Source organism: Microtus pennsylvanicus, chromosome 9 (genome assembly GCF_037038515.1).
Source record: "Microtus pennsylvanicus isolate mMicPen1 chromosome 9, mMicPen1.hap1, whole genome shotgun sequence".
In the NCBI taxonomy this organism is placed as follows: Eukaryota; Metazoa; Chordata; class Mammalia; order Rodentia; family Cricetidae; genus Microtus; species Microtus pennsylvanicus.
Window position 1 is genome coordinate 102,441,056 of NC_134587.1, and position 1,153,433 is coordinate 103,594,488.

A 1,153,433-nucleotide genomic window follows, 5' to 3' on the forward strand; every position below is an offset into this window, starting at 1 on the left:
GCACAATTTTCTAAAGCTTATCAAAGGTATGTTAGCAAATAAAACCCTTGATGAGATGTACATAGAGTTAAGTAAGGAACTTGTTAGCTCTAGAAATATTTAAAGTCATGAAGCATCTCAGCATGACAGAACTTCTGGTATTATGAAAGCCTCACTGAGGACTAAAATCAGGGTAAAATACAATTGTGAGTGTGAATTGGAGAAAACTGATGCTGACTTTATTATTCTCATCCTCCTCATCCATTTGTTTTAATAAAACCAAACCAAACTTGGAGCCACTGCAGAAGAAGACACCGACCCCAGCCATTCTTCTGGATCACTGAGAAACCCAAAGAAAAGAAAATAAGTCTGATAAATGGCAAAAAGAATAGCAAGCAGAAGCTGAAAAGGCTCAAAATGAGAGCAATGCCATGGGCAACAAAAAGGGTGAATTATTCTAGAAATTCTCACAGAGCAGAATGCAAAGGCCATGGTGATGCTATTCCTCCCACATTACAGGACTCCATTAGTGCACATGAAACACTGATTGGAAATCATAACACCATTTCTGTGATTCAAATAATTGTGATAAAATCATTTAAAATATTTGCTCATTTTGAAGGGAGAGATTGGTTATTTCAGTAGGATGCAAGTCTACTGAATTTATGTTCAACAGGATGCAGATCAAAAATCATTGAGATTTCATGGGTGCAGCATTCTTGCCATTTCTAGAAGACACAATTTCACAGGAGGCACCCTGGTCATCTTCTTATCCCACTCTTGCTCAACTTTTCCTGAGTCTTAGGTGTAGAAGTTGTACTGTAGATGCAGGGCACTTCACACTTACTGTTTCTCTGCATTTTGGCCAGTTGTGGATTGCTTTCATAGTTTGTTGCTAAAACAAGTTAATTTGATTGGGGTGAAAGCTCTTCAGATCTTTGAATGTAAGATTAAGGTTATAGACTACAGTTAGAAATTATATTCGTTTAGGAAAATGGCAGTAACATTTTCCTCTAGGGTCTGTGACCTCTCCAACTACTGATTGTTGACTACATTTACAGTATAAATTATGAACAGTCTCACTGAATGGTGTTCACATCCAACTACACAGCTGTTGATTACTCCAAAGATAAAAAGGTCACTATTGCACTATTGGAAATAGTTTACTGGTACCAGTCATTGTTGTGGTTTGTAATATTTGTGACTAGATGGGATTATTGATTATTTTTCTTCCTTAGCAGCTTGCCTAGAGTCTTCCACTGCTATCACAATCAACCTCAGGGAGGAGCCTTCTAGGTCAGTTCCAACTCAGTTCTTTGAAGTCCCATGTGCAAAGTGTGTGCTATCTTCTCAATAGAGTCTGCTCAAGTTCCAGGAGGTAATGAAGAGCAGTGGCAATCTTGGCATCATCTCTGCTTCAAACACACACACACACACACACACATGTACACACAGAGACTATGTACTTTTAAATAAGCGTGAAAAATAATTTATCCCTATGGATTTTAAAAACATATATATTTCTATTCAAGTTTTCCTCTTATCTCTTATCTCTTTGTATTCCTCTTTGTAATACTCAATTAAGCACCTCCTATTTTCACCTTTTACCTTGTACCCGTGTCCTTTAGGAAATAGAAACTGTTAAAAGTGCATGCTTTCAGGACTCTATTTTTATGTCTCCAGGAGTAGAAAAGATCCTTAACAGAATCAGTTCCACCCTTTCCCCCCTCTTTCTTCTTTTCTTTCTTGTCCCAGATTTCTAGAAACAGATACACACATGGGGTACATGTATATCTATGTATGCTATACAAGACTCAGGTCAGGGAGCCCAGTGCAGAGCTGTTAGCATTTTCACATTAACTTTATGTCCCATTTCCACTCCATCTTTTCCTCATAACTTCTCTAAAGTGAGGATGAGAGATGAGAGAGCATACTTAAATGAATTACTTTAAGACATTAGGACGTCATTAAGACCCTCAGGTCAGAAGCAAGGTTGCCACATTCTGGCTTTTCTGCATGACTCTGTGTAGTTCAAGAATCAGAGTCAGCTTGAAAAATAAGTGATATCTCTTAGAGACTTTCCTCAGCAAGTACAATTCCAGGGATTTTTCTGTGATGCTAAGAAGATACAGTTCTCGGAAAGAAATCTGCTCTACACACAAGTAACTGATCATGTTATGTTTGATTCCATATTAGCCTTCATTCCGTATGTATAAGATCAACTAAGATAATTAAAGCAATTTGTGAAAACATACATGGTAAGATACAGGTAGAAATACTGAGGAGAGATCATGAATGATATTTTTATAGGCAAGTAGACAGAACATCGGATTAAGAAAAATCTTAACCTACAGACTTAGCAACCGACATAGGCTCCAACCACTCAGCACTTCTATTGTTCAACTTTTATTTTAGTAAAAACTTCAAATAGCTTTCTTCATTGCTGGCTGCAAGTACACAGAAATCTTTTTTCTTTCCACAAGCAATGTGTCTCTTTTAAAATATGAATTCTTCTTTATAAGGAGAAAACTTTATCATCCCTTTTTTTCTACCTCCAAAAAAAAAACACAATTCATAAAAGGTCATTTCTATGTCATGGAAGTGCTAATGGCCAGCAGAGCTGATAGGGTATCAGGAAGCTATGCTTGCAGCCATTAGGTAGATCCCTGACCTGTTAATAATAATGTTTAGTTGCAGATATATATTCTGGAGCCTATGTCAAAACACTAGATCAGTATTTATAACAGTATTTAGATCAGAAGAATGCAATAAGTACAGTTGCATCGATCAGCATATCATACAAATGTGAAGATTTTCATTTATTTAAAAATTGTTTGTTTATAAATGAGAAATTAGTGTAAAACTCCAAATTAACAGTGTATCTTGAAGGACTAATCATGTGTGCCTTTTAACCTTTTTTGCCAATCTATTCAAATTAATCCTTGTTAACAGAGTTGCTAAACAGCCAATTATCAGAAGAGGTCAGATAAAAAAGGTTTTGAAAAAGTATCTGCACCGAATCTTTTTGTTGAATGAATGCTGGCCATACATCCGAGCCCAGAGAATATGAATTTCCATGATAGCCACATGGGCTCCTGGGTTGTAATGCAGAAAAATGATGAACTCAGTGCTCACAGTAGTGATGGCAATCTTTATTTAGATACAGCTTGCCTTCGTAATACCACTGAACGTTTTTTATTTTAGCCATTCTGACAGGTGTAAGATGGTATCTTAAAGTTGTCTTGATTTGCATTTCCCTGATCGCTAAGGAAGTTGAGCATGATCTTAAGTGTCTTTTGGCCATTTGAAGTTCTTCTGTTGAGAATTCTCTGTTCAGCTCAGTGCCCCATTTTATAATTGGGTTGATTAGCCTTTTACGGTCTAGTTTCTTGAGTTCTTTATATATTTTGGAGATCAGACCTTTGGCAATGGGTTTGATCCTACTGCACGTATTGACTTTGTGGGAGCCTAGGCAGTTTGGATGCTCACCTTAGTAGACCTGGATGGAGGTGGGTGGTCCTTGGACTTCCCACAGGGCAAGGAACCCTGATTGCTCTTTGGGCTGACAAGGGAGGAGGACTTGATTGGGGGAGGGGGAGGGAAATGGGAGGCAGTGGCGGGGAGGAGGCAGAAATCTTTAATAAAAATAAATAAAAAGAAAAAAATAAAATATTAAAAAAATAATACCACTGAACGATCAAGTATAGGGACAGTATTTTCTGAAGTACTGTTTATTTTTCTTTAAATTCATTGTTTATAAGCTTTTAAAATATTTATTTTATACTAATTTCTTTTTAGGTACAAAGTAACTGTATCCTACTTTATTTCCTGTAGTGGTATTCCAATTGTATTTTAATAAATAAAGCTTGCCTAAATGTCTGAGAGTAAAACAGCCCCACTGGTCAGCCTTATAGACAAGGTAATGGTAACACACAGCTTTAATCCCAGTAGTCACATTAGTTTGCCATGGAAACTGGGCAATGCATGCCTTTAATCACAGTGGTGCATGGCTTTAATCCCAGCCCTAGAGAGGATTATAAAATGGGAGGAAACAGCTATCAGACACAGTCTCATTCTGAGATACCTGGAGGCAGGATCGCCATTTTGGACTGAGGTTGAGGTAAGAGCCAGTGGCTGCTTTGCTTTTCAGATCTTCAGGTTGGCTTTATTTATTAAAATACAACTGAAAAGCCACTACAATTTCTAAGACTAATGATGAACTAAAAAGCAAAATTAATTTAGTATCCTCTCTTTATGAATAATTTTGGAAATATTTCATTAAAGTGATGGTGGAAATAAAATTAGTGACAAACTTAGTAACTGATGGAAAAGTTTGCAAAATCAAACTACTCACCAAATAGAACATAAATATAACGTATAAATATACAGATGTGGGTATTGGATTGCTACTTGTATGGTTGTGACAAACTACTTGACATGAAACAAACATGACAAAGGGTTTATGTGGACTTACAGTTTGAGGGTGCAGTTCATCATGGAAGGGTTGATAGGTCAGCAGGAGATTGGTGCAATTGTTCACCTTGCATCCTGTTAGGAAACAGAAAGGTGAGGGGAGTGAGACTGTGAGAGGAGGAGAGGGGGAAGGAGAAAGCCAGAGGGAAGAGAGAGAGAGGGAGGGAGAGGGATAAGAGAGAGAGAGGGAGGAGAAGAGAGGGAGGAGAGAAGATGGAGGAGAGGGAGGAGAGGAGAGAGGAGAAGAATGAGGAAGAGAGGAGAGGGAGGAGAGGGGGAAGAAAGAGGGAGGACAGGAGAGAAACAAGGAGGGGAGGGAGAGGGAGGTGAGAGAGACTGACTTTCTGAGGTTTGGGAGACCAGCAGCAGGCAAATCTTCCCATCATAATTACCCTGATCTAGACAACGCCTCACACAGGTATGCTTGTTACCCAGTAACTCGAGACCACATCAGGTTGACAATATTGACCATCACAGCAGTACACCACTCTGCTCTCATATCTAAGAGTTGTTGTTTTGAACAAAGGCTTGAGATGAGATGGTTGATAGAATCAAGTCTTATATCCGACTCATTGCTAGTTTAGTTCCCTGGACAATGTTTGCGACTCTATTAAGTCTCCTTTTTCAGAAGTGTAAGGAAAGTTACCGTGATCGACACAGCATGGGGTGAATTGAAGATAAAACAGACTAAAGCATATAATCACTGCTGCACACACTTGACACGTTACGTGAGTTTTGTAATATAACTTCTAATTTTATTTATTATATATCAACAGTTGGTAAAGCCTACCATGATAAATGTGTGCTCATATACAAACATACATATACATGGGTGTGGGATCTGTGTATCATGATGCCCATGTCAGTCTGAGGTCACATATGAGGTCTGTGTATCATGATGCCCATGTCAGTCTGAGGTCACATATGAGGTCCATTTCATCTTTATCTTGTTTGAGACAGGGTGTCCTTGTTTCTTACTGTGTGCAGCAGGATAGCTGGCTTGAGGACTTCCAGGGAGCTCATATCTCCACCTCTGTCTTGCTCTAAGAACGCTGAGATTATACACATACACTCTTACACCTGGTATTAGTGAGTTGTGGAGACTTGAACTCGGGTCAAATACAGCCAGTATTTTGCCTACTGATCAGTATCTGCCCGGAAACTTGCTTTAAAAATTAGTAGCTATGCATTAGTATATTAAATTAAATTAAGCCTAAGCATAAAAAGTTTGTATTTGTTAGAAGACATAAAGACACAAGGGGAAGTATTTTTCTCCCTCCCTCTCCCTCCCTCCCTCCCTCCCTCCCTCCCTCCCTCCCTCCCTCCCTCCCTAACTCTCTTCCTATCTCCTCTGTCTGCCTTTTTAAACCACCACATCACTGGCTGCTTTTGTGAAAAATATCATGTGGCATCATGGAATCAGTACAGCAGAGCATAATAATGGGGGCTGAGTTAAGACAGCCCCTCTAAATCTTCAGGGTCAAGGTTTAATAGGTTCATTATTTAAATAAGTTTAGAACGTAAGTTATGCTTATAAAATATGATTTAAGATACAAAATTTTAAAAGAACTTTAATATTCCTGAATTTTTTGATCTAACAGGTAAATATTTTATTTTGGTAGTCTTTAGCCATTCATTTGGATAAAAATATCTTAAAATACTAAAACTGGACTCATCCTTTTGGTTTTTTGAGCCAGAGTCTCCCTATGCAAATGAATTCCAAACTTGCGATATAGCTCCAACTGTCCTTGCCATCCTCCTGCCTCTGCATCGTCACTGCTAGGGCTACAGACATGCACCATCATGCCCAGCTTTAAAGAATTACTAAATTCTCAAGCAGTTATTAAACTCTGAAACATCACTTTTAAAATTACAAGGAAATTGAAAAACATGGATTAGAAATGAAATCTGTCATTTCTCAGGCAAGGATGTTGGTAGGCCAACAGCCACTAGGAAAAGACTTGTGTGCATATTTACAGTGTATGTGCATGTCTGTGCATGAACAGTAGTGTGTGTGAATTTGTATCATGAAGCATATGTGGAGGTCAAATGACAACCTCAGGGGTCAATTCTCATCTTCCACCTTTTGAGACAGGTTCTTTTTGTTTGGATTTCCTGCTGCACACGCTGGGAGAATTGGGCTTCTGGGGACTCTCTACTCTTCATCTTTCATCCCCCTGTAGGGTTACTGGGATGACAGGCACCCACTCTATTATAGGCACCTCACTATGGTATTATAAGCACCTTCTCTATGGGATTACAGGCACCCTCACTCTAGGATTACAGGCACCCTTACTGTGGGATTACAGGTACTTTCATTATGAGATTACAGGCTTGATGTGGGAAAAGTCCTTCTCTATATGTTGTTGTTTTTATTGCTTAACGAATAAAAAAGCTCTTGGGCCTATTACAGGACAAAATAGAGCTAGGGGGAAACTAAACTGAATGCAGGGAGAAAGAAGATGGAGTCAAAGAGAAACCATGTAGCTGCTGCAGGAAAAGATGCAAGCTGCCAGCTGGAACCTTACCAGTAAACCACAAGTCTCATGATAAAATACAAAATAATAGAAATGGGTTAATTTAATATGTGAGATCTAGCTAGAAATACACCTAATCTATTGACTAAACAGCATGGTAATTAATAGAGTTTCTGTGTGATTATTTCAGGTTTGGGTGGCTGGGAAATGAACAAGTACTTCCATCAACACAGACTCTCACTATGGGATCACAGGCACCCTCACTGTAGGATTATAGGCACCCTCACTGAGGGATTACAGGCACCCTTACTATGTATCTAGCTTTTAATAAGACAAGTTTTTTTTCCCCCCAGGTGTAGGATAAACTCAACTTTTAAAGATGAAAAGTCATGGTGATTGCCAAAACATTTCTCAACAGGCTCGTTAACTAATACATTTCTTTCTGGCTTTGTACAATTATTTGGCTTTGCATAAAGTTGCTGCTTTTGCAAATCTGTGTCTTTATTTCAGTTGCTTGAAGAAGAGGCCAAGAACCTGAAAACAACCAGTGCATATCAACCACTAACACTGGTGACAGTTTTTCTTTAATTTTTTTAAAGGCAGTAATTTATTTGTCATTATTTTATTTCATTTTATGTGCATCGATATTTTTGCCTGCTTATATATCTGTGAATCATGCAGATATAGTGTTGACAGAAGCAGAAGAGGGTGTTGGATCCCCTGGGACTGGAGCTACAGACAGTTATGAGCTGCCATGTTAGTGCTGAGAATTGGACCTGGGTCCTCTGGAAGAGCACCCAGTACTCTTAACAGCTGAGGATTTCTGTAGTCACTAGAGCAATGCTATTCCTTCCTTCCTTCCTTCCTTCCTTCCTTCCTTCCTTCCTTCCTTCCTTCCTTCCTTCCTTCCTTTCTTTTTTAGAGCAGGCCTAGTAATAAATTTTTTGTCTCTATGGTTATTAACATCTCCAGATCTAGCATTATTCCTGTGCTTGTGCACTAGTTCCAGTAATAATTAGGAACAGAAGATACAGTGAAGACAGATGGGGTATGAAAGACCCACCCACAAAGCAGGTTTGACAACTTTACCTTCTCAGATGTACTTACGTTAAGGGTTCTAATTCATTTTATAAAACAGCTGGAGTGCTTTTCCACATCAAAATCTGCCTTTACTTTCACCCCCAAATCCTTCACTTTCAGTGTTTTCACTAGTTTATCTCACATTTGCTATTATTTTTAGAAACGATCTTCACTATTTTGATATTTAAAAAAATAATCATTTCTAGAAGTTGTTCATGACATTGATATGGTCTTTTGTTCTCAGGAAGAACTAATAGATTAATATCTTAAAATTTTAAACATTAAAACATATGGCTGACTAAAAACCTTATACCAAGTATTTCAAATACTTCCCCTGAGATTTGTAGGTCAGAAGGACCCAAGAGATCCCCAAAACAATATAGGCCGTCAACTTTATTCTTGGTTGCCCACCAGAATTTGATGGTGAGACCATATGATAAAGAACTCTTACCCTTTGGTCACAGACGCTGACTTGACACTCATTTCTCACTAATTAACTGTCACAGCACCGGAAGGAGCAGTGCTGGCTGTAGAGTGAGATTCAACAGCATTGTTACCCAGCTGTGAGCTCTATGAGCTAAATAATGATCTTCCTGGTGAAGCATGTCCGTGGGTATAATAGTAGCACAAATAGTAGGGCATAACTAACTGCTTTCTGATTGGATTTAGAATCTGCTCCCTAGGCGTAAACTCATTATTGGCACGATAAGCCTGGTCCAGAACCTATAACTGGGGAGACCATAAACCACAGGAGTGAGCCTACTCCTAGGATTTTGCTAAGTAGATACAGTATCTAACTACTTTCTAAATAGACATCTCTGTGCCATAGATTAGTGAAGCTTTCAGTCCTTATTAGAGAAACATGCTTCTTCAGTGGACAGTGATTATAGAGAGACCCACGACTGGTCAAAGTACAAAGAGCTAATGTCTGTGGAGAGCTCAGTCATAAACAGAACACGTATCCTCCGTTGAGTGTGCAGAGTATATCATGGGACATTGGGTGAGACTATTTTAAGAGCCAGAAATCAAGGAAGACCAGGGGAAAACAATGTTTAATGGACACGTTTGGATTATTGTGAACTGGCAGCAGCTGTGGTTGCCTGCACAAAACATAGACAAGACCAAGTCAGTCAGCATTCCAGCGTGATTAAAACATGTGCACATGAGCCTCTGTCTTTAGCTGAGGTACCCTGGAACTGGAGTTACAGGTCGTTGTGAGTTCTGGTCCTTTGCAAGAGCAGCAAATGCTTATAACAACTGAGCTATTGCTCCAACGCTGTTCTCGCCTTTTTACAGGTAATTTATTATCTTTTCCTGGGAGAAGCCCTACTGAATTTCACAATTTCATAATGCATGAACAAACCTATCTAACATGGTGACTAGGCTTCAATGTTGTCTCTACAGTTATTGCTATGTGGGGTCCTCGTTCTCTTTACAAAAGACAGCGAGTTCTAAACTGTACTTACATTAGTAATAAATGCTACCCAGCAGGTGTAGCTCTGTATAAAAGAGTCTAGATGCTGTTATCAGGTATTGGAATTACATTTCCACAGTCAACACTGATGATTTCTGTAGCCCAACCTCTTCTGGGGATGAGAAGTGGTAGGTCATCCTGGGAAAGTCAAGAGTCTCCTTGAATCACAGACAGCTGAGGGTACAAACCCTCAGATGCTGGAGCTTGCTGTTTGTTTGTTTTTTGGAAGTTATTATTTTATTTTATGTGTATATGTGTGGGCCTGAGTTATGTTTGTGGATCATGTGTGTTCAGGTGCTTGCAGAGATCAAAGGAGGTCACTGGATCTCATCTCTGCGAACTGGAGTTGTGAAGGAAGGTAAATCTTCTGATGGGGGCTGAGGGGGCTAGGAATGTGAATTCAGATTCCACACAAGAACAGTGAGCACTCTTAACCACTGCACGCAGACCTCTTCAGGACCAGTGACTGGTATTTAACAGCAAGAATTTCTGACCTGCAGCTGTTCTAGATTCATATAGACCTGGACCTCAGATTGTAGGTTGTGCATATGTATTAATACTGGTGAAATCTTGCAACTATTTAAGGCTATTTGGTCCGTTTCCTCTAATAGGACTTCTATGAGTATTAGAAAGCATTAAAGCATAGGAGCCGGCATCACACCTTTGATTAAAAGTTCTGTGACTTGTTTCTCTCCTTGGTTTCAGCCCTAGGTTGTCTGCTAGCATGAGAGGGGAGTGTTACCTAGATAGCTAGGGATTCTGGTGGCTTCCAATCCCAGAGCAGCAGCCTTCACAGTGTACAAGTCATAGATCATCCACCTTTTATCACCTCTTAACTTTAGATGCACATACCCAAGGCAGGTACTGACAAGGCACCCTGAACTTTCTGTTAAGACCTTGGCTTCAGCGTTTCTTGAGGTGCTCTTTATTATCCTGTCTGCAGCACAAGAATCATCACAGAAACGTGACTCCCGAGAAGTGAAAAGAAGACCAACAACAAAATAGACAAAACTTTCTCCATACCCCTGTCTTTCGCCACTAATCTACATATTGATTTAAGAATTCTCAGAGCAGAAAACACTGTCTTTCCTAGGTTCTGGCACCACTGTGCGCCCCCACCCCCTTTCCGAAGTCCCTGCTGTGTCCTGTCCTTGACTCCAGTTAACAGTAGGGTTCACATTACGTTCTGGGAACTCCTAAAGCCTCTGTTGCATCTTCTGCCTGCTCTGCTTTCCCTGCGTGAGCGCTGGATTATTCCAGTTTTTGAGCATGGCAGATTTCCACTGGATGACATCATGGGAGCCCAGTGAGTGCCGCTGGTGGAGGGGGACAGAGAAGGGGAGGAGGCTCAGAGGAGGGACGAGGGTTGGGGAGCCTAGCCAGAGTCGGGCTGCCTGCCACCCGACTGCACGTTTGTGAGCTGAGGAGTGCACCACCAGTCACTGACAAAAGAATGGGAGGATGCCGTTGCCCTGGGATTCCGGCTGCACGCAGCCTTCCGGCCGCCTGAGCTACTTCACCCTCCCCGGTGAGTGATTGCAAAGACCATTAGATCAACCTTAGGCAGAGTCCACACTCTCTTTGGCTTGTGTTCCTGGGAGGTTTGTCGCTGCTTCAGAGCGCAAGAGCTGGCACACTACTGTCTTGGAGCGCTGGCAGCAGGTGCCTTTGCCCAGGTGGGTTCCGCGCGGGAGGTCCTGCTCCTCTGCTGAGAGGGGTACCCAAGCTGCTGGAGGCAGGATTTCTGGCTAGGCTTCCCCAGCCCGGTGCTGCCAGGTAGTTCCCTTGGTAGACTACAAGTAAGCACTGTTTACACCCGCGGCCGCACCCCTCTGAAAGCAATTCCTGTCGGTGACTTTCCAGGCTCATAGGGTGGGCTTAAGAGAGAAAGCTAATACGGGTTACCCTGGGAAGGGCGCTAACCACGAAAGACTGAGTGTAGCCTTTGTCTTGGGTTTAACGCGGATGCGATGCGCTCAAACCTGAAGCACACTCTACAACTGTTGGGTTCAGTCCTGGTTTGCCCCAGCCTGGCTGGATGAGAGATGCTACTGTGTTCCTGCGGCAGGGGAAGTGGAGAGCTGGGACTTTGGACACGGGAAGGGTCCTGCGCTCACGGGTGAGTGTCGCAGTTATCCAGGTGTGGAGCTGGCTTTTGGATCCCAAGGAAGAGAAGTGGATATTGAAGCCAGAGAGATGTCTAAGTTTTATACCAAGTGGTACAAGGGAAACAGCAAACTTACCGAGAACGGCTCTTGATGATTTTTGTCCTTTCTGACGCGCTTCTTAGGGGTATTGTCTGTGACCAGTGGATGGAAGCAGAGCCACAGCCAGTGTGCATTTAGACAGCGCCAGGTTTGCTTGGCAATTTCTTTTGTTACTATGTAAAAAGATTTATTTGATAAACAGGTTAAGCATCACTATCTCTACTGTGGTGCTGCTTGTGTTTTTGAAGCAATTCAGAAACTGCTCAAGTGCCTTCCGTGAGAGTAGCACCCTGTGCGTCAGAACACCACTACCCAAGCTTGCTGGCTTCTTGCCCAGGGGACACATGGTTTATCTATGAATTCCCACTGCTTGGGAAGAGTCCAATTTTCATATCACAAGGAAATGGTGATATCCATAGGAGCAATCGTGTTTATGCCATCCTCCCACCAACCACCTTGTGATAAAGATAGAAAGCAATAAAATCTTGAGACTGTGGGTTCACTTATAAAAGAACGGGTTTCCAAACCCTGTGATTGGAGAGGTTTGAAAAACTTAGTAGCTAATTTACATTCCTGGATTAGTGGAATAAGCACTGTTCATTGGGTGTGGGGGTCCCTAAGATAATGACAAGATACCAGAATAAGGCAATGCCAGTTAGAATTCAAAGATCATTTTATTTTGTCTGTAAAAGGCTTAATGTTTTCCTTTAAATTATTATTATTATTTCTTTAAACATACCTGATCTTAATGAAGGACTTCTAAGACAGATCAAAAGGTATTTTCTCCATCGATGATTTCCTCTTCTGATAGTTTGTGCTCCTTTCAAGGGAAAGATGACAGGCAAGGCATGCACTGGGAACGAAGAAAGCTCCGAGCTGCTAGGACTCGTATTTATAAATATGAGTCATAGAGCCAGGAAGGCTACCACAGACTGGTATTTTGATGGAGAAATGAACATTCTGGGCTTTACATGCTCATCTTGTCTGAGAGGTGAACCAAGTCTGTGATTATGTGAAGCTGTATGTAGAGGCAGATAATTTGACCAAAGAGACTTTGCCTTGATCTAGGACTCCTGAAATTGGCAACAGCATTTTTTCTGTAATTCAAAAGAGAATGTTTATTGCGTTGTGTTTTGAATTCTTGTCTTCAAAGGCTTACTTTATAACTCTTTTTTTTTTTAATGTCTGTACTATAAAGCATATTGGGCTCTACGAAAAGGTTTCTGAATACCTGTTGCTCATGTTGACTGCTTCCCTCTGGTAATATGATAGCAGACACTCTTTAAACTAGCCCAGAGAAACCAGGGCTACACACAAATACATACATTGACTTAAAGCAGGCACACACACACACACACACACAATTCTGAACAGGCAACCCTCCAACAACAAGCAGAACATTTTGTCACAATTGACTCACATTTCACAAATGATACTGCCTTTAAAAATAAGATTTATCCGTTTACAGGTTAACTAAAATATAAAACCAAGAATAGATTGCATTTCATATCTAAAGTGCTTTACTTCAAAACTGATTTACTCACCCCCTCCCAAAAAAAAAACCCTGAAAATGTTTCAGCATTTTACTGTGTGTGTAATGGAATATCTTAGGAAAATCTTCACAAAATATAAGCGTCCCATAGTTGAATATTATACAGTTCATAGACAGTACAGTATGATTTTTAAAAGCACAGAGGATTAAATAGTGACTTTGAACTTGAGATTATTTCCATAGAGTTATTTATATATTCACAAGTCCGTTGGCTACCTTACTACGCAGGGACTCTGAACTAGAAAAGGAGAAGAGGCAGAAGTTATTACAGACACAAAGCCAGAGCATGCTGTCCAGAGCATATGCTTGTGATGTGTAGACACCATGGGGAAGAGCACTGCATCAATTATTCTTCTCTCCTTGATCAAATACTTGATAAAAAGTGACTTAAGTGAGCAGAGGTTCATTCTGAATCACAACATAGAGGACTAGAGTCCCTCAAGGCGAGGAGACATGGTGGCCAGAACGACTCAGATCTGGGCCACTGTTCAAATGGCTGGCTACTCAAGTCAAGAGGAAGTGGAGAAAGGGGAATGTTTCTGCTCATTGAGATTTCTACTCTTTTTTCCTCTTTTCAATCTGGGCCCCGAGATGATGGGATGGTGCTACCTGTGTTCAAGTAGGGTCTTCTTCCGTCACAGACATTATGCCAGGATACTGGATGGTTTCCAAGAAGAGCTGATACACAGTGCTGAGTTCATAACAGTTTAATGGTCTCTTATTTTCATGTTTCTAGCTTGTTGATTTAACAGACACTTTAGCATCTCCAGGATCTGAAACTTCTTTCAGTTCTTCAGGCAAATTTGTAATTTGAACCCAATTAGAAGGTCATCTTGTGATCTTTCCATGACTACATCTTATGACTTTTCTGGTTGAAGGATGCTTATGGATCACAAAACATGATATGTGTTGTTTTGGATATTGTTTGAAATGGATATTGGCTAGCAAAATATGGCTGAAAAGTTTTAGTACCTTAATTACTTTTGCAATTATGAAACAAGAACAAAAATCAGTAGTCACAGGATTGTTTAAATATTAGCAAGTATATTTTTATTTTGATTATATTTATTTAATATGTGTGCATGTGTGTGGGTTTGTACATGTGTGTCACAGTTTGAGTAGGGAGGTTAGAGGACAACTTGCAGGAGATGGTTCTCTCCTTCCACCATATGGGTCCTGGGGATAGACCCCAGGTTGTTTGGCTTAGCAGTAAATGCCTTTACCCACTGATCCATCTCACTAGGCCAGGTATATATTTTAGTGAAAGAATAAAGAAAATTTTAATGAAGTTTATACACATAGAATTAAAGATACTGTATATTACTCAGGAGTCTATGTAAGAACAGAACTGGTAAAGTGAATATATATTTAAAGAGGTTTATTTGATTGACTTTCATGATATCCAAGAGTAGCCCTCATAGAAATTTTGAGACAAATTCATTAGAAGTGACCATTAGCGATTTACTATATATTGATAATGATTGAGTATACATTGGAAACATTTTATATCTTAATGTGCTTAAGCGTATTACTAATAGATTGCCTGCTTTATCATGCACAAATGATAAACTCAATAGGAATAAAAAGTATTGCAGTTTTGACTTTATCATGTGATCAAGCATGATAAATAATGCTCTTCTCTGAAGCAATTTCTTTGAGCCTCTCTGCCGTGCCTTTCTCACGGAGCAGGACCGCAGTCCTGTATGGCAATGACTGGAAACCCAGAGGAAGAGAAATCTGACGAATATGTGCAATGAGCTCAATAACTTTTACATTTTTAATCCTTCAGTTAAAAAATAACTTTATACTTGTGAATTTAGTTTCTGATATCTGTTTCAATCACCTAGCGTTTCAAATCAGTGGCATATTTTTAACCTTTCACTTGTTACAGTTTTCTCTGACAAAGTATAAAGTTGTTAATTATACCATTTTAATTGAAAATTAGCTAATTATTTTTTTTTCATTTGTATGACTGAAAGCATTTTTACATAAGGTAATCCTAAAGAAGATTTACGATAGGCACAACTTTGACTTAGTGATATTTCTTTTCTGGAAACTAACTTGTTCCTTGATGTCTTTCTGCAAACCTATCAAGTCTTACTGTTGCTTTGAAAGTTGTTTGTCTTGGCATCTGACTAATTTTGAGATAATTTTATTTGTTTTTACTTTCCTTCAGCTTTAGTGAGATGTTTCCAAATGTAGTTTTCTTTGTACCTCTTCTCTTTGAATTCAGATCTTCTTGAACATGTAAGCTCATGTCTTCATACGTGTCAAGAGAAACTCATTGAATTCTTGACTCTTATTTCTTCACAGACAGCTTACTATTGTGTTTTCTATCTGCTCATGTGTGATGAATTGATCCATTACTCCCAGCATATTGTTTTTTACTTGTTTCACTATTTCCTATTCTTTATTCTCTTCTCAACAATTTGAATATTTCTTTTGACCTTTTGTTCAGCTTACTAGTCATCTTCTACATATGCCCCTTGGACTATCAAGACTGTCTATGGATGTTCTGTCATATTTTCAAAGGTACATTTAATTCTATTCTATAGATCTCAATTTACTTATTTTCTATACCCTTTCCTTCATTACCTTAAACATATTACTCAAAATGATAATTTTGTGTAGTAATGTCAATGTTGTGTACCTCTTTTTAGTGTCTTTTTGTATGCTTTATTTTATTCATCTGTAAAAATGCCCACTTGGTTTATTCATTTCCAAAGAATTGTCAATATTTCCTTTTCAGGGGATATAAAATGAAGATTTGGCCAACTGTTGTAATCTGATCATTTACAACTGAGTCTTGCTTACATCCTTAGACAGTGTCTATAGCTGCCTCTACGGGATTCATAGGTTCCAAAGGCACACCACTGCAAGACCTGTGAGCTCCTGGCTTTCAGATAAGCTCCATTTTTGGTGTTTCAACCTCCATTTTCAGAATGGGGATTCAATTTGCCAGTATTTTATTTAGTATTTTTGCATCAATGCTCATGAGTTGAAGGGGAGGGGAGATGAAGGGAGGGAAGTAGAGAAAAATGTATAGCTCAATAAAATCAATAAAAAGGAAAAAAAGAAAGGGGAAATCAGGCCTTATTCTGTTGTATTTTTTTTTAACTTGACACAATTTAGAATTACGTGGGAAGAACTTCACTTGTGAAGATTGCTTATAGACAAATCTGTAGGGCATTTTCTTTATTAATGATCGATGTGGAAGGGCCCAGCTTGTGGTGGGTGGTTCCATAAATTGGTAGGGAGTCTTAGAGCTACTGAGAAAGAAGGCTGAGTAAGCTATCCAAAGAAACCCAGCAAACAGCACTCCTCTGTGCTTCCTTCAGTTCCTGCCTCCAGGTTCCTGTCCGGATTTCCGTCATGACAGACAGTGATGTGGACATGTAAGCTGCAGTAAATCCTTCCCTCACTAAGCTCATAGCAGTGGAAACTCTAACTGTGGCAGATGTGTTAGCTGGTTTTATGTAAGTTGTTCTCTGAGAGAATTGGGGCTCCTCATAGCTGAACTGTGTCTCAGTATTATCCAAAACCTCTAAAAATATGTGTTAGATTCTTTATCTCACAAGAGTAGTCTCCTGCTTCCAGTCTCCTTCTGGGAAGAAGCATTAAGAAGCATCTTGCATATCTTGATTGAGGGAAACCATTGTGGGGCTAGCAAGAAACCTGGCACTAGAGAAATCCCCAGAAATTCACAAGGATTACCCCAGTTAAGACCCTAAGCAATAGTGGAGAGGGTGCCTGAACTGACCTTGCCTTGTAGTCAGATTGATGACTATCTTAGATGTCATCATAGAACCTTCATCCAGCAACTAATGGAAGCAGATGCAGAGAACCACAGTGGAGCTTTGGGTTGAGCTCCCAAAGTCCAGTTGAAGAGAGGGAGGAGTGAAAGTACTAGCAAAGAGGTCAAGATTATGATGCGGATACCTACTGAAACAGCTTACCTGAGCTAATGGAAGCCTTCCAACTCTGGTCTGACAGAAGGGAATCAGCACAGGACCAAGCTAGGTCCTCTGAATGTGGGTGACAATTGTATGACTGGGGCAGATTGTGGGGCCACTGGCAGTGAAGATTTATCCCTACTGCTTGTTCTGGCTTTTTGGAATCCAGTCTCTCTGGAGGGATACTTTGCTCAGCCTAGATATAAAGAAGAGGGTCTTGGTCCTGCCTCAAAGCAATGTGCTAGATTTTGTTGACTCCCCATGGGTAGCCTTACCCTTTCTGAAAAGCTGATGGGGAAGGGATGGGGGAAGGTGCAGGGAGCAGGAGGAGGGGAGGGGGTGGGAAATAGATTTGGCATGTAAAGTGAGGAAAGATAGGTTTTTTTAAAAAAACAAATAAAATAAAAAAAAATCTTGAAAAACCAAAATTACCAACAAGAAACAACCCAAAACCAAAAAACAAAACAAAAGATAAAAAAGCCAGGCAGTGGTGGCCTACACCTTTAATCCCAGTATTCCAAAGGCAGAAGTAGGTGGATCTCTGTAAATTCAATACCAGGCTGGTCTACAAGGGCTAGTTCCAAGATGGGACAACTGTTACACTGAGAAATGCTGCCTCATTAAACAACAACAACAAAAAAAAACAATAGCAACAACAAACAAACAAGCAAAGCATCTTGCCTCATTGATACACCCTGCACTGAGATCTGGGTGCCTCTATTCTTGAACTTTCCCAGGTGCTCTGGGATTCTGGGATCAGGTCTTGAGTATTCCCTAAAGTCCCTGGTCATCTTGGTCTCCAGTCTGGTGCTATTGAAGAACTGTGGAACTTTATCAGTTAGGCCAGAATGTTAGGAGTTCATGTCTTTGGTTGTGTGCCACCGATGGGGACTATTATCACAGTGTCTATCTCTTACACCCTTTCAAAGCCTGAGCAGTAGGTGAATGATTGTTCTTTCCTACATACAGCCTTTCTGATGTACTGTTTCATCTCAGGCTACAAAGAAATGGGACCAATGGATCATGGACTGAATCCTTCAAAACTGTAAGCAAAATAAATGTGTCATCCCCTAAAGATATCTCAGGTATTTGCTGTTTTAATGGAAAGGAAGCAGCACACATATTTTACTTAAGTCAAAGTTTTGTTTTTAACATAAGGCTTGTGTAGTGGCTTTGGAGGTATTTTTGACCTATTTTGGGTTATTCATTGGAATAACCAGTTAAAACAGATGATTTCTTACTGATTATGAACACAGATATCAAAGAGCCAAGTTCACTCCCTGGTAAAACTAGAGTTAGTAACTTCAGCCTACAAGAGTTAAGTCTGAAAGACCCCTGGTAGGGGAGACTCTCACTCAAACCGTCCTTGCTGCAATCACACGAGGTTTAATGACAGGGACCAGCGCTGGAGCTGAGACTCATAGCCCACGCAGGGGAGGAATTTGACTTCGAGTAGCTGGGAGAAGGGGTATTTAAGGGAAGAAACCACAGCCCAGTAATCCAAAGAGGGTAGGGAGAGCATCATTGGAAAATTCCAAAAATGCCAGTGATCATTGAAAATTCCAAAAATACCAGTGATAATCACAAGGGGCTCAACTCTCTGTTTCTCAAGATTAGTCTCAAGATTATAATCTAACTTTATCTTCTGCTAGTTCCTGAAACAGAGTCACTGAACCAGTTAATCTAGATTTCTGATTCTTCTCTCCCTGCTTAGATTTTTGGCTCTATTTTTTTTCTGCTTGGGGGGTCTGGATTTATCCAGGTCTTTCAAGTCCATAGCAGCTTTTACATGTTTTATAAAAGAAATTGCTTTCTGCTAGACAGTTGTATTATGTGTCATTTGATATAGAAGTAGTTCATCAATATTTTATGAGGTAGATCTTAGTAACTATAAAAGTTAATAATTCAAACAACCAGTTAATTTAAGTTCTTGGTAACTACTAAATAAACTGGTAAAGCTTCCTCCCTCTTAGGATTGGTGCAAACCAAACCAGACACATGCAAGTGTAGACATTAAAACAAGGCTTTTTTTCTGAATACAAGTACAGCTAAACTTAAAGTAAATGCCACATACATAGAAGAAAAATGTGTAAATCTGGACTCTGTCCCTTCTTAGCAACAACTTTCTTTCATTTTCAAATTATTATTCAGAACAGCAATTGCTATAGGTTACTATCTAGTCATATCTATTCAAGAGAGTTGCCAAACTGGTAATAGAATGACTTACTTGTATATGGATAAAACTCAATAGAATTTGAGGCTAATTCATTGACTTATAAATAATTCAGATCATATTTGAAGTATAATGTTAGAGACACATAAGATGAATTATCTGTAATTCTATAAATTGGCTTGCTTTTGTTAAGTCTGTTAGTGATGGAGACGTACTTAGTGTGAATGACATATATTATGCTTGTTTTATTTTTTTTAAATATCTTTCAATGCTTTTATTTATTATTTTCTTATTTTTATTTACATTTGTGTTTGCCTGCGTGTATATCTATGTGACAGTATCAGATTTCTGGGAACTAGAGTTATAGACAGTTGTGAGATGCCATGTGGATGCTGGAAATTGAACCCAGGTCCTTTGAAAGAGCAGCCAGTGCCCTTAGCCTTTGAGCCATCTCTCTAGTCCAATATTATGCTTGTTTTATATAATTATGCATTCCATATAACATCAAAAGATGGTTGACTTTGGGTAGAGGAATACAGTCAGTTGACAGATATCTGGAACAGATTCTTATTCTGGTTGGGTTTTGGTCAACTTGACACAGACTGGAGTTCACTTTGAGGAAGATGATGCTTCTATCAGATTGGCAAACCTCTGGGGGCATTTTCTTTATTAATGATTGATATGTTAGGGTGCAGTCCACTGTGAGTAGTACTATCCCTGGGCAGGTGGTTCCTGGGGGGTAGAGGAGAGCAAACTGAGCAAGTCAGGAGGAGCAAGCCAGTAAGCAATATTCCTCGTGGCCTCAGCTTCTGTTCAGTTTCTGCCTTGAGTTCCTGTTCAAACTTCTCTTCAGGACTGTAATGAGGATGGGTAAGCCAAACAAACGCTTTCCTCCACAAGTTCCTTTGGTCATGGTGCTTCGTCATAGCAGTAGAAGCAAACAAAGACAAGTCTTTTCCTGCCTTTGATTCAGTGTCAAAATATAGTAGGAGAGTCTCTATCCTTGGATGAGTGTGTCGAATTATATGACATCATTGAAGGATGGTTGTTTCAGATTCATTCATTAGTGAGCAACGCTTCACTCCCCTCAAAGCATAGCAGAGGTCTCTGGAACCCTGATTCACATCTTCTCCTTTCACCCTGGTTATGATTGTGATTGTGGCAAAGAGAGCAGGCAGGTGTTGACTCAGCTTTGCTGACTCTTTCCCACCTCATGTTTGTGTTGAATATATTTTGTTCTGTCCTATGACGTATCTACTGTTTCAAACTAAGGTCTAAGCATCCTTAAATGGTGAATAATTAACAAACTCAAGGGAGGCATTCAGGAATAATATGGATTGACAACTAAATGTGGTGTACAGCCTCTTAGAAAGTCTGAGTGTGGGGTGGGTGGGGCCTCAACTCCTCCTGGTTGTGGAGGAATCCCAGGTACTTCAGTGTTTTTGTTTGTTTGTTTGTTTTTTCTGCTTCTGTTCACCTGCTGCTCACTCACAGACAGATATGGCTAGCACATTGTTTTTCAGTTCTGACTTTAGTTTTGGAAGGAACTACAACCATATGGTGAATTAAATTTCCTTTTCTGGAGGAAAATGAGACAAGAAGAGGAAAAGAACGAATGAGGAGGAGATGAAAAGAGGGAAAGAGACAGTGTCAGAATTGTAGTTGTAAGGCGCATCCACTTATAAGAGAGAAAAATGAGGAGAAAGCTAAATCATCACATGTCTCGAGTGTATTCTCTTTCTAAATTAATCATCTTTTTATTAACTATGGAATGATCTGTTGTCCTAATGGGAAATAATTACTACTTTCCCCTACTTCCAGCCACTCAACTTTGCCTTGGAGATACAATAATAAGTAAAAACAAAAACAATGTACCCAGATTCCTGCTATTTTGAAACTTTTTATTCATATGAACTAATTAAATAGCCATATGCACCAGGACAACTGTGTAGGCATGAGTACAATGAAGGACAGTACATGCTAATTTTGCAAGCATCCTTGAAGAAGTGACATTTTGAGTGGCTACCCGAAGAAAAACTACAAAACACACAAGTTAGTAGATGAAAAGAGAAAGTAAAACTTCAACAGACGGGTACATGGAGTATTCTGGAGGCTGCATTGTTGAGGGAAGAGTGGTGAATTTGATGAACTCGTAGGCACTTTGACAGTTTGGTATAGATTTAAGTGGAAACGTGACACTCATAAGGAGGAGTCACAAGATGATTGACATTTAATGAACAATGTGTATATGGGTGTATATGCAAGATTGGGAGGGAAGTGGCCAACAAACTAGGAGAACTATCTAATAGGGAAAAGAAAATGCATGAAGAACCCGGGAATAGTGTTGTATAAAATAGTGCAAAGCAGCACTAGAGGCAACTGAGGAAGCTGGGAGCAGGAAAGCTGGTGCTCCCAGGGAAGAGCGCACCAACTGGTTGTCCAGTGCCAAATGGTAAGCCTTGAAAATGCACTTACAAGTAACTATGCATACTGAGTAGGTTACATTCAGGAATATAGACGTATATGCATATACATACTTGCATCCAATAGTAAGGAGAATGAGGCCATGGATTTGAAGGAAAGCAGGAAAGAGTTAATGGGAAGTTTGGAGGGAAGGAAAGGGAAGGAAGAAATGTAATTATAATCTCAAAAAAATCTGAATAAAGTAAAAAAAGGGGGGATGTGGACACATGAAAAGCATGGGGTGTGTAGGATTGATGGATTTGTTTGTGAAATTATAAGGAAATGTAGTTGAGAGCAGTGGTGTTCACTCATGTTCTGCTCACTTTCTCTTTGTTTATAAGGATATTTAAGAGTGATATGCATGGCAATTTTTTTTCTACAATTTTAAGTAGCTTTACACTGTTTTAGTTTATGTTTTCATGTAATTATCTATTAATTTTTAGTTTTTTTTCTTTTTTCTTTTTTTTTAATTTATTTATTTATTAAGGATTTCTGCCTCCTCCCCGCAACCGCCTCCCATTTCCCTCCCCCTCCCCCGATCAAGTCACCCTCCCTCATCTGCTCAAAGAGCAATCAGGGTTCCCTGACCTGTGGGAAGCCCAAGGACCGCCCACCTCTATCTAGGTCTCCTAAGGTGAGCATCCAAACTGCCTAGGCTCCCCCAAAGCCAGTATGTGCAGTAGGATCAAGAACCCACTGCGATTGTTCTTGAGTTCTCAGTATTCCTCATTGTCCTCTATGTTCAGCTAGTCTGGATTTATCCCATGCTTTTTCAGACCCAGGCCAGCTGGCCTTGGTGAGTTCCCGATAGAACATCCCCATTGTCTCAGTGTGTGGGTCTCGCGGTCCTGAGTTCCTTGCTCGTGCTCCGTCTCCTTCTGCTCCTGATTTGGACCTTGAGATTTCTGTCCCGTGCTCCTCTGTCTCTGTCTCCTTTCATCCCCTGATGAAGGTTAATATTCATGAGGATGCCTATGTGTTTGTCTTTGGGTTCACCTTCTTACTTAGCTTCTCTAGGAACATGCATTATAAGCCCAATGCCCTTTATTTATGGCTAGAAACCAAATATGAGTGAGTACATCCCATGTTCCTCTTTTTGGGTCTGGCTTACCTCACTCAGGATAGTGTTTTCTATTTCCATCCATTTGTATGCAAAATTCAAGAAGTCCTTGTTTTTTACTGCTGAGTAATACTCTAATATGTATATATTCCATACTTTCTTCATCCATTCTTCCGTTGAAGGGCATCTAGGTTGTTTCCAGGTTCTGGCTATTACAAACAATGCTGCCATGAACGTAGTTGAGCATATACTTTTGTTGTATGATAGGGCCTCTCTTGGGTATATTCCCAAGAGTGGTATTGCTGGATCCAGGGGTAGGTTGATTCCGAATTTCCTGAGAAACCGAAACACTGCTTTCCAGAGTGGTTGCACAAGTTTGCATTCCCACCAGCAATGGATGAGTGTACCCCTTTCTCCACAACCTCTCCAGCAAAGGCTATCATTGGTGTTTTTGATTTTAGCCATTCTGACAGGTGTAAGATGGTATCTTAAAGTTGTCTTGATTTGCATTTCCCTGATCACTAGGGAAGTTGAGCATGACCTTAAGTGTCTTTTGGCCATTTGAAGTTCTTCTGTTGAGAATTCTCTGTTCAGCTCAGTGCCCCATTTTATAATTGGATTGATTAACCTTTTACGGTCTAGTTTCTTGATTTCTTTATATATTTTGGAGATCAGACCTTTGTCAGTTGCGGGGTTGGTGAAAATCTTCTCCCAGTAAGTGGGTTGCCTTTTTGTCTTAGTGACAGTGTCCTTTGCTTTACAGAAGCTTCTCAGCCTCAGGAGGTCCCATTTATTCAATGATGCCCTTAGTGTCTGTGCTGCTGGGGTTATACGTAGGAAGTGGTCTCCTGTGCCCATGTGCTGTAGAGTACTTCCCACTTCCTCTTCTATCAGGTTCAGTGTGTTCGGACTGATATTGAGGTCTTTAATCCATTTGGACTTGAGTTTTGTGCATGGTGATAGATATGGATGTATTTTCATTCTTTTACAGATTGACATCCAGTTTTGCCAGCACAATTTGTTGAAAATGCTGTCTTTTTTCCATTGTATACTTTTAGCTCCTTTATCGAAAATCAGGTGCTCATAGGTTTGTGGGTTAAAGTCAGGGTCTTCTATTCGATTCCATTGGTCGACTTCTCTGTTTTTATGCCAATACCAGGCTGTTTTCAATACTGTAGCTCTATAATAGAATTTGAAGTCAGGGATGGTAATGCCTCCAGACAATCCTTTATTGTATAAGATTGTTCTGGCTATCCTGGGTTTTTTGTTCCTCCATATAAAGTTGATTATTGTCTTCTCCAGATCTGTGAAGAATTTTGATGGGGATTGCATTGAATCTATAGATTGCTTTTGGTAGAATTGCCATTTTTACTATGTTGATCCTCCCAATCCAAGAGCAAGGGAGGTCCTTCCATTTTCTGGTGTCTTCTTCAATTTCTTTCTTCAAAGACTTATAGTTCTTGTCGAATAGGTCTTTCACTTCCTTGTTCAGGGTTACCCCTAGATATTTTATGCTATTTGTGGCTATCGTGAAAGGTGATGCTTCTCTGATTTTCCTCTCTGCTTCCTTATCCTTAGTGTAAAGCAACTGATTTTTTGGAGTTGATCTTGTATCCTGCCACATTACTAAAGGTGTTTATCAGCTGTAGGAGTTCTTTGGTAGAATTTTTGGGGTCACTTATGTATACTATCATATCATCTGCAAATAACGAAAGCTTAACTTCTTCCTTTCCAATACAAATCCCCTTGATCTCCTTATGTTGTCTTATTGCTATTGCTAGAACTTCCAGCACTATATTGAAGAGGTATGGAGAGAGTGGACATCCTTGTCGTGTTCCTGATTTTAGTGGGATGGCTTTGAGTTTTTCTCCGTTCAATTTAATGTTAGCTGTTGGCTTGCTGTAAATAGCTTTTATTATATTTAGGTAGGATCCTTGTATCCCTATTCTCTCCAAGACCTTTATTATAAAGGGGTGTTGAATTTTGTCAAATGCTTTTTCAGCATCTAATGAAATGATCATATGATTTTTTTCTTTCAGTTTATTTATATGGTGGATTACATTGATAGATTTTCGTATGTTGAACCAGCCCTGCATCTCTGGGATGAAGCCTACTTGATCATAATGAATAATTTTTCTAATGTGTTCTTGGATTCGGTTTGCCAGTATTTTGTTGAGGATTTTTGCGTCAATGTTCATGAGTGAGATTGGCCTGTAATTCTCTTTCCTGGTTGAGTCTTTGTGTGGTTTTGGTATCAAAGTAACTGTAGCTTCATAGAAGGAGTTTGGTAATGACCCTTCTGTTTCTATATTGTGGAATACATTAAGGAGTATAGGTATTAGGTCTTCTTGGAAGTTCTGGTAGAATTCCGCATTGAAACCATCTGGTCCTGGGCTTTTTTTGGTAGGGAGGTTTTTGATAACCTCTTCTAATTCTTCGTGACTAACAGGTCTGTTTAGATTGTTCACCTGGTCCTGGTTTAACTTTGGTATGTGGTATTTATCTAAAAAAGTGTCCATTTCTTTTATATTTTCCAATTTTGTGTTATACAGGCTTTTGTAGTAAGATCTAATGATTCTCTGAATTTCCTCTGTGTCTGTGGTTATGTCCCCCTTTTCATTTCTGATCTTATTTATTTGTGTGTTCTCTCTCTGTCGTTTAATTAGTTTGGATAGGGGTTTGTCAATCTTGTTGACTTTCTCCAAGAACCAGCTTTTTGTTTCATTGATTCTTTGGACTGTTTTCTGTGTTTCTATTTTGTTGATTTCTGCCCTCAGTTTTATTATTTCCAGTCTTCTACTTTTCCTGGGCGCGTCTGATTCTTTTTTTTCTAGAGCTTTCAGGTTTGTTGTTAAGTCCCCAATGTATGCATTCTCCGTTTTCTTTAAGTGGGCACTTAGTGCTATGAACTTTCCTCTTAGCACTGCTTCATTGTGTCCCATAGGTTTGAGTATGTTGTCTCTTTATTTCCATTAAATTCAAGGAAGACTTTAATTTCTTTCTTAATTTCTTTCTTGACCCAGGTGTGGTTCAGTAGTTGACTGTTCAGTTTCCATGAGTTTGTCGGCTTTCTGTGGGTAGCATTGTTGTTGCCTTCTAACTTTAATCCTTGGTGATCAGATAGGACACAGGTGGACACTGATATTTTTTTGTATCTGTGGAGGTTTCCTTTGTTCTAAGTATGTGGTCAATTTTTGAGAAGGTTCCATGAGCTGCAGAGAAGAAGGTATATTCTTTCCTATTTGGGTGGAATGTTCTATAGATGTCTGTTAAGTCCATTTGCTTCATTACCTCCAATAATTCTCTTAATTCTCTATTAGGTTTCTGTCTGATTGACCTGTCCCTTGGAGAGAGAGGTGTGTTGAAGTCTCCTACTACTAATGTGTGTGGTTTGATGTCTGCTTTGAGTTCTAGTAATATTTCTTTTACATAAGTAGGTGCTTTTATATTGGGGGCGTAGATATTCAGAATTGAGACGTCATCCTGATGAATTGTTCCTGTTATGAGTATAAAGTGACCATCTCGGTCTCTTCTGATTGATTTTAGTTTGAAGTCAGTTTTGTTAGAAATTAATTTGGCCACACCTGCTTTTTTCTTAGGACCATTTGCTTGAAACACCGTTTCCCAACCCTTTACTCTGAGTAGGTGCCTGTCTTTGTGGTTGAGATGTGTTTCTTGCAAACAGCAAAATGTTGGATCCTGTTTTCGTATCCAATCTTTTAGCCTGTGCCTTTTTATAGGTGAATTGAGCCCATTAATATTAAGTGATATTAATGACCAGTGTGGTTGTTTACTCCGGTTATTCTTATTGCTTTTGGTAGTAGAGATTGTGTGTCTCCCTTCTTTGAGATGTGCTGGTGAAGGGTCACTAGATGCCTGGGTTATTGTAGGCAGTGTTGGCAGTGTTGGATTCCTTGGGTTGCGATTTTCCTTCTATTACTTTCTGTAGGGCTGGATTTGTGGCTACGTATTGTTTAAATTTATTCTTATCCTGGAATGTCTTGTTTTCTCCATTGATAATGAACGATAGCTTGGCTGGGTATAGTAGTTTGGGTTTGCATCCATGGTCTCTTAGCTTCTGCAGTACATCTATCCAGGACCTTCTGGCTTTCATAGTTTCCATAGAGAAGTCAGGTGTAAGTCTGATCGGTTTACCTTTATAAGTTACTTGCCCTTTTTCTTTTGCAGCTCTTAATATTTTCTTTAACCTGTATATTTTGTGTTTTGATTATTATATGGCGAGGAGATGTTTTTCTTTGATCCAGTCTGTTTGGTGTTCTGTATGCTTCTTGAATATTTAAATGAATATCTTTCATTAAGTTGGGAAAGTTTTCTTCCATAATTTTGTTGAATATATTTTCTGGGTCTTTGAGCTGTGACTCTTCTCCTTCTTCTATTCCTATTATTCTTAAGTTTGGTTTTTTTATTGTGTCCCATATTTCCTGAATGTTTTGTGTTGAGGATTTGTTGGCTTTGCTGTTTTCTTTGATCTGTTCGTTTATTTTCTCTATGGTGTCCTCAGCATCTGAGATTCTTTCTTCTATTTCTTGTATTCTATTGATTATGCTTGTTTCTGTAGACTCTGCTCGTTGACCTAGATTTTCCATATCTGGCTGGTCCTCAGTTTGTATTTTCTTCCTTGCCTTCATTTCAGTTTTCAATTCTTGAACTGTTTCCATTACCTGTTTGATCGTTTTATCTTGGTTTCCCAGGGTATCATGTACATATTTACTCATTTCTTCAAACTTTTTGTTATACTTCTCATCCATTTCTATAAGGGCATTTTTTACGTGTTGTTTAAGGGACTCTATTGCGTTCATAAAGTCAATTTTTTCCACTTCTTCTGTGTTAGATTGTTCAAATACTTCTGTTGTAAGATCCTTGGGTTCTGGTGTTTTCATGTTGTTTTTCAGATTATTGGGTGAGTTCTTGCCTTGGCGTCTGCCCATCTCCTCCTATTAATCCTATCTAATGGGTCTTTTAAAAACCGGATCAGGTTTCCCTGCTGGCCCAGGGCTCCGCTTACAAACTGCCCTCGCTCTGTTTCCTGGTTCCTGCCGCAGGCCAAGAACCCTCTCACCCCTCCGAAGGGTCTTCAGGACAGGACCAGGCTCCCCGTTTGCCAGTGACCTGGCCAACCAAAGGCCTACCTCTTTGATTTGATTGTAGTAGGGCGATCTGCTCTCCTTATTGCACGCCTGACCCTGCAGCTTGCGTCTGCTGCCGCGCTGGTCTCCCAAAGCCTCTTCCTGAATGCGGTGTTGCTCCGCCGCGTCTGGCCGCTGCAGCTCCGCCTCTGTTAATTTTTAGTTTTTAAATATGTTTTCAATTGAAATAGAATCACAACAATTTACCCCTCTCTTCCCTTACAACCCTCTCAGCTACTCTCCCAATAGCCCCTCTCATTCTCCCACTCTCGAGCTCTTTGCTGCTTTTCTTTTGATGCTATTCTTATATACCATACACATATGTCTGTACGGGTATGCACCAATGTGTAATCACAACCTTCTGAGTCCATTTTGCTGTTGTGTTTATATTTTTTCAGGGCAGACCACTCTGCGTTGAACCCAATGAGGGGGCCCCATTCCTGGGAGAGGCTAACTCTTTTTCTTCTAGGCGTGGGACCCTATGAAAACTTCCCCTTTTATGCTAATATGCTCATTGATTACCATTGTTTATTTAGTGATTTTTAGGCAAAATTCTTTCACCACAGAATTTCTGATATTCTGGCTCTTGCAATCTTTCCTCCTACTCCTCAGTGATGTTCTCTGAGCCATTCAGTCAGAACTTCTGATACAGATGTACCTATGGGCCTGGGCTCTGTAGGATATGTTGGTCTGAGTTATGTCTAATTGCGGTTTTTTTTGTGATAGTCTCCATTTGTTGTATGGAGAGGATAAAGGATAAGATTTGGAATCTAGTAGAAAATTATGTTGGACTAGCAATGTGATGGTAGTAGATTTTCTAATGCCCATGACCTCTCTAAATATGGGAAACTGGGTAGTTTTCAGTACCAGGTATGGTTTCTGTCCTGTGGAGTGGGTCTGAAGTCCAGTTAGACAGCTGTTGTTTTCCACCCACACACAAGGGCCACATTGCACTTATGGAGATATTGCTGTGGTGGTCCTTGTTATGGTTTACAGGTGTGACATCTGGGTAGGACCTTCTGCTTCCTTCTCACAGCGCATAGTCTTTTCTGAAACCATGACAACTAGACTGGGAAAGAGGTTTTCAGGTCAGATCCAGTTCAAATCACACTTGTGCCCCGAATGTGAGTGTGAGGAATCTTTATCAGTAGGAGCCCACCCTCAACCCTGAGAGCAACTAAGGGCTAGAAGGACCAAGGGAACAAATAACCTGATTTAGGAACTGACTAAAGATTTCTCTTTCAGTAGTCTCTAAACAAAGAATTCTCAAAAGGACAAATAAAAATTTCTAATAAACACCCTAAGAAGTGCTCACCATCTTTAGCAATTAAGGAAATACAAATTAAAGGAACTTTGAGATTTGACCTCATCCCAGTCATAATGTAACCAAGATTAACCAAACAACAGACCACAAATGCCAGAGAAGTTCTGAGAAAGAGGAGCCCTCATTTACTTCTGGCAGGAATGCAGATTTCTGAAGCCTCCCTGGAAATCAGTATAGAGAACTCTCAACACACTAAAAGTAGATCTAGCATATGAACCAGTCAAAACCACTCCCTGGCACAGTCTCAAAAGAATTTATATCCTACTCTATAGATACCTGCTCAGCCATGTTCTTAACTGCCTTATTCACATGCCCAGGAAGTGAAAATAGCTTAATGTCTTTCAAGAGATGAATAGATAGTGGAAATGTGCCATATACATGCAATAGAATACGATTCAATTGTAAGAAAAAATGAAGTAATTTACAGGTAAATTGATGGCCCCAGAAAAGATTTTGTTGGGTGAGGAAACCCAGATACATAAAGACAAATGCTTTATGACCTCTCTTATCTCTGGATCCTAGCTTCAAATCCTCAGATGTGGGATACACATGGAATAACCACAGAAACAGGAAGAGTAAAAGGGAGTTGGGGGCATAGTGGAGTTGGGCTTGAGAGGGGGATAGCAGGATACAGGTGATTGTAAGTGGGAAACAGAAAAGTGGGAAAGAGGCTCCAATTAGAGACATGTGAGAAAGGTGATAGAGATGGAGAAGGAGGTACAAACAATAGCAAGGCAGTTTGGCAAACTCAAGGAACCTTGTTAGTTTATATTTATCTAAATTTATACCACCCACCCACCCACACACATTCAGGCATGCATATAATCTTACACATCTTAAAGGAAGTTAAGCAACTTGGGATCACATCGCTCCTCAGAAAAGCCATAGACTAACAAAAGCCTGAGTAGCAGGCATGAAGAAAGAACTTCTGAGTGGTTGGTCAGAGTAATCCCCATGGCTCGCAGAATAATCTAGATTGTCGATGTAGTCCTTGGTTTCCTCTATTTATTTTTAGAGTTATGAAATTGTAAATAGATTTCCTTCTTATATTTTAAGAGGAAATTACCTTTAGTATTTAAACTTTTACTAGGTGAAAGGAAATAATTTAATATATTTCAACTAAAATTATACTTGAATTGATTTTAATCATGAAGCAGAAAGGTCTACTTCTGCTGCGTGGTGCACGGTTACAGTTCATCACTGAGTGTCAAACCCATTCTTTTATGTAGGGTCTAATAAAGGGAAATTGCCGGTATATTAGAAAAGTTTGAATTCTGGTTTTGTTCATTTCTCCCAAATTTAGAGTTCAGTCAATTAAAGAAAAACTATTTTCTCCTTTGATCTTTCTCAGCAATTTTGCTTTAATAGAATCCAAAGTTTTATCTCAGACACAATGTGAAATAACTCTGTACTATCTGACAAGAACCTATAGTAAGACTTGCAGGTCGCTGTCCCTTTTGCACAACATGGTATACTTATAGATTACTTTAGGAGTTAGTCTTTTTTAAACACAATTTTTTATTGATTATTTGGGAATTTCATATCATCCCCCCCCCATTCCACTCATTTCCCAGTCCCTCCATATCCACCCTTCACTGCTGTAGTATCCTCCCCAAGGAAAGCATAAAAAGATTATTGATTAAAAAACAAATTAAAAAAACAAAACCAAAGACAAACAAAAAAGCAAACAACAGCAACAATAAAAATCCACTTCCCTCCTGTCTTTCCCACCTCTCCATTGCCTTTGTCCCAGTGGCACTGGGAGCTGCTGTGTGTCATGCATGGGACCCTTGTTTCGAAACAGCTTCACTTGCATATGTTTATTGTGTAATGTGTTGGTGGTCAGGTTCAAAGCCTCTGACTTCTGGTATATTCTCAATACTGAACATTCACCATACAGAAAAGTTAATTTTTGATGAGGTACCTTGTCCTTATTTTAAAAGCAGCCTCCCACTACAGTGAATACATGACTAGACGAACATTCAATAACCAACACATATGGAGCACTTAGGCATTCTGAACCTGGCCAGGATATCAGAATGAGCCCAGGGCTTAATTAGACAGACTGCAGTAGTACTATACCAAGTGCACATATAAAAAGCAAAATCTGAAGTTTATCAATAAGTTTTCTATGGCTCTGTGTTCTTTATCTTTCAAATACTTAATGAGTTAGTTCCATAATAAAACACAGGCAAATATTTTCTGAGTTAAAAAAAAGAAGCCAAACTTCAAAATGTTAGCCTGTGGCATCTGAATGTGTTTGTTTTCTTTCATAATTTGCATATATATATATATATATATATATATATATATATATATATATACATATGGATGATACTTATGATGTGCCAATGTAAAAAACAAGCTGAGGCACACGAAGCCTAACAACAGTGGGCATATTCAACTGAAGGTGAAGATGGTTACCCAGGAGGCATGAATAACAGTTGCCCAGAAAACACACCACCATGTGATTTTTTTTTTTGAAGCACCTTGTTTTATAGATAAAAACAAAGAGGTAACAGAAAATCAGTTTCTGCAACTGTTTTTGTTGACAAGAATAACTAGTCACTTCCATTATGTATACCAGGTAAGCAGCGTAGTGAGCAGGGACCAGGCATTTTCTAAGTTACTCATTCTGATGGTTTGGTACTGCAAGGAAACAGAAGTTAAAATTAAGATGATAAAGATTCGCAGTCTAGGATGACAGTGCTACTGTCCTACCATCGAGGCCTAATAGTAACTCGCAGACTGAGCTTTCAATAAAAATTACATATAAATTTTTGTATGGGAATATGCATGTGTATACACACACACACACACACACACACTCGTACACACATGCTCAAAGACAGCGAGTACATGACAGAAGTTTGAATTTCTGAGTTGGATTCTGTGTTCACATATCTGATAGGAAAGTGTCTTTGACTCTGATGAGTGTTCGACACAACATAAACCATTTTCAAGAAACAGTTGATCACCTTAATTAACTCGCCTCAAGAACAACAGGATGACTTATTGCCAAAATTTATGGCTGTGCGTTTCCAAACACATTAACTCCCTTGGGCTTTTGTCATGGAAACAGACCTATTCTGTAGACGGTGCATCCCCAGACTTCTCCCGCATAGTGTCCCAGCATCTGTGAGTGTGATTTGATGGTATGTTCTCTACCACATGTATGTCTAGAGGAAGCATGACTTTGTATACAGAATATTGCTATTTAGGCTTGTTCCTCATTTTGGGGATTTATCATATTTTGTAGAAGAAAGGTTTTGTTAATTAAAGCTGTTTTCATATTTATTTTTTAAACAAGAGGATTCAATTTCACTCGAGATGAATGCTAATTGCAACAGGCTCAGCCTCAAGTTATCTTGAGACATGTTGAAAGTCCTGTTGCTAGTGATATTAGTTAAATAATTTTAATTTAAATAACCTATTTAAAGGTTGGTTTCCTTAGCTACAAGATGTGATAGATACTGCAGTCTTACTAGGGTGGTTGTTAGGAGGATTGAGGATGGTAAAAAATTCTTTAATTGTCTTTAGTTCATACCAGCAAGAAAGCTACATTATAGCTTCAAATTACCAAGTGTGGTTTCATCTTTAGAAAATATCCTGTAACTTTTAAGCTTTAAGTGGTATTGATCCCTCTTAGTTACTGATGAAATTTGAACACTTAGTCGCATAAAAAATAAAGTTGGTATTGATTACTACCACCCAAAGAATGATACTGACTGAATGTTCTGTGATTGACATCGTTTCTGTAATGAACTTTAAGCAAATGTTCCTCCTTCTAGATTTTCTAAGTTTTCTTTTTGCCACATTGAACATAGAGCTTGTCTCACACTGTGCAAGTTGCTAGCACTGAGCTACATCCTCAGTTTTAGATCTGCAGTGGTGACAACTTAGCATTTTAATAATGCTGATACACCATTGGAAAATTAATTGTGTGATCATCAGCCTGTGAATCATGTACAACATCAATATTCAATCTTTAATCCAAGGATGTGTTTTTTGCCATATGATAGGGACATAGTAAACATACAAAATGTAAAAATAAAGATGGGTTTTCAATATCTTCCTTCCTTCCTTCCTTCCTTCCTTCCTTCCTTCCTTCCTTCTTTCCTTCCTTCCTTCCTTCCTTCCTTTTTACCTTCCTTCCTTCTTTCCTTCCTTTCTTTTTTTCTAAAGACTGTATCACATATTTCAATGCAACTTGAGAAGACCTTGAATTTCTGGCTTTCCTATATCCATTTCCCCAAGTCCTGAGATTTCACATCTGCGCCACCACATAGAGTTCATGTCATGCGAGGAATCAAACTCAAAGATTCCCACAAGCCACAAAGGTACTCTTCCATCTGAGCTACAGCCTAGTTTTTAATTTTTCAGTGTTTTAAAATCGGGAGCTGGTGAGATGTTTTAACAGGTAAAGGCGCGTGCCAGAACCGAGTTTAGTCTCTGGGATCCTGCATCCTAGAAGAAGAAAACTGATTCCCATATTTGTCTGATCGCCACGTGCCTGTGAATCCATACACACGCATGCACACAGTATAAATAAATAAAAATACAGTCAAAAGTTTGAGACTGTAAACACATGATATGAAATATATTCAGTGAAAAGCAAGAGAAATAGGAAGAGTGAAAAGTGAAGTTCCCTTTAACTACCTCCAAATCCAAAAACTGCTTCCTCAGATACACTTTAAAGTATAGATATTAAAGAGATATTTTCTATGCATTTATTCAGATAAGTAGAAATGTTGCATTTTAATGAGTTTATTTTGTGCTGTCCCTTATTATTTTGGCATATCTTTGATACCTTTCCATGCTAGAGTAGTATACTAAGCATTCCAGAAAGCATGCTACCAGAGCTTACTAACCACAAGGTAAAATGTTCCTGAAAGTGGTCTCACTTCTAGAAGACCTCTTTATCTATTGGCATAAAGAAATATGAGGTTATGGACATGAGGTTATCATATCTATTAATTTCAATGTTACAATCATTGTGTTTTTGATTCAACTGAATACTTTGTAGAAGATGAAATAAATGAACTTACATTTTCATGTGCCAGGATCAATCTTTAAAACATATCTGAGTGAAGGAAGTTGCAAAGATAAAAATCACAACTTACAAATGATGCCACTTTGCACACTTTATATGCAAAGGTGTAATTATGCATTTTCTAGGTGTCTACTGCTTTAGAGTTCTGTTTGTTTGCTTGTCTTAAGCTGGTTCGACCTTTGTTTCTTTAATTTTTAACATTTTCAAGCAGTCTTAAATATGTTAGGTTCAAGTGAATCTCCTTTTCTTCTTATTAAAAGATAATCTGGTTGTTCTTATAAACCTCTGGTTGGATGTGTTAGTATTTTTCTGTTACTGTGCTACATACCACGAGGAGAACAGCTCAAGGGAAGAAGAGTTGAACCTGGCTTTCATATCTAGGCAGATTTAACCATCATGAAGGGGAAGGCAAGACAGCAGGGAGGATGTGGCCAACCAAAAAAAAAAAAAAAAAAAAGAAGAAGAAATGGCCCAGTCTGTATAACCTCAGGCAACCTCTTAAAGGTTCCCTAACTTTTCGGAACAGTGCCACCCGCTGGGAAGTGCAAACGTGAGGAAGTCAATCCTCTGGTTGTTCTGGGTGAAATCCAATGCTGTGGTTGGAAGCTCCAGAGGATTGTCTAAGAGACAGCAAGACAGCAACTTTCATAGGTCCAGCCTTTGGCCCCTCTGCCTCTCAGCAGGTGCACTGATGGATGCCTGATTCATGATTCCAGTTTCCAGTCTTTAGCTTTCTGTAACCTCCTTCCCTCCCATTTCCCCACGGGGCTGGAAGGTAGGGGTGGCTAAGGGAGAGTTGATAACAAGTCAGGGCTTCTTTTAACTCAACATATCTCTGCATTTGTTCCTGCGATGACTTTGATACACATCCTGCTGGAATTGGAAATGTGCTGACTTTATGGCTTAATTTGAGGAAGGGCACAGTCATTTTTTACGACACAGCTTTCCTAATCATAAGCCCTATTTATCTAGTTTTTCTTTTATGTGTTTCAATAATGTTACAGATTCTTTTTTCCTCTAAAGATCTTGCTTAGCTACTTTGAGATTTATCCTCAAGATTATTGTTTTTGCTATGTTGTAAAATGAAAAATCTAAAAAGATGCATGCTCTAAATGTTTATTGGAGATGTACATTGATTTTTACAAGTTGATTTTCCATCTTGCAACCTCAACAATCGTTTCATAAAGACTTTTTAAATGTTCATGACGTAGGCTAGATACTTACATTGTCCATATATCATAATGATTACTGAAATTTATGGAGAACTCACTTTTCTTTGGAAAGGCAAATTTTAAACACAGACGCCCATGTAATCTTCTGGTCAGTCCTTTGATGTAGGTAGTGTTGTCAGACCTTTGCCCTCTTTCTTTAAAAACAGGCTTCCCAGAGATGTAGTGACTATAATCACCTTTCTAAAGCAGCGAGACTGAAGCTGGCTGCTAATGTCATCTGACTTTTCTCTATATAAATTTTTAGAACAAGAATTATTTATACAAACATTGATTAATTAAGCTCACTAAAATTAGTGAGTGTCAGGGCCAGCATTCAAGCTCATGGCTGTACTTTGATATCCTTGCAATAACTATATTCAGTCCTGAAATGTTATGATCGTTTTTCTCTCTGAAGATTTTTTAAAAAGAATTATCTGTAATTATGTGTATGTATGTAGGTGTGTGCATATAAGCACAAGAGTCCATAAAGACCAGGACATGAGATCTTGCCAGAAACTGGAGTTACAGGAAGTCATCAGTTGCCTGACTTGAGTGCTGCAAACTGAACCCTGGTCCTCTGTGAGAGAAATGTAAGCTCCTAGTCATTGAGTCACCTCTCCAGCCCCATCTTTTCTTTCTCTATACTTATTTTTTAATTTATTTTATTGCTGTAGTAGATCAGCAAGTACTTCTGCACTATGTTGTGGCAAAGGGTTTGATGTAGATGCAGTCATTCATTCAAGTCTTTCTTTAAGGAGGATTTGATATCTCCTAGAGGGGAATGTGATTTTAGTCAGCTTCCATCTGGGAACCTTTTTTAGATTTTTATGTAGCTGGCAAGGGCCATAAGGACCCAGTTCATGTTTTCATGGCCCAACCATTTGACTCACAGAGAGGGCAGTGTCAACTTACATCTACCTTGATACTTAGTTCTGTGGTTTCAGAATTTCTCCCATGAGAATTAGGGCTCATAAAATAGTCTCATTATAACGATACCAGTAATGTGCATAGATTCGAATGCATGTATGTAAAGTTATCATTATTTGGAATTTGGACATCTTTGATAATCTGTTTCTGTGGTTATGAGGCTCTCTGAACAAGTGTCTTTTGGAAGCAAGGTGTTTTGCCTTTGGTAACTGTATTTGTGAAGTTTGGAAGAAACAAAAGTCCTGTGTTGTGAACTAAGTGAAGCTACATGGCAATGATTAGTAGTTCATAATGACATAAACAACAGTAAATTATTTCTGAATCATATTTTAATAACACAGAGAAATTAGAAAAACACCTTAATTTTTTATTGCAAATACAAATGCAAATCCTTTCAAGCATAAAGTAGTCATAACATACAATTAGTAAATAAGATTACTAAAGTCTGCACAATATAAATGAGATTATACAGAAGCCTGGAAAATAAAACCCCAATATGGAATTCTTTTTAATGAATATATTGATTTTATTTCGTGTGTGTGAGTGTTTTGCCTGCATGGATATATGTGCACCACATGACCAAAGTAAAAAGGAAGTCAGAAGAGGGCATCAAATATTTTGGAACTGCAGTTGTCGGTGGTTGAGAGCCACTATGTGGATACCCGGAAACAAACTTGGGTTTTCTGCCAGAGTAGGGAGTGCTCTAAACCACTGAGCAATCTCTCCAGGTCTGTAAAATTCCTTTTCTTAAGTGATAAATGTTGACTTTTTCTTTTTGTTAAAAGCATGTTTGAAATTGTTGTCTTTTCAATAAAATGGTTAAGAAGTCTGTAATAGGAGGAGCAGGCTGCTTGTTGAGGTTTCTGTCCTGCCTGGTCCCACAGCCATTTAGTCCCAGAGAAAACCACACAGAGGTCTCCATAAGATTATAAACTGATTGGCCCATTAGCTCAGGCTTCGTATTGGCTCTTGTAGTTTATATTAATCCATTATTCTTATCTATGTTAGCCACATGGCTCAGTACCTTTTTTAGCAGGGCAGGTCACATCCTGCTTCTTCCGTGGTCTGGGCAGGACTCAGGAATATCTTCCTTCTTCCCAGAATACTTTTGTTCTCATTGCCCCACCTCTACTTCCTGTCTGGTTTTCCCGCCTATATTTCCTGCCTGGCTATCGGCCAACCAGCACTTATTTAAAATATAATTGACAGAATATAGAATTGTCCCCCACCAGAAGTCTTAGTATTGCTACGAGGACCAATCAAATCTCATTAATTTAAGACATTTTTCTGCTTTTTTGACATTTATTCATTTATTCTTAATTTCATTTTATATTTTAACCACATTTTTCTCTCCCACCTCTCTTCCCAGCCCCCCCCCCTTTTCCCCTCAGCCAACCTTCATACACTCCTCCTGATGGATAAGGGGGCTCCAATCAACAAAGGGATAAGGGGAATCAACACTTCTGGCACATTAAGTTGGGGCAAAACCAAGTCCCTCCCCACTGCACCAAGGCTGAGCATGGCATCCCACCATGGGTAATGGACTTCAACAAGCTAGCTCATGCACCAGGGTTAGATCCTAGTCCTACTGCAAAGGGCCCTTCAGATAGTCCAAGCTTCACCACTGTCTTCCACATTTGAAGGGCCTAGTTTGGTCCCATGGAGGCTCCATAGCTGTTGGTCTAGAGTACTTGATTTTTCACAAGCTTGGTTCACCTGTCTCTGTATATCTCTTTATCATGATTTTGACCTCCGTTGCTCATATGTTCCCTCCGCCCTCTTTTCAACTGGAATCCTGGAGCTCTGTCTGGTGCTTGGTTGTGGATGTCTTCATCTGATTTCAGCAGTTATTGGATAAAGGCTCTATGATGATTGGTATTGGGTATTCACCAATCTGATTACAGGGGAAGGCCGGTTTGGTCACCCCCTCCACTATTGCTAGGAGTCTTAGCTGGGGTCATCTTTGTTGATTCTTGGGAATTTCCCTAGCACCACGTTTCTCCCTAATCCCATAGTGACTCTCTTTATCAAGATATCTTTCATTGCTCTCCCACCCCATCACTCCTCCCTCAAACATCCCATTCTCTCATGTTCTCATCCCCCATCCTCTCCCCTTTACCGTCCCCTGTTCTACTTTTTAGGAACTCAAACATGAAAGGCACAAAATAACAATATGTTAGTACCTTACATTTACATTATTATGAAAATTTCTAAAATATATGCACATGTATTATTCAATTTACTTATCACCATGGCATTATAGGTGCTGACTTGACCAGTGTACTTACTACAGCTTAAACTTTGTGAGCTCCGAGACTATGTTTGTAGCTATAGATACTACCATACCAGCCTAGCCATTATTTTCCATAATGAATATGTCCATTGAGTTGGTCACTCACATAGATAACCCCTATGAAGTGGGCAGAGGCAGTGTCTTTAACCATTTCATGCATGAAAAGCTGATGTAGAAAATTTAATGATCTTGGCATAATAAAACTCTGAAAGAAGTGAATATAATTTTGTAGTCACAGTTCTATTTATTGCAACATTGTTTTCCTATGAGAAATTATGACTATTATAGCAATAAAATATATACAGGACCACTGGAGCTACTTGTCATAAAGAATTGCATACAGTATGTTCTTTTCTGAGGGCAGAGAGCATTAGAATTTGAGAAACATGCAAGGAAAAAAAGAATAGGAGGAAGGGCAGACCAAGACTATATACATATATTTTCCTTCTCAATTTTTATAATGTGCACGTAATATAACATTATCCATGCAAGAGAGAGATGTTTATTCCATATGGCACCAATGAAAAGTGATGGTTTGGTGTAAAAGCTCTCAGACCAATGAGCAAGAGTTCAGTTAGAACTCAGCTGTTTGATTAAATAGCTGTCCCTGGGCAAATATCTAATACTGCTATATAATCCTCAATTTTCTCATCATTAAAATGTAAATGATGATAACTCTGTAATCATGATGATAAACCAATTTATACAAAATCATACACATGAAATTGCTCAGTCATTGTTAATTGCTGTTATTATAAAAATATAATTTATTTCAGTTAATGCCTATGTGGGGTTTTGTTTATAGAGATATAGTAGACTCTTGACTTTTATTTTCAACTTTTTATTGATTCTTTGTGACTTTCACATCATTCATCTCAATCCCATTCATCTCTCTGTCCCTTCATGTCTGCCCTCTGCCTGTGCAACACCCAGCCCCTCCAAATATAGTAAAATTTAAGAAAAAAGAAGAAGATGAACAACAAAATATCTCATTGTGGAAGCTGCAGTGTGACAAAGTGAGTCATACAGCAAACCATTTAGTCCATGCATCTTTACTTGCAAGTGTTCCGTTGCAATGACTTTGGTCTGGTTCGAGGCCTCTAGTTTCTGCTGTGCTATCGATACTGGACCCTTATTGGGACTCCTCTTGGATATCCTGTTGCTGCTCTGTTTCATGAAGATATTGCAGTTTTGGATCTGTAGGACCAGCCCCTTCATATGCTCCTGCAGATCATAGGTAGGATGAATGTTGGGGTGGACCAACTCACAGCCATGGATCTGGGCCTGGGTGATTGCAGGGTTGGTCAGCCTGCCAGTTCTCCCCAATCCTCACCACCAGGGTAAGCTCTCCAGCACTGCCTTGGCTAGTTTGCCCTATGCAGCAAGGAGCAAAGGGTTGGGCTGGTTCTCCTGCTTTCATGTCCTTGGGGCTGGCTCACTTCCACTTACACCACCAGGGCCAGCTCTACTGGTGGTGCTGTCCAGGGGAGATTCAGGGGCCACCTTCCTGAGGGCTATAGCTGGTGAGGAGCAGAGCCAGCTCTGGCACCTCACAGGTAGTGAAGGGTGAGGGGGGAAGGCATCTTTCCCTTGCCCATGCCACCACATCGCAGTTGAGGGGGCAGGATAAGCTCTCCACTCTTGTGCCCTCAGGGACAGCTCACCTGTGCCCAGGTCAACAGGGTCAGCCCTACTGTGCTACCAGGAGAATTGCAAGCTCTGCTCTCCAGTGAGCTGCAGCAGGGGAGGGGAAGGACCAGTTCTTCCTAGTGTTGTAGCCAATGAGGGGAGGGAGTGAACTCTGTGCAGTCCTATCCTCTTAGCCTTTGGTGGTAATAGGAGCCACAGACATCAGCACAGACCATGGCAGCAGCACGAGCCCAGACATCATTTCAGCCAGCTCCTTACCACTTAGCGCTCGTCAGATTTGCCTCTCTCCACAGGACATGAACCATTCTGTCTCTCTCACGAATACCACAGTATATTTGTTCACCATAATAGTACACAACTTCCTGGCACCATAAGACACTGGTCAGGCTGTGATTTCTTCTTGCCACCCAGGGCTGGCTGCTCTGCACAGGTGTGTATGTTTCCTTCTCTTGATCATTCATTGTGACCGACTTTTCTTAACATAGCTTTGATTCAGTTTATTTTCTTTAATCCTTTGACTTTCCCCTGCTTAAGCAGAAAGGGAAATATCTACTTAACGAATTTGGAGTTAATAAAGCAGAAAAGTCTCACTAATACCAAGTCAAATTTTAAGCAGGTATTGTATCTTTGGAAATTAAGATATGGAAAGAAAGGAGCAGAATAAAAATGATGCATTTTCAAAGCCAAATTGGAGACCTCAGAGGGCAAGGAACTTGTTCTGCAAACGCAAAGACTTTGGCTTGTATCACAAGCACCCAAATAAAAAATGAACATGCTACATGTTTCTACAATCCCAGACTTGCCGGCAGACACAGATGGATCCTAGGGACTTGTTGGCAGCCTAGCCTAAACAGCACCTAGGCTCCAGGTTCAGTGAGAGATTTTGTCTCAAAAAATAAGGTAGAGACGTGACTAAGGAAGACATTCTGATGTTAATAGCTGGCTTACACACACACACACACACACACACAGAGAGAGAGAGAGAGAGAGAGAGAGAGAGAGAGAGAGAGAGAGAGAGAGAGAGAGAGAGAACACACACACACATTGAATCAAGCCTTTTTTCACTCTAAATATTTGCAGTTTCGGTAGCTCACATTTTAGGTGTTATTTTGAGTATTTCCTACGAGAGTTTAACCAGGGCATCCCTGTTTGATAAGGCATATTTATGTCATGGGTTAAGAAAAGTCACAGGTTGTTCCCAAGACACCACTCTGCTACTTGCTTGGGTGACCTAGGTGCAGTAAGCTATTCAGGATACCAGATGCCAACTCTACTCCCTCTTTAAGTTCACAGTTACTTTGCAGAAAAAAGCCACATTCACAGTTTTCTTAACATTGTGGAATCTTCAGTTTCACTGCGTTTTATTAGCTGCTGGGGTATTTGCTTGACTATTTCCCTCGTAGTCCAAACTAATCTGGAAAAATAAAAACCTGTGACTAGGTGAAGGATTGAAATTAAAATATTTTTTAATCCCAGGATAAAAGATATTATTAAGAATAATAAAGAATGTTGAGAAAATATAAAAGAAAGAAGAAATAGGTTAAAATTACCTCTTACATAAAATGGTAAACACGATGATGCAAAGGAAAATTTTCATTTTTAAAGGAAGGATACAAAAGATGTTAAAAGAGAACTCCTGAATGGAATGTGTCAATGAAAAACATTAAACCAATGGGTTGTAGAGTAAGCATGGGCAGTCTTGGCAGTCATGTGCAAACTTAAATTTAAAAGGTCAGGGAACCCTGATTGCTCTTCGAGCAGATGAGGGAGGGTGACTTGATCGGGGGAGGGGGAGAGAAATGGGAGGCGGTTGCAGGGAGGAGGCAGAAATCCTTAAATAAATAAATTTAAAAAAACAAAAAAAATACCAATTCAAATTCCTAAAAAAAATAAAATAAAATAAAAGTTTATTTTAAAAAAAGCAAACATACATGAGTAAAATGTAAAGATTATCCCTTGCAATACATAGTTCTTAACATAGTAACGTTTGGTTTCAGACATTGAATTTAACTACTAATAGAACTCACAACATGAACACATTTTTGGAGAGTTGTCAAATTCAGATACAATCATTAACTTGATAAAGCAATTGGATATTGATGGTTCTCCTATGAGCTGTTAGAGCATTCGACTCATGCTCCTTGGCTGTCTGAAGTGGTAGGTAGTGCTCTTCTAGCCCAAACGAATGGACTATGCACAGACTTGCATTGTTTTTAAGAACTAGCAGAGCTGGGCTGGAGAGATGAATTAGGCAGTAATGCTTGCTATTCCACTCGCCGTGCCTTTAATGTAGTGCAGCTGAAGTGGGGACAGGGGGAGCCTTGAAACTTGCTGGCCAGCCAAGATAGCTGAGTCCGAGGAGCTGGAGATTCCGCAAGAGAATATAGCTCAGAAGAATTAGGCGTAGGCTGCGGGAGAGTCCACTCAGTGGTAAAGAGATCATACTGCTCTTTCAAAGGCCCAGAGTTCAGCTCCTAGCTCCCATGTCTAGACGCCAAAAACGACTTGTAACTTCAGCTCCTTGAGATCTGATGCCTCTGGCTCCTAAAAAACCTGTACTCGTGCACACATCCCATACTCCCACAGACACGTGTGATTAAAAATTAAATAAACCATTTTAAAAATTTAAAAAAGAAGGTGGAAAACGTTTGAAAAAGACACCTGATGTCCTCCTCTGGTTTCCACACTGTACAGACAGACAGACAGACAGACAGACAGACAGACACACACACACACACACACACAGAGATCTATGTGTAAAGAAGACTATGACATTTACCTAACTGACCAGTCCATTAAAGGGTTGTTTAAAATTCAGCTTATCTTTCCAGATTTCAAGCACCTAATCACTACCTAGCATTCTTCTGTAAAAAAAAAAAAAGCCTGCCACATATGGCTTCTGTGACATAAAGATGATGAAATTCAATCAAAGGGCTCCAGAAAATGGATGCTACCAGAACAAAAAGGGCCCACTGTTTTTATACTCTTCCATGAAGAGCTGGAAGGAAACAGTCTTTGGAGGAGGAGCTGTGTTATGTCTGTTTCCTGTGTGGAGCATCACCGTACCCTAGAAGTTTTGTCCATTTCACACTCAGGATGAGAATCAATGAGGTGTAAGTAGCAGCCATAGGAGATAGTGCAGCTGATTAACAAAGCCCATAATTAGAAATTACCAACCCTTGTGGACACATCATTCTGAGCCACATGAAATATATTAACACATTAATAATATTAGCACATTAAGAAACATGGTAACCGTTGGAGTTAGAGGAGGATATTGCCTGCTAAAAGATCTAATTTAGTTTGAGCTTGGAATAATAAGACAAAACCTTTAAAAAATCTCTTCATGAATAGGAAAGTGTTGATACAAGAAAACATTTATTTTTAAATGCATATGTGGTCCTTATTACTTATTAGGATTTAGAATGTTCAGAACAGAGATGAAAATTAGGTGATGCAGTGTTAAAAAGAGCTAAAATGGCATCATAACCAGTGTTTTACCAGCTTATTTTTGGGAAAACTATCTTAAGTTCTGGAACTAACATATAACATTGGGTTCATTTCACAAGTTTATGCTTGTCTTAATAAATTAGTTTATAGTGTATATGGTTACTGACAATTATGATCCAGGTATTCTTCACTAGTTATTTCTGTTGCCTACAATTTGAACAGAAAATTTTCTCAGTTAAAATATGGGTAGAAGAAAAGTAGCCCCTGCAATAGATACTTGGTGTCCATGCCTGTGGAAGAGAGAAAGAATTTAGTACCATTAACTGAAAAGCTTCCCAGTCACACCACTTCAGGACCTTCTAGACACCTTAGGAAACTGCAAAGTCTGTCCCAGACCAAGTTTTGGCTAAGAAATCTACAGGTACCCAGCTTTTCTGGGTGAAGAATATATAAATCGAGCTTCACCATTCCAGAACCCTTCTGCCTATGTTCCCTTTCAGTCTAAAACAAAAAAATAAAGTAACAGAAATGCAAGACTCTGAGTAGCAGGAACATCTCTCCTGAGTTCTTTGGAAACTGAAAATTCTTTTTTCCTTAGTGGACTACAATGGTTTTATTGAGTTATTTCAAGCTCAAATTAAATCTTTCAGCAAGCACCATCGTCCATTTCTCGAGTTGTTACCACATTTCTTAATGCACTAATACAGTTTATATGGCTCTATTAAATGTGTATGCAAGGGCTGGGATTTCCCAACTATGGGCATTGCTAAGTGGTTGCATTATCTCCCATGACTGTTATACACACCTCATTGATTTTCGTGCTGGGTGTGAAAGGGACACAGTGTTGAAGGGGTCATATAGAGAAAATCACACTTTCCTGAATCTCTGGCCACCTGCTATATAAATAATGCCAATTCTAGAACCACTAACAAAATTCCTGACAAAAACAAATTATGGAAGGAAGGCGTCTTTATTTTAGCTCACGGTTTGGAGTTTACACAGTCCATCATGGCAAGGAAGATGTAATGGGAGTATGAGGAGGTGGGACATCTTACATCCACTGTCAGGAAACTGAGTGGAATGAGAGTCAGTGCTCAGCGTGTGCTCTCCTTATTTTTGAACTTTGTATTTTTACTTAGTCTTCAGAATCTTCATTATAACTATGTCTCTCATTTAGTCCAAGACTGTGGAGTAGTGCTCCCCACATTCCAGGTGGGTTTATCCTCCATAGCAGAGCCCCTCTCTGACACACCCAGAGGAATACCATGCAGGAGATGGCAAATCCAGTCAAGCAGAGTGAAGATGAGCCTTCTTACCATTCCAGACAGTACATATTAGACATGGAACCATTGAGCGTTTGAAAATAAAAAGAGAGAACTGTAGTAGGCAGTTTGTTCCATTTATTGATTTGTATTGATGGCAGCTTACTTTTTAAAAAGTTTGGACAAAGATAAAAACAAGCTGTTATCTGACCAAATCTAAGAAAGGAGTTGATTTTACTAACCCAGAAAACCTCACCTTAAATGATAAAAACGAAGCAAAGAAGTAACAACTTTTATTTTCTTTTAGGAATTCAGAGTAAATATTTCTTACGCAATGCATATGTTTTATAAAAAAAAAGCCATCCAGTTCCTTTACATCCAGCTGCTAGCGGCTACCGTTCAGAAGGTGTGGGCATTCCCACGGTGTTCTCAGTGCTCTAGTAAGTCTGGGGGCCGGTGTCATTGCATGTGCGCGCTGCTTCCCAGCGAAACTACTCTCTTCTCGAGCTGACCTTCTGGGAAGGATTCCTTCTTCCTTTCGCTTGTGCCATCTTCAGCTTTGCTGCTGTTGCCTTTAAAATGCTTTCAGCGGACGGACTTCAGCAGGGCTGCCTGAAGCGAGACTTTTCAAACAAAAGACTGCTTCCACCACACACCAAGACCGACTCTTTCCTGCTCCTTCTGAGAGGAGGCTGCCACTTTCCAAGGTTCGTGATGCCATTTGAAGTCCTTACTTGTCACACGTCCCATGAAAACGGTGGGAGTACCCACCCCATGTATAGCCATCATCATCTACAACAGAAGCTCAGCATTTCTGTGACGCTGCAAGATAGAAATTTTGGCTAAGGTAGAAAGTAATTGAGCATCATCAGAGTTGACATTTTTTTTACACTCTTCAAGCGATTTCTCCATAATAGCAGTGTCTAGTTTTTCAATATATCTAAGTAAATGTGATGGTAATACAGTATAAACACAGATATGTAATAACAAGGCCCAATATTATGTATATCTAGTATATTCTAACATAAAATCATTTTAAAAATTATTTCTAAGCACCTAAAGTACTCTAGCACATCTGCTTATATTTAACTACCATATGGGAAGTCTCTCCTTGTGGCTGTTAGACATGGGCCACCAGGAAACAACACACTATCATTTTCTTATGAATGGCTATAACATTTGAAAGGAGGGCTCAACAGTCTGTGATCTTTTGAAAGAAATTATTTTATTTGTGCATATGAGCATTTTGCTTGCATGTTTACCTGTTTTGTGTGCATTCAGTGCCTGTGGGGACCAGAAGCAGGCATTGGATCCCTTGGAACTAGAGTTACAGACAGTTGACAGCTCAAGTGATGGTGGCATTACACTGCCAGGAAGTAAATCTGAGTCCCGTGGAAGACCCGCCAGTGATCTTAGCCACCGAGCCATCCATCCAGCTCAAGTCTGTGATTTTTATCAGTTCTACTATAATTCATACAAAAGGTTGGCATCCTTTAAATGAGAGGCATGATAAGATCTCCGCACACAGTGTATGTACATGTATGAAAATTTCAAAGAATAAATAAAAAATTAAGAAAAAAACCCCAAAAAGCAAGTTGAACACCAGCATTCATTTCTCCTGCTCAGCTGGGCAGTGGTGGCGCACGCCTTTAATTCCAGCACTCAGGAGGCAGAGGCAGGAGGATCTCTGTGAGTTTGAGACCAGCCTGGTCTACAAGAGCTAGTTCCAGGACAGGCTCCAAAACCACAGAGAAACCCTGTCTCGAAAAACCAAAAACAAAAAAAAAGAATCATTTCTCCTGCTCACTGACTGTAGATGTGATGTACCAGTGCACCCCATCACCCTTGCTACCACCTTGCAGTCTTCTCTGTCATTGTGGGAGGTATCTAGTCAAACTTTGAACCAAAACCAATGCTTCTTTCCTTCCATGGTTTCATTTTGCCCATTGAGAGAATGTAATAGATTTTTTAAATAATGCAATTCTTTATTGATTCTTTGGGAATTTCACATCATGTACCCCAACTCTACTTACCTCTCCATCCTTCCATATCTGCCCCTCACCACTTCAGGGTCCCTTCCCTAAAGCGAAGCAATGCAAAAATTGACTCAAAACAAAACAAAGCAAAGCAAGGAGACAAGCAAAACCCCCACGTGGCTCCTGTGTTTTCCCTGTCTCTCTAACACCTCTTCATTTGCCTTAGTGACATTTGGAGCAACAGCGCATCACAGATTATACCCTTCGGTCCACTGAACCCTACTCACAAATGCCCATTGCAATAAGTCACTGGTCTGGTTCCAGGCCTCTGGCAACACCACCATCACTGGACCCTCAGTGAAGCTCCTCTTGGATATCCTACTGCTGCTGAGCGTCATGGAGATCTTGGCTGTCATTAGGCAGTACCAGTCCCTTCACACATTCTAGCGGTTCATGAATGGGAGAGATGATAGGGTGAGCCAACCCAAGGCCTAGGATTTGGGTCTGGGTGGTAGCTTAGCTGGTCAATCTGGGCCACTGGGATCTACTGCAGCTAGAGTCTGAGTTGATGTTCATGGCTCCCGTTACCAGCAAGGTTCTGGTCTGGGTCTGGCCAGTGTTGCCAGGGTTGTACTGATATGGGTGGCCTGTGCTATCACCTGGGGTCATGGTGACCTCCCAGTATGTCTGGGTTCATATTCCTGCTGCAACTGGGGTATTGGATGATGTCCATGGCCTGAGTTACCACAGTGGGTCATAGGAAGCCTGTGTGTTGACCTCCGAGGACTGTGCTGAGCTGACCCCACCATTCACTGTCTCTGAGATAGCTGGTCCTGCCCGTTGCTGGACCTTGGAGCAGGAGAGCTGGTCCTGCCCTCATGGGAGAGCTGAACCCTGTACTTAGAAGAGGGGGTTCCACTCTTCAAAACAGATTCTTAAAAGTTTTACTCTTCAGAAGTTCCTATGTGATGGACTGTTCTGAATTTGGTCTAATAGCTAGAGATGGTATTTTATCTTCATGGGGTAATGTTAATTTTGTCAATACATTGCAACAAGTTTTAAGATATAATAATCTTATCAACTTTATTCTTCAATGGTATCTACACAAACGACAAGCCATGTCCACCAACTGCCATTTACCAAGATCAGCATCTTCTGTTACTTACCATGGTTTCAAGTCCCCCAGGCAACAATTCTATTGAAAATGTAATTCATTTTTGCAAAACTAATTTCAGATATTTTAAGGTCCGCACTTTTTGTATCTGATCCAAGAGCTTAAATGGGGGCAAGACGTCTTCCATCTTCTCACCCTTGCTCTGTTACAAAGGAAGTCTTGGGTGTCTCATGTTTACACTCGCCTGCATTTATGCCCCTGCAATCATGCACGGTGTCTGTGTTAAGATGTCCCACTCTTACCTCTGTTTCTCCATGTTCTAAGAGGGTTCTGAGGTTCCCGAGACAAAGCTCTTACCAGTCCCTAAGTTCATGTCCAAGAGCAGTTTTTTTCCCATGGAGGGACCTGCTCTGGTTCACATCCTGGGATCTATTATATTGTGGGCTGGTTGTTGTGTGCTATGAACTTTGGTGGGAAAAGTTTTTCTGTAGAGAATGGTATATATTTTATGTATTAGGAAGCAGACTCACCGTGTGTATGTTCCACAATCTTTCTCTATTTCCTCTGTTTCTCATATTGTTACCCCATTGCTAGACTCTCCCAGAAAATGGGTGTTTCCTTTTCTTCTGGGGCTTCTGGGGAAAGTATTTACCAGAAATATGTCGTGTCCAAACTAAACATTTAGGTTCAGGTTTTGTTTTGTCATTGTTATGGGTGGCATTTAAAAATTTCACTTCATACCCGTTGTAAGTTTTATCGATTCACACTTCAGTAACTCAACGCAAAATGGCTCCCATTCATGTCTTTGCCACTGACTGCATGTCTTCTTCATGTCAGTCACTAACTGCAGCATTTTCACTTATTTCTGCATTGGGAACAGATGGAACTATGCCCTGAAGTGTTCCCTTAACTGTGTTTTTCTGCATTATCGTTATTAAGATCAGCATTTATACCTTACACAGAGGGAGCCTAAGTAATGCCTTTCATCTCCAAATCTTTACACATTAGTCCTTATAACCTGTGATGTGTCAGAGGATTTCTGAGATTAAGGATTTTGAGAAGGATTTTCTAGATGATGTGGTTTGCTCAACTACAACCACAAACGTCTTATAAATAGGAACTGGGAGGAGTCAAATGGGGACAGAGATGTGATGATTGCAGAAGGCCATGGTCTGGCTTTAGAGATGAAGAGTAGAACCGAAGTCCAAGGAATAAAAATGGATGCTGAGTCCTGAAATATTTCAGGATGGGGATTCTTATTTTGGTGCCTGCAGAACGAACAAGCCTTGTTGGATCCTCAATTAACTAGCTGGGAGGCAGTGTTTTGGGCTTCCAACCTCCAGAATCCAAATAATAAATTTAAAATTTGCCTTTTTAAAGTCATAACTGTCATTATATCAGCAATATTGCTGATGTGATTAGATCAAATATTATCAAGAGCATAAGGCTGGACTGTGAGAAAGGAGGGTAGACGATATTTTATGCTTAGTACATGAATCTTGGCTGTCACACATGACTTTTAGACATGGGCTTTTTGTAAAGTGTATTAGTCTCTTTTTGCTTCTGGGACAAAATAACTTTTGGTGTAAGGGAATAAGGAGCTATTTTGACTTTGAGTTGAGAAATTTGAGTTGGTGGGTCATCTGGCTTCATTGTGTTCCTGTGTGTAATAAGATAGAAGATCACAGCAGAGAAGATGTGGCGGAGTATGCTGTCTCATCATACTATATGGAGGCACAGAAAAAGATAGAGAGAAAGGGCCAGGAACAACATAATCTCTGTCAGGTATGGTCATATTGACTGTGTTCTTGCCGCTCAGTTTTGCTTTCCACTTTCTATTCTATAATTCCATCATGACACAGCTTGCCAAAGTGCCACCAGGTTGGGACCACTTCATATCTCTACCATCGCACACCTAGAGATAGTGCTAAGATATCCCTTACACCATGATCACAAAAGTAATGATAATTTATTTACCTAAAGTCTGTCAAAATATATACATGCACATTTGTTTAAATATTTGTCACATTCATGGATATGTAACATGAGGGGCCTGCTCATTGGGTTTTCTATCCTGCCCAATACCGCACAGCCAGCAAGCCCCAAAGAAAATCACACAGAGATCTCCATAAGTTATAAAACTGATTGGTCCATTAGCTCAGTCTTATTAGCTCTTGTGGCTTATGTTAACCCATTGTTCTTATCTATGCTAGCCACATGGCTCTGTACCTTTCACGGCGGGCAGCTCATATGTTGCTTGTTGGTGGTCTGGGCAGGAATGGGGAATGACTTCCTCCTTTCCAGCATTCTCCTGTTCTCATTGCCCTGCCTATATTTCCTGTCTGGTTGACCCACCTATACTTCCTGCCTGACCAATCGGTGTCTTATTAAAATACATGATTGACAAAATACAGATAATTCTCCCTCACAACTGATACATATTAAATGCATTGAAACTCTATAATTTAACTCAAAGAGGTTGAGATATGTGTTATCGCAATTTGATAATGAGTGAAGTTTATTTGATCCAAATCTCCAATTGGTACATGATAGAATTGAAATTCCAGTATGAGTGGAAAATAAGCAATCATTTTAACCATAATATCACACCATTCTTTGTGTATTTAAAATGTCTCCAAGCCCTTTTAGCAATATGAGGATAATTTTCAATATCATCATTACATACCATTTTACATTTTATCATTTTACATATGAAAGATTTTCCCTCCTTTTTCTTTCTTCCTATAGCACACTTTGTGAGTAGTTGCTATGTTCTGGTGACACCTGCCATAAGTGATTCTGATATTGACATCTTAAACAATTACGTGGAGTCTTGTGAAGACTTCTGTTCTCCAAAATTTCATTAATTCAAGAAGAATTCTCAGAAGAGGACATGGACATTATAATATTAGACCAATACTAGAAAATAAATACCGTATTCTAAAAAGTCAAAAACTTGACATATAATATCAGCAGTTGTGAGTGTAACTTTTAATGGTAAAAGCATATTCCAAAGTTGGGAGATGCTGCGTGGATGGTCGTTCAATAACACTAACCTGTTAATTTTATTTTAATAACCATGCTGGAGATGAGGGAGCAGTGAAATGCTGCAATTTTCTTCAGGTTGCACTTTTTCTCAGAAGTTGGAGTAGCTCTGATGTGGGTTGTGCTGACAAGGTACCATCTGACACTAAGCAGGGCTTTGTCTTGTGTTACATGAATGGAATGAAAATCTTCTTAAGTACCCAGTTTTATCCTGCATTTAAGATGTAGGGTTGACTTGCAAACCATTAGCATTTACAGGATTGTTATAACACACTAAGAAGGTAAACATGAACTCGGAACGGTGGTGGTGGGGTAGATGTCTGTAGGTAGCCGACAGTGGGTTGGTAGAATTGAGTCAACATATCTGGTGAAGATGGAGGCTTTCATATTTAATACCACCATTATTCCATGGTCACTGTGTGGTGGGAAGAAAGATATTTCTTCAGGTAAATGACAGATGGCTGTATACAGAAGTCAGTTTAGTCTCAGAACCTCAAAGTATTTTGGGTTGGTCATGGACTGTCTTCACTAAACGATGATGACACTCTAAATATAGAAATTGTCTGACTTTTATTATTATTATTATATTTCTAGTACACAGAAGGTCATACATGTAGGGAATATAAAAATATTAACAAAGGAAAAGGCTAACACACTTATGGCCTCATCCTATATATCTATATAGCTGAGGCATATCCATGTTTTTGTATTTGTTTTCTGGGCCAAATATAAAAGTATTTATGAAGTGCAAATAAAGTTGGGATTAGACAAAGCTCAACATTGTTGTAGAAAATAGAAAATTTTATCTTTCCAGGCAGATATTTGGTTGGATAGAGATTATTCTTCCACTTCCTATTTTGAAAGTGACTACAGCAACCCCCATCCCCTTTTCTTCTTACCCTCACCCAAACATAAAGGCAGTTTATAAATCAAGATTGAATATAAGCTACTGAACTAACCTTCAACTATGTGGTAGGCTGATCTTCCATAACCAACACAGAACAAATTCTCTTTCAGTCAGAATGTAATAATCTTATCTTTCCCACATCTACTTGTTCCTAGAAAAGTACAGAATTTTTTCACATTGTCTTCTCTCATCTTCAAGAATTTATGATTATTATATTCCATTTTTCTTCTCTTCTCAAAATAAAAATTTTAAAATCTAATTGGATTGAAGAAAGTTTAATTTTTAAATGCTCCGTGCAGACAAAATGAAGACATACATTGTATTAAATGTCATGGCAACAGTTACTTTAAACACATTTTAATTATTCTAAAATAGGAATTATTTATTTTGTTCCCTGAACAGCTTGGCTATTGTTTCCCCTGTAACTACTGATGTGGGAGTGTCATATATCAATCTGATGATTTCATTGGTTAAGTAATAGACAAACTGCTTGGCCTCATAGCTTAAAACATAGGTGGGAGGAGTAAACAGAACAGAATGCTGGGAGGAAGAGGAAGTGAGCTCAGAATCGACAGCTCTCCTCTCGGGGGCAGACGCCTCAGAGAGACGCCATGCTCCTGGCTCCTGGGCAGACACACGCGATGAAGCTCCGACCCAAGATGGACGTAGGCTAGAATCTTCCCGGTAAGTGCACCTAGCTGTGCTACATAGAATATTAGAAATGGGCTAGTCCATTTGCGAGAGTTAGCCTAGAAGAGGCTAGATAGAAATGGGCCAAGCAGTGTTTAAAAGAATACAGTGTCCGTGTAATTATTTCGGGGTATGAGCTAGCCAGGTGGCCGGGGTGCTGGGGATGCAGCCCTGCCTCTCTTATCACTACATTGAACTGATACCTACACAACTCCTTGATATGCAGAATCAAGTCGACAGATCTAGTGAGGTACAGAACTCCTTGGTGACCAAAGACCTCATAACTAGATATTATCTCTCATACCATGTTCCATTAGGCATCACTAAAAGTCATTTGAATTGGGGGATTATCTTCAGTGTATCAGGGAGCTTATCATGAACTTGTGGATGGCGAGGCAAGGAATAAGAATATATTTTAGTTGCTTTAAGGAAAAAGAACTGGCACCATGATGAACATTCAAAGACTGCATAAATGGGTCACTTTGGGAAATAGAGCAAGTTCCTTTACATCACCTTGGTCAGTTAGGAGAAAATAACAGTTGAGAACAAGTACAGGAAATAAATATCAAATCCAGTGTGACAGAGGAAGTACCCCTGGCCTCTTGGACTACACCGGTCCCTTTGCTTATCAGACATCCTTATTTCTCAGAAAAAAAAGAACGAATTTGATTTTTCAGTGTCTGGCACTGCAGGCAATTTCTCAGCCGTGAGTGTCACCAGAGGCAGTCAGGTTATGCAGTACTTGTAGGGACAGATAGAAACAAAATCTGTTATCTCTGACAGCAGAAATTGATGGTTAAATCATGAAAGGATATCCGAAAGAGAGATTCTAGACTTGCTTGTCATTTCTTCAGTGGATCAAGGTTTTTCTCACAATTTATTTTGTTTTCTTATTTACTCATTGACTGATGTTGAAACCCATAATACATCCAATTCAGCCCAAAATTTTTGGGAAACCAAGAGAATAAAGGTCTATTTTGAGTTCAGTTATGAAGACCAGGAAAAAAAAATCTTTCTAGCATGGAAATCTGAACGCTGCTCCATGATCTCAACAGAAAAGATGATCTTAACTTAAAGAATGAACTTATTTTTATTTACATTTGATTTTTACACAGAAATTTAAAAAGGGATGGTCCTGATGTCTCTAGGAATGATGACGACCCAGCATCTACAGCTCTTTCTAAGCCTGCATTTTTCATGTAACTGTCAGGGTGTTGGTGCTCAGGGTGGTACAATGAAGAGGTCTTTCAAAAGTGACTGCTGATTCCATCTCTGAAGGGAGAAGATTGAGTATTTTTGTATGCTTGTCTGTTTACATTTAAGCATTTGTATGTAAGCTTTCAGCATTTGTTGGGACTATTCCTTGCTACCAACGGTATTTCAGATACCAAGAATTAGAAACTGGGGTCTTGACCATCAGGGCCTGTTGGTCTTTCCATTACGTTATTCCAAGACTGGATATATATGAGCAATGTAATATAATGTCAATCTCCCATTGAAGAAATATTGATTTGTAGAGAGTTGTAAAAATAGTAATTAGTTTTTTTACTGTAGCAGATGGTTCATCTATTCAACAACATCTGACTTCTGTACATTGATATAAAATGTATTCTTAGTTATTCTAATATTTCTTTTGTCATTTTATTACTTGAACTCAACTCCCAACAGACTAATTTTCTGAATCCTGATATATCTGGGGCATTATCTGTTTAGATTCCCTAAACTCATTTACTGAGAGCTAATGAGAACAAAATCTCAGCTCAAATACTCAAGGGAGGACCAGGCCATGGGCTGAATACCTGCTACCTCAGCTCTTAGCCATAATGGCCTCAGCAGACCTAAGGCATTGGCCTGATAGAATTCATGCTGTTAAACATTCCTTTTATATAAGTATCTAATCTTATTCACATATTCAATGCTAGTAAATGAATCAGGTGAATAATTTTTTTGTAATGAGAAGCATGAACAAAAGTTTCCATTCATTCCATATTAATCTTCTCAGAGAGTTCCTAGCACCTGTGATGCTTTATCAATTTCTGGAACTCTGATGCTGGCAAGAAATAGAAGAAAAAACTTGAAAAAATATCAGAAAAGAAAATAACAAACCACTTGAAACTGAGAATCTAAAGCTGAGTGTTAACATTTGAAATACATCACAGCTAAGTATAAACAAGGCCATACCTGCATGACATCTGTGCAAGAAATTGAAGCTGTAGCCATTGGTTATAGGCTTATTAACCATCCCAATGCTTGGCCTACAGAAGCCAATTCGTTCTTCTTTGCCAAAAGGGGAAACTTAATTAATGAGTGCAAAGATGATTTTATTTGGTTATTAAAAAGGAAATTTTTAAGTACAGAAAGCAAAAGACTACCATCCTAGACATTCAGGAGCTCTCCTTTATTGCACCTTGTTTTACTCTCACCCCCAAGTGATAAAGTAGAGTGTTAGTGATGGAAAGAAATGCACAGATAACAGAATTAGGCAGTGGGGCTAAAGGAAGAACAACCAATCACTCCTCCCACGTGCAGGGCATTTGAAGGACTAGACCTTAAAATACTAGAACTTAAAAAATTCCCATCTTCACTGAGGTAAAATTGACTCATAAAAGATGTACATATTTAAAATAAAAAATGTTGTTCTAGATATGTATAAACACTGAGTGAGTGTCACGGTTCAGCTGATGGACACACCCACCCTCTCACATGGCTACCGTGTCATGTCCCATGTAACGGGCAGTGAGTAGACTTAACGTCCAGCGTCAGCCAATTTTATTCCAGTCCGCCATCATTAGCTATAGACACCATGCTGTACACTGTGTCTCCAGAAATTATTTATCTTAAAAGGCAAACTTTGAAATAGTTGATTAAATACATCTCCTTAAATTTCCTATCCTTGGTCACTACACTTCACTGAGAACAGAATTAGATGAAAAGAAATCTACACATAAGGGGCAAAAGGCAGACTTTTATCTGTGCTTTCCTGATTTACTGAACACAAGGTCAGGTATCATCTATGTTGTCACAGCTTGCAGGGTTCTTCCTGTCTCTAAGACTGAGTACAATTTCATTGTATGAATATTTGACATAGTTTTAAAAGCTGCTTGTCCATTGATGGATGTTTGGGTGGCTCTCGACCTTGGCTATTATTACAGTGTTGAAAAATATGGAATATGAGACTGTCCCTATTTCCTTTACTTGTGTTCTAAGTATTGGGAATGGTGGGTCATGTGATACTTCTGTTTTTCTTTTATTCTCTCTCTCTCTACATATATATATATATATATATATATATATATATATATATATATATATCCTGACTAAGGTTTCTCCATCTTTTACATCTAAGGGATAATAAAATAAAATAAGCAAAAAAACCAAATAAGCAAAAACCCCTAATTTTATTAGGCCAAACAAACAAATAAACAAACAAACAGAAAAGAGCCATAGGAAAAGAGGCAAAGAAAAGGCACTAGGAACAAACTTAGACACAGAGACCCACTCATGTGGACACTGAGGCATCTGATAAAAATGATAAACTGGAAGCTGTAATATATATGCAAGTGGTTAGTATTAAATAAAAATAAAAACAAAAAGGTAAACTTAAAGCAAAGAGAAAATACAAATAATATATACATATGTGTGAAATATTTTAAACAAAAAATAAAAAGAAAATAAGAAGAATGAGAGAAAATATTAGCAAACATGTGGGTAAAGGAAAAGCACTTGGTGGTGGTTGAAATGTAAATTGCTGAGTTCCTTTGTTTCTGCGGCCTGCCTGCACCAAGCAGGGTAGGCGCTTTGATTGCGAGCTGCCCAACCAGCACGGAGGCCTGATCTCTCTGCCCCAGGAGAACCAGCGTTGGGGTGAGTTTCTGGCGCCAGCCGGAGACGGGGAGCTCGGCGGTTCCTTGGCCTCCTGTCCTTCTTGGGCTCTCTGCAGAGCCTCTATTCCCTGGGTATTGCCTCTTTCTTCCTGGCCCACCCAGCTTCCGTCCAGAGCCCTCCCCACTTAGGCCCCACCGCCCTCTCTAGGCGGCGCGTGGCATTGGGCGCTGGGTCCCAGTCCTCGGGGAGCCCAGGAGGGCTGCACTTCCTTTGTTTCTGTGGCTTGCCTGCATGAAGCAGGGTAGGCGCTTTGTTTGCGAGCTGCCCAACCAGCACGGAGGCCTGATCTCTCAGCCCCAGGAGAACCAGCATTGGGGTGAGTTTCTGGCCCGCGGTGCCAGCCAGGGACGGGGAGCTCGGCGGTTCCTTGGCCTCCTGTCCTTGGGCTCTCTGCAGGGCCTCTATTCCCTGGGTACTGCCTCTTTCTTCCCGGCACACCCAGCTTCCGTCCAGAGCCCTCCCCACTTGGGCCCCACCGCCCTCTCTTGGCGCGTGGCATCGCCCAGCCCAGCCTGTCTGGGCGCTAGGTCCCAGTCCTCGGGGCGCCCGGGCGGGCTCCAGTTCCTTTGTTTCTGTAGCCTGCCTGCACCAAGCAGGGTAGGCACTTTGTTTGAGAGCTGCCCAACCAGCACAGAGGCCTGATCTCTCCCCGCTAGACGAGCCAGTGTTGGGCACGGAGACCTGATCCCTTGGTGCCAGGGAGCCAACATTGGGGAGGCCGCGTTGGGTAGGCAAGGAGACCTGATGCAGTAAAAGAAGATCCATACGGGACCATTTGGAAGAAGAGATGGGCAGACGCCAAGGCAAGAATTCGCCCAACAAACTGAAAAGCAACATGAAGCCACCAGAAACCAGCGACCTCACAACGGAAGGACATGAACACCTTAATCAAGAAGGAGAAAAGATTGACTTCATGAAAGTGATTGATGCCCTTAAACAGCATGTAAAAAACGCCCTTATAGAAATGGATGAGAAATATAACAGAAAGTTTGAAGAATTGAATAAATCAGTGAATGATACCCTAGAAAACCAAGGAAAAACAATCAAACAGATAATGGAAACAGTTCAAGACTTGAAAACTGAAATGGAGGCAAAGAAGAAAACACAAACAGAGGGCCGGCTGGACATGGAAAATCTAGGTAAATGAATAGAGACTACAGAAACAAGCATAACCAGCAGAATACAAGAGATAGAAGAAAGACTCTCAGATTCTGAAGATACCATAGAGAAAATAAACACTATGATCAAAGAAAACAGCAAGTCCAACAAACTCTCATCACAAAACATTCAGGAAATATGGGACACAATAAAAAGACCAAACTTAAGAATAATAGGAGTGGAAGAAGGAGAAGAAGTGCAGCTCAATGGTCCAGAAAATATATTTAATAAAATTATAGAAGAAAACTTTCCCAACCTAAAGAAAGATATACCTATGAAGGTGCTAGAAGCATACAGAACACCGAATAGGCTGGATCAAAAAAAAACATCCCCTCGCCATATAATTATCAAAACACAAAGCATTCAGAATAAGGAAAAAATATACAGAGCGGCAAAGGAAAAAGGCCAAATTACTTACAAAGGTAAACCTTTTAGACTTACACCTGACTTTTCCATGGAAACCATGAAAGCCAGAAGGTCCTGGATAGATGTACTGCAGAAACTGAGAGACCATGGATGCAAGCCCAGATTACTATACCCAGCCAAACTTTCGTTCACTATAAATGGAGAAAATAAAATTTTCCAGGATAAAAACAAATTCAAACAATATGCAGCCACAAATCCAGCCTTACAGAAAGTAATAGAAGGAAAATCAATAACCAAGGAGTCCAACAATGACCACAATAACTCAGACATCTAGAGACCCTTCACCAACACAAACCAAAGAAGGGAAACACACAAACTCTACGACTAAAAAAAAAAAAATGACCGAAGTTAACAACCACTGGTCATTAATATCACTTAATGTCAATGGACTCAACTCACCTATAAAAAGGCACAGGCTAAGAGATTGGATAAGAAAACAGGATCCAACATTCTGCTGTTTACAAGAAACACACCTCAACCACAAAGACAGGCACCTACTCAGAGTAAAGGGTTGGGAAAAGGCCTATCAAGCAAATGGACCTAAGAAACAAGCAGGTGTGGCCATACTAATCTCTAACAAAGTTGACTTCAAACTTAAATCAATCAGAAGAGATGGAGAGGGGCATTTTATATTCAGAACAGGAACAGTTCATCAGGATGAAGTCTCAATCCTGAACATCTATGCCCCTAATATAAAAGCACCCACGTACATAAAAGAAACATTGCTAAAATTCAAGGCAGCCATCAAACCTCACACACTAATAGTAGGAGACTTCAACACTCCTCTCTCACCAATGGACAGGTCAACCAGACAGAAACCTAACAGAGAAATAAGAGAATTAATGGAAGTAATGAAGCAAATGGACTTAACAGACATCTATAGAACATTCCACCCAAAGAGGAAAGAATACACCTTCTTCTCTGCAGCTCATGGAACCTTCTCGAAAATCGACCACATAGTCGGTAACAAAGCAAACATCCACAGTTACAAAAAAATATTAGTAACCACCTGTGTCTTATCAGATCACCATGGATTAAAGTTAGAATTCAACAACAATGCTACCCACAGAAAGCCTACAAAGTCATGGAAACTGAACAGTCAACTACTGAACCATACCTGGATTAAGGAAGAAATAAAGAAAGAAATTAAAGTCTTCCTGGAATTCAATGAAAATAAAGAAACAACATACTCAAACTTATGGGACACTATGAAAGCAGTCCTAAGAGGAAAGTTCATAGCACTAAGTGCCCACTTAAAGAAAACAGAGAAAGCTCACATTGGAGACTTAACAGCCCACCTAAAAGCTCTAGAAAAAAAAGAAGCAGACTCACCTAGGAGAAGTAGGAGACTGGAAATAATCAAGCTGAGGGCCGAAATCAATAAAATAGAAACACAGAGAACAATCCAAAGAATCAATGGAACAAAAAGCTGGTTCCTGGAGAAAATCAACAAGATTGACAAACCCCTATCCAAACTAATCAAACGGCAGAGAGAGAACTTGCAAATTAATAAGATCAGAAATGAAAAGGGGGACATAACCACAGACACAGAGGAAATTCAGAGAATCATTAGATCTTACTACAAAAGCCTATATGCCACAAAACTGGAAAATGTAAAGGAAATGGATACTTTCTTAGATAAATATCATTTACCAAAGTTAAATCAGGACCAGGTGAACAATCTAAATAGACCTGTTAGTCGCTAAGAATTAGAAGAGGTTATCAAAAACCTCCCTACCAAAAAAAGCCCAGGACCAGATGGTTTCAATGCGGAATTCTACCAGAACTTCCAAGAAGACCTAATACCTATACTCTTTAATGTATTTCACAATATAGAAACAGAAGAGGCACTGCCAAATTCCTTTTATGAAGCTACAGTTACTCTGATACCAAAACCGCACAAAGACTCAACCAAGAAAGAGAATTATAGACCAATCTCACTCATGAACATCGATGCAAAAATCCTCAACAAAATACTGGCAAACCGAATCCAAGAACACATTAGAAAAATTATCCATTATGATCAAGTGGTCTTCATCCCAGGGATGCAGGTTTGGTTCAACATACGAAAATCTATCAATGTAATCCATCATATAAATAAACTGAAAGAAAAAGACCATATGATCATTTCATTAGATGCTGAAAAAGCATTAGACAAAATTCAACATCCCTTTATATTAAAAGTCTTGGAGAGATTAGGGATACAAGGGTCATACCTAAATATAATAAAAGCTATATACAGCAAGCCGACAGCTAACATCAAATTAAATGGAGAGAAACTCAAAGCCATCCCATTAAACTCAGGAACAAGACAAGGCTGTCCACTCTCGCCATACCTCTTCAATATAGTGCTTGAAGTTCTAGCAATAGCAATATGACAACATAAGGGGATCAAGGGGATTCGAATTGGAAAGGAAGAAGTTAAACTTTCGTTATTTGCAGATGATATGATAGTGTACATAAGCGACCCCCAAAACTCCACCAAACAACTTTTACAGCTGATAAACAGCTTTAGTAATGTGGCAGGATACAAGATCAACTCCAAAAAATCAGTCGCACTATTATACACAAAGGATATGGAAGCAGAGAGGGAAATCAGAGAAGCTTCTCCATTCACGATAGCCACAAACAGCATAAAGTATCTCAGGGTAACTCTAACCAAGGAAGTGAAAGATCTATTTGACAAGAACTAAGGCATTGAAGAAAGAAACTGAGGAGTATACCAGAAAATGGAAGAACCTCCCTTGCTCTTGGATTGGGAGGATCAACATAGTAAAAATGGCAATTCTACCAAAGGCAATTTATAGATTCAATGCAATCCCCATTAAGGTCCCATCAAAATTCTTCACAGACCTTGAGAGGACAATAATCAACTTTATATGGAAAAACAAAAAACCCAGGATAGCCAAAACAATCCTATACAATAAAGGATTGTCTGGAGGCATTACCATCTCTGACTTCAAACTCTATTACAGAGCTACAGTGATGAAAACAGGGTGGTACTGGTATAAAAACAGAGAAGTCGACCAATGGAATCGTATAGAAGACCCGAATTTTAACCCACAAACCTATGAACACCTCATTTTTGATAAAGGAGGCAAAAGTATACAATGGAAGAAAGAAAACATCTTCAACAAATGGTGCTGGCACAACTGGACGTCAACCTGTAGAAGAATGAAAATAGACCCATATCTATCACCGTGCACAAAACTCAAGTCCAAATGGATTAAAGACCTCACTATCAGTCAGAACACATTGAACCTGATAGAAGAGAAAGTGGGAAGTACCCTACATCAGATGGGCACAGGAGATCGCTTCCTATGTGTAACCCCAACAGCTCAGACATTAAGGGCAACATTGAATAAATGGGACCTATTAAAACTGAGAAGCTTCTGTAAAGCAAAGGACACTGTCACCAAGACAAAAAGGCAACCTACTGACTGGGAGAAGATCTTCACCAACCCCACAACAGACAAAGGTCTGATCTCCAAAATATATAGAGACTCAGGAAACTAGACTTTAAAATGCTAATTAACCCAATTAAAAAATGGGGCACTGAACTGAACAGAGAATTCTCAGCAGAGGAAGTTCAAATGGCCAAAAGACACTTAAGGTCATGTTCAACCTCCTTAGCGATCAGGGAAATGCAAATCAAAACAACTTTGAGATACCATCTTATACCTGTCAGAATGGCTAAAATAAAAAACTCCAATGATAGCCTTTGCTGGAGAGGCTGTGGAGGACGGGGTACCCTCATCCATTGCTGGTGGGAATGCAATCTTGTGCAACCACTTTGGAAATCAGTGTTTCGGTTTCTCAGGAAATTTGGGATCAACCTACCCCTGGACCCAGCAATACCACTCCTGGGAATATACCCAAGAGATGCCCTATCATATGACAGCACTTGTTCAACTATGTTCATAGCCGCATTATTTGTAATAGCCAGAACCTGGAAACAACCTAGATGCCCTTCAATGGAAGAATGGATGAAGAAAGTGTGGAATATCTACACATTAGAGTACCATGCTGAGGTAAAAAACAATGACTTCTCGAATTTTGCATGCAAATGGATGGAAATAGAAAACACTATCCTGAGTGAGGTAACCCAGACCCAAAAAGATGAACATGGGATGTACTCACTCATAATTGGTTTCTAGCCATAAATAAGGGACACGGAGCCTACAATTGGTGATCCTAAAGAAGCTAAGTAAGAAGGTGAACCAAAGGAAAAACATATAGCTATCCTCTTGACTATGGGAAGTAGGCAAAGCTGCCGGAGAGAAAATTGAGATCTTGCGGGTGGGGTGGGATGGGGGTAAGGGGAGATGGGGAGAGAAAAGGGAGAAGGGGAGGAAGGGGGGAACTTGGAGAAAAAGGAGGATTGGGATAAAGGAAGGTTGGATAGGGGAGCACGGAAGCACAATTCTTAGTTAAGGGAGCCACCTTAGGGTTGGCCAGAGATTTGAACCTAGAATGGCTCCCAGGTGCCCAAGCCGAGGTCCCCAGTTAATTCCTTGGGCAGCTGGGGATAGGCAACCTGAAATGACCCTATCCTATAGCAATACTGACGAATATCTTGCATATCATCATAGAACCTTCATCTGGTGATGGATGGAGATAGAGACAGAGACCCACACTGGAGCACTGGACTGAGCTCCCAAGGTCCCAATGAGGAGCAGAAGGAGGGAGAACAAGAGCAAAGAAGTCGGAACCACGAGGGGTGCACCCACCCACTGAGACAGTGGAGCTGATGTATTGGGAGCTCACCAAGGCCAGCTGGACTGTTACTGAAAAAGCATGGGATAAAACTGGACTCTCTGAACATGGCGAACAATGAGAGCTGATGAGACGCCAAGGACAATGGCAAGGGGTTTTGATCCTACGTAATGTGCTGGTTTTGTGGGAACCTAGCCAGTTTGGATGTTCACCTTCCTAGATATGGACGGAGCGGGGAGGACCTAGGACTTACCACAGGGCAGGGAACCCTGACAGCTCTTTGGACTGGAAAGGGAGGGGGAAAGGAGTGGGGGGAGGGGGAGAAGGGTGGGAAGAGGGGGAGGGAAATGGGAGGCTGGGAGGAGGTGGAAACTTGTTTTTTTTTCTCATTTTCTCAATAAAGAAAAAGATTAAAAAAAATATTCTCCAAGAAAGGCAAAAAAAAAGAAATGTAAATTGCTTATTACAGGAGAAAATATGAGGATTCTTCAAATAAAACAAAAAATCAGAACCATATCGTCACATGGGAGGCAAAAGAGATCTTTGACAAAGTTTGACCCCCTTCATGTTAAAAGTCCTGGAGAAACTAGGGATATAAGGGACAATAATCAACATAATAAAGTCAGTTTACAGCAAGGCTGTAGCCAATATCAGCTTAAATGGAGAGAAACTGACAGCAATTCCACTGCAAAAAGGAACAAAACAAGGCTGCCTGCTCTCTGAGGACAACTTATTCAACACAGTACTTGAAATCTTAGCTAGAACAATAAGACAACTGAAGGAGATCAAGGAGATATGAATTGGAAAGGAAGAAGTCAAAGTAAAGTATCTTTACTTGTAGATGATATGATAGCATGCATAAAAGACCCTAAAAATTTTACCTGGAAAACTCCTACAACTGATAAATATCGTCAGTATAGTAACTGTATACAAAAGAACCTCACAAAATCAGTAGTCCTCCTATACACAAAGGACCAATGGTTTGAGAAAGAAATCATGGCAACAATATATTTCACAATAGCCTCAAATAATATATCATGGGAAAACTCTAAGCAAGTGAAAGACTTATGATAAAAAATATTTAAGACATAGAAGAAAGATATTGAGGACGGTATCAGAGAGTGTTTTGTAAAAGTGTTGTTTTAAGTCTTATCTTTTGTTCATCTACTACAGGGTTTCATTTGGAGGCTTCTCCTAAGCTTAAGTAGCTTCCTATACTTGACCACAATTGCACTGTGACTGAATACATAAATTACCACATTTGTATTCCCTGTCCTCTTGTGTTTTATATTTTGAGAACATGAATTATATCCTTTTATTATTTTTATCCCCTAGCAAATTGCTGCAAATACAGTTGTTTTAGTGGCCTTGCCTTTCCACATTTTTTTTTTGTTAGAGGAATCTTTGATCTATTCTCCATTAGCACAGTATTAGAATGGTTCGTATTAGACAATATATTTACTTTTGCCAATGAACTTTCTATTTATCACAAAGGATTAGCATATTTTTTTTGTCTTGGAGGGACCCTTCTTTTTTTTTTTTTTTAGCATGTCTTGTACGTTAGGTCTAGTGTTAATAATCTCTGAGACGTCCTTATTGTATCTCCAATTTAGAAAGATGAGGTCATTGGTTACAGTGTGCCTGGGTGGCAGTTTATAATTTTTTTGAAGGGTCAAGTGCACCATTGAGCAACCTCCTGGTCTACAACTCTTTGGCTGAAAACTCGTTGATAATCCTTTTGGTACCTTTGTTGGTGGCGATTCACTATTCTCATGTAGCTTTCAAAACCCCCTTTCTTCAGTTTCAGACAATTTGATTGTGACATGTCTCATTTCAGATCTCTCTAGATCTAACTTCTCAGTTGTACGCTTCCTGGTCTGGCTGCAAATTGTATTCTACTCAATTGTATTTGCTGGTATTATTTCTTTTGAATATACTGTCAGCTCTGTTTTGTCTCTCTTCTCCTTTGAGTGTGCCAGTGAGGTTTATATCACTATGGAGGTTGGTGTCCCTTCCGTCTCTTAAGCTATTTTCACTTTTTCCTTGAAATTTTGCTCTTCAGAGTAGGTTGCAGAGACCTACTTCAAACTGCTAGTCCTTTCTAGTGTTTGACCTACTGAGCTTTTTGTAGGTATTAGTACTCTTAGGTTCTGTGGTTTATGTTTGATAATAACTCAGTTTTTATTTTTCCTGACATTCTTTGTCCTTGCATTGTTATCTTGATCTCTGTAAGAATCTTTGAGTGCTGTTTGCATTCACAGCTGAGTAAAGCATATGTCTTCATTTCAGACAGGCATGTTTTTTGAAAAATCAGGTTTGATATTTTATTTAGGAAACACATTTCTGTTTCTTTATGTTTCGGTGTACCATGTGAAGCCAGAACAATGATGTTGGCAAGGGTGATCCCAGGCTTTTTGGACGTAGCTGCAAAGGTTGAGGATTTGCTGATGTGGTTTCTCTGGTTTTACACTGAAGCTGAGTGCAAGAGTTCATCTCTCAATCACCGTCACTAAGCTGGTTAGAGGAGGTGTGGTGAGTGCCCACTCTTAGACTAAAAGGGTACTTGGCTGAAGTGGGCGCATTTTATACTCAGCTGCTTATCGTCCACATTACAAGGCCACACAGTAATAAAAAGCCTTCATCAAACCCAAGAGCTAAAGTATTAAAAAAAATAATTCTTGGAATGGAATCTAGATTCTATGGCACTTGGGAGTATAAGGCTTCAAAGAATGAGCAAAACTGTATTCATTGCTGTGTTGAGATGAAGGAAAGACGATGAAAAACTGAAGGTCTAGTTTGCTGTTCAGTTTCCTTTTGTACGTTTGTTAGATGCCAGCCTTCTCTGCGGGATTCTGTGCTACATCTGTCTGTGAGAAAATGAGAAGAGGACTTCTCAATTCTTTTCTACACTTCTTCAAGGGAGTGCTTTGGAAGCACTGTGTGTTTGTTCATGGCCACCTTTTAAGAGATCAATCATAGTGGCCCACAGCATGTTCTCAGCACTCCATTAGTGCTTTTCTGTCATCTCCAGGGATTTGTGACACTTGGTTCCCTCGGTTATATAGTTAGGAGGTGGGAAATGCAATGCCTTGCATGGAAGTTGTCAAAGTTTGGTTCTTAATGTATGGACAATTGTTTGGGGAAGGACTAAAAGTCTTGGAGTTGTTATTGTGGCTAAACCTGGGGAGGAGGCACAGGAGGTGCTGATGTGTTTGTTCAGTTGTCTGCAGGCTAAAATTAGTCTATCTCCCCAGTGGATGGTACTGAGAGACCAGGACATCTTCCACGACTGGAAGAATGTTAACTTCTTCCAAGAAATGAGGATGCATTAAACAAAACAAAAAGCAACTCTTTTTGTTTTGTTTTGTTTTGTTTTGTTTTTTTTGATTTTTCGAGACAGGGTTTCTCCGTAGCTTTTGGTTCCTATCCTTGAACTATCTCTGTAGACCAGGCTGGCCTGGAACTCCCAGAGATTCGCCTGCCTCTGCCTCCTGAGTGCTGGGATTAAAGGTGTGCACCACCACCGCTCGGCCCAAAAAGCAACTCTTGTTGTTGTTGTCCAGATGATAAAGCCGAAGGTTGCTCCCACACTTAGATAAGCTGCTATTTTTTAAACTTTGCTTTAAAATGATTCACTTATATTTACTATCATCTTTCAGAGAAAGTAAATTAGGGTTTCATGGGAAAGGTTAGAGCTCAGGTCATATACTTGTTAAGTCCTAATTTATGTCTCTTTACAGGAATGACTGGGGTAATAGGAATTTCTAGAAATTTTATTGGGGTCTAAACTTGATTAGCACAACACCCCTCCTCTGCATGTTTGTTTTTTAAAATTGGCCATAGCTCACAAATCCTTCTACTTGTGTCTTCAATACAAAACAGACCCACAAGTATTTACTGAAGCGAAGGTTAGGGGAGAGTCAAGGGCTGTCTTCTACCGTGTTTCAGGAATTGTACTTTTTTCCCTCAGACCTGAAGGAAAATTGTACCAGAAAACATACTTTTGGTTAGCATTTTTCCCCCTTCAGTGGTTTGAATGTATTAGGGTCTTTCTCTTTCTGCCATAAAGTATATTGATGGCCTGTTGAGAATCCCTGTACATGCTGAGTGATATTGTTTTTTTTTAAAATTTTGGTCCTACCAAAATTTCTTTGTCTTTGATTTTTGAAAATTTCACTATAATGTCTCTACAAATTATTCTTTAAGTTGATTCTTTTTGGGGAGTTTTGTGCTTTATATATTTAGATGGTTGCAATTCTCTCAGGACTTTAAACCTTTATTTATTTAAATAAATGACCCAAATTGTTAATCTTCTTAAACTAGCCTGATATTGTTACCATTTTCAATGTTGTCAAGTAAACCCTTTAGGTTTTATTTCTTATTTTTTCAATATTTCTTATTTTCTTTTCTCCTTTTATTAACCACTTTTAAATACCAGTTATTGAATTCACAGATTCTTTTTTAATTATTTAATTTTGTTGTTGACATTCTTAAACATATTTTGTTTTATCCATTGTATTATTTTTCATCTTTTATGATTTATGTCTTTTATTGTACCACTTACATTATTTATTATTTTCTAATTTTATTGATAGTTCTGTGTTCGACTCTTGCAACTTGCTAAGGTTCTTTAAAGCAATTATTTTGAACTTTGTGTCAGACAGTTCACAGGTCTTCATTTATCAGAAGCTGATTAATGGAAACTTACTGCATTCTTTTAATAGCCAATATTTTCTTCTTAATTTTTTTATTCCTTTTAATCTTCTGTTGCTGCTTCTGTATTGAGAGTGTCATCCTCTATGATATTCACTCACAAGCTTTGGGGAAAGCACCTTCCATTGAAGGTTGTGCTAGGGATTCTGACTCTAAGACCTTTTTGCTTGTACCAGTTTCGTTCCTTTGTTCTTCCTGGGGAAGGCATTTCTGACTTCTTGACATCTTAATTCTAAAAGTGTTGGACAGTTGCCAAGAGTCTCAAATTTGTTTTCTCTGAAGTAGAGAACACCTCAAGGTCTCAAGTGTGTGAGCCTTCTCTCACAGAGTCAAGTGGACTGACTGAGTACGTGTATGCTTTCTGGAAAGGCTTTTGCTTGCCTGGGGACAGCAGAGGAAGAGAGAAATAGGAGTGTAAGGAGCACTGACGTCGTCTCTGGGTTAGCTGGGATCAGAATCTGCATTATGTTGATCCTCACTGGTTGTGGTTCCGCTGAAGAGGAGACAGAGAGTCTTCAGTCTTTGTTCTTCGTTCTCACTCTTGCCCAACTGTCCGCACCCACCAGTCATCTACATCACTGTTATGGGTGGTAAGAGTGAGTTGTCTTTGGGCAATGACTTGCACGGCTGGGAGATCAGGAACTCCCTTACTGCCTTCCCTCTGCCTCCTCAGAGGCAGTGGTTCTCAGGAACCCTTCGCATCTTGGCAGAAGAATGATACAGGTAAAATAAAAGCTGTCTGACCATCCTTGTTGACAAATTCTGTTCTCACATTTGCTGCTGCTGGTCTTCAGACAGTAAGACACACCTTCACTCGACTCATGGATTCCCACAAGACTGCATTCGTGAGTGGTCAGTTGTCAAAACAAGTGATTTTTATGATGTCCTGGAATAAACTTCCTATTTCCCATCTTGATGATGGCTGTCAATAGCTAACCACTGTTGTGCTCAGTGCCAACAGTGGCTGAGATGTTGATAGTGAGATGCCTCAAAAGGAAAAGACATTTGCACCCAGGCTGCCAAACTGAGTTCAGTGCACACACAGCAAAATGAAGAGAACTGATTCTCTTGAGAGTTGAACTCTGACCTCTGTTTGTGTGCTCTGGAAAGTCTGCATGTTTGTACACACAGGGAATGTAATTTAAGCAAAATTTTAAATTCACCTGTTTACAAATTGCTTCTCCTTTTCCCCTTCTTTTTTTTTGCATTCTTTCTTCTTCTAAATGTTGTTGGGAGTTAGGATGTTGTTCTAATTGCACTATGCTGTCTAAAATGGATGGACAGAATTCTGTTGATCATTAAAACTACAGTTAATAGATACATTACCAACTTGTAGGAGAGAAAGATTTTTGACTGATGTGACCTATTGTTATTCCTTCATGTGATGAGACACATCCTTTATCCTTAATCCCCCAAAGAATAGTAGATAAAGGCTTACAGGCTGGTAGTAGCTTTGGTATAACTTTGCAAGGTTGCCTGCTGTGCCATGTCAAGAATAAGAAGAGCTAAGTCTTTACAATGACAGTATCCACAGATTTTATCATTAAAGGAAGCATATAATCAATGCAATATTAGCAACTCCTACCTTAAAAGAGTGTGTTCTTTCAAGTATTGCCTCCAAGATGTAAGTTATTCAATAGTAATAATATTCAATAGTTTGAATATTAATATTTGCTTTAATAGGAAAGAAATTAAAAGCAAACTTGTCATCTAACCCTAGATGTATGTTATAAAAATCAACAGAGAAACTGGTCTGAAAGGGTGATTGGCCTTCTGGGGCTTTTACGGATGATGATGCATTAATTTATAGTGAATATTTCATATTCTGTAAATAACCCTCAAAGCTAAATCCTATTTGCTCAGTGTTTCCATCTTCTTGTTCTCATTTGTCACTCTAGCCAAATACAGACATTAGGTGACCATTGTTAACACCCCTCTGCTGCTTGCTCAGACCTAACTTGCATGCGACCCCCTCATGCAGGCTGGTAATTCTCAGAGAACGGATTTACATGCTTAGTGTCTCATCTATGAAGGAGAAACCACTTCCCTTTTGGTGGTCTGGTTAGAAGATGGTCTCTCAACATTTTACATCCTGAGTCTCTCAGTACAGTGAGGGAATTCACTAATGCTTACTGAATGAGCAACTCTGCTTTCAGCAACTTGTTTTAGGTGGAAAATTGAGATTTCTTTTGAAAGCTCTAACATATTTTTCTATTGCTGTCTTGACTAATAATTGGAAGAGGGATATTCAATATATATGAATATGTGTAGTTTTAAATATTAAATACAATATTTAATAGGTTTATTTTTCATATTAATTAAGCCTGTTAGACAGAATATGATATAAACATAATTGTGGAGATTTAATAAAATGTTTTTTACGTTGGTAATTGTAACTAATGACCAGATTTCTTTTTCCCCTTTTAGCTCCCATTTTCTTATATTACACTGGCAGAAAGCATAGGTATTTTATATCACTCATAGACATTGCAATGTATGTATTTAAAATCTTTCTCTTCAGTATCACACATCAGGGAAGAATCAATGATGGTAAGACAGAGCTACTGATAAAACAACAAACTGAGAATGTTTCCTTTCTATGTCAGCTTACAGAACCTCTCAGGCATGGCTGCAGTGTTACAGGGCTGACATTCATGCAGACTGTCTCACAAATGCCCAGTTAACCAGAGTGTGTGTAATGCATGCCCGCATCATGCCAAGTTCTAGGAGTTAAAATCACACCTCTCTCTTCTCATGTTCAAGATCAGGTCTAGTGTAAACTTCTAAATACAGTAAAGATGCCTTTCCTTTCTTTATCTTGGTCCCATGAGTCCACTTCTAGGAACAGATGTCACACCAAATACCCAGCCTCTTCCGGTATGCCAGTATGCTTCCTTCAACCATACCCTGTAGTCTCAATCTTTGCTCCCTTTCTAATACAATCTTGTTAGAGAATATTTTCCTGAGCTTCGTTTCAGTAGAGAGCTATACTAACTTTGCCAATATTGTGAATTAGAAGCACTCAGTTTTGAAAAGGGAATCAGTTAAATTTTGCTTGTTTTTTAAGCATCTTTAGCAATAAGGTACGGATACCAGAAGCAGAAACCAGAGTTGAGTAACATGTAAGCCCTGGATATCATGATGGTCACAGAGAACATTACTCAGATATGTTCTGGCTCATTTTCTAGTTTTCTTTTGACAACCTCACAGTGACAGAATAATAGTAAGGAGATACTGGAGGAATAAGAGAAAAAAAAAAACCCAAAAAGACAAAGATGAATGCCCAAAGAGAGTAATGCTTTGTAATTTGTTATGCCTTCAGTTGAGTTTTACACCAGAAAATGTACTTTCAATTTTAATTGGTTTTAAAAAGGTTCATGTGATTTTTTTTCAATCACTGACTCCAGTATATACTTTTCAGTATAGCTTTATTTATGTCTGAGACAAAGTCACAATAGGCAGCTCTTTCTGTCCATATCATGCTCTATGATTTAGGTCATAAATATCCTGAGATCTGTGGTAGAGTCTTTCAGAAACGGAAACTAGTGGAAGTCTTTCTGTCACCTAGAGATCAGATGGGAAGGGACTGTGGGGAACGAGTGTCCTCTATTTCTCTTTCACGTACTGCTCCTAAAGTAATTTTTCTTTGCCCTGTGATCTCTATTATGATGCACTGCTTTGTCATGAGCTCAGAAGCAATGAGGGAAGGGAACCATGGCTTGGAACCCCCAACAGTGAGCAAGCCTTTTTTGAATGAGTTGGTTATTTTAGCTTTGTGTTAGAATGAGATGAAATTGACTAACATACTTGGTCTTTGCTTCTCAGACTGCTTAAGAAATAAAGATTGACACCAAAATAAAGGTGTCAATATATTCATATGGGGAATATATGCTTCATCTACTTTTTAAAGTTACAAGCTAGTCACACTGTGTTTGAAACTGATGTGAACTGCATAAATACATTTAAATAATATCTTAAAGATTCCTCTGTCATTTTCAAACAAAAACTAACCTTTTGCAGGTTAAAATTAGTGTCTTCCAGTACACACCTAATTCATTCGGCTAAGTTTTCTCCGTTAATTTTTAACTTTGAGAATCTGCATCATTTATTAAAGTATCTATCTGCTTTTAAACTTACAGATTTCTTCCCGGGCGTATTCAGAATCTCTAAAGGAGCCTGTGACCCAAGCCATGCTTCTGCCAGCCCTAGACCTGCCACTTCATTGCAGAGTATGGGATGTTCTTGGATTATGCACAGGCAGCTCACACATGTCATGCCTGTGCACTCAGATCTCCTTCCCTGAGCTGGGTACCTTCGGCATTAGGAAGTTGTAGGTTCCCAATTGTAAGTTGTTTGAGTTCGCAAAATTCTGACGTTAAATTAGACAGCAAGTATTACAGAGGGATTTTCTCCATTACTGTTTTGCTTTTGTTTCCTCTTATCCTGGATGACTGTGAAGGCATTTAAGTGGCCTTTCTGTCTCAACAGCCATGAACTCCAGTTCATCCTGGACTAGAAAGATAGGGGTGACTTGACCAGTCATTCCTTAATGGCAAAGCTTTCGGGATTATATTCACATTGTCCAAGACTTAGTCTGTATTCTGGTGCCCACTCCATTGATTAACTGATTTTTACCCCATTCTCAATTGGTTTGTAACTTAGCATCAACTCTTAAAGGATGGCTTTCAATTCCCTTCACAGTATCATGTCATATTTTACTATGTCTTAGAACTTCTGTTCTGAACTTTTCCTGAACTTATCTTTGTAGATCTGTTTTAGGGGTGGTTTTGTTGACTTCCTTTCTGTTTTAGTTATTTATCTATTGCCATGACACCATTACAAAGACAAGTCAGAAAAGAAAGCATTTAGTTTAGGGCTCATGATTGCGGAATGTCCGAGTCCATGGTCATCATGGCAGGCAGCATTACAGCACTGGTAATGGTTTGTGCTTCTGACACCTCAGAATCTCCTCCAAGTGACACAACTCCAACAGGGCCACAGCTCCTATTCCTTCCCAAATAGTTCCATCACTGGGAACAGGTGTTCAAGCATTTTCATCTAAACCACCTCACATGCTCTCCTGGGCTTTGCTCAATTCTCTGTTGTCTCGTTGTCTCCCAGGACTATAACTAATGAGTTAAGGTTATATATATATATATATATATATATATATATATATATATATATTACTATAATATCTGTTTTAAGGACTAATATAATTCAATGGTAATCTGGCATCTAGTAGACAATAAATTTATGTTGGCTGACTAGCACAAAATAATGGCAACCATTATTATTTACTAATATTTATGTGTTTGGCATTTTCTAAATCATATGCATAGATGAATATATACATATACATACATACTACATATATATACACACATACTAAATGCACACACACATACACACACACAACCCCCTACTCCTTTGTTCCACCTAAGTAGTCTAGGAAGTGTGTACTAACTCTAATTAGCTGATGAGGCCCCTGAGGTTGAATATGATTAATATAAAACCTAGGGGTGCTGGAAAGATGGCTCAGCAGTTGAGAGAACTTGCTATTCTTGCAGACAGCCAGGTTTGGTTCCCACCATTCTTATTGGTGGCTTACAACTGCCTCTTTCCAGGGGATCTGTTGTTCTTCTGGACTTCATAGGTACTGCATGCACAAGGTACACATACAGATGAGTGATGACACACATGTATATAGAAAGAAAAAGGAAATAAAAATATTTAAAAGAGAATATTGAGTGTAACAGCAAATATACAAGCAGTATGAAATTAGGCTACCAGCACTTTTGAATTTGTTTGAAGAATATTTCATCTTGAATATCCATCAACTTTGGGCTTTCATTGAAAGTTTTATTACCTCATAAAACTGTAGTCATTGCTAAATTAGTCTGAGGAAACAAAAACCATATGCTTAGTATGTTGAATTTGCCATATTTTATTCTAGTCTAACACCAAAGGCAAACCTGCTACACAGCCATCTTGTTCATGTCGACCTCTCTATACCTGCCCATCATAAGCTCTTGAGTGTTTCTCAGGGGTCGTATGTTTTCATTCATGTAGCAGCTGCTTAGACCATATTTACCTCTATTATTTTGGTCAATATTTTAACTTATCTAGCAATATTTATTTTTTAAAACAGTGCATTTGGTCTGCCCATTTTTCTTTTATTAAAATTTAGTTCTCCTTTGAAAGTGGTATCAGTTGGTGATTGTCTTAGCTAGGTTTTCTATTACTGTGAACAAAAAACATCATAGCCATAAATAATTTGAGGATGATAATTTATTTCAGCTTTTAACTCTCAAGTCACAGTCTGGGAATTCAGGGTAGAAGATGAAGATAAGAACTTGGAAGAAGGAACTGATGTAGAGACGATGGAGGAATGCTGCCTAGAGGGTTGCTCTCTGTAGTAGCTCAGCCTCCTTTCTTATACCTCCCAGAATCACCTGTCCAAGGGTGGCACCCTCCCCAGTGAGCTAGTTCCTCCCCAAAGAATCATCAGTCAAGGCAATGCTCCACAGACTCGCAGAGAGAAACTGAGGAGTTCTTCCTCGCAGATATGCCTGGGTTTGTAGCAAATGATAAAAACAAGCCAGCGGAGTGATGTAATCTTGTGCCCATTGTCCTGTAATTGTAGCCACATTTCTACTGTGTCTGCTTCACTTTTAATCTTGTTTAGAGAGTGGACATTCTAAGGAAGGCAGGAACTTTAAAAATAAAATAGGTATTATTTTTGAAATAGCAAATGTAACAGTCTACTTTAATTGCTACTCATTGAGACAATGTATCAGTTTGGGAGTTTGGAATGAAAATTATTATCTAATACTAACTACTGAGGATAGTTTTCTATTATGATAAATAAAAAAATTGCCACAATCTCTACCCCACATATATAAAGTGAATTTTTTTAACTTATTATATTATATTTAAGTGTGCATGCACTCACACGGCACAAAATGTGAGGATGTGAGAAACAATCTATGGGAATCAGTTTTCTTCCCGTCATGTGGGGCTCACACTCAGGTTGCTAGATATGCTGGCATGCTTCTTCACCCCTGAGCTGTCTTATTTCCTATTAAGATGTCTTTAATTATTAGTGAAAAACGTCACTTTAAATCTGTTTTAAATTTTCCTCTTACTACAGTCAATCAAAATGTATGCCATATTTTGACACATTATTTGATAACTTAAAAACATAATAGACTATATCTCTGTCATACTTTTTCACTTCCTATTTTTGTAATAAGTTCTTTGGTGAACATGCAAAGGTTTGCACAAAGAATGAGATAGAGGTTCAGTGAATACTTTCTAAATATGTAACTGGTCTGTTATATACTTCATACAGAACCTATCCTTAAAGAACCCCATTGAACTTTACAAATGTTACATTAATATATGTATGTGTGTACATAAGTACCCATAGATATATAAATATATAAATGTTCATATATATAAATAATATGAATGTATCTTTTTTTCACTGATTTGTTTACTCCTCTGCAAAAGATATACTTAATTATATAAAGCAAACACCTCCTTCCACCTTAATCCCTCTTCTTTTTGATAGATTTTTAAATTTATTTTTATCTTAAATATTCTATTCATTTTATTTTTTAAGTATTTTTATATTTATATTTATTTTTAAAGCAATCTTATTTTACATACCAATCCCAATTTCTTCTCTCTCCTGTTCTTTGGTTCCCTAAACCTTCTCTCCACCCCACCTTTCATCCACTAAAAAGAGAGGGTGAGGCCTCCCAAGGGGAGTCAACAAAGTCTGTCATAACACTTCAGACAGGACCAAGACCTATTACTAGACTAGTCAAGGTATCCCTCTAGGCAATGGGCTCCAAAGAGTCAGTTCATGGGCTAGGGATAAATACTGGTTCCATTACACAAACTGCCCAAGCACACACTGTCAACTACGTTCACAGGGCCTGGTTTGGGTTTATGCAGGTTCCCCAACTGTCAGTACGGAGTCAGTGAGCTCCCACTTGCTTGGGTGAGCTGTTTTTGCAGGTTTCCCCATCATGGTCTTGACCCCTTTGCTTATAGTATTGCTCCTCCCTTTCTACAACTGTACTCTAGGAGTTCAACCCAATGCTTAGCTGTGGATCTCTGCATCTGCTTCCATCAGTTACTGCATGAAGGTTATATGATAACAATTTAAGTAGTCATCAATATGCTTACAGGGGAAGGCCAGTTCAGGTTCCCTCTCCACTACTGCTTAGATTCTTAACTGGGGTCATCCTTGTGGATTTTATGGAATTTTCCTAGTGCCTGGTTTCTTGCTAACCCCGTAATGACTCCCTCTTTTCTTGCTCTCCCTCTTTGTCCTTCACCTCCGGACCCCTCATGTTCTCCCCTCCCCTACGATCCTCTCCCTTCCTTTCTTGCTGACAATTTACTAAGGAGATCTTGTCTACTTCCCCTTCCCAGGGGGATCTATGTATGCCCCTCTTAGAGTTCTCCTTGTTTCCTGTCTTCTCTGGGATTGTGGACTGTTGGCTGGTTATCCTTTCCTTGTGTCTAATATCTAACAGCACACCTGAAAGCTCAAAAACAAAAAGAAGTAAACTTACCCAAGAGAAGTACACACCAGGAAGTAATCAAAATGAGGGATGAAATCAATAAAATAGAAAAAGAAAGAAATACAAAGAATCAATAAAACAAAAAACTGGTTCTTTGAGAAAATCAACAATATAGACAAACCTTTATCCAAACTAACCAAAAGGCAGAAAGAATATGCAAATTAACAAAATCAGAAATGAAAGGGGGACATAACGACAGACTCTGAGGAAATCCAGAGAATCATCAGGTCATACTTCAAAAATCTGTACTATACAAAATTTGAAAATTTAAGGGAAATAAACAATTCTCTGGTTAGGTACTACATACCAAAATTGAATCAAGACCAGATAAATAGACTTACAACCCCTAAGGAAATAGAAACAGCCATTTAAATTCAAAGTCTTCCAGAAAAAACAAAAAACAGGTCCAGATGATTTGGGGACATAATTCTACCAGAATTTCAAAGAAGAACTAATATTAATACTCTTGAAATTATTCCACACAGTAGAAACAAAAGGGACATTTCCAATTTTTTTTGCAAGATGACAGTTACCCTGATATCCAAACCACACAAAGATGAAACTAAGAATTATAGACTAATCTCCCTCATGAATGTTGATACTAAAATACTCAATAAAATACTGGCAAACAGAATCCAAGAACACATCCAAAAAATCATCTACCATTATTAAGTAGGTTTCATCCCAGAGATGGTTCAACTCATGATAATTTGTCACTATAATCCATCATTAAGCAAAATGAAAGAAATAAATCACATAATCAACTCATTAGATGCAGAATAAACTTTTGACAAAATCCACTTCATGATAAGTGTCTTGGAGAGATCATGAATACATGGATTATAGTTTAATAAAGGCAATATGCAAACAAGCCAAAGCGAACATCAAACTAAATGGAGAGAAACTCAAGCATTGCACTAAAATCAGGAACAAGATAAGACTGCCCACTCTCCCCATATCTATTTAATATAGTACTCAAAGTTCTAGCTGGAGGAATAAGACAACAAAAGGAGAGGAAGGAAGTAAATACGAATTGTCAAGGAAGAAGTAAAACTTTCACTATTTGCAGATGATATGATAGTTTACATAAGTGATCAAAAAAAATTCTACCAGTTATCTACTCCAGCTGGTAAATACCTTCAGTAATGTGGCAGGATACAAGATTAGCTCAAAAAAAGAAAACCAATAGCCCTCCTTTATACAGATGATAAAGAAATCAGGGAAACATCTCCCTTTACAATAGCCACAAATAGCATCAAATATACAAGGGTAACTCTAACCAAACAAGTGGAAGACCTTTATGACAAGAACTTTAAGTTTTAAAGCAAGAAATTGAAGATTATACCAGAAAATGGAAAGATCTCCCATGCTCTTGGATAGGTAGGATCAACATAGTGAAAATGACGATTTTACCAACAGCAATCTACAGATTCAATGCAATGCTCATCAAAATCCCTTCTCTTTTTTTGTACTGTTCTGATGTATTCGAGGGAATTTGATTTTCCACCAGCATTTAATAATGCTTTTCAATTAAAATTTATTAATATTTTAATTAAGATTAGTAAAATGCATAGCTCTTACTGGAAAATAGATATTTGGTTATACATATCATTTAAGAAGGTGCCACATTTCCTTTCCATTGCAGCATCTTTCGAGTCCACTTTAGTTCATGCTGACGTTTTTCACGTTGACATGTTTTAACTCTATTCTTAAGCCTGTTTCTAAAGATTACATTTTTGGTGTCCTGGAAAGTACTTTCTCACTTCCTTTCAAAATTACTTTGAATATAAAATATTTTTAAAAATTTCTTTAAATTTCTGTATGCTGAACTTATCAAATTACTCTATTTCATCTAAACTTTTTAATTTTGGAGTTGTCTCAGTGATATTATCATTTCATCACATGAAGTTTTCATTTTAATTTTTTTAATAAAATTTCATATATTTTCTGTTATTGACACAATAATTTTATTTTTTCTGTAATCATATTTAACTATATATTTCATTTCAATGCTGGCAAATGTATGAACCATGAGGTTCCAAATTATAATTGTAATTGCTTCAGTGTTTCAGTACGTGGAATGACAGTAGTCACTGGGTTTTAAACGTTCATTATATGTCAATAATATCCTATTTTGTCCTCTACTCGCAATGTTTTTTAAATGAAATGTGTTAAATCTCTTTCTTATCTTAATGTTATTATTATATGATTTCTCCATCTGTTTATGGTGAAAAGGATTGTTATCAAATTTCTAGAAATAAGATTACTCATATATATGTTTCTTCAATAATTTATATTACTTGCAAGGATCTTTCTTGGGCCATTGGATATTAAACTTTTTTTTTTAATTTATTTATTTATTAAAAATTTCTGTTTCTTCCCCGCCACTGCCTCCCATTTCCCTCCCCCTCTCCCAATTAAGTCTCCCCCCAGCCCGAAAAGCAATCAGGGTTCCCTGTCCTGTGGGAAGTCCAAGGAACCCCCACCTCCATCCAGGTCTAGTAAGTTGAGCATCCAAACTGCCTAGGCTCCCACAAAGCCAGTGCGTGCAGTAGGATCAGAAACCCATTGCCATTGTTCTTGAGTTCTCAGTAGTCCTCATTGTCCGCTATGTTCAGAGAGGATATTAAACTTTTTAAACACAGCAATACATTCTACTTATTAGTTTTTTAGATTTTCATCAAATAATTAAAATTAATCTTTTACTGTTTGAAATTTATTAGGTTTAAAGTGAAAGTTCTTCCTCTCTTCTTAAAATTAGGTTAATTGTCAATGTTCTTTTATGTTCTTGACTATTTTACATTTCTGTGTAATTATCTACTATTTAAACTAGGGTTCAGAATAATTTTTCTCAGAATCATTTTAGTCTAGGTTCCCCCCTCCTGGAAAATAGAATTTGATCATCTTTCCAAAATATTCATTAATAATTGATATATTTCTAGTTTTCTGATTGTTAGTATCTAAAGCTTTTTTTTTTTTAGTATTTCCTTGCAGACTATCTCCTATCTTTCATGTTTCAGACATTTGACACAGTTTCAATGATAAACTTTTCTTTTGTAACTGGTTGTCTTTCAGTATTTACCATGTATACTACTCCCTCTTCTTTGTAACTAAGGGGTTTATTTGATTTGTTGAAACCTTCACAGCAGTTTCAACCTTTAAACTTGTTTATTCTCTCTAGCTTTAAAATTTTTCTGCTTTGATTTATGTTAATTTCATGTTCTAGTAGTCTTAGTAACTTCTTTTTTGTCAATGATTTACTTCCGAGTCTTGTATTTATATACTGCTGTATTTTGTAATGAAAGACAGACACTATTATGTTTACCTACATTCGGCTCTTGCTTCATGGATTTTAGGGTGACGTCTTTTTCTTTCCAGTTAGTCCTCTGTCTGCACATCTCATACAGACAGGTTTAACCAATCTTGAATTGAAAATACTTGAAGAATGGGTTTGTTCTATACATGTGCAGAATTCTCATCTCTTGTGGTTCCTGGTTGTTGGTGTTTGCTTATTTGACTTATCTCCCATTCTCAGTTACTGAATTCATTGATACATATTGTTATTTTTAAAAATAATTTTTCTGGGGTAGTCTAGATATTGCTGTTCTTCTTTTTTCTTCCTTACTTCCTCCCTCCCTTCTTTCTCCCTTCCTTCTTTCCTTTCTTTTTTTTTTTTAAATCAAGACATGTTTCTCTGTGTAGCCCTGGCTGTCCAGAAACTTGCATTGTTGACCAGGCTGGCTTTGAACTCAGAGCTGCCTGCCTCTGCCTTCTGAGTGCTGGGATTAAAGGTATGTGCCACCACTGCCTGACATTTCTTATTATCCCCTAAAGGACACATTTATATAATATTAGACATTATCAATATCTTAAAGACTTTGTAATGGATATAGAAATATGTACATAGATTATATAAAAATATTAAGCTATTCTATACAAAGGAATTTGGTAAATGATGTATGTTATGGGAAATAGTTCCTTTAAGATTTTGTTTTGTTTTTCATACAGAAGTTATATAGGATAGTATTTTAATTTAAAGTAGGTTAAGATTACTTAATGTTATCTAAAATTATATAGAATATGACCAGAGAAATTGGCAGAAAAGATGTCATAAAAGAATGTTCTAAGATGATGACCAGTAGATAAGAGTGCTTGCTGCACACACACCATCTGAGCTCCTACCCCAGCACCTGTGGTGAAAGCTAGGTGCGGCCATACTTGCACATATAACACCAGCACTATTGGGACCAAAGTTAGGAAGAGAGATAGGCCTGCTGACTGCCAGCCTAGGTCCACGTTCATTAACAGACCTTGTCTGAAGGGAATAAAGTTAAGTGTGAGAGAATAGGACATCCAACATCTTCTCATCCTCTGAAAGATGCATATTCATGTCTTCACTAAACCACACACACATGTGCACATGCACACTATTGCACATACCAGGAATAATTCTATATTACTTTTCCTCGTCTTACTTTTAAATTGAGACATTTTGCTACTTATGCCCTCCATCCATGATTTTTGGTTTTGAGGTCAGCATGTTGAATGTAGTTTGTTGTGAAGATGGCACAAAAAAAGCATTATATTTAAAGCATTGACTTCCTCATGGAAGCATCACTTGCAGCCCTCTGTCCATGTTCTCATTATGTATGCTGGCTTCTGCTTGGGCTTAGGCTTAGTAAATACTGCACAAATCGTTGATCATCATTTACTCTCTACTTTGTCTTTCTGGTTTTTAGGTTGCTCAGTTGTAATTCATTTGGGGGTACAGGCTAAATGTTCTTTTCAGGTTCTCTCTATCCTCAAAGGTCTTCTTTAACTCCTGGAGATGATTGACAGTTTATCAGGCTATCTGGCTAGATTTTTGTATTTTTACTGTCTCTAGGTGTTTTTCTACTTTCACCAATGCAGGGAAGAAATCATTTGTGAATTGATTTTTTTCTTGCATACAGTTCAGTTTTGTGTATGAAATAGTGTCATATTTCTTTCTGTCCTGGGAGTTTAGGCATTTTATCTAAGTGTCTCATGATTTTACCCCTTGTATCCTTCTCTTTTATAAAAATATTTCTTCTATTTGAGAATATTTTTATTTCAACACTAAAGTAGATCTCAACAGGCTCCCATACTCTCTTTAAATTTGCCCACTAAATCACTGTATAAATCTTGATTTAAAGAATTATTTTTACTATTATTTATTTTGTTCAGGAAGACTTTTTGCATTGGATTTCCATACACATACATGCACACACACATGCATGCAGAAATACACACACACACACACACACACACTCAAAGGCTATATGTTCTCCTCTCTACTGGTTCTTAGCCATTAGTGTTTGCTGTGACTTATATTTTATTCTCAGTTACTAAATTCATTTAGATATAATGTTATGTATTAAAGAATGATCTCTGTTGCTGTAGTCTAAATGACAAGAATTTTACCTGCAATAGAACCTTGTTATTTGTAAAATCCTATCCCTTAATATGCAAAGGCTAGTCTCCTGGTGTGCCAGCTTTCTGTTATTGTGATAAATACAGGAGATTTCCTTATATAAAAGGAAAAGAATTATTTTGTCTTACTCACAGAGGTATCTAAACTTTTTGTAATGTATGTTCAAATGTGCTGGTCACATTCTTACCCTTCTTGGGATGCGTGTGGCCCATGGTGTGGGTTACATCTTGGACACTTGTTTATAAGTTCCAATTCATGGTTAACTCATTGTACTGCCTTTGGACTTATAGAAAACAGCATATCACACTGGAGAGTTAAAGATAGTCACCTAATGGCTAGGATGCCAAAGAGAAATGAAGAAAAGAGAAGATAGGCCCCAGAATTGCCCGAAAGGGGCCTACCTTAAGGTCCTCTCAGTTCCCCCTCCTCAGGGTTCCACTATCCTCCAGTTCTAATCTTGGGACCTAACCTTTAAGACATGGACCTGTTGGGTAACTTCCAGATCCCGACAGCAGCACAAATTTCCAATCTGTTATTGAGAAATCTTTTCCTGAGAACTCCAACCAACATTTCACACTTTCTAGAATTTGGCTCAGGAAAGATGGAGAATAGAAAAGGAACAAATTATATTTAGGAGCTCTCTCTTTCTCCAGAACTCTCTTCCTAATATCATGAAGAATTGAATATGTATGTATTCCTTAGCATATACAGACGTGCAACATCTCCACTAATGCCTCTATGTTTGTCTTTTAGACACTATGATTATTAAGATATTACCAGTTATCAATGCTTATTTTTTCTATAGATATATTTTCTTGGCGTTTTTTGATGTTCTAGTGATGTACAAATTTTCACCCTTCAGTTTTTGTTTGATTCTAACTATGAAGTTCCTATTTTCTATGATGGTCAGAAGACTCTTGGTTTGTTCAAATGAATGCATGCTAGGAAACCTACATTTGTTGTTAGGTTGCTCTCTGCATGTTGTGGGCAGCCTTGTCCCTTTCCTTTAAGTGCTGTATCACTTCTATGACTTAATCTTTTTCAGATTCTTCTCATTCAAATAGTATTTGTTCCTTAGTCCTCTGATGTCATGTTCTGCAATGCCTATCTTCTTGGAGGAAGTTTCATACAGTAGTGTTGCTTGAGGCATGTCATATGACAGAGGATGCTAAAATTAGTTTCTCCATGAGTAAAATCTAGGTCATTATAAATTTTTTTTTAATTCCCAGAGAAACTGAGTCAAATACTTAGCTTGATGAAAATAGTAGCATTTTTTGGCTTTTCATTGTTTTGCCTCCATCTAAAATATCACCTTGCTTACAATAGATGCCGGCAAATATTTGTTGAATAGTAAGCTGGATTTAGTGATTCTCAATTAGGCACAGGGATGTGTGGAAACCGTGATAGGGATTTTCTGTCACTGCATAAAGAACAAGCTGTGTTTACATTGCTCCTTGTATACGAAGTTGCCTTTTACATTTATTTTAGAATGAAAATGCCTAGAGAATTGGAACACAAAGTAATTGGACATAAGAGGTTGGTATATTGCTTATCTGACATTTGACCTTTTCATTTTCAATGACTGTTTTATAAATTTACATAAAATTTGCATATTTATTTGTTATTTTCATTCTAGGATATGAATGTGACCCAGGTAGGGCATTAAGCATATTCACAAAACTCATTACCTCATTCATATCTTTGTCTTCTTTTTCATAGCAAGGGATTTCATTGTTAGGTGAAAACAAGCAATCTGAATTAGCTAAATAAACAATCTGAACTAAAAGGAAAATATAATTCTTTAAGGCATAGGGCTAGGAATGTAGCTCAGTGCAGAACAGTTGTGTAATATGCTGGAGGCTCTGGACTTAGCCTCTGCCACCCCAAAATAAGACAAAAAACAAAGGAATAAGCATGAGGCAGACTTTTAGAAATGTGACATTTTGTCATGTTATTTCCTTATACTAAATATTTATCAGCAATGTTTTAAAACATCTATTTTTAACCACACATGAATTTTATTAAAATTTACTACTAAAATCGATAATGCAGAACACATCTCCCACGTTTAAGGGAATTAAAAGTTTATTTTGAGACACACACCATAGACTCAGAAACATAAACACCACTTACAATGAAAAACATGTGCCACTGTGGAAGTAGTTAAATGAGCTTTTTATAGTATAAAATGAAAGTCATAAGTTAAGGCATTTGCCAAATATATCGGTGGCAACATCAAGTATAAAGGCCATTTAAAAGTGAAGATCTGAGCTGAGGGTTTCAGATCCTCTGGGGTGGCATTCTCAGCTTTTAAGTTAGTAGAAACTAGTGTTCTCCTAAGAATAATATCCATTGGTTTAACCTAATAGATAAAAAAGATGCTGGATTCATAGGAGGGCAATAATTAGGTATTAAGAGCAATAAAAAATGTTCAAAAATAGTTTTGGCTTTGAATTTGCATCATTCCAAGTCTCAAAATAAGAGACTACTATATGTACCAGACGCATGGAGATAAACATACACAAAAAGTAAAATATTTAAAATGAGTAAGTTAACCAATCTAAATCATACCTATTCACGGTATTCTAAATATTAGACACCGAGAAATCCCAAACTCAGTGTTGTGATTTTGTCTATAATAACATTGTATCATGAATGCTTGGATCTATTATGTAGGTGAAAACAATCTGGAATTGAGCAGGTCTGGGTCTGGATGTGTTATTGACTGCTACGATCTTGAATTCTATTTTTTACACTGTCCATTAAGTGCCTAATTGATGCAGTATGACAAATATGCAAACTGGAATTTCCCTCCATCATAATCTATGTGAAATCTTACACCCTTGCTCCAGTGTTCTTCCTTGATCACAGTCAGTACAACCCAAAGCCCACCTACTTTCAACAGGCTCTTCTATTTTATTAGCTGGCTGTTTCTTCAAGAAGAAATAGCTGGTTGTCACCCTGTTTTCACAGTTCCTTCTTAAAGAAAAATGCATACAGCTTGATTGTAGCTTTTTCCCTTGTTCTCAAGTGACCAAGTCCTTAGGTTTTTATCCATGAGACAAAGCAATTTCTGCATGACATTTAAGGTATCCTCTGTTAAAAGTTTGGTTGTTTTTTGAAGAATTACCCTCTTATCTTGTTCCTGGAAATGATATGATAAAAGTGCCTCCAAGAATGGCTGTGAGCAGAAACCATAAGGAGCTATCTACCAGCTAGCTTCCTGGAATCTTTCAATGGCAAGGAACATATACTTCTGCCTTTTCAAGCAGCAACTGATTTGGGTTTGGTTGTGCGACAGAGCAGAATATGACCGGCACGTTCTGTAAGCTGAAGTGAAGGGTTTTGCATAATTGAAGGAGAAGATGATACAGTCATGTGAACCTGTTAGTGAAAATTTGCACATGATACCATTTAGGATAAAGTCACTTGCTTATCCTGTAGTAAAAATCTGTTCATTTTAGCTTTATTACTTTGCCAGAAAATGATATTAGAAAATAATCTTCTGGGCATTTATCTACTACAAGGAAAGCAAATGAGGCATGATACAGTGATTCTTAGTGTAGAGTTTTTTTTTTTTTTGGAAAAGACATAGTTTTTTGATTACTCTAGATATTAGCATCTTTTACTTTTTAATTAAATTAATTGGAAAACAAATTAAGTTAGAGACAGTATCTCCTGTATCCCAGACTGGACTTGAACTTGTAGCTGAAGATGACCTTGAACTTTTGATCTTTCTGTTCCACTTCTCCACTACTAGGCTACCACATAGAGTTTTATGCAATGCTGGAAACTGACCCAAAGCTTATTTATGCATGCCAGAAAAATTAACCACTGAACTACATCTCCACCCCCTAACTTTGGAAATTAGCATTTCTTGTCATTGTTGTTTTAATGGATAAGTATAGAATTGGGATAGTCAAAGACATATTTTAGGCAAGTTTTCTTACTACTTTTCTAACTTCACTTTTAAAATTAGCATGCTCAGGCCGGGCAGTGGTGGCACACACCTTTAATCCCAGTACTCGGGAGGCAGAGGCAGGCAGATCTCTGGGAGTTCGAGGCCAGCCTGGTCTACAAGAGCTAGTTCCAGGACAGGCTCCAAAGCTACAGAGAAACCCTGTCTCGAAAAACCAAAAAATAAAATAAAATTAGCATGCTCTAATATTCCTTCTAACCTCATTCATTTTTGTTTCTCAACATGATTAACTGAAATCCAAATACTAGCTTGTTGGTGAGAAAAGATCTTGCACTGTTCCACGTAGTTGCTGGGGCTACCTACTTTTTCCTACCTATTACCTCTATCTACCCACTACCTTTGACAGTGCTCTAAACTCTGACCTGATTACTTTTGTATGACATGCTTTATTATGGATAAGATAGTTAGCCCCAAATCACTAGACCTGGCTGTAGTAATGTGAACAGGCTGCGTTCTCATCCACTTGGTCAGGTTAGACCCCGAAATAATTACACAGAAACTGTATTCATTTAAACACTGCCTGGCCCATTAGTTCTAACCTCTTATTGGCTAACTTTTACATATTCGTTTAACCCATTTCCATTAATGTGTATCGCCACTTGACTGTGGCTTACTGGTATCCATCTCAGAGAGGAGAGCCATGGCATCTGCCACACTGCCTTCTTCCTCCCAGAATTCTGTTCTGTCTACCACGCCCATCTAAGGGCTGCCCTATCAAAAGGCCAAGGAAGTTTTCTTTATTCAACCAATGAAAACAACACATAGAAAGAAGACCCTCCTATACTACCTGGCTTCTAGTATTTATTCTGTCTAGTCTGGTGAGCAATCTTGAGTGATAATAACTACTATAAATTTTGAGCATTCATATAGTCCAGGCACATGTCTTGATTTGAAAATATCCAGTTTATAGATGCTATTTTCAAACTTTGATCTCAGGCCACATAAACATTATTATTATGTACCTTTAAAACAAGGGTAAAACTTAAGACAATCTTTTGGTTCATGCTTCAGATAGACTGATTAAATGATTAAATGGATTATTATTAGGTATAACATAGTTGCAGTTTATAAGGATTATCTTTACTTATCTCAGAATTTCTCAATATATTTATCTTATTGTTTACATCTGATAAGCTGTAAAATAGCTTGAGACCTTCAGCTTTCTGAAGAGGTCAATATTTGGCTTGGGGGCTGTTATAGTTTGAACGACACATAAAATCTAAATGCTAGGCATTTGTTTCCATATTTCTTTTCTTTCTTTTTAGTGTGACTTTGACAAGTTGGAACATTTACCACCCTTTCTTAGGGTAAGGTAGTTGGCTGAATCCTAATGAGGTAGAAGACAGTTTTACACTTAGGAGTGACTTTTGCCTTGTAGAATTAGAAAACTTTCATATGAAAATTGCCCACTGGTGCATTTAAGTTCCAAAAGTGGGCCATGTTTTTATGGTGATTTGCTTGCCATTGTATTCAAGAAATAATGAGTATTTTGCTCTGCCTCTGCATTTTCCACAACATGGCATTGTAATTGAAAGTTAAAGGTCTGTATAATTGTTTTAAAGGTTAAATTAACCTGAAGCTGCAGAAAACTAAAGTTGCCATTGCTGTTTTCTTGGCACCATTCACTTGGTTTTAAATGGAATCAGAATGTTTCATGGAGCATAAATATGCTTGGTGTTTCTTGCATGAAATGTAGCTTGGCCATCATTCTTCATATTCTGCAACACTCAAACTGAGGAATGCTTTTCTTTGTTTTATTCATGTGCTTTGTTTAATATTATTTTGGTGAGTGACTTTTAAAAATCATTTTTGGATCTTGAGTTCTCACTATTGTAAGTAAAAGTGAGCATATTTAAAATATAAATGTTTTGTTTTTCTTTTTTTGGTTGAAAGATCCACAAAGAGAGTAACTTTCAGTGAACTTTATAAAAGAATAAATCCAGTCATGTTGCAGATGTAACAACTATGACATCTGGCATAAGTTGAGATTTAATACACATTAAATATGTGTGTTGTGAGAGAGAGATATGAAAAGATGGAAAAGAAAGAAAAGAGCTAAATTTAGCGAGTTACTAGCAAAGGACTAGCATGTATTTTATTAAAAATGTGCACAATTTAGTAATAATGTCCTTATAACTATATATTGTTTTTGAACGCAGTATTCAAATTCATATTATTAGTCTTAGCTTGATTTGATTTATGTGGGGTCAAATCTGTGTCCATTCAATTATGTGTTTGCTGATTTGCTAAGTTTTGATTATGTCCCTAAAAGTGATTTTTCTTTCTCGAAAACAGAGAATTATATAAAATGAACACTAACCAGGGTTTTGGGTTAAGAATTTCACTGTTTTATTTTACTTAATCTCTGTTCCACACTGTGCAAACCATTGGTTTTATAGAATTCTCTTAAGCTTAATTTTTTTTTCTTGTCAAAGCCTCCGTTTATTAGAGACAGGTAACAGCTTATATATGATAAGGAGTTGGGGGCTGGGCACAGGGGCCTGGACTCTTGCCGTGTGGTTCACATTGGTCACGTGGTTCACGTTGGTCAAGTAGGTCAGGAGGTTACGTTCGGTCAGGTCACGTAGGCCAGGAAGTCACGAGTTGACACACCTAGTTCTCTAGATAGTTTGGAATGTGGGACAGGTTCAGCTAACAGATAGCTCTCTATTAACAGCTAATTGAGAGTGGTGTAGGCTCTGTCAATAGAATGGTTCTTAACACAATTGGGGGTGTTGGATTCTCTGCAGACTTCCCAGGGTGATGGTTCCTGTAATGATTTTAGGAGGAAATGGCTCCTGACAGATCCCCCTTTCTTTTATAAAGACAGGCAGCTATTAAGTGGAGGGCACCAGGTCAGAGTCCAACCATGGTGTCAGATCTAAAGGAGAAGGGACTGGGACAAGGAAAGACCCTCCTCTCGAATGGTGAAGCAATTTACCTCTCCTGGGAACAGAGGGGTGCCTTATGATTCTTAAGTCGAGCGGGGACTCTTCAATATAGTGCTTGAAGTTCTAGCAATAGCAATAAGACAACATAAGGGGATCAAGGGGATTCGAATTGGAAAGGAAGAAGTTAAACTTTTGTTATTTGCAGATGATATGATAGTGTACATAAGCAACCCCCAAAACTCCACCAAAGAACTTTTACAGCTGATAAACACCTTTAGTAATGTGGCAGGATACAAGATCAACTCCAAAAAATCAGTCGCCCTCTTATACACAAAGGATATGGAAGCAGAGAGGGAAATCAGAGAAGCTCATCTTAAGCTTAATTTAATTGCTTACAGCATCACATGGACCTAACTAGCATTTACAATTAAAGATACATAGTAATATTTGATAAACTCTTTAAAATCTAAAGTTGAATAGTTAAATAGAATAATATTCCTTTATAATCCAAAGTTTCAGAAGCCTATGTTCAAATGCAATTCAAGAATAGTACATGAAAAAATCCAGAAATAAGACATTAATAAGCTTTAAACCTCATGAGAAAGTCTTGTATCATTTGTTCTGCTTCCTCTTGGAAGTATGAGTAATTGCTCTGTTCCAGGTATCCGTGTTGTATAGTTACCCATCCAGTACTCACTTAGTAGCCTTTCTGGTTGTCAGATGGAGTGTTGCAGGCAATTGTGCTCGACCAAGTTTTATGTTATTTAATAACAGCCTCAGAGCACAAGAGCAGCAGTGCTGCAAAGAGAAGCTGCAGAGTGAAAAGCTGAAAGTCTCCATTAAGAGAAGGTAAACAGTACGCTATGTTTCTCAGATCTATGGTAAGAAGAAAAAGAAAAACCACTCGCATGTGCACATTTTCTCTCTCTCTCTCTCTCTCTCTCTCTCTCTCTCTCTCTCTCTCTCACACACACACACACACACACACACACAGCACACACCACACACCCCAACTTGCTATGTACTTCCAGGCATTTAGTGGTGGTCTTGGACTGTCTCTCTTGTGGGTAAGCAAAAATATGACTCTATAGACAAAAGTGCGTAGTTTCTCTAGTCTTAATGAAATCTTTGACGAAAAAAATTATCCATTTGAAAAAAGACCAGAAAATGCCCCTGGCAGCTTGTCATAGAGAAAACTCAACAGAGCCCACCGAATGAGCATAGTTGAAGCTCCTCCTGCAAAGTGGGAGGATTTTCACTTTATCTTTGGCGCAATGAAGGACTTGAAGCTGAGTGTCGGGATCTGATCTATTTATTGGAGCACTCCCTCTGGCTTTTGTGTAGAAGATGAATTACAGATATGCAGCTGTAGCTAGAAGGCTGTGTTCTTCTAAGCAGAAGAAAATGAAAATTAAAGTTAGGGCAGATTAGTAAGGATACAAAAGAAGTCATGGGTTTTGGAATTGCTTATGAGAAAAATCCATCAGATGTTGATGGGTTACTGAATGTGGGAGGGGACAAAAACTTCGTATTGACCAGAAAATGGCTGGGATTGGCAGTGGATAGATTTTTTCACACACTAATTACAAAATCTATGTGCAGGAATATTTAGAGAAGATGATGCATTCAGTTATCCAAAGGTTTTGTTTTATTTTAAAATGCACATGATTTTCCAGAAGAATTTTGTTAATCTTTAATAGCTATGTAAAGTTCGCTATATTGTTACGTAGGGCAAGAGGAAGGAGAAGAGCTGGGGCAGAGAACAAACTTACTTCACTGCATGGTCTGGTGTGTCTCAACCTTTTTCCCTTGTATTCTTTGAAATGGGGACTGTGAAGACAGTTATATATTCATCTCTGAAGCGAACTGAAGTCTTTGTTTCAGCCTGTTGTGAACTTTGATATTAAGAAGCTTTCCCGTCCACATTATGACCTCTCAGGGAGTCTGGTGAGGCTGACAGTCACTACAAATGCACACTGGCTTTGAATCAGCTATATTTTACTAGTGAGAGTCTGTCAGATGGAGAAAAGGAGTTCTTAGTGTCATTTGTCTTGAAGGCATAGGGTCGTATTTTCAAAGAAGTCTTAGAGGGTGAATATTAGAACTGCTTTTTGTTCTAACTAAAGCTCATAGAGTTGAAGGTCATGGGTCATACAGAAGGCTCACTCTGAAACCCAATACATCTTTTCCTCTATTGTAAAATATTCTCTTGAAGACACTAACGTTCATTGATAATTTTTCTCCTTTCTCATGAGGAAGAACTGGGAAAGATATCATGTTATTAAGAACTTTCACTTTCTGTAATAACTAGCTTTTTAAATTTAGGTATTTGTAGTTACTAGAAAAATGTAACTTAAGATAAGAGTGGATAGAGGGGGCCTGGATTTGATTAGGGCATACTGCATTCATGTATTGAATTTGTACTCTGACTTACACTAGCCTCTGAGTAAAAATAAGATACTCAAGTAAATTACAAAGAAAACAATGCCCCAGTACAGACAATATTTTATTGATTGTGCCATGTTGAACTCTAAGGATAATCTTATTAGGATATTTTCAGTATGATTTACTCACTGTCACAAAACTTCAGGAAATTCCTGTATCCTGTATGTCAAACATTTCTAGACCTCATTCAACTGAAAGCTTGACATAAATTTTGGGACTCACAAAAAAATAATACTATCTCTTCTTGTAAAGGCATCAGCAGAGACATAATGGATGTAATTACTGTGTAGAGAAAGGGAGCTGAATATGTGACGTTATGACTTTTCTTTGAAAATGGTGATTAAGGGAAAAAGGAAAGTCTAAAATCAAAGATAGATAGAATTATTGATGAGAGCATTTATGGGAAAGCCACATGTGCTTCTCTATGCCAAGGGACACTTTGTGATCCTGGGCATCAGATTGTTCAGTGCCCCGACTATTTGATATGTGTATCGCACAACACATACCTCTCACCATTCATCCGTACATGTACAAATAAACACACCTCTTACATAAAATATTGAACCACAGCAATTCTTTGGGTGGAGATGTAATCTAAATGGGTTTGCAAATTCACTCTTACAGATTCTATGTTATCTGATTATGAAAACAGTTCCCCAGAAAGATAAACACCAGGATTAATGTGACTCAAGATGATATTTAGAACCAGATTTTTTTCTTCCCCTGTTTCTTAGCAACCAGGAATTAATTACAGCGATCTCTTCTTAAATGTCTAACCATTTCTCAAAACTAAACACACAATTTGGGCAGATGGCCAGTTGAGAGGCTTCTTAAAACATTGTTCAATAATTAGCAATCTTTAAGAAATGTATTTTTCTGTGAAATACAAACAGCTGAGGTATTAATTAATTGTCTATGTATCATTTTGGTTCTGAATACAATGTTTAGCCTTACTTATTTACATTAATGAAATTAAAGATGCTTATGTAATGACATTATCTCTTCTCCAATATATGTTTTTATGACCTTTGTCAAAAATCAGGAGCCCATAGACATGTGACTAATATTTGGTCCTGATATTCTACTGAATTTATCTGTGTGTTTGGTTTTGAGCCAACAATACACTATCTTTATTAATATAATTCAATAATATTACTTTCAATCACATATGGTGTTACCACCACCATTTTTTTTTCTGTTGAGAATTTTCATGGTTATCTGGGGTCCCTTGTGGTTCTGTATAGATTTTAAAATTTTAAAAATTCATGTGAATAGTTGTTTGGAAATTTTGATAAGTTTTTTTTTCAGTAATTGGAATGGAACATAGATTCCTGGGCATGATAGGCAACCACTTCACTATTCACACATGTCACCAGCCTACTTTGTACTTTTTTATAAGTCCTAGTGACTATTTTTCTTGATTTCATTGAGTTATACATTTTTCTCTGCTCCTTTCCCCCACACTTCTCTCCCCTCTCCTTTAACCCTCTCCCATGGTCTCCATGCTCCAAATTTACTGAGGAGATCTTGTCTTTTTCCACTTCCCCCGTATATTAGATCCATGTATGTCTCATAGGGTCCTCATTTGTTGTCTAGGTTCTCTGGGATTAAAAATTGTAGGTTTGTTTTCTTTGCTTTATGTCTAAAGGCCTCTTATGAGTGAGTACATTCATATTTATCTTTCTGGGTCTTGGTTACCTCACTCAATATGATATTTTCTGCATCCATCCATTTTCCAGCAAATTTCAAGATGTCATTGGTTTTTTTTTTCTTCTGTCATGTAGGACTTCATTGTGTAATTGTACCACATTTTTCTTATTCATTCTTTGGTCAAGGGGCATTTAAGTTGTTTCCAGGTTCTGGCTATAACAAACAATGCTGCTATAAAGATAGTAGAGCACATGTTCTTGTGATCCATTGGGTATATATCCCAAAGTGGTATTGCTGAATCTTGAGGAAGGTTGTTTCCTAATTTTCTGAGAATTTTCCATACTGATATACAAAGGAGCTGTACCAGTTTGCACTCCCACCAGCAATGGAGGAGTCTTCCCTTTACCCCACATCCTCTCCAGCATAAGTTGTCATCAGTATTTTTGATCTTGGCCATTATTACAAATGTAAGATGGAATCTCAGAGTTGATTTGATTTGAATTTCTCTGATGACTAAGAATGTTGAACATTTCCTTAAGTGTCTTTCAGCCATTTTAGATTCCTCTGTTGAGAGTTCTCTGTTTAGGTCTGTACCCCATTTTAAAAATTGAATTGTTTGTTCTTTTGATGGCCAATTTCTTGAGTTATTTGTATATATTGGAGATCAGTTCTCTCTCTGATGTAGGGTTGGTGAAGATCTTTTCCCATTTTGTAGGCTGCCATATTGTCTTGTTTACCATGAGATTTCACTAAGACTTCAGTATAACATTGACTGGATTCTGTTGTTCACGCCAGCCTTTAACCTGCGATCCTTTTTCCTCAGCCTCTGAAGTCGATGGCATTAGTGCCTGAACCATGATTATTGGCTTCATCATCATTATTGGTCATTTTTTTACTTATTTTCATCTTAAATTTTTTTTATTTCTATTTGAATCTGTATATTTGCATAATATAACATTTTCTGTAATGTTATATCATCTCTCTCACATTATCTATCAGCTATATATCTCTTGTTTATCATCTGTCCATCTAATATCTATCTATCTATCTATCTATCTATCTATCTATCTACATATATATATATATCATCAATCTATCTTATCTATCATCTATGTATCATGTATGTATGTTGGTATGTATATATGTTTCTGTCTCTTTCACTGTCTGTATTCCTACTATCTATCATCTATCTATGTATCATCTATCTATCTATTGTCTATCCACTTATCTATTGTCTATGTGTCTAGGTATCTATCATAATCATCTATCAATAAGCTGTGAATGATATAAAGTTTTAAATGGTTCTTTTTTGGTAATAGTATTTCTAATCCTCTCTGATGATTTTATGATTTTTTTAAATTTTTTTCATTTTAATAAATGAAATTGTTTTTAAAATGATATCCTATTTTTATTAAGTAACAACATCTGTAGCCATCTTACATAACTACTGAAATCAACATGCAGATTTCTGGGGCTTGGTTAAGGCTAAAGCTGTAAGAAGTATCAAGTGAGTTGTGCCTAAAGACATAGCTATACTCACAGATTATTGTCTCCTGTGTTATTTGAATTAAGGAAATCCCCCTAATGATTGATGGAGGAAGGGCATTGGCTAATAAAGGAACTGCCTTGGCCCATTTTATTGGTTAGAACATAGGTAGGTGGAGTAAACAGAACAGAATGTTGGGAGGAAGAGAAAGTGAGCTCAGACTCCACAGGTCTCCTCTCCGGAGCAGACGCCTCAGAGAGACGCCATGCTCCCGGCTCCTGGGCAGACGCACGCATGAAGCTCCGACCAGGATGGACTTAGGCTAGAATCTTCCCGGTAAGACCAGTGCTACAGTTTATTAGAAATGGGCTGATCGGGATATCAGAATTAGCCAGTAAGGGCTAGATAGAAATGGGCCAAGCAGTGATTAAAAGAATACAGTGTTCATGTAATTATTTTGGGGCATAAGCTAGCCGAGCAGGCGGCTGGGGTGCTGGGAACACAGCCCCGCCGCCCCTATTACTACAAATGATGATTTAATTTTGCTTAGCATTTTCTTTGTCTTGAAATCTATGAAAAAAATAACACGTTTGCATGTGATTCAATATAAGTATATTTTTAAGTTAATATGTGTTTATATGTCTCTCTTTGAAAGCTGGGTTTATATGTGTGTGTTCACCTATGCACATATGCATACACATGCATATGTGTAAATGTGTGTGCAGGTGCTTATCAATGTGTTTTCGCATACATCAAAGGCAGAAATTAATGCCAAGTGTCTTTTTCAGTTTCTCAGTACTGTATATGTTGAGACAGTATTGTTTAGTTAACAAAATACTTACTGATTCAGTTCTACTGGCTGTCCCAGCAAGTTCCTAGTGATCCTTTAGTCTACCCTACCATTCCTGCTCATAACTTACAGGCACTGATGTGTGCCCAGGATCCTCTCCTCTTTGTATCCCTAGTTCTGACCTTACAGGTACTTCCTAATATGTTCAGCTTTGTACATGGATACTAGGGTTGCACTCAAGTTCCTTTGCTTGTATGGCACATGGTTCACTGACTATGCTATCTTCCCAATCTTAATGATAGAATTTAATAAAATTTTAATTTGCTGTGAATTATGTGCAGATTTCTCACACCACAGCAATTTCCCTCTGCTTATGATTAAACCTATCAAAATTAAATCCAGTTGTTTATGAAAAGATGCTTGCTCTCATTGTTCGTAGAGAGGCACATTGGCTTGTTCTGCCCATTCAGCTGTTTTTGTGCACTAGTCTCCATTATTGTGCAGTTTCCCCATTTGACAGATATAAAAGAGTCAGTGTAGCTCTAAAACAAACTTAAAGATTTGGCATGTTTAAGAGATGCAAGGGGCCAATGATGTGTATGAAGACACTTGATTTGAAAGCAGTTTCAGCACGAAATTTTGGAAGACTTTAGCACTAAGCTCATATATTCTTCCTGGAAAAAAAAAAAAAACAGAAGAAAGTTGAAACCATTTTATTGTTTCTCAGTCTTCATGCTTGGCACATGCATACTTACCTTATTTTTTTATTGATGCTTCTTTCTCCTGCACTTTATTTTGTTACACAAATTTGGAGAAAGACATAATTCTATAAATTCATTTATACCTTTTGTGCATATCATAGGCTTGCAGAAAGAGTGATACACTTTATACACAGGTAGACAAGTTTTGTTATTAAATTGAAATGTAATTTTAAAGTCATTGGCATCGTAACTTTTTGGAATGGCAAATCTAGAGTGCCATTGCATTCAGTTTGCTGTCTGTTTGTCCCATAGATCAGGGTATGAGAACAGTACAAAGAGGGTTTCAGTTGCAAAGAGAGGACTTTGGTTTTTACTGGCCACATCCTGACCTGTCAACTATTGGTACACCCAGCATCTTATCCAGCTAAGAAGAGCCATTGCTACTGTTGGTATTTTATTTCTATGCTTGAAGCTCATCTGGTCTATATCTTTTAAAGCACCAGAACTAATTCAACTACTTACTGAGCAGGATGGTAAGAAGCTGTGTAGAACCATGCCTACCTCATTGCTCATGATTTCCAAATCCCAGTGAAACATAAGTCCATTTTCACCCTTTTTCTAGATTTATCAGCTCATTTGAAGTTCTTTCTTTTAGTGTAGAAAATCTCTATCTAATTGGGCAAGAAATGAGGTGTGGGTAGGGAGGGAGTCTAATTACTATGTATTTACCAAATGTTTAAGCCTTTATGTTAAGGCTAGTGTTCTTTCTATTCTTATGGGTTTAATGATGTAAAAATTTTGAAAAAGAAATCATTGCAAATGAGAAGTCCGTGTAAAATAATGTATTGGGTAGCATCTCCAAATATTGCATTCCCTCAGCTTCTCATACTCAATGAATGGATATCATTATTGGTAGTGATTAATTTATGGCGTGTTGAATGCCTAGCTTAAAAGCTGTTGAATCAAGGCTAAATTAATATTTCTCATTTTGTTTTTATTACATATAGGATCACATTTCCAAATGGGTGATAAGTGGGCACAAAAGACTAAAATTTTAATTGATCAGCTTTCTATGTGTGCACAGAATAACATCAGGGCACTTGTTTATCCTTGCACTGCCTCCATTGTCTATCTTGCCTGGACAGATGCCTTTGATTTAGATATGAGAGAGAGGAGTTGTTATCCAAGACCAAGAAGTATCAGAGAATGGCCAAAGAAAGTAGGGAGACCAGTGCTCTGAAACCAACAGTATTATTGTGTTGAGAACACAGGTATTTGAAGTTGAGTTTTGTGTAAGAAGGCAAATACTACAAAATGGCAGAGAAAGGAAGCTAAATTAACAGCAACACGTGTGGGTGTTAAAGAATGTGACCACAGACTAGACAGCAATCTTTCCTTTCTAGGCATCAGCTTATTCTTTAAAAGAATGAATTTATTTTAGTAGAAAAATTTTCAAGATTTTATAAAATTCTGTAATATATACACTTTGTAATATAAAAAAATAAGAATTTTTACAAATATTTATTTTTTGCGACTTTCACATTATGCATCTCAACCCCATTCATCTCCCTGTCCCTTTGAATCTGGCCTTGCAACTCCCTAAAAAAAATAAAATTTAAAAGAAGACAAAAGAAAAGAAAAATAAAAATATCATTGTAGAAGCTATAGTGTGACATAATACACTTTTTAATCCTTATATTTTTACTTGCAAGTGTTCATTGTCAAGAGTCATTGGTCCAAGAGTCATTGGTCTGGTTTGAGGTCTCTGGTTTCTGCTACACCATTGATGTTGGACCCTTACTGGAACTCCTCTTGGATATCCTGTGAGTGCCCTGTGTCACAGAGACCCTGCAGGTTTGAATCCACAGGACTGGCCCCTCCATGTGCTCCAGCAGATCATAGATGGGGTGGACACTGGAGTGGATGTTCGAGTGGTTGTTGGGGTGGGCTAACTTAGCCCTGGTTCTGGGTCAGGGTGGTTGAAGGTTGGTCAGCCTGCGGGTTCTCCCTCATCCTCACCACCAGGGTGCGCTCTCCAGCACTATCCTGGCTAGTTCACCAAACACAGCAAGGACCAAGATGTGAGGCTGATTCTGCTTTCATGCCCTGAGGCTGGCTCAGCTGTGCCCCCACCAACAGGGTCAGCTCTACTGGTCAACTCTATGTGCTGAGAGGTTAGGTGCAGAGCAGACTCCCGAGTGCTGCAGCATATGAGGGACAGGGCCAGCTCTCACATTCTCGTGACCTCGCAGCCAGCTCTCCCACCTGATACAGGTGGCAAGGGGTTGGAGGGCGGGGAAGGACATCTCTCCCTTGCCCATACTACCATATGGCAGATGAGGGACAGGACCAGTCTTCCCGCTTTCATGCCCTCAGGGCCAGCTCACCTGTGCTCCTTCGAATACTATCAGCTCAATTGTGCTGCCCAGGAGAGGTGCAGGGCCTGTTCTCCTGAGTGCTGCAGCCAATGAGGGGCAGGAATAACGCTGTACAGCCCGATCCTTTCAGCCTTTCGTGGTAAGAGCAGCCACAGGCATCAGAACAGACTGTGGCTGCAGCAGGGCCACAGACCCAGATGCGGACCTTGGCAGTAGCCCAGGCTGGACATTGTCATGGCCCTGGGTGACAAGCAGGCCACCCACATCAGCCTACTCCTCAATCCTTCACCTCCTCATATCTGCTCTCTCCACAGAACATGAACGTTCTGTCTGTTCTCTCTCTCTCTCTCTCTCTCTCTCTCTCTCTCTCTCTCTCTCTCTCTCTCTCTCTTCATTACCATACTACATGGTGCCAGGTGGGCCAGTATTTTTTTAACTCCCAGGTCAGGCAGGCTGCCTTGCTTCTCTGGGCAGGAGTGTCTAAAATTCTTATATTAAAAGATTTAGTCACATGAAGAGAAATGTTATAGATACTGATGGGATTACTTTTTTTCTCTCTAAAGATAACTTTTCCATCATGTCTATGAGAGATGAATTATGGGACTATGTTCTTTAGCAATGAACTTGTTGATAATGATAGAGTTTAATGAATTAAGATTCCTAATTATGTTTAATTTTCATTTTACTGCTAGCTTTATTTTGTATGAAAATAGCATAATTGTAGACCAACACAGATGTTTATGCATGGGGCATGTGCATTAGCAACACTCCCTGGCATCATTCAGTGATAACCTCCTGGAAGCTGAGGTTATAACTAAACATGTGAATGTGTCACAGCCCTGTTTTCCATTTGTGTGGTTACGTTAAAATCCTAGTTACGTATGTAAAACAGAAGTTTTATTTATTAGACTTGGTTAACAAAATAGTGCACTCATTCAAGGCAAGTGATGTTTCCAGATGAATTGCACTATGCTTCCTGTAGCCTGGTTTAACCATGTTTGGGGTCATTTTTTACTGACAAAAGCATGGAGACTTCTAAGTGGAAGGATGTCAGCCTTCTTCTGTGGTCACACTGCTAATTTGTGGTACTGTTGAATCTTTGGTCACACTGCTAATCTGTGGTACTGTTTAAATGGGGCCCCCTTTGTTATCTCTTACACTTTAAATCCTTGGATCATAGGGCTCATTCCTTTCATCCCCCCCCCCGAATATGATTATTTCCTGACTAAAATGGCCTAGCATTATTCTTGTTCTCTATCCGTGCTTTTGTCAATACCATATTTCAGATGAAATGTTCTGTTCTTGGTCATGCCACTTAGTAGTTGGTATTTCTCAAACTAGTCCACACCCGTCCTTTTTGACACTCAATCACAGTTTGATATCTGTGTTTCTATGGGTTATTTGGTTAGTAGCTGTCTTGCTAACTAGAGTGCAATCCACCTGAAATCAGGGATGTTTCCCACTTTGGTGCCTATTATTCTTGATGCATAGAAGAGTGTGTAGTAAATAACACGCATTAAATTTGTTATGAGTAAATTAAGATATAAAAAGATGAATAAGTTGGTCTACTATAACCAAAACAGAATTTTATGGTTTTAAAATAATTTTGAACTTGCCTTACTTATTTGTATGTCTGTTTATACAAATCTGTTGGATGAGAACATTTTGATTTATCAACTATCTAAATATACAAAAAACAAAACATCTGTTCTAAAATAGTAAATACAAACCCAATGGCTTTTTATTATATTTGGTTCCTTCTTCCTACAAGCAATATGATATAGGTAAACAAATCCACTGTGAATTCTATAGTTGCATACACAGACATTTGTAAATATATAGTATATAAATAGAGCAGAAATATCTGGAATCCAAAATTTTGGTGCAAAAATTTACATGGAGGCTGTAAGATCAAAGGTATATTCAACAGAACGAAACAGCATTTTCTAATGTGGATCCCAGTGTACCCATTTCAATGTACCTAATGTCCATCGATGGACCTTGGAAGTTGAAATTCAAATGAGACAACTCTGAGACCTTGTATAAATTCATGCAAATTACCTTTCAGGATTTCTGAGCCTCACCTTGTCACTGCTACAGTTTTATATTCTTGTTTTAAACAGTTTCAAAATGAGTAAAAACATAAAGGAATGGGAAGCAGTTACAACTGGAGGCTGTGTGTGACTTCTCATTTATCCCAGAATGTAAGAGCTCTTAGCTTACCACTCAGTAACACCCACTTTCCAATACTGAGTTGATTTCATCTTCAGAATGTAATGGACTGTTGCCAGAGGCCTCACCATTTGCATTCCTCATTGCTGCAATTTGCTCTGTGTTCACTGATCACCCCCAGGGACATCTGTAGTTGTTTGTGTCCCCTTGAGTTGTAGCTAATCACATTATACCCTTTCTAGTATCTTTTTCTACAGTCTCCTACTTAGGATCCTAATTGTAAGCATCTGTTCTATTTCATGGTTTCCAATCTTCTGATCTTGGGGGATCAATCATAATTTGATTGTTTTCAAGAACAAAATAGACTCTAGTAGTCTATCTAGGAGGAATGAATATTAAGGTATCAGCTTGATACCTTAATTGCCAGCAGTGGGGTGGAGAGAGGGGAGCTTTTATGCAGAATCATCAGTCACTTAAGGTGGTTATTATCCCAATCATGCCAGAAGAGCTATATGCGATATCTTAATTCTCTCTTATTACAACTAAGAAAATGAAAGTTTTCTTGCATTGTGTCAGCTAAGACCCCTAGACTGAAAGAAGTATGCGTGTCTGTATTGGTAGTAGAGATTAAGGTAAGAGGTAGAGTTGTTGAAGTAATTAAGTGTGGCAGTCCTCAGTCGGTTCAATGGCCCAGTGTTTAGCTTATGTGACTTCTAAGGTGCTACAGCACTTAAAAGTGTGTGGCCATGATTCCGTCCATGCAAGGAAGAAGCAGCATCCACTCCTTATAGACACATTGATAGATGATGCCCATATCACACAATTTAAATTATTCTTTTTTAATACAGTGGAGGTATAAAAGTTGATAATGAGTGAACAAAAAGTGAACAATACTTTGACAAGTTGTTCACTTAAACAGCCCACTGTTTTACCTGCTGGTCCACTTACTGCATCTATGAAGTGTTCTTCTCCCACTGCCGATGCACTCTTCGCTGCTTTGGAAGAAAATGTCACTCTTATTTAAGAGTCCGACCACATTCCCTAGGTTTCAGATCCAGAAACAACTCATGATGCCTAATTAGAAACCATAAAGTGTTATGTGTGGGGACATTCAGAGATCCACAGACCCTCCAGTTTTGAGAAGGAAATCAAAGGAGATCTGAGTAGCAAAAGATGTGCTTGCTTACACAAGGGCATGATTTGTTCAAAGGAGAGGGAGGCCCTGAAGCAGTACAGGTGGAAGAGACACAGCCCCAGGCCCAGCGAGGGTGTGGAGAAGTCAAAGCATCTATCTCATCATGTTGGAAAGATGCTCATCTGTTAGAGATTTTAGAGTCCATGAAATATGAAAATACAATTGGATCTAACAGCTCCCTCATTCTACAGATACAAGCTGTTCCTCCTCCTAGCTTTAATAGAGTGCCAACTAGAAACTCTTTGGGGTAGAACTTAGAAATGTTTCACTAATTCTTTGAAAATTTCATACATTTCCTCAATTCCCCAACTCATTTTAGATTCATTTCCCTTGCCCCACACACCCAAGTTTGTGCCTTTTAAAAAAACACTTAAAGCGACTTGCTTTCCATCTTCCAGCAGCTGTAAGTTTCTGATAGAGGGGTGGCATTTCATGGTCACTTCGCCTCTCTGTGCTGAGACATTTTCTAGCTTGAGCTTGTGACCTTGGTCACACAATGATGAACTGACGTATACAACTGCCTTGTTGTGTTCAGAAAACCTTGGAATCTTATTGTCCCCGTCTTCTTGATAATCTTTAAGCCTTGAAAGGGGAGAGATGTGATATGTGACATGTCTTTCATTCTTTGAATCTTGGTCAATTCAGGGTTTCTATGTTAATTGGCATCAACTACAAAAAAAAAAGAAATAAGAAATACATGTATCTGTGTAGAGAGATAAACCATTAGTATTTGTGGTGATTTTTGTTTGTGCTTTAACTAATAAACTAATAAAGCTTGCCTGAAGATCAGAGTGCAGAGCTAGCCACACAGGCCAGGGAGTGGTGGCACACACACTGTTAATCCCAGCACTTGGGAAGCAGAGGCAGAGAGATTTCTGTGAATTCAAGGCCACCCTGGGCAATACAAGATTGAATCAGTCTAAAAGAGGAGCAGAGCCAAGAGGTGGTGGCCAGACACCTTTAATCCCAGCAGTAGGGAGGTGGTGACTGGAAGTGAAATGGCTGGGCAGAGAGAGGAATAGAAGGCCAGAGGTGACAGGAATTCGGGATTTAGTATGAGGTTTCATAGGGACAGGATTGTCTCTTTGAAGATTTCCCAGAGGTAAGAACTAGAGGTCAGCTGCTCTGCCTCTCTGATCTTTCAGCTTTCACCCCTATATATGACTCTGGGTTTTCATTATTAAGACCAATTAGAATTTATGCTACAATATTCAGTTGAAGACTGTCTATTTAGCTGAATAATGGTTGTAGGTTCTTTGCTAGGGCTAATGACATGTCTACCCACATGATCTTGACCCTAACAGTGGTATCAATATGTTTCACCTTTACAGAGTGGGCCTATATGCAATCAGAAAGTGGTTGGTCACTACCATGATATTCCTGCCACTGTTGCACAACAGTCATCATATTTAGCTTTGTTGGTCATTATTGTTATCATGTATGGGGCACAGCTAGTTAAGACTGATGACTAGGACTAAGACAGGGGAGGGGAGAGGGACTGAAAGGAGGGAGAACTTACCCTAAAATCTTTTTGAAAAATCACATGGAAATATACTACTGGAGAAACGTATATACAATAAAATTTATCTATATGTATGTATGTATATAGGTATGTGTTATATATATAATAGAGTTTATATAATATATATTATATATATGGAGTTTAATTGAAGTAATATTGCAATTGGGTAGCAATGCTCCTTATAGACACCACAGGCTAACAGATAAAAACCTAGTGCTGAGAATGTGCTGCTTCTTTTGGAGCTGTTGGTCAGTGAAGCCCACGGACCCCAAACATGGCAAGTTATTGGCAGTGCTTTGGTTACCCTCTAGGACTTTTCAGCATGATCCTGTTGTGGAGGCCCTCACACACCATGGGGGAATCACAGACCACGGGGAAATCAAGCTGGTGTTCACTTGAAAGCTGCATCCATACTGGCTAGCATTCTTCTTACTGAAATGAGCTATGCCTGCTGTTGGAGAAGAAAATAATTCATAAAAAATTTAAAATTGCTATTAGGGATTTCTTCAAACCATTTTATCTATATCAAAATTTTCAAGCTTTAAGAGCCCATGATACCAAGGTTAGTAAATATTTCTTTCTCCAAAAGAGGGATTTGGAAGTTTCAACTTAGTTGTGTGCCGCTCATCTACCAAACTTGTGAAGTAAATTTATCTGAAGACATGTTAAGGTTCATAGGTGCCTTTTACAACATCTCTTTGCCAGGTTTCTTTGCAATGGGACTTTGGACTTCTATGGAAGTTTCTAATCAGTCCAGAAAACTGGATACTGTTAAGACTTCCAATTTGGTAGGGTCCCCAGTGGATCTCTCATATACACAAAGTGAGAAGGGGACCTTCTCATTCACAGCCATATTTGTGACCTAAGAATGCATTTACTGTCATGTATTCCAAAAGGGTCCATGTAATTCTCAGTGTCCACCAGTCAGCAGCTGCAATGCTCCAAATATCAGCAGTATCTGTCTCCAGAGGAAAACCCACAGGGCTCTTCAGACTAATCTACTCTCCATTTCTTATCTCTTGTTTCCTCACCTAGACTCATTTGTTTCTTTGCTCCAGCATTTCCTGAGAAAACTTTCCTTTCTGTGACTCTTTTTGCAATGAAGTCTTCTCTCTTGGACTCTGACTTCTCTTCCAGAGTCAGTCAAATACATACTGACTCTCAGCGTTCAGTAGTTCTAGTATGCTTCTGTCATCCACTTTGGAATGTTCTCACTTTGCCCTATATGGCATTGCATCAGCTTGACACAAGCTAAAGTCATCAGAGAGGAGGGAACTAAATTAAGAAATGCCCCCATAAAATTTGACTGTAGGCAAGCCTGTAAGGTGTTCTTTTAACTAGTGATTAATGGAGAGATTCCAGGCCATTGTGGGTGGTGGTATCCTTGGGATGGTGGTCCTGGGTTTTTATAAGCAGGTTCAGCAAGCCATAGGGAGCAAGCCAGTAAACAGCACCCCTCCATGGCTACTACATCAGCTCCTGTCACCAGGTTCCTGCCCTGTTTGAATTTCTGTGCTGACTTCCTTTGATGATGAATGGTGGTATGGAAGTATAAATCAAATAAACCTTTCCCTTCCCAACTTGCTTTTTAATAATAGTGTTTTTTCAAAGGAATAGAAACCTTAGCTAAGACAATTGCTATCTCCTTCCTTCCTTCCTTCCTTCCTTCCTTCCTTCCTTCCTTCCTTCCTTTCTTCTTTCCGTCCTTCCCTCCCTCCCTCCCTCCCTCCCTCCTTCCTTCCTTCCTTCCTTCCTTCCTTCCTTCCTTCCTTCCTTCCTTCCTTCCTTCCTTCTTTTGATTTTTTTCTATCAACTGTCTTTTTGGATACTTTACACATTCATTAAGTATATAAGCACCCTAAATTTCTGACATTATGCAGTGCTATTTTGACTTTGCTTTATTCCTCCGGATAATTTTACCCCATCTCTCTATAGAGCTACCTGTTTTCTGCTCATGACTCCAAAACACACTTTTGGGCCTGCATTCTCTCTGTTGTTTCTGAAGGTGGTCTCTGTTGGGTGGACTTGTGCAGTCCTTTCTTCTGCAAAACCCACCGTGATTTAGTGGAACACCTGCACTACTCTCTCGGTACAGTTCCTTCTAGCTCTACCTTGACTCTCCCTAAGGGCAGAAACAATTACCTGGCCCATCACGTGAGTGTCATCAATGTCCCTGCATAACTGGATAAAGTCATTTAAACTCCTATTTCTATGGGGACATATAGCTCTTGACAGTAATTTTTAGCATTTTTATAGGCCTATTGCTTTATGACAGGCACATCCCCAAAAATGCAGTGTCCCAGGACTTACCAGTTATAACAGGAGGTCAACAAACTGAGAATAAGGTTCTGAAGGTCCTTGAAGGACCTTAGACAGTTATTCCCCTGCTCCTTTATTAGGTAAAGCTACACTTTATGGCACCTGAGCATAAACAGTAGGGTCGTAAGTAATCTGTGCTGCTAAGCCCAGACACCTTCTTGTGCCAGCCAACACGTCAAGGTCAAGCCGCCTAGGCACAATCTTTTTGTATTTTACCTCTACACAACAATCTCCTCCCCAAAGACATGCTCTGCAAAGCAGCCTTTCTTTTTTTACTAACTTTTTTTATTAGTGTAATCTTTTTTTTAAGTTTTTTTTCCTTTTCTTTTTTTTTTTTACAGGTATAGTATTTTTTTTTAATTTTATTTATTTTTTTTAAATCTTTTTTTTTTTACAGGTATAGTATTTTTTTATTTTTATTTATTTTTTTTAAATCTTTTTTTTTCCTTTTATATTCCTTTTATGACTTTTAACTTGCAGCTCCTCAAAATTCTTAGACTTTGCAGATTCTTTAACTGAAGCTCCTCAAAGGTTTTGGCCAAATTTTTTAATTGCTGTTTTCCTTTTACATCATCACTGAGAAGAGCATCTCTGACTAAGTGCCATAGTGAAAATACCACTATGGGAAATTTTTTGGCCCTCACTCTTTTAATGTTTTTTGAAGGTCAGCCTTCACCTGCTCCCAAATAGTAATATTAAAGCCCCCTGCTTGTAGAAACCAGGGACTAAACTCTCTCAAAAAATTAGGCAATAAACTACCTTACACAAAAGAAAACTGTCTTAATGAACTCTTGTGCTGTCTAGTTTTAATACCGGTGCCTTGCTTGCCTTGCTTTTTTAAAAGAACTAACAATTGGCCCATTCGTTGGCTGTCAAAACTGGAACAGAATTACTTGCACCCATTATCAATTCATCCTCACCACTCAATTTCTTACCTGTTGGCCAGCCTTCTGAGGATGATCTCTTAGGGGTCCCCTACTTTCCGATCTCGCTGGGGCTTCCAACTGTAACACTTACATTACTCTCTCGGTACAGTTTGTGTGCCACTGCACCATCCGCAAGCCGGGCAAGGGCCTGGAGATTGAAAGAACACACAAGAGACCAGGGTAATTTGAAAGGAGATCAGCCAAAAGGCTGTTTATTCAAATTTAGGGAAAACCTTAAATGCCTTGCTGCTGCACAATGGAATGCCCCCCAGGCAGGTGGGAAATTACCATGCCCAATGTGGAGTCAACAATGCCCTATTGCTAATCACCAGGGGGGCAGAGGAAGCGCAGGAACAAACAGGATGTTTTAGCTGGCTGACCAGAAACTGTCCCCAAGCTGAAACCCCAGGAGCAGGGGTAGACCCATGGGCCCTACAATTTAGTCTGAAATACCCTTGCTCAGACAGCCTCCCATGTACTCTGTATTTCTCATGTACACTAGGGACCTTTTGTTAAGCAGGCTGCAAAGGAGGTGGAGCTGTACATTCTTCCCAGCATTTGTCAATTCTTTGCAGTTATTTTCTCAGCATATTTACCTTTTATGATCCCACCAATCATGGTTTGAATAAAAATGGCACCTAAAGGCCCAAAGGGACTGGCACTACTAAGAGATGTGGCCTTGTTGGAGGGGGTGCATCAACAAAGGGGTGGGCTTTGAGGTCTCAGGAGCGTGTTGCAAATTCACATACCTCCTGCCTACTGATAAAGATGTAGAAATCTCAGCTCCTTCTGCAGTACCATGACTGCTTGCATGCTGCCAAACTTCCCACTATGATGATAATGGACTAAACCTCTGAACTGTAAGCCAATCCCAGTTAGATGTTTTCTTTTGTAAGTTACCATGGTCAAGGTGTCTCTTTACAGCAGTAGAGAACCTACACCACCACCCCTCAGTCTGGACTGCTGCTGTCAGGGCCTTGCCATCTGCATCTTCATATCATCTTCTTTCTTAGTTCTTTCCATAATATCACAAAATTATTACTTTCTGTGAAAGTTATGTGTCTCCCATATTCAATATTTTAACTTGCTAAATTATGTTCTTTGATGTAAGGTGTGTGAATGACAAAAAGAAACAGAAGGAGGAGTTGATTGTTTCTGAAGGGTTGAGGTTTTTCTATGGATATAAAAGAAAGCACAGGTAAGGGCAGAAACATCTGCAATGGTACAGACTGAACCAGGCCAGGAGAGGAAAAAAGTGTGTGTGTGTGTGTGTGTGTGTGTGTGTGTGTGTGTGTGTGTGTGTGTGTATAGGAGGAATAGGAGAGAGAGAAACCATGAGCCAAGAGGCCAAGAGTGAACCAGGAGACCAGGAGACCAGATTAACTAAAATGGCTGTGTTGTTTAGGGAAAGAGGTTCAACCCCATCTCTGGGAGGGAAAGTTTAGGGTATGGGTGGGGTATGGCAGCCAGAATGACTCTGTAACTGGTACTGAGAGATGCTGGGAGAACATGGCTGCCAGAATCTGCTTTAATATGTTAAATAGGTACTTCAGTTAGTCTGAAATTGAGATTTAACAGTATGGTCTCATTGTAATTTATATTGTGTGTGTGTGTGTGTGTGTGTGTGTGTGTGTGTGTGCGCGCACACGTGTACACTTGCACATAAGCACACACATGCTCGTGTGTTGTGCATGGAAGCTCTCCAAAGACTCCACACCAGACAACTTAAACATGCTATTTATTTGTTTCTGTGTTGCTCCTTCTTTTTGGTGTTTCCTATTTCTTCCCCACCTTCTCAGGTCTCCATTTTCCAGCAGTGGTCAAGGTGGATGCCACTTTCCACCTCTGGCCATCCTGAATCAGACAGTCAAGTAAACAAGTCCTTGATTTTTGTGTTTCTTGTACCTGATGAACTGAATCACTTATTTCAGTCTGAGCAATAATATTGTTAATTTCATGCCTGCTTTCTTCTACCAATTGTAATAATATTACTTTAAGAACTCGGAATTGTTCAAGACACTGGGAAATTCCTACATGGCAAGCTATGGAATCTTGTGAGAAACATATAATCTTTTAGTATTTCATGTGATATTGGAATGGCCATGGATTGGTCAGGAGAATTGATGTAGGTTTGAAGATCAATATGTGTCATATAAAATGTGGTGATGGCAGGCCGGGCGGTGGTGGCACTCGGGAGGCAGAGGCAGGCTGATCTCTGTGAGTTCGAGACCAGCCTGGTCTACAAAAGCTAGTTCCAGGACAGGCTCCAAAGCTACAGAGAAACCCTGTCTCGAAAAACAACAAAAAAAAAATGTGGTGATGGCCTACAATGATCTCCTCCTATAATTGTGATCCAGACACACAGGTGTATCATTCATTGAGATGCTAGCTGCATGTAGAGTATTTATTTTGAAAAGAGCACAGGGAGGTTATTAAAGCAAACTATTAGCAAGCATGGTAGTTATTAGAATGATAATTCTATGCTACTGAGTGGAAACAAGGAGGAAGGAAAAGAGTCCCATAGCATGAAACTGAGTATCTGTCCTCAGAGAAGTATCCAGTCCATGAAGAAAGCTTGGTGTTTTGGCTTCTATTATTTATATTTTCTGGAATTGTATATGGAGTTTCTATTTCTTAGTAGTATTTGTTTAGAAGTATAGTGACTTTGATGAATATTGAAACAGCATATCTTGAATAAGTATATTTGAGTTTTATATACATAATTTTACTTTATTCGTCTTTGATTCAATTTCATTGGTCAACCTTGCTGTTTTTATGCCAAAACCAAGCTGTTTTCATTACTGTAGACCTATAATAGAGCTTGATGTTAAGGATGGTGATAGCTCTGGAAGTTCTTTTATTGTACAGGGTTTTTTTTTTTTTTTGGCTATCCTTTTGTTTTTCCATATGAAGTTGAGTGTTGTTCTTTGAAGGTCTGTGAAGAATTGTGTTGAGATTTTGATGGGGATTGCATTGAATCTGTAGATTGCTTTTGGTTTTGGTAGAATTGCCATTCTTACATATGTTGATCCTACTGACCCAAGAACATGGAAGATATTTCCATTTTCTGGTGTCTTCTTCAACTTCTTTCTTCATAAACTTAAAATACATGTTGAACAGGTCTTTCACTTCTTTGGTTAGTGTTACCCCAAGATATTTTATGTTAATTGTGACTATTGTGAAGGATGATAGTTCTCTGATTTCTTTTTCAGTTTCTTTATCGTTTGTGTATAGAAGGGCTACTGATTTTTTTTTTGAGTTGATCTTGTATCCTGCTACATTACCGAAGGCATTTATCAGTTGTAGGAGTTCCCTGGTAGAGTTTTGGGGGTCACTTATGTATATTATCATATCATCTTCAAATACTGAAAGTATGACTTCCTTTCCAATTAGAATCCCCTTGATCTCCTTTTGTTGTCCTATTACTATAGCCAGAATTTAACGAACTGTGTTGAAGAGATACGGAGAGAGTGGACAGCCTTTTCTTGTTCCTGATTTTAGTGGATACTTTCAGTTTCTCTTCATTTAATTTGATGCTGGTTGTCAGCTTGCTGTATATCCCTTTTATTATGTTTAGATATGATCTTTGTATCCATGGTCTCTCCAAGACCTTTATCACAAAGGGGTGTTGGATTTTATCGAATGCTTTTTCTGCATCTAATGAGATAATCATATTGTTTACTTTGTTTATTTATTTGGTGGATTACATTGATAGATTTTTATATGTTGATTCATCCCTGCATCTCTGGGATGAAGCTGAATTGACCATGGTGAATGATTTTTTTTTATGTGTCCTTGGATCGGTTTGCCAAGGTAGACCCTCAGAATGTGGGTGATGGTTGTATGTCTGGAGAAAACTTCAGGGCCAGCGACAGTGGCACCAGGATTTGTCCTTGCTGCTTGTACTAGCATTTTAAAACCCATTATCTTTGAATGGGTACCTTGCAAAGCCTGGATATAGTGGGGAGGGCCTTGGTCCTTCCTTGGGACAATGGGCTTTGCCCTCTTTGGGGAGTGGATGTGGGTGGGACTGGGGGGAAGGTGGAGGAGTGGGAGGAGGGGAAGGAGTGGGAGCTGGAATTGGTATGTAAAATGAGAAAAGATAGTTTGTTTTCCTTTTTAGAAAAATGAAATAAAAAATGTGAAGAAAAGAACAAAACTGAAAAAAGACAAGTAACATATAGAAAAATTACAGACACAATTTCTTTTTTTAAATATTTTTTAAACTATTTATTTATTTATTTATTTATTTATTTATTTATTTATTTATCTTGTATACAGAAGAGGGAACCAGATCTTATTACAGGTGGCTCTGAGCCACCATGTGACTGCTGGGAATTGAACTCAGGACCTCTGGAAAAGCAGTCAGTGCTCTTAACCTCTGAGCCATGTCTCCATCCCCCTTTTTTTCTTAAAAACCGAAAAGCAAGAAGGAAAATCCTAAGTCATTATTAGCCTTTGACAGTGTTAATTTAAAATGTGCTTCACAGTACGGAGGGACTATGTAGTTCCCATGACCGCACTGTGTAGAACAATGGCTCTAATTTCAGTCCTAGGATTTAGGACTCATAAAACATTTTGTGTTTTCTTATGTTTTCTCTGCTTGTTAATCACTAAGCTGCTTTAATCTTGTCTTCTTCAAGGCCTTCCTGTCCTTCCTGTTTACTAAAAATTATTAAATACTCATATTGAAATGTAAAGGAAATAAATAAAAGGGGCATGATTTGGAGGAGGTGAGGGAGGATATGAGAGAGAGGGGATGAATATAGTACATTGTATGCATGTATGAAAAGCCTCAAAAATAAATAGAAGGTATCATATATAAAGAAAAGAGTGTAATATGACATTGTAAATTCAGAGACCCTAAATTCTAGGTGGTGTCTCCACTTCACTAACACTGTGACCTGTAATATAGTTCCTCATGTGGTGACTCCAACTTCAAAATTATTTTTAATGCTACTTTCTAGCTGTAATTTTGCTACCGATACGAATCATAAACACTTGTTTTTCCATGGTCTCAGGTGACCACTATGATAAGGTCATTCAACCCCCAAAAGGGTCGCAGGCCACAGGTTGAGAACCACTCAAGGTCCACTGCCCCTGGACTGGGAGGGTATGTCAGGTCTAGACCATTTCAGTTCTACCAAACAGGAAAACTCCTGTCGTCTCAGCTGGACTGCTTTGACAAAGCTTGTCAGGCTTAATTTCATGGGGGAAAAGCATCCAACTTCTTAACCTCCCCAACTGTGCTTTCTGTCCCTGTAATTACTCGATTCATTTTTCCTGAAGCTAATACCCTATTTCAATAATAAAGGCAATTTCTAAATTTTTGTCGTATTATTGAAGGCCTGCTGATTTCTGATGCAATGAATTTCTTCCATTAGAATATTTTTAAGATTTCCATTTAGAATGTCAAAGATGCCAGTATTTTTCATGCTCTTTCCCCCTCTCCATTAAAACATTGACTTTTAGAACTGTAAATTATCGTGGACATTAAGGGATTAGTTCTAGGAGACTGTCTCCATGGAGCAAGCATAACTCTAATGGAATGGATACAATATGACTATTTTACGTGGAGCTAGGAATGTAGATTATCTTGTAAAGAATTGTAGGATTGATATGCTCTGAACATGCCTTTTAAGTCTTAATCTATGGAAGGTGTGTGTCAAGATAAATATGTTGTAAGATAGGACAGTATGTTTGCATATTTTAAATTGTATTTTCCTTAAAAATACCTGTGAAATATCTATTTTATTTAGGACCTTTTTATTATATCCTGTAAAGAAACTACCAATAAAGAATGCACCTACAAGAGGTGTGAATTATATTCTTTTTAACTTCTCAAACTGTATCAGGCAACTTTCTTTTACTTCATTCATCTGTGCCAACTAAACTTGGAGAATACCCTTAAGAGCAGCTGTTCTCAATAGCAGAAGATTATCTGTCCATGGAAATGATATTCTCTTGCCCATATCCTTAGAGATTTTATTTTTGTGTGTATACAAAACCAAACCAAAACAACAAAATGCAAAGACAAAACAAAACAGAAACCTATTTTAGAGTCTGGCAGGAGTTAAATATAACTGTAGAAAATGAACCTGAAAGGCCTTTTAGAGGTCAAGTCTTAATATTGATTACTAATATTTATATTAATAATTAAAGAAAATTAAAAATCAGTGCATAGTTATACCAAATTTTATGTGAAAATGATTTAAAAAATACAAAAAATATCTTCTACTACTTGGTTTATACATTGGGTTGTACTAGTTTACTAACAATGGACTTTTTTATTTGTATTTTTATTTGTTCATTCAGATCACAGTATTACTGTAGCACAAGTTGACGTAGATCTCACTAAGTATCCATGGCTGGTCTTGACCACATGGCATTTCTCTTGCTTTCAAGTGCTAGGATTCTCATGAACCACCAGACCTCACTGTTACAGTTATTTAGTAAACACACACACATACACACACACACACACACACACACACATGAACAGGTGTGTACACACACATGTGCACACACACAGAGTTTTAAAATGCAACAAACCATTATTCTACTTTAACATGAGGATTCTTTTGAACTAAAGACCGTTAACAACAACAGATGCAAGGAAGGCATTGAATTCTTTATTTCTTCCCAAAAGTAGGGAATGAAAACCTCCCCTGTGAAAGATGTACTTCCTGTACCAATAAAACATTCTTTGGCAGAGTGTGTGGAAAGAATTTTGCACAAGCAGATTGTGGTACAATCATTCTTCTCTCCCTTTAGCCTTACACATTCTTTACTTACTTTTTCAAATCTGGCTCTTATTGTTCAGCTGTCAGCACTTAAAATTGGTTAATTCTCTAAATCTTCATTTCTTTATCTGAGTTTGGATCTGTCATAAACTTATGTGCACAAAGGTTACTTTTATATTGACTCTATGAATGTGTATTTCTACCAGAAATTTCCTTTCTCTATATACATTCCAGCATTTGTTATTCCTTTCTCTTTTCTTCTAATTGGCATGAGGAGATATTCAACTGTCATTTGGATTTGTATCTCCCTGGTGGACAGTGAGGAACAATGAACAATATTGTCACATGGGTGCACATTCACTGTTTGTTTCTCCTTCTCTTACTCCATATCTTCTTTTTATTCCTCCTTCATGTCCCTTCATCCTTATTCTTAGATACAATTATATGGGGCCCAGGAAGGCCTTGATTTTGCCATGTGGTTCAGTATGACTTTTATTTTCTTGCTTCTACCTTCCAAATGCTAGAATTGTAGGCAGTTACAATTACACCAGTCTTTTGTATGCTTCCATCTGAGGGATGTTACTCAAGTTTTTTAACTGTTCATATTATTTTTATTTTTATTATTGTTGTGTTTTATACTATGGTTACTTTAACATTATGAATAGTAGTCCTTTGTTGTGTAATTTACAATTATCTGTCCATCTCCATCTCTTTGTCTTTCTCTTTGTTGATTGTCTATTGACACCAGAAGATTTTACTTATTTATTTATTTATTGCTTTTTGTCGTCTTTGTTTTGAAGGCACATGGCTTAGACCAATGTGAAAGAACGTTTTCTCTATTTGAGATATGTATTCAGGTTTGTCAACATATTTAAAATGACCCATCAAGTGTAAAACTAGAAACATGTACATGGGTAAAGAAGGTATTTAAGAAATATATTTACTTGTAGATAGCACAATTCATAGTAACCAAGAAATCACACTTAGTATTCAGCAGTGGTGAGTGGATGATAAGAATGTAGTCTATATACACAATGGGCTGCTATCCACTTATTAAAAAGTTCTGGTCTGTTTCAGACACTTGATGAACTTGGAGGATATTATACCCACTGAAGTAAGCCAAGCACTGAATGGCTAATAAATCCTGCAAAGATTCACTCACATGGATTCCATAGAAGCTCACTTTATACTAATATACTAGAAGAGTAACACACAAGTACTGCTGTGGGATAATGTTTTTGTATCCTGTAAAGATTTGTTTCTCATATTGGTTTAACAAAATGCTAATTGGCAGGAAGTATAGGTGGGATGACCAGACTAGGAGAACTCTGAGAAGAGGAAAGGCTTAGTCTGCAGTCACCACCCTGATGCAGAGGAAGCAAGATGAAAATATTTCATTGAGAAAAAGTACCAAGTCACATGGCTAAACATAGATGAGAATTATGGGTTAATTTAAATTATAAGAGCTAGTTAATAATAAGCCTGAGCTAATAGGCCATACAGTTTATAATTAATATAAGCTTCTGTGTGATTATTTGGATCTAGGCAGCCTGGAAATGAATGTGTGGTTTCTGTTTACACTAGTACACTAGAGTTTCATACTAATACACACTAATACACCATAGGCCAGGGGAGTGAACTAGTAGGTGAAGAGATACCATGAGGAGAGGCTGGCTAGTGGTTACTAAGTTACTCTTAAGAAGGGAAATTCTGTTGTTGTCTCCCACCCCATAGCATAGTGACAATGCTTAATATAATATTAAATATTTCAGCATAATTAGATGAGAGGAATTTAATGTTTCCACCAAGAAGAAATAATATATGATAAATATCATAATAAACAGATTTGACTGTTATTCAATGGATACATTACTAAGCACCACACTTTGTTTGATACATGTGTACAATTATGTAAATTTAAATTAAAATGTAAAAGCTTTAAAAAAGATGCAAAAACTATAAACATTGCTCTCTTTGAATTGAACTTAAATTAAAACAATTTAGAATTGCCTTTAAGTAATAACTTTTGAACACATTTTTAACAAGTATTGGCAGAACTCCTACAGATAAGCACATTCAAAAATCCCTTTCAATAAATAGAAAATAAATGTTCTAGGTGATACATTATAGCGTTAAAAGTTTAAAGAGATGTGTTCTTTAATTCCTCAGAGGGATATAAAATAATAGAAAGTTTACAATATAAGTAATGGTAAATTCAGCCTAAAATATGGGAAATCTCTATTAGTTGACAGCATATAACCCCAAATTGGTACTTCAGCAAAATCTATAAGACAGCATCAATAATATTTGTCAATTGAATGATTGGATGAACAAGTTATACTAATATAAACAAAATTAAAGTTTCTGAGAGAATAATACTTTAAAACCAGTTCTGAGTCATTAAGGAAATTCTGAATTAAGTTAAAATAAATGATTATTTAATTTACTGCAGTAAAAATGGCTATTCATATGTCTTTTCCCAGCAGTCGGATAATTTTGCTGCTGAAACAGCCACTTACAAATGGGCAGTTTAAGGGGATCTTATTGCATTTCACTTCATAGCGTCAGATAGAAATGCATGCCATAAACAGCTTTAATTACTTAGAACTGGAAATCTGTTACATTCGCTCTTTTCCAAAAAGGCCTCCCTCTTCTATTATTCAATCCAAATTTATGTGAACGATTAAGAATGTTATCAAGAATGCTGTCTCACAAGTGTTGGTTTATACAACTGGAATGGGAACACTAAGTAGGCATTTATGACTGTCAGGAATTTAAACATGGTAATTTGATGTTCTGTTTTGATATTAGTACAATCTGAGTTCTCTAATGCTTAATCACATCCTTTAGGCTACTGAGTGTTATTTAAATTTCAATTTCAAAACAAAGATAATAAGCAATTACAGATCATTATAGTTCACAACACTCTGCTTAAATACCAGGATTGATTAACGCATACAAATATTTCAAATAGTATATTTGTGACTACAGTTCTTTGGATCTTCTTTGTCCTTAAGTGAAAAAGTGTGGCACATACCACTGTAAGCAAGAAAAACACCAATATACAGAAAATAAAATTTAATACTTTTTAAAGTGCCTATTTCTAAATATTAAATAAATTTAAGGATTTTTTTCTCTGTGATTTTTTTTTTTGTGAACTCTTTAGGTTGTAGTTTGATATATTTAACATAAAATGAATAATAAATTATTTTCTTTTTAAAAACAAGGGTAAGTACTTCAGAAAGGGTTTTCATTGTTGAAATCATCTCTGCCTAATTATTATATAATTAGATGTTCATTTACCAATGAGGTACACATATGAAAGTCTAAGTTTTCAATATATTATTAGCAAAACTGAATTAGGTAAGCAATTAATAATATTTAGGAGGAATACTCTTGTTTTCTTAATTTCTATTGAAGCAATCTTTTTCCCAATAATTTTCAAATCTAATGAACTCATAAAAATTGTAAAATGTAGGAGTTCAGGTTTGAACTTTAAGAAATATTATGATTACAAATGTTTCTTTGTAGAGCAGTTATTTAACCTTTCAAGAGTGCAATGTAACATTCTTGTGCTGCAATGGAAATCATGTAAGAAATAATGTTTATTTTCTCTGCTGTTCTAATGTAATTGTGGAAACTGTCATGTATCTGTTATCAAACTTGTACCCAATGACCAATGCAACAGGCTTTATTGGACCGCCAGTCCCCAAATCATGATACAGAGACTTATTATTAATCATGAAAGCTCAGTCTTAGCTTAGGCTTGTTTCTGACTAGCTCTTATAACTTAAATTAACCGTTCCTTTAAAATTTTCATTCTTCACTCATTACCTCATCTCTCTTGTCCCCATCCTACTTCTTCCACATCTGGCTGACAGCTCTGCCTTTCTTCTTCTGAGACTCCTCTGTCTCCAGAAGTCCTGCCTAACCTCTTCCTGTCTTCCTCTTGGCCATTCAGTTCCTTATTAAACCAGTCATAGTGACACATTTTCAGATAGTGCAAAGGAATATTCCAACAGACAAAGCAGTCTTTGGAGCTAGCCAAGGTGTTGCAAATGCAAGGTAAATAAAATGCAGACTTGCTTACTTCAATGTATTGTAAGCAGGGAAAATGGCCATAAAAAGAAACATTTGTAGCCAATGCAGAGATTCTATTAAAGATTCTATGTTAGGTATTTCAAGGTTCAGAAAGAAATATACATGTGTGTGTGCGTATTTGGTGCATTAAGAAAATTTCAGGGAGGTAAAGTAAAAGATAAATCTTTGAATGCATAAAATTATAAGAAATAAATCATTTATGAAAACCTTGTATAATCTATTAACTTAGCAGAACACCAGCTTTAGACATCCAAAAGCTAAGAATGTCATCAGATAGATCCTAGGCCTCACCATACCCCGCTCTATGATGCACCCACCAATGTATTACAAACTTGCCTAGATTTATGACTTTCCTTTTCTGTCCCCAGGCCATTCTCACTCAAAATGGCTCTAGAACTATCTCTCATCGAGAGAGAGAGAGAGAGAGAGAGAGAGAGAGAGAGAGAGAGAGAGAGAGAGAGAGAGAGCTGATAAATGCTGAGGTATGGTTGAATCTGGAAAATGCTGCTAGAAAAAAGGACTATATTTGTATACAAAGGTATACAAAGGATAGACTATTTATCATGTTGATGAACCACTGTAGGATATCAATATGATCAGAAATGACCTTTAAGAGCAAGAACGACTATGGGATAATGGCACGATACTAGAGACCTGGAACTTCCCTCTGTACGCTTTATCAGATGTGAGGTAAGGGAGATTGGCTATCGAAGGAATTCTTTTATATCTGGAAAATGGATTGTTCAAGAATGTCTTTTTTCTCTCACCACAGTCAGGAGTTGAAAAACCTCCTGCCTTTTGTGGCACCTTGTCCGCAATTCACACAAAAGCAGCTACATCAATCCAATGCTGACAAATTAAATCTTGCTTTAAAATATTTATTTTGTGATTACCAAAAGTCATATAATTACCACTGTACTTTAAGTACATTGGGAAAATAATTTATTATCCAAATGTCCAAAAATAGCTAAAGCCATGTATAAAACTGTAGACTATTATGCTGCATTAGAAATTGTTGCTTGAGATTTAAGTGATGAAGACTGAGCTGACACAGACTACCCAATATTCATCTCAGATATAATTAGGAATGGGAGCTGTTCATGGTTCACTCATCAGCAGTGCCCAGTCTAAGAAGCTGACACAGACTACCCAATATTCATCTCAGATATAATTAGGAATGGGAGCTGTTCATGGTTCACTCATCAGTAGTGCCCAGTCTAAGAAGCTGACATGACTGGTGTTTGCTTTACAGTAAACATTTACATCCAAGTTTAAAATGTTTCTGTTAAACAAATAAGGACATTAGCCTAATTAGGATAACTTTTTTAAATGTTTTATTCATTTTACATATCAACCATAGTTCCCCCTTCCTTTTCTTCCCCTTCTCCCATTCTTCCCACCTTCCCCCAACCCATCCCCCATCCACTTCTCAGAAATGGTAAGGACTCCCCTGGAAAGTCAAATTAAACTGACACATTAAGTTGAGGCAGGACCAAGCCCCTTTCCCCTGCATCAAGGATGAGCAAGGCATCCAACCATAGGGATTGGGCTCCAAAAAGCCAGCTCATGCACCAGGGATAACTCCTCTGTTGCCACTTGCCAGGGGCTCCTCAAACAGACCAAACTACACAGCTGCTACCCACATGCAGTGAAGCTCTTGGAGTCCATCTGAAGAGAGGGAGAAGAATGAATTATAGAGCAAGAGGGGGTTAAGGACATGAAGGGGAAATCCACAGAGACAGTTAGGTTAATTTTCATCTGGCCATGTTTGGGAAAGGGGGAAGAGTACTACATGTATAAAAAGAACAAGAATAAAATCCAGGAAACATTTTCCTGGGAACAGTTCTAGATTTGCTTCCGTGATGGTGACAAAATGCCCTGATAAAGTAAGTCACTTATGGGAGAAAAGCTTTTGGTTCACAATTGCATCACTCCAAGGGAAATCATAGCAGACAGAGCATGAGGTAGCTAGTTCCATCACAGCCACAGACAAGACCAGAAGGAGGATGGATGTATATATATGTTGATAGTTTAGTTAATATTTATGTAATAGCTTAAGCATGGGGAGACTCATTACACCAGATGCATATGAGAAAAATCTTTTATATATTTTTGTACCCTGCTACTATGAGATTTCATTTAGCTTGATAACTTTTAATTTTTCATTGCTTCTTATGATTAAATTCACTAAATTCTTTTGCACCTAGAGTCTCATTTTTCAGTTTTTATTTACATAAATACTTATTTCTTAATATATCATAATATTACCTTAATATTTATGGGTTGGTAAAAGCATCATAATCTAAAAAGCTGTCATTAATATTCATAGTTCCCATACCTTAAAAACAATTCCAACAACAGTCACGGTAAAATATCAGATTTGCATGTTAGCATAGCTTGAAGCATTTGCAGCAGCTGGAGCCCCAGTGGTGAGGTCTTCTACTGTTTCTTGAGACCTTTGAACATTAACACTGGCACTTCTAAGCCAGGGATACTCAATGCAGCCTCTTACTTACTTCACACCATGTAACCCAGATTCTCTGGTATATGCAGGTCGGGATTAATCTTTACCCATGAAATTTCATCTCATTCCCACACTCATAGGATTCTTTTCTACCTACTCCTAAATTTTTTTTTTACTTTGTTACTTTCTTTCTAAAATAATTTATATTATGATTTAAGAATTACTTTCAGTATTCTCTGAGCTTTCTCTCTGAGAAATATTTACTGCCATCTGTTTATTAAACAAATATCTAAAAAAATTTATTTCTTCATGAAAGACTTTGCGCAATTGTGTCCTTATGGTAAACCATTGGCAATGATGTTTGGGAATCTCTCATAAAGACTTTGGTTCTCATGTGATATTACTATCACTTCTACCACAAAAGAAAAACAGCCATTTTGGGGGTATCCTGAAGAAAGATGTTACAATCTGACATTAGCATAAAAGATTTTTTCTCCTTTAAATACTAAGTGCACACCTGGTTAACAAGAAGAGAGATGTTATCTACAAGCGATTATAGAAATGTGACTCCATGTTCCTGGGGGATGCCATGGAGTGTGCTCTCCTCAGATGACCAGTGATAGCTTTACTATTTTGGAGTTAAAAGTGGCCTTGGATCCTGATAGATCTGGGAACTGTGCTATCGTTGACCTTATTCTGGATGCTGTAGTTCAGAACAACAGGCAAGAGGAAACCAACAGTAAAAAAAAGGGCAGGTAGCTTCTTAACTATCTGGCTTCAAAGTTAATTCATGGCTGTTGTGGTTTTCATTTCATTGCCATGTTCCTAACTACTAATGAAAATGGGTATGGATAGACCCAACTGAGAGGTGAATGATGGTTAATATAGCAGAAAGAAAGGGGAGAGGGAGGGATGGAGAGGGCAAGAGAGGAGAGAGAGGAGGTGAGAACAAAAAAGGAAGAAAAGAAACAGCATAAGGTGGTGGTAGAAGACATCCTCCAGTCCAATTTACCATACACAATCTTCTGGCATGATTATCTTTCAAGCCACCAATGCATGTGCACCCATTTTCTGGGCCCCTAGAATTTACCATGCTTCTAAAGAAATGTGTTACTCTTAGAAAATAATTGTGACGTGATATCCATGATTGTAAACATTGTTAAAGTGTTAGATCTTTTTTTACAGTAACTAATTTCCACAAAGTTGAGTATTGATTAAAAAAACTGATGACATTAATTTAATATTGAATTTAATGTTTTAATAGTGAAACTCATACAAATGTACCATTTGATTTTTTTTAAATATAAAGTCATGTAGTCATCTCTTGTAAGGGCTGCTGGGTAAAATCTAGGATGTCTGGTTAAATTCATATTTAAGAAAAACAACTAATAACATTTTAAAGTATGAATACACAATATTTGAAACATACATACTGAAGTTGTTTATTTGTTGTAGAAGGAACAGCAGGTTGAGTTCCTGCTGCCCGGCTCCTGGCCGCATAGCTTGCTTATGCCCTAAGATAACAACACACAAATTGTATTCTTTTAAATACTGCCTGGCCCATTATATCTAGCCTCTTCTTGGCTAACTCTCATATCTCGATTAACCCATTTCTAATAATCTGTGTAGCACCACGAGGTGGTGCCTTACCGGGAAAGATTCTAGCCTATGTCCATCTTGGGCCGAAGCTTCATCGCGTCTGACTCACTTCCCTTCTTCCCAGCATTCTGTTCTGTCTATTCCACACACCTATGTTCTGACTTATCAGACCAAGCAGTTTCTTTATTAATTAACCATTGAAAGAAACACATAGAAAGAAGACCCACCTACATCAGTTTGTTTTTCAGATTTAACTTGAGTATCTTGTACTTTTTCTTTGCTGAATCTGGAGCCCCAATACTGTACCTATTTTTTTTTTCATACTTCAGAATCACCCTCTGGTCACTATTCTAAAGCTTCTTGCAAAAGAGATGTGTTTCCAAATGCGCTTAGCATAAGAGTTTCACCTGTGGATCAAGTATGCTGGTGCAGACCTCGAATTCTGATGCTAGGGTGGTAGAGGAGGGAGCATAAGGAACTCAATGTCAGCCTCAGCTACTGGGAAATTCTGAGCCCTGCTTTGGTTACATAAGACCTTGTCTCAGAAAACAACAACAGAAGACAAAAATGAACAACCATGAAAGAATCTCACATGTGAGACTTAACGTTTCCAGGATTTTGTCCTGATTTTATGACTCAGAAAGTTAGAGAGAGGTCTAAGAGTTCTCATGCTTAAGACCTCCCCTGAATCAGTGTTCACAGTCAAGCATTAAGAAACCTGCTGGGATACTTGGCATTGTTTGTGTATCCAACATGTTTCTTCCTAGGCCACTTGTTTGACTAACATAGTACAGTTTCCTTTCCCATCACCCAGGAGCTCAGGATCTGGGGCCCAGAGAAAATCCTGCTAGGTTTTGTCTCCAAGAATGAGGTCTGTGAAAATGCATGCGTTCCTAAAGAAGGAACAAATTGAGCACTCCTCCTTGTCTTTGATTACTTTTAGTAAATTTAGAGAAAATTTCTCCCAACAGTCAGCCAGTCAGTTTCTTCTCCCCTCTTTTCCTTCTCTTCCACCCTTTATTTCTCCTCCTTCTCAACTTCTTTAAAAATGAATTGGCTACTTTACTCTCTCACCTACAGTGTGTAAGAGTACACCTTTCTTGGTATCTTGAAAAATGGCTATTTAATTTTTAGCCCATGTTTCAATTGTGACACCTTTGCTATTGAGTTGTGAGAGCTCCTTATGTATTCTGAATATGAATTCATTGATAGATGTGTATTTTTCACCTGCTTCTCTCCCTTCCTGTAGGTTTTTTTCCTTGCTCTGCCGATTTTGTTTTTTACTGTGCAGAAATTTTAAGGTTTTATAAAAAGCTCATCTCCTCTCCACGCCCCCCCCCCAAATGTGTTCTGTTTCCTTTGCATTTAAGATTGTATCCAGAACATCAACACCTTGGCCAATGTTCTGGAGAATTTCCCCTGCTTACTTTCAGTGTTTTCATAGGTTTTATACTAAGTCTTTACTTCCCTTTGAATTAGTTTAGTATCTGGTGAGAAATGGGGAGAAACTAGTTTTATGGGTTTTTTTGTTGTTGTTGTTGCATATCCTGTTTTCTATTTTTTTTATTGATTGAGGAATCTTAGCTTTCCCCCACTGAATATTCTTAAATTACATGTTTGTTGCAATGCTGCCTAAATACTCATCATTAAACAATTGGATCCATAGTATATAACATATATAAATATATATCAATTATATATAAATACATAAAATGGATGTTTTTGTAATAAAATATGTGAAACCTTGTCATCTGTGATGATTTAAATAGACCAAAATGATTTTTTTGTTAAATGTTTAAATCAAATCCACAAAGACAAAAACGTGATTTCACTTCTAAGTGGAAGCTGTAAAAGCTGATTTCATAAATACTGAGAGGAGAATGAATTACAGGATGGGAAGAAAATGTTTGGTAGAAGGACTGAGTTCTGGTATGTCATGGCAGCAATCAGAAAACGGTGTTAGCATGGTGTAATATATCTCAAAATGAAGACATTTGAATAACTCTTTTCTTTATTTGGATATATATTGCATTGTAAAGACTTTACAAAATTTTTAAAGGATGCAAATGCTAAGTACCCTGAATTAATCACTATCCAATTTATACATGAATCAAAACAATACATTGTGTCTTGTAAATGTGTATAAACTTTACATGCCAATCAAGAAAATGAAAGTTAATTTTAAAGTGAATGCAGTTTGAGAGGCTAATTATTTCTGTGGGAGAAACAAGAAAGAAAAGTGATGAATTTTTCAAAGAAAGGCGACAAAAGTCTTAAATTATGTCAGTTACAGAGAGAACAAGGGAGAGAGAAAATGAGACTCAATTGTGTTTAAGGCAAAATTTACTTGTCATCAAGCAGATGCCCTGACAAAGACTTTGAGGCGGTGTCATCTGTGCTGACTTTTTCTTTTAACACTGCTCTTCTCCACGGGAAAACAGAGGATAAGAAGAATTAAATAACAAGTTTTCTTGGGCTGTTAGTTTGTCAAACTAATTTACTGATGTGCTGGTTACTTGTTAATCTTATCAACTTGTTATACAGCCTATGAAATTACAGGATATGTAAGAAGAGGGGTCCAAATATGCTGCTATGTTTGCTTACATTTTCCACAGTCAGAGCAGCATCTACACAACAAATGACATTACATGTTTACATTTTTTAGGGTAAATAGTTGCCATAGTAAGACCTCAGATGGTATATACCATGGGCACCATATTTATTAAATAAATGGAGACAATATAAAAAATACAAAATACTTACAACAACAACATAAAATCCATACAACCAAAACTTATGACTAAAATTCCCTTTACCTTTTTAAAAGTTGAACACGAGTACATTTACCTTACTAAATTCTGAACAAAGAATATTGTATAACCATTTTTCAATTAGCTTTGTATTACAGAATATTTTCTTTATTATTCAATAACTTATGTCTTTTTTTCTCCTTAGTAGTTTTTTTTTTCTTTTCTTTTGCTTGCGTGCTTACTCTTTCCAAATATTGATAGAAGGTCTAAGATAAAGATTGGACTTGTCTATTTGCTTCCTTTAAATCAACAGCTGTCTTGTGAAATAGACAGTATAGATGAAAAGCTTTCCAGTTTAAAAAACATTAAAAATTAAATGGTACTCGTTAAGTAAGAAAATAAAATAAATCAAGAGAACTGGACTGCACAGTTAAGACTGATATGTATGTTGATCAATTCTAGTAGAGGAACTTGAGCAGTAGCTAGCAACAATGGTACCCAGCTTAAAATATGAAATCATTTTTCTTGAAATGCTGAGAATTAAACCCAAGACTTCATTGAGGGCTTGGAAGGCCCTCTGCTACCAAGCTTTATGCTTAGCTAACATCAACTTTAAGTCTAGGTTTATTTTTGGCAATAAGGAAAATAATCATCCTAGTGACATGTCTTAATCTTATTTTTATTTGGATGCTATTAGACTTCTTTTTTTGTTTGTTTGTTTTTTTAGCTATCAGACTTCTTAAAATTTGTGATAACAGATACATTATTGACAATCATCCCTAGCAAATTCTTATAAAATATTTTATACTATCATCCAGTTGTTAAATCACTTTTATAAAAATAAATATGAATACTTATCTATCATCCTAATATCAGTATGTAGATAGCAAAATTAACCACTGTAAATGGATAAATATTTATTATTTATTTTATTAAATAAAACTGTATTTGCATAATTTCTTCTCCTAAATTCTGTGCTTACTTTCTCTTAATATCTAATTCATGACCTTTTTAGTTATCAACACACACACACACACAAATACAATTTACTGAGTTCATTTAGTATTGCTCATATTCATATGTTTTAGGACTGGCTGATTGGTACTAGAATAGCAACTGGGGACTCATTTCTGGGGACAATAGATTCTCCTTCTCTTGGCTACCACTTGTTGACCATAAGTCTCTATGAAGACATAGTTTTGTAAACTATTCCTCACCCGTGTTGGCATGTCAGCTGCTGTCACTTTTTAGGGCTCTTTATACAAGCATATTATTGGGATTTCATGGGTGCATCTTTCTTATCTTTCACAGAAGACACAATTTGGCAGCACAAAACCTGGTCTTCTGGCTCTTACAATCCTTCCATTCCCTGCTTCCATGATATGCCCTGAACCTTAAATGTTGGCTTTGGCTGTAGATATATCAATAGAGGCTGGACACTCCATAGTCAGTTATTCTCTGCATTTTAACCAATTGTGGTGTTTTATTTTGAGGGCCCCATCTGCTCCAGAAAGAATCTCCTTTTTGAATAGTGAGAACCACACTCATCTGTGGGCTTATAAATTATGAGTATATAAAATGCAGTTAAGAATTATACTGGCTTAGGAACGGAACAGTAGGTTCTTCTCTTTCACTGGCTATGGTAGTCCCTTTGGTTTACAGTAGCAGATATGAATCCCTTCCTATTGATGGGCCCTAACACCAACCAATTGTTGATCATTCCTAGGATTGCTATTTGGGGATATCTTTTCTTTTCCTTGCTTGCTTGCTTGCTTCCTTCCCTTCCTCCCTCCCCCTTCTCATTCTTTCTTTTTTGAGACATGGTTTCTCTGTGTAACAGGCCTGGGTATTCTGGAATGCTCTTTGTAGATCAGGCTGGCCACAAATTCACAGAAATCTTCCTGCCTCTGCTTCTTGAGTGCTAGGATTAAAGGCATGGGAGACAGGTGTGGCAGAAAGATTGCCCGACAGGTGTGCTAGATGGATGTAACACTGATGTACTTTATATATGAGAGTATTTGTCTAGGAATAAAAAGAGTTGCACTAAATGAGTAGCTCTATAATTTTTTTATTATTCGGCTATCTTTAACATATTGCATGAATTCTGATAGTCAAATAGTTGTCTGTGATGAGAGAAGTCTAGTTATAAAGCTTAACCTTGAAGTCAAGGAAAATGACAAATCTGCTTCAGTATGGGGTCCCAAGATTTCAGAGAACATTGACTACTATTTAAAAGACTGTATCTGAAGTCATTTCCAGAAACTTCAAGGTGATTACAAAGCCTACAGTATATAATCAAACCCGAATATTCAAACCCAGAATTATGTACATGCCATAATGATATAAACATGGGTATGTTCAGAAAGCCTGCAGGGCAGTCTCCTTGTGTGCTTTTCTTCCTCTCCTTAAGTGAGCCCACACAGTATTATACCATCCCTGCCTTTCCCAGCTTAGAGAATGAAGCATGATCCCTTCCTTAAATGCTACATTTTTGGCCTATTTTAGAATATGACTCAAGCTAGTGAATTATTAAAAACACGTCTCATTTCTAAACTAAGAATGTGAGGTTTTATTTTCTGACCTCTATGTGACTTGGACAGGCAGAATTCCCAAACTCAGGGGTCATCTCCAGGTCTAAGCTTGTTCCATTTAGTGTTGCTTTCTGCTAGCTACTGCTTAAGATCCTCTACTAGAACTGATGAACATACATGTCAGTCTTAACTGTGCAGCCCAGTTCTTTTGATATATTTTATTTTCTTACTTAACAAGTACCATTTAATTTTTAATGTTTCCTAAATGGAAACATTATTTATACATAGTTGTAGCTATATCCATGTAATAAGATATAGAGTATATAATAGATCAAGACAGCATTCAAATTTACTTTTGAAAATAACTCATTCTTTTGGTGTTTTCTGACTTCATTTCCCACTCTATGTACTTGATTTAAATCCCCCCATCTTTTGTTATCTTGGATTTTGTGGCATCATGTTTAATGTATTCATTAGAACTTTTGAATTTCATCACATTTGCCTTTTGTGTGGTCTCCATTGGCAACAAACATAATGCGATAGGTGCACACAGTATCTGATCATTTCTTAAGACTTTCTGAAGTTCCAACACTACTGAAAACTCTCAGTTGTATCCTCACAGTGCCTCAATAGAGATCTTGCTTCTCACACTTTCCTTTTTTCCTTACCGATGCCCTCCTATCTTGTAGGGAGTGACATCATCATTTCTGTTTTCCAGGAATCTTTTTGGCTGACATGTGAAAACAGGCTTTGTATTTCCTATAAAGTGACCTATATTTGTGTAGGAGGGGAGGAAGGTGTATTCAATATTGAGTAGGAAGGGAAAATAAGACAGGTGCCTGGAACTGTGGGCAATAAAGTTTGATTGAATATCCATTTGAGAATTGTGTTTCTGAATTTAAGTTAGAACCGGTAACCCTATTTAATATTTGAAGGTCATGTGCAAACAAAATATATCCATTCAAAATAAACTTTGTGCTTATTGGAACAGTACTGCATCATGTGTCTCTGATGGAGTTGTCAATACTCTTTTCCAATGCCTGCCACATGAGAATTCTTAACATTTGTAAAATCCAATAAGATTGCCCATTTTCCTATCTACAGAGATAGGTAGGCATACATCTTAAGTAGAGTCAAAGTAATTATCAGAGAAACTGTCTTCCTTTCTTCTCAGTTTATTGATTTTGAAGATTTTTGTGATGTAAGATGTCATATTGTCATGAATAATGATCGAATAGGAAAACAAAGAAAGAATAGAAACTCAGATACTTATTATTCTCAAACCTCCATTTCTAGTTGTTTTGGGAACTAAGACTTCCAAGTTACAAAGAGAAAAAAAAACAAAGAAATGTTTTATATATAAATGTGTTGTAGTATTTCAGTAAATTGATTCTGAGGGGAGAGGGCGAGGGAGTTGAGGGTCGTGCAGTTTTGTTTGTGATGAAGATGTAGCTGTGGGAAGTGAGGCGAAGCAGCAGTGATGGGTGCTGAGAAATTGTGGAAGTCAATGTATCATCAAGGTTGAAAATGTGGTAACGTTGCTCCTAGATAAACTTAATAGCGTGAGAGAAATCCTGTCGAAATGGAGACAATGATCTGACACTACATGACTGAGGTGGATAAAGGTGTAAAGCTCAAGACACGAAGGGTCAGTTCCAGGGCAACAAAGTCAAAACAGATTTAAGGTAGACCTGCAGCTGTTGTTGAGTTAGAGAAGAGAGAACTGGATAGAAGAGTTAGTCAAAACAGATGGCTTGATGTTGATAGCTTTGTAGGAAAGAAGTCGAAATAATTTGGAGGCAGTAATTGAGAACAAGAAAAGTCCTTACTTGATGTATGTCATATGAGGAGGTGTCAAGTGGCAGATAACTGAGCTGATGTAAGAAACTGAAGGTGATATCATGGGCAGATAGACTTGAGGACTTTATAAATCTTACACTGAAAGGGTGTGGTGGTCAGTTGTCTGAACCTGTCCGAGAATGGAGCAGTGTGAGGAGAAGTTTGAATGTTTGTGAGAAAAACCCAAACACACATGCATACACACACACACACACACACACACACACCAAACAAATGAATGAACAAACACTCCCAAGCCATAACAACACAAGAGCCTGGAGATCTCAGCTTCTTCAAAACTAGAATTGTTCTGGATTATGCTTCTATGAGTTGATTATTCATTATATTTGGTTATTTTATTTATTTTTATGTCTCTATAAAAAAACAAGGTTTTGTTTTGTCACATGAAGCTTGTCCTCATGATTGAACACCTTCTTGTGATTCTTTTGAACCCTCAGAGTGTAAATTGTATAACGTTCTAAATAATGCTGGCTATAACATGAGATGTTAGTCAGTCTAATTCTTAAATTCCACGCTCTGAGGTAGTACAGTAGACAGTTAATATTGTTCATTTGAGAGGATCTAGAAACTCCTTGGAGATGGGTCTCTGTGAAACCAGTGGAGAATTTTACAGTAATTGATGTGGGAGAATCCATGTTAATTGTGGGTGAGACTATTCTTTGGGCCTGGGATCCTGGAATATATAAAATGAAAAACGTAGGCTGAGCACACATGCATTTATAGATACAACATGATCAGATTCCTGCTCTTGCTTTCCCTGCCTGCTACCCTAACTTCCTCTCCATGATGGACAATATCCCCTGAAGCACAAGTAATAAAAACTCAAGAGACTGAAATTGGAATTCAACCTGAAGATCCAAAAAGCAAAGCTCTTTCCCCTACCTCAGTCCAAGATGGCAAATCTGCCTCCACGATTCTCAGAATGAGACTGAGTCTGAGAGCTGTCTTCTGTTTTATGATCATCACTGAGGTTGGCATTAAAGGCATACACAGATCAGTTACTATAGCACTTAGTGTGACTACTGGGATTAAAGGTGTGTGTCACCACTGCCTTATCTGAAAGTCTGACCATTGGGGCTGTTTTGCTCTGAGAACTTCAGGCAAACTTTATTTATTAAAAATACAAATGCAATGCCACTACAATCCTCTGGAACTTTAAGTCAAAATAAACATTCTCCCATAAGTTGTTTCTATTACAGGAACAGAAAATAAACTAAACAGATGTCCAAAGGGTCAAATGAGGGTGTTAGGAAGGAAAAGTGAGACAGTGGGCTAGAAGAGGTTATGTGTGACCGTAATCTTGATAGTAATTGAAACCTAGAGACTCCTAGCCATTTGGTCTTCATGCATGTGAGATATTTTATAATTATTTTAAATGATCTATTATAAGACAAGCTTCCACCTCACTTTTGCTACCTGTAGAGTTGTGGATAGAATCCCTGATGCCTTCTTATAGACATGGGAATGAAGTATTGTCAAGTTCTCCATGTTTCCTTCCCAGTTATAAAATTAGTAGGATTCATGGATTTTTATTACCCAGGCTCTTTAGCCTTGTGTCTTGCTCTTTTTCAGCATTGTGCATTATTTTCCAGTTCCAGTGAACCACTTGGGTCCCCCAAGTCTTCCTCATCCACACACAGCCTTGATTTTTCTTCTTTTCATAAAACACCCTGTGCCCTTATTCCAGCTTCCTCTGGTTTCGGTGATGCCCACAGTCTTCATCATGGTTTAACTTTAGTAGTACTTCCTCAAGGAAGACTTCCATTTACACTCTTACTACACTCAATATGGGAACAGCACCCTTGACTTTGAATGTAGGGCCTCTAATAAAAGACAATATGGCAAGTTTCCCAGCCTTTAAGCAGAAATACATGGTATTATTTAATATTTATTTCTGACAAGAATAAAATGCACAAATTAAAATCAGTCATAACATGATAAGTTTCTTCTATAGTCCCTCATATGGTATCATTATTCTGTCACTCGCATGTTAGCTACACAATAAAAGATGCCTATTCATCAGGTAGATATGTAAGAATGTGGTTGAAATAATAACCAGAACAAGTTATTTACAATGTATTCAGTTGATTAAAAATTTGGGGTCAAATATTCAAAACGTGTGCAATGGTGTTAATTTGCCATAATAATTTTATACCTACAGCAATTTAGTCATTCCACATATCTGGGTAGAGTGAGCTTAGATGTAAAAAAATCAACACAAATGTCCTGGTTTTACCAATTGATATTGCAACTATATAGCCATGGTATTGCAAATCTACCAATATTAAACAAGAAATCTGAAGTGGAAAAGCAGAAGTCTGAGTCTATATCTTAAAGTGCCTCATATATATTCTTGAAATGGTTCTCAAATGTAAAAAACATTCATCATATTTATTTCCTAGGCTATGTTGACATATGCAAATTGGATTTAAATTCGAGTTAAATTTTAAAAATAAATCTATAATCCATCTGGAGTTTATTTTGTTTTATGTCAGAGGTGGAAATCAATGTTATTCTTTCCCCCAAATGGTTAGCGAGTTGTATCAACACCTTTTCTTGCTTATTTCATTCCTTTCTGCAGTGTTGCTTCTGTTATATACTAAACTTAATTAAGTGCTAGTATTTCTATGTAACGTCACTGATCTATTTTGGGATTTTTCTTTTTCATATATCTCCACACATATGTGTATATATGTGTCCACAGATATATCACATACATAATCTCCTGATATCTTGTTTTTGTTGGATTCCCTGTTTGAAAACAGATGATCACAGTGTTACATCTCAGGTTCATGCTCTAGTGGTGACTTTCAGGAACTTGTTTTTGAACCCCAATTTACTCATTAACAAATAGACATAGTAATAAAATCAGAAAGGCAATAACACCCCTTTCACAGAATTATTAAGTAACAAATAAGGCCATCTATGTAGAAAGTATCATGGAAAGCACACAGTGAATATTGCAGTTTACTTTAATGGAGGGAAGTAATGACCTTTCAATTACTTTGGCTTGAAGTTTAGTGTTTCCTACAGGTTCACTACTGCACTGATGTTTAAGAATCCTGGCATAAGATTTTCAAAGGCAGCTGTACTTGGATCAGTGTCTGCTAAAACTGTAGATAAATCTCATAAAAATTTTTGTTTCCTCTAAACAAGATGTATTTCTTATGTTTATGTACCTTGTCAATAAACTTAGAGGAGCTTTATTTTGTCACATTTCTTTATTTAGTGTTTTAAGGTCTTTGGAAAAGTATGTGTGTGTGTGTGTGTGTGTGTGTGTGTGTGTGTCTGTGTGGTACATGTGTGTGTGGTGTTTGTGTGCGTGTGGTGCATATTTGTGTGTGTGAGTGTGGTGTGTGTGTATGTATGTGTAGGCTCTAAGTTACTATGTATAAATCTAGCAAAGAAAATGTGGGATTTTGGATGTGAAAGATTTTGTTACAGTTTTGCTGCATGATTCTGGCACTTAATCATATCATCTCATTGCAGTATTTTATATTGCAAGATAAAACGTTTTTATTTTCAGAGTAGAGTTATGAAACCAAGTCTAGTACTAAATAATAGGGACAATGTCTGAGAATAAAAGATGGCACAAAGTCCTTTACTGTGCTGCCACTTCTAAACAATATAATTTTGTATTTCTTCTCACTTAAATATTTTTCAGGCTAATTTTTGACTTTAGGTATACAATCCAGATTTCTAGCATTAATTAGAGTATGTTTGACATGTTTTTTTTTAACAAGAGACAAAAATCTTTATGTGAGTATCTAGGTGTTCAAATGAGAAGAATAATCCCACACTCTTAACATTATCAAAGGCTACATAACACTCAGACCTGGGTCTATAGATCTTTAATGATAGCTACTTAGGAAGTTGTACCAGCAGAGATGCACCTTCAAGACAGCCTGGGCTACAGAATGACTTTGAGGTCAACCAGAAAACTGTGACCAAAATTTGATAAAAGAGAGGGTGCAGATGCAAAATTTCTATGTTGGATACACATACCATTTTTACTATGGACAGATATCTGGTTCAATCTATAGTCTTGTGTGTGTGTGTGTGTGTGTGTGTGTGTGTGTGTGTGTGTGTGTGTGGAGTCGCTCTTGTTTTTTAAATTTATTTATTAAAAATTTCCACCTCCTCCCCACCTCCCAATTCCATCCCCCTCCCCCAACTACCCCTCCTCCTCCCTACTAGTCCTAAGAGCAGTCAGGGTTCCCTGCCTCATTGGAAGTCCAAGGTCCTCCCCACTCCATCCAGGTCTAGGAAGGTGAGCATCCAAACAAACCAGGCTGCCACAAAGCCAGTCCATGCAGTAGAATCAAAACCCAGTGCCATTGTCCTTGGCTTCTTAGTCAGCCCTCATTGACAGCCACATTCAGAGAGTCCGGTTTGATCACATGCTCCATCAGTCTCAGTCCAGCTGGCCTTGGTGAGCTCCCAATAGATCAGCCCCACTGTCTCAGTGGGTGGGTGCACCCCTCGTGGTCCTGACTTCCTTGCTCATGTTCTCCCTCCTTCTGCTCCTCATTTGGACCTTGGGAGCTCAGTACAGTGCTCCAATGTGGATCTCTGTCTCTATCTCCATCCATCGCCGGATGAAGGTTCTCTGGTAATATGCAAGGTATTCCTCAGTGTGGCTATATGATAGGGTCAGTTCAGATACCCTCTCCACTGCTGCCCAAGTAACAAGCTGGGGACATCTTCTTGGACCTGGGAACCCCTCTAGAGTCAAGTCTCTTGCCAACCCTAAAATGGTTCCCTTAATTAAGATACTTAGAGGAGCTTTGATATTTATCAATTAATTAATCTTTAGGCAAAAAAACATGGTTTATTTGTGATTTCAATGGGAATGATTCTTCCTTTTATAAAAAATTAAAAATAGATTTTTCTTTCGTATAATACATCTTGATCACAGTTTCCCCTTCCTCCACTCCTTCTGACCCGTGACCCACACCTCTTCTCTCCTCCAGATCCAATCTCCCTCTATTTCCCTTCAGAAAGGAGCAGGCCTCCAAGAAATGACCAAACATAACAAAAGAGGATAACATAGGACAAGATAAAAGCCCTCATATCAAGGCTGGAAAAAGCAACTAGATAGGAGGAAAAGAGTCCAAAGAGCAGGCAAAAGGATCGGAAAAAAAAAAAAAAACCTGTTAACAATTAGAAATCCCACAAAACACCAAGCTAACAGTCACAACGTACACACTGAGGACCTGGTGCAGACCCTTGCAGGTCCCACGCTTGCCTTTTCAGTCTCTGTGAGCCATGTGAGCACTGCGTAGTGATTCAATGGGCCATGTTCTCCTTGTGTCCTTCATTCTCCCCTGACTTGTAAAATCTTCCTTTCCTTGCTTCGTCAGAGTTCCCTGTGCTCTGAGGGGAGGAACCCACTGAAGAGCCCCAGTTAAGAGTCTTTCTCCACGCACGGTCTGACTGTGGGTCTCTGCACTCTGAGGGGAGGAACCCACTGAAGAGCCCCAGTTAAGAGTCTTTCTCCACGCATGGTCTGACTGTGGGTCTCTGCACTCTGAGGGGAGGAACCCACTGAAGAGCCCCAGTTAAGAGTCTTTCTCCACGCACGGTCTGACTGTGGGTCTCCGCACTCTGAGGGGAGGAACCCACTGAAGAGCCCCAGTTAAGAGTCTTTCTCCACGCACGGTCTGACTGTGGGTCTCCGCACTCTGAGGGGAGGAACCCACTGAAGAGCCCCAGTTAAGAGTCTTTCTCCACGCACGGTCTGACTGTGGGTCTCCGCACTCTGAGGGGAGGAACCCACTGAAGAGCCCCAGTTAAGAGTCTTTCTCCACGCACGGTCTGACTGTGGGTCTCCGCACTCAGCCCCATCTGCAGCCAGAGGAAGTCTCTTTGATGTTGACTGAACAAGGCACCAACCTATTAGTATAGCAGGATATTATTATGTTTAATTTTATTAATTATTTTTTCTTCTAGATTACTTTTCTTTGATTCTACTCTAGTTCTCTGGGCTACCCAGTCTCTGATTCCTGGCTATCCAGCCATTGTAGTATCGGGCTCCCTCTTTTGTGGGCCTTAAGTTAAACCAGACATTGGTTGGCATTCCCACAAATTCTGTGCCACGATTTCCCCTTTTCATTGATTATTGCTTCCATATTGACCAGCATTGCATTTTGAATATGCATTTTGTAATGTGCCAGTTATTGATATATTTGAATTCTAAGAAGTCATCAGTTGAATTGATTAGATTTCCAGGCATACTTCTTTTAGCACAAATCATTTTTGTTTCATTTTGTGACATATAAAGTTTTATTAGTATTTTTCTTGATAAGCTTAATGGTGTGCATAGTAGTCGGTTTAATTTTATCCTTCTTTCATATTGATTCATCCAATCTTAAGGAAAAGCAAAGAAACCATAATCATATGAAATGCACTCAAAATTTTTAATCCAAGCAGTTATTTTTTTTAACTGTTCTCATGTTTTCTTTACGTAGCAGTTTAATTCCCCAAATGAGTTAATTAATTTTGGAATTTTATTGTGTGCTAGAATTTTAAAATTCCTCCTTGAAAGAAGGTGTTCAAAAGCCTATTCTACTGCTACTAACATTGATTTTTATTAAATACACATATACATAAGGTCACACACTTGTCACTGTCATTGAATGCCTAAGAAAATATAATCAAATATAGTTTCAAATCACATTGAGCTACATTTTTGCTGAGATGAAATCCAGTGTTGGCTAACATTGTATTTCATATCTGAAGAATTATTTTAGTGTTTGATTAATGGTTATGCTTGATATGAATATGATTTAATTAGTACTAAATTCAATTTTAATTTCATTAGTCAATTTGATTGAGCAGCGTGAGTGGAGGCTTTTAGTAGCATTTTCCCCACCTTTGATACACATTCCTTACCACATTGATTATTGTAATTAGTGTTGTTTCTTTTTCAGATCATTTGCTTATTAATTTGAAGGAATTCTTTTCATCTGTTCTTCTTAATTGGAAATAAATGTGAATGGAAAACAATACATTGACCAGTTTTCTTTATCCAATCTTTGCCATCTTGAATTTGAGATCCTTCAATTCAGTCTGTTCATAGACAGAGTTTTACTGGCCATATCTCAGCGATAGCTGTTCCACTAAACACTGGAAAGAAAGGCAAGGGTGAAAAGAAGAATCTGTACATTCAGCAGATTTACAGTTAGTATGACAATGATGATTTTTAAAATGTAAGAGCAGAATTTTGCCACGTGCTGTGTGAAGTACATGTGGACAATTAGTAGAATTAATGGAACCGAGGCCAGAGGATGTTCCTAGAAAGAAAGGATCTTACCCATGAGTTGAAAGTTGAGAAGTGTTCAGTTGGAAAAAGTGGAGGAACCACCTCCCATGTAGGGTGGGTTGTGGAGGGATGTACAGAGACCGTAGGACACCCTGAAAAGAATGTATATAAAGAATCCAGGAAAGGTAATGTGTTTCTCATATAGAAACCAGTGGGACAGCGCCTCCAAACAGGCAGCAAGGCATCTGCCTACAGCAAGGGCATGTATGACAGGGGTTGTTCTCTGTGCCACATGCAATGCGTGGCTAATAAAGCGCTTTTAATGGATGACATGCTGTCTTACTTAGCAAGCAATTGTGGAGTGCCAACTCTCTGGTGGGGCTTTTCCAGCTTCGAGGAACACAATACGGGCAACAGTAGGTTAAAATGTTCAACCCCATATACCATTTAACAATAGGCTACGATTTTTATTGGGTTACGGAAGGTTTCACAGAACTGAGTTCTAAGAAAGAACTAAAATTGCTTTAGGTTTTGGGGTTTGCGCTGAATCTGTAAATGTGTTGCATATGCAAAACAGAATCCCATTCAGCTGTAAAGAAAAATGAAATCAAGAAATTTACAAGTAAATGGACAGAATACAGTGAATAGGGTAACCCAGAAAGGGCAAATGCTGTGCCTTCTCTCATTTGTGGATGCTAGCTCCAAATCTTTCAGTGTGATCATGTAACCCACAATTGCTATGGAAACCAGGAAAATAAGGAGTTACCACGGGGAGAAGCTGGTCAAATGCAGTAAACAGTAAACATGGGAGGCCCAAACCACACTGATAAATCTATAAGTCACCTCACACACCCAAGGTGCAGGGAACATAGTTGAAAAGGAGGCAGAGAGATTTTAAGAGCTGGAGAGGGCCAGAGCATCTTCTGCAGGGCAGGATTTTCTATATGTAGCAGGAAAGCTGGACCTGTGAGTCTCAACAGTATGTCTGCTTTGACATTCACAAGTGGGAGGGGAAATCTCCCAAGGCCTTATCCTAGATGGAAAATTATGGATAAGGACTGCTGAGAAATGAATTATCAATCTTCTCCAGGGGCAAGCCTCCTGATGGGTTACTCAGTCCCAGTTGATTGGCCTATAAGTGTGTATAAACACATATACATACTCTAAATAAACTCAGCAGGGTGTGCATGTGTGTTGTACGTATATATGTATGTGTAAATCAATAACAAAGAAGTAGAAAGGAGAGATCATAGGGTGTCAGACGAAGACTCAGAAGGAATAATGAATTGGTCGACAGAAAAGGAGGGGTAAAATTATGTAAATATAGTACAGTTATATATGAAAATGTCAAAAAACTTAAATTGAGAAATTTAAGACAATATGAAGACTGAAAAAAAGGTATGTAGGATTTAGTAGGCTCATGAATACGAAGAAAAGGAACAGCAAATATGTGTGTTATGATTCCACATACTATACCTCTAGGGAGACTGACAAGCTCTCTTTCCCCATCTCTCTCTCACACATGTTCATGCATATGTACATGTATGCAAGTAATATGCAGTAATTTATTCACTCAGAAAAGAGAAGCATGTTAAGCTTTGAAGAGGGGCAACTATATGTTGAATGGGGAATAATGAAGTGGGCCCAGAGAAAAAACTACATACATATATGGACACGCGTGTATTCTGTTTGTGTGCTTGAGGAATTCAAATGTACTAATTCCATGAAAAAAAATCACTCAAGATAAGACAGTGGAATTTTTGTTTTTCTGTGAGTTGTTTAGAGATGATCTCACATCTTCAGGCTTGCCTTGGAATCACCATGTAGCTGAGATCAGCTGTGGACACTTGATCCCTTTGTGCCCCCCTCCTGCATGCTGGGATTACAGGGGAATCACAGACATGGCTGATGGAAAAAGCTTGCCTTTGCTCATTTATTGTTGGAAGTTATTATATAATAACTTCATTTCCTCCTTCCTTATTCTCCCATCAAATGGTTCCATGTTCTTTTTTTCAAACTAATAGTCTCTTTTCATTAATTGTTACAACATATTTGTGTGTTGTGTTCCTTTATACATCTTGTTGAGTTTGTATGTTACTTGCATGTATATTGAATAGCAAAGATAGGAATTTCAGCATTTTATTTTAAAATTTGTGACTTGAGAATAATTCAATTGTTTTTGAAGGAGTGATGGAATCTAAGTCCATTAGAATGTAGCAAACTAAGAGTGAGACACATACACACACAGAGAGACACAATTTTGTTTCAGTCGGAGAGATCATGCTGTGTTTATTTTATTATTTCTGTTTTCTGTAGTGTGTGTGTGTGTGTGTGTGTGTGTGTGTGTGTGTGTGTGTAGGGGGATGTCTCTCACTGAACCAGAAGTTCACTGTTCCGGCTGAGCTGGCTTACCAATCAGTACTGAGGACCACTCTGACCCCTCCTCTGCAGTACTGAGTTTACAGGCACAAATGTCATGCTTGGTTTCTTGTGGGGTATTCGGAAAAGAATGAGATCCTCATTTGAGAAAATTCTCTTTCCCACTGAGCCATGTTTCCAGACCTCTGTGCCATGCTTAGAAATGAATTCAATAATTCCAACTGAGTTGGAGATATTCATACATGTGCATATACACATATGTATGCAGGAGGGAAAATTAGTAGTAGTTCAATGAGTAACTTGACAATCACAAATGTGACTTTTTCGGAAGACATTGCCAAATATGAAGGTCACCAGAGCTATCTATGTGTCTAACAACCAATTTAAATGTGCCTCTCCAGGACCAAGCAATCTTCTTACCTAAAGATGTTGCTTCCTAAGGGAAACTGAAGATGCGTTTTCTTTTCTCTCACTTCAGTCAGTAACTCACTCTTCCAATGCTGCTTTCCTCAGATAAATGAAATCTATATATAACACATTTTTACTAGGCACGAAGATTTAAAAATAACGAAAAGCTAACTTTAAGTATCTGAGTGGAAGTTAATCAGCCATTTATCTCTTTCTCCCTTCATAGTGATTTGTCAAGTTTATATCAAGAGACTGGAAAAATTACTCAAACAGTATGTTGTTATTATTATTATTATCATCATCACCACATATCTAGAGGGGTTTTGAAATTACCCCCTAAAACAATATTATTGTGTGTATTTTTTTTCTGCAGATTATATTTTACAATATATTTTAAGGATTTGTTTGTGTAGTTATAGTTGATCTATTTTAATGGTTATGTATTATTCATTGTTAGAGTAGGCACAAATTATTTGTACTTATTTGTTGAGGAAGTGACTTTAGCTGAAGAATTACATAGTTTTATTTTTATATTAGTATAAACAATGTGTCAGCACTTTGTATTTGTCTCCTGGCACATGTGTGTAAGTTTTTCTTGGGTAAGTATTGACACTAGAACTGCTGAATTCATCCCACATCTGGTTTTATAACTTTATATTATCACATCATACCATCCTTCTGATACTTCATATTCTTGGCAATAATTTTGACCTATTTTTTTTCAGCATACTGGGAATATTGAAGACATTTATCTTAGAGAGTTTGAAATCTCATGTTTGTTAGCTTTATATCTTCCTCTTTGTTTATAGTCTTTGCCCATCTGTTTACCTCATACTTTATTTTTCCTGTAGATCTCTAGAGAAATGTTACATCATTTGTTTTGTATTTTGATTATATATTTTGGATATGCAACATTTCGTTTATTATTTCAAAAACAAGTTAGTTTGTATTTTTGCTTAGCAACATCTTCAAAATAGAGCCTGATACTTGATATTCTAACAAAGTAGTATGTGTATTTTTCCTTTTTAATACCTGTGCTGCCTGATAATGCCACAAGTTAAAGGTCACTAATATTATTTGCATTTATCTGAAAGGCAGAGGCAATATAAACAGCAAATATCTTAAAATCTGGGTGTTCTATTATTTTAGTAGAACAGTCAGACAGCAGGCGTGATCGCAGCAGAATCAGCCAACAGGGAGATTAGATGATCAGGCAGTACATGCATACACAACAGAAAGTCTCCTAGAGCTTCTTAAAGCATTTATAGTAAAAAGAAGTCTGAGAAGTGGACAGACTGTTCCATATTTTAATTAACACTCCAACCTCTCCATTAAGACTGAACTGCCAAAGTCAAGATCAGATGCAGAGGACTGTATGGGAGGATGCTTTAGAAGAGTTTTATGAAAAGGACAAATGAATTTTAAAATGTGACAGGTCAAACAGAAGCCAGGTAGAGACAGAATCGCCCTTCCTCTTTATCTTTCTTTGCTTACTTCCTTTTTCCCAATCAAAGAAGAAATGCTTAAACCCAGAGCAGACTCACTTAGCTCACACAATTGTACAGGGTCACTCTTACAAAAACAGGGGGCTGGAGAGAGACATGACTCAGTGTTTAAGAATGCCTCCTACTCTTACAGAGTACTGTATTTAAATTTCTAGTACCCACCTGGCAGCTCACAACCTCCTTTAACTGTATTCCTAGGAATTTTCATGACTTCTCTTGGCTTCTCCAGGCACCCCCATATAGTTTCAGAAAGACATACTGTGGAGGTTTAAATGAGAATGGCTCAGCCTGCACAGGTTCACATATTTAAATACTTGGTCCTCAGTTGATGAAACTCTTTGAGAAAGATTAGATGTGGCTTTATCGGAGATGGTGAGTCACTATGAATGAACCTTGGGGTTTCAAAAGCCCATGCATGCCATTCTCAGTTCTGTCTGTCTGTCTGACTGTCTCTCTTTTTCAACATCTAATCTAGTGACATGCCTGCTTGCCTTCTGTCATGTTCCCCAACAGTATGCTGAAAGAGTCTAATAATCCTCTGAAATTTGAAACCCTAAATTAAATGCCTTGGTCACATTCTTTGCTACTGTAGTAGAAAAGTAACTAGCACATGTGCACACACACACACACACACACACACACACACACACAGATACAAAAGAAAAAAAATAATGGGTCACTGCACAACTTATGTAAGAATGGTACCATAATAGTCACATCAAAGTTTGATAGGAATAGAACAAGAAAATCTTTCTTTACGAAAGTTAATCCCCAAATCATTAAAAATATCACTGAGTGTAAATGATATAATAAATACAACAAACAAACATGAATTTCACTGTTAATTCCAGTCTTCTTACATAGAAAGTGACACTTCTGTAAAGTCTCAAGGATCTCACCTGTACCCTCAGCTTATATACAAAATTGGACAGCTATGAACACATGCTACTAACAATTCTTATGTCTTCTCTTTGTAAAGGTTTACAAGAGGTTCCTCTCTATATCTTTCTGGGTGCTTTTACGGTTTAATATTAGTCTGGATGTGATCAGGAAAAGAGAAGATAATCTCCATATCTTAGCAATTCAGGTACCATAGTAACGAAGGGCTTATAGAATTCTTGGCAACATTAGGAGAAACGGCATCAGGAAAGCAACTAGAGATCAGAGTTCTTTCATACCCAGAGAGCTGACCAGACTGTAGGCACAAATCCAGAGTTCATAGGGATTTGGAAGTCTAAAATTCCCTCTGTCTAACAGCAAGAGCATATGAAGCATACTACCCCAACCTCCTGTGGGTAGTCCCCAAACACACTAAATATAAAGACCCTTCTTCACTTTTCCCTTCAAAATCTCAGCTAAACTTCTCTTATTAGCTGTAAAACTGTGGTACAATGCCCATGGAAGATGTCTGTGGGTAACAATATTCTGATGTACTGATGGTTTACTTGACTACCTAGTATGATATTCTTATTTCTTTCCTGTGCTTTGGTTCCTTCTTTTATTTTAATAGAGTATTCATTTTGTGATCAATGTCTAATAATGCAGACTTGAATCTTCAAGTCTGATTCTCCTAATCATATTTCTACCATTTCTTTCAGAATTTCTTAGGATTTATTTTTTTCTTTTGTTTGAGAGGTTCATGGGATTTCTTGGCAGCTTTATATGCTTCTAGACCCCAAGAGCAATGGTAATAGAGCTCACACATTATGTCATCCTATTCTGTAACTGCAAAAACCTAATAGATTATGCAGTGTTAAGCATATATTTGGGACTTAGTGGACTGAATTAGCATCTTAACCTTACTGTTGCTTTGCTAAGAAGCAGAACAATTCATCATTTCTTCACCTTAATGACTACATTAACGTTGTTTTTGTTCCTGTTATTTTGTTAGACTTTAATATAAATAATCAAGGCTAAAATAATGTTCAATGCTTTGCTTACAGTCCAGCTCCTGGTTTATATATCTACTGCCTGTTTTCAGGTGTACTTGTTCTTGCAAGTGGCTAATTTAAAGGTATTCCTCAATCCTTATTCTATTTCTACACTATGGAAATGAAGTTTAATTTGCAAATTTAGATAAATAAACCTATAGAAACCCCACAGGGTTCAATTGGTGGCATTTTTTTTTTCCGAAGAGAATTTATTTTTACTTCTACTCGGAACTTTGGACTGTGACAAGATCAGATCACTTTAAATTAAATTCTCAGTTTGAATATTTGGGAGTCATGTGCATAGTGTGAGATTAAGTTAAAACATGTTGGAGTGTTGTATTCTGGTTACAAACTCCTCATAGAAACACACACAGATAGACACATACACATTCAAAAATGATGCCTTAGAACAATCAACTTACTAGTTGTCTTTGGCAATTATATTTACTGATTTTTATTTAAAGTTTATGTTTTTCGCTGAATATGTGGCACATAGGCGATTTATAAAACACTTATCTTTTCTCCTACTGAGACTCATTTTGTTGCTGCCTGGGGCCGCAGCGTCTTAAAGTTTGATTGAGAGTGATCTCTTCCAAGGTCCCTCACATAACCTTTTTCTCACTTCTTGCCACATTGTTGAATTAAAGCCCTCAGTGCCTGCTCTGGTGCTGGTATGAAACAATCCTTACTTTCAAGTCTTCTCAGGAGTCTCTCATATCATGTAGTTTACCTCAAATAAACAGAAAAAAGATAGCAAGGGAGGAAAAGAATATGCAAACATGGGGACTGGATTACTTTTATACATTTTATTAAGTAGAATCAAATCTTTTGCGGACCAGTCCACAATCATAGACAGTGAATTAAATAAGATAATGAACACACACACACACACACACACACACACACACACACACACACACAGAGAGAGAGAGAGAGAGAGAGAGAGAGAGAGAGAGAGAGAGAGAGAGAATATGAGAGAATATGAGAGAAAGACATCATTTAAGCCAAAATACCTTATGCAGAGTGTATCTTACACAGGAATTTAAATATACTATACTCTATGATTTTGATAATAAAAATAGTCATCCTTTTTATATGCTTCTGTAGTTCATTTTTGAAATCTAGTTCTACTGTTATACGCAGAAATATTCTTGAATAGATGCTTTATTTGTATCTTGATTCATCATAGGCTTTGAAACTCCAGAATTATGGAACCGGATCAAACATCACCTCATCCCACTCTCAACAACCACCAAGCTATAACAGCTCTGTCAGTGTTGAGCATATACTTGGCTTGTAGTGGAGGGAGTTATTTTCTTACCCCACTATTGCTCAGCTATCAGGCAGAATAATCTGCCTTTTATCTTAACTCACTTTAGAAAAGGTTTCTTCTGCCCAGTATTCTGCTAAATGATCTTGGCTCAAACAAATGCTCAATACTTTGCTTATACACCTAGCCTGCTTTTGTGTGTAATGGTGTTCTTGAAAGGGGTTGATCTGAAGGTGTCCACCAATATTGCTCCACTTCTGAGCTACAGAAGTAAATATTCACTTGAGAATTTAGAGACTTGAAAACTTGCAGAGTTAGATGGCTTGTCAGACTATTTGTTATCACCAAATATGGCAGCAGTTGATGTGGATCCAAAGAATCCTGTGGATTAGAATCTCAACAGCCATATGTAAACATTTATTTATGGTGACCATAAATAAGAAACAAATGTAAAGCTATAGTAGCTATTATTCCATTTAATTTGCAAATATAATTTATGTCTAATAATGATAAAAAATCACATCTGCTTTAACTACCTTTACAATATTTTAAGTTTCTCTTGCTATTTCCTATGATGTCTTTTGATCCTTAGTTACTATTTGAGTTTGGCAAAATAGTGACTGGTATTGTCTGAGTTTTATATAGATAGTATGATGTCAAATAGGGTTAGGCAATATTTCAAGGTCATATATTGAAGAAAAGCTGAAGAGATGACCTGACTGATGAACCGTGTCACTGTCATGGTCCATTTAAAGCTGTGTTCTAGCAAGACAGCGTTCTTTTGTTCACTGGTTCATTTACTGGCTCATCCACTGGCTCATTCACCGGCTCATTCATTTTTTTTATTCACTGTTTCATTCACTGGCTCACTAACTCATTCACTGGTTCATTCATGCAACACATAATAGTACATACTATACAGGTGAAGTTCTTCTCTTGCTCCCTGAAGGAGACAAGAGACTATATGAAAATATTGCTTCATGTTGATAACAGAAGATTAACAATGAAATTTTCCAATTATTTTTAAACTATGAACATTGTTTTGATACCATGTAACCATATAATTCCTTCTAATTTAGTTAGCTGGCAGAAGCAGCAGTTATAAAATGCTTCCCTGAATACATTCCATTTAAACTGAATCATGATAAATGACTAGTAATTTTTCAAGATAAAAACAACCCAGGCATAAAGAAAAATAGTATAAAGGTGTGTTTGGGGGGAAGGTAGTATCAGTTTGGGAATTAAACATTTCAGAACATCTGTGGCTGAGGATACATCTTAGTGGTACCAGATTTGCCTAACATATGTGCACCTCTGGGTCCTCAGACATTCAGAACACACACACTCACACACACATACACACACTCACGCGCACACACCACACAAGACAGACTGGTAATAACAAAATACTTATCAGGGTATCTAGACTAGAATGAGGAAGAGAAGAAATTAAGCAGGAGATTCTGTATTTACCCAGGATTCTAAGGTGAAATAAAGACTTGAAAAGATGATGTCAGCATAGAAACTTAAAAAGTTATGTATACCAGGCAAATGAATCCTAATATCCAATGTATACTTCTATACAGTTTTTCTCCAATACAGCTCAGACATTTACTGTAGAACATGCATTTTTGGTAAATATCAAGTAGCTCAACAAAGAGTATAAACAGTGTCTATGAATGACATCATCATATAGTTTATAGGTTCCTTGAAATGACTTTATCTGTATTACTTTACTTTGAATTAAATAGATAATATTTATCTTTGTAATAAATTATACATTTCCAGTAGAGTAGATTGACCTAGATGATATATATGTCTTAAATAGTTTTCTTAAATTCCAATAAAATTATTCAAAACTTTCTTCAAAAAATTCTTAGAATAATATTTTAAATTATCACAAAACTCTATGTTTTGGATTAGAGTTTCAAAAAAAGGACAATATTTTCCAGTATAGTTCTATACAAAATAATGAGAATAGCCAGCAATTTAATGAAGACAAAGGTGTACAATGTGTGGTGACTATGAATGCAGCATTGACACTGGATTAAAGGGCAGCTGCTAGCTTCCCAGAGTCATTCTTTTCTCTCTTCTCTATGCCTGTTTTTATCTTGGCAAACTACTAATTGTCTGCCACAATTCAGATTAAACAGACTAAATCAGGAAAGATTTTTTTTTTATAGCCATCTCTCCCAACTAACTAAATTAGAAAAAATCTCATGGTTACCTGGTCTCTGACCTCGTTAATAATTTTAAGATAATTAGAAGATTGTTTCATTATGTTTCTGTCTCCAACATGAGAGAATCATCTTATGTAGTTACAATAAATACTTTTATTCTTTCTTGTGTTGTTTATATCTGTCATTGTGACAGAGTTTAATATCAGCACCTAATGTGTGTGAGAAGTCACAGTCTTCATTGTCCTTCTGCCCACTACTAGAGTCTAAAACCAACTGAACTCCATCCCTTGCAGTTTCCATGCTGAGTGAGGGACTTCTTCTTTTGTTAGCTTCTTTTCTTTGAGAAAAGCCAAGCCATATACCTCAGGATTCAGAATTTATGAATCTGCTTCCTTCTGCATATTTGACAGATTTTTTTGTGAAGCAGGATGATATAATGTTAGTAGTCAAAGCATGGGTATTTTCTTGTTCAGTGGCTTACTTTTGCCCCAAAGAAAGTAAACTCCATGTGGAGTTTCTTTGATGCCCATTATCTTTCAGGAGCAGACATGTCTCACTGTCATAAAAAGAATGACCTAGGTTATAAAAACATCTTAAATGCCATCCATATTCTGTAGATCTCTGAAGTGTTTGAAGATGATCTATCTACCTAAATTATATATTTGTTTGACCTTGAAAAACATACCTAATATGACTACAAGTTTGATTATACTAGGTGATTAACTACTAACCTCTAGTTTTTTTATTATCCTAAACAGTTGATAATAATAATTTTCAATTTGCATTACATTTTCAATGTGCTGTATAGGCACAATACTTTGAACAAGATTAGAAATGTATATACAGTATATTTTAACAAAATTAATCTCAAATTTGTATCAATGTACAAAAGTTGTACATAATATGCAAAAGTAAGCCCAATGTAAAATATTTAAAACTAATAGTCGCTTTGAAAAATTAGATTAAAAAATCTGCCTTTTTATCTTATAATATATTTCCTTTTTTCTTTTCCTTTTCCTTTTCTATTCCCCCCCCCCCTTTCTTTTTTGAGACAGGGTTTTTCAGTAGCTATAGATCCCATCCTGGAACTCACTCTGTAGACCAGGCTCATCTTGAATTCCTAGAAATCTGCCTGCCTCTGTCTCTGGAATGAGGGGATTAAAGGTGTATGCGACCACTGCCTGGTCTTTTTTTTTTTTCAAAACAAGGACCTTAAATCTAATTTCCTTTGTTTAGCTTTTTTCCTGACCATTACCCATAGAAACATGTAACCAACACATTAAACAAAAACAAACATCCACAATCCATTTTTTTTTCGGAATGTAGATGTTGTTTTTCTAGACTACTTCTTGATGATTGGGGTCACTGATAGTGAAAATTTGGGGTTATAGTCAAGTCCTTACTGGAGTATTCTGTGACACTGGATCATTTCAACCAGCATTTTGAAATTATTCTGGATGGAGAGCTCAGAGGAAACTGCAAAAAAAATGTATTGTGAAACATTGGATCATCTGGGTCATCTGTTTCCACTGGAGATTTTTCAAGGGGTCTTCCTTGATCAGACCTTATTTTTCTTAACCCAGAATGAATCCACAGCCTCTCATTTCCTGTGGAAATAAAATAAAAAACCTTCAAGGCATAAATCACAAAACAATTCTACGCCAGTTTAGAATTGTGGATAACAAAGGGTTATTAATTAAGGGGAAAACTTTCAGATCACTGTCCTAGACAACAGTCCTCTGAGCGAATAGGAATAGGGTGTAGCAGCCAGAAGCAGGAGATGGAAGCAAGAGAGCGGATGGATAGTTACTGCTGCTTTTTATAGTATAAGAGACTATGCCCAAGAGGGCTGGTATCTTAAAGGCTATTGGCTGAATTAGCAGAATGTGCTCCCACAGCAAAATCTCTTTTCCAAAGTAACATATCTTTTGACTTAAATTTTGAACTCAAGGCATTTTCAAAATATATAGGTTGGATTAATCCAGTAGCATTAGTAATCTAATGTTTTTTTAGCAGTTGTTGCTTCATCCTCAGCAGTCAAACAATTCAAAGACAACATGATAACGTACAGTATCCAGAGTCTCTGTGTTTTCCATCTTTACATGGAAGCTAAGATGGGACAGATGGGATCTGAGATCATTAGTTTTTCTCCCAAACCCAGGTAGATAGGGTTGGATTCTGATTCCTAGAGCTGCTATTCCAATCCCAGCTCTGCCTGGGATGGTGGCTAAAATACCTCAGGCAAATGTCTTTTTCATAAGTCCATGCCACAAAACATTGGGTGCCAAATGAAGCACAATTAATAAAATTTCAGGGTCAGAAATTGGGGTTCAACCTGTAGATCTGAAAAGCAAAATAGCCAGCCACTGTCTCTTACCTCAACCTCAGTCTGAAATGGTGATTCTGCCTCCTACAATCTCATAAGGAAACTGCATGTCCAAGAGCTGTTTCCTCTCATTTCATAATCCTCTCTAGGGCTGGGATTAAAGGCATGTACTACCATCATTAAAGGCATGAACCACCTAGTTTCTATGGCAACTAGTGCAGTTTCTGAGATTAAAGGTATGTGTCATTATGGCTACTGAGATTAAAGGTGCATATCATTGTGGCGACTGGGATTAAAGGTGCGTATTACCATAATCTGGTCTATAAGGCTGACCAGTGCACAGTTTCAGTCTCAAATCTTCAGGCAGTCTTTATTTATTAAAATACAACTAAAATGCCACTACAGTTACTGATTTCTTTAAGCATACTAGCTGTGTTTTTAGGATGAGAGTAGCTCAAGAAAGTGATCCATATCAAGTAAACAATTAGGAAAAATTAATTTTGGTAACTATTCCAAGAAAATGCAGTAGCTCAGCTTTATGTTGGAAGAAAAATTATACATCAAGATCTTTGCTTATTGAGGACATAACTTGAAAGGACTTGGACATATTTTTCTACTTCACATACACACAATCATGCATTACACTTGGCTTATATAATCTGTATGCATTTGTTTCTGTATCCCATTTAAGGTAACCTTTATAAGGATGCAGCCATAGGGATTATATCAGCCTGTCAGTATGTAGAGCTACTGTTTCCATGTCAGTCCACAATTCAGATAGATTTTCTTATATGTTTCACTATGCAAATTTCTAGGGACAGAAAAATAAACACATAATCTGAATGTTGTACCAAATTATACATGTAATGAGTTTAACAAAATAGCTCCTAAATATAATAGAACCATGTGTTTTATGTCATCGTGTTTAATCACAACTTTGTATCATTAGTGTTTATATAGTCTCTTCATGGTCATATTTCTTCTTCATCTTTATGGCATTTGCTATTAATACCCAGCAGTATTTGAAAGAACTGACTGACATATCTGATGTATGCTTTTTAGTCCTATAAGGACAGTTATCTACTTAGCTTCTGTAGGTCTAATTAAATTGGTGTTTCTATGGCCAAACAAACACAATCAAACACTCTAGTAAATTACTCGACTGAGGGAAAACTGAGTCAAATTATCAACTTACTTTTGCTGACTTCAGCTGACTATTATGTTTGGTTGGCCATGGGAAACATCTAATGTGCATCTCTAGACCACTGATGGTAATTAAATGCACAAAGTAGAAACTTTCCTAGACAAATGTGCCAACTTGAGAAAGAGAAAGGGGTTAGTGAGTTAATTCATCAATTTGTTCAAAGAAAAGGATGAACTACAAATTTCACAAGAGTTAAGTAGTCTTAAAGGAACTGACAATGACAGATTTATCTTGTAGTCTTTTGTTTTCTTCAGCACAGCTTCAAAACAAAGCAATTTATTGAGCCCAGTAGTCTCACTATTCTGAAGGCTTATGTGGTTAAAAATACTTGGAATTTCTTTTGAGCGATAATGTCACTAGAGAGGGATATTGAATTAATAGTTATGTGTTCTTGTTTATAGCTTAAGAGATGATAATCATGATTTAGAAGACAAAATTTCATATTTCTTTTTGGTTTTAGTATCAAGAAGAAGTAAATTCACTCCCACATTTCATGAAATGGTTCTAATTAATGTTTACATTTTAAAACAAACTTCAGATATTGTGGCCATCAAGACTTGGTCTTAGAAGGGGCATGGCAGTTTAATGGTGGCTGGGATAAGCGGTATCGGTAACCTGCCACTTGGGCTCATGCCATTAACTCTAGTTCACTGATCATACACACAAATGTGCTGAAAGCAGGAGGAAGTTTCATTGGAAAGAACAGTTTCAGTGAGGGTTGAAGCAATAGAAGAAAGTGAGACTTACTAAGATTATATATATATATATATATATATATATATATATATATATATATCAAATTGTCAAAGTATAAAAAGAAAAATCACACACACACACACACACAAAGGAACATAAAGAGAGAGAGATAGAGAGAAGGAACGAGAGATTCTTAGATATCTCAAGAAAGTTCAGTGTTCAACCCTAGAATCCTAGTCCAGATTAAGTGTTCACAAAGGGTATCCTTCCAGAAGCCAAATTTGAGAACCAGAGCTATTGTTTGCAACCATTAGTTGTGGCAGGGACATCTATAGAATACAGAAACTGCCTGACATTCACTGCAGATTGTAGTTTAATTTCAGAGTTGAACATCTTAAGCCTGATGCTATTTTTATAATGAACTTAATTCAGATTTTCTGTTCATTGCTATTTTTTTTTGAAAAATACCTATTTTGCGTTTAGGTATTATAGCTATGGTTGACATTTTATAAAGGATGCTTAACAGTACTTTTCTGATTTCTTAAAAAATTGAAATAGTTAATTGACATAAATAATGTATAGACATTCACTAATGCGTACTTAGTTTTGCTATCTAATTTGTGTTGCCTGGTAAATGCTGAACTCTGAGTCCTGAAAATATTTATCTTCATAATTAAGGATTGTCTTTTTCTTCACTAGTAAAATTCTTAGACACTAAAGATAGTTTCCCATATAGTCAAACTGGAGTTATTAAAATTCATAGAAATGATGAAAATAAGTTCAAATACATTTTAATGTATATTTATACTCAAATGAATATTCTTTAGTTTTGATACTCAAAATGCAAATGTATTATAGATTGTCTGCATAAAATGATGAAAAATAAACCCGAAGTCTGTTTCTTTGATATTTAAATTTGTTAACACATGGAAGGTACTCATTTTCACAATTTATTTCAGAGGGAAAAAGACATTCAAGATGAGAAAGTAAGATAAACTACCTTACTAGGACAAGGGGTTAGTAGTTTTCTGCCTTTGATGAAAGAGCCTGAGAGAAAACTTCAAAGGGAAGAAGATTTATTTCGGCCGATGGTTTCAGGGGTTTGATTCCATAGAAGGTTAGCACCATTGATTTGGCCTTGAGATGAAGCAGAGCATGAGGTGTGTGGTGGATCAGAGTAGCTAATTCTACCTGTCCAAGATGCTCAGAGAGAGAGGGGAAGGATTTGGTCCCTCGGTATCACAAACAAAGTCACACACACATGTAAACAGACACACATATGTACATATGCATATATGTTTTTCTATGTATCTCTATGACATTGAATTCTTAATCTGTCTTCCTCTCCAGGCTGTAAATCTTATAATATAATAATTAATTCAGTCCCTTTTAATGCTGCTTATTTTTCCCAGTTGTTGGGCTCTCAATATCTGTGGTTTGCAGGCATAATTCAAACGGAAGATGCCCTAAAACTGGAGAGAGGGCAGAGTCCAAGTCTCAGCTGTGGAGAGCAGGGGCTCAGAATGAGGCTTCATTGGGAACCAACTTCCAAGACTTCATGGGTGTGATGTTTACTGCTGGGAATGGTTGCCTTCCTCCTTCCCTTGATGATCCCTGGTGATTTTCTCTTCTTTTTTGAGAATATATATATACAAGCTCAAATATTATATAATTATGTCTGTTCTTTTTTTCTTCCATTGATTTGATTCAAATGGGCAAACATTCATCAACATTCTTTTTCCACCCAGGAGTCCAATATTTAGAGACTGTCAAAATACCAGTAGTTTAGCCCATATTTAGTTATATAATAAACTTATGTCATGATGTTTTAGAAACCAGACTTTTATTTTAAGATGTTTATTTTAATCATACATAGGTATATTTTTAAAAGTTCTAATACATTTCAGGTTTAGGAATCATTCTGTTTCTTCACATAATTTCAACATTTATCTCCTTTAGAATTTTATCTTGTGATGGTTTACCTACGAAGGAAAGAATTTCTTTCTTTTTTGTATGCCTTGGGCTTTATTATGTGAGCATAAGGGTGTCTCCCTCTAATTTTCAGTGTATATAGTGATGTATTTGACAGCGATAGAAGGTGGGAACACGCCCAGATGGCTGTGTGGTACCACAGGTGCTGCCCTTTGGTACACTTCTGTCACCACCTGCTCACGTGCATCATTTGGAGTAAATCATCAGTAGCAGCATGACCCTGTATGAATTAGGAAAAATAAATTGATTTGACGCCATTTAAAATGACAGGACAGTGCCATCTATCCATGCCAGTGCCCAGAACGACAGACAGAGATGTAGTGTGTATCAGGGAGTGTGACTTTTCACTCTGAGGAGAGTCAGCCTGTCAACCCTACAAGGGAACCTTAAACCATGACGTTTAAGCCTTGCTGTTAGATGCCTTCAGCTCTTCCCTCTCCTTTCAGGAGTTCCTCGTAAGAAAGGTACCCTAAGTCCTCCCCCAACCGCTAACCTTCCACCAAGCCACTGGCTGGGGTTTTGTTGTGTGATCTACCTAGGTATAAAATGGATCTAGTCCATCTATTGCAGTGCAAGGACATGTGGAGCCCTCTAGTAGCAAAGGTTTGAATTCTGATAAGTGATCCCGTCTTGGCTATCTGTTAACACGAGCCGTTCTCTGGACCCTGTCCTCTGAGAACCAGTCTTTTTTTTTTTTTCCTGTTTTTTTCATCTCTACTGACCTACTTTCTTAAGGTTTCTCTGACACACTTTACACCTCCACACCTCTCTGTTAGTCATATGCCTGCTTATCTTTCTAATATGCCTTTAAACACACATTTTTCCGTGTATCCTTCCCAATTCCAACAGTCGGGGGTAGAGGTTCTGGGCTTCTGGAAGGCAATTGTGTTGTAGCATTTACTTGAGTATCTTGGGATATTCTGTGAGGACTGTCTTTTCCCTAAGTCTCTTTTATCAGGGGCTAACACAGAGCCTGCCTCTGTGGGAGGCATTTAGATGCTGCTGAGTGAACATTGGTGATCTAACTTCAGAAGAAGCTGTGGTATACTGCATCACAGACTGCCTGGCATGACAGTTGGTTAGAACCATGCTCCAGCTCAAGTCTTGACTCTTGTTGGATCACATGCACCTCAACATTCGGTATTGGGACACGGTGGCAATGAGCACAGAGAGAGGTAGATCCAGAGTGTTGATAAAGTAGCAAGTGGAATCATGCTATATTCTACTGAAGTTCTGTAAATTGAGACTGTTAGTTCATTTTCTGGTCATCCCGACGCAAATAATCATACAGAAAATATTTTAATTACAACACGGTTTGGCCAATGTCTCTGGCGTATTTCTAGCTAGTTCTTACTTCTTAAATTACCTAATTCTCAGTGGTTAGGAAAGTATTTCTTAAACAAATAAGATAAAATTTAAAATTTGAAGGTATTTTGCATAAGTTTATTTCATTTTTTTACTTTCTCTACCCTATTTATTTATTTATTTATTAAAGATTTCTGCCTCCTCCCCGCCACCGCCTCCCATTTCCCTCCCTCTCCCCCAATCAAGTCCCTGTCCCTCGTCAGCCCAAAGAGCAATCAGGGTTCCCCGCCCTGTGGGAAGTCCAAGGACCACCCACCTCCATCCAGGTCTAGTAAGTTGAGCATCCAAACTGCCTAGGCTCCCACAAAGCCAGTATGTGCAGTAGGATCAAAACCCAGTGCCACTGTTCTTGAGTTCTCAGTAGTCCTCATTGTCTGCTATGTTCAGCGAGTCCGGTTTTAGCCCACGCTTTTTCAGACCCAGGCCAGCTGGCCTTGGTGAGTTCCTGAAAGAACATCCCCATTGTCTCAGTGTGTGGGTGCACCCCTCGCGGTCGTGAGTTCCTTGCTCGTGCTCTCTCTCCTTCTGCTCCTGATTTGGACCTTGGGATTTCAGTCCGGTGCTCCAATGTGGGTCCCTGTCTCTGTCTCCTTTCATCGCCTGATGAATGTTAATATTCAGGAGGATGCCTATATGTTTTTCTTTGGGTTCACCTTTTTATTTAACTTCTCTAGGATCACGAATTATAGGCTCAATGTCCTTTATTTATGGCTAGAAACCAATTATGAGTGAGTACATCCCATGTTCCTCTTTTTGGGTCTGGCTTACCTCACTCAGGATAGTGTTTTCTATTTCCATCCATTTGCATGCAAAATTCAAGAAGTCATTGTTTTTTATTGCTGAGTAGTACTCTAATATGTATATATTCCATACTTTCTTCATTCATTCTTCCATTGAAGAGCATCTAGGTTGTTTCCAGGTTCTGGCTATTACTATTTCATTATTTTTTACATTATTTTCCTTGGTTGGCTTTAAAAATTAGTTTTCTGCTTATTATTTTTTGAGTCTTGAAATGCATCTCTTTTGTGTCTAGATTAACCATTACTCCACTGAAAACTTGCTATCATGGAGAATTACACTGAAGGAGCTATTAAAGTAATACATGACTTCCGTTAAAGCTAGAATTTGAAATTCTCAAATTTGAGAACAAATTTTGCAATAGAAAGTTTTATTTTATCAATATGAAAAAGTAATTTATTTTTGCCTTCATTGTTGTCTCTAGAGAGTAAAGCCTACAATCACTGATGCCTCTTTAAAGCAACTGTTTAGGTTAGTAAAGTTATTCACTGTTTCTGTGTAAATTTCTTTGGGCTTGAGGTTGGTATCTGTGGGGAAGTGGAGGGTTGGACTAGGAGAGAGGCCAAGGGACAAAACTGCTAGGGCACACAGTTGATTTCATTCAAGGTAAATCCTTGAAGGCTCACATCTCATGTCTTACTCTGTACTTCTTCTTTCGTTTCATAAATAAGAAGTAAAATATTATGTTTGGATTTGGTAAATAAAATTAAGAGTTCTGTCTGACTGGACTTATGCTTTTGAAGTGTAGAAAGGATAACACTCCATGCAAATAGCAAAGAGAAAGTTCAAATGAGTTCTGCTAGAAAAACATATTCAGAACCAACTGAGAGGAAAGAATGTGAGGTGCATAATACATATTTATCAATCAATGTGTACATTACAGCAGTCAGGCAGTAATGTTGCTCTTGACAATATGTCTTTCAACCACTGTTGTGGCTCTGTTAATTTCAGTGTTCAAGGGCATTATTCACGTTTCAAATATTCCTCAAAAGAAAATAAAGACAAAAATCATATTCAATTCTAGGAAAGAAAGCATACATTCATATGTTCCTAGTTGATGGTTTTGGCTTGAATCATTCTTTTAATTTCTTTTTGATGTGTTTTTCTCCTTTTCTTACTCCAGTCACCCTTATGATTATAGATCATCTTCTGTTTTCTGGAGTTCAGTAATTTTATAAAAAGTTTGATTAAATTGTTTAAGCAGATATTTCAATTTATTAAGTAATAAAACATTAACAATTTATCAGTTTCATGGCATTTATGATCAATTATTCAATTACTTTTTAAATTAACCTCAGATGACCCTGGGGTGAGAAATTAGTTCTCAAACTATAATTAAAAGTGCCACATCATTTGTTAGCATAATGTATGTGATGTTTGCTTTATTAATTAAGACTATGTGAGGTGGGAAATTAAAGGAGCTGTAATTTTCCCTCTAGATTTCTTAGTTTATGCAGTGAAGCCAATATATCTCCCAGGATGTTTAGTTTATATCATGCCATTTAGGGTTTATCTCTTTATGTTTTGCAAAATCTCATAATAAATGATAACAAATGGTGAAATAAGATGCCATCGTTCTTTCAAATGTTTAAATATGTTAGATGTTGCCATGGGCTTTATTGGTGGCTCAGTTGATGAAAGCAATTGTCCTCAAATCTGAAGACTTGAGTTTGAATCCCAGAAGCCATGTAAAGGCCAGAGTCATATTTTGAGCTTCTGTAATCTTGGCTCCATGGGAAGACAAGAGGTGGAGCAGGTGACTCATTGGAAGCCTGTGAACCAGCAACAAAGAAAGAAGTTCATATTAAGCAAACAAGGTGGAAGGTAAGGACTGAAACTGAGGTCACCCTCCATATATGTGCTGTATCCATGGACATACCTGCACACACCTGAACACACATGCGCACACACACACATGCATGGGCGTTGCTGCACTTCTTTGACCATAAATCTCCTTTTTTGTTATAATGCTTTGTTTTCTCCTCTGATGTTTTAAAATTTAATGACTGCACCTATGCATACACTGACCTCAAATATATCCTTGTTTTCCTTCTTGAGCTATAGGTTTAAAGCCTAGTACTATGATTTAAATTCTACCACCTTTTTTCTAGCTTAGCATGATACGAGCTGACATCTTCATCTTTTTTTAATTTGCTACCAATGAAGCAATGTTGAATATATTCCTTCAGTTGCTATAATTTTACTAAATACCATGAGGCAAAATTAAATAGCAAAAATAACCAATAATACCTTAAGAACTGTATGTTGGCAAATTTCCCTCCCCAAGTTCTTCTCTTTAAATCTTTGAAAACATATTTATTCACCAAATCATTTTTCAGTTTGTCTCTCACTTTGCTCTTTGCATTATATGTGTTGCCCAGCTTCTTTGATTCTGTCTAATTTGGGGTCACTTGATAGCTGGTGTTTATCATTCTTCCTGACCCCTGAATTTTGGTTCCTTAATTCTTATGTGTTGTTGGGGGAAAACACTTGTTGAAATATAGTACTACCATGCCCTATCTTTATTACTATGATCTAGGTTATTTCCCAATACCTATAAAATAATGGAAAACGTCTCAGTTTTAGATCCAGAGTCCTAAGCATAAGCTGCCCAGGTGAGGAAGTCTGTCTCTGCTGCTCTCCCATTTGCTTCTCTTTCCAACTTTCACCCCACTTTGCACTGCTTTAATTGCACTCTATTTTCTCCTCTCAGGACCTTTGCTTCCACCACTCCTTGCCTTGGACCCTCGGGAAGTTGGCGTTTTCACTTCCTCCTTGCCTCCTCATATTACTCAAGGTCATGCTTTAAAACACAGAACCTTCTCTTCTCCTAAATGCCCACTTCACCTGTGCATCCCACTGCTTTTGTTCCACATGGTGTCCAGAGCAGCCATGAACTAAAGAACACAGCTACAAAAGCACAGAGTTTTGATGTCACATATTTTGTGGAAAATTGGAAAGTATGAGCCACTCTCTGCTCTTAAAAAGCTATAGATTTTTGGAAAAGTTCATATTTTTTTGTGATTTTAAACTTTCTTCTTCTCCTCCTCTTTCTGTTCCTCCCCCTATTTCTCCTCTTCCTTCTTCTCTTCTTCTTCCCTCCTCCTCTGCTTTTTCTTACTATTCTGCAATTGCAAAGATGGAACATAGAGCATCATACATGCCCCACAATCACTACCAATAAGCATCCTTAGCCTTCCTATAAAAGTTTTAGGAGCATTTTTTCTATTGTTTCTTCTGCAGATGTATACTAATAATCTCATTAACAAAGTGAGCAAAATGAAGGAATAGAATTTTTTTCTCCTCATTTGAAAAGGCACATATTGTACTCATACCTACTAAGGTTCTGACACTAATCTCACAAGGTTATTTCTGAGTCAACTACCAGCAACACTTGGCAAGTAATTTGCCTTTGAAACATGTGGAACATTCTCCCGTTGAAAGTGAATTGGTACATTCATGCCAGTGAGTGATTCAACCTGGTGAAATGATTATGGACTTTAAAATGCCCTAGTTTTCACTTGGGAAACAGTCTGTTGACCTTTTAATTTTTTTTATTTTTAAAAAGAAAACAAACTATCATTATCCAATCCAAGTTCCCACTCCCTCCTCTCCACCCATTTCCTCAACATACCCTCCACCCCACCCTCGTCCACTCCTCAGAGAGGGTAAGGCACATTACTTTGGGGAAGTCCAATGTCCTCCCTATTATATCTAGGTTGAGTAAGGTAACCATCCAAAGAGAATAGGTTCTTCAAAAGCCGGAACATGCAGTAGGAATAAATCCTGGTGTCACTGCCAGTAGCCCCTCAGTCTGTCCCAGCCATGTAACTGACAACTACATTCAGAGGGTCTAATTTGGTCCTATGCTTCTTCCTGCCCAGTCTGATTGGTGTTGGCCAGCTCCCATTAGGTCAGACAGACTGTTTCAGTGGTTTTTCCCTCTTTGCTCATAGTCTCATTCTTCCCACTCTTCAGCTGGACTTTGGGTGCTTAGTCCAGTGCTCCAATGAGGGTCTCTGCCTCTGTTTCCATCAATTGATGAATAAAGGTTCTATGGTGATATTTTAGATATTTATCAGTCTGACTACAGGGCAAGACCAGTTTGGGCCCCCTTTCCTCTACTACTTAGAGTCTTAACTGGGGTCATCCTTCTGAATTCCTAGAAATTTCTCTAGATCCAGATTTCTTGTTAACCCCATAATGGCTCCCTCAATAAAGAAATCTCTTTCCTTGCTCTCATCTCTGTCCTTCCTCCATCTCAATTATGTTGTTCCCTCAAGTTCTCCTCGCCCCTTCCCTTCTCCCCTCCTCTCACCCTTCTCTCAGCCTTCTCCCTCCACCCTTATGTTCCCAAATTTGTCAGGCAATCTTGTCTATTTTGACTTTCCAGGTGGATTTATATATGTTTTTCTTAAGGTTCACCTTATTACTTAGCTTCTCTAGGATCATGAACTATAGGCTCAACATTCTTTGTTTATTTCTAGTATCTCCTTATGAGTGAGTATATACCATATTCATCTTTTGGGGTCTGGGTTACGTCACTCAAGATAGTGTTTTTTAGTTCTATCTATTTGATTGCAAAATTCAAGATGTTGTTTTTTTTTTTTACACCACTGAGTAGTACTCTAATGTGTCACATTTTCTATATCCATTTTTCAGATGAGGGGCACCTTGTTGTTTGCAGGTTCTGGCTATTACAAACAATGCTGCTATAAATGTAGTTAAACAAATGTCTTTGTTGTATGATTGAGCATCTTTTGGGTATATGTCTAAGAGTGGTATTGCTGGATCCAAAGGTAGGTTGATTACCAATTTCCTGAGAAACTGCCATGCTAATTTCCAAAGTGGTTGTATAAGTTTGCATTCCCACCAAAAATGGATGAGTGTTCCCCTTACTCCACACTGTCTCCAGCATAAGATACCATTGATGTTTTTTAAAGTCTCCCATAATCTTGGATAGGTAGGATCAAGAAAATGGCAATCCTGCCAAAAGCAATTTATAGATTCAATGCAATCCCCATCAAAATCCCAACTCAGTTCTTCACAGACCTTGAGTGAACAATAATCAACTTCATATGGAAAAACAAAAAACCCCAGGATAACCAAAATAGTCCTGTACAATAAAGGAATTTCTGGAGGCATCACCATCTCTGACATCAAGCTTTATTGTAAAGCTACAGTAATGAAAACAGCTTGATATTGGCATAAAACATAGAATTTGACCAATGAAATCAGATTCACACACCTATGAACACCTGCTTTTAACAAAAAAACTAAAATTATACAATGAAAAAAATAAAACATCTTCAACAAATGGTGCTGGCATAACTGGATGTCAACATGTAGATAAATGCAAATAGATCCATATCCATCCCTACGTGCAAAACTCAAACAAGTCCAAAGGTATCACTGAACCTGACAGAAGACAAAACAGAAAGTAGCCTCGTTGCATGGGCACTGAAGACCAATTCCTAAATATAACCCCAGAAGCACAGACACTAAGAGCAACAATAAATAAATGGAACCTCAAAAACTGAGAAGGTTCTGTAAAGCAAAGGACACAGTTAATAAGACAAAAAGGGAGCCTACTGAATGGGAAAAGATCTTCAACAACCCACATTAAACAAATGACTGATCTCCAAAATATATAAAGAACTCAAGAAATTAGACATCAAAATTCTAAATAACCCAATTAAAAATGGGGTACAGAACTGAACAGAGAATTCTCAACAGAAGAATCTCAAATGACTGAAAGACACTTAAGAAATGTTCAACATTCTTAGCCATCAGGGAAATGCAAATCAAAACAACTCTGAGATACCATCTTACACCTGTCAGAATGACTGAGGTCTGTTGACTTTTTTAACCTTTTTGATTATAGAAAGAAATAAAGGAAGTAAAGGAATGAGAAATGGCCGGTGTTTAAAAATGAGATGTTTTTAAGAGTCCCGAGTTTTGGTCAACTGTTTCTATGGGTTACACATCCTGTGGTAAAGCTCAGACAGTTCTTCATTCCAACAAAAATAATGTATTACTGCAGTTTCTTCATTTTCAAATGTGATGGTGTTTATTGAAGATTTTCTGTGTTGTCTAATGGTAGAGTGTTATGAGATGATATGCTAGTTTATATTTTTCAGTTGGTTGCAGTAATACTTTAAAGGGGACACAATCTGGGGGCAATGTGGCTTTTCTCTTCTCCTAAAGAAGGGAAGATTCTAATTCTATTTCCTTGAAATCTGAGCACAGAGATGACCTATGAAATCTTTCATCTTTCCGCCTTTAGAAAGAATATCCTAACTTGATATTTTGTGGATACTCAGAAGAGATTCTGATGAGATCACTGTCACACTTAGCCATGGGCCATTGGATAAAGCATCTCTTCCTACACGTATGTCATTTCCCTCAACATTCATTTCCGGTGCCTAGAATTACATTTCTTCATAAAGCAGCATATGAATCTATGCCTTAGGCTCTGCTTTCCTATAAACCCAGTGTAAGATGAAGAGAAAAGAAAAATTCTCAATTTTATGTCTCCAGACAAAATCTCAAACACGTATCAACTTCCACTAGAAAAAAAAGGGAAACTGTTTTGAAGAAAAATTGAATTAGCCTTAATATAATCAAATAAAGATATGAGTGACCACTGGGCTAAAATAGAAACTGATTTTTTAAACAAACACTTTAACACAGAAAGAAAAAAAGACTTTTATTATATCTTTTCCATTTCTTGAGAAAGTGATTTGTAGAGCCCAAAAATTATTAATTTATTAGTTACTGATCGATTGCTGTGAAGAGACACAATAACCAGGGCAACTCATAAAAAAAGCATTTAATTGGAGACGTGTTTACAGTTTCAAATGGTTAGTTCATAATCATCATGGTGGGAGGCAGGAAGGCATGATGGTAGGAATAACAAACAGTAGCTGAGGACTTTATATACTGTCATAGGAAGCAGACACACACACACACACAGAGACAGAGACAGAGAGACAGAGACAGAGAGACAGGGAGACAGAGACTGAGATTTGCCCATTCCACCAAAACCACACCTCCTAATCCTTCAACAAAATACTTTTACCGCCTGTTCTAAGCATTCAAATATAGAAACTCATTTGGGCCATTCTCACTTCAAGTCACCATAGCAAGGTTCCTATGGAACTCAGAGGCAGCTGGAGTAAGATGAGATAACTGTTGCTGAAAATGAGAAACTGTGTGGGAATAACTTAGGCATGAACATCCAGAAACGTCATGTGACACCAGCGTGGAGAACAGAATGGAGAAACACAACTTCACATTAGAACTTCTCGTGAAAATATCCTTAGACACTGATATCTTTTACACTAATATCTTTTATGGGATGTCATCTCTTTGAGACAAAAGAAACTCTTCCAAAGCAAAGTCAAATAATGCAAAATTTATCCCCACATACTGACACTTAATGAATTGTTTATTCTTCGTATATGATAATAAAAACATTCTAGAATGTGTGAGCTGAGAATGATTTGGGGGAGACAGATAAAGCAGCATGCAATCTCATAGCTGGCTGGGGGAAGAATTCAGATTTTCTGATTCTAAGTTGTAAGTCTAAGTCATCACATCATACAGTCCTTGAGATGAGAAAGGCTGTATTTTCATCCCCTAGAACTGATGTCCTTCTAGATATAGACACCCAGAAAGTGAACAACGGTGAACATTTATGGAACTAATGAGTAGCTGTAACCATGTGGTGAATATGTAAACAAAGATGCTCTCTTCCTGTTCTTAAACCTGTGCTTATCCATGCAAGAAATGGGGAGTGGATGCTTTTGGTGAGATAATTTTCTTTAAATAAAACTTCCTCCTTTGAACATTCAGTTATCTGAGAATTTTATGCAATGAGTTTTGACCACATTCACCCCCCCCCACTTCTCATAGATTCACCCTAATTCCCCATGAACTTTATGCCTGCTTGTTTCCTTAAATTCACATGCCAAGTACAATTTGTGCTGTCCATATGTTCACAAATGTGTAGCCTCCCAGTAGAGAATGGTTCATCTATCAGAGACAACATTTTTTTTTTAAATGACTTTCTCTCTCCCAGAAACTATCAATTGAAAATAGTTCCTCAGCTACTGGTGGGACTTCATGTCACCACCCCACTCCATGCTGGGATTGGAGCGGCCTCGTGTGTGTCCACAGTGCTTGTACGCGGCTGTCATATGCCCAAAGAACACCATTTTTTTAATAGTCATCCCCGACCTCTGGATGTGATAGTCTCTCTGTTCTTCTTCTTCAATGATCTCCCAGCTTTTCTTCTAAAAGACTGATTCTCTTAAGTGTAAGAATACATTGTAAATATTATTTGCTTTATAGCGCTTCACAATTGTGTGTTAAAAAATGAAGGTTTGAAACTACCACACAACCTAGAAGTCTGTTGAAGCATGGTTTCCATTTTGTCCTCATTTTGTATATCTGTATGATATTTTGGTAATCATTTCAAGTCTTTTCTTCATGATACCTTTTGGAATGATCTTTTAGGATTACTTTTTTAAAAAAATAATCTCTATATATTCTTGGACAATTCCATACATGGATACAATACACTTTGATCAAATCCATTTCAAATTCTCCTTTCTAACCTTCCCTAATGCCTGTCACAACACCACCTACATTTTCCATGTTCATATACCCCACTATTTAATAATACCAGGTCCTAGAGTTGTATGCAGGGATGTTAGCTGATCTATTGTTTTAAACTTGAGCAGGTAGCCAGAATGGTAGTGAGTTCATGAGTGAAGTGGTCATGTCATGCCCAGAGGACAGCTTTTCGTCCTATCCTTCCCATTCTCTGGTTCATAAATCCATTCTCTGCCTCTTCCATGATACCTTTTGTGGGGGGAAATGAATGATTTTCTATTGCTACTGTAGTTGTTTAAGGAATCTGCAAGCTGTGTCCATAGAGTTTGATGGACTCTATGTTCATCAATGACATAATATTACAATGACACCACCTACTGATCCTCCTCATTGTTCAATATTACTTTATATTCAATATTGAAAGTAGGAGATTTACAACTGTTTCTAAGTGCTCAAGTGGAAGCAAGGGTAGGATTTTTCTCACTTGAAATCTAAATATAGATGGGATCAGTCTTTGAGAGGAAAACATGCTGAAAGCCGAGACAGGCCTATACAAAATATGTTCTATTTGTCTTATAACAGTATCAAAGCCTAGATGGATAAATACCTATTTACAGTATGATTCACTGAATATCTTCAGCCAATTTTATTTTTAACATTGTAATTCTGTTTCTCCCTTCTCTTTCTCCTCTCTGAACCATCCCATATACTCCTTCAAGCTCTCCTTCAAATTTATGGCCTCTTTTTTCATTGTTATTGCCAACCTCTAAGACCCAGTTCTTAGGAGAAAAGAATATCCCTTTCAAAATTGTACTACTTGCAGACATTACATGTATTCACTCAGGAGGCCTGGCAGAGATAAACAACAATATAAAGAGTACTTTCATGACTGATATCATGATATCATATCAATATACAATAAAGGCACAATTTATTTTCAAGTCTCATTAGTTAAAAAATATGTCTTGAGCTATAAGCTGATATAGATAATGATTCTATTCACAGATATGCAAAAAAGTAGATTAAAAATCTTTCTGAAAATTACCTGCTGCTTTAGATACCCTTAAGGACATTTATGATTAGTGAGAAGTCAAAAATCTCAACATAAATTGGAGTTTCGCAAAAGTTTATTTTGTCTACAATGACCAAAATCACATAGCCTTAAACCTACAGGCACCAATCCTACCCCAGCCTCCCAAATTGCTAGGTCTACAAGAATGGAAGACTTGCACAAAGCATGTGCATCATAAGAGAATAAATTCCACTGTAAAATGTTGATTGTGACCCTTTGGGAGGACCTGAGGCTTTGAAACACTTGTGGAAGAACTCAGGCAGATGAGAGTGGTGGAGGTAGCAAGGGAACTAAAATGACAAATGGAGCCTCAACTGTGACTGGATTGTACAAGACTCATGATAAAATTTAAACTGATAAAGTGTTGCTTCTTGAGAATGGGCAAAGATGGGTTTACTGAGATGGAGCTGATGCAGGTGAAGATGGTGGGAACTTTGTTGAAGTGACAACAGAGAATTTAGAAAACGCCTGAATGTAGTTGACAAAGTAATGGTAGATTTTGAGAGAACTGACTGACTAATTTTGAAAAGATGCCATTTAATGGGTAAAATAGCATCCAACTTTGGCAAATGCTACTTAGAATCATTTTATAAAAGGGAGCATAAATTGATAGAGCAAATGTTATTCCTGATGTGTTTTAAGAAATAATCTTAGTCACTCAACTGTCTGTAATCACGTCCCATATCAAATGAGAGCATCCTTTTGGAGACCCCTGAACTCCATGAAGACTCAAAGCATTGAATACACTTTTTATGGCTGAAGTATTTCATAATTAAGATATATGGATTGCTATTTTGTAAATACTGTTATTCTACATTAGATGGACTGCAATATCACATAAACACAGCTCTTACATGCCCTGGAAAAAATGAAAGAGTTCACGTGACCCACTTTTTATTATTTTGTTTACTTTATTGTGGTAATCCGGAAAAATTCTGCATTTTTTTTTTGTGTGTGTGAGACAGGGTTTCTGTGTAGCTTTGGAGCCTGCCCTTGATCTAGTTCTTTAAAAAAAAAAATTATTATTTTTATTTTATATATTTTTTTCTTTTTTTGGTTTTTTGAGACAGGGTTTCTCTGTAGCTTTAAAGCCTGTCCTGGAACTAGCTCTTGTAGACCAGGCTGGCCTTGAATGCATAGGGATCTGCCCACCTTTACCTCCAAAGTGCTAAGATTAAAGGCATGCACCACCACTGTCTGGCTCAAATCTGCATTTCCAAGGTGTGTCTTGAGGAAATTGGCATTAAATTCTGTGAAATTGCTAAAGAGGAAGAAACATTTATATATACTCACATTTTTTTTTTTTATAAAGTCTACGGGGAGTCACATTCTCAAGAGTGTGTTAACCTCAATACTTGCTCGAGAGGTCATGGTTTTGTTGTGGGGAATGTGGAGCCTTGGAGGAACAAAGTCTCTTAGGAAAGTCATTTTCACATTTTTCCCAGGCAATTACTCAAGTTCAAGGCAGACTGAATCACTCATATACACCACTTCCTGACAAAGCAATCTGAACACCCTGTAAACAAGAAGGGAAATCAAAGGTGTCAAGAACAAACTACTGTCTTATCAAACCACATGATTAAGAGGTTCTCTGGGATATTCTTGAGATGTTAAGATGGTTCAGCAGTTAAAAGAATGTACTACTCTTGCAGAGGACCCATTGTGGTTCCAGTATCCACACTGGGCAGTTCACTTCTAACTCCATCTCCAGAAGGTCTGATACTTTCTTCTGGTCTCTACAGGCATCTGCATTCGTGTGCACATTCCTGCATAAAAACGTATAGTATCACAGTATAACATATTAAATATACAGAGTTAAGTAGGTTCTATGGTTTTAGGGTTTTCTGTATTTGCTTTGAGTTAAATTCAAGAATTACTAAGGAAAACCAGTCACTTTAAAGAAAGGCCAAGAATTCTATTATAAACATTAGAAAAATCAGTGACAAATGTGTGTGTCGTTTTGTGCTAAATTGTTCCCCCAAAATCCCTTTTTGACTTTATAAATAAGGATTTCAATAGTATTTCAGGGCCATTGAATTATTATTGTTCACTTGTCTTTTTTTAAAAAAATTATTTATTTATTAAAAAAACTATTTTTTCTCATTTTACACACAAATCCCAGTTCCATCTACCTCCCCTCCTCCCTTTTCTCTACCTCTCACCTACACCCTGTCCACTCCTCAGAGAAGATAAGGTTTCCCATGGGAAGTCAACAAAGTCTAACACATTGCTTTGAGGCAGGATCAAGTACCTCCCCACTATATCTAGGCTGAGCAAGGCATCTCTCCAAAAAGAACAGGTTCCAAAAAGCCAGTTCAAGCACTAGCAATAAATTCTGGTCTCACTGCCAGTGGCCCTCAGTCTTCCCCAGCCATAAAACTGTCACCCACATTCAGAGGGGCCTAGTTTGGTCCTCTGCTGTCAGACCAGAGTCAGCGACCTCCCATTAGCTCAGGTAAACTGTTTCAGTGTATATCCCCATCATGGTCTTAACCCCTTTGCTCAAAGTATTGCTCCTCCCTCTCTTTTTTATTTTTTTTTAGTTGTTGAAAAAAATTTCCGCCTCCTCCCCATTTTCCATTTCCCTCCCCCTCCTCCTACACATCGCCCCCTTCCCCCACTCCCCTCCTCCTCTCCCCACTCCTCTCCCCCTCCCCCCACTCCATTCCCCATTTCTCTCGAGATTGAAGAGCAGTCCAGATTCCCTGCCCTGCCGGAAGTCCAAGGTCCTCCCACTTCTATTCAGGTCCAGGAAGGTGAGCATCCAAACAGGCTAGGATCCCACAAAGCCAGTTCATGCATTAGGATCGAAACCTAGTGCCATTGTCCTTGGCTTCTCATCAGCCTATAGCCATACTGATGAATATCTTGCATATCACCTTAGAACCTTCATCTGGCGATGGATCGAGGTAGAGACAGAGACCCAAATTGGAGCACCGGACTGAGCTCCTAAGGTCCAAATGAGGAGCAGAAGGAGGGAGAACATGAGTAAGGAAGTCAAGACCACGAGGGGTGCGTCCACCCACTATGACAGTGGAACTGATCTATTGGGAGCTCACCAAGGCCAGCTGGACTGGGACTGAATAAGCATGGGATGAGACTGGACTCTCTGAACATGGCGGACAATGAAGGCTCCTCCCTCTCTTCAACTGGACTTTGGGAGCTCAGCCCAATGTTTTGCTGTGGATCCATCAGTTGCTGGATGAAAGTTCTATGATGACAATTAAGGCAGTCATCAACCTGACTACAGGGCAAGGCCAGTTCAGGTACCCTCTCCACTATTGCTTAGGGTACTAGCTGGGGTCATCCTTGTGGACTCCTGGGAATTTCCTGTCTTTAACTTTGAAGTAGAAACTATTGTTTTACATGTGTAAATAAATCAACAGTTTCAATTTTTTTTGACTGTGCCTTAAAATATATCACATGAATCAGTAGTTTTCAACATTTTTTTTTTTTTTTGGTTTTTTGAGACAGGGTTTCTCTGTAGCTTTGGGGCCTGTCCTGGAACTCGCTCTTGTAGACCAGGCTGACCTCGAACTCACAGAGATCCGCCTACCTCTGCCTCCCAAGTGCTGGGATTAAAGGCGTGTGCCACCACCGCCCGGCTCAACATTTTTTGATAGAGATGATAGGCAAACACACACACACACACACACACACACACACACACACACACACACACACTATAATTCCTCTTTTTAATACCATGAAAAACGACTTGCCTGAAACCCTCAATTGTTCATGCTCTGTTTTAGCTCAAGAACAGAAAGAAGCGACTGAGTGTGGATGCTCATGTGCCTTGGCAGATGTTGGTGGGCAGAAGGGTGATGTCCTGGCCTTTCACCTTCTCTAAGGAAGGGACACGATGCTGCTATGTAAACCAAGGTGCCTGGCTTACAAGCTCTTTGGGATCCTCCTGTCTCTTCCACATGCCTCTTTGCCCCTATGGCCATAGGAGCTCTGGATTTAGAGACACTGTCCTCAGGGTCAACTCTACATGGGGAAAGGGGTCCAGATTCTAGTTCTCATGCACAGAAAATTCTTCCCTCTCTGAGTCAACTCACTAGCCCCCAAATCACACTTTTGTGGTGCTGGAGTCAAACTTAGGGTCCATGCTTTGTTTGGAAAATGCCCTAATATTGAGGCATATCCTCAGTTTCAAGAAACACTTTTTGAGGAGCACTTTTTAAAAAGCATAATTTAGTAGAATAGAAATTAATATTATTCTTTTTTGATAAGTAAAATGAAGAATTATTTAAATTCTTTTGTTTGAGATATTACCATGCTCTTTCTCTCCCAGAGGAAATCATGAAATAAAAATATATTTCTAATTGTGGGGTCTAGTCAAGTTGACCCTTCCTGGTTTTGGAAATGCATATAAAATAAATATAAAATTCAAGAAATAAGAGTTAAAAGAGAGAGATGAAGTACAACACAAGACAAGAAAAGATCGAAGGAGAGAAGCAATAGCTATACCACTTCATGATCTAAGACTAACCCATTTGTTTCCCAAGAGAACAGGTTTCTGTTTTCAGTAAAGAATGTTCTTTTAACTGGACTTCGGATGAAATAGCCAGCTTTTAAAAAAGCATTAAGACTGATAGGGGAATGAAGTCATGCTGCCAGACCATGTGATTTATTAAAAGAATTGAGAACAAAATAAAATAAAAATGAATGGTGGAACATGGCAGATCTATAAGAAGACTGCTCTGGACATGTGGGAGTTGTCTGTATCGGAGGGAGGTGCTTGGATTTTGAAGAGGCACAGGAGAGGCTGAAGGTAGGAGTGTGGAGGTGGATTTACTGATGTGCGGAGATAGAGGGGTGGCATGATATAGAAGAAGGCTCCAACTGAGGATGCATTGTCAGGAATATACCAGATATTCAGTTGTTAGAACGTCATAGAAAAATTATTGCGCTTAAATTTTAGAACCATGGTTTGAAATGTGTTTTAAATAAGGTGTATCAATCACCTGGACTGCATATAATCAATCCTCATTATTCTTAGATCCTGTGTTTGTAATTTCAAGTACTTGCTAAAATTTATTTGTAACCTCAAAAATCAATACTTGGTTGGCACTTCAGTGCTCATCTGTGAATATTCACAAAGTTGCAAAATACTTGAGTTGCTCCTGGACACATTCATCGTTGAGGTCAAGCCAACACACTCGTGTCTGGTGACCAAATATAAATTCTGTGGCTCATTTAGTGCCATCCTAATCAGTTTTGTGCTTTGGATTGGTGACTCCATGGTTTAAGATGACTAAGTGTAGCTTTATAGTATTATCAAATGTTTCTAAGCACAGCAAAGTTGTGGTGTATGCTGTCTAGTTTTATGTCAACTTCACCCAAACAGTAATCTTTCGGAGCAAGCATGTGTTAAGTTTTTTTTTTTTTGATGGATGTCTGATGGTAGGGTCCAGCTCACTGTGGGTACTAACATCCCTGGGCTGGTGCTCCTGGGTGCTAAAAGGTGGCCCACTGAGCAAGCCTAAAGAACAGGTCTGTAAGCAGCACTTTCCCAAGGTTTGAGCTCCTGCTCTAATTTGCTCAGCAATAGAGTGTGATGCGAGAGCTGTAAGCTGAAATAAAGCCTTTCTTCCCCAAGCTGTTTATGGTGATAGTGTTTATCACAGCAATAGAAACTCTAACTAAACAGTGACCTCAATAAAATGATGGTCTACATTTGATATGTGCAAAGGGCTGTTGACTCTAAAGTCAATGTTAACAAGTCATCAATTTATATTGACGTATCTTAGGTATATTTCAACAGAAAGATACAAAAGAATCAGGTTCTGTATTGATCGGTTGATGGCAGAACTGTGACACTATGCTCCTGGGAACCTAACCAGCACTTCAGTATTTGTTAACTCGGTGTTTGAAAGTGTTGCATTTAAAATGAACTACTATGGATAGCGAGAGCTGACTGAGATAAAAAAAATTGTCCAAATGTAAATGAATTATTAAAATAGAATGTTGATAGTTTTGTTTTATATTTCTCAGTTTTGCCTTTGCTTCTGCAATAATAAAGCTTTTAGAAATTAAATACTCTGAATAAATAAATTGCACACCTTTAATTAGGTAATTGTGCTGTGTGAAATTTCCTGGGAAAATATGACATGCACAAATCTACTCACCCAGATAGTGAACCTACAACAGACCAAAGTAATGTCTGCCTCAAAGCCCAAGATGGTGGATTAAAATGGTGTTACCTGGGCTGTTGCTTTCGTTACTAAAATTGAACACACAGTTAACAGTTATATGCATATAAGATTGTGCTAATAGTTTCTTTATCAAACATAGAATGATAGCTTATACTCTATACTATTTTACTATATTATATAACACATCATAGTTCTGATATGTCATTTGATCTAAGGATTTTAATTAAATAAGCTAAGCATAGCTTTCATGGCTCAGTGGAATAACCACATGGTAAACTCAGAGTTATCATGATCTGTATATAAATTGGTAGCAATATATAGGCCAAGACAAGTTTGTGGATCAGAAATAGTACTTCTAACCGTCAGGGTCTGAGGCAGATATTTGTATTGCTGATTATTGGTGTCATTCATTATCTTAATATTTCTGAGTCTGATCTATTTTATACTGCTCTTTTTAATTTTATAGTCATTTTATAGTGGATCCTTGACTTCATCAATTCTATTGTCATTATGGGTATTATATGACCTTATAATCACACAGATATCAGCTGGAGTACTCAGAATAATATTTAATCATTATGACAAAGTGTGTTTTTATAGCAATGGACATAAATGTAGATTGGTAGCTTTTCTATATTAACCTTCAAAATTAGCAATCATTTTTACTCAACATTCAAGTGAAGACTATGATTAGGACCAAAAGATGATGAATCAAAATGATGTTGCTTGATTAAAATTAGGTTTTTCTTAAATTAGTGCTGACTTTGTTCTTTGTGAGCTAATCAAACTCACTATGTGAGTGGTTGCTGTCTTTGGTTAAGACCAGATATTATGCAAATGAAACAATATTGTGGATTATTTTAAAAATTTCTTGCTGGTCAGTCATACCACTAAGCATTTAATATTCTCTTTATTGGAATTGGTTCGTAGTGCTTCTCGGCCTTTTGGCTAAGATCAAGTGGAATGTATTTGTGACATTTATTGATGATATGACAAGGGATAAGTATGTAAGTTGTCAATAATCAGTCATAAGGTCCTTGGTAATAGATTTAAGAACTCAATCTCCTGTAAAAATACATTACTCCCAATTGACATTGACTCTGACCTATAATATTAGAGTTTCAGAGAAAATTCTAATATTATAGAAGGAACACATTCTTTATAGTTTAATGATGATTATTTATGTATGATTTGGGTTTAGAAAGTGCATCCTGTTCTAAATGAACTTCTATTCTTAGCTCCTTGTGTTCCATTTCATATGAATTCATCTATACCCATTTACCATTTAGTTATATTCTCCCTGTTAGGAATGTGTACGTGTCAAACACTTTAAAGTGCTCTTTTCCCCCACCTATCTGCCTAATTAAAAAGATGAGTTTTTGTGTGTGTATGCCACACGCACATACATGTGTGTGTGACATACACACACATGTACACACACATTCACTTTAGAAGTACATGTCGAGACCAGAGCTTAGAATTATACCTATTTTTATATGTGTGGTGTTAGCAGATTTTTTATGAAGAAATGCTTTCAGGTTTAGGATTACTCTAATGTTCCAGGAATCATGAAATTTTAACACTAAAAGTATTTTAATGAATTATTCAGCATTTACTCACAATTCATTATAATGGAAAAACAAATTTAATTTAAACACATTTTGCCAAAATATGCAGTAGTGACATATACCATTTACTGCTTTATAGCAATTTAACAATTAAAAGAATTCAGGGGTACCTTAGGGGGTGGTTCTGGCTAAACACTTTGAGTGCAAATGCCCCCGGCATGGTGTATATTTATACAGTAAACTGAGGTTAGGTTCCCCTTTTCTGGAAGGATCATTTTACCTCTGGCTATTAGCCCCTAGCTTCTGTATCTTACTTTAATGATGGTTATAACTTGGCATTAACTTTCCCCAGGATGGGGAATCTAGAGCTGGAGCATACAAGGAAGCAAAAACAGTGTTGTCTTCTGTAACTAGTTGCAGAAACTGCAACCAACACCTCCACCTTATCTTGAAACATTATATATAGTCCCATTCAAGGGGAAGGTAATCAGCCTTACATATTGAAGGGAGAATTATCAACACTACTGTCTCTGAGTAAGGGCTGCTGCATTGGTTTGAAGGAGGGTTCTCCCATCCAAAACTCTTCTTGAAAGTCCTCAGTGAAAAGGTGTTAGGAGGCATTGTGTTCGCAAGGGGACACAACCTTTCTCATGAATGAGACTGAGAAGTTAGTTCATGTGAAAAAAAACCTATAAGATTTAGGAATTGAGTCCATTCCTTATACCTCTTCATTCATGTGAGAGACTGTGCTGCAGAAGAATGAACTGATTGTCACACTACTTTCAGGGGTATATTAGACCCTTTTCTTCTTAATTAGAAAGCTAATTATTCATCATATTTTTTAACTTCATATTTCCCCAGTGAACAAGATGCCCTCCCCTTAACAAATCCCTTAAATCTGAGGTTTTCTCTTTCCTGAACCTACTTATTTCCCTGACATAATCACCACATTTCTTTACATACCGATCATCATGGGGCTATGATGCTATATTCTCCCATCTTTATTTTATCTCTCCTCTCTCTTCTCATTGTTAAAATTGTCATTTAGTCTACCAACCCCAGAAACAATTGTTTTCCCTTGACAAAAACAATAAATTTTTATCCACCCTTCACACTAAAATTTTTCAAGAAATTCCCATCAATAGGACTAGAAAATAAAATTATATCCAGTCAATTTAATATTGTTAAGTGTCATAATTATCTCCAATGTTGATATTTTGATCCTTAAAAATGTAAAAAATGAAATATGCATTCTGAACTCACTCCTAACAGATGTATTAAGGTTAAAAAAATACTTCTTTTTAGTCCTAAACCCAATAACTTTGATTTTAATTCAATCTTTGACTTTTTAGTAACCTCCACAGTGTACATTAATTGCTAAACAAACTCTGCAAAGTAAAAGCTGTTAAGCACAATTAGTCAAATATGAAACTATTTATTATCATATTCCACATAGTCCAGTTAGGGAAAATAACAGGTTTCTTTCTATCTACAGCTTTAATCTGGTAGATTTAGATTTTTTTAGGTTAATAGGGCCAAATAAATAGAAAGCAGCAACAGCAAAGGAAGCTCAGTACTCTATTGAGGATGGGCAAACCTGTACCCACACCATAATCACGGAGAGATCTAGATTACTTGAGTTGTTAGGATTTGGGGCTGATAAACTCAATGGATTTATGACTTGAGATTCACATATGTTAAAAGTATATATGATGACAGGGATGAAGAGATGGCTGGGTAGTTAACAGTACTTGCTGCTCTTCTAGAACACCTAAGTTTGCCTCTCAGCACAACATTGAGTGGTTCACAACCTCTTCTAAGTACATCCCCGGGGGCTATGACACCCTCTTCAGGCCTCTCTGAAGTACATATGTGCACACATACACACACAAAGACTAACAACACATACAGGAGCAAAATAAAATACGTTTTCTAAAAAGAAAACAAGTAATATTGTCTACCCTGTAATTTAACCATAAAACCCATCCATAATTCAAATGCCCTCAATGTTTCTATTTTCCAAATAAGAACGCTGTTCTACAGGAAGATTAAGTGACTTATACAAGATTGCATTTCTACAAGGCAATAAAGAGACACACCCAGGAGTCCTCATCTTCAACCACCACAATACATCATCCTTTCTGTCATGTGTCTCATTACGTGCAACACAAATAGATGACATGTGATATATGACATATGATGTGATAGTCGCACTATCTCGCCTTTCTATTATACCATAAGGAAGTGTCTGCTCAAACTCTTGGCAAAGGATAGTTATAGAATTTAAGATCATGAAAGGGTGGAGATGAGCTGATTGTACAAAATCCGTTATGTACTATTGACTGTAAAATCACTGATACTATACAACTCCTCCTCCTGTTGTAATTTGCCATCATTATGTTCTAAGACTATTGCCATCAGTTACTTCTCTGCAGGATGGAATGACTCTAAATTCTATTTAGGATAAGGAAACTAAAGCTAGAAAAGAGTATTTACACGTAAATGTCATTTATGAAGCCAGTGGTAAGAAATCCAGTTATTCTCAGCAAATCCGGTGAAGAAGCAGAAATATATTGAAAGTGCAGTAGACTGACAAGTGCTGGCTTTACCGTGGTTGTGCTATTTCATTTCCTGTTCTTCCTGTGTGAGCACTCTGGTTTCTTCACAGTCTCTCCTGTTTGTTCTTTTTGTCAAATATCGAAACCATTCTAACATGGAGTTAAATAAACGTGTATGAGGTTGAATAACTCCTATAAGGCATGAAGAATACTTTTCAGTTAAAAAAAAACTTTTTAAGTTGATATATTAGTGCTACAGGGGTACCTGTAAATCAAAGACAAAGTATAATTTTTATATTTGTCTTGTCTATCCAATTTAATTTACTTATCAAAAGAAAAAGATGAGAAAAGAGGCCAAACTACCCAGAGCTAAATAACAAACAAACAAAACTCATAACAAAATTACCATAAAAAAAGCCTTCCCCATAGTACAAGAACTCACTGCAGTGATATCAGTTTTGTCACGGGATTTGAGGTAATTTGAATATCATAGGCAAAAAGAATAGGCATTTGACAAAATTATTTGAGTAAATTTAACATTATTCCATTTTATAAATTTGTCTTTCAGAACATATTGACAAGGTAGAATGAATTTGAGATAAGGATAATATGTTTGTGAGAAATGCTTATAAATTTATCCTTTACAAAGGGGTAACAGAATTGTAATTGGTAAGGAACTTAAACTTGGTGTGATGGACATGAAACCTGCAAACGGAGGCTGCACTTTTGTGTCCCGACAGCAAGGTCCCAAATAATCACACAGAAATTTACATTAATTAAAAGTGGTTCCTCCTATAGTTCAGACGTATTACTAACTAGCTCTTACATGTGAATTCACCCATTTCTATTAATTTATGTATCGCCACATGGCTGTGCCTTTTACAGGTCTTCTGGCATGTTGTTCATGTCTCCCTTGACTCTGACCCTCATCATCCAAATCCTCCCTTTGATTGTTCTGCCTAACCCTATCCTGCCTAGCTATTATTCATCAAACAGCTTTTATCAATAACCAATGGGAACAATATATATTTACAATATACAGAGGCATCTCATAGCATTTCCCCCTTTCTGTTTAATAAAAGGGAAAGCTTTAACTTTAATATAGTAAAATTATATATAATAAAACAGTTACCAGGTAAGAATTATAGTTATAATATCTAGTCTATTATATTTGAAAAATTAGAGAAAATACATAATTATCTATTATATCTTGGTGAATTTAAAGTTTTATATCTAATTTATCCTTTATCATAATTAAGAAAAACTATAATTATTTGGTCTTCACTCCATCAAAGACCAGAGAAGGAAATATTACCTGAATAAGTAGGAAGTGCAAACAAGCGACTTCCAAAAATGTAAGAGCCGACTGGGGTCCTGGATGGAATAAAAAGGACGAAATGAGCTGAAAAAAAAAATGTAAGGGATGACAGAAACAGCTGGCTGCCTGGATAGTCACTCAGGGTTATTCACTCAAGGTTACTCTGTAATATTGGGGCTTCATCTTTGGCCTACAGGCCTAGCATATCTGACTGACTGTTTTGTGAAGCAAGGAATTTTGCAGGACAGTCATACCCTGTCTTGGCAAAGTGCAGCAGTTGCCTTTCTTGGGTCCTGCTGGTTCAGTTTGGACAGTAACGGTCAGGAATTGTGGCAAGGGCAGTTTCTTTGCCCATGTGACTAGCTTTTGCCATAAACAGAACAAGCTTCCGAGTTTTTTCAATGCCTATCATCTTTCTTAGACTATGTTGGTGCTGCCGGGAGCAGACTTGTCTCACTGTCATGAATAGTCTAAGTTATTTAAACCTTTTAAGTGTCATATACTGTAGGTTTTGGAAATGTTTGAAGAATAACTGTCTGAAATATATTTTTGTATATCTAGAAAACCTAACATGACTATAAGTTTGGCTATTATAGATGAATATTAATCTGCATTTTTAATTATATATTACATTCTTAAATGAGCTATGTAAACATATGACAGTCTGTCAGCTTTTTTGTTTTTGTTTCCCTGACATTCAGGGCATAAAATGCATAAAACTTAGTTTGGTTAATATTTCTCACTTGTTTTGTGGATGTATTTATGTCATTGCACTTGTTATTTAATCATCTGACTTTCTGGTGTATTTTAAATGTGTGAGTCCTAAAATTTTGCCAGCAACAGTCATTCTTTTTACCATATATTATAATCTATCTCTTTGTCTATTTTCTGTCTATCTGTCTATCTGTCTATCTATCTATCTATCTATCTATCTATCTATCTATCTATCTATCTATAACTATCTACCATTTACCTGCTACATACCTATCTATCTATCCATCAGTCTCTAGCTGATTGTCTGTCTGTTGGTCTGGATAATATGAATCTAGCACTCTATCACCCAGTGCCATCCATCACCTCTATCTATTTCCATGATAGCTTCTAGTTTCCCCTTCCCTACACTGTCTGGTTCAGAATGAAACAGTATAGCTTTAAATAAACATTTACTCTCATTATTTTGTATTTTCAAACTTTGTGATTATTTCAACTCTTCAACACTCATTATGAGAGATATCCACTCACATCTTATTTATTTTTTATATGTTAGCTATCACATAGTTCAGATATTACCCTGAGTGTAACAATAACCATTATTATTCTTCATTAGTAAAACTATCAGCAAAATCCACAGCCTTCTCAAGTTTATTGTCTTAGATATTTGTTGTATATGAGTTCTCTGCCCCTCCTATTCTCTTCTCTCTTATTATTTTCCTCTCTCTCTCTTTCTCTCTCTCTCTTTCTCTCTCTCCCTCCCTGTTTTTAATATTTGGAACACTGTAGAATAACCTGTGAAAAATGCTACAAAGCCTAACAAAGTCTTAGGGACTAAATGTTATATGCATATGCACTGATATCCTTTTATGTATGCATGGGAGGCTCTTTTTCCTTTTACAGAGTTAGTTTCATTTTGGCCTTCTATGCTCTCCTTCCTAGTATACATGAAACATATTTCACATGCATGAACCACCTTATTTGATGATTCCTCAAAAGGATTTATTTTATTGATGCATATGTATATGTGTTTATGTGCACCATGTATGTGCAGGTGTGTAATTGATAGGGCACTGGATTCCTTGAATTACAAGTGGTTGTGTACTCTTATATATAGATGCTTCGAACTGAACCCAGGTCCTCTCAAAGAGCGTTAAGCGCTCTTGACTTCTGAACCATCTCTCTAGTTTCCTTGGTGATAACTTTTGAGTTACTTCTCATAAATGAATCTCATACAGACAAAGTATAAAAGCAGAATAAAATAAACAGGAAGGCAGAAGGAGATAAAAATACATATTGACTTAAAATCTAAAGTGCTAAAAATACCAACTGTTGTTCTAAAGAAAATAAAGGTGTTGACAGATGATATTTAAACATACATTTATAAAACACAGTGACAGCAAATACTCTTTCTTTATCCCTCCAGGGAGAATGTATTAACAAAATACACTTACCTCATGCATTACATTAACTCAAAACATACCTACATAAAGCTCCAAATCTTCTAGCTTTTTAAGCAATAGTCAGATGTGAACTTTGTGGAAAATACCTACCATAACCTTTCTATCATCTTTCACCATCAGCTCTAACCTGATCTTTTTAAACCTGAACTTCTCTAGGCACTGACAGATACCCATGGAATTTAAAAAGTGTGTCTTAGTGATTTGTTTAGAAATCAACATGTGCTATATTCTGACCAACGGCATTTAGCCTGAATCATGTGGTTGGTTTCAATATATATATATATATATATATATATATATATATATATATATACACATATATATATATATATATCACCACATTAGTACTATCCTTGTATTTCCATATGAAAAATGAAGCCACTTTTTATTTATGCATTTTTTATAACCTAATGTGTATAGGTTTATTGTCTACATGTATGTTTGTACAGCACATGTATGCAGTGTTCATAGAGGCTAGAAGACAATGTCTGATTCTCTGAAATTGAAGTGACAGATGGTTGTGAGCCATTATGCAGGTATTGAGAATCCAGCCTGTGGTCCTCTGGAAGAGCAGACAGTGCTCTAGTCACCTACTTCTGTAAATTTAGCAGTATAAAGAATCAGCTTATTCTCATGTGTTCCACAGAGCTGTTGCAGTGGATGTGGGACCCTTACTGCCAAGAACTATATAGTTGTCAATGAGTATTCAGAATGTCTGTAGTGACTCTTGCTTATCAAAATGCAGTGCAAGAAATCCAGTAACATGTACTGATATATCTTAAATTATGAAACATACATTCCATTTCTTTAAGATTTATTTTATTTTTAAGTGTGTGTGTGTGTGTGTGTGTGTGTGTGTGTGTGTGTGTGTGTGTGTTGGGTATATAAAAATAAATGTGGGTGCCCATGAAAGGTAGGGCTATTGGATTTACTATATGTGCAGGTAAAATTTTTTGTGCGTCATCTGAATTGGTCCCTTGGCATTGATCTTGGGTCCTCCCAAACAGCAGTACATTTTCTTTAAAAAATACTTATTTTTAAAGAATAAAATCAACTTTGACTGTTTAGTCTATTTTCCCTTACTCTAATCAGAGAGAATTGTTTTGTAAAAAATAATCACTTTACTCAATACTAAAATTTTCAAAATGGAGTATATTTTCTTTAAGAAATTACAAAAACTAAGAAGAAAATGCCACATAACAAAAATGGTTCATCAGAATAGGTCACCAGAAAAAAAATCCTGTAATGAACTTGTCTCCAATACCAGGAATTCTAGTCTGAGCTTTCATTCCTTGCTTGGGTGTGACTCACCGCTGCTCCGACTTGTTCTTCATTCTTTTCCACATTGCCCAAGGGAGTAGGTCAGCCTTTAAAATTCCATTACCAGGACCCAATCTGGGATCCACTGATTTCTTCTTAAAAAGCACTAGCATGTCAGGTAACCAGACAATTTCATTCCCACGAATACTCTAGCCATGAAGAAACTCAGCAGGAGCAAAGCCAATGAAGAAAAGAAGTAACCTATTGAGTTTTTGAATGTTTGGTGCATTGGATCAGTCCAGGATTATAAAATCTAATCTTCCAGGCCGGGCGATGGTGGCACACGCCTTTAATCCCAGCACTCGGGAGACAGAGGCAGGCGGATCTCTGTGAGTTCGAGACTAGCCTGGTCTACAGAGCTAGTTCCAGGACAGGCTCCAAAGCCACAGAGAAACCCTGTCTTGAAAAACAAAAACAACAAAACAAAAAACAAAAAAAAACGCAATCTAATCTAATCTTCCATTTATTAACAGGAAGGTAGATGCAAGTCTTTTCATAATATTCTGCCCATTGATTCTGTAAGTTAAGAAAGCTACTGGTCTCTGGTGCGCATGCTCATTAGTCATTTAGCCAACACATGGAGTTTCAACAATAACATAAAAAATTATTCCTTGGTAATAAGGAATTAAGACACTACCACCAGGTCATACATCATCATGGCTGATGCCATGTACACCCAGGGTGGCTTCTTAAAGTTCCGGTTGAGGCATTTGAACAATAAGAAAGGGTGGCCTGCAGCCTCCTGCACCACCAAGAAACACACTGAAAAAGTATGTTTAAAGGCATAAAATGTCCTTCATATGCATTATTCAGTGTTCGTTGACATTTTATTTTGTTAAATAAATTTACATTTTATTTCTATTATTGGATTGTGGACTATTAATATATAATATTTAAGTTTTTAGTGCCTTTAAGAAAATCCAAGTTCTTTAAAGTTAAAAATATAATTGCATAAAAATGAATTGTATATTGTAGTAATATGGAGTGGCGGGGTTGCGTCCCCAGCACCGGGCCGCCCCCACGGCTAGCTTATGCCCCGAAATAATTACACAGACACTGTATTCTTTTAATCACTGCTTGGCCCTTAGCTCTAGCCCTTACTGGCTAATTCTGATATCCCAATCAACCCATCTCTAATAATCTGTGTCTGTGAGCACCGGTCTTACCGGGAAGATTCTAGGTCGGAGCTTCATTGCGTGTGTCTGCCTGGGAGCGGGGCATGGCGTCTCTGCCGAGGCGTCTACTCCGGAGAAGGGAGCTGACCTCACTTCCTCTTCCTCCCGGCATTCTGTTCTGTTTACTCCACCCACAGGGCCAAACAGTTTCTTTATTGCTTAACCAATGAAATCAACAGATTGATATATGACACTCCCACATCAGTATATTAATAAGTTATTAATTATTATGGATTTATTTTATTATTTATTAAAATCAGTAGTAGAGTAGGAACAGATAAGATGTTAAACCTGATTTGAATTACACGTGAGAAATGTGTATTCAAACAATCCATTTGGAAAGGTGTGACCGAAACATTGAGATGCAATTACCGAGTGAGCTACCTATAAGCTGGCAATTGTCTTAGGCAGCAGTAACACTACTTTTGCCAACATTTCTTCTGAACAGAATTCTGTTAAGTAATTTAAACCCCAGTGTCTGGGTCTAGAGTTTGAGTCAAGTATGTGACTATGAAGTCAATCACAAGTATATTCTCTTAGGGATGCATGTAGCTCTTGATTAAACTCATTAAATATGATCTGGGATACCATTTGCAAACATACACTGGTCTGGAGAGTTGGGTATGTGGATAAAGTGCTTGCCATAAAGCTTGAGGATCTGACTTCAGATATCCAAAACGCATGTATAAATCTGAGTGCAGGTGATGAGCACCTGTAATCCTGGTCCTGGAGAGATGGAGACAGGCAGGGAGCTGGAGGTCACTGACTAGCTAGTCTGGCCAAAACAATGAGCTTAAGTTAATTAACAGATTCGGCCTCAAAGAATAAGACAGTGATTGAGAAAAACACCTGATGATGACATCTAACCCTCATAAGTACACACACTTTGATATGTATAGCCACACACACGTACATGTATGCACACAAATGTGAATTTATACATAGATGTATACACATAGAGATATATGTCCGTAATATTTTCTGAATTTTAACTAAATTTATTGAGGATACAGTTGCTGACATTTAATAAAAGTAGAGGTACTGAATTTTAAAACAGCATCCTTCAAGGATTGGCAGATCTTCCTAATTCATCCCTGAGCTATGCAGGCATTGCTGAATGTGCTAATAGTAGAACAGTGGTATCAGGTCAGTGTACTAGGTGATCAATAATTCTGAAACTCATAAAATAAAAGACCTAACACCATTGTAAAGCACACTTGGATTTCAGGTTTCATATTAAATTGACTCTTTATGGTTGTGATTCAAATAATAGATAAATTTTATATGACACATTACCACATTGGCTTGAAGAATAATTCAATGTAAATGTTTTTGGCTTTAAGCTAAAGATGGAAAATGTTTTTGATTTTGAAAATTAATTTTGAAAATGAGATACAAAGTAACTTGTAGCTGAAGAGACAGGTGTCATCTTATTTGTAAATGTACCTTTGTTTTATAACAAGCCCATTATCATTCCTTAGCTTCTAATAGGAATACCATGAATTGTACACAAAACTTAGACATAGCTTTCAATTTTTAGCTTTTGATGGGTAGGTAAAAGCATGGATGTGGAGAATATGTTTTGACTGTTGTCTTGACAAATGTCCTAAAATTTTTGCTTTTAGATGAAGTTGTATTTTAACTTATTCTAAGTTTACACAAAAATCTCAGCTAATTTATTATATGATCATGATAATTGTCCCAAACTCTCATCCAATATGGTTGATTGAAAATATCAAGATAAAAAAACTAATAAAAATGAGTTACAATTCCATTATAGTATATAAAGCATAATATATACATGATAGCATATAACATAATGCTTATATTATAATGTATATATCTATCATATATAATAAAAATAGTATTGTTTTCTCCAAGGTGAATTTCACTCAACATAATAGAATTATTGGTAGGAGGCAGAGGCAGGTGGATCTCTGTGAGTTCGAGGCCAGCCTGGACTACAAGAGCTAGTTCCAGGACAGGAACCAAAAGCTACGGAGAAACCCTGTCTCGAAAATCCAAAAAAAAAAAAAAAAAAAAAAAAGAAAGAAAAATAGAATTATTGGTAAGCAAGGCAGCTGGGATATTTGATTTTAGGTAATACAGGGAAAGAAAATGTGCTTGCTCTATAGGGTCCATTTGATCACTAATCACCCTGGGTCTGTGGTTTTCCTGCTGTATTTATTTCCATACTGCTAGGCAAGTTAAAAAGCATATCCTATAGGACTTCTGTGAGATATTTATGTGAACATGGTTAGTAATTTACAATCATGTGTTTAAAAACTGAAGTATTTTTGTGATAGAACAGTTATTGGCATTGGCAGATCACAAGAAAGGCACACACGCTTACCTTTTAGATGTCAGGGTTTATCTATCTACACAGCCACAAAGACCCTCCCAGAGCTGACTGGAATGTAGTTCTTCCCGAAATGAGATACCTCCAGGCCATAGGGAAACCCTTTATATTTCCAAACGTGTAGCAGGAGAAGAGAAGCTCTGCCTTAAGCTCAGGATAATGAAAATTGAAATATTTTTCTTGATCAGTAATTAATCTAATGCAAGAAATGACTGTTTTATTAATAGAAAAATTAACTAAACTTGATCATTCCTTTTTAGCAATTGAGTTCCAAGTAATTAAATGTTCAGATAATTATTTTTTCAATCTGCTGCCAGTCCTGTAAAGCAAGCTTTCTCCTCCTCCTTGCTCTTTATTAGAACCGCAAACCCTTTCACCTTAAATCAGGAGATTTAATGAGTATTAATGAGACTTTCAGATTCAAAGGGATGTTTAACAATGATGTTTTCTGAGACATTTAGGATAAAGAGCTGTAACTGCGTGTGTGTTTTTCTTCCTTTGGCTATCTGACAGTTCTTCTAAAAGATGTATTTTTAAGGAGATTTTGAACAAATGAACCAGCTGTCAGCCTTGCTTCGGAAGGTGTTATCCCAGAGAAGGTGCTGTGAGAAGTGGGGCAGGGGCAGGAACCGCTTTTCTGAGATCAAGTGCCCATGGCCTTGCCGACACATCTTTCTTCAGAGATACAGGATGCCAGTTTAGGTTAACTGTCTCCTTGGAGACAGTTACTATGCCAATGACCACAAACCAAATTGAATCCTCAGTGTTCTCATAGATGATAAGAGCCTTGTATGGAAATGACAACTCACAGAAATCTTATTTTTCTCCATTTCTATCTGATTTTTACTAGATTTATAGTTTACAGCATGAACTAATTGTATAAAATAATGAGTTTCATCCTTACTCTTCACACATATATTTAATATATCTTAGTCACGTTCTTTCCCCACATTGCCTTCTATTGTCTCCCCATTAGCACTTAAATGATGAAGCTTAACAGTGAGGGTCATGGACAAAGACTCCATCTGCAACAGAAGTCTCCAATCTAACCCAGTTAGAAAGCAAGTAGAGGTTTAATCTGTGGCATGGAGGTTGCCATGCTCAGTCTCTGTTGTACTGATGGTGTTACTTTAACACGGGTAAGCTACTCATGTCTTTTCTTCTCCCTTATGGTATGGAGTAAACTTTTTTGAATAATACTCTGCTTGTGACAATCATCTGCCTTCCAAAAAGACCGCAATCATCTTAAAACCTGTCAAACAAATATAGAACACTTCTTTGGTGGTTTTCACAGACTGACAACAGAAGGAAGTTAATACAAAAGACTGTTGGAAAAAACTTTTTTTTTAATTAAGAGTTTATTTGTGTTTTGTGTATGTGTTGTCTATGTGTGTATATGCCACATGTGTGGGGGTATCCAAGGAGACAAAAGAGGGACTGGAGTTACAAACACTTGGGGGATGCCTGAATGGATGTTGGCAACGAAAGTTTCGTCCCCTGGAAGAGCAACAAGTGCTCTTAACTAGGGAGCTGTCTCTCCAATCCCTGGACACTCCTTTAATCCTGATGGAATAAAAAGGAAGGGCGATGAAATCAAGGACCAAAAAGAATTCACAGCTGTCCTTTTGGCTTTGTGATGCCCTTATCCACTGGTGCTTATTGAAATAATGAAGACAACTGGAGTCTCTGGCCACACATACAGTTGGCAACCTTGCTGCTAGAAATATTCTACAAGCAATAGGAGACAAGACCCTACTTTCCTCTTCCTACTACTTCCTTTTCAATCTTCACATTATTAGAAAACCAATAGACATAAAAGAGATGGTCTAGGGAGTATAGCTAATATGAGTTTCAGACTTTTGAGATAAGAAAACTGACTTGAAAGGGATGAACTCTAGCTAATAGCAAGTGGACAAGTGACCGCACATCATCATAGTCATGGATGCTCTAAATTACATGTGGCTCCTGATATCTGTAGTTTTTTTTTTCAATTCAAAAATTTTTACACTTTCTCCCCTCCTCCCATTCCCCTACACACCCTCCCCCCTCCTCCTTCCTCCTTAAGAGAGGGCAGAGAACCCTGCCCTGTGGGAAGTCCAAGCCCCCCCCCCCCACATCTAGGAAGCTTTGCATACAAATAGACAAATAGAGTAGTGTCCCAAAAAGCAGCCCCCATTTTCAGCCACATTCAGAGAGTCCAGTTTGATTGCATGCTCATTCAGTCCCGGTCCAGCTGGATTTGGTGAGCTCCCATTAGAACAGGCACACTGTTTCAGTGGGTGGACCAACCCCTCGTAGTTCAGACTTCCTTGCTCATCTTCTCCCTCCTTCTGCTCTTGAACTGGACCTTGGGGGCTCAGTCCATTGCTCTGATGACAGAACTTGTCTCTATCTCCATCCATCCCCGGATGAAGACTCTATGGTGATATTCAAGATAATCATCAGTGTGATAGTGGGGCAAGGCCAGTTCAGGCACCCTTTACTCCGTCGCCCAAGAACCTAGCTGGGGACATCCCCATGGACACCTGGGATCCCCTATAGAGCCAAGTCTCTTGTCAACCCTAAAATGGCTCCCTTGATGTAGATATTTTCTTCCCTGCTCCTATATCCGCCCTTCCTCCATCTCCACCCTCCCACTCTCCCAAGCACTCTTCAGTCTTTCCCTTCTCTCTCCCCCTCTTTTTCCCCCACTCCCACCCCCATGCTCTGAACTTTTGCCCGGAAATCTTGATTGCTTCCAATTTCCAGGAGGATCTATGTATGTTTTTCTTTGGGTTGACCTTGTTATTTGGCTTCACTAGGCTTGTCAACTATAGGCTTAATGTCTTTTGTTTATGGCTAGAATCCACTAATGAGTGAGTACATTCCTTATTCATCTTTTTGTGTCTGGGTTATCTCACTCAGGATAGTGTTTCTATTTCCATGCAAAATTCAAAATGTCATTATTTTTTTACCACTGAATAGTACTCTAATGTTCATATATTCCACACTTTCTTTATCCATTCTTCCATTGAAGGGGCATCTAGGTTGTTTCCAGGATCTGGCAATTACAAATAATGCTGCTATGAACATAGTTGAACAAATATTTTTGTAGTATGATTGAGCATCTCTTGGGTATATTCCCAAGAGTGGTATTGCTGGATCCTGAGGTAGATTGATTCCTAATTTCCTGAGAAACTGCCACACTGATTTTCAAAGTGGTTGTATAAGTTTGCATTCCCACTAGCAATCCAGCAATGGATGAGTGTTCCCTTTGATCCACATCCTCTCCAGCAAAGGCTATCATTGGTGTTTTTGATTTTAGCCATTCTGACAGGTGTAAGATGGTATCTCAAAGTTGTTTTGATTTGCATTTCCCTGGTTGCTGACGAGGTTGAACATGACCTTAAGTGTGTTTTGGCCATTCAAACTTTGTCTGCTGAGAATTTTCTTTTCAGTTCAGTACCCCATTTTTTAATTGGGTAATTAGAGTTTTAATGTCTAGTTTCTTGAGTTCTTTATATATTTTGGAGATCAGATTTTTGTCTGATGCAGGGTTGTTGAAGATCTTCTCCCATTGAGTAGGATGCCTATTTGTCTTAATGACAGTATCCTTGCTTTACAGAAGCTTCTCAGTTTCAGGAGGTCCCATTTATTCACCTTTGCTCTTGATGTCTGTGCTACTGGGGTTATATGTAGGAGGTGGTCTCTTGTGCTCATGTGTTGCAGTATACTTCCCACTTTCTCTTCTATCAGGTTCAGTGTGGTCGATTTATATGGTTATACATGTCCCTGTAGTCCCTTTCCATTTATCCAGATTTTCCATCTCTGCTGTCCCTCAGTTTGTGTTTTCTTCATTACTTCCATTTCAGTTTTCAAGTCTTGAACTGTTTCCATTATCTGTTTGATTGCTTTTTCTTGGATTCCTAGGGTATCTTTAGGGATTTATTCCTTTCTTCATACTTTTTGTTATTCTTCTCATCCATTTCTTTAAGGGAGTTTTTTCATTTCCTGTTTAAGGAACTCTATCACTTTCATAATGTTATGTTTAAAGTCTATTTCTCTTAAGTCTTCTGGATTAGGGTGTTCATGTCTTCCTGTTGTATGTTCGCTGTGTTATCATGTTTTTCAGATTGTTGGAGGAATTCTTGTATTGGGGCCTGCCCATCTCTTCCTTCAGATGCCTTCCTGAAGGACGGATCTTCTGGTACAGGATCTAGGCTCCTTGCTGGCCAAAGACCTCGCAGGCAAAAGGGCACACTTGCTGGGTGCAGGTTCAGCGAGACAAAGAAAGTCCTGCAGCAGTTGCCCTCACTACTTTGTCCCCAGACCCTCAGTCCAGAAGCAGGCTGAGTTGGGGGATCCTATGACCCTCCAGATGGAAAGGAATGCTTGGAGGGCAAGCTGAGCTCCCTTTCTGGGTCGTCCACCTTTCCGCCTGTCGGGCACACACTCACCCCTCCGGAAAAACGGATCATCTGGTACAGGATCCGGGCCACTCACAGCCAGGGACCTCGCAGAAAAAAGGGCACACTTGCTGGTTGCAGGCTCAGTGGGACAAAGAAAGTCCTGGAGCATTCCCTCACCACTTTGACCCCAGACCCTTAACCCCGAAGCAGGCTGAGTTGGGGAATCCTCTGACCCCGAAGATGGAGAGGGGTGTATGCGGGGGCAAAGCCCTTCCGAAGGATGGATCTTCTGATCCAGGCCGGGCCACTCGCTGGCGAGGGACCACACAGACAAAAACAAAAACAAAAACAAAAAAAACCCCTGATATCTGTAGTTTTGCTGACGCTCTTTGCTTTCTTCCCCAACATCCAAGCACCACTCCTCAACCTACTCTGGGCCCTGGTCTTCACATTGCAGGTTTTACTTCATGAATGTGCCCACTTATTGCCCAGAGTCCTATCTTCTGACTGTGTTGAACTACCAAATTAAATCTTCTGATTTAATGTTACCTCCAATTACTTTCCCTGGTCCACTCACTGCACCTGTTCTCTATCCATACAGTCATAGATATCAGGGTGCTTGATTTGAATGTGAGAAGGAATCACAATCCCAAGGTCTGGTTTGTTTGTTTTAAATCAAGACCGCTTATTCCATATTGGAATATAAGAAGGGATAATTACAGGGACATCCTGCTCATTTTCTCTAACATTCACATAACTTTAGTCCTTTCATTTATATTTATGATAACGTGCAAAATACTTCTGCATGTATAAAAAATGATGAGTCAAGGTTCATCCCCACAAATGTATTTCTGTTATGGCATCATAACGTAAATAACAAAACAAAAAAATCCTATCATTTATTAAGCATGACATTTGAAAACTTCAGTTTTTTTTTTTTTTTTACTTTCTATATTCCCTTAGGCATGTTTAGCTTTAATTTAATTTTATTTTCAATTATTTGCAAAACATTAAATGTGCTTTATTTGGTTTTATCTTTGTTGTCCATGGAATGTCAAGCAGCATTGAAGCAATCTCATTAGTACACAGTGCTGGGACTCTACTCTGAAATGTTCTATAGCTTTAAGCCCTTGCTGCCCCCTCCTCTTCACAGGTGCTGGAAATGGTGCTTCCCTCACATGTAGGCAAAAGGCACAGTGTTTTTCGTCAACCGTTCAGCTTATGCTCTTGCCTCTTTCCAGTTACTGCTCCAGACGGTAACCAGTGGGGTGTGGTAGTGACTTTTCTCTCCATGGGGAAATAAGACACAGATTCTTTTGCATTATTCAAGAAGAATAACTATCAAGAAAAAAAGTAAGAAACATTTAATTTTCTGCAACTTTTCTAACAAAATTATATCCCCAAATATCCTCTTTCAAATCCAAAAGACATAATTATTATCTTTGTCCACTGTGGTTTTTAATACATTTTTTTCATTTTAATTAGGCTTCTCTTCACTAGTAGTTTTAAGTTATTCAAAATTCCATGAGACTGAATTTTCTTTTAGAGGTCACTCAGTAATTAAGAGATACCCTTTAAATTAGTAAAATATTTCAATTATACACATATGTGTTAATTGAAACCTAGTGGTTTTAAAGGAAAAGGCAGTGATTCAAGGATGGAAGAAAAGCAATTTGTAACACTATATTTATACAATTGGATGAATGAAGGGCATTGATGTGATTAAAGATTCCTTTATTGTGCTTTGGCCATTGCATATTCTCTATAGTTATTTTTGTCTTGATATTTGTTCTGCATGGCAGGTTACTTGGAAGTTTTTGTCCTATGGCATCCTGTAAGATCAGATGCGGGCTTGCCTCTTAATCAACACACCTGTTTTCCTGGGGAACACAGATTGCTTTTGTACCAGAGTGCACACTTGTGTGTGACCATGTTCTAGACATGTTCCTGGCTGAGAGACGACTCAGACTCTTGAGTCATGAGGCTTTACTTGGGGCTTATGCTCCTTCTGAGATTACACACAGATGAACCTGAGGATTCTGAAAGACACATTTACATTTTTTTCTTTTTTTGGTTTTTTCGAGACAGTGTTTCTCTGTAACTTTGGTGCCTGTCCCGGAACTAGCTCTTGTAGACCAGGCTGGCCTCGAACCCCCTAGAGATCCACCTGCCTCTGCCTCCTGAGTGCTGGGATTAAAGGCGTGCGCCACCACCGCCCGGCTCACATTTACATTTTTGATTAAAATTACTTTATCATTTTACTCTTTCACTTTCATTCCTTCAACCCTTCTATGTATCTGCCTTCTCTTTCAATTCATGGCCTTTGACCTCATTTCATTTAATTGTTATTGTCTATATAATTTTAGGACTAACCATTTGGTAATGGATGCCAATTGAAAGTCTTTTCCTGGGGAAGATTATTTCTCCTCCTTCTATCATTTTTAAATTGTTTATAGTTATTTGTCTTGGGTTAGGTTCCTGTAAGATTTTCCCCCTTCTATGTCAGTTTGTGTCACCTTTGCTCAGGTTTTGTTAAATAGGTGTGATGTTGAGTCTTTATAGGTGTATCTTCAACATTTCCAGGAGACAGAATCTCACAGCAGATATCCCATCCCTTTGACTCTTATAATCTTTCCATCTTCACATCCACAATGTTCTCTAACCTTAGGTACAGGAGTTATGTTGTAGATGGATCTGTTGCTTCTAGAAACTACATGATCACTTGTTCTCTGTGTTGGTTGGTTGTGGTTTTTTATAATGGTCTCTGTCCATTGCAAAGAGAAGTTTCTTTGTTGAGGGTATAAGAGCATTAATTACTTGTGGATATAAGGATAAATGTTTAGAATGAAACAGGGAATTATGTTGATTTAGCAAAGTGAGAATTACAGGTTCTCCTCCAAGACCCATGACACTAACTAGCTATGGGTGAGGTTAGGTTTTCCATACCAGGCATAATTTACCTCTAGAGTGGACCTTAAGTCTAGTTAGAAAGCTATTGCTTACTCTCAAGGTGTGGGTACCACTTTAGCATCCTTACATCATGCAGGTTGTTGCTAGAGTTCATAGGTATCATAGCTTTGTAGGACTACTGGTTTCTTGCTTTCCTCAGAAGCTTATGTGACACCATCTTGTACAATGAAAGCTAGTCTTTAGGGAGGAGGCTTTCATCTCAGATGCTCTGAGTCCTATGTCCAAAATGCTTGGTATCTTCAGCGATAAGGAATTATCTTCAACACCTGAGAGGTAAGGGTGGATAACAGAATTAGCCTCTAATATTATGGGAGAATCTTAGGTTCCTCTGACAACAACTCAAATGGGATTTCTTATGCCTGCTATTGGAGTTTTGTCAGATATACCGTGGCTCTTAGGGGAATCATTCCCAGGCTAAGTGGGGAAATTTTAGTTAAACTATATATGTGTACACAAACATATACTTGGACACATATTTAACATATCAGAATTATAAAATAGAAAAAATATTCCTATTTGTGGAATACCACATTATTAAACATGCTGTGTGCATTACTTATGCAGAAAAACCAGCACCAAGCCACTAAGACTCATATAAATACTGTTTAGCTATTGCAGTTTGTCCATAAAGTTTTTGATTTTGCTAACCCCTTCTAGATTATTGTTTGAGCCTGAAATACAGCTTATGGCTCCCAGTTTTAGTGAGGGTGAGGACTGGGGATGAAAGACCTAATCTAGACCAGATCAGACCAGAGAAGTTCTTTCATAGATGTGATGGAAGTCTCTCATCTCCTCCATGAGATCATCGCCATTCTGCTCCATTGCACTCTAGGTCACCCAATGCCATCTCCCGTTAGTCTGTCCCTTTTAGTGTAGGGTTTTCTTTATTTCCCACCACACTGTTGGTATCTTGTGCAGACATCGTGTTCTCTCATAGTAAAACCTCACATACAAAATTCCCCCATGCTCAGAAAGCTTTGCCATGAACTCTTCACTTGGGAAATTCTACTTTAGCTTTCTGCTTAAAAACTCTGTTTATCCATAATCTTCTTCCACCACACCGCAGCTTGACTTTTCCTATGTATTATTACTGAAAAGCTTTTCCCGTCATTGATGCTTCCACAATCTGTATTTGCTAATGTACTCTCATGATGATTTGCTTAAGTTTGCCTGACTTATTCTCATCTGGATTCCTTCTCAGTGCTTGTGACAGAGGAAGAACTCAAGATTCATGTTAATGTAATAAATAAATGAACTGAAAGAGAAACATTGAGAAGTCTATGAAATTTATATACCAGGTGTTTCCAAATTAGTAATGCTGTAACTACTATGATCATATTACAGAGATATAAGGGAACAGTGTTTTTGTACATCACAAAGTACAGACTCACAATAAGCCATTTGGTCATATATTACCAGTTTTCAGGGTTTTTTTTATAAATGTATTTTAGATTTCTTCTCCTTCTCCATCTCCACCTCCCAAAAAAACAATTGTTAAGCGTTTTCCATGTTCAAATACATTTATATAATATATATCACAATAAAGCCTGTGTGTAGTTAATTCTCAGTAGGTCAGCTATTGTCATTTCCAAATTTTATTCTAACATATACTAAATTTTAGCAAATTATTATAATGGTTGTTTGATTCTTATAATTCTTATTAAATTGTAATGAAAATTTTATTCTTTGAGAAATTCACACAAATAATACAACATTTTTTTAAAATATACTACACCACATACTCACTTTTTGGAACTTCCTCTGAGAACTTCTTTTAAGGTCTCCCTCCAACTTTCATGTATTCTTTATATTTTAGCCCACTGAGTCCAGTCAGTGCTATCTAGTGTGTCCATTGGAACTGCGGCAAGCTACTAGGAGCCACACCCCTTTGTCCTCTTAGCTTAGTTTTTACTGTGATTTAAAGAGTACATTTTACATTGTTATTTATTTACACCCAGGTGGGCATTATTATTATTTATATTTACTTTATGTCTATTAAATAATTAATATCCTACAGATACTTAAATAAAACAATTTAGCCTAATTGTTAGAGATAAGTAATTTTAAAACGCTGAATTCCTAAGTCAAGGATAACATGAATTTATAGTCTGTGTTCCATCGAGTCAACAGAAAGGAGAGTTTTGCTCTTTTGCCATTAATTTTTGGTTTGATGTCTTGCATCATAAAGCCTGGTGTTTAAAACATTTTAGAAATCACATTATTTTAACATTGATTTTAGTGCATTACTATTTGGAACAATTCTAGTCATTCAGTAGAAAGAAAAAACAAATGGCATACAGCTTTAGACTTGGTTTAAATGCTATAAAATAAAAATAGATTTAATTTTGATTTGAAAAAGGAAGTGATTGTAAAGGTGCCCTTCTACTTTTCGACCTTAAAATAAGAAATTAAATATATGGAAGAGAATAGATAATTTATAGTTTAAATCTTCAGTCTCACTTTTATATTTTATATTATTAAAGACACGTCTATTATAAATTCCCATTATTAATGAATTTAATTTGGAGTACTCCTCTAAGGTACAATGCAGTTCACTCTATAATTTTGAACATTTTTGTCATGTGTAATTTATATGAATATTTGCTCTTCTTTGGCTACCTTAAAATTTGTCTTTCCTAATACTTTATGATTGTAGAGGCATCTAATTATACTCCCAGTTAAATGATTTTCAAGAACAATTAGAAATATTTTCCAAATTGGCACAGAAATATAGAATATTTTAAATTGATACATGACTATATATAGATGGAAATTGTCCTTTTGTCCCTGGCTTCCCAGACTCTCTTAGTCACACAGAAACAATATGAATTACAACACTGTTTGTCCTATTAGCTCAGGCTTATTATTGACTAACTCTTACATTTTAAATTAATCCATTTCTATAAATCTATATATCACCAAAAAGCTGTGGCCTACCATTAAGGTTCTGGTGTTCCTGCGTCTTTCTCTTTCGGCTGTTACTTGGCATCTTCCTGACTCTGCCTACTCTCTCTATCTCTGTTTGGATTTCCCCCCTGACTTTATTGTGCCCTGCAATAGGCCAAAAAAGCTTAATTAATCAACCAATAAAGCAGTACAAATACAGAAGGACATCCCACATTAAATATGTGCAGTGTATGGGATGTTGTGAGACAAAGGTTCACTGCAAACCATCCAAGTCAGGGTTTCCAGAGAGGCTTTTTCTTTTAGAAACCTGAGCAAATAAATGTGGTCAAACATATCTGTAATCCAAACCCTCTTGAAATGTCTTAGTTTTGTTTCTATTATTTTGGCAAAACATTCCAACCAATAGAAACTTAGAGAAAGAAAGGGTTTATTTGGTTTACACATCCAAATCACCATTCATCATTGAGGGGGTGAGCATGGGAGCTCAGGTCAGGAACCTGAAGGCAGGATCTGAATGAAGCAGAGAGCGTGGAGAAGTGCTGTCTATTGGCTTGCTCTCCACAGCCAGCTAGCTAGCTAGAGAGAGAGAGAGAGAGAGAGAGAGAGAGAGAGAGAGAGAGAGAGAGAGCCTGCATTCAAACAGAGACAGAGTTTTAAGTCAAGAAAGTAAAAAAGTAAAAGACAGAATACACTAAAGCACTAAATGAAAGTTAACTTATACAATCAAAGAAAACGATCATGCTATTTGGATCATTTTAGTTTAAAAATAATTGAAAACTATTTTATTTAACCTACCTTACACTAAATGAAATTAGATTTCTTAATAGTGTAGAGAGACACAGTCTCTAAAATGGCAGGAGCAAATGTGAGATTAAATGTTTAATGCTCCTGTTTAAGTTTACAAGTCCTCGAGGAAATTATCTTCTGATGAAGCTGGGCAAGGCTGTATCACTGCAGAAAGAACGCACACATGAAGCAATGTCAATAAGAGAGGTAGCTGAGGATTCTGAGGAGGTGGGGCTGGGCCTAGAGGAAGAAAGGAGAAGGGGAGGGATGCGATTATATTTTAATTTAAAAAAGAAAAATAGGAGCAGTGTTGCTCTGTCAACTTCAAACATAGAGACCCATTCTTAATCACCATGATGTCACCATTTGCTCTTCAAGACTGGCAGAGGGGAAGTGCTGTAAGCTGTGACTGTAGTTTGGAACATTTCACTGTGAGTGCAGAGCAAGCTTCTCCAGTGAAAATGGACATGTGATGTGTCATTCATTCTTCTTTAGCAATGACCCAGTAACACCTAACCATTCTATGTCAGAAAACTTGGGACATAAGAAAATAAACAAGAAGCTTGTGTCATTCAGAAACCCTGGGTTCCCTAAAATGTGGGCTAAAACCAGTGTTAGGAAACGGTTAATGTTTGAGACTGTGAAAAGGAAGTCAGGGGTAATGCTGGAGGCATCAAAAAGATGACTCCAGGCACCATGTGTGGCATTCTCTCTGCAGTGACAGCCCCACCAGTCTCACCTAGTTCCACCCGAAGGTAATTTCCTCTGGGACTTGTAAACTTAACCAGGAGCAATAACAATTTAATCTCACATTTGCCGATTGGGATTTTCTTCTGCACTTTAGGATCCAGATGTCTCCAAACAATTAAGAAACTTTATATTAGTATAAAGGAATATTAAATAAAATAGTGTTTAATAATATTCTATTTAAGTGTCTATCTGTCATCTGTCTATCTATCATCTATCATCTATCTATCTATCTATCTATCTATCTATCTATCTATCTATCTATCTATCAATCTATCTATCTATCTTCTTCTTCATCATCATCATCATCATCATCATCATTATCTATCTATCTATCTATCTATCTATCTATCTATCTATCTATCTATCTATCTATCATCTGCCTAAATGCATAGTTACAAGTCGCTCATTCCATTTAGTGTTTCTCTTGTGCATAATAGTTCAAGACTATATAAACTAGTTTTTTGGGAACTATTTTAGTAGCTTTAAACATTAGCAAAAAAAGCGCAAAATAGTGAGTTTTGTCATGGCGTGTTTGTGTTTTGTTCTACTGACTTCTACCCTACTCCTCCTCTTTTGGTTGTCCTCCTGAAATAACCCCCTTTCTGCCTTTGTTTCTCATGTAACCTATTATCCTTTCCTTCTCCCCACTCTTCCTGTAGATTTCTTTTCCACCTCTCATGGTCTCATTTTCTAGCTTAATGATTTACATGTACATGCTTATACACACATGAACACACATACATACATACACACATTAATATTTAGGGTCTTCCTCTGAGATAAAACATACGGTGTTTTCTCCTCTTGTCTGGCTTATTTAGCTCAACATAATGGATTCCTCTTCCATTAATCTTCTGGAAAATATCATTTTGTGAGTGAGAAAGTTTTCTTGATTTACGACCTCTTCCATGTTGACTCTTAAATTAGACTTTTTTTTAACACTCATAGGATGGTGAATTATCAAATTCATCATCTTTTGTTTAGGAAGTGATATTGTATCTTGTAATTTTATGCTTTAATGATAACTTCACATTACAGCATTCTCTTCTTTAGTATCCACCAATCATACCTGTACACAGAGAAAATAGAAATCTGTTGTTTATATGTATTTTGGAGAAAAAGACACCATATCAAAATAATTACAAAAGCAGGAATATGTGGGGTAGAATTAAGATTAAAACATTATAAGAAAATAGTAACTTTAAAATTGTAAACACAACAATCAGGTCTATACACACATATTCACACATATTAATTACTTATAATCAGAATAAATATATCTAAAGATCTTTATTTGATCATGAATTCCAGATTGAAAAAAAAAGTAATCTCTTCCTATTCTCAAAAGTTTCTAGTGATGTTTTATTTTATATGTCAACCTGGTTGGGTCCCAGTACATAGAAATTTGACCAATATTTTTCCAGATATTTCTATGAAGACTTTTTCATGCAATTAATATTGAAATTGAACTTCGAGTAGTCAGTTGAAATTCTTAGCAGAACATCCCTGATACTCCGTCAGATTGTGGATGAACTAGTCCCCCAGAACTGCTCAAGCCAATTTCTTAAAATTAATCTCCATATCTCTACATGTAGTACTAATATCAAATACATTAAGCCCTTCTATACTGTACTGTGAAATTGGACACTAAATTCAAACCAACCTTTTCAAAAGCAAAATTCTGAAATTTGTGCCACGATTTGTTCCTTCGTATCGTTTTCCACCATAGAGATAATGTAAACAGAATACTGCAAGGCTGATATTGGGGTAATCTTACTCCTTTCCCTCATATGAAATTTGTTTTCTTTCTTTCTTTCTTTCTTTCTTTCTTTCTTTCTTTCTTTCTTTCTTTCTTTCTGTCTGTCTTTCTCTCTCTCTTTCCTTTCTCTCTCTCTTCTTTCTTTCTTTCTTTCTTTCTTTCTTTCTTTCTTTCTTTCTTTCTTTCTTTCTTTCTTTCTTTCTTTCTTTCTTTGAGAAAAGGTTTCACTGTAGCTTTGGAGCCTGTCTTGGAGCTAGTTCTTGTAGACCAGACTGGCCTTGAACTCACAGAGATCCGCGTGCCTCTGCTTCCCCAGTGCTGAGACCAAAGGTGTGCTCTCACATGCAATTCTTGAATGTACCTTTCCAATTCTACCTCCCAATTCACCACCATTCTCTCATTCCAGGCATCTAGTGTATCCTATCTGCACCACTACTATTATTTCACAGTCTTTATTCCACTAAAATCTATTTTTGGCATCGAATTTTTAAGAACACAAGTTAGATTTCATGCCTGCAAGCTTTCAGTGTCTGTGGATATCCAAATGGTAAAGACACCATGGATCGATCTCAGTGGAGTTCTTTCATTCCCCACTCCTTCCTGTGGCCAGCTCTCCCTGCCCTGCTGTGTTGCCTCTCTTTCTGCTCAATCTCCTTCCTTATGCTCTTTCCCCAGCTGTTCGTTCTTTCTGAAATTCTTCCACTGCAGGTGATCATCTGTCTCCTTCACAGGATCACCCACCTAAACCACCTTCCAGCTAGTCCGTAGAACAACATCTTTTGAAACAGTCTATTTTGCTTTTTTCCCTTGAATAAAATTTAAATATTTTTTATCACATTAGCGTGTGTGTGTGTATGTGTGTAATAATGTATGCATTTGTATGAGTGTATGTATGTGCTCGCATGTATGTGTGTGCATGAGTGTATATGTGTATTGTGTAAGAATGTGTGTGTGTATGTACCAACGTAAGGGTGAGAGTTACAAAGAGGGTTATTTGCACAGTCAATTTTTCTCCACCATGTGTGTTCTAACGCAGCAGCCTCAGTTAGTCAAGCTTGGTGGTGAACAACTTTACTCCGAGTCGTCTCAGCAATTTTTGTCTTTTTCTTTATCCTTAAGAGACTATAAATCTTTTAAACTTGGAATTTTTCCTGATTTGTTTTATTAGTATACACTCAGTATTTGGGTTGCAGAATACCTTCAATTTTTCAAGAAATTAATAAACAAGAAAACATATGCTATTATTTTCTCAAAAGTTACTGTAAAAGAAATTCAGTTAATAAACAATTAAATATTTCTTGGGCTAACAAGATGCCATGGTAGCAATGAAACTATGAACAAAAATATGCATTATTGAACTGTACATGTAAGAAAACAGGGATGACTTTGCTATGCAAAAAGTATATAAACGGAACAAATGCAAGACATTTGCCATATAGAAGAACTTTATATGGAACTGAACGAGCATGTGATCCAACTGGACTCTCTGAATGTGGCTGACAATGAGGGCGGATTGAGAAGCCAATGATAATGACACCGGGTTTTGATTCTACTGCATGTACTGGCTTTTTGGGAGCCTAGTCTGTTTGGATGCACACTTTCCTAGACCCAGATGGAGTGGGGAGGGCCTTGGACTTCTCACCGGGCAGGGCACCCTGACTTCTCTTAGGACTGGAGAGGGAGGGAGAGGGGGGATGGGGGTAGTGGGAGGAAAATGGGAGCATGGGAGGAGGTGAAAATTTTTAATAAATTAATTAATTAAAAAAGAAATAAACAAAGGAGAAAACAAAAAACTCAGAAAATAAATTTAATCACGCAGAAGTAATACCTTGTTACTTTCTGAGTTACTTGGATCATATTAAGATGGTGTCATCCTTGATAGTTCTTTTGTAAGACATCTCAGAATAAATAATGTTCACAATAATGTTTTATAAACATCTAGACAGGAAATACTATAAATACTCAAAACCAGAAATACTAAGCTGAATCAATTTTTATGCAGGACATACAAGAAATAACAGCATAGAAAGCACAACAATAAAGGACAGATACTATGCCCAGGAACATACCAGAACCATCGTTCTTGGGATATAGTCACCTAGGAAGGTCTTAGAGTAAAGGCTACCGAAGGATGGAGGACAAGTCCCAGGCAGAAGACGCAAAAGTAAAGGCACAGAGGTGAAAAGTCGTCATGAATACGTTAGCATTTTGTTTCTGCTTGAGTATAGAGTTTGGGGTATTGCCTAATGAGCAGAAAAATGAGGACATTCACGAGTGCCAGAACACACACACCAAGAATTTATTATCAACATATTAAGGGACTAGTAAAAAATTTAAAATAGAACAAAGCTGTTTTTATGTCCACTTCAGACATGTTATAGTGTTAATATACTAGACATATTCACTGAAACAAAACAGGAACTTGGAATTCAGCACAAGCTAAAAAATTTTTTGTAGAAGTTGTGCAAAAACAGCTGTCTAAAACTTAGCAATGGTGGTGAGGGTGTACAGAATGGAAATATTTGAGAAGAAAGTGAGGCAAATTTCACAGGTGTTTACTTTTGAGACATTGTAAGCCTATTAAATACTTCCAATGTCCTCTTGCTAGATATGAGCTATAGGATTTAGAACATATGATAAAATTAAGCACACATAAGTCAGTTCCCTGAATGGGATTGTTAAAAATCCATAAAAACTGTGCTACTGGGATGTGAGGTGTTTCCTAGCAGTCATTTCTCATTTTATTTGAATCTGCTGCTCATATCCGCAGGATAGTCTTCCAGGAAATAGATTTCTATTTGCTTAGAGCTTTAGCCTTTAAATATTGTGCCTTTCTCTTTCAGTTATGGTACATATTGTGAGGTCAGATGACATCATAGTTCTGTTCTCAATTCACTAATGGGAAAAGTGAGATGAAAATATTTACTCAGCGTCCCGATATTCTTAGTATTGAAACTGCGGCTCTAACAAAATTCTAAGTGCCCATGCTCGTGTGGCTCCTCAGAAGGCCACTGCATTCATCTTTTTATGAGTGTTTTTCCATACACCTTCCGTGCTTATGAAATGAGTGTTTTAGGAAAGAATTATTAATATAGCATATTCAGTGCATATCAGGCACATAGTATGCTGAAAGGGGCCTGATGATCCTTGTGCAGGAATAAGTTACATCCACTGTTTCTATTTTCTTTGCTCACCGAAGGAGAAAGAGGAAGGGGGAAATTACCCCTCTACATTAAAATATAGCACTTCAATTTTATTACTTTGTCATTTGCTGTATTTGAGAGCTGATTTTATGGCTTTAGTGTGGTTATAAACACCTAAAGCAACATTATGAATCCAAATGGAAATGTGTGATATTTTTATGACACCATTAAAGTAAGGATTGAGATTTCGTAGGTGATGTTGGCCATTTAGTAACTGTCATTTCCTTTTGGGTTTCATTGTGTCACTGTCTAGGATGTGTTTTCTAGGGATACTTTAACTCTGGTATTCAGATTTGAAGGTAGAATCAGAATGCTTCAAAACTAAAAAACAAAATGAAGTGGACATGAGAAGAGATTGTTTGTTAGTGTTGATGGTGCACACCTTTAATCCACACGCTGGAGGCAGAGGCTGGCAGTTCTCTGTGAGTTCAATGTCATCCTGATCTACACAGCATGTATGTCAGCCAGGGACACACAGCTAGCTCTAGTCTTCAAAACACAGCAAAGCAGCAAAGATTCTGTTTCCTCTTCAGTTGTGCACAGCTACTTACAGGGAAGATGTGTACATTGTGATTTACCTATCTACCAGTCAATCCTTTCTTCATAATGTTTGTGAATATTAACTAGGAGGATACTTTCCTAAATTGCTGTCTGTCATTGTCCACCTGTCTTCACATATCCTCTTATTTTAATAATAGCCCTTTATGCTAAAGAAAAGATGTTATAATTCTGTTAATAATACTGGCTTAATCATGGAGAGGAAATAAGTCATGCAATTGTTTTAAAGTACTAATAGTTAAGGAAAATATTGCTGAGGCATTGAAGTGCATTAATACCTAGGCAAAGCAAATTTTATATAATGTTTTGAAAAGATTGTGTTTTACTCTTATTTTTTATTGTGATACATTAAATGTAACATTTAAGTTTTTGTTTTAACAATACATTGCTGATTATTAAATGATATAAAGTCTTAGCATAGAACTAATAAGATATAACAAGACATTATAAAAATACCCATTTTTGCCAAAGTATGGAAAATAAGTATCTGAAACTTGGAACTATATGGTTACAGAGATTATTTTGTTGTTGTTGTTCAGAGAAATGCATTTGTATTAATAATCACCATTATCAGTAAAAGATATAACCAGCTTCAATTAACTAATAACACTAAAGTTTTAATAATTATTATTAAGAAGTAACAAATAGTGGCAACTGAACACTAATATAATTCAAAGCATCATCATTGATATTTCTATCAGTCAAGGAAATTATCAATATATTAATATATTAACCCCTGACAATTTATTCACTATTCCCAAAAGAATCTAATTAAATCTAGATACCAACGGATGAATATAATAAAAGTTAGGTACATACGTGGTGTGTGTGTGTATGTGTGTGTGTGTGTGTGTGTGTGTGTGTGTGTGTGTGTGTTTGTTTATTTACAAGGTAAGCCCAACAGAGACTGCCACGCTGACACTCTTACAGCCAAAAGGAAAGTCATTATTGCCTGCTGACAGCTGCATGGGAACTTATCCAAATCATGCAGAACCAAGCCCTCCAGCTCTCTTTCTTTTATATACAAAACCATATCCTGGTTGACATATTCCAGTTAACAAGAAGTGGAACTGCAGAAGACAAAAGCAAGGTTGATGCCTTTAGAGACTTTTTACTCGGAGTCTTTCATGGAACTCTTTCCTGTAATTCTTTGTTCCCATCTTGGCAGGTTTTGGGGGCCAATGTAGTGGGTTTTTAAGGTCAGAATGGTGCCTCTAACATGTTGTCAGTCATGCTATGATCTGAAGCCTGTATATATATATCAATTCTCTTCATCTTTAAAGAGACATGTAATCACAAAATTTCCAGAAAAAAATGGATGGACTTAGAATATAAACACATGCTCTTCCTTATATTCAAAAATCTAGCAAATGAAACATACGCACACACTTGCACATGCACATGATTGATTTTATTATTCACTTATGTGTGGATACATGTGCACACGTGTGCAAGTTATTGTGGATGCCAAACGTCAGATCCCCTGGAGTTGTAATTACAGGTCATTATAAACTCTCTGACCTGGGACCTGGACTAAACGCAGGTCTTCTGGAGAAGCAAGAAGCACTCTTTACATGTGGGTACAGTGTAACATGGTGAAGAACAAAGAAGGCTGAATATTGGAGGAAGAAGGGTTAAATGTAGGTAATGGACACGCTGTGGAGGCCTGAAGGAGGACATTTCTGTTCTGCTTTTTACATGATGAGGGGTGAGAGAATACAAATATTTTCAATTGTGGAAATTTGAGATCCAATGTGTTCGACAGTTTCTTCTTCAGATGACTACTTGATAATAAAGAAGGTCATCTATATGTTGGGTAGTCTTTGGATCTAGGTGAGTTCTGTTTGTGGATTTTTAAATCTTTAACATTTTATAACAATTTTTAAATAATATAAAAATAAAATATATAAATTAAAAAGCATTTTAAATTATATTCATGGTTAAATTTTAGCATTATTTGATCATTTTATGTCTACTGTATACTTGGATATCTTAATAAATTGTATTTATAAAGTAATTTTAACCATTACTATCATTCTAGTAGGTCCTTAAAACTCAATAAATGCATATCACATGTAGAAATAAAAGTTGATGATGTTTCATTATTTTTGGTTAACTCAAAATCCAGTAAGAGAAAATTCAATGATAACTAAAATGAAATAGAATGACACCTGAGGCACCTTTGGCCTGTATTTGTTGGACTGTTTTTGCAGCCCCAGATAGCCCTTCATGCCTATTTTAGTTCTAGAAAACTTTCATTTTATAAACTATGAAAATGTGACCACTAGGGATTGAATTCTACATCTAGGCACTGACTTACCAGAGAGCTATAGAATCAAAAGACAAGTGTGGGCTAAATCTTGATCCTTTCTGCTGTATAACTGGATAATGCCTCCCTTCATTTATCATAGCAATTTATGCTGTATAGCTAGACAGTACCTACCTTCATTTATCATAGAAATTTCTGGAAGGAAATTTTGAGCTACACAGGGTACTTAATTTAACTATTTATTTAATCATTAGATTTTTTGTTGTTTGATTGATTGATTTGTAGTCACATAAGAATCCTAAGATTTAAGTTTAAAACAAGAAATTATTGTCAGAAGAAATCATTATTTTAAAATATTTTCTTCAGTACACACACACACACACACACACACACACACACACACACACACAATGTGTTTGAAAACAATCTAGCACATAGTCCTCCCCATTCAATACCTACCCTATTCCCACTACTTTTCCTACCCAACTTCAAGTATTTTCCTTTAAAAAAAAATACCTACTGAGCTCATTTAGTGTGGCCTGAAGGTTCAAAGATGTGGGACCATCTACTTGAGAATGGGTAGCCACTGAGGTCAGTATTCCTGAAGATTAGTGATGCTTCTTCCAATGCCATTTCCTGCTAATCACTACTTAGATAGAGGTGGGACTGAGGACTTGGTAAGACCCCCACCATTCATGATGGTTTTTTTTTTTTTTTTTGGTTTTTCGAGGCAGGGTTTCTATGTGTTTTTGGAGCCTGTCCTGGAACTAGCTCTTGTAGACCAGGCTGGTCTCGAACTCACAGAGATCCGCCTGCCTCTGCCTCCCAAGTGCTGGGATTAAAGGCGTGCGCTACCACCACCCGGCTCATGATGGGTTTTTGACTGTCGCAAGTGTTGCACATCCAATCTAAGTTACTGCAACTTCATGTGCAACTATGATGTTATGTCTGAAATGACGTTGTTTTACCACAGATATACATGCTCTCTGGCTCTTGCATTTTTTTTTCCTTTTCTTCCTTGATGATCCCTAAGCTTTGGGGATTGATAGAGAATGTCATACAGATGTCTCAGGGAGATCTGAGCATTCTGTGTAATATGACTTGACTGGTTGTTACTCTTTACTGACCCCCATCTATTGTAAAAAGAAGCTTCACTGATGAGGACTGATACATGCGATAACCTATGGGTTTAAAGACAAAAATTTAAGGGGCAATTTGTTACTATGTCTCTTTAGCAGAATAATATTAAGTTATCTTCTGGGGGTCAGCTACATGTTTGTAACAGTTAACCATTCAGCCATGAGTTCTATTTTACGCTTAAGCTTTATATCCAGTCAGAAAGTGGTTGGTTACTCCCATAATATTCTTGTTTGTTAAATAATCATGAAAAAATACTTAAATAGTTGTTGTGAGAAAAATCAAAAGCTAGCAAAGAGTGAATCATATTTTCAAAGAACTTCAAAATTGAATGACTTATACAGCAGTAATTTCCTTTTCATAAGCAGCAATATTCTCAGGCTTGTGTATATATTAGGGATTAGTATAACAATTTGTCTCAGAATTTCTGAAATACCAATTTTTTGAATCTTATTATTTGATATCAAATGGTTATAATCAGGCTTTTTACCTTATTATGAAGTCTATTAAATGTGTCATAGAATTTTGGCCTTAGCATTTTTATATTAGTCAGTACTGTGCTGCTAAATTTTACCATAGAGTGACAGCGTATAATTAAGAGATGTAGACCAGTGTGAAAAGTTAATTAACTGTGAGATGTGATAGACAACAGATAATTAAAAATTAAAATGAAATTAGTTTTGAAAAATTTAAATTATATTTTCTCCCATACTTGGATGCTAAGAGATACGAAAGAGAGGATGCTTCCCATTGGCTCGATGTGCTTGTCCACCATTTTGTTCTCACGTTGTGTTCCCAGGGAAGCCATAATGTGCTTCCCACCTGCAGGGCTCTTAATCTGTTTCTGGAAGTGATTTTTAGAAATTAGGATACTGCTGTGGTATTAAACTTTAATACTTCATGGGCACTACAGGAAGAAATTTCTTTAAAATATCCACACAATGGAAACTGAAATTTATTTTGGCTTTTTCTTCTTAGAGAACAGGAGCTTATGCATGTTTTAGTAGTGGACAATTTAATTAATGACTCGATGTATAAGAGTTTTTCTACTTTGTTGTGTCTTCAGTTTTCCCTCTGTTGATGATTTTGACTTGTTTCATCTATTTTTCAGAAAGAAAGCATATCCTAGAAATAATCACATTGTCATTGTGTGTACTCAGGTGAATGTGTATGTTCATACGGGTGTGGTCTTATGTTTGTATGAGTATAAATTGTGCTCCTATGTGTGTGTATATTGAGAGACTAAGTTGATATTGATAATTATCCTTAATTATTCTCTCCTTATATTTATGAGGCAATGTCTTTGGTTGACCATGGAGGCTTACTAATTCCTTCTCGTACAGCTAGTCACCTTTCTCCAAGGGTCTGGTTACAGGGCACTACCATGGCCACCTGGCTTTTATGTTGGTGCTGGAGATATTAGCTGTGGTTCTCATGCTTACATGTCAAGCACTTCTTTAGTCGAGACATCTCTCAGCCTCTCACTCATATATTTAAAGGATATTGTCCTCATACAAAGTGGAGAGTTTCAAATCCTCAACATCACTAACTAAGGAAATCATCAAATATGGTGGGGCTCTTGAATAAGAGCTTGGCTATGGTTTAGATGTCTCTCAATATATTTTACATCACTTCATGTGTTAGAAGTGTGGTCTTCAGTTTGATTATATAGAAGTGTCATAGAACATTTTAGTATAACACATCAGAATATCCTTAGATTAATCGTGGTCATACTCTTGTAAGGAACAATGGGTTCCTGGCCGTTCTCTGGCCTTCTGCATGAGATGTGATTTCTTCTTTATACATAGGCTCTCATCACTGTTCTCCATCATGAGTTGAATCAGTCAAGGAGATCTTTCATCAGCACGTGAAGGTCTTTGGACCTTCAGCCTCCAAAACTATAAGCTGAAAGAAACTCTTCATAAAATTGGGTGAATTCATTTATATGGATTTATACAAGCGTATTGTTTCTAGGAGATAGTGATTTTATTTTGTATCAGGTTCTCTGGAGATTATCTGACACATATTGAACTACTGTTCTAAATTTTATAGACTTCCTCCATGGGATTCTAGTGAACAAGAGCTGAAACATTTATGAGAAAACTTTATGATATGATCTACCGTGACAAGTGTTATTGTATCATTTGAAGTAAGATAGTAAGCTGGCAGAGTAGCGGTCCTTAAAACATATGCAATAGGCCCAATGCTTAGGTGGCTAGAAGATACTTGGATAAAAGAAGTCTTCACCACACTGAGCAGGTGGAAAGGTGACCTTCTTCTATCATTTTCAAAAATTTAAAATCCGTTGGAGCTTTTCATAAAAAAAATATTTTGTTTTGTTTTTACAAAATGTATCTAGCAGAAGTCAAAGGTCTCTGGCAGGGTAGCTACATGTCCTTCATGGGGGTTAGTGTCTGCCTTGGAGAGAAGGGAATTTCTTAACAGGACTATGCTTCAATCTTCCTCAAAAGAGTTCACTAAATATCTGGACTTTGTCTTATTATTGTCTATAATCCTTCTCAGGAGAAAATCCATTATTCCAACAGAAGTATCCATAGCTTCCCCCAAAGTCACTAAAGTGATTTTAGCCTCTTTGTCAAATCTCAGGGTTATTACAATAACAGACCTGTGAATATTTGCCCATAAAATTCAATTGAACCTATTTAGTAATATAAACAATTAGTATACACATAACTAACTCTTACTGCTGACATTGGTTATATCAGTGATGGGCTCTACTGGGAGAGTTTATTCCAATGGTGTTTGCATCATATTTATTTTGTTGCAAAACTTAGTCATTCAGTTTGTGACTTTAAATTCCTCTAAATGTATATAAATGAGTAGTAAATTCTATGATTAAAAACAAAAAAGGAGGAAGAAAGGAGAGTATTTTGAATGACTAGTAAATACTACAATTAAAACAAATGAGAATACTTTAACATATAGATCATGAATCACTGTTAGCAGTTCTTTTAAATTTAGAAAATACGGACACATATTTGTATAGTTATTAGTTTACACCTTGAGATACCCTCATAAAAATTGTTACTATTAATAATTATGTTTTTAATCATGAGGAATATGCTTAAAAGTCAGTTATATCCATAAAATATTCTTAATAATGTAGGGATGTTCTGGACAGTTTTCTTGCTGTTGTTTTATTTTAATTTGCATTTATTAAAATTTTACATTTATGGCTAGAAACCAAATATGAGTGAGTACATCCCATGTTCCTCTTTTTGGGTCTGGCTTACCTCACTCAGGATAGTGTTTTCTATTTCCATCCATTTGTATGCAAAATTCAAGAAGTCATTGTTTTTTATTGCTGAGTAGTACTCTAATATGTATATATTTCATACTTTCGTCATCCATTCTTCCATTGAAGGGCATCTAGGTTGTTTCCAGGTTCTGGCTATTACAAACAATGCTGCTATGAACATAGGTGAGCATATACTTTTGTTGTATGGTAGGGCCTCTCTTGGGCATATTCCCAAGAGTGGTATTGCTGGATCGAGGGGTAGGTTGATCCCGAATTTCCTGAGAGACCGCCACACTGCTTTCATTGAGCCTATAATTCGCGATCCTAAAAAGGCTAAATAAGAAGGTGAACCCAAAGAAAAACATATAGGCATCCTCCTGAATATTAACCTTCAACAGGCAGTGAAAGGAGACTGAGACAGAGACCCACATTGGAGCACCGGACTGAAATCTCAAGGTCCAAACCAAGAGCAGAAGGAGAGAGAGCACGAGCAAGGAACTCAGGACCACGAGGGGTGCACCCACACACTGAGACAATGGGGATGTTCTATCGGGAACTCACCAAGGCCAGCTGGCCCGGGTCTGAAAAAGCATGGGATAAAACCAGACTCGCTGAACATAGCGGACAATGAGAACTACTGAGAACTCAAGAACAATGGCAATGGGTTTTTGATCCTACTGCACGTACTTGCTTTGTGGGAGCCTAGGCAGTTTGGATGCTTACCTTACTAGATCTGGATGGAGGTGGGTGGTCCTTGGACTTCCCACAGGGCAGGGAACCCTGATTGCTCTTTGGGCTGATGAGGGAGGGGGACTTGATTGGGGGAGGGGGAGGGAAATGGGAGGCGGTGGCGGGGAGGAGGCAGAAATCTTTAATAAATAAATAAAAAACAGTGAAAAAATTAAAATAAAATTTTACATTAGATTTTTTTCTGTTAACAATTTCTCCAGATAAATTAAGGTTCTAAAAATAATTTCTATATTAATTAAAAGAACAGCAATACAGTGCTACAATTTAAATGAGTGAACAGGACTTGAGTAGAAAAATTGAATGTGAATATAGATCTACCAGCAAGTGTGATCACAATGGTTTCAAAAAAATTCACTTAGAACTGGGGCAAATAGCAATGATGTTAACCTCAGATTTGGGTCAAATCAGGAAAGTTATAAATTTGGCACCATTCTGGGCAACTTAGCAAAACTGGATTGAATTGAGTTTTGACAATTTATTTTCCTCAGAGGACTAGCATCATGCCTATTATAAGCTTAGCCAAGAAGAGATTTCCAGAACAAGCACAGATTCATATTCATTATTACTAATTTGATTAGTTCTAATTGAAACAAAAGAACCAAAAACTTTAGACTCAATCAAAAGTATATTTTTTTTCAAAAAAAAAGAAGAGTAAATAACACATTTTCAAAGACTTTGTAGAAACAAACTCAGAGATAGTTAGAATACATTGTTGGCATCATCCCTTTGTTAAATGACAATGATAATGCCACACTACAGTAATGGTATACATTATGAGAAAGCAATTGCTTTCTAAGATAACTCAAACAGATATTTAATTTTATACTTCGATTAATCAATTACTGAGCAGGATATGAATCAGCTCTTGGCAAATGTGCAGACACAGTGTGAGGTAATGCATACACGGGCAAGGCAGCTTTAAAAGAGACGTGCTCACACAAATTAAATCTCACATTGAATTTCCATCTCTACTTGGGCCCAGATTATACAGCTGATTTGAAGGAAATAGTGGAATGTACACTTGTTCTCAAGGCCACTTGTTCTCTTACTTTTCCTCATCACCCCTGATGATCTGTGTTAAGTCCACTGATCAACTCAAAAATTGTTAGAAATGTATTGATCAGACAGAGTGAATAAAAATACATGTTACTAATTTTATAAAACTATAGAAGTTCTGGGCTGATGAGGAGGTCATTTGGTTGAAGGTGCTTGGTGCCAAGCTTGATGACCTGAATTCAATCTCTGGGACTAACATGGTAGAAAGAAAGAACCAAATCCTGCAAATTATCTTCTGACCTCTGCATGTATTCTATTGTACTCTCACACACAAATAAACAGTGTAAAAATACTGAATCCTATGATCTCAAGAGGTGAGGGCTAGTAGCTGTTTCAGTAATAAATCTTCTGCCTTTAAAAAACCTGACCCTGATGTATCAGTCAGAGGATCTCTTTCTTAGCGTAGAGATAGGAAACCATGATTTCAGATGAAAATGAAACCCAAGAGTCACAGGTGTGCCTCTCCTACCTGTCCTAAAAATCATTCCTTTTGGAGAGAAGCTTTTATATCCTATTTGGACAGAGTGTAAAATCTGCAACCAGATATACTGAAGGTCAAGAGAAATAATTTAGGATGAAGTGAGTAAACATGAGAGCTGGCTTTGCGTGCCCTTTCTGCTGAAATAAAATCTCCATGTGTGACTTTTATATGCTTACGCTCCCTTATTTTTATATCTGAAAGTGTCCTGGAAATAGGAAGAGAAATCACAATAAACAAAAAATTCTTCAGGATCCCTGAAATGCAGCTCAGTCTTGTTGTTTGTTTATTATTCTTTTACTCTTTGTTCTTTTGAGGACCCACCACCCAACTCCCAAATTTAACACGCACAGAGACTTTCCTTAATTATAAATGTCCAGCCTTACTTTGCCTTGTTTCTAGCGATCTTTCCTTAAATTATTCCATCTACCTTTTGCCTCTTTTCTTACTTCTGTATATCTTACTTTTCCTCTTACTCTGTGACTGGCTGTGTGGCTAGGTGACTGGTCTCAAGTGTCCTCCTCTCTTTGTTTTCTTGTTTCTTCATCTTTCTCTTGCTAGTTCTTTTCCTCCCAGAGTTCTCCTTATATCTTCCAACCTATTCTTTCTCCTGCCTTGCATCAACAAAAGCCCATCCTAATGTGGGTGATGACTTTGCAAAGCTGTGTCGTGGAACTTCCTGACTCATATGAAGGCAGAATGACAGAAGAGAACTCCCTCTTTTACCAATTATCCATTGCTAATGTATTTCAGAGATTATCCCCATGAGTAAGTTTCTCAGCTTTCTGTTTGTAAATTTCTTCAACCCTCTGAGTTTTATGAATTCTCTTCCTTTCTTTAAAAAGAAATGTTTTAATTCTGAGGAAATAGGCTTATCACACCTTTTGTTATAAAGAAAGTATCAGTGTTCTGAAGAAATATCTTAATGGTTAAGAGTACTTGCTGCTCTTCCAGAGGACCCAAGTTTACATCCCAGCACCCAGGTCAGGCAGCTCCCCACCCCACCTCTAAAAGAAAGTTTTTTTCGACTTCCATGGGTACTTCCACACATGTAACATATGCTCTCACAGACATGCAGATACATACACATAAATAAAAATTTTAAATAATTTCTTAAAAATTGAAAACAACTACACTTAATTATAGGAGATATTTTTAAATGAATGCTTTTGAGATTTAACTAAACATCTAAGAATTCTTAAATAGCGAAGCATTTGTCCTTAGGATTTTAGTCATATGAACTCCAAAACTTAGAACATGTAAAAGCTAGAACAAAGCAAATATTAGCTTTTTACTGGAAGTAGAGATTTTTGACCTTATACTGCCTATTTCTTTTTAAGGTTGACAGTGGAAAGTGGGTGATACACAGACTCCTAACTGTTTAAAGTGCTGTGAATTAGTAACTGAGTGGTCAGTCACAGACAGGATGTCTATATTCACTCCTTCCCAAGTCTCAGAGACCATCATGGAAGGGGGGAGCAGGATGGAGGAGCAGGAGGGTGAGAGGAATACTATGAAGTGCTGTCCTCTGGAAATGGCATGGCTGTTGCCATGGACTCATAGCCCAAGAGCAAGAGAGCTAAAACTTTCAGCATGAATGGGGGAAGGAATCTTAAGGTCCACGCCTAGCTGAGGCAGTATTGGCTGTTGGTGCTGTTTAGGAAAAAGACTCACTTGCCTTTGAGGTGTGGCCACTGGCAAGTTCTTCATGCACCAGTGGCTAAACCCACAACCTTGCACACATGAGCAGCACTAGGAGGACTCACTGGATTATTTTTAAAAAGAATAGAAGACTTGAAGCAAAAAGGGGGATACATTGGAGAGAGGTACAGAGTAGGTAGAGGATGGTAAGATGGGTATATATGATTAATATGTAATGTATACATCTGTTAAAGTTTTAAACAATTCGAAGGAAGAAGAAGACAATAGGATGTGATACCCCTAGGACACAAGAGCATGTTGCTGCTTGGATAAAATTTGGTAGAAGGATGGACTAAGAGAAGTTATCTGCTTTCTCTAGTTATCGTATTTCTATATTACATAGGGAGTAGTCAAAATGACACCGTTCTTAAAATTAGATATTTTAAGGGCAAAGACAAATGTCAAAAGAACAATGAATAGCGATAACTTTTCATTGAGAGGATTCTGAACACAGACTCAATACGTTAGTCACCCTGATTATTGGGAAGCACCACAATAACTGCATAATAACATGTCACTGAGGCTGTGTACAGTAGCTCGGAGCTTGCACTCCAACTCAGCCCAGAACATGCTTCCCAGCAGCACAATAGCCCTGGTTCTGAGCAACTGACAAGATGTGTAAGCTGAACAGGGCCTTCTCAAAAGCCTCTGGTCCATACTGCCCTTGGAGGCCTTGTTGGTATGTATGGTTCTCTGCTCCAGGTCATATTGAAGCCAGAGGTTCTCGTGAATGCCAGTGGTCGTACAGCATCTGAGTTGATGTCCCTGACCTGAATTAACACTGAAGTCCATACACATAGATGTCCTTGGTCTGGATCACCAGCTGAAAACATGCAGATAGCCACAGGCTGTGCTTTCTCCAGGGGTCCTTGTTGATGTGAGCCGCCCGTACTGCCACGTGAGTCCATGGTGATATCTCGGTTCATTCTGCTTCCTACTGAAGTTGTGGTCTATGTTGATGTCTGTGGCCGGTGTTAGCACCATAGGTCATGTGGATGTCTCTGGTTCATGCTGATTCTGAGGGCTATGGTGGTGTCTGTGGCCAATGTAGTGGCAGCGGATTGTGTTGCTGTCCACTGGAGAGCATAATGAGGTCAGGGGCACATACTGACAGTGGAGACCATGTGGATGTCTGTGGTTTGTGCTCTTGCCAGAAACCTGTGTGATGTACTCCCGGTAACTGTAAAGGGCAAGGCGGCTACTTTCGCCATGGTATTGATGACTGCAGACTCACAACTGAGACCAAGGGTCATAAAAGACTTCTGTGACAGTGCCTACCTCCACACTTAGAAAAACTAGCAGCCTAGACATAAAGTCATCAAGGAAAACTCTTCTCTTAGAAAGTGTGATGTGGATGCTGAAGTGTGGCTTTTCACAACTGGTGGCTTCTGGGTGGAGTGCAGGTAAGAAGGGACTCAGTTTTCTTTAAGGTGCTGCCCACTGGGGGTTTGACTACTCTACAGTAAGTTACAGTGAGTGTATGGGCAAGAAAAATTGCACTATTGGACATTTTTGTGCAGGGAGGACCCAAGGGTGAGAGGGGTGGGCCTGGGAAGATGGAGAAGTGAGTGTGTTCTTCCTTCATGGTGTGAAATTCCCAAATAATCAATAAAAATATTATGAAAAAAGAAAATTAGAAGTAACAGTTAGCTTTGCAAAGGGAGGCTTCATAAAATCAGACTGTTGCATAGAAATTTAGCTGTTGCCCTGAAACAGCTTTTGTGGCCAGGTAACAATATTCTGTACATCATCCAAGGGACTGAGTGATTTGTTTTCTCACAATAAGTGACGCACTTTGGAAATCATCTGGATATGCTTGTATCTCGGCAAGGGAAAAGATTTGCTTTAATCTCCCCAGACTTTTTAACAAAGATTTGTGCCATTAGTTTCTCATATGGACTGAGTCTCTGCGTGCGAAAACAAATCACACAGTTTAATTGCTGAAATATGTTCCTTTTCAACAGCCCTCACAGTTCTAAGTACTGAAGGCTGTTTTGAAGTTCAGATGCCTAATGAAATCTGCCGTGCTAGTGTGCCAGTGACTGTTAGGGAGGATGCCTCTGCCGTATGCAGAATTTTAGACTGGTTAGTTTTGGAGTGAATTTTTTTTAATGATGGTGTTGGATATAACTGCAATATTTTGGTCGTTTAAATAAAAGCTAAGTTCAGTTAAAATTTCACTCAGAAACATTGAGTGGGCTGTTGCATTTAGTGTTAAACAGTGGCTTCAGAATCTCAAACAAAGTTCTTATAGCTTCTGCAGCATAAAGCAAGTCCAAGCAAGAAAAAAATTATGATCCAGTATCTTTACCATTCTTTTTATCATTTTCTTTTAAAAATAACAAGTACATTTATTAAACAAGAATGATACATTTTAGAATTTGCAACATGCAATGAAGAAGCCGGGTGTCTCAATGTTTTTAAATTCCTGGCATGCTATTCTTTGAGATTTATGGTCAGCAAATCAATATCTCTGGGGATTCTCAGAAATTTGAAAATTAGGATTATTTTAGACACAATTCTAACAATTTCCAATCTCCATTATTTGGATAGCTAAAATTCACATGTAAAAGCTAAAATACAATAAATTTAATAATATTTATGAGGAATCATCACCTACAGGAATATTCAGACAATTAAAAACAATTCAAAGTTCATGTCCTTGAATATGATAATGGCACTGCTCCCTTTTTCTCTTCCTGCTAATTCCTCCTGCGTACCTTCCATTCTTCAAATTCACAGCTGCTTATTTTTAATTATTTTGTTAACATATATGTATATAATTTTATAAATATAATCTACTGAAACTTTATGCTGCTTATAAGTATTGGCTAACCTATCACAGGGCTTGAACTGGGTTAGTCTGATTTTCTTTCTTCTATCAATGATCAGTTGCCTATAACTGTCCTAGAGATGAAGCCCTGTGAGAATTACCCATCCATGCTGGCATATCAATTAGTATCATTTTTAAGGTCTTTTTCACCAACCATATTGTTGAGCTTTCCTTGGCAGAGATTCTCTGTCATATAAGAAAACTTTCTCTCAAAAGATGCCATGTCCCTGTACTCTGGTGTAGTGGCATTTCATTTGTATTTTAATGAATAAAGCTTGCCTGAGGGTCATAAAAACGAAACAGCTGCACTGGCCAGCCTTATAGACCAGGAAGCAATGACACACATCTTTAATCCCAGTAGCCACACTAGTTTGCCATAGAAACCAGGTGGTAGTGGTAAATGCCCTTAATCCCAGAAGTAGAGAGGATTATAAAATGGGAGGAGACAGCTCTGAGACACAATCTCATTCTGAGATTCCTGGAGGCAGAACCACCATTTCAGACTGACATTGAGGTAAGAGCCAGTGGCTGGCTGCTTTGCTTTTCTGACCTTCAGGTTGAACCCCAATTTCTCTCTCAGTATTATGAATCGTGTATCACTCTGACACTTACAAAATTTCTGTTCCTTTTCTGTAAACTTCCCTGAGCTGTAGGTGTAGGGGTTTTATTGGAGAAGCATCAACTGGGGCTGAGCACACTACAGTTATTGTTCTTTGCATTTCGGCCCATTGTGGCTTTCTGTAATACTCTCTGCTGCAAAAACAGAAGGCTTTTTGATGAAGATGGTAGCTACACTTATCTCGGAGTAGAAGGATAAGTGCATAGACTGCAGTTAGAAATCATACTAGTTTAGGAAAGCAGTGCAGTAGTTTATCTTCTAAGGTCTATGGCTTTTCCACACCATGAGTAGTGTCGGCAAGGTACTAGACAGGAGTTCTGTCCTATTTAGATAGAGGACTCAGGTCCAATTAGGTTGGTGTTTATTATCCCAGAATACGAGCACTACCTCTGCACCTTTTGAGATGTTTTGCTCTTCTGATCATTGTTTCTAGGCAATAGAGATGGGTAGGACCGTTGATGGCTTTGCACCTTGGCAGATTGTACGGTTATTTCCAGCATTCTTCCTTAAAGAGGAAGCTTACCACTGAATTCTAGATGATTGCCAATTGTTAACCCTCATTCTGGATTTCTCAATGGCATTTCTCAATTATTGATGAAGACAAAAAATAATTTGATTTGAATGTACATCTTCATACTGTTTAATACCAATGTGCTGTGCATGTGTGTACATCTCTATGTATTTGTGTTACTATTATGTAGATGCCTGAAATCCATGTTAGGTATCTTTAGTTGCTCTCCATCTCATTTTTAAATAGAGCCCCTCACAATTTGGTTAATTCCAAGGATCCTCCTGTCTTTGCCTTCCCACTGCATACAGGTACATATCTTCATGCCTGACTTTTACTTGAGTGCTGGCAATTGAACTCATGTTCTCATGCTTGTATCATGAATACTCCAGAGAACTTTATTAGTGAGTTGTCTCCTCAGATGAATACCAACATTTTGTTATGTTTTTCTCAGTTTGGGGATAGGATCTTGCTGTGCAATGTAGACTAGCTTCAAACCATGATCCTCTTGATGCAGATTCCCAAGTTCTGGGATTATATGTCTGTACTGCTGCACTGCTGAACTTTATTATACTTTTCCTAAAATTATGACAAGTATCCTTAAGAAGAAATTTTTCATCCTGACCATTTTAAGTGCACAGTTTAGTGGCTTAACAACACTCATTTCATGGTGTGACTATTACTGCACTCTATCTTCACAACCACTTCTTTTCTTGTTTTACCAATATTGAGTATAAATAGAGTATATTACCCCCTTAGTCATCATAGTGGAGAATCTCATAAATTAAAAGATGTTATAGTCATATCCTCCTACTGAATATCACTATGTAGTAATGCAGTGCATGGTAGAGAATCTGATGCTGGCTCCTGTGATTCCATGACTGACTGGAATTTACATCCAAATGAACCAGTTCACAATCTGTATTATTTATTTATGTAAAACACTGTATGCAAGTTTTTATGTTAGTATCAAAACATAATCACTAAGAACTTTGGGGTCAGTATGGTAGCTAGATAAAATCAAGGGTACAGTCTGAGAACTGTCAGATCTATCCTGAATGACTCAAATGTTCGATTCACCTCTGCTCAGAAAGTTAGTGGTTGACTATGCTCTTGTTTAAGGACAATTTTATATTGCATTATTACCCACCAATTTCTTTAGAAGAAGACACTTTCTATTAGTAATTGAGATGATATTCTGCTAACTGTTTGACACTGGTAAAACTCTTCTTATTCATATCGGAATCTGCCCGTTTTAGTTTAAAATACATGCAATTTTGCATGTAATAAAGGATATGTAACTCTTCTGCTAGAAAGATTTATTATATCTTTAATGTGGAAAGTATAAATAAGTTCCCCTTATAAAGTGGGCTTGTGGAAGGACCACATTAACTGTTTGAGGTCTGTGGGTTCCTACTGGCAAGCAAATCAAAAGGAAGCAGACTATCCATAGCACTGGAATTTTTTTGTTTGATATACATTGGGAAATAGCATTTTCACTAATTATCAGGTAACACCCTTTGATTTATTTTACTATTTTTTATAGGAAACCTACAGTAGAGGGTTTCTATGTAGGCTTTTCAAAGTTGTTTAGTGTTAGTTACCCATCCCCCTACCCTCATCTCCACCCTGACCTTCTATCCCCCAGGCCCACTTAACCTTTCCCGCTACATTATTGCCTTTCCATTTCATACCAATTGTTGAGTCATCCTCCATGACCCTTACTGATTCCTTTCTTCTCTTCATACTTCACTTGAAACATACATATATTAAGATTCATACATGAGTGAGAAAATAGGCATGTGCCTTTCTGGGTCTGTGTATCTTCCCTCCAAGTGATTGTATCCTGATCTATCCTCTTAACTGTAAATTTCATATTTCTTTAGAGTGAAGAAAATTTCACTTTGTATATTAGGACAGCTTCATTATCCATCCAACAGTTGATGGACATCTAGGCCGGTTCCATTCCCTGGGTACTGTGAATATTGCAAAATATCCATGGATATGTGATGTGGGATTCCCCTCTGTATGCGTTGAGTATGTTTTGTTACCATTGGTTAATAAAGCCTATAGCATGCCAGAATATAGCCAGGCTAGAAGATATATAGAGAGAGTAGGCAGAATCTGAGAGATGTCATGTAGCTGTCAAAGGAGAAAGGTGCCAGCTTCAGCCAAAACCTTGCCAATAGGCTACAACTTCATGGTGATACACAGATTAACAGAAATGAATGGGTTAATGTAGTATGTAAGAGTTAGCTAGAAATATGCCTAAGCTATTGGCTGAACAATGTTGTAATTAATATAGTTTCTGTGTGACTATTTGAGTCTGAGCAGTTGGGAAACAAAAGAACAGTCTCGGTCTCCATTCACAAATGTTGTGTCTATGTGGGCTGACTACATCCACATAAAACCTGAGAGAGCTTGGAAAGGAATTATAGACAATAAAGAACAGAGATTGAGCACAGATTTTTGGTGGTCACATTTTTTTTTTCAGTTGGACTCTGTTTCCTAGCAGTTTAATGGGTCCTTTAAGAGAGGTCTTCCTGGCTCAGTATTGGCAATGAAGGCAGTGCAGGTTCTTTAGGGGAGGGCTTCCTGGTTAGTGCTGGCAGAACAAACACTGGCTCTTTCTGAAAGTCCTGCACTTAAATGAGGTCTGTGAGTAGCATGTTACAAATTGCTCAATGGTGCAGCATAAGCCCAATGAGTCCCTGGGGCTGGGGCGGTGTGCTTGGCTTGTAGGGGTGGTAAACATGTCTCCACCATGTTGGACAGGTTGGAGCCAACAGGCAGTGACTCGGAGTTGGTCCTAGCCAGACCCACTTAACATTAAAAAAAAAAGTTCTCCTGGTCAAAAATGGTTACAGATACGCAATAAAGACAGATGCAGATAAAAAAGACCTGTAAATGGATCACACTGTTGGATAAATATACATAGGCTTAGGAGAAAGAAGAAAAAGAATATAGATAGCTATAAAAAGAAATAAGTAGTTTTTAAAAAAATGAAGTCTTTAAAGAGACAGAGTACAGACAGTCATGGATTAAAGGAGTAAAGAAAAATAAGCCACATAAAGATGGAAAAATACAGAGTCAGGATATTATATATTATTGTGTTTTCTTTGACGTTTTTGACTGTGAATGAGCTAAATACAGAGAGACATTTCATTGTATGGGCTAAACCAACATATTTATTTTAAAGTTATCTTACCTTCAAAATTTGGTTCTAAAGGTATGTTGTCTTTGGAAAAGAGGTTATTCTTTTGTTTTCACAGAGGATAGGAAACTGTGGTTTCCTTACTGACGAATACGATTTGCTCAAGCAAGATCCCCTGAAGCAAAGACCCAGATGCTTCAGCATCCATGACAGCTTTAGGACTGCTGGCTAAGAAGGACCTACCACACAGGATACCCTTTGAAAGACCTGAATAACAGTGTCTCAATTAGCTGGAAGTAGTCTATAGAACAATTCTCAAATTCCATAAATGTTTGTTTACATTTAAAGGGGAATATGCTATAGATATGAATACTTCACTTTGGTATGTATGTTGATTTATTGATACATATTTAAGATCAATTTTGTAATATGTATATTTCTGCTCTTGATTAAGGTATTGGTTTATGCAGCTCATTTAAAAATGTAATGTTTAATTAAGAAATACAGGTTAATAGATAGTCATCTATAATAGTTAAACTTATAGTCATGTTAGTAAGGTTTTCTAGATGTACAGAGATATATTTCAGATGGATATGTACTCTTCAAACATTTCAAAGACTAAAAGAATATGGCATTTAAAATGTTTAAGAACTTAGGACTGTTTATGACAATGAGACACATCTTCTTCTGGCAGCCCAATCTACTTCAAAAGGATAATGGGCACTGAAGAGGCTCCACAGCTAGGGTTCCCTGAGTCTTTATGGGAGGTATTTGATAAAGACATGATGTCTCTTGCCTTCTATATAATGTCTGGCTGTGGGTCTCTGCATTTTTTCCATGTGTTGCAGGAGGAAGCTTCTCTGATGATGGCTGAGCAAGGCATTCATCTATTAGTATAGTAGAATGTCATTAGGAGTCATGCTATTGTTAAATTTTTTGTTTGCTTGATTTTGCTTTTTGCTTAGTTTTTTAGGTTTAGAACAGTAGTATTTGGTTTTCTTCAAGTTCTCTGGGATGTCAAGTCACATGTTTATGGTCACCCAAACAGTATTGGACATAAGTTCCATATCTTAAATCAAATCAGATATTGGTTGGTTAGTTCTACAAGTTATTTTAAACCACTGGACTAACATACCTTGCAGCAGGATACCACTATAGATTAAAGAGTTTATGGCTGGGTTGGTGTTAAGGTTTTTCTTTGGTAGCATGCAGAGTACTTTCTTTTACAAAGACCCATGTAGCACTTAGGTATTAAGGTCATATGTAAGAACAAGCTCAATGTTTCCATATTCAGTGAGTTGCGTTGGTTTATCACATTTAGCAATGGAGACTTTCCACTAGTTTGTGGAGAGCAACCTATAGTTTTAGCATCAGCCTGGGTTGTTTGGGAATGAGTTATCTTCAGTAAACAATTCAACTAAATTTAATCCAGTTTCAATTAGAAGATTCATTTGGAGAAAAGAAATGGCCAGTTGGGACTCTGTTTCCTCCATTACCTAGTAATTTTATTTAGACAGTACTCATATATGTATATATTTTAGGAAGTGTGTTGATTTGAATTTAAAAAAAAACCCATATACTCATTCATTTGAATTCTAAGTTACCAAAGAGTGGCAGTAGTTGAAAGGATTAGAAGGATTAAGAGGTGTGGACTTGATGGAGGAAATATGCTTTGAGACTCAGATGGGTTTTGAGAGCTCAGAGTCTCTCTCTCTCTCTCTCTCTCTCTCTCTCTCTCTCTCTCTGTCTGTCTCTCTCTCTCTCTTGCTCTCTCTCTCTACTTGAGGATCAGGATGTAGCTCTCAGCTACTTTTCCACCATCATGCCTGTCTGCCACAATGCTACCACCATGATGGTAACTGCTGAAATTATAAGCAAACACCCAATTGAATTAATTCTTTTACTAGAATGGCCTTCCTTTGTCATGGTGTCTTTTCATAGCAATGTAACAATGACCTAACTCAGAAAGCTTCTACCATATTAGGTATTCATACTATTCCTCAAATGATTCTTAATTGTCTCTCCCATATTTCATCCCTTGTCCATCTCTTACCCCACAATCTCTTTATCCTCATACTCCTGTCCTCTCTCTATCCATATCTATCTATTTTATTACCATTTTTCTAATGAGATCTATCTCCCTCCACTATGACCTCTATACCTAACTTTTGTATTTATATGGGTTATAGCTTGATTATTGACTTAATGTCTAATAATACATATAAGTGAATATATTCCATATTTGTCTTTCTGAGTCTGGGTTGCCTCACTCAGGTAATTTTTCTAAATTCATCCATTTACTGGTGAATTTCATGATTTCATTTTTTAAGTGACTGACTAATATTTCATTGTGCAAATATACCACATTTTCTTTATCCGTTAATCTGTTTGGGACACCTAAGTTGTACAATTTCTGGCTATGAAGATTCAAGCAGCAATGGTTGAATCTGTGTCTCTATAATAGAATGAAGTGGTTTTTGGGTATATACCCAGGAGTGGTATAATTGAATCTCAAGATAGATTGATTTCCATCTTTTTGAGAAACCCCAAACTGATTTTCATGTGACTGTATAGGTTTTCACTCTAGTGAAATGGAAGAGTCTTCCCTTTACATTTTCACCAGCATGAGCTGTCAATTGTTTTATTGATTTTAGATGAAATTTCAAAGCAGTTTTGATTTGTATTTCCCTGATGACTGAGGATATTCAATGGTTCTTTAAGTGTTTCTCAGTCATTTGAGTTTACTCTTTTAAGAATTCTGTTAAGATCTGCACCCCACTTTTTGATTGGATTATTTGTTTTCTTGATATCTAGTTTTTGCATTCTTTATATATTTTGGTTTTTAGCTCTCTACTAATATAGTTTTCAAAAATCTTTCCCCATTCTCTAGTCTATGACATTGACCAAATGACAGTGTCCTTTGCTGTGTAGAAGCTTCTCAGTTTCATGAGGTCTCATTCATTAATGGTTGAAAATAGTGCCTGTACTAATGGTTTTGTGTTCAGAAGGTCTTTTCCTGTGTTGTGAGCTCAGGGATATTGCCTGATTTCTATTCTATCAAGTTTGGTGTTTCTCATCTTATGCAGAGGTCCTCAATCCATGTATTTTTGAGTTTTGTACAAGACAGTAACTATGGAGCTATTTGAATTCTTCTATATACATCTGTTCAGTTTGATCAGCACCATTTATTGAAGATGCTGTGTTTTTTCCTTTGTTTATTTCTGGCTACTTTATAAAAAAATATGTGTCCATAGGTATGTGAATATACATTTGGGTTTTAATTTCAGTTCCATTGATCAACATATCTGCCTTTTTGCTGATACCATGCTGTTTTTATTACTAGAGCTCTGCAATATAATTCGAAGTTAGGGACGATTATACTTCCATCAGTTATTTTATTCTTCAGGATCATTTTAGTTATTTGTGTTCAATATGAAGCTGAAAATTGTCCTTTCAAGTTCTATGAACAATGATATTGTGCTCCTAATACAGATTAAAATGAATCTGTAGATGGTTTTGGTGGCATGGTCATTTTTATTGTTAATCCTATGGATCCATGAGAATGGGGGATCTGCCCATCTTCTAATATCTTCTTCAACTTCTTAAACTTTTTATCAGACAAGTTTTTCACTTTATTGGTTAGAATTACCTGAAAATATTTTATTTTTGAGGATTTCAAGAAAGGTGTCTTTCTGATTTATTTCTCAGTTTGTCAATTTTATATAGGAGAACTACTGTTGTTTTAAGTTAATTTTGTATCCAGCTACACTACTTTGTTGTATCACTAGCAAATAAAGATACTTTTTACTTTCAAATTTGTATCCCTTTCATCTACTTCAGTTACCTTATTTCTCTAGTTAAAACATCAAGTACTGTAATGAGTAGATATGGAGAAAATTGACAACTTTGTATTCTTCCTGGTTTTAGTGGAATGCTTTGAGCTTTTCTCCATTGAGATTAATGTTGGCTTGGCCTTGTGTAAACTGCCTATATTATGTTGAGGTGTGTCCTTGCATTCCTATTCTCTCCAGGAACTTATCATGAACAGTTCATGAATTTTGTCAAGGATTTTCTTTTTTTCATAAAAAAATGATTATGTGTTTGGGGTTTTTGCGTTGTTGTTTTGTCTTTCAGTTTATGTGGTGGTAATGCTAGCTAATTTTATGTCAATGTGACACAAAATAATGCTATCACAAAATAAATTGGTCAATGTTTTTACTGTTTCTAATTTGTTTAGTAATTTGAAGAGTATTAGCATTAACTTTTCCTTGAAAGTCTAGTAGAATTTTTTTTTTAATTATCTTTTTTTGGGCTTTTCCACCCTCTTTTCAGCTGGGAGGATTTTAATTAAATTTCTTTTTTGTAATGTGGGTTTTTTGTTTTTTTAAAAAACAATGTATTATTTTACATACCGATCCCAGTTTCCTCTCCCTCTCCTCCTCCCGTTCCCCCTATCTCAACCCCCATCTATTTCTCAGAAAAGGTAAGATCTCCCATTGGAAATCAACAAAATCTGTCACATCACTTGAGGCAGGACCAAGCCCTTCTTCCCTGTATCTAGGCTGAGCAAGGTATACCTCCATAAGAAATGAAATCCCAAAAGCCAGTTCATGAACTAGGTTCCACTGCCCAAACTGCCCAAACCACACAAATGTCAGCCACATTCAGAGGATCTAGTTTGGTCCTATGCAGGCTCCTGGGCTGTCATTCCAGAGTCAGCGAGCTCTTACTAGCTCAATCAGGTGTTTCTGTGGGTTTCACCATCATGGTCTTGGCCCCTTTGCTCCTCCCTTTCTGTGACTGAACTCCAGGAGCCAAGCCCAATGTTTAGCTGTGGATCTCTGCATCTGCTTCCATCATTTATTAGATGAAGGTTTATGATGACAATTAAGGTAGTCATCAATCTGATTACAGCGGATGGGAAGTTAAGGTCCCCTCTCCACTATTTCTTAAATTTCTAGCTGGGTCATCCTTGTGGAATTTTGGGAAATTCCCTAGTGCCAGGTTTTTTGCTAACCTTATAATGGTTCCCTCTATCAAGATATCCTTTTTCTTGCTTCCCTTCTTTGTTCTTTATCCAACTCTACCTTCCCAATCTCTCATGCTCTCCTTCACCCTCCACACTTCCCCATCCTTCTCCCCTTCCCCTTACACTCCCAATTTACTCTCATCTATTTCCCCTTCCCAGGCAGATCCATGTATGTCTTATTTTCCTTGTTTCCTTGTGTGTCTTGTTTCTTGGCTTCTCTGAAGTTGTGGACTATAGGCTGATTATCCTTTTTTTTTTCTAATATCCACTTATGAGTGAGTACTATCATGTTTGTCTAGGTTAGCTCATTCAGGGTGTTTTTTTTTTTCAGTTCCTTCCATTTCCCTGCAAATTTCAAGATGCCTTTTCCCCCCACTGAGTAGTTATCCATTGTGTAACTGTACCACATTTTCTTTATCCATTCTTAAGTTGAGAGGCATTAGGTTTTTTTCCAGGTTCTGGCTATTATGAACAATGTTGCTATGAACATAGTTGAGCAAATGTCCTTGTGATATGAGTGTGCATCCTCTGTATATATGCCCAACACTGGTATTGCTGGATCTTGGGGTAGATTGCTTCCCAATATTCCAAGAAACCACCACACTTAAAAAGAAAATGAAATAAATTGTTGCATATTGTGACATCAGCTGTCACCATGTCAAAACACTTGCTATAGTGCACTTACAATTGGGAAAGTTTACTTTAATCTATGGCTTTAGAAGCCATGATCACTTGAACTTCTGCATATGGATTGTGTGCAGTGGTTCTGTTATATCAGGAGCAAATACTAGAGGTAGGCATTCACACTAAGACAGAAGCCACAAGAGGGACAGGCAGGCCTGGCATCTCACTATTCCTTTCAAGGACTTGACTATAGCAGTCTGACTCCCTTTTCTGGCTCTCATTCTTATAGACTGTACCATCTCCCAGTGATGTCATGTGCTGGGGATCACGCCTTCAATAACAGGTCTCTGGGAGACATTCAAAACTTTTACAGATTTATACTTATAAGCATAGGTTGTCTAATTTCCTTAGCAACTGGATGTCTATTTCAGAAAATATATTCTGAATAAATATAGATAATTTTAATGCTAGTTTACTGGAATATTCATAATATTAAAATTACTATGGATTTACTAGTCAAATTTATTGCTTGTTTTCTAAGTCACTAGTAAATGATTTGGCCTTCATTCACCCTAAAGATCAGTGTCAGTCTCCACAGCACATGAATTCTGGAGAAGCAAACAGAGTTCTAGAAGGAACCCAATTAACTAAAATTTTTGTGAGAAACTTATTTTTCTTTATAGCTATTAATCATTTCATTGTCACTATGGAGTCTGTGGAATTCTTTTAGTTAGTTTTAATGAGGCTCAAAGAAAAACAAAGAAAAAACTCCATATATTGAAGTCTTAATTGAGACCCAGCAAGCACTGTTTTGTAGGTCCTCTATGCATGAATGGGTCCTATGAAAAAAGCTGATACTACAAACAGTTTGTTTGCATTAGTGCGATTTATACTGTGATATTAAAAAATAAGTTCCAAGAAACTGTGACATTAGTCTTTAGTTAAAAGACACTGGCAACATGAGCTGTAAAATTAACAATAGCTCATAACTTGCACTGTACAATGGGGAAAACAAGATGTTCACAAAAATGAGTACTCTAATTGAACAAAATATCCGAGGATGGTAATGTTAAGCAGTACATAACTCACTTGTTTAATATGAAAACTGGTAACCACCTTTTCCAAGCATTGCAGTTCAGTTCTGTTCATGTAACAAAGAGTCATGAGAAAATTAGTGTGCATGGAATCATAGCTTTTTTCTTCAATGTTTTATTTTGTAAGATTTTAGAACCAGGGTGCTGATTCTGTGTTCTTGAGAGTTCTTTGACATGGCTTTCTATCCCCTCCATGGGATTAGTTGCAATTCTCATGGATAGTTGGTATAACATATTTATTGGAGCTTATTATGTTCCGGAATTAGGCTAAGAAATAAATAGGCAGATGATAGAAGATAGATGATAAATCAATATGTTGTTTGATTGATGTTAGATAAATATACAGACAGATACATTTTATATATTTATAACATCTATATTCAGATGCATTTTATGATATTGTGAGTGTATACATATATTCATATCTGCACGTGTATATATATTGTATAAAATATCGCCAAAAAGATAGATTTTTATCTCATTTGAGATTGAAAATTAAAGGCAGCATAGGAGTTAATTAGCAAAGAAAGAGGTAAATGTGTTCTAGGGACAGGGAGTGTCTGAACAAATGTTATTGTGGTGGAGAGAAAGTTGATAAGTCTGAAGTTATAAGGGCGGTTTTAGTGGCTGGTATGAGGGAGGTGAAGTGAGCCCCGCCTGTGGGAGCGTGGGAGCCATTCTCAGAGTGTTATTTTACCCAAAGCACAATGAAACTGCAGTGGAGGATTTTACATAAGCAAGTTAAATATTGAGAATTTGAATGTAGGGAGAGTTTGCTGTCTTCAAATTTGAAAAATAAAGTTTTAGGTAAGTTTTGTCAAGAAAGGTGCTGAAAGGTCAGGAAAGAGGAGAGAGGTTGGATGTAAAAGGCAAAGACACAGGGAATGTGGTAATTCTAAAGACATCTGTTCCTTTTTTATTGTTTTTAATTGAGCTTTACATTTTTCCCACTCCCCTCCTTTCCTCCTCTCTCCCCATCTACCCTCCCCTATGACCCCCATGCTCTTAATTTACTCAGGAGATCTTACTTTTTTCATCTTCCTATGTAAATCCATCTCTCTCTCTCTCTCTCTCTCTCTCTCTCTCTCTCTCTCTCTCTCTCTCTCCTTAAAATTGTTTTTTTTACTGCACTTTTCCTTTCCCTCCACTCTCCCCTTCTACTCTCTCCCATAATCCCCACACTCCCAATTTACTCAGGAGATTTTATCTTGTCTACATTTCAAGTAGAATAGATCCATGTATGCCTTCCTTAGGGTCCTCTTTGTTGTCTAGGTTCTCTGGGGTAATAAACTGTAAGCTGATTTTCTTTGCTCTATGTCTAAAAGCCATGTATGAGTGAGTACAAATGATATTCATCTTTCTGGGTCTGGGTTACCTCTCTCCATATGATGTTTTCTAGATTCCTCCATTTGCCTGCAAATATCAAGATGTCATTTTTTTTCCTGCTATGCAATACTCTATTGTGTAAATGTATTACATTTTCCTTATCCATTCTTTGGTCAAGGGCCATTTAGGTTGTTTCCAGGTTCTGGGTGTGATAAATAATGCTGCTATGAACATAGTTGAGCACATGTCCTTGTGGTATGATTGAGCATCTTTTGGGTACATACCCAAAAATGTTATTGCTGGGTCTTGAGGTAGGTTGATTCCTAATTTTCTGAGAAATATTCATACTGACATCCAAAGAGACTGTACCAGTTTGCACTCCCACCAACAATAGAGGAGTGTTTCCTTTCCCCCACAGTCTCTCCAGCGTAAGTTGTCATCAGTATTTATGATCTTGGTCATTCTTACATGTATAAGATGGAATCTCAGAGTGTTTGGCTTTGCATTTCTCTGATGACCAAGAATGTTGAACATTTCCTTAAGTGTCTTTCAGCCATTTTAGGTTCATGTATTGAGCGTTCTCAGTTTAGGTTGTACCCTACTTTTTATTGAATCATTTGTTCTTTTGATGATCAATTTCTTGAGTTCTTGGTGTTGGTGAAATTTGATTACTTAATGCTAAATCTTAAAAGTATCATAATTTAGAGTAACTAATAAAACATATCTTAATGTGTGCTGTCTCTGAGGACAAATAGAGACAAATTAGGATAACTAGATACATTCTTAAATGTAAATATGACAGTTTGAGTTTGATTAAAGATTAAAGACTTGTGACTGACTTTTTGCTGCATAGCTTCCCTCCCATATAAAAGGAAGACACACCAAGCTAGTTATTATTCTTAGTATGACCAAACATAAAATGCTTTCATTGTTTTGGTGCCAAGCTCTACAAAGCAGTCATAGCAAATGGGACTCTGGGCTGTAATTTACAAATGGTAAGATGAGAGCAAATGGAAGGCTGGAATGCAATTTCACATAACAGACTTGAAAGGTTGGGTGAACAAGTAACCTTCCATTTTATTCAAGAACATCCTATAAATACATAAAAATTCAATTTACAGAAATACTTTTTCCAAATTTAATACTTTTTAAATTAATATAAGTCTTTCTTAGATGTAATAAAATTTCTACTAGAGAAAAATCAGATCTCAATGTAAATTTCTAATAAAATGCATAAATATGTGCTTAATCATAAAAATTTGAAAATGTAATTTTTTAAAATCTTGATAATATTTGTCTCTTTTCAGTTCAGGGCTGCCACTATCAAATAATATGAACCTTTTCAGTGTTCTCTGAGATGTCAATCTAGAACCTGATTCAGCAGCTGTGATAAAATTCACTGCTTCAGGGAAGCCGAATGCCTGACACTAAGATTTTTATCACGTAGCCTGGAGAGTCGCTCAGGGGGCAGAGTTCTTGCTTAGCAGGCAGAAAGCCCAAGTCTGTCCCATACTGCATAAACATAGTACCTCGTCTCTAAATCCCATCATTTGGGAGGTGAAGGTGGGACAATAGAGGCTCAAGGTCATCCTTAACTAGAATTGAAGGTCGGCCTGAAATAGGAAACAATGTCTCAAGAAAATTCCTTTTTCTAGTCTTTCCTTGTATAAATAGCCAGCCAAGATTTAAGTTGCCCTGTCTTTGGAAATTATTGATATACACTGGATAAAGTGGCACTTTCTTAATTGTTGAATTATATTGGATGAAGAGGCACTTTCTTCTCAGGGGTTTTTCCAGTTTGCTTAGTTTTATTACAGGTGATGCGAACCATCTAATTGCTCTTATGCAAATCAAAGTTTCCTTTTGAGACAAGAAAATCTCATGGGTGTTTCACCAGCTGGAGAGTAATTGACCACAAATGAGAGCAGCATCAATAGTATCTTATTAAAAGGACATTTGTTGTGCTGGCCTGCAGCAAAGAATGGGTGTCCAAACCTCCCTCCTTAAGTGCCCATCACTGCCTCTGTCTGCCTATTTGAATTCTGACTTGACTTTCACTTCAGCACCTAACATTAATTAGGAAAATTATACTTTTCAGTGGTTTTGGATTATTTTGTCTTTGGAACTACCCAGTGTTATTAGTGATTTACTAAAACTCATCTGTGAATTTATTTCTTCTTCCATGTAGGTTTTAAACGTTATACAATTTGCTATGAAAAGAATGTCTGTGGGAAATTGGCACCCCAAATATTGATATTTAGAGCTACTAACTAGAGAAGCTTATTATTCACTTTAGCTTTAATCAGGTTGACATAGTTCTATGAAAATAAGCACCAAAAGGGCCTGTACTAAAATCATTAAAAATTCTTAGGGATAAAAACTATAAATGTTCTTTTAAAAAAGACTTTATCTTTTTTCTCAAAATGATTTTATTTTTGTTTATTTTGTGTGTGTGTGTGTGTGTGTGTGTGTGTGTGTGTGTGTATGTGTGTATTTGAGTTTTTGGCAATCAGCGGGTGTCAACTACCTACTTGAGTATAAAGCTTCAAGTGTTGTGGACAGCCTTGTTGACAGAGCGCAAGCCACTATGTCCTGATAAGGTAACTTCAGTTTGGAGATACCCAGGGTTCCCTCCTTTGAAGCAGTGAGTGATCAGTGAGTAGAATCCTGACTGAGGGTTGCAGAAAGAATGAAGAAAGCGCAGGGAAAGACAATCAGTTCCAGTAGAGCTGGGGTTCTCCAGAGGAATGCTCAGAGATCAGTCTGGGCATGGGCAGGATTCAGCAGGAAACAGAGGCCTCTTCACTTCCTCTGACTTAATAACCTGAACTAAAGAGCTGGTAGGAATGGATGTGATTAGCTATGAACTTCTCATAAAAGGTGGCACTCAAGTGATAATAAGTAATGTGGGCCTGTGGCTTCCCAAGTAAACCACCAAGAAGTGACAGTATTATGTTGCAGACAGAATTTTAGATACCCTTAAGATATTAACTATTATCTTAAACATTAATTAAAATTAAACATTTGGATAGGTTAAACATTTGGATAGGTTAATGTTTCTTTCTTAAATAAAACTTGGGTTGACTAGATGGCTCAGTGGATAAAGGTGCTTGCTACCAAGCCTGAGGACTTGAATTTAATCCCCAGAACCCAAATGAAAGCTATGTATACTGTAGTACCTGTAATTCTAGTGTTGGAGAAGGGGGGTGAAGATAAAAGGATCCTGGAGCTCCCTGGACAACTAAGTTAGCTAAAATGGTGAACTGCAGGTTGAGTGAGAGGTCAGACCTCAATAACTAAGGTGAGGGTGATAGATGAAAACATTCCACACCCTCTTCTGACCTCTGCACTCACATGTATGCATACTACATACACACAAGCATATACACCAACACACATCTTTAGAAACATACAAATATATACATACACAAATAAAAATATACACACAGAGAGAGGCAGAGAGAGACAGACAGATAGAGCAGAGAAAGAGAGAGAAATATGTTGCTAATTGGCTGCCTATATTAAAGGTTGCTGGCATTGTGTCCATTGATTCTGATTTCTCCATTAAGAGATCCATCTTTTAAAGAGATAAAAGATGAAATTTCAAAATTTTTTTCATTTGCATCTCTCAATGGTGAAGGATGCTAAACATTGGGTTGTGTGTGTGTGTGTGCGTGTGTTTCTAAAACATTTGTATTCATCTTATAAGACTTTTCCATTTTGTTCTATTCCACATATTAAAGTTAGGTTATTTGTTTTTATGTTCAGTTTTTTAAATACTTTGTATAGTCTAGACATCAACCCTAAGTCAGGTTTATAGTCTGGTGTATAACTAATTAAAAAATTCCTATTTTGTTAGCTTTTCCCCCTCAAATTATATGCCTTTTGCAGTTCAGAATGTTTATAGCTTCATGATGTATTATTTTATTGTTAGTCTTTTTTTGACACCTGTTTATTTTGCATATATTAACACCATACCTTCTCTTTAATTTTTAGCATTTATTACAATTATTATTTGCACAACAGACCTGGAGAGGTTGCTCAGTGGTTAAGGGCACTCACTGCTCTTCCAGAGCCCCGGAATTCTATTCTAAATATCCATATTAGGTGGGTTTTCAACTCACCTGCAAATTAACCCCAGAAGATCCAATGGCTAGTTTTTGTCTGTAACGGTACCTGCCTACACACATCAAACAGAAAAGTATACACAAATAAATACAAATAAGAAAGGCCAGTCTTTGAATATTTAAAATTGTAAGACATTCAATGCAAATCTTATAAGAACTGTGACCTGACCATAGATTTTTCTTTTTATAAAAATTATTCTCTCATACAACACATTCCAACCACAGCCTCCCCTCCCTGCCCTTCTCCAAGTTACTGCACATTCCCTCTTCCCCAGACCCACTCCCGTCCTCTTCTCTTCAGAAAACAGCAGTCTTCCCAGTGACATCAACCAAGCAGAGCACAACAAGATGCAATAAGACTAGGTACATTCCTCATATCAAGACTGAATGAGGTGACCCAGTAGAAGGAAAAGGGTCCCAAGATCAAATGAAAGAATTAGAAACACCCCCACTTCTTCTGTTAGGTGCCCAACAAAAAGCCCAAGCTAAACAACCAGTGCGCATATTCACAGTACATAATTCAGATTTACGGAGGCTCCCTGATTGTTGCTTCAGTCTTTGTGAGGCCCTACGAGCCCTGCTTAGTCGATTCAATCGGCCATTTTCTCCTGGTGTCCTCAACCTCTCTGTCTCCTACAGTTCCCTCTCCCAACCTCTTCTGTGGAGTTCCTCCATTACAGCCAATGTTTGGCTGGAAGTGTGTGTGTGTGGGGGGTCTCTGCATCTGGTCCATTCGGCTGCTGAAAGGTATCTCTCTAATGATGACTGGGATGGGCACCAATCTCTAAGTATAACAGAATGTCATCAGGAATAATTGCATTGACCTGTTAATTAATTAATCAACCAGTCATGTTTGGTTCTGCCATAAATCTCTGAGTGCTTCTGGATTCTGGCCATGAAGGAAGTATTTGATATGGGTTTCCTCTCATGCCTTGGGCCTCAAGTTAGACCAGTCACTGGCTGGCCACTCTCATGAGCTCTGTTTGTTTTAAGGCCTGTGCTTTAGAAGCTGTTCAGTCTGTCATTTCCTAAGCCAATGAGTGCAAGGGAATTTCTCACTTTATCTTCTATCAGACTCAGGGCATCTGGTCTTAGGTTGAGGTCCTTTGTTCATTTGGTGTTGAGTTTTGTGCAGGTGGTAAATATGAATCAATTTTCCTTCTTCTGCATATAGCTATTCAGTTTTTGAAGATGCTATCTTTTTTCTAATATATATATATATATATATATATGTAATTTGAAATATATTTAAAATAAAATCAAGTGTTCATAGGTGTGTGGACTTATGTCTGGGACTTTAAATCAATCCATGCTGTTTCTATTAAAGAGAAGCAGAGAGAGAGAGCAGAGTCAGAGAGGACCTCTGGGGTATATATGAAATTTAATTGAAGAAAACATGTAACAGACAAGAAATGAACTTTAGCAGTTATTTCATCTTTTGACTCATCATAAAATAATTCTGGAGGGATTGTTCCCTGGCTATTTAAAATTATAGAACAGCCATACAAACTAAATTCCTTACCACTGGATTTAATGAAGATATTTCCAAGACATAATTGTGTTTTAAAAAATTAACTCCTCAGAAGATCTTTATTTTGTGTTTACAAGTTTTTCTTACTTTTTAAAATTAATTTATTCTCTAGTATATCTCATATATTTGACAATAGTCTCCCTTTTCCCCTTTCTTCTCAGTCTCCTCCCACCTCCTCCATTTCCCTTCAGAAAAGGGCAGGCCTCCCAGGGATGTTAAGCAAACATAGAATGTTAAATTGCAATAAGACTAGGCACCTCCCCTCAGAGTATGCTGGATAAGGTAACCAAGTGGGAGATAAAGGGTCAGTCCCAAAAGAAAGCAAAAACATAAGAGACAGCCCCCAATTCCTGTGTTAGGAGTACTACAAAACCACCAAACTAGACAACTATAAAATATGTGCAGAAGGTCTAGATAACACTCATGCAGGCTCCCTGGCTGTTGTTTCAGCCTCAGTGAGTCCCCATCAGTGCAGGTTTGCTTACGCTGTGGTTTCTCTTGTTGTGTCCTTGACCCTCCTGGCTCCTTCAGTCCTTCCATCCCCTCTTTGACAGGATTCCCTGGTCCTGGCCGAATGTGTTGGCTGTGGGTCTCTGCATCTGCTACAGTCAGTTGCTGGTTGGAGCTCTCTGATGGCGATTTGTCAGGCTTCTGTCTATGAGTAGAGCAGAATGTCTGAGGATTATTTTTTTGTCAGGCATGTTTGGTGCTATCCTAAATTTCCAGTCATCCAACTTCTGGTTTGTGGTCCTCCAGGCGGCATCAGGCATGGGATTTCTCTCTCAAACTGGACCAGTCATTGGTTGGCCCCTTCCACAATTTTGATGCCACTTTTACGCCAACACATCTTAATATCAGGACAAAATTTAGGTCTAAGGTTTTGCGGCTGCATTGTTGTTCCAATCGCTCCTTGGAACTCTTATCTGATTACAAGAGATGGCAGTCCAGTTTCCATATCCCCCATGACTAGGGGTCTTAGCTAGGGTCACTCTAATAGATTCCTGGAAGTTTCTGTTGCACCAGGATTCTACCTTGCCCCTGAGTTGCCACCCAATTCCAGTTTTATCTCCCAGTACTCTCTGCCTCCATCCTCTCCACACCTGGTCTCTCCTATTCTTGTCCGACATGCCACAGTCCACCTGCAATTACTACTCTAGTTCCCCTTCCCTGCGAGTTCATGCATCTCCCCTTTTGTTTTCCATTTAGAATACATTAGGACTGCGAGGGGTGCACCCACACACTGAGACAATGGGGATGTTCTATCGGGAACTCACCAAGGCCAGCTGGCCTGGGTCTGAAAAAGCCTGGGATAAAAGCGGACTCGCTGAACATAGCGAACAATGAGGACTACTGAGAACTCAAGAACAATGGCAATGGGTTTCTGATCCTACTGCACGTACTGGCTTTGTGGGAGCCTAGGCAGTTTGGATGCTCACCTTACTAGATCTGGATGGAGGTGGGCGGTCCTTGGACTTCCCACAGGGCAGGGAACCCTGATTGCTCTTTGGGCTGATGAGGGAGGGGGACTTGATTGGGGGAGGGGGAGGGAAATGGGAGGCGGTGGTGGGGAAGAGACAGAAATCTTTAATAAATAAATGAATAAAAAGAAAAACTTAAAAAAAGAAAATACATTTTTACTTCTTTTGCATTTTATATTTTTTGATAGTAGATTAATAGGGTTCACTGTGGCATTTTCACAATATATGTCATTTTTTATTATACCCCTGCACTATCTGCTGCCCTGCTCTTGCCTGCATTTGTCAGTTTCCTTCTGTTCCCAAACCGTCTTTCTTTCTGCTTAACGTCATTGCACTTTGTTACCTCCTCACTCCCTGCAAAATTTCTTCCCCCCACTTCTCGTGGTGGACCCTCTCTCTACTTCATCACAAACATGTGCGCACATGCACGCACAGACATACTCATATACATAAGTAAACACATGTTTTTAAATATGCAATGCATCATTAATTTGCATCCCATCCCTGGGCAGGGCCCATGCCTGTCATTGTACTGTATTTCTGGTATGCACTACTAATTCTAGTACTCAGGTTATCAAATTTTTGTAGCAAGCATGTATTAATTCCAGTCATGATTTGATTTTCTGATTTCATAATTCTTTGCTCCTCCTGTATCTTTTTTTTTGTCCTTAGGGAGTTAATTATTTTATGTCAGTTAAGTATTAAGATTGCTAAGAGGATCGATGTTACCTGAAGTCATGTAAAAATGGGATGAGTTTCTTTGATACTCCTTGAATATGTATTTTTCTCTGTGAACAAAAAGCAAATCCATAGTAAATGTGCGGGGTGCCTCGGATAGTGCTGGATTCTAAAGATCTGAGGCTCCTGGCATCGGTCCTTACATGTGGAAACAGCAGTCCTGCTGCACAGCTTCTCTGAAGTCAGTGAAGAGCAGCTTCAGATGATTCTTTCTTTCTTAAGTCCTTACCATGATTGTCACCGTGGCCATTGTTTACCAGGGCTGCTTCAGTGGCTGAAGAATTTGCTTGAGGTGAGAGGTGATACCTCTTTGTTTTAAAGTCGTTAAAGCTTAGTCTTGAATTCATTTCTTATTGACAGATAGGGTACTAAATATCATTTTCAGCTCCTAGTTACCAACACTACGTGCTTTCTTTTTATGGCAGTTGGCATAATAAAAATATATAAATTATTTTGGAATTATGGCTAGGTATTACATCCTATGTGTAAACAATCTGCTAATAGTTACGTAAATGAATCAGTTGGGATTTTCAGAGAAGCTATCAGGTGTGTGTGTGTGTGTCTGTCTGTCTGTGTCTGTGTCTGTGTCTGTGTGTGTGTGTTCTTTTACAGGGAAAGTAGTGATGAGAGAGACAGAATGACTTAAAAATTAGCATATTTTTTTTTTGTGCAGATAGCATATGCAAAACCTAAAAGGCAGGGTACTGTCACAGATGGGATGTTCTGACCCCCTTCCATTCTCTTTAAATTTCTCTCCTAAAACTAGTAATTTCCCTCTACTCCTTCATTCATGCTTCGGTGGTGAGTCCAGGGACAGTATGGAAACAGCATCCTTTCATTTCCTAGGAAGCCCGGTCTACGTGTACTTCTTATTCCCTAAACTGGCATAATAGAATCTTACAAAAGTGGGCTTTGCCACAAGCTTCATATCACTTAGAGGGAAACAAGTGTAGCAAATAATATTCAGAAGACACATTTTACTGTTAGAGCTACTAAGATGGGCACTCACATGAAAACAAGGGGTCCATATTTTGAAGGTTTATAGTTTCTTAGTTCTGAAAAACAAAATTCTGGAGATTTTTATAATAAAGCATATTTGTGATGGTATTACTTGTTAGTAACTTTATCAACACAACCACACTTATCATTTCATTTACAGACATCTAAAGTAGATGCTGCCTCATTGTGACTACAGTAGTGACCATCAAGGTTGAGACTTATGCAAGGTTAGCAAGAAAAAGCACAGTAAAGACAGTAACGACAATCATAGCACAAGATCAGGGATTCACTCCAGTCTCAGTGAGAAACACATCCGGAAAGCTGGATAAGAATTCTGTTCTCACATATACAGGTTAGATGGACCCAGGGTGTCTTAAATCATAATTTATGTAATAAAAATATTATCCTCCAAATTAAATACTAGTAAGTGTGTTAATAGTATATTTTCTATGAAGTATTTCTCATTTATGATTTTTAATAATTAATTTGACAAAGTGGTTTTCTAGTTTTATATTTTATTAGATGATATGGATATTAGGCATAACTGCATGACCATGTAATACTGGTAAATAGTGTAAGTTTTTAAAAAGAAATGTTTTAAATATAAGAATATTTTTAGCGCTCTAAACTAAACATAAAAACTGTTTGATTACCAACATTTCCAACCACCTCCATGCTGTAAGAATGCTGTGAGGAACCGTCTCAGTAGACCCAGTGAGGCTGAATGGACTCTGCCAGTTGTTCAGTTCTACCCCAGCATTTACCCAGCCCCAGCCCATTCCTGCGACCAGTCTCCAGCTCTCTGTTTCCTAAACAGCCATAGAACAAACAGATTGTGTTCCCTCATGGTGAGTGCAAAGACCAAATAAGCAAGTCAAAACCACAGGGGGAGTGGAGCATCATTGATTATCAGCATCAGGCAAGGGAACGAATGCAGGGATTATTTTCAGAGAAATGCCCTCTTTGAATAAAAAAAAAAAGCATGGTGTAATACTCTAGAAACCCATACATTTTCACATACCAATGGGCACATTCTTTTTCATGCTTGTTTAAGCTGAGTTGAAGATTTGAAGGTTATTTATTGCCTAAAAAGAAAAGAATGAATGCATTTTGGGATGTGTGTAAGTACACACTCCAAGGTCACTCAAGGTCAATGAGCACATTTATGCAAAGTTAAAATGATGGGCAGGAATAACTCTGGGGGTGCTCAGCTCCTACTAAAGATTCAGAGGAGTGTCACGAAAAGGACAAAGTAAACTTGTATTAACATAGAAGTTTGCACCTATGGGCGCCTGCTTTCATTAGGGGCTAAAACACAGTCATGTTTCTAAAGCCTCACAGCAGATTGATGCACAACACATAGTAAATACATTGGGAAAGGCAGAAAAGATTAAAAATGCTTCTTTAGAGTGCTCCATTTTCGCTTTTGTGTTTAGTTAATTTCATTACCTATGCAGCCCCTTTCCGTTGGAGGTTTAGAAGCTGTGATAAACTGATGAGCACTGTACATGTAAGTGATCTACCATTTGAGGTCTCTTTCTTCATTACTGTTCTGTGTTTATCACTAGACCTTTGTTGCCCGTAAAGCCCAAGACTGCCCATTTGAGGCTCAGCGTATGCTGAAGCCCAGTGAAAAGACACTTTACATCTTTGGACTTTCCTGTTTTAGTACCCAGTGAACTACTGGCTGGCTTTTTCTAATGAACCCTTTCAGTAGCCCAGTTGACATTACAGTGTCAGCCAATTTCTGTGGAGTAATTGCCTTCCAAATGCCTAGCTATAGAAGGACACTTGTTATATACTTGGGAAATGAGTGCTAAGGAGGAGAAATGGTAGAAATTGCAGTTGCCTAACAACTGGTCTGATCTGCTATTGGAAAAGTAATCTGTTGTGATGACATTCAGCCTGGCTAGTCAACCTTGAACGGTATGGAAGTGGCAACTGAAACTACCACATGAGATCTGTTTGGATGAGAAAAAAAAAAAAAACTGGGCGCATGAGATTACACCTGATTTTTAATTTGTACTGATGCCCTTTCCGATCAGTTATATTTGCAAACAGTTTTCAATGGAGTTGTGTTAAGAAAATATTATGCATATGTTTTTGGATGTGTTTTGAAATTGCCCAGAGAAGTCTAAATGAAGATTAAAATGTAAAGCAAAATATTTGGAAAAACATACTTGGTTTCTTGTTTACTATAAGGGAAACATTGTTGAATTTTTGCTCCATTAGGTTTCAATTTCCAGATCTGTTATGAAATAACGATTATACGGTCCTTAAAATGTCCTTTATATTGTAGTTTACCCAAAGCAAAAAAATAAATGCACTCAAAATCTCCTACAATCAGTGGAAGATGCTGATACATATGTATTTTATCTTAATTCTTTATACCTTTCTTAAAGGATGCTACTGTGTGAGGATGGAAACAATGAAGCTCTGTACTCTTGTTTATGAGATGGAGAGAGGAAAATGCAGCCACTTCATACACAACTAGTAGCCTTCTGGGTGCTTTATCTTATGACCCAGCCTTTTCCTGGATAGACTGACTTTTAGTTAAAATATTTTATATGTTTTATTGGGGATTTATTGATTTTTCTCCATTTCTCTTTGAAATAAAATGAAATAATTCAGAAGACTAGAAGTTTAGAAAGCTTTATCAGCTTAATATTGTGAATACCACAGGTGTGACCTTAAGTTTTATATAAATTATGCATGACAGAAAATTAATTTAGGCTTAATAACCTACCCCAAGTGGAAACCTGTGGCCATTGGAGAGACGTGGTGTGGTCAAGACACTGGAGAAAGCTGCGTAGACAGGACCAACTCTGAGTGTTACTGAGACTGGGTTATCACCTGACTGCCCAAATGCTATCATCAATAGAGCACTGGGAGAGCACAGAAACATCAGTTTGCTCACTGCAATTATTTTGCTCACACTGAAAAATATTTATTGAGAAATTTTGAACAAATGGTGTAATCCACTTTTCTCCCTTCAGACTTTATTTCCAGTATGATGGCGTATTTTGTATGACAAGTTTAATTGGCACACAAATGAACACAATTTGGAGACTTTTTTGAAATGTACTATTCATTAAAGAATATTTAAATTCCTTTTAATGTTTGCTGGGGCTAAGCTTGGGAGTTTAGACTTTCTTCCTAATATGTTAGAAAAGCATAGTATATCTTTTTTCTTTTAATGGTGTTGTAATTTGATAATTATTTTCATTTTAGTTATTACTTGAGACATAATCATTCCTAGAAGCCTTCGATTCATTCATTCACTTAAAGCTCTTCAGTATATTAAGCATTATGATAATTTGTGGACATTGGACAATATACTTTAAAGCAAGTGTATGGACACACAGAGATGTATGAATATTTGCTGTTTTACTCTTTAGTGTTATCATTACTGTGGCTTCAATTACAATCATTTTTTCTAAGTCAAGAGCAAATTAAGCAACAAACACACTCAACTCATAAACAGTCATGTGCTCTTTGTGCTATTTATAGTGATGGGACATGCAGCCGCTTTATCATTCTCACTGGAAATATACGATTAATTGATAAAGCTGTAAGTGGTTACAAAAAGAGCAAACATGCTGAAGACGACAAATGCATAAAACTTTTTATCCTGGTGACATAATTAAACTTATTATTCAATTAACAGTAACGTTTATTGAATAAAAGAATAAAAATTTATAGTCACTGGTTATAATAAAAGCCTCCATTAATATCAAACAGTAACTAGCGTTGTGTATTTTAAATTGCTTTCTTCAGATTTTCTGTGACACCTTTTTTAAACTACTAAGAAGCCATCATAAACACTCATGAACATTGAAGGCCTGTAACCACGAGGAACTGTTCTATGTCAATCAGTGCATACTTACACCAGTCAGTCCTTACTCCAGTGTTAAGGATGATGGAACTTTCTCTCACCTCCAGAGGGGAATGCATCTCATCAGTGCTGATCAGTATTGAAAACTGTGTGCATGTATGCGTGTGTAAAACTCAGAGTCACTGCCCTGCTTCTATAGAATGACTTGGAATGCGTCTCACACCATGATCAGAAAGTGAAGTGATTGGGCAGCCTCCACAGAGTGGACAATAACTGTGATACTATTAGATATTTGCTATGTGCCTTGCGTGGTTACACGCATCGTCTCCTTTAATCTTTATAGTAGCAGTAATTGTGAAGTAATTATGAAGTAATCTGTGCCTGCTCAAGGCTAAATAAACACTTGTTGATAATAGTTTTGATGGCAGTCATGATGACTCAGATGAGACTGGAAATAGGAAGGTGAGAAACAGCAAAACCTCTGCCACCTTAATTTAAACTCTAAGGGGGTTTCACCTGGGGCAATCGGTTCCTCTTTTCAGAAGACAGTGCCTCTGCAAACATGCTCTCTCACTGAAGTTTACTTTATTGTATCATATTCTATTTTCTCAAAAATACTTTCACTTTTTCACCAAAATAAAAATGCTCAACTTTCCTGATGAGATCTGGCTCTAAATCATAGAGCAGACTCATAAGTCTCCCTTACCCCTCTTTTTCTCCATCTTTCCTCGACATCTGCCTTTATGGAAAGACAACAGCAAATTTCTGGCTTCCAAATTCACCTGAGTCCAATTAAGCAGGGTAGAAATATGGGAAGCAATGGGGGTAAGAAAAACCGGCCAGAAAATGACATCTGAGCTGCTATTATTAAGTGAAGAGTAATTTCGTGTTTTGTGGAGGTGATTCAGGTGTAATTCACCTAGTGGTTTCAAATCGCTTGGCTCCGATCTCTAGTTGAAGATGACATATGGGTTATTAAATGGGTGAATCATTCTTCCAAGCAAAGTGAAGTGTGGAAGCTTGGGTCTTGAATCGAGTTGAACAGAAGCACACCATGTGTGCCCAGCCGTCTGACTAGCCTGAGTTCTCTTTTAGACATGTCAAAGATCTTGGTTTCTTAACAAGCATAACACATATTTCTCTCTGTGAAATTTATAAATGAGCTTTATGCCAGTAGAATATTTTTAAAAATTATTTATTTTTGTGTAAGTGAATATGATGAGTGTGTGTGTGTTAATGCAGGCACACATGAGACATGAAACATATGTAGAAATCAAAGAACAATTTTCAGGCCTGGGTTCTCTCCTTTTAACTACAGAGGCTAGACCTTTCTTGTTTCTGCTATGTGACCCATAGTCCAGGATTGCTAACTTCTGAACTTGAGAAAAATTCGTTTTCCTCTTTCTCTCTCTCACTTTGTTATAAGATTCCTGGAATACCAGACTCATGGCACCTCATTTGACTTTTCTACTTGGGATCTAAAGATTGAACTCAAATTTGTACAGCAAGCACTTTCAGACACTAAGCTATCTTATAAGCTATAGAATGCATTTTAAAATAATATTAAGTTTAGAGACTATTTTTTCTTGGTAATATGTCTGCATGATTCAAACCCCACTCCTGGTATTAAATCTGTATTAGGGTTCTCTAGAGTCACAGATCTTATAGTATGAATTTCTGTTTCTCTGTCTCTTTCATATATAAACTATATTCCCACATATGTATATATATTCCTGTGTATATATGTGGGAATTTATTATAATGACTTACAAACTGAAGTTTAACAATGACTAGCTGTGAACAAAAAGGTCAAGAATTCAGTAGGTGTTCAGTCCAAATGAGGCTGGGTGTTTTAGCTGGTCTTCTCTATATGCTTGAATCCCAAAGAAGTAGGCTCCAATGCCTGTGAAGAATAGATGTGCTGACAAGGTTAGGGTAAGATGGCAAAGAATGAACACACCTTCTTCCTTGATTATCCTCCTAGGAGAAGTTGTGGCCCAGATTAAAGGTGTGGTTTCAGTCTCGAGGTCTGGATTAAAGGTACTGTCATCCAGCCTCAAGATATGGATCAAAGACATGTGTCATCTTGCCCCAAGGTCTAGATCACAAGTGTGACCTCCATTTCAGGGTCATAATTCATTCTAGATATAGTCAAGAATATCTAAGAATAGCTATCACAAAACCCAGCATTTTTATATAATACTTTGATTAACTTGATCATATGAAATGGGGAAATAGTGAAAAAATGCATAGAACTAGCTTTATAATTCCTTTGTACTGTGATAGGATTTTATTAGACTGAACTGACACATCCGACATGCCCATATGCCCACATATCATCTGTACATGAAATAAGGGTGCCAGAGGTAAAGGCATGAAGAGACAACAGCACTGCAAAGTAAAGAATCCTTATTAGGCTGGTGGGATTCTATCACCAGGTTGATTTTTGATAGGCATACAATTTTTTGAATTTCTTGCCCTAAAGTCCAACAAGAGCATGTCTTATTGATAGCATAGTCTATTGGTCTCTGTTTCTTGCATGAATTAAGTTTAAAATTATTTGAAAATTAGTTGCTGCATTATTTGTTGAGCATATCCAGCCTTTATACTTTTATGGAATTCAAGTAACTTGGAGGAAAAAACAAACAAGTAGAAGGGCATTCCTCTTCTCTGCTGATTAGCTCACTATCCATGATAATGGATCGGAGTAGAAGAGACAAGGAAACATAGATATAGAACCACTTCAGCAGAACCACTCATCTGTAAGGATGCAGGAAGAACTAGAGTTTAGTATCATCCTGCAAAATAGAAGCCAAATCTACCTTGCACTCCCTTCATGCCCAGATGTTGCATATTCATCCATATAACTCAAGTATAACACATGTTTTTCTTTTATAAAAGGTCCTTAAAAATGTAACCCATTTCCACAGCACATATGCTTAACGGAGAGAAAATAAATTTGTAGATATCTTAGTCAGCTGGATTGGTGATAACAAATGTCAAAGGCTGTTCTGGTAAAATGTCAGAAGATTTATTTTCTTACAATTCTGGTTTCTGAAATTATTTCTAGTGTCAGAAAGTTACTTTCCAAGAGATGTGTTGACACACACACACACACACACACACACACACACACACACACATTAGGGTAACTGGTATGCAGCAACAATACATACAATAACAGATACATAATATTGTCTCTATGCCTCACCTATGTGGGGAGGAAGAAGTGAGGGAGGGGACCTTTAGAACCCAGAAGAGCTGAAGTCAAAGTATCTGTGAATTTCCTGATTTGGATACTTCCAGGAAGTAAACTTGGGTCTCCACTAGAGCAGTCTGTGCTCTGAACCAGAGTACCACCATCTATCCAACCTCAAATGGTTGGTTTTTGAAGGTACATTTTTTATGTGTAGTTGCATTTCAATTAAGCACTACCCTTGCATGTTCCTCTTTTCCCTTGCAGGTTTCTAAATATTATTTTCTAGTGTAACTTAAACTTTTGGGCCAGGTAATTGAATCTATGGTTTTCCTTTGGATAGTCTCGGGTATTTTTTTTTTTTTGCATTTTGTTGCCACTTTACTGAATTTTTTTTTTCTCTTGAAATCACTGACATATTATTCTGCATCTATTCTGCATCTTTGGTCAGTCTCATCTACCCTTCCCATAAAAGGCTGATCTCTGTGGACTGTGATGGTATTCCAGCTCTCTGTTTCCATAGTGGTTCAAGCAATATGAACAGCACATCAGACTGGAAGAGGAAAGGGGATAGAAGGACAGTCAGCACTCCATTTCCATTGGCTCTGAGTTCCATCCTCAGTCCTCTAAATGGTAGAGAGACTTCCCAAACTGATTAGCCCTGTAGTCATAAGATATATCATGTAATTTCTACATATCATAGTAAATAAAACAATAATGTTCATTATTAACCTTTCCTAAACTATACAGTTGAAATGCATGGGCTGATTCCCAATCACACACAGCTCCTACCAATAACATGAAACAGATAAAATTTCATCTTGCTTTTTAAAGTCATCATCTCTATCTTGATTTGTCACAGATTCTATATAATTTTTTTCAGTTCAAAACTTCTTTCTATGGTGGTTCTAATGATGAGTTTTGCATTTTTAAGTTCTAGATGTTCTATTTATCCAACTTGTATGATTAATTGCACTCTGTGTCTTTTATTTTTATTTTGTTTTCTTGTTTGAAGTCTCTGAAACACATTTCTTTTGCCTGTTGTCTGTTAACTCCTGTATCTGAAGTCCTCAAGGGTCTGATGATGCTCTACTTTTGTTGTATTGGTTTCACTTCTGCACACTCTTACGTTGTTCTGTAGATTGTTTTTAGAGAGGAAGCCATAAGTGGTAGTTTTACGTATGGAAATTTACTGAGTCCTGCCATGAACATTGGCTTCTCCTCTTCTGACTCTCTACAGGCACTGTGTCAGGATCAATACAAATAAAACCCATAAGAACTCACATCGTGTAAAGGATGGCTTGTGACCATCACTCCTTATTTGCAGGCTGCTGTACAAATTCAGCTTAAAGCTGTGTTTAGAGCTATAAATTGGCCTTCATATGTAGAATAGAATTATATAATATAATAAGAAATTATTTCAGGCTTTGTTTTTCACTCTAGGTTACCCACAGTATAAACTCAACTTTTTAAGGTCCAACCACTATGCTACAGAATGCCCCTCCCTGCAAATAAAATTAAAAACATATTTCTTGTTTTGGAAGCTGTCGTGTGACACAGTGAGTCACACAGTGTACCTTTTAGTTCATGCAATTTTACTTGCAAGTGTTCATAGCAATGAGTCATTGGTCTGGTTCCAGGCCTCTGGATTCTGCTGGGCTCTCCCTGGCACTCCTCTTGGATATTCTGCTGTTGCTTTGTGTCATGGAGATCCTGCAGCCTTGGATCTGCAGGAAGGGCCCTTCACATGCTCCATCAGACCATAAATGGAGTGGATGTTGGGATGGGCTAACCCAAAGCTCTGGTTCTGAGCCTGGGTGGCACCTGGGCCGGCACCAGCTCTCCTTCATACTTATCACCAGGGTGAGGTCCCCAGCACTGGCCCAGCTTACTCAACCTCTGCAGCAAGAAATGGGGCTGTTTCTCCTGCCCTCACTCTAGGGCCAGCTCACCCAGACCTACACCATCAGGGCCAGTTCTAGTTTGTTGCCCAGGAGAGGTGCTGGGGCCACTCTTCTGAATGCTGGAGCTGGTGAGGAACTGGAGCTGATCTCTTCCACCTTCAGGACCCAGTGGTCAGCTCTTCCACCTTGCATAAGTGGTGAGGGACAAGGGCAACATCTCTTCCTTAGCCATACTGCTGCATTACAGATAAGTAGTGAGGCCAACTCACCTGTGCTCACACCTTGGACTGGTTCACAGGGTCAGCTCTACTGTGTTGCCCAGATGAGGTACAGGGACAGCTCTCCTGTTTGCATCAGTTGGGGAGGGTCAGGATCAGTTCTTCTACCTGTTGCAGGTGGCAAGGGGCAAGGGGCAAAAGGTAGGATATCTTTCCCTTGCCCATGTCACTGCACGACAGGTGAGCAATGGGGCTAGCTCTCCCACACTCATGTTCTTGGATGGCTCACCTATACTCTGGTTGACAGGGTCAGCTCTACTGTGTTGCCCAGGTGAGGTGCAGAGACAAGTCTCCTGAATGCTTCAGCCAGTGAGGGGCACAGCCGGGTTTCCCTAATGCTGCAGTCAGTGAGATGCAGGACCATCTCTGTGCAGACCTATCTGCTGACATTCAGCGGTAACAGGAGTCATGGACATTAACATAGACTGTGACTATAGCAGAGCCACGGACCCTTGACATAGCATTTGACCAGAGCTCAGGCACAGACATCGCAATGACCCTGGGTGACAAGCAGGGCACCTTCTTACCACCTTCACCTCCTAAGATCTGCTTCTCTGGAAAAGAGATGAACCATGACCTCATTCTCTCATACCCTACCCTACCATAATGGAGTCTTACCACCATTCTGTCCTCCCAGCCCAGGGCAGGCAGTCTGTGCTGGATGTGTGGGTCTTCTTCTCCTACTAGGTCCTAATGATGCTGGGTAAGCCACTAAGAACCAAGTTTTCATCCATGGTTCATTTTTGCTTCCACTTTCACTTAAGTTTTAGACTGAACATTATTATTACCTTACACGGAGAGATTTAGGAATGTTTCCCCTCCCTTTATCCAACATCAGCAACTGATTTGAGTTTGGTGAGGACTCTTTCTTGCAAGACCCAATGATGGAATACAGAACATACTTTATCTCAACTTTTTGTCTTTTTTGCATCATGTATGTCTTCTGCAAAGAGCATAAAACCAATCGTATTTATATTGAGTCTGAGAGTTCACGTCATTTAATTTTGTGGTCTGCCTTCTGTTATCTTACTACATGTTTGTGATCTTCTGCTTGAGCTCGTCTTTAAAAGTTTCATGGGGAAGCTGTGCCTTAAGCTAGATCATGATGAAAGCATAGCTGCCAGTTGGAAGCATGTAATGAGAACAGGAGAGAGGACCTGCTATCAGTGGCGGAAATCCTGTTTTCATTTGGGGTCATGCTGCTTCTTTTAATTGAACAGTAGCACATAAAATTATACAATAAGATTTTTGTTGGCTACTCTAATAATGGATATTTCATGTATATTTAAAGTGTCATACTTTAGAGCTTCAATATTCACAGCAGATATTCCTAGTCAGATTATAATTGGAAAGCTGTGATATATGTATCTTTTTTAAAATTATACTTTTTAAAATTTAGGTAGAATTACATCGTTTTCTCTCTTCCCTTTCTCTGATTCAGCCCCTCTAAGGTAACTTCTCTCTAATCCCTGCCATGCCCCCCACTGTTAAACTGACAGTCTCTTTGCCGTGACTATTATTGTTGCATATGTATAAACAAATGCAACCTGTTGCGAACATTTTTGTTTGTACATGTATGGTGTCAGGACTGACTACTTTGTATCATCAAAAACAGTCTTTTGACTCCATCTATATTTTAGAAAGCTTATGAAATTCATGCTTTGTACTAGCTAACAAGAGTAGAAATAGTGATAGGTGTTTTCATATTACAGTATTAAGAAATATGCTAAGATTATGTACTAGCTTTGAAAGAAATATTGAATTCGAATGATAAATGGCATTTTATAAAGACATTTTAAAAATTGAATATCATATATCCATTAAAATATAATTGTAAAATAAAATTATGCTTGTGCTTAGCTCACTTTCTCCTTTATTATGCAGTCCTGGACGAAACCCCAGGGAATGGTATAGCCCTCGGTGCACAGGTTTCCCTACATCAATTAATGTAAAAGACAATCCCTCATGGCATCCACATATGCCAACCTGACCTAGGCAATCCCTTGCCAAGACTCTCTCCTTAGGTTCTCCTAGATTGTGTCAAGTTGACAATTTAAAGTAGTCATTACACTCACCAAAACTCCTCATCCCAAAATAGAGTCATCACTGATATAATTAGTTAAGGTCATGTCATATTGAAGAAGGATAAGTTCCTAATCTAGTGTGACTAATGAACTATAATTAGAAGGCCAAGGGATAGCTTAGTGTACACAGAGAGAGTGGGTCAGTGTGAAGGCAGATCGGAGCTATGTGAGCTACATATAGGTCAAGAAATGCTCAAGATTGCTAACCAAGCAGAAGCTAGATGGCAAGGAAGCACCCACACTGGCTTCTGAGAGAATATGGCTCTGCTGACTGCATGACTTAGGCATTTAGGTTTGTCAAACAATGCTTCCGGTGTTTTATCCCAGCAGGGTGTGGTATTTTGTTGTTGTCATCTTAACATTGGGTTTATAGTGCAAGATCATAAATTGAATGAATGGAGTATGTTGCATTATTTTCATAAAACTATGAAGCCTCTTCTAATGTTTAAGAACATACTTAACCCAAGTTATGTTTTAACTTAAACAAGGTAATTGTGAATATTAATATAATCAGCTGGAAAACAACTAAATGAATTATATTTTCCAATCAAATATAAGTATATACTCATCTGTAAACAGATGCCGTAGTATCATTTTAATATTACACATTTTATTCTACTTTTGAATGTTTTTCTATCTTTGGAAAAGAAAGGGAACTTTTACATATACACACATTAGGTAAATAAAAAGCAGCTTAGAGAGAGAGAGGCAGGAAATTTGAGGAAATACCTGAAGTCTAAAATAATTGACTTCTAATTTTGGCATCATTATTTAACTGTAAGACTTCCTTGAGTCATTCAATATTTGCACAAACCCATTATTTGCTCTTTGAAACAGGTATAATAATGCTAAAACTGCTTGGAGAACAAATGAAAGTATAAATTCTTCTGCTCACAATATTCTTAGTATTTTGTATTTTGTGGTCCCTGAGAAGGTGCTTAACTATCAACAGGTATGTGGGCATGTAACCAAAGCATGCCTGGATTAGCGAGATATGGCAGCATCTCAAATTTCCTATAAGAAAGGAGGATTTTATTGGTTTAGCTTCTTCCCTGTTTCTCTACTGTCAAAACTCCCCCATTATTTCCTTATTGGGTCAGAGTTTCATTTTTTTTTCTTTCATTCAACAGCACAGTTTGGAACAATAAACCATATTTTAAAACATAGGCACTGAAAGTTCTGTGCTCACTTCAAGAACTTGAAGTCTAATGTGAGCAAAAATGATTTGGATTACTCATTTACTGAAATAAATTCAGTAGGCTTGCAATAGGATAGGATTCTGCATTTAGACTGGGTTTTTGGCAATTGTGGAGCTGCTGGGACACAAGCCTTCATTGATGAAAATCTATTATCTGAGGGAGCAACAGCTGTTTGAGATAGCCCATTAGATCTTGTAGTAGGTAGTTCTCCACTCCTGTCTAGACAAAAAGTTATGATCTGTACCACTCTATTATACTTCTAATCCAAGCTGAAAGATGATATTCCTTTCAAGAACAAAAGTAAAATTAGAACTCAAGATAATTATAAACAGGAAGAAAGTTTTCATACTCCACCAAGTTCAGTTTGGGTGTAAGGTCAGCCATCAGAACATGGTTGGCCATAATTCTTAGGAAAATTGGTTCACTCTACAAAGATATAGAGCATTAAGTTGAGGATCAGAGGTGAGTGTGTGGGGTGTGGGGATGAGTAGACTCAAAATACATAGTACACATGCGCAGAACTCGCTAAGTACCAGAACACAGTAACATAGTAAAAATAGGTTGTTTTCACACAGAGACTCTTTCCACAAACATTCCTTTTCTGTTATAGGTAGAGAACTTTATCCAGAGACCACTGTTTATCTTGTATGAAATTTTTTCTTTGAAATTCAAAATATTACACAGCATTATTCAGTCTGTAGTAACATTGATGGAATTTTAGTAAATCTCTGTTCGTGAAAGTCTGAGTTATAGCCATTTAATGGACTTTTAAAGGGAATTTACTTTGGTTTCAAAGAAAGTTGCACTGATAGTTTATAATGACTAATATAAGATTTCTAGGGAAATATTATGGAAAGAGCCTAGGCTTAAAATTCAGGGCCAGGAAGTAAGACACTATGTAACACATTGGGTGAAGTAAAAATTGTGATAGTTTCTATATTTTATACAATAATTTATAAAATAAAGATCAGAGGCTAAATGAGTATTCGACTTTATTCTTTTTCTAAATGATGCAGTTTCTGCTACTATGATTTGTTTCAAGGCATGTCATCAAATTTTATAGCATGTCTGAAAAATTTTTGTTTTTCTTCAAAACGGTTGAATGGTAAGTGGCAAGATATTTTTTTTGTTTTCAAGTAGCTATTTTGAAAACATGTTATGGCTAATATTTATTCCACAAAACATGCAAAAGCACATGTAAAGTATTATGATTTTTCTCAGAATTTTATGCATTTATAAAGCCCTCGCTAACATAACAATACATGAAATGTGCCTGCCTATCGTTTAGGTTAACACTGTGTGGAAAAACCCAGCTGGAACAAGCAAATGCAGCAATCACACTTCTCTGGCATTTCACAGTTTACTGAGATATTTTTAAAAGTGCTCTTATTAACAATAAATTTAGAATGTCAAAGAAAAGTTGTGAATATGTCATTGTATCATATAGATTGTTTTATGTACACACATAAATGTTATACATGCTGTTTTGAGTTTGTAGTAGCATATTTCTTCCAAAAGTCAAGTTTTGTTTTAAACAAAATTCTACTTGACATGCCCCCAAAGTGATAACTATTTAATCTATGATGATTTTTATTCTTTTATTATTTATATAATGTATATTCTTGATGTCCATGTACTTTGTCTATAAAATCAAATTTTATAGACAAATTTATATAATTTTCAAAATTTTACATAAAATAGTCATATGGCCCATACATGCTGATCTATAAAAAACATCAAGGATGGCAAAGTTTTCTTTTCCATGTGGGTGAGCTTTAGTATTTCTTTTTTTTTTTTTTTTTGGTTTACACTCAATGCTATTGTGTGTAAGTGACAGCACTTGGCTATTTTCCAACATTGAAACATTATATTAACATTGCAAGCCTATACGTTTTGATTTTCCTCAAGGGTATTTATTTTTTTCTAGGAAGGGGTACCTGAGGTAAAACTACTTCTCTCTAAAATGGCATAGTACAGTTTCTATTTGTTTAAAAAATAGATAAACAGTTTTTAAAAGAAGAAAAATGGGAATATTGTAAATACATGGAGTTTTAAGTCTAAGATAGTTTGAACTTCTGCCTTGATAGTTGAGGGCTAGTGCATAGAAGTGTGTGGTGTTAATTGTTTAATTAAGTGAGGATAATCCACCTAAAATTCCAAAAGGTATATTCTGACAAATCCAATGGACCCATAGTGAGGAATAAAGTATATAAATACAAAATAAAATGATTTCTAATTATTCATGAATAATTTTCATACCATTGTGACTAAATAAACCTCTTTTGGCCATTCTTACAGGTGAAAGATGGAATCTCAGAGTTGTTTTTATTTGCATTTCTCTGATGACTAAGGATGTTGAACATTTCCTTAAGTGTCTTTCAGCCATTCTAGATTCCTCTGTTTGGTCTGTTCTCCATGTTTTTATTGGATTATTTGTTCTTTTGATGACAAATTTCTTGAGTTCTTTACATATTTTGGAGATCAGACCTCTGTCTGATGTGGGGTTAGTGAAGATTTTTTTCCCATTCTGTAGGCTGTTGTTTTGTCTTGTTGACCATGTCCTTTCCTTTATAGAACTTTTCATTTTCAGAAGGTCTCATTTATTGATTGTTTCTCTCAGTGTCTGTACTGCTGGGGTTATATTTAGGAAGTGATTCCCTGTGCCAATGTGCTGAAATGTACTTCCAACTTTTTCTTCTATGAGGTTCAGTGTGTCTGGCTTTATGTTGAGGTCTTTGATCCATTTGGAGTTAAGTTTTGTGGATGGTAATAGATATGGATCTATTTTCATTCTTCTATAGTTATGCCATGGCTTTTTAGAATATACTTTTTTTTCCATTTTATATTTTTGCTTCTTTGTCAAAAATCAGGTGTTTATATGTGTGTGGATTAGTATTTGGGTATTCAGTTTGGTCTATTGGTCCTCCTATCTGTTTTTATGCCGATACCAGGCCAAGATCAAAAACACTGATGACAACTTATGCTGGAGAGGTTGTGAGGTAAAAGGAATACTCCTGCATTGCTAGTGGGAGTGCAAGCTGGTACAACCCATTTGGATATCAGTGTGGTAATTTCTCAGAAAATTACGAAACAATCTTCCTCAAGACCCAGTAATACCACTTTTGGGTATATATCCAAAAGATGCTCAATTGTACCACAAGGACATATGTTCAACTATGTTCATAGCAGCATTGTTTGTCATAGCCAGAACCTGGAAACAACCTAAATGCCCCTTGACCAAAGAATGGATAAGGAAAATGTGGTGCATTTACACAATGGAGTACCACATAGCAGAAGAAAAAATAATGACATCTTGAAACTTGAAGGCAAATGGATGGATCTAGAAAACATTATATTGAGTGAGGTAACCCAGACCCAGAAAGACAAATATCATATGTACTCACACATAAGTGTTTTTTAAACATAAAGCAAAGAAAACCAGCCTACAAATCACAATCCCAGAAAACCTAGACAACAATGAGGACCCTAAGAGAGACATATATGGATCTAATCTACATGGGAAGTAGAAAAAGACACGATCTCCTGAGTAAATCGGGAGCATGGGGACCATGGGAGAGGGTTGAAGGGCAGGGAAGAGGAAGGGGGGGGGGAGTAGAGAAAAAATATAGCTCAATAAAATCAATAAAAGAAAAAAAAAGAAAGCTCTTTTATGTTATTCTGGTTTCTGTTGTTTGGTTTCATTTATATCTGAACCATCGCTTGGCATCTCAGATCTTGAAGCAGGTGCCTGAGAATGTACTTATTTGCAGTTCCTTCCTTTTTATGTTCTAGAATCTGTAGCTCTCATTAGTTAAAGAACTTTTTTGTTTTCATTCATTATTGTAACTTAAGTACTTGGAGCAAGCAAAAGAGTAGTCACTAAATATATAGAACAAATGAGTGAATGGGGTGAGAATTGTAAATCCTGAGAATTGTTTGTGAAGGGCAGGAGCCAGAAAAGGTAAAGCAATTAGGAGGGTCAGAAAAGGTCCAACTTTTTAAAACAAAACTATCATTTTCATTTTACATACCAATCCCAGTCTCACTCCCTCCCTTCCTATTATTCCCTCCACCTTTCCCTCCAGCCCCATCCACTCCTCAGAGAGGGTAAGGTATATTACTTTGGCGAAGGTCCAAGGCCCTCCATACTAAATCTAGGTTGAGCAAGATATCCATCCAAAGATAATGGGTTCCAAAAAGCCAGCACAAGCAGTAGGGACAAATCCTAGTGCCACTGCCAGTGGCCCCTCAGTCTGCCCCAGCCATAGAACTGTCACCCACATTCAGAGGGTCGAGTTTGGGACAATGCTTGTTTCTTCCCTGTCCGACTGGAGTTGATAATCTCCCATTAGCTCAGGAAGACTGTTTCTGAGGGTGTTCCCATTATGGTCTTGGCCTCTTTGCTCATATTTTCATTCTTCCTACTTTTCAACTGGACTTTGGAAGTTCAGCCCAGTGCTCCACTGCAAGTCTCTGTCTCTGTTTCTATCAGTTGGAAGATGAAGGTTCTATAGTGACATTTAAGATATTCATCAATCTGACTACAGGGCAAGACCAGTTCGGGCACCCTCTCCTCTGTTGCTTGTTGGGGTCTTAGCTGGGTCATCCTTGTGAATTCCTGGGAATTTCTCCAGTGCTGCGTTTCTTGGTATTACCATAATGGCTCAGTTGTAAAAAGCAATGACATCTTGAAATTTGCATGCAAATGGATGGAACTAGAAAAAAACATCCTGAGTGAAATAACTCTGACCCAGAAATGTAAACATGGTATGTACTCACTCACAACTGAATACTAGCTCTAAACCAAAGGATAATGAGCCTATAGTCCATGACCCTAGAGAAGGTAAGTAACAAGGTGAACCATGAGAAAAACACACATAGATCCACCTGGGAAGGGGAAATAGACAAGATTACTTGAAAACATTTGGAGCATGGAGGTGGGGGAAGAAGGGAGGGCAGGAAGGGAAGAGGAAAGAAAAAGGAGAGGGGAAAGGAGAACTTGAGGGAATGGGATAGTAGAGAAGGAGGAAGGACAGAGATGAGAACAAGGAAAAATATATATTGACTGAGAAAAGGTACACAATTAAAGCAAGCAAATAAATGTATTCTGGTCAATAACTGGGGAATAAAGGATACTAACATTATATCTTTGAATAAACTAAAAAGGCTATTTCCAGTTTTGTTTTCTTATTTTTAAGAAAAGTATAAAACAAAATCATAACAAATAAGAATGGTTTAGGCTAGTACTCAGAAGGACTTTGCAGTTCCTGTGGGTGGTTCTGGATCCTTAGATGAAGCCTTAGGAAAAACAATGAAGCTCAATGCTCAGAATGACCTTCTGTAGTGCAGCAAGACTGAGAAACCAAGGGTCACTTGCCCTCCCAACTTCAGATCACAAATCTTCAGAAGGAGACAAATGCTGTTGCAGAAGACAGGACTTCCCAACACAGAAAAGGACCTTGTCCTCATTCTACAAAGTTTCATCAGTAAAAACAGATGAAAAAAGAGAGCAGGTCACCTCTGGTGCCAGCTGACTGACAGTACTGGTGGATTTTATATTGTCACCTTGAGCTTGAGAGCAAAATATCTTATGATCAATCTTTCAAAAATCCAAATGGAGCAGTTTCTGTAAGATTCCTCACATAGGAAATAGGAAGACTTAGCTCTTCTCCTCCTCATCATCTTATTTTCTACTGGTCACTGTAACAGGTGTACCAGCAAGATTATTGGCTTATGGGAATTCACATTTATTTTCTTATAATCTCAAGGTTTCCTGGGACCGAAATCAAATGCCAGTGTCATGGCCCTTTCTCTAGGAAACATGATTTTCCCCCCAACCTTTCTGGTTTCTGAAATCAGTAAACATTCCTTAGTCCATGACTTCAATCTTCAAAGGCAGTCAGGCACATTCAAATCTTTTTTTTATTTTTATTGAGCTCTACATTTTTCTCTGCTCCCCCCCCCCTCTGTCTCTCCCCTCCCCTTTACCCCTCCTGCAAGGTCCCCATGCTCCCAATTTACTCAGGAGATCTTGTCTTTTACTACTTTCCATGTAGATTAGATCAATGTATGTCTCTCTTAGTGTCTTTATTGTCAAGTCTTTCTTACATCATATCTGACACTGACATTTGTCCTCCTGCTCCAATTCAAGACGCCTATGACTCTGAATTTGCTTCATCCAGGATAAGGTCGGCTGATGGATATCCATTAGTGTATGTGTTGCTTTAATTTTGCTATGTGATCTACAATATCTCTAGACTCAGGAAGGATTAGAAAACAAAGCGATTTGAGGAGGCAATTACTTGCTTACCAGGCCATATTCTGTTTATGAGGACTTGGGTTTGTGCAAACATGAACACGATCCTGGAAAGAAATAATACACTTGCAGGTCTTTTCTACCAGGATTCAAAAATATTTGTTCACTAGCTTACTTCTGGTCAAGATGCGCCTTTCCAGCTCAGGTGTATGTATTTGAGCAAATGCAAGCTGCATGTGGACTGTGTGCAATGCGGGGCAGAGAAGCCACAGCTGTGCATCATCTTTCCTGATTATCCTTTGTTTCTCTGTTAAAGAAATGCCTGTTCCTCGTAGAAAGAAACCACTGACATTCCTTACATCACACAGTTACATATTTGCAGGCCCACGGATCTCAAACAGAACTCTATGTGCAGTATCTCTTGGCACATGTCCTTGCATCGTGGAGATCTCTGAACCTAAGGAAGATCAGAAAACAGGGTTTTACATTGGCAAAGCATGGAGGTGCTTTCGGCATTTCCAAGTTTGGAGCGAAATAAAGCTAATAATGAAATCTTTGAAATTTATTAGGATCCATCCAGGTGAAATTTAATAACAAAATTTATTTGCTTGACCTCTTTGACAGACTCTAAATAAGAATTAATCTCTGTGATTAACTCATAATGGAATTTCACTTTCTAATTGTGTGCAAATAAAACCAACTGGTTGACTTTTTTTTACGATTTTTTGGCAGTAACTGTTCCATCATACTGTTTTATGAGGCAATAATATAGTGTCTAAACAGAAAAACTTGGGAAACAAATAATTTATCCTATTGAATAACAAGGAGATTTCCATGAATAAATCAGGAAACCAAATTACTTTTCCTGTGAGCTAGGACCAAGTGTGACACTTATAACCACAATAAAAGCCATGATTAATGACATTTGAATGTCAAAGGCGTGAATATTTGACATAAAATTATTAAATACCTAGAAACTCATAAAATAACTTGTGCCTTAGACAAGTGGTTTGAACTTCTTTTTATCAGGCTTCTAATACCCGCGACACCTGGATATTTGTTTTATCAATTTTTAAATATATCCAAACTATACATGCTCATGGTATATCTAACCAAAAATATAAATTTTTACTACCAATCTAAAAATCTAAAAATGGCTGTTTTTACTGAAGGAGCCCTTGAAGCTGTTGCTAAGAAACAAGCTCTGAAAAACAAGGACAAAATATGATGAAAATCTCTTGCTTAAAGAGGAAAAAAGCTCTGACAAGCAGCCATTACTCAGAAAAGCTCACATAGAGAAAAGAGTGTTCCCAGGACCAGTTCATCCCTTGGTTGCTATATTGTAAGAATACTTTATGTTATTCCATGAACCCTATACTTTGCTTTCATACCTTCATTAAATGTTGTCTGTTAGATTTAATAAAAAAATCAGTTTTCAAATGCAAAGATCTTAACAAGGGAATAGAGTTCACAGGCCATGCTACACATATTCAAGCCAGTGAAGACAGGAAATTATATATGATGTCAGGAGACAGCATATCCATTAATTTAAGAAGCCACACAGGCATCTTTATTACTGTAGATGGTCTAAAGAAAGGAAAGTGACATTTGCTAGAATCTTCCAAAATTATACATATATTAGTTTATTTTTCTTTTGGAAAATAATTGTTTGCTGTGGTGCATTGGTGATATGGAATTTCTAAGTATCTTGAAAAATGCTTAATAATTTTCAGCTTGAAAAAATTCTTTTTATAGTGACAAATATTATTTAGATCTGAGTACATTCATAATATGCTTATCCCACTTTCAGTCAATACCTTCAATAAAAAACAATCAGAAGCAGCCCCACTTACCTGATTTTTATACAAACTGAAATGAAGAAGACAGCAAATTATGAATGATAGAGTAGAAAGCTGATTGAGGCATAGGAGAATGGAGCAGAGCTCAGCTTGTCATGAGTAACAGCAGATGAACTCTCTGGAAAAGGGGAGGTGTGGGGTTTTCCCAGAAGAGGCCAGTTATCACTTCTTATTAGCTAAGCAATATCAACACCGGCTCAATTGGGAATTACACTCAAGAACTAATAAAAATCAAGTGAACTGACTTTGTGTCAACATCCACTGCTGACGGTTATATTACAAACTGAGATCTTATTAACGTCTGTCCAATCAGTTTCCTAGTTAGGTCATATGAGTGTTTTCTCTTACACAGCACAAGATTCATTGGCATCACAATTGGTTGATATTACCGTAAAGTACTCTTGATCACGTTTAGTGCATAGAACTGAGCACCATTCCTTAGCCATGGATATATGCATTGATTATTTTTCAATGTAACATATTATTTCAGTCACATGATAGGATAAAGACTGTTAATCCTAATGATGAATTTTAACAGTTATTTCTGCATTATACTTTGGGAGTGAAGAACTTGTTTCAAGTTAGTATCTTGTCTAAAGTTTATTATCTTCCAGATGTACTAATAATCAGAAGTGGTACATTTCTACTTTTTTTGTGTTATTGATATAGTTCTTTATGATACTGACTTGTAAATATTCCTAGAGATGGCTAGTGGGGAAAAAGAACTATAACTGTGTTTCTTAGTATTCTACAAATCATGGTCCAGACTGCCAAAAAGAAAATTGCTGTGGTTATTTCCTAGGTGAAGCCAATAGAAGTCAACAGTGACATTACATAAACAAACAAACAAACAAATAAATAAACAAATAAGCCAGTCTTTTATTCAGAGATGTAATGGTGACTTTAAGAAGAAAAAAAAGAGGGTAAGTTTCTAGAAGCTTCTATTTCAGAATTCTAGTTGTGGGGTATATTTGGCAAAGCAGGAATAGGAAGTTACTGTTGCCTTCTGTTGCACCAGGAAGAACAGTTGGGTGCAAAGTTTGCCACAAATCCTTTTTCACTGTAAAAAAAATGCGCTTGCTAGAATCAACATTAAAATCTGTTGTTAATTATATATATAATAAATTTATATAATATAAATAATATATAATAGATATATAATATAATATATATTCAGTGTTGTGACAAATGCCTTTCAACTCATATTCCAATCTTCATGGATTGTAAGACTTCCTGCACACTCGGGGTCAGGCTCAGTTCATTGAGGAAGACTGTTAGGAATAGAGATTTTCTTTGTGGCTGAGGGCAGGGTGTAAGTTAGCACTGTGAGAGCAGTCCTGAGAGACCCCATTATCAGTTGGAGCTCAGTTTGCTTCTGGTTGCACATCTGTATTTCATATGTGAGTATGCATTTTATGTAAATATGGACAGAGAAAGGCTATTGAAGTTCAAAACCTACCAAAAGGTTCACTCCAGAAGTGGAGATTTGAATTTATTAATTTTCCTTTAGATTTATGACATAGGATATACTAATAAAAATAGAATATAACAATATTTTATTATGAGTGCCTGGGAGAGAAGAATAAAGTAAAAGTCATCATCAATTTTACTGAGAGTAAAGTAATTCCACATTTACTAATATTTCTTTTTTCTAATGGTAGATATGATTCATATAATACATTTTAAAGCACTTACAGTAGTCATTAAGTGCCCATTCTTGTATGTATAGTTGTTTACTTGTAAAATTTTTGGTATTTATTCTCATAACTGTATGATCTCTGAATTTCTCAATACACACCATTCTTGTGGCTAGAGAGATGGCTCAGTAATTAAGAGCATGAACTGTTCTTGTAGGGGACCTACATTTGGTTTCCAGAACCCGTTCTAGGCAGCGTACAAGTGCCTATAACTCCAGCCCAAGAGATATGATACCCGCTTTTGACCATTGTGGACGGACACACACACACACACACACACACACACACACACACACAAATTAAAAAGTAAAATAAATCGATTCAAAGCATTTTATGTAAAAGTGCCCAGTTAAGGATAAGAATGAGTTGTCTATCCTCTTAGATCTATATTTACCTTATAAATAGCACAGATAAGTTTTATTGTCCAGTGTCTCAACACTTCAGCTTGACTTTTCTAACCCTGGACGACAGAAAACACATACCATGTTACAGGTGCTCTCTCTCTCCTTCTCCCTCTTCCCTCTCTCCCCTCACAATTCCTATCTTTTTCCCATATTTTTTCCTTCTCCCTCATCTCTCTTTGGGTCTTCTGCTACTGCTATAAATCAATATTTAAGACTTTGTTCTGTATATTTTCTGTGTATGGAGTTACTAGATATTAAAATGTCAATATTTTTTATAACAAAGATTGGATTAGTAGATAGGAGTCTTTGAAAAACAATTTAAACGTCAGCATCAATGTTTTGCCCCTAAGTTTGGACATCTACAAAGGTAATAATATAGTTTTCCAAGGCAATTTTTGATTCTTTTAAAGTAAAGGCAAGATAACACAGCATTTCCCTTGGAAAACGGTGTTCAGGTATATCTTCTCTATATTATATGGCTCTCTGGTGCTTTCACTGTATTATCAATTTTGTAAAACATTATTATTGTTTTCCCTTAGAAATTCTGGGTTTCATAGAACTCCTAAATGTTTTTATTTGCTCAAATAAGAAAAAGTATTGCTTTAATAGCTATCTTACATGGTTAAATTTTTATTTCAGAAAAGTCAAGCTAGTTGTTACAACATAACATAAGCATTCCATTCTGGTTTCATTATTATTTGGGTAGTGGTTAAGCCCATGACATGTAAATCCAGGATTTAAGAACGAATGCTCTAAAACTTATTCAGCAATGATAGCCTTTGATTATCTCCTTGTCTCACATGGGCTCTAGAGAACATCTCCAAGAAAGAGCGCTATTCTTGTTCTCAGGGGGCCTCCACATGTGGGTCTGCCATCAGTGCCCCCTCAGTTCTAGCTCTCAGCAGGCCACTAGTGTGAACTAAGCAGGAGGAAGGACCGAGCCTTCCTGCTCCTCTCTGCTGACATCCACAATTCTTGCGTCTGTGCAAGCCACATCCCATAATTTCCCAAATACTAGGAAGATGCTACTGAATACTTTTTCTTAGTCTTTTATTAATTTTTAATGATGGAGTGTATAAAAAGAAGTATCATTCAGCCATAGTGGGAAACTTCCATCTACAGAGTCTATATCATGTGTGCGTCTGTATTCAGTGCCCTGCCTAAGAGCCATCTCCACACATCCCCAAGCACACTGTTGCCTTCAGTCTTACAAAAACACCTTGGTCACTTTACTTCCTTCTTGGGAGTGACCAGGTTTCAGTGTTGGCCTTCCCCTCCCTCCCATTTCTGACACTTCTTTAATGCACATATACTTGAAACCCTCTATTTCTCCACTAAGAACAGTTTCTTGAACCTTGTCTCATGTAGGACAATAGTATCTGCTCATTTTCATGAGTGGAGCTTGGCCACTCTTAACAATATATAAAGAACCTTTGATCTACAGAGCAGACTGATACTTCCCAAACCCAGGTTAATTCCTTTAAAATGCTGTTTGTTGAATCAATCTTTCAAGATCTGGTCTTGAGTCTCAGGGTCTTTAACTCAGGTTGTCCTGAAAGAATAAACTTGCTCCTGGACCAAACAACAGGTAAATGCTAAATTAACACAGAAAATTAGAAAGACAATTGCCTGAAGGCTTCTCTAGAAAAGTGAGAAATGACTCTATAGATGTGTAGGGTTAAGACAGCCCCTTTAGGGGGCGGGGTTTGCCTCGGGTGAATGCGTAGTGATAAATGGGCTCACGGGAGGCTGCTCTGCCCTTTCCTTCCTACCTCCTGTACTACGCTGGAACTTCGGTTCTGTAAGTTTATCATTAAAGTGGTAGTTTGGATGCTCACCTTAGGAGACCTGGATAGAGGTGGGCGGTCCTTGGGCTTCCCACAGGTCAGGGAACCCTGATTGCTCTTTGAGCAGATGAGGGAGAGGGACTTGGTCAGGGGAGGGGGAGGGCAATGGGAGGCGGTTGCGGGGAGGAGGCAGAAATCCTTAATAAATAAATAAATTAAAAAAACAAAAAAAAAATAAAAAGGAAAAAAAAAGAAAACCAAAAAAATCATTAAAGTGGTAAATATTCTTTAATATCTGCATTGCATTTATTTACGCCGATACATAGATGTAGATGAAAAAGAGATTTCTCTATTATTTTGCTCAGAACTAGAGACTCATTTCATGCAGCCTGTTGCTAGTACATCCAAGCTTGTGATCACTTTAGATGATTGCAACTCAACAGGTTCTGCTCCTTAGCCAACCAGCCAACCAACCAACAAAATGATAAACAAATTGTATCCTTTTACTTTTGATTATTAATTAGCCATTGGTCCATCTGGTATAAGCATGCACACTTCCTATCTCTTTATCCAAAAGTGAATCTTTTCTCTGCACATTCTGAATTGCATTTTTGCCTCTCATGTGGCTGACTAGTTACTTATTAAGCACCACTTTGACTCTATAATATCTGTGAAGACAGAGGATAAACTCATTATATCTGTGACCTGCTCCACAACACTGTATTCTTCACTGAGGAAAGATATCACAGTTTTTGATAAATGATTATCCTTTACTGTACTTGTTGTTTAAAAATAACAATTTTGCAATATAGGGTATGATTTAGACTAAAAGCAAGACATAGAAAAACTATAATACCCTATGAGATCTAGCAATATTCCCTTTAATATTTTTGATTAATGAGCTAGACATATTGAGTTGGTGCTGTCATTTACATTCAAGGTTATGGTTAGATGATGAGCAACTGACTTTCTGCACCCATTTCCCCATTGATGAGGTGAGGGTACTAATAATGACCTTTTTAGTGAAGTCTGGTAAAGATTTCTTAAAACTGTAAAGCTTTTCTAACATTATCTGGCATACGGTTAATGCTCAGGAATGGTTGTCTATTATTAACATTGTCTTGACAATAAGAAATGTCAATATGTCTCTAAGTCAAACCAATGGCAAGAGCTAATATGCTAAAAATAGATCAAGCCTAACCAATGCTAGGTACAATTTACTATTTTGTGATTTGTGTATTTTCAGGCTTTGGTACCCTACAATGAACATAATTGTTGGCTCTCTTCGTATATATGGACATTCATTTTGTTCCAAAGTTAAAGAAAAAGAAAATATCAATTGCACATAAAATGAAGAAGCTTGATCATGCCAGGGGTCAATAAAAATAAAAATCTAGATGTCTAGATGTAAAAATATCTATGATTTTTTTCATTATTTGGTCCAGCTAGTCATCTACTAAACCCCAAATGAATCAGTCCTTTCTTTGGCCCCACGGTGCCCAGTTGTGTTTGCTGTGGTAACCAGTATAAGCACTCAACATTGACATTGCATCACTGCAGCAGGACACACAGAAGAACAGCATAAACACAGGCTAAGGTTCAGAACTAGCCTGCAGAAATAAGCATGGCTTTGGGTCTCATACCTCATATTCTGTCACAATAATTTCTCAAAAGAACTCAAAACTTAATCAAATGTAACAGTTTGTTTGCTGTGGTGTGTGTGTGTGTGTGTGTGTGTGTAACTTAATGTTTTTAGTTTGAGTGTAAAAGGGAAATGTCCTCACTCCAAATTGGAAACAGTACAAATGATTAAACACAAGGCTAGAATTTATCCTTGCAATGTCAAAGATATGCTAAATGTAATTGTCAAGATTATGATCTAGAATTAGTTTCTTACTGTATGTGACATATTTTTCTAGAAGCATAGATTTTGATGTATTCTGAAAAATCTACAAGATGAGTTATTATTAGACACTGACCCAGTGAATTTAATCCACACTGTGATATCATGCCATGCTGAGAGCTAAATTTTCCCTGCTGCTCTTAAAAGAATTAATGTGCTGATGTTACATGAAAGATTAAACAATATATTTGTCAAGATTTTTAGCTAGAACTAGTTTACTGTTTTGCTTAAATTTAATGGAGGTTTCTTTGATTTGCTAAAATAGAGTGTTAACGAAATTGTATCCTCCAAAGTGGTGAATAACACTACACACAGCACAGGTAAAATGCTGGAGAAAGCCTGTCATAAAATGTTAGCATCAAGCTTTGCCGATCATGTTCTATTATCACAATAACATAGAAACATATTAAACATAATAATTTTACCCAGAATAGTTCTCCTTTTGACATATCCTAGCATTTCAGTCTAATAGATAACAGGGTTGTTTATTAGCGAGAAGAAAGGTCTTCAGGAAGAACTATTTACACAGCTCTGGGTTTGGTGCCTAGTACCACCAAACAAGAAAAGCAGCAAGATATAGCAGAATTAATATAAAGGCAATCAACACTAATGATAAATACACTCAGTGTGCTTAGTCAATGATGGTAGCTGTGACAGTTGAGCAGACATGAATGATCTTCAACCAGCAAAGTCCTTTACACAGAATTTGTCAAATGGCTTGAATTCGCAATGCTGTTGCTTTTTCCTTTAGCTGACCAAATTGTTAAAATAGTCTGTTTCATTCTTTTGAATTCAGTAAGGTTTTAGTGTAAATGTTAAAATTATTTCTGTTTCTCAAAGATCTGCATTAGAAAAGTGGTAGGCAAAAGACCATACTTGCATTACCAGGTTATGGGCTGAAATATTTATTTTTAGAAGTAATTAAGCCCCCTGCCAAAAGTTTAATTCCCTACGCCATTCTGTTTTTCTTACCAACTGATTCCTTCCAGGAAGCAGGTTGCTTCAACAGCTGAAAAACTGTTGCTGGGGGAAAATGTATGTGGAGTCAGCAAGCAGGAGACACTGCATATAACACAAAAGTAACTCGCTCTGACTTCTGAAAGTGAGCTTAGTTTGGTACATTGAAGCTTATTTCTTGGTCTCTGTGTAAAGGACTTTGCTAGTTGAAGATCATCCATGTCTGCTCAATTGTGTTTTAAATTTCTCAAAGTATCTTCTCATAAAAATGCCTGTATTCATACTCTTTGGGGAAATCCTCAAATTCTTGTGACTTGTGTAAATAGCTTTACTTTAACTATGCCCAAGGATTAAACTAGGAGCAAAGATACAAGATCAATGGTACTCCCTTTCTAAGGAATTACCTGTTTAAAATCACCATGATTAGCTACAGAAGACCAAATCAAAATGTGGAATTATAGCTTTTTCTCCTACGTGTCACATGAATCTTATATAGGCTTTCTACTCCTGCTTCTGTTAGAAATTGAAGAAATCATTAAGGCTGAGAAAAGATTGCTATTGTTATAAAGATTTTAAATATTCATTGTGAAGAATGCTCACTCCTAGAGAGGACTCAGGAGATTCTGTGAGCCTCCTTTCACATAGAGTGATGCAGACTTTATGTAATTGTAATTGAGTCAACGGTCTGATTGAAAAGATTTGGGATGGTAAGTAAGTGACATTTTCTAGCATTTCATATAATCTTGCACTTTTTATTAGTCTAAGACTCCAGCGTATTGGGATGGTACTTCCCATACGTAGGTGCGCCTTCCCTGCTCAGTAAGACCTCCCGGCAAACACCCTCATAAATAGAGACATGTGTTTCCATGGTGATTTGGATCCCAACATGTTGACAATGAAAATTAACTACTATTTTCTGAACAAAGGAAAGAAGAAACAACGAGGAAAGCTGCCCTTTTATTTGAATAAGAAAAGTCTAAAGATAATGATCAAAGCCGATTTTACATGAAAATCTTTCAAAGGACACAAGAAAATACGGAGTAAATATCAAAGATACCCATTATCCTGCCTAATCCTGACAGTTGCTATTCAGACAAAAGTCAATTTGCTCATACCTTAGATGCTTGGAGAAATAACAACTGGGAAATCTATGCTTTTTAAAGAACAATCCTGTGACAAACTCTAGAGTCCATTTTTACATTGCTGTGAAAAAATACACGGAAGAACATGAAGCACAGATTCATTTGCCTCTTAGATTTTGAAGCTGAGAGCCAAGATTGGGTGACCCCCTTCTCTGTTCAGCTTCTAGTGCAGTCCTGAGAATGGCACCAGAATCCAGAACAATACTGATAGAAGAAAATGGGATCTTGGGGGTGGGGTGGGATGGGGGTAAGGGGAGATGGGGAGAGAAAAGTGAGAAGGGGAGGATGGGGGGAACTTGGGGAAACAGGATGATTGGGATAAAGGAAGGTTGGATAGGGGAGCACGGAAGCACAATTCTTAGTTAAGGGAGCCACCTTAGGGTTGGCAAGAGACTTGAACCTAGGGTGGCTCCCAGGAGCCCAAGGCGATGTCCCCAGTTAGTTCCTTGGGCAGCTGAGGATAGGGAACCTGAAATGACCCTATCCTATAGCAATACTGACGAATATCTTGCATATCACCATAGAACCTCCATCTGATGATGGATGGAGATAGAGACAGAGACCCACACTGGAGCAATGGACTGAGCTCCCAAGGTCCCAATGAGGAACCGAAGGAGGGAGAAGATGAGCAAGGAAGTCAGGACCACGAGGGGTGCACCCACCCACTGAGACAGTGGAGCTGATCTATTGGGAGCTCACCAAGGCCAGCTGGACTGTGACTGAAAAAGCATGGGATAAAACCGGACTCTCTGATCATGGCGAACAATGAGGGCTGATGAGAAGCCAAGAACAATGGCATGGGGTTTTGATCCTACTTCATGTTCTGGCTTTGTGGGAGCCTAGCCAGTTTGGATGTTCACCTTCCTAGACATGGACGGAGGGGGGAGGACCTTGGACTTTCCACAGGACAGGGAACCCTGACTGCTCTTTGGACTGGAGAGGGAGCGGGAGAGGAGTGAGGGGAGGGGGAGAAGGGTGGGAGGAGGGGGAGGGAAATGGGAGGCTGGGAGGAGGCTGAAACTGTTTTTTCCTTTTCTCAATTAAAAAAAAAAAGAAAACAAAGAAAGCATCGCATAGAAGACAGGACAACAACAGGCTGGGTGTGAGCCTTGCTTTTTATAGCTACCCATTCTTTCAGGATCTAACTGAAGGCCGGTGAAAATTACTATAATTCAAGGACAATGGCCTTCCAGCCACTTTCCATAGGCTCTACTTCTCAAGCTCCACATTTCCACATAGTGAAGACCAAGCTACCAGCCCATGGGCTTTGAAAGTAAATTTCATCCTTTAACAGTTTTATGCATTTACATAATGGTTTTTTTGAGACTTTTCATTCTCCACCTTGGAGTCCTGTTTCTCAATATGTATCTTTCCTGTTTCTTTATGTATGGTCCACTGAGTTTAATGCAAGTTGCTTGATGAGCATGGGTGAGAAGTTACTTACTGGAAAGAGTAGCTTATCTGTGGCAATACCACTGAGAAAATTGTTACCCTTCTCCCAACAACTATTAATTGTTAAAAAAAAATCTCTCTGTGACAGGTGGGGCTTCATGAGTAACACATTCACAATGCTATGTTGATTGGCCAAAACTTAGGCAAATTTGTGTGGATAATTAGTTATCATAATTTCATGAGTGCAAGGACTGTGTAGGAACATTCTTTGAATCCTGTGTTCTTGTTTCAATTGGTAACATACCCAGATACTAACAGAAACCCAAATGTTTTTTTTTTCAAAATGAGGCAAAAATAATTGTTTTTCTCTTGTACACAACCCTCTTCTTCTCTTCCTAAAATGTCAATGCTATTAGACATTTTTATTTCTTATCTCTATTTCTGGACTACGCTGAATCTTGTGGTATTTGTGAGATAATAACTTGGTAAAGAATATAGAAAAATACAAGCCAGAAAATTTGTTTGATCTAAAATGGTGAGAAGTTAGACATCAAATAGTGACAGTGGCCTAAATATGTTAAGTGAAAGCCATTAAGTCACATGTCAAGCACCAGAAACTAGAGAAAAGGCATTCAAAGAAGCATACATTCTCTTAGGGAATAAACAAGACTTGATCAGCAAGTGCTGTTTTCACCAAACATTAGGAACATTTTGAATGTGAATGTATTTTTGCATAATGAAAATTACCTGCGTTTTAAGCTAACCCTTGAGATGGTAGAAGCACTGGCGAACAATTAATTGTTCCTGGCAGTTTAAAAATCAGTGAGTACCCTGCTGTAGTAATGTTCTTAGAAAGCAATTGGAAAATAATGTGGGAATTTCACATCTGGATCTTCTCATGAAATTCCATCATTAGAACATAGCAAAGATTTTAGAAAGGTGAAAATATCCATAAGTACTCCCCAAAGCATTCATGCCATAGTCATTGAAAAGGAAAGAGTTTGCAAATAAAATTTGACCTGGAGATCTACTACTTATGAGACACTATGCTAGAGTTAGAAGACAGCATTGAGAAATGTCCAATATGGTTAAGAAATGGCATATGCATAGGAAGTATGTATGTGAAGTATATTAAGAAATGACAAATATATATATATATATACATACATACATACACATGCATACATACATCTTCACACAGCATTCATATCGTAGATGAGACAATATTAAGTGGGTATTGTGAGTCAGATCCTCTTTAGACTGCCTCCACTGTCAGTCTCTTTTCATAGAACTATAGATCCTCCAGGTCAACAAGATACCACTCGGAGTTAATAGATGGAAGTAGGCAGAAGATGCCCATGGCTGGATGGAGCTAGACGTTCTGCTGGTACATACTGAGTGCTCACATTTCAGTTATCTTTTGGGCTGTGCTTCTGTCAGTTCTTGCAACAGGCTAGTAATTTATTTTTGGTAATGTTATGATTAACTTTTGATCTTTAGAATTCACTCATGTTATACTTGTATCGTTTCTCTTTTGTTAAAGTTTTATTCTCTGTTCTAATGTCTATTTGTTAATATTTACACATGATCCTATATTTCATTGTAATGAACCTTTTAAACTCATTTTATAATGGTTTGAATCCATTGAAATATTTGTATTTTATATTTTTTTCTTTTTTATTGATTTTATTGAGCTATACATTTTTCTCTGCTCCACTCCCTGTCTCATCCCTCCCCTTCAACCCTCTTCCATGGTCCCCATGCTCCCAATTTACTCAGGAGATCTTGTCTTTTTCTACTTCCCACGTACATTAGGTCCATGTATGTCTCTCTTAGGGTCCTCATTGTTGTCTAGTTTCTTTGGGACTGATCTGCAGACTGGTTTTCTTAGCTTTATGTTTAACAACCACTTATGAGTAAGTAAATATGATAATTGTTTTTCTGGGTCTGGGTTACCTCACGTAATATGATATTTATCATACATACCAAGTTTATAAGCACTCGAAAAACAGAGGAATTATGATGTCTGATTAGCAAATACAAGCTTTATTCTTGATAAAAAGCTGTTTTGGAGAATAAGGTAAATCCATAGTTGTTCTATGTTTGTTCTCTGTACACAGATTTGCATACTTAGTCACTGGAGCATTGGGGTCAATTTCAGCTTTCACCACCAAGGCAGACCTTTTAATGTGCAAATGAGAGACCCCAGGATTAGACATTGCGAATGGGATGGATGTAGCCACATTCATTTAATCTCAGAACCACAATGAATATCTATCTGTGTTATTAGTCCATAGGCTATTGTAGTTTATCCCTTTCTATTTGTTACTCTGTGGTGGATTTCAAATAGCTCAAAATTAATACTCTTCTTGTAGTAATTCAAAGATTTCTATTTGTACATAGGGCTCATTAGTCTCATGGAATTGTTCTAGTAGACTCTAAGGAGCCAATGTACTGCTATAAAACGCATTTGCTTCCTTAGATAGAAATTTCCATGGTAGACATAACAGGCATGCAGTACACCAGTTTCATGCAAAAAGTAGCAAGTCCAGGGACTCTTACTAATTATCCTAATTAAAACGTTGGTTACTTTATAGTATATCCATAAACTTACACTGAGTAGCCATCCCAGGTAACTATTTTACAAGCAGGGTTAATAATATTAGAATTTTAAATGGTTTGCTATCTTTTGACCCACTAATGGTATTTCCCATTCAAGTTTTGAGGCATTCAATAACAGTTTCCTATTTCTGTTTACCTATAATTACAACAAAGGAGAAAGTATACCTCCATAGTGGTGAAATATGGTATTAATTTCCTTTTTTTTTGCAACCAGCTCTTAGAAATTATTTCTTTGAGGAACCTTATGATGCCATTATGAACAATGAACCTCTCAAGTTTTAAAACAAATGAGGTTTACAATTATGGGAAGTGTTTCCAAATGGCAAATACAATTTGTTATGACAGTAAGGATGTTTTTGTGTAGACCCGTGTATGACTTCTACTGTTTATGGCAAATTAAGCAGAAAATTTCTCATTTTGTACCTGTTTGTACTTTATTTAGCTCTCTTCCATCTGCTCTACAAATGTTCTTGTAAAATGATATCCTCTGGCAACCCTCAATGGAATTTGAATCTTTCTGTGTTCCCGAGGAGTTCATCTCCTCATGTAGTTTCCAGGGACACTACCATAGCATTTCAAGAAAAAACAATTCCCATTCGTTTCGTAGAGTTTTCTCTCATAATTTCCACAATCAGGTATGGACACGGTGTACGCTTTCCTTTAGACTTTCATACTCGGCTTTTCTACAGATTATCAATCACACACTGAAATTTGAATGAGGGCAGTGAAACGGGGTATTTCACAAATATTAGTACTCTTCTGCCTGCAGAGCAATCAATGTCCAATAATCTCTATCCACTGAAGGAAGACTGTTCTCTAGAGAGTTACTTTAAATGAAGGCTTATATGATTTAGACTTTTAGTGAGAAGAGAAAAATTTCAAGCCCATTCATTTCATCTTTATAACTCCATGGCATCAATTAACTTAAAATTCTTGCTGGGAAATTCTTGCATTGTGGAGACTAGTAAGCCATGTCAGCACACCGGGATCAGTTCCCATGGGGACCACTAACAGCCATGGCATTTAAAAGAACCTTTTCATTTCCATAATCCTAAATTTTATAGTTCAGAAAATGGGTGAAACTTGCTAGGATATTTTGAATATAATATTAATGTGTTATTTTATAAAAACTTTTTGTTGAAGATATACTATGTGGTAGAGTGCTTGCATAACAAATAAGTTTGATACCCTGAATTTGATTTCCAGCATGACAACACACATCAAAACAAATTAAATATAAATAAAACAAAAAGGACTACACAAACAAAACTCCTTTGCTAGTGACAAAACTCTGTTTACAATAAGCTGATTATTACACGCACATACTGGTCATTTGATTATTACAGGTGTCATCTGTACACAATAAGAACAATGCTTTTGTACCCCCAGATGTATTTTTTCAAAACAATAAAATTCTAAATGAAATCACTACCAGTTTTTGGATCTTAAGTGATACAGTGAACTACTTTCTGCATAGTTTATTCTGTCTTCAGAGACCAAAGCATTCCACCATGCAGCAACTTAATTGAAATTGCTTTTGTACCTTCAAAGATGCAGTCATAGTCTGGTAACCAGTTCCAAACATAATTATATTGAGGAAAATGCATTAATATTCTATTATGTTAAACATTTTGGAAAAAAACCTATAATCTGTATAAGCTTATGTATGTTTATTTTTTAAGTATTTTATTCTATTTTCCTTCAAGATGCAAATATTATTCCTCAAATTTAGAACAAGTGTTGAAGTAATGTGTTTGTATTTGCCTCCTAAGAGATCTTATTCAAATACTGTTTTAATGTATTACATATGTCTGTGCAATATCTGAACCATAAGTAACAAAGGTGTGCTCTCATGTTTCAAGTAATATCAGGCTAACTTTCAGAGACTAAATTTAATTGTTTTAGAAATATTAACTAAGTAAAATTTTCTTTAGAAGAAAAATCAGTAAATGCCATTTACCTCTCACTCATATGGCGCTACATGGAAAAACTTACCCGTAATCAGTTCTTCCTGTTGAACTGATGTGCAACATAACATTATATAATCAATGAATTAAAGAAAATTTAATGTTAGGTGTTATAACTATTCATTTCTACACTTTTAAAACATCAGCAAGACTATTTCTTCCTTTTGGTTGATTCATTCATTAATTTCCAATTTCATTGCTTTATTGAATCATTTAATTGCATTAGTATAATATCTCTATAATTGTTTCCTATATTTTTTTTACTTACAAACTCATACTAATATGATAACATATTAATCCAAACATCCTCGGAAATTCTTTAGAATTATTATTAGATTTCTGAAATATTGCCATCAAACCACTGTAAAGTTTGAACATCAGGTTTTAAAATAATTCAGGTTACCCATTTATAGGATTTTATTTCCAAATACACTAAGGTGACAAAAGCTTTTTCCTCTCATCTTAACAAATATCCTATAAACTAAAGAGAAAATAAGCACCTAAAATTCATCATTCTAGAGACTGAGATACTTAAAATAATTCTTTCATTTTCTGAGTACTATTCCTCCAGGAAGGTACTGAACAAATCAAGTCTATGTTCTTGCTCCTTTGACCACATTTTTCTCAACTTTAAACAAAGTACCGTTCAAATTCTAATGGTGGCACCAGGCAAGAGAACCATTTGTTTATGGGAGCATTGGGCAGTGCTGCGACTTCAGCAGGGTAAAGAAAAAGCTGGTGGCGTGGAGGACTGTCCCAGCATCCGCTCTTGGAATGTGAGTGAGGTTGTCATGTCAGGATGGCTTCATGCGGCAGGTAATCTAAGTTTTGGAGGCCAGTAAAGTAGGAAGACTAGAGTGGAAAAAGACTAGAGAAGACTGAGTTTTTCGTGCTGGCAGAATAGGATACTCAGTGTTGAGAGGGGTTGCTGAGTTACTGGGGAAATGTATAAATGATTTTGTAAATTCTCAGTAAAACATGAATATGCAAATCTTGCTCCCCTGCAGATTTCCCAAATGCATAATTCTTCACCATTTAAAAAAAATATTTGAGAACCTCAGCTTGAATACCTTATCTGTCTGCTTCCAATTCTAACCTTGCCACAACTATCTTCCCAATTTATGAACTCTTCTCTTTAAACTTGTTATTGTCATGTATCTACGTATGCACATGTAGATATAAAAACGCAGTCTGCTGAGTCTGTTTAGTGTTACTCATACATGGATATTTTAGTGCTTATCAGGTATGACTGAATAACATCAGGAACTCATCCCTGGAGATTGATTTTGCCCCTCCCAGCAGCCATTATTTCCTATAGCTCTTCAGTGGGGTCTAGTGAGATTTCTGCCACCCATGTTGGCATATTGGCTAGTGTCGACATTGTTTAGGTCTTGTTTATGTGACCATAGAGTAATTTCCGGGGTGTGGCTTTCCTGTCACATATGGAAAACATCTTCTTGGACTAAATGTCCTGATCTTCTGGCTCTTATAGTATTTTTGGCCCCAGTACACGGCCTTTGGTATAGGAGTTTTATTGGAGATGTATTAATTGGGGTGAGGAACTCACATTTTTTTTCTGTATTTTTAAGCAGTTTGAGTTTCTGTAATGAAATCTATTCACTGCAAAATGAAGCTTCTTTGATGAGAGATGAAAACTATTCTTACCCGTGAGCACAAATATAACTATTTAGAAGCAGCTAGGCATTTATATTGGTTCAGGAAAATGGTAGTAGAAGGTTCTTCTCCTGTGTCTATGACACCTGGGGACATCTTGCCAGACTGTTAATTGTTGTGTGGTTCATAGGTTTTACATATGGGTAGGACTATTTATTGATTTTCTTCATGGCAACTTGAATAGCAACTTCTGATACTATAAGAGCTAGTCCTCAGGGGAGAATCATCTAGATCGGTTTCAACTCAATTCCTCCCAGTCCTGTGTCCAAGTTTGTGGTATCTTCAGCAACATGGTCTTAATGTTCTAGGAGGGAACCAAGGGTAACAACAATATCTTGCATTGCACCTGGTATCTCCTCTGATCAACAGATGCCAGAGAAATTCCCATGCCGAGCACTGGGTATTTTTATATAAGCTTTGACTCTTTGGAAAGCATTATTAGTGCAAGTAGTAAAAATATAGCATATATATATATGTGTGTGTGTGTGTGTACACACACAGTATATAGTACACCTACAAACACACATAGCATATATGTGTGTATGTATACACATATATAGTACATGCACAAACACACATAGCATACATGTGCACACATGTATGTAGTCTAAATATATATGTGTACATATGCTCGCACACACATATATATAATGTATGTGTATAAATACATATAGCATATGAAATCAGAAAATAAAATTAAAATTGATAGCTTGGAAATTATGCCATATTAACAGTCTTCTAGGGCTTATATGTTTATGATATTAATATAAGTAAATATCCTAAAATCATGCATTCTCATTTGCAGTTTAATATGGAGGCATCAATTTAATTTTCCCATAAGTATAAGCTTCTATGTTTATGGTTGAAAAATAATCAACATAATCTAACATTTAAGAGGTCAAAGCTCTTTAGATTTTCAAACTTTGATCATTTTCATCAATGATTAAAGACTGATTTTGTATATAAAAGTACTCATCATATGAGTAATATTGTCTGGAATCAACAGGTTATATTTACTGATATTTATGTCTGTACAAATATATACATGAATGAAATAGCAATTAATGAAAACAAGAGGCCATGAATTAGAAGGAGAAGCAGAGGTATGTATGAGAGAATTTATAGGGAGAAAAAGGAAGGTTGGAATGTTATATTTAAATTTCAATCTCAAAAATAAACAAGATATTCATGGTTAGATATCAAAGAGCAAAATTTAAGTTGGAACCTCTTATTTTTGCTGCCTTCTATGGAAACTATTCCATTTCTATTCCCGCTTGTGGAAGTTTTCAAATATCCTATGCTCTCAATTTTTCTCCTGAATTTAAAAATTAACAATCTAAAACAATTATGTCTTAATTTATCTCTTGGAAAATTAGTCTCTAAAGTGTTCAGATGAAAACCATGTTCACACAGATGACTGTAGTTAAAGTCAGTGGGTCTCAAAATGCAGCCAAAGAACATGAATTTGGGAATGAGCCTTGGGAGAAGAAAGGAAGTGAGCAAGAGCGGGAGCCAGAGAGAACTGGGAGGTCTTACTTCAGTCAGAGTTCAGTATATGTATGTAGAAAGCTGTCAAAATTGTTTTCATTAGTTATTAAAATATTGAAAATTTAATAATCAACTTTGCATTGCTTATAAATAGCTATAGCAAACTAAGCTTATAAATTAAATATAAAATAGTTAATACATTCAACATTTTTTCTTTCAAATGATGTAGTTGTCATTTCTGTAATAGATTTATTTTGTATAAAATTTCTAAATTCTGTGTAATATTACCTGTTTGTACTTTGAGTAATCATTTTTAACATTTTCAATTTTGACTTGACCTCTGTCAAATGTAGAAAATTTCTATTATCACCCTCATAGATATCCCCAATCATCTCATCATGTCTACTTCGCCAAACACAGATGCTCAATAGCTTGCCACTTCTTTTTTTAGTTGGGTCTTTTATTTTGCATATCATCTATCTATCTATCTATCTATCTATCTATCTATCTATCTATCTATCTATCTATCATCTAACTATCTATCTATCATCTATCTATCTATCATCTATCTATCATCTACCTATCTATCATCTATCTATCATCTACCTATCTATCATCTATCTATCATCTATCTATCATCTATCTATCTATCTATCTATCTATCTATCATCTACCTATCTATCATCTATCTATCTATCTATCTATCTATCTATCTATCTATCTATCTATCATATATGTATGTATGTATTAGCTTGTGTATTTATTTAGGCTTTTTGAGGCAGGGTTTCTGTTTGTAACCACACTGGCTGTCCTGGAACTTGCTGTGTAGATCAGACTGACTTCGAACTTACAGAGAACCACTTGCCTCTGCCTGCTGAGTGCTGGGGTTAAAGACCTGGGTCACCGTTGCCTGACTTAATTAGTTCCTAAACATATATAATCATTTTCTCTTTCAATGTTTGTTTTCTTTCCTTCTTTTTCTGTTTGGTTATTTTTGAGGCAGTATCTAACTCTGTAGCCCAGGCTAGCCTGGAAGTCACAGTGAGCCTCTTTTCAGCGTCCCAGCTGTGTCAGTCACAGGTATTTCCCACCATACCTGGCACCAAGTTAGGCTCCAATTTAGAACAGCTGGCACTGTCATCATTGGTACAGTTCCTCTCTTCCTTGTTTATCACTGCTTGCAATTACTTCTTTTGTAGTCTCAACTATTCATTGATTTTTTTAATCAGTTTAAAAATGCAGATGAAATATAAAATCCTTCATATGAAATAACAGAACAGGAATTGTTCATTAACATTTAATTTTGGTACGAATCAAATTTTTACACTGAAACTGACTTGCCCCTGTGATATAGTAGTGAATATTTATGAATTTAATTTAGGAGGATATTAATATTTACCTTTTGATTATTAATAGCTAATAATTATGTCATGGGTGAAATATATGTAAAGTATCGTTCACTCAAATAACAACTCACCAATACACTTATACTAATCTAAATGAGTGGATGGATGATGGGAACTTCAATAATGACCAGGAGAAATTTTCAGTTATGAATCTATAATACATGTGTACATACATGGGTATGGAAGACAAGTGATTTATGAACAGGTAGAACTACTGCTAGTTTCGAAGCAGCAGTGATCATATGCAAGAATGAACTCTATGTATATTTACAATTGAAATTGTAAAACGTGGTCTTCCGCTGTACAAGTCATGCTTTTACTTGCAATGCTATTTCTGTTCCTGTTAGCTATTTTCATATTTAGTTATTTTAATTTTCATTTTTCAGGAAATGTACCCAGAAAGAGTTCTGAGAGCTTCCTCATTGCTCTCCTGCTGTGACTAAACACAACACACTGCCATATTTGGTAAGTTCATCAGTTTTTGTCTTAAAGAAATCTTGCTGACACAGATAACTACTTTTCTCATTTGCAAGTAAAGTTTTGTTTTAATTAGGCTCTTAATTGGATTTGTTTCTTCCAACTTTGTTTCCCTTAACTTTATCTCATTTAAGAAATGGCAAAAGTGCTTTTACCTGTTAGATTAACTCTGTGTCTTTGTATCTATTAGCTAATATTGTAATGACTCATGAAAAGACCCGTATGGCCGGTGAGGTAGTTCAAAGAGATGATGCTGTCAGGAATGCTGATTTGTCCTGGACAGACCTGTTCATAATTATCATATCCTTAGTTGCAGTGAGTGAATAGATCTTTGTTTGCAGAAATGCCCTTTGAGGCTGTATTAAGGTAGCTAAACACTTTTGTTTTTTTTTTTTGCAAAAAGTGACTTTATCTTGTTCCTAGTGTTTAGATTTTATCTTCATGCATTTGAATATTTGTCATCACCTTGTGATAATGTATATATAGCTTTGATGTCTTGGACTTGATCACAAATTTATGGCACCCAACAAAGAGCAAACAAGCAAGGCTATTGTGTGGAGAGTCATGAATGACACCGAACCGAATGCTTCTGAAACATTCAGGTTTATAACATTTCTAGTTATCTCAAAGTTAAAATTTGGCTATTTCACCATTTCTGGAACATAGTAAGGGCAAGTTAACATCTTCCACTTTATAAGCTGTTTCCTAGTTTTGTGATAAAGTTCCTGTGTCCCTAATTGCTTTTTTTATGACAGACCCAGTAAATGGAGACATGCAAAGCATGTTATTTATTTTGACATTTGCAATATTTTTAGCTTTTCATTCTTATAGACTATGTCTGCTAAGCAAGACAAAATTTCTTCTCTGTTGCCACACAATAAATAGAGGGCCAACTAGATGAAGATAAATGCCTGTTACATTCTAAATTTCATGGGATAGTAGTTTTTCCAAATGTTATTCACTGGGAAGGTTTTGCACCTCAGTATTTTCAATCATTAATGATGAGATTATCTAGTTGGAGAGTAGGCTCACAAGTTAAAACATGGTATGGAAACCTATGTAATAATTCAGAGGGAAAAATTAATTCATAAACATACTAGACATATAACACAGGAAGAAAATTTCTTAAGTCGGAGAATTTTTTAAAGTAATTTATTTATTTGTATTATTTGTACATTGGTGTTTTGTCTGCATGTATGCTTGTGTGAAGGTGTCAGATCCCCTGGAACTGGAGTTTCAGATAGTTGTGAGCTGCCATGTGGGTGCTGGGAATTGAACTCAGGTCCTCTGGAAGAGTCAGTGCTCTTAATGACTGAGCCATCTCTCTAGCCTTAGTCAGAGGTTTAAAAATTTTTTTTTATCTTAGGTTGAAGTTAGAACCCAGTAGTTCTGCTGTTTTGTAAACCCTAAAATTTCAGTGGCTATTTTCTTTTAATGGAACCACAAAGATTTCTCATTACCCATGCTTAACTACAATTGCTTACTTTTGATGATTTATCTCTAAGTGCATGATACCTATTTCTTGAATCCTAAATAACATCAATTATTTTATATTATTTTATTTTAATAAAAATATTCACTGGATGTTTTTAATGTCAAGCCCTGTGTATAAAAAGCTTTACAAAAATGGTGTTTGATTTGACTTTTACAAGATTACCAGTGACAAATATACACGTTTCTATTAGAATTTCACAAAAATCCATTTCCTCCTTCACTGAATTCACCTGCTTCATACCTAATTCACTCACATGGAAGCCTGTAGAATTGGTGAGGCTTACGTTAATGAGACCCTAACAAGAAAGAAGAATGGCATCCTTAGCTATGACCATAGTATTCCTGATTGCTTTGAGGTTCTGTGTTCTGGGAAGCTACAGAAAAATCTGAAATTCATGAAGAAGAAAAAATGAGAGTGTGGTGAAATTCAGCAGTAATGTTTCTGAGATTTTTCCTCTTTTAAAGAAAGAGACAGAATAATTCTACTTGTAAAGTAAACATGACATAACTAAGCATAATTTTTCATGTTTATGATAGGATTATAGAAAAACCACCTCTTACTTTGTGGTGACTTAAAAATACAAACATTGTGTGTGAACAGATATCTCACATAGGTAAGAACACACACTGCTTTGTAGAGGACCAGAGTTTGGTTGCCAGAATTCATGCCAAGTGGCTCAAATATACCTGTAGTCAATTTTAAGAGCATCATTTGACTCTTATCAAGGCATCCCTGTAGTAATAGGAGCGGTGGCGGGGCTGCGTCCCCAACACCCCAGCCGCCTGCTCGGCTAGGTTTTGCCCCGAAATAACAACACACAAACTACATTCATTTAAACACTGCTTGGCTCATTTCTACCTAGCCTCTTCTAGGCTAACTCTCGCACCTGGACTAGCCCATTTCTTATCATCTGTATAGTACTAGTCTTACCGGGAAGATTCTAGCCTAAGTCCATCCTGGGTCGGAGCTTCATAGCGTGCATCTTCCCTGGAGCGGGGAGCATGGCGTCTCTCTGAGGCGTCTGCTCCGGAGAGGAGATCTGTCGAGTCTGAGCTCACTTCCTCTTCCTCTCAGCGTTTTGTTCTGTTTACTCCTCCCACCTATCTTCTAACCAATGAAATGGGCCAAGGCAGTTCCTTTAGTAGCCAATGACCTTCCTCCATCATTTCCCCTTTTTCGGTTTAAACAAAAAAAAAAGGCTTTAACTTTAACATAGCAAAATTACATATAACAAAACAGTTATCAAGTAAAAGTTACAATAATCTTTATCATAACTAAGGAAAACTATAACTATAACTAACTATTCTTAACTCCATCAAAGACTCCAGAAAGATACAATACTACCTAAGCAAACAAGAAAAAAGCAACTTTTAAAACTCGAGAAATGACAGAGACATCTCGCTGCCTGGACAGTCACCCAAAGTTCCTCTGTACCGTTGGGGCATCCATCTTCAGCCTTCAGGCCCATAGTTTGCAGCAGATATTTTCACAAAGTAGGAAATTTCAAAGTCAGTTCAGTCACTATCTGTTGTGTCCTGCAGAATGTCTCGCAGACTCTTTTGTGAATCAGGAACCCCGAAAGATCATCTCACCTTAGGCAAGTTCAGTAGCCCTCTCTCTGCGGGTTCTCTGTGTCCAGTTTATGCAATCGTCCAGGCAAGAACAGTTTCTTGCCCAAATGGCTATCAAACTCCATAAAGATCCTCTTCGATGCCCATCTTCCTCTTGAAGTAGATTGGTGCTGCCAGGAGCAGAGTGTCTCATTGTCATGAAAAGTCCTCAGTTATTAAAACATTAAATGTCCTATTCTGTAATCTTTGAAAGACATGAAGAATGTCTATCTACAATATATCTCTATATATCTAGAAAATCTAACTAACATGACTACAAGCTTTACTATTATCGATGATTATCCATTAACAACCTATATTTCTTAATTATACATTACATTTTTTAATGAACTACACTACACAATCACAATACCTTAATCAAAATCAGAAACACTTATACATATAACAAAATTGACCTTAAATCTCTATCAATAAAGCAAAATCTATACTAATGCAAATTATTCATGTCTATATCATATCTCCCTTTAAATGTAAAAGAACGTTTATAAACCATATTTGGGAACATGGGTGCAGTTTTTTCTCTCCAAACTGCTTCTTGCTGAATGGGGGCGTCATTAATTAGGTCTTTCATGGTATAACCTGTGTGCCAGGGTCATCTCAGTTGGCAGTTGAGCGCAGTAAATTTTTGAGGGTGTTCACAGGAACTTTTCGGGAGGTCGTGGTCTATCATACCAAATTGGAATAGAAGAAATCCACAGGATCTGGTCCTCTGTGAAAACAAAAGAAGAATCTCTTTTCCAAAGTATCATATCCTTAGATCCAAATTCTGAAATCATACCCTCATGATATCCGTTCTGGTTCCACTTGGCAGCCCATATAATAAAATGTCTCTCTGTACTTAGCTCCTTCACAGTCAAAAATTTTAAAGAAAACACAATGTACATAATCCAGACTCTCTGTGAATTTTCCATTTTTATGTGGCTTATTTTTACTCTATCACTTTACTTTATTCTGTCTCTTTAAAGACTTTACCTTTTTTTTTAAACCGTTAACTTTATTCTTTATATTCTTTTTCTTCTCTCTCCCAAGCCTACGTACATTCATCCAACAGTGTGACTCATTTAGTGGTCTGAATCTGTCCTATTGTGAATCTGCAATTTTTTACTATCCAGGAGCACTTTTGATTTGCGCCTTTAAATCATTAGGCGCTTAAGAATCTAAGCTGTGACATGCCTAGGTTAACTTTTTGCTTTTTGAGCATATATCTTTGACCTGGAATAACTCTGTAGGCCAGGCTGTCTTTGAACTCTCAGAGATCTGCCTGTCTCTGCCTCCCAGGCATTGGGATTAAAGGTGTTTGCTACTACACCTTGAACTCACAGAGATCTGTTTGTCTCTGCCTTTTAGGCACTGGGATTAAAGGCGTGTGCTACCACACCTTGAAGTCACAGAGGTCTATCTCCCTCTGCCTCCCAAGTGTTGGGATTAAAGGTGTGTACTACAACACACAACAACTCTCTTCCTTTTTTTGTTTTTTGCTTTAAGAACTTCAACTTTCAGCTTGCATATATTTTTAACATACTTTAAACCATTTAGAAATTTTCTCTGTCTTTGAATCTCTCTTTACTGTATATCTCTCTGTTTTTCTGACCACATGAGTCTTTAGTTTACCAAGCAATATCAGTAGGATTAAAGGTGTGGCTTTGCCAGCTAGATCCAGTCCATTCCTTAGCTTTCCAGCCTCATGGCTGAGGTACTGGCTGTAGCCATGTTTATGGGCACAACTCTATGGCGTTTCAAGGTCCCTGCAAGCCAACAAGCTACAACAGACAACACTCAAATCCTCTCTCGGTAGCCGGCCCTCCTGCCTCAAACAGTCAGAGTTTGCCCTGGCAGGATGGCCCAGAAAGCCGGCATTTTTAAACGGCGCAGCTTTTTTCCTGCTACGGCTGAAAACCGAAAAGCATGCATTCAGCTTTTCATCAACACCATTTAAGTGTTTCGTGGCAGGACCTCTTAATGAGCTGCAGGCTTTGCAGCTAAAGCTGAGTCAGGAAGCCTCTCTTAGATGAGACGCTTGCTTGCCTCTGGCAAGCAGAGTAGACTCAAGAGATTGCCACAAGAAACATGCTTTACTCTATTCTTTTCCAAGCTTTCTCAGGCTTTCTGTGGACTCAGTTAGCCACACGTCTGGACGTCATTTGTAGTAATATGAGCGGCGGCTGGGCTGTGTCCCCAACACCCCAGCCGCCTGCTCGGCTAGGTTTTGCCCCGAAATAACAACACACAAACTGCATTCATTTAAACACTGCTTGGCTCATTTCTACCTAGCCTCTTCTAGGCTAACTCTCGCACCTGGACTAGCCCATTTCTTATCATCTGTATAGCACCGGTCTTACCGGGAAGATTCTAGCCTAAGTCCATCCTGGTTCGGAGCTTCATAGCGTGCATCTTCCCTGGAGCAGGGAGCATGGCGTCTCTCTGAGGCGTCTGCTCTGGAGAGGAGAGCTGTCGAGTCTGAGCTCACTTCCTCTTCCTCTCAGCGTTTTGTTCTGTTTACTCCTCCCACCTATCTTCTAACCAATGAAATGGGCCAAGGCAGTTCCTTTAGTAGCCAATGACCTCCTCCATCACATCCCCTCTCAAACGTGCAAATCCATATAATTAGAAATAGGTAAATCTTTTAAAATATCAAGATAATGACAGCATAGGCAATAGATTCTAAGCTGTTGAACTCCTCCACCTCTTCCTCCTACTCCTTCTTCTGGTTGGTTTCTTTGGTTTTTCAAGACATGTTTCTCTGTCTTTGAGCCTGTCTTGGAACTAGCTTTGTAGACCAGGCTGGCCTCAAACTCACAGAGATCCACCTGCCTCTGCGTCCTGAGTGCTGGGATTAAAGGCATGAACCATCACCACCCCGTCTAAGTTGTTGAATTTTTAAGCACTCAAATAATTCAAGATAACAATTTGTAAAGACTTTCTTTAAAAAAAATTATTCTTTCTCCACCCATATCTGTCTATTTCTGTGTCTCTCTGCCTCTCTCTCTCTCTCTCTCTCTCTCTCTCTCTCTCTCTCTCTCTCTCTCTCTGTGTGTGTGTGTGTGTGTGTGTGTGTGTGTGTGTGTGGTGTGTTCTTGTATATGCACAATATGTTTATGTGTGCATTATGGTCAGTTTGCTGGCTCTAAATTACCCTTGACTTTTAAAATAAAATACATCTTATCCTGAAGAATCATTTGAAAAGATACTAATTAATTCAACCTGAGATCTTCTAAGCTTAAGAGTATATTATTTCAGTTCTGTAAGGTGTTATTTGCTCATCATGTTAAACAGTATTGGCCTTGATTTTTTTTTTCAAGTCAAATCAGGATTGCAGTATAGTTACTCTGTAACTGTCCACCTAGCCTATTCATTCCAAGTTTCATTCATATTCAAACCTGTGGATAAGAAAATCAAGGTGAATGAGTGAACTGCTACAGATATTCTCATAATGGGTGTAATCCAATTAGGGGCATGAAATATCACCAAGTCTTAGACAGATCCAGAGAAGGGAGTGAATGAGAAGTGTGACAAAACATCTTATTAGTTATGGTCTCCATCAATTAACCCTCCATCCCTAATGAATACTCAGTATGGCTGTCTCTGAGGGTTTAAGGATGATCAAAGGAGACCCTTGGCTTCTGGAAGGGGGATTTCTTTGGGAGCTACAACAATTTTATCTGGTTAGAATCAGTCTACTCAAATGTGTTATTATCATTAAAAAAACAGCAAAACCAGCTCTCTTCTTGTTGTTTTTTCCTCAAGAAGAGTCTATACCTCCCAAGGAAATACCTTAAAAAATGGATTATTATTCTAGTGTTTAGGCAATGAATTGTTTGGGCTTAGAAATATCTATTTTCTAGCTTATGTTGCTAATTGTTATACAGCATTCCTTGCTTGAAATTAATAGGTACTAAATCAACATTTCCCCAGTTATTTTAATTTGATAAATTAAATTACATTACAATTTATGCTAAGAATTTCAAAGAACAAATAATGATGCAGAATTTCAGTACTGCTTCTAAAACTTTTTTCTTTTTTATTGTTTATATTGGGCTATAAATTTTTCTATGTTCCCCCTTTCTCCCTTCACTCCTTCTACCATTTCCCATGACCACCACATTCCCAATTTACTCAGAATATCTTGTATTTTTCTCTTTCCTATTTAGATTCTTGTATGTCTCTCTTAGGATCCCCTTTTTGTCTAGGTTCTCTGGAGTTGTGTTTTGTAGGCTGCTTTTTCTTTACTTTATGTTTAAAAGCCACTCATTGTTGTGGGTCAATGGTCTTTTATCCTGTCACTTCTATTATTTTAATAAAACACTGATTGGCCAGTAGCCAGGCTAGAAGTATAGACAGGGCGATCAGGCAGGAAGTAGAGGCAAGGCGACAAGAACAGGAAAAATGCTGGCTGGGAAGAAGAAAGTTTAGTCTGCAACTGTCACCCAGATACAGAGGAAGCATTTTCATGCCTCTCTGATATAGGTACCAAGCCACATGGCTAACACAGTCAAGAATTATGGTTAAGATGTAGAAATAGTTAATAAGAAGCCTGAGCTAATCCACCAGCCAGTTTATGATTAATGTAGACTTCTGTTTGTTTCTTTGGGTTTGTATGACTGAAGGACTGGGCAGAACAGAAACCTCAGTCAACAACTTATAAGTGAGTGCATTTTATTTGTCTTTCTGAGTCTGGGTTACCTCACTCAATATGATGTTTTGCCTGAAAATTTCAAGATGTTATTATTTTTTCTACTGAGTAGTGCTCCATTGTAGAAATGAACCACATTTTCTTTATCTGTTCTTAACTTGAGGGGCATCTAGGTTGTTTCCATGTTCTTGTTACTATGAATAATGCTGCTATGAATATAGTTGAGCACATGTTCTTGTGGTGTGATTTGAGTTTCTTTTGGGTATATACCCAAGAGTGGTATTGCTGCATCCTGAGGTAGATTGTTTTCTAATTTTCTGAGAAATTGCCATACTGATTTTCAAAGTGGCTGTACAAGTTTTCACTCCCACCAGCAATGGAGGAGTGTTCCCTTTACCCCACACCCTCTCTAGCATAAGTTGTCATCAGTGTGTTTGATCTTGGTCATTCTAACAGGTTTAAGATGGAATCTCAGTGTTGTTTTGATTTGCATTTCTCTGATGGCTAAGGGTGTTGGGCATTTTCTTAGGTGTCTTTAAGCCATTTGAGAGTTCTCTGTTTCTTTCTTTATTTCTTCCTTAATCCAGGTATGGTTTAGTAGTTGACTGTTCAGTTTCCATGACTTTGTAGGCTTTCTGGGGGTAGCATTGTTGTTGAATTCTAACTTTAATCCATGGTGATCTGATAAGACACAGGTGGTTACTAATATTTTTTTGTAACTGTGGATGTTTGCTTTGTTACCGACTATGTGGTCGATATTTGAGAAGGTTCAATGAAAATAAAGAAACAACATACTCAAACTTATGGGACACTATGAAATCAGTCCTAAGAGGAAAGTTCATAGCACTAAGTGCCCACTTAAAGAAAACAGAGAAAGCTCACATTGGAGACTTAACAGCCCACCTAAACGCTCTAGAAAAAAAAGAATCAGACTCACCTAGGAGGAGTAGAAGGTTGGAAATAATCAAACTGAGGGCTGAAATCAACAAAATAGAAACACAGAAAACAATACAAAGGATCAATGAAACAAATAGCTGGTTCCTGTAGAAAATCAACAAGATTGAGAGTTCTCTGTTTAGGTCTGTGCACCATATTTTACTGGATTGTTTGTTCTATTGATGTCAAGTTTCTTGAGTTTTTTTGTACATTTGGAGATCAGCCCTCTGTTTGATGTTGGATTGATAAAGATCTTTTCTCATTCTGTACACTGCAGTTATGTCTTGATGACCATGTCCTTTGCTTTACAGAAACTTCTCAGTTTCAGGAGGTCCCATTTATTAATTGTTGCTCTCAGTTTCTACGCTACTGGGATTATAATTAGGAAGTAATTTCTTGTGCCAATGCATTCAAGAGTAATTCCAGTTTTCTCTTCTATGAGATTCAGTGTGGTTGGTTATTGAGGTCTTTGATCCACTTGTACTTGAGTTTTGTGCATGGTGATAGATATGGATCTATTTTCATTCTTCTACATGTTGATATCCAGTTAGGCCAACAGTATTTGATATATGTGCTTTCTTTTTTCCATTTTATCTTTTTTGCTTCTTTGTAAAAAATCAAGTGTTCATAGGTGTGTGGATTGATATCCACATCTTTAATTTGATACCATTGGTCCTCCTGTCTGTTTTCATGCCAATACCAGGCTGTTTTTCTTACTGTAGCTCTATAGTAGAGTTTGAAGTCCACTATTGTGATATCTCCAGAAGTTTTTGTTGTTGTTGCTGTATAGGATTGTTTTGGTTTTCCTGTTTTGTTTCTGTTTTTCCATATGAAGTTGAGTATTGTTCTTCGGAGGTCCATGAAGAATTGTGTTGGGATTTTGATGGGGATGAAATTGAACCTGAATCTTTTTGGTAAGATTACTATTTTTACTATGCTAATTCTACCTGCGCAAGTGCATGAAAGATCTTTCCATATTCTGGTGTCTTGTTCTATTTCTTTCTTCAAAGACTTAAAGTTCGTGTCATACATGTCTTTCACTTGTTTGGTTACAGTTGCCCAAACATATCTTATGTTATTTGAAACTATTGTGATGGGTATTGTTTCTCTGATTTCTTTCTTGACAAGTTTATCATCTGTAGACAGGAAGGCTACTGATTTTTTTAAATTAATCTTGTATCCTGCTACATTACCAAAGGTGTTTATTAGTTGTAGGAGTTGCTTGGTAGAATTTTTTGGGTCACCTAAATATACTAGCATATCATATGCAAATAGTGATAAAAGTCTTAGATAAAGCTGGGATACAAGTAACATACCTAAACATATTAAAGGCAATATACAGCAAGCCAACATCCAACATCAAACTAAATGGAAAGAAACTCAACGTAATCCTGCTAAATTCAGAAACAGGACAAGGTTGTCCACTCTCTCCATTTTTATTCAATACAGTAATTAAATTTCTAGCTAGAGCAATAAGAGAACAAAAGGAGATCATGGGGATACATATCAGAAAAGAAGAAGTCAAACTCCTAACTAATCTTGTAGGATTATTTAGGATAAAAGTGACTCTTAATAATTATTATGCAAATGAATTAAATTTATCCATATATGCACTTTTGTGACTACAGAAACTGCTTATAATAGATCAAACTCTGGATAGTAAGTTTAACTTGTCATTCCAGCCCTTTGGGAGATTCACAAACTACAGGCTAAAACAACAAGTTCTTTGCAAACCCGAGTTACATAGGGAGACCCTGTCTTAAAAAATTCTTCCCCAGCTAAAATAATGATGTTTAACAACAGAAACTAACATTTCGTGCATGTCCCATTTTTAGATCTATTTGTCACTGCCTTTTGCCATGCATTGTTTTCTTTATATAATTCTCAAGGTATTTGGGGACAGGTGCCAAAAACTGTTTACTATAAAAGAAAAAACATATAACACACCAAAACCCATTCATAAGTTATGTACCATAACAGCAGAGCATAACATCGGACAGATGCCAAGTTACATCAAAATCAGACTCACAAAGAGATGTGCTGGGAGGTGTTCTGTAAGCTTGGAATCTCCTTGTTTACCAGAGGAGTACTAATTTGTAGATCTCTCTCTGTCTCTGTCTCTGTCTCTGTCTCTCTCTCTCTCTCTCTCTCTCTCACACACACACACACACACACACTTATGAGGAAGATGTTGATACATTTGAAATATGGACTTATATTCTATTCTCAATAGCAGCTTTGAAAACTACTGGGAAGATCTGCTGCCTGTGGTTTTGCTTATTGCCACAGGTAGAGACCCTGAAACAAATTTATAGGCACTTGCTAAAATGAGAGTTGATTGTCTGAATATCTGAACACTCAGAATGATTCACAATTGTCTCCATTTAAACCCTTGGGCATTGAAAGAGAAAAATTTAACAAAATCAAAACCATTAAATTTTCTATTTCAAAGATTTAAAAAATCTTAAATATTCTTGATATTATAACTTCAGGGAAATATGAATAATGTTTTCTTTTCAATAATCCCTTTTTGAAGGGATTGTCTTTGCATGTGACTGTCTCTAATTTGTTTCCCCTGTATAATTAATAACAGTGACTTTCTGTGTCATTTGCCTTACTGATCGCATTAACAAATCTGCCTTTAGTTCTGCCCTGAGTTGGTATTGAAATGTTTTATGCACCATTGCTTCTTAATACATACCAGACAATTAACTCTGTTATAGTTGCTTATATAGGACAATATCTGAGACCACTAAAGGAAATAACATATCACAAAATGACTTTGTTTTTCTAAGATCATCTTCAAGATGAAAGATATTTTGAAAAGGGAATCCATGACATTTAAAAAATTGTATAGGATATCATATAGATCGGCAGGAAATATTTTTGCATGTACTCTCAAGTATCCATAATAACAAGTATTTTAATAGTATGACCTGATGTTATTCAATGAAAAGAGATCCTGTCAACTTTTAGGCAGTAACAAAATGTGAGGGTGCATATACATACATATATCAGTTGCCTAATTATGTTCTAGCTTGCTGGCTTGTTCCAGTCTGGAACTCCCCCTTTGCTATTCTGTTTCTTGAAGATTGAGTTCCTTGCACAAGCCAGACCTTTCTACTTATGCAGCTTGGAAATACCACTTTCCATCTCTCTGTTCTATTTTGTGGCATCTGAGAATCAAAGCACAATTGATGCCAAGTGCAAGGGTTTGACTGTGCTCTGATGATTGCGCACACAGACAGAACTGTGGTCACATTTCGGTCACTGGCTATGTAAAAGGCAATCTTTTCTGCTTAGCAATGTTGAACAGAACTCTTAGTTCTTTAGAGGCACAGAGAGGACTACTTATTTCGTGGACTATTTACATGGAGTTTAAAGTGTTAGCAGCTAGCAGTTCAAATCAAAGTGGTTATATGTTTTGGTACAGTCCTTATTATGTTCTTAGTCAGAAATAGTTGGAGCACAGAGACAGAACTCCAGACACAGCACTTTACTGTGCCTGAACTGATCTTGTAAATACCCCATTCTTCTATCAAGTGGCTAGGGACATTGTCTATGATGCTAACTGTGTGTGAGACAGATACAGGAAAGAGTACATGTGCGCATGTGCACACAAGTGTCTCTCTCCTCTCTCTCTCTCTCTCTCTCTCTCTCTCTCTCTCTCTCTCTCTCTCTCTCTGTGTGTGTGTGTGTGTGTGTGTGTCTGTCTGTCTGTCTGTCTGTCTGTCTGTCTATCTGTGTAGGCATATGTATCTTTAGGTATGCCAGGTGTCTTCTCAATCACTTCTCCACTCCATTACTTTTAAGAATAATTTTATATTAAATTATGAACATATGTGAGTGAGGTGAAGTGTGTGAATGTGAGAGCGAGTGTGTCTAGACAAAGGCATAGATACTCTGTAACTGGGGTTGCACGCAGTTGTGAGCTGTCTGATATAGGTCCTGTGGATCTGAATTCAAATCATTGTGCATGCATGGCAGATTCTTTACTGACTGAGCCAGCTGTGTAGGCCTCAAATATAAATCTTTTGATCTAAAATATATGGCAGTATGGTAGAAGACTTCGGTGTAATGTGAACTCAACTAGAAGCAGAGTCAAATGATGACCTTCCACAGTTCCTTCTCATCTTTTGAAATAAACATTTTCAGTAACTGTATTTTCTGGATCCTATTTTAGGTCATCATCTGGGCTGGAACTATTGCCTCATATTCATTGTTTTCCACGATTAACTGATAATTAGATTACTATAACTCATCCTTCTTACTTGCCTTGTCTTACATGCAATTAATTTTGTTATTTCCCTTCCCACCTCACCAGTCTTTCTTTTTTATACTTTTATTACTACTATTCTTTCTACTTTTCTTTTCTTATATCCCCACTCCACTGTTTTCCCTAAAGCCTTATTTGGCTCACTCTCCTAAACTCCTTCCTAATTTCCTGTTCTTTGCCAATATTTACTCTATCAGGATACATAGTTAAAAGAGTTTAGGATCTACATACAAGAGCTTGTGGTATTTATCTCTCTTAGCTTGGGCTACCCATTTAATCTAATGTTTTCCAGTTCCTTCCATATTCCCACATACTCATAATTATGTATTACTTTAAGGATGAATAAAATTCTACTGTGTATACATATGTACCATATTTACATTATTCAGTCATATGTTGATGGACATCTAGACTACATCTATTCTTTGGAATTGTGAACACAGCAGCACCAAATGTGGACATGAAGGTGTTCCTGGAGCAGGAGATTGGGTCCTTTGAGATATGACTAGCGGTGCATAGCTGAATCCTATGGTCATTCTAGTTTTGGATTTCTATTTATGGTTTAGAAGCCTCCACACTCAAGAACAATGGCAATGGGTTTTTGATCCTACTGCATGTACTGACTTTGTGGGAGCCTAGGCACTTTGGATGCTCACCTTACTAGACCTGGATGGAGGTGGGCGGTCCTTGGACTTCCCACAGGGCAGGGAACCCTGATTGCTCTTTGGACTGACAAGGGAGGGGTACTTGATTGGGGAAGGGGGAGGGAAGTGGGAGGCGGTGGTGGGGAAGAGACAGAAATCTTTAATAAATAAATAAAAAAATTAAAAAAAATCACAGAGGTTGGAACGGTTCATCTGAACCCCGGTGAACATATTTTTATTTGTTTTCCTTTTCAGTTATCGGTTTGCATTTCATCAGCATATGTTCTAATGTCATATTTTCAAATTCCTTATATTTCTGCAAATAAGAGATTTATTTTTAAAAATAATAAAAAAAGCCTCCACACTGATAACCATAGTGGTCAATCCAATAAGGAGGAAGTGTTCATCTTTCCCCAGGTCTTCTGCAGCATGTTCTGCCAATTATTTTCTTGCAGCTGGTAATTCTTACCAAAAAAAAAAAAAAAAAAAGGTGTGGTATAATTGTCAGGTACTTTTAATTTTCACATTTCTGATGGCTTGATTTGATGAGAACCTATAAAACATTTATTGGTCATTCATATTTCTTTGGAGAACTGTCTGTAAATTCCAATCCATTTTTTATGGACTGGAAGAGGTCAGTTTTTTTCTGTACTTTTGTATGTAACACTTCCAACAAAAGTATAGCTATCAGGTTTTATTCCATTCTAACACATATGTCATTTAGAATCAGGTTAAAGATTTTCATCATCTTGTGGTGAAAGGTTTAAAAATGTTTCTTTCCTTGGTCTTGTGATGTAGAATACATTTTCCACATCTGATCATCCTATTGTAACTTGGTACCCATTGATTAATGACTCATTTCTCTGGCACACCCTTCTTCTTTACTTTTTTTAAATCCATTCATCAGCCAATAAACTCTTAGATTGCATCTATTTCTTTGTTATTCTGGATAACAAAACTCCCTCAATGAGAGTGGGAGGGCAGACACCTGTGAATGTTGATTTTGTTACTTTTGTTACAAACTTCAAAGTGTAATTGTTAGATAATAGACCTTTATGTTTATCAATTAATAATACTTTGGCTTAAATTTAATACCAGTAGTTTTGAAGTTGTGATAAGTATAATTTCTGGTTGATAAAATGTATAGTCATCAATATAAAATAATATTAATAATGAACATAATTGACATATGATATTAAATGAGTTTTAATGGAAATAATATCATTCTTACTGATACTGCTTTTGTGGTTTGTTGAGAAATTTCATAATTAAGAAATGTTAAATTTTATTCACAAAAGTAAAATAAAAATTATCTATTTCTCATTAGCATGTTCCAGTCCTCTTAATTTAATTCATGAATGCTATGAATAGCAACTCTCCTTTGGAGTCACAACCCATATCTGTTAGAATATTAAGTTCCGGGAAACACGTCTTGGAATTTTAATGCTACATGGCAAGTTATCCTGACCATCTCCCCTGTTGTTGTCTTTATGTATGCATACTTTTAAGGTCGAACTCACAATGAGCACAATTTCATGAGTTTTCTGTAGAGATTAAAATTCGTGCTACCACAAGAGTTGGCAGTGCAAAATTGTTCCCTGGGGTCACCCTACTTGCTGTGAAGCCTTCATGGTCTCCGTAACAGTTTAGAGACAAAGCAAAATAAGCACCATTCAGGATCCCAAGAGTGGCATTTCTTTCTATGTGTGTCATGATTAGAGCGCAAAATAATCTTTCTCTTGAAATAAAATTCAGAATAATAAATATGCTATTAAAAGGATATTGCCATATGGCCATAAAATGAAACAGTATTAAATATTAGGATAGAATGCTAAATTCCCTGCATTCTGATTTTAAATTTTGCTTTCTGTAACTGTGGCTCATTTATGCTTTGTGTGACATTATTATTTCTTCTATGATCTTCAAAAAAAGCAAGGCTATAGAAGCACAAGTTTGTAATAAAGGCTATGTTTAAGTATTATCCTTGATGCTTTTATCCTATTCTTTTTCAGAATAAGCTCAGAAACAGAGATGAATGCTTGGTAATTGACTTATATGAATAGAAACCATTCATAATTAATAATTAATACATGAATCTATTTTAATTGTTTTATTCCTTAACATGTACAATCACATTTATTTAAACACAATGGCAGTCATTACAAAGGAAAGCTTAATTGGCTGACAGGGAGCCTGAAGAATGGAAAAAGTCTTTGCCAACTATATGTCTGATAGAAGATAAGAATCTAGAGAATGCAAAAAATTAAATACTGAGAAAATGAAAAAATAAATTGAAAAAATGGGTTATAGAACTATACAGAAAGTTTTCAGAAGAAAGACAAATGGCTAAGAAATATTATTTTTAGTGTCCACCATCCTTAGTTAAGAGGTAAGTGCAAATTAAAACTACTCAGAGATTTCATCCTAATCAATTCAGAATGGCTAAGGTTAAGAAAATAAGACAATAAACACTGGTAATAATGTAGGGTAATAGAAAAGTCATGTATTATTGGTGGAATGCAAATTGATCCAGTCACTATGGAAACCACTGTAGAAGTCTCTAAATCAATAGCCTACCATTTGATCCAGATAAGCTAATACTGGGCATGTTCCCAAAGGACTGTATTTCCTTCTAGAGAGAGAAAGATGTCAATTCATGTTCATAATCCTCTTTTCAAAGTAGCTAGGATATGGGAAACAGCCTAGATGTCCTTTAACTAATGAGTGGATAACAGAAACATGATCCCGATTCACAATTATGTTCTATTCCATTGTAAAACAATGAGCATTTCTAAAAGATGGATGGAAATACTGAGTGAGATAACCCTGACCCAGAAAGAAAATTGTTGTGTGGTCTCACTAATGTGTATCTTAGCATCGAATATTTAACTTTGTGGATTAAACCTAGAGTATCGGTAGAATTCAGGAAACTAGAAACGGGCCATGGGCATGGTGGGTAAAGAAAGATCTTTAGAAAGTAGGGTCAGATGAACAAAGGTGATCGGAAGGGAAACAGCATAAAATGAGGAGCAAAAGTTCACATGGGAACAGATATAAAATAAAGAAGAGGAAGGCCTGGAAGAATAACATTAAAGATGCTTGAAATGCCATATAGAATTTTATCATTTTATAAAATATATATTTAATATATAATATATGTATATAAACATAAACATATACGTGTGTGTGTGTGAATGTATGTGTGTGTTTCTGAATTCAAATAGAGCATCACGGAAAAGGGTTAAAACTTTTCCCCAGAAACCATAGGTTGTCAAATCAAATGTCCCTTGAATTGTTGATGATGGATGGCCTTGAGATCTCTAAGTAATACATGTTATCTTTATTGTTCTTGGTCTCCCATCTGAACTTCATAGGTAGGCCCTATTGCTAAAGGTACTAAGAAGGAAGATTTGTTGCTGATAGCTACTTTTCATACTACCAAAAGATGCCAAATGAGTTTTTTGTGATGGGTTAGGGGGTCATCATTAAGGTAATTATTAAGCTATGAAGCTGCAGCAATGGAACAGTGTGGCCAAGATGTGACCATGGATTGAAATCATGGTGTGATACTATATATAAACCAATCACTTGCTTTTAGGATTTAAGACTCCATCCAACTGGAAGACATAAGTTTCTGGACCTATAGATCTGATGAAGAACTGATGGTTGAAGAACCCCCAGGGCCCAGGAGAGAACCTAAAGGGATTCCCTGCAGCTGTTATAAAGGAAAATTACCTACACAAAGAGATGAGGATGGAAATCTGGTGTAGATTGACTTCGTCAACCTGGATTATGATGTAGGAAGGTCATCTGTCTATGTGTTAATTTCATTGGTTAATAAAGAAACTGCCTTGGTCTTTTTCTAGGCCAGCCCTTAGGTGGGTGGAGTAGCCAGAACAGAATTCTGGGAGGAAGAAGGCAGTGAGGCAGACGTAATGAAGCTCCAGCCCAAGATGGATGCGAGTTAGAATCTTCCCGGTAAACCACCACCTTGTGGTGCTTTGCAGATTAATAGAAATGGGTTAATCAAGATGTGAGAGTTAGCCAGTAAGAGGCTAGAGCTAATGGGCCAAGCATTGTTTAAAAGAATATAATTTGTGTGTTGTTATTTTGGGACATAAGCTAGCCAGGCAGCTGGGAGTCGGGCGAGACGAAAAGCATGCCTGTTTGTCTCCTCACTACAGGATTAGACTTCAGCAACCCAACAACACATAATTTATTTCCAATGATTTAAACTCAGTACAATTTGGGGGAAAAAAGTTTCCTGGTGTAATAGAATTCCCATTGTACAACGAAACATAATTAGGCTGAAACTCAACTAGAGGAACATGCTGTTTCCTCCAAGACGATGGGTTCAAGCTACCTGTACCAGCTTAAGGGTCTAAGCATCTGACTCCAGTCATGTAGGTAGCTATAGAGGTCATTTGAGCTATTTTCCATCTCTGGTCCTAATTGTGTGAACTTGAGGCAGATTCTGGCTCATTTAGATTATTAGTCACCTTGAGTCTTGGTTCTAAGAACTTGATATGTCCTGGCCCAACAGACAATTCAGATAAGCAGCAAGTTAATTATTTCTAATCCTCAGCTTTCTGGATAGAGAAACAGGTTTTTCATCTTTTACACTGGAAAGAAAACCTTGTGCACTTAACATTTCTGTTTTCTCTGGAGATTTGTGGGCTCAAGAACCTTAGTGCTATGCTCCCAACAGGAACTAGTAATATATTCAGATACTCTGTATCAGATATAGTATTAAACTCTTTTCTAAATTTGTATCTCTATACCCTAAAGTTTCTTTGTGTAGTAGATGGTGGGAAACCTAGAAACTCACAACTGATCAAATAATAAGTATTAATGGAATTCTCAACCACAAATGAGACCTCTATATGAAACTCCCTTATTTCTGCCATAGATCCAGGGGCCATCATGAAAGAGAGAGCATAAGAATTGTGCCAAAGGTTGGGGACATGTGGACATGATAGGACTCATAATCAGGCATCGCATGGGGTTTCCTGCAAAAGATCAAGTCCATTAATGTTCTAGTATGGAGCAGGGAGGGGCTTACCAACTCCCAGCACTGACCAGGATCCTTTTAAGAGCTTATAGCTTCTGAGAGAGCAACATTCAGTTTTCTATATGTGGTAGCCCTTGGTCGGTTAGCCACACACCAGTGCATGGCCTCATACCAATGGATATATAGAATATATATACACACAAATTGAAGTTGGTAGTTTTGTTTTTGTATTTTAGTTTAAGAAGGCACTGACAGGGGAACTTAAGGCACAGAGATGTGGGAGCAGATCTGGAAAGAGTAAGATGTAAGAGTAGATGGTGAATATGATCAAAAAACATTGTATGAAATTCTTAAAGTATAAAGTGATTATATTCTTAAAATGATAGCAGTCTGATACAGAGAGGGTAGCTAATGAAGTGAGGGAGGTGACTTGCCCAAGGTCACATGTATGAATGTATTCAGAAATGATAAACACATTTATCACCACCCATGTGATTTTTTTATTATATGTATGGATGCAAGTGGTAAATGTGTGTGTGTGTGCATTCACCAATGTGCATGCGTGTGTACAGATGCACATGCAATATGCAAGGAGGCCCGATTCTGGTAACAAATTTCATTTTCTGACACTCTCTGCCTTATTTCTTTGATGCTGGACCTTTCCCTGAATCTGAGGCACTTACTGTTTGGCTGAATGTCAGTCCCAAGCAAAAGCTACTCTTATGTCTCTACCACCACTAAGGTTGTTGTCCCACCGCTAGAGCTAATGTTGAAGGCATGGGTAAGATTAAGCGCAGACCGTTACATGGATGTTAGAATGTGAACTGGGCCTCCATGGTCATGCATCAAACACTGTCAACAATCGAGGCAACTCTCCAAACCTCCAATGCATTTCAAGTTAATTTTTAAACATCTCTATAAAAGTATATCTTAATGGATCTCCATGAAATGTGTTAATATGCACATCTATTGCGAAATGTTTAAATCATATTAAATTCATCAACCTTGAGATTTTATTTTAATGATGACTCTTTCAAAACACTTTCTATACCTTTCTGTAAAGCACAGAACATTATTGTTATTATCTGTCATCACCCTACTGGGCAATACCACTCAGCCTTCGACACTAGTTAGCTAGTGTAACTTAGTACCTAGTGCCCAACTTTCGTTTGCCTCTTCCCTACTTTATATATCCAGAACTAGCTACGAGTTCACTCTTAAATTCTGCCAAAAGAACTCTTTCTGTGTTTCTTGGGTTTTCTTTAGCATTTATTTTTGTGTATGTGTGAATCTATATGGTCACCATGTGTGTCTATGTGGTCTCCACGTGTGTATGGGTACCCAGGGAGGCCAGAAGAGGGTGACAGATTCCTAGAGCTGTGGTTACAGGAAGTTGTGAGCCACCTGACATGAGTGCTGGGACTGAACATAGGTGCCCTGGAAGGGCAGAAAATTTAACCTGAATCTCAGTCCTATCCCTAACTCTTGAATACTGAGACATCATTCCAACATCAAAATCAAAATTTTAATGTTTCTCATGTGAGTAAGATTATGTGAAACTTTTCTTTCTTTTAAGTTTTATTTCAATTAACACAATACTTCCTATAATATTCCCCAATTTCAACATTGATTCACAAGTGACTAACTTATCTTCATTTCGGAGGCTCAATAATGTTCTGCTGTATATATGCACCATAATTTCCTTGTCTTTTCTTGAGTTGATACACACTTGAACTGTTTTCATTACACGACTCTTGTTTCCCCTGGGGTACAGATCCCTTTTTTAACACAGTTACTATCTTTCCTTTGGCTGTTTATCAAGTAGTGTCCAGATTATAACTACTTTTGTTTTTTTGATATAGAGTCTCACAACATAGACAAGGTTGACCTTCAACCCACAGAAATCCACCTGCCTTTGCCTCAAGCTGGAGTGCAGATATTAAAGACATGCATTATTATACCAGACAATAGGTGAATGACCTCATATCCCTGCGTTCTCTGCCTCTGTCTCTTCAAAACCTTCTACTCATGTGTGCTACCACAACTTCTTCTGTTTATTTTTGCAAGAAACCTCTGTATCCTTTCACAGATACCTGCTAAATGCTTCACCTGTGTGAGCTTATTTGTTTACACAATTGCTCTAGAACAGATATTCCTATCTCTATATCAATTTTAGCGATGTAGAAATTGAGATATTGATGTTAGGTAATTGTCTCAATTCTTCAATTAGTGAATAACAGATGTAAAAGAAAGAGACTCTTAAATATAATCCAGGCTTTCTGATTTTGGAGTCTGATTTTCACATTCTACTCAGTGAGAAGTCTCCTAATTTCATTTTCTCACTTATGTCAAGGAATTATTGCTGATTAGCATATTTTCATATTAATACAAGTCTCCTATTTTTGGTTCTATGGTACTAATGATAATGGGCAACTTTAAGTCAAAGTTTAATTTTTTGTTTATTATATTTTTGGTGATGTTATTGGGGTAATAACATCATGTTTCAGTGGTAATAACATCATGTTTCAGAAAGAATAGATACTTCTACTTGTTCCATAGGCTTCTCACACATGTGTTTGAATATTATTAAGTGGCTACTAACAGCATTATAACTATTGATGCTAGTATTTTAAAATTGAGATGTCTTAATTAGGGTTCTAGTGCTGTGATGTAACACCATGAGCAAAAGCAAGTTGGGGAGGAAAGGGTTTACTTGGCTTACACTTCCATATTACTGTTGAACATGGAAGGAAGTCAGGACAGGGTCTCAAACAGGTCAGCAACTGGAGGCAGGAGCTGATACAGAGGCCATGAATGACTACTGTGTACTGACTTGTTCATCATGACTTGCTCAATCTGGCTTTCTTACAGAACTCAGTACCACCAGGCCCAGGGATTATACCATCCACAATGGTCTGGCCCTCTCCTATCGAACACTAATTAATAAAATACCCTACAGTCTTGTCTACAGCCTGATATTATGGAGGCATTTTCTCAGTTGAGGTTCCCTTCTCTCAGATGACTTTAGTTTGTGTCACGTTGACATAAAACTATCCAGAACATAGGGACATATTTTATTGTTAAGATTCTAAGAGCAAGATCATTGTTATTCTAATATAGTAGAAAATAGAATTTATTCATTTGTCAGAATTCAATTTTCTTAAAGTTTGCCTTCATATTCCTAATGTTGCTTTATGCTGTTTCTTCAGTCTTTGTAAGTCTTTTTATGAAGATAACATTAAATAATTCTCAGTCTTGGAGGCTATGTGTACACATTCTCTTAGTTCCACACTTTATGGACTTACCTAATCATCACTTTTAAGAAAGCAAAGTTTACATATACCATTATTCTTCAAGCAGAGCATATCTTACACTTACCAGTAATAAAGTGTGATACTTTGCACCCATTACTTGTACTGGATGACCTGGGACTTCATTAGAGCTCTATAACTTTACACATTGAAAACTTGTTGGGACAGTGAATTGTGGAATGGGTTGATCTTTTACTTGTTGCTCCAGAGAAGTCTTCATTAAGTTGAACAATATCTATAGCATACAACAATCTCCCTTCTCTAATTTGTCTTCACAGCAAGTTGCTGGCTCCAAAATCTGTCTCCATCCTCAATCAATGAAAGGCCTAGAAGCGCCCCTCTGCTGGTGTGGTTAAACACACAAGGCTAGCCTTTCTTTAGCTAGAGGCTTAGCCTACACAGCAGACTTAAGAAAGGCCCAAATGTTGATTCAAACAGAAACTCTACTGTTCTTTAGATTGATAGGAGAAGTGGTTCTCCTGCTTCTCCAGCTTTGAGATGGCCATTCGTGGAACATCTTGACCTTTAAAATTGCAGGGGTTAATTCCTAAAATGCTTTATCCATTGGTTCATTCATCCTTCTATCCATCAATCGACTATTCATTCATTCATCTCTCTGGAAAGCCGTAATACAAATTTCATCCCAAGTGTTTGCACATGTCACAATCCATCTAATTATAATCAATATTCAAAACAATAATCAATATCATAAAAACTGAGTGAGGATCATATCTTTCTAATATCATTATTTTCTCTATACTCTATGTTTATATTTTTAATTTTACCATTAAAATTTTTATTTCAATTTTTTCCATTTGTTGAAATAAATTATTTTCTCATATAATATATCCTGATTATACATTCCCCTCCATCCATTCCTATCGGTTCCCTCCATTCCCCTCCCCTCTGGATCTATTCTTTTTCTGTCTCTCATCAGATAAGAACACACTTCTAAGACATAACTAAACATGACACAATAAAATATAATAAGATGTAGCACAAATGATGATGCCAAGGTTGAACTCACAAACCAACAGGTAGGAAACAGTTCCCAAGAGCAGTCACAAGGGTCAAAGACCCATTTATTCCCACAGTCAATAGACCAATAAAAATACTAAACTAATAGCTATAGTATATATGCAGAAGACTTGGTGTAGACCCATGTAGGCCCTGCGTTTGTTGCTTCAGTCTCTTTGAGCTCATATGCACTTTGCTTAGGTGTTTCAGAGGGTCTTGTTCTCCTGGTGTCCTCAATCCTCTCTGGCCTTACAATCTTTCTCTGACCACTTCCTAAGGATTCCCTGAGCTCAGAGGAAAGGGATTTGATGGAGACCTCCCACTTAGATTCTTTCTCAAGGAAATGTATGACTGTGAGCCTCTGTATCTGTTACTATTTACTGCCAGATAAAGTCTCTCTGATGATGATTGGATAAGACAAGGATCAATTAGTATAGAAGAATCATAAGGAGTCTTTTTTTTTTAAGACCATCAGTGTTTGATTTTATCCTAGGTCTTTGGGTTATCTTGTCTCTGGTTCTTGGTTACCCAAAAAGTGCCAGGTATGAGTTCCTTCTTCTGGAGTGGACCATAAGTCAAACCGGATATTGGTTGGCTCCCACAAGTTCTGTACCAGCATTACTCTAGCATTATCCTAGCATATTTTGTAGGCAGGACAGTTTGTAGGTCAAAGGTTTTGTGGCTGGGTTAGCTTCCGTGTTTCTCTTTCTGTAGCCTGCAGAGCACCTTTCCAGACCAAACGGACTAGAATGTAGGAATGAAGGCTCCATGGAGGTACCAGCTCAACATATTCTCTCAGTTGTGTGGTTGTTGTCCTTGGCAATGGGGCCATACTGTCAGTTTGTGGTGATCAACCCTTTGTCTTATCAACAAACTGGGATGCTTGGGGATTTCCATTGGACCACCTTAGCCAACAATTCAATTGAATGCAGTCTAGTCCCAACATTGGAAGCATCACATGGCTACAAGTGATGGCTATGGTGAGATTGGGTATCCCCCATTACTAGGAGTCATTACAATCACCTTCATAGATTCTAGGAACTTCTCATTATGCTAGGTTTCCATATCAAACCAAAATGTACCTCCCCATTTCCAGCTGTCTGTCCCCACCACACTCTTTCCATCCATCCCATCTTCCCCCATTCTCACCCCACTTGCCCCCAGTATACCCATAAGTCTAGCCTATTTCCCCAGTGAGATTCTGGTGTCGTCCCCCTGCCCCCGTAGGCCCCTCATCTTTACCTAACATCTCTTCATCTATCCTCTTATAAGTAAATATATACCATATTTATCTTTCTGGGTCTGGGTTACCTCACTCAGAATTTTTCTGGTTCATCCCTTTTGCCTACAAATGTCATGATGTCATTGTTGTAAACACCTGAGTAATACTCCATTGTGTAAATGTACCATGTTTTCTTTATCCATTCTTCAGTTGAAGGGCATCTAGGTTGTTTCCAATTTCTGGCTGTTATGAATAAAACCTCATTGAACATATTGAACAAGTGTCCTTGTGATAGAATGAAGCATTATTTGGGTAAATTCCCAGGAGTGATATAGCTAGGCTTTGAGGTAGATGGATTTCCGACTTTCTAAAGAACAACCATATTGATTTCCATAGTGATTGCACAAGTTTGTTTTTTCACCAGCAAGGAGGAAGTGTTTCCTTGTTCCACATCTTCACCAGCATGAACTGTTACTTGTGTTATTGATTTTACCCTTTCTGGTAGGTGTAATATGGAATTTCAAAGTAGTTTTGTTTTGTATTTCCCTAATGGTTAAGGATGTTGAACATTTATTTGTTTCTCAGCCATTTGAAATTCCTCTATTGCAAATTCTCTATTTAGACTTGTGCCACATTTTATTGGACTATTTGATTTTTGATACCTAATTTCTTGAATTCTTTATGTATTTGGTTATTAGTCCTCTTTAAGTTTTGTAGTTGAAAACATTTTCTCCCATTTTGTAAGTTGCCTCTTTGTCTGATTGACAGTGTCCTTTGTCTGCCAGAAACTTTTCAGTTTCATGAGGTCATAGGGTTCCATTTATTAATCATTCTTCTTAGTGTCTGTGCTATCCATGCTTTGTTCAGTAAGTCGTCTCCCACACCAAGGCCTTCAAGGTTGCTCCTCCACTTTCTCATCTACCTCATTCAGTTTATCTGGTTTTATGTTGAGGTCTTTGATCCATTTAGACTTGAGTTTTGTGAAGAGTGGTAAATATGGATCCATGTGCATTCTTCTACCAGTAGGCTTCCAGTTAGAACAACATCATTTGTTGAAGATGCTATCTTTTTCTCCTCTGTATTTCTGGCTTTTTTTTTAATCAAAAATCAAGTATCCATGTATGTATGGATTTACAGAAGTGTCTTCAAATAGATTCCAATGACCACATGTCTGTTTTTATGCCAATACCAAGCAGTTTTTTACTATATTTCCTTTTATGTTATTTTTATTGATTCTTTATGGATTTCACATCCTCCATCCCAATCCCATTCATCTCCCTGTCCTCTTGCTTCTGCCCTCTGCCTTTGCAACTTTCACACCCAAAACAAAATTTAAGATTAAAACAAAAAAAGCTTAAAACAAAACAAGCAAAATAAATAAAAAAAAATCATCATGAAATCTGTAGGATGGTTCAGTGAGCCACACAATATACCCTTTAGTCCATGTCTTTTTTCCTACAAGTTTTTTTCTTTTCTTTTATTTTAAAGAAAACAAACTATCTTTTTTCATTTTACATACCAATCCCAGTTCCCACTCCCTCCTCTCCTACTGTTCTGTTCAACTAATCCCTGCCCCATCCCCCATCCATTCCTCAGAGAAGGTAAGGCACATTGCTTTGAAGAAGGTCCAAGCCCCTCCCTACTAGGGAACTATATCTAGGCTGAGCAAGGTATCCATCCAAAGAGAATGAGTTTCCAAAAAGACAGTACAAGTAGGGATAAATGCTGATGCCACTGTCAGTGGCCCCTCAGTCTGTCCCAGTCATACAACTGTCATCTACATTCAGAGGGACGACTTTTGTCCTGGTCCTATGCTTGTTCCTTCCTGGTCCAGCTGGAGTTGGGTGCTCCCATTAGCTCAGGTAGACTGTTTCAGTGGGTGAACCCTTCATGGTCTTGACCTCCTTGTTCATATTCCTTCCACTCTTCAACTGGACCTCAGTCCGGTGCTCCAATGTAGATCTCTGCCTCTGTTTCCATCAGTTGCTGGATGAAGGTTCTACAGTGATATTTAAGATATTCATCAGGCTGACAACAGGGCAAGGCCAGTTTGGGCAACCTTTTCACTATTGCTTAGGGTCTTAGCTGGGATTATCTTTGCAGATTCCTGGGAATTTCTCTAGTGCCAGGTTTTGTATTAGCCCCATAATGGTTCCCTCATTAAAATATCTCTTTCCTTGCTCTCATCTCTGTCCTGCCTCCATCTTAACTATCCCTTCCCTGAAGTTCTCTTCCCTCTTCCCCTTCCCCACTCCTCTTCCCAAGATGGCTCAGTGGTTAAGAGCACTGACTGCTCTTCCAAAGGTCCTGAGTTCAATTCCCAGCATACTCAAGATGGCTCACAACCATCTATAGTGAGATCTTGTACTCTCTTCTGGCATACAGGCAGAATACTGTAAATAAATCTTTAAAAAAAAATCCATAGTCCATATTCTTTAGTTGTAAGTGTTCATTGCAAAGGGTCATTTATCTGGTTTGAGGCCTCTGGCTTCTGCTATATCTGCTCTACCAGGCCCTCACTAGGACTCTTCTTGGATATCCTATATGCTTTGAGTCATGAATATCGTGTAGCTTTGAACTTCTAGGTTCATCCCCTCTACACGCTCCAGCAGTTCACCGACGATGTGGGTGTTGGGGTGGGCCATCTCATAGTTCTGGTTCTGGGCCTGGTTGGTAGCTGGGCTGCTCTGCCTGCCAGTTTTCCCTGAGCACTACCACTCTAGATGGTTCTCCAGTACTACCACGGCTAGCTCACCCAGAGTAGCAAACATCAGGGAGCAGGGCCAGATCTGCTCTCACCCTTAGGTCTAGCTCACCCTCACACACACCGCACACACACACACCGCCACACACACACACACCGCCATACACACACACACACACACACACCACCACACACACACACCGCCACACACACACACCGCCACACACACCGCCACACACACACACACACCACCACACACACACACCGCCACACACACACCGCCACACACACACACACCTCCACACACACACACCGCCACACACACACACACCGCCACACACACACACCGCCACACACACACACCACACACACACCGCCACACACACACCACCACACACACACACCACCACACACACACACCACCACACAAACACACACCGCCACACACACACACCGCCACACACATAAACCGCCACACACACACACATACCACAACCACACACACACACCGCCACACACACACCGCCACACACCACCACACACACACACCGCCACACACACACACTGCCACACACACACACCCCCACACACACACCGCCACACACACACCGCCACACACCACCACACACACACCACCACACACACACACCACCACACACACACACCGCCACACACACACACCGCCACACACACACACCGCCACACACACACCGCCACACACACACACCGCCACACACACACACCGCCACACACACACACCACCACACACACACCGCCACACACACACACACCGCCACACACACACACCGCCACACACACACACCGCCACACCGCCACACACACACACCGCCACACACACACACCGCCACACACACACACCGCCACACACACACACCGCCACACACACACACCACACACACACACCGCCACACACACACACCGCCACACACACACACCGCCACACACACACACCACACACACACACACACCACACACACACCACCCCCCCACACACACACCGCCACACACACACACACACACCGCCACACACACACACCACCACACACACACCACCACACACACACCGCCACACACACACAACACCACACACACACACCACCACACACACACACCGCCACACACACACACCGCCACACACACACAACGCCACACACACACACCACCACACACACACACCGCCACACACACACACCGCCACACACACACACCGCCACACACACACACCGCCACACACACACACACTGCCACCACACACACACACCGCCACACACACACACACCGCCACACACACACACACACACCGCCACACACACACACCGCCACACACACACACCGCCATACACACACACCGCCACACACACACACCACCACACACACACACACACCACCACACACACACACTGCCACACACACACACACACACACACACACACACACACACCGCCAGGACAAGCTGTACTGCTTTGCCCAGGGGAAGTTCAAGGTTATCTCTCTGTATCACTGTACTTGCTGAGGGACAGGGCCAGCTCTTCTGTTCTCATTCCCCTGAAGTAGACTCTCCTGCCTGTTGTAGGTGGCGAGGGATAGGGAAGAAAATATTTCCTTTAGCCTAGCCATCCCATGGCATGCTAGGGTGGGGATGTGGACACCTCTAGTCTGCTGCCCGGGTGAGGTGCCATGCCTGTTCTCCCATCCTCATGGCCCTCGAGCCAGCTTTCTCACAGATGGCAAGAGGCGAGGGGAGGAAGGGCATCTTTTCCCCTCTCTCATGCAGCCACATAGCAGACAAGGGGACAGGCTCAGCCATTCTTCTCTTATCCGTCCCTCTTGCTCACCTGCAGCCCTGCCAACAGGGTCAGCTCTATTGCACTGCCCAGGTGAAATGCAGGGCCTCCTTTCCTTAGTGCTATTCCCGGGGGCAGAGGGACAGTGCCAATTCTCCCCCTCTCATGACCTCAGGGCCAGCTCTCCTACTTGCCACAGGTGGCAAAGGGTGGGGGAGTCATTTCTCTCACCCACTCTATATGGTAAGATGAAGGGTGGGGCCAGATCTCCCACATGCATTAGAGGGCCCGACCATCTGTGCCTATGCCCATGGGGTCGTCTCTACTATTCTGCCTGTGCTAGGTGTAGGGCCCGCTCTCCTCAGGGCAGCAGCCAGTGAGGGGCAGGATCTCTTACTCTTGTGACTCCAGGCCAGTGTTTCCTGCCTGAAGTAGGTGGCAAGTGTCCAGGGGCAAGGAGCAAGGGTGTTATCTCTTCCTCACCCACACTATCACCTGACAGACTGTGGGACTAGTTCTCCTGCTCTCTCTTCTTTTGGAGAGGAAAGGATGACTACCACAGGTTTCCTGCTATAGAGCTGCAGGTAAGACTAGGGGGATTGCATCTCAGCAGGATATCAGAGGTATAGTTCTACCTTCAGCCTGCTTGTTGCCCTGGGAGGAGCAGCCCTTCAGTTAGGATGAGGGTGCTTGCCAGGGTTGGGAACTGTGACAAAATAACAAATTGGAGGAGGAAAACTGGAAGGGGAAGATCTGTGGGATCCACAGGAGATGAGATTAGGGGTTAGGAAAGGCTGTCAAGGGTGATCTGTTGCAGAGCAGGTGATGAGACTGGGGGATTGGATCTGGGGGAGTAGAGAGAGAAGGTCTGCAGGAAACATAGTCAGTTTTCTGGTAGGTGTGGACTGTGGTTTAGGAGCAGCTGCCTGCTGGAACTGGGGTCTGGGTTAGAGTGAAGAGAGCTGTGGGAAGTTAGGAGGAGACAATGTGGGGAATCCACAGGAAATGAGGGCAGGAGGGGAAAAAAACTATGTTTTATTGCAGCGTTTGGGATGAAAATGGGGGACTGAATTTGGCAGGGAAGAAAAAGTGGTTAGGGTCTTCAATGAATTTGCCTGTTTCCTTGTTCTGCTTGGCTGTTGTGTCCCCAGTGAAAGCCTGCTGGTGTTGGATGCTGGCATAATAGGATTAGGAAAGAGAGATTGCAGTGTCTTTCCGACCACAGTGTTAGGAATGAGATGGAGGTGGGATGTCGAATCTTAATAATTGTAGGAGAGGTGTGGGTCCACCATCAGTTTATTTGTTGCCCTAGGAGGAGTGGTCCTTGGATTAGCAGGAGGTACCTGTTGTGGGTGGAGTCTGCTGCAAAGCAACAATTGGGATAGGGAGGCTAAAAAAGGAAGATATATGAGATTCACAAGAGATTCACAGGAGATGGGAAGGGGTCAAGAAAGGTTGCCAAGGATGTTCTGCTGCAAAGATGGACATGGGACTGTGAGACTGGATCTGGGAGAACCGAGAGAGAAGAGAAGCCCCATCCCCATTAAAATATTGATTGAGCTTAAGTGTCAAAATATTTAGTTTAATATTTTGTAAGGGCTGTGTACTTATTTCTCAGCGACTCTCATGGCACCCAGTTGATAAGTAGCTATCTTTCACTATTCCATGGATTTGATTTGTCACCTTTAGTCTTGAGGTAATCCTGACAGAGAGAGAGACATATTAAAATTTTCATCCTATCAAGAATTGATTATTTAGCACTAGAGAGATGGAGCGACTCTTTCTGTTGTTCACAATCTACCTAGGTAGCATTTACATTGCTTTCTTAGTATGGTGTAAGAGAATATTGGTGGTGGAGTTTGCTCAGCTTCTGTGTTTAACAGTCTTTCTCAAATTTATCTATTGTTCTGAAGTAGGGATTTGACTCATAGCCTAAAATCTGAGTTCTTTAATCAAGTGGGGTTCCTAGAAAGGATATTCTTTACTTTTCATTCAAGATATCTCTCTGCTATTGGGTTTAACACACTCAAGTGACAGCCATGCTCTCTCTCCCATAGCTTGACCCTGAGCTTCCCAACTTTTTGTATTGGATTTCTTCTTTATTTTGTACCTTGGTGTCTGCTCTACTTTCTGATGCCTATTATACTTGAGCCACTGATAATGCCCTCAGTTTCATTTGATCAACTTGAGGTTATTTCACTATCCTCAAGATTTTGACGACTTCATTGATTGTTATAATACACCTACTATGTTATAAATTTAATAATTTACAAGTGTTTTGTTATTAAACCAGCTAAACTGACTAAGAAAGTGATAACAGATGGTATCATCCAACAAAAGATACAGAGGCACTAAATTCAGTAGCTAGATGCTGTAGGCTCTTACACACTGACCGTTTCCTTCTTGTTTGACTCATTATGATTTCAATTTAAGCCACCATAAAAATATCACAACACGACAATAATCTCAGTGTCATTGGAATAGAATGAGGACATGGGCATGAAAATTTTTAGGCTGTTCAAATATAATGACGAATTTCTTTCCAATTAGTTTAGATTGCTTTATGCCTACACCAACATCATTTTACAGCCCATGCTTCAACAGTTCGCAGAATTACAGTTTTTATTGAACTTATTTCTCTCTCTAATATGTGACAACTGGTATTATGTTGCTTTTATTTCTTTTTAGTTTGCTAATGATTTTGTACTTTTACATATTTTGTTGAATTTATAGATTTCCATAATGTGAAGTATATAGGAATGTACTTAGTAATCATTGTCATTTGTGGGTACTTACTATGAACAACTATTTCATTTTGAGTATGGAAAGCATTATATTATTAATTTATGTAATACACACACTTTGATTTTTTTCCTTAACGGACTATAATTTACTAAAATTTATTCAGGAAGCTGAATAGCTTATTCTCATCAAAAAATGTAAAAAACACAGAAAATACTGAGGGTTTGGTTGTTGCTGTTGTTGCTGGTGGTGGTGGTGGTGGTGGTGGTGGTGTGTGTGTGTGTGTATTTTAATGCATCAGTCATGTTAAAACAGCTTCAAAGGTAAATTCTTTTCAGGGATCAATAATTACTCACTTAATCATTGCAAATAACTCTGAAGTATACCTTTTTAAAAGAGCCATTTTCTTTGAATCAGAAAGATATATCCAACTATTGAGGCCATGGATTTTTTAATGTGTGAAACATGCTTTGTTAGAAAAGCCTATTGCTGTACTTTAAAATTACATTACCAAGACATCAGTTAAATTATAAAATTTTGAACAGATATATTTCTGAGCTTTCTAATATCAAGATTACAGATGACTCCTGATCTTAACTTAAAATCAAGTAAAGAAAGCGTTAAAACATTGAACTCCAGCCTAGATCAGTTTCTCTAGCTAACTTCTCTAGTTACTTCTTGGAACTTTTGAAAAGTGGTTAAGATATGAACTTACTTTGAAGTAGAGAGGCTTTTTATATTTTTTCTTAGACCTCTGATATTTATCTTATACTCTCGGGGATTAAAATCATAGAGAGAAATAAAAATCACATTTTAAATAAATTTAGTTATGTATATTTTCTGATATATAAATTAGCCTTGCACTAAAAATATATTTTTATTTGAGGCAGAATCTCAGTCCGCCAATGGCTCAGGCTGCCATGGAACTTACTTTGTAACTTGGCCTGGGCTCAGACTTCCTAGAACCAGGATTTATATGCAGTCCTGGTTCCTATCCCAGACTTGTTCTTCTGGAGCAGAGCTAGCTTTTCTCTCTGTACCCCTTCGCGTGTTGAAGAGCACATTCAGATTTTGCTTATTTTGTCCTCATTTAATTTCCTGCTGCTTTTCAGCATCAGTCATCCTTCCCTGGGAAAGAGATAGCAAATCCGGAATTACTCAACTGGTGAGGAAAAGTATCACATTACATTTTCGTACAGAGCCTAATTAAATTTTATATCTATCTATCTATCTATCTATCTATCTATCTATCTATCTATCTATCTATCTATCTATCATCTATCTATACATCCAGAAAATCTGGGACACCGTGAAAAAACCAAATCTATCTAGATAGATAGATATCATACACACAGGCATACATAAATGCACACACACAAACACACACAAAACTTGAAGAACATGATTAAAACCTATCAATATATGAAATGTACTGAGGATGTGTTTAGTTCCCTGATGAGGCTCTGGGGCTATTTGGTTAACAACCCCTTGGATTTGTGCTCAATTTGATGATTAAATTATTCTATGCTGGTGCACATCTAGCAGGGATGCTAAGATAGAGATTGGAATGGCAGAGGAATAGATTCGGCAGAACACATTCATCAGGGAGATTTCAGTTGATTCCACTTGTTTTCTAACCCCAATCAACAGAAAAACTGATGGTCGTGTGTGTTGATGTATGCTTTTAGTCCTGGCAATCAGAAGACAGGGGCGGGTCCATCTCTGTGAGTTTGATGTCAGCCTGGTATACATGGAATCAAAAATGCCTTCTTCAACCCAAAAGAATCTGAAAGTCAATGTACCTGTCTTTCTCTTTTGCATAGTACACTCTGTCCATCTTTGTCTTCATGGCTCTTACTCTCAACAATTACAGCAGGATCATTTTTCTTTCTGTGAATGTATTATGTTAGGGCTGGGTTGAGTACTTGCATAAAGTGCAACATCTCCTGGGTGTGATGTTGCATGCTGATAATCTAATGTGTATATTTTCTAACACATAAATAATATATATTCGATTTTAAATTTTTATGAATATAATTATTTTCCTGCATGCATGTATGTGTATTTCGTGTGTGCCTGGTACCCATGGAGGTCTGAGGAGAGGGTTGTATCCCCTAGAACTGGAGTTGTGGATGGTTGTGAGCTCAGGTCCTCTGCAAGAGCAATAAGTGCTTAACCAGTGAACCACCTCTCCAGCCTGAGACATTATAATAAGGCAATACCTATGAATTTATTGGTTGTGATTTCACTTTAATATTTTCCTTTCTGTTATATTTTCTTTTGATTACAGAAACCCTTTCATCCTTCAGGCATGCCACCTGTCATCTTCGGATGATAGACAACTCTTCCCCTCCGTAGTAAGAAAACGTCAGCAGAGACAATTTGAGTTCATGGTGATGATGTCACTACTTAGATTTTTTTACTTAACACCAATTAATTCATTAGAAATCAGTGTGCTGTGGTTCACTGCTTCAAAACACAAATCAGTTTCTTTCTGGGTTTAAGTATCAACTCCAGGTGTTTTTGCTAGGTGGTTGCTAGAAAAAAAGTTTAGGAACTTAGAACAAAGATGCACCTAAAAAAAATCACTTTCTAGTCTCTTTCCACACCTTGTTTCCAAATAAAACACACTGTGACTCATAGGAATAGGACCAAATTATAGACCCCTACATATTTGGCAAGATTTATTTTTCTCATATTTCAAATTTTACTTTTCTCCAGTGCTAACTTTCTTCTCTCTCATTCTATTCAGAAAGGTAACAAGGACGGTGCCGCCGTGATGGAAATGGTTTTCATGCACCAGGGCAGGGTTCAGGAATGCACTGGCGCATTGTGAAAGTACATAAAGAAATCTCAACTGGCATTTGCCTTTGAGAAGTCCATAATAACCTGACTTCCCTTCCAGTACCCAAGGGTTTATTTTTGATAATTATGTATTACTTTTTGATGCACAGAACTCTTAAGTTGCAGCATTCTTTCTTCTGTCTGTGCTGTAATGTCAAAGAGAATTTGGCAAATGGAACTGTGATAAGGAAATGCGCTGTTGTTAAGAGCTTAATATGAGGAGCTATTATGACTGTTTTGTGCCATTGCGTTGGGGAGCATAAAATCTTTCTCAACATGAGTATGTGGAGCCTTAATTTTTATCTTAAGTTCTGCATAGTGAGAAAAATAAGACATTTTCCCAGAGTATATATTTTTTTAAAGTGTTGAAAAGTCTTTTTAGGTAATAGAAAAGTTAAAAGCCTAAGTCCTTGCAACTATTGGCTAAAAGTGAACCTCGTGATTTTTTTTTTAGCTCATGAGGGAATTGAAAGTGAAATAGAAAGCCAATCTATGTTTAAGTGATAAAAATACTTCAAATGTAATTGTTAAATACAAATTTACTTTAAATTATAGAACCCTACATACATATAATTGGTTGGGTTTCAGTTCTAGATGTCGAATTCTATGACTATGTCAACTTAGATGGTATCAACAACGGAATTAAGATGTGGGGGTGTCACTCAGTGGTGAAGTGTTTTTCCCGCAGACACAACCCCTGAATTTTCATCTCCAACTCCGCAGGGAAACAGGAAACAGGAATGAAAAAAAAAGGACATTAAAAGTGGAAGTGGGGAAAAAAACTCCTTATTAACTGGTCAAGTTAGATTAAGAAATAAAACAGAAGCATATAGTAATTTTCAAAATAAATTGATTTCTGGATTGCATGAGCTTCATGCTGAAGTCCTTAAGTAGAACGCCATTTACTGACTGTTGCTTTTCCCGAGAACACTGTGTGTTTAAAAGTCCTGAACGTCAGCAACCTTGCTGCATGTGATGAGCTGTAGGAATACTGGCGATACGGTCTGTTGCTATTATACTAAAAGTGATTTGGACAAGGTAATTTCTCTAAGTCCCTCGAGCCACATGAATGGTCAGGCCCTCCCCCAAGGACCTCTAGCTGCCAGGTTCCATTCATACAATACTCTGTGTGCCCTAACTGCTGGACCATGACCACATCCTACCCGGTCCAAATCTCCAGACTTGAAGCTCCATCTTGAAAAGCTCCACTCCCTTCCCAAGAAACTCTATATAGCCTCTCTATCTGTGCAGTTTGCTGCTGTTTCTTTCTTGAGCGGAGGCAGCCACTTTTCTGGTCTTTTTCTTCCCAATAAATCTCTAGGTCATGTGACTTTGTGGTATTCTTTGACTTCCAGCTGCCAGGATACAGTTACATCCATCCTAGCTACAGCACTTAAAGTTTCAGAAGTTGAATCTTCAAGAAAAGACAATGAAATAGGATTGTCTGCCTCCTGAGACTGGCAAATTTTACTTACTTTACAATAAATCTTCCTTGATTTCTGGGAGATTTAAAATTTATAATTTAAATGTGACATTAAAATGGCAACTTATGAGCACGGACTTCAATTTTGAAGTTGTTGAATTTGGAATTTCTATAAACTACTAGTTTGGAATAACATGGTATAATTGCTTGTTTTCTAAACTTAAGCAACTCTAATTATATTTATAATTAAGATATTCTCAAAATAAAAATAACTTTTGTCAAAAATATCCAAATTATGAAAGTCAACAATTTTATATAAAAAACTTCAACAAAACCTCTATAATTTGCTATTTAAAACATATTTTAAAAAGAGCAAGTGAGGATAGTTAGAAGGGCTTAGAGGGAGGAAAGGAAAGAAGAAATTAGATAATTGTATTGCATTCATAAAAATATAAAACAGTATTTTAAAATTTCTATAATATTGCATTAAAAATAATTTTGATAAATATTTATTAAAAATCTTTGTTAAATGACAACACAATATATAAAATATTGTTGAATAATCTATGATCTCATGGCTTAAATTCCAACAAAATAAGTTGTGACTTCAAGTTACTATTTTAAAAGAAGACTTCCTTGTAATGGAACACTTAATTACAGTATTTAATAGAAGAAAAAATCTGCAATCACAACCTTTATTGTTCTCCTTTCTTCAGCTGTCAGAAATGGACCATGCCTCCTGATGAAACAAGTCACACAAGGAGGTATGCATGCAGGGTTACTTATTCAGTGCTTTTTATAAGCACCTCTTCTAAGTCAAGGAACCTCCACTCCTGAGACAAACATTTCATCATCACACACACACACACACACACCACTACAATAAAAATGTAAAAAGAAAAGGACACTCATTATGGCTGAGCACAGAAATTAAAGTTGCTAAGAAAGCAGAGATCTCTTACTTAGGCTAAGATAACTTAAGCAGGATGGTGAATATGATGGCTTGTGTCTGCTCTGTGGGTGATTTCATTATGCCCCTCCAGTTTGGGGCCTTAACGTTTTAATGTTACACAGTGAAAAGTTACTATGAAGGGTTATTTGGGGTCTACTGTAAAGTGTCGGATCATATATTTTCAAATTTATGAAACCATGTTAGCTGGTGCATGCAGTATTCAAGCCAAAACAGGTATTTGTTCTCCGTGGTTGAGCCTCTGCAGAATGGGTCAGATTACAGCTTAAAGGAGAAAGCAATGGTCTGAAGTATATCAGTCAGTTGCATTTAAATGTTCATATCTGTAGTGATCTCTCTGTCTACCATATCTATATTGTTTTCTGAACCAATCACAACACTTGCTTTCATTGTATATGGTCCTTTTGACGATGCCTTTGGGACTGGTCTAGTTGCTGTTTGCCAAACCCAAAATGTTGTCCTTTGCACTCAAATGAAAAGGCTTCTTCAGAGCGTGTGTGACAATGGCAGGAGGAGTGAGTCAGTGGGGTAAAGTGGCTTTTACACAAGCTTGGTTCACAGACCCATAATTGCCATACAAAGCCAGGTGTGGAAGTACATACTTACAATCTTACCACCAGGGGCTGGGAAGAGATCAATGCACCACCAGAACTCACTGTCCAGTCAGTTGTATTGGTGTGCTCTAGGATCAGTAAGAGACCTCATCTTAAAATGAGGGGACAATACCCACTGCTGAACACTGACTTCCACACAAGCATATACATCCACATAAACACAAAGATACTAAAACTTTCAAATAGCATTCACATCCTATATCTTACTACTTTTTTTTAAACATCCCATGGACATGATAAGAAAATATCATGTCTTACTCACCTGTAGTGGTTTGTATTGGAATGGCCACCATAGACTCATGTGTTTGAGTACTTGGTCCATAGGGAGTGGCTGTATTGGGAAGTGTGGTCTTGGAGAAAGGTTGGATTTGTTGGAGGATCTGTGTCACTGTGGAGCAGGACTTGAGGTCTGAAAACTCAAACCTTGTTCTCTGCCTGCTGCCTGCTGGTGTAAATGTAGAACTGCCAGCATCTTCTCCAACACCATGCCTCTCTGCATGCTACCATGTTTCCTGTTAGCCCCTACCCCCAATGAAATGTTTCCCTTTATAAGAGTTGTCATGGTCATGGTGTCTCTTCATAACAATAAAACCCTAAGATACCCTGGGACTTCTCCTTCATCTATTCAAAAGAGGCAGTAGAACCTTCTTCAAAACAAACTTCTGTTCTCCTATTCAGATGTAGATTGAATACTGTATGTTCATTCCAAGTGAAGGAAAGAAAGGAGAGATTGGTGATTGGCTAGGTCTTCCTCATGAGAGTCACCATATATTATCTTTTCCTGCAAAATTAAGTGCTAAAAACTTTGTAAAAAATATCTGGAAAAGGCATTTCCATGTGGGAGAAGGGCTTGAGGTTTGAGATTCAGAGGAGCATAATGAAAACAGGAACTTTTAACGTTAATTCTAATTTGAGCATTCCGCATGACTGGCGCTGATGTGTAACAGTGGTTTGTGAAGATGAGCCTCGTTAAAATCCTGTTTCTCCTCTGAATAAATGGATCGCAAAGCAGTATGAGGGTGCCAGATATGATTAATTTCAAGAATGATCACATAGCTCACTTCATGAGTCTGAAAATGAGGAACAATATGGAAATCAGCCTACTTTTAGCACATACATTTCTTTCCTACTGTTGTAAGCTAAATACGACATTTGGTTCTTTCATATCTTTGCAGAGTGACCCTAAAATAATTAAGTAGGTTAAGTTGTTGATTATGCTTGTATGTCTTCTTTCTGCAAGTAAGATGTGGAATTTCCCTCTGTATGCTGTGAATATAGGCTTTGGGCCTATAGCAGAGCTATAGGGAACAGAGCTAGGTAGAGAAAACTAAGCTAAATGCTGACAGAAAGGAGGTGGAGTCAGAGAGAAGCCATGGAGCCGCCATCGGAGACAGATGTGCTGAAACTTTGCTTGTAGGCTATGACCTCGTAGTGATGCACAGATTAATGAAAAAGGACTAAATTAAGATGTAAGAGTTAGCAAATAAGAAACTAGAGCTAATGGACCAAGAAGTGATTTAATTAATATGGTATCTGTGTGGTTATTTCATGGCTGAGCAGCCAGGAATGAAACAAGTGGCCTCCTCCAACAAGTATGTGAGTCTTATGTCAAGATGTTGCTGGTTTTTTTTTTTTTTTGCTTTTTTTTTAAAGTTATTACGGACAAGACCAGAAACTGTCTTAGAACCATGCTGGACACCTTAAGTGGGTGGAGATGAATAAGAATTACTTAATTTTTTTTTCTGTGTTACTTAATCTTTCTATTGTTCTGGTATTTAAAAAAAACATGCTTTTTGGACATGACAAGGCCATGCTACACATGAACTCACAGTGGCTTTTGTTGTCTGCTTAGGACCTGTTTAAGATCAGGCCAGTGAAATTTCCAGCATGTGTTGAGCAGGGGCTCACAAAGTCCCACGCCTAGCTGAAAGCCATTGGCAATTGGTCATACTGCTCAAAAGAAAGACAGTTTTATTCACAGATATGGTATTAGGGAGTTGCCCACACTCCAGTAGATGGTCCTACTACCATGTATAGCCAGGCAGCACTAATTGGACTTAGTGTGACTCCCAGAATAGGAAGAAGAAACTGGGAAGAAATGGGTTGAGGGAAGAGGATTATATCAGAATACATGTATATTTGTATAAAATTCTCAAAAGAAATGCATAAGATATATTTTTTAAATAAGACATCACATTTGAAAGAGGCTTACTTTGAAAAATGAAAAGGATCTGTAGGAGCAAGGAGGGGGTAAGAAAGGGTGGACATGTTGGGTGGACATGTTCACAATGCATGCAGTTGTAAAATAATTACAAAAATTATAAATGTTTGGCATAAATAAAAGATATACTGTCTCTGGACACTAAGCTGGAGCATCTATCCCTCTCATTCTTGAGGATCATTTTCTTCACAGAAGTGTAATTCTATTCCTCTCTACTAGAGAGACTGTTGACTGCCAAAGGTAAAATGAGAAGAATCCTCAGAGAATCACAACTTCCTTGTTCTTTGGCAAGGACCTGACATTTATAAGGAATACACAGATGTGTTTATGGACAGAAGAAAGCTCTAAAGAAGGCAGCCTGGGGGATTTTCCTCATTGTTTGGAGAACAATAATGCATGAACAAGTTGCCTGGCTCTGTTGGCAAGGTAGATTACAAGCTCAGAGCACAGTAAGCTGGCCTGGTTGCATTTGCCAGCTACACGGTAAAAGACAGTTTTTTAGTCCAGTGTTCTCACATGATGTCTCTATTAATCTTTGTTGGGATGACTCCTAGAATACAGTGACCCTGATGGAGCCATTTGACTCAAAGTCCTAGCAATATATAAAGAGTGATCTAGTATGTGTGCTGTCTCTCTGTGTGTCTCTCTATGTCTCTGTCTGTTTGTCTGTCTGTCTCTATCTCTGGGGCAGGAGGTGCTGTGGTGTGTATATTAGAGTATGTGTGTTCCAAGCTGAGACTTTAGCTGCATGAGAAACACTGTTCTCTTTTGTCATACTAAGGGGAGGTATGTTGTCAGCTTTATACTATCATATAGGAGCTTTCACAGTGTGTTTAGATTCTCCAGTGCCTGAGTTCTGGGCTTTTCAGCAGGCTGTCCTTCAGGGTGGGTTTTGTCATCTCTTCTGTCGGGGAGGGTTGTAGATGTGTTATCGCCTTTGCTGTTGCTCTGATCTTACACTTGACAGAAAGCTTAGAGGAAGGAAGATGCATTTGGCTAAGACCTAAGACAACATAGCCCATCATTACCACCTCGGCGTGACTGGAGTTCACTCTGGAAGAGGTTTCCCATCATTTCTGACCAGGATGCAGATTGCTCAGGCCAGAAGTGCAGTGAACCTATAACGAGCCTCAAAGCCCACCTCATGGTTCCCTGTCAGCCCTATATTTCTCTTGTCCATGAGGTTCCAAGGTCTTCCCAAAGAGCTGGAGAGCAAAATTTTAGGCACAGAAGCCCATGAAAGAATATTTCATGTCAAAACAAGAACAACCACTTTGTTCATAGCTTTGTTAGAAAGGCTATTATTTCACAAACATCTTGCTTTGCTAGATCACTTTAAAAAAAGAAGTGCTTACCCACTAAAAGTAGAATTAGCTTCCATCACAAATTTAAATAAAAATCAGTGAAAAAGATCACCTAGATCAATTACATTTATAAGTTCTTTGAATATAAAGTATTTCTGACTTTTATAATTGAGCATGTATTATTTCTCATTATCAAGGTATTTCTTTTGTTTTTCATTTTAAAATTGTTCCATGAAAAATTGGCCATTAGTAACAAAACTGACTTTAGCCAATAAGTTTTAGGTTTTTTCCCCAGAAAACAATTTGATTATACATATATCACATATATAATATTGTGTGATTCCAGGGCTTCTGTGATTTTTTTCATGTTTTTGAAATATTTACCTTTTACTTTTGACTCCTCAGCCAGTTTATAACATATAACATATAAGTGACAGAGTGCCATTAAATAGGTTTATTTCATGTTTAAAATTATACTAATGAAATAATCCTTGTAACACTTGTAGAAAATTAAGTGAAAATAAAATTATATTCAGAAAAATGTTTAGTGAATGACTCAATAATTTTTTCTAATGAAAATTGGTTTTCCATTTTTATTTTGTCTTGTCTATACCATCAACACTTTAAATAAAGGAATTTGTTACTTAGCTACTTCTTCATTGCTGTGATAAAGTGCCCATTATAAGCAACTTAAAGAAAAAAGAGTTCATTGAGGATCTCAGTTTGAAGGTATAGACTATGCCTGGGGGTAGCTGATGTGAGAGTTGGGAAGGAAAGACAAATGATTGCTCAGGCTCAGCTGCCTCCTTCCTTCATTCCTTTCTTCCGTTTTTTCTTCCTTCCTTTCTTTTCTTTTCATTATACAAGCCAAAGAATGCTGCTGCCCACATTCAGGTTGAACCTTCCCTCCTCATTTTGTCCTTTTTAGAAACACTATTATAGACACCTCCAGAAATGTTTCCCCATGTTAATTCCAGTCATATAGACAATTAACCATCACAATAAATATATCTGGGTAGATATTTTGAAATTTGAAAAGACAATAATGATTTATCTATTGGCCAATAACTCATTGTACTGATATTTAAATCTTTTGTTTGTTTGTTTTAGTAACTTTTTCACTTATTATTTTACATTCCCCCTCCTTCTTCTCCTCCATCCCACCCCTGCCACACTCCTGTTCTCATCCAATCCTTCTCTGTCTTCATTCAGAAAGGGGCAGAGTATGGCACAACAAGTTGAGGCAGGACCACAGTGGGAGGAGCTCATTTCCATGTGCCATGTTTTGAAATTTTATCTTAAATACAATCACTATTGTGTTTGTTTGTGGTGATGTGTTGTTTGTGTTTTAACAAATCAGGCTTGCCTGAAGATCAGAGTGCAGATCTAAATCACTGGAGGCCAGGCAGTGGTGGTACACACTTTTAATCCCTAAACTTGGAAGACAGAGGCAAATGGATCTCTGTTAGTTCAAGACCACCCTGAGATATTCTAAATTGATCCAGTCTAAAAGAGAAACAGCTCATACAAAGGCTATCCTAGCACTTGGGATCACCACCTTTAATCCCAGAACTGGGGGGTGGACACAGGAGTGATATGGCTTGGCAGAGAGGAATAAATGGCAGGAAGAGACAGGAGCTCTGTTCAGTCATTCTGAGGATGCAGTCTGATGAGGCAGTCTGATGGTCAGGATTGCCCTTTTGGTCTGAGCATTCATAGAAATAAGATCTCTATGGGGCTAGAGAGATGGCTCATAGGTATTTATTTATTTATTTATTTATTAAAGATTTCTGTCTCTTCCCCGCCACCGCCTCCTATTTCCCTTCCCCAATCAAGTCCCCCTCCCTCGTCAGCCCAAAGAGCAATCAGGGTTCCCTGCCTTGTGGGAAGTCCAAGGACCACCCACCTCCATCCAGGTCTAGTAAAGTGAGCATCCAAACTGCCTAGGCTCCCACAAAGCCAGTACGTGCAGTAGGATCCAAAACCCATTGCCATTGATCTTGAGTTCTCAGTAGTCCTCATTTTCCGCTATGTACAGAGAGTCCGGTTTTATCCCAGGCTTTTTCAGACCCAGGCCAGCTGGCCTTGGTGAGTTCCCAATAGAACATCCCCATTGTCTCAGTGTGTGGGTGCACCCCTCGAGATCCTGAGTTCCTTGCTCGTGCTCTCTCTCCTTCTGCTCCTGATTTGGACCTTGGGATTTCAGTCCGGTGCTCCAATGTGGGTCTCTGTCTCTGTCTCCTTTCATCACCTGATGAAGGTTAATATTCAGGAGGATACTGGGAGAAGATCTTCACCAACCCCGCAACTGACAAAGGTCTGATCTCCAAAATATATAAAGAACTCAAGAAACTAGACCGTAAAAGACTAATCAACCCAATTATAAAATGGGGCACTGAGCTGAACAGAGAATTCTCAACAGAAGAAGTCCAGATGGCCAAAAGACACTTAAGGTCATGCCCAACTTCCTTAGCGATCAGGGAAATGCAAATCAAGACAACTTTAAGATACCATCTTACACCTGTCAGAATGGCTAAAATCAAAAACACCAATGATAGCCTTTGCTGGAGAGGTTGTGGAGAAAGGGGTACACTCATCCATTGCTGGTGGGAATGCAAACTTGTGCAACCACTTTGGAAATCAGTGTGGCGGTTTCTCAGGAAATTCGGGATCAACCTACCCCTGGACCCAGCAATACCACTCTTGGGAATATACCCAAGAGATGCCCTATCATACAACAAAAGTATATGCTCAACTATGTTCATAGCAGCATTGTTTGTAATAGCCAGAACCTGGAAACAACCTAGATGTCCTTGAATGGAAGAATGGATGAAGAAAGTATGGAATATATACATATTAGAGTACTACTCAGCAGTAAAAAAAACCATGACTTCTTGAATTTTGCATGCAAATGGATGGAAATAGAAAACACTATCCTGAGTGAGGTAAGCCAGACCCAAAAAGAGGAACATGGGATGTACTCACTCATATTTGGTTTCTAGCCATAAATAAAGGACATTGAGCCTATTATTCGTGATCCTAGAGAAGCTAAATAAGAAGATGGCTCAGAGGTTAAGAGCACTGACTGTTCTTCCAGAGGTTTTAAGTTCAATTCCCAGCAAGCACATGTTGGGTCACAACCATCTGTAATGAGATCTGGTGCCCTCTTCTGGCTTGCAAAGATATGTTCAGGAAAAACCCTATATACATAATTAATAAATAAGTCAAAAAAAAAAAGAAAGAAGATCTCTAGTGGCTGCACTGCTTTTCTGATCCTTCAGCTTTCAACCCCTAATATCTGACTCCAGGTTTTTATTATTAAGAACAATTAGAATTCGTGCTACTTTTGTTCTTGGTTTTAAACCCCAGCAGCACTCAGAGTTGCTTCTGCCGCTGTTATCAAGGAACAGTCTTGTGACTGCTTTTAGCTGACTTATCATGCGTTCAATTCTTGCTCTCTATAGTTCTATTGCTTACCTCTACATAACCCATCTGAATGGGCACTGCAGTCAGATTCCCCAGAAGGCTTTCCTAGTTGTTCAAGAATCCACATAACACAGGGACAGACATCACTGCATCTTCTTAAGATGTAAAGAAGTGACGGGATGTGGATTGAGTTACTTCTGCTAATTAAAGTGGGGGTGATGACAGACTCACATTAAAGGAATAGGACCAAGGACTGAGTGTTAATGGAGGTTGTTTTCCACCCACATGGCTGCTGACTGGCCACCGTTTGCGCCATAACACGGTTTGTTATGGCACTATGCATTCATCCCTGCCGGTAAGAAACCTCTCTTGAAGGTCACACAGCTTATGTTTGAGTGCGGCTCATCGTGGAGGCAACATCCAAGCTGTTGTTTGATACAGCTTGGCAACACAGAATTAAACTCAAGCTAGAGAAATAGACCCTGCATTCTAAAGCAATTCAGTAATTTGTTAGAATTCGATGTGTATCCTAGGATGCTCAAACTCATAGCATTCTTCTTGACTCTGCCTATTGTGTACTGGGTTTATAGTTGTGTACCACACCGCTAGCTAAGAACCTTATTGTCTGTATTGACTTTATGTGTTAGCCAATCCCTTTTGTAGAAATGGTTCAGCTAGACTAGCGTTACAGAGTAAAGACCACCGTCACTGATGGCACTTCTGTCTAAGGTTTCCGTCATTGCTGTTTTATGCTAACAGTTCCAGGAGTCATCAAGTACAAACCGACACAATGTCACAATCACAAGTGGGGAGGTGGCTGGACTAATGATAATGTGGTCTGGGACAGCATTTGTTTCATTGTTATAAGCTTATAGCAGACTCTTTTCTAATCAAACAATAACATATATCAGTTTATAAAATAAATACAGTGTGAATTACACCTAAGACAATTTTAGAGAAGCTACAGATAAAAAAGCTACAAAAATAAAAATTCATGTTTCAAACCACCTTAGCAGAAGTTGAATAAGTTCTGTTCCTTTTGGATCAATTGATCAAAAGCCCTAGTTTTCTGGGCTGATAGCCGCAGACATAGTTTTGCTTCTTGGACTTGTGTTTGGATCAGATTTTTGTTGTTATATATAGTCTGGACATCTCTCTTTTTAAATTAAAGATAGATATTTTTTATACAATATATACTGAATGTGGTTTCCTCACCTACAACTCCTTCCAGATTATTCCCACTTTTCTATTCATCTAAATTTATACCCTTCCTTTCTCTTTCTCATTAGGATACAAACATTGCTCTAAAAATAATTGAAAAATAAAATGAGATAAAATAAACATGCTGGAATAGAACAAGACAAACAAACAGAAAAAAGAGGCAAAGAAAACCCACAAGAGACATACACAAAGGTTGAGACATACATATTCACACACACAGTAAACAACATAAAATCAAATCCAGAAACCATACTATATAAACAAAAGATCCATAAGTTAAAATTTTTTAAAAAATTAAATGCCCAGACTAAGTGTTGTGTGATTAAAAACAAAATTAAACTAAACTAAACAACAAAACAAAAACAAACAAGCAAGAAAAACAACCACTGAAATCTTTTTATTCCTTTTGTGTTGGCCATTACTGCCGGGCATGGGCCTTGCCTTTTAGTGTGGCTGTATACTGAGTGAGACTCTATTGGACAAAACAATTTTTCCCTTTGTGAGTAGTTTTCAAGTGGAGATAGCTTCCGGATTTGGGATGGAGGGATGTGTCTACTCCCCACTCAGCATGGACACCCCATTTGCTTTAGAACTGTGCATGCCCTAGATGCTGCCACAGTCTCTGTGAGTTCATATATCCGCCAGTTCTGTTGTGTCTAGAAGGCCTCGTCTCCTTCAGGTCCTCCATTTCCGCTGAGTCTTACAATCTTTCTGCCTCCTTTTCTGCAGCATTTCCTGAGGCTGGAGGGGAGGGAATGGGACGGATGAAGACATTCCATGTGGGACTGAGTGTTCCACGATGTTTCCCTATTTGTACCACTGTTCATTTGTTGGTCTCTATATTTGTTCCCATCTACTGCAGGGGAAGCTAACGCTTAGAATCTGCTCTGCTCTGGGTTTATTATGGATTTCACAAAGGTCTTCTGCCTAGTCACTAACGCAAGCCACATATATGACTGACTCAAAATGTCTGCACTAGTGACTATGTTTAGGAAAACAATAGCAGCCTGGCCCTTGCTGTTTTACTTCCCTCTTCCATTATCCCTCATCCCTTTTGTCTTTGTTACTATTAACATTCCTCAAATAGCACTCATGGGCAGGACTAGGATGTGTAAGGCCCATTGACTCAGTACTGTTTCTCATATTGAAATCAGTTATCACCAGGTTCAATGCTTCTTAATTGTTTTGTTTGGTATCCCTGCTAATGAATTTGATATTATATATTGATTATTTCTTGATTATTTTAATTGTCTAATTCAACCAGATTCCCCATTTTAATATATTTAAAGTGTTTATTTTGTGTCTGCACTGTATCTGTATATACATGACTTCGGAGGATTTGAACTCAGGTCTTCGCTCTTGCATAGCGGTTACATGTATGCTGTCAGCCATCTCCCCTGCCCTCTTAGTATCTTTTTAATTGCCAAATATATAAGCCTTTATTATCAGGTGTTCAACAAACAGCCTCAGTCAGTGTGTCACTGTGAAATCAAGGGTTGAAGGCACTAATACATTTTATTTTTCCCCACAAGGGAAGCTGCTTAACTTCAGGGTTTTAATGTCCCTGTTACTGAAAAGAAGATGATACTTCTTGTTTCCTTTCAGGAGACCCGAGTAATAAGAATGCTTAAAGTTTATCTGTTTTTATTTTTTTCCATTATGTGAATAATGACGCTGGCAGGAAACATCAGGGAGTGGTGGAAGGACCTCTCTGTTTGTCGTAGGCAAAGGCACATCACCCTGCTAGCAGTTTCTGTGACACATCAAAGGGAAGCCATGGCTTTGTCTGTCAGAACTGACTTATTTTATGAGCTTTTTATTAACTCAAACTTCAGGGCATATATGCTTTTTTGGGTTCTTCTCATGGCTTCATTACATGATTTAAAAAAATCTGCAGATTCCTAAGTCATATTGTCAGCACTGAAATTATCTGTTTGATATTAATTCTGCAGTCTTGCCACGCTAAAATATTCATAAAAAAACACAATGAAACAGTTCTATCTCAGAACAGAGTATGGAAGCTGGGAAGAAGAAAGTGTCAATTTCTATTTCACAGAGTGTGTGCTTCAGCAGGCACCAAAAACACACAGTGAGGTGAAGAATCTTAAAAGCAAAGTTTGCCACTAGGAAGCTCCATGTTTCTGAAACAGTACAAAGAGATGTCGTGTGGAAAGAAAAAAAAAAAAACAGTGAAAGCTCTCACACAAAGGAATCGAACAGACCTTAAATATTCATTACAAGTCAGAGGATTTTGTGTCTTTTCCTGATGACTTTAAAACTAACTTGTATACAAGCTACATATAGTTTTACTTCCTGATGGCCAACACTAGAAACACTTCCTTCATATTTGAGGCTAACTATTTTATTTGTGTGCGTGTGTGTGTGCACGTTCATCTATTGTCATTTATTAAAAATAAAACTTGGGGATAAATACTAATGATAAAACCCGAGGTAACCACAAGTGCCCAAGACACACTCTCAGCATTTCTTTCTGACTGGAGAAATCTGCTCCAGCTCCTGCACCTCCTCTTTCTTTTCCAAGGGCTTTTTTTTTCCTTTGTCTCAAGTCTGCCAGTGAACTCCGTGATTCATTCTGGCCAGAATGTGAACCCTGCCTTTCAAACCAATGCCTGATTCCATTGGACATCAGACCACAACACAGACAGAATTCCTATAACATTTCCCACTTTAGTCTAATTAAAAAAGGAAAGGTTCTAACTCTAACATCTAATATCTAAAATATTTATCAGGTATTGTCTAAATAGAAAGGAAAGGTATTAACCTTAACAAAATGAAACTATATACAGCAAGAACAACTATTAGGTAAGAAACACATTCACAATGTCCAGTCAATTTGTATTTGGCAAATTAGAGAAAATATTGAATCAGCTGTTCTCCCTGATGAGTCCATAGTTTCGTACCTAATTTACTCCCTACTATGACTAGAGAACTGTGAACTCTCTAGTCTTCAACTCCATCAAAGACCTGGGAAGGGATTAATATTACCTGAATAAAAAGAAGTACAAAGCAAGCAAACTTCCAAAATTATAAGAAATGACAGAAACAGCTGGCTGCCTGGACAGTCATCCTAGGTTTCTCTGCAATGTTGGAGCATCCAGCTTCAGTCTACAATTCTAGAATATCTGACAGACATGTATGAGAAGCAGGAAACTTAGTTTGGTAGTCACTTTTCTCTGTGTCTGGATTGTCCAGTTTGGATAGCATACTATCAGCTGTTGAAAACATAGGAAGGGTTTCAGTGTGGCACAGCTCATACTCTGGTTATAAACATAGGAAGGGTTTCAGTGTGGCACAGCTCATACTCTGGTTGTAAACATAGGAAGGATTTCAGTGTGGCACAGCTCATACTCTGGTTGTAAACATAGGAAGGATTTCAGTGTGGCACAGCTCATACTCTGGTTGTAAACATAGGAAGGATTTCAGTGTGGCACAGCTACATACTCTGGTCTGCCGGGGTGGTCAAATTCATACAAGCTGACTATATGGTCTGCCTAAATGGTCAAGTTCATACAAGCTGACTATCACATCTCATAAATATTCCTAAACTAAACAGTTGGGGTTCACATATTCTTGAAAAATTCTACATATTATCTGCTTTAAATTCATTTTCTCAGCTCTCTGCAAGAAATTCCCACCATATCTCTCACAGTTTATACTGATACTCATTTGATTTAATGTTTGTACTTATCACTAATGCATTAAAATTAATATTAACATGAAGAAAAAGTTCTTTTGAATACTGCTATTCTCTGTGTTCTGAAAAGTATAATACAATGTAGCTTCACTTATTAGAGTGCTTATGAAGTATGAAGGAATGAATACAGGTAGAAATTTAAGAAGAGGTCAATATAATCAAAAATTTTAAACATAATGAAAATGATTTTTGCTTTTGTAATGTTGAAGGGAACTAAAAAAGAGTATTAGGCTTTATAGTTAGATGATGCCATTCTTGGAGAGGACCAACTAAGTTCTGCAAGTCTTAATCTATTTATGTGTTTCTCACATTTGAAATATTTCAGTGGAAATATGTCAAAATAAATTCCAGTTCCAGAAACAATACCTTTATTCTAAAGCATTGAATCAAATTGCAAAGATAAGCCCATTATTCATATTTAGAAAAACATGATGCATCAAAGAACTGACTAAATTCATGGCTTTTCCTGATGACTCTGCCCAACACCCTATCAAGAGTAAGGTATGGATTAAACACAGATGTAGGACATAATATCACCATGGAAAATTCAGTAGCATGACTGTATGTTGAAAGCTAAAATTCACAAGCAAATCAAACAAAAAATATGACAACTTTTAGAACAAATTATTTCAAAAGAAAGTGTGTGAGTGAGAAAATGGGAAAACAACACTATGAACAGAAACAACCAAAAAATTCTACAGCTAACATTTAAGGTTAATTAACTGCATGTTGTCTTCTGTTAATAAATTGAACTCACAGTTTAATACAATTTTGTGGAGCTTTGAGTTGAACTATAATGTATGGTGGGCAAGCACTCTAACACTAAAGTGTGTTCCCAGTCCTTAACAGTTTCAGTTGTTTAGGAAGTCTGCAGTAATCTCTTAGGATATTTTTGCAAACTAAATAGTTCAAACAATAAAGCAATAAGTTGTGGACTCTTGATGTCTTAGCTGATGCTCTTTTGCTGAGAATAAACACCATGACCACAACATCTCTAATAAAGGAAAACATTTAACTGGGGCCTTTTTACCATTTCAGAAGTTTAGCCCATTATCAGCATGCTGGGAAGTATGGAGGCCCACAGGCAGACATGGTGCTGACAAAGGAGCTGAGAGTTCTACATCAGGATGCACAGACAGAAGGAAGAGAGAACGCCCCTGGGCTTGGCTTGCACTTTTGAAAACCCAAAGCCCACCCTCAACGACACACGTTTTTTTTCAACAAGGCCATACCTACTCCAACAGGGCCAGCTCTCCTAAGAGTGCTACTCCCTAGTTACTAAGCCTTGAAATCAATGAGTCGGTGAGAACTATTCTTATTCAAACCACCACACTGGTTGTGATCCAGCAATCATTTGTAGAAGAGAATTGAGGAGTTGCTCTGAGGATCACACGTGAGCAGCACATAATTGGGGTCATCAGAACTTTCATTAGGGTAGTGAAGGAAATTCTTCACACGTGTAGCAAGAGATGGTGTAGCACATTCATAAGAGGATCATGTTAATGGTTTAGGAGAAACAGGGTGGAATCTCTTCAGGCAAGCTTAGAACTCATTTCAACTTTGATTGGCTGTGGCTAGAACAGAAATGTGTCGTCTTAAAACTTTTATTAGTTCTAATTCTTGAAGGCTGTAGAGATTTTGTAACTTTGTAACTTTTTAAAGTAAAAGTCATTCAATTATTGGAAAACTTGTAACTGTTTATATTTTATACCAGAAAATGTATTTATAACTATAAATCAAATTCTATGGACTGGTACTTTATGTAGTACTTATTATTATTAATACATTTTTCTACATTTCTCCATTATAAATAATTTCAGGACTTTAAATATAATAAGAAATAAGATCTATACAATGAGTACTTTGTTATAATTTTCCTTATTTGAGGCACTATTTTCTGTTTGTTTAGCTAGACGATATATCAAAATTTGCTCTTAGGTAACATCACTATCTACTAAAATTTCCAAAGATCTTTTAGGTATGTTTCTGAAACCTATGATGAAATTAAGTTTATCAGTAAAAGTGTAACTCTCATGTCACAACTGTAGTCTAGACTTTCCAAAGTATCATAATATTTGAGAAAATACAAATTTGGGGGAGGCGTAGAAAAGAAATGGTATTTGAATTGTCAAGTGCCCATTTTCTTTGAACAAAATTTAACAATATTAGCAGAATATTACCATAAAACAAAGCTAAGAAAATTTGAATTTGTAAATGGAATTTTGTAAAATACTATATTATCTAATGTAATGCATATAAAATGTTCATATTTCATGAGAGAAAGTGAGGACAGCAAGAATAGAAAAAGAATAACTATGCTCATGGCAACACTGAATGAGAGGCCTAAAAACTGAACAACTAGGTATTTACTTCCAATCTGTGAACAGATTTGGAAATATTTTGCTCCTTCCATTTCTCCGTCTTTATCAAAAACTACTGAGGTTAAAGTTTATCACCAAATTTTCATTATTTTAAAATAAGTGTCTATGCTACAGAATATTGTAAATTATTGAATAGTTCAAATTCATGATTTTCATATCATATAACAATTATCATAAGATCCCATTGATAGTAATTGACAAAAAATAACCACTCTCAGAACTATGAACATCTGTGTTTATTCATATCAGTTCAATTTTAATTTGGAAACATAAACGAAGCTTATATGTTTTTCAGTTTTAATTTGATTGCTAAGCTTGATGGTGTATAAAAGCTATGATGCATAATGTTTTGCCAAAATTTTACACAATGCCAAAGAGTTGGAGAAACATGTTTTATTTACTCATTCAAAAAATGCCTCCATCCTGTGGAATTTTTAATGAGCACTCTCAACCTGAAAAGGGTGGAATTTCATAAAAAATTGGACTGATGTCAATAAAAAGGCCTTGTACTGAAGACTCTACCGAACTGCTTATCACATCAATAAGAGAAAGAATGCAAACACATTGGAAAGCCCGTAGTGAAGCCATATGTCCTGGAAATGTCATAGTTGTGTATGAGAACATAAATTGTGTTTGCTTCTCTGTAGTATGTAATATGTCACAGCTTATAATCCCTAACATTTCTTTTAATATTTTGAAGCAATCACAGAGAACCTGGCAGCTGTTTTTGTCCTGCCGATTCGTAGACTAATCTGCTCTTGTCCTTCATCTGAACCAGCTCTTCTGGGCATGCGCCAAACATGAGTGAAAAATTTCTATTCCGTTTGCCCATTTCTGCAAGATGTTAAGGTCTTCTGTATCGTTAGATGGTGGAAACTTTCCTGTGCCAATCCAGAGACTTCGACTGGAAAGAAAATCTTGTTGCTCTGCTTAGAAGATACCTGCAGCTTTTGGCAATGTGTCTGCATTTGCAGTTTATGGGAACAAAGAAGGTCACAGACAACTGGCTTCTGTATCTGTGGATGCCTGCACCAGAGATGAGCCAACCATGCTCTACAATATTTCTACAGCCTTGAAAGTTGTCAGTCTCACTAAAGCCAGAGGCATGAATAATTAACTTTTCACTAGCTTTGTTTTCCAATCAAAGGATGGAACAAAATTCTAAGACCTTTTTTTAAACCACTCTGAATTTTTTTTCAGAAGAATAGACCTCAGAGATGAATTTTATTTTAGATCTTTTGTCAAAATTATTGCATTTTTTTTGCTAGTAAAAGTTAAATTTGCTTACACATAACAGGAAAAGAAACTTTAATGGCATAGGCATTTGAATTTTTACCTTACATAAAGGAATTTTGGGTTATAGGCAATCTAGTTCAGATATGGTTTCCATATTTGGGATCTAGCCTTCTGTCTCTGCTTTGTTACCTTATGAACCAAGATGGTTGCTTCATGTAAGAGACTAGACCTTCTAGGGTGATAAAACAATATATAAGAAAAACATCACATGAATTACCTTCAGCAACTTTCATGGAATTGAATCGAGTCTAGTTCTATTACAATAGCCAAACATGAAGGAGACTGGAAAAACTGATTCACATCAAATAGTATTACTTGGAGAATAATTAGGTTCCTTGGATAAAAGTGACAGGAGGAAATGGAAGTTGGGTCAAGATTAGCAGTGTGTGCTAAATGGCTGAGAACCAATGACTTGAGTATATTGTATTATTTGCTCCAAGTGGTACTTCTCCTTGAGGTAGGAACATGCGTAACACTTTTTATTTAGTCTGTTGAAGTCTTTGTTATCACCAAAAAGAAAAGAAAATGATCAGGGTCATGCCATATTTAGGGCGGGGCTACCTCTGAAACCTTTTTATTTTTTTCTGTAAACTCTCTTGATCTACTGTGTAAGTTTTTTTTTTCTTCGCAATTCAATATTATATTGTTGGCATGGGTACAGAAACTCAGAGAACTTGCATCTTAGTTGTGCAATTTCTTGTAACCATCTTAAGGTTCACACCCAAGCTTCTCCTTGGTAGAAGCCTGACAGTGTTTACTGAGTTGGTGTGGGAATGAGAGGCTGAGAACGAGCTTGTCCAATGGAATTAAGAGATGGTAGAATCCAATATCATACATTCTCTGAGGCTATGAGTCCTTGGGTATTGATCCTATAATACATAAAGCTTCACTACCAAAATACAAATTGAAGGTAAATTATTAGGACAATCACATAGAATTAACCGGGTAACGGTGTGCATGATTAGCTTCTGAGCAAGGATCCCAGAATGGATCACAATCTCTGAAGCTGCTGTGGGTGCTAAAACTGCTGCTCTAAATGACCAGGTGAGAAGAACTCAACAGTGCCTTTATAGTTTGAATTTTGTGGAGACCTTAAATAAATACTCCTGTGAAAGCAATTTCTTGGAAGTCTTTACAATGAAGGATAGAAGGGACATGAAGAAGGAATGCAGAGTCTAAAAGTTCTCATGTGCACTCACTTCAGGAGCTTTCTTGAGCTAGAGTGAGTCACATCTCAAGGGAGATTTGCTCAGGTCACAGAGCTACAGTTTCTCCAAGCTGTCTGTAAACTTCACACTGTCCATATTGATTATGGGATACTCTCAGGAAGTAAATTCTCAGAAACCTTTTATTTCAGCTGTGCATGGATTAAGTAGGCTTTAGAGAAGAGCCTTTCCGCAAAGAGATGCAGATGCTTATTGTAAGAGACAAAGCACACAGGGGCAGAAGAGCCGTGTGTTAGATACTGGTAGAGGGATTTGAGAGTCTGTAGCTGGAACCCTGGTACCACATGCATGGAAACTATATTAAACTGAAGTGCACTGGTAACACATGCACAAAAACTATGTAAAATGAAGCATTTCTGTGTGCTGTATTTGCACATTTTTCCTGCTACAAATATTTAGAGGTACTTGTAAATATCACAAAATAAAAAAGGGTATATCATGTGGGGGTAGTTGATATAAAAATGAGGTCTGTGATTTATTACAGAGAAGGGTGGACTAATCTGAATGCAAGCAATGATCCAACCTTCCAATGTCTTCAAGAAAGCAGGAGTCTCTTGGGAATAATGCAAATTTTGCATGAATTATAACAGATGTGTTTTAAATAACAAAAACTTCAGTATAATTGTGCATTTTCTAATGACTGTTCTCTTTTATGTTATTATGTTATTCATCCATATTATAAGTATGTATCTGGCACTTGATGAACAAGGTTGAGGACAGACAGCTTAGTAAGTGTAGCCTTGACTGATCATCAAGGGGTCCACAAGAAGCAGCCTATTCTATGTCTTATTAGAACTTGTAAGTCTATTCATAAGACTGCAGATTTTAAGCTTACTATAACATTTTGTATCATCTTGCTTATTTATTTTTTATTCCTCCCACTTATGTAGCTCCTAACACATTGAACAGAGGAATAAATTGTAGAGCACTCAAGTCCCTTACAATGCTCATATCCCAAGATAGTAAAAGGAGTAGTGTTCTAGTCAAGATGACCTCCTTATGACCTAATGAGGCATAAGTGTCCTTTTCCCAACAAAGCCTGGATAACAGCTTGTTTAAAATGTTGAGGGAATGAGTCCAAAGTTACAAAAGGATGGTGAATGAAGCACACTTCATTATAATTTTCATCTTTCAGAGTGCAAACCAAAATGGAAAAGAAAGGACATTAAACAAGAAGGAGAATGTATAAAAGAAAAAAGGCCCATGAGGGGCTTGAACTGTTTCTTTATGGATTGAAATAAAGCTATTTCAACTTAATGGTGGTAGCACTTGGAAATCACAGTGAAGCGCCGCTTTAAATGCTTCTCGTGGACTAAGCACAGCCAGAAAATGCTTCTTTTTATTTAAAGTTAAAGTGGCCTGGGACTAAAAACAAACCTGAAATCCAAGTACTTCTAGTCAAGCACAAAGCAAAACAATTTTCTGTACACAAACTAGAAAGTAGTGAGACCAGAGATACTGGCAAAGTGTCCATCCCTGACAACTGTTGCCAGTCGGTTCCACCCTTTCCCATCACCACAGTCAGCATACTCTGAGGCACTGCCACAGACTGCAGGGGCCTTTACTGGGTTCAAACCTGGCAACACTGAAGGAGGAACATTAGACACATGGTGTCTCTCTCAAATCCTGTATGGCACAGCACTATAGACTAAAGAGTGCTCAACTGTGAGCAATATAATGCAGTTTAGCCTGAAACCACATGAAAGGCTCCTTCATACATTCTAAGAAGCATCAAGGAATCCCTCATCTTTCTGGAGTATTTAAATAGATATTTCTCATTTTATAAAATAAGTTTAACTTATTTTTTTAACTATATGTGTGTGTGTGTGTGTGTGTGTGTGTGTGTGTGCATTTGCAAGTTTGTATGCACTGTGTGTATGATGTGGCTCACAGAGACTAGAATATTATTTCAAATCCCGTATAACTGGAGTTAAAAGTATTTGTGAGGTAACATATGAGGGCTAGATACTGAACTTGGGAATGTTATAAGTTCAGCAAGTACTCTTACTTTTTTGCAGTAGAGTGAAAACAATATTGTTATTAACTGGATATTGAATGTTGTATGCCTCATGCTTTGTTTTTTCAAAACCAGCTTAATTTCCACTTTATTCACTAAGTTTTTGAAAGAACTTGATAAATGTAACATATTATATAGTTTTTAGGGGGACTGTGTAATTTGTGTTCTGTAAGCCCCTTGAACCACACAAGTGGCCAGATCCATCCTCCAAGGACTTCTAACTGTTAGGTTCTACCCACAGAATACTCTAACTGCTCTAACTTCTGGACCCTGCCCCCATTGTACAGAGTAAAAAGTCCAATTTCTGGACAGTAAATCCTACCAATCTCCACTCTGGAAACATTTACCCTGAAAATCTCCACCACCTTCCCAAGAAACTCTGTATCCTGTTCAGCTTGCTGCTGTTTCTCACCAAAGTAGAGACAGCCACCCTCCTGGTTTTTCCCGTTCCGATACATCTCTTCTGTGAAATTTGTTGTGCATGCAATGTTGTGGTATTCCTTGATTCCTAGCTGTCAGGACACCTTTTGTAGAGGGAGCTGTGGGCAGGCCTGGTTTCGTCCCGCCCGGCTCCCACATGGTTAGCTTTACACCTGAAATAACAACACAGAAACTGTATCCATTTAAACACTGCCTGGCCCATTAGTTTCAGCCTCTTCTTGGCTAACTCTCACATCTTGACTAACCCATTTCTAATAATCTGTGTAGCACCACGAAGTGGTGGCTTACCGGAAAGGATTCTAGTGTACGTCCATCTTGAGCTGGAGCTTCATCGTGTCTGCCCAGAGAGGAGAGGCATGGCGTCTGAACTCACTTCCCTTCTTCCCAACATTCTGTTCTGTCTACTCCACCCACCTAAGGGCTGGCCTATCAAATGGGCCAAGGCAATTTCTTTATTAACCAATGAAATCAACAGATTGACATATGACCTTCCCACATCAACCTTTCACCCAATGCTTACATGTTCCTCATCTGTCTCCATCCCCATCATCTCTGATACTGGTGATTGAACCTGGTATTGCATATACTATGCAAATATCCTATAAATGATATTTATAAAATAAATGCATATGAATTTATATACATATTATAAATTTATATGAATTTGAAAAGAAAAGTTAAGAAATGATAGTTGACACCCACTACATTTCAGAGAAGATAGTATTTAATCTTTCAATAGATACAAACATTGATTCTAAAGAAAGTTTATCAGTTGACTTTTCTCATGTTTTTATTCTAATATCCTTCTTATACCTTTCTTATAATTCTTCTAAACATTTTAGCTCCCTTTTATGACCACTATGATTTGAAACTCTAGGGACAAGAACTGGTATGAACCTGAGTGTTTACCTTGCATATAAAATAAGAGGATAGATTGTCAGTTATGAATGCTGGAATAAGATATAGGACTCTGAGTCAGAGGCAAACAAAACAAAACAAAAACAACAGCAGCAACAACAACAAAACAGCAAGCAATCTGTCATTCATATTAGGGATTCTAAGACATTAGTCTTTCTTCCTTAGTGTGGGACAATGGTCTGTATTCTGTCAATTATATTTGAAATAAACGCTAATTGGCCAGTAGCCAGGCAGGAAGTAGAGGTGGGTCAATGAGAATAGGAGAATTCTGGGAAGGAGGAAGCAGGTTCTGCAGTCCTGGCCCAGCCACACAAGAAGCAAGATGTGACTGCCTCGCTGAAAAAGGTACTGAGCCATGTGGCTAACACAGATAAGAATAATGGGCTAATATATGTTATAAGAGTTAATAAGAAGCCTGAGCTAATGGGCCAATCAGTTTATAACTAATATAGAACTCTGTGTGATTTCTTTAGGACTTAACAATTGTGGGACCCAGGCTGGACAGAAACCTCGACAACAATTCCTGCCCATTTATCAAATAATGATGCAGCAAAAAACCAAGTGGTTGTTGTGTGCTCAGTAGATCTGTCAAAGAGCCTGATACTTAGCAAACCCTTAATGATAAAAGATACTGATCACATGGATGGAGTCTTCCAGGACAGATATGCTGGAGGATATCATGTCCTGGAGTTACCCAGGACAAGCGATTGGGATTCCCCTCTGTATGCTGTGAATGTGTTTTGTACCATTTGTTAATAAAGAAGCTGCTTTGGCCTCTGGCAGGGCAAAATAGAACAAGGTGGAAATTCCAAGCAGAGATAGAGGAGAAAAGAATGTGGAGTCAGAGAGATGTCATGTAGCTGCCAGAGGAGACAGATATCAGAGAACCTTACCAGTAAATCATGAGATTTGTGGTGATTCATAGGTTAATAGAAATGGGTTAATTCGATGTAAGTGCAAGCTAGAAAGAGTCATGAGCTAATTGGCCAAGCAGTATTTTAATTAATATAGTTTCTGTGTGATTGTTTTGGGTCTGGGCAGCTGGGAAATGGCAACCAGTCTTTGTCTACAGACAAACATCCTGGGGGACAACATGACAGGAATTATCCAGGAAAAACAACCTGGAGAAAGGCAGACTTATCCTTCTGATTAGAGAAGCACAGTGTCTGAAAAAATAATCTGAAACAAAATATATTCATAAGAATGGGAATTTTTGTCTTGGAATATTGGTATTAGATTTTAAATTATAAATATGATAGGAAATACTGTCACTTAGCACTTATATTTATATATTTATATTTATATAGATGACAAAAATAGAGAATATAGTCATGTGAATGATACATAAATGGATGACTGGTAGAGACAGGGAGATATAAAGAAGGAAAGTGATATACATCATAGGTGATAGATAGGACTAATAAATAGACTAGATGTACAGTTTCAAAGTGTGCAGTTTTATTGTAGTGTTGTGACAATATTGATTTCACATGCATACAAATGAAATTATTTTGCATTTTAGAAGGATATGTGGGAAAAAAATAAAAGATATTTTATTATGGTTAATTCTTCATTTTCTCGACCTAGACCAATTCTCTCCTGCATTATAAGGATTTCTGCAGAACTGATAGGGTATCTTCTCTCTTTCTGGGAACATTTCAGAGCCACACAACAATTGAACATCTGGACTATAGAATTTGACCTAAAATAAATATGGGGTCTCTTGCTTTTTAGTCTTTTGTCTTCTTAACAGTACCTTTGTAAGTTGTAGAGACTTACTCTATTGGAAAATATTGATATTTTTCTTAGCAAAATTTAAAACTTTCTTAGTAAATTTTTGATCTTTTACAATTTGGCATGTCTTAAACATGAAAAACATTAGCTGGTATTTTAAAAACTACAAAGTTAGGGGGACTCAGAAATGGCTCAGTGATTCAGAGTGCATCCTGCTCATGCAGAAGGTCCTTGCCAGTTCAGATCCCAGCAACCACACAGAAGCACTAAACTGCCTATAATTTCAGATTCAAGAGATCCTACGTATTCTGGCCTTTGCAGACACTAAAGGCATTTACATACAATAAGACAAAAGATCCAAACATACAAAATAAAAATAAATAATTTTTTAAAAGAATACAAATTTAAGAAATGCAAATAGTCTTGAATAGATTGCAGAAGACTTTCACCAAGTAAAAACACTGCTGGTGTCTGGCTTCATCCACTGAATAAATTTATGGGACACAGTTATGTCCCATACTGCATTCCAAACTATTCTTCTTAAAAGTGTGTCAAGTATATTTCTATGGTGTGTCAACATTCTATACAGAATATTCACATCACTGAGTAAACATTATTATATCATGTAGATGCATCAAATTTCAGCTAACAGACATTGGATCTGTTGCCATACATAAATTTCCATAATTTTATACCTACCATTGAAATGAACATCATGTATAAAACAAAAATTTAAGGAGCTGAAATGAAAGGTTAAAGGAGTGAGGATCTTAAAAGCATTTGAAGTGTGGTGCCAGATTGTCCTCCAGTGATGAACAGGAAAAGGGTCATCCCTCCAAAGAATGATTCAGGTTGTTATGTAGTAAAGCAATAGAAGAATGGTAATGAGTCAAAATAGCACTCAAACTTGATGTGCTGAAGATCTCATGAATATTGTTCAAATGCAGACACAAATCTAGTTTGCTTTACCTTGGGCCCTAAGCACTGCATATCCAAAATCCCTTTGGTATTGGTGATGTTTCATACTGGTTGTTGGCGACAACCCCATTTTGAGTAGCAGGAGATGAGCAAACCACTCAAGTAGAGGATACGAGAAGTCGTGGTGGCTTACATCAGTGTCTAGCAATAGTAGTGGTGCTGTCTGATGTATTGTGAAGATAAAGTTCCTAAGAGCTGATTAAGGACTGAGGAAAAGGTGAATGTTAACTCTGATGACTTTGATAAGGTGTGCAAGAGGAAGCAAGGACTGTTAGTAGAATCAGAGAATACAGCAAGATGAAACATTGGAACATACTGGCTGTGATCTCATTTTTCTCGAGCATAAAATTTGAAATGTTAAATATTAAACATTCAACTGAAAATGATAATTAGCACTTGAAGATGCAGAACCAGACTTAGAAAAGTTGTGCAGACATGACGTGTACAGTTAAGACTCTATGTGAATTCTTGAAAGCATGCAGAGAATCTATGGAAACAAACATAAAATTCCCTAGGCTTCTCAAATGTGTGTCTTTGTGAGTATATTGGTGCATAACAGATATGATACAAGAATTGCATGATGTTATCCTTTCATCAAATTTTGTACTTCTTCAGTTTAGGAAAATTATAAGAAACTTCAGCAGTATTTACACCCAGTTTAATATAGGGAGAAGAGAGAATAGAGTGCAGCGATATGTTCACAGTCTGTCAGAAGGAGGTGAATTCAGTCACTGAGTGTTACAATGATTTTCACTACAGGCTTTCTCTGTTGCAGTTCTTAACATGTGCTTATATTCTTATTAATTAAGCTTTCTACCCACTAGTTACATAACTTTCCAAAAAATATTATAACATCTGGCCACTATGATGAATGGAAAGAGTAAGCCAGAAACTAAAAGCTAATATTTACACAATAGATTCTTGCCATTTAATAAATTTAAATAAATTTTGGCTTTTGGTAGTGACCATAATTATTCTCTGGGCTAGAATTATTTAAACTGTGGCAATATTTGGGTCCTTTTGCTTTTTTGTTTGTAGGAGACGACAGATTAGAAAAGTTGGAATGCATAAAAATATTTTATAAGGGTAGCTAAAATATAGATGTATATTTAAAGAAAAGAAGATGAAAAATTTTTGCTGGAAAAAAATTCTCACTAACTCTGTGATGGTGAATGAAATAATTCAATGGGAAAAGTAACTATGAAAAAAAATCCAAAAGAAAAAGACACTTTGCAAAGAATTGCTATGCATAAAATATAATTCCATTGCATAATATTTGCAAGAGGCTGTGCTAGATGCATTGGCAATTGCAAAGTTCTAAGAAGTAAATGTCAAGACCAGTAAGGTTTGCCTCTACGTTTTATGATTGAGTAAACTGATGTTTGAAACAAAATGGATCTGTGGTGGACTATAAACAAGATCTATAAATCAGGAGACAACCGAGTTAGTGTGAACTAGGAAAGGTTCATCTTAACTGCACACTGTCTTCCTCAGGAAGCATGTTCAAGGCAAGCACAGAGTGAGAACTGTCTGTCCTGGGCAGAGCAGATATAACCCTGAAACAGTGTCATGGTCATCAGCAACCTGACTTCCTTTCAACTCAATCACGTTTACAGAAAACGTTCAGAAAGCAACAACTAGGAAGCCACGTGGTTTAGGCAGGTGGATTACGGTTTTGTTTTTCAATTTCAATTCTCCCTAAATTTGTCATTTATTGTTTAAATCTCTCCTTTAATTGTCACTTCATCTCTTCAGTGACTGTCCTATTGATTAGGTTCTTAGATTTTAAATCCGCACTGGCATTGTGGTGCCCTTCAGTTTAGGATGATAATAGTGTTCAATGTCAAAATTTATTAGATTTAAGGCTAAATTCGAACTCTAAATGGGGGGGGGGAGGTATGAGCGTTGGCAAGATGGTGCAGGGGTAACTATTTGCTGCTCTTCTAGAGGAACTGAGCTGAGTTCCCAACACCCATGTTTGGCAGGTCATCAGTTCTAAAAGATATAGTGCCCTTTTCTGGCCTCTCCAGGCACCTGCAGTCATGTCTACATACTCCTTTCTGCCCACACTTTTAAAGTTATGAAAGAAATATACGAATATACCTAATCTTTAAAGTTTGTCTACTGTAAAATCAAAGCTGAAATTATTTAAGGTGACATCCAATGGAAGATCAAAGAGCAATTTTACTCACGATGTAATTTTATTAACATGATGTCTTTGTCTTTCCAGATTTTGGTGTGTTGCGGGCATTTGATTTGGATTATTTTAATAATAAACACAATGAACTTTTGAGAGAATTTTGGATATTCTAACTACTGTCTTGGAGTAATATATGGTTACTTAGAAGCAAACATAACATGTGTCAAGGGAACTACAGACCTAAATTGGAAAATAAAAAAAAAATTCTCAATTTTTAATTTTGAAAAAAAAATGCAATTAAAAATATAAAGTACAAATATTTTAAACCCTTAGATGACTGAAAAAGAGCTCTCTTTGGTTGGGATGTAGGCGGAGCCTTGGAAGATAGATATGACTTCATTTAGAAGAAGTGGGCTGCAAATTCTATCCAGAAGAATCAATAGCAAAATTAATAGTGCTGTATTATATTAATATATAATATCCATATAATACACTTTTATACACATACATTTAGAAAATATTAGCAAGAATATGGAAAGAGATTACAGTTTTGTATCATGACATATGTGTGGAAAGGTATGAAAGATTTGCAAATTTAAACTCTGTCTTGAAAAAGCAAAACCAAGAAAAGAGCAGAAAAGGAAAAAAAAAGAGTCATGTTTTCTCCCAACAAATTTTTTCTATGTATTCTCATTAGGTAACTGACCTTTTCTCCACCCTGTTCTACACAGTTGGCTCACTAAACTACAATCCAGCTTTCTCTCACTCATCACAAAGAACTGTGCTGAGAGTTATGCTGCATCCAGTAACACTTTAGGTTCAGTGCATTGTGAATTTATTAAGAATTTTATATTGACTTATAAACTTATTTCAGGACAAATAAGTGCTAATTCTTAATAAAGATGAAATCCACTTTATTGATTTTTAGAAGAAAAAATTATAATAGTTATATTCACACTTAACATTAAAATATACTATATTTAGTATCAAGTAATTCCAAAAATATTTATAAATGAATCCTATGCATTCCCTGTATTAATCTAAATATCAAAGCAAACACTGCTGTGCTATGGAAACACACACAGGCACACATTCCCATGAACTTTTGGTGTTTTGCATATTTTATAAAAAGAAATATTCATGGCTTGTTCTCTCAACTATTTATTAAGCAATATTTTTAGAGTGACCAGCATTAGAAAAATGCAAATAGCATCTCCATCTGGGGCAGAAGGCAGATTTGCTGTTTGTCCAAAACTTATGTGTCCTTTTGAGCTAAGGCTTTTGATGTTTGGACTAATGTGGGTTTTTCTCCTGTCATGGATATAGCTCTTGAACTCTTGGAAATCAAAATGTGGCTATTGCAAGTCATAGAACCTGCCCAGAAAGTAATCACAAGCACCATACTCTTATTGCAGTGAATGACAAAGCCCCTTTGCTCTGCACTAAAGAAGGCTTGTCTTCTGGCTATGTTCATGAAACTGTGGCAGCTTGACTTGTTTGCTAAAGAGAGCAAAATGACAGGATGTTCTCAGATTCTGGCAATGTACCTAAACACCTTCTTGCATGTATAAAGTAAATTACATTCCTTACTCACATGGTCACTTATCTATACTGAGATGTTTTTATTTGAAGCAATATGACAGTAAAGAAACGCAGAGGACACATATTACAAAACTATCCTTTTTATTTCTTTTGTACAATATATTTTGCATATTTTTCACTGATTGACTTATGTCTACACCATGCTGTTCTGCATCATAAAATTATCACAATGAATTTCTAGGTGATATTTATGCTCCATGGATTAGAGCCATATTTTGAAGACTATATAGCTCTGAATTATTAGAAATTTTGAAAAAGAAAAAGAAAAATATGTCTAAAAGGTCTAACCACATGTTCTTTGCTGTAAGACATGCAGAAGTTTGGCCCCGTGATTCATCATCCTCTAACAGAGTTTCCCTATGCACAGGGTGTCCAGAGAATTCTAACGGTAGTAGCTGTGGCAGAGATAATAAGGAAGTAGGCATGAGTTCTATCAACAGAGAACTTTTAGGCTATAAGAGGAGAGAAACATATGAAACAATGATTTCTGAGGGAAAAAAAAACTATGCCCTAAAAATAATTATAGCTATCATGCTACAGCAGCAAAAGGAAAGAGATGTTTCTAGAAAGCAGCAGAATGTGGTGGCTCTGGTGACTAAGGGGTGTGAAGCATCCAGGACTAAGCATTCCTGCAACCAAATGAAAATATGGATATGAAATCACGATGATGCCATAAGTCCTGGGTTTTAACATAAGAGACAAACACCCAGTGAATTTGTTGCAAAGTGAACCCTAGAGCCACTTGGCCTGGCTACTTTTAAAATATAATGTTTTTACCAATTTATTTTCCTATTAAATATGTTACATGAGATATCAAACAAAATTTATTATCAGAGATCTGATAAAATGGCACACTCTCAGGAAGACAATTTTTTTCTAAAATACACCAACCACAGTTTTAACTTTTGGATTTGTGTTAGATAAAATCACTAATCACAGACTACATGTTTTAACATTTAGCTCAGAAAGTGGTTACTGTTTCTTCCTCAATGTTTTTCTACATAGCAAGCAAAGTACAAAATGAATCTATTCCTTCCTTTAAAGACATAGGAAAAACTTGTAACATCAAACCTATTTGCTCGTCTTGAACAAAATCATATCTAGAGTGTTAAAGAGAAAGCATAAAAACACTATCATCTGTATACTTCATGTAAACACAAAGCTACACTGATGTTTAAGATATATGTATTTTCTCTGAAATTCTGTATCACCTACCAATATACTTTTGTTCCAGAAAACAGAATACAAGACCAAAATGCATAACATAGTTTTACATTTTCCAATTCCATAATATCTTACTATATTTAAATGGTATTGTTACTTCATGGGTGAGCAATATTTCATCCCAAGTAAACCTCTGACTGTTTCTGAAAATACTGTCCTAAGAGAGAATAGAAATATCCAAACACTCAGCTAAGTAAAAATTTACCTGCTCAAGTCCTTTCCAGAAAAAACAAAAATGACGTGGCCTTTCTTAAGTCTGATGCCAATAATTCTTGAAATACTCATTTAATAGATCTTAAAATGTGTAGTCAAGCAGTGTCTTACCACAATAGGGATGCGACATGTGTTTATGTGGAGTGTAAGTGTTGGAGAACAAGAATGTCTTGTGCTGACGATTAAGTCAACCTGTTGTGAATAATAGATGAAAGCTCATACTTCAGAGTGTCTCCTCTTCACAATCCTCTCTGATAAGCTAACTTGCACGAGTAGGTGTCATTGGTGTGTGAATTGGAGAGTGAGAGATTCCCACATCTGAAATGATGTTAGTCTTGTGTCTTCAGTGAATAACAGTGAACAGAAAGGTTTTGTGTGCTTATTAAGAACCCCCACACTCTTCACCTAATTTTGTCCATAGTTTTGATTGCTACATGCCAAATGCAATTTCAACCCAATTTCTTTCATCTTGACCTTATTGTCATGCCAAGATCAATACATGCTGTTCCTTGAAGAATCACACTGAGAGTTAAGTTCTGCACCATGTCTATGTATGGTTCTTTTTACTGTTTTTTGAAATATGACCAAACACCAGATTATCAAACATTGCCTCATGCTGAACTATTTCCATTAACACAAAATATCAAATAAGTTTTTAAACTACTAGTCTAATATGCATATGTCTGTGTATTTTTATTCCATGTCTCCAATGCCAACTTTTAGAAATTGATATTCATTGCTTAGTTAAAATATGCTTAAATTAAATGTTCCCATCAGTATTTACTTTATGCTAGCTTTATATTTTCCTGTTTTCCTTTTTATTATCCCTTCATTTTATTTATCATCAATTATGTAAATTATTGATGGTATCATAACTTGGCAGTATAAGTAATGATTCATAATCTCCACTCATAGCAATTATTATAAACATGATTGATTGATGAATTGTCACTTGTAAATTTCACAATCAATTACACAGGCCTAGAACAGAGTTGAGATGCTTATTCAGGACTAGGAATTGCCACACTGCCTTTTCCATCTCCCTCGCCACCTGTGTCTCATGAAAGAATTCAGCAATGAACCATCACTTCCAGAGCTGAAGGTGTGAGAGGACAATGACTTGGTATTTATACTACTCCAGTTCTGCACTGTCCTGCTTCAAAGGCAACCCTTTCAGAGCAGCCTTGCAATCCATGACCTTCACTTTGCTCCTTTATGCTAAGAAGTAATGAATTCTCATTGCTTCTACCCATGGATGTTTCACCATTCTTTAAAGGTTTTCGGCATATTGCCCATTTTTCTACTGATAGCCCGGTCAATGAGTCATCTTCAACTGAATTCTGAATATATCACTTCCTTTCCAATGAGACCTTAATTGCTATAAACTCTGCCTATATATCCCAAATCCTACCCATCCCAGATTGGTGTCTTTGTTTAAAATAATAATAATAAAAAAAATCTTTGTCCATCTACTCCTACTCAAGACATAGGCTTAGGTTAGTAAGCACGGATTACTTGCTGTCTTCCATGTAGCTTCTTTATCCTGTGTTTCCCCTTCCAGAAAAAACAACGGACCTATTGCACTTATTATAGTGGAAGAATAAAAAATAAAATCAAATTTAAAAAAATAGAAAATCAAAGCAAGGAATGGACACGTCACTGCTACTCATACCATGTGTTTGAACTGCAGACTCTTTTGCTAATATAATTGCACATTACAAAAGTGAAGGGATGGATTGGCACTTAAAGCCTTGCTATGTTAGCAGCCTGAAGACCAGAGACACTGGATCCCCAGAACACATGTAAATGCCAGTGAGCCTGGAAGCTGATCTATAATTCTAGAGCCGGGAAACAAGAGACAGAGCATTTCCTGAGTAGGCTATCTAGTTACATCAGCCATATCACTGAGCTTTGGGTTCAATTGAGAGCGCACACATCTGTGAACAGGCAAAGAGCAAGGAGTGGAATCTCCCGTTAGCCTCAGCCCCCTCACACGTGCATTCTTATATGCATGGCTACATTCACCCACAAGTACTCTTATACACATTTGAACACACACATATCACATACATACACATGAAAAACAAAGGTTCCATTTATTAATTTTTCAGTTACAGTTTTATATGACTTCATTCAGACAAAATAACACCATAAGGATTAAGCATTTTTAATGTCAAGAAAGCAATGAGTCTTACATCTGGATTTCTGATCAAAAATTGCTGTCTATTGTATTTGTTCATTTATTTTTCATTGTATCATTATATAAATACGTGGGAAAGCTCACAACTTGTATAGATGTTTTTTTCTGTGGTGGAAACTCATATAAGTGCCACAAACTACTATTTGTTTTAAAGTAGAAACTGGCACAAACTTGCAAATAATCAGCTCAGAAAACTCTGGGTGTTTCCTGGAAAGCAGGTGGGAGACATATGAATCAGGGGGGTTGAGGGAAACATTTATTAGGATAGAGGGTGGAAGAGGGGAGACAGCATAAGGAGGCTGAGCAAAGGCATCTGTAGGTAGTAGGAACGAGCTCCAAGGCAGTTGAAAGTGCTTGGGATGTTCTCCTATCAATTTGTTTCTTTATTTTCCTAGTGCAGTCACATTTTAGGGTTTACTGTAATTATAATCAGGCATTGGTTTCTCTTCCATTGTTTTTAATTACATTTGCTCCCTCAATAGACCACGCTAGTAGCATAACTGTAAAAATCATCTATGTAGCAACTTGAAATTACCAACCATAGCTCAGCTCGCTGCACAAGAATAGCTCACTGTGCATCTCTGCCTGAATGCCAAATCAGCACCGCAAATTCAAAAAGTGTTCCCTAGTTGACCTGTGGTTCGCACCATCCCAGCCAAATACATCATCCATTCTTTACTCAAATCTTAAAAGTTGTGCTTTGCAATACTGCATTGTATTAAATAAATCAGGAAATTATAGCTCAGTGATCTAATTATATGCCATGAACTCCAGTGCTAACCCTGTGGTCAGAGATGTCACCTTCCACTGTTAAGTGAAGTTATTGGTCTTTTGGAATGCATATATTCACTACTAGATGGTGTTGAGAAATTTCCCAAACTACACTTTCCAAGTAATGAAAAAAATGCCTCCTTTCTTCAATAGTTTCAAAAATAGTCATTTAAACTGTAATTTTCCTGCTCATTGTGCAGGGACAGCACACTGTGGTTTTAATTCATATTTGCTAATCACAGAAGCTGAGCATTTTCTTCATCCATTTATCAACCATTCACTGAACCTTGTTCATGGCTTGTCTGGAATCACATCACTTGCTGAGACTGACGAAATAAAAATGTACACATATGTGTGTCCCTTTCCTTTTCAAACAGTAGTTAAAAATATAATAAACCAAAATGTTTACATTTTCATTCTTGCAGACTTCGGATTTGTGTGATGAATGAAACCCCCACTCAACATCTGCATGCAGTATTTCCATCACTCTGTGTGATTCTATCTTAATCTTCCCAATTCAGCCCTGATAGTAATTTCTGTCTGTTATATTATAGAGCACAGATGCATTCCTACTCGATCCTTGCATCAGCCTCAACTCTCCTTTCCAACTGCAATATAGGAAATGTCAACATCTAATAGTATCTGTCTGTTTGTTTAAACCAGGGAGGGATCAATCTTGGGTGAGGTTAAGACTCTAAATTCTCAATACTCCACTGTCATAACTGAAACGAAAATTTTTACTCTTTCCTAAACTCATTCTAACAAATATTGCTTTTTCTTTTATCTTTTAGTTTATAGTTTATAATTACAGAATTTCTTCTTTTTCTTCCCTCAAAACTCTTCCACAATTCCTTCCTTATTTTCTTTCAAGTGCATGTCCTCTTTTTTTTCATTGTGATTAAATGAATGTATGTACGTGTGTGTGTATATACACATACATGTGTTTCTAAATATAACCTCAATCTGCATCATGTGACCAGTATGTATATTTCAGGGCTGACCATTTTGGTATTGGGTAACTAATTGGTGTGCTCTCACCTGGAGAAAATTAATTCTCCCACTCTCAGAATTCCTTAGTTGCATATAGTTCTTTGTATAGGGTTGAGTCCTTGTATGTTTCTCATATATACTAGTAACATTAAATGAACTGAGCAGGTTATATATAAAACATATATGTATTTCTATATCCATATAGTTATGAAATAGTAATTAATGAAAAAATTTTAAGGAGAATTGTGAGGGGTATATGGGAAGGTTTGGAGGAAGGAAGGAAATGGTGAAATGTTTTAATTGTGTAATAATTTCAAAAAGAAAAACAAAAAATAAATTAACCATAATTATTAATACATATATTTTGTATATTATATATAGTAATCTACTGAAGTGATAAAATTACTATGAAATTTATTCATCACAGTTTCTTTATGGAGACTGTTATTTTATTGCCTGTTTCCCAGAATTTTGTGCAGTTAATTAAAATAATAGAGTCATAGCATCTACACAGATCAGCAAGAGCTTTTTGATACTCTTTTTTATAGTTTTATTTTGATAACTTTCTTTATGATAACAGATATCCTTAAACACCCCCAACAAACAAACAAACAAAAACCTCAAAACTTTAGAATTTTGGTCCTGAAGAACTATTTCATTGTTCTTCATTTTAAAACATTTTTAAATTCAAAATGTTTTCTACAGTACTTGGTATTATAATATTTTTGCAGGTGTATGCGTGCGTGATATTTATGTGGCTATATGCATGTATGCATATGTGCGGGCACAGCTGTGTGAACATGCATGTGTACATATGTGTGGGTACTCCAGTGTGAAATTGCATGTGCACATATGTGTGGGTACTCCAGTGTGAAATTGCATGTGCGCATATGTGCGGGCACAGCTGTGTGAACATGCATGTGTGCATACGTGTGGGTACTCCTGTGTGAACATGCATGTATGCATATGTGTGGGTACTCCTGGGTGAACATGCATGTGTGCATAAGTGTGGATACTCCTGTGTGAACATGCATGTGTACATATGTGCAGGCACAGCTGTGTGAACATGCATGTGCACATATGTGTGGGTACTCCAGTGTGAAATTGCAGGTGCGCATATGTGCGGGCACAGCTGTGTGAACATGCATGTGTACATATGTGCGGGCACAGCTGTGTGAACATGCATGTGTGCATACATGTGGGTACTCCTGTGTGAACATGCATGTATGTATAAGTGTGGATACTCCTGTGTGAACATGCATGTGTACATAAGTGCGGGCACAGCTGTGTGAACATGCATGTGTGCATATGTGTGGGTACTCCTGTGTGAACATGCATGTATGCATATGTGTGGGTACTCCTGGGTGAACATGCATGTGTGCATATGTGCGGGCACACCTGTGTGAACATGCATGTGTACATATGTGCGGGCACAGCTGTGTGAACATGCATGTGTGCATACATGTGGGTACTCCTGTGTGAACATGCATGTATGTATAAGTGTGGATACTCCTGTGTGAACATGCATGTGTACATAAGTGCGGGCACAGCTGTGTGAACATGCATGTGTGCATATGTGTGGGTACTCCTGTGTGAACATGCATGTATGCATATGTGTGGGTACTCCTGTGTGAACATGCATGTGTACATACGTGTGGGTACTCCTGTGTGAACATGCATGTGTGCATATGTGCGGGCACTCCTGTGTGAACATGCATGTGTACATATGTGCGGGCACAGCTGTGTGAACATGCATGTGTACATATGTGCGGGCACACCTGTGTGAACATGCATGTGTGCATACGTGTGGGTACTCCTGTGTGAACATGCATGTATGCGTATGTGTGGGTACTCCTGTGTGAACATGCATGTATGCATATGTGTGGGTACTCCTGTGTGAACATGCATGTGGAGGCCTCAGGTTGACATAGAATGCCTTCTTGTTTTCCACCTTATTTATTGAGATGTCATCTCTCACTGGAGCAGATACTCTGTGGCAGGCTCCTCTAGGGAGCCAGCTTACCCTGGGAAATCTCACCTCCCAAGTGCTGGGATTGTAGATGGGCCCCCAGACCTGTCTGGATTTCACACACGCACAGTGGGCTCTGATCTTCTGTCCTCATGCCTGCATGGCAAGCGTTTTGTGCAGTGAACCATCTCCCAACCCTAAACACATTGCAAAGTTCATTTTTGAAACTGATGTATACAAAGTTACAATTTCCAGTGATGTAAAAAAAAAAAATCCACCATGGTAGGGGTTAAATTTATCACCTCTAGTTCTGGTGGGTTTTGTTATTGTTGTTTTTCTGATAAACCAAAGAATAGTCTATAAAATGCAGGTCTTCCCTTTTCTTCTTATCAACTCATTTTCTTCTAAGCACTTCCATTTTCTCTCATCCTTTCAGCCCTCCATTGTAATCTCACATTCACAGGGAAATTTCTGTCACTCGACCATACTGATTCACTCATGCTGAAAATTATGTCGCAGTTGTTATCTGTACTGCACAGGTTACGAGCCGTAGTTTATTTCCCTAATCACCACGTAGAGCCTGCTCTATCAATCTTAACTCCTCTGCAATGCTGCTTCCTCATGCTTCCCTGCATATCACGCAGGCCCTAATAGCATTCTGCAACACGGTAAACACGAGATGGAGTTGCTTCAATGTAATTAAAATGGGTGACACTCACATATGTTCTTGGGGTTTATATTACTTCCTTTGCATAGGGAGAATCCCTCACAAGAAATGTTTCAATGACGAGGAAGTTTCATCTTAAAGGAAGATGCAAGTGAAGGGCAAATGACCATGATCTCCGAGGGGAAATAGAGGCATTGCTTCTTCCTTAGCAAATAGCTTTAAGTTTCTTCCCAATTGAAAAACTAAAAATGCTTTTGCTTCACTTTCTTGGGGTTTTCTTGTTTACTTATTTATTTGTTTGTTTTTGAAATTTGGTACCAGAAGGCACCATGCAAGCTTCCAAAGGGAGGAGGCAACCAGAAGCTCTCCTCCGCCCTGACACTCATGGGGCACAAGGCCCAGCATGGCATGCTAAGCTTCAAGCTATAGTAGTGGGCTGCAAATACACATGTGGGTAGGACAAACAGCTCTCCAGTTGGACTTGCTTCACTTTGAAGTTTAAAAGAAGATAGATCTACTTCCATTATCCAGGAGCATAAGTATATGTTTTTCTTCGGGTTCACCTTCTTATTTAGCTTCTCTAGGATCATGAATTATAGGCTCAATGTCCTTTATTTATGGCTAGAATCCACTTATGAGTGAGTACATACCATATTCATTTTTTTGTGTCTGGGTTACCTCACTCAGGATAGTGTTTTCTATTTCTATCCATTTGCATGCAAAATTCAAGGTGTTTTTTACCACAGAGTAGTACTCTAGTGCGTATATATTCCACACTTTCTTTATCCATTCTTCCATTGAAGGGCATCTAGGTTGTTTCCAGGTTCTGGCTATTACAAATAATGCTGCTATGAACATAGTTGAACAAATGCTTTTGTAGTATGATAGGGCATCTCTTGGGTATATTCCCAAGAGTGGTATTGCTGGATCCTGGACTCTCTGAACATGGCAGTTAATGAGGGCTAACTGAGAAGCCAAGGATAATGGCACTGGGTTTTGATCCTACAGCATGTACTGGCTTTGTGGAAGCCTAGTCTGTTTGGATGCTCACCTTCCTAGACCAGGATGGAGGGGGGAGGACCTTGGACTTTCCACGGGGCAGGGAACCCTGAATGCTCTTTGGACTGGATGGGAGGGAAAAGGGTTGGAGGGAAGAGGAGGGAAATGAGAGGAGGGGGAAGGTGGAAATTTTTAATAAAAAAACTACAAAAAATAAAATCAAACACAAAACTTTAAAAGAAGATAGAAAAATACATAAACTCTTGTTTTAAATTTTGAGAGCAGGTAGAATTCTTGTTTTTCTCTAGAAAATAACATACTTTGTTATGGCTTCCAATATTTGTTACATTCTCATATTATCCTAACTATATTTTCGAAATGGAGCTAATTGTGTGCAGTGATTAAAATAACCGAGGACATCATCAGAGGAAGCACAAGTATACACGTTTGTTCTGCAATACGTTTAAAAGGCTATCACTTAATCGCATTTCTCTTTTATGAGTATTTGTATTACCAGCTACTATATTTTTCACTTGTAAAACATTAGGAAATACAGAAACCTTTAAAGGAAAAGAATATGCTTTCACAAATTGTTTTATTAAAGAAATACTATGTTTAAAACATAATTTATAAGAAGTTTCATCTACCACAAGTAAATATTTTAAAAGAAATCTAGATTTTTAAAATAGCATTAGAAACTTCTGGTGTATTTTTATAGGAGATTGATGGCTAATGCCTACAGAGTTTTGAGTGATCTAAGAATTGCCATGAGTATTATATTTAAACAATTGCTATCACTTATCATGTTCAATGGAAGAAGAAATTGTTTAAAGCTTGTTGAGTTCAGTAACTCACAATCAAAGACATATTATACCAGGGCAGCCCAATAACACTCTGGGACAAAGAGTAGATTCTGTCCCACAGTGCAAGGTCAGCCCAACCTTGGAAGTGTGGCTGGCTGCACTAGGAAAGTCCACTTCAATCACATTAAATCAGTCCTGTGTGGCCACTGGGTTTCGAAGGGAAACGGTGGCCTTGGGACACAGTACTACTAGGTTTCTGGCAGGAAAAACCTGCACATAAACCAACTACACTGAACTTCATAGAAGAGAAAGTAGGGAAGAAATATAACACCAGTTGCACAGACAGTGAGAATAATAATAACTACATAGGACCTCCTGAAACTTAGGAGCTTCTGAAAGGCAGAGGAAACAGTCAATAAGACAAAACTACAGACTATTGAATGGGAAAAGATCTTCACAAACCCCACATTTAGATAGAGAACTGGTTTTCAAAATGTGTAAAGAACTCAAGAAACTAGACATCAAAATAATATCCAATTAAAAATGGAGTACAGATCTAAACAGAGAATTCTCAACATAAGAATCTCAAATACTCAAAAGACACTTAAGAAATTACTCAACATCCTTAGCCATTAGGGAAATACAAATCAAAACAACTTTGCGGTATCATATTACACCCCTCAGAATAGCTAAGATAAAAGCAACAATGATAGTTTATGTTAGAGAGAGGATGTAGAGTAAGGGGAACACTACACTTTTGTTCATGGGAGTGCAACTTTGTACAGCCACTTTGGAAATCAGTAAGGTGGTTTCTCAGAAAATTGGGTATTAACCTAACTCAAAACCCAGCAGTACCACTCTTGGGCATATACCCAAAGTATGCACACTCATACTACAAGGACTTTTGTTTGTAGCAACATTATTCATAACAGCCAGAACCTAGAAACAACCTACATGTCCCTCTTCCAAAGAATAAACTAAAAAAAGTGGCACATTTGCACAATGGAGTACCACTCAGCTGTAAAAAACCAATGACATCTTGAAATTTGTAGGCAAATGGATGGAACTAGAAAAAAAAATATCTTGGGTGGGGTAATCCAGACCCAGAAAGACAAACATGGTATATACTCACTCATAAGTAGATATTAGATATAAATCAAAGGATAACCAATCTATAGTCCACCACCCCAGCGAAGCTAGGTAACAAAGAGAACCCTAAAAGAGACATACATGGATCCCCTGTGAAGGAAAAATTTACAAGATCTCCTGAGAAAATTTGGAGCATGGACAATATGCTGCTTTTTAAATAACATATGGAAAGCAAAATACATAACAAAATAATACCAAGGATTGGAGAGAATAATTGTGATAATTCTAAGGCTTTTTCACGTAAAAAATAATTGTTTTGTAATATGTTTTTCATTAAAACAAATGATGCTATAATTCCATATGCACAGCTCATTAAATTAACATTTATATCACATCATACCTTACAGAAACCTAACTCAAAAGAGATCAGATTCTTAAACATAATCTGTAAAACAAAAATGCTATGAGCAATCGTGAAAAGAAATCTTGATCTTGATTGTTTTATTCTGTATTGGGAAGAGTTTTTTATATGATATATAAAGAATAGTCAAGAAAAGAGGAAGTCATATGATTAATATTGAATTCTTGCTATTCATAAGTTTTAATTTGGAAGAGTAAAGGAAAGACCAAGGGACAAAAGCTCATGGAGTCTAAGAAAGGAATGAATGATGCTATCTAGGAAACGTATTAGATGATAGAACCGTCCAAGAGTGGTGACAGCAGGACATATTCTACCCAGGTTAATGCAACAAGACAATCCAGCGATGCCCCTCCAGCCATAAGGAGCTAAAGCTACAGAAGAAGGGGGTCCAAGATCCGCTTTGTCTCTAAGGAAAGTCTCCACCAGCAAAAGCACAGGAAGAAAAGTCTTTCTCAGAAAAGTATTTGCCTCGAATGGCCAGGCGCCCCCATCTAGATGCCTGTGCTATGGTTTGGAATACGGAGCAGGCAAAGTGCCTGGGCTGCACATTTCAGAGAAGTTAGCATCTCAGAGAACTAAGTGGAAGAGACATGAAGTTGAATGTTAGTAGCCGAATTGGAGGAAATAATTCTCAGATGCTACTCTTTCTCACTTGGCTTCTATTGTTCTTTTCTTAAAATACAGAAACATTTTCAATACAGAAGAAATACACAGTCACCACTTCAGCTGCTACTTAGGGATTTGCAAGGAAATGTCAGCTCAATCACATTCCCGCTGAATCATAGACTGTGCAGGTGGCAACTGATTTTCTCGTTCACCAGGGCTCCCACACTCCACTAAGTGGCCAAAGATCCCTCTTTAGAAGACTCGAGGGAAAATTCACAGTGCCCTGTGTGATGGCAACTTGACTAAGTCCAGAAGCAACTGAAATGCAAACTGCTGGCTTTTCTATGACAGACTTTCTAAATCAGATTATTTGAAGTGGGAAGACCCATCCTAAATGTGGCTAGCAACCCATAAATAAAGAACACAGAAGAAGGAAAGCTTGCTGCCTTTCTTCCTCTGCCTCCTCCTCCTTGTTCTCTTTTTTTTTTTTTTTGTAACTCTATCAGGGGCTTTTAAAAATTCCTTTCAATTACAATATAATTACATAACTCCTTCCCTTCCCTTTTCCCACTCCAATCTCTCTCATGCCACCACTCAAACTGATTACTTCTTTTTCTTTGGTTAGTATTGTTGTACACATTCAGGCAGGCACGCACGCACACACACACACACACACAAACACACATATGCACACACACACACATACACATATAACTATCTAAATACAACCTGTGCTTGGGTAGTGTGCTTTGATGTGATTTCAGGGCTGATCACTTTGCATTGTGTACCAGTCTCTCCCAGACGATCATCACCAGGGGAGACTAATTATCCCTCTCTACAGCCTTTAGCTTTCTAGCAACTACTCTGCTTGTTCATGTCTTGGTTTGGTAGCCATATTGTTCTGATATCAAAGGTATAGTTTCCTTTTCATTTCTAGAAGACACAGTCATACAGCAAACTCCTCTGGCTCTTAGAATCTCTCCCATTATGTTTGCTGAGACTTAGATGCAGGAGTTGTGTTAACTCCATTCTTGCTAACAAGTTTACTTATTTATTCTGTAGTTGCTGCACTCCTTCACTGATATTAAGACCTGCTTCACTGGGATTCAAATATAAACTGATTACCAATATCGCTCCAGGAATCCTTCAGGTCTTAAGAACTGTATTGGGACTGCTGAGATTTCCAGTTGAGTTGGCTGAGCAATTGCTACATCCTTGGCCATTTTACGTAGTACTTGGCTTCCTCAGAACCTGTGGAAACTTGGTTTGAGACTCGATAGCTCAAGAACTCTTAGATTTTTGAATGTTATAAAACCAACACCACACTGGCACATAAGTTCAACTACCGGCTTGAGATGTATCATACCTGCGTTTATCATAGCTGCAGAAGCTTGTGATGTGCCTGAACTAGGAAAAGAAAACAAAACTGAAACCAACAAAGAAGCTCCTGCGCTCTGTGGTCCATCCTCTCTCTTAGTGCACTTTTATGCTTTAATTGATGTGGGCAGCCCTTGGTGGCCATCACTTGTCAGGAGGTATTGGCTTTATAAGAAGGTAGTCTGAAGAAGTCATGGAAAGCAAGGCAGCAAGCAGATTCCTTCCATGGCCTCTTGGCCAGTTCTGCCTCCAGGTTTGGATTCCTGTGTGAGTTCCTTCCCTGTTTTGCCCTGATAAAAGACTGCGACCTGTAAGCTGAAATAAACCCTGCCGTTCCCCAGTAGCTTCTGGTCAGTGTTCTGCTACAGCAGCAGAGAAGCAACATGGACAAATGCCAACTCTGTGGTATTTCAAATAATGCCTTGCCTTACCCAAACCCGGTTCTTTGAGTCTTGTGACTTCCTGTTACTGAAGTTTTTTCTGGTATTTACACTCAGTATTTCACAAATTTTAAACATTATTAGTTGTAGGGTGTCACTATTTAAAAAAAATGATTTACTCATCTTCCTATGGGCACACTAAATTCCTGGGACATGGAAATTGTGTTTAAGATTTCTGTGTGATGCCTCTTCCCAGTATGGTGAAAACCCTAGGCGATGCTCAGCCAATGTTTATTGGACTGAACTATCAGTCTGTCAGTCAGCGTGTTTTCTTGCTTCCTGTCGTTGCCTGATAGCTTCTTTCTTGTGTAATTGCCATCAAGACCAGCCTGTTAGCTTTCCACACTCATGTATTGATCCTGTGAAGACTGAGATGTGTTTCAGGGTAGAGGATCAGATGTACTGCTTGCTTTGTTTGTCTTTTAAAAGTCTTTGCTGAGAACAGCAGCAAAGCAGAAGTCTTGGGGGAAGCTGCAGTCATGAGTGTTAGAACTAGTACCTACAGCGCTGGAATCAGAAGGCAGAGGTAAGCAATGCAGTGATGGTCCAAACCCCCAGGGCTAGTAGTCAGAACACAGAGGCAACACAGACTGGGTCCAGGCAGCGGTGAAGTTTCACGACAGCTTCATCAGTAATTATACTCCAACGTTTCCAGAGTTCCATTTATAAATTTGATTGTGTGGATTGCGAGGATACCAGTCAGCTGAAATGCTCCTTTTTGATAGTGAGGCCATTGTCTGCAGATTGTTAGTGCACAGCTATTGGATGCAGGGCTCCTCCTTTACTCCATGGGGTTAATGGCTGTGTAATCTGCCTGGACTCCCATAGGACAGCTGCAATCCCCAGCATTTCCTGAGCTTTCAATTGCTACATGAGACGTTTGCCCCGGAGACTTCACACTCAGTAGCTGCCTGAGGAACAGCCTAGATGAACACACACCACAGACACAAGCGATGGCTGTACCAGTGTTCCAAGCCAGACAAATATTCAAATGAAGTGTTGAAACACATCTTTTTCTGCCCCAATAGCTATCACCCAACTTTATCTCAGTTTATCACAATTCTTAATAAAAATTTAGATTGTTTATCAATTTTTTTGAACTCTCAATAGTTGATTGAAAAGATTCAGTAGACATACTCTTGTCTAATGTGCAAAATAGTCTAAGAAATAAATGTTTTCCCTGAAATTTGATTCGTAATCCTAATTTCAGAATAAAAGATTGCAAATTGAAGTAACTCAAGCATATAACTCAAACTAACTTAAATTTTTAATCTTAGTTTCAAAAAGAATCTCACAGTAAACAAAGGATCACCCTACATGCATAATGACGTGTAGGATTAAGACAGGCACTCTGTTAACTCAAGCTAGAAATAGCCTTTCCTGTCACTTTAATGAATATTTTAGAGAAAAGTACCGAATTCTAACTTTATCTGGAAAATTGCCTTGGCTGTTTCCAGAGGCTTCTGTGGAGTAAACACTGGCAATAAGACTTTCCCAAAGAAGTTTATAATTTACATTTTGTATTTTCCACAGACTATTAGATTTATGGTCTTCCATTGCCAGCCTCCTCTTAATGAAGACAGTCCTGGATGAAGGGATTAACAATTGCTTTTAAGTAAGGATGTGTCTTTTTCACAGTTACGGGCCACAGATGGGACTCTTAAACCACAGCATGCTTAATCAACATCAATTTAGCTTCATATGGATTAGCTTCATACAGTTTCATGCTCCATACCAAGCAGGCCTCGAACTCTGTGCTCTTTGCCTTCTGAGTAATGAGAATAAGGCACGGAAGTTTTGGAAGAGGCAAGCCTCACACGGTCCCTTCATGCAAGTTTCTGCATTCTTTGCAAACCGAGACTGATGAACACTCAGTGCAGTGCAGCCCGCTTTTACTTTCAGAAAGGATTCTACAGCAACAGGTCAATCTCCGTGTGTGCTTCTACTGTACTAAGGCTGCTTGAGTGCCGGGCTAGGTGGTTCTGAAGATCCACTGTATAGGAGTCATGGACTGTTCAGCAAAAGGTTCATTTCAGATGTTCATGATGAACCCAAAACCACAACAGCTTGCCTTGGGTTAACTGTGCTTTTTAAAGTCTCTTAAGATGGGCCAGATGGAGAGCAGGGGAGTGAACCACATGAAGGTGACTGGCTTGGATAAGAGTAATGCATACTTCGTCCAAATTTGAAAATACATAGACATTTATTTCAATGCAGATGTTTAGATTAAAATGAGTTTTTATTTTGACAGTCTTTTCATGAGTAACTTTTATATTATTGTCATTGACAGTAGCTATCTCTGCTATATTTGATCTCTGTCCTGAGTCTAAAGAAACTATAGCATCTTATTGGAAATGGCACTGTTGATATAAAATACAAAGATAGCTGGAGATGGGTCGCAGTAGTGACCACCTGTGAAGATCTCACATGGACTGTTTTCAAAGTGTTGGGTTTTGTTTGCTTGTTTTTTTCTTTCTTTTCCCTTTCCTTTTCTTTATTATTGTTTTTTATTTTGTAATTTGAAGAGCAGAAATGCAGAAATTCTGTTTCACTTTCCCCAAATCATTTTATCCTCCTAAGAGGACACTGGAATCCTTAGCAGAAACGAGAAGGTTTACATACGAATCAAACCAATGCTCTCCAGAGAGCACAGAAGTTACCACAAGCAGAACTGAGTGCCGTGGGGTGGGTCTGCGCTTCATCAAGCAGGGTGTGGCTCCCCCACCCCTGGTGTTGGCTAGGGAGATGCCACGCTTCCCTCTTTCCTCATTTTTTTCTTCCAACCTCTCTGTTCCTGCTTTGGTCCCTCTCTTCCTAGGTCTTGTCCCTGCCCAACCAGTCTCCCTCAGCCCCATTTCCTTCCTCTTCTCCTTTTTTCTCATCTCTTCTCCCATTCCTCTATTCATCTCTTCCCCTCTGATTCCATCTGTCTCTTCAGCCTTCCTTTTCCCTTCCTTTCTTCCCCTCTTATTCCTCTCCTCTCTTCTCTACCTTCTCTACCCATCACCTTCTTTTTTACCTCCTTCCATGACTTTCTTTATCTCTCTCTCCTCCAGGCCTCTCTTTCTCTCCTTTTCTTTTTTCTCTTCTGCCTTTTCTCTCCCTAGTCCCTCTTCTCCATTACCCTAGCTCCACTCTCTTCCTTCCCTTTTCTTCTCCTCTCCCTCCCTCTCCTTAGTCCCCCTTTTTCATTTCCCTAATCCCACTCTCTTCCTTCCTCCTTCCCCTCTCTCCTTTCTCCCTCTTCTCCATTTCTCTCTTCTCTTCTTCTTTCCCTTTCTTTCTACGCCCTTCTTCTCTCTTCCCTTTTCCCCTTATTTCTTCTCATTTCTCCCCTTTTCTCCTTCACCCCCTTTCTTCTCTTTGCAGCTCATGTAATGCTCTCCAGGACAGGCAGCTCCTTTGACCTAAGCAGATTATTGTAGCTGCATGAAGGACAGTCACGACACAGGCAGCCAGCCCAGTCTTTCGAGGAAGAGATTTGTATCCAAATAGGACACTAAGCTTCTCAGCCTTCTGCTTACTTAGCTTGTCAGCAGGATGCATGTCTCTGGGTGTTCCGGAGACTCCTGGGGATCTGGGCAGAAACAAAAGCCTGTGTCAGTTGCTGCACATGTGGGAGTGTGTGCCATTAAAAGGAGCAGTTGTTAATAAGGGCCCATGAGACCTGGGTTTCCTTAGTTTCCATGACAGTTATTAGGTACCGTAGAAATTGAATTGTCTCCCATGATGCTCTTAGGGGAGGGGGGGCATGAGTGACAAAGCAGTGCAGTTATGACTTGCAGTGAATCGTCCTTCTGAGAAATGTGATACTCCTTGGCTTATCCCCTACACATTTTTAAAAATTTCCTTTCAGTGTGCTTGGCCACTGCTGTACAGTGTCTCCAACACTATTTTCTTCCTTTTTATTTAGATCCAAGTTTGGCAAAGCAAGGATATGAACAGTTCTGCAGGTGAGCTTCTCAGGGCGTGTGAAGCCATAAGGCGTCCAATCAGGGTTTGGCCACCTGCAGCCCTGCCAATATGCCCCTCCACCAGATTTCTGTAATCCCTGCCCGGGAGACAGCCAGCAATGGGAGAAGCTCAGTGGGCCGAAACAAAGAGAAGAGCAAGGAAGTCGAGGTAAGATGAGTTTGATTTGACACAATAAGAGAACCCACACAGCCAGCTCCGTGCTGTTTGTACAATAGGAGAGAGCATGAACGCAAGAGCAGCTCGCTCCCAGCTCTGTGTGTACGAGCGGGCTGAATCATTTCATGTGTGACTAAGGAACTGATAAATCTTAGTTTCTATTTTCTGAATGAAGCAACGAACTGAAAATCTATAGACATACTTGCTGCTTGACAGATGTAAAACTTCTGCCTCGTTTGCTGAACTCTACAGAATCTCCTTTGTGGTTCTTGAGGGACAACCAGGAGCTCCTAGGTTGCTTGCTTGTACCATTCCTGTCCGATTTTGGAACTGTTGATGTTAACTGAGTTCAGAGGAGGGCTGGGAAATAACTTTCTTAACAAAACAGCACGTCGTCCTGGGCTAAGAAAGCTCGCACTTCTACTGCACACTGAGTTAGTGCCTGGGGGTCTACTCTTCTTTATTTCTTATGCCTTTTGTATGGGATTTTGACTTGGATGCCTATTTGTTTGTATTTTATTTAAGAAAGTGTTGTTTAAAATGTAGCACAGCCTATAATATTCACTGTACGGCATTCAGGCTTTATTTTGGGGTGGAATTCACAGCCATTCCTATAAGGTTAAACCGCTTGAAAATTCAGATTCTATGAAGTTATTTCAAAGGGTTTTAAAAGAGATTGAGCAGAGTCAGAGGTGTTGCATGAAATTATGATAGGTACGGTCACGAGCGAAGACACAGTAGAGATCAAGGAGGCAGAGCATGCTCCAAACCTGTCAGCACTTGGGAGGCTGAGGCTGGATGTTCTCGAGGTCAAGATTAGCCTGGGCTATAGGAGTGATGCTGTTTAAATGACAAATGAGCAAAAAAAAGCATACAAAGTCTGAATTCTTAAATCCATCTTTTCTAATTCCCAGAGATCATGCACATTTCCTACCTCCAGATCTGTAGCAGAATATTATTATTTATTATTATTATTATTAGTAGTAGTAGTAGTATTTTTATTATTATTATTATCTGTATCGGTGTAAATAAACACAAGGCTGATATTAAATAATATTTAAATAAGCTTACAGAACCGAGGTTCCCGCACAGCCGTTTCACGTGAGGCAGGAAAAGGGAGGGGCTGCCTCCCATGCCTGATTTATCGTAGGCATTCACCCGAGGCAAACCCGCCCCCTAAAGGGGCTGGCTTAACCCTACAATTGTCCTCAAGGACAGGTGCTAAGGACAAAGGAAACAACAAACACAAACAAAACAGAAATGTAAATTAAATAGGAGTTAAGTGTCAGGAATTTCCTAAGAGGAATAAAATAAGTGACTATATCTTCAAATACAAAAGGCATTCATAGCCTCTGCCCATTTTACTTGACCTGGTTTTAAATGAGTCATTCAAAAGCAATGCTGTCGTCAGAACTTACAGTAAAGTTCAGGAGTTCTCTGCCTAACTCATTGCAGAGGATACTTTTGGTTTAGCAGTTGTCTTGCCAATTGCAAACCATGTCCTGAAATTCAGATATCTTTGTTAAAGTAATCAATCAGCCCAATATAACGTGGAAATAGTTATGGTAACTGGTTCTTCCTATGACTTGGTGATGTGATTGTAGGACTGTCTCTTAAGACTTGGGGAGTGGGGAAGAGGAAAGAGATAATAGTCATCAATTCCAAAGATATGAGCTATCTAAATCAAGATGAGTGGATAAGTTTGAGGTTAACTAAAGAAAACTTTCTACAGTGATGTTTGATGGCAATTTTGTTTGGAATTAGGGATGATCAGAAATGAAAAACAAACAAACAAACAAACGTATAGTAGAGACAGGACGACCACTACAGGTTTAAGGACGTCTGGGCTATTTGGTGAGTTCCAGGCCAGCCTGGCGACAGAGTCTCAGAAACACAACTATATCACCTCCTAGTTTTCACTAGGAATCTACTGGTGATTTCTCCTTGATGTGAGTTGCAGTGACTGGCATGGCTTGTATAACTTTTGAAAAACAAAATGTTTTCCTTTTCCATATAATAAATAAAATGTACTTATTCTACTTCATGTAAAATGGTTTCACTGTTCATATCCATTGCTACATCTTACACTCTTCCCAACCTCAATTCGTGATCATCTTTCTCTCTAATCACCTTTCTATTGTGATTAAATGTAGGGGGTCCCCATGAATACTGGCTGGATGCCAAGCCAATAAGCACAGTCAGGATCAAAGAGTGGAAAGAGATTTGCAACGTGCTGTCAATACAGAAAATTTTATTGGAAACAAAGCAGGATTGGCTAACAAATAAATAAAAGACTTTACTGAGGAAATTATGTGTCTTCCTTTAAGGAAGACCCATCAAATGTAGCAGCAGGCATATCCCAAGCATCTCAGATTGAGGCCACAATCATGCCTTAAATCATTCGTAGACACTAATGCCTGTGGACAGATAACTTATAATCATAATTAGAAAAGTTCATACTAAGTCATCTAAAAAGCTGCTTAAAATAATTGGGTTTTGCTAAGTTTCTCCAGGAAGCCTTAGTTAGAGCACAAAAAGAACTTTGCATTTTGTAGTCTTTAAAGGAACACCCGTTACCCCAGAAAGTTTAAACAGCTGTCTGTCCCTGCATGTGCTAATAGTATTTTATAATGAGGCTCAGTAGGCATTTTTAAAGGAAATGGATGATAGGAGAAATGAAAATTTAAAGGGCGATATTCCTGAGTGTTGGAAGGGGAGGCACCTTTATGATTTCGAATGCATCTTTGCTTTCTACGGAATGAAGTTAGAAGTGTTTGTGAAAAACCATGTTTTAATTCTCTTTTTAATATAGGCCACAAATTGTTTCATTTGGTGAACTAAGTAGTCTCAAAGACCCACAAATACCATTTAGGATGGATAATTAAAGCTATCTCCATCCTGCAATTAAAACGTAGGATTATTTAGTAGTACACAATGACCTCTGTATGTTCAAGTGGTAGTCCCTGTTCACAGACGGTGACAGATCTCTTATGAACATATCCTGATTGTTGATAATTGAGGGGTATCCTTTGGGGTTCCCTGAATGCTTCCTATTCACCTTACAGTTACTCAAAGGATCAGTCTCCATACTTAACAACTGATATCACTTCAGAATTAGGGATTTGCTCAACTGTAACACGCCTTGATCTTCCTTTCGCAAAATGCACAGAGATTTTAGAATCAACTAATATTTAATTTGATGTCAGCATTTTCGTTTGTTTTGTTATTTGTTGTTCTTACTGATGCTTGGGTTTGCTTTGTTTTGTGACAAAAAAAGATAAAATGAATGTTGAAATATTTTATTAACTGTTACAATTGAGAAGACTTAGGTTATAAAAAGGAATTAATAGATTAAGTAAGATATTAAAGACTTTGAACCTCAACTTCTATAATGAATCTGTATTTTGATGTATCTTACGTGATACAAAGTCGCAAGTTTATCTATTTGGTCAATATTGGAACTACAGAAGGAAAGTGATAATCTGTCCAGTTTAAGTAAGGTTAGTGTCAAGTGTGTAGGTGGATCATGACATCTTCTAAAGGCAGCAGCTCTAGGTTGCTGGGACATTTAAAAGAGAGATCTACAAATGAACCCAGTAGGTTGTTTTCAAAATAGAGGGAAAAAGAAGACTTAAAATTGGGAATGTGTGAAAGGGTAGTTAGAGAAGGGGAGTAAGGGTGAATTTGACCAAAACTCATTGTATGAATATACAAAATTTTAAAAAAAGTAAATAAAGCATATGATAGTTCAAATAAAGGACAGTGTCTCATATTTGCATTCAAGGTGCCCAAGTTTTCTTAGCACAGCCAAGGTTATATTAAGTACTCATCATGACCACTACAGGTCCTTCCTTCTGAAGTAGATACATATGGATTATAAATTCATATATATAATATGATATAGTCCATGAATTTCACTAATTTAAATCTGTAAATACAGATGGATATGTAAAAAATTAGTAGCAAAAGGCAAATGTGTAAGCCCCGGAGAGTTATGGAGGGGGTGCCAAAGTGGCTCCCTTTAAGACCATATAATTAATACCAAGTTGCTTGTTTTGGAGATAATTTGTTTATGCCCTGGGGAAAACAAGACCTTGGGGAATGCGGGGGAGATGTCTTTCTGATGCACAAGTGCACATTGAGTTTGCTTTGGTTGATGTTAAAGATTGATGTTTAAGTTTCTTTTGATTACATTGTCAGTGAACAACTTTGTTTATGCTAATCTATTCTTTCCTCCCAATGCTAATACACACATGATATATATATCCCTGTTAGTGTTAACCATATGCATGAATTGATGTAGGCCTGCCTACTTGGGCATGCTTAACCTATCAGGAGGCTCAACCCTGAAAAACTGACTCTCTTTCTCAGAAGTCAACTGCCTGTAGCTCTTCACATTAGGGTCAGGCCTTGTGAACCCTTCTCTCATCCATGCTGGAGTGTTTACTGCCGTAGTTCTGTTCAGACAACCATACTGGTAAGAGATTTTAGGCACAGCCTCTCTATCATATCCAGATATACTATTTTTCAGCAGTGTTTCTGGTCCTCTCACTCTTAACTTTCAACACCCTCTGAAATATTAAATAACTAATATTATAAAATCTGGCCTCTAGTGTACCTGTCTCTTAGAAGTATAGTGAATTTCATTAATCAAGTTTTAGCTGAAATTTACTTCTCTACATCTAGAAGTTACAAAGATTGTATAACCAGTATGTATGGGTATGAAGTCAAGGTCTAGGATGTTGTCTTTATAGCACATAACTCCCTGGGACTTGTAGACTCACATGTCTAGGACCCCGTGTTTCAGACATGGATGCTCAGCACGGTCACACTGAGATTATTGCCACCCGCATCACTGGCTCTTCATGCTCATATTACCATTAGCATAAGCGTCAGTAGGAAACTGTTAACCGATGTCTTGTTCGTGTTAATACATGTGTCATGTAATCAAAGAAAATACAAAGTTATTCACAAGCTATAACTAGTACTTGTTTCATTCAATTTAGGAAATATTGTGAAGATAAATAATAATGTACAGTAGACTTTATTAGTGAGGACACTGGGAAGAAAGCAATATAAAAGCTACAGAGCTGGCTTTATCAAACAGAACTTTAAAAACTATTCTAATGTAAAAACCACTGCTCAAGAAAAATAACAGTAACACAATTTTTGAGTCAAATTTGAAACAAACGTTAGTTAAATACTGGCCAGGATGATGGAGTCTGAACAGGTTCGTTCTGGGATTCCCAGGAAGTGATGACACATTTCAGATAAAGAGGCTTCTAATGGCAAACCCGTATGGCTACTGTATTTCTCATCAGGTCCAATCAGGGACAGGCGTATATTCTGACGCATTTCCTGTTTATAAACCTCTTGCGTATGTGTGAACAAGCATGTCCAGTGACGTTGAGTGGAACTTAATTGTGGAAAGGAAGACCTGTGATTTGTTATCTTTCATAAACAATCTACCAGCATTTCAGGAAGTACCTGTCCTTGGGCAAGGCACTTACAGGTTAGAGGCATTATTGTTTTATGGATCTTTTATGCTCAGTAATTAAAACTTAAAACAGAACTTTGGGTCTCATACTCTTTAAGTTTAGCCTTCTTTGAAAGCAAAATCAAAGCAACAATGACAACAAAGTGCTTTGCCTTTCTGGAAAAGAAGTCTGCAGTTTTACAAGATGCCATTAAAAAAACAAGGTTTTTTTTTTCCCCCTACTATTACTTCTATTCCCATTCACAGGTTTGCTTTACTAATCACATGACTACGGGCAATTATTTGAGACATTAGGAGGTATAGGAAAGAAAAAGACCTCAGTTTCAGGAAATAGCTGGATAACTGCTGGCAATCCATCGTCCTTCGTGCTAGAAAGCTGCCTTAGAGCTGATTTATAAAGGGTGGACAAAGACTGGTGGGTGTCTGCTCGCAGGTGCTGGTTGTGGCCAAATGGTGCACATCTGGATGGCTTGTTAAGAGGTGCTCTTTAGTTCTGAGAGTGTCAAGAACAAAGGCTGTTATTTTTTCTTATTTCTGATTATTTTTCCCAGCTGCAATTCTTAACAGGTTGCACAATGGTCAGGATAAAAAGGACAGGGACCTTAAAGTTTCCATACTGAACACCTAACTCAAGGTGATAAAAGAAAACATTCTCTCATTGATGACAATAAAGACCAAGTCAGATGCTGTTGAACAGCAGGGATGTTGCTCTGACAAGTTTCTGTTATTGGGCTTTCCTCTGGATTCCCAGGTCTTGTTGCTAGTAAAAGGCCAGTCTGGCTCAGTGGGACTCTAGGAAGCAGTGAAGACTCACCTCTTTGGACATCTGGTGATTTTGTTATGCTTCATCCTTTCTTCTTCACAGCAACAGCAGATGTCAGAGAGCCAGCCCTCTGCTTTTTCAGCCCTTGGGTTTGGGATGAGCCTAGATTAATTGAAAATAGTCATTATATTCTAGCATTTTTAGTGATAACTGATTTAGGAATGGATACACAATCCATTAAAACAATGACATTGAACTTTTAATGTCTTTAGTGTATAGGAGTTCTTTTGTTAAAAACCTACCTCTTTACTGCAATAGACTTTCTCTCTCCTAATGGATGACCTGTGTGGAGAAATCAACTTTGTGTCTGAGCATTGGGAGGGAATCTAGAGGAAGACATTCAGGTACTAAGGATACCATGAAGGAGAAGAAGAGGGAAGGAAGGGAGAGAAGCAAAGGTGAGAGGGTTGGTCTGGGTGACAACACTGGAGCTAGGGGTTCCTTGAGAGCAACCCTTGTTTAAAACTCCAGCTCTCCAGGGAACGATTCATTTATGTTCTTTATCATCATGATTTCTTAAGGTTTGTGCCACTTGCTTAAAAACAAAGGATCAAAATACAAATGCAGTCATTCCCTGCTTTATAACACACAGGGTGACTGACTTCCAAGTTTAGCTGCTATCTAGGTGAAAGTTTCACAAACATTAATTTATGAGTTTCATACACAGAGAGCACATTTAACCAGAGCACTCAGATTAATGTTCTCTTTTAACCAAATGGAGCCTGGTGGGAGCCTGACACTGTAGGGAGACTGCCAGGAGGAAGAGAGGCTAATTCTCTCTCACATTTCACTAGATGAACACTTTCCAACAACTAGCCTACTCTAAATTGAGTATTAGGGTCCTATGTGCTTTGAATGAATTCTACTGCATATGCTAATTTTGTTAAGGTGCTTTTTTACATAATGAAAACCAGCCAATTTCCATATTATTATTTGCTTTCAGCAATGAAATTAGCATAATCCACGTTATTTTTTCTTGTTTAAAACAGGTGTTTTGGGCAATTGCGTTAATAAGTAAAACTGAATAACACATTTTATGACTATCAAATGAGAGCAATTAGTAATTATTGACATATCCCAGTCAGTAGTTTTGAAATTGTGGCCTCAAATGGCAGGTAGGTCGTTTGGACCCTTGACTGGTATGAATTTTAAAAAGTTTTATGACAAATTCACAGCAGACTTATTGAGACAGAAAGTGGTCACCATGTGAAGACTGTTGAACAGCGATCTTGAAGATTATTGGCGTCTGGAAAGAACAGGTGCAGCTGCCGCTGTGAATGTTTTATTAATAAGACTTTTAAGAACTGCGGATCAGATAACATTTACCTCAATTCAGTGTAACACAAAGAAAACACTGACAATGGCAATCTGGATTTAGAATCCGCCGTTGAGGGCCCAATGGCGTAGGGGAGGGGCCGTAGTCTGAGAATTGTCTTCCCACAGCTCACTCCTTGGACTATATCACACTGAGCTGCTTGCCAGCCTTCATAACCTCCAGGTGAAGATGAAGAATGGCATCTACCCAATACCCATTCTCTTCCCTGTCTCTGCAATCTGGTAAATAATGGAAGGAGGTGTGACAGCAAGGTAGAGCTACTGATAAGATTTTGCTCATAACGGAGTTAAAGGAGGCCAGAGAAAAGGACAGAGTGCTCTTGGAAGCTGGGTGACAAGCCTCTCATTTTTCACCTTGATTGTCCCATTCATCAAATCCTGCAAATCTGGGTAACAAAAGCAAGAATGACAACTGCAGCGGGGGTTCTTTACCCAGACAGTACCAATGAATGCCCTGTATCTGATACAAAGCTACAGTCTTCAGAGTTTCTACTGTTGATGCCAACATCAGCAAAGGAGGGGCAGGGGTAGGGGGAAAACTGGCATGAGGGCGCCTTTGGGCCAGCAATGCTGCAGCGCTCTGAAAATGAGGCTACTGTAAGACTCAGAAAACAAACGTTTACAAACTGTGCTATGCTTGCACATGTTCCAAGTCTCTACAGGTATAAATGATCCCTATTGGTAAATCTAAGCGGGTCTATGCCTGCAAAACGTCCCGGTGGTGGTAGCGGCTGTGAATGCTTGCGGGCTGACGGTCTTACAGACTTAGATTTGTCACAGAGTTTTACTATCCAACTTTACTCGATTAATTATCATAAGCATAAAAATATCTGGTGATAGATTTGCTGTCATGATATTACAAAACTTTTAACTATTTGAACTTCAGCAATAAGTTTTGTTTTCACCCTCAGGGATATATGATCTTTAATGATACATGTCAAATTAGAGTCTCGTCATAATTTGTAAGATGCCATCTCTTGTTATGGGTCAAGTGTTCAGTGGAGGTCTCAGCTGTCAATGTCATTGTTACTTATCCTTCATTCTTCTGATGGATTTTTTACTGTATATTCCGTGTTATATGTGTGTGTGTAGTTTTTTGTGGTGTCATAAGTGTTCTATGAAATTGCATGTGTCTTCGTTAGGGTTTTTGTTTATTATTAATAATTTCCACTTCCTCCCCTCCTTCCTTTTCCCTCCCCCTCCCCCCACTCCCCACGCCCCACTTCCCTCCCTCTCTCTCCCTCTCCAGTCCAAAAAGCAGTCAGGGTTCCCTGCCCTGTGGCCAGTCCAAGGTCCTCCCCACTCCATCCAGGTCTAGGAAGGTGAGCATCCAAACAGGCTAGGCTCCCACAAAGTCAGTACATGCAGTAGGATCAAAACCCAGTGCCGTTGTCCTTGGCTTCTCATCATCCCTCATTGTCCACCATATTCAGAGAGTCCGGTTTTATCCCATGCATTTTTAGTCCCAGTCCAGCTGGCCTTGGTGAGCTCCCAATAGATCAGCCCCACCGTCTCAGTGGGTGGGTGCCCCCCTCGCGGTCTTGACTTCCTTGCTCATCTTCTCCCTCTTTCTGTTCCTCTTTTGGACCCTGGGAGCTCAGTCCATTGCTCCATTGTGGGTCTCTGTCTCTATCTCCATCCATCGCCAGATGAAGGTTCTATGGTGATATGCAAGATATTCATTAGTATAGCTATAGGATCGGGCCATTTCAGGCTCTCTCTCCTCAGCTGCCCAAGGACCTAGTTGGAGACATCTCTCTGGACCCCTGGGAACCGTTAGGGTTTTTATTGCTGTAAAGAGACACCATGACTTTGGCAGCTCTTATAAAGGAACACATTTATTTGGGACTGGCTTACAGTTCCAGAGGCTTAGTCCGTTTTCATCCTGGTGGAAAACATGATTGTGTACAGGCGGACTTGTTGCAAGAAAAAGAGCTGAGAGTTCTACATCTCAATGTGAGGGCAGCAGGAAGAGACAGATTGGGATTGCAACCCATAGACCTGAGTATAATCCCTGTGTGTCTTCTCATCATCATATTGAGGGGCTTCAACATATTCAGACTTTAACAAATGACTCACGATTTCAGTTGTGATTCTATAAAAAACAAAACAAAACACCCACCCAATTTATTTTTATACCATCCAACTTCTGAAATGAGCCAGTGTCATGTAAACAAATATTTGTCAAAGAATTCTGTCTCATTCAGCCTCAGATGTAACAGGTGTGGAAAGAAAACACATCTTTTCATGAACATTGTTGAAATAAGATGTGTTAAATCACCTCCGTACAGGCTCTGGTGACAGTTACCCTCTTCCTTAAATTCCAAGATCAAAAGTGTATATCTTCCTTTCCTCATGGTCCACATTCCTAGCAACGAAAATCCAGCTACTTGTTACCTAAATTTACCACTGCTATTGCTGGAGAGGCATTCACAACACACTTCAGCTTAGTTCCTTTCCATCTGAAGACCTCTTAAAGAGATAGGAGAATTTTCATCAGATGTGACTTGTTATTTCTATTGTATAAACCACGACAAGTACAGCAAATAAAAATCCCACCCAAACTTTGTTTGCAGCCCCCAAATAAATTTCTCTGACAATGAAGTAAGGCAGAAAAAGCCAAATCAAAAAAGTATAAAACAGGTTTATTTGAACAAAACAACCCCAAGGCAAATTCTTCAATCCCCAAGATCGAGGTCACAGCAGTTAGCCACCTAAAGCAGGAGATTATATAGGTTGTAGGTGAGGGTTGATGACAATATCTCTGCCACAAGCTAGGTTTATGCCCAGCTATGATCAAAAGCTGAGTTCTTTAGATAAGGACTTGGGCAACTGGCAACTTCAGGAGAGGAAGCTGCAGTAGCAGCCAAGACTGCGGAACTGGGCTTTTTGATACCCTCCCTTTGTTTGGAGACTCTAAGGATGTGGAGTTTGGAGAGAAAGAAAGTCAGGAATGGGGCTTCCTGGACCTTGTAAGAGTGAGCCAGAGGTTCCAACCAAACACTTTCTTCCTGGTAAAATTTGCGGCAAATCCATTGATGGGTTTCATTTTGAACTGACACTATCCTTTCCAATCCAGGCTCTCCAGTCTTAGGTATTTAATGAACCTCAATAGTTTTTAACTTAAAATATACTCCAGTCTGTTTTTATGCCAATGCATAGCTGTTTTTAGTACTATAACTCTGTACTAGAATTTGAAGTCAGGGATTGTGATGCCTCCAGAGGTATCTTTTATTGTAAAGGATTGTTTTGGCTATGCTGGGATTTTTGCTTTTCCATATGAAGTTGTGTACCGTTCTTTCAAGGTCTGTGAAGAATTTTGCTGGGCATTGAGTTGAACCTGTAAGTTGCTTTTGGTAAGATTGCCATTTTTACTATGTTAATTCTGCCAACCCAAGAGCATGGGAGATCTTTCCACTTTCTAGTATCTTCTTCAATTTCTTTCTTCATAGATTTAAAGTTCTTGACTTACAAGTCTTCCATTTGCTTGGTTAGAGTTACTCTGAGATATTTTATGTTATTTGTGGCTATTGTGAAGGGTGATATTTCTCTGATTTCTTTCTCAGCCCATTTATCATCTGTGTAAATGAGAGCTACTGATTTATATTTTAGTTAATCTTGTATCCAGCTACATTACTAAAAGTGTTTATGAGTTATAGAAGTTCCTTGGCATAATTTTTGGGGTCACTTATGTAAACTATCAAGGCATCAGCAAATAGTGAGAATTTGACTTCTTTTCTGATTTGTATCCCCTTGATCTCCTTTTGTTGTCTAATTGCTCTAACTAGAACCTCAAGCACTATATTGAATAGATATGGAGAGAGTGGACAGCCTTGTCTTGTTTCTGATTTCAGTGGGATCATTTTGAGTTTCTCTCCATTTAGTTTGATGTTATCTGTTGGCTTGCTCTATATGGAACTGAATCAAAGACCCAGATATCAATCTACATACCTATGAACACCTGATTCATACAAAGAAGCAAATATTATAAAATATAAAATGACAAAGAAGCAAAAGATATAAAGTACAAAAAACAAAGTATATTCAACAAATGGTGCTGGCATAACTAGATATCAACATGTAGAAGAATGAAAATATCTATTACCATCCACAAAATGCAAATCCAAATTGATCAAAGACCTCAACATAAAGCCAAACACACTGAACCTCAGAGAAGAGAAAGTGAGAAGTACACTTGAATGCTTTGGCACAAGAAACCACTTCCTAAATATAATCCCGCAGCACAGACACTGGGAGAAACAATTAATAAATGGGATCTTCTGAAATTTATATGACCAAATGAATAGCAAAAATCAACTCCAGAAGGGCTTATTTTCAGTTACAGTTTTAGGGTATCCAGCTTGTCAGTGTAAAGGTCAGTCAGATGGTCACAGTGTGTACGCAGTAATAAAGATAAGCCAATAAGTGGGGTAAACTATAAAATGTCAGGATCTACTCCACAGTAACCCTTTTCCTCAAGGGAGATAATACTCCATAAATGTACCATAAACCTCCCCAGAAGCACCACCAACTGTAAGCCCAGTGTCCTGACCCTAAGGGAACATTTTATATTTAAGCCAAGTTAAGTTGAATCATCTCTTATGATCAGCTCGTAGAAGTAAGAAACAGTGTTCCCACTGGTGAAAATAGTCACAAGGCTAGCCTATCAAAAGAAAGGCTATGGATACTTCTTCTTGATGAATGAAATAATAAACAGTTTAGAGTCATGTTTAAGGTTACCAGATGTAGGTACTTTCATTTTATAAGTCAGAAGTTTCAGTTCTAATGAGCTGTGATTCTGTCTGTAAAGATATTTAATAGCAGGAAAAGCCATGGTGTAAGCCAGAGGGCATCTTCAAAGTCCCAGCATTACCCCACTATTTCTCAGATGTGCTAGTCAGAAGATACGGTTCAGCATCCTAGAGTTTATGGAGGAGAGTTTGCTTCTATTTCAAGTTATGTATCTATTCAGCATATAGTTTATTTTTGACAATAAGAACCAAACTTTGTAGTGTGGATAGCTTTGAACAAGAGAGGCATCTCTTGTTCCCCATAAAATCTAGACTTTAATTATGTTTATCAGAATCCTTATTTGCTGTTTTTACCACAATGTCCTTCACATTTCTAATGTGAAAACTTATCTTTAATGTCATTTATTCTATGCGTTATGGTACATTCATTTCAGCCATCACTGATTTTTGTTATCCCTCAAGACTAAAGATCTTGGGTGATTTGTGCTCTTTTCTTCAGGAGTGTTTCTGAGCTTTGTCATGAAACCTACTGTAGACAGTGAGAGGCTATAGAAGTAGAGGCATGCAAACCAGCCCTTGAAAAGTGCTTATCCATTAAGACTGTTCCTTGTGTATTTCTCAAAGCCAGAAAGCTAAGAATTGCAGAAGCTAGGCCTTTGTATAGGACAAACAGAGGCCTTCATTAAACCCGTAAATGAGCCAAAGTCAGATGTTCCCACTGGTATTTGTGAATGAGCCCCACTGAGATGATTTGTACATGACCTACACTAAATAACCTCCTAGTAATCTCACAAAGTTTGAGAGTAGACGATTATGCCACAATATAAAATAACCTTTATCTTCCCTAAAATGTATTTGATAATTTGTGTTCTAGAGCTGACTTGATACTTAATTAAATTTGGCCTCAGTAGTCTCTGAAGTTCAGTAGAGATTTTACGCTTGCCACCACACTATATTTGAAAGGATCTGACAGTCTATTTTAACACCCTATTTACATATAGAAATCATTTTTTCCACTTCTTGATTAGCTAATTTCAGCTGCTAATTTCACTTTACAACTCCAACAGTTGTCATTGATCATGACAATTTTATTCTTCTAAATTGAGCCTTTGATGTTTTTATACCTCACAGAACTCTCAAACACTGAAGACACCTCAGCGTAAAGAACTCAGAGTATAAAGAAATCCAGTGCACCAGTGTGCAATGCACTTTAGATTTTCAAAATTGAATTATTTCCAATGCTAGCTGAAAAATTCATTTTGGCAATGATCATTGCCTTGGCTTACTCGCAGTTCACTATTTTCATCCATGAGTTTAATAGCTGCATAAAAGGCGTAGCTTCTTGTTTTAATTTCTGTTGTTACAGCAAATACCTGAGAGAATCACGTCAAAATCAGGCAATTTTTTTGGCTCATGGTTTCAGTGGTTTTACTTCATAATGAGTTGCCTTTGTTCTGGTAAGTTCAAACCCTGTGGTGGGACAGTGTCATGAAGGAGAGCTGTTTATATCATGGCTGCCCTTCCTTAGGAAAATTCCTCTTTCCCTTTAGTTCTATCTCTGCATCCAGTTTATTGGAGGCAGAGTTTATATTACTAGGTCGGGTTTACATTTTATATTACTAGGTCCTCCCCACCTATTTGTGTCTGGAAAACCATCGCAGACATACTCTGAAGAACACATTGCTAAAACTTTTGAGATTTTTTCCTCAATCAAATAAAATTGACCAAGTAAACTTCTGCAAACAGTGATGTTGTGTTTGAAAGACTCCACAGTGTTAGAGCACATAATAAAGACATTACGCCTTTCTATGTAGCCCCTAGGTCTTTAAATTTAGTAATACATGTATCTTACCACGGAGACTATAAATATTTGGGTCAAGAATCTGGATTATGGAGATGTGGTTCAGTTGGTAAGAGCATGTATCATTCTTGCAGAGAACCAAAGTTCAGTTGCCAGGATTCACATTGAATGACTTACAAACATGAGTAACCCTAACTCCAGAGGCTTCCCAATCCTAGAGCCTCTTCAGGTAACTCTATTCATGTATCTATCTCCACATAGACATGCATACATACATATAATTAAAAAGCAAAGACTAAGAATTTGGGTGCACCTTTATTTGCCCTAATCTCGCATTCCCTGGGCTTTTGCGTACTTTTCAGAGGCTTTTGTCTCTTCTTTTCCCCCTGGGTGCTAGACCGTCCACCTGGCCTCGCTTCTTTTATAGACAAACCTCAGACCCTTGCTTCATTCTCATCTCTGGCCACTTGCTTGCTTCATTACCATTTACAGTCCCTCATGTTGGAAAGCTTTCACTAACAGAGCTAAATTGACTGACAAATCTAATCCAGTGAGCTTGGACTTAAGTTACAGCGTGCTGTGATTACAAATTAATTATAGGCAGCACAGCTACCCCTGTGCTTCTCACTATGCTTGCTATGGACAATAACCACAAGGTTTTTTGTAGTTCACGGCATAAGCTATTTCTGGCCAGAAGATTAATAACAGTTTTCCCTTAAAGCCATGCTTGCTTCCATGTTTTTCATGCAGATGCTTCTCCCCACGTGTCAGTTTACCTGAAACAGTATCGCAGCTCTCTGCCTCTCCCATTTCCAATCCTTAGCTTCCCCCCTTTCCTTATGATCAGGATTCACAATTAGAAATAGCCTATTATTGAATACTAAGCACTGTTATTTGGGGAAACACAAGAGACAGAGTTCCCATGTGTTATAAAAAGGGACTTACTCAGTAGATGTGTGTAGTCCAGCTCTATAGCTGCTCACTCTATGAATGTGGATTCTTCCTCAATTAAGATCCTGTCCTAAAGGCCTGTCAGGTTCCTGGAGAGGCGCTGGTCTGCAAGCCACACTGCAAATGAAGTATTTAGACTGTGATGTCAGTGGAAGGTAGTGAAGGTGGGGAAGGTGGTGTTGACAGCAGCAGATGCTCTTGCACTCGACTGCTTTTCTTTGGACTTCTGTATGTCTGGGAAGGTGGCACACATTCTTAGTGTGAATCATCTTCCCCACTCTACAGTTCCATACAACTTCTCTATGTACAATGTCCAGAAGTCCCTCTCGGGCGAGTCTAAATCCTGCAGCATGGCAGCAAAGGCCAGCTAGTTTGGCCAACTTTACCTAAAATGAGCTGTCTCCCAAGGAACAACTCTGTCTCTCCAAAGTTAAACTCATGATGTCCAGAGCAGTCTGCCTTCATGGAAACTCCATGGTGAATATTCAGGGAAGTGAGATCATCAATAGAACCAAAGAGATGATTACTACACTTTACTCCTTATTGTTTTGTCATAGGTCTTGTGTTCAGTTTTAATATCTGCATTTTGGAATGTGATGTCAAACTGAAGTGTTTCATGAAATGATAACCAAGTACATGAAGAGGTGTTCATAACCCAATTTTTATCAGAGGCATTATCCAGCAACTGATGGGAGCAGATGCAGAGGCACGGAGCCAAACGCGAGGCAGAGCCCAAGGGAATCCTTCGGAAGAAAGGGAGTAAGGATTGTAGGAGCCAAAGAGTCAAAGACACCATGAGAATGCAGCCCAATGAATCAAATAATCAGAGCTCATAGAAACTCACAGAGACTGAAATGGCAGTCACAAACCCTGTATGAGTCTCTGCTAGGTCTTCTGTTCATATATTGCACATCTTAGTGTTCTTGTGAAGCTCCTTACAGTGGGAGTTGTGGGGGAATCTCTGAATCTTTTTCCTGATCTTGAAACACTTTTTCTTCTACTATGTTTTCTCATTTAGCCTTGATATGAAGATTTGCACCTAGTTTTATAGTAATTTGTTATGCCATCTTGGGTTAAAATCCCTGTGAGTCCTACTCTATTTTTTTTCCTTTTGAAAGGAAATGAAGGAGAAATGGATCTGGGAGAGAAGGGAGGTGGGAAGGGGACTGAGAGGAGTGGAGGGAAGGGAAACTGCAGTAGAGACGTAATGTATGGGAGGAGAAGAAAAGTGGTTTCCAGAGCATGGTGATATGTTGGGAGGAGAGAGAGAGAGAGAGAGAGAGAGAGAGAGAGAGAGAGAGAGAGAGACTTTTATGTCACACTGAGTATATAACCTAGATATAACCTAGAATCAAAAGAAAATTGAGGGGCACTGTCTAATGATAACACACACACACACACAAACACACACATTAAATGCTGACAGATAATAAAAGTATAACTGAGTTTTATATCAAAATATGATCCTGTGACATTGCAGGTCTTTAGATACTACAGTAAAGCTCCAATCCAGATCTTCTAATTCTCATTACATTGTCCTGGTAAATGGATGAAGCTAGAAACAACTACCCAGAGTGAAGCATCCTAGACCCAGGATGGCAAATATGGCATATTGTGGATGTTAGCTTTTAAACTTTATATGTGGGTTTCGAATCTGAATAATTAGAGAGCTTTGGTAGCTAGTGAATGGACTGGGAGGAGGATATCTCCCAAGGAAAGGGAAATAGAATATAGTTCCATGGGAGAACTAGTAGGGAATTAGAATATGAAGATTCAATGGTGAGGGGTTAAGGAAAGCAAGGTAAAGGAGGGAACATGGAGAACAACTAACCCTAAGGCCTTCTGCAAAGGCACATGAAAACCTACTATAGTAGCAGCCTAAAACAAGTTCATATATAAAAGGAATTTAAGTAGAGTCACCATATAATGGGAGAGACAATGACTTAACTAGATACCTAATATCACCAAGTAAACTTGCAGTGTTGGGAATGGGTTACATCATATTGATTTAATGGCCAAAAAGTTCCCATACAGTCCCCGTCCAACGTCATAGGCTATTGTTGAGGCTATTGGTTATTCTTCACAGCCTCATGGCTAAGCCCTATTGCTAAAGTCCGCAATATCATTCTACTCGAGGCAATTTTCTTCTGTTAGTTGACATCACGGTTTTCTCAAATACTTATAAAGCTCATCCATCTACCCATCCATCCTTTTCTTACTCCATTCTTCTATCGTTGTATCCAGCATTAATTGCTTAATTACTTATCTTTATATTTGAGCATTCTGTTATGAAAGAGTAGACTAGTCAATTATTTCCCCAGGTCGCCTGACTGGCCCTAAGACCCTATAGGATCAGGAAGAAAATGACATCAAAAATTCATTGGTCATGTTGCTTGGTGCAGATGCTGTTCAGTTAGTTTGTTTTCAAATAATATAAAAATGATGGTTCAGAACATATTATAGTTTTCCAAACAACAGAATACTTCTGAAAAAAGTACATTTTTAAGAACTGTTGTTCCTTTGACAATTTCACGCATGTATCCAATATGGTATTAGTCTTTCCCATTCTCACCCTCTCTCACCCTCTCTCACCCTCTCACTGCCCCTATCACTCCATCCTATAATAGTCCTTTCCAAGATTCACAGCATATGGTTTTGTTTTGCGAGCCATTTAGTTTAATCAGGTCATCTATTATGTGACTATTTTATTGGAACTATCCATTGGAAACCTGAGGAGGGTCTCAATTAAATGCAGTGTCTCCCCTCTCTCTGAATCTATCAGTAACCAATAGTTCAGCATTAGCCCCTCCTTTATCAGCCCTTCACTGTTGATGGTCTATCCTTGCACAGATCTAGCCACAGCATCTACAACAGCTGTGACTTTGTGAAGGCAATGACTGTATCTTTCCAAAAGATACCATTGTAGACCTTTTATTTCCATATTCTCTCTCTTACGTTGATCCTACCATGCTTCGTCTGTAATATTAGAAAATCAGAGAGGATTATAAAAATGTCATCTGTCTTTTATTCACAGTGGCTTGAGCATTTACCACTCTATTCAAAAGAAAGACATCTTTGATTATGGATGAGAAGAGAATGTTTCTATGGCTACAGACACAAATATTTAGGAGGTAGTTTGATACCTAATTAAGTTGGGCATCATTCATTTCATTCCTTATGCTTACAATAATATATGATCTCCTCCACCAACTTTATTTTCTTTTTTCATTTTTTATTAAGATTTTCAATACTGTCTTTTCCCATTTTACATAGTTATCCCCGTTCCCATTCCCTCCTTTCCTCCCACTTCCCCCCACCACCACCCCCACATCCACTCTTCAGAAAGGGTAAGGCTTCCTATGGGGAGTCAACAAAGTCTGACACTTCACGTCAAGGCAAGACCCAGGCCCTCCCCACTATATCTAGGCTGAGCAAGGTATTTCTCCAAAAGGAATGTGCTCCTAGATGCAAGCACTAAGGATAAATCTTGGTCCCACTGCTAGTGGCCCCACAGACTGCCCAAGCCTCACAACTCCCCCCGACATTCAGTGGTCCTCGTTTGGTCCTATGCAGGTTCTCCCATTATCAGTCCAGACTCAGTGAGCTCTCACTAGTTCTAGTCAGCTGTTTCTGTGAGTATCACCATCATGATCGTGATCCCTTTACTTATATTATTGCTCCTCCCTCTTTTGGGCTGGTCTCAGGTAGCTCAGTCCAGTACCTCTCTGTGGATCTCTATAATCTGCTCTCATCAGTTACTGGTTGAAGGTTCTATGATAACAATTAATATAGTCATCAATGTGATTACAGGGGAAGGCAGTTTAGGTGTCCTTTCTGCTGTTGCTTAGAGTCTTAGCTGGGGTCACCATTGAGCATTCCTGGGAAATTCCCTAGGGCTATATTTCTCCATAGCCCTTTAATGACTCCTTCAATCAAGATATATCTTTCCATTCTCTCCCTCACTGTCCTTCTTCCTTCTTGAACATTCCACTTCCGGGTTTTTGTTTTGTGATTTGTTTTGTTTTAATCATGTTTGTAGTACAAGGCATGATTCCTTCCTGCGGAGCAGGCTTCACACCCAACCAGAGAGCAATTGTCAGACCTCCTCACAATAATACCACTACTGCACAGGAGGGCAAATTTTACTTGGTACGTTGATCTCTTCGTTCATAGGACTTATAGCTGAGTAAAACCTCATTAACCTGTATAGTATCTCCAGGGGATGTTAAAGCTGTCTGTCAAAAGGAAAGTTTCCTGCTCAATTCCAGCTTAATTTCTCTACATCATGAAGTCAGTATGTGTAGTCTGTTCAGCAAAATATTCTTATTGTCTAGTCCTGGTGAGGAGATGAAATGATGACAGGATACTATATTGCTTTGGGATCCTGTTACACATCTCTGAACAACAGCCCATAGAACATATTTCACCTGTGGCTCTGAGTTTTTGATTTAATAAACTACCACTTCTAGGAACAGCTTCTCCAACCATACTGGTTTCCTCCAAACATATATATATATCCTAAAACATGTGCTACCGATTAAAGATGTTTACCAGTTGGAACAGCATAATTTAATCTAACATTCATATTTCTAATCTACATATTTTTTCTGAATGGTAAATGTATGGATTAATAAGCTGCATTCCATCAAGTTTAAGAAAAAACGAATCCAAGGAACATGCTGTGCGGCTCATGCTTCTCTTTGTGTCATTTGTTTTGATCTGTTCTCCATCCAGATGGACTACAGCACATGCCACAGCTATCGCTGGAGATGAATTAGGGAAGGATGAACTTACAGTCGAAGAAAGAGCATTTTCACCTTTGCACTAAATCTAATTTAATTTTCTGTAAAAGCAGAAGCCGTGTTGAAATAAATATTACTGTGGTCCTGTCATGTACCAACTTTATTGGCAAGAATCGATATCCCCAAGAGCACATTTTCTCCCTGAAATAGATCACCACGCTGACAGAACTCTCTTTGGACACATTTGACTACATCACCATGCTAGCAGAAATTTGCCTTAACTAGTAAAAAAAGAAAGAAAGAAAACAGCTAGAGGGAACACACAGAGCTTCATGATGCCGCTCTTATGGTTTTCTTACTTGAAATGATACCCTCAAATATTGAGCTTAGCATAAATATGAATATGCAAATATAGTGTACCCGCTGTGCTTGTAAAGAGGAGAAATGTGTTCCTCTCTTGCTGGCGGCATGGGAACCACACTCTTTTCTTGGAAATGCTTGCCATCTCGTTCTTCTAAAGAGGAGATAAGCTCTGGAGGGTTACATGGAATGATCAGCCTTGAGTCTACTGCAAAATAAGTAAATAAAAAATAAAGAAACTTCCAGGATGTGTCCATCCTGCATAGCTCACCGCTTGTTCTTTGCTAACAGTGAAATCCAGGATCTTTCTAGGACCTCTGGGTCCGAGGGAATAGCACTGACATTCTTTCTTGCCTTATTTAGGCCAGGGGAGCAATCAAGCTGGCCTTCTCATTAATGCACACTGGCTAGACACAGCTAATTGGAATAAACAATTCCTAAGCCAGGAAGGCTGCTCTTTGTTGCATATTCTTTTCCCAAGCTGCCTGTGCCTTGGAGCTCAGAGTTGGATGCGGGCAGATGGAAGAGGACTGGTACTGAGGGATGGAATGGTTGCCAAGTATCAGGATATGGCTCCCTGTGCTTATAGTCCATCCTTGTCTCACGTGAAGATATCATTGTGTGCACACCTGCAAAGGAAGCTCTCAAACTGTAGAGAAGTGAAGCTCACTTCTTCAGTGTTCCACATAGTGAAGATTCAGCGAATTTGTTTCTGGGAGATAATGCTATTCATATATGCCCTTTGCATGAATTAAATTCTACAAATATTATTTGATGACAGTAATGCATGAAAATCATTCCTATTTCTCTGAATCATGAAAAAATATAACAGCACTTATTTCTTTTGCAACAAGTGGTAAAATGAGTCTCCAAATCCTGAGTTACCAAATGACCAATATAAACATTTGAGTCCAAATTTTCCTTTTAATTTTTTATGTTCTGCCTAAATAATAGGAATGATAGAATGCCTTCCATAGAAATAAGACTTCCCTTTGCCTTGGTATGTAGCATACAATATTTGGTATTCAGATAATGTATGAGACTGCTGTAAGGAAGTGTTTTCATCCAGAAGGATCCAAGGAGTTCTGAATTTGACTATCTCGCTAGGAAAGGTCTGTAGCCACTGAGAGTTTTATGGATATTGAGCTGAAAGGCATTGGAAAACATTAATGAAGGTTTCTTATGAAGGCTTCATTATTGATATCCCTTTGGCTAAGATAAACAGAACGGTAACTAACTTGGTTAGTCATTTTCTCCTGACATCTGCTTAGCAAAAAAAAATCAAAAGAAGGGTTAAGCTGATATGTCATCTGAGAAGAGATTTTTAGATTAGATTAAGATTTAATTAATAAGCTTTGAGTAAAGAGGTGGAATGTTTATAATGTGAATGAGTCTCCAATAAGTGGACAGCCTACACACAACATAAAGACCGGCGTGCCCAGATGGAAGAGATTTACTAAGATGTTGCCTTTGAAATTCTTTTATGCCACTTTTGGGTCTTGAACATGAAGCATAGTTTAGACATCTCAGGACCTAAAACGGTGTCAACTATTATCTTCTTGTAGATTTTGTTTTGTGTGGTTTTATTTTTCATGAGTAGAAGTTATGGGGACTTGAGAACGAATTCTGGGACTGGGATAGGACAAGGAGTGAGATCAGGCAAGCCATTGGTTACTGTAGATTAAATCACTGCTCTTCTTAGGTTTTCATTGGCAATGTATGCCAATTGGTGGTGTGATATGATTTTCTCAAATCACCATTAAAGAGAAAACAAAAATGATCCCAAGGGAATTTTTGCCAGTAAGATTTAGCATCCATCAGAGACCGTTTATTTCTCTTTTTTGTTCACCGCACTTACTCTTTCCGTTGATCTGTGTTAAGGGCCAATCTCCACTCCATTGACAGACTAACTTAGTAGCAGATAATTGGACAATATCACTCCTCTGCCTAAGTGACATTGATTACTTCTCAGGGCCAAATCTCATTCCCTTATCACAGTCTGGAAGGTCCTTCAGGATCTGGATGATGTTTTTCTCCCCAGTCCTGCTGAGCTCCTTGCATTTGCATTGCTGCAGAGGCATCTCTGTGTGAATTCATAGCTGTGCTGCCGCCTTTCCCCTTTGCCTGCAATATTCACTTCCTGTTCTCTAGCATGTGATTTTGTAGGCCTTACTAAAAAGAGAACCCACATCTAAAATATTTGCTATTGCCTGGGAAAAAAATGATACTTGCTTATGGGGTCAGAGCCCTTGATTTATATGATAGGCACCATGCTGTCATATCAGTATTTAGATGGCTTTTCTTCACACCTCTAAGCCTCCTGCTGGAGCTTCAAAATAGATAAAATCTGGCTGTGATGGTACATTGGGGAAATTATTTCCAAAGTCTTAATTTCTTTATCTATAAAACAGCACAAATAACAGAAAGATGAGCAAATATTTCAGTCTATGAAAATGTTTAGATTAATCCTGGTAAAGAGCTTTAAAATAATAGCTTCAATTCATGTATATATTGACTCTTTATAAAATATTGAATACCTGTTGAATAACACAACTTTATTGTTCACCTGTGTCACTCTTCCTGCTATTGGATTCTCAGTTGTTTCTAGATTCTGAGCCGCTAGTTCAATAAGTGTCACATACATAGTCATAGGATGTGTGTTGATAGAAGAACTACTCGGTTATTTGGCTTAAATACATGGAAATTGGGTTCTTGGTTTTTAATGCTATTTAGGTAAAATTTTACAGTTTAGAGCCATCTTCATACCCTGAAGCTATTTCTCTTAAAGTTAGAAAATTTAAATAACCTAATTAAAATGAAATACTGTCTCTCTTGTATGTAAAAGAACTATGTTTATAAAGAAAATACATTATGACACTGCATTGGATGCCAACTAATAAATGTTTAGATTATGTATTTTAGTCAATGTCTTATAGCAAATTTTATAATGAGAGGAAATTTCCCTTTGAAATATTAATGTTTAATTCTTTGAAATAAAAATTAATATTTTTCAGGCTATATATTTGTATCTAATTTTATATACATGTGCAATTATATACATATATGTACATATATTATAATCTACACATAATTATATCCATGTATGAATATATATGGTATATTTGTATAAGTACATGAATATATACATATACATAAATGACTTGCACTATATAAATCATAGGTTTGATAGTCTATTATCTCTAATAATAAATACAGTAGTTTGAATAAGATGCCCCCCACATAGTCTCGGACATTTGAACACTTAATCTCCAACTGATGGTATTCTTTAGGATACCTTCAACTTTCATCACAGACACTAATCCCCTGGAACAGTCAGCCCCAACATTCTCTCTCTTCTATAAGTTGCTTAGGACATGGTGTTTTAGTCTAGCAATAGAAAAGTAAATAATAATCTTAAAATGTATAATTGTATGTAATTATGTCAATTTTCTCTCAGTTTCTGATATATGGATTTCACTCAAAAACCTGATGAGAACAGCTCAACGTGTATTCCCTTTTTAATAAAAGTCTAAATGCCTTGGGCATGTCCTTCGGCATCAAACTTGGCAGTAGTCTATCACTATCAATGTGACTTACAGTATTAGAGCAAATCATTTTCTCAAGGTTCTGATGATGTGTATTTCAGATTCAAGAATATATGCACCTGATTATAGCTGTCACAGATCAAGTAGGTTTTACTGTGTGTTGTCATAAACTTTAAAAACAACAGTGCAGACGTGTCATGCCAGCCTAGGTCAACATTTATGATCAAAATATTGGAGTCAGGAATGGGGTAGGTTTGAGACTTTTATTTTAAAATAAGTTTTAATTATATTAACTTGTTTAATTTTATGGAGATGTGTACAATTTTGGATCTATATGGAATTCAGAGGACAAGCTACAGGAGTTGATTTTCTCCCTCCACTGTTTGGGTCCCGGAGATGGAACTCATGCTGTCAGGCCTCTTGGTTAGTGTATTTATCTAGGGACCATTAACTGCTGAATGTTTCATTTGGAGTTCTTTTGCCATCTTCTTATTTGCTTTACTTAAAATGAAGAAAAACAGCCCAATTCTAAGAAGACCTCATTCTAGATCACCCAAGTTCAGTTCTAGTGGACACTTCTCTACAAATAGTGTCCTCATCATATATGAGTATACCAAAGATAATAATCCCTCTCATGGAGAGGATTTTTGAGAATTCAGAGTGAAGCCATATAAAATTCCCAGAATAGAGTATCTCTGTACGTAGTTGACATCCTTCCTAATGAAAAGACATTGCCGCATTTGGAGAGGTTAGTAATTGTCACCATCTAGCTGATGTCTTTCAGTTTGTGTGTCTGCATGCTGCTATGACTGCTACCCCCTTATCACCATTCCCAATTTCATAACAAAGGTGCCTAATAGACCTGAGACATATAAGATTTCCAAATTACTCATTTTTTTCTTTTTGTGTGTGCTTATGTATTCTTGTGTACATGGATACATGTGTATGGTTCCTGTGAATACGTGCATACATGCGGTGAAGGTCAAAGGTCAACATTGAGAGTTGTTCCTCAGGTACCATCTACCTTGCTTTTAGAGACAAAGACCCTAACTGCTCTAGACATTGATAGATGGCTTTGGGGAACAACCTGTCCCCACATTCCCAGGTTTGAGGCTATAAGTGTAGGCTTTTAATGTAGATTCTGGCTTTTAATGTAGATTCTGGCTTACCTACTCAGTTTCACACACTCGCACAACAAATACTTCACTATTTGAGCTGCGGACTCAAATGTGGCATGCCCAGTTCTGAGCACAGCTCATATCAGGTTGGCATCAGCATAATGTCGACCCACTATAGACTCAAGATCAATCATTTAAATAACATTCATCAATGCCAAGCAAATTTCTGGGGGCTTCTGACATGCTCTGCATTGCTTAAAAAGTCTCCAGTACAGACTGTTACCCATAGTAACTCTAAGTTTGAAATGAACCTGGATATGCTGTCCAATGGCAACAAATGATGAGATATCAAAAGTCGATATTTATTTGACCTGATATATATGTAGTTATTTTTTAAAATATTCCTAGAAAAATAGCATTTTGGTATTGTCTTAACCCAAAGTTTAGAAACTGGGTCATCATTGGTGACATCAGCATCACTTGGTTATTCCTTAAATATATTTATCCTTGAGGCATACTATAAATCTTCCAAATACGGAAATCTGGAAGATGGAGGTCATGTAGCAAGGCTTCCTCAATATAATATAAAATCAACAACACACAGCTGTCGATATTCACTCTTTATTGAATGGACGGTAATAAAACTCATTTTTGAAATGTCATAATACTTAATAAATACCAAGTGTATAAATGTCTGTTAGCATTGAAGCTAAATAGCAGATATTTTCTGCTCTCGTTAGTTTTTTAAAAATCATAAATAAACCCATAATCCAAAGCAGACTTTGCATAATTATTTATAATAACAGGAGGTATATGTATTTGATGAAATGGAAAACAGCAAATATGGTTACTGTGGGAAGATCCAACAGTAGTAGTCTACTGAATATATTAGCCCTTTGTATCTAGATCAACCTTCTCTTCACTGATTCAGGATAACAAAGGATCCAGAGCCCAATAGCTTATAATGACAATTTATAACTGGCTCTCATACTTTGTAATGTTTGTGGACTCAGGTGAGAAGTTCATTTTTAGAATCTTCAGCATTTTCTGTCTGGTTAGAGCTAGATTTGGAATTCTGCCAAGATTTGACCTGACTGTATTTCCAAGTATTTCATGATCCACTCACCTTTAGCTCTTCTCTCTATGATCAATGCCCCATCCCTAGATCCTCTCTATATGACTTAATCTTCTTTGTGTAATAGTTTCAAGACATCATTGACTCTTGGTACCATGAAGTCGGCTTCTAAAGAAAGGAAATAATCAGTCTTCTGACAGAGCTGAAGTTAGCCCAACTCCAATCCTGCCATACTCTCCAGGTCACCAAAATTACAAGTTCAATTTTGGTTGAGGGGGTGGGGGTGTTTACTGAGTAGGAGTACAGGAAGTATGATGTACTTTAAGACCATCTTTAGAGACCAGCAACTACAAATCTCTGGAAATTTCTGGGGAATGGAAGGTTTGGTCTAGATAATCTCTAGAGTATTCTTTAATGTGACTCCCCCCCCATGGTCTAGTAAATGTCCACAATTTGTAATTTACCATAATATAATTATACATATATATGTATGTAAATTGTGCATATATGGTAAATTGCATATATATTGAATAGCATTAGTTTTCTTTCCTCATATCATCTTATTTAATTTGTGATAAGTATGGGCCACTGAAAAAGAGCAATCATAGAGATTTCCCTTCAAGTTATAAAGCTACCAGTCCCCGTAAGAAAAAGAAAGGTATGTCTACATTGATCAGGTACTTTGCAGTCATTTCATCTGTACAATTGATGTGCACAGTGCCATCCACTACAGCACAGCCTTAGAATGCTGGCTAAAGCCAGCATGGCTATGTAAAATTTATAAAGTCAATATTTCATAGCTGCCTATGAATGGAATTTTATGGGAATGGGACTTTGTATCCCATTTAGATCATTATTCCTTAAGAACATAATGGTTTTTATTATGACCCAGAGTTTTGAAGTGCAAGGTTCCATGGAGATATGCAGTGCCCTCTGGGAAAAGCAGTTGAGTGGTATGTAGAGTTTTCTTTTTCTTTTTCTAAATTTTATTTATTTATTTATTTTACAAAAGAATGTCTTAACTATCTAAGCTCTCTTGTTCAGAGTGTTCATTTCCTATGGATCAAACCAGATGTCATGTCTCTGTATGAAACTCATTAAAATTTCACCAAAGGAGCAAAGGAAAATTCTAAGCTCTAAATAATTTAAAGTTATTTTTAAAATGATTGTTCTCCAAAAAGTGATAAAAAGTCTTTAGACAAATAAAGTTCATTTTAACATAAAAATGGTCTTCAATATTCTGAAGCGCAGTAGCTAAAGCTATGTTAGAAATGTACCCATCTCAACGATTGCAGGCTTAGTGTTTTTTTCCAAGAGAGACTGGAAATTGCTGAGCTTTTAAAAGTCATATGTAGCAATTGTCATGAGTGAAACAAGTATTGCTGGGGAAAATGACAGTGTGGATTAGGAGCTGGGTAATAGCTGTGCACATTCCCATGCATGCTGAGAAAAGGAGGTTTGAGGACAACTAATAGAATCAAGGTTGAGTGAAAATTAATTAATAAGGAATGACTTACATATTTGTACCTTCAACAACTCAATGAGCATCACAGAGAGTTTTTTCCTTAACAGGAAACACTGTAGAAAAGCTTACCTTGCAAAACCAAGGAAAGATGTATCCTTCACTGGAACTAGCACATACTTAGTTAAATGACCTTATATTACATGTTTGTAAGTGAAAGTATGTTTAGAGGCATCTTTAAGAAAAAGTGTAATGATCGTCATTGCTGTGTATGTTCTCTGGGATTGTGCTTTGTAGGCTGGTTTTCTTTGCCTTATTTTTAAAAAGCACTTATGAGTGAGTACATGTGATAATTGTTCTTGAGTCTGGGTTTACTCACTCAATATGATGTTTTCTAGCTCCATCCATTTGCCTGCAAATTTTAAGATGTCATTATTTTTCTCTCCTGTGCAGTATTCCATTGTGTATCTGTTTTTCTTATCTGTTCTTCAGTCGAGGGACATTTAGGTTGTTTCCAGGTTCTGGCTATGACAATGCTGCCATGAACATAGTTGAGTACATGTCCTTGTGGTACGATTGAGCATCCTTTGGACATATACCTAAAAATGGTATTGCTGGGTTTTGAGAAAGGTTGTTTCCTAATTTTCTGACAGATTACCATACGTTTTCCAAAGAGAAAGCTGTAAGCTCTATGAAATGTCTGCAAGTATCTGCGAAAATAAAAATGTCTTAGAATCATGTACGGGTTCTGTTGTTTACCCCTAAATCATTCTTTTACAATTAAAAGTTGTTCTTAAAGTAGTTAAAATCACATTGAGTTTTTCCACTTAGAAGCAAAGTTAAAATCATTTTCTGAAGTTTGCAATATTAAAGCTGTAATATGAATAAATCTCCTGGGTTGAGTGAGAATACGTTAGCAGCAGGGCTTCTTGTTGGATGGATACTGAAGCTAATGTGAATAAATCCCCTGGTTAAGTGAGAATGTGCTTACAGTGGGAATTCTTATTAGATGAATATTCAAACTCTCTTGGCTAAATACATAGCCATCATTGTACTTACAAGTTTTGTTGTCCTTTGAGGAAAATACAGCTTTCTAAGGGTCGTCGTTCCAAACTCAATGGTGGGACAACAACCTTAGATTTGCTTTTGTAGATTTTCATGGTAGAGAGTTGTCCGTGCTCCACAACACTTCTTCCAAACCAACTGTATGCAGTCTCAACATGTCAGTTACATCAGTCACTAAAAATTTTTATATTATTTATTAATATTTAATATTAAGTGTAAAATGTTTTATCTACTATAATCTACTGATATTTTCTTGTTTACATAAACATTCTCCCTAATATTACATGTATTGCTAAAGGGAACAGAGCGGCAATTCTATTACTAATTTAGTATAGGAGGAAAACTTACAGTCTGACCTGTCTTAAACTGTGCTAGTCTAGTGGCAGTACTGGTTCCCTTTGCTGGCCAGTTCAGCATTGACTTTTATGACAGAATTCCTGAAATACCCAAACATCATGCATTGTGTTATTTTTGAACCCCTTTTGCATGTTTTCCAGGTTCAGTAAATATTTACTAAATGATCAAATGTAAAAGGAACCTAACTTGAGACCTTGATTTGTTCAGACTTTCTTTTAACATTTTGGAATTTTGGATTTGCAGAAACATTATCTTATAATAGAATGTTTGAATGATGGGCCCACCACTCACCTTCTTCTAAAATTAATATTTTGCATAATTCTAGTTATGTGTATTAATTTTAGCAAAACTAAATTATAAGGTTTAGTTTGATATTAATTACAGACTGCTTATTTATTCATTTATTCATTGTTTGGATTCAAATAAATTTTCAACCATATTAATTTTTCTTCCCCAAGATCCAACCCAGGAGCCCCCAATAAATTTTTGTATGAAATATTGTCACCTTCTGTTTATGACAGTTTTCAGAATTTTGACATTAATGTTCAGAATGCTTTATTGCTTATAAGTCTGAATGTGTTTTATATGAGTAAAGGTTGTTACAAAGCCTGTACCATAATATACTGTTGTTGGCACTGCAATATAGGAATAAGCAGAATATTCCTTTACTAGAGAGTCTCTATTGTAAGAAAAGCAGTCTAGCTATGACATAAATACTACAACAAAGATATGAAGATTATGTTGTAGGAAGTAACCCATTCTAGCTGAAAAGATGAAAGGAGATTCGAGTCACATGGGACAGACTTCTCCAGATGATTGGGGTTGATTAAACTCAGGAAGCAATATGGCACAGGGGCTGGGACTGGATGCAAAAAAATAGTGACTGGCAGAAGCAATGTGTGGATTTTCAATGTATTATGAAAAAACACAGGGAACAAGGGCTGTCAGATTGCGCAAGCCTCATATGTTCTCCTAAAAGGGCACATTCACTTCACACGCCATGAAAGTCATTGAACGATGTGACTTCAGAGGAGAGCCAGATGCTTTATGCTCCTCAGTTGGGTGGCGGAGCCTACTAGAAAATCGTCACCTCATTCTGGAGAGCCATTTACCTTTCCTTTAAAGTTCTGTGCTTCTCTTAGACACTATATTCCCTTGATATTAAATAACAGTTAGGAAAAGCTTTGGAACTACAGAGGACAGAAAACCTTGGAATCTCTTTTATGAATGCAGAATGAAGAATTTCCTTATAAAAAGGTTGTTATTTAAAATTGCAAAGATTGTAATAGTCACTTGAAATCTCCAACCCAAGCATCAAATTAAGTGCTTTTATGAAGGATTTATTCAAGAAGCCAGGGACAAAATTATTCATTTTCAAGCATGGTCTTAGTGGTTTTTGTCTCTGAGAAGTCAGCACCATTTCAGGCCTTACTGCTCAGTGTGTGATCTACATCACCTGGGAGAACTGAACTAGCCAACCTACTTGTAACAATATCGCCACATAACTCACACACATGCTCAAGTTTCAAAATAATTAGTTCAAATTGGATCTAGTACAGGATTGTTTTTTTTTTAATTTTATGGAGAAATACCTGATGGTCCTGAAATCACAACTATCTTTGTTTTTTTAAAGGTGGGGACCCATTCAATATGTCTCCACTAAACTTCTAAGAAAGAAATAACATTGTCTAATTATCTGTCTTTTAAATTTGCATTTTATTTTTATCTGAGTACATGCAAGGAACAAATGGGAAAATTAATTTTAAGTATCGTTAAATTAAATGTCACCTCATTAAACTTCACTCTTTCTGATTATGTGTTTTTTTAATGACTAGATGCAGCTTGTTACATCAGCCTTCTTAGAAAGTTGTGGGTATGGAATTTTAAATGTCAGGTACTTAACCTCACTGAAGTGTGTGGGCATATATCAAGCCACAACATGATCTGTTTCTCTAATAATATACATTTCATGGGGGTGGGCTAATCGTTGCATTCAATGTCTATGGGATCCCAAGTGGAATTTTAGTAAATGAAAGATGTGATTTAACTTTCAAAGGACTTATGTCCATTTAAAAGTCCTGCAGCATATTGCACGGGACTCAGTTCTGCCATCAAGACATTATCACATAAATGTGTGGTGTGGCTTCCCTCATGCCTAGCTCAGATTCAGTAGCATACTGGTAGCAATTGAAGACGGTGCATAGCCCAGTCTCTGTTTCACCTGTTCAAATCTTTACCCCACCTGCACAAAATGGGTGCTATGGACATGTGAGAAAATCGATATTTAACAACTTTCCAAAGTCACATGGAAAATAAGTGGTGTAACTAATTCCAGTCAATCCCAAGACAATTGTATCAAAGTGCTCCACCGTGAAGGCCCAGTGAGTAGAAACACATGCGTATTATGGAAGATTTCCTTCAGAGGAAGGTAAGCAGTGATGTAATAAGACAATGTAATATTTGTTTGAAACCTTGAAGTGGGAAAGCAGCAGGTAACTGGAGACAGGATGAAGGATCTCAGAAGTGTAGCTGTACTTTATGAACTCAACAGATTATATTTATAGATATGCATGAAATAATAATTGGATTGATGAAGGATGCCATGTTTTGGAAGGAGACTTAGAGGGTATATATTTTGGGGTCTGGAGGGCAAAAGGGAAGGAAAATGTCATGATTAAAATATAATCCCCAAAATGCACAAAGATGGATAGGTACAAAGTGAAGAGATCTGGTCTGGAGGAGAGACGGTGAGCCGATGGATAACCGGCTTTAAGTTTTCTGTGGCTGCCATGTTTTCTTTCACTCTGTACACATGCCTTCTCCTTTCCCCAAAATTTAATGTCCTTTGAATCTGGTAAAAAACGAATTGTTTTGTTTAGTTTGTCTTACTCATCTGTTTCTCCTTAAGTCCAGGCTTTCAAAAACTAATTGCAGTGCGGCTCACCTGCCTTGTCTAAGTCCCCAGGAAACAGTTCGCAGAGCTTTCCTTCCGCTTAATGGTTTTCAGTTAAGCCTATGGACCAACTGTACTTGGCAGTGTGCAGTCACAGAAGACAAAGCAAGTAGCTGACAGGGGTTTGCGTCGTGCACACCACTGCTGTTTGTGCTTTTTCAAAGCAGATTACAGTCACATAACTATTCAGATGATATGCAAATTTTATATCTAGTCATGGTACTTGAGCTTGAAACCAATTTCTACACAGGCAATTAGTGGCAAATTCTTTATTAGTACAAGTATGCCAACTCTTTATGCAAACTCTTTGTGTTGTGCAGTAAGCCTGTTGATATTCATAACCCACATTCTTCTCTTTGTGGCTGGTTCCTCTTTTATCAAGTGCTTAACTTTTAGTCAGTTTAATTGTTAATTTCAAGAATCCCTTCTACACAAAACTGTACTGCAGGACAATGAGGACAGACAATAAAGTTCCTGTCCTTAGTCGAGAGTAAATGCTGAAATGATGATATGAGAAGGTATACACCGTTGGAATATCCTCATGCCCTGGGATTCATGTTTCACATGGTATACATCATTACACAGGATAAAAAAAGAAGGAAATGCCAACGAGGTGGTTCAGTGGGTAAAATGCTGGACATACAAGACTGAGACCAGAGATTGGATCCCAAGCACCTACGTAAAAGCCAGATGTACTAGGAATCTATGAGAGTGAACCTTACCTAAGACTTTTAGCAATGAAAGATATGAAGTCTGAATCATCCTTCTTCTGTAACTAGGCAAGCCTTAGGACCCCAACCCAGACACCTAACCTTTGACCTACAATTTTCTTTTCTTACAAGATATTCCGGGGTAAAGGTAGTACAGATATTATGGGAGTGGCCAACCAATGACTGGTTCAGCTTGAAGTCAATAACAGTTTGAAGTCGAGCCCCACCCTGACACTACCTGGAGGGTCAGGACCCAGTGGCTGGGCAGCCCAGAGACCTAAGACAGAACCAAACATAACTTGCATGAAACAACTTCTAATATTCTTCTCATAGCTCTTTTCCTAGCCCACTTGTCATCAGAGAGGTTCCACCACGTAACCGACGGAGACAGATGCTGAGACCCACAATCAAACATTAGGGGAGCTTAGGAAATCCTGTGGAAAAGGGGAAGAAGGATGATGGGAGTCAGAGGGGCCAAGGAGATCACAAGAAAACCCATAGAATCAACTAAATTGGGCTCGTCGGGGCTCACAGAGACTGAACTGCTAACCAGAGATCTTGCATGGGACTGATATAGGCCCTCTGCACATATGTTACAGTTCTGAAGCTTCTTCTTTCTGTGCGTCTCCCAACAGTGGGAGAAGGGGCTGTTACTGACTCTGTTGCTTGTTTTGGGGACCATCATTTCCTTCTGTGTTTTCTTATCCCACCTTAATAGCAGAAGAGGGGCTTAGCCTTATTGCAGCTTGATCCACCATGGCTACCTGGTATACATGGAAGGCCAGCCAATTCTGAAGCAAAAGGATGAGAAATGGATGGGGTGGGGTGGAAAGGAGGCTGGGAGATGGGGATGAGTGGAGAGGACGGAGAGAAAAATGTGATTAGGCTGAGAATAATTAATGAATTAATTATTCAATTAATAAAAAAGCCAACTGTAGCTGTGTGATCTGTCCCCAGGTTATAGACTAGTAGAGACAGGAGCACAGCTTGGGTGTGGTTCTTATCCAGTCTAGCAAAAGTTATGCTAAATCAGTGAGAAGCCCTTTCTTAAGGATTGGAGAATAAGAGAGAAGGGTACCTAATGTTCCCACACTACACTTGCCTGGAACACATGTGCATAAACACTTACAACCCAGACATAGCAACTTACCCAATGAATATAAAAGAAGAAAAGTATGTATAAATAATATCCCATGACTGAAATTTGTAACACTCAGTAATATGCACCCTTGAGTCATCAGGTGGTAAACAGTGCATCTGGAATATCCAGTTCAAATCTGTCTGTCATGTCCTCTTGCTTTGGCATGGGACAGCAAGCCTTCTTCACAGAATCTTAAAGAGGCTGGAGATCAGTAGGATCTCCATTCCTAGTAATAATTATTTCCTGAGCGTTGGAAATGTTCTGTGCTTTAGAAGGCTGAATTATATCACAGAGTTGGAAATTCAGAAACACAGGCAGGAAGTCACTTCACAGACGTGTGACTTGCATAAATCACAGTGTGTAGCACATTTGAAATGGTTACCTAGAGACTGCCTGCTTATGAAAATATCATTCTAGCAGATCTTAAGCTAAGCATGTTGAAAGTGGAAATGTCTACGGAGCTACAGTCAGGAATACTCAAATGTCCCGTGTGTCTCCTATGGTAGCCCTAGATCTTTAAGCTCTACTGATTTGTTTCCACAACCTTCCCATGAAACCATAGGAAGCAGGCTGTGAACGTTCATTTTCACTTTCCAGTTACTTTGGTCCTCTTGTCTCTTTAGGTTTCTGGTTTTTCTCTTACTGTCTGTTCTTTGGTTCTATAGTAACAGTCATTTCCTCTTTTGGAGCTGTCATTTCTGGGACATCTCCAGGGCTACCAATTACTAAAAGAAACTGTCTACCCACATGCTGGTTTCTCTCGTAATTGGCTGACATTTGCTTTTCTCCTTAATTTTGACATTGGCCTTTGTAACCCTCCATCAGGAAGATTCCTGTTTACTTACATCGGCATATTTCTTCTCCCTAATTTAGTTCAGGCTTCCACCCCTGTTCATAGTTGTTTGCATCTAAATGCAACATCTATTTATTAAGTGTTCAGGCAGGAATAGGGTTATTTTAAAGGGGACAGATTAAGAGCCACAGTCATTAATAAAAAGCATCAAAGAAAAATTATAGGTATAATTAAGGCAAGTGTAATAGAATTGACTACTTGCAGACCTAATAATAATCCCGTTTTCCTCCACTTCTTTTTAAATTTGTCTCTTCTATGAATAATTGTCATCATTCCATCTTATGATAACCCAGTTGGAATCTAAGTCCTGTTTCAGAGCACCATCAAAGAGCGTAGCATGATACGACTGTCTGCTTTTATTTGGGTGTTTCTTTGTCTTGCTACATGCTACATGTGTGGACACTGTAGAGCCATCAGGATAATGAATGTTAAGGTCCACTTGAATGTGTTAGGTTGACAGTAGATGAAAGTCTGTCCTGTCTCATCCCCAAGGTTTATTGTCTCTGACTTTCATCCTTTTTATCCTTCAAGATACCGCAGAAATCGAGCTTAAAAGTGCTCATCACCCCATGTGCTTGTGCGGGTCATTGCGATATTTCTAGTAGCTACAGTTGAGATATTTTACCTCACTTATTCCCGTTTTGTGTTGCTACTCTGTGTTAGGAGATCTCTGCAGTATTGTATTTAAACGTTCCTAACAGTTGTCTCTTGTGTTTGTTTCAGGTCTTTCTCTCTAGTAAACACCACAAAGACTACAACCTCCCCATTCCCATAGCTCTTTTCCAGAGAAGGCTACAAATTTCTTTTGCACAAATCATCACCACTGAAATACTTGCCAACTAGGTACACAGTCCTTGTCTCTAACCTGTGTTGTTTCCCTAATCATAGACTTTGCATTTGTGAAGAATCAAATTTTGCGTTACAAAGTAGTAGACAATAAGTTCTCAAAAGATTGACCTTCTGGTTAAAATGCATAGCTTTTGTCATATATTACACTTCTAAAAGTAGTTTAACCTGTAGGAATTCATATCTTCTGATGATAGAAATGTAATTCTAAATGAGATAGTGATACCATCTCATCTAATAATTATGTAGTTATAGACCATTAAAATATTACATGCATTATGCATCACCAGGCTAGGACATTGATTATGACAATGTGTTTATTTGTGCCTAATATATGCATATAAAGGTATTGTTTATGCCATTATTGCCATCTGGTTCTTAGTTTTTAATTATTATATTTTAATTATTATTTGTGCGTATGGGTAGATGTAGCAGGGGAGTCATTTCATTTCTCATGTCTCATCATAACATGATGGGACAATGAAATCAGTGATATAGGTTTGTAATGTTTTGGTTTTTTGAGGCAGGGTTTCTTTGTGTAGCCTTGGCTGTCCCAGAATTAGCTCTGTAGACCAGGCTGGCCTTGAACTCACAGAAATCTGCCTGCCTCTGCCTTCCAAGTTCTGGGAATAGAGGCATGCATCACCATTACTCAATGGTTTGTAATGTATTTTATTGGAAGACACAACATGGTAAGGAAATAGCAATTAGGAAGGCAATAAGGCCAAGCTGTCAGGAGTGAGGGGCAGTGGGGAGCTGGAGCCAAAAGATTCGCACTGTAGAATTTTATACCAGAACTTCATAATTTTGCAGGCACACAATAGAAATAGAAATGTTAAACTGTATGGCCCTCTTAAGAAACCAAAACCCCACAACAGCTTTAGTCTCCATATGAAACTGAAAACTATAAATATTTATGAAGTAAAGGTAGCTCAGATGATATAAGGCAAAAGTAAGCTCAGTGAAAGACAGGTGCCTTCCGGACAATATACATCACGAACGACACCTACAAATTCAGTGACTAAACTGCCACACAGTTGTTACTTTAAATTTCTAAATAACTCTAAGATTAAAACACCCTTGCTTACTGTTTAATAAATAAAATGCAATAGTTACTTGCCATGCCCCATGTGTCTTGGATCCTGGAAACCTGAATAAGAATGGTGAGGGAATGAAGAAAGGACAGACACACAGACACACAGACACACGTGCAGAAAAGCTGAGCTCAGTTGGGGGTGTGCTCACGCTGGTGAAGGACACCTACTATCACCAGCAACGCAGAACCTCAAGCATTTCTGTTGGAGGGATCTGTAAGAGTAGTCTCTGGAGTAGCCAAAGCTGCAGGTGTTAGCTTTTGCTCCTGCTCACTTAGATCCCAGGGAAAGCTTTGCCAGTCCTCATAGTCCTAGCTCAGATCAGGAATGCTTTTACTTGTTTTCTATGGGCTCAAGGTCTTTGTCAACAGCATGGAACTCCAGTCTCTCAAAACTTCTTTGGCTCTCTACAGTTACTACACATTAAATGTGCTTTATTTTTTCATTCATATCCCATAAGCTTGTGTGGAAGGCAAAGTCTACCCCTATTTAACAAATGCTGTAACTATGTAGCATGCATTTAGAAATAGATGAGGATTTTTTGTGGGCCTCCAGGCAACATGTCAACAAGACAGTGCAGCACTGGTGAGGGCCATTTTACTAAAACCACAATTCCATCCCATGGAAGATACAGCATAGAAAGCTGTATCATTTTCTGATTGCAAAGGATAGTTGAAATGTATCTGTACTATTAAAATTATAGTTTCATGAGGACCATGCAGGATTACCGAAAACTAGGTTAATCACCAGTGGTAGTTCAGCTGTGCTTAGCACAGTCTGTAGACTTCGTTAAAGAGAAAATAAGTGGAATCATGATCTTTTCTAGAAACCACTGGGAGGATCTTAAGTAGGCATTCATACAATCAAAATTTCTTTAAAAATTAGGAAATGAACGTGAATGTCCTGGATTAGAGGAGTCCAGAAACTCTCCTAGGGGTTTCTGTACCATTTAAATAAATCAATTTTACTGTGTATATTTGAAGCATGTAACACGATATTATGGAATGCATACAGAGAGTGAGACGGTTGTTGTGCTGAAGTAGGTGATCATATCTAAAATCATACGTAGCTTTTTTCCTGATGGCAAGGGCTGCTACGGGTCTACTTATTTAGTGAAAATCCTTACTATAGTTTTATTACCTGTCACTCTTATGTTGGAAATTAGACATTCAAATTCATTCATTCTCCATATTTCCTTATTTGCATTTGACTGATATCCTTAGCCACATCCATAATAGCCACTATTTTACAGTTTTTGAGAACTAGGGCTCTTTTCTAGATTTAATTGATATTATCATTAAATCAAGACATATAGGTTGAGCATTAGATGAGGCAAAAACAACAAGCAAACCAAAAAGTAAAAAATATGGGCGAAGATAAAAAAGTTTATAAAAACAAGAACAGTATGGAAAGTAAACCAGAGTTAGGGATATGAACTTAAAGGGCAAATTTAGACAGATACAGGGAGGTGCAATTCAAAGGTCCAGTAGAAAGCTGTGATATGGATGATGTGCATCCATGTCAGCATGTAAAAAGATTGAGGGAAGAAAATAAAGACTCTGTGGCTAGCCTAGACCATATAACAAAACCCTGCCTCAACAAAAATAAAACAAAAGTTAATAAGGACAAATAACGGAGTTCTTGATAATTTACAAGACATTAAAAACTCAATCAATCAGACCCTTTAAGGTAATGTCACTCACTCAACACAATACATACATAAATGTTCTTCAGTGTGTTGAGAAAAAATACAGAGTATTGTTCTCATATTTTTCTCTTTCTAAATGATATTCCATATGTCGACAGTGATATCAAAAATATATATACTGAATTTTAATGGATGAATAAATGGTCACATTCATTTTTCATGTAAAATTTTTGCAGCATAGCAACTTTAAAATGCATGCTTTAGTATGAATGATGCATTATTTCAATAGACCCAGAATCTAGTTTTTCTTTTCCTTTTTGCTAAATGTATTAGAAATTAAGAATAATCTGAGTTTCATAGTTCCAAAATGTCAAAGACTAAGCGGTAGATAAGCTATAGAACATAGATTTTTAATTTAACTCTAGAAAGTTGACACAACCCAATGCTTCTCTCTAAGGCTAGGCATTTCTAGACTCCATAGCAATGCCAAAGTGACTCAAACCAGGCTCTCTCCAAGGCTGGGCATTCCCAGATTCCATGACAATGCCATATTTTCTAGATTAAAATTTGTTTATTTAAATCACTTAAAAGTAAAGGATTGCCAATATCTTTCTGCTATATGTCTATGAAAGTATCTCTATTTCTTTACAATAATTTTTATTTTTAAAGTGTCGATATTATCCAATAAATGAGTTAGGAATAGTCAAAGAAAAAATAATTTGCAGTTGTATTTATATGCAAAATATTGAGCTGTTATTACTACACCAGTTTATGGAACTAATAAAATATGTGACTGTTATAAATCTGTAATTGCGCTATTGCTGGAACTGAGGTCACCAATTCAAAATGTTTAGGGTTCTTTTTTTCTACTTTACTAACAACTGATTTATAAATATTATGGCTGGAAAGGTTTTCAAACCCATTTGAAAATTGTCTCACTTTCACATATTCATCTTAATAAACTTCAACCAGGTAGAAACCCATATTACATACACACTTGGCTTATTATAAAATAAATCTCATTTGATAGGCCTGCAGAAGCTTTTAGTACTTAGATTTTTCCTACTTGTATCTATTTCACTGAACTACAATTAGAAACCTAAATAAGCTCCGAGGCTTCATGACAAGGAACTCCACATGTGAAGGGACTGAAGCTAGGATAGGGATTTGAAGACCATCTTACACACCTGACACTTTCCGTTGATGCTACTCGTGTGTGTAAAAATGTCATTCTGCATTACAGCAGTACCTATAGGACTGCACAAAAATAAATTGCCTATGGAAATAAAAAGATGAATTAGAAACTTGTGCTTGGAATGGCTAGGTCCACAGATGTCAGTAGAAAATTTAAAAAGATGGGTATTTTTACCACACTAAAATCATACAAATCTTGCAAGACTTGAATCGCCTAACCTGTCATGCTCTCTGTAAATACATGAGGTTGTGAGAAAAATGAAAATTGCTCTCGATGTCTGGTCAAACAACATGTTTCTAATCGAATATTGGTCGACATGAGTGTGATCTTGATCAAATCACATAGTATGCTTGCCTCAGTTTCCAAAAATTGCATATTGGATTTTCTGTAGCAGGAGAGAAGATTAAGAAATTCAAGATGGTTTTTGGAAGTCAGTAGGCAAAGAAAGGCAACAGTGGGGCTGAGTAGAGGGACACTTGAAATGCACGATAGATCCAGCCAGCTTCCATGAGCCATGGTAGACGCTCTAAGACAAGTATGTAGAGCCGTGCTACAACTGACTTGAATGGCTGGAACTTTGTCTTGATAACTTGCTCGCTCAATCACTGGATGTGGAGTATCTCCAGAAAGTTTATTTGATCAGAAAAAAGTAGGGATTTTGTTGTTGTTGTTGTTCTTGTTTTTGTTTTTTAGTTTAGTTTAGTTTTACTGTGAAGAAGACATCAAAACTCTTCACTGACCTTATCATTGTAACTAAATGTGTCCTTTTCCTAAAGGGAAGAACTCTTTGTCTACTGCCCTGAGCCAGGAAGTGGTGCATAATCCCACAATATTAGGTAGGCATTCTGTGCTGATGGGAATGTGTGAATTATAAGATGATATGTACAATCGGATGTTTTATAAGCCATGACTATAATAATCTTTTTTTCAAAGACAAGGTTTCTTTGTAGCTTTGGAGCCTGTCCTGGAACTAGCTCTTGTAGACCAGGCTGGCCTCAAACTTAATCATACATTTATATTGTAAGGAAGTGTCTATAACAAGTCCAAGGACAGAGACATCATGAACAAGACACATATTCAAGATACACAAGGGCAATTGTATCCTTGAATGATTATATATGGATTTTGTTTATCCAAATTCCAATCCCTTTCTTCTAATAACAGAATCTTAGTTTTCTGTTGGAAAACTATTATAAAGACAGGTGCTAATCGGTGTTCTTACTGAGGTGTAGGTAGCTAAAGCTAGCGAAGCCAAAGGGTTTCACTTTCCCTAGAATATGAACTTTGGAGAGAAATGACAAGAGTAGGAATCAAATAAATGCTGCTCATTTGATTTGTGGGGACAATGTCCACAGAGGTTTCCTGATCTCTGATCTGATGGATTTTATTTGTGGGTACAATGTCCATAGATGTTTCCTAGTCTCTAATCTGGTTGACATTGTGCTATTAGACTTTTGCTTTGACTCTGTGAGCTATGCAGTATTATTTCAATACATTTCTTCTCATTATTTTAATTACCTAATGTTTTATATTGCTTACAAAGATACTGTTATGTGATGCTATTTAAATTAATATCAGTAATAATACTAATAAAATGTGCCATAAGCTGATTCTGAGATAAAAATGCTAAAAAGATGGGAGTATGCATTTTGTTTTGTCTCCTGGAGAAAGACTTTTTCTGATAATATAGTTTTACATTTAAAGAAATAAAAAAAATCTAATTTAATAAAATGTAATTAATAAGAAAGAGAGGAGAAAAGTTAAATTAAAAAAAATTATTTCAACTCATCATAGGGTATAATTTTTTTCTAGAATAGAATTACACCACTTTCTCTGCTCTTCCTCCAATCTTTCCCACGTACTATCTAACCTCTCTCTTGCCTTCCCTAGCTTTCAAATTACTAACTTCAATTTTAATTATTAATGTTGCATACATTTATGTATATATATTCACAAGCATATAAACACAACCTGCTGAATCTGTTTGTGCTGTTTGTATATATATGGTATAAGGCAGAATTTTTGATAAAAGACAGCACACTATCTGAAAGAGAATGAACTACTTCCAGTAAATGTTTATGCAAAGGGAAAAATGAAGAAACAAGGATCTTACTTGTAACACTATTTGGAGGATTATGTTTTCCCATCACAATATATTCCAGCATCATTGCACATTACCCAGAAGAGTGGTATTATCAAAGAAAATTAAACAGAAACATATTCAAACTGGGAAAGAAACATCACAGTGCCTTCAGACAGTAATGTGTAGTTCTCTGTCTCCTTAGACTAATTCACCTATTTCATCAGGTTTAGTTCTCAGGGCTCGGCTTGTCACCATATGCCACATAAAGTCAATCAGCTGCCAAAGAGGCTTACAGGATAATTCCCTTAGTTGTGCTAAAGGAAGTATTAACAGCAGCAGCAGTGAGTCAGAACAGCTCTGCTTCTGTATCAAGAAAACTGAATGTGAAGTAGAGCGGTGAAGCCTAGGGCTCATTTCTTTGCTTCACTGTTTAACATGAGTGTGATTGTCAAAGGAATTCAAAATAATCCCTGGGGAGCTGGGGTGTTGGTACGTTTGTCCAGGGAAATAAGTATGTACAACCTATAATTTAAAATACTTCAGAAAATAAAACTGAACTATTTGTAAAGGAACCTTATAGCAATAGAAAAGAAACATTACTATTGTATCACTTATAACCCCAAATGCAGGCATTTTTATTGAGGTATGTCAAGTTTAACCATGGCACCTCACCATAAATTGTCCATTTGACTTTTAACTCAAAACAAGCAGAGAAGTTTGCTTAACTTGTAGACATTTTATATTAATGAAGCATCTCTAAATACTAGTTCACAGTTTTGAAAATTAAACCATAAGTTTAAGCAGTAATTTAAAAACATCTTACAGCATGTACTATGTACCAAAAACCATTTTAAACACTTTAATAAGTCATGAATCCCTTAATCACAGTTGCAGCTCCATATCATGGATAGTGCAATCTTTGCTTTCACAAATGCGGACATAGACATATTTGCATTTTTGTCCCTGAGAGACAAACCAGAAAAAACAGTGAGGGTCTCTGAAAAACCAGCAGGGAATGGAGATCAATCTGTAGGGATAGAATTGAGGATGGTACAATAAATATGTATGCACCGAGGGATATGCCAAATACAACAAATGAGAGGACCAGAATTTAGAAGAAGGAAGAGTTATCTAGAATTTAAAACTGCATCATTGGGTGGTGTTTAACACATATCACTCTTTCTAGTTAGAATAACTGTGTTTTCCAGCTAGTGCTGCATCTTCATATTTATCACTGCTGCAGCACTTGCTCTATTGGTTTCCTGGGTTATCTTTCACATGTCCTTCTCATGGGTTGTCCTTCTTATGGGTAACTCTTCACATAGGCTAGCCTTCTTAGGGCTGTCCATCTCATGGGTTACCCTTCTCAAGTGTTATCTTTCTCATGGGTTGTCCTTCTCATGGGTTGTCCTCTCATGGGTTGTCCTTCTCATGGGTTATCCTTCTCATGGGTCGTCCTTCTCATGGGTTATCCTTCTCATGGGTTTTCCTTCTCATGGGTTGTCCTTCTCATGGGTTATCCTTCTCATGGGTTTTCCTTCTCATGGGTTATCCTTCTTATGGGTTATCCTTCTCATGGGTTATCCTTCTCAAGTGTTATCTTTCTCATGGGTTGTCCTCTCATGGGTTATTTTTCTCATGGGTTGTCCTTCTCATGGGTCTTCCTTCTCACAGGTTATCCTTCTCAAGGGTTTTCCTTCTCAGGGTTTTCCTTCTCATGGGTTATTCTTCTCATGGGTTAACCTTCTCATGGGTTATCCTTCTCAAGGGTTTTCCTTCTCAGGGTTGTCCTTCTCATGGGTTATTCTTCTCATGGGTTATCCTTCTCATGGGTTGTCCTCTCATGGGTTATTCTTCTCATGGGTTATCCTTCTCATGGGTTGTCCTCTCATGGGTTATTCTTCTCATGGGTTATCCTTCTCATGGGTTATTCTTCTCATGGGTTATTCTTCTCATGGGTTACCCTTCTCATGGGTTATCCTTCTCATGAGTTATCCTTCTCAAGGGTTTTCCTTCTCATGGGTTGTCCTCTCATGGGTTATTCTTCTCATGGGTTAACCTTCTCATGGGTTGTCCTTCTCACATGTTATCCTTCTCGTGGGTTTTCCTTCTCATGGATTATCTTTCTCATCTCTTTACTAATTGAAAGTTAACATCTAGTTCAGTTCTAGAGCTTCATAAAGCTTCTCATCAGGTACATTTATGACCAAGTTTTCTTTTCTTTTAAAGCCTCTTAAAAGTCTCAAAGTGTGTGTGTGTGTGTGTGTGTGTGTGTGTGTGTGTGTGTGTGTGTGTTTTAGTGTGCATGTGTCTGTGTCTATATCTCTATATGTATACCTGTGTGTAGGGGTTTGTGACTGAGTATCACACAGTTCACTGAAGAATCCTTTGAAAGTGTTCATACTGCCCCCACTTTATTTTTGCTTGTTGTAATAGAGATTTATTCCTGTGTGATTGAGGGCAGGGCCTCACTACTGCTAGGTAAACTCTTTACCACTCTGAATTATCCCCCAATTCTTTTATTTTTCTCTTTTCTTTTATTCTTGAGACTGTTTTCATCAAATTGCTCAGTCTGTTCTGCGTTTACTCTTGACCCAAGCTGAACTTCCCACTTCAGAAAGGTAAGAGTATAAATTTGCACCACCAGATATTATTTCTATTTTAGATTAACTAAACATCTAGACATGTCAAATTTTCTTCTCAGGGTTACACAGCTAATCTAGAGAGTAAGACTGAATTATAAACCATTGAAACTTAAATAATGTATGTTTTAAATTGCTGAATATCTTTTGTCTTGATTTGGAATAGAAATTACAAAGAAGAAAGTGTCAGTTGTTGCACCACGATGTCCCCTCAATGTTCCTAATGTAATATTTGACAAGATAAGTAGAATCAAATATAAAAGCAGAGGTTAATTGCTTATGTCACAAACTTTTTATTCCCCCTAAAAGAATGAAAAGTTTCTATTCTCACCCAGTTATTGATACAAGGGTATTTCCTTACATTCCCCACACTTAATTTTAATCTTGCTTCTTTTGCAATGCAAAGTTGCTTTTTAATATAAAGCACAAGATTTATTTCAGGTTTTATTAAATATTACACAGAGATATTTCATAAAACTGGGATGGATTCCAGCAAACAAGTATATGGTGCCTATCCTCTTTGAACCTTGAACCTTTGAACCTTTGAACTTGATGTGTTTATGACAAAGCCCTACAGATCTGATAAAGGGAACAGTCATGGAGCATAAATGTATGTACAGATCACTAGAATAACTTCCAATCTAACATGCAGAGACAGCACTGTTTATGTTTGAGGAAGTATTTCTCCCTTTTTATCTGAGCACATTTAGAGATTTTTATAAAAACATAAAATACAAATCACAATTCGTGAAAACAGGTGGTTCTTTGTCTTAGCTCAAGTTTTTTTCTAGAGAATCCCACATAGTAGGTGGATTAAGCAACAGACATTAATTTCTCACAGTTTCAGAGGCTGGGGTTCCTTGGGGGCCCAAGGAACCAACAGATCTGATGTCTCAAAACTTCTCATCAGTTGCAGATGGGCAGATGGGTATCTTCTAACTGTGTTGCCATATGCTGAAGGGCAGAGAGGTAAGACAGACATGCCATGTTCCCTGACTTAGCAGTAATCTCATTCATTATAACTACTGCTCTGACCTAATTCCTCTCTAATGTTATTACATTAAGGGGTAGGAGATCAGCCAAGAAGTTCAGGGGAGCACAAAAGTCAGTTTTCGTAGTATTCCTTAAAGCCTCTTTTTTTTTCTGTATTGAATTCTCTCATCAAATGCCTGACTCCATAGGAAGTTTCTCAGGAATGATGGTTCAGCGTGTTATACTGACAGAAATAGACAGCTGCATTCCTGCAGTACAGTGCCAATGAGAAATCTCCTGGGAAACCGGGTGAAGACCCCAGAACCAGGACACTCCGAGACCAGGCCACAGGATGCAATTAGCAAGAGGTTTATTGAGTAAACACAGGTACCTGCGGGCAGCAAGTCTTTCGGAGGACTTGCGCACCTGCCAACTGGAGGGCGGGCTTTTTATAGGGAAGAGCAAAAAGCAAGTTTACAGAAGCAAAAGCGTGGTTATCGATCGACCGGAATGAGGCGGGGGCATGAATGGTTTCCCCTCTCAGCATGGGTGTCAGCAAGAAGCAAGTTTTCAGAAGCAAAAGCGTGGTTATCGGAATGCGGCGGGGGGCATGAAAGGTTTCCTCTCTCAGCATGGATGCCTGGCAACAGTCTTCCTGTTCCTATCTTATAGCTAACCTGCTTTGTTGACATCCTATCTTATTGACATCTTGCCTTGCAGTCTTCCTATCTCTATCTCCTGCTCTCTCAGGCACCTGGGATGTTCTTACGGGAGCAGGCTGGCTGCTGATCCGGAGATTTGTTTAAAACAAACAGGACGTTCCCCCAGGAGCATGCTAGCTGCGGGTTTTGAGGAGGGGGTCTGTAGGGTCTTTCACCATTATTTAACTGAGTAATGCTTGGAGTAATCCATTTTGTTGGCTCTTTTATCGTGTCCAGAATACTTAAAATCATAAACACATATTTATGAATGTGTTTATACACATCTATATTTATATCTATTTATGTCACTCCTAGGCAATATAGTATGAAATAAAATGAGACCATAAATATGTTAGTGTATATTGTGTGTATATTGTATACATATAATTTCAACATCAAATTGTCAATGATGGCTTGATGGTAAAGTAAATGGGAAAAGATATGTAGACAAGGAAGAATGGAAGTGAGCAAGGCAGGTGGACCTTTTAAAATGAATATGTAATATGAGGAAACATGAAGAATGGATACTAAAACTATCTTCCAAGTCTTCCAATAAAGAAATGAGCATAAAAACTTACTTGGTGGATGTCTGTGTGGTTTTTTCCCAGGAACATAACGTATAGGAGTGCATGGTACAATTAGAGTCATTCAGATCATAAATTCTTTTACTATAAACATAAATTTTTCAATGGTAACAAAAAACCTAGAATAAATAAAGCAGAAATATCAAAGAAAAAACACACAGCCTGCCCTCCTATATTGGATCTGCAACTAACCTCAGAATTGGACTCAGACAAGCAAGGCTTACAGGAGGAACATTGCAGATAATAGGAATGTTTATACCACCGCATCTCTGTTTGTAGTAGTTGTGTGTGGTCTTTAGGTGAGCCATACCTCAGAGGTAGTCTTACTCTGCATCATCCTTAGTCATAAACACCCTAAGTGCCCATGCAGATATGAAGTCTACACCTACTTGCAAATATCACTACCTTGATTTATCAGTGTCTAGTCAGACAAGGGATAAGAAAGTCATCTACTTTCTGTTCTCACTTTAGATCTATCTTCTAGGTTAAAGAAATGAATGGATCCTTTTGTTTGACAGTCCATCTAGTTATCTTTATTAGCCCCCAAAGGGACAAAGAGACTACAGTGTCATAGAAAGGAGCTTGGATTTGGACTCCATAAAGTGCAGTTTCCCTCACCAAAGCTAATCTGGCTATCAGAACCATGGATGCCCAATCCCACCATTAATGAAATGGACACAAAGTTCATGAATGGCACCTTTATCAATTGGTACCATCCAGTCACTTTGCTGGATACCTTGTATTACTAAAGAGAAACTGATTGTTCTCATTGGAATCTCCAAACTATATTCTGAATACACATTTGCACTGCATTCTTCAAATACTTCTACTACCATCTATGGTGATATTAAACTATGATTTTCTGTCACACCACATTTCCCAAAGTCAAGCATTCATTTCACTCCAATGAAGTGTGCCAATAGACTCTTACTCATAGAATTAACAGATTTATCCATTCACTCTATCATACCAAAGTAGAGGCCCTAGTATGATGATAGTATTTGCTATTGAAATTTAATTGTCTTGCCAGGCAGTGGTGGCACATACCTTTAATCCCTGTACTTGGGAGGCAGAGGAAGGCAAATCTCTGTGAGATGGAGGCCAGCGTGTTCCATAAGAGCTAGTTCCAGGACAGGCTCCAAAGCTACAGAGAAACCCTGTCTCAAAAAATCAAAGAGAGAGAGAGAGAGAGAGAGAGAGAGAGAGAGAGAGAGAGAGAGAGAGAGGAGAGGGAGGAAAGGAGGAAGGGCGAGAGGGAAGGAGGGAAGGAGGGAGGGAGGGAGGGAGGGAGGGAGGGAGGGAAGGAGGGAGGAAAGAAGGAAGAAATTTAGCTGCAATGCAGTTTAGAGACCTTCTTTAAAGGTGGCATTTATTTTCCTCAATGGGTAGAATATTTCTAGTGATGATCAGGATATCAAGAATACCATGTCATTTTGTCCCATAGCCGGAATATGACTCTGGGGATGAAGAGAGAAAGAAGGAATCACATTGTTTAGGCTTCTTGTAGAATTTTCGCATCAATTTCCAACAATTTAGATTCTGCTGATTGGAATTTCTTACTTGCTGAGGAGCAAATAATTTCACTAGGGGACACAACAACAGTTATTCCGAAAGTCATCTGGTCATTTTGTGCTGAAGACACAAATACGTTATTGCAGTTGCTGGAATGCCTGGTTCTACTTTTATAAGTGATGCATATGAGGACCAGGGTCACAAAACTAGGGCAATGAGTCAAAGAATCTAGAATCTGAGATGAATGTAATGACTAAATTTAATCAACTGTTTTTTGTGACTCTAATCCAAATATGTAGTATTAACTAAGAATTCAGATTACGAATGAAAATATAGATTATCCACAAGCAACTGATAACAAATGGCATCTGTAATTTATTGTAGAAGACAGGACACTATGACAGTTCCATCAGCTAGGCACATGTCCAGTGTGCATTTAGGTGTGTAGATATATGTATGTGTGTATATTTGTGGGTTTCTACTTCATTACTTACTTATTACTTACATCTTGATATTGCTATTTAACTGTGAGACGTGTCTTTAGATTACAAAGTATTTCAGTGTGATTGTAACTATAACAAAGACCTAATGAACATCAGTAGTGACATATGAGCATCTGTCACTAGAGACAGACAGGAGGCAGTCTAGATTTTATACCCTTTTTGTAGGGAGACAGGAAGAGTTCTTCCACATATATAAATGTTATTTATGACTTGTTATTCAGAACAAAGCTGTTTGTGTTTGATTGGCAGTTCAAGTGCACACACATTGTTCCTTAGGATGGATGATCTATCATATCTAGTCTGTCGTGTAGGTGTTTTCTGTGCTTGGAACAATGGTAATGCTATCCAAAAGCAGAAAAATTACAATGATACATTGGAGAATCTTGCAAGATCTGACCTACTAATATTCCCTCATGGAAGAAATCAAGAGGACCAGGAAGCTCATGTGACTATTAAGAGACCGTCACAAGATCCTCATGTCACCCTGGCCATCTTTGAATTTATATGAGACAGAGGTGGAATTTAAGAAAGGGGTAGTTATTGACTAGTTGTCAAGGGGATGGCCAGTAGCAAGCACACCTGTGAACACTCCATGCTCCAGTAACCCGTGTTATTGCTCACTGGGTCACCAAGCTAGAAGAACTTTTCTGTCAGAGTCATCCTGATTAGTCAAACAACAGAAGTTTATTTACATTCAATCTTTTTTTCACACATTTCCTGAGTCAGCATGAATGTGCCTACACAGAGCTGTCAGGCACATGAGTGTAGCATTTCATCCCAGAGCTTTCAGCCCCAACTCCATAGCGTCCATTCTTCAAGCCCATGAATCATCGGGATAGCCAGCCACTACCTCTTTCCCCAGGACCTGAACTCCTCACTCCCAGCTTTCCTCTATGAAATACTAAGGTCAGTATTACTCAGGTATGATATCCTTCAAGGTTCTCCAGAGAATCTGGTGCCAGAGGATGTATATTCCTGTAGAGAGGGCTGCTTTAGTTCATTTGGAATTTGCTTATATGATATAAAAGGCTTGGAGTCTTCCAAAGTAGATGATGAAAATAGAATGGTTAGCTATGAGAAACGAGAAGAAGGTTGAGCCTTGGCAGAATTTCTCCTTAGAAAAGGCAGGTTGCTGATTTTGTGAAGTCAGCTGATTAGATGGGGCTTGTTCATGGTGGAGAGTGGACCACGTTACTAGTCTAGTCTACGTGGGTAACTACAACAAAATGCCAAACTTATTTCTCCATGTTTAACAAGATTCATGTGAAACCCTGTTGTCTCATTGATGACCATCCTTTCATTGAGTCCCAAGTAGGTTGGAACCTCCCTATAACTTTTGGAATATGTCAACACCTGGTACTTTCTTCCAAAAAGATTTGAATTATGGGTCTCAGGTGCCTTCTAAACTTCTGAAGGTTTAGGACCTTAATACAACCCCTTTTATTTCCTCAGCTCAGGAGCTGTCCATTTACTCCTATAGTAATTGCCTACTTCAGTGTTCTTTTGATTTGCTTTCTTAGTTACACAAACCTATTATAACAAATTTCTCATTTCAAATTCTCCATATTAGAATTCCTTGTATGACTTGTAAGAATGGGATACAACCTTGTTTGATGAAGATGAACTGGGAGGTTATTTAAAAAAATATTAAACCATTCTGGCCAGAGTTGGTCTACTAGAACAAAATTAATGCTTTGAAAAGTAAGAGGCATACGATTTTAATGTACACAACTGCAGGTAAAAGTTAGAGATTTACTTTCAGTGTTTCTTTCCCTTTCCACATGTAATAGATCATTTCATCTCTAGTATTTCTGTGGGGTAATTACTTCTGCCACTATTTCGGATACTTGGAAGAGTTGAGGGACCCGTTTTACTAGAGATGGAAAGTGAGCGGCCCCGATAATTGTATCATGTATTTTTATAGCTTACAGCATAATTTTAAGTTTTAAGGTCACTACAACTTGGTATAGAAGAAAAGAAATTGCAAGGTTTGGGGAGAGAAACTCTAACTTACTCTTGATTTTAAGAGGCACTTTGAGTTGTTCCTTCCAAGAATTGTATAAACAAACCCTTTGCTCTTATAATCAGTTTCTTAGACAGCTTGTCCACATCAATTTAAAATAAGTTATCAGGGGTTCAGACTCCTCACATAAAATTATATGTCATAAACATGCACTAAAAATACATCTCTAGGACTGTATTTTAGCCTAGGCTTTACAAGCTACTAGTTTATAATTGTAAAAACATCTGGAAAACCATGGAACACTAAACACAATGAACACATTTGCGAAGACGGTGTAACAAGCACCATGGTCTAGGTGACTTAAAAGCCAGATATATTTCCTCACAATTACATAAAATGAAATTGTATGATCATGGGACTAAGATTAGTAGTTTCTTCTGAGTTGTTTCTGATAGGTGACAGGTGACTGCCTTCTCTTTGTTTCCACATAGATTGTGAATACCATTCACACTGGATTATTATTATTCAAAGCGCCTTGATAGTTTTCATTCAACACTGATCATGCACTCACCAGGCTGGACTCTGTTACTGTGGCTTATCTCTGTTATACTAATCTAGTCTAGAACTTTGTCTGCACTAGAATTTCTACGCTCTGATAACTACAAAGCTGCCCATCTCCTTTGGGGGTGTTTCTGTGATTTCTTGTTACTCCTGATACTAGTCCAAGTTCTGAGTTATAAGTAGTGACTTTTTCCTCCTTCTTATATATCCTCTTAAAATGAAAATGCCTTGGTTTGAGAAAAATGCAATTTAAATAGCAAATGGAGTCCTATTGTCATGTAGCTCACCATATAAAACCTTTAAGAGGCTGCTAATTCTACGTATTTATAGAGTATAGAATAATTGAAATCTTCCTAAAGTATAATTGCAGTACAACTGATAAATCATTCTTTCTGGAAAATATCTGAATGTAATTACTAAAAGCAGCATACATGCACTCTCCTTCTTATAAATTCTGTACATGTGTGTGTTTCCACTAGAAAATTACATTCAATGTATGTATGTATGTATGTATCTATATTTATAGTCATTGCAAGGCATATGTGTACTATATATATGTGACTATATATATGATTATATATATGAGTATAAATATATATATAGTCAGTAAAGGCATGCTTGAGATATATGGATAGTTAAGGCATGTATGTTTAAATATGTGTATGTGTAAATATGTATACAGGCATTTAAATCTGTGTATGCATAACAGATGTCTATACATTCATTTGAAATATGGTATGAATAAAAATGCTCTTAGCAGCCTTATTATATGTACCTCCGGGTACATCTTTACTGTACCTTGAGATAACACAGTAACAGCTTAAAGGACAAATATTACATATTAAATTTATATAGTGTTAAGTTTAAAATCACTACAATTTCCATCAAAAATATGAATCAATTTCACAGGTTGTGAAATGAAAAAATTCAGGTATTAACGTGTATCAATTTTATGATCCTTTTTATGACGTTCAAACACAGACAAAATGAATATTTGAAAGATTAATGGTCATTCTTAAAAGAAGTATTAATTGTTTTTTCTACATCTTGACCTACATGACAATCATTATACATACAGATGCTAATTTATTGTTTGTAATAAGTTATACAATGAAAAATTTTCTGCTTCATGTACATGATATCTTAATATAAAAGTATGTGAAATGTACTTACATACAGCTTGTTTTATATTTGTCTACTGAACATGAAGATGACTAAACACACCTTGAGAGAGAATACTTCTTGAAGGAGAAGAAGGGAAAATGTTGATAAATTTTTAAACCCTAACTTTCTTTCATTATAAATTCAATATTAATTGTGGGAATGCATTATAAATGTCAAATTTTCTATCTAAATGTTTTAATTGACAAATAAATGGTAGATCATTCATGAATAATTTAGCTGTTTTACCAAAGACAGCAGTTACTCTAAAGAGAGTTAGTGCAGCGCAATCTCTCCTACTTAAGCATCAAAGTTATCCGTCTCTGCTCCTCTGCTTAGGCTCCATTTTCATAGGAGAATTGATAAATGCTTCTTGATATTCATCCTGAGATTCTTTAAAATGAAACAGAAGCAGATTTGCATAGACACTCCTATTGCGAAAATTATTCTGACTCTGTCTCCTTTGACTCAGCTATCTGCATATGTATGTGTTAAGTTCAATTTATAAAGTCTCCATAGGTTATCTGACAGGACTGCTTTCATTGCTTTAAAACGTTTTGTAACACTGCTAATGACAGAAAGATTGAGAGCACTTCCATGTGAGAGTCCACAGAGCACCCGATTGCTTGGTAATTCGGGATATGTGAAGAGTGGGTGCCTTAATCATAGAGATCAGCTGGCTCTTTCCTGAACTCTAACAAACACTTTAAAAAAATATCTATCTATCTATCTATCTATCTATCTATCTATCTATCTATCTATCTATCTATCTATCTATTATGTATACAACATTATGTCTGTGTGTATGCCTGCAGGCCAGAAGAGGGCACCAGACCCCATTACAGATGGTTGTGAGCCACCATGTGGTTGTTGGAAATTGAACTCAGGACCTTTGGAAGAACAGGAAATGCTCTTAACCTTTGAGCCATCTCTCCAGCCCCTAACAAACACTTATTTAGGGTTTGTTCTAAATGACTTCATCTATGAACAAAAACTCATGCTCTTTATTTTTCCTTATTGCTATTTTATTACTCTCTCTTAAATAGTTTTTGTCTAGTATAAATTATCATCAGATCAATAGGAAGATTACTGTAAAAAATATGTCAGTCTCTGACTATTCTCAACCCTTCCTTACAATGTCTTTAAGTTAATCAGTAGTGGTAGTCTTACTTGGAGAAAATAGCTTAACTGTGAAAGACCTCTACAGGTCAAAGCCAGAGGAGCCAAATGGAGCTGAGGACTTTGCAAATGCCATTAGGTCTAGGATTCTACAGAATCCCATCTGAGTCAGACCAATCAGCTTCACAGGATTTTATATGTCTACTCAAGGGTGTGGGCTAAAATAACCTGAGAATTGAGCAGGAGTGGCTGCTATGCTAATCAAGTTAATGAGAATGTGCATATTATAATATTAAAATTAACTTACTGTTCCTTGAGTTTGTAACAGTTATTGATAAGTCATAAACATAGGAAAAGAGAGAAATTAGCTGAGAGCCTGGACTTGGGAGCAAAATTTCTCAGGACTGAGATAGACCTTTGGCACCTACTGGTTCTATGTCTTTGGTCATGCTTCTGATCCTGTGTTCCTTTGCATTTGGAATTGAGTAAGGAAATACATAAGAGCTATAGGGCATAGCAGCCTGGAAAGAGAAAGGAAGGACAGGCGTTCCCTAGATATCTCCTTCAAGGGTGTGCATTGGTGACTTAAGTTCCTTTAACTACTGTCTCATCCTAGAGTACTACCATGTCTCAGTAACACCATAGCCTAGCAACAAAGCCTTGAGCGTATGAGCCATAGGAACTAAATTAACCCATTTGTTATTTATGATTTATTTTAATTTCATGTGTATAAGTGCTTCACGTGAGTTTATATTTTCTGCACCACACGTATGTCTGGTGTCCACAGAATCCAGAAGATGGTGTCAGATCCTTTGGAACTGTAGTGACAGATATGTGAGCCACCATGTGGGTGCTAGGAATTTAACCCGGGTCCTCTGGAAGAAGAGCCTATGTTCTTGACTCTGAGCCATGTCTCCTCCAGAATCTGTATTAATTTCTACAGAAAATTATTGGTACACATTTACTTTCTTAAACACAGTAAGTAAAAATTGAGAGGAAATTAAGTAAATAAAAAATGGAAATTGCTAACATTCCATGACTTTAGCCATGTTACAGTATTCTCTTGTCCTGTCGATGTCAGACCCTTGTACAGGCAACCCTGAATGTACTGTGCTATACCCTCTGCAATGATTTGCCCGTACTGTAGATGCATCTGCCTCTGCCCTTCAGCCCATGCTTCCTTTTCACCTATATACATATGTCCAAAGCCCAACTATTCTTGAAAGCTTAGCTAAAGGCACTGGTGCCCTGGACGGCCCTCTCAAACTGGATGTTGATTTTCTTCCACTTCTGCACCTACAAAGTATGATATTCTTTTATGGCATCTAAGTGCTTCCCATTCTGTGTTATAGCTTCTTAAATAGGACATTTCGTCTCCTAGACTGCCAGTGTGGAGATGTGCAAGCCTTCTCTACTCCAAACATCAAGCACAATTTTATTGCATAGAATATAAATGAATATTCACAAATAAATTAATTTTTAAAATATGTTTTAAAAAATATAATGCTTACATATTTATCTCTAAGAATTTTTATTGTCAAAACAAAGTACTCATAAAAACTAAGTAATAGAAACTTAATTAGCATTAGGAAACAAATTTTATAAAATTAAACTGCCTTATTTTTATTTCATCTATATCTATAATATTTATCTTCCATCTATAATTTATATTACTATTGCTATCTATTTCAAGAGACAGCCTAGGTGTCAATAGCATTTATGTTTGTGTACTATAATGTAGAAAATTTAAATTTTATTTTTGAAAAATTTGTGTGTGCGCAAACGTGTGTGTGTGTCTGTGTGTGTGTGTGGTATGTGTGCACCTTTGTAAGCAGATGCATGTGACAGCCTGAGATTAACATCATGGTGGCTCTCCTTTATCATATTTTTATTTTCTTTTTGTTTGTTTGTTTTGAGACAGTCATCTCTTCGTTTGTCCTAGACTCGCTATCCAGTGAGCCCCTGGGGTTTCCCAATGCTTGTTTGCCAGAACTAGGGTTATAGGAACTTGCTCCCATACCTAGCTTTTATGTGTGCTCTGCCCTCCTACACTGAGGCTCTCATGCTTATGGAGAAGATACTTAACCTATCATGTCTCTTTTCAGACTCTTTAACACTTTAATAGTATTTATGAGTCCAATACAGTGGTTCTCAACCTTGGGGTCATGACCCCTTTGACAAACATCTGTCTCCAAAAATATTTGCATTACAATTCATAAAAGCAGTAAAATTACAGTTATGAAGTAATAACTAGAATAATTTTACGGAGCTGGGTGGTGGTGGCACATGCCTTTAATCTCAGCATGCTGGAGGCAGAGGCCGATGGATCTCTGAGTTCCAGGATACCCTAGTTTACAAAAGCTAATTCCAGGACATCTAGGACTGTTACACAGAAAAGCCCTGTCTCGAAAAAAAAACATAAAAAACAAAATAGTAATAATTTTATGGTTTGGGGTCACCACAACATGAGAACTGTTTTAAAGGGTCTCAGCATTAGAAAGGTTGAGAACAACTTTATAATTACAAAAACTCAACGTTACAGCACAAACATTTATATTTAAATTAAATTAACCCAGAAACTTGACAAATGCATTTCCATTATCAGGGAGTTCAAATGGAGATTAAATAGATTTCAGCAGATTGACTAGAGCTGAGAGATTTGCTCTGTTCAGTGATTTTAGGTTCATGTGGTGAGAGCATAGGAATTGTTTCCTTCTCGTCTATTGAGAGCACTGTAATTCGTTGTCAAAAATGGGAATTCTTAGCAGAATGAAGAGGAGATAATAAGAAGTCGTAAGTAAATTCCTGGGTATTTCTATGTAGAAATTTTCAATCTATTCTTGTTTGATCTGAGCATGTGAAAATTCAAAAGCAATGTAGAAAGAACTTACGGGAAGTGTAAAAACACTTACAGGAAGCCAAAAATTAAGGGAGTGATACGTACCTTTAAAAATTCATTAAATGCATTTGGGAAAAGGATTTCATAGTAGTGCACACATGAATAAATACTGAAGGAACATTTTTATGTTTTGAAGGGATAATTTTTGTCATTTTAGCAATTAGAAATGAGTTTAATTGATCTTCCAAAATTGATTTCTGAGGTGTTACATGAAGCATCACGCCATGAGATTACCACTACCGGATCACTTTTCTGCAGGTATCTAGTACAGAATCTTTTCTCCATCCCTGAGACATACACACACCAGGCATTTGTTTCTCTGAAGAATGTTTTAATTCTTGAACAAAATTCCTTTTTCTATATACTTTTTCTAGGATAAAATTTGTGCAATTTACTTAGTTGATCTAAATTTGACTTTATCAGTTCTCTGCGATATTCCTAAGAGATGTGTGCTGCAGGAGAATATATCTGAGGCATGTTGAAAGAGACAGTTCTACAGCAATGAGATGGAAACAGGAGCTGTGTGCTCCCTGAGAACTGTCAGCCAATTTTGTCATTTCTCATTTGAGGAAAAATTCATTGCTGATGTAAAGTTACTTTATTTAGCTGAATTATCTTAACATAATGTTGGAAATAGTGAGATTCTAAATGCCAGTCCTTTTAAACCAAGGAGTGATAATTTATCACCTATGTCAACAAGAATTGTAAAATGCAATAGTTACATGTGATTGACAGAGCAGCTTAAAGTGTGTTCTACATCTCACCATGTTCTGAGGAGCAAGGTAGTCAGGGGAATCCACTGTACAACACACAAAAGATGCTTTCTTTCAATTTATTACATAACACTGATGCAAAATGAAAACAATACAGTGATGACATAGACTTACAGAATGTCTTCCGGACTTTTTCTTAAAGATTTCCAAGAATTTCTTCAACCTTAAATTATTCTAATTTAGAAGAATAAAAGAGATAGCATATTTCTCTAAGAGAGCTTATAAGAATAAAAGAGATAGCATATTTCTCTTAAAACGCGTATTCTTGGCTTTCCTGAAAATTTAATCATTCTTATGAATTATAAATTTGTATTTTATTTACCCTGCTATCATTGTTTAATGCAAGTAACAGTATGCAAAAATATATCCGTTGCTATTGAGATCTCTGAACTTTGTTTGTACTGTGCATTTTATTACTATAATCCAGTAACAATTCTTATTTTGCCCTCTTGCACTACAGAGTACTCATGAGAGGTTCTGGTAATGGTCTGAATGTGTGTGCATACCACATCTGCATTAATTGTCTCTCTCCTTAAATTTACTCACACTGCTCCTGAAAAGAGAATGAAAACACTGGATGAACACCGTCTTCTAGATTTGCCTGATTTCTTTTAAGGTGATTATTTAAATCTTTCCAACCACAGGTGTGTATCTTATTATGGCACCCTGAGAGGACGTTAAGGATTCTAGATAAAGAAGAGTAAAATTAAGCACTTCCAAATGTATAGGGGTGCCGGCTATTTCCAAATGTGCTATTCACAGTACCACACATTGCTTCCTTCTTATTTAAGCCTCTTATCTGGTATTTTAAGTTGTTCTAGTCTTAGTTTGCACTATGTAGAACAAGACATTTGGGAACTGTGTCTATGGAAAAAAGGGCCCTTTGGTATAATTCAATTTTATATGTGGAGGTTTTCAGGTTATATTTCCCTAAAATTTTATAATATTCAAAATTTGCAGGCTTTACTTTTAAATTTTAGCCATCTTGATAAATCTTGTAAACTATTGTCAAAATTTTAACTTTGATAATTTCATATAATGTGTTTTGATCATGTACAGTTCCTCTTCTAGTTCCTCTCAGACACATACCCCTCCCTTACCAATCCAACTTTGTATTCTCTCTCTCTCTCTCTCTCTCTCTCTCTCTCTCTCTCTCTCTCTCTCTCTCTCCTACTTGTGAAATCCAGTTTGTGATGCACAAACACACACACACACACACACACACACACACACACACACACCAGACTTATTTTAGTAAAATGATCCACAGTTGATCTCATTTCCCGTGAGCATCAGGACCATAGGAATATAGGCCAGTAGCTCAGACTATGGAGAGTATATGCCAGCAGCCTTCCAAAGACCACACAGTAAGAAGCAACTGAGGAGCAACGGTATGAAGACTTGCTTGAAACAACTTGTAAATCTTGTAAAACACAGTCTCCATTCTTAGGAATCTGCAGGCTACAGTTCAGCAAAGTAAAGGCAGGATTCAGAAGACCAAAGGAAAGCCTGCCATGGGAGATGGAAACAAATGAAGAAACTTACAGAAAAAAGGAACACACACACACACACACACACACACACACACACACACACCATCCTGTTTCACTAACCAATGAGAACAGGGACCTCAAGAATAAAATGGCACACATACACATTGTCCTGCATCTCTAACCAATGAGAAAAGTTTTGCACAATTAAAATTTCTAGGAGGTGAATCTGTTCACAGTGTGTTTGATTTATACATTATTAAAGTTCAGTCCTTATTTCCAGCGGCTATTCACAGTGGGACAGGAAGTAGATCGCAGCCTAGGGCATCTACTAATTTCTAGATAATCAAAGAGCCATGGAGTGCTTCTGTCATTTTGAAAGCTTTCTGTGTAAGATCCAACACGGGGTAACTTTTACATGTGATTATCTCATTTTATTTTAATTCTTCAAAACATCTAAGGAGCCTATGATATATAAATTCATTATCCTCATTTTAACTCAAAGTAGTGCAATCACGAAGATTAATTGCTAAACTGGTTTGCATACTACTCAGGGGGAGGAGTTGCACTCAAATGGCAAGGTGTCCTGTTTGTTCTTGTAGGTAGGATTTCTGTAGATTACCACACCCAACATACTAAAAAAAATATAGTGCTAAAATTTTAAATACATCCAAGTGACTGCTCAAATATTTCTGGAAATTCTGAACTACTGAAACATTGTAATAATCTTTGTTCCTAAATAAATTCATTGGGCAACCAGAATTTATGCCCTTGGACATACACTTCATCAATATCAGCTATGTAACTGAAGGTTACATAAAATACAGCTTTTCAAACTTTCACAAACTTAATTTACCCCATTTCTAATATGAACAAAATAATTTAGAAAGAAAAATGAAGGAAGGATACGCACAAATTTTACAAATCAAGTCATTGCAATTTTATACCTATATCATTTTATATATATAAATATTTAGTTAATTAAACTTTCAGTATAATATTTAAAGTTTTCATTTTGTTTCCTCTTTGGTGAATTTTTATTTGTATTTAGTTCTTGCTATATTATTAGCCTTTTCCTTCTTGAAGGAGTTACTCTTACTTTCTCTAAGTAACTTGTTTTTCCTCTCAGCAGCTTTTGTCAGCTGCAGAATTTTCTCCAATAGTTTTAGAATAAATTTTAACCAAACAAATGTTTGAACATTTGCTCTCAAATGAAATGAAATCCAACTCATCATATCTTTTTCTCGTCAAAGTCACCTCTGCATCCCTGTTCACAAGCTTAAGACAAAATCAATATCATCCCATGGATTGTATGTCAATATAGTTCCCTAACTAAGAAGGAAACAGCCTTTTGCTTTAGAAATGGTTGCGACCTTGCTAGATTATATCTCTCTACAGGAAAAACAAAACAAAACAAAACAGCCTCATATCTGAAACAACTTAATTTCTCACAAGTTCATGTTCCTGGAGAAAAGCAGTATTAGGGCCAAATTCCTTTTATTTATTTATTTATTTATTTATTTATTTATTTATTTATTTATTTTGAGACAGGGTTACTTAGTGTAGCTTGGAAGCCTGTCCTAGATCTCACCTTGTACTCTGCCATCAGAGTGCTGGGATTAAATGTGTGTGCCCATCCTAAATACAAAATCTTAAAGATATGAGTTCGTCAACGCCACAAAGGTGAAAAAGCGTATGAATAAATAAATTAATTCATATCCTCTGTCGGATCTGTGGTGGGTACCTCTCCTCCTTGGGACGTAATTATCATCATCTTAAAAACTCATAATGGGGAACTTATTCATGGTGTTAGGCATTAATGATGCAGGGGCCAACCATGATCAGCAGAGGCGAGAGAGCTAAGGGCCCTGTGATGGCTGACAGCACAGTTACTAACCAGGAAGATTCTGAAAGGGGAACTGTGAACCATTTACATCCTTCTCATAGGCCCTTTCCACAATTTCAGCTACATAATCCCTGAAAATTCTGAGTAGTTTGCATAGAAGAAGCAAGTTTCCCTAAGAACTAGTAACCTTGCTTTGTGTAAATAAGATCAAGTGTCCTGCCATGCTCTAAGACCACCTCAGCTTGAGTCAACCTGCTCTTCTATTGTTGCAATCAACATTCCTAATGCAAATAAATCCTAGGTTATTTGGAGTCTCATTTTTTGTAGTTGACATAAGCCATTACTGTGCATGTTGCCCCAAGAGTGGTTCCAGCTCTTCCCAATCCTAAGATTTCGATGAGGGGTATGAGGAGAGGAGCACATTTCTCTCTGCCCAAGAGACTGGAAAGCTTTGTGAATACAGGCGCTCCCTCTTTCTGCTGAACTGTCATAAACATACATCTAGGGAGAAAGAAATACTAGGATACAAAATGTCGGGGCTCTTGCATATACCAAATATGCAGGGATGAACTCCATGATCACACCCAAATGGGAGGGTTTCAATCAAGAGGTGAAATGAGCATTTTCTCTTTCTTTTTGGTTGTTTTTTTTTTTAAATTTATTTATTTATTAAGGATTTCTGCCTCCTCCCCGCAACCGCCTTTCATTTCCCTCCCCCTCCCCCGATCAAGTCCCCCTCCCTCATCTGCTCGAAGAGCAATAAGGGTTCCCTGACCTGTGAGTGAAGTCGACAAAAGAGTGCATTGTGTGAGCCTGTGACACCCTGATGCCTCCACAGCCAGACATCATTTTTTTTAATTAATTTTTATTTTCTCTTCAGGGGAGGTTATGAGGGTAAATGAGCAGGACTGGGATGCATGATGTGAACATCACAAAACTGATTAAAAATTAGAGAAGAGAAAATAAAACAACCAAAGGAAAATTTAAAATTTGGGCTTGTGCTCTACCACAGCCTGTTCTCAGAACTCCATGATAAATATGTTAAAACTGTGAACCCTTGAAGTCTTAACATCATATATGGTCTTTAAGTTTTATTATTTTTTAAATTATTTTCTCAGACCCTTACAACTTCCATAAACCTCAAGCATTGTTTCATTCAGTTATTTGCCATAGGTGACTGGTGGCAGGCAGCAGTCACTGCAAACAAGTACTTCTAAAGAGAGGAAGAATAGAAACCTGTTTGCGTGTTTGCCTTCCTTGCCAGGATACCTACTGGTTCCAGAACAAGCAAGGCTGGATTTTCATAGATGAAATGCATCAACCAGGTGGCTGCTGGGGAACTCATAAAGCTACAGTAAGCCATCAACACCGCGAGAGATCTGAGAAGGATAAATCTGAGCAGGAAGTAGAAACCAAATGCCCTCTGTTTTAATGACAGAGATTCAACTGCTACCTCCACTATTATTACTACAGGCTCCTGGACATTCTCAGTAGTCAGCATTAGACAGAGTGAATTCAGCCTCCTCAAGTCACATGGGATAGCATTAGCTTTCCAAATGCCACATAGGGCAGTATCGGCCTTCAATCTCCAGACCCTTGTGTCTGTGTTTTCTGTGTGTGTGTGTGTGTGTGTGTGTGTGTGTGTATCTTGGGAGACTGGACTACCATGGTGAGGCAAAGACGGGCAGTCACTTCTTCAGTGTCCTGCTTGTTCAGAATCAGGGATGGGTCCTGGAGATAGATCAGGTATGGGGTAGTTTCGTAGTTTCTTCCAGTGGTTAGCATTGCCACCATCCAGGTGAAGTCATCTTCTTTGGACCTAAGGGCTGCCTCTGGAAGTTGGCAATTTTGTCTAACACGGGCAGTTCTTTCCACTAAACACTGTGAGTGGTATTTTCAGCAGGTCTTTTAAGAGTTTTTGAAGGTTATCTATTAAGTATGTGTGACTTTAAATAAACCTTACTTGCTTTTAGTTACCTGCTTTCCACTTAATCTTGAAAACATATACAGAAAGCTAGATAAAGTTTATCCTTGTCAATGAATTTTATTTGTTCGTAACATGACCACAAGCACAGCTCTGAGCATGTCCAAGAATCTGATCATTTATAAGGTGACTGACTATTAATCTGAATGTCGTAATTATAGCCTTAAAAATTACAATTTTTGAAGTTCTTTTATTACCAAAAATACTCAAATCGTGAATTAGTTCATAGAGAGACTGAGAATCTTATTTTTTAAAATACTTTTATATTCAATTATATGTAACAGTTTCTTATGAGGCTCAGTTTACCCAAAGCCTAGCAAAGTTAGCAAAGACAAAGAAGCCAGGCACACATTTTCAAATCAGTTTTTCTTATTGAGAATAGACCTTAGGTAAAGAATGATATTCCTTTGGCTCTTGCCAAACTGCTTAGGCCACTGTCTCGCTACATAATAAGACAGAACTATCTCAGTGTTTGGTACTCATAGCTTTGACCCTAATACCTGAACTTCTCAACTCCTATACCATTTTTTGTCCCTTTTTTTTAAAATCCTACTTCACCCTGTTTCTCCAGCTTCTATTATTTTTTATCTCGAGTAATACATCTCTGCCATCTTGGTCTGTCTTAAGTCTTGGTCAGTTATTATCTCATGACATCAAACCTTTGTTGACCATAAGTCGTATTTTAAATCAGAAGATCAAAATACAGATGACAGTCCTAGATAGTGACTGTCATATTGACATCCAAACCTCAGCAGAGGCAAGCAGTCTTAAGATAGGAGGTGACCTTGGCTGATTATTTTTGAGACAGCTTCCTTTCTGGACCTTTCCTACTTGATTCTGATTCTGGTTGCATTTTCTATATTGGACTTTTTAAGTATATGTCTCAGGCTTGGGTCTCGGGGTCATGAACTGGTATATTCTGTTAGTTCAGGTACGTATTTGACCATATCCCTCTGTCTAAAGTGAAAACTAAAATTGATAAAAAAAAATTATTAGAAGAATCTTTTCATATCATAAAACACTGATGGCAGAATCAATGAACTTTGAGAACATTCAAGGACAAACATTTTTGATTAACCCATGACATCATTCTGAGGTAAGATGACACCCAGAAGACCTGTTATTTAGCTGTGTTTTTAACAACAGCAAAGAACAAAGTAAACAAAACCTCATTTATGTTGTCTTGATTGAAGAATAAAAATTATTACATTTTTAATCATCACAGCTTTTTTAGTATTGCTTCCCAATTTTTTATAAACCTTGATTTTATGATTTTTTTCCTCATCTGTTATACTTATTCTCAGGACAAGAATAACAACATAAAAATTCATGCCAATCCAAAATATCTTGGAGATGAGCTATAATTCTAAAGCATCCATTTCTTTCCAAACAAGAGTTGAATCCAAGTTGCACATGCAGTAAATTAAGGTTTCCTATGTATTTTCAACCACCAACCCTCTTGCTCTGTTTTAAGTTAATGTTTTATTACAGATTGTACATATATGTAGCCCAATAAATTTACAAATCTTGAAGCACAGAAAGTTTATAGAATAATATTATGCATTTTGAGATGAGAATCATACTTTAACAAGAGTTTTAGAATTAAACCAAAACCAAAAAGAGGTCGTGATTTCCAGCACAAGGGTATCTTGGCAATCCGGAGCTAAGGAATATGGCAAAGCCACACCACAAAACAAACCTCAAACAAGAGCTTTATTGGAGAGAAATGCAGAATTGCAGCTGTCTCTGAGTCAGAACAGCGGCAGCAGTAGGCTGTTGAAAGGGTTTGGCTGCTCTAGCGTCTTTGAAGCAGACTCAGTAAGGTAGCAGAAATAAAGTATCAGGGCAGTTGAAAGTATTACTTGGCCATTAACCCTGAGTCATGGGTGTAGGGGTTTCCAAGTCCTGGACCTCAGAAACAGGTCAGGGGCAGCATGATTTTCAACTGGCCTGCTACCCTAAATTCCTCCCTTATTTGTTTACTGTTGGTAACCAGTCAGGGATCAGGAAAGAGGGCAACATTATCCTTAGAATACTTCAGGTTGTGTGGGGGTGAAGAAGTCCTCGGGCCAAGCTTGATCTTCACTATGATTTATAATCAGGGGTCATAGGCCTCTGAATCCATGGGCACGAACTGTTAATCCTGTGATAACAACTGATTAGTCTGGTTAGAAATCTTTTGAATTTGTTGTTCAAGAAATCTAGACAAGAAGTGTATAAGACAAGGAGCAATTAGTAGTTTTTGGAAATGGGGGAGGAGGGGAGTGAAGAAAGGCAACATCCTGTCAACAATCCATTGGCTGTTCTTTAAGAATTTGGAGGGCTGTCTGGCACTGTCGAATCTTGTCTCTTACTATACCAGATTTGTTGACATAGAAACAACATTCCTATCTAAGAAAGAGGGAAAGGTCACCCTTTGATGCTAGCAGGTCCTCACTGATTTTGTAGGACTATGGCAACCAGTGAGTCTACTTGACCCAAGATGGTAAGGATGATCTGTGATACCCATTGGAGGTCTTGGGTGAAGATCGGAACTGGCAAGGGATCTTCACCAGGTATCATCCTAGTTTAGGAAATAGGAACATCAGGGCACAAGTCCAAGACCACGGAGGAGAGAGACATTGCAAACATTCAGGCATAGGGACTGGCTGATAATGTATTATTCTGAATAACCCAGTATGCCTATTAATGAGTCCCTGGAGATCTAAAGAAGTCAGCAATACTAAAAGGTGGGAGAGCTAAAGGGTAGTAGTGATATTTGGTTCAGAGCAGTTAATTAGCAGCAAGATAAAAGAGTCTAAAAGACCGATGGGTGGAGCCACTAATGTTGGATATAAGTTTGACCCAAGAGGAACACACAACCAGAATGCTCCAAAGTGGCCAAGCAGAGTGTTATTTAATAGCTGACATGCAGAAGTTAAGGTCGGAAACAAGAGATGGAGAGACCATGAGGACAGAGAGGTAGGATCAGTGTCATCTGAGAGGGGCGACATTATGGAGATAAGAACCTCTGATGAATGTTGGATTGCTTTTTCTACTTTGTTCTATACCTAGTTGTGGAATAGTGGTGTCTATACTCTTTCCATTTTGATCACCCCAGACAGGGAACTACTGACACCCTCCTATGATATGGGGTACCATGAGTCTTGAGTGTAGAGGTGGAAGGATTCCTTTTGTCTATAAAGATGAGAGGGAGCATTAGGACAGCCAAGATTTGTCTTATGGTAGTAGCGGGACTGATATGGGAAGCCTCTGTAAGTTTCTGACTACTTTTTACAGTAATCTATCTGGTCATCAAGAATACAGGCATAGGGGATAAGTTCCAGTAGAGAAAGGACAGATAAGTGAATCAAAGGGAACTGGATCCGCCTTTGGCAGCCTACTACAGAGCAATTTCTTCACCCTGTTAGGATGGGCTGTTGGTTAAAGGTGGGGTCTCTTCAATATTAAACATTCACATGTGAGAATTACCCCAGATATATGTAGATAGGAGGAAATAAACAAGAGAGGATGTTTAGATATAAGAGATTTTCAGATCATTTTTTGTCATCATAATATCCATATACTATTATTTTCACCTCATGTTGGTTTTTAATGTTTCTTTTTACAATGTTGGAAAGATAACCAGACTTTAAATTCTATCTCCTAGCAACTTCTTTTTACCTGGCATTTTATTCCATGCCTACACTTGTCAGTGAAGGGAGAATTAAAATGTTATAACGATTTATTGTCATCTTCTCTCACATGTATTGTTTTCTGAAAACAGCTTAGCCGTCATAATTTCCTTTAAGGAGTATTAGTACCCTTGCCTTCAACTGAGGCATTGTTAGATGAAGACAGACTTTTAAAGGTTTGCCATAATCACATTGATTATAGAAAAGTGATTATTGCTTTAATAAAATTTTATTTCCTAGCAATGTTATCAAAATGTTTGTAGAAATAAAATTAGTCCACAATTAAAACCAATTAGATGGTCTTTAAAGAGGCTATAAAAATCGCTTTTACCGCAGAGTAGTACTCTAATGTGTATATATTCCACACTTTCTTCATCCATTTTTCCATTGAAGGACATCTAGGTTGTTTCTAGGTTCTGGCTATTACAAAAAATGCTGCTATGAACATAGTTGAACAAATGCTTTTGTCATATGATAGGGCGTCTCTTGGGTATATTCCCAAGAGTGGTATTGCTGTGTCCAGGGGTAGGTTGATCCCGAATTTCCTGAGAAACCGCCACACTGATTTCCAAAGTGGTTGCACAAGTTTGCATTCCCACCAGCAATGGATGAAGGTACCCTTTCCTCCACAACCTCTCCAGCAAAGGCTGTCATTGGTGTTTTTGATTTTAGCCATTCTGACAGGTGTAAGATGATATCTCAAAGTTGTTTTGTTTTGCATTTCCCTGATCGCTAAGGAAGTTGAGCATGACCTTAAGTGTCTTTTGGCCCCAAGGAAGTCAGGACCAAGAGGGGTGCACCCACCCACTGAGACACTGGGGCCAATCTATTGGGAGCTCACCAAGGCCAGCTGGACTGTGACTGAAAAAGCATGGGATAAAACCGGACTCTGAACATGGCAGACAATGAGGGCTGATGAGAAGCCAAGGACAATGGCACGGGGTTTTGATCCTACTTCATGTTCTGGCTTTGTGGGAGCCTAGCCAGTTTGGATGTTCACCTTCCTAGACCTGGATGGAGGGGGGAGGACCTTGGACTTTCCACAGGGCAGGGAACCCTGACTGCTCTTTAGACTGGGGGAGAGGAGTCTGGGGGAGGGGGAGAGGAATGGAAAGAGGGGGAGGAAATGGCAGGCTGGGAGGAGGTGGAAACTTTTTTTTTCCTCAATTAAAAAAATAAATAAATCGAAACTCATTTGCAAAAAAAAAATCACTTTTAAAATTGACAAGTTCATAAAGTTGGATGCCCTTTCTTCATGAAGGAAAAAAAGATTCAGAATCCTTCCATTCACTGTTTTCTAAACCTTGAAAAACAGCTGTCTAAAAACAGTTTGTATGAATAACAAAGAACAAATCAAAAAAGACAGACCACTTGTTTGGAGTTCCTCACACTGCACAGCCTCAGGGCACCTTTTTAGCCTGCTGTCCCCCCTGCAGTGCAAATGTTAAATAAACATCCAGCTCCTGCTGAGGGAAAAACCAGGAGTCCAGTCAATTAACATTCATTAAGCCCAAGATATGCTAGGTTTGTGCACTTTCTCCAGCGACAGTAACAGTAGGTGACGAAAGGAAATGTCAGAAGGAAGGACCTCAGAGCGGCTATGTCCACCAGCTGCGGAGGTGGTGTTAGGACAGCTTTGTGTCTGGTGATAAGTGGTTCTTCTGGCTAAAACTATTTCATTCTGTCTCTTTACAAAACAATCTCCAGTACTGAATAGCGCATTGTAAGGACTTCAGTGGCCTAGATTTCTCCCAATGTCTGTCCTGGGAATGGAACTCAGGTCCTTGTATATACTAGTTAGGCACTCTGCCCCCTAAACTACATCCCCAGCCCAAGTGCCCTGGTTTTAAATGCAGTTTGTGAATAAGAGTCAAGGGAATCTTCTCCTACAGTGATAGACGTATTGTGAGAAATGCATGCAAAGAAAATAGAATATAGGAATTCTAAAGATCAGGAAAGTCAGTTTTAGGTACTAGAATAAAACTATGGGATCCCAGCAAGTACTATTCAGTGTAGCAGCTAAAATTGGAGGGCAATGCCTGCATTTTACAAATTAAAACTTAAACAAAAAATCCATTTCTGAAAAAATACAGTAATCAATAAGTTACTAAAATCATTGAAAATACAGAGATTTATTAAGCCCTCATGCTGACTTCATTATGCTGTGTCTGAGTTTCACTTTATGTTAGTGTGAGAAATGTGACTTGAGGGAGAAGGATTTCTTTGGCTTACTAGTCAAGGTCACAGTCCACTGTTGTCAATGAGTCAAAATAATACTCGAAACAGCTCGTCACAGTGCATCCACAAACAAGAGCAGGAAGAAATGAAGAGAAGTCTTCATGCTTATACTCAGTTCAATTATGCACTCTTACACTATCCCAATATCCGTGCTTACTTTCCTGACCTGCATATGGTGTTACCCACTGCAGGCAGGGTTTCCCACCTCCACCAATGCAATCAAGCAATCCCCTTTAGGTATCCCCAGAGGCCCCTTTCAGGTGATTCTACATTGTGTAAAGTAGAAAGAACTAACCATCACAACATACACTTGCAAAAAAAAGGGTAAATATTAAAGGTCTGTAAGCCTTGTGAGATGCTTTGGCTGGTTGAGTAGAATGAACTAACATCCAACAATATTCTTTAATTTCATAATTAAATTAAATTTTAAAATAAAAGGCTTACTCTGTAACTATGTCCTCATATACTCTATGTCAAGATATTGAGTACCACAAATCATTATACAGTTTTTTTAACTTGTACCACTCTTCATTTGTCTAAGAGAAGATTGTACATATTTTGTTTCAGAAGGATGAGTTTCTTGCAATATCAGAATGGTTCTTTCTATTTACATAGTTCATTATTAAGGTGTCACAAAACCTTACACTGACTTTTAAATAATTTCCTCTTATCCTCTCAACATTACATTATTTTCCCCAGTGAGTCCAGACACACGTGAAAGCAACTAGATAATCTTGAAAATGCTTCTTATGGTGTCCGGTAATGTGGTGGTTCTGTTTGGTCATGTTGTACTTTGCTTATTTGATTACTAAACAAGAAGAATGAGTAGAAAATGGCTTGATTATCAATATAAGTCCCATGTGATTACGTAGAAGACAGAAAAAGGTAATAAACAGGAAAACCAATCAAATGAGCTGGACTTAACCCCAGTTCAAACCACAGCTTTGTAGTTGTCAAAGATTTGCCCCTTCCTGCTTATTTTTCACTCACATGTATCTTTTGTAAACAACCCAAAACATCAGTTCCCTCAACTTGTAATGAACTGCCTACTCTCTGGATGAACCTTACTTAAAAATCTTTAACTTAGCTCCAGAGTGGGGGGCACACTTTTAATTCCTGCACAAAGGAGGCAGAGGCCAGCCTGGTCTACAGAGTGAGTTTCAAGGGAACCCCTGTCTTGAAGAAACTAAAACAAACAACAGCAAAAGCCTGTAACTCTTCAGAAGGAAGTTACTTAGCATTTGTTTTTTTTTCTTTTATATCTTTAGACCCACATGAGAAGTAGTTCATTTCCTATCAATACTTTATAGTCTCTCCTCCTTCCTAAATGGGAGAAATTTAAGTTTTTAGTTGCACACATGACTTCTCAATGTTTCATTATCTGCCTAACTCACAGCATGTCATATGGCTACTACCTAAAGTCTTTCATGGCAGGTCAGAACAGGTAATTTGCAATTTTTTCATTAAGTCATAATTTATTAGGAAAATTATATGGATAGATGGCTATGGAAAAATTCCTTATTATAATATTTTTAACTTTTATTAATTCTTAGAAATTTTCATACAATGTGTTTGATCATGTTCAGCCAACTCCTCCAATTCCTCCCATATCCATCCCTTGTAGAATTAGGGCCTACTTGTTGGGGTTTTTGTCCCACCCAGTTCCCACCACTAGTAAGCTCCAAAGAAAATCACACAGAGGTCTCCATAACTTATAAACTGATTGGCCCATTAGTTCAGGCTTCGTATTAGCTCTTATAACTTATATTAGCCCATTATTCTTATATATGTTACCACATGGCTCAGTACCTTTTTCATCAGAGCAGATCATATCTTGCTTCTTCTGTGATCTGGGCAGGACTGGGAGGAATGGGCTTCCTCCTTTCTAGAATTCTCCTGTTCTCATTGCCCTACCTCTACTTCTTGTCTGGTTGACCCACCTATACTTCCTGCCTGGCCAATTAGTGTTTATTTAAAATATGATTGACAGAATACAGATAATTCTCCAGTACCACTTCCCCCTCTTATTTTTTTTTAAACAAAGGAAAATATCCATAGTCCATTTTTTGGGGAATGTGGGCATAGTGTTCCAGGCTACTTCTGGCTGTTTGGGAGCACTGTTAGTCTGGTTTTGGGTGCCTGTGTATTCTTGTGAGGGTTACTAGATTATGGTGAATCTATGAGGGACCAGAATCTCTAAGAAAATCTGTTCTCCCTCTTCCTTCAACTATCAGTTGCCAATAGTCCTTCAGCTAGTGGGGAACTTTGTACCCACCTACCTGTGTCCTTTCTGGGATTTGCTTTGTGAGCTCATGTGTCAAATGTCCTGTTGCTGCCCTGTTGTGACTGGAAAACATGGTTTTCTGTTAATCTTCCACTGCCTCTGGTTCTTACAATCACAATGTCCCTTCTACTTCAATGATTTCTGAACCTTGGTAGGAGGGCCTGAGATGGAGATGGCTCACTTAGGACTGGGCATCTCACAGTCTCTTATCGTTATTCACCAATGCTTGTATGTGAAGGCTCTATCTATCTATCTATCTATCTATCTATCTATCTATCTATCTATCTATCTGACTGGAATGCTATACCCCTTTGCAATGAAATGTGGATAGCCCCTGCATTCCTGAAGACTTCAGAATGCAGCTCTTCCAGAGCTAGAGTGAAGTACTTTCTCAGAGATATCTTTCCGTCTAAAACTGGGACTTAGATCCCATGAGGGATTGTTTAGCTGAACATGGGGTCGTGAAAATTTGTCAGTGATCAAAAATTTCCAAGAATGCAATGACAAAAGCTTAATTTGAAATCCTGGTGAACCTCAGGAATTTCTGAAGGGCTCATTTGTGTTTCCTCCCTCCCAGAACTGCCTTGGGTCTGAACATACATCATGCACAGTCAGTATGCTGCCACTCACTTGAGACACACTGGCTCAAACTACAGCCTACTATATCTTAGAAGTTCCCTTTTTATTATAAACAAAGTTTTCTTTATAAAATATCATGGTTTATTTATGAAAAGCAAAGATAATATTTTTCTACCATATTACTTCAATATGTAATCAGATCAGTACATTTTTTGATTATGTTATGTTAAAATGGATTATGTTGTGTTAGAGTGTTTAATTAAAAAAGTAATCTGAGTTATTGACCTGTGTTTTACACACACACACACAAACACACACACACACACACACACACACACACAACAGTGGGGTAGGGGAATGTAGTTAGAACTGGAAAAGTATAAGAAGATCTATTTTGGGAAGAAATATCTGTCTTGATGAATCTTAGGACTTGGATATATTCAGTGGTTTAAGAAAAGAAATTTATTTTCTCACAGTACTGAAGTTACAAGTGTGAGATAGAGGCATTAATGGGATGGATTTCTTCTGAGGCCTATCTCCTGTGCTGAGTGGCTGAACTTATTTTCTTCTTTTTTTTCCTTTTATTTCTCTTTTTTTTATTGAAAGAAAAAAATCTGCCTCCTCCCAGCCTCCAATTTCCCTCCCACTCCCCCCATTCCTTTCTCCCTCCCTCTCCAGTCCGAAAAGCAGTCAGGGTTCCCTGCCCTGTGGAAAGTCCAAGGTCCTCCCCACTCCATCCAGGTCTAGGAATGTGAGCATCCAAACTGGCTAGGCTCCCACAAAGCCAGAACATGAAGTAGGATCAAAACCCAGTGCCATTGTCCTTGGCTTCTCATCAGCCCTCATTGTCTGCCATGTTCAGAGAGTCCAGTTTTATCCCATGCTTTTTCAGTCCCAGTCCAGCTGGCCTTGGTGAGCTCCCAATAGATTGGCCCCACTGTCTCAGTGGGTGGGTTCACCCCTCGTGGTCCTGACTTCCTTGCTCATGTTCTCCCTCCTTCTGCTCCTCATTTGGACGTTGGGAGCTCATTCCGGTGCTCCAATGTGTGCATCCATCGCCAGATGAAGGTTCTTCTCCTGGATATGGGAAGTAGACAAAATTACCAGGCAAAAAATTGGGATCTTGGGGGTGGGATGGGATGGGGGTAAAAGGAGATGAGGAGAGAAAAGTGAGAAAGGAAGGATGGGGGGAACTTGGGGAAATGGGATGGTTGGGATAAAGGAAGGGTGGATATGGGAGCAGGGAAGTATATATCCTAATTAAGGGAGCCATCTTAGGGTTGGCAAGAGACTTGAACCTAGAGATGCTCCCAGGTGTCCAGGGCGATGTCACCAGTTAATTCCTTGGGCAGCTGAGGATAGGGAACCTGAAATGGCCCTATCCTATAGCCATACTGATGAATATCTTGCATATCACCATAGTGGCTGAACTCTTATGCCCACAAAATCTTTCCTCAGTGATGCCATTATCCAAACATCTTTCTCTTGTAAGGATGTCATTTCTAGCTCAGGGTTCACACATCTGACCTACTGTTACCTGAAGACTCTCTTAAAGGCATTACATCCATCACAACGTTATGTAGATTATCATTTTCTGAAGGTCATGGTCTGAAAGTCCTTCTCAGACCTGTTTGTTAAAGATGTGGTCACCAGCCTATGGTGCTATGGGGATGTTGTATGGACACTTTAGAGGTGATGGATACTAGAAGGAAATTAGGTCATGATGAACCTGTTCTTGACCCTTTTTCTCTTAGTTTCCCTTTCTGGCACACCATGAGATGAACAGTTCCTGTATCATGGGTTTCCCAGGATGTGCTAATATGTTGTCAATGAATGTCACTCTGACACCATGAACACCTTTCTCCCTTAGATTATTTATTGCAGGTATTTTGTCGCAGTGGTGAAAAACTGATTAACATAGATCTCCTAAGAATATTAGAGTTCTACATTGCACCCCATAGCTAATTCTACCAATTTTCTGTAAGGAGTTTTTCTAGAGCGTGTTGTTCATGTGATGTTCATATCAGTTCGGTGCTAAAGCAATACACATGAGTTCTTATGAAAGAGATTGCACTGAAAATGTTTACTATGCGAAATGTTCACATATCTAGAAATATGTTTTCTTGGCTATGGAAGAGAATTCAGTGAAATGGTTTAAAACTGGATCCTAGATCCCCTTCCACTCATATTCTGTGGTGATACGGATTGAGCTCAGGTACTGTGCATGTTGAGCAAGTATTCTACCAGTGAGATATATCTCCTCTTTAAATATGAGTTACCAAGCTGGAGACTTCTAATCATTGTGAGAGTATTTGTCCAGAATAGGTGAGACCCTGGGTTAGAGATACAGCACTAAAAATATGAAATTATCATGTATAATTGTTAACACATAATACATCGACTCACAGTGTTAATTCAGGTATGGATGAGTAAATTCTATCTGTGACTGTTGTGATTAAAAAATCATGCAATTTGTCTTTGACTAGATTAAGAATGAGTTTAGCAGTTAAGATTGAATTAGAAAGTTTTATTTTCATCATGGTATAATGAGAAAAGTATCTGTTGAGGTTTAAAAATTGGATTGAATGATCCAGAGGTTCATCCTTGCAAACTGACTTGCCAATCCCCAAGTTTTCAGTCCTAAAACAACTACACATATGAGAATGAATTCAGTAGCTTCTCTTCATAAATTTATACAGTAATCTAATTTATAAATCTATAATTACATAAGATTATATATATACATATATATATATATATATATTTCATGAGTTTGGGGGATCACAGAAGACTTTGGAGGGAAAATAGGGAATGAGATACATATATAAAATTCTCAAAGAAATTTATCTAAAAGCTATGACCGAACAAAGTAGCTGGTCAATGTTTTCTTAGTGTATTGTTTGAGGCAGTTTTATACCTCTGTATCTTGGTTTTATACACAACAAACACAAGGAAACTCTGTATAATGTTTATATATATTTATGCACATAGTTTGTTTCCTAATACCTGACTTTGGCGGTCTGAAGGAATTCAGTCTATAAGCAATCAATTTTATTTCATACGAACGTAAAGTTCTTTAGTACTTAAAGAATCAGAGGTCAGAGGTCTATACGTACTGTAATGTATTTGCTTGTATTCTTTGATTTTTAACTCAAATATGAAGAAAACTTCTAATTGTTCAATGAAGAAAAAAAGGAGATTTAGCTGGCATTTTGCTGTAAAGCACATCCCCTGTCCTTACTATACTGTTGAATTCCTTGAAGACAGAGAATCTTTTCAATTCCAGGGTCCAGAAGTCATTCTCTTTTTGAAATTATTCTGTAGTATTTCAGAGTAATTATTGTATGAGTGTGGATGAAGCATGCATTTAAGTATCATTTGTATTTACCACAGTGGGATGTAATTCATGGGCTTGCATCAACAGAAATGCTTCTCTTTGTGCACATGGAGGATACTGTTAGTCTCTGAAATCAGAAACCTGTGCTGCTGTAGGAGTATACAGACATTTACTGTTTCTGGTATTTTGGGTAGCTTTCCACAGCAACCATTACCCGAACACAACTTAATCACATTATTCAGACACGTAGGTTTAATTAACCAAGATAAGCTAGTTAGATAAATTTATTATACTGAAGTTTATCAATTGCTAAGTAAGAAACATAATTTTAAATCTAGACTACCCATAAGAAATTACATTTGGAAGAAAGCTATAATGTAGAAAGGATAAAATAATGAAGTATGCCATTGCTCTTTCTTTCCCTGGTATTTCATTATGGCAGACTGACATAAACATTGTTGATCCATTGATTTTTACTTCCCTACAAAATGCTGTATTTTTACTTAGCGTGAGTCAAAATCTAAGCAACAATTATGTCATTTGTATAATATGTTCACTGAACACAGGAGCTTAAGCACAAAAAGTATATAAAAGTATAAGCATTAGAGATTATTTATGATAATAAGCAAGTATCTTCAGGACACATAATTTTATTCATGAATGTCCCATGTTCTGATAACCTCACTGGTCCTCAGTATGACACAATTATGGTAGTCAACTCCCCATGACCCAAGTAATGAACTTCGTCAATTGAATCTAGAAACTCATTGCACTAAAACCATTTGGTCAAGTTGCAAGTCTTTGAGAATGGCGAACTCTCATCTCCCATGATTTAGTGTGGTGATTCGCAGTCAGTTGCCTCATGATCCGCAGCCTGTACCTCAGAGCCCTGCTTTTAGCCTCTGTTCTACCAGATCTGCGTGTGGGTGCTTGTCGAATGATGGAAATCTTGGTTTCTTCACATGCTCTCTTACTTTTGACCACTGCAGTTTAGAATGTAAGACTCTTTTTGGTTGCACACTGTGAATATATCAAACTCACTAAATTGTATCATTTACTTGGAGAAATATAAATTATATGTAAAATATTAATAAAGTCAGTAGAGTAGCATCATGTGTACAAACCCCTGGAGAGAAGCATGTGATGTCATGGGTGCTGAGACTGTGACAAGTATACTCAAACAACATTTAAGTAATTTGGCTTGTTCTCACATTATCTCATGCTTAACTTCCATAAGCGTCAAGATATACCTGTGAGCTATGTGCAAGGGGCTCTTGCATCAGGTTCCCCCAGGTATTATTCTGAATGGATCCACTTTGGTGGCCTTAAGTAGAGCCAAGTCTCATAGGAACTGACATACCTCTGTTTTATTTGCTGACAAACAGAAAAAAAAAATGAATCAAAGTTGGCATGGCAGATTAATCAATTAAATAAAAAATTATCACTTTAACTTATTCCATGGAGTTGACACACCTGCACACTCTTTCTGTCACATACCATTTTATTTAATTAGGAGCAAAATATAAAAGTTAAGGTTATTTCAGAATTTTTAAAGTCATGTAAATATGTGGTTTATTAATATAAATATTTTTTCTGACATGATTTTTGTATTATATTTATTTTGAAAATTAGCAAACAATAGAGATAATTAGACAGTCAAATTCATCTTACTTATTTTCCTTTAATACATTACCATTGTTTATATTTCAAACAATTATTTCTTTTTCAACAGCACACCTTACTCTCTCTTAAAACAAAAGCTTTGAAACAAACATACAATTATTATAATACCACAGAGTAATAAAAATGTATAATATACGGTAGTAATATAAACACATACACAAACCTACTACCACAAAAATTATGAGTATATTATCAAAGATTATTTTGTTTTATAAAAATTATAAAATAAAGAATTTGGAATATAAACATATGATACAGATCACATAAAACAGAAAACACCAATACTTAAGAATACAACTCAGCCTAAAAGTCAGTTCCCATCATAGAACACAAACTCTGAGGAAGATATGAAAGAAAGCAATCATTTAAGGACTATTGTGTGATTCCTCTTGGGGCATATAAAATATTTGCTATTGAAAAATGTTAATATTTTCAGCTTAGTAGCTGTCTTTGTCAGGATTTTTATTGCTATGAAGAGATGACATGACCATTACAACTATTATAAAGAGAAGCATTTAATTGAGGAGGGTTTCTTACAGTTTCAGAGGTTCGTTCCTTTATCATCCCAATAGGGAGCGTGCTACAGACAGGCAGACATGGTGCTGAAGCTGAGAGTCCTGCATCTTACAGGCAATAGGAAGTCAACTGACAAACTTCGTGATTACCTAATAAGATTAGGAAACCTCAAAGTCCACCCCAGAGTGACACTCTTCCTCCAACAAGGCCATATCCACTGTAACAAAGACACACCTCCTAATAGTGCCATTCCCAATGAGATTATAGAGCCCAATTACATTCAAACTATCATAGTGCTTACAAATGGAAAATATCACACAGATCCTAAGCAGAAGTTAACTGGGATTTGTAAAAGATTTAAAAATATTCTTCATAAGCATATGTATTCATTTTCAGCAACCATAAAAAGTATTAACACTGAAGAAAAGTGTACAGGTTATGGGAGAGGGAAGAGAGAAGAAACAGAGAGAGAGAAAGAGAGAGAGAGCGAGCAGTATGCATTTCTGTATTTTATCTGCTACCAATATCAAGTCTTACTTACTCAGTATAAAAAGTCATTATATAGCATAGCCTTTAACTTGTCCTTATTAAATACTGAATTTTTGACTAGGACCTTGACATAGTATCTAGGTGATTTTCAGTTTGAAGGTAAACTTCCCATTGTTACTCTGAAATATGGACATAGACTGAGTTTTAGACAATACCCAAGCCTGCTACAGTATAGCTAAAAGGAGAGGAGAACCAGTCAATGGCACAGATTGTAGGTATTACTTCACATGTATATAATCATCTCCAATATATAAAACTTTTGTATATCAAAAATAAATTAAAGAAAGAAATAAGGAAATTAGAGCTTGGGAGATGAGCAGCCACATTGGGAACCTCACAACAGCCTGTAAATTCAGGTCCAGAGGATCCAACAATAACTTCTGGCCTCTCTGGATACCTACAGACATCAACATACACAGATGGCCACAAACACATTTAAAAATACACAGTTGGTATAAGTAAGATGAAAGATGTTGGGTTTGAACTGCTGAAGGAGCATATGATTTGAATTCTAGTCAGACACCTATTTTTCTCTTCTTTCCCTCTTAGCTCCATGATAGCCTTTTCCTTCTTTAAGTTGAGCAGCCTGTAGCCACTCCACAGTAATGAGCCTGGACACTTCTCAGATTCTTCTTCAAAATCCCATTTATTTCCCCCATTAGTCACTAAAGACCCATTAGTCACTAAAGCACCCATGTTTTGATATCATATTATTTCTGGGATAAAATATAAACATTTTTCTCCATTTATTTATTATATGAATTTATCTGCTGGGAATACCAGGAATTTAACATTAACTTTCTTCCTAAGATGATTTCTTCCTAATGAAATTAGTAATCAGTAATTCTGAATCATTATGCCACATGTATTAGTGGATGTCTGCTAACATGCAAATTTTCTGCATAATTAGAAGAAACAATAATGGATATTTATGTCGTAACTGACTAAATAAGCCAGGTTAGTACTGTTGGTACAAGAAGTTAGACAAGTTATCACCTGTTTTTTTGTGGTGGAAACAGATAAAGAAGAACCCAGTGGTACACACAATGTTAAGGAAACAGCAGTTTCCAAACACAACATGGCAGATGCACATGTAAACACCCAGAATCTATTACATCATGCACAAGACCTTCATAGGTTCAAACTGGACAAAATTCCAGCACACGCGAGGGGAAGTGGACACAGTAATCCAACTCCAGACAAGAAGTGATTCACAAACCAGCTGCCAGGGAAATAATTGTCTTCTGTGGCTTGACCCTGGCTATATCAACAACAAGATAGGGCAAGCTCCTTGCTAGGTAATAATCAGCCAACACAAATCAGGTCCCACAGGTTCTAGTGGCTTTCTACCTTGTTTTAATTTTTAAGAGAGAAAAGGAACATGAAGGGAAGAGTTGGTGGGTGGGAAGAAATATGAAAAAAAATACTGCATGAATTTCTAAAAAACTAAGAAATAAACTTTGGTAATTAGTTAAGCATTCTTATAGCTCACAGATAGTGTCAGATGTGCAGAGATTAGCAGCAATGCAGGTTGTTTAAATCCAGTTTGCACATCCCCAGCCACTGATGTAATAGTGTTTTGAGTCGAGCAGTTACTATTGATGCCTCTGTGTCCAGCAGCCATTGTTTAAATGACTTTTTCCTTCCCTGCCATGATATATCACTGATACATATTTGAGAAGATGAGATTGAAGCTAGTTCACAATTAGGTAAGTCATGCTCTATTTTGAAAGTGTCAATCTTGATTTTTGATTATTATTGTTTTATTACTTAAAAAAATACAAATCCAAAATTCCAAACCTCCCCTCCTCTCACTCCCTTCACACACCCTCCTACTCCTCCCCCTCCAATCCTAAAAGAAGGCAAGGCACCCTGCCCTATGGAAAGTCCAAGGCCCTCCCTACTATATTTAGGTTAAGCAAGGTATACATCCAAAGAGAATAGGATCCCAGTACATGCAGTAGAGAAAAATCCCAGTGCCACTGTCAGTGGCCCCTCAGTCTGCCCCAACTGTCAGCCACATTCAAAGGAACTAGTTTGATCCCATTCACATTCACTCCCAGTACAGTTGGAGTTGGTGAGCTCCCATTAGCTCAGGCAAATTGTCTCAGTGGGTGAACGCCTCATGGTCTTGACCTCCTTGTTCATACTCTCACTCCTTCCACTCATAACTCATAACTGGATCTTGGGAATTCAGTACAGTCATCCAATGTGGGTCATTTCCTCTGTTCCCATCTGTTGTTGGATGAAGTTTCTATGGTGATATTTAAGATAATCATTAGTCTGACTATAGGGCAAGGCCAGTTCAGACACCCTCTCTTCTATTGCTTAGGTCATCCCTGTGGATTCTTGGGCATTCCTCTAGTGCCAGGTTTCTTGCCAACCCCATAATTGCTTCCTCAATCAAGATATCTCTTTCCTTGCTCTCATATCTGTTCTTCCTCCATCTCGACTATCCCACTCCCTCAACTTCTCCTCAACCCTCCGCTTCTCCCATCTTTCTACTTCCTGCCCCATGCTCCCAATTTTGTCAGGTGATCTTGTCTGTTTCCAATTTTCAGGGTCTATATATGTTTTTCTTTGGGCTCATCTTATTACTTAGCTTCTCTAGGATCATGAACTATAGGCTCAATGCCCTTTGTTTATGGCTAGTATCCACTTATGAGTGAGCACATAGCATATTCATTTTTTAGGGTCTGGGTTACCTCACTGAGGATAGTGTTTTCTAATTTCATCCATTTGCATGAAAAATTCAAGCTGTAATTGTTTTTTACCACTGAGTAGTACTCTAATGTGTAAATGTGCCGCATTTTTAAAAATCCATTGTTCAGTTGAGGAACATCTAGGTTGTTTCCAGGTTCTGGGTATTACAAATAATGCTACTATGAACATAGATGAACAAATGCTTTTGTAGTATGATTGAGCATCTTTTGGCTATATTCCCAAGAGTGGTATTGCTGGATCCTGGTGGTAGGTTGATTCCCAATTTTCTGACGAAACGCCATACTAATTTCCAAAGTTTGCATTCCCACCGCAATGGATGAGTGTTTCCCTTAACTAAATCTTCTCCAGCTTAAGCTATCATTGGTGTTTTTGATCTTAGCCTTTGTGACAGGTGTAAGATGGTCTTTCAGAGTTGTTTTGATTTGCATTTCCCTGAGCTAAAGAAGTTGAACATGTACTTAAATATCTTTTGGTCATTTAAAATTCTTCTGTTGAGAATTCATGTTTAGTTCAGTACATCATTTTTTAATTAGGTTATTTAGAATTTTAATGTCTAATTTCTTGAGTTCATTATATATTTTGGGGATCAGTCCTTTGTCTGATGTGGGGGTCAGTGAAGATCTTTTTTTACTCAGTAGGCTATCTTTTTGTCTTATTGATTGTGTCCTTTGCTTTACAGAATCTTCTCAGTTTCAAGAGGTCTCATGTATTTATTGTTCCTCTTATTGTCTGTGCTACTGTGGTTATATTTAGGAAGTAGTCTCCTGTGTCCATGAAGTGCAGACTACTTCCCACTTTTTCTTCTATCAGCTTCAGTGTGGTTGGATTTATATTGAGGTCTTTAATCCATGAGGACTTCAGTTTTGTGCATGGCAATAGATAGGTATCTATTTTCATTCTTCTACAGGTTGACATACAGTTATTCCAGCACCATTTGTTGAAGGTGCTTTCTTTTTTGCATTGTATATTTTTAGCTTTTTGTCAAAAATCAGGTTTTCATAGGTGTGTGGATTAATATCCAGGTGTTCAATTTAATTCCATTGTCCAACATCTCTGTTTTTATGCTAATACCAATCTGTTTTGATTACTGTAACTCTGTAATATCAGAGATGGTAATGCCTCTGGAAGTTTCCTTATGTATAGAATTGTTTTGGCTATCCTGGGTTTTTTGTTTTTCCATATGAAGTTGATTATTGTTCTTTCAAGGTCTGTGAAGAATTGTGTTGGGATTTTTATGGGGATTGCATTGAATCTATAGATGCTTTCGGTAGGATTGCCATTTTTACTATGTTGATCTTTCCTCTCCAAAAACATAGGAGATCTTTCCATTTTCTGGTGTCTTCTTCAGTTTCTTTCTTCAAAGACTTAAAGTTCTTGTCAAATAGGCCCTTTACTTCCTTGGTTAGTGTTACCCCAAGATATTTTATGTAATTTATGGCTATTGTAAAAGGTGATATTTCTCTGATTTCCCTCTCAGTTTCTTTATCCTTTGTGTATAGGTCTACTGATCTATTTTAGTTGATCTTGTAACCTGCAGTATCACTGATGGTATTTATTAGCTGGAGGAGTTCTCTGGTAGAGTTTTTGGGATCACTTATGTACACTACTATATTATCTGCAAATAACAAGAGTTTGACTTCTTCCTTTCCAATTTGAATCCCCTTCATCTCCTTATGTTGTCTTATTGCTATTGCTAGAACTTCAAGAACTATGTTGAAGAGATATGGAAAGAGTGTACAACCTTGTCTTGTTCCTGATTTTAGTGGAATTGCTTTGAGTTTCTCTCCATTTAATTTGATGTTAGCTGTTGGCTTGATGTATATTGCTTTTATTTTATTTAGATATTATCCTTATATCTTTAATCTCTCCAAGACCTTCATTATGAAGGGGTGTTGGATTTTGTCAAATGCTTTTTCAGCATCTATTGTAATGATCATGTTTTTTTTTCTTTCAGTTTATTTATATGATGGATTACATTAATAGATTTTTCTATGTTGAACCAGCCCTGCTTCTCTGGGATGAAGCCTACTTCATCATGATGGATGATTTTTTTTATGTATTCTTTGATTTGGTTTGCCAGTACTTTATTGAGAATTTTTGCATCCATGTTCATAAGTGAGATTAGTCTGTAATTCTCTCTTGGTTGAGTCTTTGTGCGGTTTTGGCCTCATAAAAAGTTTGGCAATGACCCTTCTGTTTCTATTATGTGGAACACTTTGAGGAGTATAGGTATTAGCTCTTCTTGAAAGTTCTGGTAGAATTCTGCACTAAAACCATTCAATCCTGGGCTTTTATTTGTTGGGAAGTTTTTGATGACAGCCTCAATTTCCTCATGGCTTATAGGTCTATTTAAATTGCTCACCTGATCTTGATTTAATTTTGTATGTGTTATCTGTCTAAAAATTGACCATTTCTTTTACCTTTTCCAATTTTGTGGAGTACAGGTTTTTGTAGTAAGACCTATTAATTCTCTGAATTTCCTCAGTGTCTGTTGTTACATTCCCCTCTTCATTTCTTATTTTGTTAATTTGGATATTCTTTCTCTGCCTTTTGATTAGGTTGGATAAGAGTTTGTCAGTCTTGTTGATTTTCTCAAAGAACCAGCTCTTTGTTTCATTGATTCTTTGTATTGTTTTCTGTATTTCTATTTTGTTGACTTCAGCCCTCAATTTCATTATTTCCTGTCTTCTACTCCACCTGGGTGAGTCTGCTTCCTTTTTTTTCTAGAGCTTTCAGGTGTGCTGCTAAGTCACTAATGTGAGCTTTCTCCGTTTTCTTTATGTGGGTACTTAGTGCTATGAAATTTCCTTTTAGCACTGCTTTCTAGTGTCCCATAGGTTTGGATATGTTGTGTCTTCATTTTCACTGAATTCAAGGAAGACTTTAATTTGTTTCTTAATTTCTTCTTTGACCCAAGGATGATTCAGTAGTGGACTGTTCAGTTTCCATAAGTTTGTAGGCTTTCTAAAAGCAGTATTGTTGTTAAATTCTAACTTACTCCATGGTGATGTAGTAAGACACAGAGGGTTACTCCAATTTTTCTTGTATATGTGGATGTTTGCTTTGTTACCGAGTATGTGATCAATTTTCAAGAAGGTTCAATGAGGTGCCTGAAGAAAGTATATTCTTTCCTGTTTGGGTGGAATGTTCTACAGATGTCTTTTAAGTCCATTTGATTCATTACATCTGTTAGTTCTCTTATTTCTCTGTTAAGTGTCTGTCTGATTAACCTGTCCATTGGCAAGAGAGGAGTGTTGAAATCTCCTACTATTAGTGTGTGGAATTTAATGTGTGATTTAAGTTTTAGCAATTTTTTTATATATGTGGGTGATCTTATATTAGGGTCATAGATATTTCAGATTGAGTTTCATCTTGGTCCATCTTTGGACCATCTCAAGGTCCAAATCAGGAGCAGAAGGAGAGAGAGCACGAGCAAGGAACTCAGGACCGCGAGGGGTGCACCCACACACTGAGACAATGGGGATGTTCTACTGGGAAGAAAAGCCTGGGATAAAACTGGACTCTCTGAACATAGCAGACAATGAGGACTACTGAGAACTCAAGAACAATGGCAATGGGTTTCTGATCCTACTGCACGCACTGGCTTTGTGGGAACCTAGGCAGTTTGGATGCTCAACTTACTAGACCGGGATGGAGGTGGGGGTTCCTTGGACTTCCCACAGGACAGGGAACCCTGATTGCTTTTCGGGCTGAGGGGGGGGGACTTAATTGGGGGAGGGGGAGGGAAATGGGAGGCGGTGGCGGGGAAGAGACAGAAATCTTTAATTCATCTTGATGAATATTCTTATCATGAATATAAAGTGTCCTTCATCTCTTCTGATTTATTTTAGTTTAAAACCAATTTTGTTAGATATTAGGATTGCCATACCCAGTTGTTTCTTAGGTCCATTTCATTGGAAAACCTTTTCCCAACCCTTTACTCTGAAGTAGTGTCTGTTTTTGAGGTTGAGATGTGTTTCTTGTAAAGAGCAGAAGGCTGGATCCTGTTTTTTGATCCATTCTATTAGCCTGTGTCTTTTTATGGGAGAATTGAGTCCATTGATATTAAGCAATATTAATGACCAGTGGTTGTTAACTCAGAGTATTTTTTGGTAGTAGTATTTGTGTGTTTCTATTTTTTGGGTTATGCTGGTGTGGGGGGTTATCTGAAGTCTGTGTTATTGTGGGTGTAGTTAGCTTCCTCGGGTTGAGGTTTTCCTTCTAGTACTTTCTGTAAGTGTGGGTTTGTGGATATGTATTGTTTAAATCTGTTTTTGTTGTGGAATATCTTGTTTTCTCCATCGATGGTGAATGAAAGCTTTACTGGGTACAGTAGTCTGGGCTTGCATCTATAGTCTTTTAGTGTCTGCAGCATATCTATCCAGGACCTTTTGGCTTTCATGGTTTCCATTGAGAAGTCAGTTGTAATTCTGATAGGTGTACCTTTATATGTTACTTGACCTTTTTCCTTTGCAGCTCTTAATATTCTTTTTTATTCTTTATGTTTTGTGTTTTGATTATTATATAGTGAGAGGACATTTTTTGGTCCAGTCTATTTGGTATTCTGTAAGCTTTTTATACTTTTATAAGAATATGCTTCTTTAGGTTGGGAAAGTTTTCTTCTATAATTTGGTTGAATATATTTTCTGTGCCTTTGAGCTGGAATTCTTTTTCTTCTGCCTCTATTATTCTTAGGTTTGGTCTTTTCATGGTATTCCAGATTTTCTGTATGTTTTGTGTTGGATTTAATGGTGTTTTTTGACCAATAAGTCTATTTCCTCTATAGTAACTTCAGTGCTTAAGATTATTCTATCTCTTGTATTCTGTTGGTTAGACTTGTCTCTATAGTTCCTGTTTGTTCACCCAGATTTTTCATATGCAGAATTCCCCTAGTTTGTGTTTTCTTTATTACCTCTATTTTGGTCTTCAAGTATTGAACTGTTTCCCTCACCTATTTGATTGTTTTTTCTTGGTTTTCTTGGGTTTCTTTAAGTGATTTATTAATTTCCTCCAACTTTTTGTTTGTCTTCTCTTCCATTTCTTTAAGGGAGTTTTTCACTTCCTCTTTAAAGGTCTCCATCATTTTCATAAAGTTACATTTAGAGTCATTTTCTTCTACTACTTCTGGGTTAGGATGATCAAATCTTCCTTTTGTGTGTCTTCTGGGTTCTGGTGTTACCATGTTGCTTTTTAGGATGTTAGAGGAATTCTTGCATTGACACCTACCCATCTCTTCCTTCAAATGAGGTGGCAGTGTCTTGGCGTTTTGTTCCAATCTTTGCTGTGGCTATCTCTTAGGTCCCCTCAGTATTTGAGCAATCTGTGTTTCAGGGTTCCACTGAGCTCACAGGTGAACATGCAGGTGTGGGAGCAGGGTGGGTTGGGGGTAGCCCAGCTGCAGGAAAACTCCCTGCTGGCTGGCTAGAAAAGCAGAGGAAGTTGAGGAGGGGCCCCTGGGTTTTGTCCCACTGGAGATGTCCCAGAGAGTGGGGTGTCCAGCTATCAGACCCTTTGACTGTTGAATTACCTTCCAGGTCCCTTCAGTATTGGAGCAAGCTGTGTTTTAGGGTTCCACTGAGCTCACAGTTGAACAAGTGGGTCAAAAGTGTCAATCTTTATTTGCAAGATACAGATTTGAAGACCCATTGAAAGAGTAGATGCAGTCTGCTCTATATTCATTAGGTTGCTCAATAGGACATTTTGTCTGTTGATAAATACTCATGTTGGGTGCTCAATAAACACTTGTTGAAAATAATTTAAAATGATAGTATCCGTGCTATGTGCAATCATTTTATACTATTGTTTTTTTCCATAATTAAAGTAAAGGACTGTCCACTGTGTCCCAGTTTCTTTATCTGTAGCATTAGAAACATCCGAGTTCCCAAGTGGACAATTGGAGCTTTTAAAGTATCAATGCCAGGAAATGATACTTTAGAAATAATCACTTTATTGATTCTTTAGAAATCTCATCCCAATAGGTTTGAAGTAGTTGTTCTAGAATATAAAATATAATTTTATTAATTATAACTATTAAATAAAATATGGGAAAGGATTGTTACGAGGCACAATGGAAATAATTTTTGATTAATCCAGTTATGGACATTGTTTTCTTTAATCAATATGAAATAAAATTTAAGATCATTTGTAGTAGTGTAGTGCATGACTGCGTTGCTGAATGTCTGCATTATCTATTAAGATAAAGGCAAAGATCAGAATGAAGGAATTTAAATTTTTCTTAAAAGTTCCTGTACATAATACACACTACTATAAACTGTACTGAAAATAGAAAACATAAATTCCTTCAAGGAAATAGCCTTAAGAATGGGCTCCAGTTCTAAGATAAATAAATCTCGGCTGCTTTGGAATAGGAACTTGCCACAGAGTGACTGATTTCCTCCTGAGGACTGAGTCTTAAATATAGATATGCACTGAATGTGCTCAGTTATCCCCTTTCCATCTTTTTTCTTAGAATCTTCTGCTGTTCGTGGGTTTCTATTTGACACCACTGCTGGCTGTATCATATTTCTCTTTTTGCTAATCTTACACCATCTCTTTTAGGGTAGAGGTTCCCAAATTTAATATTTCTTTTTCTAGTCCCATTCTAGAGACTTTTAAAGCCTCTTCATGATTTGATATAGCCAACATAAAATATGATTTACAGATACTAAGCAAGAAGGAATGTTCTAATTCAACAGAATTGTCTAGCAATCATTAATTACATATCCACTTGAATCTGCCTACCATGTGTTCTGGAAGGTTCAGAGATCTAAAGACATGTGTTTTCTCAGATCTGAAAGTCATATTCTGAAGGGTTGTTTGTGAAGCTATTTAATAGCCAAGTTGTATTTTTCAACATAAATTTTAAACTAAAAGTAGCAAAAAAAATAGTTTTTATAAGCATTTCAAATACTGGGTTAAGAAAGATACCTCAGCAGTTAAGGCCATGTGTTTATTTGGGGAGGACCCATGTTGGGCAGCTTACTGCCATCTGTAATTCCAGCTCCATGGGATTCAATGTACTTTTCTGGCCACTGGTGGCATCTGTACTCATTCACAAACCTACACATAGGCATACACAGGCACATAATTAAATCCACAATTTTTTTTTTAAAAATCATGATTAAGTACCAAATGAAATACATACATATCTGAGGCTTTGTCCTTCAAATTATTAATATTTATGCTTTATAAATGAAATTATTCTCTTCTTAAAAATTATAAATAATTTGAAACAGTAGGCAGCTTTTAGGTCATTATAGAGAACAAAAATAATAATGTGTAGAACACAAAGTGTTTTGTAAAATAAAAATTCTCTCTTTTAAACTTGTATTCATGATTATTTGGAGTGTTGGTTTTTAATGTACTCGGCACATTTTAAATTCTGTACCTTTTAAAAATCAACAGTGTAGTTTAAATATTGATTGATTATTCACTACTATAGCAAAATTTAATGTTGATCTACTTTTGCTAAAATGAGTCAAATAGGCATTTAGAAATCATAACTAACTAAACATCTGTAACTCATGTTACACAGGAATATCACATAATTAACAGAACTGTAGTTATCAAGACCGAGCTACACTAAGAAGTAAAGCTAGTTCACAGCGTGCACATGTGAACACATGCACACAAAAAATGGGAATTATATAAGGAAGACATTAAAAACCAAATATTTTGCTGTGCTTACACAGAGTATTTGGGCCATTTTTTAAAGGTTGCCATGTAAATTTAAAAGATTAGATGATATCTCAGACATGTTGATAATATTATACATGTGTCTCTGAAGTCAGGTTTGAAGAACTGACAGTTATTAGGAAACATTTTAGAAATGGAGATCATTGGGAATAGACTATCTAGAATGCAGGAATAATGTCATTTGGAAGGTTCAGAGGGTGAAGAAGAAGGGAAAACAGTGTATATACTTCAGTAAAAGAACGTGAGTATGTGTTGGAGAAGGGCAGTCAATCCTGAGACCATATTGTAGTGATGTGGAGGATTTAGCTATAAATATGTCTTAGAATTAACACCTACAATATTAGGAGAACGTTATATATCAATATAGTCTTTGCTTATATATCTTGTCAGGAAACCTATGCCCTGAAAATGGAGCTGTTTGGGGACAGTACAGTTAGAATTTTCTAACCTATTGTCTTTGTTTAGGGGAAGAACGGGGCATTAAAGATTCAATAGGTGATTTCAACAAATGTATGCAAATTACATGATGATAGAAATTGTGTCTCAGAGATTTTTCTCATTAAGAGAAGGGCCAACAATCAGCAAATGCAAAACACTTCATGTCTTTTGAGTTGATGTATGATTTTCTACTGCCACTTCAGGTGTTCTGTGAGCCACTGATAACACTGTCTTCTATGGGATCAGCTGTTTGTCATTCTGGTTTAAAGCCACTAGGAAGGATGTTTGTTTAATATTTAATTAGACTTTAAGAGCTGTTTTCTGTAATGATAATGTTGGCATAGTACAGCTGCTAGACTAAATCAGACTCCACTGTGAGACCTAAAGGTATGCTTCACACTAGCATGATGATCTGTTTTGATATTCTTCGGAATCTTGCCTGCTATATTTAATAATGTTTCTTACCTGTGCTACTTCTGTTCCCCATTTCTTTCAGTAATTTTTGGAGGAGATAGTACATAATGTGGAAAGTATTAATAAACAGGGTCTGTCCCCGCCTAGCAACACTTTCCTATTCACCTGGCAGTTTTGTAGCAGATTTGCTCACTGACATGATATAGTGCAATTCTACTTTTCACATGACTTGGAGTTTAATACTGATTCCAAAGAGCAGATTTTAGATGAACTGTCACTAGAGGTAGTTGTGTGTTGGTATCATTTACTTGGCAGTTCCTGAAGTGCAGATTTTGGTAATTCGGATAAAGGGGGAGCTATGGATGCTACGGATGCTCTCATAAATTTACCAGAAAGTCTGAATATCTGAAATAGAACAGAGAGACTGCTCCACTGGGAAGAGAAATGCCAGTACCTCTGTAAATCTTTACTGCCTGAGCCTTCACAGCCTATTTTTCACTCTGTGCCTTTCTATAACAATTTTAGCCCTGAAGAAATATCCGCATGGCTGAAAAGTTATTAAACTCTCTATGTGCAGTAGTATGCGGCTCTGTACTCTCTAAAGAGCTATGCAGAAAGAAGGCTGGCCTTACACCTGCAATCTTCAATCTAATGATAGCCAGAGGCAATGAAAAGGATTGTGTATTTAAGACAGGTAAGCAGATACTAATGACGACATTTTCATCCACAGATTACATGAAGTGAAAAGTTTTCCATCAGGTTAGACAGCTTCTACCTTCATAAGAATAGGGAATATGGTGACCCTACCCCTACCAAGAACTACTACTGCAGTCTCTGCTTAGTTTATGATTCATTCATGTTATTTCCTTAGATCCTTATCATTCTCCCTTGAGATAGCCTAATTATCATGTGTAAAAACGAAAGTAATATTTGTTAAGTTGGGAGCATAGCCCCCAGGCCCTCACATCCATCCCAGCCCCAGGCCTGGGAATTGTATTGGTCTGGACTCCAAATCCCAGCATGCCAGTGAGGCATCAGGACCACTCCCACAGGGTATTTATGTGAGCTCCTAGAGAAGAAACACATGGTAGTCACATTAGAGGCCTCCCAGTTCCCCCTTGGGGCCACCGGAGAGCACAAAAATGCCATTAAACACGAATATTTCTTAATTTGGCTTGTTGGGATTTGGCTTTATTGGGATTCTTGCATTGCCAGAGAGCTCATATTCCTAACAATATTTGAGGAACATTTTTGCTTTATGAAGGGCACTTGGCTACTTTATTGAACCTATGCTGTCCCTTTGCCTTTCTATAATATTTTGACAGTGTATATCACTTACAATCAATAAGTTAGAAGTAAGCATTATGGAATTCCTTGACAAATATGCATAAAATTATGGAATAACTAAAGGACTGCAAAGTTGTGCTGCTGGTTTTATGGGAGCCAGCCCAGAATGGACAATAAAAACTTGAAATTTCTTAACCTGGCCCTGTTACTGTCATCTTGGAACATTGTTAATGTTAACTGTAGCATTTGTTACATCACAATGTTAATATTTACTACATTACATATCCATAATATACACATTCATGATATATCTAGCCTTTCTACTGAATTTTCCATAAGAACTATGATTCTTACATTCCAGGAGTGATACTACAATATCAAACACTGAAAATCTTAGTGATGTATGCTGTTAAAATAAACATAAGACAGTCTTGACTGAGTCTTTTTAATGCATAGCATCAACAGTAAAGTTAATTATTATATCAGCAATTCTTGATTGACTTTCTGCAAGCAATGGATGGCAATCATCCCAAAACTGTGTTTGCTGAATAGATTTAAATCAATGCTAATTAAAACTAGATTGAAAGAAAAAACCCTTAATCTTCTTTTTCATCATTTTTTCTTGGGTATATTGGCTAAACAAAGAACTAATTTGTAAATGCTGTTAGGCCAGAAATCGTGTGGCCATTACATTTCTTGGAACAGTAGCAGGATTGATTGAGGAATCAGATGGCCACCGTGAAAGCACAGGTATAAAGTCTTTTCTAAATAAAAATTATGCTCTGAGAATTGAAGTAAAATATCCATTGCTTGTCAGTTCTTCCAAATACAACTTTGCACTAAGTCTTGTGTTGAGGAATGCTCATGGTCAGTCTCTAAATATGAGCTTCACAGGGAACATAGCATCCTGGAGCTCATATGTTTATGGGAGTAGACAGAAATAAAAACTGTCATTAAAAATCTCTAAGTGAAAACTCAGTCAAGGGACTGCTCACAAATAATGTGGGAAGGCAAGAAGCCTTCCTGGAAAGGCAACCAATGAAGGCTTTTAAGAGAAGACAAGGAGTCTGATGAACAAGTCATATTGATAGCAGAAAGCAGACTTTAAGGGTGCAGATAGATCATTTCAAAGGCTTGACCTATAAGCATCCATGATTTGCTAAAAATAAAAAGAAAGAGGATGGATGGAAGGAAGGAAGAAAGGAAGGAAGGAAGGAAGGAAGGAAGGAAGGAAGGAAGGAAGGAAGGAAAGAAGGAAGGAAGAGAGGAAGGAACCCCAGCTTGAATTACTAAAAAGAATCTACCTTGATGCTATTTACTGAGGGACAAGATATGCAGTAACAAGTGTGTATGTAAGTTTGTACTCTGAATTTTTTTTTTGTTTGAGCTGCTTCTAATGGTCTTTGTTAGTCTTCCCTAAAGTGATAAAACATCAAAGCAGCAAACAGAGAAATGGCTTATTTGGGCTCACAGTTTCAGAGAGATATAGTCCATGGCAGGGAAGACATGGCCTCCGTCAGGGAAGGCATGCTAGTAGGCAGCCGGTCACAGTTCATCCACTCTCAGGAAGCAAATAGTGATGATATATGCTTCACTTACTTTCTATTTTTTAAATCACCCAGGTTCTAAGTCCAAAGGACGGCACTACTCGTGGTGGGCTAATCTTCAGACTTTAATTAGCTTGATAGTCCTACACTGGCATACTTTAGAGGCCATCTTCCAGGCTTTTCTAAACCTCAAGTTAACAACTAAAATTAAGCACTACAAGCTTCAAATGAAAGTCTCAAAATTCAATGTTGAACATAAATCTAGAGATCAGGATGGTGGCTTTGGTCATGAACATTTTGGGGATAAACAACTTTTTGATGCTCTTTAAAGCAACAGAACAGATAGCAGCTTAGAACTAAACCCAAATAAACAAGTCTAAGTTTACAACATTGAACTATTCTTCTGTTCAAACCTGAAAATAAAATAGAGCAAGTGAAGGTGATAAAATAAGAAGACATAGAGGAGTGGATTAGGGACAGGCAGAGCAGAGATTGGGAGAAGGAATGGGAGTAGAGGAGGGAGGGGAAACTTCCATAGGGATATAAAATAAATAAATAAATTTAATTAATATAAAATAACAAGAAGGAACCTGGGGTAACTGAAAAGATCATTGTGTCATAGAGGCCAAGTGAAGAATGTATTTTGAAAGGAGAAATTGATTTCTACAATGTGTCACAGTAAAAACCTGACAATCTAGCTTTATATTTAACAGTGTGGAGTCATTACTGAACAGGACAAAAGGAGTCTTATAAATCGAAGAAGAATTTAGAGCTGAGTGATCAAGTGAGGCGAGGGGAATAATTTGAGAAAGTAATCTATAACAAATTTGGAGAAGTAGAAAATCAATGAAATAGAGTGGCTAATGGGGGATGGTTTACCTTAGAAACAAACCTTATTTGTGTTCAGATGGGAAGAATGAAGTAGACAGGAAAATGGTAGTGAAGTAAAGGAAACAAAAGGTCTCCTGGAGGATACAGGTATGAATGGTAAAGATCCTTAGTTATTATGGAGAGAACTAAGAGTTGAGCTCACATTGACAATGAGAGGATTTATCATTCTTTAATTGAGGAAAGACATGCTGGTATCACAGTTAAAGTTCACTGGGTACTGAGAATGATGAGAATATAGAAACTGATCTTCTGGTCCTTAGGAAAAGCTAAGTTATCATCTGAGACAAGGATGGAGAGGAAACATCAGAGGAGTAGGGAATGTAACCTGTACAGTTAAATTATGGGCTCCACTCACAAGTGGTCTTCATTTAAATGTAGACCTGTTAGTATGGTTGTCTCTTGTTTTTTCAACTTGTATAGGGAGGATGTTTCTGAGTAGCATCACTATTTATGAACTAAGTTTAGGATTTTTCTAGTCAGGAAAGGTTATGGAAATGTAAAGAACATGAGAATGACTGAAGGGTGATAATTGTGGGCATGGAATTTAAGTTATACAGTTTAGAAATTTAAGTTTGACTTCTCTTAGCTCTTTGGTATACACAGAAGTAGGGATTGACATTTTTGTTCACTTCATGGCTTCAAGCACTTCAGAAAATTAACTGTTTTTCATAAGAAAGCAGTAGAATCAGAGATAGATGTCAGGAAATTTGACAAGCCAATTTTACTTCAAACATTAAAGCCTGAGAATAAAGAAGGGAGCCAAAAATCAAATCCAGAGGAGAAGTTACAAAATCTAAAAAAACATGACATGGATGGACTGTTGACGAAAAACCAAGAGGAAACTCCATTTAATGAATGGATTCCAAGAGGAGAGATTCTGAAGAGTCCTTAAACACAATAAAGATCAAATGTCTTAGTTTGACCACTTATAGACAAGATAATTGAAGAACAAGGAATGAAATAATGTGCTAAAGCTTCATAATAGTATGTTTTTATTTTTTTAAAGTAAACAAACTTTCTTTTTTCATTTTACATACCTATCCCAGTTCCCACTCCCTTTTCTCCGCCAATTTCCCCCTCCCTCCTTCCCCCATCCCACATCCCCTCTTCAGATTAGTTAAGGCACATTGCTTTGGGGATGGTCCAACGCCCTCCCTACTATATCTAGGTTGAGCAAGGTATCCATCCAAAGATAATAGGTTCCCAAAATGTCAATACAAGCAGTAGGGATAAAGGCTGGTGCCACTACCCATGGCCTATCAGTCTCCTTCAACCATACAACTGTTACCCACATTCAGACGGTCTAGTTTGGTCCTATGCTGGTTCCTTCCCTGTCTGACTGGAGTTGGTGAGCTCCCATTAGCCAGGTAGACTGTTTCCGTGGGTGTGCCCATCATGGTCCTGACCTCTTTGCTCATATTTTCAGTCCTCCCACTCTTCAACTGGACTTTGGAAACTAAGGATTGCTTTCTCTGTTTCCATAAGTTGCTAGATGAAGGTTTTATGGTGACATTTAAGGTATTCATCAATCTGATTATAGGGCAAGGCCAGTTCTGGTACCCTTCTATTCTTGAAGTCTTAGCTGGGGTCATCCTTGTGAATTTTTGGGAATTTCTCTAGTAACAGATTTCTTGCTAGCCCCATGATGGCTTCCTCAATCAAAATATCTCCTTCCTTGCTATAATCTGTCCTTCTTCCATCTCAACTATCCTATTCCCTCAAGCTCTCCTCCACCTTTCTCCCCTCCCCTTCCCCTTCTGCCTTCCTTTCTCCCCCTACCTCCATGTTCCCAATTTTCTCAGGAGATCTTGTCTATTTCTCCTTCAAAGAAGCCTTTCTATATATTTTCTTAGGTGGGAGAAGTAGCCTTCAATGCATTGGCATAGGAGACCATTTCATAAATATAATCCCAGTAGCACAGACACTGAGAGAAACAATTAATAGATGGGACCCCATGAAACTGAGAAGCTTCCATAAAACAAAGCACATAGTAAATAAGACATAAAGGTAGCCTACTGAATTGGAAAAGATCTTCACCAACCCCACATCAGACAGAGAACTGATCTCCAAAATATATAAAGAACTCAAGAAATTAGACATCAAAATTTCAAATAATCCAGTTAAAATGGGGTACTGATCTAAACAGAGAATTCTGAGCAGAATAATCTCAAATAACCGAAAGACACTTATGGAAATGTTCAACTTCCTTAGCCATCAGGGAAATGCAAATCAAAATGATTCTGAGATACCTTCTTACACCAGTCAGGATGGCTAAGGTCTAAAACACCAATGATTGCTTAAGCTGTACAGGATGTAGAGTAAGAGGAACACTCCTCCATTGATGGTAGAAATGCAAACTTGTACCACTCTGGAAATCAGTATGGTGTTTCTCAAAAAATTGGGAATCAACCTACCTCAGGACCTAACAATATATTACTCTTAGACATACCCAAAGGATGCTCAATGATACTATAAGGACATTTGTTCAACTATGTTCATAGAAGCATCATTTGTAATGATCAGAACCTGGAAACAACCTAGATGCCCCTCAACTAAAGAACAGATAAAGAAAATGTGGTACATTTACACAATGGAGTACTACTTGGTGGTAAAAAAAAATGACATCTTGAAATTTGCATGCAAATGAATGGAACTAGAAAAAAACATCCTGAGTGAGGTAACCCAGACCCAGAAAGATGAACATAGTATATACTCACTCATAAGTAGATACTAGCTGTAAAGCAAAAGATAATGAGCCTATAGTCCATGACCCTAGAGAAGCTAAGAAATAAGGTGAACCCTAAGAGTTTATCTCGATGGAGTGGGAAACGAAAAGTTACATTCTGATATTCCAGACTGTTCTGTATAGTTCAGACTAAGCAACAGACCCCCTGAAGGCTGTCATTGATCTCATTACCTCAATTGTTATAGTTAAAGACAATTTGATGGTAATAATCTCTAGTTTGTTTAGGGTGGGGAATTAATTTTTGCTCTTCTCTACACAATATGTGCTAAATATAAATTTAAAGTCAGATGGCATGAACAAATAACAGTGTGAAAGTATTTTCATAGAGAAATGTTTAGACAAGGATTTTATTGGAAATCGATTCTTCTCTCATACAATGCAATTCCAATCACAACTTTCTTCCTTCTCTCCTCCCACTCCCACCCACCTCCCCTTTTCCCCAGACCACTCACCTTATTTTCCTCTTCAGAAAAGAGCAGGCCTCCAAGAGAGTCCTGTCATTAGGGCAAAACAAGATGCAATAAAGATGAAGAAGAAGCTTTTCTATTGATGCTGGAAAAGGAAATGTTGATTTTCCCAATAGAAGGAAAGGACTCCCAAGAGCAGGAAAGAGTCAAGAGACACTCCACTCCCACTGTTAGGAGTTCCACGCATAAAAACCACCAAGCTAACAACCATATCATATATGCAGAGAATGTGGTTCAGACTCATGGCCCCATGCTTGTCTTTTCACTCTTTGTGAGCCCGTGATGAGTCCTGCTTAGTTGATTCAGTGAGTCATGTTCTCCTGACATCCTTCTGCCCTCTGACTCCTACAATCTTTTCTCCCCCTATTCCATGGAGTTCCCCTAATGGAGGGAACCAATGGAGACCTCTAATTTAGACTCTATCTCTCTGCATAATGTCTGTCTATGGATCAGTATTTGTCCCCATCTACTGCAGGAGGAAGCTTCTCTGATAATGACTGGACAAGTCATGGACCTATGGGTACAGCAGACTATCATTTATTTTTTTTGTCAGTCATGCTAGTTGTACCTTAGGTCTGTGTTCTATCCAGTCTCTGATTCCTGGACATCAAGACTGTGTAGTGCTTGGGCTCCCTCTTGTGCAGGTCTCAAGTTAAACCACACATTGATGAGCCATTCCCACAAATTCTGCTCCAGCATATCTAGAAGACAGTAGAGATTGTAGGTCAAGGTTTTATGGCTAGATGGGTGTTAAGGTTTTATCTCGTAGCATGCAGAGTGCCTTCTGGCAGCAAAGGTATTAGAACATATGGATAAAGGCTGCATGCAGGCACCAGCTCCTCTTCTTCATTCTCAAGGGACTGTGTGGATGTTGTTCTCTGCATGGGGCCCCACTGTCAGTTTACAAAGAATTGCCTTCTGTCCTTCCATCAGCCTCAGTTGTTTAGGATCTCCATGGGATCCCTAGATCAACAGCTCAACAGAATGCAACCTAGTCCCACCACTGGAAGCCTTGCCTGACTACAAAAAAAAAAAAAAAACTGGCCAGTTCAGACTCAGTATGTATCCTCCATCACTAGGAGACCTCACTACAGCTTCTCTCATAGATTCCAGGAAGTTTCCACTGCACTTGGTTTCCACACTACTCCTCTGCCCCCCGTTCTCCCCTATTCTTGCTGTCTCTCCCTTCACTCTCTCCTCCTGTCCATCCCGTATCTGATCCCTCTTGCTCCTGCCTCCACCCAGCTCCAGTGTACCCACACTGACATGTTTTATGATTGGTTCAGAACATCATTAGTATGTAACAAGATGGTAAAACTGAAGTTCTCATCAATGTTGCTCAGAGAATATGAAGAAGTCACCTCCAGAGCTAACTTGATTTTCCCATTTTCACTTGCGAGGGGCCATGTTTACTGCATGGCTGAACAGTGATGGCAAAGTGAAGAATCATGGATGAGTCCCGAGGGCAGCAAGGACATGGTGCGTTATTTCTCTCTAAGTGATGGGTCAAGCACTCACTAAGCATGCCCACTGGCAATTCAAGCAATAGAAGCTTAAGCTCAGTGATACAGAAATGTTTGAGCAGCCTCAATTTTCCAGAGGAGGACTGATCAGAAGGGAACACTCTGTTTTATTGTGTTCGTGAGACATTGCTATGACTCTGAAACAAAGATTTGTGTTTATATGTTAAAAGTTCCCAAACACATTACCTACCCATTCTGGCCAGATATACTCTGCACCCCAGGCTTTGGGAGACTGCAGACTAATCACCACAACAGTTAATTGTGGGAAAATGTGTTCAGCCTTACTTCTGGTTCAGCAGTGTTACGTGGAGCTCTGGGTAGTTGCCACTAGAGCAACATACAGCGCTTTCCATCTGCCTAGCACCTCTGCTGAACTAGTTCATCGAGGAGCTGGAAGGTACAGCTTTCCCAAGAAGGTGGTAAAAAATGGTCCGTTGCTGTTCAGAGTGGGGGGCAGGCGTAGGGGGGTGTCAGCTGGCATTAATGCAACTAAAAGATTCCAAGTTGCCCTAATTGCATAGGTTTAGTTGGTGAAACTGCTAAAACACTTAGTGATGAAAACTATCCAGGCACCGCATAATAAATATGCACGCATATTCATGTACACATTTGCATTCGTGTGTGTAGGAGCATGTGTATGTGCACATGTGCTATCATTTTTAGTCTCCTAGAGACAGGCAAGGATGTTTATGTCTTTGCTTTAATGATCACTATATTATTGGTTGTATGTATGCTTATTGTGGATTTATATGGCTTTATTTCAACTATTGGGTATATAAACATGATTGTGACTCAACTTTACCCCCTTGTAACCTCAAGCAGATGTTTAGACAATTAAGCACACCACATTGTCACCAGCACTTAAAGATGGATGTTACTTTGCAGTCATACAGTGGGAGAGCACCAGGCCTCTAGCCTTGGAGGAAGGTGTCTTCTCACAGGTACCTGAATCTTGAAGGGTGACAAAGTTATACTCACAGGAAAGAACATTACTTTGAATCTGGGCTCCAGCATCCTTTACAATTCTTAATAACTCTCTACCACTGTTTCATTTGCTGTGATCACAGAAGGGAAATGAGGAAATGGAAAAAATAATTTTAGAATTAATCCAGTGTATTGGGGAAGATGGTCCACATTCTATGATACTTCATGAGGAATGAAGCCTTGAGTAGGTTGAGTTCATGTCTGAGGCTGGGCATGCTTTAATGTCATTGGCTCCCAGCAGCTTGACACATGCTTTTTCATGCTTTATTATTAAAGTGATCATTAGCTGACTTTTAGTCAGACTGAAAAATTCGTCCTAATGTAAAAGAGAAATTATTTACTCCAGAAGACACCCAATAGACCTATTTTATGTGTCAAGAACTCAAAGTTCCTTAATATGTTCTCAGGTCAGTTTTGTTTGTGGGTGTATTGTGTTACTGCACATGCCACAATGAGAGCTACTAACTGTCATTGTTCATAACTTTCTTTCAAAATTGTTTTTGAGATTTGTTTTATGCAGGGCAGTGGTGGCACACATATTTAGCCCCTGCACTTGGAGTCAGAGGCGGATAGATCTCTGAGTGAGAGGCCAGCCTGGTCCAGGATGACCATCGCTACACAGGGAAATGTTGTCTCGACAAACACAAAAAAAATAAAGAAATGGTTTTATTTTTAATTTCATGCTCATATAACTGTGTATCTGTGTGTGTGTGTGTATGTCTGTGTGTTTTGTGTATGTGTCTGTTACTGTGTGTGTATATGTCTGTATGTGTGCATGTATGTGTGTGTCTGTGTGTAGGCATTTTCACATGATTGCTAGTACACCCAGATGCCAGAAGAGAGTGACAAATCACTTGGATTTGGTGCTACAGGTAGATCCTGAGGTGCTAGGGTTGGACTTGGGTCTTCTACTAGAGCAGTAGGAGATCCTAATTGCTGGGCATCTCTCTAGCCACTATTAACTTTATTTGTCTGTATACTGGAGTAAAAGAGCAGTAGAGGATAGGGAACAAGGCAATATGCTTTTCCATCCAGATAAGAAAGAACACGTTTTCCTCCAGTGCAATAGTCAAGCGTTCTTACTGCCCCTTATAAAAGACGTGATTTCTCTGAGCTCCGAGTTTCTTTCTTTTTATGTTGACTACCATACGTGAAAACATCACCCAGGCCTCCTTCCTGTACCTTGTGTACAATGCAAAATTAAGAAGCAAATGCAAACCCTTTGGTTACTCCTGTTTGTTTTTTTTGTTTTGTTTTGTTTTTTTTAATGAAATAGTCAGGCCATTTGCTCTAACTGCAAGTCTCATGTGTTCTGCTAGCACCCGTGTCACTCTGAGGGTTCACGGCAGCAGCAGAATCACAGAAGCTCTCAGATCTTTCCTGATTTTGACATAGTATCCTTTTAAATTCCTTTCCTTTCCTTTTGTGATCTCTTTCTTGTAGTAAACATTAGCACACAAATTATGAACTCTAAAGATAATCATACTTAGAATTATATTTATTTTTCTTTGTATCTGTGGTACTTGTGATAGAGTTTTGACGTCATAACAAGTATAGTAGCTTTGACTCAAGAAGCAATTTCCTAGAGACTTGTTTTTAATCAAAATATCAGCGCCCCAGCAGGCTATGTGGTGTGACTGTGACGAGCATGAGTGAGGATAATTCTTCCACTTTGTACATAGCAGGTATATTTATATATGTTTTAAACATTACAGACATAGCTAAAGTTTGGGGAACTAATTAAATAAAGACAAGAAGGAATGACTAAACCTAGCATGTTGAAAGTCCCCTGCTAGATATGTCATTAAAGTTGTTCTTGGCCACTAGAGAACTGAGGAGAAATGGCATTCATGATTTGACTTCTTTCCCTTTTGATAACTTAAAATATAGCTAAGTAGATCCAGCCATTCTGATGTCTCACTTTAAAAGTTTCTGCAAATTTAATACTTAACATACTCTTGCTATAGTTTAAATATCACCATCAAAGTCCATGTCCAGGTCAGGAAGACAGCTCATGGGTAGAAGTACTTATTTCAGACATCCAGAACTTGAGTAAATCCCAATGCAGTAGAATACACCTGTTGGCCCAGTAGTCGAAATACGAGGAAAAGGCGGGGCCTAGCAGAATTCCTGGAAGTCATGGGATAGCTAGCTTGTCATATGTAGCAGTGAACAAGGGTCTCTATCTCAAACAAGATTGGAAGGAAATGAATGACATCACAAGTTGTCCTCTGACTTCCAAACAGCATGGCACACATACATATGTGCACATACACATGCACAAACACACATACATGCATATACATACATTTTTTAAAAAAAAGTTTTCATAGTTAAACCTCTATTTTGAAGTATTAAGTAGAACTAGGTGAAACCTTTAGGACTGATTGGGTCATGAGGGCTCTTTCTCCTACAGATGGAGTAACCTGATTGTGGTACAATAGGTTCATTCATGGGTTATCGAGGAGTGGTTCTGTTACGAAAGTACACATTTTGTCTGCTTCCTCTTATTTCTTGCATGGCTCTGTCATGTCAAGATCCAGAATAAAATCCCTATCCTGATGCTAAGCTGACACCTGTTCTTGGACTTGGAAAATTATGAAAGTGTAAGCCATTTTATCTCATAAACTACCCATCCTGTAACATTTATAATAGAAAACTAAAGGGAGCAACACAAATATCAGAGACCTGAGTTTTGTTTTCTCTTAGTTTTGCATTTAACATCTGTTGAAATGCTGGGGTACCTTGAAAAATGAGGGTCAAAAGATTGTTTTACCGTTCATTATTAAGCAAAATCCATGCACAAATATTACAAGACAAATAGGAATCTCAACTGAGCCACCAGCTGCCATGTGCATTGCTAGTCTCCAGTACGGAAACAGGCACATATCCACCCTGCCCCGCCCTGATGTTTTCTTATAGTCATATCCATTCCCAGGGAAAACCCCGCCCCTTGAATCAAAATGATCCTCATTATTGGCGAGCAGACCAGTGGCAGAAATTATGTAGCATTACCTCGTTAAAAAGAAATAGGTAAATGCTCTGCAGAATATTTGATGTAGAATACAAATGGGATGCATCCTTGTACCACAGTTACTGGTAGTTAAAAAAAAAAGGCTGTTATTTGTCATCCACCACCTCCAACAAGATGGATATCAAAGAAACAACACTGGAAAAGGAACAGTACAGTCTACATCAGTGTGTAGTCGTGATCTCTACAGCAGTCTGCTTTGCTTCTGTTTGTATTGGTGTTTGGATGAGAGAAACCACCCCTGCCCCGCTGCTTTACAGTGATGGACAAGTCAGGGACAGAGATATCCAGATCCTGGTGGTGGAGGACAGTCGTGAATTATGGGATTGTTTTGGAAAGCCCCTGCTTACTGCGTGCAGTGGTGATTGTTTTTTTGACCCTTTTGTTTTCTTTCATTTATTGTGAGTCCAGGGTTCATACATTCTGTAGGGAAAAGTGAACCTTTATGAAACATATTGTAGAAAAAGTGCTGGTATCTATGGCCACTAGAAATCTGCTTTTAACTTAAGCAGAGAAAGCACAAAAGCAAGGTGAGTAGTTTGAGATCTGAATACTGTATTCTGTAGTGAACATCTTTTATTCTGGAGTTTCTGGTTACAAATTCACATGTGAAAATTATTCATTCTGTGTGCTAGTAAGGTCAGTTATCCCTGTGGGGCTGAAGTGAGACAACAGGAAGAGAAGTACTGACCTGATCAGGGTAAAAATTAGATTGCTGTTTGTATTCTGCCCAGAAAAAAAAATTGCTAAAACATAAAACATCCTGTTCTCAAAGTGACCTGTCATGATTTCGGTGACCTTCTCTCTGTTCACATGCTGTCTCTTGAGTTCAGAGCTTGCTTTTGTTTCTGGTATTTGAAATATAGGGTAATTATATTGATTAGTTAGCAATCAGGGGAAATCAATATAAATGCTTGTAACATGTTTCTAACTTGCCTGACACAATTCTGTAGTCATTTGTGGCATTTAATTTGAGACTAGCAAAAAAATTATTTTTATGATGATAGCTTAAAAATTTTGAAAAATTAATATAACTTCAAAAATTAAGAACTACAAAATAAAATGTCATTGGGTCACATACTACCTCTACTGTAAGTATAATGTAAATGATGGAGATTATTGTAGATGATAGATAATAGAGTTACAGAGAGATTCATGATGTCTTACGTAATAGGCTTTACGTTGAACCCAGAGAAACTCAAAAATAAGAATATAAGTACATAACTAATATAATACAAAGAATATGTGCCTTGTACATTGTTAAAAGTATGAAATAGTTTGACATTTATTCCATACTTAAAACAATACCTAACAATGGGCTCTATAATAGTGTCTGTGTGTATGTATATGTGTGTCTGTGTGCATGTGTGTGTCATATCATTTACCTACTTATAATACGTGTAATTAAATACTGTGCTCCCAAGAACACTTTACTCTGTTCTTTTTTCCCTTTGACTTCTTTTAATTTTTAATTAATTCCCTGCTTCTTCATTTAACTCTAGCTATTGGCTCAAACTCATCTCATATGTTTATCCATGTCTCAAATAACAACTTTACCACACCATAATAATTCATTGATTTACCTAGGCACGTGCTTCCAGCTCCCAAAGACCATGCTGGATAATTTTGTATTATCAGTATCTATACAGCACCTGGAATCTAGAACAAAAATTAAATTTTGTCAAAACACAAGCAATCAAATATTGTTTGCTCCATGAAAAACAATGGAGGTTCAAGAGAGATGTCACACTGTCTAAGAAGAGGACCTCAGGCTGCCTCCCAAAGAAACCTTAGAGGACTTTTGTCTTTGTGAACTGTCAGTTGTCTGGCTAACCCTCAGCCTTGTTAGCTAAGAACGTCGTTTAGGAGGCACACCAAGAACTGGTAATTGCTTAGGAGTCGAATCCATTTAGAAAGACTCATCCAGGGAAAGGGATGTTGATTTGTAAACTCGGAGTGAGTAACTGGGGGAAGCAGAACTCCCCTGAGCAGACTGCCAGCTGTAGCAAGAATCATAGTGAAATGAAGATCCATTTGTGTGCCTAGCTATCAACAGATCATTGGGAACAACAATTTTCTATTTTAATGTAGACACACTAAAGTGATCCTAGATTGGCTTAAGAGTAGATAGAACAAAATATTAATGACAATATACAGACTGGCTATTTACCATTAGTAAAATGTGATAAGGCCGTTAGGTTTAGCAAAACATCCATGTAAGGCATTTTACTGAATATAAATATAAGATAAATAATAAACAAATTTGAATGTAAATTCCATGAAACATTTGAGACATATTAATATTAAAAATATTCTATGATAATTTGAAATTCAAGTGGGCACCTTGTATTCAACCTGGTAACTAGGTTTTTAAGCCTCAGGAAGAAGATACTCCAACCCTACTATTCCACTAAAATCTAAAACACTGTCATTCAATATTCTTGAACCATATAGTACATTATTTCATAATTTTTTCATAGAAAATCTTAAGACTTCTTATATAAATGTCAAGCCTTCTCCTGGAACATAGCAGCAATCTAAAAGACAAATAAAAATGCCATGAAGATTCTTTAATGAGTATGTGATTTTATGCCTTTGTTTCTTTATTCTGCATCTTCCTTTGCAGCTCGTTGGTGTTTAGGGAGGACCAATAGTGTATTTAGTTAAACAGAATTTATGTCTGTAAGTAGAATAATAAACGTTATTGTCCATGCAAAATATAAGAGAATAAGACATTAGTATCTCAATTACTTTTTTTGACCTCAGATCGTAAAGTTGACATTTTATGATACAGAATGAAATTCTCTTTTCTACCCCTGCTCATATTGCCTGTGATATGACCATTACATATTTCTAGCTAGATATCTTGCCAGAACATCCTGATAGACTTCAGTTTGACATTTATTAAATTTGACATATTCTAATTTCCTATATGGCCTGGATATCTGTGTTTCAGAAGGAGCCACCAAAAGCATTCCAGAGGGTTAGATAGAGCAAGGCCATGATGGTACGAGAAAGAAAGAGAGAGACAGAGCAAGAGCGAGAGCGAGAGAGAGCGAGAGAGAGCGAGAGCGAGAGCGAGCGAGAGAGAGAGAGAGAGAGAGAGAGCGAGAGAGCGAGAGAGCGAGAGAGAGCGAGAGAGAGCGAGAGCGAGAGCGAGAGCGAGAGCGAGCGAGAGAGAGAGAGAGAGAGAGAGAGAGAGAGAGAGAGAGTTATTTAGAGGAGAGCGCAGTGGTTGTGACTCACCAACTCTCACCAGGCATCCACTTATCATGTTGGAGCACAGACAAAGAGAAGGGAGGCCAGAGCTCAGCTCTCCATGCCACTCCACTCAAGTTACTTCACCCTAGATTCAATGGATACAGCATTAAATACAGCCAGACTCAGTGCTGCATGTTCGTCTTTGCTTTCATCTCTGGGCAGCTTGGTTTGTATGAATAATGCAAGGTTGATGATGGTGTCTCCTTTTATGCTAGCCACTTCCTAATCATTAAATCTGTTGCTTTATGGCAATGGTGAGTGGTATGGACAGAAATGTACATTGTTGAAAAGGAAAAAAACCCTTACTGAGAACAGCCAGACAGAAGGAACACGTGAGACAGCATTGCCATGGAACTGTTTTCAATATTGTTGGCTCCTAGTTGTGAGTTATACATATTTAATAACCTTCTGTTTCCATAATGTTCAAGAAATGTGGAAGAAAACGGCAGTCAAGAAACATAAAACTATCGCTGTCCCATGTATAAGACGTCATATCTGGGTTGCTGTCTGTTAAAATTAGCAGTACCATTGGCATATCTGTGACCGTGTTCATTTAGGTTACACTCACGTGAAGGTCACAGACATCTTTGTGCTGTTAAGTGTGTCCACATATTCTTAGACAGTGTTCTTTGTATGTCTTTTCTCTACACCCATGCCAAACTTTGATTCTGTTTGGCTTATCATTTCTCTTCCTCTTTCCCTTAATATACATTCAATTATTTTGTATGTGAGACACATTTGGCTCTTTCCCGCCGCTTAGCAGAAGCACCGGTATAGAAAGTGTGCCAAATATACATTTCTGTGGATGTTTTACCCTGTATTTCCCAGTGCTAACCAGAAGCATGCTAGAGTGTGTATTTGTAAGTGATGAGTGTCAGTGCGGAGCTACGGTGATGATGGCAGCTCCCCTGTCTGCTCTGCTCTGCCACCTGTCAGGACGTTAGCATGACAGTCTCTTCTCGCCTTTCGTCATCACTCTTCCTACTTCATACGGCTTCACAGACCGCTCTTCCTCAGGTGATTTCGGCAGTCAAGAATGATAACTGTTCGCTCACAAGTGCATGGCATGTGTGTGTGCAGCAGGGGTTCCCAACTCATAAGGCGCGTGTCACATATCAAAATTTAAATCAAAACAGCACGTTTTAAATAAACAGCCTCTCTTTATATCAGACAAACAATATCACAGAATTTTATGGTCTATAGAAAGTATAAAGCCACGTCTTTCTATAGGTGCAATCAGATACCAATTTTGTGAATAAGTTAATTATTGTTGCTCATTTGGATTTTTTGATAATGGATGAGTTTTTGGCTGAATGATGCAAAAACTTGTTCACATACTATATTTATTCAGTAAATATTACTTTCTTATGTATTCAACAAGTTAACGATTTTATAGTTAATAGTTTTTACACAATTAAAAAACTACAATAGTAATAATTTAAAAGACTGAAATTGAATTAAAAAATTATAGAACACTCAAGTATATTATAATGACATTCACTAGTTAAAGCAATGTGATATAGTCATTTTGTTATTCATTCAAATTACTTTTCTAACTGTTCAAGGATCTTCATTATAATAAAGAAACAAACCAAGTTAGTGGCAATATTTTAAAAATTTTTTTCTAAAAAGTCATTTAAATCCTACTCAATCACTTTATAATATTAAAGTGATTTCAGTCATTTATCTAATTGTCAATGTTAAAACTATTTTTGGATTTTATTTGATACATCTTAATTTCTCTCTATAAATTTAAGACATAATAAATTCTTAAATTTTAAATTTTACTTGATATTTTTTCTGATTTTTTTTTATTTTTCTCAGCTCCCCTCCTCTCCTCTCCTCTCCCCTCCTACCATCCCCTGTCATCTCTGTGCTCCAAATTTACTCAGGAGATCTTGTCTTTTTCTACTTCCCATGTAGATTAGATTCATGTATGTCTCCCTTAGGGTCCTCTTTGGTGTCTAGGTTCTCTGAGATTGTGATTTGTAAGCTGGTTTTCTTTGCTCTTTGTCTAAAAACCACTTATGAGTCAGTGTATAGGATATTTGTCTTTCTGGGTGTAAGTTACCTCACACATTATGATGTTTTCTTTTTTTTTAATTTTTTTTATTGAAAAAAAAATTTCTGCCTCCTATATCCCTCCCCCTCCTCCCGCCCCTCTCCCCGTCTCCTCACTCATCTACCCCTCCCTCTCCAGTCCAAAGAGCAGTCAGGGTTCCCTGCCCTGTGGAAAGTCCAAGGTCCTTCCCCCTCCATCCAGGTCTAGGAAGGTGAACATCCAAACTGGCTAGGCTCCCACAAAGCCAGAACATGAAGTAGGAACAAAACCCCATGCCATTGTCCTTGGTTTCTCATCAGCCCTCATTGTCAGCCATGTTCAGAGAGTCCGATTTTATCCCATGCTTTTTCAGTCCCAGTCCAGCTGGCCTTGGTGAGCTCCCAATAGCTCAGCCCCACTGTCTCAGTGGGTGGGTGCACCTCTCGTGGTCCTGACTTCCATGCTCATGTTCTCCCTCCTTCTGCTCCTCATTGGGACTTTGGGAGCTTAGTCCGATGCTCCAGTGTGGGTCTCTGTCTCTATCTCCATCCATCACCAGATGAAGGTTCTATGGTGATATGCAAGATATTCATCAGGCTAGGGTCATTTCAGGTTCCCTATCCTCAGCTGCCCAAGGAACTAACTGGGGACACTGCCCTGGGCACCTGGGAGCCACTCTAGGTTCAAATCTCTTACCAACCCTAAGGTGGTTCCCTTAATTAAGTTATGTGATTCTCTGCTCCTCTATCCAACCTTGTTTTATCCCCAATAATCCTGTTTTCCCAAGTTCCCCCCATACTCCCCTTCTCACTTTTCTCTCCCCTTCTCCCCTTACCCCCATCCCTCCCCACCCCCAAGATCCCAATTTTTTGCCCAGCAATCTTGTCTATTTCCCATAGCAGGGATAATAACTATATGTTTTTCTTTGGGTTCACCTTCTTATTTAGCTTCTTTAGGATCACAACTTATAGACTCAGTGACTTTTATTTATGGCTAGAAACCAATTATGAGTGAGTACATCCCATGATCTTTTTGGGTCTGGGTTACCTCACTCAGGATAGTGTTTTCTATTTCCATCCATTTGTATGCAAAATTCGAGAAGTCGTTTTTTATGGCAGAGGAGTACTCTAATGTGTATATATTCCACACTTTCTTCATCCATTCTTCCATTGAAGGACATCTAGATTGTTTCCAGGTTCTGGCTATTACAAATAATGCTGCTATGAACATAGTTCAACAAATGCTTTTGTCATATGATAGGGCATCTCTTGGGTATATTCCCAAGAGTGGTATTGCTGGGTCCAGGGGTAGGTTGATCCCAAATTTCCTGAGAAACCGCCACACTGATTTCCAAAGTGGTTGCATAAGTTTGCATTCCCACCAGCAACGGAAAAGGGTACCCCTTTCTCCACAACCTCTCCAGCAAAGGCTATCATTGAAGTTTTTGATTTTAGCCATTCTGACAGGTATAAGATGATATCTCAAAGATGTTTTGATTTGCATTTCCCTGATCGCTAAGGAGGTTGAGCATGACCTTAAGTGCCTTTTGGCCATTTGAACTTCTTCTGTTGAGAATTCTCTGTTCAGTTCAGTGTCCCATTTTTTTAATTGCGTTAATTAGCATTTTAAAGTCTAGTCTTGAGTTCTCTATATATTTTGGAGATCAGACCTTTGTCTGTTGCAGGGTTGGTGAAGATCTTCTCCCAGTCAGTAGGTTGCCCTTTTGTCTTAGTGACAGTGTCCTTTGCTTTACAGAAGCTTCTCAGTTTCAGTAGGTCCCATTTATTCAATGTTGCCCTTAATGTCTGTGCTGCTGGGGTTATACACAGGAAGCGATCTCCTGTGCCCATATGTTGTAGGGTACTTCCCAATTTCTCTTCTATCCGGTTCAGTGTGTTCAGATTGATATTGAGGTCTTTGATCCATTTGGACTTGAGTTTTATGCATGGTGATAGATATGGGTCTATTTTCATTCTTCTACAGGTTGACATCCAGTTGTGCCAGTACCATTTGTTGAAGATGCTTTCTTTCTTCCATTGTATACTTTTAGCTCCTTTATTGAAAATGAGGTGTTCATGGGTTTGTGGGCTAAAAACTGGGTCTTCTATTCAATTCCATTTGTCGACCTCTTGTTTTTATACCAGTACCACGCTGTTTTCATTACTGTAGCTCTGTAATAGAGTTTGAAGTCAGGGATTGTAATGCCTCCAGAAGTTCCTTTATTGTATAAGAAATTTTTGGCTATCCTGGGTTTTTTGTTTTTCCATATAAAGTTGATTATTGTCTTCTCCAGATCTGTGAAGAATTTTGATGGGACCTTGATGGGGATTGCATTGAATCTATAAATAGCCTTTGGTAGAATTGCCATTTTTACTATGTTGATCCTCCCAATCTTAGAGCCAGGGAGATCCTTCCACTTTCCGGTATCCTCTTCAATTTCTTTCTTCAATGCCTTAAAGTTCTTGTCAAATAGATCTTTCACTTCCTTGGTTAGAGTTGCCCCAAGATATTTTATGCTGTTTGTGGCAATCGTGAAAGGTGAAGCTTCTCCGATTTCCATCTATGCGTCCATATCATTTGTGTATAAGAGGGCGACTGATTTTTTTGGAGTTGATCTTGTATCCTGCCACATTACTAATGGTGTTTATCAGCTGTAGGAGTTCTTTGGTTGAGTTTTTGTGGTTGCTTATGTACACTATCATATCATCTGCAAACAACGAAAGTTTAACTTCTTCCTTTCCGAATCGAATCCCTTTGATCCCCTTATGCTGTTTTATTGCTATTGCTAAAACTTCAAGCACTATATTGAAGAGGTATGGAGAGAGTGGACAGCCTTGTCGTGTTCCTGATTTTAGTGGGATGGCTTTGAGTTTCTCTCCATTTAATTTGATGTTAGCTGTCGGCTTGCTGTAAATAGCTTTAATTATATTTAGATATGACCCTTGTATCCCTAATCTCTCCAAGACTTTTATCATAAAGGGATGTTGAATTTTGTCAAATTCTTTTTCAGCATCTAATGAAATGATCATATGGTTTTTTCTTTCAGTTTATTTATATGATGGATTACATTGATAGATTTTCGTATGTTGAACCAGCCCTGCATCTCTGGGATGAAGCCTACTTGATCATAATGGATAATTTTTCTAATATGTTCTTGGATTCGGTTTGCCAGTATTTTGTTGAGGATTTTTGCGTCGATGTTCACGAGTGAGATTGGCCTGTAATTCTCTTTCTTGGTTGAGTCTTTGTGCGGTTTTGGTATCAGAGTAACTGTAGCTTCATAAAAGGAATTTGGCAATGACTCTTCTGTTTCTATATTGTGAAATACATTAAGGAGTATAGGTATTAGGTCTTCTTGTAAGATCTGGCAGAATTCTGCATTGAAACCATCTGGTCCTGGGCTTTTTTTGGTAGAGAGGTTTTTGATAACCTCTTCTAATTCTTCGCGACTAACAGGTGTATTTAGATTGTTCACCTGGTCCTGGTTTAACTTTGGTATATGGTATTTATCTAAAAAAGTGTCCATTTCCTTTACATTTTCCAGTTTTGTGGCATACAGGCTTTTGTAGTAAGATCTATTGATTCTCTGAATTTCCTCTGTGTCTGTGGTTATGTCCCCCTTTTCATTTCTGACCTTATTAATTTGCAAATTCTCTCTCTGCCTTTTGACTAGTTTGGATAGGGGTTTGTCAATCTTGTTGATTTTCTCCAGGAACCAGCTTTTTGTTTCATTGATTCTTTGTATTGTTTTCTGTGTTTCTATTTTGTTGATTTCAGCCCTGAGTTTGATTATTTCCAGTCTTCTACTCCTCCTAGGTGAGTCTGCTTCTTTTTTTTCTAGAGCTTTCAGGTGGGCTGTTAAGTCTCCAATGTGTGCTTTCTCTGTTTTCTTTAAGTGGGCACTTAGTGCAATGAACTTTCCTCTTAGGACTGATTTCATAGTGCCCCATAAGTTTGAGTATGTTGTTTCTTTATTTTCATTGAATTCCAGGAAGACTTTAATTTCTTTCTTTATTTCTTCCTTAATCCAGGTATGGTTCAGTAGTTGACTGTTCAGTTTCCATGAATGTGTAGGTTTTCTGGGGGTAGCATTGTTATTGAATTCTAACTTTAATCCATGATGATCTGATAAGACACAGGTGGTTACTAATATTTTTTTGTAACTGTGGATATTTGCTTTGTTACCGACTATGTGGTCGATTTTTGAGAAGGTTCCATGAGCTGCAGAGAAGAAGGTATATTCTTTCCTATTTGGGTGGAATATTCTATAGATGTCTGTTAAGTCCATTTGCTTCATTACCTCCATTAATTCTCTTATTTCTCTGTTAGGTTTCTGTCTGATTGACCTGTTCATTGGTGAGAGAGGAGTGTTGAAGTCTCCTACTATTAGTGTGTGTGGTTTGATGGCTGCCTTGAGTTTTAGCAATGTTTCTTTTATGTACGTGGGTGCTTTTATATTAGGGGCATAGATATTCAGGATTGAGACTTCATCCTGATGAACTGTTCCTTTTATGAATATAAAATGCCCCTCTCCATCTCTTCTGATTGATTTAAGTTTGAAGTCTACTTTGTTAGAAATTAGTATGGCCCCACCTGCTTGTTTCTTAGGACCTTTTGCTTGATAAGCCATTTCCTAGCCCTTTACTCTGAGTAGGTGCCTGTCTTTGTGGTTGAGGTGTGTTTCTTGTAAACAGCAAAATGTTGGATCCTGTTTTCTTATCCAATCTCTTAGCCTGTGCCTTTTTATAGGTGAGTTGAGTCCATTGACATTAAGTGATATTAATGGCCAGTGGTTGTTAACTCCGGTCACTTTTTTAGTCGTAGAGTTTGTGTGTTTCCCTTCTTTGATTTGTGTTGGTGAAGGGTCTCTAGATGTCTGAGTTATTGTGGTCATTGTTGGACTCCTTGGTTAGTGATTTCCTTCTATTACTTTCTGTAAGGCTGGATTTGTGGCTACGTATTGTTTAAATTTGTTCTTATCCTGGAAATTTTTATTTTCTCCATTTATAGTGAATGAAAGCTTGGCTGGGTATAGTAGTCTGGGCTTGCATCCATGGTCTCTTAGTTTCTGCAGTACATCTATCCAGGATCTTCTGGCTTTCATGGTTTCCATGGAGATGTCAGGTGTAAGTCTGATAGGTTTACCTTTATAAGTAACTTGGTCCTTTTCCTTTGCAGCTCTTAATATTCTTTCTTTATTCTGTATGCTTTGTGTTTTGATTATTATATGGCGTGGGGATTTTTTTTTTGATCCAGCCTATTCGGTGTTCTGTATGCTTCTTGAACCTTCATAGGTATATCTTTCTTTAGGTTGTGAAAGTTTTCTTCTATAATTTTATTAAATATATTTTCTGGACCGTTGAGCTGCACATCTTCTTCTTCTACTCCTATTATTCTTAGGTTTGGTCTTTTTATTGTGTCCCTGATTTCCTGAATGTTTTGTGATGAGAGTTTGTTGGACTTGCTGTTTTCTTTGATCAGTGTGTTTATTTTCTCTATGATATCTTCAGAATCTGAGATTCTTTCTTTTATCTCTTGTATTCTGTTGGTTATGCTTGTTTCTGTAGTCTCTGTTTGTTTACTTAAATTTTCCATGTCCAGCCGGCCCTCTGTTTGTGTTTTCTTCTTTTCCTCCATTTCAGTTTTCAAGTCTTGAACTGTTTCCATTATCTGTTTGATTGTTTTTCCTTGGTTTTCTAGGGTATCATTCACTGATTTATTCAATTCTTTGAACTTTCTGTTATATTTCTCATCCATTTCTATAAGGGCGTTCTTTACATGCTGTTTAAGGGCGTCAATCACTTTCATAAAGTCAATTTTTTCTACTTCTTTTTGATTAAGGTATTCATTTCCTCCTGTTGTGAGGTCGCTGGTTTCTGGTGGTTTCATGTTGCTTTTCAGATTGTTGGTTGAATTCTTGCATTGGGGCCTGCCCATCTCTTCCTCCAAATGCTCCCCTATGGATCTTCTTTCACAGGATCAGGTCTCCTTGCCTACTGATGTACCTTCCCAGTGATGGCTCTCCCCAGTAATGGCTCTCCTGGTGTCGAGATCAGATCTCCATGCCCAATGATGGCTCTCCCCAATGCTGGCTCTCCTGGCGCCGAGATCAGGTCTCCGTGCTGGTTGGGTAGCTCGTAAAAAAAGTGCCTACATTGCTTGGTGCAGGCAGGCTATTGAAATAAAGGAACCCCTGCCTGCCTGGTTGCCCTGAGGATTTGGACCCAGCGCCCAGACAGGCTGAGCTGGGTGATGTTATGTGCCCAAACAGGGCAGCGGGCAAAAGGGGGATGGTTCTGGATGCAAGCTATGTGGGATAGGAAGAAAGAGGTAGTATGCAGGGAGTAGAGGCCCTGCAGAGAGCCCAAGAAGGATAGGGGGTTGAGGAACTTCTCTCATTATGATGTTTTCTAGATTCACTACTTGCCTGCAAATCCCAAGATGTCATTATTTTTCTGCTGTGTAGTATTCCATTGTGTAAATTACCACTTTTTTTAAATCCATTCTTCATTTGAGGGGCATTTAGGTTGTTTCCAGGTTTTGGCTATGAGAAACAATGCTGCTATGAACCTAGTTGAGCACATGTCCTTGTGATACAATTGAGCATACAAGTCTGTGTATACATAAAAGTTTGCATAATTTTTAAAGACCATGTATTTGTACAATTTCTAAATTGATCAGTAAATATTTCCTTAGTTGTTATGGACAATTATCGTGACTTTTCTGCTACCTAGTCTTTTCATCAAGTACTATGAATTAAACCTGAAAAAAGCAAGATTTGCTATTTGTATATGATAGACATTATCTTTTTCTCTGAATATTTTTATTTCTAAAACTAATCAGACACACACCCACACACCTCCAAATCCATTAACTGATGAATTTAAACCACAGAATAACTCATGCACATTGTATAAACTCAAATAGTGTGTTTGATGGAGCAGACTGATATTCCTGACACGGATACTGAAGTCTCCCACAGTCTCCTCCCATAATACTAAAAGTTTTGTTTTAATCTTACCAGATATTTGCATTTGTCTGTCTGAAATACACACACACACACACACACACATGTTCACACCACTGAACTCAGTCATTTGGATGTACATGGTATTATTTGTAGATGCTATCTTCTGCAAGTTCTTTTCATGTGGAAGAATACACGGTGAGCATCCTCAAATGTTAGTAGGAAAAGGCTTCCTTTTTGGCCCATTTAGTAAAACTGATTTAATTTTACCCCATGCAAAGGGGTTAGGCTGGTTTTAATTATCACAGTTAAAAAGGATGCTGGCATATGAAAGTTGCCTTTATATTTACATAAACCATATAGTTAGTTGCTATCTACAGTGACTTTACTAGTTCACAGTGATGCCAGTATTCTGAGAACCACTATTGCCAAGGTCCTCTTCTTAATGTCTTGGTTGCCTCATTTGTGGTCTAGGATCCTGTACACTTTTTGCAATATGACTTTTCTGGAAGTCTATTCCTATAAATGCAAATGACATGAACTCTTAACAAAACTTGCTTATTATTATGGCTTTAACAAAATTATCTGAAATACAACATTAGCTTTTAAAATACTTCTTTGATATAAATCTAAACCTTTAATTGATGCTGATTTAATGCTTAATGTTGTCTTATGGTAGAAGTCTTCTTCCCCTTGCTTGTCTGAATGTTTTAGAGGACAAATGTGTGAACTGTATCTCTCTCTCTCTCTCTCTCTCTCTCTCTCTCTCTCTCTCTCTCTCTGTGTGTGTGTGTGTGTGTGTGTGTGTGTGTGTGTGTGTAAGGATCATGGGAAGATATTTGACTTTAACTTTATTGTACAGATAATTGTATTATTGGAGACACTTTAAATCAACACCTAATTTACTTTTTTAAAAGGGCCGTCTGACTTTTCTGTGAAGAATAAATTTTAGGAAGACAAAATGTGAGCAAGATAAATGTTGGTAGCAAGATTTTGGGAGGAATTCTGTTTATTATGGCTGTATTTGGTTGAAATTCCAACAAGAGATTTAAGTATGTTAGTGTATAGATAAGAAAAAGGAAACCTTAATTGAAAAATAAAATTGGAGTATATACACATGATTTTCAAGTCAATAAGATAAAGTACATTCTCAAACTTAACCTGTTCATTAGAAACATAGATTAGCAATGCTTATATACAAATGCCAACTCATGGAATAAAAATATCAGGGAGTGTATGGAGGCAATGGGAACTTTTTGGGAATTGACTAAGGTGGTCAATGAGTGCTTAGAAACATTATTGAAGAGAGAATTAACCCCCGACAGGTACAAAGACAAAGATTAATGATGAACACATTGAGATTAAATCACGGATGCCTGCATCATTCAGCTGTTTAATCAGGAACAGTTCTGCAGCAATGAAAATAACTGTCTTGAGATCACAAGTGATGACACATCCTGAGGAACTCATAATGTAAGGCTGTCATTGTCATTTACACAGTGCAGTTCTCAGCAGAGACGCTGTAGGGCAAAGCGTGGCTAACAGTCATTATTCAGAGACCCGTGGATTCTTAAATACATTTTAGGAAACTTGTTTTACATATCAATTGATTCTTAATAAAATTGTCAATGAGGAAGCTTCTTGAATCAGTAGCTACTGATTGAGAGATAATGAACTTTAATAGGTATTTCATATCACATACAAAATTAATTTATACTGAGTTATTGACCTAAACTTGAAGCTAAACAATAATGCTTCTATAAGAAAGCACAATCAAATATCTTAATGACATAGGATATATTATATATATATAAAACATATATATTATTACATATATATTACAAGTTTTATAGCCTAAGAAATGACCACTTAAGAAAACTTATTATCGTAAGTTCACCACCCACAAGTTTTCCTCAGCAAAGACAGTGTTAGCAAATGCATCCTCCAAGGGGTAGAGCTGTTGCAGTTCCCATCTGACTCCCAGCTTTGTCACTGCCCGCACAGAGGTATGCCACTCATAGGGCATGCTTACAACTGTGTTTGAGCCTAACGCAGCTGATTTTAGAGTCGTTCTTCTTCAGTTTGCTTCAGTGGACTCAAATATTCCTTTTTTTAAAAGGGGGGAGTAATAATGAAATAAGACAGCAAAAAAAAAATAAAAACCTAACACATTAGAATTGGACAAAAACCAAAACAAACCAAAACCAAAACAAACAAACAAACAAAAAAACAGAAGGGCAAGAGTTCCAGAAAAAGAATAAGAATCAGAGACCCGCTCATTTTCTCACTCTGGAGTTCCATTAAAAACTCTGAACTGGAAGCCATAATATATCTACAAAGGACCTAGCGCAAACCTGTATAGGCCCTGTGTACACTGCCTCAGTCTCTCTGAGCTCACCTGTACTTTGACCATGTTGATATAGAGGCCCGTGTTTTCTTAGTGTCCTTCCTTTCCTCTGGCCCTTCTGAAGGGTTCGCTGAGCTCTGAGATGAGGGATTTGATGGAGACATGCCATTTAGGGCTGAGAGTTCCAAGGTCTCTCACTCTCTAGACAATGTCTGGCTGTAGGTCTTTGTATTTGTTCCCATATGCTACAAGAAGAAGCTTCTGATGATGGCTGAGCAAGACACTTACCTATGAGTATAGAAAAATGTCTTAAGGAGTCATTTTATCAATAGGTTTTATTTGAACAGTAGTATTTGGCTTTACCTTAGGTCCCTGGCCTCAGAATTTTGGTAATCCAAACAATGTTGGCTATAGGTTCCATCTTGTCGAATGGGTCTTGAGTCAAATCACTGATTGGTTGGCTACTCCCACAAGCTGTGTGCACCTCTGCCTTAGCATACCTTCAGGCAGAGCAGCAGCATAATCAAAAGTTTTGTGGCTTGGTTGATGTTCACATTTTTCTTTTGTTAGTGTTCGGAGTACCTTCATGTACAAAAGGTGCTAGAACGTTGGAATTAAGGCTCTGTATAGAAACCTGTTCAACATATCCAATGTGTTGTGTAGATATCATCTCCAGCAATGGTGTCTTGCCATCATTTTTGTGAAGAGTACCTTATAGCCTTGACAACAGACTGGGTAGCTTGGGGATTCCAATGGAATCTCATTGACCAACAACTCAGTTAGGAGTATCCTTATCCCAATACTTAAAGTATTATATGGTGAACAAGAGATGCCCTGCTAGGTCTATTTCTTCCCTATCATTTGGTAATTTCATTTAGACAGTCTTTTCATATGTTCATATGTTTGTGGAAGCTTCAACTGTATTAGGTTTCCATATTATCCCTCAAATGATCTTTAATTTTAACTGTCTCTATTCTTCCTAAAATTTCCAAATTTGGTGCTGATTAATGAATTATTTGATACAAATAATATTTTAATCATAAAGCAATTTGTTTTGTCATAGCTGATTAAATTATTTGCTTAGCAGCTTTGTGTAGCATCAGCTAGCAGTATTCTTTTTATTGGAAGTTGGAAAGTCTAACTAAATTATTTTAAACTTAAGTAGTGAATTGGTGGGACCATGTTTTATATCTACAAAAGAGATTGTAGAAAATTGTCAGTCAGTTGCAGATAAACAGGATATTATCTTATTTCTATCCATGCTTTGTCTTTTCTTTTTTTTAGCTTTTTTTCTTCCAATTCTCTTTCCAGGTATCTAACATTACTTCCATGCTAATAGGCACAAAATTTACAACTCTAGCTTTAAATTCAATTATAGTTCACTAGAATAATTCAAAGTTCCAGCTGAGTATGTCTGCATCAAACATTTACTGACATCTCATGTTCCACGTGCTGAACAGAAAACCAGTTGGAAAGCTGATTTAGTAGTCCAAACGAGATTCATATAGAAGGAAACAAAAGGGGGCACTGGATTAATACACACTGCACTTGGTTTTATGTGATTGAAACATAGTGTTACCAAAGGGCAGATGACAAAGAGACAGGAAGAAACAAAATGAAGATTCAGTAGTTTGTAATCTAATTTTTAAGATATTGCTTAAGGGAAATTTTAATAGCAGTATCCGACATGGTTGAACAATGTTGCTCATATAATACATGGGTTATTAACACAGATTACCTCCCTGCGAGTTAATTTGGTGCTAATTAAAGAGTGATTTGACACAAATACATATTGTATTCATAAAACAATCTGTTTTGTCATGACTGACTAATTACTAACTATTATTAGCTTAGTATTTTTCTTTTTGCATAGCCTCAGCTAGCAGTATTCTTTTTTTACTAGAACGTGGAAAGTATAGCTAGTTCTTTTTTAAGGAAATTATATTCGCAGAGATGCCTCAAATACTGTCAAAACAATGTATGCTACTATCATTGCTCTGGTTGCCCCTGTAACTAGTCAGTATGACCCTGTTGCTGAAGACAGTGGTCATCTGAAACTTCTTACATGACTAGTGTGCATGATGCCAGAAGATGCTATTCAGGTTGCTCAGCAAATGAGACATTAAAGGTCTGACCCAGGGCTAAATCCTGGACGTTACAACAGTGATGAACTTGGCAAGATATGCAGATGGGTTTAATAATGGCATGAAAATTATAGAAGTAACCAACCACTTTCTGCTTGAATATCAGGCCTGCTCTACAGAAGAGTACTGTAAATCTTGTCAAAAGTCCATGACTAGGAAGATCATATGTACTCATAGGAGTCTGATGTTGTGGATTTACTAAGTGGCCATGCTATCAAATTGCACTCTAAATATTCACATCCATACTCACAGACTTGTGTTTTTCTCGACTTTGTTCAGAATTTTCTAAGTGATAAGTATAAATAACTCTTGAGTGTTCATCTATGGGCTGTTGAAAATATAAATAAATTTGAAATTAGGAAAACAAGTTGATACATCATTCCTAAATTTGATATATTCTAGTACCAGCTTTTGTTGTGAGAAATTTATTGAGATTCCATTCTTATAGCACTATGAAGAAAATATATCTAATAACTTAGTAATAGATGTTATTCTAATTCTAATATTTGCTTGTCTTCACGTTCTTAAGACACATGTCTTTATATATAGTTCAGCATTCTTCTATTCTCTGCCATTGTGGGTGTACTTTTCCTTCTTTTCTAAATATCATCTCTTTTGCTCACTTTTCTTTCCTCCTCACCTGATCATGGCCACTTGATTGTGTCTGCATCTAACAAACATTCTTTATATATAGTTCAGCATTCTTCTATTCTCTGTCATTGTGGGTGTACTTTTCCTTCTTTTCTAAATATCATCTCTTTTGCTCACTTTTCTCTCCTCCTCACCTGATCACGGCCATGTGATTGTGTCTGCATCTAATAAATATTCTTTATATATAGTTCAGCTTTCTTCTATTCTCTGTCATTGTGGGTGTACTTTTCCTTCTTTTCTAAATATCATCTCTTTTGCTCACTTTTCTTTCCTCCTCACCTGATCATGGCCACTTGATTGTGTCTGCATCTAACAAACATTCTCTTGAACAAAGGGAATGGGCCTAACTTGTTTGGACGAGAGTACAACAATTTACAAATTCCTAATTAGAAAGTTTGTGTCAATAAAAGTTTTATATAGATTTATTCAAAAACAGAAAAAGAAGCTAATTTTCCATGCATAAGTACATGTAATAAAAGGAACAACAATTTTAACATTTTATTTAAACCAGAAGAGAAGATTTATGAGTCTTATTTCCATTTAGATACTGACACTATGGAATTTGTGAGTTGTTTTAAGGTACATATTGTAATGAAAAAATAGAAATAAGGGAGTAATCGTCTTTCAGGTTTTTATTTTAATTAGTACCAATTTAAGGCACAAATCCTATTTCCTTGTTGGGACTCACTACGCTGTTTATTTGACACCAGCCAGTTCCTTGAATTGAAGTATTCTAAAAACAAACAAACAAAAAAAACCCATCAAAATTGTGGAACTTCCAGGGAAATCACTGGTTCATGTCACAAAACTATCTGAACATATTCATGTAATAAATCCAAAGGAATATTTTTAAAAGAGGAATATTTGTATGTCCAATGAACAGCAGACATTGAAACTAAAATTCAACATGTACCTTTAAGTGGAGGAACCAAACCAGAATAGATCCAGCAGTTATGAGTTTTTATTTCCTGGCTAGAGATGGAGATCTGTAATTCAAGAGCTCTTCAAGAAATAGGTCGCATGTCAGAAGTAGTTCAAGTCCCTGTGGATGAAGAGCAAACCTCACTATGTGTGAAATATATTTTTCTCATATGAATTTAGATCTGTTTCAAGATGCATAGGTAGAAACCTTTCCCTGAATGAAGATAAAAATATTCCAAAGGCAAATATATAAAATCTAGAAAATGCTTGATCATTTGAGTAATTTAATAATATATTTGCATGTGTGAATCATGTTTTTCATAAACTTTTGCTAAGTAAGCCTAAGGATCATATTAGTATCTAAATGTCAGCAGTATAGCTTAGTCTATAATGAGCATAAATTCCAAAGGTCTCTTCAAAACTGCATATCCCAGTGCATGTTTTCTTAACACAGCCCATGCTTAGCTGCACAGTTTTATAAAAATTGTGTTAAACTTTTAGACTTGATTTATTGATGCTACCAAAAGATGTACACTTTAATAATGAGTGACCAAGGGTCTCACACAAGTAGAATGCATAATATAATATTTTGACTTTATGACTTATTAATAAAACTTCGATCACTAGAATATTCTTTTGTTCATGTCTTTATGGGACAATATTTGGGGAAAGTAGCTGAAAAGACAGAGTTACACACACACACACACACAAACACACAACAAAGATTTGTGCTTCTTCACAGACATTTGAAATGGTTTTTGTATAATTCACTCAGTTCGATTTGTGTTACTGAAAATCAGACAATGAATGTTAGTTTAAATGTCTTAAATAAAAATAAGCAATTAGTTATCAGTGTTTCATCAGTTTCCTCACTATGTATAATGAGTTTCCATTGCCAGGGCCTTGCCTCTGCTTGTGAGGACAAACTGAGACCAAAAATAGAGACCTTAACCTTCAGAGTAAACTTCTCTCTCCCAGCTCTTCTGAAACCTCTAAAGACCCAACAAGTATAAGTAGAGTGTGGACCCCAGTTCCTAATGTACTTGCCATCCTGGTCTTTAGTTCAGAATCCTTCAGTTGTTTTGTATTATTTAATGCTTATAGCTGCATCTTTTGATGGACTTTGAAGGGCAAAGGAGTTTCTGATAGTCATTTTATAGAGAACACTTAACGTAGGCCCTCTCTTAACCATCACTACCATCCAACACATTAAGAACTACCTATTCTGGGAAGATTGAGGAGGGGTTTAAGCATTTCTTTTTGTTTGTTTGTTTTTGTTTTCTCAAGCTTTATTAAAAAACAATGTCTATTTGTTTTTATTTTTATTTTTTATTCATTGATTTTTATTGAGCTATACATTTTCTCTGCTCCCCTCCCTTCTTCTCTCAATATAATGTTTTCTAGCTCCATCCATTTACCTTCAAATTTCAAGATGTCATTGTTTTTTTTCTGCTGTGTAGTACTCCATTATGTAAATGTACCGCATTTTCCTTATCCATTCTTCAGTCGAGGGACGTTTAGGTTGTTTCCAGATTCTGGCTACGACAGACAATGCTGCTATGAACATAACTGAGCACAAGTCCTTGTGGTATGATTGAGCAATTCAACACTTTCCATCTGCTATGGAAATAATGGCCACTAGCTGAATAAGAACCTTAAAAAACTCTTCCTTCCAATTTTAGGTGTGTCTTGTCTTCCCTGTATGACTTAATTGTTTTAAAATAAGTGTTTAAAGCTAAAGGATTGGATAGGTTGCCGGAAGATGGCATCACATGGTAATGTATGAAGCTAGATGCATAAGGTCTCACTAGCACAGCTGCTCAAATGTGAGCTCAACAAACACCACACCAATGGGTCTATTGAGGACCCATGAGCACTCAGTCTTACTGGAAGAACTCTACACAGCAGAAGAAAGCAGGGAGCAGGGAGAGTGCAGGTTCCCCAGGGAAGAGCCCATTGATTAGTTTTCCAGTACCAAATGGCTTGCCCTCAAAGCATCCATATAGGTAACTTTATAAGGATTGAGTAAGTTATATTCAGGAATATACATTTATTGTAAAAAGAGAACATAAATTTGAAGGAGAGCAAAGAGGGGTATATGTGAGGGCTTGGAGAGAGGAAAGAGCAGGGGGAAATATAATTATACAGTAATATCAAGATTAAATAAATAAATACAAGAAAAATATTAAACAATGATAAGCATGTAAGCATATATTTTAACTGACATTCTAAAGAGAAATTTATTGAAAAAAAATTAGAAGATGAAGTCTAAATCTTTTGTTTGGCAAAGACCATTCTCTCTGAATACAGGTAACTCATAATTTGCCATATAAATCTTTTTAAAAAGCATTACTATAAAATTAAAATTAAAGCATTACTATATCACAGTTACTTTGAAGTAAGAACTGAGTTAGCTCCTATACTACCTATATGCTATAGAAGAGACAAAAAAGACATGGCTTTCAAATAGATCGCAGCAGATATGAGGCTATTCTTTGCTGAGAGTTTTTAGTTTCGGATCAAGCCTCTTTAAGTAGTGACTTTCATCTTCTATTTGGGTAGGCACTTACTGTCTCTCAAGGATCCACTTGTATCAATTTAAATGAAAACTCAAGTATTCTCTGGTATTTCAGCCAAATTAATTCTTTTTTTTCCCTTAAGAAGACCCTCTAGTTTTATTTCCAGGTAATGTACGTGCCCAGACAACCCTAGGAAGCGCACACTTTTCACAGAAGAAGGCTCATTCCTTGTATTACACAATTCTTATAGTTTTTTTTAACTAAAATATAGCACCACTTATAATCACACATTTTGAATTTACTCTACTGTGCCTAGTAAAATACCTAATTCCAGTAGTTGATTTTATTAATACTCCTTTAATTTTTTTCAGTTTTCTCTAATGTCTTAAAGTACTTCTTTGCTAAATTAATTAATAATTCTAATATTAATAATGGTTCATTTGTTAACATAGTTTGCTGTTTTAAACATTACAAGTCATTAGTAATTAGAAATTAGTAATTCCAACAAACTCTGAAACACTTCTTGGCTCTTGACTTTTAATAATCCATGAACTAGGACTCCTGTACTCACATATTAATAACAATACCTTATACAGAAATACTTAATAAAGTATGTGTAATTTTTCTACATGAAATTGCAAATACCAAATACATTTCCTTCCTGTGACTAGCATTTTTGTTTTATTTGGCAGTCATATATAAATATTTAGCAAACACACCAAATACATTTACTTTAAAGTGTTTGTGACTTTCAAAAAGTCAATTACCCCTTCAACTCTAATTTTTTTCACCTTCTGTTCTTTAAGTTATGAAGTCCTTTGGAGGGTGCAGAGTACAGTTTTTTGAGTAAGCCCCGCACAACCACAAGCAAGAGGATTCTTCGAAAGCACAGGTTTAACCTTGGGATAGATATAATGCAATCTATGTTTTTATCCTAGTGAGACCATTTTCGTTTCCCTCAGACAGACATTTCCCAGAGCTCTAGCTGTACCCAACCACACAGGAAACATTGCCATGTTATAACACTTCATATATGACCAAGAATAACAATCATACCATAATGCAAAAGAAAAATCCTATGGTGTCTCATAAAGAATATCATGGTTTAGGTTCCATTGATGGCTTATTTAGTTTCATCTTAATCTTTCTCTGATCTACCCCACAAAATGCAGCACTCTAGCCTGGCTGTCCCTCTTTATTGATCCCTGTTTGCTTCATCAAAGCATTAGGTAATTGTGATAGGAATCAGCAACGAGGTTAATTAATTTTAAGTACTATCTCACTTTGTGTCACATAAAATGTTCTTCCTAATATGATAACATAAGCAAACCAAGTGAAATAAAAATTTGGATGCTCTGATGGCTAAAATCATTAGCTTGACAAGATCTAGAGTCCGCTAGGTGAGAAGCTTTCAGGGCATACCTGTGATGAAATGTCTAGATTAGGTTAGTTTGGGGCTGTCCTTATCTTATCTTGTTTAGTTTAGTTCCTGTAAGAAAATTAACCCTAAAAGGCAGCATCTTTCCCTGGGCTTTTGTTATGGACTGCCTAACAGGCGAAAGTGAATGGAGTCTCAGCATCCATGGTCTTCTGATATGGATGCAATGTATCAATCTGCCTCAAGACCCTGCCACAGTGACTTGCCTGCTGGGATAGACATCAGCTTGAAACTGTGAGATGCAATGACCATTTTCACCCTTGAAGAGCATTTGCAAGAGGGTTTTGCCACAACCACATAGTTGCTCAGCAGAAATACAGTGACTTTCTTCTATCTTGTCTAAATTAGAAATTTGAACAAAAATAAGAAAAATAGAAAAACAAAATGGATTTTCAAGCAAAAAGTACTCTACAAATGACAATACCAATTCATACCAAATGGGCACTTTAAACACAATATAGAAATTTATTAAATAACTGACTAATAATTCTTTCTTAATAATTACTTTTCTTACTTATGTTATTGTAAATAAACAACATCAAAAATCTTGTTTAGCTTGAGAATTTACCATTAAAGAGTATTAACCATTAGATTCCAAATCTTTAACTTTATAACTAAATTGCAAATTCCTATAATGTGACTAATATTTAAACATATCAGTTTATCTTAGGATTTACATTTCTCTAATCTCAGAGGAGTTCACTAACTTGAAAGATGCCAAATGTCAGCGGTCTTTCCACTAGTCTACTTCACTGCTGTCCAAGGCAGAAGCGTAAGCTTTTGGTGAACATTCAGTTACAGACAATAACAAAGAAATGTATATAAACCATTACACAAATGTGTGAAGCATGTGATTCATATGTAGCAATGCTTTGAAACAACACAGAATTGTAACAAATTGTAATATAAAATAGCCACAGCTTCAGTGTTTTCTTGTTCTTTGGTTATTTTTAAATTGACTATTATTATTTTACCCGGATACATGATGTGCACACTTGTGCTGGTGCAGGACCAGAGCACATACGTGGTAATCAGATGACACCTGTCTTAGTTATTTTTCTACTGCTGTGAGGAGACACTATGGCCACGACTACACTTAGAAAGGAAAACATTTAGTTGAGGTGACAGCTCACAGTTTCAGAGCTTCCAGCCCATTATCATCAACATGGGAAGTTAGGCAGCATTCAGGCAAACATGGTGCTGGAGGAGTAGGTGAGACTCCTACATCTTGCAGGCAACAGGAAGTCGACTGAGACACTGAGTCATATCCTGAGCATAGGAAACCTCAAAACTAGTTCCCACAGTGGCACACTTTCTCCAACAGGGCCATACTTACTTCAGCAAAGCCATATCTCCCTCTAGAGGCAGTTCTTATGAGATTATGGTGGCCAAAAACATTCAAACTACCACAATAACTCGATGGAGTCAGCTTTCTCCTTCTACCTTCATATATGGGATTGATCTTGGATTGCTGGACTTGAGAAACAAATGCCTTTACCATCTCACTGGCTCTGAAGTTTTACTGACTGAGAAAATGTATAATGGTTTTAGTAGGTGAACAACTTTTAAAAAGATCTCTGATTCCAGCAGGTTCCTACATTCCTTGGTTTATCTAGAAGAAACTGTGTGGGAGGGATTTTTTTTCAACAGTAGCAAAAATATAGAATTTGCGTTATTATTTGACGGTGAAGTTTGAGGTCAAAGAAAGCAAAAAATAGTGGACTTGAGGTAGATATTACACCTGTTATGGAATTGTGTCCCCCTGGGTCAGAGATGGATTTCTGCAACCTCCTGGATGTGTAACACTGAAATTGCTCACCTCCTGACCAAAGCCAGTAGGGTGTCTTCTTGTTGGGGTTTAACACCATCAATGTCACAGAACATTTCTTTAACAGATTAATTAAAAATAATAGCCCAATGTTTTGTCCTAGTGACTCAAATGCTAAATTTAGTCTTTCATAAATCTTAAAGCGTTCATAGACTTAGACTGTACCAGGTGAAATGAAAGATAACACATAAGTGTCACAAATGTTCCATATGTAAACCTTGGACTATACTGTCCATGCTTGCTTTTCCTTCACAGCCACTAAAAAGTATTTTCCTATGGATATAGGTAATTTTTTACCTCTAAAATTCAGACATTTCTTTTCTGTATCACAAATTACCTCTTAAAAGTTTCTTTATTACTATGGTATCCTTACACATATTCTATGTAGATAAAGAAGAGTTAGGCCAGAAGGCTTTAGTTTTATTGGTACATGGAAAATATTGTTCTTTATTTGGACAGTCTTTATTTTTTCCTATTTTCATAGTTGTTATTTTAGTATGGAAGGTTCCTGAGTATCATGACCTGTTTGTGAGTGTAGAGATTTCAGTGCTCTTTTTGAGAACATGACTATTCTCATCAAACGTTCTTTACACTCATGTGCTCAGGAGTTTGGATGTCTGTTTCTTGTCTATTCAGCTCTTCTGTAAAAATTTGACAACATCTTCTGAGATGGAACACTACTTGGTTGTCACTAAAAGACAGTCTTTAGAAAGACGCGGATTTCAGCAAAGATTTTCTTATTTTATTGTCTAAATAAAAAAACAAAGTTTTTTTTCTTTTAATTCATTTGGCTCTGTACCCCTGTACAGTGACAGACTGAATTTTTAAATGTCAAATTTATCTTCACAGATGATGGTTTAGAAGTTACTATTTACACATCCACATTTAGCTTCATGGGATCATTGCCAGTGTGCATATTTGTACATGTATGCATATATATCCACATATATAAATTAGAAGACAGTAGAATTTTACAAAGTTTGATATTTTAAATTAGGTTTTGTTTTCCTCTCTTAGAACCAACTGTTAAATAGCTTTCTTAAACATATCTCACATGAGCTGGTTTGGTGCCAGCCCTCACATCGTATCTAAGGTTATTTCACTTCATCATATATGCCCTTAATGATCCTTTTCCTGTATCATCGTTTTCAATTGTTGCATATGTGAGCATATTTCATGTACTGGTTAAAGGATAGATCATGAGTTTTCATCCCTATATGGAAAATATTTTCTATATTTTGACAGTCTTAGTTTTTACCATATTTTAACAGATGACATTTTAATGTTCAACAGAATTGAGTATTATCATCTTTTGGTTCTTGGGATTGAGAGATGAATTTGAAAACAGTCCCTGTTTTTTCATAAAGTACTCAGAGAAGGTGGAAGAAGGGTGAGACAAGGATGGTGCCGTTCCTAAGGGATATGTGAGAGGGACTAAGCAAAATACCCGTTCAGAAACATGGGAGAGTATGTAGCCAGGCGTGAAATTGCACCACTGTTGAGGAAATAGTTTAATACACATGGCAAGGCCGGAGAATGGGGAAGAAAAATCACAGGGACCTGAATTCAGGGGAGGAGGTGAGGAAGTAACTTTCCTGAGGATTACCTTCTATCAGAGGAATACAGGAAGTCACTGGAAGTTAATAAAGTATCCGTCTCTTTGGCCAAAGTGTGATATTTCTTGTAGTTATTACATTTTAATGTAGTCATATAGGATGCCCTTGTCAACATCAAAAGATTAGTACATAAAAAACATAAAGATTAGTATTTATGAAAGGGGAAAAGAGAACTAAGGGGCAAAAAAACCTGAACCATCTTGGAAGTGAATATCCTAGCCATTATTCAGTTACAATGCTCACAGTGGTAGGACCCAAATATGGCTGCCACGACTGAGTGTGTATTTGAAGGACTCTCAGTCAACATGTCATAGAGATATTTGCACATTCAGCTTGTGTTTGCATTGTTCACAAGGGCCAGGTAATGAAAACAGCCTAGATGTTCAACAACATATGAGTTAAAGAAGAAAACCTGGTGTGTGTGTGTGTGTGTGTGTGTGTGTGTGTGTATGTGTGTGTGTGTGAGAGAGAGAGAGGGGGGGGGGATTTATGAGAAAAACAGGAAGCATCTTACAGAAAGGTGACAGAAGAGGAGGGCGATGGAATAAGTGTGACATGGCATGAGTGTATCAAGAGGGATTGTTTGGAGAGGAAGGGGAACAAGCAAAGTCTGGAACAGGAGGCCAGGTATGGAAAGTCGAGAGGGGATCGCATTAGACCACAGTGCAATGCGGCAGCGTATGAAACACTGAACTGACTGCTTTTCCTTTTAAGATAATTTAATGAGTCATTTGAATTGTTTTCAAAAGAAAAATTCAGTAAAAAATCCCAAGTAACAATACTAAAAACAGAATAAATTAAGGTACCGTAACTTGAGTAAAGCAGAGAAAGTAATACATGATGTTTTGAATTTTTGCAAAATTTATCAGGAAAGTCACCATTGCTACTGATAAAAAACCTCAAAAGAAACCCACGTAATTAAGCAGCTGTGTTTTTGCCTTTGCTACATTAAAAGTGTTGCCTACACAGACTTCCTATTGAGCTCATGTTTCAAGTAGGATCATAAAAGATATGTGAAGTGCTTGTTGGTAGATTGTTCAGTCGCGTTTATAACCATTCATAAGTGCCCTATGATCAGTGAGGAATACAATGCCATTAAACCAGCTAAAAATCACAGAAGCCAAGGAGGAGCTACTTCATCTGTGTCCTATTTACTGGTCAACTGGGCAGAATTCAGGATCCTCTGAGAAGAGAGTCTCGACTGAGGGACTGTACAGATAGTGTGACTTATGGAAATGCCTGCAAAATTTGTCATGATTGTTTATTAATATACAAGGACAGAGTCCTCTGTGTTCAACTGCATAGTGTGGACAGGCAGTGTTTGGTCGTAGTCTCCATGGCAAAGCTAGCTATATATGGACCTGAAAGTGAACCAGCTCAGAGCATTCCTCCATAGTTTGTGCTTACGTTCCTTTTGAGCTCCTCAGTGGTGAACTGTGACCTGGAAGTGGAAGCCATATAAGCCCTTCCCACCCTCAAATCACTTTTGTTCACAATGTTTTATCACAGCAAGTGAAAGGGACCAGCGCATCCTGGAACCCTTATTTTCTAAGCTCCTTGTAACTGGAAATTATGTATTGTAAATGTTTATGCAAAGTCTCCTGACACTCCACTGACTTTCAAAATGGAAAACGTAAATCCCAGAGTTCTAATTTACTATCATCTGACTTCTATGCAGTATTGCGTGCCTTAACAAATACGTATGAAAATAGACTTAACATTAAGACCTTGCTAAACAATTTTAGCATAAAAAAGATGTTCACAATAGGAAAAGTAGATATCCATATTTTATTCCAGAATCTTTAAGTACATTTGTAGGGAAAACAAAATATCTGTCTTTTATTTTTTACCGCTTTTTACACATTCATAGCCTTATGTCCTTGTTAGACAGAGTATGGAGAAAGGGGATGTATCTCATGCATGTAGCAAAGGTATCCTCTAAAGGTATTGTGTTCAATTCTATCTTCTCTGCCTCACCTAGTGCCTTATTTCTGAGAAAAGCAAGAGGGAAACGTGGTTCCCTTTCATGGAGAAGAGAAGATATGTTGTAAAGTTTGAATAAAATAGCAGTTTGACATGACTTGGATCTCGATGTATACAAACTTTTCTACTGGCCTTCTGGGATTATTTTGCTTAACAAGATCAACAATACATTTATTTGAAAATTTCTAACTTCATTCATAACTTTTCTTCCAATAAATGTCTCCATCATAATTTTGGACTATTTATTAAAATTCATAAATCATTCTTTGCCTGTTGATGGAATCATCCATTTCTCTAATGGCTCTTCTTAAACTTAAGTGTTTGCTAAGGCAAATGTATCCCTGGACTCTGCATTTTATTATTAAAATAATGCTTTTATGTTAGAGCAGTTTAGAATTATAGAAAATAATTACAAATATAATATAAAACATTCTCACCCATCTTTTACTCTTTCCCCTTATTTATATATGTTAATATTGTATATTTCTTATACTGATTGATTCAATGCTGACATGTTATTGAGTAAATCCATACTTGATGCAGGCAGCTTTTATTCTTACCTAGTGTCTTTTTAATAATTGCCTATCAGGGTTCATTACATTTGACTTAGCTAAAACTTCACTTAGCTTTCACAGGTATCTTAGACCTTTTGTCAGTGACCTTAACCACTTCATAGAGTTCCCTTGGCAAGAGAGTTCTCTGATTTATTTTTCTAATGATTATATTGAAGTCATAGGGTTCGGGGAGGGGTGACATTGTCAGCAAATTTTACTCCACTTGCTGTCCTTGCTCCCCTGGGGGAGGGGAGGGTATATACTATCCACTTTGTCTTGCTCTCTTGTACATCATCGTATAGTGTATCCTTTGGAAGGACGCTGCCAGGTACAGCATATAGTGATGTGAGAAGTCATGTTCTGATCGGTCATTGAAGAAAGATTTCCTACAAAAGTTGCTTATAATTCTGCATTAAGTATTTGTTCATTCTCTTCCCTTAACTGTCTAATCCTATATGTATAGGCTTCAGGATATCCATCTCTTACTGTGAGTTATAATCTGAATCTAATCCATATTCTGCTAAAATTCCCCCAGCTTTAGCCAACATCAGTTTTCTTTTGTTTGTTTGTTTTCTCTATCTTCTGATATTCAAAACGATGATTTATTTGTGTCTTTCTTGTGCGTCTCAATACATCCTTACCTCTCAGTACTGTGAGTTATTTCAAGGTCATCTTAAGTTGTTCTTGCCTGCCTACCAATACAAATGAACCATATATGTATCTAAGGAGCCTTGTTTTCTTTTAATGTGAAATAATATTGGAAAATTTTAAAGAAGCAAGTGATATAAATAGACATGTCAACATGTCTAAAATTTACACAGTGGCAAGAAAAAAGATACCAATGTTCTGTGCCATTTTACACCTGTACACTAAGTAGCAACCAGACGCCAGGAAGACTGTCAGCCCCTAGAGTTGGTGACAACAGAGCTAACACGGGATATAAAGCAGCTGAGAGTCCTTTTCACTGCTAAAGCCTTTGCTGTCATTCACGTGTTTAGTATGTGTGGTTGGGAGGGGTGCAGACCATGCGTGAGGCGGTCAGAAACAACTTGCTGGAGATTGTACTCTCCTTCTACCATGCGGGATCTGGGATGGAAGTCAGGTCATCAGGTTTGATGGCAAGTGTCTGGACCTGGTGAGCCACTCCCCAGGCCCCGGAAGTAGGAGTTCTTAATTTTTGCCCACAAGAATATTATTTCATCGTGTTCTTGATAGACATTTAAGATAGACATAGTTATACTGTACTGTACAACCCTGCCATTGTATTCATAGCTGTGTATAGGACCGATTTTGAAATTTATGCTGCACAAAAATCCAGACACAAATATCATAGATAGTCATACAAATGCAATCATTAAAACTAGAAGTGGCAACGATGTCTGTTAATAGATAAATCAGTCAGCAATTTGTTGAATGTTATAGAGATGATAAACATCTCTAAAATCTCATAAGTCAAAAGTTTATTCTTTAACACTGTGATCCTCAGGCAAGCTTTATTTGTTAAAGAACAAATGAAGTATCACCACACATTTATAATATTATCAGCTCATAATTTCAACCAGCTTTTTATCCCAGGATCACCAACTTTATAAATGTGTTCATTTGAATGCATATAAATTAGAACTCTGAGCTATGAGATTCTGGAAATTTTCATCATGTAGAGTATAACATCCAACAACACAGCATCATACGTAACAGTTGAGCTGCAGGACCACTGACTGTGTTGATGTAGCTATAGCACCATCCTTCCCAAGAGCATTATATTCTACACAAATAGAGGAGCTGGAGTCCTTAACATGTCAGTATGCATTTGATGCACACACATGCTTCTAATGGCTAACTCATTTCTATTTACTTAGGAATATTATATTTTATATGAATCTACAGCAAATTGCTGTACTTGTCTGTTTATATCACTTGCTTCTTTAAATTTTTTTCTATCTTAAGGTTTAATAATGGTTTGTACATTTATAATGATAGCCTAGATTTCATATATGCATTTTGCCAAAAAAAACTCACAGTCTTTAACTTGCCATTTTATGTTTAATGAGTTCTTCTTAGAGACAAAGTTTATAGTTTTAATAAATTTAAACTTAGCAACATGTTTTCTCTCAGATAGCATGACTTTAGTGTTACCAGCAAGATCTCAGAGCCACACAGGATGTCCTTGTTTCCCCCTGTTATCTTATAGAAATTTAATAGTTTTGTTGGACATTTACTTCTATGATCCATTTTGAATTAAATTTTATTTTTAAAAATGTAAGCTTAAAGCTTCATCTCCAGAGTCCTGTTTTATTTTTTTATGTGTGGCGATACAATCAGCCCAGACCATTTTGGGAAAAGAATCTGCATTGAATTTCGTTTGCTCATTGGTCAAGCAAAGATGACTTGTCTTTTATGGATCCAGTATTATGTTCCACACTGTTTAATATGTCTATATTTTTCTGATACACTGGCTTTGTACTATAAATTTATAGTCCTTTATAACTAGAAACTGTACATCTTGTGACTTTGTTATTGCTTGGTCTTTCTGCGTAAATTTTATGAATACATTATCAGTATCTACACAACTAATTCCTAACCTGTATTTATATTGGAATTTCATTGACTCTGGTTCAAACTGGGAGAAATCTGACATATTAACAGCACCAAGTCTTCCTAATCAGGAAAAGTGCATTATTGTTGCTATTCTTTAGAGGGTTTGTTTGTTTATTTTGGTTTCATAAATTTTACAGTTTCCATTTAAGTTCTAAAATATTTTGTTAGATTGATCCCATGTATTTTGCTGCTGATGAATTAGGTATTTATTCCATTTGTTCATCAGTGGCATATTCAGGTACATCGGAAGGCAACTGACTTGTGTTCTGTAGTCATGTGCTTTGTATTCCTTCAACTCTATCATCCTTTTTCTCATTTTAATCATCTACATGCTAAATATGCCTCTTCAGTTCTTTTTTCCTTTGTTTTTTATTCTCCACTTGTTCCTTTTTATTGCATATATTTTTCATATCTTCAAATTAAATATAATTACATCAATTCCCCATTTCCTCTTTTTCCTCCTTACCCCTTCCAGGTATTATCTCCTCACATCCTTTCAAAACATGGACTCTCTTTTTGCTATTGTTACATATATGTGTAAGTGCATAAATATATAAACCCAGGAGGAGATCACATCCAATAGTTGAGAAGCAATGCTTGATTGATTTTTTAAATTCTTATTTTATTTATTATTTTTGTATGTATATAAGAGAGAGAGAGAGAGAGAGAGAGTTCCCTGGTATGTGGGGATAAAAGTCTGGAGAGTCAATTTTCTACTTTTACTCTGAATTCCTGTGGTTGAACTCAGAAAAAAAGGAAACTCTGGTGAGTCAATTTTCTTCTTTACTGTTGATTCCCGTGGTTGAACTCAGACGTCAGGCTTATCCATTTAGCCACTGAGCCTACCCAGCAACTAAATAAATAGTTCTTGATAGCACATTAGGTAAATGATAAATAATCAAAAATCATAAGACTTAAATTGAAAAATCTCTTCAAATTCTTTGACAAGGGCCCTGTCCAATCAAATTCAAGGATAAGGGGCACACTCCATTGCACATAGGTAGTGAAAATGGAACGTTTAGAAAAACCAGAACTCTACTTTATTGAAAAGTACACAAAATGATCAAATCTAAGGAGGGAAATAATTGATAAAATGAGGTGTAAGGAGCTACAGGCAACTGCGTTTTTCTGAGAGAATCAGAGCTCTGTTTTATGTGTAAGCTGCATTAAACTGGATCCAAGTGAGGGAAGGCAAAGCTGGTTTGGAGAGGTGTACCACACGCATGGTGTTTAATACAAAGAGCATCTCTGTCACATGGTGCCATTTCAATGGATTGCAGCCTAAACGGTGCCCCTGGAGTTGAGCAGTGCCACACATAAGGGCAGATGACTTTAGAGTTATGAAGGTTTTAGTTCGCACGTCTTCAGTGATCATCTTTTTTCTTTGAAGGGTCTCCCGAGGCTTACCTTCCCCTGCATTAGAAGTCCTTTGTAAAAGTTTACATTGTTTCAGCATTCTCTTGGGGCATCCTTTTCATACTGTCTCATGAGAGTGGCTATCCTTGCTTATTGCCCTTCCTTATTCTTAGCCTGGACATCTTCCATTTCTGTATCATAATTCTTAGAACAGGCTCCAGTTTAGAGAAAGTATTCAGTAAATGCTTTGTGAACTAAAAGTAAATTATTCTCCATAAGATACACCCAATTGCCTTGTCTTTTTTCTGAATTTTAATTTGTTGTAAATTTAATACACCGAGAATGCACTATTCTCCTATTTATTAAATTAAATATCTGCTTGAGTGCTATATTAAAAATTAAGCTTAGTTAAATCCCAATTTCCTGTCATCGTTATATAAGTTGTTCCTTGCCACATCTCATATTAACTTGGTTCAATGGCTAAATCGTAATTACCATGAATGCTTAATGATCATTTTCCCATCTTGATACATCAGTAATGATGCTTACAATTTAAAGTGCCTGGAGGTTAATTATAAATGTTGAGGCTTTTCCTCCCCTCTGACTGGCAGTACATTCTTATCCATAAGGACGTGACGTGTGCTCCAGAACTGCACAGAAGGAAGGAGAGCCTGCAGAGGCTCATCAATCAATCCCTCGTGCCTGCCTGTGTGCTCCGTTCACCTTTGGTATTTCCAGAATTTCAACTTTAACATCAATGGTGAAGAAAATTGTTTGAACTGTGATTCCACATCTGATGTGAATGTCTAAGGGCAGCCAGCGTTCTCAGTCATAGTGGGCTTCTCTCTCACCATGTGCCATCTTCATTAATATAATAAAACCTTCCCAAAGTTGCAGCATGCTGAACCTCTGTCACTTCATAGATTCACCATTCATTGTAAGTATCCCTGTGACACTGTCAAAGTTAACTTATAAGCCTTTGGTCAGCTGTCATGTGTCACATTGCCTCCTCTGTTTGCTCATGGCTGTGCAGGACCAGAGAAAATTAAATGATTGTTAAAACATTTAATTTCCATGTGTTAATGAACATGCATATAAAATATGTACATCTGCTTCTTGAATTATTTATTCTAAAAATTCTAAAACTATATGGTCACCAATACCTAAAGCAGAAAATGAGAATATAGTTGATCTTTTACAGTATTATGTGTTTTGACAAGTATAGCCAACATGTTAATAGCCTTTGTTGTGCCTGTCAATAGCAGGTCAGAAAATAAAATTTTTATAAACCAATTTCAGATAAGACCTATAAATTCAGCAGAAATGGGTGACTACTTTAAGAAAGGAAGCTTATAAGTCTCCCAAATCAGAGACTGGAAGGATCTGACTTTAAAATTCTCTAAAATAGATTTTGGGTAAAACCCAACTCAAATAAAAGATGGATGTAGTCTTCTTGTGAACTATTATTTGACTTCTTTCTCTATCTACAGTAGACTAGAGGTTCAATAAATATTTGACAATAAGTGTGAACTGAATAAAAGGATATAACCACAGCTATGATTGAAAACCCAGCTTTATTCCATCTCAGAATCTTAGGAGGAAATAAAATAAATCAGATGTCTTTACAAACACACTCCTGAACAGAGACAAATAATATCATAACTTTGTGGGCCACTTTATTATACTTTTTATTAGGCATGAATCCTACACTTTCTCATAAGTACTAAAGTGATATTAAATCACGACTGAGTTCTAATTTTAAAATGAAAAGCATAAAACTATTTGAAAGTTAGAAAATTGATGTTTTTTAAAGAGCAACTAGCAAATAAAAGTGGAATGTTTGTTTTTGATGGTTAAATTGTTCGTAGATATTATTTCACTCTATTTTTTAATAAAGATACTCATTTCATTACACTTAACACACTTCAAGACCTGCAATAAAAACTGATGGGTAACTAGGGCAGAGTGTGCTGAAAATGTGGAGATGCTTACTTTCTTCAGAGTGCAATTTAGTTGGATGTACATATTTCTTATTAAATAGATCATGGTTTCTTTAAATATCTCAGGCAATGTGCTGAAAGAGGAAGAACCAATAATCTGTTACTTGACAAACCATCTTCTCCTTTCGTTCAGCTTTCACTTCTTGTAGCACAGATGACTCACTCATATTAGACCAAAGGATCTGTTAAGAAATCTATTTCCAGTCTGCAGAGATGGGTCAGTGGTTAGGAGCACTGACTGCTCTTCCAGAAGACCCTGGTCCAATTCCCAGCACACACATGGTAGCTCACAATATCTGTAATCCCTATTCCAAGGGATCCGACACCCTCACACAAACATACATGCAGGCAAAACACCAATGTACATATAATATCAATAAAACTATTTTTAGAAAAACAACTATTTCATTGCTTACCTTCAATTCAATTTTATGAAAGTTTTTTATCACGTTCTTGTTTGTATTGTTTGTATTCATTTGACTTGAGCATTTTGTCACAAGAGTAATAACTCATCCATCCACAAGTAACCTTTCTTTGCGTACTTTCTTAGAGCTCTGAACTGTGCTGTTTTGAATCCTGAAATGTTATAAACCACCAGATTGCTAATTGCTTTGGATGCTGTGAAAAATAATTACTCTACATTATTTTTGATATTTAATTGACAGTGTAATGTGTTTAACTAAAGACCTGCAATAAACTATTTCTAATTACTGAGGGTGGTGGAGTGGAAAAGTAGGCTGTAAAACTTTACAAGGGAAACAATGTTTCTCCATTATCTTCAAAGTCCTTGTTGATATGACATTCAAAGACACAAAATTCCATTAAATGGAAAGCTCTGGGAAGCTTGGAGGGGCTTTGGGGCATTTCTATTCATGATGAAAAAAAGCTTTGTTTTGAATTGCTGTTTTTAATAGATTGAGCTTTGATGGATATCAGCGCTAAGTTTACCATATTTTTACTAACTTTGCCTTCTGTTATCAAACTTTTAAAAGAAAGATGACAGGGACACTAAGATGATTAGCCTATCACTGGTCTTTGGTTTTAAATATTTTGCTTCTTTAAGATGTTCAGCTAAAACCTATGAAAATTTTCTTTGTCATTGGCATACACCATACAGATCACAATGGTGTTTTAGTTAATGATGAAATGTACATACAAAGGTGATTCTATAAGATGACAAAGGAGACAAAATGATCCATTATGCCCAGTGAGAACATAAATATCTTAATAACATATGTTGTGCATTCCTCACATATATGTATGGTAATGCTACCATCAACAAATCCACTATGCTGTCACTCATATAAACAAATAACACATGTAATTCTTCAAGGTTTGTAATGCAGAATAAGTGGTTTCTAGTGATTATTATATTTACAAGTCTATATGTATCTTTATTTTGATACATATAAATACATTATATATGTAATAAATATATTAAATTTGCTAGAAGCAATACATATGGAGAGAGTTAATATATGTTGACATGTTCTAAGAAATTGTATGCCATGTTATAATCTGATATGTCTCTTGTTCGTGTGTGTTTTGATTCTGCCAAGAGCTCATATCCAGTGACTATCAACTGCATTACAATAACCAAGTTGTCTCCTGACTCATTTCCCAGAAAGTACCCCTGTTGTCAAATCTCATATAGCTGTATGTAATTATCTTGAGAATCTAGTCCTGTTTTCAGCTTCCAGGTTAAGAATGTTTTCAACCAACACCAGATACCTTGGACCTGGTGTAGGAAACTCTTTTGTTTAGAAGTGAATGTACACAATGTGCACCTTGAAAAGATACACAGTTGACATTGCATTGGCTCTGGGGTAATATTACTAATAACTAGTAACCCTTATTTTCCCTTCATGGTTTCTAGTAAAAATAATACCTCACCATCTGCATTTTATTAAATTTTGGGATTACAACATTTCAGTTATGTGTATTTTCCAGAGCATCACTATGAGAAGCGATGTGTTTCAGGGAATGTAAATTATTTTCAGAATTTCAGGAAGTGAGAAGGGAAAGGCGGAAGGAGAAAATGCTGGGCTGGTGTGAAGCGATAGCCCGGAACCCTCACAGAATCCCCAACTCCACGCGGACACCAGAGACCGCAGGGGATGCTGCAGATGCCTCTCAAACCTCCGCGCTGGTGAGTGGAAAGTTATTTTACCTCAAAGTAGCTTGCACATAGATAGGATGCTAAGATGTTGGTGAGATGTGGGCCTGTACGTTTGCAATAGCGTTTGCTTTTCCAGTATGTTCTTCTAATCGATTCACTCTAATTGATAAAAATGTCACCATGTCGCTATAAATAAAAAATCTCATATGTTAAACTTAATAAAATTAAGCAGTTATTTTGTGTGTGTGTGTGTGTGTGTGTGTGTGTGTGTGTGTGTGTGTGTGGTCTTGTGGAATCACTGTAGTTATTGGAGTGACCTGAGAGAAATAGTTGCTGGGTTTAACACTACGAGATGGAATCACTGGAGGAAAAACATGTGCAGCAAATATGTTAAGCAAATGTGAGCAAAGAATCAAACCAGAGTTGTTGTTTGCATATTTTTAAATATCTGATTAAAAATAACCATTTTCTGTAAAAACAATTTAAAGACTGAACCAGTAAGCCTGCCTTTAAGCTTTGTTTTTCACTGTGAGTCTAAATATTTGCTCTTAGCTAAACAACATTTCCCAGTAATTTGAAGAGATAATCCATTAACAAAAGGAGTTTAAAATAACCTCTTTTTTTTTTTTTGGACTTTGGCTATAGCACTCTACATTTTAATTTAAAGAAGGAAAATTCCATTTGATATCTTTTAAATCATTAGTTGCATAGACCTTATTGTAGGCTTATCATTTTGTAAGACTGGAATTATCTTTATTTACCTACCTGTTAGTTGATGAACATAGAATTAAATACAACTGAAAATTTTTAGATGTGTTCTTTTTGTTTTGGAATTATTTGAATTTTCAAATTATTTTACCAGTGTTGTCTGTTTGAGGTGCTGTAACAGAATGTCTAGGACTTGTGATATATCAGCAGCAGAAACTCAAAGTTCTCAAAAATCCGACGACAAAAATACTGTCATATTCATATATGTCAGCAACGGACACTTAGAACTCTGGGAAATCAGTCTTGTGAAATTATAGAAACATCTCTCATTTCACTCTCATATTTTATCTTTTTTCTTTCTTAATTATTTTTTATCCTTGTAGAGTTTCACATGATGTATTTGAGACAAATTTACATGACAAATGCATACAGTATTTCTATACAAAGCTGGATTTAGTCATGTGTTCAATGGATAAAAGTCTAAATAAAATATATCTTCTGTGTTTTTTTAAAGTGGCTTTGAGTATTTAACCTCTCTTTCTCAGATTAATAAGTCAAACTGATAGAGAATCTTGAGCAAACCCTTCACATAGCTTCCTCTGCATAAGCAGTAGTCTGACATGGGCTTCCTTTCCTAGATAAGCATAGTGGCTCAGACTTGTTAATGAACAGCTGGTAAAGGATTGCCAAAGCTCAGCTCTCCCAGGAAAGGCTTTTCTACTGAACCACTTTTTAGATGTCATTTTCTTCCCAGTCAAATAATTTTAGTAAGAAGAAAAAAATACCCAACTACCAATATAATCAAACCCAGGAATTAAATATATACTATATCAGGCAATAGCCTCTAAACACCATAATCAAATCTATTTCAGACATATAAAAATTAAACCATTTTCTTTCTGTCAGAGCATGACATATCTTGGGTTGTTGATTACACCTGTATTTGGATGCTGCTTTGGATGCACACAGTCTCCTTAGACGTCAGAAGAAAGAGGAAGCTGAAGTACTGTGCATGTTAGCCACTAGAGAGTAGCTTTGAAGGAATGGACATTTTTCCATTGGCCAAACCTGAATGTCAGAACTCAATTAAACTGTGACAAAAGGTGGTAAATATGTTTCTGTGTGTGACTAAGTAAAGGAAATGGAGTTAGTGAATACTCAGTGCATCACTCAGAGCCCTCTCTCTGGTTAAGAAGTAACCATGCTCTGTCTATTCTCTAGGCTAATAGCTCAGAACTCTTCGCATCTTAGTATTCATATCAAGTTCAGGATCTTTGATTAGTCATTGCTGAATGGGGACAGTTTGGACCATGACCAAGTTATTCGTGTTTTCCAGCTCACTCCAATTTATGTCCAAATTATGTAAGACTAAAATGCACTTCCCATTTCAAATAGACCATGGGGTCAAGAGTCATTTCAAATAGTTTAAGGCTCATATTTCTGAAATCAGGCCACTTTTTCCTATTACTGTTTCCTGAATTCTTATTAAAGTTTTGATCTGTTTGCTTCCCAATAGTCTTGATGCCTAGTTCCTTCTTAAATGCCCTTCCTCCTCTTCTTCCACTTTTCTTTTTATTGGAAAGTAGATGAAAGGATTAACCCTTAACACAACCATTGTCCAGAAATGCTTTATTTTGCTAGGAAGTTTTACTGAGTGCTAGGCTGTCAATCATTTCCTATTGCTTTGACTCGCTGTATTTGAGACCTTTTCTGTGCCTTTATTGTTTGCATTACTCAGTGCTGTGCTCTTGAATTCAATGTGATGGCCATATGTCAATATGATGACATAAGATTTGGAAGATGACACTTACTTTGTTTATTAAACTCTGGAGTCTTCTGAGTTCTTTTTATTCCTATGTACATGTAACAACTTTTGTAGAGTCAGTAATAAGTGCCATATATCATAAGGTTTGCTTTCCAGTCAATACATATTAGGCATCAGAGATACATTCCTAGCTGGGCTGAATAGTTCTTGTCAACTTGACACAGGCTGACATCATCTGAGAAACTTAATTAAGCAAATGCCTCCAGAAGATCTGGCTGCAGGCAAGCCTAGAGGGCATTTTCTTAGTGACTGATAGAAGAGGGCCCAGCCCACTGCGGATGATGCCAGCCATGGACTGGTGGTCCCATGATGTGTAAGAAAACAGGTGTATGCAGACCAAAAGCTGTAGGATCTCCACAACACAGGGCAAAAACAGGACAATCAAGTAAAGTCCCAGTGAGGACCCAGCATTGAGAGTGTTTAGAAACTAAAGGCCTCAAACCAGACCAATGACTCTTTGTTGGGAATACTCCCAAGTAACGATTATAAACGAAGAGTCTACAGTGTGACTGATCATGTCACACTGCTACTTCCAGGATGAGACTTTCAATTTTTTTCCCTTTTTAAATTTTTTCATTTTTTTCTCTTAAATTTCCCATTATTTGGGTGGCAGATGCAGGGGCAGAGGGTAGACGTGAAGGCACGGGAAATGAATGAGATCAAGATACATGATATAAGAGACAAATAAAATAAATTAAAAATCAAAAGAAAAAAGACAGGCTGAATAAGCCAGGAGGAGCAAGGCAGTAAACAGCACCCCTCTATTGCCTCTGCATCAACTCCAGCTGCGGGATCCTGCCCTGTTTGAGTTCCTGTCCTGACTTCCTTAGTTGATGACCAGTAACATGAAAGTATAAGTCAAATAAACCCTTTCCTCCCCAACTTGCTGTTTTGTCATGGTGTTTCATCACAGCAACAGAGCAATGAGTAAAATGTCAGCTCAAATAGAAATCTTGTGAGAACACCATACAATTAACTAAAAGTCTTTACCTTTGAGATCTTTGTCTCTGTCATCTATTTCCCAGTCATTAAGGAAATCATTTAACCCTTGGTATGTGTTATGTTGGTTACCAATACAGATATTTAGGTAGTATAAACCTGCAGTCTAGTTAGAAAAAAAAATAACCCCAACAGCAATTATACCTAAAAAATAATACAAAAGTTATTGAGTCTGATGTTACAATACTGAAAATTTTAAGCATATATAAACTTGGCAACTATAAGAAGTATAATCCACTTAAATAGAAGATGAAAAATGAAAGAGACTAAATGGGGCAAACAAGTCTGAAGGACACAACCTCAGTTCTGTCTTTCCAAAGCTCTATAGGGTGGGAAATAGGGCTCCTTCAAGTTCAGAGAAGGGTCGTAAGGATCTGGTACCAAGGTAATAGAAGGAGATGCACTTTTCTATCCTTATATTTTAAGACAGGGGTACGATGGTCCAATAATGACAATTCAGGTAATGTGAGAAAACCTAGCAACTGGACACCATTTCACTTGCTGAATTCAGCAGCCATCAGTGACACCAATGGAAACAGGATAGACACAAAGGAATGAGTTATTTCTCAGCTTGATATACAGACCACATTAGCACCAGAAATAGAGAACCTTCCAGTATAATATCCATGACAAAGACAACAGCAATTTGAAGTCTTCCTGTGCTAGAATCTTGAGGTGAACTGTAGAATAGATTTAGAACTGAGAGATATTAGTTTAGGAATGCACATGGAGAGCTGAGGATGAGAGCTTTATTAGACTCTGACATTGCAAAGCCTTATCTCCATAAATGATTGCTTTTACTCATGACTCAGTCTGTTATAGGTCATTTGACTCAGTACCAACAGCAACAACACACTGGTCTTTCATATCCCTTCCATGCTATGCTGTCACTCTATTGAAAATAGAGCTTTGCCTTTCTCAGAGAAGGGACACAGTATGTGTGGTTGGTGGTGAAGATATGTGGGTATAAAGATGATGTAGATTGTGTCTACCCCTGACTCCTTTGGTTAGAAATCATTGATGTGCACAATACGTTTGAGGAACAATTATTTGCAGACATAGCATTCAACTAGGGAAGGCCAAGTATATCAGTGTATATCATAGATACGTTTCTTCCTTTGGCGGTGTTGCTTTTGATCTTTCTATTTTGTATAACCAAGGTTTTGCTATTAGTTTTCTGCTATCAGAGTATTTTACGCTTCTTGGTGAAAATTATCCCTTACATAGAATGATGGTGATAATGGTTGGTTGTTATACTGCAGGAAATTTTCTAAACATTTTGTACATATTCCTGTATCTAATATTCACAAAAAGTTGATGAGGTAGGGATAATCGATATTGTTATCTTATGGATAGAGAAACTGAAACACATATAAATCTATGAACCTAGCCGGGCGGTGGTGGCGCACGCCTTTAATCCCAGCACTCGGGAGGCAGAGGCAGGTGGATCTCTGTGAGTTCGAGACCAGCCTGGTCTACAAGAGCTAGTTCCAGGACAGGCTCCAAAACCACAGAGAAACCCTGTATCAAAAAACCAAAAAAAAAAAAAAAGAAATCTATGAATCTATCCAAGTTGATCTTTGTAATAACAAGTGGAGTTGAATTCCCAACTATGCTTGTATTCTAAATATAGAAAGCCATTCCATCATGTTTCTTTCAACTTGTAGGAAGGACGTAGTCATTATTTAAATTATAAATATTTGGCTTCAGAAGAAGACTACAGTGTCTCCTTGAGAGACTATTGGCAGTTAGAGCTTGCTGGGGGAGGGCAGTCATTTCCCTCAGTTGTGTAGCAAAAGGCCAGTCAACCCTTGCTTCAAAATAACGCAGCCCACTCACACTCATGCTGGAGCATAATGTTCCAATTAAACGCAAAGACCACACCCAAGGAGAGAGAAGACACGAAAATGAAAGGAGCAACGGTGAAAAAAAGGAAGGGATGAGAGAGGGGAATAGGGATTGAAAAATCCTAAAATTCACTATAGAATTGTATGAAACAGTCAACTATTAAAAAGAAGACTGCAAATGAGAAAATAAGTCACTATAGTGTGGCATAAAGATTAGCAAGGTGAGCTCCCAATAGATCAGCCCCACTGTCTCAGTGGGTGAGTGCACCCCTCGTGGTCCTGACTTCCTTGCTCATCTTCTCCCTCCTTCCGCTCCTCATTGGGACCTTGGGAGCTCAGTCCAGTGCTCCAGTGTGGGTCTCTGTCTCTATCTCCATCCGTCACCAGATGAAGGTTCTATGATGATATGCAAGATATTCGTCAGTATTGCTATAGGATAGGGTCGTTTCAGGTTCCCTATCCTCAGCTGCCCAAGGAACTAACTGGGGACATCGCCTTGGGCTCCTGGGAGCCACTCTAGGTTCAAGTCTCTTGCCAGCTCCCTTAACTAAGATATGTGCTTCCCTGCTCCCCTATCCAACCTTCCTTTATCCCAATCATCCTGTTTCCTCATGTTCCCCCCATCCTCCCCTTCTCACCAAGGCCAGCTGGACTATGACTGAAAAAGCATGGGATAAAATCGGACTCTCTGAACATGGCGAACAATGAGGGCTGCTGAGAAGCCAAGGACAATGACACGGGGTTTTGATCCTACTGCATGTTCTGGCTTTGTGGGAGCCTAGCCAGTTTGGATGTTCACCTTCCTAGACATGGACGGAGGGGGGAGGACCTTGGACTTTCCACAGGGCAGGGAACCCTGACTGCTCTTTGGACTGGAGAGGGAGGGGGAGAGGAGTAGGGGGAGGGGGAGAATGATGGGAGGAGGGGGAGGGAAATGGGAGGCTGGGAGGAGGTGGAAACTTTTTTTTTCTTTTCTCAATAAAAAAAAAGATTAGCAAGGTATTTCTTTTATTGATATGTGTATCTATTAGACGAGTCCATGCTCTGTGTTGACAGATATGCCAATATGGAGATTTTTGTAGCCACTTTCACCACTGAATTTTTAGCAACTGACATGACTGAAAAGGACAGGTTGTTCTCTTTTGATCTACAAAACATTCCCATAACCTGCTTTTCAAATTCAGAGGATTAATTGAGCTTAAAATTTTTCAAAATGAATAAGAACCTTGTAGAAGTTGGGAGATTGTGCTTATAAAAAACTCTCTCGAATTCACCATAATGCAAAGGAAGAGGTTCATTTTGTACAGCAAACAGCAAGGAAATGCTTTTAAATTTATTGTGACACAGTTTCACTTGCTAAAATCAAAGATGCCTTATACCAATTGCACCCTTAAGCAATTTAGTGAATCGAGTCAGAATTCTAATATTAAATTTAAAAATGAGAGTGAAGATCCAAAGAATCAGGAATAAGAAGGTGGCTACTTTTATGAGGACTGCAGTTGGAAAAAAATCTATAGAAGTCAATGCAGGAAGATTAAAAACTGTCACTTCAGATGGTCAGCAATGGCTCCAGAGAAAATGACTGACTCTACTGTAATCAATGATTATTCTTTGAGGTTATAACTAGACTTCCATTAGAAGAAGAAGAAAGTGTCAGTCCATGATAGAGGTGCCTGGCTGCTTCGAAACTTCTTTTCATCATTTCAGATCACATTTTCTCGTCTACTGTAGAGAGATGGGTCCTGGCTTACAGGGGTGCTGTTGCTCTATAAACCAATTATAAATTTAAAATGTTACAACATAATATGCTTAAAAACCTTAGTAGGTGACCATCATAGCTTAGCAGTGTGGTGCACTGTTGGGTGACCTCTGCTTAGCCGACTGGATACTGAGCTTCCCTACTAGTGTTTAGCATCAAAAGGAGTTGCTGACCTGTGGGACATGAACTTGGAAGATACTGAAATGGAAAATTATTGGGATGGTTTCTGTTAGTACTTATTATTGCCACACCATCATAGACTGGAATAATTTTCAATCAGTCCATTATAAGAAGTTCAGGGTGAGATGCACACTGTTCCAGAAAAGAATAAACAGGAAAGACTTGAAGGATGCTCTCAAGAATAACCAGGAGTAGTGACTTTTATGTGTCATGGCAGTCCTCATGTGTAGGTAGGAGGATTGAGAGTTTAGAGCACGTATTGAGATTCAGTTTCAAAAAGAGGAGAGATATTCAGTCATGACTTTTAAAGACAGTTCAATTAAAACAATATTATGTGTTGTTTCTTAAGTTTATAATTTTCAAAGTGGTTTTCGTACTGCTGCAGACAAATTTGACTATCTAAACAGGTAACAAAATAGAGATATTGTTAAGTATTTGGATTTATACAATTCTTTCTCTAAATCACAAAGACCCAGGCTTTATGATGTGTAGAGTTTTAAGAAACATACCTATGTCCATTATAAGAAATTTTGGTGTCCATGTTTGCAAATACAAAAGAAAAAAATACCTCATAAAATTCCACAAACTAGCCTCAGTATTCAGTTTAAAAGGAGTATTGACTAATGTTGGTTTTGTCTACTTTTTAAAATGCAAGAATGGGCTGGAGAGATACTAAGTCCCTGCTTCTTCCAGAGAACCCGAGTTCTGCTCCTATAACCACATCAGGACAACTGCCTATAATTTAATCCCCGTGGAATGGAATATTCCCTTCTGGACTCTGTGGCTGTTGCAGTTATACATAGTAACACGTGTGCATGCATGCACATACATTCATACACAGAAATAATTAAAATAAAATAGTTATTTAAAATATAAATTTTTCTATTTTCTTCAAATAAGGCTTAGCATACTGACAATGCATGTTTTAAAATGAAATTCTTAGTTACTGAACCTAATATGCTCTTTTACAGCATAATAAGTATTTCTTAATAAAATAAGCAGTCAAAAAGATCCAAGTTTAATTTTGTCATAGCCTTTTATTTTTAAAATTAAAAAGGCATTTAGAAATTAAGGCCTTATTTGCAAAAAAAACTGATGATCAATTAGGAATAAAAGTTAAATAATTTAAATTAACTTATTATTGAAATGTGTACATGGATTTTATGCTTTTTAAAAGATTTGTTCTCCTTTGATTGAATATATATGTGAGAATGTGTCTGAGTGGACATGACCAGAGATCAGAGGAGAATAAAAGATGTCTTGTAGGTGGCATTGATGCTGATTGTGAACTGCCCCAAATGGGTGCTAGGAACAGAACTTGGGTCTACTATAAGAGTGTCAGGTGCTTTTACCTATTGAGACATCTCTCCAGTCTCCGATCTTAATTCTTGATTTTTTGAATTAAGAAAGAGTTCCACTGTTTGATTCTGTTATTTTTCTTGTTGGCCATCAGTTACTATTTTTCTTTTGTTGAAAAGATTCTTTTTTCATAAAATATATCCTGATTATAGTTTCCCCTCCTTCTACTCCTCCCTCTTCTCCCCTGTCTTCTCTCCCACTCAGAATCACACACCCCCCTCTCATTAAAGATCAGGTTTCTAAGAGATAATAATATAATATAATAAAAACTATCACATCAAAGTTTGACAAGACAAAACAACAGAAGAAGGAAATCACAAGAGAAGGCATAAGAACCAGAGACCCATTCATTTGAAACCAGGAATCCCATAAAAACACTAAACAGAAAGCCATAATATATATGCAGAGGACCTGGTGAAGACCTTGTAGGCCCTATGCTTGCTGCTTTAGTCTCCATGAGTTCATATAAGCTTTGATCATGTTGATCCAGAAGTTCTCGCTTCTTTGGTTCCTTCCTCTCTGTTGGCACTTACTTGGTTAGAGTGACCCAAGATATTTTGTATTTTCTGAGGCTATTGTGAAATGTGTTGCTCACCTGACTTCTGTTTTAATCTGTTTGTCATTTTTTTGGCATTTGTATATAGAGGGGCTACTGATTCTTGTGAGTTAATTTTGTATCTAGCTACTTTGGTGAAAGTGTTTAACTGATAAGCTATTCTACGATCTACTTTCTGTCAAGCCAGGCTAGCCTACTTGGATATTTGGAATATGAAAGTTTCTAAATTTGAGACTTTGTCTTCTGTAATCTGACACTTTATGATTTAATTGGTACTGTCAAACCCTTAATATCACAGAGAAAATGAAAAAAAAACGTGAAGATTCATTTTCCCCATTTTAGAAGTTATAATAATAATAATAATAATAATACATTTCTTTTTCTCCCTTTAAACCCTCAAATGGCCTTTATTCACACACACACACACACACACACACACACACACACACACACACACACACACAATGTGCATGTATTTAGTTCTAAATGCAACCTGCTTAGTCTGTGTAATGAAAACACATTACATGTGTGAATGTTTTCAGAGATTACCATTTCAAATTAAATAACCATTCAGCGTGGTTTTCCCTGAGGAAGACTATTTCTCCACTCTTGGCATTCCATAGTCATCTGTAGTTCTTTGTGTGGCATTATGTCTGTTGTTATTTTTGTTCACCTCAAGACTAGTCAGTCACGTTGGCGAGATTTTATGAGTATAACTTCTGGCACAGTGTCACAGCAAACAATAACGCATCCTCTTGTGTAATGACCCTTAGCCTATGTACAAAAGTTGTACTGTAGACATAACACTTGTGACTGGGTTCCATAACTCTGCATTTTGATTGGCTGTGGGTCTGTTAGACACAGACATTTTCTATATGGGGGCTGAGGACTGCTCCACTCCCCTGGGGACAGAAGGATAAGTGCTGTTTTAGTAAAGGAGTTAGTTCTGTATTCTCCAAAATCCTTGACTGCTCTACCCCGGGTGGTTGGCTATGTTCCAGCCCCATGCATGACTTTCCTATTGTTAAGAGGGTCTTAAGTCCATGTAGAGAGCTGTTGGCATGCATGACTCTGCTGCATCCTTAGGGTATCTCACATGCTGATGGTTGTGGTTTTTAGGTCTTACAGCTTGGAGGACTGTTGCTTCCTTCACGCCATTAGATGGCAACTTCTGGTAACACGTGAAGCTTGTCCTCAGAGGGGCATCCTTCAGCTAAGGGACCTCTGTGTCCCATTCTTGAAGGGTACAAGGTCTTCAGCAATAGGCGTTCACCTTCCACCTTTAGGGAGCAATCAAGGTCAAAAGCAATAGCCTGTTTGTTTTGAGAGTCTGTTGGACAATCCTAACCAAGAGCTTAAATCAGAAGACTTTTCATGCCTGGTGCTGGGGGTTTTGTTAAGTGGGGTTTAGGGTGACTCTTGGAGGGAGTTTTATCAGATCAAGTGAGAAAAATTCATTTAAACTATAAATGTAAATTTATATATAGACTTTTGTGTATTATAGGGACTTTTAAGATAAAAGTTAGCTTTATAATTCCTTATGACTTCTAGACGTTCTTACTGTTATTTTACCTTCCCCCTCCTTCTGCATTTCTCCTTTCACCTTTTTAATTAGAACCTTCCCTTTCCCATTTCCTCATTCAGGATTCTGCACCCTACTATTCATTTCTCTATTGTTCATCTACCACCTACTCCCAAAACTGTCTAATTTTCATTTCCTGGCTTCTGCATTTACTTCAATTTATGTATTCACAATAATCTAATTGGTTATACATACTTCATCCCTTGATAGAACAATGAAAGTAGAAAAATCAAATTTGATGAAAATCTTAAGATCGCCAAGATAATCAATTAACTATGCAAAGATGGAAAAAACATTCATTTTAGTGAATTTTGTGAAATGAGATGGAGTAGATATTGTATTCTATTAGAGACAGTCACCTGCAAATCTAGATTAAAGTGGTTGGCAGTAACAGCTGACAAATCTGTCTAAATGTTTTCCTTTTAATCATAACACTCAGCAGTTTGAACTGGTCCAGTTGAATATAGTCAAGTAAATCTGTTATTGATACCTAATTTTATCCTTTTGATTAATGACACTAAGTAAATGACAATACAATATGTATGCAGAGGAGTTAACAAATGAGGAAACGCAAGATCAGTTAATGATATGAAAATGAAATTAGCTCTATAAATGATAGAGCTAGCCAGAAAGACCATTTATGCATTAATAATAGATGTAGATCAAATATTGTAACAATTGTACAATATGATCAATCTGACAGGATTCATGGGTCTTTTGGGAGATACAATTCTGGGCACATGTAATGAGGGCTTTCTGGAGAGGCATAGCTGAAGAAGGAAGGCCCAGCATCCCATATGGCTGGGTAACCAATCTGAGCAAGGGACGGTAAAATAGAAAACAAGCTTCCTGCTTCTCTCTCTCTCTCTCTCTCTCTCTCTCTCTCTCTCTCTCTCTCTCTCTCTTCTCACTTTTTAAGACATAAAACCAGCTTTATTCTTCTGCTTCCACAACTGTGAATTTTACCCAACTGCCCTGCCTCTCACACCACGATCGCATTTGTCTCATCCAATTATTGGTCAGAATAAACTCTTTCTCCCGGAAGTTACTTCTCAGATTCTTGGTCACAACATTAAGAAGCACAGCTACAACAGGTTTCAAACATTTTCCCACTATCTTTCCAGGGTTAGCTCCTTCACCAAAATTCAGTGTATGTACCTTGATAACTTTAACTAGTTTCATGTCTAAAGCTGTACCCAGCTGTGCCTCACCTGCTTGTCCTCCTTGCCAATTCTGATTTTCTATTGTGTTCATAGGTTCATTTTTATCAAAAGATATTTCTAGATGTATGAATATATATTTATTTATTTTTCCATTTCTCTACCAGGATAAAATTTAAAAGGGGGAAAGAAGCTTTGTTCTGTTTACCTATGGATTCTCAATGTTTGGAGGATAATAAGAATTTAATAAAATTTGTGGATAAACAACTTCAGCGGAGAGCATGAACTGAGCAAAACTATGATTATTATCTGTTTATAAAGCTCCACTAAATGCAGTAGCTCATGTATTAAATTCATTCTCATTATTGGAAATACCATCTGCCTTAAGATATGGAAAAACTAAACTTGAGGCTCATGGCCTCAAACTACACAGGTAAATCTGTGGATTATTTTCCCAACACACAACATAATGAAAGACAAAAAAAATTGTTCTTTCAAAGAAATCATATCCACAAGCTATGGTTTTCCCAATGATATCTTCCTCACTGTCGTCACAACCATTCATGTCTTTTAGTCATACATCTGCATATAGGAAAAGAAACAGCGCTTTCCCCAAATCTGATCCTCCCCTGAAAAGCAAATAAAAGAGGCATCAAGGGGTTTGAGCATGCAAAATTTCTCATTAGCCCTGTTGGCCTACTTTCAGCCGTCTCACACTTAATTCATTTTTAGAGTACTGCCTTTCACATTCTCAAAATAAATTAGGTTGGGGCAGATAGCTTTTCCAGATTTTCTGTTGACTGTTTTATTTTCTTTCCATTTTTTAATTGTTAGTTAATCATGCATCAGTTATTTTCTAATCACTATCAGAAACCCTTTACTGAATACTGCTAAAGGCAGAGGTGAGTGATATAATATTTTCAGAGTAGTCTCCCAAAGCAAATGAATGAGAAAAATTAAATGAAAGACATGATGTTTCGCAAGAGCTTTGATTTTTGTTAAGGAAGAAAAACCACTAAAAATATATTCCAGTGGTTGTTATGGGAACAGGTTAAATTGGAGACCATAAAGGGGAGAGTGATATTTCAAATATTACACAAAAGGGAAAATTGCATTTTCTGTGCAGCTTGAGGTAGTATATTAACTTTAATTGTATAGTTACTGAACAATGTCAAAACATGATTATTCACAATAGTAATAATTGATCTAAAATGTTTGTCACATGAGAGATCTTTTTCTCTAAGGAATGAAGTCACAGGATCTGATTCACAACTCTTCTTTATCAAAATGTGTCACATCTGTCTGCTTAATTTAAATGCAAATTAAATTGTTAGCAACCCAGAAAAACATCTGATTCTTGGTAGCTAGCGCTTCTATCTATATAGCATTTAGAACATTTGGTTTAGAAGTGTTTCATTATCTAAGGACCAATAGGCAGAGTGCAATGAACCTGGAAAAAAAGATGTTCGTGTGTAAATGTGGAACTGGGTGCCTTCTCTGCTCTCCTGACAGATGGCACTAGTGGCAGAGAGTCCTCCTTAGCCCTGACCTGTGTGTGCTTAGTGTTGTAGGCAATGAAAAGGCAGGGATTACTGACTTGCTATGGGTTCATTGAGCTTAATTTTGTCTCACAATAAAATAAAAACACATAGATGGAAATAAATGGAGCCAAGTTTTGAAAAAGGACTTAAGAATCTAGGGCTACTTTTTATGCCGCAATCATCTTCATGTAAACTCACACATATGTGTATGCCCACCTATATGTACATGAGTATACCCAAAGACCAACTCCACACTGCATTTTACTTTATTCATGTAATCACTATTTATCAAAGATTCGCTAAGTGCCATACACTGTTTAACAACAAATATACAATAAGGCTTTAGTTTTTATTAGTATTGTAAATAAAACTGTGTCTCATAACATTTTTGCACTTATAGATAATGCATAAACAAGACAATATAGTTGCCTTCTTCCCTTCCACTTCCCTTTCCCTCTCCTCTCTTCTGCTGTTAGTTCCCTTCATTCTCTTAGACAGTTTTGCTGCTATGTTCATTCCAAATATGCATATGCCATTTATATGTTATTATAAACATCTAAGGTCCACAAATGAGAGGAAACACATTGCTTATCTTTTATGAGTGTGACAATAATTTGCTAGAAATAATATCCCATTGTATTTACTGTCTTACCAGCAGAATATTTTTGTTCTTCTTATAGTCAAATACGATTCTATTGCTCAATATCAACTATAGCTATCAAACCTAATTCTTATCATCAAGGACTCATAGAAAAAAAAGAAAACATACAAATGAAAATTCGAGAATAAGACAAAGATTAAACAATGAGATTTTGAGAGTTTAGAACACCCAGAAAAGCAACTAGCCCAGCTTGTGCAGGTTAAGTGCTCCCTGAAACCGAAAGTGTGTGAAGAAGACACTAGCTGGTGGTAGGCAGTATCCCGTGCTTCTGCGGCAGCCATCTGTATGTCCAAAGCAAACATCTGTGCTAAATTCTGTTCACAGAGAAAAACTTGTTACCCATTTCCTGTTGCAATGTAAAACGAACCATCTTCAGGAACTAAATAGTAGCAGTATTCTAATACTCTCAACAAATAGTGAAGTCAGCATTGGATAGATAGTATTATAATATAAAATCTCAACCAATACTTTGAAAACTTTATAAAGAAAGAGCATGATAAAACTACCCAGTTCAACACGGAAAACTAAGATACATAGTGAAATACAATGTGTAAAATACATTGTTTGCCAGCCTGTGTGATAGCTCACTGGATAAAGTGCTTGCCTTCTGAGCACGATGACCTAAGTTGAATCCCAAGAAACAACGTTTTTAAAAAGGCCGGGTGTTTATGGCTAGAAACCAAATATGAGTGAGTACATCCCATGTTCCTCTTTTTGGGTCTGGCTTACCTCACTCAGGATAGTGTTTTCTATTTCCATCCATTTGTATGCAAAATTCAAGAAGTCCTTGTTTTTTACTGCTGAGTAATACTCTAATATGTATATATTCCATACTTTCTTCATCCATTCTTCCGTTGAAGGGCCTTCTGCACGTACTGGCTTTGGGGGAGCCTAGGCAGTTTGGATGCTCACCTTAGGAGACCTGGATAGAGGTGGGCGGTCCTTGGGCTTCCCACAGGTCAGGGAACCCTGATTGCTCTTTGAGCAGATGAGGGAGGGTGACTTGATCGGGGGAGGGGGAGGGAAATGGGAGGCGGTTGCGGGGAGGAGGCAGAAATCCTTAATAAATAAATAAATTATAAAAAGTCTCAAAAAAAAAAAGGCCGGGTGTTGTGGCATGCACTTGTAACCCCAGTTCTGAGGCAATGGAAGCAGGTGGCCTCTCTCAGGCTTGTTGACCAGCCTAGGGTACTTGTCAAATGCCTGACTGGTGAAACACACTGTCTGAGCTAGAAGACAAGGTATTTGTCAACTACACAATGACAGTGTTGTTTTCTGGCCTCCACAGGGACATATACAAATAAATCTTAACATACAAGCATGTACACATAGGTACATGAATGCGAATGCATACGATAACAGTTTTTAAAACACATTATTTGGAAAGGAAAATATTCAAGTCTATTCATATCTGATTAATTAGCATAGCGGAGTGGGAGAAATAATACCACCAATGCCTAAGCATGCTGAGTGCATAGTGTAACTGTGAACACTGAACAGTTAATGATTCATGTAATCTTCATTGCATCAATATGAGAGCTGAATGAACCATGTTCTGTAGGTTGAAGGAATGTATGACCACACGGCAAATAAATCTTGATTCTAGAGACATGTTCTGAGACACACATCGATGAGAGAGACAGAGAGAATATATAACCAAAAAGGGACAAAAATGTTGATCTTTTACTAGTAAGCTTAATTGTAGTTTTTAGCTAATTCTAGTTATAATGTATAACTCAAAAACGCTGCCTAAGATATATATAATCAGAGACATGTAACTCTCAAATGTAGAAGTCCTTCTGTCCATTTCACAGGTAGGAAACTACATTTTGGGCCGTTGAATATATAATAGCTAGGGTAGTTAGATAAAAATGAGCTGGAAATTGATAGGTAGCCCAATCCTACTGTTAGGAGTACCACAGAAACACCAAGTCAACAGCCATAGTAGACACAGGACTCGATTCAGACACTTGCAGGCCATGAGAATGTTGCTTCAGTCTTGGTGAGCCCATATATGCCCTATTTAGTTAGTTTAGTGGGTCGTGCTCTCCTGATGTCCTTTATCCTGGTGACTCCTACAGTTTTTCTTTACCCTCTTCCAAAGGGTTCCCCAAGCTCCAAGGGAGGGACCCAATGGAGCCGTCCAATTTAGACTCACTCTCTGTATAATATCTGTTTGTTCCGTACCCACTCCCACTTGCTGCCAGAGGAAGCCTCTCTAATGTTCACTGGACAAGGCAGCAATCTATGAGTACAGCAGAGTATCGTTAAGAATCATTTCATTGTTTTGTTTTGTCATTGTAGTTCTACCCTAGTAGAATAACTCTGGGGAACCTGGCTTCCTGTTCATGTTTGGTTGTTGTCTTTTTGAGACCTGATCTTTCTTAAGAAAAACAAAGGACACATGGATCTGGGGGAAAGGGGAGTTGTGGGGGAGCTTGGAGAAGTGGAGGGAGAAGAAACTGTGGTCAGGATGCATTGTATGAGAGAAGAATCTTCTTTTTCTTTTATTTTTTCGGGGGTGGGGGAATTTTGAGATGGAGTTTCTCCATGCAACAGTCCTAACTGCCTTGGAATTAGCCTGGCCTTGAATTCACAAAGATCCTCCTGCCTTTGCCTCCTGAGTACTGGAATTAAAGGCATGCGCTACTGCCACCCAGCCAAAGAGGAAGCTATTTTTAATAAAAATAAAACAAATTTATTTGCAGGTCAAACAATTGATATTAGATACATAGCTAGTTGAAATATAAGTCCGATGTAGATGGTTAATTATCACTTAAGAATAATAATAATCATCTATTATATTTCTCGAGGAAGTGGCAAATAATTTAATAGATCACATTGCAGGATTAATTTGCTGCAGCTGTTAATGCAGTGGCCTATAGCATGATATGATTGACATATGAAGCAAATTCTTTGGGCTTAAAAGACAAAACTGACCTGTGAATTGATGACTTTTAACTATTTTCCTAGCCCCATAGTAATTGCCAACTGTAATTATTAAGAGAAATAATACATGCGTTCAGCCTTGCGATTCCACATTAAGAAACCTAGCAACTCAAACACAGAGACAAGAGTTTAGACGCCTGGTTTCTGTGTGTCTGATCCAGCCTACAGGAAGAAAATTTAATTTAACATTCCAGTAATTCTTTAAAGATAAAAAAGAAATAGTTTTCACACTGCGGTTACCAACCTGTCAACTTACATAGACACATTGTCAGGCCAACCAAATTTTATTCTACATATTGCAGTGAGACTACAAACAAAAACTGTTCCTCTCATTTTCACGGGTTGTGTAATTTCACCTGTGAAATTAGACATCCCAGCACTGTTCAGTGGGCACAAGACTGAAGATGCTGCTAGTGCCTCTCAATGTGCATAAGCCTCGAGTGGAGTGCCGCCATACAAACGCCTGTGTGACCGTGTCCGTGTCTGTGCAGCCATACCCATGAATATACAACCAATGCATGGGTTCATGTTTGTGCAGCCATACCAATGCCTGTACAACCAATGCATGGGTCTGTGTCTGTGCAGCCATATCCGTACATGTACAACCAATGAATGGGTCCATGTTTGTGTAGTCATACCCATGCCTGTACAACCAATGCATGGGTCTGTGTCTGTGCAGCCATACCCATGCATGTACAACCAATGAATGGGTCTGTGTCTGTGCAGCCATACCCATGCATGTACAACCAATGAATGGGTCCATGTTTGTGTAGTCATACCCATGCCTGTACAACCAATGCATGGGTCTGTGTCTGTGCATCCATACCCATGCATGTACAACCAATGCATGGATGGGTGTCTGTGCAGTCATAGCCATGCCTGAATAACCAATGCATAGGTCTGTGACTGTGCATCCATACCCATGCATGTACAACCAATGCATGGGTCTGTGTCTGTGCAGCCATACCCATGCATGTACAACCAATGAATGGGTCCATGTTTGTGTAGTCATACCCATGCCTGTACAACCAATGCATGGGTCTGTGTCTGTGCATCCATACCCATGCATGTACAACCAATGCATGGGTCTGTGTCTGTGCATCCATACCCATGCCTGTACAACCAATGCATGGGTCTGTGTCTGTGCATCCATACCCATGCATGTACAACCAATGCATGGGTCTGTGTCTGTGCATCCATACCCATGCCTGTACAACCAATGCATGGGTCTGTGTCTGTGCATCCATACCCATGCATGTACAACCAATGCATGGGTCGGTGTCTGTGCATCCATACCCATGCCTGAATAACCAATGCATGGGTCTGTGTCTGTGCATCCATACCCATGCATGTACAACCAATGCATGGGCCTGTGTCTGTCCATCCATACCCATGCATGTACAACCAATGCATGGGTCGGTGTCTGTGCAGTCATAGCCATGCCTGAATAACCAATGCATGGGTCTGTGTCTGTGCATCCATACCCATGCATGTACAACCAATGCATGGGTCTGTGTCTGTGCAACCATACACGTGCCTGTATAACCAATGCATGGGTCCGTGTCCATGCAACCATACACATGCCTGTATAACAAATGCATGGATCTGTGTCTGTGCAGCCATAGATATGCCTGTATAACCAATGCATGGGTCCATGTCTATGCAGCCATACACATGCCTACATAACCAATGCATGGGTCCATGTCTATGCAGCCATACACATGCCTACATAACCAGTGCATGGGTCCATGTCTATGCAGCCATACACATGCCTGTACAACCAATGCATGGGTCCGTGTCTGTAACCATTTTCTGTAGAAGCATATCTCTCATTCGTGTTACTTTCCTGTGCTTTATGAACCTGAAACTGTTTTCAGACGAATGTTTCAGTGGTCCCTGTGCATAGGCAGGGCCTGCTGTGCCACTTTGCCAGTAGAAAAAAACACTCACCTTAATGTCTCTGTAACACATTTTCATAATGTTTACAGTGCTCCAAAGTTTGTCATTTATATGATGTGTCTTATCATGCTTTGTAATCCCTGATAGTGGTCATGTAAGTATTATGGGATGCTACATCAGGAAACTTTCAACTGTGCACTCTGATTGCCCCACTGCCTAGTCGTTCTGCTCTCTCCTTCCATTCACTCACACATGACGTTGACACGAAGTCAACTGATAAACTAACAATGGCCTCCAAGCGTTCAAGTAGAAATAAGAAACTTACATCTCACCTTAGAGTGACAGTTAGAAATCAAAGATGGTGCCAAAAGATAAGATCAGCTTTTGAAGTAAGACTTCTGGGACTAAGCATCTAGCTAAAATGGTCAAAGGAAGTTCATGGTGGAAGGGGAAGTGCTGCTCCCATGAACACACGAAGGAAAGAAAGCAAAACAGACTTGATGAGACAGTTGTTCTGTACTGGAAAGAAAATAAAACTAGGCATTTACTCCCTTAAACTGAAAATTGTCCATAGGAAGTCTCATTCATCTGGGATTCAGCAAAAGAGAGACACTTGGGGAAACTACACAAGGAGTTTGAAGTTTGAAGTGCTTGTTTCTGTAAGACTCAAGGAAAGAGGCCATCTCTTCAGGACAATAGAGCATGGAGAAATGACTATGCTGATATGGCAGCTATATCACATTGTCCAAAATATCTAATTAGACTTATAGAGAAAAGAAGGTATCTAATACAGATTTCAGTCTAAGTAAAACATCTTCATTCTGGAAAACAGTTTTACCTAGGAGTTTTGGAGAGAGAGAAGCTAGTGCCCAGCAGGTTGATTCATTCAGAGCTAAGGTAACTGGTAACTTTAAATTAAAATCAATATTCATGTATCATTCTGGAAATCCTAGTGACTTTAGGATTGTAATTATAAGTAATTCACTTTGCCCTCACTCTAAAGATGGGAACAGCAAATCCTGAATGACAGCACACTTCTATGAATCATAGACTGCTGACAGAATTAGCCCATGATAACTTCAAACTCATGTAAGAACCTGAATCCATAGAAATGTACAAAGTGGCTGCTTGAGACAGGCAGGTTCCTGGGTGAAGATACTGTAGGCACTTTAGAAGCAACAACACTGTTTCTCAACATGTTTCAAATGATGAAGCAGCAACAGGGTCTGAGAGGTTGTAGTCTAACACTAGAAGTCTAGTTGACACACTACAGTCAGAGTCACACACCACAGAGAAACAGTTCATTACAGCCAGAGTCCACAGTTGTAACGTGCTCTCTTGTTTTAAAGTACCACTGTGACTGACCTTCACAAAGCTCCCCTCCCATGAATTAGAAACTACCAACAATGACACAAGAGACCCCCAGCAAAAAGGTGGTAGCTCAATCAACAGTGTTTGCTTTTAGACATAAAGCAAAGGAAAACCAGCCTACAGCTCACAATCCCAGAGAACCAAGACAACAAAGAGGACCCTAAGAGAGACAAACATGGATCTAATCTACAGGGGAAGCAAAAATAGACAAGATCTCCTCAGTAAATTGGGAGCATGGGGATCATGAAAGATGGTAGAAAGGGAGAGGAAGGAAGGAGAGTGGAGAAGAATATATAGTTCAATAAAAACAATTTTAAAAAATAAATAAAAGAAAAAAAAACAGCGGTGGCTCAGTGGACACAGATGTGTAGGAGGAGGCTGATTGTTCATCCCGGCCACTCAGAACTGAAATAACCACACAGAAACTGTATTAATTAAATCACTGTTTGGCCCCTTAGCTCTAGTTTCTTATTGGCTAACTTTTACATTAATTTACCCCATTTCTACTAATCTGTATATCGCCATGTGGCAGTGACTTACCAGTAAAGATTCAGCCTGTTTGTCTCTGGTAGCTCCATGGTGTCTCTCTTTCCACCTTCTTTCTCCCAGTTTAGTTTTCCCTGCCTACCTCTGTGTTCCCTATAGCTCTGCTAAAGGCCCAACGCAGTTCCTTTGTTAACCAATGAAAGCAACACATAGTCAGAAGGATCTCCTACACTAGAGGATTTTTGTTTTTGCTGTTGCTGGATTTCTTTCCAGTAAAGTGTTTTAGTGCACATATTTAATATAATGTTTTTCTACATTGAACAGGCTACAGCAGAGCATAAACATAATTCAAATCACTGGAATTCCAAGATGTTCATAGGATGAACTTTATGGTGATATTTACTATATTATGGTTTGTACTGAACATCTAATGTTCCCAAAGTATTGTTACCCCTTATTTAATGATTAAGTTCCATTGCTACTTGCTTATATTAATTCCTTAAAAATGGACTTTATTATGAATGAATTTTTTATGTGTTTTTGGATTTGGTTTGCCAGTTTGATTTTATTGAGTATTTTTGCATCAGTGTTCATGAGAGTGATTGGTCTGTAATTCTTTTTTTTATTTTTTTTTATTGATAAAAGAAGAATAAAGAAAAAAAAACAAATTTCCACCTCCTCCCAGCCTCCCCTTTCCCTCCCCCTCCTCCCACTCTTCTCCCCCTCCTCCCACCCCTCTCCCTTTCCCCCCACTCCTCTCCCCCTCCCTCTCCAGTCCAAAGAGCAGTCAGGGTTCCCTGCCCTGTGGTAAGTCCTAGGTCCTTCCCCCTCCGTCCATATCTAGGAAGGTGAACATCCAAACTGGCTAGGCTCCCACCAAGCCAGCAGATTGCGTAGGATCAAAACTGCCTGCCATTGTCCTTGGCGTCTCATCAGCCCTCATTGTTCGTCATGATCAGAGAGTTCAGTTTTATCCCATGCTTTTTTTGGTAATAGTCCAGCTGGCCTTGGTGAGCTCCCAGTAGATCAGCTCCACTGTCTCAGTGGGTGGGTGCACCCCTCGTGGTCCCGACTTCTTTGCTCATGTTCTCCCTCCTTCTGCTCCTCATTGGGACTTTGGGAGCTCAGTCCAGTGCTCCAGTGTGGGTCTCTGTCTCTATCTACATCCATCGCCAGATGAAAGTTCTAGGATGATATGCAAGATATTCGTCAGTATTGCGCTAGGATAGGGTCATTTCAGGTTCCCTATACTCAGCTGCCCAAGGAACTAACTGGGGACCTCAGCTTGGGCACCTGGGAGCCCCTCTAGGATCAATTCTCCTGCCCATCCTAAAGTGGGTCCCTTAACTAAGAATTGTGGTTCCTTGCTCCCCTATCCAACCTTCCTTTATCCCGATCCTCCTGTTTCCCCAAGTCCCCCCTCCTTCCCTTCTACCTTTTCTCTCCCCATCTCCCCTTACCCCCTTCCCACCCCACCCCCAAGATCCCACTTTTCTCCCCGGCAATTTTGTCTACTTCCCTTATCCAAGAGGATAACTATATGTTTTTCCTTGGGTTCACCTTCTTACTTAGCTTCTTTAGGTTCGCCAATTGTAGACTCCGTGACCCTATTTATGGCTAGAAACCAATTATGAGTGAGTACATCCCATGTTCTTCTTTTTGGGTCTGGGATACCTCACTCAGGATAGTGTTTTCTATTTCCATCCATTTGCATGCAAAATTCGAGAAGTCATTGTTTTTTACCGCAGCGTAGTACTCTAGTGTGTATATATTCCATACTTTCTTCATCCATTCTTCCATTGAAGAGCATCTAGGTTGTTTCCAGGTTCTGGCTATTACAAATAATGCTGCTATGAACATAGTTGAACAAATGCTTTTGACATGTGATAGAGCATCTCTTGGGTAAATTCCCAAGAGTGGTATTGCTGGGTCCAGGGGTAGGTTGATCCCGAATTTCCTGAGAAACCGAAACACTGACTTCCACAGTGGTTGCACAAGATTGCATTCCCACCAGCAATGGATGAGGGTACCCCTTCCTCCACAGCCTCTCCAGCAAAGGCTATCCTTGGTGTTTTTGACTTTAGCCATTCTGACAGGTGTAAGATGGTATCTCAAAGTTGTTTTGATTTGCATTTCCCTGATTGCTAAGGAAATTGAGCACGACCTTAAGTATCTTTTGGCCATTTGAACTTCTTCTGTTGAGAATTCTCTGTTCAGTTCAGTGCCCCATTTTTTAATTGGGTTAATTAGCCTTTTAAAGTCTAGTTTCTTGAGTTCTCTATATATTTTGGAGATCAGACCTTTGTCTGTTGCGGGGTTGGTGAAGATCTTCTCCCAGTCAGTAGGTTGTCTTTGTGTCTTAGTGACAGTGTCCTTTGCTTTACAGAAGCTTCTCAGTTTTAGTAGGTCCCATTTATTCAATGTTGCCCTTAATGCCTGTGCTTCTGGGGTTATACCTAAGAAGCGATCACCTGTGCCCATCTGTTGTAGGGTACTTCCCACTTTCTCTTCTATCAGGTTTAGTGTTTTCGGGCTGATAATGAGGTCTTTAATCCATTTGGACTTGAGTTTTGTGCACGGTGATAGATATGGGTCTATTTTCATTCTTCTACAGGTTGACATCCAGTTGTGCCAACACCATTTGTTGAAGATGCTTTCTTTCTTCCATTGTATGCTTTTAGCTCCTTTATCGAAAATGAGTGGTTCATAGGTTTGTGGGATAAAATCCGGGTCTTCTATACGATTCCATTGGTCGACTTCTCTGTTTTTATGCCAGTACCACCCTGTTTTCATTACTGTAGCTCTGTAATAGAGTTTGAAGTCAGGGATGGTAATGCCTCCAGAAGATCCTTTATTGTATAGGATTGTTTTGGCTATCCTGGGTTTTTTGTTTTTCCATATAAAGTTGATTATTGTCCTCTCCAGATCTGTGAAGAATTTTGATGGGATCTTGATGGGGATTGCATTGAATCTATAAATTGCCTTAGGTAGAATTGCCATTTTTACTATGTTGATCCTCCCAATCCAAGAGCAAGGGATGTCCACCCATTTTTTGGTATCCTCATCAATTTCTTTCTTCAATGCCTTAAAGTTCTTGTCAAATAGATCTTTCACTTCCTTGGTTAGGTTTACCCCAAGATATTTTATGCTGTTTGTGGCTATCGTGAATGGAGAAGCTTCTCTGATTTCCCTCTCTGCTTCCATATCCTTTGTGTATAAGAGGGCGACTGATTTTTTGGAGTTGATCTTGTATCCTGCCACATTACTAAAGCTGTTTATCAGCTGTAAAAGTTCTTTGGTGGAGTTTTGGGGGTCGCTTATGTACACTATCATATCATCTGCGAATAACAAAAGTTTAACTTCTTCCTTTCCAATTCGAATCCCCTTGATCCCATTATGTTGTCTTATTGCTATTGCTAGAACTTCCAGCACTATATTGAAGAGGTATGGCGAAAGTGGACAGCCTTGTCGTGTTCCTGAGTTAAGCGGGATGGCTTTGAGTTTCTCTCCGTTTAATTTGATGTTAGCTGTCGGCTTGCTGTATATAGCTTTTATTATATTTAGGTAGGACCCTTGTATCCCTAATCTCTCCAAGACTTTTAACATAAATGGATGTTGAATTTTGTCGAATGCTTTTTCAGCATCTAATGAAATGATCATATGGTTTTTTTCTTTCAGTTTATTTATATGCTGGATTACATTGATAGATTTTCGTATGTTGAACCAGCCCTGCATCTCAGGAATGATCTACTTGATCATAATGGATAATTTTTCGGATGTGTTCTTGGATTCGGTTTGCCAGTATTTTGTTGAGGATTTTTGCATCGATATTCATGAGTGAGATCGGCCTGTAATTCTCTTTCCTGGTTGAGTCTTTGTGTGGTTTTGGTATCAGAGTAACTGTAGCTTCATAAAAGGAATTTGGTAATGACCCTTCTGTTTCTATATTGTGAAATACATTAAGGAGTATAGGTATTAGGTCTTCTTGGAAGTTCTGGTAGAATTCCGCATTGAAACCATCTGGTCCTGGGCTTTTTTTGGTAGGGAGGTTTTTGATAACCTCTTCTAATTCTTCGCGACTAACAGGTCTATTTAGATTGTTCACCTGGTCCTGATTTAACTTTGGTAAATGATATTTATCTAAGAAAGTATCCATTTCCTTTACATTTTCCAGTTTTGTGGCATATAGGCTTTTGTAGTAAGATCTAATGATTCTCTGAATTTCCTCTGTGTCTGTGGTTATGTCCCCCTTTTCATTTCTGATCTTATTAATTTGCAAATTCTCTCTCTGCCGTTTGATTAGTTTGGATAGGGGTTTGTCAATCTTGTTGATTTTCTCCAGGAACCAGCTTTTTGTTTCATTGATTCTTTGGATTGTTCTCTGTGTTTCTATTTTATTGATTTCAGCCCTCAGTTTGATTATTTCCAGTCTCCTACTCCTCCTAGGTGAGTCTGCTTCTTTTTTTTCTGAGCTTTCAGGTGGGCTGTTAAGTCTCCAATGTGAGCTTTCTCTGTTTTCTTTAAGTGGGCACTTAGTGCTATGAACATTCCTCTTAGGACTGCGTTCATAGTGTCCCATAAGTTTGAGTATGTTGTTTCTTTATTTTCATTGAATTCCAGGAAGACTTTAATTTCTTTCTTTATTTCTTCCTTAATCCATGTATGGTTCAGTAGTTGGCTGTTCAGTTTCCATGACTTTGTAGGCTTTCCGGGGGTAGCATTGTTGTTGAATTCTAACTTTAATCCATGGTGATCTGATAAGACACAGGTGATTAGTAATATTTTTTTGTAACTGTGGATGTTTGCTTTGTTACCGACTATGTGGTCGATTTTCGAGAAGGTTCCATGAGCTGCAGAGAAGAAGGTGTATTCTTTCCTATATGGGTAGAATGTTCTATAGATGTCTGTTAAGTCCATTTGCTTCATTACCTCCATTAATTCTCTTATTTCTCTGTTAGGTTTCTGTCTGATTGACCTGTCCATTGGTGAGAGAGGAGTGTTGAAGTCTCCTACTATTAGTGTGTGCGGTTTGATGGCTGCCTTGAATTTTAGCAATGTTTCTTTTATGTACGTGGGTGCTTTTATATTAGGGGCATAGATGTTCAGGATTAAGACTTCATCCTGATGAACTGTTCCTGTTATGAATATAAAATGCCCCTCTCCATCTCTTCTGATTGATTTAAGTTTGAAGTCAACTTTTTTAGGGATTAGTATGGCCACACCTGCTTGTTTCTTAGGTCCATTTGCTTGATAGGCCTTTTCCCAACCCTTTACTCTGAGTAGGTGCCTGTCTTTGTGGTTGAGGTGTGTTTCTTGTAAACAGCAGACTGTTGGATCCTGTTTTCTTATCCAATCTCTTAGCCTGTGCCTTTTTATAGGTGAGTTGAGACCATTGACATTAAGTGATATTAATGACCAGTGGTTGTTAACTCCGGTCATTTTTTTTTTTAGTCGTAGAGTTTGTGTGTATCCCTTCTTTGGTTTGTGTTGATGAAGGGTCTCTAGATGTATGAGTTATTGTGGTCATTGTTGGACTCCTTGGTTAGTGATTTTCCTTCTATTACTTTCTGTAAGGCTGGATTTGTGGCTGCATATTGTTTGAATTTGTTTTTATCCTGGAAAATTTTATTTTCTCCATTTATAGTGAACGAAAGCTTGGCTGGGTATAGTAATCTGGGCTTGCATCCATGGTCTCTCAGTTTCTGTAGTACATCTATCCAGGACCTTCTGGCTTTCATGGTTTCCATGGAAAAGTTAGGTGTAAGTCTGATAGGTTTACCTTTGTAAGTAATTTGGCCTTTTTCCTTTGCCGCTCTTAATATTTTTTCCTTATTCTGTATGCTTTGTGTTTTGATAATTATATGGCGAGGGGATGTTTTTTTTTGATCCAGCCTATTCGGTGTTCTGTATGCTTCTTGCGCCTTCATAGGTATATCTTTCTTTAGGTTGGGAAAGTTTTCTTCTATAATTTTATTAAATATATTTTCTGGACCATTGAGCTGCACTTCTTCTCCTTCTTCTACTCCTATTATTCTTAGGTTTGGTCTTTTTATTGTGTCCCATATTTCCTGAATGTTTTGTGATGAGATTTTGTTGGACTTGCTGTTTTCTTTGATCATAGTGTTTATTTTCTCTACGGTATCTTCAGAATCTGAGAGTCTTTCTTCTATCTCTTGTATTCTGCTGGTTATGCTTGTTTCTGTAGTCTCTATTTGTTTACCTAGATTTTCCATGTCCAGCCGGCCCTCTGTTTGTGTTTTCTTCTTTGCCTCTATTTCAGTTTTCAAGTCTTGAACTGTTTCCATTATCTGTTTGATTGATTTTCCTTGGTTTTCTAGGGTATCATTCACTGATTTATTCAATTCTTCAAACTTTCTGTTATATTTCTCATCCATTTCTATAAGGGCGTTTTTTACATGCTGTTTAAGGGCGCCAATCACTTTAATGAAGTCAATCTTTTCTCCTTCTTGATTAAGGTGTTCCTGTCCTTCCGTTGTGAGGTCGCTGGTTTCTGGTGGCTTCATGTTGCTTTTCAGTTTGTTGGGCGAATTCTTGCCTTGGCTTCTCCCCATCTCTTCTTCCAAATACTCCCTTATGGATCTTCTTTTACCAGATCAGGTCTCCTTGCCTACCCAACACGGCCTCCCCAATGTTGGCTCTCCTGGCACCAAGGGATCAGGTCTCCATGCCCAACCCTGGCTCGTCCCAACGCTGGTTCTCCCCTACGCTGGTTCTCCTGGGGCAGAGAAATCAGGCCTCCATGCTGGTTGGGCAGCTCGCAAACAAAGCGCCTACCCTGCTGGGTGCAGGCAGGCCATAGAAACAAAGGAACTGCAGCCCGCCTGGGCGCCCCGAGGACTGGGACCCAGCGCCCAATGCCACACGCCGAGAGAGGGCGGTGGGGCCTAAGTGGGGATGGCTCTGGACGGAAGCTGGGTGGGCCAGGAAGAAAGAGGCAGTAACCAGGGAATAGAGGTCCTGCAGAGAGCCCAAGAAAGACAGGAGGCCAAGGGACCCCCAAGCTCCCCATCCCCGGCTGGCGCCGTGGGCCAGAAACTCACCCCAATGCTGATTCTCCTGGGGCCGAGAGATCAGGCCTCTGTGCTGGTTGGGCAGCTCGCAAACAAAGCGCCTACCCTGCTTGGTGCCGGCAGGCCACAGAAACAAAGACACTGGAGCCCGCCCGTGCGCCCCGAGGACTGGGACCTAGCGCCCAGACACTGGGGCGATGCCACCCGCCAAAAGATGGTGGGGTAGGCCGAAGTGGGGGGGCTCTGGACGGAAGCTGGGTGTGCCAGGAAGAAGGAGGCAGTACCCAGGGAATAGAGGTCCTGCAGAGAGCCCAAGAAGTACAGGAGGCCAAGGAACCCCCCTAGCTCCCCGTCCCCGGCTGGCACCACGGGCCAGAAACTCACCCCAATGCTGGTTCTCCTGGGGCCGAGAGATCAGGCCTCTGTGCTGGTTGGGCAGCTCGCAAACAAAGCGCCTACCCTGCTGGGTGCAGGCAGGCCACAGAAACAAAGGAACTGCAGCCCGCCTGGGCGCCCCGAGGACTGGGACCCAGCGCCCAATGCCACGCGCCAAGAGAGGGCGGTGGGGCCCAAGTGAGGAGGGCTCTGGACGGAAGCTGGGTGGGCCAGGGAGAAAGAGGCAGTACCCAGGGAATAGAGGTCCTGCAGAGAGCCCAAGAAAGACAGGAGGCCAAGGGACCCCAGAGCTCCCCGTCCCCGGCTGGCGCCGCGGGCCAGAAACTCACCCCAACGCTGGTTCTCCTGGGGCCGAGAGATCAGGCCTCCGTGCTGGTTGGGCAGTTCGCAAACAAAGCGCCTGCCCTCCTTGGTGCAGGCAGGCCACAGAAACAAAGGCACTGGAGCCCGCCCGGGCGCCACGAGGACTGGGACCCAGCGCCCAATGCCACGCGCCGGTCTGTAATTCTTTCTTGGTTGAATCGTTGTGTGGTTTCGATATTAGGGTGACTGTAGTCTCATAAAAAAAAGTTGGCCAATGTTTCTTTAGTTTCTAATGTGAGAAATAATTTGATGAGTAGAGGTATTAGCTCTTCTTTGAATTTCTCGTAGAATTCTGCTCTGAAACCATCCTTATCTGGCCTTTTGGGGGGGGGCTTTTGATGATTGTTTTTATTTTCTTAGGGGATACGAGTCTATTTAAATTGTTCACCTGGTCTTGACTTAAATTTGGTATGTGGTACCTTATCCAGAAAATTGCCCATTTCTTTTCCATTTACCAATTTTGTGGAGTACAGATTTCATCAGATAGAGGACTGATCTCCAAAATATATAAAGAACTCAAGAAATTAGACATCAAATAAATTAATTAAAATGGGTACAGATCTAAACAAAATTCTGAACAGAATCTCATATATATATATATATATATATATATATATATATATATATATATCCCTTTGGGAAAAGGAAATAGACAAAGTCTCCTGAGAACATTTATGAATAATGTTACTATGAACAGAGTTGAGCAAAAATCCTTGTGGTACGAATGCCCCAGATTTCTTGCTAGCTCCATAGTGGCTCCCTCAATCAAGATATCTCTTTCCTTTTTCTCTGTTTCTGTCCTTCCCCCATCTCCACTATCCAGTTTTCTTAATTTTCCACCCCACTCTCTTTTTCCACCTCTTCTCCCCTTCTGTCTTCCCTTCTCCCAACATCCCCATGCTCCCAATTTTCTCAGTGAGAACAGGGTTTACCCCTACTGCTTTTACTGACTTTTTGGAACACTATCTCTTTGGAGGGATATCTTACTCAGCCTAGCTATATTGGGGAGAGCCTTGGTCCTGCCTCAAAGCAATGTGCTACAAGTTTTTGACTCCTATGGAAAGTCTTCCCCTCTCCGAGGAGTGGATGGGGTAGAATGGGAAGGGAAGGTGAATGAAGTGGTAGAGGGGAGAGAGTGGGAACTTGGGTTGGTATGTAAAATGGCAAAGATCGTTTTTAAAAAATAAATAAATTTAATAAATAAGCTTTATTGTTTAGAGAATTTGAGGGTCTATATAAGAACTAAGCAGAAATATCAGGGTTCCTGTATGCTCCTGGAGCCCACTCAGGTATTACTTCCCGAACAATCAACATCTTACAGAGTGATGCACTTGGTAAAATAGAGGAGCATATATTGTCATAATATCCATGGCTCCCAGTTCATATTAGAGTTCACGAAATATTGAGTATTTTTTGGATCTGAACAACCTTACAATGATCTATTTCTACCTTAAGAGTATTCCACACTCCTGGCATCATTCTGTGCCCTGGCAATATTCTTCCTTCCCTCAGCCCTTATATACTAATTCTCTCAAAGAGTCATGCTTAAACTTTGTAAATGACACTTTATAAAACTCATTCTTATACATAGTCTTCATATGCTGAGTATAGTAATGTTTGGATTATTGTTATACTGTATTATTTAGCTTCATATACAGTATAATATGTATGTATTTAAGGTACATGATATATATTCAATACATATATGCACAGTAAAATGATTACCACAGTCAAACTAATTAACATATCCATTATCTCATAGTTTTAACTTTGTGTGTGAGGTAGCAACACTGAGACTCAATCATCATCATAGCAAACTCCTCATATTTAATAAAATTACCAACTGTGGCCTCCATGAATCAAGCTCTCAAATTAAACATACCTCCTAATCAAATCTACACTTTATTATCACCTCCAGTTTCTTTCCCTCCCCATTCCAAACAGCCACCTTTCTGTCCCCCACTTTTTCAGGCTATCTCTGATTTTTTGGAGTTGATCTTGTATCCTGCCACGCTACTAAAGGTGTTTATCAGCTGTAGGAGTTCTTTGCTGGAGTTTTTGGGGTCACTCATGTACACTATCATATCATCTGCAAATAATAAAAGTTTAACTTCTTTCTTTCCAATTCGAATCCCTTTAATCTTGTATCTAGTCAATTATGTTGAAGGTGTTTTTCATCTGTAGGAGTTCCCTGATAGAATTTTTTTGGATTGTTTATTTACACTGTCATATTATTTACAAATAATGTTTTTTTTTTACTTCTTCCTTTTGAATTTTTATCTCCTTGACCTCTTTTATTTGTCTTATTGTTTTAGCTGTAAACTTAAGTACTATGTTGAGTAGACATGGAGAGAGTGGACAGTCTTGTCTTTTTTGTGATTTTTAGTGAAATTGTTTTGGGTTTTCCTCCATTTAATTTAATGTTGTCTAACAGCTTGCTGTATATCACCTTTATTATGTTTAATTTTTTCACTTGTATTCCTGATCTCTCCAAGAATTTAATTATGACAGGGGGTTGGATTGAGTCAAAGATGTTTTCAGCATCTAATGAGATAATTATGTGTTCTTTGTGTGCGTGTGTGTGTGTTTATATAGTGGATTATACTAACAGATTTTCATATGTTGGGCCATCTTTGCATCTCTGGAATGAAGCCTACTTATTTATGGTGGATGATCTTTTTTATGTGTTCTTGGATTCAGTTTTTAAATATTTTACTAAATATTTTGGCATCAATGTTTATGGAAGAAACTGGTTTGTCATTCTTTTTTTTTGAGTCTTTGTGTAGATTGGATATCAGAGTGACTGTGGCCTTATTAAATGAAAATGTTGCTTCAATTTCTATTTTGACATAATTTGAGGATTATTGGCATTAGCTCTTTTCTGAAAGTATGGCAGAATCCTGTGCTAAACCCAACTAATCCTGGACCTTATTTGGCTGTAAGACTTTTAATTACTGTTTCTTTTTTTCAAGGGGTTGTAGGTCTATTAAAATTGTTTATCTAATCTTGATTTGGTAAGTAGTATCCATCAAAAAAATTGTCCATTTCTTTTATATTTTCCAATTATGTGAAGTATAAGTTTTTGAAGCATGAACTAATGTTCTTTGGATTTCCTCAGTATCTATTGTTATTCACCCCTTTTAGTTTCTGATTTTGTTAATTTGGATGTTCTCTCTCTACCTTGCAGTCATTTTGTCTTTATTTCTGACTTAACCTAGTAGAGAATTGTTCAGTTTCCATGAGTTTGTAGGCTTTTTGTTGTTTCTGTTGTTGTTGAAATACAACTTTAATCACCCATAGTTATCTAATAGGATACAGAGAGCTATTTCAATTTTCTTGTGTCTGTTGAGACTTGCTTTATAACCAAGTACGTGGTCAATTTTGGAGAAAGTTCCACGAAGTGCTAAGAAGAAGATAAGTTCTTTTGTGTTTGGGTGAAATTTTCTGTAGATATCTGTAAGGACTACTTGAGCCCTGTTGCCTGTTAGCTCCATTATTTCTGTTTAGTTTTTGCCTAGATGTCCATTGGTGAGAGTGGGGTATTAAAGTCTCTTGCTATTGATATATGGGGTTCAATGTTTAAGTTTTAGTGATGTTTCATTTACAAATGTGTGTGTGCCCTTGCATTTGTGGCATAGATGTTCAAAACTGAGATGTCATCTTGGTTAATTTTTCCTTTGATGAGCATGAAATTTCATTTCCCATCTATTTTGATTAATTTTAGTTGGAAGTTTATTTTTTTTAGATATTAGAATAGCTACACTGCTTCTTGAGTCCATTTGCTCTTTTTCCAACCCTTTACTCTTGGATAATACCTATCTTTTATATTGAAGTGTGTTTCTGGGATGCAGCAGAAGTATGGATCCTGGTCTTAGTCTGTGTGCTCTTATTGGAGAATTTAGTATATTGATAGTTATGGACATTAACGATCAATGTTTGTTTATTCATGTTGTTTTATTGTTGTTGTTGTTGGTGGTGGTGGTGGTTGTGTGTGTGTGTTTCCTTTCTTTTGATGTGAGGAAATTTATTTTATTTTGATGGGTATAGTTTACCTCCTTGGTTTGGAGTTTTCCTCCTAGTAACTTCTGTAGGGCTGGGTCTTTGGATAAGTATTGTTTAAATTAGGCTTTATCAAGGAATATCTTATTTTCTCCATCTATGGTGATTGAAAATTTTGCTGGGTATACTAGTCTGGGCTGACAACTGTGGTGTTTTAAAGTTTGCATAACATTTGTTTAGTCTCTCTTTGGCTTTTAGTGTCTCTGTGAAAAGTTGGGTGTAAGTTCTCCAGGTCTGCCTTTATACATTACTTGGCCTTTTTACCTTGCAGATGTGTGTTTAGTGTTTTGATTATTATGTGGTAAAGGGACTTTCTTTTCTTCTCCAAACTATTTTGTGTTCAATAAGCTTCTTGTACTTTTAAAGACACGTCATTCTTAAGGTTAAGAAAATTTTCTTTTATGATTCTGTTGAAATGTTTTCTGGGCCTTTGAGCTGGGAATTTTCTTATTTTCCTATTATTCTTAGGTTTGATATTTTAATAGTGTTTCAGATTGCCTGGATGTTTTGTGTCAGAAATTTTTTAACATTTTTTCTTTGACTGATGTTATCAATTTCTTCTATGCCTGGGATTCTCACTTTTGTGTCTTGCATTCTGTTGGTGATGCCTGCATCTGTAGCTCCTGCCCACATACCTAGGTTTTCCATATTCGGGATTCCCTCAGTTTTTGTTTTCTTTATTGCTTCTATTTATGTTTTTCAGGTCTTGAATAGTTTTATTCATTTCTTTCACCTGTTTTTTGTTTTGTTCTTGGATTTCTTTCAGTTGATTGCTTATTTCCTCCCATTGTTTGCTTGTGGTTTTCCAGATTTCTTTAAGGGACTTATTCATTTCCTCTTTAAGGATCTCTATCATCTCATAAATTTGCTTTTAAGGTCGGTTTCTTCTGTTTTTTCAGCTGTGTCAAATTGCCCTAGATGTTATTGGTTGTGTTCTTACACTGACATCTGGGCTAGCAGCCAATTTCTGAGTTTTTCTTGTTGCTGTTGTTGGGTCAGTGTGTTGGTGATTGGTTTCTGTTTCTTCTTTGATCGTCTGGTTTTTGTGGTCTGTATTTCTGGCAGTTAGTATAATCACTGGTCCAGGGGAAAGTCTCTGTCAGAGTTGAGGGCTGAACTTGTGACAGTTAGAGTGGGCCTTGGTCAAGCAGGGTATCTCTGTTCTTCTGACTGGTGTGAACTGTGCTTGAACAGTGAGTATTTGCCCATGTAAGGATGGGGTCACACCTGTAGGGGCAGGTGGTTTTGGGGTATCAGCAGCTAGTTTCTGAACCAAGGGAGTGGGAGGGTTTCAAGTACAGGTAGGGTTCTTACCTGTTCTGACTGGCCTGGCCTGCATCTGTACAGTGGATGTGATGTCCCATATTGAGATTTTTTTTGGGGAAAAAATAAATTAAAAATTCTGCTGTATGCTTTCAATTTTGGGAAAATTGGTAACTATCATTTTAATATTGATTTATATCATTTGAAATTTATTAGAATTGCTTTATTCCTCACCAAATAATAATTCTGGTGAATGTTCCATGTATAATTTAAAAGACTATAAATATTTCAAATTTTAGGAATGTAATACATATTCTTTCAATCATGTGTGTCTACTGTTTTAGTGTTTACTTCTTTAACAAGTTACAGAGAGATGTGTCATTACTTTCAACTATGGTTATAAGTTCATTTTAATTCTGTTCTTAATACTTTGAAATATTGTTATGAGTTGCATAAAGCTTTATTTCTGTTTTCTTGCACTTTGGATGGTTTATCATTATTAAATGTTGTTTATTAAGACTTTTGCTTTTTTAAAACTTTGATACATCAATTGTGTTTAGTATGATAATATTCAATCCCATACCAGTTTACCACCTTTGCATCATTTCTGTATTCTGCTTCTTTGCTCCTAATTATCTCAAGTTGAAATAGCCCCTTCCACTTTGTACTTGTACAACTATTGGCAAACAAGAATTACAATGTTTGCACAACTTCACAAAGTCCATGGATCTAGAATTCAGTCATTTTGATTCCTAGTGCTGCTCTTATGATCCACAAAAATGTATTTAGAATTCCAAATCTACCACTAACTCATAGCATCATTAAGTGAAGCACTTTATGCACCTGTGACTCCAAGCACATTATAATTGCCTTGTATTTAAGCTTACGGTGCATTAATTTTCTCCTCAATGCATTCTCCCCACGCCAATATAGTTCTGGGGCATATGCGGAACCATAATTAAAACTCACATTCCAATGGATTAGTTTGGTTCTGTCCATATGAGATTAGACTTCTTCAAATTATTTTCCAGTTACTCTGTGAAGGGTTATGTTGACAGTGGTCCACTTATTATGGCTGTTCAGATGGGGATACAATTTCTTCAACTGAGGACCACTACTCCAAGTAACAGGAACTCTTCTCTTTTCTTGTTTATCATTTCTTTCTTTGTTTATTTGGAACTTTATGACTCACAAGTAGAGTTCATCTTTCAACAATCACTAAAATAGATGACTAAGAGAAAATGCACATCAGATAACAAATTATAACAGTCATATTGTTTCTGATATGCAGATCCAGTCTTCATAAAGCCTGCTTCCCATTAAAAAGATTTTTAAATATTTTTATTTAATTTTTTAATTCTACATATTAACTCCAGTTCGCCTTACCTCCCTTTCTTTGCACCCCTACCACCTGCCCCCATCCCACTTTTCACTCAGTCCTCAGAGGAGGTGAGTAAGGCCTCCCTTGAGAAGTCAACAAAGTCTGGCACACCAAGTTGAGGTAGAACCAAGTTGCTCCACCACACCACACCAAGAACAAGCAGGGCATCTCACTATAGAGAATGGGCTTCAAAAAGTCAGTTCATGCACCCTGATAAGTCCTGATGCGATTGCCAGTCCCCCTACTGCTGTCTCCGCACAACAATCAAGTCACATTACTGTCTTCCACACTCAGAAAGCTTAGTTCGGTCCCATGCAGGATCTCCAGCTGTCACTCCAGAGGCATGAGCTCCCACTAGCTGGAGCCAACTGTCTCTGCAGTTTTCCCAATCAGCATCTTGACTCCCCATTCTCATATGGTCCCTCCTCCCTCTCTTTCACTCAGCTCCAGGAGCACAGCCCAGTGCTTGGCTGTGGATCACTGCATCTGCTTCCATCAATTCCTGATTGTAGGTTCTGTGATGACAATAAGGTTAGTCTTGAATCTGATTATAGGGTAAGGCCAGTTCAGGACCCTCTCCATTACTGCCAGCAGCCTTAGCTGGAACATTTTACTGGCAACACTGCTGAGGAGTTGGTAGCATTTCCTGGTACCTGAAAGGGAAGAACTATTTTCTTCAGTCTCATTGCATCATCCATTGCTAATCAGCATCAGAGCTAGAAAGAGCTGTGCTGAGCTGAGTGGACCTCTAGATTTCTCTGCAGGACACAATTGTGACATTGTTTTCCCACCTATAGATGGAGAAGCTCAGAAAAGAACATTTCAAGCACATTTCCCAATTACTAAGTCAGATCGTAAACTACTAATCACAGTGGCAAGCCTTTTTAAAGCAGTCATTGAAATCTTTGTAAAATGCAAGTGAAATCCTCCGGCTACACCTGTACCAAACTATATGACTTACATCGCTCACTTCAGTGACTGTCTAGGAAGATTTTTTGATTTTAATGCTTCTAAAACTCTGAATCTAGTTCTGTTTCTATGTATTCATGAGACATGATAAAATGACATTAAATATTTTAGCAGGCATGCCTTCTTACGCCCTTTCTCTTTACCACACCTAGGGGCCTAAAATAAACTTGTTTTCCACATACTTTGTTTCGGTGTCAGATATAGAATTAACTCAGATGCTGATTCAAGTGTAGAAGCTTTTGTCCGTCTTTCTTCTTGACAGACTATGTAGTGTCTCTTTTTTCCCCGGAAACAAATGAGTGAAATATAAACACAGTTATAACCAAGTTGTTTTCTTTTTTTTAATGTAATAGGACTGCAAATGTTTGTTGCCTTGTTTTGTTTTGTTTATCAGAATGACTGAAAGTGAAGACAAGATTTTCAATTGTTACACCTGTTCATTTGTGGACCTAGACGGGATGATGAAATTGTAGTTCGCTGTGTTCCCGTTCCCGTAATCGCTTCAGAAAAGCTTGGACTAATGCTGCCAGGGTGTGTGTGCAGTCAGCTGAAACACGTCATTCCTCCATAATTGTTCTGTTCCATGGAAATACCTCAATCACTTTAACTTTATTCAGTCGCTTTTCTCAGTAGAACAGCATACCTCACACCCTATTATTCCGCTTTTATTATTATTGCTCATGCAAAAGTCACTCAGTGCATGTGTATGCAGGGTGGAAGCAATAAATGATATGTTGAGTTTAACGATAAATTGAGCTAGATGATGGAGAACAATTTTTTTCTTTTTTTAAGTTCTGGAGAGATTTTAACTTAACATTCTGGTTTTGCCATGTGAATTTTAGTAACATAGAAAATGACATAATTTTTCTTTTTTAATTTTAAATTTTTTATTCATTTTACTTACCAACTATAGTTTCTCCTCTCTCCCCTCTTCATGTTCCCCCACACTCAGCCTGCAATCCAACCCCCACCCACTCCTCTGAAAGGGTAAGGCCTCATGAGGAGTCACAAAGACTGGCATATTAAGTTGAGGCAGGATTGGAGTAGGACTTCCTTCTGTATTTGTGTTGCTTTCATTGAATAATGAATAAAGAAACTGCCTTGGCCTAGTTAATAGGGCTGAACTTAGGTAGGCAGAGAAGAGAGAACTGAATTCTGGGAGAAAGAAAGTAAGTGAGAGAGCCACCATGGAGCCTCCAGAATCAGACATGGTGAATCTTTCCCGGTAAGCCACGACCTCGTGGTGACACACAGATTAATAGAAATGGGTTAAATCAAGATGTGAGAGTTAGCCAATAAGAGGCTAAAGATAATGGGCCAGGCAGTGATTTAAATAGTATAATTTCTTTGTGGTTATTTCGGGTGTAAACTAGCCAGGCAGCCAGGACAAACAAAGAGCCACCCTCCTAACGCAACACAGAACAAGCCACTCTGCCTCCTTCCGCCTCCCTCCTCCCCATATCAAGGCAATCAAGGCATCCCTCCATAGGAAATAGGCTCCAAAAATCCAGCTCGTGTACCAGGGATATATATTGGTCTTCAACTGGTCTGCTAGAGCTCAGCCTGGTTCTTGGTTGTAGATCTCCACATCTGTTTCCATCAGTTACTGGATGAAGGTTCTTTGATAACAGTTAGGGTCTTCACCAGTCTAATTACAGGGGAAGGCCAATTCAGGGACCCCCTCCACTATTGCTAGGTGTCTTAGCTGGGGTCATCCTTGTGGGTTTCTGATCATTTCTATAGCTCCAGGTTTCTCCCTAACCCCACAATGGCTTCCTCTATCAAGGTACCGTTTTCACTGCTCTCCCACTATGTCCTTCTCCCAACTTGCCCCTCCTATTTCCTACTCATCGTCCATCCCTCCCCTCTACCACCCTTCTTACCCCCAGTTTACCCAGCAGATCTTATCTATTTAGGTCCTTCTTGTTACCTAGCTTATCATCTGGAGCTGTGGACTGCAGTCTGGTTGTCCTTTGCTGTACATCTATTATCCACTTATGAGTGAGTGCATGCTGTGTTTGTCTTTATAGTCTGGGTTACCTCACTCAGGATTATTTTCTCTAGTCCTATTTATTTACCTGAAAATGTCATGATGTCATTGACTTTTACAGCTGAGTAATACTGCATTGTGTAAATTTACCACATTTTCTTTATCTGTTCTTTAATAAGGGGCATCTAGGTTGTTTCCAGGTTCTGGCTATTACAAATAATGCTGCTATGAACAGAGTTGAGCAAGTGTCTTTGTGGTATGATCGAGCATCCTTTGTGTATATTCACAGAGAGTGGTAAAGCTGGCTCTTGAGGTAGATTGATTTCCAATGTTTAGAGAAATCCCCATACTGATTTCCAAAATGACTGTACCAGTTTACACTCCCACCATCAATGCAGGAGTTTCCCTTTACCCCACATCCTTTCCCACATAAGCTGTCATCAGTGTTTTTGATTTTAGCCATTTTGACTGGTGTAAAATGGTATCTCAGAGTTGTTTTGATTTGCATTTCCCTGATGGCTAAGGATGTTAAGCAATTCCTTAAATGGCTTTCAACCACGTGAGATTCTTCTGTTGAAAATTCTCTGTTTAGATCAGTACCCCATTGTTTAATTGGGTTATTTGGTGTTCTAATGTCTAGTTTATTGAGTTCTTTTCAGACTTTGGAGATGAGTCCTCTGTCAGATGTGGGGTTGGTGAAGATCTTTTCCCATTCTGTAGACTGCTAAAAACAACTTAAATTTTCATAACCCCATTACGTTAGCTAATTTTATTCTCATCTGAATTATATGTATCATGGAAGAGAGATATTATTATCTATACTAGATTAATAAGCGATTCTAGAAAATTGAGGGATATCATTCATGCAAAACTTACTTTTGAAATCATAGTCCTAACTTTGTACATTGCTAAGTACAAATTTGTTCTGCAGTCCTAAAAGACTATAGCTATTGTATACCTCAAATGAAGTTATCACCATTTTAGCAGCCATTACACTATATTAGGCAGCATGTGCCTCTGTTTGAGTTTTATTAAATTGGGCTCCAATATCTTCATTTTGTTTTTTCATCAGAGTAACTTATTTTATGTCTCAGCTATCATTTCTTTCCTGAATATAAATTGGAAGCTTTGTTAACAAACCTTTAATAGAACCCAGTCCCGTCAACCAGGAATGACGCAGGACTGAGGTATGTGAGTGAAAGCCTTCACAGTACAGTATTCACTTACCATGAATTGTCTTAAGTGATTCAAGCCTGCAATATCAGAGAATTTAACACAGGAAAAAAATGGAATTTCAGGTATATTTGTTACTTTTCTCACAGTTTTGACAGAAATACCAGACAAAAGCAATTTAAAGAAGGAAGGATTTTTAATTTTATTATTTTATTTTATTTTATTTAACTTTTTGCTCATAGTTCAAGGGATATAATTCACTCTCATCAGTGAATATATGGCTGAAGGAGTATAAGACAGCTGATCACATTCTAGCCACAGTGAGAAAGATAAGAATGACTCAGCTAAGAAGCCTCAGAGTTCATCCCCAGTAATCCACTTCGAGCAAGTTTTCACCATCTTCCAACATGGTTCCAACTGCTTGGGACCAAGTGCCTAAACTCATGAGCCTATGTGCCGTCTTTCCACTCAACCCACAGTGCTGTTAGTTCCTCTAAGCCATTTCTGTGCTTTCCAATGTGTTTCTGGAACATTTCCTTTCTTCTAGCAACTGCGATTTGGCAGCCTGACTCCAGATTAGTAATTGACAAATAGACCTACCTTGCACTTTAGATTCGGCAATTTCTTTGAACATTGTACCTAGAAAACCCTGTTGGCTCTAAGGAAAATAAATTTAACTAGGAGATATCAGATTTATTCTCTTTATCACCCAGAGTCCAATGTAGAAAACAAATTATGCTAATAAGTCAGGTAAGCAAGTCCCAAAATTATACCAACTTACCAAGAAAAAGAAATACTCAGACCACTCCAGAGATCCAGCTCAGAACAAGACATCTCCCCTACACCTATCACAGTTGCTCTGGATGTCTACCAGACAAGATAGCAGGTTTTCCAGCATGGCTGTGGCATCTTGACAGCTTTAAAACCTTGGCTGCCCATAAATAAAGGACATTGAGCTTATAATTCGCGATCCTAGAGAAGCTAAATAAGAAGGTGAATCCGAAGACAAACATATAGGCATCCTCCTGAATATTAACCTTCATCAGGCGATGCAAGGAGACAGAGACAGAGACCCACATTGGAGCACCGGACAGAAATCTCAAGGTCCAAATCAGGAGCAGAAGGAGAGGGAGCACGAGCAAGGAACTCAGGAGCGCGAGGGGTACACCCCCACACTGAGACAATGGGGATGTTCTATTGGGAATTCACCAAGGCCAGCTGGCCTGGGTCTGAAAAAGCATGGGATAAAACCGGACTTGCTGAACATAGTGGACAATGAGGACTATTGAGAACTCAAGAACAATGGCAATGGGTTTTTGATCCTACTGCACGTACTGGCTTTAGGGGAGCCTAGGCGGTTTGGATGCTCACCTTACTAAACCTGGATGGAGGTGGGTGGTCCTTGGACTTCCCACAGGTAAGGGAACCCTGATTGCTCTTCGAGCTGATGAGGGAGAGGGACTTGATCGGGGAAGGGGGGGGGGAATGGGAGGCTGTGGCGGGGAGGAGGCAGAAATCTTCAATAAATAAATAAATTTTTAAAAAAAGAGAAAAAAAAACCTTGGCTGCCAACAGCAACTACCGCACAAGTTTTGAACTATAAGAAAAAATGTAATTGGTAAAGTTTAATTTGCATCTGGATTCCTAGCTATGAATCTTTGTAGAGAAAAAAAATTCAGCTCTCTGAATGTGGAAGGAGGGAGGGCTGGAATTAGAACAGGCTTAATAGGGTTTCCAACACCAGATACTGTGTTTCTCTCTCAAGAGCTTCAAATCCCATTTCTGCTCCCAGTGACTCTCTGTTTTTCAAGTAGAATTCATCATTGCAATCAGTATATCATGATTACATCCAAATTTTGAATTGTATATTTAATTTGTGTTATAGTTCATACAATAATAATTATGTATAATCTTATTTATATTATGTTTATTTTATATTTTAATTTATATTTATTAATTATATTTATATCTTTAGATGCCTATGAAAACCTTAACATTTAAGAGACATTTGTCTGATTATTTTTTTGTTTCCTATAAATAGTAAGGAAGAAAGCAAAGTGCTATACAAATCCCATTCCAGAACTACTCACACCTGTTGAATTCAGACTTAGTGGCTTCAATTAAACTGTTCAGAAGTAGAATTTACCCCTCAAATCTTGACATTTCTATATTGCTCTGGGCTATGCACAATGATTTGTAGAAATGAAGGCCAAAACTGGCCTGCCCGGATACAATCTATTTGCTCCTTGGAAATTAGTTTAAGCAATATGTGAAGGCAGGCAGGGCCAAGCTATTAACCTGTCTGTTGAAAGGGGGAAAGATATATCGCTTGTGTACACTGGGGCCTCCAATGCAATTGTTTTTCTAATTAATTTACACATGCACATGGTTGTTTACATTCTCTTCAGTAAGGATGTGTAAGTAGAAATGGGAATTTACATTGTGCAATTGAATTGCCAAAGCAGTGCTGGGAGAACTAATGCCTAGGCATGAGAAGTTTGCTTTGCCTTCTTTGATGTCACTAAACATGTGATGCACTCCATCACCTTTATCTCTTTATGCTGGGTCTTCATGCAGCTGCCGAGAGATCCAGGAAAGACCCCCCACAGTGATGATGAAAGGGAAATGAGGAGATGCTGCAGTATCCTGACATATGCAAAGATTCTTGCTCTGTGGGTGATTAAAACTGACATATGAAAGTGCATGTCACAAAAAATGTACAGTGACCAATATGCTGCTGTCACAGCATGGTGTCTGTAATTGGTTCTGTGAGATGACAGTCAATTACTTTCAATTGGGTTTTATATTATTAATAACTACCATGGGTCCTTCTGTCTTTCTGTGCCTCTGCTACAGAACAAAATGGGGGAATTACATCGCTTAACTTAAACCATTTCTGTAAATCCTGTCCCTTCATCAAGTCATTTTGAAGATGAGATGATGCTTTAGAAATTGTTTTGAATCTTTCTTAGTGAAGTGCTTGGGAGCTAAGAGTCTGTTTGTAGCTTTGAGACTAAATTCCTCCTCTTCTCCCAAAGCATGGAGGAGGTCTGGTTCTCATAGCCATTGTCTTCTTGAAATAGGGGCTGGCTTAACTGTTCAGCCCACCTCTCTACTGCTCATACAACCATCCTGAACTATTTGTTCATTCAAAGAGAATGACCCTAACAGTCAAGGGGGCTGGTGCTTTGGTGCATGGTACAAGAGGCTCTCTACTCTTTGGCTACAACTTACAGATTATCTTTCACTTCCACTTAAAAAACAGAGAATACGTAGGAGTCACAAAAATTTCAAATTAAGTTATCCCCCAAAATAGCTTGAGCCTCCATCACTTTTCAAAATCATTTCCTCTGCTAAATATATATATATATATATATATATATATATATATATATATATATATATATATATATATATTTAAAATGAGAAAAAAATCCAGTGTTAATGGTTAAGGTAGAAAATAAAATCATGTTTTAGTATCAATAAATGATCAGTTTACTAACCAAAACCTTTTTTCCTCCTAAATTATTTCTGGGGCTTAAGCATATGTTTACAAAAAAACGTAAGCACATTGGCTAGTTTTTATTGTAACCTCATCAGGACCTAAAATCAGTTTGTAAGAGGGAACTAAATGAAACACCTTTTCTCTATAAATATTTTCTCTACTTAGCTGCATTATATTCATGTGTATATATGTGTATTCGTGTGTGTGTGTGTGTATATATATATATATATATATATATATATATATATATATATATTCCATAATGACTGATAACCTGGGTTTCCCTGACAAATAAAGGACGGAAGACCATGTCAAAGGGATCCCTAGGCATAAAAACCAACTAAATGTCAAGACTTCATTAGTTGTCATGCTTCATTTCCTTCTTCCTGTAGCGTCCAGGTTGCATCTGTACAGTTAAGAACAAGTATTTGAAGGGTGATTAGAACTAAACTGGGCACAACGCTGTGCAGCAGGGTGAGTGGATTAAAACGCAGCCCACAGGGGCTGGCACTGTGGCTCAGTGAGGAAAAGTGCATGCCACCCTGGCGTGATAACCTGAGTTCCATCCCAGAACCCGTGTGGATGAAGAGCACTTACTCCTGAGAACTGTTCTCTCACCTTCACACGCCTACTGTGGCTGTGGCACACACGCCTCTACTCACACATGCACTTGCTGCACACACAAATGAAATAATCCTAATAAATTCTAGATTGCTTGGCTGCAATAGAAAATTATGGAGACTTCAAGAAGGAAATGATATGAGAGAGGACACTAAGAATAGTAAACCGGTCACAGAATGGCAAATGTTGTCCTATTGTATTTATATAGGGTATCTATAATAGTTATTCTCATGGGAGCAAAGACAGATTTGTGATTACTAGTGGAATGGGGGAAAGGGAAATTGGGGCTGCTAAGAAATGATCATTATTGATATATCAATATATTGTTTGTGTGGGAGCTGTGCCTATGTAAACTCTTGTTTGTACACCAGAGTTTGGGTTTGGGCATCATTACTCAGAAGAATTCCTCCTTGTTGCTTGATACAGTGTCTCTTGCTGAAACTAGAAGCCTCCAATTAGGTCAGTGGGCATCAGGGATGTTTCTGTTTCACCTCCCCAACTGAGATTATAAAGTTACTCTGCCACATCAGATGTTATATTTGGGCCTGGGAAGCCAACTCAGTCTTCATGCTTGAGCAACCAGGAACTTGTTACCCACTGAACCATAACCCTAGTCCTACATGTCAAAAGTCTTAACTTAATTGGACATTATGATGCTTATTAGAATTATCAAAATTGGACTATATGTACTAATTTAGTTTAACTTGATGATTTGTTTGCATGCTTCTTTTGTTTTTTCATTTTTTTTTCAAATTGTTGTTTGGTTTTATTTTTCTTCTTCATATTATTCTGAAATTGGAAAAAGAGGTTTACCTAAGGGATTCTGTCCTTACAAGAAATTCTGAGGTGCTGTTTTTCCTATTGACTCTGGGCTGGTTTCATTTCTTTTCTCACTTTCTACTGCTAATTCGTGGAAATAATTTAAAATATTTTATCTCCTAGTAGTTGATTGTGGCTTTATTAAATTTTGAAAAACAAAATGTAATTCCCTCTGAGGCTTGACAGGAATTGCTATTCTTATCAGGAACCTTCTCCATGTTACTTTCTTATGGCATGCTTCAACTGTTTCTTTGTTTATTCCACTTCGCCAGCCAACAGTTCCATTCTGACAGTGTGAATTATGGAATGGAGAATGGGGATGGAAAACAGTCATCTTTGTTAATCATCTAAAACTGATCTCACGACCATTAATTATTAGTTTTTTAAAGCAATAGTAATGGTTTCTCTGTGGTTGTAGCCTGAATTTGGTTGCTAGAAATTGGTAACACTAGAAAGACAACTACTTTCTTAAGTTCCAAACATTATGGTATGTATCTGTAGGCACAAAAATCAGCTTTCGTTATTTGTTGAGACAAAGTGCCTGAGATTAACAATGGAAGATGAGGACTGACTTATTTTAACTTTCAATCTAGGATTGTCCCAGCCACTGGAAAGCATTTTCCACGCCCCGTTAAAGCAGGACTTGAAGCTAGCAAAAGAACAGGGCAGAAGCTGTGCCCTTCACAGCAGCAGGCTAGCAGCGAGGATCCTGAAGATTTATAACAAATGTAATCTCTCAATCCCATTAAATGACTGCTCTGTAAATAGATTTAATCCATTGACGAGGTCAGAGCATTTGTGATTCAGTCACCCTCTAAAGCACCTGCCTTTGAACACTGATGTGCTGCAGACCAAACCTTAAATGCAGGAAATTTTAGGGAACAGCCAAGATCCATATCAACCCTTTTGCCTGTCATTAAGCTGAATTCAGAGGGAGGCATTTAGGGCAGTTAGACCTGAGTGAAGATTAACATTTAACTACATGCTACCTGCATGCTCTACTGTTTAACTACCAACTGTTTAACTCTCAGCCACCAAATCATCATGTTGGATTAGGTGTGAAATGTCTCATATAAAGTTCACAGAAAAATAATTGAAGTTATAATTGTTTTTCTAATGCAAAGTGTAAATGTAAGTTAATATGGATGTTGAAGTTGTAAGTTATTCTGGAAATATGAAGATGTGTGAAATATGAAGAACATTCCTGTTACTTCTCCTACTTTTGCTAGGCTAGCTTATAACAGGTTTTTAATATGTGTGAGTACAAGAGGCCAGAAACTAAACAGAATGAAGTGACACTATTTCTGCCGTGTGCACTGTGGGATTTCCCATGTGTCTGAAGGGAAGGAGAAGAGTGGCCCTATAGTCTACAGATGGCAACAGGGCTTTGGCAGATCCCACAATGAGATATTGTAGTTCTAGAGATCTCTTGTCAGTTCACGAAGAATTGTTCATGAAGTAGTCACAGATTCTGCCCCATGTTCAACAGCATCTACAGCTCCACACCCAAACCTAGTTAGATTCCTACATTGAATACACTTCTTGTCAGTGTGACAAGATTCCTGACAGTAGAGTTGGGAAGGAAAGCTTTCTGGGGTTCAGATTTCAGATCACAGCCCATCAAAGGTAAAGAGGGCATGGGAGCAGAGGCACATGACTCAACCTGTTCACATGATGACTGACCAGCTTGCTGGCACTTAGAGCAGGTATGGCCTTCAAGTCCTATGTCCCCTGACTCATTTCTGATAGTCTAACCATGTGTTCCAAGGGGTCAACAGACTCCAAAAAAAAAAAAAAACACCACTTGGAGACCAACTCTTCCAACACACGAGGGTGTGCATAATATTTCTGAGTCAGTTCATGACTATTGGCAAACATCTAATCCAACATGATGATTCGGTGGCTGAGAGTTAAACAGTTGGTAGTTAAACAGTAGAGCATGCAGGTAGCATGTAGTTAAATGTTAATCTTCACTCAGGTCTAAGATCTGAAAATTGTTAAGGCAATTATTTTTTTAATCTTAACAAAATTTTCATCCTGAACTTTACTTACATTCTTTGAATTTTTAATCTTGTGTATAGTGTTTTAACTATTTCATCATGACAGCACTATGATATTTTATAATTTTGTCACCTAGAATAATTGATATTATATAGCTTTCTGTTTAAGATTCTAAAATGTAGTTGTTTAATGTCTACTACTGGCTACCTTGTACTTAACTTTGATGATATATGATTCTTGAATTCATGGTTAAGTTTGAAAAATATCCATTAATTAACTAAATATAAACAAAGGGTAAAATAGAATTTGTGATGATTGCTAGAGAGAAGTGGTGATTATGTTAATATTGCATGAAGTTAGAACAGAGTCTAGACATGAAGAGGTGGATTTTTACCTGGATATCTCAAGGGCCATTCAAGGAAAGAACAGAGAGAAAATTTTGGGGGGGGGGAAAGTATGGATGTACTAATTTTGCTTGTTATATATATGAAATACCAGGGAAATGCTGGAATTGGAGCTGAGGGAGCTGATGAAGGGAACTCAAGAAGAAACAGGAGGAGAAGGTTAAGACCAAAACCAATCTGTGCTGGATTTGACTAAAGGGCTTTCTTTTTATTGCAATCTTAAGCAGGTAGCTTTTGTGATCACTCTGTACTTAAATTTTAAAATATTTAGCCAACCATATAGGAGAATGAACTGGGACAAGGAGAGATGTGGGTATAATATTTAGGAGCTATTTTAATACCCAGCAAAGAGACAGTTTCTGCACATACTAAAATCAGTTTAGGAATTTGTGGATAGAAAAAAATAAGGAGAAAGAAGCAATATCAAACTCATGATGTGAATGTTTCTGAATTTATTCATATAATAAAAACAGAATGAGAAGCTAAGACGTCTGCAAACCTCTCTTTCTGTTGATCACACCTGGATTCCTGAGTTCTATTATGAGATGTGATAACTATATGAAAAAAATTAGTTTGAGTTGGTCATCCTGTATCGTATACTGACATGCACATATATATTATATTTGTTAGGCATATATGGTTATTTACTACATGATAAATGTATACAGATTCACCTTCTGGTTTATTAAATGCTTAATTATTGTGTATGTGTATATATACATATATATACATGATGATGCATGTTCACATGTGCAAACATACACGTGGATGTTAGGTGTCTCTTTCATCCAGTCTCCACCCAATTCCTTGAGACAGGTTCTCTCACTGTAAGTGTAGCTTACTAATTCAGCTTGGCAGGTTGTCAGGAAACCCACAGGGACCACTCACTGCTTTCTGAGTTCTAGGATTTCAGTATGCATGCATACTCCATGTGTTCAGTGCTCACAGGGTCCAGGAGATGGTATGGATCCTCCAAACTATTGGGAGTCATCTGATGCAAATGTTATTCACAAGTGTGCCAAACTCCCCCAGTCTTAGGTTTTGTTTTTGATTGGAGTGTACATACAGGTATTGTTCTACTAAAAATGCCCTTCGTGCAGTAGATTATGAAGGCAGATTTAAAATTGAGTAATGCAAGCTCTTATTGATGTAACACCATTTAGGAACAATTCAACAGTTGGTGGGCATATAAAACTGAGGTCAGGAACATACTCTGCACCGAAGGATAGCAAAGTATACTAGTTACTACTAATAGGGTACTGTGGTTATTGTGAGTGACTGTTAATTCCTGAAGTTTTATCTATCATTTCCCTATTGCCAAATGATTCTGGCATTTGATATTACATATCTAAAGTGAACTAACAGAGAGAACTCAAGCAGCAGGAAGGGGGCACTCATAATTCTAGCCCTCAGGAAGATGAGGCAGGGGGGGTTGTTTTGCATTTGATGTCAGCCTGGGCTACCTAATGAGTTCTAGGCCAGCCCAAGGTTTAAAATGAGATCCTGTTAGGAACAAAAAGAAAAGAAAAAGAGTGAAAAATATACAGAAGGAAGTGGCTGATGAAAACCTGTCTGTGTTTAGTACCAAATATCTGTGGCCTTGACTGAATTAGTGAGGGTTTCCTGTGCTCAGTCTTTACATTCATAAAATAAAGGTCGCCATGGTTACCAGGAAGGTTAATAGGAGGTATACGGATGGTGTGTAGCCAACACCAAAGATATCTTAGACCCTGTAGAGATTAGGCAGCTTCTGTTTGTGTGCGTGTGTGTGTGTGCGTGCGTGTGTGTTGGTGAGGTTGAGGGGACTTGGAAAGCAGATTTCAGGTTCAGATGCCAGCTCAGCTATATAGGAGGTCTGGGAATCTGTGCAGTTTTCATACTACTCCTGTGAGCCAACCTCCCCCACATGGAGATGTAACAGCAGGCGTATCTCACAGGACCATTGCTAGAATTGAATAAATACATGCCTCTTAGAACTCAGCCTGATGCAGAAGGAATATCTTTGAAATACTTACATAAATTAACTCTCAGATAAGTTAGTAATAAAATTTATTCCTAAGAGAACCAATAAGGTTACACTGACAGTATCCAGTGAAGAAGGGGAAAAGAGTGGAAATACAGTTTTGTTGAACTATATGCAATTTTAAAAACCACATCACGCTATCATTTTACTCAGTTGATATGGTTTAAGCGGTTTTTTTTTGAAGATCGGTGTAATTCATGTTAACAATTTGCTTAAAAATTCACATAAGACTGTCGAGAAAATAATCTCTTGCTTATCGATCAACCTTCAATCTTATTCACCTCTTTCAACCAATTTTTCGGTGCCTTCCGAGCAGTTTCAATGTAATTACAAACATCTGGTCCCACTGACTTCTTAATTTTACAGTTATTGCCCAAGCTCCAAACACTTTTTAGAAGTACTGTTTTATTGTTAGTTTAGTTTAAATGAGGTGCTCTGAGTGCTATATGGTAGCTGTGATGTGCTCTTTTCTGGCCACCCAGAGAGATAATGTTCACTGGTTTGTTCTTGGTGAATCCATGTGAGTGTCTCTTGAGCATGTTCCTTGCAGTTACAGTGACTGTTTGCCAGCCACAGGCTGGGAAATGCAAGAAGTCAGGATCTTTGAAAAGGGAATATGATGCTTTACTCCCATGTGGTTCACTCCCTCCCCCCACACTTTCTGAATTGATTATTAAATGGATAGCTGCCATAATTGTTCTAAGACAAAAGCATAACAACTTTTGAGCCCATTTCTTAAAACACTTCAATTCTTTGTAGACACTGCATAAATTAGGCATTGGAAATCCTTGGAAAAGTAGATTTTCCTAAGGATGTGCAGACGTTTGAAGAAGATTCATACTGTAAAGACTGAAAAAAATGCAGAAGCCACCATCTTAGCAGAGTGTGTGTCTGATCTGGGCCTAAAACAACAAGGTTGAGATCCCAGGACCTCCTTGGGATGTCTGTGTGGATGGGATCCGAGGCCCCTGTGGGAGGATTGTGTGGATGGGATCCCAAACTCCCTGTTGGATGGCTGTGTAGATGGAATCCCAGACCCGCTGTGGGATGGCTGTGTGGAATACCAAGCTACCCTGTTCACGAGGTCTCTAGAACAGGGCTAATGATACATATGAAGGCTCTTTTCCTGGACTTAAAGGAATTATGTGCGTAGAGTACCCATGGCAGGGCTTAAACCATAACAGACACTCAGCCATCATTTCTTTCTTTTTTATTTTATGTCATGATATTTATTCTTCATCCACAAAAAGAGTCTTTCAAAACTGCGTTGTTTCAGTTATAAATAAAATCATGTTTTATTTATAAATAATATAAGCATCTGTTTTTCTTGAGTCTTTGAATGGATACTGCATTGTATGGATGTGTTATGATAAAAATAAATTGCTAAATATATTTAAGGTAAAATGTAAATTATTGTTTTCTTACTAATTTGTCATTGCTACTTTACTTTGACAAATAAGCCAAAGACATTTCCTGATCTTATAAATATGTGTGTGTCAAGTTAGCAATTCTTTCTGCCCTAATTTTGAAAATGATGGTATTTTAACATAAATACACTTATTCTTACTTCAAACATTAATAAGAAAAAAGCTTCAGTTTGTGCAAAATTTCTACATTACTAATAGTGAATTACTGAATAATGCATTTCTAAAAAGATATTCTGTTGGTTTATGCCGTTATAAATTTTAAGATAATTTAATTTTGTATAATAAGGAGAGCCTATCACAATAGGATTTTAGACATAAAAAGACAACAGAAAATAGGCAGCTGCAGCAAGTCACACATGTTTGCACATAACAAACCCCATGCTTTCAAATTTTGAATCTGTAGCAATTTCTATCTCATAATAAAACTTTTTTATCCTACAGAGGATGCATATATATATATATATATATATATATATATATATATATATATATATATATATATATTTAGTGATGCTAAAATATATGGTCAACTATGTTACTTATTGGCCTCAAGGATCCAATTTTCCCAATAAATTTACTTAGCATTATTTCTGATGGAAGTGCTTAATATTCAGAAGCTTTCATATAGAAATTAAATAAAGGAAATATCGTGTTCATTTATAAGTGGGTACAATTTAATTTTAGTTTCTCTGTCTTAGTGTATTTATAAACAACCACAGGAAACTTTGAAGAACTCATTCACTTAGTTTTGTTGTTAGTAAAACACCTTCTTCAGGAACTTGATGACTAACAGTTTACAGACAATTCTTATTTGCATGTGTCCAACAAGAATAATAAAGTGGCAGGGCAGAAATGAAGACATCAACGTACAAAGAAAAGTCCGAGTATAGATTGAACAGGGTTCTATCTTCTTTACTTATTGCCAGTCTCTCTGATATGTGTCTCAAGTGTTCAGCATTTCCCCATCCTTTATTCCATTCCTATCCGCAGCAGACCGAATGCCATGTGCACTGGAGAGCACCGTCTGCTTTGCACTCAGTCTTCACAAGCTGCTCTCTTCTGGAAACTCCTCAGTGCCACACCTGGATACGTGTTTAATGAGATGTCTATGTGTCCCATGACCCAGTCATGCTGAGGCATAAAATCAATGATCACAAAGAATAGACACAATGTCGCAGAGATAAAGCAGAAATTTCTCGCCAGATATGGCAGGTGGAAAGCATTATGAACTTCCAATATCATCCTAGCTGATTCTTTCTTGTGGGGTCTTTTCCTAAGGCTTCATTATTGCCTAGAACTGGGTTATTCTTACCTTTGCTCCAAATGAATATTTTCAGCCAAGTGATATGAATTTGATACGGATACCTCCCTCCCGAACAGTCTCAATCTGTTTTCCTTAAATTTGGAAATACTTAGTGCATAGTCCTAGAAATCACCGCAACAATGTGAAAAACATAATCTATGCATGACTAAGCTATATAACTTTACTCATTGACAAGTCTGCAATCCCCAAATCCACAACCTCTGAAAATTTGCATGAATCACAATGCCCTTCTCTTTCTGATCTGACCCAAAATATGTAGTCTATAGTGCTTGTCTGAAGAGTGATTCTTTCCAGCACTCCACCACACTGGGAGCTGGACCAAGTCGCGTTGTTTCAAAAGATCACTTAGGCTCTCTGCACTGGAGGAAGACAACTTCAAAATGAGTTCTGAACTAGGAGTGAAATTACTATACAACTGATTCCTCTGTCGTGTTGATATTCTCCTACAACGGTAAAAGGTATCAAAGAAATTTACTTAAAACGTGAACAATTATATATAGTGATAGAAAATTAAAAGTCGATATTTCACTTAACCGTGTTTAAATACAATCATTTTTGATGTTCTAGGAAGAAAACTTTGATTTTCATTTTTACTTCTCATATTCTTTTATGCCACTGTGGAACTATTTGTCATTTGAGTAAAATGCTGAAGACTTTCAAGCATCAGTTAGCCATAGAAAATCTAGTAATCTGAGGGGCAGAATGGGAGAAATAAATTTGCCCAGTGACCCTTTTGCTTGGGTCCCAGAGAAGCAGCACATGTGTTTGCTTGAGGATAAAATTCGTTTTGGTACATTATAAAAGACACTGTAAGGCAAACAAACAAACAACTACACCAAGTGAAACTTCAAAATACTATTAGGTACTGTGAAATTTATTTATTATTAAGAATTTTTGACATTACTGGTAGGTTATAGGTTAATGTTTTTAAAGATCTGAAAGGATCACGAAGTGGAGAAATTTGAATAATTATACAATGAACTCTCACCATCTTCCTCCTTTTGGTCTTTACTATTTTGCAAAATTTTATTCACCTCAGATTGTCTTACAGATAAGAGAGTCTAAACATACAAAAGCCGTCAGTCGTAAAGCTGCCTTTGAAAGACTGATGGCTGGCTGAGTGCCCTTGATACCAGTGTTTCTATACTTACAGCTTGGTGGTTAGATTCTCAGAGCAGAGCTCAGTCTTACATTAACATAGTTTCTGTGAGTTTATGAAAACTATAACATTGTTTCTGTTTTGTCCATATTCACACATCAAGATTATCCTTAACATTTAAAAAGATTTGAAATATTTTTAAATTTAACTAAAAGTTGATGTATATACTTGTATATGTATTCATATATATATATATATGCAATAACATGGTGTATACTACATATATAGTATTTACATAATACATATATGTACTACATACACATAATGCATACATAATATTCTCAGAAGACATCATGCACTTTCTGTATGGACTTTTTAATACAAATTGTGACCCTTTCCCTGGCTTTTTCTGAAGTCATGAAGGAGTTCATAAGAGGTGAGCTAAACTCCAATTTAACATTTCAGTCCATGTGAAAAAGTTGTCTTACCAAAGAGAGAGGCAGAAATGAAAATTCGGATTAGAATACTATTTTGAAATAAATAGAAAACGTGAGTTTTATAGATGTTATTATCAAATGCAAATGTCACAGCCGAGTGACTTTGATGGTGAGGTCTCATCGCCATCTTTCTTGAACCTATTACTTTATAAATGTGAGCACTGGTCAAAGCTTTTCTTACTGTCAGAGGCAGGCTACTTTGCATATGCTATAGCAGTGCTTCTCAACCTGTGGGTCATGACCCCTTTGAGGTCAAACGATTCTTTCACACGGGTCCTCTAAGACCATCAGAAAACACAGATATTTGCATTATAATTCATAGCAGTAGCAAAAATGCAATTATGAAGTAACAGCAAGAAGCCTAATTATATGATTATGGGGGTCACCACAACATAAGGAACTGTATTAAAAGGGTTACACATTGGGAAGGCTAAGAACCATTGCTCTAGAGCTACACAAATCATCACATAATTTACCCAAAGAATGTTCATTAGCAGTTTAACTATTAGATTAACTATCTCAAAGCAGTTAAAATTCTTAAGCTGCATGCTATTGTCAGTTGTAAGACTGGATTAGACAAATGCTAGGGGGAGCCTGGACTGAGGAACAGAATGTTACTGCAGAGAGGTAGTAATGAAGGAAAGAGGAAGGAGAGGGGAGAGAGAGTTCGGTGTGTGTAGGATGCGATCACAGGAGGGTACCAGTTTAGAAACCGCAGCTCTAGCACATGGATGAGACAGTCTACTCTGATCCCCCGCTAAGCAACACAGCTTATTTCCTTCCAGCTGTGAGAATGGACATCACACACAGTTTCATGTGTTCCTCCTCTTGCCACTCAGTTTATGAATATCAGGCCTTATTTGTCACTTGCTTTTTATCAATGCTATTTTTAACACTAAAGATACACTTTTCTTGTTTCAAACATATATATTGACAAAGTGTTTACGTGGATACTCAGTTGAAACTTTATCTCAGCACAAGCCTTTCAATTCTGGCTACAGAACATGCATGCATCCAACTGGGTCAGTCAAGCTGGGGCTGCACCGCCAACTGTGGACTTGAATAGGAAATACTTATCTAGGGAAAACAGGGAATTACCATGGAGAAGGGATGCTTCAGACAGCGTGTGACTAGTTAGATGGATGCTTGATTTGTGTGGACAGGGCAAGATTGAGTTTGGGTGAGCCTTGGGTTCTGCTGTAATTGCACATTAGCCAGGTGGAAGGAAACTAACATCATTTAGTATCAGCACACATCATTTTCTTTCTCTCAATAAAAGTTCATGTGCCACAGAACAGTAAAACTTGCAGCTAGCAGTGTGGGGAATGTATGTAGAGAGAAGGAAGAGAGGACAAGGAAAGGGCCCAACATATACTGTGATTTCCAAGAGTGACTAAAGCCAATCCTCTGTCATTCTGTAGCAAAAGGTTTCAAAGATACTGGTAGAAAAACATTAAACATCAAACAATTTTTAAAAGGAAACATGAATAAGTTTGAAACTCAAAAATGCAGTGAAGTCTTAGAGGTGAGACCCAAACAGTCTTAAAAACTGGTCTCTGATTTCACTGCTGAGAAGTCAGATTTAGTTAATAAATTTCCACTACGTGTTCTGTATCTTTCTGTTTAGTTGAAAAAAGTTTATATGCAAATGCTCTGCATTTCTTCTCTAATTGAAACAGCAGTGTTGCCATGAACTCATTACAAATCATTGATTAATAGTATTGAAATAGCTAAGTCTTATTTATTAAATAGATTTGTACAACTTTATTTAAAACAGAAGTGTTGGGGCTGGAGAGATGGCTCAGAGGTTAAGAGCACTGATTGTTCTTCCAGAGGTCCTGAGTTCAATTCCCAGCAACCACGTGGTGGCTTACAACCATTGGCAGTGAAATCTGGTGCCCTCTTCTGGCCTGCAGGCATACATGCAGACAGAACACTGTAAACAATATATATATTAAATATAATATAATAAATATATATTTAAAAAAACAGAAGTGTTGCCATGAATTCATTACAAATCCTTTACTAATAGTATTGAGGTAACTAAGTCTTATTTATTAAATAGATTTGTCCAACTTTCTTTAAGACACCCGGATCACTTCTAGTTTGTTGTGCATAAGATATCTGTTAATCTTGAACCACCTAGTTAGTATAATTTTATAGAAGAGATGATGAAAAGGATGAAAAGGGTGTGAGGTCCTTGCTCCAAGGCCTGGAAAGTGGACAGGCTGTGGAAGGTTAAGGAACATGAGGATTATAGATAAGAATTCCTTTCTTCACTCTGAACAAAGGCTGCCACATAGGCTGCTAGCTAGAGGCTGCTAGACACCAGCAGGCACCCAGCACACAGACCACACACAGGCAGAAATGGGCACATATTTGGACTGGCACACAGGTCATGTGGAAATAGCCAAGTAAGCCTACAGACAAACAAGCTGGTGATGGCAAAGGCTAAGGCCTCTCACCTCAAGGTCATATTTGTACGAAATTCACACAAAATCAACATTCTGCTAGGAATAGTTAACATCATACGTCACTGTTTACTATGGAGTTCTCCAGACATTCAGTGTCAGCTACTTTGTGCTGACTCAGCTCCATCATCCCTGGTGTCTACTGTCAGCCTTCTTGGCCTATGAGGAATATCTTTGTCACCCTCAATAACAAGACAGAGGCCTCTACCCTTGAAAATCTACGTGTATGTGTGGACACTCTGTCCATTTATCCATACCACTGATAAGCCTTGCTCTACCACACAGTATCAGTCATTGTGTGTTGAGACAAGGTAGTTGATAGTTGAGTCTTAATGGGACAATGTATTCCATTATCTTCAAGCCTGTGCTGTATACAGCATAAAGAAAATTTCACACTTGTGTTTATCTGCCACCTGTTGGCATGACAGAGTACATGAGACTGAGAAACCTCATTTGTAAAAACAATAGGTGCTTGGATTATAATCAGATTGATTACTATCTTAAATGTCACCATAGAACCTTAATCCAGCTACTGATGGAAACAGAGCAGAAACCTACAGTGGAGCACTGGGCTGAGCTCCCAAAGTCCAGTTGAAGGGTGGGGGGAGTGAGAATATGAGCAAAGAGGTCAAGGCCATGATGGGGACACCCACTTAAATTACCTGAGCTAATGGGAGCCCACCAACTGTAGCTCGACAGGGCAGGAACCAGCATAGGTCCAAACTAGACCCTCTGAATGTGGGTGACAGTTGTATGGCTGGGGCAGACTGCAGGGCCACTGGCAGTGGCACCAGGATTTATCCCTATTGCTTGTATTGGCTTTCTGGGAGATCAGTCCCTTTGGATTGATCCCTTGCTCATCCTAGATATAGTAGGAAGGGCCTTGGACCTTCCCCAAAGCAATGTACCTTACCCTCTCTGAGGAGTGGATGAGGGTGGGGTGGAGGGAAAGTTGGAGGGAATGGGAGGAGGGGACAAAGTGGGAACTTGGATTGGTATGTAAAATGAAAAAAGATAGTTTGTTTTCTTTAAAAAAGGAAAAGAAAAACACACACACATGCGCGCGCGCGCACACACACACACACACACACACACACACACACACACAATGCTAACTTAGGCCACAGTGCTGAAGCAGAAATGCTTCCACTTCTGGGGTTGACCTTATGCTTCTTCATGACGTGAGTGAGCTGTCAAGGTCAGAGAAAACGAAAACACAAAGGCTAGCTCTGCTGTGTGACAGCAGCCACTTAGCAGTAGCTGGGATAGTACACCTTTCCTGAAGGTTTGCACTCACGGGCCCAAACAGCTTCACACTAGGCCCCACCTGTTCTCACTGCTGCACTGAAGACGTGGCCTCAAGTTCCACAGGAATTTGGAGGACAAAAATCTAGTCACCCCATAAATGAGCCCAACTTATTACAGAGCCCACCACTGCTACACATTTACTGTTGTTTAGGAAAATCTGATTGAAACTGAATAGGCAACAAGTATTCTCTTCATTCTGGCACCACAGTCGCACAGTAGGAAAAAGCAAATCTAAGATCTGGCATCAAGAATATTATTGCTAATACTGGTTTACAGTATCATTATTCTTGAGTATAATATTCTTTGCATTTAAATACTTTAGAAACTGTTTTATTATTTATTAGTTATAAATTACTGAATATTTATAAGTGTGGATATATTAACATGATATTTGCAAAACTCCATGTATTCATGGTGGACTCGGAGCATTATCTTAGAAAAGATAGAGGGATTCTGAAAGAGTCCTAAAAAGGAATAATTCCTCCAGTTCCATCTCAGAGCTGGGTCATTGCCTTTTACATTAAGGTTATGTTTTCCTTTTTTGTCCTTTAGTTGAAAACAGATTTTTTTAAATACAATATATTCTTATTATTGTTTCTCCTTTCTCAACTTCTCCTCTCATCTGGATGCACTCCCTTTTTTTCTATCTACTTAGAAAACACCAGGCATTTAAGAAATAAAAATAAAATAAAAATTTAAAACTTTAGTAAAACAAAAACAAACAAGTCAGAATAAGATGAAACAGACAAAGAACCAAAGCAAAGGCGTGAGAAACACATACAAATGCAGGGACCTGCTCATCTGCACAGAAGAATCCAGCAAAAACACATAATAGACCTGTAAGGTAAAAGAAAAAGGAAAAGAAAGGAAGAAATTGAAAAAAAAGAGGATCCTCTGGCAGAGCATTAAGAGACAGAGAATCTCCAAGGTTGTGCACAGATCATTCTCTATTAGCTGTCTACTGCTGGCATGCAGCCCACCCGTGAGAGTTTAGTGTGGTTTGTTTTCCAGTGAGACTCCATTGGAGAAAAATAACTTTCCCTTTAAAAATAGTTATCAACTGTAGCTAACTTCTAGGCTAGGGACAGAGCCGTGTGTTTTGAATTCAAAAGAACCCCTTGCAGGCCCTGTTCCTGTGAATTCATATCTTTATAAGACCATGTGTTCCGGCTGTCCTCCATCCCCATGGCTCATACACTCTTTCTGCCTCCTCTTCCAGAGGACTTCCTGAGCCCTGTGGGGAGAGATTTGATGAAGTCATCCCATTTACGGCTGCATATTATCCAGTTGTGCAGGTCTCAGTAGTTGTTCCCAACTATGGCTGAGCAAGGCACTGATCTATGAATATAGCAGATCGTCCTTAGAAGTCATTTTATTGCTACGTTTCCTTAGCATGACAGTTACGTTTATTTTCTCCCCAAGGTCTATCTAGTCTCAGGCTCTTGGCTACCTAAACATTGTCATGTATGGGTTCCATCTAATATAATCGGCCTAAAATCAAATCATATCTTCATTAGTTACTCCCTCAAGCTTTGTACTGAACCAGTGTTTCTTCCAGTCAAGTAACACCTGCAGATGAAAGAGTTTGTAGCAGAATTGATATTTGTCTCCCCCCCCCTTGATAAAATGCAGAGTACATTTCTGGATCATGAACATTATTAGTCTAATGGGATGTAGGCTCTGTGTAGGCACCAGCTGGATTTCTATGTGTTTAATGAGTTGTGTAGGTATTATTATCAGCAATGAGGCTTTATTGTCAGTTTTTAGAGAAAATTCCATAACCTTGGCAATAATCTGGATCATGTGAGGGTTGCAAAGGGACTCCTTTTTCCAACAACTCAATTAAAGAGATCATGTCTGAAAGGCAAGAAGCCATGCCTTAAGTCCAGTACCCTAGCACCAGCAGTTACTCATTTTGGTGATCCTGGTCATTCTTACAGATGTGAGATGAAATTTCAAAGGAGTTTTAATTTGCATTTTCCTGATGACTGAGGATGGTGAACATTTCTTTAAGTGTTTCACAGCCATTTGAGTTTCCTCTACTGAGAATTCTGTTTAAATCAGTACTCAGTTTTTAATTGGCTTGTTTTCTTTATGTCTAGTTTCTTGAGTTCTTTATATATTTTGGATATGAGCTCTTGTCAGATACATAGTTATTAAAAATCTCCCATTCTGTACCCTGTTGTTTTATCTGGGTGTGGTGTCCTTTGACATACATAAGATTTTTAATTTCATGAATCATCATTTGGAGATTGTTGATCTTCAATTTTTGGATTTATGGTCTGTTTAGGAAGTTGTCTCCAATGAGTTAAAAACTCTTCCCCCTTTCTGCTCAATATCATCATATTCTATGGATTCAGCCTTATGTTGAAAACCTTGATATATTTGACGTTTACTTACCTGCAGCCATTCAGCTTGACCAGTACCATTTATTGAAGATGTTGTCTTTTCCAGTGTAATAATAGCTTCTTTATTAAAAATTAGGTTTCCATAGGCATACAGAATTATCTGCGGGGGCTGGAGAGATGGCTCAGAGGTTAAGAGCACTGACTGCTCTTCCACAGGTCCTGAGTTCAATTCTCAGCAACCACATGGTGGCTCACAGCCAACTATAATGAGATCTGGTGCCCTCTTCTGGCATGCAAGTATACATGGAAGGAATGTTGTATACATAATAAATAAACAAATAAATAAATAGAATTATCTGCATCTTCATTTCTGTTCTATTAATTATATCTGTTTTTGTACCAATAGATGCTGTTTTTATGTCTCTTGTAGTACAATTAGATTGGAGATGGTGATGTCTCTATCGGTTCTTTTATTATTCATGGGTGTTTCACCTATCCTTGGTTTTACTTTATTTTAATATGAAGCTGAAAAGTTTTGTCCTTTCAAAATGTGTGAAGAGTTGTGCTGAAATTTTTATGGAGATTGCTTTTGATAGAATGGCCATTTTAACTATATTAACCCTACTGATCCTGAACATCAGAGATCTTTCCATCCTATGATATCATTTTCAATTTCCTTAATATCTTGTAGTATTTATAATAGACATTTGTGAAGGCAGGACTGAGCCAGTGACCTGGGCCAGAGTAGGCCTGAAGCAACAAACTTCACAGGATCAGCCCTGAGCCAGCAACGGTGGGCAGAAGTGGCCTGAGGAAACAAATTCCACAGAAGTAGAATTAAGCCAGATACCTAGGCTAGAGCAGGCCTGAGGCAGTGAACTCCACAGGAGCAGTACTAAGCCAGAAACCTAGACCAGAGCAGGCCTGAGGCACTGAACTTCACAAGAGCAGGACTGAGCCAGTGACCTGGGCCAGAGCTAGCCTGGGATGGTGAACCCCACAGGAGCAGGAACAGATCCAGACGAGGGACATTTGTAGAAGCAGCGACCTAGGCCAAAACAGGCTTGAGGCAGCGAGCTGCACAAGAGTGGGATTGAGTCAGCTATGTAGGCCAAAGTGGACCTGAGACAGCAAGCTCCATGGGAGAGGAGTGGATCCAGACCAGAGACATTTGTTGAGACAGGTCTGAGCCTGAAACTTGGGCCAGAGCAAACCTGAGACAAAGAAATCCACAGAGGCACATGGCAACAAACATGGAGGAAATCCAGAGAATCATCAGGTCATATTTTGAAAACCTGCATTCCACATTGTAAAACTTAAAGGAAATGAACAACTTTCTGGATAAATATCACTTACAAAAAGTAAATAAAGACCAGATAAGCAAATTAAACAGACCTATAACTGCTGAAGAAATAGAAACAGTCATCAAAAGTCTCCCAATCAAAAAATCCCAGGACCAGATGGTTTCAGTTCAGAATTCTTCAAGACTTTCAAAGAATAACTAATAATAATACTCCTCAAATTATTCAATACAATAGAAACAGAAGTAACATTGCCAAACTCTTTTTATGAGGCTAAAATTACCCTGATACACAAACAACAGAAAGACATAACTAAGAAAGAGAATTACAGACCAATCTCACTCATGAACATTGATGCAAAAATACTAGCAAATCGGATCCAAGAACACATCAGAACCATCATCCATCATGATCAAGTCAGCTTCATTCCAGAGATGCAGAGATGGTTCAACATATGAAAATCTTTCAACATAATCCACCATATTAACAAACTTAAAAATAAAAACCACATGATCATCTCATTAGATACTGAAAAAGCTTTTGACAAAATACATGAATGAAGGTCTTGGTGAGAGCAGGGATACAAGGAACATACCTAAACATAATAAAGACAATATATATATATATATGGATAGAGCTAGAAACATCATTTTGAGTGAAGTAACCCATATCCAGAAAGACAATTATCATATTTACTGACTCATAAGTGGTTTTCAAACATAAAGCAAAGAAAACTAGCCTACAAATCACAATTCCAAAGAACCTAGACAACAATGAGGACTCTCAAAGAAACATACAAGGATCTAATCTACATGGGAAATATAAAAAGACAAGATCTCATGAGTAAATTGGGAGAATGGGGACCTTGGGAGAGGGTTGAAGGTGAGGGGAGAGGCAGGGAGGAGAGCAGAGAAAAATATAGAGCTCAATAATATGTGTGTGTGTGTGTGTGTTTATAAGTCTTTCATATGCTTTTTGAGGGGTTCCCCATGAAAATTCATGTCTTTTGGGGGCTATTATATATGGTGCTGTTTCTATAATTTCTTTCTCAGTACATTTGTCATTTGTATATAAGAGGGTTACTGACTTTTGTGTGTTGATTTTTGTATCCAGCCGTATTGCTGAAGTTTTAATCAATTATAGGAGTTTTCTGATAGAATTTTTAGGGTCATTGATGCATAGTATTAAATCATCTGCACCTAGTGACACTTTGACTTTTTCCCTTTCTTTTTATATTCCCTTGATCTCTTTCAGTTTTCTTATTTCTTTAAGACTTTTAAAATTATGATGAATAGGTAAGAAGAAAGTAGATGTCATTGGCTTGTTCCTGATTTTATTGGAAATGTTTTGAGTTTCTTTTATTTTAAGTTAATAATGGCTATTGGCCTGTTGTAAACTGCTTTTACTATGTTAAGGTATATTCCTTTTATCCCTACTCTCTTTAAGACTTTAATTATGAAGGGGTGTAAAATTTTTGCCAAAGACTATTTCTTCATTTAGTGAGAGGATGAAGTGTTTTGTATTTCAGTCTGTTCATTGTGGTTTACTTTTATTGATTAACTTACGTTGAATCATCCCTGAATTTTCTGGGTTTTTTTTTCTTTTTTTTTTTTTTTTTTTTTTGATTTTTCGTGACAGGGTTTCTCCGTAGCTTTTGGTTCCTGTCCTGGAACTAGCTCTTGTAGACCAGGCTGGCCTTGAACTCACAGAGATCCGCCTGCCTCTGCCTCCCAAGTGCTGGAATTAAAGGCGTGCACCACCAACGCCTGGCTGTCCCTGAATTTTCTGGATGAAGCCTATTTGATCATGATATGTTTTGATGTTTTTGATGTGTTCTTGGATTTGTTGTTAAATTATTTTCCCCTATACCAATAACAGAAATTCACCTTTAATTCTTTTTTTTTATCTTCATATAATTTAGGTATAATGGGATCTGTGGCCTTTTAAAACAGTTTAGATAATGTTCCATATTTTTCTGCTTTGTAAAATAATTTGAATAGTGTTGGTATTAATTCGTACTTAAAACTCCAGTTCAATTATGTGATAAAACCATCTGGTTTAAGACATTTTGGGGGCAGGGTTGGAAAACTTTTAATAACTGATTATATTTCACTAGGAATTCTAGGTATGTATAAATTGCTAATCCTGTTTTAACTTTTAGTGGGTGGTATATAAAGAGATAATTGTCCATTTCTTCTATATTGTCCAATTTTGTGGAGTAAATGTTTTTAAAGTATATCATTAGGATTCTCTGGATTTCCCCAGTGTCTGTTGTTATGTTCCCTGCTCAGAATTTACTTAAACCAAATCCCTCCCTTGTGCTCTTTATTTAATCTGGCTAAAGGTTTGCCAGTCTGACTGGTGTTCTCAAAGAACCATTCCTTGTTTTATTGATTCTTCACATTTTCTTTGTTTCTTTTTTTATAAATTTCAATTCTTTATATAATTCAATTTTGATTATTTCCTGCCATGTACTCTGTTTTGGTTGTTATTTTTTCTTTTTATTTTAGAGCTTTCAGATATGTTTAAGATATTAATATGAAATCATTTCATGTTTTTTAATGTAGGTACTTAGTGCTATAAACTTGCCTCTTAGAAAAACCTTCGTTTGGTTCCATAAGTTTGGATATGTTCTGTTTTCATTGTCAAGCAATGTTAAGATTTTTTTAATTTTCTTTCTTAATTTCTGTCTTGACTCATTTTTTATTTGTGGTTCCTAGATTTAATATAGATACACAAAATTTATTCATTTAATATAACCAGAAATTAAAAGTCATCTGTTTCAGGAAACAAATTTGATTGGTGTCAGGAACAATAGCAATGAAAGAGAGACTGGAGGAAGTGAAGAATATACAAAATGTTCAGCATCTACTTGTATGAAGATATCCTAATGAACCATGGAACCATGTCTATTAGGAAATTCAATTATTTTTTTAAAAAAGTCTAATCAAATTCACCCATAGTTGAAGAACACCAATAAATTGGTTTTGGAATTAAATCTAGAAAGCATAATTAACAAATAGTGCTGGCATAACTGAATGCCAACATGTAGAAAAATGAAAATAGATCCATATCTATCACCATGCCCAAACATTCAAGTCCAGATGGATCAAAGACCTCAACATAAAGTCAACCATACTGAACTTAGTAGAAGAAAGAGTGGGAAGTAGTCTTCAATGCCTGGGCACAGGAGACTGCTTCCTAAATATAAACCCAGTAGCACAGACACCGAGAGCAGCAATTAATACGTGGAACCTCCTAAAACTGAGAAGCTTCTGTAAAGCAAAGGACATGGTCAACAAGACAAAACAGCAACATACAGAATTGACCTATATTTCATTCAATAGTGAATTGTCCAGTTTCTATGCATAAACTTTCTGTCATTTCTTTGTTGATGATGTTCAGCTTTAATTCCTGACATCAGGTAGGATGCAGATAGGATGTTATGTCAATTTCCTTGTTACTTTTGAGATTTGTTAGAGCCCGTGGGCCCCAACATAGATAACTATTTTCCCTAACTGAACTGGTACAGAGGCACAAGGAATAACTAGACACAGTTTACATGGTCATCACAGAAGGGCATCTCAGGGTTCTCTTCTCCTGAAGATCTCCCTGCGTTTATTATCCAAACAGCTTTTATACCAACACATAAACTGAGTGGGAAAATACACCAGACCTGTCTCCTAGGTAACCAGGTGAATGGCGTTTTGTCACGTTCACATCTACCTGTCTGCTGTGTATGCTAGATGTCACGTAGGCTTGAATCAGCATCTCTATAAGACATCCTCCAAATTACCAAGAAAGGAGCAACAACATCCTAACCCTTTGTTAGGCAGTGACAGCCTGTCTGCAGGGCTACATGACCACCTCAGGTAGGGCCTATGGCTTCAGAGCCTAGCCGCCACACCATATAGAAATATGGGCCTACAGAGATTCACTTTACATACAAGCATGTGATCAACTTTGGAAAGAGTTCTATGAGCTGTTGAGAAGGTATAGTTTTTAGTGTTTAGGTTAACTTAAATGTTTATTTTTTAAACAAAAAGGAAAACAATCTTTTTTCATTTTACATACCAATCCCAGTTCTCACTCCCTCTCCTCCTCCCATTCCCTCCACCTACTCCCCCAACTCACTCCCCATCCACTCCTCAGAGAGGGTAAGGCACATTACTTTGTGGAAGGTCCAAGGCCTTCCCTACTATATTTCGGCTGAGCAACATACCCATCCAAAGAGAATAGGTTTCCAAAAAGCCAGTACAAGCAGTAGAGATAAGTCCTGGTGCCACTGCCAGTGGCCCCACAGTCTGTTTCAGCCATATAACTCTCAGCCACACTCAGAAAGACTAGTTTGGACCTATGCGGTTTCCTTCCCTGTCCTACTGGAGTTGGTGAGCTCCCATTATATCTGCTTATAACGTCTGTTAGCTCCAGCATTTTTCTCTTTACTTTTTGTCTGGATAACTTGGCTATTGGTGAGAGTGGTGTACTAAAATCACCTACTATCACAGTAGCTATTTTGTCAGCTATTATAATGGCCTATACCAGATTACTTCTTAGGAAAACTTGCTTGAAATAGCTTTTTTTTTTTTGTCCTTTTACAGTGCAGTGATGGTTACCCTTGATGTTAAGGAATACTTCTTAGATGCAAAAGTATTGTATTTTTGAGTCCATTCTGTTAGTCTGTTCCTTTTTTTCTTCTATTTTGGTTTGGTTTTTGAGTCAGGATTTCTCTGTGTAGGTTTGCAGCCTGTCTTGGAACTTGCTCTGTAGACCAGGCTGGCCTTGAACTCAAATTCACAGAGGTCTGCCTGCTTCTGCCTTCCTAGTGCTGGGATTAAAGGTGTGTGCCATCACTGGCTGACTTAGTCTGTGTCTTTTTATTGGGTGACTACGGGCATTGATGTTGAGAATTATCAAAGAGCAGTGTTTGTTATTTCCTGATATTTTATTGTTGTGTGCCCCCTCCATCTTTTTTTTTATTTGCCAGTCTGTTATAGTTAATTCTTTGTGTTTTCTTTTATTATAACTAAAAAACACTATAACTATAAATTCTTCAAAACCATTAAAGACTCCAGAAGGATATAATATTACCTAAGTAAACAGGAAGTACATTATAAGCAACTTCCGAAACTCTAGAATTGGCAGAGACATCTCACTACCTGGACAGTCACCAAGTTTTTCTGTACTGTTGGGTCATCCGTCTTCAGCCTACACTCCCATATTATCCAGCAGACTTTTCCTTGAAGCAGGAAATTTCAAAGATAGGTCTGCCTATATTAAAAGTTTGCCAGTCACTTTCTTCTATATCCTGCAGAATGTCTTGCAGACTTTCATGTAGCAGGAATTCCAAAAGATTGTCTTATTTTAGACAAATTTAGCAGTTATTTATCTGTGGGCCCTGTATGTCCAATTCAGTAGTCCAGGCAGGAACAGTTTTTTGCCCAAATGGCTAGCAAACTCCATTAGTAGCCTCTTAGATGCCTATCTTCCTCTTGAAGTAGCTTGTGCTGCCAGAGGCAGATGTGTCTCATTGTCATGAAAAGTCTTAAGTTATTAAAACATTTTAAATGTCATATTCTAAAGGTCTCTGAAAGATTTGAAGAATACCTATCTATCTGAAATTTATCTCTGCACATCTAGAAAATCTAACTGACTACAAACGACTATTATAGATGATTGTCTATGAACTTATATATCTTAATTATACATTACATTTTTAAATGAGCTACACAAACACAATACCTTAATCCAGAGCAGAAATATACATATAACAAAACCTAAAACTTTTATCAATAAACCAAGAGCCACACCAATGCAAATTATTCATATCTATATTATATCCCCTTTTAAACGTAAACAAACATTTATAGACAATATTTGGGAATATGGGCATAGGTTTGTCCATACTCCTTCCTGCTGTTTGGGAGCACTGTTAATCAGGTCTTTCATGGTATATCCTGTGTGCTAGGTTCATCTCAGTCAGCAGTTGGGTAAAGTAATATTTTGAGGGGCATTCAAGGTGACCTTTCAGGGGTCTTATTCCATCAAATCACACCAGTCTGGAAGCAATCCACAGGTTCTCATCCTCTGTGGAAATAAGAGCAGAACCACTTTTCCAAAGCAACATATCTTTAGACCCAAATTTGGAAGTCATAATACCTTTATAATATGCATGCTGGTTTAACTTAGTAGCCCATACAATGAAATGTCTCTCTGTACTTAGCTTAAAGATAGCACCATAATATACATGATTTAGACTCTGTGTATTCTCCATTTTTATGTGGTTTATTTTTCTTTTACTCCTTTTAATCTATGACTATTTGTACTCTGTCTCTTTAAGGACTTTATCTCATTTTTAAAAAGCCTTTACTTTATTTTATGACTCTTTATACTCTTTCTCTTCTCTCTTCCAAGCCTACATACATTAATCCAAAACTATGATTCAACTGGATTTGTCTTTATTGCGTATCTGTAATTCTTTACTGTCCAGGAGTGCTTTTTAAAAATGCTAAGTGCTTCTTAAAACTTAACCTGTGGCATTACTATATCAAATATGGTACTTCCTGCTTGCCCTGCCCAGTCCAGCATGGCAGAGCTATTCGCTCCTCTGAGAACCATGCACACCACCCCAATTTCAGGCACACAGCCAGTCCATGTCACCATAAGCAAGCTACAGAAGTCTGCTCACAAACCTCATCCAAGTGTTCTGAAACTGGACCTCCTGCCTGAAAGAATCAGAGTTTGTGCTATCAGGATCGCCCAGAAAGCTGGCATTTCAAAACAGCATGACTTTTTTTCCTGCTATGGCTAAATCAGGAAAACTTCTCTTAAAGGAGCCATGCCTCTGTTTGCTTCTAGCAAACAGAGCCTATCCAAGAAAATGGCACTAACAAACCATACTTAACTCTGTTCTTTTGTGTCTAGAATTTCTTTTCAAGCTTTCTCATGTTGTATGTGGATTTACTTTGTCATGTTGGCACCAGTCTGTTTGTTTATTTTTGCCACCCAGAACTGAAATAATCACACAAAAACTGTATTAATTAAATCACTGCTTGGCTCATTAGCTCTAGCTTCTTATTAGCTAACTCTTACATATTAATTTAACTGATCTCCATTAATCTGTGCATCGCCTACCAGCAAAGTTTTAGCACATCTATCTCCAGGGATGGCTCCATGGCATCTCTCTCTCTGACTCTGTCCTTCTTTATCCCAGTATTCAGTTTAGTTTTCCCTGCCTAGTTCTGTTATTCCCTGCCATAGGCTCAAAGCAGTTCTTTATTCATTAACCAATAAAAGCAACACATAGACAGAAGGACCTTCCACACCAGATATATGATATTTTCTTAATAAAACAAAATTTTTAGCCAGAATTTACTTGAAAATCTTGTAGATGCCCAGGGAAAACATTTTTGGGAGCTGGCACATAGAGCCTTTAGTCTTTGAATGCTAACTCAAGGGTGTTTCCTAATGGTATATTTTCAATATTCCCAAGACAATACATTCTTAGATTTTCTTTGTCTAAAAAGCAACTGTAGAAGCTACACATAAACTTCCATGAGTGCCTGTCACAGGCATGAGCAATTTTAATGTCTACATTCTTCCCCATGAGAATTCCAGTTCAGAGCACAGAATCATCTACAAGATTTAAGAGGAAAATAATGGATTTTAAAGACACCTTGAACTTCTGAGTTATTGTCTATTTTTTGGCTGATGTGAGAGCTGGCCTCACTCCCTGGAGTTTACAGAGACTAACAGAATTTTCTCCCAACCTCTTTCCCTGATAGAATATCTAGGATGGTATTTTCATTTAAAAGGGCTGCAACTTCATCTAGTGATGATTCTTGGTGTGTGGTAGAGTCTGAGATTTCTCTTTGAAAAAAGGCAATACAAAATGTAACTCACAAAGTAATTCTATTTTCTGAAATCTGTACAAGGCACAACATTTCCTTGGTCCCTGCTTAAATGAAGTCAAACATATTTCCTCATAGAAAATAGGTTGACTTGTGTTTATATATCTTTATAGTCAGGAGAATTCCCTGGGCATGAGAATATAGAGAGTATGTTACAGGACCTTATATTGTATGATCTTGAATGACTGTTAATTTTTATTTCTGATATTATGGGAGAAGAGACCCCTAAGGATTATAGGTTGTGAGTGTTTATAAAATAGCATAAAAAAGGAAAAAGGTTTAAAGAAAACACATGTGGCAAGTAACAGAGAAAAATACTGCTTTCCAATGAATAATAATACATAATTAAAATTAGAATAAAAATAAGGTAAACTCAGTTATGATAGTTGTGTTTCCTAGTTTAATTCTTCATTAAAAACAGATAAGGGTTGTTATGTTATTTTTAAGGTCTGAAAAGATTTTACAGGAATGTAATTATTCCACACCCTTTTCCATGATGGTTCCTGTGCTTTGGTGGCTCTGTGTGATATAGATGCCATTCTATGTGTAAGCATTCTGCAGTCTCTTATTCTCTACACCTTGACCTAATTGAAGTTGTGGGTCTCTGTCCATCAAAATGTACTGCAAAGAAGTGTTTGTCTGACCTTTGTTGTGAGATGCCCTAACCCATGGGTGTAAGATAAGACATTAGGAGTCAATTTAATACTATGTCCATGTAGCAGACTCATTGTAGTGAGTTCTTACATTGGATCTGTAGCCACCCTGTCTACATGTTCTCGGCCCCAACAATGATGCCTGGTATGGGTTTCATCTTGAAGAGTGAGAATTCAATCCAATCAAAAAGTTGCTTTCAATTTAAATTTAAGTAGCCATATACAACTAGTCACTTCCATGTTTTATGGTAAGGTTTTAGAAAAGACAATATTTGCCTGAAAGTACCATTTTTCAAAAAATGTTAAATGGAACAACATTTATGCAATACTGCCTGCGTACTGGAAGGATGCAGCATCTGTCAGCAACTTTTACTGCATTCCCCACGTGGCTCAATACACACCCATGGCTGCCACTCCTAGGGGGGTTTCTGGCTCTTTGTGTAAATTTTTGAAAAGATTCTTCCCTTCTCATTTTTTCTACCATGTTTCTCCCTTTCTTCTCTTTTTCTCATTTCTTATTGTATTGTCTTATGTTCACTTTTAATTTTCCAATTTTCTTTCTTATTTTTACAAAGGGAGAAGCCACTCAACCATTAACCACAATTTCCAAAGTGCTCTATCCCAAACATCTGGGGATGAGCTTGTTTGGTTGCACATGAGCTTTGAAGTGGAGAGAGAGGAACATCCCCTAAGAACTTGTAAATGTAAACCACATCTCATGCATGACAGCCATAGCAAAGCTACTTCAAAATATGAATCAAATTTAAAGTAGTATTGTGTCAGTAATGATCCATTCTCAGTTGGCTATGACTGCTCTAATAAAGTTATAGCCTGGGCATCTCAAACCACAGAAATCCACTTATTTACGTTTAGTCTGAAGCTAAATTGTTCAAGACCCGCACACATTGTGAGTGGCTTCTTGTGGGAACTCTCCAGCTAGTTTGTAATCATTTTGGCTTCTTGCAATATCTTTCTTCAGATGGGCTTTCCTTTGTGCAGAGAGGGAGGGAAACCTTTCCCTTTTCTTCTCCTTAGGGATCAACCCTTATGACTTCACATAAGCTTTATCATCTCCCTGTGTCCTTTCTCCGAATCCATTGTGACCAAGGATTAGGATTTCAGCATACAAATTATCAGAGAGATGCAATTCAGTGTGCTCTCAAGTGTAAGTACACAAGACCTACGGAGGTTGAAGGCAGACAGGGCCACAGCAGTGAGTGGGAGGGGTGGACACACAGGCACTGCTGGCTAAGAACTTAGCAGCAACTGATTCCCACTGCCAAAAGGAAAACCAATTTTCTCCAATGCAGTGTCACTGGGTAGGTTCCATGGCCAGAAGAGGCTGGCCAATACAAAAATAACTCCATGAGGTTTTATTTGGGGAGACCAGTATTCTTATTTTGTTATTTATTCTTCTTCTTATTTTGGTGTTGTATGTTTCAAAAGAATTTTTGGTTCACTTTGAAGTTTATTGCTTGTCTTATTTTCATTTTTTTTTATGTTTTCGTGATTTTTTTTGAGAGAGAGATAGAAGAGAGACAGAAGAGGTGAGGTGAGAAGGTGAGGAGGAGGGTCTGGGAGAAGTTGGAGGAAGGAGAAAACAGTCAAAATATACTATATAAAATTATAAATTAAAAAGATAATGTTAGACAACAAAAAGATACAATGCGCATGGCAAGGGCTACGCCAGTGCTGGTCGCCAGTCAAGCCCGGAACAAACTCACATGAATTCAGCAATGACATGGCAATTGAACTTAGTGACAAACATTTCTGTTTAAGATAAAATGGACTGCACGCTGATAAAAGGTCCCATTTCCTAAAGGAGCATGATCACAACAGCCATACATATCTTAAATAACTCAAACTTGACAGGCTAACTCAAAATAATTGATATCTCTAGCCACAGAGGAAAGTGTTTAGCACTTTTCTATCAGGAAATGACAGGACAGAGATAACTGGGTTACGAATGCCAATGCCCAAGGCAACTTGATGTGAGCAATTCAATAAGACAGTATTTTTGCACAAGTAAAATGTAGAAAATATCATAAAATGTCTTGCGCTCATTCAAAAAAATACGGATTTATTCAGCAAATTATGAGATTCTATTGGAAACAGTGATAAGCCCAAATGTGTAAAATATAAAAACAATTTTATAAACTGATATTTTCATGGATTTTATTTATAGATATAATTCAGTCTTTTTCAACAGATTATCCTGAAAGTTGATTAAAATGAGTCTGAAATTTATAGGGGAAAAGAATAGTTGAGACAGGTTGAGAGGAAATGAAAGAGAGGCAATATTTAAAATAAAATGATAGACTATTCTAGTTCTTATTTTAATGTTAACACTACCTTTTTATAATTTTTAATTTCCAAATTTATTTAGCATATTTTGTGTAAATGTGCTCTTTATCACAATAAATTATTTTTGAAATTCTTATGCTATATTACAGGACTCCTATCTCTTGAACCATCAAGTTCTAAGAGCTGAGGTAGTTCATAGTTACATGTATAAATTTCTAACTGATATTTATGTACCTTTTAAAAATAAAATACATTTTCCTGAGTGAGGTAACACAACCTTTTGTCCTCGCACTCTGGAAGCAGGGGTAGGTGGATATCTGAGGGTTCCTGGTCAGCCTAGTCAGTAAATTCCAGGTCAGTCAGAGCTACACATGAGACCCTGTATCAAAAACTACATTTAAATAGAGATACAATACACATTTGTGTATTTGGAAAACTTGAGGGAAAGAACAAAATTCCCCCTGACCTTTGCCACCTGGTTTCACTCTGTAAATGTTTGGTATCTCTGCACCTTTCACAGGTCCACTGTGGGTCTATTTCACACATTTGCCTGTTAAGTCTTAGAGAATCATTGTCCTGTTGTGCATTCAATTGATGTTCCTCTACCTTCTGTTTGTTGTTACTAATTATTATAAAATACATTGGAACCCCTGCAAAACCACTCAGATTTTCTTATGAAGAGAGACAGTGGAAATAGATTATAGTTATTCTAGTAATTCCTTCAAAAAATGAGTGCTTTCAGAAATAATACTTAAAAATTCATCAAAGGGGGATTATGTTAAAAAGAAAACACATTATGTACTATGTATTTTTAGTAAATCCACCAGAACAGAGAAGAATAAGAGTAGAATAAAGAGTCATATCTTTTTTTTAAAGAGATACGTTATTATTTTATGTACAGATGTGTTTTGCCTGCTTGTGTATGTGTGCACCACATGTATGTTTGGTGCCTGTGGTGTCGGAAAAAGGCATAGAATCTCCTCAAACTATAGTTAAGGATGGTTGTGGGCCGCCTTGTAAAGGTGAGAAGGGAGTATAAGCTCTCTGTAAGAGCATCAAGTGCTGTTAACCACAGAATCATCTCTGCAGACCTAAGGAAAGACAAGTCTCATTACTGCTATTAGCCTGAAACACAGGAGTTTTCAGCCCACATGCAATATAGGGCTGGAGAGACACCTAGGGCATAAAGAACACACACTGCTCCTACCGAAAACGATTCAGACTCACAACCACATGTAACTCCATCTCCAGGGGTACCTGGTGCTTATCACCTCTGTGTCATTTGTCCTCATGTGTACTTGGCAGACTGCATTCTCTGCTAAGTGTGCATATATGCATATGCATATTTAAAAATAATGATAATAAATATCTAAAAATAAAATGCAGTCCAATGGATTTTCCTTATGCACTTATCTCTACTTGTGCCACTTTTCATAAACGCTGCGTTTATTTTAACAAGTGCTGGAAATGGGAGCACCAGCCAGCTCAGCAGTAGCCCGTCACCACAATCTGAACGATCTTCCAAGCCGGACAAACTCTTGAAGAAGCCTTCAAGGGACAAATCTTGCACATTGAGAAAGTCTCCCCTTGGGTCCACATCTTTTCTGTCAGTTAGCAGGAGAGAATTATAAGCCTTGAAGTAGCTCATGACCCCAGCAAGTAGTTTTAAAAATCCACCAACGTCAGCACCTCCAGAGACTTTTCTAACGCTGTTTTCAGTAGGTGAAGTGTTTCTGTCACTGCCTAAACTGGAGAGAAAAGTATGGTGATATTCTGGTTGCCATGGCAACTCACCTCTACAGATTGAAGTGACATCACTGCCAATTTATTTCTTCTTTGCATTTATGGATAATGTTGTACTGCAGTTTAATTGCACAAAATATGCTGGGTGTACATAGGAAAAGAGGAAAGGTACCATTTACACAGCCTCTGCTGCATGGAAAACTGAGAGCTTCCATGCCCCGCTGCATTCCGTCAGCCCCCTGAGGACTGTGAGGAGTCTCTTACTTATGGAAAAGATTTTTGTACCGCTTATGATAAAATAATCTACAAATCAAGGCCTGTGAGAGCTTGGAGAATTTAACTCTCAGGCCAATCTTTTGTTCAAGGCCTCATGCGTTGTTCTGCAGGCTTTATCTCCTCCCTGGATTTCTAGTCTAAGGCTCCCTTAAATCTGAAGAGCGCTACGTGTATAGCAGTTCGTGTACAAGGACGTGTATTTTTTAAGTGTTGTGGTTCTTAATGTTTAATTGTAATTACCACCTATAGAAAATTGTGTCTGAATCAGGAGCGACTGATTATGTTTTACTCTTCAGCTAAAATAGTTATTCAAATACTTTAATTGCATCCAGGGTACTTTAGAAGATGATACCAATTAAGTATTTAGGATTTAGCTATATGTCTGATGGGGATTCAGTTATGTTGCTATAAAAGAATTACATCGATATTTTAACACCAGTTTACAGATAGAGGCTGAAATATGCATTGCAAATATTAGGTTTATAAAGATCAGCATGTATTTGTTAAAGAGATATTTCTATCGCTACCTGATGTTTCTAGGTGTATCACCAATCGAAAGAACAAGTCAGAACTACATTTCCAAGCCATTCAATCAAATTTAATTAGCCATTACACCTTTTATATACTACAAATTTTCAGACAATATACCTGGATCATATTTTATCCTCCCCAACTCCTCACAGGGTCCCTCCACCTCCACACCCACCCAAGTTCATCTCTCAAAAAAAAAAAAACATTTATAAAGCAAAAGTGAAAAACAAAACAAGTAACAATATGACAAAATTGTCAAAAATTTAAAAAATGAAACCAAAAGACAAAAAAACTCAATTTAGACTCTAAATATTATTTCAAATAAAACTTAGATATTATTTTCTTTTATATTTTAGTAAGAGAAATTTTCTCTCATTAAAGATCATGACGATTTGGTATATAAAGAAAAGGCTTTGTGATAGATATTCTGAGCTAATTAAACAATTTTGTAATGATAATGTCTTTAAATAAAGGCACTGGCATCAACTGCAGGAAAATCCATGGAAAATCTTTTCAATGACCCTGGGCAACACAGTGGATTGTAATATTGACACCTTGGTGTCATTACCACATCTATTTATTTTCATGCTGATTCCCAGCAAGAAAGGGCCTCAGAAATAGTCATTATTTAGAGAGGTTGAGGAACATTGCCATGGGGAAGCAAAGAATTTTCCGGTACCTGTAAACACATAAGAGGAACATGAAACTTTTATAGACTAGCGAAATGTAGTGTGACTATATAAAATTTATGGATTTTATTATAAATTTGGAAGTGAGAGATAAATACAATGGTATAGAATAAAAAACTATGTTAGGATCTGGAGATCTAGTTTGTTCAGAGGTGATCAGAAAGAAATTAAAGACAGGAAACTAACCAATGATGCAGTATGAAACAGGACAAGGTGGGGATGTGCTGTAAATAGATGTGCTTCTTGCAAGAAAAGCTGCTTTTTTATGGGAGCCCACACCTCAGTCTCATTCTACAATCCTGTAATAACCACTCCTGTCAATCAGCAGTGGTTCTGGACTGGTAGAATAAAAACATGTTTGATTGACAAATTACTCCAAAAATGTTAATATGAATATTTATAATATCCAGAGCATGAAAGTATTTAGATACGATGAGTCAAATGTAATCATCTTTAAATAAACCTATAACCCTTGGCATGTGCGCCCTGTAAGTCTTGGGTTTCGGCAATGTATGTGTGGCTTTTATCTGGGGCGTATCATGGTGGGACCCACGGGCACAATGAAAGCACGTGGTATGCAGAAGTCCATGGTCATGCATCCTGTGTTTTCAGAACTCAAGGTGTTGTCTTCTTTACATTTTATTTCAAACTCAACTTTGGAATGGAGCCAGTGCCACACTAAGTGAAACCAAAGAAGAGGAAACACATGAATAATTCCCTTCCCACTTTTTAAAAAATGAAATAGAAGGAAGCAGAAATTAATTGTGCATTGGTGTGAGGTGTTTAATGAGCAGCTTTTCTGATATGAAACACTGCCTCTTTTTAGATCCTCTGTGTGCTTACCCTTTCACCACAGGTCACCTCATGATTTCCACCCATCATGCCAAAGTGGAGAAGGTAGCTCTGTGTTCCCTATTTCAAAGCAGCCTCTGCCTTCATCCCAGATCCTTTGGTTTAGTATCTGGATCACATTGTAGCCATGATCCAACATTACTCTAGGTCTAATTCCAAGAATTAATCTTTCAACTTATTAGTGTCTTGGATAAGATAAAATTGATTTTCTCTGAAAAGTGGACCTTTTATTTCGCGTCTTTTATAGCTGACAAGACATTATTAGTATCTAGGTGAAAAATGTGCATATACAGACAAAATACTCAGCTTTGTGAAACCCCATGAAAATTCCCAGCATTTACAGCTTCCGTGGGTCCCTTCAGCAGCTCCCTTCTGTCACATGGTTCTTTTCTTTCTACAGTGTTACATAATTTAGAAGAACAATTGCTGTCTGCCTGTCTAAAGCAAAAGGCATTTGATTTTTCAAATTGTAGTAATAAATGCTTATCAGGCCTTTTTGGAAAAATTTAAACAACAACAACCAAAAAAAAAAAACACTAGTAAGCTGTAGTCTGGTCTTCTTATTTTTTTATTTATAGTTTGTTATTCAAGACACCGAGTAGCATTTATTATGCAGTTTTATTTTTATATTTTTTTTGTTACTGTTTTGGGACATGAGTGAGGAAAAGAGTTCGCATGCCACAGAATAAGTGCACAGGACCATCAGGGGAGGCTTTCAGGATTGGCTCTCTCCATCCACCATGGGATCCAGAGACAAAACTCAGGTTATTGATGGAGCAGAATGGCCAGCACTTTTACTACCTCGAAAGCTTAACACTGTCATTTTGATAGTCTAAAACCACTCTGAAAGAGTCTAAGTGGGAGAATACTTACATGGGCAAACCAGTGGGTGTATTTTTGGGACACTGTCCTGTCTTAATTGATATGGGAAGACCCAGAGCAAACATGGGTGGCACCCAGATAAAACATGAAAGAAGGCAGGCTTGCTGCTCTTAGCTTGTTTGGCCTCCGCTCTCACTATTGTGGAGTGGTTCTGCCTATCCTGTGGAGTTGCTGCTGCTTCCTTCGTTGACTGTAGAACCTACTTCTTCAGGCTTCCAACCTGTATGGAAGGTGGGGGAGGCCCCAAAAACTCTTCAGGCATTCTAGTACAGATGGGACCGCAGATGCACCCATCCTCGCAGACTACTTAATTCTGACAGACAATGTAACTCATAAAATAAGGAGACTAGGCCAAAAACCTAATTCATCCCTTCTGTTGACTGCTATGCAGTTTTTAAAGGAAAACTTTATAATAATTTTCAATACTTTACAAAGTGTTTTGAGGTTGTTTATACTTCTGTCCCACATTGTTTTCTTGTTCCAAAAAAAAAATGTGAAGTTAACTACTTTTTTTCTGACTCCTAGAAAATCAACGTTTTAAATTCAGTTTGTGAGATTCTGTGGCACTTGTCCGTCTGTACCTGCCTTGTCTCACTTTCCACGGTGATCTTTAGTTTCTTCCAGTTACAGATGCACAACTGCATCCTTTGCATAGCTAGATATTATGACGATTAGTGTGTGTGTGTGTGTGTGTGTGTAGTGTGGTGTGGGCACAGTGTGTAATGTGTGTGAGTGATGTGTGTGTGCAGTGTATGTGATGTGTGTGTGTGAGGTGTTTGTATGCAGTGTGGTGTGTGTAGTGTGTGAGTGATCTGTGTGTGTGTGATGTCTGTAGGTGTATGGGAGTGTGACATGTGTGTAATGTGTGGTGAGTGTGTGTGTGTGTATGGAGAGGTGTCTACGTCTGTGTGGCTTGTGCACCATCAGTTTATGTAGAGCAGTGGCAGGGTACAGAGGGGGTGAAAACGTTGATCAATGGGTACAAGTTATAATCAGATATGAGACCAAAGCTATCCCATACAGAAAAAAGACAACTTGGATGTTTATAACTTGATTAGCATTTTGTACAAATGTTAAGTTATTCACTTTGATAAATATCCTTAGTTAAAATGCCAATACCAGGGCAACATTTTTGTTGTAGCCCCATAACTCCTGTGCAAGTTTATAACCATTTCAAAGTCAAACAGGAGTTTTTAATTGCTATAAAAATTTTATAACATTCATTTTGTCACCTTAAACATTTTTAGGTGTGAATTTGAATGGTGCTAAGTATAGCCACATTGTTGTGAAACAGGTGTACATTATGCAAATCTAAATGTCTATCCATTAATTCTAATTCCCCCTCCCCAGAGCGTAATCCTTAGCAACCATCATTCTATTTTTTGTTTCTATAATTTTTTACTATTTTATATGCTTTAGATGAGTAGAATAACACAATATTTCTGGTTAGCTTATGACACCTAGCATAATATCCTCAAAGTTCATCCATAACGCAGTCTGTATCAGAATGCCCTTCCATTTTAGGGATGAATAGTATTCTTTTTTAATTTGCATTTCATAGTTTATTTTCATTTTCATTCATTTATGTATCTATCTACTTTACATCCCTGTTGCAGTTTACCCTCCCCGTCATCTCTCTACTCCCTCTCTGTTTCCACTTCCAATCCACTTCTCCTTCATTTCTGTTTATGAAAGGGCAGGTCTCGTGAAAGTACTACCTTCCCTGATTTCAAACTCTACTAGAGAACTATTGAATAAAAACTGAATAGTATTGGCATAAAAACAGACAGGTGTATCAATAGAATCAAGTTGAAGAGCTAGATGTAAATCCAAACACCAACAGACATCTGATTTTCAACAAAGAAGCTAAAATTATACAATGGGAAAAAAAGCATCTCCAATAAATTGTGCTGATGTAACTAGATGTCAGCATTTAGAAAATTGCATCTATATCTATAAAGTAGATCTATGTCTATTAACCTGTACAAAACTCAAGTTCAAGTGGTTAAAAGACCTCAACATAAATCCAGATACAGAGAACCTGATAGAAGAGAAAGTGGAAAATAGGCTTGGATGCACTGACACAGGAGACAACTTCCTGATCAAGACACCAATAGTGAAAACATTAAGACCAAATCTTAATAAATGGGACCTCATGAAACTGAAAAGTTCCTGGAAGGCAAAGAACACTGTCAGTAGGAGAAACTCACAGCCCATAGTATGGAAAAAGATCTTTACCAACCCCACATCAGACAAAGGACTGAGTTTCAAAATATACAAAGAAATCAAGAAACTAGACATCAATAAACAAAATAATCCAATTAAAATACGAATGATATTCTTAAATGATCTTTGTCCATTCATCTTCCCACGGGGTTTTGAGGCCAAGGATCCCTGGGTCATGTATTGTTAATAATCCTTCAAGGAACAAGAGAATGAAGAGAAGTCTTTGAGATCTCATTTTGAATTATTTGGATGTGTATCTAGAAGTGAGATTGTTGGGTCACGTGATCATTTTGTTTGTATTTTGAGGAAACTCTGTACTGTTTCCCTCAGTGACTCTGGCACTTTACATCTGATCACTACTGAACAAGTATACCAACTAGCCTACATCCTTGCTTGTTATTTTATTGCTTGTTTGCTTGTTGGTTGAATTTTTCTTATTTATTTTATGGGATCTTATTATATAGCTTGGCATGACCTTTCTGCGTCAGATTTCAATGTGCTGAGATGACAAGGGAATGCACCATACTGAACTATGTTCTAAAATAAAATAATTGTAAAAAATCTCCTAGTTAAACTGGGGGTGGAGTGGGGGAATGGGAGGATGGAAACTTGAGGGAGTGAGTTAGGGGGACTGAACACAAAAGGTGGGTTAGGGGCAGAAGGGAAAAGTAAGGAAAGAGTCATCTTGATGGGGGGCAGTTAGGGGTTAGGGAGAAACCTGTGCTGGGGAAACTCCTGCTTCTGACACTCCCCTGCACAAGGAACTGTAATCTCGAGCTATCCCCAAAGTGACTCACTTTCAGAATATGTTAACGCACCAGGAAAGAAGAGAATACCAAACAGAAATCACTGCTACATGTGTAAGGCATGTCTCAAAACCCCCAAACAAAAATCACTGCTGTATGTGTAACAGGCATGTCTCACTGTAGTTTTGAATTGTGTTCCCCAAATGAAAAGTGATTTGACCATCTGTACAAAGGCTGATGGCGATTGCTATTAGTACATCTTCCTCTAGGATATCTCAGCCTTGTATCCTAGTTCTAGGTGGTGGCACATACCATGGCCTACAGCAGCTCAGGGAAAGAAACGATTTATCTGACCTATACTTCCAGGTCATAATCCATCATTAAAGGAAGTCAGAGCAGGAACTTAAATGATAAATGATGGAGAGATGCTGCTTGCTGGCTCAATCTCTCAAAAGTTCATACTTATCTAGCGTTCCCATTTAGTGCAGAACCACTTGATCAGAGAATGCTGCTGCCCAGAGTGGGCTGGACACCCCTGCATCTATTCGCCATGAGTCTAGTTCCTCTCTGGCATCCCCAAAGGCCAATCTATCTGGGCAGTGCTGCAAGCGAGATTCCATTCTCTTGTGACCTTACACTGTGTCAGTTCACAATGAAAGCTGACAAGGAAAATGTCCTTCACCCATGTTCAAACTCGGGTTAGTACTTGTTCTGTTGAGCTAGAGAAAGAATATATTCTTCATATTATGATTATGATATAAAATCTGCAGATATCTCTCCTTTCACATATATTTTTTCTGCTTTTGATTATCTCCTTGGATGGTCAGAAGTTGTAAGTTTTAGATAATGCAATTTGTCTACTTTTGATCTTCTGATGTTATTTTGTTGACATATCCAATGAATCCATGCCTATTGAAATATCCTGAAGATATTTCTCTGTTTTCTTCTAGGTTATATAGTCTGTATCTAAGATTATATATAAGGTATATAATATAAATTAATGAATACAAGATAGTAGATATATGTTGCTTTTAAGCCATTGTATTTGAGGTAATTTTTTATATCACAACAAGGAAATGAATAAATATTTATGATTACTTTTTCAGTTTTGACATATTGAAAGTACTATTGGAACTTAAACTAAGCATATTATAATTGAGATTGCATTTGGCATAGATTTGAGTTAAATAGATACCAAAATTATTTGAAAGAGTTATTTCAAATTTTGTCAAGAACAAACATAAAAATCTCCTCTCAATATCCCAAAAATAATGAACAATGAGGAATAAGAAAATTATATATATATATGTATATATAATTTACAATATATATGTATATATATAATTTTCATATATATATCTCCAGTTACTTATCATCTATTTAGACAGCTATCATCTATCTCTTTATCATCTGCCATCCATCAATCCATCCGTTCTTCATCTATCTGTCCATCTATCTGTCCTTCCATCCATCTGTACAGCTTTATATCATCTGAATATCGATACATCCATCTTCAATCATCTATTTATTCATCCATATCTGTCTATCTATTATCTATTTATTCATCTATCTATCTATCTATCTATCTATCTATCTATCTATCTAATCTTTCTTTTTTCTTCCCTTTGTTCTTTTCTCTGTCTCTCCTCTTCTTCTCATAACTACCTTATGAATTTTGACCCTCCTACCTTCTTGACATAAAGGCAATCGTTTTTTATTATATTGAACCCACAGTGACTATTTTGCTAATCACGAATATTCTTTCTACCTTAGCATTCTTAATCACACATAAAGTTGTTTTGTCATGGTGGTAAAATGTCCACAGGTGTTGACATGCTTATGTGGGTATTACTAGGCAACTATTATTCTGCACGTTGCCTTTATATTCTGTGACTTTAGTGGGTAACTTGTCCCTTTTACCACTTAAAATGTATTATGGGAATAAAGTAAGTTTTCCGTTTTTCTTTATCATTGTCAAAAAAATAACCCGCTGATTTTTCTTGTAGAAGCTGCTAGATATTGCTTTCCCCCCATTCTTACACTGCTTCCTAAGTAAATGGTTCAAAATTTGATCCTAACTTTGTTGTACATCTTACACAATGAGAATAATGGAGAAATAGTTTTACGTCAAGATTTGGCAACACTTACCTAAGGAAAGGCTCCCTTTTGTGGTTCGAATGTATAATGTTCAAGTGTTTCAACACTTGGTCCCCAGCTGGTATAGCTGTTTAGGAATGTTATGAAACCTTTAGGGCATGGAGTCTTACTTGGAGGAAGTGACTAACTGGGGGCAGGCCTTATGTCTCTGTAAAGGAACCTCACTTCCTGCTTACTGAGTTTATACACAATGTGATCAGTAAGTCTTTTGTTCCTGTGGCCATGCCTTCCCTGCATGCTGACTTGCCCTCCACCTTGACAGATTGTATCCCTCCAGAACTGTGAGCCACAATAAACCCTTTCTCTCTCACATGGCATTTATATTTTAGACACTCCCTAATTGTGATGAATGTTAGGGTGTTAGTACCAACTCTTTAAACTAAAATGCCTATGATAGGCTTTGAATCAGGGCAAGCGACAGTGAATAATTGAACTGTGGATGCAGGGATTGGAAATTGTGGGGAAATTTTCAAATTATAAGTTACATAGTCAGGGACTAATAAAACTTGTGCCACCTTTTTTTTTTGTTACTGTGTAGTTTAAGTCCTAGCAACCTTAAGCTCTCAAATCTGTGATTCCAATTTCCTGCAGCATTAAACCTACATACTCATTCCATGTAATAATTAAGAGTAACTACTTCAGTGTTTTATGTAACACTAATTAAGCCTCAGGCAAGTCTTTCATCACAGTGTGTCTGTGAATATGTTTCTCTATTGTGAAGCCAATATCAGGGCTGGTACAAAAGATACTGATTGAAAGCAAGGAGTGTTTTACATGAAAGAGATTGGGAGGCCTACAAATCAGACAGAAATTTTACAGTGTGTGATGGCCTTTCTCAGAGAATGCTTGAGAAACATAGAAATCAAGAATATTTAAAGTGGGATGATTCTGTTAAAAATCAGATTCTATGCAAAAAGTACAAATTTAAGGAAAATTTTCTTTCACTTGAAAATGAACACATTTATTGCCTGCATTTTACATTTGTGACTTGTAAGCATTTACAAGTACTTCCTGATTACTGAGTACAGTGACTCCCATGAAATGTCTCTGTCATCCATCTTTATTATTCTAGAAATGAAGAACAGAACAGTATGAGAATTATCAAAACCTCTTTGTCAGTGTCATAGGTATGAAAAGAGTAATGATAGCTTTTAATGAGCAGTTGACTAAGTGACCTAATGGTCCGTGGGAAAGAGTCCTAATGTCTCCAATGTATTTAGTGATCTTAGACTGCTTCAGCAGATTAAAACAGCATTACTCTTCCCATCTACCAAGTCATTTCTTTTTCTTGATATTAGTATCAAAGAGTGATGGAAATGGAGGGAGGAAAAGGGTATCCTGCATGTAAAACATTCAAACGCTGTCCACCTGGTGCTAGCCCAGGTTATGCAGGTCCTTAAGAGGGAGGCCTATTTTAATTGTCATGCCAGGTTGCATCCTAACCTCACCCCAGTCCCTCTCTTGAGTCTATAAAAGAGGTGCTCCTGAGTCTGTTTCCAAGTCAACTGGAAGATAAGGCAGAAACAGTGATTTCTGGCCAGAGCAGTATAGAGAATATCAGTCATATCCAAGGAAACATTCAGGGAAGACTTCAACTTGATTTTCAGGCCAGCTCTGTGGTGTCTTCTGGTACCTGTCATTTAAACTTGGCCTATATCCAAAACTGTCATCACTTCTAAGAACCCAGGGAACTACTCAATATCTTAAAAGTTCTCCTCTTTAATGTTACTGAAATTCATACTTCTATCTACTCTTTAGAACTCAGGTGATAACAAATTCTGACAATGTTTATGATGTTTATGAACTCCGTGGCCTTCAAAGTTGCTGTTTTTTGAACTTCAATATGCCAAAGGCCAATAGTGATTTGTACTTTGTGATATCATGTTTAAAATTAAATGGCATTAATATAACAACACTGAAAAGTCATGGGTCAGATAAACAAACATTAATTGCTGTGTTATTATCTATCAAATGCAGAGCTGAAATCATCCAAGATTCTGAACTTTCCTTCCATCTAATTTTGTTTAGCACTGTTATTTTTAATAATCTGGGTGTCTGCTTTAATGATTGCTAGTACAAGTTTTTTTTAAAACTTTTTTGCATTGATAATCTTCTTTGTCTTTCAGTTCTAATGAGATAAGTCTTCACTTCCCTTGAAATCCCATTGAACTCTACAGCCTTAAATCCCTGGATCATTATTTCCTGGTCCTTCTTCCTGATTTCACTAAACCCTTCCCAGTCATTGAGTATACACTTTGCTTCATATTCTCCATCCTTATAAGTATATTTCTGCTTGACTATGACTTTAATAACTGTCTCCTAGTCACTATATACTGCCTGTCAGCTCATCTCCAAATAATGCCATGCTACTTAAGGCCTTTTCCTGTCACTTACTGTTGATATGCCCCCAAGCAGGCTCTTTCTCGCAGGCTGTTTGTCAGATCTTTGAATTTGTTTTTCCTCCTGCCCATTTCCTACATCCTGACTACAAAGCTGAAACTTTTCCTCTCTGACAGACAGTTATTTTATTCCTTTAATGGAGCCAATAGCAGTGATTTTCTATAGGTAATAAGGGGAAACAACTTCCTGTGAATTTTTTATCTCTATCTTTCGAGTTCATGGAACATATGTCTCAAGAACTTGTGGTTTGATATGAGAAAACCAGTTACAGGTAGTTGTTTGATCTTAAGGTGAATGTCACAGGAAATAGCCCAGAGGAAAAGAAGCATCTTACATGAAGCTGAACAAAGCTCTGAGCTTATCTGATTTCACCCCTTAGAACTGCAAAGAAAAATCCTCTGGAATGCCTCAGGCAGTCCTTCCTCATTGATAGCAGCCTTCACAGATCATCTGTGGCTTGAGTTCAACCATGGGTGGGTATGATTGACACAGGATTTCTTCAAGTTGGATTTATTTTGCCTCTGGCCTTTTTTTGCATTTTCCCTTCTCCTTTCCATTTTTCTTCTCCTTTAATCCCATAGCAGAAAAAGCTGGATCTTGCCAAGGTGACCTGTAGAATTCACAGTATTTACCAAGGGTCTACTGAATATTTCCTTCCTCTGCTATTTTAGTAAATATAGGTCACTGATCATCTTCAAGTCTTATATTTCAACTTAACTCCGAATCCTGTTTACACCAATGAACAGGGTTATAATGACATTATTGATTTTGAATGGCAGATATCCATATGATTGCACATAAACAAGGACACGGGTTTGTTTTCTATGAAAAGAAATTCAGCTCCAGAAAAGATGAGATAAACTTTGACTGTATGACTGACAGCATCTAGGTAAAGACTATTTTCTACATTCTTTTAAAAGTACCTTTTCCTTTTGATTTAAAATACCCAAGACTTATATTCAAGAGTGTTGATCCATCTCCCTCTAGACTGTATCAGAAAATATACAACAGAGAGATTTATCTGTTCAGTTGCAAACACATTGCTCAAACAAGCACAACGACACATAAGAAATGAGATGTCATGCTCATACTGGCCATGCCAAATTCATGAGAACACCACTGCAAAAGACAGCTCTATCATTTTGTAGAGAACAGCTTATTTAAAGAAACAACAATTCTGTTATCAAAAGTAAAGCTTGTTTGGAAAGCAGACAAAAAGAAAAAATGCACTCACTGAATCTATCCATGCATTGTTTTCAAAGGTTATTTTCTTAAATAAATTCTTCTACTAAGCAATTATTCCTTACTAATATCAAAGCTGCAATTCCCCATTTTTAAATGGAAATTCTTTTCATCTTGCTTACTGTCCCTTCAATCTAGTACTTTTGAGTCATGAGTCTTCATATCCAACAGGTGTAGAAGGTCTCCTCGTAAGTAAAGAGCCATTGGCTATCCATTTCCTGGCTAAGAGTGATTTCATAAACTAGTTGACATCTTTCTATACTGGATTCCAGGACAATCTTTTCTATCTCCACTCATGGTCAGACACAATAAAAAGACACTTCTCCAGCTAGATATCCCATATGAAGGCATAGTTCATAATTATGAAGTTTGGTATTAAACAACCACAAGTCCTTCTTTAACTCTTTTTGTAAAAGTAACATCAGCTCAAAAATTATTTAATGTCTCTGTATGTTTTATTTTATATGCTGGTAGATAAAATGTATGTGTTCAATCAATAAACTCCAATGAATTTATTAAACTCTGCTAAATTCATTCTTTGACAATCTCCTACATCTCTATGAAGCATCCTGGTTGCTCTCATTTGCCATCTCCTCTCACTCTTTTCAGCTCTGCATTCTGCCTATGAATATCTTTCATTTGCATATGTTTGTTCGGTTTAATGACACTGAATATAACCAGGTCTGCCTGTCTCACCTTAGGTTGTCAATATATTTTTGAACTCGATGTATATCTCAGTTTGCTCTAACATAGGATATGAGACCAACCTCAAACCAACAACTGAAAGATCTTTGATTAGATAAGTTCAGGCTGTGAACTCCTGTATTTAAAATAAGAGGATGAGTTCAGCATCTTCACAATAAAAACAAACTGTTTACTTCCTGAAGAATTGATAAAACAAACAAACAAACAGAAAACTACCCATTCCCATAGCTGTTCTGTTTACCTATTATTTGATTTTCATTGGTGATGGTCATTCAAGAGGAGGTAGCATTTTATGTCTCTGAGCCCGAGAGAAATCAGCTCTGAGGGTTCCCCCACTTCTCTCTTCGGCAGCTTCCAATGGAAGCTCCACATTAATGTCATACAGACAGACCTGGTTTTAAACTCAGTGGGTCACAGGACAAAAATAAAGACACGAATGTAGGAAAGACACTTGTAATGAGAAGCAGTGGTAATAATGGTGCAAGGGCCATAAACGAGAGCAGAGGTGTACAGCAAACAGAATGCACTGTATACATCTATGAAATAATCAAAGAACGTCATTAACACAGTTTTTACATTTTAAATAAAGTACATGTTTTACATAAAATCCTGAGGAAGTAGAGACTTTTTTTTTTTAAGGATATGACAGTCTCAAACTCATGTGCATAGAGAGAGTACTAAGTGGGCTCAAAATTAAAAGAGAGCATAAACTTGGTGGAGGAAAGGTGTGGTATTGCAGGGGAGTGAAGGAGGGATTTGAACAAAATCCATTATATACAAATACAAAATAACATCTTTTTAAAAGTTCTTATTCATAATCCAGCACATCTGCAAAAGCACCTAGGGACAACTGAAAGAAAAATAGATATGTAACTTCTTCCTGTATTTTCAATTTTTCTATTTAACCATTCATCATTTTATAAAAAAAAGTGAATGAATTAGTCCATCATTTTCAAAAGAAAAATATCTTTTGGAGGAGTTTGTATCCATGGTAAATTCTGAGAGCACAACTACATTTGAACAGTCCATTCATCTTCATAGGAGGCACAACCTTATCATGATGGAAATTAGCATGCAAGTTGGACATGATTCATTGACCAAAGCTTCTGAGAAAGCAGTGTCTTGACCCAGAGCCACATAATCATAAAATTCTTTCTGACTTGAATCATGTGCATTGAAAGTCTATATCTTTCCCTCTTTAAATATGAATTACAAATTATTTCTTTTGCAAATGAGTTAACTTAAAAAGCAGAATTTCTTTCAACTAAAAATTTGAAAAGATCAAGGACAAAGGCTTCATCACATCTTGAAGGTAGAATAAACAACACAAGCTCTCTATAGTGTCAGATTACCCACTTTACTTCTATGTAAATGAAGGATGAATACTTTTAATTCAAACATTCCTTTTATCTATTCCAAAGTTAATGCCCAAGGCAGACCCCTACAGCTGTGTTTCTAGGTACCTCTCCATATTGTCTTTGGTACATTATTTGAACTACCATTGGAAATAGAGTATCTTCTGTGTACAGGACACTGTGCTGTAGATGTGGAGATGTGACACCCCCATGGATGGAGAGGGATAGCATCTGAGCACTCATGTCTGACAAGTTCTTGTCCTACAATGGCATGAGAAGAGTTAAGTGCATACAGTCCTCGCTTACAATGGCTTAATTTAAGATTCGTCAGATTGCCTGGTGGTGGAAGCACAAGCCTTTAGTCCCAGCACTTGGGTCGCAGAGGCAGGCATATTTCTGAGTTCAAGGCCAGCCTGGTATACGGAGCAAGTTCCAGCCATGGCTATATAGTGAAAGACTGTCTCAAGATTCTCCAGCTTTATGCTGGTTCCCAAGTGACATGTATTTAACTGAACTTCTGGTTTTGAATTTTGATCTTCACCCAGGATAGCATAAACCATGTAATAATTTCTCACATTGCTAGACAACAAATGTGGCTAGAAGCAAGCCACAGTTCCCAGGAGACAAGCAATGTTGACAGTGAAGTATGGATACTCTATGAAGTACTGTATTTCCAACATTTCGAGAACATTGGGTGTTGTGGATTTGCCCTATGTTTCTATGAAATACCCTTATACATGCATGTGGATGACATGTTCAACTCTTTATCATAAATATAGAATTTATTTTAGATATCATTGACAATATCCAGGCATAACAGTCTTGGAAAAGGAAGAATATTTAAGCTCTGCTATCAGCAGCATAAGCAAATTAAGTATCTTTTAAGTTTACAATAAGTTTGATGAGCATTACTCCATAGTAAATGAAGAAGCAGTATCTATTTGAGGAAAGGTGAGAGGCCTGAATTTGGGTAATAGTAAAAACCAAACATTGCTGTGTCTTTGGTGCATTTTCTTAAGTGAAATTCTTAAATTATTTTCATCTTTACCATGTGACTTTATCAAATTCCAATCACATAGTCAGTAACAAAAATGTAGATGCAGCTCCTAATTTTTAGGGTTTTCTAGCTGTTGCAGAGCATATTGCAAGTATGGTCATTATAGAGTATGGACACCCAAAGATAAGAAGAACCTGACCATGCTTTGTGTGTGGAGTCAGTGAGTGGTTAAGGCAGATCATTTGTTCATCTCTATAATGATAAGAAAGGTCACATATGGAGTTGTAAGCAACCCAGTTTGATGTGGGTTTTCCCTATGTATGCTATGAATACCATTGGTTAATAAAGAATCTGCTTTGGGCCTATTGCAGTGCAGATTAGGGCAAGGTGGGAATTCCAAGCAGAAAGGAGGAGAGAGTAGACAGAGTCAAAGAGAAACCATGTAGCCTCTGCAAGAGACAGACACTGGGCGCTGGACAGAACCTTACTAGTAGGCCACAACCATGTGGCAATACACGGATGAATACAAATAGATTAATTTAAGATATTAGAGCTAGCCAATAAGAAATGTGAACTGATAGGCCAAGCAATGTTGTAATAATATAGTTTCTGTGTTATTATTTCAGGTCCGAGTTGCCAGGAAACAAACAAGCAGCCTCAGACAATACCAGTTTCTCTTTGAGGAATTAGACTATGGTAACCACTGGTCAATTAGAATGTTGAGAGAGATATAAGGAATACATAGGGTGCATGGCCAACCTAGAAAATGCTTAGACTATAGACTAATACTTGAAATTATTAATATCCATATCATGACCTTGATCATCATGATCTTAGTAGAGACCAAGTTAATAAGTGAAGTTCTGAGTTACTTTGAGTGAATTCTTTAGGATGATAGAATACAAAAATATTTTACTGTTTTTGAATTTGACATATTTTCCTTTTGTTGGATATGACACTATAATTGTTGGCTGGGAAAATCTTGATTCGTCCCTCAAGCAGACATAAATTATCTTCTATATTTTTATCCTTTTCCCCTTAAAGTGAGAGTCTCACATGTTCTAAATATTTATGTGATTGTTTCTGTGAGAAAAGGGAAAAGCCTAAGCTTGTCTATTGTCATAAGCTGGAATTTTTTAATTCCACCTGTGGGAGGAAATTCTTCCCTAAAATATCACCAGTGAGAACTGTACTGAAGAGTAGGGCTCAAGAGGGAATGGGTAGATAGAATTGCCTTTTGTAGTATATATGTTTGAAATCTCAAAAAAATATGTTTTCAAGTTAAAAATTTTCAGTGTAAAACTTTGGAGCAGGAAAAGTTCCTTGTCTTCCTGTCCACCTATCACTAGTACAACGATTACACTTTTCGGACCTCTTCTTTCCCCTTTTCCCTCTATTAACACACATAGATTTTTCATTCTGTTTTGTCCTTAAAACTATATTACTTCCTCCAAAATATAAAACTTTAAATGGCTTAGTCTTTATTATCTAGAAAATTAAGTCTTTTTATACTTGAAAATAATGTCTCCTCAGTAGCTCACCTCAAAGAGGTTTGGCAACAAATTCCTTTTTAATTTTTTATTACTGGATATGAAGCCAAAACAAGCTACAAACAGTAAATTCCTTTGATGTACAAAATGTTAATAATTAATATACTCATTCAATAGGATTGAGGTGATTGTTGTATGACAGGTTCTGTTCTAAGCACAGGGAACATCACGCTGAGTAAAACAAAATCCTGTCCTCATGCATAGAGAATGGGGCACACGACCAAAACAAACCCATACATAAGTGATGAGGCAAAATTAAAACTAGGTAGAGGAATGATAAGTAAAGGCCCATGTGATAAGATGACAAGCAAGTAGAATGTGAACTCTTTCTTTTGCACTTGTTTCTAACTAGGAAAGCTAGCCATGCTGCTATTGATGGGAAGAGAATTCACGAAAAGGGAGCAGGAACGCAATAGCTGCCAAGTACAAATTAACTTGTGCATGATCTGCCCCCAGCTCTGAGTGGAGGCTGGTCTTGTAGAAAACAGTGATTGGACAAAAGTGGGACCCATTAGAATGTTTGGGATGGAGAAGGGGTATACCATAACTTCTTTAGGGAAAGTATTGTAAATAACTTTGATTAGAAGGCCCAGATTTGCACTGAACCCTATCAAAATAGACCAATGTGATTTTAGTCTCACTTGCTCCTTTAAAAATAGGAGTAATAATAATAATAGCTGCCTGGCCATATTGGGGAAATGAGATGAAGACACACTGATATGCCAATATGAATAAGGCTTAATAATGGGCACCAAACATCACTTCATTTGCTTCTCACAGGATTTAGCTTTGTCTTCCTCTGTAGTCATTTCCTAGGGATCACACCTAAAGAACTAAGGAAAGGGACAGAGTCCAATGATGCCTATCCCACCAACTGAAGCAAAACTCAGAGAAAATAAATGTAGTTAACACACATTTTAAAGTCAGAAATATAAATATGGTCCCCATTTCCTGCTGTTAGAGAATGGGTCTCTTTCTAAGGGCATGAGAGGCATCATTCAGTGGACAGATTGGCAATTTCACCTCACTATTTAAAAGGTGACTGGATGGAGACTCAGAAGATTATACCTCAGACTGTTTTCCCATCAGTTAACTTCAAAAAGTTAATCAGGCCGGGCGGTGGTGGCTCACGCCTTTAATCCCAGCACTCGGGAGGCAGAGGCAGGCGGATCTCTGTGAGTTCGAGACCAGCCTGGTCTACAAGAGCTAGTTCCAGGACAGGCTCCAAAATCACAGAGAAACCCTGTCTCGAAAAACCAAAAAAAAAAAAAAAAAAAAAAAAAAAAAAAAAAAAAAAAAAGTTAATCAGTAAACTGAATGGAATTAAAAAAAAATTAAAAAGCAGAATCAAATCCAGTATTTTTTTCATTGTAAAAACCCACTCACGAAAGATCTTAAGGGAAGCAGATGCACAGAACTTTTGACTATCTTTCTGATAAATTAAGTGATAATCTTATCATAGGAACATTCCTTTAAGCCATCTTTAAGAGTGTCATGTATGAATTGCAGGGAGCTAGAGCGATAGCTCAGTTGGTAAAGCCATTGGTACACAGGTCAGCAGACCCCAGTTCACATCAGCAGCCCCCATGGTAAACTCTACAAGCAACGGTATGCACAAATAATTCTGGTGTTGGGAAGCCGGCACCGGATGATCCCTGTGCTTTCAAGCTAGCCAGTTTAGTGTCAAATTTGGTCAGAGATTCTGTCTCAAAAGCAAATAATTATAAGGTAACAAACAAAAGAGGAAGATATCCAATGTTGGTGTCTGGCATTCACATTTCCACACGTGAGGCTGACTTGCATACATGCAGGAACAAATATATGAATCAGATGCATGTGCATAATAAATAAATACATACTTTTAAACAGGAAATTCAGACCAAAAGAACAAGGATGTTGTTGTATATAAAGTCTGCTTATAAAAACGATTTTCAAAATGACAGTCAAAGATAAGGTGTCACATGCATGGGAAGAATGCATTTTTATAACAGCAACGTCTTTCACATTTTTCTAAAATCGTTGCAGTAAACCTAAAAGGAACACCAGCCTACACCCAAACTGAGGCATCAAGCTGTCAGTCCAGGCTCTGAGATTAAGGAGTGTGGCACCCAAAAGACAGAAAGCCTGCCTCTCGTTTCCCTGGACTCTGCTCACCAGGGTGAGAAGTGTGAAGGACAAAGCCAGTCTTCCCAAGGCTACAACTGTGCCCGTGAGACTTGTGACAGATGAGGTGACAGCCATTGTTTTTGTCAGTCTCATACTTCACAATCTCTGATCTCTAATAAAGAGAGCACTGAGATAAAATAATTGACCCAGTGTTCTCTGTTGTTTGAACATCTTTATTAAGCTTGCTTGGGAAACCGACACTGATAGGAAGTTAACAGTGGCCTTTCTTTTACAGTCTCATGGAATATGAAAAAGAATGCTTTCCTGTGGTTTATAAAAATCACCAAAGTAATTCAGCAAATGGTATCATCCAGTTGCATAAAAACCATGTGCAAATGGTTCTTTGTGTTATACATACTCGTTTCTAACCTAAAAGAAAATCAATAGCACAAACGTTCCCCAGATAATTGTTTGAACTTGCCGGTAAAGGTAAAGTGGTGTCCTTGAAAGATGACCAGCTCCTAACTGTGCTGAGAGACAATGGTCCTTCTGCCTGCCTGCTTTTCTGTCAGGCCCCATTCAGTCTGCTCCTCCTGCAGGAAACAGCCCTGTTTCCTGAAGCAGTACCACCACTGAGGGCCCCAGCATTGGCCTTCGGGGCTTCTTTCACACTCACCTCTGACCCCTTATCCACAACAGCTGTTTTAAACTGTCTGACGTGCTTAAACCTTTAAGATTAGAATCTTCGCATTCATTTCCAGCATATTAAATACATACTTGGTAAACACACTAGAGATCTGTAGAAGCCCTCCAGAGCCAGGCTGAGAAATACACCAGCACATCTCCCTATCTCCTTCTCTTGTTTTATGGCACAGAGATTCAGTTCAGCAGCTCTGCATTGAGGTCAGAATTCTAAGACGCCCTGAAAGACGTCCTGCCCGTGATAAGATCCCTAGATCTGTGGACATAATGGATTTTACTTTAATCTTGAGGTTACAATATGTGACAAGTGACCTTAGAAAGTGGAGCTTTCTATATGATCCCAACAAGCGAAGCACTTTCCTTTAGCTAGTGACTGAATATCTGACTTCAAAACTCTAAGGTTTCAGTGAATGATGCTGCTATGAAGACAGAAGAGAGATGTGTGGAAAAGAGTGCGATTGGTCTGTGGACAGACCTGCAGCCCCCTATTGACAACCTCCAGGTAACAGGACCCTTATGCCTACTGTCACAAGGAACTTGTGCTTGTCCCACAAGAATGAGGCTGGGACTGAAGTTTTTTCTAGCGCCTTCATATGAACCAGCTAGCCTATCCTAATAATACCTGTGTCCACCACACTCACCAAATAGTGCCATAAGAATTGGTGTTTCAATCTTCTGCATTAAATGTAGAAATGGTTACTTAGAAAGTGACAATGAATATCTTTTAGGCCAATTCTTACATCATCTGGGGAATTTCTGGCATTATGTCCCAGCCCTATGGAGGGTACTGCCTGCATTCCTGGCAGAGGTTCCTACCTCACATTCCTAACCACATGTCACTTCTCTCTGGAAACACTCAGACACTCAACCCCAAGTGTGCTTTTCCAGTGTGCCAGGGGAATGTATGTTGCTGTGGTAGCCTGAATGAACTAAGACAACACTTTGGGTGACTTTTATGTGACTTCTTCCTCTCCCTCAGCACTCCTGTCATTTTGGAACAGATAGCTCTGCAGTGGGAGACTTCTGTGTGCCTTGCACAGTGTTTAGTTATAGCTTTACTTATGGATGCCAGTGGTACCCTCCTCCCTGTTTGTGACAACCAAAAAATATCTCCAGGTACTGCCAAGTGCTCCCTGGAAATCAAATCATGGCTGGTTGAAAACTGTGTCTCTAAAGTTCACTACTAAATTAGGTTTAATTGGGGAAAAAATCATGCAAATTGTAAATGTTAAGACAGCATTCAGCCAAGTTCCCTGCACAAGCACACAGTGACAACATTCTATATGTGTAAAAGCAACAAAATGGCAGCATGATTTGATGTACTTAACTGAACAGATCTAAGTGTGATGGCGCGCTCCTATCATCCCAGAACTTAGGAGGTGGGGGCAGAGGTTAAATGTCATGCTAAACTTCTTAGAGAATGTGAGATAAGACTGGGCTACAGCAAACACTATATTGAGAAGCTAGTCTAAACCATAAGAGTAATCAATTTACTTTTTAGTACACCTTTCTAAGATTACTGCTTAGTTAACTTTGCAATAGTGTCCTGTTTATTTTCTTAATGTCCTAGTGAACACCCCTGCCTCCCTAAGAGAGAGTTGTTTTGAATATTATCCCTGTCTGAGAGAAGCTCCAAAGAAAAATAGTTGTATTATTTGTCTCCTAATATTTCTCATGAACATTGAATTGTCTTTTTCTTTTAATTCTTCTCAATGTTCAAACCATTGGTTCTTTGTTTTGAGATAACATCCAACTTTCCTCTAAACTTGGGTTTTGTGTTTAGGTTTATTCATCAAGAGAGTCTAAAAATGGACACTTATTTGTGAATAGCATCTTGGTTTTTACCACACATTTTACATGTATAAAATCAGCAAAGTGATAGAGTAATTCAATGTGCTTAATTAAACATATCTAAGTAGAAACTGGATGTGATAATGCACACTTAAATCCAGAGATGATTCTGGAAGTGCTAGCTGTCTACACAAGACTAACATTCTCCTACCACTCACTAGTCAGAATCAGGTCATTCAGTCTCTTGGAAGTTGTTATTACTTAGCTTTTTTTTTTTCAGAAAAGTGACGTCACAGAGTGGGGGAAGCTGGTACTTAGGATGGAACAGATGAGAGTTTGAACCACACTATCCATCACTTATTCAGGCAGCTCTTAGATTCTCCATTTTTATAGTGACATGCCACACCCTCACGGTTTCTGGTGAAAATCACATGAAATAGTGGATGCCTAGTGCTTGGCAGAGGACTCTACACCGGTGGAAAATAGTTTGTAATATCAACTATGCCATTACAGTCACACATTACTTAATAGTGGAGGACATTCTGAGAGATGTCACTTTGAAACTTGGACTTCCCCAAAGGTGGTTTACCCAAAGAGCTCATTCCCATAACATTGCCTTGTGATGCAGTCAGACTCAGAAGTCATAACCTTGAGAAACTGCAGCCAGCATGGCACAGTGCACTGTTCCACTGTCAACATTTAGGTAAGGGCATTTTTTAAAAATAAAAAAAGTAGAGCATAAAGAGCACATAAACCAGGGACATTAGTCCATCATAACAATCAACTATAGATTCTGTCCATAAGTTCCCATCCTACACTTTATAATTGCAAATTTAGTAGGTGTGTCAGCCACACCAGCACCACCAACATGTGAATGACTCAACACACTACCTTTTTAATGATGCTTGTAACATCAGTCAGTGACAGTTCAGTTCCAGTGTAACTTTATATGGCTACTTTTATACATGTGGTCCATTGACCATACTGTACTTTTGCCCCATGTAACTGATTTATTTAATCTAATTCAAGAAAAACAAATTAATTACAAATCTGTTAGGCAATGTGGCTTGGGTAGACAGAAGAGGATGTTTTTGTTGTTGATGTTGCTGTTGCTTTTTTATTCATATGAATTTACATGACATGAGTTTGTATAGAGGCCAAATCACCTGTTAAAAATATTTCCCCTGCTTTAGAAAAATCACAGCAGAAACAGTCTCTACAATTGCCTTTGCTAAGTGCTAACAGAGTCTTTTATGAGGAAACTGCAAGACATACTGTGCAGGTTAAGGTTTATTTTCTCAGCATTATTGTAATGACTATGAAGTCCCCCACATTTAATGCACAGTGATATAATAGTAACCAAATAGCTAATGGTATCAGGAAAAAGCATAGGAAATTTAATACCAGTCCTGTACATAGGAAGATTATTGGCTTGTAATTCTGAGTTTGCTGCTTAGCTGTCAGAATTCAATCCGAAAAAAATTAAATTCAATTTGGTTTTAAAAGGAGATGAATTTTGCAGAAACACACTCCTAAGTGCAAAAGGTTACACTCAACAAAGCTCTAATAGGCCTGGCATTTAGATGACTCACGGAGCTTTTGAAATCCATTCAAGCTCTTGCAACTTAATAATTACCTACATTTCCTAAGAAAAAAGTCAGAACTTTGCCAGAACATTCTGTTAATAAAGCATTCAAACCTTTTCTTCATGACTTTTTCTTTTAGGGTAACTGAACAACCTTCCCTGTTTGACAGAACTCCTACCATTAGAATAAGACGGCCTGTACTTAGTTCTGATTTAAATCATATTGACAGTGTTCTCGGAAACCAATACTAAAGCTAACCCCGAGTGTCTGTGTGAGGGGCTGGGGAGATGGCACTGGGAGTAGCCCTTCCTGTAAAGTCCATTTTCAATTGAGAGACTCGGCTGCAAGACAGAGGGAAAGAACAAAGTGATCCAGAACGTCTCCAGGCATCAACCTCAGTCTTCACAGGCACTCACTATTACAGGCACACAAATACACGCACAAAGAAGGAGGGAGAGACAAATAGGAAACAAAAAGTACCCATTAGCGTAAATTGTGTTGAAGCCTTAAGCAAGATTACATACAAGCACTTTCTAATGGTAATTCTGAGTTACTAAACCCAAGAACATGACTGTAGAAACAATCTAAGATGCTTTCTAGAATTAGTCAAGTTAAATAGTGTGCTACCTCTTGCTGTGACTGTTTACAGGAATTTCCTGAACAGCATCAGTAAGACAGTTGCAGAAGACTCCCTGTCTCAGCACCAGGACAGTTCCGGGAGGTTTCTCTTGCTTAAAAAAATAGGGATTCTGCGGACCTGCTGCCAAAGCAAGCTTAAATCATGTTTTTCTTGGTGACATTTGCACTGAATTAATAGAGAAAATTAGTAGAGGAAAATTAATAGAGGAAAAAAATAACCTGTCCTTACAAAATAATGAAGACAGGATTTTAAAAGACAGCGGCACTGTTCTGAGTCTCCGAGGGTTGACAGTGGCCTGAGGGTTAGCTAAGCTGGGAAGGAAGTCTCATCTCAGTGTGAAAGCAAAATGTAAATTAATAAAAATATTGAAATTAAGAAAAACAAACACTCCGAATGCCTCGTAGTAAATTGAAGAAGAATTTCCCTAGACTCTTGAGCGTGTGATCAGTTCAACTTGAACTTCAAAAAGCAGTCAAACTGGGGCTAGAGAAATAGTTCAGCAGTTAAGGACTCTAACTACTTAAAATCCCAAACCCCAGGACATATGCAACAAGCCCGGCCTCCCTAGAACCCCTGTGAGTACAACACTGAAGAACCTGGCTTTCGTTTTGGGCCTCAGGGAAAAAGGCTGTGCACATGCACAAACACATATATAATACATTTAGAAATGAAAAATCAAATCTTATAATTTGATTTTTAAACTTTGCCTCAGGGTTTTAAAAATATAACAGGTCTTTTTACATTTCTGAAGAAAATCATTTTTACTATTTTATTTTATATTTATACATACGTATGTGCATATATACATGTAAGTACATGTATGTGCAGGGGCTGCTGCATGTGTACATGAGTATGCACATGTAGAGGCCAGAGGATCGCCTCAAGTGTCTTCAGGAACGCTGTCTACCTCTTTTTGAGACAATGTCTCTCATGGGACTAGAATGCTTACCAGCTAAACTAGACAATCCAATCAGAACCAGTCACGTCTTAGTCTTCCGGCACTAAGATTACAATCATACACCGCTAAGTTTGGCTTTCCATATGGCTTTGGCTTCTAGGGTCAAACTCCTGCCAGGGTTTCCTAGGGTCTTCATGTTACACAGCATGCACTTCATACACTGAATTGTCTCTGGCCCCAGATTGTGTTTGAAAAGGCTTTAAGAAACGGTAACTGAAATAAAGAAGTAAAAACAAGTATTTGTTTGTTTGTTTTTGTTTTTTTTTCTTTCTTTCTTTATTTATTAAAGATTTCTGTCTCTTCACCGCCACCGCCTCTCATTTCCTTCCCCCTCCTCCAATGAAGTCCCCCTCCCTCCTCAGCCCAAAGAGCAATCAGGGTTCCCTGACCTGTGGGAAGTCCAAGGACCACCCACCACCATCCAGGTCTAGTAAGGTGAGCATCCAAACTGCCTAGGCTCCCACAAAGCCAGTACGTGCAGTAGGATCAAAAAACCCATTGCCATTGTTCTTGAGTTCTCATTAGTCCTCATTGTCTGCTATGTTCAGCGAGTCCTATTTTATCCCAGGCTTTTTCAGACCCAGGCCAGCTGGCCTTGGTGAGTTCCCGATAGAACATCCTCATTGTCTCAGTGTGTGGGTGCAGCCCTTGTGGTCATGCGTTCCTTGCTCGTGCTCTGTCTCCTTCTGCTCCTGGTTTGGACCTTGAGATTTCTGTCCGGTGCTCCAATGTGGGTCTCTGTCTCTGTCTCCTTTCATCGACTGATGAAAGTCAATATTCAGGAGGATGCTATATGTTTTTCTTTGGGTTCTCTTTCTTATTTTGCTTCTCTAGGATCACTAATTATAGGCTCAATGTCCTTTATTTATGGCTAGAAACCAAGTATGAGTGAGTACATCCCATATTCCTCTTTTTGGGTCTGGCTTACCTCACTCAGGATAGTGTTTTCTATTTCCGTCCATTTGCATGCAAAATTCAATAAGTCCTTGTTTTTTTCTGCTGACTAGTACTCTAATATGTATTTATTCCATACAAAAGGCAACCCACTGACTGGGAGAAGATCTTCACCAACCCCGCAACTGACAAAGGTCTGATCTCCAAAATATATAAAGAACTCAAGAAACTAGAACGTAAAAGGCCAATTATAAAATGGGGCACTGAGCTGAACAGAGAATTCTCAACAGAAGAACTTCAAATGGCCAAAAAACACTTAAGGTCATGCTCAACTTCCTTAGCGATCAGGGAAATGCAAATCAAGACAACTTTAAAATATCATCTTACACCTGTCAAAAAGGCTAAAATCAAAAACACCAATGATAGCCTTTGCTGGAGAGGTTGTGGAGAAAGGGGTACACTCATCCATTGCTGGTGGGAATGCAAACTTGTGCAACCACTTTGGAAAGCAGTGTGGTGGTTTCTCAGGAAATTTGGGATCAACCTACCCCTGGACCCAGCAATACCACTCTTGGAAATATACCCAAAAGATGCCCTATCATACAACAAAAGTATATGCTCAACTATGTTCATGGCAGCATTGTTTGTAATAGCCAGAACCTGGAAACAACCTAGATGCCCTTCAATGGAAGAATGGATGAAGAAAGTATGTTTTTGTTTTGTTTTTTTTTTATAAAAACAAATTTATAATAGCAACTTACAGATAAAAGTAAACATACTGATGGGGTGGATTACACTGTCAGCAGGGAGACAGAGCATTAAATTTATTTGTTCTTCAGGGTTGAAAAATGACAATATCACAGAAAAATTCAGAAGTATATGACTTCTGTTGAAAACTAGGCAGAACAAAAAAGAAATCAGATTTTCATAAGTTAGAAAAAGAATCTTTCTCTGAGCAGATCAACCAAAGATTTAGTCTTCCCAAAAGGGATGAATAAAATGTTAAAGGAGACTGGAGAATAAGGCAGATCTGTGACTTGTGCTGGCTCTAAGCCCCTGTATGAGACACTTATCTTTTCTACATCTCGGTATCCTTATCTTCATGAAAACAGAACAGTATATGCCCTGAAGAGCTTCATAGGGATTAAAGGAAGTTATAAAAATATGTATCATAATGCTTATCATATAATAATTATTATTTTACTGGCAGTTATAACAGTATGTACATCTTCTATCTTTGCAGAATTTGAAAAGAAATCACTGAGGAAACTTTCAATCCTGATACTTGTGTGTATTAAAAATAACAAATTTTTGAAAAAAGCTACAAAAAATACAACTCCTATGTTTCCTAAAATCACGACTAGGAAACACTGTAATAGCAAATGCTTTACTTTTCTCACAGGAAGATCAATAAATAATCCACCAGTCCTGATAAAATGAAGGAATTCCCCATCTCTACACACCAACTCCTATTAGTAGATGTAAAACTCCTGTTTTGTTGTGTTCACCAGCAAAGAAGCTACTCCTCCTTTGTTGATAGAAATGTTGTTCTCATCTGTAGGCAGGTTAACAGGCACCCCATGGTCTCTGAGCTTGCAGTGTGTCTGCATGTAGCTGAAGAGCCCAGGTAGCTTCTTCAAGAACATGTGACATGAACATAAATAAATGCCTCTTTCTGCATGTGAACATGCATCCATCATTAGTAATTGGAGATCTAAAATGTCCCAGAAGTCACTATACCTGTTGCTGAGTTCCCCTTCATCTCCCAAGTTTAAAAAGCACAATTTTGAACATTTTCTTTGTGCCACCCTCCCTGCTAAGAAGAATCAAGCCAAAGATATTTGGGCACAATTGTATTTTGTATTTCTATTCTTGTAAATTTGTGGGGTAGATGTTAACAAAAGAGAGTGTTTTCCTACATATTTTCTGAAATGTAATTCTTAATGAGAAAATACCCACAACACTCCCAGTCCAGTAAAAGATCTCTAGACAATGTCCAACTTGTCAGAGGCCCAGTAGTTTTGATGAGTAAAGGTTATTGGAGTGAATTGGGTTCCACTCTACCTCCTCCCCTTGTTTGGACTCAGAATTGTTTAATCAAATTAATTTTCTAAACTTGAAATGCAAAAACTTCCCCCAGAACTCATTTTAGAATATTCTAATAAAACTTGCATGCTAAGCCTGCAATAAGACACACACACACACACACACACACACACACACACACACATATTATTTTTTTGAACAAAGATATTTTTGGGAAGACATTTTATACTATTTTCCATAATATAAGCTAAGTTCTCATTCTTTAAGGGATGAAAAAGGAAGAACAATTAAGAGATGAGTCGTTCACTCTCTTATTTATGTAAGCATTGTACAACCTCTGCAATTTGACTTTCTTTGCTACTTTCCTCCAGTACACTTTGACTCCAGTTCCTCCAGATGAGGATTTGCAAGAGTCACCGCACCTCTATCTAGGATGGGAGGAGTATCATCTTCTGTGATATACCATTGAGAAGAATTTTATTGTTTTATAATTTGTAAAGAAATTACTAGAGTTCAGCTAATATGATGCCTGCCTATTCACGTGAGAACGTTTTGTTAATCCTACAAAGAAATCCACAGCATAGTATAAAATGGAAAGCAAGCACAAGCCTGCCACTCAGGACTCAGACAAAGGAAGTAAACAATGTCCTTCCTTGCAATGCACTGCACACTGCTCTTTGCAGTACCAATTGCTATTACCATTTCATTCATTGTGTTTCTCTCTTCTTGAGACAGTGAAACACATCAAGTTCATAGGCAGCAGTCACAGTAAAAAGGAGTAAATGTAATAGTGGTTGTAACTAGCAGATCTGAAACTATAGAAGACTGAAGAGACCACCATGATGAGCTCACCTAAGTCACTAAGCCCAGCTTAGGATATCATGCAACAAACTGCAATAAGTGATATCAGTGGTAAAAGTTAACAACACTCACTTTAACATACCTCTGTGTGTCTGATAGAATCAACATATCAATTCCATTTAGGTTTACTGTTATCAAATTTACATGCTTAGTAGAGCTGTGACCAGTAAATCTGAAACCCTGAAGCTACATCGTATTCTGAGAAAGGTATTTCTCAGGAATTTACTCATGCCAGTGGGTGAATAATTTTCAAACAAAGCCAAATTTTATGAAGTAAAACTTGACTGACTGGAAAATCTTATAATGTCCTTTATGTGTATAAATACCACTGTTTCTTCAAAGAGGTTGGAAACGCAGCCACTTTTATGGCTATTCTTGGCTGATGACTTGACACATCTGAGAAGAGGGAGCCTCAATTAAAGAACTGCCACCACCCTTAGACTGGACTTTAGACATGTCTATGGGGGTCGTTTCTTGACTGCTAATTGATGGATGAGTGCCTAGCCTTCTGTGGGCAGGGCAATTTCTGGGCAGGTGAATCTAGGGGTCCACCGAGCAGAAGCAGAAAGCAAGCCAGTAAGCAGCACTATTTTATGTTCTCTGACTCAGTTCTTGCCTGTGCTCCTGCCCTGGCTTTCCTTTGTGATAGACGGCAATGTGGAAATGTAAGTCAAATAAAGTTTCCTTCCCCCGAGATGTTTCTGGTCAGTATATTATCACAGCAAGAAAGAACAAACCAGGATAAAGGCCTTGAAGATAGTTCTTCTATGCAAATAACCTCAACTGGTGCAGGAAATAATTTTAGCAACAAAAGTACCTCAAAAAGTTTTGGAATAAGCTTCCTACACACTCTACATTTTTCTTCCCAATATTTTTCTTATTAAAGTGAATTTAAATACACTAGCTAGAAAAACAAGAAACTAGGATGTTGTAATAGATTACTATTATTCCTTCAATTTCTCTCTCTTTCTCTCTCTCTCTCTCTCTCTCTCTCTCTCTCTCTCTCTCTCGCTCTCTCTCTCTTCCTCTCTCTCTCGCTCTCTCTCTCTCACCAAAACCTAAGTTTCTTCTTCATATACTTTATTGTACTCAAAATTCTGGAACAGTATAAAACCTACTAGGCATCTCAGTGAAATGACTTAATCACAAGTAAAAACAAATAGTAGCAAGTAACTGAATAAAAACAGGTGCATTTATTTCTTTTCATAAAGGCACAGGGTTAATATTTTGTTGTGGATGCCTGACCAATACAGACCTAAAATAATTTTTATTTTTTAATAAAAATTTTAAGTAGGAAATTTGAAAAATACAGGGGAGAAGATATTATTTGAGCCCTTCGGGGACTTTTCAATGATAACATCAGAAAACAGTTGATTTAAATATTTTTGTGTGTGATTTAAGTTCTTTGCTTGCTTAATGTACACTGGAAGAAGTTGAGCAGTGTTTACTTTTCTATTTTTTTAAATTAATAACTTTTTTAATACAAACTTTTCTCATTTTACATAGCTAACCCCATTCCTACTCCCTCCCTTTCTCCCGCTCTACCCTTCTCCCCACTCCACTTCCCCATCTGCCTAGGCTGAGCAAGGCATCTTTCCAAAGAGAATATGTTCCTATACACCAGTTCAAGCAATAGGGATAAATCTTGGTCCCACTAGCAGTGGCCCCACAGACTTCCCAAGCCTCACAACTGTCTCCCATATGGGCCTAGTTTGTTCTGAGGCAGGTTTCCTCATATCAGTCCTGAATCAGTGAGCTCGCACTAGCTCAGGTCAGCTGTTTCTGTGAGTATCACAATCTTGGTCTTAACCCCTTTGCTCATATTATCTCACTCCTCTCTCTCTTGGACTGGTCTCCAGTAGCTCGGCCCAGTGCTTCACTGTAGATCTCTATATCTGCTTCCATCAGTTGCTGGTTGAAGGTTCTATGATGACAACTAAGGTAGTCATCAATCTAATTACAGGGGGAGGCCAGTTTAGGTGTCCTCTCCACTGTTGCTTAGAGTCTTAACTGGGATCATCCTTGGGGGTTCCTGGAGATTTCCCTACTGCCACGTTTTTGCTAGCCCTTTAATGGCTCCCTCGATCAAGATCTCTTTTGTTTCTCTCCCTCACTGTCCTCCCCTCTTCCTGAACATCTCATTCCCTCATGTTCTCTTTCTTCCCCTTTTCCTCTCCCTCTCCCCTTTCACCCTTCCCCAACCTAATTTTCTTAGACCTGTCAGAATGGCTAAGACCAAAAGCACCAATGAGCATGTGGAGTAAGAAAAACACTCCTCCATTGCTGGTGGCAGTGCAAACTTGTACAGCCACCTTGAAATCAGTATGGTGGTTTCTCAGAAAATTGTGAATCAGTCTACCTTAGGATCTAGTAATACCACTCTTGGGCATATACCCAAAGGATGCACACTCATACCGCAAGAATATTTGCTCAACTGTGTTCATAGCAGCATTATTCATAAAAGCCAGAAGCTGGAAACAACCTAAATGTCCCTTAACTGAAGAATGGATAAAGAAAATGTGGTACATTTACAAAATGAAGTACTACTCAGCAGTAAAAAAGTCAATGACATTTTGAAATTTTCATGCAAATGAATGGAACTAGAAAAAAAAATCCTGAGTGAGATAAACCAGACACAGATATACAAACACAACACGACTCACTCATAAGTGGATATTAGCTGTAAAACAAAGAATAACAAACCTATAGTCCATGACCTCAGAGAATCTAACATAAAAAGAGAGAAAGAGACAAGACCTCTTGAGCAGTGGTTAAAACTAAATAATCCATTTCCTGCACGCCAGTATGGGCCATTGATTCAAAAGCTGAGCAATAAATATGCTTCAAGTCACAACCTCCTTCACCACACAGTATGTAATGTCTCTGACAATTCCTTACTGTGTGTACAACACCCAGTAATGTGTGCTGAAATATTCTTTACTGGCTTTTTTTTCTAATTGAGAGAACTACAGAGCTACAGTTTGAAAAGATATTCAGGAGCTTTTGAAAGGAATTGTTCTGTGTGTTTTGTTAATCATAAGCCCCTAGAAAGACCCTTATAAAGTCCTGGATTCTTCCAGAAACAAAAATAGATAAATAAATGTGAGTATCTACATACAGCACCTGGCTTTGCATGTTGTTTCAGGAAGCTTTACTCTCTGCGAATTAAAAATCAGTGCCCCAGAAAAACTCATCATAAATAAACCTTAATAAATAAGTGAGTCAACATTAACCTGAGAGAGTTAAATTAAACTGAATATTATAAAATTGCCTCTGACATAGAAAAGGACATGCTATTGCTCAGAAATAAGAGCAGCATCTGCAAAGGTACTGAAGGACACAGCACAGATCATAATTGCACTGACCTTACCAGAAACTTCTTGGAGCCAGATCTGATTTCTATTCTCAGATTTATTTAAGAGCTAAATGAATTATAAATTTGTGCAGTGCAGATCCCAGGAAAGAGCTGTATTCTTACTGATTTATAGTGTAATAGGATCTATAAAGTCTTTTAATTTAAGGTTTCCATTTTACTACTACACATATTTTTAAAAGTTAAAAATGTGCAGTTAGGATCCCAATACAACTAGAACTTTATGTCTGTGTTTTATATTATCCCCTGAATATTTCCATATAATTAGAGCCTTATTACATGTATTGGCAAAATACATGATTCATTCATAGTTAGTAGAAAACTACAATTTGATTAAAAACAGCCACTGAAGCTCTTCGTATAAATTCTCATTACTACTGTATTCATAATAAACACCCTGAAAGTGTACAGCAAGAAACTTAGCTCCCAAATAGTAGCGACATGATGTCAGTATGATACACAATTACACTAACATTCTAGAAAGTTTCATAGTGTGACACACACATGCACACACACCAACAAATGTTTACACTTTTATCAACTTTTAAAAAGAGGCATAGCTAGTGTTTTGCACTAACTGTTGAAACAGAATTTTGTGAAACCTGACTTTGATATACAAATGTAAAATAAAATAGTGTTTAAAATTCCTAAAGAAATTATTAGAAAGTATTATTTTTAAGAATAAAGTGTATAATAGACAAACATGCGCATACAAATATAGAGCGAGAAGCAGGGGGGGAGAAGGAGGTGAAAGAGAGGGAGGGAAAAGGGAGGGGAAATGTGGAAAGAGAGGGAAAGACAGAGAAAGGGAGAAGATGGGGTTAGAGGGTGAGGGAGAGAGAGAGCCTGTGATTATACAGAGGGTAATCTTAATTGACTAATTTGTTTACCTAGTTAGTATTACAGTATTTTCTTAAGAGGTTTGCCCTAATTTCTTTTGTAATGCTTCATTTCCCATTGTAGAAACAGAATAAACTACTAGCTCTGTTATAAAAGGCCAACACATTATGTTGAGAGAGAAAGGGCAGATTTCCAAACCCTTCGTTAGTTAACATTTCATGGCCGTGAAGAAAAATGTTTCTGTGATATGTATTTGAATATACCAACACACTGACCCAAATCTCCACATGAGTGTGCTAAAGGGAAGAAGGAGGAGCAAGGCTGCAGATGGAGAATTAATGAAGACAGCATTGTGTTAGATCATAAACGTCCTCACACTGTGTGGAGACTTTAGAATTCGGCAGTGTGTCTAAACTCTATATTTCCCAGAACTTTTTCCCCAGTATGTGTCTGATTGCGCAGAACACTGTGAGACTCACTGATAGCAGAAGTGAGCAGCTCCCGTTCTTTCCTTCGAGCATGTTACCAAACCCATTGGTGCATCTGGTAACCCCTTCTTTCTTGGGGCTCTCCTTCAGCTGCTCCGGTTCCTAGGCCCAACGCCAGTGCTCTTCATTTTCTGCAAGGCCGCAGCATTTTCAAAGCCAGAATCGGGAAAAGTGGCAAGGGTTCCGTTAAGTCCTCCTGGGCGTAAACTCATGTTTGTGAGCTTGCCCATGTCCTCTTCTAACCACACGTCTTGCATCCCTCTTCCCGTGCCCACTTCCGGTTTCACAGACTTTAAGCATCAAGCACAAAAACGTCAGAATCTGCTTAACCATAATTGTGTCAGGGCAATCGATCTAACAGGCCTTCATATGCTAGTATATATCAGTGAAGACACTGCATGTATGATTCAAACTTGATGTATAGGCTAAACAGCCAATCGGCATCAGCAAAACCATGTACTTTTATAATTTTAAATAATTGCCTTATACAATCAAAGAATTTTCCGATTATTAAGTACTCTCACAGTGATACTTCATGATTTTCCCATTCGGCGTATTTGTAATTACTGAAGATTCACAGATTTACTGTGAGACATTCTCCAGAGAATCTGGAATTGGAAGTTGGACTAATAATTGAGAAGCTACAATCTCAAAAAGGAAAATGTAACTCCTATTTGTCCATTTTTGGTGGTAACATGCTTACCTGATTTTTAAAAAGTCTGCACTTTTTAAAAGAAAAACAAGAAGGAAAGTAAATTAGAAAGTAGACTTATAATTGGCCAATGTACAATGACTTACTTGGAATCTCTAAAGAAACGGGCACGCCATAAAATAAGGCCACAGTGAGTTCCTGAGTTAGTTTTAAACATGAATTCCTTTTTTCAACAGGGAAATTGAATTTTGCGTGCACTCAATTCAGCACTGCAGTAATAGTCAGGAGAAATGCCGTTTATTGAAAACTTTATCTCTACTTCTTTATCTCTTGGGGAAAGTGCCAATCATGTTTATCAAGCTACAGCTAGAAACAGTTGTTAGCAGAGGCCAACCAGTAAATACCAGCTAAACAGAAAAGGTAAACATTCTTCAGTCACTCTGAAGTGGAGGGAAGAACAACACTCTCTACTTGGGCACAGATAAAATAAATAATAAGTCCCTTGAAGGTGTCTGCCTCCAAGTCCTCCAAGCAGAGGCTGTTTGGTTACATGAAAGATGGAATGAAGATGTCCAGTGGAATTCAGATTGTTCTCAAGCTGACTTTTAAACATGGAGTTTCTCATGCATAATCCATGTAAACTCAGTGCAGTCATGAGGTCCTTATGGTCAAAAAAAGCAGCAGAATGTCAGAAACCAGAAACGGTGTCAAGAGAAAGACCAGTACCATCCATTGCTCCCGTAGAAGCAGGAAAGAGAGTGAGAAGCCTATGCTTTACTATTTAGGGAAATAGGTTCTCCCTAGCAGCCTTAAAGGAATTTCGGTAACTTGATTTTAGCCAGAGAGACTTTTTGTTCTTCTAAACTTCAGAATGGTTGGATAATAAAATTCACCCTTACATGGCAGCAAGTTAGTGATAGTTTTTACGTTAGTTAAAAATAACAATAGGACCCTAAGTATACATGATATCTGAACAAAATGAGCCGCTGTTGTCAGCAAGTTCCTGAAGTGGTGCTCGCGTGAGCATCAGGAGCTCAGCTGGAAATGCAGAGGGAAAAGTGAGTAGAAGCACAGGTAGGAATGAGGACATCTCTCCCAGATTGAGAGAATCATAAGGAAGTTCTGTATCCCCAGCTTTCTCACATTTACAGCAGAGAGGAATAAAAGTCTTTGGAAGAAGACTTAAATTAACATTTGCAATCTGACCCAGCGAGAATCTCCGTGTCCCCCTGCATTACACCCTTTGATTATGTGAAGTTCATTACATCTCGTTGCCAATTAAATCAAATAGTAACGTTCCCAACTGGACCACCAGATGGAATCAGACTTTAATTAACTTTCCCACCAGCATACAGATGTGTTTCTTGTTATCATTATCTAGGAATCATTGGCTTTCAGCAAAATGAAAAGCCGCAGCAGCAGATTGTCGGCTGCAATGATTGATCACATCGCAAGATGATTAACCTTAAGATGCTTTTAACCATTTATTGACCAAATCAAGAAAAAGCATACAGAATAGTATTGAATATTTCTTAGGTGAACCATCAGCACCTCTTAGGATTTTTCTATTAAATATTGGCATAGGATTTTGATCTCTTTGTGTACAGTATAATTTCCAAAATAATCCTGCAGCTTCTGAATGTAAGTTTTTATGCATTAGCAAAGGACTTATGCATTGAGGGGAGGGGACTTACCTAGCTACCGTATTTTTTATTACCATCAAATAGCTCCAATTCAAAATTGATGACTTAAGAATAATAAATGAGGGCAGTACGTACCTCCCATATCTTTAAATTTTGAAAAACGGCCAGTATGACTTAAATTAATAAATTATCCTTAAATAGAAATAGTTAAGTATATATAAATGATCATAAAAGACAGTTTAAGATTATCTCCTAAAAATTGCATTGGTTACATAAGTGGATAAAGGCAGTTAAATAATTAATTACTTGTTTTAATTTAGTGACTTTCCAACTATGCCCAGGAACTCCAGATTCTAGAGATTTTGCCAATGTGTATTCTAGCAATAAAGATCTGTTAAAAGGAGGAGGCCTCTCCTAGAATGTAAAGACCCTCCATTTGTGTGTCATAAGCAGAAAGGCAGTGCACAGATTCTTGCTGTTGTTGGAACTTTAGAAGGTCAGAGTCAAACAAACCCACACTATTTGGTGTTTACTCGAAAGTGCCAAGGTAAAAGCATTTATCATCCATTTCATCTGTACTTATAAAAGTTGCAGAATGTCAATTAACCTAGATATAATGTTCACTGGATTGGTTAAAAATGGAATTTAGTCTTCTGTCATTCCAGTGTAATAAAGTATGTAATAGGATTTCATTTCCCAGCTTTCTGATTAACCATGGAAATGACAGCTAAATACTCTGGATCTCAAATGCAATTAGTCCCTGAGATTCTTTTTGTTGTAGTTCAAAGTATGTCCCACAGAGTCCATTTCTTCGAGCACAGAATATGCTTGCTTTAGCTGGGGTTAAAGAGGGTAAGTAGACCCCATCACAGCAACTCGCTGCCCTGCTTTCAGATGAAGTCCAGACTGGAAACTACAGCAGGCCTCCGCCCAGCCTCACTCAGCCTGTCCTGCTTGGGTATAATGTTTTAGAATTGTAGGACAGGAGCAAGGACCCCCAAGCTGGCCTCTAGCTTTCAGGGTCCCTCAGCCTTCAGCTGCGTAGCTTGTCCAGAAAGCATGGCACTAAATATATGTGGGTTTGATTGAAACTGTCATAGAAATTGAAAAGAAAAATCAAATAAATCAAATAAGAAAGCAAAGAGAGTATTGGTTTGGGTGTGTGGGGAGGCGATATGAAAATAAAATGGAAAGGGGACTATTATTTGGGGAGAGGAAGTAGATTGTGAAAGGGGACAGGAGGAGGTAACAGCGAGGATGTGTGGAATCACGGTACACGATATTTGAATGAAAATGTCGTGAGCGCCATCAGAACTCAATGAATATACATGAATAAAATCTGAAATTGAAAGAATAAAATGAACAGAACGACATCTAGCCTTAGTCATTCATCCCTTATTATCACTTTCTATAGACTTTCTTGGTTCATTTTTTAAGATGACTGAACAGAACAATTAGTGATGAGCTAACAAATTAATCTCAGCACATGAGTTAATGCGCTAACTCCATGTTGAAAATGTCACGTTGACCCTTTCAACTCTCCGGTTATAAACAAATGGCATTTAGTGAGCAAAGTGAGACACACTAATGTCTCAGTCCCTTCAGAAATAACCACGTGCCACTCCTTCTTCAGGAGGTCAAAAGACCAATGCTCTCCAAAGCGCTTTAGTAACGTAAATGAAGAATACATTAGAAAATGTCCATGATGCTGGCCGACAGAATCCTCTACTCATTTAGGATAGTTGTTTCTCAGAATTTTGTTTTTGAGGCAGCTCTATTCTTGGTCTCAAAGACCATTCCCTTTTTCCTTTGAGTGTTTGCTATGTCTGAGTCTATAAAAACAGGGGGAAATGCACTTCCATCTCTTAGCTTTCTGTAATTAGGCACTCATAGGTTATGAAAAGTACATCATTATAATAGGGTCCAAAGGGGCAAAGGCGGAAGTTTGAAATGACAAGTTGTGTTTAGCCTAGTCCACATTGCTAACCACCATGAATGCAATTTCCTGTTTTCTGTAAAGTTCATTTATCTATGCATAGACGAGAAGGATGTTCTGGTAAAACCCATGTTTTTCTCTCAGCTTCATGATATTTCATATCTCTTTACTTGAAGACCTTGGGTCCATTTTGTGGTAGACACTAAAACAATATAAGAGTGCAAGACAATACCCCAGGACAGAGGAGAAGCAATGAAGAACACTAAAGGAACACACGGCCCCTTCCAGGCTCTGAAGAACACGTGAGTAGTGAGGTCACATGCTTGCATCTTTACATAATTCATTTCTTTCTGGAGACCAACACCTATAACTTCACTAATTTTTGCAAATACTTTTTTACTAAAAGAATACAACTAACCCTCAGATCTCATTTTAGCTGAAGTGTGATCCTTAAATCCATGCAAGGCTTCAACATAAAGAGAGGATTGGCGCTCCATTCCCCCTTCATCCTTTGGTTGTTTGCTCATTTATGTGCCCTGCTGCTGTGATAAAATCCCAGACAAAAGTACCTTAAGGAAAGGTTTATTTATTTTTATTTTTTTATTTATTTTATTTTATTTTATTTTGGTTTTTTGAGACAGGGTTTCCCTGTAGCTTTGGTGCTGGCCCTAGAACTAGCTCCTGTAGACCAGGCTGGCCTCAAAAAGTTTATTGTGGCTCCCATGGACGGTTCAGTTTATCACAATAGGGAGGTACAGACAGCAGCATTTAACATCTGACTCTATGGTACCCACAGTCAGGAAGACCAGAGCAGTGAATGCTGACACTCAGCTTACTCTCTCCTCAATGGCCTGCTCCTACTCACAGGTTTGACCTCCCACACTAAGTAAAGTATCAAGATAATCCCTCACAGGTGTGCCCAGAGACAAACCAATCCCTCACAGGTGTGCTCAGAGACAAACCATTTCCTCACAGGTGTGCTCAGAGACAAATCAATCCCTCACAGGTGCGCCCACAGACAAACCAATCCCTCACAGGGATGCTTAGAGGCTTATCTCCTTAGGTTGTTCCAGATCCTGTGAAGCTCACAATGAGCATCAAGTATCACACTAATAGGTGGCCACAGTCTGTGGTCCATTTTATGTATTTCATCTTTTCCTTTAGACAAATCACAAAATGTCAGAATCCCAAACAAATTTATTTTAGTAACCTAATTATGAAGAAAAGGTTAATCTGAGACCTTTGAGTGTGATTTCATGTTATTCTGAGATAAAGTAAAGAATTGGGTTTCTGTAGGGTTTTTTCCCCTTTAATTGTTTTTAATAGCTTCATTTTAAACCAGTTACCATTCTGGAGGATTCGGAAACTATACAGCAGAACTGAAACATGGGACTTTAGTCTCCTCACCTCCTTTTCTACCAGTATGACCTTGGACAGTGCATTTTCCCCACTTTCTCCGAGTCTGTCCTTGGAACAAGGTGCATTGTGATAGTCTTAACATAAATTGCATGAGAGAAGGTTTTGTACATGCACCATCAATACTTTTATGAAGTTGTATTTGAGTTGCTATGGAAAGGGCACAAGTGGCCACAAAGTGCAGAGCAATTGGATGACAGACAGTGTCCGGTTATAGAACAGAATAAAATTTATATCAATTCTCATCAAGGAGAACAAGGTTGGCATCAATACATTGCTAGTAAGTAAGGTCAAGCTTTGGCTTCCCCTGCTAGTCCATCATAGGCCGCATTCTTCCCTTCCTGAGACGATGAAGGCCGTGTGGACTGTTACGGAACTCTATTTTCTCGGCAGTCTCTCAGGCAGCACCAGTATTACTGACCTTGCCTGCTTTACCATCAAGTGTTTAAATTCTATGCTATCGCCCTTCTATTGACATTTTCTCATCATGTGCCACTTTTCTATTGTGTGGCAACATTTTATATTTATCTAGGTGATTTTCTCTTCTTTCTGAGATACCTCGTATCTGAGCTACAAGCATCAGCAGAACAAATTGTTTCACCTCTGAGTCTTTCTCTTACAAGAGGAAAATTAGATTTATGCACCATGGTTCTCCTTTTCTTTTTTTTTTTTCCCGGTGAGATCTTTCCACATTGACGGTGGAACACACAGCAAAACACTGGTATTCGTTGATAGCATTTCGTTTGGAATTAAATTGTTAAAGAAAAACAGGAGCCCAAGGACACACGTCTATTTCATTTGCTATCTGTCAAGCATAATGTTGAGGTAGGCTGACAAAGCAGCCTTTATGTGATCTTAAAAACCGAAATACCTTAGAACATAAGCATAAACAAGAGCAAAAACACCTCTTTAACTTCCTGGAAGCTACCAACAGGGCTGGTAGGGAGTTAACATGCCAGCATATTTTGTTGATCAGTAAATTGGGTTGTAAGACTAAAAAGTATGCTTCTCAATAGGAGTTCTTTGGACATTTTGAACTTCATTGTGAGGGGCTTTCAAGACAGTGTAAGACACTTAGCCGCGTCCCTAGCCACTATTCCACGAGATAGCTACAGCACCGACCCATTCAGCTTGAGAATTCCTGGTAACTGCAGGTATTGCCAAACGACTCCAGCGTATAAAAATCGTGGTTGGAATTCATTAACTTGAAATGGGCAATGAGACGTGCGGCGCGATTTAAAATTTATCCTCTGATCCTTGGCTCCTCTTCTCTTCTTCCTTTGCCTCTTCCCTCCTTCACTTGCCGCCACATCTGACTCTTTTATATCTTTCCTTTACTGCACCAGAGTCTACCCTCAATGACTCTGTGAAAAGTCGTTCTTGTTCCTACCCGTGGTAATTTGAAGGAAAACGGCCCCATAGGCTAACTGGGAGAGTCACTATTAGGAGGTGTGGCGTTGCTGAAGCAGGTGTGGCTTTGCTGGAGGAGGTGTGTTACTGGGCATGTGCTTTGAGATCTCAGATGCTCAAACCTAGCCAGTGTGACACAGCCTCTTCCTGCTGCCTGTGGATCAAGATGGAGAGCTTTTAGCTTCTTCTTAGTACCCTAGACAGGACGCTGCCATGGGTCCCAGTATGCCGACAATGGACTAAACCTCTACAACTGCGCGCCAACCCCAATTAAATGTTTGCCTTTCTAAGACTCGCCATGGCCATAGAGCCTCTTCACAGCAACCATGCACTGACTAAGATACTACCTAGTTGTAAAATGATGTTTTTACACGCTGTTGTTTTGGAAGAGGAGCCTCTAAAAGGTTTAAAGTAGAGCAATGAGAGTCTTTCTACAGGAGTTTAATTGTTGACCTTTTGAGGGTAGGAGGAATGACTATGGGGGGGAAGGCAGTTTTCCTGAACTATCTCCAGACTCCTAGCTGGGATCTGGGTGTCCCAGCCTCATCACCTCTTCATTATCTCATCGCTATTATCAGTTCATTCATTGGCATTGTGGTCTCCTCTTAAATTCCAGGACATCTAGTTCTTCAGATCTCATCTATAACAGATATTTGCTGGTTTGCCCTGACAGGTTTTGTTTCTTTATCTTTCAATAGTAATTGCTGACCTCCATTTTGGATATATCTTCTCTGTTGGCTCCATTGCACTAAAAAGGAAGAAATGTCCTAACTGGGGGAGTGAGGGTCACAGCGCAGATCTAATCTGTGGAGAGGCAAGACTGTGCTGAGATTGTAAGGAGGGAAAATGGCTTCCTTTTCTGTAGAACTAAATAAGGAAGGATTTAAGACTGAATCTGAGTTTTCCTAGTTACCTGTAGTGTAGGAGTCAAAGTGTACATGGATGATCATGTGACAGTCCCCTGTTGATGGAAGCATTGACCTCTAAAATCTCAATGCTGGAACTTCTAACTTCACACTGAAGAATTTTTTTTATTTTTTATTTTTTTTATTTATTTATTTTTTATTTTTTTTCACACTGAAGAATTTAAACAGAATTTTCTGTTCTTACATTTAAAGGAGTGTCCACTGGCATATCAGATACTTCTGCAAGTCTTTGGAAGTCTCTGTCACAGTTGGTGTCTGCCATTAACCTGACACAAAGGTTTGTGTGAGAAGAGGCAGTCTCCACTGAGGAATTGCCTCCATCAGATTGGCCTGTGCCCATGAGACATTTTCTTAATAGATAATTAATATGAGGGTTTAGCCCACTGGGAGCAGGTTCATCTGAAGGTAGGAGGGCCTGAGCTGTATTTGAAAGCTAATTGAGCAAATCAGGGGTTTGTGGGGAGCTGCGGAAGCACTGTGTGAATGTGTGGGGAGCAGAAGAAGACTTGTGAGATTTGGCAAGGCCTTCCTCCGGTCAGGTTCGGGAAATTGTCAAAGTCTTCCCTTAGTCCATGTGCAGATGTCAGCTCACTATAGATATTTCCTATGAAGACTAACTCCCCGCTCCGTGCTGTTCTTGTGTGCTGAGGTTTGACTTGTGGTTCAGTAGGAACCACTCTATTAGGGCACTCAGGAGCCACCCACTCCTAGCTTTTCTATACATGGGTCTGTGTGCCTGTCCGTTTTTCATCCCTTTGCCACCCCAGTCATGTTTTTATTCCCAAGTGGTACAGGATGCAGGAGAGGAAATGAGCAGAAAATGACATTCTTCCATGGTTTCAGCTTCAAGCTCCTGTTTTGTGTCCCTAACTTGATCTCCCTCAAAGACATCTACCTTCTACCCCAAATTTCTCCTTGTCGGTGTCTTATAATAGCAACAGAAAGCAAAGAAGAACAGTATCTCTCATGGGCTCATAAATAACATGGCGGGACTGATGCCATCATTGCTTATGTTTGTTAATGCAGGAAAGTCAAACTCAGTGCAGACAGCAAGGTTGCTCAGAGATTTCAAACAAGAAAACATCAATCTCACCATTTTGTCCAGATCTTGGTATAAGTAGAGAGTGAGAGGAAGAACTGTCTTGCTCTTTGTGGTAGTAGGCCTTTGAGAGTAAACACAGTATTGCTTGAAACTCACAGAGGCATCCTGCACTCCTGCCTACCCTTCTCCCAGCCAGTGTCTTCAGATGTGTGCTAGAAAAGCTCAAAGTACAAGGGCTGGACCACCTGCCTCTCCCATTGTAAGTCTGGACACTTGGTACAACCCCTTGTCTCCTGCTGACAAACATCCACAAACATGGAACCAGGGTGCAAACAGAGCAGAGAAACAAAGAGCCGTCAAGGAAAAGGCATTTCTTTAGATATTAAATAGCTAAAAGACTAAACTAAATTCAAGCAAACATAGTAGCTTCACCCCGGAAAAAAAAATCTGAACAATATTCTAATTTAAAGAAGTTATTTTATCTCATTTTGTTTGTGTTAAAAAAATGTGTATTCCGTGAAAACAGACAGGAGACAGAAATGGACAGGTACAAATACAGTTCAGGAAAACAGGGGAGAAGAGAGGTCAGAAAAATCAAAAACAAATTTAATTTGGAAGTGAAATCTGTTATTGAAAATCTCAATTAAAATTTGTAATAAAAATTAAAAGGAACACCTATTAAATAAGTAGATGGCTATGTGTTTCAAAGAATATACAGGAAGAATGTCACATGCCATTCTGTTGAACATTGCCATTATGGGAGTGTGCGCTTTCAACTTTCTTGATAGGAAACAATTATTTTGCAAAGTAGTTGCACCAATTTAAATTAAACCAGCAGGATATTAGTGTAGGAAGTATTTGTTAAGCTGTTTAGTTTTCACCAATTGTATATGGATTTGGCTTATAGTATAAAGTTGCCAGTGAGGTTGGATAGCTTTGAATGCATTTAGTGAAAATTTGTAATTGTCCTTTGAGGCATTTAGCTAAACCATTTTTGCCAGTTCTTTCTGCTCAGAACTCTTATTTTTCATTAACCTTTTGGAGTAAAGTGTATGGAGCCTAGAGATTTCTAGGACAGCTAAGGTTCTGCAGACTTGGTATTCATTTGTCACTTGTTTTTTCCTCTTATTATGAGACTTACATAGAACCATCATCCTCCAAAATCAGCTTGAAAATTAAGACATTGAGGTTTAAGCTTACATATTCATTGAAAAAAATCAACTCAAAGAACTCTGTTCTCAGAATGGATTCAACATCATACCATTCTGTTTCAATGTCTTCATAATATTTGTTAACATAACTCTTGTGTTGACTTTTTCTCTACTTTATGCTTATTAGTTGTTTAAGGAATCCGAATAAAGATTCATAAAATTAATTTATTGTGTTGTCTTCTAAAATGTTTTAGTATCTTGAGTTTGAATTGGGGTATCTCATCAACTACTTTGGGTTGATTTTTCTTGAGTACAGTTACAAAATAGGGGACCAGAATTATTGTCTTCTAAATAGATGGACAGCTGTCTGCAGGAGACAAAGACTGTTACGATTCCACTTATAAGGAAGTCTATTTTTAAATCTTGTGGTCTAACATATCTTCTCTATCACACATTATGTGCCGGTCTTCATGTGGACAATTTCCAGCTAAGCATTTACTCTCAGGAGAAACCATTTATCAGTCAGTAGGTTGACTCCATCTAACTTTAATAGCTGCTGGTATCTGGTGACAATTCTTTCTAAAAAGACAAGCCCTGCCATCAAGTTTTCCTTCTCACAGATGGCCCTTTTCATGTTCTTTTCTATCTGTACCATGTAGCAAGCTGAGCACCCTCCCACCCCTTCCTGTATACTGGGCTATTTTATAGAATAGCATTAAAGATATCATATATCAACAAGAAAGACTGACATCTTTTAACAGCTTTCCTGAAGCCATGAATATTAAGAAGATGCCTCTGCCTAAATCTTGTTTATTCTTTCATAAAACTCATATTTTATAAGTTTCTCAGAAATCTCTCATTCAGTTGCTGTTAGATGTGTTCTAAGGAAGCATACATTTTTGGCTAAAGGTAAAGTTATTTGTCCTGATATTTAAATTTAGTAAATTTTCAAATCTTTATTAATTATGTTAACTAAAACCTTTTGAATTTTTCTGTATTAAATCATTTCATCACCTGAGTGCATTGGTATACACTTAAAATACCAACCTCCAGTAAGCTGAAGCAGAAAGATCACCAGTTGGAGTCCGGCCAGGGCTACCCAAAGAGACCTTGTTCCAAAAACACAAACAAAAGAAAACAACCAAAATCGTCCTCTTTTTTATTCTGTTCCTCCTGTCCTATGCTTTTCTTGTCTTATTGAACCATTCATGCCCTAAAGCAATGGTACATGGTGAGAATCCACATCTTTGTCTCTTCTTCATTTTGAAGTTATTGTTATAGTATTAAAAGTATCCTAGGACTTTTGTATCTGTTCTTCCATTGATTAAACAAATTTGGTTAGTTTTCTTCATTATTTTGATTATCTGTTTGTTTTATATTGTGGAGGATTGTGAGTCTACCACAAAGCAACATCTAAATAGATTTTTAAATATCTGTTTTGATAGAAGTTCTCTCTGGGTTGTGTGAGCTTTGATCTAACTCTACAGCCCAAGAAGGGTTTGAACATGAAATCTTCCTGCCTCATTTGCTTTAAAGTAGCTGGGATTTCATGTCTGTATCACCCAAGCTGTCTTCTCTTCCTCTTTGGCAAAAACTTTTTTAAAATCTTGAGTAAGCAATAATGTTTGCTATTATTTCTCTACATCTTTCATGAACACATCATTTTTTCTTGAATTTGTTAATGTGATAAGATACATACATTATGATTCAAAACTAAATCTAATCTTACATACTAGACAGCAATAAAAACTGGGTAATTTAATTTCTTCTAAATTAAATGGGTTTAGTTTGCTAGTACGTTTATAATTTCACCTTCGTGTTCATGAATTTCTCTTAATTACCCTGGCATGAGCAAGGTGATAGTGCTCTCATTAGATGAGACAGGGCAGTGCTTGCTGACTCTCAGAGAGTCAGTGTTTGCTCTGGACTATTTGCTCTTTGAAAATATGAGAATACTCAATAACAAAGTCATCTGTCCCGGGGTTCTCTTTAACAAATGTGTTCAACTATTGATTCAGTATTTGAGTAGTTACAAAATAAACTAGCCTGGAATCTGTGGGAGGCACAACTGTCTGAGATAATTCATTTTACAAGAACCAGGAGTAAAACAAGTGGGAAAAATAGAGAAGGAAAAACGCCAATATTTGGGTGTATTTTTGAGTTACTATTAAGTGCTTTCTGCTTGGCTATTTCCACACAATAACCGCAGGTAGGTGTGAAATCATACCTTGGAAGAGATGGCTCAATGATGAACCCAAGGTTAGTTCTCAACGTTCATGTCAAGTGACTTACAACTGCCTATAACTCCAACTCCAGGGTCTGCCAAGGTCTCTTTTGACCTCTGAGGGCATCTACACACTTGTACCATACACCCACACAAGCATACACTCTCGCACTAAAATTAAAATAAATCTTAAAAAAAATAAGTTCATGTAATTAACTCAATGAACTCAGAATATATTCTTCAAAATATTAAATAATTATTAATAATTTAAAAACAATCTCTCATACTAGGAACAGGAGGCAGACTTCCCCCATTGAATTAAGCCTGTCTACAAATACCTAATCTAACATTACACATAGAGTAAGACAGGACTCCCTTCAATGTTGAAAATTCATGTCTCTTCTGCTCATTATTTTATCGGAAGTCTAGGATAGGAAGATGAGAGTAACAAATAAAAGCCTTTGGAACCGGAAGATAAGAAGCAAACATTTTCCTTTCCAAATCAACTGGTTATTGGCTTAGAAAACCCTGCAAATTCTAAGAAATTGAATATAGTAACAAAGATGTGACTTCAGGTCAATAACAAGGTCAACTTCATTCTGCTTACAAAAATACTCAGAAAGATTAATTTTGAAATGAAATATGAAAAGGAATACTATTTATAACACCATTAAAATGTAAAGTATTTAGGAATAAGTTTTCAAAATACTTTAAATTTTAAAAATACCGATGAATTTTTTTCAAGACAAAATACAGGGAAAAAATTTAAGTCAATGAAAAGAGATATACCATATTGATCCAGCTCAAGAAACCAAACAATTACCACCTAACTCCGTGCCCTTAGTTACATAGGTGCTGAAGAGTGGCCTTTGACCTGCAGTACTCCTTCCAAAGAGTTAGAGAACTCTGGCAACCTGTGTCAGTGCGTGTTTTTTTTTTTTAGAACATATTTTCCAGTTCCTGATTCACTGTGCACTTCCTTCTGCTTAAGTGTGCACATTTTGTTTACCAGGTGAGCCCACTTTTCTATCTGTTCCTAGTTATACAGGAGACAGGTGGCCCAACCATAGAACACTGCTCTTATGGGCTCTGGAGGAAACTCAATGGCAAGGAACACCCATCACTCTGGAACTGAGATTGCCAGGGCTGGAGTGACCGTACTCTCTGTCTTCTTGTAATGAAATGCAAGCCTATGGACATGTTTCTGGCTCTCATTGACTTCCAGTCATGCACTGTTCTCTTTCCCAGTAGTTATCAACCTGACCGCTGAAGAGACAGTAAATTCATACCAATTCCTCATGAATAACACCAGCATTCTCTTTGTACAAATCAAAAATCTGATTCTGAAGTATCTTTGGACAACTGAAACAATGGGAAGAGTCAAACATGGTATTTATCTCCTTCTTGCCTATGATTGAAATTCCAATAAATCTTCTGACCCATTAACTCATTTCTCTAAATGTCTGGATTTTGTTGTCTGCTGTTCCCAGAAGTCTATGTAGAATCGTTAACTTTACATATTTCAATTCATTAATTACCTCGTCAAAACATCAAAAAATATCATTAAATTTGTATCCTCAACTGGAAATTTCAAATATCCTTGCATTGTTCTAGTTGTTGTTGCATTGTTGTTTTAGTACTAAGATGTTCAATTGTATCCTTTTGTTCTTAGAAATTTCTCGATAATTCTAGGTCTTTCATCTTCTTGGCTGCTCTATCCAATGCCTTCACTCATCTTATTAAATACATTGAACATCTGGCTTGTTTTACAGTGTCAGAATTCAGAGCCTTCGCATGCCAATTTCTAGCTGGAGTTTATATTCTGGCTCTCCTATAGTGCTTTGTTTGCTTCTGAGTTTTTGTATCTTGGAACTTTACCTGTGGGGATTGTTTTGAAGCCTTAAAGGAGATTCCATCGGAGAGAATTCGTATTTGTTTCTACCAGTATCTTGAGGGCACTACCAGCTGGGGATCACTTTAAAATAAATTCTCAACTTAGAGCATTTTGATCCAGCTAGCTAATGTGGATTCAGGCTGACTACCGGTATAGATTCTTAGAGGAGAGTACTTTCCCTCCCCTAAGTGTCACTCTTTGTGAAAGACAATTTTCTTTATAGCTCCCTAAAGGATATGAAATATTTCCTTTTTCTCATAACACTGGCAGCACGATCCTTTACTGCCACCGATTATACTTTTGTCTCAATTAGAAAGCGCTAATGACAGGCGATGAACTTTGCTCCTTTTACCCCAGTGAGATGCGGTGTTAGAAGGGAGTGGTCTAGTTCACCCAGCTTTGAAAAAGTTCCCAGGATCAAAAGCCAGTTTCCATGGCCCATTGACATCTGCACTAACACTTTTTAACTTGCTTTTCAACCTCTGCAGAAAGAATCTCAATTTTCCAAGTTCTCCCTCTCCTGATGCACAAGGATGAGGGTGCTGGTGAAGACTTCTAAGTGTTTAGACCATATTCTAAGTAACATAATAAATGTGTGAAATGCCTTAGCCCATGCTTATAAGAAAACAGAGCTACAGGGAAATCATTATATCTAATATATTATTAATGTGTTTTTTTTAAAAGTCAAGAAGAGAAAATGAAGGAAAATTGAAAAACAAAGCCCAAAGATATGAGCAGAGGGAATAATGATTCATGTGGATGAGTGTGAAAACTTAACAGATATTATAGAAGACAGGTCAGCAATTGGCTGCAAACTAAGCCTAAGCTAACACCATCCAGAAATTGGGTTTCTAATTACTTACCCACATGAGCTGAGCACCTATATCTACATAAAAACCTACTGACTGACAATTGTAGTTGCTTTATTCTTAATTTCTAAAATTTGACATCCTTCAACACATGAATGAACAAATAAACTATTGTACACCTGTATAAGTGAATGCTACCCTGTACTAGAGCTAAGCAATGGATCCAAGAAAATATATGACAGAACTCAAAATACATATGAAACATATTATTAAATAGAAAAATTTGCCCAACAAGCTATATACTCTTGAGTCAACTTCATGGCACCCAGAAAAAGTAACATTGTCTTCATAAGACAGTACAAGATCTCTGCTTTCCAAGGGCTGGGGACAAAGGAAGATTAGTTCAAGCACAGAGGGATTTTAAGAGAGAGAGCAATCCTGTATGAATGCACAATGGAAAAGACAGATTACGAGACAGTAGTTCAAAGCTATAAGGACTATAACAAAATAAGTTATGGTTGTTCTTCAGGTACCATCAATATGTCAATGTACAGTCATTGACCATAACAAATGCTCTACTTTGATGGGGGCTGGTGACAATGAGAAAGACATGAACATGTGCCAAGAAGTAGATGAGAAATCTAATCCTTCCTTTCAACTTTCTTGCAAAGTGAAAACAGCTTCTGAAAATAATCTGTTTATCAAATGAGGATGATATTACCGAACCCGCCCTGCTTCCTGTCAGCATGTAGTTCCTAAGGTGAAATTGCTCCTGAATTACTTGAGGGGAAAAAGACAGTATCTTCCATTTGGAGACTCCTTTGCTTTGAAGTGGCTCACCCTGGGAGTTTTCTCATGGCCACTGAGATGGGAGAGTAGTTTGGGAATATAAATGGTGATTACATGATGTTTTGTCTGGAGGAAAGGGCGAGAAAGGATGGAATGACATTATTGAGCTAGGGAAGAACTTCCCACCAGGGAGCAACAGCATGAACCTGACAGCCCTGACAGCCGGGGTGTATATATGATGTTGCGCCAGAATCTTACTTCATGAAGAAATTTTCTGTCCGTTTTTATGTCTTTGTTGGTCAAGGATTGCCCACAATGCATTTCCTGAAATGTAAGGTGGGCAATGCTAGAACTAAATACTATTCTTCATTCCTGATAAAAGATTGCTACAATTTTTAAGGTACATAAGCTGTAATTCATAGGTGACTTTTTTTCTGCTTTGATCCTGTGAGAGCTCAGAGCTAAATTTTTATCTCTTCATGAAGCAGAGAGTATAGAAAATTAAGGGACATTTTTCGTAATATATTACTCTACTCCAGTTATAAAATTCAATTTAATGCTTTATTTTCTAGTTCAATTTTATCTTCAATTTCCTGAACTTTTATGGCTTTTCTCAACCCTTTGAAGTTATCTGTATGCATAAAAGGGTAAGCCCATACATACGAGAATAATTATTCCATTTAGAATTGATAAAGGATATAGGACAATTTGTCTTTTCTATTGTCTGTGGTACCAACAAATCTAATCAAGGAAAATTCTCTAAAATAATTCTTCCTGATTCACAAAGGTATCAATTTAATCAATCTTTTTCATTTGATTTTCATATAAATAGTCATCAGCAAACCCAGCTCCACCCCCATTTGAAAGACAAGCCAGCTGAGCATTAGAGAACTTCAATAAAAACAAATTTTCACTTGATCCTATGAGGCAGGTCTAGTTCAACTCGTGCTTCTCATCCCATGAGGCAGAGAAACCTGAGAAAGTAGATGTCACAGTCAAAGCAATCACAGTTGGATAAATAGGATTTTGTCTCCGTGTAATTTATGGAATATATGGACTTGTAACTCTTTCTACTTTAAATATGAAGGTAAAATATGAAAAAAATTGCATCTTATGGTTTTCCTCCAGGGGAAAACATACTTTGGCTTGGTCATACAAATGAAATAGTTAGAAAAGCCATCCAATATGTCCTCGGAGTCCTCTTGTCTTGATAAAAAATGCACACACTAATAAATCAATCACTGTTCACCAGGAGTGAGCTTACGTACAATCACTTTGAAAACTTCTCCAGCACCTGCTGCTGCTCACGAAATGGAAATTGATTTGAAACTAAGGGTCAGTTTCCAAGTTTAGATTGATGTTTTATGGAACAATTATCTCTGAGGTGCTCCTTACTAAAAATGATTGATTACGTACACTTACTCAAAACTGCAGCTAAAGCCATGATTTGTTATCACAAAGCTGAAAGACAAAGTTGTGGTATAAAATTTGCATGTCAATACACATTTTTGATAATGTACTATACTTTTCTCATATGCATCTGTGTGGGTGCTGTGTGCATAGGTGTGTGTCTATATGTGTGGGTATGCAAGTACAAGCCAGAGGCTGATGTTCAGTGTTTTGATTAATTGTTTTCCACTTTATTTGCTAAGCCAGGGTCCCTTACTGAATCTCACCAATTCAGCTAGTCAAGCTAGCTATCATAAGGGAGTCTCTGCTGCTGCCTTCTAAGGGTTTGGGTGAAATGTGGGTGAGCAGGCCCTTTGGGATTTTCTGTGGCTGCTGCAGCCTTCACGCTTGCACTACAGGCCCCTTTAGCCTTGGAGTCATCTCTGCAGCTTTCGCTACTAAAATCCCATCTTAATTTGCTAATTTCTTCAGCTTGTTTAGTGCTGTCCTATAAAATATGACATTAGCCTTCCTATCTTTGTTGACATAGTAGATCTACTTAGACAACAAAGTGACTTAGATTATAGAATGTGACAAAGTCAAGGAAGAAAGAATTTGAATCAGCTAGTTACATCACATGCGCAGTCCAGGACAGAGGAAAATGAATTAATACACCCATGCCAAGACTCAGTTCACTTTCTCCATTCTTAAACAAATCAGGACCTGAATCCAGAGAATGGTGCTGCCCATAGTGAGTTGCATGGTCTCACATAAGGTCACAGAAGTACTGTGTACTGTACATATCGACAATGCCTCACTGAGATTCTTTTCCCAAGTCAGTCGAGATTGTCATCTGATTCTCTGTGGCCAGTATGTGAGAGTCTGGCAATGGGTAATAATGCAGGCAATAATGAAGCAAAGGAGCTGCATGAGATAGTTTCATACTTCTGGTTTGGAACCACTGGTGGCTGTTTTATGCTGAACATCAGCGCAGAGTTTATTTCCAATGTTGCTTCCTCCAGATTATAAGTTCTGGACCACCTCTATCATCTTTTGCTAATGACTTTCTAAATGAGTGAAGGATATTGTCTAAAAACACATCTCTCATTCCCCAAATTTAAGAAGGTAATATCTGAGCAAATAAACTTTTTTTAAACCACATATAAAATAGCAATAGATGAACACAGGCAACAAGTATATTTTACACTATGTCTTTCTTCTTTGAGTTAAAGTGTTAGACTCTCTGTAGTGCCTGTTTGCATCAAGAATGCTTACTTGCCTAGATACATTTGTGATATGAACGGAAATAGTTATAAAAAGTATTGTACTTTAAAACCACATAAATATTATTTATCACCATGGCACCCAGTTAATGAAGCTAGTCTTCACATTAAAAGTGTATCAAGGGAAGTATTACTAAATATAAACAAAATAGTTGCCTAAGTAGGAAAGCTTTAGTGAGGGAATGGTCCCACCCATCCTTCTGATGAATCTTCCAAGAATAGATGATTCTGTCATATGAGATAAGGCAGTTGACTCAACCCATCCGATTCTGCAAACTAAGAATCTAACATTGATCAAAACTGGTACATTCTTTGACATTTCCTTTCCATTTGGAAGGAAATGGTGACACACACATTTAGTTCCAACACTCAGGAGGCAGAGTCAGGTAGAGCTCTGTGACTGAAAGTTATCTGGGTCTGCAGAGAAGGTACCAAACAAGTCAGGGCTGCATAGTAAAACCCTGTCCCAAAATAAAATAAGATAAACCTATACTTAATCTACCTGTTTCTGCACAAAAAGATGCTACCTTTGCTCACATCATTAGCAGCTTTCTTTTGAACCCAGATGAGATTTCATCTTCTCCAAATTCTACTTGGACTGGAGCTGACTCTGTCAGCAGCCCTGCTCATGAGTGGGATGTTACTGCAAACACACCACTGTCTTATATGGATGTTTTCCTTTTGTTCTGAGGAATCCTGAAGACTGGCAGCGATACTAGCATGGAGGAACTCCAGAGCTTCTCCTTCAGTGGGTACCATCCCACATGCCTTGCAGTTTTGCACTCTTACTAACACAGATGAGAGAGCCCCCAACCCTATTTCTCCTTGTATTTCCCCTGTCTTTGACAGTTTCCTCTCTTCCCAGGAATGTCAGGAGCACCCACAGGTATTAACTAATCATTTAGACTAATGAGTCAGTTGATGGGCAGGTTTATCATTACCTTCCTTCTCACCTGGGTCTCATGATGACAGAGGTCATTGACCAAGGTGCGGCTTTAATTGTTGTCTCTGAAAATTTTCTTTTCCATTGTAATTGCTCCCTGATTTCCATAGAGAACAATGTCCTGACCTTGACTTTATTAGCCCTGAATTTTTACTAGCTGAGCTACCCAATCCAAGTTTTTTTTTTCCATCTGTTTCTCTTAGTGTAGTGCAGTTGCTCACCAGAAATAATGGAATAAATGAGAATGCCTCCTTAAGGTTCCCAATGGAACTAAAGTCTACATTAATGACCCCAAGGACGTTACTAAAATGACAGTTGGATAATAAGGTAGTGGAGCATGGTGACTAGAAAGACGTGGGGGGAAGACATGTGACTCAACAAAGGGGTTCAAATACTCTCCACTAAGCTTCACCACAGAGCAGGAAATGGGCTCCCCGTCTCTTTCCACAAAGGAGAGAAAACATCAGTAATGATCCTGATTACCAAGATCTGGGTTATAAAAATTATAAGCAGACAGAAAAGACAGCATAACTTTCTGTGAGGATTTGAGACTTTTTTAGATTCACCTGGGAAAAATGTTCATAGATGTGAGGCCCCAAGTGTGCTCTGATGGATCCTGCCCACTCTATGGAATCCTCCATTACTCTAAACCCAGCTTCTTCTTTAGCATGTCTGGGAAGAACATGTTAAATTTTAAATAAGTCCCAATAATTTCTGCTTCAGGATAATAGATGGAATCAATCCCTTTCTCTTAAGGCAAAATCCTACTCTCACTCCAGTTCTGGGTTCCACATCTACCACTGTTCAAATTTTCCATAAAACACAGAAAGACAGCTACTAAAGTCAGCAATGTGTGAATTAATGTCAGAGTTATGGAATGTTAAGGAATGGGACATAAGAAGTAAATGTGCTCATTTATACTAAACACAATTATAATTAATTGAGGGTTCATTTGGTGGGTCAAAAATGTTTAATTTATATTAATATTTAATTATCTTAAAATATAAAATTCTTCCTTATGTGTATGTATGTGTGATATACACACATGTACAGATGAGTGTAATTGTGCATACATGTGAATGTCATGTTGAAATGTTGGATGTCAATGTCTATAATTCTCTACCTCATTCTTTTGACAGATTTTCTCATTAAATCTCAATGTAGGCAAAGAATTAGTAACTCCTAGCAATTCTCCTGTCTCTCTCCACAGCACTAGGGTTACTTATCTGTGTGTGTGTCCAGTCCAACTTTTCACATTGGTGTTGAGGCCCAAATTCAGGTCTTTATGTTTACGAAACAAGATTCTTACCCAAAGAGCCCTCTCTCCATCCCCAAATGCACTCATTTTTTTTTTCATTTTAACTTCACTTCATAATGTCAAGTTCTTGTTACAACCAGAAAGTTTATTTATAATACATCAATTTTATAATTTCAGTCATGAAAATTCAAACCAATATAGTTTTTCAGTATCAAAATGATATTTTGTGCCATATGCACAAAAACCAACTCACATCTAGTTCCTGAAAAAGTCAACTAGAAAATGTCTTAAATTAACTTATTTTAGATGCCACCTAAGATCAGAAATTCAGAACTGATCCTTTTATGTATCTTCCAAGAGCTGCAATTTTGAGTGATGTTTGAGAATTGTGGGTTACCTGCCTGTCTGCCACAGAACATTCCAGGCTCCAACTCACACTTCACCTCCCACAACTTCTTCCAGTACCTCCTCTTAGATACAGAAGAAGAAGGAAAGCTTACGTGAGAGATGGCCATGAGCCTGTGACTGCGTTTCTTCCCTGGCCCGTGAGAACTGCATCAGTGTCAGTAAATTACTTGTCACTTGCTGGGAATACACTTATTTTAAGATGCGAGTTTTGGAGGTTAGAGTGGAATATAAAAGAACCTTGTGTGGAGTGAGCTGAGCTGAGACTTCCACATAAGATGTCTGGAGCCAGTGCCAAAATCCTCTTCCCATAGTGCACTGCTTGCCATTCTCCTATGGCCTTCTGAAGTAAGTGCAGCAGTTTATGTGGGATGCGGGGATGGGTGCATTCAAGTGGTGCTGGATTACTTGTCCTCTTTGTCCCAGATTTTCATATGTAAGGTGACAGTTCCTAATCTCTCTGCCACAGAAAGTAATTCCTTTTGGTACTGGTCAATTGACTGCCATCTCTGTTTGACTTCAGTGAGCACAGCAAGCTTAAGGAAGAGGCACGAGGAGAGAGTGAGTACAAGCTGGGAACGCAGTTCAGGAGTAGGATTCGGTCCGTGCTCAGAACAGTCTTTCTAAACCGGTGGTCCTATATTCATAAAAGCTTGTGAACTGGGCCTCTTCTTTAAAAAATTTAAAACTCCACGCACTACTATACCCATCTCCTACACATGTTGTAAGATATATAAAAAATAAAAACATGAAAGAAGTAAATTGAATAGATGGATAAAGTTTGTACAATATTGTAGAGTTGAAGAAAGAATGACAAGGAGAGGCTTAAAATGGTTGAAACGACAGCTTTGTTACATATATTTTACTACAAAATAAAATATTTTTAAGTAAAAATATTATTTGATTCATCTTGAGTGACCAGCATGACTTTCAGTTTGGCTGGAAAGATCAGAGGCCAAAGGATAAGTACATATGGTCATAAGTACATATGTGTGCTCTCCTCGCCCACACTGCTGAAGGACACACCTTTCATGAGGCATAATTGCATCTGAAAAACATCTGTAACACTCAAAATAAAATAAAAAAACATTGCCAACTGTGTTACACTGAGCAGGTTGCTTGTACACTGTGATGTTAAGTTTGCTAATTTTATTCATGAGAAAAAGTTTACCAAATTAATACTAATTTACTTAAGTACAAACAGATATGTGGAAATTTTACATCAAAACTTTCTAAATCCTTATCATAACTAAGTGAAAAATTTAACTTATCTATATCACACCATACACTATATCAAACTTAGGGTTTAAATATGCCTCTATCTCCTGAGGAAATCTATCGCCTCCTCCAGCCATAGGAAGCAAATCAATCTGCAAGGGTTCGTAAATTCAGCCAAGTAGCCAGCATAATTCCCTTTCAGTGACTGACTAAGATAGATATTTAAGTTCCTTTGAGACTCACTGAATAATCAATAAATTAATGAGGATTTGGGTTTTCTCTTGAGGGACAAGGAAAGAGCCGTACTGTTGGGCAACATATTACAGTGTTCTGTGCCTCGCTCCCACATTCTTTCCTACTCTGTACTCATACAAAGACACACACACATAGACACAAACACAATTAGCGTTCTTATGCAAGTAAACTATAGAATTGTAAGCCAAACAATACTATGGGTACTGGGATAAGGTTCAAAATTCTGCCTTCTACGTCATTCTCCGTAATGAAGTACTATTCTCCTTACGAAGATCGAGTAGACAGCACAGCCACATAGCAAAGAAAGTGACAGCAGAAGACAGCTTTGGGTCAGTCTGCAAAATGAGTGGAAGAGAGGAGAGGTCCACGCTGACAGATGCTGTTTTGTCTCAATGGGAAGGGCTCTTCACTGTAGTAGATAACACAGAAGAAGAGGTTAGTGTAACTTCACGGGGAAGCCAAGGAGGAGAAAGAACCCAAGGCTAAGATGGTTAGGATGAACTCACTGGTAGAGCATTTAGTTCAGTTGGGGGATATGCTAGAATGGGTGGTGGGGACCAAATGCAGAGATTTTTAGGTTGAAGGGGACGTTACCTCTCTTAAGCTTTCTATTGCTGTGAAGAGACATCATGACCACCACTACTCTTATAAAGGAAAACATTTAGTCAGGGTGGCTTACAGTTTCAGAGGTTTAGCCCATTATCATCATGACAGGACAAGGCAGTGTGCAGGCAGACTTGCTGCTAGAGAAGGAACTCCGGTTGTCACCGTGTAGCCGCCATAGCTCCTGAGTAAAAAGGTGAAGTGCCCACACTGGAGTTTTTTTAATCCTCTATTAACCAGTTTGTCATCCCACTTCTTACCCCACCTGGAATGTGGGATTTTTTAGTAGAATTGTGTCGGACGACGGGTCTCCATGAATCTTCGATTTCTGAGCATCTTGGTAACAGAGGCGCTGTTTGTAGCCCACACTTTCATCTTTCTTTTATCCTTTCTCAACTAGTAAAGAAGGGGTTTATTTTTTCAAAGATGAGGACATTCATTCAAGGTGCAAAGAGAAAAAGACTATGCAATGGAGAGGTGGGTTCAGGAAGTGGAAACCTGGTCCCTCGTTGAAGACTGGAGGTTTTAATGACCTTTGAGGGGCTCCTTTTAGAGTTGGACAGTTTTTAAAAGTCAGGGAGGTCAATATGTCCACAAGGTTGGGATAAACAAGTCCTGGTCTGACCAGGAACTTGCGGAACCAGTTGTCAAGCAGGGGATCCTTGTGCCTTTGCTTTAAGATAGCAGCCTTGGACTTATTTCAGCAAGGTGAGGAAGAAGCCAGCCATTTGGGATCTACCAATGTCATTACCATTGTCATTACCTAGTCATGTTCTCTTTCTATTTGCTTGCCTGCCAGGGAATCTCCTCAAATCCTAGTCCCCTGCTTTCCTGTCTGGGAGGTCACCCTAACTGTGGTTAGGGACTGGGCGAGCAGACCACTCTAACACAGTCTCTTTTTAAGGATGCTTGTCTCCCTGTCACCAAAGGCAGGCATCCTTACTGGCCATGATGTTTGGTCTGTAATCTCCAAACTTTTGTTTTCTCTCCATCTTTATAATATAATTATAATAAATCTACCTGGATTTCACCCAGGTAAAGTGGAGCATGAAACATCACCATGGTACTGATTTGCTGGCTACAGATTCACTAAAGGTAAAACCTCTTCTCCCTGACCCATAAATCTTGTGTCTTCTAATTGGCTTGGAGAAGCTGTTTTTGCCTAGTAACTAAACTCTTGACTGCCTTCAGTCTTTGACGATTGTACGGGTTGAAAGGATGATATGAATCTGGACCTGTACTGAGATCATACCATCTGCTGATGGATAATATGTATTCTCTGCACTGAGGGCAGTTAGGTGAGAGCCTGGGAAGTTCATGAGGGCTGAGAGGTACCAGGCAGAGAATGGCGGATTTTACAAGCCTGTCCTTATCATGAGCTAGCATGGTTTGCCTTCTCTCAGCTGGATGTAGTCATTGACAAGTCTCATCCTAAAAGAGTTAGTTCAGTCTGCAGGCTCTCTGTAGAGAGGCATAACAGATATATTAGTACATTACATATTTACATTGTGTATTTGCATATTAGTACATGACAGGAAAATGGGTGTGACAAGGAAAAGTAAGCTGCAAGGTTTTTATTTTTGCTGTTATTGTTGTATGTTTTTTAACTCAGTGTTCAGGCTTTCATGTGGAATGCCATGTCAGAGAGAATTACAGGCCATTGTAAGGTTCATGCTAGACAAGAAATTTACCATATAGTATCTTGTGAGGCTCTAGGTCACTTGTTGGTGCCATTCCTTAAAGGAAACGTGCCTTAATTTTAAGAAGAAATTATAAAATAAGGTTATCTCTGGAAATTGGCACATAAAAGAAGTTTAAGTGATTAAATACAATTGAAATATTTCCTGGGAGAAAAGAGTTCCCTCCTGAGATTTTATTCTGAATGTCATGCTAACGAATTTTAGATGATTATCTTTTATGCTATTTTAGTTGTTAAATTCTGAATAGGGTTCTTTAAAACTTTTTAAAGGAAGGAAATTTTGAGTTCGTGACATTTCAGTGTCTCTTTCTTTCATTAAAGACATGGGGCACCTCTGAAATTTAAAACCCTTGTTCTACCACGCTTAACTACGGGATGTGATTGCTCCAGTCTCCCCGACATAAATGTCACGCATGGCCGTGTCCTTTCCACCAGATTGGGTTTTCTCATATGTAACGATCGTCCTGCGTAGTTTGTGAATAGCTTCTTTAACGATGACATTGAAGTCGTCTACAGCTGTCCTTGCACAGCAGCGGACTAGAAACTACGTGAGTGGTGATGCTATGTGAGGACACTAACGCATCCAATGGAGTAAGAGCTGAGCATCCTTTCACCTTCCAAAACATAGCATGTGAACTTCATTACTCAGAGATTTGGAGATACATTTTTTTTTATAAATATGAATCTGATAGATTATAAAAATGAAAACCAGATTTGAATATCTTTGCAGATAGAGCCATTGCCTGGTATATGGGAGGCCTCCAGTTCTATCCAAAAAGTAAAACACAAAAAGAAAGAAAACAAATGAAAACTAAAATATTATAAAATTATATTTTCATAGTATTTCTTTGTGGGTGTTCAATTTCTTCAGCAGTTCTGTGACCAGCATCTTCTTCCATTGCCCAGGTGTGTGACGAACTCAGCAGATGTGAGCTTGACAAAAACAACAGCCAGATCTGTGAGCTGTGGTATTGAGAATTCCTTTTCTCCTTTTACACTCACGGTTTTTCACAAGCAATTACTGTCTTGATCAGAAACAATGTAGAACGGATGCAGAGGTTAGTAACTAAGCTGGAGAACTTGAGAGATTCATGTTTGGAATAAGTTATACTTTAAAGCACCTTCCAAGTTTCTCAGCTTAGCATTTATGACAGAGAAATAATTTAGTGCATCAGAAGTCCTGGACAGAACACACAAATGTTGTTTTGATTAGCATTTGTGAGGACTGTTGTCTCTGAGAGCTCACACAATGTAGAGAACATTCCTTAAAACATTTTTAAATTGATTTTTATTAAGCTCTACACTTTTCTATGCTCCCCTTCCTGCCTCTCTGCTCCCCCATTCAAGCCTCTTCCAAGGTTGCCATGCTCACAATTTACACAGGAGATTTTGTCTTTTTCTATTTCCAATGTAGATTAGATCTATGTAAATCTCTCTTAGTGTTCTCATTGCTGTATAAATTTTTTGAGACTGATTTGTAGACTAGGTTTTTTTTTTTTGGCTTTATGTTTAAAAACCACTTATGAGTAAGTGCATGTGATAACTGTCTTTCTGTGTCTGGGTTACCTTACTCAAAATAATGCTTTTCTAGTTCCATCCATTTGCCTGCAAAATTCAAGATGTCATTATTTTTTTCTGCTGTGTAGTACTCTGTTGTGTGAATGTACCATATTTTTCTTATCCGTTCCTCAGTCAAAGGGCATTTAGGTTGTTTCCAGATTCTGGCTATGATAAACAAAGCTCCTGTAAACATAGTTGAGCACATGTCCTTGTGGCACAATTGAGCATCCTTTGGTATATTGCCAAAGTGATATTGCTGGGTCTTGAGAAAGGTTGTTTCCTAATTTTCTGAGAAATCGCCACACTGACATCCAAAGGGGCTGTACCAGCTTGCATTCCCACCAGCAATGCAGAAGTACTCCCCTTCCCCCACAACTCCTGCAGAATAAGTTGTCATCAGTGGTTTTGATCTTGGCCATTCTTACAGGTGTAAGATGGAATCCCAGAGTTGTTTTGATTTGTATTTCTCTGATGACTAAGGATGTTGAACATTTCCTTAAGTGTCTTTCAGTCATTTTAGGTTCCTCTGTTGAGAGTTCTCTGTTTAGGTCTGTACTCCATTTTTTATTGGATTATTTGTTCTTTTGATGACCAATTTCTTGAGTTCTTTGTATATTTTGGATATCAGACCTCTGTCTAATGTGGGGTTAAGTGAAGATCTTTTCCCATTCTGTAGGCTGCTGTTTTGTCTTGTTGACCATGTCCTTTGCTTTATAGAAGCTTTTCAGTTTCAGGAGGTCCCATTTATTAATTGTTTTTTCAGTGTCTGTGCTTCTGAGGTTATATTTAGGAAGTGGTCTCCTGTGCCAATGCATTCAAGTGTACTTCCCACTTTCTCTTCTATAAGGTTCAGTGTAGCTGGCTTTATGTTGAGGTCTTTGATCCATTGGACTTGAGTTTTGTGCATGGTGATAGATATGGGTCTATTTTCTTCCTTCTACATGTTAATATCCAGTTACGCCAGCACTACTTGTTAAATATGCTTTCCTTTTTCCATTTGATCTTTTTTGTTTCTTTGTCAAAAATCAGGTATTCGAAGGTATGTGGATTAATATCCAGGTCTTCTACTCAGTTCTATTGGTCATCCTGTCTGTTCTTAGGCCAATACCAGTCTGTTTTCAGTACTGTAGCTCTGTAGTAGAGTTTGAAGTCAGGGATTGTGATGCCTCCAGAAGTTCTTTTATTGTATAGGATTGTTTTGGTTCTCCTGGGTTTTATTGCTTTTACATTTGAAGCTGAGTACCATTCTTTCACGGTCTGTGAAAATTTTTTCTGGGAATTTATTTGCTGGGCAGTGCATTGAATCTTTAGACTTCTTTTGGTGAGATTGCCATTTTTACTATGTTAATTCTGCCTACCCAAAAGCATGTGAGATCTTTCCACTTTCTGGTGTCTTCTTCAATTTCTCTTTTTAAGGATTTAAAAGTCTCGTCATACAAGTCTTCCAGTTGTTTGGTTAGAGTTACTCCAAGTTATTTTATGCCATTTGTAGCTATTGTGAAGGGTGTTGTTTCTCTGATTTCTCTCCCAGACCTTTTTAACATCTATGTGCAGGAGGACTACTGATTTTTTTAGTTGATCTTGTATCCTGCTACATTATTGAAAGTGTTTATGAGTTATAGAAGTTCCTTGGTAGAATTTTTGGAATCACTATGTAAACTATCATATCATCAGCAAACACTGAGAGTTTGACTTCTTCTTTTTCGATTTGTATCCCCTTAATCTCCTTTTAGTGCTTTATTGTTCTAGCTAGGACCTCAAGAACTATGTTGAATAGATATGGAGATAGTAGACAACCTTGTCTTGTTCCTAAATTCAGTGGTATCACTGGAGTTTCTCTCCATTTTGTTTGAATTGGCGGTTGGCCTGCTGTATATTACCTTAATTATGTTTAGGTATGTTCCTTGTATCCCTGCTCTTTCCAAGACCTTTATCATGAAGGGACATTGTATTTTGTCAAAAGGTTTTTGGCATCTAATGAGATGATAATGTGGCTTTTATTTTTAAGTTTGTTTATATGGTGGATTACATTGACAGATTTTTGTATGTTGCCGACTTGATCATGGTTGATGATCGTTCTGATGTGTTCTTGGATTTGATTTGCCAATATTTTATTTAGTATTTTTGCATCAATGTTCATGAGTGAGATTGATCTGTAATTCTCTTTCTTAGTAATATCTTTCTGTGATTTGGGTATCAGGGTAATTGTAGCTTCATAAAAAGAGTTTGACAATGTTCCTTCTGCTTCTATTGTGTGAAACAATTTGAGGAGTATTGGTATTAGTTCTTCATTGAAAGTCTTGTAGAATTCTGAGCTGACACCATCTGGTCCTGGGCTTTTTTTGGTTGAGAGACTTTTGATGACTGTTTCTATTTATTCAGCAGCTACAGGTCTGTTTAATTTGGTTATCTGGTCTTGATTTAATTTTGGCAAGTGATATCTATCTAGAAAGTTGTCCATTTCCTTTAAGTTTTCCAGTTTTGTAGAGTACAGGTTTTCAAAATATGACCTGATGATTCTCTGTATTTCCTCCATGTCTGATATTATGTCCCCCTTTTCATTTCTGATTTTGTTAATTTGGATATTCTCCCTCTGCCTTTTAGTTAGTTTGGATAAAGGTTTATCTCTTTTGTTGATTTTTCTCAAAGAACCAACTCTTTGTCTCATTGATTCTTTGTATTGTTTTCTTTGTTTTTTTGTTGATTTCAGCTCTCACTTTATTTCCTGCTATCTAATTCTTTTAGGTGACTTTGCTTCTTTTTGTTTTAAAGTTTTCAAATGTTTTGTTATTTCATTAGTGTGGGATTTTTCTGGCTTCTTTATGTAGGTATTTAGTGCTATGAACTCTCCTCTTAACACGGCTTTCATTGTGTCCCATAGATTTGGGTATGTTGTGTAGTCATTTTCATTGAATTTTAGGAAGTCTTCAATTTCTTCCTTTATTTCTTCCTTTACCCATTGATGATTCTGGTGAGTATTGTTTAATTTCTATGTGTTTGTGGGTTTTCTGGAATTAGTGTTGCTGTTGACTTCTAGTTTTAAAGCATGGTGATCTGATAAGGTACATTGGGTTATTCCAACTTTTTTGTATTTGTTGAAGTTTGTTTTGTTACCGAGTATGTGGTCAATTTTTGAGAAGGTTCCATGAGATGCTTAGAAGAAGGCATATTCTTTTCTGTTTGGATGGAATATTCTATAGATGTCTCTTAAGTCCATTTGAGTCATAACCTTTATTAGTTCCCTTATTTCTCTGTTCATTTTTTGTCTGACTCACCTGTCCACTGGTGAGAGTAGAGTGTTGAAGCCTCCCACTATTATTGTGTGGGGTTTAATGTATGACTTAAGCTTTAGAAGTGTTTCTTTTATATATGAGTGTGCCCTTATATTTGGGGCATATGTGGGGTGCTCTGTAAGCTTCTTGTATCTTCATAGGCGTATCTTTCTTTAGGTTGGGAAAGTTTTCTTCTATGATTTTGTTAAATATATTTTCTGTGCTTTTGAGTTGATATCTCCTTCTTTTATACCTATTATTCTTAAGTTTTGCCTTTTCATGGTGTCCTATATTTCCTGGATATTTTGGGTTAAGCTTTTGTTAGATTTAATATTTTCTTTAACTGATGGGTCTATTTCCTCTATTGTACTTTCAGTGCTTGAGATTCTCCCTTCCATCTCTCGTATTCTGTTGTTCATGCTTGCATTTGTTGTTCCTGATCATTTTCTCATGATTTCTGTTTCTATAATTCCCTCAGCTTGTATTCTCTTTATTCTCTCTATTTTAGTTTTCAAGTCTTGAATAGTTTCTTTCATATGTTTGATTGCTTTTCCTTGGTTTTCTTTAAAGGATTTGCTGATGTCTTACAATTTTTTTGTCTTTTCCTCCTTTTCTTTGAGGGAATTTCTTGTTTCCTCTTTAAGAGTTTCAAACATTCTTCTGAAGTTATTTTTAGGTCAGTTTATTCTGCTTCATCTATATTTGGTTGTTCAAGTCTTGCTGTTGTAGGGTCTTTAGATTTTACTGGTGTTGTGTTGCTCTTTGTGTTTTTTTTGTGTGTGTGTTCTTGCCTTTTCTGTTCATCTTTTCCTCTAAAAGATGTGGTTGGGGCTATTTGAGATTCTTTGATTAATCTTCTAGGTTCCATTGAACCCAAAGCTCAGATGGTTGTTCCTCGTGGTACAGTCAGTGCCACAGTTCTAGTTACCTTGCCGGTTACTCCGTGTTCTTGGAAATAGCTCAGCACGCCTAGGCCCTGCTGTGCTCCCTTGGAGTTTGCTGTCTCAGGCCTACTTTTGCCTAGGTTACCAGCTTTGACCTGTTTCTGTAAATCCTGGTCTGGATCCCCTCCTGCAGAAGTCCCTGGCTTGGAGTTGATCCTTCAAAGGTCTCTGGTTCCAGTCTACTCCCTTGGAGTTCCCAGGCTCAGGTTGCCCAGAACTTCAGAGGAGCTGGCTCTGACTTACGCCCTCAGAGGTCTCAGACTCAAGCTCAGATCTGCAAAGGTTTCAGGTACCTGCCTGTTTCTTTTGATGTCCCAGACCAATGCAGGCATCCACAGAGGTCCTGGCTCAGGCCTCATCTCTCTGAGGTCCCAGACTCATGCCTGGCCCCACAGTGATCTCTAGTTCCTTCCTACTTCCTCTGAGGTCCCAGATTCACACCCAGACTAGCAGAGGTCCTGGCTCAGGCCTAGTTCCTCCAGGGTCCTAGAATGATGCCCAGACCCACAGGGTAGGCCCTAAGGGTCTACTCCTTTGAAGGTCCCAGAGTCACATTTGGACCCTCAGCAGTCTCTGGCTCTGGCTCACTCACTCAGCGGTTACTCCCCTGTACCTGTTCTGGTGGAGTTCACTGTTTCCAGTCTGCTCTTGACCAGGTTGCTGGCTCAATCCTGGTCTAGGCACAAATGTCAACATACATGCATTATATGGCCTGGGAGAAAATAGTATATAGTATACTATTTTATATAGTATAAAATATTTTATATAGTATAAAATAGCTATGAAAATAATATACAAGAATCCACAATACTAAATATGTTCTGTTAACCTGATAAGACAGAAATGAAACACCTTGTGGGCCCATATGAACCCATCTTTACTTTATTAAATAGTATAAATGTTCCCCAGAGAGATTTGGTCATCTGTCAGAAGCATCTAACAACAGAAGAGGACAATGTTTGCTTTAAGGAAATAAGGACATATTAAAATACATGTTCAGCAAACTTCTGTTGATGCTAACAATTCATGCCAAGATGAAGACAGACTCAAATCACTTCAAATGCTTTCTGAAACAACAATCGAAGCAGAGTATGTGTGTGTCACCAATCGCTGGTCCTGGGTTTTTTTGTACTACATGAGTAGAAATCTGTGAGCATGTGAGTAGCCTTCCAGTACTATCTATCCTTGCTCTCTGAGTGCCCAAGACCTTGGAACTAGATTCTCAGTAGATGCTTGCAGACTTAAACTATGAAAGCTATGCTCCTATTTCTGCAGTTGTCAGAAGACATAACTGGGGACCCTAGGATTGCTCTGGGCTGCGAACAAGCAGTCACAGTTACCATCTAGCAAACACAGTCTCACTGCGTTTATCAGTTATCATTGTTCAGGCACGTAGGAGCTCTGTCTCAGTGCCTGAGCAACAGGAAGCCATGGGGAAGAGTTAAACACAGATCAATATTTTCTCCCTGTTCATTAGTTGCCATTGTTTATATGTCAGATACTACTGTTTTATTAGAACCATCATAAATCATTCAAGAAAGCTAAGATCAACAGTTAAAAAATAAACTAACAATAAAGTAAATTGTATTTTATAGAAGACAAATTGTATTTTTAGTGTAAAATAATTTCTTTCACAAAAATACAAAATACCTACATAATGGCAATAATAGAATAAAAGAATGCTTGATGAGTGCTATGGAATTTTTATTGTGTTTATGGGATGTAATATAATTTATTGTCATATACTGATTATTTCTTTTTTCATAGCTCTGAATTTTTTTACAAAATGCCTTCTTTTTCACCACATATCCCTCAGGCATTGTGTTTTCCATGTTGTAAGTAAGCATCACTGCCATTTCACCATGAATCTTTGCACTCTGGGAAGAGTTAGATTGGGAGCAGCAGCTCTGGCTGTGTTTAGTATTATGAACCACATGTGTCACTGCAATAAGTCACAAGAAGAAAGTGAAGGATGGATGGGGTCTCAAAGAGTGCATAGATCTTTTCTAGCATTGCAGCTTACAGAGAAATTAGCTGGTACTTTCTGAACAATTAGTTGTAGGGAGTTATGCTTAGTGTAACATGCATCAACTCTATCCCAGGTGATGCAGGTGTAGCTACAGAACAAGACAAACTTTGCCATTGCCGCAGCTCTTGTATCCTAGTGGAGAGCATGAACAATAGCAAATGAGTAACTGTTGAAAAAAAAACACTAGTTAGTTATGAGACCAGGAGATAAGAGGATTGCCACAATTGGGTCAAGAGAAACGTATGATGGGTCAGATCTCTCACAAGCAGTATAACCTGAGGCTTTTCTTTTGACCTGAACTGTGGCATTTGATCAGAGAATTAAAGGAATTGAGGGAGCAAGACTGTGACTATTTGCCGGGAAGGTTCAAGCAGTTGAGGAAATGGGAAGTGGTCCTGACGACTTCATTGGATGTCTTTGGTGTCAGGAAGGAAACTAGATAATAGTGAAAAGAATAACTATAAACAGAGAATGAAACAGTTGCAAGATCACATAGAACTGTAGAAACCACAACAGGAACTTTAAATCTTACTCCAAAACATGCCATAATGCAATAGATGTCTCTCAGCAGAAGAGTGCCATGATCCATTTTATTTATATAACCCTATTGAGGAATAATTTGCATACTGAATTTTGAAGTAATTAAAATGTGCAGTACATGTGGCTGTTTGAATAAAAAATGACCCTGTAGGCTCATGTATATGAACATTTGGTCTCCAGTGACGGCACTGTTTGGGAGGGCATAAAACTTTTAGTAAAATAAATGTTACATCACTTTGAAACATTTAAGATTTTTAGTGGCATTATAAGTAAATATGTTATTCATATTAAAAGGTTTATTCAGGCATCCTCCTGAATATTAACCTTCATCAGGCAATGAAAGGAGACAGAGACAGAGACCCACATTGGAGCACCGGACAGAAATCTCAAGGTCCAAATCAGGAGCAGATGGAGAGAGAGCACGAGCAAGGAACTCAGGATCGCAAGGGGTGCACCCACACACTAAGACAATGGGGATGTTCTATCGGGAACTCACCAAGGCCAGCTGGCCTGGATCTGAAAAAGCCTGGGATAAAACCGGACTCGCTGAACATAGCAGACAATGAGGACTACTGAGAACTCAAGAACAATGGCAATGGGTTTTTGATCCTACTGCATATACTGACTTTGTGGGAGCCTAGGCAGTTTGCATGCTCACCTTACTAGACCTGGAAGGAGGTGGGTGGTCCTTGAACTTCCCACAGGGCAGGGAACCCTGATTGCTCTTTGGGCTGACGAGGGAGGGGGAGGGAAATAAGAGGTGGTGGCGGGGAAGAGACAAAAATCTTTAATAAATAAATAAATTTATAAAAAAGGTTTATTTTTAGCAGACTACCTCTGTGACAAGTGCTAGTTTGTTTGCTTGGAACGACCGTAGATCAGTCTTTCTGAATCTGGACTAATTAGATTTATTGTTCAGTAACCAACTTAAATGAAAGCATAAAGAATCATTTGCACTTTTGATTCTTAGTTGATGGGCTTTTTCGTAGCACTGCTCCACAACTCTGTCAGCCGCTCACAGGTGATTTCCCAGTGGTCTTCGGTGTTCCAATCCTGAATGTGCTCATTAACCAAAGACGTCATCATCATTGTAGAAGTGAATGGATTTGCATGCCCTGTTACCTTTTATGTAAAGAAAGGATATCAGTTATCCTAAATGGCTGTTTTCACACATGTTTCAAAGTGTATTATCTGTTCATTTTACATAGGAATAGTAGACTTATACATATTGCATATTTTGTACTTCTGATTTGACTTCAATATATCATTATAATCTTAATTATCATATAGAAACACATAAAAAAGAATCATGCTTATCTCTGTGAAAGAGATAATTTGACCAGGTTGTTGGTGCTTACCTATAATTTCAGCATCCATGGAGCTGAGACTGGAACATCACTCTAAGTTTGAGAGAGTTCTAGACTCATAGAAAACTGTATCAATTATAAGAAAAATAAATGTTTTGAAGTTACTCTGACCAGATTAATGTCATAAATTGAGCATGATGACCAGAAACAAATAAACAACAAATACTAAAGTCAAATAAGTACACACCAGGTACTTAGTTTTGTTTTCTCATTTTTGTTTCAGTTAAATGGAGTCACACTGATCAAATTTGCAGGGTCCTGCACAATTTATTGTCAAGTAAAAAGTCATTATAAAAATAACGTTTTTATCCTCAATGACAACTTCCTGGGAACTAGTCATATAATAGACGAATCTTCTGGTGATAAACCATAATTTCCTAATACTGCCTTGTTCCAAAACATCAATATCTGGATGAAAGTACATATCCATCTTCTTGTGTACTGTAGTGAAAAATTCTATACTTTATATTTTTTACCTCTTCTATATATGCATGGCTTCCAGGCATGCCAATAGTCTAACACGTGGGAGAGATTCCTCTCCACAGTAAGCCATACTGCTTATATAACTTTGAGGAGGGACCTTGTATATTTTAGGAATTTCCTGAGCCTTGTGAGTTGTTGACTTCTTATGTCTTGTTAGTTTTGTTTCCCAACAGAGACTTGTAAGTTCTGTTTACTTCCTGAGACTTGTAAGTTCTCTTTGCCTCTTAAAGCTTAGGGAGCCTCCTTCCTTTTTTCAGGAGAGAATGTTTCATTTCAGCAGAAATTGCTATGTAACAGTAATGTGGGTACTACCAGAAAATCCTGGAATTATGTTCTCATCCACAGTTAAGACTGTGTGTTGATTTGTTTAACTAGAAAAATCTTAAGTAAAACTAGAAAGTGCGTTCTCAGGTATACAATCCCATCTTATTTCTTTATGCATTATTGACAGAGGGAAGACTCAGAAAAGGGTTGCATAATGAAGCGGAAAAACAGTAGAAGTTACTCACAGCAATAGAATCAAAGTAGTTGCTCCTTGTTCCCATTTCAATGTGGCTCTTCCACGAGTGCAGAAAGAAGAAAATTTTAAATCTATATGGATCAACTTTTTTCTAAATATGAGGGTTTTTTAATTAACAAACTCTTTAATATAAAGGACATATCGTCTAATTTTCCACCCAAATAAATTTTCTGATACCAAATTGGAGAGATAATGTATATATTATGCATATGCCATTAGGTTTTTAGAATTTTTTAAATCTTTTCCAAAACTTAATAAACAAACTAGACTGAATTTTTCCTGACATCTTTGAGAAATATGTGGTCATTAAGGTGTTTTACTAGCACAAAAGATGAAAAATATTAATGACAACATCCCACCAAGTGGCAGACTTTAAATTATTGATGTCTAATATTCAACCTGTTTTGCAAATATATCCCCACTCCTAAGGCTATAGAAGAAAACAATGTAATTCCTACACCAAAACAGGTTTGAATGTTTGAAAATTACCAGAGTATCTTAAGTAGTTTTAGACTGTAGTTAATAAATAAAAGGAGAACACATCTTCAAAATCACTTTCTAAGTTATTAACTTGATTAAAAAAATAGTATGCATGAACAATAATAATCATTAATGATAATAATAATAATAACTATAATATAGGGAGCAAAAATACTAAAGATTTGTGGGATTTTCTCCATCTGCAACTAGAAAGAAACAGAAGGCTTTTCCCAATTAAATAACTCAAGAAACCTAGTCAGTTTAGACAGATATATCAATACATGTGGAAAATCTAAATAATAGTACAGTATGCTTGTCTTAGAGTTTCTGTTGCTGTGATGAAGCACTATGACCACAGCAACTCTTATAAAGGAAAACATTTCCTTGAATGGTTCACAATTTCAGAGGTTTAGTCTGTTATCATCATGGCAGGACATGATGGCATGCAGGCAGCCATAGAGATAGAGGAGGAGCTGAGAGTTCTTCATCTTGATCCTGCAGGCAACAGGAAGTGGTCTGAGTCTGGGTGTGGCCTGAGCTTATATGAGACCTCAAAGCCCACCTCCACAGTGACAGGCTTCTACCAACAAGACCATGCCTGCTACAACAAAACCACACTTCTAATAGTGCCGCTCTCTATGAGTTTATGGAGGTTCAATTACATTCAAATTACCACAATCCTGTTGGCTGAAACAGTCCTGACTAACACCCACCATCTTGAACTAGAAAAGGAGTATATCCTAAGACACAGATGTGATCAAAGCATCATGACAATACTGGGACTGCAAGCTACAGATATTGGTAGGGTGATTAATTATTGTTAACTAGTATCCACAATTTTTAGCCTTCTATAGAGACTTTGCCTGGGTAGAATGAGATGGCAATCCTGGAGGCGTGTAACCTCTGATGAGATTCTTCACTATGTGACAGAGCGTGGCAGGGCTCTGAAGAGGTGTATAGAAGACACCTGGCATACCTGTGAAAGTACAGCTTCAGAGTCAAATGGGCACACAACACCTTTAGTTATTACTGGCACCCAGATGCTCAGGTAGAAAAGTGAAGACAAATGGTGAAATGTTAAAGACTCACAGGGAAAAGGCCGTAAAAAGGAATGGATGTCTATGTGTTATTCTTGGAAGAAGAAAGCATTTTAACAATAGAACTTGTCAGTAGATTTTTCTCTAGGTAATCTTAACTATCTACTTCATTTCCCCAAACTACACCATATTCCAGGGAGTGACAGACTCTAAATTATTTAATTATCTCTCTCTATTGTTGAGCATTTGGCTTGATTGGGTTTTGGGTTTTGTTTTGTCAACTTGATTTAAGCTAGAGTCATTTGTGAGAAAATTTCCCCACCAGATTGGCATGTGGGCAAAACCTGTAGGGCATTTCCTTGATTGATGACAGACACGGGAGGGCCCAGCCTCCTGTGGGTGGTACCTCCCTGGACAAGTGTGTCCTCAGTGGTTAAAGAAAGCAGACTAATCAGGCCATAGGGATTAAGCCAATAAAATGTATCTCTCCACAGCTTCTGCTTCAGTTCCTGCCTTGAGTTCCTGCCCTGAATTCCTTCAGGGATTGTGACCTGAAGGTTGTAAAATGACACAAACCCTTTCCTCCCCACATTGCATTTAGTTATATACTGTTTTTTCACAATAATAGAAACCCAAAGAGAGCACTGTTCTCTCTGTTAATTAGAAGAGAAAAGCAAAACTTTTTGATGGGTCGGTGAGATGGCTTTGAACGGGAAGGGACTTGCTCCCAGGCCTAATAACCTGAACACATGGAGTGGGAAAGTGAGAGGCTCTGCCTGCAAACTGTCCTCTCATTTCACACACAAAGCATGGTGCGCATGTGTGCACATGCCACACACTCCCATGCACACACACACACTCCCACATACATTTCTTTTTATTAAAATGTTGTTCCAATATAGGTTCATGAACTAAGTAGAAAAGTTTCCACAAAACTGAAACCAACTGACAGGTGCTAGCATCTCTAAACCCAGCAGAAGTCTGCCTCTCCGAGTGGGAGGAAACTGCCCACTGGGTTTAGGCACTGCTGCAGGAGGGAAATGTACCTACCCTGTGGCAGAACTTTCCCTTTTCAAGAGCAAGCTCCAGAGGAAACACCCAGCCATTTCCTTTCAGCCTTGCACCTTGCCCGCTGTGCCCCCTGTTGAGAAAGCTTGGAAAAGCTTGGAGAAGAGTCAAGTGACACACCCTTGTTGAGGTGCCCAGAGTTCCAGTCACAGAACAGAGTCTGAGATGATGAGGATTTCAAACTTTGAGACATAAACATTTAGCATACCTCTTTTACCAGGAGTATTGCTGCTTCTATTAAAATAGAGCTTTAAATAAAACATAAGTTCTCCAGTGAAGCTACTGCATAAAGTAATAGTTTGAATCTTACATCTTGCCAGGTTGTTTTCCAAAAAGACTGCAAAAGGAAAATCACGGTGCTAAACATTCTTTCCTTCTGTGCTCACCAGCAAGCAATGATTCCTTTAAAATCTCCCTTCAATAGGACAATGTTTCTTCAAGCGACATCATCCTGATTGCTGCGGTTCTGATCGTGTTCTCATGTGTGCAATGAGCAGCATTCCTTATTTCTGTGAATTTCCATTCTAGCATGTGATTGTTTTCCTGTTGAGTTTCTTCCCCTTGCCTTTTTCTTTGTGTGTGTACATCCATGTACGGGGGGAGGGCAAGAGATACTTCTGGCTTCTCTGGGAACCTATACATTTTCCAGACAAAACAATTCAATGTTTAAGAGCTTTTGGGTCCCGTCTTAGCTGTGTCATTTTTTTTGTCATCATAAAACTCCTTACAGTTTAGACCTATTTCAGATTTCCTTGTTTCCAATACTTTAAACATCATTCCATCAGGAGCCTAACTTTTTCTGATACATCCTACTCCTATGTCAACTTTATAAAATTTATATCTTATAAAACTATCTTTCCATCAGAGACTAGCTCTGTGCTCTCATCTGCTCAGAATGTGATTGTGAGCCTTGGTGAGCTTTATTTTACAGTTCATGTCCTTTAAGCTTTTACGCTTTTGTTATTAAATAGGTTCCTAATCATCCATCACATTTTTGGATATTTACTGGGAAGCCATTCCTATTGACTTTGTAGTATCTCCATAAAGAAGACACGAAAGGTCATTGTGGTGAGTAAAATGATAATTTCCCTCTGTGATGATGGGACAGGGTGTGGTTCAACTTGACAGGAGATACTCCCCCACTTACTTTTTCAAGCATCTTTAGCATCTGGAATTTGGCTCTGGCTTCTCTGACTTTCTGTTGATTGTGACAACAGTACCAAGATCAGGGCAAGAGAAAAGAGCAAGAAGAACTTACATGGCATGTATATGTGATAGGAAGGAAGCAACAATTGCTAGATCTGTCCACTTCTGATTTAGAGGAATCTGTTTTAGTCAGCCTGAAGCAGAAGACTAGAAAGATGACATCCCTGGGAAGGAACATGCCCCCTGACTATTCTGTCCATCCAGGATGGGTAGAGTACATTTTAGGAGACTTTGATGCTGCCCTGGTATAATTGTCTGGTGTCTGGGCCCCACACTGGGATCTCATTAGCCACAGTAATTTGCTTTAGCTATGGACACTTGAGCTGTAGCACCATCAATAAGAGAAAATTGGGGTTTTGCTTCTCTTTCAGAATGTCTCTACCAAATGTTCTATTTTCTTGCTTTTGTTTCCTAGAAACACTGAGAAAATTGGATAATAAGAAAAGTAGCATCCCTCACAGAAAGGAGTTGTTTCGTACATGGCATTCCAAAATTTCACTGTTTAGGATTTTGCTTAATGTTGGTTTTTTAAAACATGTTTTTTTAAGACTTTTTATGTAGTAATAAGGGCGGCAGGGCTGCGTCCTCAACACCCCAGCCGCCTGCTCGGCTAGCTTATGCCCCGAAATAATTACACAGACACTGTATTCTTTTAATCACTGCTTGGCCCTTTATCTCTAGCCCTTACTGGCTAATTCTGATATCCCGATCAACCCATCCTTAATAATCTGTGAGCACCGGTCTTACCGGGAAGATTCTAGCCTAAGTCCATCCTGGGTCGGAGGAATGACCTTCTTCCATCATTTTTATATTTTTATTTTGAATTTTATATTTATATTAAATTTTAAAAGTTTTTATATTTTACTTAAAATTACATTCACTTTCTAATACGATGTATCAAATATCTTTTCAACATTTAGTTATAGAACTTTGTATCTTTCAATGTGTTGGGGTAACACATTCTATGATAAAAAAATACTTGGAGTGAATCCATTCATTTTATTCTGTGGAAATTATGATAATACATCAAAGATTTACAATAACATTTAAATATATGTTAATATTTTCAAAACATTTTTGTACTCATAAATGAAAACAGAGAACAATTGTCTTGTCTCTTCTTTATGTCTTTGTGGGTATTGTCTCAAACTATTTGACAATTCATTTATAAAAGATGAATCACATCAATCAGGCAAATGTAGGCTTCTCTGACATGATTATTATAAGTGAAATTTAAATTGGTTTTCTTCCAAAACAAAATATCTCAGCTGTACAATCATCATGTCCTTATCTGGGGATGGATAACTTTTTACTTAACTTCTCAGCTTTTCTGTGTTAATAGCTTTTCATACTCTCTTCTTCTTCATAATCAATTCCTATGAATTTTATTTTTCGACAGCATCATTTATTTCATTCCATTTGGAGATTTGTTGGAATGATGTTTCCTTAGTGATCTTGTAGTTTTTCTCATCTTTTCTCATCTACAGTTATGCTTCCTTTTTGTCTTTATTACACTTTGCTCTCTCTCTTAACATGTTTGAATGAGAAACTTTTCTGTTCTCTGATTATTTACAAAGTGCTTGTCTCAAGGAAAGAATCTCTTCTATCTCTAAAAATTATCAGCATAAAACTTTTTATTGTATTTTTGTATCCTTTCTGTTATATCATTGAACACTGACAATGTTTACAATAATTGTAAAGTTCATTTTTATCCATATAGTGTGTGTCTATGTATGTGTATACCATGTGTCTGGGGAGGTCTGTGGAGGCCAGAGGAAGTTCTTGAATCTAGAGCTGGAGTTACAGGGACTTGTGAGTTGAGGGATATGGATGCAGGAAACCTAATTCAGGTCTTGGAAGAACAGCATGTACTCTTAACTGCTGAATCATCTCAACAGTCCCTACAATAACAAATTTTTATCTGAATACAGTTTTTAATGTTTTTCAAATGTGTGATCGAAAAGTTTCTGTACCTCAATAAGCATCTCTACTGATCCAATAATCCAAATCAGACAAAATCAAACTGAGTTAGAAAAAAACCCAGGTTTAATGGATACCTAAGCCAGCTGTCCTTATTACCCATCTGCCTTGTGGAAACAGGGGCAAGGGAGAAGTGCCTTCTCCACCCATCAATGTCAGAGGCAGGTGGGAGAGATGGCTCTGTGGTCAAAAGAGTGGGACAGTCATTCCTGACCCCCACCAGTTACAGCACTTAGGGTAATAAGTCCTGTACCTCACCAGGGAAGCACAATAGAGTCAACATGGTTAGCTCAGATGGGGGTTAGCTAGCCCTGAAATTTTGACCCTGGGAGAGATGTCCCAATCTCCCATCTGGCAGACTGAGCTTATATCTGCCCAGGCCCAGACCCAGGGTTATGACTTGACTGGCCCCAACATCCACTCCACGTATGGTCTGTTGGAGCACGTGAAGGGACCTGACCTGCAGACCCAAAGCTGCATAACACAGGACACCAGTGAAATACCCAGGAAGAGTCCTGGTGGGAGGCCCGGCATCTAAAGTATAGTGGAGACCAGAGGCCTCGAACCAGACCAATGACTCTTTGCAATGAAGACTTGCAAACAGAGATGTATAAACTAAAGGTTATACAGTGTGACTTATTGAGTCACATTGCAGCTTTCATGACACAATTTTTAATTCCTTCCCTATTTTTACTCATTTTGTTTTCTTCATTTTTTTATCTTGATTTTTTTTAATCCAGCAGGGAGGGCAGGGGTAAAGGGTAGAAGTGATGGAACAGGAAATGAATGGAATCAAAAGTACGTGATGTGAAAAACACATAGATTAAATACATTTTATATTTAAAAATGTGGGCCTGTTGTTACCTAACTGTAATTCCATTGTTGGGGATGGAGACAGAGACAGGCAGATCCCAGAGGCTTCCTAAATGATCACTGTAACTGAAACAGGAAGCCCCAGATTCCATGATGGGAACCATTTCAAAGAAGGTGAAGAGCTTCAGAGAAGACACCCAAAATCCACCTTTGGATTCGTCATGTACACACTTGGATGAGCACACACTTGGACACACACATACATATGCATCATATACAAATCCTACCATGCTTAGCAAGAGTAAATTCAAAAGAAAATTTAGTATAGTAATGACAAAACTCATAATATCAGATATATTCATGACCAGCTAAAATTAGATACTTTTTGAAAATCTTAAAAATAAGACTTTGAAATTCTGAGTTTTTCTCTGTGTGCTGGAAATGATATTAAGATCCAACATTACTTCTTCAATGATCCTACACTTTTCATATAACTAGACAGACACTGTTGATGGCTCCAAGTTCTCCCAGCCTAAAAGTCACTGGAAGTTGAGTGGCAGTGAGATGCATTAGGATGGAGACAGCTTATGTTTGATCTAACACAAAGTATATAACCTGATCATAGTGAGGAATAACAACCATATTGGCTAATCCACAAAAAATAATATGTCATTCAATAGTAATGGAACAAGCCACCCAGTTAATTAACAACAAGCAGGAGATGTTGCTCTGGAAGTTTTTCAGGAGAGAAAGTTCCTCTGTGCTTTCCTTCCAAAGCAAGAAACCAACATCCCTTGGGTAAATAAAACTTTACTTTTTTCTTTTATTTTTGAGATTATAAATACATCAGTTCTCCCTTCATTTTTCCATCCTCCAAACCCTGCCATACACCTCTCCTTGTTCTCTTTGAAATTCATGATTTTTTCATTATCTATTCTTCCATGAATATATTTATACATATATTCATAAATACAGCCTTATCCGTCTATATAATGCTACCATATGTACATTTTAGAGGTGTTCATTTGGTCAGGCAACATTGCAGAAGAGGGGACAAAAAGATTGGAAGAGTCAGAGAACTGGAGACTTTGCTGTGAGATTGTGCCTCCTAGTAATGCCAGAAGCTACCCCCCTAAACTCTCATCAACATGACCACAGAAACACGAGCTGAACAAGAACAGACATGGTAAAGTATATGGGGGAAGCCTGTAAAGGATAAATTCTATCAAAGAATTACAGACAACTGGGAATGCTAAGCATGGGAGAAATAGTCTTTCCCAGGGAAGAGCACACTTATTGGCTATCCAGTTGTTTGTATTTCTTAAATTTTACATGACAGAACATAATCCATCCAAACATTAAAAGACAGAGAAACCAAGATGATGGTGGGGAAAAATTGTGACTCCTATATTCTTCATGGCCTCCATAAATTGGTGGGAACCTTTCTGGGTATTTTTTCCACCTATGCATAACCTTGTAATATGAAAAATTTTTGTCTTCATATATTATTCTATTCTTATAACAATCCTGAAGATATCTGTAGGGTTAAGACAGCCCCCTTTAGAGGGCGGGGTTTGCCTCAGGCGAATGCCTGCCAATAAATGGTGCGCGGAGAGGCGGCTCGCTCCCTTTTTTCCTCCCTACCTGTACTACGCTGGAACTTTGGTTCTGTAAGTTTAACAATAAAGTGGTAAATATTCTTTGATATCTGCATTGCCTTTATTTTGTGCGGGTACAGATATCATCTTCCCCATTTTGTAGCATTGAAATTCACATCCACCAGTATCAAACATACACCTAACTAATGCCAATATGCCAGCATACATCTGATGGCAAGGCATTCTCACACTTTAGATCACTGCCAACACGGGAATAATATCCATGGTGCTCTGCCATTCACTTCCCTGATGAGCCCGCCTTTTCCATGACTGGCATAGGACACTAGAGAACTTAACTATGGAAAAGGTTAACCTTTCCCTAAGCTCACTTTCTTCTTTCAGTGCCTGAACTTACATTCAGAGAAAATAGGGACAATAGATTTCATATTATACAGCTCTCTGAAGCACAAAACTATCAGCTGGATGCCTCCTCTCCTTGAGTCTAGGCTATAGACACAGAGTAAATACATATCCCTATGGTGAACTGCTCTCCATTGGAAACTGAATTGACCCTCTCTGTTTTATTTCAAACTAGCACCAAGTCTTATTTAGTTTGAATAGTTAAGGACACATGTTACATTACATTTTCAATTCTTCTTGGTTCATGGTGCATCAGTACATTTACCACGCCTTAAACACACTCTCAAATGCCACATGAATGAAAAATGGGCAAGCAAAATAACCACTATCACTACTACGAGCATTCCCCAGAAACCTATTATTTTGTATGGTTTATTTTCCTCTGTTTCACACAATAATGTGTCAAAACTCTGAATTTCATTGAGAGAGGAAGATGGATTGATTTTGTTAACTAGTGTCTGGGAGAAGACTTGAGCTGTCAGGAGCAAAGTGCCATTCTCCATCACCAGAAGAGCTAATCAGGGAAACACAGGCAGCTAATGTGGGCAGCAAGCACATCCATCTCAGGCTGGATCCCAGGCTGTTATTAGGTGTGACTAATCACATCTTCGTGATGCGTCTCAGTCTGTGATAACATGCCCCTTGGTGACATCAGTACTTACAGGAGATGGATGCCACATGATCTGTGTAGAACACAGCACCAGTTTGCAATGCCTCTAGCCTGTTTCCCCACCACCGCACATCTGCCACCACAAGTCTTTATAGGAAATTTCAGGGATACAGCATTGTCTGGTGCTGGAAAGCTGACCAGTGGCCATAACCGCAGACAGAACGATTCTCCCTCCTCCCGCAACAATCAGCTGCCAAATTCGTATGTGTTGGGGCCTGGAGAGCACCTCCCTCATCTATGCAGCACTTTTGGTTGGTTTGTTCTTCTGTGGTTCCTGAGACAGCATTAAGTTGAGTACTGTGTGCACTCTGCATGCATGTCCATAAACTCTGGTTTTCTGCTCAGTTAACCTCCGATGGGTAATTAGAAGAAGAGAAATAACAAACAGACAACAGTCAGAAGTGCAGTATCACCCCTGACTTAGACCCTGTGTCTTTAGTTCCATGGGAAAGAATCGCCTGCCTTCATACTAGGAAGCTGAACTCCTTAGGGTCACTTTTTACTTTAAAATTTCATGGTATAAAAAATGCCCTTCAAAAGCACTCTTGGTACACCATCTCTTCTAAACTACAAATTGTTTAAGAGGCAAGAGCAGGGTATATATTTTTAAGACATTTCTAAGTTTTAAATCTTAAGACATAACTTAGAGCATTTAAAATTTTAAAGAGCAAGTGTTTCTAAGCATGCGAAATGACAGAAAAGACCAATAAAACATGTTTCTCAAGAGCACAAGGTGAAGGCTCCTACCCCACTTCCAGCACAGGGTATTTATTTGCTTGGGAAACTAGAATTTACTCATAATATTCTGGTTGCTAAAACAAAAATAAAACAATGGGCTGCATTTCCATTGTCTAATTTGCAAAGAGAATACATAGTAGGGATTTTTGTAGAAAGAATAATTTCATGTAAACAAGTATTGCTAGTTTAATTGTTACTTTGAAGCTAATTGAAATATATTAACACTGTACTGTCATATACTAGAGAAATGCTATCTGATAAAAGCCATTTTGCATGAGCTCTTTGTGTGTCCGTCTGTTGGGACACTGAGGCACTCAGTAAACCTGAGTGATGCTCTTTTGTCTCCCTGTGGTGCTGAAAAGTTGGCCTACCCTTTCCTTTAATCGCCTTTCCTTTAATCAGTGTTTCTGATTTTATTTTTCAGAATGAAAAGTCCCCAGGGCGATCTGCAAGTCGATCAAGTAACATATCAAAAGTAGGTGAAAGCTCTCCGTGTTCTTGTTTATTGATTTCTGCCTTTCATGAGTTCAATGAATATTGATAACATTTAGCCTATAATTGTTATGTATGAGAAACATTCAACTACGATTTGCTAATGATTTCAACTATTTCATACTTTTACTGCTGGAAACATCATACTTTCATGCCATCAGCTGTGTGTTTTCTGCTTTGCTGTCGATACAGAAGGTAATTTTCTACTTTCGGAGTTGTACAGGGAACCATGACTCCTTGTCCCTCCACTTCAAACACCGTAGGGACAACACACACTCACATCACAGCTATTAGCAATCATGGCACTGTTCCCGTGAATTTAAAATGTCAGGATTTAGTGTCAACTTCACTGAGACATATACATTTTTATCTAGATAACTTTCAGAAATCAGTTTCATAAAAACTTTAATTTGACTACATTATAAATACAGAATCAATGTATACAAATCAAAATACTCCATAGGCCGACTTTAAGGCTAAGACAGAAAAGTATTTTTTATTATGAATCTGTACAAATACTCTAGAATTTTTACTAATATGAAAAGAATTCATGAACTGTTCTTTAATATGGGGTGCCATGTGATGGACAGACATGGGGTACCATGTGATGGGTAAATATGGGGTACCATGTCATTGGCAGACATGGTTCTTGGGAAGTAAAATATAATATACTGCTATTTTTCTTTTTGATATAACAGTTTAGTTTTAAAAACTACAAACTATATTTATATTAAAAATTGAAATGAATAAAATGGGATCCAAAATAGCAAGGTAAGAGAGAGTCAACACATCTTTCCACCTCACCGTTTCTGATTGCAGCAAGCTTGACAGTAACAGCCCTTCCAAGGCTGCACTGAGAAGTAATGATAACTATGGTTTAACCTTTGCTCTGCAAAAGCCAAACCACGAGTGTTGACTCCCACCTGTACCTCCAGCACAGGGGAGGCTGAGGCAGGAGACTTGTCATGAGTTTGAGGACCACAAGGTGACATTTTATCTCAATAAAGCAAACACTACAATAGAGGCCTAAAGTGTGTGAGGCTGACCAGGCTGGAATGTGGTGCCATTCTGAGCAGTCTCTGGAGCAGTGTCTGGACATTGATACCAAAGGCTGTGCTTTGTCTGGATATCGTTGAGAATCTGCTGCAGTTCCTCATCTTCAGAAATGCCTTTCCAGGCTTGGAATCAGAGCTTTGGATATCTCTGCCGTCTCTGGGCATATAGACTGGCTAAACTGACCAACAATACAAACCTACGTAGCCTTTTCCGGGAACCAAGCTGCGAACACTGGCCGTGGTCTGTCTCTTTTTGAAGTGACTGAACCGGACTGTTTTCACGAAAACCTCTGAAAGTTTCTGTTCTTCTTCTGCACTCTCATTATGTTGCTTTGGATGCTCCAGAAGCACGTGAACTTCAGAATTTAGGAGTGTCTGTTTCAAACTCTGAGGAAAGATGAGCTACTTCTTCTACGTCGTCAGTCCACAGATCACTGACGCTTAAGGAGGTAGCAATTTTCTAAAATAGAAACTCTGATTTTCCAAGACACTGGCAGGAGCAAGAAGGCCAGGGCCCTTCAACATCCCCAGCGTTCACTCTGCGTTAGTAATTTTCAGTGAGTTTTTCATGGGGAAATCTAGAAATTAGTGGCTTTATGCCAATCCCAGCTTCCCATTTAGAGAAACTCTGCTTTCTTCTTAGTTCCCAGAAGCGAGTGACGGTTACTCACTGAGAAGTAGGAGCTCCAGAATGTCGCCGTTCTCTTCAGCTGGTTTCCTAAGCACAAACGGTAGATGACTGTGCACACATACTGGGTGCTTCCACATCTTGAACACACACATTTTTGCTCGTTTCTCTGTATGGAGGACCTCTGTGTTGCAATGCCACCGCCTAGCTAGGATCCCTGGATAGCATCCTTGGAAAGCTGATCCAGAACACAAGCTCTCATATGCTTGCTTGCAGTACATGCAGGACTCAAAGCTGAGGTAGCCGGAGAGAACTACACAGAGGCCTGTGTTGGTGGGTTGATGCTCTGAGTGATAGGTAGACAATTTGGGGAATGACCTTGAGGGGTATTTCTGGAGCAGACAGCTCTCTCACTGTGGTGTTATCCCCCTCTTCCTGCCCCACCAGAAATCTAAAAGCAATGGACATTCCCAGTCATTGACTTCAGACTCCAAAATTGTGATCCAGAACAATCTTTCCTCTTGAAAACAGTATTGCCACTGGTATTTGTTACAGTAATCAAAATTTGATGGAGCATCACTAAATGTTTTGAATTAGATTCAAATCAGAGTTCCTCCAGAGATATTTGAAAAGGGATGAGCCCTTCTTGTTGAGAATACTTCAGAAGGTGGGATCTTAAATTAAAGTCTGTTAAATTTTGTTGTTTCCTAAGGCAATCACCTAAACTCCCTAAGACATTTACTGCCCCACAACAAAACTAGCACCTGAAGGATTCCTTCATTTAGTTTTATATTAGCATATCATCTTCTAAATGCCTGTCATCCAAGTCTCATAGGAGAAAGCCCACCCAGAGCTCTGAAACAGTGTCTTCTTTCTGAACAGGTTACTGTTAGTCACGAGACTGGCAGCTCCGTTACCACCCCAAATTGTCATCATCAAGGAGCTCAAGTCTATCCTTTCCAAACTACTGTTTGAGAAGTGCAGTGTGTTCACAGTTTTCAGCCCTTTAGCTAACTCTTTTAGAAAGCATAGAAAATCCCAAGTGTGTGCCTTTCCATCTCTGACTTCTTAAAGATTCTCTGACATTCTGTTTGGAGAGGAATGAAAATCTTTTCTCTGTTTCCTTAGTTATGACACAGAAAAGTTTCAGCTACCAAACCCTGGTAGATTTCCAGGAACCTAAATCTCTGAACCCAATACAACTCTCCCTGTATTTGTGTCAGAATGATAATCAAAAATGATAAATATGTTACTGGGTCCTCAATACTCTTGTGAATTACTAAATGATAAATTCTTCGGTGAGCATGTGGACTACTGGGTAGGAAATGACAGAACCTATAAATATTGGAATTCTTTCATTTTCAGGTGTTAGAGAAGGAAATGTCAAAAGTGGAACAAACTTTAATCCTTTAAGATTGACAAGATAATTTTATGTAAAACTACTGTGGTTTTCAAGGGTACAATACTCAGTATAATGGAGTCATAAAGAACGTGGAGAGCAGAGCACCTGTTAAGAAGAGTTATTGAATTTCCTTTATTGCCTTATTTATAAAGGGAGAAAGAATATATTCTGTTCACATGTGCATATATGTGTTTGTGTGTGCGTTTATGTGTAAGTTTCTTGAAAACGGTTAAGCTATGTGTAAGTATCAGCTACTTCAGCTGTAGAGCGCCAAAGACTTAGGCCTCAATAGCAGCATCATATCACCGAGGCATCTCTCTTTGCATAAATGAATTTGGGACTATAATGTATGCATTCTTTTTTTTAGTTAAACCAGAATAAATTAGACAGTGATAAGGTTAAGAGAGACATTAGAAAATACTGCATAGTCCTGTTATCTTAAATGTTTTCAATTAAAGTATAATAAATGCTTTTAGACCAGCATTTGTGTGACTCACGCTGCCTTCTTCTTTACCTTTTTCTAGTTTGTGCTAAACTATAACCATTGATATAAGACTCTTTCAGGATGTGGTAATAGAATAGCACAACTTCCCCTGCATCCTTAGGTCTGCTCTTCTACCTGAGTCTTCTTATTCCTTACTAAATGAGCAGACCTTCCAATCAACAGTTCTTACTGTGTCTTTTTCTTGTTTTTTTTATGGAATAATGAAGCAATTAAAATGTATACTGGATCTTTAGTGAGCTCAAAGGACAGAACTGAGAGAAAATATATGATATCACTGTGCACCTGAGCATAAAATATGTGTGCAATATATGTGCACACACATAGAATGTACGCAATGTGCACACTCTGTATAGATATGTATGTATACACGATACATATATAAGATATACACTCTGCAACAGCATGTGCCCAAAATAGTTAACAGACGTGAAAATTCAAAAGACCGCTGGCAGGTTTGGTTGCTGTTGGCATCTAAACACTTGTACTTGAGAGTTAGTGTGCACATGATTTCACCAGTTCATTGGGCTGGAGCTGCAAACCATTTGTTTTATCATAAGCACATGCTTTCTTTGAGGGAGGCTGAACTATGCATGAGTGAGGCAAATGAATGACCAGAGGACCAGCCCCAGCAAAACTCTAGACCAGGAGTCTCTAGTGACTTTTCCTGAAAGACAAAATTGCACAGGTGCCAGTATCACCTCTGTTTCAGGGATAAAATATTTCTTGAAGAACTGTGTTCTACTTTTGTTGGGAGCTTGCCACTGTTTCCTGTGAACCTGAGCCCGTGTACATTTTTCTCTGCTTATTTTCTTTTAAATCTTTCACTGTAATAAATCAAAGCTGGGATATGATTACAGTTCTCAAGCCTGAGGTCCCTTAGATCTCAAACAGTGAGCACGGTCAAAGGGACCTCAAACACATTGCTCTGCAAGGAAGTGCAGAGGGGATGAGGGGTAGCAAAGATTATCTCTGTTTAATTGCAATAGGATAGTTCAGAGGGAGTTTCTTAGGAGAGTGGTACCTAAACAAGGACTTCAATGTGTGACCTGGTCAACTGTTGGGGAACAGGTGTAAGGAAATGTAAGTACAAAGCTTTGGAAGGGAGGAAACAGATTATAAAGAAGGAGAGAAAAGAGCCAAGGAGCTACTATGAAAACAATTTCAATATAATAGGTGCGTTCTCTTTAGTTCGGTTGGACAGGTGTCGTCTGGCTTGGAAAATGGAAAATGAAATTAGAGTTCAGCAAGGCTCTCAAACCTCTATTCTGTCTTAAGGAATGTGGATGACTGTGAACATTATATTTGCCATTTTAGAACTGTACAATAAAAACATATTTCATATTTCCTGATGCAAATATGAAAAATTTCAGTGTGGTACATAATAAATGCTGAGTTGTTAGTGAACATAAAACTTACATTTTTAGTTTTTAGCCTCTGAATAAGTTGTTTTGACAATTAACCTCTGAATAAACCTCTGAAATGTTCAATAACAATTATATTATTGAGGTTATCCCAACGTTCTTGTAAGCTCATGCTTTTGTTTGTCTTAACAATATTAGACACTTAGACTGCACCTTTTTCTTGTTTTATATTATTTATTTTTATAAAGTCTTTCTATGTATCCAAGGCTGCCCTTGACCTCTGCTTCTCTTGATTCAGTATTGTAAGTGCTAGAATTATAAGCATATGCTACCCCAATATTTTTGTGACTTTTTTCTTAATATTTCTTATGCTAGGAAGGACAGTATGCTTTGGATATATTAAGTTGATCCAAGGCCTATAGGTTATTCACATGGGTTTAAACAATACAGGAGATATTGTAGGAAAATCTTACGTGGGGAGAGAAACCTTCACTTTCATAACACACACTTATTCTGAAACTTTTAATTCATTATCGGTTTTCATTGCTCCTTTTAGTATACACGTGACACACAAGCTTCTAAAGATTAAAACCTGGCCAAACGCCATGTTTCTTTCACTTTTTCTGTGATAGGGGATCATTATATTCAGCTAGCAACAATATGTGCATTACAAGAAAATCTTCTGAAAAGCAACTGTCACAGAGAAAGAAACTTACTTCCATTCAAGCTCACAAAATTGTTCTACTGAATAAAGTCTTTGGTTCGGGCTTGAGCACAAAGCAGCTCATAAAACGAAATTCATTTATGAAAAGAAATTCAAAAGTGACTACCTTAACAAAATGATACTTCAGTGAGCTTTCATAATTTCTTAGTATATTCCCCAGACTATATTGACTTGACAGGTCTTGTCTAAATTTTTCATTTGGTTTCTGCCCGGAAATATCTTCTATAAGGTTATCATGAAAATGTTATATAGCTCTAAAATACTATTTTCTAAGATTTCTCTTGTATGAATACCCCAGCTCATTTCACAATAAAAGAAGATGAATAATGCAGTCAAAACAATTCCTTCAACGATTCCTTTGAGGGTGTGCAGTGCACAGTGTGTTAAGGTGGATCGCAGCATTTTAAATGAGTGCTGTCTTTTGATCAGATTCATGCTTCATTAGACTTCAGGATAACTTTATCACTCCATATTTTGCCAGACTTACCTTTAAGATTCCAAAGTATTTCCTAGCAAGGTCAAGCTGAAAATGTTGAAAATGTTTCCGATGTGTAAAATATACTGGAAATACCTTCAGCTAAACCCAAGCCAGCATTTACATTCATGAGCAGGTGTTTAATATTCTGATCTACTAGGAAATCCTTCTTGGTTTGCTAATACAAGGGATCTATAAATCAGCTATACCCTTAGACAGCATATCTTTAGAGAATAACCTGAATGCATTGATGAAGTAAAGGAGGACATCCTGTTGAGAAATTAGTTGAACTACCTGGAGGATTTTCACAGATCCTCAGTCTAGGTTCCTCTTGAGAAAAGCTGAGTGAATGGATATAAATTCAGTTGAATTAGTAAAGGTAATGAGGACTATTAAGAAACCTGAAGCTTCTTATGGCCCAACACTTCTTCTTTATGTATGTCCACTCCTTGTGAGTGCTCATGACTTTATAGGTCAATAACTCTCAGACCTCTTATGTCAAAATTTCATCCATAAAATTTGGATTCACATATCATCCTTTTTTAAAAAATTTCATATAGATGTATAATAGGAAGATGTCTTCAGACTGGTTGCTATAATAAGATCCTGAGATAAGGATTTTTGTAGTGACTTCTGAGCAAGTAGTAGTGGGAGAAACAATTGCTGGAATGATAGAAGCATCTCAAAAGAAAAGATGTCAAGAGAATATGCCTTTGCTCCTATGTGCTGACACTAATATTAAATGCATGTAGATTTGTTCTTCTGCAGGCGAGGGAGCAAGACTTTTTTCTTTTACTGGTCACTTATTGGATTTCAGAGACAGGAAGATTTCTGTGCCTGCTGGCACTCTTCTAAGGCAGGGAAGTGATCCAAAAGCCACAGCGACTAGCTCCTGGAGAGAGCCACAGTTGTAAAAGGTTAGAAACGGAAGTATATACTCACATATGTTTAAAGGGGGCTAGAAAGGATTTCTTCACAACACTAACAGTATCTGCTACAGTCCATCTTCTGTGTGCATGAGATCCATATTTATCCATCCATCCTTTCCTGTACTCCTGTAGATGATAATGGGTTACAATTTCTAAAGAAAATCCTAGAAAGGTGAGGTGGTAGAGTAAGCTTTTGCTGTTGCAGCTGTCAAGCCAAGACCAATTCATCTTCTCTAAAGCTTCCTTCCAAAGTCTCTTTCTTGGCAAAATGTTTCTACTTCCTCTCCTTATGACTCTGACCTTGGCAGCAGCTAAAATCATCCTACAGGCATTGAATTTGGGTATGAAAAATATTTGGTAGCTGCAAACACCCCTCCTTCTCATAGGCAAGTTGCATTCTTCAGAGAATTACTGCACTTCATACGAGACCATGTAACCTGGTTTGAGGAAAAGACCCAGTCACATGGTCCTCTGGTGTCCACACTCTGCTCTTTATTCTTCCTAGAGTCCTGAAGCATGGCAAGAACTTCTTCTTAAGTCATGTTCTCTGCAGAAGGGAGAGTGACCTGCAATAGCCACACTGGCAGTTTCGAATGAGAGGGTTTATTGCATTATGGAAGGAAGAGTTTAACAGCAATACCTGCAAATAGCAGATAGCAGATAGCAAAGAGCAGCTGAAAGACAGAAAACAGCATCAGTTCAGGTGCTCACAATGTGTGCTAGAAGTGACTGGAGTGATCTGATTGAGAGAGAAAATAAACAGAATTAATAACGTCAAGTTGGAGCTTACAAACATCCAGCAGAAATGATTAGGAAGTAGCCAGTCATGTTGGAGTTCAGGACTCAGGTGGTCCCTGGTGCAGGGTTCTTTGCAGCCTTGCTATGCATGGGCTTCTGGCTCGCCATCCTCACTGCAGACAATTGCATGTCTCTCCTGGAAATATTTTACCTAATTATTTTAAAAAGTCAGAACATTTAGAACCCTTAGTTGTTTGCTACCTTTTCCTGTGGTCTTGTTATAGGGTCGGGGGACAGTCCATCATGACATAAAAGGCTTTGGAGGTTACCTTGGGACAAAGATACTTGGGTCTAAACTGGGAGGCTCTACCCCGCTTCCAGAGATAGCATCTCAGTAAGTTTAAATGGTATACGGCAATTGAACAGTACACGGTACACTAGAAATGGGAAAGAGAATTCTGATGTGTTCTGATGAAATCTGTTACCCCTACCCATAACATTAAATTTTTCCATTCAATTATCTATTTGAATATTTAGTTTGTTTTTTGATTTTTTAAATAGAATACTTTACTTGGATAGTACAGTCATGAGTCATGATAGAGAGTCAATTGAAGATACAATTGAATATTGTAAAAGAGAAATTAAAATATCGGTAGCAACTGTACATTTTTTGAAGGTAAACATCAAACCTACATTTCAATTTTATTTATTATTGTACTCTGGGAACATGAAATTCGCCACTTATTATTGGGCTGACACCAGTGCAGTTTGTATTATGGCTGAAAGCATTGAAGTACCGCTTCTCGTCCAGGCTCCCTCTAAACAGCGGTCTTCTGCATCACCTAATAGAGGAAATCTGTGAATTGCTGCCAGTGGGGCTTGCCATGCATTCGGGGTCACTTCTGACAGTGGAGTGGAATCTTCTTTACTCATGAAGGTATGCATGCGCATGCACAAGAACACAGGCTTCCTAAAATCCTGTATTTGGACTGCTTTGGAACATGGTAGACTTTTCCTTCCCGCCCTCTGGAGTGCACAAGCATGTTAAATAGCGATGTGATAAAAATCATTGACATTGTGTCTTTAAAAAAATGTACTACTATTGCTTTTGTCAATGTATGTATATCATAGCACAGATGTGGAATCCAAAGGAGAACTCTGTGAAATCAGGCCACTCCTTCTGCCTTTATATTTGCCTAAGAATTGAACTCATATCTTCAGGCTTGCTCAGCAAACACCTTTACCTGCTGATCTCTCTGGTTTTCTATCTAACAAAACAGGAAAACTGATCAAATATAAATTGGGTGGAGTCTTGCTACTATTTAGAACCACAGCATTTTATATATCCCTCAGAACAAAAATAAACATGCATGTGTCCTTGTTATGGAATTTATGGACTCAGAGGAAATGACCTGTCCATGCCTGTCCTTGGCAGCTATGACCTAATACACCAATTTTTCACATAAAGCCACAAAGAACTTCTGGCATATACACCATACCAAATATCAATCCCATCTGTAAACAGAGATTGCTTTTGTTTTCTGGCCACCCAGACCCAAATAATCAGACAGAAACTATATTAATTAAAACACTGTTTGGCCAATGCTCAGGCATATTCTTAGCTAGCACTTACATCTTAAATTAACCCATTTATACTAATCTGTGTATCATCACAAGGCTGTGGCTTACCAGTAAGGTTCTAGTATCTTTTTTTTTTTTGGCAACTACATGGCATATCCCTGACTCTGCCTTCTTTCTCCCCACATTCTGTTTAGTTTTACCATCTAGTTATATTCTGCCCTGACACAGGCCAAAGCAGTTTCTTTATTAACCACTGGTAATAAAACGCATTCACAGTATACAGAAGGGAATCCCACACCATCTTCTTTTTCTGTATAAATAAAAAGGAAGGTTTTAATTTTAAGTATTAAAATTATATATAACACTACAGGTACCCAGCAAGAATTACAGTTACAATAACTATATGTCATTTATCTTTTATTATTACAAAGGAAAGCTATAACTATCTGTCTTTTACTCCATCAAAGAGCCCAGAAGAATATAACAATGCCTATGTAAAAAGGAAGTGTATTGCAATCAACTTCCAAAGTTCTAGAATTGACAGAGACATTTTGCTGCCTGGACAGTCACCCAAAGTTCTTTTGTAATGTTGTAATCTTCAATCGACAGGCCCAAAGTATCTGGCAGACTTTTCCATGAAGCAAGAAATTTGAAAGTATGTTTTGCATATATTGACAGTTTGTCATTCACTTTTTTCTGTGTCCTGCAGAATGTCTCACAAACTCTTTCATGAAGCAGGTACCTTGAAGGGCTGTTTCACCTTCTTTTGGCAAGTTCAGGAGTCATTTTTCTGTGGGTCCTGCATGTCCAATTCATACAGCATACCACCAAGCAGTACAGGCGAAAGCAGTTTCTTGCCCAAATGGCTGACAAACTCCATAAGGAGACTTTTAGATGGCCATAATCCTCTTGAAGTAAATGGTGCTGCCAGAAGCAGACATGTCTCACTGCTGAGAATAGTCTAACTTCTTAAAACCTTTTAAATAACATATTCTATAGGTCTTTGAAGTGTTAAAGATTATCTACCTAATTAAAATATCTCTGCATATCTAGAAAACCTAACTAACATGACATACAAATTGGACTATTTATAAATGATATCTATTAATCTGCAATTTTTAATTATGCATTACATTTTAAATGAGCACTATAAACATAATACCTTAAACAAGAGTAGAAATATATATATACATATATATGTATATATATATATATATGTCTATCAATTTGACCTTAAATTTGTATCAATAAACCATAGTCCATACCAATGTAAAATATTCATTTCTATATAATATCTCCCTTTAAATGAGCTGTCAAGCAGACACTGACCTGCTGAAGTAGAAAGGTACATGGGTCTCTGGGTAAAACCATTGCTGTTGAGCTAGAGGCAAGAGGAAACAGTCAAAATCATGAGTTAGCATCTCAGCTCCTGATGGATGGGATACTAATCACTAGTGAGGACCTTGGGGTGGGTTGTCTTTGGATCATTACAATTTACTTGTGTATCACATTTTATTTTATTTCACTTTAACAGAACTTTGCCAGGCTGTATTTCTGGGAAACTTAGAAGAGAAAGATACACTGATGAAATCCGCCTTTGTTGGTGCTTTTGATTCAGAAGTCATAACTGATGCCACCTTGTTTGTCCATATGCATTCTATATTTTTTTAGCTTTTTCTAGGACCTCTGATGTTTTAGTTGGCTTCTTTGAGGATGTGGCTAGAACCCTCAGCAGGTCACCATTACTGCATCTGATCATTTATAACCAGAAAAGTTCAAGGAAAAGTTTCGCTAGTCTATCCTGAAGGTGCAGCGTTTTTCTCCCTGCTCCTATTATGTCGCAGAACTTGCTCACACTGTCAGCCAGTACCACCTCCTGAGGACTCAGAGGTCCTCTGATCTCCTAACACAGGGCAGGTCCTGCCTAACATCATCTCACATTCAAGGACTCAGAAGCTGTGGCTCTAATGTACAATGCTGGGACTTTATTCTACATCCCTGCAGGTGTTACCTGCTTGACAGTGCTATTGTTAAAGCCTTAGAAAGGGCAACATCAGAGCTATCACCTTAGAAGACAGCCCAGAAAAGGGAGACTAAGTCTTATAGAACACAGCCTATTTCATGCCAACATACATGAGGCAGGGCTTTGCTTCTTGTAGATCTCTAGTCTTTACCAAAAATTAATGAGTAACAATAGGCATTATGGCAGTCATGACCACTTCCAGTAATCAACTTGGATAATGTGTGTTTACGAAAGGTATCACTTAGGATTCTGCAGGTTTGCACATTCTGGTCCAAACAAGGGGTACTCCTAACATGACACACAGTAGAGAGTTCTAATGTTGGAAGTTGAGACTATAGCTTGATCATTTTGAGGGCTGTTTATCAGGACATCAGAAAGCAGAGGTATTCATTATCATCCAAGTTAGCTTTTGTCAGTCTACCGAGCTGTGTCCAAGGTTCTCTGTGATATTCTGACGAATGATAGAAATATCCAAGTATGATTTATGTTCTTTCCTTCAGTAGCATTGTTCTTGAGCTGTGTATTTATCTTTTTTCAAGCATTACAAACAGATTCAATTTTAAAAACTCTCTAACTCTCTAATAACTGAAATTATTAAATAACTATTTAAATTAAATAACTGGAATATATAATCTAGATAGATAGATAGATAGATAGATAGATAGATAGATAGATAGATAGACAGACAGACAGCTATAGGTATAGATATAAATAGTTTCTACCCTGCCATAGGCCAAAGTAGCTTTTTTGTTAACTAATGGTAATAAAAAATATTTACAGAATACAGAGGGGAATGCCACATCATCTTCATTTTTGGTCTAAATAGAAAGGAAATTAGTACTGGCATTTCATTGCTGTGCTTTGACTCTTCTCAATTTCAGAATTCCTGACATACATTTCCTCATTTACACTATAATGTATGTTGGTGTACTTGAAGATGAATTGAAAATATTATTGTTTTTGCTTCTTTTGTTTGTGTGCTAAGGGTAGAATTTAAGACTTTGCCCATGTTAGGCAAATATACCAGTAAGCTGTACCATCCAGCTCGGTAATGTGCTTTTAAACCGTCCTTCCCTTCCAATGATGTCAGTAGTTCTTACCATTTTACAGGTCATAGAGGAACTATTTCTGAGCATCTTGACCCCATTAGGTCCTGGCACAAAAGATTTACTTTAAAAAATAGATGGGAAAAATATTCTGCATAGTTAATTTACAGTAAGAATTTCTAGGTATTGATATTAGACCATTGCTACCTAGTGTGGCAGTCATTAGCACAGATGGCTAGTTAAATTTAAATTAATTGCAATTATATAAGGTTTAACCCCAGGTTCAGTTGTACTGAACTAATTGTTTATGAATGAGGCCTATGGAATTCAAGACAGCTCTGACTGCTGTAGTACTGGGCGTGGCATGTCTGATGTGGGAAGCTGTTTCCCAGACTTAATCATAAAGTTAAAGCAAGCTAGTGCTAGTGTTTGGTTTCCTTTGTAACCCTGGAAAGCAAATGAGTAACGTGTAAGTTTTTGGTGCCAAGATTGGAAATCATTCCTCATTATTTACCATCTGTCAGATTATGTAAAGAAAAAGTAATAAGTCAACATGAACGTGTGCTTTCCTTTCTGTCAAGAGCAATTTATTTTAAGTGAGATTTATGTCCTTGGGTTCATTTTTAAATGTTGTGTTCATTCATTTCAGTGTAATGAATATCTGAGGTGGCATGAAAACCATATTCAATGCCAAATTATATATAAATTGGTGGTTTTCTGGGATCTGGGGAGATTGCAAGTGAAGACAATACTCACAGGAAGAGTACTGGGTGCAGTTTCTTGATATTCTCTGGATTTCATCAACTAAAAACACAGTACAAGAGAAATGGATCTGAAGATAGTCTTTTCTTCATCCTCAAACTCAATAAATTATAGAAACATTCCTTTAATTCAAGTGGTCTAACATGGCATTTCTGTGGTTACATCCTTGGCATTTTGGAGCTATGATTTTAATTTTATATTAAGAAATAAAATTTCCAATCTAATGACTCTTGGTTTCATAATGAGCCCTAACCTGTAGAGGTAGTCAAGATGATGAGACCATTATGTTCAAATACTTACCCAGAGAAGTTTGTTAATCCTCCCCAATCCTTTGCTTTCTGTGTTTTTCATAGCTCATCAGCCTCCCATCTTTGTGCCTCTCTCCCTTCTGTTTCTTAGATTCTCGGGTAGCAGTTGATTACTCTTAGTTTTCAGGCTTGTTTTGGGGTTTGACTTTTTCTTTTCTTTTTCTTGTTAGTTACAGCTGAGTCCTTCTGTTTGGCTTCTCCTAAGTACATATCCTTGGTAGCTTGCTATTATCTAATATCATTTCCTGTTTATGTCCTTCATCTTCTCTATGTTTGAGTCCTTTCCATGACTCCTACGGTGGATGATGGCAGCTGTGTTGTTAATGTAATGAACGTGTAGACTTGATTTGGACTGATTAAGCCAAATAAATCCACTTTCAGATGAACTACCCAATTTGGCTGTCTTTGTTGATCAAATTAGCTGGATATTTGTCAAATCTCTATCTCGCTAATTACTGCAGAGGCACATTATGTATTCCCTCATTCAAATCTCATTTCATTAAAATTTACCACTAAGACTGTGTGAATGAAAGGTGACGCACAAATAGACCAGTTTAAAATAGAATTCAATAGTTATGTGCGTTGTTCCCCTTCTCATCGTTCCACTGAAGTAAGGAAACTTTGTTAATGTGTTCTTTCTTGCTTACAAAGGGACAAAGATGAACTTGGGGGATTCTATGTTCACTCTCTCCAAAATCCATGATGGCAATGCTTGCCTCACAACACAGCAAGACTCCCAGGCTTACTGATGTGCTGCTCAAATGTGAAAATAAAGTGACTGATGATTGCTCACATGCTGCAGTCTATCAGAAGGAAAAGTTTTCCTGAACGAAAAAATTCCCCTGTAAAGATTTTGGTGTACGTGATATGTGCTGGGCGAGAATATGGAGTCTTAATCTTTAAGAATTAACACTGATTTTTCAGGCCTCAAGAAATAATCAGCTAGTACAAGTAGACCTTCAGGGTTTCTTTGGTTCCCAAACCTTGATATTTCCACAATTTTAGGACAATGTGCTTAAGATAAAAAACAACCAATAAAACTTACCTTATTGGATATCTTTTGTATAATAGCTACTCCAGACAAAAATACATTTGCTGAAACTTTAATACTAACTTGAAGATCACCAACTCATTTCCTGCAAAGAGAACTCTACAGCTTGAATTGTGCTTCAGTAAAAGAGTTTGTTTTTTAAAAATTATTTGTTCTGAGAACAGAGAGAGCAAGATAACCAAATAGAAATTTTTATTATTCAGTACAATTACTGAATAATGACAATAGTTCTTCTAATTGTTGCATTTATATATTTTGCACTGTAGTTTAATTATGATATTATAACATACTTATTTTGTAAATAATATATACATTGTGAAAAAGCACTTTTCTTACGTGAAGTAAGTCTTTTCTTCACTATTTTTCTTAATAGAAAAATGTAATAACAATAATATTAGCCGTTAAATATCAATAATATTAGCCGTAAAGTGTCAAGTTTAACATTTTACCCAAGATATCAGTCTTTCTATAGTATTCAGAATGTCAGATTTAATGATTGTCTTTTGGTTTCTGTTGCTGTAATCAAACACCATGAACAAGAGCAATGCGGGGTTTGTTTCAGCTTTCACTTACACAGCACAGTTCACCATCAAAGGAAGTCAGGGCAGAAACTCAAAAAGGCAGAAACTTGGAGGCTGAAGCTGATGCAGAAGCCATGGAGGAAACGCTGCTTACTTGCTTGCTCCCCATGACTTGTTCAACCTGCTTTTTTATAATGGCCAGGACCACCAGCCCAGGACGGTACCACCAACAGTGATCTGGGCTTTCCCACATCAATCTTCAATCAAGAAAAATGTACGACGAGCTTGCCCACAAGCCCATCTAGAGGAAACATTTGCTCAATTGGGATTCTATCTTCTGAAATGATTTTAATTTGTGTCAAGTTGATATAAAACTCCTCAGCACAAGGATGGAGATAGTTTGATGAGTACATGTTCAGTACTTGAAGGATAGGTGAAGAAAGAACTAACAGAATTTAGGCGTCCATCTACTTTTCCCGTATCTTCTGCCTTCCACGTCTATTCATACTTCTATGAACCCAAACGAAGAAACAGAGTAACATATAATTTGTAGATAAGCCCTTTTCCCAGGTAGAGAATAATATATTGATAGCTAAGACATAAAAAAAATACATTTAAATTTTTAACACATGAAAATGTTTTACACACCAGGCGGTGGTGGCACACGCCTTTAATCCCAGCACTCAGGAGGCAGAGGCAGGCAGATCTCTGTGAGTTCGAGGCCAGCCTGGTCTACAAGAGCTAGTTCCAAGACAGGAACCAAAAAGCTACGGAGAAACCCTGTCTCGAAAATCAGAAAAAAAAAACACCTAAACACATAAAAAATAAATAAAAATATAAAAATAATAAATAGGAAATTATTTAATGGGGATGTTCTATTGGGAACTCACCAAGGCCAGCTGGCCTGGGTCTGAAAAAGCATGGGATAAAACCGGACTTGCTGAACATAGCAGACAATGAGGACTACTGAGAACTCAAGAACAATGGCAATGGGTTTTTGATCCTACTGCACGTTCTGGCTTTGGGGGAGCCTAGGCAGTTTGGATGCTCACCTTACTAGACCTGGATGGAGGTGGGTGGTCCTTGGACTTCCCACAGGTCAGGGAACCCTGATTGCTCTTTGGGCTGAAGAGGGAGGGGGACTTGATCGGGGGAGGGGGACTTGATCGGGGGAGGGGGATTTGATCGGGGGAGGGGGAGGGAAATGAGAGGCGGTGGCGGGGAGGAGGCAGAAATCTTTAATAAATAAATAAATTTTTTAAAAAAGAAAATGTTTTATGCAAAAATCCCTGTGTTATTGGCATATTGCAGGATGGGACTTTAAAGATTTTTTAGCATTTATTTATGTATTGTTAAGCATGTGTGTGTGTGTATTTGTGTGTGCCTACAATAGTTTATTTGTACCGTGTGTGTGCCTGCTGCCCTCAGAAAACAAAGAATATAGGAACACCTGGAACCGGAGTTGCAGGTGGTTCTGAGCCACATGTAGCAAGTTCTCTTAAATGCAGAGCCATCTCTCCAGTCTTCAACTTTACTTTAAAGTTTCTTAAAGGCAGTATCTTTTTTCAGTGTGGCATCACTGCCTTGTACATTTGCCATCTCTAACCCTGACAGAAATATGTCCTTTTCTCTTCAAATACTTGTATATGTGTGGTTGTCATGCATGTATGTATACACATTCCCATGTGGGAGAGTGAACATGTGTGTTCACATGTGTAGACACTGAGGGCTATTGTTGGGACTTTTCCCTTGATCACTCTTTTAACTGTATTTCTTGAATCAGTGTGTCTAGATAAAATCCAGGACTTGCTACATGACTGGTCTCACTAGCCAGCTCGCTCTGGGAATCTTGTCTCTACCTTCCAAAACTGAAATTACAGAAGGCAGCCGAATTCATTTGGCATTTATCTGGATCCTGGGGATGCCAGCTCAGCCTCCTTGCTTGCAGAGAAAGCATTTTGAACTGCTGAGCCATCTCCTCAGCCCCTGACAGTAACCTTTTCAGATAGACTCATGATTTAGAGATTAGAGATTAGAAAATGAAACAGTGATTGGGGAGTTGGCCCTAAATTCCAAAAAATACTAGCGACAGAACCTGTCTATTTAACTATGCATTTGCTTCAAAAGTGATTTTTCTGAGGGCTGAAATATCAAGCACCGCATGGGCTTCTCTTAGGCTTTTTTCCAGTGTGGCACTCCAAAGTGTAAATAACCATGAAAGTGGCTATGTAAATTGAAATAAGCCAACCACAGAGAGGCAAATACCACTTACGTGTGGACTCTTCAATGTTGATCTCATAGAACTTTCCAGAAGAGGGGATAGTAGCAGGAAGAAGCAGAGGAAAATAGGAAAAAGAAGGGTGAGTAAGACCTGTTTAGTGGCAACCAAATTGCAATGCAGGGTAAAAAGATAAGGTGTGCACAATAAGACGATGTTGTAGTGAGGGTGTCTATTGCTGTGAAGAGATACCATGACCACAGCAGCTCTTATAAAGGAAAACAATTGGAATATAGCTTATAGGTCCAGAGGTTTAGTCCATTATTGTCTTAATGAGAAGCATGGCAGCATGCAGGCAGACATGGTACTGGAGGAGGAACTGAGAGTTCTACATCTTGATCCACAGGCAACAAAAGGAGACTGTGTGCCACACTAGCTCATAGTTTGAGCAAATGACACCTCAAAGCTTGCCCCCACAGTGACACACCTTCTCCATCGATGCTACCCCCATTATTGACCCTACATGCTAAAACAGACTAGGATAGAACCTGCATGCGCTTCAATAGCTACATATCTGAGGACTGAAATATCAGTCTACCCCACAGGGCCACTTCCTATGGGTCAAACATTCAAATACATAAGTCTATGGGGCCATTCCTAACAAAACCACCACAGATGACAATGAATAACGAGAATATATTGTCTAATTGAAGAGCTAGAAAACAGTTTAGAATGCTTTTAGCCCAGAAAATGAAAAATTTAAAAGAGATAAACATATTTAACATGATTGAATGGTTATAAAATGTTCACACAATTCATCAGTTGGCATCCTATATATGTATTTGTATGCTAAAAATTTCAATTAAAATTTTAAAATATAAGTCCATTAAATAAAATTTTGTTTGACAATGTTATTTAAAATATGATGTGAAAGAGTTTAAAAAATAACTGGAGAGCGAGTGTGGTTGTAGTAAGAAAATATTTGGAAAGCTTATTTTTGTAGGCAATAAAAAGCCAATTGAATTTCTTGAAAAGAAAAATTGAATAAAATAAAGAAAAATGAAGCTTGAAAATGCCTACAGGGGCTAGAGAGATGATTCTTACAAAGAATTTGAATTTAGATACCATAGTCCTATTAGAAAGTTCACAACCAACTTTGACTGTAGCTCTGGGAGGATCCAACCCTTGTGACCACTGCTAGTCCCTAAACTAATACACACACACACACACACACACACACACACACACGCGCGCGCCACTTATTCAAATAAAACTTTAAAAACATGATTGTAGCCAGGCGGTGATGGTGCATGCCTTCAGTCCTAGCACTCATGAGGCACAGGCAGGTGTATCTCTCTATGTTCGAGGCCAGCATGATCTACAGAGTGAGTTCTAGAACAGGCTCCAAAGCTACATAGAAACCCTGTCTCCAAATATAAACAAACAAATAAATAAATAGAACATGATTGTAGTTTAGTCACATTGTTATTTAAGATTTGTATATTCTACTGCATGTACTTCCTAAATACTACTGTATTTAAATATTGAATGGCAATTACCAGTATCAACTTTGAATTACTTAGGAATAAATTATCCTTTTGTTGGCAAGCTAATTTTGCATGCATCACAAACAGAAGAATATTTACAAGTGGATAAGGCAATAGGTAGATGAATAAATATGCAATTCAGTAAAATTGAGAAAAATACTTACATATCAGATACAATGATGTTCACTGCATAGTAGTTTCAACTTTCATTTTTATTAGAAATTTTTATAAAATCTTGGGTAAAATAAAAGCTTGAGAGATGATTCAATGATAAAAGCACTTGTTGCTTTGGCAGACGGCCTGGGCTAAGTTCCCAGCATACAGCTGGTGGCTCACAACTATCTGTAATGCCAATTCCAGGGATTCTGACCTTTTTCTGGCTTCCATGGGCACCAGGCACACATATGATGCATAAACCACATGCTAGCAAAACACTCATGCATGTAAAATGTATATACATATATATTTCATATGCATTATATATATTTAATTTCTATGTTAATATATTGTTTATATGTGTTAATATTTAATATGTTATGTCTATATATAACTCGGAAAATACATTCATTGGTAGGAATATACAACACAGAATAGAGGAGCTAAAATACAATGTTCCCTGAGGCATCCCAATGAATCTAACATGAGCCCTGTAGACCTAGAGTGATGCTAATGAGAAAGAGAAAGAAGGAACACTTATTGTGTTTGACTCAGCATGAAGAAAAGGAAGGGTAAGGAGTAAAGGAATGCCCGGACAGCTTTCTAGCCGAGTCTAAGGGTGGTGCTAAAATAGTGTGGCCTTGAGATTCCAGATGTGGCTATTGTGTAGGGACTTCTGTCATAGGGTTTATCTATTTAGAGTTTTGAAGACTCTGCCCGTGGAAAAACAACATTCTTTCTGATGGTCTTATCCCTTCTGGAATGTTCTCCTTATGCCAGTAATTATTCTGTACCCAGTGTTTTGCTTGCAATGCCAAATTGGCATTCTTCTACCCTTAAAAGGACCCGTTGTTTCCTCCCGGCTCTCTCTGAACTTCCCTGGCCCATTTAAAGTAACGAAAGTGTTACTCTGTAACTTCTCAGATTGGGTCACAGAAAATAGCACGTCTTTTGCAATTTTTTTTCCTGGTTCTTTTGCTCCTGTGAAGTATTCCTTGAGATCCCCAACTGAGATGCTCTTTCAGGATACTGGCTGCCTCCCAGCACCCTGAGGGAGTTAACATATGATTTCTACAGAGAGGAGAGAGCTGCTTGAGCTCCACCCACCCTGATCTCCTCTGTCAGTCTTCTGAGCTCCGCATCAGGCACCTGACCCAGTGCACCTCCATGCGGGTCTTGCCCCTAACCCTTGAGTCTGGTTAGCTGGCACCAAATGGAACTAAGGGACTCATCCCTCTTAAGGTCTGTCCAGATTGGAGGTTTAAGAATAGAATAGTTCCAAAGAACCACTGTCTCAAAAACAAAAATAAACAAACAAACAAAAGATTAGAATAGATGTCATCATGTTAAACCACTGAGTCTAAAGATCATATGGCAATGGAATACTACACAGCCTAAAAAATTAATGACATCTTGGAATTTGCAGGCAATTGGATGGAGCTAGAAAACACCATACTGAGTGAGATAACCCAGACACAGAAAGACAGTTACCATATGTACTCACTCATAAGTGACTTTTAGTCACAAAGCAAAGAAAACTAGCCTAAAAATCCCAATCCCAGAAAACCTAGACACCAAAGAGGACCCTAAGAGAGACATATGTGGATCTAATCTACATGGGAAGTAGAAAAAGACAAGATCTCCTGAGTAAATTGGGAGCGTGGGGTCATAGGAGAGAGCTGAAGGGGGGCGGGGAGAGGCAAAGAAGGGAGCAGAGAAAAATGTAGAGCTCAATAAAATCAATAAAAAATGTTTTTAAAAAAGATCAAAAGGTCACAAGGGCCCTGGTGGGAAGCCACCTAAGTATGAGAACTTGAATCTAACTCCCTGAAGAAATGGATAAAGCTAAGTGAGCATGGTGGTTTGCACCTATACTCCTAGCACCAGGGGAATTTTATGAAGTTCACTGGCTGGCAGCATAGTTGAATGGTGTGTTCTAAGCCAAGTGGGCGACCATGGCTCCAAAATCACGATGACTGGCTAAAACTGACCTATGTGTGTAGGTTCTCTCTTCCTCCCTCCGCCTCTCTTCCAGAACACGTACATGGAGATTATCAAGTGAGACTATCTTGTCCTATTAGGGGGAAAAAACAAAAACAAAATCAAAAATCTGATTTTTTTTATTTAAGCAGGAAGTATGAGTGCTTCATCATCAGTGAAAATGAATCTTTGTCCAACTAATTTTCTCTCCTCACTCTGTGTGATGGCCTAGATCATTAGCCTTGTTAAATGTTCCTATAGAACAGATATACAGTAATCTGGATAACATCCAAAATTTACATTGAATACGGTAGAAAAATGTCACTCATCCAGGGTACTAAACTTCTACCTATCATGGAATTGCCACACTACACTGATCATAACAGCAAAGCGTGTAGCTGCTACTGGATGGACAGTTATTGTACTGTACCAATTTGTCATGTCTGTGATGGGCTGGCATGAATGGCACTCCTCAAGTAAGTGTGGTATCAACACGACTCTCCATGTCTGTTCTACAAACTCCTCTTGAGGCTTTCCTAAATCTTCATTTAGAGATGGAGAGCAACATCCTTCAGAACTCATGCTATACTGCTTCTCTCTCAGAGTCTATGTGCTCTTGTGTAGGCTGCAGATACTGAATTCATGGAGGTTAGGGAGGAATCTCTTAGTAAATTTTGCATAGATGCATAAACAGCCCTTTAAAACATTAGCGTATTGTTTGCCCTTTTTTGCATGCAAATCAGAAACATGGTAGTCCCACGGAGCATCTGGTTATCATTTATCTAATTGTTACATATTTATTGGGCACTTAGTGTGTATATGCATGTATGTGTCATATGTTCTTGTCACGCCAACACACTGAGGAATGCAATGGAAATTTATAGAATAAAGTGTCCGAACCAGTCACTCATTGCAATGAACATTTGCAAATAAAGTTGATTGAACAAAAAGTTGCACTGTGTGATATATAGCAATGCTACCAGGATGAATTAAGAGGTCTTGGAGAGATGGAAAAAATGGAGAAGAGAAAAGGCTAGGCTGCCATTTTGCTTCGTGTTCTTTTGTATTTCTCTTTGTGTTTGTTTGCTTAGTTTGGTTTGGTTTGGTTTGAGATTTTTTTTTTTTAATTTTCACTTCAGGGGGAATTGCAGGGAGGAGAGAAGGATATGGAGGTACTGGAAGGCGAGCAGATTTGGGGTGCCTAATGTGAAATTCCCAAAGATTCAAAAAAGAAATTATGTTAAACTTTTATAAAACAATCATTAGTAGAATCATAAAATCATGGAGATGTGGAATTTCCAAAGAGATAATATACTAGGGAGAAAGTATGTCAATAAAAGTTAATAAGTTTAAAGACAGCTCTGAGGAACATCCCCAGTCTCACAGAGAAAGGTTGACAAGGGACTCTAGAAGAACTTGACAAGAAAGATTATGAGAAAAATCAGGAGCTTTCGAAGCCACCAAATACCAAAGCAAGTGCTTTAGAAAGATCTGGCATTCTGGAGAATTGAGGGAGGGTCAATATTGAGAATTTTTTATTTTATGCTCTAGTCAGCTTCAGAAAAGAGAATCTCAGTTCTACAATAAGACATAAAAAATATTAGAACATTACAAAAAGGGGGATTAAATAGTAAAATCCAAAATGATTTTTTGAGTAAGTTAAACTCAAGCTGATGGTGAAAGACAGACAGACAGACAGACAGACAGACAGACAGACAGACAGAGAGGAAGAGAAGGAAAGAGTGAAGGAGAAGGGAGAGGAATAAAAGGAAGGAAAAATGGATGATGACAGAGAAGATGGGAGGAAGGGCATAGCAATTTTAGAGAACTAGAGGAACCAAGAAAAGAGATGTGTTTGGGAGCAGCTATTAGCTAGGAACAAAGAATATGTCCATAAAACTGACAAAGATGGAAATAAGGACTAGCTGTTAGTAGGTTAAGCATCACGTAAGCCTTCAATCAAACTAGGACCTACAACTTTGCCATATAAGCTACAGAAAGCATTTAAAGACTCAAACAGCAAAGCAATGTAGAAAGGTCTGAGTTTTCTTAGAAACACTAAAGCCAACTTGATCCAGGAAAAGACAGAGAAGCCAAGGAGTTACAAGGTAATGCCAGCTGCCCCATGAGAATGATAGGCATTCAAGTACTGGAGATAAACATGAGCTATGTTTTACAGGTAAAAGAGGTGCAGCTTGAAACTTTGGAGGCTCAATAAGAGAGTATTAGACAAGGTTGGTGTTCAGGACCCTCCCATCATTATCAGAATGATAATGTGTGGGTCCCTGTGCTGCTGCTTGTGCTAAAAATGTACCAGAACAGAAGGCCAGGAGTCTTCCTGTGTTCCGATGTTTTCTCAGCTGCAGCAGGTTCTTCGCAGGCTCTCCTGAGATTCAGAAAAAGAATGATCATAGTATTCTAAACATTCAGAGTTTTTCATCTGGTGAAAAAAATGAGAAATCTTCATACCTAGCAAAATAATCCTGAAAAAATCCAAAAGGTTCTCTGAAATTCAGGACATGACATTAAGCATAAATCCCAAGCATTCTTTTTCAGATTCTCCCAAAGCACTCTGACGGGACAGGAAGCCGTTCCACTCTCCTTTCAATTGATTTAGGTGTAGCCAGAGGCAACCACCAAGCCTAATGATTTGAGATACTGCTGAGGACCATGGCATACACTTCCTTTCACAAATCACACACAGTGATGACAGTTGCAAATACCTACATGACCCAGTAATTATTAGTCCACACCTTTATTTGTGAGAAACGGGGACAGCTATGTAAATTGGTCTTCAGTTTTGCAGTCATGTTTCTCCCAAAGAAAGGACCTTTGTTGACAGTAAGAGCCCGCCTTGCCACCAAGTGTAAAGTTAGAACTCACAATGGTTGTCTGACTGAGTGAGCTACCGGATCAATAAAACTGAATATATGGATAAATAGCAAGGCAAACACTTAAATTGCATTAAACTTTTATACTTCCAAGAACCATATCTCACCCCCCCAAGACACAGAAAAATGCAAGGTATATTTTTGTAAGCCAAAGCTACATCCCAAAGAGACAGAGCCAATAAAGAAAGCAGTGCTCATCATGCCGCTGTCAGATTTACCCACATAACTCACACAAATAGCTTATTTTCCGCCAGGAAAAAGCTCTGGGATAGTGGAGGAGATATACTGGGTGTTTATTCAGAAATTACCTAGTGTAAAACTTAAGACATTTGTTTCCTTAAAGGCGTCTGCCTGACATTTGAACTTCCTTATAAAAATTGCATTAAATATGTATCAGCTTGGAGAGTCTACCAAAATAGAATAATGCATTTTCAATTTAGTCCGGGTTACACTTGACCTGTTTTAAAGTGCTCCTCTAATGAAATGGAAGCTATACCAAAATTAATTCTATGCAAGTGACAGCACAGTCTCTGTGTTATTTAATCATAATGTATACCATCCACTTTGCCTGAGCATGGAAACAATGCTGAGATAGAGATTGCTTTAATCTGGCAGGCCTGATAACATTGTCATAATAATCAAAATGAAGTTCAAGTGCTTCTCTGACCTGAATATAACACTCATGTTTTACAATAAGAAATAAGGAAGGGCAGGGAACCAAAGAATTCCATCTGTGGTCGCTTGAGCCTGTAGTTACACCGATAATTCTGTATCAAGGGCAATTGAGAAGTCCGGAACCCAATCTTGCTTATTACCATCACTCATTCATCTACTAGATGATACGCACAGATTCAAAGCATTGCTCACCCGAATTAACTCAGCAATGAGTTTCTACCCTGCAAAGTTGTTCAGAACTATGTTTCTTATAGAAGAGGAGACCGAGGCCCAAAGTGTTTCAACACAGCCAGTCAGCCACATATATGGATGGCATCCCCAAAATATGTTTAATCAGCTCCACTATGCAGCTGCATCCAGAAATACACTGGAACATTAAATATGACTCACTGTCCTGGAGTTGAGGATAGAGTTGAGATCTGGGCCAGACTACAGATAGCACGGTAGATAAAAGATGCCAATGTTGTCAGTGCTGCCAACGTGAGTTCAATCCCTAGGATTCACAGTGGAAGGAGGGAGTTGATTGCAAGCTGTCCACTCTCTAACCTCCACAGACACACTGCAAACACATATGTAGTAAATAAATAAATATATAGTGTAATTTTTAGTTACAATTGAAGATAAGGTTTTTTCACTAAAGGAGCAGACAAGATTAAAAACAATACAACATCATTTTTCATTAAACACTGGTGAAGAAATGAGGGGAACAGGAATCTTTTCTTTACTTGTTTATTTGCTTATTTTAAATAGAGCACACAATGGTAAAGCTCCTGACGCAGAGTTGTTTTGAATAGAATCCTGAACAATCACAGACCTGATAATTTTGTGGGTCTACAGTGAACTCGGAAGGTACAGGCAGGCAGCGGCAGCTCTTCAACCCAGGAACCTGTGGAGGGGCCTTTGTTAGAGGTAACAGTGTATAAGTAAGAGAGAAGAACGAAACATAAATTATGCAGAGACTGTAGAACTGCTATATTTTATGCAGCAACAGTGGGAGGCTGCAGAAACAATTCCGCAGGAAAATGGGGCTGCCGGGTCTCTAGACTTTGCTCTGGGCTCTGTGTAATACCATCATTTCTGACAGCTGTCAACTCATGGACTTCTCTCCAAAAAGACTTGACATATGTGTTTGGGTCCTGTTATAGGTGCATATTTAGGATCCATGCCCTCTTTCTTTTTTAACTTAATTTGTTTATTTTACATCCCAACCACAATTCCCCCTCCCTCTTCTCCTCTCATTCCTTCCCCTTGCCTACCCTCTGCAGCCCAGAGTCCACTCCTCCCCCGTTTCTGTCCAGAAAAGAGGAGAAATTCTTTTTTTTTTATTTTTTATTGAAAAAAAATTTCCACCTCCTCCCAGCCTCCCATTTCCCTCCCCCTCTTCCCACTCCTCTCCCCCTCCCCTCACTCTTCTCCCTCTCCAGTCCAAAGTGCAGTCAGGGTTCCCTGCCCTGTGGAAAGTCCAAGGTCCTCCCCCCTCCATCTAAGTCTAGGAAGGTGAGTATCCAAACTGGCTAGGCTCCCACAAAGCCAGAACATGAAGTAGGAACAAAACCCCGTGCCATTGTCCTTGGCTTGTTGAAATAGGAGCGGTGGGCTGCGTCCCCGGCACCCGGCCGCCCGCACGGCTAGCTTTACCTGAAATAATTACACGGAAACTGTATTCTTTTAAACACTGCCTGGCCCATTAGTTCCAGTTTCTTATTGGCTAGCTCTTACATATCGATCTAACCCATTTCTAATAATCTGTGTAGCTTCACGAGCTAGCTTACCAGGAAATATCTTAACCTGCATCTGTCTGGAGTGGGAGAATCATGGCGACTCTCTGATTCAGCTTCTTTCTCCCAGCATTCTGTTCTTTTTTCTCCACCTACCTAAGGGTTGGCCTACCAAATGGGTCTAGGTAGTTTCTTTATTAATAAGAAATCACTCCCACATCATTGGCTTCTCATCAGCCCTCATTGTTCACCATGTTCAGAGAGTCAGGTTTTATCCCATGCTTTTTCAGTCCCAGTCCAGCTGGCCTTGGTGAGCTCCCAATAGATCAGCCCCACTGTCTCAGTGGGTGGGTGCACCCCTCATGGTCCTGACTTCCTTGCTCATGTTCTCCTTCCTTATGTTCCTCATTGAGACTTTGGGAGCTCATACCGGTGCTCCAATGTGGGTCTCTGTCTCTATCTCCATCCATCGCCAGATGAAGGTTCTATGGTGATATGCAAGATATTCATCAGTATGGCTATAGGATAGGGCCATTTCAGGTTCCCTATCCTCATCCTCTTACACCTGTCAAAATGGCTAAAATAAAAAAACACCAATGATAGCCTTTGCTGGAGAGGTTGTGGAGGAAGGGGTACCCTCATCCATTGCTGGTGGGAAATCAAACTTCTCCAACCACTTTGGAAATCAGTGTGGCGGTTTCTCAGAAAATTCAGGATCAACCTACCCCAGGACCCAGCAATACCACTCTTGGGAATATACCCAAGAGATGCCCTATCATATTGCAAAAGCATTTGTTCAACTATGTTCATAGCAGCATTATTTGTAATAGCCAGAACCTGGAAACAACCTACATACCCTTCATGGAAGAATGGATGAAGAAAGTGTGGAATATATACACATTAGAGTACTACTCGGCGGAAAAAAACAAAGACTTCTTGAATTTTGCATGCAAATGGATGGAAATAGAAAACACTATCCTGAGTGAGGTGACCCAGACCCAAAAAGAAAAACATGGGATGTACTCACTCATAATTGGTTTCTAGCCATAAATAAAGGACATTGAGTCTATAATTTGTGATCCTGAGGCTTTTTAGTCACCAGCTCAGGCCAGCGCTGGACCTAAACCTAGTAAGTTGGGTTCAGTAAGTTGGAAACTGGCACTCCCAGCTCCCATTTACCCTGATTTAGCTTCCTCTCCTGTCTGGGGTTCTTAGTGGTGGAATGGAGCTAGAAACGCCACAGAGTTGTAGTAAAAAAAAAAAAGTGGCACCTGCCAGTACTTCCTTCGTGAAGCTAGACTCTCAGAAAGCCATCGAGTTGAACGGGTTCAGTCACCAAAGTCATGACTTTAATCCTAGCCATATCGCTTAGCAGAGTAAAGCCTCATGTGGTCAAAAAGAACATACATAGAGTAAAGGCAGACTCAGATGGGGAAAAAAACTCTAAACAGTTTACAGTGTGTTTAAAAATATGTGTAGCCTTGGAATAGAGAAAGTTCTTTTAAAAAAAAAGGGAGAGAGCTGGCCAGTGGTGGCACACATCTTCAATCCCGGTACTCAGGAGGCAGAGGCAGATGGATTTCTGTGAATTTGAGGCCAGCCAGGACTTCAAGAGCTAGTTCCATGACTGACTCCAAAGCTACAGAGAAACCCTATCTCGAAAAAAAAAAGAGAGAGTAGCTGGGTGTTTATGGTGGCACACACCTTTAATCCCAGCACTGGGAGGCAGAGGCAGGTTGATCTCTATAAGTTTCAGGCCAATCTGGTCTACAGAGATCTTAGATCCAGGACAGCCAAAGAACACAGAGAAACCCTGTCTGATAAAAAAGAAAAGCAAAAACAAAATATTAAAAATAAAATAAATGGTTTCTTTAAAAAGCCACATAAAGAAGAAAAATACACAGAGTCTGAATACTATATGTTATTGTGTTGTCTTTGAATTGTTTGGCTGCTGAGGAAGGAGTAACAGGTGCTAAAAAGACATTTGATTATAAATGCTGCTGGATTAATCTAATCTATATATTTTGAAAATGCCTTGACTTCAAGATTTAAGTTAAAAGATATGTTACTTTGGAGAAGAGGTTTTGCTTTTGTTTCTACAGGAAATGAGTCTGTGGATTTATTCTTGGTTAATAAAAGTAAGGTTAGATCAACTGTGGATTCATTCTTGGTTAAGAAAAAAATAAGGGTTGATAAAAGAAGACCCCCTGAAAAATCTGTGATAGGAGTGAATCACCCAGATTATCCAATGTTTTAGAGCCCATCTGTTGCAGTTTTCTCTGAGTTGTACATCCAGAATAAGACTTGTCAGGGACCAGCATTGACAAAAATACCTCTTGCCAGGCTAGGGGCATTGGTATTTAGAAATATATTAAAAAATACAAAGACACACAAAAAACCAGAAAAACAGAATAATACCAGGAGGGAGTTCCAGTGAATACTGAAAATCACCCATGTTTAATATCCAATTGCTTAAAATGCCCCTGACCATAATATGTAGGAGTAATAAAAAACACATTAACATGATACAAGGATATGAATAGACCAGTTGAAGGCGGCAGGCTACATTCGTAGCTAAACGTTCTATTACTAGAACAAAACAAATCACGGTCACATTATAAACCAAAATATTCTATAGGTAAATCACTCCCTGAGTGGAATCCAATGTTATTTCCATAAAAGAACTGGACCCTTAGCTGGATCCTTATACTTTTGTCTACTTCTCTAATCCTGAAATACATGGTCTGGCTATTAGCCAAACCTATTGACAATAACCTTGAGAGAGCAGAACTCTTTGACCTAAATCTATGTGGGACCATTGTAGAAACACAATAACCTTGAAGGAATATAGGTAAGTTTGAACTCTCTGACCTTTGGTCCACATGGAAACTGGCTCACATTTTGGGGCCTCCATAATTCCTCCCTTTTCATTAATTTTTAATAAAGCCTGTTCTTCTGCAACAGGATAGATTATTGCATCTGTCTTAGGTGAATATTTTTCCATTTATCAGACTTACCCATCTTGGGTACCTACATTCCAACTATGCAAATCCATGTCTTAAGTGCCTGGGGGGAAAAGACCAAACTCATCACTGACTGTTGACTTCTGTAAGCAAAGGGTTAAGGGAAAACATACTGAACTTTGTGTTTCTGAGCCAAGTTTCTGTCAAAAAAGTTCATCAACAGTTAGCTAATGGTAAGCAAGCAGACAATACTTTGTGCCATGCATACTTCTACGGCTATAATATCTCTAAATTATAGGAGTGGAGGGTCACCAGGGTTGGGAATACTCAGACTGCTGGCTGAGATGATCCAGCCTCAGAGAATTCTCCAGTCAGAACTTGACTATAATCCTAAATTTTCTTTGGATCCCCATAAGATTATCAGCACCCCCAATCAGCAGGAAGTATCTTTAAAAACTATGTCCACATTCCCAAAAAATTGATTTTGGATGTTTGTCTTTGTTTAGAGTATTGGTCACAAGTTGTTATGGATAATGGTTTGGAAAAAAGTTAAACAAAGGAAATTAGATTCAAGGTTCTTGTTTTAAAAAGAAAAAATGGGGGAATATAGGTATGATAGGATAAAAGGGTAGATCACTCTGAAAATAAAAAAGGGAGAATATAGATATAATCATGTTTTGAAAAGAAACAATGGATGATAAAGATATGAGAAGATAAAAAGGTAGATTATTGAATCTGCGTTTAAAAAGCAATTACTAGTTTTAAATGTTTTACATTGGATTGGACGTTTGTTTATTGTATACAAATTTTATATATTGATACAAATTTGAGATTAATTTTGTTGAAACATACAGTACATCCCTTTCTAATCTTGTTCAATGTTGTAGGAGGAGCAGGCCACATCCTGCCGCCCGACTAGCTTAACCCATGAAATAAGCACACAGAAATTGTATTAATTAAATTACTGCCTGGCCCATTTTATCTAGCTTCTTCTTGGCCAACTCTCACATCCTGATCTAACCTATTTCTGCAAATCTGTGCAACACCACAAGGTCATGGCTTACTGGGAAAGATTCTAACCAGCATCTGTCTCAGGCAGGAAATCCATGGCATCTGCCACACTGCCCTTCTTCCTCCCAGAATTCAGTTCTCTTTTCCATTCCTACCTAAGTTATTACGTATCAAAAGGCCAAGGCAGTTTCTTTATTCAATCAATGAAAGCAACACAAATACAGAAGGGCCTCCTACACTATTTCCCCTTTTCTGTTTAAACAAAAAAGGCTTTCACTTTAACATAGTAAAATTACATATAACAAAACAGTTATCAAGCAAGATTTACAGTTATAATATTTAGATCTATTTTATCTTTTGTCATAACAATGGAAAACTATAAATATAACTATCTATCTATTCTTCAACTCCATCAAGGTTCCAGGAGATAATATTACCTAAATAAATAGGAAGTACATTGTAAGCAACTTCCAAAACTTTAGAATTGGACAGAGACATCTCGCTTCCTGGACAGTCACCCAAAGTTTTTCTGTACCATTGGGGCATCCATCTTTAGCATACAGGCCCATAGTATCCAGCAGACTTTTCCATGAAGCAGGAAATTTTAAAGACAGTTCAGTAACTTTCTTCTGTATCCTGCAGAAACAGGAACCCCAAAGGACCATCTCATCTTTACTCAAGTTCAGCAGTCCTCTCTCTCTGCAGGTTCTTCATGTCCAGTTTATGCAACAGTCCAGGCAAGAGCAGTTTCTTTCTCAAATGGCTAACCAACTCCATAAGGAGCCTCTTTGATGCCCATCTTCCTCAGGAAGTAGCTTGGTGCTGCCAGGAGCAGACGTGTCTCATTGTCATTAAAAGTCTTAATTTATTAAAACATTTTAAATGCCATATTCTATAGTCTTTGAAAGATATGAAGAATGCCTATCTAACTGAAATACATCTCTATATATCTAGAAAATTTAACTAACATGACTACAAGTTTGACTATTATCGATGATTATCAATTAACAACCTATATTTTCTAATTATACATTACATTTTTAAATGAACTACACAATCACAATACCTTAACCAAGATCAGAAATACGTATACATATAACAAGATTGACCTTAATTTATATCAATAAAGTAAAATTTATATTAATGTAAATTATTAATATCCCCTTTAAATGAAAAATAACATTTATAAGCAATATTTGGGAATATGGGCATAGTTTTTTCTCTCCAAACTGCTTCATGCTGTATGGGAGCACTGTTAATCAGGTCCTTCATGATATATCCTGTGTGTTAGGTTCATCTCAATCAGCAGTTGAGCAAAATAAGTTTTTGAGGGTGTTCACAGCAGCCTTTCAGGAGGGCGTGGTCTATCATACTATATTGGTCTAGAAGCAATCCAAAGGATCTCATCTTCTGTGAAAACAAAAATACATCATATACTTAGACCCAAATTCTGAAGTCATAATAACTTTATAATAACAATGCTGGTTTAGCTTAGTGGCTGATACAATGAAATGTCTCTTTGTATTTAGGTCTTTTGTAGTCAAAAAATTTAAAGAAAACACAATAATACATATAATCCAGACTCTCTGTAAATTTTCCATTTTTATGTGGCTGATTTGTTTTAATCTATGACTATCTGTACTTTGTCTCTTTAAAGGTTTACCCCCTTTTAAAGCATTAACTTTATTTTACTCTCTATTTCTTTTCTCTTTTAAGCCTACTATGTCTCTTTATTCAACAGTGTGACCAATTCAGAGGTCTTTTATGTCTGAATCTGTCCTATTGTGAAACTGTAATTCTTTATTATCCAAGAGCACTTCTTAAATTGCTAAGCACTTCTTAAAAAATTAAATTGTGCCATATACCGGTAATACAGTACTGCCTGTTTCCTGCCCAGCCTAAACCTTACCTGCACTGTTATGATAATTTCAATAGTTCCTGCCTGAGATCAGCACAGTTCAGTATGACAGAGCGGAGCTGCTCCTGCCTCAGAGCCATTTGGTGCCCCTGAGCTGCACACAGTTCCAGGAACACAGCAGTCCCCATTGCCATCAAGCAAGCCATAGCACTTTACTCACAAAACCCCATCCAAATTCTCTGCCTCATACAAGAGTCAGAGGTTACACTAGGAGCATAGCACTGAAAGCCAGCATTTTAAAACTGTGCAGTTTTTTTACTTGCTGAGTCAGGAAAATTTCTCTGTGGCAAAAGGCCAGCAAACAGCAAAAAGCTGTGTTAAACTCTGTTTTTTTTTTCTGTGTGTCTAAAATTCCTTATCAAGCCCTCTCAGGTTTTATGTGAAATTAGTCGACCATGTTGAGGTGCCATTCTGTTGTAGGGAGCGAGTCCTTTTGTTCTTCCCATCCGGCTAGCTTAGCCCCGAAATAACCACACAGAAATTCTATTAATTAAATTACTGCCTGGCCCATTATATCTAGCCTCTTCTTGGCCAACTCTCACATCCTGATCTAACCCATTTCTACCAATCTGTATAACACCACAAGGTGGTGGCTTACCGGAAGAGATTCTAACCAGCATCTGTCTCAGACAGGAAAACCATGGCATCTGCCACACTGCCCTTCTTCCTTCCAGAATTCAGTTCTTTTTTTTATGCCTATCTAAGCTCTTCCCTATCAAAAGGCCAAGGCAGTTTCTTTATTCAACCAAAGAAAGCAATGCAAATACAGAAGGACCTCCTATACCAGTTCAAGGTATTGTACTTATACAGTTCATTTAAACATTGTAAAGCAAATTTTTAGTCCTTGAAAATTATTATTACCAACTGTGTAGGATAATAAGGACATTCAGGAAAGCCATTAATTAATAATTAATGACTTGGAAAATATTAGGTATGCTTTCAAGGTCAAACAATAATATATTTTAGATAGACAGATCATCTTCAAATACTTAAGAGATCTACAGAATATGGCATTTAAGTTTTTTTAATAACCTGGGTTTTTCTTTTTTATGACAATGAGACATGTCTGTTTCTGGCAGCACCAATCTACTTCAGAGAAGATAATGGACACTGAAGAAATTCCACATGGAGTTTACTTTCTTTGTGGCAAAACTAAGCCACTAGGCAAGAAAATGCCCCTGCCTCAACTGCTGACAGTATACTGTTCTAATTAGATAATCAAGGCACAAAATATCCTGCTTCACAGAAAAGTCTGTCTGATGTGGTAGGCCTGTAAGCTGAATATGGATGCCTCAACATTACAGAGGAACTTTGGGTGACTGTCCAGGCAGCCAGCTGTTTTTGTCAATACTCATATTTTTTGGAAGTCGTTTGTTTGCACTTCCTGCTTACTCAGTTAATATTATTTCCTTCTTGGGTCTCTGAGGGGATGGAAGACTAGATAGTTATAATTTTTGTTGTTTACCTGACACAGAAAGCAAGTTATGATAGAAAGTAAATTAGGTACAAGACTTTGGACTCACAAAGATAGAAGAGATATGGAGTATTTTCTCTGAATTTGTCAAATGCAAATGGATTAGACATTGTTGATTTATTTATGGCCTGTATATATTTATTGTACTTATTGTATATAGTTTTTCTTATATTAGTTATAGCCTTCTTTTTAATTTTAGACAAAAAAGAGAAATGTAGTAATATTTCCTTTTTATTTTAATAAATAAAGCTTGCCTAAAGATCAGAGAGTAAAACAGCCTAGTGTTCAGCCTTACTCTCAGGCAGTGGTAACACACACCTTTAATCCCAGTAGCCATACCAGCTGCTGTAGAAACCAGGCAGTACGTGCCTTTAATCCCAGAACTAGAGAGTACTATACAATGGAAGGAGACAGAATGACAAGAATCTCATTCTGAGATTCTTGGAGGCAAGATCAGAATTTTGGACTGAGGTTGAGGTAAGAGCCAGTGGCTGGTTGCTTTGCTTTTCAGATTTTCAAGTTGAACCCCAATTTTTCTCTCTGAATTTTTCTTAATTGTGCTTTCAGATTCCCATGTTTATCATCAAAATCATGGCATATCAAATGTCCTAAGACTAAGCACCTTCCTTGTATTAAGACTGGGCAAAACAATTCAGTATGAGGAATAGGTTCCCAAGAGCCAGCCAAAGCCTTAGGGATCGGTGCCTACTCCCATTATTAGAGGCATCCACAAATAGACCGACCTGTACAACTGCAACATATATGTAAAGGGCCTAGCTTAGGCTCATACAAGCTGTCTGATTGTTGTTTCAGGGTCTGTAAACTCCTATTGATCCAGGTTAGTTTCTCTGGGTCTTTTTGTGATGTCTTTGAGCCCTCTAGCTCCCACAATCATTTCTTTCTGTCTTCAGCAGAATTCCCCAACTCAGCTGGTCTGTAATTCTCCTTCATTATTGATCCATTGTGTAATTTGGGTATCAGGGTCAATGTAGCCTCATAAAAAAATATTTGGCAGTGCTCCTTCTGTTTCTATTATGCAGAATAATTTGAGAGTATTGGTATTATCTCTTCTTTGAAAGTTTGTTAGAATTCTGCTTGAAAATACCTGGGTTTTTTTGTCTTTTTTTGTTTGTTTGTTTTAGAGACTTTTAATCACTGCTTCTATTTTCTTAGGGGCCTATTTAAATTGTTTATCTGATCTTGACTTAATTTTGTTATGTGGCATCTACCAAGAAATTTGTCCATTTCTTTTAGATTTTCCAATTTTGTGGAGTGCAGTTTTTTGAAGTATGACCTACTAACGGTCAGGATTTCCTCAGTGTCTGCTATTATGCCTTCCTTTTGTTTCTGATTTTGTTAATTATGATATTGTCTTTGCTTTTTTTTTTTTTGGTTTTTTGAGACAGGGTTTCTCTGTGGCTTTGGAGCCTGTCCTGGAACTAGCTCTGTAGACCAGGCTGGTCTTGAACTCACAGAGATCCGCCTGCCTCTGCCTCCTGAGTGCTGGGATTAAAGGCGTGCGCCACCATCGCCCGGCTTGTCTTGCTTTTTAATTAATTTGGATGAGTGTTTGTCTATCTTGTTGATTTTCTCCAACTCTTTATTTCATTGGTTCTTTATAGTGTTCTCTTTGTTTCTATTTTGTTGATTTCAGCCCTCAATTTATTTCCTGCAGTAAAATCCTCTTGTGTGTGTTTGCTTCTTTCTGTTTTATAGCTTTCAGGTGTGCTATTAAGCTGCTAGTATAAGATTTCTTCAAATTTTTTATGCAGGCTCTTAGTACTGTGAACTTTCCTCTTAGCACTGTTTTTATAGTGTCCCATAGTTTGGGTATGTTGTGTATTCATTTTCATTGAATTCCAGGAAGTCTTTAAATTTCTTTCTTTATTTATTTCTTGATCTAGTGATAATGGTAATTCAGTTGAGAGTTGTTGAGTTTCTATGAGTTTGTAGGCCTTCTGTAGTTTGTGTTGTTATTGTTGAACTCCCACTTTAATCCACAGTGATCTGATAAGATATAGGCAGTTATTTTAATTTTTGTATTCTTTGTGACTTATTTTATTACCAAGTATATGGCCAGTTTTGGAGAAGGTTCCATGAGGTGCTGATGAGAAGGTATATTCTTTGGTGTTTTGGTGAAATATTCTATAGGTATATATTAGGTCCATTTGAGGCATAACATCTGTTAATTACATTATTTTTCTGTTTAGCTTCTGTCTGGCAGACCTGCCCATTGGCGAGAGTGAGGAGTTGAAGTCGCCCACTATTAATGTAATGTGTGGTGTTTAGTATGGGATTTAAGCTTTAGCAATTTTCTTTTACAGATGTAGCTGCCCTTGTATTTGGGGCATAGATGTTCATGACTGAGACATCGTCTTGGTGGGTTTGTCCTTTGATGAATTTGAAATGGCCTTCTTCATTTCTTTTGATTAATCTTAATTTGAAGTCTATTTTGTTACATATTATTAGAATAACTATACCAACTTGTTTCTTAGGTCCATTTGCCTAAAAAATAATTTCCAACCCTTTACTCTGGAGTAATTTTTGTCTTTGATGTTGATATCTTTCTTGTTTGCAGCAGAAGGGTGGATCCTGTTTTCATATCCATTCTGTTAGCCTATGTCTTTTTGTCAATGTATTGGCAAATTGAGTCCATTGATAAGGAGAGATATTAATGACCAGTGAATGATAATTACTGTTGTTTTATTGTTGGGGATGATGTGTGTGTGTGTGTGTGTGTGTGTGTGTGTGTGTGTGTGTGTTTCCCTTCTTTGGGTTTTGCTGGTGTGAAATTATTGCCTGCTTCTGTGGGTATAACTAATTTTCATGGATTGATTGTTTTCCTTCTAGTAGCTTCTGTAGGACTAGATATGTGGATAGATATTGTTTAAATGTAGTAACATTTCACTTGTATTTTAATAAATAAAACTAACTGGAAATCAAAAAAGTGAAACAGCCACACAGGCCAGGCTTACAATAACACACACCTTTAATCCCAGTAGCCACACTAACTTGCCATAGAAACCAGGTGGTAGCATACTTTTGATCCCAAAAGAAGGGAGGATTATAAAACGGGAGGAGATAGCTATCTCAGGCTCAGGTTCCTTCTGAGATTCCTGGGGGCAGAATAGTCATTTTCAGACCGACTCGACGTAAGAGCCAGTGTCAAGCTACTTTGATTTTCTGACCTTCATGTTAGTTTTATTTACTAAAATACAAATGAAATGTCACTACATTTAAATTGGATTTTGTCATGAAATATCTTGGTTTCTCCATCTATGGTAATTGAATGTTTTGTTGGCTACAGCAGCCTAGGCTGACATCCATAGTCATATAGAGTCTGAAAGATGTCTGTTTAGGCCCTTCTGGCTTTGAGAGTCTCCATTGAGAAGTCAGGTGTAATTCTGATAGGTCTGCCTTTATATGTTAGTTGGCCTTTTTCCTTTGCAGCTTTTAATATCCTTTTTTATTCTGTATGCTTACATGATAAGGGAACATTTTTCTGGCCCAGTCTATTTGGTGTTCTGAGAACTTCTTGTACCTTTATCACATATCCTTCTTTAGGTTGAGAACCTTTTCTTCTTTGACTTATTGAACATATTTTCTGGGCCCTTAAACAAGGATTCTTCTCCTTCTACTATTCCTATTGTTTTTAGGTTTGGTCTTTTCATGATGTCTCAAGTTTCCTAGCTGCTTTGTGTTACTTTTTTTTTTAGATTTAATATTTTCTTTGACAGAAGAATCTATTACCTCTATTGTATCTACAACATCTGAGATTCTCCCTTCCATCTCTTGCATTCTGTTGGTGATGCTTGCTTCTGTAGTTCTATTTGCTTACTCTGTTTTCCATTTCCAGAATTCCCTCAGTTTGTGTTTTCTTTACTGCTTCTATTTCCCTTTCCAGGTCTTGAATAGTTTCCTTTGCCTCTTCGTTTTTTTCTTGGCTTTCTTGGCATTCTTTAAGGGATTTATTAATTTCCTCCAAATTTTTTGTTTGTCTTTTCCTCAATTTCTTTAAGGAATTTTTTTCATTACCTCATTAAACATCTCTATTATCTTCATAAAGTTATTTTAAGGTGTTTTTCTTGTGTTTCAGCTGCATTGGAATATTTAGGTCTTGCTGTGGTAGGATAGCTGGTTTCAGGTGGTGCCATGTTGCCCTTTCTGTTATTGATTATGTTCTTCTACAGGCATTTAGGCATTTAGACATTTGGATTTGGGATGGCTATAGGTCTGGATGTTGATTTCTGTGTTTCTCTTCGTTGGATGGCTGTTTTGTTCCTTAGTTTCTGTTTCCTCTCTTGTCTTCTGGCCTAAATGTTCAAGGGTTCTGGAGACTGAGAGTCTCCAGTATGGTATGTCTGCTGGAGTTTGAGGGGGACTTGAGTCCCTTGATCTGTTCTGGCCTCTGGTAAAGCCAAAGTCCTCTTGGGTCCCTAGATCTGGCCTGGCCTCCAGTAAGACTGAATCTTCTGGGTTACTTTGGTCCAGCTTGGCCTCTGATAAAGTTGCTGGGAATGTGGTTTCCACTGATGTGGACTGTACCTGAGTCGATGAAGTCTGTCAGAGTTATGGGGAAAGGCTGGCCTTGGAGAAGATGATGAGGTGGCAGGGGGCTAGGTGGCAGTGTGGGTTTGGGGGAAGCAGAATCCAGTAGTTCAGCTGCCAGATGGGTTACTTACCTGCTGGTGGGCTGGTGAGGGCTGTACCACAACAGTGTGTTTCTTCTGGAGTGGGGGGCGGGACCCAGCAGTAATGCTGGTGCTGAGATTGGAGGGGGCTGGCCGTAGGACAGAAGGGTCAGCCACCGGTTCTGGCTGGTGTGGTCTGCTCTGGGGCTGGGGGCAGAGTCCAGTTGCAGGGTGAGTGACAAGCTAGGGTGATATGGGCCTGGGGAAGGGTTGAGGGGGACAGAAACCAGTTCTACTGGCAGGTGGGTTACCCACGCATTCTGGTTGGTGTGTTCTGAACTTGTGTGGCCTGGTTCTGCTTGGAAGAAGTCTTCTGGGGTTGTGTAGAGGGCCTAGTAGAGGGGGCCAGGGACAGGCTAAGACAACATGGGTCTAGAGAAGGGTTACTCACCCACCCTGGTTGGTGTGGTCTGAGCCTGCCATGTCCTCTTTAAACCTTCTTTTTCTCATATTTATATCTCCATCTCCTTATGTAATATTTTTGGCTTGAATTATATTTTGTTAGAATATCTAGTTGCTTTTATTTTATTTCATAAATAAGTTAATAGATATTGACATTTATGACTATGGTACATCAAATATGTAAATAAAATGTTCATAAATATATTAAATTATTAAAGTATCTCATTCCAATTATTTTCTGATAAAATTTACTCTAAGATGATTCTGAGTTACCTTTTAATTATGTCTTGTAGGCATATTGCTTTAAAAACACTATAAAATATTATTAAAAGTTAAGTCCCATCTGAAACTCTGTAATTTTTTATTTTTAATTACACAAAGACACAATTGCTACTTTATAGCCATTTAATTTTTACTTAATTTTATTGCTTTTATTTGGTAGATCTGATTTACCTCTTTTCATTTAAATCTATATTATTACCTTGTTCTTATGACAATTAATCTCAGCCAAAGAACTAAGATGTTTATTTAGGTATCAGATTTTCTCAATTTACTGCTAACCTCCTATTTGCCATGATAAAAACCTATGAATGCTAATATCATTTGTTATTCTTCTCCCATCTTGTTCGTGATTTTTTAAGAATTTAAAATTTTAAATTAAACACTTAATTTTCTGTTTTAATTGTCTAATTTTAACTGGATCCCAACAATTGGTTCTCTTTCTCTCTGCCCCTATTTTTCTGTCTGTGTGTATGTCTCTCTCTCTGTGTGTCTCTCTCTCGTTCTTTTTCTCTCTGTCCTTGCCTTCCTGTCTGTGTGTGTCTCTGTATCTCTCTCCCTTGCTCTAACTCTAACTTTAGGTCTCTCTGATTCCCTTGCTCTTCACTCTGTCCTTCCACCTTCCCTTCTGTCTCTCTCTGCCCTGGTTCTTCTTTTCTCCTCTCTTCTTTTCTTTCCCTGAACACAATAACATTTACTGAGAAATTGCTCAACTTTTCTCCATGACACTTGGAGCACCTCTGTCCCTTTCTCCTTTGTTTTCATTCATTGGAACATCTATTCCAAGCGTATTATTATGTAACTTATCAAAATTCCTGACATCTTAAATGCCTATAACAATACTTGAATGTTTCCCCAGTTAAACAATCTAATCCCTCAGTCGAGTATTCCTCCATACACTGAAATTGATACCCCAGCACATGCCACTCATCGCCTGTGTGACAGACTGATTTGTAAGCTCACGGAGAATGGCTGTAAACTCTGGATGCCTTTGGAATGCTGTGGCTGTCTTTGGCTTTGCTAACCCTTACTAATAGAGCCTAGGTAATGTTTCCTTCTGCCTTGTGTTTAGCGCTCTACCAGTTCTCTCAAATGTTGGTCTTCCTTGACGCGTATCTGTAACACTGTATTGAATGTGCATCCTTCTATTCTTTCCTTCTTTGGAGAAAGTTTACTCCTTCAGTTGTGTGCTCTGTGTCAGCTTTTGTGTTTTCAAATTTAATGTTTTCAGTTAAATTCTTGCTAGTGGTATCTTACCTTACCCCTGAGCGCAAATGTGCATATTACACTTATTTGAAAGTAAATCTCCCGTTACTGTTCTCTGCTGATACTTATTGTTCAATTTCTACTATTCTTTCATAACAGGGTATTAATCAGGTTCATTCTGGAAATCCTGTTTGTCTGCAGGCATCAGTTTCCTCCAGTTGGTGGCGCTAGGGGCAAGCTAAGGCAGGGGTGGGAATGAAAATCGTGCAAAAAGTTCCACACACCCTAACTACTGTTGTTAGCCTCCATTTGACGTCACTAAATATGTAACTCATGCAGTCAGATTCCAACCTGACTCATGGCAAGGAACCTACCTGAAAAGCAGACTGGTAGAATGATGCCTGACGGCCGGGGGACTCAGGATGGGAGAAGGGGGAGGAGTGACCTGTGGCCTGTTTTCTTTCCATGCATCTCTTTATAACCTACTTCTCTCTAAAGCATTCCTTTTCTGGGTGTCAGCCTGACTTTGGCGTGGAAAGGTAACGGAATAGTTATCTGGGACAATGAGAAGCATTCAAACCGCCCAAAGGCCCTTCTTTATCAGCTCCCACCCTGGCAGGGTCCACCATGGCCTTTGCCCACAGTGGCTCAAATGAAGTCGGTGGCTCATTTCTTTCCTGCCCTTTGCTTTAACTGCTGATTTGAGTGAGTGGGGGTGGCTACGAACTGACACTGCTTTCTCTTCACGGAAAGACAATGTATTTTGATATTTGATATTTAAATCAATATTGTCCATACTCTCCACCTCTAATTCATGATTATATTTGCAACAGATTCCAAACGGAATATTTAGTGCATCAAGCTCACCCATGGCTGATAATAACTCTGTAAAAGCACATTTGACTCCCATCAAATACTGCCTATGGATTTGTCTGTTAAATCACAGCTGTGTATATTCCATTTTAGGTTTTAGATATAATAATACCTCATCTATTCTTTTCTATCAATTCAAGGATATCTGTTTTAGGAACATAGAAATAGTAAATCTTACTTAATATTTGTTCTACTCAATATTGTTTGGATAGGAAATACTAAGGTCCAGATTTTATTACCAAAAGCTAATGAAACAAACACAGAAGAGATGCAGAAGACAACAAGGTAAAAGCCTGGTTTTAAGACTGTGTAATCTTTCTGTCTAGACTTGCTTCATGAGATTTTTATTTGACATATTTTCTTCTACCTTTTTTGTCCTATTCAGTTTGTTTTATTATTTTTTACATACTCATCTATTTTCTTACAAGAGAGAAAAAGGAAAGGTGTGGATTTGAATGGGAGAGAAGATGGGAAAAATCTGAGCGGCATTAGGAAAGGGGAAACTACAATTTAAATATATTGTATGAAAAATATCTATTTTCAGTAAATGAAAACATATGTTGAAAGACTATTAAAAGGTTTATAGAATCCAAAATATTCAACATTAAAATAGCATGAAATTGTCATGAAATTCTGATCCAAGTAAGGGATAACAAATTCTTGGGGTAAGTTAGATAGTATTTAGAAGGTTTTTGCTAAGTGTTGAGTAGACCAACATCAAGCAAAATTTTTGACAGGTAACTTTATATCTAGGAAGGTGTTCTTAATGAACATGTAGCCTATACTTTGCCTTGTTAGTTTCCATCTGGCATACTGCTTGTGGCTGATGGTGTAACGGGCCCCCAAGGAAACCGACTTCCTAATAATAACAATCTGTGAATATGTTGCCTTCTTTGGCAGTCTATTTGGAAGACTAGTAAGATCTTGAGGTAGAAGGATTCTCGTGAATTATCTAGGTGGACCCAATGTATTCAAAGGGTTATTAGCCAAGGGAGACAGCAAATATAACAAAAGGGGAGGAGGGACATGTCACAAAAGAACCAGACATTCTTTTGTATTTTAGAGAAAGGGTGTGAATCAAGGGATTGAAGTGACTACCAGAAGTTGGAAAAGTTAGTCTCAAGAGCCTCAAGAAAGAAGACAATTTGCCAACATCTCCATTTGGGATTTGACCTCCAGAATTTTAAGAAGATAAATCTGAATTGTTTTTAATCCCTGAATTGTGATAGTTTTATAAAATAATAACAGAAAACTTATCCAAAGTTTAATAATAAAAGTTTAAAAACAAATAAATTACAGAAGTTAAAACACTGTGACATGAAAAATATGGACCCTACAGTTTTTAACGTTATATTGCAGAACATTTGATGGTGTAAGGTACCTGTGACATGTTCTTTATATTAGCAAACAAAGTGGTAGCAGCTCATGTTAGTAAGGAAACTACAAAGTTCTATACTTTGCATTGATTTAGCACTTCTTGTGCTCCAGAAACTTTTAAACAAACATCCATGGGTCATCCCAGCTATAGCTTTCTTGAGGAAGATAATACTATTGTTACTTTACAGATGAAAATTAAGGCCCTAGGAAGTTAACTAGTCCAGGACCACTCATTTAATAAGAGATTTAATGCTGAGTTATTGGACGCCTGAGCCTGCACTTCATCCTCTGTGTAAAACCAATCCTTGAGTAACCAAATCAACATTACAGCCACCATGATGCTGTGCTGTGGAAAACATTTATTTTCTTCTTTTCTCTACCTGAACAACAAACTTGAGTACACTTGAAGCACACAGCAGATGATTTTTTTTATGGAGCTCTACAAACAGCAGATGAATTTTAAAAAGAACGTGAGATAAAGTTTTTTTTTTTAAGATGACCTTTAGAAAAGTACTGGCTAGTGTCATTTAATTTTAGAAAGAAAAGTACGTTTCTTCCTTCAGGCTAAATTGTTGAGGATTTTATACAAATATGTAATTGTGTGGAAAGAAAATCATAGCCTGACCTGTTTGATGCATTTCCTTCAGAACTCCCCAACCTAACCGATGCTTATTCAGATATCAGTACACTTCCTGATAAATTACAAAGAACTGTGGTAGAAAACACAAAATAAGAAATTGACCTAAAGCCTAACCTTGGGGAGTGGGGATGTCGGAACATCATCTATGACTGACCTGAGTACTAGCTAAGGTTAATATGGACATATAAAAATAAATAAAAGCTATCAGAATACTAAATGTCCTATATCCAACCCTTAGTCAAAAACAGGAGGTCACCACTGAAACACCACCATAGCAGTCGTGAAGGTTTATATGTTTGGAAGCTGTCAGAAGCCAACACACTCTCAGTTATCCCCAGCATTGGAACATCTTTTTATTGACGCCAGTAGATTTATGGAGAAATGGTTATAACCATAGAAAGAAATAAGGCACATTTTGCAATGGTAAACAGCGATCATTTGGGTTTACACTGACATCAGTTTCTCAAGGAGAAAGATCTCTTATGTTAAAAATAGACCTGGGGAAGGAGATGGTCTAGGTTAGAACAGGTGAAAAGACTGAGCCAGCAAACAAGTGACCCCAGGAGAAATGAAGTCTAAGAATGCTCCTGTCTTCTGGTGTGTAGGTCATCCTGGCCCTCTTCTTGTCCAGTGATTAATAAACATAAAGAGAAACAAACTCAAAACTCAAAACTCTCAGGTATGTGAGAGGCAATCAAAGTCTCAGAAAGAGCTAGAACACTCATGTTTGTTTACCACCAGATTCACAAATCTATGAAGATTTGAGATGCATTTATGTGACCCAATCAATATTTAATACATTAGTGATGGAGGAAGGTCATTGGCTAATAAAGAAACTGCCTTGGCCCATTTGATAGACCAGCCTTTAGGTGGGTGGAGTAAACAGAATAGAATGCTGGGAGGAAGAGGAAGTGAGCTCAGACGCCATAGCTCTGCTCTCTGAGGCAGACACGATGAAGCTCCAACCCAGGATGGATGTAGGCTAGAATCTTCCTGGTAAGTGCACCTCGTGGTGCTACACACATTAATAGAAATGGGCCAAGCAGTGTTTATATGAATACAGTTTGTGTGTTGTTATTTTGGGGCATAAGCTAGCCAGGCGGCCGGGAGCTGGGTGGAAGGAATGCAGCCCCACAGCTCCTTCAATACATTAGTGAATAAACATTATAGAAAATTATTCTTCACCTTTATAAATGTAAAGAAGTTCTTGAATCTACAAACTGAAAAACCATAGACTTTTAAGCTGAAACAAGAGAAAAAAATGAAGGCAAAACCAAAATGTGTAAAGTCAGAAAAATGCGAAATAAAAGTACAGACAAGGACACAGCATTATAGGTATACTTGCCTGTCTATTTATTTAAATATAGCCAAATATGTTTCCAATTCGTAGTTTTATCTTGTTTCAATGCTTGTATTTAAGAATTAATTTCTGTCTCCTTAATTTTTTCTTCCTAGTTTTTGATGTCCTATCTAGAAAACCCTTATCACATGCCAATTATTTAAACCTTATAGTTATATTTTATACTGATCTCCATCATACAATCTAGACGTTATTATGCACAATGGTTATGGTTAATAAATCATACATTTTACAATCAACTTGTAAATATATCACCTACCTTGACCTCTCCTCGTACTCCGAAAGTATCATAGATCTTAATTCTAACAGAAAGAGTTAATTGAAAAGTTACAAAACTCAGCTCCTTTGAGCCTAAAGAATTGACAGAGCATGATGAAATAGCTGGGTTGGGGTGTTCCATATTGTGGCTATATTTCCTCAGGAGCTTCGCCAACTTTTGTAAGTGGATAAGCAGTTGAAAGCTAGATAAACTAGAGTTACAACCATGGATTTACCTCTCCACTGCCCAAGAAAATGGCTCTCACTTTCAACAACTATTCAAGGCTGAACCCAAAAGCTGAATATGAAGATAAAGTAGAAGTGTCATGAAACAGTCCCTGGAGCAGGGCTTGTGCATTTCTGTAGTGATAGTGGCATTGTGCTCCTAGATTTGAGCAAGCTTCACTCTTTCTATTATAGTGGCCAAGAAAAGCTAAGTAGAGACAAACTGAGACAAGGTGTGGTCCAATCAGAAAAGAGGAAACTTCTTTGTATGGTCCCGGTGTTGAGACTTGATGCCAGAACGGCTGGAAGTTTTACCAACCCTGGAAGATCTGAGAGACTGGTAGCCTGAGAATCTCATAGACAAAGAAACACCTCATGAACAAAACACCAACAAGCACTTCTCAGTGTCTTCACAAGAACTGCTTCTGCAGTGTTCCAGAAATTATCTGAGGTTCCCACAAACAATCTCATTATACAGAGGGAAATAGACAGACCTAAAGCGCTCACCAGAAAACTACCGTGGTTCTCAGGTGAGGCCACACATTCAACTGCAAACACCTATACCGGATGCAGTTTGCAGTCAGCCTTCTAAACTACTCCGAAGCCTTTCTCACCAAAAGCTCTTCTGGGGGAAGGAGGATTGCAATGGCGTGCTACGACATAGCTCCCTCCAGTTTCTACCTAACCCTGCCACTCAGGTCTTTGTTGCTGCTGAACCTCAACGGTAAACCGCTCTGCTGCCCGTCTGCCTCCAGAAATCATCTTTACCAAATCGAGCTCAGCTCTTCACCTTCCACAAGACTGGCTTGTCCTCCTCATGCCTAGAATCCGCATTCTTCTGTGCCATTCTTTAGCATGTAAGGACTCTACAGTGGTTTCCCTCACTGGGAAACCTCTTTCCATGCACGTTTCACCTGTAATTCTAACCATTCCCCTTCATTGTTTAAGATTTTATCTTATATGTGTGGTGCTTTACCACTGGGTATGTCTGAATACTGCATGGTTTCCTGTTGCATCTTGGATCCCCTGGAACTGGAGTTAAAGAGATTGTGAGTCACAACATAGGTACTGTGAATCAAACCTGAGTCTGCAGGAGAGCAGTAAGTGCTCTTAACCACTGAACCCATACTGTAGCTCCTCTGACTTTTCTTGAGCTAATCACAATCCTTTAATGTTCATTTCCTGTGGCAAGTCTCACTGCATACGTTTAGGACTGTAATCGTTTTATTGAACAAAATTCACCAATTCATTTCCAACCTGGATGAGCATTGTGAGAGTCTGAGCATTCTGAGTATACCCATAAAGCTGTATGTTCTCCTCAGGTTCTGGCTGTTCACACCAAATATAGTAGAATGAAAATCACAGTCACTTTGTCATACATTTATGTTATTTATATAACACAATTTGGTTCCTTTGTAACAATGTGCTTTTGGCAAAGTTGTTATAAAGACTTTGCAGACATTCATTCTTACAGGAAACTTTCCAAATAAGCTTTGCAAAGGCAAGAGTCTCTGTTCACAATAGTGAGGGAAAGGAGTCAGCACAGATGTCCATTAGCAGATGAACAGATCAAGAAACCATAAAACATGCAAAATGACGTTTTATTCAGCTATAGTGAAAAATACAAATAATTAACTAAAAAAAGAGAAAGAACTGTGTAGGATAATATACAGATCAGGAAATTACTAAGTAAAGTAACCCAGATTCAGAAAGACACATGTCACATCTTCTCTTTCATGTGTGGACCACAAATTTTAATTTTTCTGTCTATGTATTGTAGGGAGGGTAAGTATTAGTTATGAAACTAGACAGTGAATTATGAGCCGGATAAAAGAGGCTTGAGTACAGAGCGAGGGGAAAAGAGAAGGAAAGGGGTCTACGGGTGGAAGGGTACATGGGAGTAAGGGCATTGTCGAAGAAGCAAGGTATAAATAAAAAGGTAATAATAAATTCATTACTTCATATGTTATTTGAAATTTAAGGAGACATTCTTCTTTAAATTATTTCATTGCATTTAGTTGTGTGTGAACATAGAGGGTTGTGGTAGGTACATGTACCAAGATGTGCATTGGAAGCCAAGTTGTAGGAACTTATTTTCTCATTCTATCACAAACATCCAGGGCTCTAACTCGGGTCTTCGGGCTTGGGGGCATGTGCCTTTTCCCACCCAGCCCTCTTACCAGCCCAAAGAAGCACCCTTACAATTTATGATTTTAAGTGTTAGGGGTAGGGCTTTGTGTCACTTCACCTTCTGCAGGCTGAGATTTTTGTCTGGTTTGAAGTTGTGTGTATCTTTTGCATGCCATCATGGGCTCTGTGTACCAGCGCTGTTGTGTCTGGGTGATGCTGTTCCCTTGGAGTCATCCACCACTGCTGGCTCTTAAAGTCGTTATCCCTCCTCTTTCTCATAGACCCTGAGACTTGGGGATGAGGGAGATAAAGACCTTCTGTTTAGGGATGAGGGTTCCTACATCTCTCTGTATCTCTGTAGAGTTGTGGCTCTCTGTTTTAATTCCCTTTTTACTACAAGAAACAACCTCTCTGATGAGAGCTGAGTGATTGGCTGATCTTCAGCTCATTTTTTCCAATGGACAGTCCCTAAGTATATCAACAGCCCTTTACATAGGAGCAGTTGGACAACACAAAATGAACTCTATGGTATGTGTGTGTGTGTGTGTTGTCTTGGTTTGCTTTCTTTATCTTGTTGGCATGATGTGAATGGATATCCTTCTGTTTATGTGTTGCTTTATAGTTGATGAGTAAAGCTGTTTTGGCCAATGACTTCGTAGAGTGAAGCCAGGCAAGAAATCTGAACAGAGATAATGAGAGAGAGTAGACAGAGTCTGAGACAGATGCCATGTAGCTCTGCTAGAACCTTGTGAACCTTACCAGTAAGCCACAGTCTTGTGGTGATACACAGATTGATAGAAATGGGTTAATTTAAGATGTAAGAGCTATCTAGGAATACACTAGAATTATTGGCCAAACAGTGTTGTTAATTCTTACAGTTTCTGTGTGATTATTCAGGTCTGAGCAGCTGGGAAATGAACAGTCTCCTATTACATTAGTACTTTGGTTTTTCTTTTATGTTTTCTTGAGAGAGAAAGAGCATGAAGTTGGGGGTGTGGAGGGCGGGCTGGGAAAGTTATGGGAAGCATTGAGAAAAGGAAAAGAATGTGATCAAAATATATTATATCTAAAAAATTAATACAAATGTAAAATGGGGGTGAGAAAAAAAGGAAAGTATAATTTTTCATCCACTCTAAAGGTTTTTATAGTAATGGATAAAGCTACATGTTTCATATACAAACACTCTGAGATGGCTACCGCTGTCCTCTGGAATATCATGCAAATTCATGGATTTTTAATATAATTTCCATTTCAATTTAAATTGATGAAAAGTAAATACGTGCATTTTGATGCCAAGGAAAAGATTTATGGACAGACTATTCCATAATTTTCAATAATTTTTTTATTTTATGGGCATTTTTGTTATTGTTATTAAAACCTTGGCTATAAAAAAAACTAAATATAATTAACAGTAGAAAATGAAATATTTTTCTTTGGCTGGCTAGTTCACTCAGCTTCAACCACACCCAGAGCATGGGGAAATTTATAACAGAGCTTGCAACACATTCAAGTCAGCTTCAGTCTTTCCTGGAATCCAGGTGCATTTCATGCTTCTTTGTCAGAATAGCCTCGAAAATCAGCAATGCTGCATTTTCCTAAGAAAGCATACTTTATTATTTTTAGATTGTGTGTGTGTGTGTGTGTGTGTGTGTGTGTGTAAGGGAAGAGGACACCTTTCAGGAATTAGTCCTTTCCCTGTACTCCATTGTGTGGATCTTGGAAATCAAACTCAGGCAGTCAGGCTTCTTAGCAAGCATTTTTACCCCCTGTGATGTTTTTCAAAAGATGGCTTTAAAAAGAATCTCCTGAACAAATTTTTGTCTATGAAATTCCCCTCTGCTATTTCAGTCACTAGATTTGAAGAAAACACCCACAAGGCAGCCTCTAGATGCAGGAGGAGGAAAAGCTACCCACTTCTCAAAATGCTTGAGCCAAAGTACGAGACAAAAACAAGAAGAGTTTGTGTCCGTCCTACTTACCTTTTGTAAAGTCAAATTTTAAATTGTTTTCTAAGCTGCACTTTAAAATGGGAACATATAACGGTGGTTAGAAACAGGAAGAATAAAGCAGAACCTTTAGCCCATGAAAACAGGCCAAAAGCAGATTTCTGAGCACCGAGTCTTGTGATCTGACCTCCTCTTTCCTTGCAAATAAACTTGATAGTGAAAACCATCATAGACAATTTCAAATCATTGAGATTGAACAAGTTAAGAGCTGGGACACCAACAGGCTTCCCTGAAGATGTTCTGACTACACACACAAGAAGCAGAACACTTGCACTAAGGCCTACACCACACTGACCTTCGTCCCAACGGCCCTGTAAAATTACTATTTTTCAAATAACAAAAAGAATACTTGGTAAGAGGCAATAGAATAAGATATATTTTCTATTACTGATTAAATATTTCTCCTTTCTTATGAAAATTTCTCATTTATTTTACATATCATCCATTCCCTGCCCCCCTCACCTCCCATCTATCCTGTTCTATCCACTCCTTCTGCATTCAGAGAGGGGATGGATGACTCCCATGGGAGTCGACAAAGCATAGTATATCAAGTTGAGGCAGGATTAAGCCCCCCCCCCCCCCACTTCAAGGCTGTATAAGGCATCTCAGCATGGGGAACAGGTTCTAAAAGGCCAGCTCAAGCAATCACAGGCCAACTGAAGCTCCTGAGACAGAAAATATACAACTGCATGATGATGGCCAAAATTTTATCAAACCAGGTGACATATGTCAGATTTTACCAAACACACATGATATGATGGCTGAGATGTCCTGGCTAAACAACCTCGCTGCTTTCTAAAGCTAAACCGAAGGAAGACCATTGACGACTTTGGCTTCTCACTAACATCTGTTCTGCATGTTTTGTTGACTATAAACACGCTCAGCAGGTCATTTCGAAAGATCAAAGACTACCCAGTGAGGTTTATTAAGTGTGTTTGCATGCAGAATAGGCATCACGGTCCATCTGAAGGGCTCTAAGAGGGATGCCCTGCTGAACCCCTGGGGCACAGCCTCAGCAGTCATCAAAACATTGTAACCTCTGGGAGATTATTTTGTTATTCTTGATGAAGTAGGAAAACTAGTAATTATGTTTTGAATCTGTGGGTGTGCACATGCCCACCACAGCATGTGTAGAGGTCAGAAGACTTACTCTGATGTTGGTTCCCACTTTGCATCGCGGTTACAACAGACTCTCAGCTCTGTAACCTAGGAGAGTTGCTCAGCAAGCTTCTGAGAGTCTCCTATGTCCACCTCCCCTCTGACTGTAGAAGCTCTGGGTGACAGGTGCTTACTACTGACTCTGACTTTTATGTGACTTCTGGGAATTTGAACTCATTCACAGATTCACACTTCATGGCAAGCACTCTTCCCACTAAACCATTACTCTAGTCACATCTGGTAGTTTTTAGTTGTCAGAAGTCTGTATTAGAATGGAACTACCTGATTGCTCCCTGTGCATGAGCCCTGAGGATGCCGCTATTGCCAGAGTGCTTGCCTTGCACATAGGAGGACAGAAATTTAATCCCTAAAGCCCAGGCTAAAAAGCCACATTGTGGTGTCTGTTTGTTTTCCTCCTGAGGAAGCAGAGCCAGGTGGATCCATAGAGATTGCTGGAGGAAGCTTTGTGACAGGTACCAGGCCAGTGAGGGACTGTGTCATGAAAGGAAAGAATGGGGGCAGCTGAAGCCATTGTCCTCTTAAAGAGACAGACAGACAGACACAGACACACACGCAACACACACTTTTATAAAGTTTGTATTAGAATAGAACTGCCTGACTATTCCCTACTATGTGAATTGCGTTATTTCGAACAGTTTTCTAGGGTTGTACTGTTTTGTAGAGAAAAAGAAGTCGGAATGCAGGGAATTGGGGTAGGAAGAAGTGAGCACACACTCGTTAGTTGGTTTCTAAAATACACACTAAATTTCACCTTGTGGTCTTGTTGGTTTAGAAGTAAATATCGTCTGGTCTGGATTCATCACCATAAATGTTGATTTTTATTACATTAACTTTTCTGAATGTAAAGAAATAAAACTTAAAACAGGAGCCCCTATTGTTGTAAGCCTTCCAGTGGTAACATCAAGAGGAGGTGAATACTTTTTTGAATATTTTGATGCATATGTGAAAAGTATTGGAATGAAAGGTGACTATAGTTAACTGTAATGCTAGTGCAATATCACAAGTCACATTTTGGCCAGAAACATACCTTCAAAAAAGAGCTCCCTGGAAATAGAAAGGCTAGGAGTGAGCATTCAAGATACCTTGTCATGTCTGCATCTAATGGCATCTAACGTCTATAGGAAGAAGCATCTTTTAGTGATGCTCTTGCCCAAAACCACATTCCAGTCCTGCCAGCTTCTTAAGCATCTTCTTGTTCAGCTAACACCTTTGAACACCCTCTCTAGAATTTCTTTTTCCCTGTATAGCTTTGGAGCCTGTCCTGGATCTTGCTGTGTAGAGCAGGCTGCCCTCGAACTCACAGAGATCTACCTGCCTCTGCTTCAATGCTGGGGTTAAAGGTGTGCGCCACCACTGCCCAACCCTCAAGCAATTTTTAAGGCTGTAATTTGCATCTCTGTGGGTATGCTAGCCAGTATTGCTAATTACTCTGTCCACAGAACAACTTGGTCTGTTTCTATATAGTAAGGCTTGAGTGAGTTCTTAATTGTATGCAAGGTCCCGGAGTTGTGAGGATCAAGGCTACAAATCACATTCAGTAAGTAGCCACATTAGAATGCGTGTCTTGGGCTTCTCAGACATAAGGTACTGTTGCCTGGGTGGACGCTCTCCTTAAACACCAGCTAAAGTCCTGTTTTATGATTATATTTAGTATAGAAATCATTATCTTCTGGTCCGGATTCAAACTTTTTACATTGCTTTTACTATGTTACTTTTTTCTGATTTTAAGAAAAATTATAATTAAAATATGGGACTTTAAAATATATCTACTGAAAATTGGCCCCTCAGACTTAAACAATTAAATGAGGCATTTTTCATATAAACTTTTAATCTCATTACTCAAGAGTTGGGAGAAAGACTTTAGCCTGGGCTACAAAACCAAATTCTATTATAAATAAAAATAATTAAATAAAGAAATGGTAAATAACTATTTTCTCTTGAAATGTCAAATATGAAATGAGAAAAACGCTTACTGGATGGAGCATTTACCAAAGAAACCTGACAATCTGAGTGTGGATTCCCAGAACGCACATAAAAGCTGAACGCAGTAGCACACATGTGTGTCCCCATCTCCTCAGGGAGGTCAGAGGTAGAGAGCTGGAAATTTCTAGAAGCTCACAGGTCAGCATATACTGTGGCCAATGGCAAGACAGACCCTGTGTCAAAAAAGGTGGAAGGTGAGAACCAACCCTCAAAGAGTCCTCTGTCCTCCATACATGTCCATATTATGTGTGTGTCCACACTCACACAGATGAACATGAACACATATACAGAAACAAACACACACACATGTCAGAGTACATGTGTGTCTATACTCATACAGAAGAACATGAACAAAGACACAGACACAAACACATGCATGTCAAAGTACATATGTGTCCACACTCACACAGAAGAACACAACCACAGACACAAACACATACATGTCAGAGTACATGCGTGTCCACATGCACACAGATGAACACAGACACACATACATACATGTCAAAGTACATGTGGGTCCACATTCACTGAGATGAACATGAACACATATACAGAAACAAACATACATTTCAGAATACATGTGTGCCTAGACTCAAACACATGAACATGAACACATATATGTTCAGAGTCCATGTGTGTCCATACTCATACAAATGAACATGAACATATACAGAGAAACACATATATGTCAGAATACATGTATGACTACACTCATGCAGATGAACATGAACTCATACACATCAGAGCCCATGTGTTTCCACACTCACATATATGAACATGAACACAGACACAGACACATACATGTCAAAGTCCATGTGTGTCCATACTCACACAGATGAACATGAACATATATACAGAAACACATACATGTCAGAATACATGTGTCTACACCCATATAGATGAACATGAACACATACATGTTCAGAGTCCATGTGTATCCACACTCACACATATGAACATGAACACAGACACAAACACATACATATCAGAGTCCATGTGTATCCATATTCACACAGATGAACATGAACATATATACAGAAACACATGCATGTCAGAGTACATACATATACTCATACAGATGAACATGAGCACATACATGTTCAGAGTCCATGTGTGTCCATACTCACACAGATGAACATGAACATATATACAGAAATAAACACATACATGTCAGAATACATGTGTGTCTAGACTCATACAGAAGAACATGAACATATACACAGACACAAGCACATACATGTCAGAGTCCATGTATGTTCACACTCACACAGATTAACACGAACAGGTACACAGACACAAACATAAACCATACACACACGTGAAAGATAACACAAAAAAAACCCGACTTGGTTGAGATGGCCTCTGTGTAGAAGGTGGAGTTAGATCAGCCCCACTGTCTCAGGGGGTGGGTGCCAGAACCTGGAAACAACCTAGATGCCCTTCAATGGAAGAATGGATGAAGAAAGTGTGGAATATATACATATTAGAGTATATATTACTACTCAGCGGTAAAAAACCATGGCATCTTGAATTTTGCATGCAAATGGATGGAAATAGAAAACACTATTCTGAGTGAGGTAACCCAGACCCAAAAAGATGAACATAGGATGTACTCACTCATAATTGGGTTTTAGCCATAAATAAAGGACATTGAGCCTATAATTCGTGATCCTAGAGAAGCTAAATAAGAAGGTGAACCCAAAGAAAATCATATAGTTATCCTCCTAGATATGGGAAGTAGACAAGATTGCCAGGCAAAAAATTGGGATCTTGGGGGTGGGGTGGGATGGGGGTAAGGGGAGATGGGGAGAGAAAAGTGAGAAGGGGAGCATGGGGGGAACTTGGGGAAATGGGATGGTTGGCATAAAGGAAGGGTGGATATGGGAGCAGGGAAGTATATATCTTAATTAAGGGAGCCATTTTCGGGTTGGCAAAAGTCTTGACTCTAGAGGGGTTCCCAGAGGTACAGAGAGATGTCCTCAGCTAGGTCCTTGGGCAGCTGAGGAGAGAAAGCCTGAAATGACCCGATCCTATACTAATGAATATCTTGCATATCACCATAGAACCTTCATCTGGCGATGGATGGAGATAGAGACAGAGACCCACATTGGAGCACTGGACTGAGCTCCCAAGGTCCAAATGAGGAGCAGAAGGAGGGAGAACATGAGCAAGGAAGTCAGGACCAGCATTTTTATTTTAATCTATCTATTTGCTTTTAAAAGTACTCTATGGTACTTGATCTGGGGGAGGAGCCTTAATAGTAAAGCATGGATTTGAAATCTCTACCTACTTGTAAAATAGAAACTAGTCTCTGTATTTAAAAATACCTTTCAACTAACACGCCCTGTCTGCACACCTGGGTGCACACTCAGCACCGCTGCCAGTAGAAATGCAGGGAATCGTTTTTCCATTTCCCAAGGAACCGGGGAAATGCGAGAGAAGCCCAGATTTATCTTGTTTCTTAGCATAACTGAGTAACACGTATTCTCGGGCTTTTACCTCACTGCAGGCACTGGTGGACTTCACTGTCTTTGAGAAATAGATTCGGAGGCTGCTGCGCTGGTTATTATTCAGTGTCCAACCCCAGTTGGAAGATGCAAATTCATGTATCACAGCTGACTGCAGGCAGTGTTCTTGTCTGTTTTTTTCCTTTCAGCGCCCCTATTTTTAGCAAGTACATTCTAGCCTCCATCCAGCTGTAGCTACAGCTCAGAGTCCTATGAGCAATGAACTTAGTAACAGTTTACGAGGTCAGAGTAAGAAAACTGCCCTTCCACCAATGTGTAAGTGCCGGGTTCTCATTTCTGCATGTCAGACCATAGGTGCTAACCATGAGTCCATGCAACTAGTATGTCAAAAAATCATTTTAGAAGTTGAAGAAATTCAGGGCTATGTTGTGGTGCTGAAGGAACTGGGTCAGGATAGGGGTGTCTTGGGCTCTACACTTTTTCATTGCTTGGGTCAGCTGTCCCTGCTCTAACAGCCTCAGGTCCCTTGAGTGCAGATGAGTCCGAGACAACAATACCAGAGTAACCTCATTGGAGAGGATGTTCGGAATGATCCGGAGTTGCTTCTAAAACACAAACATAGAAATGCTAATGACTTGTGCATATGTGTGTATACATGCCTTCCTGAGTATGTGTAGGCCAGAGGCCAATGTTGTGTGTATATGTGTACATATTCCTGGCCATCTGTGTGGAGGCCAGAGGCCAATGTTGTGTATATATGTGTTTGCATGCCTGCCCATGTGTGGAGGCCAAAGGTCAATGTTGTGTGTATATGTGTATACATGCTTGCCCATGTGTGGAGGCCAAAGGTCAATGTTGTGTGTATATGTGTTTGCATGCCTGCCCATGTGTGGAGGCCAAAGGTCAATGTTGTGTATTTATGTGTTTGCATGCCTGCCCATGTGTGGAGGCCAAAGGTCAATGTTGTATATTTATGTGTTTTCATGCCTGCCCATGCATGGAGGCCAAAGGTCAATGTTGTGTGTATATGTGTATACATGCCTGCCCATGCGTGGAGGCCAAAGGTCATTGTTGTGTGTATATGTATATACATGCCTGCCCATGTATGTAGAGCCCAGAGGCCAATGTAGTGTGTATATGTGTATACATGCCTGCCCATGTGTGGAGGTCAGAGGCCAATGTCAGGAGTTCTCCTCCTGTACTCTCTACCTAGTCTTTATTTCTTTTGAGGCAAGGCCTGTCACTGAGCCTGGAGCTTACTGATCATCAAGCTCCAGGAATTCTCCATCTCTGTTCTTCCCTACTTTTCCCCCACCACCACCTCTCAGGATACAGGTTGGCATCACCATGTCTGGCTTTTGACCTGGGTGCATCCATGTTCAGGGGGTCGTGCTTGTGCAGCAAGCTCTAGTCTGGCTCAGCCATTACCTCAAGCCACACCAAGTAATTTCTATCGGGAAATTCTCACCATGCCAAGCTGCACTAGCAAGAAGGAAAAGCTACAAAGATTGGAAAGGGGGAAGGGAACACACACTGGAGAGAGGGGCAGAAGTGTTGGGCCCTGTAAGCTGTGGCCACCAAGTTCACAGGGGTCAGGGTCCATGCAGCACAAGGCTGCATGTCTGTGCCAAGTAGCACTACTTCACTGAACAAAGAGAAAGCCTTTTAAGATTCCACGATCCTAGTACAAGGCTCTATTGGGATGGGGAGACAACACCCACAAAGCAACAAAGATGAAGTAGAGTCTGCTGCACTTTTACACTGCATCCCAGTGAGAGATTCAACACTGCAGGGCTGGAGAGGTCTAGGGAATCAATTTTCCTAAGCCAAGGACGATGCCCCGACAAGCAAACACTATCTCCCTGAAATGTGGGGTCACAACAGGGCAGACAGTTCCCACGCTGAGTTTGGGCTTTCTTTCCTCTCTTGTAACCAGCGTACTGCATCAAGCATGTGCCCTGAGGTCACATGTGAAGGATATTTTTAAACTGTCACACAGAGAAAATATAGAACCTCTAAATACTTTGACTTCAGGGAATCCCTCCATGGAGTCAGGTATGAGCGAGAACAAACTATGAAGTAGTTCTTAAACATCCACATAGAATTTCTAATTAGCTTTTCAGAAACTCATTCATGGTACGATACAATGTCCAGAGATGAATAGCTATCTGAGGAGTACTCAATGAAGGAAGAAGAGAAAGAAAGACTGGTAGGAAGTAGACTTAAAGAAAGTGGAGACCGTGAAAGGCACAAAACCTTGTGAATGTAATGTCCCATGGCAAGGGAAGACTGAGTAAATAGAAAAGTGCAACGCTACATGGTACAAACCTAAGAACATGGGGATGGGTCAGTGTTGGAGGTGTCGAGGACTCTTCCAGAGGACCCAAGTTTGGTTCCCAGCATCCACATCAGGCAGCTCATCCATTCTTCTAACTCCAGCTTCAGAGACCCAATATTCTTTTCTGTCTCGGCACCTCTCCCATCACTAACATGCATGCATAATAATTCATTTAAAATGCTGAGAATATGAAGAAATAATAGTCTTCAGGTAGCCAAATATGTTTGCGTTGGCATATGCACTCATGCATGCAAACACACACACACACACACACATGCATACACACCATACGCATGGTAATAATAAATTTTAAAAGCGTATTCTGAGAAACTAAAGTTTAGAAAATGCATGCCTTGGATTTTTATTTCTAAAATAGGAGGAATATAAAGAGCTTCATATGAATATGAAGAGAGACACTAGAGTGACAGCAAAGTTTCATCAGGGACACCAACAGTTAGGGCCCCTCTTAGTTACAGTCAAAATCACCACATCACTGCCAAAGATAAGCAAGCATCTTAAAAGACATCACCACGAAAAAAAATTAGAATAATGGTGTAAGGTGTTGAATATTAAGAGAGACAACACTTTTACAAATTCAGAAGTGGATTGTGAGGAAAAGTAGGTATAGAGATCTCTACCAGTGCTCCCAAGTTCTTGTATCCATCAAAGGAAGAATCAGAAACAGGTAAAGTAAGAAATTGAGAAGTTTTATTACAAAGCAAAGACAAATACTCAAGGCCTTGCGAGATAGGTCAGAAGTAAAGGTAAATGCCTTGAAAGCAGACAACCTGACCTTAGTCCTCAGTACTCCCATGATGAAGAGAATCATCTCCTACCTTTGTCCTCTGACCTACACACCTGCGCTGTGGCCCTTGAACACCCACACACCTCTACATATTGAATACATTTTTAAGAGATAAATAATTTCAAAAAACAATCAGTGATTAAAAACCAAATACTTTTTTTATTTATTTATATTTTTTTAGTTGTTGAAAAAAAATTCCCACCTCCTCCCCATTTTCCATTTCCCTCCCCCTCCTCCCACACATTGCCCCCTCCCCCCTCCCCTCTCCTTCTCCTCCTCCCCCCCACTCTATTCCCCCTCCCTCTCGAGAATGAAGAGCAGTCTAGATTCCCTGCCCTGCAGGAAGTCCAAGATCCTGCCACTTACTTTCTGAACATGGCGGACAATGAAGGCTGATGAGAAGCCAAGGACAATGGCACTAGGTTTTGATCCTAATACATGAACTGGTTTTGTGGGAGCCTAGCCTGTTTGAAAACCAAATACTTTTTAATGTTAACTTTCATTACTAAAGATTCTTTACCCTCTTGTCCTGATCAGTTTGTCTAAATAGTATTCTCTGTGTACTAAAGACTATATGATATGTTTTTTTTCTTCTGATATTTCAACATTGCATTTCCATCCTCTCCCACTCTCACGAGTGAGTCAGCCGCCTTCGCCAGGACTTGCAACAAAACTAGACCCCAGGAAAGTTTGTTCATTGTTTCCTGAACATTTGAACTTGTATAAGCATTAAATTTTGGGTAAGAAAAAAATAAAATGAATAAGACTCAGAAATGCGTATACATATTTGAAGTTAGCAATTTCTTTCTCTTTTAATTAAAAATCATAATATGTCTAGAACTTTCTAGAACTTTTAAAATGTTGAAACATGTCTGCCCTTCTGGTGAAATTAGTGGTAAATACTAGTCAAGGTGCTGATACACAATGTTAACGGAGAAGGAAATTTCTAGATCGAATTGTCTAGGGCTTCAAAAAAAAAAAGACATTGAAGAAGAGTCAGAATAAGAAATAAATGCAAGGTTACTGAGAGGAAAGAGCCGAATATTGAAGGAGCAGGAGAGACGTGGCTGGGAGATGCCCTGAGTGAGATGCTATAGCGCAAAGACACGCTTCATGTCCCTGGAAGTCATGGACAAGGGCTGACTGTTATCTGAAACACAATATAGAGTGAGAGAACTGTTTCATTAGGAAATAGATCATCATTCATCATTCCCGTCAATAGCAGCTCAATGAAAATAGTGACGCTTCAGGAGCAAGCGCAGGATATTATTGGCACAACTTGAAGAAGATCTTTAAAAAGTCTAAAAGCATCATAAAAGGATTCCTAAACTGAGATATTTTGTGGAGGATCAACAGGCATCAACAATCTGCATTGTCTGTGTGACTCTGGGTAGGACCCATGATCTTCCCCCGCATCTATGTCTCTGTAAGACAGATCTACACAAACTTTCAGCACAGCTGATTGTTAGTAAGACCAAATTGGCATCTTAAACTTCTGTTCTATAGTAAGAACATTGTAAATGTTTGTTTCTACTTTTGTTACTATGACCTCAATAGTTACCCCAAGTTCTGAAATCAAAGGCCTGATAAAGTGTAAGGAAAAACTAGATGGAGTCAGCTGGAAAACTCATAATTGCATGAAGTGATCAGAGACCGGTAAATGCTGGGAACCCATAGCAATCCATTGAGAGTTTGTCTCTTAGTACTGTTTTGAGATTAAAGAAAGGTTGGTGGATGACAGCTTTTACTTGATGCCATCATATTTTCTGTGGAACTGAATTTCCATCAGCAGATTTCCGGGGAGGAAATTAACATGATACAAGAAACCAGACACATAGGGCACAGTCACAACCACTAAGACTCGGTGATTCAGGAAGTACCAGGAACTACGTGAACAGAGAGTGGCAGGACAGGAAGCAGACTTGGGTTTGTCTGTCTTCAAAGCCCATCCAACATGGTCTCCTATCTCCTGACGTATTTTCTATTGTATTAATATCTATATTTTTAACACTAAATGTATAAAACAGATCAAATTGCCTTTTTGTCCTTTATTTTGTTGCATTTATCTAACAGTTACTTTTTAAATGATTCTTTAAGAGTTTAGAACATACATAGTGAATTTCAGTCATGTGTCACCTCTATTGTTCTCTTTCATTCCTCCCTCTCTTCAGCTAAATTCTTCTTCCCAAGAAGTTACCCTTCTTCTCTACTGAATTCTTTAGATATAAAATTTATCACTGTTTTACAGATGAAAGCTCTAACAAATAAAGTGATAATTGGGATAATGTAAAAAAAATTCGCAAACTTGAAATTTGACTCTAAATAACCTGGTCTGGGAGTTAATACCATTTTTATACTTTTATTTATTGAGATTATGACATTGTTTCCTCCTTCCCTTTCCTCTCTCTAAATCCTCTCATTTACCTGTCCTCACTTTCTTTCAAATTCATGGCCTTTTCTATAAAGCCTCACCAACATTAGCATAATGTGAGCTGAACAAGGACAGCAACAATGGCAGTGTGGTCGGGAAGGGCTGATGACCCACGCTCCTATCCCTGATGAGAGGTGGACATGCCTCATTTCACGTTGATTGTATGTAGTCACTTCATGGGTACAGCCACCACATCATGTCCAGATGTTCCTTTGCACCACACCTCCTTCTCCTCTGGCCCTTACATTCTGTCCTCCCTCTCTTCCACAGTGGTCCCGGAGACTAAGAAGAACGGGTGTCAGTGTCCCAATTGAGTCAAGCACTCCATCCTCACCTGTTCTTGGCGTCCTGACCAGTTATAAGTCTCTGTGTTAACTGTTTCCATAGTTATCCCAACCTGCTTAGGCAAAGGGTGAAGAGAGCATTAATCTGTGGGCAAAAGCACATGCACTCTGCAGTCAGTGTGCAGCGGGTCGGTTTACCACAGCAGTAACTAGTTCTCACTAGCAATCAGTGTAGCAGTGTGTCTGTTTACCACAGCAGTAACTAGTTCTCTCTTAGCAGTCAGTGCGCAGCGTGTCTGTTTACCACAGCAGTAACTAGTTCTCACTAGCAATCAGTGTAGCAGCGTGTCTGTTTACCACAGCAGTAACTAGTTCTCTCTTAGCAGTCAGTGTGCAGCGTGTCGGTTTACCACAGCAGTAACTAGTTCTCACTAGCAATCAGTGTAGCAGCGTGTCTGTTTACCACAGCAGTAACTAGTTCTCTCCTAGCAGTCAGTGTGCAGCGTGTCTGTTTACCACAGCAGTAACTAGTTCTCTCTTAGCAGTCAGTGTGCAGCGTGTCTGTTTACCACAGCAGTAACTAGTTCTCTCTTAGCAGTCAGTGTGCAGCGTGTCTGTTTACCACAGCAGTAACTAGTTCTCTCTTAGCAGTCAGTGTGCAGCGTGTCTGTTTACCACAGCAGTAACTAGTTCTCTCTTAGCAGTCAGTGTGCAGCGTATCTGTTTACCACAGCAGTAACTAGTTCTCTCTTAGCAGTCAGTGTGCAGCGTGTCTGTTTACCACAGCAGTAACTAGTTCTCTCTTAGCAGTCAGTGTGCAGCGTGTCTGTTTACCACAGCAGTAACTAGTTCTCACTAGCAATCAGTGTAGCAGTGTGTCTGTTTACCACAGCAGTAACTAGTTCTCTCTTAGCAGTCAGTGTGCAGCGTGTCTGTTTACCACAGCAGTAACTAGTTCTCTCTTAGCAGTCAGTGTGCAGCGTGTCTGTTTACCACAGCAGTAACTAGTTCTCATTAGCAATCAGTGTAGCAGCGTGTCTGTTTACCACAGCAGTAACTAGTTCTCTCTTAGCAGTCAGTGTGCAGCGTGTCTGTTTACCACAGCACTAACTAGTTCTCACTAGCAATCAGTGTAGCAGCGTGTCTGTTTACCACAGCAGTAACTAGTTCTCTCTTAGCAGTCAGTGTGCAGCGTGTCTGTTTACCACAGAGGTAACTAGTTCTCTCTTAGCAGTCAGTGTGCAGCGTGTTTGTTTACCACAGCAGTAACTAGTTCTCTCTTAGCAGTCAGTGAGCAGCGTGTCTGTTTACCACAGCAGTAACTAGTTCTCTTTTAGCAGTCAGTGTGCAGCGTGTCTGTTTACCACAGCAGTAACTAGTTCTCTCTTAGCAGTCAGTGTGCAGCATGTATGTTTACCACAGCAGTAACTAGTTCTCTCTTAGCAGTCAGTGTGCAGCGTGTCTGTTTACCACAGCAAAAACTAGTTCTCTCTTAGCAGTCAGGGTGCAGCGTGTCTGTTTACCACAGCACTAACTAGTTCTCTCTTAGCAGTCAGTGTGCAGCGTGTCTGTTTACCACAGCAGTAACTAGTTCTCTCTTAGCAGTCAGTGTGCAGCGTGTCTGTTTACCACAGCAGTAACTAGTTCTCTCCTAGCAGTCAGTGTGCAGCGTGTCTGTTTACCACAGCAGTAACTAGTTCTCTCTTAGCAGTCAGTGTGCAGCGTGTCTGTTTACCACAGCAGTAACTAGTTCTCTCTTAGCAGTCAGTGTGCAGCGTGTCTGTTTACCACAGCAGTAACTAGTTCTCTCTTAGCAATCAGTGTAGCAGTGTGTCTGTTTACCACAGCAGTAACTAGTTCTCTCTTAGCAGTCAGTGTGCAGCGTGTCTGTTTACCACAGCAGTAACTAGTTCTCTCTTAGCAGTCAGTGTGCAGCGTATCTGTTTACCACAGCAGTAACTAGTTCTCTCCTAGCAGTCAGTGTGCAGCGTGTCTGTTTACCACAGCAGTAACTAGTTCTCTCTTAGCAGTCAGTGTGCAGCGTGTCTGTTTACCACAGCAGTAACTAGTTCTCTCTTAGCAGTCAGTGTGCAGCGTGTCTGTTTACCACAGCAGTAACTAGTTCTCTCTTAGCAGTCAGTGTGCAGCGTGTCTGTTTACCACAGCAGTAACTAGTTCTCTCTTAGCAGTCAGTGTGCAGCGTGTCTGTTTACCACAGCAGTAACTAGTTCTCTCTTAGCAGTCAGTGTGCAGCGTGTCTGTTTACCACAGCAGTAACTAGTTCTCTCTTAGCAGTCAGTGTGCAGCGTGTCTGTTTACCACAGCAGTAACTAGATCTCTCTTAACAGTCAGTGTGCAGCGTGTCTGTTTACCACAGCAGTAACTAGTTTTCTCTTAGCAGTCAGTGTGCAGCGTGTCTGTTTACCACAGCAATAACTAGTTCTCTCTTAGCAGTCAGGGTGCAGCATGTCTGTTTACCACAGCACTAACTAGTTCTCTCTTAGCAGTCAGTGTGCAGCGTGTCTGTTTACCACAGAGGTAACTAGTTCTCTCTTAGCAGTCAGTGTGCAGCGTGTCTGTTTACCACAGCACTAACTAGTTCTCTCCTAGCAGTCAGTGTGCAGCGTGTCTGTTTACCACAGCAGTAACTAGTTCTCTCTTAGCAGTCAGTGTGCAGCGTGTCTGTTTACCACAGCACTAACTAGTTCTCTCTTAACAGTCAGTGTGCAGCGTGTCTGTTTACCACAGCAATAACTAGTTCTCTCTTAGCAGTCAGGGTGCAGCATGTCTGTTTACCACAGCACTAACTAGTTCTCTCTTAGCAGTCAGTGTGCAGCGTGTCTGTTTACCACAGCAGTAACTAGTTCTCTCTTAGCAGTCAGTGTGTAGCGTGTCTGTTTACCACAGCAGTAACTAGTTCTCTCCTAGCAGTCAGTGTGCAGCGTGTCTGTTTACCACAGCAGTAACTAGTTCTCTCTTAGCAGTCAGTGCGCAGCGTGTCTGTTTACCACAGCAGTAACTAGTTCTCTCTTAGCAATCAGTGTAGCAGTGTGTCTGTTTACCACAGCAGTAACTAGTTCTCTCTTAGCAGTCAGTGTGCAGCGTGTCTGTTTACCACAGCAGTAACTAGTTCTCACTAGCAATCAGTGTAGCAGCGTGTCTGTTTACCACAGCAGTAACTAGTTCTCTCTTAGCAGTCAGTGTGCAGCGTGTCTGTTTACCACAGCAGTAACTAGTTCTCTCTTAGCAGTCAGTGTGCAGCGTGTCTGTTTACCACAGCAGTAACTAGTTCTCTCTTAGCAGTCAGTGTGCAGCGTGTCTGTTTACCACAGCAGTAACTAGTTCTCTCTTAGCAGTCAGTGTGCAGCGTGTCTGTTTACCACAGCAGTAACTAGTTCTCACTAGCAATCAGTGTAGCAGTGTGTCTGTTTACCACAGCAGTAACTAGTTCTCTCTTAGCAGTCAGTGTGCAGCATGTATGTTTACCACAGCAGTAACTAGTTCTCTCTTAGCAGTCAGTGTGCAGCGTGTCTGTTTACCACAGCAGTAACTAGTTCTCTCTTAGCAGTCAGTGTGCAGCGTGTCTGTTTACCACAGCAGTAACTAGTTCTCACTAGCAATCAGTGTAGCAGTGTGTCTGTTTACCACAGCAGTAACTAGTTCTCTCTTAGCAGTCAGTGTGCAGTGTGTCTGTTTACCACAGCAGTAACTAGTTCTCTCTTAGCAGTCAGTGTGCAGCGTGTCTGTTTACCACAGCAGTAACTAGTTCTCTCTTAGCAGTCAGTGTGCAGCGTGTCTGTTTACCACAGCAGTAACTAGTTCTCTCTTAGCAGTCAGTGTGCAGCGTGTCTGTTTACCACAGCAGTAACTAGTTCTCTCTTAGCAGTCAGTGTGCAGTGTGTCTGTTTACCACAGCAGTAACTAGTTCTCTCTTAGCAGTCAGTGTGCAGCGTGTCTGTTTACCACAGCAGTAACTAGTTCTCTCTTAGCAGTCAGTGTGCAGCGTGTCTGTTTACCACAGCAGTAACTAGTTCTCTCTTAGCAGTCAGTGTGCAGCGTGTCTGTTTACCACAGCAGTAACTAGTTCTCTCTTAGCAATCAGTGTAGCAGTGTGTCTGTTTACCACAGCACTAACTAGTTCTCTCTTAGCAGTCAGTGTGCAGCGTGTCTGTTTACCACAGCAGTAACTAGTTCTCTCTTAGCAGTCAGTGTGCAGCGTGTCTGTTTACCACAGCAGTAACTAGTTCTCACTAGCAATCAGTGTAGCAGTGTGTCTGTTTACCACAGCAGTAACTAGTTCTCTCTTAGCAGTCAGTGTGCAGCATGTATGTTTACCACAGCAGTAACTAGTTCTCTCTTAGCAGTCAGTGTGCAGCGTGTCTGTTTACCACAGCAGTAACTAGTTCTCCCTTAGCAGTCAGTGTGCAGCGTGTCTGTTTACCACAGCAGTAACTAGTTCTCACTAGCAATCAGTGTAGCAGTGTGTCTGTTTACCACAGCAGTAACTAGTTCTCTCTTAGCAGTCAGTGTGCAGTGTGTCTGTTTACCACAGCAGTAACTAGTTCTCTCTTAGCAGTCAGTGTGCAGCGTGTCTGTTTACCACAGCAGTAACTAGTTCTCTCTTAGCAGTCAGTGTGCAGCGTGTCTGTTTACCACAGCAGTAACTAGTTCTCTCTTAGCAGTCAGTGTGCAGCGTGTCTGTTTACCACAGCAGTAACTAGTTCTCTCTTAGCAGTCAGTGTGCAGTGTGTCTGTTTACCACAGCAGTAACTAGTTCTCTCTTAGCAGTCAGTGTGCAGCGTGTCTGTTTACCACAGCAGTAACTAGTTCTCACTAGCAATCAGTGTAGCAGTGTGTCTGTTTACCACAGCAGTAACTAGTTCTCTCTTAGCAGTCAGTGTGCAGTGTGTCTGTTTACCACAGCAGTAACTAGTTCTCTCTTAACAGTCAGTGTGCAGCGTGTCTGTTTACCACAGCAGTAACTAGTTCTCTCTTAGCAGTCAGTGTGCAGCGTGTCTGTTTACCACAGCAGTAACTAGTTCTCTCTTAGCAGTCAGTGTGCAGCGTGTCTGTTTACCACAGCAGTAACTAGTTCTCTCTTAGCAGTCAGTGTGCAGCGTGTCTGTTTACCACAGCAATAACTAGTTCTCTCCTAGCAGTCAGTGTGCAGCGTGTCTGTTTACCACAGCAGTAACTAGTTCTCTCCTAGCAGTCAGTGTGCAGCGTGTCTGTTTACCACAGCAGTAACTAGTTCTCTCCTAGCAGTCAGTGTGCAGCGTGTCTGTTTACCATAGCAGTAACTAGTTCTCTCTTAGCAGTCAGTGTGCAGCGTGTCTGTTTACCACAGCAGTAACTAGTTCTCTCTTAGCAGTCAGTGTGCAGCGTGTCTGTTTACCACAGCAGTAACTAGTTCTCTTTTAGCAGTCAGTGTGCAGCGTGTCTGTTTACCACAGCAGTAACTAGTTCTCACTAGCAATCAGTGTAGCAGTGTGTCTGTTTACCACAGCAGCTTTAACTATTTCTCTAGAGCCTTTGACTTCCTCAGTCATGGGCTCCTGACTGCACTTTCAATACCAGGCATTGCTTTCCTCCTGTGGGACATACCTCACATTCAATCAAAAATTAGTCACAAAACAGTCATGCTACTATTGCACCGGAAGGCACATCTTGCCTGATATTATAATTCACGGGATATAAATAGTGGTTAACACCTTTGACTATATGATTAAGCCTGGGTGAATAATTTTTAATAATCTGTTGTTTGCTGTCATATTTCTTAGTGTCTTAAAAAATGATCCCTCATAAGTTTGTTAAAATCATGTGCCATAACATATATAAAAACTTAAACAGTCAGTTTTGGTTTTAGTCCCAGCACTCAAGAAGCAGAGGCAGACAGATCTCTGAGTTTGAAGCTATCCTAGTCTACAGATCAAGCCCAGGATAACCATGGCTATACAGAGAAACCTGTCTTGAAACAAACAAACAAACATATATATATATATATATATATATATATATATATATATATATATATGAATGATTTAATAAATAAATGTTTTTAAAGGGATTAAACAGTACCAGAAGGAGTTATGTAAAATGCATTCATGGGTGCATTAGTGGAATAAATACTATGAGCATAACTAACCAACCACTCCACAAAAGGAAATTCATGTCTGTTACTTTAAATTTGATGATTTAAAGAGCTCTGTGGTGGGGAGGCTCACAGGCTCCAGGAATGAAGTTACTATTCTTATTCTGCTAAAGTAGGCATATTATCAAGTTGCCCTCTAATTCCATCTCTTGACTACAGATTAGCATAGCACTCAGACCTCATCAGAGAAGCTTTATTTTTGTAAAACAGTGGTTAATAAGGAGCCCTGAAACTGACCCAAATGCAAAGATAAGTGTCATGGGAATTCTGAGTCCTAAATGAGACATCCATGTCACTTCCCCCATACACACACACACACACACACGCACACACACACACACACAAGGCTCGGGGCCCAACAGAGAAGAGAGGATGGAAAGACTGTAAGAGCCAGAGTGGAGCTTGTCCTTTGGACACGAGAGGACCGCCACACTCGTGAATCACAACAGCTGTGGCTGCCTGCACCAGACTGGAACAAGATCAGTTCAGTCACCATTCAAGCATGGGAGCAACAAAGAAGCTGAAGCAGCCACCCCCAGATCAGGAGCTATTGATAGCTGAAGCCTTATGGGAAAGAAAGAGTCGGTTTTCTTTAGGGGTACGGTCCATGGTAGGGTTAACATGTGGTTTGCCCCACACCGATGAGTATATGAGCAGCATAAACTGGAATCTGTGAACCGCTGAAATATTATAAAAAGAAAAAAGAAAGTTTGGAGGGAGTCTCAAGGTGAGGGTGAGTCTGGGAAGAGTTAGGGAGAGGAGTAGAAGGGTGACTTGATTGAAATTCTCAAAGGATTAATAAAATATATTTTAAGAAAAGAATAAAGTATATATGAAGTGCTACATTGAAACCCATTACTTTGTTTGCCAAAGTAAAAAAAAAAAAAGAAAACTTGTAAAGAATTTATACAGTACTGGGTGATATCAGCGGTACAGTAACCATCATGTGCAAGAACCCCGGTTTCCTCTCCACCACCCCAATCTTTGTTCATTCTTTAATATCCTGAATCCTATCGAGAATTTGATTGGCACCTGAGTGCCCCATGAAGCTCCATATACTTGGTCCACAGTGCTCTCAGAAGATAGTGAAGGCTTCAAAAGATGGGGCCTAGTAGGAGATCTTCATACCCTTGAGCTGTGTCCTTCTAAGGGAGAATAGAATCTCGGGCCCTCTCCAGCCACTGATGTTCCCTGACCATGACATGAGCAGTTTTACTCTGTGACAGTCTTTTGCCCTTGTTGACCAACAAGGGGGCATCACTAGCCTACACATGATCCCCCCTGATCTTAGACTAGAGCCTTAGACCAATGAGACAAAAATGAACCTTTTTCTCTTTTTAAGGTGGTTATCTCGATATTTATTACGGTGATTGAAAGATGACTAGTACACTCTTTAGAAAAGACCTCCCCACATCCTGACTCCTTGTTCAGTCGACCTTGAGGAGGTAAATGGGAGAGACCGTTTGTCTCTACACATCAGAGAGGAACCTGCACTCAATCAGCTACTCGTTTTGCCTTTATTCTCAAATTGGTCTGCTCTCTGTTCCTTTGAGGAGTAGAGCAACTAAATAGCTAAGCGCAGGACACCGTAAAAGAACTAGGTGTGGTGATCCTCCTTGTTCTATGTATTTCAATACCCACAAGGCATGCTTTAAACCATGGTTAGTATCAAACTCTACACAGACTGCATTATACCTCCATGGGAATTCCTGTGGGAAAGTTGAGTTCATTGACTAAATTGGGCACAGTAAAAAGAGTAACAATAACTAATAATGCAGAAGGTCACAAGAGAAGACTGCTGTATATAACACATCAATGGCTCGATCAAGACTGTTACTGTGTCTAAGAATGGTTGTTACACACAGCACTCACGTTCTCTGAATGACTCACATCTGGATGAACAGAGACCGCCTCACCGTTCATCGTGCTTCTTAGGACAATGCACAGTGTAACTTTGACGAGTTTCTTAGTTCTCGATTTTTGCATTTCCCAGTTCTGGACCACAGTTAGCAGTAGATAACTGAAGTCACAGAATCACCAAATAAGCGGGAGGAGGAGGGGTGAACCATCTACACCAGTAGAGAATCCACAGTCCATCATAAGACAATGAGAGGAGTGACAGCTTGTGGTGATTATGGGGACAATGCTGGATGGCATCTTTGTGAGGCTTGGTTTAGTGATTTTTCATAAGTCTTGAAACTATTGTATTATATTAAGAAACGAAGTGTTCTGTTGTGGATAGACTCAACACCCTCAATTACTTGAGCCTAGCAAGTCTCAGGATCTATCTCTCAGGTGCTATTTACATACTAAAGAATCAATTTAACATCTCACCAGATCAATCTCCATGATGGATAGATCTGGAAACAAAAACATGAATTATCACCAATTATTTTTTCCAGTCGCCTTTTCTTCTGCGCAGTGTCTTTTGATTTATCGCCCTCCGCCTATAGTTATTTCTTCCATCGTAGCATCAAGCATCCCTGTGGGGTTTGAAGAAATTAAACTGAGTACAGTTAAATTCTAAAAATACTCCAGGAAAATGCTTATTGTTTATATGATGTGAGTTAATATGAGAGCACTAGTAGCCCATTTCGGAGCATAGAATCCATTTGTTTTAATGGAACACCCAGGCTAATGGAGCATATTGTACTCAAAGAAAAACTCATTTTCAGGAATGTGCTGAACCAGGTGCATGAGCTACCAGAAATGAAGTCAAGTTCAGCATATTCCAGAAAAATAAATCATGTGAGCCATGGATGTTGTACTGCACCCTCAACTTAGATAGTACAGTTTGTCTTCTATAACCATGATGATATGAAAAAAAAGCCAAGAGTACAGGTCCCTTGTGAAAATGGCTGACTGCAGCAAATGCCCTGTGCCTTCACATTTGTTTTCCCTAGAGATTATGTTCGTTGCAATACCTCAAGGACATAATGAGAAAGGACAGGAGAGATGTTCCATGGTGTTTTACTATTTGAATTTGTAGCTTTTAATCCAGATAATTAAAACAGCAAATATTGTAAACAAGGTTGGGTATAATTTAAATCTTTAATAATAATATAAAACATGCATGTAGGCACATTTACAGACTATCTCTTGAGTTTTTCTCCTTTTGCATAGAATTTCTTATGTGTTTGGAAAGGAACACTTCTCTCTCGTGAATTATCAAATGAGTGTTTTATGTACTCATTCTGTACATAATGCATAGAGAAACTATATGAAGCTGTCTGCTTGCTTTTCTTCCTAGATTAAACCTTCCAATCCTAAGGAAGAGGTCACAGTTTAAATTCTACTCATGGCCCTTGCACGTCTTTACTATTCTCTCTAGGAGATTAATAGACACATGCAGCAAAGATGGGTCAGACGTAGCCAGGAGAGGGAGGCTCTTTCTGATTCCTGGGTTACTTAGAAAGGAAATGAAGTGCATTTGAACATGAAAATCTACACGAAGGAGATGGAATATGGCTCAGTTGGGACAGTTCTTGCCTAGCTCTCATAAAGCCCTGAATTTAGTTTCTAGTGCTAAGTAACAAACATTTAGCAGTACATACTTAAAATCGCAGAGCTTGGGAGTCAAAGGTAGGAAGATCAGAATTCACAGTCATGCTCAAGCATACAGCTAATTAGAGAACAGCAAGGGCTACATGAGACGATGACTCAAATAAAATGTTCAATTAACACAAATGGATCTGAATATTCACCGGTTCTCTTATTCTTGATTCTGTGCTCAGGGAAAGGATAACACAACTTTGTATATGCAGACTAGCAAGTAGGATATTAAAGCTATGAGTATGTCATGTGTCATGAGAAGCAGTCAGCTATCAAGGATTTTAAAAAACTGAACTGGATTTGAAATCAAGTTTACTATTCAGCTGTAGTCCTGTCTAAGCCATTTAGCTTCAGTGAGTCTGGAAGTTTTCTCCAAAAATAAAGAGTGGAAAAATCTACCTAGCTCATTGGATGCTGATGAGAGTTGTAAGGCATTTATTTAATGACTTGAGTCTTGAACAGAAAAGAAAAGTTTAAGTCACTTACTGAGGAAGAACAGACCCCAGAACTTCAAGCACCGTCAAGGCCGTTTGCTTTGCTAATTATCTGGCTTACTACAGATGTATTTCGTCAGTTCAACGCAGAGATAAGAATGGTTGCAGGCTGATCATTTCTGAGCAGAGAGGTGGAGCCTCTCTTGCCAAACCTCTGAAAAGAGGCCTCTAAAACCTAAATCTGGCTGATTCAGCTCACTCTGGCAACAGCCACTGTCCCAGCAGTGCAGGATATTTGAATGAGACAAGGAGTAGGATTCTATATGCTTATTATCACAGTCCATGGAACCTCTAACTTCTTGAAATTTTATATATCATATCTTTATTTGCAGATGACATTATAATATACATAAGTGACCCCCAAAATTTTAATGAGGAACTGCTACAGCTGACTAACAGTTTCAGCAAAGTAGCTAATTTTTTTTCAAAAATCAAAAAAAATTTATATTCCTCCTAATCCAAATGGCAAACACACTGAGAAAGAAATAAGGGACCAACACCTTTCCCAATAGCTGAAGTAATATAAAATATCTTGATAAAACTCTTGAGAAAAAGGGTGAAAGTTTTATATGACAGAAGCTTCAAGTCTTTAAAGACGAAATTGAAGAAGGCATCAGAAAAAGGAAATATATCATCCATGTTCATGGATCAGTAGAGTTAACATACTAAAACTTGCCATCTTACCAAAAGCAATCTACAGATTCACTGATATCTCCATCAAAATTCCAACTCAATTATTTACACACCTTGAAAGGACAAATTTCAACTTCATATGAAAAAGTGAAAAACCCAGGGTAGCTAAAAACAATAAAAGAACTTCTAGAGGTATCAACATCCCTAACTTCAAGCTATATTATACAGCTATAGTAATAAAAACTGCAGTGCATTGGCATAAAAGCAGACATGTTGTTCAATGGAATCAAGCTGAAGACCCACTCATAAATTGAAACACATATGGGTCCTGATTTGATCCTACTGCACGCACTGGCTTTGTGGGAGCCTAGGCAGTTTGGATGCTCAACTTACTAGACCTGGATGGAGGTGGGGGTTCCTTGGACTTCCCACAGGACAGGGAACCCTGATTGCTTTTCGGGCTGGGGGGGGGGGGCGACTTAATTGGGGGAGGGGGAGGGAAATGGGAGGCGGTGGCGGGGAAGAGACAGAAATCTTCAATAAATAAATAAATTTAAAAAAATAATAAATAAATAAAAAGAAGCCGAAATTACACACTGGAAAAAAAAAAAGACAACTTCTTCAACAAACGGTACTGGTCAGACTGAATGTTTGCAGATAAATGCAAATAGATCCATAAATATCCCCATGCACAAAACTCAAGTCCAAGTGTATCAAAGACCTCAACATAAATCCAGTTACACTGAACCTGGCAGAAGAGAAAGTGGGGAAGAGCCTTGAACTCACTGGCATGGAAGACTTCTGAACAGAAGACTGACAACTCAGGCACTAGGATCAACAATCAACAAATGGGACCTCACGAAACTGGAAAGCTTCTATAAAGTAAAAGACACGCCAATAGGACAAAACGTCAGCCTACAGAACTTGAAAAGATCTTTACCAACCCCACATCCAACAGGGTGCTAATATCCTAAATATATAAAAAACTGAAGAACTAGGTACAAAAAAAATAATATAATTTAAAAGTGGAGTACAGATCTAAATAGAGAATTTTCAATAAAGGAATCTCAAGTGGCTGGGAAACCCTTCGAAAAATGTTCAGTATCCTTAGCTATCCTGGAAAGGCTAATCAAAACTACTTTAAGATTGCATCTTACACAAGTCAGAATGTGTAAAATCAAAAACACGAGTGACAGCTCATGCTGGCAAGGATGTGGGGCAAGGGGAACACTCCTGCATTGCTAGAGGGAGTGCAGATTTGTTCAGACATTATGGAAATCAGTGTGGTAGTTCCTCAGAAAACTGGAAATTTATCTACCTCAAGATCTGGCTATACCACTGTTGGGCATATACCCAAAGGACACTCCATCCTACCACAAGGACTTGTTCAGCTATGTTCATTTTTGTTTTGTTCATAATATCCAGAAGCTAGAAACAACCTAGATGCCCCTCAGCTGAAGAATAGATAAATAAAATGTGGTATTACAGAGTCTCACTCAGCTAAAAGACATCATGAAATTTGTAGGCCAATGAATGGAACTAGGAAAAAAACTCTGGGTGAGGTAACTTAGACTTAGAAAGCAAATATGGTATTATTCATTTATAAGTGGATACTGGCTGTTAAGTGAATTGTAACCAAGGTACAATCCTTATGAACAGAGAAATTATATAAAGGGGAGGGGCCTGGGGAATGCATGGATTTCCTGGGAGGTGAAATAGACTGGCAGGGGAGGAATCCAGGTGACAGAGAAGAGACGGGATAACGGGAGAGAGTATGGAGATATATGGCTGGAAATTGGGGACATTTGAAAACTGGTATGGAAACCTAGTGCAGTGAAAATTCTTAGGATCTATGAAAATGATTCCAAGTAATAAGAGACACAAAGTCTCAACTGGCCATCTTTTGTAGTCAAGCAAGCCTTTCATTGAAGAGACTGGGTTGCATTCAATTTGGTTGTTGGACAAGGAGCCCCATAGAAATGCCAAGTCATCCAGGCTGATGCTAAGACAAAGGTTTGGTTTCCAAAACCTGACAGTGGGGCTGCACTGATGAGAATAAGATTCACACATCTCGTTGAACACAGACAGGTTGAGCTGATGCCTGCATGGAGCATTCACCCCCTTCATTTTAATTTCTCTGGAGTAGGAAGGTGATCTTCAGGCTACTTAAAGAAACATAGACACCATCCTAGCCACAAAACATTTGATACATAATCTGTACTGCTTGCAAAATATTCTAGGGCAATGGTGGCCCAGAACTTGTTGGAGCAGCGAAACAGTATCTGATTTGACTTAAGGCTTCACTCCATGAGAAGGAACCCATACCCAGCACTGCTTGGGTAACCAAGAATTAGAAATTAGATATCCCAGAGACCAAAGGTAAAACCAAATACAACTAGACAAAAAAAACAATTAAGTGATTTCTAATATCATTCTGCTATGCTCATTGGTCAGTGCCTTATTCAACCATCATCAGAGAGGCTTCCTTTGGAAGCAGAAGGGAACAGTTGCAGAGACCCTTAACTAGACATTAGTGAAGAGAGTCAGAATTGGAAGCCTCCACCAAATCTCAATGAGTCCTGTGGAAGAGGAGGCAAAAAGATTATAAGAGCCAAAGGATGTCAGGAAAACAACAGCCCTCTGAATCAGCAAAGCAAAGTGCATATGAGCTCACAGAGACTAAAGCAGCAGGCACAGGGCCTGTGTGAGTCTGCATCAAATCTTCTACATATATATTACAGCTATTATCTTAGTATAAATAGCACTTCTGATTCTGAGAACAAGTGGGTCTCATACGTATTTGCCAGCTCTTGGGACTCTTTTCCTCCTGTTAGGTGTCCAACTTTGATATGAAAGTTTTTTCTTCATCTTACTGTATTTTATTTGGTCATGTTTAGCTGTTGTCTCTTAGAAGCCTATTTCTTCCCTCCCTCCCTCCCTCCCTCCCTCCCTCCCTCCCTCCCTCCCTCCCTCCTTTCTTTCTTTCTTTCTTTCTTTCTTTCTTTCTTTCTTTCTTTCTTTCAAGACAAGGTTTCTCTGTGAACAGCCATAGTTTTCCTGGAACTATCTCTGCAGACCAGGTTGGCCACTCACAGATATCTGCCTGCCTCAACCTGCCAGGTGCTTGAATTAAATGTGTATACCACCTTTAATCACTGCCCAGTGCCTATTCTTTTCTAGTTAGAGACAGAAAAGGGGTGAATCCAGAGGGGAGGGAAAGGGGGTGCAACTTGGAGGAATAAGGGAGGGGAAACTATAATCAGGATATATTTTATTGGAAAATAATCTATTTTCAAAAATAAAAAAATGATGAAGCCAGCATGTAGAAAACAGAGAAGATATGTGAAGATCAAAAATGAAGATCAAAGAGAATATGACAAAATTTGAAAGTTGCTTTGTGGATTCTTTGATACTAAGTGTGTCGGCTTTGTTTTTTCCAACCAAACATCTACAAATTTTTACTATAACCTAAAATGACAATATTCTCATTTTAGAATCAAACTTATGTCTCCTAGGTATGAAGCTGACAATTTACTTAAGCTGTATGTAACAGAAGGCTTTTATCTAAAAATAGATGACTTTTGGAAAAATATTTTGCATAAAACAGAACAAATATAATTAGATATTGTCATGGTTACTTTTCTACTTTCTGTGATAAAACACTATAGCAAATGCAACTTAAGAGAAAGAAATGGCTTATTTTGGCAGATGTTTTGAGGTTATAGTCAGTTCACCATGTCTGTGAAGTCACGCTGGCAGGAGCTTGAGCCACCTAGCTGCATTCCATCTGCAGTCAAGAAGCAGATAATGACGAATGCTGTACTCAGGTCTCTTTGGTCCTTTTTACATAGTCTACGATACAAGCCCAGGGAATGATACTGCCCACGATAGGGAGATCCTCTCAATTAGCCTAATCAAGGTACTTCTCTAAAGGCATACCTAGAGACCCATCTCCAAAGTAATTCTAGATGCATCAAGTGAGCAGTTGAGTTTAACCATCACGACTCTATTCCTTGTCAACTCAACACCCGAATTACGAATTATCACTTTAAATTTATCCTTTAACTTCAAAGTCTTGTATTCATTTCATAATACAAAATACAACCCACTTTCAAAACTTCTTACAACTTGAATAATTTTGGAAGTTTAAGAAGCCAAAGTGTCTTCTAAGACTTAAGGCAATCTCTAAACTGTAAGCTCCTGTAAAATAAAAATAAGTTACATATTCTAAGGTGCAATGGAAGAGACTGAACATTTCCATTACAATGTGGAAGAAAAGGCACAGCAAAGTATAATAGGAAAAGTCCAAAGGTACAAAGACCAACTCCCGCAAACCCATGCAGGACCTGAGACTCTTCCTGTAATCATCTGGGTTCCAAGTGGTTTGGATATCCCCATTCTTCCACCTCTGCTGCCATTGTGCCCATTCGTTCTACTTCTTTCCTTCCCCCAATGCTCTCCATTTCACTTCAAGTCTGAAGCTTTAAAGATGGACATCCAAGGTCCTAGAATCCCCAGCATCCTAAAATTTCCATGGCAATTGGGCTTCATCTTCCAAGATTCAAATAATGGCCTCTCAGGTGATTCTTTCAGGAATTTTGATCTGACACATATTACCTGGCATCAGCACTCTGTGAAAATAGAACTCTGTGACCCTGTCAGTCTTGCATCGTTCATGCCTGTAAAGCCAGTACCAAATGGATTCCAGTTCTACTGCTGTCTAATCAGCTGTCCCCTGGCTCTGCACTTCCCAAGTCAGTTGACTGTGAGGAGCAGAGAACCTGTTCAATTTAAGGGACCTTCCTTGCAGTGAATATGGATCCTCATAAGCACTGAACATTTGTCTAAAGTGACATTGATTTCTTTTGCAATTATAACTGCTTTCTCAGCACTAGTTTGAACGTTCCCATCTTAAAATTTTCTCTGTCACAAAAAGGCAGTTCCTTATCAAGTCCAACCTCAGTCATATGCTCAGGACATAAACAGAATAAAGCCAAATTCTTGGCCAAAATATCACATGAGTGGTCTGTTTTTGTTTTATAGAGTCTTTGATATCCTCTGCATGTTATGGTTTTGGTCCCTTTAAGAGACAAGCCACACCCATTCCCCTCCCCATCCGCTGAGGCAGGCTGACCTTCAGCTTCCGGCCTGAGCTTGCTCTCTTTTTCCATCTTCCTCTTGGAGAGGCAGCTTCACTTCTGCCTCTCTCCCCACTTCTCTGCTTCCTCCCTTCTCTGTCTCTTTCTCCTCCTCCTCCTCCTTCTCTCTCTCTCTCTCTCTCTCTCTCTCTCTCTCTCTCTCTCCCTCTCTCTCTGTCCCCCCCTTCCCTTCACCCTTCCTCCTCCATAACCCCCTGAATAAACATTCAACCTCACCCTGCATGTCGTGTCTATCCATGTTTCTGTCTTCTGCCCGCCTGCCATGTGTCTCCCTGCCTGGAACCAGCCTTGCTCGGGGACCAGCAGCCGTCTCTGCCTGGGGCCCACTGCCTGCTGCCACATGGTCCACCACCACTGTCCTCGGACCAGCAGCTGTCTTTGCCTGGGATTGGCTGCTCCCAGGGCCAACTGCCTGCCGCCACATGGCCTGACGCCACCGCTCGAGCCGCCGCTCTGGGACCGGCAGCCATTTCTGCTGCCTACTGCCACAGGGATCTTGGAGCATTTTTAAAAAAAAGAACAACATTTTGGTGCCGCGGGACTCGGATGATTCGCCCGCCCCAGACTTTCACCTGGGGCCAGAGTTCTGGCTGTAGGCGTCGTCCGGGACTCTGAGCTCCCTCCTGGGGCAGAATCAGGACTCGAGGACCTTCTCTACAATGACCCATGTGTTCCATCTGCCTGGATGCAACTCCTCCAAACAACAAATCAACTAATCGTGAGTGTCCCCATCTCGGCCAGCTTAGCCATCTCTTTTAACCCAAGGGATTGACCGTTGAGCTCCCGGCAACCCTTCGCGGTTTCTAGGGATGGGGGAACCTCTAACCACGGGCTTTCAGGGCCTCAGTTGTTCCCTTCGCTCGCATTCAATTCGTCTTGTCTCCTGCACTAAGCCTGTGCCTGAGACGGCTGGCCTTAGCCAGCCCCTCAACTCACCCGAGCCTGGAGGCCCAGGGTCTCCAGTTCTTCCTCTTTTTCTCTTTTCATTCCTGTTCTTCTTTCTTTCATCGTAACTGCTGCTACGGTGCAGCACGCCGCTACAGTGCGGCCTGACCTTGGCTGAATTCCTCCTGCCCGGGAATCCCTCTCCCGTCGGAGGCTTGAGTCGATTCAGCCAGGTTATAGCACCCACCCTGTGAGCTCGGACTCCTGTTCACAGGGCCTGGGTGTTCGTCCACTACGGTGCGGCCTGACCTCAGCTGAATCCCTCCTGCCCTGGAATTCCTCTCCCGTCGGAGGCTCGAGTCTATTTAGCCAGGTTATAGCACCCCCCCCCTATGAGATCGGACACTTTTTCATAGGGCCTGGGTGTTCATGCCATCTGCATCTTGCCTTAACGGGGAGCTGTTCTCGTTGTAGGCTTGAGGTGCCACGGTTTTGGTGGGTGTTTTCACGGCCTTGACCATGGGAGCCAAGCCATCCAGACCTATCACTCTGGCCTCATGCTTTAATGCCTTACACTTATCAGTTTCTGTCCAAAATGGCCCCAACTACCTTAAAAAAAAATTTAAACAGCCGTTTTTTTGGTTCCAGCCTTTTGCCCCTCCCCTCTGCGGCTTTTTGTTATGGCATGGCGGCTCACCAACAGATCAGACAACATGTGGCGGTCGCCGTCTTGGCTGAGGGCCAGATGGGTCAGGTGACTTTTTCCGCCATCTTGGCTGAGGGCCAGATCACATGACCACACTCTCCTGGTTTTACCCTGCCTCTTCACTTGGTTTTCACTAAACTCCTCATGCTAACTCTGTTAAATGTGCTTTGAGCAATGGCATGTCTCTGATAGGGCCCATCAGAGTCGTCCACATTGCCCAATTCCTGTTCACTCTTTCTATACATAATAATACATATATTTTAAACTGGTGAGAGGTTTTGCAAGGTGACCTCACCAAACAAATTTCAAACCAAATTTATCTCTTATACTACAGTCATTATATGTCTAAAACTTCTGTTTTCACAAAGCCAAGGAATTCTCGTGAGTTCCAGGGAGCCAAATTAAAGAATCCACCTTAAACAGGGACACCAGACATTCCCATGCCACAGACATCGGTCAGAAGCCAAGAGACCAGCTATGCCAGGATGTGACCAGCACCCAGCCTTCTCTTGTGCCCCCCCCAGAGACGACGCCCACAATCAGCTGGAAGCAGTCTTAAGAGTTCGCCGCCCCAGTTCCTTTGGGCTGTGGTGCCTGGTCTCCTGCTTTTTATTATAAGGAAGACCTGGGAATGTTGTGCTGTCCTGTTGCTTTAAGGGACAAGCCACGCCCACTCCCATTATCTCTGACCTGCCCGCTGCCATCTTGGGCCCTTCCGTTTCTGCTTCCTTGACGTGCGTGCTTTTTATTATAAGGAAGACCTGGGAATGTTATGGTTTTGGTCCCTTTAAGAGACAAGCCACACCCATTCCCCTCCCCAACCTCTGAGGCAGGCTGACCTTCAGCTTCCGGCCTGAGCTTGCTCTCTTTTCCATCTTCCTCTTGGAGAGGCAGCTTCGCTTCTGCCTCTCTCCCCACTTCTCTGCTTCCCCCCTTTTCTGTCTCTTTCTCCTCTTCTCTCTCTCTCTCTCTCTCTCTCTCTCTCTCTCTCTCTCTCTCTCTCCCTCTCTCTCTGTCCCCCTTCCCTTCACCCTTCCTCCTCCATAACCCCCTGAATAAACATTCAACCTCACCCTGCATGTCGTGTCTATCCATGTTTCTGTCTTCTGCCCGCCTGCCATGTGTCTCCCTGACTGGAACCAGCCATTGCTCGGGGACCAGCAGCCTACTCTGCCTGGGGCCCACTGCCTGCTGCCACATGGCCCACCACCACTGCTCTGAGACCAGCCGCTGTCTGCAGCCACATGGCCCCCCCGCCGCTGCTCGGGCCGCCGCTCTGGGACCGGCAGCCATTTCTGCTGCCTACTGCTGCGGGGATCTTGGAGCATTTTTAAAAAAAGAACAACACTGCAATACCATGATGCAAGCTTTTTCTCACTGCATCTGTCTCAACATTACAATTCTCCAAGTTCCCACAAGATTAGCCCATTAGCTCCCTTAACAATATTCAAAAAAGTACAAATTCAACTTCTGAAAACACTAGTGTTCTCTGCCTTGATTTTCTTTGGGTGGTCTGTGAATTGAGACTGGGTGGAAAAGAGGTATGAATCAGGACAATTAAGACATGACAAGGGTTTCTAAAGGTGTACTTTCTTTTTTTTGTCTCTATCTCTTACATCTTAACTAACCAAAGAGCTGATCACCTTCGTCTCACCCACAAAAACTCATAAACCTGTTTTCAACAGCCTAGCTATGGCTCGATCTCTAATCTACTTTCTTATTTCATTCTATTTCCTTTACAGATGTTTCCTTTGGAGAAAAATCCATCCCACTGTATTTTCTTCAATCAGCAATACTCTCTGCCATATCAAATAGCTTGACAAATACTTGACAGACTTTTCTTTTTACAAAACCGGATGGAAGGTGTAGCTAAGAATATTTTATATCAAACATAGGAGCAAATGTCAAGTCATATTCATTTTATGAAGGCATAATGTCAAAGCAAAATATTTCCTTTTCACTACCTTTTGTTTTGACATTAGGCCATTGGAATATAACAATGGGCATGTATCAGACACTGCAGGGTTTATTATAATAATCACATTGAGTGTGGCTGCTGTAAAGTATGTTTGCAATCCAAAAACTTGTAAGAGTGAGGCAGGGTGGTTATAAGTTCAAGAGCACCTGGTCTTTATAGAAGGGCATAGCCCTGCTTCTTAAGATTTTACCTCCTCCCCATACAGCCATACTGAGGATTGAGGCCTTCAGTCATACGGATCATATAGACCAATATTAAGACCCAACCTCTATCAAAACCACAGCATTTTATCTTCATCCTTGAAGAATTTCAGGTCCATCTCAACTTGCAAGTAACATTCATTCCTAAGAGTTGTATAAACGACAATTTTAGCATTGCTCAAACATTCAAATTCAAAGTTTAGTCAGGCTGAAGGCAAATTATTTTAGGTGTGAATATGTAAATAAAATAATTCACTTTCTAATAACAATGTATACTTTTCTAAAATACAGTAGTGTGACAGGTACGTAATAACTATTCCGATTCCAAAACCAAGAATAGAGAAACAGAAAGGAGTAATAGGACTATCAGAGCAAGGCCTAAAGGTCCAAGTGCAGCGTTCTGGGTGTCCTCTGCTGGGGACTGAGGAGTCACGACTCTGCAGATAGCCTCCCCTAGGCAGCACATACTGTCATCAGCTTGTCACAGCTTTCTGCGGGCAAGTGACCTACTCCTTGTTGCTCTTCATTTCTGGGTTCTCTATACCAGATCCATCATGACTTGGCAGTGGTTCAAAATATGCAGCATCCTTTTCCTTGACGTTTCTGGTCCACCTTGCAAATCAGTGAAATGCCAAGACTCCACAGTCCTGCCTTCTCCACATTAGCAAACCAGCACCATGTAGATAATATTCAGATCTGCTACTGCACACGCTGTATCTGAACCCACTTAAAACATAGTTTTAGAAATTCTGAGATGCTACTTTACCAGCAAGTAAACAACACATCTTCCCTTTTATCCACATTCATCTCTCTAGCAAACAAGTGAAAAGCTGCTCACCCACATTCCCCTTTTTCTATGCTTTCCCAGAATTTCTTCTCACATTTTCCCTGGCTAGGTCATGAATTAGCCAAATCTTTCAACCTGCTTTTGCTCTTAAAACTCAAAGGAAAAAAACAAGCAAAAGGAGCCAGTAATATTTGGTGCGGGACAATTGTCTATAATCTCTCAATTATGTTTTAAATAAACGTTGATTGGCCAGTAGCCAGTCAAGAAGTATAGGCAGGACAACCAGACAGGAAGTAGAGGTGGGTCAATGAGAAAAGGAGAATTCTGAGAAGGAGGAAGTCCATTACTCCCCAGCCCTGCCCAGCCACAGAAGGAAGATGTGATTGCCCTGATGAAAAAGATACTGAGTCATGTGGCTAACATAGATAAAAATAATGGGCTAATGTAAGTTATATGAGTTAATAAGAAGCCTGAGCTAATGGGCCAATCGGTTTATAATTGATGTAGACCTCTGTGTGATTCTTTGGGACTTAACCACTACAGGAACTGGGCAGAACAAAAAACTCAGTCAACAAATACTGATGTCATATTGTGAATTATCTGACATTTCAAAGTATCTTCTTATACATAAATTAGTATATCACTCTTAAATTCATCTTTTGACAAAGTCTTAGGGTAAGGACAAAACACATCCAGATTCTATGCTTTCCTAAAATAGTAGTAGCCTTAATCCAGTTTCCAATGGACTGTTAGCTTCCAGATACAACTCATCTATCAAAAACAATTGTAACAAAGTCATAGTGCTGAGGAAGAAATAGAATTCCAACGTTTATTACATACTGAACTGACCTGGACTGACTCTCAGAATTTAGCACAAAGATTAAAGAGTAAAACTATAGTAAAGCACACTTGAAAATCTGTGACCTCCAGCAAGAAAAGGTCACCTCCAAATGAAACCAGCTAGCACAAGCTACAAAATAAGACACTGATAAGTAATGCAGAATACAGTTTAAAACTTTTGCACTTTTTAAAGTGTTCTTTGGGTAAAAAACATAGAGTAAAAAAAATGTACAAAAATGCTGACACTCATATAACTCAGAAATAGGGAGGCAAATAACTCAATAAAAGTGTCCTAAGTATTTTTGAAACCATTAAAAATATTCATATTTCTAATAAGCATATAAAATATATTATAAAACATTAATCTTCAAATGTTAAACCACAGTGTCATACCACTTCAAGTAAATTTCTTATCATTCTCGCCTCTTCGTCAAGACCATTCACTAATTATATATCAAACAAGGAGCAACAGTGTATGGCTGGACGCTGAAGGTCCACATTACCTAAATCCCGTAAAGATTTGTCTCCTATTTCCTGTATTTCTAATAAATTTTACTACTCATATCTCTAAATATATATTCTACACCTGTACATTTCAAATGAAAGCACCTTGTAAATGGCGAGAGAGATGGCTCAGTGATTAAGAATGAATATTTAAAAATAACATCTTGAATTTCACAGGCAAATGGATGGAACTAGGAAACATCATTCTGAGTAAAGTAACCCAGACACAGAAAGACAATTCTCACATGTACTCACTCATAAGTGGTTTTAAACATAAAGCAAAGAAAACCAGCCCACAAATCACAATCCCAGAGAACCTAGACAACAATGAGGACCCTAAGAGAAACTTACATAGATCTAGTGTACATGGGAAGTAGGAAGTAGAAAAAGACAAGATCTCCTGAGTAAATTGGGAGCATGGGCATCTTGGGAGAGCATTGTAGGAGAGGGGAAAGGCAGGGAGGGGAGCAGAGGAAAATGTAGAGCTCAATAAAAAAAAAAATACTATTACTGCAGAGAACCCTACTTTGGTTTCCAGGCCCCTATCAGGCAGCTCACAGCCACCCTAACTCAAGCTCCAGGAGAGCTGACACCTTCTGGCCCCTGTAGGTAAAATCACTCATATACACATACCTACACACAGATATAGACACGCACACACATGTGAACGTGCACTGCACCGACATCCACACATACAGCGAAAGATACAGCATACTTTAAAATGAAAAATAAATAAATGAAACTCAAGCAGATTCCCAACTTATTTAAAGAAAAATGAGGACCTCAGGAGCGACTGCAAGGGTGAGGACATGGATCATCGTGAGGGTGAATAAACACTAAAGGTCTATGATACTGGACAGAAACAAGTGTTAAGCAAATTCTGTGCGGCTGCATTGGAGGTGAAAGCTAGGCTGATGCAGCCAACCAGAGGGCTTTCCAATATAATACTAGATCCAAACAATTACACAACCCCAGAGCTGCAGAGGACATTCTAATAAATGAACTCCCTTTGCTGGATAGGCAAGAGCCAGATGACCACTTGTTGCAAATGCTGTCATGTGTTAGACAGGAATTAGGCCTCATTCCCTCAATCCCTGAGATTGTGTAAGGACACTCTCAAAATTCATGCATTTTTAACGTGATTGGAGTATCTTTTTCATCACCAGAAGAGTTTTCTGGGTAATTTTAGGGTAAATTTCTATTCTCAAGACCTAGTATAATATTTCAATTCACATTTAAATCTTCAGTATGCTGCTCAGGAACTCCTTCTGAAATTGAAGAGGGCTTTTTTTTATATTTAAAAAAGACGTTTTCCCAGCTGTAGTTATGGAATGCTGCTTCTTGTATATTATTAATGTATCTCTAAATAATAGAAGCCATTTGTAAATGATTATGCATGATTATTCTTTGTCATTTTCCTAAATTATTTATTGGGCTCTCCTTGTGCAGTGGATCTAGACTGGTCAGGGCAGCAGAAGGCAACAACTTCAGCATCTTTTGAAGCAATAATTAATTTTCAGAATGCTGAGGCCAATTGGTAGTAGTAGTTAACAATGCTCCCCCCAACACAATCATGGCTGAGATGCCATGGAGACAAGTTGCCTTGTGTTGCCTATAAATGAATTCTCCGAAAACCTAATTTGAAATTACTGACTTTAATTATACTGATGATATAAATAACTTTGATAAAATTAATGCAGCTGGCTTCCTGTTTGTTTTTCCCATTTCAATGCACTGTACAGTGTAATCTTCTGGAGTAAACATCCATTAGAAAGAATGCTTCATTTCAAAGAACATATTATTCTGCTCATCCAGCCAATTGTTGTTTCTCCCCCTCCCTATCTCCATTTCAATCTTGCACCTATTAAAGGGAAGCACAAATTACCTGAGCTCTTGTAATGTACCAACTAGCAAATTAAAACAATACATTGCTGCTGAATGAGACCATGCATTTAAAATATTTTGATTCATTTTTACCCTCAATTACTGCATTTTCCTTTTAAACAGACTCTGCCAGTTTCAAAATCGCTAAAACACATGCTCTTATCGGCACGCTATAATTATGTCATTTTCTAAATCGGAATATGTGTGTGTGAAAAGAAAACAGATGATGGACATTCATTTCATAACGCTTCTTGATTCCAGTTCCTAAGGATAGGGTCTCAGGATCTAAATAACGTTTTCAGCCCAGCTCATTTACTCTGTTAAGTGATGGGATTTCTCTCTCTGCAAGGCAGGGTCGAATTTCTTCATTGTTCATTGTGAAATGATTGTCATTTTGATCTCTCCTGCAATCAGAATAGGATTTACTAAGAACATTTCAACTCAGTTCAACTATCACCAAGCTCAGTCCAACAGAATTCAATAATTACCAAGATCAAATCTACTCCAGGACTCTCTATCGGCTGCCTGCTCAGCCATGAAGACACCATTTCGGCGATTAGTAGGCTTGGCCTCTTCAGTTTTGTTTGCAATGAAATGAGGGGAAAGATTAGCTGGAGAAGCCTGAGGTGACTTTCCAGTGACTAGACGAGGGTATGGCTGAAGAAAATAAATTCTGGAAGAAGCAAGATGGATAGTCTATGAGAGGTTAAAGACATTTAAGGTCATGCTCAACTTCCTTAGCGATCAGGGAAGTGCAAATCAAGACAACTTTAAGATACCATCTTACACCTGTCAGAATGGCTAAAATAAAAAACACCAATGATAGCCTTTGCTGGAGAGGTCGTGGAGAAAGGGGTACACTCATCCATTGCTGGTGGGAATGCAAACTTGTGCAACCACTTTGGAAAGCAGTGTGGCGGTTTCTCAGGAAATTCGGGATCAACTTACCCCTGGACCCAGCAATACGACTCTTGGGAATATACCCAAGACAGCCCTTATCATACAACAAAAGTATATGCTCTACTATATTCATAGCAGCATTGTTTGTAATAGCCAGAACCTGGAAACAACCTAGATGCCCTTCAGTGGAAGAATAGATGAAGAAAGTATGGAATATATACATATTAGAGTACTACTCAGCAGTAAAAAACAAGGGCTTCTTGAATTTTGCATGCAAATGGATGGAAATAGAAAACACTATCCTGAGTGAGGTAAGCCAGATCCAAAAAGAGGAACATGGCATGTACTCACTCATATTTGGTTTATAGCCATAAACAAAGGTCATTGAGCCTATAATTAGTGACCCTAGAGAAGCTAAATAAGGAGAACCCAAAGAATAGCATATAGGCATCCTCCTGAATATTAACCTTCATCAGGCAGTGAAAGGAGACAGAGACAGATACCCACATTGGAGCACCGGACAGAAATCTCAAGGTCCAAATCAGGAGCAGACGGAGAGAGAGCACAAGCAAGGAACTCAGGACCACAAGGGGTGCACTCACACATTGAGACAATGGGGATGTTCTATTGGGAACTCACCAAGGCCAGCTGGCCTGGGTCTGAAAAAGTCTGGGATAAAACCGGACTCACTGAACATAGCGGACAATGAGGACTACTGAGAACTCAAGAGCAATGGCAATGGGTTTCTGATCCTACTGCACGTACTGGCTTTGTAGGAGCCTAGGCAGTTTGGATGCTCACCTTACTAGACCTGGATGGAGGTGGGGGTTCCTTGGACTTCCCACAGGGCAGGGAACCCTGATTGCTCTTTGGGCTGAGGAGGGAGGGGGACTTGATTGGGGGAGAGGGAGGGAAATGGGAGGCGGTGTCGGGGAAGAGACAGAAATCTTTAATAAATAAATAAATTTTAAAAAAATAAATAAAAAAAAGAAGGTCCTTGAAGTTCAGAGACACGTGTGGACAAACCGTGGAAGACTGCCCAGGCTTGACAGACACTCCACACCCATGCTTTGGTGGTTTCCTCCCTATAAAGGCGTGGAAACAAAAGTACAGGCGTGTTTAGAAACTGCAAATGTGCTAGCTTTTGCTGCAACACAGGAACTAAGAGAAATGGGTGAATCGATACCAGAAAAATAGATAGACCCAGAACATAAAGACCCTAAATACCAAACTGGTCATTGTACTGAATTTGCTAAGTAATGAGGAGTAACTGAGACCCTTCTGAGAAGGAAAGGTATATTGGTCAGGATGGGAACTTGGAAAAGAAAATCTCAGAGATCTTTGGAATGCAGAGCACAAAATTAAAAATCAAAGGCAGTAAAAACTCTATTTTTTCTTAGAAATTAATTATAACAAGTTTAAGGAAAGTCCAGATGCAGGACTTGATATCAGTACAGTGGGACAGAGATTGAACACCAGACTAAACACCCTGGGCACATGGTGAATGAGAATGTTTCATAAAAAGAAACATGAAAATGTCAGCCATCAGCCAACTTCTTTTCCTACTGTGCAACTCATGCACTGTCCTGGAGATCCATCAGCCCACTGACGGCCAACACAGCTGCCCTATCCACTGACATAGCGTTTATGTTCTTACAAAAGCAGAGTCTAATACAAGTGCCTTTGCAAGTAATGTGTTTGGGAAATAGTCGTAGGCAACAGGAATGAGAGAAAGGAAAAAGGTGGATAGGCAGAAACAGATCGTTAGCAAATGGGCTGGGAAGATAGCTCAATGATAGAGTGCTTGCCTAGCGTACATGAAGCCGTGCGCTCAGAGTTTTGCACTGGATAAAACCAGACACACAACTGTAACCCCAGCTCTTCAGAGCAATGGAGTCTGGAATTCTAGATATTATCAAAGTAAGGAAAGCCTGAGCTATGAGACTATATCTTTAAGAGAAGTAATAACAGCAGAAATTAAGAGAATACCTCGTGTTAAGACACATGTGTGGCAGCAGAGTTTGGTTCAGAAAAACCACCTAAAGATGGTTTCAAGATTGAAAGACCACAGCCGATATATTTATCCTCCATCTTAGCTTCTGTCTATTAAGGTCACCTAGCAACTACATATAGACACTTAGAGGCATGATTGTATGCAGGCTTTGGCAGTTTTGATAGCTGGCTTAGCTGAATTTGCCCTTCTCTTTAAGAGACATTTCCGGGGCAGTTAACAAAGCCTGGGAACAGCTAATTCTCATTGACCTTTCCTCTGCAAACACAGAACCACTCTGTGCTTCCCTTTCCACCCAAATCTCACCCACCCTGGGACCTGTTGAGTGACAGCTCTCTAAGTGCCATCAGCACTCAGCAAAGATCCCTTGTAAGTCTAACTATAGGTGGCCTGTCCCCAAGAGTCTATCATTTACATCATTATTCCCATAGATTGTCTCTCATTTTAAGGTTCACTTGCAAGAATATACTTGACAAGAATTTGTTTGCAGGTCCAGTATTTGAGAAATGTCTCAGGAACTCTAAGTGAGGAAATACAAAGGCTATGATACAATTCCATGGTGGTCAATTTAAAGGGACATTTTGAGTTAATTCAGGGAGGCCTGGTTCTGATGATTCAAATGATTCTCCTAAGAAATAGCTATTGTCTCTCAGGTTTTCCCCTGGACTGAGCTCAGTCACTAATGCACAGCCTCCCACTGTCCACTTTTGTTAAGCATTGTCCCTGCTGGGATTAACTCCCTCCTGCTCCGGCTTATGAAAGGACAGGTGTGTGAAAATGGAAGCAGAAGATAAATAGCTGACATCCACTTGATGTGCAGGAGTGACAATCACAGGTTTAGCTAGCACATATCTGTAGTATGCTATTATTTAGAAGGAGGCTTGACATGCTTGACCATTTCATGACCAGCTCGCCATTTAGCAAAACAGCGAGAGTTGATTTCTTTGGTTATTTGACTCTATGTTTCAATAGGAAATGTGTGCTAGGATTCCTTATTGCTTGCTGTGTATTCTATTTATGATCTACTAGAAGAGTTCAGTCTTGTTCTAAGAGGCCCTCTCCTGGTGATGCCACTTGTCAAGGCAAATCTGGTTTTCCCTTAAAAGATTCTCCATTCCTTGCAAATAACATGTACCAAAGGTTTATTAATATCACCTGACCTGTGATATTCCTACTCCTCATGCTCCACAATTTTCTCCCTTTACATTTCATTAATGCTCCATAGGATAAAAAATAAAATAAAATTTAATAATAATAAAAACTTCAAGTCAAGTGTGGAGTTATACTATTCAAGAGGCAGAAGCAGAAAGACAGATCTCTGTGAGTTTAACACAAACCGGGTATACATAGTGAGTTACAGGGCAGCCAGAGCTACGCAGTGAGAACCAATCTCGGAAAAGGTGGTATAAGACGACTCAGCGGGTAAAGACCACTGCAGATAAGCCTACTAACCTGAGTGTGATCCCGAGACCCACGTGATGCAAGGAACCTGACTCCCTCAAGTTGTTCCCAGACCTTGAGACATTCTGTCTCCTGCTGCCAAAAAACAAATAATTTTAAAAAGCAACTTTGGCCGGACAGTGGTGGTGCATGCCTTTAATCCCAGCACTCAGGAGACAGAGGCAGGTGGATCTCTGTGAGTTCGAGGCCAGGCTGGGCTACAGGAGCAAGTTCCAGGACAGTCTCCAAAGCTACAGAGAAACTCTGTCTCATTTTAAAAAAAAAAGCAACTTTAAAAGGTGGTGGCGCACATAACACTCCTGAGGCAGAGGCAGGCGGATCTCTGTGAGTTCAAGGCCAGCCTGATCTACAAGAGCTAGTTCCAGGACAAGCTCCAAAACTACAGAGAAACCCTGTCTCGAAAAAAAAAAAAAAAAGAAACACACAAAATACAAAAAGCAAAAAACAAACAAAAAATCACACAGTTGAGTGCTACGTAGTGGTTCTTAGGAATCACACAAAACCTTCAGGAAGTCACGAGGTAATTTTTCTGTAATTGGGTAGGAAAATGTGAACTTCTAAACATGATCTTAGTCTTCATTTTTAGCTCTGAGCTCCCAATGCTGCTGATGTGGAAAATGCTTGATTTTAAAAAGTAAAAAAAAAAAAAAAAAAAAAAAAAACACTTCAGTCCCTGCTAGCTCACAACTTAGTCATGAACAATCCCTCAAGATTTCTTCTTTTCAACCTTAATATCTTGTGGGAACCTCTGGATAGAGTTTTGTCCTCTAGATTTTTAACAGACTGGACACTTAAGTGTTCTTGGCTGGAGAGCTGGTGGCCAGTTTTCCAATTACAGTTAAGCCAGGTTCAATTTCCAACCTATTTCTGATTTTGCCTTTCACCAGCAATGCCAGGTCTCTTCGTTAGATAACCTTTCCCATAGTCCTGTAATAAAATTATACTACTTTAGCTACGGTGATCCCTGCTTATTTATGTAGGTGAGCATTCTCGCCGAAGCACGGGCTAAGTAGATTTCTTTGCTCCTGTTGGCCTAGGAGAACACAAAGCTAGATCCATGTGTTCCAGTTGCTTATATGTGCCACCGCCTGTGCTGTTTGAAATGCTGAACTGACAGGAACCTGGAAAGGAGGGTCAGACTTCAGGATCAGGTCCTGGTACCTTCCTGATACACTCTGGGGAGTCTTGCATAGGCACCGCCCCAGTCACACACCTGCTTTCCACTCTCCAGAAGGGCTTCAGAGCTGCTCTGGAGCCCTTAGAATACTGATCGCTGCACCTGTGCTGGGATCTCATTCCTCGGAGACTTAAGATTATATTCAGACTTGCCCCAGAATTCCAAATTTAGCCGGGGTTGAGACCTGTAGGCCTGTGGCTGCTGCATACCTTCTTCAAGGAAACAGGACAGATTCTGTTAATCAAGACAAGCATGATTTCCTGAAAATAAATATAAAAAGTCCTGATATCTTAGCATCTCATTACAGCTCCAGGATCTCTACAAAACAGCTCTAAGATCAAAGAATTCACGTCATCATGTCAGCTCTACTGCTACTTGGAGTCGTGACTATATTTAAGTGAAGAGCTGGGTGATTAACCAAAGTGTTGAGTAAATAATAATAATCACTTTAATATTAAAAGAGAGAGAAATTCATAAATAATTGTCAATATGGTATAAAATTATTGTTATTAAAAGTGGCATTTTAAATTATAGAAACATACAATTAAAAAATAAGACTTCCATAACATTCCACCCCAGAGATGAGCACTCCCAATGGCCAGTTCTCGACCTCCAGACTTTCCATGAGAGTATACAAATAGACACCAACAAAACACAGTTAGCTCAAGCAAGATTGCACTGTACACAATTTTGAGATGCAATCTTCCTCTTGAAAATAGATTCAAAAGTATGTGTATATAGTTGGGTGATATGGGCTAGAACATGCTCAATGGATACCATGTAATTGAATTAAACATCCTTATATAACACAGTGCTTTATACAATGAATATCAAAAAGAAAAGCCTAAAGTAAAAACAAATTAAGATTAGTATGTAAATTTGGCATAAGAGTATGTGTACATATGAATGTCATACCTGATTTTGTTTAGTAGCTTGTATAATTCATAGTCAATAATTAAACATCTGAGTTACTTCTAATTTCTTACTTTTATAAATAGTTAAAGTGAACACCCTTATAGAAATTTGTCTTTGAAAATTTGATGAGTGTTTTAGTTTTTATGAATAGAATTCTTATTCTATATTATAAAGATATTTCCTATTTCAATAAGGTTTAACAATTGCCCTGTAAATAAGTTGTCAAAATATGGGGTTGGAATGGAGAAATAGGTTAGCAATTAACAGTGCTTGTTGCTCTTTCAGGGAACCTGAGTTAGATTCCCATCACCCACATCAGGGAACGCACAACCACCTCTAACTCCAGATTTAGTGGGCATGATGCTTTCCTCTAGTCTCCAGCAGCACCTACACACACAAATAAAAATGAAATCTTTTAAAATGCCAGATTACTACAAAGGTCTATGGCAGTGTTAGATCTTTCAAGACTGGGTTTCTCTGTGTGGCAACTCTGGTTCTCCTGGAACTCACACTGTAGACCAGGCTGGCCTCAAACTCCCTGAGATCTACCTGCCTCTACTTCCCAAGTGCTGGGATTAAAGGCATGCATCACGACACCTGGCTGATTTTCCATATCTTACCTGCACCAGGTAGAGATGATCAGTCTTCTTGAATATACTGATGATCAGTGACAGGACAGACCACTGTTAACTCCCTTTGCGCTGGTTTGTCTGTAGAAATTGAAATTTTTAGTTAGTGTATCATTTTATTTTTTTAAGTTTTTTCTCTTCTTTTCTTTTTATTTATTTATTAAAGATTTCTGCCTCCTCCCCGCCACCGCCTCCCATTTCCCTCCCACTCCCCCAGTCAAGTCCCCCCTCCCTCCTCAGCCCAAAGAGCAATCAGGGTTCTCTGCCCTGTGGGAAGTCCAAGGACCACCCACCTCCATCCAGGTATAGTAAGGTGAGCATCCAAACTGCCTAGGCTCCCACAAAACCAGTGCATGCAGTAGGATCAAAAACCCATTGCCATTGCTCTTGAGTTCTCAGTAGTCCTCATTGTCCGCTATGTTCAGTGAGTCCGGTTTTATCCCATGATTTTTCAGACCCGGGCCAGCTGGTCTTGGTGAGTTCCCGATAGAACATCCCCATTGTCTCAGTGTGTGGGTGCACCCCTCATGGTCCTGAGTTCCTTGCTCGTGCTCTCTCTCCATCTGCTCCTGAATTGGACCTTGAGATTTCAGTCCAGTGCTCCAGTGTGGGTCTCTGTCTCTGTCTCCTTTCACTGCCTGGTGAAGGTTAATATTCAGGAGGCTGCCTATATGTTTTTCTTTGGGTTCACCTTTTTATTTAGCTTCTCTAGGATCACGAATTATAGGCTTAATGTCCTTTATTTATGGTTAGTAACCAAATATGAGTGAGTACATCCCATGTTACGATCTGTAATTGTTTTTGTGTGAACTACCTGTCTGTGTGTCTTATTCATTGTTCTCAATGAAAATTAATATCATGATTTGTGAGGGATCTCTGACTTAGACAAATTAGCCGTCTGGCTACACATGTGTTATAAAATGTGACAAATCCCCTGTGAGCTTCACCTATGGCCATATTGCTATTTGACTGTATGTTTCTTTGTTGTGAATTAGAAACTTTTGTTTTTTAATTCTCACGTTTATATGTTTTCCCATTTCTCCTTTCATATTCCTGTAACTTATTCCACAATATTAAAAATATACATAACTATGTTTCATTCCCATATGTTTGTAGTTTTTTATATTTAAATCTTTAATCCACCTAAGCTAGTACAATTTATAAGGTAGAGTCGGTTTACAGTTTCCAAGTGCCTTATCGTGTTCAAACAGCACTGTTTAATAACCTGCCAATCCAATTTACTCAAAATGCGGCTTTGTACAAACTAAGAGATATACAACTTGATACTCAGACAACAGATAGAGATATAAATGAATACCAAATAATTCATTGGTAGATAAATAGATAAAAGATGATAGTTAAATAATAGAAGATGATAGATAGATAGATAGATAGATAGATAGATAGATAGATAGATAGATAGATAATAGATAGATAGATAGATAGATAATAGATAGATAGATAGATAGATAGATAGATAGATAGATAGATAGATACATGCATACATTCATACATATATACATGAATACATATATTCTTAGTTCCAATCTAGCAAGATATGTATTCCTATGCATCATTCATATTCTAGTTTTTCTTGGCCATTCGTACTTCTGCACTTTACACACTTATACACTCTTACCCTTCTCTGAACAGCTCCTCCAATTTTACTCTCCTTATTCCTTTCTAGGTTAAATATTGACTCTATTAGGAAGTTGAAAACCCCTGCTCTACTTTACAGAAGCCATCCTCCTTCATCAGACTGCCTCTCAGCAGTCTCTATAAATCACATATAAAATACATCTCCCTGAAACCAAAAATCCTGTTTCCTAATGCATTGCAGTTCCTGTTGTATTATATGGGCCATTAATTCGTGTTTCCTGAATAAATAAATCAAAACTGAAATTAACTAGAGGTCATTTTGTCTCAGTTTCTGTGAGAAGAGTCAACAGGTCTTTATAACCTCAGTCTCACCTAGATGGTCTTAGTGGGCTGGAGGCACAGTCTGTCCCACCTAGATGCTCAGTGGGTTGTAGTACAGTCTGACCTAGATACTTAATGGGCTGCACAGTCTCACCTAGATGCTCTTTGCAGACTGTAGGCACAGTCTCACCTAGATGCTCTTAGTGGGCTGCAGAAACAGTCTCACTTAATTGTTCTTAGTGGGCTCTAGGCAGCTTTTTATAAACTAAACCAAACAATCAAAAGACAACAGTAACAAGACATGTAAAAGATAAGACCTAGAACTGAGCCTTCTGCAGAGTGGAGACACTTTCATCCATTGGCTCTCACTTAAGAGTTACTCATTGGAATATTAACTTATCATTTATTTTTGGGTTTCTATCAAGAAAGAAGTGAACCAGAGAAGACCAAGAGCAGATAAGGAAACAAGAACAGATCATGGGGTGGGAAGTAGTCACCATGTAGGTGAGCTCAGGGGATGCTCAAGAGCAAAGGTGTTATCTTCTGTTAAGTAAGATAACCAACTGATCATGGCTAATCATTGGTTTCAACTATTTGAATGTACTTTATAAAAAATTGACTATTTTTTAGTAACAAAATAGTAAAGAGCTACAGATACAAAAACTACTTGATTCAATGTCACTGTGGACCCAAACTACAAAAGGAAGCTACGTAATGTGGGAAAACTAAACTGAATGCTGGGAGGAAGGCAGTGGAGTGAGAGAGAAGAAAAAGAGTATAGACAGTTATAAAAAATAAATAAATTATTAAAAAATAAAGTCTTTAAAGAGACAGAGTATAGACAATCATAGATTAAAGAAGTAAAGATAATAAAACAAATATTAAAAAGTAATATAATAAAAAACAAGCCATGTAAATATGAAATATACAAAGAGAGTCTGGACTATAGATATTATTGTGCTGTCTTTGAATTTTTTGGACTATAAAGAAGCTAAGTACAGAGAGACATTTTTTTGTATAGGCTGCTAAGCTAAACCAGCATTTGTATTTATAAAGGTATCTTGACTTCAGAATTTGGGTCTAAGGATATGTTCTTAGAAAAGAGGTTCTTCTTTCGTTTCCACAGAGGATGAGAAAATTTGGATTGCTTCCAGACTAATATGGTTTGATAAACCAAGACCCCCTGAAAGGTTGCCTTGAACACCCCTCAAAAAATTACTTCACCTGACTGCTGACTGAGAGGAACCTAGTACACAGGATACACCATAAAAGACCTGATTAACAGCACCCCCAAACAGCAGAAAGTAGTCTAGAGAACCATGCCCAAATTCCCAAATATTTTTATAATATTTTTTACATTTATAAATGTAAAATACATTTATAAATATTTCTTTACATTGATACAAATTTAAGATCAATTTTGTTATACTGTATAACATAGTTTCTGTGTGATTATTTTGGGACTGAGCAGTTGGGAACTAACTAGCGGCCTTCTTACAACAGCTATGTGTTTTTCCTGTTTTGTGTATTTATTCACTGATAAATGTTTCCTGTAATACAACGTGTATTTGTGGAGACACATGAGGTTACAAAATGAGTTTGTTATCGTTACACCTCTTTCAATATCTATGCACAGCTTCAGAGTCACATGTACTCAACCTATTGCCGCTCATATCCATAATATATCAACAGCAATTTGAGCACACTTGGGGCCTCATTCACTTTGTTAATGTGAGTAAGCATTAATCTTCAAAAATGATCTTCACTCATGCCTAGTCTTTTCAGAGCTCCCTACTAATCTCCATGGATATATGAGAATTATAAGATGGAAATGTAAGGAAACTTGTTATTTAATGAACAGAAATACAGTTTATAAATGTTGACTGTGTGCCTGTTAAAAGAATACAGAGATGTTATTTTGTGGATTTAAATTATTTATTGCCTTTCTTTCTTTTCTTATTTATCTTTTTCTGGAATGTCTACACCAGAGAGCATGTGAGGGAGTGAGAAGACAGTTTATAGGACCTAGTACTCTGTCTACCAAATGGTTCCAGAGGATTAACTTCAGGTCCTCAGGCTTAACAGCAAGCACCTTTATCAACTGAGCCATCTTGGCAGCTTTACCTTCCCAAACGCAGGGATCCTCTGACATCTCCATCCTTCATTTTTTCTGCCTTAACCCCACTGCTTTCCTCTAATAGGGTTCTAGGATTACATTAAACCTGCTGGAAATTTTCAGCAAAATCTCTCTTTGTCAAAACTCCTAACTTAATCATGTACATAAAGACTCTTTATCATGGAAGGAAACATGTACACAATATCCAGAGATTAGAAGTTCAATGTAGTGACATACTCCAAGAACTTGAAGGATGGAGACAGGGAGAACATAAATTAAAGGTAATTCTCAGCTATACAGAAAATTCAAGGTTAGTGTAGACCACATGAGTCCCTATTAAAGAGAGAGAGAGAAAGAGAAAATATTGAGAAATCAGATTGTAGACTTTCTTAGACTGCCAGTTTTCAGCTAAGAATGAAGAGCTGCACAATTTTTGTCTGCCTCTTGGCTTAGAATATTCTGAATCACACAATCACTAGTGTGAGACAATTTCCATATTTCTAACACAAGAGTTTTGCAAATTACTTTGAAATTTGCAATTATATTACTCTTCGGTGTTATTTTCTTAGTGATGAAATCATGTGTTTTACTGACAGAGTCAGTCACACCAGAATGTGGACCTGTCATTGGCTTTGTTTCTCTTGGGAGAGGCTGCATCTCTGGTGATTAGAATATAGAAGAACAAAGTCAGGTTTTTTCATCTAAATATTCATTCTCCTATGTCTTAATGAAGAGCTACTTCAATTTTTCAGCTTCCTCAACTGTACTTAGAAATAATTATAGTGTTTACTACAAACACTTATTGTGCTAATTGAATATGCAGAAGTGGTTTTAAATAACTCAAATCTGCCAATTATTTCCCACGTGTGAAATTATCATAAAGATTAGATAAAGCCACAGTGTAAGTCCAATAGTGAATCACCAGTACATCCATGCTTCTACTTCATCAGCATTTTCTGCAGTACACATAAAAGTGTGAAGAAGTCAAGTGGAGTCAAGAACTGTTGGATTTCAAAAGAAAGAATTTGGTGACATGTACTTAACTGTGTGTTACCCATCTCAATTATTTCAGGCTCTTAGCTTCCAACTTAGTGTTTGAAGGGAAAAACAAAAATGTAAGAAAGGTTAACAATGTTTTGAAAGATGGGTTCATTTACTCCAATAATGAATTCACAACAATAGTAGCTGCAGGCTTTTAAATATTACAAGGTGTTTTCAAATATATGATCTCATGGGGCCATCTTGCTAACTCAATATAATATCTAACACCTGGTGACAATTTGATTATTCGCTCTTACCAGCTTATCATGCCCCTTCTTACATCTTGACATTGTAGCCCCCTTGACTTCATTGGGACCTTTAAATACTCATTTGTTTCCCAGGCAAATTGAGCTATTCCACTCCAGTGCTTATAGTAAAAAGAATAGAAACTTGTGGAATCATCTTCCTCTCTCACAAATGAAGCAACAGCAGAGCAGTACAGCACATCAGCTGTTTCAAGTTCCTCAAATGAGTTTTATTTTTGCAAAACAAGCCCTCCGACTTCCCACATTTGTTGAGCTGCATTATGAGCACCATGACCAGCAGCCACATTTGTTGCAATTTTTTCAATATGTGGAAAAAAAGCAAAATATCAACCATGTATTATCTTAATCAAGATGCCAAATTATCTAACTTGTTTCTCCAGGCAAGCAGCCCAACCACAGGGTCAGCTCCCAGGAGCCAGTCAAGGTTATCTGTCTGCCCGTCTACTCAGGACATCTGCAGGTAAGTCCCGGGTAAATGACCCTATTTAATATTTCTTAGACCAGTGTGTAGTAGTTTTGTTTCGTGAGCTGTGAATCAGTGGCTCTTGCTTCTACTTTGTGTTGTCCGTGGATTTCATGCCCCATCGCCCACTTAGTTTTTCTTCAGTCTATCTTTATTTAACAACTTCTGGCCATGCTGTCATTTTTCATCATTCTTTCTCTCTCTCCCTTTGTCTTCCCATGACTTTCCTTTCCATTCCCATTTCCCACCCTTTGCCTGGTGTCTTCCTTGTCTAGATCTTCCATCTTGCATGACATGTCAGAAGATGCATTTGAGCACGGCAGCCCTGTCATGGTGCTGAGCCAGGCTAGAAAGGAGTCTGGTCAGAAACCAGTAAAACAGAAGCCTAGGAGGAGGAGGAGGGTCTCTCAGAGATATGAGCACTCAGAAGAGCAAGCAAAGGGGAGAAGAAAGGACTTTCACCTCCAGATCTCAAGTTCCAGGTGGAGAGAACTTAATACGGACACTTCAGATTCATCCTCCACAGATGAGAGTCACTGGGTTCAGGCAAAAAGACGAGCTCAGGTTAAATTCAGACTGTCTCGAAGAAGGAGAAGTAACAATAAGCCATGTGGAAGCTTGGCTGGGTCCTCTACGCCTGGCAGAATCGAACTTGTTGAGCTGGGATCCAAAGGTGAACAGCACCAAGAGCTGATGGAATGTAAGAGTCATTCTTTAAACATCTGTAGAGGAAAAGTCACAAAGTACCAAGGATGCATCTCTCCCCTGCCAAGGGGGTCCGTGGAGAAGAGACCCCCAGGGAACCCTTCAGGGAGTAAAGACAGACACTGCCCCAGAGAATCTCAGCTCTTGCATACACTTAGGAAAAAAGAAACAATTACAAAAAGATTTGCAGAAACTGATTCTGATTCTGAAATGCTGGCAGCTACAGAAGGGGGCGAGCATGTGGCAGACTCGGGGCTCCGAGTGAGTAGCTCCGCTCAGAAGCCTACTGATGTCTGTGAAGATGGGTCTGATAAGTTCGCAGTGTGCAGGTCAGTAGCTAAAAGGAAAGACTTGATAGCACCCAAATACAGTTCTGCCTGGGAGCTTGGTGTGTGTGTTTGAACATCCCTCAAAGCATGACATTCACTTGTACCGTTATGAAGTGGCTATAAAATGGAAAGCAGAAGGCTATGAACCTAGGCACAAAAGCATAAGATTTATTCTCTACCTTTTAGTTAATGACTTATTCTGAACTAGAGATGGAAAAAGCAACTGAGTTTTGTATTCTGCCTCAAACCATGGTGATGGAAGCTATAGGAGAGAGATTATGTGCAAATGTTCAGTTCAAATATGGTCAATTTTCTGCAGCCTGACAGAAAGATATTCAAGCCAGAGGTTTTTAAAGGTCAGGTTTTTACATCAGAAAGATCTTCTCTGCTGTTAGCTGTAGTTTGTTTTTAGGTTGTCTGACTCAGCAGGGTAACTCAGGAGCGAAAGGACAGGGACATAGGTCTTGGGCTTTTGTCTGGGTGCCAGAGTCTCTAGGGAAAAGGAGCCTCATTCACTGACAATCATGCACTGATGATTCTGAACCCTGGGGATGTTTCACATCAATAAGACCATTTCGTTCTGTTTTTTTGTTTGTTTGTTTGTTTGGTTTTGGTTTTTACCTCAAAGCGTATATATTGTGTTGAAAAGAATTAATGAGATTTCTTTTATTGGCGGCATAAGACAAACTAATTTTTTGCATTACACTGAATTCTGAGACCAAGTAAAGATTTCCATTGAATATTGTTTATTTGGTCTTGTTTTTTATAAATGCTGTCACTGTTTTTATAAAACCTACTGTGTGCATGCATCAGAAACACAAACTAGCTAATGTAGTCCATATCCATTCAGGCCAAAACAAGAAGCATTAAGGTCTGGTTGAGAATAACAGGACAACTTGGAATCTGAAAGTTGTATCAGACAATTATTCATGAAACTTTCATTTGTTCCATTGTTTAAGTGTATTATGCACTGGCTTTATTCTGAGCATTGAATGTTTATAAGTGCATGGTATTTGCATAGATTCTGATATGGTGGCACTTATAGTTGGGTGAAGACCATAAGCACAAAAATTATTCCAAAGTTGTGCATATTTGCACACAATAGAGGATTTAGAAATATATAATAGAGGAGCTCAAGTTTCTCTAGAAATCAGAGGGCAATTCAAAGGAAGAAGGGAACTGATGAAAGAAGCATGAAGCCCATCCTGCAGAGGATGTTGTCCACAGGAAGCCAAGAGGAGTGAGGGACTTGGCAGGAGTGTGGCAGTCCAGACCAAGAGCCTGCTGCAGTGGCCAGGATGTGGTGAGTGCCAGGAGCGGGTGGTAGAGATTCAGATGAAGAAGCGGAATAGGCCAGAATTTCCAAGGCCTTAAAGCATTCTAGGGAACTGTAGAGGTTTAGAAGTGAAGTGAGAAAGAGGAGGGAAGTGGTTCTGTGGTCAGGGTTCCCATGGTAAATGCATGAAGCTCTGAATTCAGATCCAGAGCACACGTTTTCAAAACATCTGCTGCAGCAGCTTGTACCTAAAATCTCAACGTTGGGAAGGCAGAGGCAGGAGAATTCTTAAAGCTTCCTGGTTAGATATGCTAGCCAAGTCAGTAAGCTCCTGCTAATACTTAGAGATTCTGTCTCAAAATACAGGGGGAAGGGCCAGCAGGATGGCTCATTGTGGAAGAGTACTTACCACCAAATCTAAAGACCTGAGTTCAGTCACCAGGACCCACATTATGGAAGGACAGAACCAACTCTCCTATGTTGTCTTCTGATTCCCACATATATGCACAATAGAAAGCATGTGCCTATACACACACACACACACATGTGCATGCACAAATAAATAAATACATAAATCAGCAAATGCAATAATTATGTTTTCTAATAATAATAATAAGGTGGAGAGCAATAGGTGAAGAAATTTGATCCCTGACTTCACATATACATGCATATATATGCACCCACATATACATATATGATACACATAAAACACACACATTGCAAGTAAAGTGGCATCATGTGATTTACATAGGAATGTATTTTTCTTACAATTTTTTGAATATGATATTATGTGTCTTTACTGAAAGCTTATACTCTTTGTGATCTATACTGAGAATGTCCCACTTAAACTCTTGTCATTTCCCAAATCTACTTCTAATATTATTTAATAAATGGTACTCATAGATGCTGTTTTCCTGGTAACTGGAGGGGAAAAGTAATAGTTGGAGCTAGAGTCAAAGTGACAGGTTCCCAAACCTCACAAGCCCTGCTTTGTGTGCCTGTGCGTTGGGTGCGAGGATAAGAAATTTATTTAGCTTAGGCTTCTACAAGTGAGAGGAAGATCAAAGGCTCTATAGGTATTATTTTCTGCTGTATTCTGCCATCAAAATAACCAGCAAAGCATCATATCCTATTGGATGCTGAGGAGCAAAAGTATCAAGAGACGTGACATTTCCTTTAGCTGGTCTGTTGTCTAAGTGGGAGATATTGAATGTACACTTGAAAAGACAAAGACTTAAGAGACTGACGGTTAAGTGTCAATAGAGAAATCCTTCAAAATATTCTGAGGGAAAAAATATTGTCCTATTCTGAGATGACGCCGAAATTTCTTGAGACGAGGGGGAACTGGAGCTAGGCAAAGTGAACTTTAGCTCGGTAGAGAAGCAGGGATGGAGCGGCAGGCCTTCAATCTGGTGCAATCGCCACTAGGTCAGACAACAGTCTGCACTGGTGTTCCTGTGAATTTGTCTGGGTAAACTGGTAGAATAACACAGGCTAGTAAAATTTTCAAAGAATTGTGGAGAAAATACAGAATCATTCCTAGATGTTTAGCTCTGTTCTACTAATCTCTACTTCCCAATGGCCTCCATGAGTATCATTTTTAATTAATTAATTAATTTATTTTTTAAAAAAATCTTTTAACATTTTACATGCCAGTCCTATTCCCCACTCTTTCCCCTCCTCCTGCTCCCTTCAGCTTCCTGTCCCTACACCCCCATCCACCCATCAGAGAGGGTAAGGTTTCCTTCCCATGGGAAGTTATCCAAGTCTAGCACATTGCCTTGAGGCAGAACCAAGACTCTCCCTACTATATGTAGGCTGAGCAGGGTATCCCTCCAAAGGGAATGGGTTCCAAAAAGCCAGTATAAGCAGTAAGGATAAATTCTTGTCTCATTGCCAGTGGCCCCACAGTCTGCCCCCACCACACCACTGTCACTCACATTCTGAGGGCCTACTTTGGTCCTATGCTGGTGGTTCCTCCCACTGTCAGTCCAGAGTCAGTGAGCTCCCATCAGCTCAGGTGAGCTGTTTCTGTGGGTTTCCCCATCATGGTCTTGGCCCCTTTGTTCATATTATCACTCCTCCCATTCTTTGACTGGACTTTGGGAGCTCAGTCCAGTGCTTCACTGTAAATCTCTGCATCTGCCTCCATCAGTTGCTGGATGAAGATTCTATGGTGATATTTAAGATAGTCATCAGTCTGACTACAGGGCAAGGTCAGTTCAGGCACCCTCTCCACAATTACTTAGGGTCTTAGCTGGGGTCATTCTTGTGGATTCCTGGGAATTTCTCTAATGCCAGGATTCTTGGCAATGCCATAATAGCTCCATCAATCAAGATATCTCTTTTCCTGCTCTCCCTTCCTGTCCTTCCCCCATCTCAACCATCTTGTTCCCTCAAGTTCTCCTTCTCGTGAGTTTTTTACCTTAAAAGCTGAGATTGGTCAGGAGTGTGCTACCTTTAGCCCATCTGCAGAGAATGCTTATCACTGGCTTTCTTATATCGCATAGGAGTCATGATATTTCTTTAAAGAATAAAAAAGTTCCAGTTCAAAAATAAATACAGAAAAGATCTTGATAATTAAAGTAGACTAGAAAAGCTACATAGAAGCCACCATTTCCCTGGTGATGTACTGTCAACGGGACCTAGTGTATCTAGGGGCAGAGTAACCACCCGTGAGTTCAGTCGGATACAACGATACCATTAGTGCAAGGGAGAATGAATGGTGTTCTGGTAGTCCAGAAAGTGAACAGGAACCATCTTCTTTGTTAGATTTAGTGAGGGTCTAAGACAAAGCTGCTGAATACCATGGCAACTACAGGAGCCAGAGAAATGGGCGATACTGATATTGACATCAGAGGCCAGCTGACTGGAGAAAGGTGTGGCGAATCCCATTAGAAGCAGACTGTTACAGAGCCCAGTGGCATTCCAGAGCGAGTTGTCCATCAGTCAATCATGGCATGTGGTGGTCGACTCTGGAGACATGCACATAAAGCATCACTAAACAGACTCCAGAAGTTATATATACATGTGTGCATGTGTGTGCATTTATGTATAACAATCATAATTAAAAAAGAGGTCACAGTTTTGTAAAGGGTGATACCAGAGGGGAAGGGAGGATAAGCAGAAGTGATCTAGATGTGGGTCTCATGTCTAAAACTCTAGAAACATAGACTAATAATAAGTATGTCATTGAAACATAGGACCGTTTGAACTGATTATAATTTTCCGGTAATTAGTGAGCTACCAAACAACTGTGTATGTGTAATTCACGCAGGTTGGTATAATAATAATAGGATATACTAACAAGAGAAAATTATTAAACATGGAAGCTCTTCTCAAGGCCAGGGAAGATAGAAAGATTTGGGGATCATTCCGAGAGGGGTGTCAGTGATACCTGAAAAAAAAAATTAAATCTCTACACGCAGTCTTGTGTAGGAGAGATGCTTTCAGAGGGACAATAGACACTAGGTTCCCCTGCACAGGAAGGAAGCTAAGGGAGGCAGCAGACGCCTGTGAACTTGCAGTTCTGTTGTTTCAGACATGCAAAGGCAGGACCAGCCTTAGTCACAACCACGAAGAAGAAGCGACCCTTGAGCCCTTCCTCCTTTTCTGTTCCTGGCATTTGGTCCCCATGTGGACACCATATCCTCTTTCACACATTTGAAAATTATTGCTATTAACCAATTATAAGTCGGAAATCAAATCATCATGTTATTTTCATTGTCTGGGCTGCTGGAAAGTCTCTTCGTGGAAATATTACATTTAAAAATGAAAACAGATCAGAACATGTTAGCCTCCTGTTGAAGTTTTAGTGGTTTGCACATTGCTCTCAGTGGAATGTACACAATCTTTAAAATGGTGTGTGAGGGCCCACATTGTCTCTGTGTAAGATCTGCCTCTCCAGCATTGGTACGCACCATTAACTGTGCCATACCTGTGTTGAGCTCTTCCTAATTCCCTAAAAGAAACTAGATCTTTTCTACACATGGCATAGATTAACACCTTCCTCCTCTGATGCTCACCAGACTGACTGCTAGTCATTCTTTCTCAATTTAAATGATTTCTCCCAGGACATTCTACTGACCTCCTAACTCAGGAGCCTCCACAGTCAGGTCCACACTACATATTTTCTTATTTTTATTCATTTTTAGAGGTAACTTTGCTTTTTTGTTCCCCTCCATGCGTGATAATCTTTCCCATTCTCCTCCATTACTTACCCCTTTTGTTGCTTGCCTTCTTCATCCCAAATAATTCTTATGCCTTACACACACACACACAGAGTGCTAAATTTAGATACCACATGTGAGAGAAAACACAGCATATTTTTCACCACTAAAATGCAACTATTTTTTGCTAACTGTCATCTTTTTCTCCTTGACATTTCCAAAGTATCTATAATAACACCTTGCAGATAGTACAAGCTGCTCAACAGTTTTGGAATAAATTTAAGGAAAATGGGCTTTTAAGATATTGATGCTGACTATGTGAAGTCATAAAATCCAGTTCTGGGTGACCTTGCCCACTCTAAAACTCTGCCTATAAAGGATTATTGACTCCCGTGACTCTAAGAACTTAATAAGAATCTACATCTACTAGAAGGCTTGTTAAAACATAGGCCACGGGCCATTCTTAGAGTCTCCTGTACTCTGGTGTTGGGACCACGAATTTATATTGCTGGGATAGTCCCAGATGATATTGATTCTTGAGATTAAATACTATGTCTTAAGAATTGCTGTTCTATGTTGTAAGTTTCCTCGTGGGTTACATTGGAAGAAAATGGAGGAAAGGGAAGCAAAAGATGAGTTTGGGGAGCTAGATTCGACATCTGTGTCACATTTCCCTGAATTCCCACACAAAGCTTAACTCAGTTTCTTTCTTGTTCCCAGTCATAGGCTGAGATAGTTGACTCTTTACCGGAAACCCAACCATCCTGGTCAGGCAGCTCTTCTACTCAAAGCCAACTTCCTCTACCCAACTAACCCCATTGCATTCTGTGAGCCCACAAGCTTCCTGAATCCTGCTTCTGACTCTCTTTTCATCTATGTAGCATGTGTCCATTCTTCAGCAAGTCACATCATTTCATGCCACAGAGTGGTTTCTGTTGTCACATACTTCTCAGTTCTACTCTTCCAATCAGGCCCTTTTTATCTCCTTCTCTTTTTAGGCGTTAAACTCGGGACCTATCCATGCAAAAAAAAAAAAAAAACAAAAACAAAAAAAAAACAAAAAAAAAGCCTGCACTATTCATTTCACTCCTATCTGGGTTTCCCTACCACCAAGTGATGAGTACTCATTTAGAGTAAGTGGAAGCAGAAAAGAATGCATTAATCTGGACATGATGACAAATGCTTATAATACTTCGGAAGCTCAGACAGGATGAACCTGAGTTCGATGACATCCTGAGATACGTAAAAATGCCCTGTCTCAAGAATCAAAAATAAATAAATAAACTCCAGGAACCTGAGATGTTCAGAGAATGTGACTGCCTTTCTGCCTGTATGTTTTCATTTTCTCTAACTAAAGATTGATTTTCTGTACATTGAAAAGGGGAGAATTTGTGTAGACAGAAGCAACTTCTGGTTTACATTTCATTAACAGTGATCTGAAAGATAAAGGAGATGATCCCAACCCCGTGGAAGTAAATCCCATGGAAGGAATATAAATAGCCTGGCCTAGGTCACAGGCATCCAAGACTCTGTCACACCAGGGATATAAGAGGTGAAATCCTTGGGTAGAGAAGTTGTATTTAAAATGGAACTATCAACTTTTCTGGAGTCTTATGGATTGGGAAAAGATATTTAAAAAGCAAAAAATAAAAAGGAGCAGCGTCAGTATCAGAAGTGGAAATAAAGTTAGGAAAAAGGAGAAAGAAAAACAAATTAGAAGACTACAAGAATACTCAATTACCCCATCTTTAAATGTGGTCTTCCTTCTTTTCATTGTCCTCTCCGAACGCTCAGACTCAGACACACGTGAATTTTCCCCTGATTTTAATCCTGTTCTCTGCAGCCTTCCCAATCTAGCATGACCCACAATGATCTTTCGCTCCTTTGCAATTCCTATGGTCAATATCATATGCCTAGCACTCAACTCCCCTAATCTCTTTGGCATTTATTCCTGCTCTCCCTGCCATCTTTGGAGATAGTACTGTGTCATGCATCCATTTTATGTATGCCCTCTAACACATACCACAATTGTTGCATTGCTCAAGCAGCACTTTTGAAATGGCTTTCATAATCAGGAATTGCTAAGAGGAAAGACTTGCACAAGCCATAGGGATGTTAAACAAGAACTGGATGTGCATGTACTCATGTCCAGTGTACATGAGTCAGGAATACAGAATTCCTTCCACAGTTTCTTTGAAGGTGAAAATCTGGAAATGTCCTGGTTTTCTTGAGTTGGTTTGCGTCAGAACATACTGTGCTATAACTTTCATATGTTTTCTGCATGTTCTTTTTTTATTAAGCTCTTTGAGGGCCAATCATGGTGGCTCAAACCTTTAATGCCAGTGCTTAGAAGGCAAAGACAAGCAGACAGATCTCTATAAGCTTAAGGTTAGACTAGCCTACGTAACAAGTTCCAGGTCAGCCAAGGTTATGTAGAGAGACTGTCTCAAATAGAAAGCCAAAGAGGATCAAATGAAAACTGTTAGAGCAACAAGAACATGTTTTTTGAAAAAAAATTGCAAACTTAATCTAAATAGCATCTGAATGTTGAGCCTGAGTCTGAGAGAATTGTGTTTGAAATTGATCTTCACACCCAGCAGTTAGTTTTTTAGACAGACATCAGGAGGAATTTGTAATGTACGGGCTAATGACATTGCTCAGTGGGTAAAGGCACTTGTAGCCAAGCCTGACTTCTTGAGTTCAGTCCATGGGACCCAAATGGTAGAAAAATAAAACCAATGCCATACAGACAAGTAATAAATAAATACACAATTTAAAAATAAAACTATGACTAAATTGGGAGCATTGGCTAAGGCAGTTAAAATAAGTATATCTTTCTTTGCTCTCCAAGTAAAAGACAACATCAAAGGTATGGCTACATATAGATCTACAGAGGCTGGAAGTTTGATTTGGCAACTTTGTAGGATATTCTTTAATTAACGGTATTGGTTACAGAGTCAGATATTCAGTAAAATTTGAATTCAAGTTAAGAAATAAAGTAGTCCTTGGGACATATCAATACTAAGAAAGTTCTCACTACTTCTCTGAACTTCAAACTAGATAGACATCCTCTGGACTTTTATAAAGGGTAGTGAAATTAGAACAGCATAGACAGCATTGCTGAAATCCTGTCTGAGTTCATGACTGTAAGTACAGACACTAGAGCATGTGTGAAGTTTGATTTGCCTCTGCAGTTGCTCATTCAAGCACAGACATAGCCAAGGAAGGCGACTGAGCATGAGCCTAAGAGAATGAGATCACAAAGCGTTTGCTATTCACCAGCTTTACATACGCATGATTAGGACAAATGCAATGCGGGTAAGATTTTTTTCAAGTAAAATAACACTTCAGTGAATATTTTCACACTAGATAGTTACATAAAATATAAGTTTTTTTTATATATCGTGTGTGTATTTTGTATGTGTGTGCGTATGTGTGTCATGTGTCATGTGTGCCAGGGTGCACATGTGGCATCCAGAGGGCAATTTGCTTGAGTCCTTTCTATCCTTCTACTACGGGTTCTGGAATTCAAATTCAGGTTGTCATGCTTGTCAATAAGTACCCACTCTTACTGCCTGAGACATCTCACTGACTCTACAGAAATTCTTTTGCCTTAACTTTTTAAATAATTATCTGTCTCTGAGGTGATTTTGTTTTCATGGGTTCACCCATCACCTAGGTGACCCTCCACTTACCTGCTCAGTGAAGACCCTGGGAACACCAGTATGTATTGCCATCTGCACTTCCAAGGCATTTTATTCAGTGATTATCTTGCTCTCTTTCTTAGTCTCTAGCTCTGAGAAGGTTGCTTAACTCTAAGAGCTCTTTGTATTTTTTCACACATTGATTCTAGGTTTGGATTCAGTTAGTGATAGACTGGGATCCTTTCCTCCTACACAAGTGAGCCTGTCTGTTCTTGTCAGAATTCTTTCCATGTTATGACAGACACCATGACTAAGGCAGCTTACAGACGAAAGAGTTTCAGAGTCTATGACCATCATGATGTTAGTAGCCACGCAGGCAAGGTGCTGCAGCAGTAGCTGAGAACTCAAACCCTACGCCAAAACCAGGAAGTAGGGAGGGAGGGAGGAAAGAGAGAGGGACAGAGACAGAGACTGGAAATGGCATGGGCCTTTAAGACTTCAAAGCCCACCCCAGTGGCACACCTCCTCCAATATTACACCACTTCTAACCCTTCCCAAACAGTTCTGGTAGCTGCGGACAAAGTATCTACACATACAAGTCTATGGTGGTTGCTGTCATTCAAACCACTATAATGGTTTGAAGCTGTTCCCTCTGTCGTGTTGAGGTTAGAGGGGTTATCCTGTGTGTCAATGGGAAACATCCATTCCTAAGAGACAGTGCTTAAGAAAGTACAAAGGTTTGTTCTCTTTCTAATGTTGTGGCCTTTGGTTCACTGAGCCATTGGGGGCATTAAGAGAGTTCTTTATCCAGTTCATCTTAATAGCAGCTAAAAGAAAAGAATGGTATATTCCTGTAATCCTAGCACTTGGGAGGTGGAGGCAGGAAGATACAGCAGTTCAAGTCTAACTTCAGCTACCTAGAGTGCTGGGGCCAGCAGGAACTACATAATATACTGGTTTGAACAAACAAAATAAAACAGCGGTTGAGTTGATAGAAACCACACAGGAGTAAATAGCATTGCTGATCTTCCAGAGGCACAGTCCATGGAAAAGTGCCCAAGGGAGCCAGAAGTCATGTTTTAGACTCTCTTCCACCTAGGATGGATAAACTTAGAGAAACTGAAGTGGCTCTGTCTTTGCTATGTCACCTCAGGAGAAGACAAGCTGTGCATATAGCACATGAGCACCTCTCCTGCACTTTGATGCATTAGAACTGATCTCTTCATTGGAGTGAATGATGGCATCCATTGCCATCCCTGGGTAAAAACTCAGACGCACACCATGCTTTTTTATTTCATGAAGCAAAGATTTCTCCACCAACAGAAGACAAAAAACATGTGTATTGCAACATTTGTAATGTTACAAATGTTTAGTGTTATTTATCACATTCTTGCAGCATTTATCAAAATATTTTTATTTTTTTATTTTTTTAAATTTATTTATTTATTAAAGATTTCTGTCTCCTCCCCACCACCGCCTCCCATTTCCCTCCCCTTCCCCCAACCAAGACCCCCTCCCTTGTCAGCCCAAAGATCAATCAGGGTTCCCTGCCTTGTGGGAAGTCCAAGGACCCCCACCTCCATCCAGGTCTAGTAAGGTGAGCATCTAAATGAAATGAAAAGAAATAGTGAGGACACTGAGGTAATCAAAAAGATTAGTAAAATGGGATTTTATATGCCTTTAATATGTAAAGGCATACTTAAAGATATGCCTTTGCTATTTAACTTTTAATTCTTTGATAATTTAATTCATATATACAATGAAATATGATCACAACACCCTGCAATCCCACCCTGTCTCCCCACAATCCTCTCACAGTTTCACTCCGTCCCTCTGTGTAATTCCTGTCAGCAGTCTATGGGTGTGAGGCCATCCTTTGGAGCAGAGCTACAGATTGTTCTTTGCTGGAGTTCTGTTGTTTTCATAACTGCTCAAAATTTTAGCAATAATCTTCACAGTAATGGGATGGTTGTACCATCAATAATGCTAATTATATCTGACTGGGGAATTATTTCATATAATCAGATCATCCTGCATTGATTAATTGCTTTCTAATCTGGCTAAACTGGTCCCACAAATTTTGGAAATTGCATGTGTTCTATATGCCAGCTGTTTAGGCTGTGCTTTCAGAAAAGAGCAAACAAAAGTAGATATTTATTTGCTTCCAAGCCATACTGAAGTGGATTTGGATATCAGCGGGTAATTTGTAATCTCAGAAAACCTCAGGCAAAAGTAAATATAAGATGCTTTTGGAGATATGTCAGCATGTTTTCAAGCAGTAGTCAACTTTATACTGAGTAACATTTATTTTATTTCTTTCCTTTGTAATTTCTAAGTTTGGTAAATAGTCATAGCAAAGTAAAAAATATTTAATAAGAAAAATCAATTACATAAAGTTTTCTACTTCTTTATTAAAAACTATATATTCAGGATTATAGCTATTTTCAGATGTATGTTTCCTTTGATGAATTTATGTCTATTGGACAATATAAAATTTCTCCTCCCTAAATATCAAAACAAAACAAAAAGCCTCTCCCACAAATGCATTTTTAACACAGTCGTGTGCACTGCATTTAGACACACTACATATTCAGGCAAACAGAAAATGAACACTGTTGTGATCTGGCCAGTGAGACAGCACTTGTTGCTACCAAATCATCCATGTGTGTGATTTTTATCACGAGCTTGAACATTTCCTCAATTTAAATGACCATATTTAGGTTTTCTCTTCCTTATAGCCATTGCAGAACAGTTGGATTCCCACCCAGTCTTCTGCAATAATCCTCAGGTTCAGATCAATATAAACACTAGTGTCTAGAGTAGTCACAAGTTCAAACACCTCTTCAGCAGCTCAGTGAGTTTCCTTCGTTCACATCACTCGGGTGTTCTGTAGCAGCCCGTGCTCTCCATCCAAGATGCGAGAAGCCTCCAAAGGGAAAACTCTTCATTACCTTGACTCTCTTCCAGGTATGTGTAGAACCGAAGATGCCAGAATACAGGTGTCTCTGAGTTTTAGACAGATCTTTCTAAAGACAGTCTACTGAAACTTTTCTTCTTTATAGAGATTAATAATTTTGGCTCTGATCCTGCAAACAAAATTCATGGCCTTGCCCAGGTTGAACAATGATCTATCCCCGAGGTACATTCCTGCCTCTTTAAAATTAGATTTTATTTGAGACATTATACTGTGAAATTTCTTCTCTCCCTGGGCTTTTCCAACAAGTGATTACCAAAGTCACTAACTTCTATCTCTTCATTTTCAAGCTGCCCTTCTGAGCCTTACCTTGTAAATTCTTCCATGTTTATTGTAGAGATTCTTTCATATAATCTAGGCCAAGAACTCTTTCAGATGTAACCAAATGCCGTACTCCAAGAGGGTGACAATGGAGAAAACTGGAATAAAGAATGAAAAGAAAGCAATGACATACACCATAAAATTTCCCCATGCATCTTACTTCCAGTAAGGATTGTAAAGCCTCATAATCTCCACGGTAGCATTAGAAAAGACCTGAAACAGCATGTCACAGATTCCTAGCCTAAGATGTTCTTAGACTCACCTGGGACCTTTAAAGAAAAAACTTCTGTTTCCAGATCCCTCTGGAGGTCTCAGTATGAGAGGATTTTCAAGAACATGAAGAATGATTCTCAAACAGAAGTTACCCTAACCCTGGACAAACGCATATGTATATACATGCATATATATGTACATATATATGCATGGAAAGAAAGGGGGATGGGAGAGAAAGAAGAGGAGGAGAGAATTTTAAAAAGCAATTAGGAAAAAAAATTATGAGGTGTTCTCCTCGGCTCTGTGATGTAATCTAAACACCTAATAATGGAGCCTGGTGGAGATCAATAAGTGAAAATTACTTCCTTCCCTCTCCTAAGGACATCTAAAATTTAGGATAGTAGTTACAATGTGAGCAGCTTTATTGTTAGATTAGAAAGCATAATTTATTTTAGCTTTTGGATTAAACTTCAAATTTTTCAACAAGTTGGTGTAGAATAATGCAACTTACTTTTTAAATAACACTTTAAGGAAAACATGAACTCTGCATCTGGAAATTCATTAAATAAACAGAGGTACCAACCTGAGATTACTGGATCAGAAAGTGTGGGAACTGGATCCAGCTATCTGGCTTTTAACTCGTCCTCTATGTGTGTCTGTCTAGTGTACACTAAAGTCTGAGAATCATAGGGCAACTATACAACCATCCTGCAATGAGATGATTATAGGATGGATGCTGTAGAATGTAAGGAGAAAGGAGTGTATGCAGAAAAGACAGCAAAACACAAAGCCAAATGAAGGAGCGGCCTATGTTTGCAATAGGGTCTTACCATCAACTTCTGGAGGGTAACTAAAGAGCAATCGTAGTGTGCAATACTTTGGAGTTTCTAGACCCAGTCTCTTGTAAATAGCCCTTATACCCCACTGACCGTATCTAAGCAGGCATTGCTTGCTCGTGTATGTGTGGGAGCCACCTGCTGCGTCTGACAGCATGTACCCTCTGACTGTATCTAGCTGAGAAGACAAATGAGCTTGTCCTGTCTTTTTGCTTATGTTTTTATTGAGTCATGAGTATGATAAAAAACTGGACTGAATAACACTAAACATACATGTTTAGAATTATGTCTATGTCTAGCTTAAATTTTTCGGTCTTCCAAACCATCCCTAAGTGTTCTCCGAGTATATATAAGACAAATCATGAGGTCTCAGAAAGTAGAGAGCAAATCCTAACTGTGGGAACATGCATTTTATGTCATCAGTTTAGTCATTTAGAAGCAGCCAAAATCATAAAGATCAGAAAAGATAAACACCTGTGAGGAAAACTGTGTCTTTTGCCTTAGAAGGAAGTTATTCTCCAAACTTAGGAAATAACAGGTAGGGCAGATTAGATGCTTCACAGAGGAAGAATTATCCTAAAAGCTACATTCCAGCCTTCTGTCTCTCCTGCATGTGGAACATTTCGGCAAATGTAGTTAATCCTAAAGCTGATGGAGATCTACTCGCACACTACATACACCTACATCATTATTCATGGGGCTATATATTCCAACACAAGTAGTTGGAACTAATGCAATGTATTTTACAAGCCCAATGAGATTCCTAAGAAAATTCTCAAGGTTGGGCATCGTGGTACATCCCTATAATTCCAGAATTTGGTAGACTGGAGCAGGAGAATAGTAAGTTCTCTGTCAGTCTAAGCCACAGAGCAAGAGCCTATCTCAAAAAAAAAATATTAAAGGAATTAAAGGAAGTCTCCTATGAGAGCCTCACCCCCCACTACAGTTCGAGTCTACAGTCATCCCACAGGCTCATTCACCGAGCCCTTGAGTCCCAGACTGGGATATGATTTTAAAGACTGCTGAGCTGTAAAGACGCAGAAGAGGGGGCTGGAAGGATGGAGCAGAAATTAAGAGCACTCACTGCTTTTCCAGACCCGAGTTCAGTGCCCAGCGCTCAAGTCAAGCAGCTAAGAATCTTCTGCAATTCCAGCTTCAAGAAAACTGGTGCCTTCCCTGGCCTCTGTTGGTACCTGCACTTATGGTATAGACATCCATGCACATAAAAATAATAAATCTCTGAATAAAAGGAGATACTCCCCAGTTGGTAGAAGTCTGGCCTTGGATCTATTACACCCAATCCTGATTCTAGTCCATTGTGTTTCCTGGTCCATGATGGCATTAGAAGAATCCCAGCACAGGCTATGCATTTTCCATCATAGTGGACTGGAACCCTCCAAAGCCAAACGAAACCTTCCCTCCCTCCAGTTGGTTCTGCCAAGCAGGTGGTCACAGCTATACAAGCATAACTAATATCTCCACTGTGAGACCAATCTCTAAATTTAGACAAGAATGCAGGACTCTGTGAATCCTCCAACCCAATTAGGATTTAAATTCCTAGTATGGATGGCAGATACATCCAGAGGAGAGAGGGCCTAGAGGGAAGAGTGCCAATAGAACCTCCCCTATCTATTACAGAACCCAAGGTTTGGGAATGCACATAAGACTTGGCCTTCTCTGCCTCCATCGCTGGCACAGCAGGACAATCATTATCTTCTCCACTGCTTTCCCTCTGGTGTGATAACTGGTAGGAAGAAAATGGAGCTGATTGCTGATGCTCTAGATTGGTTCCAGGAACATCACGAGGAGCCAGGAGCATTGCTAGATCACTGATTTGGTTGTTTATCATGCACTACAGTCCCGTGCAGATGGACTGAGATTTTGACCAAGTCACTGGTGACAAATTAGGGCATAAAATAACACTCAGGAGCTCATGTTATATAGCAGCTCACGTGTGTTGAAAATACTGCACCGAGAAAATGAGACACGATCACTTATGTATAAGGAGCTGACACACATCCGTTGTGGATTTTTAAGAAAAAAAATCATGCAAAGTGACCAGAATTATGGTTATAAAACTGTGCTCATTGTTATTGTTTCTAGAACATTTTTGTTTATGTAACAAGTAAGGCAATAATAATAGTTTTTATTTGAATTTTCAAAATGTTTTAAACCTTAGGCTTGATAGTAGTTTAGATTTAACATCCTCTCTGATAAGGAAAATTTAGAAATACGATTTCTAAACTCTTTTTTAAATTATACAGACGCACACTGGCTCCATTCCAATAAGCAGAGCTGGAAGCAGCTGTTGGTAAAAGCTCTTGGTGAGCGCTGTCCCTCTTTTCCTCTGCTTCTTAGCTGAGCTACTTCTCCTTTCTGCTGAAATCACCCTGCTGGACTTCCTCTGCTGCTCAAATAGGACACAGAGTTGGCACACCTCAGCTCAGTTCCTCAAATGCAAATTGAAGAGTGCACACTATATGTAACTATTACACATTCCTCACTTTAACTCTGCGTGAACTTTCCCAAACCGTAAATGATCCGCTGATAACTGGAGTCCACTTCTGGGAACTGCTGGCTCATTTGACTAGGCCTCCTTTGGTGTCAGCTCTGTTCACATTTCAGTATGAAGGTCAGGCAGCATAAATTCCTTCATGGTCTAGTGGTTACTTATTTTCACCCTGACTTGTTGACACTCATTCCTCTTAATATAAATACAAATACATAAAAACATGGTACCCCACAACTGATAAGCATGAATCTACTTAATTTTTTTCTTTCCTTTTTTTTTTTTTGGTTTTTCGAGACAGGGTTTCTCTGTAGATACAGAGCCTATTCTGGAACTAGCTCTTGTAGACCAGGCTGGCCTCGAACTCACAAAGATCCACCTGTCTCTGCCTCCTGAGTGCTGGGATTAAAGGCATGCGCCACCACTGCCCGGCTTCTACTTATTTTTATAAGAATTCTATAATTATAGGTTATTACCTACATAGATAAGACAATTGACAAGGGGACATGCTGGAGTATGGGTATTAGAAGCTTTCAGAGCAACATCAGCTCAAAAATGGAGTCCCTTCATCACAGAGAAGGAGAAAATAGAGAAAGTTCCATGAAAGATCTGAGAATTAGGGTTTTTTTTTAATGAATCTTCAATTTAAATGGTTTTAAAGTAAGATGTGGTGATACCAAGAAAGGAAAGATGGCATATGAAATCAGATTTGAGGACATCCCAGTGCGGAAGACTGAGAAAATAGCTGTCTGCCCTCTGAGGAGCTGGCAAAGGGCACACTTAGCAGGCTTGAAGCTCTGAGTTCTATCTGGAGCCCGGAATGGCCTGGGCATGCTAGCACAAGCTTCTCATCTCAGCCCTTAGGAGGTAGAGGTAGGAGGCCATCCTTGTCTACATAACAAGTTCTAAGCCAGCCTGGGCTACGTGAGCCCACATCTCAAAAGATGAAGGCTAGTTGAAAACAGTATTCCAGAAGTTTTATTGGTGAAATTTAATTCTTACTGAAAATCTATAAAATAGGCATTGATTTTTTTTTACAGCTGCAGAACTTGAAACACATGAGATAAGGGAATTCAGCACATATGGGACACACAGACAAGCTTATGAATTCAGCACCAATGCTGCCCTCACCTCGGTCACATGGTGGCACTTTGTGAGCCACCTGCCCTGAGCAGACAGCTCAGCGAGGACTGGTACACTGCCGTTTAGCTTGAGGAAACAGATATTTGCACAGAGCACTTTCTTGCAGGTAAACTCAGACGAGTTGACTCCATACGGTGCTGTTGTGCAGAGATGTCAGTGACCCTCTCGCCTCACCTTGTAAGTGCTGGGAATAAACAGGTGGGCACCATCATGCTTGAGTTGTGTTGCTAAGCAACCAGCATTTCATTCTTGCCAAGCCAGTAATCCACCAACTGAGCTGAGTTCCCAGCCCAAGAAGTTAGTGTTTTAGAGATTCTAAGTAGCTATGTTTTAAGAATGTCTTCCAGTGGAAGAAGTCTTTTTATTTATTGATATAATATAATATAATTAATCATTTCACACTTCCCTTTCCTCCACCTAAGCCCTTCCATGTGCAGAATGCATCCTTCTGCATCTTTTCAAATTCATGGTCTGTTTTTCCTTAATTACTGTTTCGTGAGTATATGCGTGTGTATGTGTGTGTGTGTGTGTATGTTTGTGTGTGTGTGTGTGTGTACTTCTAAACACAACCTGCTCATGCAAATATGTTACTTGCATGTATGTTTTCAGTGCTCACCAGTTGGCATTGGAAAATTAATCGGTGTGCAATTCCCTGATGAAGACTATTTCTTCTGCTCTCAGTATTATAATTTCGTTTTGGGGTTGAGCCTTTTGGGCTCTGTCCCTTTCTGTGTTAGCATATCTCCTGGCATGGTCCTTGTTCAGATCATGGTAGGCAGCCATATTACTTAGACTTCTTGGTTGCGACTTCTGAAATTTCTAGGTGACTGCTTAACGATAACTTGTGTTTCTGTTAACAATTCAACACTACCACAGAGGGAGTGAGTGTGAGGTTCTGTGGGGCTCAGGGAGAGAATACTTGCTTAGTATGTGTCAGGACAGGAGGATAGTAAGGAAGAGAGGAAAGAAAAAGAGGAGGAGAGAAGAAAAGTCATGGAGGAGCAGGAGAGGAAAAGACAGGAAGGTATGTATGGAAGGAGAAAGACCTACCCAGAGAGAATCCAGTGGGGATAGAAAGGACATACTCAAAAATACTGAAGAAAAATCTTAGCATAATGATGGTAGTTTGAACACAAAGTCTGCAGTACATGAAAGGTTCAAAGATAAAAGTAAGGTATTTACCCAGAGACTGTGGGGATCTTATGAAATGAGACTTTTAAAGAGGAAACCCTATTCTGGCCTCCACTGAAAGAGATGAAAGAAAGGGTGAGGGGCTTGGGGAAGGGGTCAGATAGAAACCTGATACAGGGGAAAATTCCCAGGAATCTACATGAATGACACCAACTAAGACTTCTAGCAATAGTGGAGAGGGTACCTAAACTGACCAACTCCTGTGATCAGATTGGTGACTACTCTAAATGTCATCAGAAAGCTTTGATGCAGTAACTAAGAGGAACAGCTACAGAGATCCACAGTCAAACATTAGGCTGAGTTCAGGGAATCCTGCAGAAGCGAGGGAGGAAGGATCATAGGAGCTAGAGGGGTCAAGAACATACAAGAAACCCCACAAAAACTACTAATATGACTCATAGCAACTGACAAAGTCTGAACCAATAACCAGGAAGCTTACTTGGAACTGGCCTAAGCCCTTTACAGATAATTGACAGTTGTACAGCTTGTTCTGTGTGTGGGACTCCTAGCAATGGGAGCAGGGTTGGCCCTCGTGCTTTGGCCAGCTCTTGGGATCCTATTCCTCATACTGGATGACCTTGCCTAGCCTTAATACAAGGGGAGGAGCTTAGTCTTACTGCAACTTGATAAGTCATGCATAGTTTGATACTCATGGGAGGTCTACCTCTTTCTAAACAGAAACAGAGGAGGGGATTGCGGGCAAGGGGTGGGACAGAGGGGAGTAGGGGAAGGAATGGGAGGAAAGGAGGGAGGGGGAACTGTGGTTGGAATGTAAAATAAACAAATAATTTCTTTTGAAAAGGGAAAAGGCCTCTTGGAGATGAGATGTAGGGATAGGCAAACATCCCAATGCGTATAGCCAGGAGTTAGTGTGCTACTGGAGAGGCGGGGCTGTGACACGAATATCTTAAAACCACAAATCGAAGATCAACATTAAGGTAGTTAAAGTCAAGGACAACTAAGGGGTTCATGTGCAAAGCTCACAGGGAAAGTGGAGGAGAAACGGTGGCCTCACATTGAAAGTTGGCAGGAGAGCAGCAGCCTTAGCAAAGAAGTGTGAGGTCCTGTTTATTCCGGTTTATTTCATATTACTTGCCAAATAACCACTGTATGGGTGTTCTGTGGGAAGGCCACCTCCTTCTCTGTCTCAGAAAAACTCACTGATTTGCATTTTTGCATTCATAATGAAAATTTCTATCTATTAAGTTCTACTCACCAGGGCCAGTGAGAGAAAATCAAGACAGTTGTTCTTTCACACAGGAGATATTTGCATATTTGAAGACAACAGTGAGGCCGTCTCAGCCTTTCCTGTCTTTCCTCCTCTGAGATGTTATGCATTGGGGATTTATTTTGTTTGGCTCACAATTACTATAACCACATTGTAAAAGGTCATCCATTAGACCTATAATTTTGAGATACAACAGAGAGTCTTAGATATGAATTTAGATAGATTGAATTCTAAATTCTCTATCATTTTGCATCCTCTAGACTCCAAAATCCCAACATTTTTAGGTCTCTTCATAAGTGTCGCTATTTCAATTGCTATAATCGTTGTATGTACCTTCTTATTCTAGGTTTCCCAGATTTAAGAATAGGGATATAGGTGCAGAATGACATAAGCAAATGGGAAGAACATTCCGAGGTGGAAAATTGGCAAGGAGTGCAGGAGCTCTTAGAGAGGCGAGAGGTTGGGGAGGGAGAGAATATGGCTGTGTGTCCTTAGGTTTAGCTAAAGCGAGACTGTGGGCATCTTAGAAATACAGTTACAATAGCAAAGACAACTGAGGGAATATCGGCCTGTCTGATATGACAGCTCTTTGAGGTAACAAGTGACAGGCTCCTATACTCAGTAGAGACTTGGAAAATTACGTTGCTTTTATTTTTAAAAAGATTTAAAAGCAAAAAGCATGTGAAGCCTTTCATTACAGTACCTGGAAGCAATTTCTGTTGATTTTACTGATTATATGTTAGCAGTAGTGCCTTGCTTTATGGAGATGTGTGTACTTTATAGTATTTTCTCAGCTCTCTCGGGCCTCCCAATAGTCCTGTAAGATTTTACAAATGAGAAAAATCAATTCTAAAAACTGGTCTTAAGCTATCCATTAGCTCAAACTGTAAAACTAAGCTCGGTTGCAAATGTCCCTGCAAGAGACCAAATCTTCATGTTCACCTTGCTTTCTTTGAACCAGGATTTTGTCATGGTTGGCTCAAGGATTCAAATACATTGTCTTCTAATCAACCTGTCTGGAGTCAAATTCACAACCTTGTCTCTATGAGTGTGCATTGTAGCTATGCATCCTTGTCTCTGTGTGTGTGCATTGTAGCTATGCATCCTTGTCTCTGTGTGTGTGCATTGTAGCTATCCATCCTTGTTTCTGTGAGTGTGCATTGTAGCTATCCATCCTTGTCTCAGTGAGTGTGCATTGTAGCTATGCATCCTTGTCTCTGTGCGTGTGCATTGTAGCTATCCATCCTTGTCTCTGTGAGTGAGTGTGCATTGTAGCTATGCATCCTTGTCTCTGTGAGTGTGCATTGTAGCTATGCATCCTTGTCTCTGTGAGTGTGCATTGTAGCTATGCATCCTTGTCTCTGTGAGTGTGCATTGTAGCTATGCATCCTTGTCTCTGTGAGTGTGCATTGTAGCTATGCATCCTTGTCTCTGTGAGTGTGCATTGTAGCTATGCATCCTTGTCTCTGTGCGTGTGCATTGTAGCTATCCATCCTTGTCTCTGTGAGTGAGTGTGCATTGTAGCTATCCATCCTTGTCTCTGTGAGTGTGCATTGTAGCTATCCATCCATCTGCTAAAGCTTTAAGAACTGAAATCTTGAAAGTGTGCCATACATAAGCCAAATGCATAGAAGAAATAGTAATGACACTAGGGTCCCATAGCTAGGCATAATAGAATTGAGAGTTCAAAATCATGGAAAAATCATATATGCTTTAAATAAATAAGTAGGCAGAGATTCGTCTACCTGCTATGGTTCAAGATTTGTGAGACTCTTATTTAATTTTCATAGCTCATTAAGCATTATTTTTAACTTATCTTTTCAAATGAGGAAAGTGAGAATTTCCCTAACTTAATTGAACAAAGACTAAGGTCATCCAGATCCAATTTACTTCTGAAACAAAGGACCAAATAATTCTGTATACTGTTTTTTTTCCTATAATTGTGTAAAACAAGTACGATAGAAAGAATAAAACCATCCATGAGAATATCGACATATACATATTTACTGTCAAGTGTCGCTGCTTCTACCACCAATGCTCCTTGTGCCTTGTGACCTCCAGGCCACCATGCTCACATTTCTCATATTGCAGTAACTATGACACAGTTTCAGTTGTGGACCTGCAATCTGGGCTAGAGTCCTCACTCTGTATCACCTGAAGTGCAGGAGCCCTGCTTTCTGTGCCTTTCCTGTGTCACCCTGTAAGGTGGAGACAGGGACATGTGCTACCCACCTCAGGATTCCGCTCCATACTAAATGCTGCCAAGTCACACACCATGGTGTTAGAAGCATTTACTATAAACCCCTGTCCTCTCATCTCCCCAGGGACCTCAAGGCTGAGCCACGTCTTACATCCACACTTGGTTAGCTTCCCATCACTTTCTCCAGGCAGCTTTCTCTAACTCTTTACAGCCTGTGGAAGACCTTCACCCTAGGTCTACCTCCCTTGTGTTGAGTATGCAGTATCCTCTGTAGCAAGAGCTAACTGAACCCCTCACAGGTACCTCCCCACCTTCTCCTCTCTACCTGCCGTTTTCTACTTTCATTCTTGCCCTCGGGTGTCTGTGTCCATCCCATGGATTCTTGCACTCGTCCAAAGATGTTTCTATCCCTTCTTTCTCAATAGTTTGGTTTTTTTTTTTTTGATGGCTACTGTTTAATAACCGAGCCTTTCCTTCCCTGTAGTTTAATGTCTAATTCTTTGTAGCACCTCCATCCTGCAGTTTCCCTGCTAAAGATAAGATGAAATAAAACTTAATAAAAAAATAGACCTTTCTCAAGCCTCTCCCTGCCGAGTCACCCTGGAATGGAGCCGGGGACAGAGGTGCCTTTTCTCTTCAGAGAGAAGTTTATCATTCAGTCATTTGCTTTAGCACTGCACCCTCAACTCTGTTTCACTGCTTTGCATTATGCTTCTAGCCAAAAATATTTACAATAACTCTTTGGCTTAGGAAAACCAGTGTACGGATGTTGAGACGGCTCAGCAGGCAACGTGCCTGCTGTCAAGCCTGACAGCCTGAGTTGAGTGCCTGGGACACACGCGTGTGTGCACACGTGCACACACACAAATTAATTAGTTAATTAATCAATCAATACATAAAGCATACTTTTAAAAATTAGAAAAATGAGTTCATAAATAAATACTAAACTTTTAATGATTAGGTTTGAACTTCTCCAAGTCTAGAAGCATCTCTATTATTGTGTTTAAAAATCCTATAGGGAAAATTTGGAGAAAGGAATAGACAGTAATCACAGAGGTAGCCTTAGAAAGATTTGACAAAACACAGTGTAAAATTGGCATGTTAACACCTAGGTTGACTACAAAGTTAATGAACTTAAACTTTGTAACACAACCATTGAAATCCTCACAGATAACTTTAAATGTTTTTTCAATTTATCAAAAAAAAAAAAGTTCTGACTGAGACAAGAGGGCTTGGCAAGGGGGTAGCTGCAAGGTTGGAATCATTTTAAGATATTTAAGGACTGACATCCACATGGCTCAACAGATAGAGGTACTTGGTGCCAAGACCGCAGCCTAAATTCAGTCCCACAGTCCCACATGGTAGAAGGAAGATTCTAACTCCCACGAACTTGCCTGTAACCTCCACAGGAAGGTATGGTGCAGGTTGACCCTTCCACATACACATACACACAACCTCCCCCACACACATGCTAATAATAATAGTAATTATAATACTATTCATAGGGGCATTTTTTAATATTTTAAAGATAATAAAACCAAAAATATTGGCTGCTTTCCTTTCAAATCAAACCCTTAAGCAATGAAGGAAAATCTAAAATGCAGTTTGGTCCATAGTGTTGGTGTCTTTTTAATACATAAGGTTATAAGGATGTATTCATTAATTCAAGTCTTGTGTATAAAAAGAACCTCAATACTTACTGACTGGGTGGTAAAACGACACAAAAGTGTCAAGCGAGCCTCTGGCTTCTGCTTGTTCTCTCTGAATGTCAGATAACGTGAGTCAAGAACAGCTCATAGAATCACCGATTCCCCAGGATTCACGCTCCCACCAGATAAAAATATCTCACAGTACAAACATTTTACAATGGAATTTTATTATCGCATTGACATAATTTTCTTTACACAATTACTCTCTAGGGAAAAGTCCTCCTTGCCGTGTTTTCATCTATAATGCAGCAATGATGATTTGTGAGAAGTACATCAATTTTAAAACTGTTTAATTATTTCTTTAATGGCACTATTACCTTATTTTTTATTTTTATTAGAGGTTTGAAGTTGATATTTTGCTCTTAAAGTTTTTCAGAACAATCTAAGCATGGCTTGAGAAGACTCTTGGGGTACAACTGGAACTGGATAATTTAGAAAAAGTTCAAAATACTAAAACCATGCAAATGTACATTGTGTAAAATAGAAAGAAAAATGAATCAAGCTTTTGATTTTCCCTGTGGGAAATAACTTTAATTTTATGAGAAAAGGCTATTGCTGGTTTACTTCAGGGAAAGATTTTAACTGATTTTTCCAAAAGGAGAGGCATTTTAAGACAGGAAGTTGGACCAAAATCAGCCAGCTGGCAAGGTCATGTTGACTCAGTAATCAGTGAGGTCTTTGTTTAAAGCTACTTATGAATAAATTTCTTTTTTCGTGGCAGGAAAAGTTGGAGCCTGAGTCTTTGGGCAGCTGTAGAGCATTTGAGACAATCTTTCCTTTTCCGTGAGGAATTATCAAATGGCATTAACTCCTACGTTTTCTTTTTCAAGTAAGAACTTTGGTCCACAGAAAGGGTGAGATTTAATGCCACACTATGAGATTTCATCTGCATTGTGATTTTTTTTTACTCCTATTTTTGGTTATTTGAAGAAAGAGATTAGGATGCCACATCTCTGGGGAATACTTTGTTATTGCTGCTGTACACTGTTCTTGACACCAAAAATCCATGCATGAACACGTTAAGGTAGGGGACTGCAGTCTTTGTCTCAAAATGTCTACATTGAATTGTTCTAGGGGGCTGAGGAAGTGGATCCCAGGCAAGAGTACTCATTGCTCTCGCAAAGGACCTGGTTTCCATACTCAACACTGATGGATTCTTACCCCAGTCAGAATAACATGAAGGGTACAAACAACACTGGTAGGGATGGAGACTCTATTCACTGTTAATGAAAGCTAAACTAATATCTTCACTGTGGACATCAGTAGGAAGAGTGCTCAGAAAACTAAACTTGGGACTACCGCATGACCCAACTTTACCACTCCTCCACATCATACCGCAGAGATGCATCTGTGTTTATTACTGCTCTATTCATAGTAAATAAGAAATCAACCAGTCCAAATGCCCATCAACAGATGAAGTGATAAAGAAATTATGGCACATATGCACAGTTAATTTTTCATCCATAAAGAAAATTAATCATATAATTTGCAAGGAAATGCATGGTTCTGATACATATTGTTGAGCAAAAATGCAAAACAGAAAGGCAATGATCACAGTCTTTCTCTGATACATGGATTGTAGATCTTAATCTTTATGGAAAACATGTGAATTTTCTATACATGGAAGACAGTGTGCATCAAAAAACTAAACAGGGGACATGAAAGTGGAGAAAGATCTTAGGATAAAGGTGGGAACGAGGACTAAAGGACATATATGACAGGAAAGCAGAAGAGGTATTGTAGGAGAACAAACAAGACCAAAAGGACCAGTGGACCAGTGGGAGAGGAAGAGATGGGAAACCAGAAATGGGGAGGAGGATTCACAAGAGATAACAAGAACAGTGAGAGAGACCATAGTGGCTACAAAAATAAAATTATAATCAAATTCTACACAATGGAAATCTTGTTTTCTTTCACTGGATGTTTGTTTGTTTGGTTTTGGTTCTGATTATTTTTGAGATTGTAACTTAATTATATTTTTCCCTTTCCCTTTCCTCTCTCCAAAGCTTCCCATAGACCCCTCCCCACACTCCTTCAAATACTTGCCCTCTTTTGTTATTTCATGCATATGTGTATTTGTATAAACATGTATATTCATAAATATAAATATAACCTGGTAAGTTCAAGGCTGACAATAAGCATAACAAACTGGATGTAGAGAAGCACATTAGGCCTCGGTCCTACAAACACACACACTCACTCACACACACACACACAACTATAGGAAAGTGATGGAAGTTGGGAGCAGCAGAGGTGGTCCTTTGCAGAGAAAAGCACACCAATTGGTTGTCCAATATCAAATGGTCAGCCCTGAGAACACACATACAAGTAACACTGGCTATGTTTATAGGATGGCATGTTAACTATGCAACACCCAGGAAGCCCTAATCTGTGACACTGCATTGACGTCAGTGTGGGACAAAGAATGGCAGGCCCAGTTTCTGTGCCTAGGTCTAGATAAAGGAGATGTTATTGAACTAGACATTAAAAATGGGCACTCAGAAAAATTTTCATTTCCCTCCACCTTGCTGGCTTTTTATATAAGACATCCCAGCTAACTCAGCTAGGAAAAAGGGGATGGTGATCATGAACTTGTTCTCATCCATACAATGCCTACCCCAAGGTACAGGAGTTAGTGCTTGTCGGCTTTGTTTTTACCTAAGAAATAAATACAAAAGACGCATGTACTCTGTCATCTGTCTTTCTTTTTAAGGTTGGTAGATCATAGGGTTTCAGTTCCTCTAACTCCTGCGCCAGTTATGTGAACAACTGCCTCACTTCCTCTAGTTCTCCAGGGAGACAGTGTAATTTAAAAGTAGATTCTTAATCCTCTCCTCAGAACTCCTGCTCCTGGAGATGAGTGTGCACACCTCTGAGGAAGTAGAAGACACTGATTTATGTGTTCTTCCAGCCCTCCACTGGGTCATTATACAGATTTAAAAGGTCTTTAAATATTATAGTCACTGCTTGTATTTTGAATAACTACATACCAACATTTCTATTGAAGTTTATTAACTGCTCTCAGCAGTGGGGTGAATTATAAAATTATTGAAGGTCTAAGAACTTTTTCTATTCTATGTATATGATTCAGGTACATGTGTATGCATGCATATTCATGTGTGTGAGTCAGGCACATGTGTGCAGTACACATGTGGATGTCAGAAGACCTCAGTCCTCTCCTTTACCTGCTTTGACACAGGGCACCTTAGCTGTTGGCCACAGCTGCCCCATACACTTCCTAGGATGTCCCTTTCTCTGCTTTCCCATCTTGCCCTAGCTGGGGTTACAGGCTCACTATCACCCCCAGCTCCACATGGGTCCTGGGGTTTCCAACTGAAGTCCTAGAGGGCAAAGACTTTCTTTGGTGAGCCATCTCTCCTGCCAAGGGCCAAGTTTTTAATTCACTTCTCAGCATAATAAAAGGTCTGTCTCATTCAAGGAGAAAACTTTCTAAAATATAAAAATAAGAGTAATGTAAACTTAAATGACTGTAACTATGCAACTAGGATTTGCTTTAATCCAGAAATTAATAGAACTCTAAATTTATAGATAGAAATGTTAGCATTTTCAAAAAACAGGATTTACCACACTAGAATTTAAGGGGAGCAGGAATTTTGGGGGGTTTTATATGATGATAATTATAGACAGTTCATTGTGACCTAACCAAAGATTTTCTTGATGATACATTCAGACCCAACTTTCAATATCAACCTTATAATTTTATTTCACTTTAGAGGTTTTCAAAATTTTTCATAGTAGTAATATCTCAAACTTGTAAATTATACAATGTGACCCTTTAATTGTAGCATCAAAATAACAGTGACATCATCAAACTATAACATTCTTTGTATTATGTCTTCTTCACTTTCTCTCTCTCTCTCTCTCTCTCTCTCTCTCTCTCTCTCTCTCTCTCTCTCTCTCTCTCCAATGTCTTATTGCATATTTCTGACTGTCCTGGACTTGCTTTGTAAACCAGGCCAGTCTCAAACTTGAAGAGGTTCCCTTCCTCTGCCTTCCTAGTGCTGGGATTAAAGTGTGAGCACCACAGCCAGCTTCATTGGGATCCTTCTAAGCCATGACCTTTATATATAAAACACCATAAATAGTGACCTTTTAAACAGACTAATGCCCCAAAAATTTGTTCTTGAAATGACTCCGCTGTCCAAATGAATTGAATGTGTTTCTGGTGTACAAATGTCTCATACGCCCTCTTACATGGCTAGAGTCTGACAGTTATGTGAAAGTAAATGGGTATTGATCACAGGTTTGGTTCTACCACCAAAGCCGGAGTAAAAAGCCCATGAGTTATAGATTGTAGGTTACAGTTTCTAATACAACCCAAGACAGGCAAGGCAGTGCTCCATGGGGGAGCAGTGTCCTCTGGGAGAACTCATGTTTTGTGCTGCATCCCTCCCCAGGATCTGTCACTGCGAAGGAGATGAGGAGAGCCCGCTCATCACACCCTGTCGGTGCACGGGAACCTTGCGCTTTGTCCACCAGTCCTGTCTCCACCAGTGGATCAAGAGCTCGGACACTCGATGCTGTGAGCTCTGCAAGTATGACTTCATAATGGAGACCAAGCTCAAACCTCTTCGGAAGGTACAGTGTGGATAGTGGGCAGAACAGGGAGGGGAGAAGGAGCATGCAGAGCAGCTTGCTTTCAACCTGGCTTCCTCTGCCAACATGCTAATGTTTATGGGGGGTGCTCGTCCTATAGTGGACTCAATGGGCAAAATGCAGCCATGTCTGCAGGTAAATCAGTTTATTCTGTTTTATAATGTGTGACTTCTAGATCTTATAAGGGTGTACAGGTTCATAAATTCACAGAGAAATATTTAACTGTGTATAAATGAAAAACACAATTAGAATTCAATGTAATTGATGAGAAGCTTGAGAATTTTGATCTTTTGAGGTCAGTATCCAAAGTTAGATGATAAAATCCACGAAATAACATGAACTCACTTGACTTTTTAAAAGCTGACTATTAGATAATAAGAAAATGATTTATTCTATAAGACATGGCCTAGATTATGTATAATTTCTTTTAACACTTGGTCAGATGTTAAATGAATCACTAGAGGGGGTACAAAGAAAGCTACTATTTTCTATATGGTTCAGCAAGTTGCAAGAGAAATAGAAGTATATTTTTAAACTGTAAGATTTATCTTCACAGTCTTCATCTGTGGTAATTCTTTTATAGAACATGGTAGTAAGGCTGTGAGCCAAGAATAAAGTTAACAGTCTCCAGTAGAACACTTGTCAAGGGCTCTGTAAGGGTGAGGTGCTGCGTTCATTCATCCTCAAGGCCTGAAATTTGCCATTTAGCTTGTTCATCTTTTGCCTAACTGCAGCCTTGCACACGCACACACAAATGCACATGCACACACATACACATATATAAAACATATCTATGTATATAGATGCCTCTATATCCAAAGGCACTTTGGGGACTGCAATTTAAATAATGAATTGGCCCAGGACTGATTTTCTATTTAAATTAAATGCAGAGCTAACACAGATAGAAAGAGCAATGCATGGAAATAAATGTGAGGAGTTCCAGAATGAGAAGAGATGAATGCAAACAAGGATTTTCCACTAGGCGTCTAATGGGGGCTAGCCATGTAGCCACTGTAATTCTTTATCCATTCTCTAAATTAGAGGGAGGGAGAGTAATATGCCCTATTTTTGTAGTAGACTTGATTTTTTGTTTTGTTGTTTTTCAAGACAGGGTTTCTCTGTGATTTTGGAACCTGTCCTGGAACTAGCTCTTGTAGACCAGGCTGGTCTCGAACTCACAGAGATCCGCCTGCCTCTGCCTCCTGAGTGCTGGGATTAAAGGCGTGCGCCACCATCACCCAGCTTAGACTTGATTTTTTTAATTTTTTTTAATTTAAAAATGGTGTATAGATCTAAAAACTATATACAAATCACCTTTAGGGAAATGAATTTTTTTTTTTTTACTTGGGATGACCCAAATGCCAAAAGGTGACTCTCTGATTCTCTGGGCCCCAGAGCAATCATTGCAGAAGTAGGACGTGATGGATACTCTACACTCTCGCTCTATATGCTAAGCGGAAACTGTACTGATGGAGCTGGATGACATGCTTGTGAATCTTTGACTTTCTCTTCTTGTCTCTCCGAGAATGATAAGTTGTTTCACAGAGTCTGCAACCTTCCTTGCCCCTTTCCCATCATCTACCCACACAAAATTTTCATTTCAACTTAGTCAAACATAATATCTGAATTTGAGAGCAGGAATTGAGAAAAATAACATACTCAAGTTGTCTCTTTTATATTAAGCCTCCCAACATACACACATATAAACATAGAGGGAGCATAACATATTAAACATGGTAATGGAAAAGAACTCAAAACCTATCTTAAGAAAATAACTCTTTAAATATGACTTAGAACTTTTCTTAATGTGTCTTGATCAGAATTTACAACTAACCTGTTTGTAGTTGGAAAACAACAGCAAAGCCTCATGGGAAAGTATGGTAGCCTGTAAGTTTTGTCCATAAAAGCCCCTACAATAAATGTCTTGGAGTCATTGCGCTGGAATATTTCCAGGGAGTGGCTCTGACCAAATTCCATATTATTCAGTGTTTAGTATTTTAATAAAGCTTGCTTTAATTTGGCCCAAAAGGCAGAACTGGTTTTTCTCTGGCAATCTCAGGACTAACAGTAACCAGAATAAGAAAATACATCTGTGTATATCCATACAATGGATGTGTTGATCAACTCAACAGAAACATAACTACTTATTAGTGAAACAGCATAACTTCTTTACAAAAAAAGGAGCATTTCTTTTGACCATAAGTATTGACAAAAGACATTGTTTAAATATCCTTCATATTTGATAAGCATAATAGGTAGAGAGTTAGCTTCTAACAGAGATGTACCTCCTTGGTAGCCCACAGATGTGTTTTATATAAGTCATTAACTTGAATACTAGTTATCAACCTAACTATGTGATTATTTTGGGTAATATTTCACATATTAAGTTTTGTATATCACAGCACTTGGCTTGACTGGAACCACATTCTTTATGACTACGGGGGTGGGATTAGATGGGAATGGAATGTTGCTACTGTAATCTGCTTTAAATTCTTGGCATTTCTCGCCCCTCATGTGATCTTGAAGTCCCCCCCCCCCCGCAAGCACACACACACACACACACACACACCATCCGGACTGGAAGGAGGATGTGAATATTCAGTTCCTATGTAAGGCAGGATTCCTAGACATGAGACATGAGTACATCCTATCCATACTTCCAGGACATTCAAAACCTATGGGAAGAAGTATTTTAAATTCTCATTCTCCTCTCTCTGAAAATATGAAACACAGCCAAGGACTACAGGAGACATTGCCTTCAGCCTTGTTTTAGATTGTGAGGTGGTTCAAAACAACATGTAAAAAGAATTTTAAGCTGTTCTAGATGGTTTGTTTTGATAAGATGGCAGTTCAACAGCATATTCTTTTGGCTGTTTTTGAGTATTCATAAAGAATGCTATGCATAATGTTTGGTGAGAATATATTTAAAGTACACACAACTCAGTAATTACATTACAGTTTCCAGCATTCTAAATACCAGGTACATGAAACAATTAATTTAGCTAATGATTCTGGATCTCTACCATCAGTGAATGGAAGTGAAGTCTGTGGTTAGATGAGATGATTTCTCCAAAGAAAATGTCAGTCTTCATAGTCTGATGGAGCTTGGTCTTGACTGTCTCTAAAGATACCAGTAAATCCTTACCTCATTGATTGTCGTTACACCAAAAACTACAGTTAGCAAAGTCATCAAGGGAGTTTAATGTTTGTAGAAGAAAATCTTTAAAGTCAAAATAAAATGAAGGGTTCATTCCAGGGAACGCAAATCCCCATCATCTTTAAGTCAGTAGCTCAGCTACTTTTATGACAATCAATAAGAGTCCCATTAACTAGCTTACTTAGGGCCAGAAGAAACTCTCAGAGCCCAGGAAAGAAAAACAAGTCACAAATAAAGCACAGTGATGAGCTAGTGAGATCTGGAAATGTACACACTGCTGATTAAGAAGCATAAACTAAACTTCCATTCTGAAGCTAAAGTCTGGGATTCCAAACTGAATCTCCCTGAAAGAGAAGCCAGGTGCTGACATAAAGCAGGTTCTCAGAGACAGCAAGTACTACTGATGACTTCTGTTCTGCCCTGAAATATATGTGCATATGAACCACATGACAAACATAGAATGTATCTACTTACTTTTTATCTCATTTAAATAATTCAAGCCTGTTTTGAGTAAATATGTGGATCCCATTTTAAATAAGAAGAAAAGAGTCATCATATCAAACTTAATGCCACACAATGCAAATATATTTATACTCGCTGCATGGTACATGATGGTCACCTAGCTCTTGAGTTCTCATTAAGAACCATAACATTCGCTTTTCTGAGTATGGAGGCACAAGAAGCTGAGGCCAAAGGATCAATGAATGAATGCTACCCTAGCAACATAGGGAGATGTTTTCCTTAAAAGGCTGAGTGACAGAATTTCTTCAATTTTTCCTAAACTATTTCTGATTGAAATGTTTTAAAAGAAATGTTTCTAAAAACACTTTTTTTCTAGAATATTTATCCTTCAGCCTAGAAGAAACACTTCGCCCAGACTCCTTGTCCCAGGAGCTCAGTTACATTACTATATACACAGCCAAACCCTGGGTGCAATAATTCAAAAGTTTATTTTTTCTTCACTGTGCTTTTCTCAGTCTTTTTAAATGTGTTTTTCTGAGCTTGTCAGTCTGCCATGTGTTCTTTCCTCCTTGCTATCAGCAACTAACGCCATTTCTCTGTTCCTGGGACAGCCTTAGACATACTTCTTTACTGAGTGCAACAATAACAACCAAGGGAGCTACCCTGACGGGTTTACCAAAGGTTGGACCTAGCTCTAGTGGCCTTCTGCAGGGTTCTCCCCCAATGGCCTGCAAGAGTTTTTGTGTTAGGGACATTAGAGCCTCATTCTGGAGTCTACAAAATTCCTTTTCTCATCCTTTTTAGTTCTCAGTTTTACTCAAAAGTCTTGAAATCACAGGATGCGAAAGCACTCAGCAGACAAAGCTGTTCTTTTGTCAACTGAGCTCAGGTTTGGAAATTCGTTATTCTATTTCTTCACATAAAAAGCTACAGGCCATGAACATCTATCTCTGTCCTAGTACACAGTGCAGACAGAACTTTCTCTGTCTTTCTTGCAATGACCTTAGTTCACAATGCACACACTTTCTCCTGTTGATTTGCACTTAGTTTCAGATACCACTCTAACACCCTGACAGGAAGCCTAAGGGGCTCAAAACACTTGTTTTCCAGCTTCGGTTGTCCCAACGGCAGATACATTTTTCACAACTTGTTCACTGCCGACTGATGATTACATCAGACACTATTCTTCTTTCTTCCCCACTGTGCCATTCACAGAAATGGGGTGTCTGCTAGGCTGGCTGTCAATGACAGGATACAATGAGCACCCTCCACTGTGCCATTCACAAAAATGGGCTAGTTGGTTGGCTGGTGTCTGTTGTCACAATCAGGAAACAATAAGCAACATACTAAACAATACAAAGATACTTCTTTAATATTTCAACTTGATAGAAGCATTAACTTTTCCATTAAATTGAGGTTTTTTATTGGTTATATTGCCTTAACACAGAGATACCTCCATAATTACAATTGATACTTCAGTTAAAATAATATTACAGTGAGAATCCATGGCATTGCCTACACGTCTTCTGTAAAGTATGAGATAGAAAACACAGGTACCTTGCAGCTCTTTCTAGTCAGTAGTTGGGTCTAGTCACATGAGTTTGTTTCTTCATGTCTTTAAATGAAACACTAGTCCATCAAATAATTACATAGTCATCTAGAATCAATATTGTAGAACAGTTTGTCTACAACAGAAATACTATTTTCTGAAGGCTAGTAAATTCTTTTTTATTTCTGAAATTTCCATGCATATATATAGTCCTTCTTCTAGGCAGGTTTGAAATCACACTACCAGTAAATCATGCCTGTATAGTCATTCCAGAAGGAACTCAGTGATGCCCAACTCATGAATTTGCTCAACATACTATATGCTAAGAATCTACCTTGTGCCAGGAAGGCTTAGCAACAGGAAAGACAAAGCAACCCCACATTCTCTGCATAGGTGGAGAAGAATGGGAAAGGATATGAGACTATAAAGTGCTCCAGAGGGAATTGGGAAAGGGAGCCCAAAACAAGCTGGCAGCCAAAAGCATAATCTAGTAAACTATCCTAGTCAAAGGAACATAAAAGAACAACTGTAACCATGGAGCAAACTGGCTATCCCTTCCTTCTTTGTTCTTCATGCAAATATAGATGGTATCACTTAACCACTGGGCACCCCAGACTCTCGGGACCAGAATCAGGAAGTCGAGAAGGATTTGACAGAGGTTGTCACAAACTGTTTTTGAATAACTTACCACTGACTAAATAAATGACTACTAAACAAATATTCAGTTCTTTTTTATTACTAAGCATATCTATATATTAATTTAGCTGTTTCTTTCACTGAAAACTAATGTCACTTTTCAGGGAAACTGTTACTGTCTATTATTATTCTAGTCGTGGGGATAGTCATTTAGCTCTGTATTAGCTTTTCTACTGAAATTTACAACCAGACAAATATTTACCCTTAAGAATATCTATTATTAGCTGGGCAGTAGTGGCGCACGCCTTTAATGCCAGTACTCAGGAGGCAGAGGCAAGCGGATCTCTGTGAGTTTGAGGCCAGCCTGGTCTACAAAGTGAGTTCCAGGATAGCCAGAACTACACAAGAGAAACCCTGTTTCAAAAAATTAATTAATGAATTAATTAATAATTAATTAGTTAAAAGAATTAGGAAAGTGAGGTGTTCTTGTTTTATTCTCCTGGAGCTTGCTATGGATGAAAAATGAAACACAGGCAAAACCAGATTATCTGCAGCACCAAGAGCTTTGCTATGATGACCTTCCTCAAAAGGGGGGGGGGGTTTCTCTTTCATCTTATTTTTTTTTTTTTGACACAGGGCTTCTCCCTAGCTTTTTTGGTTCCTGTACTGGAACTAGCTCTTGTAGACCAGGCTGGACTCGAACTCACAGAGATCCGCCTGCCTCTGCCTCCCTAGTGCTTCTTCCATCTTATAATACCTGAAGGATATAAATACCCTTAAATCACTAAGGAATATCACTAGTTAAGAAAGAATAGTTCAGACAGCAACTGAAGCCAGGCCTGATGGCAGGACCTGCCATAGCAGCTACTCAAACAGCTGAAGCAGGAATATCAAAAGTACAAGGCCTGCTTCCGCAGCTTAATGAGATGCCGTGTCAAATTAAACAGTAAAACATGGCAGGACATGTAGCTCAGAGGTAGACGGCTCACCTAGCACATGTGGAATCGGGCCCTAAGCTCAGTTCCCAGTAAAGTCACGGAGAAAATTGATAAAGGAATGAGTACTGGCCCAGGCCTCAGAACTCCTTATTCTGCTGCTAATACTTAACCCCCCTGAGCTGTGCCTCAGTTTCTCAGTATGTTAAAAGAGGAGATAGAAAAGTCATATCATTAATCTTTCTTCCAAGTTAAAACCTATTCCATGAAAAGTGAAGAATTCATCTACCTAAAAAGAAAGGAATGTTTTAAATACTGAGAAAAACAAGATAGGTATGCATGAAGTTGTGCTCACAGTGCATCAAATTCTATTAGACAAAATGTTAAGCAGGAAGAGGGACTGATATTGTTCATAAAAACAGCCTGCACAACAGCATAATATTTTTGCTTGTTATTATTGAAATTTTATTTTAATTATAACATTTTGCCTTTCCTTTCCCCTTCTAAACTCTCCCATATACCTCTCCCCATTCTCCTTAAATTTATAGACTTCTTCATTAATTGTTACATGTACATTTATATGTATATACATATATGTATCTATACATGTATGTGTATATAACATTTTGAGTCCACATGATGGTACATATATATGTATATATTATACATATAAATATATATGTATATGTATAAATATTATATGTGTGTATATATATATAATATTTTCAGGGCTGACCATTTGGCACTGGACAACCAATTGGTGTGCTCTTTGCTGGGGAGGACCACCTCTTGGCTTTACTCGGTTGCCTGTAGTTCTTTCTGCAGGGTTGAGGCCCCAAGGACTTTTCCAATCTAGTTTTGCATGTCCATTGGAATCATCTTTGTTCATTTCAGCTCTTCAAGGTCACCCTGGTGAGAACTTACATGTATAGCTTCCCATTTTACTAGGAGACATTTATCTCAAAGCAAACTCCTTGGTCCCTCGTCTGGCTCTTAGAGTCTTTCTAGCCCCTCTTCTGCAATGTTCACTGATCCCTGAGTTTAGGAGTGTTTTGTAGATATAACCATTGGAACTAGGTCTCACAACTCTGCCTTTTAATTGATTATAGTTAATGTTTAATATTTCTCATTGCTCTATATCTTTAATCCCAGCACTCGGGAGGCAGAGGTAGGTGGAACTCTGTGAGTTCGAGGCCAGCCTGGTCTACAAGAGCTAGTTCCAGGAGAGGCTCCAAAGCTAGAGAAAAACCCTGTCTTGAAAAACAAAAACAAACAAACAAGAAAGAACCCAGAAAAAGAAGATAGGACTAAAAGAATTGAAGTTAGGAAAGGGGGGAAAGGAAGAGAAAGGGGGAAAATATAAAAGGGAGAATGTGTCTGTGGGCAGTTAACAAGAACAAGGTTTCCTACAGAAAACCAGGTCTGGGTCCAGACTCCATTCCTCCTCTATTAAGTTGTAAGCTGATGTTCATAGGGCAAGGCAAAGCCAATTCAAGTGCTTCTTGACAGTTATTGTGGAGCTAACACGTTTAGGAAAGGTCCCTGACCCTCAAAAAGGAGTCTGGATGGGTTAGAAGCCATTTTTACTTGGCACTGAGGAGATAGCCTGAGATTTATGGTCCTAGCAAGCTAGTTGTAAAAAATAAATAAATGAAAGAAGAGAAAAAGGAGGAAGGAAAAACGGAAAGAAGGAGGAGAAAAGGAAGAAAGGAAAAGAAAAACACCAATATTTTGTTTTTAGAATGGAGTTTTTATAAGTATTAGACTACTTCAATATAAAGTTGTAGCTGAAAAGTTTTTTTTTTCTAAACAAATATAGCTATGTTTGGAAGCTGAGAAAAGGCTTGAAAGACTAGAGAGCATCTACTGGGCTGTATTCGTATATAAGATGGCAGTCAGGCGTCTTCGTCTGAAAGAACATAGTAAGAAAGGAATGCCCAGTTAAGTTCCAATAATCCCACTTCATCAAACAACAAGAATTTACTGAGAATCTCCTGTGTGCCATTTGCTGGAGGCGGGCCGGGGCACATGTGGTTCTGAAATGTGGGAAGGTCCACCCAGCTTCCCCTGAGATTATAGGAATGAGTGAGACACAACTTCTCTGACCTTAGAGAATTTGCATTCTGGTGTGGTGGGAATGGAGGTAGGAAGTTTTAAAGTGAGTTGACTGGATTCCACATTCTTCATTTTGATTGATTGTGGCTTTCTATAGTGACCTCCATCTGTTGCAAAGAAAGGTTTCTTTGGTGAGTGGTGAGCCATATTTATCTTTGGGTATAAGGACATATACCAGAAGCTATACCCATAAAGTCACACTAATGCGATTGCCTAAACATGAACTGAAGGTGAACGACAATATAGACATGGCAAAGAGGACAAGGAAAATCCCCAAGAGACATCAACCCTCCACAAAGAACTATGGGTAACTAAGAAATGCTGACAATAGGAAAAATAGTCTTCCCCGGGAAAGAGCACAGCAGTTGGTTATGCAATACCAAACGGTCAGCCCTGAAAATATGCATACAAGTAACACTACACAGATGGAGCTGGCTATATTTAGGAACATGTATGTGTATGCATGCATGTAATAGCAAGGAAAAAGAGACCATAACTTTAAAAGTGCAAGGAGGAGTATATGAGAGAGTTTGGATGTTGAAACGGGAAGAGAGAAAGTTGCATGTATAATAATCTCAAAAACAAAAACAAAAAGACATTAGAAAGACCGAGTTGATGGTAATAGCTTGAAATAGATTAGACAATGGTATAAGAGATAATTACAGACCTACAGGGGGATTCTTATAATTCCAGCAGTAAATTCTAACTGGAGAGAAATTTGTAGGATAATTTTGGCGATAAAGGCCTCAATATTCAACTGCTTCTATGTCTTAAGAAATGAAGAGTTTAATGAAGAAAATCCCAGTAAGAAGTGTGCTGATTGAGTACGGTGACCTAGGGACAGGACGATGCAGAAAGACAGCCCTGCAGAACTTGGCTAGGAAAAAATACCATGTTTGTAGAAAGTGACTGAATCTCATGGACCATTCACACTAACAGTCAGGTTATCAATGAGAAAAACAGCCCTGCTTCATGCGATGAATAGTCCATAAGGAACTGGGATTTCATAAGGGGAGATTGAACTATGACATTCTGTAGTCAACATACAACTGGTCCAACGGATGTAACCACTGCTTAGCCCGAAGTGATTGTCACAATCAACACTTCTTCAAATCAGGCCCCAGTTCTTACCATGAACACACACTAAATTTGATCAGCAGGAGTGAACCAAAGCTGCCTATGACAAGCTTGAATAATAATGCGCCTGCTTTTCCACTCGGCATGGAGTCCATTAGTCAGAGCTGCCACTGTGTATTCACTGTCACTGCAAGACTTCCACCGATGTTCCTACTCATCCATGGGCTCCCTTTCTGCGGCCAGAGGCTTGAAGAGCTGTCAGTGCCCCCATCAGAAGAGCAAGTCAACAAGTAGCATTAGCCTCGAGAGGAAACCATAGACTCATCCATCGGGCACCCTAGCTATGACCCAAAAGGAAGGACACACATGATGCTTGAAATGAAATCTTTCTTTGCTCTTAGGCTTCATGGCCATCAGCACATCTTCTTTGCTGCCTTGGCCGGCACATTCAAAGCTGTCGCTGACTGGAGACAGATGCTGTCTGAACTTACGGAAGCTTGCCCAAGTGGTTTTCATCTCAGTTACTACAGATTCAGTCCTTTGGCTTTTGTTATGTACCCCTCTGGTCCCAACTCATTTCTGCAGTCTCCAAGCTAAGAAAGCAAAGTCACACAGGACACCCCTTCCCTGAGGACCATCTCTGATTATATCAGATGAATCACATTATGAAGCTATGTTGGAAACAAAACCCATACAGCATATTAAGCCATAGAAGAGCATAACTCTTATTTTTTTAAAGAAATATCATTTTATAACAGGAAAACCTCATTCAGAATTGCTTTATGGTGATTTATTAGAGCAGAGAATCAGAGCTATGGACTTTGAACAGTGGTACAAAGAGACACTTGCTGAGGAAGGAAGCAAACTGTTTCAAAAACCTGTCTTTTCGATAACAGGCTTTCCATCTGAGGCGTGGTGCTTCCCAGATAAATCTGTCCTTAGCCAGGCCACAGTAATTGGACTGGATCTTAACAAGCTTTTCCCTAGGTGACTCAAAACCAGCTTTGGAGCAGTAATCCTCATTTATGCTCCTTATTTACAAATATGCAATAGGCATAAGTGATATTCCTTGGGGAGAAGCTTTGAAAGGGAGACTGCTTGAAAAACCAACAAAATCAGGGCAAGACATCTTTTTCTCAGCACAATCAACATTGAGAGAAAGTGCGGAAGGCCCTGGGTGTCTTGAAGATGTACAGTGTACAGAAAAGGGACAGGCTGGGGTAAAACACATTTCACTCCCCTTCTCCTTCCAGTCTTGGCTGCCCAGAGTTTTCATCTTGTCTAACAAGGCTCAGTGTTTCATAGGTCAGGTAACACTGCCTTACCATGGAATTAGTTTTCTTTTAACCTAATTTGGTAAATCGTTGGCCATGTTGACATATCAGAGGTCCTGCATTGCCATGGATTTCTTGACAAAACCCTTCCATGTTGTCAAGGCAACCAACTTCACTGCTTTTTTTTCCCTCTCTAGAAAACAATTTCCAACATTGCAAACCCTAAATCACAATCATCCCTTATAAAACTCAGGGTCAGATATGTCCCCTCTATGTGTAAAGCTGTTACTTTTTTTATGAGATACTGTGTCGTTACAATGAAAGAATTTGACTTGAGGGATAAAATGTGTATTAAAACACCGGAGTTAAAATAATCACCTAGCATTTTCATCTTGTTGCTTCGTTCCCAGGAGACAAGAGATTCTTTACTACTGGCAGTTATAATTTTTTGAAACTGCTGTATCCATGTCGACATATATTGAGTAAATTTCTATGTAAATTATTTGTCATCAACAGCTTTCTCATAGTTTGTGAAATTAAATGGCTGGTTAGAAAGTATGTCCAGGGGTTAGTACCCCCGACTTGTTACATATTTGCCCCATTTTAAGAGTCAAGACCTTGTGAGAGTCCTTTTCCATGTAAAAGGAGTCACTTTGCAATTCCCTGAGAATCTCTTGAATTCAAGCAGTAGGCAACCTTTTCTCCAGAGACCTCAGTCACAGCCCAGTTGTTTTAAAGAAAAATCCCAAAGGAAGGAGAGGAAGAGGGGCCTGGTGCTTTCTGTTAGTTCCCTGGTAAGAGGAGCTCACTTAGTTCTGAAGAGGGAATGATTATTTTTAGATCTAGATCTCCACGATGAACTATATAGGCCACATTTTGTTTAACAGTAATCCCAAGTAATTCTCCATCCTTAGTCAACCGGTACCAGTGGTTTAAATATCCAGTTATGTTTTCAAATATTTATAAAGCTCCATTGCCCTTACATTTTTGCTTGGAAGTCAATTACCAAATTGGTAGTCATGCTAATTTTACAGTTCCCAAAAAGGTTTAGAACAGAAGTGTGTGGCTCTAGATGAAGTTTCTGTATGACACTTGGTGGGTCACAACACTTTCACATCGCATGTGTCATCTGCTTCAGCCGGCACTGGGGTGCTGGGTAGTTCCTAATATTCCTTCCTTTTGCTTATGATAAAAGGCAAGAAAATAAGAGATGGGGAGGCAGGAATTGGGGGCATGATGCTCTCTAAACTGCTTACTGCTCTCTGGGGATGTTGATATCTTTAGAGACCCAAGAAAACTTCCCAGCTTTCTGTCCTGGGAGAGCAGGCTGTTTCACTTGCTGAGCAGGCTCTGTGGGGCCTTCTGGAGCTAGGAATGTGCAGGCGACCACTCTGAGGCTGTATCACCTGGGGTTGGCCACTTTGAAGCTGTCCAGGATACAGATTTTAAGGGAAAACCTGGAGCTGGTGCTGGGGCAGTCTGCAGTTGATATGAAATCTGTTGGTACTGATAGACCAGATAGAGAAGGTAAAGTTAAAAAGCTTAAGAGAAAAATTTTATCCAGGCTGTACATTTTAGGCCGGTGGTCTCCTAGTTGGAGATAGGGAGTCCTAAGACCAGGGAAGAGAGAGAGAGAGAGAGAGAGAGAGAGAGAGAGAGAGAGAGAGAGAGAGAGAGAGAGAGAAATCTCACCCTCAGGATAGGCAGAATTGGCAGATGGGGAACAGGTTGTTAATTGACTATACTTATCTGGTGTCCATTTGACCTTTGAAAGGTAGATTCAAGCCGACTCCCTGAAGTTTACAAGAATTTTTTGCTTACAGAAAGAGACATTTTAGGTATGTTAGCATTACCATTGTTTGTAATCGGTACTAAAATCCACATAGTAGAAAAGGCAGTAGATTTGTGCTGCTGAGTCACAGTAGAAGATTGAGAACCCACAAGTTAAGAGCGTGAACACTCTTCCCTCTATCCAGAGCACTGGGCGTTGTTCTTTACAGTGGCAGGTGTCTCTAGCGGGACAGCGGTGTGGGGGAGACCACATCCCACAGCGGACCTCTGTGGTCCCCTTGGCAGGTGAGAGACTGCCAAGGGGAAAAAAAGAAAGAGATACACTATGCAGAGCAAGTTTGGGTATAGGGTTTATTTAGTGGGTTATGGAGGGGAAGGGAAAGGGAGAGAGAGGGAGGGTAGAGGGAGGGAGAAAGAGATGGCAGAGAGATAGAGAGGCAACAGCCACCTCTTCAGAAGAGAAAGCACAGGCTGCAGGAGGTGGGACTTGCCTCTGAGGAAGGAGAGGAGTGGGTGGGGCTTGTCAGACTGCAGGAGGTGGGACTTGCCTCTGAGGAAGGAGGGGGGGAGTGGGTGGAGCTTGTTGCTTATTGGAACAGGGTACCCAACCAAGTAGCAGGACAAGCCAACAGCAGTTCATAACACTGGGTACATAAGATGAGGTAGATGTTTTTAGAGGAATAAGACATACTTTTAAGTCTATACTTAGAAGACAAGCAAATTTAAAATCTTGAGCTTGTAACTATGATAATAATAGTCAGTGTTGGCCAGAACTAGACTAATAACTTATTAAAGCTCATTGGTTAATGTTAAAATTCTTTTGAAGTTTTGAAGTTTTAATATAACAATAATGTAGAGAGAGAAATATTTTTCATTTTTACATATATCTTAAATCACTTTCTTTTATCTTTACAAATTGCACTTACTCGCCTTAAGATGCCTTCTTAGACCCTTATAACTTTTATTTATATAACTTAAACATTTTTCTCAACCCTCACAACTTATGCTTTTGTATCCTCACACCTCACATGAAATTCACACTTTTTTCTATCCAATCATTCGCCATGTAACCCAGGTGATTGACTACTGACAGAGCCATTGTAATGAGTTCCTTTGAATGACAGAAGAGTAAAAAGTTACACTGAAAACTGTTTTATGACTTCCTGTCTTTTTAGAGTCTGGTAGCAAGGTAAACTGTATCTAGATCTGGTAATAGCTTTAGGTAATTGGGGCTTAAGGCTCACAGTTTACATGTGAAGAGGTCTAAGAAGGATAAATTTCACCCGAGTAAGCAGAAAGTACAGACCAAGCAGCTTCTGAATTGATTAAAACTGGCAGAGGCTCACTGGCTACCTGGGCAATCTCACTGAGGTCCCTCATGCTCCTTGCAGGCAGAGTTCCCAGGGCAGCATCATTCTGCACCTGCCAGACTCAGACTTTTCCTGTGGAGTAGGAACTTGAGCGACTGTCCTACCTTGTCTAGGCAAAGTGGAGCAATCGACTCCCCAATATCTTGCTTATTCACAGTTTGGACAAGATCCTGGCAGTGGTTAAAGTAAAGGACTTTTTTTTTTCATCCAGTGGCTGGCCTTGCCACATTTAAAACAAGCTCCTGGGTGGATTTCTTCTCTGTCCCATCATCATCTTTGGAGGAGATTATGAGTGTTGCAATAAACTGGCATGTCTAATTGTGAAAAGAGCCCCTCCCTCTTTTAAATTAAACATTCTAAATGCCATATTCAGCAGATCTCTGAAGCGTTTGAGAATCATCTCTCTATTAAGTTTACTTAAACTTAGCAAACTTTGTTTCTAGTTACATACAGGAGGCTAAATAAATCTCCTTCTGTGTAACTGTCACATTGGCACTTAGCATGACTACAAGTATATGTCTGAAGACATTAAGAATTTGATCATTTATATGGTAACTGGCCATTAACTTGCATATATTAATTGTCCTTAACAGTTTAAATGTTAGCAGTTTTCAAAAGATTAGGATTTTTTCAGCCTTATCCCTGTTAAGTTAAAACCTTAAAAATAACAATTTTGAATTGAAGCTATTTTCATATCAAAATAAAACTTTTAATCTAGATACAGTCTATGGGGAGACTAGCAAGTTTACTGATTTTTTTTTATAGTACACCATTGTAAAATCCTGCAGGGTTTTTTTTATTTTTATTTTTGTTTTGTTTTGTTTTTGGTATGGCTTAGTCTATCCAAATGTCTAAAGCTTAGGGTAAGGAAAGACAAAGAAGCTAGACAAATATTATTGTGAGCCTGAGTAGACCTTAGGAATTTTTAAGTCTTGATGATCAAACATACCTTATTTACTAAACATATACTGTTATGTATCTAAATTTTCCAGCAGCTTGGTGTTGAACAGTTAGCAAAGACATAAGTAGCTATCTTAAACTAGCATTTGTTAATCTGAATAGACTTTTATAACCTTAAGTTTTTATCTTCCATATACAGTAAATACAAAACCAGAATTGAACCACGTATATAGTATGTTATAGCAAATATAACTTAAATTTTTATCATCATACAAAAGTCCATACTAATCCAAGATACTTTGGAGACTTGTTGCTGTTTCCTTAGCCTAAAAAGAGACACAGTAATAAACAGAGAGCTCCTTAGGACTGAGAAGGTCTATAATTGTTGCTCTATGCCACATGGCCATCTAAAGACAGTGGTTAAGTCACATAGCATATACTCTTTAATCTTAGTAAAATGGCTACCAGCCATGTGGCTACTTACATCTTGATGAGGTTATTGGCCAAGATGGAGGAGAGCCACATGGTTGCTATTTAAAAACATCTGTTTTCCTAGTAGATCTATTTTATAGTGAGAGCTGAATCCAATTTACACACATATACAAGCACAAATATATCCTAAACAAGAATTGAATCACATATAATATGTTGGACCAAATTAAGATTATCTGTATATAGATTTTAATTATGTCTTTTGTTATAAGGTTAAAACCAAATTTTGTTACAAATTTTAAGGATTTTAAACCATGCTCAAGAAATATACAAATCCTGAGACATGCTGAGATTATGCTGAGTTTACAGCATAATCTTAAGAGATTTTGTTGTTGTTGTTGTTGTTTTTGTTTTGTTTTGAGAGCAGAGCACAAAGAAAATTGAAGAGATAAAAGAGAGTCTTAAGAGTGGAAAGTAAGGAAAGTGTGTTATGCCCAAATCCGCGAAGTCCCCACAAAAGCCAACAAGGAGACCAAGTCCTGTATGTAAAAACAAAGGGCCTTTATTTTAATCGTTTGCGAACTTGGTCTCTCCACACGTCCAACGTATTGGAATATAACAGGAAAGCCCCGAGCTCAATTAGAATTGGGTTTTTAAAGTAGTAAATGTCAGGGTCTCTGAGGTTCAGGACCCCTGATTGGCTGACATTTGTCTAGGGGTGTCCTGGTGAGGTGTGCTGGCAGGTGGTCCTATCTACAGTGGTTAGAATGTTAGGAATTTCCTTTGAATGGTCTGCTCCTAGGCAGTGGTCACGTTTTTTCTGCTACCAGGCATTGCTTCAGGGTAAACTACTGAGACTCAAGCCTCTTATTAGATTTATCTAGGGTCGAGTTCTACTCTGGCAGATGAAAAGGGTTGGAAATAAAACACTTTCTTTGGTTGACCTGTCCATATTTAGCTTATTATGGCTGGCCCCCACAAGTGCAGAGCAGAGCAAGTTTAGATATAAGATAATCGGGGATCATTTGCCTGTGTAGCAGCAGTTGTTGGGATATGAAGGAATTTGGAAATCAAGGCTTGCCAAATTTAGGCCATTGATTTGTACTGAGGCAAACCTGTTGTGATGAAATCTGGGTCTGTGGAGGAAGAGGGAGAGGGTCCCAAAACAGAACATCATATGAGTGTGTTCCTATAAACTCCAAGAGGGAACTGAGAGGTGAAGCTATGGGAATGCAGGCTGGAGCCAGAGACAGCCAGGAGAGCACAGGGGAAAAGGGAACCAGAAAGCTTCTTTAGTAGAGAGACCCATATAGGTGGGTGTAGCAAGCTAGAGTTTGGAGAGAGAGTTGCCCATGTCGTGGGAGCCCCAAGTGTTATGATATGGTGAGAGATTGGGCCTTGGTGGGTGAGTTGGATACGAGGAGCCCCAGGGTGGAAGAGAGACACAGGCCAGCTTCCCCGGAGAGTTTTATTGGAAGAAAAAAAGGTAGTGGGGGAAGGGGAGAGAGGGGAGAGAGGAAGAGAGTGCAGGAGGAAGAGAGAGTGTGTGAGAAGGAGAGAGAGATGCAGAGAGAGGAGAGGAAGAAAAAGGAGTAAGCAGAGTTCCGTTTTTTAAAGTTATGGGGTATGGGGGCACAATGCACGTGCACAGAGACCACACAGCAGGCCAGGGTACTGCCTGCCTTGCTCGTAGGAGTGATGCACTCTGTCAGGTCCCCAAGTGGCAGGGCTAGGTGTGCCCGGATGCTAACATCAAAAATGTAGAAGCAGGCTCCTTTGGGAACTAGAGAGATACTTTCTGGCAGAGAACAGGAAAAGGAGACCGCAGCAGCAGACAAGTTCATAGGTGCGCACATGCAGGGACCAGCGGGCTAGAAGGAGGCAGCCCTTGAAAACCAGACTCTAGAATCTGTAATCAAAGTCACAAATAAAATCGTACATACCTAAGGAGAGTCGGGACAGCAGCTTGGTTCAGAGCCAGCATGGCAGGAGAGCGCAGGTGTGTGCAGGGTGCATCCACGCTGCAGCCGGCCTCTCCTTCGCTTCCCACTCCCCTCCTCCTACGTCCAACTTTCGCTCCCACTCTGCAACAAACGCACAATTCCATCCATCATAACTTCAAACAGGAAATTTTCACAGTGTGCGAGGTAGAGGAGACCGGACAAAACCAGTCAGAGCTTGGAGCAGAGAAAAAGAAATAGGGGATGTAGAATCCTTTTCCGTTACCCTCAACTGCTTGCAGTATAAAGACAAATAAGTTTGAACCTCCTCAGGTCTGGTGCCAGGTAGAGAGACTACACTTTCTGTGGGTGAGGAAGATGGGAAGGTTCAAGGCTCGAAGTCCAAGGCATCCCCAGGAGTCAGGAGGACTGAGCGAGGAAGACACAAACTGTTCAATACATTGACCTTACACTGGGCAGGACCAGGGGCTAAAAGCCTGAGGAGACTGTCACCTGGTACCAGAACTTTCAAATAAAAAGAAAGGGCAAAAGCCGAGCTAAGAAACAAAGCCTCGCCCAAGGGAAAGGGACAAAGGAGGAGTTGGAGAAGAGGGTAAACCATAGATTTATAAACCAAGGCTGGGGGCACATCCTCCTCTAAGAATACCAGAGGGGGACTGAACGATCAGTGGTCACTACCCCCGGTCCAGGAAAGCATTTGCGTTGACCAAAGGGAAAACTTAAACAGCTGCCGAGGTTGGCTGCCCAGCGATTAGCCCCAGGTGAGTCGATTGCAGGTGGAATGAAGATGTGGGATAGGATCCTAGCGCAGCTTAGACTACTGAGGGACGAGTGCAAACTAGGAAGTCACCAACATTAAGGTTAGCTGGAAGAGTGCCTTGGTGAATGGGCGACTGAGTGAGAGATCAGGTCTTGGTGTGTGTGTGGGGGGGGGGGGGGCAGGGCTTTCAGAGGGTATGAGTGCTGTATTTGGAGGCTGGTGACTATGTACCTGTCTCTGAAGAAGGGGGAGGGGTTGATCTGGAATGTGGGCGGTTCCTAACAATGATTGGCATTGGTTCTCAGTCAGTTAATCTAGTTTCTATGAAGTCCAGAATCCAAGCCTTCCCACCTCAAATAATAACTTATCAAGAAACTCCCTCACAGACATGCCCAGGCCTTGCCCCCTAGGTATTTCCAGATCCTGAAAAGTTAGCAGTCAGGACTAACAACCATCGCAGTGGGTAGAGATATCCATATAGGAAGTTAAGTGACTGCTTAAGCAGGCTGTGGTAACAGGAAGCAAAACTATAAGGCAACCACGAGGAAGATGTGTACCTGGGCCCTCTATGGAGTTGGGTGGGTAAGAACAAACGACCGAAGCGAAGATGAATGCATGACCAATTAAATGATTTGTGAGCCTTCTTTCTTGTTACATTTGTGTTTGGAGACATTTCGATAAATGAACCACTAAATACATAGACTGTCAGGTCCCTGAGATCCTAAGGGAAATCTCCTCCTAGGATATCATGAAATAAACCCAGCAAAGGAACTGTAAACTAAGAAGATTATGTTAATGGTCACAATCATTAGCCAGAGGCTCCCAATTGCTAACTAATGCCTGCACTGTGCTTTGTCATGTACATAGCCCCGTTTAATCCTCCCCAGAACGACAAATTGATGTGTTGGGGTTTTTCATAAGAGCTGTTTTGTAATAATGCCGATGTGTGTGTGTGTGTGTGTGTGTGTGTGTGTGTGTGTACACGAGCACGCATGTGTACAATGCCCACAGAGTCCAGCATAAAGCACTGGACTCCAGAGTTGGAGTTACAGACAGTTGTGAGCATCCTAATGAGAGTGAAGTGAACCCAACTCAGGTCCTTTGGAAGAGCAGCACACGCTGCTTACTGCTGAGCCATCTTTCCAGCCCAGAAGATCTGGTCATAGTGTTGCAGAGAGGAAGACTGAGATGGGAGAGGGTTGAAGAACTTTAAAATGTCGTCCCAGTTTTCCACATGGAATAACTGGATTCTAGCCTAAGTGATTGCTATATCTAATGGTATGGGAGGGACAGGCTGAGAATTAACAGAGACCTACAGCCGTACATTGCACAAACAATGAGGGACTGTGGAGCACTCGGTTCTAAACGAGGTGTCTTTATCAAACCCTTTCCCTTAAGGCGTAAGAATATATACCAAAGAGGAGGCAGAAAGCCTTTGAGAGCCAGACGGGGTGGAGGACTCCTAGGAAGCAGTGTGTTCCACGCACAGCATGACCGATTGCAAGAATGAACTCACAAACACTATACCAGCACAGAGTCAAGCCAGACATGGATGCCACCCCTAACCGAGAAGTTATTTGCAGTTACTAACACTTTGCAAAGGAAAAATAAGTTTTCACCAATGGAGTTTCACGGAGTACATCAGCCACACTTGAGGGCAGGCCTCATGCCCAGGGGTGGGCAGTCAGCACAAAACAAAGTCTGTGATTTTGCTTGTTTTCTGTATTCATTTGGGCACTGTTTTAATCTTCCTGGTTTGGGGTTTGTTTGTTTTGATTTTCATTTTGGAGAAGGCTGGGGTGTATTTGTTTCCATCTTTAGTTTTTGAGAGGGAATATGAAATTAGGTGGACAGAGAACTGAGAGGTTGGAAGGAGCTTGGAAAAGCTGCGGAGGGCAAAACCGTGATAAGAATATATTATATGACCTAAAAAACAAGAGTAAGGAGAAGTTATATTGTCAAGGTGGGCTAGGAACTCTTTTCCCCAGGACAGCAGTTAACACTGGATGTGCATACTGGGAACACAGATGCCACTGAGATACAGAGGTGAGGACATTCTAGACAATCATACCTCTAAGTGCACAGAAAATGAACAACTTGGAAACTGAAAATAGTTGTCTGTCCTGGAGAAAAAGATGACCGCAACAGAAAAAATATTATAGAAAATTGGAGAAAATTCAAAAAACACATAAACAAGAAATATAAACACAATTCCACTTCATTAGCAACCTAAAAAGTAAAACATTTAAATAGTCTTTTACTGCTTTATCATTGCTTAAATCCTAAAATTTACAGAGACTAATATGGAAAATATGTAATTTTTTTACAGTGCAGTGTGTGTTTGTGTCTGTGTGTGTGTTTGTGTGTGTGTGTGTGTGTGTGTGTGTGTGTGTGTGTGTGTGTGAGAGAGAGAGAGAGAGAGAGAGAGAGAGAGAGAGAGAGAGAGAGAGAGAAAGAAAGAAAGAAAAAAAGAGAAAGGCCTTAAATGTGTCAAGTAATTTGCCTCTAACATTTTGTATGTAATAACTTATATTAATAAATACATAAAACAAACACTAATGAAATATGTAGGTGTATATAATGATTAACTTTTGACATTTTTCCATAACAGTGAGTACCAATATCTGAAATTTATTAATATGTTCTGTAGAAGAAAGCAAATGAAGTCCTGCATCGCTATGAAAAAGCAAAAATATTTATCTAAGACTCTAAAGTCAAGACAATTTTCTAAGAGTTGGCAAGAAAAAAAAAATCAGGTAACTTGCTTGTGCATAAAAAGCATGGGGACATCTACCAAAAAACCTCTATAACCAATAAGTGAATTTAGTAAGATTTCTAGATATAAGCTCAGTATATAAAAAATCGAATGTATCTCTATACACAAACCCCCAAAATACTGTAAAGTATGAATTAAAAGTTAAACAAAGCCAGATGTAGCAGTGCACATCTGTAATGCTAGTCCTCAGGAGAGTAAGACAGAGAACCCCCAAAAGTTTGAGACTAGCCAGACTATATAATGAGATCCTGTCTCAAAACCCTAAATAAGCATAATAATTTAGGGTAAAACTTTATTAATAATCTTCCAATGACTAAGTATTTAAAGATAGACATAACAAAAACCCAAGATACATGCCCTGAAAAGTACAAAACATCACTAATTTAAAGATGTAAATCAGTAGAGAGATAAACATTATTCCAGGGTTGGAAGAATACATTTGTTAAGACAAATCTATCTGTTAAGATGATCCAAAAACCCAATTCAATACTAATAAAATTTCTATAAAGATTTCTAAATACATTGCCAAATTAATTATGAAATTGGTATAAAAGTCAAAACATTAGAATAGCCAGACAACTTTGGAATAACACTTGAGGCATGTAAGACTGCAGGACCCAAGCCACATACAATGATTGTCAAGACAGACAAGTAAATCAGTGAGCCAACTAAAGAATCAAGACATAGACTATCACATATGCAATCAACTGATTGAGGCATATAAGACTTCAGGACAAAACCACATAGAATAACACTTGAGGCATATAAGACTGAAAGACCCAAACCACATAGAATGGTTGTCAAGACAGGCAAGTAAATCAGTGAGCCAAACTCAATAATCAAGACAGAGACTATCATATGTGTAATCAACTGAGACTTGACAAATATTCATAAAAGCAACTTGAACAAATGAGAAAAAAGCAAATTATGATGCACATCTCACTCCACATGCAAAAACTAGCAATAATTTTTGTTCAATAAATGTAGAACCACTTCCACAAAAAACCATAAGAAAAAACTTTATGACTTTGTATTAGGCAAATATTTTTAGCAAACAAGATCCACAAAAGAGAAGCCTGAGTGATGGATCAGTGAGTAAGATTATTTATTCTGCAAGCATGAGGACCTGGGTTCAAATGCTAAGCACACACATAAAAAAAAAGGCATAAGCTGTATGTGCTTGTAATTCCAGCATTAGGAGGCAAAGCAGGATAATCCTGAGACTTTCTGGCCATCCAGTCTCAGCAAAATGGTGAATTTCTGGTTTACTAAGAGACCTTGTCTCAAGACAGCAAGGAAGACAAAAGGAGAAAATGATTGGCATCCAGCTTCTTCATCCACATGCATGGGCACTCATGGCCATACATTAATGTGTGTGCACCCATATAAAAGATTCTGTCTCAAAATAAAAACAGTGCTTAAAGGATTCATTTGATATATCAAACTTGGCCAAAACATCTTTTCAAAAGTTACTGCATGTCAGGCAGTTGTGGCACGTGCCTTTAATCCCAGCATTTGGGAGATAGAGTCAGGAGGATCTCTGTGAGTTTGAAGCCAACCTGGTCTACAAAACAAGTTCCAGAACAGGCTCCAAAACTACACATAGAAACCCTGTCTCAACTTAGACAACAATGAGGACACTAAAAGAGACTTACATAGATCTAATCTACATGAGAAGTAGAAAGTAGAAAAAGACAAGATCTCCCACAGCCTACAGAGAGTGACTGTAGTCTAGTCTACACAGTCCTATAGAGAGTGACTGTAGTCTAGTCTCCCACAGTCTGCAGAGAGTGACTGTAATCTAGTCTACACAGTCCTATAGAGAGTGACTGTAGTCTAGTCTCCCACAGCCTGCAGAGAGTGACTGTAGTCTAGTCTACACAGTCCTACAGAGAGTGACTATAGTCTAGTCTCCCACAGCCTGCAGAGAGTGACTGTAGTCTAGTCTCCAACATTCCTACAGAGATTGACTGTGGTCTAGTCTTCCACAGAGATTGACTGTAGTCTAGTCTCCCACAGCTTGCAGAGATTGACTGTAGTCTAGTCTCCCACAGCTTGCAGAGATTGACTGTAGTCTAGTCTCCCACAGCTTGCAGAGATTGACTGTAGTCTAGTCTTCCACGGAGATTGACTGTAGTCTAGTCTCCCACAGCCTATAGTGAGTGACTGTAATCTAGTCTCCCACAGCTTTCAGAGATTGACTGTGGTCTAGTCTTCCATGGAGAGTGACTGAAGTCTAGTCTCCCACAGCTTTCAGAGATTGACTGTAGTCTAGTATTCCACGGAGAGTGACTGTAGTCTAGTCTCCCACAGCCTATAGTGAGTGACTGTAATCTAGTCTCCCACAGCTTGCAGAGATTGACTGTTGTCTAGTCTTCCACACAGAGTGACTGTAGTCCAGTCTCCTATAGTTTACAGAGATTGACTGTAGTCTAGTCTCCCATAGTCTACAGAGAGTGGCTGTAGTCTAGTCTCCCACAGCTTGCAGAGATTGACTGTAGTCTCCTGACAGCCTAAAGAGAGTGACTGTAGTCTAGTCTCCCAGGTTGTGTGGATGGTTTCACAAACCAAACATGCTTATCAGGTAAAAACTGTAAACTTTTACAGTTCAAATATGTCCATTGCAAGTGGGAATTTATCTTAATAAAGCTGTTGTCTCTAACCAAGCAGGAAGCAGGGGTGGGTGGCTCCCAGTATTCATTTCTTGCTTCTCCTTCCTGAGAATAGAGAAGATATCTCCACAACCTTCCTCAAGAGAGCCCTGTATGTTGGCCCCTGTACATGCAAAGGCTCTGGAGCATCCTAAAAGGGATTCTCATTCTGACAATGCAGACAGCTACTTGCAGAAGTATACAACATGGAAGGAAACACCCCTGCTAGGCAACCAATGGGTAGCCTCCATTCCTGAGCGCTACTGGAGTGAGGAACGGTATGCATGAGACACAGCAAGGATAAGTCTTAAGGAAAGGACAGGGGTCTTTAAGAGGGGACTCAGGCCCTGTATGGCTCCTGTCCTTGCCTTATTTTTAATTTTTATTGAGTTCTTTCTAATTAGTGTACAAAATACTGAGTTTCACTATGATACTTCCACGGACATGTCACTGCACCTTGCATGTGCTCTCCTCACCCCTCATGCTCCTTGCCTTGCTGCTCCCATTCCTCCCAGCTGTACCTATCCTGATCTCTTATGTCATATGTAAGTGTGTACTTTAAATGTAGATTCTGTACATGAAAGAAAAGACATATTCGTCTGACATTTTCCCTTTCCATTGCTGTCTCTTGTTCCCTGCTTGTCGTCCTTCAGCTATCTTTCAACCCTGTGTCACCCAGAGGCTCTTTGCTGGACTCTTCTCCAGCTGTTTCCTGAGCAATTGTTCTTTCTCTGTAAGAGGATAGCCTCCTTATCACCACCCCATTCCCCCCCCCCCCCCCCCCGTGTTGTGATGTACTAGCTCTCTCCTTTCTCTGCCCTCTAAGGACAATGAACACCCTCAAAGGGGCAATCTTTTCACTTTCTAAATCAGCATCAACTGCCTACATCCCCACTCCATCCTTCAAGTGCTAAGAAAACAAAACAGACACAGATTTATAATTACATTTTTAAAAGTTTGAATGCTTACATTCCAGCAGATCTGAATGTACATGTAAAAAAGAAAAACTGCCAGCAAAATTATGAATAATTTTTATCTGTTTTAAATTTCTATATTTTATAAATTATCTCCAATGAATAGGCAGTTGATAAAAATGATAACATTGCGAAATGAAATATAAAGACATAGAGGTAGATTCCCATGTTGGAGGAAAGGCACTACCAAGAAAGACAAGTAAAAATAAATAAAAAAGTATTGTTCGGTCAATAGTTGCAGGACATGATTGAGTTGGACTTTACAGGCCCTTTTGTCCTCACAAATAAGAAGAAAGGAAGTGAGAAGCCTGAAGCAGTTATAAATACGCACTTAGTCTGAAGACAGGAAGTTAGGGGAGTTTACCCATAAGAATAACAGTGTTTTCCAAAGCAGAAGTCATCCTTGGTGAGACCTTCTCTCACAGCAGAACGAGGGTCCTCTCCTCTGGAGTACTGTAGGGCTAGAAGCTGCTCCCTTTTCTCCCCTTCATCCTCATGGCTGCACAAATGGCCTTTTGTTAACCCTAAGAACCCCATGCACATAGTGACTGGAGATTTGGTGAATGTGACCCATTTGACTACCATGACCCGGGACTTCCACGTCTGTCATTTGCCTCCTGCGAGTGCCAGAAGTTCGTTTACTCTTCCTGCATAGCTCAGGCTGGCCCTCATCTGTTCCTATGAATCTGAGCCCAGGGACTGGCCGCATTGTAGATTTCACCTGACAATTGGTGAGTTCAGCACCAGAAAAGTAGTACCTTCATCCTGCCCCTCCTCCCTCTGTTCCCCCATCCCTGTCTCTTCAGAAGGACAGACATACTATTTGCATTCTTTCCTCCAGAAGAGGCTAGCTTACATCCATGTCTTTTATGGCATTGACATATGGCATCAAGTAATTGTAAAACTTCTTTGCAAGCAATTGCATGAAGGACTTCAGGGAATGCCATCGATTTCTCTCTGCCTACTAACCAGTCTGTGTCAATCCTAAACTCTGTACTGCTTGACTCAGACCAAGTAGCTAGGGTCTTGACTACCTGGCCACTTTCCTCTCTTCTTACACCTTTTTTTTTCCTTATGCACATCCTCAGCCAAACCTCTGTCCCAGACAATACTACATAGTTTAAGATAATCTAAAATTCCCTGACCCTTCCCCTTATAGCACAGTCAATCAGAAGATACTTATGATCGTCAATAGAAAAGAGATACTTAGATGGAAATATTAGAGTCCTGCCTCATTTTCAGTTTAGTGACAACTTTACCTCTTTGTTAGTGTTGTTAGTTTGATTGGTTATTTTTTTAATCCTTTTATTTTGTGTGTGTTCATGTACTTGCACACATGCACACACATGTGCCCCAGCACACATAGCGAGGTAAGAAGGTAACCCATGAAAATCGATTCTCTCCTTCTAACATGTCTGTAAGCCAAGGCTGCTCATTTGTTCCCTGCTGCCCAGACCCAAAATAATCGCACAGAAACTGTATTAATTAAAACTCTGCTTGGTCAATCACTCAGGTGTATTGCTAGCTAGCTCTTATATCTTAAATTAACTCATATCTATTAATCTGTGCATCACCATGAGGTCGTGGCATACTGACAAGATTCCAGCAGGTTCCGGCAGGCATCTTTCTCCTTCGGCAACTACATGGCATCTCCTCTTGACTCCACCTACTCTCTCTATATATCTTTTCCAGCCTGACTATATTCTGTTAAGCCATTGGCAGAAAGCAGTTTCTTTATTAACCAATGGCAATGGACCATATTCATAGCATACAGAAGGGAATCCCACATTACATGTGGGACCAGGGTATTAGACTTTAGTCATCCAGTTCAGCAGCAGGTGCCCTTATCCACTGAGCCATCTCACAGGCCATGATTGGTTCTTTTTGTGAGGCAGCACCTCACTCTGTAACCCAAGCTGATCTAGAGCTCACATACAGTCCAAGCTGGCCTCAAATATGAGATGTCTCCCTGCCCCAGTTTCCTGGGTGCTGGGATGAGTTCATGAACCACCTCATGCAATTTCTTTGGGTTTGGCTGTTTTTTTTTTGTTGTTGTTGTTGTTTTCTTCTCATTAGAAGAGATAATGAGATTAATGTCAGACTACTTAGTAATTTCTTCTGCCAGAATGAGATCTAGTGATTCCAAGGAAATTAGCAGTTGATTCTTCAATAGAGGAAATAGTTCAGTATGTAGTAAATTCAGCAATCAAGAGTAAGCCTCAATCATAGATAACTGGTAATGAAGGGTATAGAAAAGGAAGCAAGGCCACCCAATTTTTATAAGATTTCTAATAAAAAGGACAGAACGTAGCCAACTACAAAGTATGTCTTTAAAGTAAGAGTTTTCCTTTTCGTCCTCCATGCTGAGGATTAATGCCAGGCCAGTGCTCTTTGACTGAGCAATGTCCCCCATCACATCTTCATATTCTTAAACATTCAACAGAAATATGGCATCTGTATAGAATGAGAATATTGCCAGGTCTCAGGAATTCCTCACAGAGCATGCTAACCTAAGGGGCCATTGCAGGAAACAATCTGGCACAGTTCCCTAATGCCCAAGAAATCACTCTGGCATCCTCACAACTGAATTAGAGCCTGAGGCCCCTGGGGATGTCCTTATTCCAAACCCATTTATCCCTGAAGACATTATCCATGGTAGTGTGAAAAGAGTCCCCCTTCAGTGATGCCAATATTGGCACACATGTGACTGTTCCCATATGTGAATGAGCATGTCTCATTTTCTCCCACTTATTTTTGTTACTCTTCTTGTAGCTGTGACAATAATTTCTATCAAATTAAGCAACTTAAGAAAGGAAAGGTCTGCTTTGGTTTATAAATTTAAAGTATAGGGAAGTGGACAGAGAAGGCTAGGAGATAGGGACAGTGACAGAGAAGGCAGGGTGACAGAGAAAGTGACAGAGAATACCATGGTGACTGAAAGGGAAGGCAGGGTGACAGGAGCATGGGGCAGTCAGCCATATTGCATTCACAGTCTGAATTCACATAACAACTAATTTTTCAATGGCATTATTATTGTGTGTGTGACAATGTTATTGAATTGCTTCTCTCCTTCAACCTATTACCTGGGCTCCAAGGACTGAACTCAGATTACGAGTTTTGCTCAGCAAATTTCTGTACACCGAGCCACCTCACCAGCTTCAGTTTCTCCTTCTATTCAGTCTAAGACCTCAGCCTATGACATGGTGTCAATTGTATTTAGTGTGGGTATTTCTACTGCACTTAATTGAGAAACTCTCTCATAGACATGCCCAGTAGTTTACCTCTTCGATGATTCTATATTCTGTAAAGCAATAACATTATTAACCATCACTCCCACTACCAAGTGAGAATCAGCCCTGGGATGTAGAACCCATTGTACTCATGGAAAATGAGGACATCTGGCCAGTTGTGGTCAAACAAACACACTCTATTTTCCAAACACATCAAGTCTCTGAACCTCAAACACAGTCCAATGCCTCCCTATTCTTTGCAAGCTCATATTTATTTTAAGTCATGGTAGTACAGTTTAAAGCAAAGGTTTCTAATATGGAACATGTATCAGTTCTCTTTGAGAGAACTCATAAAAACCATGGTTGATGCCCCGGAAATATAAACACAATATTCTTCACAAAATTTTAAAGAGGAAATTGTGCATGCTTAGAAACCTCAGTGCTTTGTGAATGAAAGATAGAGGAGGAGGGGGGGGGGAGGAGGAGGAGGAGGAGGAAGAGGAGGAGGAGGAGGAAGAAGGAGAAGGATAAAGAAGGAAGAAGAAAGGAAAGAAAGAGAAAGAAATTAGAAAAAAGAGAAAGGACGGAAGAGTGAGAAAGGAAGAGAGAGAGGACAAATGGGAGGAAGGAGAAAATTAAGAAGAAAGGAAAGAAAGAGAGAAAAAAGAAGAAATTGGAGAGAAAGGAAGGAAAAAGGAAGGAAAGAAGGAAGAAAGAGAGAGAGAGAGAGAGAGAGAGAGAGAGAGAGAGAGAGAGAAAGAAAGAAAGAAAGAAAGAAAGAAAGAAAGAAAGAAAGAAAGAAAGAAAGAAAGAACAAACTATCTTTAGGTTCTGGAGGAAGTTCTATGGCTATGTCTCATAATGGCAGTAACAGGTTCTGGTATGATATACTAGGTCAAATGCTCAGGCATCATGGTCCAGGTCTGATGACTCAGCTCATAAAGACATTTGCCACCAAACCTAACAACCCGAGTTTGATCCCTGGAGCCCATATATTAAAGGGAGACATCAGACTCCCATAGATTCCTCTGACTTCCAGACATGTCCACCACTCTCTCTTCTGCATATGTATATATCAGTAAAGAGTAGAAGCACTCAGGAAACAGAGGCAGGTGGATCCCTGAGAGTTTGAGGCCAACCTGGTCTACAAAACGAGATTCAGGACAGCCACTGCTTTTACACAGAGAAATCCTGTCTTGAAAAATAAAAACAAAAGAATAGAGACTAAAATGTCAAGTTTAAAAAGTCATGTATCATGTCAAAATACTTTTAAAACTGATTTCTGATATTTTAACACAGATACTATTCATTTAAATGCATTACCAGTTCTAAAACCTGAATCAATGAGTTATACATTAAAACTGAACTTGCTTCCCTTTCCGATGCAATGCAATATAAATGTTTCAGATTTGTTTCAAAATAAAGTGGTTAAAAGACTCAGTTAAAAAAAAAACTTCAGCTCTAATTGAATTTTCTGTGCAATATTGAGATCTGACAGTAGCATTGAGTTGGGACAGACTGGGAAGATAAGACTGTTTTTGATCCAAGGAAATAAGTCCAGACAAAGGATTGATTGTCCATAGAAGGGAGTTTACTGTGGGTTCCAAGGAGAAACTTTTCTCTCTCTTTGCTGCCACCTAAAGGAATATTCTAGAGCGATATTTTCCAACACAATGAAATGCAATTGAAAAAGCAACATAAGTGCTTATAAAATCAAAGCCTATTATCACTTATTGATGTGCAGTCTCTTAATCTAATAAACACTTTAAATTCCACAGCTGCCACCCTAATCAGCGATCTTTCCCAACACCTAGAACAGCGCCCTGTACAATATGGTACTTGCTTTATTAGATTAATTTAAAAAAAATCTACTGTCATCCCAGTTTCATGTTCTGGGCCTTTGTTTCTTCTTCCAGAAAAAGAAGGATTGAAAGTGAGCGATTTAAAGTATCTTTTCAGTCAGGCCAGAAGGCAGGTGAATCTCTCTGAATCTGAGGTCAGCCTGGTCTATGCAGTACGTTCTAGAAAAGCCAGACCTATGTAGAGAGACTGTCTCAAAAGACCAGTAGTAATAATAAATAAATTAATATATGACAAATAAATAGATAATAGATAGACAAATAAATAAACTATGTCTTTCTCACCAGGCCTGGAGGTACAACCCCAGTTCTTGGAATGTAGGGGGATCATATTAGGCTTGAGACCAGCTTGGTCACATTCACAGGTTCAGAGCAGCCAAGACAATATTGACTGACTCTGTTCCAAGAGACAAACAGCCTGCCTTCTAATATTCCCAATCTCTGTGAGTCTGCTTGGCAAACTCCAAGGTTATGATCACTGAGCGATGGAAGAGCGGTCTGGCTTGAGTAGCCCCCACACGTGCTGTGGAGAATCACTAAAGAGGAACAAATGAGACATATTAGGTAGAAATCAGCATGAGAGACAGGCTTCCCAGAGAGCAGCCCTGTCAATAGACACACTGCTGTGTTGATTCCAGGAGCCCCTAAATCTACTGTGAAGAGAAACTGTAAATTTTCAGAAACGCAACGCGGTTCCTTTTGTGTGCATAATTAAATATCCTCATGAACATAGCACCATAGATTTGCTGAGGCATTGACACGGTGAAACAGCGCTGTTGACTTCTCCAAAGCAAATGACTTGCTATTTCTCCCAAGAACCTCCAGGAGAAAACAGTATAACCAATATTAAAAAAAAAAAAAAAACTTTGTTTAATCTGTAAATTGATCTTTAACTAATTTACGTTTTTAACATGATAATGGCAACTCCAATATAGGTAGATTTGGGGGAAACATAAAAAGGAGGGAAAAACAGGCTCACTAGTACAAAACTGTTATTATATATTCCATTATCTCTCTAAATTATTCTTATAAATACTTCTTTTCTTTGGGAAGTAACTCTCAGTCCTTTCCCTACACGAAACCATTGGAATTCACACTAATAATACAGACTCATAGTTCCTACCCCTAGCCATGAGTCCACGACGCAGCCTAAGAATTTGCCATTTTAGTTGCCTACCCACCAGACCCACACAGATGTGTCTGGGTAGCATATATTATCGTGCCCTCAAGATAGATTCATCAAAAACACACGTTTCTCTTTCTCCTCTCAGCTCCCAAATCGTCTTTGTGGTAGCACTGCACCCTCTAGTGGAAAATTTTGCTGTGCCATCCCCTACATCGAAATTACAAAGATGTTGCTGGAAAAACCCATCACAAAAGGCTTGGTGGAAAACAATGGAAAGATGAGGGGAACAGTATAAAAGAAAACATCTCGATAATCTAGTATCAGGCTTATGCACAATTAAATATTAATGAATCTACAGTGTAGGTTTATATATGTACATGTATTTTAGGGAGGATATTTTAGATAAAGTTGACAACACAGAACTTTAGTCTCAGTTGTGCTCCATTTCAGTCACTTGTACATCCCGCCCATTGTGGCTCTAAATTATCCGCAGGAAAAGGCACCTGTGCGTTGATCACGTTCCACCCTCTTCGTTGCCCTCATTCCCTGGATACTACGGTCTTGTATCCATTCTTGGTACAACAGTTCATATGGGGATGGCTTCGAGTACGCAGAAGGATATGCTCAGGTGGCATGCAGTCACTCTGTCATTTCACAGAAGAGACTGGAGGCCTGCTCACTTCCGAACTCCCGACCAACTTTGCTTCATGCCGTTCGGCTATTCAGTCACTTGAAGCTTCACAAATTCGGCTGTCCACAGACATGGTGCAGTCTATGAAATGAGTGGAGCAGGATAATGAAAGAGATGGCGGGGACCCAGGCAGATCAAGTTTGCTACAGTGAAATAAATGAATCATTACCATTGTTTGAAGCCTTCTGCGCACCTAACGGAACTTTGTTTCAAAAACTGGCTGTGATTTCCAGTTTGCTGACTTACAGTGTGCTGTTTATATGTGTATAATATACGACACATCCCCATCCACACAAGGGACAACAATGCAGAGCTATGGCTGGAGCTCAGTGGTCTAGTGTGTGTCTGGCATCTGTGCAGTGCTCAGTTGAGCACCAACAGCACAAACTAAAGCAGATGATATTGTTCCCCCATTTTACCAAAGAGGAAAGTGAGATATAAGGAGGGTGGGTTACTTGCCCCAAGTAACGTAAAGCTCTTTGTCAGTGTATGCTTAGCAGGAGTGTCAATCAAACTGCCTCCAGTGGCACTCCAAGGTGTTAAGGTGAATGTGTCTGACCTGTGCTCCTTCTCCAGCTCTTTCTCTGCTCCCCGTTCTCACTCTATGTCCTCCATGGTCTTTGGTCCCAGACTCTGCCATTATCTTTGCTTTCAGATGGTTTCTCTTCTGCAAACTGACACTCCTCTCTGCATCATCAGAGTACACCATGTATATGTATATGTAACAGCTTGAGTTACACTTCACAGTTCTTGGTACAAACTTAACCACCCTATCTGCTCAGCATCCCCTTGCTGCTCTCGCTTTAACCACTCCTCATACTACGTCTTTAAAATGGTGTTGTAGCGACCCCTGGGGTTTTTGACAAGCTGCGTTTGACGGCTTTCACTTCTCCACTTCTGTGTTCTGAGGACAGGAGCATCGTGTGAGTGAGCTCTAACGGGACACTTCACAGGAAAATACTCTCTTGGGGCTTCAAACACCTTAGGAAATTTAACAATCTGAGGTCTCTAAAAATCCATGTGAACCAAGAGCACGGCTATTGCTGAGGTAGTCAGGATAGCTTCCCTGGGACGTGTCCACCCGACTGCTGCCCAAGCTCTGCATTTCACATGGCAGACATAACCTTGCACAAACACCTCACATTGAAGCCTTGGAATACTTACGTTTGTATATGGACTTGAACTACAGGTCTCATGCATGCTAGGGAAGGACTCTTTGATAAGGAATGACTCATTGAGCTGTACCTTCAATCTTGGGGTGTTTGGGTCCCTTAACCTTTTATTAAAAGAAAACATACAATTGGGCATTTGAGATAATCTGTAATATATTGTATTCACTCCTAACAGATGAAGAAACCAAAAGTATATAATCTTTTAGACGCTATCACCTACGATATGCAAAGCAGCTTACTTTTACCTCTCTTTGTCTTTATAGTTAACAGAATAAATCCTACTGTTATGAGGTTTGATACTCAGAAAAATTTAGCCCTTGTTGCAAAACTGGTTGGGTGGATGATTTAATTCTGCAGGATCAGATATGATCCCTACCCCTCAGAGATGGCACCAACATTCTGAGTTAATCCAGAGGGTGAGGACAATCCAAGTCCACTTGGATGTGAGATGACAGAGTCCACATTATGATAACTGAAAAATGCTCACTGATTGGTTGGTTGGTTGGTTGGTTGGTTGGTTGGTTGGTTGGTTGGTTGGTTGGTTAACTGGTTGGTTGGTTGGTTGGTTAACTGGTTGGTCGGTTGGTTGGGTTTTGAGACAAGGTTTCTCTGTGCAACAGCTCTGATTGTGCTGGAACTCACTTTGTAGAGCAAGCTGACCTTGAACTCATAGAAATCCACCTGCCTCTGCTTTTGAAGGTCTGGGATCAAGGGTGTGTGCCACCACTGCCCAGCTTCACCAGATCCTTTTTAACCTATGGGTACTCTTCAGTATTTTCATTTGCTGGCACTTACCAGCACCAGCCATTCTTGTCAGCACTTTAGATGTGAGGAAATGAAAGGACAGAGAATTCAAAGGGCTGAAACAGTTGGCTTCAAAAAACTTACAGTTCAGGAAGCTGTGTGAAATGGTTTGGTGGCCACTGAGGTGTGGCTCTGATATCAGAGAGAGCACAGGCGAGCGTGGCATCATCGGCTATGATGTTTGAAGAAGATTTGAACATCTGATTTTGAGTCCTTATTTGAATGTTCTTAGACCATATGTTAATAAATTACTGGCTGTCAAATAGCAAAAAAGCAAAAACAAAAACAAACAAATAAACAAAATAACCTCAGGTGAATTATACAGTCCTTATCGGCAGAGCTAGAATTTGACCCCAGAAATTTCCATCTTAGCTTAAGTATTCCTTGGATTAGAGACCTGTACAGGTGCACAAAGAAGTGGCTCCCTCCACAGAGCTCTGTCTTCTGGCTATGTTAGTTACTTGCCATACTACTGTGACAACTGATGCTAGGGTTGATTTGGGCTCACAGTCTCGGGGGATCCAGCTCACTGTGGCAAGGTAGGTGAAAAGCAGAAAGCAGAACAATGTGTGCCTGTGTTCTCTCTCTCTCTCTCTCTCTCTCTCTCTCTCTCTCTCTCTCTCTCTCTCTCTCTCTCTCTCTTTCTCTTTCTCTCTCTTTCTCTCTCTCTCCTGAAACCCCAGACTGGAATAGTACTGCTCATATTCAGAATTCAGAGTAGATCTTCCCACATCAATTAATTAACAGAATCTAAATAATCCCTCAAGGACACACCTGGAGATGTGTTTCCATGGTGACCTCAAATCCTATCAAGATGACAATCCAGATTACTCACAACTAACACTGGAAACTACTTGGAATTATAGCAGCCTCCCAGAACAGAGCACATTTATTGCCTTGTTTGCAGAATTCCTATGACTCGAGAGTTCAAAAGGCAAAAGGAGATTCAATTTGAGCATTTGCCACACAAGTCTTTTGATTTGAGATTCTCAACTGTTCTTCTCCTTTAGAGTAAACTTAAGCTGTCATTTTTAGTAAGATGGCTAACTGCCTGCAATATTATCTTTACTTCAACCAGATACCCATGACTTCCTCCAATCCTAAACTAACCCATGTACAAACTCTTCAAATGACAACACAATATTTCTATTTTGATTGGGTATTTCACAGGCGCCTCTAGATATATGGCCCATCTCTTCCTGTTTCCATTCAAAATTCCTTTGAATGTGTTTCCTTGTAATGTCATGATACAAAACCCTTTCCTCCTGTCCCTATTGTCAAGAGAAACAGAGGAATTGGACACACACACTCACACACACACTGTCCTTTCACTATGGCCCATTAACAGAGGTGCCAAGCAACACCAATATTTACATAAAGAACATGTAAGGGTTTAGTTATCAGCAACAAAGCCTGGGCATCCATATGGATAGTTGGGTGTCGTTCTGTAAGGACAGGCTCACATCAGGGACACTTTCTGACTTGTCTTTGACAGTAACTGTCTCTGTCACTCAGTAACCTCAACCAGCTACTCTGTCTCAGGGTGGCTTTCCTAGCATCCATCAAACTTTTAGGAATTCCACTAAAGATCTGAAGAGGTAAACTTTCCTTCTGGTGTTCTTAAATGGTTGGCTACAGATGTAGCTGTGACTTTTTATCTCAAAAGTTATGCCTCACAAATGTTCAGACTGTGATTTGGTTCCCTCCCAAAGTACTTGAAACTATAACATAATTCTATTTTAATAGGTTTTCCTGTCACTTCAACGTTAATTTAGAAAGTAAAACTAGAAATGCAATGGAACTGCTTTAGTGAGCAATGAACTGACTGCCAACCACTTTATTCTAAACAAATTCACTGGTTATATGATTTCCTTTCATTCAGCATGACATATTCGCTTTAGAGACAGTCGAGTCCTACTGATTCTGTCGCCTTCCCTCGTCTGTGATTGGGAGTGACAAGCACTGCTTCTGCACTCCGCCAAGGCCACTCTACAAAAGACCCTCATTGGAACTCAGGCTTTCAACTGTGCCACAGTAACCAGAGGACTCGCTCACACCAGGATGGCAGACCTTCGGGATGCTTCAGTGGGTCAATGGCCCTGCTGCCAAACCTGGGCGTCCGCATTTAATTTAAGAATCCACACAGGCTAAGGATAGAGCTGTCCTGCGACCTCCACAGCCACCCTGTGGCATGTGTGCACACTCACTCACTCACTCACTCACTCACTCACTCACTCACTCACTCAGTCACTCACTAAATAATCGAAAAAATTCAGATTACAGGAGCCCTGTTGCCTCAATTTCCAATTTGGTAACTGTGAGGTGGAACCCCAAACAATAGATTACTAACAAACTCCCCAGCACCCTCACTGGTTCTGGAGAACACTCTTCAGAACTGCCGCTCTAGATTGGAACCTCATGAAGCTTCTCTAGTGTGTCACGCCACAGAACCTTTGAGAGGTGTGCGTAAACTCTCATTCACATGATGGATTGTGTTATGGTGTCTACAGAATGCAATGCATTTCAGACCTGATGTATATGACTAACTCCACAGTAATAATACAAGAAGACTCAGAAAATTCCAAACAGTTAAAATGCAGCTTTGAATTTATGCAAATGAAATTATGGCAATAGTTGAAACAGATGGATGGAAACTCCTTGCCCTGACTGTATAAAAACACAATACTGCTAAGGACCCATGAGAGAATTCTAGAGTCTCTAGAAATTCTGGGTTATGTTAGAAATCAGAGAGATACATAGGAGAATTAGGAAAGAAAGGAATGTGGGGAGGGAGAAAGGAAATAGAGGAAGGAGGGAAGAAGGGAGGGAGAGAATGAAAGAGAGAAAGAAGGGATGGAGGGAGAGGAGGAAGGACGGACTAAAACAATTATGCTCTGTGCTTCGATGTTTGTTCATCTCAGTGAGAGAGCAAAGGCCAAGGGTGATGAAAACAAGGACCTAAGACCAGGGGATGCGAAGTCTGAAAGCAAAGATCACGCCAGCTACAGAGAGCAGTTTGTTCGGCCAACCGTAGTTGATGTGGTTTCAGGGTACGAAGGAAAACTTGACTCGTATGACAGGAAGATAGAAAGTGGTAGAATTAAAAAGATGTGGGAAAGGAGCCAGGCGTGATGAGGTCAGCTTCTTGTGAGATCAGCACTCCAAAGACTGAGGCAGGAGGATTGTGAATCGAAGGTTAGCCCTGGGCTACCTGGCGACACCCCGTAGGGCGGGTGATGTGCAGGTCTACCAGGTCACCTGGTGCTGATAGCGGGAAAAGCTCTGAGAACTGGAGGAGCCTCTGCAGGAGATGTCCCAAGTGTCACAAGGCAATCAGGGAATGTGAGCACAAGTCACACATTGCTTTGTGGCATTGGGGGAGAGAGACAAAGGCAATGTGGATTTCCTCAGTGTTTTACTTTGTTTCACCCAGTCTTTACTAGCCAAGCTTGCTACTGTCTCAATTTCAACATTGCAAATATTAAACTACAGTACTTTCATAACTTGTTAAAATAAATCTTGTACCCTTACTTCCTCCATCTATTTGCCGTTATGACACACGCTTTGTTGAAAAGTTTGTACACGGACCTGTGCAGACATGAACAATTGATTAATGCCTTGCTTTCTAAGGAGGCCCTGTGGAGAGGCCCACATGCAATAATGTCTTCACATGGCAGAGGGCACTGTGGTCCTGCATCTACACTGTGGAAAAAATTGATGACCTTCCTACACTTTCTCCTTAAAATGTCTCTTCTAATCTCACTAACATGCAACAGCCTCTGAGCTCCTATTGCCCAGCACCAGGATCTTTGCCAATGATTTGTTCCTACCCTATCCACTTTTGGCATTTTTAGACCCCTTGATGTTAGACAATATATTTCATTTCATAAAATTGCTTTTAGATATAAGTCCCAATTTTTGAAAAGAGATTTGTTCATCTGTATTTCCAGGTATTTCTATGCCTTCCTACCAGGGAAGCCAGAGAGCACGACATCACCTTGAGCTGAAGTCACAGGTGGTGAAGGACTCGATGTAACCAAGACCTTGGCAAGGTCCCTGGCAAGGCCAGTGAGCACCAAGCCACCTCTCCAGTCTCAGAAGTCCTGATTGTTATGATTTTTTAAAGCCAATTTTCTGATTGAAGGTGGACTCTGTGTATGTGTGTGTATCTGTATGTGTTTACTAAAGTTAATATCCTGCACTAGTATACAGAAGATCTCCATACAGAAATAATTGATTATTGTACAACTTCACATCTTTTTTGATACCAGGATGATTTGAGAGATAGTTATCAAATCACAAGATGCTATTGGCAAATGGTAATATTCTTTGATTTATGTGTTATTCTAATTAACTTTACAGAAATATCAAAGATGGAACAAGATCTTAAAATCAGTCTTTCTCAGAAGTGATAGCGGTTTTGTTGAAATCCAGTGCTCAGATATTCACGATTTTTTATTGATCAATTCTCACTAGTGTCTGTTTTTGGGGGTGGAATAGGATACTACAAGGCTAGCTGCAGCTGACATAGCTTGAGATCTCTTTCCTTCCTTGAGGTTGCAGGACGATTGTGGATACTCTTTCTGGTCATGATGCTCTTGCTACCGGATAGCAAAGAGGAAAAGAACTAACACAAGGATCAAAGGGGCAATTCCTGGATCCATGGGGCAAAATATTGACGCCCAGGTAGCTAGCCACTGAAAATGCTGGCAGAGGTAATGTCTTCCCTTAACCAAGAAGGCTCGAAGTGCAGAATTTATCAGGGATCACAAGAGACCTCAGGGCCAAGCGAAGAATGGCACCTGTCCACTCAGCCTGAATCCCTCCCCGTAGCCTGGATCCCTGCCCCCAAACCTGGATCCTTGCCCCTAGTCTCAATCCCTGCCCTGCTGGCTACCACAAACTCTTCTCCTGAGCATGAGGCAAGCAGGGTGCAGACAAAGTAAATAACTCCAGCTAGTGGCTGATCCTGGACCTAGATACATGTCCTTCCTGCTTTTAATTGAACTATACTGAATCCCACATGTTGCTAGGACAGAGAAAAAGAGGAGTCTTTAGGAATTCCAAGCGTTTTGCTTAAGCAAAGACATAAAGAATCAGGGCTTATTAAAAAGCTTTGCATACTGGTTCATAATATCTGGAAACTCAAGAGACAAAAATAAATATTCCCAGCATGCAAAGGTGACCCTACCACTGCCAGGACTTTAAAAGTTGAAACGCCTGTTTTAAACTATGATAAACAAACCTTCATTTCTACTTCATGTCTAAAGCTTGTGACCTTTCTTGCTTTGCTGACTGAGGGGGCAGTCACCAGCATTCTGAGGAGTGGGACTCAGGGGACATGTGATGGTTGGAGCATTTGCAGCTTTCACGCAGCGAAGAGTCAAGGGCACTCTGAGAGACCCGCAGCAGGTTCTCCTTCCAGTTCTCCGATGTGAACCGTTATCTCTCTAGGATACCTTTAAACAGAGGGCGTTAACTTCCTCTCGCAGCTCTCAAGCCTCTGCTAAATCCTTGTCCAATTGTCCTACCAAGCACAGGACACTTGTCCAGTTACATGGTGATCCCTGAAGCGAAAGCTGCCAATCACTGCTTGTTAACGCGGTACCGCCATGGGCTGAAGCTGAAAGCAAATCTTTTCTGGAAAGCTTACTGTTTTATTATCATGTGTGTGTGCGCACATGTGACTGCAACATGTACGCACACGCGTGTTTTCACCCACCACTCTCCACTGCGTTGTTGTTTTGTTTTGGGACAGTGTTTCTCACTGAACCAGGACTCACCGGTTCCAGCAGTCTGCCTGGCCAGTGGGCCCCAGTGTGTCCTTCTGTCTCCGCCTTCCCCATGCTGGAGTTAGAGTCACTGCCATGCCCAACTGTTAAAAGCTGAACCATCCATCACCACACCAGCCAAAATCATACAGTATTGGGAACCTACCTCAATCTTACTGCAGAAGGAGATACAGACCAGCTTCATCTATCTGGAGACTAGGACATTGTTTCTCATGAATCAAGTTGTCTTTACTTTGTCAGTAATGATTTCATAGCTCTCCAAATGCAGGGACTTACACAAATATAGCAGCCTGGTGTAAAACAGAAAACATGATGTCGACTCTGCACTGCACATCCCTGCCTGGAACATAAACTGAAAGCCAAATATTCTGGTTATAAACACGGTGGTGAGTGACTCTTTTCTGCTTGCAGTGGGAAAAGCTCCAGATGACCACAAGTGAGAGAAGGAAAATCTTCTGCTCCGTCACCTTCCACGTCATCGCCGTCACCTGCGTGGTGTGGTCTCTGTACGTGCTGATCGATCGGACGGCAGAGGAGATCAAGCAAGGTAACGACAATGGTAAGGACATGCCACCCTCCTTCCTCCTCCTCTGGATTCCCATGCTGGCACCCAAGGGCAGACAGGGAGCTGCTGCGGTAGTCATGGTAAGGACATGCCTCTCTCCCTCCTCTACCCCTGGCTTCCTGCGATGGCACCCAAGGGCAGACAGGGAGCTGCTGCGGTAGTCATGGTAAGGACATGCCTCTCTCTCTCCTCTACCCCTGGCTTTCTGCGATGGCACCCAAGGGCAGACAGGGAGCTGCTGCTGAAGTTTAGGTTTCCGTTAGGTTGCCAGGTAGGACACCTGAACAAGGGCCAGAGTTTGCAGCCGAGCCTTCTCCAATTATCTCCTTGGTCAACTCTGTCTAAAAAGCATGGGCCACTTAGGATCCCAAGTAAGGACTTGGGAAGTGTTAGGTCCCGGAGAACCTTTGAGTCAGAGATTCATGGCTATCATTCACTTCTTGGGAATTCCCAGAGGCTCAGGGAGCGTCAAGCTCTGTCCAGTACGAGAACACAAACAGTTAGAGAAGTGGAGAGTTTCCGAGCGGTGGAGGCACATGGCTTTAATCCCAGCGCTAAGGAGGCAGAACAAAGGAATCTCTGCATCTGAGGCCAGCCTAGTCTACAGAGTGAGTTTCAGGAGAGCCAAGACTACACAGAGAAACAAAGAAAAGAAAGAAAAGGGGGGGGGGGAATAGAGGATTTTAAAGTTTTGTTTAATTCACCCTACCTGCTGCTTCTTTGAAGACTCACAGTAACACCACTGTAGGACAGATACGTACTGGGTAACTGATGCATGGGATTAGCACTGTAGCTGAAAAATTTAGCCACACCCAGTTTGTGAAGGATTGTGTCCAGGTATATTCTTAAGGTTAAAACCTTCCCAGGCTTGTCCACTTAGGGGCAGCGGTGCACACCAACCTGCCTGCACTGCCAAAAGTGTCAGGGATTTGGAAGGTTCCTGGCCTCCAGGGCTCCTGGTGTACACAGTAGTATAAGGGAAGATGCAACGGAGACAGCCTTGAAGATCCCAGTGTCCTTTACTAAGAACAAAACCACAAGAAAAGTCTAAATACAAGAGAAGCGGGTAGGATGGGATTTTATTTTAGAATTCATTTATGTAACATCAACTCATTTATAACTGCATCAGTTACAGCGAACGTCTGGGTTTTGCCACACTATCGCTCTCCCCAAAGTTTTCGCATGTAAGGTTCCATATTAAATCTGGATTTAATAAGTTCTCATTCTCATCCCTGCAGGTAGGATCTTAAAACAATGATTGCACATAATAAGTAGCAGACACCTGGCCATGCCTAAATAGACGCAGACTGTCCCCATTTCACAACACCCGACTCTCCCCCTTAGGAGTAAAGGGTGTTCCTAGCTACTCAGGGCAGTTCTGATGACTCCTGGTTGGAGACTTCCTTCTCTCAGATGGCCAAGTAGAGCCCCCACGGGAGAACCACGCATTTGCATGACTAGACATTCTCCTGACTTGGCCACATGGTGATATACACGAAGCAGGACTTCATTTCACATATGTCATATGCAGACAAGATTTTCATGGGAAACCCTCTTATTTAGTCAGCTGCGCTTGTCTGATGCCTGAGACACATGAGTTGTGAGTGCTTCAGTACCAGGAGGTTGATAGTCTCACATGGAGAAAAAACCACACCCCTCCTTTCTTCTGTACCCCTGCTAATGCTCCCGTGGCCATCCTTCTGTTCTTTTACCTTTAGCGCTGCTCGAATGCTCTTAACCACCCCCTCTAGTTTCATACTCCGCTCATAATATACTCCAAAGCTTGCATCTCCCTCCCTCCTGAGAACATCTCTGGAAGTCTTCCAGGGACTCAAGGTCCGTATCCACACAATCTCCCACATCCAGCCTCAGCACCAGAAGAAAGACATCCCTAATAACCAGATCCCCCTTCTTTATACAAAGACAGAAAAAGCCTCTTACCTAGACCATCTCCATTCTCCCCACCTTCAACTCGTGTTCATTCACTACTACAAAATTATGAATCCAAACATTATGTCCACTCAGTATTGTTAGTATGTAACCCCAGTTCCTTCTGGGGACTCTGTTGCCCCGAGGACCTATGTGTCAGCAATAGGGTCAAACATCTTTCTTTCCCTGAGAATCTATTCTAAATTCCTGCTCAGCTCTTTCCCTGTGTGCAAAATAATTCTTTACACACACACACACACACACACACACACACACACACACACACACGGAGAGTCAGAGCAAAAGCAAGAGACTGCTCCCACACAGATCCCTAACCTAACTCCTAGGAAACTCAGCTCAAGAGCCCAGGACTAGCAACACTTTGTTTCCTAGAAATTCACTAGAAATGTACGTGCCAGCCTTCTATTCCCCTAGACCTCGGTATGCGGAACTCGTGTAGCTCTGAAAGGCACCGCCCTGCTGCATATTACCTGTGGGTGAGCCTCCACTTTCCTTGAATTTTGTCTATGGAGTTTCTCTACCATCACAAAGCCTGCTGCTTCTCCCTGGACACCCAGACTTACTCCTTATGTGACGGTGTCAGGCAGCCTTGCTGAGACTCTCAGCCCCACCAAAAGTCTCCCAACTAACTCAACCGATTGTTTGCTTGTCTCCCTGGACTTGCTCAAAGCAGGCTTGGAGCAGTGTAGGGAGTTGTTATCACTGCTCACCACATCACTGTCTAAGACAGTGTGCAGAAGTATATGCTCAAGCTTTCCCACTCTTTAGTTTGTAGAATTTTCTTTGAAATGCTTGTTTCTCATTTCTAGGTGGGTCACTGTCTTAACTGGGGTTTCTAGTGCTGTGATAGAACAGTATGACCAAAAGCAAGTTGTGGAGGAAAGGGTTTATTTCCACTTACACTTCCAGGTAACAGTCCTCGCTGAGGGAAGGAAGGACAGGCGCTCAAACAGGAAGGGAACTTAGAGGTAGGAGCTGATGCAAAGTATTACCGGCCTGCTCTTCATGGTTTGATAAGCCTGCTTTCTTGCAGAAACCAGGACAGTCTGGCACCACTCACAATGGGCTCAGCCCCCTCCCACTGGTTACCAATTAAGAAATAAGTGTGGTGGTTTCTCAGAAAATTGGAAATCAAGATCCAGCAATACTACTCTGAGGCATATACCCAAAGGATGCACGCTCATACCACAAGGACATTTGCTCAACTATGTTCATAACAGCATTATTTGTAATAGTCACAACCTGAAAACGAACCAGATGCCCCTCAATGGACATTTGCTCAACTATGTTCATAACAGCATTATTTGTAATAGTCACAACCTGAAAACGAACCAGATGCCCCTCAATGGACATTTGCTCAACTATGTTCATAACAGCATTATTTGTAATAGTCACAACCTGAAAACGAACCAGATGCCCCTCAATGGACATTTGCTCAACTATGTTCATAACAGCATTATTTGTAATAGTCACAACCTGAAAACGAACCAGATGCCCCTCAATGGACATTTGCTCAACTATGTTCATAACAGCATTATTTGTAATAGTCACAACCTGAAAACAAACCAGATGCCCCTCAATCGATAAAGAAAATGTGGTACATTTACACAATGGAGTACTACTCAGTTTAAAAAGCAAGGATATCTTGAAATTTGAAGACAAATGGATGGAACTAAAATAAAAAAAAAACATCCTGAGTGAGGTAACCCAGACCCAGAAAGACAAATATAGTATGTACTCACCCAGAGATAGATATTTGACGTAAAACAAAGGATAACCAGCCTACAGTCCACAACCCCAGAGAAGCCAGAAAATGTACATGGATTCCCCATGGGAAGGGGAAATAGATAAGATCTCCTGAGTTAATTGTGAACATGTGGGGGTGGGGGGAAAGGGAGTAGGAAGGGGAGAAGGAGAATGGAGAGGAGAAGATGAGGGATCAGGAAGGTTGAGTTAGGGGAAGGTAAGAGATGGAGAGCAAGAAAAGATATATTTTAATAGATGGAGCCATTATGGGGTTAGAGAGAAACCTGACACTAGGGAAATTCCCAGGAACCCCAAGGATGAGCCCTGCTAAGAATCTAAGTAATAGTGGTGGGTACCTGAACTACCCTTCCCCTGTAATCAGATTGAAGACTACCTCAATTGTCATCATAGAACCTTCATCCAGTAGCTGATGGAAGCAGATGCAGAGATCCACAGCAAAGCACTGGGCAGAGCTCTGGAGTCCAGTTGTAGAGAGGGAGGAGTGAGAATAGGAGCAAAGGGATCGAGACCATGATGTGGATACCCACAGCAACATCTGGCCTGAGATAGTGGGACCATCGAGACCATGATGCAGATACCCACAGCAACATCTGGCCTGAGATAGTGGGACCTCACTGACTCCAGACTGACAGCTGGGGAACCTGCATAGGACTGAACTAGGCCCTCTGAATGTGATTGATAGCTGTGTGGCTTGGGTAGTTTGTGGGGCCACTGGCAGTGGAACCAGTTTTTATCCCTAGTGTGTGAACTGTCTCTTTGGAGTCCATTCCCCATGGAACGATACCTTATTCTACCTAGATACGGGGGTGGGGGTGGGGGAGTGTCCTGCCTCAAGTGATATGACAGACTTTGTTGACTCCCCATGGGAGGCCTCACCCTCTCTGAGGAGTGGATGGGGGGGGATGAGAGAGTGGGATGTGAGAAGGGAGAGGGTACTGGTATTGATCTGTAAAATGAGAAAAGATTGTTTTAAAAAATAAATTTAAATTTAAAAAAAGGAAAAAGAAAGCTGGATCTTATGGGGGCATTTTCTCAATTGAGGCTCCTTCCTCTCAGATGACTCTAGCTTGTGTTAAGATGACATAAAACTGGCCAATACAACTGACCCTTTGCCAACTTGACACTTAAACATCATTTTTCAGTTAGAAATTTCCTTTCCTCGTGTATCCACAAGATGGCGCCTTAATATTAATAACATGTCATAAAACATACATAACATTAAAAGGCACAGTTCTTATAAATTCAAACACATCAGTTCAGTCTCTTAAAAATATCCAATCTCTGTAAAAATCCAAACTCTCTTTAAAAAGTTCGAAGTCTTTCAGCTGTGGGCTCCTGTAAAAATCAAACTAACTCAAATGCTTTCTCCGAGAAGGAAGGACCAAGGCACAGTCATGATCTCCAAAAGCCAACTCCACCAATGTAAATAACTCAATGCCCAATGATCTGGGACTCACTCACAGTCTTCTAGGGGACCTCTAAGGGCCATGAGTCACTTCTCTCCAGCACTGCCGTCTGCAGCACAACACAGCTACAATACTTTACACGGCAAAAACCCCTACAGAAGTCTGATTTCCCAATCGAGACCTTGGTGCTGGTGATGTAGCTCAGTTAGGAGAGTGAGTGCCTGCCTGGTAGCGACAGTGATGTTGGTCACCATTACCACGTAAACAGGGTGCGATGGCTGCATCTGTCATCTTGGAGAACAGGAAAGTGGCAGAGAGATCATAAGTTCAGTCATTTTTGGCTACAGAGCGAGTTCAAGGCTAGGGTAAGCTATATGAGACTCTTTTTTAAAAAATTTTAAATTATAAGTATTTATTATTCATTTATGTATACATGCCTGGGTATGTGTGTGGGGTCATAGAACTGTTTGTAAGAGTTGATTCTCTTCTTCCATCCTCTGAGTCTCAAGGATTGAGCTCAGGTCATCAGGTTTTCCAGCTAGTACTTTTTTTTTCTTTAAAGTTTAGTTGATAATCCAGATTTGACTTTCATGCAGAGATTAGATAGTGTTTGTATTATTTCTGCTTCCTATCAGAAACCACAATGAGATCATCTCTCTCTTTGGTATTATTTTATATTTGGTATCTTTGGTCGCTTCGGAAGCAGGTCTTTGTGGAGCAGAAGAGTCTGTGGCTCCCCACACAGCTGTGTACTTGTGGGACAGCCTTTCCCCCACATACGGCAGGGAAGCATGCACACCTGGCGGAGTTGTCTGAAGCTCCCCTACACACACACACTGTGGGGTGACACCATCAGGCTGAGCTCTTAGCATCTTCATCTTCCTCAGGCATTGTGATCACTGATCCTGAATTTACCTTTGAAGTTACTGGAGAAGGACGGTATGATTAAACAAGCTAGGATATTTTAAATCCATCCAGAAAACCTCAAGAAATGTCTAAAGAGGAACAAATTGTCCTTTCCAACCAGAACAGATGCTGAGTCTAAAGCAGTGAATTTGCCTGTAGTGACAACAGGAGATAAGCAGGCCCTTTGTGTAGTTGAAGATGCTGCTCTCTTAGAGTAGGTGTGTCTGGTGCCCCCCACATGGCGCACCACCTCCCTGTCTCACATTAACAATCTAAATTATTGCTGCAGCTACCTCTTCCACTTGAGCAGCAATTGGTCCTCCTGCTTCTTCCCTTCATGTTCTACACAAATATTTCAGTATATTATTTTATTTTTTTTTAAAAAAGACCTCTTTTAAAAAACAAAAATAGTTTGTGCTATGAATTGAATGTTTCTTCTACAGGGATTTGTATTGTCTTTTAGAATACTGCTATGTTTTCAGGGCTGATCTTTTGGCACTGGGCAAGCAAATACTGGCAGTCGCTCCTCTAGGTCAGGACCACGTCTTATTATTCAGAGAGCACTTGGCATTGGTGGAAGTTCAAAACAGTTCACTGCCCATAGCTGTAGAAGTAGCCATAGCCAAAGTGATAATGGTAGCCATAGCTGTAGCCATAACCAAAATGATAAAGGTAGCCACAGCAGTAGCCATAGCTAAAGTGATAATGGTAGCCATAGCTGTAGCCACAGCCATGGCCATAACTGTACCTGACTTCTAGAGATCAGCAAAGCCCTAATATGACAGACACTGGCTAGCAGTTCCTGGCAGGCCAGGGTGCTAGCTCTGTCTCTTCTCTGGCAGTTGTGCTGAAGGAAATCATCTCTTCAAAGCACAGCTTCTTCATTTGGGAAACCAAGAAAGCTAGACTCTGTGCCTTCTAGAGGCTTTTTTATCTGACTCGCTTTCAGACACCATGAAGCAGGTTTTTGCATCGGGTTAATTGAGATGTGTTTATATAAGCATCGTGCTACACCATTCATAGTTTATTTACACTGAATTTTAAATTTTAATATTATTTAAGAACTTAGTTGGAATATTAAAAGAAATTAAGAAAAAATATACACTGTCTTGTTTAATTTAAGAAGCTGCAAAGGGGAAAGCAGAGAGCATCAAGCCACACACACTTCCCATGCATGTGATCAAAGCGCCAGCAGCCACATTCCAGGGTAGCAGTGTGATATTTTGTCAAGACAAGCAGTGTCCCTGCAGCTTCTGGGCCCTCTCCTTCACTGCTGAGAGATTTAAAGGCTTTAAACATCCTAGGTGTTTCCATTCACGTGACACGATATCCAGAGCCCTAAGAAATACCATACTTAAAAGAAAGATATAGAGATAGACTACTGGTTTACAGATGAGAAAAAAAATGTTAACTTGCTTGATCTGCAGCCACATTACAAGCCCATCTGGGGCCTTCTGATTTCTCTGATTTGACTTAAAGAGAGAACAGATATATCCTAGTCTGTGTGCCAGAGGGGACAGAGAGCTGGCTCTGCCATCAAGGGAAATGCATTTTCTGAGAGACAGAATTCCTAGGGAAGAAGCGTGTCTGAAAGGCCCAGGGACTGTGGCCCAATTTATAAGCTACTGCCATTTGTTTGGAAGCTTGAAATAAGAACTCCCTAACAAATTCAGTGCACACGGCTGCTCCTTCCTTCTGTGTAAAGACCTTTTCATTGATTTTTGGCAGTCTTTTTGAGGTATCCCTCTGGTGAAAAGAATTAAAATAGCTAGCGATGCTGGGTACATATGGTGAGGCTGTATACAGTGGCCTCTGTACCAATGCCATGGTTGGCAGTTAACTGGATTTCAGAACCCTGGATTCTGGAAGCATCTGGAAGTTGGAGCCTACAAGAAGTGAGAAATATCTGAGTGTGGGCACCACAGAAATCGCTTAGCCAGCCAGGGGCATGGAACCCTCAAGTCACTTGGAGCACCGTAGTGGCTATTCACACGCCACACTGTTTCTTCACTGAGCTAACACCAAGAACCCCATGGGGAGGCGTGACTTTCACCTCCATTTTTAAGCAATGTGTCAGTTGGTCTCTACGACGTAAAAATCCACCCACACATGGTGACTTAGAACAGCAACCATTTATTTCACCTCATTCTGTGTTTTGATTAGGCATGTGTTCTGCCTGAGCCAGGTGGGCTGGTATCTACAGTCAACCGCTGCACCTGGAGAGAGCCGGGACCCCAACCAGCACCTGCATAGTCAAGCATAGGTTCCTTTACCTGTCTGGCAAAGGAAGGAGATTAACTAGAACGGCAGGGGCAGTTAAACTGTGTAGGAGTTTGGATATTTTTCTAAATATTTGTGGTGTGTGTGTGTGTGTGCGCGCGCGCGCGAATGCGCATGTCAGTACACTGGAGGGCAGAAAATGAAAAGTAGCTGTAAGCACTCTAACAACATAAACTGAGATCATGTCCCTTTAAATATTAACAGCTGAGCTACCTATCTCTCCAGCTTGGCTTTTGTTAGTGTTCTAATCATCTAGCATGATCTAGCATGATCACCTGCCTTCCTAACTTGACAGTTGCATGGAATTCAAAAAGGAGCAAGATGGCTCAGCAAGCTAGACACTTGTGGTGAAGCCTGAGGGACCTATGTTTGACCCGTGGGAACATAATGCCCACAGGACTTCTCCAAAGTCCTGACTCAGGAAGTCCAGACGGTGTCCAGCACCCCTCCCAATTTAGTATTCTCAGTCCTTCCATTTGCTCCAAAGCGAATTAATCGACATCAGTAGCATTTCTAGTGGAATTCTACATAGACAAAGTGAAGTATTTTGAAAACGGCATTTGCCTTTTCAGACAGCAAAAGCATTGCTTTTCTTTAGATGCCAAAACAAAAGGTTGACCTAGAATGCTATGGCGATAGAGATCATGCAGTTTCACAGAGAGCAGCAGGAAGTAATGCCACTAATTGAAGCATGAATTCCGTGTTTGTCAACCTCATGGCACAAACTGCATCCTTTTCTCACTGGAGTGGGCACTAATGAATCCGTAGTTTATAAAGAGAATGGGGACAGCCCATGCTGCAGCCTGAACCTGTATTAGGACAGGGAACAGTTGGTTTCCAACATTACACAGATAGAACTTTAGATCAAGTATAGGAGAGAAGTAGCTAAAGGGAGCTTCCTGGCTATGCAGAAACTTTCTTGTGAATTCTACTGGACCTTCCTAATCCACTGTAAAGATAAGCTTCCTATTTGATTACTAAAAGAAGCATAGAAATACATGTAGGTGAGCAAAGTCGGAAAGAGATTAAGGTGGCATCAACAGCAGTGGGGAGATGTTTCCTGCCAATAATTAAATCCATTTAAGGTTAGAGAGTTGCCCCCCCCCCAACACACACACAATTTTTCAAAGGAAAAGTTTCATTTTCAAACCAAAAGAGGTTACACACTTAAAGAAACTTTTTTCTTATAAAGATCCAGGGAAGTCATGTTAGAAAAACACTAGCTTTATAAATGACCAACAGGATAGAAAACACGAAAGCTTTTGCCAGGGTCCCAAAGTTTGCATTGTTCACAAGAGAAAGAAATTGTTATACCCAGGGCTCATTGACATCCTTGCAGCCTCGCTCTGTGAGTGAATCAGTAGTATTGCTTCCTGAGAAGTCTGGACATACTGAAGATGTCCCCAGAGTCTGGGGAGCCACAAGTTGACCCTATTCCCTTTGGCCGACCTTGCGCCACAACATACACGATTCAGAAAAGTATGTGTCATAGGGATCATAGTGGGGGACACCAAATGTAGACACGCCTGCTTAATAACATCTCCCGCTCTTTCTGTCTCACAGGTGTGCTGGAATGGCCGTTTTGGACAAAACTGGTTGTGGTGGCCATTGGCTTCACGGGAGGTCTCGTCTTCATGTATGTACAGTGTAAAGTCTACGTTCAACTGTGGCGTAGGCTGAAGGCCTACAATCGTGTGATCTTTGTGCAGAATTGCCCAGACACTGCCAACAAACTGGAGAAGAACTTCTCCTGTAATGTGAACACGGAAATCAAAGATGCCGTTGTTGTGCCAGTGCCGCAGACAGGTTCAAATTCACTGCCACCTGCAGAGGGCGCCCCGCCTGAAGTCATACCGGTTTGATGGAACTGGAGGGGAACTCCGCCACGGAAGGATCTTTGCAGCCCTTGCCACAACACTCAGAAATGCTTCTGCTTTGGTGGCTTCCTTGTCTTCTCCGTTCCCCTACTGACTTGTTTGTCCTGACTTGGAGCAAAAAGGAAATGAGGAGAAAATATCAAGTGAGCAAGATTCCAAGAAGCAGAGCCTGCAGTGGGACCTGGAAAGGTGAAGGGCCTGAGGGAGTGAGTTCGTAAGGAACGCTTGGTACAAGGCTTCCAGCGATGAAAGATTGGACGGACATGTAATCCTCTTTCAATCAGTGCAGAGGGAATCCCAGAACAAACCTCGGATGCGGTATATGCTTCTTTAGAGAGTTCTGTCGTGTGAGCCTTCGCCACTGGAAGTGACACACATCTGGTCCTAAGCCTGAAACTGTGTGCGTCGCCCCTGAGTCGTCGTCACCTCGGAGGCGAGCTTGGAGGACTTGAGGTTTTATACACTTTGACAGCTGATTTTTCTGGCTATTGTGAAGTCTTGTTATTTTGACAAATGCATGTTTTTAAATGGATGCGACACACATTTGAAGATAGAAATGTTTGGAGTTTTGTTTAAATTTAAATCACGAAAAAAAGAGTTCCAGAGCATTGTGGAGCTTAGCTAGCGCCGGTTTCTGAAAGCAACTATCATGCCGTGTTTTATCTGGTCCTTCTCACACAGTGCTCAACAACAGACACATGAGTTGCAAGTGCAGATGTAAATGGAAATCTCCTAGTGTGCCCCATTAGGAAAAGTAAAAATAGGTCAATTAATTTTTATAATTTATTCAACATTATATATACAGGTTACTTTATGTCATCAGTGGAAAAGAATATTGAAATAGCTTTCATCTTTTTCTTGAACCAAGTCTTCAAAATCCAGCATGTATTTATGACACACTGCAATCTGAACGAAGTATGCTGGACAGGATCTAATTAAGGATATTGAACAGCAAAGCCTTCTCATTAAAAACTACACCTGTCTCGCTGAACAGCTGAACATTTCAAAACAACGGTTTAATCCATTATTTTGTTTTGCAGTCTCATTTAAATGTTAATTTACAAAGCATTAAACTCATCAAATTAAGTATTCCATCTTGAATTCAGTGAAGGTCCAACTTCCCAAAGGGGTGAAAAAACAAAAGTATGGGGAGTCAGTGCAATCTGTAGCGATGTTATAAAGTTAACTTCTGTGTGGCACCCATAAAGTAATCATGAGCGGGAAATAAAAATTAAGTATCTTATTACTAAACCAGATGTGTTAAGGTTTTTAAAACCATATGGAGGGTCAATGTGCCCGGCGAGTATCTTAACTAGGATCTCAGCCATGTTCACACCTGACAGCATTCTTACTCCGAAGTAGAAATATTCACGATTCTATGGTGGGTGATGAGCTGTTTCAACAGTTGAGCACCGTGTTCTATACAGATTCACACAAACTGATTGGACATCGAGGTGAGCTAGGTAAATAGTCACAGAAAGTTATCTGTCACAGATCACATTTTTTAAAAGTGTCTTTTTTAGTTAGCTGTCATTATTTATTGTCCTTAAAAGGCAGAGATGACCATTAAAACCAAAGCATGGGCATCATGTTGCACAAAGCTGGTACCACATCCATGCACTTTGTAATTATCAGTGTTTGCTTTTCTCGGATGATCAAAGGAAAAGGGGAAAAGAATCTTTCAATGAGAAGAGAGTATGATATTTGTAGTGATTGACACTGGGTCCAATTAGTCCCACCCTTAGAAATAAAGACATAGTAAACAATGTCAATTGTGTGTGTGATTGACGTGTATATTCATGTACATATACAAGAGAAATGTTAAGATATCCAGTCAGGAATCAGAAGCTTAAAAACTCTTCTTTCCTAAAACTTGTGGGAGGGACAAGCATTAAGTATTTAGGAAGAATATGATGAACATGATTAAACTGAACGAGACCTCCGGGGCAAATAAGGATTCGCAAGACATAAATACTTTGTATTAAGTAACTGAATAATTTCCATTTTAAAGATTGAAGATGAAAATGAACAACAAAGACTGAATGGGTTGATCTTAACTTCAGACAATATTTAGTTTTCCTATTTCTCCTCTAGTTTATTTTGGTAGGTACACAACTAATCCCAGCATTCGGGAGGTTTGTTATCCTTTGCTATACAGAGTCCCAAATAGAGGCCAGCCTAGGCTATGAGACCTTTTCCCAAAAACAAAATATAACAAGCTTTAAAATCACACAAATAAAGCCAGTATTGAGACCATCTTTGCACATCTGAGTGGTAATGGGGTTTTCACTTACTAACAACAAAAACGTTTGGCTTTGGTGACCTGACTTAGAGCTCATGGAGAGACCTGCTTTCCAGAATGACATCATCATGAGGTGTGTTTACCTGCTCTCATGTACAAAATAAATGAGCTGAAAACTAAAACTGGATTGCTGAGCTAGTGTTAAAATCGGATTTTTACAAACACAAAGTGAAGCTGGGGTATTAGAAGTGCTATAAACCACAGACATTGAAAATGTTTCTGTCAAGAGTTGACATTTCCATTTGTTACAATTAAAGATTCAATTGAGAAGGAATTAAAACACTTAAAGTGGAGCTCAGAGTTGGGAACTATGGATCACTGGTTAGGACACTCTCTGCTCTGATAGCCGGTCCCGGTGAGTTCCCAAGTACCCACACAACAGTTCACAAACACCATACCTGCTCCAGGGTGCCAAACACCTTCTTCTGGGCTCTGAAGGTACCCTCCCCCTGCCCACAAGGACAGATACACACATAATTACAAAGAACAAATCTAAAGTGATAACTCCCCCAAGCAGGAGTTAAATATAAAATAACAAAACCCTACAAAAATAAAGAAAATGATAACTTTGAGTCCCAATAACCCAGAATACTGCACGGCAGAGTCTTTCTCAGAATATCCCAGGATCAAAACCCCACCCAGAGCTGCCACTACAGGTAATGATGTCTACAAGAACCCTTGTACTTAAGCTTTTCCTCTGTGGAAAGGACCTTGGGTACCCTTTAAACACTTATTCTTCTGCTGGAATGAGGTCATTGCCACACTGACATTATGAAAATCACAATGGTCGGGGTGGGAAGTAGCAAGGTCATTTATGCCACCTGTCAGATATAACTTACCTGGCCTTGCCAATGAATATGTTGGAGCAATATTAAGTGGTTACCACTGTAATTGTTATAGTCGTGTCCTCCCATCAGCTCAATGGTGCTATTTCACACAACAATACAATGAAAGGAAGTGTTGTCATTTGGGGCTGCAGCCGCAAGTCTCCCACACCTGAAGAAACCCACGTTGAAACCAGAGATAACGCTCAAAGGAGGAAGTATTTTAACTGTGCAATTTTTGAGACTGGGCATTTGTACTTCTTTAGTTTTATCTAATTGTCTTTCATTAACAATTTACTGTTTGTGAGTAATGTGTGCTTACAACAAACTAAGGGAACTGTCTGTGAACTTTGCATATTAAACAAATGCTCTGAATCTTGGCTATAGCTCCTCTACCTCCTGCCTGTGTAACGGGATTCCTAGAGTTGTATTGAGAGCTTCCCAAACCCTTGAATTCTTAAGATTTCATAATGGTCTGAGTCTTTAAATAGAATTTGAACATACCTATGTCAAATCTATAGTTATTCATCTCGTGTTATTACTGGCAACTTGGGGGCCCCACTTAGGATGTCACGTTACTGAGAAAACTGTGGAGCCCTTTAGGGGCACTTAGTCTTATCAATAAAATAACTGAGAACAGACACAGAGGGAAGCTCCAAACAATTTTATTAGACTTTAATCAACAACAGGGTGGACAAAATGGAAATCGCAACAGCTACCGGAAGGGAGGACGAGACATTGCAGATGCAATCTGAGTAAAGATAGCATGTTTAACAACAGCTGTTAGCTACATTTTGAACAAGCAGTCACACAGACATGTAGGAAGGCTCCAGAGAAAAAGTGAGAGCCAAAGGGTAAGGGAAAGCATGCCCAAGGTCAGGACCGTTCTGGGGGAAGACAGAAAAGAAAGAAATCACAGCTTTTTCTGAGAGGTGTGCAACCTAACAGAGCTTCATGGCAGCTCAATATTAACTGTACCTGGGCATGGCTTCCTAGCAAAGAAAAGTACATTATCTCATTAAAGAGATAATTATTCCTCCTCTCTTTCACATGAACTAAAGTGAACTGGCCTTCCTAAGGGGTAGCCCCTTAGCCAGGTGATGGACCAGCACAATCAGACTAACTCTGATGTTTTGGGTAGCGTGGATTATTAGGTCTCCAAACAGGCCTGGAGTAGACAGCATTCTTTTGACAAAGAAGAAATACCAGCCTTTAAAATAGATAAGAATAAATATACATTAGCCAAAGGAAATAATACATAAACTTCCAAAACCCATTATGAAAGCGTCTGAGGAGTACTACATTATGAACAAGACTGCATCTCACAGCACACAGCTGCTCAGTTCCCATGGTGCTCGGCTGTCAGACTGGACAGGAACAGCTCCTCACTGAGCAGCCTGGGGCTGTTTGCACAGACTGCTGCTAAAGCCCAAGTTTCTAGCTCCATTAAAGAAAAGGGCTTCAGGACAAGTCAACACAGTTGGCCTCATTAAAAAGCAAAGGGTGCTTCCGGACAGAGCAGGGCACACCCACCCAAGAGTATGGTGTCTGCTTTCCTAGGGTCACCTCAGTGTGTTACAATGAGCATGTCTACATATGCACACTCGTATTCCTGCAGCTTCCCCAGTGACACTGTCTACATAGTCACTTACTATATATAATGCTTAAGGAGTAGACTAACAGGAAGAGAGTTCTGTCTTGTGGAATTACACGAGAGATTTACCACATGATTCAGGTCTCAGGGAAAACAATACGGAGTACGGTCTGCTTGCCTGTAAGATGAAAATGATACTACATCCACAGCAAATACAGCAGGGCTTTTTAACAGAGATCCAACAGTTGAACATTCAGCAAAGTACTGTTTATGCATTTAGAAACGCTGGAAAAGTAATGAAATAATAATCTTAAAGTTAAGAAAAGGACTTACTGGAAACTGTAAAACCACCAAGCAGAACTGCTAGTACCACAACTTACGAATGTGCACAGAGCCACAACCTTTTGACTGGTGTTCTGTAACAGCGACCTGCTGCCTGGAACAGGCACGAAAGAGCCATCTGTGTCACTCAGCTGTTCTCTGAAAGATCGATTAGTTACTTTTGTGCTCTGTGATCTAAATTCCTAGCAGGAAAACAATTAAGGAAAAGTGTATTGTGACTCAGTTCCAGGACTTCAGTTTGCCACGGCTTAAGGACACAACTTGTCCCATGGTGGGAAACTGAACTGGACCCATGTAGTAAGGAGAGGGCCACCTGTTGGTTCCCGGCCACTTAGCTCCGAAATAATCACACAGAAAATTAAATCACCACTTGGCCCATTAGCTCTAGCTTCTTATTGGCTAACCCTTACATATTAATTCAATCATTTTCTATTAATCTGAGTATCGCCACGTGGCTGTGACTTACTGGCTAAAGTTCACAGTATCTGTCTCCGGTGGCTCCATGACTTCTGACCCCAACCCTTCTTTCTCCAGCATACAGCCCAGCTTTCCCAGCCTAGTTCTGTTCTTCCCTGCCATAGGCTCAAAGCAGTTCTTTATTTATTAACCAATAAAGCAACATAGAAGGACCTCCCATACCAAACCCAGGCAGGTTATAGCCTTCAAAGAGCTGCCCCTATGGACAGCCAAGCCCTATCTCATAAATACTCCACAACCGTGAGAACAGCCCCAGAAGGTGCAGTCTGCATGTCCCAAGCGTGAGAATTTAAACCACAACATTCTGACTTTGGCCTCAAGTCTATGGGTATCCCCAAATGCATTTAGTTAAACACCATCGTCATCTAAAGTCTCCATGAACCTTGAATAGTTCCAACATTTTTCAAAAGTCCAAATTGTCTTCTGAGAACCAATCCAAATTTGGAGTGTTTCTCTAGAAAATCACAGAACAAGTTACCTCCAATGCACAATGGCACACAGTAAAAATGCCACCCAAGAACAAAGCCCATCAGTGCAATCCCGTGCTGTGTCCGGCCGAGGGCAGCTGGTGGCAGTGGGGTTGAGAACACTGACCCTTCAGACTCTCACACACGGACCACTGAGCCAGACTGATCACTCTGTTCCTGTCTACTGTCTCTACACCCTCCCATCCCCCAGCACTGAGACACTAGAAACCTGCCACACAGCCCTGCTAAGGAAAGAGACTCAGGCCCTCTATAGCACTTCACTGACCAAGCCGTCTTCTTAACCCCATTTTTCCAATTTTCCCTTCAGCAAAATTCAGGTTAAATGGCCTTTGAAGGTCAATGCTGTTTTGGATGTAGATAACATATCCCATTTATGTGCCAGAAAACTGTCTCCCCTGCTCCCCACCAGAACGGTGATGTTCAGAGCTGGCAGGACTTCAGGAGGTAGGGCTGGCTCATCTCCCTGCCGCACACCCTGTCTCGCTTTCTATCAATGACGCTGTGGCTATGACGTGATGCAGACAGAGAAGCTTCTCCACAACTACACTGTTACTATTTAGTCTCATCTGCGTTTCCAATCCCAAGTATTTAGCTATAATGAAAAGTAGATTAACACAATCTCTGTATTTTAAAAGCAATTTTAAAAAAAAGAAAGCTTTTATTCTTAAAAATCATAAACCTATTTTGAAACTGCAAATGACTTATTTGAGAATGAGTTAAGCAGCAAATACATATAAATAATCACTAAAAATTTATTTGTGCACACACACACATGCCATGGTGTGCATGCGGATTTAGAAGAAAACTTACAGCACCTGTTCTTTCAACCATGGATTCTGGGACTCAAACTCTGGCAGTCAGGCTTGGCAGCATGGCCCCTGCTGAGCCATCTCAGCAGCCCCACCCCCATGATTATGCAGCATAACCAATGAGCAGGATGGGAGGGTCTCAAGGGATTTCACTAAGAGCAGGCAGGCACCGGGATCATTTCTTCATCCGACTCACTTGCTTCACTTGTTGGTTCCAATTTCCCATCTTCAGAGTCTCCAGGGTCCCCAGTTAGATCTAATTCCCCTAAATCTTTGTCTATATTTAAAATGGGTTTCTGCTTGCGCTTCTTAGGAACTGCATCATTAGCACAAAGTTTCCTCATTTTGATGTTTGGCAATTTCTTCAGATCAAAATCCCATTCCCTAGGAAAAGGAAAAAAAAGAGTGTAGCATTGAGGGCAGTGATAGCACGGCAGGGCAGCCATGTTCGGAGCTCTGCCTGCGGAAGGAAGACCTCACATCCATGGATTTCACATGCGTGTGAAATAGCACTAAGCTGGGGGGTGGGGCAACAGCCCAGGCCCAGGACTTGCTACTACTGCTATGCTGGTGCTGCTTGCACAGAACCCTACACTCTAAACTTCACATATGCACACACACATCATAGGCTCTGAGCTTCCCTTCTTCTCCCTACCCTAAAAAGTCTCAAGACCCTCAGCAGTTAGAACTACGTCAGTGAAGGTAGCTTCTCTTGCTCTGCAGCTGGCCTGCCTGCAGAGCAGCCTAGGAATGCTAACACACTAAGCTCATCTCCTCTCCCTGGCTGTGGAAGAGGCAGAATACACTGCCTCAGAAACACGGAGCACAGTGGATTTAAATTTATCTAATTTCAATTCTAAAAAATTCAGTCCCTAACATGTTTGTTTGTTTGTTTTTTGAGTCTGGAGTTTATTTGAGATAAAGCGAATGGGAAGGGAAGAAAGAAGAGAATGGAAGAGAGACACAGAGAGAGATAAGAAGAGACAGAAAAAGTCCTACCTGCCTCTTCAGAGGAACAGAAGGAAAAACGCTCCCTAACATGCTTTAGTAAAGACCACAATTACTAATAAAAAACATTTTCTAATAAGCAGAAATCTGTTTTTCCAGCTCAGCAGTCTCCACGGTTACCAGGGCAGAATCAGAGAGCCATGCACTAAAGGTTCTCAGTGACAAGACTCTTGCCCTGGCGTCAGTTTTATTCTTCTGTTCTTGCTATTTAGCTTCAAGAAATAAAAATTTGCACTGGGGAGAAGAGACATCTCTACTGTCCTACTGTTCTGGGAAAGAGAAGGAGCGTCTCCAGCAGCAGCTGCACGCTCACTCGAGCACAGCTACAGGGGGGAACGCCTACAGAATGCTCTCCACTTTCGTTTTTACTAACATCTACACCCGGGGGAGTTCATGCCTTATGTATTTCACATGAAACTTCAAAGGATCTCAAAAACTCACCGAAAAGTCTGCAGATTATTAGTGTCTAAAATGTCTGGGATCTCTGAAAAAGAATATAATAGCCATTAGACATTTTCTTTCTAAATTGCTTGCTGTATTTTCACTTGTTATTGCACATACAACACAGTACCTGATGTTAACAAGACAAAAACCTTTGTAAATATATGTGTAAAAGTGACTGTGTACAACATGGACACGCAGGTGCCTGCAGAGTCCAGAGGCGTGGGAACCTTTAAAGCTGGAGGTGCAGGCACTTGTGAGCCACCTGAACTGGTGGTTAGTACTGCTGAGCTGTCTCCCCACCCCTCAAAAAAAACCACCTTCAAAGGGCTGCTACAGTCAACACAAATACCAGGCCTGGGAAGAACAGAGTTCAGTGTCGGGAAGCCAGCAGGGCTGTTACATAGGGTGCATCTGTCGGCACAGCAAACGTGGGTGTTTATAATGTAGTGCTATAGAAGACAAGTTATTAAACACACACCTCATGTCACATTGGTAGAATTTACCGGATTTCAAAGATTATTTAACATTAATAAAATAGCACCATTCATAATTATGAAAAGTTTAAAAAGAATTACAATCATTGGGACCTCAAACAAGTTCGATACAATTTAAGTTACCCTGTAACTAACATGGGAGCTCAGTTAAGAGACTGACTTTGACTCTCAGACAGGGACTTTTAAGGAGAACTGGAATTTTTAAAATCTGCAACGTAAGATGGCTTTGAGGAGGAAGGCATGTTTAAAGTAATATGTTTGGGTGTCAAGTTGGCAAAGGTGGAACTGTGGTCCTTAGTCCCAATTGTTAATTACATGAGATCCAGAATCACCTGGGAGAAGGGCCTAGGGATGCCCATGGGCAGCACCTTAAAAGCAGGCTCACTGAAGAGTGCCGAGCAGCACCACTTTCTGGGCTGGATCCCAGACTGAATGAAAAGGGAGCACATAGCACCAGCATCCATGGTGGATCCGGAGTCATACAGCATCACAGCTGAATCTTCATCACTACAACAGGCTTATGCTGTGAGCCAAAATAAGCCTCCCCCCCTTCCATTGCTTTTGCCAGGGTATTTTGTCTTAGCGACAAAAAAAGGCACACACACGACATCTTATATTCACAGGAAGTAAGTGTATGAACATCACAGGAGTAGCGGAAGCGCGATGCCACTCTTGTACGGTGTCAGGGACTTTTGAGCCAGAGAAATATGTCCTCTTTTTAGTTTATAGTTTTTGAGACAGTGGCTCTCTATGTAGCTCAAGCTGTTCTAGAACTATGTAGACCAGGAAGGCCAGGAACTCAAAGAGAGCCAGCTGCCTCTGCCTCCAAGGGCTGAGATTAAGGCTGTGTGTCACCAGGCCTGGTTTATTTTTTAATTAATTCATTTTACAACCAGGCTGTAGTTTCCCTGCCCTCCTTCCCTCCTCATCACTCCCCCTCCCATCTATTTTATTTTTATTTTGAGGAAAACGAGGATGTTCACTTTTCCAGTGGGTTCCAGGGATCAAGTGTGAATGTGCCTAGTTCTGAAAAATAGGCTTTCCTTTTTTAATTTATTCTAAGTTAAGAAACACATTTTAGCAGTGAAGGGGAAGTCTACACACTGCAGTTTCTAGTATTTTCCAGAGTTCTTTGGGATCTTATATGTTCACGCTCTTCATATTAAAACTTGATATTTTAACAAAGACAATATACGTTAACACCAAAGCCCCCAGGGCCAGGCAAGAAACACAAACGAAGACGGTGGCAGGACAACTGTCAAACTCTGCCGAGCTCTGCGAGGGACAGAATACTTCTCTGCGGGAGACTCTGCTGCTGCTCATCTGGTTTCCTAAGCCACACAGATGTAGGTAGGCTTTAGCCAAAATCATTTTTTGGGGAATTTTATTATTTTTTTCTATGATATTTATTGAGCTCTACATTTTTCTCTGTTCCCCTCCCTGCCTGTCCCCTTTCCCCTTCAATCCTCCCCCAAGGTCCTCATGCTCCCAATTTACTCAGGAGATCTTGTCTTTTTATACTTTCTACTTCCCATGTAGATTAGATCTACGTAATTCTCTTAGTGTTGTCTAAATTCTCTGGGATTGTGGTTTGTACACTGGCTTTCTTTGCTTTATGTTTAAAAACCACCTATGAGTGAGTACATGTGATAATTGTCTTTCTGTGTCTGGGTTACCTCACTCAAAATAATGTTTTCTAGTTCCATTTATTTTCCTGCAAAATTCAAGCTGTCGTTATTTTTTCTGCTGTGTAGTACTCCACTGTGTAAATGTACCACATTTTTCTAATCCATTCTTCGGTCGAGGGACATTTAGGTTGTTTCCAGGTTCTGGCTATGACAAACAAAGCTGCTATAAACATGGTTGAGCACATGTCCTTGTGGCACAATTGAGCAATACCCAAAATGGTATTACTAGGTCTTGAGGAAGGTTGTTTCCTAATTTTCTGAGAAATCGCCACACTGACATCCAAAGGGGCTGTACCAGCTTGCATCCCCACCAGCAATGCAGAAGTGTTCCCTTTCCCCACAACCTCTCCAGCATAAGTTGTCACAAAATCATTATTTTAAAAAAATAGTGACAGTATTATCTGTATTGCCCTTGGAATGGGCACCAGTCAGTCTAAGGTCATCAGCTCAGCCTACTGAGCTGGCCAGCGATCGTCAGTGTTGTCAACTGGTAGTGCGCTATACTTATGCTTAGGAAGGAGGCTAACAAAGACAATGCCTTAATGTGGCTTGGAGAGCGAGAGTTGTCCTGGTGGGAAGACGGGACAGCTGTCTGGAGATGGGAGAAGACAGGCAGGGTGTGTGCTAGGAAGAAGCAGCTCTCACAGGAGATGACAGACATCAACTGTCATAGCTGTCCCTGTCACAAGGAAATAAAGCCAGAAGAGACTCAAGATAAATCAATAGAGTGAACCTCTGGAGTCCATCATAAATCAGATTCTATTTCAAAAGGCACAATGAGTCAGAGAGTACCCACCAAAGCCATAGCCGCCATACTGCTGGCGCTCCCGCTCCATCGTCTGCTTGATGACCGTCTCCCGGGAGTGGTGACGCCGGCCCTGTCTGTCCTTGATGCTGTTATGCAGCTCAATCTGCTCCAGCTCACTGCTGAATCGACTCAAGTACCTGAAAAATATGAAAATGATGAGCTACAAGGTCTATATTAATTCATTTTAGTGTAGTGCCCAAGTGTCCCTGTCCTTTGACTATTAGCATAATCAAATTCCTCAGCTCCTCAGCCTTTCTGATCACATTCATGAATAATCCAACCATTTCTTCAGTGAAAAAATCCCAGCAGGCTGTCTGCTGAACTGAGGACCCTCACACTGAGTGACCGACTGGATTTCTTCCTTGACCTCAGCATCTCACCCATCACAGACATTAGCATCACGCCTGCTCCATCGTCTGAGCTCAGGACACCTCCGGACACAGTGTGACATTCCACGGGAGATTTAGAGGCATCCACCCTCTCTGTGCGTCTCTCCCTATTGTACACCTAAGTTCTACCTACCAGCGTCGCTGCATTCCAGCTCTCCACTAGGCTACGGCTAACTACGCAGAGGACGGCAGTACTGTGCCCGGACGTCCCACCAGCCTCGTAAGAGTCCTCAGCACCACCACTGCCCCTTCTCAGCCATCCTCATTCTATGGCTGTGACCTGAAGTATATGCATGATGACTACACAAGTTTCTTGCAAAGCCCTCCCAGAGCTCCCTATGTCCTCAGATAAGGTCTGAACTCAGAGGGTCACTAACGCTGTTAAAAGCCAGCTGTCCCTGTAGCACCGGTTACACTAACCTTGAGCTTGCTGTGCCAGTCACAGGAAACGCTGGTGGGCCCCTCCACCCATCAGCTTCCGGCCCTACCTCTGAGACCTTCTGGACACCATTCTCTCAGTGCAGACGCTTTCATGCTACCTCACCTCAACCTAACACCCAGGGCAGTGCAGACAATGCTTTCCCAGGAAGCCTCCCTAGTCCTAGGAAGCTAAGAGGGGGTCAGGTTGGACACAAACTCAAGTCTTCCTGTTAAAAAGCCCATCTAGTCACATCCAAATCCAGAGCACAGCTATCTCCTGAGAACCAGGCTGGGATTCTCTTTTCTGACCCTTTGCTTACAATATGCCCCGTGTTTACCTTTCAATTAATTCACAGGCATCCTTCTTTGAATATCTTGTTTTTTTTGTATCCAGATGATCATGAAACCACCGAAGTTTGTCACCTATAAGTAAGTACCAAACAAATTTAGTGCCACAAACTTCATGTAGACACAGGCTTTCCTCACAATCATCCACATTAAAGCATTAAAAATCAAGGCATAACTATCTCATTTATAACTAGAAAGATCTGTGTAGCTGAGTCAATGAAACCCATTTGTCAGAAATGAAACTGCAACAATTTAAAGAAAGAGACAAGGATGGAAGTGGTGTTTTTCTCCATACTCTTCTTTCCTTTTAAACAATCTGTTTTTATTTCAGTTATGAGCGTGTGTGTGTGTGTGTTTAGGTACATGAGTGCAGCGTCCAGATGCCAGAAGAGGGTGTTGGTTCCATGGAGCAGGATCTGTAGGTAGTTGTAAGCCTCCCTGTGTGGATTCTGGGAACTGAACTCTGCAAGAGCAATATGCCTACCCTCTTAACTATCAAGTCATCTCTCCAGGCCCATACATTTCCTGTCTAACATCAGGGAACAGAAGAAAGATGGATTCATAGAATAGGAAATTCCAAGCTCTTTTAAAGCAAACACGTAACTTATGTAAAGTATTTTAAAATTTGATCAAGGATAAAAATAGTATTTGCTAAAGGGGGAGAGGAAAAAGGACGAACATGTATGCACCCTACTAACCATGAACCGGCTGCTCCACAAGACGTAAGCTATTGCTGTAGCTCGGGTCTACATTCTTCCCAGAGGCCGTGTCTTAAACACGTGTGCTCTAGCACCTGGTGCTACCGGGCGATGATGAGACCTCTGAGAGGTGAAGCCCAGTGGGCACTCTCACATCACTGAGATGCCAGGATGAGGTAAGCAGCTTGTTCTACTAGCACACGCCCCCTCTGCCACACCTTCTGCACTGCTATCAGTCCCTCCACCACCATATGCCAAAGAAAACCTTTTCCTCTTTAGAAACCAACTCTCTTAGGGATGAGCTGCAGCAAGCTAACACAGCCATACCCTTCATAACCTCGGTTGTTGGAAGAGGGGGTTAAACGTGAGCTAGGATGTGGACGTGAACAGGACTGAAGCTTCTGCCAGGCTGAGCTGCATGGAGTACTAGCAATTTATTCTGAAAGTCAAGTGCTTCGCTCCAGTTCATTTGTGTTCTTTTAGTTAAGTCAGCTTTTTTAAAAATCGGATAAAATTAATAGCAAAATTGGTTTAGAACAAAATTTTACTCTATTGTATGTAGTCAGAATTTCAAGCACCCAAACCCACTTACCAATAAGGTTGAGACGTAAGGCCCTCTCATTCTTCAATCTTGAACCAAAAGGTGCATATAAATTAGAAAATTTCCAAAGCAGGGGCTTAGAAATCTGTCAAAAATATCGGAAAGAAAAACTTCCCAGAGAACTTTGATATTTTTTATATGTATTTTATTACATATAAAAGTCAATTTTAACAACAAAGAAACATGGAATGGAATGATTATCTTTTAAATCGCTGGAATAAGATGTCACTAGAATGTTGCTTCAGCCTGCTAGTGACTACAGAAACCCCAGAAGACCAGTACTGCTCAGGCCAACAAAGGTCTAACTGGGCTATACTATGCCGGCAGCAGCATCTGGAAAGCACCTGGAAATACCAAGTCCACTCCCACAGCCGATCTTCAGAGCGGGAAATCCTGGAGCAGAAAACACTGCTCTAATATGAGCATCTCGGGTCAAATTAAGTTTGAGAAATACACATATGGGCAATAGTAAAAATTATAACTCTGTAGATGTAGTAAATCATATTTAAAAGAATAACAAAAATGCTAAGTGATAAACACCTGAAATTTGAACACTATTTTAACAGTAATGCCACCATACATCTTTATGTAGAAAAGAGACATACCCCGCAATAAAGAAAGTTAGACTATGTCATCAGTTTCTCCTAGGAAACGTCTAACCAAATCACTGTAAAACAGCCCAGCTTCACTAAAAGAGGCTTTGTCTTAGGTAAGGTATTAAAATGCAATAAAAGTGGACAAGTTTCCTCCAGCCACTCTCTGGACACCGCTTACACTCACTGGATCAGCAAGGCTAGGCCAAAGCAACAGAAACGGCTTCTATTTGATCTTTCCCCTCAGTCTCAGACCCTCTCTCCCTGTAACTGTGTAAGCAAATTAAAAAATTTCCAGAACAAGGTTCTTTAAATCTGTTAAAAAGATAAAAAACACCTTGATTCTCTTTAGTATGTTTTTCCTTTTAGTATCCGTGGCAGATTTCTCTCCAAACCCTGCCCAACTCTGAGACGATAGGCCAGCTGACCAGGGCAGCGGCTACATTCTCTCTCCCATCTACAGCACTCATTCGGTGATCTAGTCTCCTAGTCCCAATCCACCCGACCCACAAATGCTGACTGCTCCCTAACGTGTGACCCTCTAGCCAACCTCTGAGCACCAGCCGCAAGGGTCTACCCACACCGTCCCTGTTTCCTGTGTCATGTCAACACCGCAGCACGACAGAAATGCCTTGGGCAGCAGCGTCCTCCCTCTGCCTCTCAACTCTGCTCTTGGGGACTCTTCCATGACTCCTATGATATAGAAAATATAACCTCTCCCTCTTTATCCTTCAACCTGTGTTAATTCTCACTATCCTCACCGTGAGCTGCTACTGAAACTTACATTTTAGGTCTGCTCTGTAAGACCATCACCTCAGAACAAGAGCACGGGAAAAGCAGGGGTGGAAATTGAGGAGCACGCCTGACGTGTAGATGCATGGAGGAGCTTTCCCTAGTGCACAACACTAACAGGTCTGGACACTTACCTTTCCTTCCTGTCTTGCTTGTGAGACTCTCTTGTAATCTGGGCTGCTTTCCTACTGTACGGGTGGATGACTTTTTTTTCTCGACCTACAATTTTTCCTTTCAGTCCTTTAGGCTAAAAGATAAAACACATGTAGTCAAATATATTATGTGAGTCCAGTCACAAAATGATCTTCAGGAAATATAAAGAACTAGAGACATCACACTAGGCCTCAGGAGCTAAACCAAACATCTGAGAGATTCAGACAGTCTTCGCTCCCCCATGGTCATCACAGAAGTGATCTATTCAGAAATGTCCAATGCAATCAGGCCACACAGGGAGCGTGGTTGGAAATGCTGGCTATAGTTAGGGCATTTCTAATGTTGAAGAAGATAGAATTTTAACAGGCATTTCACTGTGGCATATGCAAGAGAATGGGACAATGGTGCATGTAAAATCAGAGCTGACCAAACCTGGCTGGTTCAAACCAAGAAGTTAGGAACAAAAACAAAAAGAACATTTCAAAGCCAGCACACACACAGCAGGGAAAAGTATTTCTCCCACTCAAGCCTTACCAGGAGGGGCAGTCAGAATCCAGTCCTCAAAGACATTATACATTGAAAGTGAGTTTTTCAATTGTGCACTCCTGTATTTTGGCCTACCCTATTACTTGAGTCAGGTTTGACTTTGTATAACAAGAACCCAAAATAAGAACTAAATAGTTCATTCTCCTGGTTCAGTTAAGGAGTCTCCCTGACCTTGTTAGACCACAACTCCCAGAGAGTCTTTGAGAATTAAAAGCCTGCTCTCCTCTCCAGCCGTATGAAAACGAAAAACTCAGGGAAGCCACCTCCACCCTGTGGTCTACAGACCAAACTTTAGTGCTGCAGAAAAGAATATATATATATTTTGTAATCTCGGGGGGGGGGGGGGTGATCACTACCGACAAAAACAAAAACAAAAAAAAAAAACACCCTCTATTAAGGAGCAGGTGTTGGTCTCTTCAATATTCACCCTCTAAAAGTCAGAGAGCTCTTGAATCTTTCAAACACGGTCAGTTACCTTCATTCAACCCTCATGATCAGGCACAGGATGCTTTGTGGGCACATCTGTTAGACCTTTTTACAAAGAAGGCACACAGCCTCTCATCTATAGTGCTAATCTAGTGTAAGATTCCTTCACCTATGTAATGAGAACAGCCCCAATCTGCAGCACAGATGCTAATCCCTTCCCGACCCTCTTCTCCAGCATCACATGCCTCACCCTCCACACAGCTCTCCCTCCCCATCCTACTGAAGCTCATGCCAACCCAGAACCTGTCCCTTCTGGTCATCGGTCTATAACCTTCCCCTTTCCTTCTCCTTTGAGAAAACACAGCTCAAAATAATCATCAAAACAACTCTCCAAGTGATTAAAATGTCCATCAATTCCTCATTCACACATGCATTCATTCTTCTGACAATTCTCTGAACACTTTTCCATAAATCTGAACAGAGACAACATGTACAAGGCCAAAATCCAAGGTATAACTGGAAGTTGGTTATATACAAAAAAATAACTTTAAAACCATAAAAACACAGCACACATATCCTTTTGTGTCGTTCTATATCTCTGGAGGAAGAAGGGGCAAATGAGAAAAGGGATTAAAAATTTTTCAAGGAAAACATAAATCAAGCAAAAACTTTTGCAAAATGCGGTAGGCTATTTTAACTGAGAGTAGGATGTTTCTAGTGACTTGATTGATTTTTAAATATGTTTGGTATGTGTGTGTTGTGCTGTGTTGTGCATGCACAGAGGCCAGAGGAGGGCATCGGGCATCCCCTTCTATTGCTCTCCTCTATTTCTTTGAGGTGGTTCTCTCCCCGAGCAGGATTTTATGCTTTTGGGCTAGCCTGGCAGCCACAGAGACCCAGCGAGACTCCTGTTTCTGACCGCAGAGCCATCGGGCTATGGCTGTGCACCTGTGTGTTTCATGGGTTGTAGGATCTGAACACAGGTTCTCATAGTTGCACAGCAAACAAACTCCTAACCACTGAGCCATTTCTCCAGCCCCACAACGACTCACTTTTGTACATATCAACTCCAAGAGTTGGGCAGGGTTTGGAGAGAAATCTGCCACAAATACTAACAGAAAAAATACTGCAAAGAAATCAAGGTGTGTATAATTTTTTTTAACAGTTTTCAAGTTATCAAAGGACTCACTTCCATTTCTGTCACTCCCTGTTCGCACTGGGATAACTACACACGTTTTCTTTTAAAGCCTTAGAATTTCCAGTGTAAGAGGAGCATGGAATTATGTAACGGCTTTACAGCTTTCAAAGATTTTAAGTTAAAGAAACAAAACCACAAGATTTAATGCAAAGAACAAAATCTCCTGGGCTTATATTCTGATTCAATTGAATTGACACAGTATCAATTATAAGCATAACATTCTGATTCTGTGAATGAGCCCCTTATACTCAAGTATGCTTTATGAACACTCTTAAGTAACTACTTTGTTTGAAAATACTAACAAAACAACATCGTTGCCCAGAAGGAATGGGGAAAGAGCAAAAGTCAGAACGGGACACCGAAGGGCTGTGCACCGATACACCCTGTGGGGGCCTGTGCCCAGCACAAGGAGGATATGTATCTGCCCAGGGGCAGAGGTGGGTGGACCCAGAAATGTGATATTAGTGAAGATGCAAAGGTGGAGGGCTTCCTCTTGGGGAAGAAGACACGAGAAAGCGGACCACGCTACAAGGTGAGGCAGGAAAGCACGGGAACGCTCCGATCAAAGGGCGAGGTGGGGAAGGACAGGATCACTCCAATCCCGGGGCAGACACTCAAGGAGAGGTGGGGAAGCGCGGAAGCTCTAGGATCCCGGGAGAGACAGACACCCACGGCCAGCACCGCCCAGGCAGCCGCTCCGCGTCCCGGCCTCTCCCGGGTCCGAGTTTACCATTCCCGTCCACCCAACCAGAGCCTCCCGCGACAACCCAGCGACCGCGCCGCCCACCATGGCGATGTCCTGGCCACCGAGGCCCCGCGGCGTCCAGACACAACAACCTCACGGACTCCGGCCGCTGCACCTCCAACTTCAGCCCTGTGCAAACACACGTGGGTCTGGGGGAAGCGCCTGGGAACGGACCGGAAGGGGAGGGGCCAGTGCGTTCTCTAAAACGTCCCCGGAAATGCAGACTTGGTTTTTTTCCGTCCGCCGTGGATTTACAGTCGTTACACTGGCCCAGAAATGGCAGTCGTGCCCGAGGATGCTCGTATTTCCCTCTTCTCGTGTTTTTGTCTGGAAGGCCGTGCTGAGCATCTGTCAGGAGGCAGCTCTCCAGGGGCGAGCGCCTTGTCCGGAGAAAACATCACGGGACCTGGATGCCCCCTAGAGGCCATGAGCTGTGTCCCAGAGTTGTCGAAGATCAGCCTTCGTTTTTCCAATAGTAGAAGAAAGATAAAAGGAGACTTGTAACAGCAGACTCGAATGAAATCTATAGGGTTATTAAGGAATACTTTGAAATTCATATTCTGAAGAGCTAATAACGTGTCTGACACACCAAAGTTAAACTCTGAAGATATAAATATAATTAAACATGTTTATTACAAGCAATGACATTAGAGCGGAAATTAAAAGTCTCCCCAAAAGAAAGACCCAGGATCAGAGGGACTCATGACTGAATTCTACCAAACTTTAAAAAAAAGTCCTAATACAAACACTTCTGGATTTTTTTCTCAAAATAGAAAATGAAGGAGTACCAAATTCATTTTATGAAGCCAGTATTATCCTGAATAAAACTGGATAAAAACACAACAATTATAGACTCATTTCCATGATGAGTAGAGTTACAAAAATTGTGAACAAAATATAATTACAAACTAAACTAATTCAAAATATATTACATAATTCAAATGTGTTTAAAATACACAATATAATTAAAATGCATTGAGATTATTGTACATCATGACTAAGTGATGAGCTTCATTGTGATGCAAGGTTGGTTCAATGTACACATATCAGTGAGTATAACACAATTACACTATACATATAAACCTAAAGAAATCACATGACCACCAAAAATGTAGTAATCAAAGATCAACATGCCTTTATGGTAGAAGTCCTGGAGAAATTAGGAACAGGTACAACATATCTCAAAATCATAAAGGATATGGACAACAAACATATAAGCAACATTTTTCTATGGGAGACTTTGAGCATTTCTTTTAAAATCTGTACCAAGGATGCCATTGTTGGCACTCTTTCTCAGTACAGCACTTGGCATCTTAACTAGAGCAACAAGAAAAGAGAAAGATATGGAAGTATACAAAGTAAAGAAAGAAGTCAAATTATCCCTATTGATAAACTATATTATCCATATCTAAAAGACCCTATAATCTCTACCAGAAAACTCTTCCATCTAGTGGACACTTTTAGTAAACTTGCAGGATACAAAGCTGACTTTCAAAATAATCAGGGGCTTTCATATCTACCAATAATGAACTCACTGGCAAAGGAATTAGGAAAATATGCCTTTCATAATAACTCCTCCCAAATGTAAAACACTTACATAGGAATTGTAGGGCCTAGCCATAATAAGCTCAACAGAGGCCTGAATCTCAGTAGTTTTCCCTGAGGCAATACCTCATTGCAGGAAGGACCATAAACTGAGATTACCCAGGTACTGCCCAGGAACAGACCATCAAAAGAAAATTCCTAAAGTTCTAACCTTTGTAGATAGGATCACCTGCCAGGACACATTCACAAGGACACCCCTAGACAAACATCAGCCAACCAGGGGGCCTGAACCTTAGAAATCCCTCACCCCCACCTTTACTACTATAAAAATCCAACTCTAACTGAGCTCAGGGCTCTCTGATCACTCCAATACGTTGGACATGGAGAGTCTGAGTTTGCAAACTTATGTAGAATAAAGGTTCTTTGCTTTTACATATGAGTCTCGGTCTCCTTGTTGATTCTAGAGAACTTTGCAAATATGGGCATAACAGGAATAGCATTAACTAAGGAAATGAAAGAACTCTACAGTGAAAATTTCTGGACACTGATGAAAGAAACCACAGAAGATACAGACATAGCAAGGGTCTCCATATTCTTACACTGACAGAAACATAACAGACCACCAATAGCCAAAGCAACACTACAGAAAAAAAACACAATACATAACCTCAGATTACACTATAATGCTATTGTGACAAAGAGAACATGGTACAGGCACAAAACAGACACGTAGACCAGTGAAACAGAACAGAGGACCATCACCACACAGCTGTTAGCATAAAGTAAAGTGGATAGAAGGCTGGCTATTTAACAGTGGCAGTGATGTCAATGTACTTACACCTTCAGAAAAATGACAGCAGGCCCATATTGTCACCTTGTGATGCGCCAATGACTTTAATTTAGAATCTGAAATGCTGAAACCACTAAACGAAAACATAATAGATAAACTTCATGATGTAGTCAGGCAAGACACTTCTGAGCTGGGCTTCAACAGCACAGGTGCCACTCATTTAGTAAATTGGGACAAATGACATTAAGTTTCTACACTGTAAAGGAAGCCAAGCTGAACAAACAGTGGACAGGATGGGAGAAAACTCTGCCATCCATGCTTCGGGAGGCTGATATCTAGAGTTTATAAAGAACAGCAAACATAAATTGCAGAAAGACCAAACTGCCAATTAGCAAGTACGTCAACAGACTGTCTTCAAAGAGAAATAAGTATTTTTTAAAAAGTTTTCAATACTCTCAACCATTGTGGAAATGGCTCTTCAATCATCTTCGTTTAGTTTATTTTCCTTTGTGGACAGACCAATTTCCTTGTAGAATCATTTCTTAATTTCTGTTGTTTCCTGGGTTTTGGCATTCTCTTATTCATTTCTGATATTCTGTGGCCCCTTTGAATTTCCAGGTAGGATTTGTATAGGCTGGATATGGAACATCTTGCCTTCTCTATCTTCTAGGATTTCTTTTAATTTTCCATCTCCTTATTCAGTTTTTCCTGTAAAATTAGACCTTTTCCCTATATTTTTTGTTTTATAATCACCTAGTTGTGTGATGTATCTCTTGTCATCTTCATTTCCTTTATCTTCGTGTGTGTGGGGGGAGAGGGGGAGCATGTGGAGTCCAGAGAAAATCTCTGATGTGGTTTCTCATATGCCGGAGCTCCTGCAGCACTCACAGCCATCAGAGAAGCCAACTGTAGAGAGGTAAGAAGGAAAACTTAGTACAACTGGACTTGATCAGTCAGACTGGACCAAAACTTCCAAAGAGTTTGATTCCATGGTTTTATTTCTTACACACGAAATTTCTTGCAAAATTACCACTTGCAAAAAGTAGCCACTCTACCAAAGTACCCAAGACCTTTATCCTAAGTCTGAGTTGTATTGATTGGCAAGCAGTGCTCAGAGCTAGGGTATAATGGAAGAATTTGTAATAGGCACAAGGAAGGGTGGATTCTATTGGTGGCGAAGGCAAAGCACATGGTGCTAGTTCTATTCACTGAAAGGCAAAACCCAGGCTTAGGGCCTAAAGAATTCTCAGTATTTGGGGGAAATTCTGGTGGATGCTGGCTCCTACTAGAATAGCAAAGGATCACTAAGTTGTTGACCACTTCGATTTCTGTATTCAGGTGACCAGACGCTATTCTTCTTTCCATTGAAGAAACAAACTTGTGAGCTAAGTGGGTCTGGTTTCTCCAATGCTTACTCTAGGCTGTGCTTCCTACAGCCAGTAACTTTCCTTGGAAAAGGGGGTTCTTTCTGACCTAGAAGTTGCTAAGTAGGCTGGGTTGGCTTTCCATGAGCCTCAGAAATCTGCCCACTTCTACTTTTCCTGTGCTGGGATTACATAGATGTTGTTATGCCCAAATCCGCGAAGTCCCCCAAAAGCCAACAAGGAGACCAAGTCTCATATGTAAAAGCAAAGAGCCTTTATTTTATGCAAGTTTGCAAACTCGCTCTCTCCACAATCCAATGTATTGGAATAAACAGAGAGCCCCGAGCTCAGTTAGAGTTGGGTTTTTATAGTAGTAAAGGTAGGGGTGAGGGGTTTCTGAGGTTCAGGACCCCTGATTGGCTGATATTTATCTAGGGGTGTCCTGGTGAGTGTGTGCTAGTTGTGATCCGATTTACAGTGGTTGGAATGTTAGGCATTTCCTTTGGATGGTCTGTTCTTGGGTGGTGCTCAGGTAATCTTAGTTTATGGTCCTTCTTGCAACCAGGTATTACTTCAGGGTAAATTACTGAGACTCAGGCCTCCATTAAATTTATCATTGGCTGAGTCCTACACTGGCAGGTGATAACGGTTGGAAGTAATAAACTTCCTTTGGGCGATCTGTTCATATTTATCTTATTATGGCTGCCTCCTACAGATGTATATTTCTGTCAGTTCTGCTAACCAAATTCAGGTTCCCAGGCTTGCATGGCAATCACTGTATCAACCAAAGTGTTCATCTAGTGTTGGGACATGGGTCAAGAGTGGAACTCTGTGAGATTTCTAAATGCGTGTGAGAAAAGTCCACGAAAACAAGACAAATGTCTTGTCATCTCAGTTTCTTCAAAATACGGACTTGTTCTTGGAATGCCAGGGGCAGCAGACAGGCGGATAGGAGCGAGCTTACTTCAGATCATCCGTCACTGTTAAACTGAATCAAATCCCTGGTTATTGAAAATTCCGCCTCTGCCAATGTGATAACCCAATCGAACTGAATTAATAAATCCAGGATTGCTCTGAGCAGAGCATTCCTGGGTGGCCCCGGGGGAAGTTGAGAAGACGATGAGGGGAACCAGTGAAGTGGGGCTTTTTAACGCTCTCCGGGGTTGAGCCACAGATGGCGGGCTTTCTCAGGGCTGGAGCCACCCATGGGGGAGTTGGGGTGGAGTTTGCACCCGAACATTCCAGACTCTTTGGGTGTATGGATATTAGGGGCTGCCTTTATGGAAAAGCAAGTGTTGGACAGGTGCAGCTTGCCTATCACATGTCGTGTTCCCTTGTGTTGTCCACTTTACTCACGTGATTCCTCTTGGCCACCATAATATAGATTGTCTGATGCTCTGAATAACGTTGGCTATTGCTTGAGACTTTACTCTGCCTCATTTGCTGGCTCCATTCTCCCAGGTCCCACCCCTCTAGAACAGAACTCCCTAGCCCTCATTCATTTCTTTCCCAAAACTTAATCTTTCCCATTCATATTTTACAAGTAATTTTATTCTCCCTTGCTGGATGTAGTGGTTTGAATGAAAACGGTCCCCTAAACTCAAAGGGAGCAACACTAGCAGGAGGTGTGCCTTGATGGTGGAGGTGTGGCCTGGTTGGAGAGGGTGTGTCTCTGAGGTAGGTATCAGATGCTCAAGCCAGGCCACTCTGTCTCTTTCTTCCTGCAGACTGCCGGTCCAGAAGAAAACGAACTTTCGGTTCCCTCTCCAGTACCATGTGTGTCTGTGTGTCGCCATGCATTCTGCCGTGACAATAACGGACTACACCTTTGAACGTGTAAGTCAGCCCCAATAACACACTTCCCTTTATAAGAGCTGCTGATAATAATGGTGCCTCTTCACAGCAACTGGGGCTCTAAGACACTAAGTGGCAATATGTACTTTTACTCTTTCTGGATACCCATGACTATAGATAAATAGTTACTGGTATAGACCAATTGGTGGATCAATAGATGAGTCTATTCCTAACGGCATGGGACACACACTTTTCTTTTTGAAGACTTTCTGGTGCCACAGGCGCACTGCTCTGTGCCTTTTTTTTTTTCTGGCCCTGTTACCTTAAACTAATCTTGTTGATGGAGTCAGCTACCACGTCCTCGCCTTTGTATTACAAAAAGTTCCCCTTTACCACATCTGCATCCTTCCTAGGAATCTGAAAACAGAGAGAGAGAGAGAGAGAGAGAGAGAGAGAGAGAGAGAGAGAGAGAGAGAGAGAGAGAGAGAGAGAGAGAGAGAGAGAGAGAGAGAGAGGAGAGAGAGAGCGCTTGAGAAAGCGCGCCCTCTGCTGGTGGAGAGTTGCAGGCTGTCGCTTGCTTGAGAACACTTCCTCTTGGTTCTGTTCCCATGCCCTGCGCATTAGCTGGACCTTGAGATCCATGGGTACTGCCTCACCATATGGGGTCTAGCTTCTCCAGACCCTCGAAGCTGCCACCTCCTACCCCACAGAGCCTTCACCTGCCTCACTCCCTCACTCCTCACGGCTCAGTCTTCCTGGAAGCATTTTGAAATGACAACCGTACTCTCAACAGCTTAGCCCTTCAGTAATTTTTTTTCAGGATTGATTTTGGCAATGTCTAGTCTTCTTTGTCATTTAATTTAGTTTTAGAATTTCAGATATCTTTTATAAACCTGACCCTACATGTGATATAAAATAGTAATTTTTCTTTTGACTTGTGTATGACCTGTGCTTTCTGGAGAGAAATGATAAGGTGTCTTTTAATATGGAATTAGCTGCTACATTTTACCCTGTGTATTGGTCTTGTCCCTACTTCTGTTCAAAATGAGAAATTTAGCTCAAAGGCATGCCAATACCCAAACCCCAAATTTAAAAATCCAAAGAATTTAAATATAACACAAGGGAGTAATTTGCTAGCCATTTATAATTGACTTATTTACATATCCCAAGGAAGGAACCCAACATCTGGTAACAATGGATACCATAGGGAAGAAAATGCTGAGATATAAACGGCTACAGCCAGTGTGGGTCTTCACAGCTTTCCTCGTGCTTCTTACTGTGCTGCTGGGAGTCATCCCGTAGATTCATAGCTCCAAACGGCTTCTCTGATGTTCCCATCTCCACACTAGTCCACTTGGGCTAGGGAGGGAGGCATCATGCTTGTTCTGAGTGGCTGTTCCCTGCCTAATCGGCCAGATCGGCCAGAGCTTCTCCCAATAAGCTGTGTCATAGCGCCACCTTGTGGTCATAAAGTAAATTTCCAGAACTAACTACAAAACTTCTAAACAGTTTTAACAGAACCAAAACATTTTGCTGCTGTTCTTACTAATAAGATCTATGTGCTCCTATGTGGAAAATTCCATAGATCTGTTAAGCACAAAACACTGATGACTAAATTCCACTTACAATAAAATGAGGGATGAAGGTATGTAGCTGCTCATACATGCCCCAAAAACTATTAGGAGGGAATTGCAACAAAACTATTTTTTGTGCAGAAATTAGTCCAAAGGATTTGGGCTGAGGAAAGGAAGGAGCACTCAGAAATTATCTTTCTATTTTTCTTCAATGTCTGAGTTTTGAGACAACTTATTTTCTAAGTTCTTTCCCATGGAAAAATAGATGGAGAACAGTTGAATTTGCTCATCGAGGTGAACAAACATGGTCGGTTAAAGACAGGCTGATGCAAATGGCGAGGTGTGAGCAGGTGGGGGAGAGGATTTAGTCACTGTCCTATGACTGCGAAGGGACACCATGACCAAGATGACTCTTTGTAGTAATAGGAGCGGCGGAGCTGCGTCCCCAGCACCCCAGCAGCCTGGCTAGCTTATGCCTGAAATAACAACACACAAACTGTATTCATTTAATCACTGCTTGGCCCATTTCTATCTAGCTTCTTCTAGGCTAATTCTCACATATTAATTTAGCCCATTTCTAATCATCTGTGTAGCGCCCCTAGGTTCGCTTACTGGGAAGATTCTAGCCTATGTCCATCCTGGGTCAGAACGTCATCGCGTGCGTCTGCCTGGGAGCTGGGAGCATGGCGTCTCCCTGAGGCGTCTGCTCCCGAGAGGAGAGCTGTGGAGTCTGAGCTCACTTCCTCTTCCTCCCAGTGTTCTGTTCTGTTTACTCCTCCCACCTATCTTCTAACCAATGAGGGCCAAGCAGTTTCTTTTTATTTAAACAATGACCTTCCTCCATCAACTCTTATTTAAAAAGTCTTTAACTTGGGGTTGGGCCCATTTTCATCATGGTGGCGAGTGTGGCAGCAAGCAGGCAGGCATGGTATTGGGGAAATAGTCAAGAGCTTTAAACCCTGGTCCATGGGCAGCAGGAATAAAGGAATGAGTACAGGCCCAGTATGGGCTTCTGTAACCTCGAAGTCCACTACCAGTACCTCAACTCCTTCCATACTAACACCTCCTCGTCTTTTCCAAATATCTCATCAGTTGGGGTTTAAGCACATCAATACATGCTATCCCTTCAGTTTCAGGGAATCCCATTCCCTCTTCTGGCCTCCACGGGAACCCAAACACATGGGTATATGTGTGTGAGTGTGTGTGGGGGTTCACCCATCACATAAATAAACAATAAGTCTTAAAAGAACAAAATGGCAAACGGCAGACACAGTAGAGTGCACCTACAATCACAGCTCCTACAAGGAGATGGGAGTCGGAGGCAGGAACATTCCCAGAAACTCATAGGCCAATGAATCTGGTATACACAGCTGTGATAAACAAAGGATTCCTGACTCAAACGAGGTAGCAATACAGGACTAACTTGAGGTTGCCTTTTAACTTCCATCCATGGAGTGTGGCGCCTGCGGTCACATTCACATACACGTGTTATACAAATTACCCCCCTCCCTCAGTTTATCCCTCTAAATCTCAATCTGTGTGTGTGTGTTTGTGTGTACACACACAAAAATGGTGAAAAGAAAGCTTTGACACACAGGAATCACTAATAACAACCTTCAAAAATTTGTAACAAGACAAAGACTCCCCTTGATCATCCGACATTATGCACAATTCCGAAAGCCCATTTTCCCTGCAGCATCATCCCCAATCATCTCTCCTGACATGAGGAGAACAATTTTCCCAAACAAGACTATGACTGAGACGCTCCGAGGAGAAAAATCTTTCCATTGTACGCTGCCCTCAAGCCAAACTCAAGAGAACAAAACAAAACATCAAAACAAGCCACTTGGCTCTCTGTCAAGGCCTCTTGAAGGTCTGTCTTCCTGCTCTCCGGCTCAGCAGCTCTCATAATGAGTCCTCCCTTCCTGTCAGGTTAGGAGCGCTCTTTCCCTTCTGTAACTGTGCTCGCTGACTCAAGCAAAATTCTGCCTCTTCTACAAGGCTAAGGCAGACCTCCTACTCCCTTGAGGGACACTTTCCTGGTCAGGAGCTGAGAAGAAGCTCCCCTGCCCTGTCCACATTTGGCCTCTAAGAGCAGGGTCTGTACTCATGCCCCTTCCTCTGGAGGACAAGGAGGACAATTCCCGGCATTCCATAGTATTTCTGTGGAGCATCACACAAGTTTGTCATCCAACGAGTAGGCAATGCAGAAGTCAGTTCTCCTCAGGTAACGAAAGCTTTGGTTTCGTTTCCGTAGCACGAAAGAATCGCTTTGGAGACAAACTGTTGTGGACTTGAAAAGATGATGAGTTATCACCTATGTGTCTACACAATGTAGAGAAATTGACTTCTAAAGTCATATTCAGTAGCAACCATGAATTTTTCACCAATATTTTCTTTTCTTCACAACTTACTACCCCAACTGTTAACACAGAGAAGCCAGGTAGCCACACTTCCCAACCCACCAATCCCGGGTGCATCTCGCCAGTAAGTTTTCTCTAGCAGAGTATGAAGAGTAAAGTCCTGGGTTACTCCTGAAAAAGAAATAGGTTTCTCTCTTGTATTCTTGTCCTCCCAGGGGTGGAGGATGGACAGGATGGTTTCAGTTTCACAGCCGAGAGCAAGACTTGTGCAAAAGACTGGGGAAGAAGACAGGAAGAACACGGGACCCCAGACCCTGGAAACAGAGCCACCCGCAAGCCAGGACCTCCCACCATCCCCTGGATTCCTCCTAAGCCAAACCCACTGTTTTCCTCCTTGTCACTTTCTTCAGCCATATACCTTGAACAATGTACCAAATACAATAATAAAATTCAAGCATTTATTCTGAACAAAGATGCTGCAGATAACCTTCCTCGGGAACTATTCTGAATAGTTATTTTGATTTATTTGATTGAATTCCGATAGAGCATAATAGCCAGTGTTTATAATGATAGCTCTTAGTCATCCAAGAAAAGGTTAATACCCCAAGTAACCTTTGGAAGAAGAAAAACAGCTCTTTGATATGCTTTAGAGTACGGATTTGAAAAACCATTCAAATTTGAAAGGACATTGTTTTTAACAGAGGAGTAATAAAAATCTCTCTGGAAAACTTAGCTACTCATAATGATGAAATTTTCTCTGGATGCTTATTTTAAAGATTTATTTTTATTTTTAAAATGACGTGTATGTGTTTGTAGAGGCCAGCAGGGAGGAGTCTGTGCCTGTGCCCACAGAGCCCAGAAGAGGGTCTTGGATCCTCTGGAGCCAGAGTTCAAGGCCGCTGTGAGCTCTCCAACCTGGTGCTGGGAACCAAACTCAGGTCCTTTGGCGAATGGTATGTCCTCTTGATGGCTGAGCTTCTCCTCAACTTCCATTTCCTTGGGGGGGGGGGGATGCTTTTTAACATTCTTCTTTTTTTTCAGGAACATCATTAAATGGTATCAAAAATGCTAGTGTGGTTAGTTCCCAAAATCTTCCAAGAGGGACATGTGTTTATCAGAGGGGTGCTTGACAGTGTAGCAAGTGGGGCTGCAGACTTCTGAAGACTGTTTGCAAGGTATTCACGTTCAAAACATGTGGAGTCACCATTCTGAGGTTTTGGTGGAGAAGCTGCAATGAGAAAGATTCTCCAGGCACATCAACTACACACTAGACAGAAAGCAACAGTTGCAATACATTGGGCAAGAGAAAACGCAGGCCTGTCATCTATAAAAGCAGAAACACGAGTGGGAAAACTTGCCTTCTGTGCTTTTCTACAGAAGACGGTGTTTCAAGAAGTGTGGCAGAGTCACGCACAGCTTCGATGAGACAGGAGCATAGACCTACACTCAGGAATGACCCTGGGTAGAAAACTGAAGGAGAGAGTTTAGCAGGAGGAAACTGTCTAGACAGAGCTCGCCATACAATGTTAAGAAGCTACCCTGTATGAAGGCAATGTCTCAAGGCCACACAAGTGTTAACTGGAGAACAGTAACACCTAAGTAGTTCCCAGAATTCACAGGGGGCAAAACGCAGCCAAAGGACAGGATTCTTGATAATCACTTGCTTTCCACAAAGACCCTGGAGAGGGCATGGTCTCTAGCTAAGCTAGCCTAACCCTGAAGGAAAGCAGACTCCAGCATCGCTAACGCCACATGGTTGCCTCCAAGAAAAAGGTCAACTGTTCTTAGAAGAGCAAAGGAGAAAATATCCAGATAATGTCCAACATTAAAGACAAGGCAGTACCATTCATTACCAGAGAATAAAATAGTCAATACAAACACCTACATAGTATAATACATAATACGAACAGCACAAATATACAAACACTACAATACAATAAAATACAAACACCTACATAAAATGATCAATACAAATTCATTTAGAGAGACAGAAATGAAGACAGAGACTTTTCATAAAAGGCTTTTAGAACTCTGCTAAGAGGATGAAAGAAAATCTGGTGGATTAGAGAACATTATGAAGAAGAGCCCACTGTAAAGTCTAGAGAGTGAAACACAATATTTTAAATGGGAAATGCTGTGGATGGGATTTTCAGCAGCGGGACACGGCAACAGAACAGAATGAGGACTTGTGGACAGCGAGGAAACCACCCAAAGGGCAGCTCGAGTAGGCAGCAGACACGCAGGGCACTAAGGAGAAGAGCCTCAGAGGTGGAAAGTGGATCAGAAAAGGGACCCCACTTAATAGGTTTTCTGTACCCAGATAGTAGGTTTCTCCGATGGCACAGTAAGCCAGATCAAGCTGAACTGAAAAAAATAAAATAAAATAAAAGAAGAAGTTTATTTTGAGCAAAAAACCTGTCAGATTGGGGCTGGAGAAAGTCACATGCCTGAACTAATACAAGGAGCTTAAATACCCTTTAGGCAACCCCTACAGGGGTGATGATGTATCCTCCATAAACGGGATCTGTGCCCAAATATAGTACACTTTTAGGCAGGGTCCCATGGCAACTTCAGGAGAGGAGTCATGGCAACTGCCAAGAATGTGGAGCTGGGCTTTGGGTGTCTTTTCTTTGTTAGAGATTTCCTGAGAGGACAGGATGTGGAGAAAGAAATGGGCTTTCCAGATCAACAGTGTAAAGAATTCAGTGTCTCTAAAATCAATACCAAGGGGATTACACTTAGGTGACCACATCTGAGTGCCTATAAGATGTATCCCTGTGTGTGATTGCATGGAGGCGCATCTTTAATACCTCATTAAACCAGCCTTGCTTTAAATCTTATCTTTTATAAACCTTGTTCTTAGGACAGGACAGGAATTATCCTATGAAAATCCATCCTAATCCAAATTATTCTAGAGACCCATTGTTGCCTTGCTAAACCCACTCCATTTGGTCACCTTTGAGTTCTTTAACTGACCTAAGCCCAGGTTATTATCTGGATATCTTATAACTAAAGACTAAGGTTGTTTTAGATAATAAATAAAATATAATAAGGTAAAACAAAAGCTAATATATCAAAATTGGACAAAATATACAAATAGAAGGAAAAGAGCCCAAGAGAAAGCACAAGAATCAGAAACTCACTAGTTTGCACACTAAGGAATCCCATAAAAAACACTAATTTGGAAGTTATAATATGTATACAGGGGACCTGCTGCAGACCCCTGCAGGTCCTGTGCATACTGCTGCTTCTGTCTTGGTGAGTTCATATGAGCTCTGCTCATGTTGATTTAGAGGATGTCTTAGTTTGGATTTAAATTGCTGTGAAGAGACCATGAACATGACAACCATAAGAAAACCATAAGAAATACATAAGAAAACATTTAACTGGGGAAGCTCGCCTATAGTTTCAGAGGTCCAGTCCATTATCATAATGGAGAACATGGTGGCATGCAGACATGGTACTAGAGCTGAGATTGCTACATCTCGCAGACAACAGGAACGTGGCTGACAGTCACACTGAAGGAAGCTTGAGCTAAAGAGACTTCAAAACCTGCCCCCACAGTGACACCTTTCGTAGGACAAGGCCGCACCTACTTCAACAAGCCACATTCTAATAGTGCAATGCCCTTTTGGGGGCCATTTTGTTTCAGACCACCATAGAGGGCCTTGCTTTTTTGATATCCTCCATCCCATCTGGGTATACTCTTTCTGCCTCATCTTCCACAGGGTTCCCTGAGCCCTGAGGGGAGGGATTTGATGGATAAAACCCATTTAGGGTTGAGTGTTCCAAGATATCTAACTCCCTGCATAATATCTGACTAGGGGTCTCTGTACTTAGTCTTTTCTGTTGTTGGAGGAAGGGTCTTTGGTCATGTTCAAACAAAACAGAACGCCATTATGAGTCATATTATTGTTGCAGCTTCTTTTTCCTCTTTAGACCAATAGTAGTATTTGGTTTTACCCCAGGTCCCTAGGCTGTCTAGCCTCAGGTTCTTGGTCACCAAAGCAGTGCCAGGTATGGGGTCCATCTTGTGGAGTGGGCCATAAGTCAAATCAGACGGTTACTCCCACAGGCTTTGTGCCATCATTGCCCTAGCATATCTTGAAAGCAGGTCACCATTGTAGATGGAAGACTTTGGGGCTGGCTTGGTGTTTACATTTCTCTTTTGGTAGCTTGATGAGTACCTTCCTGTACCAAAGATGCTGGAATGTAGGGTGAAGGCTCTATGTAGGCATCGGTACATCTCCATGTTCAGTGAGTCGTGTAAATGCTGTCTCCAGTGATAGGGCCTTGCCATCAGTGTGTGGAGAGCAACCTAGAGCCTGGGTTGTTTGGGCGATTGCCATGGGAACCCTTTGGCCAATAGGTCAATTAGATTTTTTATAGAAATTATTCTCATGCAAAGCAGACTTGTATTTCTCTTCTTTCACAGAACAAGAACATGAGATGATCCCCGTGACTAGCAAAGGAGAAGGGACTTGTGGGCTGGTCACTTATGATTATCCTTTGCTGCTTGGAGTTCGGCATAGTTTTCTATATATATTGTAATTCTTCTTCTGACTTCTCCAACCCATACCTCAAAATATCATTTACAAACTATAACAAAATTAGGAGAGGGGAAAAAAACAGTAATGTCTACATTAACTGTCAAAGTGAGAATCCAGAAAGGTAGGTAGAGCATATCACTATCATTCCCATGCCTCACAAAAGGAATCTTAATGCTTTATAATGAATCTGCCCAGCTCACATTCTCTGACTTCTGTGCTAATGGAATTCAAATGGAAGAAGCAGACGCAGCTGCTCTCTGTGTCTTTTATGAGATTCTCTTTAAGAACACTCAGCAGCTTGGACAAGACTTCAGAGATTTCAACTTCTACAGCTTCTAAACTCAGCCTCCTGAGTGTTAGAAACTAGGTGCTGTTTTTTTACGCTCAGCAGAACTTACAAAGATCAATTTCTGCTCCTTATCTTCTCCTCCATAGCTATTTGTACTATTGATCCTGCTAGGGTTTATATTCATGGAGTGTAGACATCACAGCAGGCACTTCTGCATACTGTGAGGAAGAAGTATAATGATAACTTCAAAGAAAAAGCAAGAAATGTATTGTTCCATTTTATCAGATTTTAAGACAGAAGTCAAATGGAAGATTGGTCTTTAAAAAAGATTTTGTTATTTTTGTTTATTTCTAAGCATTTTGTTTGGTGTGTTTCTGTATACACTCACACACACGATGTTTGTGCATGCCTCCTGGAAGAAACTATCAGATCTCCTGGGGCTAAAGTTACAGCCAGTTGTGAATCACCTGATGTGGGTGCTGGGAACTGAATTTGGATCCTTTAGGGAGACAGAAAACACTCATAACTACTGAGCCATCTTTCCACACTGTTTTTGTTTTGAAATATGTGTACATGTTTGTGCCTGAATGTGGGTTTATGCACTTGGGTGCAGTGCCAAAAGAAGCCAGAAGAGGGCGGTTGATTCCCCTGGAGCTGGGTTTAAAGGCATCCTAAGCTGGAAACTGAATGCTGGTCCTCCAGCAGAGCGGGATTCAGTTTTACCCACTGGTCATCTCTACAGCTGCTCACCTCCAAGGTTAGGCTTAACTGTTTAACAGATGTTCAGAGGTTTCCAGTTCCCAACGCACCATACTGGATGTGTATTGAACCATTTACCAACCCTTGTTTACAGTTTTGTCATTGTGCCCACCCAAAGCCACTTGAGTTTGTTGATCTCTACTCTGTGTACATCGATCAACATAAGTAAATAAAGAACTGTTTCCTACTCGTAGAAAACCTTTGACTGGCTCCCGAACAATCTCTAAAATGAGTCACTCACTCTTTATCAACACAATCAAATTATTGTAATGCTGCCCTTAGAGTTCCTGGTTTATCTCATTTCACTGACAGATTCCTGTAAAGTGGGAAAAATAACAGGATTTATCATGTATCTATTTGACTTTTAAACTAAGTGATATTTATGTCCATATTGGGTAATCAATTATTAGATAGTGATACATGCTTCATACTTTAATGATCAGTAATTATGAACTTTGAAATATATTTTAAAATATTAAAATGCCTGATGAAAATAACGAATAGCTCGTATTACATATAAACTTTCCAGATGTCTTAAAAATATCAGACCAATTTATAAGTAAACATTTCAAATAATATAGGAAATGCTATTTTCTATGTACTACTAGAAAAATCCATATATTTTCATAGAACGACAAGAGAAATCCACACTCATTATCTAGGGTATTAAATTTCCAAGACCAAATTCTTTGCTTAAGAAAACTGACCTTTGCAAATGTCAAAAAACTTAATACCTTAGAAAATGTTGTGCCACAATTTAAATGAATGGAAGAAGTTGGAAATTTGAAAGAAATGCTAAGTAGTTCCGATTTCTCTTACCACTCCCCACCTACCCCCCATCACCACCACTAGTGGAACGCCACATCATTCAGCGTACACTAACTAAAGTGCTTACCAGCATGTGGATTGGCGTTCTTCAAAGTAACCGTGAGCTTCCAGCGTCGCATTCTCTGCTCTCCTGCCTGTGCCCTCCCACCACCACAGCCTGGTTTGCTACTAGAAACTTCCCTCCTAGTGCCCATCTTTTTTGCAGTCCTAGCCTATGGTATTTGGATTTTCTCTTATTTACCTAAAAAGATAAGCTAAGATTGAATACACTTGATCTTTTGGGGGATTTGCCCAACTTCAACATTCTTTCATCAAGTCTTAGAATCTTTTCTCTCACTCCTTTTATTTATATTAACCCGTGCTCTTTAAAACTGAAACAGTCGGAGCTGAAGGGATGGCTTGACAATTGAGAGCACCAGCCGGTCTTCCAGAGGACCTAGATTCGAGTCCTAATACTCAGACTGCAGCGCACAACCACCTGTAATTTCCGTGCCAGGAACTGAAGGCCTTCCACGCAAGTGGTGTACAGAAATACAACCAGACAAAATACCCATGAGTGTAAAAATCAAATTAGTTTTAAATTTAAATGTTAGAATTAGGTGAAAGGGCACAACAGTATCTAAAATATATGGGTATAAGAATATTTATCCCACTTTGAACTTAGAGAGAGGTAACATGATATTTAATTATTTTTAATAATGTTGAACCTGAAAGTGAAAAAGTAAACGTTAAAAATCTAGGGCTGGGGGCCAGGCATTGCGATACTGCGCAAAACAAAGCCACTGGGCATGCGCAGATGCAGACCAGTGGCGCATGCGCAAACTTTCCCCAACGGCAGCTGAACAGGTTGAGGGTTGATAAGCAACAGTCAGGACATTCCCCCTTTTCTTACTTTTTGGCAACCGAGCAGCCTGCAGCCATGGCCACGGCCAACGGTGCCAAGGTGGACCCAGACACCCTGCAGGTGCTTCAGGACACGGCCAATCGTCTGCGAATCCACTCGATCCGGGCCACGTGCGCCAGCAACTCGGGCCACCCCACGTCGTGCTGTAGCGCGGCAGAGATCATGGCTGTGCTCTTCTTCCACACCATGAGGTACAAACAGACCGACCCAGAGCACCCCGACAACGACCGCTTCGTCCTCTCTAAGGGCCACGCTGCACCCATCCTTTACGCGGTCTGGGTGGAGGCGGGCGGGATCTGTGAATCTGACTTGCTGAACCTGCGGAAGATCCACTGCGACCTGGAGGGTCACCCCACGCCTCGGCTATCGTTTGTTGATGTGGCGACAGGCTCCCTTGGGCAAGGACTGGGAGCTGCCTGCGGAATGGCTTACACTGGCAAGTACTTCGACAAGGCCAGCTACCGTGTGTTCTGTCTCATGGGGGACGGTGAGGCCTCAGAAGGCTCCATCTGGGAGGCCTTGGCCTTTGCTTCCCACTACAACTTGGACAACCTCGTGGCCATCTTTGATGTGAACCGCTTGGGGCAAAGCGGCGCTGCACCCCTAGGGCACTGCACAGACATTTATGAGAAGCGCTGCCAAGCGTTTGGGTGGAATACTTACTCGGTGGATGGTCACGATGTCGAAGCTCTCTGCCAGGCCTTTTGGAAAGCTACTCAAGTCAAGAACAAACCTACTGCCCTGATTGCCAAGACCTTCAAAGGGCGGGGTATTCCAAGTATTGAGGATGCAGAAAACTGGCATGGGAAGCCCATGCCGAAAGAGAATGCTGACGGGATTGTCAAATTAATTGAGAGTCAGATACGAACAGGCAAACATCTCACACCCAAGCCCCCCGTTGAAGACTCACCCCGGATCAGCATCTACAATATAGAAATGACCTCTGCACCTGCTTACAAACTGGGTGACAAGGTGGCTACCCGGGAAGCCTGTGGCTTGGCTCTGGCTAAATTGGGTCACACTCACAAGAGAGTCATTGTTCTAGATGGTGACACCAAAAACTCGACTTTTTCTGAAATCTTCAGGAAAGAACACCCCGAGCGTTTCATAGAGTGCTTTATTGCAGAACAAAACATGGTAAGTGTAGCGCTAGGCTGTGCAGCGCGAGGAAGGACCGTGGCTTTTGTTAGTACCTTCGCGGCCTTCCTGACCCGAGCGTTTGATCAGATCCGGATGGGAGCCATCTCTCGAGCCAACATCAACTTTATTGGTTCCCACTGCGGAGTATCTATTGGAGAAGATGGGCCTTCCCAGATGGCTCTGGAGGACCTAGCCATGTTCAGAAGCGTCCCCAGCTGCACGGTTTTCTACCCAAGTGATGCGATCTCAACAGAACACGCCGTTTATCTGGCAGCCAGTACGAAGGGCATGTGCTTCATTCGGACCAGCCGGCCAAAAACCGCAGTTATTTATACTTCACAAGACAGCTTTGTGGTTGGTCAGGCCAAGGTGATCCGCCAGAGTGCAGAGGACGAGGTGACAGTGGTTGGAGCAGGAGTTACTCTACAGGAAGCCCTGCTGGCTGCCGACAAGCTCTCTCAACAAGGTATTTTTATTCGCGTCATTGACCCATTCACTATCAAACCTCTGGATGCTGCCACCATTATCCGCAGTGCCAAAGCCACCGGAGGCCACATCATCACAGTGGAAGATCACTACCGAGAAGGTGGCATTGGGGAAGCTGTGTGTGCTGCCATCTCCAAGGAGCCTGACATAGTTGTCCGTCAGCTCGCAGTAACGGAAGTGCCGCGAAGCGGGAAACCAAGTGAACTGTTGGATATGTATGGAGTCAGTGCCAGGCACATTGTGGCAGCCGTGAGAGATATCCTAACTAAATAAACTAGCTCATTTCGTCAAGGCTGTTAGCTTTGGTCTTAAACACTGGTATCTTGGTGTTATATTGATGTTTGTTGTTATAAAAAAAAAATCTCTTGCACTCTGCTGTTTTAAAAGCATTGCTGGCTAATACTTTCATTTTAAATAATTTTAAAATGAAATTGTTGATAATAAGATCAACAAAAAGCCTTGAACTTTCTGTTAAACTGACAAATGTCACTCTTGGTTTTTAGTTGTTAGAGTGTATTATGCATTTTTCAGTTGCACAACAGACAACAAAACCATCTATTTACAAGGTTTTTGATAAGACTGTAATGAATTATCTGTGATGCAGATAATGTAGCTATAACTGGTTATCTATGTGTACAGTTAAGGGACTTGAATTAAGTTGTAGACTTCATTAGCCCAGATTCTGAAGCAAATTTGAGAACTTGCACAATGGCATTGCCATGCCATTTGTCTCTTTCCCAGGTGACATTTGACCACGGAACTTTCTTTGCAGTTCGTCCACTTCATGTCTCTCTGTCAGGGACAGCTCTCTCAATCTCCACTTTTCTAGAAAGAAACGGCTGGTTCTAGTTTGTGCACTACATATTAATATATGGTTTTGTGAAAGTGTTGTGGTTTTTTTTGTCTTTTTGTAACCAAACTATGTTGCTAACTTGATTGTTATTCATCTGCTGGAGATAATAGATGTGATAAAGAATTTTAAAACCAGCCGTTTAATGTCTGTTGTGTTTATGTGACTGCCTTCCCTGATTGGCTGTGGGTATGAAGAAACTTGTCTCCAACTCATAGACAAGAAAGACAAAGAGGTAGGAAATAATGAATTGAAAAGCATTTGTAATTTTATCTTCATAATATCTTTGAGGTGCAAAAATATCATCCCAGTCCAGCAAATTTAAAAGCTTTAAAAAATTAAAACTCACCGACGCTGAGTTCAGACCTCAGCTATGGCAGCGTTTGAAAGGCTTTCCAGCAGCACAGGCTTCATTGTTGCTCTGATTAACCCTCCTCGTGGAAACCTCCCCATTTGGCACTGGGTGGAGGTACTGATGGGATAAAGAAAGTGCTGTGCTGGGGATTGGAAGGCAGAGTGCAGGTGCTTCTGAGACTGCCACCCCCTTGTCTCTTCTCTTGTGATAATCATGCTTCTTTACGTAAGATTTTTAAGTTCATTTTATTGAAGAAAACTATAAATTTATTTAAGAACACATAAATTTTAGAGAGTGTCAAGATGGAGAAGATTTGATTCACGTTTCATCCCCTCAGAAATTTGTTTCCAGGTGATCTGTAACTGTTGGCCTTCTATTTGAACCATCGGGACTTCATAACATCAAATATCACATTTACCCAGGAGTAAGTGCTAACCCACACCTCTTTCTTAGCTTTCTTACCTGGTGGAGATACAGGATTGATTCAGAATCTGTGAACTTGACAAAATACCAAAATAAGGTTTCTGGTTTAGGGATGTATACTTGTTTCTTCCAGCTTTCATTATTTTTTAATGTGGGAGGGCTGTTTCCAACCAAACATACAAAAACATGCATTTAATAGTGACCATAGATCTGAAACTTTCAAATATCCAATGGGATCATAGAGATTCAGGTAATAATCACCAGGCCATGTGTGAGTGTGCGGAGCCTCTTCATCCATCCTGGAAAGGCTATGTTTCCACAAAACATTGACAAGGGGGGTCAATTTTATAACAAGATTGGGGGTGACATTTATCTTACGCTCAGCAGTCCGTGAGATAGAATGGTGTCCCGTTTTGCTACACAATGATGGTTGCATAGCATTCAATCTATTCTCAAGTTTTCGGAGTCTTGGAGTCTTAGAGACTCAGCTTGATTAATGCTAAACACTCACTGCTAAAATTGAAGATAATTTTTATTGTTCTTGATTTCCTTTTCAAAAAATGGTCAAAATAAGCTCTTTGTTCTTTGTAAAATTTACTTTAATTTTTTTTAAATTTTTTTATTTATTAAGGATTTCTGCCTCCTCCCCGCCACCGCCTCCCATTTCCCTCCCCCTCCCCCGATCAAGTCACCCTCCCTCATCTGCTCAAAGAGCAATCAGGGTTCCCTGACCTGTGGGAAGCCCAAGGACCGTCCACTTCTATCCAGGTCTAGTAAGGTGAGCATCCAAACTGCCTAGGCTCCCCCAAAGCCAGTACGTGCAGTAGGATCAAAAACCCACTGCGATTGTTCTTGAGTTCCCATTCTTCCTCATTGTCCGCTATGTTCAGCTAGTTCAAATTTATCCCATGCTTTTTCAGACCCAGGCCAGCTGGCCTTGGTGAGTTCCCGATAGAACATCCCCATTGTCTCAGTGTGTGGGTGCACCCCTCGCGGTCCTGAGTTCCTTGCTCATGCTTCATTTCCTTCTGCTCCTGATTTGGACCTTGAGATTTCTGTCCGGTGCTCCAATGTGGGTCTCTGTCTCTGTCTCATTTCATGGCCTGATTATTCTTGAGGTATGTAGCTCAGAAGACAGCTCAGAATGGCCTTAATTTTGTATTGATCCCCTGGCAATATGGGAGTATGCCGCTGTGCCCTGGACAGTTTCCTTAAACAAAGCAATGGGACAGTGATTGAGTTTTGATATTCTTGCCTAGATGAAGGCCTTTTAGATTATTGAGAGAGCTTAGTGATAGACTAGGTACAGCTATCACATCAAAACTGCCTTGCTTGTGGTTGGAGAAGAAAGTCCGGACACTAATTAAGAGGGTAAGTGGCTTCTACTCAATGCATGCTTTGAGTTGTGTGACTCATAAAAGAACAAGAATGAAATTTTTTACTTTAAGTGCATTTAAAAGGTTATTTAAATAAAAGGAATCTGTTTGGGGAAGATAGCCTTTTAAAGAAAAGGCAAAAGACTTGCCATTTCTGATGTCAAGATTATCAAACAGTGCTGAGCCTGTAATACCAGATAGCCTGGAAAACTCAATATGACCCTGTCTTGAATAAGAGACTGAAAGGAACTGTGGGTCTATAACAGTGAGATGGCATCTGCCTCCCACATCCTCAGATGTAGGTTTAATCTTGGGGCCTGGATAAATCTAACAAATAATGATGATGTGACTTTGGGAAATCTAATTCCCCAAGATTCACAGAGTATCCAGGAAATAATGCTCCAGGATTTCCTTATAGAGTCTGGTTGGAAGAGAGTATTGCTCTGTTGTGGCCTTTGCTGTGATGTATAAGGAAGGCAGGGGCATTGCTGGTCTAGGAAAGGAGCGTATTGTTTTTTTATTGTTGCAGGGCACCATTCCTCCTCTGAATAACCGGGAGCGGTGTTGAACTGATTAAAGCTGGATTAAAACAGTTTGGGAAATACCTCGGGAGCTGGCAAAGTCTATCACCACTTCCTTTTGTACGATTGTAAGCTAAGACTGGTTCTCTACTTTAAAAAATTGGAAAAAATTGAAAAGTATTATGGTATACAAAACTTATATGGAACTTAAATTCCAGTGTTCACAGTGAAAGTTTCTCTTCTTCTGCCTTTCTTTGTTCCAAGTCCCTTCTCACATCTTTAGACCAGAAAAGGGCGGGGATGAGGCAGAGCAGAGACAGCCCTCTTCCTTGACTAGGAGACAGTGTGTTGCCAGAGTTGGTGAAGTGGCTAAAAATGTTGATACATCTTGGTACTTGTGGTGGCTATTCTTAGCTGTCAACTTGACTACATCTGGAATGAAACACTATTCAGAAATGGAGGGCACATCTGTGAGAGATTGTTTGCTTGGTTTGAAGGGTTTGAATCCACTCTAGTCCAGACCTTTGAGGCAGGAAGGCACAAGTCTTTAATTCAGATCTTGAGGAGGGAAGATACACCTTTAATCTGGGCCACACCTGCTGGGAGCCTATGTAAAGGCATGAAAGAAGGAAGCTTCTGCTCTTTGCCTGCTTGTTCTTACCTCGTTAGCAAGTCTGTTTCTTCACTGGCATTAGGGACTACTTCTTTGGGATTCCAGCATCTACTGAAGACCAGCTGGAATATCCAGACTTATGGATTGAGGAACTGCTGGGTTCTTGGACTTTCCATTCGTGGCCAGGAATTGTTGGATTAGTTGGACCTTAGCCTATAAGTGATTCAAATAAATCCCGTGTGTGTGTGTGTGTTTATTATGTGAGTTCTGCTAGCCTAGAGAACTCTGACTAATACAGTACTTCTTGATTCTACATGTGCAAATATTTCTGAAATTTGGCAAATCTTATCACCAGAATCAAGACAATCTGTTAGACACAAGTATGACAAATGCACAAACATTTTAAGAAGACAAATGTCAGGCACACAGTGTGTTTGGTTAAGTCCATGGAACCCCTGCTTTACACTGTAGCCTCTTTGGCAAATGGTGTTAGGTGCACATTTACTCCTAGAAGCATAGGGTAGGATTACGACATTTAAGATATTCATCAGCCAGTTTGGCACGGCTCCTCCAAACAGGTTCTGGTGTCGTTAGTCATCCTTCTGCGTCTAAAGAACAGAGGACTGTGCCAAAATAGGTTTGATGCATTAACAACTTGCCACAGTTGTGTCTGGGTGACTCTATGAAGGGACAAGACCACAGAACTCTGAATCTAAATTGCTATTCTCCTCTGATAGACTCTAGGTTTTCCAGATTCTTCCTTATGCTCAAGGGAGGGCAACCTGCATAAAATTTCCAGTCAAGCCTATATCAAGAACATGCGTCCCCAAATAAAACTTACTATTGTGTGAGTCTGTGTATATGTGAATATAACTGTACGTGACTGTGATGTGTGGATGTGCGTGTGTGTATGTGTGTATTTATGGTTTTGGATGAGTATACATGTATAGACCAGAGGTCGATATCAAGTGTCTTTTTCAATCTCTTCTCCACATTTTAATTCTAGAGGTAGTGTCTGAACCTGGAGCTCACTGCTGAGCTACAAAAGATGGTGAGCAAATCCTAGGGAGCCTCTTGCTTTGTCCTCTCTAGCACTGGGATTACTGCCATGCCTGGCTTTTTACACAGATGACTTTAGGTCCCCTGCTTAGGCCACAGGAACTTTACCAATTAAGCCACCTCTTCCCCCCACCCCCAATAATAGTGAGCAGGAGCAGTGATAGTCACAGTCACAGTAGTAATGGCAGTAGTAGTGATGCTGGCATTGAACCCTTGGCTTTGAATCTGCAGGCCAAGGGTTGTGATTTCTCTGCTTCAACCCAAGCCGTTGTGGCAAGTTCTCACTCTGTAGTTTCACGTGGTTTTGAATTCATCATGTAATCCAAGCTCATCTCAAATTCTTCCTCCTTCCTCTAACTTTAAGTACTAGGATTGCAGGCATTTCACACACACACACACACACACATACACACACACACACACACACACGTTGACTATAGTAATGTGGATTACAGAACACAGTACTCCCACAGTAAACTTAGCAGGCCATAAGTTTTTATCATTTTCTCAAGGTCACATATCTGTAAGATCATAGAGACTGATTTTATAGCCAAGCGTCATATGATTCTAGCGGTATTTTTGAAATATGTATTTTATTGTCCTCACCTTTACACAAGATGGTGAGATTTAGCATTAGAGCATGTAACTTGTCTGTTTGTTTCAAAACTTACTTCAAGATTCTCTTTGCTCATTCATATTTGCCAATTCCCATGTTTCCCTAATTTAACTCATCTCACTCCATATAATATTTTTAAATTTAGTGTAAACCTTAGTAAAAATAAACTGTAGCAATACATTACCAGTGTGGCCTCTAGCTTGACCAAAGTGCCCAGACTCATAGAGAATAAGAACAGATGGAATTAAGTGGAAGAAACCACATGGATCAAACAAATACGAATGCACACACACACACACAATCAGTGCATTGGGTTGAGTGATATTTAATCCTCAACGCAACAGTGTTGAGAACTTGGGCTTTCCAAGAGTGGTTAGGTAATGTGTACAGAAGCTGCTGTACACATTAAAACCTCCCCAAAGCCTGTATCTTAAAGATGAATTGACAGAAATGTAACAGCATTTAAAAAGCTATGCTTCATACAAAACGACTCCTTACTTGGGCCCATGAGGTAACTTATCAAAGGGTGAAAGCCTGGCAGGTCTTCCTTCCTTTTGTTTCTTTAGCTTCATTTCGTCTTCTTCAGCTCAGATTCCTTCTTGATACTACCTAACTAATCCCATATGTTTTCAAAGCTAATGGTACAGAGACAAGTCACTATCCCTAGTCTTTTCTCCATGGTTTGACAGTAAGAGAAATGTACGTGTCTCCCTTTAGAATATCCTCATGTCTGTCCTATTGTTACATTGATTCAATCACAATTACAGTCACATAGTTTCACTTGCTTGGCAGTTTCTCATGTGCCACCAATAGACTGATATTAGTATTCTAGGTCATCTCTATGGTATACACTTCTTCTAAGCAGTTACTGGGTATAAAAAGAAAACTAGAAAAAAATATATTGAGTGAGGTAACCCAGACCCAGAAAGGCAAAGATAATATGTTCTCACTCATGGGTGGTTTTCAGATATAAAATAAGAAAAACCACCTTACAATTCACAACCCCAAATAACCTAGACAACAAAGTGAACCTAGTTTAAGAGAGACATACATGGATCTAAATAGGAAAGAGAAAAAGACACGATCTCCTGAGAAAATTGGAAGTGTGGGGGGTCACAGGAGAGGGTAGAAGGGGAGAGATGAAGAAGGGAGTGAAATAGAGAAAAATGTATATCACAAAAAAGCAATAAAAAAGAAAATAAAATTGGAAAATTAAACAAACCTCACTTCAATATGTTGTGAAGGTTACTTATGTCTAAAGCACTTAAAAACAGCCTCCTGTGGTTGGGAAAGTTACTCTGTAATTGAGTACTTGCTTATTGATTGTGCAGAGGACCAGGGTTCAGTTCCCAGCACCCACATAATGGATTGCAAACAGCAATAACTCCAGTCCTAGGGGCTCTGATGCCATCCTCCTACCTCCACAGGCACCAGGCACACGCATGGTACATATACATACATACATGTAGCCAAAACATTCATACACATGAAATACCCTTTTAAAAATTGTAAAAGAAAGCCACTAAAATATCTGTTGTAAGCCCTGAATTTACTTTTGGTTTGCTATCTTGCTTTTCGTAATTTCCACAAATTGGATAAAAACCTCCCTCTCGTATCAGAAGTCTTAAGAGCATGTGCAGGTCAAAATGTACTCTTGTTATAGTCCAGGGCACAGTGCCCTGGGCTTTTGAGAACGCTCTTCCTTTCACTCATAATTAATTCTATCCTCCTCATATGTTATATGCCCTAACTTCATTAAGGGCAATACAATGTGACATAACATTTCCTTTTAAAGGTAAATTAATATGATAGAAGTACACACTTAAAATAATAACTAAGCAGTAAATGAAATGTGAGGATGTGGGGGAATATTTTAAAGACCACTGATTTAGTTAATTAGAACCCTTGGTAGTCAGTAAACTACTAACTAGAGGGAAGATTCCAGCCCTCAAGATCATCAGTTATAGCCCAAGCTTCTCCTCCCCCCGCCCCCAACATTGAACTTGAATTTGAAGCCATATCTTCTCTTTGGCATCTTCCTTATTGTCTTAAATCTGAATCACAAATATTTTGTTCCAGACTCCTGGAGACATTTTAACTTCAGTATGTTATAAGGTATTTGTACACTGTATGAAGGTGTATTGCTGTGATTGGTGCAATAAAAAGCTGACCAGCCAATAGCTTGGCAGGAGGTAAAGGTGGGAATTTCCGGGAAGAGAAAGGAAATCAAGGAGGAATAGCACACAGGAGAAGCCAGGAGACATGCAGATGAAACAGGAGGTACAAGATGGAAGAGAGGGGGCTGGAGAGATAGATTGGGGTTAAGAGCACTGGCTGTTCTTCCAGAGGACCCAGGTTCAATGCCCGGCATCCACATGGCAGCTCACAACTATCTATAATCCCAGTACCAGGAGATCTGACATCCTCAGACAGACAAATGTGCACATAAAAATAAAAATAAATAAATAAAAATGTAAAAAATAGATTAAAAAAACAAGATGGAAGAGTGGTAATTCCACGAGATAGAATGTAGATTAATATAAATTGGTTAATTGAAGTTATAAGACTCTGTAGGAATAAGCCCAAGCTATAGGCTGAGCTTTCATAATTAACAGGTTTCCGTGCCTTTATTTGGGAGCTGGCTGGTGAGAAAAAAAGACTCATTATATCAATGTCAGCTTGGGAGGACATCATATTTTACTGTGGCATGTAGAACAAAACCTGAATAGATGTCACAACACCATGACATGCTTAATGATGAAAAGGCTTTAAAAAAAAAGCAGTGTTTGTTATTATCATTAAAAGAATTCTATCAAAGAGGTCTGTGGAGAGTCACATGAGGGTGGGTAGTTAGGGTTCAGATAAAAGAGTAGGATCTTAAAGATCCAATAGCATAAATACCTCAGCATTGACAGGCTCCTGGCCTCTCTTGCTCTGCTCTCCTTCCATCCTCTCCTCTCCCCTTCCCTTCCCTCCTCTCCTTTGTTCTCCCCTCCCCTCATTTCCCCTTTCGTCTCTTCGTTTCTGGGTTTTCCTAGATTGCTTAGACTGTTCCTAACTTGAGAATTCCAGCATTCCTCCCCCATGAACAGCTGGAACTAAAGACAGACTATCATACTTGGCTTTCCATGTCATTACAACAAGGAAAGATAGTAAGAACTGACCTAATTCCTTGAGATGTTGATTGTAAAAGCTACAACCCCTTGAAAGGGGTAAACCAAGTGTTCTGTTCTGGCCTTCTGCACCGTGTGTGGATGAGGATGATTGTGGATGTGTCCACTTGGTGAATTTAGAATGGAGCTAATGAACATAAAGGTATAGTCTCCCTTGAGCCATAGACTATGATCTGTGTGAAGTGTTAGTCACTGGTATGATTTCTATCCAGATAGTTCAATCTCAAATTAATTAAGAAATAGAAGATGGCCAGGTGGCGGTGGCACATGTCTTTAATCCCAACACTCACTCTGGAGGCAGAGACAGGTGAATCTCTGTGGGTTCAAGGAGAGCCTGGTCTACGAAGAGAGTTCCAGGACAGTCAGAGCTGTTACACAGAGAAATCTTGTCTCAAAAAACCATAGAAAAAGAAAAAAACAGAGGGAGAGAGAGAGAGAGAGAGAGAGAGAGAGAGAGAGAGAGAGAGAGAAGAAGGGAGGGAAGGAAGGAAAGAAAAAAGGAGGGAGGGAAAAAAGGAAGGAAGGAAGAAGGGAAGAAAGAAAGAAAGAAAGAAAGAAAGAAAGAAAGAAAGAAAGAAAGAAAGAAAGAAAAGAAATGAAAGGCCACTTGGGAAAAGAATATGTCTTTCCATGTGGGTGACTGTTTCTCTGTCTCTGGGGTTTCTTGGTCTGTGGTTGAAATGACACAATAGTAAATTATTTAGAGAAGCCCATAGCTTTTATTGCATAAGTAATAGGTGTATCTAAGGGGATGCTCATAAATTGCATTGTATGTCATTAAAATGAAAGAAATTTCATTTTGGTAGACTAGTAAAAACAAATAAAGGTTTATAACTCAAATATTGCTAATGTTTCAGGAAATACTAAGGTTGTAATTTTGTAATTTAAAGTAATATTTAAAATTTATTTTCCTGTGAAAGATATACCCATCTTTGTTCTAGATTTATAAAAATGAAATGATATTAAACTCAATATTTGAAATATCTCTCACTTTGTGAAACTGTGTCAAGACTTTCCCTCGTTATCTGTTTTAACAAAAGGAGAAACATGAGAGGTATTTTTCCTATCTTCACATATTTTGTAGCATATCTATCAACTCTGTCTAATAACATTGTTGTTAATGGTTATTTCATGATCTCTGTTGTCGCCAGCCATCAGCGTTGTGTGTATCCCAAGCTGCCCTCCTACTCATTTTGTTCCAGAAAAGGACTGAAGGCTCCAGATCCTCCTGCCTCCAGGTCCCAAGAACTGGCACTACAGGAGTGCCGCCTCCAGGCCCTGTTGTGTAGAGTTAGAGTTCAAAGGTAGAGCTTAGAGTTTGCTAGGCAAGCACTCTGCAGATGGGCTGCCTACCCAGCCGTCTAATTTAAAGGCATCCACCGGCCACAATAGAGTTCTGTTCCAGTAGTTCTCAAGTAGAGAGATGCATCAGATCACCTAGAAATTTTATTTTTAAATGTGTTAATAAAAATACAGAAATCTAGACCCTGTTCTGGACTGACCTCAGATTTGTTTTGTGTTGTTGATCTAAATCTTTGTCTCATAGTTACTTTATCATTTATTTGGAGTTTCTTCTTAATAAAATTGTGTTCAGGAATTTATATAAAATAGATATGACTTTAATTTTGCTGTTTGAAAACAAACTTATTCATTTAATTTAGGAATATTTTATTTCTTTTTATTTTGGGAACATAAACATACCTTTGTTTTGTAGTCCACAAAGCAAGTACATTTTTTTTATTGCTTGTAACATTCTCGTTTTATTTCCCATCAAGGGTTTGTAAGACCCTTCATACCCATGAACATAGAGTTCAAACCACGAAAAAAAGAAATTAGAATTTCCTCTATGCCCATGGAATCCAACGTCTACATTTTGATCCCTTCAGGGTTTCTGTTTGTATCTTTTAACACTTATTATATCATAGTGGGTTACATAAGACCATTCTTATGCAAGCTATGACTGTACTTTGGATATATCCTTCCACCCCACCCTCGTATCTTAAGAATTCTTTTCTTCCCCCACAAAACTAATGGATTATAGTTTCTGCTGCTGGTTCCATCTGCCTTTGAAACTCCCCCTTAGACTAGCCACGTCCAGGCCATCTGTGTGCAGAGAGAGGCGGAACACTGTGTAGTCCCTGAAAGCTTTCTCCTGGAAACTCTGCGCTCGCCATTGTGTCCGTTTGATCTCAAGTGCACTTTCCAAGCCCTTGCGAGACCAAGACTGACATCATTTACCATTCATAAAGAGAAGGCTTGACTCACATTGTATGGTAACATATCTCTCGCCATTTAGAACTGCAGCTTCATTTGGACTCCTGACCTTCAGCGTGGCTATATATTGTGAAGCCTGAAAAGGAACTACTTCGCTAGCCATTTACTCCCCAAACTTGAGCGAGCACTTAGCCCTAAGACAGCAATTGAATGTACATTTTCCAAAGGTCTTGATGCTTGTTCTTCAGAATTTAGGAAAATAGTACGGTGATTGCCTTTCCTTCGATTTTTGGCTTCTCAAAGTGCCTCGCTTTATTTTCCTTTGATCAGCACACCTGCCTCTCCACTTCATAAGCCTCGGTGACTGCATTCAATTCCGTGTTCCAAATTCACTTACCAAATGTACAGTGTGTGTATAAGAACACCCTGCTAAAATTTGAGGACTAAGATTACAAAATGAGACTACAAATTAAGGTACAAAATCAGACTACACATTGGAACTTACTAAATTGTCGTTTTTATTGCTCACAGTTGGCAAATTATTAGCTGTTTCATGTCACTTTAATCTAATACTCTGACATGTCAGTGCAATGTCTTTGAAATGTTAAGACGTTATAGGAAGAGCAGAGGCAGGGTTAGGGAAGCAGTGGTGAAAATGGAGAAGTGAACGGTGATTTGGAAAAGAGTATATTGCATAGAAAGGGAAAACCTTTTATGCTTGAAAGTAACAAGTAACAAAGCACATTAGGGAACTGTAGGAAGCGTAAGAAGCATGCTACCACTGAAAATTCAAGCAGCTATACTGGATTGGTTCAGACTTATCACTTATTGACTATGAGACCATAACTTTTACAATGAACCTGCTCTGTAGTTCCAAGTGAGCTCAAGACCAAACTAGGCAATGAAAAGCATAAGAAAATGCAGAGAATTCAGCTCACTGGCAGTGCAGCTGCCTAGCAAATGTGGGTTCAAATCCCAGAAATGAAGACATTATTAAACCATTTGATATAAGTTTCTAAAACTTTTAACTTCTTTGCCTTTCCAATTTGGTCACTGCATCATTGAAATGAAGATCATGTGTCAGTGGGTATATATGACCTGAGAATGCAGGCACTAGCTCTCCAGGGAAATCGGAGGGGTGGCTAACAACTGCTCCATGTATTAATTAGCAGACAGTAGAATTAGTCCTTTGGATTTTAGTCCTCTCGTGGGTATGGAATGTTGTCCCATGAAAGGTTCAACTAATCAAAAGACAGAATCCTGATCTAAGGTAATGACTACCTGACCAGGTCAGAGGAAGCTATGCCAAAATATGACAGCTTGACTCATTATTTATCTTGTGTGTGTTTATTGAGTACTCATAGTATATTGTCAAAATCTGACTCGTTTTTCACAAAAGGAATAATCATGCTTTTAATATTAATATAAATGTTCTTTATACATTATAGATTCAAGTCATTTAACATAAGTTGGTCTGTGATGTACGTTTATATCAGTAATGTTATATTTTGAAAGGCAGAAATCCTAATTTATGTTTTTAGTTCATTCTCAGGATTTAGGTTGTTAGTGCTATTTATGTCTTGTCTAACAACTTATCTTTATTTCAAGGCCTCAAAAGCATTCTCTTAGTTTCTTCTGGAGTATTTATAGTTCTGGGCTTAATGATTAGGCTCATGATGTATATATATCAAAATAAATTTGGGACTTGATGTGAGACTCCCCAAAAGATAAGTCTCTTTGGGTTTATTTTCCCCATATAGGCATCTGTAGTGATACTGTTTCACTGCTTTGCTAAAAATATCTCTTACATTCAAAGGGACTGGAACTATTGTTGGGCCTCCCAGCCAAGTTAATAAAATACCCTGAAGTCACTTAGGATTTAGCCTGATACCTGCTGTGCACTGGGCCTGTTTGTTTAACCTGTCTTTAAGAGAAAATGTATCAACTAACCTTACTTAGCTTACATTTTCTATGTATTTCACATTTACAATGTAAGATAGTGCAGAGCTTCAATCTTAATTTTGAAATCATCACAAATGTCTGTCAGAAATATCAGATCTGTATGTCAAAGGTGGATGCCCCTATCATTACAGAAAAACCTAGGATGATTGTCCGGACAGCCAGATGTCCCTGTCATTAATCAACATTTCACCCTTCTGGGGTCTTTGACAGAGTTGAAGACTAGATAGAGTTTTTGTTAGTTATGATAAAAGGTAAATTGTTATAAAAATTTAGACTCGCAAAGATAAGATGAATAATAGAGCGTTTTCTCTAAATTTACCAAATGAAAATGGACTGGATAGTGTAACTGTAATTGTTAATAACTGTTTCTTGTTGTACATAATTTTACCTTGTTAAAGTTAAAATCTTTCTCTTTAATTAGACAAAAAGAGAAGGTAGAATATTCTTTTACACTGTATGAGTATACGTCACTGTGTTTGACTGGGCAATAGCTGGACAGGATAAGGTTAGGTAGGAAAAACAGACAAAGGACCCTGGGAAGGATGGAGTCAGAGGAGTCACCAGAGAGACAAAGACAGGAAACAGGAAGTTCAAGGATAAAGAAAAGTAATGTGGCAGAATGTAGATGAGCAGAAATGGGTTAAGTTAAGTTGCAATATCTAGCTGGTAATGAGCCTGAGCTATCAGTCTAGCATTTGTAATTAATATTGAGTTTTGGTGTTTGTTATTTGGAACTGGCAGACAGGAAAGAAAAGCCCATCTACAACTTATCATTATGTGTGCTATTATGTTAATCTTGTATTCTGAAATCTTGCTAAATTTACTATGAAATTCTGATAGACTTTTAAGTCTATTCCAAATACTTTGTATGCATGAAATCACATCTGAGAAAATAGTTTTCTCTATTTTTATATTTATTTCTTGTACATGTTTTTTTTTTTGTATAGACTTGAAATTCTTGCACAATGCTGAACAGAAGTGGTAACAGGCCTGGGCTGACTCGAGAGCAGAGCCTTCTACAGTCAGGACTGATGCGAGAGCAACTTCTACTGAACCCAACATACCATGTATGAAATTTTGTAAACCAGGTCAAATTATTTTCTCCTCAACAAAAGTTGGTCCAGGCAAGTTTTCTTGAACACTTAGATGTGATGTAGGTTACAAACATGGTTGGCAGAAGGATGAGCATCCCATGTACTTGACTTCATCAGGTCTTTGGAATATATTTCAACAAATGTATTCCAGTTCACCTAAAGCACAGCTGTATTTGAGAACTCAAGAACAATGGCAGTGGGTTTTTGATCCTACTGCACGTACTGGCTTTGGGGGAGCCTAGGCAGTTTGGATGCTCACCTTACTAGACCTGGATAGAGGTGGGCGGTCCTTGGGCTTCCCACAGGTCAGGGAACCCTGATTGCTCTTCGAGCAGATGAGGGAGGGGGACTTGATCGGGGGAGAGGGAGGGAAATGGGAGGCGGTGGCGGGGAGGAGGCAGAAATCCTTAATAAATAAATAAATTAAAAAAAACTACAGCCTCCTTCATGAAACAAACAAACAAACACTCAATTGTATAAATAAATTTGAATTAATCTCTTAATGTTCCACTCATAATGAAAACCTCAGTTCTTAGCCCTCCTAGCCAGCTATCCAAGCCCAGAACTGTGTAGCAGGAGGGGCATGGATTTTTCTCAGACTTCTAAGAGTTGGGTGACTTTCATCAAGGACAGCATGCACACTGTTGACATCATCTGATACAGGCAAAAGTGACAGAGCCTGCCCACCTGAGTGTGTAGCTCCTGGACACTTTCCTCTTCTAGTCTCCACCAAAACTGAGAAGTCTTTAGGTCATCCAACAGGTGGGATGTATGTTGTTTCTACACACTGAGACTTCTGGTCTTCCACTAAAAACCATGTGTCCTTAGTTAGGTAACATTATTTATTTGTCTGTTTTTAGATTTTTGAGAATTTCATACATATGCACAGTAAAATATGTTCATAATTCCCTTTACCACGAATTCTCCTCTCCAATGTCCTTTGAGTTTCCTCCTCCTCCCTCTTCATCCCTCCTCCTCTTCCTTTTCCATTTTCTCCTCTTTTTCTTTTAAAATAATTTGTTAAGTTCATTTAGAGCTGTTCTTCCTGTGTAGGTGTGGAGCTAGACACAGGAACAGGGATAGCGTGCAAACTCTCAATAGTTATTCACGTAGGGGTGGTGCTTTGTGTGTTTCTACCCCATGAATGCTGGAATTTCAGCTAATGCGATCTCCAGCAGGTCTTATACTGGTAGCCACTGCTAATAGTGTGTTCAAGAGCTCCATGGCCATGTTCCCTGAGCCTTGGTTATATTGACTTAAAATTTGTATTATTTTGAGCCTTCATATCATCCCTCTCCCCAGAAACTTTAGAGAAATGACAGAGTCTGTAATTTTCAAAGATTTATTGTTCATCCTTTGTCATCTCTGAATATAGCAAAACAACTAGAATATTTACATTTCCTTCTTTCCAGGTCCATTTAACACGTCATTCATGTATAAGATATTATGTAGGGTGATAAGATAAAGTAGGTTCTTATTGGTTACATGATAAAAAAGAGTCAAGTTGACACTGACCTGAGATAAAAAGCTAAGCTGTTCTCTTGTCCTCCAAGAATCATTTCTGGTGTTCTTTGCTTCTTGGCTATAAGAAAAACATTATTTATAAAATCAATAGCTATACACTAAGTGAGATGGGCTATGAAGACATGTCCCTGTAAAGACAGCACACTAGGAGAAGAGGAAATCAGAGTGAATGATCATGCTTATTAACAATTGTCTTTCTTCAAGAATCATCAAGGATTATCTCACAGGGGACAAGGGGCATTTAAGAACAAGGTAATAGTAGTGTTTCATACTATGTCTCTGGATTTCGAGGTCTGCGAAGGCAAAGACTTTATCCCCTGTGGGAATCACAGTAATGACAAGCTTTCCTGGTACTTTATGATGCCCCATCAAATACTTGTTGACTTTTATGGAGTATTTGCATATAATTAACTTGAAAGGAGGTGTGGGGAATAGCAAGGGATATAGTTAAAGACACAAACTGAGAATGATAAAGCTTGAAGAAATTTTTATGTAGATGATTTTAGAATTTGCTATATAAGAAATCTTGAATTTTGCATTCCCATTAGCAATGGATGAGTGTACCCCTTTCTCCACAACCTCTCCAGCAAAGGCTATCATTGGTGTTTTTTATTTTAGCCATTCTGACAGGTGTAAGATGGTATCTTAAAGTTGTCTTGATTTGCATTTCCCTGATCGCTAAGGAAGTTGAGCATGACCTTAAGTATCTTTTGGCCATTTGAACTTCTTCTGTTGAGAATTCTCTGTTCAGCTCAGTGCCCCATTTTATAATTGAGTTGATTAGCCTTTTACGGTCTAGTTTCTTGAGTTCTTTATATATTTTGGAGATCAGACCTTTGTCAGTTGCGGGGTTGGTGAAGATCTTCTCCCAGTCAGTGGGTTGACTTTTTGTCTTAGTGACAATGTCCTTTGCTTTACAGAAGCTTCTCAGTCTCAGTAGGTCCCATTTATTCAATGAGGCCCTTAATGTTTGTGCTGCTGGGGTTATACGTAGGAAGTGGTCTCCATGTGTTGTAGAGTACTTCCCACTTTCTCTTCTATCAGGTTCAGTGTGTTCAGACTGATATTGAGGTCTTTAATCCATTTGGACTTGAGTTTTGTGCGTGGTGATAGATATGGATCTATTTTCATTCTTCTACAGATTGACGTCCAGTTATGCCAGCACAATTTGTTAAAGATGCTCTCTTTTTTCCATTGTATACTTTTAGCTCCTTTATCGAAAATCAGGTGTTCATAGGTTTGTGGGTTAAAGTCAGAGTCTGCAAATTTCAAGATGTCATTATTTTTTACCACTGTGTAATAATCCATTTTGTAAATGTACCACATTTTCTTTATCCATTCTTTGGTTGAGGGACATCTAGGTTGTTTCCAAGTTCTATTATGAATAATGCTGCTATGAACATAGTTGAGCATGTGTCCTTGTGGTATGATTGAACATCCTTTGGGTATATACCCAACAGCAGTATTGCTGGGTCTTGAAGTAGATTGCTTCCTAATTTTCTGAGAAATTGTTATACTGATTTCCAAAGATGCTGTACAAGTTTACATTCTCATAAGTAATTGAGAAGCATTCCCCTTACCCTACATCTTCTCCATCATAGGTTGTCATTAGTGCTTTTGAGTTTGTGAGCTTTATGAAATTAGTCTTACTGTTGAATTCTAATTTTAAGCCGTAGTGATCTCTGGGGGTTATTCCATTTTTTTTTTGTTTGTTTCTGTTAAGATTTGCTTTGTCTCGGAGTGTGTGGTCATTTTTTTAAGAACGTTCCATGGAATGCTGAGACAAAGGGATATTCTTTTATGTTTGGATGGAATGTTCTGTAGATGTCTGTTAAGTCCATTTGAGTCATAACATCTGTTAATTCCCTTATTTCTCTGTTAATTTTCTGTCTGGTAGACCTGTCCAGTGGTCAGAGTGGGATGTTGAGGTCTCCCACTATTGGTGTGTGTGCCTTAATGTGTGATGTGTGTTTTATTACTATTTATTTTACAGATGAGGGTGTTCTTGTATTTGGGGCATAGATGTTTAGTATTGAGATTTCCTCTTCATGAATTTTTCCTGTGACAAATGTGAAATGTCCTTCTTTGTGTCTTTTGATTGATTTTAGTGTGAAGTATATTTTGTTAGATATTAGGATAGCTACCCCAACTTGTTTCTTAGGTTCATTTGATTGGAAAATTTTTCCCATCTCTATACTCTGAGGTGATGTCTGTCTTTGGGGTGAGGTGTGCTTCTTGTATGCTGAAAGATTCTGTTTTGGTATCCAATATGTTAGCCTGTGTCTTTTTATAGGTGATCCATTTATATCAAGGGATATTAATGACCAGTAATTGCTAGTTCCTATTTTTGTTGATGGTGATGTTATTGTGTATGTTTTTCCCTTCCTTGGAATTCTGATGTGAGATCATCTATTGCCTGTGGGTTTTTTTGGGGAGAGGGATGTAACTAACTTCATTGGGTTGGGGTTTTCCTTCTAACACTTTGTGTAGGGTTGGGTTTGTGACTAGATATTGGTTAAATCTGGGTCTATTATGGAATACCTTGTTTTCTCCATCTATGGTAATTGAAAGTTTCCCTTAGCATAGTAGTCTCAGCTGGCATCCCTGTTTCCTTAATGTCTACTTAATGCTTGACCAGGACCTTCTGGCTTTCATGGTTTTTATTGAGAAGCCAGGTGTAATTCAGATAGGTCTGTCTTTATATATTACTTGGCCTTTTTCCTTTGCAATTCTTAGTATTCTTTCTTCATTCTTTATGTTTAGTGTTTTAATTTATTGTGTGACAAGGGAACTTTTTTTGGTTCAGTATATTTGGTGTTTTGTAAGCTTCTTGTGCCTTCATAGGCATATTCTTCTTTAGGTTGGGAAAGTTTTTTTCTATGATTTTGTTGAATACATTATCTGTGCCTTTGAGTTGGACTTTTTCTCCTACTTCTAGCCCTATTATTCTTTGGTTTGGTCTTTTCATGGTGTCCCATATCTCCTGAATATTTTGTTTTAAGCTTTTGTTAGATTTAACATTTTCTTTGATGAATGAATGTTTCCTCAAGCGTATCTTCAATGCTTGAGATTCTCTCTTCCATCTCTTGTATTCTGCTGCTTATGCTTGCACTTGTGGTTCCTGTTCGCTTACTTATATTTTCTGTTTCCAGAATGCTCTTGGTTTGGGTGTTCTTTATTGTATCTATTTCAATTTCAAGTCTTGAATTGTTTCTTTCACCTGTTTGATTGCTTTTTCTTGGTTTTCTTTAAGGAATTTGTTGATTTCTTCCAATTTTTTTTCTCTTTTCCTCCATTACTTTGAGGGAATTTTTCATTTCCTCTTTAAGGGCCTAAACATTTTCCAAAATTTTTTTAGGTCATTTTCTTCTGCTTCATGTGAGTTGGGGTGTTTAAGTCTTGCTGTTGTAGAGCCACTTGCTTTTGGTGGTGCTCTTTGTGTTGTTGAGTGTGTTCTCACCTTCTACCCATATTCTCCTCAAATTGGTGCATTTGGGGCTGTGATTCTGGTGATAGTACCTCCAGGAGGCAGTCAATCAGAGGCTCAGATGGTAGCTCCTCATGGCAGGGTCAGGGCCATGGTTCCAGTCACACCGGAGGTCGCTCAGAGCTCCCACATGTCAGGCCTACCCATGCTGGCTCTGGAGGAGGTTGGGCAGGTGGGCAGGCCTTTCTTGCCTGCTGGCTCTGGCAGAGGTTGGGTAGGCCAGAGTACTTCTTTTAAATATAGAGCTGTAAATTTTGTGTGTATATATAAAACAAAAATATTGTTTATAGGGTAAGAGTGTTTGTGGGTCCAGGCTTCAAGTGGGTGTCTTAGGACATTTCTCCTGTCAATAAGGTTGGGGTTAAGGACCAGAAAATGAGGCTTTTGTGCCAGTCAATAGTAAAAGACTATTCCTTAATCATGTTCAAATATAGAGATAAACATAAGAACATTGTATAGCCCCCAACAATGCCCAGCACCACCTTCTGTATGACCTGTGAGCATGAGTTTTTGCTGCTCTTCTGTACAGTTATGGTTTTAGTACCACCTGTTTCCTTCTACCTCCTAGGCAAATGTTAAGATACATGGCTATTGAACCAACCCCACTGTTTGGCAATAGTTAAACCATGCCAAACCGCACTTGGCCTATCTTCAGAATGGTCTACTAGAAAGCATTAGTAATATTGCCTCACAATTTTCATTAAGGAAATACCTTATTGTTTTCTCCAAGTTTAGCAGGATCTCTTGTTACAAGGAAGCAATTGTCACTCAACTTCAAAATGAAACTTTCTATGTTTTTTATCTACTTTGTGTGGGATGTGTATGTGTATATATAGTTGTATGAGTCATGTGTACCACAGTGTGCCTGTGGAGGCCAGAGGACAACCTATTGGTGTCTGTTCTCTCCTAAGGTCATATAGGTCCTTAGGATGCAACCAGATCACCAACCTCTGTGGCAGGCTCTAACCACTGAGAATTCCTGCTGGTCCTCAAATTTTTTGTTTTTTTCCCTCTCTCTCTTTGTGTGTGTGTGTGTGTGTGTGTGTGTGTGTGTGTGTGTGTGTGTGTGTGTGTTTAGTTTGTGGCCATCCATACTGTGTTGTTTTTCAAATAGTAAAGTTAACTCTTAAAAACAAGGCAGAGGAAAACAGACTCTTAAACAAGATGTGTGCTTCCAGGATGGAGCTAAGTTTTTTTTTTTTAAAGGAAAAGAGAAAACTCAGAGAAAGTTTTATATTATACCAATGGGTGCCAGGCAGAGGACACTGGAAGGCTGATTCCAGCCTAGACCCTGTGGACCAACCCTCAGGTCTAGATTTCTACGTTTCATGAAGGAAGACAAAGTGTCTCTTAGAAATCACACTGTGTACATTACAGCTAAGCTTCTGCACTCTTGTGGACAGAGATTATTTTGCTGCAAACTCACTATGTATTCCAGAGGGCTGTGTATATAACTCAATGAGGATGAGAAGCTAGTAGATGAAGATGGATGATTCTGGGCTTCAAGCAGAGATTAAGGCAACCAGAAATAATGTGACTGATGCTTAGGTAACCTGTCTCGAGCATGTCATGGAACTGGGGTTGTGAGATTAAAGTTGGGTTCCATGTTGCTAAGAACACTCCCAGTATGGGTTTCCTTTTTCCTTTCTCCAGCAGGTGGAGAGAGGCCATGCAAGGGGCAGTATTCCCTACTGTGGGATAATGCTTTTGTACCCTGTAAAGATTTGTCACTCATGCTAGTTTAATAGAATGCTGATTGATCAGTAGCCAGGCAGGAACTATATAGATGGGGAGACCAGACTAGGAGAATTCTGGGAAGAAGAAAGGCTCAGTCTGTAGTCGTCATTTAGATGCAGAGGAAACAAGATGAAAATGCTGCACTGAGAAAAGGTACAAAGTCATGTAGCTAAACATAGATAAGAATTATGGGTTACTTTAAGTTGTAAGAGCTAGTTAATGATAAGCCTGAACTAATAGGCCAAATAGTTTATAATTTATATAAGCCTCTGTGTGTTTCTTTGATACTGAATCAGGCTGTGGGACCAAGGACAGAAACATCTGTCTACAAGTCTATTAAATGACATCTTTGGTCTCCCTCTAAACAGAAGACGCTGTGGTCTCAAAGCTCCTGAAAGTGAGGAGCGCAGAGAATAAATACAGCTAAAGTTGTGTTCGCTCTTGTTTATCCGCATTCCTTCTTTCTCTTTAGTATAAGCACTCACCCACTTAGTTGGATATATACTTCCCCCTAAAAGTTTATTCAAGAAGTAAGAGATGGATCAGTGGACTAAAGAATGTTTCCATCACTCTGGACAAAACTTGACACATAGGGACACCTGATGGCACTGGATCAAATGAATGTCTAAACTTATTAAAATAAGGTAGCATATGGAACGACTTGAATATGTCATCCACAGACATTTATCTTTTGTTATTTTTATTTGTAGGAATACCACGATTTCTGTGCATTCTGATCTCGTAATCTGTGGGTGTGAAGGCACTGCTTAATCTCTACAGTTAACATCATCACTCCATGACTCAGAGCACTCTATTTTGTTTGCTTTTGCTAACTGGATTTTTATAGTTTTTAATTCAACACAGAAATATATTCCTAGGCATCAAAGAGTGAAGTTATCTTTCATAGTATTTTCTCTCAAGGACTATGGGTTAACTCTGTAGGCTCTTTTTTTTTAATTTATTTATTTATTAAGGATTTCTGCCTCCTCCCCGCCACCGCCTCCCATTTCTCTCCCCCTCCCCCGATCAAGACCCCCTCCCTCATCTGCTCAAAGAGCAACCAGGGTTCCCTGACCTGTGGGAAGCCCAAGGACCGTCCACCTCTATCCAGGTCTAGTAAGGTGAGCATCCAAACTGCCTAGGCTCCCCCAAAGCCAGTACGTGAAGTAGGATCAAAAACCCACTGCGATTGTTCTTGAGTTCCTATTCTTCCTCATTGTCCGCTATGTTCAGCTAGTTCAAATTTATCCCATGCTTTTTCAGACCCAGGCCTCTTGAATAATTCCCATGGTCAACCAATCTCTCATTCAGAGAAAAGCAAGCAGCAGTATAATTTCCCAATCTTATTTTTTTTTTTTATCTAACCCATGAAGTAACCTTTGAATTATCTTGAATACAAAAATGTTTCTATGATGAGGTCAGTTAAGATGAAAAATTTATTGTAATGATTTTAAAGCTTATGCACACACAGTTAACCTGTGCATTAGAGAGTAATTTCTATCCCACAGTTTGTATTTAAAAAGGAAACCATTGGCTTACAGGAAGCAACTATCAGAACAGTTTGATTTCAAGTGAATTAGTAGCAACAATAGCTCATGCATTTTGAAGATGATGTCTACAAATGATTAAAATTTTTCTGAACTGTTTGAATACAGTGCTACTTCAGCAAACAAAACACAGACCTTTCCATTATCAAAACTGTGCTATTTCTTCCAGCTGCTTGCAGAAAAGAGACCCATAATTTCATTTTGTATCTTCAGATGCATAAAACAAAAGTATATTTCTATGCAAAATGACAGGAAATGCAAATCATGTTCCTACCAATATGTAAGCTTTACCAATTGCTATATACTTATATCAACACAGTAAGAGTCAGAGATGTGGCATCTGAAGTGTCATTTTCACAGTTCTCTTCATTTACACAGTGATTCACATAGTTTTGTATGTATTGGTCAATGTATTTTGGTAAAATTCTTTGTCTTTATTAAGTTATTAAATCTGTTTGAACACAGAGCACCAGAACTCTGGAATTTTCCTACCTGAAAAGAGCTGGCATTATAATATTCAAGCAATCATCAATTACTTCTTACAGAGATACCCTTGAGTAAGAACAGCATTTGTACAAATGGCAGCCATTAGATACATTGAGGTTGAGATCTGAAAAGCAGTTATTTCTCCAAATAACAGAAAACACACATTCACTCTTTTAATTTTGGTGTGAGGTCAAAACAAATGTGCTAAAACCTTAAAAATGTTTTGTACTGAAATGTTTCCAGGAAAACACAGCATTTGTTCTTAGTACCAGTCCATTTAATCCAGACTATGTTCCTGTATGAAACCTCCGTGCTGCCTCATGTACGTCATAGGGGAATTAATATGATTGGTGGGATTACAAGTAAGCATCACCCCAGGTCTTTTTGACTTTTTAAAAGAAAGTTCTATACACTTACTCTCTTAGGACAACATACATTTATTATGCTGTATTGCCTGAGGTTAAATGTCCAAAATAGATCCCAGTCAACCAAACTAAAAATTCTATACTCAAATGTATATGGAACATTCATTTTCTTCCCTTGCCTACATTCTAGATGCTCTCAGAATATTTTGACTGATGGCCCCTTCCTTCCACTACCCTGCCTCTGTTCTGCCAACACATTCTCTTGTTTAGTTTTATGAGGGTCTTCTGAGGATTGGGAACACATTTGGATTATTAAATCCAGAACGAATCCTCATGTCCACATCATTAATTCAGTCCCAAACACTTTCTTTCTAGAGGAAGGGAAGCACAATAGTTCAGCTAGCAAGATAGACTGATAGAGGTTCGAGTGTGAGAGGGTATTACATGGCTTTTCAGAGAGTTTAGTCCAAGTGAGGCAGTTCACAGTGAACAAAGAACAAAGCAGATAGTAAATTCCTGTTCTGACTCCCAGGCTAAGCCCATAACCGCTTCTCCTCTACAGCCTCTCAGACAGACTTTCCACAAGCTATAGTAATCATGATAACAAAGGATCTGTCTTAATATTTGGACCTCACAAGTCATATGTCCTTAAGCAGTCTATTTAGTATTCTATGAGGTCAAACAGCATCTTTTGGGGATTTAGATGGCTCATCTTCACTACGTGCTTTCTTATATAGACTTCATTTATCTTCTCTTACCTTTCTGCACTGCCAATCTTCTCTTTCTTCCTCTCTTCTCTTTCTTGCTCTCTCTCTTTCTCTCTCTCTTTCTTTGTTCCTTTCTTCCTTCTTTTTTTTCTTTTTTAATGCATATTTTAGCATTTGGCCCCTCTTTAGGATGGGCCTCTACAACAAAATTTATAGCTTCATAAAAGATCTATTTACTAGAACTCTGGCTTGTGCCTTGAGTGGCCCTCAGAGTTCTTTGTCCCTTAGTCAGAGGCAGAAGTAGCTGCAGTGATTGTGTCTTGAAAGTGTTAACTTCATCAATGCATTAATCCACTTATGTGGAAGACCTAGTTTGCAGAGAGTGAATTGCTGGAGGTGTGACTTTGAAGGTGTCCTTTGTCCCAGCCTTTCCTCTCACTTTTTGTTCCCCAGTTGTTGTGAAATGAGCATTGCACACTCCTTTCTTAAGACTCAGCTTTGCCTCAGGATCAGAGTATCAAGAAAACCGGGTGGTTTGGGTAGAAGCCTCTAAACCTGAGCTAAAATGACTCCTCTTTCCTTTAAGTTCACTTTCTCAAATCCTTCGTCACACTTGTGGCAGTCTAAGACAGAAGTTCTATTCTAAAATGCCCCAAAGGAGGAAAGATCCTAAAAGTCATATCCAAGTGAGTCCAAGGAGGTATATGAAATACCAGTGCTGGTGCTTGCTGCCAGTGGCAGACACCTCCCTGAGCCCTGATAGCACAGAAGGTTTCAAGGCAATGTATCCTGGCTTTACTGTACACACACTCCTCTGCTTACATATTCCAGTTTGTGTGACACTTTCTGTCAAGCCATGCCTTATTAAACTATACATTCCATGTTATTTTATAGGATGTTACACTCGGAGGCATCCTCCTAAAAGTATTCTATAGTGGAGTATCCTATTGTCCAATATCATATTTGCTCACCAGTTCAGTTAACACATTGGCAAACATGTTATTGGGTGTAGAAGTTAACTTGATTCGGGAACTAACCAGGCTAGCTAAAAGATAAACAATTATATTTTTATTTATTATAAGGGAAAATCTCACAAAATCGGAACAATAAGTCCAAGCTCAGCTGTGCAGCGAGGGAACCACAGAGAGAGAGCACCTGGGTCCCAGAAATCCACACCCTAACTTGGTCACACCTCCTGAAAATAATTGGTTAGCAAAGCTTCCTCATCAACTGGAGATCATATTATTCTTCCCATTTCCCAAGTGTTCCCAGTCAATTAGGAAGAAAGAACTATCATAGATCGGTACTCTAACTCTCTGAAAATAATACCACAACCAAATCTTCTAGCATTATCAAATGGACCAAATGAGAAAATACATGTGTTTGGAAATAAAATATACTACTGCACTTGTTTATGTATCTATAGAAACATACAAAAGAAACCTGATCATACAGAAGAAACTCAAAACATACTATATGATTGCATAACCAAAATAAACCTTCCTCCTACATCCTCCTGCTCAACCAATTCCTTTCTCTAGATGTGACCACTTTTACAAATTTTATATTATCTAGTTTTCAGATATATTTTAAATATTTAGTGTATTTGAAATTGATATTTAAGTTTAGAGAGATTGCTCAGGGAAGCTGCAGAAAATCAAATATAAAAAATATAGCTTCCCTAAATAAGACCTGAACAATAATACCAAATACCAGTTGATGTGGTTGAAGACTACTTGTTTATTTTCTGCACACCCAGGTCTGAATAATCACAAAGAAACTGTATTAATTCCAGCACTGCTTGGTCAATGACTCTAGCATATTCCTAACTAGCTCTTACATCTTAAATAACCCATTTCTTTCAATCTGTCTTTTGCTATGAGCCTGTGGCCTACTGGTAAAGCTCTTAAAGTTCTAGTGTGTCCTTCTCCTTCAGTAGCTACAAAGCATCTTCTTAACTCTCCCTACTCTCTTTCTTCATCTCTTCTAGCCTGGCTATATTCTGCCTTGCTGTAGGCAAAAGCAGCTTTATTCTTTAGCCAATAAAAGCAACACATATACAGAAGGACTTCCCACATCATCTATTGATCTACTGATGTGGGAAGTCCTTCTGTATATGTGTTGTTTTTATTGGTTAATCAGTAAAGAAGCTTCTTGGGCCTATACCAGGGCAGAATAGAGCTAGGTGGTAAAATTAAACTGAGTGCTAGGAGAAAGAGGGGAGAGTCAGAGAAAAGCCGTGGGCCACTGCAGGAGACAGATGCTAGATGTCAAATGGAACTTTATTGGTAGACCACAGCCACATGATGATACACAGATTAATAGAAATGGGTTAATTTAAGATATAAGAGCTAACTAGCAGAATGCCTAAATGATGGGCTGAGCAGTGTTTTAATTAACACAGATTTCTGTGTGATTATTTTGGGAGTCTGGGCAGCTGGAAAGCAAATGAGCAGCCTTCAACAACAATCTCCCCTTTTCTGTTTAATTAAAAAGAAAGGTTTTAACTCTAACATAGTAAGATTACATATAACAAAACAGGCATCAAGTAGGAATTACAGTTACAATACTTTTTTGTGAGAGTAAAGTTTTATATCTAATTTATCCTTTATAATAACTAAGGAAAACTTTAACTGTATGTCTTCAACTCCATCAAAGACTCCAGAAGGATATATTACCTAAGTAAACAGGAAGTACATTGTAAGAAACTTCCAAAACTCTAGAATTTACAGAGATATCTCGATGACTGGACAGTCACCCAAAGCTCTTCTGTAACATTGGGACACCTATCTTCAGTCTATAGGCCCATAGTATCTGGCAGACTTTTCAGTGAAGCAAGGAAATTTGCCTTGTACCGACAAAGTTCATCAGTTGCTTTCTTCTGTGTCCTGCAAAAAGCCTGGCAGTTTCTTCTAGGAAACAGGAACTAATCTCACCTTCTTTAGGCAAGTTCATTAGTAACTTTTCTGTAGGTCCTGCATGTCTAGTTCATATAGCATACCATCAAGCAGTCCAGACAAGAACAGTTTCTTGCCCAAATGGCTAGAAAACTTCAGAAGGAGCCTCTTCGATGCCCATCAACCTCTCTGAAGTAATTGGTGCTGCCAGAAGCAGACATGTCTCACTGTCGAGAAAATTCCAAGTCCTTAAAACATTTTATATCCCATGTTCTGTTAGTCCTTGAAAGGTTTGAAGACTATTTATTTATTTGAAATATATCTCTGTACCTCTAGACAACCTAACTAATGTGACTACAATTTGACTATTGTAGATGACTATCTATTAATCTGTAATTTTTAATTATGTCTTACATTTTAAAATGAGCTGTCTATGGCTTCTCATCAGCCCTCATTGTTCGCCATGTTCAGAGAGTCTGGTTTTATCCCATGCTTTTTCAGTCACAGTCTAGCTGGCCTTGGTGAGCTCCCAATAGATCAGCCCCACTGTCTCAGTGGGTGGGTACACCCCTTGTGGTCCTGACTTCCTTGCTCATGTTCTCCCTCCTTCTGCTCCTCATTGGGACCTTGGGAGCTTTGTAAATGATTAAAAAGTCTGAAAGTAAAAATAATAATAATAATAATAAAATAAAATGAGCTGTCTAAACATAATACCTTAAATAAGAGTAGAAACATATGTAAATCTTGTTACACTATATATATTGTGTAACAAGATTGACCATAATTTTGTATCAATAGACTAAGATCTATACCAATGTAAAGTATTTATCTCTATATCATAACCCCGTGTAAATGAAAACAAACACTTATAAACAATCATTTTGGGAATTTGGGTGTAGTTTTTGTCAAACTGCTTCCTGCTATTTGTTGGGCAAAGCAATTTTTAGGGTTCATGGAGACCTTTCGTGGGGCCTTGTTCCATTAAACCACATTAGAATGGAATGAATCCACAGGTACCTATCCTCTGTGGAAGCAAAAGTAGAGCCTCTTTTCCAAAGTAACATATCCTTAGACTCAAATTTTGAAGTCAAGATACCTTTAAGTTGGTTTAACTTAGCATCCCATACAATGAAATATGTTTCTGTCCTTAGCTCATCCACAATCAAAAAATTCAAAGAAAAAATAATACACATAATCCAGACTCTGTGTATATTCCATCTTTATGTGATTTATTTTTCTTTACCCCTTTAATATATGATTGCCTGTCCTTTTTTAAATTACTTTTACTGTCTCTTTAAAGACTTTTTTATTTTTTAAAACTATTTCTTTTATAACTGTCTATACTCATTTTCCTCTCTCTCGCAAGCCTATGTACATTTTTAAAAAACACTATGCTCTGTTCAGAGGTTTATTTCTATCTGAGTCTCTCTTTATTGCATATCTTGTAATTATTTTCTGAACAGGAACACCTTTACTTTTAAATGCTAAGTGATCATGACTAGGACCAACTCTGTCACCGTGTCTGTTTGCTCCAGTCCAACATGGCAGAGGAATGTTCACCACCTCTGTGAGCCATGCTCATTACCCCAGATCCAGGGACACAAGGTGTCTTTGTCATCATTAAGAAGCTAGTATCACTCTGCTCACAAACCCCATTTAAGGTTAGGGTCCCCCAAAAGAGCCAGAGTTTGTGCTGCAAGCACAAACCATTTCTTAAAGAAGCCATTGCCTCTGCTTGCAGCCAGCAAACAGAACCTATCTGAAAAAAACAACACAGTACAAAGAAGCTGCAACTGACTCCCATTTTTGTGGGTCTAGAACCCTTTTTTTCTTAAACATTTTTTAGTTCCTCGTTGAGTGCCATTTTGAAGTCAGAGACTACTCATTCATTTCCAGCAGCTCACAAATGAATAATCACACAGAAAATATATTCATTCCAACACTGCTTGGCCAATGACTCTAGCATATTCCTAGCTAGCTCTTACATCTTGCATTAATTCATGTCTATCAGTCTGTGTATTGCCACGAGGCTGTGGCCCACTGGTAAGGTTTCTAAGGTTTTGGCTTGTACTTCTCCTTCAGCAGCTACATGGTGTTTCCTTGACTCCACCTACATCTCTTACATCTGGATGTCTTATGCCCTGCCATAGGCCAAAATAGCTTTATTCATTAGCCAATAAAACCAACACATAATAGAAGGACATACCATATCAAATTGACACATCAGCATGGATACGGAAATCTCACAAGTCTTCACCCCTGGATGTAGACCTACAGACAATTAGTGACTTCTAAAAGGGAAAACAGGTCTTCCTCATGGATAATAAATTATGAAAAATAAAACAACTTTTAAAAAATTAATATTTTTGGGGGGAATCCATCAAGAAAGAAGATGTTTAAATTTTTAGTTTATTATTTTATTCTAATGGAACAAAAGGGACCAAGAGCCTAGCTTTTAATCTTCTTAATATCTTTAATAATTTGTTCTGTTTGACAATACCCAGGTTTTCAACTTCTTTTATTCAAGAGACACAATTAAAATGAAAGTAGTTTACAGGGATGGAACTCTGTAGATTGCTCTCGGTTCTGCCATTTTAGCATTCCTAACACATCCATTAGTCATGATGAAACTAGGAGTTATCTGTGATGAGAAAATACATTTACGGCCTCAGATTATTTGTGGTATTTTCTTTTACCGAGTTACTAAGCCTGCTACCAAGAAGTTGGCATATTGGGGAAATTAGAAGACCCCTGGGTAATGCTTCCTTAAAGGTCAATATATATAGCATCTCTTTACCCTTAGAAGAGGAAAGGCAAATCTGAAAGAATATATCCCCTTAAATCACATGTGTGCAATGGATATTAAAATATTTTAATATACAGCATGATAAGAACTAAGTAGTTAAGGGTTATTGTACTAATCGCTCTATAATAATTTCTTCCAGAGTAATTAAAATTTCTTAACCTGAGGTATTAAAAGGAACATTTGATTTGAATTAATTTTAAAACTCTGAGAATGAGTTCCTCCCCAGTCAGTGACACACTGTGAAGGAAATTTTTTTATGCTTTGAAACTGATTAAATTAAATTCCATCTTTGGCTTACTGAGAGTTTTTCAGACATTAATCATAGAAGAAGATACATGATTTCCAGGTAGGAGAGAGAAGAAATGCATGCTTGTTCATCAACTCCACATGAATTTAGAGTACAAACACAAACAAACTCCAAAAAATAAACAAGTAAAAGAAAATAAGCTCCTCAAAGAAAAGTAAATGAGAAATGTTCTCTGCTGAAACTGGGGAGAACTGCAATCTTCTCATGCAAAACAATCAGGATTGAATTGAAAGATGATTCAAAGATGTGATCCAAATCTCTAGTTCTTGGGACAGATGAATGTGATGGAAATAAGAAAATTCACAGAGCTCATGTTTGACCGTGGTAAAGTGTTGGGTGGTGTTCAACATAGGTGACAGAAAACCTTTGCTTGAGATGTATTTCTTCATTCCAAGTCAGTGAAGGAGACCCTGTATGTCACATTATTTAGGCTTACTTCCATCTTTTGGTCTGTGAACCAATCATTGTATTCTCAGCCCATTAATGATGCCTGACATGATTCTGCTCCCTTCTTTCTGCAAGTCATCTCCTTGACTCTTGGAACTCTGCTAACTCTGTGCTCAGCCTGGGGAGTACATGATGCTTATGTCAACTTTGTCATTATTGTGATGTCTCTGCTGTTGAAAGGTTTCTTGCTATATTCCTCCCAATAGTATAAACCAATTGCAGTCAAGTTCAAAGGTCCAAGCCTACTCATATGGTACTTGGTGAGGATTTCTCTTAGTTCTCATATTCTCAAAGAAAGACCTCAATGAAGATGTGAATTCAGTTTAAGTGAGGATTATTTGACAAAGCAGAGAATGTGAGTCAAAAAAAGATTGCAAGAGCATTGTCTGAAGTGTTATGGTGGCAGAACAATGGTTCTGTGCTGTGGATTTATGTTTCCTGAATAATTCAAGAATTGACCATCTTATTCATGAGGATAAAATAACCCATTATGCTCTCCCAAATCAGGGCAGCTACGGTCTTTCCTTCTAGGGTATTCTCCCCTGCTCCATCCTCTGAAAAAGCATAGAGAAGAGTCAAAAATACCACACAATGATATCAGAATAAGATGTTAAGTGCTTCAAAATTCATCTGCTGGACAGAACCAGCTAACGCTCGTTTTTGTTTTGTCAGCCTTTTGATGTTCCGGGTCGGTGCCCTTGCGTGGGTGTTGCCTGATGGCAATTGGTTTTTTCTTTTTGCTTAGGCTGCTCTAAGCAAGTTTCTGGGTAGAAGGCTGTTCAGTGGCCCCTGTCATGACCCCCCAAAACTCCCTGCCTACTCTACTACTGACAACCTTCTTCATGATGCCTCTATATTTCAGTCTCTCAAGTGGGAGAACCACAAGGACACTGACTATTCCTGAAACACGTTTCTTTTCTCTAAGCAGAGTAAGAATATCTTTCAAGGCTCTGGAATTTCTCATTATGAATCAAAAGAGATCATCCATTCCCGTAGCTTTTCCAAGATTTTTAATGTGATAGATATAGCCCCTGTTCCTGCAAATCCTATTACAGCTCCAATGCCTTGAAATCTCTCTCAAATGTTTAATTGCCTTGTATAGATTGGCTTGTCTTTTCTAAATATTGTCAAATGTCATTAAACATTTGGCTAAAGTTATGGAGCAGAATTCTCTTGTAATTCCTCTTTCTCAAATCTTTATTTTGCTTGTGATTCTTTTCATGTGTTGTTAATAATCTATAATATAAACAAAGTATATATAATAATGAGGCTGACCAGGTAGTTCTGTATATAGGTTTGCTGAACCTGAGTTCAATCCCTGGAACCCACATAGAAATGGAAAGAGTGAACCAACTGTACAAAATTGTCCTCTCACCGCCACACCTGCACCATGGCACGTACACACAATAATAACTAAAAAATTAATTAAACAATATATAGCACAAGTTTTAAACATTTTTCCTAAGATTTTCTGCTGTATCGCCAACTTCCAAATTGTTGTAAATACATATATGATCTCATATATTTGACAAATTAAATGTAGTTTAATAGAAATGGCACAGAGCTGAGAATCAAGAGGGTCAAGGGCAAACACTTAGTTTTAAAGGTTGTCTTCTAAGGCAAATTTCCTTTTTTGATTTTCAAGTAAATTTTAAAATCATACCAGTGAAACGAGAAAATCTGTATTTATTATCATATGTGATATACATATGTATGTATATATATATATATATGGAACTCCCTGTAATGCCTCATATGCATTTATCTCATAACAAACACAAGCATCCCCCTTCTTTTGCCCTTAGATTGAAGCTTTCTGATATTTCCCTATAAGAACTGATTTTGGGAAGCAGCCCTCTGGGAGCTATCCAGTGCTGCTTGCAGGACTTCTCTGACACTGCCATTCTTTCCCACACTTTCTACATGTGAAACTGGACAGTCAGATTGCTAAATTTCCACTGCAAAAACATTGTTAGCACAGGGTTCTGAACTAAGGTCTGGTTTCAAATAATTGCTTCTAACTCAATGGTTCTCAACCTTCCTAAAGCTACAACCTATTTGTCCATTCATGTTGTGGTGAACCCCAACCACAAAATCATTTTCATTGCTACTTCAGAACTGTAATTTGGTTACTGTTGTGAATCGTAATGTAAATATCTGATATGCAGGATGTCTCGTGTACAACCCCCAACGGGGTTGCGCCCCACATGTTGAGAACTACTGTTCTAACTGCTTAACAGGGTGAAAAGAGACATGTCATTTTAGTTCTGGAACACTCCACTAGCGCTGTTAAATCTGTCCCCTGCGGTCTCCATGCATCTTATCCCTGCTGCTTTCCGGCTTGCCTGCTCCACGGGCTTAGTCCAGCTACTCTTCCACTCAGTTTCCCTTTGCGCATCTCCTCTGTCCGTATCTGTACACTGTAGCATGCCCACCACCCTCCACCCTTTCCTTCTCTGACTTTCTTCCCCAACTTCCACCTATATCACCACTTTAGTGATTTGTGAAAATTTTCCTTTTAGAGTTTATTAGAAATGTCTCCATTATCTCCTAATGCATCTACAAATAACTTACTGGCAAGAATTACACCATGGATGTCTTTTTGCTCTCTTAATCTATTATTTTGATGCTGAACATGGCATAAAAGCTTGATTTTCACCAACCAAATTCCTTTAAAAAATTGATGCAAAAATTACTGAAGAGGTGTAAACATGATGCAAACATAATGTTTCTGAATTCCAGTCTATATCTTTCTTATACAAAGGAATTTTATGTGATTATTTGTTTTTAGAGTTCAATTAGATATCCCTGAATACACAATAATTATTTGTACTGTAACACTATAGGCCTTGTCTATGTGTCCAAAGTCTCTTAGGGTGTTGAGCAGCCATTTCCTCTAAACATTCACTCCTGAAAGAAGGTGAGCTCATAAGACTGAGAAAGGAAGGAAGAAAGAAAGGAAGGAAGGAAGGAAGGAAGGAAGGAAGGAAGGAAGGAAGGAGCAAGAGAGAGAGAGACCCAAAAACCTTAAAAGTATCAGAAGTTACAAGTTGATAAGACCGTCACCCCAAGGTTATGCAAATAGTAACAATCTCCAGGGAGTAGAGAGTGTCCTCCTCTCTGAGCTGCCTGCTGATCATACAGGGAGCTCTAGGCTGAAACAGCTGTGACTCAGCACCTGTGCTGGTGCGAACTTTTCTGTAAACAGTTGCCTTTGAGTCTTCCAGGCCCCTGCATTCATGCTCTCTACACAAATCCAATTGACTCATTGCCGTTGAACTCTGGTGGAATTCTTCCTTGGTTCTGACTATGTGGAATGAGTACACATATGTTTGCATCCTACCAAGGAAATTCACACAACATGAAGATTCTTTGCCTAGTAAATACTTGTAAGTTGTTAGACATTATCATAATAAAACTCCACAAAATTCATATTAGTTGAGAATTGTTGGATAATTTTCTGTCATCTCTAGCCCCTGAACAAGTGGTGAAATGAATTATCTTACTAGAAACAAACATGGAAGATCAACGAGACACAGTAATTTGTGTAAACTTTCCCCCAAAACACAGAAGTCTTTACCAGAAGTCAATGAGTTCCCATTTCAAAGCCTGATTTTTTTTTCTCAATACTATGCAACTTGGGAACAATTTTAGACAGTGTAACATAGTTACTGGGCATATTTTGTGGGACAAGTAAGTAAGGTTTTCCTATACCAGTTACCTTGTTCATTGCCTTCCTGTTCAGACAATTAATTGGCTCTGATGACTTGAATGGATTGACAGTAAACGTCTTTCTTTTAAAATGATAATACTGAGTCATCACACTGTGTCAGAGATCTGTTCACGAATGTGATTCAGAGAGTGAACACAAAAAATTGAGTTTGGTAAAATAGTAATGTGGGGACCTGGTGTGACCCTGGTATTCCTACTTGAAGCAGATCTCACATACATACACAAGAGTTTAACATTACAACGTGGACTGAAGCTTTTATGCCATGTTCAGCATCAAAATAATAGATTAAGAGAGCAAAAAGACATCCATAGTGTAATTCTTGCCAGTAAGTTATTTGTAGATGCACGCTAAAGACCTGACAGTCAAATTGTGGGTTTTAAATGTACTCATCATGTCTGTAACTTGGAAAATGATCTAACCATAAAGGAGAAGTCTTTTGCATGTTTATAGCCCTTTCCTATGTGAGGAAACTGGAAAGCCAAGTCCTAAATATGTATAGTATCTATACTTAAAAAAAAATCCCAATTCCATCAAGAATATGAGAGAATAAGGAAAGAGTACACAGGGCTTCATTCCCATCTTGAAGTATAAAGGAGTAATTCTGTTCCTTGTCTTCTCTTGTTTCCAGGAATAACCTATATTCCTGAACATGTTTTTCTTTTTAAGTGCCAGAGGCAGTGAGTGTCTGGCATCAGGTTAATATCATCTTGACTGATCTGAATAATTCAGGCTAGGAGTCTCATCATTTCAACATCCTGATCATAGTTACATCCACAAAGCCCTTTCGTCATGTAAAGATTTCCAGGTTCCAGGAACTGTACATGGAATCAACTAGGACATTTTTCTTGAACACCTGATTTTTGACAAAGAAATCAAAATTATACAATGGAAAAAATAAAATATCTTCAACAAATAGTACTGGCCTAACTGGATGGTGACATGCAGAATACAAATAGATCAATGTTTATCACCATACTCAAAATTCAAGTTCAAGTGGATCAAAGACCTCAACATAACCCAGTTATGATGAACCTGGTAGAAGAGAAAGTGAGAAGTAGCCTTCAATGCATTGGCACAGAAGACACTTCCTAAATATAACACCTATAGGACAGAACTGAGATCAACAATTAATAAATGGGACCTCCTGAAACTGAGAAGCTTCTGTAAGGCAAAGGGCACAGTCAATAAGACAAAACAGCAGCTTACAGAATGGGAAAAGATCTTCATCAGCCCCACATTGGAGAGAGGATTGATATCCAAAATACATAAAAAAGATTCAAGAAACTAGGCATCAAAATACCAAGTAATCCCATTTTAAAAATGAAGCATAGATCTAAACAAGACAATTCTCAGCAGAAGAATCTCGAATGCCTGAGATGCACTTAAAGAATTGTTAACATCCTTAGCTACCAGGGAAATGCAAATCAAAACAACTCTGAGATACCATCTGACACCTGTCAGAATGACTAAGATTAAAAATGCTAATGACAGCCTATTTTGGAGAGGATGTGGAGTAAGGGGAATACTCCTCCACTGCTGGTGGGAGTGCAAACTTATATAGACACTTTGGAAATCATTATGGCGGTTTCTCAGAATATCAGGAATCAATCTACCTCAAGATCCAGCTATGCCACTTTTGGGTATATACCCAAAGGATGCTTAATCATACCACAAGGACACTTGCTCAACTATGTTCATAGCAGCTTTATTCATAATAGCCAGAACCTGGAAACAATCTAGATGTCCCTCAACCAAAGAATGGAAAAAGAAAATGTGGTATATTTACACAATGGAGTATTACCCAATGGAAATAAACAACGACACCATGACATTTACAGGCAAATGGATAGAACTAGAAAAAAAAAATCCTGAGTGAGATAACCCAGACCCAGAAAGACAAACATGAATCTTCATCTAGTAACTGATGGAAGCAGATGCTGAGCACTGGTCTGAGCTCTGGGACTTTAGTTGAAGAGAGGGAGGAGGGATTATATGAGCAAGGAAGGAGTCAAGATCATGACTGGTAAAGCCATAGAGACAGCTGATGCAAGCTAGGGAGTCAACATGGAGCCAGCCTAAGCCCTCTCCATCTGGGTGGCAGTTGTGAGGCTTGGTCTTTTGTGGGGCCGGCAGCAGTGGGACCAGGGCCTGTCCCCGATAAATGAGCCAGCTCTTTGGAACCTATTCCCTGTGATGGGATGGCTTGCCCTGACTTGATGCAAGGGGAGGAGCTTGGTCTGTCTCAACTTGATATGCCATGCTTTGTTGACTCCCATGGGAGGCCTGCCTCTTCTGGATGGAGATGGAGGAGGAGTGGGTGATGGGAGGGAATGGTAATAGAGGAGGGAGGGGAAACTGTGGTTGGTATGTAAAATAAATTTAAAAAAATTGTGTTCATGGCTGTGCACAGGAGTACTTGTGTGTGCATGCCAGCCTGTGGAAGTCACAGGACCTCTTGTGTGTGCATGCCAGCCTGTGGAAGTCACAGGACCTTTTGTGTGTGCATGCCAGCCTGTGGAAGTCACAGGACCTTTTGTGTGTGCATGCCAGCCTGTGGAAGTCACAGGACCTCTTGTGTGTGCATGCCAGCCTGTGGAAGTTACAGGACCTCTTGTGTGTGCATGCCAGCCTGTGGAAGTCACAGGACCTTTTGTGTGTGCATGCCAGCCTGTGGAAGTCACAGGACCTCTTGTGTGTGCATGCCAGCCTGTGGAAGTCACAGGACCTTTTGTGTGTGCATGCCAGCCTGTGGAAGTCACAGGACCTCTTGTGTGTGCATGCCATCCTGTGGAAGTTACAGGACCTCTTGTGTGTGCATGCCAGCCTGTGGAAGTCACAGGACCTCTTGTGTGTGCATGCTAGCCTGTGGAAGTCACAGGACCTCTTGTGTGTGCATGCCAGCCTGTGGAAGTCACAGGACCTTTTGTGTGTGCATGCCAGCCTGTGGAAGTCACAGGACCTCTTGGCTGCTATTCTTCATATGCCAGTCACCATGAGTTTTCAAGACAAGATCTGCCACTGGCCTGTTACTCACCAAGTAAGCTAGGCTGACTGGCCAGGAAGTACCAGGAATCCACTTATCTCTGCCTTCTCAGGGCTGGGATTACAAACGCTTACTACCAGACATGGCTTTTAACTTTTTTTCTAATATTTATTTGGTGGGGGAGTCTGAATCACAGCATGTTCCTGGAAGAAGGAGGTTATCTCACAGGGGACAGTTCTCTCTCTGCATCCCATGAGATCCATAGATGAAACTCAGCACCTGGAATCTCAGTTTTAGCTATCAGACTTGGCAGCAGGTACCTTTACTGATGAGACCCTGAAAGCCCCAATTTTGGCATTTGTTTGCTTGTCTGAATGGTTTAAAGTGGTTCTTGGAAACGATGCTCAAATCCTTATGCCTACAAAACAAGCACTTTCCTGATTGAGCTATTGTTCTAGTCTGATACATTAATAATGTTGCCAAAATTACAGCCAGCATAGACTCCCCAAAACACTTTGAGAGTGCTAACTTCCAAACCTTAGAAAATTTAAATATATTTTAAAAGATATCAAAAACTCTTACATTATTTATGAGGATACAGTGAATTATGATAGATAGTATCCTATTGTATAGATTTCAACCAATAACCAATTTACATTTGAGAAGATATGTAAGTATATTTCTCACATTGAAAACCTTCAAGTAATTTAACAATAATTGCTGAATCCTATGGAATCTTTTCCAGAAAGCAGAGTAACAGAGTAGTGCCAACTCACATATAATTCTTAAACCCACATTAAAAATTCCAGCCCTGCTAGAATATAGACTTTCAGTTAACAACACTATCAATCCTTAAATATGTGTGATATGCAACAGATCTTGAAATAGAAGCATTTTAAAGTCAGTTTTTGTCAGGATGGCATGTGGCCAATGAAGGAGCTATTGAGAGGTATAAAAAGTGGAGAGATACCAGCCTGGGGGTGCAGCTCTGTTGTTACATGATTGCCTAGCAGGCATAGATTCTAGGGTTCCATATCTAACACTCCATAAACTGTGATGCCATGAATGCTTGTAATCACAGATCTCAAGCTGGAAGTAGATGATTAAGAGTTCAAAGTCATCTTTGGCTACATACCAAGAGAATCAGTCCCCAAACAAAAACAAAAGGCTCAGTTAAAAATCCAGGTAGAAGCCAGGCAAAAGTGGCACAGGCCTTTAATCCCAGCACTCAGGAGGCAGAAACAGGTGGACTTCTGTGAGTTTGAGGCCAGCCTTGTCTACAAGAGCTAGTTCCAGGACAGGCTCTAAAACTATGGCGAAACCCTGTCTCAAAAAACAAACAAACAAACAAATATTTGGGGTAGATGTTGAAAGACCCTCGACGAGGACCTCTTTTCGGGAGGAGACCTCCCCAACGCCAAGGAACAGGCCGAGACCGCACGGATGAAAATCGCAAGAGGTTTATTGAGTAGACACAGGTACCTGTGGGCAGCAAGATCTCTCGGAAGATTTGCGCACCTGCCAACTGGAGTGCGGGCTTTTTATAGGGAAGAGTAAAAAGTAAGTTTACAGAAGCAAAAGCGTGGTTATCAGAATGCGGCGGGGGGGCATGAATGGTTTCCTCTCTCAGCATGGATGCCTGGCAATAATCATCCTGTTCCTATCTTATAGCTAACCTGCTTTGTTGACATCCTATCTTATTGACATCTTGCCTTGCAGTCTTCCTATCTCTATCTGATAGATATCCTGCTCTCTCAAGCACATGGGATGTTCTTACGGGAGCAGGCTGGCTGCTGATCCGGAGAATTTTTTTTTTTAAAGCAAACAGGACGTTCCCCCGGGAGCATGCTAGCTGCGGGTTTTGAGGAGGGGGTCTGTAGAGTCTTTCAGATGTGACCTAAATTCCTTTGCAGCACTATCAGGAAGTAGTGCTCTCTTGTGGAGAGAAGAAACACTCAACACTCGTCAGCGTCCTCACTGTCTCCCAAAGACTCCTTTACTAATGTGTATCCTTGATTCAACACAGAATGCAGAAGACCCACATCTCATAAGTTTTCCTTCTTACTCTACAACCAAAAAGTGAGGGGTTTTGTTGTTGTTGTTTGTTTGTTTGTGCTTTGGTCTGTTGTGTATGTATGTGTAGAATGGGTGTGTGTAGCACTGAAACAATGGGCAGTGAGTGGTATATAGTATCAGCCACTGGTATTAGAGCCTAGAGGCTTTAGTTGTTTGTATTTCCTTTCCCCTCTGTTCTTGTCTCTCCCTGAAGAAAGGACACTTGCTCAACTATGTTCTTAACAGTTTTATTCATAATAGCCAGAAATGGGAAAATGATGCAATCTGAGACCCATGCCAAGAGAGTAAGACCACCCCAGAAGGTGTCAGAGTCATCACAATAAAGCCCACAGAAACAACTAATCCACAGAAATAACTAACCTGGGCTCATAGGAACTCACAGAGTTCAAATCAACCAATGAGCTTGCCTGGGACTGACATAAGCTCTCTAAATATATGTGACAGTTTCATAGCTTCATCTACTTGTGGGACTCCTAACAGGAGTCTCTAATGTCTTGGTTGGCTTTTGGGAACCTTTGTTTGCTTTTGTTTGTTTGTTTTTGTTTTGTTTTGTTTTGAGACAAGGCTTCTCTGTGTAGTCCTGACTACCCTGAAATTTGCTCTGTAGATGAGGCTGGCTTTGAACTCAAAAAGATATCCATTTCTCTGCCTCTTAAGTACTGGATTAAAGGCCTGTGCCATCACCATGCAGCTAGATCAGGATTTTACAAATGTTTGGTTCACAGTACTTGCCACATCAGGCTATCTCTTTACACACTAAGACATGCATTGTCATGGAAGTGATAAACACAATGCCTTCAGTGGTCTCATTATTAATTCTACCCCCCAAAATACTGATTTTAAAAAGTAGAGGAAGGGCTATGAATGATCTTACCTTAAGTCTGGAGAATTGCTTTCCTCCTCTTCACAGAACGTGCTGCTAAAAAAAACCTGAATGCTCTCGTCTATCAAAAGAACAACAACAAAACACAGAGAAACCTTGTCTTGCAAAACAAAACAACAAAAACAAACAAAAAAACAACTCCATCGCATAAAAGTTACCTGCATGTAATAATTTACAGGAAGTTAGTGAAGGGATCATAGATCACAATAGTCACAATTCAGGAATTTTAGGTAATTGGTATATATACAAAACAATTTAAGATGTAGGCTTCATTTGCAATCAATTTTTTTGTTAGAAACACAGATGGTAATATTGAGATGAACAAACCTTTTCTGGCAGAAAGTGTGTGTGTGTGTGTGTGTGTGTGAGAGAGAGAGAGAGAGAGAGAGAGAGAGAGAGAGAGAGAGAGAGAGAGAGAGAGAGAGAGAGCACATTTCTAAGAGCAGTTGCATTAAAATGTTCAGGATGGAATCCAGGTTACACTTGGCATTATATGTGAAACTCAAATTAAAAGGAAGAGTTAAATAATGGATTGTACTATTGTATAAACAAAACTTGTGATACATGTGGTTTACATGGCAGAAATAGAAGAATCAAAAATACTACTTTACAATTTTAATATTTTTAAAGGTTAAATTATGGTAGCTTCAGAGATAAATTTGTAAAATTTTAAAATCATGTTATTCTGTCATCTTCTTGATTCAAAAGAAATGTCTTCAAAATCTAAAGACTTAAAGAGTTCAAGGGTGGCTTAGCAAAATGAAATTCTTGCTCAAGCAATTTTACAAGGGATGCCTGGAAATCTGACTTTGCTATTTTGTTCTCTAAGTGAGAAAATTAAAATGTAAGTATCAAGTCAAGTCTTGGTTCAAATCCTGTTTCCACCATATAACTCTTATATGGCTTTGGACAAATCAATTCTCTTCAAGCCTCAGTTGGTCAGCTGTGAAATCTGAATGTTATTAATGTTATTAATAAAGTATGAAAATGAAGAATAAAGTAGAAAGAAGAACAAATTGTAACGCCTACAGCAGGTGTGTTGACAATGGCTTTGACATGGCTGTAGATGCCCAATAATGAATGTCCTTTTTGGAATTGTGAATATATCTTGATGGTGTTGTTTAATTCCTGTGAGGTACATTAATCCAATATCAGTCAAATTTTTATAGGTTTATTGATCCACTTTAATGAAAAATTAGAGAACTCAAAATAATGATAAACTCCCTAAATTTCCAGAAGAGGAGGGGGTCCAGTTTATAGAGAATCAAAGGTCAAAACTTTAAGTCTCTTACATTCAGTGGATTATTAGTTTGTGCTAAGCAAAAGATAAAATCCGAAGACATAATTTTTGTATTCACTCATGATCCCTTAAGAAGGTCAGTTCGATTTTTAAAGATACACCATTTTTTATTTGGCAACCCAAGTTCTTAATTACGTTTCTTTTCAATTCAAGCTTTGACTGGCAGGAGAAGCACATGCACACTTATCTCTGCTGTAAAGTATCAAATCAGTAGTAATCAGGCTAAGCTTGCTTCAATAACAAAAACTCCCTAATACAGAAATCTGGAGAACATGAAGATTCCAGGCAGACAGGAAATCAGCAGAGTGACTTTTTCCTGTATAAAATTTCTGTGCGTTTTGATGTGTTACATCTAAAGTCACCCAGGGCATTATCTTCCTATCAGCAACAAAAAGGAAAGGGCATAGGGAAAGTGAGTAGGAGACTTTCTGAGCCATAATCGAGGGTGGCACATGTATTCTCTGATCACAGTCCACCAGACAGACAACAGCTCACATAGATAAATAACCACAGTGAATGCTATGATTGCTTTGGCTCTCAAGCAGTCTGACAGATCTTTCAACGTCAGGGTACAATCACTTAGCTGAAGTAATTTCTGTATTCACTACTATCTTTAGGGAGTGTCTCCCCAAATATCAGAGGCAATTTGATCCATCTTGGTTTCCTACACATGACATCTACTGGGGAAAAAAAACCAAACCAAAGACAAAACTAAATAATTTGATGCACACTCATTGGTAAATGTTAACCAGAATAGGAACAAACAGAACACATGTTTATTAATTTGAAAATTGACCTGGGAATGAAACGGTTAATCCAGTCATTTCATGTTCTTGCTAGGTCACCATGGCAATAGAAATGAACCAGGTTCTCACAGGACAAAACCTGTACTTCACAAATGTGATTCATAACAGAATAATTTTCATGTTCATTTTTGTGAAATGAATGTTCTTCTGATTTTAACCCCTTTCCTGAAGTTTTAGCCCCAATAAACAATAATGAATATCTATGCAGAGACAGAAGGTCAAGGTATTCTTCCACTTAGTCTCATGTCTACTAAATAGTCATACAAAAGGAGAAACCTTCCCTCTTTGTTCTTATTAAATCTAGAGACACAAACAAAATGTATTGACATGTGAGGAAAACTCTGCATTAATTTAGATCTACATTTTTTAGCTAGTTAAATAGCCAACAGATTTGGACACTGGATGTAGTAAGTTAATCCAGTTCTTAATATTTTAGTGATGTTCTAAACAAATGTCATGTTAGTTTGTCAGCATACTCTTGTAAAAGGAATAGATTTAAGTAATTAATTTTTATGATATGTACATGTGAATGTGGCCATGTTATTCATTATGCAGGCCAGGCATTCAGTCTGATTACCCACCATAGTGTTTGTCTAAGTACTCTACAGCCATAAACCACACAGCCACAATGACCTCTGAGCTTAGGGCCAAGTGAGACAAAGAACTAGGTGTTTGCACCAGAGATGCTCAAATGTTACAAATTAAAAATTCTCTGTCTGAGGGTATGAGAGTTGTTGTGATCAAAATTCATAGACATGGTGAAAATGCCCCAATGAACTCATTATTGTGCTTAATTCATATATGTATTTGGGCATTAAAATTGTAGTTTATGATAATAAAATTTACAGAATTTGAGCAGTAAAGGAAGCTTCCCCCAAAAAAGTGATTTTCCTAAGGTTGTAAATGTATTCATGTTCCATTACTATTGAAGGTGATATTTAATTTCTTTAAAGTCCACTTTATGTTTTATGTTCTGTTTTCTAACAAAACTCTGAGTTTGCCAAGGTAAATTTCATTTTGAAATTCTGTGATATATTAGAAAGGACTTCCAATACATCAAACTAAAGCTCTCGAAGAGCCCCTTCTAACCATGCTTAAGTAAATGTTTCAGTGAAGGCATGCTTCCAATTATAATAGATAAAACAGAAAAAGAAATATTTTATCCAGAAATACAAACATTTAGGAACTTTTGAAATTGCCAATCAAATAATATTCTAAGACAATATATAATGAGCCATTGATATTGTAGAGATCTTGTGTCTGTAGAGGTTTCAGGAAGACATAGAGCTGGTCAATGTAACCCTACACCACATTTTCTGTTCATATATGTAATTAGAAACATGAAGACTCCATTGCCTTTCCTTGTAAGGCAAGTAAGCTTGCTGAATTAGTTGGCCATACATAAACCTTTCCTCTGAGTTAAATCTTTGATATGAACAAAAGTTCCAAGGCAACAAAAACTATCTAGAATATTGAATCACTTATTTTATTAATCTTATTTTTTAAAAGATGAATATACATTTTTAATAAATAGAAAATAGATCTACTCAGAGATAGCCACCCAATCAAAGTAACATCCTATTATTCATAAATACAAACATTTAGCTAATTCTTTTTCATCCGGGATTGGAAAGATTTTAATTCTAGGTGCTGATTGATATCTGCTCTTAATCTTTGTTGGGTAGGTGTTTTGGTCCTTGGTTTCTGTTTCCTCTCTGGTTCTTAGGAGAGTGTGGTGGCTGTTTGCTGCCTGTAGGAAAATCATCTGGGGTTATGGTAGGTGTGTCCACTGGAGGGCTCCAGGTAAAATGGATTTCTGGGTATTGGTACTTGAGACTTAGGAATGGGAGTAGGTTGGGTGCAGTGGAGGGGTTTTGCAAGAAGGAGGAAAACTGCATGTTCCATCAGGATCTGCTTAGTCCCCGGTGAATAAGGAGTGGGGAGAAGGGACAACAGAAGTTCTTCTAGAGAGCTGGAGATGAGACCACCGGGGAGTTAGACTTGGAGGAATGGGGGGCGGGGCAAAGGGAAGAACTGCAGTCAACCTACCTGCTTCCCTGACAGGAGTAACCTGTGGGTTCCCAGGAAATGCTTGCTGGAGTTGGGAATTAGAATAAAGCAAAGAGTAGAAGGGGGATTTAGGAGGGGGAAATCTGTGGGATCAGCTGGAGAGAGGGGCAGGGTTGGGGAGGGGTTGTTGCCGCAGGTGTTCTGTAGAGTTGGGGATGAGAGGGGAATTGGATCTGGTGGAGCATAAGCAGAATGGAAGGCCTGCAGTTAGCCTACCTGCTTCCCTGGACTGAGTGGATTTTGTAGTTTGTTGTTGTTGTTTGTTGTTTATTTTTTACCTTGAGGTGTGTGTGGCCAACACTAAAGGACATGTGTGTGGTAAGTGCATAGCATTCATGTGCTCATGTGCATACACATACAAGTAAGATAGAGAGGTGGGAAGAACTGGGCAGTGTTGTAAGAGTAGCTGCAGGCTGTGTCCCACTGCCTGGCTAGCTTAACCCCCAAAATAATCACACAGAAACTGTATTAATTTAAATACTGCCTGGTCCATTATCTCCAGCCCCTTATTGGCTAACTCTCACATATTAGTTTAACCTATCTCCATTAATGTGTATCGCCACTTGACTGTGGCTTACCGGCATGAGTCTAACCAGCATCCATCTCAGGCAGGAGAACCATGGTGTCTGCCACACTGCCCTTCTTCCCAAGATCCTGTTCTGTCTTCCCCACCTATCTAAGTTCTGCCCTATCAAAAGGCCAAGGCAGTTTCTTTATTCAACCAATGAAAGCAATACAAATACAGAAGGACCTCCTACACCATTTCCTTATTTCCTACAACAGGGCAGATATAGCTCATGACATATGCAGGGCACTATAGGACTGAGTAAGACTTATGAACTAGAATTGAAGATGAAGTGCTGTGGTTTGGAGGGCAAAGGTGTTATGAAAAGATACGGATTTTTTAAATGCTATCACGGCTGCCATTTACAGTGGACTTCAGTGTAGAAGAGTGGGGATTCCCACTCATGTCACTCTGGATAAATTTTACCAAGACACAATGAACACACAGTGAACTTGACTGATAGCAACTGAGACAATTAAGTAGATCTGTGTCTGAAACTTAACCTGAAACTCGCTGATGGTAGCAAAGAAAAGCAAATTCTTCCTTCCAGGCACAGGTTATTTCAAAGTTATACGTTATACTTTAAACAGGACACAATTGGTCTTAATTGCCCAATGATTTATTGAGTACTAGAGGATGTAGGTTAAGTCAAGTTTGGTTCATTCCAAGCAACATGGCCCTACTTAATGAAAATGACATTTGGAGTTCTAAAATGGCATCCAATTCTGCCCTTGCTGATCTCCCTGGATGATAATTTTTGGTGTTTTAATTTCATTGCATTAGTGTTAATGGAGGGAAGCCAGTTTCCACTTTTGAAGTCCACCAGGGCGTGTAGTTGACAGGGGCCTATGACATGGCTACTTTTGAGATGGACACACACACATTAACGGCATCTTTCTGTTGGTCTTCCCTTTTCTTCTTTCCTCCCAGTGAAGACTCCACAACACATCCATTATCTACAAATGCCAGGCACCTTGGTCCCTTGCTTTACAATTGAACAACTAAATATTAGCTATTTTGAACTAATTATTGAAACTAATATATTGAAAGTAATTGTTTATGGCTATTGCAAACCGGGTCAAGTATTAATTATATTTTCCAATACATATTTACAGAAAACACTGTATAAAAGTTACATCCGTAAAGTCTTACCAACATGACCTCCTAAACATGAACCAAACAAGAGCAAATACATAGGCATGCCTAAGTGGACAAGGAAAAGCCCAGGAGGTCTTCAACCCTGTACAACAGGCAACAAAGAAATGGTGAAAGCAGGAGAAATAGTCTTACCCAGGGAAGAGCACATGAATTGCTTGTCCAGTGCCAAATGGTCAGCACTAAAAATATACATTTGAGTAACGTTAAACAGGCTGGATAGACTATACATGTGCGTGTTTGTGTGTGTGTGTGTGTGTGTATGCATGTAATAAAAATGAAAAAAGGTCATAAATTTGAAAGAAAAGAAGGAAGGATTTGTGGGAGGGTTTAGAAGGAGGAAAAAGAGGAAAGAAATGCTGTAATTATAATCTCAAAAATTATATCATATATTGATTTTATGAAGTAAAGTATTTCAACAGAATTAGATTAATACATATTTTAAGGTCTATTTTGAAGTAGATCTTTCTTATTCATCCAGGCACATATTCAAAAATAAACCTTCAGCACACTTTATTAATTTCACAATTTTAATATTTGAGGTAACTGACCTAAAATATTTTGGCTGACTCATGCTTGGCCCATCAAACTCCAGTGAGCTTTCACCGACTTTGCTAAGTTTGGAGAGGTTGATGAGAATTCCAAGGAGCCAGAACACTCGGTGCAGCAGGTGGGAATTAAAACTCACCGGAGCTGAATTTTCAAGTCCTTGGTGACTGTGTTTCCTTGTGCTCGTTTGTCATCTGACTGTCTTTGATGAAATACGTGTTCAAATCTCTTGTCCCCTTTTATCAGATTCTTTATATTCTTGTTAATGGGTTTTCAGAGTTCTTTATGGATTTTGTATAAGATGTTTTGTCAGAGATATGCTTCACAAAAGACATTTTCTAACCTAGAGTTTCTTATTATCTTCTTAATGCTATCTTTTGAAGGTCAGAAATTCTCAAATTTCATGTAGCTGAATATAATCATTTATTCTCTCTCTCTTTGCATTGTATCTATAATGTTTGTTATGTCTGTGGTCACAAGATTTTCTTCTGAAAGTTTAAAGTTTTCAGATTAAGATTTAGATCGATGATTCATTTTAATTAATAAATATAATCTTTAGTATTTAAAGTTATCAAATATCAAGGGACATGACTATTTGGGGGATTTTTTTCAAATATTGCAAGCTATCTGTTTCAGATATTTTATTTCAGTTCAGGTTTCCTAGGAAACCACTGGATTTTCTGTGCAGTGAGTCTTTTGGGAAATGCTCTTCTGTGAATGAAGACACAGAGGTCAAAGAAGGAATAACTCCAGTGTACTCCTGGGTACTGGCACAACTGATTTTACAGCACTCACGGTGATGAAGCAGGAGGCCAAGGCACTTACGGCCAGGGACTGGTTGCATAGTAAGAAAAAGTAGTAAGGGAGGAAGGGAAGGGAAGGGAAGGGAAGGGAAGGGAAGGGAAGGGAAGGGAAGGGAAGGGAAGGGAAGGGAAGGGAAGGGAAGGGAAGGGAAGGGAAGGGAAGGGAAGGGAAGGGAAGATGAAAGAGAGGATAAAAGGGAAAAGAAAGGAAGGGAGAGAGGGAGGCTGGAAGGAGGAAAGCATGTCCCAAATAAACAGAGCCCCTCTTTCACGTTTGTTATTAACTGAGTGACAGGGAAGGGGTTTTACAGCACAAATCACTCAGTCATTTGATGAAGTTCATCCTTGGGGAAATAATGTCACCTTAGGTGACGTGGGAACAATCTCTAAAGAGAAACTTGCTATGCAGCCTCTGCAGTCAGCATCTCCAGTGACTGGGGACTGAGTGGTAGGTACCTGAAGAGGGGAAGATAATAGTTCGCTATTATGTCAAATTCTTTTTCCCCCAAGGTGACAATGAGCAAAGTGAGCCACACTTCTTGCATAGGTTGCCTAGAGACATAAATCTTGCTTGTGATGGAGATGGGAGCTGAGCTTCCCTTTGGAAGGTTTGGCAAGCAAAGAACTTGTTTTAAATTAACAGAGGCTTTCAAAATAGTATAATGAAAGCCCATCAAGCTAGCTTCTAACTTCTATGTTGTTCTTTTATCTCCTCAGAAAATGATTCATGCTGACAGAATCAATTTATTTTACATTTTAAATAAAAATCTGTCCTGCTGAAAATTATTAAGATACGTATTATAATAGAAAAATGTGTATTCATAGCCTTTCTAGATAGTCATAATTCAAACCTATGTTATTAGCACAAGTAGATGAGTTTGATGAAGACTCGAGAGATGTAGTCTTCTAAGAGGGAGAAGCAGGTGAGACAGACCAAGTCAGAGAACACTCCATTTAGTCTAACTAATTAGGAGCAGACAGAGGAAACAAATCCTTATTAATGAATATACCCAGTGTTGATTGTTGAGTTTCAGATACTTGATAAACTAATTTCTGACAAAAGATTTAAAGCCTGAAAAGTTGTGCCATTATCTAAGTTGCATAAACATTGCTGCCATTTTTACCATTTAAGGGAGCTGAGTCTGTGGCTCAAACCATAAAGTGCTTGAAACCACGAGGATATTGGATCCTCAGAACTACACAAGAAAAATCTTTAATTTGGAGGTGCATGCCTGTACTCCCAGAATTTCAAGATGGAAACCAGAACAGGAGGATCAACAGAATCTCATTAACCAGCTAACCTGGACCATGTGGCAAAGTTCCAGTGTAGTAAGAGACGCTGTCTCAAACAAAATGTTTGAAGGTGCCTGAGGACTGATATCCAAGATGACATCCATAGATACACACACATGGCGGGGGGAGGGAGGGAGAGAGAGAGAGAGAGAGAGAGAGAGAGAGAGAGAGAGAGAGAGAGAGAGAAAGAGAGAGAGAGAGAAATACAGATATACCCAGAGATACACACATACAGAGATATGTATAGTTTTCAATCTTTATAAATCTAGTACTTAACTTTTGAACTAAAACTATTTTAATGTATTTCAGCATAAAACCACCATATGTACAAACTCATAGGATGGGATAAGAATTCTTGGAATTTAAAGTAATAATAATCTATCATATTGTTTAAAACCTATTAATTTCTTTTTGAGGAAAGTAACCCAGACCCAGAAAGACAAACATGGTATGTATTGCTTATATGTGAATATCAGCTGTTAAGTCAATGATAACTAAGTGGCACTCCATAAAACTCCAGAGGTTAGGCGAAGAGGGTGAGGGACTAGGAAATACAAGTATATCTCATGAGAAAAAAAGACATAGGGCATATATATTGTGGATATAAAGGGGGGATCAAGTGGAGAGGTGAACAAGTGAGGGAATATGGGGATGGACAGCTAAAATTAAGGGCCATTTGAGATGTAGTACTGAAACCTAATACAGTAGAAGCTTCCTAAAATATATACATATGTGAAGATGAAACAAATGTAATCACCAAAAAAATTATTATCTTTTGTCATCAATGAAACTTCTAGTGTAAAAGTTAACCCAAATAACCAGGCTATCTTAAAGATAAACAATTATATTTTTATTTATTATAAGGGGAAAAACTCACAGACCAGGAGTGAGAAGTTCAAGCTCACTTGCATGATGAGGGAACCACAGAGAGAGAGAGCACCTGGGCCATGCACCCATTTTTTTTCTGGGTTCCAGTAAGCCACACCCTAACTTGGTCCCACCTCTTACAGATAATTGGTTAACCAAGCTTCCCCATCACCTCCCGCTTTTGTCTAAACAAGAGTGATCCAAACCCAATACAAAACTATATACAAAAGGAACAGATATCGAGTATAGAATTACAAACAACATAAACAATATTAAGCAAGGAACACATGATAAATATTTTAATAAACATTCTATTCCAAAGAGTCTAAGCCTTGTATCAGAAATGAGCTTGGCTAAATCATAAGAGGAAGGTAACTATGACTATCTAATCTTCAACCCCGTAAAAGGCCTGAGAAGGGAAATAATATTACTCGAGTTGTGCAGGAAGTGCAATCAAGCAGCTTCCAAAGTGAGCAGTATTTGATGGAGACAATTGGCTAACTGAGAAATCACCCAAACTCTCATTTGCAACGTTGAAGCAACCAACTTTGGCTAAGGCCTAGCATAACTGACAGACCATTTTCAGAGGCAGGAAATTTTTTAGAACTGTCTTACCCTGTCTTGGCAAGTTTTGGCAGTCCTTCTCCTTGTGTCTTGCTTTTCCAGTTTGGACACCATGTACTTTGTCAGTGGTTGAGGCAAGGGCAGTTTCTTGCCCAAAGGCCAATTGTACCAAGAGGAAAACAAACTTTGAGTGGAGTGTCTTTGGTGCCCAACACTCTCTCGGGAATAGACTGGTGCTGCCAGGAGCAATCATATCTCATGTAAACAGTACCCTAAATTATTTAAATGTCATGTTGTATGGATCCTTGAAGTGGTTGAAGATTACCTAGCTAGGCAGAATACAATCTCTATGTATCTAAAGAACTTAGTTAATCTGACTATATGTATAACAAACATGAACAATTATTGACCTATAATGTTTAATACCTGTATAACTTAAAGACTAAGACTTTATGTATATAAGGGGAAAAACTCACAAAACAGGAACGAGAAGTCCAAGCTCAACTGTGCAACAAGGGAACACAGACAGAGCACACCTGGGCCATGCATCTGTTTTTTTCTCTGGGTCCCTGGAAGCCACACCCTAACTTGGTCCTACCTCTTAAAGATAATTGGTTAACCAAGCTTCCCCATCACTTCTAGTTTGGATTGAGTTATATTTTATTGAGTTGTTGGACAAAGAGACACACTGGAATCCTCACCAATCCAGATGGTTATCAAAATTGTAGGATGCTCTTCGCAAACTGACAAGTTTTCACTATTGAAGATAACACCGACACAACTCATTCAACGTGGAAAAGTCAAGCTGGTGCCTACATAGAGCCTTTATTCTATGTTCAAGCACTATGATACAGGAAGGTATTCTGCAATTACCAAAAAGGAAACTGCAATACCAAGCCAGCCACAAATGCTTTGTTATTCAGTGCTGCCCTGACTTTAAGATATGCTAGGATAATGGTGGTATACAACTTGTGTGAGTAACCAATCAATATCAAATTTGACTTAAGGTCCATTCCACTAGATGGAACTCATACCCCTGACATTGTTTGAGTGATGAAGAACCAGAAACTAGATAGGCGAGGGCCATCAAATACTACTGGCCATAAAAAGAAGGAAGGCAAGCAAAAACAACAACAGCATCAATAAAAACAGTAATATAATGCCTTCTAATGACATTTTGAGGTATTCTTATATCAGGAACTTGCTCAGCCATCATCAGAGAAGCTTCCTCCTGCAGCAAATGGGAACTTATACAGAGGCCCACAAACAGATATTATGCGGATAGTGAGAGACCCTGGAACACTTAATCCTAAATGGGATATCTCCATCAAATTCCACCTCTCAGGGCTCAGAGAACCCTGTGGAAGAAGGAGCAGAAAGAGTGAGAGCCAAAACGGATGGAGGACATGAAGAAAAAAAAGTCCTCTAAATCAACATGAGCAAAGCTCATATGAACTCAGAGACTGAGACAGCAGGCCCAGCAGGGTCTGCAGGGGGCTGTGCCAGGTCCTCTGTGTATGTATTATAACTTCCAGTTTAGTGTTTTTATGGGATTCCTGAGTTATGAAAGAGTGAGGCTCAGTTTCTTTTGGTTCTCTTGTGCTTTTTTATTGCTCTTCACTTCTACTGTCCAACTCCAAAGGGTTTGTTTTTGTTATATTATTATTATATTGTATTATATGATATTATATTGTATTACTATCCTTTAGAAGCCTGTTCATCCTCTAATTAAAGAGACAGAGTAGATCCAGATGGGGAGAGGTGGAAAGGAACTGACAGATGTAAATGTAGGGGAAACGCTAATCAAGATACATTATGTGAAAAAAGATTGATTTTCAGTAAAAGGAAAAATGGAAAAGTATAAATTCCTTAGTCCTCTAATATTTCTTCCCCGTGCCTTCATGGTATGGGTAGGGCTCTAGGAACAAAGATTTTTAAAATGATTATTTACTGGTGATTCCGAGGTAGGCAATCTGACATGAAAGAATTTTGTTTACAAGCCAGTCACTCCCAGCACAAAAACATCAGTTTTTGGAAATCAGTAAAGCTTGAAGCTTAGATAAATAAAGCTCTTGGCATCAAATCTTCAAAGTATGCTTTAGATTATCTCAAATGTCAACCCCAGCACTCATCGAGCCCAGTGCTTCATAGTTACAAAATAGAATCAATGTCTAATTAACATTTTTCTTATAATTCCATATACTTTTGTTTTCCCATATATCTCCTGATCATCTCCTCCCTCCACAGGTACACTGCTTCTTCATGGTCACTACCTGAAGACTGTCTGAAGGTGGAGGAGAGTTACTAGCCAAAGGCTTACTTTCAAAACATTAAAGCAAAGATCTCTTGCTTCCCTGGGCAACAGTGAGCCTTCAGCTCTTTGCTGCTGTAAGGCTGAGATCTGCTCAGCTCCAGCTAACTGGCTAGATTAGTAAGGCAGGTAGCTTACCACCAGGAAAGCATTCCATTTGCAAAATCAAATGATGAAACATGGGCTGAGTCTCTAAAACTCCCCATGTTCCCAGCTCGTAGCATTGCTGTCCTTGAGAGAATCTGCCTAGATGTGAGACCTGCAGAGAAGCACTGGCAGCTGAAGTAGAAGAATGCCACATACCAGGAAACGGAGTCATTCTTTATCTTCTTGATTTGATGGGAGGAGCTGCTTCACCGTGAAGAAGAAATATATTTTTCCCTTTCCTCTCAGAGGTCAAAGCCCTCAAGCTAGTTAATTAAGTTTGAAAAGTTACTTTCAAAGTTTATCAGGTTTCATTTAGTGGGAAATAAAGAATAAATGTCTCATTTATCTAAAACAGGAAACAGATATTTATCAGTAATAAAATAAATGCGCCAATAAATTTTCCAAGATGTGGTTGATGTTAAATATGCTGTCTTATTTGTTTGTTTGTTTGTTTTTTTTAAGGCACAGTTGAAGACATTCAGGGTAACTGTGGAACTCAGAAAGGAGTGATTGGGGTCAAAGACAGGCCCAGTGCCTACTACAGTGGCTATGTTCTTTGAAGCATTGTTACAAATTGTCTACAATAACCATAATACATAAAAATATGGATTCAGCCAATCGGAGGTGACATGTGCATTTGGCATGAATAAGACTATGAGTTTGATCCCATATACCTTAAAAAGGTAGGTAAAAGGGAAAAAAAGAAGTGAAAAGGGAGAAAAGGAGAAAAATATTATAGAAAACGTAAAGACTGTGTTCAATGTAATAAAATCCACATCAGTTTGAATTCATTTTCAAGATTGCTGACACATGATACAACATCAAGCCTGTGTACCTACTGTTTGATCTAGCACTGTGTCATGTGAGCTTTGCTAAGTTTTTTTTTGTTTTTGTTTTTGTGGTTTTTTTAATTTATTTATTTATTAAAGATTTCTGTCTCTTCCCCTCCACCGCCTCCCATTTCCCTCCCCCTCCCCCAATTAAGTCCCCCCCCCCCCCCTCAGCCCGAAAAGCAATCAGGGTTCCCTGCCCTGTGGGAAGTCCAAGGAACCCCCACCTCCATCCAGGTCTAGCAAGTTGAGCATCCAAACTGCCTAGGCTCCCACAAAGCCAGTGCGTGCAGTAGGATCAGAAACCCCAAAAGCCTGGGAAAACCGGACTCTCTGAACATAGCTTTGCTAAGTTTTATGGAAAATGCAATTCCTTAGCCACCCGGGAGGCTGCACTTCCGGGTTCTAAGGCCAGCCTAGGCATCCCAGGTGGACAGGTGTGAGTGGCCCGCCATCTCCGTCACTGGCGTCTGACGTAGAGGCACCTGTACGCAGGTGCAGGGCATAGCTTTGCCCGTCATCTTAAAAATATTAACACCTATGCTCAATTTCATAATTTAGTGCTTATGATTGGCTACTCAGGTTGCATCATTAGCTACTATAAACTACAAGAGAGCAGTGGGTTTTTCATTTTTTGTATCTTCTCATCAGGTGAACAGAAAAGAAGGAGTGTGGGGCAGCTTGATGGAATGACAGTGACGGGCTTTGTTCTCAACGCTGAACCAGCTAAATTTACAAACTAGAGGAAACAATGGTTTTTGTGACAGTGGGAATCAAAGAAGGATAATGACCCTAAAAGAGAAGAAGCAGACACAAAATCCCAGCAACTGGGCCAGTCTGACTTTACAGAAGAACACTCTGGATAAGTCCAGTGTGGGGGACCAGGTATACTTTGCCAGACTCCTGAGCTGAGGAGACAGCTGAACAGGCAGGCATATCAAAGGCAGCCTACAGAGCTGCACACTCTTTCTTGACAACTGCACAGTTAGGATCTGTGCGTGTGTATGACAAAACTGTCTGTGAATGAGCAAAGGGCCACCAGAGGACTGGAAGCAGCGAGGTTTGATGCTCACAGACTCCTGAAGACAGATATCATGTGGACCCTGAGCAGGGAGGACACAGTTCAGAAAGGTCTTGACTCCATAGTAGAGTAGATTTGTTCTAATAGCAAATCAGAAAAAGATTTTTTTAAAAAAATCTCTAAAAATAAATTTCTAAAAAAATTACTACATTCCAAAGTACCAATGAAGAATATTTGTAGAAAATATCCCCCAGCATGAAATTTCTGGTATCCAAGATCATTTTCAAGGGAGAGGGGAATATATGTTCCTTGCTGAAGAGAAAAATAATCAATCGAAGCCAGCAGACACTATAATTAGGATCTAGGGGCTTTAAAATAGTTATTGAAGCTATAGTTGAGATATTCAAAATATTCAGAACATGGGATGATGGAAAAGAATAAACCAGCTTTTCTCAACTGGGGATTAAGGTGCTAAAGGAAAAGCAAACTGAGTGGGTTAAAAGCCAATTATAACTAAAAAAGTTGAGGTTAGTAAATGTGAAGATATAAAAATAGAAACCATCCAAAATATACACAAAAAGAAAGTTTTAAAAAAAATCCTTATCTGAGGAAATGTTGAAAGACCCTACAGACCCCCCCTCAGAACCCACAGCTAGCATGCTCCTGTGAGAACGTCCTGTTTGTTTGAAAGATTTTCAGGACCTACAGCTAGCCGGCTCTCATGAGAACATCCTGTTCGCTTGAGACCCTCAGGACCCTCTTAGGACCTGCAGCTAGCCGGCTCTCATGAGAACATCCCTCCCGTTTGCTTAGGAAAACAGGATACCTGTAGTCAGCACATATGCCAAACTTAGAATATCAGCAGTTTACAAAAGAAACAATTCCCCCTATGAAAGATCCCAGCTTAGCTGCTGTAACGTCATTTTGCAAGGCTTTTGATGAACAAATGTAAGTGCAGAATGAAGTGAGGGTCCCTGGCTGCAAGGCAGGATATCTATAAAATAGGACAATCTGTAAAGCAGGATATCTATAAGATAGGGCATCTATACAACAGGATGTCTGTTGCCATACATCTGTGCTGGGAAAGGAAAAACCACTTATGCCTCTTGCCTCATTCCAACTGACCAATAACCACGCATCTGCTTCTGTAATCTGCTTTGGCCTCCCTCTTTCCTATAAAAAGACCTCCTCCCAGTCTGCAGGCGCGCAAGTCCTCCGAAAGACTTTGTCGCCCGCAGGTACCTATGTTTACCTAATAAACCTCTTGCTAATTGCATCCTGTGGTCTCAGAGTATCCTGAGTTCTGGGGTCTTCGTCGGAGGGAAGGTCCTCTCCGAGGGTCTTTCAATGTCTTGCATAACCTAATATACATGTCTTTAGAGAGCCTGTAGGTGAGGGGGCAGAGCAGCAGCAGATAGGAAGTGGAAACAGTAATGGCCACAGGCATGTTGAGGCCAGCCAGAATACTAGGAAAATGCTTTCTCAAGAAAGAAAAGTACCACATAACTCATTAGTGAAAATATTTTTATGAAGCAATTCTTATGTATGACTCAAGCTATTAAATCCAAGAAGAATAATGACTTCCCAAGCACAGGAATCATGGAAAAATACCTCAACGGGACACAAAACACAAGGTTCAAAATTAGTAGTAGAGTGGCCATCTTACAAACTTGTGTAGGAAAACTGCATGCTACCCAGAGAGCACGGGGAGACAGAGGCAGAGAAAAACTACATGTTCCCCACAGACAGCACAGGGAACCTGAGGCAAGGATTTCAACTCAAATCTTGTCGGAAAAACAATGCCAGCAAGAAAACAATGGACCACCTGCTCAATTACCTGAAAAAGAGCAACCCTATCAGATGGAATTCTACCACCCAGGCACCAAAGCTTTCAAAAGTGAAGCTGGGACTCAGGTGTTAGAGTGCATGTTTATAGTCCCAGCTCTAAGAAAGATGCTTCACAATCTAAGAATATGGCTCATTTGTAGAGCACTGCCTGTAATAGTCTAAATCCTAGATTTGCTTCCTAGCGCAATTAAAATAAATAGATTAGTAAATAAATGAATGATGGCAATAGTAAAACTAAAATATGTGGTCAGTTTATAGTCTGATACATTGCATTTACTCCTCTTAATCTATTATTATGTAATACCATATCTTAAAATACCAAATTGATAGGGACAGGTTCAATGCTCAAGAGTGCATCTAGTTACTCAAATTGGCCAATTCGCCAGAAGCTTAGATAACCCTATCCCATTTGCCTTGCAAAAAAAAATGCATCCTGCAGTACCAGCTCCCATTACCCTGCCTCAAGCACAACCTCCCACATGGGCCCAGTTAAGTAATCTTCTCTTATCTGAAGTAGCAGGAAAAGTCTGCCTCTTATCTAGCCTAGTGTCCCCTAGTCTGCACTGCCATCAAAGGAAATGTTAAAGTAGGAATATTACAAACACAGTAGAGATTGGTCCTGACCTTCTAGGTACATATTTTCCTTTGGTTTGTTTTCTGCTTAGTGCTCAAAACAATGGCTGTTAAGGCTTGCCCCAAAGACTTCCAATCAGAGTCAGTCAATGGCATAGACTGGCAGGTAATAGGAGTTTTGAAGCTATTAAAGGTTTAGCACTCTTTCCTTAAGTGCTGCAAGTTGGTAGGATTCCTCCATCACAGCCTCCCTGCAGCTCACTCTGTTCACAATGCCTTCTTAGTCTTTCTAATTTCGCTCTCTTTTCTTGAACTCAAAGCCTGAATGGGGAAGCAGCTCTTTGCTCTTGGTAGGAATGAAGTGCTGTGCCATCCCTAGCTGAATTCTTTATATTATGCTCATCTCTTTGTAAGAAGTCCATTCTTTGGCTATGTTAGGTGATAGAGGTGTTAGATCTGGACTTCGATAGTTTCAAACATTCTCACGTACCTTATTTTAATCCATCTTCTTTTCCCATATTGGAGTCTGAGACAATAATGTCATAGTTAGCATTTAAATTGAAGATTAAAAATCTCTATTAAACTTGGCATCTACAATTCTAAATGTTCTAAAATACATTGTTAAACTATTTCTCTTTCTTTGGTTAAAAATATTTTACATCTACTTATTTAATGTCTGTGCAGGGCAAGACAGTATGGAATTCATATCGAGGTCAAACTAAAGTCTGCAGTGTTTTGGTTCTTATTTTCTATCATGTGGGTTGTAGGGGCTAAATTCAGGTTCTCAGTTTTGCCAGCAAGTATCCTTACTCACTGAACCATCTTGCCAGCTTCTAAACTGTTTGTTTCTTCTGGGTTTCATACAATGTCAATAAGTAGCATTTTGAAAATGGGGAATTTTTTTCAGAAAAATGGCTTCCTGCTAATATTTCACAAAAGTTGTTTAACATCAAAAATATTGGTACAACAGTGTTCCAAATAATTTTCTTATGAAAGATATAGAATATACCCCCCCCCCCAGTTTGGATGAATTTATGAGTGTTTTGGGTTTGTTTCAAATATAACTAGAACTTTCTATTAAACTGTAGAGACGTGATGCTTATTATGTGTTGTTATAGTCTGAATGAGATGCCCCTCAAAAGTTCACATGTAGATTTTGTGAGAGCTAAAAACTTTAGGAACCGTGCCTTACCCAGAGGAAGTAGCTCTCTGGAGACCCACCTACATAATCTCTTCTTTTTCCTGCTTTATCCACTGTATGGTGAGTGACTTTGCCTAATGCTTCTGCCACCATCGTATACCGATTTATTTGGTCCAGAACTAACTCTCATCACAGCAATAGAAATTCTAACAAGACAGAAGTTGGTACCAGCCACTGAGATGCTAAGCCGGATCCTAACTAAGACAGCTGCCAAACAAATAAATGTCATAATCACTACGCACCAAGTATTAGTGTTAAATTAGTTACCCTTTCCTCATTGCTCAGCCTTCATTCTTTGAGTGTATTAACTGAAGCTATACCACGTATGTTCTTAGAGATATAAATAGATGTTCTAGTTTGTGAGACTCATTTATTAATAGTTGACACAGGATCCAGGAAGCATAAAAAGAATATTTTAATATGCTAGTGTCAAATTAAATTTGTCAAAATTTACAATGTGCAATTTTTCAAAATCAGGAAGTGGAAAAGTAATGATGGATTTTATCTGCTCAGGCCCATTTAAAACACGAAAAGAGTTATGTGTCAGATGAGAGAGATGACTTATCAAGGTCCATAAGTGATTACTTCCACATCCTGGTGGGTCCAAGGATAATTTCAAATTAGTTGACTATTATTAGTGGAGAATATAAGTAAAGATGCAAGATACCAGTTGTCAATCTAGTTTGCCTATGGTGCTAAGTTCTAAACTATGCTCTCTCTTATTATCTTAACTATGTTTTCCTTGGGACTACATTTCCCCCTCAATCTGTGTTATCCTGTAGCAAACTTTTCTCTCCCCTTGATGTCTCCATTATAAAGCATTTGATTCTACTTCCTTGCAACCTGTGCTCACAATGTCACTGATTCTCGGCATTATTAATCATTGCCTCGCTAACCTTCCCACTAGGCTTAGTTAAGCAGATGAGTTCAATCTCTTTAACAATCTGAGCAGTCACGCTAGTTGGTAGATCCAGGAAGAAAGCTGCATCTGTCACCAGCAAGGCTGAGCAGTGAAGACACTGGAAGCCTTGCTGCACTTTCCTCACACACAGTACAGAGTAATTTTCAGACTCTGCAATGACTTTAATATTTTCTGTGCCAGCTTTCTTTCTCCCACTGAGTTGAAGAGATGAAACAAGCTATTTGAAGACTGGGGACTCAAGCCTTTGCTTTTTATAAACTCTGTATTTCTATTAACGTTTTTGATAAGCTTAAGTAGAAAATCCAAAGTTAGATATCTCTTACTTTTTTTTTTTTACTAAGCATAAACATTTTTTTTTTGTCAAATGACTATCATATTGGAAAGGAAACAAAACAAAAATTCTCTTAGCAATGATTTGATGTTTTAACTATGGTAAATTTAGAAGGACTATCTGCATAAGGGTTGGCCGCCGTTAGAATGTTATTTCGCAACTCAAACTGTGAAATCATAAAAGAACAAGGGGCTTTATTTGGGGTCTTGGGAATCACAATCCAGCAGACATAGGTTCAGATAGCTGTGAATAGGGTTCCAAGGAAGACAAAGATAAGCACAGCTCAATAGTGAGCAAATAGAATTGACGTATTCCCAGGAAGCAGAAAATATTTTGTGGACAAACTTCTGTCAGAAGCAGTGACATGATGCTAGAAGATAAAGAAAATTATATACAATCAATAAAATGCCCATAAAATTGAGTAAAATAACTCTACATTGTATATCTTGAGTCTCTATGTACACTGTATTCACCAGTTATAGATGCCTGTGTCCAGATGACTAAGGTCACATTTGTTGGCAGGAGTTGGGATTGTGCATAAGCACGGTTGCCAAGCAGCCTTGTTAAAAATGTGACTGCAAGGACAAAAAGATGGCTAAGCAGGTAAAAGACACATGCTGCCAAGCCTATCCATATAAAAGCACAAGCACATGCACACACACACGATACATTACTAACTAAATAACTGTTTGAAGACAGTGCAGATTTCACCATGGTTCTTCCTTTTGTTTCTTTGTGTAGACCATATTTTCTCTGGAGACATTTGTTTCCCTGTTGTGGTACCTTCAGCTTCTCTCCTCTGACACAGATTACCTGCCATGCTGGACCACAACATCTGAAACACTGAGCTAAAATAGCACCTTTCTCCCATCAGTGTTTCATGCCTGCTATTCGTCAAGGTGATGGATGATAACTACCCAGAAAACCGGTGCTAGAGAAGCAGGGCAGTGGCTTTAGATTCAGTCTCATCATGTGGTCCTCAGTCCCTGTGTGAAAGAAAACGGCCCCCAAAGGAAGTGGCACTATTAGGACACTATTCGGTGTGACCTTGTTGGAGGAAATGTGTCGCTGTGGGTGTGGACTTTGAAGTCTCTTTTGCTCAAGCTTCCCTCAGTGTGACTGTCAATCAACCTTCTGTTGCTCCTGAGTCGAGATGTAAGGACTGTCATCTCCAGTACATCTGTCTGCATTCCCCTATGCTCCCCTCCATGATGATAATGGATTGAATCTCTGAAATTGTAAGCAAGCCCCTTCAATTAAATGTTTTTATTTGTAAGAGTTGCCACAGTCATGGTGTCTCTTCACAGCAATAAAAACCCAAACTAGGACACATCAGAATGAGTTTGTAGGAAGAACTTGGAAAAATTAAGGTGTGAGGGCTAAAGAAGTCCGACAGTGCCGTAAGCAGAGCTTGACAGGTGGCCATTCTGGCATTCATACTGTATCAAAGGCTCCAGAAGCTAGACATGGGGCCCCAGAATTTAATTTCTGTCCTACTGAGTTTTGGTCTTCCTTTGGTCGACCCTCTTCTCTCTGTGCCTTCATTCCTTTCTTTTGGAATGAAAGTGTTTACTTGGTGCTCTTGAATATTGGAAGACTGTAATTTTTTTCAAGAGGTTCCAGAGCTAAGAGTTACCTTGAGTCTCAAAGTGGACTTTGGAGTTCAACTCTTTTTCAGTGCTGAACTATAATAAATTATATATACCTAAATATGCTTTTACTAAGGTGGATTTCGTGTCTGAAAATATTTATCGTGTAATGGTAATTTCTAATCTTAGTGCATGAATGGATTTTCACCTCTTAGTTACGCTAATACACATTTTCCCTGTGATGACACTGTTTGCTTATCAGCTTGACTCATCTGGAACTAACTGTAACTCAGGTGTATGGGTATACCTGTGAGGGGTTTGTCTAATTAGATAATTTGAAGTGAGAAGTCTTACTTTGAATGTGGATCTTTTGAGGTGGGAAGATATACCTTGAATCTGGACCACACCTTCTGCTGGCAGCCTATATAAAGGATGTGGAAGAAAAAAGCTTGCTCTTTTTGCCTTCTTGCCCTTACTCTCCCTGGCAAGTCTATTCTCCTACTGGCATCAGAGCCTATTTTATTGAGAATCTGGAATGTACTTAAGTCCAGCTGAGACATCCAGCCTCAAGGACTGAACAACTACTAGATTCTGGGACCTTCCAATGGTAGACAACCATTGTTGGACTAGCTGGACCACAGACTATGAGTCATTCAGAGAGAGAGAGAGAGAGAGAGAGAGAAAGAGAGAGAAGTGGGGAGAGAGGGAGAGAGAGGGAGAGAAAGGGGGTATTCATGTTAGAGAGTTTCATCCTATTAATTCTGTTCCTCAAGGAACCCTAAATAATACATTACCTTTCTTCTTTATTTTAATCTTGCATTATTTAGAAGGAACCATCCTTGAGATTGTAGAGAAATATGGAAAGTACACGTTTTAAAAACTTGAAGTAGGAGAATTACGAGCACTTAATGTTCCTGCGGAGGACCAGACTTCAGTGTCTAGTACCTACTTGGACACTTAGAAATATCTGAAACTCCAGGCCTAGAGGATCTGGTACTCTGTTCTGGCCTCCAGAGGTACTAGGGATGCACTTGGTGCATATAAAATAAAAATAACTAAGCAAATTGATGAGTAAAGTTCAATCTCATCTACAAAATTTTAGCCCTTAATTTGCTGTCTTCCTGGGGCCTTACTGTCATCTACTTTAAAAATATCAACTTTACTGGGCTCATTTTAAGCCTAATTATGTAATTTTTCATGATAAAGTCATCAGGAACTTTTATATCATCAGGAAATGACATTTGGTCACATTAAAAAGTGTTAAGCATATTTTTGAGGTACTTTTGAAAGCTTCGTGGAGTGTAAGTGTAATAGCGCTTCATGCACTGAAATACTGACAAAACCAAACAGATTAGGTAAGAAAGCTGGCTGATGAAATATAAAGTTTATAAATAACATTGTGAGGGCCTAGGCATAGAACATGAAAGTTCTTAAGTCTCCAACTGAGACACGAAGCCTACACTGTACCTTTAAGGAAAGTTTGTGAATAAAATATTTTGTACATCATTAATTTTTTGACCTGGAAATGAACCAGTCAGTCCTTTAGTTATAAAGTGGAGGAGTATGCGAGCCCCCAGCAGTGTCTGAGTTGTGTGGATCCAGTTCTCAGTTGTCAAGACGATGCACGCCTGTATGCATTTCTCACAAACCTTTTCCAACCTTCTAATGAGTGAAGGAGACTCAAGTCGGCCTGTAGTCTTGGACAGGAAAGTTTCACTTAACCAGAATTTTGAAGACTAATTTTATTCAAAAATTCAAAAATATGTTTATAATATTTGAGTAATGTTTATTACTTACTTGTTTTCCAGTGCTTCTTTTTCTGGACAATGTGGTTCTTACTGGCATTTTGGTAATGTGAGCTTCTCTTCATGAAAAGATTTACTATTTGTCTTCCTAATGTGCCACTTTTACTAAACCTATTTTCTTTTTAAATTTTTAACAACTGCATGTATCTATATAGTGCATTTTAATTGTACCCACACCATTGTTTTCTTTTTTTCTTTTTTATTTATTTATTTATTAAAGATTTCTGCCTCCTCCCCGCCACCGCCTCCCATTTCCCTCCCCCTACCCCAATCAAGTCCCCTTCCCTCATCAGGCCGAAGAGCAATCAGGGTTCCCTGCCCTGTGGGAAATCCAAGGACCACCCACCTCCTTCCAGGTCTAGTTAGGTGAGCATCCAAACTGCCGAGGCTCCCACAAAGCCAGTGCGTGCAGTAGGATCAAAACCCAGTGCCATTGTTCTTGACTTCTCAGCAGTCCTCATTGTCTGCTATGTTCAGCGAGTCCGGTTTTATCCCATGCTTTTTCAGACCCAGGCCAGCTGGCCTTAGAGTACTACTCAGCAGTAAAAAACAATGACTTCTTGAATTTTGCATGCAAATGGACGGAAATAGAAAACTCTATCCTGAGTGAGGTAAGCCAGACCCAAAAAGAGGAACATGGGATGTACTCACTCATAATTGGTTTCTAGCCATAAATAAAGGACATTGAGCCTATAATTCGTGATCCTAGAGAAACTAAATAAGAAGGAAAACCCAAAGAAAAACATATAGTCATCCTCCTGGATATTAACCTTCATCAGGCGATGAAAGGAGACAGAGACTCACTTTGGAGCACCGGACTGAAATCCCAAGGTCCAAATCAGGAGCAGAAGGAGAGAGAGCACGAGCAAGGAACTCAGGACCGCGAGGGGTGCACCCACACACTGAGACAATGGGATGTTCTATCGGGAACACACCATTGTTTTCTATTCTCCTATTTCCTCTTGCTGAGTCCTGTCTTTCAAGTTAGTTCCTCTTCTACTAATTAGAATTGCTTGCACAAGTAAGGAAGGGTATTTACCAGAGCATGGACAACCTACCACTGACAACATCACTGAATAAAATGCCACTCCCATCTCTGACAATTGTTAACTGCTGATAACACCCCCAAACTCTGTTTGTAAAATATACTTGGGACTCAACACAAAGTCTACCAGACCAAAGGAACAGAGAAGTCAACAATATGGCATCTAATTTTAACAGAAAGAAAACTTTTTGATGGAAGTCATCAAGGGAAAAGTAGTGTTTTAACTCTGTCTTCCTGATAGGGGGTTTATTGGGGGAATTAAAAGTGTGGGAAAGAGGGGGAGCTGAACATATGTGGAAAAAGGGAAGGTTTGGGAGTCTCTTTGTTCGTGCCTCTTGTGTGACTTTTGGTGAAGAGGTTGTTTTATTCATTCTGGAGGATTTTGAACTTGAGATTTCAGAGGGCTCCTCCTGGTGAGTAGATGTTTTTTGTGCATGCTCTTTACTTGACAAGCTGGTTTTAACCACGAGTGGATTTAACTTATGCACCTTGTTATTCAAGGCAACGATCCCGGCCTCAGTCAGTTTAATGGCAAGGCAAACCGTCACCCTGACATGCCTCCCTGGAATAATGGTCTTGTAATCAGCGGGGTTTTAATTGTTGTTGTTTGTTTGTTTGTTTGTTTTTACCATCTCTTCCCTTGCTTCCCTTGTCTCCTTTCCCCACTAAGAAAGTAAAACTGAGGCAAACGGTACTAAAGCATTAATTTTGAGCAAGAGGTGAAAAACTTGGGGCCAAGAGGAGACTAACAGTGGCTAAGAAAGTGACTAGTCGCCTTCAAAAAGATGAAAACCTATGGCTTCTGTTAAGGGCTAGGCTGTCCATCATCTGCATTGCTCTCAACATTGTCTTCCAAGTTCCCACAGAAAAACCTACCAAACTTTGAACATTCAATGACTTTTCTAGCCCAAAGTTTCAATGTCCTTCCAAGATCCTCCCAATAGAGCGTGATCAAGTCAGTCACAACAATAACTGAATTGAAAACTGAGAAATTTTGTTTACAGCAAGGCTTGTAAAGAAGTGGATGAGATTGGGATGAGGTTGGACCATGGCAGAAGGGTCCTAGACTGGAGGACAGAGAAGACGGCACAGATTTTTAGATGAGGCTCACCTAAATGCTGACAGTGCCTGTTGAACACTGGCCTTTTACAGTGTCTATCACCAAGTCAAATCGTGTTGAGACAGGAAACTCCTGAGAAGACCATGCTAATGAAGTCAGGAGACTAGCAAAGCTACGCTATGGTGGGCATTGAGGGGTGGGAGTTTCAGGTCTGACAGGCCACACTGATTACAGGGGTAGATAGTTTGGTGTCTTACTTTGAAGACTAAACTTGCAGGAAAACTATTGACCTCCACAGAAAAGAACATGTTTATTTATTGTTTACCTTGGGAAATGCTTGCATAAGCTTTAGATTCGATGAAAACTCATTCATGTAATTCCAGGAAAGGCATATGCCAATTTTATTCCTCAAGGATTAATGGGAAATCCATTTCCCTTAAGACAGGGAAATGCAAAAATCGAGGAATCAACAGCAAAAAAAGCTTTTAAAGCTCCCCCTGCAGATGTCTCTTTCTGAATGACTGACAGAGGTTCCAGCTGGCTTTGTTAATCCCCATTAACCAGAAGCCTTGAATTGTGCTCTTGCCATATGCTAACTCAGAATCAACCTGCGTCACAGCCTCATCTCACCATCGATCAAAGGTCTCCTCTTCTCTAAACTCTCAAATGGGACTGGGGAAAACAATCTAAATTTTCAGTGCTGGCCTTAACTCAGTAACACCACAAAATGTGCCCTAGTTATATAGTGAGTTTTAATTTTTTTTAAAGTTTTATTTTATTCTTTTTTAAAAATTGTTTTTATTGAGCTATATATTTTTCTCCACTCTCCTCCCTTTCTTCCCTCTTCCCTTCTACCTTTTCCCATGATCCTCACACTCCCACTTTACTCAGGAGATCTTGTCTTTTTCTACTTTCCATATAGATTAGATCCAGGTATGTCTCTCTCAGGGTCCTCTTTGTTGTCTAGGTTCTTTGGAATTGTAAATTGTAGGCTGTCTTTTCTTTGTTTTATGTCTAAAAGCCACTTATGAGTGAGTACATATGATATTTGTCTTTCTGGGTCTGGGTAACCTCACTCAATATGATGTTTTCCAGATTCATCCATTTGCCCACAAATTTTAAGATGTCATTCTTTTTATCTGCTGTGTAGTACTACTCCACTGTGTATTACATTTTCCTTATTCATTCTTCAGTAGCATTTAGGTTGTTTCCAGGTTCTGGGTATAACAAATAATGCTTTTTATGAACATAGCTGAGCACATGTCCTTGTGGTATGATTGAGCATCCTTTGGGCATATACCCCAAAGTGGTATTGCTGGGTCTTGAGGTAGGTTGTTTCCTAATTTTTCTGAGAAATCGCCAAACTGACACCCAAAGCAGCTGTACTCCCACCAGCAACAGAAAAATGTTCCCTTTACCCCACAACCTCTCCAGCATAAGTTGTCATTGGTGTTTTTGAAGTTGGCTGTTCTTACTGGTGTAAGATGGAATCTCAGAGTTGTTTTGATTTGCATTTCTCTAATGGTTATATATTCTATTCTTATTTATGTATTTGCTTGTGTCTTTGTGAGCTTGTGCCCTGTGTCTGGAGGCCAGAAGAGGGTGCTGAGTCCCTTGGAGCTGGAGTGACAACTCGTGGGCTCTGGCAACCATTCTCTGGTTTTCTAGAAGAGCAGCCAACTCTGTTATCCACTGAGGCATCTCTCCAGGCCCTGAGCTTTAATATTTTTTTAAAGATTATACTCAATGACTTCTCATAGTCTAGTTGTTTCTATGAAATAAATAATGAATTGGAGTGAGTTCAAGACCAGCCTGGTCTACAAGAGCTAGTTCCAGAACAGGCTCCAAAACCACAGAGAAACCCTGTCTCGAAAAACCAAAAAAAAAAAAAAAAAAAAGAATTGGAAATTCCTAAAGAAAAGGGAAGAGGCTGTGATGTAGGTCAGTTACCTAGCATGCATGAAGCCTGGGTTTGATCAGCACCAGCTCTGATGGATCATTCCTGAAGCCCCAGCAGTCAGAAGGCAGAAGGTACAAGTAGGAGGATCATAAACTCAAGGTCACCCGCCAATCCACAGAAGGTGGCAAACTGACTGGGACACAAGCCTAGGTGAGAAAATAACTTTGTGGATCTGATTCTTTCTCTCCACTTCTGTGTGGATCTGATTCGCTCCCTCCACCTCTCTGTGGGTTCTGATTCTCTCCCTCCACCTCTGTGTGGATCTGATTCTCTCCCACCACCTCTGTGTGGATCTGATTCTCTCCCTCTACCTCTCTGTGGGTTCTGATTCTCTCCCTCCACCTTTTTGTGGATCTGATTCTCTCCCACCACCTCTGTGTGGGTTCTGATTCTCTCCCTCCACCTCTGTGTGTGTTCTGGGTGGTCAAATTCATGATGCCAGGCTCATAGGCAATACCTTTCACTAGCCAGATTACTGTTTCTTTTGAGAGCACGTGTGTAATGGCTTGTACCTGCTTGACTGTAGAGAAGAGCTTTCTGCCTATGTGGGCAATCTCTTTGCTCCCTGCCTGTGATATGTATTACATTCTCGTGTAATATTTGTTTAATAATAAGGTTAGTTTCTATCGTTGACCTTTATGTGGTGGTTTCCAGAACTAGGAGATTTCGGGTTTATTTTTAACATTATGACTATTGCTCTTCTAATTATGTTCCACAAATGGGAGAAAATCGTCTTCAGGGGATCAGAAGTCCTCGTAAGTCCTGAGTTGTGAACACCAAGAAGAGACATACGTACAAAGCTGAGAAACAATGCCCATTTCAGCAGTGGGCATTTGGAAAGACTCACTCCTAGGAGAAATTCACACTGCATTATTCTCTTGGGGCAAAAAGTAATCTCCCTGTGGTCTCCTGAAGTTATCTCACAATAAACTGACAAAAATCAAACAGAAAAAAAAGGCAAATGTATTTATTAATGTGCAAAGGCGGGAAGGGGACCAGAGCACTGGAGAAACATCGCGGGAGTTTAATTCATATAATTCACCAGCTCATATACCTGCACTTTTTATCTATGGGGAGGTAAACAATTGGAACTCAAGCATTGTTGAGGGCCTCTGTGTCAGGAGCTGTTTCCTCCTAAAATTATTACAGGAACCATCGCCCTGGGGAGTCTGCAGAGAACCCCACACCCCCAATTGTACTAAGAACTGTTTTATTGACAGAGCCTACCCCACACCCAATTAGCTGTTAATGGAGAGCTATCTGTTAGCAGAACCCACCCCCACACTCCAAACTATTTAGAGAACTAGGTATGCCAACTAGTGACTTCCTGGCCTACGTGACCTGACCTTTTGTAACCTCCTGGCCTACGTGACCAACGTGAACCACATGGCAAGAGCCCAGGCTCCTTTGCCCCCCCCCCCAATTCCTTATCCTATATAAGCTGTAACCCTGACTCTAATAAACGAAGGCTTCGACAAATCTGCCTGGCCTTCTTCCTCTCTCTTGCCCATGTCTTTTCAGATAGTGCCTCTCCGGGACCCTGGAATAACTGACTGCAGGGTGGGTTACAACCCCTAGACTAAGTAACCCACCCAAAGCGGTTAACACCTCTGTAAAGAAAAGGAGACTTCTGGTTGTCATTTTTGTACATATTCATCTAACAATTGTCTGTATCAGTCTGTGTGGGAGAGGTGTGAAACCCCAAAACTTCTAGACAGATTTCTCCTAAACCCAAAGTGGGTCACTGGACAAGAAAGGTCTATTTGCCCTCACTCACCTTGTTTTTTATTTATTTGTTTGTTTGTTTGTTTTAACTAACTAGAGGCATAGCTATAAATTTCTTTTTGTGAAAGGACAACTTTTCAAAGTCCCTGTGTTTGCAGAAGTCTATTGCCACCCTGAATTACCAACTCTAAAGTGGGCCAAAGAAACACACTTGGAATGGGATAGCTGAAATCTCTTTCAGCATTAAAGACATGTAGGGTTTGACTTTTAAGAAAAAAAAATCCAAATTTTCTATGGAGGTCTGATGTGTGTGAATGGGATGTGTTGAGCGTGGGAAGATGAAAGTTAAAAAAAAAAGGAAAGGAAAGTAATAGCTGGTAGGAACAAGACAGTGATAGCATGCACTCTTGCCCCCGCCCCCACATGCAAAGCATACATTTATTTATTTATAAGAATCAGGGGTCAGTCGTCATATGGCTGAGTTTGGAGGCAAATCTGACAGCCTGAGCTTGTCCCTGGAACCCACACGATGGAAGCAGAGAAGGCATCCTTGCCAGTCATCCTCTGCCCTCCACATGTACACACCTTCACACATACACACATGCACACACACAAGAATAGCCTCCCATCTTTCTGGTTAGAGGTGATGGCTGTAAGTCAGGGAGGACAGAAGGCAGGTTCCCACCTTCCCTAACAGTGGGTCCAGTTCCTCTCATCAGAGGTGACTCATTCCCAGTAAGCATTTCCAGCAGTCCTTGGGAAAGACAGTTCTGAGTTGCAGCCTACAAAGGGACGTATTTAGCTTTCTGAAGAGTTGCATAAGCCCAAAATGGGCAGAGGAAGACATCCCACTTTCAAGTTTTCTAAAGTAAACATTTATTCTCCCACCCTCTCCTACTGTATCTCTTGCTTCATTGTCAGCAGAGAACTGTCTTACACTGTGAACAGGTAGCATCCTTCTTACTATATGTAAGGTCAGTTTGCTGGATTTTCCTGATACAACTGCATACTCCACTGGCTTCATTTCTACATTTGCCAAGCGTATTTCAAAAGGTTTTATAATACAAACATGACTGTGGCCCTCAGGTTGTATATCTCCCTTAAACCTGAAAAACAGATTTCTGTTGATTACCTCAGTCAACCATCTCATTAATATTTAAGAAAAGTTATTAGGTATTTGTTTTGCTTAGAATAAAATGAAAGCATTAGACTCAGTGCTGTTATACTGGTCATAAAATATTGGTAACTGGTAAAAGCAGCATGAGTGAGAAATGAAGAGAAGGAAGCTCTGTATTTGCACTTGAAATTGGTAGGAAAGAATCCACTGCACGGCAGACTATTTGTAGAACAGCAAAGCTTAGCCAGGCGGTGGTGGCACACGCCTTTAATCCCAGCACTCGGGAGGCAGAGGCAGGCGGATCTCTGTGAGTTTGAGGCCAGCCTGGTATACAAGAGCTAGTTCCAGGACAGGAACCAAAAGCTACGGAGAAACCGTCTCGAAAAAAAAAAAAAAAAGAATAGCAAAGCTTAGGTTAAATGTATGGGAAGGGCATCACTGACAAAGTTGTTGGCTCAACTCGGCTTCTCCTGAAGCCTCTAAGCTCCTTGGTGTGCCTTCAGTGTACTTCCTAGTAAACTAGGAAATTTTACTATTGTAGCAAGAACCTTGCCATCTGTTTATCCCGAAACCCAGTGGACCTGATGTCTTATGGGTTCGTCTCCTCTGCCTTACAGGGGTCTCAACAGCCTGACAGCTTGCAGCAGGAATCCCACCAGGGCTCAAAGCCACGCCTACTTCCCCATGCTGCACTTCGTGATTCTCCAGTTACAGCATCCCTGCCCTGTTCCTTGGCTATGCACGCTGTATCCAAAATTGAACGCAGTTTTAAATGAAAGCGTGTCTTTCTTTGCTGCAGTCCTTTTGAATCAAATCATGTTTTTACCCTGTTATCCTTTGTTCTTGAACATCTGCTCACAATACATCAGAGTTTTATTTCTGTGTTTACTGTACCCGCGCAAAATAAATGCAATGCAGATATCAAAGAATATTTACCACTTTAATGATAAACTTACAAAACCAAAGTTCCAGCGTAGTACAGGTAGGGAGGAAAAAAGAGCGAGCCGCCTCTCCGTGCACCATTTATTGGCAGGCATTCGCCTGAGGCAAACCCCGCCCTCTAAAGGGGGCTGTCTTAACCCTACAGTTTACCCCTCTCTAACTGCTCTTGTGCCTTGGGAAGCCCTGTCTGAGTCTGGCTGCAATATGAAGACAAGGGCACTCCTCTTATGGTAAAGACTAAAAGAGATGCCAGGGTCAAATAGTGCCAGGCACAGAGTAGGTCCTGGGGAAAGAATTATCCATTTCCTTTTCTTGTAGAAACTCTAACTAGTGGCCAAGTTAGGATAAAAGCTACAATCTAATCACTGCTCAATGTCCTGTGTCTAAGAGCCCTAATTTAAGATGTAAGCTATTGGTAGCAAAAGGAGATTCACAAGCAAGGGCTTCCAGTTACTCCCATGTGGTGTGGTGTGGTGTGTGTGTGTGTGTGTGTGTGTGTGTGTGTGTGTGTGTGTGTTAGGAATTGAGCCCAAGGCCTGACACATCCTAAACACCCACTGTCCTACTGAGCTACACCTCAGCTGACTTAATTTTGATTTATAAAACTAGAGAATGTATTTAAGGCATATATATCACCTACACATTTTTAATTTTTACATTATAATTTTCATCGGCTGTTGTTTAATAGCTTAATCAAAAATATCCTTTGTTCTCCAGTTCTGGAGATATTTAGCACTAAAGGAATTTGCTAAAGAGCAATTCAGAGGTGGGGGAAGAGGTGATTGCTTAAGAGCATCATTGTTCTTCCAGAGGACATGAGTTCAGGTCCCAGCACGCATATTGGGCAACCACAGCTGCCTGTAACTCTCAGCCCTGACAGGCAGTTCTGATCTCCATGACCGGCACACACATGGCATTCACTCACACAGACACACTAAGACTAAAAATAGTAAAAGCTAAATATTTAAAATACCATTCTTTACATTTTATTTATGTTTGATTAGGTAAGATTGTGTAAGAATATGTACCATGCTGAGGGGTGGAAGTCGGGGGGATGCAAAACAACTTTAATTCACACTAAATGAACCCGAAACCTTGTACTCTTCCCAGAGACTGTTTTTGGAAACACAGAAGCTGCATGGTTGGATTCATTCTGAATATTCTTTCATAAGCAATTCTGTGCTTTGTTGTGCTGGACTGGCCTTGTTTACTTGTGTATGTGACCGCCATCTGGCACAACTCATTCCTGACCGCTCAGACAACAGCCACAAGGCACGTAAGTTAAAGCATGCGACCTCCACTGCCAAATTGCTACTGCAAATTGGTTTGTATGTAATCTTTTCCAAGGCTGCTCATCTAAACATGCATTCAGAGTCAAGCAAATAAATGTTACAGCTTCAATAAAACAGTGATCAGTGGTCTATCTCTGGAAATGCCAGAAGCTGGATTGCAAGAGGAAAAAAAAATACCCTTTGCTTTGTCTTATGAAGACTAAAAGAAAGGAAATGGAAATGAGAAGAAACTAGAGATTAGTTTATTTTTGTTTCACTGGATAACATACTCTGTTCTGGCACTGGGGAAGTGAGACAGGAACATGGTTAATTGATGAACAGAAAGAAAAAAATGAATTTATGTGATAAAAATTTATATTCCAGCCATGCTATGTTATAAAAAAGATTATCCTTTTTAAGTGAAATTGTTTTTATTTAATAGTACTACATTGTCAAAAAAAATCAAAATCAGGGTTGGTATATGGCTGAGTGATAGAATTCTTGCCTACAGTACTCAAGACCCTGGAATCCAATTCCCAACCCCAGCCTGGGGTGATAACTCAGTTGGCAAAGTGTTTGCCTTGCAAGTATGAGGATCTGAATTCAGTCTCTCAAAGCCTACATAAGCATATGTGCATTCTTTAAAAAGGTGGGTGTGGCAGTACTTTCTTGTAATCCCAGCACAGCAGACAGTGAGTCAGGTGATTCCTGGAATGCACTGGTAAAAGCCTATTCTGCTTGGCAATGCCCAAGCCTAGAAGATATCTGGTCTCAAAAACCAACGTGCACCTGAGGATTGACAGCAGAAATCATCCTTTGGCTTCTACGTGAACACCTCTCTCTCTCTCTCTCTCTCTCTCAGTAAAGTCAAAATCATCCTGTCCCACTACCTAGATATGTATTATTCTGATTTTCTCAGAATATCACATCCCTAGGAAGCTCAGGAAAGATTCTAACACATTCTGCAATGATGTGTGAACTCCTTTGGTTTCAGTTTCTTTTAGAGAGCATGGCTCTCAGCTGAGGCAGTTGGACTTAGTTGTGAATCTGATAACAGCTAAGAATAACATGAGGCCTGACGAATTGGGTCCTTAGGAGGAGAGAAATTACTTGAAAATGGTATAAGTTATGTTCTTCTATGGTTTATTCATTTTATCATGCCAATTAAAATAAGATTATCCAGTGTAATACCTCTGGATAATCTGAAGTACCAAGGAGCATCATGACTGTTCAGCCATAACATTGGAATATGATTTTTGAGTCTGATTATCAATGCTTAAAACAATACCTGGATCAACTCTCCCATGCAGGAAGAAAATGAAATATAAAAATGCAGGGTTTCTGCTTCGATGATGGTGCAGCATGAAGGGATACCCACACCAGGGCTTTTGATAAATGGACTGAAGGTAGAACTCTGGGGTAGAGTTCCTGTTTGTGCATCCTCCTGGGTTTGACCTTGAGCAGTACAGAAGTGAAAATAATAACCGATGAGAAAAATACAATTGTCCTGTGATCTTTAATCTTTCTGTCAAAAAGTTAGGGTATTTTCCTGTTAGTTATATATGTGTAGGGCCTGTATTGCTCTAGGAGAGCTGGGATTACAGGCGCACTCCATGACTTCTGGCTGTGCCTGCTTCTTCTCCCTCCTCGTCGTCTCTTTCTGAGGGATGCTCTTATTTTGTTGCATATGCTGATCTCAAACTCAAGATCCTGTTGCCACAGAGTTATGGTTGCTGAGGTAACTGGGGTGTGACATCAACTCGGATCTGAGGGTTGTCCTCTCCCTTCTTTCTCTATCATATGTTTTTCATTGAGAGACAAAGAGGCAAAGAGGCTTTCTTTGCTGTTCGAGCAAGAACTGAATAACAGATATCTAGACCAATAACCTGCAGACTGAGTGGCAGGCATGATTGAAGACTGTCTATGATGTACAGCTGCTTCTTGATAGTAGTTCTGAGGTAAAGATCCAGCAGTGACATTTACCCTTTACACAATCTCTTATTGTTAACATACTATGGCAACTGAAAATCTGAGTTGATTGGTAGGGAGCTCATCACGTTTAGTAGGTTGTGATAACAGAAATTCATGTTTGCCAGACTGTGTGTGTAATATACCGGGATCAAAAAACTCACCTTGGAACTGTTCTGAGAAACAGATATGTAAACAGAATTTTTCACTACTCTTAGTCATATAGCTTCAGCATCCAAAGGATCTAATGTAGCCTCTACTGGAGAGAACCGCCATGATAACAACACAGGGTTTTCTCCTGTCTGCGTTGATTGGAAAATGAAGCTCATGGCAGCAGGCACCGGTCAGGCATAAACTTGGTATCTCTGGTGCTTCATATTTTTTCTATGTAAAAGACATGAGAAAAGCTGCATTGATAACACACAAGAATAAATACATAGCTAAAGCTTTTATTCGAAGATTGAAATATAACTAAATTTTGTATTTAATAAGCTGAATTATATATCATACAATAGGAGCAATCAGTTTCTAAAAGTTTCAAAGACGAAGGTCTAAGAGCAAAACAAACGATACATAATTTCAAAGCCTTTCTCAGATGGTAAAGCCAGACGTCTTTCATTAAAGACTGCCCATTTGGAGCTCTGTCACCTGGATTTTTTCCCCTTCTCACATAGGATAGTGGAACTGTCACCCTGAGAAAATTGGCTGACTATGTCTAGGACATAGAGATACCTGCTCTTTCTTTAAGCTCTGGTTGTCTAGCGATTTGTGAGAGCCATTAGAAAGATCACATGATACCTTATATGGATCTTCAACACTGCAGTCCTACGGGAAGGAAGATGAAGGATGAAACAAGGGTGGATGGAAGCCACTGTATCCAACATCGAATGCTCATTAATTTCTTTGGATGGAAATCTCTGTCAACCCCACTTGATGATATTTGATTCTTAATTACACGTAGGGAGTACAACACAGATAGTGTTACCTTTCCCCAAATAGCTGTTGCCACCATTTCATCTTGTTTAAAGATGGCAGGGCAGGAAAACAGCAGCAGCCTTTACAGAGTGTTGCATTAAGATGCATTTCTGTCAGTAAGAATAACAGAAGTTAGCAATTAAATCTGGAACAATGTTTTTTGTTGTTGTTTGTTTGTTTGTTTAAAAAAAACCTCCACTATTTCAGGATTACTTCATGGCTACTGTTATATTTGGCTATTGTTAAATATTCTGTGATTTTATTGATGCTGTTAAAGAGAACGGTTACAGTTTTAAAAAGGAAGTCTGTTCTGTGCATTTAGAGCATCCCATGTATTGTGGGGCACACTGGGTGGGATGGCTGCCACAGTGAGGCAAGGTCTCATCCCACTCATCTCACAGCAGGGTGTCCCTTGTATGCCTGCCCCAAACCAGCCACAACCTACTCACTTGACAGAAGCCCAGAGTGTGTCCCGCTGGCATCTGCTGCGGTCCTTGAGTCTGACGGTGCTATTCTAAATGCTATGCTGTGTTACAAATAAAGAACCAGCTCTGGTGTGGTTGAGGACAACATACCTTAACCTGGGCAAAATCACAGGTGATTGCTCTGCAAACCCTTGTCCAGAAAGCAAGTTGCTTCAAAGCCTCCTCACACCCCCCCCCCCCCCCCCCCCCGTGAGTCCTGCCCCAGGGTCTTTATTTGCTTTTCCTTGAATTCGCCTGGAAAAGGGAGAAGATGGTGTATTGCTTTCCGATCAAACACTCTTTATAAAACCCTTGTTAACATTTTCAGATCCTGTTACTGCCCAAAAACAAGGAAGAGCTGTGTTAGAGCTTTCTGTACACGCAGTTTCCAATGAAAACCGAGGGGAATGTGGAAAGTTTAATGTTGACGGGGAAACTCAAGATATTCCTTCTTTGGGCTGCCTTCTGTAAGTTTCCAAGAGATCACGTTTGCATTTAAATTCTGTGAATGAGCACTGAAGCACAAATGCCTTTTATTTAAATGCGTTCCCTATGTTTTAGATATAAGCCAGCATTTTATAAAATATGAGGTTTTTGTCTAGCAAAAGAGAGAGTGTTTAAATGTATACAAGGCAAAAACTCTTTGTTCTTTAGCCATATCAATTAGGATTTGGGATTTTTTTTAATGGTGTTTAGGGACCACAGGCAGTCAGTTGATACATTTGTATAAGCATGGTTGTTCCGAATGTGACTGGAGTCCTGCGCTATCATATATAACGTGCTGTGTAGAGCCAAGTATGGAATCCAAACAAAGGTGAGGATGTAGCAATGTGGCTTCCGAGAAACGCCAATTCCATGATCAGAATAGTCTGTTCAAAGAAGAAAGAAAGAACTGTCCACCATCACAGGAAGCAAGCAATACGTTTGTAAATTATTTTATTTCCCCAAACACGGAAGCCTTGTTGATTTCACCCTGATCCTCTCGGCAGTGACTGCAGCGAGTGTCGCCAGGGGCATCATTTGGTAATGAAATGGACGTGCTGACGCTGCTGACACTGCTGACGCTTGCGGGCTGGGTGTTTTGCATCAGGCAAAATATGCTGCTTGCTCAACAACCACATCCGTGCCCCTTCACGTTCCACTCCCTCACCACCGAAACAAAACACAAGGTGCTCAATTACGACGTTTCTCCATCAAAGTCCTAACTCTGTCTGTGTCTTTGGGCTTTTACTCATGAATCTTCACGTCGTTTCTCTTTCCTGACTTCAACCCTTTTCTAAGAAGAAATGAACACTACCAGGCAGAAGTACAAAAATTGTCTCAGTGCTATTATCTTTTCTAAGTGTAACAGAACACTGTTATTTAATGATTTTTTTTTTATTATTTGGACTAAAACTTATCTGAAAAATTGTGAAAACCATAGCTAGGTCTTCTATGTGGTTTTATGCTTCATGTTTCTGTGTCAGAGTGGAAGACACGGCTGTCTTTTTATAGAGCATTGGTATAAACAAATTGTCCATACATTCCTTTCTCAAACCCAGACTTTCCCAAGGCAGAACTATGTGACCCACTAGTGGAGGGAGAAGATATTCTGAGAAGTGACTAGATATGAATTGGTTCAAGTTTTATCCTTTTTGGAACATGCTCAAAAATTATGTAAAATGATATACACCAATAATTAACTTTAAAAAAAAGTAATTCAGGTCTGGCAGTGTCACTCAGTTGGTAGACTGTTTGCCGTTACCAGTATGGTAGGAAACTAGGCATGGTGGTACATGCCTAGAACACTGTCACTCCAGAGGATAAGAGGCTCAGGGTCATCCTTGCTATACAGCAGCTTGGGCTGACCATCTCAAGTGACTGAATGGATGAATCCAGTAGCACGGAGGGGGAAGGATGAAATAAAACTTTTCCCAAGATGGTTCCAAGTCTGACTCTACAGCAGTTAAGTCCTTCTGGAAAATTTTCCAAGCATATCCAATTATCTCCATATACATCAACCAATTTGTGTAACTGTATGAATGACAAGGGATTTCCTACTTTACTGCTTCAAGTCGCACAATTTGCTTCTTTTTAAATTTCAATGTTACATATTATTGTATGTGTGTGCATATTGGATATTTTAAGTACAAGCACGTGTAGCATAGCATCTGTGAGAAGGTCAATGGACATCCTTCAGGAGGTGGTTCTCTCTTTCCATCAGGCAAGCAAACTCAGGGGCTCAGCCTGCATGACAAATGAGTTCTTTAAAGATACGCAGAGTCCTGCATCACTTTGCTTTGTTAATGTAATATATCACTGCCCACAGAGCGGTACGACACAATATCAATTTCTGATGATGTGCTTGCGAGGTCATGAGTTGAGAGAGTTGGCAGGACTGTAGAGAAGACTCATTTTCCTGCCATCTCCACCTGAGAGCCGTCTTCACTCCTCGCCTGGTGGCTCCATGCCCTTCGGAATTCTACGTCTGTCGTCGTCTGTGCTCTGCTCTGTCCACGCTGCTTCCTCTTCTGAAGAGACATTTTATTATTTCTAGACCACCTTGTTCATACACAGTAATCTCTTAGAAACAATCCCATCTACAAACCTGTTTCTTCGGAATTCTACGTCTGTCGTCGTCTGTGCTCTGCTCTGTCCACACTGCTTCCTCTTCTGAAGAGACATTTTATTATTTCTAGACCACCTTGTTCATACACAGTAATTTCTTCACCTTCATCGAAACAATCCCATCTACAAACCTGTTTCCCTTGCAAGGTAACTCATCCCTTTGTTTTGGGAATCAAGGCATAGCTATCCCAGAAGAGCATTTGTTTAGATGCCACAGCATCTCCCATTGAAGCTTTTGCTTTCTTTTTGGTCCAGTACTTTCCTCAATCCACTGTTACTGTGCCATGTGTTTCTGTTGCTGCTACTAGTTCCTTCTGAGAATTGCATGAGACAGGCCCTTTAGCAACTGGAAAAGGTCGATAGCTTTTAATTTTACATCAAGGACAGGCTTCTCTAGTGAGTGTAAAGGAATACAGCAAGTGTGCAAGAATTCACAGACCTTCTGATTCAAGATCGAACACCCAATGGGAACAATAGGCCCACTCCAGTCTTGGAGATCAACATACAAAACTGCCTGTCTCATTTCAGTCTGATAACTCACAGCTTTGGCAGCCAGGCCATCTGTGCCGCAGTGTCTGCGGTGCAGAATTACATCAAGGAGGCTTTGCACGCCATTGACAAGTCCTATATGAACCCCAGGGACCAGAGTCCTGCGGACTCCAACAAGACCATGGAGAAAATGGAAGAGCACCGGAAGTAAAGTAGGGTTCACGGAGGCCAGAGTATGAAGGGGGAGGACCTGAGCCCCCTTCACTGGGGCGACCTGAGAAGCACCAGCCTGGACGGGGCCAACAGTTACCATTCACCTCACTCTAGATCTGCCTTTTTGGAGGCTTTTCTATTCAACCCTGGACATACTATCCCAAAGCAATTTGGTTTGCTTCTTTTACTCATTCAATGTTTATTTTTTTTGGGGGAAAAAAAAAGGAATACAGGAGAACAGCTTCTGCAAAGAAAATTCAAATCAGAAAGCGATTTCCAGGTATGGATGGGGGACTACACAGACACTCACAACCCTAGCACACAATCTACTTGTAAGTGATACTTGCTGGCAAAAAGGAAATTGTTAGTTTCTCTAATGGGGAGTGGGATGTCCAGTGACACCAGTCTGGGTTCCATCTCTGGGAGTAGTTAGTTGGTCACCACAAAAGGAACTCTGTGGGTCTTTCTGTTTGTTGTTTGTTTGTTGCTTTTATTTTGTAGGCTTTTTGTTTCCTTCTACTTTGTCTTATTGGCTTTCTGCTTGTTTTAATTTTCTCTGGTTTTTTGCTTGTTTGTTTGATTCATTGATTTGTTTTTGTTTCTGAGAGAGAGAGAGACAGACAGAGAGACAGAGACAGACAGAGAGAGAGAGAGAGAGAGAGAGAGAGAGAGAGAGAGAGAGCCTGAAGTTGGGTAAATAAGCAGATGGGTAGAGAGGAGGGGAAAATGATCAAAATATATTAAAATTTTAAATAAGAACTTAAGGAAGGAAGAAAAGAACGAAGGAAAAACTCCAGTTTCAGGCATTTTAGCATATATGGTATCAGGATTCTGAACACAAAAATGGCTTTCACTCTAGATGACAACAGGCGACAACCCTACCCTAAAGGGATTATCTTCTCACAGGCTTAGACAGTAAAGGAAATAGTCTGCAGAGATATTTAGGGTGTGAACAAGTGTTCTCTTAGGCAGGGCAGAACTGATAGGTCAGGGAAGGAGTCGGCCACTGTCCTTGGACTGTGGTCAGTAATGTCAAGAATGAAAACAATGGAGGAAAGAGCTACTGAAATCCCAACAACTCAGCTGTTAGTCCAAGCTAAGGCTGCAGAGACTTGGATGCAAGCTAAGGAATCGCAAGGCTGTTGGGTTCTATGGAAGCATGCCAATGCAGTAGGAATAACAGGAAAGCCGAAAAAGAAGCAGCGTGGAGAAAGAGTGCTCCCTTGGGTCAGCTCTCTACCCCCATCTGTTTCTTCATCAGTGCCGACTACTTAGAAGTCCTGAGATTCATTTTGCTTAAAAGAGCTATTTTGCTTTTAAAAACAATGATTTTTCATATTTTTCTTGAGTCTTTGTCATTCCAGGGTCTTTTAAAAACTCTTTCCTTATATCTACCCACTCATTAAAACATTTGTTTTAGTAGCAATGTGTAAACAAAACTTCCTCCAGCAGGGTTACCCAAAGTCAGCAGTGGGACTTCCATTTGGGTGTTTTTCCAAATCGCAATGTGACCTCAGCCCTGCACAGGGCCGTGATGTTCTCTTTCATGTGTGGTACATATTTCGGTCCATCCATAGGCTTTTAAGTCATTAGTACATTAGCGCACTTCAATTTCTCATGACTCACACTCACAGAAAGATCAATTACCATGAATATCTTTACCCCCTCCCCCAGCTCCTAGATAGTCATGGAATTTTCCAGAACAAGCTCTTATTTTCCTGCCTTGAGAGAGCGCTATGTGTGAGTGGCCCTGGATGCATCTTTATCCAAATATCATTTTGTTTGTGTCCATTTTTGATGTTTCTTAACCGAAATCTCAAAGTAAATGGGTAGCATAAAGCTTCGCTGTGCAATGCTTCAAGTCTAGAACTACTTTCAGTGTGCAGACATTTTATGACTGTGTTCTCTCTTCATTCTTCAGAGCACTGTAGCTAACTCCAGATTAGCACACTGGCTTAGAGAGAAAACATTAGGATCAAGGATGTTTCCTGGTGGCTGATAAAGTACCAGCAACAGAACCACAGCCTAGACCTCCTCATTCTTACAGAGTATAATGTGTTTATACTTTGAAAGCTCATACATCTAGACAATGTATGTTGCACACATCCCTCCAACTCCCCCAGTGCCTCCCACTTCATATCTCCCCTAGCTTCATCTCCTCTTTCACACTCTTATTAAAAGCCTCCTATGCCTTATCTGCTCCCCATATGCTCATGATTGGCGGCTATCCACTGTCGTGTGACCAACCTACCAGTGGCTACTTCTCTAAAGAAGGGTGACCCTCCCTCAACTCCAAGCAGATGTCAGTATCATCTCCAACATGGGTAGGGCCTAGGTGCCTCTACTCCATCCAAGCCGGAATTCTGACCAGTTTCATCTTGTTCAGATAGTCGCATCTGCTGTGAATTGATGCAAGCAACAGCCATGCCATGTCCTCAATGTATGAATTTTTCTGCTTTGTAACACAGTGGCCATTACATTTTAAAAAATGCCATAAGAACATAATTTAGGATATAGATGATTATATGGAAACTATTAAAGTTTCATGTTTTTACCCCCTTTAGATTTCTTTCAATTCATACGTAATCAGAAAATGTTCCTCTGTGCCAAATTCCAGCATAATGGAGGAGAGAATTAAATCTCTCCCCGTGGCAGTAGGACAGAAAGAATGGAGAACACTGGGTCTCTTGCCAAAGAGCAGGAATCAATCAGAACACTAGAAACCAACTTGGCAATAGGTTGGTTTCACAGAGCTCCGTGAAGAGAAGCCAAGCCCTGCAGTCAAGTAGGTGATGAGCCTTCTCTGGATGAATCCAGTGCAGATGTGGATATAGAAACCAGGCAGTTTCTTCAGAGAGTGAGATGATCTGTCTGCTCACAGAGAACGGTACCAGAGAGTGGAAGGATGACAGACAGCAAGCAGAAGAATCAGAGCACAGCAGTGGAAGAGGAGAAGAAGTGTCAGGCAGGGAACAGGAAATTTCTCGAAGCAAAGCTGGTAATTACAGATATGTAACAAACACGGTCATTGTTTCTACATCTTAACTAAGAGAATTTCACAGAGAAGGCTCTGAATGTGAAGGAAACCCCTTTAGCATTGCACCTGAAGGCTTTGCCAAGCTCACCTTTAGGGGATGCCAGTGTCAATCTCTGATGGACACCCCTGCTGCTCGGGTGCAGCTGCTCGTACAGTGGGAGAACTGCAGCTTATTCTCCTCCCATGTTCTCTGGGGTGTGGACTGCCACGTCACCTTAGGAGGATCAGTTGTTCTACAGGGCCTCATCTCTTATCCAATATTCCATCCAATCTCTGTCTACACTTTCTGGCCCAATTATATTGTCTTCAAAAGAACTTCTGACTACCCGCATGTTTTTTACTCATACCTTTATACTTATGATATTCATTTGACTCCTTATAAGAACAGGCTTGCTTTGTGAGTGAGCCATAGCACAGAGAAGTGTCTGGTACCGAAAAGGAACTCCACAAATATCTGTTGGCTAAAAATGAATAATCATATTAAATAGCCCTTGGGTGGTTAAATGAAACAGTGGAAATAATCTATCTGACTCAAAACAGAATATACTAAGAAGTCTGATAATTTTTTTTGCCATGTTCTGATGTTCTGAGAAGTCTTTATTTGCTCACTAGATTCCTTAATCACCTCTTTCTTCATTGTATTTGCTTGCAAAATATCAACCCTGACTAAATCTGACTCTTCACACTATCCCATGACACCTACACATCAGAACAATCAACTATCTTTCATCTTGTTCTTTTCTTAAATTCACGACATACGTAAGTGGGGCCCTTTAGCTGCCCAGAATTTCAAATATGTTTCTTTCCTCTTCTACTCTTTTTAAAAGATTTAATTTCATTTGTGCACCAAATCTCCTGCCTTTCCTTCCTCCCTCACCTGACCATCTCTCTGTTAAGAAAACAAAAGTAACCAAAACACTTTACACAGTTCTCCAAGAATCTACTCCCAGACAAGGTTACATCCAACTGAGTTGTTAACCAAAGGAATCTGATGGAAATCCCCAACCAAGCTAGGCTGTTACCAAGACAGTATTTTTCTCTCCACAAATAGCAGGGCCCCATTGCTGAAGACAACACCCATACAACTCATAAAACACGGAGGGGAAGAGCTGGAGCCTATGTAAGGCTTTTACCCTTAAATTCTAGTGTTTTTGGTATGCAACGGTACTCTGTTGGCTACCAAAAGAGAAATGTAAACAGCCAAGCCACAGAACCTTTGATCTACGATCTGTCATGCCTGAAAAATATTTTAGGACAATGGTGGCACAAAGTTTGTGGGAGTAATCAATCAATATCTGACTTGACTTAAGAGCCACTTCACAAGATGAAACCCATAACCAGCACTGCTTGGGTGAGCAAGAACGAGAGACTAGATGGCTAGATAGTCCAGAGACCAAGGATAAAACCAAAGACTACTGGTCTTAAAAACAATAAAAAGAGAGTAGTGATAAAATGACTCCTGGTGATATTCTACTGTACTCATAGATCAGTGCCTTGCTCAGCCATCATCAGAGAAGCTTCCTCCTGCAGCAGAAAAGAACAAATACAGAGAATATGGCCAGACTCTACTCAGAGAGTGAGAGACCATGGAACACACAGCTCTAAGTGGGATTTCTCCATCAAGTCTCTCCCCTCAGAGCTCAGGAAACCCCACAGAAGAAGAGGCAGAAAATGCCAGAGGGATGGAGGACATCTGGAGAATAAGACTCAGTAAAACAACACGAGCAAGGCTCACATGAACTCACAGAGACTAAAGCAACATACACAGGGCCTGCCTGGGGCTGCACCAGGTCCTCTATGCATGTATTATGGCTTCCAGTTTAGCATTTTTTATGGGATTCTTGAGTGTGAACAAGTGGTCTCTGATTCTTTTGCCTTCTCTTGGGGGAACAACTTTTGTTGGGCTGCCTTGTCTGACTTTGAGGTGATGGTTTTTGTTTCTGTCTAATTATATTTTATTTTGCCGTGTTTTGTTGTTACTTCTTAGAAACCTGTTCTTCTCTAATGAGGAACAGATAGGGGGTGGATCAGGGTGGGAGGAGAGGTGGGAAAGAACTGGGAGAAGCCGAGGGAGGAGAAACTCTAATCAGGATTTATCATATGGGAAAAGAATCTGCTTTCAATAAAAAAGGAAGAAATGATCAGTTCCTGCTCTCCACTTGGTCTGGATTGCCTTTCATGGGTGTGGGACCAAAGTAGTCTCCCAAGACCCCACATCTAAAACCCCACACTTCAGAGTTAATGTTTTGTGAGCCTGCCTTTAAATATAATTTAAAAAAAACAAATTTGATTTGTGTTTTGTAAGTAAACTTTGATAGGACAATGCCACACCCTTTTGGATCTTGAAAACCTGGTTCACAAATCTTCCTTTTCCAGGTCACGGTCTCACCCAAATGGTACTGTCGTCCCTCAGACCCTAACCTAGGTGTCTCTTCACAGACCCTAAGTGTTCTTCTCTGCTGTTCCTGTCATCCTCCAGCCTGTGCTATAGGCTCTCTAAGGTTAATAGTTTTTACCCTATATTTCGGGAAGACCTGGGCACTAGGATAGAGTTAGTCATCTGTCCCTTAGCATCTTGAATAGAATCACAGCAGTAGCTGGCCTGATAGCTTTCCTGCTTATTCATTTTACAGGCGACTAGTTAGGCAAGGACATCCAGCCCACACTGATCCGAAGACGGAGCACATAATAAGGAGTAGGTGTGTAGAACTTAGAAGTATTCTGTGGTTAGGGATTCACCCACAGTGATGTGTGTCAATTTAGCTTCATCAAAATGTCTGGATGTATGTACACATTCTGGCTATTTCTGGGGGATTTCTTAATGTAACGTTTAACTGCATTTTGGCTTCTTTCAATCAGTTGACGTGATGGATAGAACAAAGCACAGATCAATGTCTAGCAAAGAAACTTCTGTCAGCGTGCTGTCTTTGGAATAAAACTACAACACCTACTCCTTCTGGGAGGCCAGACAGCCTGCCACCCTGCAGATTCTGAACTTGCTAGCATCCTTAATAACATGGGCCAACTCCCTAGAGTAAATCTAGAAAGATTTAGTAGAATCTCACCCACCCAATCTACTTATGGCCCACTGTTGGGGCAGGTACTTCCAGAGAAGGGCAGATTGTTTTCCTTGCCTTGCCCTGGACTCAGATTGTATATTTTCAGTTTGCCCTTAAGCCATGATATACACTGGCATCCCTGATCTGTCTATGTTCTGCCTCGCTGTTGTTCCTAATAATGGCCTTCCGTCTGAGGTTGGCCCCTCCACTTATGGATCCAATTTTCTCTAGCTTGCTCAAGAATATTGCTTCAGAGATTCTTTCCACTCTTCCCCGTGTGCTTTTTCTCCTCCTGCTGAGTGATTCCTGCCATCAAGACAATTTGCTATAATTTCTTTTTGGAGAAAAAAATTCTTCTGATCTTTTGTACAACTTATTTCTCCATCATCCCTTAGATTAAAGCCCAATAGAGTAGTTGATACTAACCATCTTCAATTCTTCTTACTCTCGAAGTCAACAACTGGCAGAGGCCTTATTCAGTTGTCCCCATGGCCTCTAAAGGAGTCCTATACCAGGTCACGCCTTGACCCATACAGATGGTCATCTGTTTGCATTCACTTGACTGCACACCCTAAGCCAAGACATTCAGAGAAAAACCAAGGGTGCTTTATTACTCTGAATATTCATACTATCAGTCATACAGTACATTAGAAGATAGAAGTCAAACATAATCCTTAAGAAAGCATGTATCATACAGTATTACTATCAAAATCACACCCTGTCTTAAAATAGGAGTTGATAACTTTTCTGGTGATTTCCATTCTCCTTGTTTTCTCTGAGTAAAAAGAAATAGACCAACTCTTCCTTTGTATGTAATGAATAGCATGCTGCCGGGGCTTTACCTGTTAAACAAACTGGTCTTTTCATGTGAAACAAAACAGCCAACAGCAACAAATATCCTCCTGACAGAAGAGTATTTTGTTCTTGTTTTTGTTGTCTTTTTATCTGCTTCGGAACCTAAAGCCACGATTTCTCTAGAGACTTTTGGGGAGTGTTCCACAATGACATATTAATTCTAGAAAGCCACATGTCCACATTTTCAGATCTCCCTAGAGAGCAGAGGTAATGAAAGCTCATAGAAACCAGAGAGGCCCAGCGTAGAGCCGAATGGGTACATGGGAAACCACAGGGCAGGAAAGAGGGTGTGGAAATACAGCCCAACAACATCAGATTCGTGGAGGGCAAATGTTCGTGTGGCCTCCTGAGACAAATGAATATTTGATAGCAATCAGCCGCCAAAGCCTCTTCTTTACACAGAAAATTCCTTCCACTCAGTCCCATCTCCACATCTGAAAGGTTTCTTTCTCTCTGCTCATGCTACATCCTTTAAATTCAAAATTTTAAAAGCATGTTCTCAACAGCACATAACATTCCTTACGGAGAAACCCTGTCTCAAAAATAAAATTAGAAAAAAAAGATTTAACATTCCTTAGATATGGTTTCCTTTTAAATAGCCTTTATTTAGAAATGTACAAACATTTATAAAATCTGCCGCTCCCCACATATTCACCAGGACCCCGTTTTTCAGCCCGCACTGGCACTGATGCAGTCATGAGCTAATCCTGATCCATCACCCCAAGTCCACCGTGTGAGAGTTCCACTCAAGCACGTGACACACAACGGCTGCTGGCAAACGTATCATAGCCTACACTCATCATCCCAGGGTCGTGCTGAATAGTTTCACAAGGCACTAAAGTCACTGTGCTCCACCTGTTCCAGCCAGCCTCTAACTCCTAAAAACCGCTCTTCACCTTTCCCCACTTTCTCCAGCACCATAAAGTCAGACGGTATTAAATACATTATTTCAGATCAGCGTCTGACTTAGCAACATACATTAATATGTCTTGGTTTGACAGCTCATTTCTTTATACAGCTCAGTGATATTTTATGGGCTAAACAAATAAAATGTTTATTCATGTACTTAAAATTATCTTATTGCTAGTTTTGTACATTTTTTATATTTTCCTACTAGAAAATATTTTAGAAATATTTTCATTATATATTGTTTGCTTGTTCACACATGTGTGTATGTGTGTGTGTGTTTGCGCGCATACATGCATATTATGACTCAAGTAGAGACTGCAGTGAAACTCATGGAAGTCCATTTTTTTCCTCTACAATATGGGTTCCAGGGAACTAAGTAGGGCCATCAGTTTTGGAGGCAGGTGTCTTTACATGCTGAGCCATTTACCAGACTGAAAATACCTTAGGATACAATTTATGGATAAATAAAATGAAAATACCTAAGGCTTTTGAAGAAGATTGCCCAATTAGAACCCCGAAAGACTATGGATTTGCATATGTTCACCTTGTTGTATAGGTGTTACTATTAAAGTCATTTGGTAAATTGTTCTTCTCAAATGGCTGTGCCGTTTGGCAACCCCACCGGTAGTAAATGCAAAGTCCTGTGGTTCCATATCCTTGGTAGTATTTGGTATTGTCAGTAGCTGGAGACCCCTGTGAGCCGGTGTTTAGCAGCGTTATTCCTTATTGCTTTGCCATTGTATCCCCTCATGTTATACATTTACCTCTTGGACAAAACTGATTCCTCTTATCCATGTCTCCTTCCTACTTCTCCTCTTCCTCTCTCTCCATCTTCCCCACACCTCTCTGTCCCTTTCCCCCTTCTTGTGTAGGTGTCTTCCTTGCTCTTCACATAACTCTCTCTCTCTCTCTCTCTCTCCCTCCCCCTCCCTCCCTCCCTCCCTCCCTCCCTCCCTCCCTCCCTCCCTCTCTCTCTCTCTCTCTCTCTCTCTCTCTCTCTCTCTCTCTCTCTCTCACACACACACACACACACACACACACACACACCACTGTCAACAAAATGATAAGTAAAAATGTACTCTGGAATGAGTGCACTGAAAATGAAGCAACAAATACTCTTCCTGCTAACCACGCACTGTATCCTACTTGTCACTTAGTGAGTTGCAGCAATTTTCACAAGTAGTAAGCTATGGAAAATTTCTCTTATTTGCTGAGGAAAATGGTGAAGAGCATAAACTCTGTTCAGACCCTTCTTATATATAACATCTATGATGTAGAACCAATTTTTATTAGCTGACTCAAAAGCAACTCAGTATCTGTATTGAAGAGTAGTATATGGTTGAGTTTTGTGTGTATCTCAACCGTAATCTCATGAAATATTTGATCTCATTGGTATTTAAATAGATAACTTTATAGTTTTCATTTTGGACTTTAGTCTTTTGATTTTATATCTATATATGTGTATGTGTGTACATGTATATGCATATATATGTATAAATACATACATATACGGTGTGGAAAGTCCTTCCATGTATGTGTTGCTTCTATTGGTTAATGAATAAAGAAGCTGCTTTCGGCCAATGGCTTAACAGAATATAACCAGGCTGAAAAAGATATATAGAGAGAGAGTAGGCAGATTCAAGGAGAAGCCATGTAGCCCTACCAGAGACAGACAGCTAATGGAACCTTGCCAGTAAGCCACAGCCATGTGGCAATACACAGATTAATAGAAATGGATTACTTTAAGATTTAAGAACCAGCCAATAAGAAGCTAGATTTTAGGATATCAAAATATAATCACTGTTTATATTCATTTAATTCATGTGACAATATGAAAGTGATTTGTTACCAATACAATATCCTCTTATCTACTGTATAGTTTATACCTCCATATTACTGAAAACACTGAAATTAATTATAATTTCATGGACATTTGGATGTTTTCATCTTTTCAATAATATAAATTATTTCATAAATATCCTATCACCAATTTTGTTCATATTTTTTATATTTTTTTACTAGACTATTTTAAAAATATTTTAATTACATTTCACTTGCTGTTCTCATGTGTGTATGTGTGTGTGCATGCAGATCATGGTTTAAGTAGAGACTGGGGTACAACTTGCAGGAAGTCATTTTCTCCTTCTGCTATACTGGTTCAAGGTACTGTGGAAGACCATCAAACTGGGAGGCAGGTACCTTTACCCACTGAGCAATTTGCCAGCCTGAAACTAACTTAGAATAAATTTTATGAGCAAATAAAATGAACATATTTAAGGTTATTAAATAATATTGTACAGTTATAGAGACTGTGCTGTGGATGGTGGGTGGAGGACTGTGGTTGTGGGTGGAGGACAGTGTTGTGGGTGGAGGACAGTGTTGTGGGTGGAGGACAGTGTTGTGGGTGGAGGACAGTGTTGTGGGTGGAGAACAGTGTTGTGGGTGGAGGACAGTGTTGTGGGTAGAGGACAGTGTTGTGGGTGGAGGACTGTGTTGTGGGTGGAGGACCGTGTTGTGGGTGGAGGACCGTGTTGTGGGTGGAGGACAGTGTTGTGGGTGGAGGACAGTGTTGTGGGTGGAGGACCGTGTTGTGGGTGGAGGACTATGTTGTGGGTGGAGGACAGTGTTGTGGGTGGAAGACAGTGTTGTGGGTGGAGGACTATGTTGTGGGTGGAGGACAGTGTTGTGGGTGGAGGACTGTGTTGTGGGTGGAGGACCGTGTTGTGGGTGGAGAACTGTGTTGTGGGTGGAAGACAGTGTTGTGGGTGAAGGACTATGTTGTGGGTGGAGGACAGTGTTGTGGGTGGAGGACAGTGTTGTGGGTGGAGGACCGTGTTGTGGGTGGAGGACTATGTTGTGGGTGGAGGACAGTGTTGTGGGTGGAGGACTGTGTTGTGGGTGGAGGACAGTGTTGTGGGTGGAGAACTGTGTTGTGGGTGGAGGACTGTGTTGTGGGTGGAGGACTGTGTTGTGGGTGGAGGACAGTGTTGTGGGTGGAGGACAGTGTTGTGGGTGGAGGACCGTGTTGTGGGTGGAGGACTCTGTTGTGGGTGGAGGACAGTGTTGTGGGTGGAAGACTGTGTTGTGGGTGGAGGACTGTGTTGTGGGTGGAGGACAGTGTTGTGGGTGGAGGACAGTGTTGTGGGTGGAGGACTGTGTTGTGGGTGGAGGACTGTGTTGTGGGTGGAGGACTGTGTTGTGGGTGGAGGACTGTGTTGTGGGTGGAGGACCGTGTTGTGGATGGAGGACCGTGTTGTGGGTGGAGGACAGTGTTGTGTGTGGAGGACTGTGTTGTGGGTGGAGGACTGTGTTGTGGGTGGAGGACAGTGTTGTGGGTGGAGGACTGTGTTGTGGGTGGAGGACTGTGTTGTGGGTGGAGGACAGTGTTGTGGGTGGAGGACTGTGTTGTGGGTGGAGGACTGTGTTGTGGGTGGAGGACCGTGTTGTGGGTGGAGGACCGTGTTGTGGGTGGAGGACTCTGTTGTGGGTGGAGGACTGTGTTGTGGGTGGAGGACCGTGTTGTGGATGGAGGACCGTGTTGTGGGTGGAGGACTCTGTTGTGGGTGGAGGACTGTGTTGTGGGTGGAGGACTGTGTTGTGGGTGGAGGACCATGTTGTGGGTAGAGGACAGTGTTGTGGGTGGAGGACTGTGTTGTGGGTGGAGGACCGTGTTGTGGGTGGAGGACAGTGTTGTGGGTGGAGGACTGTGTTGTGGGTGGAGGACAGTGTTGTGGGTGCAGGAATGTGTTGTGGGTGGAGGACAGTGTTGTGGGTGGAGGACTCTGTTGTGGGTGGAGGACTCTGTTGTGGGTGGGGGACTGTGTTGTGGGTGGAGGACTGTGTTGTGGGTGGAGAACTGTGTTGTGGGTGGAGGACCGTGTTGTGGGTGGAGGACCGTGTTGTGGGTGGAGGACAGTGTTGTGGGTGGAGGACAGTGTTGTGGGTGCAGGACTGTGTTGTGGGTGGAGGACAGTGTTGTGGGTGGAGGACAGTGTTGTGGGTGGAGGACTGTGTTGTGGGTGGAGGACCGTGTTGTGGGTGGAGAACAGTGTTGTGGGTGGAGGACCGTGTTGTGGGTGGAGGACTGTGTTGTGGGTGGAGAACAGTGTTGTGGGTGGAGGACAGTGTTGTGGGTGGAGGACTCTGTTGTGGGTGGAGGACAGTGTTGTGGGTGGAAGACTGTGTTGTGGGTGGAGGACCGTGTTGTGGGTGGAGAACAGTGTTGTGGGTGGAGGACTGTATTGTGGGTGGAGGACTCTGTTGTGGGTGGAGGACAGTGTTGTGGGTGGAGGACAGTGTTGTGGGTGGAGGACAGTGTTGTGGGTGGAGGACAGTGATGTGGTTGCAGGACTGTGTTGTGGGTGGAAGACTGTGTTGTGGGTGGAGAACAGTGTTGTGGGTGGAGGACTGTGTTGTGGGTGGAGGACTGTGTTGTGGGTGGAGGACTGTGTTGTGGGTGGAGGACTGTGTTGTGGGTGGAGAACTGTGTTGTGGGTGGAAGACTGTGTTGTGGGTGGAGGACTGTGTTGTGGGTGGAGGACAGTGTTGTGGGTGGAGGACCGTGTTGTGGGTGGAGGACTCTGTTGTGGGTGGAGGACTGTGTTGTGGGTGCAGGACTGTGTTGTGGGTGGAGGACAGTGTTGTGGGTGGAGGACTGTGTTGTGGGTGGAGGACTGTGTTGTGGGTGGAAGACAGTGTTGTGGGTGGAAGACAGTGTTGTGGGTGGAGGACAGTGTTGTGGGTGGAGGACTGTGTTGTGGGTGGAGGACTGTGTTGTGGGTGGAGGACAGTGTTGTGGGTGGAGGACTGTGTTGTGGGTGGAGGACTGTGTTGTGGGTGGAGGACTGTGTTGTGGGTGGAGGACTGTGTTGTGGGTGGAGGACTGTGTTGTGGGTGGAGGACTGTGTTGTGAGTGGAGGACTGTGTTGTGGGTGGTAGGTAGAAGACTGTATTACAAGTGGTGTGGAAGGCTTGGGTTGTTGGTGATGGATACAGAATTGCATTTTATTTGGTGTGCAGACACAAAAGGAGAGTGCCCAAGTCTTGCACTAACAGATACATAATTCGTCCTTCAATTGTACAGAGCACAGGTTCTACATGCTGGTTACAAATTCACCATGTTCTTGAATTTTTATGAAAATTTTTCTCCTAACTGTTTCATCCTGTAGCATAATAATCAGAATGCAATTTTATGGAAATGAGGAGGACATAAACGCTCATTCTTGAACTATGCTTTTTGAAAAACCAAATGTGAGTCTCCCATCATCCCCTTTCTGAAGTGTTCTGCCAGTAATGAAGCCATTTAGGTAAGACAGTGGTTAAGATTCCATTTAACTTTTGGCCAAACCTGACTTCTGTAGGAATTCATTGTAGACTGTGCTATAACATAATCTTCCCCTTGGTTAGGGGAAAACTACGCAATTATCACTTAGAGATGATTTAGAGAGAGCTACAAAGGAGATGCTGCCTGCTAGCTTTGCAATAGGATGTCTGTCGCAAATACAAAATGCCCGTTTCTTCCTCCTGAAATTTTCTTTGCTTATTTCCTTCTTTCTGTGGGTTCAGGCTGAAATCCTATAAGAAATAAAAGCAGAAATAACAAATAATGTTTCTGACTTTAACTTTATTTAAGAACTCTGGTTAGTCTTTCTAACATTCGTACATTTTGTGAGAAGCATGCAAACATTTTTACAATTTCATTATTTCTATTTATTATTTATGTGTTTGTGTGATCAGGTAACTATGAAAGCAGGAGATGGGCACTGGATCTTGTGCTGCTAAAGTTAAAGGCAGCTCTGAGCAGGGTGCCAGGAACCACGCTCTGGTCCTCTGAGAGAACAGTAAGTGCTCTTAATCACTAAGCTGTCTCTCTAGCCCCTGTATAAACACTTTTTTCTTCAATCTTTTGCAGGAAATTGATAATGACAAAGGGGAAAAGTACTTTCCATGATTTGCTGGCTTCACTGGTAGGAAGATGCGTATTTTCCTGGGTTACTGTACCGCAGATGAGACACAAAAGTACTAAAGAAAAAAAGATATCTTTCAAGTTTTTGCATACATGTAGCCATCGTATGTTAGGCTTCATCTTCTGAACAATGAGTCAAAGAGGATAATGGTTCTGTACCAACACTGCAATGCAATCACTCAATTTCTAACTTCTTTTTGGGCTCTAGGCACTGACTTTCAGGTTCTCAAATAATACTTATTTATATGCAGCCTGAATTCTTTGACAGCTACTTAGTTTTTGATGGATAGTACTTATACAGTAAAGATAGTGGCTCTTGCTAACTTATTTGTAACTCTCAAATGTACTCTTCTGAGAAAAATTAGCTGACTTTGCAAGTGCTCCCAATATTCTGGGGAAAGTATTGCTAACATCATGATGACTTGGCATTCCCTTTCAGAAGGTCAACTTGACCACTGAGGAAGAGTAGCTAGCTGTGGCGAGTCTGCCAGGTGATTGCCATGCTTCAGTGTGTCTTAGGATGCTTCACTTCCTGCAAGCCAGGTTGCTAGGGTGATGGATGAGCTCTTACTTTAAAACTTCCTCAAGCTATGATGCTGAAGAAGTGAAAGTCAGAAGGACTGATCTCTTTCCTTTTTTTTTTCTTTTTTCTTTTTGAGAAGAGTAAAAACACAAGAAATGCAGCAGCGTCGTGCCAGAATAGGTGAGAAAATCCTAATCAAGTAATTTCTGATCACTTTTTTCCAAACAGACAGAAGCACCACGATGAACATGAAGTCCTGTATGAAAACAACTGATTGACATCTGTTTTGCTGAACTTTTGAGATAGAAAGTTAATTTTTAACCATGAACTTTTTTTCTAATTTAAATGTTAGCTATGTTAGTTTTATTCTGGTGTGTATTTTCAGAGTCTGCTAGCAATTCATTTTCCTTAGAAGAAAAATAAAACAAAATAATGCAGTAAAATGTGAGTCTACATTTTTTTGGTGAAATTGTAGCGTTTTTTGTAGGAATTAAATCACTTGAAGGGCAACCGTGAATGAACAAATAAATGTGACTTTAATTTAAAAAGTATATAGTTATCCAAGTCAAGTAAAGAGCAACAGAAAACATGACTTTCGTGCACGCGTGTGTGTGAGAGAGAGATAGTGTGCAATATTGTATTCATAAGTCTGTATATATTAAAAAACAATTCTTATTAAAATGACTATATTTGACTAAGTAATAAGGGAAAGAAAAATCCAGATTCAAAGGCAGATTTTCAGTTCATGATTTCCATACATGCATTTGAACTTGGCTATTAATTGAAGAGGAAAACAATGTAACTTCCATGAAAGACAGCATTAGGAGCATTTTAAAGCAATTGCAGTAAATAATTTATTTCTGTTCTCAATAAGAGCTCTTTGGGAAACCTGCCTCTGCCACCTCTGTCTTCACACACGGACTGGCTGTGGTGCTCAGATAACACAGTGCTGGCCTTGCCCCGCTCGACGGTCACCACCCCTGTCCCAGCTCAAGGGCTCTGACCTGTCCTTCTCAGTCCTGAGCTGGTCACTGCACCATCCAATTACGAACAAGAACTGGACCTCCTGAAGGACAGCTAGTGACTGTTTTCTACTGTGAGACGTGAGAAGTGAGCTTGAGGTAAAGCCAGATGGAATGCTGTGTTGGGACAAAATTATTTTCAGACCCAGGATCCAAATACCTAAAAGAAGAGACAGAAAAGAAAGGGTCTATCCTGATGAGATCATTGTGGAATATTATCAAGACAGACAGTTAGATAAGAGGCCACCGAAGAAGTCAGAGAGGGTGTTTCTTAGTGACACATTACCAACAAGAGTGCTCCTTTTCTTGCCCTTTCTTGTCCTTTCCAGTACTTGGGACTGAATCCAGGTCCTGAGAAAGTTTGACAAGGCCTCTACCCCTGAGTTCCACCACCAGCCCAACCATTTTTCTACAAATTAACAGTTATGGACAAACCTAGAAATTATTTTATCTAAATGGATTTTAAGTTAGGCATGAGTTGGGAATCAGTATGACTCAGGATTATAGAGAGTGGTATTTACAGAGGCATAGTCAAGAAAGCCAGTGATGCTTAGAAAAACTTGACATTTGTGTGAGGTCTTTAAGTGACATTAACAGTTTGACCATTTGACTCATAACGGCTGAGGATATGACTTGGGGGTCGGACACAAACTTGAACAAAACCATGAATCCCAAATATTCCACTCTCAAAAAAACAAACCAATTCAAAACAAAGAATACTTTTCAAAACTCATTTTTATCTTTACTCTGAGATCATACAAATATTATCACACACACACAGGAAGTTACATGGATGTTGTAGGAGACCTTAAAGATAGTAAAAATTGATAGATGCTCAAGTGCCCATATAAAATGTCATAGTTTTGCATATAAAATGCATAAAAATATTCTTCTGTTGAGCTATATCCCCAATTCATAATTATACTTTTAATCACATTATTGATTAAATTAAATTTCATAGACTTCTCATATATTACTATGACATTTATCTTATATAAGCTATATAAAATAGCATATCCCCATAAAGAATCCAACACTACAGAAATGCAAAATAGTAATGTTAAAATCCCCACAAGTCTTTAATTTTCAAATCTTTTTCTACTATTTATTTATTTATTATGTATACAGTGTTCTGCCTGCATGTTGTCTATATGCCAGAAGAGGGCACCATATCTCATTATAGATGGTTGTGAGTCACTGTGTGGTTGCTGGGAATTAAACTCAAGATGTCAGGAAGAGCAGTCAGTGCTCTTAACCTCTGTACCACCTCTCCAGCCCTGAGAATCCCCACAAATCATTCCCTAAAAAACACTATATACCTAGGCACCGTTTCATATAAAGCACAGTAGTTGAATGCTACTCTCTCTATGTAGCACTCAGAACCATATTTCACTAGTAATGAAAAGATATTTTATTGTTCTCATTGAACTATATATTTTTTCTACTCCCTTTTCTTCCTTCTCCCCTTTCACCCTCTCCTCTGACCCTACACTCCCAATTCCCTGGAGTTGTGGATTGCATTCTGGTTATTCTTTGCTTTGCTTTATATTTTCTATTCACTTATGAGTAAGTACATACTGGGTTACCTCACTCAGGATTGGTTTTTTTTCTAGGTCCATCCATTTGCTTGCAAATTTCATGCTGTCTTTGTCGTTTACAGCTGAGTTAAACTATATTGTTTAAATATACTATAATTTTTTTATACATTGTTTAGTTGAGGGGTATCTAGATTATTTTCATGTTCTGGCTGTTATGAGTAATGTTGCTATGATATTGTTGAGCAAGTGTCCTTGTGGTATGATTGAGAATCCTTTGGGTATATGCCCAAACATAATATTGCTGGGTCTTGAGGTAGATTGATTGCCAATTTTCTGAGAAACTTCCATACTAATTTCCAGAATGGCTGTATGAGATTGACAAAGAAGTAAAAAAAAAATACAATAGAAAAGGGAAAATATCTTTAACAAATGGTGCTGACATAACTGGATGTCAACATGTAGAAGATGGCAAATAGATCCATCTCTATTGCTTTGCATGAAACTCAAGTCCAAGTGCATCAAGGACTTCAATATAAAACCACTTACAATGAACCTCATAGAAGAGAAAATGAAAAGTATCCTTGAATGCATTGGCACAAGAGACCTTTTTCTAAATAGAATACCATTAGCACAGATACTGAGGGCAATAATCAATAAATGGGGCCTCCTGAAACTGAGAAGCTTCTAAAGGGCAAAGGATATGGTAAACAAAACAAAATGAACAGAATTTTTAAGAACACCTTCTTTTTAAAGTTATTTTTCTTGTTTTTATTGAGTGATATATTTTTCTCCACTCCCCTTCCCCTCTTCCATGGTCCCTATACTTCCAATTTACTCAGGAGATCTTGTCTTTTTCTACTTCCCATGAAGATAAGATCCATGTATGTCTCTCTTAGGGTTCTCTTTGTTGTCTAGGTTCTCTGGGATTGTGAATTGTAGGCTAGTTTTTCTTTTCTTTATGCCTAAAAGTCTCTTATGATTGAGTATATATTATATTTTTATTAGCTAACTTTTACATCTTAATTTAACCCATTTCTATGTATTACCATGAGGTCACGGCCTACCAGCAATGTTCCAACACATCTATCTCTGGCGGCAGATCCATGGTATCTCCCTCTCCACCTTCCTTCTCCCAGCATTCAGTTCCATCTTCCCCACCTACCTAAGTTCTGCCCTATCAATAGGCTAAGGCATTTTCTTTATTCATTAACCAAGAAAAGCAACACACAGACAGAAGGACCTCCCACAGCATTTCCCCTTTTCTGTTTAAACAAAAAGAAATAGTAAAATTCTAGAAAGAATTATAATTACAATATTTTTATCTATTTTATCTTTTATCACAACTAAGAAAAACTATAACAATAAATTCTTCAACTCCATCAAAGACCTCAGAAGGAGATAATATTAGCTAAGTAAACAGGAAGTGCATTGTAAGCAAAACTCTAGAAATGACAGAGACATCTCACTGCCTGCACAGTTACCCAAAGTTCTTCTGTACCATGGGACAACCATCTTCAGCCTACAGCCCATTGTATCATGCAGACTTTTTTATGAAGTCAGTCACTTTCTTTTATATCCTGCAAAATGTCTCACAGACTCTTTCATGAAGCAGGAACCCCAAAGGATCATCTCACCTTTAGGCAAGTTCAGCAGTCATTTCTATGGAGGTTCTGCATATCCAGTTAAGCAGTCTAGGCAAGGGCAGTTTCTTCCCCAAATGACTAAACAACTCCATAAGGAGCCTCTTCAATGCCCATCTTCCTCTTGAAGTAGCTTGATGCTGTCAGTAGCAGATGTGTCTCACTGCCATGAAAAGTCTTAAGTTTTTAAACATTTTAAATGCCATATTCTGAAGGTCTTTGAAAGATTTGAAGAATACCTATCTAACAGAAATATATCTCCATACATCCAGAAAAATCCAACTAATATCACTACAAACTTGAACATAATAGAGGATTATCCATTAACCTATATTTTTTAATTATACATTACATTTTTAAATGAGCTACACAAACACAATACCATAATCAAGATTAGAAATACATATACATATAACAAAATTGACCTTAAATTTGTATCAATAAACCAAAAGTATCCATCTCTATGGCATATCCCCCTTAGTAAAGAAGCATTCACAAACAATATTTGGGAATATGGGCATAGTTTTGTCCAAACTCTTTTTGCTGTTTATTGGGTGAAGTATTTTTTTTTTGGTGGGGGTGTTTACAGCAACCTTTCAGGAGTTCTTGTTCTATAAAACCACATTGGTCTGGAAGCAATCCACAGGTTCTCATCTTCTGTGAAAACAAAAGGAGACTCTCAGATAGCTAATTATCTCTGTCATATATTGTTCACTTTGGAAGCTACTTGATTGTACTTCCTGCCTGCTTAAGTAATATCTTGCTTCTCAAGCCTTCAATAGGGTTGAAGATTAGGTAGTTGCAGTTACTGTTCTCTTATGATCTAGCCAAGCCATTTCCTATACAAGACTTAGACTCCATAGGGTAGAATGTTTAATAAAACATTTACCATATGTTCCTTCCTTAATATTGCTTATGTTGGTTATAATTCTAATTATATACTTGATATCTGTTCCTAGTGCATATAATTTTGTATTGGATTTGGAACTCTCTTATTTATACAAAAGGGGGAGGGGCTGTGGGAGCACATTCTGCTCCTTCGGCCAATAGCCTTGGAGTGGCCTCATATACTGTAAAAGTAGCAGCAAATGTGTGCCCACTCTCTTGCTTCCAGCGCCTGCATCTGGCTACAAGACTCTCTTCCTGTTCATGCAGAGGACTGGTATCTATGACAGTAATCTGTAATTTTCCCCTTAAATAAATAACCCTTTTATTATTCATAATTCTGAACTGGTGTGGGGTTGTTTTGTGACTTACGTCATCACGTGTCCTTGTGGTACAATTGAGCATCCTTTGAGTATATACCCAAAAGTGGTGTTGCTGGCTCTTGAAGTAGGTTGTTTCCTAATTTTCTGAGAAAACATTATGCTGATATCCAAAGTAGCTGTACCAGTTTGCACTCCCACCAGCAATGGAGGAGAGTTCCCTTTACCCCACATCCTCTCCAGCATAAGTTGTCATCAGTGTTTTTGATGTTTGCCATTCTTGCAGATGTAAAATGGAATCTCAGAGTTATTATAGTTTGCATTTTTCTGATGGCTAAGGATGCTGAGCATTTTCTTAAGTGTCTTTCAGTCATTTTCGATTCCTTTGTTGAAAGAGCACCTTCTTATATAAGAAATGGGGCATGAGTTGTGATCCTTTGATCTGGAGTGTTTCAAGTTGTTCTTCTCAAAGAAGTATGGCCTGGGCATTAGGGTTGCAGTTGAGTTAAGTGAGGTGGTTTTATAGTGTTTGCTAAGTGCCTGGCGTCCCTAGAGAATTTTGTTAAATCTGAGTTAGAGGCAGGGGCATATTAAAGTCACATATTCTATTTAGAATAAAGAGATAATAGGTTTTTTAAAAGGATGAAGCAAAATTTAAAATACATATAGTGGAACTAAGACAGCTATGACTTTGAAATTCCATATTGACTCACGAATGCTAACTCTGCCATTATCCAGATGTTACCTCTGTAAATAATTTAGTCTTATTAGCCTTAGCTCCACCTCTGAACTCAAAACAAGACTCCATTATATTGTTGCAACAACTAACTGCAGCGACCAGTTACAATACCTCTTTTATCTTAGTCTTTATCTGACTCTTCTGTTCTTCGTATTTCTGATTGCTCTTGCCCACTAGTAACAAAATGTCACGATTTGTCACTATGTGGCAGTTTTAAATCAGGCTATTTGGATGGTTAGGTAATTCCAGAAGAACAAGCTTCATCTTCTACTTTCCAGTTCGTATCTGTGTTCTTTAGGACATGTTATTTCTCCGAAGGGCCAGCTCACATTTAGTCATTGTTAAGGATAAGTCCCTTTCTAACTTCCTGGTAATGAGGACTACATTTAGCTTCACAGCGTGAAAGAAGAGGAAGTCTTTGTGCTTCACTCAGATACTGAAGTTAGCCGTTTCTAAGGAGAATAACTCAAGGATCCTAGTGGGTAAAAGTCATTGATATGTGTACTTCTGCTCAGGAAACAGAGGTCTCACACCAGGGAAAGGAAAGGCAGAGAGGCTGGCTAGACACATGATGATACGGTCACCAGCAGGTTGAAGATGCTGAAGAGAAACAAGTGTGGGAACTAGCATGACTAAATGACAATATTCCGCATTGTTGGGTTCAAGGATATCTCCTAGCCTGGTTCTAGCAGGGCCTTTGTGTGTGTGTGTGTGTGTGTGTGTGGTGTGTGTGTGTGTGTGTGCTTGTTGTTTTGTTTGTTTGTTTTAAGAAAAGCCAAGAACCTTCATCTGGTGATGGATGGAGATAGAGACAGAGACCCACACTGGAGCACTGGACTGAGCTCCCAAGGTCCCAATGAGGAGCAGAAGGAGGGAGAACATGAGCAAAGAAGTCGGGACCACGAGGGGTGCACCCACCCACTGAGACAGTGGAGCTGATCTACTGGGAGTTCACCAAGGCCAGCTGGACTGTGACTAAAAAAGCATGGGTTAAAACTGGACTCTCTGAACACGGTGAACAATGAGGGCTGATGAGAAGCCAAGGACAAGGCACGGGGTTTTGATCCTACTTAATGTGCTGGCTTTGTGGGAGCCTAGCCAGTTTGGATGTTCACCTTCCTAGATATGGACAGAGGGGGGAGGACCTAGGACTTACCACAGGGCAGGGAACCCTGACTGCTCTTTGGACTGGAGAGGGAGGGGGAGAGGAGTGGGAGGAGGTGGAGAAGGGTGGGAGGAGGGGGAGAAGGGTGGAAGGAGGGGGAGAAGGGTGGGAGGAGGGGGAGGGAAATGGGAGGCTGGGAGGAAGTGGAAACTTGTTTTTTTTTCTTCCTTTTCTCAATAAAAAAAATTAAAAAAAAGAAAAGCCAAAACACTATTGTCTTTAGATAGCAAACACAAGCTCTATATGTCTGAACTTTAAAGCCGAAAAAGAAAATTGAGACATTATCAGTGGAGAGTGAACCCGATAAGTGTACACACAGAAAATTTCCAAGAATTTTTTTTTTTTTTTTTGTAGAACACATCCCCACTGTCTCTGCTATCATCTGTCTGATTCTAATTTTGGAAAGTTTGGAGCCACTGAGTTGGCCTCTAGGAAGGATTATGGTGATGACTGGCATGTGATTGTAGGGCCCTGGTCTGCCCTTATTTCTGGGGTGCATTCCGGGACAGTTTATGGTCAGCTAACTAAGCTTCCTGTGTGTTTCTGTGCTCTCCCTGCCCCGCCTGGTGATTAGCTGCAGGTCATTGTCTCCATTGTTAATATGGTAATTTCCCACCTGCCTGGGAGGAGATCCTTGTGCAGCAGTCAGGTAGATAAGGACTCCCCCAATTCTGAATAAACTGGCATTTGGCTGATCTCCTTTCGGATGTCCCTGGTTTCCTTGTGTGTTCTTTCAATCTCCAGGCTCTTGCCCGACTGGCTTAAGGTACAGTGGCGCGCGAACTGTACGGAGGGTGTAACACAAAATCGGGTGTTACATGTGACGACAGGAATAACTCTGTATTACTTCCTAGGTAGCTGCCCTAAAGAGATCTTATGCCTGTGCTCTTGATTAATCCCCACAGTGCTCAACAGCAGTGATAATCCAGTAGTTACCACCATAGGCTGCCATCTTCTCCTGCAAGAACTGTAAAAGTTCTTATATACACAGTACCTCTTAGTTTTAATTTTAACTTTATAAGGTTGGTGTGATTTCTTTTTTGACTTTAGGAAACTAAGCACTTCTTTTCTTGAGTTTTAAGTGAGTTGCTGGTGGGGATGGATGCATCCTGTATAGGGACATACTTTCCAACTGGTGCAGCTAAGATTTAAATGCACATCTATGTGACTATTCAGCCTGAGCCAGTTTCAATCAGTACTTTATACTGTATTTGTTCTAATTTGTTTTCTTATGCTCTGATAAACACCGTGATGAAAGTAATTTGGGTTAAAAAAAAACAGTTTATTTTGCTTTATAGGTTCTAGTCTATTTTGAAGGCATTTCAGGCAGAAACTTAAGGCAGAAACTTAAAACTAAACCAATGGAAGAATGCTATTTATGGGCTTTCTCAGTCTCATATTCAACTATCTTTCTTGCATAGCTCAGGCCCTGCCTAGGAACATTGCCAGATGCAGAGGCCTGAACTCGCCTAATTAGCAACCAAGAAAAGGGCCTGCTGACGTTCCCACAAGTCAATCTGATGGACGCAATTCTTCAACTTCAGACTTATACTCTGTTTTTAACAAGATGGCCAAGACAATTCAATGAGAAAAATCACAATCTTCTCAACAAATATTGCTGAAACAACTGAATATCCACACATAAAAAAAAGATTTTGGATTTCTGCCATGCCCAAGAGACAGCGGCAAGTTGGAGAAACTGAACTTCATCAAAATGACAAACTGCTGTGCTTTGAAGATCAGAACAAGAAAGAAATGACAGCCTACAGTATGAGAGAACATTCCTCCACTCTCTCTGTCTCTTTCTCCCTTTCCCTCTCTTTGTATGTTTGTCTCTCTCTTTCCCTCTCCTCTCTATTTTCTCTGTCTCTCTTTCTTTTTTCTGTGTCTCTTGCTCTCTGTTTCTCTGCCTCTTGCACTGTTTCTCTCTTTATCCCTTTCTCTTTCTGTGTGTGTCTCTCTCCTCTCTATTTTTTTCTGTTTCTCTCTCCTCTGTTTCTCTCTGTCTCTAGCTCTCTGTATGTCTCTCTGTGTGTCTCTTGCTACCTTTTTACCTCTGTCCCCTCTCTCTCTAACTTTCTTTGTGTGTGTCTGTCTCTTTCTCTCTCCTCTCTATTTTTTCTGGTTTCTCTCTTCTGTCTGTTTCTCTGTCTGATGTTGGATGTCCTTCTGTATGTGTGTTGCTTTTATCAGTTGATGAATAAAATTGTTTTGGCCAATGGCTTAGCAGAGCAAAACCAGGCAAAACCAAGCAGGAAATTCAAACAGAAATTTAGAGAGAGAGTAGGCAGAGTCAGAGAGATTCCATGTAGCTGCTGAAGGAGAAAGACACCAATCAGAACGTTAGCTGGTAAGCCAGAGGCTTGTGGAGATTAAGAGAAATGGATTAATTTAAGATGTAAGAGCTAGCTGGAAATATGCCTGAGTTATTGACCAAGCAGTGTAGTAATTAATATAGTATCTGTGTGATTATTCATGTCTGAGCAGCCGGGAATTGAACAAGCAGCCTCCACTTACATCTGTCTCTCTCTCTATGTGTGTGTATATATCTCTCTGTCTCTCTCGCTGTGTCTCTTGCTCTCTTTCTCTCTGTCTTTTGTTTCTCTTGTGTGTGTGCTGTATATGCATTTTCTTGAATATATGTTTATGAAGTCCAGAGATTGTCCTTTATCTCTCATCTTGTTTTGTGTTTAGTTCTTTAATAGTCATATATACATATGTATACATATACATAATGTGTTCTAGTTCCTCTATCTCCATTTCTATCCCTCTTGCCTTCTCTTATTTCCTGTCTATTCCTTTTGTACAGTACAATTCCAGTTATCTCTCCTGCGAAAATTCTCTGTCACATTCGCGACTTTTGATTTTGTAGTGACTGGGACTAGAGAGTTGGGGCTGAGGTGGTACTAGTGGTCCAACACTGAAGACAGGAACTCCCTCTCTTCTAGAATCTATCAGTTTATCAGGGAAGGAATGGAGTTCCCTGAGCTCCTCCTCCAGCCATGACTGCTGTTAATGGGCATGTTCTCATGCCGATGCATTTTGCCCTTCTCCCTGTCTCCTGGCTCTTGTGTTCTTTCTGCCTCTGCTTCTGCAATGGTGCCTAAGCTCGAGCTGTGTGGTGTAAATGCCTTGTTTCAGACTGAGCACTCAGTCAACACTGACTCTCAGTAAGTTACGTGAATATGCCCACCTTAAATTTTGAGACAGGTTCTCTTCCTGTACCTGGAGCTCATCAATTCTGCACAGCTAGCTAGCCAGCAAGCTCCAGGGATGTACCTGTCTCAGCCTCCCAGCACTAGGACAAGTATGTGCCACCATGCTTTTTATGTGTGTGTGCTGGGGATCCAGGCTCTGATCCTCTTCTGCTGTGCAAAACATTCTTTTCCTAAGTCATCTCCAAAGATCCCATGAATATAAAGAACCCTCCCAACCCAATGATAGAAGGAAATACAGCACAGGCTAAAAGCTGACTGACAATTAAAATAGTGTTGGCAAAGATACATAGGCATTTAATGACCATATGCAAAATGCTCAACACCCTTGGCAGCACCGAGCGCTAAATCAAAATTGCAAGTGAAGCCACATCATGCTGCAGCCTAGCTAACTGCCAATAAATGATGATAAGACTGACAGTGAGCAAAGGGCAAAGGCTGCTGCACTGCTGAGCCTTGAACATGCCGCACCCGCTGGAGCCCTCACACAGGACCCCATTTACGTGAAAGGCCCGAGAAGGAAGTGACCGAATGAATTCCAGGGCTTTGGAGTTGACTAAATGTTCTAGCATTGGAGAGATATTAGGTTTACAGTTTCATAACCACACTAAACACACTACATTATACTCTTAAAAGGACGAATCTTGTGCTACGTTACTTATGTCTCAAAAGAGCTGTTATCAAAATGACTGCAGCTGGCTGAGTTAAGAGTAAGATGAACTTGCTGAAAATTCTTCTTCAGAGGCACTCCACAGCTTTCTGTAGTAACCTGAACATTACAAAGTGAAAATTCCAGCTTCTTACACTGATCACCCTAAATTTTGCATTTCCGTGAGTTGAGAGGGGGAGGGGTAGATGGGGTGGGCATGTCATGTTTTCTCATTCCATTGTTGTTTTGTCTGATTGCTCAGGTTAGTAATATCCATGTAATTAAGAACCTACAGGGGCCGGGCAATGGTGGCACAATCCTTTAATGCCAACAGAGGCAGGTGGATCTCTATGAGTTTAAGGGCAGCCTGTCTATAAAGCAAATTCCAAGGGTATACATCTATCAAAACCACACAACTATCAAAAACCAAACCAAATCAAACTAAAACAAAACCCAAACACAGAACGCCATGTTGTAAACTTTCTCCAAGAAGCAAAATTGCTTAGCCACAATGCTGTGTTATATCTCACGACTCTATTATACCTCCAATGCTCTACTACTTCTTTAAACTAAGTAATAAATTGATACAGCCATTACAATATCTAGAAATAGAATGGGAAAATGACTACATGTTAGTATCCAGAACGATCTATCCTATTGAATATAAAAGCAAAAAGAAAATGGTTTTTTTTTGTTTGTTTGGTGTGTGTGTGTGTAATAAAGACAGAAAAAGTAGACAATACGGGACAGGAATTGGAAGATGAATGTGAATTCAGAGCTTTGCTGCTTCTGTCCTTCCAGGACAATGCCGTGGTCTGAAGAAGCCAGTGCTTCAACTAAAGAACAGGCTTAAACAGAATTACATCTTTCCATTATGGTCAGTGGGAAAAAAAATCAAGTCTCTTTTGATCAGAATCCATTTTTCTTCTTAAGAATCGTCAAAATGAAAGTATGAGTCGTTTGTCCCAGTTTTACTCTGGATGTAAAATGAAATTTTTAAAAAGTGGTATGGAAAATGGAAAAAAAATGTAGTCTAAGAAACAAAGGCAGATAATTGAGAAAGAGGATTAGTGTCGAATGTGGAAAGGCCAAGCCAGCAGTCCTGAGCAGACGCTGAGAGCAAGTGGGTAGAATCCTGGGCGGGATGGTGAGGGCCTTAGTCGGCTTTGCTTCTGTCCCCTGGATTGCCACATCAGCTTTTCATCCAGGGCTATGTAAATGTGTACAACAGCGGTGTCTATAGAAACTATCCAAGGTGAAGCTTACTGCGCTAAAGTATTCATTTGACAAGGATGGATATTATATTTGAACTGACTTTGAGTAATATTCCCTACATCTCAGGGGGAATATTGCCCCCATCTGAATGAGAATTGCCCCCAGAGGCATCGCGCTCTTGGTGCCCGGCTGAGGGCACCGTTCCGGGTACTATGAGGAGGTGCAGCGTTACTGGAGGAAGATGTCGATGGAGGTGGGCTGTGAGAGTCTGTAGCCCCACTCCCTTCCAGGTGACTCTCACATCACAGCTGCAGTTATAGAGTGCTCTCGCGGCTTCCTGCTTGGGCTGCCTGCTGCCATGACGGACTCTCCTCTGGAGCACGAATCCTAGTAAGTCCCATGGTCATGGTGTTCTGTCACTGAACGGAAGTGTAACTCAAGTGGTACATTCTGCCAACACGCACTGCCACTCTGAATGGACTTTGATGGCTTTTAGATTTACACATGATATTGAATTTTCTTCATATAAGCTGAAATAATGTTCCAAGTTTACAAATAAAAATACTTTTTGATAGTAGATTGCTTTAACCTGAATATTTAGAGGCTAAAAAAGATTTATGAAATAAATAATATGCTAAAATATTTCTACAAACCTGCCTCACAAGCTAATTTTTGAAGCTTTCAAGTCTCATACATAATTACGGATCTTAAGATATGTTTTTGTATTTTAGTTCTAAATAGCTAAATACCTTGGAATTTCAGGCTCTTATTCACAGAACATCTCTCTGAAAGCTTTAATTGAATTTAAATAATCAATTACCAAATAGCAAAATGGTCCAGTTACTTACTATATTTGACAATATTTTCTTAGGAAGGGGTAAGATAGCCCAGCAGGTAGAGATGCTTGCTCCCAAGCCTGTGGCTTGCGCTCACACTCTGGGATCCACACGGTGGGCGGAGAGCCTGACCTCCAGGTGTCCTCTGACCTCCGCTGTGTGCTGGTGCACATCTGTGCCCACACACATAGAAATAAAGAAATATAAAAACAAACCTTAAACACAGTATTGTATTTACACAGAGAGCTATCTTAGTATGCTATACAAAGTTTTAATTAAATATTTCATCTCATTAAAATTGTTGGATAAGCCAGTTTTATAGTTATAATCTACCATACTTACTCTCCTCATTACTTTGTGATTTAGTCAATGTCTTTTTAAAGACATATTTTATTTAGGTTTTTTCGTGTGTGTATGTGTGTGTGTTTGGGTGCCTTTACAGTCCAAAAGAGAGTGATGCATTGCCTTTCCTGGCACTAGAGTTACAGTTAAGCTGCCTGACCTGGGTGCTAGGAACCGAAATTGGACACCCTGGAAGAGCAGCATGATTTCTTAACTAATGACCGATCTCTGCAGCCTTAGAGATGTAAAAAGTGGCTCACATTGTTGCCGTGCACAGTGGTCCGAAGTATCGCTGTGGGTTGCGGTGTCCTGCTAAAGGCTGACTTGCGGACACATGTTTTGGATTGTGTTAGCTATATATGATCTTTCGCAAAATGTGCCCGTGTGCACTCACAAAACTGCTCCGTTTAAAGAAGAGATAAAAATAATAAATAAACACTTAAACAGAACCTACTTGTGTCTCTTAAAACTTGCACAACCACCTAAGAAAACACTGGCCTGAGGTAGTAATCAACTTCATAATAGTCAGCACTGTTCTTGAATATGTGTATGCAAATGAGGTAACTGTTTGTTTTTTGCCCCAGACATACAACTGTCACTAAGGGCCTAGTTTGGTCCTACGCTGGTTCTTTGCCTGTCAAGCTGGAGTTGCTGAGCTCCCATTAGCTCAGGTAAGCTGTTTCAGTGGGTGTGCCCATCATGGTCTTGACCTCTTTGCTTGTATTCTCACTCCTCCCATTCTTTGACTGGACTGCGGGAGCTCAGCCCAGTGTTCCGCTGTGGGTCTTTACCCATTTCCATCCGTTGATAGGGGAAGGTTCTATGATGACATTGAAGATAGTTGTCAATCTGACTACAGGGCAAAGCCAGATGAGGCACCCTCTCCACTATTTATTAGGGTCTTAGCTGGGGTCATCCTTGTGCATTCCTGGGAATTTCCCTAGTGCCAGGTTTCTTGCTAGCCCCATAATGGCTCCTTCTATCAAGACATCTCTTTTTTTTAAAAAAAAAATACTTCTTGTCATTGATCTTCTCTTTCTCAGAAGGAAAATACCAAATGAGAAGGTGTTCTCTAGGTCTCTTCTTGTTCTTCTTGGGAGCAGTGAATAAGATGGAGATGAATGGTTTAAGAAAAATGTTATGAGCTCTAAGCACTTCTGTGGAGCCTCACTTTGTGAGTTAAACAGCCTTTGCTCAGTCATATCTCCATTGTTCAAGGGCCCCCTAAACAACGATAATTTGATTACACAGTTACACATCCCAATACTCAGGGGAGGCCTGTCAACCGTTTATGATTTAGTCTGGCTTCTGTCATTCCAAACAGGGATAACTGTAAAGAAACATACTGCTCACAGTTGTGCAGGTTAGAAGTGCAGTGCCAAGTGCTGGCATCTGGCAAAAGTGTTCACGCTGCCACTCCATATGATGGAAGGTGTCATGTGGCAAGGGATCACATGAAAGTCAGAGAGGCGTGAGTAACTGGCTCGCTGCCAAAAATACTGAAGAGTCTCCACTACCCCCTTAATAAAGCACAGCTTAAAACAGTGGCTATTAATTTCCCCCATGAGTTAAAGAGGCTAAGCTGAGCCTAGGGCTGCAGGTCTTTAGTGGTCATGCACTTAGCTAGAATGATCTTAACCTGGAGCTCCTCACACCTCGTTCGTTCCTGTTGCTCTTTGCCCTCCCTTCAGCTTTAATCCCCTGCCATGCAGCATTTTGTTAAGCACTGTAATGGGTAGCAGACAGCGGGGGTAATCAAAATAACCACAAAACTCAATTGAACCTGCTTCCTGGATTAAATATTTTTGAGTAATTGTTAAGAGGTAATAAGGTTGACTGTTTTATAATTTCAACTCCATCTACTTCCCCAGTCATGGTTTTGGGAGGATGCGATTGAACCAGCAATGATGCCAGATCCCGCGGAGAATCGAAACACAGTAATGTAATCAGCCGTTGAGCAATGGAGAGAAGACTGAAGGGAGACTGCTGAGCTCACTAAGCGGGGCTTCACGGAAGAAATTATCACTCATGATAATGCTCTGAAACCATGAGTCCCAGCTTCAGTGGCTTCTAGCCAACAATCCACTGAAACTCCTTAACTTTCAATTATTAAGAACATTTAGTCCTAGCTAGGGAAGATAAATCGCTTCCTTTGGGTTCAATAGTTTACCCGCCTCAAATTAGTTTACTTAGTTTAACAAGTTCATCAATCAACAACTATAAATTTGGAGAAGCGTAGCAGTTACTGTACATTTTCTGCTTATAGGTTCTCTAAGGGAATGGAATGTGTCCACACTGATTTATCTTTGGCCTTGTTGGTATTGTTTTCCATTTCACCTAGCAGCAAACCTTGAACTTGGTTACCCTGGAGAAAGTGAGAATGTTTAGTGCTTTAAATGAGAGCCCATTCTCTTGCTAAGACTCTCCTCTGTCCACAGTGAGACCTTAGTTGTTCCAAACACTGCAAGATGGTTTTTACAATAGAAGCCTGGCTTCTGAAGACAAACCTGGTAGTTCTAAACACAGCTTTAGTAGAAGCCACATACAGCACAGAGAAGGAGGAAGATATAGTGAGAGAGATCTGATCAGGAAAAAAAAATAAGCAGAATCCTTAGGGTTAAAAAAGAGGAGGGGGAGGAAAGTCAAACCAACTTGGGTTTCTCCCCTTTTTGGTAGTGGTGCAAACACACAGGGAAAGACATTAAGGTGACTCCAGATAGCTTACAGGAAAAGAAAGAAGGCATGTGGCTGTGGTCGTCTTCAGAAGGAGAAGAGAGGAGAGCAGCATGCTGACGTGCAGACATGAGCTAGATACTGAAGGGCAGTAGGGCAGACATTAGGCCCGAGGAAGCCATGCTGCCGATACCAGTTCTTTGAGACTCGTGTGAGAATGTCATTAATTCTCATGAATCTCAAGGATGAATGTCAAGTGTCCTATCAGTTCCCAGACTTGACAAAGGGTGAAGTCCCTGACTGCAGAGCAAGATTCTAAAAGAAGATTGACAGCCTAAGCTTGGAGTGGTACAGTTAAATGTGGCTGAGACTCAAGATCAATGCTGTCCGCTGGTTACAGAGGTGGCTTATGGGGCTGAGGATTAAGCTCCAACCTCACTAAGGGACCATACATTACATAAGAGAAAAAGGCTGGCAAGGCACAGAAACTTCTGCTGCAGCCCAGCAGGAGCCATCAGAGACCACCTTGGGACCTGGCACCATTTTCTGTACCATAGCAAAGCAGAGAAGTTTCTTCTGTGCACGGATCTTTTTGAGGATTGAAAAACAGTGCAGACAGAAAAATTAGGGACTTTTAATTGAATAAACACAAGAATTGCCTGTTACTTGCAAACCTCAAGAGCCTTTCTGTGGGTGGTTGTTTGTTTTTATTGTTTTCCTTTGTGGTTAAGAGGAATCAATAAAGGGGAATTCTTAAATCAATAATAAGTACTGACACATCAATACTATTTATGCATCTGACTTACAAGTGCAAATAATCCATTATTTTTATAGGGATTTAGCCCTGGCTAGGGATCAGAGGCAAAGCACTTGCTAGCATGCAGAAGGCCTTCCATTCCATACCCAGTTCTGCAAAGAAAAACCAATCAAACAAACCAATCAAACAAATAACTGTAGCATCATCAAATGAGCTCAAATGAAAAAAAATCAACAAATGAGATTACCTTCATTTTAGCGAGAGAGCATGATACCTAACACACACACAATGTAGAAATAACATGAAATCTGTTATTTACTTTTATTTTATATTAACAAACAGTTAACCAATCACATCCTCTGTGAAGTTTTAGAATAGTCTTAGAAGTTATTTAATAATTGTAAATACAGACACCTTTGAGACTTCACATTTTAGAACATGAAAAGTGTATATGAAAGCAACTTTTATTTGATAGTTTTTAATGTGATGTAAATCTAAACAAGATTTAAAACCTATTTGTATTTGATAATTAATTATTAATAGTAGTAGTAGTACATCCAGGTTAGACTGATAATTTCACCAATCTTCAATAACAGGAGAGAATCATTGTCCTGTAAACTTATAATTGTGATTTAAGCATACATTTATAGTAGAGTTTAGAGTTTGGGGGGCATATTAAATATTTTTTTACTTTACAAAAATTATTAAGAAGCCTGTGAAATAGAAATGAGGATATCTAGATAATAGAAAGTCCTTAAATCTATATTAAATATTCTCTCTTGTAAGAATCATTTGGCTCTTTACATTTTTGTACAAAATATCAATTTAGTTAGCTATCACTTTTTCATCAAACAAAAAGTACTACCCATTTATCACCAATGATATGAAATGTAACTACTTTAAAACATGATGCCACGGATTAGATTGACATTGACTCTGTACAACCAACTGAATTAACCATATTATAACATTAAAATTATCTTACAGACGTTATGGATTGGCATTAAGATCCAGGACACTTTCATGTAAATTAAATGAATACATACATCATTAGTACAGATGTATTTTAGACAATCTTAATATTTCTCCTTCCCTTAGTAAACAAGGAATCAGGACATGTGAAGGCAGTGTATAAGGGCTCTCAAGTCTGCTTTGATGCCATTATTAAGAAATCCGTATAGGATTGGATTAAGACAGCAGGACATCATGCCTAGCAAGTGACAAATGCAATATACCAATTTGAAATGTCTGTTGGAGATGAGGTTATCATTGAAATCAGTCACCACGTGGAAAAGGTGGAGTGGCATCCAGCTCACAGCAAACACTAGTATCAGTACGGTCAGTCTGTAGAAAACACTTCGAGATCTCTTCTTTATTCTCGTGATGGAGCGCTTGACTCTCATCTCGCGAGCATCTGAGTTTTCTTCAGGTTTCACCTCGAAGCAGGTTGGGACCCCTGGGATGACCTTACTGGATGAAGAGAGCTGACTTCTGACCGAGCCCAGGTTTTCCGGAACTGTCGGATGGTGCTCCAGGGAGGGTCCTGCCGGAGCGGGTAAGACACACGCTGTCTTCTTGCTGTACCTTCTTCGGTGCTTTCTGATGAATGAGTAATTCCACTTTTGACTGCTGGGGGGTTTTGTCTGGTTCCCGCTTTTTTTGGAAGGATGAAGAGTTAAGTTGATCATCTCATTTTCTTCCAGTCTGTTTTCTTTGTGAGACAATCCACAGCTTATACTCCTGCAGACACTAGTATGACTTACCGTTAAACAAACTAAAGGCAGAATATACTGAACTAACAATAAAGAGATTGTGAAAGCAATTCTGTACGAATCAGAAGGCCATGACTCAACACACAGATACTTGCTGCTCAGTAAGGCTGAGCCAAAGGTTTCCTTAAGTTCCACAAGACTGTGAAACACGGGGAGAGGAGAACAGATAGCAAAGCCCAGGGTCCAGACAGTAGCTATCAGAAAGTAGCCATGGTTTGCTGTTAAATTGTTAGATATGGGATGTTTTATCATATGGTACCTAACAATGGCAATTGATATTAAAATCAGAGTCGAAACGAGGACGGACACACACTGAAGGAAAGGCATAATGTGGCACATGGCTTTGCCGAACATCCACTGATCCAACAAGACAGAGGTCAGTGTGAAAGGGGAGCAGAACAGCACGACCAGGATATCGGAGAAGGCCAGGTTGCCTATGAGAAAGTTCACGGTAGTCTTCTGATTGCGCTTTTTCATAACGGCCATTAAAATAAGTAGGTTTCCCATAAAGCCAAGAAGACTTACAAATGTATAGAGACCAATCAGAAAGTATTGTAAATCGTCTACGCTGCCCCTGTAGTCATCCCAGACAGGAAAGGCAGCATTCCGGGCAGCCGCGGTATTGTTCTCTGTACCTCTGTAGTCATCCCAGACCGGGGAGGCAGCTTTCTGAGCAGCCGCAGTACTATTCTCCGCGACAATCGTCTTGTTAAGATGCTCTTCGAGTTCAAAATCCATACTGCAGTCCTGCTTGGAATAAGACCATGTCCGTTAGCAGCTTGAAGTAAAATCACACACTACTCTAGCTTCAAGTCCTCAGAACAAAGCTAAATTCTATAGCTTTGCCCCATTCCCTCACAGAACTCTAAGATCATAAAGGACCCTTATTTGGTTGTACATTTGGTACAAAGTCAGCAATAATAATTACAGAAAGCTTCAATCTATCACCAGTTTTACACACTGTTATCTTCTGCTCAAGTCATAGAGTTTGTTGTTCAAATTTATTTCAGAAATAACATGAGAAGAAATAAAAAAGAAAAATGCAGATAAAAATTTTAAGATATGTATTGTATAGTAGCCTAATACTATTATTCTCTGGTCAAGATGTCCAAAGTATGATATTAGCCTATAATCCTACCTTTCAAAATTATTTTCTATCTATGGGGATCAAACCAAAAGTTTGCATCTATGTTACTGTCTCTAAGTGTCAGGGAATATTGTAGAAGAAGGGGCAGAGAGAGTAAGTGGGAGAGTGGTATGGCGTGCTGATGGATGTCAGAGCATGTCATGGTTGTTGCTCTCTTGAGCTTTTAGCAGCTATGATTACCTGCGCAAGCAATGACTTTCTGTCCAAGAAGGGGCCTGACCATACCCTGCTGAAGACGGAAGAGAGGTTTCTGGAACCCCAACCCTACCTTGGGATTTCTAAGCAGTTAATGATTGATGGCAGAGAGGTAGCCGTTGGAAAGTGTCTCTTCCCCTATAAGCAAATGTCCTCTCATGGCTTAGAAAACTCACTGGGATACATACATATCCACGCATGTGTACACGCACACATACACACATCACAGGAAACTGGAGTGGAGGTAGCTGAGGAAAAGTAAGAGGGGAGAGAGAAGGTGCTGGGAGTAACGTGATAAAAACGTATTATGTAGCTGTGTGAAAATGTGATGATGAATCTCCTTGTTATGATTAATTACTATACGCTAATAAGAATATTTTTAGGTCACCTCTCCTAAAGTGTCCCCCTTCTGTTAAGTTGGATGTGGTCTCCTTAGAATTCCCACGACAGTGAGATTACATCTCTCGGACACTGGTGTTGCAGTCTGCTTCACGCGGCCATCATAATGCCTCCAGTTTATTGCATTTGCTTCCAAGCCATGGGAAATACAAGCTGCTCCTTACTCTTCGTGGCACCTACCACATCACATGCCACAATGGCTTTATCACTGGCTGTCAAACTTATGTGTGGATAAAAAAATCTCAGAGAAAAAAATCTAGTGATCAAAATGTGGTCTAGTTTTTGCAGTGCTCAAATTTAAACTCCCCACACATGCAGCCTCATCCCAAACCCAGGTGTATGCAATATTCATTCATCAAAGGCTCGAAAAGCTGACTGAATAACTCAGGATTAGTTCTCAGTCTCATGGACTTGAACCGTGGGTTGACCAGCAGTTCTGTTGGAAAACAGATTGCCTATTTGCTTTTTAATCTAAAAATTACTCATAAATGTCATTTCAAGAAAGATCCCATGAGTTCATCTTGTTTCCAGGAAGAATAATATTTTAATTTTAGACATAGAAGTGAAACTAATGAGACCTCTTATGTTTTTTGTATCAAATGAAACAGTGGCAGTAATACTGTATTACATACCCCTTCATCTCCGTAGATCAGAGATTTGGATACTGCTCAGTGTAGGGATAAGTAGCCTCTAATACATTAGCAAAAGGAAAAAAATTCTCTCTCTCTCTCTCTCTCTCTCTCTCTCTCTCTCTCTCTCTCTCTCTCTCAAGTAACTGAGAACTTTTTTGAGATAGGTTTTCACTATGTTGCCCAGGCTAGTCTTGAGCATCCCATTTTCTTGTTTCAGCTTCTGAAGTCCTGGGAGTATAGACATGGTAACATACTCAGGGGTACTTTCTGTTTTCAAACAATAATTTCCTAGTGAAAACTCATAGAATCGCTAATTAACTCTGGTAAATATATAGTGCTATAGAATGAAAGAATGATAGATAGATAGATAGATAGATAGATAGATAGATAGATAGATAGATAGATACTACATCATACATACATGCATGGGTAGATAGATATATAGGTAGATAGATACACAGATGCATAGATAGATGATACATGATACATTGATAGATGATTGGCAGATAATAGATAGGTGATTGATAGACGATTGATAGGTAGATAAATAGATGTTAGTATACACTCATACACATAGTTAAGAAAGACTTTTATTATATACCAACATACATTTACTTACTTACTTCTGCAGTAGTAAATGAAAATTACTAAAATAGTAGGAGTAAGCAATGTTCTCTTCAATTTCTGATGGACCTACGGGTCCTGATTCAATACATTTCCAAACTAGGATGCTTCTATTCACAGATAACATTTTAAACCAAGACTAACTCGCATTCACTCCCAATCATATCCTCATAGCTATTACTGTTTAAGAAAAGTTGGATGCCCTGTGCACTACCACCGACTCCACGCTGCTGGAACAACTTTCTGAAACTAACCACACCCCTCCAAAGAAAATTAAACCAGAAGCTCCAGACTGTGTGCATTTGTCTTAGACCCTAACCATCAGTTTCCATGGGTTCTGACTCGAGGGAAAGAGGATAGCTGGCACAACAGTGACTCACACGGTCCCCTGAATCATCCCACTCACCATATGACCAGACAATAGCCTTCCAGCCACTGCTGTCGGGAAGTCAGTGTGCTTCTAATGAGAGCGGCCTTCACTGGAGCTTCAACCCCATTTCCTGAGTTCTGGTGACCGACCGCTGGGTCCTTTGTGGCTTGTTCATGATCCTATTTATACTTGGGATGTGCACGGGCTGTTTGTAACAATACTCCTCCGCCTGCCTGTACTTTTGACTCACTTTTTTGAATCAACCCTTTTCTCTTAAACTTGTGGTAGGTCAGTAGTCACTAATTGGATTTTTCTTCTATGACCGAAGAAGCAAGGATAAGGGACAAATAGGACACAGACATCTACAATAGCTTTGTGCTTTCTTGCTATATAACATTCAGAATAAAATTGCTGTCAATTTCTTAGAGAATAAAGAAATGTAGCTGTTTTTTTTCTGCAACAAAAAAACATGATTTTGAAGGCCTGAGGCTCCAGTCCTTCTGCAGAAGGCTTGTCTGTCTAGCACGTGTGAGACACAAAGTTCAGGATCCAGCACAAGCGCATACTTACATAGGCCTATACACCCATAGAGTTTGGGGTCAAGAGTCAGATTATCGCTAAAACATGGCATCCCATCTTCTGATTAGATTAAATCAGAAACGGGGAAGTTATTCATTATTTTACCAATAGTGAGAAGTATAATAAAGCATATCAGCTCTATTGGATACTAAGTAAATATTTGTTACTAATCATTTTAGACAGGTAGCTTAATGTTCCCAGATTTACAAAACAGAAATGAATGGCTCTGTGAATTCTCAGGATACAGTATGCCTATGTGTTTGCATGTCTACATGTGTATGTATATATACACCCACTGAAATCGGGAGTTTTAAATAGTCTGAAATGAGATACCTATATAGACAATAACCATAGTTTAGCCCTTCAACTACTCAAATGCAGTATCTTCATTGATAATGACACATGGCCAACAAGAAACTAAAACTGCTCAAAATGTTACAATTCGTTTTAGTAAAGTGAAGATGTATACCCGATTGCACAGTTTTACTAAAACATGCTTGCTTTGAATATGTGGAAATTCTGTGCATTTACCAAATAACAAAAAGAAAACTACTCATTTCATGATAGATAAAAAAAAATACCAGATGAAGGATTTACTGGACACTGGGGAAAATGGACAGAGACATTTCTTTCCTAAATTATTCTTTTATTTTAAGTAGATACCAAAGACAATTTTAAGATGGAGGCCACTTTAGTGGATGTTACTCCTTGTCATTAAACAAGCCTTGACTGAATACCAGATATGGTCAGCACACTGTTCCGAGTACACTGTGCTGAGAAGGCGGCCACACCATCCACCGTCACACAACGGCACATCCACACACATGACAGCAGGTACTCTGAACAGGAGTACCTTCTGCAAATCTTCACTTCCCTGAATGACTTCTCACAGCCAAATTATAGAGGCCGCAACATGTGTGGGAGGACACATTAATTGGTTTCTTTAAAACTGCCTCCTTACACTTAGAGGACAGTTTAACCACTAGGCATTGGCTGGAAGTCATCCGTTTTACAGCTGAAAATGCGAAGCCGGGGAGCTACTTTGAAACAAAATGAATAGATAAATAACAAATCAAAGATCTTGCTTACACTCACCCATGTACTTTCTCCTGTTTTTTTGTTGTTGTTTTGTTTATTTTTTTTTAAAAAAAAAGCAAGTGAGTCACAGAAATCTCAGTCTACGTAACAATCGTCTGCTTTTCATCAGTGCAATAATCAACTCCTTACAGCATGGCTTTATGCAGATAAATATTTTATAGATGATGAAAGCAACGTCATAAGAGAGCCTTAATCCATCTTAGATGACGCTGGAAGTCATGAAGACAAAATGCTTTAACAACTGCATAAAGAAATATTGTTGCAGAAAGAATTATTGCGATTCAGACCACGTGAGTTCTTCATTTCTACCCTGTTCTCTTTCTCACCGTCCCAATTTCCCCCCTGAAATGCTCAAGTTCAGTTTCCTGAGTAACACAATGGAGGAGGGGTGGGGGATGTTCGTTAAACTGTGGCAACTTTACAGAAGTCATATCTGTGAGTATTCATTGCAATTTTCCCATAAACTGATCTGTATGTGACACAACTGAAGTCAGAATAAACATTAAGGGTGCTGAGAAAGTAGATAAGTAAGTTCTTAAAAGTAGCAAGAGGAGAAACCACAGTGAGTCAAAGCATAGAGAGAGACGGATCCATACACGTAAGCAAGGTTTCTCTGCTACAGTACTCCCCTGCTTAATAAAAATGTGTATCATTCTCGCAAAAGGTATCAACCATGCAGAAATATTAAATATATGTAGATCCCCTCTAGTGATAAACTATCAACTGCCTGTTTGCTGTGGTCTTGCAGAGATGGCACGATTCCATGTCTCCACGTATACTCGTGGTGTGTTGTTCTGCAAGGCAAAATCCTGCAAAAATTGGCCCTGGACAAATAAACACAGTCCTGTTGAATTAACAAACATGCAGGTCCCCACGACTCTTCTACCCATTCTAGACTCTTAAGAACACAGTCTCTTTCTCCTTGAGCCATCTGAAATTGGAAATGCATTCAGTCCCAGGCTGTTGTCACAGATTACGGCGCACACACACACCCCCAATTCTAACAAGATGTTCTTTGAATCGCTAAAGTACAGGTCTGTAAACGCAGGAGTAAGCATTCCCTTTTCTGGAATTCAGGTGTGTGGATGGCTATTTCCTGCTGGTCACCTTGCAAACCTAAGTGCACAGCAGTCTCCCAGTGTCTGGCCAGCTGTGGGACAAGGAGGCATCTGATCACCCAAGGAGCTGGTATGGTCTTGAGCACCACCAGAGCTCAGCTAGGGCTGGTAGCCGGCCTGGGCACCCCGTTTGCTGTGGTTCCCCCCACCTCAGACGCCCACCAGGCTGCACCCCGGGCACCCACCCAGCTGGGGACAGCGCTTCGTCCACCCCTCCTCCCCATCCTCGGGACCCTTTTGAGAGGATCAGATAAAATCTAGCAGGAGCCTGCTCCACCGCGAGTTTGGAGGAACCTGCCAAACAAGGAAAGGTTCAGCTGCGACCATACCCTCGCTCTCCCTTCCCGCCTGACAACTGCGGTTTCTCCACCTCCATCCCGTTTCCCAATCGCGCTACCTCCGGGTCCGCACCCCACCCTCTTGGAAACCGCAAGATGCTCCAGGACCCAGGACAGGGATGCGGGATTCCGGTAGAGGCAGGCGAGGCCTGGAGTGGGTACCTCAGGATGCCCCAGCCGCCGTGGTTGCCTGGACTCCGGGGTACGCGGCTGAGCGCGGTCGCTTCTGCTCGCGGCGGAGGCGGCGGCGGCAGGAGCAGGACCTGGAGGCGGCCGTGAGAAGGAGGGGCCCCGAGCCGTCAGGGTTTTAGAAGCGCCTCGAGAACACGTGACTGTCCCCAAACCCCGGAGACCGGGCTCAAGATCGCTTGCTCCCGGGCCACCATAGCCCGGCTTAGGGACATCCCAATCGGAGGCCCCAGGGATCAGTTCTTGGATTCGGGATGTGTCCTGCCACCCTGTGTTCTGGTTCCAAGAGTTAACTTAGGGGTCCCACAGATGTTTATCAGTCCTGTTCTCAGCTGTGTGAGAATGGGCTTCTTTTTTCTGAGACCTTTTGTTTGTGTGTGGTGTGGGGGAGAGGGGAAAGGGGAAAGCAATGCAAATTCCAAACAGAACATCTCTTTCTTGCCTCTCTCACATGGAGAAGTCTAGGTGGTAAGTTGACTTAAACCTGGGGGAAGCACACTGTGATGCGCCATGCAAGACAGACAATGGGACCAACTTCAACTCCAAGGGTAGTGTGCGTGAGAGCAAGGAACATGGACCTGGGGAACCTGGGGAATGAGGGTGAAGTGGAAAGGAAGGGTGTGTGTGTGTGTGTGTGTGTGTGTGTGTGTGTGTTTAATTGTTGTCTTAAAAAACGTAAAGATAACATAAAAAAAATAAACAGAAACAGACAAACCCTGTCAGATCCTTTGTATCACAGCTTGATTTCCACTTTTAAGCCTGTCAAGATCTGCATCAGTTTAGCAAGATTGCCTCAGTATTTGGCTAATTATCAGTTAGCAAACACTGTAGGCTTCTTTCTCTGTGACGGCAGCACGGTAGAGCTGTATGTCTCAGGATGTAGCCCGTCCTAACAGTGTATTTCCCTCCCTATCATGATGACAATCTGTGGCATTGCCTGTTACAGGCAGGACTGTAGGACTGAAGGCATTGTGTCAACTGAAGATGACTTTTATCCCTTGGGAACGATGCAGCACGTTATCTAACCCATGGGGCTGCAAGTGCTAGCTGTTCCCTCGGAGATCAGGAGACCTTGGCCTGTTTCTGCTGATCTAACATTCAGTACTTCAGGGAACTGTGGCGCATGCCATTCCACTAGGCCAAGTGATCCAAGAACTTCAAAAGAATATGAACTGATTCTTCTGAGCTCCAGTTCAAAAACACTATATTCATCCCAGTAGCTGAACACAGCAGGTCCCTAGCAGGGTCCTGTGGTCCTGCAGTGAGGGAAGATGTTAAGAAGAATGTCTTTTTGGAAACAAGGGCTTAGCAAACAAGGACTTGGTCCTAGGCTGTCTTAACACCAGCTAGTATGTAGTTACGTACTATGTGTTGGCAGATAGGCCTATTCCCCCGTCCCTTGCACAGCCACCCTCCAGCAGTGGTTTTCAAACAGCTTCTTAGTGGCATCCTTGATGGATGTCTTCCAAAAAGGCAGGTTGTGTTACATGCTCCTGTATTGAATTATCTCAGTTCAAGAAATAAGCAGGCCAACTAAAAGATAAAATCATTATATTTTATTTATTATTAGGAGCAAACTCACAAAACAGGAATGAGTAGTCCAAGATCAGCTGTGCTGCAAGGGAACCACACAGAGAAAACACACCTGGGCTGCATGTTTTTTCCCCTGATCCCAAAAAACTACACCCTAACTTGGTCCCACCTCTTGAAGATAATTGGTTGACAAAGATTCCCTATCACCTCCCCCATTTGTCCAAATAAGAGCTATCCAAACCCAATACAAAACTATATACAATAGGAACAGGTATCAAGTATAAAATTACAACCAACATAAACAATATTAAGCAAGGAACACATGATAAATGTTTTAATAAACATTGTATTCTAAAGAGCCTAAGTCTTGTATTGGAAATTGACTTGGCTAAATCATAAGAGGAAGCTAACTAAGACTATCTAATCTTCATCCCTATCGAAGACCTGAGAAAGAAAATAATATTACTTGGGTAGGCAGGAAGCGTAATCAAGCAGCTTCCAAAGCAAGCAGTATATGACGGAAATAACTTGGCTACCTGAGTAATCACCCAAAGTCTCATTTGCAATGTTGAAGCAACCAACTTTGGCTAAGGCCTAGTGTAACTGACAGACTATTTTCAGAAGCAGAAAAGACTTTAAGAACCATCTTAACCTGTCTTGACAAGGTTTGGCAGTCCTTTTCCTTGTGTCCTGCCTATCCAGTCCAGACACCATGTACTTTGTCAGTGATTGAGGCATGGACAGTTCCTTACCCAGAGGCCAATTGTGCCAAGAAGAAAACAAACTCCTAGTGGAGTGTCTTTGGTGTTTGATACTCTCTTGGGAATAGATTGGTGCTGTCAGAAGCAATCATGTCTCATGTCAACAGAATCCTAAGTTATTTAAATACCATGGTCTATAGATTCTTGAAGTGGTTGAAGATTACCTATTTAGGCAGAATACAATCTCTAAAGAACCTAAATAATCTGACTATATGTTAAACAAACATGAATAACTATTGACCTATAATATTTAATATTTATATAACTTAAGGACTAAGACTTTATACCAGAATATTAAATAATCTGTAAACAAATGTGTAGCAAATGAGGACAATGACCTCAAAATGTAAACAGTGTATAAGTATCTTGATCAGAGGTAAGAATAAAATATAATACAATATGTAAATTTATCCTAAAAGTTGTATCTATATACAAAATGTCTTAAACAGGGGAGAAACATGCGTGTATACAATCTGACAAATAACTTTGCATAGGTGTACAAACATTGTAAACAGAAATAACAAATATAATTTGAACTTGTATCAATATACAAAAAAACTATACCAATGTAAATTATCCATAAATAATAGCTCATAAGTATTCACTCTATTACCCACTATTATTATTAGTGTGAATAAGTTCACAGTACATTATCTATTATCCCATTCAATAATATTTATATTCACATGGGATAATGACTATCCCATGATAATATAATAAATACAATTTTTTTTCCTTTTTCACACATTTGTTTTTCTTTCTGATAATATTAGCATAGCGAAAATTAAGACTCGTGTTGCATTGACATGACTCTGAACTTACCTGCTTTTCTTCCCAGGATGTCCATAAACGTGCAAGCCTAATAAGAAAAAAAGGTCAGTGGTAACCTGCTTGCTGCTCAAACATGACAACCCAAGGTTGGATTCTCAGCAGGAATATTAAAGCTGAGCATGCCATATGCACACATAATAAGACAAGGATCCTGCGGGCTCACTGGCCAGGCAGCATAGCTGAAACAGTGGACTCCAGGTTCAATGACAGACCCTGTCTCAAAGACTAAGGTGGACAGTGACAGAGGAAGACACCTGAAGTCAACCTCTGGCCTGTACACATACATGTACAAGCAAACAGGCACATGAAAACACCTTACACAATACACACACACACACAGAGTCAATAACACTTTATATAAAACACCTTTTGGTATAAAATATTAAGGATATATGAAAGGAGCAAATGTTAACAATTCCTCATTTGGAAGACTGTATAGAATTGAAAATTTCAGACATATGCTGTATAAAAAGGCCAGCATAAATGTAGGTGGGCTCTTACCTCCAGTCCCCAAAAGAACTGGAGACTAATCATCATTACATTTGTAATACATAATAGAGCAAATTTGTTTCCATTGCATGGTTTCCCTTTCTGGCAGAGGAAGCACCGCTTCTGGCGACAGAAACAGTAATGACCACCTCTACTGTAGGCATTATTATAAAATGCTCACCTGGGAAATTAAGTTGGATTTTATGCATGTTACAAGATGAAGCTGGCTAATTCCCAGTTCCCCAGGATTCACTATCATCAGCTCTAAAGGAACATGGATCTGAAGGGCGAGAGGCGTGCATCACTGGGGAGTCCTAAAACAAATTAGGGAACAAGTGTGCCTAGGGTACCATTGTGCTGAGGAACACGTCTGCGGGTCTGCGGCTTCTCTGAGGTTAGGTTGTCAATCCAGTTTAATAATAGCTTCCATTTGTGGAGGATGGCTTCTAGAATGCTTTGACATGCTCTCAGCTGAGGCGTGGTTCTGATAATTAGCTTCAGGAGTTGTGGAGTACGTAACTGGGAAAATACCGTTTTACTTGGTGAGTAGTGTTTCCTCTAATATGTAACTATATTGATTAAGCATTTCTATGGTAAATTGTGGTACATTTAAGTCCTGAATACTTAAAAGATGTGGGAAGGGTAATGTCTGTGTTTGGGGAAACTTTTGACAATGCTTTTCTTTGCATTGGCATCTGTGGAACAGTAATAGTTAGCATATAACTTAGCATCTGGGGTTTAAAATGAAACAGTAGCATACTGTTGTGAAACAATGCAGTTATTTTTATGAAAAATGTTTTGAAAATATTAACCTACAATAGTTTCTGCACAGTCATTTTTGTCAAACAACTCAGTGACAATCTTGAGTGCCTAAAGAGGCTACCACAATATTTAATTGACACCTACTAAGTACTGTTCTTAAGCAACTCATTAAAGCTATTAAATACATATCTTTGATGACTTCCAGAGAGATTTTACAGTTGATCTTTATAAGTTAATTTTCCACATTTAAAAATGCATATACATATATGTGATATACATAAATATGTATAGCTACATAATCATACACCACATGTATTTGCAGACAGACACTTAGAATACCTGACTTGTAGCCATGTTTTATAGCAAGTTAATTGTGTGACTTCAGACAAGCAACTTGATCTTTTAGTGTTTATTTTCTTGTCTGTAACTGAAAAGTGTTTCAACTTGCAGTTCTGGAGCCCCCTGTAAGCACTGAATAGTTGATGACTTCACCCCATTAACAAGCAAACATTATAGACATGTTTAGAAATACATGCTGTCCTTTGTAGCTTCATACTGCAGGAATACTCTTTCCCCCATGTTTTAGAAAAAATAAAGACAGAAAGGTACAGGATACGATATTGATAAAATCTCCTATCCTTTCTGTTGCTGAAAATTTCCAGGTATATTTTATTCTTTTTCTCAAGAAAGTATGGGTGTCTTACATGTCAACAAATCATCTCTTGTATTATTATATTATTTAAAAATTTTGTGGTAATGTATATCTATATATGGTGCAGAGATGTATATCTATATATGGTGCAGAGATTCCTTAGGAGACATGATATTGTATCACGTGACTCCACCTACAGACTACCATTCTTCCCTTTGCAAGCCTCCCATTCTCAGTTAGCATTTTTTAAAACGGACTCTTCCTACATAAGTTTTTTCCATTTGCTACCTAAATTTTCAATGGTTACTGTTTTAAATCTAGTTTGAAGTCTAAATATGGCGTTACTATATTTAAGTGGAATGAAAGGGTGACTATTTATTTATGTGGAGTTTTTGTTTCATTTTGTGTGTTGGTTTGTTTTGAATTCTCTTTAAAAGAATGTTTGGAGAAGCACTCAAAGTGTTATCCTGGATGTAAAAGTTAGCATGGTTGAATCACGTACTCATTCAAAACGTAGGCTACGACACTGCATTCTTACTCACAATTCTTCTTAGTGTTCAGCTTTTTAAAGTAGGTCATACAGTGAGCAGAAAAAAAAAAAACTGTGAGACATTTTACCCAGAAGACATTGTAAGCATTTTCAAAGGCAGTAGCATCCGTTATTCAAGCTTATACATATTGGGAAAAACAGAATCAACACACTTTCTATATTGGGGTACCTGTCAGGTATTAGTCTACACGCTAAGCTCAAAGAGACATGGACAAAAATGACTGTCTCAGAGACATCTCAGTGTACTTGTAGATCCATGCAGACAATTACTGGCAACAATGTAAGTCCTGCACTGAAGAAACCCTAGTGTGCTCTAAGAATGTAACTGTGAATGCGAAGCCAGCTTTGAGAAGAGGTTAAGCAGGGATGAGTTGGAGCTTCTACTGAAGCTCAGGGATTATAAGGACAGAGAGGATGGACAAGTAAGATGTGGGCCAATACTGTGAGGGGGAGAGCCATCCAGAAAGGTATAAATGGCTCAAGATGACTCCAGTCTCTGTGTGGGGGTGCATATCATGAAAATGAATATGGTTGAAAAGGCTATTTGTACTTTTCTTGAAATATCTAGATTGAGAGCAATTGGTAATTTAAGTTGGAGGGATGCTACTGAACACCTTGGGGGAAAATGGAGCCAGAAATGTCTAGCAGAGTGATACACAGCCCTAGCAGAGTGATTCACAGCCATGGAGGCCAGGGGGAAAAAAACTAAAACTAAGGGAGAGATTTCAAGGAGAAAAACAATATAAGAATCTGGAATCAATTGGATTTGAGAGTGTGTGAGGATAGCGCTTTGGTTCTGATAATGATCCAGGAAACTGGATAGAGATTTGAAGGTTTGAGCACACAAGGACATAAGTGATGGCAAAGAGTATGACGGTGTATTGAAACTGGAATGGAAGCTTGGGACATGTAGTGCGATTTCAGAGTCAATCAAGGAGGAAACAGGACTAAAGAGGGTACAAGCTTTATCTAAGTAGTTCTTGGGAGGGATGCAGGTCTCAGCAAGAGACCTTGCAGAGACGTCTGAACTTCCACTCAGAAGAAAGAGAGGACAAAAGGACTCTTGGAGAAGGGGAGATAGAGAAGTGCTGCATGACTAGGTGGCCTTGCCTCACAGCAGGGTGGCCTGGTTCTCAGAGAGGTTAGAAGAGCATCAGTGTTTAGGTGTACTTTGTTAGTCATGATATTTAATCTAGGGCATGGAAGTAGGTAGGCTACAAATAGCTAAAATTATTTTATTTAGATTATATTTAAAGCAATTATATATTTATTTGAGTTGATGCTATCTTGGATCTACTAAAAGCTTCTGACAAGATGGAAAATTATTCTCTAAGTAGCTCCCTGAATAAGTTTTTGAGAACTTTAATGAAGAGCATCCTATTTCAGATCAAGAGCAAATTACCAAATTGATTTTTAACATTGTGATGGTTAATTTCTATTGTCAACTTAATAGAATCAAGAAGCACCGCTAGCGAGGCACACCCTTGAATGTGCCTGTGAGGGTATTTCCAGAGAGAATTCACCGAATAAGAAAAGCCCATTCTGATGGGTCTGGGATTCCAGACCGGAAAAGGGAATAAGACCCAGCCTTCAGAGCTCTGCCATTCCCTTTCTCTGCTCTCTGGGGGGGGGGGGGGTGTGGGAGGGAATACTAACCAAGCCACTTCCTCTGCCATGCTTTCTCTGCTCTGAAGGACTGTAATTCTCTGAACTATGATCCACAATGAACATTTTCTCCTGTAAGTGACTTTTGTGAGCTATGAGAAACACTACTGACAGACATGTTAGCTTTAATTTTCAGCTTGACGCAGACTAGAATCACCAGAAAAGGGAGTTTCAGGGGAGGGAAAGATCAGGTCAGGTTGACCTGTGGTCATACCTGCAGGGCATTGTCTTGTCAACTGATGCAGGAGAGCCCAGCCTTGTGTGAGCAACACCATTCCCTGGGGACCTGGTCCTGAACTCTTTAGAAAAGCCAGCATAAAGTTGTCGATCTAGCTAGGAAGCAGCACCCTCCATGGTTTCTGCTTCAAGTTCCAGCTCGAGTGCCTCCTCTTCCTTCCCCCAATGCTATGCTAAGAAGTTTAACTTCCTTCCCCTAAGTTGCCTGTTTATCACAGCGACAGAGATGAAACTACAACAGAGACCATCTTCACAGAAGAGAGTCTTAGTCGCTTGCCTTAGTACATGAATTCTCATGTTTTTATCTAAGCTCAAGTTAATTGCAGCTTCTGCTAGTCAATTTTCTCAAAAAAATGAATAAAATGATGGTATGAGCTATTTGACTATACTAATGAGTTTGTTCAAACTGTCTATTTAATTGCATCTACTATGTGAACTAAAAAATTCTAAAACTTTTCAGAAATTTTTCAACTCCTAAAAATCCTAATCTTCCCCCCTTCAAGACAGGGTTTCTCTGTGTCGCCCCAGTGGTTCTTGAACTCTCTCTGTAGACCAGGATGACCTCGAACTCACAGATCTAACTGACTCTGACTGCTGAGTGCTGGGATTGAAAGCACGCGACACAATGCCTGGCTCAATCTTAATACTCTTAAATTTCATTTAAAACTCTGATGCAGGTGCTTTCCCCTATATTTTCCTAGCTACAATACTACTTAACAGCATAACACTGCACTGGCACAGGAGAATTGTCTGTATTCTGTCAATCATGTTTTGAATAAATGCTGACTGACCAGGCAGGAAGTATAGGTGGGTCAACCAGTCAAGAAGTAGAGGTGGGACGATGAGAACAGAATTCTGGGAGGGAGGAAGCCCATTCCCCCCCAGTCCTCCCCAGACCACCAAAGAAGTAGAATGTGACTGTCCTGCCCCACTGAAAAAGGTACTGAGCCACATGGCTAACATAGATCAGAATAATGGTTTTAATATAAGTGATAAGAGCTAATAAGAAGCCTGAGCTAATGGGCCAATCAGTTTTACAACTTATGGAGATATTTTGTGATTTTCTCTGGGGCTTGCCGGCTGTGGGGTACCGGGCAGGACAGAAACCCCACCAAGCAGGCCCCTCATGCTACACTGCACCTTGCATTCTTGGGCCCCATAGTTCAGATCTATGCACTCTGTTGTTACCAGATAAGAAAACTTCAGATACAATCAATTCATACAATATGAACTCATTCACCCGCTCATTTCATTGGAAGTTCTATCCTAATGCACAGAATTTCTCATCAATATCATCCATCTCTGCCTTATTTTCACATAGAGTATTAGTTCCTGTCAAGATTTGTCTGAATGACCAATGTGGAAAACTCACCCTTGTCAGGACCTCGTACCACTTTCAGGACTTCTCCTGAACGTTTGGATGACAGTGGTATTCCCCTGCATCCAGAAGAGTGATTATTATTATGTATTTGCAGAGCTAAGGATCACATAGACTAGGTAAGCTTACCACTGAGCCACAGCCCAGTCCTGTATCATGGAATTTTAAAAGTGGGCTAGGCTATTAAAATGTTGTGTTTTCTAAGTGATAAAACTAATATTTACTTAGATTTGATGAGTAAAGTTTATCTTCCAGTTTATATGACAGAGAGAAACTGTTGGCCAAGAGAATATTAGAATAGGTCATTATCTTAGCCAAGAGTATTATATCAGTCTATTACAAAATTTCAGAAGGAAATAAACAGAATTATCTCTCCCTGGCAAAGATGGTGTTTTTATCTATCAATTCCAATTAGGAAAGGAGACAACTGATTGTTGGTTTGGGAATAGGAAAAGAGGTCTGTTGGTAGTGCTTCCCTAGCGTGTGGAGAGCCTTGGTTTCAAGTCCAGGGCCACACGAACCAGGTATGAGATAGTATAGACTTGTAATAACAGTGCTCAAGATGCAGAGGCAGGGGAATCAGAAATTCAAGAATGTCCTTGGTTACATGTTGAGTCTGAAGTCACTACGGGCTACCCAGACCCTGTCTCAATGTAGTAATCAGGAGCGGCGGGGCTGCGTCCCCAACACTCCAGCAGCCTGCTCAGCTAGCTTATGCCCTGAAATAATTACACGGACACTGTATTCTTTTAAACACTGCTTGGCCCTTTAGCTCTAGCCCTTACTGGCTAATTCTGATATCCCGATCAAACCATCTCTAATAATCTGTGAGCACTGGTCTTACCGGGAAGATTCTAGCCTAAGTCCATTGTGGGTCGGAGGTGGGGCATGGTGTCTCTCTGAGGCGTCTGCTCCGGAGACGAGAGCTGTGGAGTCTGAGCTCACTTCCTGCTCCTCCCAGCGTTCTGTTCTGTTTACTCCACCTACCTATGTTCTAACCAATAAAATGGGCCAAGGCAGTTCCTTTATTAGCCAATGACCTTCCTCCATCATCTCAAAATAGAAAAGAAGAAGAAATCATCTTAAAATTTAGTGCAACTCTTCAGAGAAATTTAAATTGTTTTGCCTATTGTAATTCTCTCATAAATTTACATTAAAGGAGGCTGGCAATCTCTCTGGCTTGTGAATTGGCCAATGAAGGGTGTTTCTCAAGTTATGTAAACAGGCTGATGGGCATTTCTAAACTTTGTACCACAAAATTTGTCATAAAAAAAATCTCTTGAGCCCAGTAATCTTTCAAAGGTTTCTTTGTGAGGTCACTGTCTCAGGAACTCAGTTTTATATGTGTCCTGTATGGGGACTCTTCATAGAAGCTGAGGTAATAAAACAATAAACTGCAATGGCCATATCAGTACAGACCTTTTAGGGACACTTCATTAATATTCTTGGAAAACACATAAGTGCCCAAATCCAAATTATAGTCTCAAATCCGAAACAGTTCCTAGCATAAATGATAACCCAGGAAAACATATTCTTGGTAAAGAACAGAGCCATTTCACGTGTTGCTTTCACGGCAGTGTAAGTCTAGCTGGAGTGATGATGAAAACTGTGGAAAACTCCCAGGAACAGTGTGACTTACAGAAACAGAGCAGGCAGGAGGATGGGGGAGAAACACAGCATCAGCGGGATAGTCCTGTACTTCAAAGGAATTGTAATTCCTCAGTTGTTCCTACTTCCATCCTTGGTGTGACCACTTGTGTGAAATTTCACTGTTAATTCACTGAAGTAGTTAAATCACATGCGTGCCTACTGTTGTATAAACATTGCACATTTAAAATAATCTGACAATAACCCTCTTCCAGCCACATAAAAATACATCCAGTGAAAAATATTTTAGATAATTTCTCCACAAAATCCCCAGAAATTGTGCACGAACAAACATATTTGTATTAATAATTAAATAATCTCTATTCAAGATAGCCCTCAAAAAAAGGAAATCATTTTTTACAGGGTAAGTTTCATGTGATTTCATGTTATGGGATTTTATTGTGTTGTTGTTTTATTTTAATGCCAAACAATAGTGGTTATTTCGAAATGAAATAGCTACATTATAGGCAACCCCTATTAACTGGGAAGACTTTACTTTTTAATAGTTTGAATTGAAATACGTTCTATTTCCTAGATAAATCATGCATTTGTGTCTATGCGTTTGTGCGTGCATTACTGAGCCTTGATTTTTCAAAGTGAACTAAATATGAGATCGGTGTGTCCAAGCAATTAGCCTGAACCACCAAACACCACTTCCTCCATGCACACCCACAATGTTCCTTATCAGATAAATCACTAGGGAAATTGCATTGACTCTTCTGACCACCAGGAAAATGCTGGCTTCATCCAGTTCCGGGCTCCGTTCCCCCCTTCCCTGAAAAGGCAACTAGTCATGAGGAACAAAACTGACTCAAATGCATTTTCTTAGTGAGGAGAAAAAAAAGACTATCAAACGGAGATCCGCTACTTTTGCTTTCTCAAGGTCTTCTTTTTGTTCTCTCAGACTGGAGAAAATAACTTCTAGGTACCGGTGTACAGAATTTGAGTGTCACAAAGCCCAGCAAACCCATTAGCCCAGGCTTTGTGGTGAAGTGCATCTCTCTCCCTTCCCGTAAATGACCTCTTCCTCTATCCATCCTCACTCGGCGTAAGCTTGGACTCGGAGAGAAGGACTTCGCCACAAGATGGCACTGACCTGCAGACAAAGGAAATCGCAGTGGCACTGACTTTTTAAACAGGCTTGTGAAAGCGCCTTCCTCGAGTCAAGGACTAGAGGGGTGAGAGCTCGGTGCATACGGGTCTGGCAGCGTAGCGGCTTATGTTTAACTGCTTTTCTTTCCGGAACTCCTAGGCAACGCACCTCCGAGGTGTGCATCCGAGGTGCGGTGTTGGGAGGAGGCAGTGGGGAAAACCTTGGGTGATCCTCGTGGGGTGCCATCACATGATCCAGGATGAGGTGGAGTTCGGCTTGAAGGGGGCGTCTCTTCCTAGCTTCCTCAATCTTTACGGTTTGAGCAGGAGAATTACCAAAGGAGCTTTCCTCTCTCCGGTGACACTTCTCGCTTCTACACGGGCGAACAGACGGATTCTCCACAAGGTAAGTTTCAAGTCGGTGTTTTAAGGGACTTTTGAGAAATCTCTTATTTATGGGGTGAGGTATCAGAGGAATAATACGGGTGTCTGCCCGGGTTCTGAGAACTGAGCGGATCGTGGAGTCAGTCTTTCTCTTTGGCTTCCAGTGGGAGCAGGTGGCAGGATGTTCTAGATTGTGGGACAGGTCTGGGACATTATGGATGTGAGACCTCAGAGGGAGAGGGTACCACTTCTAGAGTTTGCGCATCCCGGTGTCCTGTGATTGGGGGCTGCCCCCACTCCCGCCCATTCCTTTAGAACGCCCGGGAATTGCCCGGGTTGGTCTTCCCTGCACCCAAGTAGTCTTCCTCATTTTTCTGTAGCAGCCTGGAGCCTCTGCCCTGATGGAGATCCAGGAGTTTTCCTAGATAACCTGATGGGATGCACTGGGCAGGGGTGGGGGTGCCAGCCTTCTGAATCCTGGAACATTTGTCCTTCTTTCCACCACGTGGGGAAAGGTGGGCTGCCCCGGGCACTAGACCCCGGAGTGAGAGTGCCCCTGCCCCAATCCCCTGTGCCTGCCCTTTCAAGGCTGTCATTCCCCTTGCAAGACTTGAAGCTTGTCTTCCTATTTCGGAGTTTTAACCACCCAACTCCTTTTAGGAAGGTAATCATGCTGGGTACAGGTTAGGATGGACTAGAAACAGTCGATTTAGCAGGATATCCTGCTGCTCCCCAGGTAGATTGAAGAGATGCTAACGTTTGAAAGACCCACGTTGGGCAAATGAGAGACAGACTGACCTCTTATTTTCTACTCTGATAGTCACTTATTTGGGTATAAGTACCCTGATAGATCTCTCTCTCTCTCTCTCCTTCTCTCCTTCTCTCTCTCTCTCTCTCTCTCTCTCTCTCTCTCTCTCTCTCTCTCTCTCTCTCTGTGTGTGTGTGTGTGTGTGTGTGTGTGTGTGTGTGTGTGTGTAAGGGGAGATTAGGAAAGAAGGCAATCAAGAAGATTCATACAGTTGTACAATACAGAAAAGAGTGGTGAAACAGGAGTTTTGACTAAATCTACCTGATTTCCCTCTGGTAACTTCTAGAGCATGAAAACCTAGAGAGTGGGGAGAAGGAGTGGAGACAAGGTGTTTCTCCAACTTCACTGTTTTTCTTTCCTCCCTCCCTCCCTCCCTTCCTCCCTCCCATTCTCCCTCCATCCCTTCCTTTTTTCCTTCTTTATTGGCCTGCTCTGTGATTTGCCAGGCCCAGCTGGGTCTTCCAAGGAACATACCTACAGGTGACACAGCAGGAGGAGGTTGGGGCTCCTCTGTCAGTGCTGACTGACAGTAGTAGCTTTAGCTGTCAGTGCTGGGTGGGCTCCGGAGTGAAGCAACACACACACACACACACACACACACACACACACACATACACACACGGGACAAAAAGGGGGGTGGGGGAAAGAGGCTTCTTCTGCAGAAAGTCCAATTCCTTATCCATCCCAAAGACTGGCTGTTCTTTCTGTCTCCCATTTACTAGTGATTCCATGTAATTGTTTTAAGGCAGCTGTCTGGTGAACAAGCCCTTCCCCCATTCCCCGGAAGAAGCAGGGAATTATGTAAGTCATTTAGATAAGCTAGGAGTAACTTCAACTGTGTATAGCAAGGCTGATCTTTTCCCCCCAAAATAAGTGAGGGAATCTGAAGAAAAAGAGCACAGTAGATTAGCCCAAAGAGCTATCTTTCGTGGTAGAAACAGCTCTGTAAACAGCAAGGAAGGAAAGGCCAGCATTCCTACAAGAAAGAAGGAAAAAGAACTGTTCTGGAAGAATGGGAGAGGAGATTAATTTGCCAACTGCATGTAATGTCTCTGAACGGACATGACATCTGTACTGAGACACAGCCTTTAATTCCTGCAGTGCATGGAGTCGTAAGACACACCCTGGAAGAGTAAATAAAAGCCATCTCAGCGGTGGCACTTCCCTGACTGTTATTCTCTCAGAATTATACCAAGGTGCACAAAATATACTTTGTATCTACCACAAAACTGTTTCCCACAACTGGAATGAGTTCTGCTTCCATACTTAACAAAAGAAATGAACTATTCATTGTCTGTGTAGAGAAGTTAGCTTCTACTTGGTGGGAAACTATTCCCATAGGACCTGTCTATCAGATGGAATCGCACAGGTATCGGAATAGAGTTGCAGTATGTTTACTTCGACTCATTTGTAAGAGATCCGTCTTTACAGCCTATTGAGTGGAAATGACATATCAGTTTTGTGAATTCCTATAGTTGTTAAAATAGGTCTCATATGAAATTTTTCTTTTCTTCCTCTCCAGTGGGAACATGTTGCCCTATGCCCCACGTCCCTCTCCCTGGATCATTGCAAAAGTTGACCTTGCTTCTCTGTCCTTTCTTAAATGTGGTACAAGCAGCAGGTAGACTCATGATGTTTTTTTAATTTTTGCATTTATTTATTTAGTGATGGGGGTGGGCTAAGTGCTATGTTGTGTCTTCCATTAGATGACCACTTGCAGGAAGCAGCTCTCTCCATGCAACACATGGGGAGTGGAGATCAAACACAAGTCATTAGGCTTGGCAGTAAATGAACCATTGAATCCTCATACCGGCTCCTAAATCAAAGTCACATGCCTTGATGTGTTTTACCAAAGGTTCCTCTTGTCTGACGGTGAAAGGTAAAGACTACCTACCCCATAAACCCTGCTGGCAGCCTCATCTCATTTAATCTTCCCAGTGAGCTCCTTCTGGTCCAACTGCATTTCTCCTGCCTCTTCTTAGCACAGCAGGTGTGTTTCAGCCCTAGAAATTTTATATTTGTTTTTCCCACCAAGGATGCCAGCCCTGAGATGCCCACACGGCTTTCTAGTTCAGCACTCCTTGGTCTTTGCTGTCTTCTTGGGTACCCAGGTGCCTTTACTAATCAGCCAGGATTAAGTTGCAATCCCCATCAATCCCAGACCCCTTTCGGCTATCGCACTAGACCTTTTGACTAATTTATTTTTGCCTTGCCCTTCTTTGCCCATAAGGCTAGAAACTCAAAGAAAAAGGTCACTGCTGCCTCCACTAAAAGTATGCCTGATAAGAAACAGGTGTCGAGCAAATACTTGTTGGATGAAGTTTTGATAGTACCAACCTTAATAAGACATATTGGAATCAACAGAGGCTGATAAGACTAGCGAATAAAATTGGTTTGAATGAAGGGGGAATGTGAGTTGCTGTTGAGATATAACACCCCCCAAAAGAATGGCAGGTGTGAAAATTCAGGAGTATAGTTGTAGGCTGGGATAGATCAGTTTTCTTTGGACAGAACAGTCATACCGGACCTATGTAAGAGTGGAAGCCAGAGCCTAGAGCATCTTGAAGTTCCAGGGTGAGGCACAGCAATGGTCCATGTTTCCTATGCCTCACACAAGAATCTACATCCACTCGGTGGAGCTCAGTGGTAGGACCCCAAGAGAAGCCACCGGCAACATGAATACACTTTGCTACTCTGCTATTGCTATTTTACCTAACAACAAGCTGTCTTTAACTAGTAGCCTCAAAAGGACATATGGCATGGTTTGCCTGAGTTATTTAAGAAAGTTGGAGCTTTCCAAGCTGTAAAGTCATTACCCACTCCTTCAAGGCTTTCTTTCCCACCCTACATGACATAAATTAATAACACTCTCTGGGCTTTAGAATTCCTGAGGGGAAAACAATGCATTATCCCAGAAGTCATCTCAGATGGGAACATAGAAGAGAGAGTTAGAGACTAATAATGTCCACACCCGAAGTCTGTTCTAGTTAGGATTTTTATTGCTCTGATGAAACATCATGACCAACGCAAGTTGGGGAGGAAAGGATTTATATGGCTTAAGCTTCCAAATCATTCTTCATTAAGAATGATTTAAGAAGGACATCAAAATGGGAACTCAAGCAGGGCAGGGACCTGGAGGCAGGAGATGATGCAGAGGCCACAGAGGGGTACAGCTTACTAGCTTGCTCCCTGTGGCTTGCTCAGCCTGCCCTTTTATAAAACCCAGGACCACTAGCTTATGAATGGCGCCCCTCACAATGGACTGGGCCCTCTCACATCAATCACTAAATAAGGAAATGCTCTACAGGCTTGCCTACAGCCTAATGTTATGGAGGCATTTTCTCCAGGGCAGTTCCATCCATTCCTATGACTCTAGCTCGTGTCAAGTTGATATAAAACTAGCCAGCACAAAGTCATTCCATCCCCACACTTCAATGCTGTAGTCTGATTTTATGATAGTGACCCTTAGCTTTATCCTCCAGTCTCATCCAGTTAAATTATGACTTCACAATAGAAAGGACGTCATGTTCTAGAAAGCATCAGTGCCTAAAGAAAGGTTTATGAGAGTTGTCACTTAAAATGTGGGTGCATTTCTGCACACTAAATTCCTCATTTTCCTTTCAATAGAAGTAAATCCACACAATCTTAGGTATTGTTCTAAGAGAGACAGACTGAGAATGGAGCCTCTTAACAGGGGCACAATGCTAGGTAATTAGTACCAGAGATCCTGTCCATGCATTTCCCTATCAAGGGGAGAGGGATCAGAGCTTTCTCTTTTCACTCTCTGTAGGAGCTTCTGGTCTCTGTGAAGTCGCTATAATTTGTCAGTAAGACAAGTGTGTTTATACTACACAGTGGGGTGAAAAGTTAAGATTACAAAGAACATCACACCCCTGCTCTGGACACTCACATAGCTGGGTGAGGAGAGGGGATATTTCTTTAGATATGGTGATAGAAATCCTTTAAAATGTTCTGACATGATAATCAAAATCATAACGTCTTAAAGTTAGAATCTCCCACACAATGGAAAACCTTCAGGTAGACCCTCATGAGGCAGTCAGCCCTTTCATGTACAAAACTCTTGCTTCTTTGGCAAGCAATTTCTTCCATTTGATTCAGCTTTTGTTCCTTATGGAGAAATCTTTTTTTCCCTTAAATAATGTACACCTTTTGTGTACATTACGGTCCTACTTATGATTTCATTAGACATACAACTAAACTTGCTTGCACATACTCTATAGACTACCCATTAAAGCATGAGAAGACAACTCTATAGTCTGAAGAATTTTCTGCATTAAACATTATACGGTTTTGCAAAAGTCATCCTTTATATGACCACGTTTCTTGGCGCTCCACTGTGCAGATCGTCTCCTTGTGAAGACTTTTGTTAACCTATCTTTCAAAGCAGTACCATGTACGGTTAGCTGTCACCACAGCCTGATATCTGCACTCAGGCTTCCATTACACCTTCTTCGGCTTGGTTTGGCGTTGTTAAAGGTTTCTGTGTGTGCATCATGTTGTTTCCTGTACATTCCCATTTCTGCGATGCCTGAGAATCTGTTGTTGGCACCATTTGTCTAACACTTAGGAGGCGGGATGATTACAAACATGTTACTGATGTGTAGACCCCACAAAGTCATCATGTAAACAAGTCCAGTAAATAGCATTTCTGGGGAACTGGGGGATGTAGCTAAGTTGGTAGAGTGCTTGCCTATTATGCTTGAATCCCTGGGTTCAGTCTTTAACTCTTCCATAATATCAAACGCGCCTGTGATCCCATCACTCAGAAGGTGGGGACAGAAAGATCAGAAATCTAAGATCATCCTCTACTAAAAAGTGAGTTCAAGGCGAGCCTGGGCTACATGAGAGAGACCCTGTCTCAAAAACATTATGGTTGAACTTTAAATATTTTAAGTGTATGCAGTACACTTATGTGTATGTGTATGTGGTGGCACATACCTTTCATCCCAGCACCCTTTAGGCAGAGGCAGGCCGATCTCTATGAGTTCAAAGTCAGCCTGGTCTACAAAGTGAGTTCCAGAACAGCCAGTACTGTTACACTAAGAAACCCTGTCTTAAAAAAAAATGTTAGCACTGCTTGTGAGAATTTTTTAAAGATTATAATTTTATAAAAGATTATAATTTGTTTATTTACTTTTGTGCCTTAATTTTAGAATTCTGTGAGACAGAATTCATTTTGACTGTCCTTAATAACAGCTGGCCTTGATTTGGTTGACAGAGTATTCAGTTCAAGGGAGTGAAGAATTGAGAAGCATTTTGGTGAATAGATTCCAATGTATGGAATAAGAATAACCTGAAGATTTGACCTACAAAGATTTGACATACAATCCATTTGTCTAATCAACAGCAGCAAAACCTGAACAATGAATTCAACACTGTTCTCCCGAGTAGAAAATGGCTCTTTTCACTACAACAGCTCAGAGAATTCTCCTCTCCTGGCTTTTGAAGACGATGATTGCCACCTGCCCTTGGCTGTGATATTTGCTTTGGCTCTGGCTTATGGAGCTGTGATTATCCTTGGGGTCTCTGGGAACTTGGCATTGATCATAATCATCCTGAAACAGAAGGAGATGAGAAATGTCACCAACATCCTGATTGTGAACCTTTCCTTCTCAGACTTGCTGGTGGCCATCATGGGTCTCCCCTTCACTTTCGTGTACACGCTCATGGACCACTGGGTCTTCGGGGAGGCCATGTGCAAACTGAATCCTTTCGTCCAGTGCGTCTCCATCACGGTGTCCATTTTCTCCCTGGTTCTCATTGCTGTGGAGCGGCATCAGTTGATCATCAACCCAAGAGGGTGGAGACCAAGCAACAGACACGCTTACATAGGCATTGCTGTCATTTGGGTCCTCGCCGTGGCTTCTTCTCTGCCCTTTCTGATCTATCAAGTTCTGACTGATGAGCCCTTCCAAAATGTGACACTCGCCGCCTTCAAGGACAAGTATGTGTGCTTTGACAAGTTCCCATCAGACTCTCACAGGCTGTCTTACACGACCCTCCTTCTGGTGCTGCAGTATTTTGGCCCACTCTGCTTCATATTTATATGCTACTTCAAGGTAAGAAAGCCATTCTCCCCTCCCCCATTGCTTCCTTTCTTCCCTTCTCTGGGTAGACTTTCCCTTGAGGTGGATACTCTGCCTGACTCACCCTGTCTTCCTCCATAGATTTATATTCGCTTGAAAAGGAGGAACAACATGATGGACAAGATGAGGGACAGCAAGTACAGGTCCAGCGAGACCAAACGCATCAACGTCATGCTTCTTTCCATTGTCGTTGCCTTCGCAGTCTGCTGGCTGCCCCTGACCATCTTCAACACTGTGTTCGACTGGAACCACCAGATCATTGCTACCTGCAACCACAACCTGCTCTTCCTGCTCTGCCACCTCACAGCCATGATCTCCACCTGTGTCAACCCTATCTTTTATGGATTCCTGAACAAAAATTTCCAGAGGGACCTGCAGTTCTTCTTCAACTTCTGCGATTTCCGGTCTCGAGATGATGACTATGAGACCATAGCCATGTCTACCATGCATACAGATGTGTCTAAGACTTCTTTGAAGCAGGCAAGTCCGGTTGCATTTAAAAAAATCAATATGGATGACAATGAAAAAATCTGAAGCTGCTTGCAACATATGGTCCCAGACTACATTGGTGGAAAAGCAAGCACAACCTGCCGCAAGCTTTCATTACCTGTGCTCCCAGGGAATGGGGCAAAGTGGCTTTGGAAAGTCCAGGACATTCTGTGTTGCATTTGATTGCTTTTTATTATGGTTGCCATGATTACTTGGGATCAACATAAGTGGACTTTGTAATCTTCTGGCAACAGTTTTGACTAGGCTTCTTTGGTATGTGCTGTGTGTTGTATTTGCATCTGTCTGTCTCTCTGTGAGCATGTATGTGAAATTATGCATATGATATAAAGATTCCTATATTGTATTTATTGGAGTGAATTTCTCAGAAATATTATCATGAGCTCACTTCAAAAGCTGTAGCCACCTGATGTGCTCAAGATTTGGGGCTTTCAAGATTAGATGAGATTTCCAGGACACCGGGCTACCTTTGTTTCATGCTGGCATCATTTCAGCCTGTTACGAGGGTGACAGTATACAATAGTCACCTTTCAGAGTGTGCCAGAGCCAATAGAGAGTCTGATGCCATTGCTCTCTTTCTCGAGAGGACTGGATTTGTCACTCCTAATTGAGCATCACGTAAGATAAAGATATGTAAAGAACACATGCTCAGCTGTGACTATCACTGGGAATTAGGCAACCCATATGAATGAAGTGACAAAGCAGTTGCCTGATTTCTGACAACCATAGCATTTCAGGGTAATTAGTTTAATAAGCAAATTAGTCTTGCGGCAGATAGTTAAACTGTATCCACAGGACTTGATAGTGGAAAGGTTTTGCCTCATTTAAGATCGTGCAGCACTGTCAAGATCTCTGGCACAAACATGTGACTCCAAGTGCATTTCCAGCTCACCCTGCATAGAAACAGAAGATGCATTTTCCATGCAGCAGTGCCTACACAGGAACCAGTATTTCACCTGCACTGTTTATCCTTCACAGCAGAGGACACGCGGACAATGATAAAAGAATGTTCACCTCAGCTAGCAGGTATCCATACCTAACTTTCACACAGCCAACCTGTCCTAGCTTGTATAAACTGTGTGACATGTGAAGTTTTATAATCATGTACTATTATACTGTAGAGTGCCAAGTCGTACTAACACATTTACTTTCACGTGTCTGGTAATCATGATTTAGCCTCAGAAAAGATATTTTGAAGAACGGTTTCCATGTATTATAGAAAATGTTGAGTGTGTTTGATGTTCTGTATTAAAATCATTTGGGCATTTTCAGAGGAGTCTGTCTTGTGTTTCTCTTGAGACACCCTGTCTTCCTATCCATGGCTTCCCTTCCACGATGCAGTATCTCCACCGTACCCAGTATCCATTTGCTGGTGGGACCGTCTGCTCTGTAATCACCGAAGGCTAACTTGCTTTACTTTTCTGGATTTGAAAGATTCCTAAAGGCAAAGACTACATAATAATGATGGCCCACGGTACATTTAACACAGTGACAAGTAATTAAGGTGTTATTTTAAATGTATTTCAGTGGCTGAAAAGATAGCTCAGTAGGTGAAGAGCTAGCTGTGTTGTCGGGAGTCCAATCCTGTGTCCCATGTATGTGAATTGTTGGGTGGGTGGGGTCCCAGTGCTTCAGGAAGGAGAAGATCAAGGATCCTTGAGACAAGCTGCACAGACCCAGCCAGCTCTGGGGTCAGCAAAGTGGAAAGCATCTGGGAGGCACACGCAGCATCAGTCTCTGGCCTACATGTATATAGGCCACACCCAGCACAAAATCACATCCACACACTCATAAACACACACATGCATACCACACATATGCAAATATCTGCATGCATATACATATTTATATATAATTTCTAAAACAAGCTAATGAATGCAGGCAAAATATCTCAGTATCCATTGTGTCGCACAGATTCGCATCTTGGTATTTTCTTGTATTCTCCTCCTTAGGTCCCTCTTTACCACGGGACACTTTCTCTTCTGCTGTATTAGTTTTACCCCCAAATGAAATAGCAATGACCTTTTAGATGTTAGGATCTGCCCAGGTGAGAGAGAAAATTTAAGAGCCTCCTTCTCCTCTTCCTCCTCTCCTCTTTTTCTCCTGCTTCTTCTTTTCCCTTTGGCTTTTTGAGACAGGGTTTCTTTGTATAGCTTTGACTGTCCTGGAAGTAGCTCTGTAGACCAGGCTGCCCTCAGACTCAGAGTTCTGCCTGTTTCTCCCTCCTAAGTGCTGGGATTAAAGGTATGAGCAACCACCATCTGGTTTAGAACCAGTTTTAAAGATTCATTGAAAAACATCACTTTTAAAATACCTGAAACCTGGGATTCTTACTAGTTGGCATTTTTCTGCTCCCAGAAACTAATGGGAAACTCTCTTTCTCTACTTAGGTGCCTAGAACCAAGTGTTACTGGGGAGCATTCTTAACACACAGGTGTTTCTCTGTCAGGACATTTTCTGAGATGGCCATTTCTAGGATACTTACAAGACTATAGATTCCTTAAATGCATATACATAAGCAACTGAATATCAAATTATTCTGTTTCATCCAAATATGTAGATGACTTAACAATTGAGTCAGAGCCAGCACCGATGTGTTAGATTTGAAGTAAAAATAAAGGACTATGTTAGAGGAAAACTACGGAAACATTAGACTCTTAAATTCCCAAGAAACTATTAGAATCACAGCACTATTAATAGTGCTTATATGAACTTGGATGAACTGATGATTACTAGAGTTTTCTCTAATCCAGAAAGCACTATGTCAAATCTGGAAGTCCTGAGTAACATCATTGTCATTCTACACACAAGGAAAACAAAGCACACATGGGAAGTACACGTGACACAGGAATGCAATCCACACGTGACTCACACTGATAGGCTAATTACAGACCTGTAATTGTGGTTCCAATAAAGTAATCTTGAAGGACTGTAGTATAGCTCTGTTGGTAAGGTGCTTGCCTGGCGTGCATGGAACTCTGAGCATGGTGGCATAGGACCGGAATCCCAAGGTGGAGGCAAGGAGGAGCAGAAGTTCAAGGCTGTTCTCGGCTTCATAATGAGTTTGGGAGAAGTCTTACCTTTGTGAGACCTTTTCTTGAAAAACTATATTTCTCTCATTTTCTTGAAGTTCACATTACCTGGTAATAACAACACCGAAGATGCCGAAAACGTCAGAGAAAAATGGAATAAAACAGAAGAGTGGAGAGGCGCCCACGGCAACTATATGTGTCTGTTATCGCCTTCAGAGTTTGAGAAATCTACTGTAGGATATCATTAAATTATACATCTTTATTTTATTTCCTTACTGTCGATTAGATATTCTCATCCCCTATTTGATCTCATGCATTCTTAGTGAAATATGACTGCATGATGCACACATAGTTACAATAAAAATACATATGCTCTGTGACATAAGGAAAGCACTCATCTGTTGCTGGTGCGAGTACAAACTCATGCAGCCACTATGGAAATCAGTGTGTCAGTTCCTTATGAAGACGGGACTCAATCTACTTCGAGATCAGCTATAACACTCTTGGGCATATACCCAAAGGATGCTGCACCCTACCACAGAGGCACCTGCTCAACCACATTCACTGTTGTACTAGTCATAAAAAACAGAAACTGGGAACAACAGATGAATGGATGAAGACATACCTTTACACATAAAACAAACTTTCACACAATGGACACTCACTAAGCCATTAAAAAAGTGGCATTGTGAAATTCGCAGGCAAATGGATGGAACTAGAAAAATCATCCAGAGTGAGGTAACGCAGAACCAGAAAGACTATAAGGTATTTATTTGCTTAAATGGGGATGTTAACTATGAAGCCAATGATAACCAAGCTATAATCCGTAGAACCACAGAGGATAGGAAAAGAGTAAGGGACTATAGGGAACAGATAGATCTCAGTAGGAAAGGGAAATAGAATAGCTATGGATGGAGAGGGGCTAAAATGAGAGTATCACGTGAAGTGGAGGGGAGAGTTGGTTGAGGGAGGGAATACAGGGAGACATAGCTAAAAGGAAAGGGCATTTGAGAGGTAGTATGGAAACCTAATATAGTAGAAGCTTCCTAAAATATACACAGACAGGGAATCAAAACAAAATTGCAAATAATGAGGGAGCAGAGTCTAAACTATCCATCTCTTGTCAGGAAAGGAAGCTTCCAGTATTGGGATAGGGCTCTATCTAATTGAGTTGCTGGCTAAAGGTGTCCCATGGAACACTCAACAGTCCAGTCTATTGCCTAGACAAATGGGATGTTCTCCACAAACTGACATCAAATGGCCTACTGCTGAAGATAAAACCTACACAACTCATTGAACATACAGAAGTTTAGTTTATGCCTATAAAGAGCCTTCATCCTTATGTTCTCTCAGCTACAGGAACTTACTCTTCATGGCACCAAAAGAGAAACATAAGCAGCAACCCAACTACAGCCCTTTGGTCTACAATGTTGTCCTGCCTGCCAGATACACTAGGACAATGGTAGCACAAAGCTTAGAGGAGTAACCAGTCACTATCTGATTTGACTTAAAGCCCCCTCCAGGACATGGAACCTGTCTCAATTAGGGTTTCTATTGCTGTGAAGAGACACCATGATCATTGCAACTATTACAAGGGAAAACATTTAATTGGGAAACTTACAGTTTCAGAGGTTTGGTCCATTATTATGATGGTGGAACATGGTGGTGGGCAGGCAGATATGGTTCTGGAGAAGGAGCTGAGAATTCTACATGTTTGATCCAAAGACGACAGGAAGTGGTCTGAGACCCTAGGTGTGACTTGAGCATATATGAGAACTCAAAGTCTGTCTCCATAGTGACACACTTCCTCCAGCAAGGCCACACCTACTCTAACAAAACCACACTTCTCAATAGTGCAATTTCCTATGAACGTATGTGGGTCAATTACATTCAAACACCATGGAACCCACATCTGACACTTCCTGGTGACCCAGAACCAGAGACTAGATAATCCAAGGACCTAAGATAAAACCCAAACCAAAGATTAATCTGAAAAAAAATCAAAGAAGCAAACAGCATAGTGGCAAAATGACTCCTAATGACATTCTGCTATACTCATGTTGGTCAGCCATCATCAGAGAAGCTTCTTTCTTCAGCAGATGGGAAAAAATACAGGGACCCACAGCCCTGTATTTGCAGAGAATCAGAGACCCTGGAGCACTCAGCCTTAAAACGGATGTTTCCATCAAATCTCTCCCTTCAGGGCTCAGAAAACTCTATAGAAGAGGCAGGAAGAATATAAGAGCTGGAGGTGATGGAGAACACCAAGAAAACAAAGACCTTTACATCAACATGATCAAAGGTCATATGAACTCATAGAGACTAAGGCAGCATGCACAGGGCCTGCACAGGTCTGCATCAGGCCCTCGTGTGTGTGTGTTTCCAGTTTAATATTTTCTAAGGGATTCCCGCAGGTGAGAACTAGTGGGTCTCTGATTCTTGTGCCTTCTCTTGAGCTCTTTTCTTGTTTGTCTTGTCCAACTCCATTGTGTTCACTTTTATTTTATCATATTATCATTTATCATTATCATATTTTATTTTATCATATCATTTTATTTTGTCGTGTTTGCTTATTTTACCTTAGAAGACTGTCCTTTTCTAATGGAAGATGGAAGGGATGTGAATCTGGATAGTATGGGAGATGGGTAGGAATAATGAGAGGAGAAATTGTAATCAAGATATATTATATGAGAAAAGAATCTATTTTCAATTAAAAAAAGAAAGAAGAAAATACAATTTCTTGTATGGTAAATGTGGCCGACAGATGATTAGGCTGATGTTCTCAGAACATCTGAACCCCCTTGTAACATTGCTGCAATTCAGTATGGTCATGGGCATCCTGCAGGCTTTTCTTCAGCCCAGGGTAGCTTTTGTTCAGCAAGCAAGGATTATCTACAATTAAGGTAGATTTCCAACATGGCTTAAATTCTTCTGTAGATTCTGTATTTTTTTAAACTAGGTTTCTATAACCCACCAAGCAATGCTACAGTTACATAACTAGTAAAATGAGACCTTGTTCTATTATGGTGAACTAAAACAATTTTCCAGAATCTGTTAATATAATAAGTTTTTGTTTGATATGCATATGTTAGTAGTTGAGAATATGCCACACATTGTTTGGAATGTTTATAATGTGCTGGAGCTGGAGAAGGAATAAATGACTACAATAAACACAAGTTGTGGAAAAGGTGTTTTCCTGTAAGTTGGTTCTATATCAATTCACTTTTTCTCTGAATTTGTGCATGTGTGTAATCAGATAGATAGGTGATAGATAGATGGTAGATGATAGATAGATAGATAGATAGATAGATAGATAGATAGATAGATAGATGATAGATGATAAACAGACAAACATTTGAAGTTCTTAAGTGGGTTTGCATCCTTGTTCATTTTTTATTACATATAAAGAAATCTCAAATTAACACCTATCACACAAAACACTATATAAAGTATCATTTTCCTTCTTTTACAGAAAAGGGAACTGAGACATAAGGGGTTAAGTTACTTGGCCAATGTAACTTAGTAAATTGCAGAGCAAGGATTCATATTTGAGCAGGTTAGTTTCCGAGCCTTATGACAGACTTTTAAACAGTGTTCCCTGAAAACTTGCACAGCAGGCCTGCCTCTAACTGAATTCCACCGCTTCTGCCTCCCTGCTGTCCAGTTTGAATCCACACAGATACCACCACCAAACAATGCCTTCTCTGTCATTATTGTCATAACCTCACGTGTAATTCTTCTCTTCTTCATCTTCTCAATCATCTTCTTTCTCCTTTCTTTCTTCTTCCTCCTTTTCATTTTTGTGGCAGTGGTAATTGAACCTAGAGCTTCATGCATGCTATGCAAAGGCTTCTCCCTCTAAGTTATATTGCTAGTCTTTTTGGGAAAGTTTATTTGGAGACAAGATCTCATTGAGTTACGTAGTCTGGTTTTGAACTTATTCAGCAGTGTATAAATTCAGCCTTGAATTTATAATTTTCTTGCCTTGACCTCCCAGATAGCTAGGATTATAGACCTGTGCCACTAGGCTCAGCTCTTCAACAATCTTGAATGATCTCAGACACATTTTTAAACATTTTCACAGCTAACCTTTGGTATCCGAGACCAACTCCTAGCCATGATCATTTAGGTACAGCTACAGAATTGAGGCATGAATCTAGTTCACACAAGGATGTTATTATAAATCTGTTCTCCCATTTCTTTTCTCGTTTCCTCAGCTCTTGTGGCTGATAAAATACATAATCTTCCTAGCTTCCTAGCCAATGCTTTAATAATCTTCTGGGAGCATTTTCTCAGTGTGTCTCTGAATCTTTGAAACTTAATTAGTTCAAGCTTCTTCTTTGTGTGTGTAGGAGGTGGGGATGGGAGTAGAGTATTATCCTAGAAAGACCCATATTCTGGTCCAAAAACTTGGGAATCAGCATCTTTGAGAGCAGGACAGGAATAGATGCCCAACAGATTCTAGAATCCTGACTCTTATCTAGGAGAGAAAGGGAAAGGTTATCAGTTAAAACTGGTGACTAAGGATAAATAATATTTAACTCAAGGCAAACAACAACAACAAAACTAAAATAACAATAGTAGAACTCTGAAGCACTGTATCTGCTAAAACTGTAAACTTTGCACTAAGCATCCTTACAGCCATTGTCTGTATTTCCTTTTTTTAAAAATATTGTATGTGTTTGAGTGTTTTGCTTGCATGTATGTTTATGTACCATATGTGTGAAGTACCAGAAATATAAGCATTGCAGCTCAAATGGAAAGGTATGCTGGCAGTTGGGAACCAAGGAATACCACAAAGACACTGTAAGCATAGCACTTTACAGCTCTGCTACAGAGAAAAAAATCCCCAATGCAAATGCAACCACTCTGTTCAGACAGGGGAGAGTTTCCCCAGAAAACCTGTTACAGCTCTGCTCTAGTCTGCTCTGGAGAAGAGTTACAGCTCTGCTCTAGTCTGCTCTGGAGAAGAGTTACAGCTCTGCTCTAGTCTGCTCTGGAGAAGAGTTACAGCTCTGCTCCACTAGAGAACCCCAGCAAAAGTGTTACAGCTCTGCTCTAGTCTGTTTGTGTTACAGATCAGCTCCACTAGAGGAATCCCAGCAAAAGTGTTACTTTTGTGCTTTAGTCTCTCTGGAGAAGAGTTACAGCTCTGTTCTAGTCTGCTCTGGAGAAGTTACAGCTCTGCTCTAGTCTCTCTGGAGAAGCGTTACAGCTCTGCTCTAGTCTGCTCTGGAGAAGCGTTACAGCTCTGCTCTAGTCTGCTCTGGAGAAGTTACAGCTCTGCTCTAGTCTCTCTGGAGAAGCGTTACAGCTCTGCTCTAGTCTGCTCTGGAGAAGAGTTACGGCTTTGCTCTAGTCTGCTCTGGAGAAGAGTTACAGCTCTGCTCCACTAGGGGAAGTTTCCCCAGCAAAAGTGTTACAGCTCTGCTTTGTTCCAGAGAAACGTCACACTGCACAACAAACTTCACTCAAGAGATTTATTAGGAAGACAGAATCCAGGAAGGTGCCTGCCTGTAGTGTAAAAGGCAGCAGCAAACTGAACAGAGTACAGAGCTTATATAGGGGCTGGGGGGGTGGGGTACAGAACTTTCCAGGATGGCTTGGGATTGGTGGATTTTGTTGCCTAATTCTGGTGGTAATGGTGGAATTTTGCATCCTGACTCTGGGGCAAGCTCAGGGACTTGTAGGATTTCAAGGCTTGGTCCTTGGGTGAACTCAGGGAGGGGTATTTTTTTTCTTGGGTTCTGATCTTGGGTTTAGGTAGAGGCAGGTTGTTTTTTTCCTTGGTCCTCTTTACCCTACAAGAGAGTGACTAATCCCCTGGAATGAGCTTTATAGAGGTCTGTGAGCCATTGTGAGGGTACTGGGAATCAAATTCAAGTACTCTGGAAGAGTAGCTAGTAAGCTGTGATTCCACTATTGTCCAAATTTTCCAACATGTTGTTACATATCTGGTCTGTCAAGAATATGGTGGCCTTAATTCCCCTTTGCTTTGTAATTAGTTATAAAAATTGTGAAGAATTCAGACTTATGGATGTCTTTACTATTTCATTATTGGGAATAATTAATATACTACAGAATTTTCATTTTGAAATCATGTAATTCAGAGACTTGTAGGTCATTCATATTATCCTACAGCCATATTTGTCAAGTTCCAGCATGTTTTCATCATTCTAAAAAGAAACCTGAATTACTTAGGCTGCTTAGAAAGACATTCCAACTTTTTTCCAATAAGCAAAGAAACTGGACAAATGGAGAAATCAAGAACTCTTCTTAATTTCAGAGAACTTTCCACATGCTGTAGGAAAGACAACCAACACAGAGACTCAACAATGCAAGGAAAGCTAGATGGAAAATACCAGCGAGCCAGTGCCTTGTAGGAAAACCCTGGCCGTGGTCCGAAAACAGACTTGCAAGGCACAGTGAGGGACCCCACTGCTATGAGTTTTGTCTGCAGAAGCTGGAGCAGTCTCACAGTAACTGACAGGAAAATCCATGTGTGACAAGGGCCAGGAAAAGGAGGTAGCTATAAACAGAATACCAGAACATCCCATTCTTAAAAGAAATGGTTAATACAGAAAGTCATATCAGACCAAAGTCCAAGGATAAAAGACTGATGGGCATTCAGCCTTAAATAGAGCATTATATCTACCACCATCCCAAAGCACAGTGACATCACAAAAGAAAGGACAGTAAGAATTTCAGAGCTGAAAGATGACAGTGTCATGGAAAACACATGGCATTGCCATTATAACCATGAACACAGCAGCCGCAGCAGCAGCTCCTATTCCCTCACGCAATCTTTTCCCTGTCCCTCTTCTTTGTCCTCAGTTTCCCCTTTGTAGTCATGGAGACTGGCCCTAGAGCCTCATGTATGCTAAGCACAATGCTTGCACAAGATTGAGAACAAGACTGGGAACATAAGAGTTGTTGATGAGACCTCATCCTTCCTGGGGAACTAACGATTGTTCCTGGAGGAGGGTGTGTTGTTTTCTCTAACACTGGAAGACTAGGTGGGATGAAATGATTCAGAGGAGAAGAAAGCGGACAAGCAGAGGGTAATGGGGTAAATTTCAATGCATTTAACTGTCAAAAAGAAACTGTTTCACCAGAGTGCAAATCCATTAGACAAACCATGTGGCCCAGTGTCAGCTACTCCTTATCACCCTGGCCCACCTGAGAAAAGGACAGGTAAGAAGTATTTGTGAATTTCATAGTCCAATCAAATTTTGGAACTAAAGAATATTTGCACACACCTCACACATCACCACAGTATCATTCAACATTCATTGATAGCCCTTTTCTTTACAAAGTGCCTCACATGGACAAATGGCAAGTCACAGTTATCAGAAGGAGGCTCGGGTAAGGCGTGGATGCTGGAATTATCACGCCAGAGTGGAGCATCCTAAAAGCTCTGTCTGATGGAGTAAGCAGGATGCTGTGCGGCTGAGGATGCAAACAGAATAGTATGACAACAGCAACCGACCACAGAGAGTAAAATCACTGTAAAAATCAGTGCACAGCAACTTCCCTGGGATCTCTAAAGAGATGTGAATGAGTGAACAATCTCTCAGCTTGATGATCTGTCAGATGAGAGGAACATCTACAACAGCAAAGCAGAAAGAAAAAAGTAAGAACTTAGTATCTAAGAACTGTAAAACAATTGCAAAAGACCTCATGAAAGCAGAATGAGAAAAGCAGGAGAGAAGAAAAGAACACTGTTATCCATATTGATAATCTCATAAATTCCATGTTCCTACTGAAAATAGTATTTTTGTGTATGATCCACTATATTTCATTCATCCATTTTTATATTGCTGGACAACTGGGGGTGGGCAATTTGAATGTCCATGTATTTTTATATGTGAATGTATGTTATTCTTCCTCTTTTATGTGTTCCAAAGAGTGGAATTGCAGGTCATCAGATATTCCATGTTTAAATTTATAAAAACCTGCCAGTTGGTTTCCCAAAGCAGTTCCGTATCTCACACTCCTACCAGCAGTGAATGGAGGCTCCAGCTTCTCATGTGTTTGTCCCTGATGGTGCTCATTCGGGCAGACACGAAGGGCCACCTCACTGTAACTTTGATTGGGCATTTCCCTGTTTACTATGTCATTGTATAGCTTTCCAGACATCAAGTGAACTTTTTATCTTTTTGGAGAAGTTTGTATTCAAATCCCATGCCCACTTTTAAACAAGGTGATTTCTCTTTTTAAATTTTAGATGAAGAAATTCCCTAGATAGTCCAAATACTAGTTTCTTGTTAGACATATTCTTTGCAAATATCCCTCTCATTCTGTGGGTGGTCCTTTGTAATTTACTTCATAAATATGCTTCTAGGAGGAAAGGACATGAGAGGAATTTGAATTATGCAAATTTAGCTTCATTTTTATAATGATTCCTAAAGAGGAGAAAAAGATTAGAAAGGCAGCAGAAGAAATATTTGAGCAAGTCCAATGTTCCTCAAGCTTTACATAATATTACTACCCTGGTCCTTAAAATCTGCAAAGTCACTTTTTTAAAAAAAATCTTTATTTAATCGTTATCTGCAAAATCACTTTTTTAAAAAAAATCTTTATTGCAGACCTGTAAGAGGAGGCTTGGACAAATTCTCCAGCACTCAAACTCACTGAGTTCAAGAAGTGCAAAGCCAAGATCAGGTGCTTCTATCTGTCTATGAGGCTTGCCAGCTCTAACCTATCAAATTTCCTCCCTCATTTTCTAAGCATTCCTAAACTCGCTCAGAATAAAATTACTCCAATGATGGCTAGCAGTCTTTAATGGGCAAATTCTGTGCTTTGCTTCGTCTTCCTCCGGAAGAGCCGCTGTGTCGTGATTCATATGAATTTGCTGGGTTGGCATTCCGTATCCCCTGGAGACGGAGTACCACAGTCACACACTCGTGTTCCTAGCACACTTTCCATCTGCATCTTACATTCCTACGAGACGCAAAAGAGAAGCATTTGCTGAGGGAAATTGTCTCTTGGGAACATTGTAATAAACAAGTATCTGGATCCAGAACTCTTGCCGATGCAGATGCTGGCACTGCTGTGCTGTCTCCAGATAGTCAAAGATGAGAGAAAAGTCAAATTTAGGTCTGTGCAACTATAAAGTACAAAAATTTCCTACTGCACCTGAATGCAAGCAAGAAATCGAGTAACATCCTACAGTTTAATAATTTTTGTCTATTTTTCATACAAATAAAACTACTAGTGGAAAATGAGGAAAAGCGATCAAGCAAATATTTTTTTCCTAAGTGACAAAAAAGGAAGGGAGGAAGGAGGGAGAGAGGAAGAATGGAAAAGGAGAAGGCATGTCTTTTAAAAACATGAACATTACTGTCTTTTGTAACATCATCTTTGGCTTTCTTACTGCCACTCCTTTCTTGCTATTCTTTCATTTTGACTCTATTTTAAGACTTTAAAAAATATTAACAAACTGGAGCTGGGAGACCCAGTCAGGAAGTGTTTTGCCAGGTAATCAATCCAGGAACCTGTGTCAAAACACTGAACATGTCATTGTGTGCTTTAATTCCAGAGTCAGGGAGAAAGGGACAGATGATCCCTGGGGCTCCCTGACCAACCAGCCAACCTTACAAAATCTATTGATAATCTCAAGGACACAGAAAGATCCTGTCTCAAAAACAAAGGTGGAGACACCCAAGGTGGACCACATGTGTGTACTTGCCCCCCCCCACACTCCAAACTCACCCTCAAAATATGGCTGATCTACTGGAAGCTCACCAAGGCCAGCTGGACTGTTACCGAAAAAGCATGGGATAAAACTGGACTCTCTGAACATGGCGAACAATGAGGGCTGATGAGACGCCAAGGACAATGGCACTGGGTTTTGATCTTACGTAATGTGCTGGCTTTGTGGGAGCCTAGCCAGTTTGGATGTTCAACTTCCTAGATATGGACGGAGTGGGGAGGGCCTAGGACTTACCACAGGTCAGGGAACCCTGACTGCTCTTTGGACTGGAGAGGGAGGGGGAGAGGAGTGGAGGGAGGGGGAGAAGGGTGGGAGGAGGGGGAGAAGAGTGGGAGGAGGGGGAGGGAAATGGGAGGCTGGGAGGAGGGGGAAATTTGTTTTTTTTTATTCTTCTTTTATCAATAAAAAAAAGAAAAAAAATCAAAAAAATATGGTAAACGAATGAACACTAAAAGAAAGGAGTCTCTTTCAGTCTGGAAGTTTTGTTTTCTTTTGTTTAAAATCTTATTCCCCCTTAGAAGTTAACTTTTAAGGCCCATTGTATCTAATCTATATGTGTATCTCCCTCAGTTATATCTAATAAAATTTTGTTACAGATTATAATAGTGGTTCATATAGCTGGTGGCTATTTGTAATTTATTTCTGCCTCTAATCTTAAGAGTTAACCAAGGAAGATAGTATGTAAATGCATAGATTCCAGCCCAGATTTACCAGTCTCCAAGTCCATGGCCACTTTCTGAATGTAGCACACACTACTCAGTGTGGGAATTAAGTTTTATCAAATAATAGACTGAACTAAGTGTTGGTAGAAGAATCAACAAATACGGCAAAAGCAGGAGTTCAAAGTCACCTCCCACTGAATTTAAACTAAATTAAACATTGACACATTTTGTGTGGGTCTGTATGTGTGTATGCATGTAGACCTACGCATACATGTGTGCCTCAGTGTACATGTAGAGCTCAGAGCACAGATTTCAGAAAGTAGTTTTTTCACTCCACAACGTGGGTTCCGGAAATCCATTTCAGGCCATCAGTCATGGTGGCAAGTGCCCTCACCAACTAAGCCATCCCACCGGGCCCCTAGCATTGTCTGTTATAAACACAATGTTTTGATAGTTAATCTCCAAAGTTAGGTATGTTTCACAGAATCATTATGTTCTCAGCACTAAAACATATTTAGGTTGTATATGCATGAGGCTGTATATAACAATGGAATCTTTGCTCACCAGGAGCAGTTGTAGCAGAATAAAAAGGACAGGCGATGAGATGTTTACTTTGTCAGCTTGGCTATGGCCCTGTCCCGCCCCTTCATTTGCATAACAAGGAAATTATCCCAAGTGATTTCTAAGACGATATTGGCTTCACAGTGCTGGGAATGGGGAAATGAGCTATCAAAATGGGGAGACCTGGCCAAGACTTGTTTGATGGTGAATGTTCTACTTAGAAGTCCTAACAATAAGAAAAGATCTAGTAGAGAAAAGTAAGACAGAAACCTGTGCTATCTGCAAGGGTGGGGGCGGGGTCTGAAGTGAACCATGATGAAAGGATGCAGGTTTGGTGGAGGAGCTTAGGCTAGCGAGGCAGGGAGGAGAGGCCCATGTGGAGCAGCTGCTCTGGAAAACGTACCTAGTTTTCAAAGTGTACAATGAATTTAAAAGACATATGCCATCTTGCAATTAGAAAACGTAATGAGACACTCAGAACTGTATAGACATTATTGAAGAAGGGACGAAGGTTGACTGAAGTAACAGACTCAAAATGCAAGGTAAAATGTAGACTTAACAAGGACTATAAAAATAGGCTAGTGGAGGCCAGGAGGCTGCGATGAAGGTGAAGGAAATAAAAAGATGAAACAAATCACAAAACAAGAAGGAAAAAAAAAGAAGGAAAGAAAAAAAAGAAAAGAAATTAGTAAGAGCATAACCTGTCTTTCCTTTAAAAGATTTTGAAATTAAAAAATACTAAATTAGACACTATTAATTCATATGAAAACAATCTAAAATAACAGCAGTGTTTTACCAACACCCTCATTCAGATTGGAGAAAAGAGGCTGTGGAAAAAGAAAACCTCAGTTTGTCGAGGAAATAGCAATCAAGCTCCTCCGCAGTGTTAGTAGCCACCAGGAGAACAGTTAGCACAAGATGGAAGCTCAGTGGTACTGTCTGGCTGACGAGAAACTGCAGCCCAAAGGAATTATGTAACACACTCAGCGTTCCTTTAGCAGTTTGTGAGGTGGAAGGGGAACTTCACCTTGCAGTTGGGTAACTCCCAAGTACATCTCCTTCATCCTGGAAATACCACAATGCCCACCAGCCACAGATAAAAAAGAGCGCACGTGGCTACCAGCTTGATCACATCTCAGCAGGCATTTGAAGATCTAAAAATTGATCTAAAGGTATTGTTCTTGGCCCATGTGTTATGCTAGATATAACAAAAGATAATTCTGTAAGTAGAATTCACAAGTCTTCTAGAATATTTTGTTTCTCATTGAGATGTGCCTATTTTTAACAATTCTTTAACTTACTCCTTGAGAATTTCATATATGTATACAATGTATTATGATCATATCCATCCCTATTTATTTTAGAAAAATATATGGGTACAACTAACTTGTCAAAACTTGAAAACTCTTTTCCTAAAAGAAAACATAATCTAAAGTAAATAGCCAGGACAGTATTCTAAATTTTACTAATCTTTAAATGTCAGTCAGGTGAGAGAAAAACAAAAGAACAACAAAAAACAACAAATAACAAAAACCTCAGGGCAATAATGAAATTTGAAAATACACTACAAGCTACCATACAACTCAGTCTTAGCAAAATATTTTTCCTTTTGAGCAAAGCATAAACTTGATATAAAAAAAACAAACAAATAAGCAAAAACAAGCATTACCTAGTTCCCATTTGTAACCTCTGAAGATGTCCTAGTTCTGAGGTTATATACAATGTAACCTCTGAAGACATCCGAGTTCTTTCCCAAGTGGAAGTTTAGACAGACAGTTCCTTGCCAGAGGGCTCTACTGGGCTTTCCAGCCCTTTAACAGCATTCTTTGCTGGAACTCAGGTGGGGAGAAATTGAGATCTGGTGTCCAATTTTTATGAAGAACACGCATGCTTACCCCACCATCAGTTTGTCAAAATATCACAAGACTGTGTTTCAGCAAAATGTAGTCTAGGTTGAATCCCCTCAAATTGACATTTACTGAGCAGTGCAGCCTCTGCTACAGCCTCTCAGTGATGCAGGCAGCTAGAGACCCCGTGGGGGATCGAACATGCAGAAATACATCACTTTGTAGGCAGGCTCGTTGCGGGTGTCCCTCAGTGTATGTTCATAGTTAGTTTCCGGGAGATACATAGGAACACAGAATATTCTTGAAGACTGTCATTGGAACGTCCAAACCAACACTTGACGGTAAGTTAAAGTTCCTATGAAGAATTCGAGAGAATTCTGATTTAGTCAGGTATATGACATACTTCAAAACTAGTAGAGATTCTGTTGCTTTCTGTTTCTTTTGTCTTTATTAAGCAGAATGAATGCACTCAAAATAAAGTCATTCATCTATTCATTTATCCAGCTGGTGATAAAGCCCAGGGCTTTTGTCCATGTTTGACAAGGATTTCATCACTGAGCTCAACCCTCAAGCTCAAAAGTTATTTTTAAACACTCAATGAGAATGAGAAATATTTTAACTGATAAAAGGACTAACATTAATCAAATATGACTGTAAACAGAACTTTGGATGATGCTCATACTTTCAGAAAAATTATTAACACATCCAAAATTCTACTTCTTCACAGTTCAATGTGGAACGGTTCTTCTTGAAAATGACTGTTGGTACATAAACATCACTTTGGACAGAGCTGGAGGGGCAAGCTTGTTATCCACAGTTAGATTGACTTGGAGAAAGTGAAGGTGTCCGTTGGGGAGCTTATCTATGTTCATCAGAAACGCTGAAGTGACGTTGTAGGAAATATCCCAACATTTTGGTTGCCTGGGAAACAAATTCCTTTCTACACTGATAGTTGGCTCAGGGACAGACCTAGTTTATTGGGAGGAAGAGTCTTTCTCAGGACGGTGTTGCGACTGCTAGTGACATTGTAGTCACTGCTCGTGGAATAATAACCTATTCGCATCTATCTCTTTCATTCAGGTTTTCTGGCAATGCTGCTGCATGCCAAACAAAACCAAAGTAAACCAGAAAACCAACAAGTGGGCTGTGACTGTCAGTGTCCCATGGGGAGATCTATGATGCACTCTCAGCACTAGAGGAAGAGTCCTGCCCTCCCACAGGTCCTCTGTCATTTATGTCATTTGACCAATAGTCACAAAGAAAATAAATTGCCTGGTGAGAGGGAAAAAAGTCATTTCCAGTCTTCTTGCTTGTGTGATTCAATCCCTTCAAGTTTGTCCTTGGGTCTTATATTCGTTAAATTCATCAATTTCTGTTCCCTGGCATCTTCTTACCATGATAACCAACTTAAAAATCTAGATCTGGAGATATAGGCTATTGGTTAAGAGCCTGTTCTGCTCTTCTGGAAGACCTGAACTTGGTTCTCAGAACCTATGTCAACCACCTGTAATTCCATCTCCAGGCAGATCCATTCTTTCCTGCCTTCTGGGGCACCGACACTCACATACACATCACACACACACACACCCCCAAAAAAACCCAACAACAACAAGAAAAATGATAATTAAAATAATAAAAGCATTATTTTTAATTTTACATTAAAGTGCCTTGTATTTAAATAATTTTTCTAGTTCATAAATACTTCTTTATAACTAGATTTATTTAGATACTTCCTATAAATCTTCCCACTAAAATTTATTAGCTTCTAATTTATAGTTAGTAAACCAAGATTACAGATGGAAGAGAAATGAGATTTATTAATTAATGAATCTTTAAAACCCATTAAAGTAGATGTTTTCCATTCCATTTTGTAGCTGAACATACTGAAAATTTAAGTAGTATATGCAAAGTTATACGTGAATTGATGGAAATTAAAACTAACTTCTTGGCTCCGGGCCATCCATGAATGACGACTAGAACCACACAGAGAGCCACATAGAAATTTCCATGTCTGACCCATATTCTAAACTAACTTGGGAATAAACAATTCTATGTGAATTTCAAAAGACTGCAAAACGTAGTCTGTTGTGTACCCTTGTTTAACACCCACTGCTCCACTATTTCCCAGTTTGATTCTTTGGGAGGAAGGGGCAAGATCTCTAGGCAAGGTGTGGTTGGGTTTCGAGAAAGAATGACCCCCTTGGCTCATATATGTGAATTTCTATTCATCAAGGAATGGCACTACTTGAGAAGGATTGGGAGATATGGCCTTCTTCTTTTTTTTTTTATAAATTTATTTATTTATTAAAAATTTCTGTCTCTTCCCCGCCACCGCCTCCCATTTCCCTCCCCCTCCCCCAATCAAGTCCCCCTCCCTCGTAAGCCCAAAGAGCAATCAGGGTTCCCTGCCCTGTGGGAAGTCCAAGGAGCCTAGGCAGTTTGGATGCTCACCTTACTAGACCTGGACGGAGGTGGAGATATGGCCTTCTTAGAGTAAGTGTGACTTTGTTCTTGGAAGTGTGCTACTTGGGGTGGGCTTTGAGGTTTCAAAAGTCCAAGCCAGGCCCAGTGTCTCTCTCTTTCTTTTGCCTGTGAATCAGTATGTAGAATTCTCACCTATTTCTCCAGCACCATGTCTGCCTGTGTGCTGCCATGCTGCCTACTATAATCACAATGGGTGAAACTCTGAAACTGTAAGTCTCAATTAAATCCTTTCTCTTATAAAGGTGGCCTTGGTTAAGATTCACAGCAATAGACTATTGGCTAAGACACCAGGCTACAAATGACCTTGAGTTAAGATTCTCCTGCCTTTTCCTCCCCAGTCCTAGGACTGTAGGCATGTTCAGCCACATTCTGTTTATGTAGTCCTGGGGACCAAAACCAGGCCTTGTGCATGCTAGGTATTGTGGTTGTGAATTTGAAATAATCTTCCAGAAATTCATGCATTTGAAAATGTTGTACCCAGCTGGTGGAGTTAGTGTAGAAGGCTGTTTTTGGAGGAAGAAGATCACTGGGATGAGCCATGGAGGCTTTATATCCTAGCTTTCATTTCTCTCCATTCTCTGATTCCTAACTACCGAAGCAATGGCATGCCTTCCCTGTTACAGTGGATTATATCCCTGCTTAGACTCTAATTCAAAGTACTTCCTTCTTCTTGTCAGATATTTGGTGCAACATGGAGGAAGCAAATGATTTGCTAGACAAAGTATGCTACCAACTGAGTTGCATCCCCACACCTCACCATTTGATTCTTTATTATAAATTACCTTCTCAAACTAGATGGTTATCAAGACTTGTTTATCAGGTTTTAACAGCAGACCATCATGGCTTCTCTACATTTTAATATTCTGTGTGGAATCTGATCACCCACTTGATCATTAATAATTATGAAACTCGATGAAAACAGATCTAGCTTTCCCTGTCCTGTAATACTTTCAGTATGCTTTCTAGTATAATCATTTAAAACAACTTACACAATCTAGACCACCAAGATCTAAGATAATATTGGTTGAGAAACAGGAAAGACAAACAAAACACACAATACAAACAATACAGAGGTAGAATCCAACAGATCTGTTTCCAGTGCATATATCTGAATATATTAAATTAATATTTAAAATACCATATTTCTGCCATCATTACTATTATTGTTGCCATTATTGTTACAGACATACTATGGAAAATGAGTTAAGAGATTATCTTCTAAATTAATGTACTTATAAATGTAAGTACCTGTATAAAAACATGGTGCCTAGATTTAGGAGAGAGAAAGAAAGCTCAAAATATACAAACTGTATCTTTAAATTATAAAGGCTGAAGCCTTTATGTAGCCTAAAAATGGGCTATAAATTTAAATATAAAAGGTAAAATAAAATAAATTTTGCAACACTGTTGGAAACTGTATTCAGGAACTTGGGGTTTGGCAGGCATTTATTATGTGTTAAGTAATATTTCATAGTTAAAAAATGCTTCCATATTCTGATGGTTTGTCACTATGGTAACAAACCTCTGGGAATGTCTGTAATGGGGCTTCTAGATTAGGTCAACCAGGTGGAGAAGCACACCCGACAGGCAGACAGCAGCATTCATGGGCGGGGTGTGGGGCTGAGTGCAAAGGAGCAAGGGAGCCTGACAGAAGGTGCTGAGATGGAAGGCCTCAGGTTCTGTTGCCATGACTCCCCACCCTTGAACTGTGAACTAAAATAAATTCTCCCTTTCTTGTGCTGCCTTGAAAGGTATTTTGTCACAGTAACAAAAAGTGACAACTGCCACACATTTAAGACATAAAATGGATAAATTTGTATACATTGAAATAGCTGGAATAGCGACTCATTCATCCAAGGACAGCAGTTTGCAGTAAACATGCAAGTCACAGGACTGAGGAGAGGGTGTGAAAACTAAATGACAAGGCACTAGTAAATACATTTTTTGAAAAAAAAATACTAAAGAAAGGAAGGGGCTCTAGAGGCAAAGAGGAAACATTTGAGTTGGAACTCTGTAAAAAAAAAATAAAAGGAACTCAGGAACTCAAATTGTTTCTATACATGTGAGACAAACCACAACCATAATAAAAAAAATACTATTGTAGATCTGTAAGGTCTGGGCAAATTGAGAATACTGTAAACTGAACACACAGCTAGGAGTGTAAATTGTCTTAGCCATTTTAGAAAGCAGCTCGGAATGAGCCTGTGAAACTAGGGACATGCACATCTTGTCACCCCACAATTTAAACCCCAGGAATAGAACTCACTGAGGGCCGCTATGGACTAGAATACATTATGCATAAAAGAGTGTCTGATTCCTTGTTACTCCTAACTATCCCAAACTAGAAATAATGCAAATGTCCAGAGATCACGAAAAAGATAAATAATTTCTGATATATTCATACACTGAAACATTCACTGGCCATATGAAACAAACCCTGGCTCTACTCCTGAATCGTCCACAGATGCTGTTAAGCAAAGGAAGTCAACACACATAGCGATATTCTGTAGGATTCCACTCATGAGTTCCACACACAGAAAGGTGACAAAGCTAACTAGGGATGTGGACTCATTTCGGAGACTGTGTAAAAAAGTATTATTGTGAAGTCTTTGCCTGAAGCCAGCAAGAAAGGCATGGAGATCTGGAATGGAGGGCAGTGGGGAAGAATCTGTGAGTGGGGTGGCAACGTCATTGTGTGTTCTTTTGTAATTACTAGTTATAATTTTCACTGACTGTTATACACTTTTTTTGTGTGCATCTTATAGTTCATGATATTAAAGGTCTTAGTCAAGCAGAACATCACCCACAAAATTTGTATTACTACTAAATTAGAGCATAACAAATTTGAGGTTCACAATTGAAAAGGATCAGATATGTCTGGTTTCGTGATGAGTGTATGTGTGTGTGTATGTGTGTGTGTGTGTGTGCATGTGTGTCCATCCATGCATATGTGTAAGTGTGTGCATATGAATGTGTACAAACACATACATAATACATACATACATGTGCATGTGTATATGCATACATATGTGTGTATGTGAGTGTAAGTGTGTGTTAGTACCTATTTTTTATGTTGTCATGTGGTAGAGAGTGGTTAGCAAAATGAAACATTTCATACAATAACACCTAGAAATGGGAGGGTGGCAGGACAGCTGTTGGAATAACAATAGAGGCCAAGCAGACAAGTCATGGTAATCAGGATTTTAATTAATCAGCATGTTTATTTTAGTATGAATTACCTCCTGCCACCTCCTGTACTTGGGGCCTGTTTTGATTTCTGTGGAGGGCATGTCCTCCTTTCCAGGATCCTGCTCTTTTCTTTGCTGCATTTCATATCCAGAGAAAGGCTGCCTGCTTTTCATGAGTCTTTTCATGAGAAGAAGCCGATAAAAGGATAAACCAATGGATGTATTAAAATATTTTTTAAAAAAAGTTATGGGCAGCATGGCAACTGATTTGGTCATAAAATCTGGGACATATCATGTCAGAACTAGAACATATTTACACAACAAATGAGAACATTATGAATGAGCACATGGAAAATAAAGCTGTCATAACGTTGTAAATGGAAACCAGTCTCTCTTCAATTGACAAAGAATCCTTCAGCCTTCATCATCCAGGAAGTAGAAATCAACTAAATAACAAGCAGGTATTCTTCCCCAAACCTCCCTTGTCTCCTTTCTACCAGGAGATGTAAGTGTGGTATTCTGAGCCTCCTGGCATGGGTCACAACATACGTTGGAAGGCTAACTTTGCAGGAAGAAAAGAGGCCTGGGGTTCCTTCAGCTATTTGCAACAATAACTCATATTTATTTATCCATTGACACCTGACAAATGCCTTACACCTACTCTTTACTCCTCACATTTTTTTTTGTAGAATAAACAGTGGTTTTCTTCCCACCAGGGAAGAAATTGACATTTTGAAATGCCCACTGCTTGGGCTAGGCATAGGGATGAATGCCTTAAATCCCAGCACTTGACAGGCAGAGGCAGGCAGATCTCTGTGAGTTCAAGGCCAGCCTGGGCTACTACATAGTGAATGCCCAGAAAACCAGAGCTACATAGTGTGTGTGACCTTGTCATAAAAACAACAATTTTGCACACAGTACTCTAGTGCCTCTGGAAGGCTCAGGCACCATTCAAACTCAAGAGCACAATCCACAGGACACACCAAAAACTTTTCCAACTTATGGGGTAGTATGACTACCTAAGATCCCTTAAAATGTCCTGGTAGTTCTGGAACTGAGTTAACTTCCCACAATTTGATTATAAGAGCTAGAATAATTCTTAGATAGCACCCTCAAAAGCCCAAAGAAATCACAGATTTTAGAAGCACAAAATCTATTCTTAGATATCTTAGCATAGGAAGTCTGGTATAGGTTAAAAAAAGATCAGGAAATATTTCTGAAATACTGTATCAGTGGAAGAAAGTTCAGCTACACAGCTACCTAAAACATCAATACTATCTCGCTGTCCAGGTTGTGCACCCATAACCTTTCACTATGACGGTTTTCTATTCCAGACATTTTCCCCTATCCAACACGTTTCAGATAACTGTAACTCTAAATTATGAAATAGTGGAGTGGAAAGTGCAATAATAATTCATAAGTTTTTGCTGCATAGCATTTTGCATAGCATGATGAACTCTCATGTTATCCCTCTTCTGTACCGTTGGAATGTGAAGCATCTATTTGTTCTTGTGTTAAAAACTGCATATGCTACCTGCCTGCTAGTCACTTAATATCTAGCCACTGAGGTTACAAGACCAATTACCACTGTCTCATAGTGCTTGCCTACAACTTATATCAAGTATTACTTGATAATTGTCCCAGAGTTCAAGAGCAGTCATGCAGGAATCATAGGGCACCAATTGACACAATCAAGTGCTTCTTATAAGTGGAAAGGTAAAAGCTGTGCACGCAAAGGAAACAAATGGAGGCTGAGGTCACTAAGAACTTTTCTATTCAGGAAACTTTAGAAGGAAAATAAACACATGTTATTTGGCTGCCATATACCTCAAAATACAAAAATATGTGCAATGAGCATTAAGTGCTTAGCTAAAAAGGAAGAAGTGTAAATTTTCTGTATGCATGCATAAAGTACACATTATACCAGGCATGGTGGCACATGCCTTTAACCCCGGCACTTTTGTCAGAGGCAAAAAAATCTCTATGAGTTAAAGGCCAGCCTGGTTTATGTATTGAGTTCCAAGACAGCCAAAACTACACAGAAAAGCCTCATTTAAGAAATACATATTGTGGACATATGGCTCAGTGCTATTTGAGATGTGAAGTTTTTAGCATCTACAGGGCATTTGTGACGTCCCCTAGAAAAACATAGGAAAAGGAGTGTCCTGGAAGATGGAAGAGACATTTTCATCTTAGTGTGCAAAACTTGGGAGTTAGTGCCAGGACCTTGTCTCAGGAATTCGAAGAATTAAATTCACAGACAGAAGATCACTTTTAAAGAGAAATGTTATTATTATAGAAAGAAGAAAAAAGTAAAGGTCAGTTTCAGACATCAGAACCCTGGGAAGCAAGCAAAGCTCTGGAGAGGACTCCAAGGGAAGAAAAAAAAACCAATAAGATGGTTGATGTCTTAGTTAGGGTTTTGTTGCAGTGAAGAGACACTATGACCATAGCAACTCCTATAAAAGAAAGCATTTAACTGGGAATGGCTTACAGTTCATCGTGGTGGACTGCACAGGGGCATACAGGCAGACATAGTGCTAGAGAGATACCTGAGAGTTCTACATCTGGATCCATAGGCAGCAGCCAGAGAGAGTGGCATTGGGCCTGGCTTGAGCATATGAATCCTCAAAGACTATCCCCACGTCCTCCAACAAGTCTACACCTACTCCAACATGGCCACATCTCCTAATAGTGCCACTCCCTATGGGCCTATGGGGACCATTTTCATTCAAACCACCACAGGTATCTAGAAGCTTTTGTTATAGGATATATGGGAGAAACCAGACAAGTACTAAGGTAATTTCTATGTAATTGATTGCTTCTCTGAAATACCAGGGGTTCAGCTGATTGAGAAGGCTCACACAATGAATACCACCCATGCCTAACTAGGGAGATGATCATACACTAGTCACACATTCCCTATCCAGTTAGGGGTGGTTGATATCACCGTTCACCCATGTCTGAATTATGCTTTGTTGGCTGTTGAGCTTAACTGTGTGCTAGCCATTGGCCCACTAGTCACCGACCTTATAGGTATCTTGCTAATTGTCAATTAAGCTATGTTCTCTTTGCTCTCCCATTTACATATCTAGCTTGTAGTTTCACCATGGCAGAGAGACAACTCTATCATAATTACCAAGATGCAGATGCAGTCTTTCTTGGTTCTTCATATGTATAGCTCCTAGTGGGGTGAGTTAGGGTAGTTGTCTCATTTATGTAGTATATAGAAGCTTTTTCTTAGAAGCCATCCATTCAAAAATTGAGTCTGCTATCACTAGCTACACTAGATACAAGAATATTTTAAAGAACAACAATGTTTTACATATATCCCTCAAGGAAAAGGGTCTTTCAGGGGAGCCAGGTGGCTCACATCACAAGTCAGGGCCCCTGACTTTCTTTTTATTTGGTCACCTTGGATAGGTCATACCTATCTGCAAACCCTTTTGTTCCCCAACCCTAGTGTTCCAGATCTTGCTACCGTCTCCCTAACCTTTTCTACTACTATAGTGTCTGTTCTCCCTGCCTCCTGAAGAGGCAGGTACAATGTTCATTCACCTCAGATAAGGTGCCAATAATGGATAAATCTAATTTGGTGAATTGTCTTAGTTAGGGTTTTTGTTGTTGTGAAGAGATTGCATGACCCCAGCAACAGCAACTCTTACAGAGAAAAACATTTAGCTGAGGCTGGCTCACAGGCTCGGAGATTTAGTCCATTTCATCACGGCAGGAAATATGACAGCATACAGGGAAACAAGGTACTAGAAAGGCGCTGAGAATTCTACATCTGGATCCAAAGGCAGGCAACAGAAAGAGACACTGTGCCTGACCTGAGCATCTGAAATCTCAAAGTCCTCCCTTAATGACACACTTCCTCCAACAAGGCCACAACTCCTAATAGTGCCAAGTACTGTAAGCCCATGGGGACCATTTTCATTCCAACCACATATGAACCAAAGAGTTTAGTGGCATTAGTTACAGAAGGGTGGGTGAAGGGGTTACCAACAGGAACAGGAGTGACCCAAAGGCAGTTGCCTCACTCAAAGTCAGCCCAGCATGGGTGATATCTCATGATCCCATCCAACTGCATCCCTCAGTGGCTTGAGGAGCGCCATGGCTCCTGTAAGTTTTAGAAGGTTCCTGAAACCTGTACATTTTTTCTTACTTCCTGAGTCTTGTAAATGTCATTTACTTCTTGAATGTCAAAGAGACTTCTTCCCAGGAAGGCATGTTTCAACTTAGAGTACATAGATGCACAAGAAGGGCATCTTGGAAGGCTACCTTCAGATAAAGGGGTATTACCATAAACTGCCATGTGTCTGTCTCTTCTCTCTACCATAAAAGCAATAAAAGGAATCCAGACTCTCATATCTCTAGAATGAGGCTAGGAACCTCAGTGGCAGGCATAGCAAACAGTTCTAGAATGTAGGGTTGGACAGGAATGCCATGGGACTTAACACTGTCTGTATCTGCTGTGTGTTAGCTGCTGCACGGCATCTTAGTATGAATGGTCTCATTTGTTCTCTTCAAGCATATAATAAAGCTGAAAACGTGTTTGTCTGGTCTTCATGACGATCATTACAAACTCAGATTTAAGTGCAAATAGCTTGCCAATGGCCACATGGGTAGAAACAGTCAGGTCAAGTCTTGAGCTTTCCTGACTTTAGGGTCTACCTTCCACAGGACCTGGGTTTGTTCCTTAAAACTAATAGCATTTATTAGATGAAGCAGCTGCTGCAGCTCTCCTTTCATATGGTTTTATGATAAGCTCTCCAAAGTAGGCAAGAGGCATTAATATTTTAAATTTCCTAGACAGGCAATTGTTTTCAGAGTTAGACCCATCAACCTCATTATAACCACCTCATATATCACATATGTGAACTTACCCAAATTAATAATTTTTATTCTCTTTTTAATATAAAAGTGAAATGATTGAATAGTGAAAGCAAGTCCCTGTTATCAGATATCTGTTGTTATCAGATATTAAAATATAATGGCAGTGAGAGCCAGACTATAGGCATCATTGTTTTGAAACAGAGTCAGTAAATTTTGAGCTAGCTTGGCCATCTTCAAGCCCTGTGTACTGGAGAAAACAGAGAACCATGTAAAATAATCTTCCCGTTTGGGGTATTATGGATTTCCATGAAGCATTTTGGAAAACCTAGACATGTTATCTCAAAGCTGTTCGACCAGTCCTATCAAAGATCAACTATTTTTACTAAAGTTAGCTTTTCCCCATGCTGCAGATTTCTGTATTTTTGTTTTAATAAAAACTTTAAGAAGCATTACCAGATCCATGGGAACAATTTCACACTTTAAGCAAGAGCTGAGAAAAACATCAAACAATGTATTTGAAATAGAGTTTTTTTTTTTCCCAAAGATACCACTGATTTCTACTTTGGGAACCATTTCCCCTCAAAACTTTGTTACATATAATGTGGAATTTTGAGAACTATAAATTAGTTTTCTTTGCAATAACAAAAATCAAAATAAGATGAAAGGGAAAGGCTTGCTATGCACAGTCAATAAGAACTGTGTAAGGAAAGCAATTCATAGTTTCTGGGGGCTAAATTAGTGCTGGAAAAAAAAAGGAGAATTAGCTAATGATAGTGTTCAGCTATTAAGTCACTGGTTAGTAGGAGCTGCTCTTGAGTTCCGGTCTGTTTTTTCCTTGATTTTCTCCTCAAAAAGCAGCATAAAAAAATAAGAAAATTAAGAATAGTTCACAGATAACAATGCAGTTAGGAAAGGAGAAAATTAAGCATTTGTACAGTGCATAAGTTACTTATCTTAATTGCTGCCAAAAATATTTGACAAAAGCAATCTAGGGAAGAAGGTTTATTTTGGCTCAGTCTTAGGGCACAGCCTTCATGGTAGGAAAGGGTGGTAAGTGGGCGAGAACTCGAGACTGTGTATTGTCTGCCGTCAGGCTGGAAAGATGGCGGATGCTGCACAGGTCCTTATCTCTTCTTAACGCAATCTGCAATCTGGAGATCCCAGTTCACTGATCAGGTCCTTATCTCTCTCTCTCTTTTTTAATTAAATTTTATTACTTTATAAATAATACCAATCAAAATTTCCACTTCCTACCCGTTCCCTTCCATTCCCTCCCCCTCCTACCTCCAGTCTTAAAGGAGGGCAAGGTACCCTGCCCTGTGGGAAGCCCAAGGCCCTCCCAGCTACATCCAGGCTTAAGAAGGTATGCATCTAAAGAGAATAGGATCCCATAAAGACAGGACATGCAGTAGAGACAAATCCCAGTGCCATTATCATTGGCCCCTCAGTCTGCCCCAATTGTCAGCCACATTCAGAGGGTCCAGTTTGATCCCATGCTCAATCATTTCCAGTCCAGCTGGATTTGGTGAGCTCCCATTAGCTCAGGCACAGTGTCTCAGTGGGTGCACCAATCCCTCGTGATCCTTGCTCGTATTCTCCCTTATCTCTTCTTATGTGATCTGGAGATCCCAGTTGGTGGAACCGTGCCGCCCATATTCACAGTTGGTCTTCCCACCACAATCAGCCTAATTTAGAAGATCTGTTTAAAGGAACACCCAGAGGCATGTCTCCTAGGTCACCCTAGAGCTTGTCAAGTTGTCCATCTATGTTAGCCATCACACACTGGAGAATGTTAAAGAACTGACGTGAATTGTGTTGCGATAAGTAGACAACTATAGGCCAGCATGTCACAGCTTATCAATGACCAGGTCACAGTGACAGTCTAATGTAAAATCAGAGGGTCTGTGATTCTGATGCTCATTTTCGCTGCTTGATTTTCTTAACCCAGTAAGAAGCTGCGCACCCTCTCCTTCTAGCTTCTCTTTTGGACAGGCAGGGTTTACTGCCAGGCTCTGATTCCTGCCTCTGGAAATTGCACCAGTGTGGAGAGCATCACGTTTATTCACAAGGAAGTCTAACATGGATCAGAGAGGGAAAACCTTCTGTGCTTCTTCTTAGACTCTTGTCCCAGTCCTCCACCCCACCCCACCTCCAGCCTCTTGCGGTTCTGATCTACTTAAGTATCTATAAAAGGTGGTCTGACTCCAGAGCACATGTTCCGGTCGCACCACACAGCATCGGCTCTGCTAGGCTTCAGGCAAATGTGCAGTGAATTGCTTGTTTGCTGCTGCCTGCGTCCTGGCATAGCTCAGGCCCTAGAGAGGACTGGGAGTGCATAGGTTAGAGGGCCCGCTGGACCACATTGTAACAACTGAAAGGTTTTTCTTGTCATTCAGCCAGACCAACGATAATGCCTCAAGCACAACAGTCATATTTTCTCAAGGAAATGAAGCTGTGTTGCTGCTGATAAGAACCTACACCAAGGAGTCCTAGCTTTGGGACGTGAGTTTGCATTCCCTGAATGAATTGGAGAATCAGAGAAATACTAAGTTACAAGAACAAATCTTCAAAGTCCTTGAATTTATAACTTATATTTTGGGGACTAGAAAACAGGCTCAGCAAAGTCAAGATGACACAATGTAAACCAGCATTGATGCAGAAGTTACGGGTCTAGCCTGAGCTCATTCTGCAAAATAATCCTTCCCACCACACTGCAGAGGGAGCCTTGGATCAGCGTCAGTAACTTGAGCACAGCAGAGGAACTCAAGCATTGCCTTTTCAATTCGGCTCAACACCAAAAACTATAATACAGTAAGCTCAACTGACCTGTTGTCTCACCAGGGCATACAGAGAAAGCGGGCAAAGCAAATGAGAATAAAGACCAGCTAAGCAGAAAAACCATGTAGATTTAGACAGAATAGATGTGCAACACCTGTTCTGATCTTAGTGCGCACATCTTTAAGTACTAATTTCAAAGGTTTTTTTAAGATTTGTTTTATGGCTTTCTGAAGTATTTTTTTTTTTATTCCACAGCAACTTTACCTATAAAAAGAGTATAGATTTCTGGCTGTTGGACAAATGAGGATAAAATGCAGCTAATGCTGAAAATATCTTAAGCAAAGCTAAATACGGCAACAGGAGCATGAAGTAAGCCCATTATTCCAAAACAGATTCAGCTTGTTAAAATTTCAATCCTAAGAGCAAATTTCTGTCAAAAGCACAGGTGGGAAGGGAGTTTAATTATGAAGAACTGGCGGCATGTTTTCTTGGGTTTAAGGCGGAACTATAAACACACACTGTCAAATTCCCAGTGTTGATCAAGTAACTATATAAGACAGAGACAGGGGAGAAGTTGTTGGAAGGCAACTTTGGGAATTTTAAAACTTATTTTCTAATTAGCTTACAAAGTCAAAGATTTTCATATGGGGGTTTCATACATATTTCATTTTGACTGATTCTCTCCTGAAACTTGACATTCATTTCCTTGCCTTCCTTTGCCCAGTGAACCCTTCCATGGCCAATATTCTTTGTCTCACATTGCTCTATTATCTTCCTCTGTTCCCTTTCTGGAGTCTCTGTTTGTGTAATCCCATGAGCCTCTTTCTAGTTTCCTAAACTTTACCCATGTGTACTCTACCTAGATACAATTGACAGTTAGTTAAATAGCTCAGTCCACTGTGGGTGGTGCCATCCCTAGGCAGATGGGGCTGGACTGCTTAAGAAACCAAGATGAGGAAGCCAGGTGAAGCAAGTCAATAAGCATTATTCCTGCAGGGTCTCTACTTCAGTTCCCACCTCCACACGGCTGCCTCTAATCTGTAAGCCAAATAAGCGCTTTGTTCTCCAAGTTGCTTTTGATCAGTGTCTATCACAGCAGCAAAGGAGCAAAGTAGACCAGGTTGGATCCACATATGAAAAAGAACATGTGGTATTTGCCTTTCTGAGTTATCTTGCTTCAAACCATGTCTTCCAGTTCCATCCACTCACTGTCATTTCCAAGTTAAAAGTTCACCTGTGGGAATAGATGCTACACACAGCACCATTTGTACATGCCAGGCAAGTCTTCTAGCACTGAGCTACTTCTCCAACATAAAGAAGTTAACACTTCCTTCAGCAAGAACTTAAGTTTAAGGCCTGACTAGGCTACATCGTGAGTTCAAGGACAGCCTGGGCAACTTAGTGAGACCATAGAGGATTGGATTGCACTTCAGAGGTGGAGGACTTGCCCAGCATCGTGGTTACTAACCTGTGGTACTCTTAGCATGTGATTAGTGCTTTGCTTATGTTTATGCTATTTTGTCCCCTGTTTAGAACATCAACAATTTAAAATACAGTACTTCCATTATCAGTGTCACAAGAGATTCATTAATTACTAGAGATATTTTTTCTATTGAGTTAGGACAGCATCTATTACATTTTGATACCTAATACCTTCTTCACACTGCAGGGAGGTGGATAGAGTTGGAGGAGGTGAGGGAGGAAAAGAATATAATCACATTCCCAAAGAACAAATAAAACATTTTTAAAAACCCTTTACACAGTGTTTGACATTGTTTGATAACTTTAATATTGTTCATTTTGTTTAAAAGTACATGTGTCTAGCTATAAAAGTATTTAAGCCAGACAGTGGTGGTGCACACCTTTAATCCCATCATTCAGGCATCAGAGCCAGGGGGATCTTGGTGAGTTCAAGGCCAGCCTGGTCTACAGAGCAAGTTCCAGGACAGCCAGGGCTACACAGAGAAACTTTATCCTGATAAAGCAAATAAATAAATAATTTTTGAATTGACAGAATATTTTTCAATGATATGTATTGTTGCTTCTAAAATATTATTCTTCAAAAGAAAGCAAACAGCCAGTTTGAGAACATTTTAATTTTATTCCATCTGTCAAACACAATCATGACATTCACATCAGACCGAGGCAAAAGGACACACGGGTCCTGAAAGAGACTAGGAAAGTCATTTTTAGTTCAACTCTTTTATAGTTTGCTCATTTTCCCTGTGGTGGATCTGTGAATTCAGCTTTCTTGATATAAAGGCCTGCTTTGCAAAAGAACCCGATATGTATTACTCTGTCAAGGCAGTGGTTGTACCCATCAGTGATCGGCAAAATAGGAGTTAGACATGAGTAGTCACATGACTTCAAATACTGCATTGACCTACTTAGGAAAGGTGATTTTCTTTTTAATTTTGCTTAAAAGTATATTAAAGCTTTTTATAGTAGTGTTATTTTTAATATGCAAATTGGGTTGCTCTATGTAAAATAAAGTACTTGATCAAAAGGTAATGTTCATTTCTTTGAGGATGTTAGCTTCTCATGGAATGCTGGAAGTAGAAGAAACAAGAGGATGATGCACTCTGCACACTGTGCTTCCTGGATGATGCATCTCAGACCTGGAGAGCCAAAGACTTGCCTCTGCTGCCCAGGTACCGCAGAGCAACCTGAGCTCTGTAAGTGCTACGCTGTTCAGCTGTCTTGTTTGTCCCAAGGGTTCACACATCATCTCGCTATGTAGAAACCATGTGACTTGGGTGGCTTCTTTGCTCTTTGTACCTTGGGTTTGCATCTGCAATGAGGTGGGTTTAGTAGGGTCCTTGGTGAGGTCTAGCTGACATCCTTACTACACCTTTTGAAACTCTTAATTCTAGATATTCTGGGTTTTGGCTAAGTGACTGTACTTACCATCCTGGCTAGTTTTGATTTGTTAGTCTCTCTGATATGTCTTTTGACAGTTATTATTATATGATATTATCAAACCAAAATGTAATTGATGTGTTTCAAGATTCATTGTTACAGCCAACCCTGATTTCTGTAAATTTCCCAGGCTCTTAGGTTGAGAGGACTCTGTCTATCTCACCCCTAAGAAGTAAGGCAGGCTTTCAATTCCTCCAAGAAGCAGTCTTCCTCTTACTTTGAGGGCTGGTCAGGGTGGTTCCCAGCTTTTTCCTCTCTTCTTGAGTTTCCTATCAACCCAGCTGGAAAAAGAACACAGGCTGCTCTCATACTCAGGAGCCAGGCCTGGTTGCTACTCTCCACTTTTGTCATAACATGGTAATGATTTTTTCAGGCTGTGAAATAGTGTTCGGAGGACATTGGAATGTTGGAGGAAGGCCACTTGTTGGTTCCCAGCAGCTCAGACCCAAAATAATCACACAGAAACTGTATCAATTGAAACTCTTAATTCTAGATATTCTGAGTTTTGGCTAAGTGACTGTACTTACCATCCTGGCTAGTTTTGATTTGTTAGTCTCTCTGGTATGTCTTTTGACAATTATTATTATATGATATTATACACTTAATACACTGCTTAACCCATTAGTTTTAGCTTCTTATTGACTAACTCTTACATCTCAATTTAACCCATTTCTATTAATCTGTGTATCGCCACGTGGCAGTGGCTTACCTGGTAAAATTCCAGACATATCCTGTTTCCAACAGGACTACATGGCTTTTCTCTGACTTCACATCCTTTCTTCCAGCATTAAGATTAGTTTTCCCCATCTAACTAAGTAGTGCCATGCTATAGGTCCAAAGTAGTTTCTTGATTCACTAATGGTAATCACAGTATACAGAGGAAAATCGCATATCACCTCCCCTTTTCTGTTTAAATAAAAAAGAAAGGTTTTAACTTTAACATAGTAAAATTACAAATCAAGCAAGAATTAGTTACAATATTTATATCTGCTTTATCCTTTATATAACTAAGGAAAATTATAATAATAACTATTCTTCAACTCCATCAAAGACCCCAAAAGGATACAATAATACCTAAATAAACAATAAGTTCATTGTAAGTAACTTCCAAAATTCTAGAATAGACAGAGACATCTCATTGCCTGGACAGTCACCCAAATTTCTTCTGTACCATTGGGGCATCCATCTTCAGCCTACAGACCCATAGTATCCAGCAGTCTTTTCCATGAAGCAGGAAATTTCAAAGACAGTTCTGCCTATATTGTCAGTCACTTTCTTCTGTATCCTACAGAATGTCTAAATGTCTTGCAGACTCCTTCATAAAGCAGGAACCCTTAAGTATCATCTCATATTTAGGCAAGTTTAGCAGTCATTTCTCTGCAGGTCCTGCATATCCAGCTCATCAAGCAGTCCAGGCAAGAGCAGTTTCTTGCCCAAATGGCTAACCTACCCCATAAGGAGCCTCTTCAATGCCCATCATCCTCTTGAAGCAGACTGGTGCTGCCAGGAGAATATGTGTCTCACTGTCATGAAAAGTCCTAACTTCTTAAACATTTTAAATGTCCTATTCTGAAGGTCTCTGAAAGATTTGATGAATACTTATATAACGGAAATATATTGATATACATCTAGAAAATCTAACTAACATGACTACAAGCTTGACTAATATAAATGAGCTGCACAAACACAATACCTTAAACAAGAGCAGAAATATGCATATAAAAATTATCTTAAATGTGTATCAATAAACCAAGATCCATACCAATGCAAATCTCTATAGCATATCCCCCTTTAAATATAAGCAAACATTTATAAACAATATTTGGAAATATGGGCATAGTTTTCTCCATACTGCCTTCTGCTGTTTATTGCATGAAGTAATTTTTGAGGGATGTTCAAGATGACTTTTCATGGGGTCTTAGACCATCAAAGCATTAGTCTGGAAGTATTCCACACGTTCTCATCCTCTGTGGAAACAAAAGAAGAACTTCTTTTCCAAAGCAACATATCTTTAGACCCATATTTTGAACTCAAGACACTTTTAAAATATATATGTTGGCTTAGCCTAGCAGTCCTCAGAATCAAATGTCTCTCTGTAGTCAAAAAATTTAAAGAAAACACAATAGAATACATAATCCAGACTTTCTGTGTATTCTTCATCTTTATATAGCTTGTTCTTACTCTATTCTTCTCTCTCCCAAGCCTACATACATCCAATACTGTAACTCATTTAGAGGTCTTTTATGTCTGAATCTGTCTTATTGTGTATCTGTAATTCTTTACTTCCAGGAGCGCTTCTTAAAATGCTAAGCGCTTCTTAAAAACTTAAGCTGCTGCATTACTAGGGTATAAATAGTACTTCCTGCTTGCTCTGCACAGTTCAGCATAGCGGAGCTTCTCACCATCTCCAAGAGCCATGAATACTGCCCCATCTCTAGGCACACAGCTGGTCCACATTTCCACCAAGCAAGCCAAAGCACATTGTTCAAAAACCCCATTCAAATGCTAGGTCTCCTGAAAGAGCCAGAGGTCATGCTGGCAGCATGGCCCAGAAAACCAGCATTTCAAAATTGCATGGCTTTTTTCTGCTATCGCTGAATCAGGAACACCTCTCCTTAAAGGAGCTGCAGCATGCTGCCAGGAAGCAAAGCCCATTCGGGGAAAAAAAATGTGGCTAAACTTTGTTTTTTAGTATCTAGAATTTCTTTCCAAGCCCTCTCAGAACTTTAGTTGGCCATGTTGGGTGCCATTTTGTTGGAGGAAGGCCGCTTGTTGGTTCCCATCAGTTCACACCGAAACTGTATCAATTAAAACACTGCTTGGTCCATTAGCTCTAGCTTCTTATTGACTAACTCTTACATATTAATTTAACCCATCTGCATTAATCTGTGTATTGCCATGTGGGAGTGGCTTACAGGTAAAGTTCTGGCGTCTGTCTCTAGCAGGACTACATGGCTTTTTGCTAACTCAATCTCCTTTCTCCTAGCATTTACCTTAGTTTCCCCCCCCCACCTAACTAAGTTCTGCCCTGCTATTGGTCCAAAGCAGTTTCTTTATTCAATAATGGTAATCATAGCATACAAAGGGGAATCCCCACACCATTGGAAGAGTCATCTTCAAGCCATAATCTTTCTAGAATTTTCTGGCAACTTTAAAAAATTATATTATGTGTGTGTGTGGTGTCGTGTGTGTGTGTGTGTGTGTGTGTGTGTGTGTATCAGATGACAACTCTCCAGAGTTGGTTCTTTCCTGCCATCTTGTTAAACCTGGGAGAAACAGTCCAGTCTTGAGTCTTACACATAGCACCTTTCTCTACTGCAATGTTTAGCTGGTATATATTCATCATACATGATACTGGGTTTCATATGGATTTCCATACATGTATATAATTTATTGATAAATCTTTCCCTCCTCTCATCTCTCATTATACTCCTCTTCTCAAGGTGGTTTTACATCAACCTTCATGTCATTTATATGCATATAATTCTATATGTTTACATAAAATCTAGAATCCACAAATGAAATACAAAAAAAATTATATTTCTGAGGCTGATTCAGTTTGCTTAATCTCACTATCTCCAGTTGCATCCATTTCCCTAAAAATGACATAATTTTCTTTTATGGCCAAGAAGAACTCCATGGTTTATGTAAATCACACTTTCTTCACCCATTCATCTGTTGACAAATATTGGTTCAATTTTCTAACTTTGCTTTTGTGAACAGTGCTGCAGTAGGCACCAATGTGCAATTATCTCTGTTATATACTGATCTCAAGTCCTTTAGGTAAATACCCAGGAAGGGTCTAGCTGGGTCCTCAAGTATCTGTCTCCATAGTGGCTGGACTGGTTAACACTCCCACTTGACATATTCAAGGTTCCCTTTTCTCTGCATTCTCATTAGCTCTTGTAATTTGTTTCTTTGTTTTTCTCTGTTAAATGATTACAGGTCTAGCTGGGCTGAGATGGAATCTCAATGTAGTTTTAATTTGCATTTCTCTGGTGCCACTAAGAATGAACATTTGTTCATTAGTCGTCTGTACTTTATATTTCGAGAACTCTGTTTTATTAGTTTATTTATTGATGGGGTTGTTTGCTTTCTCATTTTCAGTTTTTTTCATTTCTCTGTGTATTCTAGATATTAATCCTATGTGATATGTCATTAGCAAAGGTTTTCTCTCATTCACCAGGCTCCCTCTTAATGTGATTGTTACTTTGGCAATGAGGAGATTTTAATTTCATGAAATCTAATTCATAGGTTCTTGGCATTATTTTGTGTGCCCTTGAAGTCTTTTCAGAGATTTCTTGTCTATGCAGAGGCCTTGAAGTGTTGCTCTATTTTCTCTCTAACAATTTCATGGTTTCAGGTCTTACACTAAGGCCTTTCATCCATCTGGATCTGAGTTTTGCACAGAAAGAGAGACAAGTATCCTATTTCATTTTTCCTGAAAAGCCAGCTTCCCCATTGTCATTTGTTGAATAGTTTTCTTTCTCGTATGTCTTTTCGACATCTGTACAAAAACCAAGGTGTCCCTTGCTGCATCTGTTTGTATGTGTGTCTTTTTCCCCACTCCACTGATTCCTGTGTTTGTTTTAGTATCAGGTACATGCTGGGTTTCTTTGCTATGAATGTAGGATCGCTTGAAATCGGGCCCTGTCCTTACATATCCAACATTGTTCTTTTTCCTCAGGATTGCTCTAGCTAGCTGGAGTCTTTTTTTGTGTGTGTCAGTGTGATTCTTAATATTGCATTTTCTATTTCTGGTACACATTTTTTTAACAGAAAGGGTCCAAAAATTTTATCTGAAATTTCAAAGGAATCTCTGATCCCAAAACTATAAAGATACTTCACGTTGGATTATCTTTTTCAGGAAATGTTGTTTAATCATTGTTCTTTAATTTTGTTTTAATAGTTTTTCCATGTGTATGTGTGTGCATTTGTGTATTATGTTTGTACATATGTGGACACACACACACGTGTGTGTGTGTGCAGTGGCTCCAAATTAACATCAAGTGGTGGGTTTTTTTGTTTTTGTTTTGTATGGTTTCTGGCCTATTTATTGAGTTGGGTTTCTCATTTGAACTGATTTAGTCATTCTAGCCACCCAACTTGCTCAAGAGATCCTTTGTCTGGGTATCCTAAGTACTGGCATTATAGGAAGGTCACAGTGCCTATCCAGTATTAAAGCAATTGCTGGAGACCCGAACTACAGTCTTCCTTCTTGTGTGACAGTATGTTATGCAATGAGCCATCTCCTCAGCCACCAGTCTGCTTTTTTGCATGTTTGAATCATTGGAATAGCAGATATTACACCCAAATTAGTTTATCTTCACAACATCTAATGAAGAGTATTCTAGTCTATTCCTCTTGAATTCATAAATTTCCATTAAGAAGGGATGAAAAATAGCCTCATGGTTTTTAGTTGATGAACCAACACTAAGCACTTCTAGTTACTGAATTGACTGTGCCCTGTAACCCTTTTAAACTAACATCCACTTAACCTCATCATACATTTTTTGTTCCAGACATCTAACACAAATGACCTCTTACTGGTTATTAAACCCACATTATTTTCCTACTACTTAAATCAATGAGTCAAAAATATAGATTTGTAAGCAAGAAGAGAAATGCTTCAGTTGTGTTTGCAGAATTCCATGATGCTAGGGATGCAAGTCGTCTGTTTTTGCAGAAGTCCATCTTGCTGGGGATGCAACTCACCTGTGTTTGCAGAATTCCATGATGCTGGGGATGCAAGTTGTCTGTGTTTGCATAATTCCATTATGCTGGGGGTGCAAGTCATCTGTGTTTGCAGAATTCCATCGTGCTGGGGATGCAACTCACCTGTGTTTGCAGAAGTCCATTATGCTGGGGATAGAGTTCTTGCCAGGCACATTCTAGGTCCTGTGTTCCACCCCCAGCCTCAATCCAGACAACACAACAACATCAAAAGAAACAACTTATTTACTTCGTGCCATCTGTCAATAAATGTTCATGTTCCAACAGAAGATCTGGAATCAGTAAGGGTATTGCCATGGTTTTTCCAAAAAGCCAGGAACATGTTTTCTCAGTGGCTGAAGACACTGAAAAATGTAGCTATTGGCTTGCTTCCATGGTGCCTGATCTGAGACACCACGCAGAATATCTCCTGAGGGGCTGAAGCACTCATTACTTTTGGCTGCTAGTCTCTAACTGCTCCCAATCTTGCCTTTACAGATTGGAAACTAACCACATTATACTACTAGTGTGATGAGTCTAGAGTCCCAAGGACATGCTCACACAGAGCCATGTCTGAACAATTAGGACTGTGACATCCTCTCCCAAAAGACAAAGTCTTCTTTGCTAGGGAGACAGTAATGTAATTATCCAAATTCCTCTATAAAATCTGCACATTTGACAGAAGGTGTGTAAATGTCACTAAGAGTAAAAATATGCTGTGTCCATAAAATAAAGTCACTATTATTTAGAGAAACTCACTTATTTATTCTACTGAGACCAGTTTTTAAAAAAACTCATTTGAGTATTGAGACATGGTGTGCTCATATGTATGGGGTAAACTATGACCATTTGGCATGTGTACATAATGTGTAAGAATAAAGTCAAGGTGACAGTTACTTCCATCTCCTCAAAGAGTAGTCATTTCCATATTGGGATATTTTGTAGGCTTTGAACTGTTTTGAAATATATCATCAATTGCTCATGATTAGTTGTCCTACCACATTATGGAAAACCAGAAAAGACACCTTCTCTCCAGTCCTCCTATTCAATGCTCTCTCAATATTTTCTCCTCCCCGCACACTCTTTCCAAAATCTGACAACCACTATTCTATTCTATTCTATTCTATTCTATTCTATTCTATTCTATTCTATTCTATTCTATTCTATTCTATTCTATTCTATTCTATTCTATTCTAAAGTTCACAAATGATTTAACGGAAATTTTATATCTTATTAAAGTGCAACCGTTGAGCAACATCCTCAAAGTAGTTTATCAATGAGCTTTTCTTATTTACAGTGCTGGGAATAGAGCTGTGTGTATTTTGGTTTGTATTATACAGTATATGCAACTACCCAACACTGAGTTAATCCCTAGTCCTATCAATAAAACATGTAAGATTGTTTATTAAAGTGTTTCTTAAAGAGCAGCATTGACATAATGCAAAATAACCAAAATAAAAATAAGCAAGTTTAGGTTTGCAAATGCTTTTATCTTGTGGTCCAAACACATCATTTTGCTGGGCTTGCATGCAAAAATAAATTGCCTGGAATTCTAAATAAAATATGAATTCTTCAAAAACATTCAATTGATACTATCTTGTAGCATGCTATTCTAAAGATTGCCTGTTTATAATGTCTTGAATATAAGCCAAAAGTAACGTATAAGAACAGTGATATGGAAAGCAAGGACTTACAAATAAGGATCACTGCAATAGTTTGCAAATATCTTAAAAGATTTATTTTCATTTGACTAGTAAAAAAAATGTGAATTTGTGAGCCAAGTTGAATTATTCCTAAATTTCTCTAAGTACAAAAATATTAACTCCTATTCCTAAATCAATCGAAACTTGGTTTTGTTATGGAATATCTTGTTTTCTCCATCGATGGTGATTGAAAGCTTTGCTGAGTATAGTAGTCTGGGCTTGCATCCATGGTCTCTTAGTGTCTGCAGCACATCTGTCCAGGACCTTCAGGCTTTTATGATTTCCACTGAGAAGTCAGGTGTAATTCTGATAAGTTTGCCTTTATGTTACTTGATCCTTTTCCTTTGCAGCTCTTAATATTCTTCCTTTAATCTGTATGTTTGTGTTTTGATTATTATATGGTGAGGGGACTTGTTTTTTAGTCCAATTTATTTGGTGTTCTGTGAGTTTCTTGTACCCTTCATAGGGATATCTTTCTTTAGGTTGGGAAAGTTTTCTTCTATGATTTTGTTGAATATATTATCTGTGCTTTGAACTGAAGTTCTTCTCCTTTTTCTATCCCTATTATTCTTAGTTTGGTCTTTTCAAGGTGTCCCAGATTTCCTGGATATTTTGTGTTAAGAATTTGTTGAATTTACCATTTCTTTTATAAACAAATCATTTCCTCTAAAATATCTTCAACATTTGAGATTGTCTCTTCCATCTCTGTATTCTGTTGTTTATGCTTGCATTGGTAGTTCCTGTTCATTTACCCAGATTTTCCATTTCCCAAATTTCCTCGGTTTGTGTATTCTTTATTGCCTCTATTTCAGTTTTCAAGTCTCAAACTGTTTCCTTCACCTGTTTTATTGCTTTTTCTTGGTTTTCTTGAGTTACTTTAAGAGAGAGAGACAGAAAGACAGAGAGAGCAAGAAAGAGGAAAGAGAGAAGAGAGAGAAAGAAGAGAGGGAGATGGAAAAGGGGAAGAGACTCAGGCTTCAAGCAAGAAAGAAGGTCTGCCTGCCTCAGCAGACCAGGGAGGGAGTGGACATGGCTTGTCTCTTAAAGAGACAGAACAGATCATTACAGGTTGGAAATAAAAAACTTCCTTTGGGTGACCTGTTCATGCTTAGCTTATCATGGCTGGCCCCCCCACATACATGCAAGTAGAACACTCATGCACATGAAGCAAAAATAAATATTTTAAGATACATCTCTAGGAATGCCAAGCTTTCATGAAAACCCTCTTGCAGTGCCCAGTGCCCATCGCACCCTGTCATCACTTCAGACGCAGGCTCACTACAGTGCATTAGCTCCGTGACTTTGGTCCCCATGGTTTCCTCAGTTTCTAATGGAGAATGATTTAATGAATCATCTCAGCACTGTATTTTTAAATCTTTCTCTCATTTTCATGCTCCATTTTTGAACCAAGAAATTGGGAGAAGGGTTTGAGGCAGAAGTTCCCACTCCCCAACCTAAAATTAAAACAACGCCCAAACAATTGTGATGAAGCTTTGAGAGCTACATAGATTCCAGAGTCTATTCACAAATGTTTCTGGGTTTCAAAGAACAAGTGTCCATCATGAGGTAGTTACCTGGAAATGTGAAGAAGCAAGCCCACCAATTTCCCGATATTTCTATTATTAACCCTTTATCCAATAATCATGAATTATAGAGATTTATCTATTATTTATATTGTGTGGCCTGCAATATAACTGAATTAAAATAGAGCTCTTGGAGCTCCAAAAGATGCTATTTCTAAGCTTTCAGTGACTGATAAAAGATGCTAAATCAAGATTTAGGTATCAGGTGCCTGTCTGTAAACATACTAGGCATTATAAAAATGTGTCTTAAGTGCAGAATTACACACTAACTGTTGTGTTATTTTATTTTTTAAACAATCTTTTTATTTTACATACCAATCCCAGTTCTCCCTCCCTTCCCTCCTCCCAATCCCTCTACCTTCTCTCCACCCCACCCCCATTTACTCCTCAGAAAGGTGAAGGCCTCCCTTAGGGAGTCAACAAAGGCTGTCACATCTCTTGAAGTGACCAAGGTCCTCCTCTTATATCTAGGCTGAGCAAGGTATCCCTCTAAAAAGCCAGTTTATATACTAGGGATAAATCCTGATCCCACTGTCAGTGGCCCCATAACACTGACCAAGCCACACAATTGTCATCCATATTCGGAGAGCCTAGTTCTGTCCTATGTTGGTTTCCCAACTGTCAATCCAGAGTCAGTGAGCTCCCACCAGCTTGGGTCAGGTTTCCCCATCATGGTCTTGACCCCTTTGCTCATATTATCAATCTTCCCCCTCTTTGACTGGACTCCAGGAGCTTGGCCCAGTGCATAGCTGTGGGTCTCTGCCTCTGCTTCCATCAAATACTGGATGAAGGTTCTATGGCATTTATAGGGGAAGGTCAGTTCAGGCACCCCCCCTCGCATCGCTTAGAATCTTAGCTGGGGTCATTCTTTTTTTTTTTATTGAGAAAAAGAAAGAAAAAGTTTCCCCCTCCTCCCAGCCTCCCATTTCCCTCCCCCTCCTCCCATCCTTCTCCCCCTCCCCCCACTCCTCTCCCCCTCCCTCTCCAGTCCAAAGAGCAGTCAGGGTTCCCTGCCCTGTGGAAAGTCCAAGGTCCTCCCAGCTCCGTCCATGTCTAGGAAGGTGAACATCCAAACTGGCTAGGCTCCCACAAAGCCAGAACTTGAAGTAGGATCAAAACCCCGTGCCATTGTCCTTGGCTTCTCATCAGCCCTCATTGTTCGCCATGTTCAGAGAGTCCGGTTTTATCCCATACTTTTTCAGTCATAGTCCAGCTGGCCTTGGTGAGCTCCCAATAGATCAGCCCCACTGTCTCAGTGGGTGGGTGCACCCCTCGTGGTCCTGACTTCCTTGCTCATCTTCTCCCTCCTTCCGCTCCTCATTGGGACCTTGGGAGCTCAGTCCAGTGCCCCAGTGTGGGTCTCTGTCTCTATCTCCATCCATCACCAGATGAAGGTTCTATGGTGATATGCAAGATATTCGTCAGTATTGCTATAGGATAGGGTCGTTTCAGGTTCCCTATCCTCATCTGCCCAAGGAACTAACTGGGGACATCGCCTTGGGCTACTGGGAGCCACTCTAGGTTCAAGTCTCTTGCCAGCCCTAAGGTGGCTCCCTTAACTAAGAATTGTGCTTCCGTGCTCCCCGATCCAGCCTTCCTTTATCCCAATCATCCTGTTTCCCCAAGTTCGCTGGGGTCATTCTTGTGGATTCCTGGGAATTTCCCTAGTGTCTGGTGTTTGGTTTAATCTTAAGAAAAGCGCTCCGCCGATACAAATAAACTCCAATCAAACCATATTAGACAAAATTTAAATGCCTGTGTTTAATAAAGGCAGCACTCTCGGGTGGACTGAGACAGCATTACAGGGAGAAAAACCCACACAAACCTGAAACCATGTCTTCCTTCGTCCACCAACAGCCTGTGGGTGTGGTCCTGACCCTCCCTTTGGGAGGGGTCAGTGCTTGGCAGGCTGGGAGTTGGAGTGGGGCAACCCCAAGGGCAGGGGTTTCCAATCATCCTGGACTTCTAGGATATAGGGGTTTAAGAGGGCTGGGGCGATGCCCCCAACTTAATATTACATTCTAGACTCTTTGGATATAGGGAGGTGACAAGGAGATGAGGTGATATTTATGACCAACATTTTAGGCTCTCTGTGGATAAAGGGGCATTGGCTCAAGTCTGGCTACTTCCTGCAGGCATGGGGTGATGTGGGGGAGGGGAGAGCTGAGAGTTGGTGGACTCACTCACAGTGAGAGGAGTGGCTTGAGCGGCATCTGGTTTGCTGTCTTCCTGGAGTCCTTAGGCAGCTGCTTTTTTGAGGGAGATGAGAAGAAAGGTGGTTAGGAGAAAAAATAATGTTATTATTGACCCTATGAAATGGGGCTAGCCATGGAATGGGACACAATAGCAGATAAAACCAAATTTTAGTTGGCAGGTGTCCTTGATCCAGAAGAGTTGGTACCAATGGTGAAGTCCCAGGAGCTGTTGCAGGTGTTTGGCGTTATCGGGAGAGCGCTTTGTGAGTTGGTCTTGTCCCAGGCAGAAGGAGTGACCTGTAAAATATGCTTGAAACTGGCTGGGGTTAGTGTAGCAGAACTTTAAGAGGACTGGAACAGATTTTAGAAGACAATTAAATTGGAAACTCTGAACCTCTGAAGACACACCTGAAACCTGTTAATCTTGGACTATGAAGCCTGTAAAAGAGGCATAGCTGTCTGTATTTTAGCAGGAACCTTCATTAAATGTCATGGATGAAGTAATAAGTTAACAGTACCTTCTCCAGCCACACCTCTTGCTGAGCATAAACCCAGGAACACCCAGCTGTCCCTTCCCCCACATTGCCCCATGCCCGCAGGAAGTAGCCAGACTTGAGTGGATGCCCCTTTCTCCAAAGAGAGCTTAAAATGTTGCTCATAATTATCACTTCAGCTTCCTGTTACCCCTTATACAAACAATCTGGAATGTAATCCCAACCTCTGGCCTTCATCTTTGGAGGCTCCTCCCCTGTGCCCCCTCGAACCTTGACCCCTTCCTGAAAAGGGTCAAGGTAGCCCGCCAAACCTTGACCCCTCCCCAGGAAAGTTCAAGACCACCCCGACAAGCTATTTGAGCTGCTTCCCCAAAAATAAAAACATGATTTTCCCTCTTCCTCTCTGGTGGTCATGTTGGCAGCTTCCTGTTTCTTCTTTGGGCCACCCGGGAACACAGGTGTCTAATTAAACCTGGATATCTTTTCATCTGGTCTGATTTGGTTTGATTGGGATTATTTTGCTTTGACAGAGTGACTCGGTTAGGAAATCTTCCTAACATTTTCCTAACCCCATAATGGCTCCCTCTTTCCTTGCTCTCCCTCTCTGTCCTTCCCTCAACTCAACCATCCTATTGCCTCATGTTCTCCTCCTCCCTTCCCGCATGCTCCAAATTTACTCAAGAGATCTTGTCTATTTCCCCCTTCCAGGTGAATCCATGAATGTCTATCTTAGGGTCCTCCTTATTTCTTAGCTTGTCCGGGGTTCTGTACTGGTTATTCTTTGCTTCATGTCTAATATCCACTTATAAGTGAGTATACACTGTATTTGTCTTGCTGGATCTGGGTTACCTCATTCAGGATGGTTTTTTTTTTTTTCTAGTTCCCTTTGCCTGCAAATTTCAAGACATCATTTTTCCCCCCACGGAGTAGTATTCCATTGTGTAACATTGCTATAGATTCTCCCCAAGAAAGAACACTGCTATGGATTCACCCCTAAGTTTAACTTCTAAACATATTTAAAATAACTGAGACTCACATGTATCTAGAAGAAATTACTCACCACTCCCAATCTTTAGTTTGTTTCCCTTTGGTATAACATGGACCGTAGCTCTAATACAATGTCACAATCAAGAGTTTAGCATTAAAGCAATCTACTGACATTGTTGAAAATCAGCAATTTTATATACATTTGTATGTGTGTTTTTACTTCATCATTTATGAATCATTTTATGTTTACACATGATGGTAACATCTGCAGGCCTTTTATAACCTGATGTCTTTCCCATCTCAGTTTAATTTTCACTCCAGATTGCCAGAACTCTATTCTCTAATTCTATTTTAAGAATAACACATAACTAGAATGATAAAGTATATAGCAATTGGGATCTTGCTTTTATTTGTTCAATAAACCTTTATTTTTTTAACCCCAAGAAACAGATGTGGATATTTATTTCATAATATATTCATATGTTCAAAAAAGTAGGTTCATAGCAAAATATTGCTACAATTTGTTACAAAATTTCAGTGTTTGTGAATAAAGATCTAATAAAAACCCTAAAATGACATTCTTCCAAGAACATTGCTTATAAGCTCAATTGGGGTCCTTTAATAATTCAACTAATTTCTTGAATATTCACCCCAAAAGTCACTTTGTCAGCAATCTGCTTTTACTATTGAATAGTATTTTTTGGTATGGATGTGCTATCAGGCTTTGAAATTTTATTTGATATCATTTTATCATTTATTACATACCTGTGGGAGGTAGGTGTAGATCTGGGGGTGTCGTGGCACGTGTGTGTGGGGGTCAGAGAAAAACTTTTAGGAGTCAGTTTTCTCCTTAACTCTTTGCTCTGGAAAGCAATCTCAGAGCATCCGACTCTCAAAGGAAGTAAGCAGTTTTGCCCCATATGCCATCTCACAGACTGAACGTTACTTTTTTAACCACTTAACTCTTTTATGATACTGAAGTTATGCCAAGCAGTAGAGGCACACACCTTTAATCCCAGCACTTGGGAGGCAGAGGCTAACGGATCTCTGAGTTCGAGGCCAGCCTGGTCTACGGAGTGACTTCCAGGACAGCCAGGGCTTCATAGAGAAATCCTGTCTCGAAAAACAAATAAACAAACACAAAGATACCAGAGTTATTCTGCTATTTTGCTATTTACAAGGCTGTCTGTTTTAATGGAATAAATGTCAGCAGTGTAACCAGTTGTACTATGAGAGCATGAACAGTTTTGTAAGATAATATAACTGTGGTCCAGATTGCTTTTACCATCTTACAGGCTCAGCAGCATCATAGGTCTGGATCATCCTTACCGACTGCTGCCTGCATCAGGTGTCTAATTTAATTGTTGCCTTCCTGATGCATTTGTAGTGCTGTCTCATGAGAGTCATTTCCTTCCTAGCTAGAGTTAAACGTCATTTTGCCAGCCCACAACTGAAATTCTACAGAACATCTTAATTCCAAACAAATGTGTGTTTCTACAGAGCAAGGAGACTTTAGGCATCATCTCATACCTAGTGCTGCCTGAGAAAGGTTGGACAGAGAAAGGACATGTGTACACATGTCACAACTTGGCAGCGTGTAGCTATGTAACACTGTCATTTTGTTTTCTCTGAGATTACAAGGGCCCTCATGAGAAGTCTAGTGCCATCAAAGTTAGCCTAATTTTCCCTGACCTAAAATAACCTATCAAACCTCTAATCAAGAGAAGATAGCTTAGGAGAATATGTGTGGGTCTCTGTGTGTGTGTGTGTGTGTGTGTGTGTGTGATTGTATGTGTGTGGACACACATGCATACACATGCACATGAGAGTGTGAATGTGCACATAAAGGTCATAACCTTAAATGGTATTCCTTAGGTACTTCGCTTTGCTTTTGAGGCAGGGTCTCTCTGTTTTTGTGCTGGAGCACACCAGTGGGCTTGTCGGCTGGCTAAGGAGCTAGATCTCCACCTGTCTCCCCCTCCCCTGAGCTGGGACTATAATCACAGAGAAACCATGCCTAACTTTTTTGTTTGTCTTTTCCCTCTTAGGTTTTGGAGATTGGATTTACATCCAAACTGTCACAAAGGAAGCTCTTTGCCAACTGAGCCATCTCTCAGTACTGTCTTGTTTCTAATTGTCATAGCACTTTGTTCCTGAAAGTGGAGAGCAATTCAGCAATTCTTCCTTTTGATTCATTTTCAGTCATATCACATGTGTTACTATCCCAAACAATTTATTTCTTTGGACCCTTTTTATTTTGAAGATGAACATCTGCTCGTGAAAGATCATAGAAAATAATACCAAAAGTTCTCTTCCAGTCCACAACTGCCAGGCCCTGGAAACTGCCATAGTTCGGCATGCGACTCTTTGTTCCTGTTTCCAACACCAATCATGATTGTGTCAACACAAAACAGAGCTCTCGCCCCAAAGAAATGAGCGATCGCTTATTCTAGAGCCAAATATGAGTAAGCGTGACCCAGTAGCATGGATTCGGGCATCCCTGAATAAGTTGTCCCAACATGGAAATGCTTTCATGAACACTCACAGTTGCAGAACAGAAAAACAATCTTAAATCAAAGTATTTCCTAAATACATTGTTGAGAATATTAGGGAGGTGAATTATGGGAAAATCTTTGTATCTCAGATGTGTTCTGTTGTCATTCCAAGCCTTTGGGTTGATAGTAGCTGATGGATTGGTAGGTAATACATCCCCCAAAGTTTTAGCTAATAATCACAAAGATACTAGGTTAGCCACAGAGTTGGGCAATGAGTGGCTATGCAGACTAAATAGCAGAATATCATTTTGTCTCAGGATTTATAACATTCCACCTCTGCACAATCATGAAGTTCTACCTGATTATCCTTCCAAAGTCTTTAAAATAGCTGTGTGTGTGTGTGTGTGCGCGCGCATGTGTGTTCACTTATTTTTCCCAGGAGCTCCAGTTAACAGCTATAAGTAAATGGGCCCCAGGTAAAATGTCACTTAAATTCTTTCTATTCTATTGCCTTGGAAACTTGGAATCTGAGCTAGCACATCATCCAGCCTGAGGGTATAGCTTTTCTGGGCTCCAAGCCCATCACTGTGAATAATCAGTAATCAAACCCCCCTCCCAGTCAGATCCATTTTCTAATGCTGAAAATAATCAATACTTAGTGATTTTGCCAATAAAAAAAATGGATTCAAACATGGGCTAGAAAATCTCCTGTAAAATGGAGGTAGGGGCGAAGGAAGCAGTTCTTTGAGCATATGAACATGGAAAAGCATAAATTACATCTGCTGAAAATGCCCTGAAGATATATTTCCAAATTGAGAAGTGTGGGCGGCTTCCCTGGAGTGAAACGCACTGTGTGGCCAGTTTTTCTGTTGTTACTGCTCTCACGCTGTTTTCTCCACACCATGAAGCTCCATTCTGCATTGCATAGCATGTGATACTAAATAGTTCTATACACTGAAGAACATTGGGTAGGTTCCAATGTCCGCTTGGATGTGTGCTCGTTCATGTCCTCCACACTGAGCACCAGAGGGTAGAGAGGCAAGGATCAGGGTATTACTTCTGTACTCTTTACTTGAAACTTCTGATCTGACATCTTCGGTTGTCTAGTCCTCCCATGTTCTCAGTTTCCCCCTCTTCCCTATCACTCTGGAGGTGTCTGGATGACAGGCTCTATCATACTTGATGAACTGATTCTTAAGCTATCTTCTCCTGATTAGGAATACATAAAAAACTCAAATACCCACCCTGAAACTAATAACCCCTCAGTTGCTTGCAGTTGAGGCTTATTAGTTGCATTTGAGTCAGGGTTGTTTGGGTTTCAAATGTTTGTGCTCTTTCCCCTTTATTCTCCACCCAGCCACATTAGTGAGCTCAAGATGGCATCAGTGTTGCCAAGGGAAACCCAGACCATAGCTAATTCTTTATCATAATACTAGGCAATTAAGTTCTTTTGGAAATATTGAAATAATATTTGCCTCTTTATTGAAAAGGTCTATTTCTCTAAGAGATAAATGTACATATCCCTGCACTTCAAACCCCTTTTGAAATAAACACAATTTCTACTTAGGTCATGCACCAACTTTGAGTACATTTACCACGGATATACAAAGAAACTGGAAACTATTTCTCCAGTTCTTCTAGGGAGCTCAGGTCAGAATAAGATTACAAAGCAGTTTTCTCTCCCCATTTCCCCTTACCCCCATCCCACCCCACCCCCAAGTTCCCAGTTTTTACCCGGCAATCTTGTCTCCTTCCAATATCCAGGAGGATAAATGTATGTTTTTCTTAGGGTTCACCTTCTTATTTAGCTTCTCTAGGATCACAAATTATAGGCTCAATGTCCTTTATTTATGGCTAGAACCCAATTATGAGTGAGTACATCCCATGTTCATCTTTTTGGATCTGGGTTACCTCACTTAGGATAGTGTTTTCTATTTCCATCCATTTGCATGCAAAATTCAAGATGTCATTGTTTTTTACCGCTGAGTAGTACTCTAATATGTATATATTCCATACTTTCTTTATCCATTCTTCTGTGGAAGGGCATCTAGGTTGTTTCCAGGTTCTGGCTATTACAGCTAATGCTGCTATGGGGGGAGCTTGGGGGAATGGGATGGTTGGGATAAAGGAAGGGTGGATATGGGAGCAGGGAAGTATATATCCTAATTAAGGGAGCCATCTTAGGGTTGGCAAGAGACTTGACTCTAGAGGGGCTCGCAGGTGTCCAGGGAGATGTCCCCAGCTAGTTCCTTGGGCAACTGAGGAGAGGGAACCTGAAATGACCCTATCCTATAGCCATACTGATGAATATCTTGCATATCACCATAGAACCTTCATCTGGCGATGAATGGAGATAAAGGCAGAGACCCACATTGGAGCACCGGACTGAGCTCCCACGGTCCAAATGAGGAGCAGAAGGAGGGAGAACATGAGCGAGGAAGTCAGGACTGAGAGGGGTGCACCCACCCACTGAGACAGTGGGCTGATCTATTGGGAGCTCACCAAGGCCAGCTGGTCTGGGACTGAATAAGCATGGGATAAAACTGGACTCTCTGAACATGGCAGACAATGGCACTGGGTTTTGATCCTACTGCATGAACTGGCTTTGTGGGATCCTTGCCTGTTTGGATGTTCACCTTCCTGGGCCTGGATGGAGGGGGGAGGTGCTTGGACTTACTGTGACTCCAGCATTGCGGGGTCACAACCAGCCTAGTCAATACTTCGAGCTTCTGTTCAATGAGAGACCCTATCTCAAGGCAATAGGCAGAAAGGGATATAGGAGACACACATCTGGCTCCAGCCTCTGTGTGTGTAAACCGCATGCATACTACATACATAGTCACATTAAAAACTCCAAACTCTGTCCATATTCACACAGATTTTTGCAACTATCACACTTCATTCGACAAGTCTCTTGTGCAGTAGATAATAGCTAACATAGAGATTCACAACTGGGCAGAGAGTAAGTGTCAGAGTGCTTAGCTGTATGTGAAACATGTATGTCCTCTTCCCCTCCACTCATGCTTAGCCATACGTGAATCATGTATGTCCTCTTCCCCTCCACTCATGCTTAGCCATACGTGAAACATGTATGTCCTCTTCCCCTCCACTCATGCTTAGCCATACGTGAAACATGTATGTCCTCTTCCCCTCCACTCATGCTTAGCCATACGTGAATCATGGATGTCCTCTTCCCCTCCACTCATGCTTAGCCATACGTGAATCATGTATGTCCTCTTCCCCTCCACTCATGCTTAGCCATACGTGAATCATGTATGTCCTCTTCCCCTCCACTCATTCTTAGCCATACGTGAATCATGTATGTCCTCTTCCCCTCCACTCATGCTTAGCCATACGTGAAACATGTATGTCCTCTTCCCCTCCACTCATGCTTAGCCATACGTGAATCATGTATGTCCTCTTCCCCTCCACTCATGCTTAGCCATACGTGAATCATGTATGTCCTCTTCCCCTCCACTCATGCTTAGCCATACGTGAATCATGGATGTCCTCTTCCCCTCCACTCATGCTTAGCCATACGTGAAACATGGATGTCCTCTTCCCCTCCACTCATGCTCACCAAAACCTCAGGCATATTCACAGAAGAGGAGGCAGGAAAGTAATATCCAGAGAACAAGAAGAACTGGAGTGAAACGGTGTCTTCTAGACAGGACAGGAGAGCTTCACTGAAGCATCAACAGTAGCTACGGCTGCCTGTACAAGACTTCCCCAGATCAGTCAACACTGGACATGGAGGGAGTCGTGGACCCTGCCTCTAGGTGGGCAGCTATTGATAACTGATGGTTTCTGGAGGAGGGAGAGTCAGTTTCCTTTAAGGACCCTGGAAGATCAACTGCACTCTAGTGGATGGAACCACATCCATGGTTTCTATGAGCAACGTTAAGTTAGACCCTGTGGATTATTTAAGAACAGAGAAAGAACACAAAGCTGGAGGGAGTAAAAGATGGACGTGGTTCTGGGAGGAGGTAGCAGGAAGAGTGGAAGGTGAACCTGATCAAAATACATTGTGTGAAACTGTCAGAGACTTCATAAAATAACACAACTAAATAGTGTTCTTTTTTAAGGGGATACTTATTAAACACATGCCAAGCTACTTAACTACTTAAAGATAACATTTAATCTTACCAAAAATACTTTACAGATTTTATGCTCAAATAATTATCATCATTTTACAGAAGATATCATGAAGTACAAAAAAGCTTAACTGAATTACGGTAGAACTTAGAATAAAACATTCAGCTCCATTTTCAGAAACACACCCTTTTTGCATTTTTTGAGAATTTCATGAGTACTATATTTACATCATTTCTACACCAGCCTTCCCTCTTCCCCCAAGCGCCTTCTACTAATGGCTTCTTCACTCTCTCTCAAAATCACTTCTTTAGTTATTATTGTTTCACACACACACACACACACACACACACACGAGTTCATTAGTGTTCCTCATGTGGACATGTGTTTAAAGCTGACCACTTGGGCTGTATCGTTTATCAGGATGCTTGTTCCCCAGAGAACACAGCAGCCATTAGTTGCTGTAGCTCCTCATCTTGGGGTGGGGTCTTGTGAGATTTCCACCTTCTGGATCTGAATGCCAACTGATCCTTTCGCTTCCTATGCTTAAGGCTCAGGGGACATCTAGGAAGAGAGGGCAGAAAGACTGCAAGAGCCAGAGGGCTAGGATGTTTGCTGTGAGATGGTGTCTTCTATATATGATGGAGACACACCCTTTATCTCAATCCCGTAATGCCTTTCAGCAAGATGTGTTAACTATCAGAAAATGTCTTTTTAAAGAAAATATGGGAATTAGGAGTTGAAGAGATAGTGCAGCAGTTTAGAACACTTACTGCTCTTCCAGAGGACCAGAGTTCAGTTCCCACATCCATACTGGGTGACTTGCAACCTCCACTAACAGCAGCTCCAGAGCGATGTGACATCTCTGGCCTCTGCATGCATGCACTTGCACTAACACACACACACTCACATACAAACATACATAAATTCACATATACAATTAAAAATAACAAAAAAGCAAATATCTAAAAGTATTTTAGAAAAGACAATATTGGGTTTAAACATGAGGTCATGAAAGAATTCATTCTTAGTTGTTTTCTCTAGGTTTGGCTTCCTGATCACTTTCATTATAATATTCTTACAGTCTAAATCTAAAATGTCCTCTGAAGGCTCATTCATGTGTTAAAGGCCTGGGTGCTGGTGACAAAGATTGGCCCGGAGGCTCTGACTTTACAGATTCTCACTGTGAGGATTTGGAAGACAGAGACTATACACTGTCCCTGCATCCCAGTTATTTCCAACACAGTATAGTTTACAGATGCCTGTTAAACCAAACTGAGATGTTAATGCACACCAGAACATTATGGTTAATGGATGGTTAATCATGTGAAGGCAATTATCACCACGCCTGAAGACCCATATGACAGCAGAGAATTGATTTGCATTAGTTTTCCTGCATGTGCACCAGAGTGTGTGTGTGTGCATGTGCACACACAAATTAATATTAAAAATATGAATAACAATAAACAGAAATACTGTTGACTACTAGTCTTAATAATAAGAGTAGTAGAAAGATTATAAAAAATTAAATAGAAAATAACTCTTGTGGTGGTACGGCACTTTGCTTTGGAAGGCCTTAGGCAGGTTCTCATGCATCTTGGCTAGGGTTTCTACTACTGGGATAAAACACCATGACCATTCAGAACTTGAGGAAGAAAGGCTTTTTATTCAGCTTACAACTCTCAGGACACCCTCTGTCACAGAGGGAAGTCAAGACAGGAACTCAAAGCAAGAACCTGGAGACTGGAACTGATTGCAGAAGCCATGGAGGAGTACTGCCTACTGAATTGCTCATCATGGCTCACTCAGCCTGGTTTCCCATACCATCCGGGACCATCTGCCAAAGGGTGGTACCACCCACAATATGCCGTGCCCTCCCACATTCTCATCAAATTTAAAAATACCCTACAGACTTGCCTACAAGCCAATCCGTGAAGGCCTTTTCTCAGATAAGAGTCTTTCTTCCTAGATGACCCTAACTTGTGTCAAGTTAACTTAGAAACTAGCACAACACATCTGCTGGATGAGCTAATAGTCATGATAATCTGGGGTACATGGCACACTTCCTGCTACATGAGCACTGTGGCTATTGATATTCTCCAGTGGTTCTGACCTTTTAATTTTGAACAAGATGTACAGAGAGTATTAATGCTCATCCTTCTTCTGTGCATAGGAACTGCTTCTAAAACCAGCTGAAATGCCCAGCAGGCAGAATAGCCTCACACTTAAGACACACAAACAGAAAGCAGGTGAAGATGTAATTGAACAAGGAGGCCACATTCCAACCCCAGCATGCAGCAGAATTTGACAACTTTGGCCAGGTGGTTCTGGCTTTAGAGTCAAGAATAGAAGAAAGGGGTTATGGAATCACCCTCCGTGATCAAGAAAAGCCACTGAGGCCAAATGTGTGTCAGGGGTGTCCCTGAATGGAGGCCTAGAGAGGTCACTGTGTGAAGCTGTGAAGTTGAAGCCTGGATTGCCTTGGAGACCCCAAGATGGTAGAGATGCCAGAGTGTAGCGAGCTGCATGGAGTCACACCTGATGGAGATGTATAATCAACTCCTGAGATGGCTAAGGCCTGACCTATGCTATGATCACGCAATGATTATCAGCTGCTTGCATATGCATGGACCTATGGGCAGTGCCCACCTGGCAGTTCGGGGTTGGTAGCCCATGCCTACTTAAGGGCTGGGAGAGGTTTGCCCGGGGAGAGAGGGGGGGGGGTTGTAAAAAGTCCTGGAATAAACTGCAGTAAGAAGAGCTCCAGTGTGTCACACATCATCCTTGCTGGACGAGGTGGGACGTGACACCAGAGTTGTGTGATACCTGCTGAAGAAAGCTGATAACAGGGAGTGGAACAGCCCAAGAGAAAGAAGTTTGTTGCAGTCAACAAAGCTAAAATGAGTTGGAGATCTGAAGAGAATTTTGAGAGCAGACATGGGGATGCAGAGTTGGTTTGGAGTGTGCCCAGCTGGTTTTCAATCTTGCTTTGGTCCAGCATTACCTCACTATGCTCCCTTTCTACATTTTGAAATGGTAATGACCATCCTGTGTCATTATATGTTGGAAGTATGTGATCTACTTTTTTATTTTGACTTTACAGGTGGTATAGTTAAGAGATCACATGAACTTCAGAAGAGACTTTGAACTTTAGACTTTTAAACAAATGAGAGACTAAGAGGACTTCTGAAGTTGCACTGAGTGCATATCTGAATTACGTTATGGCTACAAGCCTATGGACCAGGAAGTAGAATGTGTTGTTTTGAATAGCAATACTTCCCACGGATTCACGCGTTTGAATACTTGACCCATAGGGAGTAGCCCTATTGGAAGGTGTGACCTTATTGGAGTAGATGTGGCCTAGTTGGAGGAAGTGTGTCATGGTGGAAGCAGGCTTTGAGGTTTCATATGCTCAAACTATGCCCAGTGTGGCACACAGTTGTTTCTCTTGTCTACAGATCAAGATGTAGAACTCTCAGCTCTTTCTCCAGTTCCATGTCTGCCTTCACACTGCCATAAAGATAATAGACTTATACTCTGACTAAAACTGTAAGCCAGCCCAATTAAATGTTCTCCTTTATAAGAGTTGTCATGGTCATGGTGTCTCTTAACAGAAATAGGAACCCTAACTAAGACAAACAACAAAAAATAGCCTCAGAAAATTTTCTAGCATTTGATTGATATTGTCTTTTTAAAGGTACTGACACAGTATGTATGACAAAATCAAAACCTTGACTTAAACTTTCTTATGCTTATTGAATAGATTAGAGTTGTTGTCTTTTAATTTCTATGAAGAGAATATCAGAATCCTTTTAAGTAGAGAGGCTAAAAAAATCTATAGGCTGTCCTACTGACACTGACGTCCAGACAGCCACTGCAGTGGCCAGTGGGTATGTGTGCATGTCTGTGTTGCTGGCTGAATTGCCCCGTGTTTGAGATCCAGTCCCATATTTGGCTGCATTCAGATCTCTCTCTTTCTTCTCTACTGGAAAGATAGTGACCTTTTGCACTTTTCAAAATTAGCACGTGTCCAGAGACAAGAGCAGGGCAATGAATAACAGAGCTGGTTTTGCATGCAGAGAAAGAAAACCCCCATGGAACAGTGGGGGAAGGGTAGCTTTGCAGAGCTTGAAGAGGTCCAGGGCCCAGGAGAAATTGATTTGACAACAGAAACATCCAAAGGAGGTGAGAGGAACTACAGTTCCTGTGATGGACTCAGTAGAGAGTTCATGAAGATGAGGATGGAGGACAATCAGAGACTTGCTGGAAGAAACACCTGGATTTGAGTCTGTGGTTCTTGGCACTTTTTCATCTTGGAACATATTGCTTATGGAAACAGGTTCTTTTTAAAAATAATTTTATTATGATTTTTTCCTCCTACATATCAATTTCAGTTCCCCCTCCCTTCTCCTGCTTCCCCAATCTTCCCCCCACCTCAACTCCCTTCGGGTCCTCAGAGAGGAAAGGCCTCTGTTGGAAGTCTAGCTCAGTCAGTAGAGCAGCCGAGCAGGGGAAGGAGGGGTCCTAAAAGCCCCACGTTGGGCGCCAGATGAAGGCGAAGGCATAAGTCAAAAACAATCCCACACCAGTTTAGAATTATGATTAACAGAATGGTTATTTATTTAAAGGGGAAAAAACTTACAGATTACTGTCCCAGACAACAGCCCTCTGCGCAACCAGGAAGGCAGTCTAGTCACCGGAAGCAGAGCAGGAAGTAAGAGAGAGCGAGAAGGGAAGTGGCCGCTTTTTTAAAGGGAGAGAGACCACGCCCCAATGGGCTGGTATCTCAGCAGCTATTGGCTGGAGGAGCGGAAGAACCTCCCGCAACACCCTAAGTCTGTCCCATTACTTCATTGAGGTAGGACCACGGCCCTCCCTCCTTGTCTCAGTTAAGAAAGGTGTCTCTCCGGGAGAATGGGCTCCACAAAGTCAATTCATGCATTAGGGTTAGATCTTGGTTCCACTGCCATTGGCCCCACAAACAGCCCAATCCACACCATTGTCACCTGCGTTCAAGGCCTAGTTCAGTCTTATGCAGGTTCCTTCCTTGCCAGTCCAGAATCAATAAGCTCCCACTAGCTCAGGTCAGCTGAAGCTGTGATTTTCCCCATCCTGGTCCTGTCCCCTTTGTTCATATCATCACTCCTCCCTCTCTTCGATTGTACTGTGGTAGCCCTGCCCAGTGGTCAGTGGCAGATCTCTGCATCTGCTTCCATCTGGGAAACAGGACCTTGAAGAATCCACACCACACAGTGAGTTCAGAGCAAGGATCACTGAAATCTCTAAACATTTCCAAGTGGTAACTTTCTCAGTGAAAATGTTTTATTCTGTCAAATCGCTGCTAATAATATCTTTTACTCAGGCAATTGAATAATAAAGAGTAACTCTATTATTATTTGAATCTCAAAATTTTGAAATAGAAGAGGACTTTAAAGTCAAGGACCACTTTTAAAGCTAGGAAAACTAATCTTAAATTCGCCACATAAGACCAACGTCCAGATTATCTACATAGTCAGAGATGAAGTGAAAGCTGTGGAAGTTCAATGATGATTTATTCCACACGCATCGTACAAGGACCTCACGTTTGGCTGGAACAGAGTGTGGGCATGTGAGTGAAGGCTGCCTTTCAATTCTCCTTTCAGAATATCCCTGGCTCTTACTAAGGTGGTAAGGAAATCTGCCCAAATATACCCTAGTGACTGTTTTCCTTTAAAAGTGAAAGCAGTAACGATGGCTTTGTATGGAAGCGTGTGTTGAGATCACGGACATGACAGATGAGAAAACAAGCAAAATGGACTCCATCGCTTTGTGTCTGAAACTGCTAAGTGGTCTAATCTTGTTTTTGTTTTATTTAGTTGCATTTATGTAGAAAACTAAAATAAACATAGAACATTTGGCTGAGCATGTGGGACCCTGAGCACTGTGCTCCTATGGAAAAGAGACAAGTGCCTGCTGCGGAAAGCAACTAACGAACCCGAGATTCCTTCACCTGCAGCAGATCTCCAGGGTGGGTTTTTAGAATGAGAAGCCTGGGGGTCTGGAGAGGAGTCTCAGTGGTCAAGGGCACTTGCTTTCCCTTCACAGGACTGGAGCTGGGTTCCCAGTGCCCACATCAGGCAGCTCACAACTACCCGTAACTCCAACTCCAGGAAAGCAGTGCCCTCTTCTGGCACAGGATGGCAGCCACATGCATTTGCACATATACAGACACATACACACAAAGAGAGAAACACAAAAATTTAAAAATCGAATCTTAAAAAGAGGCGTATCCTTCGTTGTGTAGTAGCTAGAGGTGAGCTATCCAGAGCCATGGAGCCAGTTGGAAGGTTCTGCCATTTATGCAATTTTGCCAAGTGGTGTGTGTGTGTGTGTTGTGGGAATTCACTCTGACAATAGCTTTGGGGTACCAGACTTAGCATGTGGTTATTTGTCTGCAGATGTGACCACTTAAGAGGACAGAATAAGAGGTCACACAATCCTTGGGTGGTGAAGGCCAAGTCAGTTGGCATGAAGCAGCCAATGGTTGGTCCCCAGCTCCCTTGGGCAGAACGGAAGGACTCTGCAACTGGATGTATCTTGTCCTGTATCTGTAAATCTACTTCCTCATAGCACCCTTAATATATATATTCACACACACACACTTCTTTGTACATGGGGGGGGGGGGGTTCTGTCAGGTGAAGGAAGCCATGCCTGGAAAAAATACAGGCAATCAAAATGAAATTGTGACTTACTGCTGCATGAGGAAACTGGATGAGATTTTGAATAATCCTTTAAATTTCATGTCTGTTTGTATTTGAGACACAATCTTAAAATTCAACAGCTCTGGTTGAACTTGAAACTCATTCTACAGACTAAGCTAACTTCTAACTCACATAGATCTGCCTGTCTCTGGGCAATCTTCTTGTTCTTAACTATTTCTTTAAAGTGTGCATGTGTTTCGGTGTACAGGTACACTATGTACGCGTAGGTGTCCAGAAGGCCAGGTGTCAGATCCTCCCTGGAACCTTTGTAATCCCCAACAAGAGGGTTCAATTGAATTCCCCTCCCTCTGATAGTAACCAAGGAATTATAGAATGTGAACAGTTTGAGTTACTCTAATAATAACCCTGGCAGTGCTGTTACGCATCCAGTTGAAAATCAGCGGTACGTCAGAGGCCTGGACACGTTATGTCAAACTGTCCTTAATGTCCTAAGGCCAAAAACTGTTTTCTTGTGGTGAAAATCTAAATCCAGGCACAGTTGGTGGGAAATACCTTGCCTTTTGGATTTGCATATCCATAAATTGTAGTTTGTTGAAGAAGTGTGGTGGAGGGACATGGCTCAGTTGTTCCAGCGCCTCCTGTGCAGGAACTGGATCCCAGAGCACACAAAGATGCTCTGTGTGATGAAATGCAATGATAAGCCTAGCACTTCAGAAGAAAAGACGAGTGGGTCCCTGGGACTTTCTGGCCAGCCAGCATGGCTTTCTTGGAAGGTTCCAAGCCACTTGTATCACAAGATAAAAAATGGGCAGAAAAGAAAAGTCCCAACTGAAATGTTTTTCTCCTTTCTCGCTTGTTTTTGTGATGGATTCCTGGCAACTGATGGGTTGGCAAGGCAATGCAAGCAGCCATACTTTCCCATATTTGGTGGCATGGTGAATAATCAAAACTGGAGTTAATAGCATTTGCCATCTCTAGTCTCTTCTGCTTCATTTACCTTCATTCCAATGCCAGATGAAACAAAAGCCCTGCAGTCCAGGGTTAATTCACTGTACTCGTCTACCCAGCTGTATAAAGCATATAAAAACTCTTGGTTAAACAACTGTTCTGTTGATTATTTTCCTTGAGATAGCTAGGCACTCCAATGAGCATCTGAGGATGTGGAGATGCCGTTCTTGCTCAAGAGGCTGTGGATGTCACCAAGCACACAAGAGATTGGTAGCTGCTTCTCCTCCTTTTCCTTCGCGGTCACTCTAACCTCATCTGGGAAGTCCTCCGCCTCCCACATCTAGAGAAGACAGGTGGGATGAGTGACTCTAAAGTGTCTCTCATTTTTAAACTTTCACCATCGTGTTTATATAAAGAACAGCGTTTGTGAGTGTGGGTTCCAACCCTACTTCTCCCACTTACCATCTGTGTAACCTCGGGTGAATGACTTAACTTTATGAATCTCAGCCATCTCTGCTGAAAAATGGATGGACGGCTGTCTCCACTGCACAGAGTAGTGGGATTGGTGAACAACATGTATGAAACATGTCCATGTACGAGATGTGCCTCACAAGCACGAGACATTTAATGACACAGCACATACAAGGGTCATCTTTCATTTCATGTTAGTTAGGTGTCAGACATGGTGTTAATCTAGAAATATTCATTCCTCACAACTCTTTGAAGTCTGATTTTGATTTCGGTTTCCCTAATAAGGACAATGAAGACCAGTGACTTGAAATCACAGGGCCCCAAACCTAGATAGCTATGTAGCCACATCTCCGTAACTGGTGCAAGCTGACGGCAGACCCTGTTCCTTTCTAATTCACATTTCCGTAGCATGTAGGTTATGGGAAGTTCTTTGGGGTGGGGCTGGGGAGATGGCTCAGTTGGTAAACTGCTTCCCATTCACAGCATGAGAGCCTGATTCAGATCTCCAGAGTCCACATTTAAAAAGCTGCATGCAGGGCCAGGGTCTGCACGGGAAGATGGCAGAGGTTGGGTCCAAGTCGGTGTTGTTCGTGTATCTCGGTAACATTTGCCGGTCACCCATTGCAGAAGCAGTTTTCAGGAAACTGGTAACTGATGAGAATGTTTCAGCTAATTGGAGGATAGACAGTGCGGCTACATGCACCTATCAAGTGGGGAACCCCCCTGACTATCGTGGGCAGAACTGCATGAGAAAACATGGCATCCCCATGAATCACACTGCACGGCAGATTACAAGAGAAGACTTTGCCACATTCGATTATATACTACGTACGGATGAAAGCAATCTGAGAGATTTGAATAGAAAAAGTAATCAAGTTAAAAACTGCAAAGCTAAAATTGAGCTACTTGGGAGCTATGATCCACAGAAACAACTCATTATTGAAGATCCCTATTAAGGCAATGACTCTGACTTCGAAGTGGTGTACCAGCTATGCCTCAGGTGCTGCAAGGCTTTCCTGGAGAAGACTCACTAGGTGGTCCTGCCACCACCATTGAGCAGCTCACTCACCAGAGCCGTGCCCAAGGGTGGTGCCAGTCCTTAGCCCCGTGCCCCACCTGTCTCTTCAGCTGACTTTACTGTTTATCTTTAAAACATCTGTAGGTCGAAATTAGGTGTATGTTCAGAAAGGTAAAAATATTTGAGTAAGACAGTGTGAGGTGTGGCTAAGTATTCTTAGACTAATTGAACCTTTCCTCTCACCTTGTCCTAATTAGAAAATAGTGGAACAAGGGAATACGGAACAAACTAGAGCCCAATAAAGTAAGAATGACCTACAAGGTCTGGGTCAGCCTCTGAGCCCAGCCAGCCTGGGTGGTCTGGTCTTACTAAAGTGTGCACATGGCCAGCACCCAATGGTGACATTCGCTTGCCTTATACCTCTCTATCCTAGACTCTTGTGACAATAATTCCATCCATATCAGCCTTCCACTTAAGACTGGAAGATTTAAACTCAGACACACTGAAGACAAACTGGATGTGGTGATACAGGCCTGCACTCCCAGCAGGCTGACCTGGGCTGTGCACTGACAATGGGAGCAACAGATGTAGGAAATTAGCAGTGTTACTCTTATTTGGTTTTGTCCAGTGTTTTGTTTTCCTGTTTGAGCCACTTTGCCTCTTAATGCAAAGGGGGTGTGTGCTTAAATAGTGGCCTGTCTGTAGTGCCCCTCCATCAGCGCTGTAGAGAGTTACCAGCAAGTCATTCTAGTGCGCTGCAGGACAGTGACCTCAGATTCATGGCTGTATATCGGAAAAGAATGGGAGGTAAACTGGGAAGTTAACAAATACACCTGGAGTAGAGATATGGTGTCTGCCTGCTTTTTTTACTGACAAATGAAAAAAGTATATTTAAAAAAAAAAAAGCTGCATGCAGTGTCCTGCGCTTATAACTCCAGCACAGAGGAGGATGTGGTGGCAACCAGCTTCCTAGGTCCCTTAGCTACCCAGAATAGCATACTTGGCAAGCTGCTAGCCGGTGAGAAACCCTGTCTCTAAAAAATAGTGTAGAGGACACCTGCAAAACAACACCCAAGGGGCTGTCCTTTGGCCTCCACATGCACACATAGTCCACATTCACGCATGCACACACACACACACTCAAAAACCAAAATACATTGGCAGGACAGTGGTGGCTCACGCCTTAATACCAGCATTCTGGAGGCAGAGGCAGGCAGAACTGTGAGTTCAAGGCTAGCCTGGTTTACAAGAGCTAGTTCCAGGACAGCTAGGACTATTACACAGAAAAACCCTGTCTTGAAAAACCAGAAGAAAAAACACACATTTAGAAAGAAAGCTCTAAGAAACAGCACATCTAAAGTGTGAGAATCATAGCATCACTTTATAAGTTTAAGAAGACTCCTGAGAACTTGGCTGGCCGTGAAGATGTCTGCTTGCTAAGGGAAGCTTGGGGTGCACATGTTTCTTTGCATTGAAGACACACTGTGAGCATGGTTCCATTTCTGCAAAAACAGTTTCTCATCTACAGCCCAACCCTTTCCCGTGGATACGGCAGAGGTGTGTGGCTTGTGTTTACACATTAACCAAGCAACCCAAAAGTCAGCAATTTCTAGTTAACTTTTGGCTTTTTACTAGCAGAGTGACTTCTTCACTGGCTTCTTTTATTTATCCACGTTCACAAGCTGAAGATGGAGATAAACAGAAGAACAAAGGGACAAGTGATTCTGAGGCAGATGGAAGGGAAAAAAGAAAGCGGTCAGGCTAGGGCAAAGCCGGCATTTCTGAGACAACAGCGAGTGGAATGTGGTGGCCTTCAACAATGCTCACTGCCTACCATTTGAGATCCTCCTCCTGTGAGTGCGCTCCACGGCTCTCAATACTTGGAACAATACATACAAACTAAATAGTGAGCAAAAATGTAAGCCTCTGCTGTTTTTTGTTTCTTTGTTTCCACTGAGAAACTGAAGGAAATGCAAAGGAAGTGTCCCTGGTTTCAAACAGAATTCCCTGCAAAGGTGACGGAATCTGCTCCTCTATTTTCATTGGTTTGAGAGGTATTCACTAGGAACCAACCACATGCTACATGTTGAGCTAGGCACTAGAGACAGTGTCAGATACGGTAAGGGAAACAGCGAGAGAGTTTCTCCTTAGACCTGAGATGTGTAGCATGTATCGAAGATACTAGTAGGCCTGACTAAGGGAAGCAAGTGAGAATCTACCAATAACAATTATGAAAGTAGTAGGAGACAGTAGCTCCAGAGGAGAGAAGGAAAAGAACTAGTCCTGGTGACTCATTCCACAACAATCTTTGATGGGTTTCTAGAAGGAAATGAATGGCAGGCTATTTTCTCAAGATGTTCAACAATTACACACAACCAACAATGCCTAACACAAACAATTACCATTTAAATCACCCAACAAGTTTGGCAGATGCTAAAAAACTAATTAATCCATAGGCACAAAAATCACATCCTCTTTTGTGACTATAGAAGTTTGAAGAAAGGGTTGGTGAGCTCAGATCTGGAGGGAAGAGGTGATTAGGCAAAGACTGCACTTGCCGATGGCTACTGAGAACTTGCTCCAGACTCCTCAAAGTAACATGGCATACAATAAAGGAGCAGGGCTCACTCACGCAGCCAGAGAAGGACCAGACCCCTAAGCTGGCCAACAGCAAGTAGAGCAATTCAACCAGATCTGCCCTGAAGCCGTAAATGTGACTTGCTTCCAGATCCTTTTTGCCATTGCCTGGCTTTCTAGTTTGCTTTTCTGTTTCTGTGTTATATATCACACATATGATACATGTAAGTAATATCTACATGACCAAAAGAAGCTTTAGGGGAGGAACAAGTTGATTTTATCTTCCACCGCCAGGTCACAATCGACTTTTGAGAGAAGCCAGGCAGGAGGTATGGAGGAACATGTGAAGAGTCGCCCACAGCTATACCCACAGGTCAATCTGATGGAGGCCATTTCCCAATTGAAGTTCCTTCATCACACGTTGTAGAACATCTGCATACTGTAGGAAGATGTGGTGTTGTGATGGGTGGAATAAAGAGCTAAATGGCCAATAGCTAAGCAGAAAAGGATAGGCGGGACTTCTGGGATGAGAGTGCAAGAGGAGAAGGAACCTAGACAGGTGATTTCTCCAGGAGACTCCGAGTAAGTCAGATGTGCTACATCAAGGAAAGGTAAGAGCCACGTGGCAGAATGTGGATTAATAGAAGCAGTCTAATTTCAGTTACAAGCGCTAGTGGGGGCAAGCTTAATCTAAAGGCCAAGCTTTCATAATCAACAATAACTCCCTGTATTGCTGTTTGGAAGCTGGTGATTCAAAGATAATCTGACAAGAAAGCTTTCTACATTCACAGCTAACTCTAGATTGTGTCCAGTTGACAATGAAAATTAACCCATACACCTGCAATAAACATTCTCTTTAAAACCCTCTTCCCTATCTATCTGTTTATCCTACTGATAGCTAGTTGCCCCCAAATCTTCATTTCTATGATTCTGTCATACTCTTCCATCCAGGAGACACTCCTGTTGAACCAGGGCTCCAGAGGATTTCAAACAATAATAACTGGACTTCAAAAAGCCAATGCCCACTGTGGAATTTCCAGTTGTAGTGGGGAAATTACCTGAGAGCAATAGAAAGTTCTGGCCTCCTTAGAGCCCAGGATGTATGGGAAGCAGTTTCTCCTACCATCTCTGTAAGGCATACTGCCTGCCATTACTCTCTGGAAGAGGGTCGCCCAGCTAGAATTCCGTAGCCCTCAGTAACAATACCTTAAGAGGTCTTTTAAAATTTATCTCTTGTGAGTAGTAGCCATTACATTTTTCCCATTTTTTTTCCTAGTGAAAAAGTCAAAGTAGTAACTTTTGAAAGAATCCTTCAGAACCTACCATGGTAATATCAATGACCTTTCAGACTGACCAGTCACTCTGGTCAGAAAATAACTCATCATCTGACTAGTCTCAACTTTGATCATTGCTCTCCACAGGCCCTATTTTAAGATGCACTAAGACAAGTTTACATTTTCTCTAACACACCATCTAAATCCTCTTAAAAATCGTTTAAATCTCTGGTCAGTTGCTTTCTAAGTCTTTCCTTTTCCCACACCAGGATGTATATTTAAAATAACATTTATTTACAAAACGGTATCTTAGCAACGGTGTCACAGCACAAGAGTGTGTTATCTAAAGCAAACCAATCCTGGCCATAAACTATATAAGCAAAGCAACCGAATGTGATTGGTATAGCTCCCCTGAGATACAGGGAGTCTGGGGTGCTATACGAGATTAAAGGCAAATTTTCAAGCTGGAAGTGACATATTATTCATTTTTCACTCAAAGAATGGGAAACACTTTTATTCTTAAATATGAAATCATAAACTTCAAGAGTGGAAAGGGAATTTGAAGGCTGCCCAGTTCAAGCCTATAATGTTATAAGAGGTTGGGGGATGGGAAGAACAAGCAATAATTTACTTTTCTCTGAGTACACAGGTAGGTATTTTGTATGAGAAATCAGGTTTCCTGACTTTCGCCCAGTTATTCTAGCAACCATTTTTCTTATGATAAATGTTATATGTACATTTGCAAGATGACTGGACACATTTCAAATTGCCAGTTTTGAAACAGGAAAAACAAACACCCCCTTTCCACCCCCAGTCTTTATATATTTTAATCCATGGCTTCAAACCTAGAATGTGATTTCAAGTCACTAAATCAGCCAGTTCGTTTAAATTGCTGGATGTTTATTTATAGCTTAGGTAGAAACAGAACTGAGGTCTTGGAAATTTAAACAATTTATTCTAGACTTAAGAATTCACTCACTAATATCTCTGCATGAGTTGATGGTAGATTTTAAACAAGTGTGAAGCAGCCTGCACACGCACAGACACACGCACACACAAATGCACACACAAACACACACACACAGATGAGACCTGCATCAAACATTATTCTGCAGATTATATAAAAGGAATCAGTGTTTTTAAAAGATGTGTAATTAATAATAAGGTGAAGGTTTTCTATGCATTTATCACCATCATTAAGAGATCTCTTTTCAAAACTGGAGCATTTATTATTATTGAAAACAATCTCAGGAGATATTGCCTATTCTCCTTCCCACAGGAGTCCATTTGTGTTTCTTTTAGGGTTGTGGGGGTGGAGGGAAAAAGAAGGCTGAGAGGAGAACATGAAGGAATGGGATGGGGAAGGACAGAGACGGAGAGCAAGGAAAGAGATATCTTGATAGAGCCATTATTGAGGCTAGCAAGACACTTGGCACTAGGAAAATTCTCAGGAATCCACAAGGATAATTCCAGTTAAGACCCTAAGCAATAGTGGAGAGGGCACCTGAACTAGCCTTCCTCTATAGTCAGATTGATGTCTACATTAAATGTCATCATAAAACCTTCATCCCCGAAACTGATGAAAGCAGAGGCAGAGAACCACAGCTAAGCCCTGGGCCGAGCTTCTGGAGTCAAGTTAAAGAGAAGGAGGAGAGATAATATGAGCAAAGGGATCAAGACCATGATGGGGAAAGCGACAGAAACAGCTTACCTGAGCTAATGGAAGCTCGCTGACTCTGGATTGACACCTGGGGAACCAGCATAGAAACAAATTAGGCCCTCTGAATGTGGCTGACAGTTGTATTGCTGGGGCAGTCTGTGAGGCCACTGGCATTGGTTCCAGGATTTATCCCTAGTATATGAATTGTCTTTTTGGAGCCCATTCTCTTTGGAGGGATACCTTGCTCAGTCTAGATTTAGTGGGTAGGACCTTGGTCCTGACTCAGAGTGATGTGCTAGACTTCAGTGACTCCCCACTGAAACCTTATCCTCTCTGAGGATTGGATGAAGTTGGGGTAGGAGGAAGAGGGAAGGAGCAGGAGGAAAGAAGGGAGTAGGAACCGTGATTGGTATGTAAAATGGGAAAAGATTGTTTTTTAAAAATAAATAAATACATTTAAAAAATAAAAACTAAAATAATCTCAATAAATGTTTCTCAGTTATTAATAGAATGCAGATAAAAAACAGCGAAGGAAAAAGCTTACCTTGTTTTTAACTAAAACAGCAACAATTTCTCTTATCCTCAAATTCTACACTGATTACTTATAGAATCTATAAAATGATATAATGCTTCCAGAAACTTAAGCCCACTAGCATCCACTAGTACCTACCACTCGTTAGTACGGCTCACATCTGGGATTTGATTGGTCTGTATACCTGCATAATTTATAATAATTGTGGTACTTCCATCCTACAGCTATAACCCTGATAAAAGAACACTCATCCGGATTACTTATCTACTTAGAATGGAAGTGTGAATGAGAGTCAGATAGTTGGACAGTACTCCGAAGACACACAGAGGTGGAGCCAGCAGGACTCAGTTCCCTGAAACATGGGCATGGCTTTTTGCAAAGTCTATTATCTTATTTCTCTCCTTGCAGTTATCACAAGTACTTTGTTTCCGACAAAGAAGCCCCAACACACCACAATTACTAATTGTGTTTGTTTGTTGATGTCCAAAAGAAGGGGCACTTCAAGGTAAGAATGAAAATTACCTTAGAAAATGTCATCTGTCTGCCTGTAACTCCAGAACTCAGAGAACAGAGGCAAAAGGACCATGGCACACTCAAAGCTAGTTTGCTATATTTGGTGAACTCCACAGTCAGGGCTAATATAACGTGACTGTCTCAAAAACAAATAGTTATCTAGACATAGAACCTACATTTGAACACATGAGATACAGACACACACACACAGGACTCAGAAGGACAACTTCATGGAGGATCAAGGAGACCATTAAAGCAAGAGGAGAATGAAGGACATAGAGGCTCAAATATAACAAAATATAATTATGTATACATTTTATTTTTAAGGTGTAAAAAAATAGGAGCCCAATATTTTTGCTTGAAATTGGAGCTGTGGAGGCTATAACTGGAGCTCAGGGTAGCAGGAAATAAATACCATGGGAGCAACAAGAATCATTAAAACACACTTTCTCCAACAATGTTGTAATGAGATCTAGCATCTTATATGCTAATTTAAAACAAAACAAATAATCGACATAGAACAAAATAAGCAAACAGGCAATAGTGGTCACCTATAGCACGCTATTATGTGAAAACATCAAATGATTAACTAAATTTTCATTATGCAGAATCCAAATCCAAACTGAGAACCTTGTGTTGCAGGGGGCTGCTTGTTGGTTCCCAGCTGCTTAGCCCCAGAATAATCACACAGAAACTGTATTAATTAAATCATTGTTTGGCCCATTAACTCTAGATTCTTATTGGCTAACTCGTATATATGAATTTAACCCATCTCTATTAATCTATGCATCACCACAAGATTGTGGCCTACCAGCAAAGTTTCAGTGTGTCTGTCTCTGCTGGCAGCTCCATGGCTTCTCACTGACTCTGTTCTTCTTTCTCCTAGCATTCAGCCTAGCTTTCCATGCCTAACTAAGTTCTGCCCTGCTATAGGTCCAAAGAAGTTTTCTTTATTAATCAATGGTAATCACAGCATACAGAGGAAAATCCCACATCACCTCCCCTTTTCTATCTAAATAAAAAGGATTTATAGTAATGAGGGGGCCGCTTGTTTGTCCTGGCTGCCAAGAACTAAAATAACCACACAGAAACTATATTATGTAAAACACTGCTTTGCCCATTAGCTCTAACTTCTTATTGGCTAAATATTACATGTTAATTTAACCATCTCCATTAATCTGTGTATTGCCACATGGCTGTGGCTTACCGGAAAGATTCCAACTGGCGTCTATCTCTGGCAGGACTACATGGTTTCTCTTCACTCTGCCTCCTTTCTCCCAGGATTCAGCTTAGTTTTCCCCACCTAGCTCTGTTTCCCTATAGCTCTGTTATAGGCCCAAAGCAGTTCCTTTATTTATCAATAGTAATCACAGCATACAAAGGGATATCCCACATCACTTGCCCTTTTCTGTTTAAATAAAAAGAAAGGTTTTAACTTAAACATAGTAAAATTACATATAACAAAACAGGTATCAAGCAAAAATTATAGTTACAATATTTATATTTACTTTATCTCTTCTCATAACTAAGGAAAATTATATTATTACTATCTACTCTTCAACTCTATCAAGGAGTCCAGAAGGATATAATATTACCTAAGTAAACAGGAAGTGCATTCTAAGCAACTTCCAAAACTTTACAATTGACAGAGACAATCTTCCCTGTTGTCCATATCTGCCAATGAGCACATTATTAGATGATTTTCTCCATGATCTTTATCCTCTGTCTTTTGTTGTTGGTGTTGTTCAGGGTGGGTGCTGTGTGTCCAGGTTAGACACTGTTGCCTACTGTCTGAACAAGCAGAGTCCAGGGTTTCAATAACTTTACACACAGCTGGAAGCACTGTCTTTCCTCAGAGATTTTATTATTTGTCCTTTGCTCTTTCACATCTGATAATTAGTGTTTAGTGCTACTGAATTTTTCAACTCTGTACCTCTAGAAGTCTGGATACTGACTTTATAGTTGTAGAAATGCATGGAAAATTCCAGTAGTTAGCCATTGCTTTATTTTGTAAATTCCTCTTGCAGCCAAGTGCAATTTCATAACTCATCCTGAAATTTGAGTGAGCTATTTACTAGTACAAAGATAATGGTCTCCAAAACTATTTATCGTGAAACATGTGTTGAATACTATTATCAGGTACATTCAGATGGAGAGAAAAAATAAATAAAAACAAGAATGTAAATGCAACAAGAGAGTAAATGTGATAAGATCTGATCCTGGAAAAAAAAATCTTTGAATTGAATAGTCATGAGGATGACCTTGGGTGTTATGTTAACAAAGCTAAGTCACTGATTTGATGGAGGAAGGTCATTGGTTAAATAAAAAGAAACTGCTTGGCTCTCATTGGTTAGGAGATAGGTGGGAGGAGTAAACAGAACAAAACGCTGGGAGGAAGAGGAAGTGAGCTCAGACTCGACAGCTCTCCTCTCGGGAGCAGACGCCTCAGAGAGACGCCATGCTCCCCACTCCAGGCAGACGCAAGCAATGAAGCTCCGACCCAGGATGGACATAGGCTAGAATCTTTCCGGTAAGCGCACCTAGGGGCGCTACACAGATGATTAGAAATGGGCTAAATTAGTATGTGAGAATTAGCCTAGAAGAGGCTAGATAGAAATGAGCCAAAGCAGTGTTTAAATGAATACAGTTTGTGTGTAATTATTTTGGGGCATAAGCTAGCCGGGCAAGCGGCTGGGGTGTTGGGGACGCAGCCCCGCTGCCGCTCCTTATTACTACACTGATTAGTTTTATAAGAATAGGTTTCTTGTTTTCCAGTATATGGTACAGTTAAGGTAAAATTAAACAAATATTGTAACAAGAGAAAGAAATAATGCTTGCTTTTTTGATATTTGTAAATACAATATAAAATGTGAAACTATGAGAAAATTGAAAAAGAGAGTGCTGTTAAAATTGAAGAATTTTCTTGTGGAAACCATTTTTGTCATAATTTTTTAATTGTGTTTTAAAACTTTTTTTTCTCTCATACATTACATTTCAACCACCGTTTTCCCTCCTTCTACTCCTCCTAGTCCCTGCCCCCACCTTCTCTCTCCCCCAAATCAGTTCCTCCTCCATTTCCCTCCAAAAAAGAGCAGGACTCTTAGTTACAGCCACCAAACGCAGTCTAATAAGATACAATAAGACTGGGTATGAACCCTCATATCACAGGAAAAAAGCAACCGAGTTGGAGGAAAATGGTCATAGACATCCCCACTTCAATTCTGGGAGACCCACAAGAACACCAAGCTACACAGCCATAAGATATATGCAGAAGACCTACCTCAAACCCATACAGACTTCGTGTTTGCCACTTCAGTCTTTTTGAGCCCCTATGAGCCCTGCTTAGTTGACTCTCTCAGTCATTATGGATTTTTAACTTATTTTTTAAGAATATTTATTTATTATGTATACAATATTTTGTCTGTGTGTATACCTGCAGGCCAGAAGAGGGCACCAGACCCCATTGCAGATGGTTGTGAGCCATCATGTGGTTGCTGGGAATTGAACTCAGGACCTTTGGAAGAGCAGGCAGTGCTCTTAACCTCTGAGCTATCTCTCCAGCCCTTTAACTTAATTTTTATGTGTGTGTGTGTGTGTGTTTACAGATCCAAGCATTCCACAGCTTGTATGTAGAGGTCAGAGAATAACTTTTAGCAGCTGGTTCTCTCATTCCACCTTGGGATCCAGGAATCAAACTCAGGTCCTTGCCCTTGGGGAGATGGAACTATCTTATCTACCCCATTATTATTTACATTGTTAAATGAGAGTGTTTGGTTCATAACTTTAGAAAGTCCTGCAATATTCATAAGCGCTGGCATACTTAACTTTCCATGAAGTCGCAGAGGCTATGATAGGAATAAACTGCTACGAATCCAGGTGTAACTCCTAAAACGATCAAGGTTCTGCTCAACAGTCAACCCAATTATAGCTCACTTTCCTCTCTTTCTTTATCAACAAATAAAAGCAGGGAGGGGTCCCTTCAACACTGATTTTTCTTAGGAAAACTATTATCCAATAGGTATTGAATTAAAATTCATTTGCACACCTTTTGCCTTTGATTCCTATTGCAACTTGAGGGTGCTTGTTTCCGTCTGTAAACAATGAAGCTGACTGGCAGTCACTGTCCCCTGCAAACTCAGGCTCACTGCTCCTCCTGCTGCATATGTGCCTGCTGATTCCCACACTGTTAAATCAGCCTGTCCCAAGCCTCTGCACACTCATCCTTGGTGGCTCTTTACTCCGTGGTGGCTCTGGCTCACACCAGTCATCAGCCACTATCACTGCAGGTTATTTTGCTCTACCGGTATAATTAAACTCCATCAATCATTCCAGGATTTCCGGCCTTGGTGAATTAGCTTTATTAGTTTTAGAAATGAGTACCTAGAGGGATTCTTCGTGGTCATAAAAGCACAGAACGTATGAAGAAACTGAAGGAAATTTAGAAAGCATGCATCTCAGAAGAATCGAGTCAACTTGTATTATTCCTATTAGTAGGGATATTTGCAGTCTAATCAAACTTAGTGGAGGAAAAAGATGGTGGCATATAAAGCAAAACTAATTCGTCTACAATATATAAAGCCTATAATGGCAGAAATAAAACTCATTAAAGACAGCACAGTTACACAGAAAGCCTTAAACAAATTTTTCAAGGCATTCTTTTTTCAAATGGTTCACTGTTTCTGGGCCATGATAAACAGGATAGTTTTGGTCCTACACTCTTCTTCTCTTGGAGTCAAATGTCATTTAGCATGCTAATAGCAATCTAGGCACTATCTTGTCAGTAGTCTTAATGAGAATTGAATTTTTAATAAGTATGAGTTTTTCTTTAGAACATCCTCATTAATGCATTCTTAATTTGTTGCCTGCTTTTTGCCTTCTGAGATTAAAATATTCATTCACTACAAAAGCCACTGCAGCTGATGACCAGATGGGAAACTGATTTTTCTCTTTGTTAAGTCCCATGGGACTCTTGGCAAATATCAGAGTTCATTTAATTTGGGGCCAACATAAATCTTATATTTGATTTCCTATTTAGTAAGAACAAACCAGCACTAAAGAAATGGTTTCAAAAGTAAATATAATTCTACTGACAAGAAGTCTTAAAATTGTATTTTCAAAGGCATACTTATATTTAAAAATGTGTCAATGAACTTGGAAAGCTCTGCTTTAAAAAAAGAAAGCAAGCATTTGATTCAGAACACAGATTCAGTGCAAAGAATGTGAAAGGATTTCAGCCACACAGAAGAGTCAGGGAGCTAAAGCTGTTTTTAATTCTGCTAACAATGAAAATCATTGCCCCTGTAGTGTTTATTCTAAAAACAAATTGGGCGTTGGGAAGTAAGGAAACTTTAATAACCTTCCAAGTGAAATAAGAAAGTCAACTGATACGGTTATGACTGCAGGAAATAAACCACGCCATCTCTACAGTCCCCTTTAAGCTGGAAATGGGAACCAGGAAAGCATTGTTTCTGTGTATGTGGTGCTGAGGGTCACTTACTCAGATGGCGGGATCCAGCAAGGCTGGAAAGGCTTGGAAGAAACTGAGTTAGGAAGTGCTGCACGATATAGCGTGATTTCTAATTGGTCTTAATAATAAAAACCCAGAGTCAGATATTAGGGGCTGAAAACTAAAATATCAGAGAAGCAGAATGGTCAGCTACTAGTTCTTAGCCATACCAAGTCCTGAACGTGGTATCCTGTCTCTACCATCCCTCAGACTGAATGCCTTGAGCTCCAGTCTCTGCCCACCTTATATTCCTCTCTCTGCCCAGCCGTATCATTTCCTGTCACCACTTCCTCAGTGCTGGGAATAAAGGTGTGAGCCACCACCACCTGCCTCTGTTTCTCTTTTAGACTGATTCAATCTCGCATAGCCCTGGATGACCTTGAACTCACAGAAATTCATCTCCCTCTGTCTCCTCTCCCCAGTGCTGGGATTAAAGGTGAGAGCTACCATTGCCTGGCTTCTTTGGCTAACTAATGGGGCTAGCTCCACACTCTGATCTTCAGGCAAGCTTTATCTGTTAAAGCACAAACAAAATATCACCACATTTTCTCATTTTCTCATCTAAAATAAAAAATAATAGATATAAGAAAAACAATGTTCAATAAGTACAATAACTATATACAACATATACAAGCAATAAATACATCAACAATGTTTAGGGTTGCATTTGACAAATTCAGAGAAAATACTCCATTATCTATCCTGTCTTGGTGAGTCCAAAGTGTTCTACCTAATTCACTTTCTATTCTACCTTGCATTACCAACCTAAAATTGTCTTTTTATGTCTCTCTACCTTATACACCTTACACCTTTTTAGTAAATTTCTTTTCTGAGTCTGGTAAAGAAGGAAAACTATAACTATAAAGTCTTCAGCTCCATCAGAGACCCAAGAAGATAATAATATTAACTGAATAAGCAAGAAGTGCAAGCAAGCAGCTTCCAAAAGATATGAGAAATGACAGAAACAGTTGACTTCCTGGGTAGTCACCCAAGGTTCCTCTGTGGCACTGGGGCATCCATCTTCGCCCTACCAGCCTAACATATCTGACAGACTTTTCTGTGAAGCAGGATATTCTAAAGGGCTGTTCTACCTTGTTGTAGTAAAGTTTGGCAGCCACTCTCTTTTGTGTTCTGCTCATCCAATTTGGACAGCATACTCTCAGCTGTCGAGGCAAGGGTAATTTCTTGCCCAGTGGCTTACTTTTGCCACAAAGAAAGTAAGCTCCATATGGAGTTTCTTTGATTCCCATCATGTTCTCTGAAGTAGATTGGTGCTGCCAGAAGCAGACATGTCTCATTATCATAAAAAAGAAACTATGGTATTAAAATATCTTACATGACATATTCTGCTGATCTCTACAGACCACAAATCTATCTAAAATTATCTCAATTTGTCCTTGAAAACATACCTAATATGACTACAAGTTTGTTTGTAATAGGTGACTAACTACTAACTGACATTCCTTATTACCTTAAATAGTTGGTAATAATAACTTTCGCGAGCTAAAAATTTGCATTACATTGGTAACAGAATTGCATATATACAACACATTGAACAAGATCAGAAATGTATGCGAGAACATTAGAAATCTTCCCCTTAGATATTCTTTCCTCTAGTCCCTTACATCTCTTCCCCTTCTCCTCCCTCTTCTTTCTTCTTCCTTTCCCCCTCCCTTCCTCTTGTCCTTCTCCCCTCCTCCTCTTCCTTCTCCCTTCCCACCTCTTGATTTTTATCCAATGTATTTACCCCTGTGGTGTGCCTAGGAAATATTTCTTCCCATAGATAGATGAAGACTGTCCAACAACTGCACTCTCAATACTGAAAAGACATTATTTATCTGAGAAAGCATTTGATTAAGTGGGTCATTTCTATCTCATTTCATGAGTTGTATATTTAGAGATGAGTTTGGCAGGAGAGTGGCATTTAAAAATGCTTGCCAATTTATTATGCCTATCTTTCTTAGGCATCTAGTCATTATGGATACACCGTGAATTTGGGGGGGCGGGGTCTTGTGCAAGTGTGTACGTGTGTGTGGTGTATGAGCACAAGGGTACACTTGTGAGTGTGGAGGCCAAAGGAGATGTTGAGTGTCTTCTTCCTCTCTGTGCTATTCCCATAAGACAGGGTCTCTCACTGAACCCAGAACTAGGATAGCAGCCATGAAGGCACTGTCTTTTACACGATTTTCTGCTTTTCACATTGCTTCCTTATATTGTTTGATAGTTTTAAGATAGAGTCTTATATAGCCCAGAAAGCCTACAACTTGCTTTAAAGGAATAAAGGGGTGAATGGCCTCAAGTTTCCAAAATTCTCTTTACAGCAAGAGTGCTGGAGTTATCAGCATGTGGCCACTATAACAACTTAGATTGCTTAAAAAAAAAAAAAGGTGTTTTAGAAATTATTTCACTTTTTTTCTTTTCATGGGGTTGTTTAATGTGTCAAATATAAATGAATTGTTTTAATAATACTAACTAGAGTTAATAAGACAGTTTTAATGTTCATGGGAGCAGAAAAAAATCACATTTGAATAAAGAAAAAATAATCTCAGCACTCAGGAGGTCTGTATGGTGAGAGCCCTTTCTCCAGCATACAAAAACATTCTTTTGATGTGCCTGTTTCAAATCAAATATCTTCACACTCAAGATAAAAGAAATGTTTTGAGTGATTTAATAAATACCATTTTAGAGGTTCCTTGCTATCTTACTCTTAGGTTTGCAATGTTCTACTGCCTTTTATTCTCTTGATTGATTTTTCAAATATAACATTTCATTACTATTTATTTACTTCTGTCCCCAGCAAAACCTTCTGACACTCCTCAGTGATGGTGGAAACAATTATTCAAAACACTGCTCAGTTTGACAAATATTTTTCATGTATGTTTTATAACTCGTGGCCCCATATCCAGCTTCATTTGTTGATGTCACGTTGACATGCGTTTGATATTCAGCAGATTTTCTAAGAATCTTCTTGTCCCCTCTTCTGTAGTACTTCTATTGAAGTCTAACTTTTTGAAAGGCATCTGAATTCCTTTTTTATTTCATTTAAGGAATTACTGCACAGAAAAAAAGTAATTATAAGGTATGAAAATCATCATCTGGCATTAAATAAATTCAGATGACTAAATCCATGTGAAAATACTGTCCATACATAGGTACATTCTTTCAGAGCTGGGACTTTTGCCTTCCTCATATTTGTTAACTCAGGATCTACAAGTAATTTTTGTAATGTAGGTAGTCTGTACATTATATATTTTATACATTTTTTTAAAATGAATACCAAATTATCTCTTATAATAATTTGGAGAAGCTTCGTTTGGATGTTCTATATTATATGAACTGAATGATAATCAAAATGAATTTACTAAACAGCCTGAGTTAGGAAGGAGAAAACCAAATAAATAGCAGATGTAAATAATCATACTGTGACTTCCTCTTTCCAACTTGTATCCCCTTGATCTCTGTCGGTTACATGTTGATCTAGCTAAAACTTCAAGTACTAAATTAACCAGACATGGAGAGAGTGGACAGCTTTGTCTTGTTCCTGGTTTTACTGGAATAGCTTTCAGTGTCTCTCTGTTTCATTTAATTTGACGTTTCCCATAGCTTTGCTGTAACTTATCTTTATTATGTTTAGGTGGGTCCCTTATATCCCTGATCTTTCCAGGACTTTTGCCACAAAGGTGGATTGGATATTGTCAACAACTTTTTCAGCATCCAATGAGATGATCACGTGCATTTTTTTCATTCAGTTTGTTTACGTGGTGGATTATATTATCTGTCATCTTCTTACGGTGCAATAACACATCAGAACCTCTTCTCTCTGACTATAAATCAAGATTCATTGATGAATCTTTCTCTATTCCCTCCCTCCTGCAAACTCTATTACAAATTTTGCAACATTTGAAACTATCTGATGAAATAGAATAAGTTTAAAATACACAGTGTTGGGGGATGACTAGGAGCTGGCTCAGTGAGTAAGAGCACTTGCTGTGGATGTGTGAAAACCTGAGTTCAAATCCCCAGGGCCCAAGTAAAAATCTGGGCCAGGCACTGCATGCCTTCAACACCAGTGTTGAGGAGTAGACACAGCCAGAATTTGGGAGCTAACTACTTTACCATCAAAGCCATAATGGTAAGCTTCATGCTCAGTAAGAGGACTTTAAAGGAATAAGACAGAGAAATAGACAGTAACAGTCAAAGTCATTCTCTGGTCTCCACATACTTAATGCATAGGCATGTGTACTCACACACTCATATGGGCCATCACCAAACACACACACACACACACACACAAACACACACACACGCACAAACATACCAATATTAAATTCTTTTCAAGAGAATGATGTGAGGCAAAGAAAATTATAAACTCTATATCCTCTCATTTCCCTTCCAAGCAGATAAAGTTAAGGAGAAAAAGCTAGCTAGTCACAGTACAGTGGCTTACACCCACGAAACAGAGGCAGAAGGATGGCCATGAGTTCAACACCATCCCAGCCTAGAGAGTGAATTCCGGTATGGCCTGACTACAGAGCCTGTCTGAAACAAGCACAGAAACAAACAAACCAAGAAAAGAGATAGAAGAGAGTAGATGTGTCTGAATTCGCAAAGCCTTTTAACTAGAGAGAAAATTTTTTAATGAGTGGTTAAAGTGTGAGATGCAAAAGTTGATGAACCAAAGCCACAAGGGAAGTTGACTTAATTCCATTTTCCTAGATAATTTACTGTGAGACGGTGCTGTATCTAAAATTTGCACTCCAGTACCCTGGACTTAAAGGCCCCTTGCAGATTATAAGACTATTTATTTGAATCAGTTAAAAAAAAGTTTGCTTTTACTACATTTATTTAAAATGTACTTATTATGTTCATGATATACTATTATGTGGTAGAAACATACAAAACTGCCATTTTATTCATTGTGTAACTTTTTCTTATGATCAAGCCTAATACACAGTGGGAAAGTGTAATAAAATTTTATGCAGTCAGAGTAAGACTTGATTTTTCTTGCTTAATGAAGGGCAGCAACAACAACAACAAAAAGCTTTGAAGAATCTTTGTCCAGTTAAAGAGTTTAAAACTCAAAGGAGGAAGTATCTGAGGAGAAGGACCCTTGTCCCTCCTTCTCAGTTATGATTAGGTTAAAAGCAAAATTTTATTTCTAATAAGTGTTACTTTCTCAATTATTCAAATTCATATTTTCACATTGTTCTATGTTCTGTGCACTTCCCTTTTGTGTTCTATTTGTAAAACCTGCTTCACAAAAGTACCCTAACTAATTACAGCGACCAGACAGGCGGGTCCCTGCAGTGTGGAAAGGCTGAGTCAAGCTACTGGTGTGGTCTTGAAGAAGCATGGGTTCTACTGGTGTGGTCTTGAGGAAGAATGGATCTTACTGGTGTGGTCTTGAAGAAGCATGGGTTCTACTGGTGTGGTCTTGAAGAAGCATGGGTTCTACTGCTGTGGTCTTGAAGAAGCATGGGTTCTACTGGTGTGGTCTTGAGGAAGAATGGATCTTACTGGTGTGGTCTTGAAGAAGCATGGGTTCTACTGGTGTGGTCTTGAGGAAGAATGGATCTTACTGGTGTGGTCTTGAAGAAGCATGGGTTCTACTGGTGTGGTCTTGAAGAAGCATGGGTTCTACTGGTGTGGTCTTGAAGAAGCATGGGTTCTACTGGTGTGGTCTTGAAGAAGCATGGGTTCTACTGGTGTGGTCTTGAAGAAGCATGGGTTCTACTGGTGTGGTCTTGAGGAAGAATGGATCTTACTGGTGTGGTCTTGAAGAAGCATGGGTTCTACTGGTGTGGTCTTGAAGAAGCATGGGTTCTACTGGTGTGGTCTTGAAGAAGCATGGGTTCTACTGGTGTGGTCTTGAAGAAGCATGGGTTCTACTGGTGTGGTCTTGAAGAAGCATGGGTTCTACTGCTGTGGTCTTGAAGAAGCATGGGTTCTACTGGTGTGGTCTTGAGGAAGAATGGATCTTACTGGTGTGGTCTTGAAGAAGCATGGGTTCCACTGGTGTGGTCTTGAGGAAGAATGGATCTTACTGGTGTGGTCTTGAAGAAGCATGGGTTCTACTGGTGTGGTCTTGAGGAAGAATGGATCTTACTGGTGTGGTCTTGAAGAAGCATGGGTTCTACTTCTCTGCACAGTTATTTTTCTTCAGTAGAAACCTAGGGCTTTTTTAAAGCTAGAAAATAATTTCTGACATATAAAGTAATTTATATCCTATGTTGGCATCATTCTATGTAAAGACTTTGTGCTATTCTTTTTAATTGAAAAGTCCATTGTTTCAGTTTGGGACTGCAGAGTCCTGAGGATTCCATTTGTACTTAAAATATTTTTTTTCTTTTTTTCCTTTTGGTTTTCTGTTCTTCTCTCATATGTTACATACCCACCAATGTTTCCCCTCCCCACTCTTCTCCCAGTCCCTCTCTCTACCTCCCCTCTCTTTCAGATCCACTCTTCCTTGGTTTCCCTTAAAACAAACAAACAAACAAAAAGAGCAGGCCTCTTCATATAAAAGCTGAATGAGGCAACCCAGAAGGAGTAAAAAGGGTCCAAGAGCAGGCAAAAGAGTCAGAGGATTCTATAGATGGAAGTTTCTGTTTCTGCCTTGTACTATAGTCATTCAGTCCCAAAGGAATACACAGAGGCTTATATTAACTATAAACTGTTTGGTCTATTAGCTCAGGCTTATTATTAACTAGCTCTTAAAACTTAAATTAGCCCATAATTTTTGTCTATGTTTAGCCACGTGATTTGGCACCTTTTCTCAGTGCAGCATTTTCTTTTTTTAATTTATTTTTTATTGAGCTCTACATTTTCTCTGCTCCCCTCCCTGCCAATCCCTTCCCCTTCAATCCTTTCCAAAGGTCCCCATGCTCTCAATTTACTCAGGGGATCTTGTCTTTTTCTATTTCCCATGTAGATTAGATCCATGTATGTCTGTCTCCCTTAGAGTCTTCACTGTTGTCTAGGTTCTCTGGGATTGTGATTTGTAGGCTGATGTTCTTTGCTTTATGTTTTAAAACCACTTATGAGTGAGTACATATGATAATTGTCTTTCTGGGTCTGGGTTACCTCACTCAGTATGTTTTCTAGTTCCACATCCATTTGCCTGCAAATTTCAAGATGCCATTTTTTTTTCTGCTATGTAGCACTCCATTGTGTAAATGTGCCACGTTTCCTTTATCCATTCTTTGGTCGAGGGGCATTTAGGTTGCTTCCAGGTTCTGGCTATGACAAACAATGCTGTTGTGAACATAGTTGAGCACATGTCCTTGTGGCACAGTTGTTTGGTGCTTTGGAGGCAGTGTCTAATGTAGTCCACACTGGCCTCAAATTTACTATGATGCCATGACTATCCTTGAACGCCTGCCCTTCTGCTCCTACCTCTTACATATTGGGATCATGGTGGTTCACCACCACTCCTGGCTTGAACCTCCTTTGTAAAAAAATCCTTAAGTCAAGAGTCCATCTAACACATCTTGTGGTATGTTCCCCAAAACCTTTGCCAACCTTCCCTCTCAAAACCTAAGGTCCAGGATGTCAGATTATATGACCTTTATGTATACATATGATACACAAAAAAAATCAGCATTCAATTAGAAGCCCATAGACACATTAGAAAACACTGACTTTTATGACATTTGGCTTAAAGTGAATGCAGAAATAATTGCCATAGGCAATCTTACCAAAAAGCAATTTACAGATTCAATGCAATGCCCATCAAAATCCCAGCAAGATTCTTCAAAGACCTCAAAAGAATGGTACTCAGCTTCATAGGAAAAGCAAAAAACCCAGGATAGCCAAAACAATCCTGTATAATAAAATAACTTCTGGAGGCATCTCAACCCCTGACTTCAAACTCTGCTACAGAGCTACAGTACTGAAAACAGCCTGGTATTGGGATAAGAACAGACAGTGGAACCAAATAGAAGACAATCCACACTTCTTCAAACACCTGATTTTTGACAAAGAGGCAAAAAATATCAAATGGAGAAAAGAAAGCATATTTAACAAGTGGTAGGGAAGAGGACATACATGTTTCACGTATGGCTAAGCATGAGTGGAGGGGAAGAGGACATACATGATTCACGTATGGCTAAGAATGAGTGGAGCGGAAGAGGACATACATGATTCACGTACGGCTAAGCATGAGTGGAGGGGAAGAGGACATACATGATTCATGTATGGCTAAGCATGAGTGGAGGGGAAGAGGACATACATGTTTCACGTATGGCTAAGCATGAGTGGAGGGGAAGAGGACATACATGTTTCACGTATGGCTAAGAATGAGTGGAGGGGAAGAGGACATACATGATTCACGTACGGCTAAGCATGAGTGGAGGGGAAGAGGACATACATGATTCACGTATGGCTAAGCATGAGTGGAGGGGAAGAGGACATACATGTTTCACGTACAGCTAAGCACTCTGACACTTACTCTCTGCCCAGTTGTGAATCTCTATGTTAGCTATTATCTACTGCACAAGAGACTTGTCGAATGAAGTGTGATAGTTGCAAAAATCTGTGTGAATATGGGCAGAATTTGGAGTTTCTAATGTGACTGTGTATGTAGTATGCATGCGGTTTACACACACAGAGGCTGGAGCCAGATGTGTGTCTCCTATATCCCTTTCTGCCTATTGCCTTGAGATAGGGTCTCTCATTGAACAGAAGCTCAAAGTATTGACTAGGCTGGTTGTGACCCCGCAATGCTGGAGTCACAGTAAGTCCAAGCACCTCCCCCCTCCATCCAGGCCCAGGAAGGTGAACATCCAAACAGGCAAGGATCCCACAAAGCCAGTTCATGCAGTAGGATCAAAACCCAGTGCCATTGTCTGCCATGTTCAGAGAGTCCAGTTTTATCCCATGCTTATTCAGTCCCAGACCAGCTGGCCTTGGTGAGCTCCCAATAGATCAGCCCACTGTCTCAGTGGGTGGGTGCACCCCTTGTGGTCCTGACTTCCTTGCTCATGTTCTCCCTCCTTCTGCTCCTCATTGGGACATTGGGAGCTCAATCCGTTGCTCCAATGTGTGTCTCTGTCTCTATCTCCATCCATCGCCAGATGAAGGTTCTATGGTGATATGCAAGATATTCATCAGTATGGCTATAGGATAGAGCCATTTCAGGTTCCTTATCCTCAGCTCCCCAAAGAACTAACTGGGGACATAGCCCTGGGCACTTGGTACTTTTACACAATGGAGTACTACACAGCAGAAAAAATAATGACATCTTGAATTTTGCAGGAAAATGGGTGGAGCTAGAAAACATTATTTTGAGTGAGGTAACCCAGACACAAAAAGAAAATTATCACATGTCCTCACTCATAGGTGGTTTTTAAACATAAAGCAAAGAAAGCCAGCCCACAAACCACAGTCCCAGAGAACTTAGACAACAATGTGGACACTAAGAGAGACTTACATAGATCTAATCTACATGGGAAGTAGAAAGTAGAAAAAGAACAAGATCTCCTGAGTAAATTGGGAGCATGGGGACCTGGGGGGAGGTTTGAAGGGCGGAGGGGAATGGCAGGGAGGGGAGCACAAAAAAAAAGTAGAGCTCAATAAAAATCAATTTAAAAAAAGAAATAATTGTCATAGATTACAGATATTATTGGCTATTCTGCCTGGGAGCTAAGTCAACTATTTTTTCAGCATCATCTTTCCAGTCGCTTGCTTTATACCCTAGCTTTCCTCATAGCATTTTACATGGTTCAAATTTTTGCCCTTTTATTTATGTCACTCGCCTAAAAATATAAATTCAATGAGCCTTTTTCCCACTCATTTATCACTAACATGTAAAGTAGTTTGATGTTTAGAAGGTACTCAGTTACTGTTGACTAACTGAATGGATGGTTGCTGAATTGGATGGTGACGGTAGTGGCGTCTTTTATGAGTGTTGAACGCCTGCTGAGAATGATTAAACCCATCTATTCATTTGTTCGACAAATATTTACTGAGCACATATTTTGTCCCAGGCAGAGGTACTCAGTCAGCTTTGATACGCCATGGTGAACAAAAGCTAACCACTGCCCAGCAGAGAGAGACTTTTTAAAAAATTCAGTGCAGCTCCAGCTCTCCATAAAAATCACTGTCACCTGGGACTCTGCTGGGACTTTGGGAAGCTGTGACCCCGCCCAGGCTTGATGTCCACGCCTTTCGATTCAGACGTCTGCTAAGGAGACAGGATGCCAGCGCCTCACGAAGTGCACGGCCAGCCAGGCATCCTAGCGCACCGTGTAACTGCCTTTTCCAGGAACGGGAATTAAAATGCAAATAGCATCTTTGCTATTTGGAAAACAAAGGTGTCTGACAATAGACTAGCAAGGACTTATCTGAGCTGGTCCTCGGCATTACATTTAGTTCTCAGGTGTTTCCAAAATTACACATTCCATTGTTACTGATGAGCTAATCATATCCTTGGCCTCGCTGGAAGGATGTATGCTTTAATCTGAACTGCATAAAACAGCCCTGGCCTGGAGTCAGAGGATGGAATTTCGAATTAATCCATTTCATGATGACTTCACAGTGTGACCTTCACATCCGAGTCTCCTGTGTTACTGCAGCTCCAGAATTCACTACATCACCTTGACATATGTGTATAAATGCACTCTTTTGAGAACCTAGTAAGGTGATTTTATGAAAATGCTTGTGCCATGTCACCTACGAGAGGCCTGTGCTACGATGAACGAGGCAGGCTCATGGGGACGCTGCTCGCTCTTTCCTCACCTTGTGCAAATTCACAAAATTCCAGACAAAATTAGATGTCTTGGGGAAGTAAAACAATTTCTATTTTCTCCCATCCAATTAACACTTCAAATTTACCACTGGGCTTTACTTTTTTATTTCTATTCTAAGATTACAATTCATAGAGCACGCTCCTCAAGACCTGATAAGTCTTTTTAAAAAATGTTTATGCTCAGAGTTCCTGCATTTAAACCCACGTGGGTGTTGAAGTGGAGAACGGAAACCAACGCTCCACTGACAGCGATCCTGTAAATCTTTCTTCTTGACTGTAGACCAAGCCCGGACTGGTCAGGTGACCAGCACCTGTAAGCGAGCACTCAGAGCCAACCCCAAGTTCAGTGTTAGCCTTGGCTGAAAGACCCCCAGTGCTGGGGAGACTCTCACTCAAGTCTCGGGATAACACGATCCCCCCAGTAACTCACGAGAGACCGTCCTTGCTGCAATCACATGAGGCTTTAATGATGAGATGAGATGGGAACCAGTGCACTGGGGCCGAGACTCATAACCCACGCAGGGGGAGAGTTCAACCGCGAGTGACCGGGAGAAGCGATTTTTAAGGGAAGAAACCACAGCCCAGAGAGACATTGGCAGGGAGTGTGTCACAGAAAATTCCAAAAATACCAGTGAAGATTACAAGGGCGCAACCCGCTGCCTCTCAGGACCACTCCCAAGGTCATAATCAGCTAGTTCTTAAAATACATTACAATGACAATCACAAGGAGGAAACCCCCTGTTTCTCAAGATTACAACCTAACTTTATCTTCAGCTAGTTCCTGAAACACAGTCACTAACCGGGCTAATCCTAGATTTTTGATTCTTCTCTTCCTGCTTAGATTTTTGGCTATTTTCTTCCTGCCGGGGAGGTCTGGATTTATCCAGGTCTTTCAGGCTACATTGTGAGGTTAAGAGCAGCGTGGACCACATTGTGAGAGCTTGTCCCAAAAGGGGTCAGGGGAAGAAAATAAATTTCAAAAGAAAAGAAAGATCATTCTTCAAAGAACCCATTAGAAGTAGAGATTAGGAGCTCACTGTGCTGTTACAACAACCCTTACTTGTTGACTTTATAGCTTTGTGTATTTGCCTCTCAAATGTATCTTCCTTTTAGGTTCTTATATAGATAGGTAAACATTTCTGAAATTTAATATTTGCTTCTGGTCCCTCAGTTAAATAGCAGTCACAATTCTTTGAAATGCACTGTGCTCCAGGCTTGGCTTTGAGAGTCTAGAGTGCTTACACACCGTGCTCCAGGCTTGGCTTTGAGAGTCTAGAGTGCTTACACACCGTGCTCCAGGCTTGGCTTTGAGAGTCTAGAGTGCTTACACACCGTGCTCCAGGCTTGGCTTTGAGAGTCTAGAGTGCTTACACACCGTGCTCCAGGCTTGGCTTTGAGAGTCTAGAGTGCTTACACACCGTGCTCCAGGCTTGGCTTTGAGAGTCTAGAGTGCTTACACACCGTGCTCCAGGCTTGGCTTTGAGAGTCTAGAGTGCTTACACACCATGCTCCAGGCTTGGCTTTGAGAGTCTAGAGTGCTTACACACCGTGCTCCAGGCTTGGCTTTGAGAGTCTAGAGTGCTTACACACTGTGCTCCAGGCTTGGCTTTAAGAGTCTAGAGTGCTTACACACTTAGTAAAACAGGAAAATTAAGACAATCCCTTCTTTAGTAAGAACAAGAAAATCAGAGCAGAGATGAAAACTGTCTTTAGAATGTGTAGAATTCTCAACACAGTACCGATGGAATATCTTTAGTTTGTTAAGAGCTAAAACTAGTAAGAGTTAAAGTTACAAAGCGGTGAAAAGGTTGAATCAATATTATCTGACTTAATCATTAGCTCTAGGGAAGAGAATGGGTCCAGCCCAGGTTGTTTTCAGTGAAATGAAAGGCTGTGACGGGCAACAGTTAATGAAATGTGTTTGAGATTTTTCTCAGCCTACTCCCAGTGATGAGAAATTCAATGTTTTGACTAAGAAACTCAAACCTGGGGAGTCTGTGTTTTTCTCAGGCTGTGCCCACTATGCTGCCTGGCGTGTTTGGGGACGGGTTGTCAGAGGATCCTACACTCAGAGTTAATCCCAGTCTTGTCTGGACCCTACCATAGAGCGGCATGTCCTGGTTAGCTTTAACTATCAATTTGACACAGCTCAGAATTATAGGGGAAAGAATGTCATTTGAAGAATCACTTAGATCAGAATGGCCTTTGGGCATGTCTGTGGAGGACTGTCTTGATTATTAATTGACATAGGGGGGCCTCTCCTACTGTGGGCATCATCATTCCATAGGCTGGTAGACCTGGACTGTATAAGCTGCCTGAGCAGAAGCCTTCCTGACAGCCAACAGGCATCATCCTCATAGGTCCTGTCATGCCTCTTTGGCTATGAAGTCACTTCCTCCCTTGGATGTAGCACTGTGTGGAATAGCACGCAGACCCTCCCTCGAGGGTTCCTGTCTTGTGTTCCTGTCTTGACTCCCCTTATTGATGGACTGTTACCTGGAATTGCAAGCCTAATGAAACCTCTCTTGCAAAGTTGTTCTGGAGCAGGATATTTGCCACGGCAGCAAAAATGAGACTAGGACCCTGCTCGCGCCAACAGAAAGTCAAGCGGCGGTGCAGCCAGCCCTTCCACCCTAGGCGAGCGCCATAACTTACATTTAGAATGTCCCAGAAGAGACTCGTGAGTTTAACGAGTTTAACCCTCCATCCTCATGTAGACAACAGGCTGCGCCCCGTTCTAAGTTACTGCATTTTTGTCTAAATCAGCTTACCCTGGGAGACTCTATTTTGCATGCAGTACTTGGCTCCCTTTTGAATACAAATGCAGAGGCTGGAAGATTCTGCACCTCCCTGAGAACAACAGCATCAGTCTGGCGCTGCTCATGAGGCGCTGAGAAATAATATTCCTAAAGAGAAGAAAAAATATGAGCATATCAGGAAAACTAAGCCGGAGAGAAAACTTATTGAGAATGCCCGTGAAAGGGTGCAGAACCCCCTCCCGAACCCCATAAATAGGAAGACGCTACACTACTATACTGTATTGGCAATACTCTCCAGTGACTTGCCATCTGACAAACCAGCCTGTGCCTCAAGCCATATTCCTGAGTGTGGAGGCTGAGCTCAGTGCACACGGCTGGCCCAGAAGCTTAGAACCACCACCCGTCTGCTTACCTCTCATTCATCCTGACCCATACTGCACCTCTACAGTTTTCCATCGTCCCTCACCTTGCTTCTACGGTTCTGCGCATCCCTAGATCTCAGTTCAAACCTCTGACCCCGTGGCGTGGCTCTGCAGTAGCCCTCCATCAGTTCTCCACCGGGGCTCTTCTCAGACAAATTTACTCTTTGCATCTCTTCAGCCTTCAGCCTCTGTGTCCAGAGAGATTTCCTTAAAGTCTTTGAATTTTTAATCCTTTTACAAAAAGCTATTCTGTAACTTATTCTATCAGTGGATGAATAGATGATGGATAGATATAGTAGATGTGATTACTGTGTAATGTGTTAACATTAATACTAGGAGTTAAGACTGGAATACAAGAATTGGTGTTCCCCATTCAGCTATGAACTATGGGAAATGGCTGGAGGAAGCAGGTGACCAAGGGTGTGCCTATGAGGACGGTATCTTTCTCCCAGCTCCTACCTTGCTTTCTTTTTCTGTTTCCTGTCCACAAAGTGGGTGTTTTGTTCTGCTACATGCTCTCTGCCATGAAGCTGCCTTATCATGTATAGACCCAGAAGCAGCAGAGTCAAGTGTCTGTGGCATGGAACCTGGGGTGAAAATATGTTTCATTCTGTTATTTTTCTCAGGTTTGTGCCATAGCAATGAAAAATCTCACTAACACACAACTAAAACGGATGATTTCTCATCTAGAAACCCATGAGAGGAATAATATTCCACCCTAAACCATTCTCTGAGGTTGTTGACATTACAGAGTGGGTTTAAGCACTCTGTATGCACTGTGGACAAGGTGCAACAGAGAGATATCCAGAAAACTGGAGACACCACAGACAACTCCTTCATGCATGAGAGTGAGTATGCTCAGATACTCTGTCGTGTATTTACAGGCTAGCGAAGAGGGTCTAGGGAACATCTAGTCTCTCTAAATAACAAGAAATACATCAGAGAATCTCCATAAATAGAACAGGGCAATGCGCACACCAGGGGCCAAGGTCTGCACACTAACATCTCTGGGAACAGCCTCGTCTGCCAGGGATGCTGACATCATCTGAAGCTTGTCTCTCTTGAGACTGAAACTGAGCCAATACTTCTTTAAACTACCAAAAAGGGAGTGGAATTATGGTTCAGAACCATTCAGGTTTATTTCCCATCGACTTCCTTCTGACCTCCACTGTCTCCCCACACCCCCAACCATTTCCAAACACATTTCTGTTCTGACGACTTTTAGGGTTTGCTTTTTATTGCCTTTTGGATCTCAATGAAGTCTTGAACTTTCTTCCTCCCACCTCCATTTATGTATGTATGCATGTATGTATGCATGTATGTATGCGTGTATGTATGTATGTATTTTGGGTAAGAGTTTTGTGCCATTATTTTCTTTAATCATATTTTCCATAATTGGTTATTGTCAGTCTAGTTTAGTGTAGGCTTTTTGTTTGTTTGTTTGGTTGGTTTATTTGGGTTTTTTTTTTTTGCTTTGTTTTGCATTTGGGAAATCACCTTTGTGTCGCCCTATGATTTCTGTGACATTGAGCAAACACTGAGAATTCTGTTTGACTCCTGACTTTGCCCAATGTCAATGGTTTACTATTGTAGTGGCTGTAGTGTGGAGGAGTGTTTCAGTCTTATTGTAGTGATCTGAGAAGAAAGAGCCTCCATAGACTCATGTGTTTGAATGCTAGGCACTTAGGAAGTGACACTATTAGGAGGTGTGGTCATGTTGGAGTAGACATGGTCTTGTTGGCAGAAGTGCGTCACTGTGGAGGCCAGCTTTGAGGTCTTATAAGCTCAAGATACACTCATGTAGCACAGTTGCTTCTGCTGCCTGCTGTGGATCAAGATGTATTAACTCTCAGCTCCTCCTCAAGCACCCTGTCTGCCTGCAAGCCACCATGAAGATAATGTAGTAAACCTCTGAAACTGTAAGCCAGCGCCAAAGGTTCCCCTTTATAAGAGTTGCCCTGATCATGGTGTCTCTTCATAGCAATAGAAACCCTAAGGCATTTATTATTAATAAATTAAAAGATGTAAGTTAGATTAAAGCACTTTAAACATTACAATTGTTCATATCACTGACATTGCTGGAGCTACATTAAAAGGCAGGAGGAGAACTGGTTTGTAGAAACGAGGATTTTTTTCCCACACACTTAGTCTTATGCACACTATAAAATACTGTGAGGATGACTTAACAAGAAAGCCCAAAGAAACATTTCTATTTCTGGGTTACTCTAGTTTCATCATTTTAAGCAAGGACTGGCAGTTTGACTATTAAAGAACTGTGGGAAGTTGTCAAGCAATAAAACTTACCAAGTTTCTGACATTCTTGAACTTCTGAACTTCAGATATCCCTGTTTAAATCAGCTGGATTTTCTGTCATTTCTCGATGTCTTTATCATTCTAACATGGCAGCCCAGCATTGCAGAGGAACATAAAGTGGTGAGCACAGTCATGTGTAGCCATTGTGCTAGCTGGCATTTGGTGTCAACTTGACAGACTCTAGAATCGTCTGGAGATGGGTCTCAGCACATGCCTGTGAGAGATTATCTTGGTTGTATTAGCTAAAGTGGGAAGACACACCCACTGTGTATAGCATCATTCCCTGGAATTTTATGCTACATGTTTGGAGAAGGGAACTGAGAAGCAGCATGCGTTCGGTGTTGTTAGCTTCCTCACTGTGAATGTGGTTTCACCAGCTGCTTCAAACTCCTAGACCCGTGACATCTCCACCGTCATGACTGCACCCTTGACTTCCGAGCCAGAATAAGCCCTGTCTCCCTTAAGTGGCTTTGGTAAGGCTGTTTGATCACAGCTCCAGGAAAAAGAAACTAAGACGGCCATTGACGAGTTGCCTCTGGATACATACCTTAACCTTGCTTAACTTTGATATTCTTAAATTTGAAATAATATATACCACGTAGCTTAATTATATTCATTAGCATCCTATCACTGTGACGTAATAATGAAAGAGGTAAGAATTGACTGTGTGCTATGTAAGTACTGCTTCATTAGACAAGGAGTCTAGGGAGCTAAGAATTATTGAATGGCTTAGTTTAGTAACTCAATGGGGTCACTAATAACTAAGGTCTGCTTGGATTTCTTTAAATTGACTTTTACCTTAGGCTTAGCATCATGTGAGATGGCTACCAAAATGCTTGGAACCCTCTTCCACTAAACTGCAACTGAACATGAAGATTAATTTCTGCTCATGAATCTGTATGTCCTGACATTCTAACCAATACTTGGGGACAGGGTGATTCCTGTCATGGGTGTGTATCATCTACATTTAAAGTTCTAGTATCATCAGTTTTAGTCTTGGTTCCAGAGAGTGAGTCATGGCTTCAAGAAAATCAGGCATTGATTCTTAGTGAGAACCCTGCCAATTCTGAACTAATATGCAGTGGTTATTAGAGGTTTAAGGAATTTCAAATTTCCCTTTTCATCTGTTTTCTTCTTCCTTAGTTTTTCTAATTATTTTTGTTTTCTTAATTCTTCATACTACTGTTCTTCATTTTATTCCCACTTTTCCTTCATCCCACAAAACATAAATAAAATATCACTAAAAATAAAATTTCTGTGTTCTTTCTTTCTTGTTATGTGGAAACAAAACAGTGAGCTAAATGTTTTTCATTTCACCATAGGAAAAATAAAATTAAATACCCTTTATTAAGCAAATTAGTTTTTTTTAACTCTTATATGTCTCACATAGATAAGAGATTCCTGTCTTTTGGGACGGATACCAACAGGAAAGACAAGAACACTGATGAGGAGGACTGGTACTTAGAATGAACAGACTATGACCCAGCTCTTCTATCACTAATAATAACCTGTTCATGCTTTTAGGCCAGCTCATCGAACTTCCTCTCCATCAATTTACATACCTGTAATCCACATGAGAGTCATAAAAGCAGCTGTCCCACCAAACTGTGAGAACGGAATGAGATAATGCAGGTAATGTCCTCAGCAAATCTCCCGAATGGAATCATTCATCTCTGCACTCTTGGGCAGTGAACCACAGAAGGAATTAAGTATGACCTGGAGAGACGGCAGCTTGCTTGAGCACTTGTTGCTCTTACAGAACACCCAGGCTTGATTTCTAGCACCCACACGGTGGCTCACAGTCACCCACGACCCCGGTTCCGAAAGACTGGTGCCCTCCTCTGGCTTCTGTGGGCATAGCACACTTGTAGTGGAGAAACATACATGCAAACAAAATACTCATCTACATAAAGTAAATAAACCTTCTAAAAAGAGAGAACCATAATGATAAAAATCGGCCGGTTGTGATGTGGGTTTTGCGATCTTACCCCAGGGTTTCTGGGCCAGACTGATTTTCAGGCATCCATGTCCTGCCTTCATTCGCCCTGTGTGGCCATCTGTCATTGAAAAATTTATATTTCATTCTCATTTTTTATCCTTCTTGCCTATCCACCTACTCCTAACTGACTAGATTCTATGAAAAAAAAGTATCTGAAATCTATAAATTTAACTCTTTACTCTTCGATAAATTCATTCTTTAAAATTTGTATTTATTTTGCATGTGTCTGTGCTCATGTGTACCTAAGTACACACATGTGCTTGCATGCGAAGGCCAGAGGCCAGCCTGGGGTGTCATTTCTCAAGCCTAGCCTTTTATCATTCTGTTTTTGAGACAGGGTTTCACTGCAGCCCCGGACTAGATGATTAGGTTGCGCTGGCTGGCCAGCTGTGGCCATCAGCCTGTTTTCAGCTGCCCATTGCTGGGATTACAAGCATGTCACCGTGCCCAGGAATAGATGATTAGGCTGTGCTGGCTGGCCAGCTGCGGCCATCAGCCTGTTTCCAGCTGCCCATCTCTGGGATTACAAGCATGTCACCATGCCCAGCGTTTTATGTGGTGCCAGAGAGTGAATGGGGTTCTTGTGTTTACACAGCAGGCACCTTGCAAGAGCCATCCCTGCAGCGCCTAACTCTTCACTCTCTTAGAGCATCTCTGTCCCTGTTTCCAATCACCTGCTGCATGTCTTCAGTGGGCCTACCAGCACCTGAAAACACAGCCAAGTCTATGCATGGGTTTGGGCATACTAAAAACTCGGTTCTATCCAGGGTTTCCAGAGTTAAAAAGTTTGAAAGAAAAGAGTAGTTTCAAAACTTTGCACTAGCAGTTTGTAATTCCACAGTAAAAATGGGAATAATTGTTTCTTGCCTTCAGCAAATCGCGGCTCCTCCTGCCCTCCTATCTCAGACCTACAGTGCGGGGTGCACAGCAACAGATTTAAGAAATCAAACACAGTCAGGGGGTGGTGGTGAATGCCTTTAATCCTAGTACTCCGGAAGCAGAGGCAGGAAGCCAGCCTGGTCTACGGAATGCAGGACAGACAGGGCCAATGGAGCAACCTTATCTCAAAAAAAGAAAAGAAATGGAACATCATTTGCTAGTCATGTGCAAACACTTTCGGCGTTTACGTGGCTGAAGGAAACAACTCTCTTCCTAGTTCACCATCAGTCTGCCTTTTCGGAAGAGCCATGCTATGCTGACTCCCCTTCATATGCTAGCTGCTTATCGGAGGAGGAGAGGACAATGCTTTTCCCTTCGGAAATCTTTGGCTCTTTGACTGGAGTCCGGCAAGGTAGATTAACAGAAGACAATGCAAACGGCTGTTTCTAGACATGGGCATCGTCAGCCACGAGTGACTCAAAAGGGGCGACATCCATAATTTAGTATGGTGAATGAAGAGAGGGAATAGGTCACTTGATTTAAAAAGCAAATTATGTTTTATAACTCAGAGTCCAATTAGCGCTGCCCATATGTGCATGGGTTTGGAGCATCTATGGGGCATGGGCAACCTGCCAGTGGCCACCGCGCCCCCTCCCATGTAAATGTGATCTCTCTCCCCAGCATCTGTCAACGGACCGTCCAACATGCTGTAATTTTGAGCAGAAGACCAGAGACATGAGTTCATGCGTGCGGCAGCAGGTCCTGAAGACAGCATTCCACAGCACAGTCCTCCTGCTTTTACCTTCTTCGCACGCTGCCTGGTGAGCCGTCCCAGACCCTCCGGGGAAGCACTCCATCACTTCTTCTCAGCGCTTTGAACAGTTAGGGGTCTCTGCGCTAACCACTGCTTTCTTCAGAAAGATGTTTCCCTGACTCAGGTGGAGAGCAGCACAAACTTATGAATATGAAGGTAGACATTTAGATGGCAGTTTGACAGCGTGATCATTTATAACATAGAAGGGTCTCCCCTTGGGCCTCTGACTCCCTGCGGGTTTGAAATATGTTTACAGTCATTCATTCATTTAGCCCGGCAATGCTTACGCACGCATGGGCAGCCCGTGTTTATTGTACCTGGTCTGAATTCCCTCCTGAAGAACAGGCCTCAGATCCAATAAAGAGAGTGGTTGGTTGCCCCCATAAACCGTCTTGACATTATTGCACCAGTGGGGACATTTTGGATGGCAGGTCAGAGCTGGAGGATGCAGCATCCAGTTTGGGGTAAAACCACTCATGTTTTCTCCCCAGCAGTCCCTTCCGGCACTGTGAAAGCTGGCCATCAGGGAAAGTTTCGAAAACCAAATGTTCTAAGGAAGACTTTGGGCCATTGGGAGGAAAGGTGAGCGATGTGACGGTCTTGTGACAGGTGCATTTCCTTATAGTACGAACTTTCTGTCTCTGAGGTTGGCACTGCTCCTGGGGAGGAGCTAAGTGATATCTCAAAGTTGGAGCATCTGCTTCCAGCCAAAACGATTTCAGAAACACAAATTCCTACAGCTCAAAACAATTTTCATGCCAAATTTGCTTATTTTGGGTGACAAATTCTATTTCTTTTGTTAGTTAATGTCCCTTTTTTTTGTGGACAGAGTCTCACATAGCTGAGGCTGGTCTTGAACTCACTATGTGACTGAGGCTGACTTTGAACCTGAAAACTTTGGGTCCTTCTTTCTCCAACTCCAAGTGTTAATTATAGGCAAACACCATCAGACTGGCTTTATGAACTGCTTGGGACTGAACTCAGGATCCAGTGCATTATCTAGCCAGACAAATACTCTCAGCTGAGCTACATGCACCAGCCTTTGGATGTTATATTCCGATCCCTTCCACTGGTCTTTTCAAAGTTGCTTCTTCCAAAGTACATCTGAGAAATCCTATACTAGCTCAAAATCTGGCTCAGCTGCCCTTAGCAGTGCCAACCTCAGACAATTATTCCTCCATCTGTTTCCCTGGGACCTCCTCTAGAGTGCTTTAGCATGTAGCATCTGGTCTGTCTTAGACCTATGTTCTTGTTTCAGTTTCTCTTTCAACCAGTACCACAGTTTGGAAGTGTTCCCTGCCATTACTATGTGTGAAAGGGCCATAGAGTAAAGGCCTTGGGAAGTGATGGGACTTTTAGGCAGTGAAGGCTTCTGGGATAGCTTTATATCATACCTTGAGGGGATTCCTTAAGGGGGACTGTGACATCTCCCATCACTCCTCCCTTTTCATTCTTCTTTGCTCATTGTATAAGTGGTTTGCTTTATTCATGCTCCCACTGTGATGTGTTACCCTCCCCAGAAACTCGGTGATGACCTCATCTTGGATGGAAACCTCCAGAACCATGAGCTAAAATAAACTATTGCTTCATAAGCTTATTGCTTTAGGTATTTCATTATAGTGAAATATATGAAGCTGATCAATACAGTTAGTAAATTCCTTAAGGAAACAGACATTTTTATTCATATACTTGAATACTCAGTATTTTTAAAGATTACTTTTATAGCTTAAGTAGTAAACGCTTAATGTTTGTGGAACAGATGTTTAAAATGTTCATAATGTCAAAATTTGCATATAGTTTTGATCATGTATTTAGTTCAACTAGGTCATTGAATCTGATTTATTAGAATTTTAAAAACTCTAAAAACTTCATTTGGGTACATTTTGGTGTTTCCCCTTTCAAGATTTCATCACTATTCACATATTTTTGCTCAGTTAAAATGTAGTAACTTCTGGAATTTATAACATAGGAAAACGGCACTGCCTGCTCTTGTTTAGCAGATAACATATTTGCAGCATGCTCTGAATTAAAATCGGCACAAATGCTAACCGTTGTGCCGTATCATTAGCATTTTGGCTAAAAATCTCTGCCTCTAAGCACATATGGGCTTCTTATTTTATGCATAAATTTGCATAACCACTTCACTATCGCTCACAGATGAAAGTCTGAAGATATTAACTTGACAAATATCATGATCAAAACATCAGTTTCAGTGGGTTTGAAACTACTTAATGGAGATGTTTTTGTGTCTATTCAGTCTGGAGTTGTCTTCATTAGCCTCTCTCTACCTTGTCTCTCTGTATCTCTCTCTATCTCTTTGTCCCTCTCTCTCTTTCCCTTCCTCTCTCCCTCCACCAAAGAGGAACTTAAATATCAATGATTGTAGATGTCCTTAATTAACACACCTTTTCTCAAAAATACTTTACATGGTTTTACTTGATATTTCAAATAACCCTATGGCAGCAGCATAGAATATTCAGGAACAAGTTTCTTCTGGAAGCTGTTACCGATTTTACACAGGAGGTATTCTGATCAAGCAAGGAACTGTAGATATTATTTCATATCTTATTTATTTTCCTTCATCTTTGCATAACCTGAATGCCCTAGCTTCTTCAGCCTCCACACAAGACCTCTTAACACCTAAGCTAACACTCAAACCTGACCGCCCTCGTGCCTGCCTGGTTAGTCTTCTCATCTCCACTCCGAGAGGCAAGCACCCTGCCTGCTTCTCCTGGCTACTGCTTTCTTTCCTGGGTTCCTGGTCCCAAGCACAGAGAACGTCACTGTCGGAATGGAGCCTCTGCTCTTTCTTCCTAGGATGCCACTGGGGCCAGAATGATCTGCCCCAGCAATGAGGATGATTCAATGTATTTGTTAGCTGGGAAAACATCTTGTGTTGTCTTTTACTCAGTAAAGGCCTCAGGCAAGTTTGCTTGTGCATAGAGAGCTCCACACTCAACTGAAACGATGTTAGGACTGGTGCCTGTCTGCAAGTTGAACTCTGAGCTCCTTTATTTTTACTCTGGAGCCGTGTTTGAAGTCTATGGGATGAGGCTACAGGCCAATGCTTTTCATGGTCAATACAATTTCTGAAGCTGGTTACCTCGCGCATGTAACCCCTGCCACTGCCTCTCTCACACTGTCTTTCTTTTTAAATCTGTTTTTTATCTGTATATCAAATATGGGCAAAAACGAAGTTTTGCCCCTACTCCTTGTATAACTCAATCTTTTTTTATCAATGTATATGAATAAATACCTAATAAATTCACTAGGCATAAGCATTTTCAGTAAATATTTATGCTGTGGAACATTTCTTTAAGGATGTAAAGATGTGTTGCATTCTTTTATGTTGCATTTGTTTAAACTTTGAGAAGCTGTGTTACTTTGCCTGTCTAAAACACCTTATTGGTCTAACAAAGAGCTGAATGGCCAATAGCAAGGCAGGAGAAGGATAGGCGGGGCTGGCAGGAAAAGAGAATAAATAGGAGAAATCTGGGAGGAGAAGATCAAGGAACAGAGAAAAGGAAAGGAGGAACCAAAGGGCCAGCCATCCAGCTACACAGCAAGCCACCGAGTAAGAAGTAAAGAAAGGTATATGGAAACAGAGAATGATAAAAGCCCAGAGGCAAAAGGTAGATGTGATAATTAAAAAAAAACTGGCTAGAAATAAGTCTAGCCATAAATAAGAAATTCATAAGGCATTCATAAGAAAGAGTAAGACTCTGTGTATTTATTTAGGAGCTGGTGGCAGGTCCCCCAAAAGAATAAGGAGCCAAAAGTGTAAAGAGTAAAATTAAAACAACTTATTTATGATTTGATTATTAATTTTGTGGCTATGGATAGAAATACTAAATTGAAAATTAATAAAATATAATGAATATTTGACTTTTTTTAATACTTGATTGTCAAACTTCTTGCCTAGTTAGGTGAAATCTAACATAAGGGTGGCAGGAACAACCGCTCTTCCATGACAATAACAATCTCCAAATGTCAAAGGCCTCTAGAGCTGCATGCACATTCCAAAGCACAGTCAGGCTGCTCACCATATACCCATCCTATTCAGGTTTCTACTTGTGTGACCTCAAGCAAAAACCTTTTTTTCGTTTTACTCCTATATAACAAATCAGGTCATTAGGAAGCTGGCAGTTTAAAACATCATTCATTTATTATTTTTCAATTTCTGAGTCAGATACATATCTAGAAATAATGTGACAGAGTTAGAAGCTGTTACCAGGATGCAGCCAAGATGTTAGCCAGACCTGGGGTCACATCTGAGGTCAGACTGCGGAGGGATCCATTTCCTTTCATGTTATTAGACTCCTTGGCCTTCTGATAGCTGTTAGCAGCTCTCTCTCAGTCCCTTCCCACGTGAACTCCTCTGAGTGACAAAGCACTTCATCAAGGACAGCATCAGAAAGAATCAATAGTCTGCTAGCGAGATGAAAGTTATCATCTTAAATAATGTAATCACAGAAGTGATGAGCGTCGCTACACGCGGATTCAGCAGAAGCAAATTGTTAAGTCTCATGCTATTCCTAACAGAAGGTGGGTAATCAAAGACCATCCAGTGGGCTGCCTCCCCAATACATACATCATTTAGATTTCTGTATTTTGTTTTCAAGATCTAAAGTAGAGAGACTAAAAAGGTGTCATCAGTACTTATTTCATAGAAATAAATCAAATAAGCTAATCAACTCATGAAATGTAATGAACAGAGCAGTGCTTGTGTGCAGTGAGTGCTCCAAGAACTTAATTCAACCAAAGCCATTGACCACAGCACACCTTTTTCTCTGATTACAGATTTACCATCATTAAATTTGCCCCTCCCCTCAAACCTAGACAATGATATTTGGACTGGGGCTATTTCTTAGTGGGAGAGCGCTTGTTGAGAATGCAAGAGGTCCTGGCTTTGAGCTGCAGAACAACCAATAAGAAAGGAAAAAGAAGAATGGGATTGAACCATGAAAATCTGCTCAAATACACCTCTTCTCATATTCCCTTCTCAGTCTGTATGACTGTACATTAAGGACTTTCTTCTTGATTGTGTCTCTGAAATGGCTATAGGTTCAATAGATAAATTCTCTTGAGCTGAAAACTAGGGGCTGGCTCAGTAGTTAAGAGCCCTAGTTGGGTATCCCACAACCATTTGTAACTCCACCTCCAGGGGATCTTGTTGTGTGATATACTGTATTCCAGCAAACAAAGATTGCTTGGAGGTCAGAGGGCAGAGCTAGTTACTAGTTAACCATAAAAGCCAGCAGTGGTGGCACACACCTTTAATCCTAGCACTCATGGCTCATGCCTTTAACTCCATCACTCAGGAGGCAGACAGGAAGTGATAAGGTGGGGTGTAGACAGGAACTCAACCCTTTTGGATGCAGGAAGGAAATAGGTAGGAAGCAACTGGTGGCTGCTCCAGATACTCTGATCTTCCAGGTTTCCCCCAATATTTGACTTCTGATTTTTTTTATTGATTAAGATTAATTAGATTAACCCTTCAGGATCCCACTCTCTTCTGGCCTCCATGGGTGAGTCCCCCCATGCAAATGTGAATATGCAGAGAGACATACACAAAAATAAAATAAATCTTAAAATACATTAGACTTTGGTCAAAGTTTTGATATTGGACAGATAATTCAAAGGAAATTATTAGAGAAAGAAAACAACCTACTCCAGATCATGTCTATTGCTTAAACTATCTTCTTTCATAAAATAGTCACAGGATTCTGAATAACCCAAACCTCTTTTCAAATGGGCAGATTTGGAGCTTCATCCATCTCATGAAAGAATATGCTAAACCTGAAACAGGAATAAGTTTTGACCAGATTATCATGATGAATGAACTAGGTATGTTCATTTATAAAACTGAAATGGATAGCCAGCCCCTCTCAGGCATGTTCTTGATCAATATCTCCCTAGCATACCACTTCCAGAAATATTGTAGGCCTTTGTCCAACCTCACCGAGAAGAGTCCTGACTCAACTTAGCTCCTTGTCTCAGTACCTCAACATGCTGCATCTCAGGCAGTCGTATGTGAATGGTTAACCTTGTGTCATTTGGTGCTGAGGTGAGGGCCTGCCACCTGTTTCTTTAAATTTTCCCAAAGAAAGGAGAGTTTTAATGTCAGGTAGCAAAAAAAGACAAATATTCACTATATTTTATTAATGTTCAATTTGGCATTTCTCTGCATAGTCACGAGTCTCTTCATTTCCAACATGATAAAGCACTCGAAGTGTAAAGATTGAAATATAATTTAGTCCTTTAAGGAGGACAACTACTTTTATTATTTTCTGTATAAGAATAAAAGCAATTAATATCATATTGAATTAGAATGTCACGTTATTTCTAAATTATTCCTACTGGTAAGAAAATGCATTTCTTATTTTAAAAATTATAATTTTAGTTATAAACTAAATAGGAGGACTTCTGAACATATACTAAAAAAGGCATAATACTACTTTTTCTTTATTCATTAGAACTCTTATTTTAAGAGGATATTACTGAGAATTTGGAAACTCAAAAATTCTATAGCACCGTAAAAGCAATGAGAATGTGGACAAAAAAAAATTGGCATAATTACCCTTTCAGATCTCTAGAAATTAAAGGCTGATTATAACAAGATGTGGAGTGCTGATATTTGAAAAGATTTTTGAGATAATTTTTAAAATGAGTTTTTCCCTTTTATTGCCCCCAGCTCCACAGCAGAGTTAAAAAAAACCAAACCCCTCAATACCAGTAGTTGGGAAGACCTGCAGCTTCTGGAATGGGTAGATTTGCTTTGTTTTGAAGTGCCCCTAAGAGTCTCATTATCAAATCATTTTCCTGATTCCAGCCATCTGGCAGCTGTCTGGAACATCCAATGCAAAACCAGTCATTGCTCTCTCAACTTAGAACTCATTTAGCTGGGAACAGACATCCCTGCCCCCTGTTCCCTGCCCCCTGCTCCCTGCTCCCTACCCCCTGCCCCCTGCCACCTGTCCCAAGGACTCACTAAAAATAACCAATGGTAACTGTTTTACATCAGAGTAGTCAAATGCAGCCTCATTGATCAGGAGCAATAAGAGGAGGATTAAAATTCCAAAAATGAATACAAAAATGATAAAGCAGAGCAATAATCTGCCCAGAGGGAGCTTTGAATATCTCCAGCATATTCTTGGGAATGTGGAAGCCTCCAGAAATACACAAAGAGCTGTTCATACACCCAAAGCTACTGTAACAAGGTATGACTCTCTTACCATTAGCAGATCTTGAAGATTTTGCAAGGAGAGCAAACACACAGGCAGAATTGGAGGTTTCCTCCTGAAGTTCATCAAATCTGACCCTGAACTGAAGACAGATCTATACAACCAAGAGACAGCAGGAAGGAGACCAAAAGACCACACATGACAGGGAATACAGACTTTACAAAACTGCTTCGGGAAAGTAATCAAACAAATATGGACCCAAGTAACAGCGCAAAAACACCAAAAATATTAAATTAGAGAGGTATGGTGACCGATACCTGCAAATCTCAGACTTTGGATGCAGATGCAGGAGGCACAGAAGTTCATGATTATCCTTGGCTTCACAAGGAATCTGAGGTCAGCCTGTGCTACATGAGACCCTGTCACAAAATAAAATGTAATGAAGAAAATGACAAGACAGTATCCCAGAAAGAGAGGCAAATTCATTTATAGAGTTGGCAAAATGTGCTATTCTAGGTCTTCAGTTTTCAAGTATTACAACATGCAGAGAAAAGACACAGGCTATGTTACTGGCATAAGAATAGACAGGAGGACCAATGAAACCAAATTGAAGACCCGGATATTAATCTACACACCTTCGAAAACCTGATCTTTGACAAAGAAGCAAAAAATGTCAAATGGAAAAAAGAAAGCATATTTAACAAGTTGTGCTGGCATAACTGGATAAATGAAGCATGGGGACCTTGGGGGAGGGTTGAGGGAGGAGGGGAGAGGCAGGGAGAGGAGCAGAGAAAAATGTAGAGCTCAATAAAAAATTAAAAAGACACAGACTAAATACATTCAACTTAAATGATACTTTCTAATTCAGAGATTATGTCTATTTTAGAATTATGATACATACGCTTACAGTATTTACTATTTTCTTTTATATTCGACAATTCCATACTGCTTACTTATTTACTTTTTGATTTGCTTGTTTAATTGTCCATTGAACTTAAAAATCCTGCAAGTCCTAACACCTGCCTTTCCCTCAGAACTGAGACCAGAGGGTGAGGATTTCTTGAATACTGCTGCTACTGCTACTGCTACTGCTAATAATAATAATGGTGATGATGATGATGATGATGATGATAATGTGTTACTTCCATGCCCTTCCTCTATGGCATATAACATAGTTCTGTACATATAAAAGTTGTAAGACAATACTAAATAAGCCTATGCCAATTGACAAGATCTAATCTGAAGAAAAAACATTTATAAAAATGAAGAGGAAAAAGAGTCTTGGTAACCTGTGTAAAAATCACCAGATAATGGTTAAAGCATCCAGATGTGGTGGCTAAGGTTGGTTGTCAGCCTCACTATATCTGGAACCAAACAAAATACATGTAGTTGGGCACACTGTGGAGATTTTGACAACTGGATTATTTGAGGTGGAGGGACCCACACTAAATCTGGGCTGCACTTACAGAGGTAGCCCATAGAAAAAGGAAACTTGCTTTTTCCTGCGTATCCTCACTCACTCTTACATGGTCTTGTCTGCACTGCTAAGGCATTCCAGTGCTGCTGTTAGAACCTTCCTCTTCAGGACTGCAATGCAGACTAAAGACCAGCAGCTCCCTAGCAATCCTTGGGAACTCCAGCAGCAGGTTGGACTGAACAACTACAGGATTATGGGCCTTTCCAGCATGAGACAGTTTTTGTTGGACTACTAGGAACATATCCTGTAAGCCATCAAATAAACCATCAAATAAATCATTCTGTAAGTTCTGTTCCTTTAGAAAACCCTGGCTAACACACAGGAAGTCACTAGAGAAGAGAGGAAAGGGAAGGGTATTTGTGTATAAATGATGGCCAAATCTGTTGAAAAGAATATATAAACTGGCAAGATTCACAAACCTCTAGGAAGAATAAACTCAGACACCTGTACTTTATACACTAGAGTCAAACTGTGTTGAAGGAGCTGCGGGCTGCGTTCCTGCTGCCCGGCTCCTGTCCACCTGGCTCGCTTATGCCCCGAAATAACAACATGGAAACTGTATTCTTTTAAACACTGCCTGGCCCATTATATCTAGCCTTTTCTTGGCTAATTCTCACATCTTGACTAACCCATTTCTAATAATCTGTGTAGCACCACAAAGTGGTGGCTTACCAGAACGGATGCAGCATGTCTGGCTCCATTGCGTCTGACCTGGAGAGGAGAGGCACGGTGTCTGGCCCACTTCCCTTCTTCCCAGCATTCTGTTTTGTCTACTCCACCTACTTAATTTTCTGACTTATCAGACCAAGCAGTTCTCTTTATTAATTAACCAATGAAAAAACAGACTGAGAAATGACCTTCCCACATCAAAACTGTTAAAAGAAAAAGACTCTTGAAAACAGCTTGAAAGTGTGTCTCTAAAATGCTAGACACCTCGAGTAAGAGTACAACAGAAACTACATGGAAAATATTTTCCCTATGCATGATGTAATGAAATTAAGAATCTGTAAGAGGGGGCATTAGTAAACATTTGTGTTTACAAATGTGTGTGAACACAACTGATATTCATATACCAAAAACTTCAATGAATTTCTACCAACTGTTGAGTGATAATCCTGTTGGATTTCAATACATGCTAACCACATTATTATGTAACCTTTTATGCAAAGCATGATGAGGTCAGTTCTGATATCAGAACAATAACACTTGGCTTTGTCAAGAGCAGGAAAAAAACAGCAGAAGCCAGAAAGACCAAGAACCCACCTCTCCTCAATTGGCCACTTTCTCCCTTCCTTTGTACAATGATTCAAGTAAAGACCTTTTTTTAAAAACAAATGCCTCACAAAGAGTCCATAGATGTTTTTGATCTAGAAATATTGGCATGGACAGTTTGTTTCAAACATCATGAAACTCCACTAGGCTATTGGATAACGATCCGCTTACATTTTTAGCCACCTGGGAAGTGTGGGTGGTGAGGGCTCTCCAATTCTCTCTTGGAAAGGAGTAGTGGGTGTCATGCCAATGTTCCTTTGGTATTCTCTGGATGCCAAACAGATCATGTGTTTGTCTCTGTTAGTCTTCTCTCTGACACTGATGGATTCAGCCCACTGGCATTAAGTAAGACTGTGACACATGGCAGTAGGGTTATCTTGGTGCTCAAGTCACGTGGCTGGTGCAACAGAAGATGAGTCAGGTGGCAGAAAGCTTGATTGGTCTTTGATTCTCTTCAGCACTAGGTAGTAGTATCTCTATAGTCAAGCTACATGAGAGAAAAGCTCTCACTTTTCTCCCATGGCTCCATTACAAATGCCCTGGATGGGGCTGCAAAGACACCTTCAAATCTGACAGTCTGAACTGGATCCTCAGAACTCACATGAGAGAGACAACTGACTCCTAAAAGCTATACTCTGAACCCCATATATATATGCACCTACATGCCCTTGACATAATTAATAAATAGATAAATCAATGTAAAAATTGTTTTTATTCCTTGGATGAATCATTCTCAATGCAGTACAACTGCAAAATTATAAATCCTAAAAAGTTGGACTCATAATGGAGAGTCTGACTTAACGCTTGAGAACAGCCTGCATTAATCATAAGTCTTCACGGATTAGTATAGAGGTACTTTTGAGTGTCATGCAGTCATGCAGTAGTCTTTGGATTAAAAGTGTAACCTTAAAAAAAATATATAAGATAGAAATAAACCCAGCTATCCTTCCAGATTTTTTTAAATATTTCTTGTATATTTCTCAATTTCATTTATATAGTTCTATGATAAAGATAACTATTTTAAAATATATGCAGAATATACTCTGAGCCAGAATAAAACAGATCAATATCAGAAACATTTCTTATTTCTTCAAAGGCTATATTTATTATTCAAATATAAATTTGTTTTCAAATTTTCTATTAGTCTCATGACCAGAGGGAAATGTATAGAGTATACTACTTGAAGTATAAAAGCAACCTAAGTAGAAATCAGGAGGTTTGAGGAAGCTGCCACAAAAGTCTGTCCTGAGGGCTAAGGGTGTAGAACGGTGGCCTACCATGCACAGAGTCCTGGGTTCAATCCCCAGCACTCTCTACACTAGGCTGCTTGAACATTCCAGTCATCCTAACACTCTGGAGTGGAGGCAGGAGGATCTGAAATTCAAGGTTATCCTTGGCTGCTACTTAGTGAGTGCAAGGCCAGATTGAGATACAGGAGACCATGCCAAACAAACAAAATAAACAACCACCACAAAAACTCAAGAAGAGAAGTCACCTGTCACCTCCTCAGTCACTCAGTCACTCACTGATAAATTTGAGAATCCCTTGTTAAGTGCTGATTATGTCAGATACTCTACATGAGTAGTCTTGATCAACTGGAGAAATACTGATGACAACATCTAAGGGCTTCTATGTGTGACACCTTGTCCAGTGCTAGCCTCATTCTATGGATAATAATATAGAAACAGGGAATGGCTAAGGCAGCTGCCCAAAGCCTCATGCTTGGAAACCCAAGGCTATGGCCTATGTGAAACCATTGTGCTATACCCACCCCTTTACACACAACCAGACCGCACCACATCCTGCTTTCCAACTATCATGACACACAATGTTTGGTGTATAATCTTTTTTATTTTAAATAGTTTTGGGTGTTTTCTATTTTTCCTCTCAACCAACCTCCTGGGGTTGGCTGAAGCTTCCCTGTTGTCAAGTATAGGAGATACAGAAACATCTCATGCTGGATGCTGCCTTCACTACCTGACCCTGCTTATTTTGCGAGGATTCTGACAGCTTCCACTTTGCAGGCTTCTCCACAGAGGCACTGGAGATCCGACAGTCTGAACAACTAGTGAAAGCTACTCTTTATTTGTCCACTCTGATAGTTTGTGGTCTGTGTACAGAATGTATACAGCAATTCACATGCCACAGGGGATTGCTGCACTCAGCATTCTTTAGTGATGATTCTAGAAAATTGTCTCTTGTCCCAAGAGTTCTGATCATATTAAGTCATACATATTGGACAGAGCATGCTTTCTTCTTCAACAAAAAGTAAGAGGCACTAGAAACCCCAAGGTGTACATACTTCCATAACAACAATAAAAGTTTTTCAGTTTGTTGGGACAAACTCAGTTGAATCAAAAAAGAGGCAGTTCTTCATAGTGCCAAACCTGGGCAATCTTAACTCATGAAAGTAAGTGAAAAGGTAACACAGACTGTAACAAGCATCACCATCACAGTCGTCATAAAAATAGGTATTAAAAACAAAAGTAAAAAAAAAAAGCCTTACATGGGTATTTGTTATTGGCATAAGTGTGGAAGAACTTCATAAGCATTTGTTCTAGCCTGGGATTCCATTCATTCCTTCTTTTGGAAATAGAAATAACATTGTTTGAGGCAGGTTCTTGTCTGTGCACCCCAGGTTGGCCTTAATGTCACAATGTTGCCTCTGCCTCCCCAGTACTGAGATTACAGATGTATACCACTATGTCTATAAGATAATTCAACTTAAAAATACAGTACTATAAGGATGTGCTTTACTTGGTAGAGTGCTTACCCTATGTGCTTGAAGCTCTAGATCTTATCCCCAGCATGGTGCAAAAGCAAGTATGTGGCTTTGTGTTTGTAATCCTAGGATTTGTTGAGGGTGGGGGCAGGTGGATCAGAGCTAAAGATCATGCTCCTCTGTGCTGTAAGAGCACATTCTGCTCCTTCAGCCAATAGCCTTTAAGACATCAGCCCACTTGGGCGTGGTCTCTTATAGTTTAACAAGCAGTGGGAACCGTGCACCCACTCTCTTGTTTCTGGCTCCTGTTCTGACTGCTAGACTCTGTTCCTGTTTGCACTCAGAGGACTATTGTTTAGGACGGTAATCTGCAAGTTTTCCCCTTAAATAAATAACTCTTTTATTATCCTAATTCTGAACTAGTGTGGGATTATTTTACGGCATCACATCTGCATAGGTAATTGGAGGTCAGCCTAGGCTACAATGTCCTGTCTAAAGGACACACACCCCCACACACACACACACATGGGGGGGGGAGGATACTATTTATTCTGAGAATACAGGGTTAGCACTATTAAAATCACACATTTCTTTACTAGGAGATAAAGAGTGCACATATGTTATCTTAACCCTACAATAAACTGGTAGCATAGTATAAGCAGGAGTACATAGGTATTCAGTGGTCTATATAAGGTCATCTGCTAAGAGAGAGCAACACCAAGGACAGAAAGCATTTCTCCAGACCCTTAAATGCTGTGCTTTCTTTTCTTTTAATTTATTTATTTATTAAAGATTTCTGTCTCTTCCCCGCCACCGCCTCCCATTTCCCTCCCCCTCCCCCAATGAAGTCCCCCTCCTCAGCCCAAAAAGCAATCAGGGTTCCCTGTCCTGTGGGAAGTCCAAGGAACCCCCACCTCCATCCAGGTCTAGTAAGTTGAGCATCCAAACTGCCTAGGCTCCCACAAAGCCAGTGCGTGCAGTAGGATCAGAAACCCATTGCCATTGTTCTTGAGTTCTCAGTAGTCCTCATTGTCCGCTATGTTCAGAGAGTCCGGTTTTATCCCAGGCTTTTCCAGACCCAGGTCAGCTGGTCTTGGTGAGTTGCTGTGCTTTATAACACACTGGCTAGCACCTAAGCTCCTGGGGAGAAAAATGGATGTCATAAGGTAATATTTATCAATTCCTTCCTCTCCATGCAGTGGTTCTGAACCTTGAGGAGTCAACAACTACCAAAATATGAATTCCTGTGTTTTAGGTTTCAAAAGGCTTAGCACCAAGGAACCTGCACTTGAAGATGTTTTCCTTTTTAAAGGAGAAGCCTCTGCTTACATTGATATACAAGAGGATCTATTCACTCATCCATCCATCTATCCATCCACCCATCGATCCACCCACCCATCCTCCTACCCATCCATCCATCCATCCATCCATCCATCCACCCATCCATCCATCCACCCACCCATTCACCCACCCACCCATCTACCTACACATCCATCCACCTACCCATCCACCCATTCTCCTACCCATCTATCCATTCACCCACCCACCCATCTACCCACTTACCCATCCTCCCACCCATCCATCCACCCACCCATCCACCCACCTACTCATCCATCCACCCACCTACCCATCCTCCTACCCATCCATCCACCCGCCCATCCATCCACCTACCTACCCATCCTCCCACCCATCCATCCACCCACCTACTCATCTTCCCACCCATCCACACACCAACCCATCCATCCACCCACCCATCCATCCATCCACTAACCTACTCATTCTTCCACCTATCCATCCATTTCTTTACTTACTGACATGAAGTCTTACTATATTGCCCAGGATGGCCTCCAACTCCCAGGCTTAAGTAGCTCTTCTGCCTCGGCCTCTGTAATACTTAAGACTGCATCAGACATCCCTATACCATTTTGAGAAAGTTGCACTGGATGGTGACTCGCTTCCTATTTCAAAGGTCAAAACTGAAAAGGTACTGCTATCCACTAAATATTGTTAAATGCACTGCAATGTTTTAGTTCATATCAGTAAGATGGAGAAATCACTAAATAAGGAGTATGAAGGCCACAGTTGAAGTCTTGAGTAAGCACAAAGGCACCTGATAAATTAAGAATAGAAAAATGATTTAAAATGTTTAATCACCAGGCTGCATTTCAGATATAAATTGTTGTTGAATTCTGCTTGTTTGTTTCCTGCACAGAAACTATATTATTTATACTGTTTGACCAATAGCTTAAGCATATTGCTAGCTAGATCTTGCATCTAGAATTAACCCATTTCCATTATTTTATATTTTACTACAAGGCTGGTGGCCTACCAGCAAGGTTCCACATGGAAGCTGACATCTTTCCCCTCTGGAAGCTACATAGTGTCTTTTTGACTCCACCTTCTTTCTCCCAGAATTCAGTTTAGTTTTCTTGCTTAGTTCTATTCTGCCCAAACACAGGCCAAAGCAGTTTCTTTATTCATTAACCAATAAAAGCAACACATATACAAAAGGACTTCCCACACCAATAAATGGCCATGTAACTATCCCTACAACTGTTCAACTCGTTTTTCTTCTCCTCTTTTCCTCCTCCTTTTCTCCTCCTCCTCTTCTTCCTCCTTCTCTTTTCCTTCTTTTCCCCCTCTTCAATCTCCTCCTGTTTCTTCCTCTTCCTCTTCCACCTCCTCCTCCTCCTCTTCTTCTCCTCTTCCTCCTCCTGGTTCTTCCTCTTTTCCTCCTCCTCTTCTTTTTGCTAGCAAGAACTAAACTAGAAACCTGGACACAGTTGTCTTCACATTTCCATTCAAATCCAAACCCACAAACTTAGAAGAAATGTCTGTATCATGCTATTTTTTATACTTCTGATCTTTGCTCCTGAAGAAAATTGGCATTAAAAACAAAAAAGACAGAAACTTTCAGATTCAGTCATTAAATTAAGATTAACTGCTGTTCTAGGAAGGCTTGGGCCATTCTTAGCATTCTTCCTGAGACACTCATCCGCTTAATATTTGTGTCAAATTACCCTCAACAGGAAGATATAGTTCTCATTCTAATTAATAATTTAAAGCCATTTCTTAGTTGAACTATACAAAGTAAGTGGCCAGCTTTGAACTATAACCCTTGAGCTCACAGCCCACTTTGTGTAGGAGGTCCTTCTGCTTATGTGTTGCTTTCATTGGTTAATGAATAAAGAAACTGCCTTGGCCTAGTTGATAGGGCGAACTTAGATAGGTGGGGAAGACAGACTGAATGCTGGGAGAAAGAGAGGCAGAGGAGGAGAGAGATGTCATGGAGCCACCAGAGACAGACATGCCAAATCTTTCCTGGTAGGCCACGAACTCGTGGTGATATACAGATTAATAGAAATGGGTTAAATCAAGATGTGAGACTTAGCCAATAAGAGGCTAGAGATAGTGGGCCAAGCAGTGTTTTAATTAATACAATTTCTGTATGGTTATTTCAGGGCTAAGCTAGCTGGGCAGCCGGGATGAACAAGTGGGCCCTCTCCTTGCAAAACCCACTGTGTTTAAACCCAGGAGTCTATTTAGAGCTTTAGAATGTGCTGTAGTCACTTCTTCAGAAACCTAGCTCTCTCAACTTGTCAGACTTCAAACTAAGACTATGATTTTCAACTCCAGTTTCTTCTTACCCAAAATATCTTTGCTATTGACATGTTAGTCCCTTTATGAAACTCGCCTTAACTAATAATTGCTAACCAGAATGATCAGGCTTATTCTTTTAAACCAGGATAACAAGTTCCTTAAGGACTGTGTCTGGGATTCACCTGTGTGACCTCTCTTTCCATTGCACACATATAAACTGTCAATCAAAGTTTATTTGTGGGAGACCTTGCCAGTGCGAGGGCAGGCAGAGAAATGGTCCAAATGAGGCAAGCAGGAAATCCGGTTCAGCATGACTTACCTAGCTGATGCTGGTTCAAACTTGTAGAGTCTGACCCCAAGCAGTTTATTTTTGACAACTTGGGGGGGGGAGGGGTCCTCTTGAAAATTATCACAGCAAAGCTTAAGGCATGAATACAGTGAAACTCCTTTGCAAAGCACTTGATGTTTACAAAACACGTGAGACCTCTTACATAAGAATGGATTCTACTGACTGAGAAATATACAAGGCTTTTTCTTTTGGGCCACCAACCAGCTCCCAAAGAATGACATGGAGACTTCTTATTAATTATGAATGTTCAGCCTTAGCTTAGTTTTTATTTTAATCTGTTTATCTTTATCTATGTTTTGCCTCAGGCCTTTTTATCTTTCATTCTTTCTGTATATCTTACTTTCTTGCTGTCTCCAAGTCTGGCTGGCAACTAGCTTCTGCCCCAAGCATGTCCTTGTCTTTCCCCTTCCTTCTCTCCTCTCTTCTTCTCTCTCCAGCCTAGATTCTTTGTCCTATTTCTTCTCTCTCCCCAGCAACCTTGCCTATCCCTCTCCTGCCTCACTATTGGCCATTCAGCTTTTTACTAGACTATTCAAGTGTCTCAGGCAGGCAAGGTGAAACAAATACAACACATCTTTACATAATTAAACAAAGGCAGTACAAACAAGTGAAACATCCTTATATCATTCCAAATGCAGCATAAACAAGTGTAACAATCTTCGCATAGTTAAATATTCCACAACAGAGAAACAATGCTCAGAATATGGGTCTAGGAAGGAAAAGTCTGGAATAAGCATAATAGTATATTCTTTTGCAAAGCACCTGAGGCCTCTTCCATAAGAATGGCTTCTATTGACTGAGAAACAGTGCTCAGGAATCTGGGTGAAGCCTCGCTCTACAGACAGCAAAAGAGCACCAGGTTATTAACAGCCTTCTGGTTTTACACATCCCTGCCGTTCAAGAGGCAATCCTAAGTGCTGAACATTCCTGGTTTCTCTAGTGCTTAACTGTGAGCACCAGGAGACTGTGCCTTCTATATCTGTGCATCCACTTTCTGTTACAGATTCTGACTCTGCCACTTACTCATTTCTCTCACTTTATGCAAATTTTCAATTTCTTTCATTTTCTGGATCACAAAACAATGACAGTAATGAAACCTATTGTCATAGAGTTTACTGGAGATGGGAATAAGAGAAGGTACATGAAGCACGTTGCACAGTGGTAAATAATATTAAGCATTTAATTGATGTTATCTGTTAATTAAGAAAGTGAAATTACAAAATATTTTGATGGTTACAGACACAATACAATAGCAAGCTCTTAGGGGACAACTAGATGCATATGTAGTTAAAGTCAATTGGTAAAATAACACACACACACAGAAAGAGCTAGAGAGAGAGACAGACAGAGAAACAGAGAGAGAGAGAGAATTATACTACCTAAAGGAAGTTAGGTTACTTTGGGTATCAATGGGAAATTCTCTAGAAGAAAGTCTATTACCTAACAATCAAAACCAAACAACAGCAACAAAATATCATCCCATATGCTACAGGTTAGCTCTATAACATTCCCCCAACGGCCTACTTGTTACAGGCTTGGTTCTTAGCATGGTGACATTAGGAGGTTAAGGAATCCTTAAAAATAGTAAAGCATAGTCAAAAGTATTTAGGTATGTGGGGAAGGGCCTTAGAGGGGACATTGGGACTCTGGTCCCTTCCTTTTTCTATCTTTGTGGTTTTCTAGTTGCTGTGACATGGATAACATACTCTATCTAATACGTACTTCCTGTGTTAGACACAAAACAATAGCTTTTTGAGCATGGACCTTCAAAACTGTGAGCCAAAATAAGCTTTCATTGTGGTTGATTATCTCTGTCGTTTTGTTACAGTAACAGAAAATTATTTACCTAAGTGCTTTTTCTGTGTTTGGCTCCCCTGTTTTGTTAACTATTGTTATATCTGTTTGATTTTCAGGTAAATGACTGGATCTAATTTGTTGCTCCATCTTCACGTTTCAAAGTACAATCACTGTGCCTAGGTTTCTGATAGCAGAATCATTTCAATATGAATTTACAATAACTTTGTATTCTGTGTAAAAGTCTATAGCAAAATTGACAGCTTAAACCAACACAAATTTTTGTCTCGTTTTCCATGGGCCAGAATCACATAACTGATTTCTGCCCTGTATCATGGTTCTGATCAATGATGCAAGGGATCTAGTATGTCTGAGCTTTGGAGAAAGTAGAGCATTCATTTGCAGTCAATCATAATGCAGGGCAATAGGTTTTAGACAAGTATTCATGTTTCTGTGTCCTTCTGTATGATGTCATTCATCCTTCTGTTCTTCCCTCCTTTTTCCTGCTTTCACTTTCTTCTCTCTGTCTCTCCCTTCTCTTTCTTTCCTTCCTATTCTATCTCAAGTAGAAGGACCATGAAATCAATGCAGTTTAAACACAGTTTCTATGAAAATTCACAGAAACATGCTTTCTTATGGGGCAAATATGAAGATGAACTGATACATGAAAATAAGTAATTATGTTTAAACTCTCTTTGGTCCAAGTTGAAGTAGTTATTATTGTTATAGTTATTTAATGGTCTGTCTTCCCAAAAAGTTTATAATACTAAAATAAACAGAAATCTTCCTATCTTTTAAAAGATGTTAAATATTCATTGTTCATAAGGGTCTTAGTGACAGCCTTAAGTGGCTGGTCAGTTTAAATCCTTGCTCTTTGAGGAACCAATTGTACAGTCAACATTTGCCATTGGTCATTAAAGAGGCAACTATTTTGCACATGACAGAGGGAATAAAAAATAAATCAACTTCCCATTGTTATTCTTGTGGTGTGGTAGTTTGAATGAGAATGTCACTCATAGGCACATAGATTTGCAAACTTAGTCTTCATCTATGAAATGTTTGGAAAGATCAGCAGGTGTAACCTTGGTGGAGGAGGTGTGCCACTGGGGGTGGGTTTTCAGGTTGCAAATGCCCACATCAGGTCCAGTGTTTCTCTCTGCCTGCTGCCTGTGGATGAAAACGTAAAGCTCTCAGCTATTTCTCCAAGACCATGACTGTCTCCTTCACACTATCATGATTGTGAATTAACCCTTGGAAACTGTAAGCAAGCTCCCAATTAAATGTTTTCTTTTTTATAAGTTATCTCGGTCATGATGTGTAGTGATAGGAGCAGTGGGTTACATTCCTGGCACCCAGCCGCCCGCACGGCTAGCTTTACCCAAAATAATTACACAGAAACTGTATTCTTTTAAACACTGCTCGGCCCATTAGTTCTAGCCTCTTATTGGCTAGCTCTTACATATTGATCTAACCCATTTCTAATATTCTGTGTAGCACCACAAGCTGGCTTACCAGGAAAGATCTTAACCTGCGTCTGTCTGGAGTGGGAGAATCATGGCGACTGCCTGCCTCGGCTTCTTTCTCCCAGCATTCTGTTCTGTCTACTCCGCCTACCTAATTTTCTGTCCTATCATGGCCAAGCAGTTTCTTTATTAGTTAACCAATGAAAGCAACAGATAAGATACAAGACCCACCTCCATCAATGATGTCTCCTTACAGCAGGAATCAAAACAGAAGTTGGTACCAAAAACTGGGGATTACAGTAACTTTACTTTAACAGTTAATTAGTGTAACAGGCCTGACCATGCTGTTGCTTGGAGGAATATGGAAGACTCTGTGACTTTGGACTAGAAAAGTGGCTGAAAGTGTGAAGTGGTGCTTAATGGCCATCCTAGTAGGAACATGGAAGACAATATTGCTGAGAATGTTATAGACTCTGTAGTCCTGGCTCAAGACAGTTTAGGGAAGAAGAATATAAGCAAGCAGCCTAGATACATTCTTGTGAGATTTTGGCAAGGAACGTGGTTGCTTTTTGCCATTGTCCTGAAAATCTGCCCCATTCTACATTGAAGACTTTGGAATGAATAGGGTTGACAAAGAAGATTCGAGACAGGCTAGTATTGACTATGTCATGTGGTTACTAGTGGTAAGTAACTTATGCAGATCTGCAATGGAAAGAAGCAAGTGGGGAAAAAAGAAATACAAAACGTACAGTTTGAGGAAAAAAGGAACACTGGAAAGGCAAAGTTGGAACGATGTCCTATGCTTGAGGAGATAAAAACGTTAACAGAAAAGAAATTGCTGTGGGCCATGCCAGAGGAGCAGTGAATTGTAGTTGATGCTCCCAGGTCAGCCCAGCAGAAGGGAATCCTCTGATGGACCAATCTCGTTTAGGAAGGCCACGGAACTACAGACCCTGGAATGTCTTTTGTTTTTGCTATGTCTTTACAGTTGTCTCAGCTCTCTTTCTTGGGTACCTAGCATGGTGTGAGTGGACATAAGGAGATCTCCACTGCCTGTGATATAGTGTATTTAGCTCTTAGAAACATCCTGTTCTACCGGGCATTTTTACCTGTGGATTGTCAAAAAGATGCCCCCCCCCCCAAGCTGTACTGTCTACTTTGAAAATAAGAATGATAGCTTATAGAGTTTTGATGAATAAAAATAAATACAAGGATATGTTTCACAGCCAGGGTCTGTGAGTCTCATTTAAGGAGTTGCACGGATTGTAGCTTGAGTTAGTGACTAACAGTTGAGTTCCAGTAGCCCAGCTAGTTTAAATTCTTAACGTCGGGAGATGTGTTCGCTGGTCTCAAAGTGCATCACAACTGAAATAAAGCTTTGAAAATAACACAGACTAAGATGCTTTTGTTAAATAACTCTGAGGTGAAAAACCCAAGAAGACAATCTGAAGTTTTAGAAAAGCACATCGTTGAATGTGGAACTCCTTAAAGTCAGGGAACAAGAACAAAGCAGCTCAGCTATTCCTGGCTGATGGGCTCCCTTGCTAGGTTTGGTTGATGACCAAAAGTGATGATTAATTCCTCATACCCATTTCTGCCTTCAGTCTCCTGATATAAAAAATAGTATTAATGAATGAATATGTGCCCCGAAGATTTAAAGCAGAGCTGACTGATTCTTTTTCATATATAAAAATCTAGGTTTGTGATTCCTTTAAGACTCCTTGTAAGATTACTTTTCAAGATAAGTAATAAAGTAATTGGCCCTTTCTTTGTAACTGCAAAATGCAGCCTGCCAGTGAAAGGCCTGGCAAAACACCTTGCTTGCCACACGGTTAATCTATAACAAGTATTTGGGTATGAACGCATGTGGGTTCTTAGGATAATTTGGTTTTCACCTGTAATACATAAAATGTTTACTCATGTGAGGGAGATGAAAATCACGTTTTCCCTATAACCATTCACTTAACAAATGGAATACAAGTGTTTAGACTCTGTACTGCCTAGAAGATTCTGTTGGCATATAAAAGCTGTGAAAAAAACATAAGAAAGAAAAAAGAATAAAGAGAGAGAAAAGAAAGAAAAAGAGAATAAAGAAGGAAACCATCAAGGGAGTTTGTGAGAACCTTTTTCCCTAACCCTCTTCAGAAAAGTTTAGCCTGACTCCATGGAATCCTACCAAAGCCCTGGGATACCGGAGACTGGACTCCATGACAGTGGCAATGTCTGCAATCTGTGAAGAAACAAGCCTGGGGGATTTCCTTGGCCAAGAAGTCATCAAGGGAAGCTTATGCAAATGTAAGTCGTCCGTCAGGCCAGGTTTCAGTCCAAACAGGCAGCAGAATTTGGCAGTTTGGCCATGTGATTCTGAATTTAGAGTTAGGAAAGATACAATAAAGGGATTATAAAATCTTCCTCCACAGTTAAGGGAAGCTGTTGGGGTCAGACATTTGGTGGGGCAGTCACCGCACAGAGGTGAAGGGGCAGTTGCATGCAGCTATGAAGGTGAAGCCTGGATTTCTTTGGAGATCCCGAAATGTTGGGGATGCCAGAGCCATTGTGTGCTTGCCAAGGAGAGCAGCTAACAGGGTGTGGAACCAAGCCAAGGGAAAGCAGTGTGTGGTGGTAAAGAAAACTGAAAGAAGCTGGCGATCTAAAGAACCGTTTATCAGTTTGTATAATGAACCAGATAGATGGTCCCTTTCACAGGTCCACTAGGGTAAATGGTTATCTTCCACTTTCCAAATAGAGTCAACAGCTGCTTGTAAATGAGTGTCTCAGAGCAATGCATAGCTGGGAAAACCACTGCTGTATACAACAAGGAGTGGCTTAACAATCAGCCCACACATAGCGATGCATAGAGAAGAGCAATTTCAATGCTAGGTAAAAGCCTAGCGTAATGCTACTTATACTATTAACATCCCCTTTCTGAGAGGTAGTTACCATACCAACCCCAACCTGAGACTCCAGGCACCACTCCCTCCTTCTCCTGGAGGTACCCACTGCAGGAGATCTCCAATGTATTAGATTACCCGAGTGAAATGTTTGATGGGGCTTGGAACTTTTCAGTGATTCAGCAGCCTTTCCTTCAACCATGCTCCTGGAAGTGGCCCAAAGAAACGCACTGGTTCACCGACCTGGACTTGGATGGAATCTTTTCTTTGTCCCTCTCTATTCCCAGTGAACTGGCACTTCTGTTTGCCCCCTAGGAAAAGTTCTTTGTTCCCTTTTCATCGTTGCTACAGCCTGATGACGGCAGTGGCTACTAGACATGCCTCTCCAGAATGTGAGGTGTGCTGGGTAATTTTTGTTGTCAACTGGAAACAACCTAAAGTCACCCGGGAACCTCAAGTGAAGCACAGTCTCATCAGACGGGACTGCGGCATTGTCTGTGAGGATTACATTAACTAATGGTTGATGTGCAAGGGTCCAGGTCATCCTGGATTGTGCAAGAAAACTAGCTGAACATGAACCAGAGAGCAAGGCAGTAAGCAGTATCTATTTCTGTGTTTCTGTTCCAGGCTCCTGCCCTGAGTTCTTGCCCCAACTTTCCTCAGCGATGGATTGTGACCTAGAAGTGTAAGATGAAAGAAAGCCTTCCCAGCACAAGCTGCTTGTCACGGCGGCAGAAAACCAAACTAGAGCATGGGTGTTGTTGAACCCCTCCCCCGCTTGACCTATCACTGTATACTGAATGTTGCCATGGTGGGAGATGAAGGTGATTGACAGCTTTTATTTGGAATCATAAATTTCCAGAACACAAATAACCACACCACCCCAGGAGTGAATCATCTGTCACCCAGGGATTCCAGAGCCTTCACTTGATGTAGGGGCTGAATAAAATTTGTCATCAGCGCTTTCAAAAAACAAAGGCTGTGTTTTCTATAGGAAAAAGGAAAGGTTTGTATATTTATTCGGTGGTGTGAAAGTAGTATGTTGTAGAGATGGACAGCTGTCCGTCAGAAGTTGATATTTCCCTTACCATTGCTGGTAACCGTACTTCTTAGCTTGACTCACAGCGGGTGATTTGACTGGCTTTTTTGATATGGAAATAATCAACAGCATATTTTATGCCATTAGGAACAAGAAGAAGCTGCCAACTGCCTGGGTTTGACCTTGACCTGACTGGGGCAATGGGGATTGAAGAAATAACCGACACAAGTAACATGAAGCTGGGGTCAGGCTAGCCATGCACTCAGATGGAGATGTGCCAGCAACGTCCCAGGACCTCAGCATGTTTAATATATACAGTGTGAACAAGGAAGAGGGTTAGCCAGGCTTGGTATGGAGCCAGACGGGAGCAGTCTCAGGCCTCAGTCATCCAGGGTGAGGAAGCTATGCTCAGTACTTTCTGTTTTCACTGCTAAATGTCAACTGTTTGTCAATATCTGTACTCAGACCAAAAGAAGGCTTTTCCATTCCTGAGCCTTGTCCAGGAAAAGCCTTGTCATTCCGTGAGTCTAAGGCATAGGTCTCCTTGCCATGACCACGCCCATGTTTACAATACATATTCACTCAGGACTTCGTCTGCTCCCCACAAAGAAATTCAAGTATGCATGTGTTTTATTCTTTCTTCACTCCCCATCAAATGAATGAGAAATATTCTTAGGCCCTGAAAAGGGTGAAATTATAAAAGGGCTCTTAGAGTCCTGCCTGTTGGGAGGGACTCTTAAGAAATCTCCCAATACATTGTGTTTAATGAAAAAATAAGCATTTATTATCACATTAAATCGTTGAGATTTGGAAACTTAGTGTTAAAGAAGTTATATATTTCTCTAGCTGAGACTTTGTGCAATAATAGACTTCAGACAGTCAGATAGGTCCAGAGCTCAGAGTGTCAGATCTAAGGGTAGGCAGTGACACAAACAATGCTTTTAAACACACACGAGTAGACATCATTTGAAAAGAGCAAGTCCTTACATAAGAGGAAAACAGCTTTCAGAACTCCAGCACTAGAGGCGGAGCAGAAAAGCCAATTCTGCCAAGGATGCTGAGGCTGACTGTGGAGTAGAAAAGAAAAGAAACTGCAAAGGAGAACGATGTCCTAGAAGTAGGCAACGAATTGTTCAAAAGATCAGAGAATGGGCAACGATGCCCAAGGTTGCTGAAAGCCATCCCAGACAGTATTAACACATAGTTCATTGCATTTAATAACACTGAATCTTGGTTGAGACTTTGGCCAAAGCAATGTAATTACATTTGATGGGAACAGAAGCCTGAATTAGTAGTTTAAAAATAAATGAGGACAGAGAAAATGAAATAGCAAAGTAAAAAAGGAAAGGACAGGATGGAAGGCAAGGTAGCACGTGGAATCAAGGGGAGACGGTGCTGAGAAAACTTTAGAATGCTGAAGAAAATGTGAAGGAAACAATGGAGCGGAGGAATTTGCTGGAGTGGCTAGAGAAAAGGATGTAGTGATGTAGCATCCAAGGTAACCTGGAGGGGGTAAGCTTTGAAGGGAGTAGTGGGGGTCCCTGTAAGTATCATACAGGGAGGCAATGCCGACGAAAAGATAAGAATGAACACGCTGTGCAGATGGACTTCCTCAACCTGGATCAGATTTTGAAGAGTCTAATAAGAGGCAGTTTATTCCCAGTATATTTAAGCCCGGTACAATTTTGTTAAAGGTTTCCTGGTGTAATACAATCCACATTTCACAATGTAGCAAGCTTTCTTTTGAGCCACCAATCAGCTGCCAGATCATGACACAGAGACTTATTAATTATGACTGCCAAGGCTTAGGTTAAACTCCTTTCTTGCTAGCTCTTATAACTCAGTTTAACCTGTTTCTTCTCATCTTCATTTTATTTGGGGCTTTTTACTTTTTTTCATTCTGTATGTCCTACTTTTATTGCTCCCTCCATGTCTGGCTGGTTGGCCCCAGGCATCTCCTTTCTTTCTCCCTCATTTTCTCTTCCAGCCTAGATTCCTCCTCCTACTTATTCTTTCTGTTTGCCAGCCCCACCTATCCCTCTACTACCTAGCTATTGGCCATTCAGGGTTTTTTTTTTTTGGCCAATTAGGTGCCTTAGGCAGGCAAAGCAACACACATTTACATTAAAGTAAAATGGCACAACATAAACAAACGTAACATCTTGTCCTAGTTAAGCAAATGCAACATAAACAAATGCAATACATTTTTACATAGTTAAAATAATATTCTGCAACATAAACAAATGTAACACATCTTTGCCTAGTTAAACAAATATTCCACAACAGCACAAGGAAGGGTAATTAGTTTGAAACTCAACTCAGGGTATATAACATTTCTTCCAAGAAGATTGGCCCTAGAGACAGGCTATCTGTAGTAGCTTAAGAGTCGAAGTGTCTGTCCTGGTTTTGGTTTTACAGATAGAACAGAGGTCATCTGGACTGTCAGCCACCTCTGGTCCTGGTTGTGAGAGATTTGGGAGCCTCTGGCTATCAGGGCCATTTAAATCGCTAGCCAACTCTAGTTTTGCTATGGCCTGGCCTAAGAGAAACACAGATCACCAGACTGTTAATCACTTTTAATTTTCTGCAGGAAAGAACAGGTTTTTCATCTTTCTCATTGGAAAAACAATGGTATACTTGCAATTCCTGGTTTCTCTGGGGATCGGTGGGCACAAGAACTTTAATGTTATGCTCCCAAAGAACACAACCATTGGTCTTTTGTTTGATTTTCCTTTATTGTATTTGGTGTTTGGGACAGTTGGAATGGGAATGAGATTTGTGAACTATGAAGATAGAACATCCATAACATCTAACCATTGCCAACCTTTGTTCTTAAGCTGAGGGAAAGGATCACTCCCTTAGGAGATCAAATGAGCTCATTTAACATGGTATGTACTGTAGATGAGGGGAAACTTTTACCAGCTATAATTTTATATGATTTAAAAACTATTAGGAATTGTGACAATGTTTATAAAAATTATAGACTGTTTAATAAGAATAACATTCGTGTGATTTTTATCTAAAATCAGTATAAAATGTGTTAGATACCATTAAGAATAACATTTAAAATTCATTTGAATTTATTTTGCATGAATCCATTGTTTGACAGTTCTATGCTTGTATAGCTCTGGTCATATGTATATTTCTATTCTCATCTCATCCCACCCTCAGCAAGTTCCCATCTCATTTTCCTATCTTTGACTTTGCTTTGTGGCCTGTTAGGTCTAAGGGTGCTGCATATGAGGTGTAGGTGTGAAGCTATGCACTGGAGCAGGAACACTCAGAAGAGACGACAGGGACTACACCACTTCCTTTTCCCAGAAGCCCTTGAATGCACCTAGCTCCCCAGGCTGGGGTAGGGCCCTATGAGCTGTTCCTCCACCTATGATGATAACTGGTTCTGTCTGTGATACTTCTATGCAATCAACTGTAACTGCAGAAAAACACATTGCTTTTTCACAGGAAGGCACATACAATATTAATATGGATATATGTAGTTTAGATTGTGTCTTGATTACGTGTTCATATTTTCTAAACTAAATGTGAAGAGAGTGAAGTCATCACTGAAGGCAATGACAAATTGGCTGAGATTGTATGAATGGAATAAGTTATTTCAGAGTAAAGAATGAGTTCTAGCTAAACAGAGGGCTTTCTGAATACCTATGAACAGCAGTCTTTGTGCATGCAATCATTCCATCACAGCAGATGAAGATATGCATTGCTTTGTTCTTCTGTGCTGATTTGGCTCAAATAGAGCATAGATAGCTGGATTCCACAAAAGATAGGACATTTTTTTTCTAAAAAAAGTGGAAGACCTCTGAGGCGTTTATCTGAAATTAATGTGGTGATCACTGACCATGGGTGAAAATGAAAGAGAAAGACACAGGAAACAGTGATGTTGTGCAGGTTGATTGGCTAAAATAAAACAGTTGAGGATATTACAGTAATCAACTGGCAGAGAGATCAACATAGTGACAAAGGAGAATGACTCAGTAAATGGTGGGTGACTGAAATGATGTAGGCTGTGAGTACATCAGCATAGTGTCCAGGAACGTATGGTTTTAAAGAAGGGAGGAAGAGGAAGAGGAAAGCCCTTATTGCCATAATCTGATCTGAAGGCACGAATGTGGGTGGGAATGAGACAGATCTGCCTCTTGGGTATTGTTTATTTTAAATCAGGACTCTAAAACAATAGGGTAAAACTTGTATATCAGTTCAATAACTTTCCTTAAGGAAAGTGCTGTATCAAGCCCACGATGGTCCTTTTCCTCAGTGAATGCCTCCACTTAGAAATCTGCTTGGAGTATGGCTTTTAAAATATATATATGTCTGTGTGTGTGTGTGTGTGTCTGTGTGTGTGTGTGTGTGCGCAAATTATCTTGAAATAAAAGAAATTTATTTGAAAGAAGCCAAGCTGTTAAGGCCAACAACAATATGACTTGGAAAAGTGCATAGTAATGTTGGCATCTAATTTCCTCCCTAAACTTTTGAAGGGTTTTCATAAGCAGGAGCTTTATTCCTGGCAGTAGAGAATCTCAGTGGGTGGAGAAGAACTTCCCAGTGTTGCACGCGTAGAATGCTGGATGTCCTTGTGAAATCTACAGAGAGGACAAGGGAAGGAAAGGAAAATGTCCATAACCAAAACAATGGCAAGGCAAACGGCAGGGCTCCTGAACGGTCAAACTGATAATCGCTCTGGGTCTGGTGACATAACCTCTCCTCCCTTTCCTTTCTCCCTTCCATTGTTTCTTTCCTCCTTCCTTCTCCCCTCTCTTCTGTGCCCCCTTTTCTTCCTTCCATTTCTCCATCCCTCCCTTCTCTGTTTCCTCTGGAATTCTATCAGGTTTGCTGTTTCTTATTTGCTTCTCCCATCTCTCTATTTCTTTGTTACCTGCCTCTATCCAGCTAGTTGCTTTGTACTCTGCTGATCCTTAATCCTTGCTGTCCAGGATCCGTAGTCCTTCTAGGTCAGCCGCACACACTAAAAGTGAACTTGTTTCATTCCTTTAGGATGAAAAAGCAGCACAATTCTAAGTATTGTGATAAATATCTGTTTTGCAGTTATTAGTCTTTTATTTTTACTTGCACCTGGTACAAATTTTTTGATCATTGGATATTTGTATTAGTCAGTTCTCTCACTGCTAGGGTAAAAACAACTCAAGGGAGGAAGGGCTTACCTTGGCCCAGTGTAAGGGTAGAATCCATGATGCCAGGGAAGGCATGGTTGCAGGAGTTTGAGGCAACTGGTCACATTGCATGTTGGTCAGGAAGTTGAGAGCAATGAATCCTAGAATACAGCTAGCTTTCTTCTTTGTCTGCAGCCCAGGCCTCCAGCCCACATCTAGGGTGGGTATTTACACACCAATTAACAGAATCTACAAAGTCCCTCGCAGACATGACCAGAAGTTTGTCTCCCTGATAATTCTAAATCCCAGCAGTCGAAAATCAAGATTAACCATCAGTATTAACTAACGGTGAAAATTCTCCAGCATTCCGGTTCTTATTATACTTTTTTGTTTTGCTACATGATTGGACTAGAAATTTTTATTTTGCTTACAACTTTTAACCACTACACTAATCTTTAATTCAAATGATTCACATACACAGAGGTATCTCATTTGTATTCCTGGCCTGGCAGTATGAATTATGATACTTGTGACTATATTCCTGAAAATGCCTCAGTGTTATTCACCATAAAAAACTTCTAGTACATTGGATATTTGTTATATTTCTCTAAGACTAAAAGTGATAAAATAGTAGTAATTCTGATATGGCTATGGTACTTGCATTAAATTGCTGTGCTCTTAAATATGTATAAATATTATATGTAGACTACCAAACAGAAAAAAATTAAATGCAACATGAAGATAGGGTAAAAACAAGGAGTAAAAAACAAATGTGTAAAATATTTAAAATCAATATTCATATATTTCTACCCATTTGTACTACCATAATACCCGTTCTAGTAATCAGCTCCACAATAGTAAAAACTCAGACTCCAACATTTGAGAAACCAATCATAGATTCCGACTTTGAATGGGACCTAGCTGAGACTGACTGTTGTCTGTCTTCCAACCGAGGACCTCTCTAGAATTTCCCATTATGGGAAGAGGCGGGAAGGAGTCAATAACTCATACAATAACTTATACAATTTTATTTTCAAGTTTGAAATATATAGTCTACTTCAAGCTGAATTCTAAAGAAAAGCTGAATGCTGCTTTGCAGATTTCATTTAAAATTTCATAAAGATCAACAGAACAAGGTGCAAGCCTGAGGGTAACAATTTTGCTGCCTAAGCAGAAAGCATAGAAAATGATGGTCTCTGTAAGAGCATCTTCTATTCTAGCCAGATGCTGTCCAGCAAATAATGGTGCCTTAGCCTTCCTTGCTCTGGAGATGCTACACTTCTCTGTTCGACTTGTTTTCCTCGTTGGAATGTGGAAAGAAGTGACAGTGTACAAATTTCATTCCAGATCTTAAATGTCACTGTCTATTTCTATGAATTATTCCGGGCAAGTCAGAACTTACCCCAAGTAGTTATTCTTGCTGGTTTTCAGGGCCACAGGATAAATGCTATGTAGAAAAACACCTCTGATAGCGAGCCTAGAAGTTTATCCACAGGTACTTTAACATAAGATAAATATTGCTATACTATGATTATAAGGTTGTCTTACACACAGTTCAAACTAACCAAAGGAGATGGTTAGATATAGTAGATAAACGTCTCATTGTTGAGCATTTGACAGTTAGACACCTTAAGAACTGTCACTCAGCCCTCCAATACTAAGATCAACAGTCATTAACATTTTCTTAATATTTACCTAACAGCCACCCATCCACAGTTTTTCTAGTTCTGGTCTCCTCAAATTCCTGATGTTACATCTTGTTCATGCAAAGGGTGTGCTATATTTGTAGAAGTCCTACAATTTTTTTCTTAAAAAAGTATTTATTTTTATTTATGTCTCTCTGTGTGTGGTGCCCTTGGAGGCCAGTAGAGGCTCCCAGATCATCTGGAACAGAGTTGTAAGTGGTTGTAAGCTACTAAACATGGGTAGTGAGAACCAACCTCGGGTCCTGTGATAGAACAAGTGCTCTTGTTTGACCACTGAGAAGACTTGTATTACAGGGAAGGGATCCTGCTAAAGTAACTTCAATCATGTATTTTTGGACCAGCTGGATTGTGTACATGAGAGCCAAACAAAGAAAGAACAGAGAAAGCAAATGCTTCACTAATGAGAAATGGCAGAGACGACCAGCAAAATGTCCCAGCTGCTGTGCAGGACTGACAGCCTGAGTTCAGTCCCCGGAAGGACAAAGTGGACTCCCAAAAGTTGTCGTGTGGCCACACATGTACCATGTCAAGTGCATACCCACTGTTACACAGATATCACACAACACAATGATGATACACAAAATCAAAAGATAATTAAAAGTTTAAAATAGTAGATTTAAATTCAAGCATAACTGTTATTAAGTTAAATAAGGTAACTTTGGCAATTAAAATATAAAGATTATCATATTAGAAAACAGTAACAACAACAAAGTCGACTTATACTCCTACAAGACAAATACAATATAAAGTGCTTTCAAAATTTTCACACAAAATAGACATTGACAGGTTAAGTGAATCTGGGTGGTGGTGACACATGTTTTTAATGCCAGCACGTGGGAGCACAGAAAGATGAAAAGGTGGATCTCTAAGTTCAAGGACAGCCTAGTCTACAGAGTGAGTTCCAGGACAACCATGGCTACAAGAAGTAATCTTGAAAAACAAAAAATAAAAAAGGGAAAACAGAAAGATTAAAGAAAAAGATATTAAACTTAAAATACAATATAAATATTTCCTAAAAGATTTGCATATTTTAAAATCCAACTAATAAACTTAAGTAAAAATCTATACAGCACTCCCACAAATACAGAGGACACACACACTCTCTCTCTCTCTCTCTCACACACACACACACACATACACACACACACACCTCAGATTTTTGTATCTGGGGTTGCTATCTATTGCTACCGGGGTGTTTCCAAGTTCTTGGCATTTATTCAAAAGACTGAAGATTTGTACTCAGATGGCAAACTAGAAGCAAGAAAATTGTATTTAAAAACAAAATGATGGTACAGATCAGTAGGAGAACAACAGGAGGCTCCATCAGTACTTGAAGCCCAGGGCTACCTTTCTTTATAGGGCCTCAGGGCAGGAGCTGTTGCCAAGAGGCTTGGTGTGAGCAGTTTTTTGCTGTGACTGACAGGCTTACATTTATGTAAGCCTTTGCTCACTGTTCCTGTCTCTTCCAATGATGCACCTGATTTTAATCACATGTGTGACTGGCTATGCATAGACATAAGATGGTAAAGAGGGATTTGTCCCTGAAAGTTCACTCAGATGACACAGCTTGCCTTAATGGCTCATGCACTCCATACTAGTTCAGGCTGGCTGTGCCTTGCCTTCTGTCCTGGATATTTTTTTGAATATGTTTGAACAGAAGCTAACCCCGAGAGAGGAGATACTAAATGATGGTTAGGGAAGGAGAAACCTGCCCTACTGTTTGAAGTGGGATGTGCTGCAGCCTGAAGCAGGTAGGGATCCAGCGTTGCCAGGTATGTTCTTAGAAGAGGAACCTGGGCACAGCCCAAGCCAAGCAGAGTCCGAGCTTGCTAAGCTATTCCTATGCTTGCCTGTCTCATAATACACCATTTTTATAAAGTTAAGTAACTAATGCAATGCAGTCCTGGTTAAAAAAATACATGTGTGTACAACAGAGTAAAATAAATATTAGAGAGCAAGATCCTCCTCACATGTGAATATCAGATTTATGATTTAGATGGCACTGTTGAGGGATAAAATCAAACAGATTTCAATTAATTACTGAAAAGCAGCTTAATAATATGACAAAACCACCAGGCTTTCCTTATTTCTTTTTTTTTTTTTGGTAAAATTTAAAAAGTTACTTTTAGTTATGTTCTTATGAAGACCAGCATGGCCTAGACCTCACTATGTAGTGGAGGTGACAAGATGATCTTAAATTCCTCTTCCTCCTGCTGCCTCCAGCTCCAGAGTGCTAGGATTTATGTGTGGACCATTATGTCTTATTTTTGTGGTGTTGAAGATCTGACCCAAGGCTCCAAACCCAGGACTTTGGCATGATAAACAAGCACTCTACCAGCTGAGTGATATTCCTTCCCGGTAGCATCTATTTTTTAAGATCAGATATTTTGTGTATGCCAGGTTAGTCTGGATATGATTTAGCCTAGGTAGTCATGATCATGATCTGTCTCAGCCTCCATGCTACCAAGGCCAGCTGATGCCAAGTGTTAATAGCACGGTGCGTAAAGAACTTACACAAGGAAGACAATTAGACTCTTAACGTATGATTCCTAAAAGCTTACTCAAGAGTTTAAGTCTGCTCTCGTGAATGGACATTTCCAGAAGAAGGGAACGAGTCACACTTGTGTTAATGACTCTACAAGGTCAAATAACTGAGCAGGGTGACCGTGGAGCACAAGTCAGAGACAATTATCTTTGGATCTTTTTCGTCCCTTCCAAAGCCTACCCCTATGTCTGACCTGACCTAACATCCTGCTGTCAAAACCTTAAAAGCAGTAAACTGCTCTGTACCAAGGATCCAAAAGCTTGAACAAGCCATCAGGTGACATAGATCGGGATTGGTGACAGTGTTCCAGTTCTGCTAAAACTCACTACCTGATGTCTCCTCTAATGAAAACCCCAAATCTCATGTAACCACATTCCCAATGGAACATGGTACATGGAACAACTTGAATCTGTGTCCCTAGGGCATGGCCACTTATATTAGGCTTCAAGGCAAACTGTCTCTTCTTCAGGTAAGAGCCATGTTTTTGCAAAGATACTCTAAAATAAAACTTGAACTAAAACAGTTTTCTCTTAAAGTCCTAAACTGTCCTGCAGCCAGAAGATTCTCAGTGGGCAGCAAGATAAGTGTCATGAAGCTGAGACCCAATGACCTGACAAGTGTGGTTGTCTAAGTTATACAGTTGGCTAGAAAAATGAAGCACCCAGCAAGGAGTAAGTGTGAAATTCTAATCCTGTGAGTCTAAAGACTAGCAATAACTACACAGTCAGGGCAATTAGCTGCAATGAGACACAGTCTCGAGTCTACCGCATCCACAGCTGGAGCTCAAGCATGATTATAGAACCGAGGCAGCATCTGGAATAGGAAATTCAGGGCATGCAGTCAGGGTGAGAGAGCAGCAAGGCTCTTGGGTCTTTCTTTTTAATTACTTCTATAACTAAATCAGTGCTCAGAAGCTCCGGGCGAAGGCAGGACTGTAGGCAGGAGTCAACTGGTACAAACACAACCAACGGAGTACTTAGGGAGATCTTCGGGTTAACATTCTAAGCTTGATTGCACTCCCAGCCACCACATTAGTGCACAACAGAACTTCTCAGCATTAATCTGTTAAAGCAGACAATAACTTTCTTAAATCCTGTGTCACATAGTCAGATCCACCTCCAGATCTGTGCCCCATCGTATTTGCCTAAACATGTCACGTCTTCCCTGAAAACTCTTTGTGGCCTCCCGGTTGCCATCCTTGACATGATGTCTCCCTATTAAAGTCTATTCTGTTCTTTTTGTTGCTGTTGTTGACATTTTAAGTTGTATTTTGTAACTCCAAATAGAGTGCTTCATGATTTTCTGAGCTGCTCAATCTTCTTGCAATGCCAAACTTTTTCAAATCTTAACTTGATACATCTTCCCTTTGACTGCTCATCCACCTCCTTCTCTGTCACTGCTTCCGCCGTTGCTCATACATTCATAAAGCATTCACACATGCTATATCATGCTCATATGCTCATAGCTGGGGAGAAAAAGATACAAAATATTCAAGTCTTTGACCCAGACTTCTCCTTAGTCCAGTTGGTGAAGCTAATGGGATTCACTCATTTGCCATGAGCTCTATTATCAGCACAGGGTTTATTGCCTTGATTTGGGTTTGGCTTTTTCGCCCACTTAACTATCCTTTATGATTTCTGAATCTCTACTATCTGTTTCACAAGCATACTTGTTGAAGGGAGCTGCAGACTGCGTTCCTGCCTCCCCGGCTCCCAGCCGCCTGGCTAGCTTATGCCAAGAAATAACAACACACAAACTGTATTAATATAAACACTGCTTGTCCCATTTCTATTAATGTGTGTAGCACCACGAGGTGGTGACTTATCTTGCCTAACCCATATTTAGTAATCTGTGTAGCACCAGTCTTACCAGGAAAGATTCAGCATATCTGACCTCGGGGCTTGCTTCATCGCATCTGCCCTGGAGAGAAGAGGCATGGCGTCTGAGCTCACTTCTTCTTCCTCCCAGCATTCTGTTCTGTTTACTCCACCCACCTATGTTCTAACCTAACAGGCCAAGCAGTGTCTTTATTAATTAACCAATGACCTTCCTCCATCACATACTGTCAGCAAGCACATTACACCTGACAGGTGTCTGCTTCTCTTCAGCCACAGCTAACCTTAAATATTCTGCCCTGAGTCCATCCTCCATGGGAAGCACCCCGATTGCCAGTGGGCCCCTCTTCTCACTTCCTCTCTAACATGCTAAGACTCATGCAAAACTCTATAAATTTTTAATTCTTTGGTTTAAGTTTTAAACTTTTTATGTTCTCGATCCAAAGGATAGTACAATCTCTTTTCCTCCCACTATGCCATGGTGTTTACTTTGTGACTATGTTTGGTTGACATTTTAGAAACCAACGACGAGATGTGAAGTGAGTGGTTGACGATGGACATGTAATTTACAGGGGAGATTCAGAGTTGGAGAAGCACATTTGGGCGGCAAACACACAGATACTTACATGCTTACCTAACAGACCATCGAAAGGCTGGCTGTAGGTAGAGAAGTACAATAAGGAACTCTGGGTTCTGAAATTTAAAGTTAGACAGAAAGTATACTTAAGTTATTGGTATGAACTGAGGCAGGGTGGCTGGGGAAAATGCCACCCCTGTCAAATGCTACTTTATGTAGTTCGTTTCATTTTCCCTGCAAAGACTTTACCTTGTTTAGCACGCTTATTCCCAGTTTTTAGGATATTTCTGTCATACAATAGATGTACAATAAAAGTCACTGAATAAACAAAAACATAAGAAGATATTTCTTCATATTAAGTATGAAGAAATGAAAATTTCACTTTTTCAGACTCATGAATGAATGAGTCTCACTAACAAAAATTTCAACAATTTCTATACTCAACTCACATGTCATACTTTCTACCAGTTCAGTGGCTTCTATATCCTGTGAGGTATTATACATTACATACAAGTACCACATGTCTCAACAGGGCATCATACATTATTATCTTCTGCATAATTTTAATAAGTAGAGTAATAGCCTATTGATTTTTTGTAATGATGATTTCTGGTACATTTTAGAATCTTTAACTTTAGGATATAGATTTTTAGAGACAAGAAATTTACCTAGACAATGCTGAAGAAATCGATGATATTTGTCAGGGAAGAATTGGGTGCCCATTACGTTCCCATTGTTAGACGAGACAAAAATCAAGTGGAGTCAAACAGGTCAGTGGGATGGACATCTGCTTCCTACAAATCACTGCAATAATGCACTAGCTTCTTATGGTCGAAGAGTCTAAGCTTTTATGAAAGGCCTTAGTTAGGGAATTTTGCAAGTCTCAGAATTCTCCAAATACGTGACAAACATAAAACATAAACCAACAAATGTTTTAATGTTAAAGTTCTTTCTGCTGGGTGTAGTAGCTCATAATAGCAATCCTAGCTTTTGAAAAACGGAGGCACAAGAATGGGCAGTTCAAGGACACCCTTGAACATAATCAGGTTTGATGTCACCTTAGGCTCCAAGTTCAAGGACACCCTTGAACATAATCAGGTTTGATGTCACCTTAGGCTCCAAGTTCAAGGACACCCTTGAACATAATCAGGTTTGATGTCGCCTTAGGCTCCAAGACATCTTGTCTCAAAAATCTGAAACAGAAGTAATATCTTACAGTTACCACTTAAGGAAAATTTACATTCTCTTTACTGGCAATTCGCAAACATTTTTTTTAAAAAAAAAATTGAAAATAGATCATTTTCTCATACGATACACCCTCACCAGTTTTCTCTCCCTCCACTCCTCCCAGGTTCCCCTCCTCCCCTCTCCTCAGGACCAACTCCTCCTCTGGCTTACTTCAAAAAAAGAGCAGGCCTCCAAGAGACAAGAACAAAACATGATAGAACAAAGTACAACAAGACGAGGCAAGCGCTCTCACACTAAGGCTGGACCAGTCAACTCAAGAGGAGGAAGAGAGACCCAAGAGCTCAGAGACATACCCACTCCCACGGCTAGTCCCAGGTGAGCCAGCCCTGAGGGTGTGAGAGAAACACAGCTGGTACCTCCTCCCCAGTCTTCTGTGTAGTGGTGGGAGGGAGGCAAGATTCCCTCTCCCCTTCCCCCTACCATCTCCAGCTGGAGAGGGAGCTGATCCTCCCCTTCTTCAGCTACAACACTTGCGAATGCCAGCCTTGCACCTTGTCTGGGCAGCAAGCAGAGCTGACCCTATTGATGGGGTGGGGGTGTGCATGAGAGATCAGGCCCCTTCCCTCATCTGCTATGTGATGGCATGGGCATGGGGAGAGATTCTCCCCCTACCCTGTTGCCTGTGGCAGGTAGGAGAGCTGGCACTGATGGTATCGGTGTGTGAGAGCCAACCCCGAGGGCTTGAAAGCAGAACCAGCCTCTTCTTCCCTTGCTCATTGCTACAAGGGGTGAACTAGTCATGGCAAAGCTAGAGAGCTCACCTAGTGGTGAGGACAGGGAAGAACTGGAAGACTGACCAACCCTTCAACTACCCAGGCCCAGAACCAGGGGTGTGAGTTGACCCACCTAAACATCTACGCCATCTATGATCTGTTGGAGAACGTGAAGGAGCCAAACCTGCAGACCCAAAACTGCAGGATCTCCACAACACAGGGCAACAACAGGATATCCAAGAGGAGTCCCAGTGAAGGCCCACCAGTGACAGTGTAGCAGAAATCAAAAGCCTCAAACAGGACCAATGACCCTTTGCAATGACACTTGGGTATATATAAATATATATATATTGTGTGTGTGTGTGTGTGTGTGTGTGTAAAAACCACGATGAGACTGGTTTTTCCTTTTGCTTTTCTTAAATTTTATTTTATTTCATTTGGGGGATTGGGGTTGCAAGGGCAGAGGGCAGATACAAAGGGATCGGAAATGAATGGGATTGAGATGCATGATGTGAATACACAAAGAATAAATAAAAGTTAAAAAAAGGAGTCCCACAAATCACCAAGCTAATAGCCATAACATACACTCAGAGGCCTGCCACAGACCCACGCAGGTTCTGTGCTTGAGATATCAGTCTCTGTGAGCCTATATGTATTCTATGTGGTTGATTCAGTGGGTCATGCTCTCCTGGCTCCTATAGTCTTTCCTACCCTGTGAGGTGGTATCCCCTGAACTTCTAGAAGAGGGACTTGATGGAGACCTCTAATTTAGACTCCCTCCTCATAATGTCTGGCTGTGGATCTCTGCATTCCCTCCCATCTGGTGCTGGAGGGATCATCAATGAATATTCGCAGAATACCATTAGGAATCATTTCATTGATTTTTTTCTCTGTCTCTCTATCTGTTTTTCTTTTTTTAGACCAGCTGTGTTTGGTTCTACTCTAGGTCTCTGGGCTATCCAGTCCCTTGCTCTTGGTCATCCAAGCAGGGTTGGGCATGAGCTCCCTCTCAATGAGAGGACCTCAAGTCCAATCAGACATTGGTTGGCCACTCCCAATGACCACCATTGCCCCACTAATTTTTTTCAAGCAGGGACAGAGTGTAGGTCAAAGATTTTGTAGCTGGGTTGGTGTCCACATTTATTTTTAGTTGTCTGAAGAGGACCTTACACACCAAAGAGACCAGAATGCAGGAGGGAAGGCTCTATGCAGGCACCTGCTCAACCTCCCCATGTTCAATAATATAGACATCCTCAGCAATGGGGCCTGCTGTCCGTTTGTGAAGACAACCCTCAGTTCTAGTATCAGCCTGGGTTGTTTGGAGATTTTCACAGGACTCCCTCGACCAACCACTCAAGTGAATGCAACCTAGTCCTACTATTGAGAACCTTGCGTGACTACAAAAGATACCCAGTTCATACTCTGTATCCTCCATTACTGGGAGTTCTCTCTAGGGTCACCCTCATAGATTCCAGGAGGTTTCCACTGTATTAGGTTTTCACACGGCCCCCAAACACCTCCCAACTGCATCATTTCTCCCTGCACTGGTTCCCTATATCTCATCTCCCCTGCATCCTGATCCCTCCTGCTCCCATCCCCACCTGCCCCCAGTCCACCTGCAAAGTCTATTCTATTATTATTTTCCAGGAAGATCCATGCATCCTATCTTGGGACCTCCTCTTTACCTACCCTCTCTGGGTCTATAGATTGTAGCTTAGTTTTCATTTACTTAACATCTAATATTCACCCATGAATGAATACATATATGTCTCTCTGGGTCAGGGTTAACTTACTCAGGATGATTTTTTTTACTTGAATCTATTTCTCTGCAAATTTCATGATGCAATTTTAAAATGCATTTAACAGATGTGTAATACTCCATTGTGTAAATGTACCACATTTTCTTTATCCATGGGTTGAACAACATCTTGGTTATTTCCAGTTTCAGGCTATTATGAATAAAGTTGCAATGAGTGTCCTTGTGGTAGGATGGAGCGTCCTTTGGGAGTATGCCCAAAAGTGGTATAGTTGGATCTTGAGGTAGACTGAGTCCCAATTTTCTTAAGAACTGCCGTATTGGTTTCCATAAGGACCGCACAAGTTTGGATTCCCACCAGCAATGGAGGAGTGTTCCCCTTGCTCTACATCCTCACCAGCATGAGTTGTCACTTGTGTTATCGAACTTAGCCGTTCTGACAGGTGTAAGATGGAATCTCAAAGGAATTAGATTTGCATGTGTTTGATGGCTAAGGATGTTGAACATTTCTATAAAGGTTTCTCAGTCATTTGAGATTCCTCTATTGAGAATTCTCGGTTTAGATCTGTACCCCATTTTAAAACTGGATTGTTTAGGGGGTTGGTATCTAGAGTTTCTTGAGTTCTTTATATATTTTGGATAGTAATCCTCTCCCTGATATGGAGATAGTAAAAATCTTTTCCCATTCTGTAGGTTTCCTCCTTGTCTGGTGATGGTGATTTTTACATTAGAGGTCTCATTTATTAAATGTGACCTAGTGCCTGTGCTACCAGAGTCTGTTCAGAAAATTGCCTCCTGTGCCAATATGTTAAAGGCTGTTAACTTCTGTACCCTCTATCAGATTCAGTGTGTTTGGTTTTATGTTGAAGTCTTTGGTCCACTTGAACTTGAGTTTTATACAGAGTGCTACATATGGATCTATTTGCATTCTTCTACATGGGGACATTCAGTTTGACCAGCTCCATGAGATGCTTTCTTTTTTCAAGTGTGTATTTCTTTATCATTAACCAAGATAGGTAGTCTGTGCCCATGCCTTATGTCAAACCATTCTGGGTACATCACAGAAGTTGTATGCTCTCAAGTCCTGTTACCTCACCACCCAAGCTACTCATAGAACACATGCTCCTTCTCCCACTCCAGTTTCAGCAGTTTCCTCCTTCTAGCCATGTGAAGCAATTTTGTGTCAAAGTGATCATCATGAGGTGCCACAGTGATTCTACCACAGGGAGTCAATATTCTGCATGCTTCATGATTGCATTTCTCCATGAAGAGCTTCAAACTGAGCAAGCTCAAACCAGTTTATGACATCATTTGTGCGCACATGTGAAATATAATTTAATGTAATCCATAGATTTCTTAATTTAGATTCTGGATCATATATTTGTAAAACATAATAATAAATTTATCATATTTAGAATGTTTCTTAAGGCAATTAGTTGTCAAACTTTAAAAATATAGCCATTTGCTGAATTAATATATAATAGTATTTCTCTTATCAAGCATCACTGCTGGAAACAGATATTGCTGAATTCAATGAAAGTAGTCAAATCAAATTATAAATCTGTTCATGTAATTTCTAGGTATAAATTCTGTGGGGGGGAGGGGGAGCTCAACAGTAGAAACAGGCATGTCTCTATCTCTTCTGACTGCTCTTGAGACTCTTTTCTTCCTATGGGGTTGCCCTGTCCAGCTTAGCTATAACGACATTTGCCTTGTCTTATTGTATCTTTATTTGTCATGATTTCTTGTTGTCTCTTGGAGGCCTGCTCCTTTATATAGGGAAACAGAAGGGGAGTGGATCTAGGGGAGAGGGCAGTGGAGGGTAACTGGAGGAGTGTAATGAGGGAAAACTGTTCAATATATATTGCATGAGAGAAGAATTTATTTTCTATAAATAAGATTTAGGTGTGTAAAATATTTGGATTAATGTTTTTTCATATAGAAAAATATTATACATTAAGATTTTATCTTTGGGAAAATTTAATGAGAGTTAAATTGATTTGTTGGAACTTGTCTTAGTATTTCAATTTTATATGGAAAATCAGACAATTAATTTAGACTAGTGGATTGTAAGTGGCGGTATTGCTAAGCTTGTGCACAGTGTTATGATGTCTAGGAGAACCAGAGGCTCGAAAGAAATCAAGTATATTAAACATAAAGTCAATTTGAAGTGCTGAAGGTGTTTAACTGTTCAGACAGTTCCAAATATTATCCAAAGTTTTCTTAAAAGTAGCTATTAAAAATCTATGTCTAATGCTGGAAAGATGACTCAGAGGTTTAAAGTAAGTACTGCTTTTGCAGAGGATGCATTTGGTTCCCAGCACCAAAGTAGGGCAGCTCTTAAGTACCTGTAATGCCAGCTCCAAGGGGATCTGACATCCATGGGCACCTGCACTTACATACACACAAACATACTGAATGTTGTAATATTCTGAGAGTATCCAATTGAAAGATTTCCTTTTGGAAATAGAAACTCATGTTGTATAAAAAAAAAAGAATAATTTGTTACATTTTCTATATATTTAAGCAATTTGAAAGTTCACAGATTTGTTACTGATTATAATTTTTAAAAGCAAAATTTCTTTAATAAATATCATAAAATATAAAGAAATGATTAGTTATTCTAAATACAATGTGGCAAAGAACCAGTTCTTGATTAGTCATTATTGGTTTTGTCACTTTTAAGAAGTTTTAGAGTAGGTAGAATATGCTAAAAGGAAGCACTGGTGTAGGTGTCTTAGTTAGGGTTTTTATTGCTGTGAAGAGACACCGTGACAATGACAACTCTTATTAAGGAAACACTTAACTGGGTGGCTCACTTATCGTTTCAGAGCTTCAGTCCATCATGCAGCAGGAAGGAAAACATAGTTCTGAAGCAGCTGAAAGTCTTGCATCTTGATGGGCAGTCCACAGGAAGTTGACTGACTCACTGGGAGGTATTTCAAGCATAGGAAACCTCAAAGTCCACCCCCACAGTCACACACTTCCTCCAACAAAGCCACACCTCCAAATAGTGCCTCTCCCTATGATCTTATGGGGGCCAATTACATTGAAACTACCATAGTCTCCATGTGCTCACTCCTATGTATATGTTAAATACAGACTGAGTAGTTGTATGGCCTAGGGAGCATAGATAGCAGGGAGATAACTTTTCTCAAAGTTTAGAATCTATTTATCAAGCTATGGCTATTCTTGACTGTCAATTTGACTACATCTAGAATTAACTAGAATCCAAAAACGGAGGGCACACCTATGATGGATTTCACTTAATTTGAAGTAAATAGATCCACATCTAATCTGGATCTTTGAGGTAATGAGACATGGGCTTTTTTGGTCCAGATATTGACAGAGGATGACTCACCTATAATCGGGGCCACACCTTCTGCTGGAAGGCTATATTAGGATAAGGAAGAAGGAAACTTTTGCTTGCCCTGGCCTTCCTTGCAAGTCCATTCCTTCACTGGCATTACAGTGCACTTCTTTAGTATTCCAGCATGTACTGAAGGTTCAGTCTTAAACTGAGCAATTACTGGATTCTTGGACTTTCCATTCATGGTTAGATTAGCTATACCAAAGTCTGTAATTATTCTAATAAATTCCATATATGTATATATATATATATGTATACAGATAGATAGATAGATAATCATTCTAATACATATGCAACTCATAAAGTTTGCTTGTTTTCTGCTGAGATGACCTCTACAATACATAAAGGCATTAAGACTAATAGAAGGGTTTATAGACAAAGAAAACCAGCTGCAGATTCCTAAAGGGTAAACTGTCACCTACAGGGCTTACTTAACCACAGAATTCCTTGAGAGCTATCTTTAACTTCATAATCTACTTTGCAGTTGCTATATGCCATAAAGATTTTCCACCTTGGCCAGAACTGCTGTTTGCCTGGAAAATAACAAAAAGCAATTCAAGCATGTGATAACCACTAGAAATATTCAATATGAAATGTATAGGTAACTGTCCTAGTTTGCTTTTTTGTGACTGTGATAAAATATTCCGACCAAATGCTACTTGTGGAAGAAATGGTTTATTTCCGATTAGAAGTTACAGACCCATTGAGCGGAGCCAAGGCAGGTGTGCAAGACAGGAACATGGAAGCAGGAACCAAAGCAGAGGCCACGGAAGAACACTGCTCGGAGGCTTCTAAGCTCACAGGCAGCCACCTTCCTTATGTACCCAGGCCTACTTGCCAAGAGCTCATATTGCCCACCGTGGGCTGGGCCTTCTTTCATCAATTAGCAAGAAAATGCACTCACAGACATGTTCACAGGCCAATCCAATGGAGGCTACTTTTCAGTAAAGGCTCCCTCTTCCCAGGTATGGCAAGTTGACAACCTAGATTAGTCATCACAGATAAGCTATACAAACTAGCTCTTGTGGTATTTTAGCTAGGCATGGCAGTATATACCTGTAATTCCAGTACTTAGGAGGTAAAGACAGGAGGATTGTTAGGAGTTGACTGTCCCCCTGGACTAAATAGTAAGTACCATGTCAAATTCAGACACAGAGTGGGCAATGTCTCAGAAAAAAAAAAAGAATGAATGAATGAAAAATATTCCTAGTATTCTACCAAAACTAGGCACCTCATTTCTGGGCCAGCCCTCAACTGACAAGGTAATTGCTGTGAGACCAAAACTCCTGATTACTAAGATACAGAGATACGAATGGTAAACAAATGTTATTACTCCTTACGGTCCTAGGAAGGATGAAGAGGGGGGAGGGAGGGTGTTTTAGTGATTCCAACCCAACCCAGAACTAGAAGTTCCAGGCAAAAATAAAATCTATTTGAAGCCACAAGTAAAGCTGCCAAGTGACAGATTTGTCACACTAAGATCCCACAGAGAGTGTGGTGAGAGGTTAACTCAAGATCTGCCAGATCCAATATGCCTACAGAGGCTGCAGTGCGCAGGGGAACCATACAGTCTCGGGGAGTAAACATGCATGTTACAACCCGAGGGCCGCACCTTGGAAACCAAGAGTCCCATCTCAGCTGATGTGTGAGATGACTTAGGATTCAGTATTACCTTTTCCATTTGGTAAACTATCTGAAACACAACTTAAGGAAGGTGTTGTGAGATATTTGTACACTATGTGATAATATTTTGCTGTGATTGGTGAGTAAAAAGCTGAATGACCAATAGCTAGGCAGGAGGTACAGGTGGGACTTCTGGGTACAGGCAGAACTCTGGGAAGTAGAAGGCAGAGTCACCAGCCAGATGTGGAGAAGCAGCATGAGCGGTATGGAGAGATGAGGTACCAAGCCACGAGACAGAATGTAGGATAAAATAAATGGGTTAATTTAAGTTATACAAGCTAGTAGGAGAAGCCTAAGATAAGGCTGAGTATTCATAATTAATAATAAGTCTCCATGTCATTATTTGGGAGCTGGATGTACAGAGAAAGACTCACTTCAGGAAGGCTTATTTGGGGTCACCGATTGAGGGTGCCATGAATCATGGTGGCGGGAGCTGAGATGCTGACTTCACTGCATCCCCAGTCAGCGAGTGTAGTAATAAGAGTGGCGGGGCTGCGTCCCCAACACCCAGCCGCCTGCCTGGCTAGCTTTACCCGAAATAATTACACAGACACTGTATTCATTTAAACACCGCTTGGCTCATTTCTACCCAGCCTCTTCTAGGCTAACTCTCGCACCTGGACTAGCCCATTTCTTATCATCTATATAGCACCGGTCTTACCGGGAAGATTCTAGCCTAAGTCCATCCTGGGTCGGAGCTCCATTGCATGCGTCTTCCCTGGAGCAGGTAGCATGGCGTCTCTCCTGCGTCTGCTCCGGAGAGGAGAGCTGTCGAGTCTGACCTCACTTCCTCTTCCTCCCGGCATTCTGTTCTGTTTACTCCTCCCACCTATCTCCTAACCAATGAGAGCCAAGCAGTTTCTTTTAATTTAACCAATGACCTTCCTCCATCATTTCCCCTTTTTCGGTTTAAACAAAAAAAGGCTTTAACTTTAACATAGCAAAATTACATATAACAAAACAGTTATCAAGTAAAAGTTACATCAGAAACATTTATACATATAACAAAATTGACCGTAAATCTCTATCAATAAAGCAAAAATCTATACTAATGCAAATTATTCATGTCTATATCATATCCCCCTTTAAATGTAAAAGAACATTTATAAACTATATTTGGGAACATGGGCGCAGTTTTTTCTCTCCAAACTGCTTCCTGCTGAATGGGGGCGTCGTTAATTAGGCCTTTCATGGTATAACCTGTGTTCCAGGGTCATCTCAGTTGGCAGTTGAGCGAAGCAATTTTCTGAAGATGTTCACAGCAACCCTTCAGGAGGACGTGGTCCATCATACCAAATCGGGATAGAAGAAATCCAAAGGGTCTGGTCCTCTGTGAAAACAAAAGAAGACTCTCTCCAAAGCATCATATCCTTAGACCCAAATTCTGAAATCGTAATACCCTTATATCCATTCTGGTTTAGCTTGGCAGCCCATGTAATGAAATGTCTCTCTGTACTTAGCTCCTTCACAGTCAAAAATTTTAAAGAAAACACAATAATAAAAAGAATCCAGACTCTCTGTGAATTTTCCATTTTTACACGGCTTACTTTTCTTTATTTCTTTTAATCTCTTAACTATCTGTACTCTGTCTCTTTAAAGACTTTACCTTTTTTTTTAACATTAACTTTATTTTCTATATTCTTTTTCTTCTCTCTCCCAAGCCTACGTACATTCATCCAACAGTGTGACTCATTTAGTGGTCTGAATCTGTCCTATTGTGAATCTGCAATATTTTTACTATCCAGGAGCACTTTTGATTTGCGCCTTTAAATCACTAGGTGCTTAAGAATCTAAGCTGTGACATTCCTAGGTTAACTTTTTGCTTTTTGAGCATATATCTTTGACTTGGAATAACTCTTTAGACCAGGCTGTCTTTGAACTCTCAGAGATCCGCCTGTCTCTGCCTCCCAGGCATTGGGATTAAAGGTGTTTGCTACTACAACTTGAACTCACAGAGATCTGTTTGTCTCTGCCTTTTAGGCACTGGGATTAAAGGCGTGTGCTACCACACCTTGAAGTCACAGAGGTCTATCTCCCTCTGCCTCCCAAGTGTTGGGATTAAAGGTGTGTACTACAACACACAACAACTCTCTTCCTTTTTTTTTTAAGAACTTCAACTTTTAGCTTGCATATATTTTTAACACACAGTAAACCATTTAGAAATTTTCTTTGTCTCTGAATCTCTCTTTACTGTATATCTCTCTTTGTTTTTCTGACCACATGAGTCTTTAATTTACCAAGCAATATCAGTAGGACTAAAGGCGTGGCTTTGCCAGCTAGATCCAGTCCCTTCCTTAGCTTTCCAGCCTCATGGCGGATATACAGGCTGCAGCCATGTTTGTAGCCACACCTCTACGGCGTTTCAAGGTCCCTGCCAGCCAGCGAGCTACAACAGACAACACTCAAGTCCTCTCTCAGTAGCCGGCCCTCCTGCCTCAAACAGTCAGAGTTTGCCCTGGCAGGATGGCCCAGAAAGCCGGCATTTTTAAACGCGCAGCTTTTTTCCTGCTATGGCTGAAAACTGAAAAGCATTCGTTCAGCTTTTCGTCACCACCGTTTAAGTGTTTCGTGGCAGGACCTCTTAATGAGCTGTAGGGATTTGCAGCTGAAGCTGAGTCAGGAAAATTTCAAAATGGAGGACGTACCATTTTGTGCTAGCTCTGGGGCCACCAGGTAGGAGCGGCACTCAGCACTTTAATTCTGAGACTGAGCGTGCAGCACAGAAATTCTTTTCATCCAAGTTACATCCAAATCTGACACGCAGAGCACTGAGCCGTCTAAAAACACGTCTCTGTATGGCAGCAGGAATCCGCCATGCTCTTCTGCCTGCCTAAGCCTGATTCTGCCTTCTGCCCAGGAGCAGGTGGGGAGCTCTGAGTCATCATCAAGGTCTCAGAGCACTCTCCTTAGGATCCCAAGCGGGAACACAAACATAAAGCCAGAGTTTGCACTGGCGGCACAGCCCAAGCCACGCTTTGAAATGACACAGCGTTTTTTCTGCTGCTGTTGCCGAATCAGGAAATCTCTCTACAGCACGCCACCAACAAACAGCAAAAATCTGTGTTAAACTCTCTCTCCCTTATTTTTAAGCCTTCTCAGGTTTTTTAAGTGGGTTTAGTCCATCACGTGGGGCACCATTTGTAGTAATATGGAGCGGCGGGGCTGAGTCCCCAACACCCAGCCGCCTGCCTGGCTAGCGTATGCCCCGAAATAATTACACGGACACTATATTCTTTTAAACACCGCTTGGCTCATTTCTACCCAGCCTCTTCTAGGCTAACTCTCGCACCTGGACTAGCCCATTTCTTATCATCTATATAGCACCGGTCTTACCGGGAAGATTCTAGTCTAAGTCCATCCTGGGTTGGAGCTTCATTGCATGCGTCTTCCCTGGAGCAGGTAGCATGGCGTCTCTCCTGCGTCTGCTCCGGAGAGGAGAGCTGTCGAGTCTGACCTCACTTCCTCTTCCTCCCGGCATTCTGTTCTGTTTACTCCTCCCACCTATCTCCTAACCAATGAGAGCCAAGCAGTTTCTTTTAATTTAACCAATGACCTTCCTCCATCAAGCGAGGAGAGAGATCTGAATACTGCTCTCCCTCTCATTTCCTTTTTCTTCAGTTTCAGACCCCAAGGTGCCAACCACAATCAGATAGGTCCTCCCACCTCAGCAAGAGCTTTTGAGGAACATACTTACAGGCTTGCCCAAAGGTTTGTCACCTAACTAAATCTAAATCCCATCAAGTTAGCAAGATTAAACAAGAGAGGATTATTATTTCTGACATTAAAAATGCTACTAGCTATACCAAAACAAACAAACAACAACAACAAAAAAAACCTAACATAATAGTGAGAGCAAAATAACCAGGAGATCCAGAAAACATAGTTATTAGACACAAATTTAGAAATAGCTATCATTAATATATTCAATACATTAAAGGGAACATCATGGTCATTTTATCAAAGACATGCAAACTACAAAGAAACAAAAGTTAAACTTTGAGATGAAAAATATGCAACCAAGTTCAAGAACTCAGTGGACAGGTGTAACTACAGGTTAAGTACATTTGAAGCAAAAAAGTGCATTGTAACATAGATCATACAGAAATCTAGACAGAAGTATGGGAGACATAAAAATAAAGGAAATACGCAAAAGGGCTTGGAGAAAGCTCAATGGGTAAAAGCATTTGCTACATAAGCATGAGGACCCGAGTTCAAATCCCTAGGACCCACAAAAAAACCTGGGGATGACTATAATCCTGGGTGTGGGGACAGGCAGACCCCAGGGGCTCACTACCTGCCAGTTTAGCTGAAATGATAAGCTTCCGGTTTGGTGAGAGACCTTATCTCCAGGGAAAAAGAACAATAAAAGATACTTTACAACTGCCTGTGGCCTCCACATGTATAAACATGCATGTACCCACACCCTCATGTGCATGCACTATACACACACACACAAACATACACACACACACACACACACACATACACGCAACTGTACTCATCAAATAAAAGAGACATAAAAGAGCACAAGGAACATGACATAACAAATGGTCTATCAGAGAGAAGGAACTGAGCTCTTAGAGCAGAGGAAGGCCACAGACAGATGGATACTTGGAACGATGACGCCTCAGGTACTTCTCCCAAGTGGTTCTCAGCATGAAGTCGAGAACGCTCTTCTTGTGATTTTGTTAAAGGAAAGGCAGAGCCATTGTGGGAAAGGGCCACCGTGTTCTCCATTGCAAGACCTCCTTCACAGAAGAAATGGCTTTAGTAGAGCACTGTGCTGGGGGGGGGGGAGCATTTCACCCCAGTCCCTTCTGGTATCTCCAGCTCACATAAAGGGTTGTAGAAAAGAGAAGGGACAGCCTCAAAACACACAGATAACAATGAACAAATTGTGATTTAGTCATAAAGCTATTGCGTGCTAGCCATTTCTAACAACTGCCAACCACCAACAAAGCTCCTTTACATGAATGCAAGGGGAGAGACACAAACTAAATCTAGAGAGGGTAACCTCAAGCACAGCCAAACTCCTAGCCCCTCTAAGAATCTGTTTACCTGCTCTATCACAGAAATACAGCATGTCTGGCTTTTAATAACAAATGACGAGGTCTACCAAAAAGCAGGAAATTGGTGAGAAGAGACAAAACAGCATCAGGGATAGATTTAGATAAGGCTCTGAAGTTGAAATCATAAGGTAAGTTATTTGAGAGAAGCAGACAATAGGCAATAACAGACGGGTAGAATCTGGAGGAGCTGAAAGCTCTAAGAACTAGTCATGCTGCTCAGCTAGGGATCAGAAAACCCATAACAGAAGAAAGAATTCCACTGACAGACTTATTGGTGCACTGGACATGACCCTTGAGCTTAAAGACAACTAATAAACACTTCTCCAAAGGAAATGCCAAGAGAATAAAAAATATTCAAACACTGTGGGGCAGTTTCAAAAGTTGTGAAAGGTGTAGTTGGATAGAATGTCCTATGGAAATGAGGGATTGGGATAGAAGAAGTGGTTGAAATAATATAATCCAGGGGTCATTTCCGAAGTACAGAGAGAAATCACATGTCCAGAGAGCTCAGAAAACACCCACACTCAGTTTATGCTCACTTGACAGGATTTGTGTGTGGCAACCCATTAAGCAGGAAGACAGCTTTACAACTACCATTCACTGACTGACTGGGCAGTCTCCCAGGTGATAAGACCACAGTTGTGAGCCCCACACTGCCTTTTTAAAAAAATATTTATTTTACATGGATGAGTGTTTTGCATGCATGTATGTCTGCTGAGGAATAATGCTCTTGTACACTGTAAAGATTTGTCACTTGTATTAGTTTAATAAAACACTGATTGACTAGTAACCAGGCAGGAATTTTAAGTGGGGCGACCAGACTGAGAAAATTCTGGGAAGAGGAAAGGCAGAGAGTCAGTCACCAGCCAGCATTGGTGCAGGCTGCTCATTTGCTTCCCAGCCACCCAGACTTCCAAAATAATCACACAGAAAATATAACATTTGCAATACTGTTTGACCAATAGCCTAAGCATATTGCTAGCTAGCTCTTATATCTTTGGTTAACCCATTTTTTTATTAATCTGTATATTGCCATGTAGCTGTGGCTTACCGGGTAAAGTTCTGTCAGCATCTAGCATCCAGCATCTGGCATCCATCTCCAGCAGGGCTACATGGCTTCTTCCTGACTCTGTCTACTCTCTCGATATATATCTCTTCCAGCCTGGCTATATTCTGTTAAGCCATTGGCCGAAGGCAGCTTCTTTATTAACCAATATAAGCAACACATAGACAGAAGGACTTCCTACACCATTTCCCCTTTTGTTTAAACAAAAAGCAAGGTTTTACCTTTAACATAGCAAAATTACATATAACAAAACAGTAATCAATCAACAATTACAGTTACAATATTTATATCTACTTTATCTTTTATCATAACTAAGAAAAACTATAACTATAGCTATCTATTCTTCAACTCCATCAAGGACTCCAGAAGGATATAATATTACCTAAGTAAACAGGAAGTGCATTGTAAGCAACTTCCAAAACTCTAAAATTGACAGAGGCATCTCATTGCCTAGACAGTCACCCAAAGGTCTTCTGTAACATTGGAGCATCCATCTTCAGCCTACAGGCCCATAATATCCAACAGACCTATCCATGAAACAGGAAATTTCAAAGACAATTCTGCCTATATTGGCAGTTTATCAGTCACTTTCTTCTGTGTCCTGCAGGATATCTGTCACTTTTTCATGAAGTAGGAACCCACGAAGGACTGTCTCACCTTCTTTAGGCAGCTTCAGCAGTTACTTTTCAGTGGGTCCTGCAAGTCCAATCAAACAGTTCAGGCCAGAGCAATTTCTTGCCCAAATGGCTAACAAACTCTTCGATACCCATCATCCTTTTGAAGTAACTGTTGCTGCCAGGAGCAAATGTATCTCATTGTCATGAAAAGTCTTAAGTTCTTAAATATTTTTTTAATATTTATTTATTATGTGTACAATATTCTGTCTGTGTATATGTCTGCAGGCCAGAAGAGGGCACCAGACCTCATTACAGATGGTTGTGAGCCACCATGTGGTTGCTGGGAATTGAACTCAGGCCCTTTGGAAGAGCAGGCAATGCTCTTAACCACTGAGCCATCTCTCCAGCCCATTCTTAAATATTTTAAATGCCATACTCTGAAGGTCTCTAAAAGATTTGAAGAACATCTATCCATCTAGAAAACCTAGCTAACATGACTACAAGTTTGACTATCATGGATGACTATCTATTAACCTATATTTCTTAATTATACATTACATTATAATACATTATTAATTATACATTAATGAGCTGTGAAAACACAATACCTTAATCAAGAGCAGAAATATACATTTAACAAAATTGACCTTAAATCAATAAACCAAGATCCATACCAATGCAAAGTATTCATATCTATAGCAAGCCAGATGCAGAGGAAGCAAGATGAGAATGCCTTACAAACAAAAGATATTAAGTCATGTGGCTAAACATAGACAAGAATTATGAGTTAGTTTAAGTTATAAGAGCTGGTAATAAGCCTGAGCTAGTAGGCTAAACAGAGTTTATAATTAATATTAGCCTCTGTGTGTTTCTTTGGGATTGAATGGCTGCAGGACCGAGTGGAACAGAAACATCTGTCTACATATGTCCATACACCATGTGTGTACCTGATGCCAAAACAGGGTATGCAAGGGCTGGAGTTAATATACATTTGTGCAGCGCCGTGTGTAGGGCCTACGGGTCTACCCCTGCTCCTGGGTTTCATCTTGAGGACAGTTTCTGGCCAGCCAGTTTAACATCCTGCTTGTTCCTTTGCTCCCTCTGCTCCCCCCCCCCCCCCGTGGTTAGCTCTAGGGCCATTGTTTACTACACCTTGGGCATGGTAATTTCCTACCTGCCTGAGGAGTATTCCATTGTGCAGCAGCTAGGTATTTAAGGGTTTTTGTAAGTTTGAATAAATGGCATTAGGCTGATTTCCTTTCGAATGACCCAGGTCTCTTGTGTGTTCTTTCAATCTCCAGGCCCTTGCCTACTTGTGCACCATACACGTGAACTGTACCGAGAGTAATGTAGGCATTACAGTTGGAGACACATCAGGGAGATCAGTTGTTACAACCATGTATGTTCTGGGAATTGAACTAGGAACTTCTAGAAGGGCAGCCAGTATCCTGAACTGCTGAGAAATCTCTTTAACCCCTGCACTTATTTTCTAAAGTGATAGGAAAGAAGAAAAACTGAGGCTGGAGGCAGGGGGAGGGGGGGCACCAAATGTGGTAAGATTATGGATTGACCCCAGTGTTCTCCTTCTGTTTTTAGATGAGTCAAAAGTTCCCTACAGGAGGGGAATTCTGGGAAAGAATAGTATCTTCACAGCACACAGAGATAGAACTATTATTGGAGCACAGATAAATTTAAGTGGGACATAAATGTATTCACAGTTTATATGACCCAGTTTTAACTAAAGAAGCCCTTAAAATATGTATAAATGACTTAAAAATGCTACAAGAGCCCAGGTTTGAAAGTGATTTTAGTAAACTGAGCCAGGAAGCTATAGAGCAGCTGAGGTGCACAGTTCTGTTTCCAAATAAGAACTCCAGGTCTGAGGCAATCCAGGAAGACCAAGCAAACATGTTCGAGTGATCAGAGACTCAGCAACACACTTTTAATATCCACTGTCCTCCCTGATTTAATGTATTCAAACAGATAACAAACTGCCTATGGCAGACTTCTGTGATACCTCTTTTTCCACTATTATAGACACCAAAATCGAGTATCAAAATAAAATTTAAGCTAAGTATGGTGGGATGTACCTGTAACCCCAGCAGAGTGCCCCAGGGGTACAGGCAAAAGAAAGGGAAATTCAAGTCAAAAAAAAAAAACCTACCCAAATGTAAGTTAAGACTGCGCATTTGTTTCATGGCTGCCAAGACCCAAATAATCACACAGAAACTATATGAGGCTGTGGCCTACCAGTAAAGTTTGAGCTTCCTTCTCCTTTGGTAGCTACATGGCCTCTCCCTGACTCTGCCTATTCTTTCTCTCTGTCTCTGTTCATATTTCCTGCCTGTCTTTACACTGCTAAGCCATTGACCAAAACAGCTTTATTCATCAACCAATAAAAGTATCACAATACAAAAGGATATCCCATATCATCTCCCCTTTTCTGTGTAATTAAAACAAAAGGTTTTAACTTTAACACAATGAAATTACATATACAAAACTTTTATCAAGTAAGAATTATAGTTATAATATTTCTTTGTGAGTGTAAAGTTTCATATCTTTTATCATAACTAAGAAAAACTATATCTATCTTCAACTCCACCAAAGACCAGAATGATATAACATATTCCTAAGTTAACAAGAAGTACATTATAAGCAACTTCCAAAACTGTAGAATTGACAGAGACATTTTGATGTCTGGACAGTCACCCAAAGTTCTTCTGTAACATTGGGGCATCTATCTTCAGCCTACAGGCACATAGTATCTGGCAAACTTTTCCATGAAGCAGGAAATTTGAAGATCTGGTCTGCCTTATACTGACAAAGCTCATCAGTTGCTTTCCTCTGTGTCCTCCAGAATGTATAGCAGACTCTTTCGTGAAGCAGGAATCCTGAAGGATTGTTTCACCTTTAGGCAAGTTCAGCAGTCATTTTTCTATGGGTCCTGCATGTTCAGTTTATATAGCATACCATCAAGAAGTCCGGGCAAGAGCAGTTCCTTGCCCAAATGGCTAGCCTTGTCAAGTTGAAGGTAAACTCCATAACGAGTTTCTTCAATGCCTATCAACCTCTCTGAAGTAATTGGTGCTACCAGAGCAGACATGTCTCATTTTCAAGAAAACTCTAAGTTCTTAAAACATTTAAAATGCCATATTCTGTAGGCCTTTGAAGTGTTGAAAATTGTCTAACACATCTCTGTATATCTAGAAAACCTAACATAATTAAAAGTTTGATTATTATAGATGACTACCTATTAATCTGTATTTCTTAACTATACATTACAGTTTTCAGTGAGCTGTATAAACATAATACCTTAAACAAGAATTTAAATATACATACAACAAAATTGACCATAAATTTGTATCAATAAAGCAAAGTCCATACCAATGTAAAGTATTCCTAGCTATATCATATCCCCATATTGTTTTTGTTTTAGAAATTGACTGTGACCATTAAATACTTAAAATCAAACCCCTTTATATAAAAACAAACATATGTAAACAATCATTTTGGGAATTTCTCCAAACTGCTTCCTGCTGCAAATTAGGTAAAATATTTTCAGGGTTCACAGAGACCTTTTAGGGAGTTTATTTCATCAAACCACATTAGCCTAGAAGGAATCCACGGGTTCTCATCTTTTGTGGCAACAAAAGCAGAAACTCTTTTCCAAAGTAACATATCCTTAGGCTCAATTTTTGAAATATATATGTTGGATTAGCTGAGCAGCCCATACAATGAAATGTCTCCCTGCAGTCAAAAAATTCAAAGAAAATACAACAAATACATAATCTAGACTCTCTGAGTATATTTTATCTTTATGTGGCTTTTTTCTCTATTACTTTTAAATATTTATAATCTTTACTCCTTTAATTTGTCTTACTTTTTATATTACTTTTACTGTCTCTTAAAAGACTTTGTTTTACTTTTTAACTATTTCTTTCTATAACTGCCTATGCCCAATTGAACTGTCTGTAAAACTGATAAAGTTAAAGTAGTGACCTGGGTCTTTGACAATGCTCAGAAATGTTTGTTAATTAATGACTGTATTACTACTTTTAAAATACATATTTTAAGAAACAGATTCTGGGGACTGGAAAGATGGCTCAGGGGTTGAGAGCATTGACTGTTTTTCCAAAGGTCTTGCATTCAATTCCTAGCAACCACCTGTAGTTCACAATTGTCTATAATGAAATCTGATGCCCTCTTCTGGTATGAGAAATATATTCTGGGTGATGGTGCACACCTTTAGTCCCAGCACTTGTGGGGCAGAGGCAGGAGAATCTCTGATTTCAAGGCCAGCCTAGTCTATAGATAGAGTTACAGGACAGCCAGAACTACACAGAGAAACACTGTTTGGGGGTTGATGGTTACAAGATTAAACTATTCACATAATTTTTTTTAACAAGATTTCTTTGTGTATCTCCAGCTTTCCTGGAACTCATTCTACAGAACAGAATGTCCTGAAACTCAGAGGACCACTTGCCTCTGCCTCCTAAGTCCACCACCATACCAGGCTAAATATTTTTGATCTTTGGATTTTCCCAAAATAAGTCAGGAAACAATTGCTGGGTAGGATAAGGATGTGGAAAAAAACCTAATGGGGTTTGCATTGTGGACAACCAGAATCCTGTACTTTTTAGCACTGAGGCAGGAGGATCTTGAGCTTAACATCATCTTTGGCTACACAATCAGAACTATCTTAAAGCAACAAGAACAAGAAAATAACAAAGATGACCCTGATCTAATGGTTGAAATTGATTAAATACATAGAGGGGTTATTCTGATGTTTCCTATACTTTTCTCTGTTTTTATATGTGTATGGTTCTGTGTGTGAAGAGCACATGTTGTGTGTGTGTGTGTGTGTGTGTGTGTGTGTGTGTGTGGCCATGCTCCTCATTGTGTGCTTGAGAAGGTCAGAGGTTGAGTCAGGTGTTGCCAATCAGATTTCTCTAAAGGAACAGAACTGACAGAGTGAGTATATTTAATGGGATTTATTAGACTGGCTTGCATGCTTGCACACACACACTCTCTCTTACTTACTCATACACACACATGCGTGCACACAAACTCTCTCTCTCTCTCTCTCTCTCTCTCTCTCTCTCTCTCTCTCTCTCCTTCTCACCATCCTCTATGTTTCTTTTCCTCCTTATTAGTGTTAATCAGCACTTAAGTTCTTGACTGGTAGCCCGATTGCATGACTGGAAATCAACATCCTCTTTGGGGGAGTCTTAATAAAACAGCTTAAGAAAGCAATCAATCAGAAGTTGAAAGACAGTTTTCCTAAGGCCTTTTTTTTTTTAATCAGAAAAGAAAACTATAAGTGTTGACAGCTGCTTGGAGAAGAAAAGCTGAGATGAGAAAGAAAAATCCATACCATTTGAATGAAGCCATCACGGAGTGGAGATCAGTCACAAGGCAAACAAGCAGTCATATGGCATGGAGGAGAGCTTCAGAGAAAGAGTAAAAAGACTACAGTACCCATGACAGCATTGTTAGGTTCTGGGTAGCATCCAAAAGAAAAACACAGAAGCAAAACAAAGTTGTTCCTGGTAGACCCTGCCAAACCCGTGGTCACACTAGAGTGGCAGCAGGAATTGGAAGAGGGAAAAGTCCATTGTCTACTTGTAGGGATAAGAATCCCTCTGTGCTCTGCGCTGTCGCTTACAGAGCCAAGGCCCCTTAGCCAAGCACTTGTTCTACTCAGCTGGATTCACTCTTTGGGAAGCACACAATGTTTTATCTCTTCCTGGGGCTAGGTTCCATTCTTCTCTGTATCTATTGGGCTGGAAGTCACTATGTGGCCTAGGATGATTTACAGAAATCCTCCTGCCTCAGTCCCCAACTACTGAGATTCCAGGAAAGCTCAGCTTGACTAAAAATTTTCTTTGTAAAGAAAAAGAAATTATGTAGTCAATAAGATTAAAACTGTTTCTGTACCACTGAGTTTTTCTTTTAAAATTGGAATTATATTAATAGCATATTTTATATCAAGTAAATTTTTATCTAAAATTTGTCAGTCTTGTGTTTTATTTTGTTATAAATTTTAACTCAGCATAATATTTATATAATTAAGTATTTATACAGCATTTATATAATTAAGTAAGTAAATGAACCTGTATATCACGGAGTGTACGTATCCAAATTGCTTTCTAAAGAAGTGCACACACATTTAAATAAAAGAGAGAGACCAATGCCTTGGGAGTTAGCAAGCTACCTTCAGTACTCTACCAATTAACACGGAAACGGACCTAAACCTACATTCAGATTCCATCTTACCCTAGTCAGAATGCTAGTCAATGTTGCTCATTAAAGAATGTCACAGTGAGGATGTGGAAAAAACTAAATCTTTATTCACTGCTCATGGGAATGTAACCTAGACCAATCTAGATGGATATCAGTTTGGCGGTCTCCAGGAAAGCTAAAAATGGAACCACCTATGACTCAACAACAGCACCACCTGGGGTATTTTCCTGCAGGGTTCGACATTAGCCTGTTGCTGGGATACCTGGACACTGCTGTTTATTACAGCAATATCCTCAACAGTTACACTATAGAACCTGGCTAGGTGCACAACAGCAAGGGAGTGTATAAAGAAAACACTGGAAACGTTACAGGTCTCATGGGAAAGGTATCCTGGCAGTCAGGAACTGAGGAAGACCACAAAGCCACACAGCACAACAAGCCTCACACAAGGGATTTATTGAGAAAGATACAAGAGGGTGGCTGCCCAACCCCAACCCCTGCATGGGGAGAGAAGCATCAAAGAACTGAGCAGGAGTCAGAGTTTCCATGGCATTTCTTGGTGGGGGAACGGGGCTGCCGATCTTTCCAGGGTGGCCTGAGATTGGTGGGATTCTGTGACCTGATCTTTTGGTAAGTTTAGGGACTAGAGGGGCTTTCTCTTCTAATCTTGGGCTTTTTCTCTGTTGGATAGAGTTTAGTCACTTGTATCTCAAGCCTCGATGGGCTCACATACACAATGGAATGCTTTTCAACAGGCTTACATACACAATGGAACGCTTTTCAACAGGCTCACATACACAATGGAATGCTTTTCAACAGGCTTACATACACAATGGAACGTTTTTTAACTATGAAAAGAAGTGATATTGTTTGTAGAAAAATGCATGTCACGTGAGACAATCATATCAAGAAATTTTAAACCAGTCATAAAGTTACATGTTTTCTCTCATCCGTGCCTCTTAGATTTTACATTATCACATAAAAAGTATTCAAAATGAAAGCGGAAGGGAAATTGTCTAGGGAAATAATGGGGACAAACAAGAAACGGAGAGACATTTCCATATAATATATATCTGCATGAAAAAAACCCTATTTTCAAAAGGAATAATATTCTAGTGGGTTTTGCTTTATTTTGTTTTGGTTTTGACAGGGGCTTGCTATGTCCCTGAAATTGGCCTTGAACTTAGGATCCTTCTGCCTCAGCCTCTTGAGTCACTGGGATTGTAGGCACCACTCAGCTCAGCTCTGAGAAAAGTTTTAAGCCAAACACCTCATGAAGAAGTTGAATATATAGTTGAAATATAGTGCATGCAATAACAGGCCACAGTTTTTTAACTTGGTACTTCCTAGGTAAAAGGTGAAAATGGTTATTGGTAGGAGGGATACTGCCTTTGTCTGAAGACCTGATTCAGAAGAATGGAGAAGTGGTTGGCGAAACAGCTCAGCCGGAAGGGCACTTGCTGCCAGGCCCCATAGCCTGCCGTAATCCTCAGAGCCCACCCGCATTGGGGAAGGAGAAAACTGACCCTAAAAGCTTTCCTCTGACCTCCACACAAGACACATGACACATGACAATCATGCACATGCTCACACCATGTATGCACACAAAATAAATGTAAGTAAAGGAATTTTAAAAGTACTGAGATGTGAATTAATAACAGAATGTCAGAGAAAAAAAACCCTGTAGAAATGCTGTTGTCTAATGTCATCAGAACACAGGATCATATAGAACAATAAAACTTCTGGGTTAATTAGGCCAAAGTATTTTTCCTTTCTCTGTCATTCAAGGATTATACTTCCCGTGATACTGGCACTAACTAATCTACTGATTGGCATCATAGTCTATTTCTGAGAATAAGGGACATATTGGATTTTTGAACACAAGAGAAAATACAATGTTTCTCAAAAGAGCTTTCACTCAATCATCAACGGATCTCAATAAATCAGGGTGAAAATAGTTCTCTTCCATCCAGCAAACAAACCACAAAACATCTGTTTTGATTGCATCTTTCCCAGATTGGAAATGTTGACAGCTGCTATATTTGCTATTTTGTGAAACCATTCAACTATTGATTGACCTCTGTTTAACTTTGATGTGGCTTTATATTTTGCTTGGAAAAGGAAAATCAATTTTAGTAACTCCAAGACTGACGTACAGTTAATACATGGAAAAACTTGGGTTATTCTGCAAAGTACTATTTAGAAAAGGGATTGACCCCACATAACTGAAAATGAACAACAACAACAACTGCACACAACAAAACCAAGCACAGCAAAGGTGCTGCATGAGCTATCCGGTTGCAGAATATCTGTTAAACTATGCACAGGTGTGTTTAATTCTGTAAAGATGTGTGGCTGTTTTGCCTTGCCTGTCTAAGGTACCTGATGGGTCTAATAAAAAGCTGAATGGTCAAGAGTGAGAGAGGAGGTATAGGTGGAACTCTGGGCAGGGAAAGTAAGTAGGGGGAGAAATTTAAGCTTGAGGGAGAAAGAAAAAGAGACACTGGGGAGATGCCAGGAGCCAGACATACAGACACAGAAGGATCAGGAAAGAAAGGTAAAAAGCCCTGAGGCAAAGTACAGATGAATAGGAATAAGTTAAATTAAGTTAAAAGAGCCAGTGGGACAAGCCTAGACTAAGGCTGAGCGTTCATAATAATACATCTCTGTGTCTTTATTCGGGAGCTGGTTGGTGCCCCCCCCCCATAAAAATCCAACTACGTTATCTTGTGTCCACCTGTGTTGGCGAAGCCCAGAAGAACATCATCTTTTTTGGTGACTCTGCCGCCTCCTCCTACTGTCGCATTTAGTTCAGCACAGGTGGGATAGGTGGGTGGTGGCCAGGCTCACAGTAGCCTCAGTTTAAGGACTCTGTGGTGTCTGTAAAGCAAAAGTAACAGGAGAGAGGAGACAGAGTGCCTGGCTTTGCAGGCAGTTGTTGAAGATGACAGACCCAAAGAAGACACAATATCTAAACTATCCTTAGGAAGCCTGTGTGCAGTATCTAAGGTAAGATACTAGAGTCCAAAGCTCTGTTCATTTTACTACCCGGTTTAACTTGCCTCTTGGAACTTTTAAATGGGGCCTCCCTCCCTTGCTGGCAGGGACCCACCGACCAATCAGAATCCCCATGAGCATTCAAATTAACTGACCACATTCATCCCAAATGGGTGCCTAATCTACATATAGACAGGACTAAATTGGCCTATTCCCAGGATCTGAGAATCTCTGTATTAGATGTCCATCCTACCCCTCAAACGGCCCTTTATTTTAGCCATCTCTGCCCACATTCCCTCCATTGTTAGTTCCCCTCTCCCATAAATCCCTACCTCATCTTCCTGTTTTAGTCCCTGCCCCATCCACCTATAACTATCTATTCTAATTCCCTTGCCTAACAAGATCTATCTGTCGCCACAAGTCCCTTCCTCTATAACCCAACCTCTGGGATTCTATAGATTGAACTTGGTTATTTTTGACTTTACAGCTAACAGCCGCATATGAGCGATTACAAACCATATTTGTCTTTCTGGGTCAAGGATACCTTACTCACAATGATGGTTTTTCTTTCTTTCTTTCTCTCGTTCTTTCTTGTTTATTTTCTTTCTTTCTTTCTTTTTTATTTGGGGGTGTTCAAGAAAGGGTTTCTCTGTGTAACAGCCCTAGCTATCCTGGAACTCGCTTTATAGACCAGGCTGGCCTCTAACTCACAGAGATACGCCTGTCTCTGCCTCCAAAGTGCTGGAATTAAGGGCATGGGCCACCACTGCCCGGCTTCAATGATGGTTTTCTAGGTCCAGCTATTTATTTACCTGCAAGTTTCATATTTTTTCATGTAATACTACAACAAAACTTTTTCATAAGTATAAAATACAATATTTTGAATACTTTGAAAAAATACAAAAACTACTTGTTTCTTTAGCTAATTTTAAAGGAATTAGGAACGAAGGGAAAGTTCTTGTATTGGATATGAATAACAGGAAAAAATGTCTACACTATTGGCTAGTTAAGCTAAGCTGGTTTTTGTAGTAGGGAGTGCCCCCTTGTTCTGTCCCGCCTGGCTAGCTTACACCCGAAATAATCACACAGAAACTGTATCATTTAAACACTGCCTGGCCCATTATTTCTAGCCTCTTGTTGGCTAACTCTCCCATATTAGTTTAACCCATCTCCATTAATGTATATCGCCACTTGACTGTGGCTTACCAGCATGAGTCTAACCAGCTTCTGTTTCAGGCAGGAGAACCATGACGTCTGCCACACTGCCCTTCTTCCCAGCATCCAGTTCTGTCTACTCTGCCTATCTAAGTGCTGCCCTATCAAAAGGCCAAGGCAGTTTCTTTATTCAACCAATGAAAGCAACACATAGACAGAAGAACATCCTACACCAGGTTTTTCTTAATTAAGGTCACATATATCTACACTTGTTTGCTATAACACAGCAAACAATTCACTTGGAAAGGCCTTAAATAATGTATACAAAATGTATACAAAATACCCATATATAAAAATGTATACAAAATACCCATATATATAAATGTATACAAAATACCCATATATATAAAATAAATACTTTGGTTTTTTTATGCTGAGTAATACTCCATTGTATAAATGTACAACATTTTCTTTATATATTTATCTGCAGAGGGACATCTAGTTTGTTTCTGATTTCTGGTTCTTATAAAACAGCAACAATAAACACAGCTGAGCAAGTGTTTCTGTGGTGGGAGGAAGGATCCTTTGGGCATATACCCATGAGTGATATAAATGGATTTTGAGGTAGATCAGTTTACAATTAATATAGACCTCTGGTTTTTCTCTTTTTTTTCTTTTGGACTTAACCACTGCGGGAACTGGGCAGGACAGAAACCTCAGTCAACAGAATGGTGCCCATGTGGACAACTGCATTCACATAAGGCCTGAGAGAGAGCTTGGGAAGTAATTCTAGACAGAAAAGAATAGCGCTCTCATTTAAGAAAGGCTTCTTGACTCAGCATTAGCTGCAAAACCCTGCATCTCTTTTAAGAGGTCCTGCCACAAAACACTTAAATGGTTTTGATGAAAAGCTGACTGCATACTTTTTGGTGGTGGCAGGGACCTTGAAATGCCATACAGTTGTGGCAATAAACAGGGCTCAGCTGAGTACCTCTGTCATGAGGTTGGAATCTCAGAAAGCTAAGGAATGAGCTGGATCCAGCTACCAAAGCCACAGCTTTGATCCAACCCATATGCTAAGCAAATTAAAGTCTCATGTGGTCAGAAAAAGAGAGATATATAGTAAAGAGATATTCAAAGATGAAGAAAATGTCTAAACAGTTTACAGTGTGTTAAAATGTATGTAGGCTTGGGAGAAAAAAGATAAAGTCCTCAAACTAAAAAGAAAGAAAGTAGTTGGGTGTGGTGGCACACACCTTTAATCCCAGCACTTGGGAGACAGAGGCAGACAGATCTCTGTGAGTTCAAAGTGTGGTGGCACATACCTTTAATACCAACACTTGGGAGGCATAGGCAGCTAGACCTCTGTGAGTTAAAGGACAGCCTGGTTTACAAAGTGAGTTACAGAACAGCCAAAGATACACAGAGAAGCCCTTTCTCAAAAACCCAAAAATTAAAAATAAAAATAAAAGAAAACGAGTTTAAAATAAAGCCATTTAAAGATGGAAAAACACACAGAAAATCTGGATAGTGTGTATTATTATGTTTTCTTTGACTTGAATGCTGAGGAAGGAGAAAAAGCTGCTAAAAGACATTTGATTATAAATGCTTCTGGATTAAATATATATATATATATATATATATATATATATATATATATATAATGCTTTCACTTTAAAATTTAAGTCAAAAGATATGTTACTTTGGAGAACAGGTTTTGCTTTTCTTTCCACAGGAAATGAGGGACTGTGAATTCATTCTGTGTTAAGAAAAATCAGGTTTGACCAAGGAAGACCCCCTGAGAAATCTCCTATAGGAGGAATGGCCCAGATGTCTGAGTTCTACATCCAGAACAGTTCAAAGACTGCTGCCTGAGATGATCAATCCTCACAGGATACTCCAGTCACAACTTGATCATAATTCTAAATTTTCTTTAGGTCCCCATAAGATTATCAGCACCCCCAATCAGCAGAAAGTAGCCTGGAAAACTATGCCCACATTCCCCCCAAAATGGACTATAGATATTTTCCTTTGTTTAGAGTGTTGGTTACAAGTTGCTATGGATAGTGGTCAGGCAAAAAGCTAAACAAAAGATATTAGATTCAGAATTCTTGTTTTAAAAAGGTGGGAGGTGCTGTGAGACAACTGTCTTTTAATCTGTCACTTCTATTATTTTTAATAAAACACTAATTGGCCAGTAGTTAGGCAGAAAGTATAGGCGGGGCGATGAGAATTCTGGGAAGAGGGAAGTTTCAGTCTGCAGTCGTGACCCAGATGCAGAGGATGCAAGATGTGACTGCCTTACTGTAAAAGGTACCAAGCCACGTGGCTGAAGCCTGAGCTAATAGGCCAATCAGTTTATAGCTAATGTAGACCTCTGTGTGTTTCTTTGGAACTTAAGGACTGCGGGAACTGGGCAGGACAAAAAACTCAGTCAACAGTAGATCAATTCCCATAATGGCTGGTGAGGATGTGACGCTCCTCCATTGCTGGTGGGAACGCAAACTTGTTGGGCCATTATGGAAATCAGTGTTTTGTTTTGTTTTGTTTTGTTTTTGTTCTTTTGAGACAGGGTCTTTCTACATACAACTGGTTGTCCTGGAACTTACTCTGTAGACCAGGCTGGCCTCAAAGATTCACCTCCCTCTGCCACCCAAGTGCTAGGATTTGGCAGATTCTCAGGAAGATGGGAATTGATCTACAGAATTCCATTCAGGGCTCAGGTAACCCTGTGGAAGAGGAAGGTAGAAAGAGTGTAATAGTCACAGTAGATGGAGGACACCAAGAAAACAAGGCCCTCTAAGTCTACATGATCGAAGCTCCTATGAGGTCACCGAGACTGAGGCAGCATGCACAGAACTTACACAGGTCTGCACCAGATCCTTGTGTTTGTATAGACTCTTCATACCTCCCCTGGGGGAACATGTAAATTGAAGCTCATTAATATTAAGTAGCAGTAAATTTTTTTTTTCATTTTCAGCCACTTTTCAAGTTCTCAGGAGTTAAGTGTGGCTGGTGGGTTCTTCCTTGACCAATAACAGATATAGACCATTCCCATACATGCAGAGATTTCAATGGGCAGTGCTAGCTCAGAATATCCTCCTCGGAAAATGGTTCATTCACATGGGCCATTTGTTTCTACAGTGAGGAGGTGTTCACGTTTAGCACTGAAAAATTCATTTTGTATGTAGTTTTGTCTTCACGACATCTGGTCAGTAGTGGTAGTTTCTGGAGTTTCCAATAAATACCATGTAACTGTTTCCCACTGGAGTACAGAGCAATCTAAAAGTAAGATTCAGGAGCGCATGAAAGGGGGAATTGCCTTAATTATTGATAAAACTGCATAGAGCTAGTACACAGATTTGTAATTCCAGTTACTCGGGATGCTGAAGCAAGAGGACGGCAAGTCTGAGCCACCCTGAGCCATCTATCGGGACCCTGCTTCACATGACAAGGTGGACCATGCCTGAAGTTGTCCTCTTGCCTTCATTTGCATCCTCTCCGAACACCCAGACAAGAACACACACGTATGTACACACAAGAGGACGAACAGGAGGAGGAAGAGACAATCGCCATGACTTGATTGGAAAACATGATTTTTAGATCTGCAGCAAAATGGCCTTTTTGAGATTAGCCAGACTTCTCTACCTAATCATCCTACTGGTAAGAATTTTCAAGATTCCTCTGAAGGAATATTCAAAAATTTTTTCCGGCTATGTAATCTTGTAACACTAATTAAAGCTAATTAAGCCTTCTTATGTTT

At 39.1% G+C, this 1,153,433-nt stretch overlaps 5 protein-coding genes and 2 pseudogenes across 17 annotated transcripts; 4 read left to right on the top strand and 3 right to left on the bottom strand.

The window, feature by feature from the left end:
• Positions 1–10,754: 10,754 nt before the first annotated feature.
• Marchf1 (membrane associated ring-CH-type finger 1) lies at positions 10,755–824,852 on the top strand. Of its 10 annotated transcripts, none has more exons than XM_075986882.1 (10): positions 10,755–11,011; positions 271,030–271,064; positions 273,505–273,583; positions 355,173–355,381; positions 492,337–492,485; positions 644,708–644,758; positions 741,960–742,039; positions 770,908–771,088; positions 811,012–811,159; positions 821,038–823,119. In XM_075986882.1, exons 5-10 carry the CDS (start codon positions 492,375–492,377, stop codon positions 821,334–821,336), a joined length of 870 nt encoding a protein of 289 aa, XP_075842997.1. In that variant the 5' UTR covers positions 10,755–11,011; positions 271,030–271,064; positions 273,505–273,583; positions 355,173–355,381; positions 492,337–492,374; the 3' UTR covers positions 821,337–823,119. The 10 variants fall into 10 exon arrangements, with proteins under 10 accessions (XP_075842997.1, XP_075842999.1, XP_075843004.1 ...); XM_075986891.1 differs by lacking the exon at positions 271,030–271,064 and adding an exon at positions 742,318–743,076 and having other exon boundaries at positions 10,861–11,011; positions 821,038–823,111; XM_075986889.1 differs by lacking the exon at positions 271,030–271,064 and having other exon boundaries at positions 10,773–11,602; positions 811,012–811,147.
• LOC142857056 (oligosaccharyltransferase complex subunit OSTC-like) lies at positions 178,610–186,594 on the bottom strand (annotated as a pseudogene).
• A 3,258-nt stretch (positions 824,853–828,110) lies between the features above and the next one.
• Positions 828,111–839,705, bottom strand: Tma16 (translation machinery associated 16 homolog). The gene is made up of 7 exons (XM_075986892.1): positions 839,581–839,705; positions 836,605–836,717; positions 835,077–835,114; positions 833,777–833,861; positions 832,618–832,766; positions 829,637–829,679; positions 828,111–828,571 (listed from the first exon to the last, which is right to left on the bottom strand). Exons 1-7 carry the CDS (start codon positions 839,581–839,583, stop codon positions 828,340–828,342), a joined length of 663 nt encoding a protein of 220 aa, XP_075843007.1. The 5' UTR covers positions 839,584–839,705; the 3' UTR covers positions 828,111–828,339.
• Positions 839,706–856,313: 16,608 nt separating this feature from the next.
• Tktl2 (transketolase like 2) lies at positions 856,314–858,197 on the top strand. The gene has a single exon (XM_075984563.1). The coding sequence runs from the start codon at positions 856,314–856,316 to the stop codon at positions 858,195–858,197; it is 1,884 nt and encodes a 627-aa protein (XP_075840678.1).
• A 109,997-nt stretch (positions 858,198–968,194) lies between these two features.
• On the bottom strand, positions 968,195–976,429 carry Npy5r (neuropeptide Y receptor Y5). Of its 2 annotated transcripts, none has more exons than XM_075986893.1 (2): positions 976,330–976,429; positions 968,195–970,414 (listed from the first exon to the last, which is right to left on the bottom strand). In XM_075986893.1, exon 2 carries the CDS (start codon positions 970,403–970,405, stop codon positions 969,005–969,007), a length of 1,401 nt encoding a protein of 466 aa, XP_075843008.1. In that variant the 5' UTR covers positions 970,406–970,414; positions 976,330–976,429; the 3' UTR covers positions 968,195–969,004. The 2 variants fall into 2 exon arrangements, with proteins under 2 accessions (XP_075843008.1, XP_075843009.1); XM_075986894.1 differs by having other exon boundaries at positions 976,227–976,429.
• An 11,317-nt stretch (positions 976,430–987,746) lies between these two features.
• On the top strand, positions 987,747–997,031 carry Npy1r (neuropeptide Y receptor Y1). 3 transcript variants are annotated; one of them, XM_075986896.1, is made up of 4 exons: positions 988,063–988,359; positions 990,668–990,766; positions 994,385–995,225; positions 995,334–997,031. In XM_075986896.1, exons 3-4 carry the CDS (start codon positions 994,530–994,532, stop codon positions 995,784–995,786), a joined length of 1,149 nt encoding a protein of 382 aa, XP_075843011.1. In that variant the 5' UTR covers positions 988,063–988,359; positions 990,668–990,766; positions 994,385–994,529; the 3' UTR covers positions 995,787–997,031. The 3 variants fall into 3 exon arrangements, with proteins under 3 accessions (XP_075843010.1, XP_075843012.1, XP_075843011.1); XM_075986895.1 differs by lacking the exon at positions 990,668–990,766 and having other exon boundaries at positions 987,747–988,359; XM_075986897.1 differs by lacking the exon at positions 990,668–990,766 and having other exon boundaries at positions 987,924–988,359; positions 994,514–995,225.
• A 58,675-nt stretch (positions 997,032–1,055,706) lies between these two features.
• LOC142857856 (low molecular weight phosphotyrosine protein phosphatase pseudogene) lies at positions 1,055,707–1,057,026 on the top strand (annotated as a pseudogene).
• The last annotated feature ends 96,407 nt before the right edge of the window (positions 1,057,027–1,153,433 follow it).

Bases quoted from the DNA above. Each gene is read 5' to 3' on its own strand.
- Marchf1 (XM_075986891.1), top strand. From the start codon at position 492,375: ATGCTGGGCTGGTGTGAAGCGATAGCCCGGAACCCTCACAGAATCCCC. The intron at 742,040-742,317 runs GTAAGTCCCGGG...TTCCTTGTCTAG, and splicing joins TCTACTCAGGACATCTGCAG to ATCTTCCATCTTGCATGACA. The intron at 743,077-770,907 runs GTCAGTAGCTAA...ATCCCTCCCCAG, and splicing joins GATAAGTTCGCAGTGTGCAG to GATCTGTCACTGCGAAGGAG.
- Tma16 (XM_075986892.1), bottom strand. The intron at 832,767-833,776 runs GTAAACACGGGG...CATATTTTTCAG, and splicing joins GCCTGTGAATTAATTGAAAG to GTACTTGAGTCGATTCAGCA. The intron at 829,680-832,617 runs GTGGGTACTCTC...ATTCTTTTTCAG, and splicing joins GTATGGCGGCTATGGCTTTG to AGATCCCAGACATTTTAGAC.
- Tktl2 (XM_075984563.1), top strand. From the start codon at position 856,314: ATGGCCACGGCCAACGGTGCCAAGGTGGACCCAGACACCCTGCAGGTG.
- Npy5r (XM_075986893.1), bottom strand. From the start codon at position 970,405: ATGGATTTTGAACTCGAAGAGCATCTTAACAAGACGATTGTCGCGGAG.
- Npy1r (XM_075986895.1), top strand. From the start codon at position 994,530: ATGAATTCAACACTGTTCTCCCGAGTAGAAAATGGCTCTTTTCACTAC. The intron at 995,226-995,333 runs GTAAGAAAGCCA...CTTCCTCCATAG, and splicing joins TATTTATATGCTACTTCAAG to ATTTATATTCGCTTGAAAAG.